This window comes from Chiloscyllium punctatum, chromosome 2 (assembly GCF_047496795.1).
Source record: "Chiloscyllium punctatum isolate Juve2018m chromosome 2, sChiPun1.3, whole genome shotgun sequence".
NCBI lineage: Eukaryota > Metazoa > Chordata > Chondrichthyes > Orectolobiformes > Hemiscylliidae > Chiloscyllium > Chiloscyllium punctatum.
In genome coordinates, this window is record NC_092740.1 from 153,037,709 (window position 1) to 154,191,141 (window position 1,153,433).

The following is a 1,153,433-nucleotide window of genomic DNA, read 5'->3' on the forward strand; positions in this document are numbered from 1 at the left end:
GTGATTCTTTACTTTGTCCACCCCAGTCCAACACTGGCACCTCCATATCAGACTTAAACAGGGATGAGGAGAGTCATGAATCCGTGGAATTTACTACCCCAGAGTGCAGATGTCACTTTGAGCAAATTTAACGATGAGGTGGACAGATTTTTAATTAGTGATATGTTAAAAGGTTATGGAGAGTAGAAGAAAGAGTAGAGTTGATGCTGAGATGAGATCAGCTATGATCACTATCAAATGGCAGAGCAGGTTTGAGGGGCTGAATTGCCAACTCCTGCTCCTAGTTCATCAACTCTTATCAATATGTATGATCAATTTTATATTATATACTCTATTCAATAAGTCAATATTAAGCCAAATGCAATTAGTTTTACAGAAGTTGAAAATACAACTCAAGTGGATGAAATTTATTAGCATTCCACTCTGAACTAGATAAAAACTGAAAGAACTGCAGATGCTGGAAATCAGAAACAAAAGCAGATGTTGTTGGAAAAGCTCAGTAGGTCTGGCGGCATCTGTGAAGTGAAATCAGAGTTAACATTTCAGGCCTAGTGATCCTTCCTTTGAACGTGTTATTCTGAGTTCTGAGGAAGGGTCACCAGACCCAAAATGTTAACCCTGATTTCTCATCACAGATGCTGCCAGACCTGCAGAGCTTTTCCAACAACATCTGTTTATGCTTCTGAACCAGATGTTGTTCAGTTGTTTCCAATATTTTCCGAACATCCCTTGAGTGATACCAGCAAGATATCTTGCTCCTGGTAGGACCACAGATGGTGGTTAGGCTTGGGAGGAGACAAAGTGCCATTTAAATAGTCTTCAATGGTAGAACAAGACAAGAACATTTGCAGATGATACAAAGATAGGTGGAGGGGCAGGTAGTATTGAGAAGGCAGGGAGGCGACAGAAAGATTTAGACAGGTTAAGAGAGTGGGCAAAGAAGTGGCAGATGAAATACAACATGAGAAAGTGTGAGATCATACACTTTGGTAGGATGAATAGGGTCATGGACTATTTTCTAAATGGGGAGAAAATTCAGAAATCTGAAGTGCAAAGGGACTTGTGAGTACCAGTCTAGGTTTCTCTCAAGGTAAACTTGCAGGTTGAGTCAATAGTCACGAAAGCAGATACAATGTTCTCATTCATCCAGAGATGCCTAGAATATAAAAGAAAGGATGCACTTCTGAGGCTTTATCAGGCTTTGATCAGACTACATTTAGAGTATTGTGAACAAATTTGGGCCCCATACCTCAGGAAGTATGTATTGGCCCTGGAATATGTCCAGACAAGGTTCACACGAATAATCTCAGGAATGAAAAGCTTAACATACGAGGAATGTTTGAGGATTCTGGGACTATACTTGATGGAGTTTAGAATGATGAAGGAGAATCTGAATGAAACTTTCAGAATACTGAATGGTCTGGACAGAGTAGATGTTGGGAAGATATTTTTATTGGCAGGAGAAGTGAGGACCCAAGCGCACAGCCTAGGAATAAAGTTAGAATGGAGATAAGGAGAAACTTCTTTCGAAGGAGAGTGGTGAATCTGTGGAATTCAATGTCAGAGAAGGCTATGGATGCTGGGTCATTGACTATATTTAAAACAGAGATCGAGAAGTTCTTGATTGCCAAGGCGTTCAAAGCTTACAGAGAGAAAGTGGGAAAATGGGGTCGAAAAACCTATCAGCCATGATTGAGTGGCAGAGTGGTCTCAACGTACTGAATGGCCTAATTACTGCTCCTATTTCATATGGTCTTATGGTCTTATAAAGTCTAAATCACTCTGGTGAGCCAGCTTCTTGAATTGCTGCAATCTACACACCATAGGTAGACCCACAATACCCTGAGGGAGAGAAATCCAGGATTATGATCCAGCAACACTGAAGAAAATAAATTTCCAAGTCAGGATGGTGAGTGGCTTCAAGAGGAATTTGCAGTGGTGGCATTCCTGTTTATCTGCTGTCCTTGTGAGTTGTGGGTTGTGGGTTTGAAAGGTGCTGTCTAAGGATCTTTGGTGACATTCTGCAGTGCATCTTGTAGATGGTACAAACTGCTGCTACTGAGCGTCAGTGATGGAGGGAGTGGATGCTCAGGGATATGGTGTCAATCATGTGACTGCTTTGATATGATGGTGTCAAACTTGTGGAGTGCCCTTGGACCTGCACTCATCCAGGCAAGTGGGGAGTATTCCATCACACTCCTGACTTGTACCTTGTGGGCAGGCTTTGGGGAGTGAGGCAAAAGTGAGGTCTGCAGATGCTGGAGATTAGAGTTGAGATTGTGGTGCTGGAAAATCACAGCAGGTCAGGCAGCATCTGAGGAGCAGGAGAATTGACGTTTCGGGCAAACGCCCTTCCTCAGGAATGAGGCTGGAGCCTCAGGATGGAGAGATAAATGGGAGGGGGTGGGGCTAGGGGGAAGGTAGCTGCAAGTGCAATAGGTGGATGGAGGTGGGGTAAGGTGATAGGTCGGAGGTGAGGGTGGAGCAGATAGATGGGAAGGAAGATGGACAGATGGGACAGATCATAAGGACGGTGCTGAACTGGAAGGTTGGAACTGGGGTAAGGTTGGGGGAGGGGAAATTAGCAAACTGGTGAAATCCACATTGATGCCATGGGGTTGGAAAGTCCCTAGGTGGAAGGTGAGCCATTCTTCCTCCAGGAGTCAAGTGGTAAGGGACTGGCAGTGGAGGAGGCCCAGGAACTGCATGTCCTCAGCAGCATGGGAGTAAGGAGGTGAGTTACTCACCACAGTATTCTGTTATTGTAGCCATTGTGTTTACGTGTGAGTCCAGTTGAGTTTCTGGTTATATGCCCTTGTCAGTTGTGCTGGAGGATCTCTGGTGATGCCTTGTGATCTGGGCTGCCCATTTTGGAATACCTGAGGTGACCAACTCTACCCGCAGTTGGTATCACATGGAAACACAAATCCAGAGCAGGAGTAGCCCATTCAGTCCCTTGAGCCTATGCTGCCATTCAATAATAACATGGCAGCCTCGGATCCAGATTCCCACCTACTCCCTGATAAGCTTTCCACCCCCTGATTAACAAAAGTCTCTCTACCTTAAAAATAGCCAAGGGCTCCACTTCCATCACCTTTCAGAAAGGGAGTTTCACAGACTTATCCCCAGCCCCTAACAGATGTTCTTTTGCCTAATCTCTGTTTTAAATAGATAATCCCTGATTTTTAAACACTGGTTCTAGATTCTCCAATAAGAAGAAATATTATCTTCACATCAACCCTGTGTCATGACCACCCAGGATCATATCTTTTTGCAATCAAGTCCCCTCTTACTCTTTTAAACTCCAATGGATACAAGCCTAACCTGTTCAAACTTTCCTGATGAGAATACTCATCCCATTCCAGTCTGGGAAACCTTCTAAGAAGTCCCTTCAATATTTAACATTGGTCATCAGCTGTGGTTCCTCATTTGTCATGACTGCTGATGAAAGTTTGTATGTTTCTTAACAAGATCCTGAATTGGAGATATAGGTTCCCTCTGATCTCTTATTACAGATTACCTTCACAATTAACATATCCCTTGGGGATGTAGTGATAATCTATCCTGTACACATGAGCAGGCCAGCAACATATTCTATCCTTGATTAATGCTAGTTGGCTTGTCTTGTTTGCCCTTGAAAGGACTGCTTCATTTGTGAGTAGCCATTCTGCATGATATCAGGATGTACAATATGGTAAACACCAGATATGCAAGTTATTGAGGAATCTTTCTTAGCAGCTGTAAGTTGTCTAAATGTTGCTGCATGTTATGATTACAGTTGATGGCAATGATAAACAATTCAGATCCCAATTCAGAGTGAAACCTAGCTTGATAGATCATGAGTTGTATTTTTCTTCTTGTTTATCATGATGGTCAGTCACTGAATATGCCCATGGAACATAAGATGTTGCAAATGTGCTTTTGATTAAAGAATGTATTCGTCAATTGCACTCAAAAGAAAAATGTAATTAGTCGTTTTTCCACAAATTGATGCATTCACTTTATTCTATTTTTTACAGTTTATGTCTGTCCTTAGGCCCTTGAACAAGTTGATAACATCAGTTCATTTCTCCTTAATATGTATTCTTCAAATGCATGTATTCAACAGCCTTGTGGAATGTGTTCCTCCCTGACACCTCAACAGCCTTCTGTCTCTGGAGTTTTCTTATGACTCAGGACTTTTCAATCCAGACTACTTAGAGATGGTTCATAACAGTATCTCTGCTGTTGGATCCTCTCATCTTTGATTTAACCTGCACATAACCTGACTTCTTCTGAAACATTCTAATAGTTTCTCTAGTTAGCTGCAGGTGGTGGATTCTCCCTTTAGAATTTTTCTTTATGTTAGAAATATACTAATTCTCAAATAACCCCTTATCTATCTGCCACAGTAGTACTGTTGATCTGTCCCCTAGTCTAGTCTGTTAGTTCACTTCAATTAACTTGATTTTCATGCCCACATCATTGTCTTCATTTGGTTTGAAAAACTAGTCTTGGACCTAATCTCCCAACTCCCTACATTTAAAATGTAATCACATTGTGTTCACTGTTACTTAGGGGTGCCTTTACTTTGAGGCCATTAATGAATTATTTTCTATTTCACAAAAGCAAGTTTAATATAACCTGCTTTCATCTGATGGAGGAGCAGCACTCCAAAAGATTGTGATTTCAAATAAATCTGTTGGCCTGTAACCTAACATCGTGGGACATCTGACTTTGTCCACCTCAGTCCAACACCAGCAGCTCCACATTATTGATACTAATGTGGACCATGACTTGTGGTTGTTCAATTAGCTATCCATTCTTCCACACAAGAATATCCCTCAGTTGTTCTGTGACGTCCCTTTATCTGTCACAGCAGAAACTGTGCAGGGCAGCACTGGACTGACAGTTATGATGATGCTGCCCCTTTAACAAGGTCATGTTGTCCTTGGTTTATTCAAGAAAGGTTGTAAAGGCAGAGGTGTCAATTTGTCTGGAATTGGTTGCTTTGAACATTGGCAGGGATGTGACCAGTTCTCCCAGTTCAGGGTTTTTCTAGTTTGGTTTTGTTTAGCAGGTAATCAGAAACTGCTGGGGACCGAGAGAAGCAGCTACAGTGAGAAGAGGTTCCCTGCTTCAACAGATGATTCTTGCCTGAACTTTCTCTCTGAAACCACTCCCGCCTGTAAGACCCTGTGTTTGAATTTACCTTTTTCCAAGGGGTGTGTTTATGGGATGTTGTGGGGGTTGGAACAGTTTTGTCAAGTTGTGATATCGTGTCGGTTGGATTTTCAAGCAAGTTGTTATTCTAAATTCTACTTTTTTTTGTTTGTGTTTCATCCATAGTACTTAAATAAATTCTGTTTTGTTTTAAACTGAGTGGTTTGACCAACTGCATCATGGAATATCCACTTTACGTCTGCCTTTAAAGAAATTAAAAGTTCTTCTTGAAATGTTTTGAGGGGGACTGGCCTGGTCCAAAACACTGTGCTTATGTAGGCAAAGCATTGTCTTGAAAAGATGATGCCTGAGCATGGGGTGTCAGTGAATTCTGGGTGATTGCAGCAATGGTGAGCTGTCCCAGAAATGGTGCACGGTGCGGGGGTCTGGAATTGGATGAGGCTGACATCACAGAGACACGGTATGTAGTTAATGAGGCAACATTGGATAGATGTGGGTGGCATAGTGGCACAATGTTTAGCACTGCTGCCTCATAGCGCCAGGGAGCTGGGTTCAATTCCAGCCTCGGGTGACTGTGTAGCATTTGCATGTTCTCCCTGTGTCTGTGTGGGTTGCCTCCAGTTTCCTTCCACAGTCCAAAGATGTGCACAGGTTAGGGTGGATTGGCCACCAGGTTAGTGTCCAGGGATGCGCAAGCTAGTTGAATTAGCCATGGGAAATGTGGGTTACAGGTTGGGGTGGATCTGGACGGGATGCTGTTCGGACGGTGGACGTGGACTCGATGGGCCGAATGGCCTGCGTCCACCCTGTAGGGATTCTGTATGGCGAGAGAACTCAGGAGACCTGGCTGTGTTAAACTCTCCAAAAAACCTGGCACTTATCCAAAAAAGAATTCAGCCCATTGATATTGCAATTACACTGCACCACCATCAGTATAGGAGGGAATTAATGGCGTCATTAACACATCATTTTCATGCAAATGTGTGAAGCACTTCCACAATATTGAATCATTCCATGGAATTTCAAGGCCATTTGTAGGGAGGCTGCGATGGATTGTGAGGAAAAGGAGCCATTTGGTATTCCTCGTCTAGCTGTTGGATTTTCTATGCAACAGGAAATCAAAAATGATGGCCTTTTAAGGTGTAACTTTCAGTCCATTTTAGATCCAAATCGATGGTTGTACAGTGCGGAGGACCTAGACATGTGAAGTTCCAGTGTGGGTGGCAAAGTGTGTTTTAACCATCTGTGATGTCTCCAAAACTTTGTCCCTTATTTTTAAACTGGCAGTTAAGTTGTGTGAGTATTCCTAGGTTACTTTCCAACGTCATCCAGATATAAACAAGAGCGTTACCATGACCTCGCTCAAAGCCGAGCTGCCTGTGTACTGTATATGCAAGGCGAACAAACACACTCCTATCAAACAAACCGGGCACAGGGTAAAACGGACACACTGAGGAGTGGTTGGAAAACAGTAGCCCTAATTAAAAACCACTCAACTCCTCCCCCATTCCCCCTTCGGTGCGAGATACTCCGAATCGCCTGTCCAGTTTAAACAATGGTTGGGTTACAAAAAAGACGTGTGCAGTCAATAAAAGCTCACTTATTGCATTGTAGTCTGCACTGGGACCTGACATTTTAAGTAGAAGTTAACGCGAAGATTTATCTTTTTCTCTCTCTCGAGCCCTTAGCTTTGTATTGTTTAGCTCACGTGTACCCCGCAGTTCCTGTTCGGACGGGAGCAGCGTGCTCAATGAGCTCTCCGCACCACAACAGAATCCTGTGCTGTGTGTTTACATGGAGGCTTGCTCACTTCCCCAACAGGGGACCTTTAAAGAACGGGGGAAAAAAAAGCAGAAGTTGCTGGAGGAACTCAGCAGGTCTGGCAGCATCTGTGGAGAGAGAAAGCAGGATGAGCGTTTGGAGTCCCAGTGACCTTCCTCCAGAAGTTTAGTTGACTCTGCTTTTTCTCCACATATGCTTCAGGGCATCTGCTGAGTTTCTCCAGAGCGTTCTGTGTTTGAGTTTGATGCTGCTGTCGGGTCAAGGGTGGGAGCCTGCCTCCTACCCTGTGTAATTCTACCTCCAGTCTGTCATTCTGGCGTCGGGTTGAAACGAATGAATTTCTTCGCTGAGATAAAGAAGTTTAGATTCATAGCGATGACCCTTCGGTCCATACCGACCAGATATTCCAACCCAATCTAGTCCCATCTGCCAGCACCCGGCCCATATCCTTCCAAACCCTTCCTATTCATATACCCATCCAGATGCCTTTTAAATGTTGTAATTGTACCAGTTTCCACCACATCCTCTGGCAGCTCCTTCCATACACGTACCACCTTCTTGAGTGAAAAAGTTGCCCCTTAGGTCTCTTTTATATCTTTCCCCTCTCACCTTGAACCTATGCCCTCTAGTTCCAGACTTCCCCCACCCCAGGGAAAATACCTTGTATATTTACCCTATCCATGCCCCTCATGATTTTATAAACCTCTATAAGGTCACCCCTCAGCCTATGACACTCCAGGGAAAACAGCCCCAGCCTGTTCAGCCTCTCCCTGTAGCTCATATCCTCCAACCCTGGCAACATCCTTGTAAATGTTGTCTGAACCCTTTCAAGTTTCACAACATCTTTGCGATAGGAAGGAGACCAGAATTACACGCAATATTCCAGAAGTGGCCTAACCAATGCCTTGTACAGCCACAACATGACTTCCCAATTTGTTGCACCAGGCAGAACCTTGACCACTCGGTTATAAATATTTCAGTGCCACTTGGTTTTAATTTGCTGCATTTTCACTGTAATAATAGTCCCAATCCAGAGGAGAAAATCTGTACTTAAGTGGGATCTTATTTCCTTATTAAATAAGGTCGCGCTAAACGTGACAAGCCTGCACCTTTAAAAGCGCCATTCTGAAATAATTAACTGGTAGCCAAGTGGTAGTGTCAGCACCTGTGAGCTAGGAGGCCTGGGTTAAAGTCCCACCTGCTCCAAAAGTGTGTCCCTGAACAAGGTGTTAGAAAATACCCACAACATATCAAGAGGTCTTCTGGCACAATGGAACACATCTCAGGTGACCCAGGAGTGTGTCCAAAAAGATGACTTAAAAAAACTCTTTAAAAATTATCTCGGGTCGCAGTGAAAATGACTTCTGGGCTAGAAAGTGCACCTTCCAATCCCACTTACTCCAAAGATATATCATAGGTCCCTGAATGGCTAAGTCGTTTTTTTTTAACAGCTTGCGAAAAGTCCTTCGTGCCCAACATGTCTGTGCAGTTAATTAAACATCCATGTATTCCAGTTCCGTTTTCGGGCATTTAGCCATAGCCTGGTATACTACGGCATTTCAACTGTCATTCAAATACTTCCCTAATATCTTGAGGGTTCCTGCCTCTAACGCGTTTTAAGACGGTGAGTTCCGGATAGCTACCACTGTCTGCGTAAAATACGGTAGCATTTTCTTCAAATCCTCTCTAATCTCTTTGCTCATAATCTTAAAACTCAGCTCCCTACCTTTGACCAAGGGGCAAGGTTTCTCTCTAGATACCCTGACAATTCCCCTCTGTCAGCTCACTCCCTCGGCCTTCTCTGCCTGAGGAAAATGGCCCAGTCTCTCTTTGTTGCTCAGTCCATCCGAGGCAACATCCGGGTGAACATTCTCTGCAATCACATCCTTCCTCTAGTGTGGCGACCAGAACTGCACACAGTGCTCCAGATGCGACCTAACTGACATTTATCTTATCTACAGTTTCATCATAACCAACTTGCTCTTGTGTTCAATGGCTTGACTAATAACGTTAAAAATCACACAATACCAGGTTATAGTCCAACAGGTTTAATTGGAAGCACACTAGCTTTGGGAGCGACGCTCCTTCATCAGTTGATGGTGGAGGGCTCGATCGTAACACAGAATTTATAGCAAAAATTGTGTGATGTAACTGAAATTATACATTGAAAAATCGATTATCTGTTCAGCCTTTCATCTGTTAGAATACAGTGATAGTTTCACTTCTTTCATGTGTAAATCACAAAACCTTTTTTTTAAAGTTGCATTCTCGGGTTAGCTGTTAACAATGGTGGTAGCTAGACAATATGTTGAATCTTGACTAATTCCCATATACCTTCTTAAATATCTTATCTACCTGTCCTGCTGCTTTCAAGTATGCACACCTAGATCCCTCTACTCCTTTGTACGTCTTAGGGGTAATACATTCCATGTTCCACCGTTTAGCCAGCGCCCTGTTGTTATTCCCCTCCATTATTTACCCCATCACCAATGTTCAGGTCATCTACGAATTTACAGAACAAACCTCATACATTCATTAAACAAAAATTTACAGCACCACATATCTTTGGCCTCAGATACATGCATTTTAGTAGATAACCATTTTATTCGATAATATTTGCTTAAAGAGCTCATTCGCATCATGGAAAACTCAATTCATTTTATAGCAGCGCTTGAAGTATCAGAATAAACCGGACTCCAGCCTGAATCTAAATGTCAGTCTCAAATAGGCAGTAACTCAGATCGGACTGTCTCTCGATACCCGAGCTTTGTCGGAGTGGAAGTTGTAATCTATTGACACAGGACTAGTGTAAACGACACTGATGCTAAATTTGGAAAAAGTAACCAATCAGAAGTAAACAAAGGTAGTAGAGAGAGAAAAAAAATAAAGTGGCAGCTATTCATATTTAGTATCCCACAGTAGGATTAACCCTAATCCTGTCACTTCTTCGTTTCATTGGTGTTTCAGTTGTACATTGCTAAAGAAAAACTCATTTTAAAAATTGCGAAGTACATAAGTTCTGTTGAGAAAGCAGATTTTTTTTTGTCACAAGATCATTTTAAACGTTTGCAAAGATTCGGACCCCTTAAAGATGCAGATCGTGGATGTAATATGGATATAATTACTTCAGAAGAAAACACTTATAATTACTTCAGTAGCACTTCCGATGATTGCCAAAGATATTGGGCGGCACGGTGGCTCAGTGGTTAGCATTGCTATCTCACAGCAGCAGGATCCAAGGTTCAATCCCAGCCTCGGGCGACTGTCTGTGTGGGTTTCCTCCTACTGTCCAAAAATGTGCAGGTCAGGTGAATTGGCCATGCTAAATTTCACCGTAGTTTTAGGTGCATTAATCAGCAGGGGGTGGGTTGTAGACTTGTTGGGCCGAAGGGCCTGTTTCCACACTGTAGGGAATCTAGTCTATCCCGACTCTAAACCTTTGGCCGTCTTGGATTGTTACAGGAGTATAGACCCAATCAGCAATACTTCTAGTACCTTCGTCCTGGCTTTAAGCAAGGCAAAAGCACATAGAGGCTGGAGCTGAAGTGAACACAATGCGTCAAGACAAACAAGGAAGTAGGAAAGAACGGGAAAAATCACGTTCGAACGATTTACAGGAACTAACTTCTTGCCATAACTCCTCACCAAACTGATAAGCTTTTGTTAAATGAATCATTCAAAAGTTAAAAATTACTAGAATTCCCAGACGCCTTCCATCTGATAATACTTTTCAGTTCTGCCAAATGTCTCCGGTACATTATTTCCCTAATACGTGATAACATGACAGAGATTTCAACATTCACAATGCTGTGGTTTTCAATCCAACCATTGGATTATTTTTTGAGTTGTGCCATAAACCAGTCTGTCTCTATCTACCCATCAAATGGAGCTATTCCGATTGCCTCATTGAGGTATGTTGTCTAATTGAGGTATTGATTTTAAGTCAAGTTAGTCAGTGTTTTGTTTCGTTCAGTGTGTTACAATAGACCATGAAGTTCGAAGGTCTCAGGATCCCGCATAATTTTTCCAAATAAAGATGGAGTGCGTTCAACAATGCCACAAACTGCGTTGCTTAGTGACTGGCTGTGTCCTTTTTAGTGATAGTCCGGGCTGAAGCGTGCCTCATAGTGGTCCCCAAGGTGAACTTCCTATCATACATTTTTGCCATCAACTAGACCTCCTACTTCCACCTTTTGCTCAAACCCTCAGCCGTGACTATGTTACCCGTGGGCTTGTCTATCGCAATGTACCCCTGACCAGCCGCGGCCACCTTGCCCTCTTCGAAACAAAGAACCGAAACATCTGCATTCGTTTAGAACATGGAAATGTGCAGCACAGAACAGGCCCTTCGGCCCACGATGTTGTGCCGAGGTTTGGCGCCTCAGTTAGGAATTGAGTGGGGTTTTGTTTTGGAAATCTAGGCACTGTGGCACTGTAGGAAAAGTAATAACCAAGTTGCAGAGTTTTGACAAATAGCAATGTGACAGAGACAAAAACAGAAGTTGCTGGAAAAGCTCAGTAGGTCAGGAGGCGTCTGTAAAGCGAAATCAGAGTTAACGTTTCAGGTCCGGTGACCCTTTCTGAGGTTAACCCTGATTTCTCTGCACAGACCCTGCCAGACCTGCTGAGCTTTCCCATCGATTTCTGTTTTCGTTTCCGGTTGTCAGCATCCGCAGTTACTTCGGTTTTCAAAGTGATGGTGGCCTGCTTTAGTTAAAAAGGAATCACCATTCACCAGGACACTCCTCTTTAAAATAGTGGCATTGTTTTTTTTTCAGATCCACCAAAGAGAGTAGATGGGATCTCATTTTAGCATCTCATCTGAACCGATTCACTTCAGGGAGTTCAATTTGTTTGTCGCTCGAGCGTTATGGGAGGTTGTTGTAGTGTTCAAGACTCCGAAATGGATCTTGAAATCACAGTCTCAAATGCACTGCAACATAAAGTTGAAATCAGCCGACTGCCCCTGTCTTTGGCAAGAGATTTGGTCATCAAGCCTTATTTGGCTTTTGTAAAATTATGTTTTTTTTCCCCACAGTGTTTCTGTGTAATTTCTCCCCCTGGGATTTCAAGACTAGGGCACACATTTCGAAGGTGAGCGGAGAAAGATTTTAAAAAGACATGGTGGGCAATTATTTTTACACAGAGGGTGGTTCACGTGTCGAATGAACTTCCTGAGGAAGTGGTGGATGTGGGTACAATTACAATGTTTAAAAGACTTTTGGATAAGTACATCAATAGGAAAGGTTTGGAGGGATATGGGCCAGGAGCTGGCAGGTGGGACTAGTTTAATTTGGGGTTAGACATTCGGTTGGACCGAAGCGTCTGGTTCTGTGCTGTATGACTCTATGACTAACTATGACCCTAAGAGCCCTTGAAAGTTTGAAGCCGTTAAGGGTGCTCTGTAAATACAAGTTGATCGTGCTTAATGTGTCACTGCCAGTTAGCTCAGTTGGCCAAATGGCTAACATGTGGCTCAGAATCGCACCACAGGTAAGGATTCAGTCTGCCCATTCTGGCTGAGATAGACTTGAAGCCGAGAGTAGACGGCGATGAAAACCAACATTGAGGAAAGCAAAGCCGAGCCCATGGGTCAGAGTGAAACATCATGAGCGAGCGAGCCCACTAACCTTCAGCTACAGTCCTGGTGTTTAAAAAAAACTCAATTGTCTTTGTGTTATCATATTGAAGTCCCAACTAAGGAATTAAAGCCAGTGGGATATGTGAGAAATGGATGTTAAGAGGAGGCAAGCCGAGTCATAAGGCGCGGAAACACACCCCTCGGTCCACACAGTCCATTCCGAGCATTACATAAATTAGCTGCAATTGGGTATGACCAGGTACTGAAATGCAATTGCAATACTAGCGATCAATTTACAGGTGCGACCTAATTTCAGGCCGTCCAAGTTCTAACCCTAAAATAAATAAACGCTGCTTCACCCTCTATTCTCAGAGGGTCTTGTTGTATGTGGTACATTTGTGTTCAAAATCTTTATTACACACAACAAATTGCAATCTTCCAGGGAAGGAGAAGGTGCAGAACCGTGAGTGAACTACGCTGACATTTTGCGTATGATGCAAAATGGTTGGAGATTACTTCCTTGTATTCTGTAACATGGGTTACATGATGTAAGAAAAAAAAAGCTTTATACTCGATGCAAATTGCATGACAAACATAAACGATCATTTTAATGAACGCCTCATCCACGTGACGCTGGTACCAGTATTTGGTGAAGTTTTGGAATGGGAGGAACAATTATTTTTATCAATCTGCTCAGATCGCGCTCACTACTGTCAGTATTGAAAAGGAATAAAGAGCTGCAGATGCTGAAGATCTGAAACAAAAGCAGAAATTGCTGGAGAAACTCAGCAGGTCTGGCAGCTCCTATGTAGAGAAAGCAGAGTTAACATTTCGATCTGAAAGAGGGGTCACTGGACCCGAGACATTAACTCTGTTTTCTCTCCGCAGATGCTGCCAGACCCGCTGAGTTTCTCTAGCAATTTGCTTTTAACATTGTTGCACAAAGGCACAAGGTAATTTATAAAAACAACTAAAAACGTGCAGTTGAGTTTAAAAAGGAACAATGCAAGACTCTAGAATGACTGAGCAAAGCAAACACTGCGTATGGATCGTACAGAGTTGTTAATTCATATTCCAGGTGCGGACTCAGCATTTCATATGAACCCTCTGCCAGAGTGGGCGGCACGGTGGCACAGTGGTTAGCATTACTGCCTCAGGCGACTGACTGTGTGGTGTTTGCACGTTCTCCCGTGTCTGAGTGGGTTTTCTCCGGGTGCTCCGGTTTCCTAACACAGTCCAAAGATGTGCAGGTCAGGTGAATGGGCCATGCTAAATTGTCCGTAGGGGTATGGGTGGGTTACGCTTCGGCGGGGTGGTGTGGACTTGCTGGGCCGAAGGGCCTGTTTCCACACTGTAATGTAATCTAATCTAATCTGAAAGCCCCAGCAATCCATTTGCAAACTTTTCATTCCAACAACTCTTTAATTATCTTTGTATTTGTGCCAAAATTCAGCTGAACTTGGGAGTAGCAAATAGATAATACTTGTCCATTACTTCCACTTGCCACAGTATTTCTTTCGTTGAGATTTAGCTGTTTTCATAAAGAAAATGTGCATTCCGTGCAAGTGTTCCACCCATTTTAGATCACAGTAGGTCAAAACTGTAACATTAACTTCCTACCTTACCTATCGTCATTGTTTCTGTGATATTCGTTAAGACACCACATTATTCCAACAAAGGAAACCTACTTATCTATTGCGGTTACTTAAAAGCGATTTAGAGATTGTACAAAGAACGGAATACATACTGTTTCGATTTAAAAACTACACTTTATTCCCGAAATTTCATCTATGTCCATCATTTTTTAAAAAGGTTGAGAATGAACTGGTTCCAGAGCAAGAAACTGGCAGTCGAACGGTCGTCTTCTCATTTACAAGAATTATCAAATGTTAAAAAATCGTCAGTAAAGAATCAGTTGAAGTCAGTCAGGCAAAGAGATACAAAAACAGATTCGGTTTAATGGTGCGCAGTGTTCCTTTTGGTTTACTTACAGTGCAGCTGAAGGTTATGAAAGTGATGATTAGACTATGCCTGTAGCTTGTGTGCTTAAATCGCTTATAATTGCAACTTCCTGACTTTCAAAGAGGGAACGTTTTGGAACCTAAAAAGTGACTATTTTCTGTGAAGAAATGAAAAATATTTGAGGAAAATAATCATATTGTGGCAGATTCATACTTTTTTTTACAATATAGTTAATTTTCTTTCCATCATATGATCGTGCACGTATGTTGTCGAAAATTGAAATAAAGTATAGAGATGAATTGCAAAACTATGAGAACCTTATTACTTCATTGAAGCATTGAACTCTGAGTAATTGAACATTTATGGCACAGGAGACCATCTTTATGTGTCTGTACATCACAGTCTAAAGTAATTTTAGATTTTTATTGAAGGCAGTTCCAATCAAGTTATTATTTTGTATAGAAAGTATTTCATCTACCACATAACAGAAATAATCATCTATCATGATGTTATTTGTGATAATGATATCATATATCATATGCAAAACACCACCATAAATACATATTGTCAGTTTGAAAAAGGAACTGAAGTGGGGAAAGTTTAATGGATAATTATCAAAAAAGACAATTTGCCAACATTTATTGTAACAGCATATCCAATGCCTTTAAACAGGTGTTTGATTAGTAAAGGTGATTAAGGGTTATGAGGAAAAGGGGGGAAAATGAGGTTGAGAAACATATCAGCCATGAACAAATAGCAGAGAAAACTCAATGGGCTGAATGTCCTGATTCTGCTCTTATATCCTATGGTCTTATGCCAAAGAGCTGGAGAGTCAGAAATCTAGACTGAATCTGAAAGCGCATGAAATGTTGTCTGTGTATTCCCATAATTTTTCCCATTCATACGTCTCAGTGAAATTTTTAATTGGATAGTCTTCTGAAAGGTCAATTGATGCAAAGACAGGGCCAGATAAGGAAAACTCAATCAAAAATAAAACTCAATCCATCATACATACGTTATCTAGAAACAACTAAGATTGCAACACTAAAGTCAAGATAGCACATCCAGAAGCTAACAGCTAAATTCAGTACAAAGAACTAGAGATTAATGTTGCTAAAGTTGGAATGAAACAATACCAACTTTAGTAGTCTGGGATTAAAATGGCATAGGAATGGACGTTATTAGCTTTTGATTGATGAATCAGAAACTAATAGATATTGGTGTTGTGTAATTTCTCTCAAACAAGTTAAGCAACTCCAACCAGAATGTTATGAATTAATTAGCCCAGCTGTCCAACATATCAAAACAGTCAAATTACTATGAACACAAGCTGGTACCAATGCAAAACACTCCCAACCTTATTAGGAAACAGGTTAAAACAGCTTTCACTACAAAAAAAATCTCTTAATTGTATTCAGCCCCTTGAGCCTATGATACTTTCCGAGTCTCTTGTAGATTTGTGCAGTTGCTGTCTGGCTGTCTGTCTGTCTGTCTGTCTCTCTCTCTCTCTATCTCTCTCTCTCTATCTCTCTCTCTCCCTCTCTCTCAGGATGGTCAGCCAGTCTCTGACATTTGCCATGCTGGTCTCCTCAGAAGGTCCAAGAGGGTCTAAAAGAGATTGAGGTAAAAACAATGACTGCAGATGCTGGAAACCAGATTCTGGATTAGTGGTGCTGGAAGATTAGTGGTGCTTTCGGGCAAAAGCCCTTCTTTTGCACGAAACATCGATTTTGAAGCTCTTTGGATGCTGCCTGAACTGCTGTGCTCCTCCAGCACCACTAATCCAGAATCTAAAAGAGATTAGTCTGCAGTTGAACCCCATTTAATACCATTTTGAATGGTTTTCTTGAACTTTCTATTGTTCTGGCCAGCCACAGAGACACACTTAATAGTTTGAAACTTTGTCAGTCATTTAGATGGCTTGCTAATGTTTGTTTCTTTGTGTAGCAGGACCTTTCTGTGTGGCTCCTCCTAAGTTAGCAGGTAACTTCTTGGGGGTATGTCTGTCCAACATAACTATTGCCTTTTACATTAGGCTAATATCATTAGCACCTGGCTGCTGTTTTTGCACTGCGCCTGATGTGTGAGTTTTGTGACTTCATAATTTTACTTGGTCAATATACCCAGCATCCCTTGCTAGTTGGCCAAGTTAGCAATCTAGCTGTGTTTTAGCTTCCAGGATGTTGCTGCATTGCTTCTATCTCCAAATGAACAATTGGGTTTACCAGGTACATTAGAACTTTATGCATGTTAACATAAGATTAAAGGATTGAACATATTGTGCTGGAAGCAAAGACAAAGAACGCAAAAACATCCAGGAAGTTATTTCAATCTGTAGGTGGTTGAAGAGGTTCATCATTCTCAATAAAAAGGAACCAAGGCTAAATAATAAAAAAATACTTCAAATAAACATTGTGTAGCAGATTTTATTCTAGCCTGGTGGTAAATGGTTGTGAATTGTCACCACCAACTTCTTAGGGGCAATTAGGGATTGGCAATAAATGCTGCCAGACAGCAATGCCCATGTCCCATGAGTGAATTAAAAAACCTATTGGAGATATACAACTTACTAACCATATAAATATACATTTATGCTTTATTTGTGCCTGACACGTAATTGAGACATAAGGTCATACAGCATGAAAACAGACTGTTCAATCCACCTGATCTGTGCAACCATGTTCCTAATCTGAACTGGTCCCACTGTCTTGCATTTAGCTATATCCCTTCAAACCTTTCGTATTCATGTACATATCGAGATGTCTTTTAAATGTTGCAACTATAGCTGCATCCACCACTTCCCCTGACAATTCATTCCAAACACAAATAACTCTCTGTGTAAAAAAGTTGCCCCTCGTGCCCTTTTTAACACTTTTTACTCTCACCTTTAAAATGTACTTCCTTTATTTTGAACTCCCCCATCCTAGGGTAAAGACCCTGGTTACTCACTTTATCTCTGCCCGATTATTTTATTAACCTCTATAAGATTACCCCCCAACTTCATATACTCCACTGAAAAACGTCCCAACCTATCTCGCCTATTTTTGTAACTGAAGTCCTCCATTCCCAGCAACATCCTCGTAATTCTTTTCTGAACCCTCTTCAATTTAATAATATCCCTCCTCTAGCAGTGTGACCAGAACTGCACACACTACTCCAGAAAAGACCTCACCAATGTCCTGTACAACCTCAACATGATGTTCCAGTTCCTATACTCAAAGGACTAAGCAATGAAAGCAAGTATGCTTAACCAATGATGCAAATTTCAAAGAATTATGTACCTAAACCCCTACGTCTCTCTGATCTACAACACAACCTATGACCCTACAGTTAATTGTATAAGTCCTGCCATTGTCTGTTTTACCAAAATGCAATACCTTGCATTTATCTAAATTAAACTCCATCAGCCACTCCTCGGCCGTCTGACCCAATTGATCAAGTGCTCATTTTAATCTTAGGTAACCTTCTTCACTGTCCACTATACTACCAACTTTGGTGCTATCCACAAATTTACTAACCATGCCTCCTCTTTTTACATCCAAATCATTTATATAAATAACAAGCAAAAGAGGACCCCGTACCAATCCCTGTGAAACACTACTGGTCACAGGCCTCCATCCTGAAAAACAATCCTCTCCCATCACTCTCTGTCTCCTACAGTCAAGCCAATTATGTATCCAGTTAGCAAGCTCACCCTGAATACCATGTGATCTAACTTTACTAATTAGTTTACCATATGGAACCTTATCAAAGGCTTTACAAAAATCCATGTAAAAACATCCACTGCTCTTTTGGTTACTTCCTCAAAAAAATCAATCAACTTTGTGAGACACAATTTCACTCGCACAAAACCATGCTGTCTCTAACCAGCCCCTGATTCTCCAAATGCATGTAAATCCCATCTGTCAGAATCACCTCTAATAACTTACCCACTACCAATGTCAGGCTCACAGGTCTATAGCTCCCAGGTTTCTCCTTACAGTCATCCTCCAGTCCTCTGACCTCACCCATGATTATAGATGATACAAATATTTTTATTTAGGGGCCCCACAATTTCCTCCCTAACCTCCCACAACATCCTGAGATACACTTGATCAGTCCTGGAGATTTATCCACCTTTAGGTTTTCAAAGATCGCCAGAACTTCCTCTTCTGTAATGTGAACTTTTTTCAAAACATCAATATTTATTTCCCTGAGTTCTTTAACTTCTCTTTCTTTGTCCACAATAAAAGCTGACAAAAACTATTCATTTAACATTTGCACCATTACCTGAAGTTCAACACATAGATGACCTTGTTGACCTTTAAGGGGAGAAAGTGAGGACTGCAGATGCTGGAGATCAGAGCTGAAGAAGGGCTGATGCCTGAAACATCGATTCTCCTGTTCCTTGGATGCTGCCTGACCTGCTGACCTTTAAGGGGCCCTAGTCTCTCTTTAGTTGCTCTTTTGCTTTTAATGTATTTGTAGAATCTCTTTAGGTTATCCTTAACGTATCTGCCAAGGCTGTCTCATAACCCTTCTTTGCCTTCCTGATTTCCCTCCTAAGAATACCTCCCACACTGTTTATACTCATCAAGAAAATCATTTGATCCCAGTTGTCTATATCTAATATATAATTCTTTCTTATTCTTGACTAGAACCTCAATATCTTTATTCATCCATTGTTTCCCTGCTCTTATCAGCCTCACCCTTTACTCTAACAGGAACATAATGCCTCATTATCACACTTTTAAAAGCCTCCCACTTGTCAGTTGCACCTTTACTTGTGAACAATTCTATGCAAATAATTAAAATACAGTCTTTTTAAATAACCCTGAATATATATTCATATATTGTAGTAATAGGCAGATGTCTGTACATACAGTGGTGACATTATATCTCAGTATCTGTATAATATTTTTAAAAATTGCTTCCAACAAATATCCCTTCATAAACCTGTCCTCCTCTCATTGTATTTGAATAATGCAAATTATGTCAAAATGGAGAAATAAATGTGGCTCAGCAATCATTTTCAATAGAATATTTCAGCGTAAACTATTATCTGGCAGTGTAGTTTCAGGATCGCTACTGTTACAGGTTCTGCTATTCTCATTGTTGATTCCCTTCTATCATGGGTTGCTATAGTCATTGCTGTAGTCCCTTGGTCTGTGACATCTCTTTTTTTTCTGTATCATGATTCATTCTGAATATCACCATCCGCAATATTGAGATCTTCTAGTTGGTCGAGCCACCGTCTCCCTAAACTCTTACTTCTTTTAATGACTCTGAAAGGATGCGCGCAAAATCCAAAACTTTACAGCAAAAAGGTAAACCTTCCCTCCATGGTGAGTTATTCCTGCTCTTCACACTCAACTTTCCTTGGCTCATCTTCCATTTTGTTTGGTAATTATATAAACATAAGGTTTGCATTCTTACAGATTATACTTCAGCGATGGCTCCTTTCTCATTATTGCCTTCCCTACTTCACTGTTTTCTCAGCATGGGATCAAATTTTACTCTGTGAGTGTCCTAAATCTTTTCAGGCTCTTTATTTAACCCCAGTCTCTGTATTTTCTTTTGCCTGTGGTTCACGGTAGAAGGATGAATTTGTTCATGATCACTGGGAATAAGGATCAAGAGGAAGAGAATGTGAGCCAAGGAACGGTAGAATAGAACTCAAAGTCAAGGGATGATTCACTGGTGATGGGGGGGAGCGGTTGGGAGGAGGCATGAAGAATAAATAAATGGCATGGGGGAATGGCCTGGATTCAAAAGTAAAATCACTATAGTCCTACCAGACCATAGGACTGCTCTCTCTCATTAGAACAAGATGCCTGGTGATGGTTTAAGCCGAGGGGTCACTGTGCCTCAGGACAGGGGAAAGGTTGAAAAGATGAGTCTTCATGGTAACCTCAGCTGGTGAGGAAATGGAACCTATGCTATTGGTCTCTCTCTGTACTTCAAATCAGTCTTCAATCACAAAGCAGACCACCAATAGTTTGTAAGTTTGCTCGCTAAGCTGGAAGATTTCTTTTGAGATGCTTCATCACTATGCTATGTAACATTATCAGTGAGCTGTCTGATGGCGTTTGTTTCCCATCTTCGGACACATTTTAGGGTATTGCGCCCAGAGGTGTTTGTGATTTTTGAGATGATCTGTAGCTCAGGTTGAGGTTCTGCTTGTAGGTTTGTTCGCTGAGCTGAAAGGTTTGAGCTGGAAACCAGCTATCCCACAACTCACTGACAATGTTATCTAGCATGATAGGGAAATGTCTGAAAACACACCTTGCAACTCATTGAGCAAACTTACATCCAGAACCTCAACCTGAGCTACAAATCTTGTAAAAAATTGCAGACCACCAATAGAATAGAAAATGGAGCAAGGGGGCGCTTATGGCACAATGGTAGTGTTCCTACCTCTGAGCCAGGAGATTCAAGTTCAAGTCCAACCTGCTTCAGAAGTGTGCAATAGCCTCTCTGGACAAATTGATTAGGAAATATGTAGAGTTGATAAAATGTGGAGCTGGGAAAAACACTGCAGGGCAAGCAGCATCACAGGAGTAGGAGGGTTGATGCTTCAGGTAGGATCCTTCATTAGGACTGCTAGGAAATGGACCAAGGGAAGTGCAGGAACAGGACAGCCACCTGTTAGAGAGTACAAAAAGCTAGGAACCAGTGTGCTGATGGCAATGAGTTAAGAGTGGATAGGGATAAGGATTATGGATAGGAGGGTAGCAAATATATATTTTATAAAATGAGATGGACTGATGCATGGGCGGAGGGCCCAGAACATGTTAGTCCCTTACCAACGTCTACCCCCCCACCCCCCACCTCCCACTAATGCCAAAGGGTCACGACCTGCTGTCCCATGCCATTTTATGGATAGGTTTTCGTCCTCCCTCCCAGGCTCCCTCCAACAATGATGTACTGGATGTTGCAACTTTTATGTTGACATCCTTTTTAATTCTGTAAAGAGTGTCTGCATTTTGGGATGTCCCAGCCTACAGCAATATCACTTCACCCCAGTGTATCTTCAAGGTGCCCAGAGTGTGTGTTCCCATTGAGCTCCTTCCCAGCAATGGCCAACTCCAATGAGATCCCTCAGGACGGTAGTTTTGGAGCTGCACCAGGAAATGGCCTCCGGCGTTAAGTTTCCCCTAATGGATGAAGCAAAATGGATCGTGAGGTTGGGAGGGTATGGAATCAAATGCAATAGAAGGATAGATCAAACGATAGGAAGATGTAGGAATAGGTCATGCTTCACACTCTGCTCCCTTCCTTACTGTATTGTGGCCACTTCCAAATTCCTACTTGAAGACAAATGTAGATAAGAAAGAGATAAGGATAACAGAGCAGAGACACCAGAAACACCAGAGGCATGTGACAGAAATCACATTCTCTGACCTATGTGTCCACTCATTCATAGAAATAAACTATATGATTTAGTACTTTAACCTACTTACTTGCCATGGTGGCTCAGTAGTTAACACTGCTGTCTCACAGCACCAGGAACCCGGATTCAATTCCACCCTCAGGCGACTGATTGTGTGGAGCTTGCACATTCTCCCCATGTCTGCGTGGGTTTCCTCCGGATCAATCCAAACATGTGCAGGTTAGGTGAATTGGCTATGCTAAATTGCCCATACTGTTCAGGGCTGTGTAGGTTAGGTGCATTAGTCAGGGCGAAATGTAGAGTTGTAGGGGAATGGGTCTGGGTGGGTTACTCTTCAGAGGGTCAGTGTGGACTTGTTGGGTCAAAGGGCCTGTTTCCACACTGTATGGATTTCATTATTCTTCTGCTTGTCAAAACAATGTATTTATTTCAAACGTCCTTTGCTGGTCCATTAATTCCCACAAATCATTATCACTGTTCCATCTTTTTAATATATATTTCCATTATCAAATAGCAAAACAAAAACAGAAGTTGCTGGAAAAGCTCAGCAGGTCTTCCAGCATCTGTGGAGAGAAATCAGAGTTAACCTTTTGGTCTGGTAACCCTTCCTCACAACCTGCCTGTAATCTTCAGCTGCCTGAAAGGTTAACTCTGATTTCTCTCCACAGATGCTGCCAGACCTGCTGAGCTTTTCCAACAATTTCTGCTTTTGTTCCTGATTGACAGATCCGCGGTTCTTTCGGTTTCTGTCCAATAGGAAAATACTCACCATAAGATTTCACAGCGTCTTAGCATTTTCTAATCAACCTGTTCAGAGATATTATTGCTGACCTATAAAGAACCCCTCCTGGCTTAGAGTTAGGGACATTACCAAGCGGTAACACTTCACCAGTTTTCGGATTGGGCGCATAAACACGATGGAAATGAAGAATTTCACCTCTCATTGGGCCGGGGTAATCGTTGCTCAATGGGATGTGGTAACCAAGGGTGTGTCATTCCTGGTTAGAGGAAGCAGTTACTGAGCTTCAAAAGAAAAGGTCATTAAACTGGAAGGATCTTGATTCAATATTTTTTGAGGTTTGGAGTAAGCAAAGCAGCATTTATAGAAGAATAGTTAAAATGACATTTCATTATATTGGGCTGGGCGAGCAAATGGCAATACACTTGTGTTATTACAGTTTAACCCTTTCATTGTTCCTTCCTTCAGTTGATCAAGGGTTGTTCAATAGCACGGGCCTGAGTCATTTATCCTGTGCAATATGTTGCCCACTTACAACAGGAAATTAAGTACTGCTATCACGCAATTCAATCAGCCTATATGCACTGTCTTTATTAATTAATCAAGTTTGAACGTTTCTAAGCGCAGTTAAAGGGCAGCAGGATAATTCACTTTTCATTCTAGCGTCGATACGGCTTGTGAGTGTGAGAGAGAATGCGGATATGTGAGCGTCAGTTCAAACGTACTCACAATTTAAAATTTAAAAAAAAGACATTAACTGAACAAATGCAACTTTCCAATGCAGAATGTGACTGTAACACATCATAGCTGTCTGAGGCTCAGCGTGAAGGGTCGGAGATTTGCCGGAGATTGTCTTTTTGTTCTGCCAATGGTTGGTGCAGCTTTCAAATCCTTGGTTGAATGAATTTCCACAAATCGGTCACCAATTACCCACCCCCGCAGTCCAGTTGGGCTGAGCACAGATACACACAACGCTCCAGTCGCAGGCATAGATACAGCCACACGTACAACACAACAATAAACAGCAGTACTCCAACCCGAGTGTACAGCAGTGAGCCCAAAGTCAGAGATACCCCTCCCCCACTCCGCGGAGGGAGAGAGAGAGAGAGAGACACACACAGAGAGAGAAAGAGACAGAGAGAGAGAGAGAGAAAGAACGAAAGAGGAAAAAAGTTGAGATCTGCTGGGAAAACTCGGAGGCTCTGCTCCATCTTTGAACACCGAATAACTTCACCGCGGAATATTCGCTTGGATCCAGGGATACTCTCTGTCATGAGGGTGCTCACGGTGTGTTGTGCAATAATTTATTTTAACCTCCCGGTAAGTGGCTCCTGGTGTGAGGCAGTTGTGAACGTGGGCTGAACCACAGAATCGCCGTGGTCAGTTTGTAGCAGTTAATGTTGGATCATGTAAGGGTGAAGGGTTTCTCTGAACTGTCAGAATAGCTGGGGAACCAGCTGTGTGTGTCTGGGGTCTGGGCTGGATCTGAAATCTGTTTTAAAAAACAGTAGGTTGAACACTTACAAAACAAACACGAGCGATTCTGGCCACTTTAAACTATTGCCTTTACTTATGAGACCCCTTTTGTAAAGTTATACCATCGGCTTGGGGCTAATTTGATCATCAATATTTCACCAATTCTCCGGGAGGAACACAGTCATTCTGGAAGTTTTAGTTACAAAACCTGTCCTGTCCTCAAGTAAGCATTGAGCTGTAGCTGTGTAATTGTGGCAGGTGGAGTTTTTAGCTCATAGCTGATTAAAACGTTACATGTCAAATTGTCTTTACAGAGAACGATGTAGAAATTGTTTTGTTTTGTTCACGAGGGGTTACTCTCCCGTGCGCTGTGAACTGATAAAGCTCGTTGGAGACAACCTGAACCTGACGCAGGAATAAAAATGAAAGTGGAAAAACGTGATGCTGGATCACGCTGTTACATAGTTCTACACCCTGCTCCTTCCCATCTGACAGAACTGTCTCAGTCTGACCTGCCTCCTCATCCAGAAAACAAAAACAGATCTTTAAATCCCAGATTCACAGATGCACCACTTGAATTGTAGAAGGGTGGATGCTGCCTGAACTGCTGTGCTCTTCCAGCACCACTAATCCAGAATCTGGTTTCCAGCATCTGCAGTCATTGTTTTTACCTTGTAGAAGGAGCTAACCCTGTGCGTCGGTATCTTGATAGGAGGAAGTATTTGTTATCCTTGGAATGAAACCTGCACCGAATTAATGTGAGCATTTATGTAAAACACCACTTTCAGATTCACCTCATCAATCTCTCACTCCTTTCCTTTTGGGATAATCGGTGTGTAATGGCGCATGCAGACAATGTAGTTTGTATGTAGATAAGGTTAAAATTTAATGCAATTTATCACATCATATCAAACTACTGACATTTTAAAACAATCTAACCTAAATAACATTTAAAACTGCAAATGGGTCAAAGGACTTTTAAGGTTTTAATTACAAAGACAAGTTTCCTCCTGACCTCTTGACGGTGATGAATGCCCTGTCTCTCCTCCAGTAGGCCAGTGAATGGCTTCTCGCTCTGTTTTGGGCTGTTCACTACCTCCTGAGGGGTTCCTCTCCATCTCACACTGTCAGGTACACCGACTCCCGCCGGTTTACATACCATCCCCACACAGACAGCAGACAGACTGGCTTACCACACCTTCCTCTGAAGCGCTTCAACATTTTCAATACCCAAGAGTTAGTGTCATATTATTTTATTTAAATCTACAATCATTTTATATTAAATAGATATTAGGGTGAGTGTTTCTTTTAGTTGACAGCTCCCCACTCTGTGCAATGATTAGTCAGCTGCTCGCTGTTTGATTAGATAACCTACAGTGGAAACAGGCCCTTCGGCCCAACAAGTCCACACCGGCCCTCTGAAGAGTAACCCACCAAGACCCATTTCCCTCTGACTAATGCACCTAACACTACGGACAATTTAGCATGACCACTTCACCTGACCTGCATATCTTTGGATTGTGGGAGGAAACTGGAGCACCCGGACGGAACCCATGTCGACAGGGGGAGAATGTGCAAACTCCACACAGTCACCCAAGGCTGGAATCGAACCCGGGTCCCTCGTGCTGTGAGGCTGCAGTGTTTGCTGAAGTTTTTTGTTTCAATGGAAACTTCTTCAAATCCGATTTCTCTCACAAATTCTGGTCTTGGACTGCGTCTCTTCCTTCCAACCGACTCACCCCCGCCCCTAAAAAAAATACAGGCTGTTATGAAAGATCGCCTGGCGATAGACACAGTTTGGTTTCTGTGGTTGATCCGCAGCTACCTTCTGATATGGCAGCATCAGCTCCACTTCCGAGTAAATAAAAACACGAGGATTAGAAAAAAAGGTCAACTTGACTGAATTCCTCCCACCCTCCCCCCCTCCCCCCCTTCTCTAATAGCTTCATCTTTTGTTGCAATTCATTCATTTGCCACTCATGTTCTGGGCCTGTCCTGATCAATGTGTTGTGCTCTGTTATTGAGAAGGATTTTCTTCTCTAGTCGAGGCTCCAGCGCAGTCCCTGGCACCACGGGGCGTAGCTTATTTAGCTTCCTTTAAACACATCTAATAAATGTCAGGCAAAAAAAAAACCCCAAAGAACTGCGGTTGCTGGAAATCTGAAACAAAAGCGGAAATTGCTGGAGAAACTCTGCAGGTCTGCCAGCATCTGTGGAGAGAACGCAAGGTTAACATTTCGGGTCCCAGCCTTTCCCCTTTCGAGTTGAGCCCAGTTGATTGGACCTTTGGTTTGTGATGCAGAGTAATACCAACGGCATGGGTTCAATTCTCGCAGTGGCTGAAGTTCCCAGGAAGAGCTCTCCTTCTCAATCTCTTCCCTCAGCTGAGGCATGATGTCCCTCAGGTTAAACTGCCACCAGTCCTCTCTCTAACGGTTTGGAGGAGCTGGTGTTGGACTGGGGTGGGCAAAGTTAAAAATCACACAACATCAGGTTATAGTCCAACAGGTTTATTTGGAAGCGCACTAGCTTTCGGAGCGCTGCTCCTTCATCAGGTGGTTGACGATGAAGGCATCTCCAAATCCTGATGTTGTGGGATTTTTATCTCTCTCTAACGAGTCAGAGATGGCCTATCGCAATTTTCCCTCTTCTCCAGAGCTAGAAGCAGCTAGGAAAAGTTTCGAAGGTGACAAATTAAAAAGTACTGCTGCTCACATGGAGACGTTGCAACATCGATTTATTATATTGTGTTGTAATTTTTAGCCATGGTACAATCCCACTGCAATGCTGAACACAGCATCTTTAATTGCTAAACAACCATGCGCTCAAATAATACAAATCCTCACACCCAATTTAACATAATATCCCTTGGGACCTTGCAGAGTGTTGTACTGTTGCGAAATAAAGACAGTTTCTGAAGGATAACAAAAAGTTTTTTTGGGTAGGGCGTGGGAATAAGAAGATAGGTGACAATTCTAGATATATGAATAGGAAGGGTTTGGAGGGATATGGACCGGGTGCTGGCAGGTGGGACTAGATTGGGTTGAGATATCTGGTCAGCATGGACGGGTTGGACCGAAGGGTCTGTTTCTGTGCTGTACATCTCTATGACTCTACAATTCACAAAAGCAAACTAGAGAGATGGCCCAAAGTCATCCCCACATAATAAACATAATGATCGCCATTATTTTCCCTTTTCTTCGGCCCGGTTATTGAGACTCACTATTTCTACCGTGATCATAACGGGCACTCCAGAAACATGAATGGTACAATTGAACCGCTCATAAACTCAATAGATTGAAAGTAGCAACAGGCACAAGATGAACTCACCGTGTTGTCTGGGGCTCATTGCCCTTAACGCTGCATGTCGAATATCAAACCTGTAGAGTCTCCCACCAAACAGATACTTGGCTCCAAACCCCACCACCACCCCCTCCCCAGCCCATGGGGAAACGATATCCATATTATCACAAGACCAGGGGCTCGATTAACTGAAAAATGTAACAATGAACTGCGGATGGTAGAAATCTGAAACAAAAAAGAATTGCTGGAGAAACTCAGCGGGTCCTGCAGCACCTGTGGAGAGCACTGTTCTGAAGAAGGCTCACTGGACTCGAAATGTAACCTGTTTGTCTTTCTGTACTTGCTGGCAGACCTGCTGAGCTGTCCATCCTCTAGGTCGGTTAGCTCAGTTGGTAGGGTGATTGGTTTGCAATACAGAGTTTATTCAAAAATATACTTTATCCGTTACAAAAAAAATGATGTGGAGGTGCCAGTGTTGGACTGGGATGGACAAGGTCAGAAGTCACAGGACACCAGAGTTTCAAATAAGCCTGATGGACAATAACCCGGTCTCCTGTGACTTCTGACCATAAAAGTAGATGCATGCGTAATCACTGAAGCAATCCGGTTTTGTACAGTAGCATATGAAGAAACAAACAAACATTGTAGCTTGACTCTATCCAATAAACAAACCGAAGGCATGTTTTACTTGTACAAGGTAATATTTGGGGAATGGGGAGGAACCGATAATTGAATGGACCCCCATTTAATTTCGGCAGAAAAAAACATAGGCGGTGGTCTTTGCACACCAGGTGATACCAGCAGGTTCTGTACTGGTCTGGATTACCATGATGAACTCTCCTTCTCAATCTCTCTCCTCACCTGGGGTGTCGCCACCCCCATGTTAACTCACCACCAGTCATCTCTCCATGGTTTGGTAAGACTATGGAAGTGTTTCTGCGTCTCTGCTTGCGGGTCTGCCAGCCGGAACAATGAGTATACGAAGTAAGATTTGACTTTTGCCTTCAATAGTTGCAGTTTAAACTCGGAAGAAAATAGCATAGAACATTGTAATCAACAAAATAACCATGTTTTGCTTTAGATTAATGTCCACAAGGTTAGCATTTCGTTAAAATTCTTGATGCAGTTCAGGTCCTGATACAGTTCCTCATTGAAACTGTTCATGTTAATTCCGAATGAAAAAAAAAACAAATATTGTCATTTAACACCAACCAATGTGATACTTTCAGAATCAAAAAAGTCAAGATGATAGTATCAAAAATATAGCAACAATGGTTGTTTCTCGGGGTACGGTAATATTATTAGATATATTCATCGCTGAGTTAATGCATGTACATTTTAAAATAGTATTTGACAAATATTGTATTTTACGTTCGTAGGAAACTCTCTGACATGATTTGGATCATGTAGTGAATTGTTATTAACTCTTGCTGGATTGACGGATCATTTAAGCAAGTTTGACTGCCGAAGAATCGTCCCAATCATGAATGGAAGACCCTGTAACATAAACCACAGGGCGTCAGGAACTCCCCAGGGCTCAGCCTTGATTAGCGGACAACAGATCCCCCCCATCATCATCCAGACAGAGACACCATGCCCGTCTTCAAACAGCGCAACGCCAAGTCCCGCGACTGGGATGCTGGCGAATAACATGCACCCGAAACTGTTCCTGAACGGCTGTCAGCACCCTACAGTCACACCCCAGAACAGCAGCATGCCCGAAAATGCCATCCATTTACCAGCTTTAAGTCCCAGAAGGCACGTGGTAACAAAACATACTTTTCAAGTACCCCAGCCTCTGGGGCATCCAACCAGCTTATCCTCAAAACCAAAACAGACGGAATTTGGAGGTATATTTTCAAACAGCAGTATAAAAGGTAGGGGTATCATTGATTGGATTGCACTTGACCGTCGTCACTTGAACATCCAAATATGTATTAATTTTTGACTATTCTGGTTTGTGTATCTCAGCCATTATCGATTTTTTTTAAAGGAGTGGATTTGTTTTAAATACAAATAGCTTCTTACTCTGTTGAGTTAACGCTATTTGACTAAATGGACGGTTGTTTGGTAATTAATGAACCTGCCCTTATCCATCGCCTTAAGCATGCCTTTGCATGTTGGTGGTGATGTCAGCATCCAGCCAGCAAGTTTAAGAATGTGCCTGGTTAACTAGTAAGTGACCCTTGCTAATCTATTACTGCTAGCGTTTTTTAACATATTGCTTGGTAATTGTTGCACAGGACTCCTACTGTATTTGTATTGAATTAATAACCAGCTCTTCTGAATGTGATGGTTTTTAATAATAGTGATTTATTATTTTGAGGTATTGAACTGCAAATTGCTACATAATGACTTGCTCTGATTCTATTTTGCTTACAAGTCATTCAATATACATCATAACATATTCACTGCTGGTCACTCTACTTATTGATGTCTGCCATGAGACAAGCCACCAATGAAAAAGTTGAATAAAACTTTCACTTGCATTACTTAAAAAAAGGGAATGGCTATTAAGTACAACTCCCAAATAAGCTTAACAGGGAATCATTGTTTGACACATATAGAATATGTGCTTTTTCGATGTGCTTTTAAATAATCAAAACATAAACAGGAAAAAAAAACATATTGCAAGCAGGGTACTTCAGAGTTCCCCTTACAAAAACAAATGAAGCACAGAGATTACACTGTTATACAAGCAATCCTTGCAGACGTTCAACAATACTTTTCTATTTTGTGTCTAAATGATTGTTTAATGATAACATTGGTTAGTTGCAATATGATTATCCTTCTTCATCCATCTTGCATCCAAGTGTGCCTATCATGAGTGTTTTCAATTTTTATATTCTAACATCCAAATTTCTAAAGAAATCTTTTTAACTTATAACTTTCTTTTTTGTTTGGGTTTACATCAATGAGAAAATGAACAAATGCTACATGAAATCACTTCTTTTGAGCCTTCACAGTTGTTACATTGTATCCATATTTAATTAGTTGAATCTGAATGGGAACTTGAAAAGATAAAAAGATTCACATGGCATAGGATTGAAACGTTGTAAATTTTGTAGATAACAACAGTGCAAATAAATGCAATTGGATCGCAGGAAATGTCTTTTGTATTGGAGCAGATTGTTTTAAATTCCTGCTGTTCTTCACGTTGCTAACATTTGGCATTCTCCAACTTATTTAGGCTATGGCAATGCCGTAGAAATGAATACGTTAATGTCATAATCAGGACAGGCTGTAGTGGGATACTGCTTGTTCTATTGAACAAAAATGATTTGATATTGCTGACGTGTTGGATACTTAATTTAATTTGACCGTTAATTGTATATATCAAGCTGTTATGTTTCCTCTGTAATATCTCGGGATTTTGCGTGCACATTAATGAGATTTCAGAACACCACAACAGTGCTCTAACTATTAATTTCTACTCCCTTCACTCATAAATCCACTCATCGATAACACATGGATTTGACATAAAATAGCATACATAAAATAGATTTAGACAAAGAGTATACAGGAGGAAAGAAAATATTTTTCCCTGGTTTAAAAACAGAAAATTATAAAGATTTGAACAGAGAGAATTACAGCCTTTTTCATTCGCAAGCATGCTTAGATTTTTATATCTCAGCTGTTCTTTATTTTGTGTTTCATTTTACACTCTCAAACAACTTACTTATGTCTGAAATTTTAAAGATAGTGTGATGTTAGTTCTGAACAGCTAATAGATTACAAAAAGGAACACTGAAGAAAATGCAGCTAAAATTGTATTATTCTCTCCAAATATTGGCACTAAAATTTAATTCAAAGAATTTTGAAATTAAAGTTAGTAAAACCTGTGAATTACTTTTGTTTTGAACAGGGAAAATAGTTAAAAATTTATACCCCACGCCAGTAGATGTTCCTGCTAGCATAGGGACATATTTGACAATAGTTTATTATAAAAAGTGAAACAAAAGATAGTTACCAAAGAGGGCACTCAAAGACTATTCCAATTTTGTCAAAATGCATGATAAGAAATAACTGCTGCCTGCTGGGGACTTAATCCTGCCTTTTGTTAAACCAAAAAAACTCTCTATTGGAAACCTGTAGCAAATACATCTCTCAAGGAAACATACCGCCTAATAGGTTATTACATTTGTATTCTTTAACTAGTCACTTAGACAATCTTGAACCCCTTTGATTGTTTAGCATGCATGGCCATAAAGCAGCATGGCATACATACAGGGTACAAGTTATACTTGGGACTATTGTACTGAAATCCTGTGTGCGTCACTCAGTAAAACTTGCCAAGACATTCCATCTGCATGAGGCATGTTCAGTTACTGATACACAAGAATGGTTGCAGGATGGCCAGATGGATGCTATAAATGATCCCCTGCATTTTATAAATGGTAATGCTACAAAATTACATTGCTGGTCAGGGACGGAGAATGGGGAGGGGAGGTGGTTTGGTGGGGGGGGGGGGGGGTGTTGGGGAGTGGTGAAACTCCAGCTAAGCCAAACAGTGAAGGAGATTTTAACTCCTGCTCCCTGGTGAAATAATGCAATGGGGAAGAAAAAATTTGAGCTGTTCAGTTTGCTGCATGTTCCTGTAATGCTGTTGGTTTACCTGAGGCTGGTTTACATGAAGGGCTTCAACCCGAAACGTCAATTTTCCTGCTCCTTGGATGCTGCCTGACCCGCTGTGCTTTTTCAGCAACACATTCTCAATTCTGATCTCCTGCATCTGCAGACCTCACTGTCTCCTAGGCATCCATTGGGCTTGAATAAGTGTTGGAGGGCTAACTCAGCAATTAGCACTCCCGCCCCAGGGATCTGAGTTCGATTCTACCCTCTGGTGACTGTATGGGCAGAGCTTGCAAATTCTCCCTGTATCTGTGTGGTTTTTCACTGTGTGCTCTGGTTTCTTCCCCCAATTTAAAGATGTGCAGGTCAGGTGGATTAACCATGCTAAATTACTTCACGATGTGCAGGTTAAGTGGGTTAGCAATGGGAAATGTAGAGTTACAGAGATGGGGTTGGTCAGGGTGGGATGATCTTCAGAGGACCAGCATGGAGTTGATCGGCCAAATAGCCTGCTTCTACAATGTAAAGATTCTAAGCCTGTTTTATTACGAATTTTTTGGGGCAATTTTAAAGATACTGAGCTGATATTATTAGATTAGATTACTTACAGTGTGGAAACAGGCCCTTTAGCCCAACAAGTCCACACCGACCTGCCGGTGCGCAACCCACCCAGACCCATTCCCCTACATTTAGCCCTTCACCTAACACTACGGGCAATTTAGCGTGGCCAATCCGCCTAACCTGCACATTTTTGGACTGTGGGAGGAAACCAGAGCACCCGGAGGAAACCCACGCAGACACGGGGAGAATGTGCAAACTCCACACAGAGAGTCGCCTGAGGCGGGAATTGAACCCCAATCTCTGGCGCTGTGAGGCAGCAGTACTAACCACTGTGCCACTATGCCGCCCATTTTTTCTAAAACAAAATTTTAGATTACTTACAGTGTCGAACAGGCCCTTCAGCCCAACACGTCCACACTGACACACAACCCACCCAGACCCATTCCCTACATTTACCCCTGCACCTAACACTACGGGCAATTTAGCATGGCCAATTCACCTAACCTGCACATTTTTGGACTGTGGGAGGAGACCGGAGCACCCAGAGGCAACCCACGCAGACACAGGAAGAACGTGCAAACGCCACACAGTCAGTCGCCTGAGGTGGGAATTGAACCCGGGTCTCTGGCGCTGTGAGGCAGCAGTGCTAACCACTGTGCCATTGTGATAGATAATGTGAAACAAAACCATTGATTTCAGAGTTACCACAAAGTAATGCACTTAAAAACCAGATTACAAACTTCAGTCCTGAATATTGAGCTAATTTAGTGTTGACGCATGTCAAAAACCATAGGCTGGATTTTATGGGGTTCTACAATCTGCTCCTCTTTGATAAAAAAAAAGAAAATTGACCAGGACGCTATCTACAATAATGCTGGCTACACCATTTTTATGCTTGACAGGTGGCTAATTGGCTCAGGGTGGGTCTACTACCGCTATCTGTGTGGAAGTCCCACCTCAGAGAACATACAACTTCAAACATAGAACATTACAAAGCAGTAAAGGCCCTTCGGCCCTCAATGTTGCGCTTACCTGTGGAACCAATCTGAAGCCTATCTATCCTACGCTATTCCATTTTCATCCATATGTTTATCCAATGACCATTTAAACCCCCTTAACATTAGCAAATTGCCAATCTGAAACACCAAAAGCTCTGTAGTCCCAGCAGCATCAGATTTGAATGCTATAATTAGAGCCAAAGGAAAAGAACTTCTAGAGCCTGGATTGAAGGCAGGTTCAAGGTAGTGGTGAGGCCTGACTGGCAGGTGTAGCAATGTGGTGAAGCAGATCTGGGACTAGATATGAGAGGCTAAAAGCAGGGTTAAAGCAGGATATGATCTGCTGAGAGGGAGGGGTTGAGGGAAATGCCTCCAATAGTCACAGATGATCCCAAGAGTGTTTGTTCCCAACTGGTCCAGAAAAAGCTGGTAGGCTACTGGATTGGCATAGGATCTCCCATGGTGTGAGGAAGTAGCAGTGAGAAAGTGAACATTGATTTGCTACTTAAGGATGTCGGTGTGCCCAATAGTGGATGAGCTACCCGGCTCCTACAGTAACCCCTGTGAAATGGGAAATGGGTTGGGTGTGGGGCAGGAAGACAGTAGACAGACAGACAGCACATGCATATTCTGAGCCTTAATGTCCCCCTGCTCGGCCCCACCTTCAACATACACTTGCAGAGGAGTGTAAAAATTCAGCCCCAAACTGTATTCATATTTATTGAAAATTAGATCTACTTTCAATTTAAAAAAAACTGTAGGTGCCATCACAAACACAGATTGTCAGATAATCCCTGAATTCTTCTCTTCCACAGTGTTAACTTTTTGTGTTTTGTATTTTGATTTCTAAGTAATTGAATTTTAGGGTTTAATTCTTGTGCATTTCTGATGTGTGATTAATTGCTTGTTATGCACTATGTCTCACCAACACCACCCACAAAACATTTTGTCCTTAAAAAGATTTGGTGTATTAATTCGGATTCTTAGCTATCACAACAGAAACAGTCTTTCACAGTCCTTTTCAATGTTAACACTCTCTTTTGACATATGCCGCTCAATGACAGATCTGCTAACATCAGAGTTATTGTACTTCCCAACCCAACTCAATTGAATTCATATCTTACTCTTTTGAAAGTTTTGAAAGTGATCACTGTAATTGATTCAGTCATATCCTTTTAGAAAAGGGAACAAGCTGCCGCTACCTCACTTAGCGAGTGTCCAAGTCCCATCCTCAGAGAAATTATCCTTGTGAAGTTTGCACATTCTCCCCATGTATCCAGCTGTTCCAGTTTCCTCTCACACTCCAAAGATGTGCAGGCTATGTGTTTTGGTCATGTAAAATTGCCTAGAGTGTGGTTAGGTGTACAGGGATGGGCAGGCTAGGTGGGTTAGCCATGGGAAATACAGTTTTACAGGGACAGGGTAGAGTGGTGGGTCTGGCTAGCATGTTCTTCAGAGGGTCAGTGTGGACTTGATGGGCAGAGTGCCCAGCTTTCTCACTGTAGGGATTCCATGATTCTATGAGCCCTATATCTTACAATATGATTGACTCATAATGCTCGAAAGTAAGGTTGTGCGCTGCTTAATTATGATACAATTGCTTCAAAGATTCACCACCAACTTCTCAGGTCAACTAAAGTGATGACTGTCATCAGACCCTGTGTGACCCTGAAAGCTATCCTGAGAACTAATTAAGAAACCTTTATTTTTACCCATTCTATACCACCTGAAATATAAAATTGACTGACAAATACAAACCCTGCCTTTCATTTACCTCTAACCATTGGATTTGTTGTTGGTGTGTTCACCAAGCTGGTAGGTTTGTTGGCAGACATTTTGTTCCCTTCCTAGGTGACATCATTGGTGCTGTGTTGCCTCCTATGAAGTGCTCGTGGAATGTTCCGCTTTGAATTGATGTGGTTCTGTTTGAGCTGTTTCGGGTTAGTGCCCATTCCAGTTTTTCCATTGCAGCAGTTTGTATATTGGGTCCAGGTGTTTATTGATGGAGCCTGAGGGTGAGTACCGTGTTTCCAGGAATTCCCTTGCTCCTCCTTGTTTGGCTGGTCCTAGTATCGTTGTGTTGTCCCAGTCAAACTCATGGTTCTTGTTGTCCGTGTGTATGGATACCAGGGAGAGTTGGTCATGTTGCTTGGTTGCTGATTGATGTTCATGGATACAGGTCACTAGCTGTCTGCCTGTTTGTCTTACATGGGGCTTAGAAATGGAGAACACGCACCAGAAGATCAATAGAATTTTCACAGGGATCAAATTTATGAGAGAGAAGGAGAACATCAACAACTGACTCCCATTTCTAGATGTAATGGTTTCAAGGTCACTGAGTGATGAATGCACAACAAAAGTGTACAGAAAGACCACAAATACTGATCAGATCCTAAACTACTACAACAATCACCTGAACACCCACAAGAGGAGCTGTATTAGGACCCTGTTCAAGAGAGCAGCAACATACTGCAGCACCCCGGAAGAGAGGAAGGACACTGATACAAAGTCTTCGCTAAAAACGGATACCCTGCACAGCTTTGTCTACAGATGCCTGAAGGGCAAGCAACACCAGGACATTCTCCAACACATGGCTACTCTCCCATACATTTAAAAGATTTTGGAACTAACAACTACTCGGGATCTTGACAGCACATAAATGGACAGCCACACTCAACAGTGGCTCACCAGAATAAAGACCCCAATACGCACTATGTGCAGGGTGAATGTAATTTAGAAAATCCCATGCAGTGACTGTAGGACAAACAGGCAGACAGCTAGCGACCTGTATCCATACACACCAACTAGCAACCAAGCAACATGACCAACTCTCCCTGGTATCCATACACACGGACAACAAGAACCATGAGTTTGACTGGGGCAACACAACGATACTAGGACCAGCCAAACAAGGAGGAGCAAGGGAATTCCTGGAAACACGGTACTCACCCTCAGGCTCCATCAATAAATACCTGGACCCAATATATAAACTGCTGCAATGAAAAACTGGAATGGGCACTAACACGAAACAGCTCAAACAGAACCACATCAATTCAAAGTGGAACATTCCAGGAGCACGTCACAGGAGGCAACACAGCATTGATGATGTCGCCTAGAAAGGGAACAAAATGTCTGCCAACAAACCTACCAGCTCAGTGAATACACCAACAACAAATTTCACCAGCTCCCAAGCTACAGATCTTCACAAGGACTTTAAACTCTCACCAGCTCTGCCATGCAGCATCCTTCTTGTATTCATTCGTGGGATATGGCATCATTAACAAGGCCAGTATTTATTGTTGTCCCTAGTTGCTCTTGGTTTTGAGCTGCATTCTTGAACTGCTGCAGTCCATTTGGTGTAGGTAGACCCACAATGCTGTTGCAAAGGAGTTTCAGGATCTTGACTCAACGGCAGTGATGGAACAGTGATATAGTTCCAAGTCAGGGTGATGAGTGGCTTCGAGGGGAACTTGCAAGTTGTGGTGTTCCAATGTATGCTGTCCTAGATAGTAGTCGTGGTAGATTTGGAAGATGCTATCTAAGGAGCCTTGGTGAATTATTTTATCATTCCATTATTTCACAGGGGGCCTCAAGAATATTCTTGGTTTAAATCATTGTATTTTCTTTTACATTACAAAACAGTCTTCTTTATTCTCTAAGACCCAGTGAGCAGAGTTAACCTTCACATTCGTGCTTTTGGCCTGCAGTTATACCTCCCAACCATTTTGACCCATAACTGCCTGCATAATAATAGATCTGACTGTAAATTCATCATGGTTGAGAACAAATTTCCTCCAGTTGAACTCAGGAACATCAAATCCTACAGTTTTAGTTCCATCCTCTTGTTTGAATAAACTTACTGCTCAGAAGCTCCACTTCCTGCATCATATCTCATGTTAAAGCCTGCTTGTGTCACCATCCCCCCCTTCTAATTTTATATATTTCCCCAAAATCAAGTTGTAACTTCTCATCCTCATCAAAAAGGTCTCTACTGCCTAATCTCCTTGTAATCCCATAATATTATCCGCACTTACATCCAGACCCCATTCTTCTGCTCCTCTAACTATAACCTTCTGTATATTGTTCCATGTCATATTCCATTTCATGACGAAACCTTTGTCAGTCATAGCAATTCTCTCTTCTTAAGTTCTTGCCTTTCATAACCTAGCTCTCCACATTGAAAGGTTTTTTTCCAAAACCATATTTTTGACCAATCCCTTTATTCCTCCGCAAAGGATCCAAATTTTACAGCAGAGCTATTATTGAGCAATAGGACCTTCCTTGAAGTTATAGTGGTGCTTCTGTAAAGTGCAACTTTGTGAAACAACTTTGAATGAATCAGATTTTCCCATTCAGGTCCTTGTAAAAGCTACAGTAATACTGTTTAGAAAATAAAGATACTGAAATATTCTACCCTTATCACAATAATGGTAAGTTATGGACAAACAATTTCATCATCTGATTTTAATATCTCAAACCTTTTTGGTTCTTAGTGGCTCTTAAACAATTTTGATGAAAGCAGAAATTAGTGGCTTAAGAAGGTCGTGACTGTCATCTGACCAGTTTGAGCTCTTGAAATGAAAATGGAATAAATAATGACAGTCTGGATCAAAATTAACATTGTGTGGCAAGGTGTCGAAACCCAGCCAGATATGAAGGAACCCTCACCTCCTAATGTTGGTTTAAATCTTTCTGAAAGTTTCACAAATTAAAATGAAAGTCACTTGCAGTTCATCCATCCTGGGGATAAAAAAAGTGACACCAGACGTAGGAAACACAAGTGAACTGCATTCCAGGAAAGCGGGTTTTGGGCAGAGAGAGAGAAGGAACATGGATTGGTAACAAGAGTGAATAGGAAGCTGTCTCATTCCCTGCTTTCTTCTCAAAAGTCAATGCTGGTGATAAATAAAGCATAGAAACATCCATTTACCAAGGACCTGTTTCACTACTGATGAGGATACAACTCCATTTAAATAACTGTTGTCTCAGATCCAACTACAGCAACTGAAGGACTCCAAGAACCTTTTAAACTGCATTTTGTCTCTTGGTATATTATACTAGACAACTTGGAATTACTATATCATCAGTTACTGGAACATGATGCATAGATATACACAGTGCATTTTGGCTTTGCCTCAACCTCCTAAAAATATTCCAAGTATATTGGTAATAGGTTTTTACACCACTTATTCTCTTTCTTCATTATGCCCTTCCCCTTCATAATTAAGGATATACTTTAACTCTTTCATTGATTTGTGTAATAGAATGGCTTCAATTCATCTCCCATTATCATATGGGAGTGAAAGGTAATTGCCAACATTGAGAGAATGTTTACTCTTGTTAACTTGTTTATCACAGTCTTATTTGCCTGTTGTACATTATATGTAAGTAGATTGGGCTACAGCTACTACAGGTAGTTCTCCTATAACACGATAGCTGCGTTCCCTATGTGACGCTGTGTTATGAAAATTGCGCAATATAAGTAATAGGGCCTATGGGAAAAACATGGTTATGGGCAAGCTACCATTAATATCAGTAAAACGTAAAAAAAAATAATTTGCCTAACACAAATTACAGCACAGTCTAAGTATATCTTTAAATCATACATTTCAATGAAATAGTACAGTAAATTTAACACTTCAATACTACAATCCCTGACTACAGCACTGTACCTTTCACCTCGCTCCTCACCAGAAAGCACGTGAACTGACTGACCTCATAATGCCGACATGGAATTCTAGTTCTCTCCACAATTCTCCCCCTGTTTGAAATACAGTTCCTTCTGAATGTAGACTACAATTCTCAGTTTCAAGCCAATTTTCAAGGCTTTCAGAGCAGATTACATTCCAATTTTCGTTGAACTCACTGGATTTGCATTTTGTAAACAGAGGGTCCTGAGGCTGGGTTTTGCTGTTCAACCTATCCTAGTGATGGAATCATGTAACAGTTAATGGGAGTTCACTTTATTGAAAAACATTCCACAATTCACTAATCACGTTAAACCAAATCATGTTTAATAAACACACATTATTGGAAAACTATCTGCACTTCACTGATCAGCATACATAAGCACAAATATTTAACATGCATTGAAGGATGTTATCATTTAGCTCATGAGCATCAATGAGACTTTTACTGTCCTTCAAAATGATATTTCCCTCCAATTAGGAGAATGATAATGTGCAGTCTTATAATATTTTCATGATTGGTTTATGGTATATGGAGCATTCTGACACAACTTGAGCCATTAATCCAGATGTTTTATTTAGAATAAACAAAATACTGAATTTAAAATTCAAAAGTTTGAAATGGTGTGCTACCAGACATCTTTAATTCTGATTCACTTATTTCAACACTCATGTAAAAATGGAGAAGGGAAACTGGTGTCACAATGTAAATATATCATTGTGTCTCATTGTTGGAGGTTGGAGAAGTATTAATTTATTTGACGGTATTTGTTCTGCTCGATTAACTGCCCCTGAGTTTTAATTTCACTAAAGGGTATGTTTCTGTCAGTTCCTGAACTAATTGAATAAAAATATGGAGTAAAAAACCAGTCTGATGGCATCACATAAGCATTGGGGTAAAAACAATGACTGCAGATGCTGGAAACCAGATTCTGGATTAGTGGTGCTGGAAGCGCACAGCAGTTCAGGCAGCATCCAAGGAGCTTTCGAAGCTCCTTGGATGCTGCCTGAACTGCTCTGCTCTTCCAGCACCACTAATCCAGAATCACATAAGCATTGTTAATTGTGGTCAAACCTGTCTGGTTCACGGATGTCCTTGAGGGAGGGAAGAAGAGTAGAAATCAAAATCTACAGTCCTTATCTGATTTGACCTGCATTTGACTTCAGACCCACAGCAATGTAGCTAATCTTTTACTGCCATTTGGGAAATTAAAAATGGGAACTAAATGTGGGCATAGACTGAGATGTATTAAAAGAATGAAAGTATTAAAAGAAACATTTTGTCTAATGTAGAAGCAAGATCTGTGAATAATAATAATAAAATATCTCAAATCTTAACCACTAATGAGGTAAGAACAGTGCTGTCATTCATCTGTCTATTAGTTAATAAACTTTACATCTACCATAAATACTCAAAAGACAAATCATGAACTGTTCACTTCTCTCCTGTTGATGTCACTGAGATATAGAGAAGTTAGTCATTTTCAAATATAATTTTAAGATCCCAACTCATCAGACTTCTTAACATTACAGAAAGGGAAACAAAGCTATGCTACTCATCTAACAATTAGCCTCCAGCCCAAATGTAATATCATTGATTTTTCTCTCTCTCAATTTCAAACCAGAGTTCACCCAGATCTGATCCAGCTAATGAATCTCTTCTTAAAGCAATCATGTGAACATCAAGTCAATAGCTCATCCCAGGGTCAAATGAAACACCAGGATTGTCAATAGAAAATCTTATTGTGAGCAAATGTGAGGTCTTGGACTTCGGAAAAAAGAATACAGGGACAGACTATTTTCCAAACGGTGAGAACATTTCTAAAGCCAAAGTACAAAGCGACCTGGGAGTGCTAGTCCAGAATTCTCTAAAGGTTGACTTACAGGTTGAGTCCATGGTTAGGAAAGCAAATGTAATGTTGTAATTTATCTCAAGAGGGTTGGAATATTAAAGCAGTGATGTGCTACTGAGACTTTATAAAGCTCTGGTTAGGCCCCATTTAGAATGCTGTGTCTAGTTTTGGGCCCCATACTTCAGGAAGGAGCAACTGGAGCGTGTTTAGCGGAGATTCACACGGATGATCCCTGGAATGGTAGGCCGAACATACGATGTATGTTCTTTAACTGTGTTCATATGTTTCACCATCAAGTAGCACCTTACCAGAAACCTACTGGTGGTCCAATGTTTTTGGGAGACCTGTAGATACAATGACCTCTCAAAGAGTGCCATTAATTAATTTGTGTCAGTTGTTTCCCTGGATTGTATTCATTAGAGTTTAGAAGGTTGAGGGGAGATCTAATAGAAACTTACAAGATAATGAATGGCTTAGAAAGGGTGGAAGCTGGGAATTTGTTTCCATCAGGCAGGGATACTAGGACCTGTGGACACAGCCTTAGAATTAGAGGGGTTCAATTTAAAACAGAAATGAGGAGACATTTCTTCAGCCAGAGAGTGGTGGGCCTGTGGAATTCATTGCCATGGAGAACATTGGAGGCTGGGATGTTAAATGTCTTCAAGGCAGAGATTGATAAATTCTTAATCTTGCAAGGAATTAAGGGATATGGGGAGAGTGCGGGTAAGTGGAGTTGAAAGCCTATCAGCCATGATTGAATAGTGGAGTGGACTCGATGGGCCAAATGGCCTTACTTCCATTCTTGTGTCTTATGGTCTTATTCTTAGATTGTTTCCAGAGAGAGAGATGGAGCAGGTAATTAGCAAATAGAGTTTGGAGTGTGGATTGAAACCAAAGGCTTCAGTCTTTCAAACGTTCTAATTGGAAGAAATTTCTGTTTGTCAAGTATTGGGATGTTGGATAAGCAGGCTAATAATTTGATAGCAGTTGAGGAATCGAGAGAATGGAGCAGGTAATAGTCGGGGAACTGAAAAAAAAACACTTCAGGTGTCCCTGGCTATGACTATATAGATAAAAATGGAATCATCATAACCATCATGTTCCTTTTCTCTCGTGTGCTTACTTAGTTATTTCTGAAATACATCAAAGCTGTTTGTTTCACTCCTCCTCTCTGCTATTGAATTCCCCATTTTCACCTTTCTTTGGGTAAACATGTTTGTTCTCAGATTTCTATCGGATTTTGTTTAGTGACTACCTTATAATGATGATCTCTCATTATGCTCTTTCCTTCAAAAATAAACGTTGTATCCTTCTGTATCCCTCTATCCAAAACTTACGTAATTTAAAAGATCTCAGTTAAGTCACTTATCTTTTATTCAAGATTCTTCCCCATTTTTTATAGATTTTTTAAATCAACCTGTTCACATGTGATGATAATGTCTGGAGAAGACAGAATTTGGATCCAGACCTCCCTGATGTTTATATCCAGATATTTCTGATAACAGAATCTTCTCTGTACCATCTCCAGTGCTTCTACATCCACCAAAGAATATCTTTAAGGCATTCTATAATAAAACTCTTCTTTAACTGTGTTCATATGTTTCACTATCAAGTAGCACCTTACCAGAAACCTACCGGTGGTCCAACGTTTTTGGGAGTCCTGTAGATACAATGACCTCTCAAAGAATGCCATCAATTAATTTGTGTCAGTTGTTTCCACTGGTCAGGTGTGCTACAGTCGGCACTATCTTTTGCATTGTTTACAGGAGCAATAGATATAATGTTGAGACACCCTAATTTACTCACTGTCATCAGTAGTTCATTAGGAAAGGAAAATGAATGGATTCATCTTTTATCTAATACTTTTTTCACAACTTCATGACTTCGTTTAAGAGTTTCACAATGAATGATATACCTTTGAAATTCAATCATTGTACTTGTGAACAAATGCAGCGGTTAGTTTGCATAGAGCTAGGTCTTTGGAACAGAAGGAAGGTATGACTTGGTATAAAACAGAAAGTGCTGAAGAAACTCGGTTGGTCTGGCAGCATCTGTGGAAAGAAAAGAAGTTAACAGGCACCTGTACCACATACTCTCCCACCAAGCTTTGTCTCATCTGCAAGTTGGGAGATATGACATTCAGTTTCCTCATCTGGTTGGTAGTTATTAATAAAATATTTAAAATACTGGTTAATTGCTTCACTACTCCATTCAGCACTCAGGAAATGAAGCTGCTTAAAAGAGTGAAACACCTCCCATCCATTGATTTTGACGGTACTCTGCATTGATTTTGAAATAAGCACTTGCTGTCTTTTTGTTCCACCTCGATAATGATGTTATTGATTAAATAGTTATGTCCATTATGAATTGTCTGTTATGGTTGAGTTTCAACTGTTTATGTTGTGAGGTTGAGTCGTAACCCTTTGTTTCCTCTTAGACCAAATGAGACACAGCTCGCTTTGTTTAAGCTTCCAATCAACTGCTCCTACAAGTAACAATTTCTAATCAAAATGTTACACTTACTCACTCATATCTCTACCAAATCATTTTCGCATAGTTTACATTCCAAGTTAGTACACATGACTATGTTATCCAATCATGTTTGATACAAGTTTAATTACAATACATGTATTTATGTTATCTAACCTCACGTACACATATCCTAGCAGCAGTACATACTTTGTGATTACTATTATCTACCTTCACAGTCTATGTTTCCCTTTCAGTCTCTTCTATTGCCTACACTGTACTTTTCCCTTTCAATTCATCCTATTCCCTGTACTGCTTATCTTTCTCTCTTTCAGTGAGAGTCAGAACAGGTATTCCATTAATTCAAAAATAAATTACCATTTTAAGAGGTTGGAAAATCAGATTACAATCTTGATGTGGTTTCTGGTATTTGATTGCAAGCTAATTGAATTAAAATATTTAAGGGTATTTTCACATGATAGACACATTTCTTTCCTTCAGCATCATTTGTCGTTTGTTTGATTGGGGCTTTTATCAGGTAGTGAGAAGTTTAATTGTTTTTCTGCAATGAGTGAAAATATTTTCCAAAGTCATTGCGTAAAATCTGAGGTCTTTACACAATGGATTCTGGATAAGTGGCTATGGAGGATATATGAGAATGCATTGGGGAGGCATGGGTGGTGGGTGTGGGAAATGGGTGAGTTATGGGTGAAGTTGAGCAGGCTTTTAAACAAGGTTAAGAGCTGTCACTAAGAACTTAGGTGGGTGTTCTAACTAGTCCACCTCTGCCTTCACACTCCTCCTGCACCGATTCACCGTTTGTAAATTGAGACCAAACCGCGTGGAAGAAGAGAAAAATCCAGAAGAAGAGTCGCATAGCAGTCAAGAGTGTCATTTGTGGGTCACATACTGTACTATCTGGCAAAATATATCCCCACGAGAGATACCCAGCCCATAATCACTGTAAACTGCTTAATTGGTAAACCCTAGAGACTGTGTGAAGCATTATCTAATTAAATGTGATAGATTTACTCAACCTTGGCCTCTCTGCACTGTAAATATGAACCTCTGGCATATTCCCAAGATGTAATTATGGCATGATCCAGAGCTTTAGGACAGTTTATTCACAAAAATACCAAGTATTGTTGGTGACAAATCTCTTTAATCTTTTGTAATCTTTTCTTCTTGCACCTGTGCTAAACAAATCACATGGCTAGACTCCCAGTCCAAGAGACATGCTGATCAATCAGCACTAATGTACGCACTATAGTCTTGGGAAGATAAACATAAAATCAAACACAATTTAGAGGAAGATAGTTTGCATTTTTATGTTTTACATTAGGGAAGTTTAGGAATAATGCATGTTTCTCGGCAACATGTTACATTATAGTCTTGAGAGATAAGGAAATACTATAGGTTATATATGGGCATGTAATATCATTTTTAAAAAATATGTTCAGTAGAACCTGATTGCAGAGACTTTATTTAAGTGATAATATGTCGTCGTAGCATGTCGTCATGCATAGACATTGTGTACATAATTTCATGTATGTTAGTTATTAGGAAGAAAAAGAAAATGGATCTGGTTCAGTTCAACTTGAGATGACCCAGTTTACAGGTCATCAAGGTCAAGACTAACCAAGACAGTTTTTTTTTTCAAAGGCATAAGAATAATCTGGGATCAGTTACTAGTTTTTCAACAGCTGCTGATTTCAGTCTTTGAAGAATAGGGAGATGTGTCAATTTACGATAGGATAGTTCAGCCTGCAATTGTCCTTTTTTTGTGTGATATGATTATATAGGTTCAGTTTATTTTTCTAGAATTAATTTCATCCATAGTGAATGAAGTATTTGTGCAATACAGCAACAGTGTATTTGAGTTATGGAAGTTTGTTTTACAATTAATATATTGCATATGGAATTATTATCCAATAAGTATATTTGCTGCATTGGTTATCTTGATAATTTTTTTTAGTTCTCTGGTAAATAATCAACCATATGGATCCTCAGTAAATCAACCAGTAGATTATCAGATGACTAATTGAGGAGCGTTCAATTACAGCTCCAATTGCTGTTTTACAAAACTAACAGACAGGTAAACGCAGGAAAAGTGTTCCTGATTACTAGGAATCTGGAACCAGGGAGATTAAAGATATGGTACAGGTGATTTAGAGCTGAATTGAGGAGAAATTTCTTCACCAGAGAGTGGTGAGCCTGTGGAATTCTCTTCCATGGGAAGTGGTTGAAGCCAAAACGTTGAATGTTTTCAGGAAGGAGTTACATGGGACCAAAGAGGTCAAAGGGTATGAGGCAAAAGTGGGAACAAGGTACTGAGTTGGATGATCAGCCATGGTCATATAGAATGGTGGAGCAGCATCAAAAGGCTGAAAGGTCAATTCCAGCTGCTATTTCCTATGCTCCTAAACAAATCAGCATCAGTCTATTCAGCATAAAAGGCACCATAGCTAAACAATATCATATCCTTGTTTGACATCCATGCACACACACGTCCAATTAGGAATCAATGAGCAGCAATCCAGACTGAAGTAATTCTATTTAAGTTTGAGGACAATAAAACAAACATAACTGCATGCACTACTGCCTGAAATAACTCCACAGAGGCTGGTATTCCGTCACCAAGTCACCCTTTATTTATACATGGAGAGTCCTTGACACTGATCCAGCTCCTTCAGAGCCAGCTCTGAGTGAGCAGGATGTCTGACACTCTTGTTTCTATCTATCAGCCAGGGCTCCCTGACTGGACAACATTGACAGCCCGGCTCCGGGAACTCATATTCTATGAGGTCCATCTGGCTGGCCTCGTTACAATCACTACACTGGCCAGTTCAAACTTATGAAACTCAAAGAATTGCTGGTTCAAATGAGGCAGTACCACCTTGTATGATATTCAGTAAGTGTTGTTATATATCTACGATTGAATTTATTGAACTTCAGTTGGATAACTGGCACCTTTTTCATCATTATTAATTTCTTGCTGCTATTAAAATAAATACAATCTAACACTTATTTAATAAGATGGGGAGGGGGAGTGTACCTTTCTTAATTGCTCAATTTTTAAAAGGTGTAAGGCTGTTTAAACATTGCCAGATCCAGACAAGGGCTATTAGCAACATATTAGACTGATACAGAGAAATTCAGGGAAGGGTCTCAATTGGTGCCAGTACTGAGTGGTTGCTTTACACTTATTTTGCTGTCTGTAAAATTGCTTGTGGGGCAGAGATGGGTAGGAAGGTGCTGACAAAGATACCCAAGACATTTTATATCTAATAGAGTCATTCAGCATGGAAACAGGCCTTTCTGTTCAACCAGTCCATGCAGAACATAATCCCAAACTAAACTAGTCTCACCTTCCTGTTGCTGGCCCATATCCCTCCAAACCTTTCCTATTCATGTACTTATCCCAAAGTCTTTTAAACATTGCAATTGTAGCCACATCCATCATTTCCTCAGGAGGTTCATTCCACATGTGAGCCAGAAGAGGAGCATAAAATTGTGCCTTTGTGTTTTGATCATACCCCTTTAAGTAGGATTCCTTTCTCCATTAAACCCAAAGGTTCTGCAGCAGTGCTAGCTTCCTAGGTAACAATGCTGAGTCAAGGGACTGAAGCATCTTCAATCAACATTGCATTTCGTGAATAATTGGATTTACTAGTACTTTAAACTCAATTTTTAACTTTACGCAGGGCGGGTGAACAGTTAAAAAATGATAAAAGTGGTCTTACTGCATTGTTCTCATTGGGAAATCTTTGATTGCCCTATTAACTGCAACATTAAACTGTATCAGAACAGTGTGCATCAGTAAACAGTGGGTGCTTTATCAATACTTGCAAATCAGCATCTCAAAGATGTGCTTGAGATTGCAATGTTATTTCAAATGGGAAAAGACTATACCAATCTTTTATTAATTGCTCCCGGTGCACTGGTACAGTACTGTAGTGCTTGGTACTTCACCAGGTGAAGATCCCTCTGACTAGCCACAATAACTAATCTCTGAGTTTGGATGTGATGGTGCATATGATGATCTCATCCCAAAAAGATTATTTTTCCTCAAAGGAGGGCCCTTTGCTGTTGAAAAGAATTTGGAGGAAGGGGAACGGAAACAAGAAATGGTTGGCATTGAGACTCTGCTCAGTTGCAGGTTATACATGCCTTGTGTTATAATTTAATGCCACTCAATCTGTGCCTGTTTTCAGTGCTTAACGAAGAATTGCAAATAGTTGTCAGAGCCTCTGCTTAGTGAAGCCTCCAGCCTTGAAATGACTGAGGAGCTAAAACATTGGACTGCAGCACTACCCCTCTCTGAGGATGAAAGATCAGTCCTCAGCAGAGGCTGCACCTTCATTCCCCTACGCTCTCGGATTAACGAGTTCAGCACGCGGCGAGACATCGAACAATTCTTCCGTCGCCTTCACCTCCACGCCTACTTCTTCAACCAGTATTCTCGCCCACCCTCTGATGACATCTTCTCCCACCTCCAACACACCCCATCCACCTGGACACCCTGTGCTGGCCTCTTACCTGCCCTCGATCTCTTCATAGCCAACTGCCGCTGCGACATTAACCACCTCAACCTCTCCACCCCTCTCACCCACTCCAACCTCTCACCCTCGGAATGTGCAGCCCTCCACTCCCTCCGTTCCAATCCCAACCTCACCATCAAACCGGCAGACAAAGGGAGGCACGGTAGTAGTTTGGCACACCGACCTTTACACCGCTGAGGCTAAACGCCAGCACGCGGACACCTCCTCCTACTGCCCCCTTGACCATGACCCCACCTCCCACCAACCAAACCATCATCTCCCAGACCATCCATAACCTCATCACCTCAGGGGATCTCCCAACCACCACCTCCAAACTCATAGTCCCACAACCCCGCACCACCCGATTCTACCTCCTGCCCAAAACCCACAAACCTGACTGCCCCGACCGACCCATTGTCTCAGCCTGCTCCACACCCACCGAACTCATCTCTGCATACCTTGACACGGTCCTGTCCCCCTTAGTCCAAGAACTCCCCACCTACGTTCAGGACACCACCCACGCCCTCCACCTCCTCCGTGATTTTCACTTCCCCGGTCGCCAATGCCTTATCTTCACCATGGACATCCAGTCCCTATACACCTCCATCCCCCATCATGAAGGACTCAAAGCCCTTTCTTCCTTTCCCGCCGAACCAACCAGTACCTGTGGGCGGCACGGTGGCACAGTGGTTAGCACTGCTGCCTCACAGCGCCAGAGATCCGGGTTCAATTCCCGCCTCAGGCGACTGACTGTGTGGAGTTTGCACGTTCTCCCCGTGTCTGCGTGGGTTTCCTCCAGGTGCTCCGGTTTCCTCCCACACTCCAAAGATGTGCAGGCCAGGTGAATTGGCCATGCTAAATTGCCCATAGTGTTAGGTGAGGGGTAGATGTAGATGTAGGGGTAGGGGTATGGGTGGGTTACGCTTCGGCGGGGCGGTGTGGACTTGTTGGGCCGAAAGGCCTGTTTCCACACTGTAAGTAATCTAATCTAATCTACCCTTCCACTGACACCCTCCTTCGACTGACTGAACTGGTCCTCACTCTGAACAACTTCTCTTTCCAATCCTCCCACTTCCTCCAAACCAAAGGAGTAGCCATGGGCACCTGCATGGGCCCCAGCTATGCCTGAATCTTCGTAGGATATGTGGAACAGTCCATCTTCCGTAGCTACACTGGCACCACCCCCACCTTTTCCTCCACTACATAGATGACTGTATTGGCGCTACCTCGTGCTCCCATGAGGAGGTTGAACAGTTCATCCACTTTACTAACACCTTCCACCCCAACCTCAAATTCACCTGGACCATCTCAGACTCCTCCCTCCCCTTCCTAGACCTCTCCATGTCTATCAGGGGCGACCGAATCAACACGGACATTCACTATAAACCGACTGACTCCCACAGCTACCTAGACTACACCTCCTCCCACCCTGCCCCCTGTAAAAACACCATCCCATATTCCCAATTCCTTCGTCTCCGCTGCATCTGCTCCCAGGAGGACAGTTCCAATACCGAACAACCCAGATGGCCTCCATCTTCAAAGACCGCAATTTCCCCCCAGACGTGATCGACAATGCCCTCCACCGCATCTCCTCCACTTCCCGTTCCTCCGTCGTTGAGTCCGGCCCCCCCAATCGCCACCAGGACAGAATCCCATTGGTCCTCACCTACCACCCACCAACCTCCATATACATAGTATCATCCGAAGTCATTTCCGCCACCTCCAAAACGGACCCCACCACCAGGGATGTATTTCCCTCCCCTCTCCTATCAGCGTTCCAAAAAGACCACTCCCTCCGTGACTCCCTTGTCAGGTCCACACCCCCCACCAACCCAACCTCCACTCCCGGCACCTTCCCTTGCAACCACAAGAAATGCAAAACTCGCGTCCACACCTCCCCCCTTACTTCCCTCCAAGGCCTCAAGGGATCCTTCCATATCCACCACAAATTCACCTGCACCTCCACACACATCATTTACTGCATTTGCTGCATCCGACGTGGCCTCCTCTATAATGGGGAGACAAGCCGCCTACTTGCGGAACGTTTCAGAGAACACCTCTGGGACACCCGGACCAACCAACCCAACCACCCGTGGTTCAACACTTCAACTCCCCTCCCACTCCACCAAGGACATGCAGGTCCTTGGCCTCCTCCATCACCAGACCATAGCAACACGACGGCTGGAGGAAGAGCGCCTCATCTTCCGCCTAGGAACCCTCCAACCACAAGGGATGAACTCAGATTTCTCCAGTTTCCTCATTTCCCCTTCCCCCACCTTGTCTCAGTCCCAACCCTCAAACTCAGCACTACCTTCCTAAACTGCAATCTTCTTCCTGACCTCTCCGACCCCACCCTCACTCCGGCCTATCACCCTCACCTTAACCTCCTTCCACCTATCGCATTTCCAACGCCCCTCCCCCAAGTCCCTCCTCCCTACCTTTTATCTTAGCCTGCTTGGCACAGTTTCCTCATTCCTGAAGAAGGGCTCATGCCCGAAACGTTGATTCTCCTGCTCCTTGGATGCTGCCCGACCTGCTGCGTTTTTCCAACACATTTTCAGCTCTGATCTCCAGTATCTTCAGTCCTCACTTTCTCCTGCAGCTGGAATCCACAAATTTTTGACTCAGAATGGGTGCTGCCAATTTGTTTAAACTTTTTCACTCTTGATATTAGCTAATTTTCATCTAAGGCACAGAGATACCAAGTCAGTTATTGAAGTAAGTGAAGTTACATAAGCCAAAGGTCAAGATTGGGATTTGGTAATATATTGTACTCATGGAAAGCTCTACTCTCCTTTTGAAAAAAGGTGAAAATTAACCCTCAGTAGTTTGAATGTGACAAGATTTATCTCATGTAAATTACTCATTTTGGAATATATACATATTACAGACCTCAATTCTATTGCCCATTCTTAACCAAACTACCTTCAAATGTGTCCCACCAATGTGGACGGCATTAGTGTCATTGCATTCTGCTTTATGATTCATTTGCACCTTAAGTGCAAATCAAAACCTATAATCAAATGATACAATGTATTGACTGACTGTGTGGGGTGAATTTTATGGCCCCCTTGAGTGTTTGATGGCAGTGGTCTCAGAAAACAGAACAGGTGTAGCCTTCCTGCTTCCATTATCCCACCCTCAACCCATCACCTTCATTACGGTGGGTGAGTAAAGTATGAAGCAGTCCACCTTTGGGTCTATTTAGATTACTTACAGATTTTCTGATATAACGTGCATTTCATCAATGCGAATTAGCTATGATGTGATTGATGAATTGCGGACACTGTTGGAGAACGCGAACCTTCTAGTGAACAGGTGTAGCAATCTTCTACAACGTGATTTTCTAAAGTGGTTTCCCATAGCACGATTTTCTATAGAACAGGGTGGCAGAGGTACACAACCGTAGGGTTAAAGCAGAACGACCTGTACTAACCTTATTCCATGGGAAGCCTGACAGCTGTCCTTCTTTGGGGTGTCTTCGCTGCCTACTTCAAGCCCCACCCTGCCACATACAACTCCCCTACCACGAATACTGATGCCAATTTCCCTTCAAAACTTCACCTCTTGCTGGTGAATGCCAAGTGGGTCTGTCCAAAATGACTGGACTTGCCTGAAGTCTACAATCCTTACCTCAATTGCAGAAATCGCTGGAGAAACTCAGTAGATCTGGCAGCATCTGGGGAGAGAAAGTTGAATTAATATTTCAAGTCCAGTGACTTCATCAGAATGGACTCACATCATAACTCTGCTTCCTCTCTCCACAGATGCTGCTCGACCTGCTGAATTTCTCCAGCAATTTCTGTTCTTGTTTCAGATTTCCAGCATCCGCAGTTGTTTGTTTTTGCTTCATCTCAAGAGCTCAGCAATGGTTACAATCTGACGCTGTAATTACCGGGAGGACAGAACTGTCACCAAATCAGATTGGCCAGCTTCTGCCTCGGGCAATACTTCCTCTGAAGAGGGAGAGATCCCACTCATTCAATTAACACTGCACCTCCCTCCCCCCCACCAAACAATATGATATCATTGCAGGCAAACAGCGTTGGGGGCTGAAATGACCACGAACCTTTTGACTGGGGTCTTGGAGAACATTCCCCTCCAACCCTGTGACTTTATTCAGGAGAGATAATTTAAAAATGGTTACTATAATAGGGTAAAATGTGTTATAGAAATTTGATGCTATCAAATTACTTTAGCAAGTTTTAAAGAAGTGTTTTCTCTAGTTAAGGATCTGGGGACACTGGTGTTTTTGTTTATCTGGTAATTGTGAAAGTTAGACAATAAATTAATGGATTAAATTAACCACATTGGTTTAAATCTATTGTATTCATTTCATGTGTTAAATGTGCACTGTTTTGAATGAAGCTTACTTGTGCACCACTTAAATTGTTTCATTGAGGCTGACTAAATTATTGTGATCATGCTGCTCGTTGCTTTTCAAGAAATTGACAACTGTAAAATATTGTAAACTGTTGGCTATAGCTGCAATGCACAAATGTGGGAAGGCACACAGATTAGTTCTTGGAATGTTAATCGTGTTGTACTAACTTTCAGGTCAACTTATCAGTATTAATTTATCAGTTTATTATGGTGAAGTTGGTAAAAGTAAAAGACAGCAAGCCTGAACCATGCAACAAAGGAGACTTATAATTGCAGTGTGCCAGTATTTTCTGTTCAGTGAGACACTTTTATAATGAACTTGCATCTTGACAGAGAATAGCAATGCACTTTAAACTAACAATGCAAATGCAACGAGTCAGCAGTTAGCAACTGCTGGACAACAGGCTGCTTAGAAATTCTGAGGATATCTGAATGCTTATGCTGTGTAAACAAAAGTCTCCAAACATGGTCATCAATATTCTGAGCTGATTATTTTTAAACAAGCTATGTGACACATGGAAATACATCGAGAATATCTGCAGAGAGCATTCAAGGAGTTTGAATTATGTTGTTAACTGAGTACAGCTGAAGCAGATTATTTGGTTAAAACCAAAATCAGATCATTCAGTGTTGTGGAACAAAGACACTATTTGACAGACATTTTCATCTTGCATTCATCAGGGCTATTCCTCACAAACAGTATAAATGCTTTTCTGCTTTTGTGGTATTTTTGCAATTGTCCTAATGATTGCAAGAAGAAAATCTTTGATTAAAAAGTTTCTGTCAGTAATACTCAAATTCTGTACTACCAAATGACAATTAGATGATTCATAGAATCAGACCATTCAGTCCATCAAGTACACACTGAACCACGAGAAAATATCCCACTGAGACCTAGTCCCATTCCCTATCCCTGTAAACCCAGCATTTCCCATGACTAATCCACCAAGCCAGCACACACCTGGACACTTGTCTTGTGGTTCATTATATTTATTACAGTGCTCTTGTTTTGTGTTCATTATATCTGCTTAGTATGTTGGTGGTAAAAATAGCACACTCTGTAATTTTTCCATTCAATAGGGTAATAGTCTCATAGAAATGTACAGCATAGAAAATGACCTATCGGTCCAACTCGTTCATGCCAATCAGATATCCCAACTTAATTTAGTCCCATTTGCCAGCACTTGGCCCAAATCCCTCTAAAAACTTCCTATTCATATACATGTTCAGATGCCTTTTTAAATGTTGTAGTTGTACCAACCTCCACCACTTCCTGAGGCAGCTCATTCCATACACACACCACCCTCTGGGTGAAACAGTTGCCCCTTAGATCCCTTTTAAATTTTTCCCCTCTCACTCTCAACCTATGCCCTCTAGCTCTGCACTCCCCACTACAGGAAAAAGACTTTGTCCATTTATCCTATCCATGCCCCTCCTGACTTTATAAACCTCTATAAGGTCACCCCTTAGCCTCTGACACACCAGGGAAAACAGCCCCAGCCTGTTCAGCCTCTCCCGATAGCTCAAACCCTCCAAACCTGGCAACATCCTTGTAAATCTATACTGAACCCTTTCAAGTTTCACAAAGCGCTCAACATTAGGGAGAAAAATCAATTCATATCATTAAGAGTGTGAAATGGAGGAGTTGGGGGAAGTTAAAAGCACCTTTTCGAGAAGAGTATTGGTAAGAGTTTTGAAAGCAGTCTGGGTTTTGATAAGGTAAAGGTTCGAGTGATAGAATTCTAGAACATGAGAGCAGAATGTCTGATACAGTAGTTACCTGTGATGTAATCAAAATAGGCAAAGAATGACTTGACATTAAGGTAGCAGAGTGTACAGGGGAACCTTGATTATCCGAATACCAATTATCGGAAAATCAGATTATTCAAAGGAGATCTGGAGGTTCCAGTAGAAACATTACATCAAAGATGTGCTTCCAACAGTGATCACCTCTTTTGTTTACAGTGATCTTAAGGAGGCACTGTCTCCAAATGACTGACCTCCTGCTCTCTCTCTCCCCACAATTTCCCTAGAGTTCTACAGTTCTAACACCTGCCCCCCACCACCCCCCCCCCACCCCGCCCAAACTGCTTCCCAGGAATAATCTCTCCAACATTGTCCTGTGCAGGACTAATGTGGAACCTGTCAAAAATTTGCAGTAAAATGTTGTGTGTGGCTGTGGCTGTGTCTGCGCACTATTTGGAGACTTACCCATAAAGGCATCTACAGCAGCAGCAGCAGCAGTCTTGTTGTTGGCATCCAGTCCGGATGCCCCGGAGAGGGGCCGGGGAGTGGGGGGAGCGGACTTGGGGGTGGGGGCTCGCGCGCTTTGTACTTGGGGATGGGAGGCAGTGTTGGTCCGGGTTGGGGGGCGGCAGTGGGTTTGGAGCGGGTTGGGGGTGGGGTTGGAATGGGTTTGGGGGTGCGGAGTTGGACCAGATTTGGGGGGGGTGGGGGGGGCAGGTTGGACTGGGTTTAGGAGCGGTGCTGGTTGGGGGGACACGAGAGGGGGTTGGGGCGGGGCCTCGCGCAGTGTGTGCTGCTGCAGTCTCCTGAACAGGGAGCAGTCTTTAAAACTCCGAGCCCCAGAGGAAAGGCATTTTAATTGATTATCTGAATGAAATAGTGCCCTCCTAACACGTTCGGATAATCAAGTTTCCACTGTATATGTAAAATTTAGGAGATTGATGGGAGCAATTGAAATTTGAAGGAGGTTGGAAGCTCCTGGAACACGTGAAGGTAGGTCAACACAAGTAAAAGACTTTTGTTCAAGTGATGACAATTCAGATGTGTCGTTACTCAACTGTGGTTAATGATCCTGTGATGATAATTTAGGATTGAATATCTTCACTCAAAGGATTATGTGGGAAGCTTTAGAGTTCTCTATCCCAGAAGATTTTAGATGCTCCTTGATCAGATATTTTTAAGACCTACACATCACTGAACACTATGGGCAAGTTAGGATGGCCAATTCACCGAACCTGCACATCTTTGGACTGTAGGAGGACACAAGAACACCCAGAGGAAACCCACACAGACACACGGGGAGAATGTGCAAACTCCACACAGAAAATCACCCAAGGCTGAGAATTGAACCCATGTCCCTGGCGCTGTGAGGCAGCAGTGCTAATCACTGAGCCACCATGCCGGTGCAACCCAATGCAACATTCCGGTGCTAAAGTATGGACATTGCCATATGCAATCGTGACAGTTAAGTACAATGGAATGAATGTAGAGAATGCTGGAGAAACTCAGCAGTTTTGGCAGCATCTGTAGAGAGAGGAACAGAGTTAATGTTTCCAGTCTGGTTATAACTCCTCTTCAAACTGAAAGGTGTTAGAAATTTTTTTTCATGTATTGACAGAGGCAGAGAAGAAGCAAGAGGATGGATGCCATAAAGACCCAGTGCAAAAGACAAAGTGCTTGTTAATAGTGAAAAAGAGGTGTAAAATGGGTGTGAATTAGAGTGTGAAAGGGAGAATATAGCTCCTCTTCACTTATTAAAATGTAAAATCGCTATAGTCTTACCAGCCCAAAAAAAGGAAACTTGCCTGCTTCAGAAATCAAGGAAACTGCAAGGATAGCAGTCCTAAGCCAAGAAAATTGATGAGGTTAAATGTCCTACAGATACTAGAATGGAGCAATTGCCTGCTTTGATAGGAATCCTTGATGATGGAAACCTAATGTTCCCCAGCTTAAGTAGATTTACAGATGTCACATTGTCAGGAACAGAATCAAAGTCAGTAGCCATCAACCTAGAGATCTATTCATTTGCCACGTCTGAGGAGAATGTGTTCTGGCAGAATAGTGAAACCTTCAAATTGATTTCACAAGTTCAGGCTGAGTTTTGAGGAGGGAGAGTCAGTGATAAATGTAATTATACCTAAATTCTCAATGCTAACAATGGGGGAAATCTTTGGGAGAATCCTCTGAAAAGGTTACTGTTGGGCAGTGGATTATGCACCACCCAACATAATTATGTCACATGGACTTGAGGTAACAGCTTTGGACCTCAATGGACTAAAGCATAACATGGAGGTCTCCCTAATAGTCTCAATGCTTATCCTTCCAATGTGACTTGTATCCTTGAAGAGATGAAATCATCTTGCAGTTGTACAGGATATTGATGAGGCCGCTTTTGGAATAATGCATATAGTTCTAGTTGTCCGACTATACGAAAGATATTATTAAATTGGAAAGGTTTCACAAAAGATTTACAAGGATCTTAAAATGACTGGAGGGTTTGAATTATAAAGAAAGGCTGGTTAGACTGGGACATCTTTTCCCTGGAGCATAGGAGGCTAAGGGTGGAGGCTTGTGGAGGCTTATAAAATCATGAGGGGCATAGACAAGATAAATAGCCAAGGTATTTTCCATACGGTAGGGAGTTCAAAACTAGAGGCTGTAGGTTTAAGGTGAGAGGGGAAAGATTTAAAAGGGATGTGAAGGATACGTTTTTCACACAGAGCGTGGTACGTATATGGAATGAGCTGCCAGAGGAAGTGGTGGATGCAGGTGAAGTTACAATATTTAAAAGAAAAAACCACGACAAGCAGACAAAACACAGCCAGAAACCCTAACCACCTTACCATATGTCAAAGAAGTTTCAGAAATGACAGCCAGACTACTGAGACCCCTCGGAATCCTAGTAGCACACAAACCCACAAACACTCTCAAACAAAAACTAACAAACTTAAACGACCCAGTACAACCCATGGACAAAACCAACGTCATCTACAAAATTCCATGCAAGGACTGCCACAAACGCAACATAGGACAAACAGGAAGAAAGATAGCCACCAGGATACATGAACACCAGCTAGCCACAAAAAGACACGACCCCCTCTCCCTCACGGATGAAAAAAAACTACCATTTTGACTGGGACAACACATCTATCCTGGGTCAGGCTAAGCAAAGACATGCCAGAGAATTCCTAGAGGCCTGGCACTCCAACCACAACGCCATAAACAGACACATAGATCTAGATGCCATCTATCAACCCCTCAGAAAACGAACAGGAAATGACATCACCACAAACCCCAGGAACCCCATCCAGGAGAAAGATATAAATAGAAAGCAGGAGACAACAGCTTCGCTTCACTTGGAGGTCCCCACTGATGATGTTACCTAGCCAGGTAATGAAACGTCTGGATATCAAACCTACAGCTCCACAAGCAAACCTACACCCTAAATTTAAAAGATATTTGAAAAGGTACATGGACATGAAAGGATTAGAGGGATATGGGCCAAACACTGGGACACTGAATGAGTTTATCTTGGGAAACCTGTTCAGCATGGGCAAGTTGGACCGAAGAGTCTGTTTCCATACTCTATGACTCTTTGACTCGAAATGAACTTCCTCTACCACACTGGCAAAACCTATGAGAAAAAAAGATGGTGCCAGTGATTTTATATGAGCTGTGGTGAGGATTCATGTCACAGCAATGGTCTCCCAAAGAGATGAAACTGGAATAAATTTTGATCTTGTTTGCATCTGCAACAAAGCTTATTTTGTGAGCTCTGCTTTATAAAATCTAATAGTTGCATAGTTACTGCCGCTGACTAACGAGGCTCAGTCAGCACAGACCCGGGCTGGAATTTCTGCTTTATGTTACTGAATTTTATAAATTTACCAACTGAGCAATTGGAGAAGTGTTTTTGCTTTGTTTTTATACCTCCACAGGAATTTCTCTTTTACATGCGGCTTGTGTACTAACTTGGCAAAAAATTGAATGTTGTTCCATTACCTTCAATGAGATTAAATGCTTTACTACAGCTCTCTGGAATTACTCCATGAGGGGCATTGTAGTTATGAATAAAATGATTGCGTTGAGATAATTCTGGTTCCCAAACTGCTCCATTTCTGGATGTTACCTTGGGAATATTTTACTTTCTGGTGTTTGCCTTTTGTTTTAACTGTTGTGAATATATTCCCTCTTCATCAAGTAATTTTATAAAGGCTGATTATTCCTCTTAAAGCTTCACGCTGTAACCATTTGTTTACTCAAGGTCTTTGAGTACACATGTAGCAAATATTCTCCAAACTAATGGCAGGTGATTGAGGTGTCAGTGAGGGAGCACTTTGGGGCCAGCGACCATGATCCTATTCGTTTTAAAATAGTGATGGAAAAGGACAGACCAGATCTAAAAGTTGAAGTTCTAAATTGGAGAAAGGCCAATTTTGACGGTATTAGGCAAGAACTTTCGAAAGCTGATAGGAGGCAGATGTTTGCAGGTAAATGGACAGCTGAAAAATGGGAAGCCTTCAGAAATGAGATAACAAGAATCTCGCGAAAGTATATTCCTGTCAGGGTGAAAGGGAAGGCTGGTAAGTATAGGGAATGCTGGATGACTAAAGAAATTGAGGGTTTGGTTAAGAAAAAGAAGGAAGCATATGTCAGGTATAGACAGGATAGATCGAGTGAATCCTTACAAGAGTATAAAGGAAGGAGGAGTATATTTAAGAGGGAAATCAGGAGGGCAAAAACGGGACATGAGATAGTTTTGGCAAATAGAATTAAGAAGAATCCAAAGAGCTTTTACAAATATATTAAGGACAAAAGGGTAATTAGGGAGAGAATAGGGCCCCTCAAAGAACAGCAAGGAAGCCTTTGTGTGGATCCACAGAAAATGGGGGAGATACTAAATGAATATTTTGCATCAGTATATACTGTGAAAAGGGATATGGAAGATATAGACTGTAGGGAAATAGATGGTGACATCTTGCAAAATGTCCAGATTACAGAGGAGTAAGTGCTGGATGTCTTGAAACGGTTAAAAATGGATAAATCCCCAGGACCTGATCAGGTGTACCCGAGAACTCTGTGGGAAGCTAGAGAAGTGATTGCTGGGCCTCTTGCTGAGATATTTGTATCATCGATAGTCACAGGTGAGGTGCTGGAAGGCTGGAGATTGGCAAACGTGGTACCACTGTTTAAGAAGGGTGGTAAAGACAAGCCAGGGAACTATAGACCGATCAGCCTGACCTCGGTAGTGGGCAAGTTGTTGGAGGGAATCCTGAGGGACAGATGGAAAGGCAAGGACTGATTCGGGATAGTCAACATGGCTTTGTGCATGAGAAATCATGTCTCACAAACTTGATTGAGTTTTTTGAATAAGTAACAAAGAAGATTGATGAGGGTAGAGCAGTAGATGTGATCTATATGGACTTCAATAAGGCGTTCGACAAGGTTCCCCATGGGAGACTGATTAGCAAGGTTAGATCTCATGGAATACAAGGAGAACTCGACATTTGGATACAGAACTGGCTCAAAGGTAGAAGACAGAGGGTGGTGGTGGAGGGTTGTTTTTCAGACTGGAGGCCTGCGACCAGTGGAGTGCCACAAGGATCGGTGCTGGGTCCTCTACTTCTTGTCATTTACATAAATGATTTGGATGCGAACATAAGAGGTACAGTTAGTAAGTTTGCAGATGACACCAAAATTGGAGGTGTCGTGGACAGCGAGGAGGGTTACCTCAGATTACAACAGGATCTGGACCAGATGGGCCAATGGGCTGAGAAGTGGCAGATGGAGTTTAATTCAGATAATTGCGAGGTGCCGCATTTTTGGAAAGCAAATCTTAGCAGGACTTATACACTTAATGGCAAGGTCCTAGGGAGTGTTGTTGAACAAAGAGACCTTGGAGTGCAGGTTCACAGCTCCTTGAAAGTGGAGTTGCAGGTAGATATGATAGTGAAGAATGTGTTTGGTATGCTTTCTTTTATTGGTCAGAGTATTGAGTACAGGAGTTGGGAGGTCATGTTGCAGCTGTACAGGACATTGGTTAGGCTACTGTTGGAATATTGCATGCAATTCTGGTCTCCTTCCTATCGGAAAGATGTTGTGAAATTTGAACGGGTTCAGAAACGATTTGCAAGGATGTTGCCAGGGTTGGAGGATCTGAGCTACAGGGAGAGATTGAACAGGCTGGGGCTGTTTTCCCTGAGCGTCAGAGGCTGAGGGGTGACCTTATAGCAGTTTACAAAGTTATGAGGGGCATGGATAGGATAAATAGACAAAGTCTTTTCCCTAGGGTCAGGAAGTCCCGAACTAGAGGGCAGGTTTAGGGTGAGAGGGGAAAGATATAAAAGAGACCTAGGCGGCAACTTTTTCAGGCAGAGGGTGTATGGAATGAGCTGCCAGATGATGTGGTGGAGGCTGATACAATTGCAACATTTAAGAGGCATTTGGATGGGTATATGAATAGGAAGGGTTTGGAGGGATATGGGTCGGGTGCTGGCAGGTGGGACTAGATTGGGTTGGGATATCTGGTCGGCATGGACAGGTTGGACCAAAGGGTCTGTTTCCATGCTGTACATCTCTATGACTCTATGACTCTATAATGCTGATGTTTCTCAGAATTACAACTAATGGCCTCCTGAATCATTTCCTTAAATATTTCAGTAGAAATTTCACTTATATTTTCTTTGATTAAAGATTGAGGTCATGATTTCCTTTGTCAAATCTGGAGAGATTTTATAGATCCCTGCCAGCAGGCTTGTCGATGCGGGAGCTGAGAAATTCTCTGTATGGCCTTCCCATCATCCCGGAATCCTTCCATCTCTCCCTGTCCATAACTTCACAGGGAACAAGTTCAGACTGTGGTGGTCTGCCTGTCCTCAGCCCAATTGAAGACTTTAAATAGTCAATTAATGGTCATTGAAGAGCTTTTCTCAGCCTGAGTTCAAGGCTAGGTACAAGGGTTCGACGTTGGGGGAGGAGGAGGTCCATCCAGTTAGCTTGCAGAGGGACTAGCTCCACCACTGGTCCCTTTAGAGTTTGAACATCTCCCTTACTCCCCTTCATCTCATAGCTCTCATCTCCTTGAGGCTCCAGCACCTGACTTGGGGGACTGTTTCAACTCCCGGCGGTTCTTAAAGCACCCCATGGTGCTGGTGGGCCAACTGGGTGGCTCTCAGTTGGGTGGAGATCCTGACTCCAGACAAATATCTCTTCTCAGAGCATCTGTGGGCATCGGTAGAAACCCCACTGCCAGAGAACACCGGTCCGTAGAATTTATGGTCACCTCTACAATTGTTAAGCAGAATTCTGAAAGATTCTTATAATTGTTAAGTCAGATCAGAGCTTGGGAGAATAAAATTAAGGATATGTGCATGGTACCAAGGATGGGGACTTCAAGTGAGTAGATAAATTAGGAAAACTGGTATTATTTCAAACAGAAAATAGCAGCAGGAATAGGCCATATGGCCCTTTGAGTCTGCTCTACCATTCAATATGATTGTGGCCAATCCTCTGTCCCAATGCCATATTCTTGCTTTCTCTTCAAACCCCTTGACGCCTTTGCTATCCAAAACATTATCTGTCTTTCTTGAATACACTCAGTGACCCACTCTCTTGCCTTCTGTGGCAGTGAATTCCATAGCTTGACCACCCTCTGAGTGAAGAAATGTTGCGCAGCAAACTGTTTATGATCCAGAATGTGCAGACTGGTAAGTTGTTGAAAGCAAATTCAGCAATAATGTTCAAAAGGAAATTGGATGTATGCTTGAAAAGGAGGGCTTTATGGGGCTGTGGGAAAAGAACATCTTTCCCGAACAGTGAGCACTAGTACGATGTCCCCTGTGGCTTCTTCCTGTGCTGAAAATGAGGATTTTTGCAATACTTCACCACAAAAATACATGGATATTAGTTTCTTCAGATCAGAAAAAAATTGTTAGAATATCAATTGCAAAGTCAAAATAACTAGCTGGGTTTAATGATGTCATGTGGAGAACAGAGAGGGGATGTTTGAAATCAGAGTGATAAGTACTTACAGCTTACTTATGGTTACTTTCATATGTATATGCACGTGCACAAACATGCACAAACTCACGCAGGCACGCACACTGCACACACACAAACACGCATATACACGCACACACGCAAGCACACACAAACAGGTGCATGTGCGCACACACACAAACATAAGCAAACAAACGCGCATGCACACAAACAAAGATAAACAAGCACACACACAAACAAACACTTATACACACGTAGGCAAACGCACACACGTGCAGGTACACACACAGACATGCACATGCACTTCTGAACAAACTGAAAAAACACAAGTTCACGGTATGATTCCTTTGCCTGAACAAAACTGAAAAACACCAAAGCCATCCAAAGCTTCTGATATACAACTCAAAAAGGGAGCTCCCACCAACACTTACATAACATTTCCGTTTGAGGTGAAGTGATGGCTGAGTGGTAGTATTTATAGATTGTCAATCCAGCAACCCAGGTAATGTTCTGGGGACCTGGGTTTGAATCCCTCCAGGGTAGATGATGGAATTTGAATTCAATAAAAATCTGGAGTTAAGAGTTTAATGATGACTGTTATTGATTGTTGGAAAAAGCCCATCTGGTTCATGAAGGAGGAAACAGACCCTCCCCTGGTCTGGCCCACATCTGACTCTTGACTCACAGCAATGTGGTTGACTCTTAATTAGGAGAAAGTGAGGACTGCAGATGCTGGAGATCAGGTCCAAGAGCGTGATACTGGAAAGGCACAGCAGGTCAGGCAGCATCTGAGGAGCAGGAGAATCGACATTACTGTCCTCTCGGGTGGGCAATAAATGTTGCTCAATCCAGTGAAGCCCTCATCCTGAGAGGGAATTTATAAATATTTGAAGTGTGCATCTATGATATGCACTCCAGTAATGAGACAAGGCTTCTTTGATAGTTTCACTTCCACCACCTAAAGGATAAGGGGAGCAGATAATGAAATACCATCACCTGGAGGTTCGCCCCAAGTAATGCTACATCCTAATTTGGAAATATATTGCTGTTACTTCTTGAATATCTGAAATTTCCTGTCAAAAGGCACTCTTTGCTATTTGGACTGTCATAGTTCAAGAAAGTGCTTCATTCCCTTCAGGTCACAAGGTTGACAATTAATGAAGACTTTGTCAGTGGTGACCACTTCCTTTGAACAAATAATGAAAACAAAAGGAATTATGTTTTGGAATGTTACATCATGGAAATAAATAGGCGGCCATAATTCTTTTCAATCCAAATGCCATTATGTTTGCTTTATTGAAGTAACGTCTCTGATGCTTTTTTGGAATGACATATGAACTACATTCAACTGATTTTAAAAACTAAAGTCATTAATAGAACATACAATATTGAATATAGAACAATACAGCGCAGAACAGGCCCTTTGGCCCTCGATGTTGTGCCGACCAATGAACTGTTCTTAACTCGTCCCCCTACGCTATCCCAAAATCATCCATGTGCTTATCTAAGGATTGTTTAAATCTCCCTAATGTGGCTGAGTTGACTACATTAGCAGGTACGTAAAAACAATAACTGCAGATGCTGGAAACCATATTGGGCGGCACGGTGGCACAGTGGGCGGCACGGTGGCACAGTGGTTAGCACTGCTGCCTCGCAGCGCCGGAGACCCGGGTTCAATTCCCGCCTCAGGCGACTGACTGTGTGGAGTTTGCACGTTCTCCCCGTGTCTGCGTGGGTTTCCTCCGGGTGCTCCGGTTTCCTCCCACAGTCCAAAGATGTGCAGGTCAGGTGAATTGGCCATGCTAAATTGCCCGTAGTGTTAGGTAAGGGGTAGATGTAGATGTAGGGGTATGGGTGGGTTACGCTTCGGCGGGGCGGTGTGGACTTGTTGGGCCGAAGGGCCTGTTTCCTGACCACCCTGACCAACCCATTGTCTCAGCATACTCCTGCCCCACTGAACTCATCTCTACCTACCTTGACACTGTCCTATCCCCCCAATCCAGGAACTCCCCACATACATTCGAGACACCACCCACGCCCTCCACCTCCTCCAAGACTTCCGTTTTCCCGTCCCCCAACGCCTCATCTTCACCATGGATATCCAATCCCTCTCCACCTCCATCCGCCATGACCAGGGCCTCCAAGCCCTCCGTTTCTTCCTCTCCCGACATCTCCAACAGTACCCTTCCACTGACACTCTCATTTCTTTGGCCGAACTGGTCCTCACCCTTAACAATTTCTCCTTCGAATCCTTCCACTTCCTCCAGACCAAAGGGTAGCCATGGGAACCCGTATGGGCCCCAGCTATGCCTGTCTCTTTGTTGGCTATGTAGAACAGTTGATCTTCCGTAATTACACCGGCAGCACTTCCCACCTCTTCCTCCATTACATTGATGACTGCATTGGTGCCACCTCGTGCTCTCGCGAGGAGGTTGAGCAATTCATCAACTTCACCAACACATTCCACCTTGACCTTAAATTTACCTGGACCATCTCTGACACCTCCTTCTCCTTCCTAGACCTCTCCATCTCCATTAATGACGACCGACTTGATACCGACATTTTTTACAAACCCACCAACTCCCATAGCTACCTGGATTACACCTCTTCCCACCCCACCTCCTGCAAAAATGCCATCCCGTATTCCCAATTCCTCCGCCTCCGCCATATCTGCTCCCAGGAGGACCAGTTCCACCACAGTACACACCAGATGGCCTTCTTCTTTGGAGACCGCAATTTTCCTTCCCATGTGGTTAAATATGCCCTCCAACGCATCTCGTCCACATCCCGCACCTCCGCCCTCAGACCCCACCCCTCCAACCGTAACAAGGACAGAACGCCCCTGGTGCTCACCTTCCACCCTACCAACCTTCTCATAAACCAAATCATCCGCCACCTCCAAACGGACCCCACCACCAGGGATATATTTCCCTCCCCACCCTTTTCCGCTTTCCGCCAAGACCGTTCTCTCCGTGACTATCTGGTCAGGTCCACACGCCCCTTCAACATACCCTCCCATCCTGGCATCTTCCCCTGCCACCGCAGGAATTGCAAAACCTGCGCCCACACCTCCTCCCTCACCTCCATCTAAGGTCCTAAAGGAGCCTTCCACATCCATCAAAGTTTCACATGCTCATCCACCCATATCATTTATTGTATCTGTTGCTCCCGATGCAGTCTCCTCTACATTGGGGAAACTAGACGCCTTCTAGCAGAGTGCTTTAGAGAACATCTCTGGGACACCCGCACCAATCAACCACACCGCCCTGTGGCCCAACATTTCAACTCCCCCTCCCACTCTGCTGAGGACATGGAGGTCCTGGGCCTCCTTCACCGCCGCTCCCTCACCACCAGACACCTGGAGGAAGAACGCCTCACCTTCCGCCTTGGAACACTTCAACCCCAGGGCATCAATGTGGACTTCAACAATTTCCTCATTTCCCCTTCCCGCACCTCACTGCAGTTCCAAACTTCCAGCTCAGCACTGTCCCCATGACCTGTCCTACCTGCCTATCTCCTTTTCCACCTATCCACTTCACCCTCTTCCCACCCCCGACCTATCACCTTCATCCTCTCCCCCACTCACCTATTGTACTCTATGCTACTTTCTCCCCACCCTCACCCTCCTCTAGCTTATCTCTCCACGCTTCAGGCTGTCTGCCTGTATTCCTGATGAAGGGCTTTTGCCTGAAACATCGATTTTACTGCTTCTCGGATGCTACATTAGCAGGTAGGGCATTCCATGCCCTTAGAATTCTCTGCGTAAAGAACTTGCCTCTGACATCTGTCACCCCTCAATTTGTAGTTGTGCCCTCCTGTGCAAGCTGACATCATCATCCTAGGAAAAAATCTTTCACTGTCTACCCTATCTAATCCTCTGATCATTTTGTATGTCTCTATCAAATCCCCCCTTAGCCGCCTTCTTTCCAATGAGAACAGACCCAAGTCTCTCAGCCTTTCCTCCTAAGACCTTCCCTCCAGACCAGGCAACATCCTGGTAAATCTTCTCTGCACCTTTTGCAATGCTTCCACATCCTTTTTGTAACGGGGCGACCAGAACTGTACACAATATTTCAAGTGTGGCTGCACCAGCGTTTGTATTGTTGCAGCGTGATATTGCGGTTCCGGGACTCAATCCCTCTACCAATGAAACCTAGCACACTGTATGCCTTCTTAACAGCACTATCCATTTGGGTGGCAACTTTCAGGGATCTGTGCATATGGACTCCAAGATCCCTCTGCACATCCACACTACCAAGAATCTTTCCACTGACCAAGTACTCTGCCATCCTGTTATCCTTCCCAAAGTGCATCATCTCAACAAATAGGCAACAAATATCTCACCATTGTTGTCTGTGCTTTGGCCACTTTGACCAGTTTATGTATTAAAAAGATTTCACCAAGTACTCTTGTTGGTGAGACGGACAAGGGTCGCAGAATTCAGTTTGCAGTTCAACTCAATTTTATTAACAAATCATTACTTATTAGAAACACCATGTGAACAATTTACAAATTCCACAGCATTTGCTCTCTATTTAGCTCTATCTGTCTGAGAAAGGATATTACCCACAATGCTCCATGTGTTTGATCTGAGTCATTGGAATCTCCTTCCTCTCTGATGTAGAGCTGGCTCTCTTCCATGAGTGTGGGTCTCGCAGGTCAGGGTGCATCTGCTCCTGGATCTTCTTAGGTTGCTGCGCAATCTGCTAGCTGCGAGTCTTCATTCACCGTGTAACTTCTGGGTGTGTGTTTTTATCAGATCTTCCAGAATGTTGTGTGGCCTTTGGCCAATGGAGTCATGAGCAGGGTTCAAATCATCCTATGGAGAACATACCAACACCCTTCATCGTTGCTGGGGAGGTGTAAAATGCACATCCTCAGGCACTGGCTGGGAGTCAAGGTGCCGGGAAGTCTGATCAATGATTCTTCAATACATAACCCTCAGGCTGGTTGTGACAGATTTATCCTGAGTCTTTGTACATGTATGTGCGTGTTTGCACATGTTTGTGTGCGTCCGTGTGTGTATAAAATCTTTGATTTTGGTTTCCACTATTTTCTGTAGCTGATAGCTGCTCGCTCTGTTTAATTTAGTTTGGCCACATTTCTGTGAGCCATCATCTCTCTGGCTGTGGGTCAATTTAGAATCCAATTTTGGGCCCCAGGTCACATAACTGCACAAGATATCTTGTTGAGTCATTTACTTTAAGTTATGTGATTTCTAGGAAAAGCTGTCTTTAACTCACTGTTCCAAGTGACTTTCTGACCCTTCTTTTAAAAAGTCAAGGTTTCCCTGCACTGAAAACCAAAATCCTATCATTTCTACTTTAGAATCCATGTTCCAAAGACAATAATATTTATAAACTTTCGTCAAACCTACCACTTCCATTCAGGATAAGTCCTGCATTTCAAAGGATAAGTCAGCAACTAGAAAAGCCGCAAATATTGAAAATTCCACGTTAAAGAACTAGTGTGGAAACTTTAACTGTATTTATCTTTTGCACCTTTAGTAAATAGAACAGCCTTTATTATTCCTTTTCCATCATCTCTTAAAACATTTGAATATAGTATGAATTCCTGCTGATCTGCCCACCTTGCGTTCTTGTAATATATTAACTCTGATTATTGTTGAATAGTAAACACCATAGTCTGCATCAAACCCAACTCTGAGGATCTTATAATCATTATATTCTCTGTGAATATTGAGGCAAACATATACTGTTTTTCTGCTAAAACTCATACTCTCCTATAAGCTGCTCTCTTTCACCTTTTAATGTCTCTAATCCCGGCACAAATATTTATATAGGAAGCCAGTATTGTTGTTTTAAACACCTAGCTAATTTTCTTCCAAACTTCCTTATAAGTTACTTAATTATTATTTTTAAATATTTGTCTGCACTCTCCAATTATTATTTGTGCTCTAAAAGTTAACCGTTTTTTATAAGTATCAAAGTTGTTCTATTTGCAATACTCTGCTGTGAAATTCCCTCCATATATGATTTGGAGACACCGGTGTTGGACTGGGGTGTACAAAGTTAAAAATCACACAACACCTGGTTATAGTTCAACGGTTTAACTGGAAGCAGTAGCTTTCAGAGTGCTGTTCCTTCATCAGGTAGCACAAGGGTGAAGGAGCAGCACTCCGAATGCTCGGGTTTCCAAATAAACCTGTTGGACTATAAACTGGTGTTGTGTGATTTTTAACTTTGTACTCCCTCTAGAGATTTCCTCAGTTTTCTTTCTGAAATACGTTTGATTCATATCCTTTCCAAATTCCATTTAAGTATTCCCAATTTCTGAATTATGATTTTTGTTTGTCAAACTATAAATGCATTTAATCTTGGCAAAGTTTGTTGTCTTCTCTCATTATTTTTATGTTTAGTAAATTTTCTAATCTTGGTCTTTTTCACCTACTAGTTATGTACTGATTTGCATTACATAGTGGTCAGAGTTTCTGAAGTATTTCCTTTCTTGTCCATTGTCCAGAAATTATTAAAGTAATGCTTCTTCTCCTTATTGTTATAATAGTATATTAATTGAATAATCTGAAAAAGACTCTGTACAATCCCTTCTTCAAACGAGTTTATTATTAGAGAATAAAAATCTTTCAGTACACAAAACTTCTTCGATTTGCCCAGGAATGTCATCATTCATTTCTTTTCCAATAATCGGTAGTCTATAATATGCAGGGAGAAAGTGAGGACTTCATCAAGAGCTTATGCTCAAAATATCGACTTTCCTGCCCCTCGGATGCTGCCTGACCGGCTGTGCTTTTCCAGCACTACACATTTTGAGTCTATAATATACACCCTCCTATTGTGATAAATTCTTGTCTTTTCCTGATTTATCCAAAAGCAATTGGATCATTAGAATGACCCCATTAATGTTAATAGAGTACTTTTTAATAAAAGTTTCTTAAAACGTTTTTATTCACAAAGTTTTATCCTTTGAGAGCAATATGAATAAATATGAGAGTGCAAGGAATGTTGGCATGGTAAAGCTGAGGTCATATGAGCCACGCATACTTCTGAGTACTTTCACTCGCTGACACAGTAAGTCACTTTGGACAATGGAAAAGCAGCAATTATATAACTGTTAACCTGTGTGAGAACTGACAAGTTGGGCAGAAAGACACATTTTTCACAAGTTGCCGAAGACTTGTTTGGTCAGGGACAAAGTTGCATAAGTTTGTAAGAGGCTTAGGAAGGCTGGAATCTCCATGTAAATGTAGATGGGTTAATCAGTAATCAGCTTCAGTCATACTTGCAAACTTCTACATTAGTATTTTAATTCTTCGGATCATTAATAAGTGCAAGTCAGCACACAAAATTGTACAGGAAAGTTATTAATAGCAATTTACAAAAATATTCAATACATTCCTTTGTAAAATGCAAACAATCTAAATTATGCATTCCATCAGGGGATGTGAGTGTTGTTGTTGAGGTGCTAATTATTCATTAGTAATTATCCTAAATGAGAGGGAGGTGGACCACCACATTGAACTGCTGCAGTCCATGTGATAAAGAGAAAGACTGAGAGTTCCAGGATTTTGACCTAACAGTGACCCCTGGTAGTGATGATGGAAGACTGATATATTTCCAAGTCAGGATGGTATGTGACTTGGAGAAAAACCTGGATGTAGTCTTTCTGCCCTTGTCCTTCCAGGGAATAGTTTTATGATCCACTTGATACTCTTTATTGTCAATATATTATTTTCAGTGTAATTAAACTTGCACAATAATTAACCACATACTGATTTTAAAATAACCAATTGTTGAATACAGAAAGTGTGGTGCTATTATTTCATTCACTGATCCAAAACATTGAATGCAAACATAAGAAAGAGTAGGTAAAATATGATTACATTGATGTGATTTGAATGTCCTTCTAAATGGCAGAAACAAAATTCGAAAACACAACTACCTGAAACTTAAAGACTTCGGGCATACTGTTTTGTGAAATATTTTAAATGGTTTCCTCTTCTCATTTGCTGACCCCTCACTTTTCAAATTTGTCATTATCACTTTCCTTCTTAAAATACATTGCTCTTTATTCATCCTATCCTCGACCTCCCTTTCCTCTCCTTGTAGCATCTTCCCACTCTAAATCTGTGTACATCTTTCTGCAGTTCCATGTTTGCTGAAGGTGACTGATATTATTAGCAAGTAGAATTAATCAAAAGTAAGCAATGACTCACGTGGCACTCCAAACAGGCTTCTGTCCCTAAAACTGCCCTGATGAAAGTCACAATTGGCTTCCTATCTGCCACAGTACCAGGAAAAGCCAGAGGAATTGAGTAAATATTTTACATGGTCAAACTCTGTAATGGCATTCCAATAATGCTATATAAGCTAGCTGCAGCAGTAGACGTGATCTATATGGACTTTAGTAAGGTGTTTGACAAGGTTCCTCATAGGAGACTGTTTAACAAGGTTAGATCTCATGGATTAAAGGGAGAAATAGCCATTTGGATACAGAACTGGCTCAAAAGTGGAAGACAGAGGGTTGCTTCTCAGACTGGAGACCTGTGACAAATGGCATGCTGCAAGGATCGATGCTGAGTCCACTGCTTTTCTTCATTTATATAAATGATTTGGATGTGAACACAGGAGGTATGGTTAGTAAGTTTGCAGATGACACCAAAATTAGAGGTGTAGAGGACAATAAAGAAGGTTACCTCAGAGTAAAACAGGATCTTGGGCCAATGGGCTGAGGAGTGGCAGATGGCGTTTAACTTAGATAAATGCGAGGTGCTGCATTTTGGGAAAGCAAATATTAGCAGGACTTACACACTTAATGGTAAGGTCCTAGGGAGTGTTGCTGAACAAAGAGACCTTGGAGTGCAGGTTCAGAGCTCCTTGGAAGTAGAGTTACAGGTAAATAGAATAGTGAAGAAGGTGTTTGGTATGCTTTCCTTTATTGGTCAGAGCATTGAGTTTAGGCATTGGGAGGTCATGTAGCTGTACAGGACTTTGATTAGGCCACTTTTGGATTATTGTATGCAATTCTGGTCTCCTTCTTATCAGAAGGATGTTGTGAGACTTGAACGGGTTCAGAAAAGACTTACAAGGATGTTGCCAGGGTTGGAGGGTTTGAGCTAAAGGAAGAGGCTGAAAATGCTGGAGCTGTTTTCCTGGAGCATCAGAGGCTGAGGGGTGAACTAATAGAGGTTTATAAAATCATGAGGGACATGGATAGGATAAAGGCAAGGTCTTTTCTCTGGATGGGGCAAGTCCAGAACTAGAAGGCGTAGGTTTAGGTTGAGAGGGGAAAGATATAAAAGGGACTCACGGGGCAACTTATTCATCCAGAGAGTGGTGCGTATATGGAATGAGCTGCCAGAGGAAATGTTGGAAGCTGGTATAATTACAACATTTAAAAGGCACCTGGATGGGTAAACGAATAGGAAGAGTTTAGACGGATATGGGCCATATGCAGGCAAATGGGACTAGATTAGGTTGGGATATCTGGTTGGCATGGATGAGTTGGACCAAAGGGTCTGTTTCCATGCTGTACATCTCTATGACTCTATGCAGCGACAGAAGGACGAAAGGTAAGAGGAAATAAACAAAATAACTAATGCTAAAGAAAAAGTACTGAGGAAACTACTGGGGCTTAAGGCTAAAATAACCATTGAATCTGGTTGTAAGCTAGGATATTAAAGGATGTAGCTACAGAGATAGTGGAAGTACTAGGGTAATAATTTTCCATTATTAGAATCTGATGACGTATTGCTGGATAGGAAATTGGCCACTATACATGTCTTTTCAGGCAGGAAGGGAGAGAATCACGGGGTATCTATAGGCCAGTTTGCTTAATGTCTGCCTTTCAGAAAAGTTACAGTCCATTTTAAAGGATGTAATAGATATATTTATGAATAAAAAATATAATAATGCAGAGTCAACATGGCTTGATGAAGGGGAATCATGTCAGACAAAGTTATTATAATTCTTTTAAGAGGTAGCAAGCAGAATAGATAAAGGAGAATCAGTAGATGTAAGATATTTGGATTCCCAATAAGTGTTTGATAAGGTACTGCTCATTGGGTTACTTCTGGGTATGGAGGGATATTGTTGTGAGGAGTGATTGAGCAGGTTGGGTTTGTACACATTAGAGTTCAGAAGAATGAGAGGCAACCTTGTTGAAACATATAAGATGCTTAAGAAGCTTGTCAGGATAAGAGCTGAGGGTCATTTTTTCCACTGTAGGAGAGGGCATAGTCTGAGTGAGGAATCACCCATTTAAGATGCAAATGTGAATATCTTTTCTCAGAGGGTCAGGAGTTAGTGGAATCCTAGACTGGGGAGAAGTATAGATATTATGTCTCTGACTGTATTCAAAGCTGAGGTAGACATTTTCTTTTTATCAGTAAGGGATTTGAGGGTTATGAGGAAAAGGCAGGAAAGTGGAGTTGAGGATTATCAAATCAGCTTTGTCATCAGTGTTGAATTACAATTGATGAGTCAAATAGTCTACTTCTGCTCCTACTTCTTATAGTCAGTGACAAGACTGCTTATATTGTACCTCTTCGTTACACATATTTTTAAATTTTGTCTGGATGAATAATGCATGTTTTGTTTCAAGCCTGATTACTGACCTGAGTGATACTATCCTCCATTACTGACCTGAGTGATACTATCCTCAGCCAGTTCCACTTTGGCCTATTCAGTTATAGCCAGAATATCTCCTGCTGCGGCTTCTCTTTCTTCCCATAAGTTGTCCATCTGTTCCCAATCAGCTGGTGGTCTGCAAATCTCACTGGATTACTAACTCAAACTGTCAAGTTAATGTTTCGGGGACACAGGTATGAATCCCACTGCAGCAGCACAGTCCTGCCATCGCTTGCCTACTCATCTAGAGACCTGGGTTCAAATCCCACCATGGTAAATGGTGAAATTTGAATTCAATAAAAATTAAATTCAATGTCAAATGATGTCCATGAAACTATTACTAATTACTGGGGGGAAAACCACCCATCTGATTCACTAATGCCCTTCAGGGAAGGAAATCTGCCATCTTTACCCAGACTGGCTGACACGTGACTCCAGACCCAAAACAGTTTGGTTGACCCTTAACTGCCCTCTGGGGCAATTTGGAAAGGGCAATAAATGCTGGCTCAGCCTGTAACACCCACATGCTGTGAATGAATTAAAAACAAAAGTTACTCAGGGTCTAATCTTGACACTTCCTGACTTCTGGTCTATGTTGTGCCCATGCACTTTATGCAACTGCACCGTATCATCACTACTATGGGTTTCAACAACCAACCCAGGATCAGCAAAATATATTTTCAATAATAGGAAGATCAAAACCATTGTCTCCGTGGTCACCAACATAAATTCAATTTCTCAGTACTGAATCCATCTCATTTATACAATTTTATGTTCTCTTTCACCCTGAGTAGAGTTTCTGATTTAAGTATCTCATCAAGATTACCTTCTTCCATCTTCTTGACAATTGTCCATCTCTGCCTCAGTTTATCTGCTGCCAAAAATGTCAACAATAATTATTGTCTCCGACCCTGGGAATTTCAAAGATTTCTTCTCTAACTTTCCATTTGTAATTAATCGTCAATTTATAGTAATCAAAAACTCATTGCCTTTAAATTCAAATGCACTGACTTCTCCAGTCATCAATCCTACCTATCCTGGTTTCTTATCCCAACTGGATTGTGTTCAAACTTCCTGTCTGTGATGATACTATGGCATTAAGAGGTCTATTTTGACTTGGTTTCTTTTAACAAAGAGAGGTTAAGACACAGATATCTTTCAATTTGCTTCAAGCCAATAAAGTAGACAGTTTGTGAGGCCTTAAGTTTTTCTTTCAAAGTTGGAATGATAGAAGCAGAATGGTTGGAGTCAGGCTCCCACAGAGCCAGGATGTGTAGGTTAACTTTCACTAGCAGTTGCTGGGGTCTCAAAGCTGGATGTGGAAGCTATTTTCCCTCTCCCTGTTACAGTTAAAAGCTGGGGTTCTCCTACTGCTGCTAGAATTGCATGTAAGATAATCTAATTCATTCTGGATGTAGGTTTGCTCGCTGAGCCGGGAAGTTCATTTCCAGACATTTTGTTACCCTACTAGTTAACATCTTCAGTGGGCCTCAGGTGAAGCAGTATACATGATCACTGCTTCCTATTTACATGTTTGGGTTTTTTTAGGTTGGTGACGTCATTTCCTGTGATGATGACATTTCCTGTGGTGATGACATTTCCTGTTTTTTTTCTCAGGGAGTGGTAAATGGGGTCTAACTCAATGTGTTTGTTGATAGATTTCCAGTTGGAATGCTATGCTTCTAGGAATTCTTGTGCATGTCTCTGTTTGGCTTGTCCTAAGATGGATGTGTTGTCCCAGTCGAAATGGTGTCCTTCCTCATCCGTATGTGAGGATACTAGTGAGAAAGGGTCATGTCTATTTGTGGCTAGTTGGTCTTCGTGTATCCTGGTAACTAGTTTTCTGCCTATTTGTCCAGTGTAGTGTCTGTTACAGTTCTTGCACTGTACATCCAGAACCTCAACCCGAGCTACAAATCTTCTAAAAACTCGCTAAAATCTATGTAACTGAATTTGCCTTTGCCAAGAGTGTGCTTATAGGATGTTACTGTATTGGAACAGTTAATGAGTAGTTTATTATTCTGTGAAGTATTTTGGTTGAGTTACAGTTAAGCTAATTATGTTCTTATATTTTTAAATTTTGTCTGGATGAATAAAGCATGTTTTGCTTCAAGCCTGATTGTTTGACCAATCAAATTGCATCCAGAATGCAATGCCTGACCCTTGCCTTTAAAATAAAAAAAGGTAGGATCTAGGCTATTTCCTTGACATGATTTGAGGGGATTTGGTCTGTTCATAACACATCTTTGTATCTGAATCTTTTCATGGCTATTCCTCTCCTACCTCCTCAAAATGTACAATACTTTGCTCTCCCCTATTTTCTGCACTCCACCATTGGTGGATGAATCTTCAGCTCTCTGAATTCTAAACCCTGGCAATCTTAGCCTTAAACTCTTCACCTCTCCACTCCTTTAAGATTGTTTAGAAAAGCCTCCTTCTTCATCTAAGCTTTAGCTTATCTGTACTAACATTCCTTCCTTTGGTTTGGAGTGAACCTTTGCAATGATTATATTAAAGTCCCTATGTACATTTTGGTATGCTTGAAGTGCTTTACAGGAAAGAATTAGTATAGAGTCATAGAGATGTGCAGCACCGAAACAGACCCTTCAGTCCAACTCATCCATGCCGACCAAATGTCCCAACTTAATCTCATCCCACCTGCCAGCACCCAACCCATATCCCTCCAAACCCTTCCTATTCATATACTCCTCCAGATGGCTTTTAAATGTTGCAATTGTACCAGCCTCCACCACTTCCTCTGGCAACTCATTCCATACACGTACCACCCTCTGAGTGAAAAAGTTGCCCCTTTGGTCTCTGTTATATCTTTCTTCTCTTAACCTAAACCTATGCCCTCCAGTTGTGGACTCCCCAACCCCAGGGAAAATACCTTGTCTATTTATCCTATCCATGCCTTTCATAATTTTATAAACCTCCATAAGGTCACCCCTCAGCCTCAGACGCTCCAGCAAAAACAGCCCCAGCCTGTTCAGCCTCTCCCTTTAGCTCAAATCCTCCAACCTGGCAACATCCTTGTAAATCTTTTCTGAAACCTTTCAAGTTTCGCAACATCCTTCCGACAGGGAGGAGACCAGAATTGCACGCAATATTCCAACAGTGGCCTAACCAATGTCCTGTAAAGCTGCAACATGACCTCCCAACTCCTGTTTTCAGTACTCTGACCAATAATGGAAAACATACCAAACATCTTCTTCACTATCCTATCCACCTACAACTCCACTTTCAAGGAGCTATGAACTTGCAGTGTAAGGTCTCTTTGTTCAGCAACACTCCCTAGGACCTTACCATTAAATTTATAGGTCCTGCGAAGATTTGCTTTCCCAAAATGCAGCACCTTGCATTAATATAAATTAAATTCCATCTGCCACTGCTCAGTCCATTGGCTCATTGTAATCCATTGTAATCCGATGTAACCTTCCTTGCTGTGCACTATGCCTTCAATTTTGGTGTCAGCTGCAAACTTACTAACTATACATCTTATGCTCACATCAAGGCATTTATATAAATGACGAAAAGTAGTGGACCCAGCACCGATCCTTGTGGCACTCCACTGGTCACGGGCCTCCAGTCTGAAAAAACACCCTTTGTCTTCTACCTTTGAGCCAGTTCTGTATCCAAAAGATTAGTTCTCCCTGTATTCCATGAGCTCTAACCTTGCTAACCAGTCTCCCATGGGGAACCTTGTCAAATGCCTTACTGAAGTCCATATAGATCACATCTACCGCTCTGCCCTCATCAATCCTCTTTGTTACTTCTTCAAAAAACTCAATGAAGTTTTTGAGACATGATTTCCCATGCACAAAGCCATGTTGACTATTCCTAATCAGTCCTTGACTTTCCAAATACAAATGTTGACTATCCCTACTCAGTCCCCCAGTATTCCCTCCAACAACTTGCCCACCACACGCTCATGGTCTATAGTTCCCTGTCTTGTCCTTACCACCTTTCTTAAATAGTGGCACCACGTTAGCCAACCTCCAGTCTTCAGCACCTCACCGGTGACTATCAATGATACAAGTATGTCAGCAAAAGGCATAGCAATCACTTGCCTAACTTCCCATAGAGTTCTAGATTACACATGATCAGGTCCTTAAGGGATTTATCCACTTTTATGCATTTCAAGACATCTAGCACATCCTCCTCTATAATATGGACATTTTTCAAGATGTCATAATCTATTTCCCTACATTCTATACCTTCCATAAATACTGATGCAAAGTACTCACTTAGTATCTTTCCCATCTCCTGTGGCTCCATACAAAGGCTGCCTTACTGATCTTTGAGGGGCCCTATTCTCTCCCTAGTTACCCTTTTGTCCTTAATGTATTGTAAAAGCCCTTTTGGATTCTCCTTAACTTTATTTGCCAAAACTATCTCATGTCCCCTTTTTGCCCTCCTGTTTTCCCTCTTAAGTATATTCCTACTGCCTTTATACTCCTCTAAGGATTCACTCAATCTATCCTGTCTATACCTGACATATGCTTCCTTCCTTTTCTTAACCAAACCCTCAATTTCCTTAGTCATCCAGCAATCTCTACACCTACCAGCCTTTCCTTTCACCCAACAGGAATATACTGTTCCTGGTTATTTTTCAGATTGACACTTGAGCCTAACAGTGATGTTATCACAACAATGTTATTACAATTGCTCTTTGAGGTGGCAGTAATACATAGTGTACTGCTATAGTATGGGGCTGCTTCAAAGGAACTGTCTATGAGGACCCAGCATAAAGTCACAGTCATACTTTAACAGGGTGAGAGTAACTCTCTTGGGTGCATAATTTGTCCATCTAATAGTAAATTTCCTTGACAAACATTTTGAGGCTGTTATTTACTTTCCTTCCTCATCTGCATTCATGCCTTTGGTTATTGATGCAAGGTTTATGCTGTCTAGCATCTGCTGCCAAGCACACCGTAAGCTTCTGAGAGGTGGGTACCTCGGAATCCTAAGTAGGCTAGTCAACACTTCCATCTTTAAACAGCAGTAGTAGTCATTAAGAACCTTAGCTGAGTGCTACTCCCTGCTCCATCTGGCAGTCTAAATGCAGCCCAAAATATCATTGAGTGCAGATAGTCCAACTGACCTTGGGAAATCCCACATGCTCAGTCCAGGTATGACATCAGTGCTATAAGTAATAGAAAATCAGGTCAATCAATCTTGTGCACCATTACCCTATTAACAACATGACTGACTTTTTAGTGTTGTTATTGAGTAGTTGCTGTTTCGTATCTAGTGAAGTTACATTTACAGTGTTTCCTTCATCTTAATCTTCTGTACCTAAGGCCAAAATACTTCCCAACAAGGTCACAGTTCATATCAAATGATGTCTACCTATAAAGTCAGTAAATTGTCCGTAAGCCTGCTCTCTATCCGTTGTACAACTCTCAATTCCTTAAATGTTAATACAAAAATGCCAAATGGTATAAACTGTTGGGATTTGGTCACATTAGGTAGAATTGCATGGTTCATCACTGATAGGTTTGAAACCAGGGATCACATAAAATGAAGCATACAGTTTGTCTGTAGCCAACCTGCCCCTTTCTTGTCTCCCACTTTACGGGACACAGGAAGCATAAAAATATTGGATTTAACCATTGAGCCCGTTGACCTTACTCTGCCATTTTGTCAGAGAGTCATACAGCATGGAAACAGACTCTTCAGTTTAACCAGTCCATACCAAACATAATCCCAAACTAAACTAGTCCCACATGCCTGCTCCTGGCCCATATCCCTCCAAACCTTCCTATTTGTGTCCTTACCCAAATGTCTTTTAAACATTTGTAATTGTGCCTGCATCCATCACTTCCTTTGCGAACCACTCTCTGTGTAAAAAATTTGCTCTTCAGGCCTTTTTAAAATCTCCTTCCTCTCATCTTAAAAATATGCTCCCTAGTCTTGAAATCCCCCATCCTTGAGAAACTCTATCGATACTACTCATAATTTTATAAACTTCTATAAGGTCATCTCTCAACCTCCTACGCTCCGGTGATAATAGTTCCAGCCTGTCTTTGTGAATCAAACCTTCCATACCTGGCTGATCATCTACTATTTAGCCACCCTCACCCCATTTCCCTTGATGTCATTAGTATCTATCATTAGAAATTTATCAATTTCTATCTAGATTGGAGTAAATGACTGAGGTTCCATAATCTTCTGTAGTGGGACATTCCAAACATTTATTCCCTTCTGAGCAAAAAAATTGCTCCTTATCTCATCCCTAAAGGCTTACTGTTCACTCTCGACACAGCCAGGAAAAACATCTTTTTTTCTATTAATCTTGTCTGGTCCTTCATCGGTTTTGTTGGTTTCAATGAGACCTCTCATTCATCTCTCATTCATTTAATCTCACAGGCTCATAGAACAGTCCCCCCATCACAGGAATCAATCCAGTGAACTTTTGCTGCAATCCCTCAATGGACAGTACATCCACCCTTAAATAAAGGTACCAAAATTACAAACAATACACAATATCACCAGTGTTTTGTACAATTGAAACAAGGTGCCTTTACTTCTGGGGTCAACTCCTCTTGACATAAAAACCCAAAATATCATTTGATTTTCTAATTTCTTGCTGCACTAACATGTTAGCTTTCAGTGACTTATGCACAAGGATATCAAAGCTTCTCAATTTCTCACCACTTCAGAAATAAAATGCACCTCTGTTCATCCTATCAGAATGGATAACCTCACACTTACCTACATTCCATTCCATCTGCCCTTGCTGTTCTTGGTCAGCCTGTACAAATCCCCTTCAAAAACTCTTTACAATATCCTCGCAATTACCCATAATTCATAAAAGCCAGTGTAGCCAGTTATATCCTCATCTCATGTACAAATAAAAAAAATCCCTCACAACATACGTGAACATGTGGCACTGTGTCATCCACAAAGTTGGAAATACAGTATTGCATTTGGTCTCCACATCCAAGTGATTAATATACACCATGAATAACTGATCCTTGAGATACTGCAGCAGTCACAGAGTGCTAACCTGTGAGTGATCTATTATTCTGCTACTCTTTTCATTAACTAATCTTAACTTCACGCTAGTATATTATCCCCTATCACACTTGGTCTAACTTTACATCTTAACATTTTGTGGGATCTTCCCAAAAACTTTCTGAAAATCCAAATAATCTACATTCACCAGTTCCCCTTATTTACTCTCTGAACAACATCTTCAAAAAATTCAAACAAATTTGTCAAACATAATTGGATATAATGGGATGCTAAATACCTAGCAAGGTGAAGTGAACTACCGAGTTAATTTGTATTCAAATGTGTATGAAGGAAAATGAATCAGGTGGTGGTGTGGTTTTACGATGTATAGTTGGTTGAACTTTAACTAGAAATTGTGTGCCAGGACTTCAAATAAATGCATTTAATATCTATAGTACAACAATGTTTTCCCCTTCATAAATCCATGTTGATGCTGCTAAATCAGATCGATACTTTCCAAGTGTCCACTTATCATCCCCTTGATAGTAGGTTCATTTAATTTCACTACTATTACTCTCAGGTTACTTTCTCTGCAGTTCCCTGTCTTCTTATTCTCTTCTTTCTTTCATAGTAAGGTTTTATTTGCAATATTTCAATCTGTATGCTTCATTTCAAAATCTATGGAATTGTGCATCCATTACCTCCATAGCCAATTCTTTTGAAGCTCTGGGACATACATCATTTGGTCCCAGGAAATTGTGGAGGACCTTCAAAGCAATTTTTCAAAGTGCTCAGCGAAAGTGTATCCCAGGGAAAAGGAAGGACTGTAAGAAAAAGGGGTGATCTGTCAAGGGTGTCTGAGGAAGTAAGGGAGGCTACCAAATTGAAAGAGAAGGCATACAAAGTGGCCTTGAACAGCAAGAAATGAGAAGATTGGGAACATTTTAAAGGTCAACAGAAAACCACAAAAAAGAGCTGTAAAAAAAAAGTAATGTAGAACATGAGAAAAAAAACTAGCATAGAATGTAAAGACAGCTAAAAAATGTTTCTATAAATATATAAAATGAAAAAAGTGACTAAAGTAAGCGTTGGTCCTTTAGAGGATAAGAAGGAGCATGTCGTTATTGGATATGATGAAATGGCAGAGATATTGAACAGGTATTTTGTATTGGTCTTCACAGTGGGGGTCACTAATAACGTACCAGAAGTTGACAAAGAGACGAAGGTAGGTGAGGACCTGGAAAGAATCATTATTACAGAAGAGGTAGTATTGGGCAAGCTAATGGAGCTAAAGATAGAGAAGTCTCCTGGCCCTAATGGAATGCATCCCAGTGTACTAAAAGAGATGGTGGGAGAAATAGCAAGTGCACTTTTGGTAATTTTCCAAAATTCGCTGGACTCTGGGACAGTTCCAACAGATTGGAAAACAGCAAATGTGACATCACTGCTTAAAAAGGGAGGTAGACAAACAATGGGGAATTATAGACGATTAGCTTAACCTCTGAAGTGGGGAAGCTGCTTGAGTCTATTATCAAGGAAGAAGTAAAAGGGCTTCTAGATAGAAATTGTCCTGTTGGGTAGATGCAGCATGGGTTCATTAAGATCAGGTCATGCTTAACAAATCTTTTGGAATTATAAGAAGACATTTCAAGCAAGGTGGACAATGGGGACCCAGTAGATGTGGTGTACCGAGATTTCCAAAAGGCCTTTGACAAGATGCCACACAAGAGGCTACTGCATATGATAAAGATGCATGGCATTATGGGTAAAGTATTAGCATGGATAGAGGATTGGTTCACTAACAAGCAGCAAAAAGTAGTGATAAATGAGTGCTGTTCTGGCTAGCAAACAGTGACTAGTGGTGTGCCTCAGGGCTCAGTATTGGGACCACAATTATTTAAAATTTATACAGATGATTTGGAGTTGGGGACCACATATACAGTGTCAACATTTTCAGATGACACTAAGATGGGTGGCAGAGCAAAGTGTGCAGAGGACTATGAAACTTTGCAGAGGAGAATAGATAGTTTAAGTGAGTGGGAAAAGGTCAGGCAGATGGAATACAACGTTAATAAATGTGAAATCCTCCATTTCAGTAGGGGTAACATTAAAAAGGATTATTATTTGAATGGTAAAAAGTTGCTATGCAGAGAGACCTGGGTGTCCATGTGGATGAATCACAGAAAGTTGGTCTGCAGCTACAACAAGTAATTAGGAAGACAAATGGAATTTTGTCCTTCATTGCTGAAGGGATTGAGTTTAAAAGCAGGGAAGTTGTGTTGCAGCTGTGTAGGGTGCTGGTGAGGCCACACCTGGAGTACTATGTACAGTTTTGGTCTCCTTACTTGCGAAAGGATGTACTGGCACTGGAGGGAGTACAGAGGAGGTTCACTAGGTTGAATCTGCAGTTGAGGGAGTTGGCTTATGAGGAGAGACTGAGTAGACTGGGATTATATTCATTGGAATTCAGAAGAATGAAGGGAGATTCTATTGAAACATATAAAATTATGAAGGGAATAGATAAAATAGAAGTAGAGAGGTTGTTCCCACTCCTCCACTTGCCATTACTAGGCCTCCAAGCCCTACATTTCTTCCCATTCTGATGTGCCCACCAGTACCCTTCCACTGACACTCTAATTCATTTGGCTGAACTGGTCCTCACCCTCAACAATTTCTCCTTCGAATCCTCCCACTTCCTCCAGATGAAAGGGGCAGCCCTGGGCATCTGCATAGGCCCCAGCTATGCCTGTCTCTTTGTTGTCCATGTGGATCAGTCTATCTTCCACAGTTACACCAGCACCACTCCCCACCTTTTCCTCCGCTACATTGATGACTGTATCAGTGCCACCTCGTGCTCCCATGAGGAGGTTGAACAGTTCATCAACTTCACTATCACATTCCACCCTGACCTTAAATTCACCTGGATTATCTCTGACACCTCTATCTCCTTCCTGGACCTCTCCATCTCCATCAACAGTGCTCACCTCAACACTGAGTTTTCTACAAACCCACCGACTCCCACAGGTATCTGGATTACACCTCCTCCCACTCTGCCTCCTAGAAAAATGCTATCCCTTTTTTCCAATTCCTCCGCCTCCTTCCCAGGAGGACCAGTTCCAACACGGAACACACCAGATGGCCTCCTTCTTTAAAGACCACAATTTTCTTTCTCACGTGGTTGATGATGCCCTCCAGCACATCCCATCCACATCCCGCCCCTCCGCCCTCAAACCCCACCCCTCCAACTGCAACAAGGACAGAACCCCCCCTTGTCCTCACCTACCATCCCACCAACCTTCGTATACATCGCATCATTCTCCACCATTTCCGCATCTTACAAACAGACCCCGTCATCTGAGATATATTTCCCTCCTCAGTCCACTCAAAGCATCCTTAAGCAGGCAGTCCCAGGCCATCACTTTGCAATTTGTTTCAGTAAGTGTAAAATGAAAATTACCTAGATTAAGTTAGCTAGGTTTACTACTAGATTTTAAAACCAACAAAAATTTATTCACAAAATTACGCCATGAAACACCAAGAACAGAATGAAGGATCCTTACAGAACTCAACCTATCCAACTAGACTTAATTATTCTGTTCCAAATATACACAACAGTCCCAATAAGCAAACTCCCTTTAAGAACCAGTATAAATGGAACACGTGCTTACAGGTTGAAGTTGAAAGGCAGAAAAGAGACAGGCAGTTTCCATGCAGCTCCCTGTTGAACGTCCAACCAGTTCAAGACTGAACTAAAATTGCTCAGCGTGAGAGCTGACCACTCTCCTTTCATTATACAGGTCACTTCTAAAACATGACCACTTTGGCCTGAAGTGTCATCTGTTTACATATAAACAAAAGGCCTCTCCAAATCCTTTTCATCTCTGTACCAAACCAGACTGATTGGAGCCCTCTGAAAAAATCAAGGACAGAGTCACCTTGAGCCAAAGAACAGCTTTTAGGAAAAAAAAGGACGAGCTTTGTGACACAATGCCATATTTCAATATTCGTCCCAATATAAGCCATCTTGCAACCAGGTCACAATTATGATCATGAGGCAGTACTTATTTATCTTACTTTTTATGACCAGTTCATCTGTTTTGTTTTGAGTACTGTGCATTCAAATACAATGCCTTAAGTTTTGTCCTTTTATTATTTTTGCAATCTTTATTATATCTGCTGATTTGCTCTTCGATCTGCATTCTCTGTCCTTTCTTGTCATTGTCTACCATTTCCCACTAATTTACATAAATTCATTCCTCTGTTGCTTTTTCCCCACTCTTTGATTCACAATTTCCCAAATTTGGCCCTTACCTCCAAATGTTGTTAGAAACCTGCTCTACTGCACTAGTTATTCAGTTTGGAAAAGCACCAATCCCACTCCACTTCAGTGTAGACTATCCCATTGTTACGGATTCCACTTTCTCTGGATTTGGTGCCAGCACAGGCAGGCTTTGGCTTTGGTTGAAGCATGAACAAGTGATAGTGACACAGCAAGACAGTCGAGGCTGCAAGGTGGTAGTGGATGCTGATTGGGTGACAGCCCTGAGGTGCAGCCAGGTTTAATCCCTGAGCCAGGTACCTGTCCCTGGGTGATCAGTATCCATGCTGCCATCATTCAATGCTAGCTGCCCTACACTGTGAATCTATACCTTCCAAGTGATGAGCAAGTGAGTCTTCTAGGTGCCATGAGGTGCTGGCACGTGCTGGATGCAAATTCCTGTAGTGAGTGATGCATGCAGCTGGTACAGATTATGCTCTGAGGTACAGTTTGATGCAATTGAATGCAGAGGCTGTTTGGAACAGGTTACACGGTCTCCATTGTAGAGCCATTCTGGTTTCTCTGTTGAATTTACTGGACTTTGAGCTTTTTTGGTGAGTAAGAGAGAAAGCTGAATACTAATGAGGTGAGTTGAGTGATCAAAAAGAAATAAACCCTTCTGAATTTGCAACTTGCCGCTGCCTAGCAAGAAACTTGCCCCACTACTTATGAAAAGCAGAGAAGATGGAACAAGATGCTCCTCATGTCAAAATAGGCCTCATTGACTTCCCATTCAATTAGATTAGATTCCCTACAGAACGGAAACAGGGCCTTCAGCCCAACAGGTTCATGGCAATTTAGCATGGCCAATTCACCTGACCTGCACATCTTTGGGCTGGGGAAGGAATCTGGAGCACCCAGAGGAAACCTGCACAGGCACAGGGAGAATGTGTAAACTCCACACACCGCACAGACACCTGAGATGGGAATCGAAGCCAGGTCCCTGGTGCTATGAGGCTGCAATGCTAACCACTGAGCCACTGTGCCATTCACTCCTGCCATAAATCTTATCATTGCCCATGCTGTTCAAGATTCTGTCCACTCATTCATGTACTGATGCCAATCCTTATAATCAGCAGTACCCTGCCTCTCACCCGTAGGTGTTCAAGGTTTGTGTAAAGATTTGTAGCTCAGGTACCTGTAGCAGTTGTATTGGGTATGTTCACCGAGTTGGGAATTTGATTTGCAGATGTTTTGTTCCCTGTCTGGGTGACATTCTCAGTGCTGTGGAGCCTCCTGTGAAGCGCTGCTGTACTGTGTTGGTTGGAATTTATTTGGTTTCATTCCCACTGCTTCCGGTTGCTGGTTCTGGTTGTTTGCTGTAGTAGCTCGTATATTGGGTCTAGGTCAACGTGTTTGTTAATCGAGTCTGTAGATGAGTGCCATGCTTCTAGGAATTCTCTGGCTGTCTTCTGTTTGGCTTGTCCTATTATTGTTGTGTTGTCCCAGCCTACCTTGCCTCCTTTTGTTTTTATGCCTAAATGTTGAATATCCTTCAATATGAGGCTCTAAGCTTTGATTACCTGTAACAGCGACTAGATCCTACCTACCTTCTACCTCTACCATCAATTCACCTGCTGTGTTGGGATTGCTGCATGCATTCATATGGAGTAACTTTATCTCTGTCTTTTGAACATCATTCTGCATTTGACTCTCCTCAATATTGGCATTTGTCTTTATTGGATTCTCACATTCGGCCCACATATCCTTGCATTCATTGAGACATTTAATTGCCAATGAAAGGCCTCTTAAGTTGTCCATCCCACCTCGGCTGATATTTTACCCATTGCAGAGACATGCCCCTGCCAGCTGAGTCACTTGGCAGCTTTCTCTGAGTGAGCTGCTGTCCACAGAAGGATGGGGGAGCTTTCTCTGTGGGTCCTCTTGTTCATTGGAGGTTCCACCCAACCAGGTCTTGCTCCCACCATTGAACCTCCCCTGTCCATAACCCTCTGCCCCAATCCTGGCCTCTCAGAGCTGACCCCTCCACCACCCACCACCCCTGCTGTGTGCCAGATGCAGGGTACACATAAAAGCTGGCCTCCATTAGCTCCTGCTGTGTGGGTACTCTCTGGCGTTCAACAGCGGCCACTCCCTGAACCTCGTGCGGCTGGGATTACAAAGCTGTCGGCCAATCAGATTGGCTTGCAGCTGTCACAGTGAGAATGCCCCCTTCAGGTGGGTGGGCCAGAAATCTTGCCTTTAACCATTGATGTCCAGGGAGTGTTAGTGGACTAATGGAAGGCGATGTTACATTTCTTAGAGGTTCTTTGTGAGAACCCTCTCCATTGAGTTTCAAGCAACTATTCAATCTAGGTTCTGTGTTTATTTTCAAAAAGAAAGCTTTCTCTTTTAGTGTAAGGTGTTATCAGAACTATTGAAATGAATAACTTTCTAACTCACTGTCAGAAATCAGTAATGCGTACACCTCTATTCAATGTTTCAGCAGTCTAAGTTACTGACTGAGAAACAAAGGCCATGTAACCTGATATGTTGATCATACATTTACAGGATTGTAGGATGGAGTTCATTTACTTCGGCTAACAAAATTGAGTTACCATGCAAGAGGAAATATCACATTAATAAAAACGTCTGAAAGCATGTTTGCTAACAAATGAGATTCCTATCATGGACTGAGCCTCATTTTTTTTAAATGACTTTATTTGAACTTTGCCTTTATTGTTTATTGACATAGGAGGCTTTAAACTATTGCCTAGGAATATCTTAGCTTTATCTGGACAAGTGGAGAAACGGAAGCAGAGGCCCCAATTTCTGCTTCTACTTCCCGATAGCAATGATGCACTTGTACCCTAAAAGTTGCAGGCTTCAGTTTACTGCACTGCTTCCACAGCTGGTCACCTGTCAATTTGGATGTGATAATGGTTTTAGAGTCCTACATTACCAGTTACAGATAGTACTTGTATAACAAGATAGTTGCGTTCCTGTGCAACCCCGCATTGGAGAAAAACCACGCTTTAGAAACAGCGCTTAAAGTGTTAGTGATGTAATTGTGTTACAGCCGACACATGTTATAAAAGTTCACTCCTTAGAAGCAGTGTCCCCAATTCGTCAATCGTTTTACAGTGAAATTGCGTTGATGAAACCTGCGTCTTGCAGAACGATCCATAGCTGATATGTTCTAACCTGAGAAGCATGATGAACACAAATCTTAAACAGGAGTTCTACAAGCTCCTGAAACAGGTCATCAGTGGTATCCAAAAGAGCCTGCATAAATGCTCCCCTGAGCCCATCTCTGCTGACCCATGCCTGTCACTCCAACCCCTCACCAGCTATGACTGTCTGTCTTTTAATGGCAACAATCTGACTTTGGAGCAGGAAGATTATCTCTCCCCTGGCTCGCCATGAGAAATAGCAGCTCGTGAGGCCATAATGGCAGAGGTCGGCCATCTGGCCCATCCCGTCTGATCTGCCATTCAATTAGAGCATAGATGATTTGATAATCTTCAACTCCACCCTCTTGCCTTTTCCCCACACCTCTTAATTGTGTGACTAGTTAAAAATCTGTCCATCTCAGGCTTGAATATTCTTGATGATCCAGCTCTATGGCCTTCTGTAAAGAATTGCACAGATTGGAATGTTTGAGTTAGAAGGAAAGGCTGGATAGGCTGGGACTTTCTTTCCCTGGAGAGTAAGAGACTGAGGGGTGACCCTATAAAGGTCTATAAAATCATGAAAGGCATGGACAAGGTAGATAGCCAACAGCTTTCCCCCAGGGTCGGGCAGTCTAAAACTAGAGGGCATGGATTAACCATGCTAGGGAACAGATACAAAAGGATCCAAGGGGTGATTTTTTTCACACTGAGGGTGGTGAGTGTCTGGAACAGGCAGCCAGAGGTAGTGGTGGTGGCCAGCACAATTTTGTCATTTAAGAAATGTTTGGACAGGTACTTGAAGGGGATAAATATGGAGTGATATGACCAAATGCAGAGAAATGGGACCATTTTAATTGTGAAAATGGGGTGACACGGGCAGCTTGGGCCAAAGGGCCTGTTTCCATGCTGTAATCCCCTATGACTTTATGACTCACTACCTTTTGAGTGAAGAAATACCTTTGCATCTCTATTTTAAACCTGAGATTATGCACTCTGGTTTTAGATTCTCCTACATAGGAAACACCCTCTTGAGCTTTACTCTTGCAAGCCCCTTAAGAATCTTCTATGTTTCAATAAAGTAACCTCCTTTTAAAATTCCAATCAATGCAGGTCCAACTGACCCAACCTCTCCACATAAGACAGTTTCTTTCTACGCAGGACGAACCTCGTGAACCTGCTCTGGACTGCCCCTACAAGCTGCATTTCTTTCCTTAGTTGAGGTAACCACAACTGTTCACTGTATTCCAGATATGGTGTTTAGTTTTAGAAAGCCTTCCCTCTTTCTATATTGTGTTCACTTTCAAATGAAGGCCAACATTCTATGTGCCTTGCCTATTGTCAGCTAAATTTGTGCGCTAGCTTTTTGTGACTGATGTTTAAGGACTCCAAATTTCGCTGTGCTGACACTTTCTGCAGATTTTCCCCATTGAAATAGTGTTCATAAATAGTTAAATAGACTTCTCTATTCTCCTTGCCAAAGTGCGTAACCTTACATTTCCCACATAATAGTCCATCTGCCAGATCTTGCTTCCTCACTTAAACAGTCTATAGTTTTGGACAGACTACTTAGATCATCTTCAATACTTTCCTTCCCATCTTATTGTGTGTCAGCTGCAAACTTGGCCACAATACATTCATTTCCCTTACCCAAGTCATTATTATAAATTGTAAATAATAGTGACCCCCACACTAATCTTTGTGGCACTTTAATCATTCGAGATTGCCATCCTGAAATTTCCTCACTTAGCCAACTCTTTGTCTTCTATAATTTAGCTAATCCTCTATCCACGCTAATCTTCTACCCCCAACTTAATGGGGGTCTTATTAAATCACATGACATGTGGTACCTTATCTAAAGGTACTTATGAAAATCTAAATATATTACATCCACTGCTTTCCCTTTATCTTGCAGAGACTTTACAGAAGCCCTGAAGCCATTCTTGAAGCTAATTTGAATAGAAGATGATCTCTTATTTAAGCAATTTCTTTTTATCTTCTTTGTAACTCAAAATGGCGCTGGGTTGTGGCTTTTCACTGTATCTTCAAAATGTGTGTGACAATAAATAATTAATCTATTCTTTCATCCATTCATTTATTTATCCTGTTTGTTACCTCTTCAAAGAATTAACGGTCATAGAGTCAGTCATAAAGATATAGAGCATGGAAACTGACTTCGGCCCAACTTGTCCATGTTGACTCCCATTTGCCAGCATTTGGCCCATATCCCTCTCAACATTTCCTATTCATTTAGCCATCCAGATGCCTTTTAAGTGCTGTAATTGTACCAGCCTCCACCACTTCCTCTGGCAGCTCATTCCATACACATGCCACCCTCTGTGTGAAAAAATTTCCCCTTAGATTAAATCAACTGTGCCTTATTGTATCATGTATTTATAAGTTCTCTACTATTACAGCCTTTATAATAAACTCCAATATTTTCCCAAAAAGAGTTGGTATGTATTTATTTTCAGTGTCTTTTTATAAACTGAAATGCTACAAGCCTTCAACATTTTTCCAGAATCAAAGGATTACCACAAGTACATCCACTATCTCTGTTGCTACTTCCTTTAATAGCCTAGGATTCATTACATCAGGTCCAGGGCCTTATCTGTCTTTAGCCTCTTTAGCTTCCCTAGTACTATCTCTCCAGTGGTAGTTGTCATGTTTATTTCCTCTCTTCCTTTTGCCCCTCAATGTTTACTATTTCTAGAGTACTACTCAACCCCTTGGCCATTTTCTGCTTCCCGTTATTATTTCCTCAGCCTTGTTGTCTGAGGGCCCTATGTTAACTTTGGCTTTTCTTTTGCTTTTAATATATTTAAGGAAGCTCCTACTGTCTGTTTTTATATTACTTGCTAGTTTATTCTCAAAGTTTGTTTTGTCTCTTTTTTTGTTGTTTGGGCACCTTTTGGATGTAAATGTTTCCTAATCCTCTGGATCATGTGTAATCTTTGCCACATTGTATGCGTTTTCTTTCGATTTGAGGATATCCTTACCTTCCTTGGTTAACACTTTCTGAGAATCTTTCCTCCTCACTGGAATACTTCTTTGTTATGAGTCATAAATTACACCATTGTTGCCTTTGCTGCTTTCCTTCCTCAGTCCACTCCAGCGAACTGTACCCTCAAACCTTTGTAAATAGCCTTGTTTAAATTTAGCACAGTTGTTCCCACTACAGTTCTTCCATCTCAAACTGAATGCTAAAATCTACAATGTCATCATCACTGTTTCCTGGGGAGCCTTTCACTTTGACACTATTTATTAAACCTATGTCACTGTGCATCCAAAATTGCTTCATCCCTGGCATTAATAGTGCCAGTGCCACATGAATTGAAACATCTACCCATGCCACTCTGTGAGTCCTCCTTTTAACCCCTGGACTTTATTTTCCCTATGCGAAAGTGAGGACTGCAGATGCAGGAGATTAGAGTCGAGAGGGTGGTGCTGGAAAAGCACAGCAGGTCAGGCAGCATCTGAGGAGTAGGCGAACTGATGTTTCAGGCAAATGCCCTTCATCATATATTCCCTATGTCAGTTCACCTGTGGCTCAAGTAATAATCCAGCGAGGGTCTGCTTTTTAGTTGAGCTCCTAAATGTTGAAATTCCATCAGCAAAACCAGCTTTCTAGTCCTGTCATTGGAACCAAGGTGGATGATGACTTTGGATCCCTACTCTCCTGTACCAAGTCATATGCCTTCTAGTTCTGGACTCCCCCACCCCAGGGAAAAGACTTTGCCTATTTACCCTATCCATGCCCCTCATAATTTTGTAAACCTCTATAAGGTCACCCCTCAGCCTCCAACGCTCCAGGGAAAACAGCCCCAGCCTGTTCAGCCTCTCCCTATAGCTCGAATCTTCCAACCCTGGCAACATCCTTGTAAATCTTTTCTGAACCCTTTCAAGTTTCATAACATCTTTCCGATAGGAAGGAGACCAGAACTGAATGCAATATTCCAACAGTGGCCTAACCAATGTCCTGTACAGCCACAATATGACCTCCAAACTCCAGTACTCAATACTCTGACCAATAAAGGAAAGCATACCAAAAGCCTTCTTCATTATCCTATCTACCTGCGACTCCACTTTCAAGGAGCTATGAACCTACACTCCAAGGTCCCTTTGTTTAGCAACACTCCCTAGGACCTTACCATTAAGTGTATAAGTCCTGCTAAGATTCACTTTCCCAAAATGCAGCACCTCGCATTTATCTGAATTAAACTCCATCTGCCACTTCTCTGCCCATTGGCCCATCTGGTCAAGATCTTGTTACAATCTGAGGTAACCCTCTTCACTGTCCACTACACCTCCAATTTTGGTGTCATCTGCAAACTTACTAACTGTACCTCTTGTGTTCACATCTAAATCATTTATGTAAATGACAGAAAGTAGAGGGCCCAGCACCGATCCTTGTGGTACTCCACTGGTCACAGGCCTCCAGTCTGAAAAACAACCCTCCACCACCACCCTGTCTCTTTTACCTTTGAGCCAGTTCTGTACACAAATGGCTAGTTCTCCCTGTATTCCGTGAGATCTAACCTTGCTAATCAGTCTCCCATGGGGAACCTTGTCGAACGCCTTAGTGAAGTCCATATGGGTCACATTTACTGCCCTGCCCTCTTCAATCCTCTTTGTTACTTCCTCAAAAAACTCAATCAAGTTTGTGAGACATGATTTCCCACGCACAAAGCCATGTTGACTATCCCTAATCAGTCCTTGCCTTTCCAAATACAGGTTTATCCTGTCCCTCAGGATTCCCTCCAACAACTTGCCCACACCGAGGTCAGGCTCACTGGTCTATAGTTCCCTGGCTTGTCTTTACTGTCCTTCTTAAACAGTGGCACCACATTAGCCAATCTCCAGTCTTCCAGTACCTCACCTGTGACTATCGATGATACAAATATCTCAGCAAGAGGCCTAGCAATCACTTCTCTAGCTTCCCACAGAGTTCTCGGGTACACATGATCAGGTCCTGGGGATTTACCCACCCTTACCCGTTTCAAGACATCCAGCACTTCCTCCTTTGTAATTTAGACATTTTGCAAGATGTCACCATCTATTTCCCTACAGTCTATATCTTCCATTTCCTTTTCCACAGTAAATACTGATTCAAAATACTCGTTTAGTATCTCCCTCATTTTTTGGATTAGATTAGATTACTTACAGTGTGGAAACAGGCCCTTCGGCCCAACAAGTCCACACCGCCCCGCCGAAGCGCAACCCACCCATACCCCTACATCTACCCCTTACCTAACACTACGGGCAATTTAGCATGGCCAATTCACCTGACCTGCACATCTTTGGAGTGTGGGAGGAAACCGGAGCACCCGGAGGAAACCCACGCAGACACGGGGAGAATGTGCAAACTCCACACAGAGAGTCGCCTGAGGCGGGAATTGAACCCGGGTCTCTGGCGCTGTGAGGCAGCAGTGCTAACCACTGTGCCACCGTGCCGCCCACACAAAGGCCGCCTTGCTGATCTTTAAGGCGCCCTATTTTCTCCCTAGTTATCCTTTTGTCCTTAATATATTTGTAAAAACCCTTTGGATTCTCCTTAATTCTATTTGCCAAAGCAATCTCATGTCCCCTTTTTGCCCTCCTGACTTCCCTCATAAGTATATTCCTACTGCCTTTAGACTCTTCTAAGGATTCACTCGATCTATCCTGTCTATACCTGACATATGCTTCCTTCTTTTTCTTAACCAAGCCCTCAAATTCTTTAGTCATCCAGCATTCCCTATACCTACCAGCCTTTCCTTTCACCCTGACAGGAATATACTTTCTCTGGATTCTCGCTATCACATTTCTGAAGACTTCCCATTTTCCAGCTATCCCTTTACCTCCGAAAATCTGCCCCAATCAGATTTTGCTGCTCGTTGGATGCTGCCTGAACTGCTGTGCTCTTCCAGCACCACTAATCCAGTATTTCGAAAGTTCTTGCTTAATACAGTCAAAATTAGCCTTTCTCCAATTTAGAACTTCAACTTTTAAATCTGGTCTATCCTTTTCCATCATTATTTTAAATCGAATAGAATTATGGTCGCTGGCCCCAAAGTTCTCCCCACTGACACCTCAGTCACCTGCCCTGCCTTATTTCCCAAGAATAGGTCAAGTCCTTCCCAGCACCAAGAGGATCTCCTTATCCCTGGCACTGGGCAGACTACATTGTCTTCCAGACTCATGGTTACAGAGAACAGTATGTGTCCCCCAATTATTCTGTCCCATATCGTGACGGCATCCCTAATTTATCCCCCATTTGAATGTCTCCCTGTACCACATTGCCATGGTTAGCTCACTCACCCTCACTGCACTCCCCACTACTGTCTGCACAGTTTTCCAAAACACAAAAGGACACCTGTCAAAACTGGAATATTATTTGTCAGATTTGTTACGAGTTCATGGTTTTGTGGAAGGGGAATGAAGAGACTTCGCTTGCAGATAGAAGACAAGTAATTGTAAATAGGTTGATCTGGAAAAGTTCACTAGAGCTGTCTCCAAATTATATTTTGTGTCATCAATTACATTTAGTGAACCTCCTGCCAAAAGGGAGCAAATCCGAATATAAAACTAAAGTGTAATGGAAAACGGAGACAAAGAAAGCAAAATTTTTAGTTTTTGCTTTTTCTGTGAAAGGGTTTCATTTTTTCTTTCTTTTAGAAAATTAACGTTTCATTGTTGGACACGTGAAAAGAGACAGTCTAGGTCCAAAGGTCATCATCTCTTAATAAAGGGGAACCAATTTAAAGCTGAGGTGATGAGGAATTTCCTCTGAGTTTTGTGGGTGTTTGGAACTCCTTACCCCAGAGAGCTGTGAGGGCAGAGTCCTTGTGTGTATTTGAGGGAGTGGCAGATAGATTGTGATCACTCGAGGAATCAAGGGTAATGGGGAAAGGGCAGGAAAGTGGACGTGAGGAATGTCAGAAACAATAACAGAAATTGCTGGAAAAGCTCAGCAAGTCTGGCAGCATCTATGAAGAGAAATAAGAGTTAGCGTTTCGGGTCTAGTGACCCTTCCTTCTGTTGACCCTGATTTCTCCTTACAGATGCTGCCAGACTTCTCTGAGCTTTTCCAGTAACTACTACTTTTGTTTCTGATTTACATCATCCACTGTTCTTTCAGTTTTTATTTTGTGAGGAATGTCAGATCAGCCATGATCCTATCGAACGGTAGGCCCGATGGGCTGAATGGCCTTCCTCTATTCCTATTTCCTATCATTTTAAAATTCCTTATTAATGAAAATTTTCACTTTTCGGTTTTGGATCATTAAATTCTAACTTCTGATATCTGGTTGCATTTCCAAAATTCATTTCCTAATGCTGTTTATAGAATACTTTTACTAACAGATCTCCAAATGTAAAACAAATATACTTGCTTTCAGAATCGAAGCAACAGTGACTAACATCATCCGAGATATTTTTCAAAGTAAAGTATCCTGACATGTTCATTTCTGTGAATGCAAATCTCTGAGCAATTTATTTTCCAGAGATTTCAGACCAGCCTGTTTCAAAATCTTTAATGCAAAACAGTTAGATACAGAAACTTAAGCTTGTTCAACAATTATCTTTTGAAGCATAGGAAGGTAAAATGTGCATATTTAAAACTGACACCCCTAAATATACTTGAACTGATCCAGTAAACAAGATACAATTTTCTATAATAATTTTATAAATTAAGTTGATATGGCACAATAATAATTTTCAGTATTTTAACTGATAATAAACATATGGTGTGATCTTGGACATAACACAAATATAGTTCTACAGCTAGCATAATTTAAAATATGTACAAGGCTAAGACCTAATTTGATTAACCATTTGCATTCTAAACAGTCTGCCACCATTTGGTTTTCTTTCTATCCATTCAAAGATCACTTTACGCTTTTTTTTAAATTCGACGTCTTTAACAACTTTTGTCCATCTTATACTTTTATTACAGGAAAGAAAGCAATCTGTAAAATCAATGTCTAGCTGAATACCTTTGACCTTTATTTTTCTTGATGTTGAAACCATATTGGCTTTCATTGTGGGTCTGCTGCTTTTCTCATTACAAAGTTTTCCATAAAAAGTCCAAATGATGCCAGGGTATCTCCTTGAGGAATTTCTGCTAGTGAGAACTGATTTTTATGGACTGTGTCTCTAGCAAGATGTGACTACCAACAAATGTTCACTTGCTCACCCATTGTCTGCTGTGCCCTTCCTGAGTTTACCATATGAAATAATTCAATTTTGGTCTTAGTTTTGGATTTTAATATTCCTCGTGAGGAGTTCCTAACTTCATTCGAGCCAGAACATCTCAACGAAAGCATGAGGACAGCTGTGGCTCAAGGTACTCGTCATTGGGTGCCTTGAGGGATATCAGAGCACACACTATGATTTTTCATCATTTGACTGTCTTGGGTGGTTGCTTGAGCATCTTTTTCATATATTCTAGCTTTTTTCCTTTGTACCATCATAAGATACAGGAGTAGAATTAGGCCATTCGGCCCATTGAGTCTGCTCCACCATTTGACCATGGCTGATATGTTTCTCAAACCCATTTTCCTGTCTTCTACCCATAACTCATGATGCCCTTACTAATCAAGAATCTCTGTCTTAAGTAAACTCAGTGACTTGGTCTCTGTGGCCCTCTGCAGCAATGAGTTCCACAGATTCACCACATTCTAGCTGAAGATATTTCTCCTCATCTCAGTTCTACAGAGTCGTCCCTACACTCTGAGGAAATATTGTACCCACTTCCACTCTATGCTGGCCTCTCAGTATTCTCTATGTTTCAATCAGATTTCTCTCTTCATCCTTCTAAATTTCATTGAGTACAGACCCAGCGTCCCCATATAACAAGCCCTTCATCCCCAAGATCAGTTTTGTGCACCTCCTCTGGACCCTGTCCAAGACGAGCACACCATTCCTGTGATTCGGGGCTCAAAACTGCTCACAATATTCCAAATTTGGTCTGACCAGAGCCTCATACAACCACAGCAATACAGCTCTGGCCTTGGATTCCAGTCGTCTTGATCTGTGCCTGGCTGCTTGTAATATACAAGTTAAATTGAGGCTATATCTTGTGGTGTTTTTCTCCTGACAGAGCTGCTACTGATCACATTTCTACAATTTATTTCTAGATGGTCTTCCAACAGGACCATTCTGTGAGAATGCTGGAGTAAAATAAGATATTACTTCTGTTCTGAAGAAGGGTCACTTGCTTTCTTTCATCACATCTGCATTGCTCCAGCAATTTCTGTTTTCAATTCAGAGGCAGCTGGAGGTCTGTAGGTGCGGCTGTTGAAAGAGATAGAAATATCTTCCAGGTGAACATCTATTGCTGTTCCAGTGTTTCTTGAACCTGGGTCCTAACTAATGAACAGGACAGCACGTCTAAATGATACACATCAGATTCTTACAACTCTGAAAAAAAGCACCATGTATTCTGGCAGATAGAGTCTGGATTTCTGAATCACCCACATTGGAGAAACTCAGCAGATCTGGCAGCTTCTGGGGAGGGAGAAACAGAGTTTAAGTTTTGAATAACTCTTCGGCATAGCTGAAAGACGTTGGAAAATTTTTAAAAATAATTTTGACAGTGGTAGTCGGCAAAGTGTCGTTAATGGTGGAGAAAGAGAAACGATGTAAAATGGATGTAAATTAAGGTGAGAAAGGGAGAGAATGGGTCCTCTCTGCTCAGGGGGGTGCGGGGGTGGGGGGGGGGGGGGGGGGAGGTGGTGTAGAGAATATAAGAAAAATGGAAAACAGACAAAAGAACCAAGGAACTGGAAATCAGAAACAAAATCAGAAATTCTGAAGAAGGGTCATTGGACTCGAAACATTAACTCTGCCTTCTCTCCAAAGATGTTGCCAGACCTGCTGAGTTTTTTCCTGTTTTTGTTATTAAATTCAATGTTGAGACCTCAAGCCTGTAAAGTACCTAAGTAGGAAATTACATGAGCTTATGTTGTGCTTTGTTGGAATATTGCAGCAAGTCCAGGACAGAAATAGTAGCAAGGTCATCTAGTAATTTCCAAGGTGTTGTCTACACTATTACCTTTTGCCATCAGCATTGTAATTTCTGTGGAACTACAGAAACAAATCAGTTCCTACTTAAGCAGTGCAAGCTGCTGTATGAAATTCAAGGCCAATGGCAAACTTACAGATTAAAAAGTACAGATATTACTGGAAAAGCTCAGCAGGTCTGGCAGCACGTGAAGAGAAAGCAGAGATAATGTTTCAAGTCCACTCATCCTTCTTCAGACTCAGAGTTTATATACAATTGATTAAAAAATTTTAAATGGATTTATAATTTTGTGTGGGTACTTCTTTAAGAAATTGTGCCTTTATATCCAATTTAAAAAAGCTCATGTGATGTAAAGAAAAGTTTAGATCTTAGTTGGACTGAAAAATCATCATTCAATGGCACTGATGCAGATTTAGATTCAATTTCACCCAGTGATGATGTTTTTAAATCCTGTTGAGCCAGAAATTCGAGTTGCAACAACAGTGTAACTGTCAGTGTTTGCTGTCATTACTCTATGCATGCACAGTTATACACACACACACATTCAGAGGTTACTCCCAGAGATACCCTGCTTCGCCAAAAGGCCTGATTTTGGAGTTATTGTGGATAGAAGTTTCTAGGAATCATTGAATTGATGAAAATTTCCACTCTTTTACATTATCATTCTAACAGTTTAAAAAGAAGCCCTTGAAAACTTTAGATTTCATTGAAGAGGATGTAATAGGGTTTATAATAGTTAACGAAGTTTATAATTATTCATAAACAATATCATTGGCACTAAGTAGCTGCTTTTATATTTGTCAAATGCCATTGTTCTAAATTTTAAGACAATTTCATAATTTTACATGATGTTCTTCAGATGAATTTATGGTGTGGGGGGCGAGCAGGATGTTTCGGGGGATATGCAGGGACAGAGAATGGGCCCTCTCAAGGTAAACAAGAGGCAAATAAGAAAAGAGTGTAGGGGGGTGGGGAGCAGTGTGGGGTGCAGAGAAAGTAAGAAACAAAGACGTAATGCAGTCAATTTCTAAAGTTATTGAATTAATATTGCGATCTTTTCACTGCGCCTCAGTACATGTGATAATAAATTCAATTCAATTCGACCTCTAGGCTGTACAGTATAGAATTGGAATATGAGGGTGGTGGGAATTTAGAGTCCTGAAAGGGTGGAGGAGGTAGAAATCCTCATAACATTTAAGAAGTATTTCGATGTACATTTGCGATGCCAAAACATACAATCCTGTCGGCTAAGTGCTGAAAGATAGGATAAGAATCTTGGTGCTTGTTTTTGACTGGTGCTGATTCGATGGGCCAAAGGGCATATTTTGTGTTGCCATTCTCTATAATCTATCTATGATTCTATGCTGGGGCTCATGTTGCTGTTACTGAAAGCTTTGGGCAAAAGACCCTGAATAAATCCACAGAGGCAGGTATCCCATCAACAAGTCAGCCTTTATTTATGCAAGGAGAGTCCCTGACACTGTTCCAGCTCCCTCAGAACCAGCTGTCAGAGTGAACAGGATGTCTAACACTCTTGTTCATTTTTTTTCTTTTTTTTCTCCTGACACACCTGTTCTTTTTTCTTTTTTTTCTATTTTAAAACTTATATTCTTTTTTTTTAACCCCCACACTACCGCCTAGCTGCGGTAGTGCTTATTTTTCCCCAACACCCGTGTTTTGTGTGTGCGCACAGGTGTGAGACACAGTGAGAGACACAAGGTGTATGAATCTTTATTCAGTTTCCACCACCAGGAAGACACTCTTGTTCTTACCTGTCAGCCAGGGCTCCCTGATTGGACCAGATTAACCTCCTCAGTCAGTGAACCTGTATGAGGTCCAGCTGGTTGACCAATCACTACGGACCCACCTCATGGAGCTGCAGCCAATCAGCAGCAATTGAACTAGTAACAATGGGGAGAAGAAGGTAGACCTCCTAAGTCTAAGTGCCCAGAACCAGAAACCAAGTAAATGGAGGTGTTATTTCATGGAGGAAGGTGAGACCTGAGTGAGGTGTTTGGGATCTTGCTTGACAGGCCAGAGGGGGTTTGGGTATTCGCAGAGGACAGACATTTGGAAGGTGAGCTGGGGCTGAGGGGTTGGATTGATCTGGAATGGGGCCACTTAAGGTGGGTTCCCCATCTACGTCTCATCCAAGACGCAGGCAGGTTATGTTATTCTCCAGCTTGAATTTCTCAGAATTGAGACGGGCCAAGGAGTGGCCTTAAAATGACCAAGAACTGGTCACTCAACAATCTCCTCTAGTTCAAACGTACCCCACCTCATCAGTCCACATTAACATTGTCAACATCTTGAGCTGGGCAGGAGGGTGGACGTAAAGTCACCCAGCAAATTTTATCGTCCTGTCAATGGCTAACGTATTGACTGGTGCACAATTATGCCTTTTATTTGTTTACAGTATTTCGGTTTCTAACGTAATCCCATGGATAGGTTCCAATTATTTTACTCACTTGCTATAAAATCACAAAAACCAAATGGTGAAACCTGTTTGCTACTTGCTGTCTGTGAGAATCCTCCAATGACTCCAGTTGCTTACCCTGTGTGACACTATCATTGTTGTTGAATGACAGAAATCCCCCATAGACAGCACCAGAGTTAAAGTAACATCAGGGTTAATGACATACCCTGAAAGATGCACAGGGACATTTTACAAATCCCAATATATTACCCAGGTGGTAATTGCCCAGGAAGTTTAAGTTTCTGCTCAACAATCGCCTGGCATACATAACCCTTTTAAAAAGGCCACAACTCTGAATTAGAGTAGGAGACTGAGAGTTTAAACTTATTTACCTTAATAAGTAGCCAGCACCAGTTAGAAACCTGCCCTAAACCCTGGAAGTCTATAAAACATGCCACCCCCGCCCCAATCACTCACAATGACACCTCGCATGGATACCTGGACCCCAGACACCAGACTCACACCCCAATCCTATCAGGGACAGACAACCACCACCCCCACTGACTCCACAACCTCACACCCACCTGACCCCTCCATTCCCAAGAGACACCTGACTGACCTCTTGCCACAGACACTTGAATGCTCCTCACTCCCAGACACCCAACCCTCCCTGATTTCTGGTCCAGCTTACCCTTAGATGAGCCTTTTGCCTGTCGTCTGTACCCCTTCAATCATTGTTACTGCACCAACCTGCCATCCTTCCCTCTTTTACACCTAACCCCTCACCCATTACTGCATATACTTCACTTCTCTCAGCAACACTGGAACCTCTAAATATTTTATTTACTGGATTATTATAGCCGTTATTGCCTTAGAAAAGTGAGGTGGTTTCTGAGACAGTTCACTTGAAAGTTGCCCGTGTGGATTGCTGGACTTCATCAATGCAGGATCCATTCCAATATGGATCTCTGGCCAGAAACATCCAGGGAAGCCAATTTTCTTTTGTCTGATCTGCATTGGGTATAATGTTTACAGCAGAGGTTGGAAGATTTGGGAATTCACATTGTGAATTGTGAGTATAAAGGTGAAATTCATGCATCAAAGATTGCTGGGTCTTTGTTAGTAGCTTTCTTCAAGGTCAAGTGAGCACTGTCACTTCATTGCCGGGCCATTATGTGCACAAATTATGTCCAACTCACATAAGTTATGCCACAGTGTTGTTCTCAGTGCTAAGTAAACCACTTGTGTGAGCAGTTATGAACTATTGCAGAGGTTTCCTCACAATTATAGTGGCCGCTAACCTAAATCTCTGTCCTGTTTCAAAATCTGCCCAATTTGAAGTATTAATATTTCTGAATGAAGAAGGTTCATATGTAATACTGGGTAATATTTCTCAAGCAACTGAATTATGAATGTATCATTCTTTGTTTTTCTATATTATGAGTTTTAAAACTTCCCTAAATGAGGAAAATGAACAATGGAAATCACTGAAAAACAAAGTTTCTTATTTAAGTAACCAGTACTTGCATCAAGGTGAGATACAGAGAATCAACCTATAATCTCTGCTAACAATGTGCTTGAGAAAAACACTCCTTTTATATCAGTTTGTTATTTTCCATATCACACATGTATACCCCACCATCTTTTCATCAATGATCATCCATTCTGTCAGAAATGGAAACATTCACCAGTGATTGCTGGGTATTCACACTGACAACTAACATTTGCATCACACAAGTTGCCAGGTAATGTACATCTCCAAAAAAAGATCTGGCCTTGACTATTTCAATCAGTGAACCTTCAACCATAAACATCCTTGGATTTGCCATTCACCAGAAATTTGACGAGACCAGCCATATAAATACTTCACAAGAATAGGTCAGAGGTTGGGAATTTTCTCATCATTGGGCTCCCTGAAGCCTGCCAGTCACCTACAAGGCACAAGTCAGGATGTTCCTGATGAGGGCTTATGCCCAAATCATCGATTCTCCTGCTGTTCGGATACTGCCTGACTGACTGGGCTTTTCCAGCACCGCACCTTTTGATAAGTCAGGACTTGATATGGAATACTTTCCACTAGCCTGGATGGCACAACTCCAACAAGTTCAACATCATCCAGGACAAAGCATCTTCCTTAAGAGGTACACCATCCCACACCTGAAAAGATCCATCAATAGAGTGATAGGAGTGAGTGCAATCTGCAAGGTGAGTTGCAGCAACATGCCAAGTAATCATTGACAATATCTCCCAATCCATAATCTCAATAACTTCAAAGGTCAAGGGCAATATATACATCGGGACGCCATTGCTTGCAAGTTCCCCTCAAACACACGTTCACCTCGTAGAAATTAACTATAAGCCAATGTGCAGTCAGAATCAAGCTGCGCTCTCCATAATGGGTGAGGAGCCAAGGTATTCAGGCACCTGTCTTGACTCTTCCTTCCCTATTGTGGCTCTGTTTTCCTCCAGGAATCTGAGAGAGAGAGGCACGTATTAAGGGAGATGAAAAGGGTGACACAGCTGTTACTTTTCGTGCAAGTGGGGAGGTGTCCCGAGTGAGTGAGTAGGTAGTGCAGTGGGCTGGTGATGTTGGGGATTGGGGTGGGTGAGAGCAACTGAGGGAAGATGTTGCTGACAATAGCGAGAGTGGTAGAGTGTGAGACTTGGTAGGAGATGGGTGCACTAACAAGGCAAAGTGAGTATGAGATATCAGAGAGAAGATGGTGGCATTTACACTGGTAGGATGGAGAAAGTCATTGACCTTCTTCCTACAGCGCTGTGCATTCTAGTCAGCTGAGAATGGTCTAGGCCAGGTGGCAACTCAGTGCCAGACTGGCTATGGTCTGGTGTTGTGACCTCTGCCGCTGGTCCCACATCTACATTACCCCATCCAATGGATCTCCAGGTCCCTATGTGCAAAGCAGGATGCCCAATTCCCCCTTATGTGCCATGTCCAGGAGCAAACCTTAGAAACATTCAGGGCAGCTCCAGACTGAAGATGCTTGTCTGGCTGCACAACGGGCTTTTAGAAAGTTCATGGGCACAAAGGATTGCTGGTCTTGTGGTGGACATCCACTGAGTGACAATCTGGGAACAGCGCATGGTTAAATGGGAATACAATCAGACATGAGGGGCACCAATGGGGTGGGGTCGATAGTTAATAATGCATGATTGGTAAAATACAACAAGGATCCCTCCAAAAAGCTCAATGTAGTTTGCACTTAGCTAAAAGAAACATTTTTCAGTCCTTGTTGTTTCCTGTGGTTTTATAGTATAAGCTTATGCTTTTGTTTACAGGAATTGTTTAATGATAGAATTTCATTTCTACCTTCTGCCAGGTAATTAACATTTCTAGAACAAAGGACATCTTTTACTACAAGCTTCATTAGTTATATAACTTATATATGAGATCTGCTGTTTTCCATTTAAACATTTACAGCTATTGGCAGGACTGAATAGCTCATTGGATAAGTGTTTGATATGCATGAAAGGAAAAACCTGGCTCCTTTGTTCATCAGCATGTGTAAGGTAAATACGCAGCATTACACTCTTATGGATGTAACACACATTTTTATCAAAACATTTAATGGTTTTTATGGTTACATGACACATTGTTGATAAATCTGAAAATCAGCATTTTTGCCATAATTTCATAAAGTTCGGGTGAGCTGGGTTCACAACAACAATTCTGTATTGGCATTTTTTGTGATATTGTCAAATCCTAGATTTCTCAAAGATCCATCTGGTTCTTGTTTTAAGATCATGCCAGACAGTGGAGTAGCATGGTGGCTCAGTGGTTAGCACTGCTGCATCCCAGTACGAGGGACATGGATTTGATTCCAGCCTTAGGCAACTGTCCGTGTGGAGTGTGGTCATGATGGGCCAAATGATTTGCTTCTGCACAGTAGGGATTCTGTGATTCTATGACTTCTGTGATAGTACTTAAAAGCGAGATGAATGCTTAAAATATAAATTAAAGCTGATTCTTTGAACTGTTCCTCTGTTGTTTCTTAAGTGTTCTTAACATCTTTATATGGGGTAGGATTTTTGATTTTGTCTTGGGACTTGATGCCAGGGTTAAGTGGGATCATGCCACTGTGCTGAATGGGAAACAATCACCCAGCAGAACGGTTCCCTCAATTAACCAAATAGGACTTGAAGGAAGGCTGAGCAATAAAGGTTTCTCTCTCGAAGTTGGAGAACCACTGGAAGGGCTATTGAGCTGTAGCCTATCGTTAGGTTAAACAAGAGACTGTGCTTTTTTTAAATTAAGAAAATAGCCTCAAAAGTCAGGTTACAGTACATAGAGTCATAGAGATGTACAACATGGAAACAGACCCTTCCGTCCAACCCATCCATGCCGATCAGATATCCCAACTCAATCTAATCCCACCTGCCAGCATCCGGCCCAAATCTAAACCCTGCCTATTCATATACCCATCCAAATGCCTTTTAAATGTTGCAATAATACCAGCCTCCACCACTTCCGCTGGCAGCTCATTCCATACATGTACCACCCTCTGTGTGAAAAGATTGCCCCCTTAGGTCTCTTTTATATCCTTCCCCTCTCACCCTAAACCTATGCCTTCTAGTTCTGACTGATGAGAGGCAGGGAGGTCCTGAAAGCTATGTGTAGAAGAGCTTCAGAATCTCACTCCTGAACAGTCTGACCCTTATTCTCAGTCTTTGGCCCCTAGTTCTGGAATCCCCAACCAGTGGAAATAGTTTATCTTCATCTACCGTCTCTTTTCATGTTAATGCCTTGAAAAATTTGATTAGGTCACTTCTTAACTTTCTAAGTTCTAGTTAAAACAGGTCTAATATGTATAAAAACCGAAACAACTGCAGATGCTGTAACTCAGAAACAAAAACAGAAATTACTCAGCATCTGTGGAGAGAAAGCAAGGTTAACAAGGGCGGTATGGTGGCTCAGTGATTAGCACTCTGCCTCACAATGCCAGGGACCCAAGTTCGATTCCAGCCTCAGATGACGTGTGGAGTTTGCACGTTTTCCCTGTGTCTGCATGGGTTTCCTCCAGGTGCTCCCGTTTCCTCCCACAGGCCAAAGATTTGCAGGTTAAGTGAATTGGCCATGCTAAATTGCCCGTAGTGCTAGGTGCATTAGTCAGAGGGAAATGGATCTGGGTGGGTTCCTCTTTGGGGGGGGTCAATGTGGACTGGTTGGGCTGATGGGCCTATTTCCACACTGTAGGGAATCTAACCTGAAATGTTTCTAGTCAAGTGACCCTTTCTCAGAACCCTAGTGTGGATAATCTATCTCCTGAAGTCCACATATCATTCTTTGACAATTATGTTGTACTCCCTCTAAGGCCAGTTTAGATCTTCTCACAGTACTCTTGGTGGGGTCAAAGCAGGGTTTTGTTGGGGTTGATAGCATGTGAAAACTCATTTAGCCTTGCAGAGAGAAGTCCTCCATGAACTTTAATAAGTATGGCACTGAGTTGATTTCTGGTAAGATTCACCCCACTACCTTTGAAGGTGTTGAGTCCACGTACTTGGAGGGTTTGTTTTGTGTTTGTGAATGATTAAAAAAACTATCATTGTTTCATTTGTACTCAGGTTCTGGGAGAGTAGTGCTCCAGCAGGGATTCTCAGCCTCTACATATGTTGATTTTCTTCCTTCATCTTTGCTGTCATCTCAAAATGACGTCCCGTGTCATCTCTACTTCAAACCTGCTTTTATTGAGCTCAGCATCTTCTCAGATGCAAAACATTCATTTCCCTTCATCATCGATAAATTGCAACCAAAATTTAAATGTCGTTCCCACATGCAGGAGGATGCTTTATAACCTGTGTATGAACGACTCTCCATTCAAGGTATAATAGAAAGAAGCTAAAAATCACACAACATCAGGTTATAGTCCAATAGATTTATTTGGAAGCAGTAGCTTTCAGAGCGCTGCTCCATCATCAGGTGGCTGTGGATTAGGATCATAAGACAAAGAATTTATAGCAATTGCAGTAAGTTTATTGCTAAAAATTCTGTGTCTTATGATCCTGCTCCACAGCTACCTAATGAAGGAACAGTGCTCCGAAAGCTAGTGCTTCCACATAAACTTGTTGGACTATAACCTGGTGTTGTGTTATTTTTAACTTTGTCCACCCCAGTCCAACACCGGCTCCTCCACATAATAGAAAGAAGTTAGTATTTTCCACTTTCGCACACTTTGGTTATCAAAATATCTGAAATGATTTTCTTCTGGAGCATGTTGTTGCCAGAAATAGGTTGGAGCAGAGTTTCCAATTGCTGTTCTGAACGTGTCGTATGTCTGACCCTGACCCTGACCCCAGTCTGAGGTTAATTGATGTTCATTAGGTGGTCTCATTATAGTGATTCCATCTGTAGAGGGAGCTCATGACAAATCCCAAGATTCACAAACAATCAAATCCTCGACTCTTTCGGAGTTCACTTGCTTGCTAACATAATCTTACTGTTGATGGCAAGAATTATATTTTCTTACCACAGATGGCAAATAAATAAATATACTCTCCGACCATCTGGAGTCAGAGAGATTTACAACAGAGAGAAAAATTTCTTCTCTCCATCGAGTCCTTGAAAGGTCGATAGTATAATGAAGAAGGCATTTGGTATGCTTTCCTTTATTGGTCAGAGTATTGAGTACAGGGGTTGGGAGGTCATGTTGTGACTGTACAGGACATTGGTTAGGCCACTGTTCGAATATTGCGTGCAATTCTTGTCTCCTTCCTATCAGAAAGATGTTGTGAAACTGGAAAGGGTTCAGAAAAGATTTACAAGGATGTTGCCAGGGTTGGAGGATTTGAGCTATAGGGAGAGGCTGAATAGGCTGGGGCTGTTTTCCCTGGAGCATCAGAGGCTGAGGGGTGACCTTATAGAGGTTTACAAAATTATGAGGGGCATGGATAGGATAAATAGACAAAATCTTTTCTCTGGGGTGGGGGAGTCCAGAATTAGAGGGCATAGGTTTAGGGTGAGAGGGGAAAGATATAAAAGCGACCTAAGGGGCAGAGGGTGGTACGTGCATGGAATGAGCTGCCAGGGGAAGTGGTGGAGGCTAGTACAATTGCAACATTTAAAAGGCATTTGGATGGGTATATGAATAGGAAGGGTTTGGAGGGATATGAGTTTGGTGCTGGCAGGTGGGACTAGATTGGGTTGGGATATCTGGTCGACATGGACGGGTTGGACCGAAGGGTCTGTTTCCATGCTGTACATCTCTATGACTCTATGAGTCCATGTCTGTCAGAAACAACCATTAGACCATTCTCATCCCATTTTCCAGCACTTGACCCATAGCCTTGTAAACCTTGGCATCACAAGTGCAAGGTTCACCAGGTGATCCCTGGTGGGGAGGGATTGTCTTATGAACAAAGCTTAAACAGGTTGGGACTCTACTCATTGGAGTTTTGAAAATGAGAGGTGATCTCATTGAACCATATCAGATTCTTAAGGGGCTCGACACAGTAAATGCTGAGAGGCTGTTTCCCTTCATGGGAGAGTCTGGGACCAGAAGGCACAGTCTCAGAGAAAAGGGCCACCAATTTAAAACTGAGATGAGGAGGGATTTCTTCTCTCAGGTGATTGTGCGACTTTAGAACTCACTGACACAGAGAACTGTGGCAGCAGAGTTCTTTTGTATGTTTAAGTCTGAGATTTTTGATCAGTTGGTGAATCAAGGGTTATGGGGAAAATGCAGGAAAGTAGACATGAGGAATGTAGAATCAGTCATGATCCTACCGGCTTGATGGGCCAAACCACCTACTCCTGTTTCTGTGTCCGATGGTCTCATGGGCAACGTTGATGGTTGGAAAACCGATCTGGTTCACTAATGCCTTTTTGGGGAAAAAAATCTGCTATCTAGTCTACAAATCTTAAATCAGACCCAAAGTAATGTGGTTGAGTCTTAACTGCCCTCTGGGTAATAAATGCCGGTCCATCCAGCAACACCTGCATTCCATGAATGAATAGAAAGAAAACCCATTCTTGGTAAGGACCAGTTTACTCCAAATCAGCTGGTCACCATTTAGAGACATAGAGCACAGAAACAGACCATTCGGTCCAACTCATCTGTGTTGATCAAGTTTCCCAAACTAAACAAGCCCCATTTGCCTGCTTTTGGCCCTTGTCCTTTTTGGGTAGGACATTAGATCGAGGGGCCGAATGGCCCACTACTGTTCCTATTTCTTAAAAAGTATGTAACCCTGCAGGAAAATCGTACATATACAGTGAAATGAAATGTCTATGTATCTGCATCTATTGACAGTTTAACACTTGCATAATTTCAATAAGGACTTGCCAACAAGTTCAATTAGTTATTTATAGCAGTTTCATCTCGTTTGACCTTAAGGTGAAAACTTGTATCGTCTCAATCTTCAAACCTAGAAGCTCAATGTCTTCTCACAGACAGAACATCTCTTTCTTTCCATCTAGTATTTGTTACTTTCAATAAACCTGATCCAAAATGTAAGTATTGCTCCTACATCCTGGAATATGCTTCTAATTCCTTATTCGAGTTTCAGGATAGACTATCAGGTAAAATATTGTAGCATTTGATCACCAATCCCTCTTTCTGTTCCATCTCATTCTTCTCAGGATTTTAAATCCTGTGGAATCTCAAAAGCAGAGTTGGGGAGATTGGCTTTCATTGGAAAATAGGCAAAGATCCACTTTCGTGTAGGGAAGGAACCCCAGAATAAAAAGTGATTGCTTAAAAGAAATGAGAGTTTCCAATGTTTGAGTATGCAGGAAATCCATTGTAATAATTTCACTTTGAAATAGAAATAGGGAGTTAGGCAAAAGCAAAGATCATGGGAAATATGCATTATTTAGAGGTAAAGACATTTCTGAAATTACTTATTCATCTTTCTCTCAGCTAGTATTTAGATTTACATGAGGTTTTGTGCCCTGATTTATTTTATTTTACACCAGCAGCATCCCAATGGAAATTTCCCTCACTGGTGTTTCAGAAAAAGAATGAAAACCAGCAAAGGTAAACCAAGCTGACCAGACTCCAGAAGCTGTGCTTGTACAGATACCACACATCTCCAGAGCATGGATAATGTAACTTGTTCTGGGAAACAATCCGAATTTAAATTGCTGGTGGTGTAAAATAATATTTTCTGTGCTCTCTCCTTGAACCCACAGTTTTAAGGCTTCTTAAATCAAAGAGTTTATCATTTGGGTGGCATGGTGGCTCAACGGTTAGCACTGCTGCCTCACAGCCCCGGGTAACTGTCTGCCTGGAGTTTGTTCTCCCTATTTCTGCCAGGTACTCTGGTTTCCTCCCAAGATGTACAGGTTAGTTTGATTGGCCCGGATAAATATGGGGTCTCGGGCAAAAGGAGACACTTCTGTGTGGAATGCTCTTCAGAGGGTTGGTGCAGATTTGATGGGCCACATGGCCTCCTCTGCACTGTAGGACTTCTATGGTCTTCATTGTTCATATCCTTCACTTTGATTCATTGATATACCAAAAGGTAAGAGCTGAAAAGTTTATAAAATCACGAGGGGCGTAGATATAGTGAATGGACAAGGTCTTTTCCCTGGGGTGGGGAATTCAAAACTAGTGGGCATAGGTTGAAGGTGAGAGGGGAAAGATTTAAAAGGGACCTAAGGGGCAACCTTTTCACGCAGAGGGTGGTGCGTGTGTGGAATGAGCTGCCAGAGGATGTGGTGGAGGCTGGTGCGATTTCAACATTTAAAAGGCATCTGGATGGGTATATGAATAGGAAGGGTTTGGAGGGATATGGGCCAAATGCTGGCAAATGGGACTAGATTTATCACGGATATCTCATTGGCATGGACAAGTTGGACCAAAGGGTTTGTCTCTATGTTGTATATCTCTACAAAAGGTGAGGACTTGCTCACTACTGTATTTGAATTCCTGCTGGTTTCACACTGGTGTAAATTTGTCTGCTAGTCAAGGTGACCTTTGTTCAGTCTGTCCAACTGTAATCAACAATAATAATTCTGACTCCCTCAGAGAAGACAGTTCAAACAGAGCAACACTTCAATTTCCAAAGAATGCTACACATACACTATGGCACATGGACTCTGCCATCTGTTTCTCATATGTATCAGCATGTGGTCCAAACACCAGAGAGCCCAATGTGTGCAGTAGATACAACCCAGCTGTACAAACTTACTTGTGTAAGTTGCAGCCAGAGGGGTTGGATTTGCACCAGTAAATAGATATAGGTTCAGTAAAGTGCTGATGTTGCGATGTAATCATGTACATTGAGTTATAAGGTGTCATATCATTTCCAGCTTTTGGACCTCAGGTCATTAAGTAATCTGAATTGAAACTAAATTATATGTTTATTTATATGTGAAATCTTTTCCATTGCTGCTGTAGGTCCAGCATAACAAGAATAAAAATTGGTTAACTACAAGGGAACCTGGCGATAAATCAGATTAATATCATTATACATCTGGCATGTTTATAACTTTTCCATCTAAATGGGTGAATTTCCACTTCTCCTTCCACCTGGTTGTTGAAGACATGCCTAAACTTAGTGTTTAGCTCTTTTGAAGGGTCTGGCTGCATCTCCAGTACCAGCCCATTCCCGGCAGGGTTTAACAAGTGTAGGCAACAGCAAGGATGCAGGCAGGAGAAAGACAGAGTGAGCAAAACCTCAACCGATAGAATACAATACAGGAAAATGGGAGGCTATGCACTTCAGTGGGAAGGATAGAGGAGTTGAATATTAATTAAATGGAGAAGAACTGCAGGAGGCTCCAGCATAGTAGGATTTGGGAGCCCTTTTGTATAAATAACGAAAAGAGTAGGCAACTGATCCCAGAGGACTTCTTTGTAAGAGGGTTATCATAAATGACAAGCTCGAAAGGCTGGATTGCCTTCTCCCGTTCCTTAATTCCTAAGTATTTCAAAAGAATTACATCTTCAGAATTCAAGGCTAATCTCTTGTCAGTGTTGGGTCTTTCTCAGCTGTTTTAATTTTCAGAATATGTGTGAGAGAAGATCGACCTCTCTGATCCAACACCAGACAACTTTGAGTGGTGGCAGAAATTCACCACTTAAGGAATTAACAACATTTGTGAATAATTGACAACAGTTTCATGGTCTTTAGTAGACTCTTACTCCCAGAGTATTAATGAATTCAAATTCCACCATCTGCTACGGTGTCTCCAGAACATTAACTTGGTCTCTGGACTAATATTCTAGCAATAATAGCACCAGACTATCACCTTCCTCTCAGCTGGGGCTATGATGTGGAGGTGCCAGTGTTGGACTGGGGGTGGACTAAGTCAGAAGTCACATGACACCAGGTTCTAGTCCAACAGGTTTATTTGAAATCACATACTTTCAGAGCGCTGCTCCTTCTTCAGATGAAGTCTGACACGATGTCCTCACCTGATGAAGGAACAGCTCTCTGAAAGCTTGTGATTTCAAATGAGCCTGTAGGATATAAATTGGTGTCATGTGATTTCTGACCTTGTCAACTGGGGCTTGACATAAACAGGTCTGAACCTAATTTATAGTTTTTGCGCTTCTCTCCCACTGAAGTTAAGCAGATTTATGCCAGAAGCATCATAAGATTTCATTCCCATTTAATTTAATAATATTATTATAACATATTAATACATTTTAAAAGCACAATCATAGTCCAAACTAGAGTTTACAAAATGTAGATATGGTGAATTAACAGATCAATGTGATCTAAGAATAATCTGAAATATTTACAGCTTACTTATTTTGAGGAATGCATAACATGTTAAATTGATGCTTAATTTTCACTCCCTGTAACTCAGTGCACATCTTTTTCTCTACATTTTTGCTTCTAAGCCAAACATTGACTCCATAGGTGATGTCCTTTGAGATTCTCTTCCTTGTTCCATAACCAAAAACATTGTGAATCACTTCTAAGTGGAAATGATTCATCATGTACTCCCCTCAGAGGTCTTTTACTTTATTCTTTGTAGCAGTACACTTGCTGGAAGAATTGAGCTGAATAGAACTTGTTGAGGTTTAACACTTGCCTAGAAAATCAGCTTTATGGGCTAATGTCTTTGATAGTTTATTTGTTGAGAAATTGTTTCAAATTCAGTTTGCTTGCCTTATAAAAACTACAATCTAGCTACCAGGCAGTTGCACTTTGTTGTGTTTTGTGATGGATAACAATTATTTTATAATGGCTGTAATTTTACTGATTCACAAAGACTGGGGCTTGACGGAGGGGCTTTGGGGCTTGGAATGTGTCAGGATACATTTGAGTGGAGATTTGGTGCATGCAGTGATTGGAATCAGATGGATCATATTGTCGATGAGATCCTTGATTGGGCTTGTTAACCTGGGCCAATCAGGGAGCCCTGGCTGACAACATTGCTCTCTGATGAGAAGGGCACTGCTTGTCACTGGCCACTCTGGTGTTTCCTTTCTTCCTGGAGATGGAATATAAATAAAGATTTATGCAGTTGTTGTTCTTCACTGCCTCCTACACCTGCACATACACAACATGGGTACTGAGGAAAAATAAGTACTACCAAAAGTAAACAGGCGATTTAGAGACTGCCCTTATTTCAGGTACTTACCTGACTGGCTACAGCTGTGTACGGTGCACGTGTCAATAAAGAGTGACTTGGTGACAGGATACTAGTCTCTGTGCAGTTGTTTGGGTGTCATAATGTCATTTTCAAATTTTACATACAATTGGGTTTAATGGAAGATGGATTCCTTATTACAATGTTACAGAATACCAGTTAAAATTGCTACAATAGATTTTTTGATGATTTTGTAATTTTATGAATGGTACAAAGGAACCAGGGGATTCCTGACTAGTTAAAGAAGAGGAAAGAAAATTAGAGGTTCATGTTGCTCTGCCAACCAGCCATCCAAAGAGATCCCAACACATGTGGAAGGATGAGTCGGGAATGCGGAACATTTCTGGATGATAATAGAATTGAGGCAAAGGTGGCAATGCCAATAAGGAGGGCACATGAAGGAGGCAGCACTATGAAGGGATAATGCTATAAAGGCTGCAAAGGGTTGGTGCCATTTGCCCCCAATGGACTAACTGAGGAAAGATGTTGGAGGAGTAGGCTACAAAATATGTGCGTAAGTAGCAATGAACCCATCTACCATGGGACTAATCCATGAAGATTGGGAGCAATACAGAGGGAGGGTTAATGTTGCAGATAGCATTAAGCTCAACCTAATATGTGAAGATAATAACATAAGAACTAGGTGCAGGAGTTGGCCATTCAGCCCCTCAAACCCGCTTCACCATTTAATACGATCATGGCTGGTCTCATCTCCACTTCAGCTCCATTTACCTGCCCACTCTCCATAACCCTTCAACCTATTACTAATTAAAAATGAGTAAACTTGAGGAGGAGATAGACAATATCCCAGCATCCTCCACACACTCTAGGGGATGAATTCCACAGATTCACAACTCTTTCAGCGAAGTAATTTCTCTTCATGTCTGGTTTTAATCTGCTACCCCTTATCCACAAATATTGACCTCTCATTCTAGATTGCACCAAATGAGGAAACATCCTTGCTACATCTACTTTGTTAATTCCCTTTAGCATCTTACACATCTCAATTAGATATTGTCCCATCTTCAAAACTCTAGAGGGTATAGGCCTAAACTGCTCAATCTGTGTTCAGAAGACAAGTCCCTCACCTCTGGAATCAACTTAGAGAACCTCCTCTGAACTGCCTTCAATGCGATTACATCCCTGTCCAAGTAAGCAGACCAGAATTTTACACAGGATTTCAGGTGCAATCTCATTAATGCCTTGTACAGTTGCATCAACACTTCGATACTCTTGTACTTAACTTCTTTGGTGATAATACCAAAATTCCTTTTGCCATCCCTATTTTCTGCTATACCTGCATATTAGTTTTCTAAAATTCTTGCCCAAAGAAAAGTTATAGAGTTGAGTGGGAAGGGCAGAATGTGTTAGCATCTTGTAGGGTAAAGACTTATATCCAAATTATTCCAATAGTCTGAATGACAGCCATTTGGCCCATGGAATCTGCACTGACCCTCCAAACAACATCCCCCAGATTCAGCCCCTCCCTACCCTATCCCCATAACCCTGCATTTCCACTTGCTGACCCACACAGCCTAGCATGGCCAATCCACCTAACCTGCACATGTTTGGACAAAGGAAGGAAACCAAAATACCTGGAGGAAACCTGCGCAGACAAGGGGAGAATGTCCACACAGACAGTCGCCCGAGGCTGGAATCGATCCCAGGTCCCTGGCGCTGTGAAGCAGCAGTGCTAACCACTGAGCCACCATGCCACCCCACATTCACAGCGTGCCTTCGACTTTTTCAAATTTCCTGTCTGCAAGCAAACAGTGAGACAGAAATTAACAGATCTAATGAAGGCATCAGCTGGGAAGATTTGCAGATTAAAAATCTATCTATCTCAGCTGTGAATATACGTAATGAGTCGGTCTCAACAACTGTCTGATATAAAGAGTTCCACAGATTCACCATCCTCTGACTGAAAACAAATCTCCACATCTCTGTCTTAAGTAGGTAACTCCTTGCACTGAGAATATACCCTAGAGTCTCCCATAAGGGGAAATAATCTCTCCACTTCTACCCTGTTGAGCCCCTAGGAATTTATGATGCTTCAATAAGGTGTCCCTTCATTATTCTAAACCCCAATGTGTACAAGCCCAACATAATCAAACTTTTCTCCTAAGAAAATCCTTCCATATCCAGGATTGACATATTGAATTTCCCTAGACTGCTTCCAATGCCAGTGTACCTTTTCTTGGATAAGGGGTCTAAAGCTGTTCACAATATTAGTACCACAGCAAATTTTAACAAGACTTCAATGTTTTTATATTCCACTCCCCTTGAAATAAAGGGTAACAAACCATTTGCCTTCCCTATTCCCTGCTGAACTTGGATGAGCTTTTTGTGATTCATGCACTGGGACTTCAAAATCCCATTGTGCTTTCTGCAGTCCGACCCAACTTAAATAATATTCAGCTCTTCTGTTCTTCCTGCCAAAGTGCACAATAACCATGTATCTTTCCACGTTATATTCCATCTTACAGGTTTATGCTCATTAGCTTAACCTGTCTATATCTCTCCATAGACTCCTTGTTTCATCTTCATTACTTGTGTTCCCACTGTACCCTGTGGCACTCCACCAAGCTGCCATCCTGAAAATGCCTCCCTTATCCCAACTCTGTTGAATCCAAGATGGCAGCAGAGTAGTAGGACATTTTGGCTGGAGATTGTCCATTCCAGCCTTTTTTCTCTCCTTTTCTCTCATCTCTGCTTTTTCTTCTCCCTTCATTCTTCTCAGCAATGTCCTGATCTCCTGGCCTCAGCACAGATTCAGACTCATGGCAATGTCCTGATCTCCTGGCCTCAGCACAGACTCAGACTCTCGGCCTCAGCATGGACCTGGTATGGAGTCCTCTCACGTTGGTATGGCCATCTCCCAGCCCAGCATGGTGGTCTTTTGGCTCTGAGTGACGTCAACATAGACTTCTGGCCTTGAGGGGATTCCAGAACAGTCTTCTGATCTCGAGAACCTCAAGGCAATGTTCGTCATGGACTGAAGGCTAAATACCAGCATGGACTGCCTCAGATGAACTGTTGTTCTTTTTAATTTCTCTATTTTCTAATTTATTCTTATGATCTGCATTGCTACACTTTTCTTTTTGTACCTAAGATGGTGCCATAAATGGTGACTTGTAAACTTTTCACTGTACTCATTTGAGAAATTGTGACAATGAAGTTAATTTAATTCAATTCAATTTTTTTCTTAGTTAGACAATCCTTCATCTACACTCAACATTACCTCTAACGTCAAAACCTCTCATCCTAGTCAGTAGCCTGTAGTTAACACATTTTTAAAAATCCAAATGTATTACATCTCCTGACTCTCCTTTATTTATTCTACTTGCTGTCACCTCAAAGAAATCTAATGTAAGTTGGGCATGATTTCCCCCTCATAAAACCATGCTGACTCTGATTATAATATGTATTTCTAAATGCACTGCTGTTATAGACTTTATGGTAGACTGAAACGTTTTCTCATTAACGGATGTTAAAGTAACTGGCCCACAGTTACATTTTTTTATGTCTCCATTCCTTTTTGAATAAAGATGTTAGATGGTAAGATTTTCCAATCTTCAGATACTTTTCCAGAATTGAAGGATACCTGGAAGATTATGACCAATGCACCAAGTATCTCTGTAGGTTCAAACTGTAGTGACTTTCTTTAGTTTCCTAGGTCATCCCATCAGCTCTAGGGAACATATCTGTCTTTAGCCTATTTAGTTTCCTTAATACTTTTTCTCCAGTGATAGTTATCATGTTTGATTTACTCAATCCTTTTGCCCCTTGATTATTTAGTGTTTCTGGAATACTATTAATGTCTTCCGCCATGAAGACTGATGCAAAGTTTGTATTCAACTCCTCAGTCATTTACTATTATTATTTCTGCACCATCAATTTCTAAGATGCCTACGTTCGTCTCTCTTTATAATTTAAAGAAGCTCTTGATATTCTTTGCTAGTTTGACTTGAAGTTTTCTTCTTCCTTTCTTTGTTAATCTTTTCTTGTTTTTGAAAATCATATCCATCCTCTGATTCCCATGAATCTTTGGCACATGGTGTGTTTCTTTCTTTAATTCGATTCTATCCGCAACTTCTCTGGTTAACCATGATTAGTTTATCCCTTTCCTAGAATCCTTCTTTCATACTGGGCTATATCTTCCATTCCCATGAGTCAAGGCAAGTCAAAGCAATAGTAAAACATACTGCTTTGCAAACAGTTCTACTCTATAAATTTAATTGTGAACACTTGAGAAGCATACTGTTCCTTGTAGAGCTTGCCATTGGTTCCTTTCCTTTCCTCGCGAAGCATAAGTCTTTTAAGTTTCCTTCACAGAGGAACATTTCTGTGTTAACTTGGATAATTCTGATATTTATGATATTTCAGTTAAAAAGGCTGCTCACCCATTTATAGCGCGAGCTGAAAATTGCATCTGACAGTCTTTGGCTGTTAATGGGTGAGAGAGGTTCCAATCTCCACAATATCATGCCAAATTTTCAGTGTCCAGTTGCCAATTTTACATGTGATAAACATGGCAACCAGAGTTGGAATATTGCCTCCCTCATCTCTGTTTTCAGGCAAATTGACATTATTAGTGAATTTATGTTATCCATGTCTGAGAAGTCCTCACCTATCATGATTAATTTCCTCATTTTGTTTTTAACACCAAAATGTCAGCAATGATTGCATGCTGTAATCCTGGCAGCCCATTGTTCCTCTTTAGCTTAGAAAACAAGACATTTATCGATTATGGAAGGGCAAATACCAGGTTTTCCTTAGGTCACCGGACCTGAAACGTTAACTCTGATTTCTTTTCACAGATGCTGCCAGGCTTGCTGAACTTTTCCAGCAACTTCCTTCATTGTTTCATGTACTGTGAAGTCCACCTGATTGCCCTCATTACAATCACAACTTCAAACATAATGGAATTTGACAGAGAAGCTTCACTTTCTCAGAATACGTTGCGTATATGTCATTCCACTCATTTGTGATGCTACCAAAAGGCTGCATGTTTCCTAGATAAAAGTTGAAGCTTGCAAAGTAAAGGTTCACCAAAACCAACATGTGGGGGTCCCATTAAAAGTTATGCTCGCCAATGACTTCTGTATAGGTGTTGCCAATCCCAATATCGTGTCAAACAAGTGAATCTCCAGTTCTGCAAAATTGGACTACTGCAGTTAACATTTCCCTTCACCCATTAAAGTGGTGCATAGCATTCTACTGAGCAACAGCCTGCCTCATTTTAATGAGAACCACCTAAAATCCTGGCCGTTAAAGTAAATGGAGTTGGAATGATAATCTATGATATAGGCTCTTTCGTTTTACTCGATACATCAAGCTGCTCATGTCACTTCATGTGAAAGAAAACACAACCTCCAGTCTCCAAAAGACCCTGCAGGGTTCAGGCACAGACATAATATTGCAACAACAAAGTCTCTGTGGATAATGAAAACAAATTTTACAACCTTTAGAATCCTGTTTTTCCATTTGAAATCTATCTTGTGCCTGACATTAAATGCTCGGTTATTTTATATTTCCGTGCAGTTTTCTGATTATAATTAATGTTTCTCTTTGATGTACTGGATTCGCAGCTGTCATTTTACACAAAAATACTGGCAGTCTAGTACTTTATATTTATTCTGTTTTAATCTCTTCTGTCTAAAGTAATTTTCAATACCCTAGTTAAGTTTCTAATAAAACACTTTGAGCGATTTAGTCAAAAATTGTTCTTGTGCTGGCTTGAAGTTTAGCTGTCAAGAGGCAGGGGCATTTTCTTTCTAAAAGAGACAAGTTAATAAGTAAGCCAAAAGAAGTCTTTAAAATTACAAAGATGTTCAATAGAGTTGACATGGAGAGGAAGTTTCCACTTGTGGACAGTCAAAAAATAAAGGACATAAAAATAAAATAAAGAATTCGGGAGAAATCTCTTCATTTGGCCAGTAGTGAGAACATGGAACTTGCTCTTACATGGGGTAGTGAATGTGAATAGCATAGATGGATTTAAGGACAGTATGACTGTCAGCATCATAAAATAAGTACAGAAATTGATCACAATGAAGACTCGGAAAATATAATTTGGAGGTGCCAGTGTTGGAGTGGGGTGTTCAAAGTTAAAACGGTTGGACTATAACCTGGTGTTGTGATTTTTAACTCTGGACAATATAGGATTTCAGTCTTAGTTGGGTTCTACGATTCTAGTTGGAATAAATGTCCTTGTACATTTATGCATTTTTAAACAAAAATAGCATGAGTCTGGGCACTAAACATCATAAAGAACAGGTTTATACTTTTCTTATGTTTCCTCTTTATTGGGGTGATGAAATGTAGAATGAGTGACCACTTTGTAAAACACCTATGTTCTGTCTGCAAGAATGACTCCAAACTTCTAGTTTCCTGCCATTTCAACACCCCACAATTTTCCCTAACCAACATCTCCGTCTCAGTCCTGCTGCAGTGCTGCAGCTAAGCTCAATACAAACTGGAAGAACAGCACCACATTTTCCACTGGGGTTCCTGCAACCTTCTGGACTCAAAGTTGAATTCAACAAATTTAGGGCTTGAGACACCTTCTTCCATGTCCTTACCGCAATCCCCCACCCCCCACCAGCCCCCCCACCACCACCCCACACACGGACTACTACCACAAACCACCCACTGTCAGCTACTATGAAAGTCCTCTTTAGTGGCTATTCATTCCCCCTGGCTGATCTTTACCCACACCTTTGCCCAACTGTTCTTCTCTCTCTCTGGGCTCCATCTCCATGTATCGCTTACTCCCACCCCATCTTAGCATATATACCAATCCTTTCCTAGCTACCATTAGTTCTGAAGAAGGGTCACTGGAACCAAAACATTAACTCTGCTTTCTCTCCCCAGAGGCTGCCAGGCTTGCTGAGTTTTTCCAACAATTTCTGATTTTGTTTATAACTTTATAGTTGCGTTGGGATTCCATTATGTATGGAAATTGATTCAACTAAAGGCAGCACTTGTGTCACACACAATTCCAGAACACTGAATTTTCACAGGGATAGAAAGGCTCTCTGGCTTGGCCAAAATAGTGCTGGAGATTTGATTTCAGGGGTTCCTTTCCCTGAACACAGTTTCAGGTCAGAGTTTGCACATGCATTGTTTGTGGAGGCAGCTGCTCATTGAAGAGTGTTTTTGGTTTCAAAATGTGATGATATTATGGCTTTAAGAGGTGTATTTTATTTTTTTTTCTGAAGAAATGTTGAGACAGAGGTACCAAGCAATCTGCTCAAAGCCAATAAGCTTGTGAGGCCTTGGGTTTTTGTTTAAGTTGGAATAATAGAAGCAGTCTGAATGGGTGCTCCCAAAGCTTCCAAAGATTCAGGATTTTTCATTTTAGCTTTCTGCACTTGCCAAGGTCTTGAAGCTGGATGGGGAAGGTTTTATTCCTTTGTCTGTTACAGCTAAAAGTTGGGGTTCTCTTCCTGCTGCTAGAATTGCAAATAAGATAATCTGAATTACTGAGTTTGTCTTTGCTAAGGGTGTGCTTATGGGATATTACTGTATTGGAACAGTTAATTAATTTTTATTATTCTGTTACACGTTTTGATAGAGCTGCAGTTAAGCAAATTCTTTTCTTTAATTTTTATTTTGTCTGTATTTTAACAGAAGTATAAAAATAGTGTATTTTGCTGGATAGACAGCTTGAATAGATCGTTCATCTAAAGGTGAGTGTGAATCTTTTTGTCTGATTAGCATTGGAAATGGGATTTCTAATGCTGGTTGGAAGATCTGGTCCTGAGTCTGCCAGGATCCAGAAAAAGGTTCAAAACATTTATGATTCATTACACTGGAAGGGAGGATATTTCTTGTGCTTGGATTGACAAAGTCAAGAACATTTAAAACGAGCTAGAAGAATCACAAGGTGAAAATCCTCACCCTGAAAGACAGGCTAAGGTTAAAAGTTAACAGGCTGAGAATTCAGAATCAGTTTGGACTGAGTCTGGGAAAATTGAATGACTACTTAAGGAATGGTGCAAAATATAGCTATGGAGTTGGTGTTTAGGGATAATTCTGATCTGAAAGTACAAGTTGCCTACAAAAATTATGTTTAGTCAATAGTGCCTTGGGTTTATTTGTTACAGCAGCTGTATAAAAATGGGAAGTTTTGTTGCATCATCCTTCCAGCAATCAACTGGTTTGAATGAAATGATATTCCCATTAGTTTTTCTTAAATTCATATCAAGTGATGTTTCCACGTTGCCATCTGTCAATTTTCTTATTCAATTTGTTTGTGACCCTTTGCAATTTTCTGCTTTATTCTCTGTAATTTATTTATTAATGATTTTGTGTCAGCTGAAAATTTTGATCTGTATCTCTCCGTAGCATCACTGGAGTAATTGTTTTATTTGGTGAAAAGCTAGGACTCCATTTTGGATCCCTTAGCCTGTCTTTCAGGGTGAGGATTTTCACCTTGTGATTCTTCCAGCTCGTTTTAAACGTTCTTGACTTTGGTCTTGTCAATCCAAGCACAAGAAATATTCTCCCTTCCAGTGTAATGAATCATAAATGTTTTGAACCTTTTTCTGGATTTGTTCCCCATCTCCTACCTACCCACCACTTACCAAGCCATACTATTGGGCTAACTCCAAATCTGTGTGCGTTTGTTTATAATATTTTTATTATAATATTTCTTGTGTAGAACCTTATCAAAATATATCATGGAAGATTTAATGGAGAACATCTGTACATGCACTTATACTGCCATGGTAGTGGTTCCCTCAGACTGTCTCATTACTCAGATATGGCTTACACTTCACCCTAATGCCAGTCCTCTGTGACCTGCTTATAATTACCTCTATTGTTAGTCAATTCAAAGGCACAATTCTCAAAGTGAGAGAATTTTGAAAAATCATGACCAACATGCATATAATTTTGATACTTGCCATTTATCTCTTGAGGTGGTGTTGTTGTTTATCACTTGGGGGCTGATGTAATGAAGACCTTATCTCCAGTATTTTCACCCTGTTCATTTTGGAATGTAAAATCTATCATTCTCCCGAGGCTGATATTTATGTTCTCATGGGCCAATGATATTTCCACTCCCCCCAGTGTGAAGCATTCATTTACCATCCCTGTCATTCTTTGTTGTCCATTATATAAAAAATTTAGAAAGCAAATCGGTGGAACTGAGAAATAAGAAAGGGATGATCACCTTATTGGGATTGTATTATAGACCCCCAAATAGTCAGAGGGAAATTAAGAAACAAACTTAGAAGGAGATCTCAGTTATCTGTAAGAATAATAGGGTAGTTATGGTAGGGGATTTTAACTTTCCAAACATAGACTGGAACTGTCATAGTGTTAAGGGTTTAGATGGAGAGGAATTTGTTAAGTGTGTACAAGACAATTTTCTGATTCAGTATGTGGATGTACCTACTAGAGAAGATGCCAAACTTGACCTACTCTTGAGAAATAAGGCAGGGCAGGTGACTGAGGTGTCAGTGGGGGAGTACTATGGGGCCAGTGACCATAATTCTATTAGATTTTTAAAAATGATGGAAAAGGATAGACCAGATCTAAAAGTTGAAGTTCTAAATTGGAGGAAGACTAATTTTGATGCTATTAAGCAAGAACTTTCGAAAGCTGATTGGAGCAGATATTCGCAGGTAAAGGGATGGCTGGAAAATGGGAAGCCTTCAGAAATGAGATAGCGAGAATCCAGAGAAACAATATTCCTATTAAGGTGAAAGGAAAGGCTGGTAGGTGTAGGGAATGCTGGATGACGAAAGAAATTGAAGGTTTGGTGAAGAAAAACAAGGAAGCATATGTCAGGTATAGACAGGATAGATCGAGTGAATCCTTAGAAGTGTCTAAAGGCAGTCGGAGTATACTTAAGAGGGAAATCAGGAGGGCAAAAAGGGGACATGAGATTGCTTTGGCAAATAGAATTAAGGAGAATCCAAAGGGTTTTTACAAATGCGTTAAGGACAAAAGGATAATTAGGGAGAAAATAGGGCCCTTCAAAGATCAGCAAGGCGGCCTTTGTGTGGATCTGCAGAAAATGAGGGAGATAATAAATGAGTATTTTGTATCAGTATTTACTGTGGAAAAGGATATGGAGGATATAGGCTGTAAGGAAATAGATGGTGACATCTTGCACAATGTCCAGATTAGAGAGGAGGAAGTGCTGGATGTCTTGAAATGGGTAAAGGTGGATAAATCCCCAGGACCTGATCAGGTGTACTCGAGAACTCTGTGGAAAGCTTGAGAAGTGATTGTTGGGCCTTTTGCTGAGATATTTGTATCATTGATAGTCACAGGTAAGGTGCCGGAAGACTGGAGGTTGGATAACGTTGGCCATCGAAGACTGGGCCCCAGTGTGTGAACTGAATGTCACACAAGCCAGGGAACTATAGACCAGTGAGCCTGATGTCAGTAGTGGGCAAGTTGTTGGAGGGAATCCTGAGGGACAGGATGTACATGTATTTGGAAAGGCAAGGACTGATTAGGGATAGTCAACATGGCTTTGTGCGTGGGAAATCATGTCTCACAAACTTGATTGAGTTTTTTGAGGAAGTAACAAAGAGGATTGATGAGGGCAGAGCAGTAGATGTGATCTATATGGACTTCAGTAAGGCGTTCGACAAGGTTCCCCATGGGAGACTGATTAGCAAGGTTAGATCTCATGGAATACAAGGAGAACTAGCCATTTGGATACAGAACTGGCTCAAAGGTAGAAGACAGAGGGTGGTGGTGGAGGGTTGTTTTTCAGACTGGAGGCCTGTGACCAGTGGAGTGCCACAAGGATTGGTGCTGGGTCCCTACTTTTTGTCATTTACATAAATGATTTGGATGCAAGCATAAGAGGTACAGTTAGTAAGTTTGCATATGACACCAAAATTGGAGGTGTAGTGGACAGTGAAGAGGGTTACCTCAGATTACAACAGGATCTTGACCAGATGGGCCAATGGGCTGAGAAGTGGCAGATGGAGTTTAATTCAGATAAATGTAAGATGCTGCATTTTGAGAAAGCAAATCTTAGCAGGACTTATACACTTAATGGTAAGGTCCTAGGGAGTGTTGCTGAACAAAGAGACCTTGGAGTGCAGGTTCATAGCTCCTTGAAAGTGGAGTCACAGGTAGATAGGATAGTGAAGAAGGTGTTTGGTATGCTTTCCATTACTGGTCAGAGTATTGAGTACAGGAGTTGTGAGGTCATGTTGCGGCTGTACGGGACATTGGTTAGGCCACTGTTGGAATATTGCGTTCAATTCTGGTCTCCTTCTGATGTTATGAAACTTGAACCGGTTCAGAAAAGATATATAAGGATGTTGCCAGGGTTGGAGGATTTTAGCTATAGTGAGAGGCTGAATAGGCTGGGGCTGTTTTCCCTGGAGCGCCGGAGGCTGAGGGGTGACCTTATAGAGGTTTACAAAATTATGAGGGGTATGGATAGAGTAAATAGGAAAAGTCTTTTCCCTGGGGCCGGGGAGTCCAAACTAGAGGGCATAGGTTCAGGATGAGAGGGGAAAGATATAAAAGAGACCTAAGGGGCAACCTTTTCACGCAGAGGGTGGTACGTGTATGGAATGAGTTGCCAGAGGAAATGGTGGAGGCTGTTACAATTGCGACATGTAAGAGGCATTTGGATGGGTATATGAATAGGAAGGGTTTGGAGGGATATGGGCCGGGTGCTGGCAGATGGGACTCGATTGGGTTGTGATATCTGGTCGACATGGATGGTTGGATGGAAGGGTCTGTTTCCATGCTGTACATCTCTATGACTCTAAGAACTGCGGTTGCTGAAGATCTGACACAGAAACCAAAATTACTGATTAAATCTGGCAGCATCCATCATTGAAAACAGAGTTAGCGTTTTGAGTCCAGTGACCCTTCTTCAGAATGTATTAAAACATGTGTTTGTTTTAAGTGAAAATGTGGGGCTCGCTAATTGGTTGTGCTTATATATTTCTTATAGCTTTCATTGATCCATGATCTAGTCTTTTATGTCATTATTATACCACAAGCTTATTGCCAATTTTCAGAGTTACAGTTACTGACATAAATTTTGTGGTAAGTAGACAGCATGGGAGCTGAATGTACTAATTCAGAAGTTCAGAATGGTCACAGATGATGTGAGTGTGCACTTATGCTACAAATGCTTACAGGAAAACAACTCAAAATGACTAATGTGGTTAAGTTGTAGCTCGCACCACAGTCTTGCTATTCTGCTGGCTTGCAGGCTCAAGCTGATAATTACGTTGGCAGGCCTTTTTATTTGATCAAAGCTGAACTGAAACTGGAGTTTCGAGTAATTATTATACGCTGCCTCAGTTGCATGATGTCGGCAGTTTAATGCTGTTATTATAAGTGCCACAGTAGTATTTTTTCACGTATTAACATTACCCAATAGGCAAGTATCGCAATCCAATAAGGGAGTGGGTAGAAGAAAAACCTCAGCTGATGAAACTTTATATGAGATCTTTCACATCAACACTTTATAAACAGATTGTTACAAAGGAACATGTGTGTATAAGAATGCAAAATACCTAATTTTGTTTTAAAGAAATTGAATCAATTATATTTTAGACGTAGATTCAACTTTTAGATTTTTTCTCATGGCACCTGATTGCATTGATTCTGGAAAAACTAAACAACAGATATGAATTATGTCTGAGATGAAGACCAATAATACCTTCAGTATCTATTTGGTTTTACATTCTATAAATGGTCAAATGAATGACTTTTTAAAATCAAGATTCCATAAACTTTGATAAGTGCAGGAATTATTTTTGAAACTTCCTTTTAAAAACTCTTAATTTATTGTTAGCAAGCTTTAAATTATGGCAGATTTGGTATCTCCTGCATTTTCTTTCAAAGAGGCATATTTAGAATTGCACTTGCAATTGTTCATAATAGAAACTGTAGCCCGTTAGTTGTTTTAAAATATTTTTGAAAATGCTACATTTTATTGAATTATACAGGATGCAAGCCATCAGTTTTTCAGAAGTTGATCATGTTTTGAAATGTATATGCTGTATGCCATTTATCCCTTAATAATTTTATCATCAGTAAACTACTTAAATACTCTTTTGTATGCTTATTCCGTGTAGCATCAGTTTAAAATTCAATTATCCTACATTGCATTTGATATTACTGAATATTGTGGACAAGATAGGATTAGTCTGTTTTACCTAACACCATTTACCCAGAAGGAACATCTATATTACTTGGACTAGGTTGAGCTAATAGATTAAGCCCATCTTTCTCTTTAAGTATTTCAGTTCCCATTAGAAAATTATTATTCAGTCAGATCTGACCATTCTATCAAGTGCAATCCAACTCACTACATCATTATTCACACCTGTGACTCTTTTGGCAATTATTGTAAATATGTAACTAGTTAATGACTGTTCTGGGACTGCAAAAAATATCACTATTTACATGATTAAAACTATTCATGATTTTGAACATCTCTGTCCAATCACCCACCACCAACCTGCTCTTCTTTCAGAACACAGCATAAGGTTTCTAATGTGGCCATATAAATTACATCTTTTATTCTTGGTACAATTCTAATAAATCCCCTCTACATCATTCTGAAGATGTGGAGTTTTAAATCAAATACACCAGTTAATACTCACCCAGTGTATGTTTAATATAGCTTCCTTGCTTTTCTATTCCATTCTACTCTCTGTAAAGGCAAAGATATGCTTGATCTTTTCTTTTTGGTATCTTCTCAAATTGTCCTTTTGCCTTCAAAGATTATATACGTATAGGCTTCAGTCTCTGTTCTAACATTATCTTTTTTTAAAAAAGTCACCATTTAATTTTATATTTTATCTTCATTTGTCTTCCAAAAATTAATCACTTTGTACATTTGTAAAACAGGTCTCATTTCCTAAGTATCTGCCCATTTGGCATTCTTTTGTTCTCCTGAAACCTATTGTTATCCTCCTCCATTGTTTACAAGATTTTCAAGTTTCATCTGAAAGCTTTAAAATTATGCTATGTTCATGTTTGAAATTAAACCATGTTGTTAATGTACATCAAAAGAAAACTGTTACAAACCCGATTTGTAACGGACACCATTATAAATTTATCTTCATTTGAAAACAGCTACTTACCATCATTCTCTGTCTCTCCTCAGTTACCATTATTGTACCACTGAAGCCACAAACCACTTCATCTCTTGCATTTCACTTTTGCCTTTTTTATAAATTGCCTTTGCAATTTTATACATTGAGGTGTAACTTTATCAAGATTATCAACTTTATCAACATCATTCTCATTACTGTTATAAACACTCGGTTACTTTCTCAAAAAAAATCAATCAAATTAGTCAAACATGAATTGTCTGTAACAAAATATGTTAGCTTTGATTTATTAATACAGGTTAAATTATGAAAATAAATTTTATCCAACATTATTGTCTCTTAATTTTTTCCTATTTATATCACTGAATACCCCAAAGATCAGTAACAGTTTTGGAAAATGTAGATTAATATTTATTATCAGGTTTTATGATATGTAGGAGGCTCTGTCAGAGAGTTGGCATTCAGTCTCCACAAGTTTCAGGACAACATATAACTCCTAACAGTGCTACAAAAACAGAAATTGCTGGAGAAACTCAGCAGGTCTAGCACATCTATGAGAATAAAACAGAGCAAATGGTTCAAGTCCAGTGACACTTCATCAGAACTAACATGTTACCTTAGTTAGTATGAGAATTTAAATTACTTGTTTTTACTTTCCTCAATTTTACAACAGGAGCACCAAGCACAGATTCAGGAATTACCTTTGCTTGTGGATGACCTGTAAACCAGCGTGGTCAGTTGCATGTTCTTGGAACTCTCTCCCCCATTCCCACTCTGACCTCAGCGTTCTGCCTATAATGTTGCATAATGAAGTACAATGGAAATTCGAGTAACAGTAGCTCAGGAACACTCTCAAAGTCTTTCAGACTTATAACCGAGTTCAACAATTTCAGATCACAATCACCTATCCTATTTTTAGCAGGCACAGGTAATGAAAATGCCTGTCATTTTCAGCTTCTCTAGACCTCTGTTTTGTTCCTTTCCTTGTTCTGTTACTGTCCCCTTTTACGTCATCATCATCCTTTTTGTTATTTGATATTTCTTGTCTTCCACTTGGTCACTTTTGTCCTTTTCTCACTCTATATCCCCTTCAACTTTCCCCTATCTCTGCACTTGCTAAAAACATGTTTCATCTCCAACTTCCTCCAATTCTGATGATAGGTCATTGATCTGAAAAGGTCAGAAACCTAATCATCTGTTTATGTTTCCATAGTTGATCCCTGACTGGCTAAGTAATACTAGAATTTGCTGTTTTGGTCTCTTATCTAATGCTTAATCCTGTGCTATCCCCACAAATTTGGGATAAGGTCCAGCTAAATTCTTGGCTAAAGTCTTCAAAACAGAATGAATACTTGATGGTGTAGGTGGAAGTAGTTTTTTTTTTAAATTAGCCTCAGGATGTGTGCCACATTAACACAGCCACAGTTACTGTACACGCCTAGTTGCTATGTGATGGCAAATCTTGCTTTTAAGCTACTTCAGTCTGTGTGATGGTGCTCACACAATGATTCATCCATTTATGTGTGTACCAAGTGAATGTTCTGATTACATATTGGAGATTATTGTATCATCATGAAGAGATTATTAAATGCTTGTGAAAGGAAGTACCAATCCAATCACTACAGTGGTCAAAAAGAAAGGTTTGTAGCTTGGCATGATGTTTATTCAGTGAGCTGCAACTCAGTTTTAGAACCCTTCCTCTTCCTTCAGGGTACAGAATTGACCAACATATTGGTGAGATAGGAGAAAGTGAGGACTGCAGATGCTGGAGATCAGAGCTGAAAATGTGTTGCTGGAAAGCGCAGCAGGTCAGGCAGCATCCAAGGAGCAGGAGAATCGACGTTTCAGGCATGAGCCCTTCTTCAGGAGTGAGGAGAGTGTGCCAAGCAGGCTAAGATAAAAGGTAGGGAGGAGGGACTTGGTGGGGGGGGGGTGCAGGGGGGCGTTGGAAATGCGATAGGTAGAAGGAGGTTAAGGTAAGGGTGATAGGCTGGAGTGGGGGTGGGGGTGGAGAGGTCAGGAAAAAGACTGCAGGTTAGGAAGGTGGTGCTGAGTTCGAGGGTTGGGACTGAGACAAGGTGGGGGAGGGGAAATGAGGAAACTGGAGAAATCTGAGTTCATCCCTTGTGGTTAGAGGGTTCCTAGGCGGAAGATGAGGCGCTCTTCCTCCAGCTGTCGTGTTGCTATGGTCTGGCGATGGAGGAGTCCAAGGACCTGCACGTCCTTGGTGGAGTGGGAGGGGGAGTTGAAGTGTTGAACCACGGAGTGGTTGGGTTGGTTGGTCTGGGTGTCCCAGAGGTGTTCTCTGAAACGTTCCGCAAGTTGGCAGGCCTGTCTCCCCAATATAGAGGAGGCCACATCGTGTGCAGCGAATGCAGTAAATGATGTGTGTGGAGGTGCAGGTGAATTTGTGGCAGATATGGAAGGATCCCTTGGGGCCTTGGAGGGAAGTAAAGGGGAGAGGGAAGTGGAGGAGATGTGGTGCCCGCATGGGCCCCAGCTATGCCTGCCTCTCCGTAGGATATGTGGAACAGCCCATCTTCCGCAGCGACACTGGCACCACCCCCCACCTTTTTCTCTGCTACATCGATGACTGTATCGGTGCTGCCTCATGCTCCCACGAGGAGGTTGAACAGTTCATCCACTTTACCAACACCTTCCACCCCGATCTCAAATTTACCTGGACCATCTCAGACTCCTCCCTCCCCTTCCTAGACCTCTCCATTTCTATCTCGGGTGACCGAATCAACACAGACATTCACTATAAACCGACCGACTCCCACAGCTACCTAGACTACACCTCCTCCCACCCTGCCTCCTGAAAAACTACATCCCATATTCCCAATTCCTTCGTCTCCGCCGTATCTGCTCCCAGGAGGACCAGTTCCAATACTGAACAACCTAGATGACCTCCTTCTTCAAGGACCGCAATTTCCCCCCAGATGTGATCGACGATGGTCTCCACCGCATCTCCTCCACTTCCCGCTCCTCCGCCCTTGAGCCCTGCCCCTCCAATCACCACCAGGACAGAACCCCACTGGTCCTCACCTACCACCCCACCAACCTCCATGTACAGCGTATCATCCACCATCATTTCCGCCACCTCCAAACGGACCCCACCACCAGGGATATATTTCCCTCCCCTCCCCTATCAGTGTTCCGAAAAGACCACTCCCTCCGTGACTCCCTCGTCAGGTCCACACCCCCCACCAACCCAACCTCCACTCCCGGCACCTTCCCCTGCAACTGCAAGAGATGCAAACCTTGCGCCCACACCTCCCCCCTCACTTCCCTCCAAGGCCCCAAGAGATCCTTCCATATCCACCACAATATTCACCTGCACCTCCACACACATCATTTACTGCATCCGCTGCACCCGATGTGGCCTCCTCTATATTGGGGAGACAGGCCGCCTACTTGCGGAACATTTCAGAGAACACCTCTGGGACACCTGGACCAACCAACCCAACCACCCCGTGGCTGAACACTTCAACTCCCCCTCCCACTCCGCCATGGATGTGCAGGTCCTTGGACTCCTCCATCGCCAGACCGTGGCAAGACGACGGCTGGAGGAAGAGCACCTCATCTTCTGCCTAGGAATCCTCCAACCACAAGGGATGAACTCAGATTTCTCCAGTTTCCTCATTTCCCCTCTCCCCACCTTGTCTCAGTCACCTCGAACTCAGCACCACCTTGCTAACCTGCAATCTTCTTCTCGACCTCTCCGCCCCCACCCCCACTCTGGCCTATCACCCTCACCTTAACCTCCTTCCCAATGCCCCTCCCCCAAGTCCCTCCTCCCTACCTTTTATCTTAGCCTGCTTGACACACCCTCCTCATTCCTGAAGAAGGGCTCATGCCCGAAACGTCGATTCTCCTGGTCCTTGGATGCTGCCTGACCTGCTGCGTTTTTCCAACAACACATTTTCAGCTCATATTGGCGAGATAGTATTCCTGAAAAAGACAAGGCTGCATAACAAAAGCTAACCTTTGAATATTTATTTTTGATAGCTTATGACAATTTTATTCATGTAGTTTTGCTTCTTGGTGTGTTTTTGGTTTTCTGAATGTTCGCCCTTGTAACACAGAATTGCGTTTGCAGTGAGTCGGATATCTGGCTGTTAAAGAAATAGTGCCTTTCAATCTGTGCAATAATAGAGCATTTTCAAAGGTAAGTGAGAGTGGGTTGGAGACTGTTAGAGTCATAGAGATGTACAGCATGGAAATAGGCCCTTTGATCCAACTTGTCCATGCTAACCAAGCATCCTAACCTCATATAGTCCCACTTGCCACCATTTGTCCCATATCCTTCTAAACACTTCTTATTCATCTCCCCATCCAGGTGCCTTTTAAATGTTGTAATTGTACGAAGCTCCACCACTTCCTCTGACAGCTCATTCCATACACGCACCATCTGCTGGGTGAAAGAGTTACCCCTCATGTTCCTTTTAAATCTTTCCCCTCTCACCTTAAACCTATGCCCTCTAGTTTTGGACTCTCAAACCCTGGAGAAAAAAGCCTTGTCTATTTACCCAATCCACGCCCCTCATGGTTTTGTAAACCTTTATAAGTCACCCCTCAGCTTCTGATGCTCCAGGTAAAAAGAAGCCCCAGCCTAATCAGCCTCTTTCCACAGCTCAAACCCTCCAACCCTGGCCACATCCTTGTTAATCTTTTCTGAACCCTTTCACATTTAACAAGATCTTTCCTATAGCAGGGAGACCAGAATTGCACGCAGTATTTCAAAAGTTGTGGGTGATTGATCGGGAGCAGTTGGGGCTGAGATGGGGGCAAGGGAATGGCCACCCTTGCTGATAAAAATGGCTGATAAAAAGGAACCTACTTGAGAGGCTGTGACACAGCTTGTTGTATGACCTTCCTGGGGTGGAGTGTGGGGAGGGGGAAGGTGGTAGTGTGAGTATAGGCTACCACTTAATCCCTGGGCCACCCCTGAATGTCAATGATCTCAAGGATAATGCATATTTTTGTCTCATTAATGAGCCTAATTAACAAACTGTTGTTGGTAGCTGGGAATTCCTCATCAACTACCTTCCTCCTCTGGTTTAACCATGGATGTTTGCAGTCACTAGGCATCTGGAAAAGCGCAGCAGGTCAGGCAGCATCCAAGGAGCAGGAGAATCGACGTTTTGGGCATGAGCTCTTCTTCAGGAATGAGGAAGGTGTGCCAAGCAGGCTAAGATAAACGGTAGGGAGGAGGGACTTGAGGGAGGGGCGTTGGAAATGCATTGAGAGAGAAATGAGAGAGAAAGTGAAGAGTAATTGAGCCAGTGTTGCCAGATTTCTCTCAACTCTTTTAGAGTGAAATAAGGTGAGCCTGAAAAAGCATTGTTTATTTTACCCTTTCTGTGAAATGGCATAATGAATGCCATCAATGAAATATAGAGGCGATAATTTCTAACATGAGGGAACGTTCATTACAAAATAGAAGCATTTAGATTAAATATATATTTTTCAACTTATTCATTTTGTGGGATGTGGGTGTCGCTGGCTAGACAACATTTATTAGCCTTCCCTTGTTGCCCCTTGAGAAGCTGGAGGTGAGCTCTTGAACCACTGCAGTCCAGCTGCTATGGATTGACCCACAATCGTTAGGGAGGGAATTCCAGAATTTACCCAGTGACAGTGAAGGAATGGTGATATGTTTTCAAGTCATTTAAACATCAGATAAATAAGGAAATATTTGTTTTCATTACATCAATTTGAAAGTCATTACAAATTAATCAACACACATTTTTCAATCAGTAGATACCAAATATTTTAATGAATTAATGATTAAACCTCATGTCTCTACTTCTGAGCCAGGAGTCTAAGTTCAAATCTCATTTGCATCCATTTTGTTGTGTTCTTTGTTGATTTCAAAATGTTGATTTTTTTTTTGTTGTTGATAAGGTTCCAGACATCAAGGCTCACCAGAAGGTAGGTTCTTGGTTGTACGAGGAATCGAAGCTTATAAGAGATAAATCTGAATATGAGATTCGAAAAACAGCCAGATTAGGGATGATCTGAATGGTGAATCAAGTTTGAGAAGCTGAATGACCTACTCCTGCTCCTAATTCATATATTTGCATGTTCGGAATTTGGGGCAGAAGGAAGTCACAGCGTCTTCAGTCTACCGCTTATTCAATAAGAATATGACTGGTCTGATTACTGCAAATTTACCCACCCCCTTATCATCCTTCACACCTTAGCTGATTAAGAATCAACCTGCATCTGCCTTAAAAAAAATTCAAAAATTATACTCCCAATGTTTTTTGAGTTCCAAAGATTCATCTCCATCTAGGAGAAAGATGTGTGCTTAAACAGTGACCTTCAGTGTCAGATTCTCCTCTAAGAGGAAACATTCCTTCAATGTTGATCCCATCAAGACCCCTCAGTTAAGTTATCCATCTAAGCCCCCAGCATCTTTCCTCATAATCCAACCCACCAATTTCAAGTATTGGTCTTGCCTCTGAAGTCTGTAGAGCAGGTTCCAAACTGCTTACAATACATTTACATCCTTCATTAGTGATGGTGACTAGATGTGGTGTCAGCAATGGGGTAAAAACAATGACTGCAGATGCTGGAAACCAGATTCTGGATTAGTGGTGCTGGAAGAGCACAACAGTTCAGGCAGCAATGCCCTGTATCACTGATACGTAGCTTCCCTACTTTTGTATTCCCTATCCCTCATAAGAGGCAATAGCATTCTATTAGTTTTCCTAATTCCTTGCCATATCCGCAAATTAATCTTTTTGTCATTCTTTGCAAGAAGACATCTCTGCCCCTCAGAGCTCTGTAACTCTCACCATTTCAATATTGTATTTTTTTTTATTTTTCCTGCCAAAATGAACAATTTTGCATTTTTCTACATTACGCTCCATTTGCTCGGTCTTTGCCTACTCACTTTATCTATCCTTTTGTAGCTTCCAATGGCCTCTTCACAACTTGCTTTCTTATCTATCCTTGTGCGATGCCTCCAGTTCCTTTGTTCATTTCATTAATATTAGTTGTATAAAGGGCAGGCCCCAGCACGGATCCCTCTGGCACGTTATGTGTTATGCCAAGCCAATCAGAAAATGGCGTACTTATGACTAGTTTCTGCTTCCTCTTAGCTAACCAATCTATCCATGTTACCTACCCATTTCCATACCATACAGCACGGTGGCTCAGTGGTTAGCACTGCTGCCTCACTACAGGGATCCAGGTTTGATTCCAGCCTCAGGTGACCGTCTGTGTGGAGTTTTCACATTCTCCTTGTGTCTGTGTGGGTTTCCTCCAGGTGCTCTGGTTTCCTCCCACAGTCCAATGATGTGCAGGTTAGGTGATTCGGCTATGCTAAATTGCATTATGTTCAGGATTATAGGTTAGGCACATTAGTCAGGACTAAATGTAGAGTAATGTGGTAAAGAAATGGGTCTGGATGGCTTACTCTTGGGCTGAATGGCCTGTCCCCACACTATAGGATTCTAAGTTAAAAATCACACAACACCAGGTTATAGTCCAACAGGTTTAATTGGAAGCGCTACAATTGTGTGGTTGTGGAGTACACAATTGTACGATGCAGAACTTATAGCAAAAGTTTACAGTGTGCTGTAACTGAAATTATACATTGAAAAATACCTTGATTGTTTGTTAAGTCTCTCGTCTGACTATGATAGTTTCACTTCTTTCATATGTAAATCACAAAGCATTTTTTTAAAAGTTACATTCTCAAGTTAACTTTAACAATTGATGGATTAGTGGTGCTGGAAGAGCACAGCAGTTCAGGCAGCATCCAACGAGCAGCGAAATCGACGTTTCGGGCAAAAGCCCTTCATCAGGATATTCCAGCCCTCAAGAAAATGCTTAGTCCACACTTTTAATTCAATAAGATACGAAGGCATGAACTGAGGAAATTGATGTTGATGCACTGTACTTGGATTCATTGAAGGCAATTAATAACATGCCATATTAAATGTTTCTCTGGGAAATGAAAACTTATAGAATCCCTATAATTTGGAGATGCCGGTTTGGACTGGAGTGTACAAAGTTAAAAATCACACAACACCAGGTTATCACCATGTACATGGCAAGTACTCATGTGACTCAGCCAATGTTGTCTATCTCAGATGCTGCAGGCAAGGATGCCTTGAGGCATAGTACATTGGTGAGACCGAGCAGAGGCTATAACAACGGATGAATGTGCACTGCACAACAATCAACAGACAGGAGGGTTCCCTCCCAGTTGGGGAACACTTCAGCGGTCCAGGACACTCGACCTCGGACCTTCGGGTGACCATCCTCCAAGGCGGACTTCGGGACAGACAGTAGTGAAAAGTGGCTGAGCAGAGGCTGATAGCTAAGGGAGGGCCTCAACCGGGACCTTGGGTTCATGCCACATTACAGGTGAGCACCATTGCACTATACACACACACAAACACACATATACACAAGCACTCCTATATACACACACACGCACACATGCACATATACACATATACGTTTGTGGGGTGAATTTATACTTGCGGAGGAACATTGTACTTTGCTCAAAAACTGCATGAATTCATGTAAAGCTCTGTTAATTTGTTTTTTTAGATTAGAATCAGTCTAAACATTATGGCACAGACAACAGCACACAGGGGACAATTTTAACAATTGATGTCAGTCCAGATAATGTGTTGCAAGTGTTTGTCCCCTGTGTGCTGTTGTCTGTGCCATAATGTTTAGACTGATTCTAATCTAAAAAACGAATTAACAGAGCTTTACATGGATTCATGCAGTTTTTGAGCAAAGTACAATGTTACTCTGCAAGTATAAATTCACCCCACAAACGTATATGTGTATATGTGCATGTGTGCGTGTGTGTATAGGAGTGCTTGTGTATATGTGTGTTTGTGTGTGTATATAGTGCAATGGTGGTCACCTGTAATGTGGCATGAACCCAAGGTCCCGGTTGAGGCCCTCCCTTAGCTATCAGCCTCTGCTCAGCCACTTTTCACTACTGTCTGTCCCGAAGTTCGCCTTGGAGGATGGTCACCCGAAGGTCCGAGGTCGAGTGTCCTGGACCGCTGAAATGTTCCCCAACTGGGAGGGAACCCTCCTGTCTGTTGATTGTTGTGCAGTGCCCATTCATCCATTGCTATAGCCTCTGCTCAGTCTCACCAATGTACTATGCCTCAAGGCATCCTTGCCTGCAGCATCTGAGATAGACAACGTTGGCTGAGTCACATGAGTACTTGCCATGTACATGGTGATAACCTGGTGTTGTGTGATTTTTAACTTTGTACACTCCAGTCCAAACCGGCATCTCCAAATTATAGGGATTCTATAAGTTTTCATTTCCCAGAGAAACATTTAATATGGCATGTTATTAATTGCCTTCAATGAATCCAAGTACAGTGCATCAACATCAATTTCCTCAGTTCATGCCTTCGTACCTTATTGAATTAAAAGTGTAGACTAAGCATTTTCTTGAGGGCTGGACTATCTCTGCGCCATAATTGGCTCATAGTTCTGACTGTCCATGTATGGTAATGCAAAGTCATTAAATTCTCAAATGTAAGAGCTATCAGTTTCTCTCAATCTTGCCTACCATGTCTAACATTTCTTCTGGCTTCCTTAACATTTCATATTACCATTGGCTCTAACAACACCCCCATCACCCCTTCTTCATCTGGTACATTTCTCCCTCTTATAGGTTTTCACCCATAGTTCAGCTAGTTTGTACAGTGTTCGCCGAACAATCACTAATCTGGAGATCCTGTCTGGGGCCTATAAGTAGTTCCTCCTGAGTGGCCCAGCAACAAATGTGCATCGTTAGAGACCCCAACTGAAGGCCTCACATGAAGCATAGACTGCATTTTCTCTTTGTCCACCCTTAATCTGAGAGTTGTGTTATGGACCAGGCCAGACACATTCCAAAAATTTTAACGAGGTAGCACAGACCTTAACTTTTCCATGCAGATGGAAGGTGGCTATCCCAGGGGTGATGCAGCTGATCAAACCACTCGGCTTCAAGTAAAACAGATTTTATTTATACACCACTGAATAAAATACAAACAAGAGAAAACAGAATTTAGAATAACAGTGATTGAAAACCCGACCAACATGATATCCCCCGCAACTTAACAAAGGAGCTGTTCCGGTTTCCTGCAGCATCCCTATAAACACACCCCTTGGCAAAAAAAGGTCATTTCAAACACAGGTTGTTACAGGAGGGATGTCAGAGAGAGAGGGTCAGCCAGGGATATTTGCTGAAGCATGGAACCTCTTTTTACTCCAGTGGCTATTTCTCTTGGTTCTCATTAGTCTCTAACCACTAAAACTAAACTGAACTAGAAAAATCCCTGAACTAGGAGAAATGGCAACACCCATTTCAGTGTACAACTGTTATTTTAAAAAAGCTTTCCCTACTAACAGAGCAGTATCTATTTGCCATTAGCAAAGTGGCCTCATCCCAGACAAATCAGAACCTCTGCCTTTTACAATCCCTTTGAAAGGACAATATAACCTTGTTAAAGGAGCAGCATCATCACATTTGTGTACTGAGACAATTAGAAATACCTATTGCCCCTTGTCACTCACAAGCCAGCCCTGGAGATAAGGGGGGAGCATTCAGAGAACTTAGGAATGAACCTACTTTGACAGCTACCTGGATATTCGGGAGACCTGCAGAAATTGATGCCTCAGTTCACAAATGACTGCTCATTGAGGAAGTGAAGTCCCTTCCCGATCAAGAATCTGGTTGGCTGATGCTGGGTGCTCTGAGTGCCACTATTCAGTCTATATCCCCTTGTACAGTAGCAACATTTCAGTACCTTGGCTCACTGGAGCCATACTGAACTGGACAAAATGCATTGCTCCTCGTTGTTGAGCTCACAAGTACACTTTGTGGGCTGCTGGTTGGGAGATGCCATACATGTCTCCAGTTGAGTTTTGAAAAGAGGTGGTGCCAAGGAAGTTGAATGAGGTTGTGAGCTTCAGTGTCACAGGCTTAATGCCTTCTTCCAAGCTTTGCAGGGGCAGATCAGCCCATCGAAGGTGGCAGTTGTAAGGAACAGCTCCCCTCCTCATGAGGGAATGTGTCTTGCCCTGTCTTTCAATCATCTGTAGTCACCGATAAACATTTAATGAAGTCTCTCTTGCTACACCAGTCCATGGTGCTGAAGATACTGGTTCCCCTCTTCATGGACTGCTTCCTCATTCACAATGGTAACTCTCTGAGCCTCATATCTCTGGCATTGGTCATTCCTTGTTTTCCTCAAAGCTAATACAGCCATTTGGATAAGTTGCTCACATGGAAGTACTGATGTGTGAAGAGATATTAGGAATGAAATGTTCACGTTCCACTTATGATCATGACATAACAACAAAGTCAATTTTTCCTTTGGCTCCTTATCAAGCTGAGTCAAAAAATGTGGTGCTGGAAAAGCACAGCAGGTCCCGCAGCATCTGAGGAGCAGGAGAGTCGATGTTTCGGGCATGAACCCTTCATTGCTCATGTGCTGGATGAATGTCTGGCCTGCAGCGATGGTGAGGGGCACCCTCCATGACTCAGGACTGATTTTATTTTTGCTTCGGATGGTACCATGCTCAAGGTACTCGTAGCCTTGAGCATAGCATTGCTGTGAAAACAAGCGAAAATTGGCACAAGCTGATTCTTGGTGGTTTACATTATCCTCCAAGATACAACCTTGAAACCTGCTGCCAAAGGGTACTCAAGCTGTAGTACTTTTCAGTTTTGGTTTTGATTCCTTCAGTAGGTTGCTTTCTATTTTTGTATACTGCATAGCAGTGGTGTTTAGTTTTTCCCCATAATTTTTCCCCAACCACACGGGGTTTGTACAGACTCAGTAAAAGAGAAAAACACCATTGTGCAAAAAAAATTACTCAGTGTTCCCACTACCAGGAGAAACACCCATGTGGCCAGTGAACCATCAATAAGCAAGGCATGATAATAGCAATGCCTATGTGACAGAAAGTGAAGGGTGAGGGTAAGGACGAAATCAAAATGGAGTTGGAGGAGGAAAGAATTAAATGTTGAACCCAAGGCTAATGAGTTAACCTTTCTGCCCATTCTCAATTGAGGCCCTTAAATGGTCAATTAAATGTAAAGTTCCCATAGTTTTCCCAAACCATTGGGCTGCTTTCTCATTATAGACAGAAAGAGACAGAGAGAGAGAGAGAGAGAGAGCGAGAGACAGAGAGAGAGACAACTGATGGTGGTGTAACCTGAGAGTCATCATGTCTCAGATTGAGGGGAAAGGTTCAGAAGGAGATCCCTTCATGTAACCTGGGCCAATGTGGAATTTAATCTCCGCTGTTAGCATCACTCAGCAAGACAAACCAGCCATCCAGCCAACTGAGCTAACCAGCCAATTGAGGAACACTTCAGGTCCTCAGCCTGTTGCTGGGACTTTACCCAGCTGTTAGCAGGTCTGTCAGCTTGTGGTGTTCCCAACAGGTGCTTCACTTAAGGCAGATAATCATCTCTAGACTAGGGTGAGGGCTTTTGCCTTGATTGAACTAATTAAAGGTAATCAGAGACTGAGGGACTAGACATCAGGCATGGATTGCCTGCTGGAGCCATATTCCTGTCTTTGTTTCTGACTCACTTTAATCACTTCCTTTCAATAGCCCCTTCACACCCAACACCATTTCCCCTTGTCCCCAGTGCAAGGAAGACATCCTACCCACTCTGATCACATACCTTTGTACTGGGTCCTTTGCCAACCTATAACCACCAGCAGCCCCTGATTCCTTTGTGCCACTGCTGAGCCCCAGAACATCCAGCTTCTGATTGGCTGGCAGCTCTTGCTGGGTCTCCAGGGTCTGGATTCTAGGGGAAGAAGTGTGGCTTTGTGACTTTGTGACTTTGTGATTGACATGTTGGTCAGGAGGCCTTCCCTGGAAGAGGTAACATGGAGTCACACTGGGTATCAGTCAGAGGTGCCTGAGGAAGGAACTGGCTCTGGATCTGTTGGACCATAACCCAGTGTCGTGTGATTTTTGACTTTTCAGAGCGCAAAACCTCCAATGTCTCAATCTCTATTTTTGTGATTTGAATTAAAATTCAATTGAAGCTTTGTTTTTTATGGCAAAACTAAATTTTGCGCGTAGCTATTCCATGGAGTTAGTTCAAGTTTAGCTAAGTATATTTTGCTTTCTATTTGTCTGTCATAGAAGCAGATTATTGCCATTGGATTCCATTCAACACAATAGCAACCAACTATCATGAATTTACTGTGACACATAACCAAGAACGAGCCCTTTCCTGCTGTTTTTTACCGAAACAGATTAAGATCTGTAACATATATAATGCTTATACAATGTGAAGTGTATTTCAAATGCAAAGAACAAAGAGGTAGGTTGAAAGCAGTGTTAGGTACAAATTACTTTTATCAGCAAATCTCAAAAACAAAATAACATTTTCCCCCATTTTAAACGGCTGCAGCCTGCTCTAGGGGTAATTTCTGACCTTGTACAATGTTAGCAAAATAGCATATTGTTCGAAAAAAAGAATAGTAGCAGTTAAGATGTCAGTGCAATTAAATCAAATGTGACAAGACCAAGAGCTAAGGGCAGGAACTGGAGTCGTCTTTACAGGGCCTGACGCATTCAAATTGGACTTAATCCTACCTCTTGTTCCCAGTGGCTTTGTGCTGCCCTTTGGAAGGTATATGGAACGCCTTTAAAAGTTAAAGGAATTGAGGTTTTTTCAATGCCACAAAAGCACTGGAAAATTTCAATTAATTAGCATGCCATAGGCTAATGAATGAATAAAACTGAAAAGAGAAATGCCTTTGAGTTTGAGAGGAATGAAAGCAGACAGGAGCAATCCAGGTTTCAAGTATTTGTGGCAGTTTGTATAATTTTCCCAAGGTTTCCCTCCTAAAAATACGGCAATGGACAAATAAATGATTTCATTTAGTTCTTGATGAAAGAATTTTCCAGTTTTTAAAAAAAAATACATTTCAGAATATCATTGTTATATAACAGAACAAAGCAATTATAAATACATAGACAGACTACAATATTTATTCTCTTGCTCCTGAACACGGTTGATAAAGATTATTTAGAAAATGCCAATGTTTGTAAATGTTTTCCAGAATATGTGTTGCACAATTGCACGACTTGATGTAAACACTGAAAGGCAAATGGGAGTTCCCTTCATTAATTCACTGGCAATGTTTTTGTTTCTCTCTCAGCAAATGGTTTGTTTCTGGTTGGCACCTTGTGAATTGCCACCTTGTTAACCAGAGGAACATTGTTTAAGGAGAGTGAAGTGAACTTCTGTCTGACAGATTCCATGGGCTCTCCATTAGTGTCACATTGTGTTCTTGTAGATTTCTAAAAGGCACTTCTTTCACTAAGTAGTAAACATCTGGTGGGAGTGAGCTGGGTGGGGATTTTCTATTTTGAGATATTTGACATTCCGACACTTAAGAGATTGGTTGGCATGTGATATTGAGGGAACTGTAGCCATCTAAATAGAGAGGCTGTTATGTCTCGGTGCATACACATAATATACTTTTCAGGGACATGCTTATGATGTCATCACCATTTAATGGCATATAACATCTATTATGGACCAGGCCAGACTCCCTCAAAACAATTTAAGAAGGTATCCCAGACTCTATCTTTTTTAGTTGTTTGAGATAGATGTAAGGTAGGTATCCCAGGTGTGATGCAGCTGGTCAAACCACTTGGCTTCAAGTTACACACTACCAAATGAAACACAAACAAAAGAAAAGAGAATTTAGAATAACAACAATTTGAAACCCCAAATGACTCAATCGCAACTCAATGATGCTGTTCCAATTTCTTGCAATATCCCCAGAAACACATCCCTTGGCAAAAAGGTAAATTCAAACTCAGGTTCTTACAGGAGAGATGTTAGAGAGAGAGGATCAACCAGGGATCATTTGCTGAAGCCTCTTCCACTGCAGCTGTTCGTCTAGGTCACCAGCTAAAATTAAACCAAGCTGGAAATATTCCTGAACTGGGAGAACTGGCCACTCCCCTTTCCTTATACAACTGTTTTAAAAAAAACCTAAAAGCCATTTCCCTGATTGTTGCCTTGAGCAGTAACTGTTGGACATTATCAAAGACGCTAATCCCCAGACAAATTGGATCCCCTGCCTTTTACAACCCCTCTTGAAAAATACCAGGGACAACATAACCTTTTAAAGGAGCAACATCATCACACGTTTTAATAAAACTCTCAGACCCCATCTTACCTCATACTGTTCTCCTATAGCATGGCATGCTAACAGAAATGTACGACAACACATCAGAATTGATAAGCCCGAGCCCAGGCACAAATGCTTGTGATTGGTGTGTACAAATGTAAGTATCAGGAGCAGAGTAAAACCTCTTTGAATTGTTCAGTACTGCATGACCCATATTTATGTTATAGGAGCTAACAATAGTCTCACAGGGTGATAATTGCAGGTCATCAATACATCTCGACACATCATGTCAGAAGCCGTGGTGATAATAGACACTGTTGACAGGAACAGACTCTTCCCTTTGATGGCAGGACCAATGACCGGGGGCACCGACTGAAGGTTAAAGAGAAGGAGGTTTAAAGGGGATGTGGGGAAAAGCATCTTCACCCAGAGGGTGGTAGGGAACTTACTGCCTGTAAGGGGGTAGATGCAGAAACCCTCAGCACATTTAAGAAGGATTTAGCTGGACATTTGTGATACAATGGCCAACAAGTCTATCGGCCAAATGCTGGGAAATGGGATTAGAATAGTTAGGGTGGTTCTGACATAGACATGACAGGCCAAAGAACCATTTTCTGCATGTCGATCTCTATGACACCATTAATCTATAACTCTGTAATTCAAATACAAATGATAGAACTGGAACATAAGGCTGAATCTTACAGAGGTCTGGATTACATAGACTATTGCAACAAATATGGTAGAATAATTGAGAAATCTGTTTGGGAACGACTCATGGAGACAGTAAAGCCTGCAGATGCTGGAAGCCAGATTCAAAAGATGTGAAGCTGGAAAAACACAGCAGGTCAGACAGGCCATTCGGCCCAAAACGTTGGCTTTCCTGCTCCTCGGATGCTGTCTGACCTGCTGTGCTTTTCTAGCTTCATATCTATTGTCTCTGGGAACAATATCACACCTTTCAATTAAGTTCTGGGCATTTAGTGAGCGTCTCACTACGTAGTAAGGAGCTGTCTTTTACTAGTGATTATTGCTTGCTTCTGTATATCTTGCCTCAGTCACATGCAGCTTCCGAACTACCTCCTGCTATGAGTAAACGGGGCACATGGACATCTTCACAGGAAAGTCACAGCATGTACCTGGCAACTTCAGCTTGCTGCGTGCTTCCTAGGGCACCATGTTGGGCACCACTGTCTATGGGAACCAGCTGCACACACCCTACAACTATGGGATATTGGCATCTAAAATCTGCCAGCCTTTAACAACCCTCATGGCCTATCTCAGGGTGCAATGATGGCCATCATTGTCATGCTGCAGCAAGGTGACCTTGCACTCGGAGGCACATACCCAGACCATGGACTGAACCAGGCCTCATCTCCAGGCTTGCCCTCTTAGCGCTCACTCACTTTGACCTTAACCGGATTCATGCAGCATCCCTGCTTTTCCTTGTCTTTTTATGTTTTTCCCCTTGGACAGGGACAAGGGCTCACAGTACCACAGTGCTGCTGGGCCGTTTAGTACAGACACAAAAAAGAAGGAAGCTTATCATGGCTGTCAGCTGTCCTCAATCAATCCAGTCAAGGGTGTTAGCCTTCAGTGAGGAGGTGCCAGACAATGAGTCAAGCGCAATCTCCTATCCCAGTCCATGGGATTGGACAGAGTCTGTCAGCTGCTCAGGGTGGGCAGGGTCAGGATATTTCTCCCCTCAGGACTGAGGAGCCAAATACTGAGCAGCCTACCACCTGGCTTGACTCTTTGTGCCCTACTGAGGGCTGTTTACCACCTGGAGTGAGAGAAAGGCAGCTATGAAGGGAGGTGAAAATGGGTGGCCATGCTGCTATGTTTGGGATCAGATGCGGAGGTGTCCCGCTTGACAGGACAGAGCAACTGCAGATGCAGGTCAGTGTGGGTGACAGCCAGTGAGGGAGGGCGGATGTTGCAGTCAATAGGGCGAGAGGCAGAGTGGCAGTTTTGGTGGAAGGTGGGTACAGTGGCAGGGACAGTGTGGTTACGAGGTATCAGAAAGAAGATGGCAGCACTTATCTGATGGATTGGAGAAGATCAGTGATTTTCTGACATTGCTGTGTGCTCCTCATGATGGTTGAGACTGTGCTAACCCAGGTTGCACAGTCTGTTTTTTTGGACCCCAAAGCCACCTCTGCATCACCACCAGGGCCTCCAGATCTTTACTCCCAAAGCCATGCACCAACTTTCCTTTCCCTTCCATGCCCAAGGTAAAGGTCAGGGCAGCTGTGGACTGATGGAGCTGGCCTCAATGTGCAATAGCCCTTCACCAATGACACAGCACCAGATTCCAGTCCATTTTGGGATAATCCAACAGTGGCAAGTTGTCCTGGGTATGATGAGTGGTAGACTGAGGCTAGAAATGGACAAAAAGGGCATCACAGAGACATTGTAGGTCATCAATGAGAGAAATTTGGAATAGAAGTATGAGAAAACTCAACGAAACAGATGTAACTAAAAGCACATAAGATTTAACCCTTAGTCTTTATACACTACAAATATTTGTTGACAGAAGAGCATGCCATATGTGCATCTCCAGTTGACTGCACAATGCTTCTGGCTGCTTTAATAAATTGCCATAACCAGTGAGGAAAGGTTTTTACTCACCCATGTGTGGACCTTCACTTGGTCAGTCACAATGAATGTTTCTTTAGCCTGTAGTTATCCCACTTCAATTAGACTGAGTTAACCAGACCATAATAAGAAGAGACAATTCCGAGGCTTTCTTGAGCGAAGGAGAATTTTTTAAAAATTTAATCCACCCCTATTGAAATGTAACAATGAACAGACACAGTAAGGGAAAGAAGGTGATGGGAGGAAGGTGTGTCTAATGTAGATGGGAAGGTAAAGCAGTTACTGATGTTTTTAGAATCCAGAGTCCCAACATCTGAGCTGTTGGCCTGCTTCTTCAGAAATGCTGAATCTTTAGATGTCCTGGAGTTCTCTTTGTGAATTGTTGTGATTGTTCCAAGTTGCTATTGGTCAGCTCCTTTCTGAACTAGAGAGAGAAAGGCAGAGAGAGATAGGAAAAGGGAAAGAAGAGCTTCCAGTATCCCTGCTCTTATCAGTCTATGTTTCTTTTTCAGTCTGTCTTGATGCTCACAGTAATATGGTTTGTTTGGATCTAGGCTTGGAATATACATTTCATTTTTCGAATGGAATACTCAGCTCGTAACCTTTCACCTCCAAAGGGTAAAGTTATCATGTAAGTGGGAGTAAACAGGAGATGTGAGTGTTTGAAATCTCCCTGAGTTTTGGTATTACTTAATTAAAAAGAGTAATTCTCAAGCAACACCTTTCATATATACATTGTGAGTTGCCAGGGCTTGTCAACTGATCATAGTCATTTTAATCAACAGGTCCTTTTTAGAAATATTTACAGTATTAAAGTCAAATGATGATAGTTTAATATTGATCAATCATTTTCACTGTACTTATAAAAATACACAAATAAGATGTCTGTTACCTGACTACAATTAAACACTGAATTAATATGCAATTAGCGCAAACCTGGATAGTGGCAGTGGTGGGCCGATAGTCAGGGCCGAAGCCTTATGAGCGACGGAGAAGCTAGGCGTGCCCAATGGAGGTCAACAGCAGCATTTGGCAGTTTTGGCGGGTGGTGAACACAGGCAGGCCTTAGCCCAGCACAGAGGAGGATGAGCCCTCTTGGGGGAAACCCAGCTTGGAGAGTCTGCAGGCCCATGGCTTCAGAAAGGACTGTAATATTTAACTTCTTATTTCTACCTTATGCTGAGAGACTGGAGTGCTGAACTTCTACCTTATTTCTTTATTTTTCTACTTCTGTAACTAAGATTTAGTATCCAGTTATTTTGTACCTTAGATGGTGCAGTGTATGGTGACATTGTAATGTTTTCACTGGACCCTTGTATTTGAGTATACATGACAATAAAACCTAAATCTAAATCTAAATCTAAATAAACAGAAAATAATGACCAGCAAGTAAAAATAGGGACATCGGATTTTTCAGAATTGAAAGTTATAGTGAATGTTAGTCTACTTGCTTCCATGTTGAACCTGCTGTCAGTTCTACATAAACAATTAAAATTTAAGAATACAATAACAATATTGACATTTTACAGGGGGTAAGTATGCTAATTTGTTTTACATCTCTGAGAGTACAGAGAAGCTAAAACATGAAATAATATTTTGAAAGTTAATCTTTGCCAATGAATTTGATTTTAAAAATGTGTTGCTGGAAAAGCGCAGCAGGTCAGGCAGCATCCAAGGAGAAGGAGAATCGACGTTTTGGGCATAAGCCCTTCTTCAGGAATGAGGAGGGTGTGCCAAGCAGGCTAAAATAAAAGGTAGGGAGGAGGGACTTGGGGATACGAGGGCGTTGGGAATGCGATAGGTGGAAGGAGGTTAAGGTGAGGGTGATAGGCCGGAGAGGGGGTGGGGGCGGAGAGGTCGGGAAGAAGATTTCAGGTCAAGAAGGCGGTGTTGAGTCTGAGGGTTGGGACTGAGAAAAGGTGGGGGGAGGGGGAATGAGAAAGCTGGAGAAATCTACATTCATCCCTTGTGGTTGGAGGGTTCCTAGGCGGAAGATGAATCGCTCTTCCTCCAGGCATCATGTTGCCATGGTCCGGCGATGGAGGAGGCCAAGGACCTACATGTCCTTGGCGGAGTGGGAGGGGGAGATAAAGTGTTCAGCCACGGAGCGGTTAGGTTGGTTGGTGCGGGTGTCCCAGAGGTGTTCTCTGAAACGTTCTGCAAGTAGGCGGCCTGTCTCCCCAATGTAGAGGAGGCCACATCGGGTGCAGCAGAAGCAGTAAATGATGTGTGTGAAGGTGCATGTGAATTTCTGATGGATATGGAAGGATCCCTTGGGGCCTTGGAGGGAAGTAAGGGGGGAGGTGTGGGCGCAAGTTTTGCATTTCTTGCGGTTGCAGGGGAAGGTGCCGGGAGTGGAGGTTGGGTTGGTGGGGGGTGTGGATCTGACGAGGGAGTCATGGAGGGAGTGGTCTTTTTGGAACGCTGATAGGGGTGGAGAGGGAAATATATCCTTGGTGGTGGGGTCTGTTTGGAGGTGGCGGAAATGACGAAGGATGATACGATGTATCTGGAGGTTGGTGGGGTGGTAGGTGAGGACCAGTGGGATTCTGTCCTGGTGGCGATTGGAGGGGTGGGGGTTCAAGGGCAGAGGAGCAGAAAATGGAAGAGATGTGGTGGATAGCATCATCAACCACGTCTTAGGGGAAATTGCGGTATTTAAAGAAGGAGGCCAACTGGGTTGTTTGGTATGGAGCTAGTCCTCCTGGGAGCAGATGAGATCCTTCGTCATTTCCGCCACCTCCAAACAGACCCCACCACCAAGTATATATTTCCCTCTCCACCCCTATCAGCGTTCCAAAAAGACCACTCCATCCGCGGCTCCCTCGTCAGATCCACACCCCCCACCAACCCAACCTCCACTCCCAGCACCTTCCCCTGCAACCGCAAGAAATGCAAAACTTGCGCCCACACCTCCCCCCTCACTTCCCTCCAAGGCCCCAAGGGATCCTTCCATATCCATCACAAATTCACCTGCACCTCCACACACATCATTTACTGCATCCGCTGCACCCGATGTGGCCTCCTCTACATTGGGGAGACAGGCTGCCTACTTGCAGAATGTTTCAGAGAACACCTTTGGGACACCCGCACCAACCAACCCAACCACCCCGTGGCTCAACACTTCAACTCCCCCCCCCCACTCCACCAAGGACATGCAGGTCCTTGGCCTCCTCCATCACTAGACCATAGCAACATGACGCCTGGAGGAAGAGCTCCTCATCTTCTGCCTAGGAACCCTTCAACCACAAGGGATGAATGCAGATTTCTCCAGCTTTCTCATTTCTCCTTCCCCCACCTTTTCTCAGTCCCAACCCTCAGACTCAGCACCACCTTCTTGACCTGCAATCTTCTTCCCGACCTCTCCGCCCCCACCCCCTCTCCGGCCTATCACCCTTACCTTAACCTCCTTCCACCTATCGTATTCCCGACACCCTTCCCCCAAGTCCCTCCTCCCTACCTTTTATCTTAGCCTGCTTGGCACACCTTCCTCATTCCTGAAGAAGGGCTTATGCCCGAAACGTCGATTCTCCTGCTCCTTTGATGCTGCCTGACCTGCTGCGCTTTTCCAGCAACACATTTTTAAGCTCTGATCTCCAGTATCTGCAGTCCTCACTTTCTCCAATGAATTTGATTGTCCATTGCGAAAATTCAACACCACTGGACATGGGTTCCACGCATCCTTGTGTGGCTAATGATGCCAATCTGAGAGCCACATCTCCAACCAGATGTGGCAGGTGTTCCCGTGGAATTGGTCCTTGTCTTTGGGATCATTGGCATTTCTTTCTCCAGTTTTTTCACCATCCTTCCTCCTGCCAATGGGTGTTCTCAAAGAATTGTGTCTCTTCATACAGGAGCTCTCGCTGAGCCAGTTTCCTCTGAACGAGGGTCTCCCACACATTGCATTTCTTGAAGGAAGTCTTCCATGAGTCTTTGGAATGCTTCCTTTTCTCTCCTCTCGTTTGAGGACCTTCCTTGAACTGGAAGAAGGAAATTTGCTTTGGCAGTCAGACCTCAGGCATCCTAACCATGTGGTCAGTCCAGTATAGTTGGTTTTGGATGATCATGGCCTTGATGCTGGTGGAACCGTCTCCCTTATGGACATTTAGGTTGGTTACACTTGTCCTCCCAGCTGATGTGGAGAATCCGTCTCCAGCAGCATTGATTGTACTTCTCAAGGGTTTTGAGATGGCATCTATATGTTGCCCAAATTTTACAGCTACAGAGAAGAGTTGGAAGGATGACTCTCTTATACACAAGGATCTTGGTATAGCACAGACGTCACAGTCATCAAAAACTCTCATCCTTAGGTGGCACTGGCAATTTGGATAACGTGTTGAATCTCTGCATTGCTGTCAGCCTTAGATTAGAAGTAGTTCCCCAGGTAGAGGAAATGTCCCACATTGGGGAGGACATCTCCATTGATCTTATTGGAGCAATGGACTAGAACTTGCTCTGGGATCAACTGATAAGGGGCTTGTCACTTCTAGTAAATTTTAAGTGAAGTTATTTTAAAGTAAATATAGAGAAAGGAAATGCATGTAAATATTGAAGTTTTAGATGGAATACAAGAATAAATGGAACTTGTGCTAATTTGGAGGTCATCAATATTTGCATCTTCTGTAAATAAAGCCTTTAAAAAAAGGCTTACTTTGTACTGAAAGCGTAAAGCAAGGAACTAATCTTAAACATTTGTATAAAATTTTAAGCCGCAATTGGAACATTTAGCAAACATTTGAGCATCTGATGATGTGAATGATCTAAGAACAATGGAAATGATGTTTCATAGGTTCAGTAGTTTGTAACTTGGATTATAAGTCACTGAAAAGGCTTAAGAATTTAGGATTTTCTGAGGATTTTCAATGAAGACATGACAGATGCAATCAAATTTAACGAATGGTTAGGTGGTACAAGTAGAGACCTGCTAGAAAAAGAATAACAAAGGCACAAGTTTAAAATAATCACAGAAGAATGAAAGCATGAGTCAGACACACAATGAGACTGGTTAGAATGTGGATTCCTGGGCACAAAGCATAGCCTTTGGCATTTTCTGAAACTTATAATGGGGTCTCATAACAGGTACTGCAAGATGTAAAGGGAGAGGATCCTCAGCAAAGCTCGGGAACTTCCATTCAGCAAGTTGATTTTTAACCCTCCCTGAATGCACATTTGAAGATCTGTTGTAAATTAGACAGAATTCTAATGGATACAATCTCTAACTGATGTTCTGTCCCCCATTTCCCCAGGCAGAAATCAGACCATGTCCCAAATCAGCAAAATTGCAGCCTGTGATTTTCCAAACAACTCAGGGCCACAGTGGCACTATCAAAGTCTGAATCTTCTCAATGAGATTTTCTTTTACTATTTTGAAATAATTTCTTGTTAGCTGAACTGCTGTTCAAACCTGAATAAAATTGCCTTTAATATTAGGTTTGAAGCTGCATGGGTCTGTGGATGATACAGCTGTGGGTGATGGGATGGAATGAAATCCAACATCTGTCTAGGTGGCTAAAATGAATCAATAAGGGCGATCATTTTGAGCTATATCTTTATTTGAGAGAATGCTTGCGAGCAGTAATGCGGATATGTTTTGTGAACTTTGAAGCACTATTTGTATAAGTGTTATCTGGCTCAATCATCAAGGATCACTGCTTGCATAAGGGGAAAAAAAATCATCCCAACTGGAAACATTCTCTGTTATACTTATTTTTATTTAATGAGCCATAAAACTTTTAAACGAACCATGAAAGTAATGGTTAAGCTCATTAACGGAGCGTGAAACTCACTGAAAGTGCATCAGCAATTTATATGGAGCTAGTGGTTGTCTCTATTCATGCTGCCAGAATTGGAAGAGCTCGTAACTTTATGCTTAACTTGTTGGAGAAGTACTATTCCACTAAACATCAGTTGTATGAAAAAGCTACTTGGTAATGTAATATTCTCCATCAAAGTCTATCTGTTCCTCTAAAATAATAAATGTCTTTACTGTAATTAAATGATACAGCTCCTTATCCACCTGGTGTGATTTTCAAAGCAGTAATAAAGCAACAATAGAACCATAGAATATATGCCGTACACAACTGTCAACAAAGTCCCACCCTAAAGCATTAGAGCAATTAATCACTTAAAAGAGAAGAGAACGAAAGAAATTGGGAAAATTGTACACTTAATTTTCTCAGCCCTTTTATCAACAGCAAGTCAGGCAGGAAAATATGCCAAGATCATACAGTCATCGAGTCATAGAGATGTACAGCATGGAAACAGACCCTTTGGTCCAATCCATCCATGCTGACCAGATACCTGATATAAATTAGTTCCATTTGCCACTATTTGGTCTATATCCTTCTAAAGCCTTCCTATTCATATACCCATCCTGATGCCTTTTAAATGCTGTAGTTGTACCCGACTCCACCACATCCTCTGGCAGCTTATTCCATACACATACCACCCGCTGTGTGAAAAAGTTGCCCTTTAGGTTGCTTTTATACCTTTCCCTCTCACCTAAACATATGTCCTCTAGTTCTGGACTGCCCCACCCCAGGAAAAAGACCATGCCTAATTACCCTATCCATGCCCCTCATAATTTTATAAACCTCTATAAGTCACCCCTCAGCTTCTGATGCTCCAGGGAAAACAGCCCCAGCCTATTCAGCCTCTCTCTTTAGCTCAAATCCTCCAACCCTCGCAACATCCTTATAAGTCTTTTCTGAACCCTTTCAAGTTTCACAACTTCCTTCCTATAGGAGGGAGACCAGAATTGCATACAATATTCCAACAGTGGCCTAACCGATGCCCTGTACAGCTGCAGAAAGGTTAGTTTCTCAATGTCAACAAAAGAAATCTAATTGCACACAAGAGGTTCAAATGAAGAGATGAGAATCTCACTGGTGGTGAGAGCCTGTATGGACACATTTCCATCTCACTTGTAACTAATCTCACCTCATTTTTATACAGTTTCCTATTCTCCCATGCGTCAAGAGAAATGGGACAGCAAAAGCTCGCAACATGAAAGTAAGAGCAGGGTATCTGATGCCCCCGGCTCACTGCTTGGTCCAGAACTCCAGCTTGAGCAGCATTCTCCAATATCTAAAGGTATTCCCTTGGACAAGAACCACCTGCACTCACCACTCCCACCTCGAATACAGAGGAGTGGACATGCACCAGCCTCACCACATCCTCAAAGCACATCTCTGACTCACTTATAATACAGCTCTCCACTTCACTCCATTCTGTCAGTGTACAAATATGTTACCTTGCAATGCTGCTGTTGGATCACTTTGCACAAAGAGACATGCACCCATCTCAGGGTTTGAACAATGGGCACCTCAGGGAACATTACTTGCTCCTTTAATATTCGCTTATTTTACCTATTTAGCTGCTGTCAGCATCCCTGCCTTGCCTTGCCTTCTCTTTTTGCTCTTTGCTGCACCATTCAGAATGCACAGTCACTGGATTGGGGTTGGGCATTGTCCTTAACGTATTGTGCTGACTGAACATATCTCTTGACTGAAGACTGCTCCCCTTAGACTTTGAAACGTAGGTATTTGGTAGAAACATTTTCTTGCTTGTCAGTGCAGCCACTGAAACCAGGCGACTTCTCAAGGTTGTAAGAAGTGATCACTTAAGGGGATGACATTTTTCTATATGGCACCATACTGTGTCAGCGTCACACCTATAGCATATGTCTGCAGCTTCTGTGGTAAACACACTGAAGTGTTTCAACCAAATAGCCATGTCTCAGAGTCTAATGGGAGTAGCCTTCAGTCAAGCCTATAGGGACAGTCTTCAGTCAGCACAGTATGTCAAAGGTATTGTCCAATCTCAATCCAGTGACTCGGAACCATCACTTGGTTACTTGGATGTCCATTGTTAGAGGATTCAAATTATTATAGTGCAGGGAGTTGTCCATTGTCAGAGTGGGGTCGAGAGAGAGGTCAGTTCGGGCTTTGTTCCCAAATCAGTCTGAGCTCTTTTCCAAGTCATTTGGCCAATATGGTGGATCTATCCACTGAAAGTCAAGGGGGCTTGTCAGGGCTCAGTGTTGTGGTAGGGTCACTACGGAATTAGTTACGGGGATTGGAGGCAGTACGCTGGAACACAGAGAGAACCTCTCCACCAGGGTCGCAAGGTTCGTGTCAACATACCCAGGTGTGAACGTGTTGGCTCTGTTGGCCGTCTGTAAGGCAAGGTTTCTGACACCGCAACGGTGAAGGGCAGCTCCTGGTCAATGGTATTGACCTTGTGCAGAGCTGGAGTTTAAATGAAATGCTGGTGGCAGGAATCCCAGAAGGTGCTGGCAGTGGTGAGTATTACTGCTTCTGGAAAGTACAGGCAGCAGCAAGAACAATGCCATGGAGGTATGGTGCATGCATAATGATGTGAGCAGTGTAAAATTGTTTGAGTGACCCACATGAGCTCTTAGAGAGAAATTCTCCATATAACTCCCCAACATTAACAGTTAATGTTTAGTCAAATTCAGCCCCAAGAGACATTTTATTCCTTTGTTTGGTAGTGGCTTACCGTTTACCGTGACTTCATGAAGGAAGTGAGTGATTTGATTGTGTGCTTTCATGTATTTGCTGATTTGGAAACTTTGCCGATTCATGCTGGTTCATGATTCGTGTCTTTTGCTGTTGGTCTATATAATTCCTGATTCTCAAAAGTTAATAAAACAGCAGTTAATGAGGAACCCAGTTGCATGTGTGATGGAGATTTTACATGTAGGGCCTTTTAGCATAAGCTTTGTTTTGTTTTCTTCTCTGAAGAAACACTATAGAGAAAGAGGCATATATAGGGGCAACATTAGTCCAGTATTAAAGGACTACTTCACTGCCAGAGCTAGTGCCTTTTGAATGTGATCTTAGACTGAGTTCCAGTCTGCCTACTCAGGGGATGGATAAAAATCAGTGGCATGATTTAAAGGAGCACAGATGGGTTATTATATTATTCTTGCCAACATTTGTCCTTCAACTAACATTAGGGTGAATTCGAAATCAGAAGGCTTGTTTGTGGGTAAATGCCAGTCGCCAGAAAGCATCCCGGAAATACTGCTCATTCACTTTAAATTCCGTAACGTTGTAGGGTCAATATTTGACAGTACCAGAGAAAGACTGCAGGGATCGAAATGCATGATTAATCTGTACTAGTTGCTGCTGATGCAGGCAACACGCCAACTTTATGTTGCCTGCTAATTGAAATGATAACAGCATGTAGTTCAGGACTAAATGCTTCTGTTGTGTGAGTGCACATCTCAGCAGGGGGTCCCCATTGAGATGAGGCTAACATGCACAACTTCAAGCCAGCTTGGTTCAGGAGATGCATCAAGTGTTGGAATGACCAGGGAAGGCTTTGTGGGCAGGAAGGACATTGAAGACAGACATCGTGTACCAAGGTTTGCTGTCATAGCAGTGAAAGTTTTCGGACAACAGGCAAACAAAGAGAGAGAGGTTTTCTATTGATAGGTAGCTGGGAGGCTTTTCAGACAATCAGAGATGGGAATGGCAGCATCAAAGGCATTTCAAGTAAAGACCCCAAAGACCTTGATGTATTGCTGTACAAGATTCAATGACTTTACACAAACAAGTGAGGTCAAAGAATCTTGAACTGTTGGAGATATTATTTTTACACAAACTGCTCCAGACATTGGTTCTACTCAGTTTGCTGCATCATCTTTGCCCATGTACCAATAATATCGATCCAATACAACTCATACATGACATTCAGACATTCTCCTTATCCAAATGCAGAGCTTTTACAAACCTCACAGCCACCTCTCAAAGCTTGTACACGCTGCCACCTATTCAACCATGATAGTCACGTCAGTCATTGCATAACACTCACTTATAAACATTTCTCTCTCTTTATAGAATTAGGTGCCATATAATTAAAGCTGATGGGTGGACCCTGGGCAAGTGTGCCCTGCAGCCATGACAGGAAAAAGGTATGGCAAAAATGCCAGCTTTCTTGGTTGGGGCAAGGTCATATGAGTTCTGCTGTAGAAGATTCAGTTGAGCTCTTTGAGAGGGCAGTGTATACATAAAACTTGTTGGGTACTTTCACAGAAATATTTGCTGTAGTGGCAGCCCTGCAAGAAAACTTGTGCCTACTTTTGGTTTTTTCATTGTCTTTTCTCTTTCTCTCCAATGCCACCCCTACTGCCATGGTCACCACCACTTCCGCCCCCACCAGCGCCACTCACCTGCATTCTGCTGACACGGCCCCCACAGACCCCACTGTCACTATACCCACACCCCAGAACCCCAAGGGCAACATTACCCCTGCTCATGCCTCCACCCCCATTCCCCCCACTATCACACCCACTCCAGGTACTGGCTCCGACCCCACTCCCAGTTCTACACCCACACCAGATCCCAGCTCCCGGCCCTGCCGAGTTTTCACCATCCCTCCAGACCTCCCACTCACTGAGGACGAACGATCAGTCCTCAGCAAAGGACTCACCTTCATCCCCCTCCGTCCACGCATCAATGAATTTAATACACGACGTGACATCGAACAATTCTTCCGTCGCCTCCGCCTCCGAGCTTACTTTCACAATCAGGACTCCCGCCCACCTTCCGAGGACCCCTTCGCCCACCTCCAACACACTGCATCCACCTGGACACCCCGCGCTGGCCTATTACCTGCCCTTAACCTCTTCATTTCCAACTGCCGCCGGGACATTAACCGCCTCAAGCTGTCTACCTCCTTCCCCCACTCCAACCTCTCACACTCACAACGCGCAGCCCTCCAATCCCACTGCTCCAATCCCAACCTCACCATCAAACCAGCGGATAAAGGGGGCGCAGTGGTAGTCTGGCGCACTGACCTCTACACCGCTGAAGCCAAACGCCAACTCGAGGACACCTCTTCCTACTGCTCCCTCGACCACGACCCCACCCCCCATCATCAAACCATCATCTCCCAGACCATACAGAACCTCATCACCTCAGGAGATCTCCCACCCACAGCTTCCAACCTCATAGTCCAGGAACCCCGCACTGCCCGGTTCTACCTCCTTCCCAAGATCCACAAGCCTGACCACCCTAGCCGACCCATTGTCTCAGCATGCTCCTGCCCCACTGAACTCATCTCTACCTACCTTGACACTGTCCTATCCCCCCTAGTCCAGGAACTCCCCACATACGTTCGAGACACCACCCACGCCCTCCACCTCCTCCAAGACTTCCGTTTCCCTGGCCCCCAACACCTTATCTTCACCATGGATATCCAATCCCTCTACACCTCCATTCGCCATGACCAGGGCCTCCAAACCCTCCGTTTTTTCCTCTCCAGACGTCCCCAACAGTACCCTTCCACTGACACTCTCATTTGTTTGGCCGAACTGGTCCTCACCCTTAACAATTTCTCCTTTGAATCCTCCCACTTCCTCCAGACCAAAGGCGTAGCCATGGGCACACGTATGGGCCCCAGCTATGCCTGACTCTTTGTTGGCTATGTAGAACAGTTGATCTTCCGTAATTACACCGGCACCACTCCCCACCCCTTCCTCCGCTACATTGATGACTGCATTGGCGCCACCTCGTGCTCCCGCAAGGAGGTTGAGCAATTCATCAACTTCACCAACACATTCCACCCTGACCTTAAATTTACCTGGACTATCTCTGACACCTCACTCCCCTTCCTGGACCTCTCCATCTCCATTAGTGATGACCGACTTGACACTGACATTTTTTACAAACCCACTGACTCCCATAGCTACCTGGATTACACCTCTTCCAACCCTATCTCTTGCAAAAATGCCATCCCGTATTCCCAATTTCTCCGCCTCCGCCGTATCTGTTCCCAGGAGGACCAGTTCCACCATAGGACACACCAGATGGCCTCCTTCTTTAGAGACCGCAATTTCCCTTCCCACGTGGTTAAAGATGCCCTCCAACGCATCTCGTCTACATCCCGCACCTCCGCCCTCAGACCCCACCCCTCCAACCGTAACAAGGACAGAACGCCCCTGGTGCTCACCTTCCACCCTACAAACCTTCGCATCAACCAAATCATCCACCGACATTTCCGCCACCTCCAAAAAGACCCCACCACCAGGGATACATTTCCCTCCCCACCCCTTTCCGCCTTCCGCAAAGACCGTTCCCTCCGTGACTACCGTCAGGTCCACACCCCCCTATGACCCACCCTCCCATTCTGGCACTTTCCCCTGCCACCGCAGGAACTGTAAAACCTGTGCCCACACCTCCTCCCTCACCTCTATCCAAGGCCCTAAAGGAGCCTTCCACATCCATCAAAGTTTCACCTGCACATCCACCAATATCATTTATTGTATCCGTTGCTCCCGATGTGGTCTCCTCAACATTGGGGAGACTGGGCGCCTCCTAGCATAGCGCTTTAGGGAACATCTCCGAGACACCCGCACCAATCAACCAAACCGCCCCGTGGCCCAACATTTCAACTCCCCCTCCCACTCTGCCGAGGACATGGAGGTCCTGGGCCTCCTTCACCGCCGCTCCCTCACCACCAGACGCCTGGAGGAAGAACGCCTCATCTTCCGCCTTGGAACACTTCAACCCCAGGGCATCAATGTGGACTTCAACAGCTTCCTCATTTCCCCTTCCCCCACCTCATCCTAGTTTCAAACTTCCAGCTCAGTTACTGTCTCCTTGACTTGTCTGACCTGCCTATCTTCTTTTCCACCTATCCACTCCACCCTCTCCTCCTTGACCTATCACCTTCATCTCCTCCCCCACTCACCCATTGTACTCTATGCTACTCTATCCCCACCCCCACCCTCCTCTAGCTTATCTCTCCATGCTTCAGGCTCACTGCCTTTATTCCTGATGAAGGGCTTTTGCCCGAAACGTTGATTTCGCTGCTCGTTGGATGCTGCCTGAACTGCTGTGCTCTTCCAGCACCACTAATCCAGTATTTGATTTTCAGCATCTGCAGTCATTGTTTTTACCTTTTACTTTATTGTGGTGTTGCAGTCATGTAAAATTAATACCTTCTGAGTTAGTGTTGCTGTATGGGGTATTTGGACTCATACTGAAGCAGGATATATTCTTAAAAATCATGACTGCTCCATTAATTAGCAAGATTTAATGGTAACAGGAAAATGTTAGCAGACAATTATTTTTTAAATACCCCCGACACACTTCTATACATAAAAGGACATTGCCCTAATCACACCTTTTGCAGACTGTTAAGATTGTAGCTAAAGTGTGGCATATTTGTCTCTCGCACAGTTACAATACTTCAAGTAATTTATAGTATGTGAGACGATTCAAGATATGACATCACAATATTTAAGAATAAAACTGTACAATATGGGGCAGCTCAGTGGTTAGCACTGCTGCCTCACAGCACCAGGGTCCCAGGTTCGGTTCCAGCCTCGGGTGATTGTGTGGAGTTTGCATGTTCTCCCCGTGTCTGCAGGGTTTCCTTCGGGTGCTCTGGTTTCCTCCCATGGTCCAAAGATGTGCAGGTTAGGTGAATTGGCCATGCTAAATTGCCCGTAGTGTTATGTGCATTAGTGAGAAGGAAATGGGTCTGAGTGGGTTACTCTTTGGAGGGTCGGGTTGGGCTGAAGGGCCTGTTTCCACACTGTAGAGAATCTAATCAAAAATTATTTTATCAAATTGTCACAATATTCATTACAATAATCTGTATTGCATTTTGAACCATCTGCAGATTTAATCTAAGGACACCGCATTTATTTACAAGGATTTTGATCACTGTACCTTCAGTGTTGCTGGGTCAAAATCCTAGAACTCCCTCCCAAATGAAACTGTGGATCCATCTGTACCAAAGAGACTGCAGCTGTTCACCATCTTCTCAAGGGCATTGAGAAATTGGCAATAAATATTGCAACAACTGAGAGAAAGTGAGGACTGCAGATGCTTGAGTGTCAAGGTCTAAAGGTGTGGTGCTGGAAAAGCACAGCAGGTCAGGCGGCATCCGAGGAGTAGGAGAGCCGATGTTTTGGGCATAAACCCTTCATCAGGAATGTAATAAATATCATAACAGCCAGCAATGTCTCACATTGCATGAATTAATTTAAAAAGTTACCTCAGGTGACCTCAGGGTTTCCTGGTACTACCCTTCTGTCTTCCAACTCCTCCCAATGCCAATCTCCATCAGCCTTGTTAAGTCTGCCCATAAAAAGTGACCCTAACCCTAACCCACTTCCTTTGGTGTGACAACCTTGTCTTATGATCAGCACTCACCTTCCCTATTCTGCTCCAATCACAGACTGCTCTGTCCTGTCAACAGCAAGCATGATTGGATGAAAGTTCCTTCCATATATTGTCCTTTCCACTAACAGGGCTGATGTTTTTCCAGTCACCCCTATGATGACATTTTCACAGCCATTTTGGGGATATTTGGGAGTAGATTTGTCCATTGCTGCTGTGTAAATTGAACATTGGAGTGCACAAACATTTTAGAAGGTGAAGAGATAAGTTGAAAAATTGGTTCAAAAAAGAAGCAGATGGAATCCCTGACTTTATTAATAAAGAAGCAGAGAAATTACACAACCTTTATTAAAAATTGACTAGGCCTCAGCTGAATTATTGTTAAATTCTGAACACGATACTTCAGAATGGTTGTCAAGAGGGAGGGTGCAGGTGAGGTTTACTTACCGTGTGGGCGGCACGGTGGCACAGTGGTTAGCACTGCTGCCTCACAGCGCCGGAGACCCGGGTTCAATTCCTGCCTCAGGCGACTGACTGTGTGGAGTTTGCACGTTCTCCCCGTGCCTGCGTGGGTTTCCTCCGGGTGCTCCGGTTTCCTCCCACAGTCACAAAGATGTGCAGGTCAGGTGAATTTGGCCATGCTAAATTGCCCGTAGTGTTAGGTAAGGGGTAGATGTAGATGTAGGGGTATGGGTGGGTTACGCTTCGGCGGGGCGGTGTGGACTTGTTGGGCCGAAGGGCCTGTTTCCACACTGTAAGTAATCTAATCTAAAGATACCAGTTACAGGAGTCTCCCAATTTATGCACATCTAACTTTTGAATGCTCATACTTACGAACATGGTCCCAAACAGGGGTGTAATTTTAAAGACGTGACATGTGATAATTTCCGACACTTAGAAACAGCTGCTTTACATTGTCCTGGATTGAGTTCCAACTTGCACACAAATCCGAATCTAGAACAGGATCTGATTGTAACCAGGTTACTGCTTGTCTATGGAAAGACCAGTAATGCTGGTGATGTTCTTCTTGGTAGAAGATTAAGATGTGCCTTGGAGAAATTCAAATGGTTTTGATAAATAAAAATAATTTCTAGGCGAGGAAGGATTGGTAACGAAAAGACCCAAATTTAAGTTAAAAGACAAGAGAACCAGAAGCTACCCAGTTTTTATTACACAACACGTTATGGTAACCTGCCTGAAGGATGACAAAAACAGCTTAAATAATAATTTTCAAATGGAAATAGGATTAATGCTGAAATGGGAAAAAGGCATTGAGTTTGGAGCAGGGCAGTGGGACTAATGTAACAGTCCTACCAAAGCTTTGAGACAGGCAAGGCAATATCTAAAATAACTGTACAGAAGCTAGTCTCCTGTCACCGAGTCACCCTTTATTTGTATGTGCACAGTACATGGGCTCTGACTGGCCAGCTCAGAGCTAAGCCCTAGATTTGTGGAGACATTCCTGTTTATAATTGTCAGCCAGGGCTCCCTGATCTACTGCAAACCCACTGGCTCCCACAGCCACCTGGACTACACCACCTCCCACCCTACCTCCTATGAAAACACTATCCTTTTTTCCAATCCCTCCATCTCCACCGCATCAGCTCCCAGGAGGACCAATTCCACCATAGAGTATCACAGATGGCCTCTTTCTTCAAGGACTGCAATTTCCCTTCCCACGTGGTCAATGATGCCCTCCAGCACATCTCATCCACTTCCCGCACCTCCGCCCTTGAACCCCACTCCTCCAAACGCAACAAGGACAGATCGCCCAGTCCTCATCTTCCACCCGACCAACCTCTGGATATATCACATAATCTTTCACCATTTCCACCAAACAGATCCCACCACCGGGGATATATTTCCCTCCTCACCCCTATCTGCATTCTGGAGACCATTCCCTCTGCCATTCCCTTGTTATGATCACGTCCCCTACCAACCCACCCTCCACTCCCGGCACCTTCCCTTACCACCACAAGAGGTGCAAAACCTGCACCCACACCTCCCCTCTCACCTCCATCCAAGGCGTCAAAGGAGCTTTCCACGTCCAACAGAAATTTACCTGTACTTCTACACACGTCATATTCTGTGTCTGAGTCCGATGTGATCTCCTCTACATTGGCAAGACAGGACACCTACTTGCAGAACGTTTCAGAGAACATCTCTGGGACACACACACTAAACAACCTCACGGCCCTGAGACTGAACACTTCAACTCCCCCTCACAGTCCACCAAGGACATACAAGTCCTGGGTCTTCTCCACTGTCTAACCCTAACCACCTGAAGTCTGGAGGGAAGTAAGCCTCATCATCTGCCTTCAAGCCCTCCAATCACATGGGATCAATGTGGCTTTCACCAGTTTCCTCATTTCCCCTCCCCCCACCTTATCCCAGATCCAACTTTCCAACTCGGCACCACCCTCTTGAACTGTCCCACCTGTCCATCTTCCTTCCCACCTACCTGCTCCACCCTCCTCTCCAACTTATCAGCATCGCCCCCACCTCCATTTACCTATTCATTCCCAGACACCTTCCCCCAGACTTACCCCCTTTCCATTTTTCACTCAGTCCCCTTGGGCCACAGGCCTCATTCCTGTTGAAGGGCTTATGTCGATTCTCCTACCCCTCAGATGCTGACTGACCGGCTGTGCTTCTCCAGCACCACACTCTTTGACTCTAATCTCCAGCATTCTCAGTCCTCACTTTCTGCCCCCTGACTGGGGTTGGTAATCTGGGCCAATCAGGGATCTCACAGTCAATGAGATCTGGTTTGAATCACTACAGTTTTCTTACACGCTGCACCCTTGCCTGAATATAGTAGGGTAGATACGGAGGGATTCCTTCCTCAAAGTTGGGTAATTTAAAACAATAAGGATAAACCTCTGTGTTAGAGTGAAGCACAGAAATGGCTTAACCTGTGAGAGCTGTGGTAATCCAAAACTTGCTCATCCAAAAGTCTGTGGAAACTGGATAAATGTACGTTTTTGAGGCCGAGATTGTAATTGTTTGGCTAAGGTATGATGTAATGAATGTAAAATATTGTCAATTATTTGAAGACGTGTACAAAATTGACTGATAACATCTTGAACTGACTTAATATGCATCAGAAAATTCAGGAAGTGACTGGAGGCTTATTTTTATTTCATTTCTTTTAACATTTGAATAATGTGGAAAGGTAAGTAAGAAAACCAATAGAATATTCCAGAATGCATCTAGAACACTCAACCTGAAAAGGTAGTGGAATAAGATTCAATAGTAACTTTCTAAAGAGATTGAGATATATTCGTGAAAAAGAGAAATTTGCATGGCTCTGAGCAAGGAGCAGAGATCGGGGTGGTGGGGGTAGGGATGGGGGTGGAAATAGTTGACAGTGACACACACAAAGGGTCAAACAGCCTCCTCTATTTTATGTGATTTTGCATTAGATCCAGAGAAGGAGAGTGTAAGAAGATAAATCAAGAATTTACAATTCAAGTGACAAGGTCACTCTGGTTGGTTGTAGTTACTGCGCTGTGTAAAAGTTGGAGCTCAACTTCATGAGGGGAGCTGTAGAGATTCATATTTTGCCATCCAGAATAAAGGGATTTAGGTAAGCACATCTGTTTTGGAAATCCAATAGCTTGCTGGAGCATAAATCTAGCAGATTTGCCTCTGGAGGAGGGAGAGCAATTGCGGGAGGAGAAAGTAACTACTGGTGTGGTGCACCATTTCGGTTTTGACTTCTGAAAACAAAAGAGACTTTGAGATGGGCTGAGGCACAGCCACTCGTCATAGAGTTAGGTGAGGAAAATACTATCATTGCATAATTCCATCATTGTTTACGTTAGGCTATGCCAATCTGGCTCATGCCACATTTAAGAGGAACCAAATGAAGCAGATCATCACTACTTACACAGGAAGGGTTACTCAATCCGAACATTAACTCTGATTTCTCTCCATAGATGCTACGATGCCTGCTGAGCATTTACAGCAATTTCTATTTTTGTCACTGATTACACACCAAACTTGTATTCCCTGCAGATTTTGAAATTGTGTCCAGCAACACATTTTCAGCTCTGATCTCCAGCATCTGCAGTCCTCACTTTCTCCTCTCTAAGACCAAGTCAATCATGTGTATCAACTACAGTACTGGTCCTAGGGCTGAACCTTTGGGATCTATTGGGCACTTCCTGATAGTCTGAAAAGAAATCCATTTGTCTGATGTTTCATTCATTCATCTATTTTATTTACATGCTGATACTGCACTTTTTCTTCACATTCTCTATTGTCTCAACAATAATATCTATCAAGTGAGTCAAACACAATTTGCCCTCAAAGGTCTATGCTAGCTAATTTTGTGTTAGACAAGGCTTATGCAACGTAGTTTTCTCCCACATTGTTGTTTCTAAAGATCTTCCCCACAAACTATATTGAACCAACAGGTCTGTAATGCTGGGCTTACCCCTCTCTTCTGTTATGACCAAATGTCAGAAAATTTCCTATCTTCCAGTCTCCTGGTTTGATCCTCTCCTGCCGTAAGGCTGCAATTTACAACAGAAGTTTTGGAGCAGCTTTGAACTAGCTTTGCAAGGATGTATGCAAACTTCTAGGAATAAAACAGTGTGAACTATCCCAGAAGGCCATTATAGTGTTGAATTTCTTGGTCACTGGCCCATTCAGTGAAACAATGGGCAACACCTGTAGCTTCTTTCTTGTATAAGGTGAGCACTTAGTGGTCTGCTTGGAAGTTTAACTCAGTTCATAATATTTATGCAATGGACCAGACTGGACTCCCCAAAGTATTTTAAGAAGGTAGCCTACAACATAACTTTTTCTCATTTTAAAGGCAGGTGTGAAATGTTGTGTTCCAGAAGTGATGTGACTGGTCTAACTACTTGACGTAAAACAGAACACACTTTATTTAAACACTGTAGTTAGAATATAAACATAAGAAAGAGGGATTTAGAATAACTTAACTACTGGAAAACTTAACTGAGTAATAGATGCAGTAATTAACTGTTCCAATACAGTAATATCCCATAAACACATCCCTCAGCAAAAAGGAAAATTCTGACACAGATTCTGATATACAGTTCTCCAATCTGAGAGGCAAAAGCACCAAGAGAAAATTCAGAGAGAGTAGCAGCCAAGAGACCTTCACTTAAGCTTCCAACTCTTTTGAGATCCTTTCTGATATTACTGAAAAAAAACAAAACGCAGAGATCTGTATCTGTGAGAGTCGGCCACCCCCATGCAGGTTGTGAGAAAAAAACAAACCTCACAAGTCTTTTACACAAGTCACTTTCAGTAACCAGTTTGCCCTACAGCCTCTCTTCAGAAAAAAAAGCAGGACAAAAATCCTTTTAAAGTGACAGCACCATCACAATTTTACATATAAACAAGAAAATTGAGTGTGCACCAGTAATTTTTTAATGGATGGCTAGATTTCCTTGATTTCTTGTATAATAGCTTTCACTCGGGGGATAAACAGGCTCCTGCTCTCAATCCACATCATTACATCAATCCAAGGATTTCACTCCCTTAATGTCCAATTGGTGTACGATAACAGTCCCTATACCTGTCAATGCACTGTATGCACATTTTGTTTGAAGAACAGCGAGGTTATTTATTACTTGAAAGGTGCGTATCTCAATGGGGAAGAAGACCAAAGGGAGCTCAAAATACAAGGACACAAAGCCACAGGTTAGCAAGACTACAAAGAAAATCCAAGTCTAGGATTTATTTTGAGAGAGAAGTAATTGAAAATAGAAATGTTCTGCTCAGTCTGAATTCAACCTTGATTAGATCCCACTTACAGTACAACATACTGCTTTATCTCTGGTTTTAGCCAAGACCACTGCCTGCACTATGAAATACCAGCGTGGAATAACTGTGGTTGTGGGTGTCTCCACATACATTATCCCTGTTTTAGTTTACGAGTTATCTCAAAGCAAGGCTGCTTAGCTCTTTGTGCCCTGCAACAATGCTTACGTTTACATCTTGACTAGTAGGATCTTAGAATCAATTCTCCCATGCAGTGAGTGAGTCCCCTCTTTTCACTTGCTCATTGTAGACAAGTATCTTGTTCCTGACTGGTGTCAAAGTTATTGATCAGTTACAACACTATGGTGTGCAGAATCTCATCATACTATATTTCTCCTGCCCCTTCCACACCAAAATTTCTCTCTACATTATTCCAGCAGTTTACATCTACTCATCTGCATAGTCTTTGCAATCATTAATGTCATTATTAACAGCATAGTTACCATTTTCACTGTAACCACCACTATCAGTATCTCTTCACCCCTTGCCCCATCTCCAAGTCCAAAGCATAGAAGTCAAGACAATCTGAAACTTTGACTGGATGTCCCAATCTGGTTCACTTGAGTTTTACATTTTGGTGATGGCTATATTTCACATTTGGAATAGTTGTATCACCTTGTACACCAGCTGATGTAGCATCAGTATGGCTCTCCCATATTCTGTTATAATCATACTTGGTCTCAATTTACTTGACTTGAGTAAGATTAAGGGTCTTCTTGAATTTCCCATCAGGTGTTTTGAAAATACAGATTTCCATTGATCTGTTTGTCTGATGACCATGCCTTCTCACATCCTGTCCCTGAAGCAGACTTTCTGCCCTAGTTTTATCGATGACTGAATGTTTGCCCTATGCTTACAGATGTATCACATCTGCTGATTTTTGTTCTGGCATTTCTCAAGTGGTCTTGCCTCCTCATGGCCTTCCTCCCAGGTGCTGATCTTGATTTTACATCTTCTGTTCCTTAGACAATGGATGTGTACACACTTAAGTAAGATGTTGTTCTTAAAGTTTATCCCACCACTAAAATAAACAAACTCTCATTTCGCTTTTTATACAGTGAGGATATTTTTGTTAATTTTTTCATATTGGATTCAAATTAGTGAAAGAAGTAACTTGTAATTCTCAAAAATGTATCGCAGTATAAGCGCTTTCAACAGATTTTTTTAACTTTATATATTTATATTTGATTTATACTTCTAAGTGAAATATATTAGCACATGATTGAATGTACTTGTACAATACAACTATATAAACAGAGATCTGCTAGAATAAAGACAGTCATGGAAAAACATTGATTAGGACAACATATAAATATATGGACATATAAACCTGAGAAGGAGAAAAAATCCAAATGGTCCGTGAGGATTTCCCAACATCATGATGATTAGAGAATTGAGATTACATTCATCTGTCCCACCACTGCACCTATGTAATCTCCAGTAAATGGAACCCATGATAACTTTAGCAACAAGTTTGGTATTAGTCCTACCTGTTTCCATACTATATCTCACTATCTACAGGATGAGTGCGAATTCTTTGTGGTGTTTGACAACTGTAATGAGCTGAAGTGATATGAATACAAAGCTATTTATTTCATGGAACAAAGTGATAAATTAATTTTATTTATACACAATTGTTGAGGGCTGGATCTTTGTTAAGTAGATTGCACCACTAATTTACACAATTTGTTTTATTATGTAATTGTTATGACATTGAAAACGTGTTCTGTACTTTTGAGACTGAAAGCTGTTTTGCATTCAGAGCTTGCAGGCGCCTGTCATGTGACTGACTAACAGTCTCAGTCTGCATTGGAAAATTGAAAATATGTAACATTTGGCTGTGAAACAAACACCTGCGTTTTGGTTGCTGTTTTGACAGCCATTTGAATTTCGCCAACCAGTTTAAATTATGCCCCAGGATACTAAAACCCAATCAAGTTTGAATTTATTGTTTTTTGGCAACCTCAAACCAATGAGATGATCCGATGTTACAGGAATAAAGAAGCAGACATTTTGAAAGCTAGAAGTGAGACCAACTGCCATCGACAGAGTAACTGCCAGCAAAACACTCTCTATCAAAGGTACCTTTCTCATAAGAAACATCTTTGCAGCCGAAAAAAACCTGTAGGAGACAGACACTGATGACAGCCACTGTGTAGTTTTGACATTAAGTTGATGTAAGTTTAATATGGGCTTCTATTGGAAAAGTATATCATTATAGAGTTGGAGGCAGATAACAAGTATTTACGTGAAAGGTGGCTTACAGTTGTAAATAGTTGTTGTTTAATGTTGACTTTTAGAGTTAAAGAATAAATTGATATTATTTTCTTTAAATCGTGGAACTTGGGAGTTCTCTGTCACTCATATTTTAACAGATTACGAGGTGAGGTGAGCTTTTCTAGGTGTTTGATTCAGTTAGCAGAAGAATTCACAGCTGTGTCGTAACAGTCTGGGGGTTCGAGTCCAGGATTTAGACAGATCCAGTCTGAGATTTGGGGTACGAAAGGTCCCAGCAGATTTAAACACTTGCTGATTAGTGTACTAAATCTTTAAATAAAATTTAGGTGAGACAATTTGTTTAATTTCGATTACTTGTGATTGGTTGAATTAAAAATGGGAGAAATGGCTCTTAAAATTGCTAAAGCAGTTCTGGGGTTTGAAGATGATTCCTAAATTTGCCAAGAAAGTTTAGAAAGACAGAAAAAGGTCATACTTTTAGAATTAGCAAAAAGCTTCGAATTGGATCTAACCAAGGATAGAAGTAAAGCTAAAATTGTAAGTGAGTTAGTCAAGCACTTTTCTAACTTAGAGTTAGAAAAACTTAAATTATAATTGAGGAAAATGGAGTTAGAAGATAAAGAAAGGGAAAGAAGAGCCAAGAGAGAAGAAAAGGTAAAGCCTTTGATAAGGTTCCCCATGGTAGGTTGATGGAGAAAATGCAGAAGCATGGAATTGAGGGTGATTTAGCAGTTTGGATTAGAAACTGGCTTTCTGAAAGAAGGCAGCAAGTGGTGGTTGATGGAAAATATTCAGTCTGGAGTCCAGCTACTAGTGGTGTGCCACAAGGATCTGTTTTGGGATCACTGCTGTTTGTCATTTTTATAAATGATTTAGATGCAGGCACAGATGGATTGATTAGTAAATTTGCAAATGACACTAAAGTCAGTGGATAGTTTGGAAGAATGTTACAGGTTGCAGGGGGACTTGGATAAACTGCAGAATTGGGCTGAGAGGTGGCAAATGGAGTTCAATGCAGCTAAATGTGAGGTGATGCACTTTGGGAAGAATAACAGGAAGGCAGAATACTGGGTCAATGGAAAGATTCTTGGTAGTGTGGATGTGCAGAGGGATCTTGGAGTCCATGTACATAGATCTCTGAAAGTTGCCACCCAGGTGGACAGTGCTGTTAAGAAGGCATATGGTGTATTAGTTTCATTGATAGAGGGATTGAGTCCCAGAACTGCAATATACAAAACACTGGTGTGGCCACATTTGGAATATTGTGTACAGTTCTGGTCGCCCCATTAAAGGAAAGATGTGGAAGAATTGGAAAAGGTGCAGAGGAGATTTACAGGGATGTTGCCTGGGCTGGAGGGAAGGTCTTATGAGGAAAGGCTGAGGGACGTGGGTCTGTTCTCATTGGAAAGAAGAAGGCTAAGGGGGGATTTGATAGAGACATACAAGATGATCAGAGGATTAGATAGGGTGGACAGTGAAATATTTTTTCCTAGGATGATGACGTCAGCTGAATGAGGGGACATAACTACATATTGAGGGGTGATAGATTTAAGACAGATATCAGAGGCAGGTTCTTTACGCAGAGAGTGGTAAGGGTGTGGAATGCCCTACCTGCTAATGTCAACTCAGCCACATTAGGGAGGTTTAAACAATCCTTAGATAAGCACATGGATGATTTTGGGATAGTGTAGGGGGACAAGCTGAGAATAATTCACAGGTCGGCGCAACATTGAGTGCTGAAGGGCCTGTTCTGCGCTGTATTGTTCTATGTTCTATGAGAGAGAAGAAAAGGAGAAGGAGAAGAAAGAGAGAGAAAGAAAGAGACAGAAGATTCTTAGCAGAGCAAAGAGGGAGAAAAAATAAAAAGAAAGAGCATCAAAAAGAGAGAGAAGAAAGGGATAGAGAAAGAGAGACAATAGAAAGAGAAAACAAGAGAAAATTTGAACTTCAGAAGTTGCGACTTCATCAGGAACATCAAGTTAACAGGATGGAGATGAAGAGAGAAGGTAGTGATACATACAAATATGTTAAAGCACTGCCACATTTTGATTAGAAAGGTGTCAAATCCTTCTTTATTTCATTTGAAAATTGGCTAGGCAGATGGAGTGGCCAGAGATCTTGTGGGTCATGCTAGTTCAGACTAAACTGGTAGAGCTAGCGAGGCATATGCACTTCTGTCAGATGAGGTGTCAAGAGATCAAGAAATTAAACAGGCTATTTTAAGTGCTTATGAATTGGTACCAGAAGCATATCGACAGCGGTTCAGAAACACAAAGAAGGAACCAGGTCAGACTTACGTTGAGTTCGAAAGAATTAAACAAAGTAATTTTGATAGATGGGGTGCGTGCCTTAAAAATAGATAAAACCTATGAGGCTCTAAGAGAGATTATTCTGCTGGAAGAGTTTTAAAAACTCATTTCCTGAGATGATAAGAATTCATGTGGATGAACAGAAAGTTCAAGAAGTGAGAAGGGCAGTAGAGATGGCAGGTGAATATGCATTCAAGCATAAAACAAAGTTTAGCTTCCGGCAAGAATTTCATCCTGTGAGGGATAGAAATTGGCTGAAAGGGGGATCCTACACTACAAGACAAAGAGTAGAGCACACTGATAATAGTTTACCACAGGTGAAAGAAGAGGCACAAGAGGGTGAAAAAGAGGTGAAAGACCTCAGGGGTTTACATTGTGGTAAAGTGCGACACATAAAGTCACAGTGCTGGTCATTGAAGAAAGGCACGGTGAGAAAAGATGTGGTAAAAGAGGCTAATCCAGAGTCATTAGTGAAATTAGTAAAGGAAACCCAAAGAAAGGTCTAAGAGTTGAAGGAGAGTACACAGCCTAGGCAGGGGCTAGGTTTGGAGTTAGTACCTGATCTCTAAAAACACTTCACCTCTGTGGATAAAATTTACTCAGAAAGAACAGAGGGAAAAGAGAAATAAGTTAATTTTGTGGGATACAGGATAAAATCAGACTCTAATAATATGAGATGAACGTATTTGCACTCTTTCTGACATGTTACCGGAGAGAGTGGTAATTTGTGGGATAGATGGACAGAAATTTAGTGTTACCTTATTTAAGTTCAGGTTGGAATGCCAACTCAAGACTAGGGAAGTAAAATTAGGAGTGATTGACAGAGTGTCAGTTCCAGGTTAGTGCAGAGGAGAATAGGCAGACGTGCACCAGACTGTGTTGCCGATAGCATACAGCCAGGAAGTGTTACGGGTAGTACATGGTGAGTGGCACGGTGGCACAGTGGTTAGCACTGCTGCCTCACAGCGCCAGAGGCCCGGGTTCAATTTCCGCCTCAGGCAACAGTCTGTGTGGAGTTTGCACATTCTCCCCGTGTCTGCGTGGGTTTCCTCCGGGTGCTCCGGTTTCCTCCCACAGTCCAAAAATGTACAGGTTAGGTGAATTGGCCATGCTAAATTGCCCATAATCTTAGGTGAAGGGGTAAATTTAAGGGAATGGATCTGGGTGGGTGGCTCTTTGGAGGGTCGGTGTGGACTTGTTGGGCCGAAGGGCCTGTTTTCACACTGTAAGTATCTAATCTAATCTAATCACATAAATTGCCAGTAGGAGGTCACCTAGGTGTGAGGAAGACTCAGGTTAAGGTACAAAAACACTTCTTTTGTACCTTAACCTGGACTGCACAAGGATGTGGTTAACTTTTGCCATACATGGCATGCATGACAAATGGTGGGTAAGCCACAGGCAGTAATAAAACCAGCACCTTGTTACCAATTCCTGCATTTGAAGAACCTAACACATGGGTTATGTTTGACTGTGTAAGTCCCGTCCCTAAAACTAATACTGGGAAACAGTACTTGTAACCGTAATGGATGTGTCTACCAGATTTCCGAAGACAATTCCACTGCGCAGTATGAAGGCAAGAAGGGTGGTTGTTATGAAGATGTGGGTGTACTGTACCTTTAAGAGAGTAAAAGCTAGCAGTGACAGCACTAAGTGTTCTCAATAAGATACAATGTAAAATGTGCTCCAGCTACTGGGCTAGCTAGTTGCCTGGGAACAACAAAACAGATTTGAATTCGGCCAATCAGTTTAAATTAGACCCTGAAAAATACCAAATCCCAGTCAAGAATATTGACAGTCTTAAAGGCAATCACACAATCTGATGCTTTGGGATATAAGACTGGGGAAAATTGAAGAGTTAGGAGAAGAACTGCCACCAGACCAACAGTTGTAGACTGCTAGTCAGAACTGTCTGAGAGCTACCTGTCTAGATGAGGAGTTTGCACAGAGAAAAACCTCAACACTGACCTGGAGAGCCAATCTATGAACGAAAATAAAGAGTTCGACCACTGGCTGGTTTTAAAATTTGAATTTTCCTGTAAATCGTAATCGGGAGTTTAATCGGACGAGTATTTTAGAAGGAAAGGTAACAGATAGGTTAGAGAAAGGAATTGTAAATAGTTGTGAGTTAGGTATTCTCTGTTATACTTTAAGAATTATAGTTGTAACTTTTTACTTTAAATAGTTCTTGGCCACGCGAATTTTTACAGATTACCGCAGGGGATCAATCTTTTCTGTGTTGCTGGTTTTAAATTAAGCAGGAGGATTTACCCTGTCATAAAAGTGGTAGAGGAGTTAATAGCTTTCTTCATGTGGCATGAGCTCCCCAGAGAGATTCAATCAGATTAAGGGACTAGTTTTATTGCTAGGTTGTTTACGGAGGTCATGGATAGCTTAGGCATACAGCACTTTAAATCAAATGCATATCATTCTGAATCCTAGGGGGCCTTAGAAAGGTGGCATCAGACCCTGAAGACTATATTAAGAGAGCACTGTCAGGTTTACCTGAATGACTGGGATAAAGGTACCCCATTCGTATTGTTTGCCATTAGAGATGCCCCAAATGAATCAACTCAGTTTTCTCCCTTTGAGTTAATATTCAGACATGAAGTGATTGGGCTTTTGAAAGTAATTAAAGAAAAATTGACAGGACCGAAGTCCGAGATCTCACACTTGGATTATGTATCTGAGGTGAGGGAGAGATTAAGTTGGATCTGTGAGTTAGCTAAACGACACCTGAAGAGGGCACAGCATAGCATGAAGCAGGTGGCAGATAAAAACTCTGAGATTCTGACATTTTCTCAGTAAAGATGCCAGATGGAAAAAAAGCGGTATCAGGTATTTTGTGTGAATATGTTGAAGCCTTATTATAATAGAGACAGGGAACTGAAGAAACAGGTGTGAGTTACTACCCTGCAGAGTGAGGAATTAAATCCAGATGTTGTGGAGTTTGATGGGCCTTAAATTATGTTAGACAATGAGCAAATTCATGAGGCGTGGGATAGGTTAGTGAACTATCTGGGTCAGGAGCAAAGAACACAGTTGAAAGGTTCGTTGCAGCAGTATGAGGACATATGCAGGTATATGACGGGGAGGACTAATACTATCGTGCATGAGGCGTAAGTTGGGAATGCTGTTCTGATAGAACAACATCCCTACAGGCTTAATCCTTTCAAAGACACACAGGTCCAGAAGGAAGTGGATGCAATGCTGAACAAAGATATCATCGAACCGAGTCAGAGTGAGTGGGGTTCGCCAATCGTGTTCGTCCCAAACCTGATGAGAATCAACAATTTTGTATGGACTGTTGGAAGGTCAATGCCGTAACAACATCAGCCTCATACCCAATATGAAGATTGGTGAACTGTATAGAGAGAGTTGGACAAGCCGCTTACATCACCAAGTTGGACTTACTGTGCGATTATTGGCAGTTATCTTTAACAGAGATAGTGAAAGAAGTTTCTGCATTTGTAACCCCAAATGGGCTATATCAATTTGTAGTGATGTCGCTTGGAATGAAGAATCACCAGCACATTCCAGAGACTCATGGACAGAGTTGTAGTTGGGTTATCAAACTGTGCAGTTTATCTGGATGATGTCGTGATCTTTAGTGAGTCATGAAAAGATCACATGGTACGGTTGTCAAAGCTCTTTGAATGATTACAAGAAGCAAAACTGGTAATAAGCCTAAAGAAAACTGAATCCATGAAAGCAGAGGTGACATTCTTGGGACATAACATCAGTTATGAAAGGTTTACCTCAAGGAACGCAAAGACGAAGGCCATCAAGGGATTTCCACAAGTACCCTCAAAGAAAGAGATGCTTCGATTTTTGGGACTAAGTTTGTTATCAGAAGTTTATTCCCCACTTCAGCAGCATGTTGACACTGCTCACAGATTTACTGAAGAACAACGCAAAATTTGGTGGACAAAACAATGCCATGAGGCATTTGACAATTTAAAAGCAGCATTAACCACGGCATCAGTTTTAGCTACACTAAAACCTTTGAAACCATTAACAGTTGCAATTGATGCTAGTGATATAAGAATTGGAGGTGTACTGCTACAGGAAGATGATGATGGAATTGAATGACTAGTTGGTTACTTTTCAGAAAAACTCAACACCCACCAGAGAAAATACTCTGTCATTGAAAAGGAATTATTGAGTTTGATACTGGCCTTCCAACATTTTATTGTTTACATGACAAACAACGTGTCAGAGACAGTTGTGTACATGGATCATAATTCTCTTACATTCTTGGAATGATTTAAAGACAAGACTCCAATGAAATAGTCTCATATTTTTATGTTAATTTACAAATTGTACATGTTGCAGGTTGTAAGAATGTGACAGCAGATGCATTATCACGGATTTAATGGATAAAGTACAGATAACATTTAAAAGGCATCTGGATGTGTGTTGAATAGGAAAGGTAGAGAGTGTGCAAGTCAGGCAGCATTCGAGGAGCAGGAGAGTCAACGTTTCAGGCAAAAGCCTTTCATCAGGACATTACATTCCTGATGAAGGGCTTTTGCTCAAAATGTTGACTCTCCTGCTCCTCAGATGCTGCCTGACCTGCTGTGCTTTTCTGGCACCATATTCTCTATTATAATCTCCAGCATCTGCAGTCCTCACTTTTGCCGATATGAATAGGAAGGGTTTTGAGGGATATGGGCCAAGTGCTAGCAAATGGGGCTAGATTAGGTTGGGATATCTGGTCAGCATGGGCGAGTTGGACCAAGGGTCTGTTTCTGTGTGTGTGCAGAAATTAATATGAATTTAGATTAATATCCTATACATTTCCTTGGAATAGGGGTTAAGAATTAGAAAAAAAAGATGTAATCTTTTTATTATGCTGGTTTACTTTTTCTTATCGGGGAGATGTTATGAAGTTGAAGGCATATAGTGTACCTTTAAGGGAGAGTAAAAGCTGTTTTGCACTCAGAGCTTGGAGGTACCTGTCATGTGACTGACTAACAGTCTCAAACTGTACTGGAAAATTGAAAATATGTAACATTTGGTTGTGAAACAAACACCTGAGTTTTGGTTGCTGTTTTGACAACCATTTGAATTTAGCCAACCAGTTTAAATTATGTTCCAGGATACTAAAACCCAATCGAGTTTGAATTTATTGGTTTTGCCAACTCGAACTAATGAGATGATCCAATGTTACGGGTATAAAGAAGCAGATGTTTTGAAAGTCAGACGTGAGGCCAACTGCCTTCGACAGAATAACTGTCACCTTTGAGAGTAACTGGAACACATTTGCAGCAAAAGACCAAAGACAACCCGTGGGAGACAGACACTGATGACAGCCACTGTGCAGTTTTGAAATTAAGTTGATGTACGTATAATATGGGCTTTTATTGGAAAAGTATATCATTATAGAGTTGGAGGCAGATAACAAGTATTTACGTGAAAGGAGGCTTAGAGTTGTAAATAGTTGTTGTTTAATGTTCACTTTTAGAGTTAAAGAACAAATTGATATTACTTTCTTTAAATAGTGGAATTTGGGAGTTCTCTGTCACTCATATTTTAACAGATTACGAGGCGAGGTGAGCTTTTCTAGGTGTTTGGTTTAATTAACAGAGGAGTTCTCCTTATCTACAGCTACACCTGCATGAAATCAAAATAGTCAAGGCGTGAAACATTGCTGTTTTAACTATTGTACAGTTTCCTTTCACTTACGATACAAAAAATTTGTAAAGATAGATCTAATCGTCTTTATCTATTTATATCAAGATCAAAGGGTCAGTCACAATTCCACCTCAAACAATACAGCCGCCAGATGGGACCTTCTCTCCTTATAGATTTGATAACTCGCCAATTAATCAACACTTCTTTCTCAGGTGGGATACATTGGCTGCTCCCTTTAAAATGTGGCATTTTTGCATCTGCCCTGATGAGTGCAACATGAACAAGTTTAAGTTTTTCACCATTCTTCAGTCATACTGTAATGTAATTGGGAAGGTGGTGGTCTAGTGGCGTTATCACTGGATTGTCAGTCCTGAGACTCTGGGGACCTGGGTTCAAATCCTGCCAAGGCAGATGGTGGAATCTGAATTCAATTTAAAACAAAATAACAGTCTAATGATGACCATGATTCTATGGTCAATACTTGGGTGAAAAACTCATCTGGTTTACTAATGTCCTTCAGAGAAGGAAACTGCCATCCTTACCTGGCCTGGCCTACATGTAACTCCAGAACCACAGCAATGTGGTTGACTCTTGCTTGCCCTCTGGGCAGTTAGGGATGGGCAATAAGTACTGGCCTAGCCAACGGTGCCCTCATTCCATGAATGAATGAGAAAAGCTGTACTGTATTTCCCTCCTGTTGGAAAGGATGGGCATCTGAGTGAATAAGTGCTGAAAACGTTATTACAATTAACAATATTAAACTTAGGTATGTTGACCTTTCTATAACATTTTTGCTGGGGAGAGACAGATAGAGAGACAACACACACACACACATACACACACACACACATAAAGGAGTGGGTTGAAAAGAAGAGATGCTGAGTAAATGAGCTGCAGGGAAGGGAGATGTGATGGGAATAGGGGCTGTTTAATGAGTACATGAATGTGGGAGAAGATGGAGGGCCAATTGAATGAGGCTAGTGGAAAGGGTCACTGTGTATTATGACTGGGAAGAAAGACCATACAGTGAGTAGTTAGAGGGGATTGTGAAGAGGGGCTGTTGGGCAGCCGTGAGGGAGGGAGAGGGTTTATTTTAATAGAATCACTCTAACCTCGGAATGGAACAATGGGAGAAAATTATACAATAGCCTCAGATTAATGTGCCCCTTTAGTTGACCAAGAAATGTATACGAAAAGCCATCTTCAGGAAAGAACTAAATGGGCATTATGAGCTGGCAGTGGGAGTAACCTGCAACAGTATTAACAATTGGAGTCAAAGACTCTTACAGCAATTAACATTGTACTGCGCTGTTTTACATCAGAGGCTATTCATATTCAGTCTATTTGAAATGGAAAGCATAGTTATCAAATAACATAGTTCAACTTAAAGCGAGTAAACAATTTACTTAAAAGATAACAAGATAGAAAATAAAAAATGCAATGTAGAACAAGAAAGAGATCTTATCTGAAATTTTATTTAAATTTACATCAAAAGTAATTTTTGGAATTCTTTTTCTTGAGGTTTTCATTCAGTCTTTAAGGATACACATGGGCAATCTTTTATCCCTCTTAGGTGCCACATGTTAACTCTATATTGTTAAAGATAGCTGCCACTGTAGAATTAGGAATGAATGCAGTGAGAAGAATTTGTATGTTATATATCATTCCTCTCTGTATCCAAGGTAGAATTCAACTCACAATCAACAGATTTTTTTCCCTTAGGCAGACAAATTGTTATTAATCACATTTGTTCCTTTTTAGACTTTCCAGTTTAAATTGTAGTCTTTTGATTTGATTACTTCTATATTCACTTTTGACATCCAACTTGAATATCTAAGAGTCTGACCTCCAGTAAAGCCTTAGTATTGATTATGCAGTTACAAGTTTCATACAGTCAGAGAGTTATAGAGGTGCACAGAAACAGACCCTTTGGTTCAACTTGTCCATGCTAACCAGATATCCTGAATAAATCTAGTCCCATTTGCCATCATTTGGCCCATACGATAAGACAAAGGAACAGAAGTTAGGCCATTCAGCCCATCGAGTCTGTACCACCATTCAATCTTGGCGAATATGTTTCTCATCCTCATTCTCCCACCTTCTCCCTATAACTCTTGATCCCCTTGATACTTGAGAACCTATCTGTCTTGGTCTTGAATATACTCAATGACCTGGCCTCCACAGCTTTCTGAGGCAGTGAATTCCATAGATTTCCCACTCTCTGGCTGGAGAAGTTTCTCCTTATGTCAGTTCTAAAAGGTCTTCCTTTTACTCTAAGACTCTGCCTACAGGTCCTAGTCTCTTCTACCAATGGAAACACCTTCCCAACATCCACTCTGTCCAGGCCACTCAGTATTCTGTAAAACCCTTCCCATTCATATACCCATCCAGATACCTTTTAAATGTTGTAATTGTACTAGCCTCCAACACTTCCTCTGGCAATTCATTCCATACATTCTGTGTGGAAAAGTTGTCCCTGAGATCCCTTTTAAATCTTTCCTATCTCACCTTAAACCTATGACTTCTAATTTTAGATTCCCCTACCCTGAGGAAAAAGATTATCTACTATATCCACGCCCCTCATGATTTTATAAACTTCTATAAGGTCATCCCTCAGCTTCTGACATTCCAGAGTAAAAAAAGCCCCAGCCTATTCAGCCTCTCCCAATAGCTCAAACCCTCCAACCCTCACAATGTAGCAACAATTTCATTGTCAGTAAGGAATCATGGATGTAGTTAGCATGTACTGACTTGAAATTATCCGAAAGTAAGGTATGGAAAACTGGATACAGAATCTGAACTGTACCCGAACCAGTGAGCTCTTAAGGTCTAGCTTTTTTGCATTTATGTTTGGTGACATTATAAGAGATCAGAGTTTGCCTCAAATTGGGATTCAGTGTGGCACTGTGCACAGCAGGATCACAGAAATTGTTGATCAACCTCATTTGTTTATTCCTGATGAGCTGAAGACACCATGTAAAGTCTCAGAGACAGCTCTCTGATTGTGGGGGCAGGGAGGAAAACAAGACTGACTCCAATCAGCTCACAGACTAAGGTAAGTTCAGGAGTAGGAAACTAATATAGTCATTTGAGTAAATATTTTTAAAATATGGCAGCCTTCAGCAATCCCTTCTAAGGACTGCTGGTAAGATCAATTGAAAATAGTAAGCATGTTGTTAATGATGATTTTAATAATTACAAAGATTATGTCAGTTATTACAATAAACAAATGGAACAGTGTGGACTAAGTATTGAGACCTTTGGGTGCTGATGTGTTAACAAATAAATTGTGATGAGATCATTGATCATATGACTGATATCAGTCAGGGACCTTGTCTTTTTCATGACTATTGCTTTATCTATAGTTAGGAGAAAGTGAGGACTGCAGATGCTGGAGATCAGAGCTGAAAATGTGTTTCTGGAAAAGCACAGCAGGTCAGGCAGCATCCAAGGAGCAGGAGAATTGATGTTTCAAGCATAAGAAGGGCTCATGCCCGAAACGTCAATTCTCCTGCTCCTTGGATGCTGCCTCACCTGCTGCGCTTTTCCAGCAACACATTTTCAGCTTTATCTATAGTTACACAATATAATAATTTCACCTCATTCCTTCTGCCTTCCTATTTGCCTTTTGTGTACTCTAAAGTGGCTATGGAGACAAAGTACTTCTTTAGTATCTTGATTCCTTTATCATCCATAAGTATATATTATTGATTTTCTGTAAGCTAACCTCTTCTTAATTTAATGTTTTATTTTTATTTATTTATCAGTTCCTTTTACGTTGCTTGTCAGTCCTTATGTATTCTCTCCCTTACCTTTACTACTGTTTAAAATCTTATTTCCTGTTCTCTAAATTCAGCTTGTTTTCTTTTATACACCTAAATTTTTCATATTCTTCTGTTTCATGCTTCATTTTAATATTAATTTCTGTACTTATGCAAGGAATTCCATACTTTAATCATGATCTAGTTGTGTTAGGATAATATTGAAAATACTGGATTAGTGGTGCTGGAAGAGCACAGCAGTTCAGGCAGCATCCAAGGAGCAGCGAAATCGACGTTTCGGGCAAAAGCCCTTGGATGCTGCCTGAACTGCTGTGCTCTTCCAGCACCACGAATCCAGAATCTGGTTTCCAGCATCTGCAGTCATTGTTTTTACTTCCTAATATCGAAGATATTCTCAGGAAAAGACAAGGAGGATAAAGCTTATTTGTTTCCACTGGCTGGGGTTCTAGAATTAAGGGGCATAGTCTGAGAATGAGGGCCAGACCATCGAGAGATGTTAAGAACCACTTCTACACACAAAGGATGGGAGATGTTCGGAACCCTCTTCCACAAATAGCAGTTGATGCTGAATCAGTTGTTAGTTTTTAATTCTGTAATGGATAATTGTTTGATAAGCAAGGGTATATGTAGTTAGGCCACAGATCAGCCATAATCTCATTTGAGAAGTGTAACAGGCTCAAGGGACTGAATGATCAACCCCTGTTCCTATGTTCCTACATTCTGTTGAGATGAAACTGTATATAAACTAATGTGTGTGCTTTATGTTTACACGTATATATATTAAAAAAGATATATAGGTATATTATTGTTTACAGCATGTTCAGATTCTTCACATTCTAATTTAAACATATGTGTTAACCCATGTGTAGGAAGTTAACAATTAGCTTGTAAAAGCTTCCAGACCCATAATTTCAAGTAAAAGGAAATTAAGCAGAGTTTCTATGGAATTTGCCAGAGGATTTACAGGGGAACTTTCCCAATTCTGTCTTTCATGTTTTATTCTGTGTTGGCAACTCATTCAAGAGAAAGTCTGTTCTTCTGATATTCTGGCACATGCAGTCAAGTCACTCATCATGCAAGTTGTCTCTGAAGTCTTGGCAGACACAACTTGCTCAGAAAGTAGCGAATTGAGAAGTTCTTCCAATCGCTCTTTCAGAAGAACAAATAGGATTGACCATGCACTGAACAGGAGGGTTTGTTTTTTTTCAGAAATAAGAGAGGTCAGCTAGGTAATTCTTCCTCACAGGCTTCTTGTTTCAACTTATTCCAGACCCCCAAGCACTGTCTATCCAATCGCTGTTCAAATGGTCACAGCAGAGGTCTCCAGACCATGCAGACGAGCAGTTATCACCAGCCACAGCAATTTTGGGAAACACAGTTGAAAACATTCTTTCTCTGTCCACAGTGACCTTTCAATGACTTCTTTTAAAGGAAGCTCTCTCAGTAGTTCCGAAAAAGTTGAATTCATTTTCCACAATTTTTCAAAATACAAGTTCTACCAAAAGCATTAAATATAAAACAACTTTGTTACAAAGTAGAGATGTTTATTCCTCCTTGGTTTCCCACCAACATTCACAATTGGATACAGCAGCACCGCTGTGATTTGCTCCACTGGTGGTGAGATTTCCTATGATGCCTCTGCTTGTTTAAGTTGATGTAAGAGATCCCATCGCTCTACTTAAAAGAAGGCCATGGAAGATGTTCTTGGTGTCCTGGCTAATACCTATCCCTTAATCAACTTAACAAAAGAAAACAGATTGTCTGGTCATTATCACATTATTAATCACATTCATAATGAAAAGAATTGGAGGAATAACACAACTGAAGCATAAACCACAGTACGATCTGATGGATGTCTTTGTAGTGATTGGAACCAGGTGGATCTCATTGATTGTGAGTTCCTTGATTGGAGTTGTTAACCTGGGCCAACCAGGAAACCTGACTGACACATATAAACAGGGGGTTATGCAGGGAGTGGAGTGCATTATTTCCCCCTCCAACTCTATTTTGATTTAGTCCCTACCCTCCCCTTCACTGTTTTGATCACACAGCATTGCCCTTTGATGTCAAGGGCAGTGCTTGTCACTGGCCACTGGGGTGTTTTTCATATCTTCCTGGTGGTGGAAATTGAATAAAGATTCGTGCACTTTGTGTCTCTCACTGTGTCTCACACCTGCACACACACACACCATGGGTGCTGGGGAAAAAATAAGCACTACCGCAGTTAGGTGGTAGTGTGGGGGTTAAATAAGAAGAAAAAAATAAAAATTAAAAAAAATAACCAGGCGATGGGGGCTGTTAGGGCTGACTGCCTGCCCCTCTTCCAGGGTTAAAAAAGAAAAAAAAAGAAAAAGAAAAAAGAAAACAAAAACAAAAAAAAACAGGGGGTTATGCAGGGAGTGGAGTGCATTATTTCCCCCTCCAACTCTATTTTGATTTAGTCCCTACCCCCCCCTTCACTGTTTTGATCACACAGCATTGCCCCTTGATGTTAAGGGCAGTGCTTGTCACTGGTCACTCGGGTGTTTTTCCTATCTTCCTGGTGGTGGAAATTGAATAAAGATTCGTGCACTTTGTGTCTTTCACTGTGTCTCACACCTGCACACACACACCATGGGTGCTGGGGAAAAAATAAGCACTACCGCAGTTAGGCAGTAGTGTGGGGGTTAAATTTTAAAATAAAAAGAAAAAAATATATTAAAAAAAAAGAAAAAAAAATTAACAGGAGATGTGAAAAAAAAGAAAAATAAAAAGCTTCATTTGATGTGAAAATAAAAAAAGAAGAAAAAAAAAAAAATAAATAAAAAAAAATAAACAGGGGGTTACGCAGGGAGTGGAGTGCATTATTTCTCCCTCCAACTCTATTTTGATTTAGTCCCTACCCTCCCCTTCACTGTTTTGATCACACAGCATTGCCCTTTGATGTGAAGGGCAGTGCTTGTCACTGGCCACTCGGATGTTTTTCATATCTTCCTGGTGGTGGAAATTGAATAAAGATTCATGCACTTTGTGTGTTTCACTGTGTCTCACACCTGCACACACACACCATGGGTGCTCTGGGAAAAAAATAAGCACTACCGCAGTTAGGTGGTAGTGTGGGGTGTTAAATCTAAAAAAAAGAGAGAAAAAAAAAACAAGGGGTTATGCAGGGAGTGGAGTGCATTATTTCCCCCTCCAACTCTATTTTGATTTAGTCCTTACCCTCCCCTTCACTGTTTGATCACAAGGCATTGCCCTTTGATGTGAAGGGCAGTGCTTGTCAGTGGCCACTCGGGTGTTTCCTGTCTTCCTGGTGGTGGAAATTGAATAAAAATTTGTGCACCTTGTGTCTCTCACTGTGTCTCACATCTGCACACACACAACTTGGGTGCTGGGGAAAAAATAAGCACTACCGCAGTTAGGCAGTAGTGTTGTGGGGGTTTAAACATAAAGAAAAAAAACAGGAGGGTTGGGGTTCTGTAAGAAAAGATAAAAAACACAGGGGGTTTAGAATCTCCTCCTTTTGGGGACTGACTCTGAGCTGGCTGGTCAAAGCTAGTGTACTGTGCACAAGTAAAGAAAAGGTGACTTGGTGATGGGATACTAGCCTCTGTGCAGTCATTTCAATGCTGTTCTGGTTATTCAATATGCATGTAATTTTTATACTGACTTCAGCACTGTAGACTTGTCTGATATATGAAGCACGTCCACAAGTAAAACATCCAACATAGGATGCTGCACTTGGTTGGGAAAGAGAGGGGGATTAAAATCAGCACTGACCTGTAATTGAATCACTGTCTGAATGTGACTTTCTGGTGCAAAATGAATGGAATAGCTTGGAATGATCACAAAACATTCAAATAATTTATGAAGCAGAAAGAAGCAGAAACATTTTTGCATCAACAAGGGATTTTAAATACAAACAAAATTATACTCAGGACTTAAATTCTAGGTATTTAATTAAAGTGTTTAAGAGTTATCCCAACATATTTGGGATAAATAGTTTTAATATATATTGAGACCAGTAACAGGAATAAAAGCAATTTGGAGCACTGTCTTCATGCAATTATTCAATCAGGCACTGAGAATTGCAATTAAATAAGTAGATTGAACAAATAAGTTAGTTTTAAAAAACATTGAGGTAGTACTATTCTGCTAATGAGATATTTACACACTATTTTACCAGGTTTGTAAACTCAAGACAATATGGTAGGATGAATGGTAGAACAATGATGTATAATTACTGAGCATTATAAGTATTATGATTCATTATATGTTACACAGCTAAAACAAATGTGAACTTGCTTACAAGTTATTTTATAGTTTAAGGGGGAAAGAAGTCATATTAATATAGTTTGCAGGGTTGACGATATATTGTGCTGGAGTTTTGCAATGGCAATGGTGACCGTGCTGAAACAGTTCTTTTGGAAACCACTGTCCCTCCAGACATTCTCTGAACCAATTCCATCAGAAATGTTATTACACGCCTCTGGAGTTCGTGGGACTTGAACCTGGGTCTCCTGGGATATTAAGGACACTGCCACTGCACCACAAGAGCTCCCCAACATTACCCCTCTATGACAATAATAGACATTACTGGAGAAAATCTGCAGGTCTGGCAGTATCTGTGGAGAGAAAGTAGAGTTAGTGTAATGGTCCTTAATCCTAAAGACCTGCTGACTTTCTCCAGCAATTTTTTTTTGCTTCTGATTTCCAGCATCCATGGTTCTTGGTTTTATTTTAGTCTTTTCCCCTTTATTGTTTTGAGTCTGATTTGAAAACATGCTGTTATTTAACATATATTACAAAACTCGATATTTCTGTTCATATGTTCATTGTGGTTGCCAACCTGTTTATAACATTTTGAAATATCCAGACTAACATTTACTTTTATACATACTTCAGGTAGCTCCGAGTTTGGACCACAATGCAAAGCCATTGGGAAGAGCACCAGCAACAATCTAGTGGTGACGAGCAGTCCCATGACAGTCCAGAGAACGGGACTTCTATCAAACCAGACAATTATCCAGAGCAACCACCTAAATCGCACTCTATATCGGCAGATGCACCCAAATCTAAACATTCCTGCATCAGATACAAGGTCTTGCAATGGTTTTGTTTTTTTAATTAATTTGTTGATTCATTGATCTTGTGGTTCCCTATTCTAATGCCATTTTAAAAACTCATCCATCTCTCATGTTACAAATAAGTGGCTTGAACTGAGAAAAGGAAAACCAACACAAAAAGATTTGAAATAGCTGAATTTTTGGCACTCGGATTTGAGGGATGCACTAAAACAGGCTAGAACACCTGAATATCTGGTTTGTTGGGTGTTTAATAAGGAGAAAGTGAGGACTGCAGATGCCGGAGAGTCAGAGTCGAAGAGTGTGGAGCTGGAAAAGCACAGCCAGTCAGGCAGCATCCGAGGAGCAGGAGAGTCAATGTTTCAAGCTTAAGTCCTTGTAGGAATGTGGGGGAGTGGCCCAAAGAGATTGAGATATAAATGGGAAGGGAGTGGGTCGGGGTGGGGGGGGGTGTCAGTAGCTGGGAATGTAATAGGTAGATGAAGGTGAGGGTGAAGGTGATAGGTCAGAGAGGAGGGTGGAGCAGATAGGTGGGAAGGGAGATGGACAGATGGGACAGTTCAAGAGGGCGGTGCTGGGTTGGAGGGTTGGATCTGGGATAAGGTGGGGGGAGGGGAGATGAGGAAACTGGTGAAATCGACATGAATGTCATGTGGTTGGAGGATCCCAAGGCGGAAGATGAGGCATTCTTCCCCCACTATCCTCACCTCCATCCGTGTCTGGAAGGATTAGACCTGGCCTCCAAGCAGCCATCCCTGCATGACCCAAGGTCCTTGGAAGGCAGCAAGTACCTGTGAGTTCACAAGTATCCTCACATCATGTCGGGTCTGATGATATAGAACATAGAATAGTACAGCACAATACAGGCCCTTCAGCCCACGTTGTTGTGTCGAGCATTTGTCTTAATCTATGATCAACCTAACCTACACACTCCTGAGTTTACTGCTGTCTGTGTGCCTGTCCAGCAGTTGCTTAAATGCCCCTAATGTCTCTGACTCTACTACCACCTCTGGCAGTGCATTCTACACACCCACCATTCTCTGCATAAGGAACCTAACTCTTACTCTGACATTTCCCGTAAGCCTTCCTCCAATCACCTTAAAATTATGCCCTCTTGTGACAGTCATTTCTGCCCTGGGGAAAAGTTTCTAGCTATCTACTCTATCTATGCCTCTCATTACCTCGTACACCTCTATAAAGTCACCTCTCTTCCTTCTTCTCTCCAGTGTAAAAAGCCTTAGCTCACTCAACCTCTCATCATAAGACAAGCCCTCCAATCCAGGCAGCATCCTGGTAAATCTTCTCTGCACCCCCTCTAAAGCATCTACATCTTTCCTATAATGAGGCGACCAGAACTGGACACAATAGTCTAAGTGTGGTCTAACCAGGGTTTTATAAAGCTGCAGCAAAACCTCATGGCTCTTAAACTCAATCCCCCTGTTAATGAAAGCCAACACATCATACGCCTTCTTAACAACCCTATCAACTTGGGTGGCAACTTTGAAGGATCTATATACGTGGACCCCACGATCCCGCTGTTCCTCCACACTGCCAAGAATCCTGTTTTTAACCCTGTATTCATCATTCAAATTAGACCTTCCGAAATGATTCACTTTGCATTTCTCCAGTTGAATCTCTATCTGCTACTTCTCAGCCCAGCTCTGCATCCTGTCACTGTCTTGTTGTAGCCTGCACACTTCGACACTATCTACAACACCACCGACCTTTGCGCCATCGGCAAACGTACTAATCCGCCCCTCCACTTCTTCATCTAAGTCATTCATAAAAATTACAAAGAGCAGATGCCCAAGAACAGATCCCTGTGGAACACCACTGGTCACCAACCTCCAGGCGGAATACTTTCCATCCACTACCACATGCTGTCTTCTTTCAGCCAGCCAATTCTGTATTCAGACAGCCAGATTTCCCTGTATCCCATACCTCCTAACTTACTGAATGAACTTACCATGGGGAACCTTATCAAAGGCCACAAACACCACATCCACTACTCGACCTTCATCAACCTGTCTCGTCACATCCTCAAAAAACTCAATGAGGTTGGTGAGGCATGACCTGCCCCTCACAAAGCCGTACTGACTATCTTTAATCAAGCTATGTTTTTCCAAGTAGTCATATCTCTAGCATGTGTCCAAAATCTGGAAGTGATGGTCACAGGTAAATTGAGCACTGATGGAGTGGAAGTGTTTCCTGTTAATGGGTGGCACAGTGGCACAGTGATTAACACTGCTGCCTCACAGCGCCAGAGACCCGGGTTCAATTCCCGCCTCAGGCGACTGACTGTGTGGAGTTTGCACATTCTCCCCGTGTCTGTGTGGGTTTCCTCCGGGTGCTCCGGTTTCCTCCCACAGTCCAAAGATGTGCAGGTCAGGTGAATTGGCCATGCTAAATTGCCCGTAGTGTTAGGGGTAGATGTAGATGTAGGGGTATGGGTGGGTTACGCTTCGGCGGGGCGGTGTGGACTTGTTGGGCCGAAGGGCCTGTTTCCACACTGTAAGTAATCTAAACTCTGCAGGTTGGTGACAGGCTGTTGTTAAAACAACCTGCGGGCATTTTAGTGCACTACATCGAGGGAAGACCAAAGATACTGGACAATGCCATTGCCTGTTTGCTTGGTTGTCCTCCTCATGGGGGAAGGATGTAAACAGGTGTAGTCTGGCAAAAAAAAATCATAGATATGTTTATGGGCCAGGAATTGAGACATGTCTCACAGGTACCCAATTGCTTTTTGTAATTACATTTAAAATAATCCAAACACCTGTAATCTTGATGGCTATTGGGATAGGATTCCCACTCAGCCCTTCAGAGAGTAAGCCCTCCTCCAGCAGATATCACACTTTGTCAACGGTGGTCAAGGGAGATACCGAATCTGCATGTGGTTTCTGAGAGTGATGGATAATGACAGAGAGAGATAGAGACAGGATGGTACATGAGGTTTGGTCATTTTCTGCTGCCTCCTTGTGGGACCTTGCCTCTTGATGATGAGCACAGCAGCCAGTAGAGATGGTTGTTCTCGCTAAAGACGTTGTAATTGCTGTGCCATAGATCTCTGTAACACTTTCCTGCCCATTTCCAATATTCCTTATTTAAATGTGTCTCAGTGCATATTACCAAATCTAGAATAGCCGATTCTCTGGCTCTAGAGCTTGCTACTAAACTGTGTGAAAACAATCCATGAGCACACATTCTCGGGTTCCTTTGCCAATCTGATTAATTCAATCAATGTGTACATTAAAATCAATTATGGTTATTGTTGTAGTGTTGTCAGAAGTACTTGTTTAAACTGTCTGACAGTGAAATAATTAGGAGAGAGCTTCTAATATACAGCCACAGCTTTTGATATACTGCCACAAGTCTTCATATTTTCATTATTTATTATTTCTACCAAAACTGATTCTACACCTTGATCTTTATATTTAAGAGCATATCTCTGTTATTGTACTAACATCAACATTAATTAATAGACCTTCCTGTCTTTCTGAAATGTCACATATCCTACAATGTTATCTTGGTTACCTTGCAACCATATCTCCGTGTTAGCGATCAAATCAGACCTATTTATATCTGCGTGAGCTGCCATTCATCCATTTTGTTACAGATGGTGTGCACACTTGGGTACAGAGCTTTAAGTTGTGTCTTTTTACTATTGCTGCAAACTCTGCCCTTACATGCTGATAAAATCCTAAATTTGTATGACCTGAGGGTTGCTGCTGCACTTAGAATATCAATTCTGTTATTGCTAGCTTGTTCCCTTGCCTTGTCCTCACGAATTTAGCCCATCGTCCCACTCTTGATCCTCTGCTCTATTATGTAGCTGAAATCCTTCTCTCCTGTACTAGTTGTACAACATTGCAGTACTGCTGTCCCAGCTCAAGTGAAGACCATTTAACAGCACAGTTCCCTCTTTCTTTCCTTAGTAATGATGCTATTGTCCTATAAATCAAATCCTACTTCTCCCACACCAATCTTTGAACTAAGCATTTAATTCCTTAATCTCATTTAGATGATGCTAATTTGCTCACGCCTCAGTCAGCAATTAAGAGATTACTACCTTTTGAAGTTTTTTTTTAAATTTTGCACCTTTCTTTTCACACAGTTTCTTCAGAATCTCTTTCCTACAAACCTGTATCATTGGTGCCAGAGTGGATCATACCAGCTTGATCCTCCTTTTCCATTGCAAATTCTTCTGCAGCTCCCTGTGGATGTTCTGAATGCTGGGAACAAACAGGCAATACAACCATCTTGCTCTTTGCTGAAGAAAACTGTGCTTATTCCCCCTTTGTGCTGTCCTTTACTATCACAACATTCCTATTTGCTTCTCTGGTTAAATGATTTCCTGTAGCATAGAGTCATAGAATCCCTGCAGTTTGGAAGCAGGCCATTCAGACCATCTGCTCCTTTGCACCCCCCACCCCGCCCCACCCCCACAACACCCAGAATATCGAGAGTCAGTGCTCAGTCATTTTAATTCAATGTTTTCATTCCACATCTGTGCCATTGTGAGCAAATCCTGGCTCCACTGTTAGAAAAGGTATAACATAAGCTGACCTTGTAAAGTTCCTCTAGTGGGCATCGTCACAAATTTCTTATTTATAGCAGTTGTCAAGGTTAACATAGTGGGGCTCTCTGAAGCATGAGCCTAGCCTGGACACAGCAAACTGTCTCAGTCCGAATGAGATTGAGCTCCTTGACCTAGATGTGGGCTATCTTTTCTAAAAATTGCATTTTGAAACCACAGCAATAAAATAATGCTCTTCAAATGTGCTCATTGTTCTTTCCAACTGAAACTCTATTGTAGTTTATAAAAGTTCACTGTTTGATCATAAAGTGACCCTCAGGAAAGAACTTCCAAGTCTAGCTGATTTTTTCTTAGGTTATTCATTGACAGAATGAAAGCGAGTAGTTATCTCGGGTAAACCGGGCAGGGGGTGGTGGGAGGGGGAGGGAGAATCAAACTTTATGTGCCTTGAAATCACATGATGGCAGAGAAACAATGCAAGGATATTGTTTTACGTTGTCTCTCTGACACTTTCACCACTAATTAGATTTTGTTTTACTGACCTAAGTAATCTATGAAGGAATTTCAAAAATTTCCAAGGTAAGGTGATTTGGTACTCTATAAACATTCCCAAGGCCAACCTCTGAACATAATATTCTGCGTCATTTGTAAACATTACTTTATTCTTTGGCTGCGTCAGGTATGCACTTGGAATGTCTGTGGTTTTAATATGCTATCTATGCTTTTACCCAACTAAACCACTGCAGAATCTTTGTTCATATGAGTGCAAGCGAATATACTTGTGATGTGAAATATTCAAAAGTGCCTTGTTCTCTATTACATCTTAATTTCACAATTAGAAGACTTAGTGCAAAACATTGATTTGGTTTTTGAAATTCTGTCACTATCTTATTTACTTTTGTCACACAGTGTTGTGCTGGGATTGTATAAACTACTACCAACATTTATTTCCTGTAATGGAACATGCTCTTGACACCTTTAAAATTCGCTTTTGATTTGATTATCAGCCTTTAAAAAAAATGTAAGGGTTGACTTGTCTTAGAAATTCAGGTAAGGAGGTCAGTGATCTTGACAGAGTTTTCCTTTCCTTGACATTGCATGATCTGCTGATGTCTGAATCCCTGTAATGATTGTGGGTTGGGAAATCATGGATGGAAGATAATAGCTTGTACACCCGGGGTTCGGCACTTCATACCATTTTTCAAAATGTACATGATGATGTGTTGTTGTCGCTGCCAATCCACTGAAAAAAACTTTTGAAGTTTGTCAGAAAGCAAAATGAGGTCGAATAATGTGAGGACCATGACTTTCTTTTCTTGTTATCTGCGTTTTCTCTGCCAAGGCTTCATTACATTATAATGTTACACAGGTAATGTTAAGCTAATATACTGGATCATCATCAAATTCAGAGATGAATGCATTTATCCAGAAACAGCTTTCACAGCTCTCAAGACAAATATAGATAGAACACATTTAAAATATGTTCAAACACAGTTGAAGAATTTAAAGATCTTTCGATGTTTTGATTCTGAAATGCAGCAAATACTGCTTCTAAAACCAAATTTTCTCCAGTAACAAGGCACAAGAGAAACTAACTTTTAGGAATATAAAAATTGAATTTATTTAGACTCACAGAGATGTACAGCACAGAAACAGATCCTTCAGTCCAACTGGTCCATGTCGACCAGATATCCTAAATTAATCTAGTCCCATTTGCCAGCACTTGGCCAATAGCCCTCTCAACCCTTTCTATTCAGATACTCATGTTGCAAATATGTCACCATTCCTTCAGTGTCATTGGGTTATATTCTGAAACTTCCTCCAATGCTCCCCAAATCATTGGTGAGTTGCCTGTAAGACCAGAAATATGTAGTAGCAGGAATAGGCTATTCAGCACATTACAACTACTCCACCATTTGATGAGATTATAATTGATTTGATAATCTGGAACTCCACTTTACTGCCTTCTCTGTATAACCCTTCATTTTGTTACTGATTAAGAATCTGTCTATCTCATCCGTGAATATACTTAACAACGCAGCTTAAATTCCACCAAGTGGACTGCAGTGGTTCAAGAAGTCACCACCTTCTCAAGGGCAACGAGGGACGAGTTATAAATGCTGGCCCAGACAGTGACGCCCATATCCCAGTAAGGAAAAAGAAGATAAAATGTCGCAATGCGAGAAGAAGTGTGGGAGCATTGCCACACACCATCATGGCTTGGAACTTTATCTCTGTCACTACATCAAAATCATGGAATTCACTCCTAACAGCACTGTTGGTGTATCTCCATCAGTTCAAGAAGGCAGCTCACTACTTGGCTTAACCAACAATGTCCACATCTCATGAATCAAGAAAAAGAAACCATTGGGTCATCCTGTGCCCTGAACATTACAATCTCCAGCGACTAACTCTGCACAGCTGCCAACTTCAGAACACACACAGACAAGAAAAAAGTGATTTCATTACAAATGCTGCCTTTTTGTTTCTGCTGGCTTTGACTTATTTTTCAAAAGACTTCATCTTCCTCCTATTGCTTTTCCCCGATCTAAATTTCCTCTCAGGTTCCTGTACCCCAGTTAGTTTAAATTCTGACCAGCAGCACTAGCAGATCTTTCTGTGAGGATATTGCTGCAGGCCCCATAAAAGTGTCACCCATAGTTCTTGTACAGTTTCCACATGACCTGGAACAAGTCTCATTTCCCCAGCAATCAAAAGCCTTCCCTCCAACACCATCTCTCTAGCCGCACGTTCATTTGCTCTCTCCTCCTATTTCCGCATTGTAGTGTCTGTAGCACTAGGAGTAGGATCAGTGCCAGTAAATAGAATCATAGAATCGTTACAGTGTGGAAGCAGGCCATTAAGTCCATACTGACCCTGCACCCCCAAAACAGCAACCCACCCAGGCTCACCTCATCCCTCTAAACCTGCATTTCCCATGACTAACCCACCCAGCCTGCACATTCCTGGACGCTACAAGCAATTTAGCATAAAGAGTCCACTTAACCTGTAAATCTTTGGATCACCTGGGGAAAACCCAGGAACCCTGAGATTGCAGCTTGCATTTTCATCTGATCTTTAGCTCAGACCTCATCTACTTTTCCACCCATCTTGTTGGAACTAACATGGATCATGATTTCTGGCCCTCCCTCATAAGAATGGTCAGTGAGATCCTTTGGCCCTAACACCAGGGAGAACATATATCACCCTACAGCTGCAGCTGCAATTAGCCTGTTCCCTTACCTATTGAATCCCCTACCATTACTGCTCCTTCACTTTCCTTCTTCCCATTCTGTGCAGACCAGCCAAACATGCTACCGCTGACTGTCTCGGGCTGCAGTCATGTGAGCAACCATCACCTTCTCCTGTATCTAAAATGGAAAGATCAATTTCTGGCTGACATTAATACAGGGGACTGCTGATCCCTTCCTGGTCCACAGAGACTGCCTGGTAGTCACCCATCCTCTTCCTAGCTGAGCCCTGTTAACCTGTTGTTTGGCCATTTCCCTGAATGTGCTATCCATGTAGCTGGCAGCCCCATAGATGCACCAATTACTCCAGCCACTGCTTGAGTTATGGATATTTTCCTAATCAACACACTCCGAGATATTATTGCACTGTATTTGAGCAGATGGGACTTGAACTTAGGTCTCCTGGCTCAGAGGTCAGAACATTAAGACATTGACACAAAAGCCCTACTGCTTGCCATCCAAAACCCCGAGCTGATGTTGTTGATTGTTTCTGAATGTCTGGTTGCCTGGGCCATCCCATACAGTTGAGCAGCCCTCCATAAATAGATTCAATTATAAACTGTAAAAGGAACATTTGATGTTTGCCAAAGTGACAATGATGCAAAGAATTTATCTTATTATTTTTCCTTTCTGTATCTCATTTTATTTTTCTTACTTTCAGTCCATTTTTCTCCCTCTTTCTTTTTATTTCTCGTCTTACACCTGAATTGACCCTAATTCACCATTTTTTTCCCCTCTGTTTTGTTCTCAATTCAAAAACCCATTGACTGTAGAGATGTGCATTTTGACCTGATGCTATTATGTCATTATGGGTTTTCATTTCCATCAATTCAAGGGGAGAAATAATTTTATAATGAAGGATGCAGCAAAACAACAACAGCAGCACTATGCAAGATATACCCCTCAAGTGAATGAGGTTGAACCACTGAAGATACACCAGAATGTTACTGAATATATCCCTGTGGACAGAAACATTGGCTGATTCCAGCCTTGGATGACCATCTATGTGGAGTTTGTATGTTCTCCCTGTAACTGCATGGGTTTCCTCCGGGTGATCCAGTTTCCTCTCTCAGTCACAAAGATGTGCAGGTCAGATGGATTGGCCATGCTAAATTGTCCCATGGTATATCCATGGATGTGCAGCTAGGTTAGCTGTGGTGAATGGAGGGGTTACGGGGTAAAAGTGGATGCTCTTCAGAGGGTTGGTGCAGACTTGATGGGTTGGATAACCTCATCCGCACTGTAGGGATTCTATGATTCTATTGAGATGCCAGCGCCAGGGAGAAGATCATACAACATCTCTTCAGAAACTAGTCAGGCCAGCATCTGGTCCACAGATCTCCTTATCGAACGAGATGTTCCATGGATTGAAGGCAGCTTGGCAGTAAACTCTCTGGTGTCAACTTTGGGAAATTGTGGCAATTTAAATAAATAACCTCACTGGAAAAACAAGGCTCTTAAAACCATTCATGCCAGGGGCAATCAGAGCTGAAAAATGTGTTGCTGGAAAAGTGCAGCAGGTCAGACAGCATCCAAGGAGCAGGAGATTCGATGTTTCGGCCATAAGCCCTTCTTCAGGAACTAAATGACAAATGTTCCTTTAAATGGTCAATGGCCTCTATGTTGGAAGCTTATGACTTTTTTAATGATATCCTACCTGTCAGACTGTCCGAAATCTTATTCCCTGCCAGCTTTCGCTACTGTGCGATACACCTGGGCTGCAGTGCTTGGCTCTGTCAGGACCATAATTTAGCACTACGTGTGCCACTTGCTTTCCAAAATTACTCACACAGCACATGCACTCCTATCAGATTTGGGCCAAGCCAGACTCTATTTGAATAGATCATTGCACTGGCACTAGGGAAGCTTGCAGAGTAGCCAGATAGTAGCCAAACAGACAACTGTCGTGTCAATACTATCAACCATTACATTCCAGTTAAGATTAGATGATTAGGTTCCCTACAGTGTCAAAACAAGCCCTTCGACTCAACCAGTCCACACTGACCCCCCAAAGAACAACCCACCCAGACCCATTTGCCTCTGACTAATGCACCTAACATTATGGGCAATTTAGCATGGCCAATTCACCTGACCTGAACATCGTTGGACTGTGGGAGGAAACCAGAGCACCTGGAGGAAACCAACACAGATACAGGGAGAACACACAAGCTCCACACAGACAGTCACCCAAGGCTGGAATCGAACCTGGGACCTTGGTTCTGTGAGTCAGCAGTGCTCACCACTGAGCCACCATGCCACCCCTCACTTCACCTCGCATTCAGCAGCAGAACAAACCCCTAACCAGTGCTATTTGACAGTGTTGATTAAGGGATTTAGGACCTGAAGAAAACATGCAATGGGGATGCTCATCACTGAACATAAATAGCACAATGTGGGTGGAGCTAATTAGAGAGGCATAGCAAGAGTGAAATATGTGCAGGGTAACATGTGGAGGGGACTGATTGGCATTAGGCAACAGAGTTTATGGAATAGTCTCAGTCATGTAACAATAAGCCTGATATATCTCTGATTACGATGCATTGTAGAATCGATCTCAACATATAAAATGAACTGTGTCAGAAAGAAACCCAAGCCAAAAGACACTTCTTGACATTGCCTTCTCCTTGACCAGTTTGTCTTAAATCCAATCTTTTGGATGTGTGCATAAAACTACATGATTAATGAAAGGGGACCCTAACCAGTCGTGATTTAATTTCTGACTAATTTCTACCAGCTGTTCTTGCGTTATGGACATGATAGTCTATAGTACTGCCATTGAAAGTTGTTGAAATCCATAGGGAGTGGTATTGTACCTGGTGATGGCCATGATCCCGACTCTTAAGCATGCTGCTCAGATCACTTGCTCCCAGTCATTATATCATTAGACTCCTGTCCTCTTAGCTCACAGCATGAGAGAGAGAGAGAGAGAGAGAGATAGAGAGAGAGAGAGAGAGAATGAGAGAATGAGTAGAAGTAATTTAGAGAAGGACAGGTTGTTGGAAGCGGGAGAAGAAAACCAGGAAGTCAATTTGACTCAGCATCTTAAGGGAGCAGTTCTCAAAGCCATGAAGGAATTGTACAATAGACAGTTCCCTTTTATGGTGATAGTACTCACTGAAAGCTGCCAGCTGTTAGACATGCAGTCACATGGAGCTCTCACTTCTCATATGCTCTTCCCAGAGTGGTGTAAGGGATTTGTCCAACATCAGACAGTTTGCCATCCTCTGAGATGTAATGGTGGTGGACAATCTCAATAATCGGAGTACAATGCCTTCTGTTTATCCAGAGAGTTAAAAATCACACAACACCAGGTTATAGACCAACAGATTTTTTGGAAGTAATAGCTTTCAGACTGCTGCCCCTTCATCAGGTAGTGAGTGATTTTGAACTTTCTCCACTCCTGTCCAACACCAGTACCCCACATCATATCCAGAGACTCACAGGGAAGTGTACTCATGTCTTCACCAGAATAGTTTAACCCGAACTGTAGGTTTCCCCATAATATGGGGTGCCGTTGACTGGACAGTTGTGCTTCTGGTGCTACACTGAGATGCAAAGATGAAGTGTAATAGTACAATGTCTACTCCCAAAATGTGCAGCGAGTGTTAGTGCAGGCATATCATATAGCTCAGTGCTCAGTATCCTAATAGTGAAATAACTGCACAGGGGATTTATCTATCCTTATGTTTTACAAAATTTTCAGCACATCCTCTTCCTAACATCAATCTGTTGCATACTGTCTTCAGAAATGTCAAGGTCTCTCTCAGTAGTGAATACTGAAGCAAAGTATTCATTAAGGACCTCCGCTATTTCCTCCAATCCCAGGCAGAAGTTCCCTCCACTATCCCTGATCGGCCCGACTCTCACTCTGGCCATCCTCTTGTTCCTCACAAAAGTATAGAACGCCTGAGGGTGTTCATTAATCCTACCCACTAAAGCTATTTCATGGCCCCTTCTAGCTCTCCTAAGTCCATTCTTCAGTTCCTTCCTGGCTACCTTGTAACCCTCGAAAGTCCCGTCTGATCCTTACCTCCTCAACCTTAAGTAAGCTTTATTCTTCATCTTGACTAGATGTTCCACATCCCTTGTCACCAGGGAACTCATATTCTATGAGGTCCACTTGGTTGACCTTGTTACAACCATGACACCTCTCCCTGCCTCCCGCCCCCAAGTGGACGACATAGGCCAGTGCTTCCCCTTGGAGAGCCTCCTGGGGTGTTTTAGCACTGAGGCAGGTTCCTCTAACTCAGCGTCTGAAATGGGGCAGCTTGTAACGCATCAGAGCTCACCTCTTGCGCCTGGCGAGCATTTCTTCTTCCAGTGGCAAAGGTGTTGAGGCAGCTGCTTCCATTATGCCCATCTCTAATTCGTAGAACTTGGCAATGCTTGATGGAGAGGATGAACCTATAGGTTCTGGTAGGAAGTCACCCTTTATTACTCAGGAACTGTCCTGGATTTTAATTCTGCCCCATTCAGAGTCAGCTACCAGAGTATCAGTATCTCTGAAACTCGCTTTTTTAATCTGTTAGCCAGGGCTCCCTGATTAACAGTCCCAATAAGGGAACTCGTATGCTTTGAGGTCCAGCTGGTTGACCCCATTACAATCACCACAGATAGCCACAATCCTTTACTTTCCCACCATTAGTGACCAGAGGGTAGACTTTGGTTAGCAAGGGCTGAGCACTAACCACCTGGATCATGGCTCCAGTGCAATGCCCACAGTTACCTGTACAGCCCATTAATAATGAGAGTCATGCTCAATGAGAGTCCCCCCATGGCCTGGTTTATGGGGGAGCTGGTGTTTTTCCTATCTCTCATATGCCAACCCATACCCAATCGTGACGAATTAGGTGAAGCCCTGGGCAGCCTGCCCACGCTTGTTCCAGTTGATGGCCTCCAGTGAATACTTAACGGGCATATTGTGAAATGATTTGAGGGGCAGGAGGAGATCAGTAATAGTTGGGAAATCTGGCAGGTAAACCAGCCTGGGCCTCAGCTGGGACATGTATGGGGTACCTCCTTCATGAGCCTCCTATTCCTGCCCCCAGTGCAAGCCCCAACCCCCCAAAGCCACTGGATACCACTCCACCCCTCAATTGTACCAGCCAGGGAATGTCTGCCAGAGAATGAACTAGCAGCAAAGCAGCCTGCAAGAATGGACACAAGCCTAACGGTAACTTCATCAGTCATAGAGTGGAAAATCTTTCCTTAAAGCTCTGCATGTGGCCTGTCACTGAGCAGAACATTGAGCTGCTGAAGCAATATTCCCATTCCGTGGACCTTTCTGGTGGAAACTAGGGATTCTCATCAAAGCATGTAACCAGCCAGTATTGCTCATGGTTACTGCAATATCAGTCTGCTCCATAGAGGCGAGGTAAAAACAATGACTGCAGATGCTGGAAACCAGATTCTGGATTAGTGGTGCTGGAAGAGCACAGCAGTTCAGGCAGCATCCAAGTAGCTTCAAAATCGACGTTTCGGGCAAAAGCCCTTCATCAGGAATAAAGGGCAAAAACAAACATCGATTTCAAAGCTACTTGGATGCTGCCTGAATTGCTGTGCTCTTCCAGCACCACTAATCCAGAATCCATAGAGGCGAGGTCAAGTATCCTTACCCTGCCCCACTGACTTATTGCTGCTGAACATCATTATGCATTGCATTGTCCTGCCCAAAGAAACTCCTCACTCCTACAGGCAGAGGACATTGCTCCCCTGTCCACATCTACACCAAGCCTTGCAGTGTTACTTTGATAAAGCTTCAAGCCTGCACTCTCACTTGAAGTCTCGTGGATCATGCTGACTGCTAGAATAATTTCAAGCACCTGTTCGAAATAAGATGTCCCTTTCCTTCCGCAGGTGCAGGCAGTTTTACAGTGGAGCAGACTCATTTAAATTCATGCTTTCTTCTCATGCCTGCTCTGATATACAAGCATCATGCAGTGCACTTAGCTGTACACTGCAATTATTGTCAGAAATGGACAACATGAGGTTTTCCTGATGCCTGCATCAGAAAGAAGGGGCATTGGTTAAAAGGGCATTGCAATCCTTCTGCTTGTTTTCAGCTGTTAGATATTGCACTCTGTCTTTTTGATAACTTCTATCACAATTCTTTTTAAATTCCATTGTACAGCTCCATTATAAGGTAATTATATGAACATTTACATTGCCAAAATCTCTCATCTGTCTGAATAAACATTGCAGTTTTATCAATTGTGCCTGCTCCCCATTCACATTCAAATGACGGCACATAGTACTCAAACAAATACAAATACTTGCTGGAAAAGCGCTCCAGGTCTGGCAACATCTGTGGAGAGAAATCAGTGTTAATGTTTCAGACCCAGTGGCCCTTGCTCAGAACTGATGGTAGCTTGGAAAAAGTAGCTTTTATGCAAAAGGTAGGGTGGGGGAGGGGGTAAGATTAAATGATTGGTGGAGATAGAGCCAAGGATACAGAAGGACAGTTGGACAGACAAAGAAGTGGATCACGATCCGCCCAGGAGAATGAATAACTACTAATGGGGGCTATTCATGGCTAACAATGGGTTGTGTGTAATAACAGACTATGTGGTAACAAGGCTGTGTGTGGGGGGGTTGAGTTAAGGACACAGAGACAGAGCCTCAAGATCTAAAATTGTTGAACTTGATATTGAGTCCAGAAGGATATAGAGTACCCAAGCGGAAAATGAGGCGCTGTTATTTCAGTTTGTGCTGAGCTTCACTGGAGCACTGCAGCAAGCCTGAGACAGAGATATTTCCCAGGGAACAGGGTGGAGTGTTGAAATGGTACATAATACAATCGTTAAGCTCTGTGCAGTTACTTCAAGTGAACTGTGCTGAGCTTTGTTTTTGAAACATAAACATCCATTCCCTAACAATTAAGATGCTTCCTACAGAACGAAAATTGTGAACTGAAATTAAGTTATCATTTTCTACAGAAACAGATATTTCGGATGTTAGCTGATGTTTTGTCACCGTGAGGTAAAAGAAACTTTGTGACATTTTTGAATTTCTTTTCATCAACTTTTTGTTTCATGCTTACTTTACAGATCCATTACCTCTGGAGGATCGTTAGGCTCAACTGCACTAAGTCTTATAGAAAGCCAATCAACATTGAATGTGAAGCAGGAGTGGCCTCATGGTTACTCAATCCTTCCATCACTCCCATCAAACCAAGGTTCTCAGAATGGTAGCGAACTTGGGGACATGCTGAGCATACCACCTGGAACTGCCATGTCAAATAACAGCACCTCCAACTCTTTGCCATCCTACCTGTTTGGGAATGAGAACAGTTCTCGCAATTCTGCCCGCTCTAACTCTGCTCGATCGAGAAAAAGAGGCCTTTCCACCTCCCCATTTTCAGACGGAGTTGGAATAGACCTAATTATCCGTACATCCCCCACGTCGTTGGTTGCCTACATCAATGGCTCCAGAGGATCACCGGCTGATGTTTCCCCTCAGTCTGAAGTGTGTGGGCACTTCCTTGGCGTGAGAGGTAGCTGCATCCCTCAAGCCTACAATACATCATGTAAAGAGCGTAATCTCTTTACACTCACCGACATTGAAGCTAGTAATGGTGTGTACCAGAGGATGCAACAATTGGAGCAGTCTTCCCTGCACCCCATGGTGATGAACAACATGGTTGTTCAACAGGGTATCTCGGTGATTGGTAATCAGCCGTATGACACATTTAAAAATGATCAAGTGGATGAATTCTCGTCAGGCATGGAAATTCCTTCACTGCCCCAGGGTCCTCCACCACCTTACCATGCCCACCAGCACCTCATGCCCCATTCCCAGCCACATGGGCAGTCCTCCCCACAAGGGACACAGCTGGATGAGGATGGTGAGCCTTCGAGAGTGAATGGAAAGCACTGCTGTCGCTGGATAGACTGCAACGCAATGTACGATGAACAGGAGGAGCTTGTGCGGCATATTGAAAAAGCGCATATAGACCAACGTAAAGGAGAGGACTTTACTTGCTTCTGGGCTGGTTGTCCACGCCGATACAAGCCATTTAATGCTCGCTACAAGCTCTTGATCCATATGAGAGTGCATTCAGGAGAAAAGCCAAACAAGTGTACGGTAGGTGACAAAGTAAAGTTCTGTGTACTGTTCTTTATTTGCTGACAAATCAACACATTTACTGACTCAAGGCAGTCTGAGCTGTCTGACCATGTTTATGTTTTCCAGTTTTGGTTGCTATCTTGATTACTATAAAGCAAACCATTCAAAAGTATGAGAACTTAGCCTTTGTTCATCAAATATGTTGGAGTGCAACAGTTTTGGTATTTTTTTCTTGGTATATCGAAAGGAACAACACTGATGCAGATAGAAGTATAACACAACTCCAATGCGAATAGCACAGCTCCCATGTTTTTATTCAGGAGGGATTAACATTCCAACTGATTTCTTTTGTGAAGCAGGGGTTACGAATGCAAAGCCAAGCCTGAACATTCAGTTTTATTATCACTTGTACTGTTTCGTAAAATCGTGCAGTAGCCTAGTTACTAACAACAATGAACATTATTTATACAATAGGGAAATAAAATGGCAAGATTGCACAAGATGATTGTTTTTGAAGTTAAAGGATAAGCAGGAGAGGAGGAAGTCCACGAATGGTGTAAACTGCCATGCAGTTAGGGAATATAGATTTTAAAACTGTCACATTATTGAGTCCCATTTTAACCTTTTCATGATAGGAGGACTGAATGTAAGGTAGACATTTCACCTCAGGAATGGTAAAACGTCAGAAGAGGGAGTTATCACGAGAATGTTGATAAGTGAATCAAAGCAACAAATACAGAAGTGGACAATAAAACAAACAAAGACAGTTAATGCTGAAGATCTAATAAAAATAGAAATTGCTGGAGAAACTTGGCAAGTCTGGCAACATCTGTGCAGGGAAAGCAGAGCTAATATTTTGAGTCCAGAATTTGAGTTCTGAAGAAGGGTCACTAGTCTTGAAATGTTAACTCTATTTCTCTCTCCACAGACGTTTCCAGACCTGATGAGTTTCTCCAGCAATTTCTGTTTTTGTTTCAGACACAAAAGACAATTTAATGCGATATGTTTTCTGCTGTTGTCTTCATGTTCCAAGTTGATTCAAGCCTTTTAATAATAAACACAATAACCAGTATATTGACTGGCCAGTTAATTTTACCATTTATGATCAAACAGTTGGTATTATGTCATTGATCAGTATATGTTGGCAAATGTGGTGCCACTGTTTAAGAAGGGCGGTAAAGACAATCCAGGGAACTATAGGCTGGTGAGCCTGACCTCGGTGGTGGGCAAGTTGTTGGAGGGAATCCTGAGGGACAGGATGTACATGTATTTGGAAACGCAAGGATTGATTAGGGATAGTCAACATGGCGTTGTGTGTAGGAAATCATGTCTCACAAACTTGACTGAGTTTTTTGAAGAAGTAACAAGGAAGATTGATGAGAGCAGAGCAGTAGATGTGATCTATATGGACTACAGTAATGTGTTCAACAAGGTTCCCCATGGGAGACTGATTAGCAAGGTTAGATCTCATGGAATACAGGGAGAACTAGCCATTTGGATACAGAACTGGCTCAAAGGTAGAAGACAGAGGGTGGTGGTGGAGGGTTGTTTTTCAGACTGGAGGCCTGTGACCAGTGGAGTGCCACAAGGATCGGTGCTGGGTCCTCTACTTTTTGTCATTTACATAAATGATTTGGATGCGAGCATAAGATATACAGTTAGTAATTTTGCAGATGACACCAAATTGGAGGTGTAGTGGACAGTGAAGAGGGTTACCTCAGATTACAACAGGATCTGGACCAGATGGGCCAATGGGCTGAGAAGTGGCAGGTGGATTTTAATTCAGATAAATGCGAGGTGCTGCATTTTGGGAAAGCAAATCTTAGCAAGACTTATACACTTAATGGTAAGGTCCTAGGGAGTGTTGCTGAACAAAGAGACCTTGGAGTGCAGGTTCATAGCTCCTTGAAAGTGGAGTCGCAGGTAGATATGATAGTGAAGAAGGCATTTGGTATGCTTTCCTTTATTGGTCAGAGTATTAAGTATAGGAGTTGGGAGGTCACGTTGCAGCTGTACAGGACATTGGTTGGGCCACTGTTGGAATATTGCATGCAATTCTGGTCTCCTTCCTATCGGAAAGATGTTGTGAAACTTGAAAGGGTTCAGAAAACATTTACAAGGATGTTGCCAGGGTTGGAGGATTTGAGCTATAGGGAGAGGCTGAACAGGCTGGGGCTGTTTCCCCTGGAGCATCAGAGGCTGAGGGGTGACCTTTTAGAGGTTTACAAAATTATGAGGGGCATGGGTAGGATAAATAGACAAAATCTTTTCCCTGGGGTGTGGGAGTCCAGAACTAGAGGACATAGGTTTAGGATGAGAGGGGAAAGATATAAAAGAGACCTAAGGGGCAACTTTTTCACACAGAGGGTGGTACGTGTATGGAATGAGCTGCCAGAGGTAGTGTTGGAGGCTGGTACAATTGCAACATTTAAGAGGCATTTGGATGGGTATATGAATAGGAAGGGTTTGGAGGGATATGGGCTGGGTGCTGACAGGTGGGACTGGGTTGGGTTGGGATATCTGGTCGGCATGGACGGGTTGGACCGAAGAGTCGGCTTCCATGCTGTACATCTCTATGGCTCTATGTGTGGCATTGATATGAATCTACTCAAATTTATTAGAAAGCATTTTTATAAATAATTTAGAAGCTATTCAAGGAAAAACATCAACAAAGAGGTTGGAGTATTAGAAAACAGCAAGAATACAGATAGTAAAGTAAACTCAGTGTGCTTTTGAAAACAGTGTTGGAATAGAGGGTTTTGGGGAGAAAATCCTGCAAAAAGCATTTTTTTAAAAAATCACCAGATGTTCAAAATGAATGGTTGAGAAATAAATATAGTTGAATTTATGACATTTTTCAGTTCTGAGCGACTATATGGGTGGGTTGTGATGAGTAATTATGAAGATCATGACCCACAGATGACCAGGGCTGTTGGTTTGCTGTCTGCTATTCAGCTTTGGTCATTAGTGTTATGAAGCTCTGTATTCTGAGTCCAATTTCCAATACAAGGCAAGTTAGTAAGTGATAAAGGCTAGATGCAAATGTTAATTTGAGACAAGAATTAAACAGTAATATGATTTTGAAATGGTTGCACTGAAATGAACATGCCATAGTACTGTTTACTGCCTGTATGTTCTTATATGTGTTGCTGCCTCTATCTAATGGCCCAGATGCTCCAAATTGGGCAGTGCTGTTTGACTTGCTGCTGGAATTGGAAATTTCTCCCAACTCAGTATCACTGCATATTTCTTCCAGGATTTTCTGATCTCAGCTGCCAGAAAACGGCACAGTACAATAGAGTAGAGTGAGACGACAGGCAGCACCCCCCCCCACCCCCCCTTTTTAATGGCAGTAGGAACCATATGCTGTTTAAAGGTCCAGTCGGTAAATGGATGATCAGGTGAATGGATGAGTTATTGAAGTGGATAATTGAGTGGGGTATGGTGCCTCAGATTGATAGGGTTCGTAGATTGGAGGGTGGGTACATGAAGGGGCATGGAGCAGAGGGGAATGGGCTAGAGGGTTGTGGGACCTGGTGTGGGTGGCCTGTGAACCCGATCAGACCGTGTGTGGAAGCCCCTGCACTGATCTCCTGCAATACTGTGTTTATCTATAATCTGTTTATCTGACTGCATTGTTTATCCTTTTAACTTTAGTTCTTACTTTCTAACTTTTACCATGAATCACTGTAAGGTAATGTAGCTTTTATTTGCCTTTATTTCTCTATTTTGTATCTAAGATTTGTACAAAGCTACTTTGTACCTAAGTTGGCATCGTGAGGAACACCACTGTAAATGTTTCATCGTACTCCTGTACTTCTGTACTTGAGTACACATGGCAATTAATCTAATTCTAATTCTAGGTTGGGTGAAGTGGGTTAGGGGAGTTTGGTGTAGAAATATATAGGTGAATAGATTTTTGGACCAATGAGAGGAGCTGTAGTCAGGTCAGTGACTGAGAGGAGGTGTTGGGAAGCCATTGGAAGAGTAGTCAGGTCAGGATGTTGTTAGGTGGTCAGGAAGAACAGTGAATCGGGTGGGGGGGGGGGGAAACGATGGTTAGTCACCACCTGGTGGTGGAGTGAGTCATGTAATAGGTGGGAAAGAAGAATCAGATTGGGGGTAGTAGGGTCAAGTTGGCAGTAAGGATGGACGTCTGGACAGGAGGAGGTTGCTGGTTAGGAGAGGTAGTGAGGTTAGTGGGATAGGAGGAGGTTGCTGGTTAGGAGAGGTAGTGAGGTTAGTGGGATAGTTGGGTGTAGTTGGAGGAGGACATGGCTGGGGTTTGAGGAGGTCTGGCCAGGTTGTGAAAGGAGTAGATGCCATAACGATGTTGGGGGGTAATGCTGTACCAACGCACATTTGTACCTAAGGTGGCGCTATAGGTGGCGACTTGTAAACTTTTCATTGTACTCATCTGAGTGCATGTGACAATAAAGCTAATTCATTCATTCATTTATTCACTCATTCACTCATTCATAGTTAGTGGTTGGGCAGTGGTGGAAAGTCAGGTTGAGTCAGAGGGATATTTGGGTTGAGCCACAGTGGTGTAGTTGGGTTGGGGTTAGTTGAGAGTGTGGTGATAATGGAGGCTAGGCAGGCCAGACTGGGAGAAGTCGCTCGGCCAGGTTCATGATCTAGATTCCTGATGAAGGGCTTTTGCCCGAAATGTCGATTTTCCTGCTTCTCGGATGCTGCCTGACCTGCTGTGCTTTTCTAGCACCACACTCTCGTCTCTAATCTCCAGCATCTGCGGTACTCACTTTCACCAGGTTCATGATGTAGTTGGGTCAGCTCAGGAAGTTGGTCAGCTTGGGCTGGTCATCAGGATTTCAGTGATTTCGTGCAGGGTGTAATTATGACGGTTGTGGAGGAAGGTGTCACTTGTATAGTTGTTAGGTTTTAATCTGTCTAACATTTCCTGGTTAACCTTTGTGGACATCTTGGGAAGTTGGATGTTTACTAGTTGAAAATCAATTCCTATATTCCTATGTACATTCACACATATAATCTAATGTAAGGTGTGTGTTAGCATTCTATGTTCAACTGTCAAAGATCTGGAGACTGGGAAGTTTACCGTAATGTGAATAATAGATTACGAAATTGACCCTGTCACAGTGTGACATATTGTCCAATACGAGGGTCCAATTTTCATTGTCTGAATTGGGTTGGAATAGCCGTAGGTGACAAAGAAAGGCACCAATATTCTGTGTGATGACATTCTACTTTGATTCCTGACCCGACAGTTCAAGGTGTGGCAGAGTTGCAGGGGGCGGAAAAGTAGAATTCCTCACATTGTTAACCAGATACAGAGATATTTATGCAACATGTTTCCAGGTTGCCTCCTAACATCTCAGATTTTATATGGTCAGTTTGTGAAGGAGAACAGTTTAGCCTATCAGGAACAGGCACAGTTCTGTGAAAAAACGATGTTGTTTAACTGAAAGAAATGGAAGTCTTGAAGAAAGTCCGCTCCACAGCAATGCAACTTTAATCGCATTTACAGTTCCCTATCTATTCTCATATTTCAACTCTCAGTTTTCCTTGGTCAACTTGAAAGATATTTTTATTTTGATTAGATTTCCTACAGTGTGGAAACAGGCCCTTCTGCTCAATCAGTCCACACCGACCCTCCGAAGAGTAACCCACCCAGACCCATTTCCCTCTGTCTAATGCACCTAATACTATGGGCAACTTAGCATGGCCAATTCACCTGACCTGCACACCTTTGGGCCATGGGAGGAAACTGGAGCACCCGGAGGAAACCCACGTAGACACAGGGAGAATGTGCAAACCTAGGACCCTACTGCTGTGAGGCAGCAGTGCTAACCACTGAGCCACCATGTCGTCCCAATTGCATTTAACGCATTTGGCAACTGCAGCAATGGCTGCTGAGTTGAACCAGAAGGTGGCCTCTACTAATGTCGGTAGCCTGTCCTGTTTACTGTCAGGGGGGAGGTTTGTGATTGGAAATGTACGTGCTTCCTACATCCCACCTCCTCAGCTAAAATCCAATTCTGGATCTCAGATTCATATATTAAGAATTTAGTATATTCCAATTTCACTGTACACGTAAATATCCAAACAGTAGAGTGTACAGTACTAGAGTGCTGCATATGTAGGAAGGATTGTTGACAAAACTTCAATCCAACCCACAGATTTCATTTCATTTCCTTTTGAGTGATGTACGATGGAAAATGCAAACGCTACAAATATTTCCTGAAACCGTCAACTGTCACATAATCTAAATCTTTATTTGTAGTTATTCCAGACTAACATTAAAGAATTTGCTTGAAGGTTTATGATACTGGAACTGAGATGTCATGTGTAGCAATTGTATTAATGAAAGAAGGGAAATTGTCCTGTACCCTGTGACATCAGGCGTTCAGACATAGTGTGATATCGTTTATTCAGTCATCTCCCTTTAAAATACCAAATATCATTCTCACAAACCATGGTATAAATAAATGCACAGCTATTGTTGTGATACCCCAAAAATGTTCTAAAACAATAGCCCCAGAAGAGTGTACTGCAACATAACAAACACCATCAACAATAGTAGCATTGCGAGACATTTACTATCAATTACAGATAGTTCTTCCATTACATTATAGTTGCATTCTCATGCAGCCCCACATTATCCAAAAATCGTGCACTAGGAACAGCGCTTAAAGTGTTGTCAATGTAATTGGGTTACAGACAACACACGTTGTAAACGTTTGCACTTTAGAAACAGTGTCCCCAATTTGACAATCATATTACAGCCAATTCACGTCAACAAATCATGCGTTATAGCACAACAACCTGTACACACAAATGTACAGATTGAATTCTACCAGGATCACTGCATTCCAGACTTCGTTACAGCTTTAGTCCACATGCAGACACACGCTGAATTACAAAGTGATGTGAGAGAAGCTACCCATGTCAATGAGGCAACATTGGACTCAGCACAACAAAGTGTCGATTGAGTGATAATGAAGTCATGGGAGATGTATAGCATAGGAAGAGGCTGCATAAGCTGGGGCTATTTTCTCTGGAGCATTGGAGGCTGAGGGGTAACCTTATGGAGGTTTATAACATCATGAAGAGCATGGATAGGGTGAATAGACAAGTTCTTCTCCCCAGGTTAGGGGCGTCCAGAACTGGAGGGCATAGGTTTAATGTGAGAGAGGAAATATTTAAAGGGGACCTAAGAGAGCACTTTCTCATGCAGAGGATGGTGCATATATGGAATGAACTGCCAGAGGAAGTGGTGGAGTCTGGTACAATTACAACATTTAAAAGGCATCTGGATGCGTCCATGAATGGGAAGGGTTTAGAGCGATATGAACCAAATACTGGCAAATGGGACTAGATTAATTTAGGATATCACTGTAGGGATTATGAGGGAAATCTTCCAGTGGCTACAGTCATATGTAACATGGGTGATTCCCATGTACATGCATCAGGACTCCCATTGAGTGCTATGTAACACTAACATGTGTAACATAAAAGATGACAGCTGTGGTTGTTGAAGGGTAATCCTATTAACTCAAGGATGCTTCTGCAGGAATACCTCAGAGCTGAGTCTGATGCCCAGCTGTCATCAGTTCTCCCCATCCCGAGATCAGGAATGGAACACTTTGTTTTTGATTACAAATATTCGGTCCCAATGTTTATTCCCAGGTAATAAGGCAGTGCATGCTCATTTGCAGCAAAATCTCAGCAACATCCATGCTTCAGCACATAACTGGCAAGTACTACACAAGTACCAGAAAATGACCAGTTTTGATGAGGTATAGATTAAGCACAGTCGGTGTTTAACATTACCACTGTGAAACCCCTTACCATCAACATCCTGAGCACTGCCATTGATCAGAAGCATTACGTATTAGTGGTACGGTTGGTACTTTAGTGATCAGGTACTCTGCAGTGAGTATTTTACCTGATGATGTTGAAAAGCATAACAATTGAAAAGGACATGAGTGGGGTGGACTTTTTTCTACTCACTAGCGTGGGTGCTGATGCATCTTAATATCAGCCAGAATGAAGCAGGCTGCTCTGTTGCATTTTACTACTCACCTCCAGCACTGGTTTGCCCTGGCTGCTGTGTGCACTACTCTCACAGGATGCATTGCAGCAGGGCATTCTTGATAGTACCTTTCAAATCAATGACCAGGTATGAGAACACCTCAAAGGCACATAACGTCTTGATTTGGTCAAGTATTGTCATTGCTATAAATTGCTGGAAAAACTCAGCAGGCCTGGCAGCATCTGAGGATAGAAATTAGAGTTAACGTTTTAGGTCCAGTGGCCTTTCCTTTGGAAATATTCTGAAGAATCACAGAATCCCTACCGCGTGGAAATAGGCCATTTGACCCACTGATCTTACAAAGAGCATCCCACCCAGAATCAGTTCCCCCAGCCCATGCTCATAACCCCACATTTATCATGACTAATCCACCTAGCCTGCACATCATGGGGCCAATCCACCTAACCTGCACATCTTTGGACTATGAGAGGAAACCAGACTACCCAGAGGAAATCCACACAGACGTGGGAAGAATGTGCAAAGTCCACACAGTCACCTAAGGCTGAAATCGAACCCATGTCCCTGGTACTGTGAGACAGCAGTGCCAACCCCTGAGCCACCGTGCTACCCTTAAGAAGGGTCACTGGACCGAAATATTAACTCTGCATCCTTCTCCACAGAGTTTCTCCAACAATTTCTGTTTTTGTTTCAGATTTATAGCATCTGCTGTTCTCTGTCTATTGCACTCTCTACATTACAAGGAACAAAGAAAATTTACAGCCCAGGACCAGGCCCTTCCGCCATCCAAGCCTGAGCCAGCCCAAATCCACTGTCTAAACTGTCACCCAATTCCGAAGCCTCTGTATCCCTCTGCTCCCCACCTGCTCACGCATCTGTCCAGATGCATCTGAAATGGATCTACCGTGCCTGCCTCTACTACCTCTGCTGGCAACGCGTTCCCAACACTCACCACCCTCTGTGTAAAGTACTTGCCCCATGTATCCCCCTTAAGTGTTTCACCTCTCACCTATTCCCAAAAGGGAAAGGACCATATTGGACCTGGTGTTAGGGAATGAGCCAGGTCAAGTGGTAGAAGTTGCGGTGGGGGATTTCTTTGGGAATTGTGACCACAATTCCGTAAGTTTTAGAATATTCATAGACAAAGATGAGAGTGGTCCTAAGGGAAGAGTACTAAATTAGGCCAAGGCCAATTATATCAAAATTAGGCAGGAGCTGGGAAATGTAGATTGGACGCATTATTGTTGGATGAAAATCATAGTTTGACCTACCAAACAGTTCCATGGGAGCATCTTTGCTACATGGACAGCAGTGATTCATGAATAAAGGCCCACCATCAACATTTCAGAATGATCGGTAATAAATGCCTGCATTGCAACTGAAGTCACATCTTGAGAATGAGTGTGAAAATACCTATTTTCACAGCCCCGAAGGAATGTTACTCTGTTATGATCAATGCTTGAAGCAGTTGAAGCAGATTAGTTTTGCGGGCAAAAATACAGCAATGTGCAGTTGACAAGCCTCAAATTTATTTCCTTTCTCTCCTGTTGTTTTATTGACCTTTAAGACCCAGATAGTAGGGAGCAAAGGACAAAATCAGACCCACAGTGCCACCCACTCATCATCTGTATGTTAAAACCGGCATAAAAATCAAACAACTAAAACATTTTTCTGAAATATCCTGTCATGTTTTAGTTCTTTGGTTATTTCTAATATCTCTGGCACTGGTAACATTGTAGAGCCAGAAGCAACATTTGTTCATGATTTGAATTAGAGTTGAGTTCCTCTAATGACATTTTATCAGTCATGAGAGCCATGTTTAGTCAATCTGAATGCAATCTATTCTTTGTCCATATGGATAGAATTATAAGCCTCTCTCAGTTTTTTTTTTCTCTATATTGTGTTACCTTCTTCATTGAAATATGATGCTTTTGTTAGTGACTATCGAATAAGGCAACCAATAAAATACGGTTCCAGGAAACAGAATTTCACAGTCTGAGTTTGATTTACATTGCCAATGAGATTTCATATAAGTTTGATCAGGGTAACTTCAGGTCCATGCCTGATTGAAGCATTTTTTGTCCAGATTTTAACCTGTAGCTCCAAAAGAAAGCAAAAGTCCTCTTGCTGATACAAGTGTTTCTGAATCACATAAAGAGACAAAATTAAGTTTCCTCGGATTAAGTTGATGGTATGGCTTACTATCATTTCAAATAAACATGATGAATGGTAACATCTCCACTACTGGTAGGTGAAAACAAAAACATGCTGTTTTCTAACATCTGGAGAAGTTTAGCCATGTCAGAGGAGAAACATCACTAAAACATTGGCATGTATCCCATGAGGCATCTGGTATATCAAACTCTTAACAGGTATGATAGAAGTATGATCTTCAGAAATTTTTGAATGACATTTGCTCGAAGGATGAGAAAGAAAAAAAAGTTAAACAGAGGGAAAAAATCCTCTCCAGATGTCCAACTGGCAGCAGTCAGTAAGAATACCTGCCAGAAACTGTTTTACTTCAGAAAGCATAATTTAAGATCTGTCATTCAGTAATTTTAATTTCATTTCCCAAGAGGTGGCATATGATCTAGCATACCTGAGCAACTGGCCTTGTTTTATACTATACTTTTTGAGGAAAATCAGAACCAGATTTTGTTTTTTTTTGTAAAAACTTAGCAGCTTCCCTGTGTTAGAGAAACATTGATGGCTTGTTTCAGGAAGAATAGGAGATTTTAAAGGGATATTGTCATTATGGAGGAGAACAAGGTGTGGAAATCTGTCTTGAGTGTCCATATAAAATGATTGTATCATGTTGCATACCTGTTATATACCTTGCTAGACTTTCAATTCTGTTTACTCCAAAGGAGCTGAATAAAGGGATAACAGGCAGCTGATGTGATGGCAATTGTGAGAGCACACACTACCACCCAAGCTGAATTCCTGTCCCCAGTTGTTTGACAAATCAGTAATAGAGACCAAGCACAAAAGCTGAAGTTTATTGTTCGTTAAACTGAAAATTGACATAGTGACACAATGATATGTCTAACATGACTTATAGCATTGTGTATTTGTAAATTTGATTTGTACACCTTAGATTCAAAGGAATTTTTTTTGACTTAGCACAACCAATTGTTCTTTTATTGTTCCATGGGATGTAACATGTACTGTAACATGGTGAAAATTTGATTTCCAACAGCAGTTTGAATGACGTGTTGAAAGAATGGAGCAAAATGACCCTAAGTAAATTGTTAATTATTTTCTGAGTAAATTAAACTGTAAGGTGGTAAATACAAAATAAATGATTTAGAGAGGCTTATTGCAACTGAGTGATGTAGCAAGTTATTTTCGTTATACTGTAACCTATTAACCAAATATGATTTGCACTTCTTTCACAAATGACTTTTATTTTGAATACGTCTCTTTGTAAATTCCCTTTTTACTGGGTACTCTACTCAGTTTTGTTGCACATTCTTCATAAGTGGATATTTTGTGCACATTCATTGAAGGAAGAGCAGGGTCACATCCTTCCAACACAAATAAAATCAAAGCTGAGGTAAGACAATTAAAAAAAACCTATGGTTCCTGACCTTACTGATTTTTCCAAGGAAGGGAAGGAGGGCAGATTGTGGATAGGACAACCAAGTCGTCCTCTTTACTAAATGGGTGAATCAGGGTCAAAGATCATTCTCTGACTGCTATGTTTTTCATAGAAATGAATGTCTGTTGGAAATTTCTAAAGTTGACAGCTTGAACCTGATGGGTGAAGGGACAATGCTGAAACAGTTCTGTTTAATATACACTGGGCAGGAATAAAACTTTTATAATCAGTCTTTCCTAACCTTATCTATGGTCTGACGTATTTGCCCTGGCCACTTTGAGCCTGATGCTTTTCTCATTTATTTTGAGAGTATACACACACACACTCACTCACTCACTCCCTCCCTCCCTCCCTCACTCACTCACTGGCACACACACACTCACTCTCACTCACTCACACATGCACACACACACTCACTCACTCACACTCACTCACACACGCACGCACACACTCACTCACACTCACACACACACTCACTCACTCTCGCTCGCTCACACACACACTCTCGATCACACACACACACACACACACACACACACAGACACACACAGACACATTCCTACATGGTTCCTGCACACAGCGTCTTCTTAGCAAAAACTTCCCTGAATGGGAGCCAGTCAGGACCCCACTGATTAATGTGCTGCCTATTGAGAGCAGCTGACCATTCAAAGGTTGGCACCTTTAAACTCAGCTGTTCCACACAGAGAGGGTGGAGGGTGGTGGAGAGGATCCACAGGAGGCCTTAGGATCACAGAGCAGACCAGAGCAGACCATGGGGAAGTAATGAGATGTATATAGGGTGGGGGTTGTGGGGTAGGATCTTGTACCTGAGTATGGGCAAAGCAGTGACGTTCAGCAGTATTCCCAATGCCAGGACTCTTGATCTGGGCACTGAGAACCTTTTGAAACAAAGAGCCCCTGCCCCAAGCCTGTACAGGCTACGTTGACACCTCAGGCATATGGCAACAGGTTTGCCAGGGTAAGAAAATCAACCGTGTTTCTGCCCGTGCCAGGCTTACTCAAAGTTAGAGAGTGGTGAAAAGGAGAGAGAGTGCTTGCGAGCCCATTGTGCATCCCATAAATAAATGCCCTCTCTGCCAACAAACAAATTGGTGAGATGGCGGAAGAGTTTGTCCATAGTCTCAGCAATGTGTGGTTAATATTTTGGCAACCTCTTTTTAATTAGAGTAATACATTCCATAAAGTGAGAGATAGGAGTCATCATTTAAAAAAATAGCAGTCACTTTGTTATAAACCTCATCATAATTTCTGAGGTTGTGTGAATTATTCACTGATTCTTGCCATGATATTTCATAATCAGCCGTGGTTAATTTTTCATAAGTTGGAGTGATAATGTTACTTATTGATTCTGTAAGGTTCACCATCCTCACCCAAAATGAATGGGATGTGGGTAAGCAGCATTGTTCTGCCTCCTTAATTGCAATTGAAAAGGTGGTACTGAGCTAACTTCTTGAACCACTATATTCCATCTGGATCGGGTACATCAACAGTAACTGCTCAGAAACCATTATAGATGGAAACTCCATAACATACTGTGAGGGATGTAATTCTCCTAAAACAATTTAATTTTATTTTCTCTTTGTGTTACTAAGAAGTCACATAGAAAAGCAAAGGGTTGCAACAGAAAGATGGACGGCTGAGATGGCCGATGATTGTAAGATGCTCCACAAACTCATTCATCTCTTCCATCAACCCCTTCAAAAGGGAACAAAGGGGCACCAAGTTAAGACGGAAATGAGGAAGATGATCCCTGATACGGAGAAATTGTTTTATGAGCAAAGATTAAACAGATTGGGATTCTACTCACTGGAGTTTAGATTAATGAGGGGTGATCTCATTGAATTAAATAGGATTCTAAAGGGGCTTGACTGAGCAAATTCTGAGAGGATGTTTTCCCTTGTGAAAATCTCTAGGAGCAGAGGGCAAAGTTTCAGAATTAAGAGGAGAAATTTTGTGTCTCAGAGTGTTGTGTCAATTTGGAACTCCTTGCCCCAGAGAGCTGTGGGGACAGACTCCTCACATATGTTTAGACTTGAGATAGGTAGATTTTTGATCAGTAGGGGAGATAAAGGGTATAGGAAAATGCATATGGGAAAGTGGACATGAGGGCTGTCTGGTCAGCCATAATCCTGTCGAATACTGGGTCAGGTTCAAGGGGCCAAATGCCCGACGCCTGTTCCTATTTTTTATGGATTTAACATGACAAGAATATGGGTTGTGAGTATGAAAGGAAGGCAAGTAGCTACAGAATAGAGTAAGGTAACATGAGAATGATCTAGGATCTCCTCTTCTGGAAAGAAAGGAAGGTGCTAAGCACAGAAATGATGTCCAAAGGCCCAAATGTTGCCATTTTCCATAACGTGAGTCACATTCTTGCAGATCGGGGGAAGTGACAGGATAAGCTTCTCAGGCTTCTCGGGGTAACATGGGGTCAATGCAAAGAAAGCATTCCCAACCAAGAGTATAACAACCAAGTTATAGATCTGACTGCCGTTCTGAGGCCAAGTCCAAGCACAAGGAAGTAGACAAGATACCTGAGACTTACGGAGAATTGTCGACAGGGAAGGTAACTGCCTCATACCTTAAATAAGGCAGCTAAACTTGTAGTTATATTAAAGGATACATGGGTCACTAAAACATTTTTACAGGGGAGAGGCATTTTTTTCCTTAAAGAGTGCACCAAATGCCACAGTTTTAGTAAATGGTATTGGCAGGGAGTATACATCTGTATCTGTACCTGGAATGTGGCCTAATGTCTGGGATGGTAACTGTAGGGCTCAGCCATAGATTGCCTGTAGACAGAGTTCCCCTACTCTTGGGGAAGATTACCTGGCTGGAGTGAAAGTAATAGCTTCTCTCGGAGACATAAAAAGGCCAAATGAGGTAAAGGAGGTAGAATAGTTACAAGATAAGATTCCAGGAACTTTTCTGTCATTTATAGCGACCCAAGTAATGGCTAAGCAAAGTTCATGGTTGAAGATCAAGTTGGCATCACAAACAGATCTTTGGATTACTTGAAAAAACTGTTCAGTTTTTCATCGATGATTGAGGTTCAGCAAGAGAATCCAGAGTACAATCTGCTCAAACTGAAGCTAAAGCAAAAGACATTCCAGAATGCTATTATTATTGAAAATGGGATTCTGATGAGGAGTTGGAGATCCCGTCACAGATCTGCAGACAACGAGTTGGATGGTGGTTCATCAGATAAATGTGATACCCAAATATCATCAGTAAATAGTAACGATAGCTTGAGAAATTACTTTGGCAAGACATATAACAATCCAAAAGAGAGAAACACAAGCAATTTGACATTACTTGCCAGGTCCTCACAGGAACTTGGTGTAGTTTTGTAAAACATATTGTTTGTATCAGATTATGAGAAAGTTGCAACATGTATTCAAATCAGCACTTCTAATTCACGTATGAGTTTTGAGGAACCTTTTAGTAAGGCGTTAGTAGACTGTGTGTGGAGTATTACCAAAGTAATGACATGGTAGTATAGCCTTATTAACATGGATACGGTTACTCAGTTCCCAGAGGTGAATCGCTTGAGAAATATTGTTATGAAGGTGGTGATAGAGAAATTAGTTCAGTCCTCACTTATTATGAATTACCTGTTGAAGTCCAGTTAGCTGAGGATGCCAATTTATGACTAATAATTTTCAGGAAGTTTTAAATAGTTTGGGTAAAACAGAGTTAAAGTCCGTAGCATACCATTTATATGCACACAGCGTTTTTGAATGGTACTGTTAAACCCTCAGTATTATCATCAGGATGTGCTATCCTGAATATCCCCTTGATTGAGACAATGTGCTGGAATTCCTATTGTCTGCCACCTGAGATTCACCTGGTTCCTAATCTTTTCTGGATTAGGTTATCAACACAAGATGAGAGGTCCTCTGAAACTAATCAAAGGAAAATTTTTAGGACAGAGGGATGAACTTTTCATGTTAGATTACATATTGGTGTTCCAACTCCAACTCCCAGCAGCCTGCAAGAATGGCTCAGGAACAACTTTAAAGCTTTGGAAACAACCATGAAGAAATGGTAGACCATGAGATTTAGGAGCAGAAATTAGCCATTTTGCCTATTAGGTCTGCTCCTCCATTCAATCATAGCTGTTAAGTTCCTCAAGCCCATTCTCCTGCTTTCCCCCTGTAATCTTTGATCCCATTGACAATCGAGAACCTATCTATCTCTGTCTTAAATCTACTTAATGACCTGACCTCCACAGCCCTTTGTAGCAAGAGTTCCACAGATTCATCACTCTCTGGCTGAAGAAGGTTCTCCTCATCTTCATTCTAAAGGGTCTTCTCTTTACTCTAAAGCTGTGCCTTCAGGACCTAGACTCTCCTGCTAGAGACAAGAATACCAAGAACCAAATATTTAAACCATTGGATAATGTGTTAACTTCATAAGGGTGACCGTTGAATGCAAGATTCAATTGTCCACATAGAGCAGTCAAAGGGACTGATATAGACCCCATACATTTGAAAGTATCGGCTACAGCATATCAAGGTGTGATAGCAGTATTATCATCGGGAGAAGTAGAAACCAATCCAGGTAGTCAGGTAAATGAAGAGTGTAGGACGAGTGATCGTGAGAAAGAAGCAGAAGGAGGCTGAAACAATTTCCAGATTGAACCTCCTGTTTTCCAGTCAACTACCACTGAACTATTAGGGCAGTTCAACACCATGCTTTCATATTAAAGACATAGGAACAAGGAGAACAAATGGTATGTTGGTCTTCATTGTGATTGGTTTTGAGTACAGAGGCAGGGATGTGTTGTTGCAGTTATACAGGGTCTTGGTGAGGCCACACCTAGAGTATTGTGTGCAGTTTTGGTCTCCTTTTCTGAGGAAGGATGCTCAGCGAAGGAGTATAGCGAAGGTTTCCCAGGCTCATTCCGGGGATTGACGTATGAGGAGAGATTGATTAGGTTAGGATTATTTTCACTGGAGTGCAGATGAATGACAAGGGATCTCATAGAGACTTAGAAAATTCTTACAGGACTAGACAGGATAGATGCAGGGAGGATGTTCCCGATGGTGGGTACATCCAGAACCAGGGGTCACAGTCTGAGAATTGTGGGTGAAACATTTAGGACGAAGATGAGGAAAACTTTTTTCACCCAGAGAATGATGAGCCTGCAGAATTCATAACTATAGGAAGTAGTTGATGCCAAAACATTGAATGTATTCAAGAGATGGCTAGATATAGCACTTGGGGTGAATGGGATTAAAGGTTATAGGGAGAAAGCAGGATTAGGCTATTGAGTTGGAAAATCAACCATGATCATGATGAATGGCCTCCTCATGCTTCTATCTTCAACGTTTCTATGAGATCTAATAAAGTTATATGGTTTAAACGAGTCTGTTGAGACAAACCAGAGTGTACAACCTTAGGCATACACAATGCGGATGTAGGGGAATCCTTTCCTGGAAAATAGCATCCTTAACACTTAGAACCAGAACCACAGACCCAGGTGAAAGCAGAAATCTGTTGAAAATCTGTGACATTTTGGAAAACCACCTAATTGAACCCAATGAAATCAGCTAGAATTCCTCAGATATGTTAGTGCCGAACAAAAAAAGAAGCAAAGAACTGCAGGTGCTGGAAAGCAGAAATTGCTTGAAATAACTCATCAAGTCTGACAGCATCTGTGGATGCAGAATGCAGAATGAACCTTTCAGGTTCAGTGACCCTTCATAACAATTAGTGCTTAACCAGATGGTTGAACTGGATTCCCCATAGATTACAGGGAAGGTGATTGTAATAACTAAGAGAAATTGCTACCTAAATTCTCATTTGAAGACAGTACTGATGGAATTGGCAGTGCCAAGTCGCTTACCAAAATAGATTTGTTAAGGAAATATTTTCACACTCAAGGTTAACGAGACATCAGCTTTTGTCAATTTAAAGAGTCTTTTTTAATGTTGGGTGATGCCCTTGGCTCAGTGGTTAGCACTGCTGCCTCGTAGCACCAGGGACCCAGGTTTGATTCTAGCCTTGAACGACTGTCTGCGTGGAGTTTGCATGTTCTCCCAGTGTCTGCATGGCTTTCCTCCAGGTGCTCTGGTCCTACAGTCCAAAAACGTGCAGGTAAGGTGGATTGACCATGTTAGATTGCCCCATAGTGTTCAGGGATGTGTAGATGAAGTGGCTGAACCAGGGAAAATGCAGGTTTACAAGGATAGGGTATGGGATCAGTCTGGGGTGGGATGCTCTTTGGAGAGTTCACGTGGACTCAATGGGCTGATGGGCCGGCTTCCAAACTGTCAAGTTCTATAAATCTGTGATTCCATTTACGTTAGAAATTGCTGCAGCAACTTTCCAGACACTAATTCATCCAGTGGCAAACACTGTTCCCAACTGTGAGATTTATTCAATGATATATTGGTATAAAATGGCACTTGGAATCATTACTTGAAACAATCAGAATCTCAAATACAAAAATTGCAAGCAGCTGCGAAGAGATAAGCTTTATGAAAAGTGAACTTGCAAAAGTGTGGGAAATCTACCTAGGACATATAGAAAGGTGTGGACAAGCAGAAGCAATTCCATAAACATCAAAAGTACAAGCTTTAGCAGAATCCCCGGCCCCAAAAGTTCAATAAGAAATTGAGATTTCTTTGGATATGTGGTTTTTGTCACAACTTTGTGTCAAACTTCAGTACTATAGCTGCTCCAAAGACAGTATTCTGCAGAAGAAAACCACATTAGTGTGGTTAGGGAATTGTTGAGAAACTGAAAGTTATTTGGATCAATGGACCAGTATTTATTGACCCAATTTCAATTGAAGAAAGAACAGGGACAGACCCTTTGGCCCTCCAAGCATGCACTGACATATTTTGCTCTTCCATACTAAAGCTGTCTTCATTTACAGGATACGTATCCCTCTATTCCCTTCCTGTTCATGGATTTGTCCAGGTGCTGCTATTGTGTCTGGGTTCCACCACCTCCTGTGGTATTCAACCCAAGGTTTCTTTCTGCTCCATGAGGTATCTCTTTTGGTGGCAGTGTAGCTTTTTGGAAAAGTATCCAATTTGTTCTCCATGTTAGAATTGTCTTCCTGTAACAGAACTGCATCTATTCCAAGTCACAGGTATGCCAGTGACCTGAAGTAGGTGCAGTCCTGTTACAGGAACATGGAGATTGAATTGGATTCCTTTCCAAAGACTACACTGCCACCAAAAGAGATACCTCATGGAGCAGAAAGAAACTTTGGGTTGAGTACCAGAGGAGGTGGTGGAACCCAGGCACAATAGCAGCATTCAAGCAGCATCCAGACAAATCCATGAACAGGAAGGGAATAGAGGGATACGCGTCCTGTAAATGAAGACAGTTTTTGTATGGAAGGGCAAAATATGTCAGTGCATGCCTAGGGGGCCAAAGGGTCTGTTCCCGTGCTGTATTGTTCTTTCTTCTTTGCTCTTTGAATACCTCTAGTTTTTAAGGAAACACTGGTGTGTACTGATTAAAACTTTGTGGAACAATACAGAAAAAAAAAGGACTATTTTGGTAGAGAGCCCTTGCACAAGAATTGTTCACATTGCTAGGAATAACACTGCATAGAAAAGTACAGCAGGGAAACAGACCCTACAGTCCAACTGGTCCATGCCAACCAGTTATCCTAAATAAATTTAGTCTCATTTTCTATCATTTGGCCCATATTGCTCTAAACCCTTTCTATTCAGATACCCATCCAGATGCCTTTTAAATGTTGTGATTGTACCAGCCTCCACCACTTCCTCTGACAGCTCATTCCACACACGCATCACTCTCTGCATGAAAAAGTTGCCCCTTTGGTCCCTTTGAAATCATTCCCTCTCACCTTAAACGTATGCCCTCTATTTAGGACTCCCCTACCCTTGACTAATTACCCTATCCATGCCCCTCATGACTTATAAACCCCTCAGCCTCCGACGCTCCAGGAGAAACAGCTCCAGCTTATTCAGCCTCTCCCTGTAACTCAGACCCTCCAAACCTGGCAATACCTTGTACATTTTTTGTGAACTTTTTCAAGTTGCAAAACATCCGTCCTAAATTGCTAAAACTTTATGAAGAATGTAATTTTATTTAAATTATCTAAGTACAAAGAAGAGATCCGAATAGATCACATACAAGGAGCCAATGAGAATGAGGAATGATTTGTATTTAATCTTTTTAGTTATATGTAAAATATGTTTGAAAGTTTGGGTTTATTATCTCCAAGAGTGGAGGTGTTACAGTGGTTTCGTGTTTTACATTTATTTGATGCCTTGAGTTCTAAAGGAATTTGGAAAAAAAATCAACCACTTTCAAATTCTATAAAGACAGCTGAGCTGGACTTTTCTTGAATAAGTTCAATGAAATGACAAATTAGATCATTGTCTTTCTAAGGATTTCTTGGAAATCATATGGTTTCAGCTTTTTTTTAATCATTAACCTATTTTTTCCTCATCAACCTGTTCAGAGACATTATTACACACCTCAGAAGCAGGTGGGACTTAAATGCGGGCCTCCTGATCCTGGGGTAGGGACACTATCACTGTACCACAAGAGGGCCAGTTTTAGCTAATTGTTAGATGGAGATCACCTGACTGGGCCTTTTCTTTAACTGCCATGTTTGAACAGTCTTCTGTGTGCAGTTTAGTGGAGGGAGGTGGTGGGGGGGGAGGTGGTGGCGCAAGCCTTCTGAAGAGTAGATTGCTCAGCTCATCTCTCCTATTGGGTGGCACAGTGGCACAGTGGTTAGCACTGTTGCCTCACAGCGCCAGAGACCCAGGTTCAATTCCCATCTCAGGTGCCTGTCTGTGTGGAGTTTGCACATTCTCCCCGTGTCTGCGTGACTTTCCTCCGGGTGCTCCGGTTTCCTCCCGCAATCCAAAAAAAAGTGCAGGTTAGGTGAATTGGCCATGCTAAATTGTCCGTAGTGTTAGGTAAAGGGGTAAATGTAGGGGAATGGGTCTGGGTGGGTTGCGCTTCGACGGGTCAGTGTGGACTTGTTGGGCCGAAGGGCCTGTTTCCACGCTGTAAGTAATCTAATCTAATCTATTTCTGAAGCACCCTTGTTGAGAATCTGCTGTGAGACCTGATTCTCCTATTGAAGGATTGGTGTGACTCCTGAACAAACTGTATCTGCCAATACTTCAGAGATAATTGCCAGGACCTCCATGTGCTTGAAAGCCAGAACAATAACCTTTTGAACAACCTTCACTTTCTTCTTCTGCTTCCTTCAAGAGCTATCTATTATTAGCTCAGAAGTATTATTTCCTAAAGTGATTCACTACAGAAGTATATTCTCTATTTTTCCCTTTGCACCTGTGCACATTTGTATGTTTTGTCTCATATAGTAGTTAAAAATCACACATCACCAGGTTATAGACTAACAGGTTTATTTGGAAGCACTAGCTTTCGGAGCATTGTTCTTTCATCAGACGGTTGGAGTTACTAGCTTCCAAATAAACCTGTTGGACTATAACCTGGTGTAGTATGATTTTTAACTTTGTACACCCCAGTCCAATGCCGGCATCTCCAAATCATATAATAGAGTATACATTTATGTCTTCATATTATAAATTGCTTCTGTTAGCCCATTCTGCACCTTCATGGGTTAAAGTTGTGTTTTTATAATAAACCAATAACTTCATGCTTATTAAAGAGACCTGTTGGTGGATCTTTTTCATTCTAAGCTTCAAAGAGAAAAAAATATAACTGGTTATTTCAGGGTAAAACAATAGAGGTTATGTTGTGATTCATGGAACAATTGAACAAGAAAAAGGCAGTTCACTGCTCCCATCTCAGTTGCAATAGATGTGCTGGATATTTTTCTTCTGCTATCTAAAGAATACACTGCACTCTTTCTTAGTTTCCGAAGGAAAACTAGTGTCATTTTAAATAGGAATCCTCTGCTGACAATATAGCTCGAAATGCTTTGCATTTGGTGCTGTTATGATAAACATGCAGAAGCTATTGTAGCCAAGAGCCTGTTTTGATTATGCAGCACATTTGTTTGAATTTGAAGGCAATTTTATTAACCACCCTGCTGGTCTACTTAAGACTAATTTAATTAGCAAAGACAAGTGATGAAACCTGCAAACTACTTAATCTGGCCTTATGAGCTACTCCATAGTTAGACATATTTGACACAATTTTAATGTAAGTTACCAGGTGAGAAGTTGACTTGCACTCATCCATTATTACTTTTGATCTCAAATGACAGGTGGACAAAAAACAGCATTGGTTCAAATTTTGTAAGTGACCTGTGAGAGGGGTTAGGTTAAAATTGTCCTTTTGAAACACCAAAAAATTTTCAGCTGACATTTAACAAATATTGATGTACAATTTTTAAGCTCCATTCAGAGAAGTATAATGTGATGCAGGGTCTTCTTTGTAAAAGTACTGTTAAAACTTTGATGCTAGATTGACAGTATTATCACCAGTGATACAACCACCTGATGAAGGAGCAGTGCTTCGAAAGCTAGTGCTTTCAATTAAACCTGTTGGACTATAACCTGATGTTGTGTAATTTTTAACTTTGATCACAGGCAAAGGTCGTCAGAATACTATGATAAAATAGGCCTCACTGTTAAAATACTTCTAAAATTCACAGGGAATTCTCTAAGGGAAGTACGAACGCTTCAGATAAATACAATCCAAATTCCAATGTTGAAGCCAAACTTCAACTCAGAATTTATTCCTATGTGTGGATGGCTAGGGGTATTGCCAAATTTAAGTGTTGGTTATGACGTTTATGTCACTTTCTAAGGGGAGTATATCAATGGATCTTCAGCCATGTGCATTAATAAGAACATTTCAATCAGTAACTCCAGTTCTCTTGAAAAGTCTCACAATCATTTAAGCATTTTGACACCTTCGAACATTAGTATGTTTTCTTCACCATGGAGATCGAAGACATTACTAAAACACAATCTGTTCATGTGCATCAGAGCAAAGAAAAACATGGAATCTGTTTAACAGATTGTTTGAAGATCAGAGACGGTTTGTGTTAAAGAATTCAGTCATGATACATTGTTGAAAAATCAGCATTCTTACAAATCATATGGGCTGAATCTCATCAGACTGGTGATGTGATTTAAAGATTGAATTCTTTTAGGCTATGGCATTTGGTCACAGCTGCATCAGTGAATTGGACATGTGCAAGGAGCAAAATATTGGCTATAATGGAAAGTCTGTGAATTGTAAATTAAAAGTGTCAAATTAGGGGAAAAAGCTCAAAAAGACAGATTGTGAAATAAACATTTGGAACATCACATACTATTAAGCTGGTAGCTGAAATATCATCAACTTTTCAAAACCATTAAGAATATATGGAAATACTTCTCATACTCTCCAGGAGCAAATGTCACAACCACCACTGCTCAGTGAACTGGGAATTAATATAGCTCATTTAGCCTCATTTTTAAATGTCTTTTACTCAAGTTAATGTAGACCAGCAATTATGCTTTTTCTTAAATAGGTTAAGGGTGAGTTTATTAGAAGCTACTGCTGAAGGTTCCTTAAGAATAAAGAGACAATGTTATAAGAATGAGGAGCAGGAGTAGCCATCTGATCCCTCAAGCCTGCTCCACCATTCAATAAGATCATGGCTGATCTTCTCATGGACTCAGCTCCACTCACCCACCCACTCACTGAAACCCTTAATTCCTTCACTGTTTAAAAATCTATCTATCTTTGCCTTAAAAACATTCAACAAGAAGCCTGAACTGCTTCACTGAGCAGGGATTTCCCCAGATTCACAACCCCTTTTGAACTAAAAATTTACAGATATCAAGATATGAATGTTTAAAGTCAATATAAAAGCATACTTATAAGAAAAAGTCACAATAGGTCTTTGCGTTGTAGCATTAAAATTGTTGCCACATTTCCTGCTTGCTGAAGTGAAAAAGTTAACATTTTAAGTCGGACCCAACAGCTTCGATAACTTCTATAGTTGAATAGTTGATATTTCCTTGTACAGGTTAAATCAGCAGATTTTTGGAAAGACCGGAGGTTCCTTGTTCTTCAAAGGTTTGGTAGATTTGGTGCTGAAACATTACCAAAGTTTTCTGAAAAGTAGAACTCTGTTTCTACACATCTCTCCTGCCTCAGTGATAAGCTCCTCCCTGAGTGGGTCTCAGTGCTGTCTTCTTTAAGCTGTTCGCTGTACAGTCAGCATTTATATAGTCCTAGCATGCACAAGTATCCCAGATTGTTGAGTCATCTTTCCAACTGTGAGAGCTAGATTCATCCATTGTCTTGTTGGCATTTCAAATGATTTTGACATTTGACTTGAGTATTATTTTGATTCACTCATGGGATGAGGACATTGCTAGCTAACCTGGCATTTATTGCACATCTCAGTGAGAGACAGCAAAGAGTCAACCACTTTGCTGTGGGTCTGGAGTCACATATAGTCCAAACCAGGTAACAATGGAAGTTTCCTTTCCTGAAGGGATATTAGTGAACCAGATAGGTTTTTCCAACAATCGACAATGGACATTGGATTCTTAATTCCAGACTTTTTTTCATTGAATTCAAATTCAACCATTTGCCGTGATAGGATTCGAACCCAAGTCTCCAGCCTGTTACCTAGTTGTCTGGATTAACCACTAGGCCATCACTTCCCCTAGTAGCTTCCATTTTGAAGTCTGTTGAGGCATGGAGAACTATTTCCACATTAGAAAGATCCATTGTGTGCTGGGGAATAGGTGAATTTAAGTGTAATGGCACAGCACTGGGATAAGGAATCTTGTACCCAGACCTCCCCACTCAGATGTGAAAGTGTTTTCCACTCCTGGGAGAGTTTAAAACCAGAGGGTGTTGTCTCAGAATAAAGGGGCAACAATTTAAGACTGAGACCTCCCAGAAGGTTGTGAGTCTTTGGAACTTCTCACCACAGAGAGCTGTAGGAGGCAGAGCCATTGTGTATATTTAAGGCTGAGATGGGGAAATTCTTGATCAGTCAGGGAATCAGTGGTTACAGGGAAAGGGAAGGAAAGTGACCATGAGGAATGTCGGATCCTATTGAATGGGGAAGCAGGGTCGAGGAGTTGGGGCTTATCCTCCGAAGGCTTTTCTTGCCTTTCCTCTTCTTTATCCTTTTATTCAGTCTTTTAGTTTGTTTTTCTTTCACCTTACATTGTGGTGACAGCAGCGAGGGCAGTGGCTGAGGGCCTGGAGCAGGTCTTTGGTGTGAGGCAGCTGGTATGATGCCCCCTTGGCTTCTTCAAGCTTTGGAGTTGGAAGTGGTTCAGGGGCTCGGTGATACCGGATCGGCGATCTGCGGCAAGGCAGCTAGTGAGCCAGGCTGGATTCTAGAAGTTGATGACAAGACAGCATCGTGGAGGAGTGTGTGTCCAGCGCAGCAGGGGACGGATCCACATGGGGGAGAGATCGAGCCTTCGTGGGCAGTGGAAACCCTCACAGGGAAGTCCAGTGTGGAGCGTCTGCAGGCCCATGGCTAAAGAAGGCCTGTAATTCTTTATTTTTTCTACTTTATACTGAGAACGATTGTCATATTTAACTATGAACTTATTTCTTTTTTCTTACTTTGTACCTAAGATTTTCTTCCAAAGTTGACATTGGGAATGGTGACATTGTAAACTTTTTACTGTATCCCTGTACTTAAAGTATATGTAACAATGAACTTAACTCTAATTCTAATCCTGGTCCTACTACATATGGTCTTATGGTAAATACCACTGTACTACAAGAAGCTTAGTTCAACAGGCTTTGAAGTTGTCCAATTTGATAGGTATGGCCAGCTGTGGCTGCAAACTTGAACAGATTTAATTTTTAATGCGCAGATGTTTAAAGCAGAAATGTTCTTTTAGCATGCCTTTCTTTTAAAAATACGATATTACCAGGATGGCACAGTTATAACACCAGTTTTGTCGGAATTGTGAATTTAGTATGCCATTAAAATCTCACGATTTGGAGGTGCCGGTGCTAGACTGGGGTGTACAAAGTTAAAAACCACACAAAACCAGGTTATCGTCCAACAGGTTTATTTGGAAGCAATAGCTTTCGGAGCACTAAATATACCTCATTCAACATGTGATTTTTTTTTAGGATTTTTCCAAAGAGAGAGAAAGTGTTAAGTGCACAAGTTTTCAGCAGTTTGATGCATTTGAGTAAGTTACATTCTAGAATTACAGCATCTCACTGTCTGGAGAAGCATAGACTCGCCATCAGCATTTTTCAGATTAATATATTTAGCTGCATGTGTGCAGACTCCAGAAGTTCAAAGGAATACTGACAGTAAATGCTGACTGTTTTGTTATTATTACTACTGAAGAATGTGTGCCCCTGTGTGATTATTAGTTATTTCTCATTAAAAAGCTAATTGTAGACTCCTGCGCTCAACAGCATCCAAATCAGTACTTTACTGAGATTGGGTATTTGTCAGTTTTTATATGATAACTTAGACACATATGATTCTACAAATCCAAACTACAGTCAAATTTGTTGAAAAAGCTTAAGCTAGGCAGACTCTGGAGAGAAAATAGAACAAGTGTAATGTTTCTAATTTAACATCTGTTCACACCTAAACCAGTAAAAAGTGTGTTTCCTGCACAGAACTATCTGATTTGTTAAGTGTTTCCAGTGTTTTTAGTTTATTACTGTAAATGATAGCTATCTGTTTTGATGCTCATAGATAACTGATGAACACCACAAAGGCTGGATCACATCCAGGAGATTCAGGTGATAGCACCTGTTGTGACCATTCTCTGAATTGGAATATGAGATTAATGCCACAAGACCGTATGATAGAAGAGCAGAATTAGGCTATTCGGCCCATTGAAATGCTCTACCATTCGGTCATGGCTATGTTTCTCAATTCCATTCTCACATCCCATTGAGGTTAATGCCCTTAAATAATTCAAAGTTTTGAATTGAAGGTGAAGATCTAGACCCCCTTGCAGGGCCTCTCGATCTCGGGATTGGTCAAAAGAATCATGAGGTGTATGGTCTGTGTGAAGCAAGGTCACCAGTTTAATAAATTAAGGCAACCTGGCACAGATTTGTCCAGCAACATGGAGGTTAAAAGCTTCTGTGTTCCGTGGAGAAATGGCGCCAGGCTGCCTTAGTTTATTAAACTGGTGACCTTGCTTCACACAGACCATACACCTCATGATTCTTTTGACCGATCCCAAGACCGAGAGGCCCTGCAAGGGGGTCTAGATCTTCAAAGGAAGATTGAATATGTTCAAGTTAAAGGACAGGATTGTGGATGCTGGAAATCAAAAAAAAACCAGGAAGTGCTGGAGAAACTTAGCTGGCCTGGCTGCTTCTAATTTTATTTCTGACTCTATTCATTCTCTTCTTAAAAATGTGTTGCTAGAAAAGCGCAACAGATCAGGCAGCATCAAAGGAACAGGAAAATTGACATTTCGGGCATAAGCCTTTCTTCAGGAAGGGCTTATGCCTGAAATGTCAATTCTCCTGTTCCTTGGATGCTGCCTGATCTGCTGCGCTTTTCCAGCAACATGTTTTAAAGCTCTGATCTCCAGCATCTGCAGTCCTCACTTTCTCCTCTATTAATTCTCTGCAAATTTTCTGATTTCTAATTAGTAGCTGACATCTGTGTACAGTTATGTCCGGGTTTATTTGTATTCATTTATGGGATGTGGGTATCACTGGTCACATTTAGCATTTATTGCCCATCCACTGTTGCCCTTTGAGAAGGTGATGCAGAGCTGCCTTTGTGAATTGCTGCAGTCCGTGTGCTGGAGGTAGACCCACAATGTCCTTAAGGATGAAATTCCAGGATTTTAACCCAGCAACACCACCTTTTGTGCCAGGTATGATGGGAACGTTGTCCCTGATTCTGATTGACTCCACATTTGCTTGGGCTCCTCAATGCAGCCTCTCTGAAATTCAGCTTTTTAATCTATGTTTGAGCCAAGGCTATAATTATGTCAGGAGCTGAGTGACCCTGGCAGTGACCAATTTAAAATTCTGTGTGAAATCACCCTGACCCCTTCCACCACTTTATTGATAATCAGGAGAAGGCACATTGCTTGGCAATTGGCAAACTGGATTTATCCTGCTTTGTGTGAACAGAACATACCGGGGCACCCTTACACATTATCAGGTAGATGTAGGTGTGCTGGTACAGCTTGGCCAAGAACACAACATGTTCTGACACACAGGTTTCAGTCCGATTACAATGACTCCCACTATTGCAGAAAGTCTGTACTTGCCTCATGCTCTTACTATGACATCTCCCCTGATTTGAAGTTTAATGAAAGACAATTGGGAAAATTGAATCTTCAAACAGGGGCACTGAATCTGAAAGGATGGCTACCCCTGTTCAGGTGTCCAGTTTACAAGGAGTTTTCTTCCCATTAACCATGATACCTGCACATCAGAAATCACCTCACATGGCTACCACTTTCCCCATAGACAGCATGCCGCATTGCCAGTAGCATCTATTACTTGGATAGCTGCAGATTAAAACAATCTATTTTTAAAAATTCCTCTCCAGACATAAATCTCCTATTGTTTCAACAATCGACTTTACAGCGGCCTTTTCTTTGGTCATGCACAACACTGACCATTGATGGCTGGGCAGGCCTAGTAGCAGTGTGACACTCCCTCCCACCACGAAGACAAGAAACCAAGGCAGGGATTGGGGCTTGTGCCTCTTGTCCGACTGACACTTTGAAAGCTCAGTGACCAACAAACTGGACAAAGTTAAATCCAATTGTTTGGCACCAGCAAAGCTCTCTATCCCCATAGTTAAAACTTTGCTTGCAAAGTTCAGGTTGTCTGGTGAACTGCATGGCTTTAGCTAATGCAATGTCCCCTTTAGCTGTAAACAATTTGAGTGAGCTTCATCCAGCACCCCCACCATGATGTGGTCCCTTATGAGCTTATCTTGTAATGCTCCATATTGGCACTTATTTGTGAGGCTTGGGGGTATAAATCAAATTAACAATATCAGTAGTCTCCCTGGCTCTTGGTTTCACTCATTCAACTCTGCCTGACCTATGATTTGGTTTCAAACTAAAATTGGTGTCAAAATCCTGAATAATAGTAAGGTATCTTATGGTTCATTCTTCTATATCCTATCTGATGAGAACAACTTTGGCTCTCCTGCTGAATATATACAATACACTGACCTGGTGTTTGTCTGTTTTTTGATTGTTTTCTGAGATAGTGTTGTATCTGTTCATGGTTGACGCCACTTTGTCCAATCTACAGTCAGGTCAGGGCCCACCCCCTGGCCTAGGGGCCCTGGTAAACCCAAGGCTTTTTTTCATTGGTGGGTTTGCCAGCTGAGTTATGGGGATGGAAATATTTCTCACTCCCTTGTCTTTTTTTCACCATTGTGTGCTGTTCCCTCTCTCTCATGCTTTTCCCTTTCTACATCTTAGTGTTTAGTTTGGCCTTTTCTTCACTATTTATCGGGACTGGGCTTTTCCCAAATTTCAACAGTTAGATCGAAGCGGTGGCTTCAGTATTGCCACGGAACTTCTCGTCAGACTCTCTTTGTCTCTTGCTACCAGTTCAGTCGATCTCGTCAATGTTTTCCACCACAGAGTAAGATCATCTCTAGATTATTGATTGAGCAATGCAAAGGGCAGGTTAACAGCAAACATCTCCAGGACACAACACACTCAAGTTCCAGTTCTATACGATCTGATGTGATCATGAACAGCTGCTAACACACATGCTCATTTGCTATGATTAATGCAAGCTAACCCAGAGGTGGCACGGTGGCTCAGTGGTTAGCACTGTTGCTTCACAGCGCCAGGGACCCACGTTCGATTCCCACCTCAGGTGACTGTCTGTGTGGAGTTTGCATGTTTTTCCCCGTGTCTGCGTGGGTTTCCTCCAGGTGCTCTGGTTTCCCCCACAATCCAAAGATATGCAGGTTAGGTGGATTGGTCATGCTAAATTATCCATAGTGTTGGGTACATTAGTCAGGGTAAATATAGGGTCTGGGTGGGTTACTTTTCGGAGGATCAGTGAGGATTTGCTGGGCCGAAAGGCCTGTTTCCACACTGTAGGGAATCTAATCTAGTCTAATTACCCACAATTCCCCAGAATTATTTGCATCTCTGTAGCATGATGCGTTTGAGGTTCTGTATCATAAAGCAGTGACACTGAGAATATGGAGTTGACACTATGTACTGCATTAATAAACCTCAAGCAATTTGTCAAAGTGAACGCAATTCTGGATCACACTACATAACTTTATTTTGGTCTATCTGGAGCAGGGCAGGACATCTGACCTCTGGTTTCTCTTCATGGTGATCTCAGAGTTTGCCGAGTTTCCAGTTTTGGGTAGCCTTCTGGTATCATTCCCATTTGCTGTGCCATGTTCTCCATGGGAAAGGTGATGATTGAATGCAGAACAGCTGAACAGGAAACAGATAAAAACAGGAAGGTCAGAGAATTTGATGGTATATGAACATTCTGGATTCTGAAGTGTTTGGTGGTATAACTAAATTATTTTTTAACATTTCTTTTCTAAAAGAGTGAGCACGGTGGCTCAATGGTTAGCACTGCTGCCTCACAGCACCAGGTACCAAGGTTCGATTTGGGCCACTGTCTGTGAGGAGTTTGTACATTCTGCCCGTGTCAGTGTGGGTTTCCTCTGGGTGTCCCGGTTTCCTCCCACGGTCCAAAGATGTGCAGGTTCGGGTGGATTGGCCATGGGAAATTGCCCAATAGAGCTCGGGGATGTGCAAGCAAAGTAGATTAACCTTGGGAAATGTGGAGTTACAGGGGTAGGGTAGAGTAGGGGATGGGTCTGGGTGGGATGCTTTTCAGAGGGTTCCTGTGGACTCAGTGAGCAGAATGGCCTGTTTCCACATTGTAGGGATTCTACGGCTTCACAATTGATTCTGTTCCCTTACTTTATTTGAAATTTTAATTTTAATTGAGTGCAATCAATTGCAATCCTCAGTGCCACAAATGAACCAGTATCTCTTATTTTATGTCAGAATCAGAAATATATCACATGATATTATCTCCTAATATGACCCAGACAGCTGTATTGAGTACTGATGGATATTACCAGTGGTAGTAAGTTCCAAAGTAATGAAAACAAAGCAGATCGATTGGCAGGGGACTTTCTACCCCACTGATCACAGTTTCACTAAATACTTAGAATCACTACATTGTTGAAACAGGCCCTTCGGCCCAACAAGTCCACACCAAACTTTCGAAGAGTATCCCACCCAAATGCATTACTCAATACTTACCCCTGAATGAATGCACCTAACCTACTCATCCCTGAACAGTATGGGCAATTTCGCATGGCCAATTCACCTAACCTGCACATCTTTAGATTGTGGGAGGAAACCAGAGCACCTGGAGGAAACCCATGCAAACACGGGGAGAATGTGCAAACTCCACACTTTCAGTCACCCGAGGCTGGAGTCGAACCCAGGTCCCTGGCACTGTGAGGCAGTAGTGCTAACCACTGAGCCACCGTGCCACCCCAAGTTAGGTACATTCAAAGATATGCCCTGTTATTTTCTTGAACTGTTCTCCAGACTGTTTGTCGTATAGGGGAAGGGAATGAGGGAAGTTTCAGGAAATTTTATTTTTGCTAATGTTAAGATCCCAGGTCAAGTTTCCCAATTTCTTACAGGTCTGAATGGGATACGTCAGACTGTTCGACAACTTTGTGAAGAGGGGTAAACTGGCTCCCCTTAGTTTTCAACCAAGTTGCAAAAAGGTTAAATTTAAAAGGACCCATTCGTTTGCGAATATATTTCTGCAAGACCCAAATGAACTTGTGCCTTAAAAGGAGTCAACTTAAAGAGGCTTTGTTGACTTAAGAATAAGTGTGAGTTTACTAACTGCTAAATGCAAGAGAAAAAATAATGGAATGCACATAGATAGCAATTAGAGATAAGAGTCCAAAATGATAAAAAATTTTAAGATGTTTTATGACCAGTTTTTAAATTGCCTGTGAAGAGCAGGTAGTTGAACATTGTCTCTGCTATCGTGGATCATACCAGTAGCATTGACATTGGTTAAACAGTTGGTTTTCAGATTGTTGTGTGACAATGCTGCTACTTTAATAAAGCTACGTTGTCCTTGTTTTTTTTTAATCAAGAAGTTTTGTAAAGGCAGTGGTGCTGAAATGACTAACAGAAACTGCCTAAGTCAACAATCAGAGGAAGCATTTTGGTTTTTTTTTAAACAGTTGTACAATGAAAGGGGAGTGACCAGTTCTTCCAGTTCAGGGTTTTTTTCTAGTTTGGTTTTGTTTAGCAGGCAATCAGAAACTGCTGGGGACTGAGAGAAGCAGCTACAGTGAGAAGAGGTTTCATGCTTCAACAGATGTTTCTTGCCTGAACTTTCTTTTTGAAACCACTCCCACCTGTAAGACCCTGTGTTTGAATTTACCTTTTTCCAAGGGGTGTGTGTATGGGATATTACAGGATTGGAACAGTTTTATTAAGTTGCGATTTCAAGTCAGTTGGGTTTTTGAACAGTTAAGTTATTCTAAATTCTATTTTCTTTTGATCATGTTTTAACCATAGTGATTAAATAAGTTTCGTTTTGCTTGAAGCCAAGTGGTTTGACCAGTTACAACACTCCTGGAATATCCCCTTTACATCCACCTTTAAAAAAAGTAAATGTTAGGGTCTGGGCTGCTTTCTTAGAATGTTTTGAGCCGAGAGGTGTGTGTGTGTGCTCTGACCTGGTCTATAACAATTGGATTTGTAGATTGAAACTCTTTAGTTCTGATTCATTTTGCAGTGGCTGACTGGCAGCATTTAGAGTGAGAGACTTTTCTCCCTTGTTTTACCTGAAGTGCAAGAATGTTTAAGTGGACGTTCTCAGAGCTGTGACCCTCACATATCTAATCTCTAACACACACAGACCAAGGCTGCAGCTTGCTTTTAACTCCTGTCCTTGTACGTTCATGAAAGCAGAGTAAACACAAATACATCTCTCAACCAAACTCCTGTCCTTTTTTGCCATCATGCTCACAGTCTAAGATATTCCCAGGAGATTCAAGCTTCAGTTTGTAATGCTTTTCCCCCTTTGAAGCTTTTTTCACACAAATTGAGACATTTTAGAGTCTGTCTCTCTAGGCAGCCATTGAATTCACTTCTGCAACCAGGCTTTGTCTATGTGAACATTTGCTGCAATAAACCAAATCATTATTAACATTTTATATATCCACAGCTAATCCAGAGTTATGATCCATGAGCGAGGCACTAATAACAGGGAGAAAGTGAGGACTGCAGATGCTGGAGATCAGAGCTGAAAAATGTGTTGCTAGAAAAGCGCAGCAGGTCAGGTAGCATCCAAGGAGCAGGAGAATCGACATTTCAGGCATAAGCCCTTCTTCAGGAATGAGGAAGGTGTGTCAAGCGAGCTAAGATAAAAGGTAGGGAGGAGGGACTTGGGGGAGGGGCGTTGGGAATGCGATAGATGGAAGGAGGTTAAGGTGAGGGTCATAGGCCAGAGAGGGGGTGGGGACGGAGAGGTCGGTAAGAAGATTGCAGGTCAAGAAGGCAGTGCTAAGTCCAAGGGTGGGGACTGAGATAAGGTGGGGGGAGGGGAAATGAGGAAGCTGGAGAAATCTGCATTCATCCCTTGTGGTTGGAGGGTTCCTAGGCGGAAGATGAGGTGCTCTTCCTCCAGCCATTGTGTTGCCATGGTCTGGTGATGGAGGAGGCCAAGGACCTGCATGTCCTTGGCGGAGTGGGAGGCGGAGTTAAAGTGTTCAGCCACAGGGTGATTGGATTGGTTGGTGCGTGTGTCCCAGAGGTGTTCTCTGAAACGTTCCGCAAGTAGGCGGCTTGTCTCCCCAATGTAGAGGAGGCCACATCGGGTGCAGTGGATGCAGTAAATGATGTGCGTGGAGGTGCAGGTGAATTTGTGACAGATATGGAAGGATCCCTTGGGGCCTTGAAGGGAAGTGAGGGGGAAGGTGTGGGCACAAGTTTTGCATTTCTTGCGGTTGCAGGGGAAGGTGCCGGGAGTGGAGGTTGGGTTGGTGGGGGGTGTGGACCTGACGAGGGAGTCGTGGAGGGAGTGGTCTTTCCGGAACACTGATAGGGGAGGGGAGGGAAATATATCCTTGGTGGTGGGGTCTGTTTGGAGGTGGCAGAAATGACGAAGGATGATATGATGTATCTGGAGTTTTATGGGGTGGTAGGTGAGGACCAGTGGGGTTCTGTCCTGGTGGTGATTGGAGGGGCAGGGTTAAAGGGCGGAGGAGGGGGAAGTGGAGAAGATGCGGTGGAGAGCATCGTCAACCACGTCTGAGGGGAAATTGCGGTCTTTGAAGAAGGAGGCCTTCTTCAAAGACATATCGAACAACCCAAATGGCCTCCTTCTTCAAAGACCGCAATTTCCCCTCAGACATGGTTGACGATGCTCTCCACCGCATCTTCTCCACTTCCCCCTCCTCCGCCCTTTAACCCTGCCCCTCCAATCACCACCAGGACAGAACCTACTGGTCCTCACCTACCACCCCACCAACCTCCAGATACATCATATCATCCTTCATCATTTCCGCCACCTCCAAACAGACCCCACCACCAAGGATATATTTCCCTCCCTTCCCCTATCAGTGTTCCGAAAAGACCACTCCCTCTGTGACTCCCTCGTCAGGTCCACACCCCCCACCAACCCAACCTCCACTCCCGGCACCTTCCCCTGCAACCACAAGAAATGCAAAACTTGCGCCCACACGTCCCCCTTCACTTCCCTCAAGGCCCCAAGGGATCCTTCCATATCTGTCACAAATTCACCCGCATCTCCACACACATCATTTACTGCATCCGTTGCACCCGATGTGGCCTCCTATATATTGGGGAGACAGGCCGCCTACTTACGGAACGTTTCAGAGAACACCTCTGGGACACCCGCACCAACCAACCCAACCGCCCCGTGGCTGAACACTTTAACTCCCCCTCCCACTCCGCCAAGGACATGCAGGTCCTTGGCCGCCTCCATCGCCAGACCATGGCAACACAATGGCTGGAGGAAGAGCGCCTCATCTTCCGCCTAGGAACCCTCCAGCCATAGGGGATGAATGCAGATTTCTCCAGCTTCCTCCTTTCCCCTCCCCCCACCTTATCTCAGCCCCAACCCTCAGACTCAGCACCACCTTCTTGACCTGAAATCTTCTTCCCGACCTCTCCGCCTCCACCCCCTCTCCGGCCTATCACCCTCACCTTAACCTCCTTCCATCTATCGCATACCCAATGCCCCTCCCCCAAGTCCCTCCTCTATACCTTTTATCTTAGCCTGCTTGGCACACCCTCCTCATTCCTGAAGAAGGGTTATGCCCGAAACATCGATTCTCCTGCTCCTCGGATGCTGCCTGACCTGCAGAGGCACTAATAATAGTCAAATTGAATAACATGAAGTTCAAGTAAAATCCTATTATACCCTGTAATTTATAACAGGAAATTAGCATACTATACAGTTTAGAAATATTGGTGTGCACATGATGCATGACCAAATATCTTTTATCATGATAATGCATCATTAAACCCATTGCTTATCATGTATTCAATTTTTAAGTACAGTGTGTATTTTAAAAAAAGGGACACACAAGCCAAAAGATGGTTAAGAATGTGAATTCAGTGGCTGTGCAGATTGCATTGAGTCCCAAACTATGGAATGTTATACCTGAAGAGTGTCAATGAAACTGCAGACAATAACACTTCAAAGGGAATGATTCCATTTTTAAAAAAAAACAGAACTGCAAGTTCCCCTGGCTGTCGAGATGATGAGGAGTTGATTCCTCTTCCTCCCTCACTCGGCAGAAAAACATCTCCTGTGGATTGACTAATTGTAACATTTTTATGAAATAATTGTGCAATTTTGCATTTCTAATGCAGTAGTCACAGGAGTTTTGGTTCTGTGAAAGAATCGAATCAGAGAGACATAATTTTAAATGCATTCTCAAGTTATATATTTTCTTGATCTGACGAGGGAAATCAAACGCATTCCCACATCTGCCATTTGGCATTATCACTGAGAACAAAATGCAGAGTAAAGTCACTGGACTCCTTGACTTCAGCTGCTAACTGTGGTTCAGTGATAATGTAAATTGGAACATTGTGGATTCAAATCCCACTGCAAGGACTTGATCAAACTGTTTAGGCTGGCACTCCAGCACATTAATCAAGGATTGTTAGGGATGAGACAATAAACCAAAACTCTATCTGCCTTCTCAGCTGGAATTAAAAAATTCCACGGCATGGATTCAAAGAGCAGGAAAGTTCTCCCTGGTGTCCTAGCCAATAGTTGCCCATCAACCTACACATAAAAACAGATGATCTGGTCAGTACTTGTGAGAGCTTGATCTGTGCAAATGGCTTTTATGCTTCCTATACTCTAAAAATACGTATACTTACATTACATATTTAGTTAGTGATCACTTTCAGTTGTTCAAAAGAGATGAACAATTCTTGCAAAATGCTGGTATTTCTTTGTTTTATTTTATTTCATTCCAACATTTTAAGAATGAATGTCTCTTACAGCAGGATGTAGTGCTTATGTTACATTATTAGTAATTCAAAGACTTGGAGCAATGATCCATGGACATGAGCTCAAACCATACCATGAGCTCAGCAAATTAAATTTAGTTAATTCATTAAATACATTTTAAACCAAAAGCAAGAATCAACAAGGAATAGTGATGTTACCAGATTGTTATATGGCAAAAATCCACAATCACAAAAGAGTTGGTTATGGCCACCAACCGGTTTCTTATATACGTATACATTTATGTTTTCGTTTAAATTAAGTGTAGCGCCATTGTTTGCGATGGCAGATGTATCCGTCAGACATAGTGACAGTATTTCCTGCTCAGAGGTATGCTGTTCCTATTGCCCCTCATCCTGTGACATTGCTCTGGCTGGTTGAGCAGCAGGTATTGAGTAATTGAGAACAGCTGAGATTTCTGATCAACCGTGATTAGACTGAATGGCTGAATGGATTACTGCTGTTCCTTTGAATGTACAAGGGGAGGATTGGGGTCAGGGGCAGAACAGGTCAGGGGAGGGTGAAAATCAATAGATCCAGGACTGCACCATCCGCAGCTGGTTAATCGGACCAGGATGATGGGAGGGGGCCCTCTTGTGGTACAGTTGGTCTCTCCCTACTCTTGGACCAGGAGGCCTGGGTTCAAGCCCTACCTGCTCCAGAGGAGTGATATCATCTCTGAACAAGTTGTTCAGAAAAATAGGTACATGATGATGGTAGGGCTCTTGTAGCACAGTGGTGATGTCCCTTCCTCTGAGCCAGGAGACCTGGGTTCAAGTCCTTCGTGGTCTAGAAGTGTTTAATAACATCTGAACTGGTTGATTAGAAAAGCTGGATGATTGTAGTTGGATTTCAGAAGATCCCATTGCAGGTATGCACCATCATTCTGGCTGGTTTCAGTCATGCAGTTCAGTGAGCACAGAGTCTTTGTGCATATTTGAGACTGGGATAGATAGATTCTTGATTGGTATGGGCATCAAATGTTATGGGGAAAGGATGGACACAGGAAGTATTGGATTAGCCATGACCCTAATGAATGGTGGAGCTGGCCCATGGGGCTGGGAGGCCTTCTCCTGTTCCTAGCTTTTGGACCACTGCTCCTTCACAGTGAGCACATGATAAAGGGCAGCGCTCCAAAAGCTTGTGATTCCAAATAAACCCATTGGACTATAACCTAGTGTTGTGTGAATTTTGACTGATTACAAGAGACTGCTGATGGGGAAGCGATGGAGTGTGCTGCATTGAACAGTGGATGAAGCTGGTGGAAAAGTTGTTTGTGGGATTTGATCATTTACATCGGTTAACAGTAGCAATTTTACTTTACATCATAGGAATCTTATCAAGTTATGAATGACCCTGTTTCAATAAAATCATCTTCAGAATACCCTGATGGTGTATTCTAGATAGGTTAAAATGTGGAGGGAGGAAGAGAGCTTCTTCAAGGAAGGCATCCTTGTAAGAGGATTCGCAGTAGGTTAAAATGTAGAGGGAGGAATTCCTGAAGAAGGACTCATGCCCGAAACGTCGATTCTCCTGCTCCTTGGATGCTGCCTGACCTGCTGCACTTTTCCAGCAACACATTTACAGCACATGTAAATAAAGGGCAACTTAGAGTCTGAATACCGACCTCTGCTGAGTTATTTCAAATGACAGTTTTATTTGAATATTCCAGCTGTTCAATTCAGGTGCCTGTTGATATTGGTGGCAGGGGGCAGGACTGGATGGTCAACATGTCTGAATTAGTGACTTCACAAGAGAAGATTGCTCCCATGATTTTCAAATTCTGAAAAATCCCAAAACCGTTCCAGTCTGTTTCACAAAAGAGATTCATAGGCAAGATTGTGAAGTCAGTTACTTTCATGATATTTTAAACTATAGGCACTGACATTAATGATAAATGAACATGGAATATATGTCAAAGTCAGTACTTTATGTCTCACTTACAAAATGACACCTCCAAGTTATTTCACCAATGACTGTGAGATGAAGGTTTATCGGAAAGAACTCCTTAGTGGCGAACATTCACCAGATAATAGGTTTCACAATATGATGACACATGATGCACATAAATGCACTGCTGGCTCAATAAATGATGCATGATGTTCATGCTTTCTTGAACAAACATAGTACCACTTATTAACAAGTATGTAATGTCTGTTTGCCAAATTGTCATTAAACAAATATCTGGAACATGTTTAGACAAGTGCTGTTGAGTCAGTTAGGTCATAACAGAGGAGACTTTCCATTCCCTGTAACTAAAATGACTGTAAGTCCAAGTAAATTAGCAATTAAGGAAACAACAGTACCATTGTCTTCAGTCCATCACGTAGAACAAGCCTGATTAGAATCAATGACGCTCTATTATAATGATAAAGGCATGTTGGTATAGCTGCACTCTTTTTTAATGCATTTCTGAAACACAAATTGAGCTATCAAGTATTTTATCTGACAAGCATAAATTATGACAACCTTGAACCATAGCTTTACAATCTTATTTTACAGGCATTTCCTGATGATTTTAATTAGTGTACCAAAGCATTTATATTTGCATTACAATATCGAAAAAATTCAGAAACTAATATGTAACTGGAGATGTTCGTACTTTCTAATCTGTTGTGCAAAATGAGTAACATTTGTCCACAAATACTGAACGTGTTGATATAAATATCCATCCTTCACTATTTTAACAGCGGTGTTGAAATGAAAAAGATAACCTGTTCATGTATATAATGAACAAAGGAATTCCATGCAAAACAGAAATTGTTGCTGAAACCCAACGGATCTCACATCTTTGGAGAGAAAACAGAGTTAGTGCTTCAAGTCCAGTGATCCTTCTTCTGAACTGATAATATCTCAGAAAAAGTGCTATTGCATTGATGACAGGGGTGAGGGGGAGAAAAGAGTGTTCTGCTCGATGGAGACAGAACACCGAGAGAGAGAGAGAGAGGAGAACAAAGAGATTGTTGGTAATAAACCAGGAAGGTCAAAAAGCTAGATAAGTGATAATGGGGACTGTAAGTGGGTGAAGATGGGTTGGCTGTTCTGAAAACATCCCCAAGGATGTGGAGGTGTGTAAAGGACATGGACGAAGGTGTTTTAGTCTCTAAAATGATTGAACTCGATATTGAGTCCTGAAGGCTGCAATGTACCCAAGGGGGAAGTGAGATGGTATTCTTTCAGCTTGCACTGAGACTCACTGGAGCACTGCAGCAAGCCTGAGACAGAGATGTTGGCCAGGGAACATGTTGCCGTGCTGAAATGGCAAGGACCTAGAAGCTCGGAACACCTCGTAGATATTCTGCAAAGTGGTTGCCCAGTCTGCGTTTCAACTCCCCGGTGTAGAAGAGACCACATTTTCATCTGCAAATACAGTCGACCACAGTGAAGTACAGGTAAATCATGGCTTTACCTGGAAGGTGTGTCTGGGGCCTTGGATAGTGAGGAGGGAGAAGAAAGACCAGCAGATGTTACACTTTCTGTGGGGATGGTGCCATGGGGCTGTGGGAAAATGTTTGGAGTGGAGGAAGAATTCCATAAGTGTGTTCAGCATTTTTACATCAACACCTACACAAGGCAATTAAATCTCAGGGCTGGTTTGTATTGCAAATTGAGGAGTACAGGAAGCATGGTTTCACTTCCTTGTGACAGTAGGTACCCTGTTAGGCAAATATAACACAAATGTCCAACATAATTATTGTTGCCCGCTATGTCTCCATTTTCTTTTTCATTTATGTAAGGGATGTATACATAGCTGGCTGGATCAGTATTTATGGCCCATTCCTGATTGCCCTTGAGAAGGTGCCGATGAGCTGCTGACTTGAACCTTGCACTATATTTTGTGTAGGGAAACCCACAGCACCATTAGGAAGGGAGTTCCAGCATTTTGACCCAGAGCAGAAATGGCAGGTCATGATGGTGGGATGACACTGAGGGAAACTTGCCCGCGTTGATGTTCCTATGAAGTTCTGAAGAGGGGTCACTGGACCTGAAATGTTAACTCCACTTTCTCTCCACAGATGCTGCCAGCCCTGCTGGCTTTTCCCAGCAATTTCTGTTTTTGTTGGCGTTCCCATATATCTGCCACACTTATCATTCCAGGCGGGAGTTATCTGTTTCAATTAGCACCGTGGTAATGCCACACAAGATAACTGAAACTCTACTCAGTGTGAAGATGGGACTTCAACTCCATAAGGAATGTATGGTCGTCGCTCCTGCCGATATTTTCACAGACCTATTGCAGGCAGATTGGTAAAGCTCAGGTCATAGGTATGATTCCCTCCTATTGGTTCCATATATACCTGCAGCTATGTCATAGATTCTGGATTAGTGGTGCTGGAAGAGCACAGCAGTTCAGGCAGCATCCTGGTAGCTTCGAAATTGACATTTTGGTCAAAAGCCCTTCATCAGGAATAATGAAGGGCTTTTGCCCGAAACGTCGATTTCGAAGCTACCTGGATGCTGCCTGAACTGCTGTGCTCTTCCAGCACCACTAATCCAGTATTTGGTTTCCAGCATCTGCAGTCATTGTTTTTACCTAGCTATGTCATAGAGATGTTCAACACAGAAACAGATACTTCAGTCCAACTCATCCATGCCAACCAGATATTCTAATTTAGTCTAGTCCTTTTTGCCAGCACTTGAGCCATATCCCTCTAAACCCCTCCCATTCATGTACCTATCCAAATGATTTTATAGAGTCAGAGAGATTATTTGCCACTGAACCAACTCAGTCAGTAATGATGCTGCCAAACTACTCTTGAGAGTTGACATTGAAGTCCTTCTAAGTACCTTCTGATAACCCCCCTTGGTGTTTCCTCCCAGTGATGTTAACATCAAGGAGCACTTGTTCATCTCACTTGCAGCCTCCCCTCCTCCCATTTCACTTGGATCATTCCAAGTTGCCATTTCCTCTTGCAGCCAGCTTTCCCACCCACCTCTCTTCCCTCTTCCCCATCTCTCCCCCATCCTCTTGCAGTCTCTTCCTTCCTCCAGCAGATGCCTTTCCCTAACAAGCATGTCCTGTTGAAAATGTTAGTCCCTGAATTCTGGGGAGATGTATGGCCCCAATCAATATGGTCCCCAGCAAAAGGTAACTCTCACCAACTATCCCAGCCCCCACTCCTGGAAAAGCTCCCAGTGTCACCAGTTATGTTTCTGTTCACTGTTCTGTGAGCCTATCAGCAACAAACACAGGGCAGCAACAGCCTGTGATTGGATGTGTAGATTGTCACTGATTCTGTCCATTATACATACAAGGGAAACCTTTCTCTGGTTGTTTCTATAACTGTACTTTTATCAGTTCTTGGTTGAACTTCCCTGCCTGCCATATATTCTGATACATAGCCCACAGCACTCATGCCTTCTGAGTTTTCAGTTGCAAGATCTTGTTGAAATCTGTTGTTCCATTCAGCATATAGATCGTGCAACACAACATGTCAGAGGGATCCTCAATGTGAACGTGAGACATCATCTCTACAAGGTTGATGTAATGGTCACTCCTACAGATTCACAAGCAACAGGCAGATTGACGAGGACAAACTCAAGTAGATTTTTGTCTCTTGCTGGCTTCCTCACTGCCTACTACAGACCCAATGTAGCAGCTTTGGCTGTTGGAACTCAGTCAGCTCGGTCAGTAGTGCTGTTACTAGTTTTGGTGATGGACATTGAAGATACCCACAGAGGGTATGCTCTGTGACCTTGATGTTATGTATTTGTGTAAGTACAGTGGACTGTCACTTTAAAGGGCCAGTCACGTGATGTAATGAAAATGTCATCAGCTCTTTTGGGCAGGAACCATCCTTGTCTAACATTGCTGCCTGTAGTGTAAACATCTCTGTAGTAAAGACTTTGTCCTCCTCAGAGTTTAACACTTGCTCCCACAATGACTGTAGACCAGTTAGTAGGGACCTCAGGTAGATCTATCCCGCAAGTGCAAAAGAATATAACTAGGGATGATGACAGTGGTATCTACGGCATTTTCTGTAAGGTATGATTGTGTGAGTATGGCTAGGTCAGGCTGTTGCTTAACTAATCTGTGATAGACAAACAGGAGGCTGGAAGAACACAGCAAGCCAGGCAGCATCAGGAAATGGAGAAGTCGAGTTTCAGGTGTAACCCTTCTTCACAACGTTAACTTCTCCACCTCCTGGTGCTGCCTGGCTTGCTGTGTTCTTCCAGCCTCCTGCTTGTCTACCTTGGATTTCAGCATTTGCAGGTTTTATTTTGTCTCTAGTCTGCAAAACAGCTCTCCTAGCTATGGCATAAGCCCCCAGGTGTTGTCAAAGAATATATTTCCAGTGCTTAAATTGAAGGAAGGTGGTCTCTCTTGGTGTAATTTCTTTTGTTTAAATAGTGAGGTATAACTGAGTGGTTATTTAGACCATTTAAGAGTCAACCGCTTGACTGTGAATTTGGAGTTAAATTTAGGCCAGGGGAAGGCAACAGAACTCCTTCCCATAAGGACATGTGTAAAGCAGATGTCATAATTACATTAGACTTTAATTGCTGATTTATTTGTTGAATTTGGCTTCACTAGTTGCCATAGTGGGATTTGAACTGATGTTCCCAGAGCATTAGTCTAGGTGTCTGGTTTCCTCAGCCATTACACCACCCATCTGCCCTTATGCATATTTAGGACTACATGTAGTCATAGAGCCATAGAGTTTGGAAACAGATCCTTCTGTCCAACTCATCCATGTCGACCAGACATCCCAATCTGATGTAGTCCCATTTGTCAGCATTTGACACATATCCCTCTAAACCCTTCCTATTTATATACCCATCCAGATGCCTATTAAATGTTGTAATTGTACCAGCTTCCACCACCACCTCTGGCAGCTCATTCCGTACATACACCACCCACTGTGTGAAGAAGTTATCCCTCCAGTAGACCAAGCATATTTCTCCCTCATTCTCATGCTCCTCCCTTCGCTGCCCTCATCAGGCAACACATTCATCCAAAGTGCCTCAACAGGATTGTAGACTGGACCTATATGTTTGTACTTAATCAGGCTATTTGACTTAATCAGGCTGACACTCAGATGGGGAACTTATGACAAATGACACACATTATAATGCCAAAGCATGGAGGGAAACTTGGACTTCAAGTCTCTTATTTGAAATTGGGCCCTGCATCACCTGCCTCAATTAACATCTAGTGCCATGTATAACACACAGATACTGTGAAGCTATGTTATAAATATGAGTTAATAAATGTTAGGGTATATTTCTAAAAGAACAATCATAGACTGGTTTGAAGATTAAGAATGGAAAAATTAATCTTTTTTACATGAGTGATCAAAAAGATGACAGCAGATTTGATACAATATTGAGGTAATGGTAAATGGAAAATTTTGAAGAAAAGTGTATTGACAGATATTCCACAGGGGGCCACTGTTGTTTACTATATGTAAAATAATTTGGATCAGGAATTAAGCAAAAAATATTAAAAATGTTGAATCATTTCAAATGGAGGGATATTGTTGAGAATTGTGAAAATGTGAGAGCAGGTAATGATAGACCAGTCAGAAGGCAAATTCGATGACCAATGTATATAAATAGCAGAAGACCAAGTTTGCTGTGGCATTATACTGTGTGGAAAGTAAGATTAGGGAAATAAATCTATTTTATAATCTAAATGTGATAACAGAGCAAATGGAGTTGGTGCCTCAACTATACTAGCCATGATTCATTGTCAGATTGTGGGGGTCATTGGCAAGGACAATATTTATTGCTCATTCCTCAGTGTTCCGATACAGTTGAGTGGCTTCCTAAACCACTTCAGAGGAAAGTTATGAGTCATTGATATTGGAATGAGACTGGATACACAGACAACCCAATCCTGGGAAGGACGACACCTTTTCTTTCCTTAAAAGACTTCAGTGAACGATCTGTGTTTTTTCCAAATATCTAATGGCTTCATCATCACATCCTTAACCAGTATTTTCATAATTCCAGTTATTTTAACTGTATTCAGTTTCTCAAATTGCCAAGGTGGCTTTTCCACTTGAACTTGCACTCTGGACCAAGCCTTATTAGTGCAGGCTACCGGATTACTCACATCATAATGTAACCTCATTAACATTTTAAAAAGTTGAAGTAGTTAAGGCCATAAAAAAATCTAATCTGACTCATTGAATATAGGAGTAAAAGAGACAAACTTCCAATGGCATTTCACCCACTTTTCTGGAACAGTTGGGTGTGCGGGGAGTAAACTGCAGAAAGCCCAGAAAGAAATAAAAAATATTGGAATGGTTCATGGAGACAAACACCAGCCGTGATATGTTAGGCCCAAAGTTCTGTTTCTGTGATAGATGATTATGTCAAATGTAGAACAATCCAGCATAGGAACAGGCTCTTCGGCCTATCAATCCAAAGGGTTTTTACAAATATATTAAGGACAAAAGGGTAACTAGGGAGAGAATAGGGCCCCTCAAAGATCAGCAAGGCAGCCTTTGTGTGGAGCCACAGAAAATGGGGGAGATACTAAATGAATATTTTGCATCAGTATTTACTGTGGAAAAGGATATGAAAGATACAAACTGTAGGGAAATAGATGGTGACATTTTGCAAAATGTCCAGATTACAGAAGAGGAAGTGCTGGATGTCTTGAAACGGTTAAAGGTGGATAAATCCCCAGGACCTGATCAGGTATACCTGAGAACTCTGTGGGAAGCTAGAGAAGTGATTGCTGGGCCTCTTGCTGAGATATTTGTATCATCGATAGCCACAGATGAGGTCCCGGAAGGCTGGAGGTTGGTAAACGTGGTGCCACAGTTTAAGAAGGGCGGTAAAGACAAGCCAGGGAACTATAGACCGGTGAGTGTGACCTCGGTGGTAGGCAAGTTGTTGGAGGGAATCCTGAGGGACAGGATGTACATGTATTTGGAAAGGCAAGGACTGATTCAGGATAGTCAACGTGGCTTTGTGTGTGGGAAATCATGTCTCACAAACTTGCTTGAGTTTTTTGAAGAAGCAACAATGAAGATTGATGAGGGCAGAGCAGTAGATGTGATCTATATGGACTTCAGTAAGGCGTTCGACAAGGTTCCCCATGGGAGACTGATTAGCAAGGTTAGATCTCACGGAATACAGGGAGAAACAGCCATTTGGATACAGAACTGGCTCAAAGATAGAAGACAGAGGGTGGTGGTGGAGGGTTGTTTTTCAGACTGGAGGCCTGTGACCAGTGGAGTGCCACAAGGATCGGTGCTGGGTCCTCTACTTTTTGTTATTTACATAAATGATTTGGATGCAAGCATAAGAGGTACAGTTAGTAAGTTTGCAGATGACACCAAAATTGGAGGTGTAGTGGACAACGAAGAGGGTTACCTCAGATTACAACAGGATCTGGACCAGATGGGCCAATGGGCTGAGAAGTGACAGATGGAGTTTAATTCAGATAAATGTGGGGTGCTGCTTTTTGGGGAAGCAAATCTTAGCAGGATTTACACACTTAGTGGTAAGGTCCTAGGGAGTGTTGCTGAACAAAGAGACCTTGGAGTGCAGGTTCATAGCTCCTTGTAGATAGGATAGTGAAGAAGGTGTTTGGTGTACTTTCCTTTATTGGTCAAAGTATTGAGTATAGGAGTTGGGAGGTCATGTTGCAGCTGGACAGGAAATTGGTTAGGCCACTTTTGGAATATTGTATGCAATTCTGGTCTCCTTGCTATCGGAAAGATGTTGTGAAACTTGAAAGGGTTCAGAAAAGATTTACAAGGATGTTGCCAGGGTTGGAGGATTTGAGCTACAGGGAGAGGCTGAACAGACTGGGGCTGTTTTCCCTGAGTGTCGGAGGCTGAGGGGTGACCTTATAGAGGTTTACAAAATTATGAGGGGCATGGATAGGGTAAATAGGCAAAGTCTTTTCCCTGGGGTGTGGGAGTCCAGAACTAGAGGGCATAGGTTTAGGGTAAGAGGGGAAAGATATAAAAGAGACCTAAGGGGCAACCTTTTCATGCAGAGAGTGGTAAGTGTATGGAATGAGCTGCCAGGATGGTATATGAATAGGAAGGGTTTGGAGGGATATGGGCTAGGTGCTGGCAGGTGGGACTAGATTGGGTTGGGCTATCTGGTCGGCGTGGACAGGTTAGACCGAAGGGTCTGTCTGTTTCCATGCTGTACATCTCTATGAATCTATGACTCTATGTCTGTGCCGAACGTGATGCTATTCTGAACTAATCCCACTCTGCCACACATAGTCCAGATCACTCTATTCCCTGCCTGTTCGTGTGTCTGTTTAAATGCCTCTTACACTTTGTTATCACATCTGCTTCGACCATCTCCCCTGACAGCATGGTCCAGGCACCTGCCACCCCCTGTATATAAAAAAAACATGCCTTACACATAAAGTCATAGAGTCATAGAGATGTACAGCACGGAAACAGACCCTTTGGTCCAACTCATCCATGCCAACCAGATGTCTTAAATTAATCTAGTCCTATTTGGCAGCATTTGGCCCATATCCCTCAAACCCTTTCCTATTCATATACACATCCAGATGCCTTTTAAATGTAACGATTTAGAATTGTTAAAGTTCACTTGAGCATGTAACTTTTAAAAAGGTTTTGCGATTTATGTATGAAAGAACTGAAACCAACATGGTCATTTTAAAAGATGAGAGACTTAACAAACAATCCAGGTCTTTTTCGATATATAATTTCAGTTATATCACACTGTAAATTTTTGCTATAAATTCTGTGTCTTATGATCTTACAATCCACAACCACGTGATGAAGGAGCAGCGCTCCAAAAGCTAATGCTTCCAAATAATCCTGTTGGACTATAACCTGGTGTTGTGTGATTTTTAACCTTTTAAATGTTGTAATTGTACCAGTCTCCATCATTTCCTCTGGTACCTCATTGCTTACATGCACCACCCTCTGTGTGAAAAAGTTGCCCCTTAGGCCCCATTTAAATCTTTCCCCTCTCACCCTAAACCTATGCTCTCTGGTTCTGGACTCCCCTCCTCTGGGGAAAAGACTTTGTCTATTTATCCTATCCATGCCCCTCAATATTTTATAAACCTCTACAAAGTCACTCCTCAACATCCGACGCTCCAGGGAAAACAGCCCCAGCCTATTCAGCCTGTCCCTAGATCTCAAACACTCCAACCCTGGCAACATCCTTGTAAATATTTTCTGAACCCTTTCACGTTTCACAACATCCCTCCTATAGCAGGGAGACCAGAGCTGCACGCAATATTCTAAAAGTACTTTAACCAATCTCCTTTAAATGTTTCCCCACTCATCTTAAACCTATGCCCCTAGTATTTAACATTCTCACCCTGAGAGAAAAACTCTGACTATCCACCTTCTCTCTGCCTCTCATTATTTAGTGTACTTCTATCAGGTCACCCCTCACCCACTGAAGCTCTAGAAAACACAATGTAAGTTTGCCCAACCTTTCCTGATAGTAAATACTCTCTAATCCAGGCAACATCCTCGTAAACCTCTTTTGCAGCCTCTGCAAAGCCTCTACATCCTTCCTATCATGTGGTGACCAGAATATTCTGTAAATATGAAAGGTTGCTGCCCGAGAGGTATTTATTAACAGATTGTATCCTTGTCTTCTCAGCTACAGCCAGTGGGCATCATGGTAAGGGCGTGAATAATAAACATCTTGTATCAAAACATTTGCTTCAGAATAGCAGCACATAGATGGTACACAGTAAAATATTAGTATGAAGTTCAATGTTTATTGGGTATCTCCAAATTTCAATCGCATTCAATCCCCCAGCAACAAGAGTTAATCCTGCGCCAGCTAAGTATCTTTGTGATTTCAATTCCTGCTTCTTTTTCTAAGTCTCTGCCCTTGCCTGAGACACGGTGACCCTCAGGTTAAACTACCACTAGTTGTTTCTCTGTACTGAGGGAGCAGTCCAGTGGTGTGGTAAGACTTTGGTGACTTTACTTTTACTTTTTAAATTTTTGATGTGTACCTTATGAGAAACAATATTTAGGATCACAAACTCATTTGAAGATGAAATATACATTTTATAAAACAAAAGGGCTAATGAACTTCAGAGTTTAATTGAAAGAGTGAAGGTTAGTGTTCAAGAAGTTGGAGCAACACGGTGCCTCAGTGGTCAGCACTGATGCCTCACAGCACCATGGACCCAGCTTCAATTCCAGCCTTAGATGACCATCTGTGTGCACATTCTCCCCGTGTCTGTGCAGGTTTGCTGTGGTTTACTCTCATAGTCCAAAGTTGTGTAGGATAGGTGGTTTAGTTACGGGAAATGCAGGGTTACAGGTACAGGATAGGATATGGGTCTGGATGGGAGGATTGGTGTGGACTTAATGGGCTGAATGGCCTGCTTCCGCACTATTAAGATTCTAAGCTAATATCCCAGATGTAAGTTATTCTAAAGGTTTATCAGATCTATATTTCAGAGCATAAGTTATCTTTGTAGAAAATTTCTTCCAGTAGTAAACTGGCTTGTGTCCACAATAAGCATTGACAGACATCTTTGTATCCTCTTTGGCCATAGGTGAGGTCCCAGAGGGCTGGAGAATTAACACTGCTGCCTCACAGCATCAAGGACCCAGGTTCGATTCCAGCCTCAGGCAACTGTCTGTATGGAGTTTGCACATCCTCCCTGCGTCTGCATGGGTTTCCTCTGGATGCTCCAGTTTCCTCCCACAATCCAAAGATGTGCAGGTCAGGTGAATTGGCTATACTAAATTGTCCATAGTGTTAGGTGCATTAGTCAGAGGAGGGGTGGTTTACTCTTCGGAGGGTCAATGTGGACTTGTTGGGCCGAAGGGCCTGTTTCCACACTGTCGGGAATCTAATCTAATCTAATCTAATAGCCACTGTTGTCCCATTGTTTAAGAAGGCTGGGAGGGATAATCCTAAAAATTACAGGCCCGTGAGTTTCATATTGGTGGGAGGGAAATTATTGGAAACGATTCTCAGGATGAAGATGTATTTGCATTTAGAAGCAAATGGACTTACTTGCAATAGACAGCCTGGTTTTGTGTGGGGAAAATCTTCCCTCACCAACTTGATCGGGTTTTTTGAGGAGGTGACAAAGTTGATTGCTGAGCGAACAGCAGTTAATGCTGTCTACATGGACTTCAGTAAAGCCTTTGACAAGGTCTCCCATGGCATATTGGCACAAAAGGTGAAGTCACATGGTATCAGGGGTGAGCTGGCAAGATAGATATAGAACTGGCTTAATCATAGGAGACAGAGGGTATCGGTGGGAGAATACTTTTTAGACTAGAAGATTGTGACTAGTGCTGTTCCACACGGATCAGTGCTGGGATCTCTGCTGTCCGTGGTCTACATAAATGATTTGGAGGAAGATGTAGCTAGTCTAATTAGTAAGTTTGTGGACGATACAAAGATTAGTGGAGTTGCAGATAGTGAGAAAGATTGGCAGAGGGTACAGCAGGATATGGATCAATTAGAAGTATGGGCAGAAAAATGGCAGATGGAGTTTAATTCAGACAAATGTAAGGCATTTTGGAAGGTCAAGTACAGGTAGAAATTATACAGTGAATGGCAGAACCTTTAGAAGTATTGATATTCAGAGGGATCTGGGTGTGCAGATTCACAGATCACTGAAAGGAGATAAGGGAGTAAAAAAAGCAAATGGTAAGCTTGCCTTTGTTGTTTGTTCTAATAAAGTAGGTTATTCACAGCCTCTACAAGGAAGAAGCTTGGTGGATCAATCACTTTTTCTCATAATCATGCCTTCTTATCTTGCTGTAGTGTCAAAGCAAAGGGCTATTCATAAATGAATTAAAATACTTTTGCATGAATATTGAGCAATGGAAAAGCTTGAGATTTGGTGATATTGCAATTATATCTGAGCAGGATCTTGCAATACAGTGTAGTGTCCCACCTTTGAGCCAGGATGCCTGGGTTCAGGGGCCCACTTGTTCCAGAGGTCATAGAGTCATACAGTATGGAAACAGCTCCTTCAGTCTAACCAGTCCATGCTGACCTTGATCCAAAACTAAACTAGTCGCATCTGCCTGCTCATGGTCCATATCCCTCCAAACCTTTCCTATTCCTATCCAAACTTCTTTTAAACATTGTGATTGTACCTGCATCCACCTCTTTCACAGGAAGTTCATTCCACATGTGAACCACCCTCTGAGCAAAAGAATTGCCCCTCATGTTTTTTTTAATCTTTCTCCTTTTACCTTGAAAATGTGCCCCCTTAGTTTTAAAATCCCCCCATCTCAGGTAAAAGACAACTATCATTAACTCTATTTAAACCCCTCATTATTTTATAAACTTCTATAAGTCACCTCTCAACCTCCTATGCTCATTGAAAAAACTCCCAGCCTATCCAGCCTTTCTTGATAACTCAAATCTACCATACCCAGCAACATCTTGGTAAATCTTGTCTGAACTCTCTCCAGTTAAATAAAAGTCTTCCTATAACTGGGCAACCAGAACTGACCACAGTCTTCTGGAAGAGACCTAACTGATGTCCTGTATAACCTCAGGATGACTTCGCAGTTCCTATACTCGAAAGGCTGAGTAACAAAGGCAAGCATGCTAAACATCTTTTTAATCATCCTGTCTATATGTGATGCAAACTTCAAAGACTTTCTACCTAACCCCTAGGTCCGTCTTTTCTATGACACTACCAAAGGCCCTAACATTAATTGTATAATGATGTAAGGTGTATAATAACACCTCTGAACAGTCTGATTAGAAAATATCTACAATTGTACGTGAGCTGACCTGAGAACTTTAGACTGGAAGAAAGTAGGTTAATGTTGCAAGTCAAACTGAGAAACATAAGACATTTGGGGAGTGCAGTTTCAACCAGGAAAAAAGCAGACAAAGCCAGGATTAAGCATTTATTTAGAAAAATGGAAATATAGCAAAGAAAATCTTGGTGGAATTGATTGGATCATAATTTTTTGGAGCAAGACTATCGTTAGATTGACATGCAATTGCATGTTTAGGTTTTTAAATTTTTTTTGTCTGTCAAGTTGTTAAAAACACAAGGTGGTAAAACATCACAGTGTGGTAAACCAGTCATGTGGGAGAAAGGTGAGCAAGGAAATTAACTTTGTGTATGTGTCACCAGATGAAATGGCTGGGAAATTAACAGCACAAGGACAGAGAAGTGTAAATCAGAAAGAGTGAATTCAGTATGACATCAGTTATCGGAAGGACAGTAGAGAACAAAAGAATGGACTTGGAGAGAAAGAAAAGAAACAGTGCAAAAGTAAAAGCTAATTTGCAATTTTAAAATCTTCAACAATTAAAAGCTCAAAATGAAACTCCAACCTTGATTTTTTTTTTGATGCCAGAAATATTAATTAACAATAAGACATCCCATTACATAGGACATTTCTGGAATGGTAGGCTGTAGCTAATAGGTCAGTACCTAGCTGCCGTATATCTCAATCTATATTAGTCATTTAGATAAGGGAATTGAGTGCAACACATCCAATTTCTCTTCATTGTCAGAAGAATTTGATAAGAATTCAAGAGTATGCAAAGAGGCTGTAACTGGATAATAGAGATGTTGTATGAGCGAGCAGGAACAAGACAGATTGAATATAATGTGGAAACGTGTAAAGTTATCATACTTTGATAGGAAATACCTTTTTTTTAAAAATGAATATGTTGTGTGGTGAGAGGCTGGGAAATGTTCATCTTCAGAATGTTGTGAGTGTCCTTGTGCACCAATCACAGAATGTTAACATGCAGCAAACAATTAGGAAGAGAAATGCAACATTAGCTTTTAGAGTATAAGATGAAATCAATGTTACTACAATTGTGCAGAACATTTGTGAGGCCAGACCTGGATTATTGTTTGCTGCTTTTCTTTATTTACTGAAGGAAGGATATACTTGCATTAGGACAATGAACATTCACTTAACTGATCCCTGGAATGAGAGGGTATACTCCTTGAAGTTTAGAAAATATCAGAAATGATCTAATTGAACACAATAAAGTTTTAAGAGATTTGGCATGATGGAGTCTGGGAAAATGTTTCCCTTGGCTGGATAATCTAGAACAGGTGATTACAGTTCCTGAATAAGTGAACAAGCCACTCAGCAGAGCACACCAGCCTGGTTTATACTCTGGAATTATAAAGCTAAAAGAAATAAATATTTTTATACTCTTATTGAGAGTTCCAGCTCACTGAGGAGGCTTCAGGCCAAACAATATTCAACAACCTGTTCAAAAAATTCTGATTATATTTATGCAGCTACAACATATTCTAGCACAACAGCTGAGGCAATCCAAAACATTCGACACAAAATAGCCTCCCAATATTAAGGAATCTTTCAAAAAATGTCAGGATCCTGACCCACATGTTTAACAAATGTCAATCAGTACTTTATTGGACCATATGCAAAATACCAAGTTTCACTGAAATCTATCAATTTATTTCGATGGAATGATTCAATTAGATTCCCTACAGTATGGAAACAGGCCCTCCAGCCCAACCAGTCCACACCGACCCTCCGAAGAGTAACCCACCCAAGACCTATTTCCCTTTCACTAATGCTCCTAACACTACGGGCAATTTAACAATTACAATTGACCTGGCGAGCACATCTTTGGACTGTGGGAGGAAACCGGAGCACCTGGAGGAAACCCACGCAGACACGAGGAGAATGTGCAAACTCCACACAGTCAGTCACCTGAGGCTGGAATTGAACCTGGGACACGAGTGCTGTGAGGCAGCAGTGCTAACCACTGAGCCACCGTATTGTTGACAAACAGATTAATAAACAGGAATCCAAACATTATCTCTTCCTAAATCCACTGAATGTATGTAGGTTCAAGGGAGAGATTCTTAGTTCTTGGGCTCTAAGGGAATGAAAGGTTCTGGGTGATAATGAGACAAGTGAGTTGGAAGTAGAAGATCACCATAACCTTGCAGAATGGTGCAGCCAACTCTGGGCCGTTTTCTGATGTTCTTATGTAAATCCTATCTCTTCACCAAGCCTTTGGTCATCTTGTTTTAATATCTCTATACCACATTGGTGTAAAATATTACTTTGTAATGTTTCTGTGAAACACTGTGAGACATTTTATTTCATGACTAACACTTTATCAATATAAGTCATTGATGTTTTTGAAGCAGTGTTTTTGCAGATTTGAATGGAGAATCAGAATTTAGAATGAGCCTTTATTGTCACATATATTCAATGAGTACAGTGGAAAGTTTATACCTCGCCACTTACAGCGCATTCTTAGGTTCAAGGATGCCTAGGTATAGCTTCTTCAGTTACAATATCTTAGACAACAGAGAAATAAAATGTCCAGCATTGCAAAAATAGAAGTTCAGAATAACAGCCCACGCTGGTACCTAGCTTCCAGTCAACACCGGATTTCACCTTGAGGGTTAGGAAGCTGAGGAATTGCTTCGCATTACCATGCTGGGCTGAGAGGACTCCAGCTGGGTGGCCACTGTGCCAACTCGGGAGATCACCACAGCAGGCTGGGAGGCAGCTGTGCCAGGCCATGAGATCACCACAATATGCCAGGAGGCTGCTGCACCAGGCCGGGCATAAAGGCAAAATACTGTGTTCTGAAGAAGCTATATTAGACTCTGTTTCTCTCTCCACAGATGCTGCCAGACCAGTTGAGTTTCTTCAGCATCCTCTATGCTTGTACAGTTTTGAATTATCTTCCTTTTGAATTACCTTCCTTTGTAACTCGGTTGATATTCAATGTACAACATTAGTAATTAATTTTACATCGTGTTTATTAATTATATAACTGAGGATTGCAAAGTTCCAGGATTAATTTATTGTTTAGATTGACATAGGTCTCCGTTAACTTCACTAGTTTTTTTGTAGGGAAAAATTGCACTCATTTTGATTTAAAAATTATGAATTTTCTACACCAAGTGGATTTTTCATTAAACGTTTATCCAACTTGCTTATCCAGCTTCTGCTGGCATGGGAGTTCAAGCTATTGAGTGAATAACTACATGTTGCTTGGATACAGCATTCTATAAATCTTCATAGGATTAATCATGCATTAATGAATGCTTTTAGCTTACCTTTAAGGCAAAGTATTTTTTTAACTCTGTTCTTTGCCATCTAACATTACAACTGTATATTTAAGAATGTGCACACATATTATTAACTTTTAAAAAATTCAAGGTTTCGCAGAGTTGTTTGAGGATGTGTGCTTTATATAGATATTACTTCTGAGTTCTGCCATTTACCTCCTTAGTATTTTCTATACAGCTGGCTAGAAACCAGCAAGGGAAAGAAAATATCAATATGATTGTGTCATCGCACATTGTCTATGAAAACTTCAGAACAAGTATGTCAAAAATATTGCTGGCATCATTAACTCCCACCTATGAACTGGCAAAATAGCTTGGAGGCATAGAAGCTTCAGATAAATATTCAGATACTGCAACTAACCATTTCAACACTATTTGATGAAACTATGGCTTCCTAGCCAGAAGGAATGTAGGAGAGCATTAAGATGTTTGAAATCTTTTTAAACGGTCAACCATAACATATTTGAGGAACTAGAAGACAACTTGATTTTTCTTTATTTGTTAAAAGAACAAAGAATGAATTATGGATCCAAACCCAGAATGATGAATAAAACATTCATCTTTACACACACAATTGATTACAATTCCAGAAGATTGAAGATTTTCTTTTGTTATACATTAGTGGGATGTGGACATCACTGGCAAGACCAACATTTCTGATGATCTTTAATTGTTTTTGAAAAAGTGAAGCTGAGCTGATTTCTTGAATTGCTGCTGTTCTCATTTGTTCTTAAGTTACTGCTAAGATGGAAATCCCAGAATATTGATCCATAGGCCATATAAGAATAGCAATATTTAGAACGGTACATGACTTGGAAGGGAAATTGATTAGGTGGTGTTCCCACACAGCTGTTCCACATGTCTTTCTGGTGGTAAAGGTCACAGTTTGGAAGATGCATTGGCAAATAGCTAAGATTCATCTTCTAAATGATACACGCTGCTACAATGGTATGGATGAAGTGGGTGGAGGGGATGAGTGTTGAAGGTAATGATGGGCACTAATCAAGTTGGCTGATTTGTCCCATCTCCTGTTAAAGCTGTACCAATCTCCTTAAGCGGTGACTATTTTGCTACATTCCTGGTTTGTGCCTTGTAAATGGAGGGGCATGCATTGAAGAGTCAGGCGATGAGTTACTCACCATTGAATTCCCAGCCTCAGATCTGCTCTTGAACCAATGTATGTAGTAATTATTCAACTCTTTTCTCTTGGAGCTGGCCATTCTCTGGGATTTGTTTGTTGAGAAAATTATTTACTAATGTCCAGGCTAGAAAGTTGTTCAGGCCTTGATTTATGTGAGCATGAACTAATCATTATCTGAGGAGTCCTTTGAAAAACCTATAATGGAGAGAAGGATATTGATGAAGGGGCTGGATGTCAGTCACAAGATTCCACTGTCTCAAAGTTATTTTCTCAAAACTAATCCTATTTTGTCAGTGGAAAATAGATATAAAAATAATTTCTCACACAGAACATGACAAAGGTTAAAAAAGAGTAAAAGACAATATGAGATAAATGGAGAAACACTGAACCAAAACTCCTGAGGAGTAGCAATCACATCAAATTGTCACTCTGTTCTTTTTACTGATTCTGCTCTGGAGAGCCATGTATCTGGCATGAACTTCTAATTTGAGGCTCTTGAGAAACAGAGTGAGTTCCTAGTCAGGTACAATCACTGAAATGCACAATCACTGTTAGTGGTCACGCTACACTCACTCTTTATAGCAGTAAGACATATTGTGAGATATAAATGTCCAAAGTGTGTTTGATGTGGAGGAAATGGAAGGTAAGTAGTTAAGGTGAAAGTATCAGGTGAGTGAAGGAATATGGCATCAGTTAAGGGGATGACATGATAGGACAGCAGGCATGGATGGTGGTTGGTGCCAGACAAGTAAGGACATGGATCTCAGCTCCAGGACATCTCTGCAGGAGGTCCTCAGGGGAGTATCCTACACCCAACCATTTTCAGCTGCTTCACCAATGACCTTCCCTCCATCATAAGGTTACAAGTGGGGCTGTTAACTGATGACTGTACAATGTTCAGCACTATTCATGACTCCACAGATACTGTAGCAGTCCGTATTCAAATGTAACAAGATCTGGACAATATCCAGGTTTTAGATTAGATTACTTACAGATTAGTTTAGATTACTTACAGTGTGGAAACAGGCCCTTTGGCCCAACAAGTCCACACCTAACCTCTGAAGAGCAACCCACCCAAGCCCATTCCCCTACATTTACCCCTTCACCTAACACTATGGGCAATTTAGCATGGCCAATTCACCTAACCTGCATATTTTTGGATTGTGGGAGGAAACCAGAGCACCCAGAGGAAACCCACACAGACACGGGGAGAATGTGCAAACTCCACACAGACAGTTGCCTGAGGCAGGAATTGAACCCCAATCTCTGGCGCTGTGAGGCAGCAGTGCTAACCAGGCTACCAGGTTTGAGCTGCACAAATGCCAGACAATGACCATCTCCAATAACTGAGCATCTCACCACCGACCCCTGACATTCAATGGTGTTACCATCACTGAATCATCCACTGCCAACACCCTGAAGGTTACCATTGACCAGAAACCCAGCTGGATTCACCAAAAAGCATTGCAGCTACAACAGCAGGTCAGATATTAGGAATACTGATGCAAGTAACTCACCTCCTAACTCCCAAAGCCTGCCCAGTATCGACAAGATGCAAGTCAGGATTGTGATGGAATACTCTGCACTTCCTTGGATGGGTGCAGCTCCAACATTACTCAGGAAGCTTGACACCATCCAGGAAAAAGCATCAAATCCACAAGCATCCATTCCCTCTACCACCAACACTCAGTAGCAGCAGTGTGTACCAAAAACAAGATGCAATGCAGAAATTCACCAAAGATCCTCAGACAGCATCTTCCAAACTCATGACCACTTCCGTCTCAAAAGACAAAAGCAGAAGACACATGGGAACATCACCACCTGCAAGTTTCCCTCCGAGCTGTTCACCATCTGACTTGAAAATATATTGCTGTACCTTTTAACTTTTCTAGGGTGTTGTTAATGTAAATAAGCTGGAACTCTTTGATACCTCCAACTTTCACACAGAGCTGAAGACATTTTCTGACATTTCCAGACACTGAAGTTCATCAGAAGTCTAAACCATCCTAAGTTCTGTCACAGAAATGAAAAGGCTACCTCTTAAATTTAAATCAACAGAAAGGTAAACATTTACTCCAGGCAGCATCATGGATGAATATTACACTACTCTTTACTCCAATGAATTTCACATGCTTTGCTATATTAAGCAGAATCAGGTAAAACAAAGCTGCACTCTATTTTTACAGTCTCCCAGTTGACACTCCTTTACATTTCGACACAACTCATAAGCTTGCTACGCAGTAGGAGAAATGTTAGCACGAGAAAAAAGGTCACTCCACCTAACATAGAGTCAGATAAAGTACAAGTTCCAGTTACATTCTTACATCACCACAGTCAGCTAGCTGCCCTCACCATGACTCCATTCCAAATGTCAAAGGTAAATATCCTCATTGTTCACCCAATAAACAAATTGGGAACTCATTTTGGTGTAGTACCCCTTCTTTTGGAGGAGAGTTAACTGATTAGACAACTCAAAGACTTGTAGGACCCATATCCCAGCTCTTGCAGTTGCTCTGGAAGGCTCTGGAAGGCTCTGCAAAGCATTGCTTTGGAACTTTTGGTGGGCATGAGTCAGGGACAGAAATCCTGCTGGTGGTGGTCATGGCCAAGACATTGGAATCCTCCCACCTACAAAATGAAGGTTGGAGCAACATCTGGATTTGCTCTAACTAGGTTAGCATGACAGGAAAGTCAAACTGGCTTCCAATCTCAAGTTTGCTGTTAAAATGGTTCATGCTCTGATGACCATTACCCGTACGTAAAGAAAACCTCACCAGGACAGAAATTGAGGTATGATATGCTTTTAAGAAAACCAAGACTAAAAATAACATGTTTAAGATCTCTCATCTAAGACATGTACACTCCTTGATTATGGACAATAGTTTGACACTGACGGGAGAGTAAGCAACATTTATTAAGAGCACAAATACATGAGGTTACACAGCCCAACCAAAGTGCTTTTGCTATAAAATGAACAGCATCAACTCAGTCATAATTGTTAGACAACAATGCATCTATCTATTCCATTTTCAGAGGTCAAACTGTTCAAAACTAATTTCAAGAAAAGCTGTTCGTGGCTTTGACCTCATTGAGTTGATTTAGTTTACAGTGGATGGTGATCCATCCATGCTCACCCACTAATTTCTGAATCCTAGCAGTGTTTGAAAGCTTTCCTGAAGGAAAACAGAAAATGAAGAAAGCTGCTTTTGCACATCTCCCAACGGACAGCTTAAGATTTGCATTAGATGAGTCTTTCGAGTGTAAACTAGAAGGTATAAACATAGAGGTGCATATATAAACAGTCATTTGGTGGCACAGAATGTGAATATTGCTGGAATAATACACATTGTTTAAGTTTTTCATTTTGCAGTCATCAGGACAATTCACAAGAATGCCATTGAAGAGGAAAATCAACATTTATAACTCTGAGAAGAAAGTTCTGATTGGGTTGCAAGTCCACCAATTGGAGCCATCACCTCTACACATTACAATTCAGTTGTCTTGATGAGTGCAAGCTGAAAACTTTTGACATATATGTCATTTTTCAGCGATACTCAATAATTATTTTTAAATATAATAAACCAGAAAATGTTTATAAGTAGTAATAGTAAATCTCCTATGACAAATTATTACTAATTTATGTCATGTTGTGTTACATGTAGAATTTAGTGCAAGCATATAAAAGCTTTTCTATCAGCCAAACGTGTGATGAGCTTTTTCCATTCATAAGTTGAACACTTGCAGATTTACATGACATCTCCATTGGAAAAGTTTATTATAATTATATTTGCCAACTGACTTTGTTTGCATCCTCCAAATGAAACACTTTGGCCTGGATTTTCAGTCTGGATTAGAAATCCAAAATTGGGACTAATTCTGGATCCTGATTTCTCACGGCGTGTTCCAAACAGGCCACCAACATTTTCAAATGTCTAGGCTCATTAATGGTGAGGAGCAGGTTCACCCTCTTTCCGTGGGATGTCTGGTGGGGGTGGGGGTGGAGGAACCTTTCCAGCATTGGCCTAACAGCAGCCTCACCAGTTAGTGCAGGAACTACCAATGCCTCACTGAGGGGGAAAAGGTGGCTCAACTTGGAGACACCCTTGGAATCAAACTGAATATCAAATTAAAAAATTATGATGAAAAACTCAACAGGCAAGGGTATTGTTTTCAGGTCTATGACCTTTTTATCTGATCTGTGAAAATTTGGAAATGCAAAGTTACATAATCTAACTGAACCACAGGACTGCTCTCCCTTCAGGGAAAGAGATGACTGGTGGTGATTTAATCTGAGGGTCACCATGCCTCAGGCAAGGGGAGAGGTTGAGAGGAAGAATCCTTCAGGGTAACCTCAGCCAATGCAGGAATTGAACCCACGCTGTTGGTATCCACACCACCACCCAGTTAACCAACCTCCCAACAATTTCAGAGAACATGGGCTTTGATCTCATTACCTCCCACATGCTCAGCAAGCTCACTACCATCTGATCTAATTCCCCACAATATGTAATAGATTGTGAACATGTGAAAGGGCAACGGGGGTTTACAAATAAAACAACATCAAAGCTCCTCATAGAGTGGAAGACAGAAGAGATTAAATAACAAATGCTTTCATGGAACAAAAGATAAAAGGAGAAACAACAAGTAAAGCAAGAGACAATATTTTCATCGAGAAGTGGAATGAGTTGCTTCAAGCCAGCATCTGGATTGAGGATGTTATGATCCCAGGCCAAAGCACTAGATTTAAATTACAATCTAGCCATCAACGAACAACTTTTATTATTAAAATAGACAAATGTGAGATAAAGCTACTTAACTAAGGAAGTACAACCACAGGATTCCATGGCTTTGAACAAACAGTAATAAACATTACTATACAAAATCAAATTGATAATGCAATTCACAAGATATGTACAACTTATATGTTTACAAGATTTGGAGGTGCCTGTGTTGGACTGGGATGGACAAAGTTAAAAACACCACACAACACCAGATTTTGTCCAGCAGGTTTAATTGGAAGTACGAATTTTTGGAGCGTTGCTCCTTCATCAGGTAGCTCATGGGGCAGGATCATAGGACATGGAATTTATCGTAAAAGGTCAAAGTGTCATACAACTGATGCAATGTATTGAACAAACCTAGATTCCTGTTAAGTCTTTAATCATCTAGAATGGGTTGCAGGTCAAATCATCAATACTTAAATCCCAGAACTTCTTTTAAGTCACATTCCTGAGATAGAACATAGAACAATACAGCACAGAAGAGGCCCTTCAGCCCTCAATGTTGCGCCGACCTGTGAACTAATCTAAGCCCATCACGCTACAATATCCTATCATCATCCATGTGCTTATCCAAGGACTATTTAAATGCCCCTAATGTGGTTAAGGGGCGGCTTGGTGGCTCAGGGGTTAACACTGCTGCCTCAGAGCGCCAGGGACCTGGGTTCAATTCCCGCCTCGGGCAACTGTCGGTGTGGAGTTTGCATACTCTCCCCGTGTCTGTATGGGTTTCCTCCAAAGATGTGTAGGTTAGGTGAATTGGCCATGCTAAATTGCCCGTAGTGTTAGGTGTATTAGTCAAGGGTGAATGTGGGGGAATGGGTCTGGGCGGGTTGCTCTTCGGAGGGTCGGTGTGGACTTGTTGGGCCAAAGGGCCTGTTTCCACACTGTAGGGAATCTAATCTAATCTTAACTACATTGGCAGGCAGGGCATTGCATGCCCTTACCACTCTCTGAGTAAAGAACCAGCCTCTGACATCTGTTTTAAATCTATTACCCCTCAATTTGTAGCTATGCCCCCTCATACAAGCTGATGTCATCATCCTAGGAAAAATACTCTCACTGCCCACCCTATTGAATCCTCTGATCACCTTGTATGTCTCTATTAAATCCCCTCTTCGCTTTCTTCTCTCCAATGAGAACAGATCCAAGTTCTCAGCCTTTCCTCATAAGATCTTCCCTCCAGACTGGGGCAACATCCTGGTAAATCTCCCCTGCACCTTTTCCAATGCTTCCACATCTTTCCTGTAATGGGGCGACCAGAACTGTACACAATATTCCAAGTGAGGCTGCAATAGCGTTTTGTATAGTTGCAGCATGACATCACAGCTCCCCCTCCCAATAAAACCTAACACACCGTATGCCTTCTTAACAGCACTATCAACCTGGGTGGCAACTTTCAGGGGTCTGTATACATGGACTTCAAGATCCTTCTGTACATCCACACTACCAAGAATCTTTCCATTGACTCATTATTCTGTCACCTGTTATTCTTCCCAAAGTGAATCACCTCACATTTATCTGCATTGCACTCCATTTGCCACCTCTCAGCCCAATTCTGCAATTTATCCAAGCCCGCCTGCAATCTGCAACATTCTTCCACACTGTCCATCACTCCACTGACTTCAGTATCATTTGCAAACTTACAAACCCATCCACCTATGCCTATGTCCAAGTCACTTATAAAAATGACATACAGCAGTGGTCCCAAAACAGACCTTTGTGGCACACCACTAGTAACTGGACTCCAGGCTGAACATTTTCCATTAACCACCACTTGCTGCCTTCTTACAGGAAGCCAGTTCCTAACCAAACTGCTAAATCACCCTCAATCCCATGCCTCTGCATTTTCTCCAATAGCCTACCATGTGGAATCTTATCAAAGGTTTTACTGAAGTTCACGTACACCATGTCAACTGCCCTACCCTCATCTACATGCTTGGTCACCTTTTCAAACTACTCAATGAGGTTTGGTGAGACATGACCTACCCTTGACGAAGCCATGTTGAATATCTCCAATCAAGTTGTTGCTTGTTAGATGATTATAAGTCCTATCTCTTATAATCCTTATCAAAACCTTTCCTACAACTGACATAAGGCTTACTGGTCTATAATTATCTGGGTCATCTCTACTGTCCTTCTTGAACAAGGGCACAATATTTGCAATCCTCCAGTTCTCTGCTCCTAAACTGTAGACAATAACGACTCAAAGATCAAGGCCAAAGGCTCTGCCATCTCCTCCCTAGCTTGCAAGAGAATCCTCAGATAAATCCCATCTGGCCCAGAGGACTTACCTATTTTCAAATCTTCTAGAATTGATAACACCTCCTCCTTACTGGCCTCAATCCTTTCAAGTCTAATAGCCTGTATCTCCTCTACAATATTCTTCTTTTCCTGAGTGAAAATAGATAAGAAATATTCATTTAGCATCTCTCTGATCTCCACAGGGTCCACACACCACTTCCCAGTTCTGTCTTTGACAGTCCCAATTCCTACACTAGTCATCCTTTTATTCCTCACATACCTATCGAAAGCTTTTAGGGTTCTCCTTTATTCTACCTGCTAAAGACTGCTCTTGTCCCCTTCTTGTTCTTTTTAACTCTTTCTTTAATTCCTTCCTAGCTTATCTATAACTCTCCCTCACCTCATCTGACCAATCTCATCTCAATATCGCATAAGCCACCCTCTTCTGCTTAACAAGAGATGCAATTTCTTTAGTAAACCATGGTTCCCTGACCTTATCACTTCATCCCTACCTGACAGGGACATACCTATCAAGGACACAAAATACCTGTTCCTTAAACCAGCTCCATGTTTCAATTGTCCCCATCCTATGCCTCCTAAGTCTTGCCTAACTTAAGGAGATAACTTAAGGTTTTATGAAAAAAGGTGACATCTCAGTTCAGACATTGCATTAAAGTTTTGAGGTTAGAATCTGTCTGTATCCCAACCTTGAGTCTGACTGGTTTTATTTTCAAAGAAGGAATTGATGAAATGTCACATGGACTGACTGCCTATATGTTGTGTGCTTTTTGAACAAAGTAGAATATATCTGCAAATGCAAATTAACTGCATAGACTTGTGTATGTATGTAAGGAAGAGAGAGAGAGAGAGAGTGTGTGTGAAAATGTGTGTGGGGGAGAGAAGGAAAGAGTGTGTGTTCTGTGTGTGTGCGAGAGAGAGTGTGTGTGTGAAAATGTGTGTGGGGGAGAGAAGGAAAGAGTATGTGTTCTATGTGTGTGTGTGAGAGAGAGAGAGAGTGTGAGAGCTTCATAGTGTGTGTGCGCAAGTGTGACGGAGTATATGCCTGTGATAGGGTGTGCACATGAGTGTGGGTGGGTGTGTGTGTGTCTCTGAGAGAGAGCATGTGCATGAGAGAGGATCTGCATGAGTGTGATCATGTGTAAGAGTGTGTGTGTGTGAGTGTAAGTGTAGTGGGGTCACCTGTAGTGTGACATGAGCCCAAGGTCCTGGTTAAGGCCATCCCCACGGGTATCAAGCTTCACTATCAGCTTCTGCTCAGCCACTCTGCATTGTTGTCTCTCCTGAGGTCCATTTTGGAGGACGGTCACCCAAAGATCCAAAGCCAAATGTCCCTGACCACTGAAGTGTTCCCCGACTGGGAGGGAATACTCCTGTCTGTTGATGGTTGTGCGGTGTCCATTCATCCGTTGTCATGGCATCTGCTTGATCTCACCAATGTACCATGCCTCAGGGCATCCTTACCTGCAGCGTATGAGATTTGTATTTGCAGATAGATTCTACTTTCTTTAAAAAGCACACAATCTGTAGGCAGTCAGTCCATGTGACATTTTGTAAATTCCTACTTTGGAAATAGAGGCAGTCTGACTCAAGGTGGGATCCAGTCAGACTCTAACCTCACACCTTTAATGCATTGTCTGAGCTGAGATATCACTTTATTTTATAAAACCTTAAGTTATCTCGAGGCAGTGACTTGAAAGAAGTCCTTGGATTAATCAATTGAACTTGCATCCCCATTGTAAATGATTAAAGACTTAACAGCAATCCAAGTTTATTCAATATATCACATCAGTTGGATGACACTTTGATCTTGTACTATAAATTCTGCGTCCAATGATCCTGCCCCACTAGCTACCTGATGAAGGAGCAGGATCAAATAAACCTGTTGGATTATAACCTGGTGTTGTGCTATTTTTAATTACGTTTAATAATCAGATCTAACACGATGAAAATATTTGGAACAACCAATAACCAACACCCTAATCAAGACAGATACCACACATTTCTTAACAACATTCGAGAAATGTTGGGGGAAGGGAGCTGAGAAAACGGTAGGTGGATGAAGGTGAGGGAGAAGGTGATAGGTCAGAGGGAGAAGTAATGAATAGGTCAGGAGGACCGTGCTGAGTTGGAGGCTTGGGACTGGGATAATGTGGGGGGAATGAGGAAACTATTGGTCCTGTGTGGTTGCAGGGTCCCAAGGCAGAATATGAGGCGTTCCTCCTCCAGGCGTCGGGTGATAATGATTTAGTGATGGAGGAGGCCCAGGACCTACATGTCCTTGACGGAGTGAAAGGTGGAGTTAAAATGTTCAACCATGGGGCGGTGGGGTTGGTGGGTCAGGGTGTCCCAAAGATGTTCTCTGAAATGATCCACAAGAAGGCGTCCTGTCTCCCCGATGTAGAGGAGATCAGACTGAGTGCAACGAAGGTAGTAGATGACATTGGTAGAGGTACAAGTAAATTTCTGATAGATGTGGAAGGATCCCTTGGGGCCTTGGACAGAGAGTGAGAAGAGATTTTGCACTTGCTGCGGTGGCAGGGCAAGGTGCCAGGAGTGGGTTGTGGGCTGGTGAGGGGTGTGGATCTGATGAGGGAGGGAATGATCTCTCCAGAACGCTGATAAGGGTGGGGAGGGAACTATATCTTTGGTAGTGGGTCCACCATGGGCATTCAGCCTCTGTACACATTGATCTGCCACAATGAAGGTCTCCAAGCCCTCCGTGTCTTCCTCTTTCACCATCTGAACCAGTAACCTTCCACCGATACCCTCATCTGCCTGGCTGAACTGGTCCTCACCCTCAACAACTTCTCCTTCCAATCCTCCCATTTCCTCCAAACCAAAGGGGTAGCCATGGGCACCCACATGGGACCTAGCTATGCCTAACTGTTTGTCAGATACATGGAAGAGTCCATCTTCTGCGAGTTAGACCGGCACCAACCCCCATCTGTTCCTCTGCTACATTGATGACTGTATCAGCACCACCTTGGGCTCCCATGAGGAGGTTGAACAGTTCATCAACTTTCCCAACGTCTTCTACCCCAACCTCAAATTCACCTGGACCAACTTGGACAACCCCCTCCCCTTCCTGGACCACTGCCTGCACCGCATCTGTTCCCAGGATGACCAATTCCACCTCAGAAAGTCCCAGATGGCCTCCTTCTTCCAAGATTGCAACTTCCCTTCCCATATGGTTGACGATGCCCTCCAGCACATCTCTTCCATTTCATGCACTACCACCCTTGAACCCCACACCTCCCAATGCAACAAGGTCAGAACCCCCCTGGTCCTCACCTTCCACCCCACCAACCTCCGCATGCAACACATTATCCTCCGCCTCTTCCGCCAAACTCCAAATGGACCTCGCCACCAAAGATATATTTCCCTCCCCATCCCTATCAGTGTTCCGGAGAGACCATTCCCTCCGCGACTCCCCCATCAGGTCCATGGCCCCCCACCAGCCTCACCCACTCCCGGCACCTTTCCCTGCCACCACAGGAAGTGCAAAGTCTGCACCCACACCACTGCCCTCACCTCCGTCCAAGGCCCCAAGGGATCCTTCCACATCCATCAGAAATTTACCTGTACCTCTACCAATGTCATCTACTGCATCTGTTGCACCCGATGTGGCCTCCTCTACATCGGGGAGACAGGACAGCTCCTTGCGGATCATTTCAGAGAAGATCTCTGGGACACCCGCACCCACCAACCCACTGCCCCGTGGCTGAATATTTCAACTCCCCCTCCGTCAAGGACATACAGGTCCTGGGTCGCCTCCACTGCCAAACCCTTACCACCCGATGCCTGGCAGAAGAATGCCTCATATTCCACCTTTGGACCTTACAACCATGAGATAAATGTGGATTTCAACAGCTTCCTCATTCCCCCCACATTATCCCAGTCCCAAGCCTCCAACTTGGCATCACTCTCAGGACGTGTCCATCTCTCCCCCCTCTGAGCTATCACCTTCTCCCTCACCTTCATTCACTTATCGTTTTCTCAGCTACCTTCCCCCCAACCCCATCTCCCTCTCATTCATCTCTCAGCCTCTCGGCCCGCAAGCCTCATTCCTGATAAAGGGCTTATACCCAAAACTTCCATTCTCCAGCTCCTCAGATGCTGCCTGACCTGCTTTGCTTTCCCAGCACCACAGTCTCGACTCTGATCTCCAGCATCTTCAGTCCTCATTTTCAGCTATTTCTAAACAACATCACCCTTCACCCCCCCACCTCCCCAAAAGATGCAAGCAACACAATGGGTTATCAAATCTCATTAATACTTTACAAGGGATTTCGATTTTGTGATGATCTGGACTTGAACTCTGCCATGGACTATCTCAAGAACTGTTCATGCACTGATCCAATGTGCATCTCTCCTGGCTTAGACCTCCCTGATTCTGGAAACTGAACTCCTGCACTTACCCATAAAAGCAATTTCGGATTTTCACTGGCAGTGAGCTTCACCAAGTTCATGACGCCCTTGTGTTTTCTTCCTGCCGATCTTTCATCTTGCTTAGTTGCAACAAATGTGGATTTGAATTCCCTCCTAAATTCCAACAGTGCAAAATCAGTGTAATTCCACTGTCTTCTCAACAGTGGGTACAGCTTAACATGGAGCTGCCTCTTTGTCACACACTGTGAATCTCCAACTTACTGTAACTTTTGAATGCTTTTCAATGGTGCTCAAACTGTATTAAGTGATCTGTCAGAAATATCACAATAAGACCATTCCTCATTCCTAGATGTGACAACTTGGCAAACGTTGTAATACCTGATTCCATGAATGTTACAATTCACAGATAACTGGCTCTTAACAAAACAAATGGATAACACAAAATAAGGAGTCATTCATAAAAGGAAAGGACCAAGAACAAAAACAGTGGGGAATAAAAAGAAATAGCAGATACAAACAGGCACAAAACAAAATGGAGGCTGACGTTCAAATCTAAAATTGTTGATCTTAATGTCGAAGGCTCAAAGGTGTTGAGTCAAAAATACCATGCTGTTCCCTGAGCTGATGTTGTAATGCAATTCATTGTAATGTTCTAGAATAGCCAGGGAGGCAATGGTCTGGTGGTATTGTCGCTGGACTGTTAATCCAGAGACCCAGGTAATGTTCTGGGGACCTGGATTTAAATCTTGCCATAGCAGATGGTGGAATTTGAATTCAATAAATATCTGCAGGTAAGAGTAAATGATGACCATGAATCCATTGTTTGGTTCAGTGATGTCCTTCAGGAAAAGAAAATGCCATCGCTAGCTGGTCTGGTTTACAGGTGACTCCAGATCAACAGCAATGTGGTTGACTCTTACCTGCCATCTGGGCAATAAATGCTGACCCAGCCAATGATGCCCTCATCCTGTGAATGAGTTTCAAAAAAAGACCAAGGACAGAAAGATCCAATGGAAGCAAGAAAAAGAATTGAAATAACTCTGGGTCATGCTTGTGTTTTTCCTGTTAACTGGCTGCTATGGTGGAGGAGCCACAACATGTGTAGTCAGGGAGTCAGGATTAGTAAGAGTTGGTGGGTTCCCTTGTAGAATAAAGTCCACTCCCTGCTCTTTCCTGAGGTGAACTGACCATCACCGGCTCGCTCTGACCCAGGCTAATGTCTCTTGTACTCATTGACAAATGGAAAATCAGTTTCCCTCAAAATGGAGCCTTAATTGACCCTGTAATTGGTGCTAATTTCTCTTATTTGGCTACAGTTGCCTGTGGATGGCTGATTCAAGCTCAGACTACCTCTGCAAAATGTTTCCCGAGGTTAGGATCAAGGCATCAGCAAGACAAAGAATCTGTCCAACTCCAATCCTAACCTCAACCAGCTTTTAAGATCTGACTGATTCTCTAGAATTTATTTACATTTTAGACAAATGTTAGCATGGGTAGCATTGTTATAGGTGGCTTTTGTTTTCTAAAAGCACTTTGTTAAATGAAGTATTCCATTGTTAAGTGGTTAGCTCCATAACAGAATATTCACACAGCATGCACGCCAAGATATTTCTGTCCAATTTTCTGTCCACTTAAAGGTTGCATAATGGATATCAAATAACAGATTCACTGAGGCAACTTTAGCTAATTAGAAATGATTATATCATAATCAAGTGACTTTTTATAGCTCTATTCACAATTAGCAAGCATCAACATTTGAAGGGGCATGTTAATGTTCTAAACTTCCATTTGCTCTGTGTTATTGCTCCAAAGACTGACTTTCTAAGTTTAAACTAATGCAATATAGCATCTTGGCTCTTATGACATTGTGCATGGAGCGAAGAGATTCAAAACAAAATAATGGACCAAGAGTCATTAACAGCCAGGCTCAGTCATTTGGGCACATTTAAATGAGAAAGACATAGAAATAAAAGCTCCTTCAGCATATTTCAGCTTTAATTAAAGTCCTATAAATCATGATATGGAAAATTACCACCAGTTAAACATGCAAGACAGTGTGGGAATTAAGGTGGTTAAAAACAATGACTGCAGATGCTGAAAAACCAGAGTTTAGATTAGAGTGGTGCTGGAAAAGCACAGCAGTTCAGGCAGCATCCGAGGAGCAGTAAAATCGACGTTTCGGGCAAAAGCCCTTCATCAGGAATACAGGAATCTTACTAATGAAGGACTTTTGCCTGAAACGTCGATTTTACTGCTCCTCGGATGCTGCCTGAACTGCTGTGCTTTTCCAGCACCACTCTAATCTAAAGTGTGGCAATTAATCCCAGTCACATAACAAACTGCAGAGTTCAAGTATAAAAACTAGAAAAAAATGACATTCATTTATGGGACAGAAAAATGCCCTGCCCTTGATATCTGAAAAAAACTGTTTAATATTCACATTTCAGTTCATTGCATGCACTACACAGGAGGTGTCAGAGGGATCTCATTAACTGAGATATCATTGTGCAGTTTTGTGTTGATGGGCAAAAGGGGTCAACTCTACTTAGAAAAAAAATTCTAAACATTTCAAAGAGCTCACTAAATAGTGATTTCACAGCTGCATTTTAACCGAACAAATCTGTATCATTTATCTGATGATTTCATACAGGGCCTTTCTGTAAATCAAAAGAATGACAGCAATCAAATTGGTGATAACAAAGGTTGTGACTGCTGCTTGATTGTTTACAATTCAAATTCTCATTCCCACAGTTCTTACATGGACGTTAAGAGCATGTGTTAGCGGTACATTTACCAGCATATTTACAGCATTCAACTTATAAAAATAAGAAATAATAAAGTTGGTAGCATGAGAATTATTCCATGGATTTCTACTTAACCGAGTAAGGAAGGAAGTTCTTTATATATTTTTTTTCCAAAAGCCACTTGAATTTAAACAGGTTGGAACAAGGTTCATCATCTTTAGCATCAAGATGAATGAATTCTAGATATAAAAATATGGCAAAAACATGGCTAGCTACTGAAGAGTATTTTCATGAGAAAATGGTTTCCTGTGTGTGGGAGAGTCTTCAATTAAATAGGCTTTTAAATTATCAACACATCAAATATTGTTTCTAATGAGTGCTGGGGCACAGCACAAGCAGAACCAGGTATAACTAAAAATGAGATGTCAGTCTAGTGAAACTACAGGACTAACTGCATGTCAAGCTGTGTTAGCAGAATGCAATAGATGGAACAAGACAATCTTCCAATCAGCTGATCAGGCCTAAGCTCCGCAGACCTGTTCATTCCATTTGTAAATAATGGTGGGAAATGGACCAACTCTCTATCCTCAATGGTGGGGAGCTGAGCATCAGTGACAATGACATCTGACTCCAGCCAGGGCTTTTCAACCTCCTGCTGAAGTTCTCAGAATCACAGATGCCAGTCTTCAACTGAATTACTCCACATGACATGAAGAAATGGCTGAAGGCTCTAGATATTGCAACAATACGGGACCTAGCAACATTCAGCTAATAATTATATTTCTGGACATTGGTAACCCCCAGGAGTTTGATAGTTTGAGGGAAAATAATAACACCATTGAAAATCCCAATGAGATGATTAGATTCTCTTTTGTTTGAGATGGGTATTATCTATTTACATGACAAGAACCTGATTAACCACTTTTTGTCCCAAGCCTGACTTGTTCAAAGTTAGCTGAACTTCAACATAGACAGCTTCACTATCAGACAAGTCTTGAATGATGCTGAACATTGTACAATCAGTGGTGAACGTTTCCACCTCTGACCTTATGATGCAGGCAGAGTCATTGGATGAAGCAGCTGAAGATGCTTGAGCCTTGGATAGTAACCTGATGAATTCCTGCAGAAATGTCCATGAGCTGAGATGGTTAACCTCCAACAACTACAACCATCTTCCTTTATGTGAGAAATAATGCCACAAACAGTTGCTCTCACCCTAAATGTGGAGTTCAGGTATTTTCAACATGTTTGGACAAAGATGAGGTCAGGAGCTGAGTGACCTGGTGGAACCCACATCGAGCATCAATGAGAAAATTATTGTTGAGTCAGTACCATTTAATGGTACAATTGATGACACCTTCCATCAGTTTGCTGGTGATGGACAGGATAGTAACTTACAGGGTTAGATTTGTCTTGACGTGTCTCAATAATTAAATGTCAGTGTTGTAACTGAACTGGGAATGTTTGGCAGGGATTTTCTTGATATCCTGTGGAGTGAATCAAATTAGCTGAAGGTTGACATCTGTGATTCTGGAGACTTCCAGAGGAGATCAAAATGGATCATGCACTTGCCACCTCTATATAAAGACATTTGCAAATGCTTCAGTCTTCGCACTGATGTCTGGGACTCATGCATGATGGGGTCTAGGAGTGTTTGTGGAGCCACCCCCTCTGCCAGTGAATTGTTGAATTGTTTACACCAGTTATATCTGGAAATGGCAGGACTGCAGAGCTTAGATCTAGTTCACTGGTTAGCTCTGTCTATTGCCCACTATTTATCCTGCTTAGCAGGCAAGCTATTTTGTATTGTAGTAGTTACACCTCATTTTTAATACTTCTGCCCATTGCTACTCCTGCCATGCCCTCCTGGACTCTTCATTGTACCAGGCCTAACCTCCTAGTTTGCTGGTAACAGCACAGTGGGGGCCCCGCCAACCAATGGCAGTTGAATAGTGTTCTGCTGATGCTGGTGGCCCAAGGCACCTGATGGATGCCTAAATTTGAATTATTGTATCTGTTTGGAGTCCACACCATTTAGCACGGTGGTAATGCCACCCAGTGTGAGGCAGGATATCATCAATGGTGGGACTTCAACCCCATAAAGATTGGTCACTCCTCCTAATATTGAACAGATGCTTCTGTGACAGGTAAATTGGTAAGGATGAGGTCAATTGATTCATAAGCTGAGGGGTGATGAAAATTGTGGTAAACTGTAATTAGCAGGAGGTTCCTTTTCCAAGGTTTGTCCTGATTTCATGGTGCTTCATTGCCAGGATAACCTAAAACAGAATGGCATCCTTGACATTGGCGCCATCTTCAAAAGGCCATTGTGCACTCGGACAGCACTGTCCGTCTACAGCTACCCTGCACGCTTCCTCACATTTGCCTCAGACATAACATAGAAAGAAAAATTGCTGCCTTGATTTGTGGATAAGGACCTGGGGAACATGGTCTTCACACCGTCCCACCCCATCACCACCAGCCAGGAGCAGTGGAGAAGGTCATGACACAAGACCATGTCAACCTGGTCAGAGGTTGCCACCCAGGTCAGTGCAGTCTCAGCCATCTGGGGGAATGCCCAGTAATGTACAAAGAAGGTCAATGTCCTTTCCCTTGCCAGATTTGGGTGCCATCACTACCTGCAACTTCTTCCCTCACTTGCTGTCACCCACCGTAACCCTCGAAATTATCCGTGTATACCCTTTGTATTACCACCTGCCTGTTCACTTGGGACCCTTCACTACCCACTCCAAAAGCAAATGTTGTGCCTTCATTATCTTCTCCCTTTAACATGCCACTGTCTGGAGGAAAACAACCAACAATATGGCAGAAAGAGTCAAGACAGGTGGTGCGCTATCCAGTGTTCAGTTGCTTACCCATTTTGAGGAGATGATCTTGACTCTGACCACCATGAATGGTTGACTGACCATATCCAATCCTGATCGAAGGCGATCTCCCATGACTTGACTAAAGATTGCTGATAGATTCCTCATTCCTGATGAAAGACTTTTGCCCGAAACATCGATTTTCCTGCTCCTCGGATGCTGCCTGACCTGCTGTGCTTGTCCAGCACCACTCTGATCTAAACTCTGGTTTCCAGCATCTACAGTCCTCACTTTTGCCTAAAGGTTGCTGATAACCATGACAAGTTTCCTAGTTTTGCATCTGCATTAAATGGTGCCAACAACACCAATACTGTGAGCCTTCTAGCTCTAGCTAAGGGACAGTTCACAACAGGACACAACAAGGCAAGGGATGCTGTAAGAAAGTGAGGACTGAAAAGTCAAAAAAGGTGGTGCTGGAAAAGCACTGCAGGTCAGGCAGCATCCAAGGAGCAGGAGAGTGGATGTTTCGAGCATAAGCTCTTCATCAGGAATGCTGTGTACATTAGGTTGGGCTCAAAATGAGTGAGTACTGAGAATTACCATAGAATCATAGAATCCCTGTAGTGCGGAAAGAAGCTATTCAGCTCATCAAATCTGCACTGACTCTCCAAAGGGCATCCCACCCAGCTCCCCATTCTATCCCTATAACCCTGCACTTACCATGGGTAATCCACCTCGCATGCACACCCCTGGACACCATGGGCAACTTCCCATGTCCAATCCACCTAACCTGCACATCTTTGGATTGTAAGAGAAAACCAGAGCACCCAGAGGAAACCATCCAAGAAAGCAAGCAGACAACCAGAAGATGCAGCCTGGCCCTGTCTGTGTATGTCCCTGAGGGCACAGTATACTTATTGCAGTATGACAGTGTTAGTCACCATTGTGTCCCAAGGTGCACCATTGAAAAGTTCTGTAAATGGATCAGTGGTGTGCCCCAGGGTCTCTTAGAGACTGGCCGAAGCTAGATGCCAGTATCTATAGATGTGGGGTGTCTGTGGTTACTGCCTACGGAGCATGCTCTGACATGTTGGTACCCAGTGTCCAATTTATAGGCCCTTTTGGACAAAGTGGCAAACAGGTTACCAGATACCCGCACCGACGTCAATGTCGAGAATTCTCAGCATCTACCTTATTCAGTTTGGTTGATCTGATAAGCTTTATATTGATGAGATAATGTGTGTAGTTAAGAACATGGTTAATGAGCAATAATCCTCCTTAATGAGCATCATGTTGTTGTCTCGCAAGAATCTCACTTCAGCACTTGGCACGCTCAAATAGATGCAGCGAGTTACTCCTAATGTTGAGATAGGCCTTGCTAAAGTTCTCACCCGTTTCTGCCATAGTTAAGACTGTAATACCATAAAAAATAGGAGTAGGAGTGGGCCATTCGGCCCTTCAAGCCTGGTCCACAATTCAATAAGAACATGGATGATCCTATACTCTTCATATCCACTCCCCTCAGCAAGCTTCCCTTCCTGATCAAGAAGCCATCTATCTCAGCCTTAAATATTCACAAGGACCCACAGCTCTCTATGGCAAGGAGTTCCAAAGACTCACAACCATCTGAGAAGAACGTCCTTCTCATCTCAGTCTTAAATTGGTGCCCCTTTATTCTGAGACTATGCCCTCTGGTCCTGGAATCTCCCATGAGGGGAAATATTCTCTCAGCATTGACCCTGTCAAGCCCTTAAGAATTCGATATGTTTCAGTGAGATCACCTCTCATTCTTCTAAATGCCAGTGAGTTCCAACCTGTTTAATCTTTTCACATAAGACAATCACCTCCATACCAGGACTCTCGGAGTGAACTTTCTCTGAACTGCCTCCAATGAAATAATATCTTTCCTTAAATAAGGGAACCAAAACTGCCCACAGCCTCTTCAGAACCTTATAAGAAATTGCCCACGTTTAAATGATTTATTACTGCCACAATAAACACTACATTTCTCAAATAAAATTATACATTGGCTTAAAAAGAATAAAAGAACACTTGGGTTTAGCCTGTGCGAAAAGAATGAACTTTTACATGACCCCAAGATATTAGAACACAATGTAAAATTCCACGCCAAATTTGGATGAGATTTATGGTGAAATTTCAGCATGAAGTTAGGTTGAAAGTCTGTTCTTTTGTATAGCTGCTGAAAATCCAGCTGTGGTAGTTGAGCTGATGGAATGCATGTTTTACTTTGATTTCTCTTATCCTCCAGAAAGGACTGAAAATAATTTCTTGGAATGCAATTGAATGAAAATGTATACTGTATATATAATAAATTTAAAATATAGTGAGTCATTGTATTCCTTATGAAATTTGTAGCAGAAACACAGGGCAGAAACTTATAGGGGCCTGAACGATATGGGCTTTTGCAAGATTTTGGCAGAATCAGATGTGAACTCGTGCAAGGCAGTGCCTGACATTGAGAATATCCTGCTGCATCTTTTATGCATTTGCCAAGCGGTGAAGCAAGTTTCTTGCTAAGCAGCAGGAAGTTGCCGATTAAGGGGGAATATGGTTTGTTAAAGGCTTTATTTCTTCCACAACTTGCATGATCAATAATCATATCTCACCAAACAAGATGGACCTTGAGTATTCTCATTGTGAAAGTCAGAGCAGGTACATCAGCTCACCACCTGCTCTGAGGAATCTCCATGATGGACACTGGGTACCAAAATCTAACGGCATGCTCCGTGGGCACTGGTCATGGGTACTCCATATCAACAGACATTGGCACCTGACATGTGCCAGCCTCTAAGAACCCTCATGACACATCTCTGATCCACTTACAGGAAGATGCCGTGCTTCAATGCTGTACCTGAGGCTGTCTTCTCATTGTAATTGTTGCCACAAAGATTCTGTAGGCTCAGAGATACATACCTCACCCCCCCCCCCCCCCACCCCACACACACTCATACACACACACACACACACACACACACACACAGCTCATGGGCTAGACCGTCTCTGGGTTATTTGTAGCTTGTCGTAGTGCTCACTCACTCTGAGCCTACCTGGATGCTCACAGAATCACTGCATTGCCTAGCCTTGCCTTTCTGAATTTTGCCCAATCTGCAAGGGCTCCAGGCTTACATGACTCTGTCTTGCCTTGTTGTCCAACGCAGACACAGCCAGAAAGCTTGCTACAGTTGTCAGCGCCTCCGTCAAGTCAATGCTTCTGGCTTTCACTCAGGGGTTTGTAGAACAGTTGAGTTAAGGGCAATGTTCAATAGCACATCAGGGGCTTGCATCAGGAATATCTGGAAGCTCATTGTCCTCCTGTTATGGACTGACATGAGAGAGGCAGATGTTAAGAGAGAGGAACATGAGTGGCACAGCTGTTACTTCAGGTAGAGATATCCCAAATATCAGAAACCATCCAGGGCATCTCCTGGCTAACAATGCTCGTCTAGGTAAACAATGGCCTTTTAACAATGGTGCCAGCACCAGAGACGCTGGTTAATTCCACTACATTCCAGCAGTGCCAAATTGTTCTGAGACTAGGAACGTAGGAATGGGAGTAGGCCATTCAGCCCCTTGAGCCTGTTCCGCCATTCAATGTGTTTGTGCTTGACCTGGAGTCTAACTGCATGTAGCTAACTTTGATCCAGATCCCACAATTTCTTTGCTTAAAAAAATATTATTTTTGAGAAGACTTGTAGTTAAAGTTGAGGCTCTGGATGTAGATTTGCTCACTGACATGGAAGATTTGTTTTCAGATGTTTCATCACCATACAAAGTAACATCATCAGTGAGTCTCTGGATGAAGTCCTGGTAGTTTGCCCACTTTTTATTTATGTGTTTAGGTTTCCTTGGGTTGGTATTTTAACAAATGAGGGGAAATTGCAAGACCACCAGTAATACCCTTCCTGGCATAAAATTCACTAAAGAGGAGGAAAACAACAACAAACTGCCATTCCTAGATGTCACAGTAGAGTGAACAGCCAACAGGAAACTTCAAACCAGCGTCTACAGAAAAACAACACATACTGACCAGATATTGAATTACAGAAGCAATCATCCTAACATCCGCAAATGGAGTTGCATTAGAACATTGTTTCAGTGAGCCACCACAGACTGCAGCACAGAGAAACTATGAAGAGCAGAGGAAAATTACCTAGACAATGTGTTTACAACGGGTACCCAATGAACACAGTCTGCCAATGTCTCAGCAACAAACCCAAACAAGCAGACAAAACACACCCAGAAACCCTAGCCACTCTCCCCTACATCAAAGACATCTCGGAAATGATTGCCAGACTGCTCAGACCTCTCGGCATCATGGTAGCCCACAAACCCATCAACACACTAAAACAGCAACTAATTAATTTGAAAGACCCTATACAGACAACAAGCAAAACTAATGTCATTTACAAAATACCTTGCAAGAACTGTAACAAACACTATATTGGACAAACAGGCAGAAAACTAGCCACCAGGATACATGAACATCAACTAGCCACAAAACGACATGACCCACTCTCACTAGTATTTTTACATACAAATGAGGAAGGACACCACTTTGACTGAGACAACACAGCCATCCTAGGACATGCCAACAGAGACACGTGTGAGAATTCCAGTCACAACAAACACATTGATTTGGATCCCATTTCCCACCCCCTGACAATAAGAACAGGAAATTACATCACTACAGGAAATGACATCACCAACCCAAAGAAACCTAAATACATAAATAAAAAGTGGGCCATACCACCAGTGTTTCATCTGGAGACTCACTAATGATGTTACCAAGTATGGTGACAAAATGTCTGAAAACAAACTTCCAGCTCAGTGAGCAAATCTACATCCAATTTTTTTTTATCTCAGACCTAATATTAACAGCTGATCCAACTTCCAAGGCCATGAATGGAAGAGAGTTTCAAACCTCTACAACCCTTTGTGCTTAAAACTACTTCCTACCATCTCTCCAGTATGGTCTGACCCTAATTCTCAAACTATGCCTCTTAGTTCTAGAATCCCCATCCATTGGAAACAGTTTATCTACCTTGTCCTTTCCCGTTAATATCTTGAAGAATTTGGATCAGATCACCCCTTAACCTTCCAAATTCTGGAGAAAACGAGCCTGTTCTTAACTTAACCCTTGAAGTCCAGGTATCATTATTGTAAACCTTCATTGTACTCCCTCCAAAGCCAACATATTCTTCCTAAGGTGCTCAGATCTGTTCACAGTACACCAAGAGGTGGCTAGAAGCAGATGAGGATGATGCCTTTGGGGTGAGGTAACTAGTGAATGAGGTGTTTTGGGTAAGATACAACAAGAAAATTTGCTAAAACTTTGCTAAAAATTTGTAAATTGAACCTAGTCAGTAAAATGTAAGATTTAGTCCACAGAAAAAATCCATTCTATTTGACAGACGCAGTAATTCTCAAGGAATTTACTCACACAAACAATCTTCAGTTTCACGTGGTAAATTGCATGCTACTTTTGTAGAGAACTCCAGCTCATAATACTGTTATTTCTTTCATCACCAAGGAGACAGTATTGTTTCTCTTGCCTGCAGTGCATTCTGAGTAGGGTGATGAGCTCTGTAATTGGCTTGGTCTCTGCAGACGAGTCTCAGTATTTTCCACAGAGACTTTTGTCACTGTATGAAAATGATGCTAAACATATCTGACTGCTGGTGGTTGCTTTGTAGGCACAAGAGATCTTCATATAACTAGTATTTTAGGAACTGCTTTAAAACCACTCTGGCTTTCAAGGTGCCTTCATTCTTTTAACCCAGTAGTGCAATGAAGTTAGATAATTAACAAATGTTTCTGTGTGGAAAAGACTGCATCTTAAAGATCCACATTTTCAAAGTTGCAATTTACATTAACTTTAAGAATGCTTCAGAATTACAGAGAAAAACAATCGCTTGCTATTACGATAATTATATTCTATTACATTGAAAAAAGGCCCTTGAGCCAATTTAAATATTAGCTCAAACCTCTGGGTAGAATTTCCTTGCTGACAAAATTTGGAAGGAGCCTACTAAATTCTGCAGGTGCCTTACCTCTAAGGGACCAGACCAGCCTGGCCTCGCCACAGTTTAACAAGTGAAGCCTCAGACTTCCCCTTCCCTCACATTGCACAATGAAATGCCAGAGCTTCTCCAAGACCTTCACCATTGGGTTGACATTCTTCAGGGTAATAATTTTCCTCTCCCTTCACTGATACATCTGGTTGGCTTTTCTAATCCGGCCCTCAACTATATTGGAGAGCATTCAGGAGATTTTGTTGGCCTCATTTTCATGGACACTGTCCTCGCAGTGATATTATGGAATCCCACCAGGTGACGTGTATGTTGAACAAAGTGGGAAGATTCTTACCTCACCTAGCCCAAGTCAATGAACTTCTAAGGTAATTTTGTATATCAGACCAGTCATAGGGCTGGACTGAGCATCAACAGTAATCATTTTTTATTCATTCACAGGATGAGGGCATCACTGGCTAGGTCAGCATTTATTGCCCATCCTTAATTGCCCAAAGGGTAGTTAAGACTTAGCCATGTTGTGTTGGTCTGGAGTTACATGTAGGCCAGACCAGGTAAGGATGGCAGTTTCCTTCCCGAAAGGACATTAGTGAATTGGATGAGTTTTCCTGACAATCGGCAATGATTCATCATTACACTCTTAACAGCAGATTATTTTTAATTATTGAATTCAAATTCCACCATCTGCCATGGCAGGATTCAAATCTGGGGCCACAGAACATTACCAGGACCTCTGGATTAACAGTCCAGCGTTAATACCGCTAGGTCATCACCTCCTCGATCATAATCATTTGACCAATTTTTTTAAAATGTTTATATTGTCAGGAGTTCTGACGCCTCATTGTCTCAAACTTTCAAGTATTGTAGCAGCAGATGTATACAACTCCACAAGTCTAATATCAGTCTTATTTCCAGATTCACTATGATGGGATCAGAAATCTGTCCTTTACATTTCAGCAGCTCTTACTTAAACCAAAATGTTATATACAACAATAGAGAAAGAAGCACTCGCAGTGACATGGGCGAAATTTCCTGACTACATCTTAGATTGGCCATTTAATACTGAAGATGACCACAATTCATCATAGCTTTTTTGAATATAAAGGAGGTCACAAAGATTGCGATATATACTGATGCAGTATGACACTGTTACAGAGTATGTGCAAGGAAAATACCAGATTACTGCAGAAACCCTAGCAAGAACAGCCGACTACTTCCCTGGGGAAAAGAAATGGAAATTTTGTCGAAGAAGTTAAACCCTTCATGACCTAAACATTTCCAATTTCAAAAATTTGATCTGCACAACAGAGAACATGCCCGAAGTCACGAACACTGCCTTGATGGCTGACCTCAGTATGTTCCCAGTAACCCAGTCCTGTCACTCTATGTAGGACAACCTTTGTCACATCAGCATCATCAATAAGGCTTTGGTTTCCATTAAATGCCGGTGATCCCATGAGCTGTGTCTGCCTATCCTCAAGCGGATTCACCAAGGATATCCATTTGCAAGTATCACACCTTCTTTCAAAGAATGGTCTTCAAATGTAAAACCTGTCCCATTCACAGAGGAGCAGCCTGACCTTCTTTCCAGCCAGGGCATGAGAAGCTCTTGGTATTGAACACTTTCCATTCAAACAGTGAGTTTTTCTCATCCTTGTGGATTATTATTCCTGTTGGATTGGAGGCCAGAAGCTAAATTGACTCACTGTTGAAGACATTAAACCTTCTTGGAGAAGATTTATTTTCATATGCAGAATCCTGTGCATTGTTGTCTCTGACAATGGATCACAATTCAACAATGACTTTTTCCAATTCTTTTTAGCATCATATGGATATACAAAAGTATATTCTAAATAATTCACTGCTTATTGATCAACTTGTAGCATTCATGAGAGAGATGGAACTTCACAATCATCTGCAATTGCTTCTGTTTCAAACCACCACAGACATCTGACAAAAAAAGCAGCAGCTTAAACTCCATAATCATTGTTCCAAATGCTGTCTTTGTTTACTGTCTTCATTAAAGGAGAATTCTATTTAATGGTTTAACTTTATACTTTCAATACTTTGGTTTGTCTTCATTGTGAAAGAATTCATTGTGCCTGATTGACCTGCAGTAAATTAAGGCTGCAATGAAAAGATTAAAAGCAATTTTTCAATCAGACCTAAACTGAATCAGAACGATGAATTATAGATTACACATAAATTACTGTAGATGTTTTTCCGTCTTGCCAGTCTATGTTTGAGATGGAAAATTCAATTTTAATGTGTCAAAGTGAATGTCAATGATTTTTGTGTTGTATAATAATGACAGTGACAAATTAATATCTAATGTTCAGTTCCACTTTTCCCATCTTATTATCACACTGCCTGCCACTACATTTGTTTGAATGAGCAGAATCAGAGAAATTGAGGAGAGATCCATTGTGTTTTTAAAAAGGAGTGAACGATTGTTTTGAAAAACTGTCATGTCGATTTTTTAATGTTTTGACTGAGCCCATGAGCACAAACGGAAAGCTGTGCCTCATAATTTTCGTGTCCAGGCACCAAAATGCTTAGAGCAGAACAATTCCAAAAGTTGGCATTTTCTTGGTCTAGCCAAAGAAGTATATGGCAGAATATTTCTGTATGAACGCAGTCAGAAAAGTATGGATGTCCAGATTGTTCCCCGAAGATGGCTTGTCATTGCTAAAATCTGAAGCCATTTGCCATTCCTGGCATTCCATTCTATGAACCATTTACCTAAGCCTAAAGACCAGAGGCTAACAAATCTGTCTGACTATTCAATCAGACATCATTAAAGAGTCTGGAATGTCTGTGCTCAATGGACTGAGTTGCACTAATATTTCAGGTAATTATTTTCTGTGATGAACTATGCCCGACACATTTCTTTTGGGGCGGGGGGTGGGGAGGAGGATGGTGTGATTTTGGTTACACAGCAAGAAATATTTTTGCCAATGAATGCATGATCCAGAGGCAGTGATAAGCCACACAGTCACTCAAGCCTGCTCTGTCACTCAAGAATATGCTGGTTGTCTGCTTCAACAGCATTTTCCTGCATCATCTCCAAATTCAGTAATGTTATGAGTAACTGGAAATCTATTGACCTTACTGAGCTTCCACCATTCTCTGGGGGCAGACAAATCCTCTTCATTACAGTCCCAGATAGCTTGCTCCTCATTCTGTGATTTATTGCATGCACCTTGTCTCGCCCTTTAAGAATTTGGCAAGTTTCAAATAAATCACCTCTCATCCTCCGAAACTGTTCCACTTCTCTTCTCATAGAAAATCCCAGGGATTATTGTTCACGTGGGCGGCACGGTGGCACAGCGGTTAGCACTGCTGCCTCACAGCGCCAGAGACCTTGGTTCAATTCCCACCTTGGGCGACTGTCTGTGTGGAGTTTGCACATTCTCCCCGTGTCTGTGTGGGTTTCCTCTGGGTACTCCGGTTTCTTCCCACAGTCCAAAAGATGTGCAGATTAGGTGAATTGGCCATGCTAAATTACCTGTAGTGTTAGGTTTAGGGGAATGGGTCTGGGTGGGTTGCTCTTCGGAGGGTCTGTGTGGACTTGTTGGGCCGAAGGGCCTGTTTCCACACTGTAGGCATCTAATCTAATCTAGAAGGGCTGATGCCCGAAACGTCGATTCTCCTGTTCCTTGGATGCTGCCTGACCTGCTGCGCTTTTCCAGCAACACATTTTCAGCTCTGATCTCCAGCATCTGCAGTCCTCACTTTCTCCATCTAATCTAATCTATTCTAGTAAACCTTCACTGCATTCCCCCTGTGGTAACTATACCTCTCTAAGGTAGTATTATTGCTAGTGCTCAGCTGAGGTTCCGGACAGGTTGTTAAGCACCAGGGTGAGTAGAGATGAACTGGTCCCTCTTCTTTGTTCACCCACCCACTTTGGTTGCAACAAGGTTAGTTTATAAAGGATCCCTTCCCTTTCTCCCAGCTCAAATGAATTTGTGATTTGAAAGGCATCAATTTAATCAGACTTTCGCGAGTACAACCAAGAGTGAACTTATTTGTTACTAAACACATGAACAATAAAAATGTAATAGATAAATAGATTGCAGCTACAGACTAAAAACGAGTGGTGAGTTGAGAAAAGATATACCAATCAGTCTCTGAGTTTGTGAAGAATGTGTAAGGGATGTGGGAGATGCCAGTAGTGCTGTTGTTGGTAGGTTGCTTTTGAGATGCTTGGCTTCACACACTACCTTCGGCCTGTTTCTTTTCAATTGCAGTTTCAATTGACTCTTGATTTCCAGTAGAGAGTGACAACCTTATTCATTACCACATGGACCAAGGATTGAAATTAGCTTTTATCCCATGTCATTGTGAAAAGGGAGCAAAACATGTCTTTTAGTGAGACTCCTGTCTTTCCTCCCTTCATGTTTGCTGACTGAGATATCACATAGGAGATTTCAGTTAAGTTGCAGGCCACATTGCCTTTTGAAGTCTTCCTCCTCGAAGCTTTCTCGACATCGTCTAGATGTGATGTTTCACAGTGTCTATCAATACTGAGGATCATCTGGACAGGCTTTCCAAACTGACATTGAATTATATTGATCAGATGTTACATTCTTGGTCACTTTTTAGGTTTCTGTTGGTCTAACCACAGGCAGTTGTTCAAGAATGCGATTGTTGCATTCCTGCATGACCCTACACTACTCAAAAATTGCACAATACAAACAGCACTTAAAGTGTTGGGCGGTCTAATCGCGTTATAGCCAACACACACTTCAAACGTTCACGCTTTAGAAGTAGCGTTCCCTATTCACCCAATTGTGTTACAGCCAATTTGTGTTAATGAATTGGAGATGCCGGTGTTGGACTGGGGTGTACAAAGTTAAAAGTCACACAACACCAGGTTAGAGTCCAACAGGTTTAATTGGAAGCACACTAGCTTTCGGAGCGACGCTCCTTCATCAGGTGATTGTGGAGGGCTCGATCGTAACAAAATAATTTATAGCAAAAATTTGCAGTGTGATGTAACTGAAACTATACACTGAAAAATTGATTGTCTGTTAAGCCTTTCATCTGTTAGAATACAGTGATAGTTTCACTTCTTTCATGTGTAAATCACAAAACCCTTTTTTTTTAGTTGCATTCTCAGGTTAGCTGTTAACAATAGTGATAGCTAGACAATATGTTGATGAAAGGCTTAACAGACAATCAATTTTTCAATGTATAATTTCAGTTACATCACACTGCAAATTTTTGCTATAAATTCTGTGTTACGATCGAACCCTCCATAATCACCTGATGAAGGAGCATCGCTCCAAAAGCTAGTGTGCTTCCAATTAAACCTGTTGGACTATAACCTGGTATTGTGTGATTTTTAACTGTGTTAATGAAAGATGCGTTATAGTAGAACTACCTGTACCACGCTTTAAGAAAGGTAGAGGCGGAGGTGGCTACTGTAGATGCTGGAAATCAGAGTCAAGATTAGAGTGGTGCTGGAAAAGCACAGCAGGTCAGACAGCATCCGAGGAGCAGGAAAATAGACATTTCGGGCAAAAAAGAATTGCCATAACTTTAACTCTATCAAAATACTTAACAAAATAATACATATTTTAACCACTACTCAACAATGATTTCAATATAGCAATATCCAAGAAGCACACCATTAGCAAAGGCAAATTCAGCAAGACAGATTTCCCTCACTCACTATCTCCTCCAGTCGAGGAGAAAGGAGAACATCGACAGATTGAATCTAGCAGCAGAAAGAGTGACACCTCAAGCTTTTGCAGCAGCAGACAGAGAACTGGATCTCGCAGCTTCACTCCAAAACGCCAGCTTCACCAACAGAAAGCGAAAACTAAAAGCCTGACCCCGCCCACTCATGCTTAAAGAAATCCCAAAGCTATTTACTCTGCTTTCCATGGATCAGTCACCTCAGCACCAGGTTTACAACACTTGTTTCCAAGAGAACGAGCACAGAACAAATCTCTCTCAAAGGCGTATTGCATCACATCAGTAGTCATGACATTAGTGGGAGCAAAACTATACACATAATTTCAGATATGATCTTAGCAAGGTTCTATACAATTGAAAGAAGACATTTTTACACCTGGGGCAGGGATTTACGCTCCCTAAATGTGACAGGGCAGGTAGGGGCAATTCAAATGTTCACGTGGCCAATTGATAACTTCTGAAGGGTCCCAACCCAGCACTGCCCCAAGTATCTGCCTTCCAAGCAAATGGGAAAACTAGCTACTCCCTAAGCACCCTGCCTGCCAGGCTGGAAGGAGTTTGCTATTCGTACCCCCATCTGGGGCCGACTCTGCTCCAGAAACTAGAATTGTGAAAGATAATCACTAGTCTATTACATCTACAGTTATCTCTTTCACTAAACTGGGATGTAAATCATCAGGTCCTGGCAGTTTGTGAATTTTTAGTCCCATTAATTTCTCCTATAACACTATTTTCATTTAAACTAATTTCTTTTTGTTGCTTATTTTTACTAGTCCCATGTATCTTTATTATTTTAGAAGACCTTTTGTATCTTCCACTATTAAGGCAAACTAAAAGTAATTATTTAGCTTCTTTGTGGTTTCCTTATTTACTGTTTGAAAAAAACCTGTTCACTGCAATACCATCAAAGCTGCAAAAGCGCTTTTGTTGAATTGCACGTATGTTAAAACCATATTAACCACAATATAAGCCTCATATACCTATATGTATATAGGTGAGGCAAATCCTACGGGCATTATCACGAGACAAACAATCCAGAGACTTAGGTAATGTTTTGGGGACTTGATTCTAAATCCTGCTATGACAGATGGTGGAATTTGAATTCAATAATAAAAAAAATCTGGAATTAGGAATCTAATGGTGGCCATGAAATTATTGCCAATTGTTGGGAAAATCACATTTGGTTCACTAATGTACTGCAGTCCTTACCTCGTCTGGCCTACATGTGACTCCAGACCCAAAGCACTGTGGGTGACTCTGGGCAATTAGGGATACACAATAAATGCTGGCCTAACTAACAATGCCTATGTTCTGAACAAAAAGAAAATTAGATATCTGCCTGCAACTACCTAATTGCTGTCTACTGTACTCTTTTCATGTCAGAGGTTTCTCACCTTCCATCAACATTCTCTATTTCTTTCTGGAGCTCTCAAGGTGATTGCTTTTAATTTGGATGCACAACAATTTTTGCTTAAGTGCTCATCCATAACACTTGTGAGAGCTGGTCACCCTTGATGATGAAAGGTCATCTACCTGAAACGTTAACCCCATTTCTCTTTTCACAGATGCTGCCTGATCTACTGAGTACTTCCAGCAATTTTACTTCCTTATCAGATGTTCAGCATCTACAGTATTTTCCTTCTGTACTGATTATTTAAATTTAATTTATAAAATCATAGCCAGTTCGATACTACATAAAGACAGTTGTTGTAGAACTCAGTGAGGTTCATTGTGCCAATTGACTGTTTATTGTTGTTCAGTTGTCTCAAGTTTAATCCCGTTAATGTACATGTTCTGCCCAATGAATAACTATATAAACAGAAGGCTCATTTTCCTTAACCTGCCTATTACTCGGTGAGGATTCTGAAGGTGACTCACGATGAAAAGAAATGACATTAATCATTTGGTAGTGAAATATAAACCACTCTCACTCAAATTTCTCCAGGACTGTGCTGCTGACCGAAGAGTGTCAGAAAAAAATCTCCCCCATGCGCAGATGCTTGGCCATTAACCCTATGCTAAATTACGGGGTTACAGTGTATAGCATATTCAGCAAGCTGGGGCATTTCATTAATATCCAGTCTGTTCTGCACTAATTACCTTAGCAGTCTTTGGCTTCCAAAAATTAGGTTGTTTTGCCTCAAGATAGAAGATATTCAATAATCTCTAATATCCTTAACCTACATTTATCCTGGGACCATTCGGGAGGCTCATGCTTGCTCGCGATTGTTGAGTTTCATTTAAAAAGCATACAGCACAGAATTCCCAGGGTAGCCCAGAAGTAGCCAGCCATGACATGCCCTTACATTGAAGATCCACTCATCCAACCTCCAACACACCCCCAGCACCACTGCCACCAGAAAGAAGCATGTTTCAATCTTCATTCCCGATCTCCTCAGAGACTCTGCCTTGGCCCAGACTGGAACTTGGGGGGCCTCTTGAGTTCAGGCAGGGTGCCCTAAATATGCCTGACTTGCAGCGTGTGGATTTCCCAATGGACAATTTTTTGGCCAAAATGAAATCACACAACTGACATGTGCAGGCCTCATTTACATCAAATAATTGTTAGAATTTAATCATTTGGTTCAGGTTACTATCTATGTCAAGGGACCACCTGTGGTTTCCTTTTCACCCATTCTGATTAAGCCTGCTGTACCAGAACTGTGCTGATGTAGCTTAAAAATAAGACTACCACACCTTCTCAGGGTAATAATTGTTGGTCTTTTCATTAATGCTCATATCTCTTCCTTTCAATTAAATTAAGCAGAAGGCTTGAAGAAATGAAAGCATTTTTCACTATTCTTTTGGAACCCTTAATTCATGTCCCTTTCTAACATATAGAATGAGCAAAGATGGGGCACTTCAGTAAACATGAGATTTTACAATGTTTTCAAAGCGGACTTAGAAGAACCTTGATTCCTGCTCCCTGGAATGTTCACATCCTCACTTTCAAATTTTTTCAATGAAGGAAATTAGGTGTATCTGTCAAAACAAAATGAAGCTGACAGATATATGCTTAACTAGCCAGAGAATATTGTGTTGGTCTAATAGGTTTTGGAGACAAATCTGTTTGTCAAGTAATTGCAAACTTCATCTCTTTGAATGGAACAACCAAAGAAAAAGTTCACACAGTGAAGCACAGTGTGCTTCCTGTGGACTGCTATGATTTTATATCTTTCTGTGAGTCAAATCTGAGGATTACCTCTGATGTTAAAAGGTTACAATAGTGTAGGTGTGTATAACTCTTGTGCAGCACTGGTGAAGTGACGAGATTAAGTACAAGTATGAAAGATCTTGTACATCACATTTGGGCATTGATGTCAAATCCAGCATTCTGTATAACCAATTAAAGCAGCTCCATCTGATCAATGCATTGTAAGATATGGAGTCAAGCTTGACTTAATACATGAACACTTGATGTGCAGGAGGTGTATTGTGCAAGGGGTCACAGTGAGTGCTCGTAATCTGCCACCCCGGACGTCTTGCATTAAAGGATTTAAAAGGATTAACCTCAGAAGTGATTTGCATAAATTCACAGGGGAAATCAGCTAAAGGAGCTTTTTTTATATATGTCATATGATAGAATTGATGGGTGAGGCAGAATTTCCTTTAACTTAGGCAATTGCATAAAAATGATGTGGACTGGGGTGAGCAAGGTCAAAAGTCACACGACACCAGGTTATACTCCAACAGGTTTATTTGAGATCACAAACTTTCGGAGTGCTGCTCCTTCATCAGGTGAATCATTCTTCCTCAGGCATACGCTTAATCAATTTTCATTTAATTTTAAGAAAACAGGGTGGTTCTGGGCAAATTAGTTCATTCTTAACAAAACTGTAAAATAATGACAAGCTTTTTAAGTACCATACCATTCAGATATTAAAAAAAATTGTTCAACACTCCATGCACCATTGTTTTAAAGCAAGTAAAATTGGGAAAATATTGTACATCTTCAGACTTATTATTTAATTCTGTCTAACTTTTCTTCTGATGTTTGCCATATTAAAAAGGAAATAGACTCTGGGGAAGAGTTATGGTTGAATAGCTGACAATGTGTTCAAGGTGTGAGATGTGGCTATGGAGGCTTCCATTAGATGCTAGATTGAAGATCAGCTAAGCTATCAGTATCAGGCATTAGTCGTGCTTGTTCAAAATTGTTGTTGCGTGAATGAGGAGAGAGTGTTGAATGGAACAGTTTGTAAAAGTGATGGTTCTTTTGGAAAGAAAGAAATACAGATAGGGATAGGGTATATAGGCAAGGTATTTTCCCTGGGGTGGGGGAATCCAGAATTAGAGGGCATAGGTTTAGGGTGAAAGGGGGAAGATATAAAATGGACCTAAGGGACAGCTTTTTCACACAGAAGGTGATGCATGTATGGAATGAGCTGCCAGAGGAAGTGATGGAGGCTGATACAATTATAACAAATAAAAGACATCTGAAAGGGTATATGAATAGGAAGGGATTAGAGGGGTATCAGCCAAGTGCTTCTAAATGGGACTAAATTAATTTAGGATATCTGGTCAGCATGGACAAGTTGGACTGAAAGGTTTGTTTCTGTGCTGCACATCTCCATGACTCCATGAAGATAAATGCACTGACTTTGACTTGTAGCAGTCTGTCCGGGTACTCAGGGTGACAGAAATAACAATGACCTCTGTGCCTTCGAGTGAGAGAGGGAAGGACCCTGCATGACTGAAACTGCAGGGGAGAGAATGAGGACCACAGTTTCCCACCATAGGAGTGCAAGAGAGTGCAGGGTCAGCAGCTTCACAAACAGCATGACAGAGCATGGGGATAATAGTCTTATGTTGGAAGGGCAGTAGATGGGACACAAATTTCGAGCTAGATCTGCTATAGGGATCTCACAAGGAGGTCACCCGGTGTCAGTGCCATCTTATATCTTGCTTTATTACCGTGCCATTAATAGACTGATGAATGGACTCTCTACCTCAAATTAATGTTGATCTTGTTAATATTAAGCTTGCTTTGTACACCTACTGTTCAGTGTAACCTATATATCTCACTCTGTCCAAGTTTCTTTTTCATCCTATGGTATGTTGTCCTGGCTTACTATGATCTGCCTGTACTGGATGCAAACAAAGCTTTTCACTGTACTTGTACTTAGATACACTTGACAATAAATCAAATCAAGCAATCAATCAAAAAAGTTAATATGCTCCCTGCATGATCTTGAACAGGCACAAAATGATTGAGCATCATTTTGTGCAACAATTACATTTTCAGCCTATTTTCCTTTTGGACAATCAAAAGAAATTGATGATAGGAAATATGGCTTGATATCAATCTCTTAAGGGTTATTTCCCATTTTCATTGCAACAATCACTTTTACAGATTGAAAGAGATTTTGGCTAATTTCTGACAGGAAACAGGAATGCCTATTTAATATTTGAAGATTCAATTCTTGCCAGACTTAGGTGAAACGAACTGTTTCAAATGATTTCAACATAAATGCAAAGATGTCCTTGCTTATATTTGTATTATTGTTGAGCTGCTTTCCCTTGAGTCGGAAATGATTGAAGATCAAAATGTTAAATGATTTTGCTGAGGGATATCCAACTGAAGTCTTTAGTAATCACTGCTGTGTATATCATTACATTTAAAAAGCTAAGCCACATGCATTATGCAATTTGGAATTTATAATGCATGTATATCTTGTCAAGTCACCACAGGGAGTCTCATATTGACTACAGTTTCAGAATAGGGAATGAACTACTTAATGTATGTCGTTTATTAGTTTCTCATTTTGGTTCTGTAGTCTGGAAGACTTTATCATTAAGGTTTTTAAATTTCCAAATGGATTACATAATTAAAAGCTTGAAGCAGTGTGCCATAACAGGGACAGAAAGCTGCATTTTCACAAAGGTGGGAAGAATCTGTGGATGTGGAAATATAGTAGTGTGGAAGTGCAATCTCCATTGATAACAGATCTAGTTTATATCAGTGGGAAAAGCATGAGGGTTTACTTTCCTATTTGTCTTTCTTCTCATTGTATGGACTTTTGAACTTCGTGCCCAGCAAATATTTCCAGAACTGGAAGCCAATGTATCCTTGTCACAGATCTCCTCGTGGTTGTGCCCATTACGGGCACATTGACAGGAAATATGAATAAAATGGCAGCATGGGGGAGTGGATGGGTGTTTTGAGGAAACACTGAATTGACATTGAGGCAGTGGGAGGAGAATGTTGGAGTGTACCCAACAGCATTAAAACAACGAACAGAATGAAGGCAGGCCATCTAGTGATCAGCTCAAAGCGATCACCTTCCTTTGTGGATGCTGAAAATCTGCTTATGGGTTTGGCAGCTACAGCTTCATCTTATCTCTGCTTCCTTAGATTGAAGCTACCTGCCTCAGTTCTGAAACTCTGTCCTCAAACATGCACTGGGCCTCTGTTTGTCATCTAAACTGTGTGAATTTGGTGATGGTTTTGATTAGATTAGATTAGATTCCCTACAGTGTGGAAACAGGCCCTTCGGCCCAACCTGTCCACACCAACCCTCCGAAGAGTAACCCACCAAGACCCATTTCCCTCTGACTAATGCACCTAACACTATTGACAATTTAGCACGACTGATTCATCTGACCTGCACATCCTTGGATTGTGGGAAGAAACCAGAGCACCCGGAGGAAGCCCACACAGACACGGGGAGAATGTGCAAACTCTAATTCTTATAGTCTGCCCTGTAACTAGTACTGGAAATCTGAGCATAGTTGAATATCTCCTTTTTTCTCTTTGTTTGGATACGTGTCGTATCTATTACCTTTCAGCCAAGATTTACCTATCAACTATTATCCATCTGCCAGCCAAAGAGCATCCCCCACCCAGACCCACTTCCCTATCCAACATTCCCTCCACCTACCAACCTGTCCTTTCACTCTAACAGGAATATATTGTCTCTGGACTCTCGTTATCTCATTTTTGAAGGCTTCCCATTTTCCAACCGTCCCTATACCTGTGAAAGTTCTTGCCTAATACCATCAAAATTAGCCTTCCTCCAATTTAGAACTTCAACTTTTAGATCTGGTTTATCCTTTTCCATCACTGTTTTAGAACTAATAGAATTATGGTCACTGGCCCCAAAGTGCTCCCCCACTGACACATCAGTCACCTACCCTGCCTTATTTCCCATGTTTTGCTCCTTCTCTAGTAGGTACATACTGAATCAGAAAAATTTCTTATACACACTTAACAAATTCTCTCCATCTAAACCCTTAACACTATGGCAGTGGAAAGTTAAAATCCCCTACCATAACCACCTGATTATTCTTACAGATAACTGAGATCTCCTTGCAAATTTGTTTCTCAATTTCCCTCTGAGTATTAATGAGTCTATAATACAATCCCAATAAGGGGTGATCATCCCATTGTTATTTCTTAGTTCCTCACAAATAACATCCCTGGATATATTCCCAGGAATATCCTCCCTAAGTACAGCTGTAATGTTATCCCTTATCAAAAATGCCATTCCCTCTCCTCTCTTGGCTACACCCCCCCCCCCCCTCCACTTTCTACCCTTCCTATAACATTTGTATCCTGGAACATTAAGTTGCCAATCTTGTCCATTCCTGAGCCACGTTTTTCTAACTGCTGTGATATCCCAGTCCCATGTTCCTAACCATGGCCTCAGTTCATCTGCCTTCCCCATTAGGCCTCTTGCATCGAAGTAAGTGCAGTTTAATTTATCAGTCCTACCTTGTCTCTGCTTTGTTCCTTCCTGCCCTGACTGTTTGATTCACTGCTTTTCCCAAATGTACCTGTCTCAGATTGATCTCTTTTCTCAGTTTTTCCCTGGGCTCACCACCCCCGCTCCCCCCACCCCCACCGCCCCACACCCTACTAGTTTAAATCCTTCCGAGCAGCTGTAGCAAATCTGTCTGCCAGTATACTAGTCCCATTCCAATTCAGGTCCAATCCAAACTTCTTGTACAAGTCACTTCTACCTCAGAAGAGATTCCAATGATCCAAGAATGTGAACCCTTTTCCGATGCACCAGCTCCTCAGCCATGCGTTCATCTGCTCTATTCTGCTATCCTTGCCCTCACTAGCTGAAGGAAGCAGTAAATACATATATTTCAGTGGACCCATGAACAGTTGAATACAGAATGATTGCAATTGAACATAGCTGACAATGATCAGCACCAGTGTTTCATTTCTTTTTGTCTTATGCATTTCATATCGAAGGATCAGTTAGCCTGGACGACAGGTTTGCGATGCAAAGTAACACCAGTAGCATGGGTTCAATTCCAACACTGGTTAAGGTTAGCATGAAAGTTTTGCCTTCTCAGGCTCTCGCCTCTTCTGAGGTGTGGTGCCCCTCTGGTTAAACCACCTCCAGTTGTCTCTCTCTTTCTAAGAGTGTGATCCTCTGGGTCTATGGTGATGTACCTTTACCCTCTTTCTGTCCATAATCTTGCAAATATTTTGTAACCAAGCTGTTCAGAGATGAACAAAGATTAACAAAGATGTTACTATGACTGGAGTGTTTGAGTCATAAGGAGAGGCTGGGACTTTTTTCCCTGGAGCATTGGAGGCTGAGGTAAAAACAATGACTGCAGATGCTGAAAAACAAATACTGGATTAGTGGTGCTGGAAGAGCACAGCAGTTCAGGCAGCATCCAACGAGCAGCGAAATCGACGTTTCGGGCAAAAGCCCTTCATCAGGAATAAAGGCAGTGAGCCTGAAGCGTGGAGAGATAAGCTAGAGGAGGGATGACCTTGTAGAGATTTATAAAATCATGAGAGGCATGGATAAGGTGAAAAACCAAGGTCTATTCTCCAGGGTGGGGGAGTCCAAAACTTGAGGGCATAGGTTTAAGTTGAGAGGAGAATAGATTTAATAGGAACCTAGGGGGCAGCTTTTTCACACAGAGGGTAGTGTGTATAGAACAGGCTGCCAGAGGAAGTGGTGGAGATAAGTACAATTACAACATTCAAAAGGCATTGGGACAGATACATGGATAGCAAAGGTTAGAGGGATATGGTCCAACAGGCAAATGAGATGCGTTCAGTTTAAGATAACGGATAAATATGGATGAGTTGAGACAAAGGGTCTGTTTCTGTGATGTATGATTCTATGTCGCTATGTTAGTACACATTTCTGAAACAGGTGGGACTTGAACCCAGACCCCTGTGCTCACATATAGGGACACTATCACTATGGTAGTGATGTTCTACACTGTAAAGGTGGAATTTTTATATTCCCTAGAGGTGAGTTCTGAGATGTGGAGGGCCTAGCTGTAATTATACTACGAACCAGTTGCCGGGTAGTGGGATTGCTCATTCAAAGGTATCCAGTACCTGATTGAGAGATCCAGTATCTGGATAGGGCTGGGAGTTGGTAGGCTGCTGCGATCCACACCACTGCCCTATTATCCAACCCTCCATCTCAACCCACCATCCCTACCTTTGCTAGTGACCCTCTCCTTACGGAGGATCTCCAAGCACAAAATGAGGTGCTGTCCTTCCAGCTTGTGCTGAGCTTCGCTGGAGCAGCCTGAGACAGAGATGTTGGCCAGGGAACGGGCTGGGGTGTTAAAGTGGCAGGCAGCTGGCTGCTCAGGGTCTTTTTGGGGGCAGAAAGTAGGTGTTCTGTGATGCAGTCACCCAGTCAATGCTTCGTTTCCCCAATGTAGAGGGGGCAACATTGTCTCCATTAGCAGCTATTCATTCTCCCAGGCTCACCTTGATCCACTTCTTTGCCTGTCCAACTATTTTACTCTCCATCTTTGGGCTCTATCTCCATCTGTCACTTACTGTCCTCCCCCCACCCCATCTTATTTATTAAAAACAACCTTTTCCTGGCTACCATCAGTTCTGAGGAAGGGTCACTCGACCCAAAACGTTAACTCCGACTTCTCTCCACAGATGCTGGCAGAACTGCTGAGATTTTCCAATAATCTTTGCTCTTGTCTACAATAATTATACTCACTCTCACTTCTTGGCTTGAGTAAGATCATTGTCTTCCTGTTTCTTCTGAATGTCCATTCTGGCACTTTGACAAGATCTCAGTTAATGTTTTGGTCTGATGATCAGGCAGAAAATCTGATTAAGATTGAGACAGCTTTCACCCTGTTTCTAGGGTTGGGCCATCACTACTGCTCTGTCCTGTGGTGTTTGTCCATTTGTTTCAACTTCCTCATCTTGAGAAGTTCAATTTAGCCTAAGGTTGCTTTTAAACTGTCACATCCATTTATAACATCCTTCCCATTAACCATTCAGCTGGATTTGCATTAACAATTTCAGGCTGTGCCGTTGCAAATAAATAGAGCTCATTTCTAGTCTTGATTTCTATGCATTAATGTCTTCACTGTCTTGACTGCTTTTTCTGCCTCTCCACTTATCTCCAGTAGGAGTGGAGAACTTCATACCTGCTTAATGTTTGCCTCCAAAGTGAACTTGACAAAATCACAAATTGAGATCCATTGCCTGACACTAATTCATCCAGGAACCTGTACACTGCAAAGATTCGTTTTGCTATTCTGATCACTGTGTCTGATGTGGTTGAAAGCGAGTTTGCCACTTTTTTTTAGATTAGATTACTTACAGTGTGGAAACAGGCCCTTTGGCCAAACAAGTCCACACCAACCCTCCGAAGAGCAACCCACCCAGACCATTCTCCTACGTTAACCCCTTCACTTAACACTACGGGCAAGTTAGCATGGCCAATTCACCTAACTCAATCCATCCTGAATAGTAATTGACTAGGATTTGGTACATCTACTCTTTGATTCTGAATAAATTCATTGCTAACTTTCCCTTTACAGAAATCTAGTTCAAAATGGGAGGTAATGGCTTAGTGGTTTTATCACTGGACCCTGTTAATCCAGAGCTCCAGGTAATGTCCTGGGGTCCAGGGTTCAAATCCAACCACAGCAAATGGTGGAATTTGAATCCATTAAAAATCTGGGATTAAGAGTGGAACTAATGATGTCCATGAACCATTGTCAAGGGCAAACCCACTTGGTTCACTCATATCCTTATAGAATCCCCACAGTGTGGAAATAGATCATTCAGCCCAACAAGTCCAAACCAACCCTCCAAGGAGGATCCCAACCGGGTCAATCCCCATCTCTGTAACCCTGCATTTCCCATGGCTAACACAACTAGCATGTACATTCCTGAACAATATGGGCAATTTAGCATGGCCAAACCACCTAACCTGCGCATTTTGGATTGTGGGAGGAAACTGGAGTGCCCAATGGAAACCCACACAAACGCACGGAGAACGTGCAAACTCCACATTGACAGCTACACGAGGTTGGGGTTGAACCTGAGTCCTTGGCGCCTTGCGGCAGCTGTGCTAATCACTGAGATACCATGTCAACCTTCTGGGAAGGAAACTGCTTCCTTCATCTGGTCCAGCTTAAGCGTGACACCAATGTGGTTGACTCTTAACTGTCATTCACCTTAACAATTAGCGATGTGCAATTAATGCTGACTCGGCAGTGATGCCTTCATCCCGCGAATAAATAAGACTGACTCTGATGCAGAGCACATATCTTGCAAAATGAAATGTAATCCTGCACATGTTTTGAAAAGACTGAATACCAAACTGACTGCTTTTCCTCTGTATTTTGTGATGCCAAGGTGTCTCCCTCGGAACTTCTATAGAATCTCCATGCGCATTAACTTTATAACAATTCTGCGGTCAAATATGAATAAACTTTCCAGCTTGTTGATCTTTCCCTTCATACCAACTCAGCACGTCGCCTGCTGGACGACACTTTTACCACCCTTACAAACAGAATTCTCCAACCTTAGTGCTCTCACTGTCAGATTTTTGAGCTGCACAAATTTCACTGAGGTTTCCCTTGGGTGCCTGTAAGGCCTTGGTCATTGCTGTAAAACAACATCCCACTTCTTCCACAAAAATAAGATCATCTTTCTCTGCAAAATCCAATGTTGCCCTTGAGAATGTATCCACTGTTATTTATACCTTGCCTGGAACACGGACAATTCCATGTTGTATTTCATCAGTCCCAGTCTGAATCTTTGTCTGCATAGAGGCATTTTTGAGATTTATTTTGATCCCAGTAAGATTACTTGTGGTCCATCATGACTTGGAATTTCAGTCCCAAGAGAAAGTCCACCAACCTTTCACATCCCCAAGTAAATGCAAATGTTTTAAGGCTATGTACATTGGCTGGTCTCCGTAAAAGCTCTCGATGTAAAATATTCAGGTTTTATTGTTGGATGTGATAATGGCAAATTTTCTTCAGGAGATACCATCCATATGGACTATTGCACTTAACTAACTCACATGAGAATTTGGACTTTTTCTTCTGATTGTTGAAGTATTTCTGTTCGAGAGAGTATTGACAGTTTGAGGCTTTACATAAACGTCCTTCAGGTTTCTTTTTTCTGCCCTTTGGTGTTTTATTGTTCTATTGCACTGTCTTCAAACTGTCTCTCTTCCTGTATTATGAAGCCTTCTCCTTTTCCAGCTTTTTCTCAGTGTCCTGACCTACCTTGGGAGACTTCCTGCATTTTCCACATGCACTTGTGTCTTTGAAGTCTAAACTGTCATCCTGCCTTTTGAGGTCTTCCATGTTCAGTCATGTACCATGGGCTCTGTTTTCTAATACCAGATTTCTTCTATTCATCCATGGGACGTAGTCATGGCTGGCTGGTCCAGCATTCATTGCTCATCCCTAGTTCCCTCAGGAAGGTGGTGCTAAGCCGCCTTCCTGAGCTGCTGCAGTCTATGTGCAGTGGGTAGACCTCCAAGGCATGTATGGAGGGAATTTCAGGATTTTGACCCAGCGATAGTGAAGGAATGGTGATATATTTCCAAGATCCTGGTTCTGTAGTTTCCTTTTCTTGACCTGCCACCATACTTTAATGCATGCTTAAAGCTCATACTACCCGTCCTGCACATCCACTTACTAATCTTTAGTATCCTCAGGTTAGAGGAGTCTACATGTTATGGGGCCTCCAACAGAGATGGTGAAGGTGAGGGTGGTCATCAAGCAGGGTATCTTGAGCAACTGAGTAGAACCTTTCTGAAAGAAAGGGTGCCTTTGTCAGATGGAGACCAATGAAGGATTTCCTCAACTAAATATGAACAAATTCTGTATAATTAGTGTTTTCTCTGGTTAACTTTAACGTTTTCCCACATGTTTGTAAAGATCTAATCTCAGTGAAAAAAATGAAGACTTGCTTAATATAAACTTCATGCCATATGTGTACATTTGTCTCATGTTACTAACACACACACTGTCCCTGACACTTTATTTCTAAGTAAGGCATTTTAACTTCAGGTACACTTTTATTGATATCTGCACATTACAGGTTCCTTAATATAGCTCTCCTGTGTTGTGTCTACAACCTCTCCCTTTTCACATTTCTTTCAGTTCAATATCTTCTCTCAATCCTTCTTACCATTGTCAGAGTCATAACAACAGTTTGATCATTATATTTGTTTATCTCCTTGTATCATATGGAGTATAACTGTCAGTGTTAAAAATAGAGATCTCTGCATGCATGCACACTTTTAAAGTGAGTCATGTTCTGTGACCTTTTGTGAAAGCATTAGTTCACATACAATGAATACTTACATGACAAACAGAGCACGGCATCAACCAACACATGATATTGATTTAATGCCAGCATTCGAGAGTGTGTTGCTGGAAAAGCACAGCAGGTCAGGCAGCATTCGAGGAGCAGGAGAATCGACGTTTCAGGCATAAGCTCTTCATCAGGAAACATGGATGTCCAAAACGCTGATTCTCCTGTTCCTCAGATGCTGCCTGACCTGCTGTGCTTTTCCAGCACCACACTCTCAACTCTGATCTCCAGCATCTGCAGTCCTCACTTTCTCCTCCTTAATGCCAGCATTGTCATTTTGGAGCTCAATGCTGTCGTTAATGACTTAACCTCAGATAGATGAGCATGCATTCAGCAGCAGAAAGAACATCACATCCCTATGCAACCCTCTGCACCATCACTGTGATCGACTAAATATAGTTTTGCTACTGGTTAACATCTTCTGGCACTTGTTTCAATTCTATTCATGTCTGATGCTTTCTGTAGTTGATTAAAATCGGCAGTCGACAGGGAGTAGCAGATGCTCAAGGGATTTTCGCTGTCTTCTGCACAGATTTGTTGCTTCCAGGTATATGTGAATGAGGTACAGCATAGTTCAGAGAATGAGAGGAATCCATGCAGCACAAGACAGCTTGCTGAAAGATGTGGGTAAAAAGAGGAAAAAAAAGGCTACTTGCAGGAGGCCAAATATGCTCAGAACATTCTGGGAGCAATACTGTCTCTGACCTGTAACCAGAATCAGCTTCAGACAAGGCATCCTCACTGAAATCTGCCACAGTCACATCTCCAAGCTGAGAGAAGAGACAGCACAGTGGCACAATGGGTAGCACTGCTGCTTCACAGTGCCAGGCTCCTGGGTCTGATTCCACCCTTGGGTGACTGCCTGTGTGGAGTTTGCATGTTCTCCCAATGTCTGTGTCAGTTCCCTCTGCTTTCTTCTCACAGTCCAAAGAAGTGCAGGTTTGGTGGATTGGCCACGCTAAATTGCCCAGTAGTGTCCAGGGATGTGCATACTAGGTGGAATGGCCATGGGAAATGCTGAGTGAATCGCGGTGGGGTATTGTTTAGAGGGTCAGTATGGATTGAATGGCCTGCTTTCACACTGTAGGGATTCTAAGACTGCAGTGTCAATGGTTTTGAAGGTGATCATAATAATCTTTTTTATGCATCTGCTTCTTCCAGGCTAAAGCTGGAGATACTTACAGTATCTTAAAGTTTTTACCTGTTAAAACAGAACACACCTGAAATAAAAAAAACATAAAGCACTGGAGAAACTGAGTGGGTTTAGCAGCATCCAAAGAGAGAGAAATCCAGTTAATGTTTTAAGCCCAGCATGACTCCACTATGTTGCTCTCCAACCATTCCAAGCTAACTATATTACATTATTTCATTCTGTCCTGAGAGGGAGAAGCTAGTCGCTGTAGATTCACCAGGATTGCAGGCTTCCCTTTGACTTGGAGCAGCACTGATTGCGCACACATCACTTTGTGAGTAAAACCTGCAATCTCTGCCCCAGACAAGAATTGAAACACATTCCACTTCCTCAGCCACCAGTTGGTGTGTGACCATATGCAGAGAGTGTATGGCATTCTGGCAACAACCAAGATGCCAACCGATCCCAATGCCACCCTGTCTGAGCCACCCCGGCAAACCAAAGGATTGTTACTAAGTGATGAGAGCTATGTGATGGCCACATATTTGATGGCTACAGTGCACAGTCCACACACTCTGGCAGAGCATGGACACAATGAAAGTCATGGGATAGCACAAAATGTGACGGTGCAGACCACTGTGATGCTGAAACAATGCTCCCACAGCCTGAATACCCTGGAGCAATTCAGCAAAACCTATTACCGTGTGTGTCAGAATTCATTGTCTGCTACATTGCACAGGCAAAGGCTCTGGAGCAGGAACATGAGGAGGAGACAACCTGCATTGTGTCTTTCTGCCCACGTTAAACTCATTTATGGATATTACTAGTGAACACAACCTCAATTCCCTTTAAAGTCAAGCACACACACACTCACTGGAAACATTCCCAGTACTCCTGTCTTGGAGAAAGTGAGGACTGCAGATGCTGGAGACCAGAGTTGAAAAATGTGGTGCTGGAAAAACACAGCAGGCAAGGCAGCATCCGAGGAGCAGGAGAATCGACGTTTCGGGCATAAGAGTCCTGAAGAAGGGCTTATGCCCGAAACGTCGATTCTCCTGCTCCTCGGATGTTGCCTGTCCTGCTGTGTTTTTCCAGCACCACATTTTTCGACAACAGTACTCCTGTCTTGCCTTGCAGACACAAAGCGAGGCAGCTTGTCATTCTTTTCAGGAGTCAGTTAAAAATCGCACACCACCAGCTCTATTTGGAAGCACTAGCTTTCAGAGTGCTACTCGTTCATCAGGTAGCTTGTGGTGCAACAGGAAGCACTATTTGGAAGCACTAGCTAGTGCTTCTAAATAAAAGCTAATGCTTCTAAATAAACCTGGTGGACTCTAACCTGGTGTTGTGCGATATTTGACTTTGTCCACCCCAGTCCAACACTTTTAGGAGTCATCGGTCAAGGGGTGGACATACCTCTATATGGGTCGAGAGTGTGGTGCTGGAAAAGCACAGTAAGTCAGGCAGCATCCGAGGAGCAGAGAATCGACATTTTGGGCATAAGCCCCTTCGTCAGCCCTTTCCTGATGAAGGGCTTTTGCCTGAAATGACAATTCACAATCTCACAAAGATCATTGGTTTTGGTGGGCGAGATAAGTCACATGGGATACAGCGTTTTGGTGACTTACTGACCCTTTTGATGGCTGTGATACTTGTTGCACAGTCAACTACCTGTAGATGCTGCTGACCTGCTACAATTGCTCTGTTCTTGCATCCTTCCTTGAGCAGCATATCAATGGCATAATCTTTGTGTTTACCAAGAAGAGTCTTTCTGAAGGAATTAATGGGTCTAGAGGCAATGACCAGTTCCATTAGCCTTGTAACTAAGTGAGCTTTGATTAAATCACGTTTTGTACATTTGTGTCAACATCTAAAGACAAATTGATCAATTGTTTCATCTGGCGGTTGTCAGTATGACATGAACTCAAACCTGTGAACCCTGAAGTGGATGTGACCTTAAGCTGATCTTCTGGAAATTAGAAACTTTTGTCAGGGTCCCTGCTGTCATCATTGACGTATTTGATGGTTTTATTCTTCTTAACCCTTTGATTTTGAAAACAGTAAGGTGTTTTATTGCTGTCTTGCTTTACTATAATCTATGGGGTGGCATGGTTGTTCAGTGGTTAGCACAGTTGCCTCACATCACTTAGGAATCTGGATTGATTCCAGCCTCGAGTGACAATCTGTGTGGAGTTTGCACGTTCTCCCCATGTCTGTGTGGGTTTCCTCCCACAATTCAAAGATGTGCAGGTTAGGTGGATTAGCCATGGGAAATGTTGGATTATGGGGATAGAGTGAGGGAATGGGGATGGGTCTGGCTGGGATGCTCTTCAGAGGGTTGGTGTGGACTTGACGTGTCAAATCACAGAATAGCGATTCTATTCTGTAAAGATGTATCCTTGCTTTAACTGAACAGAATATCAATGGATTGCCATTCAGCGTTTCTGCTAATTTTTCTTTCTTCTGCATGGATCTTCAGTTTCCATGCAGGGATCTACCAAGAGTGATGCAGCAGAATTTTACTGCACAGAATTCTATTGCAAATCCATGCTCAGATATTTGCTTTCCATTATGATTGTGCAGTTTTACTCTCTTCAAAAAATAAATAGCAGTATCCAAAGGATATGTATTGCAGTGTAAGGCTATTCTTACCTTTTGTTCATATTGGTTTCTCTCTGTTCCTCTTTCTTTCTTATTGTTGCTGCTTTCAAAGTTGTCACCCGAGAGATAGTAGCTGAACAGTGTCTGTATGTGGTGTTCATGCCCAAGGTGAAATCAGAGTAAAATCATGTTCAACTTTCTAGCTTCTTGCTGTAAACATAAAACAAAGCAGTGGAATGGACTGACACCTTGACAGAGACACCAAAGGACATTTTCCCAGTGATTTTAGCTGTTAAATACCACTGCTAGCATATGATGTGATCTGAGCGCCTTCCTCTCTGTAAGCTTGAAGACTATCAATAAACCAATTGTTGACACTGCTCTGAGATCTCAGACCTGCACATAGTCTGGGTTCCATGTTTATTGATCCATCCGAGGAGCAGAAGAATCAACATTTTGAGCATAAACCCTTCATCAGGCTTATGCCCGAAACATCGATTTTCCTGCTCCTTGGATGCTGCCTGATCTGCTGTGCTTTTCCAGCACCAAACTCCACTCTGATCTCCAGCATCTGCAGTCCTCACTTTCTCCCCATGGCTGTAACACTACATGGATTTGACTGTAATGACTACACACTGCACGAACACTATTGCACTGACTACTGAAGGTGAGGTGAGAACTTTCAGACCAGAACTTCACATGTCAGTACATCATCTAACAGTCTTGAAGGTACACTTTTTTCTAGGATCTATGCAGCTAATGGAATTTAAATTCAATTAATAAACTCTGGAATTGAAAGCTTCTTGTATTATTGGTCACCATGAAGCTTTTATTGATTGTCATAAAATCCCACCAGTTTCTTTAATGTCGTTTAGGGAGGAAATCTGTTGTCCGCAGATGGTCTGGCTTACATGTAACTCCAGGCCCACAGCAATATGGCTGACATTTTAAATGCCCTCTAAAATGGTGGAGGAAGCCACTCGGTTTCAGGGCCATTATAGGTGGGCAACAAAGCTGGCCTTGCCACTAACACTCTCATCTCAGCCTAGTGAACCCTCTCTGGATTGTTTCGGGTACCCGAATATCTTTCCTTGGATAAGGGGCCCAAAACAGCACGGGGCGGCATGGTGGTCCAGTGGTTAGCACTGCTGCCTCACAGCACCAGAGTTCTAGGTTCAATTCCAGCCTCAGGCAACTGCCTGTGTGGAATTTGCACATTCTCCCCATGTCTGGTCTGAAAGTTCTCACCTCACCTTCAGTTTCCTCCCACAATCCAAAGGTGTGCTGGCCAGGTGAATTGGCCAAACTAAACTGCTCAGAGTGTTAGGAAAATGGGTCTGAGTGGGTTACTCTTCAGAGGGTCGGTGTGGACTAGTTGGGCTGAAAGGCCTGTTTCCACGCTGTAGGGAATCTAACAGCACTCCAGCTGTGGTCTGACTGGTGCCTTGTATCATTTAAGCAAGCCCTTGGTATTTTTATATTCCAATCCTTTTGAGATAAAGGCTAACATTCCATTTGCATTCCCTATTAGCTGCTAAACTTGGATTCACACATAACGACTCTTAAATCATTCTATTTTGTAGCTTTCTTCAGTCTTTGTCCATTTCAATAATATTCAGCCTCTCTATTCTTCCTCCAAAGTGCAAAACCTCACATTTGTCCACGTTATAGTCCATTTGCCAAGATTTTCATTGAACCTGTCTATATCCCCTGTGAACTCTGTCACATCTTCATCACTTGCCTTCCCACCTATTTTTGTGTCTTCCACAAACTTGGCTGTAGTACATTCACTTTCCTCATCCAAGTCATTAATCCATATTGGAAATAATTGTGCTGAAGAGTCAGTCAAGATTGGAACAATGATTTTTCACATAGTTTTCTGACTTAACGCCAGGTTTCTACGGAGCCAAGACTCACTTATCTCTTTTTGATCAGCTTTTAATCAGCGATCATGCAAACTTTTGTATTTGCATGCTTGCTCCCAGCACAGCCTGAGTCTGCATAATACACATCTCACTCTATTGACAAACCAAGATTAACTTCTCTACCATTGTGTCATGACTTGGCGGTGACGGCGTTGGACTGGGGTGGACAACAACCTGATGAAGGAGCGGTGCTCTGAAAGCTAGTGCTTCCAAATAAACCCATTGGACTGTAGCCTGGTGTTGCGTGATTTTTAACCATTGTGTCATGTTTATATTGAGCACTTTGCATCAAGGTGACACAAGAAACACATCTTCATAACAGAAAACTATAGCATAAAAATGTAAAGTTGCCACAGTCTTACCAGCCTATAGGCTGCCTATTCATTTGAGAGAGACAACTGATGGTTTAATCTGAGGGTCACTACAACTCAGGCAAAGGACAAGGAGGAGAGGGGGAGTCCTCCATGGTAATATCCTCAAGTGTGGGAGTTCAATCCATGCTGTTAGCATCACTCAAAATTACAAAACAACCATCCAGCCAACTGAGCTAACTGATCCCCTAAAGCTTAAGCAGCTCAAATATGAGAGCCAATATGAGTAAAAACATTTTGATAATTCTGGCATATTCTGATGAACAACCAGAAACTTTAATTGTGTTTCCCTCCACAGCTACTGCCTAACCTGTTGAGTTTTTCTAGCACTTTTGTTTTGTTTTCTTATTTCAGATTTCAAGCATCCACAATATTCTGCTGTTACAAACAGGAATTTTTCAGGATGGTTCAAATACACCACAATTGGTTAAACTGTCTTCTTCAGCCAAACTTCATGCTTTGAAATGAAAGTTACCATAGCTTCACTCTCTCATTTGAGAGAGGTGACTGGTGGTTAGTTTAACCTGAGGGTCGGCATACCTCAGGCAAGGGGAGAGGTTGAGAAGGAGAGATCTTCATGGTAACTTCAGCTGATGTAGTAATTGAACCCATGTTGTTGGGATGACAAACGAGCCATCCAGCCAACTGAGCTATCCGAAAACATTGCATGTGTAAAGGTTATTAAATCCAGGGACATGAAATTTAAAGCTTACCCAGCATCTTGAGTGATTATAGTTTATGCTTGCTGTCTGAATTTCTGTCGAATTATGTTAACTCCTACGATTGGTTGGAGGACTGAAGAAACAGTGAGTTTGTATACACTTTTTCCACTGAATGGAAGGAACCTGAAGGGGAATATCTATCTTGGCTATTTGAATTTTTACCAAGATCTTCTCTATAACTTCAGAAGTCACACAACACCAGGATATAGTCCAACAAGTTTATTTGAAATCACAAGTTTTCGGAGTGCTGCTTTTTTGACCATCTGATGAAAGAACAGTGCTCCAAAAGCTTGTGATTTCAAATAAACCTGTTGGATTATAACCTGGTGTCATGTGACTTCTGACCTTGTCCATCCCAGTCCAACATCGGCCCATCCACATCATTCTCTGTAACGGGAACAGCTGAGGGAAATGTGGCTTTGTATCATACCCCAATTACCTTGCATGTGGCAAGTGATGCAATAATCCAAGGTGTTACTCGAAGGAATTACTTCCAGAAGCATTGTAAGTTAACATGATAGAAACATGGCTTCATGTCTTTCTATTAACTTTCCTTCTTCCAATCTTCTACAAGTATAGGCTGGATCTGCTCACTTCTTTCTCATCATTAAATGCTATCTGATGAATCAATTATCTCCAAATTGATAAAAGAGAAAACTGAACATAGAACATTACAGCGCAGTACAGGACCTTCGGCCCTCAATGTTGTGGCAACCTGTGAGATCAATCTGAAGCCCATCTAACCTACACTATTCCATTTTCATCCACATACCTATACAATGACCATTTAAACGCCCTCAAACTTAGTGAGTCTGCTACTGTTGCAGGCAGGCCGTTCCATGCCCCTGCACTCTCTGAGTAAAGAAACTAGCTCTGATGTCTGTCCTATATCTATCACCCCTCAATTTAAAGCTATGTCCCCTCATGCTAGCCATCACCATCTGAGAAAAAAGGTTCTCACTGTCCACCCCATGTAACCTTCTGATTATCTTATATGTCTCAATTAAGTCACCTCTCAAACCTCTTCTCTCTAATGAAAACATCTTCAAGTCTCTCAGCCTTTCCTCGCAAGACCTTCCCTCCAAATCAAGCAACATCCTAGTAAATCTCCTCTGAAACCTTTCCAAAGCTGCTACATCCTTCCTATAATGCAGTGACCGGAACTGGAAGCAATACTCCAAGTGCAGCCACAGCAGAGTTTTGTACAGCTGCAACATGACCTTGTGGCTCCGAAACTCATTCCCTCTACTAATAAAAGTTAACACACTGTATGCCTTCTTAACAACCCTATCAACTTAGGTGGCAACTTTCAGTGATCTATGGACCTGGACACTGAGGTCTCTCTGTTCATGTACACTGCCAAGAATCTTATCATTAGCCCAGTACTCTGCATTCCTGTTACTCCTTCCAAAGTGAATCACCTCACACTTTTCCACATTAAACTCCATTTGCCACCTTTTAACCCAGTTCTGCAGCTTATCTATGTCCCTCTGTAACCTACAACATCCTTCCACACTATCCACAACTCTACCAACCATAGTGTCATCTGCAAATTTACTAACCCATCCTTCTACGCCCTCATCCAGGTCACTTATAAAAATGACAAACAGCAGTGGCCCCAAAACAGATCCTTGCGGTACACCACTAGTAACTGAACTCCAGGATGAACATTTCCCATCAACCACCACCTTCTGTCTTCTTTCAGCCAGCCAATTTCTGATCCAAATCACCCTCAATTCCATGCTTCTGTATTTTGTGCACTAGCCTACCATGGGGAACCTTAGCAAATGCCTTACTGAAACTGTGCACCTATCTCTGAATAACTGTCTGTGGTACAAAACATAAACATTGCCAGGAGACACAAAGTCAAAGTTTTTTGTGTCATATTGATCAGAAATAGGATGCAAGAAATCCGGGTTGAAAAACAATTTTTTTTTGCAAAACAGAAAGAGGGTTGTCGATTGGTTGCAGCAAGAACAGTTAACTCTCAGTCCTAGTTCTTGAACCAAGAAGGCAGCTGCTGATTAGTCAAAGTGCTGCCATGGAAATACAATCTCCATGGCATTTTCTTAACCAATGACAAATTCCTTTTGTCTACATAAAACAGATATGTTTGCATATGTAGCTTCCAGCAAGTCCAATTGAGCCTGAACAATAATCTTAAATTAGTTTCTGATATACTTCTTGGCACAGTCTGGATGCTTTGATAAATGCTGTCCAGTTGGAGCTATGTATTAACACACAGAACAGCATATGCTGAGTTTATAGAATTAATGAAAATATGGCTTCTGGAAATTGAACCAGATCTCATTAAAGCAAGTTAAGTTTTTCTTCAGCTGGCCAGTTAACAATTTTTTACCACACCTAATAAAACTGAGATTTACCTCATTAGATAACTTTTATTTTTCATATTAAATTCCTGCAACAGAACCCACAGTGCACTGTTACTTATTCACAAGCAGTGCCAAATTAGGGCATCTTGAATAAATCTAGTACACCTGTGTAACAAAGATCCTGTCAGTTTTCTAATTGTTAGCAGGTAAATTTGTGGTTTCCAAGCAATATTTCACTTCTTTCTCCAGAAGCAAGGCCACTGGTGTATGGTAGAGTTAATATTAATCATGGAAGCATGACTTCTTTGTGATAGCATGCATCAGAAATTTCAAGCTAACTGCAACATATGTGTATACAACAACTTAAAGTTGAATTTTGATTCACAAAATATCCTCCATAGCAACCATTTTCAGTTTGGAGATGCAAATCTAAAGCTTTGCCTAACAAATTTTGAGAAGACTTATTGGAATATAAATTATATGTATCTTTAGTATCTGTAATAGCACAATTGATTCCAGTGTATTCCTTAATTACACAAGAAATAAGCAATGTCGTACATGTTTCTAAGGCAATAATTTTATTGAAATATTCAAATATTGTCAGAACCTTCAACTGAATCCTTGAAATGTGTTAGGCTTTATGTACCTCCTCTGCTTTCTCCACCTTTTTAAATACATGTTGTGAGTTGAGTAGGTGGTTTTATTGACTACAGCATAAATTTTTGCATCATTATGTCTTAAAGAAGACTTATATTATTCAGTGTTATTGATGTGCATTCTCTGCATTGACAGAATAATAATTATGATGAATGTTTTGTTAATCTATTAAATAGTAATTTGGAGAATAAAGCATGAATCTGTATTGTGCAGTGGAGATTCAAGACTTTTTTAATCAAATGAGCACTTTCCAATTTTCTGACGTGAATAAATATACGGTGTTCCCATGTTGCAAATGGATTCCATTCTGTTTACAAGTCGATTTGTACACAAGTCAGAACACAGTGCAGGACAATGTAAAGGAGCTGTTTATATGTATAGAAAACACGCATATGCTGTTTTTTTAACAATAAATTCCTGAAATCGCATTCATAAGTACGAGTCCCTGTATGCATTGAAAACAACTAGTGATTACAGCGGGTCAGACAGCATCCATGGAGAAACAGCCAGCTAATGTTTCGAGTCTGGATGTCTGTATACATTTAGTGAAACTTTTTTTTAATAGCGAGAGTAATTGTTGTTTAGAAGTTTAGTAAGACATACTTTTGGAAATAAAAGTATTGCTTGCCTGTTGATTCTCAGTGCAATTTCTACAAGCTTTCTTGTGCTAATAATCATGACTGATTGCTTGCATAGGTTAAAATTACCTTTAGCACATGATGTGTGGTTATCAATGGTCTGATGCAGTGCAGCACTCTGGACTGGAGTTCTGCAGGGTGTAGGAGTAAAGGACAATCAACAGCTTGTTTCTCTAATCAGTCAGATCGAAGAATCCTCACTAAGGCAAAGTCCAAAAGTAATATTTAATTTTCTACAAAGTAAACTACAGAAAGTAAAGAGAGGGGAAGAAACATGAAACATAGAAGATCAGAGCAGGAGAAGGCCATTCGGTCCTTCAAGCCTGCTCTGCCATTCATCACGATCATGGCTGACCGTCCAACCCAATAGCCTAATTCTTCATTCTCCTCATAACCTTTGATCCCATTCGCCCCAAGTGCTATATCTAGTTGCCGCTTGAATACAGTCAATGTTTTGGCATCAACTCCTTCCTGTGGTACTGAATTCCATCAGCTCATCACACTTTAGGTTAAGAGAGAGTTGGAGAAATTTTTTTTTAAAAAAGCAGCAACTAGCATTGACACATGTACAGTGAAATATGGCGACTGACAAGTTGTTGGAATTGATCCTTCCACTGGACGTTCTTTGAAGCTCTCAAAAATGGAAATCTTGGAACTTACTTGAATGGATATAAATTTAAACACAATGAGACTTCCTGCAAAAGAAACTTTGAAAATTTTCCTCAGTTTTCATGCCCACTAGCTTCAGAATTATTGCTGAACGACTTATCTGATGGCAGAAAACAATTTTAAATTTGGACAATGACAGCTTCATTGTGGTAAACAAAATTCACCTGCCCAGACACCCCTGCTTCAGTCCTGGAACAACCCCACACTGGCTCCCCCTCCTCTCCCTATTTCCCAGCATAGAGTAATGCAGCATGGAAACAGGCCTTTTGGCCCAAACTGGTCCATGCTGACCATGGTGCCCACTCAGCTAATTCCAATTGCCCACATTTAGTTCATATCCTTCTAAACCTTTCTCATTCATGTACCTATCTAAATGTTTTTTAAATGTTGCTATTGTACCTACCTCGACCACTTTCTCTGGAAGCCCATTCCATATGCACACCACTGTCTGCGTGAAGAAGGTGTCCCTCAGGTGCCTCTGATCTTAAATCTATGTCCTCTAGTTTTCAATTCCCCATCACTGGGAAAAAGACTATAAGCATTCATCCTGCCTATGCCCCTCATGATTTTATACAACTCAATAAGGTCATCCCTCATTCTCCTACATTCCAAGGAATAAAGTCCTATCCTGACCCTCCTCTTCCTATAACTCAGGCCTACTAGTCCCCCCACTATTGAAAACATTTGATCAAAAAGCAGATGGGAAAACAAACAGAAATGTGCGATGAAACATGACACGTGCTTTCCAGGGGACAGCAGAGCTTAGGTGGGGAGAGAGGGAGGGCTTGGCACCAGAATCCGGTGGTGGGGGGTGGAGTTAATGGTTGGGTTATTCATGAGAAGGAGGCTGAAGCCACTGACAGGAATGAAGCCAGGATTTCGAGTCTAGGGATGGCTGGAGAAACCCGTTTGTATCAGTAGAAAAATTAAAAACATTTTTATTCACAATTAGGAGCCATCTGGTTATGTTGTGAATGGAGACCAAAAGGACAGATTTCTTGATTTGGACCTGTAATTGCCAATTCTAAATTTTTGCACAGAAGAATCTAGAGAAAGTGGCAAATTAATGGACTCTGCCACTTTAAGAATAAGGATAGAAGAACCATTGGTGAGGGCTTTTCTGGAGCTCAACCAGATACACTTTAATGTCTGTGTAAGTGAGCAGCTGGATGCTGTAAGGTCACCATGCCTCTCTGTAGTGAGATATTTCTCAGCCTTCATCCTGGCCCTAATGTATCAGCACAGAAACTTTGTGTTCTTTATGGTTTTGTTTGCCCAATGCCCCACATAAGTTCATATTTCCTCTTGATAGTTGAATGCATCCTGTCAGTCCCCTCAGTTTCCACTGTGCCAGAGCGATTTGCTTAAAAGTCACAACTGATCTGGTCTATGACAATGAAAAAGAATGCCTGTCTCTGTTTTTCTTTCCAAATTTGTGAGCAGTCTTCTGACACAGTTAAGTCACATCATTCTCCTCGGAACCTTCTCCAGTGATGTCAAGCTGAGTGACACTGCCTTCACCTACTCCTAAGCTCAGCTATTTGACCATAGCCGCTGAACTGCCATCTTGACTTCTCATCCTATTCAACTACTGTTACTGGTCATGTCTCCCAAGGATCTTCTCATTTATTCCTTCTATGAATGCTTTTTCCCAGCTGAAATGTCTTCAAAATGAATTTAGAAAGACCAATCTTCATTCCCTGTTACACAAAGCATTCTGTGGCCCTGGAAAAGGTTTGAGGCTCAACAACAGCTTGGAATCTTATCATATTTGACTTCCATATGAGCTTATATGTACGCTGTCAGTAAGATCACCTATTTCCATTCCCCTAACATCACCCATCTGTGCTCTGCCTCTGTTCATATTGTACTGAAATATTTTTCTATATCCTAGTTACTTCCAGACATCATTGGTCTAATGCATTCCTGGATGCATTATCTATGATGGATCTCCTATTATCTACTCTCTGTAGTCTTAATGTTTCCCCTGTCATGACACATATGTGCTGCTGTATTCATGCATTTCTCCAGGCCCACTGATTTTATTCTTATATCCTAATCTCTCTCATGGCCTGTTTCCTCTTTATCTTTGTGATCTCCTCGAACACTACAACACTCTGAGATTCTGCACTCCTCTAGATTTAGCTTTAAAGAAAACCAAAATATTCTGGAGACACGGTGGCACAGTGGTTAGCACTGCTGCCTCACAGCGCCAGAGACCCGGGTTCAATTCCCGCCTCAGGCGACTGACTGTGTGGAGTTTGCACGTTCTCCCCGTGTCTGCGTGGGTTTCCTCCGGGTGCTCCAGTTTCCTCCCACACTCCAAAGATGTGCAGGTCAGGTGAATTGGCCATGCTAAATTGCCCGTAGTGTTAGGTAAGGGGTAGATGTAGATGTAGGGGTATGGGTGGGTTACACTTCGGCAGGCGGTGTGGACTTGTTGGGCCGAAGGGCCTGTTTTCACACTGTAAGTAATCTAATCTAGAAAATATAAACTGAAAGTAAAGTCAGTTCTGCTACAACATTGGCTTTAACACGATTGAAGAATTTAGACCATTATTTGTAGAATGTGAACTTTCCTTACCTGAATTAGCTATAGCGCGATTCTGGCCCCATTAGTTTAAATGGTGTGGCTATTGCGCAATTTACTTATAACACAGGGTTGCACAAGAATAGAACTATATTGTTATATCAGAAGTGACTGTACTGAACAAACTGAGCAGGCCTGGCTGCATCTGTGGAGAGTAACATAATGTTTTGAGTGTAGCAAGGCTTCCTTGGATCTAAAGAAGGCAGGGAAATGATGGTTTTTAAAGCTATTGACAAAGGAGGAGGAACAAGTGGAACAGATGGTGAGAGAGCCCAGAGCAGCAGATCAAAGGAGTGCTAATGATAGGAAAGGAAATTCGCAATGCAAAATAGGTGTTAATGATAGATGTGAAGAGTAGAAAATAGGCTGGGAGCAAAATCATGCCAACAAGGCAAAGGAATAGTGGGGATTTAGTTAAATAGTGGACAGTGTTCATTACTCTCAAACCTTTGAATTAAATGTTGAGTCCGAAAGCCTGTAAAGTTCAATGGTGGAAAATAAGGAGCTGTTTTCCCAGCATGCTTCTCTACTGGAAAAGAGTCATATCAAACTTGAAATATTACCTCTGCGTCTGCCTCTCTAGTTGCTGCTGGACCTGCTGAGTTTCTCCAGTATTTTCGGTGCTTATTTCCTCCAGCCCACACTGGGCTTCATTGGGACAATGGGGCAGAGCCAGGAGAGAAATGTGAGCAATATGGGGTAATGGAATCACTGAATGACTATGGTGCAGTGGAGGCCATTTAGCCCATCCACCTGCATGGGTCTTCAAATGAACCTCATGACCTAGTGCCCCCAATCTCCTGCTTTCTCCACACAAACTTGCACACCACTTCCCTCCAAATTCTCATCTTGAATTCTTCAATTGAACCTGCCTCCAGGCAGTACATTCCTTTTCCTAACTAATGGCTGTCTGAGAAAGGTTTTTCTCACATCACCCTTGCTTCTGTTGCACATCACTTCAAATGTGTGTCCTCTCATTCTGTTCCATTTACTGGAAGGAACAGCTTCTCCCTATCTACTCAGTCCAGCTTGATGCATGATTTTGAAAACTTCTATCAGAACTCCTCTTAACCTTCTTACCTCCAAGGAGAACAGTCCCAACCTCTTCAATCTATCCTTATCACAAAGCTTCGTAATACTGGGACCACTCTTGTAAATGGCTTCTGCATCCTTCCAATGCATTCGCTTCTTCCCTATAACGTGGCCAGCACAACTATACCGTGCACAATACTCCAGCTACGGTCCAGCAAGTGAGTTTTACAAACTCCACATCACCTCGTTACTCTTGTAGTCCATGCCCCTAGTAATAAAGCTGAGGACACTGTGTGAAATATTAGCTGCTCTCCACCTGTTCTCCCACCTTCACTGATCTGTGCACATATTCACATAGCACTCTCAGCTCCTGCACTCCTTTCAAAATTGTAACCCTTATTTCTCACATCTTTCAGTGTTCTTTTGACAAAGCTTTATCATGTATTTTCTGCATTGAACCTGATCTGTCACAAATCCACCCACTCTACTAACTTGTCAATGTCTTTCTGGACTTCCATACTGTCCTCTTCGTAGCCTTCAAGTTCTCCAAATTTAGTCATTTGTAAATTTTGAAATTGCCCCTGCGCTCAAGATCCAGATCATTAAATGTATATCAGGGAAAACGAGGGTTCCAATCCCAGATCCTGGGGGACCCCACTACAAACCTTCCTTTAGCCTGAAAAGCATCCATTGACCATTACTCTCTGTTTCCTATCACGCAGCCAATTTTGTATCCACATTACTACTGTCCCTTCTATACCATGACCTCAGAAGTTGTTAACTGGAATGGTATAAAACACTGTAAATCCATGCATTCCATGTTCAACAATTTTACCAAAATTGAACCTTTCTGTTACCTATTTTCTGCAGAAAGTGTGTTAATCACAATTTCCCCTTTAGAAATCCATACCAACTCTTCCTAATCAACCCACGTGTTTCCACATGACTACTACAGTCAGTTCTGCTCTAGTGCAATAGTTCTGTTCTCATTCAATCCCATGTTATAAGAAAATTGCATAAGTGAATCACCATTTAAACTAATGGGGTTGGAATCACATTATTACCAAATACACACTTTAAAACTTGGCGCTTTAGAAACAGTGTCTCCCATTTGTCAATCACGTTATTGCAAATTAGTGTTAACGGAATGCACATTATAGTAGAACGACTTGTAATTCTAATCCTGAACAAGCGTTTTTAGAAGCCTCCCCAGCACCAACGTTAAACTGACTGGTCTGTAATGACAGCCTGCTGGAAGGTCTGAGTCTCTTATGGCCCAGCTGAGGTGTTCTGCAAAGCTATCATCTAGGTCTGGGTTTGATCACACAGTGTAAAGGGGACCACATTGTGAGCAGTGAATACAATAGGCTAGATTGAAAAAAGGAGAAAGTGAGGACTGCGGATTGCTGGAGATCAGAGTCGAGAGTGTAGCGCTGGAAAAGCACAGCATGTCAGGCAGCATCCCAGGAGCAGGAGAATCGATGATTCAGGCACAAGCACTTCATCAGGAATGTTGGGGGGAGGGGTTGGGGCCAAGGGAGATGAGAGTTAAATGGGAGTGGGGTGGGGCTGGGGGGAAGGTAGTTAGGAATGTGGTAGGTAGATGGAGGTGGGGAGTGATGGTGATAGTTCAGAGTGGAGTGGAGTGGATTGGTGGGAAGGAAGATGGATAGGTAGGACAATTCAAGATGGCGGTGCTGAGTTGAAGGGCTGGATCTGGGATAAGGTGGGGGGGAGGGAAGATGAGGAAACTGGTGAAATCGACATTGATTCTGTGTGGTTTGGAGGGTCATAAGGCAGAAAATGAGGTGTTCTTCCTTCAGGCGTAGGATGGCTAGGATTTGGCGCTGGAGGAGGCCTTGGACTTGCATGTCCTTGGCGGAATTTGAGGGGGAGTTAAAGTGTTCGGCCACAGGCCGGTGAGGTTGTTTGTTGCGTGGGTCCTGGAGGTGTTCTCTGAAATGTTCTGCAAGTTGGAGTCCTGCCTCCCTGTTGTAGAGGAGACCACATCAAGAGGTGAAGTGGATGTACAGGAAAATCTCTGTCAGATGTGGAAGGATCCTTTGGGGCCTTGGATAGAGGTTAGGGGGGAGTGTGAGTGCAGGTTGAAAAACGTTCAATTAAACCACTGCTTCACCTGGAAGGTGTGTTTGGGCCCTTGCACACTGAAGAGGGAGGTCGTAAATGGGCAAGAGTAATGTCTTCTTTTGGTTGTATGGCAGGGATAAGGGGTGAGGAACTGTTAGGTGTGATAGAGGACTGGACCAGGGAAGCAGTGCCTGCTGGCAGTGGAGCAGAGGGAAAGATGGGTTTGATGTGGCATCCTGCCTGGGGCTGGCAGAAATGGCAGAGGATTATCCTTTGTTCCACAACAAGACTGGTAGACCTGGGACTCATAACCACACTTGTGACATTTCAAAAGAGAGATGAGCTAAAGGAACTAAAACAGAAACTTAGCTGGTCTGGCAGCCTCTGTGAAAGGAAAGTCGAGTTAATATTTCAGCTGCAGTGACACTTCTTCCAGAGCTGATTGTGGCTAGAAGGTCCATAAAACTGACCCTGAGCTTCCAAGAGCCTGCCACTTCAACACACCATCCTGTTCCCTGGCCAATATCTGTCTCAGACTTGCTGCAGTGCTCCAGTGAAGCTCAGCACAAACTGGAAGAACATTTTCTGCTTGGGGAGGTCAGCGGCCTTCTGGACTCAATATCGAGTTCAATATTAAGGCTTGAGGCACCTTACCCTTCCCCCGACTCCCTGTCATCACATGAGCTGCTACTGCAAAAAATCTAATGTCAGCCACTAACGGTCCCCATTCATTCTCCCAGCTGACAATTAGCCATTTCTTTGTCTGTCCGACTGTTATTTTCCCCCTCTGTGTGTAGGCTTCATTTCCACCAATTATTTATTCCTGTCCCCTCCCTCCGTCCCATCTTTAAAGTACATACCAATGTTTTGTTAGCCACAATCACTCCTGAAGAAGGGCACTGGACCCAAAATATTAGCTCTGTTTCTCTCTCCACAGATGCTGCCAGACCTCTGGTTGACATGGACAAGTTGGACCGCAAGGTCTGTTCTCATGCTGTACATCTCTATGACTCCTATTCTGCATCCCAGTAGAATATGTGGGCCAATGTAACATAAACACTAGCAACTTAAGAACCCTTGCTTCACATCTGAATTCATTCATTTCTCCAAAGAAAAGATTTACAAGGATGTTACCAAGACTGGAGGCTTGAATTATAAGAAAAGGCTGGATAGCTGGGACTTTTCTTCCCTGGAGCATCGGAGGCTGACGGGTGACCTAATAGACATTTATAAATCATGAGGGGCATGGATAGGATAAATAGACATGGTATTTTCCCTGGGGTGGGGGGAGTCCACAACTAGAGCACATAGGTTTAAGGTGAGAGGGGAAGATTTATGAAAAACCTGAGGTACAACCTTTTCACACAGAAGGTGGTGCATGAATGAACTGGTGGAGGCTCATACAATTACAACATTTAAAAGACATTTGGACAGATACATGGATAGGCAAATTTTCAAGGGATATGGTCCAGTTACAGGCAAATGAACTGACTCAGTTTCAGAAACCTGGTCAGCATGGCTGATTAGATTCCCTACAGTATGGAAGCAGGCCTTTCAGCCTAACAAGTCCACACCAACCCTCTGAGGAGTAACCCACCCAGAACCATTTCCCTTTATGTAATGCACCTAATACTATGGCCAATTCACCTATCAAACACATCTTTGGGTTGTGGGAGGAAACCCACATAAACACAGGGCAAATGTGCAAACATCACACAGACAGTCACCCATCCAAGGTGGCAATTGAACCCAGGTCCCTGGTGGTGTGAGGCAGCAGAGCTAACCACTGAGCCTTTGTATCATCCTGAACCAAAAGCCCTGCTTTCATGCTGTAGACCTCTATGACTGAAAATAAGATGGACCATCCCCAATTCTGTCAGATATCAACACTGTATGGGAGACAGTAAGAAGCAGAAAAATATTATTTTTGAAAATAAATGATTGATTGAATTGGTAAAATGGTTATTGCAGCCTGAAAGACTCTGCCATGTTAAACATGTAGCTGATCCCACATAAATATCCACGCACTGAATTATTGATCTTATTTGTATCATTATTGTGAACTGTTAACACGAGAAAGGACAAGCAGAGAAAGTTGGTCAATTACGTCTGTTAAGTCCTAGCAACATACAATGTACATAAAGGCATCACCCTTTTGCACTCCCCACCTGCAGTCACAAAAACTTAGGAGAAGCACAGAAACTAGTTAAACTCTTATATGAATTAAAAGCTTAAAAGTAGAGAATAACCAAGTAACCTCTTCTGCATGAAACCAATTTTTAAAAATATTCTAATTTTGATCAGTGGTGATCACATTTACACCCAATCTTCATCATTCCAAATTTGACCTTTAAGGAATCTGGCACTCAACTTAAATTTACAAAGATCCAATCAAAGTAACTATCTTAGGGGTCCGCGCTGTGAAATTAACCTAAAAGAAAAACCAACCATGACAGTGTGAAATGCAGTACCTGGGAAGGCATATGAAGTGAAAAACTTTTATTATATTTGATTTGATTTGAATGGATTTGATTTATTGCTATCACATATACCTCAGTACAGTGAAAAGTTTTGTTTTGTGCAGTACAGCAAATCATTACGTAGAAAGACGCAAAGATCATTGGGTGATTAAACAGAGCGAGGATTACAAAGTCTTGGTTGCAATAAGTTGGGCAAAAAGCAAGGTCAAGATTAGAATAGAAATGGGAGAAATCCATTCAGAAGTCTAATACCAACAGGGACGAAGCTGTTCTTGAACTTGTTAGTTACTTTTTGAATGGACTTGGATGAACGCTTGAAGTGTCATACATTCAAGGCGATGGGCCTTATGCAGGGAAGTGGGACTAGCATAAGTAACAGTATGTTCTGGAGAGTACAGACTCGATTGGCCAAATGGATGCTTTAGTTATTTATGATTCTTTGATTCTAGGACCAATGATAGGCTATTTAACTACTCAAGCCTGTCCTACCATATGGGATTATGGCCCATCTGTACACAACCACACTTAGCTCCATATTTCTTAATACCCTGTGTTTGCAAAAATATAATGATATTGCTTTTTAATAGGAAATAACTCAACACTTCGACCATGCCTTTTATGAAGGAATGCTCCCCAACTTCTCTCCTGAATGGCCTACATCCAATTTTAACATTATGCCTCCCAGCCATAGACTATCCCTTCAGTAGGTGACATTACTCTCTATTTACCTTATTAATGCTTTTCAAACGCCAATGGATCTGAATTAAATTACCTCTTATGTTCCACAACACCCAAATCCAAGCTATGTAAACTCTCTTCATAAACAAATCCTTGTAGCTCTTGTTTTAATCATCTGAATTTGTAATGCACATCTTTCCAAGGTTACTATACTCTTTTTAAGTTGTGGTGTCCAGAAACATACACAGCACTCTAGATACAATCTAACCCAGGGTATTGGACAGCTACCTACTCAGTATACTCCAGATGTTTAGTCATCAAGACAAACGTTCAATTAGTTTCTGTAAATTCTTTTTGTACCTGACTGCATTTTAATTATATATGTGTACACACAGTCTCCTTAGACCTTCAGTGTACACTCAGCCCTCGTTATTTACAGACTCGCTCCCTGTGAATCCCCATACTCGCCCTACACATGACGTTTTCTTCCTCAGTTGACTCATCAAATTTAATCGCGGATTCCTTAGAAGTGGATAGATTTTCATTGTAGCTGCTTACCTGTCTCCATCCCCCACTAATAAAAAGAAATTGTGATACCTGGTGTTCCATCATTGAAAAAGAAGCTTCGATAAATGCTTAGCACTGTTCTGTTTGGCCAAAATATATAACAGTATACTTTCCTGGTTTCAAATGCATCTGCAGCAATTTCGTTCACTCAGTTAAACTATTGACGTATTTATTAATGTTATGCTCCCTCCTATATGATACCACCTACCTTTTAGCCATTTTCGAAAACTTAGATATCTCCTTATTGTATGTTCCGGGCCTTAAGGAATTTGTGTTTTCCGATTGTTTTTAATTTTTTAAAAATAATGAATTAATGATGCTCAAAGCAAACTGTGATTGTTGGCTAAATAGCAATAATTACTCAACTAGAATTGCTGGATTTGGGTCATGTCCACAAAATTGAAAGTATTCATTACCTGGATTCAACAACAAAACTGATTTACAGCAATCAGGCTTTCTTTAAATGTTCCTAACTGGAAAGATATAATCTACTTTAAATGGTTAACAATTAATTTTCTATTAATGTTGTTTTCTTTACAAAGAGATACTGAAGTCTGATTTTACTTGAGAAACAAAGCTTTTATCATCCTCTGTGCTGCCACTGTGGTCCCAATTATGTTAAATTTACTGAGTCACCAATTAAATCTAATTTTGAAAATAAAAGTTAGTGTGGTGCTGAAGTGAGCCAGAGCCCAATTATTGAACAGGATAAATAAGGGGCCACTTTCAACTCCCTTTCTACAGACACAAAGTTCCTAATTTCAAACAGGCAGTTTGAATGCAGGGTGCTCAAATGGATTCCTGGAGATAACTCATTCAAATGGAAGTGATGCATTATGGAAGAGGGTTGATCAGTTGGTTTGCAGATGATACAAAAATTGATGGGGTGATAAATAGTGAAGAGGATAATCTTAGATCACAGGAGGTTATTTGTACAGGCTCCTCAGATGGGCTGACAGGTGGTACATGGAATTCTATCTGGATAAATGTGAGGTGATTCACCTGGACAGGATGATAAAGGCCAACGAATCCGAAGGCCTGGGAATTTGATGTTGTGGCAATTTTGGAGGTGTGGATAGAGCAGGGAAAAACAGTGAGAACAGAGAAGATGGTGGAAGAGGGGGATGTGTGGCATTGTTAGTCAAGGACAGTATTATGGTAGCAGAAAGGACATTTGAGAACCCGTCTACTGAGATAGTTTAGGCTGAGGTTAGAAACAGGAAGGAGAGGTCACCCTGTTGTGAGTTTTCTATAGGCCTCCGAATAGTTCCAGAGATATAGAGGAAAGGATCACAGAGAATTCTGGATAGGAGCAAGAGTGACAGGGTAGTTGTTATGGGGTATTTCACCTTCCAAATATTGATTGGAAATACTATAGTTTAAGTACTTTAGGTGGGTCAGTTTTTGACGAATGTTTGCAGAATGGTTTCCTGACACAGTATGTAGACAAGCCAACAAGGGTGAGGCCACAATGGATTTGGTACCGAGTAATGAACCCGGCCAGGTGTTAGATTTGGAGGTAGGTGAGCACTTTGGTGATAGTGACCACAATTCTGTTATGTTTACTTTAGTGATGGAAAGGGATAGTTATATAATGCAGGCAAGAGTTATAGCTGGGGGAAAGGCAATTGTGATGTGATTAGGCAAGATTTAGGATGTGTAGAATAGGGAAGGAAACTGCAAGACATGGGCACAATTGAAATGTGGAATTTATTCAAGGAATGTTACTGCGTGTCCTTGATAAGTATATACCTGTCAGGCAGGGAGGAAGTGGTCAAGTGAGGGAGCCATGGCTTATTAAAGAAGTTGAAGCTCTTGTCAGGAGGAAGAAGAAGGCTTATGTTAGGATGAAACGTGAAGGCTCAGTTAGGGCGCCTGAGAGTTATAGGTTAGCCAGGAAAGATCTAAAGAAAGGGCTAGGAAAAGCCAAGAGGGGACGGGAGAAGTCATTGGCAGCATCACAGAAATCCCTCAAGCTTTCCATAAGTATATCAGGAATAAAAGAATAAGAGAAAGGCTAGGGCCAATCAAGGATAGTAGTGGGCAATTGTGAGTGGAGTCTGAGAAGATGGGGAAGTGCTAAATGAATATTTTTCATCAGTATCACACGAAAAAAAAACAATATTGTTGAGGAGAATACTGAGATACAGGCTTCTAGACTAGACAGGATTGACATTCGCAAGGAGGAAGTGTTAGCAATTCTGGAACATGTGAAAATAGATAAATCCCCTGGGCCTGATGGGATTTATTCTAGGATTCTCTGGGAAGCCAGGGAGGAGATTTCAGAGCCTTTGGGTTTGATCTTTATGTTGTCATTGTCTACTGGAAAAGTGCCAGAAGACTGGAGGATAGCAAAAGTTGTCCCCTTGTTCAAAAAGGGGAGTAGAGACAACCCTGGTAATTATAGACCAGTGAACCTTACTTCGGTTGTGGGTAAATTGTTGGAAAAAGTTAGAAGAGATAGGATTTATAATCACCTAGGGAGGTATAAGTTGATTAGGGATAGTTAACCGTCTTTGTGAAGGGTAGGTCATGACTCATAAACCTTATTGAGTTCTTTGAGATGGTGACCAAACAGGTGGATGAGGGTAAAGCATTTTATAAGGTTCCTCACGGTAGGCTATTGCACAAAACAGGCAGGCATGGGATTAAGGGTGACAGCAGTTTGAATCAGAAGTTGGCTAACTGAAAGAAGACAGAGGGTGGTGGTTGATGGGAGTTCAGTTACTAATGGTGTCCCGCAAGGATCTATTTTGGGGCCATTGCTGTTTGTTATTTTTATAAATGACCTTGGTGAGGATGTAGAAGGATAGATTAGTAAATTTGTAGATGACACTAAGGTCGGTGGAGGTATAGATAGTCCGAAGGATGTTACAGAGGGACATAGATAAGCTGCAGAGCTAGCTGAGAGGTGGCAAATGGAGTTTAATGTTGAAAAGTGTGAGGTGATTCACTTTGGAAGGAGCAACGGGAATACAGAGTACTGGGCTAATGGTAAAATTCTTGGTAGTGTAGATGAGCAGAGAGACCTCAGTGTCCGGCTACATAGATCACTGAAAGTTGCCACCCAGGTTGATAGGATTTTTGAGATTAGAGTGGCATTCCTGATGAAGTGCTTTTGCCCAAAACGTTGATTTTACTGCTCCTCGGATGTTGCCTGAACTGCTGTGCTTTTCCAGCACCACTCTAATCTAGACTCTGGTTTCCAGCATCTGCAGTAATTGTTTTTACCACCTTGATAGAGTTGTTAAATTGGCATACAGCATGTTAGCTTTTATTGCTAGTGGGATTGAGTTTTGGAGCCACGAGGCTGTACAAAACTCTGGTGTGGCCGCACTTGGAGTATTGCGTATAGTTCTGGTCATGGCATTATTGAAGGATGTGGAAGCTTTGGAAAGTGTTCAGAGGAGATTTACTTGGATGTTGCCTGATGTGGAGGGAAGGTCTTATGAGGAAAGGCTGAGGGACCTGAGGCTGTTTTCATTAGAGAGAAGAAGGTTGAGAGGTGACTTAGTTGAGCCAAATAAGCTAATCAGAAGGTTAGATAGGGTGGACAGTGAAAGCTTTTTACCTCAGATGGTGATGGCTAGCACGAGGGGACATAGCTTTAAATTGAGGTATGATAGATTAAGGACAGATGCCAGAGGTAGATTTTTTACACAGAGAGTAGGAGGGGCGTGGAATGTACTGCCTGCAACAGTAGTAGACTCGTCAACTTTAAGGGCATTTAAATGGTCATTGGATAACCATATGGATGAAAATGGAATAATGTAGGATAGATAGGCTTCAGATTGGTTACATAGGTCGGTAAAACATCAAGGGCTGAAGGGCCTGTAATGTACTGTAATGTCCTATGTTCTATGAATAAATGATGAATGGTAGAATCCTGGGAAGCACCAAGGATCTGAGGCTCCTTGATGTATGTGTCACTTCAGGTATCAGGACAGGAGTTAATGTGGTTAAGAAAAACGTGGGAGATTTGCCTTTCTTTGAGGCATAGGGTTTAAAACCTAGGAGGTAATGCTGAAGCTATATAATAAGTTAGTTAGGCCACAGCAAAGGTATTGTGTGTATTTCTGGAATTCAAATTGCAGGAGGGATGTGATAGCATGCAGAAGGTGCAGGGGAGATTCACCAGGATCTGGATTAGTGGTGCTGGAAGAGCACAGCAGTTTAGGCAGCATCCAAGTAGCTTCGAAATCGACGTTTCAGGCAAAAGCCCTTCATCAGGAATAAAGGCAGTGAGCCTGAAGCATGGAGAGATAAGCTAGAGGAGGGTGGGGGTGGGGAGAGAGTAGCATAGAGTACAATGGGTGAGTGGGGGAGGGGATGAAGGTGATAGGTCAAGGAGGAGAGGATGGAGTGGATAGGTGGAAAAGAAGATAGGCAGGTAGGACAAGTCCGGACAAGTTATGGGGATAGTTACTGAGCTGGAAGTTTAGAACTAGGGTGAGGTGGGGGAAGGGGAAATGAGGAAACTGTTGAACTCCACATTGATGCCCTGGGGTTGAAGTGCTCCGAGGCGGAAGATGAGGCGTTCTTCCTCCAGGCGTCTGGTGGTGAGGGAGCAGCGGTGAAGGAGGCCCAGGACCTCCATGTCCTCGGCAGAGTGGGAGGGGGAGTTGAAATGTTGGGCCACAGGGCGGTGTGGTTGATTGGTGCAGGTGTCCCGGAGATGTTCCCTAAAGCGCTCTGCTAGGAGGCGTCTAGTCTCCCCAATGTAGAGGAGACCACATTGGGAGCAACGGATACAATAAATGATATTAGTGGATGTGCAAGTAAAACTTTGATGGATGTGGAAGGCTCCTTTAGGGCCTTGGATAGATGTCAGGGAGGATGTGTGGGCGCAGGTTTTACAGTTCCTGCGGTGGCAGGGGAAAGTGCCAGGATTGGAGGGTGGGTTATTTGGGGGCGTGGACCTGACCAGGTAGTCACGGAGGGAACGGTCTTTGCGGAAGGCGGAAAGGGGTGGGGAGGGAAATATATCCTTGTGGTGGGGTCTGTTTGGAGGTGGCAGAAATGTCGGCAGATGATTTGGTTTATGCGAAGGTTGGTAGGGTGGAAGGTGAGGACCAGGGGCGTTCTGTCCTTGTTACGGTTGGAAGGGTGGGGTCTGAGGGCGGAGGTGCGGGATGTAGACGAGATGCATTGGAGGGCATCTTTAACCACGTGGGAAGGGAAATTGCTGTCTCAAAAGAAGGAGGCCATCTGATGTGTTCTATGGTGGAACTGGTCCTCCTGGGAGCAGATACAGTGGAGGCGGAGGAATTGGGAATACGGGATGGCATCTTTGCAAGAGGTAGGGTGGGAAGAGGTGTAATCCAGGTAGCTGTGGGAGTTGGTGGGTTTGTAAAAAATGTCAGTGTCAAGTCGGTTCGTCATTAATGGAGATGGAGAGGTCCAGGAAGGGGAGGGAGGTGTCAGAGATGATCCAGGTAAATTTAAGGTCAGGGTGGAATGTGTTGGTGAAGTTGATGAATTGCTCAACCTCCTCGCGGGAGCACGAGGTGGCGCCAATGCAGTCATCAATGTAGCGGAGGAAGAGGTGGGGAGTGGTGCCGGTGTAATTACGGAAGATCAACTGCTCTACGTAGCCAACAAAGAGACAGGCATAGCTGGGGCCCATACGTGTGCCCATGGCTACCCCTTTGGTCTGGAGGAAGTGGGAGGATTCAAAGGAGAAATTGTTAAGGGTGAGGACCAGGTCGGCCAAACAAATGAGAGTGTCGGTGGAGGGGTACTGTTGGGGACGTCTGGAGAGGAAAAAAACGGAGGGCTTGGAGGCCCTGGTCATGGCGGATGGAGGTGTAGAGGAATTGGATATCCATGGTGAAGATGAGGCGTTGGGGGCCAGGGAAACGGAAGTCTTGGAGGAGGTGTAGGGCGTGGGTGGTGTCTCGAACATATGCGGGGATTTCCTGGACCAGGGGGGATAGCTCAGTGTCGAGGTAGGTAGAGATGTGTTCAGTGGGGCAGGAGCATGCTGAGACAATGGGTCGGCCAGGGTGGTCAGGCTTGTGGATCTTGGGAAGGAGGTAGAACCAGGCAGTGCGGGGTTCCCGGACTATGAGGTTGGAAGCTGTGGGTGGGAGATCTCCTAAGGTGATGAGGTTCCGTATGGTCTGGGAGATGATGGTTTGGTGATGGGGGGTGGGGTCATGGTCGAGGGGGAAGTAGGAAGAGGTGTCCTCGAGTTGACGTTTGGCTTCAGCGGTATAGAGGTCAGTGCGCCAGACTACCACTGCGCCCCCTTTATCTGCTGGCTTGATGGTGAGGTTGGGATTGGAGCAGAGGGATTGGAGGGCTGTGCGTTGTGAGGGTGAGAGGTTGGAGTGGGGGAAGGAGGTAGACAGCTTGAGGCGGTTAATGTCCCGGTGTCAGTTGGAAATGAAGAGGTCGAGGGCAGGTAATAGGCCAGCGCGGGGTGTCCAGGTGGATGCAGTGTGTTGGAGGTGGGCGAAGGGGTCCTCGGAAGGTGGGCGGGAGTCCTGATTGTGAAAGTAAGCTCGGAGGCGGAGGTGACAAAAGAATTGTTCGACATCACGGCGTGTATTAAATTCATTGATGCGTGGACGGAGGGGGATGAAGGTGAATCCTTTGCTGAGGACTGATCGTTCGTCCTCAGTGAGGGGGAGGTCCTGGGGGGATGGTGAAAACTCGGCAGGGCTGGGAGCTGGTATCTGGTGTGGGTGTGGAGCTGGGAGTGGGGTCTGAGCCAGTACCTGGAGTGGGTGTGATGGTGGGGGGAATGGGGGTGGAGTCATGAGCAGGGGTAGTGTTCCCTTTGGGGTTCTGGGGGGGGTGGGGAAAGTGACAGTGGGGTCTCTGGGGGGCATGTCAGCAGAATGCAGGTGAGTGGCGCTGGTGGGGGTGGAAGTGGTGGTGACCATGGCAGTAGGGGTGGCGGAAGTCACTGAGCATGTGGCATCAGCGATGATATGAAGGGCAGAAGTGATTGGGCTGCTGGAGAGTTTCAGTTATGAGGAGAGATCGGACAGCCTGAGGCTGTTTTCCTTAGAGCAGTGGAGATTGAGTATGCACACAATTGAGATGTCCAATGTTAAGAGGGGAATAGATAGGGGAGACAGGAGGAGACCCTTCCCCTTGAAGGAGGAATCATTGATCAGAGGCATGGATTTAAGGCAAGGGGCAGAAGATTTGGAAGAGCTGTCAGGAAACCCCTTTTCATCCAGAGGTAGGATGGGAATCTAGAGTCTCTGCCTGTCAGGGTTGAAGAGGCAGAAACCCAAAACACTTGGGAAAAATTTTGTCTGCACTTGTGATGCCAAGGCATACAAAGCAATAAGCCAAGTGGTGGGAAAATGGGATTGGAATAGTTAGGTGAGGAGGCAATAGTTTTTGACTGGCACAGATGTGATAGGCCAAAGGACCTTTTCCAGTGCTGGAGATCTCTGTGACTCTCCGGTTCTAAGAGAAGAACACACATAATCCCTCCAAAGTGGTGAATCTTGCTCTCAACAACGGGGGAGAAAAAAAAACAAATTGATGGGGGAGATTGTACGTCAAGGATAGTTATTCATAGAAATAAGTACATCAGAGTGAATTATCAACATGACAGTTGTCATGGCAGTGCAAGCTTTTGGGGCAGTGGATCCTACAACATCAGGAAAAAGTTAGAACAATAATCTTCATTGCAAGTGAGTATAACTTCAACCACAGTAGATTTATGAATCTGAACTCATGAAAACTTCTGAAGTCCCTTAAATATGACATTAAAAACCTGGGTTCACTATACGAATATGAGGATTGAGCTCTCTACTTACAATTCCTTCTAACGTTGAGAATCTGTTTCAGCAATAAACCCCCAAATTGCATATGGTATTCAGTTTTGGCCAATGTCACTACCGTGAAGAACAGTGAAAAAATATAATTAGTTCCTTATACCACTTCAATTAAGGCAACCGATTTATTAAAACCATACTTGAATTTTATATTTTCCATTACAGTTGTTTAACTAACTCTCACTTCCCACCTACTGTTTTCCAGTAAAATGTATGCATTTGAGGCAAAATAACATCTTGATCAAACATGTTTAGAACATTTGTAACAAATTCAAGGGAAAACAAGTCATTAAGACTGAGCAAATAAATAACTTAATATCAATTTCACTTATCTGTTCTCACAGCTTACCACATAAAAAATAACAACCAATTAAAGTCACTTTGGACTTCATGAATTTTCTGTCTATTAGAATCAAACTTAAGCAATTAAAAAGCATCAAACCATTTTGCCCTTCTCTGCTGATTACTATGTCATTACAAGGGACTTTGTAAGCATAGCGTAAGGTTATGTGTTTTTTCACTGTTCTTAAGATGGTGTGATTTGCAAAGATGTTAAGTAATACAGTTTTGGATTCAAGCCTTTTGGATTGCTTCAGGAAAGAATATTTTTGTTATAATGTAAAGCAATGGTGCTTTTGTTTTTACACTGCTAAGCAACAATTTGAAGTTATGAGTTTAAAGTGTTGAACAATAGATGTATTTTACAAGATTACTGTTGGTTTAAGTGCATTTTTTTCTTATACAATATATAGGAATCAAACTACTGCTTATAAATATGGTGATGAATTACAGAGATAGGATTTGCATTTCTATTTATCCTTCCCTACCCACATTTTGGTTTGCAACTAATATTGTTAAATTGACTGCTGTTTTAGATGGCACATAGACTTGTTTAATTTCATCAGTGAGTTGAGAACTAGAGAAACTGGCTTATTCACTGTACTGTCACCATTAGGGGGTCAGATAGCTTGGTTGCTGGACAGATGGTTTGCAATGTAGTGATGACAACAGCTTGGGTCCATTCCCACACTGGTGGTCGTGACCATGATGATTGCTCTCAATTGCTCCCCTCGCTTGTGGTGTGGGGACTCTCACATCAAGCTACCACCAGTGGTCTCTCTCTCTCTCTCTTTAATGAGAGAATACTCTATCATCTGCTCACTCATGGTAACTTTAGCTTTTAATGACAACCACTATCAGCTTGAAGTAGTTTGCTGCATCCACCTTTTCCATTGACTCTGTCTAAGGGCCTACTACATTTAGAGTGGTGGAGCAAATCAGTATGAGTCTTAATGAAAGGAGAGTCTTCTACTAACACAAGATGCAGTTTATTGCATTATAAGCATCAGGTGTGAGTTACATAAATAAATCTATATTGCTATCAAGATGATTGAAGGACCTGTACACTCTACAAGATCCTAAGGTGTTCTGGCTTTTGCTGCCCTCCGTGGGTTTTAAGCGTCCCTTCCGATCTAACAATGCATTTGGAAAGTAACTTGTCAGGAATTATTGATCACTAATTTTGTCATTTTTGATGAGATTAACATTTCCTGTCTTGTTTGCACCTTTTAATTAAGTACAGCTTGTCGATATAGTCCTTATGACATCACCAAATTGAGTGGGGCTTAATGCAGTCTCTAAAATGAACCCTTCCAGAACTATTAACTTATGTAACAGAAGGAATGTGATTTCATATATACTTTTTGCTTTTTGTAAGGATTCATGTCAATTGAGTGACCCAAGTCAAAATGTGTGATTCCTATTCCCTGGTTCCTATGTCCCAAATTATGGTCTATAGTGTCCAATAGATAATTCCAATAACAATTAATTTGTATGAATGTGGATTTCAATCTTTCTGCGTCATCTGATATCTATTATAAGCGCTATCTGTATAACTAGTGATATCAAATTGAGTGACAATCTGAGCAATAATTAATACTTTGTGCTAGGTCATTGATTCACTGAATCTTATGGAAGTAGATGGAATTTGCTCCATAGGAGATTATGGTGCATTGCTTCAGTTGTTTCATACAGCAAGCTCTCTGAGAAGTTTAACCTTCCCAATACATAATCCAGTTCAAAATACACCTGACAGCGGAACAAAAATAGAAAATCAAAGGAAGGATCAATCGTTCAATATTTTTACTTGGAGATTATTGATGGTAATCAGCTTAACGTTGCTCGTTCTGTGGAAGGGTCACTGGATCTGAAACTTTGCTTCCTCTCCACAAACTCTGCTGCGTTTTTCCAGCCATTTCTGTTTTTATTTAAATTGGACGACTTGCCTCCTCATCAAAAAGCTACCAGGTTGAAAACTTTCGGCACCTAATCATTCAAATATATTTCACATTATTTCATCAAAGCTTACCCATTTGCTTTCTGCCCAGTGGAGTTTGATTTTCTACACTTGTTCAACCCCTTCCTGAGGTACTAGTGCAGCTAGGATCCAACCAAAATTACAGTGAAGACTTTGATCTTGGAATATTTGTCATTGTCAGTAGTTAGGAAGTCAGGAAGTCCAATCCACAACACTATTCTTTTGTGCGCTTTCAATTCAAGTAAAAAACCTTACCCTTTTATTTTTCAATACACATTAATGACAAGTATGTCAAAGTTGAATATAAGCAAGTCAAATTTGCTGACAAGAGAAATAAAACGCAAAAAGAATTGCAGAAGATTTATGGAAACATTTTGAAAATATTGTTGAAGAGACTGTTATCAGCCATAATTATGGATTTTGAATTTTACTGATGGAATTCAAGTTTGGCTAATAGGATTATCTGGATTATATAAATCCCTTCCAATCCAACAATACATTTCAGAAGGAATTTGTCAGGAATTATTGATGGTTAAACTTGGCATGCTTTGATGAGATCAACATTTCATGCCCTGTTCTAACAAAGTAAAACTTGTTTATATAGCTAGAATCATAAACGAATGTTTTATACCTTCGTAAGAGTCACTTGATTTGATTTGATATGATTAATTACTGTCGCAAGTTCTGAGATACAGTGAAAAGTATTGTTTTGTGTGCTAACTAGACAATCATGCTCACATATGTATGTCAGGGTAATAGAAAAGAATGCAAAATATAGTATCACAGCTAGAGAAGGTACAGAGAAAGATCAACTCTAATATGTGGGAAGTCCATTCATAAGCCTGATAAAAGTGCAGAAGAAGCTGTTCTTAAATCTGTTTGAACATGTTTTCAAACTTTTAATGGAAGAGGGTGGAAGAGAGTATAACTGGGTGGGAGGGATCTTTGATGATGTAGACTGCTTTCCTGAGGCAGCAGATAGAGTCAGTGGATGGTAGGCTGATTTTCATGATAGACTGGGTTGCGTTCACAACTCTCTGTAATATCTTGCGGTCTTGGGCAGAGCAGTTGCCATACCAAGCTGTGGTGCATCTGGATAGGATGCTTTCCATGGTGTATCTATGAAAATTGGTAAGAATCATTGTGGACGCACTGAATTTCCTGAACCTTCTGAGGAAGTAGAGGCATTGGTGTGTTTTCTTGACTGTGGATGGACCAGGATAGATTGCTGGTGACACTTAGTCCTCCCACCTCCACCTCAGCCCCATTGATACAGACAGGGGCATGAACTCCACTCTACTTCCTAAAGTCTATGACCAGCTCCTTTGTTTTGCTGACATCGAGGGAGACATTGTTGTCTTTACACCATGCCACTAAGATGCCGATCTCTTTTCTGTACTCTGTCTCGTCGTTGTTTGAAATCCAGTCCACTACAGTGGTGTCATCAAATGTGTAAATGGAATTCGAGCTGAATTTGGCCATACAACTGTGACTGTGTAAAGAATATAGTAAGAGGCTGAGTATGCAGCCTTGCGGGGGGACTGGTGTTGAGGATTATTATGGAGGAGGTGTTTCTGCCTATCCTCACTGATTGCGGGGGGGGGGGGGGGGGGGGGGGTCTGTGGATCAGGAAGTTAAGGATCCAGTTGCTGAAAGGGGCACCAAGACCTAGGTCTCGGAGTTTGGAAATGAGTTTGGTTGGGATTATGCTGTTGAAGGCGGAGCTAAAGTCAACAAATAGGAGTCTGATGGAGATGTCCTTGTTATCTAGATGCGTGTGTGTGAAGTATCTACAAGATGCACTGCAGAAATTCACCAAAGATCCTCAGACAGCACCTTCCAAACCCACGAGCACTTCCATCTAGAAGGACAAGGGCAGCAGATACATGGGAACACCACCACCTGTAAGTTCCCCTCCAAGCCACCTAACATCCTGACTTGGAAATGTATCACCATTCCTTCACTGTCGCTGGGTCAGAATCCTGGCATCCCTCCTCTGATGGCAAAGTGGATCTACCCTACAGCACATGGACTGAAATAATTCAAGAAGGCAGCTCACCACCACTTTCTTAAGAGCAACTGGGGGATGGGATTAAATTATGGGCCCAGCCAGTGACACCCATGTCCCGTGAGAGAATAAAAGAAAAATAGTGGTAAAAGATACGCCACCATAGAGTATCAACTGCAGATGCCCTGAACTTAGATAACAACACATTTGGTCAGGTATAATTACTAGGCTTTTACGGAGCTAGTACAGATATTTGTCCCTTCCAAAAGCTAGAGTAGAACTTATAGAGTAATGGAGTCATGCAGCATGGAAACAGACCCATCTACACACAGATTGTGTGCAATATCAGTAGAATGACTGGAACCAATGTAGCTTAATATTGACCGGTTCAGAACTATTCGCATTGACAACAGTTGTGAGTTGAAACTATGAAGCTGGTAGCAAGTTTGTTCTTTTTTTTTGCAGCCTGTTAGTGAAAAGTCTCACTAAATTCTCTGTGGTCTCTACAACTATATTTTCTGAAGCAGTTGCTTTCTCACAATTCCTATCCAGTTGTCCTATATTAAAGAGTAACATGTAACGTGACTATTAAACTCCAGGAGATTAGAAAGCAGCACAGAATTAGAACTTGGACCATGGTGGGGTCATTGGGCCTGGACAATTTCCCATTGAGTTTACTGAGTGCCATATTGTGTGAGGTTCCATAGATTTGATGTTCATATTCACTGACATTGTTGTAAAATACATCCTCTGACCGACTTTAAAATTTAAATATGTTTTGACAAATTTGAAGTGAAAAATGACTAGAAAACTAAATCCACAAAACTGAAGGAGCATATGATTGACATAGGAAAACATGTAAAACACGAGGCTGAATATTTGAGGCCCTTGATGTTGGAAATAAGGTCAAGACCTCTCCTAATTATTAGTGCTGAGCAGTGTGTCAATCGCAAAGCACTAACCTTGGCATTGGCTGCAATCAGCAATACAAGGGGGTGGGCAAGACAGGAATCCCTCTACACATCTCCATTTTGGTCAACTACACTTGTTTGTTTAAGAACTGTTTTGTTGGAAGGGAATGGGGTTGGGCTGGTTGTTTATTAGTTTTACAATAGCGAAGGCAAGTTAGGTACATTTTAATGAGGCAGTCAGGACTGTATTAGTGCCCCATTTAAAGGTGGACTTGCTATTTGGTGCTTAGTGTTACCCAGCTGGTAGGGAGACTGGACAGTGAGTACCCATGCAGCACAACAAGAGGGGGCAAGACGACCAAGAACAATGAGTGGCCATTTGCCCAGAAGGAGGGTTTAGATAATAGTAGGGATACAGCTCTCAGATTTTGAGCCCTATGGTAGTGAGGGGTATACAATGATGGGCATCCAACCAAAATGGTTGGATTGATCTTAGAGGATAAGGGAGATCAGTTGAAGAGGTGGGCACTGATTCCCCAACCGAAGGCAAATTGAAGTCTAAAGGCTTGTCCCACCTGTTCAATGGGACAAGCATCAAACAAGCCGTCAGGATTCTGGGGACTTCATTCTGGGAACTGGAGCAGTTGTCTGGTTCCCTTTGATACTCACCTGCTAGGATCTCAGTCATTGAGGTACTCCCAGAGAAGTGTGGTCCTTGAGGACAATAAATGCTAGTAGGAGACTCCTCATCAAGGGAAGAGCAAGTGGGAAGTGATGAGGAGGAATTGGGAAAAGGAAATGCTGGATAGAGAGAGGCTCCTGCTACACAATGAGGTGGCTGATCTTCTCGAAAAAAACAAAGGGGCCATCTTCCTCTCCCTCACACCTATTGGATCTGGGTCAGGATTGTTTTTTTGAATTTGAATTAGAATCCCTACCGTATGGGAACAGGCCCTTCAGCCCAACAAGTCCACACCAACCATCCGAAGAGTATCCCACCCAGTTCCATTCCCCTATATTTATCTTGACTAATGCATCTAACCTATACATCCCTGAACACAATGGGCAATTTAGCACAGCCAATTCACCTAACCTATACATCTTTGGATTGTGGGAGGAGATTGGTGCACCCTGAGGAAACCACACAGACAGAGGGAGAATATGCAAACTCCATACAGTCACCCAAGGCTGGAATCAAACCCAGGTCCCTAGGCTATGAGGTAGCAGTCCTAACCAATAAGCCACCTTGCCTCATTGCATACGAGTAAGGATCACTAATATCCTTACATACAGATAAGGGAGGAAGCACACCACTTTGACTGGGACAACGCATCCATCCTAGGACAAGCCAGAGACACACATGAGAATTCCGAGAAGCATGACATTCCAACCAGAACTCTATCAACAAACACATTGATTTGGACCCCATCTACCACCGTCTGAGAAAAAGAGCCAGAAATGACATCACCAACCCAAGGAAACCTAAACACATCAAAGAAAGTGGGACGTAACACCAGTGCTTCACCGGAGGCCGACCAATGATGTAACCTAGTATGGTGACGAAACGTCTGAAAACGAACTTTCCAGCTCAGCGAGTAAACTTATATCCAAAACGATGAACATTATTAAATCAACTGATTCTTCAAAAGATTTGTTAGATACATTGAATATATTGTATGATTACTGCAGCAACATGGGTGTCAGCTAAAAAAATGAAATATGCTGAACATTACGCTGCTTCCACAAGCACATAAGTCAGAAGATAGTGCAGTTAACCACATACCTACACAACAACTACCAATTTATTCCAGTACGAGTTAAAATTATGAATTTTGCCCTTTTCTTAATCTAGAAGAAAATTCCAACAGAATCACTTCAAGTTAATTTCAACTGAGACACCTAAATTCAAAATTGTTGAAGTGAGAGTTTGCCTTGTTCTTGTTATCAAGCCTCTGGCCTCATTGTGACAGCTCTCTTCCCTCTGCTAAATGAGGCTTTAGTACAATCGGTATGTATCTCCCTTAGGACAAGCATTAGACTCAATGATGGCTGCCAGAGGGGACTCTGAATGTGTCCTAGACTTCACTTGACTAGCCTCTGTTCCCCTACGGACTATAAATGCATATGAAACACACGTCCATCTCAGTTAATGGCTGATGTGCCACCAGCACACCAACAAAAATCTGAACTTTAATCAGTTTTCCATTGAAGACAAAAGCAGACTTAGCTCCTAGTTTGCCTGACTGTGTCAAAAGTACAGCCCTTGGTGTGAGCTGAAGAGGGCATTTTAAGCAATGTTTTTTGAAGGATTATTGTTTGGATACATGAAGTGAGATTTTCCATTCCCTTTTTACCCAGTTTTGGGTTGATGTTAGGGTGGGGCAGGGCTGCATGTTGTTGGCATCCTGTATTACTCAGGCAACCACCAAGGGATTTTAAATTTAAAAGTTTGACAATTCTCCCATGCTCTGCGATTTTTCAAATTGTTAACAGTCATTTCACTCCCTGAGGCAAGATCCCCATTACAGGTGGGAATCCAGCCTGGAATCCACCAAAATTACGATAATGACGCTAAACCTGGAATAGTTGCCACAGTTAGGATGGGATAGTTGGACAGTCACAAAGTCCACCATACTACTTTTAATGCAAAACTTCTAGTAAAATATAACGTTGTCACCCTCTCGTTTATAATTTTCATCAATGACTGTTTATTCAAACCAAATATAAGGTTGTCAAATTTGCTGATGTGGAAGAATAATGTATATCTGGAAAGTACAGCAATCAGTCCACAGCAGGATTTAGAGTGATTACGTAACAAAGCAAATAATTGTAAAATCAAATTCATGACAGCTAAATACAAAGGTATTGCATGAAGGTAAAAGCAAAATCTGTCACAAGTAATGGATAAGCCATCCAATGTACAGCTAGCTCAGTATTGACCTCCTCTTGGGAATTCAACATTGAACTGTCAAGAGGTTCAGAACTTGAAAGGCCGCTTTATTGTAATAATATAGGAAGGCTTCATCAGTTGCTATTAGATTAGATTCCCTTCAGTGTGGAAACAGGCCTTTTGGCCCAACAAATCCACACTGATCCTCCGAAGAGGAACCCACCCCCCTCTGACTAATGCTCCTAACAACTATGGGCAATTTAACATGGCCAATTCACCTGGCCTACACACCTTTGGAATGTGGGAGGAAACCGGAGTACCCGGAGGAAACCCACGCAGACACGGGGAGAACGTGCAAACTCCACACAGACAGTTGCCCAAGGCTGGAATCTAACCTGTGTCCCTGGCGCTGTGAGGCAGCAGTGCTAACCACTGAGCCACCGTGCCAGGTAAAGTCACCATAGTCTTATCAGACCATGAGGCTACTCTGTTATTAGAGACAGAAGACTGACAATGGCTTAACCTGAGGGTCACCACATCTTGGGCAAGGAGAGATGTTGTGAAGGAGACTTCTTCATGATAACTTCAGGCGTTACAGGCACCCAGCTGGTGTGTGCTAGATTTTAGCAAGATTATTTTCTGTTAACAGCCCATATCATCTTTGCCTGAGTTGTTAGCTCTTTGGATCTGTCTTGCAATATTAAATTGTTCCATACACCCCTGTTCCTCTGGCCCACATGTCCCCCAGCATGATTAGAACATCTGGCATTTGATAAATGTGCAGTCATGATATTGTTTTGAAACATGGGGTTGAGGGTGTTGAACCTCTGTAAAAAATCTGGAAAGCTGAGTTGATGAGAAATAAGAAATGTGATCCTTCAAACTTGGTCCTGGTATTCATGCTCATTTAAAGTTCTGCAAAAATCATCAACTGCGAGTCTTGTTTAAGCTAAAGCTCTTGCTCAGGATAGTTTGCAGTCAAAGAGACTAAAACTTAAAGACCAAACATCGTTCTGTCAAAGATGGAGCAGGAATGTTTTTTATTCCCTTAAACAATAACTATTTCAACTGAAAGGACAGAGTGAATGTAATAAAATAACACAATGCTATCCCTGCCAAAGTACTTGAATCACACTACCCAAGCTCATATCAAATAGCAAGAAGTGGAAAATCTTATGTGATTGGGGAAGTCCTGGCCTTGATGGGAGCAGTTGAAGCAAGCAGGAAAGATGACAGTTTTCCGTTTGCCCCATCAGCTCATTTGCAATCGGAGAGTTTTTCATTTTACGGTTATATTTTCACCATGACTACTGGTGTGAAGATTTCAAATTTTTAGTTGCTTTAGAGACTGTAAAGCATAAATAAATTCAGTGATATTCAGCCAGTTGTTGAGATTTGAGCTAACTGAGGACATCAGACATGATTGAATGTAGTCATGGATTTGTAGTGTAGTAGTTCAGGTGGAACCTGTTGTATCGTGTGTTATAGGGGCCGCATGGTGGCTCAGTGGTTAGCACTGCTGCCTCACAGCACCAGGGATCTGGGTTCAATTCCAGCCTCAGGTGCCTGTCTGTGTGGAGATTACACATTCTCCCCATGTCTGCGTGGGTTTCCTCTGGGTGGTCCAATTTCCTCTAACAATCCAAAAGATGTGCAGGTTAGATGAATTGGCCATAGTGTTCAGGATGCGTAGTTTAGGTACGTTAGTCTGGGGAAATGTAGGGGAATGGGACTGGGTGGGATACTCTTTGAAGGTTTGGTGTGGACTTGTTGGACTGAAGGACCTGTTTCCACACTGTAGGGATTCTATGAATTGCTAACACTGTTGATATTTTTAATCAACCTGTTGCTCATGATCACTACCATCGAGAAGGATAAGGACATGGGAGCTCCACCAGTAGCTGCAGGTCTGTCCCCAAGCCTGTCATCAAATTCATGTGAAAATATATTACCATTCTTTCACTCTCACTGGATCAGAATGATGGATGTCCCATTCTAACAACACCATGAGAATACCTATACCCGAGGCACTGCAGCTGTTCAAGAAGGCAGCTCACCACAACATTTTCAAGGTCACTGTCAGTTAGGGGTGTTGTCCCTGACCAGTGAAGTCCCAAACTGCAAAAAGGAATATTAGCATAATTGTGAGCAAGGAGACAGGTTCTTTCTACTCAATAATGTTAGGATTAACTATGATGTTAATTATGATGTGGTCTTTATATTTCATTTTATTCCTAAACGCAATACGTGAGGTCCCCAATTTACAAATGACTGGTTTATGAATGCTCATTCTTACAAACACAATCTTATATATTAAATAGCATATGCAATACAAATTTGCAAATCAGAACACAAAGTAGGACAATATAAGGATCAGTCGTAAGTACAAGAAATGTTTGTATACTGGGTCGTTAGAATTACACCCCTTGTATATTCATACGACAGGCATGGTACCAGTACAGGTATGGAACAGCACGTACTAACGGGGTACAATAACAATAAATGCTGCATGGGGTATTCCTGGGCTGTAGATTGGGAGCAGATCTCAGTTGTCAATTTTAAATTTGAGAGCTTTTTTTTGTTAAGCAAAGGTATTAAGGGATATTTGCCAAAGGCAGGTTATGGAGTTAGATCACAGATTGGCCATGATCTCATTGAATGGTGGAACAGGCTTGAGGGGCTGCATGGCCTCCTCCTGTTTCTATTAGTAGACCACTCTTCCATTAATAAGATCATGTCTGATCTGGTCACTCCACATTTCCCACCTACTCCTTATAACCTTTCACCACCTTACTTATCAGAATCAGATCCAGTGATGGGTCTGTGCCTCCTTCTCAGTCTGCTGTCCCTCTGGGTCTTTAGCTTCAGGCGGTGCAGCTGTTCTTGTAGATTCAGGGTATCTGTAAACATGAAAGTACAAGGGCAGGGCTGGATGGGCAAGTCAGTTGGAAGGTGTTTTGCACTCCCTTTCAGTTCTAAAGAAGAGTCATATGAAGATTAAATCTTATATCTGAGCGACATGGATTATGATGGGATTTGGAGCACAATAAGATAGGGAATGAACCGAGGCCTTAATGAATATTGGGAGTATCTTCCTTTATACCTTTGCTGAGCAACAAGGGGATTTTCTCACCAGGCAGTGATGAGTTACCAATCAATGAGGATTATTGATTGTTCAGTGCCTTGTTAATGTTTGTCTCATTAATAGTCATCTTACCATATACGCTGGACATTGAGAATTCGCAATGTGGAAGACAGAGTGCTACCTAACAACTACCCTCTTGCTTGGGTACCAACATCTCAGGGCACCAGCCAAAAGCACCCCACACACCCCAACCTTGGCATCCAACCTGTACAAGCCTCTACAAACCTTCATGGCACATCGCTAATCACTCACAGGATACACTGGCAACTATCATTGTAATGCTACCACAAGGTCACCTTGTGCTGAGGATCATGCACCCAGCTGCTGGCCTGGACTCTTTGGTTGCTATCATAGTGCTCATTCACTCCACCGGGCATACCTGGATGCTCAGAGCACAGGTGCCAATCCAGGATTCTTGCCCATGATTGCTAAAAGCCCTCAGTCACATCAAGGAAGATAGCCTTCAGTCAGGGCATGCTAGGAAAAAGTGAGGACGGCAGATGCTGGAGATCAGAATCGAAAAGTGTGGCGCTGGAAAAACACAGCCGGTCAACTAGCATCGGAGGAGCAGGACAGTTGACGTTTTGGGCATAAGTTCTTCATCAGGAATGGGGTGGGACAACTGGGGGGGCTGAGAGATAAATAAGAGGGGGTGTGGGGCTGGGGGTATACGATAGGTAAATGAAGGTGGGGGGTGATGGTGATAGGTCGGAGAGCAGGGCTGAGTAGTTAGATGGAAAGGAAGGTGAGCAGGTGGGATAGTTCAAGAGGGCGTTGCTGAGTTGGGTTTGATCTGGGATGAGGTGGCGGGAGGGGACATGAGGAAACTGGTGAAGTCGTTGTTGATGCTGTGCGGTTGGAGGGTCCCAAGGCAGAAGATGAGGTGTTCTTCCTCCAGGTGTCAGGTGGCTCGGATTTGGCAGTGGAGGAGGCCCAGGAATGGGAGGGGGAGTTGAAGTGGTGGGCCACAGGGCGGTGGGGTTGTTTGTTGCGTGTCCCAGAGGTAGAGCATGCTAGCACAGTAAGCCAAGACAACCTGTGATACCAGTCCAGGGGCTTGGACATGGTCAGTCAGCCACTCAGGGTGGTCATAACCAACTGCTCTTCACATAATAGGAGCGCAATCAAATGTCAGGGACCCTCCTTGATTCATTCTGCTCCATTGGGGGATCTGTTTTCCTCCTGGAATACAAGAGACAGATACTGAAGGAGATGAAAATGGGTGACATAGCTGTTAATGTTGGTGCAAGTGGGAAGGTATCCCGGGCAAGTGAGTTGGCAGTGCAGAGGGCAGAGAGAGCTGGTGGAGTTAAGAGTTGGGTGGTTGAAAGGAATGACAAAGATGTTGCAGGCAGTAATGAGAGCTGTGTAGCATGTGGCATGGTTGGAGCTGGGTCCAATAATAGAGACAGAGTGAAGGAGAGGTCTCAGGGGGACACATTAACACTTACACTGGCAGAGGGCATGGTTTGTGTTAGAGCCTACCCTGATGGTCTTGGAGTCATACAACACAGAAACAGACCCTTTGGTCCAACTCATCCATACTGATCAAGTTTCCCAAATAAACTAGTCCCACTTGCTTGTGTTCCACCCATATCCCTCTCAAACCTTCCAAATCATGTACCCATCCAAACAGCTTTTAAATGTTTTACTTCTGGACGATGAGAGTCCATCACTGTACTCCCCATCCAGTATACCTTGCCCACAAACCCGGCTGTTAGTTTCCCCTTGTCTGCCTTGTCCAGAGCAAATATCAGGAATGAAGGTGGCAGCTCCAGACTGACAACTGGCAATGCTTGCCTGAGCGCAGAATGGCACAGTGTCTGCCTTTTCATTGGTTATCCGGGAAGTAGAGCATTATTCAGGGAACAGCTACAGATATGATTGGGCAAGATTCAATCTGAGGGATGCTATTGGGGCAGGGTAGGGGCCAGTTTTTGTAAGACGCAGTGAGAAATCTCTCTGGGCCATATGGCAAGAATCCCTTGGAAAAAACTCAACATAACATGCACTTAGCCAAACCACGATGTAAAGTATAGTCCCAACTTTGTTTCTCTCTCACAGGTGTTGCCACACCTGCTGAGCTTCTCCAACAATTTTTGATTTTTATTCCCAAAGTATTTCATTTTTCATTCTTCTTTCTGTCAATCTTGTCCATTCCTTATCTCCTTGAGTTATTAGCTCCATACTTGGGTACAGTACACTCTTTATGTCATCAACTGTTGACATGGTGTTTATCTGTAGAATCATAACTAATCCAAAATCTACCTCAACTGAGGCTCACAAACATGCATTTTTACAGAGCTCATTGGAGAGTACTTATTAACAGCATCTTTCTCCTTAGTCAAAAACATAGTGTGACATTGTCTGAGAGTTGACACTGAGTTCAAAAGCTAAGAGCAAATATTAAACCTTCCTAACTTGAATGTCACAGATTCACACCCCCTGAACCAAATAATCAATTTGGAAGCTCCTGATATTTTTAAACATGACTATTTCCTATGGAGTGTTACAGTTTAGCAACATTTGAGCATTGTAATTGCTAACATATGAATTGAAATTCCTCTATCTGCTCGTGTAGCAGTAATTTAACAAAATGTTAGAGAGAGCAATTTCATACAAATGCACTGGGCTTTAATTTTAAGTTTTCTGATTATTTTGGTGAAGGGAATCTTTCAGAAATGTCCACTTTGATTTGGGATTTGAAGTTACAGTGTCATTTTGTGTACTCAGAGTGGAACTTTGTCTCTCAAACAGATTTCTACAGTTTTTCTTCAGAACTAGAATTTATGGAGAATTTTGTGGTCATACATTAACTAAGCAAAGTCTAAAAATCATTGATTCCTACTGATTCTGACTCAAATAAAATCTTTTACCTCACAAAAATGTAATTCAAACTTGATACGTCTCAGTTTGCCGACGAGAAGTCTGACCCCTGAATAAAAACCTGATACTTTTTTTTAAATGGTGTTGGTGTGAACATACCATTCAGTCATGGTTTAACAGAATAATACAGCTGTTAATGCAGCTTTTTCAGAAGCAATAGCAAAGATAATTGAGCATAATAACTACCCTGCTGTTGTCAAGATACGTGACAAAGAGACACTGAATGAATTACTATTCTGTAGCGTCATACACTTCAATAGGCTTACACAATGAAGTGGCTGCCAAAGCATTTCAAGCATTCAATACATTTTTATGATTGTTCCTCCTGCGCATTAGAAGTTTGAGAAAGAATAAACACCAGTAACTACCTACAGGTGCTTTCCAATGGTGTGAACGTTTTGCATGAAACTTTCTGAATTGACCTGAAATGCATCCTCCTCTTAATCGTCAGCTCACTGCAATGTTATTTTTGAATAAAAAATGGATTTAATGAAATAATATAATTATTATTTAAACAGTTGTATGTGATCTCCAAATTCTGCTTTTGCTTGCAAATTAAAATAGTCTTGACAGATCTAATTATAGAAAGCAACAAATCTTGTCACTTTACTGGAAGAGTAGTCACACCTGTCAAATGTTTTTAATGCATTCATTCACGAGATAATTAATCCAAACAAGAGCCTTTGTTTAAAAAACAAATTTAATGATAGCTTGACTGAAAGCTGCCATAGTAATTTTATTTTAAGAGGTAAGATAATCATGTTTACAATAATTTACATTGACACAATGTCTCTTATGTGGAGGACATTGCAAAATTTTGCAAAATAGATAAACATTGAGTGGAAAAGTAAGTTGACGTATGCTGGTACTTTCTTGAAAGGTTAGATTGCAGAGACTGGAGGCAGAGAAATTAACAGGAAGTTAATCAATCATTTCTACTGTTTGTATAATGAGGGCATGGACTTAGATTCTGGCAGTTATAACATGAGATTGGAACATGACAGACAATATTTCAAAGGTAGATTAGAAGGGATGAGGAAGACAGGATGGTAAAGCACAAAGAACAGTACATCACAGGAACAGGTCCTTTGGCCCTCCAATCCTGTGACAACACATTTTGCCCTTCCATATTAAAACTGTCCCCACTTATAGGATCCGTACCCCTCTATTCCCTTCCTATTCATGGATTTGACCAGGTGTTTCTTGAATGTTGCTATTAGGTTAGATTAGATTAGATTGCCTTCAGTGTGGAAACAGGCAATTTGGCCTAACAAGATTAGAGTGGTGCTGGAAAAGGACAGCAGGCCAGGCAGCATCCGAGGAGCAGGAAAATCGACGTTTCCGGCAAAAGCCCTTCATCAGGAATGAGGCAGGGAGCTTCCAGGGTGGACGGATAAATGGGAGGGGGGTGTAGGTGGGGGTGGGTAGAAGTTGGCTAAGATCTCTTTTAATTACCTTCACCCCAGCCCACCCCCTCCCATTTATCCGTCCACCCTGGAAGCTCCCTGCCTCATTCCTGATGAAGGGCTTTTGCCGGAAACGTCGATTTTCCTGCTCCTCGGATGCTGCCTGGCCTGCTGTCCTTTTCCAGCACCACTCTAATCTTGACTCTGATCTCCAGCACCTGCAGTCCTCATGTTCACCCATTTGGCCCAACTAGTCCACACTGACCCTCTGAAGAGTAACCCACCCAGACCCATTTCCCTCTGCCGAATGCACCTAACGCGATGGGCAATTTAGCATGGCCAATTCACCTAACCTGCACACTTTTGTGACTGTAGGAGGAAACCAGAGCACCCGAAGGAAACCCACGCAAACTCTGCTCAGTCACCCAAGATAAGAATCAAACCGGCTCCTCGGCGCTGTGAGGCAGCAGTGCTAACCACTGAGCCACCATGCTGCCCCTATTGTGTCAGCTTTCACCACTTTCTCTGACAACGCATTCCAAGCACTCTCCACCCTTTGTGTGAAAAACCTGCCTCGCACATCTATATGATCATGAAAGTAGGCCATTTGGCCTAACAAGTCCACACTGACCGTCCGAATAGCATCCCACCCAGGCCCATCCCTCCACCCTATCCTTGTAACCCCTCACTTACCATAGCTAACCCACCTATGTCTGCACATTCCTGGACACGTTAGCATGGCCAATCCACCTAACCTGCACATCTTTGGACTGTGGGAGGAAACTGGAGCAGCTGGAGGTATCCCACACAGACACGGGGAGAATGTGCAAACTCCACACAGACAGACCTGAGGCTGGAATCAAACCCAGAACTCTGACGCTGTGAGGTAGCAGTGCTAACCACAGAGCCATTGTGCCATTTAAAATCTCACTTGAACATTCTCCCCCTCCCCGCACCTTGAACCTGTGTCCCTAATACTTGACCCCTAGTAAAACTCTGAACTTCTGGATAAACCTGAGCTACAATATGAAAGATTAATGGAATTTAGGATAATGGTACAGAACTCTTTCTATTCGCCATAGTAATGGCATCAAGTTGTGGAAAGTTATACAGTGAAACAGATCGGAAGAATAATCAAGTACGGAGGGATCGCAATGGGGAGTGCAAGGGTAAAGCAGTTGAGAGGTAAAATCTGTTGTCATTATTGTATAAGTTAACTAGTCTCCATTGTTGACATAAGTAATAAAGTTAAAAATTACACAACACCAGGCTTATTTGGAAGCACTAGCTTTCGGAGCACTGCTTCTTCATCAGATAGTGCTAGTACTCCCAACTAAACCTGTTAGATTATAACCTGGTGTTTTATGATCTTTAACTTTGTCCGCCCCTGTCCAACACCAGTTCCTCCACATCATAAATGATGAAAAGGAGGGACCAAACCTGAAACTTGAGAGTGGATCCAGTGAATGTCAGGGGAGGCTATTCTAGGAGGTAGGAGAGGAGGAGAGCACAGATGGTGATAAAATTATAAGCTAGTGCCATGGAGTTGAATTTGCAGAAAGGATGTGAACAAGCATCTATGCTGATGAATGAGTGGAAAGGATAGAGGACAATAAGCAAGTATCCACAACTGCAATAAAAAACACAGCTGCACAGCTGTGAGATGCCACTGAAACAACAGAACCAGGATCACTGTCAAAAGGAAGTTAAAAATCGCACACCAGGTTATAGTCCAACAGGTTTAATTGGAAGCACACTAGCTTTCGGAGCGAAGCTCCTTCATCAGGTGATTGTCATCAGGACTTCCAATTAAACCTGTTGGACTATAACCTGGTGTTGTGTGATTTTTAACTTTGTACACCCCAGTCCAACACTGGCATCTCTGAATCATGTCAAAAGGAAGCCTGGTTAAGGGAAAGTAACTACAGCTTTCCCCATTTCAGCTTCTGTTCCAATACTGGGAATATGAGGAAAGACTGGGAATTCCTTGAGGTTACTGCACTTTTAACACTGTTTGAAAGAGACTGTTTCAAAGTATATTCCACCTGAATCCCTTTAAAGAGCAGAAAAAAAGCGCAGCACAACGTTTGAAAGCTTTGAAGGCACATTTACAGCCCTAAGTGAACATTACATATGAGCAATACGTGTTCAATATTAGGGCTCAAGAGGGAAAATAGTCTATTGATCAATATGTTAAAGGGTAAAGTCACTATGGTCTTTCCAAACCATAGGGCTGCCCTGTCATTAGAGAAAGAGAGAGAGAGAGAGAGACCCAACTAATGGTAGGTTTAGTCTGAGGGTTACCATGCCTCAGGTGAGAGGAGAGGTTGAGAAGGAAACCCCTCATGGTAACCTCAGCTGATGGTTAACCCCTTATGGTAACCCCTCATGGTAACTCCTCATGGTAACCTCAGCTAACCTCACTCTGTATTGCAAAGTGGACATTGAGCCAAGGGAGTTAGAGGAGCCCCTAATCCTGCATCTGAAAGATGAGTGAATTGAAGATGGAATCATCGTAGGTTTAGGAGATCCCACCATCGTTGTGCAACTGCAAAGTGAAGAGAATCTGACTGTCAAAGAAGTTGTAAATGCGTGCAGAGGCTTGGAGTTTGTATATCCACAGTAACAGCACATGCCTGGAGGAACAGTCACATTTGTTCATAATATGAAGATAAGCAAAGGGTAGCCACAGAAGAACCAACAGAAAAATCAAGCTCAAAGGGCAAGTTCCAAATATTACAGAAGTCATCACATAAAACAAAAGAAAGCATGGAGAAAACTTTGTTTTAACTACAAGAAGGCATTCCTTCAGAAAGTGTTCAGCCAGGAAGCTGAAAAACAGTCCATAAAGATAATAAAGACATTACTACATAGATATCAGATGATGGTTTGTATGAATCAAGTGTGGCTGCTGGAGAGATGTCAGATCAAGATTCAGATGCTTCAATTTGCATCTTGGATCAGACTGGAGAATGTCAAATCTAAAGGAGGAAAATGATTTGTAACTGTTGTGCAGACGACAGCAGAATGAGAGCTTTAATGAATACAACTTGTCAGATATACGCTACTAGTGCTGCTGTGGGTGCTCACAACACGATGAGTTCTGTAGACCTGTGTAAAGTTACCCTAGATGATAATCCGCTAGTGAAACAGTTGAGTGTAAAGTTGAGGCTTTCTGGTGGAATGAATAGTGCTCGCCCTGTAAGGACAAATCAGTCTGAGAGCCCAATGTGATGGAAAATCTGAAGAGATGGAATTCCAGGTATTAGAGAGAAAGCTAAAGCCACTCATCTCACCAGAAGCAAGTTAAAAGGGATGATTAATAACCCTAAATGCTCCAGAAGAGATTTAGCATTTCACATGCCACATAGACTGACAAACAGACAAACAGACAACACAAGACAGAGAGGGTCCACTGCAGGAACACAAAAGAATCTTAATGCAGAAGTCACAAAATGAAAAGACTGCCTTGTCAGAATGCAACTTAATCCAACTAAAGGAAAACAGTGTCTGAGAAAACATCAAAATTAGCAGAGTCAGCTGAGAGGATTTTGAAACCAAACCAGGAATCACATCACTCCAGCTAGCAGATGTTAGAGAAATAACCGACAACTTGCAAATATATCATCATCAGATGTAAACACTTTAAGGATCATTGTGTGCCATGTGGTTAAATAAACAGATGAAAGTACAACTAGCCACAATAACAAAAAATTGCTAATGCATGAGGACAGTTGTAACTTGAGTAACTCAAAATGTACATGATAATGCATGCAATGTTTCTTTTTATTATAAGAAAAAGGGGCATTTGGATTGAAATGCAATCATGTACAAACGTCCTTCCTAATTTACTGTAGTCAAATGATGTCCACCATAAGGCACACATCTTGAGTTCACTTCAAAGAAGTTCTAGTATTAAGACATTTCAGTATTGCACACTCGAAGCAATAGAGATACAATTATCTTTCCAAGTGTTGAAGAAGCTGTCTAATCTATAATTCACGACTCTATTCCCTTGATGTTTATGAATTACGTTTACTATCCATCAGTCCTCTTGTACTACAAATGTTTAAATCACTTATTAAATATATGTAGCCATATCTCTCCAGTCTTATTTTAGTTTTTAAACTGTAAGGGTGCAATCCAGTTGGGACAAGGGATGTCAGTTTGTGTTTTTTTAGTTTATTAGCTACATCCCCTTGTATATTTTAAATGCACATATCTCATTACCGATCTCATTAGTCAATGCCATGTCTACCTATTCTATTTCCTTGGTAAATATTGAAAAGAAATAAATGCTTAATATTTTTTCCAACTTTCTAACATTATTTGTATTACCCTATATATCCTTTGCTGGTCCAATTCCTATCCCAATCTTTTTCTTTATAGATGTGCTTTGAAAACATTTTCTTCTTTGTTTTATGTTCCCTGATTACTGAATTTCATAGTTTATCTTTGCTTTTGTTTTATTTTAATCTTTCTCTCCTAAAATCTTTGTATTCTCTCTTATCATGCACTCCTGTACTGTGGATTCCCTTTAGTCCTGATATATTCCCCTGCTTTTTGTTCTCTTACCTTCCCTGGTACTTTACTGTCTGGTATATACAGTATAATCCAATGAATTTCTGCTTGTTGGACATCTTGCTTATCGGTTTTGCATGGTTTCCTGTCCGTGTTGGAACTCCATTCCGTTACCCATTTCAACTGCTTTTTCCAGATTAATATCTAGGTCATTGAAATCACCTACGATTATTATATGCTTTATTCAATTCCCTAATTTCTCTGCATTTTTCTTCCTCCATCTCCATTCTAGTATCACATTGTCTGTGGATTACATCTATTAGTAAGAGTAATTATTTGTCTTTTACCACTATTGTTCTGAGTACTATTTTTGACTTGCTAACAGCCTTTTTGATCTACCCCATTATGTTACTCTTAATAAGTTCAGTTATTCCACCTCTCCATTTTCCTCTTCATCTTTTCTAAATATGTTTTACACTGCCATCTTTCATCCCTTGTCCTGAGTTTCCTGGGACCAATTCTCAGTAATCCCGGTTATGTCAACTTCCTCCCAGTTCAAGATTGTCTCTGGCTCCTTTGTTTTGTTACAGATATTGTACTGATTACTGTTACAGATATTTTCTCACATTCTGAATCAGATTTCTCTCTCTTTATGACTAGGATAAATTGTACAATTATACTGAAAAAAATGAAGGTAGATGAACAATGATGAACATTTAAGAAAATATTTCATATGTATGAAGTAGGCCATTCAATTCTTTGACCTTACTCCACAATTCACTAAGACCATGATTTCTGATCTTTCTTCTACATGCTGCCTACTCAAGATTATGCTCAATTCCCTGTTGGTCAAAGGTCCCCCTCTCTCTGCCCGAAAAATATTCAATGACCCCATCCATTGGAAAAGTGCTTCAAGGTACACGATCTTCTGAGAGTACAAAACACCTTAAAGAGAGAGGAAGTATCCTTTCAGAGTCCACCCTGTCAGGTCCCCTCAGGATTTTATATTTCAATAAGATAATGTATCTTTATTCTGAACTCCAATGTTCATAGGCGCGCCTTGTTCCACCTCTCTTCATAACAAAACCCATTGTGCAATCATACCCCCTCTCCGACCCATACCATGCATTCAGATATACACCTGAACCTTCTTTGATCTGCTTCAAATGCAATTATAGCCTTTCTCAAACAAAGGAGACCAAAGCTGCACGCACAACTCCAAATGTGGTCTCACCAATGCTCTATACAGAGGAAAGTCAATTATCCAAATACCAATTATCTGTAAATCGGATTATCCGAAGGACAGCTTGAGGTCCCGGTGGAACATTACAGCAAAGACGTGTTTCCAACATTGATCGCATCTTTTGTTTACCGTGATTAAACAGGCACCTTCTCCAAATGACTGACTGTCCACTCTCTCTCTCTCCCCACACTTTCCCTGGAGTTCGACAAAGGGGTGTACCCTAAACCACTCCCCCCCCCCCCCCCCCCCCCGTTCCCGTTCCACAGATAATCTGACCAATATTGTCCTGTACAGGGTAGAGGTGGAACCTGTCAAAAAGTTGCAGTAAAAGGTTGTGTGTGTGTGTATGTGTGTGTGTGTATATGTGTGTGTGTGTGTGTTTGTGTGTGTGTGTTTGTGTGTGTGTGTGTGTATGTGTGTGTATGTGTGTGTTTGTGTGTGTGTGTTTGTGTGTGTGTGTTTGTGTATGTGTGTGTGTGTGTGTATGTGTGTGTATGTGTGTGTTTGTGTGTGTGTTTGTGTGTGTGTTTGTGTGTGTGTTTGTTTGTGTGTGTGTGTGTGTATATGTGTGTGTGTGTGTATGTGTGTGTGTATATGTGTGTGTGTTTGTGTGTGTGTGTGTGTGTGTGTGTGTGTGTGTGTATGTGTGTGTGTGTGTGTATGTGTGTGTGTCTGTAGCAGTCTTGTTGTTGGTGTCCAGTCCAGCTGCCCCAGAGAGGGGGCGAGCGTCTGCGGGGTGGTGTTGCACGGGGTTTGCAGAAGGGGGCGGAGTTTCACAGGCTGCGTGCTGCTGCTAGTCTCCTGAATGAGGAGCAGACTTTAAAAGCTCCAAGCCCCAGAGGAAAGACATTTGATCAATTAACCGAATAATCAATTATCCGAACAAAATAGTGCCCACCCACAAGTTCGGATAGTCGAGGTTCCCCTGTATAACTGCACCAAAACATCTATTATTTTATGTTCCATTCCCCCTGCAATAAACATATACAACCAATCAACATCCTAACATTTGCTGTACCTGCTTACAAACATGTTCTGATCGGTGTACCTGGACACCCAGATCTCTATGACCTCAGGGCTGTGTAGTCTCTCTCCATTGAAACAATGTGTTGCTTTTTTCTTTTTTCTTTTTTCTCCCCATTGAACAAATTTACGTTTTCCCACATTCTATTCCATCTGTCAATATTTTTGCCTATTCACTTAACCTATCAGTATACCTTCATAGAGTCATTATATCCTCATTACAAAATTGCTTTGTTACTTTTCTTTGCAACCATATTATTTGGTTCCTTCATCCAAGTCATTGATGCAGCTTGTAAATAGTTGAGAACCTTTGGCTTGATCTTTATGTCATCATTGTCGACAGGAATAGTGCCAGACAACTGGAGGATAGCAAATGGTGAACCCTTGTTTAAGAAGGGGAGTAGAGACAACCCTGGTAATTATTGACCAGTGACCCTGACTTCGATTGTGGGTAAAATGTTGGAAAGGGTTGTAAGAGATTGGATTTATAATCATCTAAAAAGGAATAATTTGATTAGGGATAGTCTATACTGTTTTATGAAGAGTAGGTCGTGCCTCACAAACCTTATTGAGTTCTTTGAGGTGACCAAACAGGTGGATGAGGATAAAGCAGTTGATGTGGTATATATGGATTTCAGTAAGGCGTTTGATAAGGCTCCCCACGGTAGGCTATTGCACAAAATACGGAGGCATGGGATTGAGGGTGATTTTGCAGTTTGGATCAGAAATTGGCTAGCTGAAAGAAGACAGGGTGTAGTGGTTGATGAAAAATGTCGATCCTGGAGTTCACTTACTTGTAGTGTACCACAAGGATCTGTTTTGGGGCCACTGTTGTTTGGCGTTTTTATAAGTGATCTAGATGAGGGCACATGAGGATGGGTTAGTAAATTTGTGGATGACCACTAAGATCGATGGAGTTGTGGACAGTGCAGAAGGATATTGTGGGTTAGAGGGACATAGATAAGCTGTAGAGCTGGGATGAGAGGTGGCAAATGGAGTTTAATGTGGAAAAGTGTGAGGTAATTCACTTTGGAAGGAGCAACAGGAATGCTTGGTACTTGGTACTTGACTTGAGCAGAGAGATCTCGGTGTCCAGGTACATAGATCCTTGAAAGTTGCCACCCAGGTTGATAGGGTTGTTAAGAAGGCATACAGTGTGTTAGCTTTTATTAATAGAGGGATTGTGTTTCGGAACCATGAGGTCATGCTGCAGCTGTACAAAACTCTTGTGTGGCCACATTTGGAGTATTACATACAGTTCTGGTCACCACATTATAAGAAGGATATGGAAGCTTTGGAAAACGTTCAGAGAAGATTTACCAGGATGTTAGGAAGGGGGGAAGGTCTTATGAGGAAAGGCTGAGGGACTTAAAGCTGCTTCATTAGAAAGTACAGGTTGAGAGGTGACTTAATTGAGACAAATAAGATAATCAGAGGGTTAGATAGGGTGGAGAGTGGAGCTTTTTTCTTCGGATGGTGATGGCTAGCATGAGGGAACATAGATTTAAATTGAGGGGTGATAGATATAGGACAGATGTCAGAGGTAGTTTCTTGACTCAGAGAGTAGGAGGGGTGTGGACACACTACCTGCAACAGTAGCAGACCCGCCAACTTTAAGGACATTTAAATGGTAATTGGATAGGTGTATGGACTAGAATGGAATAGCGTAGGTTAGATGGGCTTCAGATTGATCTCACAGGTCGACACAATATCGAGAGTGAGCCTATACTGTGCTATAATGTTCTATGTTCTATGAGATCCCAACACTGATCCCCAGGACACCCACTCATCACATTCCAGCATCCTGAAACAATACATTTATGCCACCCTCTGTTTGCTGCTAGCTAACCAATTCTATCTTCATGCTGATATGATACCCCTATACTTTGAGCTTGTATGTTGTGCAGTAACCTTTGATTGTCAAGTGCCTTCTGGAAATCTAATAATTAATTTGCCTTTATCTGAGTTGCATGTAACTACCTGAAAGAATAAAGTCAAATATGCTTTTCCTTTCAATAACCACGTCGACTCTCCCAATGACAGAGGCTAAATGGCCTGTTGCTCACGCTTTTCTGTCTCCTGCCTTTCGTGAACCATTTACCCGCCTACAATTTGAAGGGATCTTTCCATAATTTTATGTAGAGTAGAGTAGGTTTATTTGTCATTGCTACCATATACAGCTGATACAGTAAAAACAAGACAGCGTTCCTTCAGGACGGAGAGTACTACATGAACAGCGCAAACTACACAAAGGTACAGTGTAATAGAAGAATGATAAATAGCAGATACTTTTCTGGCTGCAATTCAAAGTCCTGCAAAGACTTTCAGATGGGAAAGAGTCCGATCATACTGTCTTAAGGAGCCTGATGGCTTGGGGGAAGAAACTGTTGCACAGTCTGGCTGTGAGAGACTGAACGCTCCGATATCTTCTGCCAGATGGCAGGAGGGAGAAGAGTTTGAGTGAGGGGTGTGTAGGGTTTTCCACAATGCTCTTCGCCTTTCGTATGCAGCAGGTGGTGTAAATATCTGTAACGAAGGGGAGAGAGACCATGATGATCCACTCAGCTCGCCTCACTATCCGTTACAGGGTATAATGATCTGACACGGTGCAACACCTGATGCAGAAGCTCAGGGTATTCTCCATGAACCCTCTGTAGACTGTGGTGAGGATTGGGGGGTGGGTGCGAGGTGGGCTTTCCTTAGCCTACACAGAAAGTAGAGACAATGCTGGGCTTTCTTGACTATAGAGCTGGTGTTGATTGTCCAGATATGTCTTCATTCTTTTCATAGTCTTCATAATTCCTTTCCATTAGTCCCTGGATAAAGGATATAACCATGCCGAAAGGTAATATCCAATTGAAATAAGTGGTTCATAATATTGCCAAAAAGATCAGCAAATTGGAGGATTGGTAAAATTTTAAACATGGCCAAAAATTTGAAAGATGGAAAAAATTAAATCTGCGAATAAACTCGCCAGAAATATTAAAACAGATAGTAATAACTTGTACAAGCAGGTGGAAAGGAAGTGAATTGTGAAAGTAAACATGACTTTCTTGAAAGCTGAGACTATCAAAATAATAGTGAGGAATAAAATCTCAGCAGAGACACTAAACAAATATTTTATATGTGTATTCATGGCAGAAGGCACAAAAACCATAGCAGAGATAATAGGGAACCAAGGGGATTAATGAGAATGAGGAATTTAACAAAGGTGATTTATATTAGTTAATTAAAAATGTATTGAAGATACTTGGGACTGAAAATTGGACAAACCTCCAGCATCTGTTGTCCTACATCCAAGAGTTCTAAAAGCACTGGTTGTGATCTTCCAAATTCCTTTAAATTCTGGAATGGTACCAGTGTGTTTAAATTAGCAAACATAACACCAATATAATTTAAAGTAAAAAGGCAAGAGAAAACCATGAACTCAAGCCAATTTTTTCCTTATGTCAGTTACTGGGTGATTTTTTGGAATGCTTTATTATGCAAGCAGTAATAAGGCAGCATTATGTTCTGTATTATTGGATCAGTTATGTCAGTGTAAGGATATTGGAACAGGAGTTGGCCATTAAGCCTCTCTTGCTGTTCAATATTATTGCTACAAATTGATTATTTCAATTCCTTTCCTCACTCCATCCCCAAAACCCAAAGAAGGTGCTGCCAGACTTGTCATAGAGTCATAGAGATGTACAGCATGGAAACAGACCCTTCGGTCCAACCCATCCATGCCAACCAAATATCACAACCCAATCTAGTCTCATCTGCCAGCACCCGGCCCATCTTCCTCCAAATCCTTCCTATTCATATACCCATCCAAATGCCACTTATATGTTGCAATTGTACCAGCCTCTACCACTTCCTCAGGCAGCTCATTCCATGCCCATACCACCCTCTGTGTGAAAACGTTGCCCCTTAGGTCTCTTTTATATCTTTCCCCTCTCACCCTAAACCTATGCCCTCTAGTTCTGGACTCCCACACCCCAGGGAAAAGACTTTGTCTATTTATCCTATCCATGCCCCTCATAATTTTATAAACCTCTATAAGGTTACCCTTCAGCCTCCGATGCTCCAGGGAAAACAGCCCCAGCCTGTTCAGCCTCTCCCTATAGCTCAAATCCTCCAACCCTGGCAACATCCTTGTAAATCTTTTCTGAACCCTTTCAAGTTTCACAACATCTTTCTGATAGGAAGGAGACCAGAATTGCACGCAATGTTCCAACAGTGGCCTAACCAATGTCCTGTACAGCCACAACATGACCTCCCAACTCCTGTACTCAATACTCTGACCAATAAAAGAAAGCATATCAAACACCTTCTTCACTATCCTAGCTACCTGCGACTCCACTTTCAAGGAGCTATGAACCTGCACTCCAAGGTCTCTTTGTTCAGCAACACTCCCTAGGACCTTACCATTAAGTGTATAAGTCCTGATAAGATTTGCTTTCCCAAAATGCAACACCTCGCATTCATCTGAGTTAAACTCCATCGGCCACTTCTCGGCTCATTGGTCCATCTGATCAAGATCCTGTTGTAAGCTAAGGTAACCCTCTTCGCTGTCCACTACACCTCCAATTTTGATGTCATCTGCAAACTTACTAACTATACCTCTTATGCTCGTATACAAATCATTTGTATAAATGACAAAAAAGTAGGGGACCCAGCACCAATCCTTGTGGCATTCCATTGGTCACAGGCCTCCACTCTGAAAAACAACCCTCCACCACCACCCTCTGTCTTCTACCTTTGAGCCAGCTCTGTATCCAAATGGTTAGTTCTCCCTGTATTCCGTGAGACCTAACCTTGCTAACCAGTCTCCCATGGGGAACCTTGTCGAACGCCTTACTGAAGTCCATATAGATCACATCTACCGCTCTGCCCTCATCAGTCCTCTTTTTTTACTTCTTCAAAAAACTCAATCAAGTTTGTGAAACATGATTTCCCAAGCACAAAGCCATGTTGACTATCCCGAATCAGTCCTTGCCTTTCCAAATACATGCACATCCTGTCCCTCAGGATTCCCTCCAAGTTCCATGGCTTGCCAAGTTTCTCCAGCATTTTCTCTTCTTCTGTTTTATTTCAGATTTCCAGCATCAGCAGCATTTTGCTTTTATTTCAGCCAGCTGCATAACTGAGACAGGAGGAACTCCAGATTCAAGAGCTGGAGGAGTGGAAGCAATTCCAAAAGATTCTCCTGTTCTGGATCAGCCTGTGATTTAAGCTCAATAAATGTAATGAGGCTCCTGGATCCGGAGAAGAGGGAATTTCAGGAGTGCTCCCTTTTCATCCATTCTCAATGGCCAGGAGTCCATCTGGAGCAGAACAGACCTGAAAGATCCACAGTCCCTAATGTCACCAACAATGCATATTATGGCGAGATAACAAAATGAAACAATATTGAACTGTAAATTTAGTACTGAATGCATTATGGAGTGCAGATTTGGTTGTAGGTTATATAGAAATACAATAGATACAATGAACACCTGTTTAACTTCAGCATTGAATAAGACCTGCTTGGAAACACCAGGTTTTTAGATTTTAGATTTTTTTTTAGATTACTTACAGTGTGGAAACAGGCCCTTCGGCCCAACAAGTCCACACCGCCCCGCCGAAGCGCAACCCACCCATACCCCTCCATCTACCCCTTACCTAACACTACGGGCAATTTGGCATGGCCAATTCACCTGACCTGCACATCTTTGGACTGTGGGAGGAAACCGGAGCACCCGGAGGAAACCCACGCAGACACAGGGAGAATGTGCAAACTCCACACAGTCAGTCGCCTGAGGCAGGAATTGAACCCAGGTCTCTGGCACTGCGAGGCAGCAGTGCTAACCACTGTGCCACCGTGCCGCCACCGTGGCAAAGTAGATTGTGAGAGTTTAATTCAGTGTATAGTGAGATAGCTGCAGCTTATGGTAGTTTATGATCTAAGCCTAGGCTTCCCACCCAGGACGCACACTCCTTGCCCTTTTCACACCTGCCCTTCTTTCCTGAAAGTGTGAGCTGTTTTGTTAGTGAAAGCAAATGATGGGTTTGGGATGTGTAAGAGAAAGGGAGAATGGGACATGTGTGTTCAGTGGTGTGATGTGATGTGTGAGAAGAAGATGCACTGAGCAGAAAGTTAAAAGGGAACATGAGAGAGTCGAGATAGAAGGGGACATGTGGGGAAAAATGTAAAGAGAGGTAGAGTAACCACAGGGAAGGATGGGGAAAGCAACAAATGTTGAGGGCTTGTCAGAAGCTGTGGTGATAATTGTGGAAATAAATCTACACACAACAAATATAAGAAGTAGGCCATTTGGTCCCTCGAGCCTGCCCTTGTCTGCCCCAAGCCTCAGCTCCTCTTTCAGACTAACTCCCCTGCGTCCTCAATTCCCAATGATATGAAAAATCTGTCAAACTCTTTAAATACATTCATTGATCTAGCCTCCTCAACTCTCTGGGTTAGTGATGTTGGAGGGTGTGGTGTTGATGTGGGTGACAGAAATTGAGGAGAGATGTGGAAGGCATTAGTGAGAATGGTACAATAGAACTCTTGGTGCGAGATGGCTGCAGTAGTAGCGAGAGAATGAGTGTGAGGTATCAGAGAAAATGGGGGCACTTACGCTGAAGGAGTGGAGAAGGTCAATGATCTTCTTCCCACAGTAATGGCCATTCCGCCAGATGGCTGAGTCTGTACTGACCCAGGTGGCAACCTTTGACCAGCTGGCATCGTCTGGCATCATGGCCTTCTCTACTGGTCCAAAGGTAAGAGGAAGTCCCACCTCTGCAGCTGGATCTCCTAGACTCTGCTCACACAGTGGGGTGTCAGGTTTCCTCTGTCTGCCATACCCACAAACTGTGTAGGGCAGCTCTGGACTGCCAGTGCTTGTCTGCATCTACAAGGGACTGTTAATAATGGCATGGATGCTGCTGAATCCTGAGATATTGCCGAGCAGCTAGTTGTTCTTGGAATGGCATAAAGTAAGATGGGACCAAAATTGAATATGAGCATTGCCATAAAACAAGGTTCCACTTTTGAGACCTGCAGGATGCTACTGAAAACAGACTTCCAGTTACAGGACTAGCTCTCTACCAACACGCATTACTACAGCGAGGTTGGTGATGGAGTGCATATGCGTCACTGACCAACCAACGATGAGGGGTCAGAAGACTTCGGATGACATTGCATCCAGATCTAATCTCTAGGATGTGACCCAGCAGGCCAGTTGCTGCTACCTGCTTCTGAGTTAAGGGGCTTTGGATGCACAGCATCATCTCCCATGCTCATCTCTGTGAATAATACATTCCTAATGAAAGGCTTATGCCCAAAACATCAACTCTCCTGCTCCTCAGCTGCTGCCTGACTGGCTGTGCTTTTCCAGCGCCACATTTTTCGACTCTGATCTCCAGCATCTGTAGTCCTCACTTTCTCCTTGTGCTAATTATACGCCCAGCTCCATAGGTCACTGTGGATCCTTCTGTCTGCCCTGGAGTTCAACTTTTAAGAATTTGCATTGCAATAATCTTTATTTCCAAATTGCTTTTAAGAGGCAAACTGCCTTCAGAAAGGAACAGGCTGCTGGTACCATGTCATTTGCAACAATACTTTCAGTGCCTCAAAGTTAAAAATCACACAACACCGGTTTATAGTCCAACAGGTTTAATTGGAAGCACTAGCTTTCAGAGCACTGCTCCTTTATCAGGTGGTTATGGAGCTGTGTGTCAAACTCCCCTGCAGCACTTGAGAGCTGAACAAGCTCCAAAACTACACAACCAGCACCACCACCACCATTCGGATACACAGACTGGGAACACAAACTTCCTGTCTTTCCGATCTTGCCTTGAAAGAATGCAGGCATGTTGGAAGTCATGAACCCTGTTCCCTAAAATCAATGCAGTCACACTTCTAGTCCAAATGGTCTGCAAAGGGAAATAGGTTAAGAAAAGAGGCAAAAGCATGGTAAACGGAATATGATATGAATTTATTTTTGATTCATTTGTGGGGTGTTCGTGTCACTGGTTGGGTCAACAGTCCCTAGTTGCCCTTGAGAAGGTGAGGGTGAGCTACCTTCTTGAATCACTGCAGTCCATTTGCCATGGGTTGGCCCACAATGCCCTTAGGGGAGGAGTTCCAGGATTTTCACTCAGCGACCGCGAAGGAACAGTGATATATTTCTGAGTCAGGATGGCGAGTGGCTTGGAGGGGAACTTGCAGGGGGTGGTGGTGTTTCCATATAGCACCTGGCCTTGTCCTTCTAGATGCATAGATTTATTCAGTTGATAGGAAGAAGAGAAAAACGAAAGAAATTTGGAATGGTAACAAACAAATACATGCTTGTGTAAATGGGGGTTATGGTGTCATTGTATCAAAAAAACACAGAAGTATAACATGCCAGTACAAAAGAGCAATTAGATGGGCAAGTGGCACATTGGTCTTTATTGCAAATAAACTGCTGTATAAGTAGAAGGAAGTCTTATTGAAATTGAATTGAGCCCTGATGAGAGCACACTTGGAATACTGCATGCAGTTTTGTTTCAAAACTTATTTTCCTTAGAGAGGGCACAGAAATGTTTCACTGGATTACTCTTGGGTTGAAAGGATTATTCCATGTGGAAAGATTGAATAGAAAATGTCTACATTTTGCAATGCAGAGTGACAGCAACAGCATGGGTTCAATTCCCACACTGGCTGAGGTCATCCATAAAGGATTCTCCTTATCAAACTCTCCCCTGACCTGAGGCAGGGTCGCCTTCAGTTAAACTCACTTCCAATTGTGTGAAAGTGAGGACTGCAGAAACTGGAAATTAGAGTCAAAAGTGTGGTGCTGGAAAAGCACAGCAGGTCAGGCAGCATCCGAGGAGCACCTACTTGGATGCTGCCTGAACTGCTGTGCTCTTCCAGCACCACTAATCCAGCATCCGAGGAGCAGGAGAGTCAACATTTCGGGCAAAAGCCTTTTGTCTCTCTCTCTCTCTCTCTCTCTCTGTCTCTCTCTCTCTCTCTAATGAAAGAGCAACGCCAGAGTCCACTGGGACAATGGTGAACTTTTAAATTTATATTCAAAAATGATATGAGAAGATTGTTGAACATTAAAGGAATCAGCAGGTAGTGTTGAGGTTGAGATTGATGATCTTATTGGAAGATAGATCTGGGCCAAATGGCCTTTTCTTGTTTCAACTTCTTATATTCTTACATTATTTTGGTCTATTAAAACCTTTTAGATGGATATAACAGATCATAAGGCATTGCTTCAAAAAGGAATAAGGCTGCTTTCTTTTCGAGTGCTTTAGTATGTTTTTCTCATCCTTGACCAACATTTAAAATAGGTGATCCGTTTGTTACATTCTTGCAGGTTATGGAAGTTTATTATTTACACATGGCTACTGTGTTTTCTGCATTATAAATGTGAATGTGTGATTTGGCACATATTAGGCTGTGAAAGTTGCTTTGTAAATGTAAGTTCTTTCTTTGCTTTATCAATTTTTTGCCATATGTCCCTTGTATGGCTAACGATTGCATCAGAAACGTGATCCCTTTACAAAGTTTATATTTTTATTCTGTGACTTCAGTGAAAACAGAACAGCTGGGATCATTATGAAAATTAGAGGAAATATCCAAATTGCTTTGGATGCCAATTGTAGATAGACAATGCTGATGGCCAACACATTTCATTCCCTACACACTGCTGGTGTGTATGCATTACTATCCAGTTTGAAGGACAATTTATGCTTAAATGAATCTTTTTACCCTCGTTTCTTGGTCTGACAAGGAAAATATTATGTTACACTTTTAATCTTTGAAACGTAAATTTCTTTACATTTAACTGAAAGGTATAAGGTGATGATTTTGGAACAGTCACTGTCAGAATCAATTTGAGATGATTATTATCTCCTCTTTGATGTGTATTTCGTTAACATTTTAATCAGATGTAGAAAGTACAATGACAGAGAAAATTACAGGTTCCCTATGTGTCAAAGAAAGGAATCTTAAATACACCAAGCAGATAAGGGATTCTTTTGACATAGGGGTGCAAAGAGTATGCGGTTTAATTTTGTTAGCTGAAACTAGCATTTTGATGAATCGTTACAGGTTTGCAGACTTTCCAAAGTTTAAGTGTTTTCTGCTAAGCAAAGCCGTCTATCAGGCCCGTCCAAATTCACTGACAAAGAATCTCATTCATGTACACTTTTCAGATTGACCCCTGCTAAAGGCAGAACAAGTTTCAGCCATCCTCCAGTTTTCTGCCAGTTTGAAAAAGGTAGCCTGTGATATCACGGGAATTCTAGTGCAAAACTGAAGGACTGAAGCAAAACCATTAAAAAAGCTGCAGCAGGTTTCTGAAATTAATTTAGTCAAGGTTAAGTGTTATTTTTGTGGAGTTGGGCGTGTTATTTATCTCGATTTTTAACCGTCACTTCCAGATTTTAGACACTCTCTGACCAACAAGCATGTCCAAACGTAGAACAGTTTGCTGATGGAGTATGGAAGTGGAACCATCCATGAAAATTAGTTTAAACTAATTCCATCTCACAAAGTAGTGTGTGTTCATTCTTCATAAGATGATAAGAAATAGATGAATAGGTCATTCAGCCTCTTGAGTCTGTTCCACCATTCAACAGGATCACCGCTGATCCAATGTTGCTTGCATCTATTTTCCTGCCTTTCCCCATGAGCTTTGATTTCCTGACTGATCAAGAATCTATCTCAGCCTTAACTGTACACAGGCACTCTGCCTCCACAGCTCTCTGTGACAAGGAGTTCCAAAGATTCACAGCCCTCAGAGAGAGGAAATTCCTCCTCATCTCTCTTAAATTGGTGCCCCTTTATTCTGAGAACTGTACCCTCTGGTCCTAGGCTCTCCCAGGAAGGAAAACAACAATCTCGCAGTATTTACCCCGTCAAGCCCCTTTAAAAATCCAATATGTTTCAATGAGATGACTCCATATTCTTCTAAACTCCAGTGAATAGAGACCCAAGCTGTTTAATCTTTGCTCATAAGACAATCCCTCCATGCTGGGGTCATCCTGGTAAGCCTTCTCTGAACTGCCTCCAATGAAATGTGTTTTCCTTAAATAAGGGGACCAAAGCTGCTCACAGTACTCCCCAGCACCTTATATGGTTGCAGTAAGACTTCCCTCCTCTTTATACTCCAATTCACTTGAAATAAGGGCCAACATTCCATTCGCCTTCCTGATTATCTGCTGCTCCTGGGTGCTGGCTATCTGTGTTTCATGCACAAGCACCTCCAAGTCCATTTGTGTTGCAGCTTTCTGCAGTCTCTCTCCATTTAAATAGAGCCTGCTATTCGTTTACTGTCAATACCTTAACACAAACATTTTTTTTTGGTTTAATTCCACAACCTAAATGTTGTTTAGAACGATGTAATCTACGACTGCAGTTTATTTCCCATCTGTGTTTATCTAAGCAATTCATTCTCTTGTCACAGTAACTGGTGCAATGCACTTTGCAAAAGATGCATCTGCATTCCACTTTTGGGAAAGCTCAGTAGTTTGACTGTGTGCCTGACATAGACAACCTGTTGAAATAAAGAACTTGTGAGGAATCATATGTTCCACAGCTCTGGGTACCATGAATCACCAGATTATCATGTATTGCCAAAAGCCCTGCCAGTACTTTCTCCTGCCATTTTGGATTTGCTCACTGAATGAAACTAGTTTAGATTTCTCTTTAAAAAAACTAAAATACACAGCTGCTGGAAATCCTGAAATAAAAATAAAATTCTGGAAATGGTCAGCTGGTTAGATAGGAGGGAGAGAAACAGAATTACCATTCTGTCCCAATGATTTTTCATCAGAACTGGAAAATGGTACAGATAAACAACTGCCAATATCCGAAATGTGCTAATGAAGGCTTTTCTTGCAACACACAGCCAGCAATTTTATTTTGTGATGTTTCTAATACGCAACATAAAATATTGCATGAAGAAGTCTTTCTGCCAATTTTTTTTAATATAACTTGTGTTGGCTCGAATGAGCTATAGCCAAGGATCCCCTGAGACTTCCGTGATAGAAGCTGGACAACATGAGTAACTATTTTGGAAGATATTGAATATTTACAGTTTCTTAGTATTCAAACTGATAGCCAAATCAGCTCTGAGCTTTGGGAAATAGATTTATTCACTGTTTTGTGTGTTTCAATTCTGCAATTTTTTTAACAATGTCTCATATGTATTGAAATTCAAATAAAGGATTGTTTTAAAATGTCTACGTACAAACTCTGGGGTACTGTACTGCATCTATTTTAATTCACCACCTTTTCACCTTGCCTTGGATGCTTGATTAATTCCACAAAATATGGTTATTAACCCTATATCTAAAAATACAAATAAACTCAGTATTAGTTAGAAAATGTAAAATTAAAAGTTGTACTTTGAAATGGTTCTAGCTAAGTACAGAGATATTGAGCAAAAATAAAAGGAATGATGCAAAGGCAGTAGAATTATAGAATCCCTGCAGTGTGGAAGCAAGTCCACACCGACCTTCCAAAGAGTATCCTGCCCAGACCCACTCCCTCACCCTATTACTCTACGTTTCCCTTAACTAATGCACCTAATCTACACATCCCTGAACTGTGGGCAATTTAGCATGGCCAACTCACCTAACCTGCACATTGTTGGACTGTGGGAGGAAACCGGCACACCCGGAGGAAACCCACGCAGACCCGGGGAGAATGTGCAAACTCCACACGGACAGGAGGCTGGAATCAAACCCTGTCCCTGGCGCTGTGAGGCAACTGCTAATCATTGAGCCACCATGCCACCCTATGACCACTGAGCTACCATGCTGCCAAATAGAAGTTGAGGGCTTGTACCAGAACAATAAAGTGTAATCTTAACATTTTAGTAACCTCTCTACTTTAATATCAGTAGTTCTTTAGAGGATTAAAAGCATGAGCTGAACTCCAGTGAGCCCCCAGAATGGACAAGATCCACATCAACAAACTTTCCCTCATGGCAGAGTTTAGGACCAAAGGGCATAATCTCGTAATAAAGGTGCACCAATTTTAGACTGAGGTGAGGAGGAATTTCTTCTCTTCGAAGGTTGAGAGTCTTTGGAACTCCTTGTCCCAGAGAGCTGTGGGGGCAGAATCTTTGTGTATGTTTAAGGCTGAGACAGAAAGATTCTTGATCAGTTGGAGAATCAAGGGTTATAGGTAGAAGTCAGATAAGTGTCTGTGAGGAATATTGGACCATGATTTGTTGAATGGTGGAGCAGGTTTGAAGGACCAAATGGCCTACTCCTGTCCCTATTCCTTATGTTTTGACTGCTTTGCAGCCTCATTCCTAACTCCATTCCTTAGCTACAGACCATCCCTCTCCCTGGCAAGTGTATGAGACTAACCAGATTGTTGTATAGGAACCAAGGTGACCTTCCAGTCAAATATCCACTTCTATAAATTCATCCAACCTCAACTCTCTCTCTCAACCTATCTGAGGCTAAGACCCTCGTTCAGGCCTTTAATACTGTTAGACTTAAATGATTTGTTACTAACTGCTCCCCCACTGAAAACTAAATCTAGCTCAACTAATTCTTGAGTGTCCCTGATGATTTTTTCACTCAACTGTTGGTGGCCATATTGGTGGTCTAGGACCAAGCTATGGAATTTTCAGTCTTCATCTCTCCCCCTTCCATCTTGCTTTATCTCCTCACTAAACTTTTGAGGTATCTGACCTAATACTTTGTGATGGGGCTTAGTACTGTGCTTATTTTAAAATGCATCCGTGAAATGCATGTTGAGGGCGCAATAAGTTATGGAATGATTTATATTGTAGTGATTGAGTACAGTTCTGCTCCGATGATCCAAAGTTCCACATGGGGACCCAGTTCTGAGCTGCTGGATTTGTACTGAATCTGCCTTATTTGACACAGTGATTGTGGCACACAGTGCATTCTCAATGTGAAGATGAAACTGTAGTGATCACTTACATCAGTACTGTCATGGACAAATGTCAAGGGCAGCATGGTAGCTCAGTGGTTAGCACTGCTGCCTCACAGCACCTGGGACCCAAGTTCGATTCCAGCCTCGGGTGACTGTGTGGAGTTTGCACATTCTTCCTGTGATTGTGTGGGTTTGCTCTGGTTTCCTCCCACAGTCCAATGATGTGCAGGTTAAGTGAATTGGCCACTCTAAGTTGCTCAGAGTATTCAGGGATGTGTAGCTTAAGTGCATTAGTCAGGAGAAATGTAGAGTAGTAGGGTTGGGGAATGGGCAGGATATACTTCGGAGGGTTGGTGTGGGACTTGTTGGTTCGAATGGCCTTTTTCTACACTGTTGGAATTCTGTGATCTATGACAGACAGATTGTTGAGAGCAAAGTAAAGTAGCTATTTCCTTCTTGCTTGCTGACTCACCACCTCCTAAAAAAAACAATTCTGAAGGACAGCAACAGAGCTTTGGTTGGCCAGCAGTTTATTACAAAGATCCTCTTAGATATTAAAGTCCATCAACCAAACTGCATTCTGTTCACCTGCTGCCCTCAGTGCTTCTTCCAGAGACGTAGCTGAGAACTGATTCTGCGGTTGAGGTAGGGCAATAGATGGCAACATGCAGTTTCCTCGTCCTTTTAGAGCTGAGATCTCAGAGTCTCCATGGATCCAAAGTCAAAGCTTGGTCACTGTCACATCACTCTGTCTTGATGGGGTGCCACTGTGTTGCACCTCTGGTGTGTCTCCCTGTTGATGGGCTAGGGTATACCTCAGGTGGGGTGGACCATTGGTTAAAAGTTATGATTCTGTATTATTCCTGAATAGGACCTTGTCAGGTGTTTGGTCATTCAGTGTGTGGGCCAACTCTCCCAATTCTGGCACTAATTCTCCAATGTCAATCAGGAGGGCTTTGAGGGAGCAACGAAGTAGAATTGTCATTTTCGGTGCTTTGGTGGTTTAGCTGGCTATGGTCCGATACAACTGAATGACTTTGGAAGGACAGGTAAGAGTCAATCATAGATGTAGAATCGCACACAGAGCAGGTTAAGAAAGGACAACAGGCTTCATTCCCTAAAGGACCTTAGCAAACCAGATGGTTTGGATGAAAATCCAATAGGACCGTAACTGACAGTGTGAAGGTATGGCCAAGGATGCAAGAATGCCTCTAAATGGCTGTTTTGTTCAAACGAGCAGCCTTTATTTGAGCATAGTCAAAGAGAGGCCCCACTCTCACTAGTGATCTTGGGCATTCTACCATTACAATGTTATATTGTTACAAATATTTCACGTAAACGACCTTTATTAGATCATTTCACCTGATGTCTCTCTCTTCCCCTGATGGGATATTCTCATATGATTCTCTGCCTCACAGATACTGTACAAGGTTAAAGTCTTCTCACGTCTCAGCAGCTTTTAGCTTCAGGCCAAATATTCCATGATTCTCATTTGTAGATACTCTTTTACAAATAATTGTTAATAATTAGTGCCACTTCGCATTCCAAATTTCATTAAATGAATTTAAATTTCACCAGCTACACTGCCACCATTTCACTGTTCCTATGACTTGGAAATTGGTAGTTATATGTAACAAATTTATTTTAGTGGATCTAACAGCAATTGTGGTTGAAAAAGGTGCAACAGATATTGAATGCTTACACGCTAGAATTCAGAATGTAGTGCATGTCAAGAATGCTTCTTCCCTTTCTCTTTCTTTCTCATCAGCAGCAAGGAATGTGACCCTTCCCAATGGCAAGATACTGCTGCTTGCCACCACAAAGTTGGCACATGTTCTGCTGAGTATTGCAGCCCCTACCTTGAGTGTCCAGGCTACAGAACCATTGATTCAGCCACCAGCAGTCTGCTATACCCACAATTCATCTGGCGCAATATCTTTCATTGCGTGCAAATAATACATGGATGCATAGGTACATAAGTCATGTGACATGACATAAGTAGATGCGTCTTGTGGCCCAGTGGCCTCCCTTTGATTTCTTGACTGAGTTCAAATGCAGTTGGCAAACCAGACTGTGATGGAGTTAAGGTATCATGTCTGCTGCCAGTGTACTGGAAATGAGTCTCCCTGATTTACTGCCTATGCTTGCATACAAGCTGGCCATAGAACCAGTGGAGTCCCTTTTGGTTTCAGTAACTGGAAAACTTAATGTACTATATATATTTATACATATACATATACACACCCATACGTGTGGGGAGACAATAGCCTAGTGGTACTATCACTAGACTATTAATCCAGAGATCTAGGCTAATGTTCCAAGAATTTGGATTTCAATCCTGCCATGGCAGATTATGGAATTAGAATTCAATAAAAATCTGTAGTTAAGAATTCCATGATGACCATGAAACCATTGCTGATTCACTTTAGGAAAGGTTACTGCTGACCTATGTGTGACTATAGGATCCATTGCAAAGTGATTGACTCTTAACTGCCCTCTGGGCAACTAGGGATGCGCAATGAATGCTGGCCTAGCTCGCAAAACCTGCATCCGATTAATTAAAAAATACACCATAAAACATGTGTTCGTGGGGAAGATCACAATCTTAGCAAGGCTGCATGCTCATTCTGCCTAATTCTTCCAAGCATGAGAGACTGAGATATAGTTGCCAGTCAGTGAATAGAAGGTGTCAGTGTCCTTTCCCACACCGTTTCAACAGAAAACTGAGAGATGATACAAGTATCTGCCTGAAGGGAACTGGATGTATAAAAGCTTAATTCTCACAGTCACATTTGCAGTCTTGATGTGCTGTGATGTTGTGGCTATTTTAGGTGGTAGATTTTAGAGAGCACATCTTACCAGAGTACAGACATCTCCTCACTTTCTATCTTTGTCGTGTGCAGGTCTGAAAATTGCTCCTTGAAAAACCTGGGTGAAATCATTCTCGTCCTGAGAGCCGTTAATTCTAACCCATACTCACTCCTTCCAGCATCTTGTTCATAAGACCATGAGACATATGATAAATCCACCTGTGCCTGCTCCACCATTCAATAGGATCATGGCTGATCCAACATTCCCCATGTTCACTTTCCCACCCTTACCCCGAAACCAACTGATCAAGAATCTATCTATCTCAGCCTTAAATTTACACAAGAACTCTATCCCCATATCTCATGGTGGCAAGGAGTTCCATAGATTGTGACAGTGGAAATTCCTCCTCATCTCAATATGAAATTGGTGCCCCTTTATTCTGAGACTGTACCCTCTGGTCCTAGACATTCCTACAAGTGGAAACATCCTCTCAGCATTGACCCTGTCAAGATTCTGATATGTTTCACTGAGATCACCACTCATTCCTCAAACGTTAGTGAGTAGAATTCCAATCTGTTTAGTCTTTGCAAATAGACAATCTCTCCATATCAGGCATCATCCAAGTAAACCTTCTCTGAATTGCCTCCAATGAAATGACACCTTTCCTTAAATAATGAACTAAAACTGCTTACAGTATTCCAGATGTGGTCTCACCGGCACCTTGTGCAGTTGCAGAAAGAATTCCCTACTCTTATACTCCGACCCCCTGAAATAAGGGCAACGTTCCATACTCCTCCCTGATTACCTGCTACACTCTGTGTGCAAGCTTTCTGTGTTTTGTACGCAAGTATCTCCAAGTCCCTTTGCATTTTAGATTTCTGTGATTGTTCTCCATTTAATTAATGCTCTGTTCTTTTGTTCTCCCTTCTGAATTTAACGATTTCACATTTACCTACATTATACTCCATTTGCCAACTTTTGTCGCCTTACTTACCTGTCAATATATCTCTGTCAACTGTTTGTGTCTCTCTCACAACTTACCTTTCCACATATCTTTGTGTTGTCTGCAAATTTACAAAGAGTGCATTCATTTCCATCCTCCAAGATACGAATAAATATTGCAAACAGTTGCAGTCCCGGCACTGATCCCGATAGGGCCCCTTTGGTCACAGGTCATCCAACATGAAAAAGAGCCCTTTACCCCTCGCACTGTTTCCTGCCCAATAGCTAATTCTCCATCCACTCCAGTATATAACCTTTAATACATTGGGCTGTATGACTTCACCTTTTATGAGGTACCTTGTTGAATACCTTATCGAAATCCAAATATAACACATCTACTGGTTCCCCTCTATCCACACTGGTTGAGACATCCACAAAAAAATCTCATAAATTAGCCAAGATTTCCCTTCCATGAAGCCATACTGACTCTGCTTGATTAGATTTCAATTTTGTAAATGTTTTTTAGATTAGATTACTTACAGTGTGAAAACAGGCCCTTCGGCCCAACAAGTCCACACCGCCCCGCCGAAGCGCAACCCACCCATACCCCTACATCTACCCCTTACCTAACACTACGGGCAATTTAGCATGACCAATTCACCTGACCTGCACATCTTTGGACTGTGGGAGGAAACCGGAGCACCCGGAGGAAACCCACGCAGACACGGGGAGAACGTGCAAACTCCACACAGTCAGTCGCCTGAGGCGGGAATTGAACCCGGGTCTCTGGCGCTGTGAGGCAGCAGTGCTAACCACTGCTGCTACATCCGTGATAATTGATTCCAATACTTTTCCAACAATAGGCATTACGCAGTTAGGTCCTGCTGCACTGTTCATTTTCTATTTCTGCTCAGAAATGCCTATAGTTGTACCAGGTCTACCAACAACTGGTTTGTGCATAAACAGTGAAGTCAGCAATATTGTCAGCACCAGCCACATCACTGTCTGTAACATCGTCAACTTAAAAGATCCAAACACTTGTAGAATGCAGCAACAGCCGTGTGAATTCAACCAGTAGGTAACCTATGATAGGTTGATCTATATGAAAGGTTCTGTTGGAATGTTTAAAGCATATTTATCCATTTGGGTGTTGCCTGAAGCACTGAACTGTAAAATGACATGGGCTGGAGTCAAATGAGAATTTCGCCCGAATATAGAACATCGAACATAGAACAGTACAGCACAGGAGCAGGCCCTTTCACCCACCAAGACTGTGCCAATAATGGTACTATTCGAAACTAATCCCGTCTGCCTGCACATGATCAGTGTCCCTCTATTCCCTGCCTGTTCATGCCTCTATCAAAAGGCCTCTTAAATATTGTAATTGTTTCCGCCTCTACCACTTCCCCTGGAAGCTTGTTCCAAATGCATACCTCCCTCTGTGTAAAAGAATTGCCTCGCACATCTCCCCTCTCACTTTAAACCTCTGCCCCTTGTATGTGATATTTCCACCTGGGAAACAGACTCAGACTATCTCTCAAAGTAAGCTTGCAGGTTGAATCAGTAGTTAGGAAAGCAAATACAATGATGCCATTTATTTTGAGAAGACTTGATTATAAAAACAGGGACGTACTTCTGAGACTCTATGAGGCTCTGGTTAGACTACATTTGGAGTATTGTGCACAGTTTTGGGCCCCATATCTCAGGAAGGATGTACTGGCCCCGGAGTGTGCTCAAAGGAGGTTCATAAGAATGGTCCCAGGAATGAAAAGCTCAACATATGAGGAATGTTTGAGGACTATGGGATTTTACTCAATGGAGTTTAAATGGATACTGAATGCCCTGGACATAGTAAATGTTGGGAAGGTGGTTTCATTGGTAGGAGAGACTTGGCCCCAAGACTTAGAGTAAAGGGAAGCCCTTTTATAACATAGATAAGGAGTAACATTTTCAGCCAGAGAGTGGCGAATCTATGGAATTCATTGCCACAGAAGGCTGTGGAGGGCAAGTCATTGAGTATATTTAAGACTGAGATAGACAGGTGCTTGAGTATCAAAGGGATCAAGGGTTACAGGTAGAAAGCGGGAGACTGCGGTTGAGAAACTTATCAGCCATGATTGAATGGCAGAGCAGACTCGATGGGCTGAGTGGCCTAATTTTTGCTCCTATGTCTTATGATCTATCCATGCCTCTCATAATTTTATACATTTCTATCAGGTTGCCCTTCAGCCTCCGACACTTGCAAAAACAATCCAAGTTTGTCCAATCTCTCTTTATAGCTAACAATTGGCATCATGATCTTCATTCATCTCGAGGACATTAGGTGCATGCATATTGAAGTCATCACCATTCTGTAGAAATAGCAGCCAAAGCACTGGATTTTTAAACAGCCTTCAACATTGAACAAAATGTAAATTATAAACAAAGATTACAGAGTTTGACTATGGTTAGATTTGTGAGTTGTTCTGCCACTAAAACTGCTTGATACAATTAAATTCAGAAAGTGAGCAAATTTTAAGGAAATTGACAGAAACCTTATTTGGAGTCAAGGTAAGTTAATCTCCAGAAAATCCAAGTTGAGTAACATTAAGTTCTATTATAGCCAGTGCACAATTGGGTTGTTACTTACATTTTATTCCAGATTTCGTGACCACATATGAACATAAAAGAACTGGCCCACATGTACATGAATCAATTATCACGGAAGTAGCAGCAGAACATTTACAAAATTGAAGTCTAATCAAGCAGAGTCAGTATGGCTTCATGGAAGATAAATCTTGGCTAATTTATGAGATTTTTTGTGGATATCTCAACCAGCGTGGATAGAGGGGAACCAGTAGATGTACATAGGTCGACAATTCTCCTTATGTACAACACATGCTGTGGATCAGATATCGGAACCAGAACCATATCTAATTAATACGAAGCTCAGATCATCTCCTTATTATTATAAAGTCAAAAAGTGACTAAATTAAGATAGAGAAGTGGAGAAGCAATTCTCTAGACAATTTGACAAATTGTCTAAATAAATATTTGAAGGTGGATGAAGAGAGGAAAGAGAATTTAAACGATACTTTTTAATTTGCTGACCTGAAATTTGCTGTGTAGAAGCCAAACCAAACATGTTGGCTCTGTTACAGTTGGCCCAAACTAGAAGAATCCTTTCTTTTCTTCGGCATCATTCTCACTCGTATCATATCGTCACTGCAGCCTGTACAACAATAATTCACAGGCCTTTTTTAATTCATTCATAGGGTCTGGGTGTCACTGGCTAGTCCAACATTTATTGCCCAGACGATAGTTAAGAATTAAGCCCATTGCTGAGGGTCTGGAGTCACTTGTAGGCCAGACCAGGACTTTCCTTCTCTAAAGGACATTAGTGAATCAGATGGATTTTTCCAACGATTGGCCAAGGATTCATGGTCATCCTTAGACTCCCAACTCCAGAATTTGTTTTATTGAATTCAAATTCTACCATCTGCCATGGCAGGATTCAAATCTGGGACCCCAGAATATTACCAGGGTCTCTGGATTAACAGTCTAGTGATAATACCACTAGGACACCACCTCCCCTTGGGTTATCACAGGTGGTTTGGTCTTCAAGGATGTGAGTGCAGAGTGCATTGAGGGTAGGTGGGGGAGATCTGGTACAACAAGGTCAATAAGAATGGAGTTCAAAACTTTCTCCTGCCATTCCTAAAAACATATCTGATTCTTAGCACATTGTCAAATCCATCTAGTGTTGCTGGAAATTGAATAATTTTAATGACCTAATTAGTGATCTAATTAGTCAATGTTTTTAAATACATTGCTGTTCTGTGGTGTTTGTTCCTTAAGATCATAAGAAAAGGAGCAGGTGTAGTTCACAGTGAGTCTGCTTCTCCCATCAGTAAAATCAGAACTCACATGATACCAGGTTATAGCCCAACAGGTTGATTTGAAATCACAAGCTTTCAGAACACTGCTCCTTCATCAGGTGAGGACATCAGGTCAGACTTCATCTGACGAAGGAGCAGTGCTCCGAAAGCTTGTGATTTCAGATAAACCTGTCGGACTATAACCTGGTGTCATGTGACTTATGACTTTGTCCACACCAGTAAAACATTGGCACCTCCACATCATACCTCCCACCAGTATGATGATGAACACTTTGGTGGTGACTTTGACTTCACTTTCCTGCTTATCTCCCAAAATCCTTGACTACTTTGTTGATCAAAATTTTGTCTAACACGGCTTTGAATGTATTCAATGAGCAAGTTAAGAGAATTCCAAAGGCTAAAAATCCTTCGCTCATTGGATCCAATTTCCTATTAAGGCCGTAAAATTAATTTGACGTAGTTAATAAAGTTTCAAAAAAGTATTACTAACTCCAAAACTGGTAGCTTATTAGTGCACAGTGACCCTGCAGGCAATAATATCTCTATACATTACAGCATTTAGCTGACTATTAAAGTTGCCATGACAAAGATTTCTGTAATTGGCTGGCATAAATGAACATTACTTCACACCCAGAATCTGGGCCAAGAACTATCCTAGGTGTTCTGTACTTTGCATTCAAAAATCTCAAATTAAAACCTTTCTTTTCAAAAAAGAACAGATGCTAATAAATCTGCTGCTTTTGATTATTTATGCAGCTGTGTCTAAATTGATGATATAAAGTTGCCACATGCTGTTTAATGCAGAGCAAGTCATTGGTGGAAGAACATGGCTAACTAATGTTCTCAGCCATTCACTGTGGCAACAGGTAATTACAATTATTTCAGTGCGAAAGCCAACACAAGAATTTGCAATATAAAAGAAATCTGCAATACAAAAAGTGTTCTGGCATTCAGCACCAGGATACTGATTTCATAGTGAACAATCTAAAAAGAAATTGGCAGCAGGAGCCTTTTTTGTTTTACAGATGGAAAAGGTTTAGGGTTTGCATATTTACTTCAAATTAATCTGTTGTTACTTAAACTATAATATGGGAACAGATAGAAACACTGAAGGACCTTTGATTTCTGCTATTTATAAAAAAAAGCTATGGCCAACTCTTGAGTATATTTATTGCAATGTAAACCAATTGTGTGTTTCACCCACTGGGAAAATAATTCAGCCTTTTTGAAAGCAAACGATGAATGGACAATGAATAAATTGAAATAATCTATAAAAGCCTGTATCCCATCACCAAGTCCCCCTTTATATACACATGGAGAGTCTTTGACACTGATCCAGTTCCCTCAGAACCAGCTCTCAGAGTGAATAGAACCCCTGACACTCCTGTTTATATCTGTCAGCCAGGGCTCCCTGATTGGACCAAGTTAATAGCCCCAATCAGGGAACTCATATTCTATCCTGACTGACGTCATTGCAATCACTACAAAGTGAAAACAGTCAAAAAATATATATAAATTAACCCTTTTTCATCCATCAATACTTTGAAGCACTTGTGATTTGTACGTGCCGGTGTTGGACTGGGATGTACAAAGTTAAAAATCACACAACACCAGGTTATAGTCCAACACATTTAATTGGAAGCACTAGCTTTCTGAGTGCTGCTACCTCATCAGGTGGTTGTGGAGTATAAGATCATAAGACACTGAATTTATAGCAAAAGTTTACAGTGTGATGCAACTGAAATATCTTGAAAGGGACACTCCCAGACTCATACACTCACGCAGACCCTCTCTCATACACAAGCTCTCTCTCAAATGATCACATATACACACCCCCCACACTCACACCCACACATGCACCCTCTCACAGACTTATACCCCTTTACACTCACACACATGCACACATACTCACAGACACTCACACCTCTTCCACACACGCACATGCACACACGCACACACACGCACACACACACACACATAAGTTTGTGGGGTGAATTTGTACTTACAGAATTACATTTTATTTTGCTCAAAAACTGCATGAATCCATGTCAGATTCTCTGAATCCCTTTTTTAGAAGTAGAATCAGTCTGAACATTGGGGCACAGACAGATAGATTTTAACTTTACACCTTCAATACATTATCTGAGCTGACATGGCACCTATCGTTAAAGTTCTCTTGAGAATGTAATTTTAAAGAAAGTTCTAGGATTTGCACATGAAAGAACTGAAACCAGTATGGTCATCCCAGAAGATGAGAGATTTAACAAACAATCCACGTCTTTTCAATATATCATTTCAGTTGCTGTAAAATCTGTGTCTTACAATCTTATACTCCACAACACCAATGAAGGAGCACCACTCTGAAAGCTAGTGCTTCCAAATAAGCCTGTTGTACCATAGCCTGGTGTTGTGTGATTTTTAACTTTGAAGCACTTAAATATTCAACCAAACCTCAAGGAAAGTGGAATTGCTCAGTGAAAAATGATCAAACTTGACTTCAGATGAGAATTCGCAGAACTTTTCAGTGCAAATGTCTTAACTATTTTTATTGCCTCCTTTTCATTGGAATCTGTTTCTTTTTGCTCATTGATTAAGTGAGATAGAGTCATAGAGATTGCTTGCACAGAAGGAGGCCCTTCAGCCCATTGCATTCACACCATTCAGAAACAATCACCGAACTATGCTAATCCCATTTTCTAGCACTTCGCCCATTGCCTTGTATGCCTAGCCATTGCAAGTGCTCAACTAAACACTTCTTCAATGATCTAAGGGTTTCTGCCTCTACTCCCTCACAGACAGTGAGTTCCAGGTTCCCACCAGCCTCTGGGTGAAATGGCTTTTCCTCACATCTCCTCTAAACCTCCTGCCCCTTCCCTTAAATGTATATCCCAGTCATTGATCCCTCCATCAAAGGGAAAGGCCTCTTTCTGTCTCCACTGTCTATGCCCCTTATAACTTTAGACATCTCAATCATGTCTCCTCTCAATTTCCTCAGCTCCAAGGAAAACAATTCCAGTCCCAAAGTCTCTTCATAGCTAAAACTACAAAGTCATTTATATCATAATCAAAGTGAGTAACTCACCTTCTCACTCCCTTAATCCTGTCCACCATCTACGAAGCCCAAATCAGGAGTGTGATGGAATACTCCCCATTTGCCTGGATGGGTGCAGTTCCGACAACACTCAAGAAGCTCAACACTATCCAGGACAAAGCAGCCCGCTTGATTGGCACCACATCTACACACATTCACTCCCTCCATAAATAATGTTCAATAGCAGCAGTGTGTACTATTTACAAGATACACTGAAGAAATTCACTGAAGATCCTCAGACAGCACCTTCAAACCCCACAAGCACTTCCACCTATAAGGACGAGGGCAACAGATACCTGGGTACACCAACACCTTCAAATTCCATTCCAAGCCACTCACCATCCTGACTTGGAAATATATTGCCATTCCTTCACTGTCAATGGGTCAAAATCCTGCAATTCCCTGCCATAGGGCATTGTGGGTCATCCCGCAGAAGGTGGACTGCAGCAATTCAAGAAGGCAGCTTATCCCCACCTTCTCAAGGGGGCACTAAGGACAGGCAATAAATGCTGGGCCCAGCCAGCGACAGCAACATCCCACAAAAAAAAAATCAATTTTTAAAAATCTGTAAAGTAATAAGTCAATTGTATTGCAAGTACCTCTGAGATCACAGTATTAATAAGATACAAATCCACAGTTACTTTGCATCTCACCGGTGATAGATTCCTGCAGCAAATATCGCAATGAGATGCCAACCACTGCTGATTTTAAGTTCCAAAAGAACCACAATAAACAGTAAAAACTGTTTAGTTAAAGACTACTGATGAGCAATGTCACAATGTTTTGGGATAAGATAGCAGTAAAGCAGATTGTCACTCCACCTGTTGTCTGACTCGATGTTAGTCTAGTTTGATCAACTTTGATTCTACACCTAACCCCCATTCCATTTTATTGCATCAGCTGGCTACTTAGATTGTAGCTTCAGTATTTGATCATGAAATTAATTTAAAATTCAATATCTTGTGTATCCCGATGACCATCAGTGGCGTATGTTTCTGTTAATCTCCTGTCTCTGTCCTTATCTCTTCCTGTCGCGGGTGAAGATCACATTGATCTTACATCATTTTCAAGCTCAGATTTTCGAAACTTTCTCACTGATCACCCAGATACAACATGACTGAGAACACAGCTTTTCTAATACTGCCTCTATTCTGGCAGGACTTTTAGCCAGTACATCACCATGTCCTGAAACTTCTCTCCTGAATTAACTTCCTCCATTGCACTTCTAAAGTTTCTTTAAATCCTGTCCACCATGTATGAGGCATAAATGTGAGGCATAAAACTATACCTCTACAGTGCTCTTAATGAGTACAGCTTCAACAGTACTCAACACCAGATATTCAACACTTCAAAAGTAAAGCAACATCGTTTGGCTGGTTAATATTCTCTTCCTTCACTATTGAACCATAGAGTACACAGAGGTCCTTCAGCCCATTGAAGTCTGTGCCAATCTAATTACACTAACCCACTTACCAGCACTGGGCTGTAGTCTTGAATGTTATGACATTTCAAGTGTTCATCAAAGTCCTAGGTTGTGAGGTCTCTCATCTCTCCTTCCATCTCCGGCAGTTCATTCCATATTCCCACCAGCTTCCAGGTGAAAACATGTTTCCTCAAATCCCTTCTAAACCTCCTGCTCTTCACCTTAAAATTATGTTGTCTTGTCACTGACCATTGTGCACAGTTCCAGCAGTGTGTACCATCTACAGGATGCACTGCAACAATATGTCAAGTAAAAGCACTTTGCAAACTCAACCTCTACCAGCTGGAGGGACAAGTGTAACAGACATATTGAAATACTAACACCTTGTAGGTTTCCCTCCAAGTCATCACTGTGACTTAGAATACTATCACCATTCCTTTACTGTCATTAGGTCAATATCATCTAGAACAAAGCTGCCCACTTGATTGGCACAGATCCACAAGTATCCACTCCCTTCACCACCAATGCCGAGTAGCAGCAGTGTGTGCTATCTACAACAATGCACTGCAGAAATTCACCAAAGATCCACAGACAGCACCATCTTAGAAGGACAAGGGCAGCAGATATGTGACATTACCACTACCTTCAAGTTGCCCTCCAAGCCACTCACTATCCTGACTTGGAAAAATATCACCATTCGTTCACTGTCACTGGGTCGGAAACCTGGAATTCCCTCCCTAACAGCATTGTGGGCCAACCCACAGTAGGTGGGCTGCAGCAGTTCAAGAAGGCAGCTCACTACCAGCTTCTCAAGGGGCAACTAGGGATGGGCAATAAATGCTGGTCCAGCCAGCAGTGCCCACATTCCAAACAATTAATAATATTTTTTTTAAAACCCTCATGCTCCCTCATTAAAATAGCTAAGGCTATACTGACACCACATGGACTTTCTACAAGTAGGTGGCTCATCACAACCATCTCAAGGGTAACTCAAGATGGACAATGAATACTTGTCCAAGAATAGCTGTGTTATAAAATCTGTTTAATCATATCTTTAGGCATTCCTTCCAGTTATTCCCCTAATTGCTACTTTCTGTTTCTATTCCCCACTTAATTACTGAGCAGTGAGATGATTGAGATACTTTTTAATGTAAAAGGTATAGTATTAATAAAGCAATTTAAATGTTGAGCTATTGTCACCAATATAACCTGTTGAATAAATGTATTTGTAAGTTTTCCAACAGGACATTCTCTTTTTTGAGTGCAGTAGGATGACTAGTTAACTGGGTAGCTGGTTTGCAGTAGAGAGTGTTGCCAAAAGTAAAGGTTCAATCCCTGCACCACATGAGGTTACTGTGAAAGACTCTACTTCTGAACTTCTCCCTGAGGCATGGTAGCCCTGAGGTTAGACCACCTGAACTGCCGTCTAATGAGGGAGCAGCCCTATGGTCTGTTCGGACAATGGTGACCTTACTGTTACCTTTTAGTTGTCAATAGCCTCAAGAACAGGAGTGTATCTTCATGAATAACCAAAGTTGCAATCCATACTAAAGACTGACAGCATCAGTTGTCCAAATTCATTCTGTGTTTTGCCATTTTGGAGAACTGAACAAATATTACTCTCACTTATAAATCCATGTTGTCAGTTGGAGATGGCTCTCATCCACTGCCTTGCCAGTGTTTTGCACTGCTTTGTGGATTTGCACCATGTCATTATTTTTAGATTAACCGTAAATAAATGTATTCTCAAGACTTAAATTTAAAAACACTTCTGCCCATCTGTTTCAGATGTACAATTTCATGGGAATCCTTGAGAACTCATTAAATGGCTCTGGGCACAAACCTTGAGATTTAAGTCAATTTTGCCACTTCATGAGAAAGTAATTAATGATTGGACAGTGTCAGGATAGCTGGTCTCACTTCCACAAGAGCATGTCAATCCAAGTAGAGTAATTCAATATTAGTCCAAGATTAGGAATCAGTTCTTCCAAAAGTATAGCCAATTTCAGTATTGCATAAATGTTCTTGCATGGCATTTAAGCATAGGATATATCATTTTAAATTAAATACTTTTCCTGGCTTTAAAAAAAGGGCAGGAATGGCAGCTCAACATTCCCTATTACAGAGTTTTCAGATAGATAGAAAGGTATATGATTAGAGGAGGTTGCGATGTTGGTCAAAGAAACAGCCACAGCTTAAGCAGAGCAATATTTCAGAAGGTACATCAAAGGACATTCAATTGTATTATTATCATTGAATTCCCCCAAATCAACATCCTGGGGTTTACCATTGACCCCAAAAACTGAACTGAACTGGATCAGCCATCTCAATGCTGTAGCTCTAAGACTGGGAATCCTGCAACAAATGACTCACCTCCTAACTCCCAATAGACTTTCCATCACCAGAAGGCACAAGCCAGGAGTATATTGGAAGGTTCCTCATTTGCATGGATAAGTCCAGCTCCAACTGCACTCAAGAAACTTGACAACCCTGAGGCAAAACAACCTGCTTTATTGGCACAATATCTACAAACATTCATATGATTGGCACCACATCCACCACCTTCTCCCCCTCCACCAGAGTAGTGTGTATTATCTGCAGCAACTCACCATCGTTCCTTCAACAGCACCTTCCAAATCTGTCACCTCCACCACCTAGAAGGACTGTGCAGCGGCTGCATGTGAAAGCCCCATCACATGCAAAGTCCCCTCCAAGCTCCACACCATCCTGACTTAGCAACTCTATTGCTGTTCCTTCAGTATGACTGGATCAAAATCCTGAACCCTCTTCCTGACAATAATATGAATGTTCTTTCACCATGTAGACGGCTATGATTCAAGAATGTAGCTTACCAATGTCTTCTCAAGAGAATTTACAGGTGAACAAGAAATATTAGCCTAGAACAGAGCAAAAAAAACCCATCAAATGAAACATCATTGTGCAAGGGATTGTTGGAAAGAAGCTTTTCAGTAAATCCCTGATCACGTTCCCAAGTTTCACAAGAAAATATTATGTAAAATAACTGGAAAGCCTGCATGAAGTCGCTTCCGATGTCTTCTCCTGGAATAGTAATGATACTTTTGACCCCTTGATGATAGCAAACACGGTTTTGTTGGTGACAGGAAGAGGGTGTGCAGAGAGGTTTTACTTCCTCTGACCGTAACCTCAAGCATAAGCTTGGTCCCACCACTTCCTGCAAGGAGGAAGGCAGCGTGTTCATGACAACATGCATATTGAAGGATGTGGTATTGCCTGAAATGGTTTTCTGCTTCTTGAGTAGGACACAGGATCTCCTCCTTCCTGGTAATCTAGCCTGGACTGGAGCCTTCAACATTACGGCTGAGATACCATCTCTACCTCCACTTCAGACCTTTGACTGCATTTCTCCATTGTCCATAGTTAGCGTACACCTCACCTTTTAGCGGCTTCAATTGCCCTCAGTTCAAGTCTGGAATTACAACCTAATAATGTTTCACTGATTATCTTTACTTAACTTTCAAGTGAGCAGTCTGAAGCCGAAAAGTCCACAGGTCGGCGCAACATTGAGGGCCGAAGGGCCTATTCTGCGCTGTATAGTTCTATGTTCTATGTTCTATGCCTCATTCTTTTGCCTTTCAGCTTAATTTGTTTTGAAAAAGCAAATTCAGTATTTTTTTTAAATTTGCTTTACTTCTCTTTGACTGAAATGAGGAAATGCTCGATGGGATTGATTCTCAATGAGTCACTGGGAGCTCTGTCAGCGGTCTTCCTCAATAATGTTCCTGTATAACAATGGAGCAACCCAAAAGTTTCATTAGGCCCTGTGCAATCTAACCTCTTTAAGTTACTGCACTTAAGTAGCCTCATGCAAAGAAAACTTTCAACAAATCTCCCGCAGACTGCAAAAGAAGGGTACAACATTGATCGCCAGTGGGGAGTCTTTCGAGCTTTATATGATTGTAATATACCTCAGCACTGGCCAAGTTCCACTGTACTGATTGCTCATTGACTGCAGCAATAGTTTAGTTAGCCCTGCACATCAGAAAATCTCAGTTCGGTTTGTGAGGTCTGTGCTAAGTTAGATTATCTCAGCTTCCATGATTCAATGTTACCTCATCTCAACTAAGAAAGGTGAAAGGTGCCTGTAAGTCCCAGTCTGAAGATTCCTATTCACTGAATTCCAGCAAATTCTACTGGAAAATGTGAACATGTGAATCTTGGGCTAAAAGCAATGCTTATAAGCTAGAATCCATCAACAGCAGGTAACAAGAAAGGTAAATTAAATTTTGGCATTTATTGCTAAAGCAATAGAGTTTGGTGGTAGGGGTGTGTTGCTACAACTGTACAAGGCAAAAGTGAGATCACACCTGAAGTATTGCGTACAATTTTGGTTCCTCTACTTAAAGAGGGATTTAATTGCATTGGAAACAGTTCAGGAGGTCTCTAGATTTATTTCAGAGATGAAGGGTTTATCTGATGAAGAGACATTAAGTAATTTAGGCCCATATTCTCTGGAGTTCAGATGAATGAGAGGCGATTTAACTGAGGTGTATGAGGTGAAAAAGCAAGCGTAGAGAGGGTATTTCATCATATGGGACAATCAAGAATAAGAGTTCATTTTTGGATGAAGAGCAGGAGCATTTTTAAAACAGAACTGAGGAGAAATTATTTCTCTCAAAAAGTCATGAATCTGTGGAGTTCAATACCCCAACGTGTGGTGGATGCTGGGACATTGAATAAATTTAAGGAAGTCAAGGACAGATTTTTAATTAGTAATGGGCTAAAGGATTATGGAGTAGTGGTGCTGGAAGAGCACAGCAGTTCAGGCAGCATCCAAGTAGCTTCGAAATCGACGTTTCAGGCAAAAGCCCTTCATCAGGAATAAAGGCAGTGAGCCTGAAGCGTGGAGAGATAAGCTAGAGGAGGGTGGGGGTGGGGAGAAAGTAGCATAGAGTACAATGGGTGAGTGGGGGAGGGGATGAAGGTGATAGGTCAAGGAGGAGAGGGTGGAGTGGATAGGTGGAAAAGAAGATAGGCAGGTAGGACAAGTCCGGACAAGTCAAGGGGACAGTTACTGAGCCGGAAGTTTAGAACTAGGGTGAGGTGGGGGAAGGGGAAATGAGGAAACTGTTGAAATTCACATTGATGCCCTGGGGTTGAAGTGTTCCGAGGCGGAAGATGAGGCGTTCTTCCTCAAGGCGTCTGGTGGTGAGGGAGCGGCAGTGAAGGAGGCCCAGGACCTCCATGTCCTCGGCAGAGTGGGAGGGGGAGTTGAAATGTTGGGCCACGGGGCGGTGTGGTTGATTGGTGTGGGTGTCCCGGAGATGTTCCCTAAAGCGCTCTGCTAGGAGGCGCCCAGTCTCCCCAATGTAGAGGATACCGCATCGGGAGCAACGGATACAATAAATGATATTAGTGGATGTGCAAGTAAAACTTTGATGGATGTGGAAGGCTCCTTTAGGGCCTTGGATAGAGGTGAGGGAGGAGGTGTGGGCGCAGGTTTTACAGTTCCTGCGGTGGCAGGGGAAAGTGCCAGATTGGAGGGTGGGTTGTTTGGGGGCATGGACCTGACCAGGTAATCGCGTAGGGAACGGTCTTTGCGGAAGGCGGAAAGGGGTGGGGATGGAAATACATCCCTGGTAGTGGGGTCTTTTTGGAGGTGGCGGAAATGTCGGTGGATGATTTGGTTTATGCGAAGGTTGGTAGGGTGGAAGGTGAGCACCAGGGGCGTTCTGTCCTTGTTACAGTTGGAGGGGTGGGGTCTGAGGGCGGAGGTGCGGGATGTAGACAAGATGCGTTGGAGGGCATCTTTAACCACATGGGAAGGGAAATTGCAGTCTCTAAAGAAGGAGGCTATCTGGTCTGTTCTGTGGTGGAACTGGTCCTCCTGGGAGCAGATGCGGCAGAGGCAGAGGAATTGGGAATACGGGATGGCATCTTTGCAAGAGGTAGGGTGGGAAGAGGTGTAATTCAGGTAGCTGTGGGAGTCGGTGGGTTTGTAAAAAATGTCAGTGTCAAGTCGGTCGTCATTGATGGAGATGGAGAGGTCCAGGAAGGGGAGGGAGGTGTCAGAGATGGTCCAGGTAAATTTAAGGTCAGGGTAGGATGTGTTGGTGAAGTTGATGAATTGCTCAACCTCCTCGTGGGAGCACGAGGTGGCGCCAATGCAGTCATCAATGTAGCGGAGGAAGAGGTGGGGAGTGGTGCCGGTGTAATTACGGAAGATCAACTGCTCTACGTAGCCAACAAAGAGACAGGCATAGCTGGGGCCCATACGTGTGCCCATGGCTACCCCTTTGGTCTGGAGGAAGTGGGAGGATTCAAAGGAGAAATTGTTCAGGGTGAGGACCAGTTCGGTCAAACGAATGAGAGTGTCGGTGGAAGGGTACTGTTGGGGACATCTGGAGAGGAAAAAACGGAGGGCTTGGAGGCCCTGGACATGGCAGATGGAGCTGTAGAGGGATTGGATATCCATGGTGAAGATGAGGCGTTGAGGCTGGGGAAACGGAAGTCTTGGAGGAGGTGAAGGGCGTGGGTGGTGTCTCGAACATTTGTGGGGAGTTCCTGGACTAGGGGGGATAGGACAGTGTTGAGGTAGGTAGAGATGAGTTCAGTGGGGCAGGAGCATGCCCCAATGGGTCGGCCAGGGTGGTCAGGCTTGTGCATCTTGGGAAGGAGGTAGAACCGGGCAGTGCGGGGTTCCCGGACTATGAGGTTGGAAGCTGTGGGTGGGAGATCTCCTGAGGTGATGAGGTTCTGTATGGTCTGGGAGATAATGGTTTGGTGATGGGGGGTGGGGTCATGGTCGAGGGGGCGGTAGGAAGAGGTGTCCTCGAGTTGACGTTTGGCTTCAGCGGAGTAGAGGTCAGTGCGCCAGACTACCACTGCGCCCCCTTTATCCGCTGGCTTGATGGTGAGATTGGGATTGGAGCAGAGGGATTGGAGGGCTGCGCGTTGTGAGGGTGAGAGGTTGGAGTGGGGGAGGGAGGTTGAGGCGGTTAATGTCCCGGCAGCAGTTGGAAATGAACAGGTTGAGGGCAGGTAATAGGCCAGCGCGGGGTGTCCAGGTGGATGCAGTGTGTTGGAGGTGGGCGAAGGGATCCTCGGAAGGTGGGCAGGAGTCCTGATTGTGAAAGTAAGCTCGGAGGCGGAGGCAACGGAAGAATTGTTCGACGTCACGGCGTGTATTAAATTCATTGATGCGTGGACGGAGGGGGATGAAGGTGAGTCCTTTGCTGAGGACTGATCGTTCGTCCTCAGTGAGGGGGAGGTCTCTGGGATGGTGAAAACTCAGCAGGGCTGGGAGCTGGGATCTGGTGTGGGTGTGGAGCTGGGAGTTGGGGCAGAACCTGTAACTGGAGTGGGTGTGATGTTGGGGGGAATGGGGGTGGAGTCATGAGCAGGGGTAGTGTTCCCTTTGGGGTTCTGGGGGGGTGGGGATAGTGACAGTGGGGTCTGTGGGGAGCATGTCAGCAGAATGCAGGTGAGTGGCGCTGGTGGGGGCAAAGTGGTGGTGACCACGGCAGTAGGGGTGGCAGAAGTCACTGAGCATGTGGCATCAGTGATGATGTGAAGGGCAGAAGTGATGTCAGGTGTGATGCATGAGGAGGTGTGAGGGGTGGAAGTGGTTTTGGGAGTGGCCATGATGGGGGCGGAAGTGACATCATCAATCAGCGTGGTGGTGGTAGCTGCATCAGCCGCATGGCTAATGATGGAATAGGTTCCGAGGCCAGGGGAATCTTCTGGAATGTTTGAGGAGCGCTGGTTATGGAGGTGGGTGGATAAAAGTTTGTTGTGCTTCCAGTTTTTGATGTTTGAGATGGAATTGAAATACTGTTTGTTGAGAGTATGAATTCTCCTGAGGATGTAGTACAGAGTGGGTCCTTTGCAATTCTGAGAGAGTGTGGCCCTTATGGAGAACAGGCCGAGATGAGATTAGCCATAATCTTATTAAATGTAGGAGCAGGCTGAGGAACTGACTGGCCAAATTCTGCTCCTGATTCTCATGTTCTTAAATCTCCTTTATCAATAGACCTGTCAGGAAGTTCTGTCTAAGGTCAATCATGAAGATTATTTGAATGTGATACAGAAGGACAATCTGTATGATCACATTCAATATAGAAGAAGAGTCGACAAATTAAAATAAAAGGCACTTTCACAAGATGTCTATGGAGTGAACACCCTTTTAGGCAATGGCATATTCATTCTTGTTATGAGTATTACTGCCTAGAATGCATAAAGTTCCAGTTAGGTCATAAGAAAGAAAATGTGCTTTGGCTTATTAATAGGGGCTTTTCTAAATGTTAAAGAGTGTTTTCAATTTTTATGCATGTCTTGCCCCAGGCATATGACATGATTACACTAACAAGACACCATCTCATCACCGAATCAGTGTTTAATGCATTATCAATGTGGAATCCAGAATCACATCTGGCGTTTACTCCTGCTGGATTCCTACACTGTCCAAACTAAGTCAAACTGGTTTCAATTGCTACAGTCATGGTCTATTCCACAGGAAACCTTTGTGGTTACTTTGCAATGTGGAGCCAGAATTTTGAATGAGTTCTGAACCATTCTGTTTGTAACAATGGAGCAAGGATAGGTGATAAAAGTAACAGTTTTATTCATTCTGCACAGCTGGATTATGCTGTACAATCAGCAGTATTGTGTGAACAGTAAAGTGGCTGATAAAATAAAATAACTCCAGAAATGTGTTCTTAAGTGCAGCAGTCCAATGATGTTTGGTGAGCAATCTGTATTGCTGGTTAACAAATGTGTTTATTAAATTGTGCACATCAATATCAAGAGTTTGGTCACAACCCACTTACCAACTTTCAACAACTATGTGGGATGCAATATTGTAAAGAACAACAATTTGTTTTTGACTTGTATTCATTTCAATTCTGTTCTCTCAGTTTGACTGAAAGTTTACATTTTATGTATCTCTAAATCATTGAGATTTCTTAACTCCTCAGCATTTTGTTTTCTTTTTCTCTAATGCTTAAGAACATCATTCTCTGATTTCCATAATTGAAAAAATTGATTGGAAGACAAATGCAATGTTTGCATTCATCTCAAAAAGGTTGGAATACAAGAGCAGGGATGTACTGCTGAGGCTGTATACGCTCTGGTCAGACCGCATTATGAATATTAATAGGGGCCCTATTAAAGGAAAGGAAAGATGTGTTGGTTTTGGAGGGGATCCAGAGGGGATTTACAAGATTAATCCCGGAATGAAGTACTTGTATGAGGAGTAGTGGAGGACTCTGGGTTTGTACTCGATAGAGTTTAGAAGGATGACGGGGAATCTGATTGAAACTTACAGAATACTGAGAGGCCTGGGTAGAGTGGACATGGAGAAGAGGTTTCCACTTGTAGGAGACACTAGGACCCGAGGGCACGGTCTCAGAATGAAGGAATAATCCTTTAGAACTGAGATGAGATTTCTTCAGCCAGTGGGTGGTGAATCTATGCAACTCATTGTCACAGAGAGCTGTGGAGACCAAGTCATTGAGTGTATTTAAGATGGAGGGAGATAGGTTCCTGATTAGTAAAGGATCAAGGGGTAAAGGGACAAAGCAGGAAAATGGGGTTGAGGAACAAATCAGCCATGATTGAATTGTAACATTAAACTTGATGGGCTGAACAGCCTAATTCTGCTGCTATATGTTATGGTCTTATGAATAAAGTAGGGTAGAACCCAGTTTCCTGTTTGACCTGTGATAGGATTTTGCATCCAGCAATTAATCCCTAAAGGCTGAATTTGTAATGATAATGTAATTGTAATTTAAATCATGCTGTGGAAGATTAGTATTGGCAAATGCAGGAATTGCTGGCGAAATTCTGCTGGTCTAGCAGCATCTGTGGAGAGAAAGCAGAGTCAACATTTTGAGTCCATGTAAGTTAACTTTTAAAGCAATGCAAAATTCCACCTAAAATGAGTGTTAACTTGAATGCCAAGCATTATAGTGAACTTTGAAATGTCATTAGCATTGGATACAAAAGTGAATGTTTCCTAAACTCCTGTGCATATTTGCAGCAAAGGCAATATAACCTGCTTGATTGTTTGTTTGTACCTGTTGGGTGCTGGTACGTAAATCATGTGTTTATGGGTAAAAAGATTGAGACTGACTACCGATGTGAGTACAACATAAGGTGGATAAAAAGGAGATTATATAGAGTGGAAGAATGCCAAAAAACATTTCTGTGATCAGAAATAGCATTTACACATTGCGAGTGTCAGGCAATGACCATTACTACCTATTGTTTACTCCTTACCCTTTCCTCCCACCCTACCTCCTGTATAAGAACCACTGTTTTCCTAGTGACCATCAGGTCTAAAGATGGGACACTAGGCCTGAAGTGTCAACTCTGATGTCTTTCCACAGATGCTGCCAGACCTGCTGAGCTTTACCAGCAATTTATGTTTTTGCATTATAAGGTAGGCTTTTCTAGCATTCATAATGCAAAGGCTCAAGTGAAAAGATTTGAAGAAAATTAATACAATATGCACTTTTCTTTCCTCTTTCTGTCATTGAGAACTTTGTCTTCACCTTGCAGTTATTGTTTGACAGGCCAGTGTATTGAAAGTTACTGGTACAAACCGATCCTTTGACGCTCAATGGTGAAACCTGTTAATATTTTCTGATTCTTCTCAAGCTCCCACAGTGAATTCCTTTTAACTTTACTGCAGCAATTGTAATTATCGATTACTAAACTTCCAAGTCCGCATATGCAATTGTCGAAACCACTCAGATGAAGTAGTTTTTGTTTGAACTCTGAACAGTTTTTTTTTGGAAATAGGTTGACTCTATAATAAAATCAATGTAAAAGGGAAACTATCCAATATTAAGACGTCATTTCAGGGACATGAAACTGTTTCAAGTTAGGGTCACCACGAACAGGTCATGTCTTGTTGGTTGATTGAATTGTTCTCGTTGACTTATTCTGAAGTAGTTCTGGAATGTGACTATGTTAATTGTTATGACACAGAGCTAACATTAGCAGAAATTTAACATTATTTCTTCTGCTGGTTTTTTTTTGGGACCTAATGAAGTGTCCACTAATTTTAAACGTAAGCTACTTTCTCCTAAATACTAGTGTTTCCCACCATCAATATTCTATGAAATGTACAAAGTCAGTGTTATATTTTCTGCTTTTGAAGAGACTGTGTATTTTAAAATAGTTACACTTGCCTCATTTCTTCCCATTTGTTATGACACTATGTCCTCTCTACTGCCATTTAACCTTTCAATGTGTTTTGAGCTGAACTTTTCCTCCTGGCTCTGTTCTCAGGTGGAATGCTTCATGCCTGAAAAACATTGCATCTATCAAGGAAAGGACTAATAGAACTCACTCTGTGAAGGATCAGATAGGTCCCACAACTGGGACTTAAACATAGGCTCTCTAGTTGGGGGTTCAGTGCTGCAGCTACTGGACTCAGTGGTGTTTTTCAATGATCTTAAAAGCGTTGAGGCAAAAATGATGGAGTTTTCTAAATAACAACATATGTTTAAATATTGTGACAGAAGGTCTTATGCAGCTGTTAAACCAAATATGTTGAGAAAAAAGGACAACAGATCCTTTGAGTATCTCTTCCCATGACTCATGTACTTCCTCTATGTGGGTGGTATTATTGTTAATTATCACAGCTTCACTTTATTGAAGGTGCTGCATTGTGCAAGCATTTAGGCTTCCGAGAAAAAATGTTCTCAATATCCATCTCATAACTGTTGCAACCACGCTTTGTCTCACCTCACTGCTTTTCCAAATGCAAGCTCTTTATCTTCAGTTGTGACCACAGACTGCCCTTTCACAGACATGGCAGATCTTTGAAAATGGTAGGTGGCACCTTGGTGCAGAAGTCCAGGTCAACATTTACAACAAATCCCAACTTCTCCCGAGGGAAACAGGATTCACACTGAAGGCAAGATCATTTGGACTTTGTGCTGATTTCAAACAGAACCCATTTTGTCTGTTGCCTCAGAATGTCAGAGCATACTAGGCCAAGAATATAAATCGGATAATCTTACATTTTTTTCCACATTACGTTTTAGCAGCCATGTTCTTGCCCACTCACTACATCTATCTAAATTTCCTTTAAGCCACTTTGTATGTTTTTTTAGAATTCATGGAATCCCTAGGCCATTCAGCCCAAAACATCCATATCAACCTTCCAAAGAGTGTCCCACTCAGACTCAGGCCCTACCCTTTTCCTGTTACCCTGCATTTCCCAGGGCTAATCCACTTAACCTATATATCTCTAGACACCATGGGCTATTTGGCATGGCCAGTCTACCTAACCTGCCCATCTTTGGACTGTGAGAGGAAACCTGAGCACTGGGGGCAACCCACACAGCCACAGGGTGAATGTGTAAACTCCATACAGACAGTCGCTCAAGGCTGGAATTGAACCAGGGTTCCTGGCGACATGAGACAGCAGTGCTAACTACTGAGTCACTATGCCACCCCACACAACACATTCCCACCTAACATTATATCATCCACAGACTTAGAAATATTGCTTTTGATTTCCACATCTAATTAATTGATTAATATTGAGAACAACTAGGGCCCAAGTTCTGATTCCTAATAGCCTGTCAATGTGAGAATGGCCTGTTTCTTCCTAGTTTCTGTTTTCTATCTGATGAGTAATCCGTAAACCATGCCATTCCTTTCCTGTGTGTTTTGATTCTGCTCACCAACCTCCTGTTTATCTGAAGCCTTCTGAACATTCAAGGACATTATATCTACCAGCTCACCTCTGTCATCTGTTAGCAACATCTTCAAAAAATCCAAAATGTTTGTCAGATATGATTTCCTATGTATAAAACTCCACTGACCTGACCACTCAGATTATTAGTATGTAAGTGTCAATTTGACACATTCTTTTCAATAGATGCTAATATTGGCTCTCACAGTGTTTGAGGGCTCAAAGGTCTGTCATTGCCCAATTGCCCAATTGCCCAGTTTCTTCACTTCCTAAATAGCGAAGTGTCACTTGCAAACTTGTAATCTACCAGAGCCTTTCCAGAAACTATAGACTTTTGAAAGATGGCCGCCAATGCCTCTAATATCCCCAAAGATACCTTTTATTTCAACATCCTGCGACATAGAATATTAGGTTGTGGATATTTATCAACCTTCCAATCTATTAATTTCTCCAACATATTTTTACTATTACCAATTTTCTGTAAGTGCTTGTTCTCCCTTGTCTTTTTAATCTCTAATTCTAGAAAATTTCTTGTAATAATTTAATTCCTATGACATTTTTCTATTGCTTATTATGCAATCTCTGGACTTTGCCTGTAATGAGTCCCCATTTATTTTGACCAAATGTTACATTTTTACAGACCTATGGAAGCTCTTACAGCTCATTATTATATTATTTTGCTGGTTTACTTTTACATTCCATTCTCCTTGTTTCCAGTCTCTTGAACCTCCTTTGCTATATTCTAGAATCCTCAGGTTCATTGCAATGTTTGGTAACTTTGTGTGTCTTTTCTTTTCATTTTATGCAATCTTAACTTCCTTTGTTAGACTCTCACATCTTCAAGTAAGGTATAGTTGCTACCAACAATGTACTAATTATTTAAAGTCAATCCATTGTCTCGGTACTGTCAATATCTTTTAAGGTATTGTACCAATCTAGCTAAATCAATTTCCTCCAATTTCACAATTTGCTTTGTTCAAATCTAGCACTTTAGATTGTATTACCTCACTTGCAAACATGATTTATAATTCTCTTATAGTGCAGTCCATCATCTGAAAACTTATTATACGACAAGATTATTAAAATTCCTTAAGAGTCCTTGAATGCAGTGCGGTAGTTACAGGTTAATGGAAGAGTTCAGAATGCACTTAGAGTGCATACAATCTTTTCTAATGTTGTGATCTGATTTTTTAAAATCCCCCTCCCACTTTTTGATCATGGATACAAATGAAGGAAGCTGAAGTGGCAGTTTAAAATTGATTGACAGTATCATATAATCGCTACAGTGCAGAAAGAGGCCATTCTGTCCACTAAGTCTGCACCAACCCTCCGAACAGCATCCCATCCTGACCTACTCCATCACCTTAGCCCCATACCCCTGCATTTCCCGTGGTTAATCCACCTCACCTGCACATCCTGGACACTATGAGGCAATTTAACTTGGCCAATCCACCTAACCTGAATATCTTTGGACTATGGGAGAAAACTAGAACACCTGGCAGTAACCCACACAGACACAGAGAGAACATGCAAACTCCACACAGTCACCTGAAGCTAGTATCAAATCCGGGTCCCTGCTTCTGTGAGGCAGCAGTGCTAACCACTGAGCCACCGTACCTCCTGGGTGAAAAGGTTTTACCTCACATCTCCTCCAAATCCTCTGTCCCTTCCCTTAACCTCATGCCCTGTGTTCATTGATCCCTCCATCAAGGGGAGTGTTTCTTCCTGTCTCCCCGTCTATGCCCCTCAGAACTTTATACATTTCAGTTATGTCCCCTCTCAGTCACTCTGTTCCAAGGTAAACAACTCCACTCAGTCCAACCTCTCTTTATAACTGGAACTCTTCAGCCCAGGAAACATCCTGGTAACTCTCCTCAGCACCTTCTGTAGTGCTACCACATTGCTCCGATAATATGGATTCCAGAACTGCATACGATACCCTCATTGTGGCCTAACCAACATTTTATACAGTTCCAGCATAATCTCCCTGCTCTTAAATTCTGTCTCAGCCAATTAAGGCAAGTATACCAGATGCCTTCTTAACCTGCTTGTCCACCTGTCCTGATACCTAAGGGATTGGTGGATGTACACACCAAGGCCCCTCTGATTGTTGGTGATTCCCAGGGTCCTACTGTTCCTCATGGATTCACTTGCCTTCTTTGTCCTGCCCAAATGCCACCAAGTCCTGCCCACCTAACTTGTTGGCACTAAATTCCATTTGCCACTAGTCAGCCCATCATCCAAGTTCAGCTGTATCCTTTGTTAGCTCTCAATAGAAGTTTGTTTTCTTTAAAAGATTAAACACTTGACATTTACGAGATTTCAATGGGTTTCATGAACAAGAGGTATTTTTTGTTTCATGATCAAGTCTATATGGGTGGGAGCGATATTAGATTGTTAGATGTTCATTTCCACATGGTTTCTGAGATCTTCCCATGGTAGGCAATAGACAATAGGTGCAGGAGTAGGCCATTCGGCCCTTCAAGCCAGAACCACCATTCATTATGATCATGGTTGATCATCAACAATCAGTATCCTGTTCCTGCCTTATCTCCATAACCCTTGATTCCACTATCTTTAAGAGCTCTATCCAACTCTTTCTTGAAAGTATCCAGAGACTGGGCCTCCACAGCCTTCTGGGGCAGAGCATTCCACACACCCACCACTCTCTGGGCGAAGGAGTTTCTCCTCAACTCTGTTCTAAATGGCCTACCCCTTATTTTTAAATTGTGTCCTCTGGTTCGGGACTCACTCATCAGCGGAAACATGCTTCCTGCCTCCAGACTGTCCAATCCTTTAATAATCTTATACATCTCAATCAGATCCCCTCTCATCCTTCAAGTGTATATAAGCCCAGTTGCTCCAATCTTTCAACATATGATAGTCCTGCCATTCCGGGAATTGACCTCGTGAACCTACGCTGCACTCCCTCAGTAGCCAGAATGTATTTCATCAAATTTGGAGACCAAAACTACCACAATACTCCAGGTGCGGTCTCACCAGGGCCCTGTACAGCTGCAGAAGGAGCTCTTTGCTCCTATACTCAATTCCTCTTGTTATGAAGGCCAGCATGCCATTAGCTTTCTTCACTACCTGCTGTACCTGCATGCTTGCTTTCATTGACTGATGTACAAGAACACCTCGATCTCGTTTTACTTCCCCTTTACCTAATGACTCCATTTAGATAGTAATCTGCCTTCCTGTTCTTGCCACCAAAGTGGATAACCACACATTTATCCACATTAAACTGCATCTGCCATGTATCAATCCACTCACCTAGCCTGTCCAGGTCACCCTATATTCTCATAACATCGTCCTCACATTTCACCTGCCCACCCAGCTTTGTGCCATCAGCAAATTTGCTAATATTACTTTTAATGCCTTCATCTATAAAATTGATGTATATTGTAAACAGCTACAATGCCAGCACCAAACCTTGTGGAACCCCACTGGTCACCGCCTGCCATTCCGAAAGGGACCCGTTTATCACCACTCTTTGTTTCCCGTCAGCCAACTAATTTTCAGTCCAAGTCAGTATTTTGCCCCCAATACCATGTGCCCTAATTTTGCTCACTAATCTCTTATGTGGGACTTTATCAAAGGCTTTCTGAAAGTCCAGGTACACTACATCCACTGGCTCTCCCTTGTCTATCTTCAGAGTTACATCCTCAAAAGATTCCAGAAGATTAGTCAAGCACGATTTCCCCTTCATAAATCCATGCTGACTCTAACCTATCCTGTTGCTGCTGTCCAAATGAGTCGTAATTTCATCTTTTATAATTGACTCCAGCATCTTTCACACCGCTGAGTCAGGCTAACCGGTCTATAATTCTATAATTCCCTGTTTTCTCTCTCCCTCCTTTCTTGAAAGATGGGACAACATTAGCCAATTTTAGTCTTAGCCGTTCTTTTTCTTTTCACATACCTAAAAAAGCTTTTACTAAACTCCTTTATATTTTTGGCCAGTTTGCCTTCGTACCTCATTTATTCTCTGCGTATTGCCCTTTTAGTTATCCTCTATTGTTCTTTAAAAGATTCCCAATCCTCTAGCTTCCCGCTCATCTTTGCTATGTTATACTTCTTCTCTTTTATCTTTATAAACCCCTTAACTTCCCTCGTTAGCCACGGCTGCCCCTGCCTCCCCTTGGGATCTTTTGTCTTTGGAATGAACTGATGCTGCACCTTCTGCCTTATATCCAGAAATACCTGCCATTATTGTTCCACTGCCATTCCTGCTGGGGTATTGAACCATTGAACTTTGGCCAGCTCCTCTCTCATAGCTCCATAGTTCCCTTTGTTCATTAACAATACTGATACTTCCAATTCTCCCTTCTACTTCTCAAACTGCAGATTAAAACTTATCATATTATGGCCACTACCTCTTAATGGCACCTTTACTTCAAGGTCCCCGATCAAATCCGGTTCGTTGCACAACACCAGAATTGGATCCAGAATTCCTTCTCTCTGGTAGACTCCCGTATAAGCTGTTCTAAGAATCCATCTCGAAGGCACTCCACAAACTCCCTTTCTTGGCGTAGGTGACTGGGTGAATGGCTTTGGAGGTGGCATGGAGGTGGATGGTGGTATGAGAAGGCATGGTGTGTTGAAGCACAAACCTCCTGTTCTCTATTAGGCTAGAATTCCACTGGTACCTTGTTGTTGTCTCTCAACTGCCATTCCGCCCTGATGTTGCCCCACCTCCAACTTCACCCCCCCCCCAAGCCAAGGTGGTGGGTCAAAAACCAGACCGTCAAGATCCAGAGCTTCTCAAGGTGATTTTGCAAATGGAGTCTTTCTCCACTAAAGCTCAGCAGCCTAGAAACAGCAAACTGTGTGGAAGCATTAAGTCATGCAGCAGCACAGCACAGTGATTAGATTGCCTTTGGAATATTTGCTGGTTTGTTGCTGGTTTGGACTATTTGTTTTGCGGAAGCTTTTATTTCAACACTCTGATGGCCGAGAAGAAGGAAGATAAACTATAGAACTTTTGATGAATGAGGAATTGGGATTGTGGTCACTGATGCTGTTAGTCAGCTGACCCAGTGTTACATGGCTTTGTGAGAAATTGATGTGTTGTTTGCCTCCTCCCTCTGTCTCCCTGCTCCTATTGCACCTCCTCTTCTTTCATCCTCCTTCCGTTTTCCACTCACTATACCCAAAATGACAAGGGCTGTACCTCCAAATGCAGAAGACCACAACAAATCATGATGTATGCACCACTGAGTACTCCATGGTTCCCCTAGAGTGATCCAGAAAGTGGAAGTATTACTGAAGTGCCAATTAGTTTGTCCAATGGCTTTTGTTTTGGTGGTATTTTGTTTGTGATATGCATGGTCCAATATCCGTGCAGGTTATTCACCTTAGTCAGGAGCCAAGTGATTGCAGGGCATTTTTTGCCCTGAAGCAACCCTATGGTTGTCATAGGAGCTCAAACATAGCTGGTACCATGGACTGCCACAGCATCAAGGCATATTGCCTGCTACTAGGATCTCCAAAATTGACATGTGCTGTTGTGTTGAATATAGCCACACACCAGCTGGACACTTGCAGTTCTGGAAACCTCAGAGTGTACGCGGTGGCACAGTGGTTAGCACTGCTGCCTCACAGCACCAGAGACCCGGGTTCAATACCCGCCTCGGGCGACTGACTGTGTGGAGTTTGCACGTTCTCCCCGTGTCTGCGTGGGTTTCCTCCGGGTGCTCCGGTTTCCTCCCACAGTCCAAAGATGTGCAGGTCAGGTGAATTGGCCATGCTAAATTGTCAGTAGTGTTAGGTAAGGGGTAAATGTAGGGGTATGGGTGGGTTACGCTTCGGCGGGGCAGTGTGGACTTGTTGGGCCGAAGGGCCTGTTTCCACACTGTAAGTAATCTAATCCCAGGAAGGTGATGTAGGCTGCATTCTAAGCAAAACTGGGTACTCAGCCAGTGTACTTCTCTCTGGCAAAGCAAGATGAAAAACACTCAGCTGACATTGCATAAGGAGCCTCAGTCATCTCACTTACATAACAGTGGCAAACAGTGGTGTCTAACATTGAGCCTGAAGGAGCATACACTCAGTCACTGGCAGCAGTGTCTTTGCACTATTCTTGTGCAAATGTAATGAATTCCAATTTGGATCCAAAATCTTACTCAAAGCAGTGAAAATGCATAAAGCATCAAAGCAAAGTTCGTTGCCAAGGATGCTTGAAATTTGAAACTAAAACATGTTATGATCCCAGCTGAGGTCGCCCTGGACACGTTAAATCCCACACTGAAATCTAGCTTGATAGATCTTTTTTTTTAAATTAACAAAGCGATCTTTCACTAAAAGAACAAGCACGTAATTTGGAATATCTGCTTTTAACTACAAAACAAAAGTTTACTGTACAAAAGAAAAGCAGATCCAATAAAATAACCCAACACATTTCTATATGCCATGATTTGAAAGATTTCAAAACACACAATAAAATGCATTCTGATCTATGCCAACACCATCACTTAACTCAAACATCAGAGCAAATTCCCTTTTTACATTGTGTATGTGGTTTCAACTTAATTGTTTCTTTCAATGCCTGATCTTAAGAGTTTGATAGGTTCTTCCTTGATTATTCACATAACTGAGCTTAGACTTTCTCAGCTTTGAATAACCATTTCAGGGTTCAAAACGAACACTTCATATTGAAATCTTTACATTAAGGTAACCTTTCTCATAATTGTTCTGAAGTATCTGCTTCAGACTAAAGTGATTTTTACATATAACTCTAACTAGGACTTCTCCAAACTCAAAACAAAAGTTTTCCAAGCTATGGGTTTTTCTCCTAAGCAAAAAGAATCAATTCCTAATTCTTGTAACCAAAAACAAACTCTTCAATGTTTCCTCTGCCTACTGGTAAAATTCACTTGGTACAAACAAGTTGCCATTTTCACCCCAGAGACAGGTTTGCTCTCATACACGTTTTCTTAAAAATAAACTCATGTTTCTAGAACTTCAGACAAGTTAGTCATTAAAGCCACTCTATCTGGCTCAAAAGAGCAAGATTTTATGCACAAGAAAACAGTGCTAAGTTTTGTATACGTTGTAGCCTGTAGAATAGGAGTTCTAGCAAGGAGGGCATTGGAATAATCAATTTCAGATAACAAAATGTGAAGGTTTCCACAGCATTTGGCTCAAGTATGAGCAGAGTTGTTTATTTGACTTTTGTATGTAGTTTGTTATTTTATCCATCTCGTCATTCAATCATTTATATTCCTGTAGGACTTTGCTGACCCAAATTGGCTGGAGTCCTGCCTACATAACAACAATTATTCTTCAGACAATAATCCATTGATAGTGGGGGGGGAGGGTTTGTGATATCCAAAGGTTGCAATAGATTCCTTTCTTTGTTGATGCACAGATTGCTTAAGAGAACTCTTCAATGAGCAACAATAATGTTGTGAACATCAGTTTGGAGGAGTTGCTGTTTTCATAGAACATCATCATTGCCATTTCATTATTGTCAAAAACAACCATTTCTCGTGTGCATAGATTCTGTTCTGCACTCTAATGTGATTTTGGAGCCCAATTCTAATTCTGCATGGCTTTCCATTGTACAGGGAAGGATGGATTGTCTGATTTTCATTGGACAGGTGAATCTTTCCAGCTTGCCTTTTGCCTGTATTCTCGCTGTTCAGTGAAAATAATGCTTCTACCTGCTTCCCAGGTGTCTCCTTCTTATGCATTTTACTGTGAGACTGTGTTTGATAAGTCACATTCCCTGAAGTTCACATTCAGGGAATGTTGAACTTTTATCTTGACTCACTTTGCAGTCAGTGGCCAAGTTTAAATTGTAAATATGTGATCATCTTAGGGATTTAATTGCCAATCATATATACTGCACATCTGCTTCCATTGAGCTGGTGTCTGATGAGTACTTTGTTGTGTATTGCAATGAGTAAGATAGACACATTCTTAACTGCAGGCAAACATTACTGCAGTAACTCTTACGTGCATCTCCTTACCAGAGAGAGCAGCAAGGAGGAAATATAATACCTGCTAAGATTTTGAAGTATACCACCGTCTCTACTTGTAAAAAAGGTATACATTAATTGGGGTATGTACATAAGTTCCCAGAATGCAATATGTCAAAACAAACATCACCAATACTTGGAAATTTGACAGGTTGTGTTTGATATTTGTTTTTACTGGAAATAGTAAAAGACCAATACTTCCAATGTAATAATAAATATTTTAAAAATGATTTTCCTCAACACTAATGTGTGTTTAACAAAAACAGGGTCAGTTGACATTTGTCATTGAAGGTCTTTTTTAGCACCTCAGGCTGGTCGTTTAAGAACTGGAGACTTGTAGCAGCAGCTTTCAGCCTGTAGGTGGCACTTGTTCCTAAAGAAGGAATAATGATGTCACGTGAGCCTTTATATCTACTTTCATGTTGATTCAGAAAGGACGGAACTGACCAATATCTGGACACAGCTAAGCCTTTTTAATGAACTACCTAGCTGTATTTTCTTGTAGGATCACTTCAGGCTGTGTTCCATGACCAATTAAGACTGCCATTTGTGTTTAAAAAAAACTAATCCACAACCACTCATTTTTCTAAAAGAAAGAGTACTCTGCTTCAGCACAGATTTGTAGCCTTTGATTTTGAGCAGTTTTTTTTAACTTCAGCCTTTTCAATTTTGAAATATGACTCTCATACAAATTGCCTGTTATTTCAGAAGAACAAAATCTTAGAATTGTGATGACATAGAAGGAAGCTATTTGGCCTTCATGCCCACACTGCTCTTTACCTGGTGCTGATCTCCTGCCATTTTCCCTCTTCCTGCACACCATTTCAATCCAATGCTCCTCTGGAATGCCTCAGTTGAACCTGCCTCCAAGCAGAACATTTCATATCCTAACTACCCGCGAGGCAAAAAGCTCAAAAAGAGGGTTCCAGCAGTGAGACTGGGTGAGAATGAGAAGCTGCCAAATGAAAGGAGAAGTATAATTTAAATGAAAGAAGGGCACGTGAATGATGCCTTACCCAGGCAGTCGGCATTTTGCGGGAGCTAACCCCTCCACATGGGGAAGTGGCTGGATTCCTGTAGGTAGCCTCCCTTCTTCCAATGAGAGGGATGTTGAAGCAAGTAGCCTCCAGCCTCCTTGGCCCCTCTCATCTCCATCCTCTTCCCTCTCTGAGGAAGCTTTTGTCTTGAGGTGTCTTCTTGATCTCCAACCAATGTCAGCATTGGCCTTTGATATTGCTCCTCTCCTAAATCATACAATCCCTACAGTGTGGATATAAGCCATTCAGCCCAACAAGTCCACACCGACCTTCCAAAGGATAACCCGCCCAGACCCATTCCCTTCCTCTATTACTCTACATTTCCCCCTGATTAATGCACCACACCTACACATCCCTGAACACTATGGGCAATTTAGCATGACTAATTCACCTAACCTGCACATCTTTGGACTGTGGGAGGAAACCAGAGCACTCAGAGGAAACCCACGCAAACACGGGGAGAATGTACAAACTCCACATAGACAGTCACTCGTGGCTGGAATTGAACCCAGGTGCCTGATGCTATGAGGTAGCAGTGATAACCACTCAGTCACCACTGATGGTTGTCATTGCTCAAACTTACAGGTAAGCTGACTGTGTCTGAGGTTAGATCTCACGGAATATAGTGAGAACTAGCCATTTGGATACAGAACTGGCTCAAAGGTAGAAGACCTCAAAGGTGGTGGCGGAGGGTTGTTTTTCAGACTGGAGGCCTGTGACCAGTGGAGTGCTACCAGGATCGGTGCTGGGTCCTCTACTTTTTGTCATTTATATAAATGGTACGGATGTGAGCACAAGAGGTACAGTTAGTAAGTTTGCAGATGACACCAAAATTGGAGGTGTAGTGGACAGCGAAGAGGGTTACCTCAGATTACAACAGGATCTGGACCAGATGGGCCAATGGGCTGAGAAGTGGCAGATGGACTTTAATTCAGATAAATGCGATGTGCTGCATTTTGGGAAAGCAAATCTTAGCAGGACTTATACACTTAATGGTAAGGTCCCAGGGAGTGTTGCTGAACAAAGAGGCCTTGGAGTGCAGGTTCATAGATCCTTGAAAGTAGAATCACAGGTAGATAGGATAGTGGAGAAGACGTTTGGTATGCTTTCCTTTATTGGTCAGTGTATTGAGTACAGGAGTTGGGAGGTCATGTTGCAGCCGTACAGGACATTGGTTAGGCCACTGTTGGACTATTGTGTGCAATTCCAGTCTCCTTCCTATTGGAAAGATGTTTTGAAACTTGAAAGGGTTAAGAAAAGATTTACAAGGATGTTGCCAGAGTTGGAGATTTTGAGCTATAGGGAGAGGCTGAACAGGCTGGAGCTGTTTTCCCTGGAGCATCTGAGGCTGAGGGGTGACCTTATAGAGGTTTACAAAATTATGAGGGGCATGGACAGGATAAATAGACAAAGTCTTTTCCCTGGGATCAGGGAGTCCAGAACTAGAGGTTTAGGATGAGAGGGGAAAGATATAAAATAGACCTAAGAGGCTACTTTTTCAAGCAGCGGGTGGTACGTGTATGGAATGAGCTGCCAGAGGAAGTGGTGGAGGCTGGTACAATTGCAACATTTAAGAGGCATTTGGATGGGTATATGAATAGGAAGGGTTTGGAGGGATATGGGCCGGATGCTGGCAGGTGGAACTAGATTGGGTTGGGATATCTGGTCAGCATGGACTGGTTGGACCGAAGGGTCTGTTTCCATGCTGTACATCTCTATGATTCTCTGGGTGAAAATGATCACATTTATTATTTGACTACAGGAGGTGTTAAAACCAAATGAAATCCTTTTTCTCACCAACTGTAAGGTAAACAGTAATGAGAAACATGCCTGGTTTCATACCTCACTCAGGTATGAGGTTAAACACAGTGGTCTCAATACTATACTGGCTTAGGTTGACTAACCAGAACCTTTGAACCCTGAGAATTGACAGTGTTCATCATTAAACTCTTAATTCTTGAGGTTTTTTGGAATTGAATTTAAATTCCATCACTTACCATGGTGGGATTCAAAGCTAGGTCCCAGACACTATGTGAATCGCTGGATGAATAAGCCAGTGACATTACCGTAAAGCCATCACGTCCCTAGACATGTGTTGTGCTCTGTTTTGTTCAGAGATCTGAAGGTCCTGCTGGATAGGGTGTTGCACAGGGAGGACCTCCCCCTTGCCCGGCACCTGTGAGTAGGCCATAACCCCAGACCCCAGACCATACTCAGCCTGCTCTGACTTTGCCACCTGGGTTAAAGCAATCCCAGGTGTCCATAGGAATTTAGACCACATTCCTGCAGGTCATTCCTGAAGAAGGGCTTATGCCCGAAATGTCGATTCTCCTGCTCCTCGGATGCTGCCTGGCCTGCTGTGTTTTTCCAGCACCACATTTTTCAACTCTGGTCTCCAGCATCTGCAGTCCTCACTTTCTCCTAGTTGAACTTAATGTACAGCACAGGGCAAAGGTCAAACACCTTAAATGGCAACTTACCGCTGCCTCACTGGAAACTCGCCATGCTGCTGTCAAAAGCAATATACATGGAACAAGACGCTCCTAGCATTGAGATCAGCCGCACCAAATGCAAATCTCACCTTCACCCATTTCAGTCAGTTCCTGAAATGTTTCTGCCCGTAGTCATTTTCTTGTTTCATTCTGCCAGATTTTCATCATCACAGTGTTGTCCATATTAACCAGTAATCCATCAAGTCTGATATATAAGATTCCTTAACCTGCATATTAACCAGCTTGAGCTTGACACTTTGATCGAAAAACCATTGAAACTAGGAAATGAGGCATACTGGTAAAACTTGTCTTATATACTTCAAAATGGAGGAACAGAATAAACAATACATTTATTTCCAAGTCTGACATTTGATACGAAGAGGAAGAAAATGAGGACTGCAGATGCTGGGGATCAGAATTGAGAGTGTGGAAGGGCTTATGCCCGAAACGTCGATTCTCCTCGGATGCTGCCTGACCTGCTGTGCTTTTTGATATCTAATTCTTGTATGTGATTTGGGCAATGCTGAAAAGTCCAATCCTACTTGTCAGAAATGATTTACTTGCTTGGCCCTTTCAGGGGTTAGTGAACAATCACAGGCATTGCTGAGAATCCTAGGTAAAAACAATGACTGCAGATGCTGGAAACCAGATTTTGGATTAGTGGTGCTGGAAGAGCACAGCAGTTCAAGCAGCATCTGAGGAGCAGTAAAATCAACGTTTCGGGCAAAAGCCCTTCATCAGGAATAAAGGAGGAATTTATTCCTGATGAAGGGCTTTTGCCCGAAACGTCGATTTTGCTGCTCCTCGGATGCTGCCTGAACTGCTGTGCTCTTCCAGCACCACTAATCCAAAAATTGCTGAGAATCCTGTCAGCCACAGCTGCATGGGGGGGGCGGGGGCAGATTCCCTTCTTAAAACAACATTAATGAATCACAAGGATTTTGTTAATGACAGTTTCATAGTCAATATTATGAAGAATGCTTTAAACTCCAAATCAGTGCTCATTGAAATTAAATTCCACCAAAGTCTAAGTTTGAACCCATCTATTCAGAGAATCATCCTGAACAATTAGATGGTGCATCTAATGCATTTCCACTACTCCACCGTCATTCCTAGTGCGAAAGCTCCAGGTGAAGTGCAGGCAGATGTAGAAGTATTCACAGGATTCCAGTATTCCATGGGCAAAGTTTCTGTCACTCGTAACTCCTAGCAGCATTGAAACGGGAGTAGATTGTTCACATTCTAGCCTGTCCCACTATTGAGTTAAATTAGTTATTCCACTCTCCCTGTCTTTTCTCTAATGCTTTAACATTTGTATCTAACAAAAATCTATCTCTTTCAATTTTTAATGTTTGGTCTCAATAGAATCTTGAGATTTCTGCTACTCTTTGCTGGAAAAAGTGCTTCCTGATTGACCGAGCACTAATTCTACATTTATATGATCCTGATGTGGAGAGTTCATGAGGAAAGCCCCTATCTGTATGGAATGCTTGAATCTTCTTCAACACTTCAACTGGAGCACCACCTCTCTCTACTAAAGTGATGCAAGCCTAGTCTATGCACAAATCCTCAGACTCAATCTTTCTGAAGACAATTCATTACCATTGTTCCATGCCTGTATGTCATGTTCTTCCACTCCACTGGAACAAGTACAGGCCACTGCTGGAGCTACAGTGTATCCTGAGAACAGTGTCATCTTTAAAGTCTACCTGTGCACCCAGACAAGTGCTGGCAGTCCACAATTGCCCCACATGGTTCCTGTCAATTGCCCAGACATGTTGATCAGAGGGAAATTGGCAGCTACTTGCCAACAATGACCTGTGGATGGGTGGGGTCTAACTGGATCTCTGCCCATGGAGCCGACTCCATGAAAGGGTGATGCCTGGTTTCCAGGATAGCAAGCTGGAGGAGCAAGCAATGAGCTGGAGATAGCAGATTATAGCTTAGACGTTCATGTTGGGAGGTGACACCATCTAGTTTCTCTCCAGCCAATAGAGAAAAGCCTCTTGTTGCTCACTAGCCAGAGTTGGCTCACCATTCAACACTTGGTTGGCAAATGGGACATTTTGCTCGTAAGGTAGGGAATCTCCTTCCAGCTAATGTCACGTGATTCTGCCAAATTGCTCATATTGCCCCACTCTGTTCAATGGCTGGGGCGATTCCATCTGGAATGTTTCAGAATGCTGTATTTTAAATAGAGCTTTGTTGTAGTTGTTTTCGTTTCAACCCCTTATGTTAACGGCTATCATTCTACTTTCATTTTAAATTACATTTTTTAGTTGTTCACTATATTTGTGATTTCTGACCATGGACCTTTGAATGTCTTGGCTTCTTTCTAGCTGCTTGTCATTTAGAAAATCTCACTTTCATCCATTGTAGAGGTCCTTATACATCCCCATATTGAAACACATCTGTCAAAGCTTGGTCCACTCCATCGGTGTCTTGTTGCAACTTTCAGCACTGATCTATGTTACTGACAGTGTCATTGTTACACCTTGACTTTATCTGAAAACAAAACACCAAGGTTTAGGTAAAAATCACAAACTATTCTCATTGTTAGTCTCATTGCAACAATCAGTTTTGTTCCAGAAAGATGCTTGTTTTAGACAAAAGTTAAACATATTTCCTTCAGTTATTTCTGCAAACAAATATCATCATCATCAGAAAATGTATATAAAATAATTATTATTGTCTTGCTAACCCGTCCACTGACTTTAAAATATCTTAAACATACTGTGCTTGTCATTGATTTGGACCAATTATTCTTGGTTGAAGTTTAAATATTTTGAATAATGTGGGATATATTGAAGTCATACTTTAGTGTATTATTAATGTAGATGAAATCCAGGCCACCATATAAGCATTCATATTCTATACATTTTATGTAGTACTAAACCAATCTGGCTTCTCATCCTGCTCCCATGCCATTACCTCTAATATCCCTGAAGGAGCTATCCTGTTTCTCATCCACATGCTACCTCTTGGCAACATCATCCAGAGGCACGGTGTTTGTTTTTGTGTGTACACTGACAACCCTTAGCTCTCCTTCAGTACCATCTCTCTCAACCCCCTCCACTGTTGCCAAGTTATCAGACTACTTATGCAATATGCAATACTGGATGACAATAGATGTCTGCTAATTAAATACTGGGAGGACCAAAGCCATTGTTTTCGATCCTCGCTCCAAATTCCATTCTCTAACTACCTACTCCATCTGTCTCCCTGGCAACAGTCTGAAATTAAGCTGGTCTGTTTGCCACTTCATGCAACCTGATCCTGATTGAGCTTCCTGTGTCATATGTGTGCAATTTCTAAGACCTTCATAACATCAGTCAGCTTCACTCCTACCTCAACCTACCTGCTACTGAATCCTCATCCATGCATTTGATATTTCTAATCCTGTTTATTCCAACACACCTTTGCTTGGTTTCTCATACTCTACCCTCTGTAAACTCAAGGTCATTTAGAACCCAGTTGTCTCTTTAAACTCGGTCAGAAGTCAGGTGACAACAGGTTATAGTCCAACAGGTTTGTTTGAAATCACAAGCTTTCGCTGTGCTGCCCTTTCGCCAGATGAAGTGGGAGAGAAGTGCATAGGCACAGAATTTATAGACAGAAAGATCAAAAGGTGGTACAAATGGTGTGAGTGGCATGTCGACAGGCTGAATAATAGGTCTCTGCAAGTGATCACGAGCATCAGACAGTGTGAATAAAGTGTCAACAATAATAAGCAAAGGGATGATCCAGAATCTGATTTCATGAGGCAGAGAGATAATTACAAAGGATTAAAAATAAGGTGGTGCTGGAGACAAAACAAAGGACTGAAATAACATGATAGGTATAAGAGTTATGTGCTGAGGGTCTAACCAAAGTCATAAGTAATCCAGAAACTACACACTAATTAAGGTAGAGAGAACATAACAAGTTATCAAGACAATGGTGTCAAAACAGGACAATAAGGAGGAGTTTACAGATCCAGAACAGTATGCTGGGGTTACATGGAGCGCGACATGAAGCCAAGATCACGGTTGAGGGCATCATCATGTGTACGGAACTTGGCTCTCAGTTCCTCTCGGTTATTCTGTCTTGTTGTGTATCTGGTCTGCCTTGGAGGATGCTTACTCGAAGCTCACCTGCAGAGACCTATTACTCGCCCTGCCAACACTCCACTCACACCATTTGTCTGATCTTTTGATCTCTCTGCTCATTGACTTCTCTGCCTATAGAGTCTGTGCCTGTGTGCTTCTCTCTCATGTCATCTGATGAAGGAGCAGTGCTATGAAAGCCTATATCTACAAATAAACCTGTTGGATTATAATCTGGTGCTGTCTGACTTCTGGCATTGTCCACCCCTTCGGCACCTCCACATCGTGGCCTCTTCAAATGCAAACGGCAAGCCCTAATCACTCCAGTACTCATTAATCTACACTGGCACCTAGTCAAGTGACATCTTGATTTTAAAATTCGCAGTCTTGATTTCCATCCTCCATGGACCACATCCCTCCCTATTTCTGTGACTTCCCCCAGCCTCACAACCTTCCACGATGTCTGTATCGTCTCATTCTGATCTTTTGTGCATTTAGAATCATAATTGCTCCTCTTCTGGTGGTTGTGCCTTGAGTCCTCTTGGCTCCAAGCTCTAGAATAATCTCTCATCATCTCCCTGCTGTCTAACCTTCATCTTCTTCTTTTGAGACCCTCCTTAAAACCCACATTTCTGACCAAGGTTTTGGTCATCTGATATTATATCTCTCCATGTGATTCAATATCATACTTTGTTTTACAACGTTTCTGTTCATAATATGATATATAAATGTCATTTATCCTTCTTGTTATTAGGGATTCAGTGATACTCTTTATTTAAAAAAAACTAAAACACAAGTTGTGGATCAGACCATTGAGAGGTAATTTATTTTGTAGCTAGTATGAGTTTAGATTCATATTTTTAATATTTACATCTTTCATCGTCAAAATGGCACAGTCGCTCAGTGGTTAGCACTGCTGCCTCACAGCGTTAGGGACCCAGATTTGATTCCAGCCTCGGGTGACTGTCTATGTGGAGTTTGCACATTCACCCCGTGTCTGCATGGATTTCCTTCATGTGCTCTGGTTTCTCCCCACAGTCCAAAGATGTGCAGGTTCGATGAATAGGTTAGGTGCATTAGTCATGGGTAAATGTAGAGTAATAGGGTAGGGGGGATGGGTCTGGGTGGGTTACTCTTCAAAAGGTGGGTGTGGACTTGTTGGGCCGAATGGTCTGTTTCTACACAGTAGGGATTCTATGAAATAAGCTATTGAACTAATTTGATCTGTGATTATACAGAAGAAAATTCAATAGTCTAGCAGTTGTAACTCATTTGTTTAGCATTTTTCCTTTTGGCAGTGATTTTGCTATTCAGCTACTGTGGATGAATCTGTACAAATATTATTAAGGAGGTTAAAACAATGACTGCAGATGCTGGAAACCAGATTCTGGATTCGTGGTGCTGGAAGAGCACAGCAATTCAGGCAGCATCCAAGGAGCTTCGAAATTGACGTTTCGGGCAAAAGCCCTGTGCTCTTCCAGCACCACTAATCCAAATATTATTAAGACAAAGCAGGCAACAGAACTTACATAGCATTTAATACTTCTGCCAGATAATCAGAGGATAAAGCATAATTTTTGATTAGATTTTTAAGACATTAATAAGGAAAGTTTATAACTCAGATGTTTCTATTTACCATGGTTGGTAAGTATGGAGTTTGCACATTCTCCCCGTGTCTGTGTGGGTTTCCTCCAGGTGCTCTGGTTTCCTCCCACATTCCAAAGATGTGAAGGTTTGGTGGATTGTCCATGGGAAATGCAGAGTTACAGGGACAAGGTAGGATCTGGGTGGGATGCTCTTTAGACAGTCAGAATGGAGTCAATAGGCCGAATGGCCTGCTTCCATACTGTAGAGATTCTATGATTCTATGAAGTATCAGAGAATATAAAGGAACTGGGAAAGTAGTGCTTAGATAATGCCAAGTATCAATTTAAAAGTCCCAAGATTCCAGAAGAATGGAAAATTTAGGGAGTGCTTTAATCCATAATTCCTTTACCAGCACTACAGATCATGTGTGTGAATTTTACAGCAGCAGAAACTATAAACAAAATAGTAATTAAATAACTTTGTCTTTGACTTTCTATATTCCACTGAGCTTCCTGTTTTTTATTACTTTGTGAAATATTTGTATGATCATGATACACATATACAGTATGTTAGTATTGCAAGTGAAACAAGACAAGTTTTCTAAAGTGTTTGCAGAACATGCAATTGCTTTATGTTGCATGCTGAAGCATTAGACCATTAGTTTTTTTTACCATTTGTGGATTACTTGAAAAATGTCATTTTAGTGCTGCATGCTGTGGTAACATCTTAACTTTGTAGAATTGTAGAAGAACAGAGAGCAGGGTGAATGAAATATGAGAATAACCTCAGCATAAATGATTGCAGGGCTTCGAGAGCATCAACGAAAGCAGAAACAAAGGAAAACAACTTAACATTCACATCTCAGCAGGCTTTGGCTGTGAGTGCAGTGAGAAACGACTAAATTCCACTGAGATCAGGTTTGCCAGGTTTTCAGCGGCAGTTAGCAAAGGAAGGAGGGGAAAAAGATGCTGATGTAACAGATAATGGAATCAATGACATCATTACAAAAGGGAGGAGGGGTAGAATTGGGAAAGTTTTGAATCAATTATTTGCTTCCAAAAAAATGTTTGCTGCGAAAGAAAATTCCATCAGCATTCATTACATAAATGAATAACTGGAAATCTATGGAAATTAGACAAATATTGAAGAATGAGTATTATTGAGTGAGTCAGGAACTGGTGATTGTTTCCAATCATCTGATCCAATTCTAAGGCTGTTCATTCCACAGACGTTAGGATCATTATTTTAGGTAAAATAAAACTTCATTGTGTGCCATTGTGGCAATACCACACACTGGAGATTACTTTTACTCCAATAGTTTTGAAGTTCACTAGATTGAGCTGTGAAAACGGTGGGCTGCTGTGAATCTGTCATCCCCTTGCCTTGCTGTGCCCAGTGTTTTTTTTTTACAGAGCAGGTAGACACCGGTGCTGCTGTCAAATGCAAGAGGGTCCACAGTTGGGCTGACAAATTAGTTTTGACAAGCTGAATAACCGCAGCAAAGAAATTCTGCCGTGTTGATAGAAAAAGCAGAATAGTTGATCAGCCAGCCAAGCAAGGAATGTGTTAAAATTCCAGTTCCTCACTGACCGATGGTATATCTAGCAGTAGATTGTTGCTAATTATGATTGGTTCTCCAGGTTCACAAAAGGTGTTAATACATTTATTTAATGTCATTGACATTGTGTTATTAGTATACATAGCTGTTGTATTTTTTCACCATGACCTTCTGGGGTTATATAAGGAACAGAAGCCCTGAGTAATTCATTCAAGTCAGAGGAATGAACAACATACACACTATTCGAAGCTGCTACAGCCAAGTCTGATACTTTCTGTCTTAGATACCCATAAGCATGTTTTCTGTCAAAGGTAATTGGATGGCAGTGAGGAATAGGAACTTTGAACATATTCTTTTCTTTGTTGTCTGAAATCAGAATCCACTTATAGAGCTCCATGACTATCCGAGCTAATGCCAGTTGACCCTTTTGTATTAGTTTGATTTAATTTGTTTTTTTCTAAAAGGATTAACAAGATGTGTAATAGCTACAATCGTATCATTCCAGTTCCCTGTCTTTAGTGTAATACCACAGAGTAATGGATGATTTTATTTTCTCTTTGTGTTGGTATAGTGTTAAAGTAACAAGGAAATACAGAAACCATAATTTGAATTATTTCATTAAGAAACTTATAGGGATGGATGTCAAAAAATGTAATATCATTCATTCTTAATAACGTGATCATATGTAAGAAGATTCAGTACTGAGTGAAATCAAGAAATCATGTATGTGAACAAGACATTGTTTCTGATCAATCCAGTGTTTTTTCACGCAAACCAGTTTCTTAAAGTTATAAGATTTAAATATATATTTCCTTATTCTGCAGGATTAGAACTTATCTGACCATTACTCCATAATTGTGGTGCTCTGGAAAAAGATCCTCCTGTGGATCTGGGATATTGGTGGAGTTGAGATTCAGAATTTTCCAAATGGCCATTTCTGCCAGAATATTGTACTGAGTAAGAATTGTTTGAGGCACTTTGCTGTCACCAATCCTTCTTTGACTTTGCCTGGTCTTGGGCTTGATTAGTGTTGGAAGATATACCACTGTACAGAATCTGCAGAACAGCCATTCTTCTTAGTTAACAAGAAGGTTTATTGCATGATAGAAATAAACAAAGCTGCATTTGGTCAGGCACGATTACTAGGACCTTGCAGAGCTGATACAGATACATCTGCTCACTCCAAAAGTTAAAATAAAACTCCTTGACTCAACCCATAGTTTGTGCATGACATCAACAGAAAGGGCTGAGCCAATGTACATTAACCGTTCACAATCATTACCTTATGTAACAAATGCTGGAAAAGGAATGAAGAGGGAATATCATAAAATGGAATAATTTTACAACATGCAAAGTGTGATTAAAGCCATGATAACGAAGCGCTCTTTTGAAAGAATTAAACACTGAGTCCCATTCTATTGCTCTTTTTCCAGACCATTTTAGTTTCTTTTCAAGTATTTCTAGACTCTTAAAACTATTTATGAGTCTGCTGTTTCCATTGTTCCTGACTGGGCATAAGATTCCTTAATTTCTCTCTATATTTTTGAGAAAGATCTTCTAACCTCTCCATTCTTCTGTCGATGACCTGAATAGGCTCGAGCTGCCAAGTTACATACTCCTATGGGCTGGTGTTCTGAAATTTTCAAATTTCAAACACACTAATGATGAAAATAATAAAAATGATATAAGATAATATTGAGCACATATCTCACACCATGTTTTAACATTTTTTGATTGAATGAAAAGTGTCCCAATTTCTCTAGTCTTTCATTTTTACTGATAATTAAAACCTCTCACCCTTAATGAATTGCTTCTGCACGCTTCCCAATCTTCCCAATATATTTGCTGCTACATACTGTGCTTTGGTTCCCAAAAATGGCATACACACATCCACCCACACACACAGGCACGCACATACACATGCACACACATACCCAGCACACACACAGACGCACATGTGTGCACTCACACGCAGCACATGCACACCCACACACAGACACACTCACATATACACACCCAGCACACGCACAGAATTGAATTGAATTGAATTGAATTTATTGTCACGTGTACCGAGGCACAGTGAATAGCTTTGTCTTATGAGCAATACAAGCAGATCACAGAGTTAAGTAGCACAGATAAGTAAATAATAGGTAAACAGCTGCAAAACCAAAAAAACACACGTACAGGGGAATGTTAAGAGTTTGTGAGTCCATTCAGTATTCTAACAACAGTAGGGTAGAAACTGTTTTGAAAACAGCTGGTGCATGTGTTAACTGTTGCAAAACCAGCTGGTGGGTGTGTTGCACATTCGCACTCACACACACACAAACACGTACAGTACTGCCTCAGACCCAGTTCCCATGGAGCATTAGAATGCACTAAAAAGTGAAGAGTAGGCAGATTATAATGTTAATCAGGGTGTGATACTACTTTGGAGACCCCTGCTTCAACTAATGCCCTCTCTTAAGCTTGCTGGTGAAATCTGCAATGAGCCCAGTTTAAAGTGACTGGGTCTACAGGGAATGATGGACCGAAGATTTTCAATACAGACCACTGGCTTCCAGACTCAGATGCTGTTGTGTCCATTAATCTTGACCCATGTCATGACAACAAGGATGGGCAGAGACAACACACAGAGGAGGACAGATTGATCAAAGTGAAAAGTGGAGAAGTACTGGAGAACATATTCACCCAGGGTGTTTGAAGAGCATTGGCCTACCTGAACCTCATTGAGGAACAGTGTGAGAGAAAACTGCTTCATTAACGAGATGCTACCTGCTGTAGATACAACTGGAGTCTTGAACAGGATAAGACGAGTATAATCATTGGCTGTGAAAGGGGCAGTGATTGTGAGCTTTTATGCAACAGACTCCTTCCAGGCTGAAGTTTGCAATGGCTTCGAGGGAGCCGGAGTGGCATAAGAAAACTGACCAGAGCTCCATATACAAAGAGAGTAGAATACAGGGAGGTCGGTGGTCTAGGGTATTATCACTGAACTGTTAATCAGGAGACCCAGAGAATGTTCTGGGGAGTCGAGTTCAAATCAGATGGTGAAATTTGAATTCAGTAATAATCTGGAAATAAGGTTCTACTGATGATCATGAAACCATTGATAATTGTCAGGAAAAATCCATTTGACTCATTAAGGGCCTTTAGGGAAGGAAACTGCTATTCTTATCTGGTCTGGCCTACATGTGGCTCCAGACCCTCAGCAATGTAGTTGACTCTTAACTGCCCTCTGGGCAATTAGGGATGGACAATACATCTAGCCAGCCAGCCCACATTCCATAAATAAATTAAAAAGAAGCATCAATGTCCATTATCAGGGAGAAGCAGAGAGAGTGAGCTTTATGAACACGCTCTACACCAATCAGGAGCTTCAGTGAGGACCATTTCACACATGAGGCTTTGTTGTCAATTTTCACTGCGTGCAATGATGGGAGCCATTGGACTCCAATTACAACTGGGGTTATAGTTACTGACAACATCCAACAGCTGAAGAATCCTTGAGGAAGTATGAAGATCCAGCAAGCACTCTTAGCATTTTTAGATGGAAGTATTGGAAGGTCAGCTGTGTCTCTGTGATGTAACTCAATCCCGACTGAGACACACAACCTGACGGTTCCTTATCCCTTCCACTTGGTGGATAGAACAGAAGCATATAAGAATATTTAAAAATCTGAACTGCAACCTTATTCAGCAAGAGTACGGGCAAATGTTTTTCTTTGTCAGTGTGTAGTACAGCAGGAGTGTGTGTGTTTGTAGATCCGAGACTCACTCAGTGCAACTGGTACCACGCCACATTAAACAAATCCATGGATAGGAACATTCCACCGTCTCAAGATAAAGTCTTGAATCCAGAACATCAGGAGCTCAAAAGACAGCTCCAACAGGATCATTCTAGTACAGCCCGAGAGCTCAGATGTCTAACTTTTGCATCACCACCAGAGTAAGAACTGGCAGGGTGGGGGTGGGGAGGTAAACAAATGCCCCAAAACCCTTCAGCTCACTCTTGCCCAGAACTGGTGAACACATCAACAGTGCACTGATGCTAGAGACTAGTGTACTGTGGAATCTTCCACCAGCATGGGCCATTCCCTGGTATGAGTCCCAGCAGTTTTTAAGGTGATGCTCCTTGACAATTTCAACACCCAAGCTGGAAAGGACATAGAGCTCTGGGGAAACGTAATCAGCAGAGAGGGCTTAGGAAAACCACCATCAACGTCACACTCTTGAAAAAATGTTGAGAACAAACCCTTATCATAATCATTACCTTGTTCCTTCAGAGAGATAAGTAAAAGTTGTCATGGCAACACCCATGCTCCTGGTGCTCACAGCTGTTCGACAATGGCCTGATCAGGGTGAGGGTCCATAAGGATGCACATCTAATTGGCTCCACTGATAAGGGCTGGATGGTTCCCACTCTAATTTGTTCTATCATCAACATCGATGTTGCCCCAAAACAGTGACAACAGAGGAAAATCATTTGGAGCTGTCAGAACCTGCAAGGGGTTCTTCATCCATCAGAAGCTGGTTTTCTTTCCCATGATTACTGATGATAGAGACCTACTGACCACATGTTCTCCTGACTCCAGTGCTACACTCCTATAAGGAATGCTGTCTTATCATGTAGCCACTGTGGTGCTCAAGTAATGCTTCCACTACCTGAATCGCCTACTGAATTCAGCAGAACACATGCCATGATTCACCTTTGTCTTGTACAACCTCAAGTTGCACCTCAGTAATCTTAGTAATTTGTCAGAGGGCAGTGAGCAAGACTGCTGTGTCATCCCACACCCGTTTCAGCATCTGGCATCTAACATGGCAAGCTGACCTTGTATGGCATCAGTCTGAGGTTCCTAACATTGGGTGGCCTCTGGTCCTGCAGAAATAGATGTCGAGACATCGATAACAGACTCTGTGTTCTGAACGGTCCCTAAGTGTTCTCATAGAGTTGGCCAATTTGAAAATAAAGGTCCTCAAGCTTTGTGCCAACTTTGGCACAGATTATGCCAGTCTCCATCACATTGAACACAGGCTTTCTCAGCTGCTTGCCACTGCACAAGGTATTTCTGAGTTCATACTCATCTGTCTTTTTATATAGGCCGATCCAATGGCATCCTCATCGAGCTCTTTTCTGCAGAACCCATGTATGATCCTTGAGCAAGCTGAAGACTATCGTACATTTGCATTCTGCCCTGGCTACACTAGCCTGGTATTTCACCCTCCAGAGCAGTTTCCTGATGTGTACGCATTGTTCATATCTGAATTGATGGGTGAGAGTTTGAGAGCTAATTTGAAAAGCTTCTTCTTCATTCCAGCTCTTTCTCTGCCAGTACAGCCAAGCTTGGTTGTCGTCCTGAGTACCTGAAAGGTGAAAGGCACGAGAGGAGCATGGTTACAAATCTGAAAAGTTGTGAGATGAGGAGACTATGAGAAGGAGTAAGAGGAATGAGTTAGTCTGTCATCTTGAATAAATTTACATCCATCACTTACCACAGCCTCAAACATTTATCTCCTCAGATCATTAAATATTTTATGTCAGTAGATCCTTACTTACCTATAACAATAAATCCTTCATCAAATTTCCTTCCAGTACTTCAGTTCTTCCCTCCTCTTTTTTTCCCTTTCTATTAATTATAGAACATATGAATAAGTGTAATTGTGTACAAAAGGAGGGACCAGGCTGAGATTTAGCTTAACTGACTGTAATTGAGTTTGTCAAGATTGTAGTTATAACACTAAAGTGAGAAAAGGTCGCATATTTGTGCCGAAGAAAAAACGATTGTATTAAGGTCCTAAAACTGAATTCCCAGCTTTTTAAAAAATTTAAATAAGATGGTTTTATCAAAGGGAAGGAAAGCCATTGGCTAGAGCTAAACACAAGTTAGTTTTTGGAAGAGAAAGTAGAAAATATAAACCATATTTACAGAGACTGGATTTGGTCATTTTCTGAACAATTCTTGATTGAACACTGATAGGAATATAAGCAAATATAAAGAAATGACCCATTCCCATTTTATCTTACACCTTATCCACAGCCATTTGTGTTTATGATACTGAATAACAGTGTTAATCAGAGTGAGAGGGGCAGAACACAATTAATTGTGTATTTACAATGTTGAGTTGAAATTATCTGAAAGGTGTAAATATTAAATGTTTCAACATGCCACTTGATTATGATTGTAAAATTGCTCTTTAACTGTAGTGTGCAAATATCCAATTTTCAGAGGGAGCTCCTCTATCTTCCAATAATGTTGATGTATTTTGTCATATTACTTAGCTGTTGCCAACCTCAGTTTGGTACTGACCAATTTAGTGCAACAAATTCATAAAGCTGAAAACCAAGGACTGTGTCAGAATGTGAATGGGTGCATGGGTACTATGCAAACTTTGGCAAACATCTTCAGTTCTAAAATCATGGAACAGAGGTCATTGATGTAGCAGCTCAGGATATTTGCCCTGAGAAAATTCTGCAGTGATGCTGTGAGACTAAGGTGCTAGTCTCCAACAACCACACTCATCGCCTTTGTACTAAAAATGACTCCAACCAGTGAACAACTTTACCCAACTGTCATTGACTGAGTTTTGCTACAGCTCTTTGATGTTGCATTGTTGTCAAGAGCAGTCGACTCACATCACATCCACAGAACTCAGCTCATTGTTGCACTTTCTGTGTTACATTCAACATGAAGGGATACTGACTCATTAACCGAGAAAAGACAGGAACATAACGCCAGCCCATGGATTTAAAATCATGACACTTACAGGGTCCCTTTATAGATGACTTAAAAATTAATATCCTGCTGTTTATGTTCTGAATAGCTAAGCCAGTTCTGAGGCAGCTAATTATTCTAGTTTAATGCATAATTGTTGGCTAAGTAATATCCCATATTGAATTGTGAGCTGGCTGTGAAAGGCAGGAAATTGTGATTATGGTACTATTTAAGGTTGAACACTTAAACGCCCCTATGTTTATAGACAATCTTTATAACTTCACCTGCACATCCAGCAATAAAACAGTAATGGTAGAAGGGCGACTTGAAGAGACTGCCCATGCAATTACATTCACAAGCTAAAATCTTAGTGACAAAAATAAGCCAACACACTGCTGACTTTGTTTTGAGTTATTTTCATAATAGTTGCCTGATGAGAGTAGGCATATTTTATCATCAAAAGAGGAAATATTCCTTAGAAAACCCAATAGGCTGAAGTTTAAATATGACAGATTGAAAGCTAGGTATTCAGACTTCTTCAAACAGCTTCCATAAATTAAAGAACACATCTGTGAACTTCAGATCCAAATGCTTCAGTGCACAATGGCACTTATCTGAAAATTGTCCTATCATTTCAGCACTGCAAAAATATTGTGTTACATATAACCAGTTTCATATGGTTTTTCTAAAGCCTTTGAAGTTGGATATGGCCATCTTTTATCTGATTATCTATTGAATCATTCTGGTCAATATGAAAAGCTGCACATATGTCAGAGAGTTGCAGTGACGATACCTGACAGCAGATGTTGGTTGGCAGAGACACAGATGTCTGACTTGACCCTTCCAGCCAGTTTATTTTTGCTGTTTTGCAGCTCTATTTCATGTTTTATTTATCTTTAGGGAACACAGAGTAGAATTTACAATATAGAAATCTGTGTGATATAGTTGTGATATTGTGGTTTAAAGACAATTCACTTATAGTCAGATTTTCACCATCTGAAACATTGCCTGTAGTTCTATTCTGAATATTTTGAATTAAATGTTGAAGCACGATTTGAAATTGGCGATATGGGGTTCCTAACTCTGGATTGAATTATGTAACATACTTCAAATGGCATAGTTGCTGAAATATCATGCATTAATGATTGCATCTAAGAAAGTTCAGTAACCTGCCCCTAAACAGAAATTACTGGAGAAACTCAGCAAGCCTGGCAGCATCTGAAGAGAGCAAATAGAGTTAGCATTTATGGCCCAGTGACCCTTCATCAGCACAGGTTGTAGTTGGGGAAAGGTTGGTAAGTATGTTGAGGTGGCGTGCCAGTGAGGGGGCCGGAGTAGACAGTAAGTGGAGATGGAAGTTGGAGAGAGAAAAACAGCTGGACAAACAAAGGAATGTATAAAGGTCAGTCTGGGGGAAACAATAGCTACTAATGGGGACCTATAGGGGTTGTGGTCAGGACATGGGAGAAGGTGCTCAGGCCCTACAATGATTGAACTCAATATTGAGTCCAGAAGCTGCAGAATTCTCAAGCAGAAAATGAAGTGCTGTTCTTCCAGCTTGTGCTGAGAGAGAGAGAGAGAGTAGATTTTACTTGTCATTTCTACCATACACAACTGATACAGTAAAAAAAAACGAGATAGCGTCCCTCCAGGACCAAGGTGCTACATGGACAATATAAACTACACGATCATACAAAGGGAGGCATAAAGTGCGTAAGAAGTGAAAACCGCACAAGTTACAGCGTAATAAAAGAATGATAAATAGTAGACATTTTTCTTGCAGCAATTCAAAGTGATGCAAAGAATTTCAGATGGGAAAGAGTCCGATCACACAGTGTTAAGGAGCCTGATGGCTTGGGGGAAGAAACTGTTGCACAGTCTGGCTATGAGAGACCGATCACTCTGGTATCTTCTGCCAGATGGCAAGAGGGAGAAGAGTTTGAGCTTCACTAGAGCATTGCAGCAAGCCTGGGACAGAGACATTGGTCAGGCAACAAGATGGAGTGTTGTAATTTGATATGGCAACTGGATGTTTGGGTTATTTTTGTGGACAGAACGGTGGTATTTGCAAAACAGTTACCCCGTCTGCTTTTTGTATCCCTAGCATACAGCAGACACATTGTCAACACTGAATACAGCAGACCACATTGAATGAAGTGCAGGTAAATCACTGCTTCACCTGGAAGGTGTGTCTTGGAACTTGGATAGTGAGGAGGGATTGCAGGCGAAGATACTTTGTGGTTGTGGAAGATTGTTGGGAGTGAAGGAGTGGACCAAGGTGTCTCGGAGAGATTGGACCCCATGACAAGGCAGGAGTGAGGAAAGTTCCCTTGTTTGCCAGCAAATTCTAGTTTTATTTCAAATTTCCAACATCCATTGTTCTGTAAACTTTGGTCACTTAGTCCCTACTGGAATGGTGGATTTGTTTTCAAGTTGGGAAACTAACATCCTAATAGCTGGGCTCTGGCATAACTTTCCTGAAACAATCATTTTGGCATCCCACCTCAGGATATGGGTTATAATGGGTCACTGGCATTTCAATAGTTGAGGCTGGAGCTACCACCGACCCACCAGACATATTGGCACAGTGGTATGTAGTCAGGAAGGAATTGCCCTGGGAGTTCTCAGCATTGATCCTGGACCTCATGAAATCACATAGTATTAACTCAGACATTGGTCAGGCCACCTACCATCAAACATCCATTCTTAGTTGATGAATCAGTACTCCTCCATGTTGAACACTGAAGATGGTAAGGGTACAAAATGTACTTGAGAAAGGAGACTTCAACTCACCAACTGTCCCTCACCAACTGTCGCTCATCAGCAGCACTACTTTTCAATCTGGCCAAGTCCTGACAGACATAGCTACTAAACTGGATCTGCAGCAAGCGGTGAGGGAACCAACAAGAGTGGAAAATCTACATGACAGAGTCCTCAGCAATCTACCCGTGCAGAAGCAAGGTTTCCCATGACAGAATCAGTAGGACTGACCATTACCCAGTCCTTATGGAGACAATGCCCTCTATTCTCTATTGTGTTATGTGACAATCTACCTGCCACATAACACTGCACACCCTCCACGCACACCATGCACCTGTACCACTTCATCACAGCCTCACATAACATTCACATCATCATATGGCCTATTATATCTTAAATGTTAGCCTATTCCTTGCTGACCAACCCCGGCATTTTTTATAGTGTCTGCGCCAACTTTGTAGCAACTCCATGCTAATCCATGCCCTCTATCCTCCTAACAACCGTGCTAACTCACTCAGTGGATATTCTGGACAGTGCTCAGGACCCGGGTGAAGATGAAATAAAATTTTAAATTTCTATTGAAGGCTTTACTATGTGGGAAACACATGCACATTAAAAACTATTTACTACCTTCGCAATTTGTCAATATATAATTCCTCTGGCAACTAACATTTCAGCCAATTGCATAATCCCTAATGCCAACAAGTGTTGGAAGCTGTTCACCCACTTAAAATAGTTTATAACCGCTTATAGCAGTCAGTCAAACTTACATGACAGACACCCCATTGGATAATTGATGGTTGTGAACTCAGTCATGCAGCACTAAGCCAGAAACAGAAACCCTTGAGTTCATGTCAACAAACACCATAAAATAACATGCAATATTCTATTTTAAAAGTTCCAAATATTATTTTCAACTATTTAAAATCCAAGACTTTTAAATGATTAAAAGTTTGATAACTCCCTTTTGCAAGTGATTCAGACAGTTCCCCTTTACATTTCTTCCCCATGTGTTTTGACAGTTCCTCTTGCTACACATTTTAGATTTTTCTCCTCACTTCCCCACCACCTACCTATTCCTGGGTTATGTACATTTCTCTGGTAAGCTGCTGTGGTTGATCACATATATCCCATAACTGAGGTAACATTATCAATCCTGAGGAATGGTAATTGATGGTCAACACTCCAAAGTTACTTTTAATGTTTACGTAGTGATTGTAATGAGGTCAGCCAGGTTGACCTCATAGAGTATGAGTTCCCTGATTGGGGCTGTTAACCTGGTCCAACCAGGGAGCCCTGGCTGACAGATATAAACAGGAGTGTCAGAGGTTCTGCTCACTTGAGAATTGGCTCTGAGGGAGCTGCATCAGTGTGAGGGACTCTCTCCATGTGTAAATAAAGGGCGACTTGGTGACAGGGTACCCAGTCTCTGTAGAATTATTTCACTTGATAGATGTGATGTAAAGTAATTCAAAAATGATATAAATCATATCTCAAAGCTGTCATTCATATATTTTGTTCCATAAAGTAACTTGTTTTAAGTTACTCAAATGTAATGGTATGTAGTCAAAATTTTGTAAGAACTCAGTGCAATTTAAATGTACTTGCAATTTACAAACTGATTCTGATAACTATTTGTATCTGAAGATATTTTCTTCCACGCACCCTACGCTCAATATGTTCAATTTCACAACATTGTGCATGAAGAAATCTTCACTTCATGTTGTTACATTCCACAACATAGGGTAGATCAAAATCTTCGAGTACTTAAAACAAGTTACTTTATGTAACAAAATATGAATGACAGCTTTGAGATATGATTTATATCATTTTTGAATTACTTAACAGATGTGATGTAAAGTGAAATAATTCTACAGAGACTGGGTACCCTGTCACCAAGTCGCCCTTTATTTACAAATGGAGAGAGTCTCTCACACTGATGCAGCTCCCTCAGAGCCAATTCTCAAAGTGAGCAGAACCTCTGACATTCCTGTTTATATCTGTCAGCCAGGGCTCCCTGGTTGGACCAGGTTAACAGCCCCAATCAGGGAACTCATACTCTATGAGGTCAACCTGGCTGACCTCATTACAATCACTACGTAAACATTAAAAGTAATTTTGGAGTGTTGACCATCAATTACCATTCCTCAGGATTTATAATGTTACCTCAGTTATGGGATGTAAAACAGGTGATGGAAAATCAACAATTCGTTCTATATCTTCCAACATTTTACCTCAATGGGGAAAGATGTAAAGTGAATGACAGACTCATGCTGCCTGACCTGCTGCGCTTTTCCAGCAACACATTTTTCAGCTCTGATCTCCAGTATCTGCAGTCCTCACTTTCTCCTAGACTCATTTATCTCCCTTTTACACTAAAATCAGCTTCATAATCTACCTCAAACAAAATCAGACATTGCTGGAAAACCTCAGCAGATCTAGCAGCATATGTGAAGAGAAAGCAGAGTTAATGTCAAAACCCATCTCTACCTGTCCTCAAATGTGACATCCTCTGCACTAAATACAAAAGAGATTTCACAGTAATGACATTTCTCTTAGTGGTATTGTGTCAGATTCCCTTAATGTGCAATCAGCACCAACAACTAGAACTCCACTGAAGAGTCATCTGGACTCAAAACATTAGCTTGTTCTCCCTCCATGGATGCTGCCTGACCCACTGTGATTGCCAGTATATTTTATTTTCCATACAGGTTCCAGCAGCTGCAATAATTTGTTCCTCCAATCAGTATTACTTCTCTGATCATAAAAATTTGTCCCAACGCCCTGCATAAGTATACATTCCAGATCGGGTGCCTTGCCTGAAGAGAATAGATATTGAAAATTCAGGCATGTGCTGCCTTCAATTTTCTGACTGTGGTAATGTATTCCTGAATTTTGAGAATGCACTCTCATTCAGCAAACTCCCTGTCTTACAGGCAATCCCATCAAATAAGGCCTTATAGATAAATTGCTCAGGATGGAATTTTGCTCAGAAAATTGCTGAATAACTTTAAAAGTTTAGGACCATTTGAAACCATTATTTTTAGAAGTCATTTGAAGCTATTTGAAATCATGACTTTTCATGTTATTTGTTATCTGTAATAATCATAATAATTCCGGTGAACATAAGCAGAAAAAAAATCTGTTCTACAATTCAAATTAATTTTCTATTATTAATTGAAAATTTCAACTGACCAAACTTTGCGTGAAATTTACTAAACATTACACACAGAAAAAGTAAAAGATGTTGGGGTATTTTTAGAAGATCGATGTGTGAAAAGCTCAAGCAAAACGTCTAACATCACTTTCAGAAGGTCATTGGAGGCAGTGATATATTTCTAAAACAGGTCTCATAAAATTTGGCAAAACTTTTCAGTGTTTTGATACCTGTGCAAGACAATTTGCACAATTTGTAAGTGCTAAAAACATCCCAGAAATAAATGAAGTTTTTGTCAAGATGGACATAAATGCAATGTTCTATTTTCAGCATTTTGTTTATTAATCATACATTTGGTCACAGCGTTGTCACATTGAGAAATTTTCAGTTAAATAATTGCCTTTCTAAGTAATCATTGCTATTTCTATTTTTAGCCTTGTTTTTGCTGATTATTATTTTTCGGTCCGTGCCTGAATTCTAAGATGAAAAGTACAATCTTCCAATTAAGGAGGCTTTTATCTTGCCTCCATTGGAAATGCATTCTAACCAGTGGCTGTCAATATATAAAATGAGTGAGTTGCCTTTCTCTACAATGTTCCACCCCTTTTGGGGCTCAAAATTGGGTATTAGGTCGGGATACTAATAAAAAGGGGGTCACGACCTGATTCTCTATGGAGAACAGTCACAGGGTAGTGACTTCCCCCAAATTGGTCAATTATTGACCAGAGGGCTGGTTGGGTGCCCAGTTAAAAATAGTGGGCAAGCCCTCATTGTTGGAGGGCCAATAAAATGCCTTCCAAAAGGATAAAGCCACAGCTTTCAGTTCAGATAAGAGAGACAGTGGGTCAATGTTGGAGGCATTCTCTTGCTAACTTTTACGAACGTTTGGAGGGAGCTGCCTCTTCTCAGGGAGACATATGGCCAAACCAGGCAGGCAGAGAATATTCTCAAAGTGTACCTTCAGCAATGGTTCCTTGGTCTACCATTGGGAGTAGCTGGCCTAGTCCCTGATGTCTCAGGGAACAAATAGGGTTTCCCAGACAGCCTCTGGACTCAAGTGGCATTTCAGTTTCTATTACGTAGAGGGGAAGTCCAGTAATATTTGGAAATGAACATCCTAGCTGTACAAGATCTCCATTTCGAAATATGCAAGGCAATCTGAACAAGCATATCTCACTCATCAGCTTTACTGTGTTTTAGTTTTTCAATTGGCCAATGGGCTACATGACACTTTGAGGGTGAATTGCCCTGTTGCCCCTACCTTACCCCCTGGAGAATGGCCTGAGAGTCTAATGCCAGAATATTGTCTTGCAGTTTGAGTTCTCATGCCAATTGGAGTCCCAGAATTGTCCTCCTGATCTCCGTCCACCAACTTCCACACAGTCCAGAGAAGAACATGGAATCAGCATCCAACCATTAAAAAAAAGTGTATGTAACTGACTTAACCATAGACTTAGGACAGCTGATGTTAACTTTGTATAAGTGATTGGGTAATGAGTGGCCTAAAGTGGGCCCCATGTGAGGGTTTATAGGAAGCCCTAAATCAAACAGAAAAGGTTCAAGAATATGACAAAATTACAAATCCTATAAAAGGAATCCAGCTCTATAAATAGACATTTTTTCATCACATTGCAAATAACTTGTTTCACTTTATCAAGTTTGTTATGAATTTGGATTTTAATTCAATTTACTCTGAATAATTTAATAAAATATTACATTAGATAGCACTGTTACTTAGATGGCATCTAATTGAATTGAACTGCATTCATTTCACATGAATTCAGTAACTACGTGTAAAACAAATGCAAGCGCCTGTGGACTCACCAAAATTAACAAGATGCAGGTGCAACCCTAGCTGTGTTTGGCAAAAGTTTCTACAATAAATGTGAATGGAACTCTCTGGTACAGGAGCAAGCTGAAATATTAGCTCATACAGTTCAGGAAGAACTTTAAGTTTACAAATATAGTTTGAGCCAACAAATGGTTTAAGTATCACATTAACAAAATGCTGTCATTCAGAAACCTAAGCATTTTAGTCAGCATAGAGTTTTGTGTCTGTTATTTCTCTTCAATTTCACCAAGTTACATTTGGCTGAAAGTTTCCCCCTCTTAACCATCTCAGCAGAAAGTGTTTGTCATCTGGCACTGAAAGTGATCACAACAAAAGAAAATGATTTAAAAATGGATGACACAATACAGATTGAGGATTTGAATAGTTGATTGAAAATGTCAGTATAGAGTTTATTAGGGTTCTGAGAAAGGGTCACTGGACCTGAAACATTAACCCTGATTTTTCACCACAGATGCTGCTAGACCTGCTGACCTTTCTCTTTCAGTTTTTGTTAGGTTTATTGGTAGTGTACAGGAAAACGCAAAATCTTTTTAACCAGTCTTTAAGATACCTTAAATATGTTTTTACTAGATAGTCTTTTGATTACTAAGTATTTACTGCATTTTAACTAGAAAATGTTCCTTTCAGTTTCTGCATTTCTCCTTCTCCGCATCTGCCTCCACCCTCTCACCCCACACTGAGGTAACCAATATTATACTTTTCATTCCAAGTTATAATGGAGACCTTTTCATAAAAAGGCTTCATAATATTAAAAAGCCTCAACGCTACAGCTCACCAATTGACTGAAGGTTCTATAATGTCAATTATACTCTTCAACCCATAGGTGACAATAACATTGCCAAGTGTAGCAAACAAAGTTTTCAATACAGATCCAGAATAGTGATGCTGTGAACAAATTCTCCATATCATGGTCTTTGGCCCAAATCTTCTTTTGAATGATCTTTTGTAGATGTTCGGCTTGATGGCAGCCAGAAATGGATGATAACAAATCATAGCTCAACTTACATACTGACCACATTTCTTTTCCAAATATTAATTTCTGCCCCTAAAATAGCCTGATAATTTTAATTGCAGTAACAGATGTTGTCAGAATGGTTAAATGTGTATTTACGGTAGGTCATGTGCAACAGAGACTTGTAATTTTTTGGCTTGCTCAACAAACCTGTTTGCTATTTTATGAATCTGCCACTGTGTGTGGAAGAAATGCTAAGTTTGCTTCTTATCGCCTGTTATTTCAATGGGAATTGGTTCAAGAGAAACTACAGCCATTTTCTTTCACCCATGGTATTAGCTGTGGCTTGCTTTGTTGTTCTCCAAGAGGATATTCTCAAAAGCAGATATGTAGAACGTAATAACAACAGCCTATGTATTATTTGTCTCTAATTGAACTATTCATCCTATATAAATTTGTTTTTAATGTGCATACACTTAGAATAATTCTTAGGCATAGCATAATTGTTCATTCTCCTTCTGGATTTGTGCCTTATTTTGGTTAACAGGTACAAGATGCATCCTTTCAGGCTGTGCATGATCAACAGTTATGTTCTGGATTTGTTACATGTGTTGAAAATGCCCTCAATTATTTGATTTTTGATATCCAAGCTATTATCATGAAAATTTGTCAGTTCATGGCTGGAAAACTAGATCAAAGAAACAATTAATATAGCCTGACCGTCTAAAATATATCTTTATTTAAACTAATAGATTAGATTTAATGAAATATCATCTCTTCCACTTAATTTACAAATAGTTTGTGTGTTCATTCAATAATTGGTAATGCATTGATACTAAATTGGGGGAACTTTCAACTGGACCTTATTATTTTTCAGTGAACCAATGTTTTGAGACTTTCATCCAAAGCACCAGTGTTAACCAGACTGTTTGGATTAAAATGCAATCATGTATAAATGTCTTCCTAGTTTCCCATAGCCATTTGACCTCCACCATGAAGCACACACATTGTTAGCAGAGGTCAATATGGACCTCGTGTTGAAAACAGTGTTGTGTTGTACACATGAAACATGGTACAAGATGTAACACTGATGTGAGTGTTGTAGGGCTATGAGGAAGCACAGCTCCAGATAGAGGGACACAGGTGCATGCAGAGCTAGGAGCAGCTATTGAAACTAAATAAATAAAGCACAACAAGGCAAGCCACAGCTAAGACCGTGGGCAAAAGAAAATGTCTGTGGCTTTTCAAATTCCCATTCAAATGGCAGGTGATATGAAGCAAAATTAGCATTTCTTGCGTACACAATGGCAGAATTATAAAATAGTAATGGATTTGTTGAATGTCACTAGTCACCACTTTTATCACTATGAGGAAGAGACTGTGTCAAAATATATCCCATCCTAAATCTCTATGAAGAACAGAAAAAATTCATATAAGAAATTTGAAAAGCTTTGAAGACCACTTTGAACCCTAAACAAGTATTAGATATGAATGGCATGCATACAATATTAGGGACCAAAGTGAAAAAGAGTCCATTGATCAACACATAATATTAATAACATTTTAAACTATTAATTTTTTCACAATCAAAGGATGATCTAATTAAAGACAGGTTTTATTAAGTATGAACGATCCTATTGTGAGAACATGTCAACTAAGAGAAGAAAAACCTGTGCTCAGTAGACCAACTGACTTGTTCAAAAATGCCAAGATTGTGAAACAAGAGCTAGAGCAGATTAATGGCAGAACAAACCAGGTCTTGAATTCTGCTCATGGATTCTCCAGGGTCAAAGGGCAGAACAGGCACAGACAAAGGACAAGAGGCATATACTGCAGAGGACTGCATGTGTAGGAGATGAAAATACAGCAAACTTTGTTTTAACCAGTTTCTTATGAACTGGCACTTTGATAAACTAACACAAATTATATACCCGAAGTACTGGAACACTTTACTGTATTATCGTGATCTATACAATGTCTGAGTTGTCAGTTGAAAGTTCAAGTGAGAAAGCTCTCTGCTGGTAAATTTTATTTAAGTGATGTATGCTGTAAACAAAGTATAACAGTGATGTGTATACCCCCCTGCATTAATTTTGATTATTTAATTTGTGATTTTACATTGATTATGTGGACCAACTGGAATATTAGATCAACTGCTGGTCCCAAAGGTGCCACAAATAAAAGACTTGTTAAATGTAAAAACAGAAAATAATCTAGAAATCCTGGTCTGTGAGAGCTAGCCACACCCATCGAGGCTGCTTGTATTGTTTGCCGTATGTCAAATGTTGGGAAAGCAGTGATTTCACTGCAAGAAACTGAACAACAGTTTGTATACTGATGTGTGCTGACAGGAAGCTCCACAAGCAGGTACAGATGACCACTGAAGCGGTATTGGCTAACGGTTCCAATGCAAGACACTACTCAATGCAGCAGTTCAGTTCAGACAAGTTAATGGGTGAGACATGGTTGGTAACTATTGCAATGTGCACTGCAGAAGGAAAACATCATCAACATAGTGTCTGACAGACACCAGTGCACAGTGAAGTGTCATGACTCTCAAAGAATTGTTTGAAATGAAGCTTTCAAAAGTAAAGTTAGTATTATATCATGGCACAATGTTCAGAGAACAGACTACTCTGTAAGTCAATTGCAAAACAAGGATCTGGTAGAGCTGACTTCATTGACTACCAGCGAGATTGTCAAAAGAGTAAAAGGACTCTTTAACCATTGCAACATTTCTGAAGTTGCCATGGGTGATAATGGCCTGCAGTTCATGAATGAAGGATTCATTGGGAATGATTGGGAAATTAACATCACATATCACCTCCACACTATCCCCAATCAAATGGAAAGGTGGAGGGAGCTGTGACAATCACCCAAAGCAATCATAAAGAAATCAAGAAAATCTTGTGCAAATCTATTTGAGATAATCCTTGAATGGAAAAACATCTATTAATCGCATAAAAAGTAATTCATTGCAAAGCTTCATGTCACACCACATCCAAACCACTCATGCAAGAGCAAAACACTACTGAGGACAAGTTAGCGAGGTGTGAGTGACAGCATGAAGAAGAAATGGCAAAAAAACCAAACTTCGTTTTGTCAGGACTGATAAACCATGATCGGAGTTTGGACAGACAGATAGAGGACAAACCTTCAACAATTCACAACAAAAACCAGCAGCAACTTGGGATCAGCACAGAGCTGTTATCAGCTCAATCATACGCAGTGGAAGTGAATGACCATATATACCATCACGCATAATCAACAGAAGAACATGATCCATAACTGCAAATGGCTGGTGAGGAGTAGGTAAACACACCAGCTACACTAATCATATATCGACCATCTTACCCGGGTGTCCACAGCAACCCAATAGCAGAAATGGTACCCCAAAGGTACCCCATGAAAACAATAAATGATGCCGGAACAATGGACACTGGGGAAACAGCATCACCTGGGTATTTAGCCAGTGATAACACCTTGTCCATTTAAAGACCTGCGCAATTTAAGGAGTATGTGTGCAATGCATATGCAGAGATTGACAGGAATAATGTGCAAGATTGTGTAAATTTGGTAATTTGAGTAACTCAAAATATGCACAGGAATTCATGCAAGTTTCTCTCCTTAGCTTGTATATATTTGGATTGAAATGCAGTCTGCACAAGTGTCCTTCTTAATCTCCCATTGTGATGTGATCTCTACTAGAGGACAAAGTTAAAAATCACACAATACCAGGTTGTAGTCCTATAGTCTACTAGAGGAGACAAACTGTAGTCAGACATCTTAAGTTTTATTTCAGGAAAGATCTCATATTGAACACAGAGCAGTAGCGTACACAGGAAGGCAAAAGTGAGGACTGCAGATGCTGGAGATCAGAGTTAAGATCAGAGTGGTGCTGGAAAAGCGCAGCAGGTCAGCCAGCATCTGAGGAGCAGGAATATCAATGTATCAGGCAAAGGCCATTCCTGATGAAGGGCTTTTGCCCAAAACATCAATATTCCTGCTCCTTGGATGCTGCCTGAACTGCTGTGCTCATCCAGCACCACTAATCCAGAACCTGCCATAACATCTTATCTGATGGACAATCCTCTTGAAACTGCACTCAGTTAATGGTGGAAACAAACATTTTACTGCAGTACTCAGAGCTCTCCACCAACGGCCCAGAGGTAATTAACCTGAATTAATTTAATTTCTATTTCAATGTATACCTTCAAAAGGCACACTGCATTTAAACCAGAGAGGAGCTTTGCAAAATTGATAGCTGGAATGAGCCAGCTGTCAAATGCAGAAAACTTGGACAGATTGGACTTGTTTTCATTAGCATTTAGACAATAGACAATAGACAATAGACAATAGATGCAGGAGTAGGCCATTCTGCCCTTCGAGCCTGCACCGCCATTCAATATGATCATGGCTGATCATTCCTAATTAGTATCCTGTTCCAGCCTTATCTCCATACCCCTTGACTCCACTATCTTTAAGAGCTCTATCCAATTCTTTCTTAAAAGAATCCAGAGACTGGGCCTCCACTGCCCTCTGGGGCAGAGCATTCCACACAGCCACCACTCTCTGGGTGAAGTAGTTTCTCCTCATCTCTGTCCTAAATGGTCTACCCCGTATTTTTAAGTTGTGTCCTCTGGTTCGGCACTCCCCCATCAACGGAAATATGTTCCCTCCTGCCAGAGTGTCCAGTCCTTTCATAAGCCTATACGTTTCAATCAGATCCCCTCTCAGTCTTCTAAACTCAAGGGTATACAAGCCCAGTCGCTTCAGTCTTTCCGTGTAAGGCAATCCTGCCATTCCAGGAATTGACCTCGTGAACCTACGCTGCACTCCCTCAATAGCCAGAATGTCTTTCCTCAAATTTGGAGACCAGAACTGTACACAGTACTCCAGGTGTGGTCTCACCAGGGCCCTGTACAGCTGCAGAAGCACCTCTTTGCTTCTATACTCAATCCCTCTTGTTATGAAGGCCAGCATGCTATTAGCCTTCTTCACGACCTGCTGTACCTGCATGCTTGCCTTCATTGACTGGTGGACAAGAACACCCAGATCTCTCTGAACAGCCCCTTTACCTAATTTGATACCATTGAGGTAGTAATCTGCCTTCCTGTTCTTGCCACCAAAGTGGATAACCAGACATTTATCCACATTAAACTGCATCTGCCATGCATCTGCCCACTCACCTAACTTGTCCAGGTCACCCTGTAATCCCCTAACATCCTCATCACATTTCACCCTACCACCTAGCTTTGTGTCATCAGCAAATTTGCTAATGTTATTGCTGATACCATCTTCTATATCATTTACATATATTGTAAAAATCTGCGGTCCCAGCACGGATCCCTGCGGTACCCCACTGGTCACTGCCTGCCATTTCGAAATGGAGCCGTTAATCACTACCCTTTGTTTCCTATTAGCCAACCAATTCTCTATCCAATCTAGTACTTTGCCCCCAATCCCGTGCGCCCTAATTTTACTCACTAACCTCTTGTGTGGGACTTTATCAAAAGCTTTCTGAAAGTCCAGGTACACTACATCCACTGGATCTCCCTCGTCCATCTTCCGAGTTACATCCTCAAAAAATTCAAGAAGATTAGTCAAGCATGATTTCCCCTTCATAAATCCATGCTGACTCTGTCCTATCCTGTTACTATTATCCAGATGTGCCGTAATTTCATCCTTTATAATAGACTCCAGCATCTTTCCCACCACTGAGGTCAGACTAACTGGTCTATAATTTCCTGCTTTCTCCCGCCCACCCTTCTTAAAAAGTGGCACAACATTAGCCGCCCTCCAATCCTCAGGAACCAACCCCGATTCTATTGAACTCTGGAAAATAATCACCAGCGCATCCACGATTTCCCGAGCCACCTCCTTCAGTACCCTGGGATGCAGGCCATCAGGTCCCGGAGACTTATCAACCTTCAGACCTAACAGTCTCTCCAACACCAAATCCTGGCAAATAGAAATTCCCTTAAGTTCAGGTCCTTCAGCCACTGTTACCTCAGGGAGATTGCTTGTGTCTTCCCCAGTGAACACAGATCTGAAGTACCCATTTAATTCCTCTGCCATTTCTTCGTTCCCAGTAATATATTCCCCTGCTTCTGTCTTCAAGGGCCCAATTTTTGTCCTAACCATTTTTTTGCCTTGGACATACCTAAAAAAGCTTTTACTATCCTCCTTTAGAAGAGTAAAGGGTGTCCTGTTTGAAACAGGTAAGATCCTGAACATTCTTAACAAGATGGATGTGAAAAGGAAGTTTCCACTTGTGGGTTAATCCAGAAACACTCTAAAATTTAGGAGCCTGCCTTTTAGGACAAAGGTGAGGATTTTTATTTCTGTCTCAGAAGGTAATGTGAATGTAACTTTCTGAAGATGATGGAGAAGCGGGTCTTTAAATATATTTAAAGCAAAATTAGATGGATTCTTGCTAGACAAAGGAAGTAATGTGTGCCAGGGGCCAATGGGAATAAGGAATTTGAAGCAAACAGATCAGCCATGATTTTATTGAATGGCTGTGTAGATTCAAGGAGCCAAATGGCCTACCACTACTGTTGGTTCATATGCTGATAAAGCAGGTCCAGAATGGCCCACTTGACCATCCAATTGAGCAAAGTCAGAGAAATATTTTATTTCACGTCGACTTGGACATGTCAAAGATGTCCCTGGTGGTTGTCTAAAATGAATATGCTAATAAAGGAACTCATGCCTGTTTTAAAATCCAAACCGGAAATTGGTTTGCTCTGATTGCAGAAGGAATCAGGCCTGTTTCACTCAGAATTATCTGGTTTACAAACTAATCTTGCCTGGCTTATTTTACCATGACTTTATTGATTAATTGCATTCCTTAATATGTCTGCATAGACCAAGAGAGAAAACCTTTTACTGCTTCCTCTGTTTATTGCAGCAATTTTTTTAAATCACTGTAATCAGGCACATTTACAAATAACGGGTAATAATTTTATTGCATTTGTGAACATACTGTGCTTGATTTTCCATTCCTGGTTGTCCAATTTACAAGTGAAACTTATGGAGTATGTCATTCTATGTAACATTAGAGACTGCTCTGTGACTGCTCGTTTTCACCAAATTCTATCTGTGCATAAAACGTTCCTTGTTTATTTGCAAACATCATCCTTCTACACTCTTTTTTTAAGTAATCTCTTTTTGGAGAAAGGCAGTACCATCCATCACCCCTTCTGTTGGCCTGTCTAACACAATCCCCGAATCTCTGCCTCCCCTTGCTTTGGTCTCACAGCCACACTTACCCAAAATCCCCAGAAATATTGATAGTTACTTTACCTGTGGGACTGAATGTCACCCCAGCAGTGGGATGATTCTCTTTTGTGCTAGTGGAGCTGTGGAACTGCTTGGGAAACAAATTGTCTGACAATTCTTCCTGAAGGTCAGAAGCCCAGTCTTGACAAATTTTAGAATATAAGCAAAGGACTGCAAATGCTGGAAATCTGAAACGAAAACAGAAAATATTTGAGAAACCCAACAGGTCTGGAAGCACCTGGTGAGAGAAAAACAGAGTTAATGTTTCAAATCTAGTGACCCTTCTTCAGAACTGAAAATAGCTGGGAAAGGGTCGCGTTTACACTGATGGTGGGATGGCAGGGGAATGTATAGAGTACATGGAAACGGTGCTCAGAGAGTGTGAAAAGGGATAGGCAAACAAAGGGATAGCTAATGGCAAGCTGAGAGAGAAAGAGATAAACGCTGGCTGGGATGCTAACGAGAAGTGAAAAGGGTTGAAAATGGGTTGGCTATGTTGGGAGTAACCTGTACAAAACAGGAGCTAGGGGGTGTGGGCATAGGTGTTTTTGAGTTTTCCGATACTCTCTGCTTGTGTTGATTTAATGTTAGCATCCTCCAACCATGACATCACTGCAGAACAGTCGGATTTTATATTGACAAGATGCTGATACTTAGGCAATTTATCTGAGGAAATCTACATGCCCTCCCTCCCTCTCTACCCTCTAAAATCCACTCCATTGAGGAGTAATTTTAACTTAGTAACAAGTAGACAGAGTCAAGTTGAATTCTGATTTGAAACCCAATCTATTTTAGTGTGTATTAAAATCAATGAGTAATAAAACCAAGCGGGCAGTCAAATGAGCATTGCACTTGATCCAATTGGATGAGCAAGATTGAAGTTATGTCCAATGTGTCTAATATAAAATCATTATTTAAAATTTAAAATATATTAAAGTCCAGATACATAACATTCTCTAAATGTCTGCAAACAAAGATAGATCACAGTGGGTTAGGCAGCATCCATGGTGAGAGAGCAAGTTAATGTTTCGAGTCTAGATGACTCTTCATCAGAGCTGAAGTGAAGGGAAGGGGACAGGATTGATGCAACAGTGTGGAGGGTTGGTGTTGGAATACTGGGGGAGAAAGGATGTTGGTAGTTCAGATTCCATTCTCTCTACCTCCGCAATCTAAATCTCCCTCCCATCACCACCTCCACCCCGTCCAATGCTGCCTACTCCATACTTCATATCAGTTCTGATGAAGAGTCATCTAGACTCAAAACGTTAGCTTGCTCTCTCTCCATGGATGCTGCCTGACCCGCTGTGATCTCCAGCTTTGGCAGATTCCAGCATCTGCTGTAATTTGCTCCTGTGCTCTAAGTGATATAAATCCGTGGAATTACGCCAAAGCCCAAATCTTTTCTTTCGATGATAAAAGTATAATTGGAAGGCATGCTGTATGTCTGCCTATCTTAGCTGATGCAGATTTGTCTTTCCAAACATGATATATGGGTTTATGTCTGACCTGTTTGACTGCAACATTTCATCCACAGATATGCAGAGAGTTAGGAGTTTGACCCATTGTCTATATTTTTTTCCTCTTCTACTGTGACATAACAAGAATGCACTATGTCAGCATTTCAAAGTTAATTTACAAATATTTGAAACGTTTGAATATTCATATTCACAGCACTCTGCCCAGTCTGTACACTTTTTACATTCGACATTGTTAGTGAAGAAAAGTGGCTTTAAGTGAAGGCTGACAACAGAAAAGTTAACACCTTAACAAAATGTACAGCAGAGATATGGAAAGATCAAACCAGCCTGCCTTTATCAAAACCAGACTCAATTTTAATGCCGTTGTAATCAGCAGTGAAGCAGGCTGAAATTATGAAGCAAAGAAAAATCAAGCGGGCATAGATTGAAACAATTTCTGATGCATTTTGCTGTACGTTGATTTGGCATCAAATGTTGAGCTTGTTAAAGGGCTCAGAATGTCTCCACTTTATATTCTGAGCACAATTCATGTAATGTAAATAGGTATAATCCTTTTATTTGAGACTCATTAAGAGAGAGCCGGGAAAACAGGAAATGAAAGCAGTCAGGAAATTACATTTTACGTGGTCCTGTATGGTTTGAATTTGTATGCAATTGCACAAATACAAGTAGCACAAACCAGCTTTAGGATAAAATGAAACCTTCAGCATGTAATTTAATTTTTTAACCACAACACAAATAAAATCTTAACAAAACATTACTGAACAAATAAAATTATTCTGTTGGGATCTGCATTGTTGATTAAGAAAACTCCTGGTTTTGGGGAATCAGTAAAAGATATTAAAACTGCTTGTTCTCTGTGACCAGGCTAACAATCTAACATACATATCCAAATCCATCTTTTCATGGAAACGGAAGATACATCTGAAATGTTTTTGTTCTGCCATCACTTTTTTTTTTGTTTTAGATTATTATGTCTGAACAAACTATTCAAGCAAAATCACCTTTATTTTAGGCAAAGGTATTGTTTAAAATCTGCAAATTATTTTTTATTGCAAATTCTGCAAGAGTGCCAAAGTAGATTTGTTATGATTCAATTCTATTTTGAGATGGCCTTATGTGTTGTCACCATAATCTCGCCAGACCACAGGGGCTGCTCTCTTACTAGAGAGAAGAAACTGGTGGTGATTTAATCTGAGGGCCACCAGACCTTAGGTAATGGCCTTGGTGTCATTACAGAGTGACTTATGTTGTCACACCCAGCACTGAAATGTCACCTTTGGACAACAATGTCAAAAATTTGTTCTAATTGTACGAAATTTCCTTTCTATTATTTCAGTCAAGGCGTTAACTCATTTACCTGTAACAGGGAGAGGAATCAAGATCTCAAAATTTCACAGGGTAATTGTATTAGTTCAAGGCTCTGTTCATGCAAAAGAATTGCAAAACCTACTTTGGAGAAAAAAAGTGACTGCTTTAATACAATTGCCTTCTCATTCCAGTTGGAAATCAATTGGTTATTTCTCACATCCACATCAGAAAGTATGTTAAATGAGGTAAGTTTTCTTTTACTTTCCCTCAGGGGATCTGGGCATCACTGGCTGGGCCAGCATTTATTGCCTGTCCCTAGTTGCTGTTGCGAAGGTGGGGGTGAGTCGCTTTCTTGAACAGCTGCAGTCCACATGCTGTAGGTTGACCTACAATGCCCTTCGGGAGAAATTCCAGGATTTTGACCCAGCAACACTGAAGAAACGGTGATATATTTCCATGTCAAGTTGGTGATTTGCTTCGAGGGGTACTTACAGGTGGTGATATTCCATTTATCTATTGCCTTTTTCCTTTCAGATGGTAGTGGTCATGGGGTTTGCTGTCTAAAGGAACCTTGGTGAATTTCTACAGCGCATCTTGTAGATGGTGCATATTCACACATCTGAGTGTCAATGGTGGATGGGGTGAATGCCTATCGATATTGTGCCAATCAAGCAAGCATGATATCAAGCCACTTGTGGTGATAGACTTTGAGCTCCCCTGGCCAAAATTCACTCTATGCCTTTGCTGAGTTGATCATTGTCATTTCTGGCGTCTGACTCGACGCCAGGTGTTCTGTCTGGTTTCATTCCTTTGTTATTGAGACATCATAGTCCTTGATATGAGACCAAAATAACTGCAGATGCTTGAATCCAAATAGACAAACAGGAGGCTGGAAGAACACAGCAAGCCAGGCAGCATTGGGAAGTGTAGAAGTCAATGTTTTGGGTCTAACCCTTCTTCAGAAGTTGATGCAACTGAATTGCTTCATAGGCAATTTCAAAGCACAATTATAAGTCAACCACATGGTTGTGGGTTTGGAGTCACATGCAGGCCAGTCTAGATAAGGAGGATAGTTTTCCTTCCTTAAAGAATATTAGTGAACCAGTTGGGAGTTTTATGAAAATAGACAATTTTACTCAGTCAGCATGAGACTTTAGTTCCCAATTTTATTGATTTCAAATCCTTCTATCTTCTTGTGATGGGATTCTCAAATAACTGGTTTGCTGTCGAAAGTATCTGCAGTTTGTTAAAATTTGGGGTGGCCCAGTGGCTCAGTGATTAGCACTGCTACCTCACAGCACCAGGGACCTGGGTTTGATTCCTGCCTCAGGCAACTGTATGTGTGGAGTTTGCACATTCGCCCCGTGTCTATGCGGGTTTCCTCTGGGTACTCTGGTTTCCTCCCACAATCCAAAGATGTGCAGGTCAGGTGAATTGGCCATGCTAAATTGCCCATAGTGATAGTTGTATTAGTCAGGGGTAAATATAGGGTAGGGGAATGGGTCTGGGTGGGTTACTCTTCAGAGGGTCGGTGTGGATATGTTGCGGCAAAGGACCTGGTTCCATACTATAGGGAATCTAATCTAAAATTTGCCAAAGTAGAGAATATGTTTTTTTTTGTTGTTCTAGTTTTAAAGTAGAGTATAGCAGGCAACTGGGTTTGTGTGAACTGTCCCACCATTCTCACTGCAGTACTTTGTAAAGATGATTGGAAATGTTGTTTTATCTCCTATAATCTGAGTTGTCATTAATCTCAAAATGAAAATCACTTTATTTTAACAGCCTATCATTTGAGAGTGAATTTTATCATTATTACCTCTGCAGTCTATAAAAAATTCAAGGAAGGAATGTTAATGATGTAACCACATGTCAAATTATTCAAATGATCTGCTTGTGCATGAAAACTTCAATCGGACTTTCTCTCTTGGCAGTTCTTCATGGATGTAGAGTTTAGGAAAGTTACACTCATTGCTTGTAAGCCCAATGATAAATTGGGCTCATGCTTTTATGTAACCAGTAAATCCTCCTACAGTTGGTACAGGTGAAGGCGCAGTCACTGTTGGGACAATAGTGGCTCAGTGGTCAGCACTGCTGTCTCACAGCACCAGGGACCTGTGTTTGAATCCACCCTTGGGCAACCGTCTGTGTGGAGTTTCCACTTTCTTCCCCATGTCTGCATGGGTTTCCTCTGGGTAGCCTGGCTTCCTCCCACAGTCCACAGATGTGCAGATTGAGTGGATTAGCCATGGGAAATTCAGGATTAAAGGGATAGGGTGAGTCTGGGTGGGATGCTGTTTGGAGGGTTGGCATATACTTGGTGGGCCGAATGGCCTGTTTCCTCCTGTAGGGATGCTATAATCCTTTTCTCTCACAATTTGGCTTTTTGCTCAGTCTCAAAGATCATAGAGTCCTAGAGATTCACAACACAGAAAAAGACCCTTCGGCCCATCATGTCCAAACCAATCAATGCAACCACTTCATTATTCTAATTCCATTTGAAGCAGTTGGCCCATAGCCTGGTATGTCTTGACAATGCAAGCACAATGGAGAGAAAGTGAAGACTGCAGATGCTGGAGGTCAGAGTCAAAAAGTATGGTGCTGGAAAAGCACAGCCAGTCAAGCAGCATCCGAGAAGCAGGAGAATCGATGTCTTGACCACATTCCTGATGAAGAGCTTATGCTCAAAACGTTGACTCTCCTGCTGATCACAGGTTCAAAGCAGAGGGTCTCTGTAGCAATCCTGATATTGCACCTCCAGTTATCACAATCTGTGGCGTATGTTTCCCAATGACAATGGGCAACGTTGCACTTTGTGGGAATCTTCTGAACATAAATTTGCTGCATTACAACAGTGACTACACTTTTAAGCACTTTGTTGACTGCAAAATGCTTTGAAGTACTCAGTGGCTGTGAAAAGCACCTTATAAATGGAATTATTTTTTCAAGGAATCATAGCCAAGTTAACTCTTATTTCATTTAATACTTATTAATTGAAATAATCCTAAAGGGCAAAGGCAAAAAAAAAAGAAGTTATTCAACCCTTTAAGTTCCAGGATCTACTTTCTTGAAATCCGTGGTAATGACTTATAATGCCAGAACATGCGACTTAACCTGTCCATGGAATAGAAGTCATATTGTATCAAGCCTGCCATTTCTGGTCTTATGTTCACCAGTATGGCTGATGGTCGAACCTAGACATATATATGACAGGTTTCTCCTTTGAACTCATGTCTACCACAGACAGCTTGGTCATACCATTACAAATGTGTTGTTGACTGAATGATTAAACTGTGGCAGGCCTTTAACTGCAGTGATGAAAAGAATAATAAATTATGAACTAACTTGCAGCCTTCAAAGTTTTTGGAGGGAAAATATGAAACTGAGGTTTGCTTTGAAGCTCAGACTTATTTCTATAGTTTTGCAAGTGCTAGTCTAATGTTGTATTGCAAAACTCTTCATTTTTCCAAGTTTGTTCATGTATGTAATTAAGTTGTCAGACAGTTTAATACGGTCTTGAGTATAAAGTTGCCTGTCAAGTTATATAGACAGCATCTCCCATTGACCTCTGTCTAATAATAGGGCTGTGTGGGACTTTGACTGATAGAATTGGCCAACTTTGTACTCTCTGCTTCTAATTGAAGTCAAATGGCATCTACTTGACACACAATCCTTCATGTTTTCAGTTTCACGGACATCAGAGACAGTACTGAAACCTGATCTGAAGAATATCAATACTGTTTGCCTTTAGACAGTGTATACACATAAAGCTAAGGCAGCAAAATATCACATTGAATTGGGATCACATGTGATTATTGATTGTACATGTGAAATAAATCTCACTCCACATTGGTAACCATTTTTGTTAACCTATGAAGATTGAAAATTGATTACCACAAAAAAGTTCATAACTTACAGGTCAGAAGTGCTTAATCAGGAAATAGTACTTGAAAGTCATTGATGTTGAAGTTTTTGCCATGGTTTCAGTTTATAGTTAGAGCAGTAGCACTCTCCTCTCTTCAGTCCAAGAGTTTCAAACCTTTTCAGAGTTTTTACCATACAGTTTAGGTTGCCATCCTGGTATAATACCAAAGGAGCATTGAACAATCGGATTTGCTGTCTTCCAGGTAAGAAGTTAAGCCAAAGCACATGTGGTCTCTCCAGTAGGCAAGCAACTTTCTGTTACATTGTATGGAAAAAGAGTAGTGTTATCCCAACATTCACCTCTCAACCAACATCACTGATATCCATTTGCTGCTCAGTGTTGCACTAACATTACAGGATCATGCTGTGACACCTGTTGATGTTCTCATAAAAGGAAAATTCTCCTGATGCTGCAAATCTGAAATTAAAACCAGTACGATGGAAAAAATTCAGCATGTTTGGCAGCATGTGTGAAGAGAGGAACAGTATTAGTATTTCAAGTCCAGAGTGACTCTTATTCAGTTCTGAAGAAGGCCGACTTGATACGTTTATTTAATTGCTGTGTTTCCCTTTGTTATATTAGTGACTGTCCTTCAGAGATGATCATTGGCCATTAAATATTTTTTGAGACATGTTGATAACATGAGTGAATTGGAAAAGTTTTTCAGCTTTGCTATTCCCTGCTCCTAAAGTAACATGATCATAAAATGTCCCTCTTTAAATATGTTTTTGAAAGATTTGCACTAGTTTACCCATTGTGCAATAATCGAATTACATGAAGATTTTTTCATGCGAATGCAGATTTGTTTTCTTCCTTCCTTTCCCTTCATTTCCAAGCACGATCTGCAGTTGAAAGATCAAATAGTCAAAACAGCCAGCCACGTTTGTAAATCATTGGACCAACCATGATTCTATTGAATGACAGAGCAGACTCGAGGGGCTGAATGGCCTACTCCTGTTCCTATTTCTTATGGTCTTAACCCAAGAAATTTCCCTTTATGAATGTTATGCTGTGAAGAAATAATTGCCTGACTGTTTGCTTCCTCCTATGACAACAACCATAGAGATCAAAAATTTAATACATGAAGGATTTAAATACAAACTCATGCTTGACCATTTTGTAAGATAATTTATTGGAATTGTTGTACCACCTCACCAGCTTTGAGATAGTATTGGGGAAGAAATTGGGTTGTGACATGGAGTGGATGTGAAATCAATTTGTTGTGATAAATGCCCAAAGGCAATATCCAAGGCTCACCACGATAAGGGCCTTATAGTCAGCTTTGCTCAATACGTTCAGGAATACACTATCCCAAAGGGCCTCTGAACCCAGTTGTCAGGTTCCAATGGGTGTCAGATGTCCAGAACTATCAAACAATGTGATTTACTCACAGCAACCAATTGATGGCAAGAGGTGGGTTCAACAATCTGAGATGGATAAATTGTTTGTTGAGCAAAGGTATTAAAGGATGTGGGCCAAAGCCAGGTATATGATGTTAGGCCACAGATCAGCCATGATCTCATTGAATGGTGGAACAGGCTCGAGGGGCTGAATGGACACCTCCTGTTCCTGTGTTGCCAATTAAGGTTGGGTTGGTCGGTTCTTGATGCTGGAGAGTTAATCAGAGATCTTCCAGCTCAAAAACAGCTAAGATTTAAGGGAGAGGGTGTTTGAAAACCTATTTCTAATTTAAAATGTAGAAATTGCAGCCAGATTCTCACTGTAAGGCAAAGGAGCTATTATCTGGAGCTGTATCTAATGTGAATTTTCATCATACTCTTGACTTTCTTGTAGATGAAGAAAAGGATTTGAGAACTCATGAAGCAAGTTTCTCACTGTGGAATAGCCAGCTTCAAGCTTGCTTTAGTAATGACAGTATTTATGTGACTTCTCCAGTGAGGTTTCTGGTCAGTTGTGACTCCCAGGAAGTTGTTGCTGAAGGATTTGGTAACACTAATGTCATTAAATGTCAAAAAGAGGTGGTTGGATTCTCCTTCATTGGAAATTGCCATTGTTTGTCACTTGTGTGATGGGAATGTTACAAGCTTCTAACCAAACCAAGCTTTTGTCCAGCTCTTGTACTAAAGTGAATGTATTGACTCATGAATGTGACTGAGTGTCGCAATCATGTGTAGCCCCCTCTGTCTCAGACCTTATAATGGAGGGACGGTTAATGATGCATCAGCCTAGAACATTACCCTGAGTAACTCCCACAGTGAAATCCTGGGGCTGAATCTATTGGCCTCCTACAAGCACAATCATCTTCCTTTGTACTGGGTTGAAGAGTGTGGTGCTGGAAAAGCACAGCCAATCAGGCAGCATCCAAGGAGCAGGAGAGTCGACATTTCGAGCATAAGCTCTTCAGGAATGCTTGAAATGTCAATTCTCCTGATCCTCAGATGTTGCCTGACCATCTGTGCTTTTCTGCGGCTCTGATCTCCAGCACTTGCAGTCCTCACTTTCTCCTTTGTGTTCGGTATGACTCCAACCAGTGGACATCTCGTATGTGCAGTGGTAGTATCCCTACCCCCTGGAATTGGGAGGCTCAGTTCAAATCCCACCTGCTCCAGAGGTCATTAATAACATCTCTGAGCAAGTTGATTAGAAAAATAGGTTAAATTTTTTAAAAAGTGACTCCAACCAGTGAAGAGTTTCCCAGCAATTCTCATTGACTCCAATTTTATTGAAACTCACTATGTCAAACTCTGCTGTCATGATGTCCAGTGCAGTCACTTTTACCTCACTTCTGGAAATCAGCTCTTTTACTCATGATTGGGCCAGCGCTGTATGCTATTGGGTACAATGGGCCAAATGGCCTTCTTCTGTCATGCACTAATTCTGAACTATTTGGGGCCAATGTTCCAGGTGTCACATTACTGACCATGCGTAAGTTTAAATGAATTATTGTAAATGTGCTTAAACATAAATGTAGTGCTGTCTACGTACTGCCTGCAATGAGGTATCTTCGCCTGAAGTGCCAATGCATATGTTCTGCAGCCGTGATGTGAGGACCACTCAGCAGCTAGTTGGTGTTCTTTTTTAGAAATTGGAACAGCAGGCTCTTGTTTTTAATTTCCTTTCGTTTAAGAAGGGAGAGCCAGGTAACATATTGGCAGAGATCTTGAGCCTTTTGTTTTCAGCCTATTATAACTTCAGACTTCTATTAGTTTTAATTGAAGCAATCAGAGAATCATTTTGTATATCTGGAAAAAGAGTTGGATTTTAATCAGAAAGAAATTGCTTCTGTCTTCTGGCTGGTCTTCAGATCTGTGTGGCTGTCTGCTATCACGGAAGCTGATGCTTCTGATTATCCAAATGTTTTGATGCCCCAAGTTGTTATATAGTTGATCTTCAATTAGTTTTCTAAATATCTGCAAATGAGATCATAGAACTTCCTCTTTATAGATGGTCACTGCTGCTAACCATGATATTGGCTCCAGGAAGATATCTTCACCTGATGCTGTAATAATGCTTATGTTGTTCCTCATAACATAAAAACTAGGTGTGGATAACATTGTATTGAATGGTCTACTGGCATTTACTACAGCTAGATATTACATTCAAATATTTCTTCACAGACCCACAAATATCTGGGTGAGTTATAGGCTTTCTTGGTTATAGCAGAAGCATATGATTCAAATAGCACATCGTGCTTCAAGTGAACCTACATAAGATGGAATCTTAGTCCTTTATATCTTCAAGTCATGTACTGGGACACAGTACTGAGCATGTCTCTTAAAGGTATGCTGACATACTGACCATGCAACATCAAACCACAAGTTAAATGTGCAGTGTAAGAAAATAAAATTCCCTGCTTAATAATGACAGCATGAAGCAGCTTGATATTTTATTATTTTCATTATGACATAGTTCATGAACATTACTCTGAGGAATATGTTGTGTAAGATTCTTGATTGAGGAAGTATGTTTAAGGAAGTTTTTGATAGAGGAGGGAAATGGAATTGATCATAGGTAGCACCACAAAGAATGAGGTACTAGGTGACTGAAGAGACTGCCAACAGTGGAGCAACAGGTAGTCATTTGAGTACATGTGATAATAAAGCTAATTCAATTAAATTTAAAGGAAAGGCAACATGCTGGCAAGGTTCAAGTGTGAGGGGCACAAAGTTTGTGGAGAATGGGGTGGAGGCAGTTGCAAGACAGGATGAGTTGCAGAGAGAGAGAAAATGAAACAATGAAAAGAAACAACAACAATGTGATAATTTAAAATTGAAGTTGATAGGAGGAAAGGATATCCCAAAATCAGACTGGAGGCATTCACAAGTTCTGAGGATGGCTGGTTAAAAGGTTTGCTTCAGTTCAGTTCTGTGGGACCTTGTCCCAGTTGCTTGCTTTCATTTTCGGCCCTGTACTCCTCACCCGCACGTGTTATCGTCCTCCCTACCCGTTGCCCTGCCACTTCACTGCTTCGTGCCAAACTCACGTCAACTCACACCCCATCAAGCATGGCTGATAGCCCAGCTCAAGAGGTGTTAAGTACTTAAAGCTTCTGTTGGTGCTGTTTAATTCATCTGTTTGATTGACATTTATAAGGTTGGATAAACACAAGTTTTATTTTCCAAATGCAAATAAATGGATGTTTTCTTCCAGGACATTTCACACATGCTGTTGCTATTGCAGGATTCATTAGTTCAGTACATAGAGTACACTGGATGAATAACAATGCGAATTGTCCTGGAGAGTAGAGAGACCATTGAAAATAGAAGGCAAGGGTAGGGAGCATGGGTTGGTATGTGTTGACACGGAGTGTTAATAGGGACCATGGAGGTGAAATAAACTTTCTGAATCCAGACCACTGGTTCTTCATGCCTGAGATCTAGTGAATTACAAGTCGTGGACAATCTGGCCTGACTCCATGGAAATTGAGGGAAGCTGTGTGTAACCTATCCCAGCCAGATTGGAAATGGTGCAGGCTAGTTTCCTTCGCCACCTTAAACCTTCACCACTCTATTGTGAAATTCACCTTTTCTAAATGGGTTCTCTTGACTCAAAGACCCACCCATTAAGTCTGTTATTTGAATGCCTCCCTTGATGCCCATAACTTAATACATTATTTGTCAATTTAGAGTCATAGAGTCAGAGGGTACTACAGCATGGAGACTAGCCCTTTGGCCCAAACAGGTCCATGCTGACTAAAATGTCCATCCACTCTAACCCCATTTCCCAGCACTTGGCCCATATCCTTCTAATCCTTTCCTATCCATGTATTTATCCAAATGCCTTTTAAATGTTGATAATATACCCGCCTCAACCACTTCCACTGGCAGCTCATCCTATATGTGTAACACCCTCTGTGTAAAAAAAACTTGCCCCTCAGGTTCCCTTTTATTCTTTCCCGACTAACCTTAAACTGATGCCCTCTAGTCCATGATTCCCCAACCCTGGGAAAAAGACTGAGTGCATTCACCCTATCCATGCCTCTCATGATCTTATACACCTCTATTAGGTCCCCCCCCTCAGTCTCCTCCAACCTCTCCCTATAACTCAGACCATTGAGTCCAGGCAACATCCTTGTAAATTTCTTCTGCACTCTTTTCAGTTTAATAACATCCTTCCTATAGCATACTAACCAAAACTGAACACAAACTCAAGTGCGGCCTCACCAACATCCTGTATAACTGCAACATAACTTCCCAACTTCTATACCTGACTGTTGAAGGCCAATATGCCAAAAGCCTTCTTCACTGCCCTGTCTACCTGGGACTCCAATTTCAGGGAACTGTGAATCTGAACTCCAAGATCCCTCTGCTCCACTACATTCCTTAAGGCCCTACCATTCACCATGGAACTTTTCATGACTTTCCAAAATGCAAGACCTCACACTTAGCTATATTAAGTGCCATTTCCCTTTTCTCAGCCCACTTCCCTAGCTGATCAAGGTTCTGCTGCAATTTCTGGTAATGTTCCTCACTGTCTATGATACCTCCTATTTTAGTATCATCAGCAAACTTGAAAATCATGCCTTGTGCATTCTTATCCAAATCATTGATATCAATAACAAACAGTAATGGGTCCAGCACTGACCCCTGAGGCATTTCACTTATCACAAGCCTCCAATTCGACAAGCATCCTTCCATAATTACCCTCTGCTTCCCACCATCAAGCCAATTTTGTATCCCATTTGCCAGATCCCCCTGAATCTCATGCTATCTAACCTTCCAGAGCAGCCGACCATGTGGAACCTTATCAAAGGCCTTACTAAAATCCATATGGACTATGTCTACTGCCCTGCACTTGTCAACATTTTTGGTCACTTCATCAAACAAATCTAAAAGAATTTGTGAGGCACGATCTTCCACTCACAAAGCCATGCTGACTACTCAGAATTAAATCCTGACTTTCCAAATGCACGTAGTTCTTATTTCTCAGAATCTTCTCAAGTAACCTACTTAACACAGATGTTAAACTCAATGGTTTGTATTTCTCAGGCTTTTCTTTGCAGGCCTTCTTGAATAATGGCACAAGATTCGCTACCCTCCAGTCTTCCAGAACCTCACCCCTGGCTAACGATGATACAAAAACATCAGCCAGGGCCCCCGCAATTTCTTCTCTAGCCTCTTGCAGTGTTTTTGGATATGTCTGATCAGGACCAGGAAATTTATCCATCTACATATATTCTAATACATCCAACACCTCTTGTGTGATATGGACTGACCCCGAGATATCACCACTAATTTCCCCAAGTTCACTAGTCTTCATGTCTTTCTCCATTGTAATCACAGAGGAGAAATATTTATTGAGGAACTCACCCATTTCTCATTAAAACAATGTTTGAATTTGCAACTTATTGCAATGGTCTTCAATTTTTAGGAGGAGTGCATGACACACCCGTCAGTGAGACATTTCATCTCAATATTCAGCTAGGGATGTTTTATTGTGATAAAAGGGTGATGAAATGTCATTGTTGTTAAATAAAATTGTGTGACAGTTTATCGAAAGTGATAATGGTGCTGCAAGGCACACTAATCCTTTTGTTTTGGTGTACAATGAGAACATCAATCTATATACTTAATCAATGTTCTGAAGAATTGAGAAACTAAACAGGAAAAAGAATAATGACAGAAGCAAGTTGGAATACAATTATATCAAATACCAAAAGACAAATAAAGAGAAGGAAGGAAAGATTGGATTAAAAGAGAAAAGACAGAAAAGGAAAAGTAAGGAATTAGATTTCAATTTTGACTTTGATAAATTCTCTCAGAAGGATTAGCTTCCTGAAAGTTCAATTATTTATTGACTAGCATTTCATTAACCTTGAGGTTGTTAAAAGGATACTGTTGCTATTAATCAATCTTGTTAACTTGTCACAATGAGGAACCAATGTTCAAATCTGACAAGTTCATAAAAATGTATCTCCTAACTCCTTAAACCTGGTGGTCAATTTTCACACTAGTCATCATTATCATAATGACATCATTATTTTCCCAACAAAATCTAGTTATTTGTTATTTATACCCTTTGAATACAATTAATTATCTGTGTGGTGGCCAGCATGAGAAATCACTTTTCAAAGCTTCTATCGATATTTCTTATCTACAAGGTGCGGTTATTGAAATTAGACAGAAGATTGAGCAGCACAGTGGCTCAGTGGTTCGCGCTGCTGCCCCAGAGCACCAGGGACCCGAGTTCAATCCCAGCCTTGGGTGACTGTCTGTGTGGAGTTTGCACAGTGTCCCCATTTCCTCAAGGTACTCTGGTTTTCTCCCACAGTCCAAAGATGTGCAGGTTAGGTGGATTGTCATTAGTGTCCAGAGATGTGGTAGATTAGGTAGATTAGCCATGGGAAATGCAGGGTTACAGGGATGGTCTTTGGAGAGCCATAGAGTCATAGAAATGTACAGCATGGAAACAGAGCGTTTAGTCCAACTTGTCCATGCTGACCAGTTATCCTAAATTAATCCAGTCCCATTTGCCAGCGCTTGGCTCTATCCCTCTAACCTTCCTATACATATGCCCATCTGGATGCCTTTCAAATGCCGTACTTGTACCCAGCCTCCACCACTTCTTCTGGCAGCTCATTCCATACACGCACCACCCTCTGTGTGAAAACATTGTCCTTTAGGTCCCTTTTAAATCTTTCCCCTCTCACCCTAAACCTATGGCCACTAGTTCTGGACTCCCCCACCCCAAGGAAAAGACCTTGCCTGTTTATCCTATCCATGTCCCTCGTGATTTTATAAACCTCGAAAGGGACACCCCTCAGCCTCCAACTCTCCAGGGAAAACAGCCCTATCCTATTCAGCCTCTCTCTATAGCTCAAACCCTCCAACCTTGGCAACATGTGTGTGGACTTGTTGGGCTGAGTGGCCTGCTCCACACTTTAGTGATTCTATGGAAGATTGAAAAAAAATCAGATTTTAAGTCAATGTTACCAATATATCCAGAAGTATTGTCAACGTTTTGATGGTTTTAACAAAACAACTGGACACTCGCCTTAAAAGTATAAATTGAAACAATGCAACTGTTGTGGAACTTGGAACCTCAAAAATTTTCAAAGAAATTCTACAAGTATTGGTTATTGCAAATAAAATACCACATGTTGGAAATGCACAATAAGTAGTTCATTTTCGGGAATGAAAAGATAAGGAGTTAAAGGATTGGATGTGACCCGTCATCTGAAGTGGAAGTCTGTAGTTTGCAGAACAGAGGTATTTCCTGATTGCTAACAATAGTTTCTCAAATCCTATCCTGTAGTTTGAAGGCTGCAATAAAGCTTTTTCAAGACTGGAAAATCTCAAGATTCACCTACGAAGTCACACAGGGGAGAAACCTTACCTTTGTCAGCATCCGGGATGCCAAAAAGCTTTTAGCAACTCAAGTGACCGTGCCAAGCATCAGAGAACACATCTCGACACAGTAAGAGTCTTTAATTCAGAAAGCAGCACTCTACTGTTAAAAAATAAGAATTTTCAAGTTTTATCATAAATAAATATGTTAATCTATTAACTTTTTCATCACATTTTCAGTCTTGCCTCAATTTAAATTGTAATCGCTTCCTAATTATAATTTGGTATTTAAAATACTGCAATTCTGACACATGAAATATTTTGCAAAGATGTTACATTTATTCTGGCTCTTCTCACTTATTAACTAAGAAATAACATTCTATATCAGGGAAATAAACTTTCTTGTTATTCAATATTTTATTAGATGTTGCTTGGGACATAATTGTAAGACTGTATAATTCATAACACATTGACTATTTAACTCCAATTACTACTATAAATGCCCAAAATAATTGGTAACAGTTAATTATTTTCATCTGTCATTATGTGAGTTCAAATGTTTTCAATTAAAATATCTAAACTTGTTTAAATATTGGCTTTTCATTGAGATGAATGCATTAATAGACTTTAGCCTTCACTCCATTCAACTCTTGCTTGAAAAGAGATATGATTCCAAGAACTTGCTTAAGGATATAACTGACATATAACATTGGTATAACCATGGTATTTTAAAATAAGTGTCTCCAGCAAGTTTTAGGAGATTGGTTAATGTGGTTCGTTAGATGATGAGAGTGTGTTTCAGAGTAGTGCCAATGGTTTCCTTTTCTGGCTGAGATAAATATAGAAATGGCATCTTCCTGCTCCTGAGGGTACAAGGTAATGGCAAACCACCAGTGGTTAAACCTGCCAGGAAAGTGGCTCGAGATGAAGTCTCAGCAAGCAATGAGCACTCACGTGAATGGAGTGGAAATGCTGCGTTAAAATAGTTTCATGAGGAATTGCAGACACATACTCACTTATGTGAGTAACAGTAATCTCTAAACAATCATCTCGAGTGTAACAGGGCAGAAGCCAGAGGATTTGAGCTGCCTTTGAGGTTGAACTGTTTCAAGATGGGCCAGAATTGTCAGAGTCCAATTTCCTACTTATTATGAAATTAATCCACTTCCCTTATTTCTTAACATAAACTAATGAGGTTTGGCTGCACAAGTTCTCACCTCTTTCATTAATGCTCAGTTATTTTGGTTCCACTAATCATTATGGGTTCAGGAACCTGAGAAGTAATCTTAGTCCAGCTGGCTGAATATTGAGAGTTGTGGCTGGTTTAAATACCTGAGCAGTTTCCACACCAAACTGACTGATGTAAAGTTCAGTACAGGTCAGTGTAAACTATAGAGATATTTTCCTTCGGCGTCACTGACAGATTAAATATATGAGCAAAGTATGGTAGTTCCAAAGAACAACAAAGAAATAAGGGAGTTATGTTGCTACTGGATTGCAGCAGAATTAACGATAGAAAAGCAGAGATTACAAAACTAACTTTAGCTATTCAGCTCAACCTGTTTACTTCAGAATTGCCCTCCATAAGATTAACTAGCTCTAATTACATTTAACTATCCTGTTCCCTCTTGCTTCACCTCCCCAATGCAATCTTGAAAATTAACATCATTTCTGTCTCAACCATTAAGCAAGGAAGTGAATTCCACAGTCTCACAACTCCCTTTGTCTCCTTTGCCCTCTATTCTAAATCTCTTACATTTAATCTTGCATCAATGACCCTTAAATATGGATCTCTTAACTACTGGAGATGATTGTGCTATTATTGATTCTGACCCATGCGTTCGTAGCTTTAAACAGCTCTGTTAAATTGTCCCTCAAGCTGCATTGTTCTAACAAGCAAAGCACAGTTTTTTTTATCTGTCTCAACAGAATAACATTCCTGTCATCATTTAGAACTGCTGGCATTTGGACACATTCTGAATCCCATACTTTAGGAAGTTTGCCAAAGCGTTAGAAAGAGCACAGAGAAGATTTAGCAGGATGAATCTCGTATGAGGAATTTCAGGTTTGCAGAGATTTGGGAATCTTCTTAGAATGGCAAAACCTGAGGGTAGATTGAAAAGAAGTGTTTAGAAATATGAAGGGTCGTCTTGATAGGGTTGATGAGAAGAGAGTGTTTCCGCAGACAGGGGATTTGGTAGCTAAAGGATTATTTTTCTTTATTCATTCACAGGATTGGGCACTCCAGGATAGGCAACATTTATTGCCCATCCCTAATTTCCCAGAGGGCAGTTAAGAGTCAACCACGTTGCTGTGGGTCTGCAGTCACATGTAGGTCAGATCAGGTAAAGATGGCAGTTTCCTTCCCTAAAGGACATTAATGTACCAGATGGTTTTTTTTCCTAAAAATCAGCAATGGATTCATCATCAGACTCCTAATTCCAGATATGTGTTGAATTCGTCTGCTATAACAGGATTTGAACCCAGGTCCCCAGGACATTATCTAGCTCCCTGAGTTAACAGTCCAGCAATAATACCACCAGGCTGCCATTTCCCTACTACAGCTTACAGGCAAAGGAATCGGGTGGGAGTAGAAGATGCAGAGAAAAGTGAGAGAAAAACCACAAATTTTCTTTGAAATACAAACACTGTTCTGCTATGGAAGGCCCTGTCTGAAGCAGAAAAATAGATTCAGTAGTGACCTTCAAAAGGGAATTGATGCTATACTTTAAAATGAAGAATTTGTGATGATAGTGAAGTGAGATGAGTTATATAGTGCTTGCAAGTAACTAGCACAAGCAGATAGGTAAAACCACCACCTCCGGTGTTGAGATTCTTAGACCAGCTACCTTCCCCCATAAATTAAATAACAGTGGTTGTACTATTTCATAAAGTTAGTATCTGCCTTTAAGTAATAACTGGTCAGTAGTGCTTCCCCAAGAGAATTGGCTCCATTTGACTTGTTGCTATGTCAGGTGACAGGTGTATTGGCTAATGAGCTAAAGTAAATCATTTGGAAAAAATGCGGAACCTTCTAAAACCTCAGTGTGTGTCAGAACTAATTTCTTATTTCTACCTTTGTTTTCTGTCTTTCCTAGCAGATTTTAGTTTCTCTCATAGTGATCAGATACTATTACATGGACCTTTCTGCTGTTTCTTGAGCTGAAACCCTAAATACTTTCTCTTGCTAATCGTTTCTGACTATGCTGCAGAGTCTCAGAGACTGAAATAATTGTAAGTATCTAATTACAACAATTACGAAGTCGGCTGCAAGTTTTCACTGAAAAATAAATTAAATTCACAAAGATGGCAACCGCTACGAGAGAATGGAATTTATTCAAATCTTAACAGTGCATTTTTCTGGTAGGGGATGCATGTGATTTTATTCAATAGTTAGCATGTATTCCTATGAGGTTATGTTATTTGCATTTGGAAAATGGGTGTTTCCTTGTGACCTTTGACTTATATTTGAGTTTGTGCATGACTGACTGCGGGTGAAGGTGATTAATGTGAGGTCAGATTAATGGACAATCCAGGAGAATGCTCCTAACCAGTTTTTGATTAGAAACTTCATATCGAGTGAGTTTGTGCTGTACTAAAGCTGGTGCTGTATCCTCTCTCTGTTTTAGAAACCTTATGCATGTCAGGTCCCAGGTTGCACTAAACGGTACACTGACCCAAGCTCTCTCCGAAAGCACGTGAAGGCACATTCCACAAAAGAACAGCAGGCAAGAAAAAAGGTGAGTAAGTTTGGGAGGATCGAAGCAAAGGTTTTGATGAAACAGGAATATTCATTCTCTTTATATTGTATAAGTCAAAGTTTAATTGTACTTTGAATGTAAGAAGGAATTCCTCAGCTTTGAATTCATAATCCACGTTATTTCAGGAACACAGTGAAGACACAAGTAGAGCGTGTGAGCTGGGAGCAGGAGTAGACCGTGTGAGCTGGGAGCAGGAGTAGACCGTGTGAGCTGGGAGCAGGAGTAGAGCGTGTGAGCTGGGAGCAGGAGTAGACCGTGTGAGCTGGGAGCAGGAGTAGACCGTGTGAGCTGGGAGCAGAGCAGACCGTGTGAGCTGGAAGCAGGAGTAGACCGTGTGAGCTGGGAGCAGGAGTAGACCGTGTGAGCTGGAAGCAGGAGTAGAGCGTGTGAGCTGGGAGCAGGAGTAGACTGTGTGAGCTGGGAGCAGGAGTAGAGCGTGTGAGCTGGGAGCAGGAGTAGACCGTGTGAGCTGGAAGCAGGAGTAGAGCGTGTGAGCTGGGAGCAGGAGTAGACTGTGTGAGCTGGGAGCAGGAGTAGAGCGTGTGAGCTGGGAGCAGGAGTAGACCGTGTGAGCTGGAAGCAGGAGTAGAGCGTGTGAGCTGGGAGCAGGAGTAGAGCATGTGAGCTGGGAGCAGGAGTAGACTGTGTGAGCTGGGAGCAGGAGTAGACTGTGTGAGCTGGGAGCAGGAGTAGACCGTGTGAGCTGGAAGCAGGAGTAGAGCGTGTGAGCTGGGAGCAGGAGTAGACTGTGTGAGCTGGAAGCAGGAGTAGACCGTGTGAGCTGGGAGCAGGAGTAGACCGTGTGAGCTGGGAGCAGGAGTAGACTGTGTGAGCTGGGAGCAGGAGTAGACCGTGTGAGCTGGGAGCAGGAGGAGAGCGTGTGAGCTGGGAGCAGGAGTAGACTGTGTGAGCTGGGAGCAGGAGTAGAGCGTGTGAGCTGGGAGCAGGAATAGACCGTGTGAGCTGGAAGCAGGAGTAGAGCGTGTGAGCTGGGAGCAGGAGTAGAGCATGTGAGCTGGGAGCAGGAGTAGACTGTGTGAGCTGGGAGCAGGAGTAGACTGTGTGAGCTGGGAGCAGGAGTAGACCGTGTGAGCTGGAAGCAGGAGTAGAGCGTGTGAGCTGGGAGCAGGAGTAGACTGTGTGAGCTGGAAGCAGGAGTAGACCGTGTGAGCTGGGAGCAGGAGTAGACCGTGTGAGCTGGGAGCAGGAGTAGACTGTGTGAGATGGAAGCAGGAGTAGACCGTGTGAGCTGGGAGCAGGAGTAGACTGTGTGAGATGGAAGCAGGAGTAGACCGTGTGAGCTGGGAGCAGGAGTAGACTGTGTGAGCTGGGAGCAGGAGTAGACTGTGTGAGATGGAAGCAGGAGTAGACCGTGTGAGCTGGGAGCAGGAGTAGACTGTGTGAGATGGGAGCAGGAGTAGAGCGTGTGAGCTGGGAGCAGGAGTAGACCGTGTGAGCTGGGAGCAGGAGTAGACTGTGTGAGGTGGGAGCAGGAGTAGAGCGTGTGAGCTGGGAGCAGGAGTAGACTGTGTGAGATGGAAGCAGGAGTAGACTGTGTGAGATGGAAGCAGGAGTAGACTGTGTGAGATGGAAGCAGGAGTAGACTGTGTGAGATGGAAGCAGGAGTAGACTGTGTGAGCTGGGAGCAGGGGTAGACTGTGTGAGCTGGGAGCAGGGGTAGACTGTGTGAGCTGGGAGCAGGAGTAGAGCGTGTGAGCTGGGAGCAGGAGTAGACTGTGTGAGCTGGAAGCAGGAGTAGACTGTGTGAGATGGGAGCAGGGGTAGACTGTGTGAGATGGAAGCAGGAGTAGACTGTGTGAGCTGGGAGCAGGGGTAGACTGTGTGAGATGGAAGCAGGAGTAGACCGTGTGAGCTGGGAGCAGGAGTAGAGCTTGTGAGCTGGGAGCAGGAGTAGACTGTGTGAGCTGGGAGCAGGAGTAGACTGTGTGAGCTGGGAGCAGGAGTAGACTGTGTGAGATGGAAGCAGGGGTAGACTGTGTGAGATGGAAGCAGGAGTAGACCGTGTGAGCTGGGAGCAGGAGTAGACTGTGTGAGCTGGGAGCAGGGGTAGACTGTGTAGGCTGGGAGCAGGAGTAGACTGTGTGAGCTGGGAGCAGGAGTAGACTGTGTGAGCTGGAAGCAGGAGTAGACTGTGTGAGCTGGGAGCAGGGGTAGACTGTGTAGGCTGGGAGCAGGAGTAGACTGTGTGAGCTGGGAGCAGGAGTAGACTGTGTGAGCTGGGAGCAGGAGTAGACTGTGTAGGCTGGGAGCAGGAGTAGACTGTGTGAGCTGGGAGCAGGAGTAGACTGTGTGAGATGGAAGCAGGAGTAGACTGTGTGAGATGGGAGCAGGGGTAGACTGTGTGAGATGGAAGCAGGAGTAGACTGTGTGAGCTGGGAGCAGGAGTAGACTGTGTGAGCTGGGAGCAGGGGTAGACTGTGTGAGATGGAAGCAGGAGTAGAGCGTGTGAGCTGGGAGCAGGAGTAGACTGTGTGAGCTGGGAGCAGGAGTAGACTGTGTGAGCTGGGAGCAGGGGTAGACTGTGTGAGATGGAAGCAGGAGTAGACTGTGTGAGCTGGGAGCAGGAGTAGAGCGTGTGAGCTGGGAGCAGGAGTAGACTGTGTGAGCTGGGAGCAGGAGTAGACTGTGTGAGCTGGGAGCAGGAGTAGACTGTGTGAGCTGGGAGCAGGAGTCGACTGTGTGAGATGGAAGCAGGGGTAGACTGTGTGAGATGGAAGCAGGAGTAGACTGTGTGAGCTGGGAGCAGGGGTAGACTGTGTGAGATGGAAGCAGGAGTAGACCGTGTGAGCTGGGAGCAGGAGTAGAGCTTGTGAGCTGGGAGCAGGAGTAGACTGTGTGAGCTCGGAGCAGGAGTAGACTGTGTGAGCTGGGAGCAGGAGTAGACTGTGTGAGCTGGGAGCAGGAGTAGACTGTGTGAGATGGAAGCAGGGGTAGACTGTGTGAGATGGAAGCAGGAGTAGACCGTGTGAGCTGGGAGCAGGAGTAGAGCGTGTGAGCTGGGAGCAGGGGTAGACTGTGTAGGCTGGGAGCAGGAGTAGACTGTGTGAGCTGGGAGCAGGAGTAGACTGTGTGAGCTGGAAGCAGGAGTAGACTGTGTGAGCTGGGAGCAGGGGTAGACTGTGTAGGCTGGGAGCAGGAGTAGACTGTGTGAGCTGGGAGCAGGAGTAGACTGTGTGAGCTGGGAGCAGGAGTAGACTGTGTAGGCTGGGAGCAGGAGTAGACTGTGTGAGCTGGGAGCAGGAGTAGACCGTGTGAGCTGGGAGCAGGAGTAGACTGTGTGAGCTGGAAGCAGGAGTAGACTGTGTGAGATGGGAGCAGGGGTAGACTGTGTGAGATGGAAGCAGGAGTAGACTGTGTGAGCTGGGAGCAGGGGTAGACTGTGTGAGATGGAAGCAGGAGTAGACCGTGTGAGCTGGGAGCAGGAGTAGAGCTTGTGAGCTGGGAGCAGGAGTAGACTGTGTGAGCTGGGAGCAGGAGTAGACTGTGTGAGCTGGGAGCAGGAGTAGACTGTGTGAGATGGAAGCAGGGGTAGACTGTGTGAGATGGAAGCAGGAGTAGACCGTGTGAGCTGGGAGCAGGAGTAGACTGTGTGAGCTGGGAGCAGGGGTAGACTGTGTAGGCTGGGAGCAGGAGTAGACTGTGTGAGCTGGGAGCAGGAGTAGACTGTGTGAGCTGGAAGCAGGAGTAGACTGTGTGAGCTGGGAGCAGGGGTAGACTGTGTAGGCTGGGAGCAGGAGTAGACTGTGTGAGCTGGGAGCAGGAGTAGACTGTGTGAGCTGGGAGCAGGAGTAGACTGTGTAGGCTGGGAGCAGGAGTAGACTGTGTGAGCTGGGAGCAGGAGTAGACTGTGTGAGATGGAAGCAGGAGTAGACTGTGTGAGATGGGAGCAGGGGTAGACTGTGTGAGATGGAAGCAGGAGTAGACTGTGTGAGCTGGGAGCAGGAGTAGACTGTGTGAGCTGGGAGCAGGGGTAGACTGTGTGAGATGGAAGCAGGAGTAGAGCGTGTGAGCTGGGAGCAGGAGTAGACTGTGTGAGCTGGGAGCAGGAGTAGACTGTGTGAGCTGGGAGCAGGGGTAGACTGTGTGAGATGGAAGCAGGAGTAGACTGTGTGAGCTGGGAGCAGGGGTAGACTGTGTAGGCTGGGAGCAGGAGTAGACTGTGTGAGCTGGGAGCAGGGGTAGACTGTGTGAGATGGAAGCAGGAGTAGACCGTGTGAGCTGGGAGCAGGAGTAGAGCGTGTGAGCTGGGAGCAGGAGTAGACTGTGTGAGCTGGGAGCAGGAGTAGACTGTGTGAGCTGGGAGCAGGAGTAGACTGTGTGAGCTGGGAGCAGGAGTCGACTGTGTGAGATGGAAGCAGGGGTAGACTGTGTGAGATGGAAGCAGGAGTAGACTGTGTGAGCTGGGAGCAGGGGTAGACTGTGTGAGATGGAAGCAGGAGTAGAGCTTGTGAGCTGGGAGCAGGAGTAGAGCTTGTGAGCTGGGAGCAGGAGTAGACTGTGTGAGCTGGGAGCAGGAGTAGACTGTGTGAGCTGGGAGCAGGAGTAGACTGTGTGAGCTGGGAGCAGGAGTAGACTGTGTGAGATGGAAGCAGGGGTAGACTGTGTGAGATGGAAGCAGGAGTAGACCGTGTGAGCTGGGAGCAGGAGAAGAGCATGTGAGCTGGGAGCAGGGGTAGACTGTGTAGGCTGGGAGCAGGAGTAGACTGTGTGAGCTGGGAGCAGGAGTAGACTGTGTGAGCTGGAAGCAGGAGTAGACTGTGTGAGCTGGGAGCAGGGGTAGACTGTGTAGGCTGGGAGCAGGAGTAGACTGTGTGAGCTGGGAGCAGGAGTAGACTGTGTGAGCTGGGAGCAGGAGTAGACTGTGTAGGCTGGGAGCAGGAGTAGACTGTGTGAGCTGGGAGCAGGAGTAGACCGTGTGAGCTGGGAGCAGGAGTAGACTGTGTGAGATGGAAGCAGGAGTAGACTGTGTGAGCTGGGAGCAGGGGTAGACTGTGTGAGATGGAAGCAGGAGTAGACTGTGTGAGCTGGGAGCAGGAGTAGACTGTGTGAGCTGGGAGCAGGAGTAGACTGTGTGAGCTGGGAGCAGGAGTAGACTGTTTGAGCTGGGAGCAGGGGTAGACTGTGTGAGCTGGGAGCAGGAGTAGAGCGTGTGAGCTGGGAGCAGGAGTAGAGCGTGTGAGCTGGGAGCAGGAGTAGACCGTGTGAGCTGGGAGCAGGAGGAGACTGTGTGAGGTGGGAGCAGGAGTAGAGCGTGTGAGCTGGGAGCAGGAGTAGACTGTGTGAGATGGAAGCAGGGGTAGACTGTGTGAGATGGAAGCAGGAGTAGACTGTGTGAGCTGGGAGCAGGGGTAGACTGTGTAGGCTGGGAGCAGGAGTAGACTGTGTGAGCTGGGAGCAGGGGTAGACTGTGTGAGATGGAAGCAGGAGTAGACCGTGTGAGCTGGGAGCAGGAGTAGAGCGTGTGAGCTGGGAGCAGGAGTAGACTGTGTGAGCTGGGAGCAGGAGTAGACTGTGTGTGCTGGGAGCAGGAGTAGACTGTGTGAGCTGGGAGCAGGAGTCGACTGTGTGAGATGGAAGCAGGGGTAGACTGTGTGAGATGGAAGCAGGAGTAGACTGTGTGAGCTGGGAGCAGGGGTAGACTGTGTGAGATGGAAGCAGGAGTAGACCGTGTGAGCTGGGAGCAGGAGTAGAGCTTGTGAGCTGGGAGCAGGAGTAGACTGTGTGAGCTGGGAGCAGGAGTAGACTGTGTGAGCTGGGAGCAGGAGTAGACTGTGTGAGCTGGGAGCAGGAGTAGACTGTGTGAGATGGAAGCAGGGGTAGACTGTGTGAGATGGAAGCAGGAGTAGACCGTGTGAGCTGGGAGCAGGAGTAGAGCGTGTGAGCTGGGAGCAGGGGTAGACTGTGTAGGCTGGGAGCAGGAGTAGACTGTGTGAGCTGGGAGCAGGAGTAGACTGTGTGAGCTGGAAGCAGGAGTAGACTGTGTGAGCTGGGAGCAGGGGTAGACTGTGTAGGCTGGGAGCAGGAGTAGACTGTGTGAGCTGGGAGCAGGAGTAGACTGTGTGAGCTGGGAGCAGGAGTAGACTGTGTAGGCTGGGAGCAGGAGTAGACTGTGTGAGCTGGGAGCAGGAGTAGACCGTGTGAGCTGGGAGCAGGAGTAGACTGTGTGAGATGGAAGCAGGAGTAGACTGTGTGAGCTGGGAGCAGGGGTAGACTGTGTGAGATGGAAGCAGGAGTAGACTGTGTGAGCTGGGAGCAGGAGTAGACTGTGTGAGCTGGGAGCAGGAGTAGACTGTTTGAGCTGGGAGCAGGGGTAGACTGTGTGAGCTGGGAGCAGGAGTAGAGCGTGTGAGCTGGGAGCAGGAGTAGACCGTGTGAGCTGGGAGCAGGAGGAGACTGTGTGAGGTGGGAGCAGGAGTAGAGCGTGTGAGCTGGGAGCAGGAGTAGACTGTGTGAGATGGAAGCAGGAGTAGACTGTGTGAGATGGAAGCAGGAGTAGACTGTGTGAGATGGAAGCAGGAGTAGACTGTGTGAGCTGGGAGCAGGGGTAGACTGTGTAGGCTGGGAGCAGGAGTAGACTGTGTGAGCTGGGAGCAGGAGTAGAGCGTGTGAGCTGGGAGCAGGGATAGACTGTGTGAGCTGGGAGCAGGAGTAGAGCGTGTGAGCTGGGAGCAGGAGTAGAGCGTGTGAGCTGGGAGCAGGAGTAGACCGTGTGAGCTGGGAGCAGGAGGAGACTGTGTGAGGTGGGAGCAGGAGTAGAGCGTGTGAGCTGGGAGCAGGAGTAGACTGTGTGAGATGGAAGCAGGAGTAGACTGTGTGAGATGGAAGCAGGAGTAGACTGTGTGAGATGGAAGCAGGAGTAGACTGTGTGAGCTGGGAGCAGGGGTAGACTGTGTAGGCTGGGAGCAGGAGTAGACTGTGTGAGCTGGGAGCAGGAGTAGAGCGTGTGAGCTGGGAGCAGGAGTAGACTGTGTGAGCTGGAAGCAGGAGTAGACTGTGTGAGATGGGAGCAGGGGTAGACTGTGTGAGATGGAAGCAGGAGTAGACTGTGTGAGCTGGGAGCAGGGGTAGACTGTGTGAGATGGAAGCAGGAGTAGACCGTGTGAGCTGGGAGCAGGAGTAGAGCTTGTGAGCTGGGAGCAGGAGTAGACTGTGTGAGCTGGGAGCAGGAGTAGACTGTGTGAGCTGGGAGCAGGAGTAGACTGTGTGAGATGGAAGCAGGGGTAGACTGTGTGAGATGGAAGCAGGAGTAGACCGTGTGAGCTGGGAGCAGGAGTAGAGCGTGTGAGCTGGGAGCAGAGGTAGACTGTGTAGGCTGGGAGCAGGAGTAGACTGTGTGAGCTGGGAGCAGGAGTAGACTGTGTGAGCTGGAAGCAGGAGTAGACTGTGTGAGCTGGGAGCAGGGGTAGACTGTGTAGGCTGGGAGCAGGAGTAGACTGTGTGAGCTGGGAGCAGGAGTAGACTGTGTGAGCTGGGAGCAGGAGTAGACTGTGTAGGCTGGGAGCAGGAGTAGACTGTGTGAGCTGGGAGCAGGAGTAGACTGTGTGAGATGGAAGCAGGAGTAGACTTTGTGAGATGGGAGCAGGGGTAGACTGTGTGAGATGGAAGCAGGAGTAGACTGTGTGAGCTGGGAGCAGGAGTAGACTGTGTGAGCTGGGAGCAGGGGTAGACTGTGTGAGATGGAAGCAGGAGTAGAGCGTGTGAGCTGGGAGCAGGAGTAGACTGTGTGAGCTGGGAGCAGGAGTAGCCTGTGTGAGCTGGGAGCAGGGGTAGACTGTGTGAGATGGAAGCAGGAGTAGACTGTGTGATCTGGGAGCAGGGGTAGACTGTGTAGGCTGGGAGCAGGAGTAGACTGTGTGAGCTGGGAGCAGGGGTAGACTGTGTGAGATGGAAGCAGGAGTAGACCGTGTGAGCTGGGAGCAGGAGTAGAGCGTGTGAGCTGGGAGCAGGAGTAGACTGTGTGAGCTGGGAGCAGGAGTAGACTGTGTGAGCTGGGAGCAGGAGTAGACTGTGTGAGCTGGGAGCAGGAGTAGACTGTGTGAGATGGAAGCAGGGGTAGACTGTGTGAGATGGAAGCAGGAGTAGACTGTGTGAGCTGGGAGCAGGGGTAGACTGTGTGAGATGGAAGCAGGAGTAGACCGTGTGAGCTGGGAGCAGGAGTAGAGCTTGTGAGCTGGGAGCAGGAGTAGACTGTGTGAGCTGGGAGCAGGAGTAGACTGTGTGAGCTGGGAGCAGGAGTAGACTGTGTGAGCTGGGAGCAGGAGTAGACTGTGTGAGATGGAAGCAGGGGTAGACTGTGTGAGATGGAAGCAGGAGTAGACCGTGTGAGCTGGGAGCAGGAGTAGAGCGTGTGAGCTGGGAGCAGGGGTAGACTGTGTAGGCTGGGAGCAGGAGTAGACTGTGTGAGCTGGGAGCAGGAGTAGACTGTGTGAGCTGGAAGCAGGAGTAGACTGTGTGAGCTGGGAGCAGGGGTAGACTGTGTAGGCTGGGAGCAGGAGTAGACTGTGTGAGCTGGGAGCAGGAGTAGACTGTGTGAGCTGGGAGCAGGAGTAGACTGTGTAGGCTGGGAGCAGGAGTAGACTGTATGAGCTGGGAGCAGGAGTAGACTGTGTGAGATGGAAGCAGGAGTAGACTGTGTGAGATGGGAGCAGGGGTAGACTGTGTGAGATGGAAGCAGGAGTAGACTGTGTGAGCTGGGAGCAGGAGTAGACTGTGTGAGCTGGGAGCAGGGTTAGACTGTGTGAGATGGAAGCAGGAGTAGAGCATGTGAGCTGGGAGCAGGAGTAGACTGTGTGAGCTGGGAGCAGGAGTAGACTGTGTGAGCTGGGAGCAGGGGTAGACTGTGTGAGATGGAAGCAGGAGTAGACTGTGTGAGCTGGGAGCAGGGGTAGACTGTGTAGGCTGGGAGCAGGAGTAGACTGTGTGAGCTGGGAGCAGGGGTAGACTGTGTGAGATGGAAGCAGGAGTAGACCGTGTGAGCTGGGAGCAGGAGTAGAGCGTGTGAGCTGGGAGCAGGAGTAGACTGTGTGAGCTGGGAGCAGGAGTAGACTGTGTGAGCTGGGAGCAGGAGTAGACTGTGTGAGCTGGGAGCAGGAGTAGACTGTGTGAGCTGGGAGCAGGAGTAGACTGTGTGAGATGGAAGCAGGGGTAGACTGTGTGAGATGGAAGCAGGAGTAGACCGTGTGAGCTGGGAGCAGGAGTAGACCGTGTGAGCTGGGAGCAGGAGTAGACTGTGTGAGCTGGGAGCAGGAGTAGACTGTGTGAGCTGGGAGCAGGAGTAGACTGTGTGAGATGGAAGCAGGGGTAGACTGTGTGAGATGGAAGCAGGAGTAGACCGTGTGAGCTGGGAGCAGGAGTAGAGCGTGTGAGCTGGGAGCAGGAGTAGACTGTGTGAGCTGGGAGCAGGAGTAGACTGTGTGAGATGGGAGCAGGAGTAGACTGTGTGAGCTGGGAGCAGGAGTAGACTGTGTAGGCTGGGAGCAGGAGTAGAGCGTGTGAGCTGGGAGCAGGAGTAGAGCGTGTGAGCTGGGAGCAGGAGTAGAGCGTGTGAGCTGGGAGCAGGAGTAGACTGTGTGAGCTGGGTGCAGGAGTAGACTGTGTGAGCTGGGAGCAGGAGTAGACTGTGTGAGCTGGGAGCAGGAGTAGACTGTGTGAGCTGGGAGCAGGAGTAGACCGTGTGAGCTGGGAGCAGGAGTAGACCGTGTGAGCTGGGAGCAGGAGTAGACTGTGTGAGCTGGGAGCAGGAGTAGACTGTGTAGGCTGGGAGCAGGAGTAGAGCGTGTGAGATGGAAGCAGGAGTAGAGCGTGTGAGCTGGGAGCAGGAGTAGACTGTGTGAGCTGGGAGCAGGAGTAGACTGTTTGAGCTGGGAGCAGGAGTAGACTGTGTGAGCTGGGAGCAGGAGTAGACTGTGTAGGCTGGGAGCAGGAGTAGACTGTGTGAGATGGAAGCAGGGGTAGACTGTGTAGGCTGGGAGCAGGAGTAGACTGTGTGAGCTGGGAGCAGGAGTAGACTGTGTGAGCTGGAAGCAGGAGTAGACTGTGTGAGCTGGGAACAGGAGTAGACTGTGTGAGCTGGGAGCAGGAGTAGACTGTGTGAGCTGGGAGCTGGAGTAGACTGTGTGAGCTGGGAGCAGGAGTAGACTGTGTGAGATGGAAGCAGGGGTAGACTGTGTGAGCTGGAAGCAGGAGTAGACTGTGTGAGCTGGGAGCAGGAGTAGAGCGTGTGAGCTGGGAGCAGGAGTAGACCGTGTGAGCTGCAATGGAAGAATAAATAAAAGTGACCACAGTCTTATCAGACCATGGGACCGCTTTCTCCTGAGGAATGGACAACTCATGGTGCTTTAACCTGAGGGTCACCATACCGCAGGCATGGAGGAGAGTCCTTCTCATTACTCTCAGACAGTACAGGAACTGAACCCTACATCACAAAACAACTGTCCAGCCAATTGAGCTAACTGACCCCCACCATAGAGGGTAGGCTGTAACTGGGTAGCAGCTAGTCAACACGGAATTGAGAGAGGAAGAAAATCTCATATTGGATAAAGCAGGATGTGCTTCAATAGGCTGCCTCGCCATCTTAACAACTATTTAAATCATAATTTTACACGATCAGATGGGGCTTCCGTACGTGGCTAATTCAAAATTCTGGAGATAAGGCTTCTTTTCCACAACAAATCACTTTGTTTTATCGGGCTTCTTTTCTTAGTACAGGCAGTAACCAGCTGGTGAGACAAGACATTACTTCCAACAAAATGCCTTCCTCAGACCTTCTGTGGTCTAGCAAATGTGTAAGTAGGATTGGCTTGTCTGAAGGGTACCTTTCTGAACCATTCCAATGCAATTCCTTGCCCTTTCCTTTATACTTTGTGCCAAAATCAGGTGAACTCTTAAACATGCCTCAAATCTGAGGTGCCAATTTGTGCTCTGTACTTGTTTATACTCTATGTCTGCAGGTAGGAACAGAAACATACCTTCAATCTGTCAAATCTGTCCCACCAGCTGGCACAGATCCCACCTGCCTCAGAACCAATCCCGATTCCTCAGAATTCCCTCCCTCTTACACTGGCTTTCCAGCCAAATATTCAAAAGACCTATCCTCCGGGTCTCATGTTCATGTGTGCATGGCACTGGGAGCAATCTTGAGATTACTGCTGTCGAGATCCTGCTTTTAAATTTCTAGCTCCCTCAACTCTGATTTCAGGACCTCATCCCTCTTCCTACTTATGTCAATGATAGCAATATGGACCATACCTTCTGGAATATTCCCTCCCTCAGAAGGACGTCCTGCAGCTCTTCAATGACATGGGAAGCAACAATACCTGTCTTATCCCCTCATGAAGGAATCCCCTGTCACTCTTGCTCTTGTGATCTTCTTCCTGCTCCCCTCTGCAGTCTCCCATGGTGCCGTGGGCTGTTGTTCTGGATGCTCTTCTCTGAGGAACCATCACCCTCGCTGTTTTCCAAAAAGGAATTTGCAACGTTATAGACTCCAGGGACTCCTGCAGTTGCCTAGTTAAAATGGTCCCACACATTTGAACCCTGGGCTTCATCAGAAGTACAGCTGTAAGACACTAAATGGCCATTCCAAGGCAGGTCACTGGCTTTCCTCCGCAGAATTGTCAAGGTATTGGGACACCAGAGGGGGGTGAGAATTTGCAACTCACTGCCTGGAAGGATGGGAGAGGCAGAAACCCTCATAACATTGAAGGAATATTTAGATGTGCACTTGTATAAAAGGCATTGGGCCAAGTGTTGGAAAATAGGACGAGAGTAGTTAGGTGGTTGTTAAAGACCTGTGCAGATTCAATAAGCTGAGCCTGTCCTGTAAACTCTATGGCCACAGTTGGTTCTAGATATATCCAAGAAAGGTAAAAACAATGACTGCAGATGCTGAAAACCAAATACTGGATTAGTGGTGCTGGAAGAGCACAGCAGTTCAGGCAGCATCCAACGAGCAGCGAAATCGACGTTTCGGGCAAAAGCCCTTCATCCTGATGAAGGGCTTTTGCCCAAAACGTCGATTTCGCTGCTCGTTGGATGCTGCCTGAACTGCTGTGCTCTTCCAGCACCACTAATCCAGTATATCCAAGAAAGGCTGAGTCACTGCGGCTGAGTGAGAGACTCCAGGTTAACGGAAGTTCACAGAACATTTCCAGGTGCTGAGGGATCACAGCAGATCCATGATCTCTGAGATTCATTTCAAACTTCCCTCCCTATACCAAATCCATTCAGCCATACTCTGATGCAATAGAGTCATAGAGCTGTATAGCATGGAAACAGACCCTTCAGTCCAACTCATCCATGCCGACCAGATATCCCAAATTAATCTAATCCCATTTGCCAGCACTTAGCCTATGTCCCTTTAAGCCCTTCCAATTCATTTACCCATCCACATGCCTTTGAAGTGTTGTAATTAAAACAGCCTCCACCACTTCCTCTATAGAGACAAAAAAAAACTGCAGATGCTGGAATCCAAAGTAGACAAACAGGAGGCTGGAAGAACACAGCAAGCCAGGCAGCATCGAGAAGTGGAGAAGTCCTGAAGAAAGGTGAATACCCAAAATGTGGACTTCACCATCTCCCGTTGCTGCCTGGCTTGCTTTGTTCTTCCAGCCTTCTGTTTGTCCACACACCACCCGCTGCATGAAAAAGTTACCCCTTAGGTCCCTTTTAAATCTTTTCCCTCTCACCTTAAATCTATATTCTCTAGTTTTGGATTCTGCTACCCGAGGGAAAAGACCGTGGCTATTCACCCTATCCATGCCCTTCATGATTTTATAACCCTCTATATCGGTCACCCTTCAGGCTCTGATGATCCGGGGAGAATAGCCCCACCCGAATCAGCCTCTCCCTGTAGCTCAAACCCTCCAACCCTGACAACATCCTTGTAAGTTTTTTCTAAACCCTTTCAAATTTTAGTAAATCCTTCCTGCAGCAGGGAGACCAGAATTGAACGCAGTATTCCAAAAGTGGCCTCACCAATGTCCTGTACAGCCACAACATGACCTCCTAATTCCTATATTCAATGCTCTGACCAATGGCCTTCATCACATTCTGGTGTTGTTTTCCTCAAACAAGTGTTTAGAGTCGTTTAAGGTAGGCACTTATCCAAACTTCACTGGCCACAACACTGGAGTTAATGGAGCAATTGGACTACCATATAAGGATATGCTACATTTAGGAGGATAGACAAGAATGATAAAGGAGATAGGGAAGGAAGCAACAGAAATGGCTTATAAGAATGTCAGATATTGTAGTAAGCCTGATGATCGGGATCACTTTAGGATCCACTAAAAGATAAGGAAACAGAAAGGAGAATATAAATGTAAGCTAGCTAGGAACATAAAGACTGACTTAAGAACTTTTGATATATGAAAGGAAAAAGATTAACAAAGAGAATGGTGAGCCCATTAAAGATGGGGACAATGATACCTGGATTTCAGGGGTTAAGTTATGACGAGAGATTATACATATTATGTTGTTTTCTCTGGAATTTAGAATGTTAAGAGGTGATTCAATCAAAGGTTTCGAGGTATTAACAGGAAATGGCAAGGTTGATACAGATAAACTAATTCCACTGGTTAGGGACTCGAGAACTAGTCAATTTATACATTCCCGATAGTTGAGTAAAAATAAACCTTAAAGTGAGTGTCAACTCACCACGTGCTGATGTCGTGGAAAGTCAGTTTGTCATCCAAATGAGCGGTACTGTTGACTCGTGATGAGATTTTCAGGATCTTTGAACACCAGGGAGTCAAGCTCACAACCTCAATTACTGCATTAGCACTACTGCAAACTCAAGTTTAAGATGTAAACTTTAGCAAGCAATGAGATGAAACACATTGGCAAATTTTAACAAAAAGAATAGGAATTAAAGCTAAAGCTCATATTCAATATTCATAAAATTTCTAAACATTAATTTGAATTCAAGTGAAATTATCACATTGTCGAGTTATAGAAAGCATTACTCCTTTGTTTTAAAATGATGTTTACTCCCCATTATAAAGAAATGCTGCAACACTGGCATTAATCCATCAAGAGGACAGCTTCTTAACTAACTAAATGAAACACACTAACCATTGGCTTTTACTGACAACTATTGCCAATTTAAAAAAAAACCCCATCTCTGATGAACTCCCTCACATAAGTCGCATAGTTGGATAAGTGCAGTTTCAAGGCTATAATTTCATTTGGAAGGTTAGATAATTATCTTAAATTGTTCTGTCCCTAATAGATTAATGACATTGTTTGAAACTTTTCGAGAGATTAAAATCTTAAAACCAATCCTATTATCGAGAAACAATATATTATTTTCTCGATTCAGCGAAACAAAAGTTTAAATTAATACTGACTGAGTCACATGGAGAGGAACACTATAGTGTAATGTATGTTACAATGTCACTACAGTGTAAGTCAAAGGATATAATCGCAGATACCTGCAATAGGATATAACCACACAATTGTGCATCTGATTTTCAGCAAGTGCGTATATTTCTGATGACCTTGCTAGCCCAGAACCTTCCAGAATTGCCATGTGGTTCTAGTTCTGGTCTTTTGCATGTGTCCTTTTTTATCACTTCTCCACTGTGGACTATGTCTATAGTAACCTAAGGCTCAACTGTTGAAATTCTCTCCAGTCTCAGCATATTTTTGTCAACTTTACAGGTAATTGTTCGGGTATTGCCTAATGTGGCTGGGTACCAAATTCTGTTTGATCATTCTGCACTCTGGGACATTTTACAATGTTAAAGATATGAGATTTATATGTACATTGATGTGTGTGTTAGAAAGTGCCTCTATTTTGCTGTATGGTGTAATTTTCTTTCAATGACTGATTTCAGTGGTTAAAATCATTTTTGAAATGCCACCAATACACATTGTAATGACCTGAATTACATGGAATGGTGATTAACACATCGCCAGTTAGATTTAGCATAGGGTCATCTTCTCTTATAGACAACTGTATTTCAGCCATGTTTAAATATGGAGAGCAAAGGGAAGGAAACAATTGACTATAATGGTCATAGAATGTACTACAGCATAACCAATCTTTCATCAAACATGTAAGGGGAGACCTAGAGCAGAATTGAATACATTTGAAGTGTTTTTAGAGATAGACTTGCTCTCAGTGCAAGGCATTGTGCTGACTAAAGATAAACAACATGTGGAAGGAATTTATAAAAGGTTTTTGTTAGTTGTTTTTCCTTTGGAGAGATAATTCAATTTCCTAAGACAAGAAAATGTATCAAATTGACGCCTGAAATGCAAAATTCACACCTGCTTTGGAAGTGACGGGATATGGATCTGAAATTTTCAAAGTTCAATGGTGAATCAACAAATCATAGAAATTTACAGTGCGAAAGAAGGTCAGTCATCTTTTCCTGTCTGACCTGGTCAGAAAAGAACTTCCAGGCTGATCCCACTTTCCAGTTCTTATCCATGGCCTTGTAGATGACTGCACCTACAGTGCATATTTAAGATTTTTTAAGTACAATGAGGATTTCTGACTCTGGCTTCATTTCAGGCAATGAGTTGCAGATTGTTACTACTCTCAACTCGCCTGTAATGCCTCGAACAATTGCCTCAAATCTACGCTCAGTGGTAATTTACATCTTTGCTATGGGAGATGGGGTTTTCTTATTAACCATATAAAAGCTATTCACAATAATATGCAGCTTAATTTAAAAGGTAACCCGAAGTCACCAGGACTTCGAAGTCACCCGAAGGACTGCAGATGCTGGAGAGTCAGAAAGGAAATTATAAAAAAAAAATTAATTGTGACAAAGTTAGGTCAAAGCTTACCTTTTGTTCTATCCATGGCCCCTGGGTTTCTGGAGTGGGCATGAGATGCTGCTGCTGAAGCCACTCCATGGGCACGTCAGCAAGGAGGGTCTTCATGGACCCAAGTCACTGATACTGAAGCAATCACTCACTCCAATTCAATCACTATCAGAAGCCACCATATTGCCGCCATAGCCACAAGGGATGACCCGGAATCACCATGCCACGACCACTGACAACGCCACCAGCCACCAGGAATGAGCCATGCCCATCAACGATGGAGCCTTCAATAAGGCTGTGGTCACTATGGCCACACGGTACAGATATCTGGATCAACCGGCCTGCTGTCACCACAGGCCCTCGTTAACCGCCTCCTCCACCGCAGCCGCAGAAAAGCACAAAAGATAAACTTTGATACAATAGAGAGATGAAGGAAATAAAGCAAAAAACAAAGAATAATTCAGCCGGGTGGGTGAGGGAGAGCGCCCAGGCACAGAGCCCAAACACTTCCTGCCTTGCCGCTACTACCACCATCTTTATTTTTTTTCTAAGTCGTTCACACATCCCACAAGAAGCAAGGGGAGCAGTTCGGAACCTTGTTGAATGCATTTGAAACAGCCTTTCAGTTACAAAGGCAGTTAGCTCTCATCACCCTTTGCTCTCTGACACTGAGCCAATTTTGGATACAACATGGCAGCTTACCCATTAACTCTGTACCTTCCATTATGCATCTCTAAATGATGGGAGGTTGAGGTGATGGCCTAGTGGTATTATTATTGGACTGTTTATTCAGAGATCCAAGTAATGTTGTGGGGACCCAGGATTGAATCCCACTGTTGCAGATGGTGGAATTTGAATTCAATAAAAATCTGGAATTAAGAGTCTAAGGATGACAGTGAATCCATTTCCAATTGTTGGGAAAACCCATCTGCTTCACTGATGTCCTTTGGGGAAGGAAACTGCTACCTGGTCTGGACCCACAGTAATGTGGCTGACTTTTCAACTGCCCTGTGGGTAATTAGGGATGGGCAATAAATGCTGGGCTTGCCAACGATACCCACATCCCATGAATGAATGAAACAAAACTATAGCAACATCTTCCACACAGTAGTAGTTAAAAATCACACACCAGGTTCTAATCCAATGGGTTTATTTGGAAGAACTAGCTTGGCAGCTTGGACTATAACCTGGTGTGGTGTGATTTTTAACTTTGTCCAGTCCAATCCAACACTGGCACGTCCACATCACAGAGCTGGTTAAATAACTTCAAGGAAACATGTAATCAATCCCCATCAGTCTGATGGAACAATATTACAAAAGACAGTCAGGTTCACCTCCATTCAGAACAGAAGGATTTCTAATATGAAGCAGTCATCAGTTGGTTGAAATTTGATACTGAGTAGCAACAGGAAAATGTATATAATTGTGGTTTAGCAATTCAGCCCTGAGATTATGATACTGTAAGTTTATCAGGATTTTCTAAAGTGAAGGAGCAGACACATAAGTCATTTTCTCTGGTTGCAGCCAGTCCCCTGTAAAAACATGTATCCTGCAGTTATTTTGTATTATAATAATTTACCAGGTGAAGTGCTTTTAAGATGTTAAGGTCCCAAGATTTTCAGTTGTCAGTCACAGTTGGGATGTGTTGCAATATGCATAAGCATCATCTACGATTAAGAAACAAGAAACCTAAGTTCTGAGAATGCACTTACAGTAACTATGTAGCAAATTAACAGGCAATATTTTATTGTTTACTTTCTCAGTTGATACACTTAGTGAGGTGAAACTGCTGGTTAGTATTATGTTACAGTTTTTAAAAGTCTGCTATCATTTCCAACACTTCCCGGACTCTGTCCTACACTGGCTGAATAGTTTGTTTTCTTTCGAGAGGGTGCTCTGTAGTGCCAATGAAGACCTCCTTCTTGGCCTGGTAAACTACCTCATGTAGGGGCACCTCCACTTCACTACACATGAACAGTGAGCTGGACATCCTGTGACACTCTAATTACTCTCTTGCTTTTTGGCGGCCAAATTCATTAACTCACCGAATGTTTTGCATCACACCTTTAAGTGGCTCCGCTCACAAATCAGTTTTACAAGACTGCAACAGCACATGGAATTTTCTCCTCTCAACTCACTCCGGGAGTTCCCAGAAGTAGGCACATTCCGCACTGGAATTCACACTGCATGTCGAATTGATCCAATCCTCCAGTTTGCAGTGAGGTGGACGTGTGGATTCTGAGAGAGGCTTTCAATTGTTGCTTACTAGTGCTACTGTCTAAACCTCAAGATCAGAAACTCTGCTCTCTTTTAGGAACTCAGGGCAGATTATAGTTTAAGAAAAGAGAAATTTCAAAGGGCTCTACAAAGTTCTCAAGATTTAGAAAGTGGGACAAGCTAATTTAAGTCCTCTGGTAACTTGTTTCCCCCCTTGTTTCCCCCTTTCATGTGATATGCTCCCTGGTTCTGTTCATTCTTAATCTATCGAGTTATTTTTCAACTCCATCAATATCTTGGAAATAGATTAGAACCAAAGAATAATTTCTGTAGTATGCAGTAGCAATTTATCTGCTATAAATGCAGACAAGTTCAAATATTTTAAGCCCTGGTGACTTCAGACTCTATCAGCATGCTAAGCTTCTGTGGTATCTTTGTTGTTTCAGTTGAGAACAGTTTGGCATGGACAAACATTCCCAGCTAATAACAATAAAAGCTGAAGAAACAATAAATTGTCTTAAAACTGAATTATTACTTTAATTAAAGTATGGCGTGATGGCATGAGTCCAAGCAATCTTGTACAAAAATGTGAAATTCATAAAATGAAAATTGCCATAAAAATTCCATGGTGATAAAGGCTCAGTGTAACAATTCTGCACCAGCAGGTTTCCACTGTTCTACAAATAGATAAAAGACCTCTCCTGTCACATCCTGTTAGTCATGGATTCATTTCTACAGTACATTCACAAATGCTCTTCATTTGACTTTTAGCATTATTTTCAAAAGAAAAATCATTAAAAATTATAAAAGGCGATATACATTTTGAGTTGCAGTTCAGACCTAGTACGAATAATTATTGCACAGGAATAATGTGTAACTAATCACAATGTTAAGCTAACTGGGATAGGTTACCACCTGTATATTGTTCCATTTGGTCAACATTTATATAGCAAAAACACTTCTCAAGTTACTTCCAAAAAATGCACGATTGAAGAACAAGTTCTACTCTTAGATCAAAGATTAATTTCGTTGTTGCATGGTTGCAAGTTCCATGGCCATAGGTAATATACTGTGAGAGTGCTGAGTCTGTGTCTGTCTGCATTCATCTCACGAACAATGCAATGCATGAACAAGTGAAGGTTTTCTTGAGTTTCTAAATTACAAAGTCAGTTGATAGCAAGATAATTAATGAAAAGTATAAAAGTAACTGTTACAGTTCTTCAGCAACAGAAACACAGTACAGGAGAAAAAGCATTTCATTGACATGATTCTGAATGTCTGAATGCAGTCAGCCTGATACACATTAGAAAACTGCAAACGAGCCATAAGGTCAGGTAATGAACATTATCCAATACTCTCCACATTGAAAACATTTCACTGTAGCTCTCTGTCAGAGAGATCTGCCATATTCACCAATGCACAGTCAGAGTACAGATTTCTGAAATGGTTAAATTCAGAAAACAATATCTTGTGCACTGAATGTATTCTGTGGAATGGGATGGTGAATGGATGGTGAATCCCATAAATTCATCCAATTTATTTATTCGAAAATCCTAACATAACCAGTACTTGGAGTGTTGATGTCTAAATGCAGATAACTACATATGTCTGACAGAAAAAGAACTGCAAAAGATAATGACCATTCTTTAGAAAAATTGTCCATCATTTGACTTACATTTTTCAGCAAATATTCTTTCATGTTGTCCTACAGGAACTGAGGTAGATGCTTGGGTGGATCAGGAAATGCCACCAAAAACTCAACAGACTGAAGAAAGAATTGTATATCATTGGGTAGAATTATTTCTTCACAAAGCAGTGCACTGGACCAGAGAATCTTTTATTGTGTGTTTTTATCACAGTTTTGGTTTGAGACAGTCTAGTCAAGGAGAAGGCAAGTCAAGGGCTATCATCAGGCTCATCTTCATCCCACATTATTTATTATACCTTCATACTATTAGTTTCAATAATCATCTTATAACAAGCTCTGACTTATATTTAAATTAATGACAAATCTATCTTCTATCACAGAACCATAGCAAATCGAGTGGGCTTCACCATTCAGTCTCATTGAATATGAAAGAATCTCATTGGAGGATGTCATAGAAACATATAAAATGCTAACAGGAATGGACAAGATAAATGCAGGAAGGATGTTTCCTTTGACGGGGGAGTCCAGAACCAGAGGTCAAAGTCTAAGGATACAGGATAGGCTGAGATGACAGGAATGTCTTCACCCAGGCAAGCCTGTGGAATTCTCTGCCACAAAATACAGTTGAGGCCAAAGCATTAAATGTTTTCAACAAGAAGTTAGATACAGTTCATCTGGATAAAGTGCCTTGACTTCCACATCTTTCTCTGCTAGTTAATTCCATAGGTTCTAACTGAACAAACTTCTCCTCATCGCAATCTGAAACCTAAGACTGTGATTCCTGTTGCTACCACCTGGCCAGGAGAAACATCAATTTGTCCTGCTCTGTCAAAACCTTATATATTTCCATGAGATTCCCTCTTATTCATCTAAACACCAGAGGATACAGGCCTAGTTGAACCAATCTCTCCTCGTACAACAAATCTAACTTCCCAGGAAATAGTCTGGTGAACCATTGCTTCCTCAATGAAAAGTTTATTTTGTTTTAGTTAAGGAGTCCAAAACTGCACATAATATGCCAAATTGGTCTCACCAAGACTCTATACAGCTGCAATAAATGAAGGCCTTCCTACTGTGTTCATATCAATATGCTCTCTGTATGCCTTTCAGAGAGACACACTGTACTGTGGGCTTCTTCTATTGTTCTTTCCAGATTGTTCTAACTTCTGCATACAGTGTGTTATTTATTCCCAATGATGTGCAACTCTGTGACATCATTAGCAAGCTTGCTCCAGGGTCCTCCTACCCCTACACAATAGAGTACCATTTGAAAACATTATTATAGAACAAATATTATAGTTAGGACTCGTTAGTAGATTGGTAGCACTACACAGGATCAAATTGTCAGACTCAACAATTAATTGCTCGCAGTCGAACATGGAAATGTGCTGAGCTATATAAATAACACTCGGTACCACAAATTCCATTATGGAATTAAAAGTTAGTAACGTTCTGATTTGAACAATTGTGTCCCTCCTATAAAATTAAATTCCAGCTTTAGCCTAACCAGCTTTGGATCCCTGCTTTGGTATTCTCCACCTCACTCATTAGAGAAAGGCATTCCACATCTTTCTTTACAACTTTATCCATTTATTCTGCTGCCTTCAAAGTCATGTGGACATGCATTTCCAAGGTTTCTCATTACTCCTACTTCTCTCAATATCTTCCCATTTGTTGTGGAATCCCTTACTTTGTTTGCCTTTCCCAAATGCATTCACTCACATGTCTCTCGATTAAATTCTGATTGCTATTTCTCTGCCCATCAACTCTTTCACTGACATCATTCTGGAGTTAACACCCATCCTATTCACCATCGTAACCAATTTTTATATCACCTGTGAATTTCATAATCAAGTCCCCCCATTAAAGTCCAAAACACACAACAAACAGCAAGTGATCCAACACAATCATAAATTACTGGAAAAACTCAGCAAGTCAGCCAGTATCTATGGGTAGAAAGCAGAGTTTCGGGTCTTGTGACTCTTCCTCAGAACTATTAGCAGCTAGGCAAAGGTTGGTATATTTGTTATAGAAGGGGTGGGGGGGGGAGGGGGAAGGACTAAGCGACAGGTTGAGAGAGAGAAATGCAGTTGGACAAACAAAAGAGTAGGTAAAGATCAGCCTTATCAAAGTTGGCCTCATCGAAACAGATGTGGCAGAGATGGAGGAACTGGAGAATGGAATGGAGTCTTTACACGAATGGTGTGAGGATGTATAGTCAAAGTAACTTTGGTAGTCTGTTGGTTTGTACTGGATATTGGTGGCCATCTCAGCAGAGTGAAGACAACAACATGAATTGAATTCCACACTGGCTGAGGTTATATGAAGGACTCTCCATTTCAACCTCACCCCTCACCTGAGGCATGATGGCCCCTCAGGTTAAACCACCACTGATTATCTCTCTCCAATGGGAGGGCAGCCCTGTGGTCCAGTAGGACTGTGGTGACTTTACCTTATTTGACCTATCCCTTGCACTCTTTAAAAGCAATTTGCAGATCAGCAAACCTCTGGTACCATTCCTGTATCTAGTGAGGATTAAAATAAATCTCAGAGTATCTGTTATTTCCACCCTGGCTTCTTTTAAAGATTTAATTCAATCCATCTGGCTCTGGTGATTTATCCACCTTCACGAGTATCAGTCTCTTCAGTACTTTCTCCTGCTTAATGATTATTGTATCTACCATTTCACATTCCTTCTCTGTAGCTAGATTGTCCACATCATCCCTTTCCTTTGGGAAGACAGAGACAAAGTACTCTCCAGGAACCGTAGGAATGTAGAACATCCAGACCATTGTGTGTGTGTGTGTGTGTGTGTGTGTGTGTGTGTGTGTGTGTGTGTGTGATCCACCATTTTAGCATGATCAAACAATTAAATGCCTACTATTCTAAGTAATTCTATAACATTTTAATGCTATTAGTCATCAAAAATCTATTAGTCTCAACACTGCCAACATCTTCTGCATCTATACATGGTTATCTACAATAGTCGATGGCACAGATAGAAGCTTCAGTGGCCATGATGGTATGTTGCCTCCCTACTGTAAGGGTCATGGATGTCTCTGAGCAGGTACAGGGCTTCCTGAAATGGGAGAGGATACAGCCAGAGGTCATTGTCCATATTAGCACAAATGATGCAGATAGGAGGAGTGACAAGGTCCTGCTACAGCAATTCAGGGAGTTAGATAGTAAACTAAAGAGCAGGACCTCTCGAATGGTACTCTCAGGATTATTCCCCATGCCACGTGCTACTGAGTTTAGGAACAGAGACAGAGTGCAATTGAACATGTGGCTAAGGAGCTAGTGTACAGGAGAGGGCTTCAGGTATGTGAACCATTGGGATGTCTTCCAGGGAATGTGGGACCTGTACAAGAAAGGCAGGTTGCACCAAAACTGGAGAAGCACCGCTATTCTGGCAGGGAGGTTTGATAGTGTCTCTCAAGAGGGTTTAAACTAGTGTGGGGGTTGGGGCGGGGGTGGGGGGCATTTGGTGGGAACTGGGGCAGCCAGTCAGTAAAATATAGAGAACAGAGAAGAGCCTGAGACTAAGGCAAATATAGCTAAGAGGAAGAGCAGTCGGGGAGAGGTTGCAGAACTCAGCAGAACTGGAGGCTTAGACTGTATTTGTTTCAGAGTAAGAACTATAATAGGTAAGAGGTATAAACTTAGAGCCTGGATTAATGCATGCAGTCAGGATGTTGTTGCTATCACATAGACATGGTTGAAAGAGGGACAGAATTGGCAACTTAATGTTTTAAACAAGACAAAGGAAAAAGCAAACGAGATGGGGGAGTTGTGTCACTGGTTAGGCAGCATACCCTGCAGTGAGGCATTATGGTTAGAGCTCAGGAATACAAAGGGTACAATCACAATGCTGGGATTGTACTACAGACCTCCCAGCTACCAATGGGAGATAGACAAACAGATATGTAGCCAGATTTTGGAAAGATGTGAAAATAACAGGATTGTTGTGATGGGTGATTTTAACCTCCCCCGTATTGATTGGGACTCAATTAGTGCTGGGGAGTTGGATGGCAAGCAATTGAATAGGTGAGTCCAGGAGGGTATTTTCAAACAGTACGTGGATAGTCCAATGAGAGAAGGGGGCCATACTGGATTTGGTGTCGGGAAATGAGCCTGGCCAGGTGATCTAAGCTTCAGTGGGGGAGCATTTCGTGAATAGTGATCATAATTCCTTAAGTTGTCGAGTACTTATGGATAAGGGCAAGAGTGAAGCTTGAATGAAAGTGTTAAATTGGGGGAAGGCCAACTATAACTGAATTAAACAAGAGAGAATGTGGATAGGGAGAGGCTGTTTGAGGGTAAATCCACATCTGACTAGGTTTAAGGCGGGAGGGGTAAGATTTAAAAGCGACCTAAAGGGGCAACATTTTCATGCAGAGGGTGGTGTGTGTATGGAATGAGCTGCCAGAGAAGTTAGTGGAGGCTGGAACAATTTCAACATTTAAGAGATATCTGGGTGGGTACATGAATAGGAAGGGTTTAGAGGGATATGGGCCAAGTGCTGGCAAATGGGACTAGATTAGGTTAGGATATCTGGTCAGCATGGACGGGTTGGACCAAAGGGTCTGTTTCTGTGCAGTACATCTCTATGATTCCATGAGTCTCTTAAGGACCAGTTGATTAGAGTGCAGGAAAGGCATGTTCCTGTGAAGATGAAGGACAGGAGTGGCAGGATTTAGGAGCCTTTGGATGACAGGTGAAATTATCAACTTAGTCAAAAAAAAGAAGCATACCTAAGGTCAAGGCAACTAAAAATAAATGAAGTCCTTGAAGAATATAGAGAAAGTAGGAAGGAACTCAAAGGGGAGTTTTAGAAGGGCTAAAAGGGGACCATGAAATGTCCTTGGCCAGCTGGTTAAGGAGAATCCCAAGGAATTTCTACATATGTTCAGAGCAAGAGGGTAGCTAGGGAAAGTGTAGCCCACTCAAGGGTAAAGCAGGGAGGTTATGTGTGGAGCCGGAGGAAACGAGTGTGATCCTTAATAAGTACTTTACATCAGTATTCACCAATAAAGAGGGGCATAAGTGATATTGAGATTACTCTTGGGCAGGTCAACATACAGTGGCTCAGTGGTTAGCACTGCTGCCTCACAGCACCAGGGTCCCAGGTTCAATGCACATTCTCCCTCTATCTGCGTGGGTTTCCTCCGGGTGCTCCAGTTTCCTCCCACAGTCCAAACATGTGCAGGTCATGTGAATTGGCCATTGAATTGAGGAGAAAGTGAGGACTGCAGATGCTGGAGATCAGAGCTGAAAATGTGTTGCTGGAAAAGCGCAGCAGGTCAGGCAGCATCCAAGGAACAGGAGAATCGACGTTTCGGGCATAAGCCCTTCTTCAGGAATGATCTTCCTTCTTCCTGAAGAAGGGCTTATGCCCGAAACGTCGATTCTCCTGTTCCTTGGATGCTGCCAGACCTGCTGTGCTTTTCCAGCAACACATTTTCAGCTCTTTCCTGATCTTTCCCCATGATTTAGACGATGAGATCTTCAAAGAAAGATAATTGAGTTTTGTCACTATGAAGCCTCCTGAAACCTCTCTGGACAATCCCACCTTTCACTGCTTCTGCTGGGAAGACCCTCAGGATCCTGTCATTCAGAAAGAGGGACACAAGAAGACGATGCAATCAAGCAACTTCACCAGCTTCAAAGTCATAGAATCCAGATCTTCTCCTTCAATTTGCTTGTGCTCATAAAAACCATTACTTTAACAATCAGGCCACTGCTGCCTCCAAGAACCCTGGTCAGTACCTCAAATGATCCAATGTAATCTTCTTCAAGATTTGCCATTTACAAATTGCGTGGCCATAATCTCATTGAAAGATGGACCATACTCAATAGGCCAAGTGACCCATTTCTGCTCCTGCATCTTATGGTCTTCCAAGTATATTTTATTCCTATCAGATTGTAAACATCTGTTTTAGAGTATGTCTTATCCTTTTCTTCTTTAGTTTTCAACCAAATGAAGTAAAACTTGAATTCCAGCCTTTTTTGCATAGTTAAAGGCCCCACTTAGCTTAGTATTAACACAGTACTAATCTGCAGACCTAGGCACGAGATTGTAAAGAATAATTATCATTGTGGTCAGAATTCACTCAAGTCTAAACAATGGTGCTGATATTGAAAATTCCAAGTGACCACTTCTGTGTTTAAATTCCTCTGTGCAATTTTTAACACACCAGTGAGAATGTTAGAGTCTGTGCTGTTTTAATGGAGTAGTTAACAGCTAATTTAAATGTATCACAATGTTAAAAATAGAGAACAGTTAGTGGAAAATACCACATCAAAGAAATGGAGGCCACGAGGTATCGCTCCAGAAAAAGGGTGTAATCATGGAGCTGAGGATCAAACGTATTATTTCCAAATTTGCAGATGCCCCAAAACTGGATGGGGATGTGACAAAGTAACGTCAGGAGGATTTGGACAGGCTGAGTGAATGGATAAGAACATGGCAGATAGAGTATAATGTGGTAAACTGTGAGGTGATCCATGTTAGTAGGAAGAACAGGGTGATGAATATTTCTTAAATGGTAAGAGGTTGAAAAACGTAGATGAGAAAGGGCCCCGGCTAGGCTTGTCAATCAGTCACTAAAGGCTAAAATGTAGGTGCAGCAAGCTATGAGGAAGTCAAATGGAATGTTAGTCTTTATTCCTGGAGGATTTGGATAGAGAAGCAGTGAAGTCTTGTTTCAATTACACAAGAGCTCGGGTAGGTCCAATGGGGAGTAATGTGTGCAGTTTTGGTTTCTTTATCTCAGGAAAAGTATAAGAACAGAACAACTAGGAGCAGGAGTAGGCCATCTAGCCCCCTCAAGCCTGCTCCCCCATTCAATAAGGTCGTGGCTGATCTTTTTTGTGGACTGAGTTTCACTTACCCACTCACTCACAATAACCCTTACTCCCTTTACTCTTCAAAAATCCATCTTTCTTTGCTTTAAAAACATTTAGCGAGGTAGCCTCAACTGCTTCACTGGGCAGGGAATTCCACAGATTCATAACCCTTTGGGTGAAGATTAGATTAGATTAGATTACTTACAGTGTGGAAACAGGCCCTTCGGCCCAACAAGTCCACACCGCCCCGCCGAAGCGCAACCTACCCATATCCCTACATCTACTCCTTACCTAACACGACGGGCAATTTAGCATGGCCAATTCACCTGACCTGCACATCTTTGGACTGTGGGAGGAAACCGGAGCACCCGGAGGAAACCCACGCATACACGGGGAGAATGTGCAAACTCCACACAGTCAGTCGCCTGAGGTGGGAATTGAACCCGGGTCTCTGGCGCTGTGAGGCAGCAGTGCTAACCACTGTGCCACCGTGCTGCCCATAAAGATGTTCCTCCTCAACTCAATCCTAAGTCTGGTCCCCCTTATGAAGAAGGGTTACACCCAAAATGTTGGCTTCTCCACCTCCTCATGTCGCCTGGCCTGCTATGTTCTTCCAGCCTCCTACCTGTCCCCTTATTTTGAGGCTATACCACTTAGTTCCAGTTTCACCTGCCAGTGGAAACAACATCCCTGCTTCTATCTTATCTATTCCCTTCATAATTTTATGTTTCTATAAGATCCTTCCTTGTTCTAAATTCCAATGAGTATCATCCCAATCTACTCAATCTCTCCTCATAAGCCAACCCTCTCAACTCTGGAATCAACCTAAGTTTATTGCCATTGAGGGATTTGTTCATCAGACTTGTTTCTGGGAAGGCACGACCGTCCTTAGAAGAGAGATTGGGCAAAATGGGCCTCTAAACCTTCGAGTCTCAAGGAATGAGAAAGGATTTCATTGAAACTTACAAAATACTGAAAGGGATAGATGCGGATAATGATTTTCCATTGTTCAGGAGTCTAGATCCAGGGAGTGCAATTTGAAAATAAGAGGATGCCACTTGGATTTAAGATGAAGGAAGCATTTTAGTCAGAGAGTTGTGAAGCTTTGGAATTCTCTGTCACAGACTGCTGTAGAAGTTCTGACTTTGAGTACATTTAAGGTTGAAGTTGACAGATTTCTGATTCCCCATGGTGGACCAAGTTATGGGGATGAGGTGGATAAAAGCCATTGAAGTGTTCAACCAGCCCTGGTGGTATTGAATAGCAGGGGAGACTCGGTAAGGTTAGTGGCCAGCCCCAGTCCCTATATTTCTAACACCCTGAGTTACTTACCTATTTCAAGCTATAATTGTAGATTTTGTATTTACTGAGCAGTGCTTCCTGGAGTAGAAACTTTGGATTGTTTTGTTCCTGTGGGCTTCAAGAGTCTGATGTCATAACTGACTGGAAACCTCAAGCCTGTCCTTGTCAGTAGTGAGTCTATGTTAGAAATCTCCTGGAGCGCCATCACCTGATTGGTCCCCTCTGTCCTTTCCAACAAAGACAGTCTCCAGGTTCTCAGTGCTGCAGATATATTTAGTGGGTCCGAAGCCTCAATAACTTCACTGTGAGAGGTTAGTGCAAATAAGCAGGTTGGGAACACAGGGGCACTTCAACATAAAAGACCTCTCAATGGCCTCACCATGGTGAAGAAATAAACAAAATCAAAGCTGGCAAGGCAGAAGGAAAGACCCGTCAAATTGAAATGTACTTCAAAATGGAGTTCCAGTATGACAAACCCATTAATTTCCAAGTGCTACTTTTTATTTTAACTGTTCTTTCCCTCTGGGAAATCCATCAGGATCAAGATCAGATCCTTCTGCTGGATGGGGATCAGCCACAATTGAAGCCTTTGGTGATCAAGGGCCTGTCAATGAGTCATGCAGACTCTGACTTATAGAGTCATAGAGATGTACAGCATGGAAACAGACCCTTCGATCCAACCTGTCCACGCCGACCAGATATCACAACCCAATCTAGTCCCATCTGCCAGCACCCAGCCCATATCCCTCCAAACCCTTCCTATTCATATACCCATCCAAATGCCTCTTAAATGTTGCAATTGTACCAGCCTCCACCACATCCTCTGGCAGCTCATTCCATACACGTACCACCCTCTGTGTGAAAAAGTTGCCCCTTAGGTCTCTTTTATATCTTTCCCCTCTCACCCTAAACCTATGCCCTCTAGTTCTGGACTCCCCAACCCCAGGGAAAAGACTTTGTCTATTTACCCTATCCATGCCCCTCATAATTTTGTAAACCTCTATAAGGTCACCCCTCAGCCTCCGACGCTCAGGGAAAATAGCCCCAGCCTGTTCAGCCTCTCCCTGTATGTCAAATCCTCCAACCCTGGCAACATCCTTGTAAATCTTTTCTGAACCCTTTCAAGTTTCACAACATCATTCCGATAGGAAGGAGACCAGAATTGCACACAATATTCCAACAGTGGCCTAACCAATGTCCTGTACAGCTGCAACAGGACCTCCCAACTCCTGTACTCAATACTCTGATCAATAAAGGAAAGCATACCAAATGCCTTCTTCACTATCCTAGCTACCTGTGACTCTGCTTTCAAGGAGCTATGAACCTGCACTCCAAGGTCTCTTTGTTTAGCAACACTCCCTAGGACCTTACCATTAAGTGTATGAGTCCTGCTAAGATTTGCTTTCCCAAAATGCAGCACCTCGCACTTATCTGAATTAAACTCCTTCTGCCACTTCTCAGCCCATTGGCCCATCTGGTCTAGATCCTGTTGTAATCTGAGGTAACTCTCTTCGCTGTCGACTACACCTCCAATTTTGGTGTCACCTGCAAACTTCAGTGATCACCATGATTAATTTATTCACGGAATGTGAGCATTGTTGGCCAGGCCCAGCATTTATTGCCCATCCCTAGTTTACCCATTGAGAAGGTGGGGGTGAGCTGCTTTCTTGAACCGCTGCAGTCCATGTGCTGTAGGTTGACCCACAATGCTGTTGGGCAGGTCATTCCAGGAACGGTGATATATTTCCAAGTCAGGATGATGGGTGGCTTGGAGGGGAACTTGCAGTTGGTGGTGTTCCAATGTATCTACTGCCCTTGTCCGTCCAGATGGAAGTGATCATGGGTTTTGGAAGGTGCTGTCTGAAGATCTTTGTTGAATTTCTGCATTGCATCTAGTAGACAGTACACACTGCTGCGATTGAGCATCGGTGGTGGAGGGAGCGGATGTTTGCGAATGTTCTCACTGAGCTGTAGCTCTCCACATATGCAGCAACAAAATGGTGGTGAGGCCATGAAATCAGCCTTAACATCCACCTTCAGGAGGGAAACTTCGGGAGCAGCTCCCCATTAGTTTATCAGCTCCTATGCCTTTGATCCTAGGGTGAGGTGATGGCCTAGTCATACTATCACAAGACTATTAATCCTCACCACCTCGGATTCAAATCCTGCCATGGCAGATGGTGGAATTCAGTAAAAATATGGAATTAAGAATCTAAAGATGATAATGAATTGATTGCCAGCAAAACCCATCTTGTTCACCAATGAATTTTAGTGATTAGTTCACTAACGAACTTTCGGAAAGGAAATGTGCCACCCTTCTCCAGTCTGGCCTATATGTGACTCCAGACTCGCAGCAATGTGGTTGACTCTCAATTGTCCTCTGGGCAATTAGGGATGGGCAATAAATGCTGGCCCAGTCAGTGAGACCCACATCCTGAATAAATAAAGGAGTGAAAAACAGTCCCAATATCAGGCTGAAATGTTCAATCGTTTAGAACATAGAACAATACAGCGCAGAACAGGCCCTTCAGCCCTCGATGTTGCACCCACCTGTGAACTATCTCAGCTCGTCCCCCTACACTATCCCAAAATCATTTATGTGCTTATCTAAGTTTAGTTAGAATTATTTGCTCTGCAGTCAGGCTATTGGTTCCAGAATTAGTAATTATAAAAATAGTTTTCCAGTCAATTCATGTAAAAATGAAACTGCTAATATTTAATTGAAATTGATCTAATTAGTGGACCACCGCATAATTTGATATAAACCTAGAAATGGCAAACAAAATGTGCCGATTTATATTTTCAAAGATTTCCAATGACTTGGTTTTGCTATACAGAGTCAGGAGCCTAATTGGGGTTTCTGCAGCTGTTCCCAAGGTACTTGGTTCCCATACAGATCCTGTCATCAGGTCAATGGTGAATTTGGTGCCCTATTTTATGTGCCAAGTGCTCCCAGGAGGAGGGAGACATCTGCTTAGAGCAAATCTGAAAGGCAGGTGGCACGCAACGTGGAGATTGCAGAAGTGAGACAGTAGAGAACCAGAGGATCAGCCGCAACGTGATGCAGAGATGGAGTTAACGGAAAACCTACATCAACCACTCTGAAACAATAACCCTTAATGTCAATGAGTGAGCTTCAGAGAAAACACCATGATGTTGATGGTCCCTGAATTACCGGCAGCCGCTGTGTAGTTAGGTGCTATAGGCCGTTTGGGTTTGCTGACCTGCAATTTGAAAATCAATTTCTGACCTTCTCTAGCCCATTAGCAATCTTTGAAAGTAGCAATACATTCCAGAGGCATCAAGGAACAGAGCCACCGTACAGAAGCATTATTTACAACGCCTACATATTGCTGTACTAACCCCCATGGGCAATTGAGAATCAAGCTCACGTTTTCTTATTGTACACTACATTTGTTATACCAAGATTGAGATTCATATCTTCCTCATATTGAATGTTTAAACCTTTGCATAAAGAACCTTAAAATGGAAGGTCTTTACTGAAAAATGATTCTATTTTAATGCCTTCCATACCTTTCTGTTTCTCACATCAAACAATGATTCATAATTGTTGACCTTAAACTGAAAAAAAATGTGCATACCACGAGGAAGCAAGACTAATTTGTTCTGCAGCTCTCACATCTGAAGAAGATATTTAAACATTCCTCAAGCTAATTTAAGATATTTTATATATGTATAAAGAGGTATGCAGAAAGGCTCAGGGTCAGTGAACAGTGTAAATGGTATCTAGGATACATTCTAGACAAAAATGCAATGAAGAGTAAGTGTTTTAATCCTGAAACTTTAATCCCCCCTACTTCCTGTTCAGGAATGAAATATAAATCAGGCACCATGGTGTGCAGCAATTTTTACTGAAAAGGATGTTGGCAAAAGAGGATTAGTAATGGTCAAAAGAGTTTAAGGAATTTAATCACACAATTTGTTGTAAAACTTTTCAGGCAGTGAGTGACCAATTCTTTTTTGTGCAGCCAAGGGTGAATAACAAAACATACTTTGAAAGTGATTACAAACTAGCCCTTACTGACACTCAACTAAATATATTTGCAGGCAGTTTCAATCCTCGACCAACGCATTACATCAAGGCATGCATATATTTTCATTATATATATTTTCATTTTTTTATTCTTAAGCTATCAAAATGGTGTCAGATTATAGTGATAAATGAAAGCTGTTCACTGTATTTTGTTGTATTTCACTGTAAAATCCACATGACAATAACAATCACTCATTCAAAATAGTTCATTCATGTAGGGCAGCAAAGATTTCGTTTGCATCAATTTGTAAATTTAACCCAGTGAATTATATTATGTTGCAGATTGTTTTAGAATTATGCAGCTTTACAGTTAATATTAAATACTAAGGTGAGCAATATCTAAACAGCAAACATTGGAAATTGGAACAACATTGTGTACTTGGAGCAGACTAATTAGTGCTAATTTGGAGCATCTCAAACCATCCATAATCATTCTTAATTTACTTTTCTAATCACAAATCAGCATAATTAACTGAGAAAATTTATTGCAGTGCATTAAAAGACAATATTTTTTTCACCACTCAATCGGAAATGTACCTAAAATATGACCAAATAACTATTCAACTCTTCATTTATCAAGCTCCTTAACGTGTAACATGTTGATTATGTTTATTATGTCGGTACCGTGTTTCAATGGACACGAATACTTTCTTCAGAGTGGTGCAAGGCAGCAATACCCAGTAATAATGCCAGGTCTCGACGATTTACCAGTCACACGAACAATACTTCTCGCAGAAGTACTGAAGTGGTACCATTGTCTTTCAGAGTGGCGACTTCTTAATTACCCACTAGCTTCACTGTCAAAATAATAACATTCAGATCACATCGAGGCAAACTGAGCTATTAAAATAAATCAGCCACTTATGTAACAAGGAAGTAATTTACTTTTAATGGTGATGACTGAAGTCCCAATCTATTATTTATTGCAATTTTAGCAAGATTTGAAGAATTTAAGAATAGCTAAAAGGGTTGGCAATCCTACAGGTTAAACATTCTTTTTAGCAAGGTCTCAGTTTTATTTTTACGGAAGGTTTCTCTCCTTGAGGCCTAAAGGGTTTTCTTGCTGTATCTTATCGAACATACCTCATTAACAATCTACCCCAGCCCCAAGATGCACTTCGTCCTATACTCGGCTATTCTACCAACTCACCACACCCAAAAACGCACTATTGCATGGTATCAAGGATTAGACCAGTGTTTCAAACACCGACACAAGCTTTAAAAGTCTGTTGGGCACTCAGACAGCACCTCCAATCTGGAGCACCCCTGACACTTGCCCTGAACATGGCAGAGAGGGGAAAATTGGCGCTTTGCTTTGTAGACATGGACTTAGACACCCTGCTGAATGAGGTGCTGCAGAGGCAGGATATCTTCCTCCCCCAGAGCCAGCAGAGCAGGCCTTGAAACTAGACCATGCCAGCACCAAGATTGCCACCTGGGTCAGTACAGACTCCACCATCTGGAGTAACAATGTACAGCAACGTAGGAATAATGTCAATGACATTTCCAAATCCACCAGTGCATGTGCCATCATCTTCTCCCTGCTTCCTCACACACTCTCCCTGCTAATGTAGCCAATGCCTATCAGGAATCAGAGAATCATGGAATCCCTCTAGTATGGAAGCAGGCCATTCAGCCCATTGAGTTCACACGGACCCTCCGAAGAGCATCCAATCCCCCATCTCTGCAGCCCTACATTCCCCATGGCTAATCCACTAAGCCTGCACATCCCTGGACACTATGGACAATCTAGCATGGCCAATCCACCTAACCTCCACATCTTTGGACAGTAGAAGGAAATCAGAGCACCCAGAGGGAACCCACGCAAACACGGAGCGAACGTGCAAACAGTCACCCAAGGCTAGGGTTGAACCTTGGTCCCATGTGCTGTGAGACATCTGTGCCAACCACTGAGCCACCGTGCCACTCATGTTCTGTCATCCTCAATACCACATACAATAAAACTAACATCTGTGCTGCCCTCTTTAATTTCCCTCCAAACCTTCCCCTCTCTCATTTGAGGTGAAAAACAGTCCACAACTGCCACAAAACAGGTGGTTCACTCTCAATATTCACTGTGACTATCTAGAGTAGCTGCCTGCCAGTGTCTAAATGGGTATCGGAGAATGCTGTTGGCTTATGTGCTGGGCCCCCCAAGTGAAGGCTAAGTCCCTTGACTTGTCTGAGGGTTGCTGACAAATTTCAAGCTTTGTGTCTGCTCTAATCAGCAAGGCAATACGACAGTAACGCAGGCCTGGTATCTCCGACTGGGTGCGAAGGTACAAAAGGCAAGGTAATACAGGGATGCTGTGAGGATCCAGGTCTGTTCAAAGTGAGTGAATGCTAAGACAGCAAGCAAACAGTCTGGACAGCAGCTTTGTTCAGTCCATATGCTGGGTGTATGTCCCTAAACACAAAAGGTGCTTGCCGCTGTATTACACTGAGAGTCACCATTCAGCCCCAGTGTGGCAGCATTGAAGGGCAGAAGTATCCTATTGGTGGATTAGAGACGTGCATAAGGATTTTTAAAGGCTGGCAATGCCAGATGCCAATGTCCATGGACGTGGGATGCCTGTGGCCAATGCCCATAGAGGGTGTACCAAGCTATTGGTGCCCAGTGTCCAACCTGGAGGTCCATTGGAGCAAGCAGCGAGCTGAATCCATCAGGTACCTACTCAGACCTTCACAGTGAGAATTCTCGACAGTGGCAGACAGTGTGACAGAAACGTGGACATTAATGAGGCGAGCTGTGCAGTTAGTAAGGTCATTAACCAACAATAATCCACTTTGTAGGCAACTCACTGCTGCTTAGCAAGAATTTCATCTCGACACCTGGAACTTAGAAAACACAGCGAGTTGTTCCGACTGTCGAGTCAGGCCTTGATGGATTTCTCTCATGATTCTGCCACATTTCTCATCATAGCCCATTGTCATTCAGCTCCCTGTAAGATTCTGGCTTTTTTTTTAAAAGATGCAGAACTTGAAGTTGCTGGACTAATTTCCCTTATAATTAAAACAATCCTCAGCCTAATATGTTGAACTGAAATATTTCTTTCTGATGATAGACTCAACAACTGCGATTTATGACACATCCTAAATTAATTCATTTGATCCATGTTTTTTAAAAAAAGATTTTATTTGTGGGGAAAAATGTTCTGATCTAATTTTCTGCTGGTAACAATGACAGGCAAACTGACTTTCAGTAATAAGGCATATTTAAAAGTAATTATATCTCAATGAAATTATGTGCACAATTTTCAAGCAAGACCTATGTTTCATTCTGGACTTTGGCCATTGTTTCAAAGACTCTAAGCTTGTTGAGATATTTCACCTGAAGCCCTTGAGTATTCCAGTCTGTACATATCTACCTTGCACTGTTTAAAGTCTGTAACTCTGAAATTCTCACCTGAAATTATGCCAAGTAATATTACCAAACAAGGAATATCACCTCCAATTTCTTTGGTTTTGTTTTTTGAGATGTTTTTATAAAGTATTTTGTGGACATTGTGTACGTGTGGTAACATGTAGGGGAAATCTTCCAACCAGATATTGCCATATCTTCCAAATTGTTGAACTGCTTTATTGATGCATATGAAGAAGGGTCACTGGACCCAAGCGTTAACTCTGTTTTCCTCCACACATTCTGCCAGACCTACTGAGTTTGTCCAGCAATTTATGTTTTTATATGTGTGCAGCTTGGAGGGCATATTGTCCATTAATTCTGCAACTGAGCATTGAGCTATTTAAAATAATCATAATTTCCATGCTAAAATAACATGGAAAAGGAAAAATAATGAATAATCCAGTACATCAACATCACAAAAATAAGATCATCAGTTCTTCTTAGCAATGGTGACAGCACAAGAAACAGATTTAACTGAATCATAAGTAAATTCAATTGTTACTTGATTATGCGGACACAATTGGCTGGTCCAGTGGCTCAGTGGTTAGCACTGCTGCCTCACAGCACCAGGGACCCGGGTTTGATTCCATCCTCTGGCTAGTGTTGTTATGTAATTTGCACATTCTCTTGGATCTGCATAGGTTTCCTCCCACAGAACAGAGATATGCACTTTAGCTGGATAGGCTACGGGAAATTGTCCAAAGAGTCCAGGAATGTGTAGTTTGGTGGGCTCGCTATGGGAAAAGCAGGGTTACTGGAATAGAAGAAGGGGGAGGGTATGGGTGGGATGCTCTTTGGGGGTCAGTGCAGACTTAATGGGTGGAGTGGCCTGCTTCCATGCTGTAAGGCTTCTATGACAAAATCTAATGATTTTATTTAAATTATAAACACAAATCAGAGTTCAAATGTTGCTTCAACTTTCATCATACGCTACTAGAATAATTCCTAGTAGACATTCCTGAAGAAGGGCTCATGCCCGAAACATCGATTCTCTTGCTCCTTGGATGCTGCCTGACCTGCTGTGCTTTTCCAGCAACACAGTTTCAGCATTACTAGAATAATGTCAAGATTATACTCAAGAAGCACCCTCACCGAACTGCGCTAGTTCCTTGATCATTCCTTGTGCATTGGAATATATATATATATATTCCAAAAATATATATATTCTTGCAACCAGTTTTTCTCTGACTGGTCAAATATTTCTCTTATATTGCAACAGTAGTAGACTTGCCAACTTTAAGGGCATTTAAATGGTCATTGGATAGGCATATGGATGAGAATGGAACAGTGTAGGATGGATAGGCTTCAGATTGGTTCAACAGGTCGATGCAACATCAAGGGCTGAAGCAATGTTCAATGTTCCATATTCTAAGTTCAATATCAGATAATTTTCAATGTAGAAACTTATCAAATCTCAGACAACTCATGCAAATACACTACAGAAACCAAACAACTGATGAGGAAAAAAAAATGTTTATGAAGCCCACTCTGAAGAAAAGAGTTAAAGCAATGACGAAAATGAAGACACTTGCCTCTTCCTAAAGGACCTCTTTTTGCACAATAATTCCTCCAACAATGTTTTGTCTCCTCTCGTTTGGAAAATGCAACACTATGTATACCTGCACTTAGATTGTGTCTCTAATCATTTCCCAGAAGAATCTTTCCTAACATTTTTATGATTGCTCAATAGTAACTAAGTTTAGTAATTTGCAATACATTATATCATGTCAGTATGTTAGCATAACGGTGATGCTTCAATGGGGCTTAATACTGCTATAATCAAACAAAAATGCCTTATACATTCTGCAGTTCATAATTTTCATCAATAGAAATGGCATATTGGAATTGTCTGTGATGAATTATGTATTCGTTTGGCTCATAAAGCATTTGGCATTTTTCCTGGAGCAGTTGCTAAAGTCTGATTTTCATAAAGAAAAGAATACTCCCAGTTCTAAAGAAAGCTCAATTATGACCCACAGTGAAGAAAATTACAAGTTAGTGTTACTCTTCAATGCAACTAGCTCGGAAGAGTTTGCAATAAAAAAAAATAGAAACCTGAAAGCAGCTGATTTGGACAATGATGTCGGCTAACTTCTGTAAATTCAGTTTTATTTATAAGACTAGTCCATCCTTGGTGTTGTTAGAAAACCCAATCATTATGCAGTCAGTATTATCCCAGGCATTTAAAAAAATCAACGTTATTTTATGTGCCCTGCAGTAAGATAAGGATGGATATTTAAAAGTTTAATTTACATAGTTAATGTGTCAACATTTTGATTGTAGTTGTGCAATACATTATCCATAAATATGAGTTACTTGAAGACAGCAATCAGAAGTGAAGTGAATTCTTGCTGTCACTGTAAAACAAAAATAACTAACATAAATCAAGAGTGCAATAGTCATCTTAATGTAACAACTGAAAAGTATGAAATGGAGGTAACCATTAATAAAAAAAACTAAAATGGAAATGAACTTGCTTGAATGAATGGAATAAATGGACCAGATCTTGCACAATTCATAGGCTGCTGAAATATATTATCTGTGTGATTGCGACCTGAGTGACTGCTGCATGGACAACTCTGATGTTCTTTGTCTTGTTTCCTCAAAACTACACACATAGACAGAAGCATGGACATCACCAGGCCCTTGGAGAAACCTGCAAAATGGCAGGGCAATTTAGATTTCAGTCTGTAATACAGTCTGTCATGCTTATTCAACTGCTGCATGAACTCCTCTAACTTCAACTAATGCTGATGTTGCTAATGTTGATCTTGCTTTGCTCGCCTCCTGTGTAGCCATAACCCTATGTGCCTCACTCTGTCTAAACACCCTATGATCTGTATGTCCTTGTATGTGTGGAAACATGGCCTGTGGACTCTGTATTGTGGACTCTGTATACCCATACCAGTTCTGGAGCAAGTGAGTCTTGCTGTTTTTCTTACTCACTCTAATGGGGGAATGTAATCTGGGAACATGTAAATTAAATAAGTGATGAAGGCCATGTTCCCCAGTCTCCAAATACAATTGGCATTTCTATTTTAGAAAAGAACGAAACAGTTATTCAATCATTTCTATTGTCACAAACTGAAGAGTATTTCTCATCAAATGAATGTGAAAGGTATATCTGCCTTTAATTTTATCATGTAAAAGAGTGATTTTGCATTATGTTTGGAACTAGATCGTTGCCTGACATGACACCAGCTTTATGCATCCTGACTAGAGACAAAAAAACTGCAGATGCTGAAATCCAAAGTAGACAGGCAGGAGGCTGGAAGAACACAGAAAGCTAGGACCTGACAAAGGATTAAATCCGAAATGTTGACTTCTCCACCTCCTGATACTGCCTGACCTGCTGTGTTCTCCCAGCCTCCTGTTTGTCTATTTATGCATCCTGATAGCTGGTGTATAACGTGAGAAAAATTACACTTCAGCAATTATTGTGTTTGCAGTCTGAAACTCTCCATGGGAAAATGATCTTGAAAGGCTGCAGTAAACTGCAATGTCTCAAGGCAGACTCCACTTTTCACACAGTAAACCGGACCAACAGATAGATCATCGAACGAGGGATGTGCAGTGACTGAGGTATTCAACCTCCCACAACCACAGCCCTCATCCATTGTGCTCGGTGTGCTCGGTGTCTCTCTCGGCAGCTGATCTCCAGTGGTTTCGATTTATTTAGGCTTCTAAATGCCACACTCAAATTCTGCCTTGTATAATTCCTTCACCTTCAACTCTATCTCTCTCAATTGAAATCTTTCTGCAGTGATTGTAATGTGGTCAGCCTGGTGAACTTCATAGAGTATGGGTTCCCAGATTGGGACTGTTAATCTGGTCCAATCAGGCAGCCCTGGCTGACAGATAGAAACAGGAGTGTCAGACATTCTGTTTACTGTCGAAGCCAGCTCTGTTCTAGCTGAGTCAGTGTCATGTACTATGTACGTGTGAATAAAGGGTGACTTGGTTACAGGTTACTGGCCCCTGTGCAGTTATTTCACCTTCTTTCTCTCATTATTTAATTACTTTTCCATCTGAGTTAATATTAATTTCACTGTACATAACCCTCTCTGATTTAGACTTGTGTCCATTTGACACGTTTTCAATTTCACTGGTTAAGGAGATACTTGTACACAAGTCCCAGATGGTCACATAGAGGTATTATTTGCCACATTATTTGATTGTCCTTGTGACAGCAACTAGCCATGCAATACCTTTAGAAATCAATGGAAAAATGCAAGTCTGAAGAATGCTTGGTGTCAATCACCTTTATCATGACTAGGCCTCTTCAATGATTCACAATTCCTCTAAGGAGCCATGAATCGCACCTGCTTCCAAAATAGACCCAACCCCATGGGAATAGTTGAGGGGCTAAAATATCCAACCCTGTATTGGGGAAGGCTGCGTGTGGATTGCTGGCCAGAGATATTTATTTTCCAATCGACCTCTTCAGAGAGGTTATGGAACACCCAAGGAGCAGTAGGACTTGAAGTGGGTCTCCTAGTTCAGAGGTAAGGACACTGTCTCTTCACCTCAGCAGTTAATAGTCTGAGATGCTACTCATACACTTGAACACTTCCATGTTTAAAAATTCAATACAATAAGAATGGAGATGGAAATCCAATCCCATTCATTGATTCAAACTCCTGCCGAGCTCCACTGAAAATCCAGTTCCCAAATATCCATGTGGTAATAATTCCTTGTTGATACAACAACTTCCAAATATTGATGCTAAGATGTTTTTTGCAAATTTGAAACTGTGCCCCCAATCCTGATATTAGATTAGATTAGATTACTTACAGTGTGGAAACAGGCCCTTCGGCCCAACAAGTCCACACCGCCCCGCCGAAGCGTAACCCACCCATACCCCTACATCTACATCTACCCCTTACCTAACACTATGGGCAATTTAGCATGGCCAATTCACCTGACCTGCACATCTTTGGACTGTGGGAGGAAACCGGAGCACCCGGAGGAAACCCACGCAGACACGGGGAGAACGTGCAAACTCCACACAGTCAGTCGCCATAATTGTGCACTATCTCTATTTTCCATGTTACATTCTGTCAAAGCTAAAAAGTTTAGATGTCTTAATTTTGTTTCTCTCGGGTATTAGGAAGGATCAGCTTAATGATTCACTCAAAGCCTGAGTGCTTTTCTTGTGTTTCAAGGGGTAGACATTAAATTGAAGATCTGGAGTGACTGACACACCAAATGATTTGGACCAGTTTTCCTTTGACTTGCATTGTGCATTTTAATGATAAAGTTGTTGTATTCATTTTGCGTTATGCATTAAGTCTCTAGTGATTAAATGTGTTGAGTGTTGAATTTACTTTATACTCTTAGATCTCTTTTAACTTCTTCCATAGCTCTTTCTCACTATTCACATCGCCAATACTTTTGTGCCAAATTCAATACTTCATATTTGTTCATATCAAATTTCATCTTCCATTGCTCAACCTAACAAGTACGAGGGGGTAACTCCAAACTGTGTGCTCTCTGCAGGAAGCCTTTCCCACCAGAAACATTAAGAAGGCATTTGGCTGTTCACAGCCATTCATTCTTTGTGTGCATTCAACTTCTGTTTGCGGTCTGAGCAGTGAGTCTCCTTCTGTGTAGTATTTCAATGAAATAGAAGAACTCTTGCCTGCTCATGAAAAGATTGTAAATTCACGTCTTACTGCAGAGACCTGGGAGCTAAATATAGCTGGTGCCCATGTGAATTGAGTGGCCTGTGAGACTAATGGAGCAGGTGGTAGGATCTCGCATTTGAATATTCTTCATTTGATCTTCAGTCCTCATGTGAGTCCATATAACACTCTGCTACAATGCATGCAGCCCTCGGGCTCACACTGATGTCATTCAATATGGCAGCTAACAATTCCAAATGCCTTTGCACTTTCTGTCTGGTGGATCTCCCACCTTTTCAAGGTGAAGCACTTCTCTTCTGCTGCGGTCTCACAGTAGCAACGCCTCCAGGAGCACTCTTGCCCAAACACGCCTCTATAATGACCCACCCACCCATTTGGTGCCCAATTTTAGCCCTATTCCTGGCCAATCAGGGACCGGTTCACCACTCACTGGATATTTTCCCAATAGCCAGTTTCCCTGGCATGTGTATCTTATCAAAACTCTTGTTGTGCACCCAGTTTGAGGGCTGACACTCCGAAAGTGCCCTGCTTTGTGAGCGACATTCATTCCGAACACATCAGAGAAGGGGAAAATTGTGCCACCATTCTCTGACAGGACCTGGAGGAGCAAACGAGGGCTGTCATTCAGCCAAAGGACCACCAGAGGAGATGTTCCATGCGCTTCACCACCCCAAACCCTGGCAGCCTGGTCTGAAGTCACCACAGGGGTCAATATGACCTCCGTGGTGCAGAGGCATGGCCAGCAGTGCTGGTTGAAACTCAGGGGCCCACTCAGCAGTGTCAGGGTAAGTGCCACACTCTTCTCTCTTCTACCTTGCGTGCAGTCTACCTCTGTGACTGCACCCACCTCCCAGTAAGGGTCTGACACTGCCACTCCCACTATTGCCTAGGACATCTTCCCTCACTCACTGTTCCCTCCTCAGCCTCACCCTCCCTCACCTCTAACCCCACTCTGTACGACTAACCCACTCCTTCAGAGCACCTGCCCGAACCCACTGCTCCAGCACTGGCAGCTATGCCATCATCTCACTCAATTCCTCCCTTTCCCTCATTCCAGGAGAAAACAGGCCAGAATAGAAAGGAAAGACTCTGGATAAGTGGGGAAGGTGAAAGGGACAGAATCCTGTCCCTCCCAGGAGAAGGCATGGACAGATCCTGCAGGATCCACTGTGATTCTGACATGTATCCTGCTGTCAGTGTTATTCATTATACAGTAGCTCGAACCATTGGCCGCATCGCCCCTTGTGTCTTGCAGGTGCCATTGGGATGGCACAGTCTCTATAGAGGAACTGGCTGCTGTCCCAGAAACCACTTCTCAGATCTCGGAGAAAGAGAGTTCAAGGGCTTGAGAGGAGGCATCAGAGAGGCTCTCTCTTTCAGGCCTCTCACCAGCTCAGATCCTGGGGCCTCTGTAGGAACATCACGCTCAGAGAGTATGGGAGCACAAGCGGTGAGCAGTTCCCTGTGAGACCTCCAAAGCTGGCCAAGGAGGGAACACCGGAGTGCATTGGCTCTCAGGCCAGAGACTGGGCACCTACTCAGCCAGAGGGAGGGGAATAGCATGTAGTGTCAGAAATTGGGGAGGAATGGGAAGGCCTGGCAGGGGATAGAAGAGGGAAAGGTCGTCATTGCCCAGGGACTGCTGGACTGTAGCTACACGATGGGGATGATGTTGGCCCTAGCATGTGATCATCTGGCTGTGTCCACAGACCCACATCTAGAGCACTCCGGGTCTGCTTGATTTGCCCTCACAGCTGCACTCCATCACCCCAGCCATTGGTTATCATGTGAGAAGACATGATAACAGGGGCATGAGGAACCTAGCATCCCTGGTCTGTAGTCCCCAACCCGCACAAATAGATTCCTGAGTCCCTTTCCAAAGCACCCCTGGCCCCAACCTTACCCCACACTCTGATTTCCCCGACCCCGCACTCTGACATCCCCGACCCCCACATTCCCCCTTCCCTGACACCCACATTCCCCCTTCCCTGACCCCCACATTCCCCCTTACCTGACCCCTACATTCCCACTCCCCCAATCCCCATGCTCCCACGATCCTGACCCCCACGCTCCCACTTCCCTGATCCCCATGCTCCCACAGTCCTGGACCCCACAGTCCCACTTCTCTGACCCCCACACTCCCACCTCTTTCACCCCCACGCTCCCACTTCCCTGACCCCCACACTCTCACTATCCTGACCCCTACACTCCCATTTCCCTGACCCCACACTCCCACAACCATGACTCCCACACTCCCAATTCCCTGATCTCTACAACCCTACTTCCCTGATTCCCACAATCCCACTCCCCAATGTTCGCTGGATGGACTGATCTGGAGGCCTGTGACCAGTGGAGTGTCACAAGGATTGGTGCTGGCTACACTGCTATTGGTCATTTATATAGACAATAGGTGCAGGAGTAAGCCATTCTGCCCTTTGAGCCTGCACCACTATTCATTATGATCATGGCTGATCATCCTTAATCAGTATCCTGTTCCTGCCTTATCTCCATAACCCTTGATTCCACAATCCTTGAGAGCTCTATCCAACTCTTTCTTAAACGAATCCAGAGACCAGGCCTCCACTGCCTCCTGGGGCAGAGCATTCCACACAGCCACCACTCTCTGGGTGAAGAAGTTTCTCCTCATCTCTGTCCTAAATGGCCTAACCCTTATTTTTAAGCTGTGTCCTCTGGTTCGGGACTCACCCATCAGCAGAAACATGTTTCCTGCCTCCAGAGTGTCCAATCCTTTAATGATCTTACATGTCTCAATCAGATCCCCTCTCAGTCTTCTAAATTCAAGGGTATACAAGCCCAGTCGCTCCAATCTTTCAACATAAGATAGTCCCACCATTCCAGGAATTGACCTCGCGAACCTACGCTACACTCCCTCAATAGCCAGAATGTAAATGATTTGGATGTGAGCATAGGAGGTACAGTTAGTAAGTTTTCAGATGACACCAAAACTGGAGATGTTCTTTGTCAGCGGAGAAGGTTACTTCAGAGTACAACAGGACCTTGATCAGATGGGCCATTGGGATGAGGAGTGGCAGATGGAGTTTAATTTTGATAAATGTGAGGTGCTGCATTTTGGAAAGGCAAATCAGGGCAGGACCTTTACACTTAATGGTAAGGTCCTGGGGAGTGTGGCTGAACAAAGAGACCTTACAGTGCAGGCTCACAGTTCTTTGAAAGTGGAGTCGCAGATGAATAGGATAGTGAAGAAGGTGTTTGGTATGCTTTCCTTTATTGGACAGAGCATTGAGTATAGGAGTTGGGATGTCATGTTGTGTCTGTACAGGATATCAGTTAGGCCACTTTTGGAATACAGTGTGTTCTGATATAACTCAATAGTTCTGTTTTTGTACAATCCCACGTTATAAGAAAATCTCGTAACAGCAGCACCCTTTAAACCAATGGGGCCGGAATGGTGTTATAGCCAATACAGGTAAGGAAAATTTGTGTTCTACAAATAATGGTCTAAATTCTTCAATCGCATTAAAGCCAATTCGCATTGAAGAAATATACGTTATAGGAGAACTGACTGTACTGCAATTCTGGTCTCCCTAATATAGGAAAGATGTTGTGAAATTTGAAAGGGTTCTGAAAAGATTTACAAGGATGTTGCCAGGTTTGGAGGGTTTGAGCTACAGGGAGAGGCTGAATAGGCCGGGGCTGTTTTCCCTGGAGCATCGGAGGCTGAGGGGTGACCTTATGGAGACATATAAAATCATGAGGGGCATGGATAGGGTAAATGGACAAGTACTTTTCCATGGGAAGGGGGAGTCCAGAACTAGAGGGCATAGGTCTCGGGTGAGAGGCAAAAGGTTTAAAAGGGATGTAGGGGCAACCAACTTTTTCACGAAGAGGATGATGTGTGTATAGAATGAGCTGCCGGAGGAAGTGATGGAGGCTGGTACAATTACAACATTTGAAAGGCATCTGGATAGGGATATGAATAGGAGGGGTTGGAGGAATGGTTGGTAAATGCTGGCAAATGGGACTAGATTAGATTAGGATTTCTGGTTGAGTTGGACTGTTGCCATACTGTACATCTCTATGATTGACCGTGGCCCACATTCTTGAGCAACCTGGATGGACATCTCTGGTTGGTAAGTGCCTGATACATCTCCCTGACTGGATCGGTGCCCACTCTCCCCCAGACTGGCCCAGCACTGACAATGAACCCCTCCCGGGACTCCAGAGCCTGGACCAATGAGCGATGACAACCCATTGGCAGGTACCTCCATGGAATTCAGTGAAGATGATTGTCCTTAAGGCATGGAGATCTGCTTGCTGCATGTGCAGTGGGCCTATCCTGTAAACTATCGGAACATGGTGCAGGAATTGGAATGACATAGCCCGCTACTCTACTGCAAGATGTAAAGTCGCATTAGTCCTGCCAAACCATAAGGCTATTCTGTCAAGAGAGAGAGAGAGAGAGAGAGAGAGACAACTGGTGGTGGTTTAACCTGAGGATTACCATGCCTCAGGCAAGGGAAGAGGTGGAGGAGAGTCCTTCATGGTAACCTGAGCTGGTGCAGGAATTGAACCCACGCTGTTGGCATCGTTCTCCTTTACAGACACCTTTAGGAACTTGCTGATGTTATCACCGTAGTGGGTTCAACCTCACACAGCGACGAGACAGAGCACAGGAAGGAGACAGATAGCCTAGTGGCATGGTGTAAAGACAACAATCTCTCCCTCAATGTCAGCAAAATGAAGGAGGTCTGTGCTTCCTAGGCATCCTGTATATGGAACAGAGAGGTGCCAAGAGGATTGTGAGATTGCCAGTGTCCATGGGCAAGGAGTGAATGTCACTGGCATCCATAGATTGTTCTCTGAAATGCTGTTAGCTGGTGAACAACATGGAGACTCCTCACAGCAAGAGGGTGACTAACATCGCCTGGTACCCACTCTGACTTCCATGTCGAGAATTCTTAGTGTTTCTTATTCATTCATGGGACATCAGAATCACTAACTGATCAACATTTATTTCCCATCCCTAGTTGTCCTTCAGAAGGTGGAGGTGAGCTGCCTTCCTGAACCACTGCTATAAGTTGACCCGCAATGCACTGAGGGAGGGAATCCAGGATTTTGGCCCAGTGACAGTAAAGAAATGGTGATATATTTCCAATTCAGAATGGTGAACAGCTTGGAAGGGAAATTGCAGGGATGGTGTTCCCATGTATCTGCTGCCCTTGTCCAACTAAATGGAAGTGGTTGTGGATTTGGATAGACCTGTCTAAGGATCTGGTGAATACCTGCAGTGCGTCTTGTAGATAGTACATACAATTGTTACTGAGCTTTAGTGGTGGAGAGGGTGAATGCTTATGGATGTAGTGCCAATCAAGTGGGCTGCTTTATCCTCGCTGGTATCAAGCTTCTTTAATGTTGATGGAGCTGCACCCATCCAGGCAAGTGGGGAGTATTCTATCACACTCCTGACTTGCGCCTAGTCGATGGTGGACAGACTCTGGGAAGTCAGGAAGCGAGTTATTCTCTGTCGTATTCCTAACTTCTAACCTGCTCTTGTAGCCACTGTATGTATATGGCAAGTCCGGTTGAATTTCTGGTCAATGGTAACCCCAAAGATGTTGATAGTAGGGGATTCAGTGATGGTAACACCATTGATTGTCAAGGGCTGGTGGTTAGATGGTTTCTTATTGGAGATGGGCATTACCTTGTGTGGGGTGAAGATTACTTGTCATTTGTCAGCCCAAACCTGAACATTGTCCAGATTTTGTTGGATTTGAACATGAACTGCTTCAATATCTGAGGGCTGTGACCGAGGTCTGTGTTTACTAAGCATCTTGTATGTGGAACCGAGAGGTGCCGAGAGGATTGTAAGGAATTGCCGGGGTTAACGGACAATGGGTGAATGTAGCTGGCATCCATGGATCATTCCCTGAAATGCTGTTAGGTGATAAGCAACATGGAGGCTGTTTGCAATAAAGTGGTGAACATTGTGCAATTATTGGTGAACATCCCCATTTCTGAAGGAGGGAAGGTCACTGATGAAGCAGCTGAAGATGGCTGGGTCTATGGCACTATCATGAGGAACTCCTACAGAGATGTTCTGGAGCTGAGATGACTGACCTTGAACAACCCCCACAACCATCATTCTATGTGTTAGTCAGACTCACTAGCTTAGTTGCCATGAGCGGTTAGATAGGACGTTTCATATTAATGAGGCAAGATGTGAGACTAAAAGTCATTAACAGGCGATATTCCCCCCTCCCCCAGTCAGCAACTTGCTCCAATCTTGCCTTGACACCCAGAAGTTGTTCCCAGTATCGAGATAAGCCTCGTTGGATTTCTTGCATGGTTCTGCCACATTTCACGCCATAGCCCACATTAGTCATGTCGCTTTGAGATTCAGTCTGAGAAGGCAACACATAGTTTTCTCACTGTCTGCATTGGGAAGAGCTCCCTGGGGAACGTTGCATCAGAAACCCTCTGAAACTCATTTTCACATCTTGTAAAATCTCAAATTCAAATACTCTAGGATGACAGAAGTACTCACTGTCTGTTTAGAGAAGGATATGGATTTAAGTTTATAGCTGATCACAAGACAATTCAGTTAGAGAACATGACCAGCTTAGTTTGAATGAGATTGTACTCACATGGAAATTCTAAGTTGACCTGATGATGGGCCCTGACCTGAAATGTCAACTCTCCTGCTCCTTGGATTCTGCCTGACCTATTGTGCTTTCTCCAGCTCCCCACTGTACCAACCCTGACTTGCTAGCATCTGCAGTCCTCACTATCTCCAATGCCAAGTGTCTGGCAAGAAAAGCAAATAAAGACCATTGAAGACTCAAACATACCACAACCTAATCTCAATTTATGTGAACTTTCTCAGTGCAAAACTGCCAATTGATACCAGATTGATCACACTGTGATGGTTTGATTCAATTAGATTGGCTAACATGTAGGTGTTGGCTTGTTCACCCATCTGTCCAGTCAGGCACATTACCCATATTTCCATTCTGCTTAAAGAAGCATCGCTGTTGTTAGGAGGACACAGCAAGGAAGAAGCTACATTGTGCTACTGTAGGTGGGAGAGAGAAATGGCCTCCATTATGAAGTTTCCTCTCAAAGTTTAGAACTTTACAACTGGTCACTCGTGCTGGGACATCAATGTGCAGGGGGAGACGGGGTTTCTGCAGTAACAGCTGTGGCCAGGTAGGTAAAGGTGGGATGGGATTGGAGATGCAGAGACTTCAGGGTTTTCCTGGAGCTCTGAACCCCAATCTGTTGCTGGGGGTCAACTAAGGCAGCTACCATGCTCCTGATTTCACAGGAGAGCTCACAGACCATCAGGGAATCTCCAGTCACCTTCTGATCAACAGTGTTAATTACAGGCAATATTAAGCTAGAGAAAGTTCAGAAGAGATTTTCCGGGGTGTTTCGTGTACGGAGGGTTTGCGTTATAAAGAAAGGCTCAATAGGCTGGGACTTTTTTCACTGGAGCGTATTACATTGAGAGGTGACCTTAAAGAACATAGAACATTACAGCATAGTCCAGGCCCTTCAGCCCTCATTGCGCCAAACTGTGAAACCAATCTGAAGCCGATCCATCCTACACTGTTCCATTCTCGTCCATATACCTATCCAATGACCATTTAAATGCCCTTAAAGTTGACGAGTCTACTACTGAAAGTTAAAGAAGTTTATAAAATAATGAGGGGTATAGATACGGTTAATGGTAATTGTCTTTTCCCTGGGATGGGGGATTTCAAGACAAGGGGGCACATTTTTAAGGTGAGAGGAGAGCGATTTTAAAAAAGACAAGGGGCAAATTCTTTACACAGAGGGTAGTTTGCGTCTGGAATGAACTTTCTGAGGAAGTGGTGGATGTGGGTACAATTACAATGTTTAAAAGACATTTGGATGGATACATGAATAGGAAAGGTTTGGAGGAATATGGGACTGGAACAGGCAGGTGGGACTAGTTTAGTTTGGGATTATGTTCGGCATGGACTGGTTGGACCAAAAGGTCTGCTTCTGTGCTGTATGTCTATGAATCTATAACATCATAATGACCTTAATAATTATTCCACTGCAACAAGTGACTGGCCTGTCAAAATTCCTCCTCTGTTCTCACTCTATCTGCTTCTGAAAATACCCTGGCAATTTTGTTACAAGTTTGTGACAAAAAAGTACAATATTGAAAACTTTAGTAAAAGTATGTGCAAATGATTGCTAAGCATTGTATACTATTGTTAAATGTTTGCATTATTGTTACATTTCACTGGTGATATATAATGGGAGATATCAATACCATGGCCTCTTACTTTGGTGGAGAAAACATAAATCTACACGTGTACAATGAAATATTTGCATGGGATGTTTTAGATTTGTCACTGTGGTATATTATCCCTTGCAGAGCTGCATATTTCAGCAGTTAATTACCGGAGCAGATTGGTTTTAGTGAGTTTCAAACAAACCTCAGTTTCTTCCAGCTAAAGAGTGAAGGTGTGATCCTTTCTCAAAATATTTTCACATTATAATCTGTTTTCCAATTTTACTGAATACCTAGAGGAGGAGCTACAGTACATGGCTAAAAATCTGAAATCATGTCATAACATTGCAAATTTACAATGTAACTGCCATACAAATTCATTTGTTGTATAAATAGTGCATATGATGTTAAGCAGTGGAATAACTAATTGACTGATCTCACACACTAAAAACCTTGCAACTTATTTGATATCCTCACTGGTGTCATAAACTGTGTGTTTAATTATTCCCTTTTGTATTCTCAACTTAGACAGTACTTCCTGTATAAACTATTAAATTCTAGAAATTGCAGCATAAAACATCAGTGAAAGCTAATTTTAAAGTGTTCTCGTGATTTCTTCCTGTTTTGCTGTCAAATTACTTATAGATCCCATTACTGCTTCCTTGCCTGCGCATGTTTCTTCCAATCAGACAAGTTAAATTGTATGGTCGCAAGACCAGGTTCAGAAACTGTCACAGAACAAAAACTGCTGGTGAAACTCAGCAGGTCTGGCAGTATCTGTTGGGAATTGAATTGAATTGAACTTATTGTCACGTGTACTGAGGCATAGTGAAAAGCTTTGTTTTGTGAGCAATACAGGCAGATTACATAGTTAAATAACTTAGATAAGTAAATAATAGGTAAACAGCAGCAAAAACCAAAACGCAGGTACAGGCGAATGCTAGAGTTTGTGAGTCTATTCAGTATAGAAACTGTTTTGAAACCAGTAGATGTGTGTGTGTGTGTTCAGGCTTCTGTACCTTCTCCCCGATGGTAGAGGTTGTAGAAAAGCAATGCCAGGGTGGGATGGATCTTTGAGAATGCTGGCGGCCTTTCCTTGACAGGGCACCTAGATGGATTCTATAGATGGGAGGTTGGCCTTTGTGATTGTCCGGGCCGAGTTCACCACTCTCTGTAACCGTCTCCGATCTTGAATGGTACAGGTGGTGCTGCATCCAGACAGAATGCTCTTGATGGCGCACTTATAAACGTTGGCAAAGGTATTCGCCGTCATGCCAAATTTTCTCAGCTGCCTGAGGAAGAAGAGACGTTGTTGGGCCTTTGTAACCAGTGCGTCCACATGAAGACTCCAAGAAAGCTTGTTGTGGATGACCACTCCCAGGAGCTTGACACTCTCCACTCGTTCTACCTCTGTGCTGTTAATGTGTAGGGGGGGCATGAGTAACATCCCGCTGAAAGTCAATAATGGGTTCCTTGGTTTTGCCAGCATTGAGAGCTAGGTTGTTCTCAGTGCACTATTTTTCCCGGTCTTCCACCTCTCATCTGTAGTCTGTTTCATCAACATCTGAGGTTCGACCGACTATGCTGGTGTCATCAGCAAACTTGTAGATGGCATTAGTCTGGTATTTGGGAGAGTGCAAAGTTAAGTTTCAAGTTCAGTGACTCTTCATCAGAACGTGTATTGTGCTGGAATGATATTTCTATTTCCTGTACAAATTACTATGACTGTTAATATTGAATTTGTGCCAGAGTTTGATTAAATTAGATTCCCTACAGTATGGAAACAGGCCCTTCAGCCCAACGAGTCCACCCCAATCGTCTGAAGAGTAACCTACCCAGACGCATTCCCCCAATCTATATTTACCCATGACTAATGCCTCTAACACTATGGGCAATTTAGCATGGCCAATTCACCTGGCCCACACATCCTTGGACTGTGGGAGGAAGCCCACGCAGACACAGGGAGAATGTGCAAACTCCACACAGACAGTGACCCAAGGCTGGAATTGACCCCTGGCACTGTGAGGCAGCAGTGCTCACCACTGAGCTATCCTTCCACCTGTGAATTTGTGTTTCTGGGTTCGGACAATCAAAACTAATTCAAGCCTTTATTTCACAAATCTGGAATACATTTCAAAATCGCTGTTTAACCACTGGTTAGGCCACTTTTGAATACTGCATGCAATTCTGGTCTCCCTCCTATAGGAAGGATGTTGTGAAACTTGAAAGGGTTCAGAAAAGATTTCCCAAAAAGTTGCCAGGGTTAGAGGATTTGAGCTATGGAGAGAGGCTGAATAGGCTGGGGCTGGTTTCCCTGGAGCATCAGAGGCCGAGGGGTGACCTTGTAGAGGTTTATAAAATCATGAGGGGCATGAATAAGGTAAATAGACAAGGTCTTTACCCCAGAGTATTGGAGTCCAAAACTATAGGGCATAGGTTTAAGATGAGAGGGGAAAGATTTTAAAAGAGACCTAAATGGCAACTTTTTCACACAGAGGGAGGTGCGTGTATGGAATGAGCTGCCAGAGGAAGTGGTGGAAACTGGTACAACTGCAATATTTATAAGGCATCTGGATGGATATATGAATAGGAAGGGTTTGGAGGGATATGGGCCAATTACTGGCAAACTGGACTAGATTAGGTTAGGATATCTCGTCGGCATGGATGAATTGGACCAAAGAGTCTGTTTCAGTGCTGTACAATTCTATGACTCTCTGACTCTATGTCAAAGAGCAGCTTATTTAACCATTAACAATTCTTGTCACATTTTATACATTTGAAACCATCTTTTTGGGAATGCCACACAAGTGTTAAATGATGCGAGAATAATGAACTAAAACCTGACAAAAGGTAACATGTATTCTGCACACAATCCACACAGTTCAGCCATACAGTGCCACAAAAGGCAGTTTTGGGGAAAAAAGGCCAAATAAAGCTTTTTTCCTGAGAGCAGGAGATGCATGTTGCATTAGGGAATGGCTCTGAAATAGTTAATGTCAAAAGTGCATTAGCTCCACCCATTCTGTTGATACCTCACAGTGTGTGAGTGCAGAAATTAAGTTCTACACTAGCCTTTGCAGGGACCAAATGTGTTCTATGCTGTTCCCAGAAGATCTAATAATGATTCTGGACTTGTAATAGACTTGTTGTTATTGTGCAATAAACCATTTCGTTAACTAACAACAGTGCCTTTTCTGTAAAGACTCTCCTGTGATTTATCTTCTACCACAGTACAAAGTACAGATAAACCAACCCTTACACTGAACCATGTATTGGCAGAGATGGGAGATGCCATGAGATGCCAGTCGTGGCAATCAGGCTAACACCACAATGCGCATGTTAGATTTGATCTGAAAGCCATGGTTTACATGTAGTGAGTTGAGCATTAGCATCTCACATATACTTTATGTAGAAATATCAGCACACATCAAAATTAAGGACAAAAGTGTGCAGGAAAATCATGCGATTTACAAATGTCTGACTTATGAACCCTGGTATTTAAGAACACATACAAGGGCTGTAATTTTAAAGATCTGACATACAGATTTACTGTACTGATGAACTCTTATTTTATACTGTGCTGCATTGTGTTCTGACTTGCATATAAATCGACTTGAGAGTGGACTCAAGAACGGAACATGTTCACAATGCAAGGACTACCTGTAGTTCAAATTAAACTGTTACTTTGTAACATTCTGAGACATGTATTCTTGATGTTGACACTTAAATTCCTACATCAAGCAGTGAGTAGTTGCATTGAGATATTTCAAATCATTTAAATATGCACAATTACACCACATTGTTATCGAGCACTGTCTCCATTTCTCCATTCGCCTAATCAGATAAGAGATGCCCTTTTCTGGAAATGGGTGAAGTAGTGTTTCTATCCTTCCCTTGATTACCGTGCAGGCTCCATCTTCACTTGTCTTTGCACAAGCTGTTAATGTGCCTATGAATAGCCTCATGTTTTATTTTAACATAATTTGATGCCTCTAGTGTAAAGTTAATGCTTTATTCTTCATTCAATCTTTTTTTTTGTTTTGTCTACAGTTAAGATCCAGCAATGAGCCAGATCAGGAAATGTTGAATGACTGTCTCACTATTCAACCACTGCAGCCTGCTACATCACCACAAGATGCTGTGGACAGTACAATTGGCCAATCACCTGGACATCCCCATGACATGTATTCAGGTAAGCTTCCCAAAACTTCCAGAATAGCTTGGACAAAGTACATTTTAGTATTGCTGTTTATTTTACCCTTTGTTTCAAGTAGAATATTTTAATGGTTACTAAAAATGAAAGCAAGTTATAGGAGAGTTCACATAACTGGCCAGCGAGATAATGCAATGGTACAAATGCACTTCTCCAATCATTCACGTTCACCTCAAACAAAAGCACCAAATGAAGTGTGAATTATCATTTACAGTTACAAGTTTCCCGTGTGTATGGTAAGAAAAATATTACAATTCAATGCTTTAATTCCAGTCAGCCCTATGTTAATCAGTCTCTGCATATACATTTCATTCATAATCTCCAAACAATTGAATAGAGTCATATGTTCAAGGGGCATGTATGAGTGGTTGTTCGTGGGTCATCTGTTCATTTCTGAGGTGGTGTTCTTCCGCTGAGGAATATCACTCCCAAAGTGAGTGCTTGCACAGGATATGGACCAGATCTTTCAGATTCAACACGAAGGGCAATCAATGCTACCTTTCTGCAAACATCAATCTAGCAGTCACAAACCATTTATTACTTTCTGACCTGATGATTCCAACCTGTTCATAGAGTGATAGAGATGTACAGCACGGAAACAGACCCTTCGTTCCAACTCGTCCATGTCATGCATGCATGTAGAGTGAATAATCAACTGATATCTCCCCAGCAGCCATCGTTGCAGCTTCTATATTGTGAGATAGGGAGGACTGCAGACGCTGGAGATCAGAGTTGAAAAGTGACACTGGAAAAGCACAGCAGGTCAGGCAGCATCTGAGGAGCAGGAGAATCAACATTTCAGGCATAAGCCTTTCATCAGCTTCTTTTTAGCTGAACATTTGCATGCAAAGTGATTCAACTTCTTGAAGTGCTTTCCCGATTGTGAACCTGCTTCCTTGTCTTTGTGAAATGATATATGTAATGTTTACATCCTGACTCTGATACTGATCTTCCTGTTAATCCTTCTGTTGATATTTATTCCTTTTCCCCAAGATATTGCTCTTGTACAGTTTGAAATATCTGTCAGTGTAAAGCAAAGACTTGTCTATTCTTCTATTTAATCAGAGAGTCATAGAGATGTACAGCCCTACAGTCCAACTCGTCCATGCCGACCAGATATCCCAACCTAAACTAGTTCCATTTGCCAGCACTTGGCCCATGTCCCTCCAAGCCCTTGCTATTCATATACCCATCCAGATGCCTTTTCAATGCTGTAATTGTACTAGCCTGCAGCACTTCCTCTGGCAGCTCATTCCATACATGTACCACCCTCTTTATGAAAAGGTTGCCCCTTAGGTCTCTTTTATATCTTTCCCCTCTCACCCTAAACCTATGCCCTTTAGTTCTGGACTCCCCCACCCCAGGGAAAATACTTTGTTTATTTACCCTATCCATGCCCCTCATGATTTTATAAACCTCTACAAGGTTACCCCTCAGCCTCCTGACACTCCAGGGAAAACAGCCACAGTCTATTCTGCCTCTCCCTTTGGCTCAAATTCTCCAACCCTGGCAACATCCTTGTAAATCTTTTCTGAACCCTTTCAGGTTTCACAACATCCTTCCAATAAGAAGGAGATCAGAGTTGCACGCAATATTCCAAAAGTGGCCTAACCAATGTCCTGTACAGGCACAACATGACCTCCCAACTCCTGTACTCAATATTCTGACCAATAAAGGAAAGCATACCAAACACCTTCTTCACTATCCTATCGACCTGTGACTCTACTTTCAAGGAGCTATAAACCTGCACTCCCAGGTCTTTTTGTTCAGCAACACTCCCTAGAACCTTACCATTAAGTGTGTAAGTCCTGTTAAGATCTGCTTTCTCAAAGTGCAGCATCTTGCATTTATCTAAGTTAAACCCCATCTGCCACTCCTCAGCCCATTGGCCCATATGGTCAAGATCCAGTTGTAATCTGAGGTAACCTGCTTCACTGTCCACTACACCTCCAATTTTGGTGTCATCTGCAAATGTACTGACTATACCTCCAATGTTCATATCCAAATCATTTATATAAATGACAAAAAGTAGTGAATCCAGCGCTGATCCTTGTGGCACTCCACTGGTCACAGGCCTCCAAGTCTGAAAAACAACCTTCCACCACCACTCTTTGAGTCAGTTCTGTATCCAAATGGCTAGTTCTCCCTGTATTCCGTGAGATCTAACCTTGCTAATCAGTCTCCCATGGGGAACCTTGTCAAACATCTTACTGAAGTCCATATAGATTACGTCCACTGCTCTGCCCTCATCAATCCTATTTGCTACTTTTTCAAAAAACTCAATCAGGATTGTGAGACATGATTTCCCACGCACAAAACCATGTTGACTATCCCTAATCAGTCCTTGCCTTTCCAAATACATGTACATCCTGTCCCTCAGGATTCCCTCCAACGACCTGCCCACCACTGACATCAGGCTCACTGGTCTATAGTTCCCTGGCTTTCCTTACCACCTTTCTTAAATAATGGTATCACATTAGCCATTCTTCTGGCACCTCACCTGTGACTATCAATGATACAAATATCTCATCAAGGAGCCCAGCAATCACTTCCCTAACTTCCCACAGAGTTCTAGGGTACACCTGATCAGGTCCTGGAGATTTATCCACCTTTACCCGTTTCAAGACATCCAGCACTTCCTCCTCTATAATATGGACATTTTTCAAGATATCACCATCTATTTCCCTACAGTCTATATCTTCCATATCCTTTTCCACAGTAAACACTGATGCAAAATACTCATTTAGTATCTCCCCCATTTCCTGCAGCTCCACACAAAGGCTGCCTTACTCATCTTTGAGGGGCCCTATTCTCTCCCTAGTTACCCTTTTGTCCTTAATGTATTTGTAAAAACCCTTTGGATTTTCCTTAACCATATTTGCCAAAGCTATCCCATGTCCCCTTTTTGCCCTCCTGATTTCCCTCTTAAGTATCCTCCTACTGCCTTTATACTTTTCTAAGGATTCACTCCATCTCTCCTGTCTATTCCTGACTTATGCTTCCTTCTTTTTCTTAAACAAACTCTCAATTTCTTTAGTCATCCAGCATTCCCTATACCTACCAGCCTTCCCTTTCACCCCAACAGGATTGTTATCTCATTTCTGAAAGCTTCCCATTTTCCAGTCATCACTTTACCTGCAAGCATTTGCCCCCAATCAACTTTTGAAAGTTCCTGCCTAATACCTTCAAAACTTCAACTTTTAGATCTGATCTATCCTTTTCCATCATTATTTTAAATCTAACATAATTATGGTCACTGGCCCCAAAGTGCTCCCCCACTGACACCTCAGTCACCTGCCCTGCCTTATTTCCCAACAGTAGGTCAAGTTTTGCACCTTTTCTAGTAGGTACATCCACATACTGAATCAGAAAATTGTCTTCTACACTCTTAATAAGTTCCTCTCCATCCAAACCCTTAACACTATGACAGTCCCAGTCTATGTTTGGAAAGTTAAAATCCCCTACCATAACCACCCTATTATTCCTACACATAACTGAAATCTCCTTACAAATTTGTTTTTCAATTTCCCACTGATTATTAGGGTGTCTATAATACAATCCCAATAAGGTGATCATACCTTTCTTAATCCTCTCTCTACCAGAACATTGGCAACTTAGATCTTCTACATATGTTAGTAGCTTCCTTGAAAGTCTGCATTTCCTCTCAGCACATGTGCTCTCATGGCAGGATCTCTTCTACCTAAAATAATCACATCTCTGATGAAATCTTCATTTAGTTGTCCATAATCAAAAACGTCAACTAGATGTCTTGGTCACAACACAGACAGATCAAGCCTCCCAAAGCTGTAATGTTGAACACATAATTTTAATAAGTAACATTAACAGAGAGTTCAAAATGTGCCTTCAAACCCTTTGTAATTTGTCTGCTCTGGCTTTTCTGGTCCTCAATGAGATCAAGAATGCAATATACCTTCTATCACTCTTCCCCCAGCACTGATACTCTTATTTAATCTGGCTTCTTCATCAAACTTATAGCTACTTTATTTTTACTACTGAGATAGGAAGAAATTTCAATTATGTCTTATATTGCCTTTCTTTTCCATAGCACTTGGAGCAGGAAAATACTGAGCCATATTGAGTCACCCTACAATCCAAAGTTGCAGACTGCTGTTCTAATTCTTACTGCTTCTCGCAGTAACTGGCTCCCTAACAGCTCTGAAAATTTACACAATTTCTGACATCATTTTTCCTATCTGGTGTTTGAGTGACTACTGCTTCGAAAGAGAAAGCAGTTTACAACACGTATGACATGGGATGCCTGATATAAAGATGCATTTCTTCAAGCACGTTAATACAAATTTGGAAAATTAATCGGATCAAAACAATGATTTCAGAGAAGGTTCAGTGAATGTCATTCACATGTAAGGAGGCTAGATAGCTTCCAGTGGCACTGCTGAGATGTGAGCTCTCAGCCATTTCATTGGCTGATTACTCTCAGTGGGGGTGGGGGAGGTGACATTTTTTCCCTGATGGAATGGAATCAGGCAATTATTGACTGCTGAGGTAGGAGCAAGCCAATTGCAGATTGGAATATCACCAACCTTTACAATGCACGTAATTTATCCATACAAGCTGCTTCGTTCAAATGCCTAACGTGCAATAGATTTTTACCAACACATCAGGTTCTCCGTTTTCTCTCGTCTTTGGCTCTAAGAACAGCTATACTTTATTTTTTATTCATTTTGCACACAGCAGAAAGTTCTCCACTCCTCATTTGGCCCAGTCTGTTGGTGAAGATCTCATTGCAGTGCCCGCATTTCCCTTCTGACTTCTCATGTGTCTGTGTTGCATTCTTACTGAATCTTCCAGGCAGTAACTAAATTACAAGGAAAGAAAAGAAAGATTAGTACTAATTTACTATGGATGGCATTTGTTCAGTCTGCATAGAACGATATACAAGGGCTCGGTTTTATGTTTCAACCACTGGATAGCACTCCATACATTGCAATCTTACTGTCAACAAATGACATACAGAAAAGCAAAAAGTAAACAAAGCAGCTCACCGTTTGGTGCTCCTCTGGCCCCAATTCTTCATCTTACTCCTGAAAACAAAAAAATGCTGGAGATCACAGCGGGTTAGGCAGCATCCGTGGAGAGAGATCAAGCTAATGTTTTGAGTCAAGATGACTCTTCATCAGGGCTGACGTGAAGTGTAGAGGGCAGTATTTGTGCAATCATGTGGGGGTGGATTGCTGGGGGAGAAAGGATGTTGATAGTTCAGATTAGGTGATCGGAATATGAGAATGGCAGAACTATGAAGTATCCAACTGCCAAATTGCCCCTTTCTTTTAGCTTCACTTGTTGCATTCTCTGTCAGCAGGTCCTGTCTCCCCTCCCCTTCCCCTACTCCAGTGGGACTGTCTGTTCTTATCAGTCTGGCAGTTGGACACGCACTTGTTCTCCCATTCTCACATTCCGATCACCTCATCTGGACTATCAACACTCTTTCTCCCCCCGTACTCCACCCCACACTGTTGCATAAATGCTGCCCTCCACGTCAGCCCTGATGCAGAGTCATTGAGACTCGAAACGTTAGTTTGCTCTCTCTCCATGGATGCTGCCTGATCTGCTGTGATCTCCAGCTTTGGCATTGGTTGTTTTCCGTATAGATTCCAGCGTCTGCAGTAATTTGCTCCTCATCTCTATAGTTACTCTGGCAATTCTTGACTGCTTCCCAACCAAGACCTCTGTCAGAATAGCATCTGAGGCTTGATGACATTATGATCAACAGTTTTATGGCTGGATGTTGGTGTATTTTCTTCTCTTTTCAAATAAAGGTCTAAAATCGTAGCTTGCAGTAGGTTGATGGTTGAGGAAGTGTCACAATGATTCTCACTGTCTGCTGAACTATTGCTCGCTGTTAATTATATGCTGAGGTTTGGCTGCTAGTGTCCAATGACAAGGCTCCTTAAATGATTTCCTGTTTATCTGCAAATTAATGGCAAGAAGCATTACAAGTGCTGTTGATGACCCGAGGATAGCCAATCCATCTCTTGTACTTTGCCTCACATCTTATTCCATCTTGTGTTATTGAAGGTAAGGAATATTGTGACTGGAGTGTGGTGAGGTATCATAACTTGACAAACTGCACTTTGTTCTGCTATTAATTTGGATTCAACTGTATATCCTTAGGTAGGATAATTTGTTTTAGTCTTTGATGCAATGTGGACATAGCTTATTTGTCTCTCACGTCTAATGCCCATGGATTAATGGCTCACAGGACCATCTCAAAAAGACAGTTTTGAGTCAACCAATTTGTAATCATATGTAGGCCATTCTTCCCTGACCATCTGACCTGGTGCCAGGCACCATTCTTTCTGCCACTTTGTTCTAGGCAATTAGACAACTGTCACATCCTGCCAGTATTGTGTTGGAAACCAGCTGGGGCATGGAAGGAGGGCAGACTTTCCTCTCTCCTCATTGAACCCGATAGATTTTTTTTATGGCAATTGTCATGATCACCATGTCTTAGACTAGATTTCAAACACCAGACTTTAAAAATTGCATTTAAATTCCAAGAACCAGTGATTGGTCCTCACCTCCCGCCAGGACTGGGTGTCTGGATTACTCATTCCGTGACATTACCACAACTCTCTTGTCTCCATAGATCTTGGCGTTGTGGAAGCACATTACAGTTCCCATTTACTTGAAGAATCTTTTAAAGATACATTGTTAGCTCCTAACAATACCGAAAACAACTATTGATTTAATTATGTTTCACCAAGCGTAGGAAGTACTAAAAATATGTGAAATATTCAAACAAAGAAATAAGATCACTGTGGAAATAGCAAAAAAATAGAGTTTGGCATTCATACACAACTTTAATAGATAGGACTTGCATCTAATATTATAAAACTAAGTGCCTCCTTATGGCAATCGTTAGTATCATTGATTGTCTAATGAACAAAGACTAAACAAGTTGAGATTACTCACTGGGGTTTAGAAGAATGAGAGGTGGTTTCATTGAAACATCCAGGATTCATAAGGGGCTCGACAGGGTCAATGCTGAGAGATTGTTTCCCCTCATGGGAGAGTCTAGGACCAGAGAGCACTAATTTAAGACTGAGATGAAGAGGGATTTTTGCTCTCAGAGCGTTGTAGTCTTTGGAACTCCTTGCCACAGAGATCTGTGGGAGCAGAGTCCTTGTATGTCCTTAGGCTGAGATAAATTCTTGATCAGTTGGAGAATCAAGTGTTACAAGGAAAAGGCAGGAAAGTGGATGTGAGGAATGTTGGATCAGCCGTGATCTGAATGAATAATGGAGCAGGCTCAAGGGGCTAAATGGACTCATCCTGTTCCTATTTCTGATGGTCTTGTGGTCTTATCATGCATAGTGATGTATGCATGATGAGGGGCTACTCAGAAGATGGAGCATTGGTTTTTGGGACCACTGTTTCAACAGAAATATCAATGTTCTATGTTTTCATTGAATATTAGGTTATGTTAGAAACCACAATATTGTAGATATAAATGGACATTTATGTAAAGCCTCCATCTAATCAAAAACGCCTACTCCATGTTGCATGTTCTATATTTTCAGGTAATCCATTCTGGAAAGGTAAATCAAAGCAATGCACTCTCCAGGTCTTCCCTCTATCCCACCCCAGCCTGAACCACCCCGGCAAAGGGTCTTGGTTGCCAGTGGTCAGTTCGGGTGCCTGCTGGGCCAGAAGTCTAAGAATAAAAATGAGCTCTAGCACCTGTTTGAACAACACCCTCCAGATTGTTGGTTTGCACGCTGCCTCATGTAAACATGTGCCCCATTCGCTCCCAGCTTGCCGATGGGGACATTGAGTTAAAACTGAGAACTCTCCATCCAGTCAAAGGTGACACAAAAAACTGCAGCGATTGTTCTTCTGATGTGGCCAGATCAAGGCTGCTCAACATTCACTACAAAATTGTAAATCAATGTACAAGAAGCATGTTCCCAATTTCATTTTCAATAGCCAACTGAGAAATGTCCTCATAATATGTTTTAAATACAACTTCAGAAAAAGATTAAGTGCAGCTACCAATGTGATATTTTCTAGTTCAAGCCCCAACAGCATGGAAGCAGGCCATTCAGCCCATCAAGTCCGTACTGACCCTCCCACTCACACCGACACCCCTACTCTATAACCGCACATTTACCAGAGGTATTCTGTCCATGTCTGCACATCCCTGATGTGGAGGTGGAGGTGCTGGTGCTGGGCTGGGATGGACAAGGTCAAAAATCAACCGAAACCAGCTCCTCCATGAGGTGTTAGTGAGAGAGGAAGACAATTCTGTGTCTATGGTCTTCCTCTCTCACTAACACCTAATGAATGAACAGAACTCAGAAAGCTACTGTTTTCAAATAAACCCATTGGACTGTAACCTGTAATTTGATTTTTGACCTTGCACATCCCTGGACACTATTAGCAATTTAGCATGGCCAACCCATCTAATCTGCCTATCATTGGACTGTGGAAGGAAAAATCAGAGCACCCAGAGGAAACCCACACAGGGAACGTACAAACTCCACACAAATCACCCAAGGCTGGAATTGAACCCAGGTCCCTGATACTGGGAGGTAGCAGTCCTAACCACTGAGCCATCCTTTTTGCATGTGATCTGTTTATAGTCTTTACAACATCTAAGTTGCTAATTTGATTCAAACATACTGCCAGAACTCTGCTGTAGAAACTAGTTTGAGATCATCCAAATCTATATTCACAGAGAACTTTTCATGATCGACCAACCAAGGGCACATTCTGTCCTTTAATCTGTACTGGAGTTAAACTTGTAACGGGTGGTCAAAGAGCCATTTACTTAACTCACAACATCAGCTAGTGATGATGCATTTATATTTCTTTTTCATGATTCACATTCATGATTTATCGAATTTTGAGAAATGAAAGAATTATGTATCTCTGTTAGTTTTCCAAGAAAAATTGGCAGAGACTGGAAAATAGATCAATGTCTCACTCTGTCATTTTGAGGAGTAGCAAATGGAAGGGACTTTAGGATCAAACAGAATTGATTTAAAAATACAAGCTTAAATTTGGCAGTGTACAAAATACAGTATACGAGGAAATGAACATGGTGATAATTGGAAAATAAATTTCATTATCACAAATTTATTGGAATTGAATCAACCACAACATTGATGAAAGAATTAGATTAGCACTGACATAGAAAAATATGAAGACTTGAAGGAAGGGCAAAGAATTTGGATGAGAGAAATTGCTCCAGTAGGGAGGTTCCACAGGGATATCAGACTGAATGGCCTCCTTGTTTAAGTAGAGACTTCCTGTCAAGAATTGAAAGTGAGTTAGCAGGAATATATTTTTAAAAAGAAAGAGCTGGTTAATAAAAAGCAGACAAAAGAATTTTGCCTCTGACAATAATAACATGCAAAGAGGTTTCAAGTTCATAATATCATGTGGTACAACTTGCTCCATGTGATGTAAGGATGTATGTTGTGCAGAAGTTGTCCAGGAAGAAATCCTAAAGAACTGAAAATTCTAATAATGTTAAATAAAGAAACAAATATTTTCAATGGAGCTGCTGTGAGGAGTTGATGCAATTGCAATGACAAATTCCTTACAAACTTCTCACAAGCTCAAGGACCAAATGGACTACCTGTGATTCAAATTCATGCGTTCTTAAAGTGGGAAAAACTGCCACTCCATATAAAATCCCAACCATTGAGTTTGCACAAATAATAGATACAAAAATACTATAACCAATTAATGGAGACATTGCACACAATGATAATTCATTTAATTTGTTTTTAATAAAAGTCAATGGAAGACATAGTAGACAATAGACAATAGGTGCAGGAGTAGGCCATTCTGCCCTTTGAGCCTGCACCACCATTCAATATGATCATGGCTGATCATCCTTAATCAGTATCCTGTTCCTGCCTTATCTCCATAACCCTTGATTTCACTATCCTTGAGAGCTCTATCCAACTCTTTCTTAAATGAATCCAGAGACTGAGCCTCCACTGCTCTCTGGGGCAGAGCATTCCACCACTCTCTGGGTGAAGAAGTTTCTCCTCATCTCTGTCCTAAATGGCCTACCCCTTATTTTTAAGCTGTGTCCTCTGGTTCGGGACTCACCCATCAGCTGAAACATGTTTCCTGCCTCCAGAGTGTCCAATCCTTTAATAAATCACTAAACCACTTTGATGTGCTAAAGTTTATACTAATATTATAAAAAAGTGCTTATGGAGTTGAAATATGGTATTTTATGTTTGATGTATGAGTCAGAGATATACAGCATGGAAACAGATCCTTTAGTTCAACTCGTTCATGCCAAACTAATCGAGTCCCATTTGCCAGCACTTGGCCTATATCCTTCTCAACCCTTCTTATTCATATACCCATTCAGATACCTGTTAACTGCTGTATTTGTACCAGCCTTCACCACTTCTCCAGCAACTCATTCCATACACGCACCACCATCTGCGTGAAAAGTTGCCCCTTGGGTCCCTTTTAAATCTTTCCCCTCTCACCCTAAACCTCTGCCCTCTAGTTCTGAACTTCCCCACCCCTGGGAAAAGATATTGGTTATTTCCTCTATCCATGCCCCTCATGATTTTATTAACCTCTATAAGGTCACCCCTAAGCCTCTGATGCTCCAGGGAAAAATCCCCATCCTACTCAGTCTCTCCCTGTAGCTCAAATCCTCCAACCCGGGCAACATCCTTGTAAATCTTTTCTGAACCCTTTCAAGTTTCACAACATCCTTCCAATAGGAAGGAGACCAGAATTGCACACAATATTCCAAAAGTAGCCTAACCAATGTTCTGTACAGCTGCAACATGACCTCCCAACTCCTCTACTCAATGCTCTGACCAATAAAGAAAAGCATACCAAACGCCTTCTTCACTATCTTATCTACCTGCGACTCCTCTTTCAAGGAGCTATGAACCTGCACTCCAAGGTCTCTTTGTGCAGCAGCAAAGGTCCCTAGGTCCTTACCATTAAGTGTATAAGTCCTGCTCTGATTTGCCTTTCCAAAGTGCAGCACCTTGTATTAAAATTAAACTAAACTCTATCTGCCATTGCTCAGCCCATTGACCCATCTGATCAAGATCCCATTGCAATCTGAGGTAATCATGATCATAGTCATAGAGATCTACAGCTCAGAAAAAAGGCACCTCAACCCATTGTGTCTGCGTTGGTGAAAAACAACAAAGTACCTCTTCCAGTCCCATTTTCTAGCACTTGGCCCATAGCCTTGGATGTCTTGTTATCACATGTGAACGTAAAAAAGACATCAATACATTTAGAGAAAGTTAACCTACTTTGATAAGCAAAACAGCATTGCTGTAGTTTTGCTTTAGGTACTCTTGAGACACTTTCCTCTCATAATTTTCACTGAACTGCTTTTTTTTCCCTTCAAGAATTGAAGTAGTTGAATGGATTTCAGCCCCAAGTACACACAGTTTTTTTTTATTTCACCTTCATTGAGACAAAAGCCATCATGCCATTAATTAGTAAAATTCATGACAAAAAAAATTTCCACTTATTAACTGAATTAAAATCAATTACATACTGAGTTATACATTGTCATAATACTGGTTCTGTATTTCTGCATTACTTTACAAGCTTCGTTGATTTAAAAAGTCAGGTTTTCATTGTATTCGGGCCAAACTGAGCAATGCATCACATTAACAGTCTTACCAAACTCTAAACAAGGTACTTGATGGCTTATCATAAATCTAGCGATACTCTCACAAAATCATGTTTTACCACTTGATTTAAGAAAAAAAAACACATTATTACAAAAGGTAGTAAAAAATGTAATATTTTTTTAAAAAGTTATTTTATATTGTTCAGTTTTGATTACATTGTTGAAAGTGGTAGTGAAACAAATCCATTTAGCAAGGCAGACGTACAGTCTATTCCGTGATTAAAATTTGCCCTAAATATGTTTTCATTTTCTGTCTGTATTTTTGTTCACAAGTTAATTAAATGCAAGCAACTTGTTTTCATTGAAGTAGCTCAGCTGAAATAACAACATATACAGATTGACAGAATATAGACTAGCTAATCCCTCTATTTCAGTTGCAAAGCATTATAAGGCCATTTGTTTTGCTTGTTTGTATACATCTGAAGGTATTATAGCATGAAGAATTTCCCATGGCTATAAAATATAGACCTGGTTCTTCAACTGTAGTTCTAGCCTGAGATCAAATATCAAATAAACTGGAAATTCACAATCATCCAAATTACTGTTGCATTGCAAAGTGAAGATCCTGTCATGACTGAAGAATCTGGAGAAATGCAACTAAACTCCATATTTTCTATTTTATTTTACCACATAAAGATCTATCCTTTAGACACTAACAATCACTTCATTCAAATTTACATCTCTTCTCAATCTGCATGTGAAATACATGATTGCATTTTATGTAATTTAACACTTGTTTTTTAAATTTACATTTCTGCTGCGAAACTTTGACCAGCTACAACTGATGCTGAGAAATAGTGCCTGCTATTTCCCTCTGCCATATGTCTGAGGACTGGCATTATAGGTTCACGCTATATGACTGATTTCACAGCCTGTTATTACAGTGGGATGTTGGTCAGTTCACAGTTTGATTAATAGCTCCAAGTTCTTAAAGTCTGATGTGGTGGATAATTCACAGAAGCCCTTCAGTGTGGAAGCAGGCCATTTGGCCCATCACTGAAAATGTGTTGCTGGAAAAGCACAGCAGGTCAGGCAGCATCCAAGGAACAGGAGAATCGACGTTTCAGGCATGAGCCCTTCTTCAGGAATGAGGAAAGTGTGTCCAGCAGGCTAAGATAAAAGGTAGGGAGGAGGGACTTGGGGGTGGGGGCGTTGGAAATGTGATAGGTGGAAGGAGGTCAAGGTGAGGGTGATAGGCCGGAGTGGGGTTGGGGGCAGAGAGGTCAGGAAGAAGATTGCAGGTTAGGAAGGCGGTGCTGAGTTCGAGGGATTTGACTGAGACAAGGTGGGAGGAGGGGAAATGAGGAAACTGGAGAAATCTGAGTTCATCCCTTGTGGTTGGACGGTTCCTAGGTGGGTTTGGCCATTTAGCCCATCACTGACCCTCCCAAGAGCATCCCACCCAGACCCACCTTCTACCCCTGCATTCCCCATGGCTATTCCACCTAGCCTCCACATTATGGTCAATTTAGCATGACCAATCAACCTAACCTGCACATCTTTGGATTGTGAGAGGAAACGCGGAGCACCCGGAGAGAATGTGCAAACTCCACACAGACAGTCGCCCGAGGCTGGAATCAAACCCAGGTCCCTGGTGCTGTGAGGCAGCACTGCTAACCACTGAGCCACCATGCTGGATGGGTGAAATAGTGAAGGACTGTGAACACGTTGCATTTTGTTTCCTCAGGTCGTATACTTTTTTTCGAAAGAATGAAGTAATAGACACTTTGGCCTGAATGTTTGCAGGTGCAAAGGGATTTAAGATATAAGCCTGTTTCTAAAAACCCCATTTCTGAGTGTTGCCCACACTGATTACCCTGGGAAGGAAATGAGGGCAGTTTGTGCTTTACATATCCATATTTCATGGAGGTAACTGCACATGGTAGCATCAGGCAGATCACAGCTTCACAAGTGGCGTGCTTGAAACATAACTTGTACACTTGCGAGCAAATCTAAAGTTGCACAGTTCATTGACACTGCAGGATATGCTTTTAAATATTTATCGTAGCCTTTTAAATAGGTCCAGGCAATCTTTGAGACATTCAATGTGTCGTTTGGGAGAAGTAGGTTGCCCTTTAGGTTTGTTAAAAGTAGACAGGAAAGTCCGCAGAAAGTGAAGCTCTGAGTTGGAAAGAAAGGCAGGATAGACTGGGACTTTTTTCAATAGGGCCTAGGGGGTTGAGAGGCAACCTGATAGAAGTTTATAAAATAATGAGAGGTACAGGTATGGTTAATGGTCATTGTCTTTTCCCTGGGTGGGCCATTTTCAAGACCAGGAGGTGCATTTTTACGGTAAGAGGAGAGAGATTAAAAAAGGATCTGGAAGCAATTTCTTTTACACAGGTGGTGGTTCATGTGTGGAATGAACCTTCTAAGGAAGTGGGATGTTTGGGTATAATTGCAATGGTTAAAAGGCATTTGGATAGATACATGATTAGGAAAGGTTTGGAGGGAGATGGACCAGAAGCAGGCAGATGGGGCTAGTTTATTTTGGGATTATGTTCGGTATGGACTGGTTGGACTGAAGTGTTATGGACTAGGCCAGTCCACTCAAAACATTCTTAAGCAGGCAGCCCAGACTGTGACTTTGCAAGTTGTTTCAGAAAGTGTACAGTGAGAATTACCCAGAGTAAGATAGCTAGGTTAACTACCAGGTTGTAAAACAGATAAAAATTTACTCATAAAATTACGGAATGAAACACAAAGAACAGAATAAAGAACCCCGACAAACTAGACTTAATTATGCTGTTCCGAATATACACAACAGTCCCAATAAACAAACCCCTTAAACATTGAGTAAAAATGAAAAAAGGTTTACAGGTCAAAGTTAGAAGGGCAGAAGGACAGAACATTTAGCAACCTGTTTCCACACAGCTCACTGCTGAACTTCTTAACTAAAGTTCTGAACTAAACTGCTCAGCTGGAGAGCTAGCCACACTCCCTACATACACAGGTTACTTTTAAAAACATAAAAGCTTTGGCCTAAATCTCATTTGTTTACATATAAACAAAAAGGCCTTTCATCTCTGTACTGAGTCCGGCCTGTTTATGACCCCTCTGAAGAAAACCAAGGACACAGTATCCTTGAGAAAAGGGACAGCTTTTAGAAGATAGGACCGGCTTTTTGACAGAAGGGTCTGTTTCTGTGCTGTATGACTCTCTGCCTCTATTCCACCAAATTCATTGACAGTATTAAACTGTGAAAGGAACTATCAAGATGTGAAACATTAAATGTCCCGGCCTTCAATGTTTGATAAAATCTGCAATGAGAGAAAAAAAACAGTGCTTGCTGTTTCACTGAATCTGTTGACATAAACCTGCAACATGCAACCTGTCTTCATCACAATGAGGAGTCTGTCAGTTCACAGTTTGGTTGATGGTTCCATGTGCTGATAAAAGCTTTGAAGTTAAACTAGGAATACAAATACTTGTTTTAATAAAGGATTAAGTGGTTGAAGGAAGTTAAATGTCATAAATGGGTTTTCATTAAATATATTGTTTTTAAACAGTGAATTTAGGAGGCAACTTCAAATGTATCTCAACATGGGTCTGAATATCGATCTATAATAGATACTGGGCCAGTGGAAGGTGTAGGAGCAATGGATGATGGGTGCAGGCAGGAGTAAGCATTGAGTTGGCAGCATGGCTATAAAAGGCCAAGGGGTAGGTGAAAGCATGAGTTGACATGGTTGGGGCAAAGCGAGTGTTTCTGGGTATGAGGGTGAGGTCTGAAGGGATTTTATTTTTGTTTTTCTGCAGCTGTGACAATGACCTGGATTACCCATAACCCACCTCTGTGCCTGAAAGCTCCCTGGGACGACCCCAAACTCTCTTCAGCTGACATTAGGTCCAGATCCCACCCACAACCTTCAGAAAGCCCATCCTCAGTCCTGTCCTCACTGTCTCAGGAGGCAGTGAACTTGATTCCAGTTAACATGCACCCCCCTGAAATAAAAATCTCACCATTTGGGACATTTTTTTCTAAGTTTGGAATTGTGAAATTTGCCAATTCTGCATTCTTAATTTGAGTAAATTCGGGGCCAACTCAAGAATAGATTAAATAATTGGTTAAGGAAGAAGTAGATAAGGTGACACTAAGATGTATTGCTGATATATTCATAGATATTTTCTAATCAACCTGTTGAGGAACGTTATTACACACCTCTGGAGTAGGTGGGACTTGAACGCAGATCTTCTGATCTAGAGTTAGGGACGATACTACAAGATCACTCGACACTTGGAAAATAGGGTCAGCATATCTTATTTACAGGAATTGCTGGGAGTTTAGGCTAGTTTTGATGCTGAGATTTCAAAGTATATCTTGTAGCAGGCATGGTACAGATTTTCAATCTATTGACTTAAATTATTTGAAGAAAGTGAGGTTTTTTTTCATTTTTAACTAAAGTATTATATGCCCAAAGTGGTTAATTTAAGTATCAGTGTTATGGACCAGGCCAAATCTCCTCAAAATATATTGAGAAGGTAACTGAGACTTAAGCTTTTTTTTATTTTAAAGATGAACATGAAGTATTGCTATCCAGCTGCAATTTGAGTGGTTAGACAACTCGACATTAAGTAAAAAACACTTTATTCAAGCACTGTAGGTAAAATGCAACAAAAGAAACAGTAACAAAAAATAACTGGTTTAGCTATAACTCTTTCGAAATTCTTAACAAAATAATAGATACAGTAACTATTACTAATTAACTGTTCCAATATAGTAACATCCCATTAACAGATCCCTGATAGAAGACAAGTTTACAAAATAGATTATCTCACATACAACTCCAGCAGCAGGAAGAAAACTCCCAGCTTTTAGATGTAATCAAAAAAAAGGAAAAATAGCTACCACTTCTTTCAGACCTTGTCATCAAATGCTACTGAAAAGCTTAGAAACTAAAAATTCAGATTCTGTGGGAGCTTGATCCCACCCATTCAGGCTGCTTCTATTGTTCCAGCTTTAAAAATTAGGTTTACACAACTGTTTGAGTTTTCGACACACAGATCGGCACCTCTGTCTTAAAATCTTTCTTTTCACAAAAGGCAAAATGGACCCTTTTAAAGCCATAGTATCATCACAGTCAATCCCTGTTTTATTTTCTGGTACACAAAGGAACCTCGATTATCCAAAGGACACAGGCGGCGAGTATTTTATTCTGTTAATCGAGTGCCAAATAATTGATGCCTGATAACAGAGTTAGCCATGCATTGGGACCTTGTGATCATCTTCAGATGATCTGAAGTTTGGCTAATCAAATACCGAATAATCGAGAGTCATCTGCACTTTTCAAAATTATTCTCAGTGCCTTGGAGCATTTTAGAGTTGTAAAGACCCTTATCTGCTACCTGTTTTAATTAATGGAGCAGCACCTTAAATGTGCATGTTTTACATTTACAATAGTAATCAGTCAGTCAACAAGTGTTTATTTTCTTAGTGATGGAGTGCAAGAGGATGTAGTATTGTTTGCAACTAAATTAGCTAAACGTTTGTATCAGAGACAAAACAATTCTTGTGCTGTCACCCTGAGAGGGACCTGATTCAGATAAAAGGATCTGTCTAGTCATCTGCCTGTGGATAATAAACAACGGCTACCAAAGGACTGAAAGGAATTCAGCCTTTTGTCTAAAATAACATTTTCCATACATTATTAATGCTTTGATGATGAGGGGATTAAAATGGTGAATCCACTTCCTTTAGCCAGCTGTTTTTTCATATGGCAGACATTGCAAAAATGAATGTCAATATCCTGCTGACTTCTTTTTTAAAAAGGAAAATTAATATATTTTAATAACAAGGGCCTGAATTCTCAAAACTGGCAATTTGTTTCCATACAACAATGTAATTGATTTTTTTTTAACTTCCAAAGGGCTTTAGTCTTGAAAACACAGACACAAATGGCTAAATCCCTTGTCTCTGTTTTCTTATTTTAATATTATTGGCTGATAGATCCTTGAAATTTGCCTGTGGGTTCTTGAATATCTCAGTGCATTACAGTATTTCACTGTGCAGAAATCTCTCCAATATATGATCTTTCCAGTTGATATCTGGCTCTTAAGATCAAATATGGTTTCTTTATTGTAAGTCGGTGTATGTTTCTAGATTGCTGACAGTAGGCTTCGAGACATGTTATTCAATCAAGTAATTTTTATTGAAATCAGCAACCACAAAAAGACAGAAATCTATCAGCTTTGTGGGAACATTGCCTTAGACTCACTCCCAGATCGATATTATTCTTTTTAATTCTCTGAATGCAGCACAGATTGGAATGACCACCAAATATGGACCTATTTAGGCTCACAAAATGCATTGCGACAACTTAAGGTTTGGAGTTTTCATATTTCCTAAATGTAAGTCTTTAAGTTATGCATCAAAAACATAGGTCGAGAATGCAGGCAGTAATCTCTGTGTCAGAATTAGTGGGCCTGAGGTGTACCTGATATAGTGCCTTAGACTTCATTTACCGAGACCACAGGGGACAGGTGTTTGTTGCTGTTGTGTCACTAGCAGTGGACTTGAAGCGAAGCCTGAGAGGAATGGAAGCCATTGAGAAAAGGATCATAAGGAGAGGGTGGGGGTGATCAGGAGAAAATCGTAATGGTCATGAGAAATTATAGTGGAACAAAGAGAACCATTTGTTCAAATGCCCAACTTCACAATCAGTTATTGAACATTTTTTTGAAGTTACCTTTTTTGTAGCAACCTGCACATTAAGACCGTCTAAAATATTTTGCCAAGTCCAGCTAATGCAAGACCAGCTGCACACAGAATATCTGACCCTTAACCAGGGTCCGCTTAAAAATGTGAGGTCCCCTATTTGCTAATGGCACGGTGGCACAGTGGTTAGCACTGCTGCCTCACAGCGCCTGAGACCTGGGTTCAATTCCTGCCTCAGGTGACTGTCTGTGTGGAGTTTGCACGTTCTTCCTTTGTCTGTGTGGGTTTCCTCTGGGTGCTCCAGTTTCCTCCCACAGTCCAAAGATGTTCAGGTCAAGGTGAATTGGCCACGCTAAATTGCCTGTAGTGTTAGGTTAGGGGTATGGGTGGGTTGTGCTTCGGTGGGTCAGTGTGGATTTGTTGGGCCGAAGGGCCTGTTTCCACACTGTCACGTAATCTAAACCATTCACCTATTTTATGTGCAGACCATGAATAGTGCTTTTTATGCTTTTACCAACATAGCCATCAATGAACTGCAGGAATGAAGTGAGTGCATGTTCCCTGTCTTCCATATTGCATTACTGGGCACCTGTTTTAAATCTGTAAGAGAGATGCGGTGATATTGAGTTTCTGAGCCCGTGATCTTTTTCTGAAACTTCCTCCCACGATCAAATTAAAGTTGTGCATTCATTGAAAGAAGAAACACAATCAATTAAAGGATTACATTTAAATTTTGTTCGACACAATGGGCTGGATCTTCCCTTATTTTGGCTGTGTGTCAGTATTGGGGAATTTCAAGGTTAATTTAGATATTTTTGAAAAAATGTAAGTTAAATATGACTAATATAAACTGATACAACAAAAGGAGATTGGAGGAACATAGGAGTGAGCAGAAGTAATTGTTGAAATGTTTATTGTTGGTTATACATTGTGCATGTTTGTGTTCGCTCCATTAGCTTAACATTACAATAATCAAGATATTCCTGCACTTCTTTAAAATTAGGTTGTACTTCTGCACCACAGTTTATGAGTTGAAAATGTCCAACATCACTTAGCTAAGTAATTTTCCTGAACACAGTAAGGTTTAAAATATTAGCAAGTATTGGAATTGTATCCAATGAACACAACACTTCACAAGCATTGACATTGCTTCAGTGCTGTTGAAGTCTATTACACAGATGCCTAATAAATGTCATTAGTTAGTAATATGGCAGCTGAAAGTATCCAGTATCACATAATTTATATTACAGTGGGTGTTAATATGGTATTGTCCATTTTTCTCCACTAGAAAATAAAATAGACACAGTGTGGTTAAAAATGCATTCCTCTCATCTAATTAATGAAAATGCTGAGGGCACGATCTAATAGGGGTCCCAGCAATGTCAGCTATGATGGGATTAGTGGCAGAATTGGATGAGAAGTCTGGAGAAGTGGACCTCAACACTGGGAGACCATAAAACCATAACATAAAGGAGCAGAATTAGGCTGTTCAGCCCATCAAATCTGTTCTGCCATTGGATCATGGCTGAGATGATTCCCAAACCCATTCCACTGCCTTTTCCTCAGAACTCTTGACTCTCTTTACTAATCCAGTGATATCAAGCACCTGCCTACACTTTTATACTTACCATAGGTGCTTGGTTTCCATTGGGCAGCAGCCAGTTGTCATTTAAAAGGGGTTGTTGCTTGTTAAATACTTCGTTAATGACCCAACTTACCTTGTTCATGTTCAACTTCTGACCTTACCAAAGATGCCAAATAAAAATGAGATATATTGGAAATCAGAACAGGTCCCTAATGATTCAGCTCATCGCTGGAACTACCGGACCCACATTGCACACAACACAAACAGTATCTCAGAGCCTGGTCTACAGTTACCAGCTGTACACATCCCCGACCCATGGACATTGGTATTTGACTGTCGCTAATCCTTCCTGACTATTGTGGCCCCTCTCCAATCTAGCCTTTAGTCAAGAGGGCACCTTACTGTACAACCATCTGCTATGTCTGTCTCACAGCTATGCCATGTACCTGTTTGTTGTATGTGTGACAAGCATGCAGCCATATCGCACCATCTAGTGGAAGTGCAGAGGGCAGGGGGCAATGTTTTCAGCAAAGTTCATCAAGGCACCAGTCAGTCAGGGAGTCCCAGCTCAGTAAGGCAAGGGCAGCCTCTGATAACCGTCCGTTGGGGGCTGCAGGCTTCAGGAGGTGTTGGGGGATGTTACCCATGAGGGAGAGGTCCACTAAGATATGAATAGATTCTCTGCAGTGTGAAGAGAGGCCCTTCAGGTCTGCACTGAACCTCCAAAGAGCATAGTACCCAAATCCAGCCCCCACCCCACATTTCCCCTTCCAATCCACTCTAACCTGTGCACCTTTGGATTGTGGGAGGAAACCAGAACACCCGAAGGATACCCACACAGACGCGGGGAGAATGTACAAACTCCACACTGACAGTCGCTCGAGGGTGGAATTGAACCCAGGTCCGTGATGCTGTGAGGCGACAGTACTAATCACAGAGCCACTTTGGAGTCAGTGTTCAGAAGGAGTCTGACCTCAAGGCAGGGTGGGGGGGTGTGATGGGCAGGGTGGTGGTGGGGGGGGGTAGATGGGGTGGGGACAGTGTGCAGCCACAGCTAGCATGGTCACATCCCATGTCAGGAGCTGGGTGGAGAGCTGGGCAGGTACAGGCTCATGTAACTGGGTGAATGGGCACCCCTGAGCTCACGCAAAGACAGTGAGGTCCATGTGAAGGAATACAAGGGAGGGCATCGGGATGTTCAGGGGCTCACTAACATGTTGAGGCAGTGACTGGAAGTCACTGTCCAACGAGCACTTCCATCGTGCTGGCAATCAAAAAAAAAGCCCAGCGGGGAATGAAAAGGCTGATACAAGACTGGGAGTGCGTGGGATAAGCGACTCAAGCTGTGAGAATGGGGCTGCAGGATCTGCCAATATTTGGGTTTTTTAAAAGGAAAGGGCGTTGTTTACAGACACAGGCACTGTCCAGGACACAGAGCTGCAGAGTCCCTAAAGCCTGGCCACCCAGTACCATCCACTCCCTGTTTGCTGCACACCTTCCTGCCCCAGATATTATTGAGGACCTCAGTCACACCAACACTGGCCATTCCTCTGCAACGCGGAGATTGTATCGACTCAGGTGATGACCTCTGCTTAGGCTGCTAGAGTCTAGTGGCATGGCCTCCTGTGCCAGTCCCCTCCTTTACACCATCTCCTTGACCAAGATCTCCAGGTCCCTGGTGGAGATTCATGGTGCCATCTTTCTCTTCTCTGCTATCTTCAGCAGGCATTCTGAACCATGTAGGGCAGCTTCAGAACACCAGTGCACAAATGGGTGGCACAGTGGGGAATTCAAAGATGACACAGGCACAAGGGATGCTGGTCTCTCAGCAGATATCTGCTGAATGGCAAGTTGTCCTGGGCATGGAATTTAGTAAGATGGGACCAGAATTGGAAGTGAGACAACATAGTGGCAGGGTGCGCACATGAATGAGGCAACATTGGTGAGATATTGTCAGGAAACTAGCCAGGCCCCACAGAGAAACTGCCACCCTATAAGTTCAACTAGGAGAAAATGAGGACTGCAGATACTGGAGATCAGAATCGAGAGTGTGGCACTGGAAAAACACAGCAGGTCAGGCACTATCTGCAGAGCAGGAGAATCAGCGTTCGATGTTTCAGGCATAAGCCCTTCATCAGGAAGCCATTTCTAATGAAGGATTTATGCCCGGAACATCGATTCTGCTGCTCCTCAGATGCTGCCTGACCTGCTGTGCTTTTCCAGCATCACACTCTTGACCCTATAAACTCAACCCAACTGTAAAACTCAGCCCTTGGTGACCAAGAATGTGAACTATTGACAATATGCAGATAATTTACTGTGAAAACTGTGCTAAAACGTGAAATTAACTATTGTCAAAGAAAAGGTTCATTTTGTACTTTGTTTCAGTTTCCAAAAGCACAATTCAGCAATGTATAAGTTGTGCGATATTTATTATTAACAGCTACTGAAGATGTGTGTAATAATGTATTTCATATTAATGTCAGAACACATGGGACTGGGGCTGGGTTTAGTTTGGGTGGCCGTTTGTGATTTTGACGGATGACAACAGCGTGGGTTCAATTCCCGCATTGGTTGAGGTTACAATGAAGCACTCTCCTTCTCAACCTCTCCCCTCACCTGAAGCACGGTGACCCTCAGGTTAAACCACCACCAGTGTCTCTCTCACTCACTCACTCTGTCTCTAATGAGAGAGCAGCCCAATGATATTAACTTTCACTGGGACCTGCATCTGTAAAGTTCAAGAAATGTCTTCTCTTACCATTCCTTAAGTATAGTTATGTTCAAAAAAGCCTGGAAAGTCGACTGAGCCGAAATTACAGCTGAAGCAGAATTTAACAGTGGAGTGCTCTGCTTGCACAGCACCAATCCAAAAAAGACAGAAGCAAAGTTGGCAACAAGCTAGTCAATGGAGGAGGAGCTTGCCCCAGTGCTTGATGACGCTGTGGGTGGGTAACATTAGGATGGAGTAACCATTCTACCATGTGGAATCTTATCAAAGGCCTTGCTAACGTCCATGCAGACAATGTCTACCATCCTGCTTTCATCTACCTTCTTAGTCACCTCTTCAAAAAACTCAAACAATTCTGTGAGACATTATTTCCCACACACAAAGCCATGCTGACTATCCCTAATCAGCTCTTGCCTTTCCAAATACATGGAGGTAATGTAAATTCCAGCCTCTGCAAATATCCTGGCCACAGATACCCATTTTGAAAACAAAACAAGTTCTAAATCAAAGTTCCTTGATAATTTTTAAGTTTGATTTATCAATAATTTATTCCTTTTAAATTCTTAATGTCCATTTTAAAATGTTTCAGAATCTGGTCTTAATGTTCACAAATTATCAAACTGCTCTACACTATCACGTAACATACTATCGAATGATGTGAATGACTGGGGTGGACAAGGTCAGAACTCACACAACACCAGGTTATAGTTCAACAGGTTTATTTGAAATCACAAGCTTTCAAAACACTGCTCTGAAAGGCTTCACCTGATGAAGGAGCAGCGTTCCAAAAGCTTGTGATTTCTATAACTTGGTGTTTTGTGACGTCTGACCTAATGCAACATTTTAATGAGAGGACTATTTCTTTGCTCCTCTCCCTCTCAAACAAAGTGACTATTAAGCAGGTGTTCTTCTATTACACTGATTGAAATTATGAGGGAATATTAAAAGTATCCATAATTCCATCTCTTGCCAGAAAGTGACATTTAAAAAGACAGTGTTCTTATGCAGCCTCAGTGTGGGCTTGCAGATTGTTTAGGCGGAGTGGTTTTCTGTTTTTACATCATTGAGCCCAATTTTTATTCTCTTCCAGCAGCACTTTTGTCAGAAAGCAGCCAAATAGTCATTGATTGTTAAATTTTCAGATAATCATTATGTCATCAGAGCATGGTGGCCTCATAAACATGGTTTACTACAATTTTGGAAGAAAAATTAAAGCAGTGGAAGAAATTATTCAAACATAAATGTTATTAAATCCACTGAGCGCAGAACATTCCTGGAAATTTCCGCCTACTTAAAGTAGAATTTATGAATATTCTGCTGTGCTTTTCACCAGGGCAGTAATTATTAAAACATGCAAATGTTGAAAGTGTACATTTACTGGAGACAATCTGAACAAATGTACATTACTCGATAAATACCGCTTTTCTTAGAGAGATGGGAGGATCATGTGAATACTTTTTATTTGTTGTAAGTACACAGTTGAGGGAGGACTCCAAGTTGAGCTTCCAACCATGATCAGTAAGGACACCAATGCTATTCAACTCTGCATCCATGACAGCTCATCTGATACTGAAGCCCTCATCCATGCATTTGTTAATTTTAGATTTGACTCTTCCTAACTGTTCCCAATCCAGCTCCCAAAGTTATAACTTAAAACAGCCTTTATAAACTTAAGTCTCCTAAACCTTTATTGTCCGCATTCTAATTGTATGAAATCCCTTTCACGCATCACCACTGGGCATGCCGACCGAGTTTGGTTTTTAATTAAGCAACACTTTGATTTTAAAATTCTCATCCTCATTCTCAGTTAGACCATTCGGCCCATTGAGTCTGCTCCACCATTCAGTCATGGCTGATATGTTTCTCGACCCCATTCTCCTGCCTTCTCCGGTAACATTTGGTCCCCATAATAACCAAGAGCTTATGTATCTCTGTCTTAAATACACTCAATGACTTGGCCTCCACAGCCCTCTGCAGCAATGAATCCTACAGAGTCACCACCCTCTGGCTGAAATTATTCCTCCTCATCTCAGTTCTGAAGGGTTGTCTCTTCACACTGAGGCTGTGGCCCCAGGTCCTAGTTTCTCCTACTGGTGGAAACATCTTCTCCATGTCATGCTGTTCAGGTCAGGATTCCCTCCATGGTTTGCCCTTCCCAGTTTTATAAGTTGCTTCATGAGCTCCAGTCCTTCAATCCAGCCAAATATCTGTGCTTTTTGAATTCTAACCTCATCAGCATCCCACATTTTGCTCCACCGTTGTACGTTTTCAAAAGTATACATCATTCATAAATTTGTTGACAGTACCTGACACAAGGTTCACTTGCACATTATATAAAATGCCACACAGATCAGTTACTTCACTCAGAAGATGCCGTGCCTTGCCATCACAGTTTATATTTACAATGTGCATTTGTATTTCACATCAAACAACCTCTGGTGCATAAGGGATGAAGGATTTTATACTGTTTTCAACCTGGTATACTATAGTGGTAGGGTTTTAGACACATTGAATCTTACATGCTGCTGCCCAAATCTTTAATGCATCCTTCAGTCCTTAGCCCTGGCCCCCTGCAATATGCAGCTAACATTAAGCTCCATGTGCATCACCAACAATAGCCCACACAATATGGAGTACGGTGGTCCACAGCTGCTTTGGATGAACCTCAACAAAAGCCATTAAGTGTTTTTTTTCCAGAACCTCTTGGATTGTATCCACCAGATCATCAAAGAATAAGCGGAGTTCTCATAGAAACCTGTAAAATTCTAACAGGGGGATGGACAGGTTAGCTGCAGGAAGGACGTTCCTGATGGTGGGGGAGTCCAGAGCCAAAGGTCATAGTTTAAAAATGAAGCTTATACCTTTTCAGGCTGAGATGAGGAGAAATGTCTTCACCCAGTGAGTAGTGAGCCTGTGGAATTCACTGCAACAGAAAATGGTTGAGGCCAATACATTGCGTTTCCAAGAAGGAGGTAGATATAGCTCTTGTAGGTAAAGGGATCAAGGAATATGAGGGCGAGGGCAGGATTAAGGTATTGAGCTCGATGATCAGCCATGATCATAGTGAATAGTAGAGCAGGCTCAAGGGGTTGAGTGCTGCTCCGAGCTTCTATGTTTCTATGCTTAAATGCTTTCAGCTGTGTGAGGTTGTCCATTTTGGAAGAACAAATAAGAATGCGGAATACAGGGTTAATGGTAGGGTTCTTGGTCAGGTGGAGGAACAGAGGGATCTTGGGGTCTATGTACATAGATCTTTGAAGGTTGCCACTCAGGTGGATAGAGTTTGTAAGAAGGCCTATGGAGTATTATCGTTCATTAGCAGAGGGATTGAATTCAAGAGTCGTGAGGTGATGTTGCAGCTGTACAGGACTTTGGTTAGGCCACATTTGGAGTACTGTGTGCAGTTCTGGTCGCCTCACTTTAGGAAAGATGTGGAAGCTTTGGAGAGGGTGCAGAGAAGATTTACCAGGATGTTGCCTGGAATGGAGAGTAGGTCGTACGAGGATAGGTTGAGAGTTCTCGGCCTTTTCTCGTTGGAACGGCGAAGGATGAGGGGTGACTTGATAGAGGTTTATAAGATGATCAGAGGAATAGATAGAGTAGACAGTCAGAAAATTTTTCCCCGGGTACAACAGAGTGTTACAAGGGGACATAAATTTAAGGTGAAGGGTGGAAGGTATAGGGGAGATGTCAGGGGTGGGTTCTTTACCCAGAGAGTGGTGGGGGCATGGAATGCGCTGCCCGAGGGAGTGGTAGAGTCAGATTCATTGGCGACCTTTAAGCGGCATTTGGATAGGTACATGGATGGGTGCTTAATCTAGGATAGAAGTTCGGCACAACATCGTGGGCCGAAGGGCCTGTTCTGTGCTGTATTGTTCTATGTTCTATGTTCTATGAAACTCCAGACAAAAAGAAAAGATCTGACAGGAACTGTCCTGCTTATCACCAACCAAACTGTGTCTTGATGCTTGTTTGGCTGTTTTGGCAATGAAGCATTCTGCCAAATGTGTTTGTCCATGACCTGAGAGAATTATCCAGCAGGATCCACTGTCTCCTTTTCACATAGTGTCTCAGGGATGTTACCAGTAGACGTCTGTCTGATGGATGTGTGGTCACAGAGAGTTTTCCAAACAAACTTTTCCACAAGGTGAAAGTGATATTAAAACAGAAATTATTGGAGAAACTCAGCAGGTATCTGTGCAGAGAGAGAGAAACAGAGTTAATGTTTTGAGTTCAGTGACTGTTCTTCAGAACTGTCTAATGAAAATCACTGGACTCGAAACATTAATCCTGCTTTCACTCTCCACAGATGCTGTCAGACCCGCTGAGTTTCTCCAATAACTTCTGTTTATGTTTGTTTCAGATCTCTAGCATCTTTTGTTACTCTCACGATACTGCTGTTTAAAAATTCAAATAATCTCAGTGGCCAGGAAATATGCTTGGCACCAATTAGAAGGGGGGAGTTGCCAGTCTGGGGCCAAAGACCAGACAGGTATTATCCATGTTTGGGACAACTATTGCCTTACCAAAGTCAATGGGCGGCCCTTCAGAGGGCTATGAAGCACACGCAATGACCCAGTATTCACGTTGATGTAAGTAGTTCCAGGAAAACATTGGTTATAGAGTCATCGAGTCATACAGCATGGAAACAGACCCTTTGGTCCAACTCGTCCACACCAATCAAGTTTGCCAAACTAAACTAGTCCCATTTGCCTGTGTTTAGCTCATATGTCTCTCAACCTTTCCTATTCATGTACCTGTTCTAAATGTTGTAACTGTATCTGAATCTAAAACAGAAAAGCTTTATTTGGTCCTCGTAAAAATATGATAGTTATACACTCATGTGTACACTAATGTGCACCAGATTGTTCAGATTCCACAAAGTAAGCTTTAAAAATTCAGTTCTATACCAGGCAGAGTCCTTAACAACCTCCTAGAGGAGCTTTGAGGATTGTAAACTGGTGGTGAACAAGCTTCCTGTTTACTCAACCCTCACCAGTCCTTTGAAAATTACAAAACTATAAAAATGACAAACTATACCAGTGTCATCAGGATCAAGATGACTGCCAACACTGCAATTGTCAAATCCCACCCACATTGGTATTGACCCCTTGTACTTGGAAAATCCAACACTGCGTGCTTTTGTGTGAGCCACCCATAAACATGGCCATTACGTCAGGGTAACTTTGGATATTTCCTCCCCTTCTATCCACTGCATCAGTTTAACCAGATGAGAAGAGGAACAAGCACTTAAACATCTCACTGTTCATGACTGATCTGCCAGGTAAACTGGAAAGACACAGGGACAATTCTTGTTAAAAATCCATCAAAGTGTTGGTCTACCTCTCGACCAAGAAGCCAGTTCATCAATCATCTGGTGCACCAGACTGACCAAAATCAGATTTGAGTCATTGAACTGCAGTTGAGGATTGAATTGGTTCCAATCTTCCATCCAAGGCATGGAATGCTTTACCTCTCTCCAACATTCTCTGAGGAGGACCATTGCCATGTCGTTGGCCATTACACAGCAGACAATCCAGATATGAGCTCTTTAGATGTCAGGTAATACCTCACTGGTGGGTTCAAGTGGGATAAAGCCGATGGATATGTTGTGCTGAATGGTACCTCAGACCTATTCAGATACAATTGCCACTTTGTAGTTGTGCTTATCTGAGCAAAAATAATCAGCGATCAACATGAACTGACTGATGGGTAAGCATGACACCACAAAGTGGAAAACCATATGGCTGCTGAATATTATTGGTCCTGTCCTCACCTTCCACAAAGTTGGGGCCTCTGTTTGGTCAAATTACATTTTTACAGCATTAGGCTTCGATTGACTAAAGGTGAGATTGCCCCACCATTTTGTAACAAAGCACCGCTTCTGAGAGCTGCCACTAGGGAGCAGTGATGAGGCTGTGAAGTCAGGCAGTCTGTAAAAAAGCTCAGATGAAGGTGGGGTGTCATTGTGAGGCTGCTGGCATTGACCAGGCAGCGTGGTGGGAATAATGTGTGAGGGAGTTGGCCTTTCCTGGGTGCAGCCTGTCCAAACAGGAGGTGCCCCTGTAGCCTGCACAAAGACAACAAGGTGGAACCCTGAGGGACAGACACATGGGATGGTCTCCCCCACTGCAGGTACAATTCCAGCTGAAACTGAATGAAGCCCTTGTGTGGTAATCAATTGATCATTTATGAGTCTCAATTAGCTCACAGGCGAACACTCTACCCCAGATATAATAGTTACAGGGCACAGTAGGTAACAGTCACAGTGCTGTTGTGATCATAATAGATTTTATGTCTCTTCTTGTGCATCTATGTCCTCGGCCATAATAGTTGTAATTATCCACACTTCACAAAGTGACAGTTCCTAGCTTCAGATCTCTGAGATACAATAATTTGAAGGAAGAGTGTCCTTAGATTATTGTCACACAGTGACAATAGATTATTTCACCAGTTTGCTGTAAATTACAATTGTTGCATAGTGACCGCAGAGGAATAACAGGGAACAACAGGAGGAAGAAAAGTTCCACTTCTCAATATGGTATTAAAAGGCCACTGGAACTATCTACAAATATCCTCCTCTATTGAATCTTGTGTGCAAAATAAAAATAGTTGACTTATAAAAGATCTGACCAAAGAAATGAAGTTTAAAGACAAATAGTGTTGACATGGTCAACAATGGACTCTACACATATAGATGTTCAATGATTTCTGAAAGAAATTAATTTAAATAACTAAATGCTTTACAAGGGGTGTAATTCTTTGTAAGTACTTAATCCTTTGAAATTTGTTTCCCAAGGTTAAGAAGGCATTTAGCATGCCTGCCTTCATTGCTCAGACCTTTGAGTACAGGTGTTGGGACATCATGTTGAGGTTGTACAGGATGTTGGTGAGGCCTCTTCAGGAGTACTGTGTCCAGTTCCAGTCATCCTGTCAAACGAAAGATATTATTAAATTGAAGAGGGTTCAGAAAAGATTTACCAGGATGTTGCTGGGAATGGAGGGTTTGAGATATAAAGAAAGGTTGTGTAGGCTTGTACTTTTTTAACTGGAGTGTAGCAGGTTGAGGGTTGTTTATAAAATCATGAGGGCCACAGTTAGCAAGGGTATTTTCCCTAGAGTGGGTGACTTCAAGACTAGGGGCCATATTTTTAAGCTGAGAGGAAGAAGATTTGTAAAGGACATGGGGCAACTTTTTTACACAGAGAGTAGTTCATGTATGAACTGCCAGAGGAAGTAGTGGATGCAGGTACAGTGACAATATTTTCAAGGCATTTGGATAAGTACATGAATAGAAAGGTTTGGAGGGATGTGTGCCAAATGCAGATAAATGGGACTAGTTTAGTTTGGGAACGTGGTTGGTGTGGACTAGTTGGACTGAAGTTTCTGCTTCCATGCTGCATGACTCTGACTCTATAAGTACTGTTTAGAGGTAATCTTATTCCAAAGCATTAACATCAGCCTGTTACTGTATTAACGTCTGTTTCTGTAGAAATGAAACCAAATATTACAAATGTGTAAAGAGAAAAGAGCTCACAACCAGATTCAAACTCTGAAATTCTTTATAATATCGCAAGTACCAGGTCCAAATTAATCTCAGAATCTCCCAGTTGCACAAGCTCCGAAATTACTGATATGTTCTCCTGCCGTGCCCAATCAATTGTTCCACTTGTCAATCATTTTAAGTATCTCAGAACTAACTTTAAAGCAACTCAGCAGCAAAAAAAGCGGTGATTTTTACTAATCTGAAAGATCCAGACAATGAACAGAACTCCCCTAGGCTGCACTTAGTGTAAATGTATTGCAGCAGGCTTGCCATTATTGTTCTGCATACCACAGGATGTTACAAGTGTATTTTGTTACCGATAAATCATTTCACCCCTCATTGTGAGTGAAAAACCCAGAAACACTTCAAAATTGTTTCTTGTGTAAGTGACTTATTAAATGTAAATGTTATTGTACAGCCATCTGCATTTATGGATTCCATGTTTTACACAAGACTGCAAGACACCCTAATTAAAATTCTTATAAACTGTTTTTAATAACCACTCACACTTTTTTGACAATATTTATTTCTCTTGAAAATGATGTATGAAAGTTTAGTGACTACATGTCAGAACCATGAGAATTAGTGTTTCATTTTACAGTTAGGACATCATAATAAATAGTCATGAATAATCTTGAATCCTTTTGTACTATGTTGAAGCATGAGGATAGATTTCTCTTGATACATGTTCAGTGGTTACTTCAGAATACACAAGCTTGTGGAATGAGAATGGCCCTTACATTCATGAACACCTAAATCAATCGTAATTCTGCTTTCATGCAGATATGGCTACTTGGAGCAGTCAAGCCCAAGAATTTTTAAAAATTGCAACAATCTAAAACAGCTCTCATTACTACACACCTGACAGTGGGAAAAAATAATTCCCATTCATACAGCCAATTCAGCTTTATTTAAATCTCCAACAACTTGCGAACATAATATTGTGGATTATAACCTTGCAACAGCCAAAATGGGGTGAACTCTCAACAAGTTTTACGAGATGACATGATCCATGCTGGTGTGTACCATGCCAAAGCCCCCTTCCCCTTTGGGTGAAAATGGGTATGACCAGGGATGGGGACAGGACCTCCAACTCTGTCAATGGCCCACCACTCTTAAAGGTTTAAGACTGCACACAATCTGGCACAAGATGTAATAAAGTAGATTTAATCTCTTTATTTTCATTATTCTGTCATGCGCTTACATTCTGGGCGACATGTATTTATAGTCCTCACATCAATTTTTCATAATTGTACTTTCAGATTCATAACTTACAAATATTTATGAGATTATTTTTTCGATTTTTGAAAGCTGAACCAGATCATTTTTCGCATCAAGACAACATTTGTTAGAGAGAGAGATCATTTGATTTCGCAACGACTGCAAGTGATTGAGAATATTTCTGCCGATATTTCATGATGTTACATTTCTGTGCCTCTCTTCAGGAATATTTTCCAGCACCCATTCAAGCCGATGTGGAACAGCAACAGGTATTATTCCTTCCAGCCATCCCCCAAGCCAACCTTCCCCTGTGCATAATGTGCAAGGGAGTGCCCACAACACACAGACGCAGCTCCCCCCACTCCCGGTGGTGGAAGAGGGCAGTGAGAGGTAGGTGAATGTTAGATTTCATGGATTGAATGTCAGTTTCATCAATACTGGCTTTATATCTGATACTAGAAGCCAATTGTCATTGACATTTTTTGATAAAATTCTTGAACTCCATGAAGTGAAAATAACTTGACAGAAAACTTAGCCAATGAGCACTGATTCTGGGTTCAATAGCCAACAGCCTTTAGCCCTTCTAAGATGAGTTCTCTTTACTCTTTCACATGCTGTGGATGTTGCTGGCAATTAGCATCCCTAACTGCTCTTGAGAAGATGGTAGTGATCCACCTTCTAGAATCCCTGCAGTCTGTGTAGTGTTGGTACGCTCACTGTGCTGTTAAGAATTGTTTGGGTTTTGACCCAGTGACAGTGAAAGAATGTAGCTACAACTCCAAGTCAGAATATTGTGTTGCTTGTAGGGCAACTTGCAAGTAATAGCATTCCAATAGATTTATAGCCTTTATCCTTTAAGGCAGGTACAGGCTGTGAGATTGAAAAATACAGTCGAAGGAGTATTGATGAGTTACTCCACTGCATCTTGTTCAAACCAGACACTGTTACCATTGCGATTGGTAGTTGCTAGAGTGAAGATTGAGGGTGGTGGGATGGGTTGCTTTGTCCTGGATGTTATCAAACTACATGAGTGTTGTTCGAACTGTATTCTTCCAAGGCACAAAGGCAGCATTTCGTCAAACTTCTGACTTGGGACTAAACAGAACATAGAACATTACAGCGCAGTACAGGCCCTTCGGCCCTCGATGTTGCACCAACCTGTCATACCAATCTGAAGCCTATGTAACCTACTCTATTCCATGTACATCCATATGCTTGTCCAATGACGACTTAAATGTACTTAAAGTTGGCAAATCTACTACCGTTGCAGGCAAAGCATTCCATACCCTGACTACTCTCTGAGTAAAGAAACTACCTCTGACTTCTCTCCTATATCTATCACCCCTCAATTTAAAGTTATGCCCCCTTGTGCTCGCCATCACCATACTTGGAAAAAGGCTCTCCCTGTCCACCCTATCTAACCCTCTGATGCACATGATATTAATACAGTGTAATTAAAGCAGTAATACATGCCACATCATTTAAAATACTCTCTTCTGATCATTCAGGATAGTAAGTAATGAAATAGGCAACTACAACAATGATGTGAGATGTGAAGGTCTAGCAGAGTGTGGCCGAAGAGGAGAGAGATAGAGTCAGTGAAATGGGAGTGAGGTGAAGAGGGAGATAATGAAAGGGGAGTGAGCAGGAGAGAGGGACTGTGCGATGGAGTAAGCTAGGACACGTACACACAAGTTAAATGAAAGTTAAATTCAATTCCTTAATTTCGCCCCTGTAGCCTCCTCTGCTTTAGTGAGTAGGATTTAGGACCACATCTCTCTCTGACTCTGTTTCTTAAGCAAAAAGGCAAAAAAGGGTTTATTAATGTTTATTGGCACTTTTTAAAGATCATTTGTTAATGTTATCAATTTATTCCTTTGACATTGCTTATTGGTGATGAGCAGGTTGTTGACAATTTCTCCACACTTAGTTTTTTATTGAGGTGTATACATTCGTGTTTCATGTTTTGCCAACCAAAACCTCAGGTTTTAGTTTTCACGCTGATAGGGAAGGACAGTTTTAAAAGTGCGGTTGTGCAAATAGTTTTACTTTTCGCAGAATAAGTGGGAAGTGTTGGAAATGCTCAGTATGTCCAGCAGTAACTGCAGAGAGAAACAAAGGTCAGAGACTGTCTCTCAGAACGTTTGCAAATCGTGGACCAGAGGTTTGACTGTGATTTCTCTCTTTCTCTCTCTATCTCTCTGTCCCTCCAAGTTGCTGCCTGGTTTGCTGAGAATTTCCAGAATTTTCTCTTAACATTTCAGATTTTCACCATGTGCAGTAGATTGGTGTGATTGGAATAATTTGATTAGGGATAGTCAACACAGTCTTGTGAATGGTAGGTCATGCCTCACTAGTTTTTTGAGAAGGTGACAAATAGGCAGAAGAAGGTAAAGCAGTTGATGTGGTGTATATGGACTTCAGTAAGGCATTTAATAAGGTTCCACACAGTAGACTATTGCACAAAATACGGAGTTTTGGTATTGAAGGTGATTTAGCAGTTTGGATCAGAAATTGGCTTGCTAAAAGAAGACGGAGAGTGATCGTTGATAGTAAATGTTTATCCTGGAGCTTAGTTACCAGTGGTGTACCGCAAGGATCCGTTTGTCATTTTTATAAATGATCTGGATGTGGGCATGGATGGATGGGTTAATAAATGAATGACACTAAGTTAGACAGAGTTGTGGATAGTGGCAAAGGATGTTGTGGGTTACAGAGGGACATAGATAAGATGCAGAGCTGGGCTGAGAAGTGGAATGCAGAAATATGTGAGGTAGTTCACTTTGGAAGAAGTAACAGGAATGCAGAGTATTGGGCTAATGGTAAAATTCTTGGCAGTGTAGATGAACAGAGAGATCTTGGTGTCCAGGTTCATAAATCCCTGAAAGTTGCCACCCCGGTTGATAGTATTGATAAGAAGGCAAATGGTGTGTTGGTGTTTATTGACAGGGGGATTGAGTTTCGGACCCCTGAGGTCCTGCTTCAGCTGTACAAGACACTGGTAAGACCGCACCTGGAGTATTATGTGCAGTTCTAGTCACCACATTATAGGAAGGATCTGGAAGCTTTGGAAAGGATTCAGAGGAGATTTACGAGGATGTTGCCTGGTATGGAAGGAAGGTCTTAAGAGGAAAGGCTGAAGGAACTGAGGCTGTTTTCATTGGAAAGAAGAAGGTTGAGAGGTGACTTAATCGAGATGTGTAAGATAATCAGAGCATTAGATAGGGTGGACAGTGAGATCCTTTTTCCTCAGATGGTGAAGGCTAACACGAGGGGACATAGCTTTAAGTTGAGGAATTACAGATATCAGACAGATATTAGAGGTAGTTTCTTCACTCAGAGTGTAGTAGGGACGTAAAATGGCCTGCCTGCGACAGTAGCAGACCCACTGACGTTTTGGGCATTTTAATGGGCACTGGTCATATGTATGGATAGTAATGGAATGGTATAGGTTAGATGGGCATCAGATTAGTTTCACAGGTCAGCGCAACATTGAAGGCCAAAGGGCCTGTACTGCGCTGTAATATTTTATGTTCTATGTTCTATTGGTGTCCTCTTGCATGGTCCATGCTGGAAAGTTGTAGGATTAATTAGTTTCAATTTAACATGAGAAAATATTTATCAGTCAATACCAAATGTAATTTTTTTTGTTGATAAGTTGCTGACCAGATATTGCATAGGGCCAGACTCAAAGAAGCAAAGATAGTTGCATGACATAAATGGTCAAATTGTGAGTTATTGTCTGATGGTGCAATGGTTGTGAAGTGTATCATAGTAAGCGCTCAATGGGCTTTATAAATAGCGGCATAGAGCACAACAGTCAAGAAACTTTGCAAATCCTCTATAACAGACCTTTACCCCAGTGTGACTATGGTTCCCAAAAATGGATAAAGCCAACGATTTGTCACCTTCGCCCTGAGCCTGTCCATTAGTATGGAGCATTTGAAAGTCTTAAATTATATCCCAGAGCTCTGCACACCATTCACGGCCCAAACCACTGTAACCTATTCCCAGGCTTCCAGTGTCCAAAATGAAATGAAATTGCAGATACCTGTTTTGCCATAAGAAGATCCAGCTTCAAGATTTCCACTTCAATACTTCTTTTCTCTTGCAATCTTTAGTTAATCCATGTCAGTGTTACGCCCAGACTTGACCAATGTTTCCCGTCCCTTTCATTTCCCATCCTCCATAAGCTTGAACTCATTAATGTCTTTGGTGCTGCAGCACAGAACCTCTCTGTACCTGTTCAGATCCTGATGCAGCGGGAATACAGCTCTCTTTTAAGAATTGCAGGCTAACTTCAGGTGGTGTTAGTTTTGGATTATTGGTGAAGAGCACTGCCTTCCAACAGCCTGTTTGATTTTGGATTGCCATGGTGAATGATGTTTGTCGACTACCTACACTGCAACAAATAGGCCTCACAATCTGCACGCCTGTTTGGGGGCTGGGTCCAATTTTTCTCTCAATGTTTATTTGGATGTATATCTTATCTAATCATTTCTTTAATGTTTGTGGCATCCACAACAAGGATTCCCATCTCTCCCCACTATGGCCATTTTGAAAACCTGGGGTACTATTGGGTCTTAGCCCAATCCAGGGCAGAGAGGGCTTTCTTGGGAAAGTCCAGTTTGGAGCATCTGCAGGCCCATGACTCAAGAAAGAACATAGAACAATACAGTGCAGGAAAGGCCCTTCGGCCCTCGATGTTGTGCTGACCTGTGAACTAATCTAAGCCCATCCCCCTACAACTATCCCATCAAAGGACTGCAATATTTGATGTTTCAATTTTATTTCTCTAATTTTTCTGCTTTTATGTTAAGAAGACTGTAGCGCTGAATTTTTTTAACTTATTTCTTCATGTTTGTATTTCTGTAACTAAGATTTTGTACCTAGGTATTTTGTACCTAAGATGGTGCTGTGTTGGTGACATGGTATGCACTTCACCGTACCACCTACTTGAGTACACGTGACCATAAATCCTAGATCTAAAATCTAAACCTACAGCCAATCCATTTGTTTAGGTTGAATCCTAATTCGATCTGCTATACTCATGTCCCTGTCAATCTGTCTCCAACAAATAGATGTATATTATTTTGTCCCTGGGAGTTTAACAGATTGTTGTCCATATGTTGGATTGGGCAAACTTTCAAACATTTACAAGGTTTTTGATTTCTTGTATTTCAGTATTTTAGCACAAATGCCAGTTTCCATCTTTCTCTCTAGACCAGTTCCCTGTCCAGAAGCCAACATCACCACTGGGGAAGAGCCCAACTTTTATCTTTTATCTTTGTAAAATTAACCCGGCACAAATAAATAAACCACCCAATCAACAGATTAGAAACATTGTTAGCCTAGCCCCTGTGAGAATCCAACTCATTATTTTAACCAACCTGCTCAAACCTGCATTTACATATCTCCAGGACCGATGACATTTGAACTTGAATTTTCTGGACTGGAGGTAGGGACATTACCACTCTGCCACAAGATCTTTTTCAAAGGTCCAAGGAAGATCACCTGCTCTCGATGAAATCTGGACCTCTTAGTTTACCCTGTAAGGACATATATTTTTAATTCTGACAGACACTCTTCCTTTAAGAAAAGTGATTGTATTTAGACAAGGATGCAGAGATATAAATAAACAGCAACAATATCAGATTTCCCAGTATCATGGAGCAAGATGTCCTTCTTCCAGAATGTTTAGCACTGATTTTTTTTTCTTAGTGGAACAGGTTGATTGTTGATAACGAGTACCTGCCACTTAAACTTGGAGATTTCTTACCTCTCCAGCATCTGCTTAAAAGTGCTCATATCTATTCGAAGGCTTTTTTCACTTGTACTGTTCCTAAAATGTTCACTACCCCACAAAGGCTGATTATCTATGCATCATTTTACTGGAATTATTCTTTTAGTCCCTTTTACATAAAGCATTTCCCTCAAGTTCTTGGGCTAATAGAACACCATCAGTGGGAGCCAGCGTTTCAGACACTAACATGCTCTTCTCCATTCAGCTTATTTTCTTTGCCTCCCATGCCAAGGAGAAACGATTCCCATTTTCTCCCACAAGGAATATCATAAATCATCCTGCATGAGAAAATCCATTGCCAAGTCTTGTACGCAAGACATCGCTTAAAGTCATTAATGTCATATTATTGTGGTCACCCAAAGCTGAGAACTTCAGCATAAATTTATCTATTTTCAAATTATTTTAAAGTTGTATTTGCTCATAAGACATCGTCCACCTTTGGATTTGTCATGGCCAGACTAAGTTCCAACACTTCACAACTTATATCTGGTCTGGTGTGTGTGCCTAGCCAGTTGAGCTGTACATCAAGACTTGTCCACTGTTCCTGCTCAACCTTGATAGCAGCCTCATCTTGTTGTCCAGATCTGGTATGAATATCTGGGAAAGGATTGGCATTTTCCCCCAAAAAGACTCTGGATGTAGAATTACATTGGATCATGCTGCTTAACTCCCAAATCTGTATGTTTGTAAATTCCAGGAGATTGACTGCGAATTTTGAACTCCTTCCTTATTTGATTAATAATCTTACCTTTTCTCCAAAGTCATTGGTGAAGCCCCACCCACAATCACCCATTGACATGCTTCTTAAAGACACCCAAATGTTTTCTATTATAGTGCCAATAGAACATTGCTAGATAGGCATTCAGTTGTGAACAGCCTAACATTATACAGTAAATAGCAGGACCCTTAGGAGCATAGATATACAGAGGGATCTTGGGGTACAAGTCTACAGTTCCCTGAGTATGGCAACATATGTGGATAAAGTAGTAAAGAAGGCATGTGGCATTTTGCCTTCACTCGTCTAGGCATTGAGTACCAAGCCGTGTTGCAACTGTACAAAACTTTATCCAGGCTATATTTGGAGTATTGGTGCAATTCTGGTCATCAAACTATAGGAAGAATGTGGAGGCTTTGGAAAGAGTGCAAAAACAGGGTTTACCGGAGGATGTTCTGAAGAAATATCACTTGACTCGAAACATTAAATCTGCTTTCTCTCCACAGATGCTACCAGACCTGCTGGGTTTCTCCAGCAATTTGGCAATTTCTATTTTGTTTACCGGGATGTTTCCTGGATTGGGATGTATTAGCTACAGGAGAGGTTGGATTAATTAGTATTGTTTTCAGTAGTGCAGTGGAGGCTTAGAGTGACCGGATAGAAGTTTACAAAGTTGTGAGAGGCGTGGGTAGTCGGAGGCTATTTCCCAGGTTGGAAATGTCAAATACTAAGGGGTATAGGTTTAAAATGAGAGGGAAAAGTTTAAAGGAGATGTGCATAGCAAATTTGTCTACACAGCTGGTGGTAGTGCCTGGAACACATTGCCAAAGGAGGTGATAGAAGCAGATTCATTGACAAAGTTGAAGAGGCATTTAGTCAGATGCATGAACAGACAGGGAATAGAGGGGTACAGACCATATGCAGGCAGATGGGGTTAGTATGGAATGCCGTCGTAGTTAGCACAGACAGGGTGGGCTGAAGGGCCTGCACCTGTGCTGTACTATTCTAGGATCTTCCTCCATGTTAACAGGGTTATCCCAACTTAAAAATACCACACCCACAAACTGTCATTTCACCCGAAAATGTCTTTATGTAATTCTCTGAGCTTCTCCTCTATTCCTGGTGTTTCCTTTGGGGGTCATAGGAATTCTTGCTTTGAGCAGGTTCCTATAAGAAATGCCATTTTATTATCTGTAGAGGGATCCTTCTGAGAAAAGGTTGTTTAAATGGCTGAAAACCATTTTCAAAATAAACTTCCCAGCCTTCGGAAAGCCTGTTTGAGATTCCCTTTCACCCAAACATTCCTCAAAGCCTCTAGCTCCCAACGTAGCATTGGCTTTATAATAGGTTCCAGCTGGTGGAACTCTATCCATATAGATCCATCTATATGACGATCTATCATCAATTTCCAAATGAACTCTGAATTCTTTCTCATTCTGTAACTCTTTGCTTCGCCTCTTCTAAGCTGTCTTCTGTTCTACTGATAGCAACAAATAGGTAAAAACAAGGACTGCAGATACTGGAAACCAGAGTCTAGATTAGAGTGGTGCTGGAAAAGCACAGCAGTTCAGGCAGCATCCGAGGAGCAGGAAAATTGATGTTTTGAGCAAAAGCCCTTCATCAAGAATAGAACAAATGCCTCCCAATCATGGGGACTCCTACTTTTATCTGTGTCAAGAGGGTTCTGCATTACCATTGCTATCATGTTGCCTTGTCCAACTGTTTTCTCACACTAAGACCTCTCTGCCTTATTCCTACAAAGACATCTCCTAGAAATCCTTTCTAGTATACATGATCTTGTCCATCTAAATATATTCCCTGAATGACCTTGGAACTGTGTCTACTAGTCCTCCACTCTTGTACCCCCGTTGCCAATCCATTGCCTTCACTTCTTGACCTAATCTTGGACCATGTCATCAGCTTTTATATTTATCCATAAATGTGTCTGCACATGCCCAGTAGCCACCCTCATGTCATCTGACTCTGCTGGGCAGAAAACTACCTGAGAAACTACTTCAGCAAATGATTTCCACAAGATGTTTTTTCTCTTATTCTTTGCAGTCAGTGCACGTATCTATGTATATTGATAGTCATAGAGTCACACAACATGGAAACAGGCCCTTCAGCCCAATTTGTTTTCGAAAACCTGGTTTCCTAAACTTAATCAGTCCCATTTGCCTGCATTTGGACCATAACACTCGAACCCTTTCCTATGCATATAGCTGTGCAAATGTCTTTTAAAAGTTGTAATTGTACCTGTATCTACCACTTCATCTGGCAGTTCATTCCATACACTCACCATCCTCTGTGTGGAAAGATTGCCCCTCATGTCCCTTTTAAACCTTTCCCGTCTCACCCTAAACCTAAGCCCTCTGGTTTTGGACTCCCCCACTCAAGGAAAAAAATTGGCTATTCGCCTTTTCAATGCCCCTCATGAATTTGTAAATCTCTATAAGGCCACCTCTCAGCCTCCAATACCCCAGGGAAAAAGGATCCAGCCTATCCAGCCTGTCCTTATAACTCAAAGTCTCTACTCCCAACAACATCCTTGTAAATATTCCACACCCTTTCTAGTTTAACAACATCTTTCCGAAAGCAGGATGACCAGAATTGTAAGCAGTAAGGTCTGCCTCTCTGATTCCAGATTGTAGAACTTCAGGGAATGTAAAGTGCAGAACAACCTCAGTTATCTGAACATCAGTTATCTGAATTTTGGATTATCCAAACAAGATCGCAAGGTCCCGTAAATGCTTCCTTTGTTTACGATCATATCAGTTATCTGAACAATCAGTTATCCGAACAAAACACTCCCTGCCCATCTCATTCAGATAATCGAGGTTCTTCTGTACATTATATGTCATCATCAACACTTTCTCCCATCTGCCCATAGTTTGAAGGATAATAATGCAACTCCAACACTCATTAGGAATATGCCTGTGTATGCTGATTCCCATTATTTTATATTTATTATCCTTCTGTGCTGGAGTGGTCTATTTACCTGCAAGTTTATTATCCAAACATTTTTCCTGAAGTTTCCATTCTCCTTCTCATATTAAACAATGTCATTAGTTTTGAAATCTTACCTGGATAGTCTGCTGCGATGAAGTAAAAGATCACCTTTGTTTTCTGATGCTTTAGTTTTAATGAACACTTTTCTGTTGATCTCCAGCATCTGCAGACCTCACTGTCTCCCACTTTTCTGTTGATGTATATCATGGGATATATATCTCTGGTTAGATCGGTGGAGTTAGAAAAAAGAAACACACTGATATTTGTTCATTCTAGTGCTGAACGATCAAAATGTAGTTTTGAAAGCAATTATGAATATAATTGTACAGCTCAGGAACAGGCCCTTTGGCTCACTATGTCCATGCTGACAATAATGCTATTCTAAACTAATCCCATCTGCCTGCACATGGTCTCTCTGTTCCCTGTCTCGATTAGGGTGGTGCTGGAAAAGCACAGCAGGTCAGGCACCATCTGAGGGGCAGGAAAATCGACATTTCAGGCAAAGGCCCTTCATCAGAAAATGTCGATTTTGCCCAAAACATCGATTTTCCTGCTCCTCGGATGCTGCCTGGCCTGCTGTGGTTTTCCAGCACCACACTACTCTTGACTCTGATCTCCAGCATCTGCAGACCTCATTTTCTCCCTGTTCCCTACCTGTTCGTGTGTCTGTCTAAATGCCTCTTAAATGTTGCTATCATATCTGCTTCTACCACCTTTCCTGACGGCACGTTCTAGTCACTTACCGCTGTCAGCTTCAAAACACTTACCTCGCACATCTCCTTTAACCTTTCCCCCTCTCACCTTCAACCTAGTATTTCACATTTAGCAGTCTAATCATGCACTAATTGGTACGGGTTATTAGCCCAACCATCTATAAAGATTTCTTTTTACATGCACTGTCCATGCTAGTGCCATTGCAAATGACAGATTGGCTGATCTGCCAGTGTTTTGTGCAACATCACAATTTAAGTTCTTGCACGCATTTTGACATTTCACAAAATTAACTTCGGTTATCCACAAAGAATTTTGTTAGTGACCCAAAGCCTGTGCCAATCCTCTTTCCCATGACTTTGTTCAGTATAGTCCAGCTCTCCAAATTGTCTAACATGATGGATCTGCCAAACATGGTCACTGTATCTACAATATGTAATGGATAGACATTCTGGTCTTCTCTCCATATCTTCAGATCTGTGGCTAATAATTCCCGAGGAAAAGGAACACTTCTTGCCAGACAGAGTGGTGTCTTTTAATGTTCGATACATTCATCACATTGTGATGTGATCTATTCTACTTGAGATTCATGGTCTTTATGCACAACACCAGCATCATTTAACAGTTGCTTTACTGTTGGTGAGGAGGGAGGAGCAAACCGATTATGCATATTTCATACAAACCTCTTCTTAAGAGGAATACTCCTATCTCTGAGGACAGCAATGGACCTTTTGAAGATCTTGACAAGGAAGCCCCAGTTTCCTCAGCGGAGTACAATAATGTCCAGATTCCATGAATTTGACACTTTACCAAATGTAAAAGTTATTTTATTCTTCATATCCAAACACAGTTTTTGCTTTTTTTCATCAAAGACTTGCTCAACAATAATGATGTATCACACGAGATTGCATCCGCACTTATGCATTGATGTGCTTCTGTAATTTCACAAGAGAGAGCGATTCTGTTTAAAGATAGTAGCCAATTATCATTCCTGAATTAAAAGCAGGTAGCATCTTCCTATTGTTGACACTATTTTGTCTGTTTTATCCAAGATTTTCAAATAACAGTTGAACCAAACAATGCCATATATTGTTGAGATCCAGCCACTGCCTTATACGCTACAATTGAATGATTAGCAACTAACAATATTTTTACACAATTTATGTTTTCACCACTAGCACAATATTTTATTGCTGTTCATCCTCATCATATCCGCCCTCAGCATCTCCTGTTTCATGAGGTGCTTCAGATATTTGACTCTTTATTTTTGGACAATTCCTGACAGTGATATTTCAAGACACACTTGAAACATCTGATTCTCATTCTATGTGGATTTTTTGGATTCATTCACTGTTGGCACCCACCAATCCTGTATTTTCCCTTGATTCCAAAATCTATTAAAGGTGCCTGTTCTGAAAATATTTTAGTTCTAATTTGACGCATTCCTTGTGAGGGAAAAGCCAAAGCCAAACTTTGCTGCTTCTTGATTGAGGAAGAGACCTATTACACCTCCAGCTCATTTTTCCACTGATAAAATGGCTCCAGTTCCAAAAATACCTTTGGATAATCATAATTCATGATCATGCAGTGTGACTCAGCAATTTCATTTAAATAAGCCACTAGAAGCTTCACATCTGTCAGAAAGAGGGATAACCTTTCACTTTCTTTATCTTCCCACCTGGAGAAGTTAATCCTCACTATCATGTATAACAGATGGTGTCCATATATTGACTTGGGCAGCAAAATATGATTTGCAAGAGTTTTATTTATTGTAAATCGATAGATTAGTATATGCACTAGTCTTCACCTTTCACTGCCCAGAAGCCATCTCCCTACTAGGGGAGAATCCAGCAGTATGCACAATCAGTTGTGGGACTGATCTGATTAACCGTGAAAGGTTGACCATGTTGCATTTCTAAAACAAAAGCAGCAAGTGCTGGAAAGACTCAGCAGGAGGGGCAGCACCTGCGAAGAGTAAGCAGAATTAATGTTTCGAGACCCTTCTTCAGATTAAAAAATGCAACAGAACTGCAGGAAATCAAAAACAAAGTGCTGGAAAAGCTGAGCAGGTCTGGCAGCATCAGTGAGGGAAATTAGAGTTAACATTTTGGATCCAGTTAGGAAGGATTCTGAGGAAAGGTCACTGGATCCAAAGCATTAATGTTACTTTCTCCCCATAGATGCTGCCAGACCAGCTGAACCTTTCCAGCACTTTCTGCTTTTGTTGTTGACCCTTCTTCAGAACTTTCATTTCTAACTCTGACACAGGGGACAAGGCAAGCGTTTTGTTTTCTGAATGCAGATGACAGCTTTCTTAATGCATGCATTTACATTTCATATGAAAAATAAAATTTACAGTTTCTGCTGAAATTTGTGGGGTTTTTTTCTATCATTACTGCTCCTGAACTAGCAACGAGGAATTCTACAAAAGCTGTTCCCTGTGGTTCAGTGTCTAATTCTCATCATTTCTGCATGGAATCTCAGCCTCTGATTCATGCATTCCATAAAAGTACAACAAGCATTGGCCACTAACCAATGAGAGAACTTCATGCATTAATGCATTAAATTATTTCTCTTCTGCATTTGTGAACCATCTGATTGTTTTAAAATTTTGACAAATTTCATGCTTCCCTGTGGTTTATTCCTAATATTATGTTTTCGTATTATTTGGAAATAGTTTAGATACCTGTACAGACATGTGAGCTTTTTTCTGAGATTTGGACGGCTATAGTGAGTATCCAAAGAAACACAATGACTAGAACTGGCTACATGTTCTTTCAATCATTCCTGTTCCAATAAACAATTACAGTACTTTTGTTTTCTTCAGAAACACGAGTAAAGAAGCATTAAAAACAATACAGAACTGTATTATTACCTTCATATGACTGAAATTGTCAGATCAGACACCTTTACAGCGACTGTAATGACTTGGAGCCCTGGTATCAGAACAAAGAACAAAGAAAATTACAGGAGAGGAACAGGCCCTTCGGCCCTCCAAGCCTGCACCAATCCAGATCCTCTACCTGTCGCCAATTTTCTAAAGATCTGTATCCCTCTACTCCCTGCCCTTTTGTATATCTGTCTAGATACATCTTAAGTGATGCTATCGTGCCTGCCTCTACCACCTCTGCTGGCAATCCGTTCCAGGCCCCCACCACCCTCTGTGTAAAGAACGCTCCATGCATATCTTCCTTAAACTTTTCCCTTCTTACCTTGAATTTGTGACCCCTAGTAATTGACCCCCACTCTGGGGAAAAAAAGTTTTGCTATCTACCCTGTCTGTACCTCTCATAATTTTGAAGACCTCAATCAGGTCCCACCTCAACCTCCGTCTGTCGAATGAAAATAATCCTACCCAAACTCTCTTCGTAGCAGGCAACATCCTGGTGAACCTCCTCTTACCGTCTCCAATGCATCCACATCCTTCTGCTAATGTGCCAACCAGATGCAACAATATTGTATGACAGTTCCAGTTTCAAGCATAACATCTTCAGTATATTCACGGTGTGCCCTTAGTGTATTTCCATTAAGCTTTCACTTATTTGTTGAAAATGACCTATTCCTCCATGAAGCTCATTAAGATTTGTTATTCTATTTACTGAACATTCTTTTAGCTACAACAAAACCTTGTGTACTTCCAATTTTGTTGAATAGAATTGGTAAATATGATACCCTGCGCTTACATATTGCCAAGGTGAGGAAGCTAATTCAGAGTCCTTTGTCCAAAATTTAATAATTTTACAGACTTCTGTTCTCCACCTTCTCAGTTTTCTCTTCTTCAATATATGAAAGGGCTCAATGTAGAGGAGGGAACAATCCATCCTCATGCGTCATTCACTTCAATTCGAGATCAAAGATCTCACACTTATACTTAACAATTTCCCAATTCTTGAAATAGAGAAACTAAACCTGGTGAGCACTGCCAATATGTAATTTGAAGTGATCTATCTGGATTTAAGTTACTCCCTTTGCTATGCATTCCAACACACCTTTAACAACATGGGAACTTTGTACTAATGGTTTTAGTGACCTATCCAAGAACCCATTTAGAATTTACTCCTGTTCTGATAGCTTGAATAATTCTCTTTAAACTTGCAATCCAAATTAGCCTGACCTCATAACAATGTATTTCCCATGCACTAATGTGCACCAGCAATGTCTTCACCAACTGAGCAATCTTGTCACAATGCTTTTAAATGTGTGCAGATTGATTTTCATTAACTGTTGCTGCTCTAACTGAAGTCTCATCTGTAAATGTGGAGAATTGGAATATAATTTCTTCCCCTAGATCATGTCATAAGATATCAATAATGATGGCCCCAATACAGAAACATAAATGATACTTCACTGGTATCTGGCTGTTAAACACATGTTTGTGCATGATTTCTGCTTATTTTCAATCAATAGTGCATTTCTCAGACCGTTACAATTTACTTTCATTAGTGTTTTGCTCTTGGATTTTATGAAGTACTTTATCATATTTGGCAATGTCAAATCCCTCCATCTACTAGATCTGCCATTTTCTCAAATAAATAATTAAACATTACTAGTTCCTTATAAATCAATGGTAACTATCTTGGATTGGCTCATTCTGTTCTAAGATATTTTGTTTCCGTGTTGTATGACTATGACACTATCTTGAAATACATTCCTAACAATAGAAGTAAAGTTTACAGCTTAATAGTTGAACACATTCTCCTTCAAATATTTTTTGAAGATTGAACTCATATGAATAATTTCCCAATCCTCGAGGATTTTCCAAGACCTGTGAACTCTGAAAGTATTCCAGAAAGGACAAAATTAAATCAAATTTTAATCAAGTATCAAAAATTCTTCAATTGACTGTTGAGGTAAAGTTGCTTCTAAATGTTCATATAAAAGTCCCTCTGTCCATAATGCCCAGTTGATTCTCTAAGTGAGTTACTTGAACTAATCCTAATACCATACCATATCATAATTTCAATCCACAGAGAATTGTTGCTTTAAGCACTTAACAATCGAGAACTTGTGCATCATGACAAAGAGAGCAGCTAACTCCCAAATCTGGAAATTCTGTCCCCAAGCATGTTGTCACAGGGGAGGGGCAGATTTTAAGTTACATTTCCATGGTTTACAGAGGGGGGACAGTTACATTTGTTTGACCTTATTTTCACTGGTAGAAAACATGAGGTGTGCTCTTTAGACCTCGTAGAAAAAAAGTCTAAAGCTGCCAGAGCCCTCCAGAAGGATAAGTTACCCTTTTGGACATTGTCCCTTAGAGGCAGTGATGTTCTATTTGGAAGAGGTAAGGTACCCTTTGGAAGAAAAAGTTAATGTGCCCTTTGGGATTGTTAAAGTTAGATGTGATTCTATGTGAAAAGTACTTAAACTCATTGGAATTGTCAAAAGGAACGTTTTCTCTTTAAATACTTTACACAAAGGCTGCCTGGTAGATAAAGCAATATTCACTATTTGTGGGTATAAACCTGAGCACTAGCATCTTTACTAGGTTAATGCCAAGTGATTGATTTCATAACCTTCCATTATCACAGTGTGGTACTTCCCAACTCACAGTCTGATTCATAGATCCAAGTGTTTATTGACTTTTGCAAATGGAACAATGAATTTCAATACTTGTTTTTATAAGGGATAAAAGAAATTCCAATGCAGTGAATGAGTTTTTATAGAAGTGAATTCGTCAATGGACTCTTAAGAACTTTATTTCAGCATGTGTCTTAAGGTCTGCCCACTGTGGATAGTGGGTCAGTTTTCATGGTAGGTATTCGGGCACAGGCATGGATTGGTATGATTTGGTACAAAGGGTCCATTGTAGGTGGGTAAAGAGTATATGGTTTGTCATGGAGGTTATAGGGGTTTATGGTAGGGGAACAGAAGGGTTTATGGTAGGGGAACAGAAGGGCCCAAGCTGCCATACAACCATATGAAATGGGCAGAGGGTGATGAGTTGGCATGGAGGATATGAGGAGTTGTGAGGGTGGGTGCAGGGCATTGATTAGCATGGGAGGAGATGAAGGTATGAGGGGTAGGGACTGGGGAACTGGAGGGCTTTTGTATTCTTGATTTCTTGTTATATCCTCAACAATGTGCTGTTATACCAAAGTCTTCACCCCAGTCTGCCTCGACAATGAACAGCTTCCACATCCACTTCCAGATCACCCACCATGATTCCCATTTTGTCTTTTCTTTCAGACCCAAGTGCTCTGCTGAACATAAGTTCAGGATTGAGACAGCATTTTCTAAAGTTTACTTGTTGAGGCTGCCTCCAGTAGAACTCAAAACATTCTAGCATTGATTCAGAGATGGGAATGCCACTACAGATGCAAAGGATCATTCCACTCACAACACAGGACACCTTCCTTTGGTATCCTTTCATTTAACTGTACAGTAAATCAGCAATCTCCATTATTAGCCAGGGAGTTGTCAAAGGAACCTGACACTTTATTATGTAACAACAAAAACAGAAATTGCTGGATAAACTCAGCAGCATCTGCGGAGAGAAATCAGAGCGAACATTTCGAGTCCAATAACCCTTCTTTAGAACCTATACTGCACTCCTACAACCCAAACTTTCTTCCAGTTTAGATATTGAAGGGCATAGTCTGCTTCATATATAACCTGGATTCAAAAAGTGCTAATTTTTTTTGCGATATGTATAGAGTCTTTCGAAAATGTTGTGGAGAGACATTCAAAATTTCTACATTGATATGCATTTACATTTTAGCACCTCAGCAAAGCTTTGTAAATCAGCGAAATATATCAAGATCCTGTCTTCCCAGAAGAATCTTTTGAGAGTGGGTGATGGATGTTCACTTGTAATTGAATTTAGATTGATGGCCAAAAGTCTTCTGGGAAAAATTCCAAAGACACTGTATTCTAATTAGTTTTCATCAAAATACCTAGACAGTACTTCACATGGTCACTACTCTCTGAAAGCAGATGTGGACATTTCTCGAAGTATTTTTCCCTGACATCATGCTGCAACCAAGTAGAAAATGAGGGAAAAAAATTCAAAATTTCAAAACTATGTTGAAGAACTGTACCTCTTGTACAGATCTGTTTTTTGGAAGTCTTGATGTGGCAATCATCTTGCATTCATGAAGATGTTTGGACTATATTTTTAATATCATCCTGGGAACCTTGTTCATCTATTGAAGCATTGATATGTAGCTTAGAAAGAAATATTTGAATAACAGACAGATGTTATTGATATCAGGAAATCTCAGCGAAATTCCTCATTTTAAAAAAGTTGTAATCGTGAAAGGATTATACATGTAGCACAGATCAGGAAGAATGACTTTGTTATTTCTGGCATGACCAATATATTGAATGATAATATGAAATTTATGAAGCTAAGAATACCTTCTCCTTTTTGTCTTCCCCTCTGAGGTTTACTGCTGTATCATTCAGCAGTGTATGGACACAGAGACATTGCTTGTATGCAGCATATCAATTGCTGTCACAGGGAGTATATTCAGGCTTTTTTGTCGTATTCTGTAAGCTTTGATCTCAGATGATGGCTTTACATCCTTGAAGCAACTCTTCAAGGCGTTTTTCTCAAGCAACCATCCTCAATGTTCAAGTTTTAAAACAATTTACTGAACTCAGTCTGGCTTTTAGGAAGAAAACAGTCAAACATGTCACATAATGCAACACACTTTATTATTTACTTCCCTTCGAGAAGCTTATAATTTAGGAGTTAGTCAATCCTTTGGAAGATGGATCTTCCACACCTCCACTGCCCCATAGAAAATAAGATAGAACATAGAACATTACAGCACAGTACAGGCCCTTCGGCCCTCGATGATCGCCAACCTGTGGAACTAGTCTGAAGCCCATCTAACCTACACTATTCCATTCTCATCCATATGCCTATCCAATGACCATTTAAATACCCTTAAAGTTGGTGGGTTTACTACTGTTGCAGGCAGTGCATTCCATGCCCCTCCTTCTCTCTGAGTAAAGAAACTACCCCCGATATCTGTCCAATATCTATCACCCCTCAATTTAAAGCTATGTCCCCTCATGCTAGCCATTGCCATCTGAGGAAAAAAGACTCTCCCTGTCCACCCTATCTAACCCTCTGATTATCTGATATGTCTCAATTAAGTCACCTCTCAACCTTCTTCTCTCTAATGAAAACAGCCTCAGGTCCCTCAGCCTGTCCTTGTAAGGCCTTCCCTCTATACCAGGCAACATCCTAGTAAATCTCCTCTGAACTCTTTCCAAAGCTTCCACATCCTTCCTATAATGTGGTGATCAGGACTGCACGCAATACTCCAAGTGCATCCGCACCAGAGTTTTGTACAGCTGCAGCATGATCTCATGGTTCTGAAGCTCATTCCCTCTACCAATAAAAGCTAACACACCGTATGCCTTCTTAACAACCCTCTCAACCTTGGTGGCAACTTTCAGGGAGCTTTGTGCATGGACACCGAGATCTCTCTGCTAAGATCTCCACAGATCTGAGCGATTTCAGTATCCAATATTCATTGGGTGGTTCAGAAATGCCAGCTGCATCAATTGTCACATTAGTCAGACATGTTCCTCAGACATGTCTGCCTGTTAGTGCAACTCCGAATTGTTAGAACAGGTCTAAAGTAATACTTGCACCAAATAGCTGAGGGCATTTCTGGGTTGGATCTGCTGCTGGACAGTCTACACTCACCTAACTTCTAGATTTCTGAAAATAGATTGAAGGATCTGGTTCAGATGGGTTCCAACTAAATTGCTCATGTTCTGATTTTCATATGGCACTGAAATAATTAAGAAAACCTGTCTTCTTCATCATCTGATTTTTCTCTCAATATTCGCCATGAGGAAGGTAAGTTTAGTGACTGTGCAAAGTGTCAGCATTTCTTCCTGTCATACTTGTTAGATAGAAACCGAGAGGACTGCAGATGCTGTAAATCAGAAACAAAAACAGAAGTTGCTGGAAAGGGTCAGCAGGTCTGGCAGCATCTGTGGAGAGAAATCAGAGTTAACATTTTGGGTTGAGCGTCTCCTGAGGAAGGGTCTCTCAACTTGAAGCATTAACTCTGATTTCTCTCCACAGATGCTGCCAGACCTGCTGAATTTTTCGAGCAATTTCTATAATTATTGGATACCATGGCTTATGTTGTCTTTCACATGTCATGTTTTGGAAAGGAATTCAGGATTGGTATTGTTGGGCTACGTGATTAGATTAGATTAGATTACTTACAGCATGGAAACAGGCCCTTCAGCCCAACAAGTCCACACCGACCCTCTGAAGAGCAACCCACCCAGACCCCTTCACCTAACACTACAGGCAATTTAGCCTGGCCAATTCACCTAACCTGCACATTTTTGGACTGTGGGAGGAAACTGGATCACCCGGAGGAAATACACGCAGACACGGGGAGAATGTGCAAACTCCACACAGACAGTTGCCTGAGGCAGGAATTGAACCCGGGTCTCTGGCGCTGTGAGGCAGCAGTGCTAACCACTGTGCCGCTATGTGTGTTATGTTATTCAAACTTTTATAATTGAGTGGATTAGAAAACAACTCCTATTTCCTAATATAATTTTCGTGGATATTTTTTATTTTGAAATCTGTATAGTACCCAGCTAAAATGTTCCAGGGTTCCAAATGCATGAACCATCGACTATTGTGTTCATTTAACAATGCACATGGAAGCTACCCATGTTTGGCACGGGAAAACATCATTAATGCCAGGTGAAATCATATTACTAATGATGTGAGTTCTGAAGCAAAGTAGAGACTTTCTAGCTCCACTGGAGCAGTTCCATTTAAAACAAAAATATTCACAGTATATCTTAACACGTTGCAACCCAAAAGGACTTCCTAAATGGGAAAGAGTATAAAGTGAAGTATGAAGTTCTTGGAAGAATCACAATAACAAAATGAAGCATCTTGGTCAAAGCGTCACCAAAACTTTTAGAACAATTGATCCAATTGTTCACACCTAGATTAGCTATGGGGGAATATGGGGTTACAGGGATAAGGGAGGGAGTGAGTCTGGGTGGTGATGCTCTTTGGACAGTCAGTGTGGACTTGACGGGCCGAATGACCTGCTTCCACACTGAAGGGATTCTATGAATATCATATTTTGTGGTCTCACTTCCACTGCTCCAAGGCAAAACCAGTTAGCTTCATTGTTTTCTCTCACCATTTCATTACAAACTGGCCAGCTGAATGAAACAATTGCTACGGTGTTAGCGTTGCACTATAAAATAACTTGCATAACTGCTGACTTTAGAGGATTACAGTTTCATGCCTTTAATATTTCTAAAATGTTTTCTAAAAATTGTATACTGCTAAAGTAAATGTTTAATAGAATAGTATTACTACAGTGCAGAAAGAGGCCATTCGGCCCATCAGGTCTGCACTGACCCTCCAAAGAGCATCCCACCCAGACACAGACCCCCAACCATATCAGCATTTCCCCACGGTAACCCACCTAGTTTGCACATTCCTGAACGCTATGGGCAATTTAGCATGGCCAATTCACATGACCTGTACATCGTTGGACTGTGGGAGGAAACCAGAGCACCTGGAGGAAACCCACGCAGACATGGGGAGAATGTGCAAATTCCACAGTCGCCCGAGGCTGGAACTGAACCCAGGTCCCTGGTACTGTAAGGTAGCAGTGCTAACCATTGAGCCACCCTCTATGATTATTTATTTTTTGTATTTTAATGTTACCTGCTTGTTTATATATTGAATTATTGAAAGTAAACAGCAGAATGAGCTAAAATGAAAGACATAGGCATAAGAAAAGTTCAATTCAGCCAAAATTTAAATGAATATTCAAAACTTAGTTATATCCCTTATTGTTTTAGTGGTAACTATCTTTTTTGCCTTCCTCTTGAATCCAAACTTTTTAAAGTAATTCTATTAAATCCACATTAACTCCCATTTTCTGGAATTTGATTATTTGTTTAAAACCCACAAGGTTATACTGAAGGGTGAAAGCCAGGTCAGAAGACTCTGGTTGCATATCTACAGTCTATCATCATCTCTTCTGACTCGATTCTTACTGATTAAGATCTGTTTCTTCAGCAAATCAACCTGGGAAATTTAATGGATTGAAAACGTTCGATAGACGCATTGTTGATTCGGAAACAGTGGCGTTATCATTGTCATCATCATCATTAAGTAGGTCAAATGTAACTTTCCAAGCAGTATTCTTGGGCCATGCATTTCGTCAATAACTTTATTTGAAAACCAGGACAGGCTACAGAGGTGCACCTTAGTCGTGGATAAGGATATTCTTATGAGACATCTGGGAAGTAGCAAAGGATAAATGGAATAAGACTCATGTACCTACCTTTTATGTAGAATGTATTTTGCATCTCAAATCAGTTATCAAATGCCTAAATAATTTTAAAGGAACTTAACTGTTTAATCTGTCATCAGCAAGGTTCCAAAATCACTATCATCTGTTACAAGCAGAACTATAATAGCGATGTACAATAGTCTGGCTATGGAGGAAGAAGCCAGCCTAGAAGGAAAAGCCAGATCAATGTGCAAACTCTGACCAGATGATCAAAACAGCAGTACAGTAAGGAAGAACTGACACACCCAGAATTCAACCAAGAGACATTCAACTCGATGTCTAGATTATATCTTTAAAAATAACCATACGCAACTACCAAGAAAGAAATTGAAAACAGCTTCTCCCTCATTCTCTTCGCTTCCCCAGCCAACATCAAAGTACATTTTTTGCTTCCTGCATTTTTTTTTTCTACCTGTTCAGAAATAAACGTCTGGACAAATTTGAAATACAATGAGTGCTATTTTCTGCTCCCTGGTGTGGCAGGAGCAATGACAAATCGGTGAAAAGAGATGGAGAGAATGAAAAGAATCAAAATCTTGATGTCAAGCAAAATCCTTGTGATTTTCTCATCAAATGGCATCTTCAGAGTTTCACTATTGGCTGTGACTGTCCTATTTCCATGTCAGTCCATGCTCATCAAGTCCCAACTTGTGTTATTTTTCTGCCATTTCCAATTTTCATCTCCTTTCGTAAGAAATGAAACGGTGCAAATTCTTGAAATGTGAACCAGAGGAGGTACCCAGCAGCTGCAACATATAGTATGTTTGTCCTGGCCATCAGAGCAATGCCACTGCATCCTATATGAGCACCATCGTCCTCACTGGCAAAACCCCAACAAGCCTTCACAAATCATCAAAGCTGCTCTCAGGCTGACTTACACATCATTTCAGAGTTAGAATCATAGAATAGGGTCCTAGATTCCATACAGTGTGACAGCAGGATATTCAGCCCATCGAGTGCACTGCAACCCTCGGAAGAAGATCACACCAAGACCTGCCCCCTTCACCCTATCCCCATAACCCTGCATTTCCTATGGCCAATCCACCAAATGTGCACATCTTTGGACTGTGGGAGGAAACTGGAGCACCCAGGAGAAACCCGTGCAGATACAGGAAAAACATGCAAACTCCACACAGACAGTCACCCGAGGGCGAAATCGAGCCCAGGTCCCTGGTGATGTAAGACAGCAGTGTTAACCACTGAGATACCGTGCCACTCCAGAGTTCAGGAACACCTATGACTTGCATGCTTCTGCGAGGTCCCTTTGCAGACAGGAACACATGCATACATCACATGCACTAACACAGATGTATCTTACTTCATAACACTCACTCACTTTCCTGTCTATTTGGAGGCTACTAGCCTTTGTCTCCTTTACATTGCTTTCTTAATGCACACTCACTGACATCAGCTCTGATTTACAGGCTGTCTTCCTCTGTACTGAAAATGTATTGCTGGAAAAGCGCAGCAGGTCAGGCAGCATCCAAGGAACAGGAGAATCGACGTTTCGGGCATCAGCCCTTCTTCAGGAATTTTCTTCCTCTGTAGCTTGCATTTCTTTCCAGTGCAATGGATGAGAGAAGCAGTTTGTCATACTGGGGAGCAGTGTACAGTCAAAGGTGTGGACGTGTTGCTGCGTGGCACCATACTACATCAATATTTCAGCTGCAACATTTGACCAAGGTCAGTCCTGCTCCAAATCAGGTGTGAACTGCTCAGGGATGCCAGGTAGATCCGTTAGGGTAGTGTAGAGACACTGCCTGGGCCGTGGGCCAGGTTTGCCTGCAATGAGACAAAAGGAAGGATTGAGTATCTGGGTCTATACTCGACGGAGCTTTGAAGGATGAGGGGAGGGATCTAATTGAAACTTATGGAATACTGAATGCCCTGGACAGAGTAGCTGTTGGGAAGATGTTTCCATTGGTAGGAGAGACTAGGACCAGAGGGCACAGCCTTAGAGTAAAGAGAAGACCTTTTAGAATGAAGATAAAGAGAAACTTCCGCACCCAGAGAGTGGTGAATCTCTGCAATTCACTGCCACAGAAGGCTGTGGGAGTCAGGTCATTGAGTATATTTTAGACTGAGTTAGATAGGTTATCAAGGGGATCAAAGGTTACAGGGAGAAAGCGGGAGAATGGGGTTGAGAAACTTATCAGCCATGATTGAATGGAGAAGCTGACTCGATGGGCTGAACGGCTTAATTCCTGCTCCTATGCCTTACGGTCTTAGGAAAGCAGTCAGTGGTGATACGCCAGCAGGAAATGTGGTGAAGTGTAACCAGTGAGTGAGGATGACAGACGAAGGCAGGCAGGGATAGTAATTTGGGCGGGTAGGTAAAGGTAGGTGATAACCATTGATTGGAAATAACGCATGCAATGTTCGAGTTGTGGGGGTCCATGAGGTTAGGTGAGGGGTGAGTGCAGTGGCCAAGTTAGAACGAGTGCCAGCCCTGTGAGTGTGAGATAGCAGAGAAAAGATGGCGCCACTTACCCTTGTAGAGCACTGTAGATCATTGACTTTCTTCCTGCACTGCCACACAGTCTTGAGTTAGGCTTCAGTCTGTGCCCAGGATGGGTTGGTCTGATGGTATGGCATCCTGTGGCAGGCAGCAGGAACAAGGACTGCCCTTTGATTTACCATGCCACCCACCCACACCTCCCAGATCCCTATCCATGAAGCAGACATCAAGCTACACTTTGGCCTTGACCATATCGGTTTACACACAGTCCCAGCACCACAGGTTGTGCAGCATTTCCTAGTCGGCAAGATCTGAAGTGATGTGCAACTTGGCTTTATTTATGCTGCTGTCAATACGATAGGCAGTGGCCAGCACTTCTGCCTCTCCAGCCTCATAATTCCTCAAGGAAACCACCCATCAGCCCAGTTGCATATTTAAAGAGGTGAAGACTTGAAGGTTGCGTGAGAAATGTTACACCAGGACACACAGAACTAGGCTATGTGAATCTCATATGACAAAACACTTCAACTGTGAACAGGAAAAATCCACGCAGTGTAACAAATGTACGTACCCGCAGAATAATGCTTCAAATGTTCTCATGATTGTCAGCACTTGTGTTGAATGGGACCTCTAATTCATAGCCAATGAATAATTATGAATGTATTCACTTTGGGTTTCAGTGGAATTTACATGAGATTCTGATAGCCCTCTACTTCCTCATGCTCATTTTGAGTTTGCTCTGTAACTATAGCAGACACTTTTTGGCACAATGTTTTCCTTCTCAGGAGGCTGGGTATATCTTGACAGGAAGTAGCTGTGTCACAGGTTACTGGATTCACGGGAGCAGATCTGAGAAACAGCAACAAGTAATCTGAATCTCAGCCTCTCTCAATTCAATCTGCAATCTGCTGAAAAAGATGAGGTTACTTAGCCAATCAGAGTTCTTGAATCTTTTACTGGTATGTTCAGCTTAATGAAGGTTAATCCAATGTGTTTTAACATATATCATAGGGTCATAGAGTTATACAGCACAGAAATAGACCCTTCAGTCCAACTAGTCTACACTAACCATGTTCCCAAACTAAACTAGTCCCATCTGCCTGCACCTGGCCCATATCCCTCCAAACCTTTCATGAACTTATCCAAATGTTGGAACTGGACCTGCACCCACCATTCTCTCTGGCAGTCCATTCTACACATGAACCACTCTCTGTGTAAAAAAGTTGACCCCATGTCCTTTTTAAATCTTTCTTGTCTTAGCTTAAAAATATGCCCCCAAGTTTTAAACTCCCGCACCTTAGGGAATGGACACTTGTCATTTACCTTATCTATCCCCTCATGATTTTACAAACCTTAATAAGGTCACCCCTCCACCTCCTATGCTCCAATGAAAAGGTCCCAGCCTTTCCAGTCTATTTTTACATCTCAAACCTCTATTCCTGGCAACATTCTGGTAAATCTTTTCTGAACCCTCTCCAGTTTAATAATATCCTTTCTGTAACAGGCTGACCAGAACTGCACACAGTATTCCAGAGGAAGCCTCACCAATGTCCTGTACAACCTCAACATGACGTCCCAACTCCTATACTCAAAGATCTGAGCAATAAAGGCAAGCATGCTAAATGCTTTCTTAACCACCCGTCTATCTTTCAAAGAATGATGTACCTGAACCCCTAGGTCTCTCTATTCTGCAACACTATCTAGGGCCCTACCATTAATTGTATAACTCCTGTCCTTCTTTGTATTACCAATATGCAATACCTCAGACTTGTCCAAATTAAACTCCATCTGCCACTTCTCAGCTCACTGACCCAAATTGTAATCTTAAGTAACCTTTTTCACTATCCACTATACCACTCATTTGATGTCATCTGCAAACTTAACAACCATGCCTCCTATATTCTCATTCAAATTATTTATATAAATAGCAAGCAATAGTGGAGACTGTGGTGCAGATGCCTCTCAAAATGTTAGATGCAATACAAGAAAGTTTCCAACAAATCTACTTTTCAGTGGATAACAGTAAAAGTGCAACAGATTATGGAACAAATATTTTGTAGCTTACATACTTGGAACTGGTATTTGGGAGTTAGGTTACCTTGGGAAATCTCCAGAGGTTGAAAATCTTCCTGGTTTAGAATTAGGTTCTGTTGATGTTAGCTGACAGCAGTTACCCTGTCAATTATTCTCTCCTGGAAATTTTCCAACATTCTTCCAGCAAGGGTGCCTAAATACTCAATAAAACAATCTTTCTTCACCACAATTTATTCAATATGACTCCAAGAGCACGATCCCTGAATCTGGATGTACAGTAGCATAATAATGAACCATTTTCCACTGATACTGTAGCACCAATCCCATTCATTTTCTGTAGAGAAGAGAATCCTTTAAATAGCAGATGTAGAATTATAGGGAGACTGATTGAGCAAAATAAAATTAGCAGAATTTCCCAAGTTGCACCCCAGTCAAACTTTTGTACCACGAGCTTGGATAGTTTAGGAACCAGGTGATGATTGCAACAAATTTCTTCCAGCCAGAATATTAAAGGCTGCAGATGTACAAGTCTGGGTGAGTCTGAGTTCCACTCGATAGTTAATTAGTTTGATCTTCCACAGCATGATTTACTCTACATCTAAAATTTTTCATTTGGTGAGTTTCTAATCTCATCTCATTGTCAGAGATAGTTCCGGATAGTATTCCCCCACATTGAGAACATTTCCAAAACTCCCTTCCAATTCAGTAATAGAGTCTGGGAGGAGAAAAATGAGCAAAATTTACAAAATTACAATATTTACAATATACAAATGAACAAAAATTATCATGAAAGGTATGAAACTTAAAAAGAAAATGTTACTGTACAGATTGAGGTTTGAATATTTACACAGAAGCATTACTGCACAACCTCAAATCAAATATGCTTTTTCCGTTGTCCTAAGTAAGCTCTGATTATAGCATCTGTATCACAGGCAGCATGCGCTCGAAGCAATATAAGCTCCACCCCAGCCACAATAATGCACTGTAATCACATCAGTTTCATCCCACAAAAACCATCCTTCCTGATCCACAGTCACATAGTTCCATTAGATTTTAACCACAGTTGACATTCCTAAATACTACAATGCCAGACTAAAGTAGGACAAATCCCTCTGTCTGTGGGGATGCCTGATCTCCAAACAATGCAACTACCCAACACTTCAAATATCCCATGCTCCCTGTGTGGCAGAGTCTGCGAGTCATGTATGTTATAGCCATCTCAGAGTTCATTAAATTGGAATGGACTGCGTAAGGAGAAGGTGACCAAAATGAAGACTGAAATAAATGAACAAAAAGGAAGAACTAAATTATGAATGCTTAAAGAGTCAACAAGTACTAAGCTTAAAGAGTTGAAGCAGTTCTCAGTATATTTTCAGGTCCTATCCATATCGATTGCAAATTTTGTTCAGACTTTGTCATGGGGTTACATTTTAGCATGCTACAATAAAGGGAGACTAAACTGGTGGAAAATAGGGGGAGAGAGGACACATCTGATATAAATATCTTTGTAACTGCTTCCAATGTGGCTGCAATTCATTTGATGTAGCTTCCAATTCAACTGGCAGGACTATAAACTCAACTAGAAAGATGGTTAAAGGGCAATTCAAACAATTCCGTATCCCACCAGATTTTTCTGTTACATGAACCTGAAGTTTTTGCAAAAATAAGAAACACAATATTTCCTAACAGTTGAGGGGCAGGGTGGGGGAGCAATCTGTGAGTATTTTGAAACAGCATCCATGTGGTGTCAAACACCATTTGACTGTTCCTTTAGCAGCAGTAGGCTTGCAGCTTTCCAATGGAAAATTCTGATTAATGGAGAAATTTGAATGTAGATTGAAAGCTGTCCAACATACCCACTTTACAGGGTAAGTGGGACTATTAATAAAGGCTGTAGTCACTAATGTCAGCAGGCCAGGAACTCATTGTGTAATTCCTGAACTATTTTAAATGCCATAAAGCACAACTAAATGAAACCATTCTTTTGTAGTATAAAGTGACTCGCAATTGTTTCCCAGATGCTAAATCCAAGGTGAAGTGTTAGCGGCTGTGGGCTCCTTTCCTTCACACTTTGCACTTTTACCACAAGTGAATGCAGTAAAGACATCGTGATTCTGTTTAAAGTTCATCTTAAATGGTCAGTAGGTCTCTTGTATATAAGGGACAACTTTGTAAAGTGACCGTTTCAATTTGCCATTTTGACTTTTCCAGCAGATTTGCGTCCTCCGCTCCTTCTCCTCATCACATCAGTCCCAGAAGAATTGCAGCTGCTCCACCCCTGATGCACAGAAGGACATCACAGCCACCCCAAGTACAACAGTTTTCAGGGTCCCACCTCAAACCATACCCACCCATCACAGCTTCTTCCGCACAACCAAGCAGTATCCATGTCCAAGGTAAGAAACAATGACCACAACATGAGAAATTCTGGTAAATTCACAACAGGAACCTCGTTGAAAAATGCAATGCTCTGTAATGTCTTTCTGAAAACTGATTTCAACTTCCATAGGTGAGATACTCACTGCAATATTCAGAACCTTGGAAGTGCATTTGTAGCCACATATTTATATGGCAATTCTAGTTGAGTTTCTGGTCAATGGTAACCCCAAGGATGTTGGTAGTAGAGGATTCAGTGATAGTAACAGCATTGAATGTCAAGGGCTGGTGGATAGATTGTTTCTTATTGGAGATGGTCATTGCCTGGCATATGTGTGGTGCAAATGTTACTTGCCTCTTGTCAGCCCAAGCCTGGACATTGTCCAGATCTTGTTGGTTTTGGACATGGACTGCTTCAGTATTTGAGGAGTCACAAATGGTGCTGAACATTGTGCTATCATTAGGGAGAATCCCCACTTCTGACCTTATGATAGAGGGAAGGTCATTGATGAAGCAACTGAAGATGGCTGGACCTAGGACACTCCACTGAGGAACTCCTGCAGAGATGTTCTGGAACTGAGATGACTGACCTCCAACAACTACAACCATCTTCAATGTGTCAATTACAATGCCAACCAATGGAGAGTTTGGTCCCTGAAACCCATTGATTCCAGTTTTGCCAGGGCTCCCTGATGCCACACATGGTTGAATGCAGCCTTGATGTCAAAGGCTGTCCCTCTCCCCTCCCCTCTGGAATTCAGCTCCTTTGTCCATGTTTGAGCCAAGGCTATAATAAGATCAGGATCTGAGTGGCCCTGGTTGGACCCAAACTGGCCGTCACTGAGCAGGTTATTGCTGAGCAGGTGCTGCTTGATAGCTCTGTTGATGACACCTTCCATCACTTTATTGGTAATCAAAAGTAGACTGATGGGATGGTAATTGGTCGGGTTGGATTTGTCCTGCTTCTTACGTATAAAACATACCAGCCATTTTCAGCATTGTGTTGTAATTGTACTGGATCAACTTGGCTGAGGGAATGGCAAGTTCTGGGGCACAGTACTATTTCTGCAATGCTGTCAGAGCCCACAGCCTTTGCAGTATCCAGTGTCTCCAACTGGGTGTCATGGTATCTTTCTTGATATCATTTGGAACAAATCAAATTGACTGTGATACTGGGCACCACTAAAGGAGGCTGTGAATATTGTTCAAATGCTTCAGTCTTATAGGTTACACTGATGTCTTCGCCTGTTCCATCATTGAGGATGGAAATGTTTGTGCAGCTGCATCCTCCAGTGAGTTGTTTCGTCCACAAACATTCACAATTAGATTTGACAGGACTGCAGAGGCTTAGGTCTGATCTGTTGGTTGTGGGATCATTTAACGCTGTCTGTCACCTGCTGCTTTTGCTGTCTGGCACGCAAGTAGTCCTGTTTCGTAACTTCACCAGGTTGACACCTCATTTACACGTATTGCTGATTCTGCCACTGGCGTGCCCTCCCACACACCCCATTGAACCAGGGTTGGTCCCCTGGCTTGATGCTATTGGTCGTGTGGGCAATATTCCGAGTCATGAGGTTTCTGATTCAGTTTGAATACAGTTGAGCCGTTGCTGATTGTCCACTGTGCCTCATGGATGCCCAGTCTTGAGTTTGGCATCTGTTCCATTTAGCACTGTTTGGTATCTCTGCCCTCTCAATTTGACAGAGCTGATTGTTCCTGATGAAGGGCTTTTGCCTGAAACGTCGATTTTCCTGCTCTTCGGATACTGCCTGACCTGCATCACTCTTATCCTGACTCTGATCTCCAGCATCTGCAGTACTCACTTTTGCAGAGCTGATTCGTCTGTCTATATGAAGCTCTAAATGGGGACCTCACTTTTATCCAGCTGCCTCTAGATGTCAATCCCCTCTGCTGTAGGGAGGCTGAGGTGAAAAAAGCTGGGGTCACTGCTCGTGTTTTCCAGCTGCGACAATTATCTTTCACCCTCTTCCTTCATCAGTCAGATAGAGCTGTCCAAGCTGCAGGCGGTCGGTTGTGAGTTCTGGGTACACAGAGGTCAGCCTGAAGCTAGGTGACGTGCCAAACTGGTGAAGTGTCTCCCAGGAGGTTGGCAGCCACCTATCCAGCTGTGAAACCAGTCTCTCTGAGGGAGTGCTTTGAACACCAGGCTCTCAGCTGGTCATGACTGGAGCTTCTCAATGGACCTGATCCAGACTTCTCAGCTCATCAGTTTCACGAGACAACTCTTCCGACTGTCGGCTTACCTCGGTAACTCTGGAACCACATCACAAAGTTCGGCGCATGGGCTATTAAATCCAGAATTGAGGATTAAAATTGCACTTTGTAAGTCAGAAGCCACACGACACCAGATTATCATCCAATAGGTTTATTTAAAGTCGAAGCTTTTGGAGCACTGCTCTTTTGTAACTATCTAGGTTTCCCAGCAGGTCTAAGAGAGCTGCCCACTCACCTCAAAACCTTTCTTGATAAGAGAAAAGGACATGATGTCAGAAACCTAAATGAATATCAGCTTTAGAGAATTTACCTTCCCACACACTTGTCTGACTAAATACTGCTCCATAGGCAACATTTAAAGGGGTCTTCAGGCAGTGGAGTTTTAAAATGGGGAAGTAAAGACCTTTCTAATTCTATTAACAGCAGGTATCGTGTTGGAGAACCTTCCCAGCCACAGGCCAGTTGAGGGGATTTTACCGATAACCAGTGGGCCCTCCTGCACACAGTAACTCTGGTGAGCTTTCTGCTAACCTAGGGGTCAGATCTTCCCCATGGACTCATAGTCCCAATACTGAGATAGATAGGCTCTTGAGTATCAAGGGGAATCAACTGTTAGGGGGAGAAAGCGGGAGAATGGGGCCATGATTGAATGGCAGATCAGACTCAATGGGCTGAATGGTCTAATTTCAGTTCCTATGTTTTATGGTCTAATAGATCTTACAGCCCAGAAAAAAGGCCCTTGGAAACATCACATCTGTGCCAGTCAGACACATCTACCTAACTATTTTAATCCCATTTTCCCCACCCATGTAGTATGGCCAAGGTACCTTGTAATGTGAAGACTCCTGAACTTTGATGAAATGGTCAATCCTCTACTTTTTTTAAAATCAACAATTGAATTTTAGTCATTTACTCACTGCATGAAAACTGTAGTTATTAATAAATACAAAATGATCAGTCCAACTGTTGCTGATCCAACTGTTGTAATTAGAGAAAGACGTATGTCTTTTTAAGAGTTTATGGCTTTTGAGTTGAGCTTCACTGCCCAGGCATGGACAGAAATTTTAATCATCCTTAGTTGAATCATCTCAATGCATTTGAGAGTGCACAATGGTTCTGTTTCATCGGTTTTGGTACATTTCCTAATATCAGGTGGCTGTGGGAAGCCAGTTCGAACAGTCACCATCTCCTGCAGTTCACTACCTTGCTGTTCCAACTTGTTTGGAATGATTTAAAGAGCTGTAGCCATGGTCACTGAAATTTCAGTTCAGTCTGATACCAAACAATAGTGACATTTATCTATCTCAATGTGCAGTCTTAAACTTGTCAGTTTAGTTTAAATTGGCTGTACGAGGCGAGAGCAGTTCCATAGCCAACACTCCTTTACAACAAAGAGCAGTAAACAGTTTTCCTGCTGAAGACGGGATGTCTTGGAAGCCTGTGTGAATCTCCAAGTGTTAGTGCTTAAATAACAAGCACTCATGAAATCAGTCCAAGATTGACTGTCCTCTGTACTCCATCAACTGCTTGTGTTTTGCAACTGTGTTTCTTCATAAGAAGAATAAAAGGCTTTTAAATGATCATAACATCTTTCTGAAGGAATTAGGCTTCATCTCACAATTGCATGCAGTAACTCTGAAGGTTGCAGCACCATTTCTGTATTTAAAAAAACATTGCTAGCTAAGGTCTGAAAATTAAAGATTTTTTTCTTCAATCCTCCCCATTGTCTGATGTTGTGCTGTTACAATTAGCACACAAAATACAGTGTAAACAATTTTTGCTGTTGCCACCAACATGGATGCTTTTTGTTCTGAATGTTCCAAACTAAACATTCGATGATTTGCAGTTTCAGTGATTGGATCAGGTTAACAGCCCCAACCAGGGAACTCACGTTCTATGAGGTCCACCTGGCTGCCCTCATTACCATCACTGTAGTTGGGTGGCTTTTAAGAAAAATAGAGTCATAGAGATGGGCAGCATGGAAACAGACCCTTCAGTCCAGAATTATTTTAAAGTTTCAACGAATTGATTTGATGATGAATAAAATCACTTTGAAAATGTTTCTTTTGCAATTTACATCAGTGCTGTTGTACCAAGATATTTAGTCACGGAGCTTACTCTTGCATTTACCACCACTACACATCAACTTAAACTGTGTATGTACAAGCTGCTCAGGAGAAGTTAATAAGTCTTTCATTGCTTTTGTCCTCCCTACCTGTTGGCTGAAGACATCTAATTCCATTTTGGTGTAGCTTTTACAAGTAGACAGGGTGATGAAGAAGATATATGGGATGCCTGCCCCCATTGACCAGGGTCTGGAATATCAGACCAAGGAAGTCTTGTTACAGCTTCATAAAACATCGGTTAGGCCACAGATGGAATACTGTATGTAGTACAGATTGCCACACGATCAGAAAGACGTGATTACACAGGAGACGGTACAGAGGAGGTTGACCAGGATGTTGCCTGGGATGAAAAGTCTCCATTATGAAGAAGGGCTGGATAGGCTGGGTTTGTTTTCCTTGGAGCAGAGGAGGCTGAGGGATATTGGTTTTCAGTAATCGTCACTCAGTCAGGAAGGAACAATCCCATCCTAGTGAGTATATTGTACGGTGCATTTGGAGGAAGAGTGGGAATTTGGTTCAGAAAGGAAGAAGTGCTTTTTGCTTGCTATTTTTGCCTCATAACTTGTAAGGTTTCTATTTGAAAAACAGGATAAATTGAAGCGCAGGATCAGGGGAAAATGAGAACTGCAGATGCTGGAGATCAGAGTCAAAAAGTGTGGTGCTGGAAAAGCACAGCACACTCTCCTACTCCCTGGATGCAGCCTGACCTGTTGTGCTTTTCCAGCACCACCCTAATCTTGACTCTGATCTCCAGCATCTGCAGTCCTCACTTTCTCCTCCCTCTGATTCAGTCATTGGTCAGGAAAAGGAGGGTGTGACTATGAGCGAGGCAAGTAGAGGGATCCAGGAGGTAGTGCTGAAGGAGCCTCAGCCCTTGAGCTCGTCTAACAGGTTTGCTCCCTGTGTGGTTGAGAGTGCGGGTTGGAGAGGGGTTGACCAAACTGACCATAGTGGTATAGGGAGCTTTTCAAGGAGTGGGGAGAAAAGAAAAATGTAGTTGTAATCAGGGATAGTGTAATCAGGGGAATAGACCCTGCTCCCCATGGTAAAAACAATGACTGCAGATGCTGGAAACCAGATTCTGGATTAGTGGTGCTGGAAGAGCACAGCAGTTCAGGCAGCATCCGAGGAGCTTCAAGATCGACGTTTCGGGCAAAAGCCCATGGTCAGGATCAAGGGTCCCAAAGGCTGGGTTGCCTGCCTAGCGCCTGGATTCAGGATCTCTCACCTGGACTGCAGAGAAACTTGGAGTGGGATGGGAAAGATCCAGTCATAGGTACCAATAATACAGGTAGAAAGAGGAAAGACCTTCTGCTGAGGGAATATGAGCAGCTAGGACCTAAATTAAAAAGCTAAACCATAAAGGTAATAATCTCTAGGTTACTGCCTGAGCCATGAGCAGGTTGGTACAGATCAACAAGATAAACACATGACTCAAAGATTTGTGTCAGATATACCAATTCATGGGACATTGACACCAGTACTGAGGAAGGAGGGAGCAGTTCCGGTGGGATAGGATCCACCTGAATCATGCTGGGACCAGGATCCTGGCAAATTGCATAATTAGGGCTGTGGATAGGGTTGTAAACCAAATACAGAGGAACCTCAATTATCCGGCATTCGATTATCTGAATATCAGATTATCCAGCAAGATCGCAAGGTCTCGATGCTCGGCTGAACTATGTTATCCGGCATTCGATTATCCAAATTTGTTTAACCGAGTGATATATTCCCCACCTGTGTCCTTCGGATAATCAAGGTTCCTCTGCAGTGGAGTGTGGGTTCAAATGCAGGAAAATTCTGGAAAAAGTTAAAAGAGGTGGGGGGCACTTAGCAGAGGTTATTAAAGTTTCCAGAACCAAGTAATAAGACAGAGAGTATGGAAAGGGATATCTTTGAGAAGGGGAGCAATCAAGGCAGGACTGTGGGTGCTGAACTTCAAAACAGATTGTATATGAAACAAGCTAATTGAGTTTGTAATGCAGATTGAAATTGGTGGGTACAATGTGGGTATCACATAGAAATAGTTGCAAGACAATCAGGGCTGGGAACTAATTAATTAAGGATATTCATCCTGTTAGAAGGATAAGCAGATGGGCAGAGAGGGTGGGGTTGTCTTGTAAATAAGAAATGAAATTAAATTGATAGTAAGAAATGATATAGAGTCAGAAGGCGTAGAATCTGTGTGGGGAGATTTGAGGAGGCACAGAGGAAAAAATACCCTGACAGCTGTACCCAGGATGTGGGGAAGAAAATAAATCAGGAGATAGAAAAGGCGTGTAAGAAATCCAATAATCTTGGGGGACTTCAATATACAAATGGACAGGGAAACTCAGGTTGATGGCAGATCTCAAGAAAAGGAATTTGCAGAATGTCTACACAATGTTTTCTTTGGAGCAACTTGTGGTCGAGCCCCACTAGGAAACAGGCAATTCTGGATTTGGTGATGTATAATGAGGCAGACGTGATTAGGGAGCTGAAGGTAAAAGGATCCCGCCGGAGCAGTGACCATAATATGACAGAGCTCACCCTATAATTTGAGGGGGAGAAGCTGGAATCAGATGTAAGGGAGTTGCAACTGAGTAAAGATAACTGCAACAATACGAGAGAGGAGCTGGCCAGAGTTTATTTGAAGCAGAGAAAACAGTGGCGCAGCAATGGCAGGAGTTTCTGGGTCTAATTCGGGAGGCACAGCAGAAATTCATCCCAAGGAAGAAGAAACACATTGAGGGGAGGATGAGGCAAACATGGCTGACAAGGGAAGGCAGGGACAGCATTAAAGCAAAAGTCTACAATGTGGTGAAGAATAGTGGGAAGCCAGAGGACTGGGGAACCTTTAAAACCTAGCACAAGATAACTCGGAAAGCATAAGGGGAAGGCAAGATGAACTATGAGAGTAAGCTAGCTCATAACATAAAAGGAGATTGCAAAAAATTTTTTAGATATCTAAAAAGTAAGAGAGAGGCAATAGTGGACATTGGACCACTGGAAAATGAAGTTGGAGAAGTAGTGACGGGGAGCAAAGAGATGGTGCAGGAACGGAATAGGTATTTCACATCAGTTCTTACAGAGGAAGACACCAGCCACACTCCCAAACTTCAAGATAGTCAGGGGACAGAGGTGAGTGTTGTGACCATCACTAAGGAGAAGGTGCTGGGGAGGCTGAAAGGTCTGAAGGTAGAAAAATCACCCAGAGCAGATGGACTACGTCCCAGAACTCTGAAGGAGATAGCTGAGGAGATTGTAGAGGCATTGGTGGTGATCTTTCAAGAATCACTGGAGTCAGGGAAGTTCCCAGAGGACAGAAAAATGGCTATAGTAACACCCTGTTTATAAAGGGAGGGAGACAGATGACACGAAATTATTGGCCGGTTAGCCTGACTTCGATTGTTGGCAACATTTTAGATTCCATTATTAAGAGTGAGGTTGCGAAGTACTTGAAAGTACATGACAAAATAGGGCATCTAACATGGCTTTGTTGAGGGGAAGTCACACCTGATAAATCTGTTAGAATTGTTTGAGGAAATAATGAGCAAGTTAGACAAGGGAGAGCCAGTGGAAGTGATCTACTTGGATTTCCAGAAGGCCTTTAACAAGGTGCAGCACAGGAGACTGCTAAGTAAGGAATGAGCCCATGGTGTTAGGGGCAAGGTACTGACATGAATAGAGGATTGGCTGACAGGCAGAAGGCAGGAGTAGGGATAAAGGGGTCTTTTACAGAATGGCAGTTAGTGACTAGTGGAGCTCTACAGGGGTCAGTGTTGGGACAACATCTATTCCCGTTATACATTAATGATCTGGACAAAGAATCTGAGGGCATTGCTTAAAGATGGCACAAAGATACATGGAGGGACAGGTAATGTTGAGGAAGTAGGGAGGTTGCAGAAGGACTTGGACAGGCTAGGAGAGTGGGCAAAGAAGTGCTAAATGGAGTACAATGTGGGAAAGTGTGAGTTTATGTACTTTGATAGGAAGAATAGAGGCATAGGCTGTTTTCTAAATGGGGAAAGGCATCAGAAGTCTGAAGCACATAGGGACTTGGGAATCCTAGTTCAAGATTAACTGAAGGTTAGTATGCCGGTTCAGTTTGCAGTTAGGAAGGCAAATGCAACGTTAGCATTCATTTTAAGAGGACGAGAAAGTGAGGACTGTAAATGTTGGAGATCAGAGTCAAAAAGTGTGGCACTGGAAAAGCACAGCAGGTCAGTCACCATCTGAGGCACAGGAGAATTGATGTTTCAGGCGTAAGCCCTTCATCAGGAACTTCTTGACTCTGACATTAATTTTAAGAGGGCTAGGAAACAAGAGCAGGGATGTACTGCTGAGGCTGTATACGTCTCTGGTCAGATGGCATTGGGCCCAGTATCTAAGGAAGGATGTGTTGGCCTTGGAGGGGGTCCAGAGCAGGTTTACAAGAATGATCCTGGGGATGAAGGGCTTGTTGTATGGGTGCAGCTGTGGACTCTGAGTCTGTGCTTGATGGAGTTTAGAAGGATGAGGGTGGGATCTGATTGAAACTTACAGAATACTGAGAAACCTGAATAGAGTGGATGTTGAAGAGATGTTTCCACTAGTGAGTGAGACTAGGACATAAGGGCACAGTCTCAGGGTGAAGGGACAACCATTTAGAACTGAGATGAGGGGGAGTTTCTTCAGCAAGAGGGTGGTAAATCTGTGGAACTCATTGCTGCAGAGAGCTGTGGAGGCCAAGTCATCGAATGTCTGTAAGACAGAGATGCATGGGTTCTTCATTAGTAAGGGTTATGAGGGGAACGTCGAGGGATGGAGTTGAGAAACATGTCAGTCATGATTGAATAGCAGAGCAGACTCAATAGCCCAAACAGCCAAATTCTGCTTATGTATCTTATGGTCTTATGATTCAGATATGCCAAATTATAGGAGACATATACATAGATCATGAGAACCTAACCCATGGCTGATGCATCTAATATCAGAAGGCATTAGTTTACGGGGAAGAGTAAGTGATTTAAAGGAAATCTGAGAAAAAATGTTTTTACCAGAGGGGGTAGAAATTGGATATTTTTTCTGATAGTGTGGTGGAGATGGATACTCTCACAAATTGAAGAGGCATCTGGATGAGCACTTAAAATGCCAGGGCACAGTCGGCTATGGTCCAAGTGCAGGGAAATGGGATTTTTTTAGTTTGATGTTTGTTGGTCAGTATCGGCATAGTGGGCCGAAGGGCCTGTTTCTATGCTGAATGACTCGATACCTCAGTTTGAGCTGCATGACAACAATTATCTCTGTAGAGTTTAAGACCCCAAAATGTTGGCTTCTGACTCCATGAGGGGGTCGTGACCCAAAGTTTGGAAAGCCCTGTTCTGCACCTCTGAATATTTTCACAATGCATGTCTGTTCTAGATCCATTCACATCCCTTGGGATGTGCAATTTGGAATTCAGATACTCCAGAGGGAAGTGTCAGAGAGCCATGCATTGCATGTCCAGACCAAACTTTGGAAACATGAGGTTTCTATCAGCGGTATGAAGTAATTATGCTAATTTTTCATATTTATACAATTAATGGAGCATTGTAAAGGTGTTGGTCCTCTATACTAATATGTTGTGTGTTAAAATTTAATATTGTCATTTTGCAAGCTATTATCTTTACAGTCTGCCAGCTTTCCATATCTGTATCATATATAGGCCAGGATATTAGTGCAATAACATTAGGACCAGACAGGAATGTTGCTGAAACTGTTATCACTTCACTAAGTTGGACATAGAATTCCAGATTCAGAGGGATGGCTGACCCAAGGCTAAACCTTGAGAAACGGAGGGGAATGGAAGGAGGACAGTGTCAGAGGCCCTGGGGGAGAAACCTGCAGGGGGAGAGCAAGGTGAGATCCAAAGGGAGCAATCATAAATGTTGGGTGGAGGTTGGAGACCTTGTCAGGGACATGGGATGAGTCAAGTTCATCAAAAGGGGCAGTCAGGGAGGATAGGAAGGAGGATTATAATTACAGAGATTGAAGCAGGTAAATTGCATCCGTCATGCAAGAGGAAAAGCATTTCTATCTTGGATTTAACAGGCCTTTGACTAACTAGTTTGCTGAGACTTGGGAAACTCACCCGGACAAATTTACAATTAAGATGGTATTTAATTTGAAGGCACACTGTGTATTGTGATATTTAAAAGACTATTTATCTCCTGTAAGAGTGTTTGTTGCCCACAGCTCTCAGTTACAATACCCATTCCCCCTTGTTTAAACTGAAAGGGGGTGTGTAGATTCCAATTTTCAGAATTTTACATTTTATATTCCACCTAACTGCAGGTGGCACAGTGGCACAGTGGTTAGCACTGCTGCCTTGCAGCACCAGAGACCTGGGTTCAATTCCTGCCTCAGGTGACTAACTGTGTGCAGTTTATACATTGTCTGCGTGGGTTTGCTCCAGTTTTCTCCCACAGTCCAAAAATGTGCAGGTCAGGTGAATTGGCCATGCTAAATTGCCCGTAGTGTTAGGTGTAGGGGAATAGGTCTGGATGGGTTGTGGGTCTGTGTGGACTTGTTGGGCCGAAGTGCTGGTTTCCACACTGTAAGTAATCTAATCTAACCTAGGGATTATTATTCCTCACACAGTTTGTAAATTGCAACATATTACCAAATAATCTTTCTATGCTGCTTCCTTTGTATTTTTTACAAATATTCTGTCAGAGCATGATAGACTGGTTAGCGAGGTTAGATCACATGAGATCAAGGGGGAGCTAGCCAATTGGAGACAAAATTGGCTTGAAGGTAGGAGACAGAGGGTGATGGTAGAGGTTTGTTTTTCAGCCTGGAGCCCTGTGACCAGTAGTGTGCTGCAAGGATCAGTGCTGGGTATACTGCTTTTCATCATTTATACAAGTGATTTTGAATGTGACCATAGAAGGTGTGGTTAGTAAGTTTGCAGATGACACCAATATCGGTGGTGTGGTGGACAGTAACGAAGATTCTCTCAGAGTATAATAGGACCTTGATCAGATGGGCCAATGAGCTGATGGGTAGCAGGTGGATTTTAGTTTAGTTAAATGCAAGGTGTTGCATTTTGGTCAGGCAAATCAGGGCAGTACTTTTTCAGTTAATGTTCAGGCCCTGGGGAGGGTTGCCAAACAAAGAGACCCAGAGGTGCAGAGGCTTGACTCCTTGGAAGTGGAGTCACAGGTAGACAGGGTGGTGAACAAGGCATTTGGCACACTTGCCTTCACTGGATAGAACACTGAGTACAGCCGTTGGGGTGTCAGGTTGTGGCTGTACAAGACATTGGTTCGGTCATGTTTGGAAAACTGTGCAGAGATTTGGTCACCCTGCTACAGAAAGAATGTTGTGAAACTTGAAAGGGCTCAGAAAAGATTTACAAGGATGTTGCCAGGGTTGGAGGGTTTGAGCTATTGGGAGAGGCTGAACAGGCTGGGGCTGTTTTCCCTGGAGCGTCAGAGGCTGAGGGGAGACCTCATCGAGATTTATAAAATCATGTGGGACATGGATAGGATAAATAGACAAGGTCTTTTCCCTTGTGGGGGAGGAGGGGTGCGAACTAGAAGGTATGGGTTCTGGGTGAGAAAGGAAAGATTTAAAAGGGACCTAAGGGGCAACCTTTTTATGCAGAGGGAATGAGCTGCCAGAGGAAGTGGTGGAGGCTGGTACAATTGCAACATTTAAAAAGCATCTGGATGGGTATATGAATAGGAAGGGTTTGAAGGGATAGGGGCCGGGTGCTGGCAGGTGGGACGAGTTTTTTTAGGGATCATGGTTGGCATAGATGAGTTGGACCGAAGGGTCTGTTTTCATGCTGTGCAATTCTATGACTGTAGATGATATCCTTTTATGTCACTGATTCTGCTGATATTAAAACATAGCAGATTATTTGGCTTATGCCAGTTTAAATGAGAATTGGTTATTTCGAAACAAATGAATTGCCATTGTGAGCATTTCCTCAATATAGTTCCCAGACACTGGAATAATTTAATTGACATTTCAGAAAATTTTAATGAAATAAATGGCTACTGAATGATTCAGCTGGTACGTGCAATCCCATTGGAAAATCGGAATTAGACAGGAATCATCTTCACCAACAGACATGACAAAAAGATATTGTTATCCGCAAACTTATCCACATATTAAAGTATGATTGCAAATATAAACTTGAAAGAGAAAGTCACTGTGTCTGTTTTTTTGGTTTTGTTCCACATTGTAAATGTTTGCCCTGCTTTGGTTTCTCAACCAGGATCACCCCCTCCAGCCCCGCATCCAGTTTCCAGTCTTTCTGCAGGTTTCAGAGATTTTCTCCAGATTTTAATTATATGATTATAAGTCAATAAAAGCACTAATGTTATATAAGCAAAACCAGCTTGAAATCTAAACTGCCTCACCATCCTGTTCAAATCGGTGTTGCTTGTTTTCTCCAAGTTGGGGGTTGGAAAAATTGGAGCCTTTCCCTGACAAGTCATGTTCAATTTTATCTCCATCTCCATCTTTACTAATTTCCCGAGGGAAGAACATTTTTGTGTGTTTCCCTGTTTGTTTTATTGAGTTATTGATAATTAAGGATGTATGTTTAAGACAGCTTACCCCACCATCCCCATGCCCTCCTGCATGTGAACCCATGACTGACGGAAAGCTTAAGCTGTCAACATTTCAGAATGTTGGAGTGATCTTCTGTGGATGTATTCAACAACTGTTTCATTTTAATAACTTAAGATTGAAAAGATTTAAATGTTCTTTTCTAGAAATATTTTTGTAAAAGTACAATCAATCTTGATAAATAATTCAATTTAAATGCTAATAACTATCACTGGAGGACTTCAGTGCTCTGTAAGGATGTTGTTCTTTAACTATAAGAACATGGGATAGATGAGAAGGCTATTCAATTCCTTGAGTCTGTTCCTCTAATCAGTAAGTTTAATGCTGATCTCATGTGGCTTTCAATCTGCTGCATTTCTGCCTGCTCCCCCATAACCTGTGACACTCCAGTCAATCAAAGATCTGTCTACCTCAGCCTTGAATAGAATAAATGACCCAAGCTCTATAGTTCACAATGACCCAAACGCCAATACTTTTCTGAGGCAAGAAATTCATCCTCATCTTTACTATGGAATTAAGATATGCTAGCTCAGTGGTTAGCACTGCTGCCTCACAGCACCAGGGACCCGGGTTCAATCCCACCCTCGGGCGACTGCCAGTGCGGAGTTTACACATTTTCCCTGTGTCTGTGTGGGTTTCCTCCCACTGTCCAAAGATGCTTAGGTTAGGGTGGATTGGCCATGCTAAATTCCCCATAGTGTCCAGCGATGTGTAGGTTAAGTGGATTAGCCGTGGGGATGCAGGGTTACAGGAGTAGGAATGGTGGGGTGGGACTGGATAGGATTCTTTCCGGATGGTCGGTGTAGACACTGTAGGGATTCTATACTTACAGATTCCTCTATGAGGTGAAATATTCTCTCAGTGACTTTTTGAGTTTGGATGGCGAGAGTGGAGAGCTGAAAAGTCGGAGCCAGCTGGGAAGGTAAATGATTGTTTTTTAAGTGGGTGCGATCTAAACCTGAGACCCTACACTCCATCCCACCCCCTCCCCTAACCTTAGTGAGAGTCTGTAGACTCGGAAAGTTTTTCAGGTTTTCTCTTTTCTTTTTCTTTGTTTCGTCCAGTGCGGGCTTTCAGAGTAGTGGGATATAGGTGTTAGGGCAGTTACCTGTTCCTCCTGCAGAGTGTGGCAGGTGAGAGACACGACATGTCTCTGCCAACTACGTCTGCGGGAAGTGCACCCAACTCCAGCTCCTCGAAAATCAAGTTAGGGAACTTGAGCTTGAGTTGGATGATCTGCGGATCATCTGGGAAGATGAGGGAGAAATTGAGAGGATGTACAGGGATGTGGTCACTCCCCAGACACAGGATAAGGTCAGCTGGGTTACAGTCAGGGGAAGGAAAGGGAAACAACTGATACGGCAGGGATACCCTGTGGCTATTCCCCTCAGCAATAAGTATACCGTTTTGGATACTGCTGGTGGGAACAGCCTACCAGGGGAAAGCCATAGGTGTCAGGTCACTGGCACTGAGGCTCAGAAGGGAAGGGGGGAGAATAGATAAGCGGTAATGATAGGGGACCTAATTGTTAGACGGATTGGCAGGAGATTTTGTGGTCAGGAATGGGACTCCCAGAAGGTATATTGCCTCCCCCAGTGCCAGGGTCCAGGAAGTTGCCGATCAGGTTTACAGGATTCTGAAGGGGGAGGGTTAGCAGCCAGAAATCATGGTATATATTGGCACCAATGATATAGCCAGGAAAGGGATTGAGGATCTGCAAAGTGACTACAGAGAGTTAGATTGGAAGCTGAAGAGCAGGACGAGTAGAGTAGTGATCTCAGGTTTGCTACCGGTGCCATGAGATAGTGAGATGAGGAACAGTCAACGAGTGCAGCTTAACATGTGGTTGCGCAGCTGGTGCAGAAGGGAGAGTTCAGATACTTAGAGCATTGGGATGCCTTCCAGGGAAGGTGGGACCTGTACAAGAAGGATGGGTTGCACCTGAACTGGAGGGGCACAACTATCCTGGGTGGGAGATTTATTCATGTGGTTCAGGAGGGTTTAAACTAGTTGCTAAGCCGCTGGCAAAGATCTTTGCTTCCTTACTGTCCATGGGAGTTGTAGCTATGGATTGGAGGGAACCAAATGTTGTTCCTCTTTTCAAGAAGGGTAATAGGGAAATCCCTGGCAATTACAGACCAATCAGTCTTACGTCTGTGGTCAGCTAGGTTTTGGAAAGATTTCTAAGGGATAGGATTTATGACTATTTGGAAAAGCATAGTGTGATTAAAGGCAGTCAGCATGGCTTTGTGAGGAGCAGGTCATGCCTCACAAATCTTATTGAGTTCTTTGAGGAGGTGACAAGACAGGCTGACAAAGGTCAAGCAGTGGATGTAGTATATGTGGACTTCAACAAGGCATTTGATAAGGTTCCCCATGGTAGGCTCATTCATAAAGTCGGAAGATATGGAATATAGGGAGATTTGGCGATCTGGATTCAGAATTGGCTGGCTGACAGAAGGCAGAGAGTGGTTGTAGATGGAAAGTATTCTGCCTGGAGGTCAGTGTTGAGTGGGGTCCTGCAGGGCTCTGTTCTTAGGCCTCTGCTCTTTGTAGTTTTTATAAATGACTTTGATGAGGAGGTTGAGGGGTGGGTTAGTAAATTCGCCGATGACACAAAGGTTGGAGGTGCCTTTGATAGTATCGAGGGCTACCGCAGGCTGCAGCGCGACATAGACAGGATGCAGAGCTGGGCTGAGAAATGGCAGATGGAGTTCAACCTGGATAAATGCGAAGTGATGCATTTTGGAAGGTCGAACTTGAATGCTGAATATAGGATTAAAGACAGGATTCTTGACATTGTGGAGGAACAGTGGGATCTTGGTGTTCAAGTGCATAGATCCCTCAAAGTTGCCATCAAAGTGGATAGGGTTGTTAAGAAAGCATATGGTGTTTTGGCTTTCATTAACAGGGGGATCAAGTTTAAGAGCTGTGAGGTTTTGCTGCAGCTTTACAAAACCCTAGTGAGACCACACTTGGAAAATTGTGTCCCGTTCTGGTCACCGTATTGTAGTGAAAGATGTGGAGGCTTTGGAGAGGGTGCAAAGAATGTTTATCAGGATGCTGCCTGGACTGGAGGGTTTGTCTTATGAAGAGAGGTTGACTGAGCTCCGACTTTTCTCTCTGGAGAGAATGAGGAAGAGAGGTGACCTGATCGAGGTATACAAGATAATGAGAGGCATGGATAGAGTCGATAGCCAGAGACTTTTCCCCAGGGCAGGACTGACTGGCATGAGGGGTCATAGTTTTAAGGTGTGAGGAGGAAGTTATAGAGGGGACGTCAGAGGAAGATTCTTTATGCAGAGAGTTGTGAATGCATGGAATGTGTTGCCAGCGGTGGTGGTGGAAGCAGAGTCGCTGGGGACATTTAAGCAACTGCTGGACATGCACATGGAGAGCAGTGAATTGAGGGGAGCGTAGGCCAGGTTATTTTATTTTTGATTCGGATTAATCCTCAGCACAAAATGGTGGGCCTGTACTTTTCTATGTTCGATGTTCTAACTGTCCTGTTAGGTCCCTTCTTTCTCTCATTCCTCTGAACTCCGAAGAGTACAGACCCAATCTCCTCAACCTTTCCTCATAAGACAACCCTTCCATCCCAGTGAATCAGCCCAGTCAGCCTTCTTTGAACGGCCTCCAATGCAAGCATGTCCCACAGTAATTAAGGTGACCAAAGCTATCCTTACTACTCATGCTGTTGCCTCTCCAATACTCGGCACAATGGCAGCAAAACTCATATTTGTATAGCACATCTCCTTTGCAAAACAGGCCAAGATTCAATTTGTGTTTTTAGTGAATTATTATACCTGCATGGTGACATTGTGTGATTCATATACTGGAGCACCCAGGTGCCTCTGTACTGCAGCATTCTGCAGTCTCTCACAGTTTAAATTATACCATACTTTTCTACTGTTCCTGCTGAAGTGAACAATCTCAATTTTTGTCCATCTACCGATATTTCTCACCCTCACTTCATCCGTATTTCAGAGAAAACTTTGTATCTTGCTCACAACTTGTTTTCCATCTTCACACCATGTCACAATAGAGTCAGTCCCTTCACCAAAATTGTTGATATTGTTCAGGCCAGGGTATCCATCCCTGCAGTATTCCACTGTCTAGTAGCCTGAACATTAATCATTTATCATGACATTTTTAGAAACATGGACATTTTAATTTTTTTGAGACAACTTTTTATAATTTCAGAATCTATGTTTCATTCTTTGAAATGAATCTAAAGAATGAGCAGAATCTTAGTGGCCTGAGTGACATAGGCTATGGTGGGAAATCTAGCCGAATCACAGAGGAAGAAGAACTGGGGATGGGGGGGGGTGCGGGGGGGCGGGGGCTGCTATCTCGACATTGGGAACAATTCGCTGCATCATTTAACTAAGTTTCAGGCATTGAAGTTGCTTATTTAGGAGGGTGATTATTAGTTCATGACCTTATTAACTGCAGATTTCACCTCATTACCATGAAGTTTCCTATTGTATTAACCCCCCACAAACAAAGTATGCAGTGAAAATTCTCCACATAGAAACTGGAAGGATACTGGCCATGCAAGCTCAGAGTTTGCTCCCAAGGATCTCAATGTTAAACACCAGGCTATACATACCCTGCACCCATTGGCATTGGCATCCAACTTGTGTGAGCGGCTAAGAGCCCTCAGGAAACTGCTCCAATCCACTTAAAGTATGCTTCTGTACTCCAATGATGCACTGGTAGTTATGACTGTAATGCTATAAAGACACTGCAGTCAATGGGACACAGCCACCTCATGGACTGGACCAGGCCGCATCTCAAGCCTGTTTATTTGCTCTCTTAGCACTCACTCATTTCCAGTCCAACTGGATGCTCACAGTTTTTTGAGCCAACCCTTCGTCTGGAGATACCGGGTTCTCAGTACTGCTGTATTTTTATGCTGTTTAGCACAAGTGGAAAGCCAGGAAGCTTGCCATAGTTGACTCCAGTTTTCAGTCAACTCCAGAGATATAGCCTTCAATTCAGATGTCCCAGTACAGTCAGTTAATGGCAGCCTCCTATAGCAGACTTGGAAATGGTCAGGCAGCTGCTCAGGATGGTCCAAGTCACAATGCCCTCCACCTTCTGCACCATTGAGAGCTACTATCCTCCTGGAATGGGAAAGAATGGTGGGTGTTATTGGAGAGGAAAGTGGGTGGCACAACTGTTACTGTAGGGAGGTGTCCTGAGTGAGTGAGTGGGCAGTGCAGAGGGCAGGAGGGCTAGTGATGTCCAGGGTTGGGGTGAGTGGCAGCAAGGGAGAAAAGATGTCACAGGCAATAGTGAGAGTGTGAGAGCATGAACATTGGGTATAGTAGCAAAACACAGAGTGACACACAAGGTATTGGGAGAAGATGGGAGCACTTATTGCTGGTGGAATGGAAAAGACTGCGGCTGGGCATTTCTCCAGACAGATGAGACAACACTGATCTGGGTGGCAACCCTGGACCAAACTGGCACGGTCAGGTATTGTGGTCTCCACTGCTCATCCTTGGGGGGTGGTGCTTGTGCAATGGCCTTTTCAATATGGTACTGACACGAAGGATGCCAATCATAGAGTCATACAGCATGGAAATAGACCCTTCGGTCCAACTCATCCATGCTGACCAAATTTCCCATATTAAATAAGTCCCATTTGCCTGCATTTCCCTCATATCCCTCTAAGGAGAAAGTGAGGACCGCAAATGCTGGAGAGACGGAGTCAGAACGTGTGGGGCTGGAAAAGCACAGCAGGTCAGGCAGCATCTGAGGAGCAGGAGAGTCGACGTTTCAGGCATAAGCCTAGCATCACATTCCTGATGAAGGGCTTAAGCCCAAAACATCGACTCTCGTGCTCCTCAGATGCTGCTTGACCTGCTGTGCTTTTCCAGCCCCACACTTTCCGACTCATATCCCTCTAAAACTTTCCACCTGCCAAATATCTTTTAAAAGCTGCAACTCTACCTGCATCTGCCACTTCCTCTGGTAGTTCACTCCACATACAAACCACTGTCTGTGTGAAAAAAACGGCCCTCAGGTCCCTGAGCATGGTGGCTCAGTGGTTAGCACTGGGTTTGATTCCTGCCCATTTGTGTGGAGTTTGCACATTCTCCCAGTGTCTGTGTGGGTTTCCTCCGGGTGCTCCGGTTTCCTCCCACAATCCAAAGATGTGCAGGTTAGGTGAATTGGCCATGCTAAATTGCCCATAGAGTTAGGTACGTTAGTCAGGGGTAAAGAGAGGGTAGGGGAATGGGTTTGGGTGGGTTTCTCTTCAGAGGGGCAGTGTGGACTTGTTTGGCCGTAGGGCCTGTTTCCACATTGTAGAGAATCTAATCTAAATCTTTCTTCTCTCACCTTAGAATTATGCCCTCTGATTTTGAACTCCCTGGGAATCTGGGACATCCCAACAGTGGTGAGATGTTCCGGATACGGTGAGTGGGAGAATGAGGCTTTATGCAGATAAGGGAGGCAGCATGGGACACATCGTTAATGTGCAAGTTTAGTCCGAAGAAGTGAGAACATTCTTTAGACTCCACAGAGAAAAAGCCTTTGCAAAACTCAGCAAAACTGACACTAACTGAAAAAAAAGTTCAGTCCTGTGTGACAGATATTTGAACAGTTTGGTGCAAAAGGCACAGTGTAGACATTTCTTTGGCAGTAATCACACACACTTACAACTGAGTCATTAATGCTGAAGTTTCTGGCTCACTGATTGACTTGCTGTCAGATGTTAGCTGACGTTATTCAAATTTATTGCTGAAATGGTGGAAATTAGCTTCTTGGCACGTAAAAAGTAAATGTGATGTGCTACAATGGTGGCAGTAAGGAGGTGAAAATTGGCAATGAAGGAGAACTTGCACACAGGACAGCATGTTTCAGTAAAGCTGAACTATTTGTACTGTGAAACAGTACGTCAGGTCCATTCATGCTTGACTTGGCAACAGTTTTGATCAGAGAAGACTATTGAAAACCTAGGACATCTTCTTATCCAAAATTTGGAAGTCTGTAAGCCAATGAGAATTGTGTAATTACCTTGAGATATGTGGAACAATGGAAGGATACATTTTTAGGGTTTGTACTTGTGGGACAGAGAATTCAATGACAGCTGCTCTCTCCAGAAGTGAACTTTGAGTGCTGCACTCTCTCTGGACCAGGCTTTCTGATGAGGGATTTTCCAGATCTAACATGAGGTTCCCTTGACCGTGTCTCTTTTTGGCCAAGATTTCTTATTACATGGTGTTTTTCCCAGCCTGGGTCTCTCTGCCAGACCTGTCAAGAGTTCTGCGCACGAAACAATTATTCCCACTGGCAATGTGACATACAACTACCATGAACCAGTGTGTTGCAAAAAGTGGGTAATGACAGGTAATAAAGTTTTTAGATACCTCTTCAAGTACAGTGCATATGGTTAATTACATGGAGTCACTCCTTATACACAGAAATAAAGAGTACTAGACACATGAAAACGCTCTTGTGTTCACTCTGGTACTCATGGTTTCCTAAACATTTGCCTCTTCTGCTCACAGTTGTGTGCCAGCATTTACTACTCGTCCCTCATTGACCTTGAGAAAGTGGTGCTGAGTTGCCTTCTTGAGTCATTGCATTCCATGTGTTGTGTGTTGACCCATAATGCCCTCAGGGAGGGAATTCCAGGATTTTGATCGAGCAAAAGTGAAGGAACAGTAATGAGTTTCCATAGACACCACCCCCCACTCCCCCCATGAGTGGCTTGGAGGGGAACTTGCAGGGGGTGGTGTTCCCCATGTTCCTGCTGCCCTTGTCCTTCTAGATGGAAGTGGTTGTGGGTTTGGAAGGTGGTGTCTGGGGATCTCTGGTGAACTTCTGAAGTATATCTAGCATGGGTGGTGGAGAGAGTGGGCGTTTGTGGATGTGGTGCCAATCATGCGGGCTGCTTTGTCCTGGATGGTGTTGAGCTTCTTGAGTATTGTTGGAGCTGCACTCATCCAGGCAAGTGGGGAGTTATTCCATCACACTCCTGATTTGTGCTTGTAGACAGTGGCAGTCTTTGGTGAGTCAAGCTGTGGATTACTCTCTTCAGTATTCCTACCTCTGACCTGCTTTTGTGGCCATTTTATTTATATGGCAAGTCCCATTTGGTTTCTAGTTAATGGTAACTGCCGAGATGTTAATAGTGGGGAATTCAGTGATGGTAACGCTATTGAATGTCAAGCAGTGATCTTTAAGCTATCTCTAATTGGAAATGGTCATTGCTTGGCATTTGTGTGGCATGCCCCTTGTCAGCCCAAGCCTGGATATTGTCCAGATCTTCTTACATTTGAAAGTGAACTGCTTCAGTATCTGAGGAGTCATGAATGGTGCTAAACATTGTGCAATCTTCGGTGAACATCCCCACTTCTGACCTTATGAAGAAAGGAAGGTCATTGATGAAGCAGCTGAAGATGGTAGGACACTACCCTGAGGAACTCCTACAGAGATGTCCTGGGGCTGAGATGACCGACCTCCCACATCTTCCTATGTGTCAGTTATGATACCAACCAATGCAGAGTTTGCCTCCTGATGCCCATTGATTCCAGTTTTGCTACGGCTCCTTGATGCCATACTCTGCTAAGTGTGACCTTGATGTCAAGGGCTGTCCCTCTCCCCTCCCCTCTGGAGTTCAGCTCCTTTGTCCATGTTTGAGCCAAGGCTATAATGAGGTCAGGAGCTGAGTGACCCTGGCAGAACCCAAACTGGGCATCACTGAACAGGTTATTGCTGAGCTGGTGTTGCTTGATAGCTCTGTTGATGACACCTTCCATCACTTTACTGATGATCGAAAGTAGACTGATGGGGTAGTAACTGGCCTGGTCAGTTTTGACCTGCTTTTGTGTACTGGATATATCTGGGCAACTTTCCACATTGTGGGATAGATTCCAGTGTTTTAATTCCACTGGAGCAACATGGCTGGAGGGTGGGGGTGGGGGGGGGCGCGGTGGGCAGCAAGGTCCAGAGCACAAGGCTTCAGCAGTATGGCCTGAATATTGTCAGGGCTGATAGAACTTTGCAGTATCAGTGTGTCCAACTGCTTCTTGATATCCTCGGAAGTACAGAGGGTGGTTCACATCTGGAATGAACTTCCCAAGAAAGTTGTGGATGTGGGCACAGTTGTAGAGTTTAAAAAACATTTGGATAGATACATAAATAGGAAAGGTTTGGAGGGATCTGTACCAGGAGCAGACAGGTGGGATCAGCTTAGATTGGGATTATGTTCAGCATGGACTGGTTGGGCCGAATGGTCTGTTTCCATGCTGTATGACTCTATGACTCTATAATGTCCGTAATGCTGGGATCCACTAGAAGATGCCGAGATGGACCATCCACGCAGCATGTCTGGATGAAGTTTGCTGTGAATGCCTCAGCCTTACACTTTGCACTGATGTTGCACTGAATTAGTCAAACACAGAGGATTTTATGGAAATATATAACACATGCCTAAAAAGCAAGTGTTAACCTTCATTATCATATAATATCATGGTTATTCACAGACATTATTCACAATAATTTCTGGATATTTGGAATTTTGACTTACAAAAAAATTTCTATGTCCTCGCATGCTAGAATCAATTTTACATTTGGAAAATAATGGAGATGTTACAAACTCAGATAAACCAAAGAACAGCTCATGCTGGAAATCTGAATTAAAAACAAATTGCTGGAGAAACTCAGCAGGTCTAGCAGCATCTGTAGAGAGAAATTTAATTTTTTTCCCCCTCTCCACACCCCAAGCAGTGTCATGGCATGGATTGCTTTCAGCACAGCCAACCCATTTTAACCCATTTATTGTCCCCATTATCAGCTTCTCATTCTCCCTGGTTTACTAACCTCCATCCCTTTGTCTGTCTGACTCCCATTCTCTCTCTCTGGGCTTCAGCCTATCACCTCACTTCTCTTTCTCCCCACCATTCCCCACCCTTACCTTGAACACACATATCACCTTTTCCCAGCTCCGATTGGACCAAAATGTTAACCCTGCTTTCTCTCCACAGATGCTGCCAGACCTGCTGAGACTCTCCAGCAATTTCTGCTTATTGTCATGAAGATATTTGTCAGTTTAACAAATTATAAGTGACTATTGTAGTGCATCTGCCTGGTCCACTTTAACAATTGTAGTGACCTGGAAGAAGCTTAACACACAGATGGTTCTTCTATAACGCAATGGCTGCGTTCCTGTGCAGCCCCGTGTTATAGAAAAATCACGCTTCAGAAACAGTGCTTAAAGTGTTGGCGATGTAATTGTGTTACAGCCAACACTTGTTTTAAACGTTCATGCTTTAGAAACAGTGTTCCCGATTCATCAATCACGTTACAATGAATTCACATTAACGAAATGCGTCTTAAAGCAGAACGACCTGTAGCAAAAAGTTCAAGTCAGCAGCAAGGCTTATCTGATTGTGCTGTTCATGTGTGGAACCTATTTGAAGATTACTCTGCTTCAGATATCACAACTAAAGGTTTTCAATAATCTATCTTTGGGAAAAGAGAACCTCCCTCATCACTTCTTTCATCCTGTTCTTCCACGTCCAAAGCTCAGAGGATCACCCAGTGCAAACAAAGTGCTGAAATGATATGCTCCAGAGGTGTATGTTGCTGTGTGCAACCTCTTTCTGGAAGGCTGCTATTTATGGGCAAGCTGTGTTTGCTCTCTTGAGCCATTGGAGAGAACAGGACTGTACTACACCTTTGTGTTCAATCTAATCTTTATAAGACTGGACAATAAAAAGAAATTGTCATGCATTATAGCAATCATTTTATGGCATTATGTTTCCAACATGAATTTCACCCACTAAGAATGTGATTTGGAAAGTTATGTTTTAAAAGTTATGCATCTCGTATTTCCAGTTGTAAATTCTACACCTGTATCATTAGGAGCCAGGAAGTTTACAAAACAGACAAGATAAACAATCACACCCTGATCACAAATTCGAGGGTTTCTAATAAAAGGTAGTTGCAGCCATCAAACTATCCACGACAGACTGCGGTCTGCTAACACTCTAATGTACATTGACCTGACAATGTTTCAATTTGGCCAAACACAAACTGATGAAGCTGGTTGGCTTTGCACATAACTAAGAAAGCAGTTGGCTCCCTGTTCGAATAGCCTGAGGGGGTACCCATTCAAAGCTCTCTTGAGTTTTCTGAAGGTCATTCCATTGAGCTTATGAGGCCAGTATCCAGTTCCTTCAAGGATTCAGTTTTAAAACATTAAATAATGTTACAGCTTAATGTATTCTTTAAACAGCATTCTCTAATTTATTAAATATTTATTTCTTTACAGTATGTGGAGAAATAAACAGAACACATGCAAATTACCACTTGCCCTGGCTACTTTGTCAAGTTGAAGCAGATGGTGTAAAGCTTGTGTCTTCTTTAAGACTGAACTGAGTTTCAATTTTCATATTGTATCCATGACCAGAATTGGTTGTATGTACCTCCACAACAAAGCCCACTCCTCCACTTGCCCTGCCATTGCTATTCAATCACTCATCCATACTTCTGCAGTCTTGAAATGTGACTTCGTCTGCCATACCTGAGGGGCACTCGCAACAAACTTCAACCTCAGCAAAAGCTATCCTGCTCAAATCTTTTTTTTGAAACATGTGCTGCACACAGAGCTTGACTACATGGAAACAGACCCTTCGGCCGCACTCGTCCATGTTGACCAGGCATTCAAAATTAATCTAGTCCCCTTTGCCAGCATTTAGCCCATATCCTTCTGAACCCTTCCTATGTATATACCCATCCAGATGCCTTTTAAATGTTGGAATTGTAGCAGGCTCCACCACTTCCTCTGGAAGCTTGTTCCATAAATGCACCACCCTGTGCGTGAGAAAGATACCCCTCAGATCCCTTTTAAATCTTTCCTTCTCAACTTAAACCTATGCCCTCTAGTTTTGGACTCCTCCACTTCTAGGAAATGACCTTGTCTACTTACCCTATCCATGCCCCTCATGATTTTATAAACCTCTATAAGGTCACCCCTCAGTCTCCAATATTCAGCCTCTCCCTATAGCTCAAATCCTCCAACCCTGGCAACATCCTAGTAAATCATTTCTGAACCTTTTCAAGTTTCACATCTTTCCTATAGCAATGTTGTGCCTGATGTTATACTAAGCCCCTTTTAACCAATGTGGCTGAATCGATAAGTTGTTCTGCTTGCCCGCAAATTGCTGATCACTTTAGACAGCACTCGATCGTCACTTCCTCCAGTCCTACTTGACAATCTGCACTGATCAGCTCAAAGGGATAGCAGTCAGAAGCAGTGTGGATCTCTTGAAAACAGATACTGAGGTGTCAACAATGAAAATAAGAAATTGGTGGACATGTTGAATAAATATTTTCTACCATTTTTTACTGCAGGAGAAGAGACCAGAATACTTATCTTTCCCAAGAAAATCATTAACAGTTGGGGGAAATGGGCTGAATAATACAAATATAAACAAGTTAACCGGAAGATAAAAAAAAGAAAAATTCCAGGGATCAGATGACTTCTATGGTTTTAAAGTGTGTAGTTGAGACTGCAGATGTCCTAACTATTATATAAATACTCACAATTCTAGAAGTGTTTTTTAATTTTGGAGAATTATGTACTAAGAAATATAATGGAGGGAGACCAGAAAGTTATAAACCACAAACTGAAATATCTATTATTGGGAGATTGTTTGAGTCTACCATTAAGGACAGGATGACTGAACACCTTGAAAATGTTTCACTAATCTGAGAAGCTAACTGTGATTGTTAAAGGGTAGGCCATGTCTGACAAACTGTTTGAGGTTTTTGAAGAGGTGACCAAAGTAATGGGAAAGGGAATGTTAATGGAATGCTGTATATATGGGCTTCCAGGAGAATTTGTTAAAGTTTATAACAAGATACTGTGTGCCCAAGTTAAAGCTAACATCTTGAAGGCTAATTATTGACCTGGTAAGGATGTTGGCTAAGCAGAAGAGAGAGACTATGGTAATAGGCATGTACTGTAATTAACAGGGTGGGCCAATGTGGTCTCCTGCAAGCATTGGTGTTGGAGCTTCTATACACTATGTTCATTAATGATGGAATATAAAAGTTCATAGCCAAATTTCCCAATGATGCAAATATAGACAATATTATAGAGTGTAGATAGAATCACAAAATTACAATAAAGTCGATTAAACAAATGAGCAAAACTGTGTAAATTAATTTCAGTGTAGGCTGAAATGGGGTCATCCACGTTGGTCCCAAACAGACAGAATGGGGTATGTTCTGAAGAGTGAAGGTAGAAAAGGTAATGATTTAATGAAACTCCAAAGTCCGGATGTAGAAATAATTTAAAAATTCATAAAACATAGCACTTTCTCAAAACCTTTTTGACCAAGTTGAGCTCCGATGTTTTCTTTCTACCTCTGCAGCATCTCGTCATTACTTTAAGCATGGTTTTGAAAGCTGCAAAATAGTCCTCATCGCTGTAACCACCACTAAAATTGTAATTATCAGATTATTTTCCCTCTCTTTATCTGAAAATTGAAGTTTGTATGCACAGCTAAAATTGCAAAATAATTAAATAAGGTACTCCATATTCTGTTCAAAGCATTACATTGCATGACACATCCTACTGTAAAACATTATAAATCCTTTGTACAGGTTTTTCTAATGAAATAAATGGACAGTTGATCACATGCAATCAGCATTTTAATTTGGACACTCTTTTCTCATTTACATTCATGTCAACCATCAAGGTCTATCTGTAATCTTTGCTGACTCACACTTTTCATACAGTGTACATTATCCCACAGTGAACAATTATCTAAATAATATTGAATGGGTATACTATCTTTCACATGTCTACTACACAGAATCCACTAAGACATTTTTGACAGATTGAATCCCATATCTAATACCACTTTGTCAGCTGATGTTTCAGAAACCAAAACACTTCTTAATGTTCCTTACTTTATTAATTTCCCAAGCTTAAGGATTATATTTCTCATTTTTATCCATAAAAACATGATGAAACCAACTGCATTAGAAAATCCTTAAGGAAGATTAGCATTTTAGCTGTTTTTAAGTAGCTCAGTCCTTTGAGTATAGGAGTTAGGATGTAATATTGAGTTTGTGCAGGACATTGGTGAGGCCTCTTCTGGATTAATTTATCCAATTCTGGTCGCTCTGTTCTAGGAAGGATATTTTTAAAGCTGGAGAGGATTCAGAAGAGATTTATGAGAATGTTGCTGGGTATGGAAGGTTTGAGTTATAAAGAAAGGATAGACAGATTAGGACTTTTTTCACTAAAGTGGAGGAGGTTGAGGAGATGACCTTATAGAAGTTTATAAAATCATGAAGGGACATAGATAGGGTCTTTTCTCTAGGATGGGGGATTTCAAGACTGGAGGGCATATTCATAGGGTGAGAGACGAGAAAGTCAAAAAAGACATGGGGCAAATTCTTTACGAGAAGGGTGGTTCATGTGTGGAATGAACTTTCTGAGGAAGTGGTGGATGTGGGCACAATCATAACCTTTAAAAGACATTTAGATAAGTTCATAAATAGGAAAGGTTTGGAGGGATATGGGCCCGGAGCAGGCAGGTGGGACTAGATTAATTTGGGATGATGTTTGGCATGAACTGGTTGGACTGAAGGGTCTGTTTCTGTGCTGTGTGACTCTATGACTCTATAACACAATTTAAGGTTGTTTTTATTTTAATATTTGACTCCAACATACTTTCTAATAAGCCCAGATAGTCACTTTGTCCCTTAATATGTTTCAAAGGAGGAACTGCATTTCTGATAGCAGATTCTAATGAAGGGACCTTCAAAAATGCCAAGCTCTGCTTTCCCTCTCATAGTGAAGATCTGTCAGGGCAAGAGAAGCCATGGATGTTTTTCCATAACTGTCTGGTACTCTGAGATTTAAAGATCTTGACAGCCACATTGACAGCAGCTAATAAATGCTCAGTACCCAAGGTAAGTGTGAGGGTTTAGGGTGCCAGGAAGTTTGGGTGGTAATTGGCAGGGGTGGATGTGGGAGAACAGAGTAGGGAGTATGGTGTCATGTGGTTATGATGGCATGTGAGTAAGCTTCCACGTGGGTAGAGTAGGGTGCCAAGTGGGTTTTGTACATTCTCTGGGATTGTCATGTATGTACGATGTCATGTATTGGATACCAAGTGGGTCACGGGTGTAAGGTGTCAAGGGGACCAGGTAGGTGACGCGCTGTGTAGGGTAAGTCAAGGTGGGTGAGATATATCGGATCAGGTGAAGGGATGGGAGAGGGAGGGGGTCAGATCGTGGGGGTGATAGAAATCAGGTCTGGCTACACAGGGATGGGGGAGTGGGGTCAGAGACAGATCAGTCCCAGAGTACAGAAGACGGACACTGGGTCCAGATAAGGGGAACAGGAAACATTGGAAGGAGGCGGCAGATTCAGAACCAGAAGAAACTGGAGGCAACAAGACTGTCTTTTATTGACCTTAAAACATTTTCAAGGATTTTACTTGAATCCGAATGCACAGGCTGAGAATGTAGTGACAAATCTCATTGTAGCTCTCGAAATGGAATTGGGTAATTATCTGAAGAGGAGAAGACTTTCAGAGGCACAGGGAAATAGGCTGTGGAGGATATCTTCCTGAGTTGAGTTATAAAGAACAGGCACAGTCAGGGCAGACTGAATTGCCTCTTTCTGTACAATAAACATTCCATGATTCTATGGGAAATTTCATTTTTATTGTTTTGATTCTGTATCCCCTGCCTTTTTGGGCAGTTTTAGAAACATTTCTCTTTTTAAAATGTCATTTTGCAGAAATGTGGCTCTTATGTTGATTGATCTGCACCCTCATAAACAGATCGCCAAAAGACCTAAAGAGATTTTCAAGATTAGTCTTTCTCATATATCAAAAATGTCAAGGATCAGAAGAGGCTTTGCAGTGCTGATCACAGAACTCACAGAGCAGATTTGTTTGTAGACTATATTGTTGTACGCTATAATTCTGAGCTGTGTCTGTCATGTTGATGGATTCATTAAACTGCAATGAGAAGCATTCACAGTTCTTCAGGTCCAGCTGTAGTCGCTGAAAGATGTCTTTGGAGAAAGATTCCCCTTGTCTTGCCACTGCACAAACACCAAGTGCCATGCTCTGGATTGCCCTTATTATTTCTTCTTTATTCTTAAAGTGTTTGATTAAAGAGTCAGTGACCTCAGTCATTGCTTCTTTTATTATTTTGCCATCTGCAAATTATTTCTTCCATTTTGTTAGAAGATGGTAAACACCAAAGGATGTTTTATTATCTTTTACTACCTTAACTTTTGTTGCTGGTTTAGAAAAACTTCCAAAAGTTTACACAAGTTACTTTCAACTTTGGAGCTCTCAAAATGGCCTTTGGCTCATCTGTTTTCTTTGTGTGAGGTAAAGGCAAAGCTAGCCTTGAATTTACTCTGCATCATTTTGTTAGGTCATTCCAAATTCCCCATTTTACTTACCAATATACATTGCAATGTACAGGTACACAATCCTTTATCCAAAAAGCTCCAAAATCCAAATTGCTTTTCGTGGTATGTGGACAGTCATTTTGGCACGCAAACAGGTGACTCTACACCATACCCACTCGAACCACATCACTCAGATGTGACATAGCGGCATGGCCAGTGCTAGCATTGCATCAATTATGTCTCAGCGTTCGTGCTAGTCACACGTGCGTCTGCTGTTCAGTAATTTATTTTTATTTCACTGTGAAGAGTAATTTATTCTGAAATCTGAAAAATTCCAAATTTCAGAAAAAAACAACTGGCCCCAAGGATTTCGGATAAAGGATTGTGTACTCACATAATTCATTTTCCTGTTTTACATTGAAGTTGTACATTTCTGATTTCCTTTTAGATGGTCCAAGTTCAACATTCTTGGTACATCTTGTAGCTCATGATGTCATGCTGTAAGTAGGCTTTAGGATCTGTACCTCTTGAACAGCCAGAATGCTGTTTGCTCTTTTCAAGTGCAGAGGCATCAGAGGTCATTTCTGTGGTTGCCCAGTCGATAATAATCAATGTATTGGAGACCATCAGCATCATCACCACCACCAAAATCCCATACATGTATTATACTATTCAGTTAATGCAATCACTTCTGCTTTACACATGACCAATTAAACTGCACTTTAATTAACATTTCCTAATCATGGGCATTGTAACCCAATCTTCATTGTACATCATCAGCTAACCAAAAACATACAAAATGGTAAATACGCACTTGTGCAGAAAGCTCAAATTACGATGGACTGTATTACAATCTCTGTACAGGTTGGTAACTTTAAAAGAAAATTTTGAATTTGCTAGCCATATGAATGAAACAAGATTTCACATTTTGCAATGTTTACTGCAACAAATTATAAAATGCCCTAATTCATATTAATATAATATTTCCAAATTTGTGGCTAATACAAAGCTAAGTGGCAATGTTTGTTGTGAGCAAGATGTCAAGCGAATTCAGGAGGATTTGGACAGGGTTAGTGATTGGACTACAACATGCCAGGTGGTATGGAATGTGGAAATGTATGACGTTATCCATTTTGGTAGTGGAAACACGTGCAGAATATTTCTGAAATGGTAGGAGCCTGGAAATTGTAGATGTCCTTGTTGATATGTCACTAAAGGCTAACATGAAGGTGCAGCAAACTGTTTGGAAGGTGAATGGAGTGTTAGCTTTTGTTGCAAGAGTATTTGGGTACAGGAGCTGTGATGTTTTCCTTCAATTGTACACAGGCTTAATTAGATCACACCTGGAGTACTGTGCTCAGTTTCGGTCTCCTTATCTTAGGCAAGCTGGTATTACTATAGATGGATCACCAGAATTATTACTGGGATAATGAAACTTACCTATGAAGAGAGATTGGGAAAATTAAGCTGCATTAGTAAACTGCCTATATTCTCTAGGCTTTCAAAGAATGAGGGATGATCGCATTGAATTTGCAAAATACTTAAAGGGATAGACAGGATAGGTGCAGGTAAGATATTTCCTTTGGCTGGTGAGTCTAAAACCAGGGTCACAGTTTAAAAATAAGAGGGATACCAATCAGATCCAAGGTTATAAGAATTTTATTGTGTCAGAGGGTTTGAACCTTTGGAATTCTCTAGGATAGATGGCTGAGACAGACTGTCTTTGAGTATGTTTAAGGTAGAAATTGATAGATTTCTGTCAAAACGTATGGTGCTGGAAAAGCACTTTCTCCAGGTTTTTTTTTCAATATATCATTTCAGTGGTATCACACTGTAATGTTTTGCTATAAATTCTGTGTTGTACGATCGTATACTCCACAACCACCTGATGAAGGAGCAGCGCTCTGAAAGCTAGTGCTTCCAAATAGACCTGATGGACTATAACCTGGTGTTGTGTGATTTATAACTTTGTCCATCCCAGACCAACACTGGCTCCTCCATATCATGTCTCCCATTGACAGATTCCTGAAGACTAATGGTGAACAAGGTCATGGAGTTGGGGCAGGTAAATGCACTGAAGTATTTGATCGTTTATGATCATACAGAATAGTAGGGCAGGCTTGCTTGCAGTAGAAAGGTTAGGACAATGCGCATTTGTTTTTTTTTTCATTTCCTTGTTTAACATAGCTCTTGTTGAAATACCCAAATGCATGTTTTTGTTACTCCCTTCATCAATTAGTGGACATGATTTGTGACAAGGTGCCATTTTTCTACATTACCAGGTTTCTTGTTACTAAGTATGATTACTTGGGGCGGACAATAAGAAGGCATTTAGCATGCTTCCCTTAATTGTTCAGACCATTTAGCATGTAGGAGTTAGGACGTCGTGTTCACATAATACAGGATGTTGGTGAGGCCACTTTTGGATTACTATGTACAGTTCTGGTCGCCTTGCTATAGGAAGAATATTATTAAATTACAGAGGGTTCAGAAAATATTTACCTGGATGTTGCTGGGACTGGAGGATTTGAGTTATAAGGAGACTTTTTTTCACTGGGGCATAAGAGACTGAGGGATGACCTTATAGAGGTTTATAAAATCATGAGGGGCATAGATTAAATGAATGATAAGGTCTTTTCCTTAAGGTGGAAGGTTTTAAAACTTGGAGGCATACTTTTAAGGTGAGAGGAGAAAGATTTAAGAGGGACCTGAGGGGCAACTTTTTCACACTAGAATGAACTGTCAGAGGAAGTGCTAAATTTAGGTAGACTTACAACATTAAAAAGACTTTTGGATAGGTAGATGAATGGAAAAGGTTTAGAGGGGTGTAGGCCAAACATTTGCCAAGCGGGCAATTGGGAAGAGTTTAGTTCAGAAAACATGGTCAGCATGGACGAGTAGTATTCTATGACTCTAATATTATGTGATTCTCTGAATTGTAAATAGGGTGTTGTAGAAGGATCTAAACATGTAGAACGAGAGCAAAACAGGGTGAAGATGTGTTCCGATTGGCTGTGCCAGCTGGCTTGTCTTCGATAGAGGCAGTTTTCTCCCGTAATAGGACTCAGCTGTAACCTTTTGCAAAGCAATTCACTTCCAGCAAGTGTAGCATTTAATTCATTGCAATTTTCTGTTGAACATTGAGAACAGCTGCCTTTAGTCATGTGCAAAGATGTGTTGTCCCTAAAGCTGATCAGCACTTTTTTCCATTCAGATATTTACATAGAGAGTCAATATTTTCTAAAAGTCATTTTGTAATTGTGTATAATAATGTAATAAAATAAATTGACTTCAATTACACTGCAGTAATTTTTCCTATTTTAGTTGAGCACTGAACGGGGCTACAAAACTGCTTTGTTCCAAATTATTTGTGAACACTTAAGAATACACTCCAGTCAATTTAGATCATTTTAAGTTTTAATTCATTTTCCCATCACTCATACAAAGTGTGGCAACATGCCAGTTTTGATATGTCTAATATTACTTGCCAAGCTCTGCTATCTTGGCTAACCTGCTGACGTTACAGTTTACACTTCGTGTCAGAGAGTTGTACTGTTTTACGGATACAGATCCTTCGGTCCAACTCCTTTTTTGTTGTACTTGGCAAAAACAACAAAAATAACATTCAACAATCAGGTCGGTTTATCTAATTACTTTGTTTTCTCTTCATAGGTTACTACGGCCAACTGCAGACTTTCTACCCTCCTCAGTATAGTGAAACCTCTAGGAACATAGGCCAAGCTAGTCCTCGCAATATGGTGCCTTCGTTTGAAGATTGTCTACTTCCCACAACTGTGGGACAAGCTGGATTTGATGCCTTCCACAGAGCATTATCTGCTCATCCCAGTTTTCCAGGTGAATGTCAGTTTATTTTCACGTATGTCAAAAACACAACTGCTTCCTCCATTCATTAATGATGTGGAAGTGCTGGTGTTGGACTGGTGTGGACAAAATCAGAAGTCACACAACACTAGGTTATAGTCCAACAGGTTTAGATTACTTACAGTGTGGAAACAGGCCCTTTGGCCCAACAAGTCCACACCGACCCATATACCACCCAGACCCATACTCCTACATTTACCCCTTCACCTAATACTACGGACAATTTAGCATGGTCAATTCACCTAACCTGCACATTTTTGGATTGTGAGAGGAAACCAGAGCACCCGGAGGAAACCCACGCAGACAATGTGCAAACTCCACACAGAGAGTCGCCTGAGGCAGGAATTGAACCCGGGTCTCTGGCGCTGTGAGGCAGCAGTGCTAACCACTGTGCTACCATGCTGCCCCCTAATTTGAAATCACAAGCTTTTGGAGCATTGCCCCTTCGTCAGGTCCACTTGGAGCAGTGCCCTGAAACCTTGTGATTTCAAATAAACCTGTTGGACTATAACCTGGTGTTGTGTGACTTCTGACTTTATTTACTAATGAGCCATGAAAATACAGTCATGTAAAGACATTTTCCAGCAGGAATTCTTGAACTATCGTTATTGCTAGGACCTCATGACTGCAGTTGCACATAAAAAAGGGCCATAGTCATTCTTTTAAAAAAAGTTTCAGTAATGATGTCTGTTGGTTTAAGCTATTGCCTCAATGGAAAAGAGGGAACATCAAGAATAATAAAGCTTACCTGTAAGAGTGGTCACAGAGAGGCATTGTTAGAGAATTTTGAGTAAGTTACTTGACTCCAAGGGTGGGATAGGGTGTTCTGATATTGCAAAACTGGGTTGAAATATTTAAGTGGGAGCTTACAAAAGGAATGGGGGAAGTAAAAATTAAAACACTTAAGCAGTGACAAAGAATGAATAAATCGTCATTGATAACAAGAATACGGTATATTCTTTGTAGCAGTTTTGATTTGAAAATGCAATTTTTGTTTAGTCCCTGTTGGTTTTCAGTGTTATATTTTTAATGATGCAAGCAAAGTTCACATTATTAACAGCTACACGAGCATTCACTTAATCATTGTAAATGGAGAAACTTTTATTTCAAAGTGTTCAAGCTGAATAACCACTTTAGCACCTGCTCTGGTATCATTCAAATCAGTCTACTGAAAATGTTGCTGTTATTTCATCCTCACACTCTGTTTACATTTTACAGTTCTCACAGAAAACAGAATGTGCCAAAGGTCATTATGTAAAGAACTGAAGATGACTGGAAGTACATTAGTAACTTTGTAATATAAACAAGTGGTTCCAACTGCATTGTGAAATGGCAAAGAAACTCAAGCTGGTTGTACTTGCCTTTGGCATTTTGGGATGTTGTCTGACACTTTTTCCACAAAAAGGATTTGGAAAAGCAATTACTGTCAAATGCTAGTTTTTTTTATATAAAATAGCCCTCAGTGCAGCTCCACCTCTGGATTAATAAATGTGTTAGAATTACACAGTAAACCTGATAAAATTTCCAGCACATTTACAGTGAAATTACAATATTGATTGATTGATTGATTGACTGATTGATTTGATTGATTGTCACATGTACCGAACTACAGTGAAAAGTTTAGTTTGCGAGCAGTACAGACAGGTCACAGTCAGCAAGGACACACAGAAAAAAAACTAAGACAGAGGCATGTGGGTTACATCATACAGGACACGCGTGAGGCAAGATCAACATAATTTGAGGGTAGAGAGGTCCATTCATCAGTCTAACAATAGCTGGGAAGAAGCTGTTCCTGAGCCTGTTGGTGCATGTGTTTAAGCTTCTGTATCTCCTGCCTGATGGAAGAGGTTGTAGGAGATCACCACCGGGTGTGATGGGACTTTGACGATGTTAGCAGCCTTTCCATGGCAGCGAGCTGTGTAAATGGAGTCCATGGGTGGGAGGCTGGCTTCTGTGATGGCCTGGGTTGTGCACACAATCATCTTACTGTCCTGGGCAGAGCAGTTACCATAGCAGGCTATTATGCACCTAGAAAGTATGCTTTCAATGATGCATCTGTCAAAGTTGGTGCCAAAGGTCCTGAGCTGCCTGGTAAAGACAAGGCATTGTTGTGTCTTCTTGACCATCGCAACCATGTGGAAAGTTCAGAACAGGTTGTCAGTTATCATCACTCCAAGGAACTTGATGCTCTCCACCCGCTCAACCTCAACTCCATTGATGTAGATGAGAGTGTGTTCTCCTCCTTTCTTTCTGAAATCAATGATCAGTTCTTTAGTTTTGCCAACATTGAGAGAGAGGTTGTTCTCACTGCACCATGACACTAAGCCCCCTATATTCTGACTCATCGTTGTTAGGTATCCATCCTATAACAATGGTGTCATCAGCAAACTTGGAGATGGCATTCATTCAGAATTTGACGATACAGTCATGGAATGGGAATGGGTAGAAGTGTTTTCCTATAAGTTTAAGGAAGAAAACAAACACTGGTATATCTATTAATGACTCGGTACTGAGATAGTTTTCTCCAGAAATAGGAACAGGAAAGGTATTTCAAACCGGCAATTCATTTGTATTCTGGCTGGGGGGTCAGTTAGCTTAGTTGGCTGGAAGGCCAGTTTGTAGACACAGAGTGACACTGACAAAGCGAGGGTTCAATTCCTGCAGCAGCTGAGGTTACCATGAAGGACTCTCTTCCTCAATCTCTCCTCTCACCTGAGGCACAGTGATCCTCAGATTGAACCACCATCCATTGTCTCTCTATAGAGGGAGCAGTCCTATGGTCCAGCAGGATTAGCACGATTTTATCTTTCCTGTGGTACGGCTGATCTGTGACCAACCTCCATTTGCTATTTGACCAGATCCCTTCACATCTCTGGTTAACCAAAATCTGTCAATTGCAAATTTAAATTTTGTCATTGATCTTGCATCAATTCAGTCTGTTCCAAATCTTTACCATACTTTCAGTGAAGTGTCTCCCCCTGAAGGAGACAGTGAGGTCCGTGGATGCTGGAGATCAGAGTTGAGAGAGTGGTGCTGGAAAAGCACAGCAGGTTAGGCAGTATCCGAGGTGCAGGTGAATCGACGTTTCAGGCCGGAGCCTGAAGGTCACTTCTGAAAACTGTGTTAAATATTTTGACTATACCCCTTAGTCTGAGACTCCCCAACCAGTGAATGTGGCTTCTCTCTGCCTCACCAGTCTGTTCCCCTCCCAGGGGACAGTCTGTTCCAGTCTGTACGAGCTTGAAAACTTATTTCAAATGAATCAACACCTTTTAACCTTCAGGGAATATGACTTTAGTTTGTTGTAATTTCACCCATGGAGTCCCAAGCTGCCAGCTAATGCCTTTCCCCATGGTCAGGGAGGGTATTTAATCACTGTGCCACTCCAACCCAAGCAAAGCCTTTCAATGGGTAACGTTAGCATAAAGCAGAAAGTGAGAGATGCCAATACAGTGCCTGACTGAGAGACCTAGCACTGGGGGAGGATATACTAAAAACCACCCTCCTCCCCCTGCTGCCCAGGCCCCAGCCCCACAATGTTCCAAACCTTCACCCTTTCCTGGGTATCCTCCTCACCCCGCTCACCCCCTTTACACTCAGATCCCTCCTTGACCACAGCTCTCTGCTGTGTGTAGCACTAACACTGTCATCCCAGTGGGAGAAAGCGAGGACAGCAGAGCTGCCAGATCTGATTGTGGTGCCTGCACCACCACTGGAGAGAGAATTCTCCTTATCCCTCAACCCCACCAGCTCCTCCTTCCCCTACCTGCTCGGCAGGAAGGCCCCTTTTCATAAGAACTAGGAGCAGGAGTGGGCCATCTGGCCCATCGAGCCTGTTGCATTGTTTAATTAGAACATGGCTGCTCTCTCTGAAGAGAGAGCTAAGAGCAGTAAGGAGGGGACATGAAAGGTCCTTAGTTGGTAGGATTAGGGAAAACCCTAAGGCTTTCTATAGGTATGTTAGGAATAAAAGAATGACTAGGGTAGGAATAGGTCCAATCAAGGATAGTAATGGGAAGTTGCGTGTGGAGGCTGAAGAGATTGGGGAGGCACTGAATGAATACTTTTCGTCAGTATTCACTCAGGAACAGGACATTGTTGTCGATATGAATACTGAGGCACGAATAAGTAGAATGGATGGCTTTGAGATATGTAGAGAAGAGGTGTTGGAAATTCTAGCAAGGGTGAAAATAGATAAGTCCCCTGGGCCTGATGGCATTTATCCTAGGATTCTCTGGGAAGCAAGGGAGGAGATTGCAGAGCCATTGGCCTTGATTTTTGTGTCCTCTTTGTCTACAGGAGTAGTGCCAGAGGACTGGAGGCTAGCAAACGTGGTTCCCTTGTTCAAGAAGGGGAGTAGGGATAATCCTAGTAACTATAGGCCAGTGAGTCTCACTTCTGTTGTGGGCAAAGTCTTAGAGAGAATTGTAAGGGATAGGATTTATGCACATCTGGATAGGAATAATGTGATCAAGGATAGTCAACATGGTTTTGTGAAGGGCAGGTCGTGCCTCACAAACCTTATTGAATTCTTTGAGAAGGTGACTAAGGAGGTAGATGAGGGGAAAGCGGTAGATGTGGTATATATGGATTTTAGTAAGGCGTTTGATAAGGTCCCCCATGGTAGGCTACTGCAGAAAATACAGAGATATGGCATTGAGGGTGAGTTGGAGGTTTGGATTAGGAATTGGCTGGCTGGAAGAAGACAGAGGGTAGTAGTTGATGGCAAAGGTTCATCTTGGAGTGCCGTCACTAGCGGTGTTCCGCAAGGATCTGTTTTGGGACCATTGCTGTTTGTCATTTATATAAATGACCTGGAGGAAGGGTTAGAAAGTTGGGTGAGCAAGTTTGCGGATGATACGAAAGTCGGAGGAGTTGTAGACAGTGAGGAAGGATGTGGCAGGTTACAGCGGGATATAGAGAAGCTGCAGAGCTGGGCAGAAAGGTGGCAAATGGAGTTCAATGTAGCTAAGTGTGAGGTGATTCACTTTGGTAAGAGTAACAAAAAGATGGGGTACTGGGCTAATGGTCGGATACTTGGTAGTGTGGAAGAGCAGAGGGATCTTGGTGTCCATGTACACAGATCTCTGAAAGTTGCCACCCAGGTAAATAGTGCAGTGAAGAAGGCATATGGCGTACTGGCTTTTATTGGTAGAGGAATTGAGTTCCGGAGTCCTGAGGTCATGCTGCAGTTGTATAAGACTCTGGTGCGGCCGCATCTGGAATATTGTGTGCAGTTTTGGTCGCCATACTATAGGAAGGATGTGGAGGCACTGGAACGGGTGCAGAGGAAGTTTACCAGGATGTTGCCTGGTATGGTAGGAAGATCCTATGAGGAAAGGCTGAGGCACTTGGGGTTGTTTTCATTGGAGAAAAGAAGGTTTAGGGGTGACTTGATAGAGGTGTACAAGATGATTAGGGGGTTAGATAGGGTTGACAGTGAGAACCTTTTTCCACGTATGGAGTCAGCTATTACAAGGGGGCATAGCTTTAAATTAAGGGGGGGTAGATATAGGACTGATGTTAGGGGTAGGTTCTTCACTCAGCGAGTTGTAAGTTCATGGAATGCCCTACCAGTAGCAGTGGTGGACTCTCCCTCTTTATGGATATTTAAGCAGGCATTGGATAGGTATATGAAGGATAGTGGGTTAGTGTAGGTTAGGTGGGCTTTGATCGGCGCAACATCGAGGGCCAAAGGGCCTGTACTGCGCTGTATTCTTCTATGTTCTATGTTCTATTTACGTGGACTCATCTCCACTGACCCACCTGCTCAACATAACTCTTAATCATTTATTGTTTTTGAGAGTTACCTGCCAGTCTGGATGGTGATGTACTCTGATGCTGAAACAGTCAGTCTATGTTGGACACCCCAGGATTGTAACAGCAAGGCTGGATACAAACAGAGAACTTGGTGTGTCTGGGAGAGCTTGATGGAGGGGGGAATGGATGAGGGGAGTGCAGGGAGGATTTGGGGTGAGTTGGGGGAGGGGAGTGTGGGGGAGAGGAGCATTGGGGAGGAGAATGTGGGTGAGGGGAGCGGAGGGGAGGACAGTGTGGGGGAGCTTGGTGAGAGTTTGGGGCAGGGATGTCCAATCTGAAAAGAGGCCTGTACTTGACCAGTACCTGAGCTGGATGGTCTGCGGAGTTACTTCCCCAGCCCTGACCTCCTCCCATTGACCATAAAGAATTGGCCAGTCCAGGTCCAAGGTTGCTGTAACCCCAGTCTGCCCTCAGCCCCGTTCCCCGTTCTGTAAAATTACTAATTGGTTGGAAGTTGGTGCAAAGTAGTCGGATATCCACCTGCAGAATTCCTTACCCATCCCCAACCACACACCTCCATACACCCCTCAGTGAGGCACTCTGATATTCTTTTGCAGGTGTGCTCTTACTAGAGTTTTGTATACCTGAAATTGACTCCAACCTCCTTGTCCTCTAGTCCTCTAGATACAGAGATCAAAATTTGATCAGTATTTTTGAATGTTTTAGAATGTGGCTTGCCTGGGTTCCACTTCAGTCCAAAGGAAGTCACATCACACATTGCAACCTATTTGACACAGTTCTGACTCTGTATTCCTCACCATCTCACATCCATTGTGTTATGAAGTCTCTGGACCTGAGAGATATAAAGAAATGGCACAGGGACTCAGGCATGTCTTAAAACAGGAAGTGGCAAGGACAAATATTTAGTAAACTCAGAAGCAGAAAGAAACAGAGTAATTTGAATTAAGGTAAAGGGCTCCCAGATTAGGGGTAATTATAATTTAAAATCAAGAAAAGTGGCCTGCAGGTATTTAAAATCTGAGGATTAGCTTTAGTTTGTAATACAGAAAATGTGTAGATTTCAGCAATGCTTTTGATGTCATCTACCTGGACTTCAGCAAGGCTTTTCAAATGGCCATACATGGGAGACTGAGAGCAAAAGTAAGACCCCATGGGATCCAAGGAAATTTAGTAAATTGCAAGCAGAGGGTGATGGATGAGGGGCAGTTTTTCTGACTGGAAGTCAGTGTACAGTGAGGTCCCACACAGATCAATGTTGGGGCCCTTGATGTTTCCAGTTTATATAAATGATTTAGACTTGGATGTAGAAGGGTTGCTCAGTAAGTTTTGGATGATACAAAAATGGATGAGATGGTAAGTGGTGAGGAGGACAGCCTTAGATTACAGGAGGATATTGGCAGGCTGGTCAGATGGGCTGATCAGTGGCCAATGGGATTTTATCCAGATAAGTGTGAGGTGATGCCCTTGAGCAGGACAAACAGGATCAAGGAAAGGTCGGACCCTGGGAAGCATGAAAAATCAGAAGGACATTGGTTTGTTTGTCCACCACTCCCTGAAGATACCAGGGCAGGGGATAAAGTGATTAAGAAGGTATATGATATACTTGCCTTTATTGACCGAAGCAGAGAATTCAAGAGCAGGGAGATTATGCTGGAACGGTATAAAATCTAGGTCAGGCCACAGCAGGAGTGTTGCATGCAGTTCTGGAATCCACATTATAGGAGGGATGTGATAACACTGGAGAATGTGCAGAGGGAGATTTAGCAGAATGTTGTCTGGGCTGGAGAGTTTCACTTATGAGGAGAGATCAGACAGACTGGGGCTGTTTACCTCGGAGCAGAGGAGATTGAGAGGGAACATGATTAACCTGTAGAGACTAATGAGGCACATAGATAGGGGAGACAGGAAGAAACATTCCTCCCTGATGGAGGCATCAATAACCAGGGGCATAGAGTTAAGATAAGGGGGCGAGAGGCTTAGAGGCGATGTGAGGAAATTACTTCTCACCCAGAAGGTAGTGAGAATCTGAAACGAACTGTCTGTAAGGGGGTAGAGGCAGAAACACTCATCACATTTAAGAAGGATTTAGGTGTACACTTGCGATGCTAAGACATGCAAAGCTAAGAGCAAAGTGCTGGAAAATAGCATTAGAACAGTGAGGTGGTTGTTTTTGACCAGAGTGGAGATGATGGGTTGTAGACCTCAATGATCTCTGGAACACGTTGGACTTTACCCAAGTCTCCTGGCTCAGAAGGAAGATGATCATAGGATCCTACCGGCATTCAGTTAAGACTTGCTCCTAAACTCAGAATAACCATATTGCATCTCATTTGCTGAATCACATCCAATTTAATCCCACTGTATAGAATTCCAGTCCATTTAATAAATTACACCATATACATTTTTGGACAAAATTATTCAATATGCTCCATTATTCACCTTTACTTTTATGTTCATCACCCCAAAAGCTAAACTGTGATGTTCTACCATAAGATGCCAGTATATTTCAGAAATCTAATCCCTGTGTTGAATATAATTTATTAATCATATTCTGTTTTGTTTAGGCTCAAGTGCTGTAAGATTAAATGGATTGTGGTGCAAAGGTTTGCCAAGTAGTTATTTTTTTATCTGAACTAGATAAAAATTCCAATGAAGCATATTCCTGACTGAAGCAGAACATTTCTTGGCAAACTAGTTACACATTTATCAGTATTCAATTGTACCAGAACAAGATTTAAATTTGGAGATAGGCCAGTCATTTTTTTTCAGTTGTAACTTCTAGTCACATTGAAATACCAGTACTATATACATAATCTTTTTCTAAATCAGTTGTTAAGTAATTAATAACCCTATGCACATCAACAATGTACTCTTTGATAAGCCTTTGCTCTGCATGGTTGCATTCTTGCACTATTTGGTCATTTAGGATTGCATATGCCACTATAATAACCTACAGTTAGAGGCACTTCTGCATGTATTCAGGCTGTCTGTCCTGTATTTGATGCGTTTCCAATTCCTGTACTACCATGCACCTGCACACCTCAGAGGGTAGACTACAAGCGAGAATGCAAAGTGTAAGTAATTAGTTACTCTCACTTGCTGAATTTAAACAGCAGCAACAATTATTTATTGCATTTTTAATACAGTTAGTTCTTCTTTAATGTTATGGTTACGTTCCTATGCAGCCCTGCATTATAGAAAATTTGTGCTTTAGAAACAGCACTTACAGTGTTGGTGATGTAACTACATTACAGCCAACACACAGTTTAAACGTTCGTGCTTCAGAAACAGTGTCCCCAGTTCAGCAGTTGCATTACAGTGAATTCACATTAATAAAATGGGTGTTATCACAGCACGACCTGTACAATAGATTGCCCCAAAGTTCCCACAGAAGCATTATAGAATTAAACTTGACACATAGATGGATAAGGAGATATTAGAGTCGATGACCAAAAGCTTGGACAAGGAAGTAATGTTGAAGGAAGAAAGCAAGAGAGGGACTTTCTGGAGAAGAATTTCAGAACTTCAGGACCAAACACCCAAAGACATGACCATAAGGAAACAATGATAAAAAAAGGTCAAAATTGGAGGAATATGGATAGTTGAGCAGTGGTAGTCTTGAAAATGTGTTGCTGGAAAAGCACAGCAGGTCAGGCAGCATCCGAGGAGCAGGCAAATCGACGTTTCGGGCATAAGCCCTTCTTCAGGAATGCTCAAGCTTATGCACGAAACGTCGATTCTCCTGCTCCTCGGATGCTGCCTGGCCTGCTGCGTTTTTCTAGCACCACATGTTTCAACTCTGGTCTCCAGCATCTGCAGTCCTCACTTTCTCCCAGTCATAGTCTTGCAGAAAATAGGAAAGACAAGGCAATGGAGCGTCTTGAACACAGGAAAGAGAATTTTCAAATTGTTTAATCAAAGCATGTGGGGGTAGTGCAGATTTAAAACGGAGATGAGGAGGAATTACTTCTCACAAAAGGTCATGACTCTGTGACGTTCACTCCCCCAGGGTGCGTGGATGCTGGGACATTGAGTAAATGTATGGAAGGGATAGACTGATTTTGAACGAGCAATAGCTTGAAGGGTTACAGGGAAAGTGGAGTTGAGGCCGAGATGAGATTGGCCATGATTATATTAAATTGCAAATGGATTCAAGGGCCGAATGGCCTACTGCTGTACTAGTTCTTATGATCCCACATCCTACCCTAGCATTCCTTTTTGTGATACATTAACATTTATCTCAAGTCAACTGTCCTTGAAGATGTCATAGAAGGCTTGAATATTAACATCTTTATTAAACTTCCACAGAATAACGGAGATTCAGTGCTGATTTATCATTTGGCTTATTGGACTCAAATATATCCCAGTGCATGCTATAAAAGTAATAGGAACTTATATAGTTTATATAATTTTTGAGCATGTGTTCCAAAAAACCTGTAAATATTTTATTGGTCCTTTGGGACAATATAATAATGTCCTATGGAATTCTTACATTTTTATATTAATGCAAGTAAATATAAAGCTCAATGGTTTACTACTGGCTGAGATTCATTGCGGTGAATCTCCAGCAACCCTATATCATTCAAAAATCTATTTCAGGAAAAAAAGCTACAAAATTGAAAAATAAACTGATTTCAGCTGTCAATGGTTCAGGACAGCGTTCATTTCCCAACTACAGCTAGCCATAGTTACAACTGAAAACAAGAATCACTATCCATGGGGTTTCACAAAAGTCATGTACCTGAGCCTTGGGTGCTGTGGAGTTGTACTTGCTATGATTAACTTCTAAGCATTGGAGAATGCACCTTAATTCTATGATTCTAAGCTTAGAAAAATGCACCTTAATTCTATGAGTTAAAGTGTTCATCCGCTGGTTGAACGACAGTGCTCAGAGTCAGAAGTCACATGACACCAGGTTATAGTCCTACAGGTTTATTTGAGATCACAAGCTTTCAGAGCGCTGCTCCTCTGTCAGGTGAAGTCACTCCAAAGATTTCAAATAAACCAATTGGACTACAACCTGGTGTCATGTGACTTCTGACCTTGTCCAGCCAGCACCTCCAAATCAATGTTCAGAATATAACACCATGATTCAAATCACATGGCAAGGAACAGATAGGGTGAGACAGTGTTAACTCCTGTGAACGAGTTCTCTGGTACATGTGTCTGGGTGTGAAAATGTAGACATGAACAGAGGCAGTTATTTGACCCATTGCATGTACTTTAAGGTAGGTTGTGCAGGGATCAGTGGGATTAGTGTTCATAAAGTCCTCTGATGCTCACTTCAACATTGGAGAGAGGATCAGTCAGTGGTAACTAAATGGAGATTATTTTTCCAGGTACTAACTGTTAGAGATTCAGTAGAAGGGTAATACTTTAATGTAATACTTTACTAATGGGAGAAAGTGAGGACTGCAGATGCTGGAGATTAGAGTAGAGAGTGTGGTGCTGGAAAAGCACAGCAGGTCAGGCAGCATCCAAGGAGCAGGAGAGTCGGCCTTTCTGGCAAAAGCCCTTCATCGGGAATCAATACTTACCAATGACACGTTGACATGCCAATAAATCAACATTTTAACTGATAGTCAATATAACAAAACAAAACTGCAAATGCCAAAGATCTAAAGCAAAAACAGAAATTGATGAAGAAACTCAGCAGGTCTAAAGAAACATCAGTGGATTTAAAATATTAACTCCGCTTTCTCTCCACGGATGCTGCCAGATTGTGTTATCAGTGTTTTGCTTTCTTTCACTGAAATTGGTGGCTGTCAATATGAACCATTCAGATTCAATGTCAGGGAACCAAAAGAGGCAACTAGAAAGACTACGCACTTTTCTTTAGATTAGATTAGATTCCTTACAATGTGGAAACAGGCCCTTCAGCCCAACCAGTCCACACCGACCCTCCAAAGAGTAACCCATCCAGAACCATTTCCCTCCTAACAATAACACTACTGGACAATTTAGCATGGCCAATTCACCTGACCTGCACATCTTTGGATTGTGGGAGGAAACCCACGCAGAATGTGCAAACTCCACACAGACAGTCACCCAAGGCTGGAAGCGAACCTAGGACCCTGTTGCTGTGAGGTAGTAGTGCTAACCACTGAGCCACCGTGCCATCCTAATCCCATTGTAACTCAGATAGACATGTGTAAAATAGACACCAACCAAAGAAGGAAGTATCACAATGGGTGACCAAAAGGTTGACCTAACCAGTTCCAAAAGGTTAACCTCAAAAGGGTCAAAGGAGAGTAGAGGATTGAGTTGTAGAAACTGAGCAGTAGGTTTCTGCGTAATATGACTAAACTGGCTGAAGACTACGTGTCTGTCATGGACACAAGTCCTTGTGACATGTATGTGATATGTTACTTCAGTATATTTTCCATATTATCGCAATCAGTGAATTCTGTTTCATATAGGCTCCAGTGGGAATATGGAATGACATACTTCATCTCATGGAAACTGCTCTGCAAGTTCTGGACTGGTCAAACCATACCATAGGAAAACCAGTATGTGAGAAAAAGACATTTGAAAATGTATACACTGGACAGTTACATAGAAAATGAACTTTAACACAGATAAATGTGAGTTGATGCACTTTGATTGGAAAAAAACAGAAGCTGTTCTGTGAGTGCTTTGGGACCCTAGAGCAAAGGGTCACAGACCCCACTGGGCATAAATAGTACATTGTAAGTGGAGTTAGAGTGGAAGAAGGAACTGAGATGGAGAATAAATAAAATTAAGGGAATAGTCTGCAAAAAAATGTTATAGTAACATAAGGTAAAAACAATGACTGCAGATGCTGGAAACCACATTTTGGATTAGTGGTGCTGTTCAGGCAGCATCCGAGGGGCAGCAAAATCGATGTTTCGGGCAAACGCCCTTCATCAGGAATAAAGGCAGTGAGCCTGAAGCATGGAGAGATAAACTAGAGGAGGGTGGGGGTGGGGAGAAAGTAGCATAGAGTACAATGGGTGAGTGGGGGAAGGAATGAAGGTGATAGATCAGGGAGGAGGGTGGAGTGGATAGGTGGAAAAGAAGATAGGCAGGTAGGACAAGTCATGGGGACAGTGCTGAGCTGGAAGTTTGGAACTAGGGGAAGGGGAAATGAGGAAACTGTTGAAATCCACATTGATGCCCTGGGGTTGAAGTGTTCCGAGGCGGAAGATGAGGCGTTCTTCCTCCAGGCGTCTGGTGGTGAGGGAGCAGCGGTGAAGGAGGCCCAGGACCTCCATGTCCTCGGCAGAGTGGGAGGGGGAGTTGAAATGTTGGGCCACAGGGCAATGTGGTTGATTGGGGCAGGTGTCCCGGAGATGTTCCCTAAAGCGCTCTGCTAGGAGGCGTCCAGTCTCCCCATTGTAGAGGAGATTGCATCAGAAGCAATGGATGCAATAAATAATATTAGTGGATGTGCAGGTAAAACTTTGATGGATGTGGAAGGCTCCTTTAGGGCCTTGGATGGAGGTGAAGGAGGAGGTCTGGGCGCAGGTTTTGCAGTCCCTGCGGTGGCAGGGGAAGGTGCCAGGATGGGAGGGTGGGTTGTAGGGGGGCATGGACCTGACCAGGTAGTCACGGAGGGAACGGTCTTTGCGGAAGATGGAAAGAGGTGGGGAGGGAAATATATCCCTGGTGGCGGGGTCTCTTTGGAGGTTGCGGAAATGTTGGCAGATGATTTGGTTTATGCGAAGGTTGGCAGGGTGGAAGGTGAGCACCAGGGGCGTTCTGTCCTTGTTACGGTTGGAGGGGTGGGGTTTGAGGGCAGAGGTGCGGGATGTGGACAAGATGTGTTGGAGGGCATCTTTAACCACATGGGAAGGGAAATTGCGGTCTCTAAAAAAGGAGGCCATCTGGTGTGTTCTGTAGTGGAACTGATCCTCCTGTGAGCAGATACCGCAGAGGTGGAGGAATTGGGAATACGGGATGGCATTTTTGCAAGAGGTAGGGTAGGAAGAGGTGTAATTCAGGTAGCTATGGGAGTTGGTGGGTTTGTAAAAAAATGTCGGTATCAAGTCGGTCATCATTAATGGAGATGGAGAGGTCCAGGAAGGGGAGGGAGGTGTCAGAGATGGTCCAGGTAAATTTAAGGTCAGGGTGGAAGGTGTTGGTGAAGTTGATGATTTGCTCAACCTCCTCGCGGGAGCACGAGGTGGCACCAATGCAGTCATCAATGTAGCGGAGGAAGAGGTGGGGAGTGGTGCCAGTGTAATTACGGAAGATCGACTGCTCTACGTAGTCAACAAAGAGACAAGCATAGCTGGGGTCCATACGGGTGCCCATGGCTACCCCTTTGGTCTGGAGGAAGTGGGAGGATTCGAAGGAGAAATTGTTAAGGGTGAGGACCAGTTTGGCCAAACGAATGAGAGTGTCGGTGGAAGGGTACTGTTGGGGACGTTGGGAGAGGAAAAAACGGAGGGCTTGGAGGCCCTGGTCATGGCGGATGGAGGTGTAGAGGAATTGGATATCCATGTGAAGATGAGGTGTTGGGGGCCGAGGAAATGGAAGTCTTGGAGGAGGTGGAGGGTGTGGGTGGTGTCTCAAACATATGTGGGGAGTTCCTGGACTAGGGGGGATAGGACAGTGTCAAGGTAGATAGAGATGAGTTCAGTGGGGCAGGAGCATGCTGAGACAATCGGTCGGCCAGGGTGGTCAGGCTTGTGGATCTTGGGAAGGAGGTAGAACCGGGCAGTGAGGGGTTCCCGGACTATGAGGTTGGAAGCTGTGGGTGGGAGATCTCCTGAGGTGATGAGGTTCTGTATGGTCTGGGAGATGATGGTTTGGTGATGGGGGGGTTGGGGTCATGGTTGAGGGGGCGGTAGGAAGAGGTGTCCTCGAGTTGGCGTTTGGCTTCAGCGGTGTAGAGGTCAGTGCGCCAGACTACCACTGCGCCCCCTTTATCCGCTGGCTTGATGGTGAGATTGGGATTGGAGTAGAGGGATTGGAGGGCTGCGCGTTGTGAGGGTGAGAGGTTGGAGTGGGGGAGGGAGGTAGACAGGTTGAGGCGGTTAATGTCCCGGCGGCAGTTGGAAATGAAGAGGTCGAGGGCAGGTAATAGGCAGCTCGGGGTGTCCAGGTGGATGCAGTGTGTTGGAGATGGGCGAAGGGGTCCTCGGAAGGTAGGCGGGAGTCCTGATTACATTAGACCCTGGTGTATCTCAGATTATCATGTATATTGGTAGCTACTATTAACATACAATAAATAGAGTTCTCAAGAAATCTCAGCCTGAAGACAGTTTTTGATTTGGCCTGTTCCTCCCCCAATCTGTCCTGAACCCAAATTCTTCGATGTTGGCACAAAACCATACGACAAAAGAGAACCACCAACAATATGTTCCTTAAAAGCAGAGTTGCAGGTCAATAGGATAATGAAGAAGGCATTTTGTATGCTTTTCTTTATTGGTCAGTGCACTGAGTACAAGAGTAGGGAGGTCATGTTGCAGTTGTACATGACATTGTTAGGCCACTATTGCGATACAAATATTGCAATTCTGGTCTCCCTACCATTGGAAGGATATTATAAAACTTGAAAGGGTTCAGAAAGGATTTACAGGATGTTGCCAGGGTTGGAGGGTTTGAGCTGTAGGGAGAGGCTGAACAGGCTGGGGCTGTTTTCCCTGGAGCATCAGCGACTGAGAGGTGACCTTATAGAGGTTTATAAAATCATGAGGGGTATGGATGGGGTAAATAGACAAGGTCTTTTCCCTGAGGTGGTGGAGTCCAGAACTAGAGGGCATAGGTTTAAGGTGTGACAGGAAAGATTTAAAAGGAATGTAAGGGGCAACTTTGTCACATAGAGGGTGGTGTATATATGGAACGAGCTGTCAGAGGAAGTGGTGGAGGCTGGTACAATTACAGCATTTAAAAGGATAGGAACATGAATGGAAAGTATCTAGAGGGATATGAGCCAAAGGCTGGCAAATGGGACTAGATTACTTTAGGATATCTGATCAGCATGGACGAGTTGGACCAAATGGTCTATTTCCATGTTGTAGATCTCTACGACTCGGTGACTATAAAGTAACAGAAACAGAGAAGAAGAATAAAGGAGTCTGGGCTATCATGTGTATAAATCATTAAAAGCAACATCAGAAATTAGCAAAGCAATTGAAAATGCTTGAAAACATGATATTTGCTTTTAAGAGGTATTCAATTCAGAGGGAGTAAAGTATGATATATTTGCATAGGCCTATGGTCAGCCACATTTAGAAAATTGTGCACAGCTCTAGTATCCATACTATAAAAAGGGCATGGAAGCATTGGTGAACACACATCACAGTATTTGATATAACTAAAGCCAAGAGATTACATTTTGAAACTTCCCTGGATGAAATGGGTATTGGTGTGAAATTTGGATGAATCGCTTGAGATCAGCAACGAGGAGCTTCCTACTGTCAAGTACGAAAGGACTCAGTTTCCAACCAGCTGTTGAACATTAAGATGGGATTCTCACCAGTGTTTTTTCAACAAAATGAGATGGTCTGATAGAGCTCTTCTTTCTTTGACAGATAGCAATATTCTTAGTTTCCAAACTGTCATTTGTTATCTAAGCTATTGTCCAGTTCTAACTGAGAACAGTCACCCTCGGCATTAAATTGTCTTTTTTGTTTTTCCAGTGCTGACTGGCCTGTTTTATACTTTAACCACTTCCTGTTTTATTTCAGATTGTCACCATTTTCAGTTTTTTTTAAAAGTTCTTATTACCAAAATTATGAATGGATTGGACAGCATGGATGAGGAGAGAATGTTTTGTTTGTGGGTGGTTCAAAACTAAGGGTGCTAAATTCAAAATAGGATATAGGAAATAATAAATAACTCTAAATGTGAATTAAGGAGAAATTGCTTTACTTTGAGAATGACCAAGTTGGAATGTGAAACTTGCAAACACAGAAAGTGATTGAAGCAAAGATCTTATCATAGATACCCTACAGTGTGGAAAGAGGCCATTCTGCCCATCGCATCCACATCAACCCTCCGAACAGAATCTCACCCAGACACACCCCCAATACCCTATCCCTGAATTTCCATGGCCAATCCACCTGACCTGCACATCTTTGGACTGTGGGTGGAAACCGGAGCACCCAGAGGAAACCCACGCAGACACGGGGAGACTGTGTAAACTCCACACAGTCAGTCACCTGAGGCTGGAATAACACCTGGGTCCCTAGTGCTGTGATGCAGCAGGGCTAACCACTGAGCCACTGTGCTACCTTCTTAGAACAGAAAAATACATTATTTCATTCATAAAACTATTTTCCTGACCAGTGGTTACCTCACAGCATTTTGGAGACAATTAAATACTTTCTGAAGTGTAGTTACTGAGGTAATTTAGGAAATGTAGCTGCAAATTTGATCTCAGCTGGCTCCCAGAAGTAGCAATGTGCTAATCTGTGTTGTATGATGTTGATTGAGAGGTGAATATTGACCTGCTCAGTGGAATAAATCTCCTGCTCTTCTTCAAAATAGTGCCATGGGATATTTCACATCCATCCAACCAGACAGATGGTACCTGAGCTCAACATTTCATTTGAAAGACTCTGGGTGAATTCAAAAGGAAATTAGATATGTGCGTGTGAGAAAGGAATATCAATAGATATGCTGAAAAGCTCAGGTGAGGGCAATGAAATAGGAGGAGACTTGTATGAAGTATTACAGCAGAATAGGCTTTTTGGATAAATGACCTGTTTCTGTGCTGTGTATTGTATGTAACAATAACCAAAAACACTATGACGGGCAGCAATATTCTTAGTTTCCGAGCTGCTGTTTGTTATCCAAGCTATTCTCCCGTTCTAACTGAGGACATTCACCTGAGGCACTAAATTATCTTTTTCTCAGGTCAGTGCTGACTGACCTGTTACATACGTTAAGCACTTCCTGCTTTATTTAAGATTGTCACCATTTTCAGTGTTTTTTGTTTAATTTTCTTATTACCACCATGCTAGTTAGAAATTAAGAATTGTTTCACAGTTCTGTGCCTTTCAGATTTATACTAGGTTACTAGAAACTAGCAGAGCATTTATGTGCACCAAATGAAATTGCAGATTCTTGTATTTAATTGGAAAGATTGATGTGCTCAATGTGGTGCCAGTATCACTGAACACACAGAAACAGGCAGTTTTGATGACCATAAGTGCCAGAATAGCCATGGTCAAGGCAGGATTATTCCTGATGAAGGGCTTATGCTCGAAATGTTGACTCTCCTGCTCCTCAGGTGCTGCCTGACCTGCTGTGCTTTTCCAGCACCACACTTTTTGACTCTGATCGCCAGCATTTTTAGTCCTCACTTTCTCTGAGGGCAGGATCATCTGTACATAGCAGGAGGAATGTTGCCTGCTCACCCGAGGTGGAGGATGTGGAATGGATGAAGGTGGGGGATGCAAGAAAAATAGTACTGCCTGTAAACAAGACCAGCAAGGAATATCTTTTGTATGCAACTCAAAACATACCTTTATATATTTCTTGCAGCTTGAAGCAGTAAAACTTGATACTGGGTTTCGGTTTAACCACAGCTGTAATCAATGTGCTGAGATTGTTACGGAACAGTGGTGAACAGGATGCGAGAGCCATAGTTCCAATATTGCATTTCCACCTCCTTCACCTCACAATGGGAGCCTTGGAGATTAGAAGGAATCAGAGTGCAGAGCAGGGGCTGGATTTTCATCTTCAAAGCAGGGGTTCTGAATTGGACCAATCACTGATGGTATCGGGCCTCAAGAAAGAGACTTTGTGGAGTGCCTCAGAGATGGATTTTTAGTGCAGCTGGTGCTGGAGCCGACCAGGGATAAGGCGATTCTGGATCTGGTATTGTGTAACGAACCAGAATTGGTCAGTGACCTCGAAGTGAAGGAGCCATTGGGAAGTAGTGACCATAATACAATAAGCTTCAATCTGCAATTTGAGAGGGAGTGGGTACAATCTGAAGTGACAATATTTCAGTTGAATAAAGGGAAATATGGAGCTATGAGGGAGCAACTGGCCAAAGTTCAATGGTTTAATACCTTAACAGGGAAGACCGTGGAGGAACAATGGCAGATATTTCTGTGTATAATGCAGAAGATGCAGGATCAGTTCATTCCTAAAAGGAAGAAAGATCCCAGGAGGAGACATGGGCGGCCGTGGCTGACAAGGGAAGTAAAGAAACATATAAGGTTAAAAGAGAAAAAGTATAACTTAGCGAAGATAAGCGGGAAAACGGAGGACTGGGAAGCTTTTAAAGAACAACAGAGGATTAGTAAGAAGGAAATACGCAGAGAAAAAATGAGGTACGAAGGTAAACTGGCCAAGAATATAAAGGAGGATAGTAAAAGCTTTTTTAGGTATGTCCAAGGCAAAAAAATGGTTAGGACAAAAATTGGGCCCTTGAAGACAGAAGCAGGGGAATATATTACTGGGAACGAAGAAATGGCAGAGGAATTAAATGGGTACTTCAGATCTGTGTTCACTGGGGAAGACACAAGCAATCTCCCTGAGGTAACAGTGGCTGAAGGACCTGAACTTAAGGGAATTTCTATTTGCCAGGATTTGGTGTTGGAGAGACTGTTAGGTCTGAAGGTTGATAAGTCTCCGGGACCTGATGGCCTGCATCCCAGGGTACTGAAGGAGGTGGCTCAGGAAATCGTGGATGCGCTGGTGATTATTTTCCAGAGTTCAATAGAATCGGGGTTGGTTCCTGAGGATTGGAGGGCGGCTAATGTTGTGCCACTTTTTAAGAAGGGTGGGCGGGAGAAAGCAGGAAATTATAGACCAGTTAGTCTGACCTCAGTGGTGGGAAAGATGCTGGAGTCTATTATAAAGGATGAAATTACGGCACATCTGGATAATAGTAACAGGATAGGACAGAGTCAGCATGGATTTATGAAGGGGAAATCATGCTTGACTAATCTTCTTGAATTTTTTGAGGATGTAACTCGGAAGATGGACGAGGGAGATCCAGTGGATGTAGTGTACCTGGACTTTCAGAAAGCTTTTGATAAAGTCCCACACAAGAGGTTAGTGAGTAAAATTAGGGCGCACGGGATTGGGGGCAAAGTACTAGATTGGATAGAGAATTGGTTGGCTAACAGGAAACAAAGGGTAGTGATTAACGGCTCCATTTCGAAATGGCAGGCAGTGACCAGTGGGGTACCGCAGGGATCCGTGCTGGGACCGCAGCTTTTTACAATATATGTAAATGATATAGAAGATGGTATCAGCAATAACATTAGCAAATTTGCTGATGACACAAAGCTAGGTGGTAGGGTGAAATGTGATGAGGATGTTAGGGGATTACAGGGTGACCTGGACAAGTTAGGTGAGTGGGCAGATGCATGGCAGATGCAGTTTAATGTGGATAAATGTCTGGTTATCCACTTTGGTGGCAAGAACAGGAAGGCAGATTACTACCTCAATGGTATCAAATTAGGTAAAGGGGCTGTTCAGAGAGATCTGGGTGTTCTTGTCCACCAGTCAATGAAGGCAAGCATGCAGGTACAGCAGGTCGTGAAGAAGGCTAATAGCATGCTGGCCTTCATAACAAGAGGGATTGAGTATAGAAGCAAAGAGGTGCTTCTGCAGCTGTACAGGGCCCTGGTGAGACCACACCTGGAGTACTGTGTACAGTTCTGGTCTCCAAATTTGAGGAAAGACATTCTGGCTATTGAGGGAGTGCAGCGTAGGTTCACGAGGTCAATTCCTGGAATGGCAGGATTGCCTTACACGGAAAGACTGAAGCGACTGGGCTTGTATACCCTTGAGTTTAGAAGACTGAGAGGGGATCTGATTGAAACGTATAGGCTTATGAAAGGACTGGACACTCTGGCAGGAGGGAACATATTTCCGTTGATGGGGGAGTGCCGAACCAGAGGACACAACTTAAAAATACGGGGTAGACCATTTAGGACAGAGATGAGGAGAAACTACTTCACACAGAGAGTGGTGGCTGTGTGGAATGCTCTGCCCCAGAGGGCAGTGGAGGCCCAGTCTCTGGATTCTTTTAAGAAAGAATTGGATAGAGCTCTTAAAGATAGTGGAGTCAAGGGGTATGGAGATAAGGCTGGAACAGGATACTAATTAGGAATGATCAGCCATGATCATATTGAATGGCGGTGCAGGCTCGAAGGGCAGAATGGCCTACTCCTGCATCTATTGTCTATTGTCTATTGTCTATTGTCTAAATACCTCCCAGTCTGCACTGTCGACGATTTACATGGTGTGCTGGCATGTGCCATCTGAGGTCAATGCCGTCTCCTCCAGAAAAAGACCTGAGATGGAAGTAAAAGTGGTTAACTTGAAGGTGTACCATCTTTTATTGGGACCTAGCTCAGTTTTGTAAATGAGTGTAAAACTCTGACTATTATTTTCTTACCTCTATCACAGCCCAGCACATGCCCTATTCTCCACATCTCATCACCCATCCGATATCCCATCAGTCTCTCTTGTCCATTCATCTTGAGGTGCTAGCTTCTGAATTCTTTTGCCCTAGAACAGTAGGGAAGTCTTTGAAACCCCCATAAAGCTTCAAAGTAAATGATCAGTCATTCAAAAACAACTTTTCAAAAGCATTATGCTATTAAGTAGTCATAAACATGTCAAAATAAATTCTGAATTCCCTCCCAACTGTATTATCAATCCCCACTGAGCTGAATCTATTTTCAGGTTGGAAACTCAGCTAAGTATTCAGAATGAGATTTTATTGCGCAACAGTCTCAACAAAATGTCAAGAGCTGAATATGTTAAAGCCTTTGAAATAATTCAGATATCCCAGGTATCTGTTCAGGCTTTGGAACAGGCAAACAGATATCTGAGCTGTTAATCAATGAAAAGATTATATTGCAGAGGACAATTGAGAATAATCAAATCTGAATCTAATCTGACATTAGATGAATGTATGAAAATCCAACCCCTTGTGTTTTGGGGCCCATCGACATTTTGAATCTTACCAGTCCTCCTGACTAATACCTATACTGGGATTAACTTGCAGCCGAAAATTCTTCGTCTGCTTTGGAGTTAGCATGCTCTTATTCAATGCAAACTGTTGACAATTTTCTTCTTAAATTTACAGCTTACGACTTTCAAGCAACTTCCCCTGGGATTTTTGGTGACTCTGTACGCAATTGTCCTGAGGACAGTAGTTTTCTCCAGATTAATGCAATCGACCGTTGTCCCAGCCAGCTGTCTTCCATTTACACGGAGGGTTGAACACAGAGAAAGGAACAATGTGGGGGATGGCTACACATGCGCTTCTTCGATTTGATTTGAACCAATTCTTATAACTTTAATACGGAATGAGGCTTTTCTGGTGAATTCAGACTCTGCATCCTTACCTCTCCCAGTTGAGAGAAGCACAATGTTCACCGTTAGTTTCTGTTTGCACATAAAGCCAGCGTCTGAGGGAGGCAAAAACATGAATCCCAAAAGCTGTGTGTATTATGTCATTGAAGTGAAATATCCAAGGAATCAAGGTACCATCAATCCAGCCTTAGCCACACTACTCCTGGAAAAGAAAAGGGAATCAGGTTTTACCTGGGATGTTCATATGTTGCTTTAAAGAACCCTTGTTTCTCTTTAACTGATCTGGTAATGTTCTTTCCTCAAATTTGAAAATAAAAAAAATGAGATTTCGCATTTTATAAAATTGTGCTTCCAAAGCTAAGGCCAGGTGCAATAGGAGCTTTGTCCAATTAGCATCCTGGCCACCCAGTTGTCTTCACAGTGGACACTGGAGAAATAGATGGGACCAATCCCTAGCATTGAAATAACCTGAAGATTAAAAACTGCATACTACTGAAATAGGTAATATTGCATGTGAAGAGAAGCTTCCAGAACAGGTCTGTTATTTGTGCTTTTTTTTAATTTCACTATCTTTTATTTACACATATATTACATATCTCACACTTATGTATATTTTCTAAAAGATTGTTTTATTTTTGACTTTTCAAATCATTTATGCGTAAATTTAATTTTTTCAGGAGGGTGTTTGTTTTCCTAAGCACACTAACAAAGCTTAAATGGAGAAAAAAAATGGCTTTTTCACTGATGTTTGGCACTAAACAGCCCGAGGTTTCAGTAAACCTCTCTGCAGTCAAAGAAAGGTCACAAAATACTTTTAAAAGTTTGTTTTATTGAAAACAGAAAATGCAAGGAAACAACCTAGCATCCTTAGACTTGAAGTATGTAAGATATGTGACATGACTTTTACTGAAACAGTGTGGAAATTATAATCTAACTAAGGTTGAATGCTCTGTCCACCTTAGACTAATAAAGATATTGGGCCGGAGCTCGCTGGAAAAATAATACATTGGTAACAGCACATGGTATTAGTAATGTTCATATTGGCCACTAGGTTCTGAAAAATAGGAGATTATATTGGGCGTTGTGATTGTCGAGACTTGTAGCTTAATTTACACTGCTCACTTGACCTCTTGCTGGATATGCACAATTAAATTTGCCTTGAAAACTTAGGATTGGAACAGAATAGCATAAGCACCTTTTCAACCATGTGACAATTGTAAGTGCAATGCCAAATCAATCTGAAAGAGGTTAATTTAAACCATTCTACTTGTACCAAATTATTTACAAAAGATCATAAAAATGTTTTAAAAACCTACTTTTCCTTCATGTCAGATCTCTCTATATCTTAATTCAACTTGGGTGGCACGGTGACTCAGTGGTTAGCACTGCTGCCTCACAGCACCAGGGACCCAGGTCAATTCCAGCTTCAAGCAACTCTCTGTGTGGAGTTTGCACATTGTCCCTGTGTCTGTGTGGGTTTCCTCCAGGTGCTCCAATTTCCTCCCACAGTCCAAAGATGTGCAGTTTAGGTGAATTGGCCATGCTAAATTGTCCATAGTGTTCAGGGATGTCTAAGTCAGGGGTAAATGTCGAGTAATAGGGTAGGGGAATGGGTCTGGGTGGGTAACTCTTCGGAGAGTCGGTGTGGACTTGTTGGGCCGAATGGCCTGTTTCCACACTGTAGGGATTCTATTTTTTAAAAATGTATTTTCATTTTTTCAAAGTTTCTTCTATTGTATCTTATTTGATTCTAATACATTCTCCTCCATTATTCATTTGTTCCTTTCTTATTCTTACGTCTAATTGCTTTTCGAGATAGACTGTTGGTCCTATATTTCACTAACTCAACTGAGGACCCATTTGTCCACTTGTTTTGTCACACTGTTACCCTTGTACTTCCAGCAAGTTATAGTGTAAACTTCTTTAACATGCATAGAGCAGAAAACAAACTAACAGTGTGTGCTACAAGATGACCCAGTCCAGCAAGCGCCAGTCCATTTTGTTGCACATGGTGCAAAAATGGGTATTATCTATTTATATTTAATTATATTGTTCTATTTCTGAGGTGAAATAAGGAACGAGATGTAATACAACATCCCTCATAATGCACTATTGTAATTAGGTATCTTGCGTGTTATAGTAGAGTGTTATTCAAGAGATTACAAAATGCATGAAGGATTGTTCAGTGGAATAAGGTAACTCCAGTTTACTCATATGCCATAAAACACATTTTGTGTTGTTCTGTCCTCTTAAAACGATTCTCTACTCAGAATAGTACCATAATAATTTAGTTTTGTACACCTTGAATGTGTGTAGTGTACAAATTATTCCATTCTGTTCCTCATGTGTGATACATGTTCCTCTACCAAAAATGAATATGCATTAAGAGAGGACAATATTCGGAGTCTTCCTTCTTATATCCCTTGAGGACTTGTTTACTTGAATGTTCACAAACGATTCATACACTTCACTACCTGTGATTAAAAGGGAGCAGTATTCTGATCAAAGAGTCATATGTACAATGAACAAATCCTCTTTACTTTAATCACATTATTTCATGATCTGGCCATGATCATGAGCAGCTATTTTGAGCACTAAATTCTGCTCCACTGACATTAAAGAAATTTATTCTCACAGTCTATTGTCCCAATTTGTAATGGAGCAGAGTTCTAAGGAAAGGTCACATGACCTGAAACATTAACTCTGAGTTCTCTTCACAGATGCTGCCAGACCTGCTGAGCTTTTCCAGCAATTTCTGCTTTGGTTTCTAATTTACACCATCTGTAGTCCTTTCAGTTTTTATAAACCATAGGGATTTCAATGGTGATTCACTTTAGTGAGAACTTTGCCATTGAAAACCTGAATTCATTTAGAAGCCCTTAAACTTGAAATCAAAGAGTAGCATTGGCTGAAGCCAATACCCACAGTTAAAGTAAGTTAATGAAAGCTTTTCTTTAGCAGGCAACAAAGACATCACTTCATCGTTGTGAAAATATTATTCTTGATTACAGAGCATCATGCACACAAACATTCAATCCAGATAAGTTTTGTGCTGGTGAATGAAAGTCAGGGCATTTTAGTCAAACTGAAGATAGCTGGAATGTGAGTGAGCCATCAAACTGAAGTTGAAGGGTCTGCACCTTCCTGAATTCCTGTGAATTTGGTCATGGGGAGGAAAGGTCAGAGTGGCCTTGCAAAATGGAAGTCAATTGAGGACCTAAATGGCTCATGGAAGACTACTCCCCTCGGGACACATCTACTGCTGCTGGTTTCCTGATTGATCGTTCGGTGACTAATTGAGCGGGCCCTTGGTAAGTAAGGGCTGCCTTCCGAGAGAGACTCACCATGCCCTCAGCAACGATGCCCTCCAACAGGATGGGGTTTGCTTCTGGGCCAGCTAAGCTCACACGACTTAGGTTCTCAGGTCTTTTCCATGGTTCTTGCCCTGATCATTGCCACAGAAGGCTCTGGAGGCTAGGTCATTGAGTTTATGGAAGACTGAGATAAATAGGTTCTTGAGTATCAAGGGGATCGTGGGTTACAGGGAGAAAGCAGAACAATGGGGTTGAGAAACCTATCAGCCATGAATGAATGGCAGAGCTGACTCAATGGGCTGAATGGCAGAACTTTTGCTCCTGTGCCTTATGGTCTTATGAACGGATCTATTGGAGTGGTCACCACCTCATTTCATCTGTTGGGATTCAGGTATTGGGTTCCCCTCTGATTGGCTCGCACCACTTGGATCTCGATGGGAACCCAAGTGCGGCAGATCATTAGCTGAAAACAATTGTCTGGAGGCTTCGAGAAATTGACACATGGAGTTGCCCATTGTTTTCTGACAAGCTACTGGGGCCTGCACTGCAGTTAAATTTAAATTAATATTTTGTTCATCGTCCTATAATGAACAATTTCTGTAGCTTTTATCTTTTTCTGTGCACAGTAATTTGACATTTATACATTTTTCTTTCACAAGTATTTTTGTGCTAAATTATTTTTCATCTTTACTTATCTTTGTTGATGAGACAGCAGGCACCCATCCTGTCACTTTCCCAAATTATCTTCCTGTTGTGGATGAATTGAGGATTTCAAGTCTGACTACACCCTCTCTTCATTCATACTGGGAACTCCATTAGTGTTTGACCAGATTAGGGGAACTGAATGAAGCAAGAATTGAATGTAGGTTAAACCATAAACCCTATTCTCCTGGTATTCAGCACAACAATGTTACCTCAGCTACTTGATTTTTGAAATCAAGAATTATCACATTCTTTCCTTCAAAACCACATGCTTCAGAAATCTTCCCTTCGTTCTCCCTTGCTTCTGTAGTTAACAAGCAAACCTAATATCACTTACAATTATTAATGTATCTAATTTTCCATTGCACTGTTTCCATTTTTTTGTCATGTCTTACATTAAAAGCATTAACCATTTACCAAAGTTTCCTGAGATGAAATGGTGTCTTACAGACACTAGCATTCAGAGCCATTTGACCCCGTGATCCTGCTCCACCATTTGATAAGAGTGTGTCTGATCTACTCAAATACCACTTCCTTGCCAAGCCCCGATAACCCATTGAGTTTCACATTCATTTAAATCTGTCAAACACTGCCTTAAAAATATTCAAGGTCAGAACTCACACAACACCAGGTTACAGTCCAACAGATTTATTTGAAATCACAAGCTTTTGAAGCAGCGCCCCTCCGTCAGGTGAAGTCAGACTTGTGATTTCAAAATAATCTGTTGGACTGTAAGGTGGTGTTGTGTGACTTCTGACTTTGTCCACCCCAGTCCAACACTCACACCTCCCACACCTCCACATCATTAAAAAGTTTCAATGACTCTTTCTCCGCCTCTTACACCAATCGTGACAACAGGCAACAGGACTCTATATAATTACAATATTTACAAGACATCTGGCTGGGTACATGGATAGGAAGGGTGTAGAGGGATATGGGCCAAATGCTGGCAAATGGGACTTGATTAATTTAGGACATCTGGTTGGCATGGATGAGTTGGACCGAAGAGTCTGTTTCTGTGTTGTACAGGTTATAACTCTGCAAGTCGCAATAAAAATGAAGAATAATCAGGCATATTACAAGAGTCCAATCATTATCAGATATACCCTGACTTCTGAAATATGATAAAAGATTTCTTTCCCAATAACTCCTATGTTCAGTTTGGCGCAGATGCTGCTTTGTTTATCTTTCTAGCTTTGATCATTATTTTATATATTTCATAATATATGGCTCTTGCACTGTTCCTCTGAGATGGCTTGCATTATTCTCACTGACAATGCTATAGTGTCTTCCCACTGAGGATTTTAATGTTATAACAAGATATAGGAATGATGCATGATAGAAACATTTTGAAGTAGAACAGTTTTGTACATATCTTACAACTTTCTGCATAACTTGGTTCTGGAAGCACTTTCAACAGGAAATGATGTGAAAATCTATCATGTTTTTGCATGGTTTTGTAGAGCTTGTACATATTTCATTGATCTTCACATGTAGATTTTTAATGGCAAATTTGGTTGTATATTTGGGTAATTTTCTTGCCCCATTATGACATCCTGTAAATTGTGTGGCTACAGCTTGAATTCACAACAGGATAGATTAATGGCTACATCTTCATTTACATATATAATGTAGACTTGTGGTCAGTTACAGCTTTGATAAATTATTTTCCCTTATGTTTATATTATTCTTTTGCTATAATAATTCACGACTTTGAGCACAAAATAAATTGCAGAATTGTTCTCCTGAAAATGGTGCAAGATTGAAACTGGAAATCTCTCAGCACTTAAACACCTGAAATACTCCAGTAAAGGATGTACTGAAAAATAAAGCCTTTTTTTCCCACTTGTTTTGCTATTATTGTTGAGTATTTGTGATATTTGTTTATGTAATCAGAAACAGAAAAACGCTTTGAGGACTTTGCTAATGAGATAAATAAAAAAAATTGGGCCAAAGTTTGAGGACTGGAATTGATTAGGAATGTAGATTATATTGCTGTGAAATAACTGTCATAAAACACACAGCACCTGGAGTGAACATTTTTTGTACTTTATTTCCTTTGGGAGTTACCCCAAATAAAAGCTTGAAATGGATAAAAATGATTAAAGTTTGTTTTTTTAATCCAGCTCCCTTCATCCAAATCATGGTTATATCGTGTTAATGACCAGTTCTCAGGTGATCATCTCCCATTCACTTACTCACTTAAATGTCTATATTATTTGGGATTTCTGGCCTGGAGATATACCTGAGCAATATTTTAGTAAGTAGAGCTTACTAGTAAGAAAGGTTAGTTACCTGAGTAAGTGAAGCAGTATCTGAGGAGCAGGAGAATCAATGTTTCGGGCATAAGCCCTTCTTCAAGAATGAGGTACACTTATTTCAAGTATTGTGCATATTCAAATGTTTTTACAGAATAAATGCAGAATACAATGGAGTAGATAACCAAGTTTGAACCTTCAGCATACAGGGGCTTCAAATAACATTTAAATTGGTGCTCACATTAATTTATACACATCTAACATCACAGATATAAACTAATATAGTGGCAGAGAGATTTGCTAGAGCTGCTCAGGAGGATTTAAACAAGTAAGGTGGGGTTTATGAGACCCAGGGAGATAGCGAGGAAATAGATCAATCTGAGACTGGTACAGTTGGGAAAGGGAGCAAGTCAAACAGTCAGGGCAGGAAGAAACAAAGTAGAGAACAATGAAGGACTGATAAATTGAACAGCATTTACTTCAATGCAAGAGGCCTAACACGGAAGGTAGCTGAACTCAGTGAATGGTTAGGAACATGAGACTGGGATATCATAGCAATTACAGAAATGTGGTTCAATAAACAGGGCTGGCAGCTTAACGTTCCAGGATACAAATGCTGTAGGAAGGATAGAAAGTGGGGCAAGAGAGGAGGGGGAGTGGCATTTTGATAAGGGATAGCATTACAGCTGTACTTAGGGAGGATATTCCCAGAAATACATCTAGGGAGATTATTTGGGTGAAACTGAGAAATAAGAAAGGGATGATCACATTATTGGATTGTATTATAGACCCCCTAATAGTCAGTGGGAAATTCAGAAACAAATTTGTAAGGAGACCTCGGTTATCTGCAAGAATAATAGGGTGGTTATGGTAGGGGATTTTAACTTCCCAAACATAGACTGGGACTGCCATAGAGTTAAGGGGTTAGATGGAGAGGAATTTGCGAAGTGTACAAGAAAATGTTCTGATTCAGTATGTAGATATTCCTACTAGAGCAGTTGCAAAACTTGACCTACTCTTGGGAAATAAGGCAGGGCAGGTGACTGAGGTGTCAGTGGGGGAGCACTTTGGGGCCAGTGACCATAATTCTATTAGTTTTAAAATAGTGATGGAAAAGGATAGACCAGATCTAAAAGTTGAAGTTCTAAATTGGAGGAAGGCCAATTTTGATGGTATTAGGCAAGAACTTTCAAAAGCTGACTGGGGGCAGTTGTTCGTAGGTAAAGAGACGGCTGGAAAATGGGAAACCTTCAAAAATGAGATAACAAGAATCCAGAGAAAGTATATTCCTGTCAGGGTGAAAGGCAAGGCTGGTAGGTATAGGGAATGTTGGATGACTAAAGAAATTGAGGGTTTGGTTAAGAAAAAGAAGGTAGCATATGTAAGGTATAGACAGGATAGATCGAGTGAATCCTTAGAAGAGTATAAAAGCAGTAGGAATATTCTTAAGAGGGAAATCAGGAGGGCAAAAAGGGGACATGAGATAATTTTGGCAAATAGGGTTAAGGGGAATCCAAAGGGATTTTATAAATACATTAAGGACAAGAGGATAATTAGGGAGAGAATACGGCCCCTCAAAGATCAGCAAGGCAGCCTATGTGTGGAGCTGCAGGGGATGGGGGAGATACTAAACAAGTACTTTTCATCAGTATTTACTGTGGAGGACATGGATGATATAGAATGTGCGAAAATAGATGGTGACATCTTGAAAAATTTCCATATTACAGAGTAGGAGGTGCTGAATCTCTTGAAGCACATAAAAGTGGATAACTCCCCAGGACCTGATCAGGTGTACCCTCGAACTCTGTGGGAAGCGATTGCTGAGCCTCTTGCTGAGATATTTGTATCATCCATAGTCACAAGTGAGGTACCAGAAGACTGGAGGTTGGCAAACGTGGTGCCGCTGTTTAAGAAACTTGGTAAGGACAAACCAGGAAACTATAGGCCAATGAGCCTGATATAATTTGTGGGCAAGTTGTTGGAGGGAATCCTGAGGGACAGGACGTACATGTATTTGGAAAGGAAAAGACTGATTAGGGATAGTCAACATGGCTTTGTGTGTGGGAAATCATGTCTCACAAACTTGATTGAGTTTTTTGAAGAATTATCAAAGAAGATTGATGAGGGCAGAGCAGTAGATGTGATCTATATGGACTTCACTAAGGCGTTCGACAAGGTTCCCCATGGGAGACTGATTAGCAAGGTTAGATCTCATGGAATACAGGGAGAACTGGCCATTTGGATACAGAACTGGCTCAAAGGTAGAAGACAGAGGGTGGTGGTGGAGGGTTGTTTTTCAGACTGGAGGCCTGTGACCAGTGGAGTGCCACAAGGATCGGTGGTGGGTCCTCTACTTTTTGCCATTCATATAAATGATTGGGTATGAACGTAGGAGGCATAGTCAATAAGTTTGCAGATGAAACCAAAATTGGAGGTATAGTGGACAGCGAATAAGGTTACCTCAGATTACAACAGGATCTTGACCAGATAGACCAATGGGCTAAGAAGTGGCAGATGGAGTTTAATTCAGATAAATGTGAGGTGCTGCATTTTGGAAAAGCAAATTGGAGCATGACTTATACACTTAATGGTAAGGCCTGAGGGAGTGTTGCTGAACAAAGAGACCTTACAGTGTAGGTTCATAGCTCCTTGAAAGTAGAGTCGCAGGTAGATAGGATAGTGAAGAAGTTGTTTGGTATGCTTTCCTTTATTGGTCATTGAGTATAGGAGGTGGGAGGTCATGTTGCAGCTGTACAGGATGTTGGTGAGGCCACTTTTGGAATATTGCATGCAATTCAGGTCTCCTTCCTATCAGAAGGATGTCGTGAAACTTGCAAGGGTTCAGAAAAGATTTACAAGGATGTTGCCAGGGTTGGAGGATTTGAGCTATAGGGAGAGGCTGAACAGGTTGGGGCTGTTTTCCCTGAAGCATCAGAGGCTGAGGGGTGACCTTATAGGGGTTCATAAAATCATGAGGAGCATGGATAGGGTAAATACACAAAATCTTTTCCCTGGGGTGGGGGAGTCCAAAACTAGAGGGCATAGGGTGAGAGGGGAAAGATATAAAAGAGACCTAAGGGGCAACTTTTTCATGCAGAGGGTGGTACGTGTATGGAATGAGCTGTCAGAGAAAGTGGTGGAAGCTGGTACTTTTGCAACATTTAAAAGGCATTTGGATGGGTATATGAATAGGAAGGGTTTAGAGGGATATTGGCCAAGTGCTGGTAAATGGGACTAGATTAGGTTTAAGATATCTGGTTGGCATGGACGTTGGACCGAAGGGTCTGTTTCCATGCTGTACTTCCCTATGACTCTATGACATCCTGATATTCTGATTTTGGATTTATCCACCAGTCAGGCAACCCCAGGAAAATCTTTCTTTTTCAAGTCACCAAGTTCCCAAAATCCAAAACAAGGCCAAGTGAGAATAAATAGTGAATGCTTGTGCAAGGGATCTGTTCCTGAGCTCATACACAAGTCGATCTGTACACAAGTCGGAACACAATGCAGGAGAATATAGGATAGCTGTCCGCAAGTAATGGAAATATTCATCTGTCAGATCTTTAAAATTAATACAAATACATCCCTGTGTGGAATCACATTCATAAGTATGGGCAGTTGTAATTCGGATGTTCACAAATTGGGAACCAACTGTTAGACCAGGTTGCTTGAACTTTAAAGCACAGGTTGTCAGTTTTGGAAGTTGTATGCTGCTGTTTGTCTACACATTTGGGTACTCTGGAAATAGATGGCTTGAAAAAACAGAAAACAGCATAAGACTAATTAAAGCTGCAATATTAATCTATTCTGAAGAAATAACCTCATCAATTAAAATCAATATTCCAGCCTCTTGCTACTATTATTTTGAACTGCTTAACAACTATAGTGTCTACTGCTCTGGAAATGTACAATGCATTTATTCATAGAATCCCTACAGTGTGGAAACAGGTCCTTTGGCCCAACAAGTTCACAATGACCCTCCGAACAGTAACCCACCCAGACCCATTCCCCTATCCTATTACTCTACATTTACCCCTGACTAATGCACCTAACTACACATCCCTGATTACTATGGGCAATTTAGCATGGCCAATTCCGCTAACGTGCACTACTTATTATTTGTCTCTTCAAATGAATCGATTAAAGTTACTTTAGAAACGTGCTGTGTATCATATGAGAAATTTATTTGTTTTAACATCAAACTATTTTCTTTATCAAAAAGCATGATAGAAGGTGAGAAAGCTTGCTTTAATGATACTGAAAAAATAAATGATTCCCACTGCCTGTTTGATTTATTAAACAAACCAATATTTTGCTTCATTTCATGCATTGACTTTTAGACTTCCCTTCACTAAAATCAGAGACCTTATTTTGAAAATATTTTGAAATAGTATAATAGACTCTGTTTGGCTTGTGAACTTAGCATTTTTCTTCCATGTTCAAGGACATCGCTACCAAAATATATGAATAAATTAAAATGCAGAGAATGGTAGAGCACTCTCGAAATTGTTGAGAAAAGTATCATGCTCAATAAAATTAAAGAAAGAGCAGATTATACCTTTCAAAGTAACATATCAATGTTTATACTGATGTCAGAAATAAACATGAAAGGTTGTTTTCTAAGATCAAGTGAAGAACTATAGATGCTGGAAATCTGAAACAAAGATAGAAATTTCTGGAGAAACTCTATCTGTGGAGAGATAACCAAGTTAACGTCTCAAGTCCAGTGACATTTCTTCAGAACTGCCAAATTGTTTTTATTTCATTTCATGCATAAACTAAGTGCAAATTAATGCACCATATCCATTGGAGGATATAATTATTACAGTGTTGATTATGTGACATGCATTTAAGAGAACTGGATGCTGTGGTATATCAGTGGTCAATAAGTGTGCAGATCTCAGAGAACTGTGAAAGTAACATCAGAGCGTTAGTGATCAGGGTTGAAAATAATTCGCCTGAATATTTTTTAGAGAGCCAAAGAATAATTGTCAGAGCTTCACTTCAAAGAATTAAATTCAAAATAGAAAATCTGTAATAGGTCACATTGTTGAACCTATGGAAGGATTGTGTTTCATTGGTAGAATTTAGCAACAGAATATTTCCAGTCATCAAACAACATTAGCAGTGATGAGGCAATTGGGAAAATAACCAGGAATCGAAAAATGAGATTCTCAGTGTCAGAAAAAATCCAATTTTCTTCATCAGGTTTCAATGGCTCAATGAGAATCTTGTTAGTGAACAGTGAGGATCCTACTTGCATTCATTAATGTCTCCTTATTATCTAATCTCACCTCACTTGTATGCAACTTGCTATTTTCCTGATCAGCTATGATCCTATTGACTGGTATAGAAGGCTTGAAGGGCTGAGTGGCCTAATCCTCTTCCTGTTTCTGATGATCGTACGGTCTTCCAACTCAGTAGGCAGAAGCTCAATGGTGCCAATTGGCAACATAAAAATCCTGAAGAAGGGTTACATCTGAAAAGTCGACTGCTTCATCTCCTGATGCTGCCTGGTTTGCTATGTTCTTCCAGTCTCCTGCCTGTCTACTAATGTAAAAATCCGAACAGATAACTGGCAACTTGTTTGGCATCTTCTTTGGGCATCACCAGTCTAGCAGTTTCCAACATGTCAGTTTCCAACATGCTCCATGGGTAGTGCCTGCCTGCACACTCTGTCCTTGGAAGTTGGCATCAGTATAGCAGCAGCCTCACCATATCAACATCACAAATCTCTGCGCCCCCTTTGAGTGCTGGTCATTTGGTTGAAATAGATGCAGTGTGTTGGCCGAATAGGCTGCTGTACACGCTGTGTTTGAGACGACGATACTGTAGCACAGTGTCATCCATCGAAGTGTCCACCCCTCTGACTAATGACTGCTCCCACACTGCATGGCTTTGTATCTGTGCTGAATGGCAAGGCACAACCCAAGTATTGTGAGTCTTTAAGTTGTGACTGAGGGGCAAGGAGCCTAAAGGAAAGGGAAGGTCTGTGATTATCAAAGTAGACACAAAGAACCTGAGCTCTATAACCAGCAAGTAGATCTGAGATGTATGGGGGTTTATAATGTCATTGCTTTATTAAACAACTCTTCATGAAACAGGCATTGTTTAAATGACTGTGCAAAGTCATTGTTTTTATGAAGGCAGAGAAAGGGCTAAAGCAAAATTCTCGAAAATTTAGAACTTTTTGTTGACAGCACTGCAATAAGATTTCATCAATTGGGTGGAATATTTGGATTAAGAAGTGGCTTTTGCAGAGAGGTACTGGCCCCGGATTTTCACTGTCCTTCCTGCAGTATTTTGTTTAACCGTGATCAATCATCTGTAACAACCTGAATATGCTGAGTCCCAAGCTTTCAGAAAACTTCCGGCAATTGTACTTCTATCTGCTGATTGCAAGTCCACCCTTAACTCTCAGGTGAGACGGGCATTGGCACCCTGTGTTGGGAATTTCTTTCCCTTCCCTTGGACATAATACATGGTGAGTAACAGTGTGTCTGGTCACAACAGGTGAACGTGGCATTGTGGATCCATTTGACCAGGATTGAGGCTTTGGTGCCGGAACAGAAGCCAAATAACTTAGCTTTAAAAAAAAACACATGCAAAAAACACCCAAATCTACTTCATCTCAGAGATGATCCTGATGAATTCCCTTCCCCAGGCAGGACAGATACACAAATGGTTTCACACGTTGGTGGGACATCAAGGGTCAAAGGGCCTGTACTGCACTGTAAAGTTCTATGTTCTATGTCTATGTCTAAATCCTTTTGCACAATGTAATCACAGATGCAATAATGAAGTTCTGCAATTGTTGCCAGAAATCGGATATTGAAACAGAAAATTCTGGAAATATTTAGGGGATCAGGCAGCACCTTTGGAGAAACAAAGTTAGCTTCTGTTAGCTCACATTGATAACTTTTGTGCAGAAGTGGAAAAGGTTAGGGAGAGGTCAGAGGTCAGGAAAGGGAAAGACAGAAAATGGTAAAAGAGATGAGAGTGCAAGGCATCTCCCTGATGGAGACATCTCAGCATTGATACCCAGCAGTCCCACTGTGGGATTGATACCGAGCAGTCCCACAGTGGGATTGATACCCAGCAGTCCCACGGTGGGATTGATACCCAGCAGTCCCACGGTGGGATTGATACCCAGCAGTCCCGCGGTGGGATTGATACCCAGCAGTCCCGCGGTGGGATTGATACCCAGCAGTCCCGCGGTGGGATTGATACCCAGCAGTCCCGCGGTGGGATTGATACCCAGCAGTCCCGCGGTGGGATTGATACCCAGCAGTCCCGCGGTGGGATTGATACCCAGCAGTCCCGCAGTGGGATTGATACCCAGCAGTCCCACATTTGTAGTGGGATTGATACTCAGCAGTCCCACATTTGTAGTGGGATTGATACTCAGCAGTCCCACATTTGTAATGGGATTGATACCCAGCAGTCCCACATTTGTAGTGGGATTGATACCCAGCAGTCCCACATTTGTAGTGGGATTGATACTCAGCAGTCCCACATTTGTAGTGGGATTGATACTCAGCAGTCCCACATTTGTAGTGGGATTGATACCCAGCAGTCCCACATTTGTAGTGGGATTGATACTCAGCAATCCCACATTTGTAGTGTCTTAGGTTTTTGGTATAATAGTATGTGAAAATAATGAATACTTTTTCATGTTACCTGAGATTTTCACATTCATCTTCCCCCAACTGATGAATTTTGTTCCAAGTGTTAGGTATGTTTGCTGTTCAGGTGATCAGAGGCCATGAAGATTTCAGGTTGACTGAAATCACAGTGAAAACACTTTTATTCTTCAATGATCCGTGTATTGCACTTTACAATTGTCATCTATCAAAGCATAAGTAACGATTAAATTAACATTATCCTATCCTTGATATCTTAACATATTGCTGAACAACCCGTGACCAAGAAATGTCATAATATAAATAGTGTTAAAGCCTTTTCAGATGTTGATAAAAACCCATCATACATATGAGATAATTTCTGCTTTTAACCAGCTAGTAAGGTTGCCAAAAGTAACAAAAGCTCAGTCAAAACTTAGTGTATTAGAACTACATGGAACTGTGCTAAGTCATTGCCATGTTTAAAGCATCATATATAAGCTAAATAAGCATTTTCGTCGCTGTCCTCCTGATGATCATTGCAAATATCTCTTTAATTCAAGTTAGCTCAAAGCAACTCATGAATATCAGTTCACCATATACTTTCAAATCATTTTGAAAATTTACAGTGGTACTGTGTAAATTGTACTGCCAAGGGAATTAATGGTTCGCAAAGTGGATGACAGCGTGTTAAAGTATGACAAAGTTCTTTCTTTTGAAATGACCAGAAAATAACAATAACATGCATGTGTGCATTTATTAAAACTGCCATGCCCAGTGATAGACTAGTGTAGTTCTTATAACATTAAATAGCCAGGAAAACAAAAACAAGAATTAGTTTTATTAACAAAATGTGTTGTTCTAAATCAAGCAGGAAGTGTGTTAACTTATTACAAAACAAAGAGAAGTACACTTTCACTGCTAAAACTCCTGGCTAAGCCTTCTCTTTTGCTGCTAGTGGGTGTATTTTGAAATTCTGGCAACTGTCCTAGAGTTACTTCAGCCAACAAGTATTTAACAAAGGCAGTATTATTGAGTAATGACCAATTATCAGAAAGGAAAGAGGAGGTAGGACAAAGGACACCTGACAGATGAAATGTTAATAATTTACCCAGATGTCTTTGATAAGTAAAGGCAGCTGCTGTACACAGCAAGATTCTAGAAGAACCTTAACCAACCTTAATTTTCATTGCAGCTTTTATCGTTAGTTATATTATACACACATGGAACTGCACTGAAAGTTAATAGGTGTCCAGCTTTCTCCTTTTTGACACAGAATGTGCAAGATCATTTACCAATAATGCGCAGTATGTATCCTGAAGTCATACTGGGTTCGCTGCTTCATCGAGTCATGCAAGTTGAAATAATTAATCACGGAAAGGGCAAAAAAATGTGTCCAAGAATGTCAAGCAGTAAAGTTAGGATCACAGCAGTTCAGTAAAATATTATATTGGGGGAAAACAAAACTACAATGTTTCATTTAGCATACATATATAAGATATCAATTAACCAACTAAGATCAACTCATTTCTCTTAATGCCTGATTTTGTACAAAAGCACAAATGTTAAGTATAGTAATGTTAAACAGAAACATACACAGTGATGTGACTCATTCAGTGACTGCCCGATACCAAATACATTCAGAATGAATTGGAGATCTTAAATGCAGTAAATGAACTGACCAAAATTACATAGAGGCAACTGGATACCTGTCTGTGGATTATAAATCAATAATCCATCTCACATATTAACATGCATCTTTTAAGTTTGAACCACTTATGTTTGTCAGAAATATAATGAAAGATTGCTCTCTTCTGTCCATTTAGTAATTAACCACTCAAAATGTATAACATTTGAGAACTTTTGAATATCATTTTTCTTCTTACTCTGAGTGCTGTGTTTCTGTTATTGTAAATTGACATAAAGCCTAATTATATTTTAACTGCAAATTCAATTGCCAGCTTTGCATCCAAAACAGTGGTTTCAGGCATTTATTGAAATGAGGAAAAAGGGCACTCAGTAGAATGCATACCTTTGTCATGGTGTGTTAACTCAACAACATTATAAATTATGCAGTTCTTCATGGGATTTTCCTGCCTGCTTGATATGCAGCTACTATGTTGAAAAGAGTAAGTGATCCCAAATCACTTGGGAAACTTCAACCCAATCTCATCCAACAACCTGCTCTGAAAACTGTGCTCACACCTTGACAGCTGTGAGAAATTCGATCACTGTCACTAAAAGAATCCCTCTATTTAAGAAAGAAGCCAGGGAATAGAAAACAGAGAACAACAGACCTGTCATGCTCACATCAGTAAAAGGGAAAATGCTACATTTTATATGACAGGGATGTGAAAAACAGACTGTAGGATAAAAGTGATCTGATTATGTCTAGTCAGCATGATCCATGAACGGAAAATCAAGTTTAGCAAACTCAGAGTTTTTTGAGGATGTTATTAATGAAATTGATAAAGATGAGTTGATGAATATGAATTGATAGATACCGTATAATTGGGTTTTCAGAAGATTTTTAAAGCCTAATTAGAAAACTTAAAGCATTTTGGTAATATAACAACATTGACTGAGGATCAGCTAAAAGGCAGAAAACAAAAAATTGGAATAATTGAGGCATTCTCATGTTGACAAATGTAACTACTGGGGTACTGCAAGGATAAGTACTTGGACCCCATCTGTTCACAATGTGTATCAATGGTTTGGGCATGGGAACAAAATGTAATATTATCAAACTTCTAGATAATACAAAATTAAACCGGAATGCGTATTGTGAGGAGGTTGTAAAACATTTTCAGAAGGATTGGGAAGATTTAGTGATTGGACATGACCATCAGATGGAAAACTGTGTGGTTATCCACTTTGGGAGGATGAACAAGTCAGGTGTGATATGCAGTGTATTTTATTCATTCATGGAACACCAGTGGGCTGGTTCAGCATTTAATGCCCATCCCTAGTTGCCCTTAAGAAGGTGGTGGTGAGCTGCTTTCTTGAACTATAGGTAGACCCACAATGCTGTTCAGGAGGACTTCCCAGGATATTAACCAAATGCAAGTGGCCATCGGTTTGGAAGGTGCTGTCTAAGGAGCCTTGGTGAATTCCAACAGTGCGTCTTATAAACAGTGCACACTGCTGCTACTGAGCATTGGTAGTAGAGGGAATGAATGTGGACTGAGCATTGGTAGTAGAGGGAATGAATGTGGACTGAGCATTGGTAGTAGAGGGAGTGAATGTGGATGTGGTACAAATCAAGTGGGCTGCTTTGTCCTGGATGGTGTCAAGGTTCTTGAGTCTTTCATGAGCTACACTCCCCAGGCAATGGGGAGTATTCCATCACACTCCTGGCCTGTGCCTTGTTGATGGTGGTCAGATTCTGGAGAGTCAGGAAATGAGTTACTCTTAAATGGTAAAAGGTTGAAGATGTACATGTACAAAGGGACCCAGGTGTCCTCATTAATAAGCCACTGAAGTCTAGCACGCAGGTGCAGAAGCCGAATGGAATGTTAGCCTTTATCGCTAGAGGATTTAAGAAAAGGAATAATAAAGTTTTGCTTCAAGTTTTTATGAGTTTAGTTACACCACACCTGGTGCATTATGTGCTGTTTTGGTCTCTAAACTTCAGGAAAGATATTATTGTCTGAGAACGAAGGTTCAGTAGTCTTGTTCCTAGGATGGTGGGATGAAAAGAAATGGAGAAGTTAGACCTACCTTCTCCAGAGAGTGAAAGAGTGAGAGGTGATCTCATTGAAACTTACAAAATTCTTAAAGGAATAGACAGAGTAGATGGAGGTAGGGCATTACCATTTATTGGGCACTGAGAATGGGGGTGTGCAGAATGTAAAAATAAGGAAGATGCCATTGACGACTGGGTTGAGGGAATTTCTTTTACTCAGAGGGTTGTGAATCTTTGGAATTCCCTACACCATAGGGCTCTGGAAGTTCAGTCTTTGTGAAAAGTAGAGATTGATAGATTTCTGATTACCCATAGTGCAAAGGGCTATGAGGATCATGTGCGTAAGTGGCATTAACTTGTTCAAATAGCTATGACCATATTAAATGGCAGAGCAGACTTAACCCATTGAATGATCTATTCATGTTCCTATGTTCCCATAACATTATAAAACAATCAGTAATACACCACACATTCTAAAAGAGATTGCAATTTGCCCTTTGCCCTAATGCAAATGTATTTTTTATTAGATTATTTACAGTGTGGAAACAGGCCCTTTGGCCCAACAAGTCCACATCGACCCGCCGAAAAGCAACCCACCCAGACCCATTCTCCTACATGTACCCCTTCACCTAACACTACGGGCAATTTAGCATGGCCAGTTCACCTGACCTGCACATCTTTGGACTGTGGGGGGAAACCCATGCAGACACGGGGAGAATGTGCAAACTCCACACAGTCACCTGAGGTGGGAATTGAACTCGGGTCTCTGGCACTGTGAGGCAGCAGTGCTAACCACTGTGCCACCATGCCACCCCCTTACTACTGAAATTATTCTGAACTGCTTTTGCATTGAATTATAGAGTTATAGAGCTGTACAGCATAGAAACAGACCCTTTGGTCCAACTCGTCCATGCTGACCAGATATCCAAAATTAATCTAGCCCCATTTGCCAGCATTTGGCCCAAATCCCTCTAAACCCTTCCTATTCATATGCCCATCCAGATGTCTTTCAAATGTTGTAATTGTACCAGCCTTCACCACGTTCCATGGCAATTCATTTCATACATGCACCACCCTCTGGGTGAAAAGATTGCCCTTTAGGTCCCTTTTAAATCTTTCCCATCTCACTCTAAATCTATGCCCTCCACTTTTGGACTCCCTGATCCCAGGGAAAAGATCTTGGCTATTGGATTTTCCAGGAGTTTTTACATATCATCTCAAAAGTAGACCTATCCACACAAAGGCTGCACTAAGTATAGGGGCTGCCATAACTGCATCTGAGAGTCTACAAAATGACAAAGTTTTGCACAAAGACTGAGAGGATGGAACCTTCTGGCAAATGTAGTCAACTTCCTCAATACTGCCTCACAAGAGGTTTTATGGTATAGCAGTCAATGCACCGAAGATATTGGTGTGCGTGCTTTTCAGTGGTTTCCTGTATATAGCCCAGTTGAAGCCCTTTTGTAGCATTACTAATATATAAACTTGACTTGCAGTGAGCTAGCAAATGAACTATCTTGTATCCCATCTGGTTGCAGGCAACTTGTGCCCTGGTGACTAATTATGTTCTGATCCCAACTCAGTGCTAGCCTCCAAGGTACAGGCACTGCCTGAAGTAGAGGCTGTGAATGTCAAATCAAAGGATAGAAGTATCTTCATCAGTTTGCATTGTTGCTCACTTGAGGATCTTTGAATATCTGTGTCCAGACAAGAAGCAACTCCTGGCAATGTATGGCAATGTTAGTTTGAGGCATTTGGGGTGGAGAGGGAGCACTCACTTTACTAGGTTCTAACCTGAGTGAGAATGAGCTGTGAATGTTTCACCTTCCTCAATGTTGCCAGGAACATTCAATGTCACAACCCCTTCACAACTGGCTCCTTCATGGAGACCATTATCTTCTCTGTAGGGTTCAAGAGATATCCTTGACCCTCATCAGTTCTGCTTTGTTGCATTCTATTACTTACTTCCTTGTTCTTCAAAAGAGAGGTCAAAATGTCAATGGTTTTGTTCCACTGTGATTGAGTGACATAGCTCATTAGTGGAAAATATATGTAGGTGATGAGAGGTGCACTTGAGGTGCGGGATTCAGGGCATGTATCTGGGTACTTGGATGCAAGAGAGTGAGGCTGGGCTTGTGAATCCACATGGTGCAGTGAGTGGCGTAAGTGTCCAATCATGAAATTAGGATCTTCACTGTCCAGCCAATCATATTACAGACTATCCAGTAATCCACTTCATCATTGCATGAGATAGGAGACATTTTCTCAGGGACTGTCTTCATATTTGTTGTCCTAGCGCTCTGCTGCTTCCCAAGTAATTTCATTATACCAACAGATTTCTGCAAAGTCAAATTCAAAACTTGTTTCATTTTCAATCACTTTAATGTCAACATCAAATAAATCACCATCTACTTCCGAATGCCAACGTGTAAGTATCACAAAGCTGGTCCCTTTTTTTCTAAAAGCTCTTCCTTTTCTCGAGGACACTGTGTCCTTGGGTTTTTTTTTCAGAGGGGTCATAAACAGCTCTCATTTCCGATTAGATTGATTTGGTACAGAGATTAAAGGGTATTGAGAGGCCTTTTTGTTTAAATGTAAACAAATGAGACTTCAGGCCAAAGTGGTCATGTTTTAGAAGTGACCTGTATAATGAAAGGGGAGTAGTTCAGTCCAGAACTAGTTAGGAGTTCGATGGTGAGCTGTGCGGAAACAGGCTCTCTCTCCTTCTGAACTTCTAACTTCAAATCGTAAGCATTAGTTCCATTTTTACTGATTTTTTTTTGTTAAGGGGATTTGCTTATTGGGGCTGTTGTGTATATTCGGAACAGTATACTTAAGTCTAGTTTGGATAGACTGAGTTCTGTCGGGGTTCTTTATTCTGTTTTTTGTGTTTCATTGTGTAACTTTGTGAATAAATTTCTGTCTGTTTTAAAACCTTGTAGTCAACCTAGCAAACCTACTCTGGGTAATTCTCACTGTACACTTACTGAAACAAATTGCAAAGTTATGGTCTGGGCTGCCTGCTTAAGAATGTTTCGCATGATCTGACCTAGTTCATAACATAAGTAATGATCTTTTGGAATCCACCGAAAGATGTTCACTGGTCATATTGGCTAGCAGTCACGTGAAATAGGAAGTGTAATAAAAGTATGCGAGCCACATCACTCATTCTATGTGCTTGTTGTAACAGAAAAGTAGTTTTAGTCACTTCAATAGCTTTGCCAGTGACATGCTTTAAAAAGGATAAAGTTTACAACTTTGTTTCAAACCATATGGCATTTTTGCACAATGTTTAAACGATGAACATCTTTTCAGACACCTTCACTTGTAACATGACAGAAGGCATCAGACCTTAATAAATTTGGGACCGAGAGCTATAGAGATGAAATTTGACAGCTTAATCATAGACTTGCCATGTGGTACATTAGAAGATAATCCTCTCAATCACTAAAGGCTAAAGCAACTTAGGGCAGACTTTTCTGACCCCTTGAGCAGCTTTGGCAATGACAAGGAACTTGGGAAAAATCAATGAAAATGGAAAAAATTCATTCTCAACATGAAGAAAAACATGCTCAATGTTCCATTTGGGATTTAAATGGCAAGTTCAGGAGCTTTTTAATTAGCAGGAACTACCTGGTTTCCATGAATTTACATCTCATTAATAGTCCAACTCACCTTGTTTCTATGCCGCTCCAAATCCTCTTCCCCTTCCCCGAGAAACCAAATGGTATTAATTCCCAGTATGAAATTCGGAACACTAACCTGCTTCTCCCAGCCTTCACCAGCCTCTATGCTGAATGTTACCAAAAATTGGCTAAGTGTCAATTCCAGGAGAGTTTCATAGAGGGTTTCCCTCTGTGAGTCCCAGTGAGTTACCTCCTCCAATTGTCCACCGCTTACCTCATTAGGTGTACACCATGTCTCTACAACCCTGCTCTTGTGCTCCACAACAGCAGATGTACTTGCATCTCCTTCCTGGATTTGGACCACTGGTGACATCTTCAAACCACAGTAGGTCAGTTGCTGTCCTCCACAATTGCCCTAGACGTGGCCAACTGAGCCAAGTTACTAACAGGGATATGAAGGTTCTGCTGAATGGTGTAGTGGAGAGGAGTGTTGTCCTCTTTTGGTAGGATTACCAGAGAAGACTACAGTTACAGACCCTGCCACCTCATTTAAAATTATTGCATGGATTACTGTGATATCCGCAGTCTGGTGAATGCCTAGTGGTGGAGGAAGAGGGTTAATCAGGGTAATCTTCTCCCTGATACCTCAGTCACTCCAACTCTGTACCCACATCCTAATGAGTCCTCCAGTCTAACACTCTGACTATTTCATGCAGCATCCTCCCTCAAATGCTCTCACCCACTCCAGACCCCAGAGTACTAACTCTGTATTCCCACGATGCTGCCGCGACACCTTACCAGCTTTACCCCTAGCGGCACCAATAGCTGTGCCAGCCCCTTACATCTCATTCAATCCTCCCTTTATCTCATTCCAGGAGCCAACGTTTCATGAAAAGTGAGAGCGAGAGAGTCAAGCAGGTGCTGGGGTGCCTGATGTTTGTCCAATCACCCTCTACAAGGAGAGAATCTATGCCTTCCTCCATGGGTGAGGAAGGACTGTGATGCTTATGTGATGATACCAAGACCTCCATGTGCAACATGTAAGATACATTGTCAAGTGCTGTGTAGCACTCCCATTACCATAACTGACCATGAGGATGTACGAAATAGGAACAGGAGTAGGCTGCCTGGTCCCTCGAGCCTGCTCCACCATTCAGTAGGATCATTGCTGATCTGACATTCCTCACATCCACTTTTCTGCCCATTCCCTGTAACCCTTGATTCCTCTCCTGATCAAAAATCTATCTCAGCTTTAAATATACACAAGGACTCTGACCCCCAATCCACCCTCACCTTCCCCACTCGCCCCACAGCTCTCCATGGCAAAGAGTTCCAAAGCCTCACAACTCTCTGAGAGAAGAAATTCCTCCTCATATCAGTCTTAAATTGGCATCTCTTTATTCTGAGATGATGCTCTCTGGTCCTTTGGTCCTAGATTCTCCCATGAGGGGTGACATCCTCTCAGCATTGACCCTGTCAAGCCCCTTTAGAATCCGATATGTTTCAATGGAATTACCTTTCATTCTTCAAACTCCAGTGAAGAGAGTCTCAACCTGTTTAACCTTTGCCCAAAAGACAATCCCTCCATACCAGGATCATCCCAGTGAACTTTCTCTGCACTGCCTTTAGTGAACTGTCTTTCCTTAATTAAGGGGACTAAAGCTGCTCCCAATTCTGCCCGTGGTCTCCCCAGCACTTTGTACTGTTGCAGTAAGGCTTCCCTATCCTTAATCTTCAACCCCCTTGAAATAAAGGCCATTGTTCCATTACTTCTTGACTACATGCTGACCCCATGTGCTAGTTTTCTGCGGTTCATACACAAGCATCTCCCTGCCCCATTGTGTTGCAGCTTTCTGCAGTTTTCCCCCACTTAGATCATACTGTTTTTTTATTTCTCCTTCCTGAAATGAATAACTTTACATTTTACCATCTTATACTTAATTTGCCATCTTTTTGGCCCACTTACGTAACCTTATCAATTTCTCTGTAAACTGTTTGTATCTTCTTGCAACCTGCCTTTCCACCTATTTTTGAATTGTCTGCCAATTTGGTTGCAGTACATTCACTTCCTTCTTTCAAGTCTTTAATATACATCGTAAACAGTTACACTTCAAGCACTTATTCCTGTGGGACCCCACTAGTTTCAGGTCACCAACATGAGAAAGAACTCCTTATCCCCACTTGCTGTTTCCTGCCCAATACTCTATCCATGCCAATATACTACCTCGAAAATCATTGGCTCTTATCTTATGATTTTGTGAGGAACCTTGTCAAACACATTCTGGAAGCCCAAATACAACACATCTACTGGTTCTCCTCCATCCACTCTGGTTTAGTCATAGAGTTTAAAGTTGCAAAGCACAGAAACAGACTCTTTGGTCCAATTCGTCCATGCTGACCAGATATTTTAAATTAATCTAATCCCAATTGCTAGTATTTGGCCCATATCGCTCTAATACTTTCTCATTCATATACCCATCCAGATGTTGTAACTTCTATAAAAAAGCAGTCCCACTCATGAAACCATGCTGACTTTACTGGATTAGAATATGATTTTCCAAATATGCTGTTATTACTTCCTTAAAAATTGATTGATTCCAATATTTTTGAAGAATCAATGGTAGGCTAATTGACTGATAATTGCCCACCTTTTGCCTCCCCCCTCTCTTTTTGATTTGCAATGTCTGTGACTTGATTGAAACATAAAATTCTGAGGAATCTTGACATTGTAGGAGTGATGATGATGCTTTTCAAAGAAAATACAACTAGGGGTCACTGTTAAAAAAAAAATCAGTGGTCACCCGCTTAAAACAGAGGTGAGATTAATGTTTTTCTCTCAGAGGGTTGTGAGTCATTGGAACTCTCTGAAAAGACAGTGGAAACAGAGATGGATCAATCCTTGTTAACATAGATACTTTAAGTGAGTGGGCAAATGTCTGGCAGGTGGAGTAAAATGTTAATAAATGTGAAGTCATCCATTTCAGTAGGAATAACTGTAAAATGGATTATTATGTGAATGGTGAAAAGTTGCAGCATGCTGCTATGCAGATGGACCTGGATGTCCTTGTGCGTGAATCACAGAGGGTTGGTCTGCAGGTACAACAAATACTGGATTAGTGGTGCTGGAAGAGCACAGCAGTTCAGGCAGCATCCAACGAGCAGCGAAATTGACGTTTCGGGCAAAAGCTATTCCTGATGAAGGGCTTTTGCCCGAAACGTCGATTTCGCTGCTCGTTGGATGCTGCCTGAACTGCTGTGCTCTTCCAGTACCACTAATCCAGTATTTGGTTTTCAGCATCTGCAGTCATTGTTTTTACCAGGTACAACAAGTAATTAGGAAGGCAAATGAAATTTTGTCCTTCGTTGCTAAAGTGATTGAGTTTAAAAGCAGGGAGATAATGTCGCAGCTGAGAAGGGTGCTGGTGAGGCCACACCTGGAGTACTATGTACAGTTTTGGTCTCCTTACTTGAGAAAGGATGTATGGCACTGGAGGGAGTACAGAGGAGGTTCACTAGGTTGAATCTGGAGTTGAGGGAGTTGTTGGCTTTTGAGGAGAGACTGAGTAGACTGGGACTATGCTCATTGAAATTTAGAAGAATGAGGGGCGACCTGATAGAAACATATAAATTTATGAAGGAAATAGATAAGATAGATGTAGAGAGGATGTTTCCACTGGCAGATGAAACGAGGACAAGAGGGCAGCACCTCAAAATTAGAGGGAGCAGAATTAGGACTGAATTGAGGAGGAACTTCTTCACCCAGAGGGTTGTGAATTTATGGAATTCCCTGTCCAGTGAAGTGGTTGAGGCTTCCTCAGTAAATGTTTTAAACCTAAGAGAGATTTTTTTTAACAGCAAAGGGATTAAGGGTTATGGTGAGTGGACGGGTAAATGGAGCTGAGTCCATGAAAAGATCAGCCATGTTCTTATTGAATGGCAAAGCAAGCTCGAGGGGCCAGATGGCCACTCCTGCTCCTAGTTCTTATGTTCTAATTATGTTAAGAGGTTAAGATTTTCAGTGGTAGGCAGGAATCTGGATTTGAGGCTATGCTTAGGTCAAATATGAACTTATTGAACAATGGAGCAAGATGAAAAGGCTAAAAGTCTACTCTTGCTCATCCTGATTTATACATTTGTTTGCTTTTATACGACCAAAAGGTATAGGAGCAGAATTAGGTAACAAGGATTGTAGATGCTGGAAACCAGAGTCTAGATTAGAGTGGTTCTGGAAAAGCACAGCAAGTCAGGCAGCATCCGAGGAGCAGGAAAATCGACATTTCAGGCAAAAGTCCTTCTTCCTGATGAAAGGCTTTTGCCCGAAATGTCGATTTTCCTGCTCCTCGGATGCTGCCTGACCTGCTGTGCTTTTCCAGCACCACTCTAATCTAGGACAGAATTAAGCCAGTCAGCCCATCAAGTCTGCTCTACCATTCAATCGTGGCTGATATGTTTGTCAACACCATTCTCCTACCTTTTCCCTGTAACCCTTGATCCCCTTACCAATTTCTGTCTAAATGTACTCAATGACTTGGCGGCTATAGTCCTCTGCGGTAATGAGTTCCACAAATTCACCACCCTGAAGAAATCCTTCCTCATCTCAGTTCTAAAGGGTTATCCCTTCATTTTGAGGCTGTGCCCTCGAGTTCTAGTCTCTCCAACTGGTGGAAGCTTTTTCTCCACATCCACTCCATCCAGGCCTCTCAGTATTCTGTAAGTTTCAATCAAATCCACCCTCATTCTTCTAAATTCCACTGAGTATAGACCCAGAGTGCTCAACCATTTCTCATACAACAAGCCCTTCATCCCCGGGATCATTCTTGTAAACGTTCTCTGGACCCCTTTCAATGCCAGCACATCCTTCCTTAGATATGGGGCCCAAAATTACTCACAAATAGTCCAAATAGAGTCTGACAACAGTCTTATAGAGCATCAGCAGTACATCCCTGCTCATATTTTCTAGTCCTTTTGAAATTAATAGTAACATTGCATTTTTTCTTCCTAACTGCCAACTGAACCTGTATGTCAATCTTAAGCGAACTCCAAAAAAGGATTCCCAAGTCCCTATGTGCTTCAGATTTCTGATGCCTTTCCCCATTTAGAAAATTATCCACGCTTCTATTCTTCCTATCAAAGTGCACAACCTCACACTTTCCCACATTGTACTCCATCTGCCACTTCTTTGCCCACTCTCCTAGCCTCTCCAAGTCCTTCTGCAACCTCCAGGTTTCTCAATACTACCGGTCCTTCTAACTATCTTTATGTCATCTGCAAACGTAGCAACAATGCCCTCAGTTCCTTCATTCAGATCCTTAATGTTTAACATGAATAGTTGTGGTCTCAATATGGACCTCTACAGAACTCCACACGTTACAGCTGCCATCCTGAAAAATACCCCTTTAGCCCCATTCTCTTTCTTCTGCCAGCCAGCCAATCCTCTATCCATGCCAGTATTTTGCCCCGAATACCATGGACTCTTATCTTATTTAACAGCCTCCTGTAAGATGCCTTGTCAAAGGCCTTCTGGAAATCCAAATAGATCATGACCACTGGTTCTCCAGTGTCTAATTTGCTCATTAACCCCTCAATAAATTTTAACAGATTTATCGGATGTGATGAAGCCATGCTAACTCAGCCCTATTTTATCATCAATCTTCAATCTCATTCATCCTGAATAACAAACTCTAAAACCAGGGAATCTAATACAAATCTAATAGCTGCAAATTCAGAAATATTTTTTCCTGGGATGATGACATCAGCGTGTACAAGGGGGCATAACTACAGATTGAGAGGTGATAGATTTAAGACAGATGTCAGAGGCAGGTTCTTTACGCAGAGAGTGGTAAGGGTGTGGAACGCCCTACCTGCAAATGTAGTCAACTCAGCCACATTAGGGAGATTTAAACAATCCTTAGATAAGCACATGGATGATTTTGGGATAGTGTAGGGGGACGAGCTGAGAATAGTTCACAGGTCGGCGCAACATCGAGGGCCGAAGGGCCTGTTCTGTGCTGTATTGTTCTATGTTCTGTGAGCCTGCACTCCAAGGTCTCTTTGTTCAGCAATACTCCCTAGAACCTTACCACTAAGTGTATAAGTCCTGCTAAGATTTGCTTTCCCAAAATGCAGCACCTCACATTTATCGAAATTAAATTCCATCTGCCAATTCTCAGCCCATTGGCCCATCTGATCAAGATCCTGTTGTATGCTGAGGTAACCGTCTTCGCTGTCCACTACATCTCCAATTTTGGTGTCATCTGCAAACTGACAGACCTCATATGCTCACATCCAAATTATTTTATAGACTCTCTTAGGATTCTCCATAACCTTATTTGCCAAAACCTTCTTATGTTCCCTTATGGCGATCCTGATTTCACTCCTAAATGTACCCCTACTTCGCCTGTGCTCCTCCAGGGATTCACCATGAACAATTCTAATCACCCTGCTGTGGGAAAGATATTATTAAACTGGAGAGGTACCTAGGGGCAACGTTTTCACACAGAGGGTGGTACGTGTATGAGCTGCCAGAGGAAATGGTGGAGGCTGGTACAATTGCAACATGTAAAAGGTGTCTGGATGGGTATATGAGTAGGAAGGGTTTGGAGGGAAATGGATGTGTGCTGGCAGGTGGGACTAGATTGGGTTGGGATATCTGGTCTGCATGGACGAGTTGGACCGAAGGGTCTGTTTCCATGCTGTACATCTCTATGACTCTATGACTCTATTACATTTGAGCCCCACATTCAAGTCATTGATATGTATTGTGAACAGCTGCATCAAATGTATTGAGTCTTGCAGTACCCACTATTCTCAGTCTGTCAAACTGAGAATGATTTATTTATTCCTACTCTATTGTTTTCTGTCTACTAGCTAATCCTTAATCCATGCCATCATATTACCTTGCATCCCATGAGCTTTAATTTTGCTAACGAACCTCTATGGGGACCTTAGCAAAAGCAGGTGAAAATATAAGTATGCCACATTCATTGGTTTTCCATGATCAATTTTGTTAGTAATGTCTTCAGAAATATCCAACAAGTTAATTAAACACAATTTTCCATTTGTCAAAAATGATTTCCCATTCACAAATCTATGCCCAATCAGGCCATTACCACCGAGGTCTCTATTTCTCCAATCCTTTTTCATACATTGTAACATTTTCTCTTCTATTAATATAAGGTCTATCAGGTCTGTCGTTCCCTGTTTATTTTCTCACTCTCTAACCTGTCAGAACTGCTCTAGATTTTTGAAAGATGACCCACCAAAACACCCAATATTTTCAGGTCCATTTCCTTTCGTAACCTTGGATGTGAACTATCCGGCTGTGTTGATTTGTCAGCCTTTAACCCCATTAATTCACTTAGCACTATTTTGAAATGATTCAGGAGTTGACTTTTATCCGATGGTGTGAGAAAGTGCGCTAAGCCTTGTGGAGGGAAACCGGCTATGTTAATAAAATAACGCAAGATTCATTCTATTGGTTGCTGACATTTTAAGAAGCAAGTTTCACCCAACCTTAATTTCGTTTGTTGAAAGTGTTCATTCCACAGGAATTAATTTAGAAGCATCACCTGAAATTCTTGGTGCAATGTCTTAAAATGAGATCAGGAGCATTACCACCTGATCAGTACTGGCATTGGAGCTCCATTTTTAAGCAGGGAGAAAGTGAGAACTGCAGATGCTGGAGATCAGAGTCAAAAAGTGTGGTATTGGAAAAGCACAGCCAGTCAGGCAGCATCCGAGGAGCAGGAGAATCCACATTTTGAGCATAAGCTCTTCATCAGAGATGTCATTTTGATGCACACTTATTGACTCACACAAAATGGCCTTTACATTGATAAATCTGACTCTTACACTGGATGTGAATCTTGTATACTAGTGGGAGCGTGCTAGTATGAATGGCAGAAGGATGTACAACTCGAAGCTTTATGCATATAACCTGGAACACAGCTGACTTAGAATCCCACAGTTTGCAATTGTGACTTTTCCCCTGTTCCTTCCTCCCCTTTTTACTTACATTGCTGCTAAGTACTCTACCATGATTTTTTGCACATTTTGCATCCTGTCTCAGTCACAAAATCATGGGGAAGGATGCACTCCACCATCACAGTCCAACCATTGTGCTCTGCCAATCGCATCTTAACTAAGTAGCATTCTTTAAATGTGGATCATTGCAATAAATGTCAGCAGTTAATTAATAGCTAAATATAATCTTGTCCTCAGCTACGATTCTCATGCATGCCTATCTAGTGAGGATCATTGTGCACAGTGATCAGGATCGAGAATTTTTCTTTTGTCTTTTTTCCAGGGTGGGGGATTTCAAGACTAGGGTCATAGTTTTAAGGAGAGAGGAGAAAGATTTGAAAAAGACATCGGGGCAATTTTTTTACACAGTGAGTTGTCCATGTATTGAATGAACTTCTGGAGGAAGTGATGGACGCATGCACAATTATATTGTTTAAAAGACATTTGAGTAAGTACATGAATGGGAAATGTTTGGAGGGATATGGGCCAAGTGCAGGCAGGCAGGACTAGTTTAGTTTGGGATTATGGTTGGCATGGACTGGTTGGACAAAAGGGTCTGTTTCTGACTCTATGACTCTACAACATGATCACCTGATCCCTAAGTGAAGCCTGATTCTAATAGTAATCTCATTAATGTTGCTTCACTAGGACCAGTGCTTCAGACATGGGATGTAATGGCGCAAATGCCCAGCTTAATTCCACACAATGAGAGTACACTGTTGTAGATAAGAAGTGGGCACTGGATCAGCACAGCTAATTTAATGGTGATAAAGTTGATAGTCAGTACCAGAACTGGAACTCGGTTTTCCTATTCGAGAGTCCAGTGCTGCAATAAAATCATGGAATTGTAGTTACTTGGGCTGATTGTTATAATTCCTTAATTTCAGTTGATTTATTATATCTCAGAGGAATTTTAAAACTGAAATAAAATGGACATAAATTTACTGTTAAAATTCAAAACATGCAGATAATTTGGTTATATTTGGACATAATGTATGCCATTTTCCATACACTTATCTGAACTGACAGCTTATTGAAACTGGCTGCATTCCGATTATTCCCAGCGTAATTGATTATTTCATTATGCTTTAGTTCTCTGGACCGAATATGCTTTCATATAACTGTACGTTGGAAATAATGTGGAATTCATTAGGCAAATTATTCCCTGATCTGATTAAATGGTGTACCACTGTTTTTACTTTGACTTTTAATAATTGAATCTGTATAAAATCCATCTTTGGAGGAGAAATAAATGCAACCAGGGAACTAGTATCCCTGAGGCTTCTGTTTAATGCAAATAAGTCAGAATGCCTGAACATGTTTCAAAGTTTCCAATGTACATTCTCAACAGTAATGCCTCAACCAATCACAGTCGACTTGCCATCCAATCAACATTCCCTTTTCATGCTGTGTGAATTGTTGTTCCTTTTGAAATTTGGCATTCTTGTATCTATGCTGATGAATGAAAGGTGAAAAACTTTGACACCGTGCCTCCTTTCTTTAAACAATAATAACATTATTGCTCTTTTCACCCCAAAATTAGATTTCCATCCAACCCAAGCCAATGAGGTGAAAAACCTCTGTACAGCTTGTTAGGAGCTTGGATTAAATACGTTTGCGCTGTCAAGTTTGAGCAGGTAAAAAATAAACAATACACAATTCTTGATCATTTTCAATCAATTGGTGACCTGAGAGATAGCATCATGTGATGACACTGAAATATGATGAAAACGACAACATGTATTGGATGATCATTTCTGTGGCATCATGAGTGTCTCACCAGTACACGGAAGGAAGAGGCAGAGAGGAAGGGTCATAAACTTAGGGGATTCCATATTCAGGGATAAGACAGGCATTTCTGTGACTTCAGAAAGGAATGCTGCTTCCCTGGTGCCACAGTCAGGGATATCACACACCAGCTTACAGGGCCATGCTATCGGGAGGGGATCAGTTAGAACTCATGATCCACATTGATACCAATGGAATAGGCAGGAAGACGGATAAAGTCCAGAAAGCAGATTTCAGAGCATCAGGAAGGATATTAAAAAGCAGGAATTCAAGAGCATTAATCTCCAGATTTCATAGGAATGTAGAAACCAGGACCAGGAGTAGGCATTCCGCCCTTCGATCCTGCTCCATCATTCAATATAATCATGGCTGATGCTTTAACTCAATACCATACCCCTACTTTCTCCCCATGTCCCTGATGCCTTTAAAATCCAAAATATTATTCAGCTCTTTCTTGACTGCATTCAGTGACTTGGCCTCCACAGCCTTCTGTGGCAGAGAATTTTACAGGCTCCGCTAGCCTTTGTGTGAACAATGCTTTCTTCATCTTAGCCTCACGTGTACCCAGTATTCAGAGACTGTGCTCCCTGGTTACAGAGTCCCCTTCCCTGGAACACAACCCCTCTGCATCTAGTTTGTCCAGACTGTTAGAATGGTGGCAGAGGTGACTTACTGACAGAAATAGAAGATCGCATTGCAACAATATTGGAACTTTAAACCAACACCTCTCTGATTTACAATCATTGCAGCTGCAGCTATAAGAATGAAGTTACAGAGGCTCCCCATCCATAGAGTTACTACTCTTTCCCTAATGCCCATCATAACATCTCATCTGAAAACAACAAATGCTGGAGATCACAATGGGTCAGAGAGCATCCATGGAGAGAGAGCAAGCTCACGTTTCTCATCTTGTAGATACAAACCTTAGTTTCCTCTCTCTCTTTCCGTGGGTGTTGTCTGAGCCACTGTGATCCCAGCATTTGTTGTTTTCTGTATAGATTCCAGCATCTGCAGTAATTTGCTCCTAATGTCTTACCTTTTTGAATGTGGGAGCATCAGACACTATAAAGTCTTCAAAACACTGTTAAAGTTAACTTTCTTTAAACAACAGGAAAAACAAAGAACAAACAGAACATTGCATTTATTTCTGGGAATAAAAAATGGCTATTTACCTTTCGAACAACAACTGAGCTATCAACTCGGAAAAGTGAGGACCGCAAATGCTGGAGAGCAGTTTCGAGAGTGTGGTGCTGGAAAAGCACAACAGTCAGGCAGCATCCAAGGAGCAGGAGAATCAATGTTTCAGGCATAAGCCCTTCATCAGGAAAAGCTTAATAACAAAGGGCTTATGCCTGAAACATCAATTCTTCTGCTCCTCGGATGCTGCCTGACTGTTGTGCTTTTCCAGCACCACATTCTCAAAAATGAACTATTATCGCCAAAAGATGGGTTCGCCCAACTCATATCTCTTGGAAGTGGGTGGCAATTGGAACTGTGGCTGGCTTGTTGCACCTGAAACTGCATCTCCCTATCATAGTGAAGGTGATGTTCCTCCTGCTCAATGCTTTCAATTTCATCTTCAGAACACTGCTGTTACTCTCTCAGCTCTTTGGTGTCTATCACATCCCTCTTTGCCTGCTCCATGCTGGGATTATGCTGCACACTCTGTCCAGACTGTACTGTAAAGTCCCTCAAGACCAATTCAACCTCATCTTCAGGTGCATTGTCTGCTCTACAATGGCCCTGGTGGGAGAATGGGCTTTACTGTATCGACGCTCGGCCTCAGTTGGAGTGTTGTAGACCCAAGTCATCACGATTGCAGAGGGTAGCTCTCGTTGCCCAGTAACCATCCTTGGAAGGCATCTGGCCTTGGAAATCAAGCAAGAACCTGAGACTTCTCAAGTTATAGGCTTCATGGCAGCTACAGGGCACCGGTACAGACCTCTGAGATGTGGTACCAATGACCACAAATAACGTGAACATGGAGTGAATGGAACTCTTCTCTATTGATAAAGTCAGCCACATTATGATATGGCACTGTTAATGCAGCATGTGCACTGTCTATAGCACCGTGCACCAAGGGGAAGCCATGTTAGCAAAGTCTCCTTCCTACACCGTAGCACTGACTGCAGGAAATGAGATGAAGCAATATGATCTGACACAAAATGCTTCAGTAACAGCCTCAATACATTTGTGGGTTGATGATTGTGAGATCACACACACGTCTCCCGTGGATTGCATAGAAGATTAGTGCAGCTGTTACCTTGGTGGTTCCTGGGGAGGGTGGCCCTGCTCCAGCAGATAACACAGTTCTCAGGGAGAAAGTGAGGACTGCAGATGCTGAAGATTGGAGTCAAAGAATATGGTGCCGGAAAAGGACAGCCAGTCAGGCAACACCCGAGGAGCAGGAGGATCAACGTTTCCAGTATAAGCACCTGATGAAGAGCTCATGCTCGAAACGTCGACTCTCCTGCTCCTCAGATACTGCCTGACCTGTTGTGCTTTTCCTGCACCACACTTTTTAACACAGTTCTCTAATATTGTGGTTCTAGGGCTGGAATATTTTAGGGGTCTAAGTGACATGGGCTATAGGGAGATTTGTGGCAGAAATGCACAGGAACTCCAGCTGATTTCAATGTTGACAGGATCTAATGCCATCCTTTACGCATTTGATAAGCAGCATGATGAGTCACCTAACAAAGCAAGATGCCAATTATGAATTATTATTTGTAAACTCCTTGATAATAGCTCAATTTGCCTCAATATTATTCAGCTTCCTACCTTACCAGGCAAGATGGACATCAAGAAGTCTCAACAAAGAAATCAGAGTGGGTACCTAGCAACTTCAGCTCACTGCTTCTTCTGAAGGATCTCCATGTTGGACACTGGGCACCTACATCTCATGGCACGCTCCATGGGCTCCATGCCAAATGCACCCTACATCGATGGACATTTGTAACAACATGTGTCAGTGTCTAACAACCCTCATGGCACAGCTCCAATCCACTTACAGGACACTCTTGTGCTTCAGTGCTGCACCTCAGGCTGCATCAACAACTCTCATTGCAACGCTGCAGCGAAGACACTGTGTCCTCAGAGACTTATATCCAGCTCATACTTTGCACCAGGGCTGTTCACTTACTCACTCTGAGCCTACCTTGATGCTCACAGCATCCATGTCTTGTTTCACATTATCTTGCTTTTCCTTCAGCTAGCAGGCTCACATTAAATCCCATTGAGGCAAGGTAGGTAGTTAATGAGGCATGTTTGATAAGATACAGCGAGAAAGCTCTCTAGGTCTCATGTTGAAAAACCATCCAAAACCATGATGCAACTCATACTTAGCCAAACATTCCACCCAAGACCACAGATATCTTTAATGTGCGCTGTCTGACCAATGCAGTTTCAACACTAACCTTGGCCTCAGATAGCTCACCAATACAGTCCCCTCAATCTAACACACTTTCTCTCCCACTTCAGATGTGGTGACAGCCATTATTTTATTTCTATCATTCATTTGCGAGTTAGATGAGAATCAAAGTTAACACAGATAACTCTTCACAAAATGACATAAGGGCTCATCCTGTAAATCTAATTGAACCCCCAAACCTTTGTGTTCTTTTTCATCTTGGACTCCTTGTTTATCTCATCTGGTGTGAGCTTCCATGAGCTTTCCACATGCTCCCCCATTTCTTTCATTTAAGTTTTTAACTCCTCACTTTGCCCACTGTGGTCCCAGGCCTATAGTTTAATTATGCCAAGTAGCATGGTACATGCCCCCCTATCAAAGTCAAGGCACTGGTGAGCATCAATGATGGATGCTCCCACAGGAAACTGCACCCTCCAATGCTCTATCACTTCTCAGCCTTCTATGTTGAGTTTTCCCTTCACAATTATGGACCCATCCTAGTGCTGCCTTCAATCCCCACACCTGACTTCCCTAACTCTCATATCACTTCAACCTTTAATCGGTTTAGTTTGTAAACATGTGAATGTATTAACACCTATGATATACTGTTGTTGCCAGGTCATTTGCATGCATGGCCACAGATGCGTCTAACTCACATGTGCCTTATGGCTCTTAGTTTAATTTCTTCTGGCTCACTCACTCACTTTGTGCTGACTTGGATGTTTCCAGTCTCTACGGCTTGAACTGTTTTTCAGTGCAGAGGGTCTTCAATGCTCAGAGACAGGCTACCACCTTCTGGAGTTTGCATTGTCTTTTACCACAGGGGAAGGGGCAGGTAGCTTGTTACAGTTGCGAGCAGCCAAAGAGGTGGATATGTTGTTTTACAGCTCCACACTATGTCAATGTCACACCTACAACGTGCCATTAGCTTAAAAGGCAAACACACTGCACGTGTTTTAAGCAAATGGCAATACCTGAAAGTCAAGCTGGGCCAAATGAGAGTTGCTGCTGTAGTCAATTGTGGGTATCATTGTTGTGTAGATGACTTTGATTTGAAGATGGCAAGCTTCCAACTTTGTATCCATGCGGGTGATTTTCAGTTGCCTGAATTGTGGGGTGATTCTCTCTCCTCCCATGTCCAAGGACATTATATGGTTTTGGCTGCACTCGGTCAAAGTGTTGGTCCTACTGGAGTCGGGGGATCCATGTTTTTGCAATCTGAGGGTTAGGCCACCGTCAGTCCTGCAGGTCAAGTGCAAACAGTCCAGAGATTCCAGGCAGACCAGTAAAGGTGTAATGGAGACATCGGGAGCTGGACTGCACTCAGGCAGCGCTTTCCTCACAAGTCACTCTTGAGATTGAGCCACAGTCAATCCTGGAGGTTTACTCGATAATAGTCAGGGTGCTTACCTGGGGAATATCTCTGAAGTCTTATGGAGAGTCAGCACTCAGCTCTGGGATGGAGATCTTTGGAATCGGGCACTGAATAAATAATATGCGTGAGAGGGGGCGAATTGAGATGGAGTGGTGAGACCTCAAAAAGCATAGGAAGAGACCGGGAACTCCTGCCCCTCAGTCTGGCCCCTGCAAGGTCCAATGGAGCATAGTGATTTGCAAAGTGATGAGCTGTCAGTCTAAATGTTGGCATTACAGTTAAATAATGGAGCTGAATGGAATCAGGGGTTAGTGAAGGTGACAGATCATCGGGGCACAAGGATAGCAAACCAGAAAGGGACATGGGAGGAGAGAGAATCACCCCACAATTCAGACAACTGAAAGTCACCTGCAAGAACACAAAGTTGGAAGCTTGCCATCTTCAAATCAAAATCATCTACACAATAATGATACAAAATACTGACACTGCACAAAGAGTGGGCAGAGGATGTCCCTGAGGAGTGAAGTGAAATTATTTGAATTTCAAGCCCTGTTAGAGGAAAATGCATTAATCATATGTCCTCTGATTCAGTAATGCCACACATCTGGCACCAAATTACATTACATTGGCAGGTCATTCATTGTCCAACAATGCACGTTGTAAACTATGGCCTCAAGCAAATCATATATTGTTTACACAAATTGCCTCCTTGTCATGTCAGCTAAGAAATATAATTAGACAAGCAAGTGTATCACCTGGAATTGGTATTTCTGTAACACCTTCCATACGTCTATCTGGAAGATAACACATTGGAGCTGCCACATTCACATACTGAACAAGCAAAAGAACATAGTCTGTGATGATGTGTGGGAGATGGTGTTGGACTGGGATGGACAAAGTTAAAAATCACACAACACCGGGTTATAGTCCAACAGATTTATTTGGAAGCACTCGCTTTTGAAGCATAAAAAGCTAGTGCTTCCAAATAAACCTGTTGGACTATAACCCGGTGTTGTGTGATTTTCTAACATGGTCTGTGATGTGCAAGGATGTCTTTACATTTTTGGAAAGCCTCTTACAGTGGTGTACCACTCCACAGGTCCTGCCAGACCTGCTGAGTTTCACTGGCAATTTCTGTTTTTGTTTTAGATTTCCAGCATCTGAGGTTCTTGGTTGCATTCTAAGCGGCACTTCCTGGTTCCAGTGCTGAAGGATCATTAGTAATTTGTGCCCTCTGTTTGGTTTAAGGAAACTGACGATAACTATTCTTGTTCATACAGACTCCAGGTGTTCTGCAGACGTGGGCATCATATGGATGTCCCACCATGCAAAATCCCTCAGGATGTCTTTGAACAAGTGGAACAAATTGTTTGCTGCTTAGCAAATGCTGGCCCTTAAATATTTTTAATGGTATGCAGTTGATTACAATGGAAGTGGAACAAAAAGTCAAAGAGAAGATATGAATATGTTTAGCGTTTTAAAATTCAATTCATATAAAGTCATGTTTAGTTTGGAAGAGCAGAAAACAGAAATTGGTATGAAATGAAAAAATCGCCCTAAAAGACTGGCAAATAAAGCAGAAAATATGAGTTCCACTCCCAAATGCATTGTGTTTTTTAAAAATAAGGGTTTGTCAGATTCTCCAGTAATGGTGATATGTTTCCTTGCTGGTCATCCTGCAAATTGGCGTCTGCTGTTGTTGAAGGCTGTGAAGATTTGACATGAGGTATGAATTAAAGTGATCCTGCTGGGCCTTTGTAAGATGGTCAATCCATGATCATTTCCAACCATTTCATAAACATGTTGGCTGCTAGATTCTGAAGAGAATTGTTCAGAGACAGAAACGTGTCAAACTACATTTGGAGTTTTGCTACTGCAGTATCCATCTTTGAAGGATAAACTATATTTTTTAAAATAAAACTTTCAAAGGGACACGCGGCTTGTTGACTTTTTTGTTTGTATAAACATTTTAAAATGTCTGAAGCGTTATTGCATACACAGAGATAACTCAATTTACAAAATCAATCCAGACCTCAGTAAGTAAGTATGTTCTGAGCTGGCTTTCCCTATTTATTCTGTTTACATGAATTCAATTCCAGTGGAATCATTGGAGTCTATGGGGATGCACCCTTGGAACAATTTCCCCAATATAATCCCAAACTGTCAAGCGAATACTTTGTCACTTTAGATTTCATTTATGTGTGCTTTTTAAGAGAATTTAACTCAGCTGTAGCAATGTTTAAAAAAACAACAAATGGAAGCCAAATTGGCAAATCATAATAACCACACAGTTCAAAATATTCATTAGGTGCAGCAGTTTCAAGATAATGATGTTTCATTGTGATGTGGAACTTCAGTGATTAAGATTAATTTAACAAGATCAAAACTTGTGGTGAAAATTAAAGTTTCACCGTGCAATGCACCTGAATAGATTTCTATGAATTATTGGCAAATGATATGGGCCATCAAGGTGTTTTAAACACTACCCAAATTCAGGAAGGCTCACTGGACCTGAAACGTTAACTCTGATTTCTCTCCATAGATTCTGCTCAGTCCATCCAGCCATTTCTGATGTTTGCTTTATGATTTCCAGCATCTGCAGTTCTTTCGGCTTTTGTTTGCCCAATTTCAGGAGTAGCCAACTACGAGATGTGTCTCTATTTCTTTTTTATCACCTTCCCTCACTTTGATGGAACTGAATACAACACCCACATCCAATTAAAGATCGAAAAAATTATGAAACACTATAATGGCAGTAATTCGTGAGAGAGTGGTACGTGTATGGAATGAGCTGCCAGAAGAAGTGGTGGAAGTTGGTACAATTACAACATCCAAAAGGCATCTGGATGGGTATATGAATAGGAAGGGTTTAGAGGGATATGGGCCAAGCGCTGGCAAATGGGACTGGATTAGGTTGGGATATCTGGTCGGCATGTACAAGTTGGGTCTGTTTCTGTGCTGTATGTCTCTATGGCTTTATGACTCTAAAAGACCATCAAAGTAAAGTTTTAAAGATTTACAGGTACCTCTGTAAAATGTCAGTCCATTTAAGCAAGATAAAAAGTGAGACTTTCCAAGACTGCAAAAAGATTGCTGGAAAAATAGTCTGTTAACTTTCATTAATTTCTTACAACTGACAACAAAATATTGAAATGAATGGTTACTTGGAAGACATTTTGCAATAGTCACCTCAACTGATTGATCAAAATTATGATGTGTTTACTTTTATGTTTTCAATGCATTCTGCATAATTTTGGATTAATAATAATCAAAGGGCATTTTTGCATATTTAAGATTAATCTTTCCTGCTTGATATCACTTTGATGAAATCAGATCTTTCTCCAAATTCAACATTTTTAAAATCTCTTGAGTCACCTTGGTTCAATGTACTAAACCAATTAAATAATTATCCAGACCAGACATTTAAGCATGTCATTGTTAAATACTGCTTGCAGAATGTTCCCACTTAACACCTGAATGCACTTGACCCATTGTATTAATTAGGTCCAATGCAGTAAAACCTGTAACCAATTGCACATTTGCAGTGAAGAATACATGGGTAATTTAGGTGTGGTTTGCAAACAAAATACTAACCTTAATACATTTTCAAAGTTTACACACGATTAAACTGATAGAATGTAAGAAATAATAAAAGTAAGTTTCCCTGCAAAGTAAGACATGGAAATGTATCCCACTGAGAAAAGTTGTACATTTCAGAATAAATTAACAAGTCAATTATGTGAAACTTAAAATTTAATCACTGTCAGGTACACAGCAGATTGCAATCAGCTAATAGGGTAGTTTAGTATACAATAGGCATGTAAACATTTCTGCTGTAACTGAAACTAGGAGACACATGCCCTGGTTAATCTCTACTGTAAAACTAACTGTCACATCAAACATTTCAGAGAAATGTTAATCTTCTGAAACGAATAGTGTTTCTTGTCTAACCTTTAACATTGGTTAAATGATGTCAGGAAGAAATGGAACTTCAGTGACACCTGTTGAAGGAAATGAAGTACTGCTGAGAAGGTTTGACCATGCTGGCTGGCTTGCACAAGAGTATGTAAGTAATGGATTGCACTTGTGTGAAGCTTGTGATGACTTTGGGTCTTAATGCCTTCATTGATTGAATAGCTATGTTAAGGGAGAGTGAGGCTACTAGGTAGGCTGACATGAATTGAGCCTCATTGGCATCTTGGATGCACTTATGAGCAGAGGACTGCAAAATTCTACTGAGGTCCCCAGTTGATCCCAGAAACAACACATTTCCAGAAACATTAAACAGCTTGCCACAAGTGCAGTTTACAATCAATAGCACCCACATAAAGTGCCCTATCATGAAACAGCAGTCTTCATGAACAGAACTCGATCCCACTTACTTAATGCTCAAATAGTTTGTGACCATAGCAGCCTCCTATGTATGGATGGAGTTGCAATTACCTGGAGATCCTGGATCACCCATAAGTGCTCTTAGCCCACACAAGGATGATTGCTGATCGACAAGAGATTCCACCCCCTCCCCCAAACCCTCAACCTACATCTGACTGATGACAGCTAGTAAGAATTCTTCAAATTGACATAATCTTTAGGACTACCAAGGTGAAACTGCCATCCAGTGCTTGTTTGCCAGCAGCTGGCATGGTGTGACATTATGGGGCATCCTTCGTCGTCTTCTCCCCTGGCTCTCAGTTATTTGCGGATAGCCGCTCTGTAGGTTCAGTTCTGTGCCAGAACTCTTCTCCTCCAGGGTCAATCTTTTCCCTCTAGGTGCAGTGCGGCAACCAATAGCAGCTGCTGCTCTTGTCGGACCCGTAGAAGCTGTTGTCTTCTGCAGCGGTTCCTTCCCAGTTGTAGGACCTGCAAGAACAACTGCTGGATTGTCTTTTCCCATTGTGTAGTTGACAGTGAAGACTGCAGATGCTGAAGATTAGAGTCGAGAGAGTCCACCCTTCTCCCATTGTGTGTCCAGTCTCAGCAGATCTGTGAGAACAAAAAGAAAGCCAATGAGGCTCTTAACAAAGGGACACTTCAGCCTTGGCATTCTTCTGCACAACAATCTGGGTGATTCCCTCACACACTACTGTTATGACCGTGCAAAGAACCACGTTGAATGGACCACTGCTCATTTAACATTGCTGTTATATATAGAAATTCTTGTCGCCAATCTCACAGAAGCTGGGAGACATTTAAACTGCAGAATTTCCTTAATTTCTGATGATAACCTTCCCATGATCATTAGTCATCCTGGCCTCATATTAGATTAGATTAGCTTACTTACAGTGTGGAAACAGGCCCTTCGGCCCAACAAGTCCACACCGCCCCGCCGAAGCGCAACCCACCCATACCCCTACATCTACCCCTTACCTAACACTACGGGCAATTTAGCATGGCCAATTCACCTGACCTGCACATCTTTAGGACTGTGGGAGGAAACCGGAGCACCCGGAGGAAACCCACGCAGACACGGAGAGAACGTGCAAACTCCACACAGTTAGTCGCCTGAGGCGGGAATTGAACCCGGATCTCTGGCACTGTGAGGCAGCAGTGCTAACCACTGTGCCACCGTGCCGCCCAATAAAGTTGGTCCAATAAAGTCTTCATGTTTCATGGTGTGAGTCAACTGTCGGGAGGCTGTCTTTCCAATCAGTCTTGCCCATTTCAGTAGATCAGTGCCAGCAGACTGACTTGTATGTAAAGACATTACAGTTCTAAGGTGTTGGTGTTTACTCTTTGGCCAAATGGGAAAAGGAAGTATTGACTAAGTGAACCTGCTTTCATTGAGTCAAGTTGGCCTCACATGACAAAATGGCAGTCAGAGCACAATGTACTCCTGAACATTCTCTCATGATGTAAGAGCCCAAAGACTGAACTGAACCAGAAATCAGCATTGTGTCATTTTTGATGACTTTCACAGAGGCTGTCTTTTCACAAGGTCTAGCAGGTTTCCTTGCACTATGGTCCTAACTTCACCTCATCAATCACACACAATGCCCTATGGTGCCCATCTCTTCCTATTCTCCAACTCACCTTAGGAGGAAGTGATCACTATGCCAGGACATCTGGCATATCACGAGACCATAAGAAATAGAAACAGGAGTACACAATTTGACCCCTTGAGCCAGCTCTGCCATTCCATAGGATCGTGGCCAATCCAAAATTCCCCACACCCACTTTGCTGTCCTTTTCCTGTAACTCTTGATTCCCTGACTGATCAAGAATGTATCTGTCTCAGCCTTCAATATACACTAGGACTCTGCCCCTACAGATCTCTGTGGCAAGCAGTTCCAAAGACTCTCAACCCTCTCAAAGAAATTCCTTTTTATTCAATTCTTTATAAAGGTACCTCTTTCTTCTGAGACTATGCCTTCTGGGCTCAGACTCTCCCATGACGGGAAACATTCTCTCAGCATTTACCCTGTCAAGCCCCTTAAGAATCCTATATGCTTCAATGAGATCATCTCCCATTCTTCTGAACCCCAGTGAGTCCCAACCTGTTTAACCTTTGCTCATTAGATATCTCTCCATACAAAGCATCATCCCAATGAACCATCTTTGAACTGCCTCCAAAAGAATGATGTCCCTCTTAATATAAGAGGACCAAAACTGCTCTCAGTACTCCAGATGTTGTCTCACCAGCTCTTTGTACAGTTTCAGTAAGGCTTCCCTACTCTTATATTCCACCTCCTCCCCCCTACCTGCCCGAAATAAGGGCCAGCATTCCATTAGCATTCTAAAGTATCTGCTGTCTCTGTGTACTAGCTTCCTGTGTTTTGTGCACAAGTGCCCCCAGTCTCTCTGTGTACCCACTTTCTGATTCCTGGCACTTGTTCATCTTTGAACACCAGCCATGCAACCAGTGAAGGATTTCTGTGAGGCAGATTGTGGAGCACGGGTTCCCTTGGGAGGTGTATAGTCCAGGACCATTGTGAAATTCCATCCAAATAGGGGTCAGCTCAGACTGGAATCCACCACATGCATGAGCCTTCTCAATATCAATGGTACTGATGGGACCGAGCACCATGGTTTGAGGCACTGAATGCCATCAGCCGGCAGCTAGACCAGGACAGATGTCCATTGTGTTAACTACTGCAGCATCATCAAGCCTGCTCCTAGCCATTCAGCATGTCCCCAAGTCTGGTCACCCCCTAATAGCCCAAGCCCTCTTCTCTGCCAATTTCCTAAAACCGTACTGGTGTGGCTTCCTGAACAGCAACTCCCTGATACGGGAGAGCTCCAGTATCCACTGACCATATCCCAAACCCAGACCAGATCCTGGTAAAAGCCAAACAACTCCTTTTAAAGCATTTCAGAGATTGAACGGTAAGGGGAATGTTGCGATTCTACTGAACTATGAATTGAAGGAGGATGTGTGGTATTAGCCAGTAATTGGACTCCAGTTACCTCCTATAGCTCCCTGGGATGGATCACACTCCACCCCTCTGAAAGGAACAGTTATTTACTGCTCTCACATTGGATGCTGTTTTATTGAAACCGTGTTGTATTGTTGTTGTGGTTCTGTTCGCCGAACTGGGAATTTGTGTTGTAGACGTTTCGTCCCCTGTCTAGGTGACATCCTCAGTGCTTGGGAGCCTCCTGTGAAGCGCTTCTGTGATGTTTCCTCCGGCATTTATAGTGGTTTGTCTCTGTCGCTTCTTGTTGTCAGTTCCAGCTGTCCGCTGCAGTGGCCGGTATATTGGGTCCAGGTCGATGTGCTTATTGATTGAATCTGTGGATGAGTGCCATGCCTCAGGAATTCCCTGGCTGTTCTCTATTTGGCTTGTCCTATAATGGTAGTGTTGTCCCAGTCGAATTCATGTTGCTTGTCATCTGAGTGTGTGGCTACTAATGATAGCTGGTCGTGTCGTTTCGTGGCTAGTTGGTGTTCATGGATGCGGATCGTTAGCTGCCTTCCTGTTTGTCCGATGTAGTGTTTTGTGCAGTCCTGGCATGGGATTTTGTACACTACATTGGCTTGTCCTTTAATAGTCGTGTTGAGCAAAACCAATGTAGTGTACAAAATCCCATGCCAGGACTGCACAAAACACTACATAGGACAAACAGGAAGACAGCTAACGATCCGCATCCATGAACACCAACTATCCACGAAACGACACGACCAGCTATCCCTAGTAGCCACAAATGCAGATGACAAGCAACATGAGTTCGACTGGGACAACACTACTCTTATAGGACAAGCCAAACAGAGAACAGCCAGGAAATTCCTAGAGGCATGGCACTCATCCACAGATTCAATCAATAAGCACATCAACCTGGACCCAATATACCGACCACTGCAACGGACAGCTGGAACTGACAACCAGAAGCGGCAGAGACAAACCACTATAAATGCTGGAGGAAACATCACCGAAGCACTTCACAGGAGGCTCCCAAGCACTGAGGATGTCACCTAGACAGGGGACGAAACGTCTGCAACACAAATTTCCAGTTCAGCAAACAGAACCACAACAATGAGCACCCGAGCTACAAATCTTTGCACAAACTTTGAACTTGTTGTATTGTTTATTTTCAGTTAAATATGGTGAGCGTCTGACTTTGCATTTGTACAGTGACTTGTGGCTTGCCCATGACCCAAAAAAATTCTACTTCTTCATGTCCCCAATTGTGTTTCAACCCCTCCCCCCCCCACTTCCAGTTTTAGTCAAACTCCTTTATGTGACCAGTAATGTGCCCACTTTACCACTTGAGCCCATAACTCTTCAGTAACCAATGCCCCCTCTAGCTCTACAGCATCACCATATCAAAGCCAGAATGACTAGGACTTTCCTTCATCCCCTTGTCGAGACCATCAAGTCTCCTCCAATAAATCAATGGGTCCCACAATACCATGTGTAATTGATGCACATAAAGTGACTTGAGCAATCTGTCAGAGTATATGTGACCCACCACTAACCATCAGACCCTATGCCTTAAGGCCAGTACCTTGGCTGCTTATGGCCCATTGTCCAGACTGAACTTGCATCATAACCCTGGCCCTGACTGAATAGTCAGCAATGGTTTTTGTTTTTGAATTCCAGGAAGGGGCCATCAATGGCACAGATACCCTGACGTATGATGGAGCAACAGTCTGCCTGATCATGGCTGAACTTCCTGGACAAGAATACGCCCAGTGCCTGGACTGACTGTTGTTCATGTTCATACTATTGAAGGAACCTCCTTTGCCTTTCACACATTGCCTTGTATTTCAAGCACGTGCTATGTGACTGCCACGTAAGATGCTGGCACATGCACTTTTTGACAAAACATTGTGCCAAGCGTTACTATGGAATCCCCCACTTTCACATTTAATCTTTGTTGTTTGCTAAAGACATGATGGCACAGTGGTTTGCATTGCTGCCTCACAGAAGCAGGGACCTGGGTTTGATTCCAGCCTTGGGTGACTGTGTGGAGATTACACATTGTCCCCTTGTCTATGTGAGTTTCCTCCAGGTGCTCCAATTTCATCCCACAGTCTAAAGGTGTGCAGATTATGTGGATTGGCCATGGGAAATGTGGGGTCTGTGTGGGATGCTCTTCAGAGGGTTGGTGAAGACTCAATGAGCCAATTGGCCACTTCTGCAATGTAGGGATTGTATGATTCTACAACACCAGCTGCCTCTTTTCCCCTGTCATTAGACCTCTCCATTTCAGCCAGAGGCTGCCTGCCTTTTCCTCTGCACTAACGTTTTCTCTCAACTACAAGTTGCTGGCTATCCCTCCCCACTGATCTACCATCTCTGAGAGCAAAATGGCTGCTGAAGCCCACCCACATGTGAGTGCTGCTGCGTTGGTGGTCACGTGTTGGCATTGCCCAGTTGGTTGGTCAGTGACCATGGAGGCACCTGCTGCAGCTACAGCAGTTTTATCTAAAGTAAAGCAAAGGAGAGTGGCCAGACTGGGAGCTGAGGGCCCAACTCAACAAGGACCCACTCGTCCATCGCCAAACCCCTGACCACCTAACACCTGGAGGAAGAACGCCTCATCTTCCACCTTGGGACCCTGCAACCACACGGGATCAATGTGAATTTCAACAGTTTCCTCATTTCCCCTCTCGCCACAACATCCCAGTCCTAAGCCTCCAAATCGGCACTGTCCTCCTGACTTGTCCATCACCTTTTCCCATCTATCCACTTCACCCTCCTCTCTGACCTATCGCCTTCTCCCTCACCTGCATTCTCAGCAACCTTCCCCCCCCAGCCTCACCCCCCCCCCCCCTCCCATTTATCTCTCAGCCCCTGGCCCACAAGCCTCATTCCTGATGAAGGGCTTACGCCTGAAATATCAATTCTCCTGCTCTTTGGATGCCTGACCTGCTGTGCTTTTCCAGCACCACACTCTAGCAGACAGAAATTATACTCCCCCAGTCTTGAACAGAACTCCATCCCCTAAGATTCACTGAAGCAATTGATAGTGATTGGTCCAAGGAAACCAGCATGAACAGAGAACATGAAATGTTACAGCGCAGTACAGGCCCTTCAGCCCCTGATGTTGTGCCGACCTGCGAAATTAATCTGATGCCCATCCTAAATTTATCACCTCTCAACTTAAAGCTATGTCCCCTTGTGTTAGCCTTCATCCTCTGAGGAAAAAGGCTCTCCGTGTCCACCCTATCTAATCCTCTGATTATCTTGTACGTCTCGATTAAGTCACCTCTCAACTTTCTTCTCTCCAAGGAAAACAGCCTCAGTTCCATCAGCCTTTCCTCATAAGACCTTCCCTCCATACCAGGCAAAATCCTAGTAAATCTCCTCTGAACTCTTTCCAAAGCTTCCAAGCCCTTCCTAAAATGTGGTGACCAGAATTGTACACAATATTCCAGGTGTGGCCTTAGCAGTGTCTTGTACAGCTGAAGTATGACCTCATGGCTCTGAAACTCAATCCCCCGTCAATAAACGCCAAAATAACATATGCCTTATTAACAATCCTTTCAACCTGGGTGGCAACTTCCAGAGATTTATGCACCTGGACACCGAGATCTCTCTGTTCATCTACACTGCCAAGAATTTTACCATTAGCCCAGTACTCTGCATTCCTGTTATTTCTTCCGACGTGAACTACCTCACACTTTTCCACATTAAATTCCATTTTCCACTTCTCAGCCCAGCTCTGCATCTTGCCCAAGTCCCTCCGTAACCCACAACATCCTTCGGCACTATCCACAACTCTGCCGACCTTAGTGTCATCCGCAAATTTACTAACCCAACCTTTTTGCACACATCCAGATTATTTATAAAAATGACAAACAGCAGTGACCCCCATCCTTGCGGCACACCACTGGTAACCGAGCTCCAGGATAAACATTTCCATCAACCACCATCCTCTGTCTTCTTCAGCTCGCCAATTTCTGATCCAAACCACTAAATCACCTTCAATCACAAAACTCCCATCAGGTTAATTTTGCAAGTCGACACAACATCGAGGGCCGAAGGCCGGTACTCACTGTAACGTTCTATGTTCTACATTCATACTAGTGTCCTTGACCCAAACCACCATCAGCTGCTTCAGTGAATCTCGGGAAGGAGTTCTGTTCAAGAGTGGGGGAGTATAATGTGTGTCTCCTACAGTGTGATGCTGGAAAAGCGCAGCAGGTCAGGCAGCATCTGAAGAGCAGAAGAATCCACGTTTCAGGCATAAGCCATTCATTTTGTGCAACAGCCTACAATGTGGAATCTTATCAAATGCCTTACCCTCATCCACCTGTTTTGTCACCTTCTTGAAGAACTCAATAAGGCTTGTGAGGCATGACTTACCCTTCACAGAACTGTGTTGACTATCCCCAATCAAATTATTCCTTTCCAGATGATTATAAATCCTATCTCTTGTAACTTTTTCTGAAATCTTACCCACAACCAAAGTAAGGCTCACTGGCCTGTAATTACCAGGGTCATCCTGACTGCCCTTCTTAAACAAGGGAACATTATTTGCTATCCTCCAGTCTTCTAGCACTACTCCTGTCGCCAATGATGACATAAAGATCGAAGCCAAAGGCTCTGTAATCTCCTCCCTGGTTTCCCAGTGAATCTGAGGATGAATCCCATTCAGCCCAGAGGACTTGTCTATTTTCAGATCTTCTAAAATTGCTAAAACCTCTTCATTGTCAACTGCAATCCCATCTAATCTTGTAGCCTGTATCTCTGTATTCTCACTAACATTGCCCTTTTCCAATGTGAATACTGATAAAAAGTATTCATTAAGCACTTTCCCTGTAACATCAGATTCCACACAAGATGTACAAGATGATTAGGGGGTTAGATAGGGTTGACAGTGAGAACCTTTTTCCACGTATGGAGTCAGCTATTACAAGGGGGCATAGCTTTAAATTAAGGGGGGGTAGATATAGGACTGACGTTAGGGGTAGGTTCTTCACTCAGCGAGTCGTAAGTTCATGGAATGCCCTGCCAGTAGCAGTGGTGGACTCTCCCTCTTTATGGGTATTTAAGCGGGCATTGGATAGGTATATGGAGGATAGTGGGTTAGTGTAGGTTAGTGTAGGATCGGCGCAACATTGAGGGCCGAAGGGCCTGTACTGCACTGTATTCTTCTATGTTCTATGTTCTATAACTTTCTACTACTATCTTTGATTGGCCCTAATCTTACACTCGTCATTCTTCTATTCCTGATATACCTGTAGAAGGCCTTAGGGTTTTCCTTGATCCTATCGGCCAACAACTTCTCATTTCCCCTTCCTGGCTCTTCTTAGCCCTCTCTTTATGCTGTCTCCCATCGCCACAATTGCTTTTCCCAGCATCTCCACAATAGCAGTGGCCCCTCATAACACCCAGATTTTCAATGAACAGAATCCCTGGTCTGATCATGGCCGACTCCTCGACATCAAAGATATTATTTTTCCAACCTTGTCACATTTTTGAAACTGACACACCGCTGCATGCAGCATTCCGGGGCTGGGGAAATTCAGACAATTGTTACCAAATGGCATGGCTAGGTTATGGCCAGACTGCTGAAAGGCACTGTCTTTTGTTTAGATATGATGTCTGTAGGTAAGCTCTTGAATCTGCAAAACTCTTGCATCCCCGACTGAGTTATCATTTACTGGGTGGCTCTTGCAATCTACTTAACAGAAGAGCTAAGTCCACTGTTGGATGGCAACTCATTCCATACACACACCACCCTCTGTGTGAAAAAGTTGCCCTTAGGGTTCCTTTTAAATCTTTCCCCTCTCACCCTAAACTTATGCCCGTCTAATTCTGGACTCCCCTACCCCAGGGAAAAGACCTTGTCTATTTATCCTATACATGCCCCTCACGACATCTACAAGGTCACCCCTCAGCCTCTGACGCTCCAGGGAAAACAGCCCCAGCCTATTCAGCCTGTCCCTATAATGAGTGATGAGCAGAGCATGAAGTACCAGCCTGTGGAAATAAGGTACATCACAAGGGCCCAGCATTGGTGGCGGGAGTGGGGGGGGGGGGGGGGGCGTGGGGCGCAGTCACCTTCAGAGGCCAGTCATCCATCAGTCAGCTGACCCCATCAGATGGAAAATTGATTAGAAGGAGAACAAAGGAAAACCAGGGAGTGTTCTGTAAAACTGCACTCACGCAGCAGAGCAGAGATGGTTTCTGTCATTAAACGAGCATGTAACATTGAATTTTTATGCCGTAATGTTGTGGATTTTAATTTAAAGCAATTATCTGAGCTGTGAAAAACCTGTTCCCAAAATATGGAGGTAAAAAAATTTGACTGACATCCAGCATGAGCTCAGAATTTGAAAATTATTTTAAGAAGTAAAACAAGAAAATAAATTTTGGAGAAGTAAATCAGAGCAGGACTTATATACTTTCTGGTGAGGTTCTAGGGAGTATTGCTGAACAAAGAGACCTTGGAGTGCAGGTTCACCGCTCCTTGAAGGTAGAGTCTCAGGTAGATAAGATAGTGAAGAAGGTATGCTTTCCTTTATTGGTCAGAGTATTGAGTATAGGAGTTGGGAGGTCATGTTGCAGCAGTACAGGATGTTGGTTAGGCCACTTTTGGAATATCGTGTGCAATTCTGGTCTTCTTCCTAATGGAAGGATGTTGTGAAACCTGAGAAGGTTCAGAAAGATTTACAAGGATATTGCCAGTATTACAGGATTTGAGCTATAGGGAGAGGTGAATTGGATGGGTTTTTTCCCTGGAGCGTCGGAGGCTGAGGGATGACCTTACAGAGGTTTATGAAATCATGAGGGACATGGGTAGGATAAATAGACGATGTCTCTTCCCTTGGGTGGAGGAGTCCAGAATTAAGTTTAGGGCAAGAGGAGAAAGACATAAAAGGGATTTAAGGGGCAACTTTTTCATGCACAGAGTGATGTGTGTATGGACTGGCCTGCGGAGGAAGTGGTGGAGGCTGGTACAATTACAGTATTTAAAAGGCATCTGGATGGGTACATGAATAGGAGGGTTTTAGAAGGATATGCAGCAAGTGCTGGTAAATGGGACTAGATTAATTTGGGATATCTGGGTATCTGGTCGGCATGGATGAGTTGGACCTAAGAGTTTGTTTCCGTGCTTACGTCTCTATGACTCCATGACTTGAATCCTTCTATACAATGCTCACAAGAAAACCATTTACAATGTCAAAATAAGGGTTGCCCTTTTGCCCTTCCTGAGTTCAAGGTCAGCATACATTTTGAAAGAAAATGCCTTTTTTTTTTCTGAACAACTTAGAGAACCAGGTATCGGTAGCCTGGTAATCTCGATAAATGTTATCTTTAACAAGCTGCTTGTCCTGGTGTGTTAAGAGTTTGTTTCTATTTTGACATATAGAGGTTCAAATTTGTCTCAGTTAAATTTAATAAAAGTTTTAAACTTAATAAAAGTGAAAGTGCCTCCCTTTCTACCAAGATTCTTTTATTGTTTTAAAGAAAACTTGTTGCTTTAGTTTGCAGAGGACTGAGGTGATGCAGCAATCCAATGTTGTATCTCTTTGTCAATATTGACCTTAGGGCAGAGGTTAGAGACAAAAAGAACTGCAGATGCTGGATTCCAAGGTAGATAAACAGGAAGAACCCAGCAAGCCAGGCAGCATCAGAGATGGAGAAGTCAACATTTTGGGTATAACCCTTCTTCAGGATTCAGTGTCCTAAAGAGGGGTTACACCTGAAACATTGACTTCTCTAGCCCCTGATGCTACCTGGCTTGCTGTGTTCTTCCAGCCTCCTGTTTATCTACCTTTGCACAGAGGTGGCTATCCAGGTTTGGGAAGTCTGAACATATTCCAGAACCTTCCTTCGGCATTTACGAGGTGTGGAATATTTACTGACCAGGTCTGGCTTGGTCTCTGGGCTTTGTTTTGACATCTTTCAAGGATAGATAGTAATTTGTGTACAGAAATGAATAGATCAAGAGTTGTTTGCAAATCTGGTATAAATGCACAAGTCATCCATAGATGATAAAGGTCATGTGTGTCCATGGTGTTTAGTTTCGGCATGCAGGTGACTGAGGTTAAACAGTTTTCCATAGGGACAGTTTTTAATGTTCACACTAGAGGGCAGTTGATCTTTTGAAGTGACTAAGCAATGTCAGGTAGATTGTACCATGTGTGGGGATTATCATAAAGCCTTGCTTGATACCAGTCTGCATTTTGAAGGTGCAATGCTAAGGCCTTGTTGGTCTGCCTTTGGAATAAATTAAATCCATTTGACAAATGCTCATCAGTAATGTAAATATCCATTCAATCTTTTGGTATACTTACTTAAACATATGTTTGCAAACGTTGAACCTCTCTACAATTTATCATCCTGAATGTTTTGTGAAAGTTGCACAATTTCTGTTGGAATAAAAGCAGACTGTGCTCTTATGCCATTTAAAACTGCATATAAATCAAGGGTTACCAAATGAAAATGTGCAAGGTTTCCTTTAGCATGCACATACAATGGGCAGAATTTGTCAACACAGTTGCATCTAGCATAATGGTGTGGAGTGAGTAACATCACTACCATGTGCAGGTTATGGGACCTTGGAAGGTGATCGCTTCTTTGGATTGATCCATAATGTTGAATGTTGTGGTCGGGATTGCTTGGGGCCTGGGTTTAAGTTGGCACAGGATGTCAATGTGTAAGGTTCACATAAAGCACTTTGATCTCAGATGTCTTTCACCTGTACTATACGTGTCTGTTTAATGCTATTGCCATTTCAAGGGTCTTGCATCATCCAAAATGAGAACCCCTCCCCCAGGAATGAAACTCTTACTCCATCCGCACTGGGGGTAATGGTAGCAATTTTCTTGCACTTTTAGGAGGCTTTCAAGGCTCAGCTTCTGAGTCTAGGTGGCCCACCCCCCAAAACCTTCTAGTCCCTTCTTTTTTGTCCTTCCAGCCTTGACTGCCTCACATTCCCACCTCATCCATTTATTTAAACAACCATGAAATTTCAGGAGAAACTCAGCTGGTCTGGCAACATCTGAACTGTTCCAATGAAGAGTCACCAGACTTGAAACATTAATTCTGCTTTCTCTCCACAGATTCTGCTAGACCTACTGAGTTTCTCCAGCAATTTCTGTTTTCGTTTCAGATTTCCACCATCCGCAGTTCTTTGTTTTATTTCACCATTTATTTAACTGTTCATCTCTGAGCCGAAGACATATCTTCGCATTGTTAAAGTCACCTTAATCCCAGAGGACCATCGGTCTGTTCTCTCATTGGACAGAGAAAAAGAGAGACTGGTGGTGATTTTAACCTGAGGGTCACCATGACTCAGCCAAAGGGCAGGTTGAGAAGCTGGGGTCTTTATAGTGACATCAGCCGGTATGAGAATCAAACCGATGCTGTTGGTGTCACAATGTATCGCAGAGCTACCATCTAGCCAACTGAGCTAACTGACCTCTCCCCTTACTCACACCAACAATTATCTGGCTTCACCTGAAAGAGGACTAATATTAGACATTGAGACATGGCTAATTGGTTGAAGCTCATGTAGGATGGTTGGCACGGTCAATGTGTTGTACACCATTATCTCCACCCCCTCTAAAAACAATAAATGTTGGAGATCACAGTAGGTTAAGCAGTTTCCATGGAGAGACAGCAAGCTAATGTTTCAAGTTTTGATGTCCACCCCTTTGATTGATAACTGCTGACAATTGTTATGAGGTGCCTGGCGTTGCCAAAAAGCAATGCAGGACCGAATGGCTGAAGTGTGAGCCTGTGAGATATGAATGAGGCAAGACAGTACGGAGAGCCTTTTTAGGTCTGAATAAGGAAGTAAAGTGCAAAAAGACAAGGGAAGGTATCCTGGTCAGTGCAAAAGGAGCGGGAGCTCTGAGAAGCAGCCTGGTTGAATCTATGGTGGGTGACTGTCTCTTCTTGTCCTGGCAACAACATCACAATGAAAGGCAGGAGAGCTCCAAAGTGCGGCTTTTGAGTGAAGCACGTGTTCTAAATGGTTCAGAGATGTGACATGATGATACAGTAAAGCTGGTGTGCTTCCAATGCCAACTTCTGTAGAAGATGGCTGGAAGCGTTACCGAAATGTTGGGGACTGCTGGAGGCCTGGAAGGCAAGCTGCGAGCTGGAGTTGTCACATATCTGCTCTGACTTACACATGACGAACTGTTGCCTCTAGTTTCTGCACAGGAGAATAAGAAAATGAATACCAACGATTTGGTAATGTTGTTGGGGAGGGTTTAAACTAATGTGGCAGGGGGATGGGAACCAAATGAAGAGATTAGTGGACAGGAAGGAGGTAGTAACTAAAGCCTGTGACGAACTAGATAATGAGGTCAGTGTGGCTAAGGGAAAGAGCAGGGGCAGGAAGCAGAGGATGAACACAGAGGGACTGGTGGTCTGAGATGCATTTGTTTTATAGTATAGTAGGTAAGGCAGATGAACTTAGGGCTTGGATTGGTAGCTGGGAGTATGATTTATTGTTACTACTGAGACTTGGTTGAGGGAAGGGCATGATTGGCAACTAGATATCCCAGGATATGGATGCTTCAGGCGGGATAGACAGGGAGGTAAAAAGGGTGGAGGAGTTCATTACTGGTCAGAGAGGATATCGCAAAACACAGGTAAAGGCGAATGTTAAGCGTTTGTGAGTCCATTCAGTATTCTAACAATAGCAGGGTAGAAACTGTTGCGAAACTGGCTAATGCATGTGTTCAGGCTTCTGTACCTTCTCCCCGATGGTAGAGGTTGTAGAAAAACATTGCCAGGGTGGGATGGATCTTTGAGAATGCTGGCGGCCTTTCCTTGACAGTGGACCTGGTAGATGGATTCTATAGATGGGAGGTTGGCCTTTGTGATTGTCCGGGCCGAGTTCACCACTCTCTGTAACCGTCTCCGATCTTGAATGGTACAGTTGCCATACCAGGTAGTGATACATCCAGACAGAATGCTCTCGATGGTGCACCTATAAAAGTTGGCACGGGTATTCGCCGTCATGCCAAATTTCCTCAGCTGCCTGAGGAAGAAGAGACGTTGTTGGGCCTTTGTAACCAGTGCATCCACATGAAGAGTCCAGGAAAGTCTGTTGTGGATGGCCACTCTCAGGAGCATGACACTCTCCATTCGTTCCACCTTTGTGCTGTTAATGTGTCAGGGGGCATGAGTAACATCCCGCCGAAAGTCAATAATAAATTCCTTGGTTTTGCTGACATTGAGAGCTAGGTTGTTCTCAGTGCACCATTTTCCCAGGTCTTTTACCTCCCATCTGTAGTCTGTTTTGTTGCCATCTGAGGTTCGACCAATTATGGTGGTGTCATCAGCGAACTTGTAAATGGCATTAATCTGGTATATGGCGACGCAGTCATCTGTATACAGTGAGTACAGTGGGGGCTGACTACGCACCTCTGGGGAGCTCAAGGATTGAGTATTAGTGACGATGAAATATTGTCCCCAAGCTTCACTGATTATGGCCTGGTGGGTCAAGAAACTGAGGATCCAGTTGCAGAGAGTGAGGCTTAGTCCAAGATCACTAAGTTTTTAGTAACCCGTCTTAAGTGGGATAATAGTGTTGAAGGCTGAACTGAGGGATAGAAATGTCAAGATTAGGGAACCTTTGATGACAGGTAAAATTGTGGGACTAGCTAAGAGGAAAAAGGATGCATACATAAGCTCTAGGTGACTGACAACAGACAAAGCTTTGGAAGAATATCACAAATGTAGGACCAATCTGAAACGAGGAATTAAGAGGGATAAAAGAGATCATGAGATATCCTTAGCGAGCAGGTTTAAGGAAAACCCCAAAGTCTTTTATTCATATATAAGAAGCAAGAGGGTAACTAGTGAAAGGGTTGGCTCATTCAAGGACAAAGGAGGAAAGATATGCATGGAGCCAGAGAAAATTGGTGAGATTTTTAATGAGTACTTTGCATCAGTATTCACCGGGGAGAGGGACATGGCTGATGTTGAAGTTAGGGATAGATCCTTGATTACTCTAGGTCAAGTTGGCATAAGGAGATTTTGGGGAAGGTGGGGGAGAGGAGAGAGAAAGTGTTGGGTATTCTAAAAGACATTTAAGGTGGACAAATCCCCAGGTCCTGGATGGGATCTATCCCAAGTTACTGAGGGAAGCGAGAAAGGAAATAGCTGGGGCTTTAACAGATATCTTTGCTGCATCCTTGAACACGGGGGAGGTCCCAGAGGACTGGAGAATTGCTAATGTTGCCCCCTTGGTTAAGAAGGGTAGCAGGGATAATCCAGGTAATTACAGACCTGTGAGCCTGACATCAGTGGTAGGGAAACTACTGGAAAAGATACTGAGGGATAGGATATATATCCATTTGGAAGAAAGTGGGTTTATCAGTGATAGGCAGCATGGCTTTGTGCAGGGAAGTTCGTGTCTTACAAACCTAATAGAATTCTTTGAAGAGGTGACAAAGTTGATTGATGAGGGAAGGGCTGTAAATATCATGTACATGGACTTTAGTAAGCCATTTGATAATGTTCCCCATGGTAGGCTGATGAAGAAGAAGTCACATGGGGTCCAGGGTATTCTAGCTAGGTGGATAGAGAACAGGAGAGGGTGCAGAGGAGGTTCACTAGGATGTTGTCTGGTATGGAGGGTGCTAGTTATGAACAGAGGTTGAGTATAGCCAGATTATTTTCATTGGAAAGACGGAGGTTGAGGAGGGACCTGATTAAGGTCTACAAAATCATGCGAGGTATAGACAGGGTGGATAGCGAGAAGCTTTTTCCCAGAGTGGGGGACTCAATTACTAGGGTTCACGAGTTCAAAGTGAGAGGAGAAAAATTTAGGGGAGATATGCGTGGAAAGTTCTTCACACAGAGGGTGATAGGTGCCTGGAATGCGTTGCCAGCACAGGTGGTAGGGACGGGAACGATAGCAGCATTTAAGGTGTATCTAGACAGATACATGAATGCTCAGGGGGCAGAGGGATACAGATCCTTAGAAAATAGGTGGCAGATTTAGATAGAGGATCTGGATTGGCACAGGCTTGGAGGGCCAAAGGGCCTGTTCCTGTGCCGCAATGTTCTTTGTTGTTTGAGTTGAGATTAGTTATTATTTGCATACAAACTGACCTCTTGCTGCTTACTTACAAAATTCTCATCTCCCTGATCAAAGTTTAGTTGCAGAATCAGACTTTATGTCTTGATGTCAAGAAGCTCGTTTCTGCTGGTCTTCCCATATTTCTGCTGGTCTTCTCATATTTTTCCAACTGACTCATCATTGCCCATAATATCTAGGGTGTAGTAATGGAAGTAAGCCATTTGGCTGACCAAGTGTGCTCAACCAAGTGAGATCATGACTAATCTGATAATGCTCAACTACACTTTCAGGGAAACTCTGAAGAGTGTCAACTGCCAACATGTTGCTTGTTTTTTTCTCTGCAAAGATGGTACAGAACTGTTTTAGTACCTTTGTGTGTGCTTATAAAAAATCTGTATCAATAAAGTATATTTTTGAAAAAACCTCCACTCTCCTGCCTTTTCCCAACAACCCTTGATTCCCTTACTGATTAAAAATCTGTCTAATTCAGTCTTGAACACATTTAGCAACCCAGCCTTGACAGCCCTCTGTGATAAAGATTCCATTAGATTCACTATCTACTGAGAGAAAAAATTCCTCTTCATCATAGTACTGTATTACAGTCTGCCACAAGGGGAAACAGTTTCTCAGTATCTACCCTGTCGAGTCCCCTCAGAATCTTAAATATTACATCATTGCTCACTTTCTTCAGGGACTGAGAGGATTGTGCCCAATGTAAAGCTTCACAGATGAGGAGAATAAACAAAGTATTTCTATAGAAGCAGAACACTGCAGATGCTGGAAGTCTGAAAGATAAAACAAGAAAATAGTTAGGAAAAAAACAATAGTTGCAGCAGATTGTGTTCAAATTCGACTTTCCAGATCACACAATCAGTTTCTTTCCATAGATTCTGACTGACCCGTTGAGTTTTACCAACCCTTTTTTTTGCATTTTATTTGAAGCCTTAATGTTGCTTGAAGTAGAATGTAAAAGCTTTGACCCAGCAGTATCCTTTATTGTTCAACTGTAGATTTGAAAAATAATTAAGATGACAAATCTGGAATAGCAGTGCCACACACCTACACAAACCAAACAGACAAGGTTACAAGTAAATGTTATTTAATTTGTCACAGAATAGACTGATGTATATCTTAACTACTTCACAGTGAATCAGAAAATGAATGTACAGCCAATCATTGAACTTGAAACATTGAACATCAACGTTCATGCACACAATCAGTTCTGCAATGACCCAGAGATTTGAGTGCATTCTTCATCCATGGAAACAATAGCAATCATAAAACAAGTATCTGAGTCACATGTGCACTGACATGCATTCCATCTCTCTAACCATGGGCTCAAAGCTAATTGACAGGATAATAAGGCCGCTGAGAGCACCCTCATCAGCTCCTTCCCCACTGGTGAACAGAGTAGCTATTTCACACTCTGAAGTAGCTGACTTCTGTTCCATCAAGGTCTTGAGCACAGGATACTCCAGGACTAGTTGGCATCTCCTCTCCCCCTCCAACATTAACCTCAATAGCTCTTGCAGGCAGATATGAGGGGTTACCACTGTGCCAGCACAGAATGCCCTTAGGAGGCTGGAGTCTTCAAGACTCCATGCCTTCAAAGGATGTTAGTTACATTTATCCAAGGCAATGAGGAATAGCATGGAGCAGACTGCCTATATCTCAACTGGTGATGTTAGAGTAGCACCGAGATGTTGTGGTAGCAAAGGAAAACTGAAAGAAAGTGTGCTACTAAGGTGACATTAGTTATCTTGCCGTGATTGCCTCACTTTGTTAAAATATGCACAATCATTCGTAATTATGAAAAATTGTTGGGACCTATCATAGTATTGACTCTTATAAAGACAGTGCAATGGAATTCTCTGTGTTAGATATTGCAGGTTCTATACAATGGTCATACTGAAGATAATACAAAGTGCACTGTCAGAGTAAGAAACGTGAAAGATTGAGCTTGATGATTTGAAACATATGCTGGAGTGAAAGGAAATCTTGAAAACTAAGTTAATGTGTGAAATTCATCAGGTGTCTGATTACATGTCCATTTTTATTAAAGTAAATGAAGGATTACAGGTTGTAAAGAAGGGGCATCCAAGAGTGTAAAATTTGCAACGTAATACAATATGAAGGTTTTTGACTTAATTTGTTTAGAAACTTTGCCTATTTGTAGAAAAGGCAATCTGTTATCTTCCTGAACACACAAAAGACTGCGAAGGATGGAAATCAGAAACAATTTCAGAATTCACTGGAAAAACTCAGCAGGATTGGCAGCATCTGTGAACATAGTTAACATTTTGGGATCAGTGACCCTTCTTCAAAACTGATTGTAGCTGGGGGAAGGTTTGTATATACTGTATACCTCATGATGGGGGGGTTGGGGGTGGAGGAAACAATAGGTGGAGATAGAGCCCAGAGAGAGAGAAAACCATTTAGGCAAACAAAGGAAGGGGTAAAGGTCAGACTGAGAGAACCAATAGCAGCTATTTGTGACTATTAGTAACTGACAATGGGTTGTTTGTGGTAGCAGCCCACATGATGGCAAGGACTAGTTAATGGGGGTTGGGGTAAGGACACAGGAGAAGGTGTTCAGTTCATACAATTATTGAACACAATATTGAGTCCTGAAGGCTGCAGGGTTACCATGTGGAAAATGAGGTGCTGTTCTTCCAGCTTGTGCTGAGCTTCATTGGAGCACTGCAGCAAGCCTGAAACAGAGATGCTGGCCAGGGAACAGGCTGGGGTGTTGAAATAGCTAGTAACAAGAGGCTCAGTGTCATGTTTGCAAGCAGAATATAGGTTCTCAAAATGAACACCCAAACTGCGTTTTGTCTCTCCAGTGCAGAGCAGACCATACTGGATTGAGTGAAGTGCAGGTAAATCACTGTTTCACCAGGAAGATGGGTCTGGCGTCTTGGATACTGAGGAGGGAAGAAGTAAACAGGTAGGTGTTTCACCTTCTCTGGTCACAGAGGAAGGCACTGTGGAGCAATGTGCAGGTGTTGGGAGTGAAAGGAGGAGTAGGCCAAGGTATCCCGGAATGAACACTCCTTGCAGAAGCTTATAAAGGGAGTGGAGGGCAACATATGTCTGGCGGTGTTGGCATCCCACCCGAGGTGGTGGAAATAGTAGTTAATGATCCTTTGAAAATGGATGCTGGTGGAATGGTAGGTGAAGATAAGGGGGCCCCTATTGCTGTTGTGGGAGGGAAGAGAGTGGTGAGGGCCGAAATACGGGAGACGGGTGGGACATAGCTGAGGCCCCTGTCAACCATGCTGGTGGTGGAGAATTCTCAGTTGAGGAAGGAAGTGGACATTTTGGAGGCCCCCTTGAACAAGATGGTATTATTAGAACAGATATGACAGAGACAGAATCAGGGAGAATGAAATAGAGTCTTTACAGGAATCAGGGTATGAGGATGTATAGTCAAGGTAACTCAGGGAATCTTTTGCATTTGTTGTGGATATTGATGGCCAACCTATCCCCAGAAGTGGAAGCAGAAATGTCAAGGAGGGGAAGGAAAGAGTTGGAGATGCATTAGGTGAGGGTAAGAGTGGGGTGAAAATTGGAAGCGAAATTAATAAACGTTTACAATTTCAAACCAGAGAGGGAAGCAGCGCTGATGATGTTATCAATATACAGATGAAAGAGTTATGGGAAGAGACCAGAGTAAGATTGGAACAAGGAATGTTTCATCTACCCCATAAACAAACAGACATATCGGGACCCATGTCCACATCTTTGATCTGAGATGAGTTAAAGGCAAGGTTGTTCAAAGGGAGGATGAGCTCAACCAGATGGAGGAGGGTTGTGGATGGGTACAGTTCAGACCTTTAATTAGGAAGAATCAGAGAGCACAGAGACCATCCTGATGGAGGTTGGACATGTAAAGGATTGCATGTCCATGCCTGAAACCTGCGAACTGGAAATTTTGAAATCAGGGATGTCAGAAAGGGAATTGACTGGACAAGGGGAGAATAAGATTCAAGTTAAGGTAATCTGTTAATTATGCTTTGTGTTGAATTGTATGCAGGCTTTACTTTATGATGCACTGAACTCACGGTAAATAGACACAGACTGAATATGTGGTGCTTGGTTTAGGAGGTAGATGCTTGTTTTGTGTAACTCAAAATGAATAGGAATATGCAAATGTAAATTGATGGGCTCCAGTTCTATTCTCCACTAATTAGATTTTAGATCATAACAATTTGGGCATTTGTTTCTCTACATTGGACTGCATCCATTTACAAAGCAGGGATTTGGCTACTTGGAAAAAAGGTTAACCCAGCAATTAATACCTTAATGTTTGTATTTTACAGTTAATTAATACTGCTTCTCTGCTGTAGCCAATGCTCTTCAGATAACAGTCGACGGTCAGATAAAATACTTGGATTAGAGGTCCCACAGGTCTGTGCCCTGTACAGTGCACTGTTGCTTCTTTTAAGCCTTAACATCAATAGATCCTGCAGACCTAGCTGTCACAGATTTACCGATCCACACCAAGTGCAATCGCAACAGTTTCTTTTCCCATTTTGGAATTCAGTTTTCCGGTGCACTGGAAGGCAGCAGTGAGTACTTCTCAAACAGTGGCTTTCAGACTCTGTATGTGTCAAAACCAGAACATCTAGATCTGGAAACGTATGAGAGAACAAAAAATCATACAGACTGATGAAGCTAATCTAGATCATGTGATAAAGGAGTACAATATTGTAGTATCATATTAGATTTGAAAATAGAGGTAAAATAGATGTGTGGTTTCAGTTCTGACATAAACATTTTTTTAAAATCGGTCAGAATATCATTTGGAAGACTAAACTAAAGAAGATTAAGTGCCTAGCAAGATGTCCTTATGGTAATTGATGAAGTGTTTGCAAAGGTGAATATTTAGGACATGCAGAGATACCAGACCAAGGCTCCACTGGCAATTTGAATTCAATTCAGGATCAGGTGTCAGTCAGGAGAACAGTTTTACCTGAGCAGAAGGATTTTAGTTTGTCAGGTTGCCAAGCTCTGAGAGTTTGTATTGAAGTTTTCAAACAATCAGAACTGAAAGGAGGTTCAAGTCATCAGAATTGGGAAGAAGTCTCTAGGCCATCAAAACTGATAAGAGTCAATTAAGTAAGATATTAAAAAGCTACAGTAGAATGAGACTTCACTGGTGTGAGATATTGCACTCTGAGATATTGTGTTATCGGTTATTTTTATTAATTCACTCACCAGCTCGCTATACTCATTAGAACCCAGTTCCTGTTCATTCATTCATAACCTTTTACTAACCCGTTATTTACTATAACACAGTTTCATTCATTCATTCATAAAATTGCAGTTCTGTTGAATATTTTACTGTCCAAATTTAAAACAACCCTTTCAAATCAAAACAACCCTTTCAAACCCACTACTGCATTTGCACACTTTATCAGCCCTTGCTACAGGCAGTGTTTACCTCTGAATAAGTGTAGCAGACAGAACAATACCATCCCCATCAGGTCTCCACGAAGCATTATAATATTAATCAGCCCTTACCAACCATCTCCTGGACCTGAATAGATTCCCCAATTAGTGTGAACTTGCTAAATACCTTTTAACTGGGGCGTTATCCCTTTATGAAACTAACTGACAAAACAGTGCTTCCATGAATGAATGAATGAATGAAACTCACAACTGCAAAAAGTAAACAAACCTCACAATTCAGCTGAATTAATCAGTTTAACATCCTTTATTCTTTTATTAAGTATAGGTACAATTTCTAACTTATTTAGAGCATATAGGCCGAGTATTTTTACTAACATTTACTAACTTAAAACACAAAAGGACTAACACCTCTTCATTATGCAAGCAGAGCAGATAGACACTCTTAATCCCATCAGAGCAGCAACCAGCATTTAGCACATTTTAACCCATGTCCTGTCTCCCAGAACTGAAGCCCTTCAGATCTTCATGAACTATATATAAAACAATGTAACACCATAGTAATGGAATTTTAATATATGTAAGAGCTGTGTATAAAGGGGCTGTTGTAAGAACTATATTTCAGGATTCTATTGCCACCTCGAACTTGTGCTGTGATTGCCAAATAAAAAAGGCTATTTTCGCCATTCACTGCTTCCAGTCATTATTTGAACACGATCCCACGCTGGGTTTGAGTATCTTTATGGAACATTGCTGGGAAACAGGAGAAAATCTTGTTATGCTCTTTATGTTAAGATCTTTCTAAACTGTCTCATTTATTTATAGCTTTGCTTCTTGGATGTGTTATAAACTTGTGTTCTCATTAATTAATGACAGTCCTGTAAGAATATCTTCGTTGATGAACCACCACAGTACTAAGTGCAAAAATTAAACTTATGATCTATCAGGTCTGGTTTCACACTGGGATCTGTCTTGTTCAGTATTACCAAAAGCTGGATCATAAGAAACATCAGATGATATCTATTGGAAAACTTTTAAACCATCACATTGATTATATTGGATAAATAAATACTTAAAATCAAGAACTTAAGACCATACAAATTTGACTCCAAGTGGATTAAAAAACATATTCTAGAGAATCCAAAATGGAAAAATAAGATCCACAAACCCTTCAGTGACAAAGAGAAGGGATTTACTAAGATTAACAGAATAAAATTCAAGAACCTTAGAGGTTTATAAAATCATAAGGGGCATGGATTGGGTAAATAGACAAGGTGTTTTCCCTGGGATGGGGGAGTCCAGATCTACAGGGCATAGGTTTAGGGTGAGAGAGGAATGATATAAAAGAGACCTAAGGGGCAACATTTTCATGCAGAGGGTGGTGCATGTGTGGAATGGGCTGCCAGAGGAAGTGGTGGAGGCTGGTACAATTGCAAAATTTAAAAGGCATCTGGATGGGTATATGAATAGGAAGGGTTTGGAGGGATATGGGCTAGGTACTGGTAGGTGGGACTAGTGGGTTGGGATATTTGGTCGGCATGGACGAGTTGGACCAAAGTGTCTGTTTCCTTGCTGTACATCTCCAAGACTCTATAACTGCTTCCTTGAAGAATTTGCAACATGAGGTATGAGCAACATTCTATTCTCAACCAAGGTAACTTAGAAAAATTAATGAGGCAAAATAAATTAAATGAAATTCTAGAGAGGCCAACTTGGCTTGAAGTGATAGATTGAGTTGGGATATCTGGTTGGCATGGATGGGTTGGACCAAAGGGTCTGTTTCCATGCTGTACATCTCTATGACTCTATGCTGTATAACCTGTCGACTCTGGAAAGCCCCATAAAGTTTTATACCTAAATTCATAAAAGGCATTTTTGTGATTCATGCTAAACCTTCAGAATGGATAAGAAATTTTGTAAAGAGCACTAAACAAGAATCCATGAAGGAGTTAGATGGGTATCTCCGGCGCTTAACATTTATCAATTTACATAAACAACCTGAAGTCAAAACTCATTATACTGCAGTAAAATTCGTGGATGATGGTAAGCCAGTAAGGGTATTGGAATTGAAATACACAACTTCAGTATTGCTGCATGAGCTGGATAAATGGCGTACATTTGTAGAACAATAGTAGGTGAAGTTTAATGGCAGCGATAGAACTCCAGATAGGGCATTCCATGGATGGTGCTGAATAGCTGAGAAGAGATCTCGGATTCTTATTGGGCTGAATGATATACATGTCCAACTGTAAGGAATAATAATCTATATAACCAATTGAATATAATTTACAGGAAATTATAATACAGTGAATACTATAGCGCACTGCTCCATTGGCACCTTGAATGCTGCAACCAGACTGACTCTGAAAACATAGGGGAAGTATAAAAGCACTAAAGGCAATGCCGCACAGGATATGCAGAGGTATACAGCACGGCTAATAAAAGGCAACATGAATCCTTTCACTTCAATTTAAACTGAATTGTGACAGTAGAACAAGGGGACATGAGTTTATAAAAGCAAATGGAAACTGTAGGAGTGATGTCAAGGAAATTCTTTATTTACACAAGAAGTGATTAGTGTTTTCAATAAAATTACATTGCCATGCAGGAAAGAAAATGCTGAAATTGCTTAAGAAATAATGAGATGTGACTATTAGGGATTTTAATTTCTTTCTGATGGAAGAATTAAGATGTATCAAATGTCTTTCTTCATCCAATATTATCTTATGATTGCTATTAGCCCTGCAGAAAGTTATCAAATATGAATACCTGAAATATATGGAGAGACTAGAACAAACAAATTGTGAACTGGTGGGGGGGGGGGGGGGGGTTGTTGATGTGATGGTGGTGTGTTAGTGGTGGTTTGGGATGGAGATGAGCTGTGCAGAAAAGTTCAAAGTGATAAAATACAGGGCAAACCCCATATTCATGGAATTGTTTTTCACGATTTCAGTTACCTCTGGTTTACCATGGCCTGAACATAATATAGGGAACCTTCCGGAACCAGGGAACAGGGGGATGCCGTGAAGATAAATTTCCCATTTAAATGAATGGGTTTGCTCCTATCTCGGTAGATCTTGGAATGTATCCTCCATGTGTATGGGGGAGGGACTATTGTAGCCAAGATAAAGGTGGAAAGTTCTTTTCCATTTGTAGGTTAATCATTCTCTCAAGACAAGCACTCCATAAAGGTACAGCTGGATAAAACAGAGCTCAGGAAGAAATGCTTTCACACAAAAAATGATCAAAAGGTAAGATTTTCCCAAATTGGTAATCAATGCTGCATCGGTTACAGTACATAAGAACAAAAGAATATAAGACCTAGGAGCAGGAGTAGGCCGTCTGGCCCCTCGAGCCTGCTCCACCATTCAATAAGATCATGGCAGATCTTTTCATGGACTCAGCTCCACTTACCGCTGTTCACCATATCCCTTAATCCTCTGAAGTAAATTTCAACCCAGGCGCAACTGGAAATAGGATAATCAACATAACCAATGGGCACTTCACTCTAGTGAAGCTGGTTTAACTGTTGCTTTCCTTCAACTTCGGTGATAGTGACCCACAATTCATTTATGTTTACTTTAATGATGGAAAGGGATAGGTGTATAATGCAGGGCAAGATTTGTTGCTGGGGGAAAGGCAATTATGATGCAATTAGGCAAGTTTTAGGATGCATAGGATTAGATTAGATTCCCTACAGTGTGGAAACAGGCCCAACCAGTCCACACCGATCCTCCGAAGAGTAACCCACCCAGCCACATTTCCCTCTGACTAATGCACCAATACAATGGACAATTCAGCATGGCCAATTCACCTGACCTGCTCATCTTTGGACTGTGGGAGGAAACCGGAGCACCCAGAGGAAACCCACACAGACACTCGCCCGAGGCTGGAATCGAACCTGGGACCCTGGCACTGAGGTAACGGTGCTAACCACTGAGCCACTGTGCTGCCAGGGAAGGACACTGCAGGGGATGTGCACAATTGAAATGTGGAGCTTATTCAAGGAACAGCTACTGCGTGTCCTTGATAAGTATGTACCTGTCAGGCAGGGAGGAAGTGATCAAGCAAGGGAGCCGTGGTTTACTAAAGAAATTGAATCTCTTGTCAAGAGGAAGAAGAAAGCTCATGTTAGGATGAGATGTGAAGGCTCAGTTAGGGCGCTTGAGAGTTTCAAGTTAGCCAGGAAAGAGGTAAAGAGAGCGGCACGGTGGCACAGTGGTTAGCACTGCTGCCTCGCAGCGCCGGAGACCCGGGTTCAATTCCCGCCTCAGGCGACCGACTGTGTGGAGTTTGCACGTTCTCCCCGTGTCTGCGTGGGTTTCCTCCGGGTGCTCCGGTTTCCTCCCACAGTCCAAAGATGTGCAGGTCAGGTGAATTGGCCACGCTAAAATTGCCCGTAGTGTTAGGTAAGGGGTAGATGTAGATGTAGATGTAGGGGTATGGGTGGGTTACGCTTCGGCGGGGCGGTGTGGACTTGTTGGGCCGGAGGGCCTGTTTCCACACTGTAAGTAATCTAATCAGAGAGCTAAGAAGAGCCAGGACGGGACATAAGAAGTCATTGGCAGGTAGGATCAAGGAAAACCCTCAAGTTTTTTAAATCGGGAATAAAAGAATGACTAGAGAAAAGTTAGGGCCAATCAAGGATAAGAGTGGAAAGTTGTGCATTGTGTTCGAGGAGGTAGGGGATGAGTTAATTAATTTTTTTTGCTGATATTCACACTGGAAAAAGACAATGTCGTCAAGGAGAATACTGAGATACAGGCTACTAGACTAGATGGGATTGACATTTGCAAGGAGGATGAGTTAGCAATTGTTGCAAGTGTGAAAATAGATAAGTTCCGTAGGCCAGATGGGATTTATCCTAAGATTCTCTGGGAAGCCAGGGAGGAGGTTGATCTTTTATGTCATCTTTGTCTGCAGGAACAGTGCCAGAAGACTGAGGATAGCAAATGTTGTCCCCTTGCTCAAGAAAGGGAGTAGAAACAACCCTGGTAATTATAGACCAGTAAGCCTTAGTTCAGTTGTGGGTAAAGTATTGGAAAAGGTTATAAGAGATAGGATTTATAATCATCTAGAGAGGAATAATTTGCTTAGGGATAGTCAATATGGTTCTGTGAAGCGTAGGTCATGCCTCACAAACTTTTATTGAGTTAGTTGAGATGGTGACAAAACAGGTGGATGTGGTGTATATGGATTTCAGTAAGGCGTTTGATAAGGCTCCCCACGGTAGGCTATTGCACAAAATATGGAGACATATTTAGTGCAGGGTGATTTAGCGGTTTGGATCAGAAGTTAGCTAGCTGAAAGAAGACTGAAGGTGGTGGTTGATGGGAAATGTTCATCCTGGAGTTCAGTTACTAGTGTGTACCACAAAGATCTATTTTGGGGCCACTGCTGTTTGTCATTTTTATAAATGACCTCGATGAAGACACAGAAGGATGGGTTAGTAAATTTGCGGATGTCACTAAGGTCGATGAAGTTTTGAATAGTGCTGAAGAATGTTGCCGGTTACAGAGGGACATCGATAAGCTGCAGACCTGGGCTGAGAGGTGGCAAATGGAGTTTAATGTGGAAAAGTATGAGGTAATTCACTTTGGAAGGAGCAACAGAACACTGAATAAAGAGTACTGGGCTAATGGTAAGATTCTTGGTAATATAGATGAGCAGAGAGATCTGTGTTCAAGTACATTGATCCCAAAAGCTGATACCCAGGTTAATAGGGCTGTTAAGAAAGCATACGGTGTATTACCTCTTATTGGTATAGGGATTGAGTTTTGGAGCCACAAGGTCATGCTGCAGTTCACAAAACTCTAGTGTGGCTGCACTTGGAGTATCGCGTACCGTTCTGGTCACCACATTATAGGAAGGATATGGAAGCTTTGGAAAGGGTTCACAGGAGATTTACTCTGATGTTGCCTTGGATAGAGGGAAGGTCCTATGAGGAAAGGCTGAGGGACTTGAGACTGTTTCTGTTAGACAAAAGAAGGTTGAGAGGTGACTTAATTGAGACATATAGGATAATCAGAGGGTTAGATAGGGTGGACAGTGAGCCTTTTTCCTAGGATGGTGATGGCTAGCTGGATGGAGGAGACAAAGCTTCAAATTGAGGGATGATAATATAGGACAAATATCAGAGATAGTTTCTTTACTTAGAGAGTAGTACGGGTGTGGAATGCAACAGTAGTAGACTCGCCAACTTTAAGGGCATTTAAATGGTTACTGGATAAAGATATGGATGAAAATGGAATAGTGTAGGATAGATGGGCTTCAGATTGGTTCCATAGATTGGTACAACATCGAGTGCCAAAGGCCCTGTACTGCACTGAATTGTTCTATGGTCAAATTGTTCCACATATCCTTGCTGCTCCTCTTCCATCAGATTTCTGCTTTGCTGGACAGTCCTGAGATTATTCAGTATCTATCCCTTGGATAAATTTAATTTTTTGTGAGATTAGAAGTACTGTGCCAATGACTACACAGTGTACCATACCATTTGTGGCCAGCTCAGTTCCTCATACAGAATGTACGCTTGAACATGATGATGGTGAACCCATTCTATAATTTATCCAAATCTGAGGTGATCTGTACCCATGTACAGCCGGCCCTCAACTATATTCAGACTTGGCTTTTAAGTGACATGTATCTTCAGTTCCTGGATGCAGTCGGAGAGGTCACAGGATGGCCAGGGAGCAGCGGAGCTTGTCGGGATACATGAGTATACAGTTTAAATTTCTTTTAGTTCCATTTTTCTTCAGTTCCTCAACGCAGTCAGAGAGGTCACATATTTGCTTTACCCAAAGCACTACTCAGGTATTGTCTCCCACCCATCCTCCTCCTCTAACCAAACAAAAATCTATGCGTTGGTTGGTAAGGTAACAAGTGTTTTCTTTCATGTTTCATTTGTTTCTTTTTTCAGCAGTCTATTTGGGAATTTAGAATAGCGGGAATGGAGGTTAGGGCAGTTGATGTTCCTCCTGCAGTATGTGGAAGGTAAGGGTCACCTCTAGTGTTCCTGCTGACTTCATTTATTAGGAAGTGTACCCACCTCCAGCTCTTCGAGAAACATGCTAGGAAATTGGAGCTGGACCTGGATGAACTTTGGATCATTCAGGAGGTGGTGAGTGTTATTGAGAAGAGTTACAGAGAGGTAGTTGCTCCAAAGCCACCTGACCTGCTCATCTTTGGACTGTGGGAGGAAACCGGAGCACCCAGAGGAAACCCACACAGACACTCGCCCGAGGCTGGAATCGAACCTGGGACCCTGGCACTGAGGTAACGGTGCTAACCACTGAGCCACTGTGCTGCCAGGGAAGGACACTGCAGGGGATGTGCACAATTGAAATGTGGAGCTTATTCAAGGAACAGCTACTGCGTGTCCTTGATAAGTATGTACCTGTCAGGCAGGGAGGAAGTGATCAAGCAAGGGAGCCGTGGTTTACTAAAGAAATTGAATCTCTTGTCAAGAGGAAGAAGAAAGCTCATGTTAGGATGAGATGTGAAGGCTCAGTTAGGGCGCTTGAGAGTTATGTTATCCAGAAAAGATCTAAAGAGAGGGCTAAGAAGAGCCCGGAGGGGACATGAGAAGTTGTTGGAGGATAGGATCAAGGAAAATCCTAAGGCCTTCTATGGGAATATCAGGAATAAAAGAATGAATAGAGTAGATTAGGACCAATCAAAGATAGTTGTGGAAAGTTGTGTGTGGAATCTGAGGACATGGGGAAGTGCTTAATGAATACTGAAGAAAGAATATTCACATTGGAAAAGGGCAATGTTAGTGAGAATATGGAGATACAAGCTACAATATTAGATCGGATTGAGATTGACAAAGGGGAGGTTTTAGCAATTTTGAAAGATCTGAAAATAGGTAAGAACCCTGGGCCAGATGGAATTCATCCTCCGATTCTCTGGGAAGCCAGGGAGGAGATTGCAGAGCCTTTGGCTTTGATCTTTATGTCATCATTGTCAACAGGAATAGTGTCAGAAGACTGGAGGATAGCAAATGTTGTTCCCTTGTTTAAGAAGGGGAGTCAGGATAACCCTGTTAATTATAAGCCAGTGAGCCTTACTTCAGTTTTGGGTAAGGTGTTGGAAAAGGTTATAAGTGATAGGATAAATAATCATCTGGAAAGGAATATTTGATTAGGGATAATCAACACAGTTTTGTGAAGGGTAAATCGTGGCTCACAAACCTTATTGAGTTCTTCGAGAAGGTGACAAAACAGGTGGATGAAAGGTAAGGAAGTTGATGTGGTGAATATGGACTTCTGGCTTTTGTCCGAAACGTCGATTTTCCTGCTCCTCGGATGCTGCCTGAACTGCTGTGCTTTTCCAGAACCACTCTAATCTAGAATCTGGTTTCCAGCATCTGCAACCCTTGTTTTTACCTACATGGACTTCTGTAAGACGTTTGATCAGGTTCCAAATGGTAGGCTATTGCACAAAATAAGGAGTTTCGGGATTGAAGGTGGTTTGGATCAGAAATTGGCAAGCTGAAAGAAAACAGTGTGGTGGTTGATGGGAAATGTTCATCCTGGAGCTCGGTTACCAGTGGTGTGCCGCAAGGATCTATTTTGGGGCCACTGCTGTTTGTCATTTTTATAAATGATCTGGAAGTGGGCATAGAAGGATGGGTTAGTATTGGATGACACTAAGGTAGACAGAGTTGTGGCTAGTGCCGAAGGATGTTGAGGGTTACAGAGGAACATAGGTAAGGTGCAGAGCTGGGCTGAGAAGTGGCAAATGGAGTTTAATGCTGAAAAGTTTGAGGTAGTTCACTTCAGAACAAGTAACAGGAACGCAGAGTACTGGGCTAATGGTAAAATTCTTGGCAGTGTGGATGAAGAGTGAGATCTTGGATCCAGGTACATAAATCCCTGAAAGTTGCCACCCAGGTTGATACGGTGGTTAATAAGGCATATAGTGTGTTAACGTTTATTTGTAGGGGGATTGAGTTTCAGAGCCATGAGGTCATGCATCAGCTGTACAAGACACTGGTAAGGCTGCACCTAGAGTATTGCATGCAGTTATGGTCAATGCCTTATAGGAAGAATGTGGAAGCTTTGGAAAGCATTCAGAGGGATTTGCTAAGATGTTGCCTAGTATGGAAAGAAGGAATTACAAAGAAAGGTTGAGGGAACTGAGGCTGTTTTCATTGGAGAGAAATTTGAGAGGTGACTTAATCGAGACATATAAGATAATCAAAGGCTTAGATAGGGTGGACAGTGAGAGCCTTTTTCCTCAGATGGTGAAGGCTAACACAAGGGGACAAAAATCCCCTTGCTTTAAATTGAGGGGTGACAAATTTAGGACAAAAATCAGAGGTAGTTTCTTTCCTCAGAGTAGTAGTGACATGGAATGGCCTTGCAACAGTAGTAGACTTGCCAATGCTAAGGACATTTAAATGGGCATTGAACATACACCATTCCATTGTTATCCACATGTAAGTTAGATGAGCATCAGATTAATTTCACAGGTCGGTGCAACATTGAGGGCTTAAGGGCCTGTACTGTGCTGTAATGTTCTATGTTCGAGATCATTTGCATCACACAATTGCCAGACAATCTCTGTTTCTAACAAGAGATGATCAAACTAAGTCTCTTTGAGGTTCAATATCATTGCCATTTCTGAATCCTTCACTATCAATATTCTGGAGGCTTGCTCTTGATCCTCCAAGTCACACACGACACTGACTTAAAAATGAATTCCTTCATTGCTGCTGAGTTAAAATCCTGGAATACCCTTTCCATCATCATTGTGTGTGTACCTACACAAAATGTGAGGCAAGAGTGAGGCCATGTCCTTTTGGAACTGGGCTGACCGATCCTTTATCCCCTTCACTGTCAAGTCAGACTATCTGAAGGTGCTGGGTATATGTTCCAAAGAGCCAGAGCATGTGCCAAAACCTGGGAGGAGCATATTGCCAAGATAAGCCAGAAACCGGGCATAGGGGAGCACCACTCCCTTTCCATTGCAGGTAAAAACCTGGCCATCAGGTGTCAGGTACTCTCGGTGTTGCTCCACATGGTGCAGGTCTAGCCTATTCCCAAAGCCGTGCCACTGCAGTCAACCAAGCCATTTTCCACCTCATCAAAAGTCAAAGATGGGCCAAATTCGCAGGAACAGAATGCACAAAGTTATGGATGGATTGGGGTGGGATGGGGAGGTGGGGAGAAGAGCATGTACCCTCTGCTGCCCTCATCCTGATATTTACCTTTGTTTATAACTGCATTAAGCTGTGCACAGACCCTCAGTACACAAAAACAAAGTGTCACTCTGTACAGAGGTTCCAACTGTCCCCAGTGTTACAAAGGATGGGCCTGGTCTTGGTGCCGCAGAACACTCCAAGCAGTTGGACCGCTTTGTATCAGCTGTCCTTCGTGGAAATACTTGGAAAGGAAAACACCACTAACCACAAGACCATCAGCAGTGGTCAGATCCTACAGGAAAAAGAGAGGATGGATCCTGTCAGTTCACTAAGCAGACTGTCAAAATAATTTGGCAGAATGCATCATTGCCAGAACTTTCCAACAAGTACCAAGACATAGCTTGGCTGCTGGTGAGAAACACACTGTACGTCACATCGCTCATGTATGTGTGGACTCTCTGCGCCTTTGCACACTGTCCCTGAAGCAGCTGTGGGGGGGAAAAAGACTGTTACACATCTCGTTTAAAATGTGCCTTTGCAAAGAAGATCTGGAGAGATACAGTGGTTTTTGTTGAGGTTCATCCCGACCAGCTCCATGATGCAAGACCATCAACTCGGTGAAAGATGCTGTTTGGCCAGCTTGAAACTTGTCTTCCAGTGTAAAGAGTTGACCTCGACCTAGTGTTGAAGATTGGCACATTCCAAGGTCCAGGACTACATGCTAAGGGACATGCTAAAGTATGGGGCAAATGCTGCAAAGGCACAATGGGGAAGGATCACTGTCTAAGGTCTTCCTGCCAAAGTATAATGATGGTCCCTTTCATTATCAGATGCTCACTTTACCTCAAAATGTATGCAAATAGTGTCCTGCACAAGTAGGAAATGCCTTTGGTTTGCATCTGCAGGGAATGTTAAATTCTAATGTTTGTTTTTCTTTATATCGCAAAGACCTATACAGAACTGATCTAGTACATGTGTCTGTACATAAAGGCATGTTTTATGAATAAAGTATATTTTTGAATTAAAAAATTGAATTGCAGCAGTTCAAGAAGGCAATTCACCAGCACCTTCTGAAGGGCAATTAAGGTTGTGCAATAAATAATCACTTTGTTGGAGATGCTCACATCCCATGAATAAATGAAAAAGGTGACTAACCTACTCCAATTTAGGTTATTCTATATCTCATTTGTCATTCGTTTTGATGTTACTTAGTTCTTTCCCTCATTAGTATGTAACTGCATTTACTTCTACACAAAAGTAGGTATTCAAAAGTGTTTCTGATTATTGGACAAATTATTTTCAACAGCTGTAAGGTCATGAAGCAGAACAAAATTGACAAAAGAACCAAAGGCAAGATGAGAATTTTTTATGCAGTGATCCTAAATGCATTGCTTGAAACCGTGCTAGAAGCAGTTCCAATAATAACTTTCAAAAGGAAAATATTGCAGGGTTATAGGAGTGGGATTAATTGAATAACTTTTCAAAATAGCCAGTATTCGCATAATAGACTGATTGGTCTCCCTCTGTGTTGTTTTAATTATCATGCATGGTTGCTTGTCAGCCTGTGGTATCAACTTCAATGCTTTGTTACCTTTTTTTTCCTCTTTTTGACAATGATTTATCTTTATTATGACAGGCATTAAGGTTTGTACATTGCGAACATACGTTGGAAAATTGGGTGTGTACCCCAATATACTGTCCATGATTTTTAATGAATGTAGAATAATGCATGGTATATGTCCAAATTTCTATATTTGTTCTTTGTACACAAGCTCCTATGCTAGGAGAGCTGAGCATGAAAAGTTAACCCTATTTAAATTATTAATAGCTGACTATTGTTACCATCTTAAGTAACTTCTCACATCTAAGGCCTTTAAAACTTTATCAATTTCACTGAAGGTTAGATTCTGTTCAAAGTGCCTGATAGCAACAGCTTTCTTGTTGGGAGTGAGGAAATAAACATATGTTTACACTTTTGCCAAGTAATGCTAACATTAAATACTGACAAACAACAAACAGCAAGCAGGAAGAGGTCATGTATATAATTGTTAGATGGAGAGAAATACTTAATTTATTATTTCTAACTACATATCAGAGGAATAACCCATTTTGCTACAAAGAAAATCTTGCTTTTCTGAGTTCTGTAAATGTCAGAGTCTCACTGACCGCTCCTAATTGTCTCTCTAACTGCTTTCCTTCGTTTGGAGCTCTTCTAACTACTCCTTTTCTAATGTTACGTTTCACTTGGTTCTGAAGAAGGATTATTCGACCTGAAACATTAAATCTGATTTCTTTACACAGACGCTTCCAAACCTGCTGAGGTTTTCCAGCAATTTCTATTTTTGTTAATCTTCACTTCCCCATCAATCAGCTTGTTTCTCTCCTTTGCACTCAGGCCTATATATCTGGCTTTCCCTCCCTTGAGAGCACTTCTGTGTACACACACTCCTTCCACTCACAATGATTACTCCTACCACCCTTAAGTTGTGCTTCTCTTCCCTAAAACTGCTCCCTGTTCTGTATAGGTTGCCTGTGTCTTTTAGATGTTTTCTTTAATTTACTCATGGGACATGGATATTGCTAGCTGGCCAGCATTTATCGTCGTAGAGATGTACAGCATGGAAACAGAAACTTTGGTCCAAACCGTCCATTCCGACCAGTTATCCTAACCCAATCTACTCCCACCTGCCCCATATCCCTCGAAACCCTTCCTATTCATATACCCATTCAGGTGCCTTTTGAATGTTGCAATTGTACTAGCCTCCACCATGTCCTCTGGCAGCTCATTCCATACACATTCCACCCTGTGAGTGAAGAAGTTGCCCCTTAGGTCTCTTTTATATCTTTCCCCTCTCACCCTGAACCTATGCCCATCCCTAGTTATACTTGAGAAGGTAGTGGTAAGCTTCTTTCTCAAACTACTGCAGGCCATCTGCTGTAGGTAGACCCACAATGCCCTTGGGGAGTATATTCCACAATTTTGACCCAGTGACATTGAAGGAATGGTGATAGATTTCTAAGGTAGTGGCTTGGAGCGAATGCCTTCACCTGCACGTTATCTGCTGCCCTTATCCTTCAGGACCGAAGTGGTTGTGAATTTGGAAGATGCTGCCTAAGGCTATTTGATGAACTTCTGCCTTGCACCTTGTAGATAGCGCACACTACTACTGAACGTCAATGATGAAGAAAGTGGATGCTTGGGGATGTGGTGCCAATCAAGTGGGCTGCTTTGTTCTGGATGGTGTCAAGTATCTTGAGTATTGTTCGAGCTGCACACATCCAGGCTAGTGGGGAGTATTTAATTACACTTTTGACTCTTGCCTTGTAGATGGTAGACAGACTATGGGAAGTCAGGAATCAAAAGAGAAAATGCTGGAAAATCTCAGCAGGTCTGGCAGGATCTGTAAGGAAAGAAAAGAGCTGACGTTTCGAGTCTAACTGACCCTTTGTCAAAGCTGGCAAGTCAGGAGTTGAGTTACCCATAAGAAACAGAAACAGGAGTAGGCTTCAGACTCCTCGAAGCCTGGTCTGCTCTTCAATAGGACCATGGCTGATCTGACATTTTTCATATAAACTGTCCTGCCCTTTCCCCAGAATGCATATTCATTGCAGTATTTCTGGCCTCTGACCTGCTGTTGTAGCCATTTTCTTTTCATACAGTAAGTCTAGTTGAATTTCTAATCAATGATAACCCCTCATGAGGTTGATAGTGGGAGATTCAGTTAAGGGAACACCATCGAATGTCAACAGGCGGTGGTTATTGCTTGCCGCTAATGTTACTTGCCACTTGTTTGTCCTTGGTTTGCCCTCCCCAGCCTGTCTCTGATTATTCCTTTCCTTGTTTTACCTTGGTTTGGTTTGGTATGATTTGACTTATTGTTGTCACATGTACCTAAGCACAATGAAAAGTTTTGTTTTGCGAGTAGTACAGGCAGATTGTAGGTTGCTTAGACAGAGCTCAAGATTATGGCTGCATAGGAGGTGCACAAAAGCAGGATCAACATTAGATTTGAAATTAAAGAGTTTCCTTCTGCCCCTTATTTGCCCTCAAGCCTGTTTAACTCCATCCCTTGGTTTACTCTCATTTGGTTTAACCCTGATTTGCCTTTGTCCTGGTTTATCCCTCCTTCTAAACATCACTCCTCTTGGTTTTCCCCAATTACCTCTCCCCTTGGTTTATCCTCCCTCTGGTTTACCCGATTACCACTCATCTTATATGCTCCAATTACCCCTCCCCTGGATTAGTGCTAATTTACCCTCCTGCTGGTATACCATTACTCCCAGCCCATTTACCTTCTACCTAGTTTACTATATCCCTGGTTCCACCTGCTTTAACATTCCAGTAGTTTACCCCTGATTATGTCATTTACCCTCCCTCTATTGTCCTCCACTGGTTTATCCCTGATTTGCACTTTCCCTGGTTTACCTCTTTATTTACACCTGATTTAACCCCCTCACTTAGCCCTGCTTTAACCACTCACTTACCTCTGGCATTCCACTCCTTGGTTTACACTCTCTCATACCCCTGGTTTAGCTTCCTCACTTACCCCAATTTGCCCAACTTATCCTGTCACTTACCGCTGCTTTTCCCCCGGTTTAACTTCATACTTACCCCTGGGTTTCCTCCTCCTCATTATCCTTTGTTTCCATTTCCCTAATTTATCCCCTCATTTACCCTCCCCTCCACTTAGCTCTAGTTCATCCCCCTCCACTTACCCTGATTTATTCCCACACTTATTTATAGTTTACTCCCTCATGTACCCCTGATTTACCCCCACACCTCTGGTTTACCTCCTCACCTGCTCCTGGTTTTCCCCCTCACTTGGCAATTTACCTCCTCACATACCCTTAGTTTACCCCTCACTTCAATTCACCCCTCACTTGCCCCTGGTTTACCCTCTCATTTACCCCCAGACTTACCCCCTCACACATCCCTTAGTTTAATCCTCACTTAGCTCTCACGTACCCCCTGATTTAGCCAAACACCATACTAAACTTCTCACATACCCCTGGTATATCGCCCCAAACACCCTCTGTTTTACCCCCCATCCCCCCTTCCCTCTGGTTTACCCCCCAGCCCCCCTTCCCTCTGGTTTACCGTTCACACATGGTGTCGCTTACCACTCACACTCCCCACTTTACCCCCTCAAATGCCCCTGATTTACCCCTCACACACCCTTAAGTTTACCCCTCCTCACCACAGCTTTAACCACTCATTCCCCCAGTTTACCCCTCACACACCCCCTTACATACCTCTGATTTATCCACTCAAACACGCTTTAGTTGACCTCTCACTTACCCCTCAAACCTCAGGTATATCCCCTCAAACACCGTTTTACCCCCAATTTACCCTCTCACACACCCCTTAATTTAGCCCTCATTTACCCCCTAGTTTATCCCTCTCACACCTTAGTTTGCCCCTCACCTTACCCCAGATTTACCCCCTCAGTTTACCCCTCACTTACCCCCTGGTTTACCCCTCTCTCAAACCCCTTTGTTTACCCTCACTGCCTGGTTTACTCCTCACTTACCCCTAGTTTACCTCTCACAACCCTTTTGTTTACCCCACTCACAGCCCTGCAACCCCCACCTCCACCTCCTCCTCCCCCTCCACCTCCACCTCCTCCTCCCTTCGCCCAGAAAGTGGCGCGCAGCCGCAGTGCTGTGTGTGATGACGCTGACGGCCCGCTTCCTGCCTGGCGGCGGTTGGAGGGCGGCTCGCGGACGGTGTGCGGGGGAGAGAGAGGGAGGGCGGGTGTGTGTGCGCGCGCCAGCGAGTGAGCGAGCGGCAGGCAGCGGCGGCTTCAGTTATAGCAACTGTTGCCTTGTGAATAAAGCGCCGTAGTCCTGGCGACTGTTACCCACCAACAACTGCTCACAACAACAGCAACCCAGGTGAATATTATTAGTATTATTATATATCTGTCGCTCCTCTCAGCCCCAAACTGCTCTTGCCGCCTGCAGCAGCGACAGCTCTCTCTCTCTTCCCCCCCCCCTCCGGCCGCTCGCTTTCTTTTAACCGTCTGTTTTTTTTCCCTCACACACAATCCCAGAAATGGTGGATCTGAATAATAAGCTGTTAATATTTAAACTGTGTGCACCGTGGACCTCTCTCTCTCTCTCTTCTCAACCTTTCTCTGTCCTCTATCTCTACCTTTTTTGCAGCACAATTTTTCCAGGTTTCTGCTGCTAATTTATTCCTGGTTTTTAATTTATGTTGACTGCGGTGGGCCAAAGGGAGAAAGTGGATTTAAAATCATGATGAATTACTCGATTTAGTAAATATTTATGTTACACAAAATGTGATTTTATCTTTTGATCCTCGCACGGTTTAAGGAGACCTTGTGTGTGAATCCTGCCTGGTGGCTGCTTTTATTTGTTTCCTGACATTAATTATCCTGATCTGTATTGTTTTCTAGGTTTATTGGTAATGGTGTTTCCCACTCTTTGCAATGCCTTTATTATATAATATACAGCGTGCGCACACACCCCTTTTACATATACGTTGTGTGTGTCCATGTATGCAATACATATATTGATACAAGGTGGAAACCGACCCTTTTTTTTGTAAAAAGGTGCCAGTTTCTGTTGAAAACTGACTATTATTTATCTTCTCTGATGTTAAGGGTGAGGATGGTCGTTGTTGTCTCTTCTCCCTCCCCACCTCCACTGTTGAGCATTTATTTCTTAATTCTTTAGTTGCATGTTTATCTGGATTTATTTGTCTTGCATGAAATGATCCTCTAATAAAGAGTTAACACACAGTGTGTACATAGCTGTTATGTGTTGGCGAGTGTGGTTGATCAGGTGTTTGCCCTCTGGCCTTGAGTAATATTTGATGCTGTTGGATCTCCTTAATTACACCCCCCTTCCTCTTTTCTGGATTGTTTTTGGTGGGCATAGATTTTTTGGGGGACATTTCTTTTAAGTTTATTTTAATTAAAATGGGCAAAATGGCGGTGAGTTGATAGAAATGTTCCTGGTGTGCACAAATGTTGCACTGGTTTTAAAGCACATTTTTAAAGAATGTATGTTGTGCCCTGTGATTTTTAAGGACAAAATATCACTGCACGTTTTGCAAAATAGTTAAGTGTTTCAATATAAATCACGTCGATATCTGATTTGCTGTTGGAAAATCATAATATGAGATTTGGTTGAACTCCAGCACTGGCTGAAGATCAGTTGCATGTCGGTTTCTTCAGGAAAGGAAATGGGATTGATTTTATTTGTTTTATGTGGCTTTTTGACAAATTGGTATCGATTGGTCTGTTACCTAGACGTCTGGAACAGCGAGCATTTGGTTTTAGTTTGTTTTATTCACGAGGATGATGGTGTTTAACTTTTGACTTTTAGTAGGTGATTTGTATCTCCACACTTAATGAGTGAAGGAAAAGCTTTACGATATCTTTAATATTCCAAAGGACGGTGGGATATTTAATCTTAAATGTAAGGGGTTTACTTTCACACAAATGTTAGTGTTCTGTATTCACGTGTAGAACGTAATCAATGCAAGATTGATTATCTCTAGACATACTTTTAAAAATATTCAGTGAGTTGTGTTGAAATATTAACAACATTTGATTTTTGTCCAGTCTTATTTTCTGTAATACAATTGTTTAAATGTTGTGGCTAGTGTTTTGAAATCTATATTTTCTGTTAACGTATTTGAAGATACTTGACAAAAGGAAACATTTTTGGTAGTAGTTTTGTATTTTGATTTGTTTACCACTTTTTGTTGTGTTCATAGGTGTATTGACTATTGCACTAATTGTGTTTGGTTGAGGTGGTTAGCACAATTTTTTTTTAGATTCATAAAACAATTGCATGGGTTCCTCTTAGTAATCTGTAAAAACTCAATTGTGTGTGTGGGCAGAACTATACTTGATGTTTACCAATACTGTTATTCTCTGTACACCACTTTGGTTGATGTTTCAAAGTAGGGTGACCTGTTTTTAGCCTGAATTACATTGTGCCATAAAGCTGAAGAAGAAACAACAATTGCATGTAAATGTGTGAAGTCAAGCAGTGGTATTTGTGGAAATCTCCAAATATTTATTGGTAACAATAAGTATAGTTATGAAATTAAATAAATGAACTTGCATAGATAATTCAGTATTTTAGATTGGAAGATTAATTAAATGGTAATGTTTTAGCAATGCAGGAATTTTCAGTTTTTTTTTGCTAGAGATTGGCCTAACTTTTGCAAGTTCAGCTTCTATTTCTGTTGGCTGTAATGGAGGAAACATTTTGCTTTTAAAAAGCAAGGAATAGACATGATTAGTTTGGGAGAATAATAGTATTTAAAATTATGGAGCTGGTTTTTCAAGTGTGTCAGCATTTAATAAACTTTTTTTTTCTAATTCATTCATGAGATGTGGGTGTTGTCCATCTCTAGTTGCCTTTGCAAATCTGCATTCATTTGGAGATAATACACATTGCTGCCACTGAGCATCAGGGTGCTTGTGGATGTGGTGCCATACAATACAGTTTACAATTTGTAAATTGTAACTGAACATAAAGGTATGAAACATTTTAATGTTCAATTTTGCAAGTAAGATAACTCAAATGTTATTTTTTTTAAAAGAGGAAGATATGACTGTATTGTTTTGCATATCCCTTACTACAGTAAATTGCTAACTGCTGTTGGGGAAAGAATTCACACTAGTTCCATTAGGCTAATTAGAATATTCTTAATTTATTTTCAAAAATTACTCTTCTTTTCATGACTGGCTTCTAATAGACTTCACTGCAATGTGTAGCTCAAATTGATCTCTACAAAGCAGGTCTGTTTGGCAGACTAAATGCTTCATTTGCATTGCTGGGTATTTTTCAAGTGCTCAGCAAAACAGTCACCATTATTATTTTTTAAAAACTTGATTTATTAATTTTTGATTTGATTGTAGATATTTTTTTCAAGATTATAAAACTCTCAATGACAGAAATACTTACATCCAGACCTTCCACTCACTGAGGACGAACGATCAGTCCTCAGTAAAGGACTCCCCTTCATCCCCCTCCATCCACACATCAATGAATTTAATACACGCCGTGACGTCGAACACTTCTTCCGCTGCCTTCGCCTCCGAGCTTACTTTCACAATCAGGACTCGTGCCCACCTTCCGAGGATCCCTTCGCCCGCCTCCCAACACACTGCATCCACCTGGAAACCCTGCCCTGGCCTATTACCCGCCTTCGACCTCTTCATTTCCACCAGGACATTAACCGCCTCAACCTGTCTACCCCCCTCTCCCACTCCAACCTCTCACCCTCCCAACGCGCAGCCCTCCAATCCCTCTGCTCCAATCCCGACCTCACCATCAAGCCAGCAGATAAAGGGGACGCAGTGGTAGTCTGGCGCACTGACCTCTACACCGCTGAAGCCAAACGCCAACTCAAGAACATCTCTTCCTACCGCCCCCTCGACCATGACCCCATCCCGCATCACCAAACCATCATCTCCCAGACCATACAGAACCTCATCACCTCAGGAGATCTCCCACTCACAGCTTCCGAACCTCATAGTCCGGGAACTCCACACTGCCTGGTTCTACCTCCTTCCCAAGATCCACAAGCCTGACCACCCTGGCCGACCCATTGTCTCTGCATGCTCCTGCCCCACTGAACCCATCTCTATCTACCTGGACACTGTCCTATCCCCCCGGTCCAGGAACACTCTACATACGTTTGAGACACCACCCACGCCTTCCACCTCCTCCAAGACTTCCGTTTCCCCGGCCCCAAATACCTCATCTTCACCATGGATATCCAATTCCTCTACACCTCCATCCGCCATGACCAGGGCCTCCAAGCCCTCTGTTTCTTCCTCTCCCGACGTCCCCAACAGTACCCTTCCACCGACACTCTCATTCGTTTGGCCGAACTGGTCCTCACCCGTAACAATTTCTCCTCCGAATCCTCCCACTTCCTCCATGAGCACACGTATGGGCCCCAGCTATGCCTGTCTCTTTGTTGGCTACGTAGAACAGTCAATCTTTTGTAATTACATCGGCACCACTCCCCACCTCTTCCTCCGCTACGTTGATGACTGCATTGGCGCCACCTCGTGCTCTCACAAGGAGGTTGAGCAATTCATCAACTTCACCAACACATTCCACCCTGATCTTAAATTTACCTGGACCATCTCTGACACCTCCCTCCCCTTCCTAGACCTCTCTACCTCCATTAATGATGACCGACTTGATACCGACATATTTTACAAACCCACCAACTCCCACAGCTACCTGGATTACACCTCTTCCCACCCCACCTCCTGCAAAAATGCCATCCCTTATTCCCAATTCCTCTGCCTCTGCCGCATCTGCTCCCAGGAGGACCAGTTCCACCACAGAACACACCAGATGGCCTCCTCCTTTTGAGACTGCAATTTCTCTTCCCACGTGGTTAAGGATGCCCTCCAACACATCTCGTCCACATCCCACACCTCCGCCCTCAGACCCCACCCCTCCAACCGTAACAAGGACAGAACGCCCCTGGTACTCGCCTTCCACCCTACCAACCTTTGCATAAACCAAATCATCCACCGACATTTCTGCCACCTCCAAACAGACCCCACCACCAGGGATATATTTCCCTCCCCACCCTTTTCCGCCTTCCGCAAAGTCAGTTCTCTCCGTGACTACCTGGTCAGGCTCATGCCCCCCTTCAACCCACCTTCCCATCCTCACACCTTCCCCTGCCACCGCAGGAATTGCACCGCAGGTGCACCCACACCACCTCCCTCACCTCCATCCAAGGCCCTAAAGGAGCCTTCCACATCCATCAAAGTTTTACCTGCACATCCACCAATATCATTTATTGTATCCGTTGCTCCCAATGCGGTCTCCTCTACATTGGGGAGACTGGACGCCTCCTAGCAGAGCACTTTAGGGAACATCTCCGGGACACCTGCACCAATCAACCACACCGCCCTGTGGCCCAACATTTCAACTCTCCCTCCCACTCTGCCGAGGACATGGAGGTTCTGGGCCTCCTTCACTGCTCCCTCACCACCAGACACCTGGAGGAAGAACGCCTCATCTTCCACCTCGGAACACTTCAACCCCAGGGCATCAATGTGGACTTCAACAGTTTCCTCACTTCCCCCTTCCCCCCACCTCACCACAGTTCCAAATTTCCAGCACAGCACTGTCCCCATGACTTGTCCTCCCTGCCTATCTTCTTTTCCACCTATCCACTCCACCCTCCCCCTGCCCCTGACCTATCACCTTCATCCCCTCCCTCACTCACCTATTGTACTCTATGCTACTTTCTCCCCACCCCCACCCTCCTCTCCCCTATCTCCACCCTTCAGGCTCTCTGCCTGTATTCCTGATGAAGGGCTTTTGCCCGAAACGTCGATTTTACTGCTCCTCGGATGCTGCCTGAACTGCTGTGCTCTTTCAGCACCACTAATCCAAAATCTGGTTTCCAGCATCTGCAGTCATTGTTTTTACCTAGAAATACTTACATGCTTACTGAGTGTAATGCATTCTGATGTGCTATTTATATGCAGACATTAAAAAAAAATCAAGCTGCTCAACATTTACTGAAGTATAGTGTGTTCAGGAGTGATAGTGACCATGAAGCATTTGTGTGCAGATTTTGTTGGGAGCCATTTCAGTTTAAATGAATCTAAACTTTCTATTTTTATTAAAATAGAAACTGATTAATTGGGCAGGTAAAGAGATAGTGACGTGAGGAGGAAAACTTTATACTAGAGTATTGAGTGTAGGTTAAAAAGTTGAAGATGCAGGCGCACTGGGAAATTTGTTCAAACTATTGATTCTGTTTAAGGTGAGTGCACTAGCTGTTTGCATATAATCCCCTTGGGAGAGGTGTGTTGCTTATTAGCTTATGGTAGTCACGCAATTTGAGTGACATTTGAATACACTTTTAAACCTCATGCCGCATCTACAGGTGTCCCAGGCATTCTGAAACTTGACATTTTAAAAGCAAGGCAACAACACAATGTCCGTTGATGAAACAGGCTTAAAACACGTGACAATGCATCAATAAATATTTACTCTTCACAGTTGCTTTCTTGCAAATGGATGAGTAACTTTTGAGAGTTTGGTAGGTTTTCTGAGTAACATCTGTGTGGGTGCACCTTGGTTAATCCAGTCTTGACCTCGGATGAGCAGCATTATGACTAGCAGACCCTGCAGTTTGGACGACTGTCTGTAAGAGGCACTAACCAAATCTCAGGCAAGCAAAAGGTGAATTTTCTTGGTGTGTCAGAGCACCAATGTTTCAGGTGGCTCATATTGTCATGTCAGTTTCTGCACTTCCGAAAAGATCTATGACCTGTTTGACTTAGCCACATTTTAAAAGTAACAATAGCCACCCTTTGTTTTCTTTGCTTCTGGATCCTTCGAGGATTCTGACAGATAGACATTCAGAATCTCCCAAATGGCAGTCCACAATTGCATAGATTAAATGACTGATGGTTGTTTGCCGGAATTGGTGGGTATGTGAACCTTGTCCATGATGATGCCAGAACTCAGGTTTCTCGACTGGTTTTGAAGGTACAGGGTACAATTCTTACATGTGCATGGTAACCTGTGTACCCAACGTTCACGAATACACCAGATTAATCATAAAGGCCTCCACTCCATCCATGTGAAGTTTGTGTAAAGCCACAAAAAATATTTTTGTGTAGGTGTGCACACAAGCTCTGGCTTTATAGTGAAGTTGCAATAAAACTTAATGCCCTTTATTATATTAAATAGTTTGGCATGCATTCAAATTTCATTGGCGCAATTGAGCATGTTGAAGTGGTTAATTGTGACATTTGGTGAATAGCTAAACTTTGTCAAGAGTTAAAAATCAAAGCACATTCCTGGATTACTAACACTTGGAGACCATCAGTGAGTTCTTATGATTAGCTTTTAGATTTTGTCATGTTTGTTTAGACTAAGGACGCTAGTAATTTTGTCTAAATGCTGTGATCTTGCATACTGAAGTGGCTGCTTTTGTTTTATTGACTCGTGGGATGTGGGAACTTTGTAGGTGGTTTTCCTTTATATTGGTTGGCCTTGTCCTTCTATTTGGAAGTGGTTATGGGTTTGGAAGGTGCTGTCTAAGGATCTTTGGTGAACTTTTGCAGTCCATCTTGGAGATGGTACACATTGCTGCTACTGAGCATCAGTATGCTTGTGGATGTGGTACCAAACAAATGGGCTGCTTTATTCTGGATGGCGGCAAACTTCTTTAATGTTGGAGCTGCACCTATCAGACAATTGGAGAGTATTCCGTCACACTCCTGACATATACCTTGTTGATGGTGGACAGGCTTTGGGGAGTCAGGTGGTGAGCTACTTACCACCGTTTTCCTTGTTTCTGACCTGCTTTTGTAGCTACTGTATGTATATAGTGAGTCCAGTTGTGTTTCTGGTCAATGGTTACCCCAAGGATGGTGATAGTGGGGGAACCCAGTGGTGGTAACACCATTGAATGTCAAGGAGTGGTGGTTAGATTGTCTGTCTCCGAAAAGAGACATTGTTTGGTATTTATGTTTGTGAAAATTACTTGCCACTTGTCAGTCCAAGCTTAGATATTGTCCAGATCTTGTTGCATTTGAATGTGGATTGTTTGAGTACCTGAAGGTGCTGTACAATCATCAGCACGTCTGACCCCCCACGTCTGACCTTTATAGTGGGAAGGTCATTGATGAAGCAGCTGAAGATGGTTAAGCCTAGAGCGCTACCTGAAAGATCTCCTGCAGAGATGTCCTGAAGCTGAGATAACTAATCTCCAACAACAAAGGCCATCCTCGTATGTGCCAAGTGTAGTGCCTTTACAGAAGTGGTATTTTAATGTAATTCTGTATGGTTTTGGGCCCTCTTGTGGTGCAGTGGTAGCATCCTTACCTCTGGAACTGGATGCCTGAGATCTGTCCTGCCTGCCTCAGAGGTGTCTAAAAACATCTCTGAATAGGTTGATTATAAATAAATTAAAACTGTATGACTTAAGACAGTAGAGAGTTTGCCCCCGATACTCGTTGATTCCAGTTTTGCTTGGGCTCATTGCTTGGTCAAATGTGGCCTTGATATCAAGGACTGTCCCTTTCACCTAACCTCTGGAATTTAACTTTTTTTTTGTCCATGTTTAAACTGAGCTCTAATAAGATCAGGAGCTGAGTGGCCCTCATGGGACCTAAACTAGGCATCACTGAGCAGGTTATTGCTGCTTGATAGCACAGTTGATGATATCTTTCATCACTTTGCTGATCATTTGAGATGAGAATTGACTGGCTTGGATTTATCCTGCTTTTTGTGTACAGAACATACCTGGGTAATTTTCCACATTGTCTATTAATTGCCAGTGTTGTAACTGTACTGGAAGAGCTAGGGGAACGGCAAGTTCTGGAGCACAAGTCTTCAGTACTATATCCGAAATGTTGTCCGGGCCTGTAGCCTTTGCAGAGTTCAGTGTCTCCAGTCATTGCTTGATATCACGACGAACGAATCAAATTGGTGAAGACTGTCATCTCTTCTCGTGGAGACTACTGGAGGAGGCTGAGATGGATCATTGACTTGGCACTTCTGGCTGAAGTTTGTTGCAAATGCTTCAGCCCTTTCCTTTTGCACTGATGTGTTGACCTATTCCATCATTAAGGATGAGGATAGTTGTGGAGCCTTCTACAGTGAATTTGATTAGATTAGATTCCCTACAGTGTGGAAACAGGCCATATGGCCCAACCAGTCCACACTGACCCTCTGAAGAGTAACCCCTCCAGACCCATTTCCCTCTGACTAATGCACCTAGCACTATGGGCAATTTAGCATGGTCAATTTCACCTGACTTGCACATCTTTGGACTGTGGGAGTAAACCGGAGCACCCAGAGGAAACCCACGCAGACACTGGGAGAATGTGCAAACTCCTCACACAGTCGCCCAAGGCTGGAATCTAACCTGGGACCCTGGTGCTGTGAGGCAGCGGTGCTAACCACTGAGTCACCGTGCCACCGCCATTCATGTGGCAGGAACTGCAGAACATAGAATGATTTGGTTGTGGGATCGCTAGCTATGTCTATTGCTTGCTACTTATGTTTGGCATGGAATTGTCCTGTTTGGTAGCTTCACCACACTTGAAACCTCAATTTTAGAAGCTGGTGCTGCTCCTGGCTTACCCTCCTGCTCTCTCCATTGAACCAGAGTTGATCCCCTGGCTTGATGTAATGGTTGAATAGGGAGATGGCAGGCCATTAGGTACTGGAGTACAATTCTCCTTCTAATGGTCCACAATGCCTCATGAATATCTATTCTAAACTTGTTAGATGTAGCATGATAGTGCCCACAACACGATGAAAGGTATTCTCAATGTGAAGATGGGACTTTGTCTCCATAAGGACTGTGCAGTGGTTACTCTTACGGATTCTGTCAAAGATGCATCTGCAGCTGGCAGATTGGTAGGGATGAGGTCAAGTATATTTAGCCCTCTTGGTGTTCTCTCCATCTGCTGCAGACTCAATCTATTAGCTGGATTCTTCCCTGACCCAACCAGCTTGATTATTAATTCTGTTGCTGAGCCACAATGGTGGACATTGAAATCCCCCATCCAGAGTACATTTTGCAGCATTGCCACCCTAACTGTTGTGCAGCATGACAGTACTGATTGATTAGCTGACAGAGCATGGTAGGTGGTAATCAGGTAGGAGATTTTACTGACTATGTTTAACCTGAGGCCACGAGACTTCCTTGTTTCAAAGTCAATGTTGAGGACATCAAGTGCAACTCCCTCCTGACTGTATACAACTGTGCTGCCACCTATGCTGGGTCTGTCATGTCGCTGGCGCAGAACCTGTCTCGTGGTGATGGTGGTGTCTGGACGTCGATCCAGTATGATTCCATAAGTATGGCTATGTCAGGGTGCTGCTTGACTAGTCTGTGAGACAGCTCTCTTGATTTTGGCACTAGCCCCCAGATGTTAGTGAGGAGGACTTTGCAGGGCCAACAGAGCTGATTCTGCTGTTTGTCTTTTCTGGTGCCTAAGTTGATGCAGGTGTTCTGTCCAATTTCAATTCATTATTGAGACTTTATAGCGATTGATACAACTGAGTGGCTTGCTAGGCCATTTCAGAAGATGGAAATCAACCACATTGCTGTGGGTCTGGAGTTATGTGGTCCAGACCAAGTGAGGGTTTTTCCAACAATTGACAATGGTAGTGAGTTTTGAGAAGATTTGTAGCTCATGTTGAGGTTCTGGATGTAGTTGGAAGGTTCGTTTTCAGACGTTTCATCACCATACTGAGTAAGATCTTCAGTGAGCCTCCGAATGAAGCGCTGGTGGTGTAGCCAGCTTTCTATTTATATGTTTGAGTTTTCTTGGGTTGGTGAAGTCATTTCCTGTGGTGACATCACTTCCTATGGTGATATCATTTCCTGTTCTCTTTCTCGGGGCGTGGTAGGTGGGATCCAAGTCAATGGCATTCCAACCGGAACTCTATCAACAAACACATTGACTTGAATCCCATGTGCTTGTTGATAGAGTTCTGGTTGGAATGCCTTGGATCCCATTTACCATGCCCTGAGAAAGAACTGGAAATGATGTCACCACAGGAAATGACTTCAACCTAAGCAAACTCAAACATGGAAAGCTGGCTACACCACCAGTGCTTCATTCAGAGGCTCACTGAAAAAGTTACCTAGTTTGGTGACGAAATGTCTGAAAACCTTCCAGCTCAGTGACCAAACCTACATCCATTGACAATGGTCATCAGTAGATTCTTAATTCCAGATTTTTTTAAAAATTGAAATTTCACCTTGGTGGGATTCAAACGCACGTCCCAGAGTCTTAGCTGAGTTTCTAGCAATAATACCACAGGGCCATCACTTAACGTCTCACAATGAAGTTCCTCTTCTCTGCAAAGCTGTGATGGTGCTTTCTTTTGTGTTGGTTTAGGAATGGAGATCTCAGTGATTTGATAGCTTGTTTTGGCTTAATGTTTTGGTGTTTAGCCCTTGCATGATCAGTTGTCCTAATTCTTTGCATCTGCATCTTGCCATATTTATTTGCTCCCTTTTCATCATTTACCTATCTAGCCTGTTCGTCAGTCTGCTGCTGAGCCTATCGCTGGCCATTAGTTAAATCGATACTTCAGCTCCTGTTCCTGGCCAGACTTTCACTTGGGCTAAAGTATGCTACCTGGCTCCTCCAGGTATACTGAAGGTCTCCGACTTCGCTGTCACCTGCCTTCCTTGCCACTGATTCTGTTAAAATAACTTCAACTCCCACATCCTCTGATACTTTACCCTTACAGAGCTTCACATTATTTTTGAGCAGATTAATATAAAGGCAAAAGACTCCAGATGCTGGTGATCTGAAATAAGAACAGGAAGTGCTGGAGAAACACTGCAGTTCTGACAGCATCTGTAAAGAGTGAAAAATAGTTAATGTTTTAAGTCCATTAATTTTCTTCAGAACTGTTTCTCTCTCTGCAGATGCTGCCAGACTGTTTTTTTTCTGTTCTTATTTTAACTGAGTCAACAGTTGATGATGCTCTGTGCTGTCTCCATCCTCCATTCATCAACTTTAATCCACCATAAGACCTCTAATTTTAACTCGGGAGAGTGTCTGATCAATTTCCGATTGGAGTCAAGTTTTAATAAATCCTAGAGATTTTACCAGACACCACCTAGAGCAGGTTGACCTCTGGGTCTTCTGGAGACGCTACCGCAGTGTCACAAGAACCCCTAGAATTTACCTCCAATCCTCTCTTACTTTTCATCTCAATGGCACCCCTTGAGATCCAAAAACATTCTACTAGTTTTTACACATCCCCTGGTGACATCTACCTCTGCACCATTTCTCTTAACTCCTTCATTGTTGCTGAATTATCAGACTGTTTGTCCACTATCTAGTGCTGTTTGAACAGAAAATTGCCTCAATTAAATTTTGGGAAGACTGAAGGTATAATCTTTGGAGCTACTACAAACTCTGTTCGTTAACTGCCAGTCCACCCATTTCCCTTGCAGCTGTCTGAACTTAAACCAGGCTGATTACAACCTTGGTATCAGACATACTGAGGTGAGCTTAAACCCCACACTGCTGTCAGTAAACTGCTTACTTCCACAACTGGAACATCCTTGACCTAATCAGCTGCTGAAAACTTCCTTCATGCCTTTGTTACCTTTGCTTTTGGTCCTCAGGTTCATTTATTACTCTCACTGTTACAGTAATCCTGAAAATATGTATGCCACTCCCTCTGGTCCAGTATCCAAATCATCGATATACACACAGTAACCATCAACATTTTGGGTGTTTCTGGTTACCAGAATATGAACTGGACCAGCCAATTAAGTACTGTGTCTACAGGAGTGAAACAACTGGTTGGGAATTCTGTGGCAAGTAGCTTACCATCTGATTCTCCAAAGCCTATTCTCTATCAGATGAGGCACAAATCGAGTGTGTTACTTTTTATTCATTCATGGATGTGGGCATTATTGGCTAAGCTTTATGGCCTATCCATAACTGTCCTTGAACTGAGTGACTTGCTTACCATTTCAAAGGGTGGTTACAAAGCAACTGCATTGCTGTAGGCCTGGAGTTAAGTGTAGGCCAGACCAAGTAAAGATGGCAGATTTCATTTCCTAAATGGTATTATTGAACCAGATGAGGTTTTAATAACAATGAACGGCAGTTGCACGGTTGATGGGATATTAGCTTTTTATTGAATTCCGTTTTCACCATTTATCATGGTGGCATTCAAACCCATGACCCCAGAACAATAGCCTTGGATTCCACGTTACTGCTATGCTGTTGCTGTCTCCTGAATGTGATGAATGCTTTCTATGCCTCAAATAAGAGCTGTAAGAATATTCAAAGCTTGACACTATTCAGAACAAAGGAGACTGTGTAATTGGCAGTCCAAACATTATCATAAATGTTAACTTCATGCACTAAATAGTATTAACAACAGGTGTACCATTTACAAAGTGTGCTGCAGCAACTTGCTAAGCCTCCATTGTGAGCACTTTCCAACCTGTGATCTCTACCACCCAAAAAGTGATGGATGCATGGGGCCCCACCATTTGGAAGTTCCCCTAAAGAACCATACATTGTCTTCACTTGGAAATGTATTGCCATTTGATCACTGACGCTGGGCCAAAATTTTGGATCACTCTTCTTGATAACAATGTGGGGTACCCGCTGCACCAGCTCAAAAAGCCTTTAGCATTCCTGCTTCTAACCACCTCCTTCATTACCTTACTTTTCCTCCTTTTTAAGGTGCTAATTAAAATCTAGCTCCGACTAAGCATTTGGTCACTTGACCTAATGTTTTCATACATGCATGGTGTTAAATTTTGTTTTATAATAGTGTAATACTTTGTGATCTTCTATTATGCTAAAGGAGTTGTATAAATACAGGTTTTGTCATTTTTCCTTCAGTAAGAAATTAAATACAACATTCATTCATTTATTTGAATGAAAGACATGTATGATATGTGGTATTCTTGAACTTGGGTCTTTCTGATTCTAGTTATGAAAAAAAATCATATTTCATTGTTTTTGTCAAGTAGTTTTGTTAGCATTATCCAAATTACAACTAGGAATCAATTTTACATATGTTGTTTTATCATTCAATGTGAATGCATCTTTGGTTGTTAATTAGTACAATTATATTTTAAATTAGGTTAAAAGTTTCAATAAAATAGCACAATTTATCATCAGAAACATTAACTTTGCATTTAAATTGTAATATACTTGGGCAAACAGTGTTGATTCATTGCATCTGGTGTGCAGGGTTGAAGGGTAAATAATTTCAGCTGACTTGAACAATATAGGAAGTTTTCAAATAATTACTGGCATTGTTTTCTTAAGCAAAATAAACTGTTTTTGTTCATTTTGCCTTGATGTCAAATCACTTTTACATGCTTACTCTTGTAAGTTTTCTCTTTTAGTAAATTATCTTTTTCTGTAGATTCCTGCTAAATAGTTTGGATTATGATGTATAAAACACACCGTGTTCTTGGATGTCAGAAAACATGACTAAGCTTATAATTGATCTACAAGTCAGCGCACTCATTGTTAATTATTAAGTGCACGTTTAGGGCTATACTCTTGTTTTGATGCTGAATTACTGAAAACTAAGGTTTCATAAATTTGGATGTTTTTCTTTAATTACAGAATTTGAGCTGAGCATTCATTTCAGTTTCCACCCATGATGTGATTTGTGATCATTTAAATGAAAGTGGACCCAGCACCGATCCTTGTGGCACACCACTGGTTACAGGCCTCCAGTCTGAAAAACCTCCTTCTATCATCACTCTATCTTCTACCTTTTGAGCCAGTTCTAAATTCAAGTGGTGAGCCTCCCTGTATTCCGTGAGCTCTAACCTTGCTAACCAGTCTCCCATGGGAACCTTGTCATCCACCTTACTGAAGTCCACATAGATCACATCTACCGCTCCGCCCTCAATCACGTTTGTGAAACATGATTTCCCACACACAAAGCCATGCTGACTATCCCTAATCAGTCCTTGCCTTTTCAAATACATCTACCTCCTGTCCCTCAGGATTCCCTCTGACAACCATTCCATGCCAAGCAAACAACAGACATCGCTAGTGATCCCACAACCAATCATTCTATGTTCTACAGTCCTGCCACATCTGATCATGAATGGCGGCAGCACGGTGACTCAGTGGTTAGCACTGTTCCCTCACAGCACCAGGGATCTGGGTTCAATTCCCCCCTTGGGTGACTGTGTCTGTATGGAGTTTGCACATTCTCCCCGTGTCTGCGTGGGTTTCCTCTGATTACTCCGGTTTCCTTCCATAATCCAAAAATGTGCAGGTCAGGTGAATTGGCCATGCTAAATTGCCCATAGTGTTAGGTGTGTTAGTCAGGGATAAATATGGGGAATGGGTATGGGTGGGTTGCTCTTCGGAAGGTCGGTATGGACTTGTTGGGCCAAAGGGCCTGTTTCCATACTGTAGGGAATCTAATTAACCTCCTTGAAAATGTGAATACTTTTGCCAAGAAAATAGATGATGGAATTTCATGCAAATATCGTTTCAGGTCATAATTTCAAGGTCAGTGTTTTGGCCTGCCTATGTGACTTAAGCATTAAACAGGAGGGTTGAAATTTAATGGTCTTAACTTTTCAACTTTCAAAATTAAATATTAACCATATACATTAGATTATACTTCAGATCATTTCCTCTTTTATCAAAAGTAAGAAAATGTCCTGTTTAGAATTTTTATATTTGCAAATATCAAGTTTGTTTGTAATATGAGGTTATGGAATTCATATTGAATTTGAGTGATGTATAATGTATGATTTCTTCCCTGGACAACTGTGAAAAATGGAGAGCTAACTTGCATTACTGCATTATAACCTGGACCCCTAATTATGCATTATTTCATGTAAATCATTACTTTATAATTTGTATGGAACTTGCTGCTGTGTTGTATTATTTGGCAATCTTGGGCAGCTTTGTGTTTTGCACCACCATGGAAGCAATCAGGCTGGTGGAATGTGGGGAAAGGTATAAAATTGATTGGCATATGAGAACATGATCTATCCACCTTTTATCACTGGGGAGAGCAGGAGGTTTTGGGCATCCTACCTGTGCTTGAGTCAATTTAATCCCTTGTAACCCACTCATGACCTCTTAAGGGTTTCTGTGCTTTTCCAGCACCCCACACTCAACTCTTAGGGGCATCTTCCCACTGTTGCTGATTAGCTCTTGCCCAACAGTTCTAAAGGGCAGTAGGTGATTTGCTCTTGTGTGCTGGTAGTCCTGATGAGCCAAATGGCCTTCTGTGATGTAACCACACTTATTGATAGCCAATGAAACCTGTCATAGCGTGTCATCTTGCACTCATCGGGGCTAATGCAGGATGAGCTCCATGACAATCAACCAGCTAAAATCCTGTCTTTCATGCAGAAAAAAAATTGTTCTCTTTGCAATTTGGTATTCTTGTGTCTGGCAAGATGGACAAGAAGATGAATAGCTTCAAAAACGCATCCTTTTTCAGCAGTGTTCAGTTCTCTATTATCAGGAGACTTCTATCAACAAAGCATTTGAATTCAAGGTGGTGATAGACTGATTACCCTTGATATCATGGCAACATTTCTTTTGAATGAAGTATCGAGAAATCCGATCAAAAGGGAATCAGAAGAAAAGTCTTCTCTGACTGGAGTCATGCCAAGAATAAAGGAAGGTGGTTATTATTGTTGGAGGCCAATCTTCTTAGCTTCAAGATATGACTGCATGAGTTACTCGGAGCAGTGTTCTAGTACCAAATTTCTTATTTGGTGATATTATCTTCATCGTAATGGACGAAGTGATGTTAACTTCAAAGTGTACATTTACAGTTAGTCACATAGTGAAATGGTCTACCTATCTGCTGCAAGCCTTTGATAATGTTGAGATTTGGGCTGATAAATGCCAAGAAATTTTTGTATCCCACCAAGTGCCAGGCAAAGTCCATCTCTAACAAAAGAAAGTAAAACCACATCTTCATGGCTTTGAATCTGATTACCATGACTGAATTCCTACCATTGATCAGAAACTTAATTAGCCATGTTCAACATTGTGGCTTCAAAAACAAGGAGAAACTGGATATTCCTTAGTAAATAATTCACCGAGATTGCCCAAAACCGGTCTACCTTGCAAGGTACAAATATGGAGTGTGATAGAATTTTTTCTATTAGACTGGGTGGGTGTAGCTCCAACAACACTCTAAGTTCATCACCATCCAGGACAAAGCAGTATGCTTGATTGGCACCGCTTCCACTCCCTCAGGCATTTACTTCCTTCATTGTGACAAATGTGTACCAGCTAGAAGATGCACTACTAAAAGACAATAACATTTATTTGACTCTACTTTTCAGCATACTTCCTTGATACTCTGGAAGTATGACAACAAAAACATGGAAACAGCAACCACCTGTAAGCACCTCCTCCAAGTTGCATGCCATCTTGACTTAAAAACTTTTAATCACTTTGTCATTACTTCGCCAAGAACCTGGGACGTTTTACTCATAGCATAACAAATGCATCAACTCTAAACTATTCACTAAGATTGGGCATCGTTATCTCCTCAGGACAATTAGGAATGGATCATAAATGTTAGTCTTGCTTGCCATGCACCTATACCACAAGAAAACTTTCTTTATTTAATTCCCAGATCATTAATGAATCCAAAAATAAGATTCAATAAATATGCAACTTATTTCATTAATTGTAAATCAGTGACCCTAATCTTACCTATTACAAGGCAGAACTACTAAGGCTATCCAGAGGCCTGTTTGAAACTCAAAGGGATTCCTGAGGTTGGCAGTAGTGGATGAATCATCATTAGTAGGGATGGTTATATATTAATTGGCTTTTCAGTGCTTTATACCTGTCACTGATTTTGCACCAATTTTTAAAAAATAATATTTAATCTGACAAAACTGCACAGAACAAATGCCTGTGCTTAATTGTTAATAACCTTTTTGTTGAAAGGGCCTAACAATAAGTTTGTCAGTCTAAAATAAATAGTGAAACAAATTTTGTTGCTGTGGGTGTAAACAAATAATGTGCATTGGTTGTGCAGCTTCCGGTTGAAATTTACAATGTAATTGGCATTGCTGCATAAATTCACTCTCTCGTTTGTAGGTTACAGATATGTAAGCCCAAAATCTATTTCTCTGCAGCTGAGAGATAAAACATCAGATGGACTTCAGTTTCATTATTCAAAAAAAATTAGACTCCATTGTCATGAATATTTTGAATTCTTTTCCCAGAGGGCAGTGGATTCTAAGCCATTATTATATTCCAGAAAGAGATCAATAGATTTTTGAACACTAAGGGAATTGAGTGATTTGGTGATAACATTGGAGGTGATGCAGAAGTTCAAAAAAACAAAGAGGATAACAAAGAGAGAAATAGGAAGGAGCGGATCACATATGAAGGTAGGCAAGCCAGTAATATTAAAAAGATCGTAGAAGTTTTTTTAATACATAAGAAACAAACTAGAAGCAAAAGTAGACATTGGACCGCTCCAAATTGATGCTGGAAGGCTAGTGATGGGAGATAAGGAAATAGCTGAAGAATTTTGTGTCAGTCTTCACAGTGGAAGACATGAGTGATATCCCAAAAATTAAGGAGAGTCAGAGGGCAGATTTGAGTATGGTTGCCATTACAAAAGTGAAAGTGCTAGAAAAGCAAGAAGGTCTAAAAATTGATAAATCTCCTGGCCCTGATGGGCTACATCCTAGAGTTCTGAGGGGTGTGGCTGAGGAAATAGCGGAGATGTTGGTTGTGATTTTTCAAAAGTCACTGGAGACTGGGAAAGTCCCAGATGATTGGAAAATCGCTGTTGTAACCCTCTGATTCAAAGAAGGATCAAGACAAAAGATGGAAAATTTGTAGGCCGATTAGCCTAACCTCCGTTGTTGCTAAAATTCTAGAATCCATCGTTAAGGGTGAGATTTCTAAATTCTTGGAAGTGCAAGGTTGGATTAGAACAAGTCAGCATGGATTTAGTAAGGGGAGGTCATGCCTGAGAAACTTGTTAAAATTCTTTGAATTAGGTTAGACCAGGGAAACTCAGTGGATGTTATCTATCTAGACTTTCAAAAGGCCTTTGATAAGGTGCCTCACGGGAGGCTGCCGAGTGAGGTGAGAGCCCATGGTGTTCAAGGTGAGCTACTGACATGGATTGAGGATTGGCTGTCTGACAGAAGGCAGAGAGTTGGGATGAAAAGTTTTTTCGGGAATGGCAGCTAGTAACGTGTGCAGTGTTGGGGCCGCAGCTGTCCACTTCACATGCTAATGATCTGGATGAGGAGACGGGGGGCATTCTGGTGAAGGTTGCTGATGATGCAAAGCGAGGTGGACAGGCAGGTACTACTGAGGAGGTAGGATGGCTGCAGAAAGATTTAGACAGCTTAGGAGAGTGGTCCAGGAGATGGCTGAAATTCAACGTGAGCAAATGCGAGATCTTGCACTTTGGGGGAAAAAAAATACAGATTTGGACTATTTTCGAAACGGTGAGAAAATTCATGAAGCCGAATTACAAAGGGATCTGCGAGTGCTAGTCCAGGATTCTCTGAAGGTTAACTTGCAGGTTGAGTCTGTGATTAAGAAAGCAAATGTAATGTTGTCAGTTTTCTTAAGAGGGTTAAAATATAATAGTAGCGATGTGCTTCTGAGACTTTATAAAGCTCTGGTTAGGCCCCATTTAGAATACTGTGCCGAATTATGGGCCCCACACCTCAGGAAGGACATACTGGCCCTGGAGTGTGTCCAGCAGAGATCCACGCGGATAATCCCTGGAATGGTAGGCCTAACATACGATGACCGGCTGAAGATCCTGTGATTGTATTCATTTGAGTTTAGAAGGTTGAGGGGAGATTTAATAGAAACTTAAAAGATAATGCATGGCTTAGAAAGGGTGAACACTGGGAAATTGTTTCTGTCAGGCGGGGAGACTAGAACCAGTGGGCACAGCCTTCGAATTAGAGGCAGTCAATTTAGAATGGAAATGAGGAGACATTTCTTCAGCCAGAGAGTGGTGGGCCTGTGGAATTCATTCCAAGGAGCACAGTGGAGGCCAGGTTGTTAAACGTCTTCAAGGCAGAGATTGATAATTCCTTGCGAGATTAAGAATTTAAGGGATAAGGGGAGAGTGTGGGTAAGTGGCATTGAAATGCCCATTAGCTATGATTGAATGGCAGAGTGGACTTGATGGGCCAAATGGCCTTCCTTCCACCCCTATGTCTTATGCCTTATGGTCTTATATTAATCTTTATACTATACCATCAGTATGTGTTGACATTAGCAAAAAATGGCTGCAATGAAATAATAAAAACCAATGAAATTTTCTTTCAATATTGTATGGCATTTTATTCATTCAGAATATATTCTACGGACTGTAGGTATATGAATTTAAAATGTGTCTTTAGATACATTTGTGTCAAGTGTTATCTCTGTGTTGTTTCTGGACATGACTATTTCAGTACTTTTCACATGTTTCAGCTAATCCAAAAATGCTCCTTGTATACTATTCTGTACCAAATCCAGCTCACCTGTATCACCTGTGACATGACCTACAATTGACTCCCAGTTTCCCCAGTACTTTGAATTTGGTATTCTGATTTGTACTAAAATCCTTCGTGGTCTCAGCCCTTACCATTTGTGTAACCACCTCCAGCCATATCACACTGAGAACTCTGCATTCCACAAACCACGACCTTTTGTACATCATTCACTCCTTCCTACCATTATTGGCAGAGATGCTGTTGGTTGCCTGGGATTTTTGCATTGGAATTCATTCCATAAAGCTTTGCGCTTTTCTGTCTATGCAAGAGATACTATAACATTGGCTAGAAAGATTTTTTGATTGCCTTTAATGTGTTTTCATGTACACTTTTATAAAGCATTTTGTGTGTTATTAAGTGTGCTACATAAATGGAAGTTTTGTTTATTAAGAGCGCTCTGTATATGGGGATGGCATTGTGAAGCATGTTTAAAATTGTCAAGTACTAAAATCTGTACAATTATAACTTGTAGAATCACAAAATTTGATTTTACTTGTGTAAAAATGACACTGGAATAGCAGTAGATTATTGTAATATTGCAGCAATAACTTGAAGATGCTTTGTGATTTAAATTAGATCCATTCTACAAAATCATTTTCCTCAATATATGTTTCAGTGAAATCCTTGAAGACACTGGCAAATTCTATGATATGGTGGAGCTATTGGCACTCAGTGTTACAATGGAGTAAATAGCGCGGTCTGACATCTGAGCATGTGCTATTAGTTGCAGCAATCTCCACATTCCTGTATAATTTACCATGCTGTCTCCAACTTCACGACAGTGATATTGCACAATTTTGGCTTTGAAATAATAGGCATGAAGTTGAGGTATTTGTCCACTTGTCTTGTTAGACATGCAGAAAGTGTTAAGGATACTGCATTCGTACAGATGTTGGTTTTTAATAGTGTGGTAAGTCATACTTATGGTCAGAATTAAAGTACGTGGCCTAATTTTTTGAGTTCGGTAATCTTCTTCATTTTAGCTTAAAAATATGTTGCTGGAAAAACGCAGCAGGTCGGGCAGCATCAAAGGAGAAGGAGAATCGACGTTTCGGGCATAAGCTCTTCTTCAGGAATGAGGAGGGTGTGCCAAGCAGGCTAAGATAAAAGGTAGGGCGGAGGGACTTTGGGGAGGGGCGTTGGGAATGCGATAGGTGGAAGGAGGTTAAGGTGAGGGTGATAGGCCAGATAGGGGGTGGAGGCAGAGAGGTCGGGAAGAAGATTGCAGGTCAAGAAGGCGGTGCTGAGTCTGAGGGCTGGGACTGAGAAAAGGTGGGGGGAGGGGAAATGAGGAAGCTGGAGAAATCCGCATTCATCCCTTATGGTTGGAGGGTTCCTAGGCGGAAGATGAATCGCTCTTCCTCTAGGTGTCATGTTGCCATGGTCTGGCGATGGAGGAGGCAAGGACCTGCATGTCCTTGGTGGAGTGGGAGGGGGAGTTAGTGTTCAGCCACTGGGCGGTTGGGTTGGTTGGTGCGGGTGTCCCAGAGGTGTTCTCTGAAACGTTCCACAAGTAGGCGGCCTGTCTCCCCAATGTATAGGAGGCCACATCAGGTACAGTGGATGCAGGAAATGATGTGTGTGGAGGTGCAGGTGAATTTCTGATGGATATTGAAGGATCTCTTGGGGCCTTGGAGGGACGTGAGGGGGGTGGTGTGGGCGCAAGTTTTGCATTTCTTGCAGTTGCAGGGGAAGGTGCCGGGAGTGGAGGTTGGGTTGTTGGGGGGGGGGGGAGAATGTGGACCTGACGAGGGAGTCGCGGAGGGAGTGGTCTTTCCGGAATGCTGATAGGGGTGGGGAGGGACATATATCCTTGGTGGTGGGGTCCATTTGGAGATGGCGGAAATGACTAAGGATGATCCGATGTATCTGGAGGTTAGTGGGGTGGTAGGTGAGGACTAGTGGGGTTCTGTCCTGGTGGCGATTGGAGGGGCGAGGTTCAAGGGCATAGGAGCGGGAAGTGGAGGAGATGCGGTGGAGAGCATAGTCAACCACGTCTGAGGGGAAATTGCGGTCTTTGAAGAAGGAGGCCATCTGGGTTGTTCGGTACTGGAATTGGTCCTCCTGGGAGCAGATGCGGCGAAGGCGAAGGAATTGGAAATATGGGATGGCATTTTTACAGGGGGCAGGGTGGGAAGAGGTGTAATCTAGGGAGCTGTGGGAGTCAGTTGGTTTATAGTATAAGTCCGTGTTGAGTCGGTTGTCAGAGATAGAGATGGAGAGGTCTAGAAAGGGGAGGGAGGAGTCTGAGACGGTCCAGGTAAATTTGAGGTCAGGGTGGAAGGTGTTAGTAAAGTGGATGAACTATTCAACCTCCTCGTGGGAGCACGAGGTAGCGCCGATACAGTCATCAATGTAGCGGAGGAAAAGGTGGGGGGTGGTGCCAGTGTAGCTGCGGAAGATGGACTGTTCCACATATCCAACGAAGAGCCAGGCATAGCTAGGGCCCATGTGGGTGCCCATGGCTACTCCTTTGGTTTGGAGGAAGTGGGAGGATTGGAAGGAGAAGTTAAGAGTGAGGACCAGTTCAGTCAGTCGGAGTGTGTCAGTGGAACGATACTGGTTGGTTCGGCGGGAAAGGAAGGAGTGGAGGGCTTTGAGGCCTTAGTGATGGGGGATGGAGGTGTGTAGGGACTGGATGTCCATGGTGAAGATAAGGCGATTGGGGGACGGGGAAGATTTGAAGAGGTGGTGCAGGCGTGATCGGCCAAAAGGCTTCCTTCTGCTCCAAGACAATTCTGAGAAATATTATCACAAGATTTTCTGTTTAAATCCTAATCTTCCGTTTTCCTTTACTTTCTGTACATGATTTTACATTGATTTAAATACTCTTCATAATTTCTAGTTTGGACTCAGCATTTTTCAATGTAATTGCTTGAACAGGTACACTGTTGACTGCCCTGTGTATACATACCACTGATTCTCTGTAGAGTATGCCATGTTGACACAATCTCCATATACCATAAAGTGCTACTCAATAGTCTACAGGGAGCTGTGTTTGTTTTAAGCAACAAACCCTTTCTTTGTTTTTGACCTCAAAATCTGGACAGTGTTGCATGCACAAATGTAAAGTGGAAATATTTACAGCTGGAATTCACTGCATTTGAAACTGTTGTCAGAGAAAACATGCTGAGTACAAAGCATCTGGAACTGTATTGGTCTTGAATGCTTGTTTTACCATTTTTACATTGTGAAATAGCAAAAATATACCCCAGTCAGGAGGAAAAGTTCTAAGAGAGGAATAAATCAACCGTGGCTAACCAAGGTAGTTAAGTAGAGTATTAAGTTGAAAGATAAAGCACAAGGCAGGAAAAGTCAATGATAGCTCCCAAGACTGGATAAATTTGTAATCCAGCAAAGGAAGATTAAAAAGATAATAAAGGCAGAGAAAATAAACAATGAGAGCAAACTAGTAAGGAATATAAAAACTGACACTGAGTTTCTTTAAATATATAAAAAGAAAGAGAGAAACCAAAGTGAACATAGGGCTCCTTTGAATGTGGGGAGGCTGTTATGGGGAAAAAGGAAATGGCAGAGGGGTAATTAGACATTTTGCATCAGCCTTTATTGTGGAAAATTCTTCAAACCTCCCATTAATACTAAGGAGGTAATGGCGTAGTGGTATTATCGTTGGACTATTAGTCCAGTGACCCAGGCAATGTTCAATAATTTTTTTAAAAACTGGAGTTAAAAGTCTCTCATGATGATCATGAAACTGTTGTCGATTGTTGGAAAAACTTTTCTGGATTATTAATGTCCTTTAGGGAAGGAAATTTGTCATCCTTACCTGGTCTGGTTTATATGTGACTCCAGACTCTCTGATGTGATTGATTTTTACCTGCTTTCTGGGCAATTACAGATGTGAAAAAATGCTGGTCTAGCCAGTGGCAAATAAAGAAAAAAGGAATTAAGTATCATAACCATCACAAGAGAAGTAGTACTAGACAAGCTAATAGAGCTAAATGTAGTTAAGAACCGAGGAGCCTAAAAGGAATAGCTGCAGAAACAGTGGATGCATTGGATGTAATTTTGTAAAAATCCTTGGACTTTGGTAGTTTTCCAATGTGATATGCCTATTTAAGAAGGCTGATTTATGCCTCCCTCCCTAATTATTAAGGAAGTAATAGCACATTTGGAAATTAATTATGCCATTAATCAGAGTCAGTATAGCTTCACGAAAGGGAAATTGACTAATTTATTAGAATTTTTTGAGGAGATTTCAACCAGAGCGGATAGAGGGGCACCAGTAAATGTGTTACCTTTTGAATTTCCAGAAAGATTTGACAAGGTGCTTCATGAAAAGTTAAGTCATCAGTTAAGTGCCCATGGTATTGGCGGTAGTAAATAGTTTGGCTAATGGGCAAGAAGTAGCAACAGGAGCTAAGGGGTTCTTTTTCATGTTGGCAATCTGTGACTAGTGGGGTTCCACAGGGATTAGTACTGCGACTGCAACTGTTTACAGTATATATTAATGACTTGAAGGAAGAAGTGAATATACTGTAGCCAATTTTGCAGATGACAATAGGTGCAAAGGCAAATTGCGTGAAGGATACAAACCAAGGTACTGTTAGTTTGAGTGAGTGGGCGATAAGTTAGCAAATGGTGTGTAACATGGAAGAACGTGAAGTTGTTAACTTTGGAAAGAAGAATGACAGAACAAAGTATTATTGAAACGGAGAAAAACTAAAAGCAGCAGCACAAAGGGACTTTTGGGTACTTGTGCACCAACCTCAGAAAGCTAGCACAAAAGTGCAACAGGTGATTAGGCAGGCTAGTGGAGTGGTGACCCTTTATTTCATTAGGAATATAAGAGTAGGGGACTCTTACTGCAGCTGTAAGAGATGCTGGTGAAATCACATCTGGAGTATGAAGAGCAATTTTGATCCCATTATTTTGGAGAAGATATTGTTTCGTTGGAGGAAATTCAAAGAAGATTCACGAGGATAATCTCTAATATGGAGAGAGAGTTTCTGAGCAAAGATTAAACAGATTGGGACTCTACTCAGTAAAGTTTAGAAGAATGAGAGGTGATCTTATTGAAACATATAGGATTCTTAAGAGGCTTGACAGGGTAAATGTAGAGAGAATGTTTCTCCCCCTGTGGGAGAGTCTTAAGGCCAGAGGTCATAGTCTCAGGGAAAAAAAAAGTGGTGCCAATTTAATTCTGAGATGAGTACTTTCTTCACTGAAGGTTGAGTCTCTTTGGAACTCGTTCTCAAAAAAAGCTGTGGGGGCAGAGTCCTTGTTTATATTTAAGATAGAAATATATTCTTAATGTGTAGAGGAATTGAAATTATGGAAAATGCAGCAAAGTGGGCATGAGGAATGTTTGTGGATTAGTGGTGCTGGAAGAGCACAGCAGTTCAGGCAGCAAACCACTAATCCAGAATCTGGTTTCCAGCATCTGCAGTCATTGTTTTTACTTCCATGAGGAATGTTTGATCAGCCATGATCCTATTAAATGCTAGAGCAGACCAAATGGCCTACTCCTATTTTTTATTTCTTATGATCTACCACTGAGCCTTGCTTGCTTTTACTTTCTTCACTACTTTGTTAAAGTCCATGTTTAAACCTTTTTTAATCTTCCCCCATCAGGCTGAGTCGAACTGACTAACTGCAGTTCTGAATGACACTTACTGGATTCAAATGTTAACTCTGTTTCTCTCTCCACAGGTTCTGACAGACTTAAGTTTTTCCAGCAATTTGTTTCTGACTAAGTTCAGTAGCCTGCACAACTGTGTTGAGTTTTAATATTCATTTTCTGTCTGTCACCGATATCTGCTTATTTTCATTTCTGAAGATTTTCTTGAAAGAATCAACACGCCTTCATTTGGAGTCTGGGACCATGTGTAGTCTGTCAGAGTTTGCAGATGACGCTAAGATGAGTGGCAGAGCAAAGTGTGCAGAGGACGTAGATACTTTGAGTTGGCAAGAGTTAGACAGATAGAATACAATGTTAATAATTATGATGTCATCCATTTCGATAGGAGTAACTTTAAAAAGGATTATTGTTTGAATGGTAAAAAGTTGCAGCATGCTGCTATGCAGATGGACCTGGATGTCCTTGTGCATGAATTACAGAAAGTTGGTCTGCAGGTACAACAAGTACTTAGGCAGGCAAATGGAATTTTGTCCTTCATTGCTAAAGTGATTGAGTTTAAAGGCAGGGAAGTTGTGTTGCAGCTGTGTAGGGTGCTGGTGAGGCCACACCTGGAGTACTATGTACAGTTTTGGTCTCCTTACTTGAGAAAGGATGTACTGGCACTGGAGGGAGTACAGAGGAGGTTCACTAGGTTGAATCTGCAGTTGAGGGAGTTGGCTTATGAGGAGAGACTGAGTAGACTGGGATTATATTCATTGGAATTCAGAAGAATGAAGGGAGATTCTATTGAAACATATAAAATTATGAAGGGAATAGATAAGATAGAAGTAGAGAGGATGTTTCCACTGGCAGGTGAAAATAGGACAAGAGGGCATGGTCTCAAAATTAGGGAGAGCAGTTTTTGGACTGAATTGAGAGAGAACTTCTTCACCTCGCAGGTTGTAAATCTATGAATTCCTTGCCAATGAAGTAGTTGACGCTACTTCAGTAAATGTTTTTAAACTAATTTTTTTTAAAAAATCAATAAAAGAATTAAGGGATATGGTGAGATATTGCGGGTAAGTGAAGCTGAATCCACAAAAAGATCAGCCACCATCTTATTGAATGGTGGATCAGGCTCAAAGGGCCAGATGGCCGCCTACTGCTCAGAGTTATGTTCTTGCGTATCAGAAAGTATTTTGCTAGTTTGCTTTTTATTGTCTGCTGTACTGCAGGAAACAACTGTTGAAATCCTAAATGCCACTGTCTCTTTGTAATCTTAGATAAAAATGGTCCACTATGCCACCATTTTTGGTATCATCTATAAAGTTACTAATCATGCTTCCTACATTCTCATCGAAATTGTTTATATAAATGACAAACAAAAGAGGACCCAGTACTGATTCCTGTGGAACACTGCTGGTTATATACCTCCAGCCAGAAAAAAAATAACCCTCCCTGCCACCCTCTGTCTTCCACCGGCAAGCCAATTTTGTATCCAGATTAGATTCCTTACAGTGTGGAAACAAGCCATTCGGCCCAACAAGTCCACACTGACCCTCCGAAGAGCAACCCACCCATTCCCCGACATTTACCCATGACTAATCCACCTAACATTATGGACAATTAGCATGGCCAATTCACCTGACCTGCACATCTTTGGACTGTGGGAGGAAACCGGAGCACCCAAAGGAAACCCATGCAGATACGGAGAGAATGTGCAAACTCCACACAGACAGTTGTCCAAGCCAGGAATCAAACCCGGGTCCCTGGCACTGAGGTGGCAGTGCCAACCACTGAGCCACCGTGCTGTCCCAGTTGGCAAGCTTGCCCTGAATCCCATGTGATCTGACTTTACTTACCAGTCTGCCATGCAGGACCTTGTCAAAATCTATGTAGACATGTCTGCTACTCTGCCCTCATCTGTCTTTTTAGCCACGTCCTCAAAAAACTCAGTCAAGTTTGTGAGACACAATCTAACATATTTTCTCTGTACCCTGTTCTCAGTAAACTGCTGACCACTTAACTTCCTGTCTTGGCTCCCACTTTGCATGACATTGTTAATACTTCTCTCCTGTTACAACGTGACAATGAACCCCTCTATTAGTTAAACCAATCGCCCTGAAAAGCTCACCTCATCTCATAATCAGTTAAAATATGAGTGACAGAGAACTCACAAATTCCACTATTTAAAGAAAATACAGGTTTATTCTTTAACTCTAAAAGTGACCATTAAACAACAACCATTCACAACTCTAAGCCCCCCTTTCTCTTAACTGCTTATTACCTGCCTCCAACTCTTTACGAATATACTGTTCCAGTAAAACATTTTTAAAATTAGAATGGTGCTGGAAAAGCACAGCAGTTCAGGCAGCATCTGAGGAGCAGTAAAATCGATGTTTCAGGCAAAAGACCTTCATCAGGAATACAGGCAGAGTGCCTGAAGGGTGGAGAGATAAATGAGAGGAGGGTGGAGGTGAGGAGAAAGTAGCATAGAGTACAATAGGTGAGTGGGGGAGGGGATGAAGGTGATAGATCAGGGCGGAGTATGGAGTGGATAGGTGGAAAGGAAGATAGGCAGGTAAGACAAGTCATGGGGACAGTGCTGAGCTGGAAGTTTGGAACTGGGGTGAGGTGGGGGAAGGGGAAATGAGGAAACTGTTGAAGTCCACATTGATGCCCTGGGGTTGAAGTGTTCCAAGGCGGAAGATGAAGCATTCTTCCTCCAGGGTGGTGAGGGAGCAGCGGTGAAGGGGGCCCAAGACCTCCATGAGTGGGAGGGAGAGTTGAAATGTTGGGCCACAGGACGGTGTGATTGATTGGTGCGGGTATCCCAGAGATGTTCCCTAAAGTGCTCCCCAATGTAGAGGAGACCGCATCGGGAGCAACGGATACAATAAATGAGATTGGTGGATGTGCAGGTAAAACCTTGGATATGTAAGGCTCCTTTAGGGCCTTGGGTGGAGGTGAGGGAGGAGGTGTGGGCGCAGGTTTTGCAATTCCTGTGGTGGCAGAGGAAGGTGCCAGGATGGGAGGGTGGGTTGTTGGGGGGTGGGGGGTGGGGCACGTGCGTGTGGACCTGACCAGGTAGTCACGAAGGGAACGGTCTTTGCGGAACGCGGAAAGGGGTGGGGAGGGAAATATATCCCTGGTGGTGGGGTCCATTTGGAGGTGGTGGACATGTCAGTGGATGATTTGGTTTATGTGAAGGTTGGTAGGGTGGAAGGTGAGGACCAGGGGGGTTCTGTCCTTGTTACAGTTGGAGGGGTAGGGTCTGAGGGCGGAGGTGCAGGATGTGGTCAAGATGCGTTGGAGGGCATCTTTAACCACGTGGGAAGGGAAATTGTAGTCTCTAAAGAAGGGAGGCCATCTGGTGTGTTCTCTTGTGGAACTGGTCCTTCTGGGAGCAGATACAGCAGAGGTGGAGGAATTGGGAATAGGGGATGGCATTTTTGCAGGAGGTCGGGCGGGAAGAGGTGTAATCCAGGTAGCTGTGGGAATCGGTGGGTTTGTAAAAAAATGTCATTAATGGAGATGGAGAGGTCCAGGAAGGGGAGGTGTCAGAGATGGTCCAGGTAAATTTAAGGTCAGGGTGGGATGTGTTGGTGAAGTTGATGAATCGTTCAACCTCCTTGTGAGAGCACGTGGTGGCGCCAATGCAGTCATCAGTGTAGCGGAGGAAGAGGTGCGAAGTGGTGCTTCAGGCACTCTGCCTGTATTCCTGATGAAGGGCTTTTGCCCGAAACGTCAAATTTTTTTTCTCTCTGCTCCTTGGATGCTGCCTGAACTGCTGTGCTTTTCCAGCACCACTCTAATCTAAACTCTGGTTTCCAGCATCTGCAGTCATTGTTTTTACCCAAGAAAACATTTGTAGAGGAAGCTCGATGTTATTTGAATATCTGATTATCCAAGGGGATCTCAAAGCCCTGATAGAAACAGGTCGGACAGTGGGTAGAGATGGACGGGAGTGCAGGGGTGGGGGCAGGTGGTGGGGTGGGCGGAGTCTCGTACACTGAGTGCTGCTCTCTAATCTACTGAATGGGGAGCAGACTTCACAGAAAACTCAGCCCCAGAGGAAATCAATTATCCAAACGAAATAGTGCTTGCCCACCTTGTTTGGGTAATCAAGGTTTGTCTATTAAAATTACATCAACTTAATTATAAAACCATGCAGCGGCTGTCATCTTTGGTGTCTTTCTGCTTCGAGCTGAAGGTCTCCCTGGATCATTGTCATTTTTTTCTTTACAGCAGATATGTTCCATGTGAAAAGGTACCTTTTGATAGAGAGTGTATCAGTGTCTTGGGTCTGTCTCAATGGCAGTTACCCTGTCTGATTTTCAAAATGACTGCTTTTTTTATATCCCCATCATTGGATCGTCTCATTGGTACAATGTTGGCAAAACAAGAAAGTCAAACTTGCCTGACTTTTAGTATTATGGAACTCCCCCCCCAGCCTTCTCTCTCGCCTTCTCCCCCCCCCCCCCCCCCCCACCCCCCAAACCATCTCTCTTACCCCATCCCATCCCCCCCACCACATCTCTTGCCCCATTTCCCCCCCCAACGATCTCTCTTGCCCCATTCCTCCTCCACCATCTCTCTTGCCCCATTTCCCCCCCCCGCCATCTCTTCTTTGTCCCTCTCCCCCTTTTCTCTGTCTCTCTTTCTTTCTAATATTCTCTCTCTCTTCCACCCTCCACCCCCCAAGTGTGTCCTTCCTCTGTCTTTTTGAATTTCCTTGGCAAATTTGGGAAGCTTTGTCAAACCACATACTTCTTTCACAGTCTTGAGAGCATTGTACCTTCCTTCAGTAAGGGCGGCTTAGTGGTTAGCACTACTGTCTCGCAGCTTGAGGGTCCCAGGTTTGATTCCAGCCTCTGGCAACTGTCTATGTGGAGTTTGCACATTCTCCCCGTGTCTGTGTGGGTTTCCTCCGGGTTCATGTTTTATGGAACTCCCATATTTGAATATTTATAATTACATTTCTGACACTGTCTCATGCTAATTTTCTTTCTTACGTAATGGCAGCCCTCATGACTTAAACAAAGACACTCAAAAGCAAAACACTGGATGCTGGAAATCCTAAATAATGGTCGAAAGTGAAGTCCTGTTAAGTCCAGCAGAAGACGTTCTAAATAAAGTCATTGACCTGCATGCTAGCTAGTTATCACTTCACAGATGCCACCGGCCTTACTGAGTATTTCCTGTATTTTCACTTTGAATTATTATCATGATGTGGAGGTGCTGGTGTTGGACTGTGGTGGACAAGTTTTAAAAATCACCCAACACCAGGTTATAGTCCATCAATTTCCTTGGAAGTACTAGCTTTCAGAGCGCTGCTTCTTATTTTTATAGCTGTGGAGCAGGATCATAAGACATAAGATCATAAGATCTTAAAACAAAAGATTATAGTGTCATACAGCTGAAATTATATATTGGAACAAACCCTAGATTGCTATTAGAATGGGTTGTAGGTTTTGGTTCATTAATATATAAATCCAAAAACTTTCTTTAAGTCCCATTCTTGGGATAACTTAAGGTTTTATTAAAAAAAGAACTTACATCTCAGCTCAGACATTGTATTAAAGATGTGAGGTTAGAGTCTATCTGTATCTTGAGTCAGGCAGGTTCTATTTCCAAAGTAGGAATTTATAAAATGTTATATGAATTGACTGCCTGAAGATTTATCTCCAAATATAATTCTGCAAATCAGTCTGTGACTTAGAAGTCATCCTTGGATTTATGTATTAATGGACCAAAATCTGCAACGCATTCTAAAAGATGAAACACTTAATAGCAATCTAGGTTTGTTCAGTATATCATTTCAGCTGCATGTAATCTTTTGCTCTCAATTTTGTGTCTTACGATTCTGCCCCACAGCTACCTGATGAAGGAGCAGCACTCCAAAAGCTAATACCTCCAAATAAACCTGTTGGACCATAACCTGGTGTTGTGTGATTTTGAACTTTAATTATAAGACAAAGTATTCTTCCTCTTATATAGACTTTTTAAGGTACAGGAACAGAATTAGGCCATTTGGCCCATTGAGTCTGCTTCCCTGTTTGATCATGGCTGATATGTTTCTCAAGCTGAAAATGTGTTGCTGGAAAAGCGCAGCAGGTCAGGGAGCATCCAAGGAACAGGAGAATCGACGTTTTGGGCATAAGCTCTTCTTAAGGAACCCTTCCTTCAGAAGGGCTTATGCCCGAAACGTTGATTCTCCTGTTCCTTGGATGCTGCCTCACCTGCTGCACTTTTCCAGCAACACATTTTCAGCTCTGATCTCCAGCATCTGCAGTTCTCACTTTCTCCTGATATGTTTTTCAACCCCATTCTCCTGCTTTCTCCCTGTAACCCTTGATCCCAATACTAAACAAGAGCCTCTGTCTTAAATGTACATGATGACTTGGCCTCCACAGCCCTCTGTGGCGATGAGTTCCAATTACTCACTACCGTCTGGCTGAGGAAATTCCTTGATTGTAATCCTTGATACAGTTAATCAAGTGCAACATCCTTGCATGCCTTTTCACTGCTATCCAGTGAATAAGACTGCACTTGCTTGATTCCATTCTCCTCCACTAAATTGTAGCCAGAGAACTAGCATCTTGGCTTCTCTTTGCACATCCGTATTATGATCTCGTGTTCCCCAAGGGTCTAGCCTTAGAGCCCTTCGACTTTCTTAACTATGTTTTGCTCCTTGATTTCATAATGTGAAATGCATATCAATTTTCAAGTATATGCTGACATTGCCCAGCTTTGCCTTCTCACTCTGTCAATCTCTCCACTGTCATTAGCCGTCAGACTGCTTGTCTTGGATGCGTTACTAGATGGGCAGAAATGTCCTCCAATTATGTTTTGAGAAGACTGAAGCCATTGTCTTTGACCTCTTGTCACTATTCCCTCCGTTTAGCACTTGTCTAAGGTTGAACTAAACCTTTTGCAGTCTCTGTGTCAAGTATAATCTTTAAATCTCTTGGATGCATTATCACTAAAACTTTAGAATGTTGACTCAATTTGGTCTTGCTAAGAGCTGGAACAGTCACAAATGGCCTCCTTTTAAGCTGTAACCATTTTTTGATTCTAAGTATATGTTCCAACTGGTTTGCAGAAATAAGCCACCAAGTGGCACTGATCATTAACTGATGATCATAGTAAACATGGAGTTATGAAAACCTCAGCAGAGTTGATCTTTCGTGATTCACTGTCATTAATATATTCCATTTGTATGGCATGGAGTGAGGTTTCCATTTTAAATGTAATCAATTTTTATATTCGAATTTTGGCTATTTATGGCCATCTGCATTGGAAATTGTGGCATGCAATTTGCTTCAGTAATATGTTGAGTAGTCTGTCATTTTTGAGGTGGTGTTAATTTGTTTTAGGCAAGAGCATCATACGGTCAGTAATTATTTTATAATTTTTCCTTCATTGTAAGTTTTTTCAGTTTTCTCCCCTTATTTTGAAATTGAAGATACATCTTAGGTATCTTGATCTAGTGATCATTGTTCATGTACAGATTTAGAAACTAAGGATTTGAATTTCCTCTATATTTAAGCCCAGAGTAATGTATAATTTGGGTACACATTAATTATTTGCCTTAAATAATCATGCAATTTGGTGAATGCATTTATATACATATATCTCTCATGATTCTTTTTGTTGTATAGCTGTCTATCGAGCCCCATGTCTAAGGAAAAATATACTAGCATTGGGTGGGGGGTCCAGAGGAGGTATACAAAAATGATCATTAAGATAAAAGACTTGTCAAATGAGCAGTTGAGGACACCAGGTCTGATCACAGTGAAGGTTAGGAAGAATGGGGGAGGGTGGGGGTCTGCTTGAAACTTGCAGAATACTGACAGACCTGGGTAGAGTGGACATGGGGAAGATGTTTCCACCAGTAGGCAAGACTAGGAGAATACAGCATTGGAGTGAAGGGACAACCTTTTTGAACTGAAAGAGGAATTTCTTCAGCCAGAGGCTAAGTTATTCTGCAGAATAACTCATTGCCACAGAGGGCTGTGGAGACCAAGACAAATGAGTGTATTTAAGACCGAAAGGTTCTTGATTGGGAAGAGGATCAAGGGTCAGAAAAGGGGTTGAAAAACATCAGCCAAGATTGTATGGTGCAGCAGACGTGGCTGTCCGAATTAATTCCGCTGCTACAGCTAATGATCTTAACAGAGGATAGAACAGCACAGGAACAGGCCCTTCGGATCACCTTATCTGTGCTGACCATGATGCCATACAAAACTAATCTAATCCTGCCTGCATACAGTCCTCTTGTAATTTCTGAGAGTTTTGTTTTTTTTCATCTGCTGGTTTCTGCTTTTTAATGAATTGTTATGGTATAACCAACAATGAAACATTAAACTGCTACTGACATAGAGAACAGTGAGACCAGCAAAAACAGAAAATGCCCTGAAGAAACTCAACAGGTCTGGCAGCATCTGTGGAGTGAAAAATAGAGTAATGTTTTGGATTCAATGACCTTTTGTCAGAACTGAAAGCAGCTGGCAAATAGTGCTTTTTAGGCTGATGATGGGATAGTTGGCTTCGGGACATGGTTGTGTATTGAAGTGGCAGGCAACTGAAAGTTCAAGGTTTTTTTTTGTAGATAGGACAGAGGTGTTCAGCAAAGTAGTAATCCAGTTAGCACTTTGTTTTCTTCAATGTACGAGAGACCAGTTTGTGGGCAGTGAATACTAGGTTAAAAACAATGACTGCAGATGCTGGAAACCAGATTCTGGATTAGTGGTGCTGGAAAAGCACAGCAGTTCAGGCAGCATCCGAGGGGCAGTAAAATCAGTGAATACAGTAGACTAAATTGAGTGAAGTGCAGGTAATTCGCTGTTTCACCTGGAAGATTTCTGGGGCCCTCGATAGTGAGGACGGTAAACCATCAGATATTGCAGGAGGCGTTGGAAGTGGACTAGGGGTGTTCCAAAGAGAACTGTCCCTGTAAAGGCTGACAAGAGGGGAGGGAGATATGTCTTTTGGAGGCGTCCCAATGAAGATGGCAAAAATGGCAGCTTGTGATCCTTTGGAAACGGTGGCTGGTGGGGTGGAAAGTGAAGACAAGGGATCCCTATTATTGTTGTAGGAGAGAAGGGAGGGGTGAGGGCACACATGTGAGAAATGAGTCAGATGTGGCTAAAGGCCCTGTCAGCCATGATGGTGGGGAATCCTTGGTTGAGGAAAAAGGTGGACATTTCTCAGGCCTCCTGTGGAAGGTGGTACAATCGGAACAGATGTGATTGTGACAGAAAAACCAGAAGAATGGAATGGAGTTCTTGCAGGAAGCAGGGTGTGAGGATGTATAGTCAAAGTAACTATGGGATTTGGTGAGTTTGTAATGGATATTGGTGGCCATCCATCCCCAGAAATGGAAACATTTTGAGGAAGAAAGGGAGGAATCAGATGAGCCAAGGATAGAAATTAGAAGCCAAATTAGTCACCTTTTCCAATTCTAAACGAGAGGGAGAAGCCATACCAATGATATCATCAATATATTGGAGAAGAAGTTGTGGGAGGTAGTGAAGGGGCACCTGAGTGGGATTGGAACAAGGAATATTCCACTTACCCCTCAAAGAGACAGGCATAACCCATAGCCATACCTTTGATCTGAAGAAAGTAAGAGGAGTTAAAAGGGAAGTTGTTCGAAGTGAAGATTAGCTCATTTAGGTGGCGGAGGATGATAGTGGATGGGGATGTTTCAGGCTTTTTTCCAGGATGGACATGTAAAGGGATTGCATGTCCATGGTAAAGAGGTGGTGGCTGGAACCTGTGAACAGGACATTTTGGAACTGAAGAAGCATTAGAAGATTCACATATGTTAATAGGAACGGACTGGCCAAAGGGTTGGGGGAAGGAATCGAGTCATTGTAGGAAGAAATGAGTTCTGTGGTTTAGGAACAGGCTGAAACAGTGAATCTGAATGGGCAGTTCTGTTTTTGGCCTTTGGGAAGAAGGTAGAAGCAGGCTGTATAGAGTTGAGGAATTTTGAACTGGGGCAGATCCCCAGATAAGATGAGGCTAGTGATAGTTTGGACACAGTTGCTTGATGCTCAGTGGTGAGGTCCTGGTATGGGGCAGGTCGGGGGAGGTGTCAGAGAATTGGTGCTCAATCTCCATAATGTAGACATCTGTATGTCAGACAAAAACAGTACCACCCCTGTTGATAGGTTTGATTACAAAGTCAGGATTGAACCTGAGAGCACGGAGTGCCATCAGTTCAGAGGGAGGTGGGTTAAAATGGGTGACGGGAGCAGAGAAATTAAGGTCACCGGTGTCACATCAGTTTGCAGCATTGTTTTTCACTGATGACAAAATTTGGACCATAGAACTTAGTATTTGTTTGTCATGTTATTAGATATGCCTTTCAAAAATGTTTTCCAGCTTAGTTTGTACAAACCTTCCACAACCCTGATATTTCAACTTGGAGTCCAGCAAACACTTCTGTCCACTTGTTCAAATGACTTTAAATTTAAGAACTCTCTTTGCTAAGCTTCAAGTTTCATACAACTGTGAGAAACAAAGCTCACTTCAATAATTTCAGTCCGAGACAAGATCTGAATCAGTCGTGTCGTTTATTACGCTCTTGCAAGAGAGGTGTTGTGTCCGCTGTCCACAAGGCAGGGACACACACACTGTATTCAACAAGTACACAATATTTATGTAATTTGTTTCCCTTCCCTCCTCCCATTGCTCCTTCCCTGTTTACATCTCCCATTTCTCTACGACTGGCGCCCATTACTCTTCATCTCTTGCCTTATCCGGCCTTGTCTGTGACAAAATGCTTATTTCTGGCCTCACAAGGCCATTTGACCACCTCCCTCTGTGGTCCATTGTTAGGTATATCCTCCTTTGCTACCATCTGTTTCCCTTGCTTGTTATGGCCTTATGACCTCATGACCTCTTGATTGTGGTTTATTCTTGTTTTTGCAGAAGCGGGAAACAGATGCTTATAACTACTGTTTGTACAGGCATATCTAGCTTAACCCCCTCCCCTCACAGCACCGTATCTATTTGTCTGTAACATCTAGCATTGTTTGCAGGTACATTTCATTCTTGTATGCACATTTTAGCTAATTCAACAACAATTATATATTTCCTTCACATAGTTTTCATTCTTGTTAACTCAGCTCTTGGCTGAAACAATTATACACTGGTGAGTTCATTTACTTTGCATAAACAATTATGATTGCAGAAGTAACACTGCTTTACCTATATCCCATACAACTAAAATCCATGGAAAGGTCACATGGGAATGTGTTTATATCCTCTTTCCCCTCATCTGTTTTGTGATTTATTTCCTTAGTTCTTCATCCGGCCTTGACATCCTATATTGCACCTTCATCCTTCTGTGTAGTGTATTACCTATTCCATTTTCTTGCCTGTTCTTATACTCCAATGTTCTTTTTTAAGATTTGCAATCATTTCTGCCCCTTAAAATTAGCCATGTTTAATCTGCAAAGTTCTGTCCAGTTCTCAGTTACAACTTTTGCCAATTCTGTCTGTCCCTTTGCTTCCCGTCTAACCATGGCTAACATGCATGCATTCTTTTAGTCACTCTTGTGTAATAATGAAAGTATCCCTAACCATGTTTCATGTGATGTGTTTTTAGCAGTTCCCACAGACTTCTCACAGTGCTTCTTACAGCAAATGTTGAGATCATGTGACTATGGCAAGCCATTAAGATGCTATTGCATTTCTCCAAATAACCCCTTTTAAGAAGAAAAAACAAATTGCACATGCTATCGTGTACTGAGAAGTACCAACAATTGTCCAACATTCATGGTCACAAAGAAAAATGATAAATTCATTTATAACCCTTTGACTCTTACCAAAACCATGTTAACTGCATTCATCTTTGCACTGGACTAATTTCCACGTGTTCAGGAGGTACTTTCTTCCGCTCAAAGATTACCTTGTGCGAATCAAAGCTGGATTTGCTTTATTTGTTTGTGATCTCATTGGTGATTTTCACTGTTGCCTCAGCCTTTCCACTATCTTGAGGTGATGTATGGTATTCAGTTTCCCCATTATGTGTGAAATGACTGAATTATTCGCTCATAAGCTCAGAGCTATTGTCACTCACCGCATTGTCAGGAGTGCAATAGCGACTGAACTCTGCTCTCAGATATTCTGCAATCTCATTAGTAGCTGTTGACATCAGTTGGCCTAACTCATCGTAATTAGATGAGTTGATGTTGACAAGATAATCAGTTCCTGCAAAGGTGAAGAGGCCTACTCCAAGCTTTTATCTGTGGTCTTTCTGGGATGTCATTTGTCTTGCTTAGCTTGGTATTACAAGTGCTTCACTGGCTGATGTAATCTTTAATATCATTGCTCATGTTTAGCTGGTAGAGCATTTCTCTATCTTTCTTATTTCCTTGATGGTTTGTGTGGATGTACTTCAGCATCTGTTCTCATCTTGGGGATAATGGCTCTGTTTCTTTAGTACAAGATATCATCTTTTCAGTTCTGTCTTATACCAAACGTGTCATTGATGCTTTTAAGCCAGTCTTCCATCATTACTTCCTGCTGCACAACTTGGTGCATAGTTTGCTTGATTTGAGCAGGAAGTTTGTCCTTTCAGATTCAAAGTCTCTGCTGGATTCACATCTTCCAGAGTATGTTGAATTGTTGCTTCAAATTGAATGTGAAGGTGTTCATACCCAGTCTTAACTTTTATTCAAAGTGCTGCTCTCAACAGCATTTTGGCAATGCACATCTGTTTCCTTTGCATGCATGCCATGGCCAAGTAACAAACTAACATTTGTTTTGCAGAGTCTTTTAAAGCAGATAAGAGTGATTTCTGAAAGATGCTTTTGGTTGGCCTGCACTGTGAATTTGTCCCTCCTAGATAGATAATGATTTGAATATTCAGAAATGAAGACAACAGCTGGATATTCTTTCTGTATCTGAATGTAGCATCACCAATGTGTGTTAATGCCCTTGATGTGAATGCAACTTGCTGCATAAGGTTTGTTCCAAATCCTGACTGACTGGCATCTAACTGCAAGGTAACTTCAACATACACATCATAATACCTCAGTGTTGGCATTATCAATAGCTGTTTGATTCTAGTAAAGCTGTTTCCGTTTTGTATCCCAGTATTCCTTGCTTAAAGGTTCAGATTCTGATGACAGCTTAGATGAGAACTTCGGTAAATAGAACATTACAGTGCAGTACAGGCCCTTCGGCCCTCGATGTTGCGCCGACCTCTGTAACCAATCTGAAGCCCATCTATCCTACACTATTCCATTTTCATCCATATGTTTATCCAGTGACCATTTCAATGCCCTTAAAGTTGGCAAGTCTACTACTGTTGCAGGCAGTGCGTTCCATGCCCCTACTACTGAGTAAAGAACCTACTTCTGACATCTGTCCTATATCTATCACCCCTCAATTTAAAGCTATGTCCCCTCATGCTAGCCATCACCAACTGAGGAAAAAGGCTCACTGTCCACCCTATCTAACTCTCTCTGATTATCTTGTATGTCTGAACCTTCTTCTGTCAAACGAAAACCGCCTCCGTTCCCTCGGCCTTTCCTCATTAGACCATCCCTCCATCCAAGGCAGCATCTTTGTAAATCTCCTGTTATTTCGTGGGGTAAGCCCTCCTGCTTAATTTAAACCAGCAACACAAAAGATTTATCTTGTGCAGTAATCTGTGAAAATTTGAGAAGCCAATAACTATTTAAAGTAAAAATTAACAACTTTATTTCTTGAAGTATAATAGAATAATTAACTAACAACTATTTACAACTCATTCCTCTAACCTATCTTTTACTTCCCCTTCTATAATACTAGTCTGATAAAACCCCTGATTAAGATTTCCTGAAATATTCAAATTTCAAAACCAGCCAGCAGTCAAATCTTTTCTTTATATCTTCCTCTATAGATTTGCTCTCTAGATCAGTGTTGATATATGGTTCACAAATCCAGCAAATTGTTGCACTACATTCATATTTGTTAGTTACTACATCTTTGCTGGAGCATTCACCTTGTCAGGATCCAACAAAGTCTATCTGCTGGCAATGCATGGCCTATATGGATGATTCCAAGCATCTTTAATTGCATCTTTCCTTGTTCAGCACAGGTTGGCTTCTGCTATTGTATCTTATTATTATAGACGAGCAAATCATCACTATAGTTTCCTCCTCTGAAAAATCACGCTTGCGTTGTCTGTACTGATACTCATCTGGAACAGTGGAAATGCCAAACAGCTTGCACTGCCATCTGTATCTTTTTAAATGACATCTGGAATGAAGTTCGAAAAATGGTACTTGCATCCAGCCTCACTTACCAGTAACCATCTTTCACAGCAAGGATGGTAAAGACCTTTGCCTTGGCAGATTCTAGCAAACTTTCTTCAGTAATTGGCATGTTTTAGTAAGATTTCTTTAGAGATTGAGATCCTTTGGATTTATGCATATTTGTCAGTTTTCCAGTCTTTTTTTCATTGCCATCATGCTTCTAATCCAACCTAATCGGGATTGCCCCATTCTTGATTACTCCCTTCTTTTCCAGTTATTCTGTTTTGTCTTTCAGGCTGTACTTGAGGGCACCTGGACTCTTAAACAGATGCTCTGTTGGTCTTGAGCTCTCACCTGCTTGAAGGTGATACTTGCCATGAAGGCATTCAAGACCTGTCAAAATTATCTTGTAATTTAAGACCTGTTTGGCAATAAATGGCTTAGTTCCCTACAAAATGCTGATTTCAGTATCTGGCATGCTTAGGCTTACTAGCTCACACTTGAGACTTGCTTCAGCTGAGATGAATGATTTCTTAGTCTACCTTCTAAAACTCCATATGCTCATTCTTCCCATTGCATTGAGTTCTGTACTTAATTTAATCCTTTTGCCAATGTCTACCAATACCTCAAATAATTTCAGCCTTATTTCAAGGGTCTTACTTTTAGGGTGCCATCTTGAGCCACCTTATGGAGTTTGCAAAACACTCTACGCTAGATAAAGCATCATTGTCTCTCTGATACTTTATGTTCACTTGATGCTAACCTTCTGTAGTCATTATTCTAACATTTACAAACTATTTGTCACATTTTAGATCTAAAGATTTGACAACGTTAGATGGGGTAAAGTGAATTCTTGGAATCAAAAGCTGACGTCTCTCCAGTAGCCATCTTTATGGTCTTTATTTTGCTTCTTTCTAACTAAATACAGATGCAGAACTGTTTCTTCTTGCAGTTAGAGCACTGCTGTTGTTTCTTTGTGATGACTTCTGCAATATTTACATCCTGTTCACTGGCCTTGATATTTCTGATGGTTTCTCTGTAAATATTTATTCCGTTGTTCAAAGCATATTGTCCATGTTTGGCCTGGAATGTGTTTCAGCATAACTCAAAGGCACTGTTTGTTCTCTATTTGATATGCTGTAGCTAATGGTTGATTGACAGCCTCAGTACTTCTGCACGTATTACAAGCTTTCTTGAGAGTAGATGTTTTCTCATGGCAGGATCAATTTGTGGTCATCAGTTGTCCTGACCTATAGATTCTACTCCATGTATCAGTGCAGTGACATCTTCAGAGACCTCCTCTCTCGCCATGGAGTTCAAAATTTGTCTTCAAAGACTGCAAGATTTCTCTTGTCTGACTTTTCTGCTCCTCAATGAGATCTAGCAGTACAATTTGGAGCAGTTTTTTTTTGTAAGCAGCTATCGTAGCAACTTTTATGTGGTCAGATTTTTAAAATACGCTCTGTTACAATTTCATTGTTTTATCACTAATTTGGAACCAAAATGCAACTCTGTTGCTTTTTCATTTCCACACCTAGAGTATGGAAAACAGAAAGCTATTGACTTGCCCTGTAGTTCACAGGTACAAACTTTTAAAATAATGACTAGCTGTTTCTATCCATAATTGTCTCTCAGCTCTGAAAATTCACATTTCCAGCTGGACATTCTTGTCTTTCCTATAGTACTGGGTTTTCTACAGCTCTGAAGTTTGCACATTTTCAGCTGCACCATTCTGACACCATGTTTCAAGTGATTTGTCTCTAATGTCTCCTGCAGATTGCACATATTTGCAATGCAGAAAGAGATCATTGAGGGCACAACTGCTTTTCTCCAAACAAACTTAGAACAATGATACCTATAAACTGGGATGAGGAACTTTTTATTTGAAGTAGAGAGAAGGCAGGTCAATGGAAGAAATCAAAAACAAATGGAAAAGCAACAGTAAGGAACAAAAAGCTGGTGATAGAAAATGGCATAATTAAAATAGAATGTATATCACCAACAATAAAGCAACAGAACAGTGATTAAGCTTCCATGAACCAATGCCACAGGAACTTTACTATATTTTAATTCCAAATCATCTTGTTTAAATGGAATTCAATTTCAGCTTTGGTGACAAAACTACAATATTTTGCAAGGAAATTTAAGATGGAACTTAATTCTTAAGTATTTCCTGTTGTAAAGACCACTCCGTTTGTTTTGATCTGAGGGCTAAATAGTCTTTTTCTTTTCCCTTTTGCCACCCTTAAAATCCCTGTCTCCTTATAATTGTGTGTGTGTATATATGGGAGTTTTTAAAAGGAGGCAGGATTTATGTTATAGAATTCAAATTACTAACCTTTTGCCATTAGTTAAAAAGAGTTTAATTTCAGGGAGTTACACGGTTGGGTAAAATTGGGCTATTTTACGTTTTAAACCAATTTTAACATTTGTGACAACTCATATCGAATAATTGGGTTTGATTTCCAACAGACTACTGCATTGAGTCATGACCCTATCGATAAAGCCTCTCACTGTGTTTTATTATTCTGTTCTGTTCAATGCTTAAAAATGTGCTGGTTGTTGTGTGCTAACAAACATAATTTCTGACGTTTTAATGTGCTTTGGCAATATTTTAATCCCTAGCTTCATTTCATATCATTGATTGTTGAGCACGAACATGAGGAAAATTCAGCCACTGAGATGCTGCACTCTTAGTGCTGCATTTATGGATAACAGAACATGTTTCACTGTGTAATTTTCAGTGATTTCTACAGTTTTTGGTATTCCTGACATCATTTTAATAAAATTGCTGTACTTTTCCACTTGCTCAGTACAATGAGTTACATGATACTGTTTGAACCACATACGGCAAGTATTCATTAAGGGTCTGTGTTGAACTCTCAAACTTGCACCAAGTTAAAGGTTAACTGCATTTTTTTTTTGTTTTAATATATATACAGATTTAAGAGACAGCAGTTAGATTAGGCCAGTTGGTTCTTGGGTAAAAACAATGACTGCAGATGCTGAAAACCAAATACTGGATTAGTGGTGCTGGAAGAGCACAGCAGTTCAGGCAGCATCCAACGAGCAGCGAAATCGACGTTTCGGGCAAAAGCCCTTCATCAGGAATAAAGGCAGTGAGCCTGAAGTGTGGAGAGATAAGCTAGAGGAGGGTGGGGGTGGGGAGAGAGTAGCATAGAGTACAATGGGTGAGTGGGGGAGGAGATGAAGGTGATAGGTCAAGGAGGAGAGGGTGGAGTGGATAGGTGGAAAAGAAGATAGGCAGGTCAGACAAGTCAAGGAGACAGTGCTGAGCTGGAAGTTTGAAACTAGGATGAGGTGGGGGAAGGGGAAATGAGGAAGCTGTTGAAGTCCACATTGATGCCCTGGGGTTGAAGTGTTCCGAGGCGGAAGATGAGGCGTTCTTCCTCCAGGCGTCTGGTGGTGAGGGAGCGGCAGTGAAGGAGGCCCAGGACCTCCATGTCCTCGGCAGAGTGGGAGGGGGAGTTGAAATGTTGGGCCACGGGGCGGTTTGGTTGATTGGTGCGGGTGTCTCAGAGATGTTCCCTAAAGCGCTCTGCTAGGAGGCGCCCAGTCTCCCCAATGTAGAGGAGACCACATCAGGAGCAACGGATACGATAAATGATATTAGTGGATGTGCAGGTGAAACTTTGATGGATGTGGAAGGCTCCTTTAGGGCCTTGGATAGAGGTGAGGGAGGTGGTGTGGGCACAGGTTTTACAGTTCCTGCGGTGGCAGGGGAAAGTGCCAGAATGGGAGGGTGGGTCGCAGAACTGTAAAACCTGTGCCCACACCACCTCCCTCACCTCTATCCAAGGCCCTAAAGGAGCCTTCCACATCCATCAAAGTTTCACCTGCACATCCACTAATATCATTTATTGTATCCGTTGCTCCCGATGTGGTCTCCTCTACATTGGGGAGACTGGGCGCCTCCTAGCAGAGCGCTTTAGGGAACATCTCAGAGACACCCGCACCAATCAACCAAACCGCCCCGTGGCCCAACCTTTAAAACCCCCCTTCCCACTCTGCCGAGGACATGGAGGTCCTGGGCCTCCTTCACTGCCGCTCCCTCACCACCAGACGCCTGGAGGAAGAACGCCTCATCTTCTGCCTCGGAACACTTCAACCCCAGGGCATCAATGTGGACTTCAACAGCTTCCTCATTTCCCCTTCCCCCACCTCATCCTAGTTTCAAACTTCCAGCTCAGCACTGTCTCCTTGACTTGTCTGACCTGCCTATCTTCTTTTCCACCTATCCACTCCACCCTCTCCTCCTTGACCTATCACCTTCATCTCCTCCCCACTCACCCATTGTACTCTATGCTACTCTCTCCCCACCCCCACCCTCCTCTAGCTTATCTCTCCACGCTTCAGGCTCACTGCCTTTATTCCTGATGAAGGGCTTTTGCCTGAAATGTCGATTTCGCTGCTCGTTGTATGCTGCCTGAACTGCTGTGCTCTTCTGGCACCACTAATCCAGTTGGTTCTTGGGGTCTGGCACTCTCTGGGATGGTGGGTAGGCAACAGACGTGACTGATTTATGGATGAGGCCTGATGCCTCAAAACATTTTTAAGCAGGTAGCCAGTTAGTAACTTTGCGATTCGTTTCAGATAAGTGTAGAGCGGATATTTCCGGAGTGAATGAGCTGGTCAGACTGCCAAGGTTTAAACAAACAATTTATTTACAAAATTACGGAATGAAACATCACAAACCAAAAATAGAATACCTGAATAACTTATCCTATCTGAATCCAACAGGTTATCCTGACTTAATAATGCTGTTCCAAAATACTTGCATCAGTTCCAATAAACAAGCCCTTAGCACAAAGAGTAAAAATGGCACAAAAAGCTTACAGGTAATGAAGCCAGAAGGAGGAGAGTACCAGGCTGGACTTGCTCCAGCAGCCTTTCTTCACACACACTGCTGTTGAACTGAATCAAAAAGATCAGTTGCTGGGACTGCCCACTCCTTTTTCATTATGCAAGTTATTTTAAAACATGAAAGTCTTCTGCCTGAGGCAGTATCTGTTAGCTATAAACAAATGGGCTGTAAAATTTATCCAAAATCTCAGACTTTTCAAAGTCTGGGCCGTTTACAACTTCTCTGAAAAAAACCAAGGACAATCTAACCTTGTCAAAGGAACAGGTTCATCACACTGACCTTCATGCTTGCATCTTAGTTCATTTGACAAATCACAAACGTAAATTTAAATAAAAGTCTTTTTGTTTCTCAAAACCTTTTTCCTGAACCTGGCTTTCATGTCTATGAAGTACTGCTGAAACAATAATAACCAAAGAAGAAATAATAACATTAATGTCTTTTCAAGGGTTTTTTTTATATATTTGACCAATAAATTATTTTGAGTCCAGTTTAAATTGGAAAGGTCTGGAGTAGAGGAGAAAAGGTTGTCTGTATGTGTGATGGGAGTGGTGTGGTGATTTGCTGTTAGTAGAAGAGAGGATTTTCTTCAAATATTTTTGGTTTCAAGTGTTCATGTAAAAGTTTCTTCGGCTATCGTTTTGTATGCGTGTTTTGTCAAAAACAAAGTTTTGATGTGTAAAAATTGTTCAGGCCAAATGGTCCAGGAGACTCTACTGTTACAAAACTTTGAGTTTGCTTCAGTAATGATCACTGGAAGAGGTGAAGGGAGAGGGGAGAATTATTTCTGTGGATTTAAAAAAGCCCTAAAAACTAGAACATAGCCCTTGTGATAGTTCAAAGAATTGTTGTCCCTGTCCTCAGAATAAATATTTAACCAATAGGTATAATTCACCCTCTGCAGTTTTACAAGAAAACAACTTGATTTCTGCAACTTTTTAGTCTAATGGTAAAATTCTTGTTAAGAGTAGTAACTACTTATAGTACGGAAGGAGGCCATTTGGTCCATCAGGTACACGCCTACTGTCTGAAGAGCAATCCAGTTAGACGTATTTACCCCAGTCAATCGCTTGAACTTGTAAGTTTATTTTCTTAAAATTCCGATCTGTAGTTTTTTGAAATCCATTTTTTCTACTTCTATTATCCTCGTGGGTAGAGAATTTAAAGTTATTGTACCTTACTGCATAAACTTCTGTCTCTTATTTGCCCTGCATCTCTTAACAATTCTCAAATTAGTGTCCCTGCTCCTTATTCTAACAGCTAATCGAACAGTTTTTCCTTGTCTATCTTACTCAAAACTGTCAAAATCATGTTTTCTGTCAAATCTCCTTTTAATTTCCAAGGAAAGGAACCACAACTTTTCCAAACTAATCTTGCAACTAAAAATTCCTCATCCTTGGAACTCCATATATTATTTTTGATATTACACTTATTTTGACATTTAACCATTGCTTATCTTCCAGTTGAACAATCCACAGGCCATTTGATTTTCTTCCGATATACACCTCCTTCCCATTCCTTTAAAGTGCAGTTAATCTATGGTATCTTGTAAAGCATTTGTATACTTAACCAAATTAATGTTTTATGTTCTCGTCAGATACAGCTTAACCTGCTGAGTGTTTCCTACATTTTGCGTTTTTGTTCCAGATTCCCAATATAAGAAGACAAGAGCACGGTTTCCAACACCTTGTATTTTCAAATTACATATTAAACTAAGGCAATACACAAAATTTAAAATCAAAACTTGGAACAGAAAAAGAATCCTCTTCAAGAAGGCACCTACATTGTCAGACCATGTAATGCTAGAATATGCAACACTTTGAAATCAATTAGAAGGCTTGCTGTATTACACCTGAGCTTCCTGTATTTGCAAGGAAGAGCTTCTCTGCATTAGATTTAATCTGCTGTATGATACAGTTTACTTCAGTGAATTCATATTTCAATTAAAAACGAAATGCTGAAATTTGTTTTGCTTCAAGCTGCAACATTACATTCTTACTTGTCAATCCTGTTATCAAATGTGCCATTAGCTTAATGCTTAATTAGTTATGTAGACATTTCTGCATTCTATTTTATTTCAGATTTTCAGACTGAATGTTTATCTAGAAATGAACTTTGGTGGGGAACTAGAGTTGGAGAAAAGAAAAGGAAGGCTCAAGATTTATTTCATGTTGCATTTTCCTTTACCTTAGTAAAGGAAAGGTTGCCAATTGTGATTTAAAATGTATTCTTGGAAATTTCATAATGAAACTTGCTCCATGCTCCAGCCTCCATTAGGAGGTTAGTACATCCATCCTTCCAACACAGTCTTCCTGCATTACTTGGAAAGAAAAGGCTAATTACATCATCAGATCATACTTGACTGTCAGCCAAACAACTTTGTTACTTTCCATTTTGAATTCTCCTTATTAGAAATACAAGGCAATGTTCAAAGAAAATCAAAGCGAAGAAGGAGTTTTTAAAATTGTGTCCCTGTAATATTGCTCCAGAATTATACACAACAGTCTCCTGAAGACACCTTCGGTTGCTGAAGGATTGGTAACAGTAGCCTTGGTGCTTAGTGTGATATACAATCTAGACATAAACGTGATTCATGCTGTACTGCTTATTTAGAACTCTCTTATAAATTAAGTTAACCCACTCATGAAATGTAATTCGCACCTTAAATGTTGACATTTGTATTTTCTTCAGTTACATCCTATCGGCTTCCTTGTAATTTTAAATTGGATATTAAATTGATCTTCAAAAGTTAAGGGAATTGCATGTGATTGAAAATAAAGCTAGTGTGAAGTTACTTTTTGCATCTCAAGAAAGATCACTTCCTTTGCCAAGTTTTTTTTAGTAAAACCAATTATAAAACAGGGATGTTTAATCTGTATGTTGGCTGCTGCTTTAGCAATTCCAAATTTGATCCATTTTCTGCTTGTTGCTTCTGCCATGTATATTACACTGCTTCAAATATTCATCCACTTCGAGAAGTACAAGGGATCATGTTTCTCCCTGTGCAAGGAAGTTTTTTTCTGCTCTCCCTCTGATTAAGCAAATGTATTAAACTGCTGATTTCTCACCACTGACATCCCAACCATTGGAAAATAGCTTCTTTTCATTCTAAGAGCCTTTATCCACTTTAATCTTAATATTCTCCACTCTAGTCAAAATAATCAATTACATTTCAAGCCTCTGTTCCAGTTATTTTCATTGAAATCATTAGAAATGGTGAACAGGTCATGAAATGAGCTAGCTTTGAAAATGCTTGGATAGTGCCTTGTCTTGGGAAGCCATGATATAAGTTGTCTCCCATTCCTTCTCTTAGAACATTCTGATGCTCACCGGAGAGTTTTTCGATATAAACGCCACTAAAGTAGCATAACAGTGATACCAGAAAGTCTGTCTTTTGTCAACGCAACAATAGAAGGTGAGAGTGTGATTACCAGTGTAGAGGTATAAATTATCGCAAGCTGAATGAAAGACTCATAGAGATGTACAGCATGGAAACGGACACTTCGTCCAACCCGTACATACCGACCAGCTATCCCAACCCAATCTAGTCCCACCTGTTAGCACCTCGCCCATATCCTTCCAAACCCTTCCTATTCTTATATCCATCCAATTTTTTTTTAAATGTTGCAGTTGAACTAGCCTCCACCACTTCCTCTGGCAGCTCATTCCATACACGTACTACCCTCTGCATGAAAACGTTGCCCCTTAGGTCTCTTTTATATCTTTCCCCTCTCACCCTGAACCTATGCCCTCTAGTTCTGGACTCCCTCACCCCAGGAAAAATACTTTGTCTATTTACCCTATCCATGTCCCTCATGATCTTGTAAACCTCTAAGGTCACCCCTCAGTCTCTGACACTCCAGGGGAAACAGCTGCAGCCGGTTCAGCCTCTTCCTGTAGGTCAAATCCTCCAACCCTGGCAACATCCTTGTAAATCTTTTCTGAACCTTTTCAAGTTTCGCAACATCTTTCTGATAGGAAGAAGACCAGAATTGCATGTAATAGTCCAACAGTGGCCTAACCAATGTCCTGTACTGCCACGACATGACCTCCCAACTCCTGTAATCAATACTCTGACCAATAAAGGAAAGCATACCAAATTTCGTCTTGACTATCGTATCTACCTGCGACTCCACTTTCAAGGAGCTATGAACCTGCACTCCAAGGTCTCTTTGTTCAGCGACACTCCCTAGGACCTTACCATTAAGTGTATAAGTCCTGCTAATATTTGCTTTCCCAAAATGCAGCACATCACATTTATCTGAATTAAACTCCATCTGTCACTTCTCAGCCTATTGGCCCATCTGATCAAGATCCCATTCTACTCTGAGGTAACCTTCTTCGCTGTCCACTACACCTCCAATTTTGGTGTCATCTGCAAACTTACTAACTTATACCTCTTCTGCTCGCATCCAAAACATTTATATAAATCACGAAAAGTAGAGGACCCAGCACCGATCCTTGTGGCACTCTGGTGGTCACAGGCCTCCAGTCTGGAAAACTACCCTCCACCACCACCCTCTGTCTTCTACCTTTGAGCCAGTTCTGTATCCAAATGGCAAATTCTCTCTGTATTGCATGAGATCTAACCTTGCTAACCTGTCTCCCATGGGAAACCTTATCGAATGCCTTATGAAGTCCATAAATATCACATCTACCGCTCTGCCCTCCTCATCATAAAAGGCTTAATTTTATGTTCTAATGTAAGCAGTTCTATGCTCATTACACTTATTCTTGGAAAAATAAAATTCCAAATCATCATCATCCAATTTTATCTTTATACCTGCAAGTGATTGAATGATATAGGAAGTAGCGAAGAGGGTGAAATTAAGTGGTCCACATGGATTAAAACACTGGCACAGATTTGGTGAGCTGAATGCCTATGCTGCAATGATCAAGAACTGAGAAACCAATTCATTGTGGGACAGTTGTATGTTGGGACAGTTCCACCTCTAAAGATCATTTGTATTGCACTTAATGATTGGACCACTAAACAACATAAATTGCTACAATTTCATTTATTTTGTTTGTATTACATATAAAGTATAAACAAAAATCAATGTCCAAATTGTACCATCAATTCTGTGCTCACCATTTCTACATATGATTCAAAAAGCACAAAGATTTAAATCGAACTGTAGTTCAGGAGTAGTAGTTGGGTAAATTACATTGCAGTGAATGAACACTTTCTGTTATTGTTTATTGTAAAACCACTTCAAATATTGGTAAAAGATGTGCAATTCTGAAATCCTTAAATGTAGAGCTAGCATAACAGGCCCTTTGGCCCTCGATGTTGCGCTGACCTGTGAACTAATCTAAGCTCATCCCGCTACACCTATCCCATCATCATCCATGTGCTTATCTTTTGGTATGTCTTATCAGTGTGCTCCTATTAGCATTACATTTGCATTTGATCCCAAATTTTTGTCAACTGCGATCTCCTAACGCATTTCTGAGAAATCAGTTTAGTAGGCCAGAGTCTTCGGCATCCATTGCTAATGAATACCACTCATTCTCAAAAATAGCTGAACTGCAGTATGCTTTACTATCTATCCCGTTTAATAGTCAAGTCATCAATTGACACCTACACGCAATCCCTCGCCTTCAATACCTACATCTGCCATTCTCATCTCTGACTCCAAACATGAGAACATTGAATTTTCTCCCCAAAATTAAAGGAAATCCATTTGTACTGCAGTCATTTACCTTGACCTGTCCAGTCTTGCATTGGACCCCACCATCCTGATGTCATAGTTTGTCTGCAAAGTACCAATGTATATCATGAAAAAGAAATTGTATGCTGTGCCTATGATTTTAACATTGATCCTGTGCATCGCATTTCTTAAATATCATTTTTTTCTTTATAGCTACCTTTATATGCTGATAGCAGTCAATTCCTTTATTGCAGAATGTTCTTTTTATGTGCTGTTCATGCCACTTTGTGAATCATTTTATTTTATCCAAATAATGTCCCATTTCTAAACACTCTAGATTGCCACAGTTTCGCACATACACTTCTCATCATCCTTGATTGATCGTTATCTCAAAATCATCATTTATTGAAGTTCAGCAATAAAATGTGCATTCTATCAAGTCTTTGACATACAGTATGATAGACTGTAGCCATGGTTTGGTGTTCCTTGCTAGTTGCTCTTCTCTGGAGCTTCTCACTCACTGTGATGGTTTAGGAAAGGAAAGTAACGAGGGAGAGAGTTGGGAACTAGGAGGTTTGGCAGTTATCATTACTTTTTTTAATTTTCATTTGTTTTAAAATTTATCAAAATATTGAAAATTCAGTGCCACAGGAAATGTTTGAAAGCAAGTCTTTATTTTTCAATTAGTTTACTTACAGAGGCCAGATATTATGGAGCATAAAACATTGCAAAAGATTTGGAAGCTGGCTCCAATAATGTTCAGAGTTATGGAGATCTGCAGCTCAGAAAAAGGCCCTTTGGCCCATTGAGTCTGCACCAATCAAAAACACACACCTAACTATTCTACTTCCATTTTTCAGCACGCATAGGCCTTTGCGTCACAAGTACCACTAAAATGTTGTTAGGGTTTCTGTGTCTGCCACCCTTGCAGGCATTGAGTTCCAGATTCTCACCAGTTATCTTTATCTGCTTGATATTGTCTTTGGGTGAGTTCACGATGCAGTCGACATGTTTTATGTGTTTGCATGCTTCAGTCTGTAGTCTTGGAATATCACCGAGGCTTTATGGCTTCAACTGGGGAGCTGGACAGTTGAGCAGTTGGGCATTCATCAGGGTGATGATATTCCTTTTCCTTCATTGATACGTTTTATCCAGAGGTCATTCTCGTATAATGGGGGTTTCATTAACGCAAATTCACTGTAACATGATTGATGAATTGGGGACACTATTTCTAAAACACAAACTTTTAAAACATGTGTTGGTGGTAACACGATTACATCACCAATACTTTAAGCGCTGTTTCTAAAGTGTGATTTTCCTATAACGTGGGGTTGCACAATAATGGAACCATCAATTATAGAAGAACTACCTGTAGTGCATCCACGTCACAAACCTGCTGGAAGTCATCCAGGTGAATTTGTTACCCTCACTGCATGTTGACCTTCCCAAAGCAAGTTGCCACTGAACTTTCCTGTTTAAAGAAATTGCAACTTTTTGGTGCCATCTGTGTTTGTTCAGATCATGTATAGCTCTGGCATTTTATTTGCTTTCCACCAAAGCATTAAGTCTGACTGAGATTGTTATGAGAAACAGTAGTTCATTGGAAATTATCCAATGTCAAATTATCTTATTGTCTCTTGCAGCTTCTTGACAAGATGAAGCCACAGGAAAATGTTTATTAAATAAAGTTCATGTTTTCCTTATCTCTCACACTCTAAATAAATTTTAACAGCACATCAAGGCCAAGTATCTTAGAGCCTCAACAAAATGAATCCAAATGTAATTGTATTGTTGTGTACATTCAGTTATTGCAAACATAATAGCAAAACTATATCCATTCAACACCTTGTACAGGTTTAGACTTGCCCTAACAAATAGCTGATAATAAGATTGTGCAATATTATTCAGTGGGAATTGCTGTTGCATGCAAGGATTAAGTGAAGGTTACGTGTGAACTGAAACTGTTGATCTTTGAGATATAGTGAACTTGACCAAACAAATGAAATTATTTGCCTGCATTTTTATGTTTAATTTCTCCTTGAGTGTTTACAAAGGAAGCCATATGCTTAATTTTCTACATTTTTGGTTTGATTTATTTATTGTCACTTGTACCAAAGTACAGTGAAAGGCTTTGTTTACGAGCAGTATAGGCAGATCATAATAATTCCAAGGATGTACAGAACAAAGATTTAGATGGAGGCATGCAGGTAGCATTGCACAGGGCTTAGAAGAGAGGTCAGTGTTATTTGCTCTTAAACAAGGAATACAATATATTTTGATCAATCCATCATTAAATGTAGAACTACTTATAGTGGAGTGCATCATGATCCAGTTACTACAGATTAAATCTTTGTTTTTCATTATACCATGTGCAGTTTTGAGTAGTGATGAACTTCAGAGTGGACCAGTTTTGACGATTCAGTCATTAGAAATCTGTTCCTCGTGGCTCATCAAATTTGACACATGCTGCCAATGCTTTTCATCCTTTTCAGCAAAGTCATAATTTTAGGCTACCTGACTCTTTATAACACTCCTTGGGCATGTTCTGGGGGAGGTGATTGGAGTAGGCTTTGGGGATTAACAATTGTGACTGTTCCCCTGGGTTCACGGAATTATTTTTTAGCCTGCCTTGTTTTGAGGTTTGCTGAAGAATCTTGAGTGATTTTCTTGCTCAGTATAAATGTATTTATGGACTTTAAATTATAATCTGTGTGTTTTAAGTTATCCAATGACTTTATCTGCCAGAATTGTCCCTAAACCTAGTTCCTTTACCTTGCGCACCCTGCCAGCTAGCAAAATATCCTCATTCAAATCAGTCATGGAAGAAGTTTTATAAATTCTCCTGGTTGTGGCTTGAAATACCCCAAAAGGCATTTTTAAAAAAAAAGTGTCCTTCTGAAGATTCCCCATTCTAAGATATCAGCACTTACTAGCGATTTTGCAGATATTGAAACTATTGTGGCTTCTGATCATCTTATTTTTCTCTGTCTTCTGATATTACAGCATTGATACTGCCATCTGTATTTGCTGAATGTACTGGCCCTGAGATTGCTTTGTCATGAGGGGAACATTGAAAGTGGCACCAACCTCTGCCACCCTTACATATGCAGTTAAATGCAGAAATCTGAAAGTTGTAAGCAGCGACCCCATGGTGCTGTGCAGGATATACAGTTGATGTTTTAGCATGAATTTTCATTTTGTACAATTATTTTCACTGCCGAAGTCATGAAAATGTTACCTCTTAAGTAAAATATAGCTGTATCGTAATTGCTGTTGAAATCATTGGCTCCGAAAATGTAATTTTATATGTGAAATGTCAAATTACTCCATTCCATGATTAAACATTTCATACATTGAAACACATTTTGAGATTTTATATTTAATTTTCCGCCTCAATCTTGTGTCTATGCCAAATTATATTTTGTTTTCTGTGAAATGTGAATGGCGGAACCTGCTTATTACTTCCTGATTTGGTGCCTGACAATTGTTTCGCGTGATTAATTGCTAAGCCTGCTTGATGAAATCGCTATTCTTTGCCAGAAATCCCTGAAGCTGGCATCAGAATGAAATTACCTTTGGAAAATATGAAAGTTCATGCCAGAGAGTTTCTTTAGTCCTTGTTAGCAACTTTCTTCAGTGGTGAGTGTAGTCACTTCAATTTTGAACACACAACCTGGACCATTGCTAATGAACTCTGGTCATAAACAGATTATAATTTAGGATCACTGATATTTGACTTTTCTAGTTAGGTACAAACTATAACATATCTTCATTTTAAATGTTGAAGTATTTAGGGTATTTATTGATTTGAACTCTGTGGCTTGATAGAATCTAATTCACCCATCTGTGAAGAGATTATACTTCAAATGGCATTTCAAGATACATAAACATGATGATTATTTAATGAAGTAAGAATTCACTGTAACAATCCTTGCTATTGTTAATCCGTTGATCCACCTCAAAAAGTGGTGGTAGTAGATGCAAATAATTTAGTGAGAGCTGAACTAAAGAGTCTATCATATCTTAAAAAAACCCAAAAGATTAAATGAGCATCTAAACTGCTGTTACTTATTAAATGATGAGTCCTTTTTCTCTGCCTTTAATGAAGACCTGTTTGACTTTTTATTGTAATTACTTGATTATTTTTAGGATGAATTTCAAAAGAGATTTATTTGGATAACATGGCAGTTGGTTAGCTCAGTTAGTTGTCTGTCTGGTTTGCAAATTAAATGCAAATAAAAAGCAGAAATACAAACCATGCTGTCAATTCATTGTATATGGGAGGAAATATATTCAAATTGACAATGCATACTATGTGTATCTCATTCAAAGTTTGTGAGAAGATTTGTAGCTCGGGTGCTCGTTGTTGTGGTTCTGTTTGCCGAGCTGGAAATTTGTGTTGCAGACGTTTCGTCCCCTGTCTAGGTGACATCCTCAGTGCTTGGGAGCCTCCTGTGAAGCGCTTCTGTGATCTTTCCTCCGGCATTTGTAGTGGTTTGAATCTGCCGCTTCTGGTTGTCAGTTCCAGCTGTCCGCTGCAGTGGTCGGTATATTGGGTCCAGGTCGATGTGCTTATTGATCGAATCTGTGGATGAGTGCCATGCCTCTAGGAATTCCCTGGCTGTTCTCGGTTTGGCTTGTCCTATAATAGTAGTGTTGTCCCAGTCAAATTCATGTTGCTTGTCATCTGCGTGTGTGGCTACTAAGGATAGCAGGTCGTGTCGTGGCTAGTTGGTGTTCATGGATGCGGATCGTTAGCTGTCTTCCTGTTTGTCCTTTGTAGTGTTTTGTGCAGTCCTTGCATGGGATTTTGTACACTACATTGGTTTTGCTCATGTTGGGCATTGGGTCCTTCATTCTGGTGAGTTGTTGTCTGAGAGTCTACACCAGAACTGCAAACAGATGAAGAAGAACACCTCTACAATGTTTTCGCCAAAAACGGATACCCGTGCAATTTCATCAACAGATGCCTAAGGGAAAGACAACGGAACGAGGACATGCCGCAACCCAAAGGACTAGCCACACTACCTTACAGCAAGAGCATTTCCGAACTGACAGCCAGACTACTGCGACCACTAGGACTCATAATGCAACACAAACCAACAGCCACTCTCAGACAGCAACTCACCAGAACGAAGGACCCGATACCCAGCATGAGCAAAACCAATGCAGTGTACAAAATCCCATGCAAGGACTGCACAAAACACTACATAGGACAAACAGGAAGACAGCAAAATGTTATTTTCTGGGTGAAGTTGCCATAGCCTTACCAGACCATAGATCTGCGCTCTCATGATTGACAACTGGTGGACGTTTAACTTCACCAAGCTTCAGACGAGGTAGAGAAGGAGACTCCTTCATTCTCTCAGGTGGTGCGGGAATTGAACCCATGCTGTTGGCATCACACTGCTTCGCAAGCCAACCCCAATTTCTTTTTAAATTTGTACCATCTCGCTCTTGATTTTTTTACTATCAGGGACTGTTTCTCCCTATTTACACTCTCCAGTCCCTTTATGACTCTGGAGATTTCCGTTAGGGCTTCTCTTAGCCTTCTGTCCAAGGTGAACAGTCCCAACCTCCCCGATCTGTTCTCATGCTTGGCACCATTTTTATAAATCACTTCTGAATTCTCTCAAGTGCATTCACATTCTTTCTATAGTGTAGCGCATAGAATTGTACACCAATACTCTGGTTGAAGACTAGCAAATTCAGTACCACCGATTTGATGTTGCGCTCTGGGGCCCCTATTAACAAAGCTGAGAACATTATACACGAGTAGCTGTTCTCTCGGCCTAAATTGCCACTTTAAATGATCAGTGCACAGATACATCCACTTCTGTTTGCTCTATATTCCCTTTCAAATTTTACCCCTCATTGTTTTGATTTCCTTACCAAAATGGATCACCTCTGACTTTTCTGCAATGAACTTTACATGCCCATTTCACTGAATTGTCAATGTCCATTTAAAGTTCTAAACTGTCTTCCTGTCGATTTACAATGCTCCCAAATTTTGTATCATCCTTAAACTTTAATATAGTCCCTTGCACACCAAGCTCTAGATCATTAACATATACTAGGAAGAGTAAGAGTCTCAATACTAACTCCGAGGGAATTTCATTGCAAACCTTCTTCTAACCTAAAAGATATCCATTGATCATTACTCTTTGTTTCCTATCACTGAACCAGCTTTGTATGCATATTGCTGCTGTTACTTCTATTGCATGACCCATAACCTTTCTTAAAAGTCTGTTATGTGGCACTGTATTAAATACCTTCTAGAAGACCTTGAACAATTGCATTACCCACCTCATCCCTTTCCGTTACTCCAAAACACTCCAACAGTTTAGTTCAACATAATTTCCCTTCAGTTATCCATGCAGGCTCAAATCAACTACTAGCTGTATCCTAAATAATTGCTTCCAGAAACTTTTACACCTCTGAAGTTAAACTTACTTGTCTGCATTGCTGGATTTATCCATACAAACCTTTTCGGATATGATGTTTGCACTTCTTCAATCTTCTGGCATCTCCGCGAAGTCTACCAAAGACTGAGAGATTTTGACCAGTGCCACTACAATTCGCTTTCCCACTTCCTTCATTATCTTTGGATGCCTCTCATCCAGTTCCAATGCCTCAGGAGATCTCCCACCCACAGCTTCCAACCTCATAGCCCAGGAACCCCTCACTGCCCGGTTCTACCTCCTTCCCAAGATCCACAAGCCTGACCGCCCTGGCCCACCCTTTGTCTCAGCATGCTCCTGCCCCACTGAACTCATCTCTACCTACCTCCACACTGTCCTATCCCCCCTAGTCCAGGAACTCCCCACATACGTTCGAGAAACCACCCACGCCCTCCACCTCGTCCCAAGATTTCCGTTTCCCCGGCCCCCAACGCCTCATCTTCACCATGGATATCCCATCCCTCTACACCTCCATCCACCATCACCAGGGCCTCCAAGCCCTCCATTTTTTCCTCTCCAGGCATCCCCAACAGTACCCTTCCACCAACACTCTCATTCGTTTGGCCGAACTGGTCCTCACCCTAAACAATTTCTCCTTTGAATCCTCCCACTTCCTCCAGACCAAAGGGGTAGCCATGGGCAAACGTATGGGCCCCAGCTATGTCTGTCTCTTTGTTGGCTCTGTAGAGCAGTTGATCTTCCGTAATTACACCGGCACCACTCCCTACCTCTTCCTCCGCTACATTGATGACTGCATTGGTGCCACCTCGTGCTCCCGTGAGGAGGTTGAGCAATTCATCAACTTCACCAACACATTCCACCCTGACCTTAAGTTTACCTGGACCATCTCTGACACCTCCCTCCCCTTCCTGGACCTCTCCATCTCCATTAATGACGACCGACTTGACACTGACATTTTTTACAAACCCACTGACTCCCACAGCTACCTGAATTACACCTTTTCCCACCCTACCACTTGCAAAAATGCCATCCTGTATTCTCAATTCCTCCGCCTCCGCCGTATTTGCTCCCAGGAGGACCAGTTCCACCACAGAACACACCAGATGGCCTCCTTCTTTAGAGACCGCAATTTCCCTTCCCATATGGTTAAGGATGCCCTCCAACGCATCTCGTCCACATTCCGCCCTCAGACCCCACCCCTCCAACCGTAACAAGGACAGAACGCCCCTGGTGCTCACCTTCCACCCTACCAACCTTCACATAAACCACATCATCCGCCGACATTTCCGCCACCTCCAAACAGACCCCACCACAGGAATATATTTCACTCCCCACCCCATTCCGCCTTCCGCAAAGACCGTTCCCTCAGTGACTACCTGGTCAGGTCCACGCCCCCCTACAACCCACCCTCCCATCCTGGCACTTGCCCCTGCCACCGCAGGAACTGTAAAACCTGCGCCCACACCTCCTCCCTCACCTCTATCCAAGGCCCTAAAGGAGCCTTCCACATCCATCAAAACTTTACTTGCACATCCACTAATATCATTTATTGTATCCGTTGCTCCCGATGCGGTCTCCTCTACATTGGGGAGACTGGGCGCCGCCTAGCAGAGCGCTTTAGGAAACATCTCCAGGACACCCGCACCGATCAACCAAACCGCCCCGTGGCCCAACATTTCAATTCCCCCTCCCACTCTGCCGAGGACATGGAGGTCCTGCGCCTCCTTCACCGCCGCTCCCTCACCACCAGACGCCTGGAGGAAGAACGCCTCATCTTCCGCCTCGGAACACTTCAACCCCAGGGCATCAATGTGGACTTCAACAGTTTCCTCATTTCCCCTTCCCCCACCTCACCCTAGTTCCAAACTTCCAGCTCAGCACTGTCCCCATGACTTGTCTGGACTTGTCCTACCTGCCTATCTCCTTTTCTGCCTATCTCCTTTTCCACCTATCCACTCCACCCTCTCCTCCTTGACCTATCACCTTCATCCCCTCCCCCGCTCTCACCCATTGTACTCTATGCTACTTTCTTCTCACCCCCACCCTCCTCTAGCTTATCTCTCCATGCTTCAGACTCACTGCCTTTATTCCTGATGAAGGGCTTTTGCCGAAACGTAGATTTCGAAGCTCCTTGGCTGCTGCCTGAACTCCTGTGCTCTTCCAGCACCACTAATCCAGAACTTAAAAACCAACAGCCTACCCAACACTACTACTATATCAATTCTGGACCTTTTCATGACAGAGGAGGAAACTCTATCACCATTGACAATCATGACTTGGAGGTGCTGGTGTTGGACTGGGGTGGACAAAATTAAAAGTCGCACAATACTAGGTTATAGTCCAACATGTTTATTTGGAAGTCCTAGCTTTCAAAGCGCTGCTTCTTCCTCAGGTGGTTGTGGAGTATAAGATCATAAGACACAGAATTTATAGTCGAATGAGTACAATGTTATGGAGATGGAATGATATGTTAAATTGTTCCAAAATTGTTTAATGTTTCATCACATCTCCATGATAATGTACTCATTTGGCTATAAATTCTGTGCCTTAACCACCTGAGGAAGCAGCAGCCAGGAAGACACCAGCGTTTTATTTCTACTGAAACAGTTTGGCTATGTGTGTGTTTAGTTCTTGAGTTCATATTTTCAGTACTATTCCCAGAATGTAGCCAGGGTCCAAAACATTTGCGAAACCGGCTCAAGTTGTGAATTGGTTCTGTTCTGGAGTCCTTTCACAATCTGATTTGCTCTCATGCCAGAGGATGGAAATCAGCCAGTCATAAGCACAGGAACCATTTGTATATCAGGTCTTTAAAACTTAAAACCATGTGTAGGACCATGTTTGTAAGTAGAAGTGTTCATAAGTCAGACGCTTGTAAATCGGACCATCCTATCTCCCATGTTTCAGCCATTTTTTTTTGCTCTCACGTAGAGTGAATTGAATTGGCTTAAGGCTAGCATTTATGTTGAGGAACTCAGGAGGAGGCCAAGATGGATCATGCACTTACTACTACTGGCTGAAGATGCTTACAAATGGCCTAGCCTTGTCTTTTGCACTAATGTATTGCGTTCCTTCATTTTTTGAGTGTACAAATAGTTGTTGAGCCGTCATCTCCAATTAATTGTTTAATTGTCCACTACAACACACAATGAAGTATGGCAGGACTCTAAACTTAGAGCTGATAAGTCAGTTGTGGGATTGCTTAGCTCTGTCTATCAGTTTCTCAATCTGCAAGTAGTTCTATGTTGTATCTTCAGCAGGCTGGCTCATCATTTTTTGGTATGTCAGGTGCTGCTCTTGGCATATTCTCCTGTATATTTCACTGAATCCATTGAGATTTTTTCCTCACTTAGTGGTAATAGAATGGAACAAATGCTAGACCCTGAGATTACAGATTGCGGTTTAATCCAATTCTGCTGTCGCTGATACCCAGTTTTCAGTTGCTAGAGCAGCGCTAGTTTTACTTGCATTTGTCCTTCACATGAGTCTCCTTTCATTTTATTTATCTCAGCCTTTGTTCCTTTTTGTTTTAAATTTCTTGCACACACTCTTCTTGTTTTCTTTTGCAAGCATTTGATATTTGCATCAGTGACTTCTGTAATATTAGTGAGGTAGAAAATACAGTATAAATAATAGTTGAAGACAACCGAAAGGAAAGAGAGCAGTGCAGGCAAAGGGAGAGCAAAGAAGTGAAACCATTCACCCAGGTGATGCATGTTACAAATGAGTAAGTAAGACGTTGGAGAAGAAGAACAAGTTGCAGTAGTGATCCAAATAAGCATTGTGTGTGTAGATGCACTCATTATAAGGATCACATTAATTTACAGGCATAAATTCAACTTGGAGACTTACTACCAAGAATACAGTTAGGGTTGGGAATTTAAAATATCAGGCTGTATAGTTTTTGCGAGGTTGAGCAAATCGACTAGCATTTGTGATTAAGCATGAAATCACGTAATTGATCAGATGGACTAGATGATGAGCTTATTAATTGTTTTGTGAAAATTTCCTGGAACTTACTGCAAAAAGAACTATTTCAGATCTTGTATTGTGAAAGGATAATTAACAATTTCATAGCTAAAGGTCAGCTGGAAAAATGTGATCATAATACAATCCGTATTAAATTTGAGTGCAACACAGTTCAGTCCCAAATAAGAATACTAAAGCTAATTATATTTGTAGATGGGAGACCAAAGTTGATTGCATAAATAGATTAAATGATATGGTGATAAACATTTAAAAAATGTAAAGATGTCTAAAAATTCCTTCTGTTCAAAAATATTCATGCAATAAGCTAAATGGTCTAATAGCATTAATCCTGCTCCTGTATTTTTTAGTTCACCATATGCTAGGAAATTGGGGAGGTGAATTAAATGTAACTCTGGTCCTGTGTTGCCGTAAGACTTTTTATTTATAGTTCTGTGATGCAACATTTAAAGGTATATGGTGTCGTTTTCAATTAGCTGTCACTGTTTTGCTGTCACTTTTAAGATAGCAATTAAATTGTGTTAACATTATAATATGAATTTCCTTCAAATTGGTAACTTTGAAATCAACCACTTAGAGTGCTAGGTAAGTGTTTACATATTCAAGAATATTAAAATTGAGTCATTTATCATTTAAGTCAAAGGCAATTATTGTGCCAGCATATATGTAATTATATGTTGAAAATTTTTTTTACAATAAGATCACGGAAAGATTATATTTTGAGAATTATTGGTACATGATAAATCAGACTTTCATCGCTGCACATCTTGTACTCTTCACTTCCATCCCACAGAGTAGAGCAAAACTTTGTTTCATTTATTTGAGAAATTGCATGAATATGAAATGTTACCATGATAATGAAACTTAGAATACTGTGATACATCTACATTAATACCATTTAATGCACCATAGTACTGTTTTTTTTTATCAATTAAAGGGTATATTCATACTGTCCCTTGTCCTGGATTTACCATCACTGAATTTGGAACAGGCCTTCCATTCCGCAAGAATAAGTTTGTATTCTGCTCTTAAAACAAGCCAGTCTACAAGGTTTTCTTTGAGCTTCTTGGGAACTTTAGCACAAACCGATTGCAGTTGATATACCTCTGGAGAAATATTGAAGTTAGGACAGCTCTTATTAGGGAAGACACAAAAGAAATCAAACACGGTAAGGTTGACTCTGTTTGCTTAGCTATAAGTTCAACTACATCAAAAATAGTGAAGCTATACAATTTGGCACAGCAACCAAATTTTTGATTGTGGAAGGCGATGGCCTAGTAATATTACTACTGAACTGTTAGTCCAGAGACCCAAGTAATGTCCTGGGGACCTGGATTCAAATCCTGCCATGGCAAATGATGGAATTTGAATTCAGTTTTTAAAAAAATCAAGAGTCCAATGATGAACACAAAACTATTGCCAATTGTCAGAATTGTTCACTAATGTCCTTTAGGGATGGACACTGCCATCCTTACTTGGTCCTGGCCTACATGTAACTCCAGACCCACAGCAATGTGGTTGACTCTCAACTGCCCAGTGGGCAATAAATGCTAACATAGCCAGCGACCTCCTCATCCTGTGAATGATTTTTTTAAAAAAGTGGTTAATAAATGTCCTTTTTGTGAGCAAATAAGATGCAATCAATCTACGAAGAACAATTAGCATTAAGTATGCAGGTACAGCGGGTTGTGAAGAAGGCTAATAGCATGCTGGCCTTCATAACAAGAGGGATTGAGTATAGAAGCAAAGAGGTGCTTCTGCAGCTGTACAGGGCCCTGGTGAGACCACACCTGGAGTACTGTGTACAGTTCTGGTCTCCAAATTTGAGGAAAGACATTCTGGCTATTGAGGGAGTGCAGCGTAGGTTCACGAGGTCAATTCCTGGAATGGCAGGATTGCCTTAGACAGAAAGACTGAAGCGACTGGGCTTGTATACCCTTGAGTTTAGAAGACTTGAGAGGGGATCTGATTGAAACGTATAGGATTATGAAAGGACTGGACACTCTGGCAGGAGGGAACATATTTCCGTTGATGGGGGAGTGCCGAACCAGAGGACACAAATTAAAAATACGGGGTAGACCATTTAGGACAGAGATGAGAAGAAGCTACTTCACCCAGAGAGTGGTGGCTGTGTGGAATGCTCTGCCCCAGAGGGCAGTGGAGGCCCAGTCTCTGGATTCATTTAAGAAAGAATTGGATAGAGCTCTTAAAGATAGTGGAGTCAAGGGGTATGGAGATAAGGCTGGAACAGGATACTGATTAGGAATGATCAGCCATGATCATATTGAATGGCGGTGCAGGCTCGAAGGGCAGAATGGCCTACTCCTGCATCTATTGTCTATTGTCTATTGTCTATAAAAGTAAAACCTGCCATGAGAGGGTATAAGCTTATAATAGTTAACCTGCCCTCAAACTTTAACTTTAATTGGCCTTGTTTTGACTTGGATTCTGGATGCTACTTGGCCATTGACTCATTCTTAACATTGACAATACTTATTTAGGCTCTCTTATCTCACTGTTGATAAACTGAGTCAGCACGTTTACCATTGGGAATATGAATTGAACCTCGTAGCAGCACATAGAATTAGGTCGCCATGCCCATTCCCTTTAAGGCAATTTAAAACAGAACCGACATAAAAGATACCTCCTTGAATTGTGTCACTATGTCTTTATGAAGATCTACCAAATACTTCAACACTGAACATAAAGTTGGTGCCATCAACACTCAATTGTTTCTTAAAACATTGATCATCAACCTTAAAATTCCAGTTCTACTTTGACTTCACGAAATGCAGGTGTATTAAGTACATGTTTCAGACCTGGATTCTAAGCATGACAAGTCTAAAGAATTTAACTCGGCCAGTTAGGTAATGTTCAATACTCTCTACCAACAATTGCTGCTGAGGGTTTAGCGGCGAAGTGACCAGCAGGCCTGTTGGTGATGGAGATTGTAACTGTTTCATTGTAGATTGCACTGTGATACTAAAAATGTCACTTCGTGCTAAGCAATTGCTGTTGGATATTAAGAATTATTTCACCAATTAGATTTAAAAAGAGTTCATTAATGCTATTTTATACTCATGCTTTAGTGAAAGGCTGAAAGGAAATCACCTCCAACACCTAAAATACCTCAAAAAAGGAGCAGCTGTTACAGCCAGAAAGTTTCCTTGAATTCCAGAAGCAGCAATTACTATTTCATATGCTGTTGCATTGATTTGGAACTTTGGGGGAAAAAAAAAGTCAAAAACAACAGCAGTTTTAAAAAGGGAGAGGTACAAACAAAGGAAGCACATGGTGAGGTCAATGCAGGAGAGAAAGAGAGAAAGAAGCTGACACCATAGTGAACCTGCACTGCCTTTGCTGTTTGAATTCGCTGGGCATTGGAGAACGTCTGGGAAAATCATCAGTGAAATTCACAACTGATCTTGGAGGAACTGTTTGGGTGAAGTCACAGCACAGAAACAGATAAGTGAATAGTTTCAACCTGGAGCAGTGTTTTGTAGAGTAGAGTGTTATTTTCTGGGTCTGTAGATTGTGAAGGAGCAAAAATGGCCTTTAGTAGAGTGCTATGTGCTTCTTGTCAGATATGGCAGTTTGAAGAGAGTTTATGTATTACTGTTGATTATATCTGCAATAAATACTGTTGGTTGTGAATCCTATCAGATCGAATTGATCGATTGGAAAGACCGTCAGAGGCAATGAGGAATTTGCAACAGCAATGGTACGTGATGGATAGCAGTTATAGGAAGGGGAGAAAGTCTCAGATACAGTAACATAGGTGGGTTAACTCCAGGAAAGCTAAGGGAGGTAGGCAGTTTTTGCAGGAGTCTTCAGTGACTATCCCCATTTCCAACAAATATGCTGTTTTGGGAAATATAGGGGGTGATGGATTCTCAGGGGAATCTAGCACGAACAGCCAAGTTTCTGATATTGAGACTGGCTGTAATACAATGAGGGGTACATTGGCCTCCAAGAGATCAACTGTGTTAGGGGGCTTTCTAGTCCGAGGTACAAACAGACGTTTCTGTGGCCAGCAGAAGGATTCAGGTTTTTGAAATCTCTTTTGGGGTAGAAGTGACGTGTACAAGAAGGACGGATTGCACCTAAATTAGACCAATATACAGGCAGGGAGATTTGCTAGTGCTGCTCGGGAGGATTTAGGGTGGGGGGGGGAGGAGGTGGTTGAACCCAGGGAGATAGTGAGCAAAGAGATCAATCTGAGGCTAGTACAGTTGAGAACAGAAGCAAGACAAACACTCAGGGCCGGCAGAGGCAAGGTAGGACTAATAAATTAAACTGCATTTATTTCAATACAAGAGGCCTAACAGGGAAGGCAGATGAACTCAGGGCATGGTTAGGAACATGGAACTGGGATAAGTGCAATTACGGAAACATGGCTCAGGGATGGACAGGAGTGGCAGCTTAATGTTCCAGGATACAAATGCTACAGGAAGGATAGAAAGGAAGGCAAGAGAGGAGAGGGATAAGGGATAGCATTACAGCTGTACTTAGGGAGGATATTCCCTGAAATACATCCAGGGGAATTATTTGGGTGGAAATAAGAAAGGGATGATCACCTTGCTGGGATTGTATTATAGACCCCCTAATAGTCAGAGGGAAATTGAGAAACAAATTTGTAAGGAGATCTCAACAATCTGTAAGAATAATAGGATGGTTATGGCAAGGGATTTTAACTTTCCAAACAGACTGAGATTACCATAATGTTAAAAGTTTTGATGGAAAGGAATTTGTTAAGGGTGTACAAGACAATTTTCTGATTCAGTATGTAGATGTACCTACGAGAGAAGATGCAAAACTTGACCTACTCTTGGAAAATAAGGCAGGGCAGGTGACTGAGGTGTCAGTGGAGGAACACTTTGGGGCCAGCGACCATAATTCTATTAGATTTAAAATAATGATGGAAAAGGATAGACCAGATCTAAAAGTTGAAGTTCTAAATTGGACAAAGGCCAATTTTGATGGTATTAGGCAAGAACTTTCGAAAGCTGATTGGGGGCAAATGTTCGCAGGTAAATGGACAGCTGGAAAATGGGAAGCCTTCAGAAATGAGAGAACTAGAATCCAGAGAAAATATATTCATGTCAGGGTGAAAGGAAAGGCTGGTAGGTATAGGGAATGTTGGATGACTAAAGAAATTGAGGGTTTAGTTAAGAAAAAGGAGGAAGCATATGTCAGGTATAGACAGGATAGATCGAGTGAATCCTTAGAGTATAAAGGCAGTAGGAGTATTGGCAATTACTCTGGAACCATTCAAAAAGTATGCTGAGTTAAGAATCAGACACTTAGAGGGTTACACACAGAAACAAAGCAAAGAACTTCGGATGCTGGTGATCTGAAACAAAAACAGAAATTACTGGTGAAACTCAGCAGGTCTGGTAGCATCTGTGGCGAGGAAGCAGAGTTGAAAAGTCACCTGACTCAAAACAGTGACTCTGGCAGTATCTGTAGGAAGAAAGCAGACCTGCTGAATTTTGCCAGCAATTTCTGTTTTTACCTCAATGGGTCCTGACTGGTTTAAGATCACAGTTACTGGTTACAATCTGTTTCAACTCTTTGGTGATTATTAAATTGAACCCTGACTTATCACTGACATGTTCTCCTTTCCCCCCACAACCAAACCTGCCTAGATGTGCCCAATCCACCCGAAATTCCTTGACTCTACACATAGGCTCTGAACGCCACCCTAACCCACTCACCCACCTAGCCTCTTATCCCCCGACCTACCTGACACGTTTTTTCTTTCAATGTCGCTACGGACTTTTAAATCACAAAATGTGGTACTGACTACTAAAACATTGGGTTTAATTTTCACACTGATGCTCTCCACTGTTTACTTTGTGGATTTTTGGATTTGCCTGTGATGCTTTGGGCAAGAAGGCTCTGAGCCTGAAAATTTACAGGAAGAACTCCTGCAGGAAGAACTTTTTTGCCTGATCAGTCCTGCTGAGTTTCTTTAGTACTTTCTGTTTTTATTTCTACCCTCTCATTTTCCCCTCAATATAAACCTGTGTTCATCTAAAAGTCCCAAAGCTCATAGTTTAATTCAGTCCAAGTCTCATTTATCCATAACCAGATCTAATATTGGCTCCTAATCAGATCAGCACCTCAATTTTCAATTTTTTTTCAGGATGCTTGATGATCTCTCCTCTTCCAACTGAGTGGTCTCTTTCAAACCTCCAAGCCTTCAGAATCTCTGCCCTGCTCCGCATTATTCTCTCGGAAGCCAGGGAGATTGCTGAGCCTTTGACATTGATCTTTAAATCGTCATTGTCCACAGGAATAGTGCCAGAAGACTGGAGGATAGCAAATATGGTTCCCCTGTTGAAGAAGGGGAGAAGAAACAACCCTGGTAATTATAGACCAGTGAGCCTTCCTTCCGTTGTTGAAGTGTTGGAAAAGGTTATAAGAGAAATGATTTATAATCATCTAGAAAATAATAATTTGATTAGGGATAGTCAGCATGGTTTTGTGAAGGGTAGGTCGTGCCTCACAAACCTTATGGAGTTCTTTGAGAAGGTGACCAAACAGATAGATGAGAGTAAACCGGTTGATGTGGTGTATATGGATTTCAGCAAGGCATTTGATAAGGTTCCCCACAGTAGGCTATTGTGCAAAATGCGGAAGAATGGGATTGTGGGAGATATAGCAGTTTGGATCAGTAATTGGCTTGCTGAAAGAAGACATAGGGTGGTGGTTGATGGGAAATGTTCATCCTGGTGTACCACAAGGGTCGGTGTTGGGTCCACTGCTGTTCATCATTTTTATAAACAACCTGGATGAGGGCATAGCAGGGTGGGTTAGTAAATTTGCAGACGACACTAGGGTCAGTGGAGTTGTGGGTGATGACGAAGGATGTTGTAGGTTACAGAGAGACATAGATAAGCTGTAGAGCTGGGCTGAGAGTGGGCAAATGGAGTTTAATGTGGACAAGTGTGAAGTGATTCACTTTGGTCGGAGTAACCGGAATGCAAAGTACTGGGCTAATGGTAAGATTCTTGGTAGTGTAGATGAGCAGAGAGATCTCTGTGTCCATGTACACAGATCCTTGAAAGTTGCCACCCAGGTTGACAGGGTTGTTAAGATGGCAGCTTAAAAATGTGTTGCTGGAAAGGTGCAGCAGGTCAGGCAGCATCAAAGGAGAAGGAGAATCGATGTTTTGGGCAGAAGCCCTTCTGAAAGGCTTATGCCCGAAACGTCGATTCTCTTTCTCCTTTGCTGCCTGACCTGCTGTGCTTTTCCAGCAACACATTTTTAAGCTCTGATCCCCAGCATCTGCAGTCCTCACTTTCTCCTTGTTAAGAAGGCATACAGTGTTTTAGCTTTTATTAATAGAGGGATCGAGTTCCGGAACCTTAAGATTATGCTGCAGCTGTACAAAACTCTGGTGCGGCCGCACTTGGAGTATTGTGTACAGTTCTGGTCACCACATTATAAGAAGGATGTGGAAGCTTTGGAAAGGGTGCAGAAGAGATTTACTAGGATGTTGCCTGGTATGGAGGGAAGATCTTACAAGGAAAGGCTGAGGGACTTGAGGCTGTTTTCATTGGAGAGAAGAAGGTTGAGAGGTGACTTAATAGAGACATATCAGATAATCAGAGGGTTAGATAGGGTGGACAGGGAGAGCCTTTTTCCAAGTATGGTGATGGCGAGCACAAGGGGGCACAGCTTTAAATTTAGGGGTGATAGATATAAGACAGTTGTCAGAGGTAATTTCTTTACTCAGAGTAGTAAGAGTGTGGAATGCTTTGCCTGCAACGGTAGTAGATTTGCCAACCTTAAGTACATTTAAGTTGTCATTGGACAAGCAGATGGACGTACATGGAATAGTGTAGGTTCGATGGGCTTCAGATTGGTATGGCAGGTTGCAACATTGAGGGCCGAAGGAACTGTACTGCGCTGTAATGTTCTATGTTCATCATTGATTTTAAATGTCCTATCATTGATGGAGTACCTTCTACTGTCCTGGCCTATGTAATTCCCTCCTTTCTGCCTCTGTGCTTCACTTCTCTTTGACCAAGCTTTTGGCCATCTCATGAAATTTACCTCCGTTACTCATTGTCAAAATTGTTTTTGATAAATGCCTCTGGATCTTCTACAGTGTTAAAGGCACTGTAAAAATGAAGTTGTTTCAAAGAACCTTGCTGAAATTGGAATGACTGGAAATTCATCAATAAGTTGTTTATATTAACCTTAGAAAACGTGATCATATTGTGGCTTTCAAGAAGTTATTTTGTCCTGGCTTTTTGAAGAGATTATAAGGCAGAGGTGATGAGCTATCTGCAAGAAAGTAAACAGTAAAAAGTAAAAATCTTGCGGTTTTTATTTAAAGTTGGAACAATGGAAGCAACCTGGGTGTGGCCAGCTCTCTCAGACCAGGCTTTCTAGGTATTCTTTTCAGCTTTAGCTTTAAGCAGAAGCAATTGGGATTTCAAAACAGTTGGAAGCTTCAGTGAATGTCTTTTGGCTGTTATTCTCTCTGAATTTTCTCTTGAAGCTTTATCCTCCTGGATTGGAGAACAGCAGGTGAGAATCTGTGTCAGAAATTACCTTTTTGCTAAGGGATATGTTTGTGGGATGTTAGTATACTGGAATAGTTAATTAGTAATAGTCATTTTGTCAGTTATTCTGTTTAGAGTTTCTCATTTGTTGTTATTCTGAATTCTTCTTTCTTCGGTTGTATTTCAATGGCAGTGTTTAAATAAACCATTTTACTTAACACCAAGTAGTTTGACCAGTCACATTTGGGACACTTTACATTTGCCTTTAAAATAAGAAAAAAATTAATGTCTAGGCTACCTTAAAATATTTTGAGGGAGTCTGGTCTGGTCCACAACAAGGGTTTTTGCTTTGGTAATTCAGTGCAAATTGTGCCCATTTTGAGAAATTTTATTTTCTCTTGTTTCACCTAAAATTCATATATTGCAAAATGCAAAATCTGCTGAAAAACAGCCAATTAAGGGCATTTTAGAATGCATCACCAAAAATATTGCTTGATATATTAGGAATGGTAACTATAGGGTTCAGTTATTCAATTTTTCTGTTTGATTATGAGTCTGTTTACTGTTGATGTGCTTGATTCGATAAGTTTTTTATGAACAAGTACAAGTAAATGAATGTAGAAGTTGCTGAAAGCATGAGGGAGTTGTAAGTGTGGAAGAATTTTTTTTAAAAAATCCTGTCAATAAAATCTCTACACACAAGCTGGTGTGTCATCTTTGCACATCTCAGCAATATAATATATACAACAGTAATTTGCCTGTTGAGCCTCTAAGTTAAAACAGGGTTTATTATAACAGGCTTTTGGTAATTGTATGCCGATGTGTAATCCAATTTTAAAATACTGGAAATGACTCTTAAGATATATGCAGAACCACTCATCACATACATTGTAATACAATGACCTTGGTATTTTAAGAGAGATTCAAATCTTATAATGTGCCTACACGTGTCCTTGTGCCCCTGCCCCCCCCCCCCCCCCCCACTCCAAAAGCCTAATTTTTGAGCCTCCACTAATGTCTGCAAACAAATAGAATCAGTGGAATTCTCAATATTGGTGGCATTGTGGGAGTGTGGTTGTAGGCAGTCTCTACTCTTGACTTTGAAAACCATCCTGAATGATTGATGAATGTGATTTGTGCTGAATTTAATTTGCGCTTCAAATTCACAGAATCACAGAATTGTTAGTGTAGAAGGGGTCATTCGGTCCTTCACATTTGCCCCAGAATTGCAAGTCTCCTGACATTATCACTGCAGGCAGTGCCTGAGTTCCAAGTGGTTCCGCTCTCTAGTCTATTTGCAAACCGACTTATACCCCAGTAGAACAATACAAAATAGCCATTTGTAAGTACAGGAAACATTTGTCTGATCTTTAAAATTACACCCCTGTGTGGGATTATGTTAGTAAGTTTGAGCATTTGTAAATTAGAGACAATGCACTAATGTCTCCCAGTGATCTTTTGCATGATCTAAGCCACTTTTGCACAAAGTAGTACAAGAGACAGCACTAATATTTACCTCTGTAGCACGTTCTTTGCGTTGCATAGCAACTGACTTCTGCAGTATAGACGTTGGATCTCCCATAGCAACTATGTTGAGTATATCAGGAGAAGCATATACTACTATCTAGCTTAGCAATGTAATAATAAAATAGTGAACAATTCTATACAATATAATATACAACATAATTCTCGTTGCTTTCATTCTACTTGAAACCAATATTAAGCTTGCTATTCTTAAGGCAAGGCAAATATTGTTTCGGCACTCCATAGTCAAGACAAAATTTATTTTACTGTTAGGAATATTCTATGTATTTTGAAAATACATTTGCCATGGCCAATCCACCTAAACTGCACACCTTTGGACTGTGGTAGGAAACCGGAGGAAACTCACGCAGACACAGGGAGAATGTGCAAACTCCACACAGTTGCTTGAGATTGGAATGAAACCTGGGTTCCTCGTGTTGTGAGGCAATAGTGCTAGCCACTATGCTGCTCCTGACTGAATAACTGAACTGTCAGCTCTGCCATGTCCTGCTTTCTCAATTTTCAAAAGGTCAGCACTTCGGGGAGGTTAATGAGAAAGCTTCAGTGAAGCTGTCTTTGAAGTGCAGTGCAAATGTCTGGGACTTGCTACCAGTTGTTCAGAATGGCAACAACTCATCCAAGAAGCTACATCATGTATTTAGCCCAATGCCTGAATGATGAAGCAGAGCAGCAAAAGAGAAGGAAGGAAAAGAAAGCAAGTCCTACTATTTGAGGTGTTGTTCTGCCCTTTATGCCCAAATATGTGTGGGGTGAGAATTGGCTTCCTCAGTCTTATGATCTTGGCAGAACCTGATGACCTTGAGTTGGCATCGCCTTTGAATCAAGAGATAACTTTGGTGTGACATTGTGAATGAATAGTAAACCAAATTTTTAAAAGATCTTTTTGGCATTATTTCTTGTTGAGCATCTCCTGTCTTAGAGCTATGCATTGAAACCAGTACCCAACAAGTCAGATTTGCTCAGCAGAACTGCTTTCTTCTACGCTTAGACACCTGCCTCTATTTATACTATAGTTTATCTGGCAAGTATGTTTTCATTCACACATCTAATAATTCCAGAATTTATTACTATAGTACTGTCCTCCTTTCCTCTGACTTAAAAAACAAATTTATTTAAATCTTTATTGTACATTTCTACTGTACTAGGTCCTGCTTGTTCATGTAAATCAGCATAGACTGGGGATATTTGTGACTTGATAATCCTTAATACATGGTTAAGGTTAAGGCAACAGGTTTAAAATCTTTGATTCTAATTTGCCCACAGCCTGATCCTATGCTAATTTTGAAACTATTCTATTCATGTCTGCTTCCCTAAATTCCAATGCAAGTAACTTGTGACAAATTTTATAAATATTCAGGTGGAGAGAAGAGGAGAGTTTGAACTGCATTTTGCCAGTTTGTTTAAGGTTTCCGTGCCAGAGTAATTTCTAAGTTTTATGTCCTGATGCAGTAGAGCTGAGGCTGTTGTAGGAATCTGGCTGAATGTGGTCTACTGATTTTAACTCCTTCACACTCCCTGGAAAGAGATGCAGGCAGGAATAGGTGGCAAACTGAAAATGTACTTTGTACCTTTAACCCACATATGGAATAACATGACCACTCTCATAAGGCCCCTGAAAGTGGCCTCTAAGATCTGCTGCACGGTTATGTTGCCTGACTGCTGTACTTTTCCAGCACCACTCTAATCTAGACTCTGATTTATAGCATCTGCAGTCCTCAATTTTGCCTAGTTCCTTTAATGGTGGTAACCTACAATCTGTTGATTAAAGCACCTTGCAGCTCTGAGAATACCTCGATGGCCACATATGGGCTTTCTTTGACATAGCTGCCGAACTAATTGTTTTCTGTCAGACTTGGATGACAGTTTGGAACTTGAAAGAGCCCTGTCCTTGTGAACAGGGCAGCCATCATCTAAGTAATGCAAAGATGACTTGCAAATTACAAGATCTTATAGCAATTCCCAACTAATCCCTGGAATGATCCTGGACAGGTTGGACCGAAGGATCTGTTTCCATGCTTTACATCTCTATGACTCTATAGTGAAAAAGTTGAATGACACAGTCACTACCTTTATCACAGACAAATGGATGCACACAATATCCCAATGACCTCAACCTCTCCACCATGCCATGTGTCAGTAATCACCTTGATTAATAGTTTCCAATATATTGATAATGCTGATCATTTTATGCTGGGTAGTACATTTAACCAATAGACTGCTTTACTGCCACTGTGTGCCCTCAATATACCTGTGCTAGCACAGTAGCGTGTCGCTGCCACATCTCTGGCAGTTGCATCTCATTCCTACTTGGCTGCTAACATTCCTCTTTCTAACTCTTCAACCTTCAATGGATTTCAAATCCCTGCCCCCTGGTTTCCCAGGAGTTGCTTTAAGGGTCCTGGGAGCAAAGCTTCTGATTATTGGCATTTACAGCAGCCATTCCTCACAGCAATCACTTTGCAACGAACTCTCTTCCATTGATAGCCCAGAGCTTTCCTGTTTGGGAATTGTATGCAAAATAATGCCTATCATTTACAGGCCACAATCACCCTGCCATGTTGTAATATCTATTAAAACGCTTTGCTACAGAAGCTCCATGGGAATTATGCCCTTTCAAAAAAAAGTCATATTGCTGTGCAAAATAACCACTAGTGAATCCTGAACAGCCTCATTGGATACTTGCCATTGATTCGTTCTTCCTGTTCCTGCAGTTTCTTCCAATTTTCCTGATCCCTTAACCTCCAAGCTAATCTTCGTGTGACCAGGAGAATTCAGCCAAATGGTTTGACTCAATTATCTTTTTGTCAGAATTCTGACATTTGATTTTTGCATTAACTTGCAATCTTGTTCTTTTTATTGTTGTATACTAAATGATCATCTCATGCAATAATGAAAGTTCATCTTTTTCATTTCAGTCGTTAGATTAAAGGACTCCTGGATAGATTTCAGTGTTTGCAGGAAGTACCATTCATGTACATATTTGAAAACCACGCATTGACTGTGTGTATCTGTTTATAAATGGGCCACTTAACTTAGCCAGTTAGGATACCTGCTGTAGAAAGTAAGGTTGTGATATTGTCCAATTAATGATATGTTCTGTGGTTTTTTTTAAGCTGGCCTACCAGTGCAAAGAGGACACTTTGATCAGCAACTAGTAGTTGATGCCTAACGGAGTCTTTTGCTGGCATGTAGTGCTGTAAAGGGAAAAGTGTTCCATTTTATTGTCATAAGATTTCTAACATCCAGTAATCTAACACTTCTAGAAAATGCTGAATCACAGTAACTTCAGGTATGCTCAAGTTATTTCATCTCAATAGGTTCTTTGTGTATTTTTCCAAGCATTAAATTGTTTGAGATACAGCTTTCTAATGTAAGTGGCTATTTTTTATTAGTGCCTGTTTATTGGTTATATTGAAGTGGAACCCAGTTTGGTATCATTTAACATTCATTCTTTCGAGCATGGTTCATGGGATTAGGAGCCTTATGTAATTTCCTCTATCTTCATGCAACATCCAGAAATATCAAACAAAATAATAGCATCTTTGAAATCCGTAATTAATTGAGATTGTGAATTAACCTGGGGCATACTGTTCTGTTTGGCTGAGTGCCCTGCCACATGGTGCAATTTCAATGCTCAAGTGCACTAATACAAAATTAATAGAGCAAAGCAAAGCGGGAGAAAAAGCTATAAACACTGATATGCATTGCGCTGAACATATCATTCATGGTCCATGTATTCTGGCTAGAATGAATTTTGAAATGGCAAAATGGTTTCAAATTCCAGGATAGCAAATAGTGAAAATTTAATTCAGTAAAATCTGGAATTAAAAATAGGGCCAAGAGTAAATCATTTGGCCCTTCTAGCCTGCTTTGCCATTCATTATGATCTTCCCCAAGTGGGCTTCGCACAGCTAGATTGCTAATAATTCTTTTCTCATTACACAATAACCTGTGTAGGATTGTAAGTTCTTTGCTTGGTTCCTCTACGTATTGATTCAGTGCACCATCCCATAGACATGCCAGAAAGTCCGGCTTGACTATATTGAGAGTGATTTGCTTTCTTTAATCTATATGCAGATAATGCGACTTGGTAACCACTGTCAAATGTTGTAAAAGGCCTACATGTGACTCCAGACCCATAGCAATGTTATTGACTCTTAACCACCCTTTGGTCAATTAGAGATGTGCAATAAATTCTGGCCTAGCCAGCAATTCCCAAATCCCACGAACAAATAAAGAAATTCCTGCAAATCTGAATTTAAAAAAATAGAAAATTATGAAAGTACTGAGCAGATATAGAGACAAAAAAGTGATTTTTTTAAGAGCTGAGAGAAGTTAGAGAAATAATAGCCTTTTAAGCAAGTACAAACCCAACAAATTAAGGGAGTTGTGGGAGGGAAGCATAGTTAAGAAATTTAAAAAAGGATCTGTGGGAGGGTGGTAAGCAGATGAAGTTGAATGGCAAACGTTGATAGTGCAAGGCAAAAGGGAGTGGCAATGGGGCAAGTTTAGAGAGAAAAGGTGAATCTGGAGGAAGCCTGACAAGCAGTATTGTAAAGAGCTCTTGTCTAAAAACAGCAACAGTCTCAAATTCGGGAGAAAAAGAAGGTGGGTGCCAAGATTATGCTGTGAAATTGTTGAAATTAATGCTTGATTCTCAAGTCTGAGACCACCTTAATTTAAAGATAAGGTGGTGTTCCTCAGGTTTACACACAGCTTCATTGGAACACTAGGAAACAGATCAGAGTAGGAATTAAAATTTCACATAATTTCTAACCCAATTTTCTTTTCCTTATACTTCTTTTTGTCTTCCATCCAATTACTCCTCCCTCCCCAAACTTTATCTTTGCCCTCTTTATCCCTTTCCCTATCTATGTATATGTTTAAAACCTATTGTATCTTGGAATGTTCCCAATTCTGATAAAAGATTATCAGCCTTATATTTTAACCATCTCTTTTCTCTCTCGCTCTCTCCACAGATGCTGTCTGACCTGCTGAGTATTTTGTGTAGTATCTGTTTGATACCATCAGCACTTTTGCATACTTATACCCTCCATACCTCGCCTTTTCTGGGAAAATCTGGATGTGTCATCACCAAACTTTGAACTTAACTATTCCTGATTTAAGATTCTTCAATTTGTTTTTGCCCATGTCAGAAATGACAAAAGGCATGTAGCCCAGGTCTAGCAGTAATCATTTGTGTGTACATCATATGCCAGTGATAAGTTATGTACTGCTTGAGTATATGGCCCTCAGATTCTTTGGTTGTGACAGATGTCATCACTTGGAGTGTGATAGAAAGGCTTTCTGGGATCTGGTGGGAGTATGTGAGTTGAAGGTAAAATTCAGAAGCAACTTGTCAGAGGTGACATGTCTTGGCATATGAAAGAACTATAAGATAGAACACTGGTAAAGAAACTTGGTAGTTCTTATTGAAAATAATTTGAATTATTAAGAATACATTCAGATGGTCAAGCTTTTAAAGTTTAATTTTTATTGTTATCCAAAATGTTTTTTTCTCCATTCACAGGATGAGAGTGCCACCAACTAGGCCAGCATTTATTGGCCATCCTTGAGGGCTGTTAAGAGTCAACCACATTGCGATGGGTCTTTAATATACTTAATTTTGCATTTTTTAAAAAATAGTAGTCTGAGGAAGTGAAAAGGGGCAATTCAGTCCAGAAGTTTATAAATAAGTAGCAACTCGCATTTCTACTTTCCAGAAGGCCTGCATTTGATGGGACACAGTGCAATATAGTAGTGATCCATGCTGAATAAATTAAACCATGTTCTCGATTGTTTCTTTTTATTTTTCTGCTCAGTCAGCTGATGTGAATTGGACTAATCGAAGAGGCACTTCTCTTTTCTATGTATCATCTGTTGTATTCCCTTTTTCTGTTCCAGGTTTCTGTCAATTTCATTGCCAGAGCCTAGAGGTGAACAGCAGAAGTCACAATGTGAGTACACAATGTTGCTTTGCTGATGTTGTGGTTTATTTTTGGTGTGTGTAAAGCATCTTTCTTTATTAAAATGTTGTGTGCCTTCTCTCCTTGGATCCTTTGCTAAGTAGCCCTGTTGCCAGTGTGATGCGAGCCGTTTCCATGTTTTGGTCAATGCCTCTGGCTACCTGCAAGGAGGTGAACAAAATTCCCTAATTTGCCTCCAGACTAAATTAGATAGTTAAAAGGTGTGGTCTCCCTACCTCTGGACTTGATGATCCAGGTTCAAGTCCTACCTTCTGCAAAGGTGTGTCACAATATTTCTAAACAGCTTGTTTAAAAATTAAAAGCATAGCAGCCCCAAAGTTTAACTGTCATTGCACCTCCCCCTAAAAGATGCATAATAGTAATATTTTTCAACATTGTCACTGTATAACATTATTGACATTTTAACCACTAATTTAATGTATGCAGTACAGCTTATATACCTTATCCTTTTGTCATATTTCACCATTAAACATCTTATCATGACAAAACCTAATGCTTAACTAGTAGTACTCAACTGTATGTGATAATTAGGGTTTAATATTCATTTTTCATGATGCTTACTTTCTGATATCCTACTGTGGAAATTACAGTTTTGACTGAAGATCTGTCCAAACAGTTAATTGCTCAGACAGCCAATGTTAAAACAACATCAGAATGTCAGACTCATGACAAAAGTTTAACAGCAGGATTAATGAAGTTTTTAGAGCAAAGTCAGACCATTGAAACTCTGAGTGACTTCACTTTCTATCCCACATTGCTGAAGATTCCTATCTTAATATACTTTAACAATTTAGTTAAAAGTTATGACACACTAATATGACAGAAGGCAGTTGAACCTAGATCATCTGGTCCAGAGGCAAGGAAACTACCATTGTGTAATTGTCTTGAGGTCCATCAGAATGACTAGAAATGCAGAGATGGTGTAAACTTGTGTTGGATTCTACCCAGTATAAACTCTTTTGACTTGATTGCTACGGGGACATAGGGCCCAGGTTAAAACTTAATGCATTCATTTTGCAGCTTTCACAGGTCCTTAGAAAATTGTGTACTTAGTTTGGTCTGATTAACTTTTTTAAGAACAGGTGTGAATTGTAATCTAAGAAGAAATCCTCTATCATAATGGTTCTTACTCTTACCTTCATTAACCTCCTTCATAATGTCTAGTTTTAAAGAAGAACATTAGCATGGTTTTGACTTTTTAACACCGTCTTCTAACCCCCCTGTTGAGGCTTTAAACTGCTGATTTCCATTCACATGTATTACAAAGATGCTTCATATTTAATATTTCTCAGAGGGCTTAGGTTTTGAAGGAGTTTTGAAGTATGGTTTTATTTCAAGTTTTACGGAAGTACTGAGCAGTTTCTTTAAGGTAGGCCAATGCAAAGTCGCAGTGGACATCGGCAATTTTGTTTTGAACCAAGCTTCTTCAAAATTGTAAGTCACGTGATACCCATCCTTGTTCTGCTATAGTTGTTTAGTGACTGGCAGAAAAGTATTTTGGTAGCTGAATTAGTTGGGGGGGGCGGCAAGAAGCCTGTGAGGAAGAGCTACCATGCTAACCTCCTATCCTGAAAACAAAGACCTCTTGTTAAATTCAGGGTGAAACCTATTTCTGTGTGAGTGATTGGAGGAAGTTCTCAATATTAAAAAGGTTACTGAATCCAAAGGTAAGAAGTGTTGTGACAGAAGGCAACTTCTTACTTTGCAATTCTCAGCTGTCCTTAACAAAGTTAATCAGACGAAATCAAGTGTACAAGTTAAAAACCAGAACAAGTAAAAGCTGGAAAGTAGACACAATAAAGTTTGACCTGGGTATGTGTCTCAGTGGCAGCCTAATCAAGTGTAAATGTCCCTCAGCAAGCTATCGTCGATAAAGTGTGGTGCTGGAAAAAGCATAGCAGGTCAGGCAGCATCTGAGGAGCAGGAGAGTTGATGTTTTGGGCAGGACCCTTCTGCAGCGCCACACTTTATTGACTCTGACTCTCCAGCAGCTGCAGTCCTCACTTTCTTCTTAGCAAGCTATGTCTTCTAAGGCTTAAGAGATAACCATGCACCCCCTTGTCTGCAAGTTTTTCATGTCCAAGACTGTAAAGTCTCTCTTAAACTCTCATACCTCCACGTTGTGTCCATTTTGTGTAAATGCAAGATTACTATTATCCTTGAGGTTGTTTTCATGATTGAGTCTATTAGGATTCTTTGCAAGAGATGCAGTTCTGACACAGCCTCCTTCTGCAGAAGCAATTGATTTTTTTTCTGTTACATAACATACTCATCAGGTACTTTACGAGCATTATTAATATTATGCCAGTGATTCAACAGAAGTAGTGATTATCCGTCTAGTCAGTTCAAAAATTCTCTTGCACTGTTTTTACTTTTTGCCTTCGTATTCAACACTACTCATGTCAGGTTCTTTTCGAACAAACGATAGCTTCTTCATTCAGAATTTTTAATTTGCATTCAAAGTCATGTAGCCTTCTTTGCATCTCTATGGTATTATTGCTGCTTGCAGTGGAGTCATCTGCTTTGAAAGTAGTGCTTTCCTTTTTTTTATTGCTAACTTGAGTGCTGTTGCTGACTGCTAAGTCATCTTTTGCATAGGTTCTACCTGTTTGTTTAATTCACGCAATTTGAATTCATCGCCAGCTGCCATTAACCCCATGTCAGTCAAATGGATTGCAGTGGTTCAAGAAGATGGCTCAGCTGCATCTTCTCAAGTGCAAGTAGGGGTGAGCAGTAAACATTTGCCCAGCCTGCGATGTCCACATCCTATGAAAGATTTTTTCTTTAATAAAGTTTTTTATACATTAGCCAAAAACTGTAAGACTGTTAAAAATATGAACAGGAGTAGCCAGCTCTGCCATTCAATAAGATCATGACTCTATTTCTTGTCTTTTCTACTGGAGAAGTAAAAGAAAAATCCTAGCAGCCAGCTGCTCTCCTCACTTTTCTCAGTAAGCAGTTCTCTCTGTATATCCCCTGTTGAAAATAAGAGGAAAAACCCTCTTCGGAAGCACTAAAAGGGTGAATCCTGAACCAGTGATTCACTGTATCCACAATCTCTTGACATCAGCAAAATATTGGAGGGAATTGAAGAAACCCCCGAAAAAACTTATCAACATCAGTGATTGGGAATGGTACCTAAACAGCACTACTTTAATGTTTTTCCTTCCCCACCCACAATATTTGTTGCCTCCCTTGTCTCTTTTGACTGTCCATGTGTGGGAATTGTAAACAAGATAGAGTTTAAAATATAGAGTTATAGATCAGAAATTCATCTTGTATAGTTTGATTGCAATCAATAGCTCTTTTTTTGCAGTGGGAAACAACCTGGTGTGCATATTCTTATAATCTCAATTAGGCAGTTAGGTTGAATTGGGAAATCTTAGTGAATTAATCAAATTTTCACATTTGTGATGACTAGGAATGGAGAGGCTTAGTTGCCAGAGCACTGTCCTAGTGAGGCGAGACAAAGCTGCTGTGGCCTTTTGTGAAATCCCGAGAGACTAGAGACCTTTTTGAGAGGCTGAGTTCTTTCCTAATAGAGAATTGGCATTTTTAGAAGGTAACTAGGACACAGTCACTACAATTACAATAGAGGAAATTAAATCACACTGTGAATTAATTTCATACAAAAGAACAGATAAACTTCTGTTAATGCCCTGTATCAATGCATATTTATGTTGTGAAATTTCTTGAGGGAAATTCCTGTCACCTTCCAACACAGCAATTGGTCCGTTATATCTCTTAGGATATTAATTTGTTTGCTTGCTTTATAGCACAAAAATTGTGTCATGAAATTCTAAACACACAACTTCAATAGTTTTCTGTGCTCTACTCTGATCTAATCCAAGAACAAATATGTTCAAAACTACTGGTTCATTATAAACTCCTACAGCATTTTCTGAGATGCACTATACAATGTCTCAACTATGATAGTCTTGCCTTTTAATTTCCAACATTCAGCTTTTCCATATGCTTTCATATGACAAAAATTGCAAGTTGGTCCCCTTAACTCATACTTATTCTCCATACTTGTTTTAAACAAGGATGGAGTAGGTTTAAAATTGGAAATGGGTTATGTGCGCATTTTAAATGTACTTTTATTCAATCCCAAGCTGACCCATTTGGATTTAAAATTACTGTCTTCATGTAAGAATTGATGTAGGTGAGTCCTAATATAGGGATTCCCACTCTGGGGTTAGGCGTGCCAATAAGGAAGCAGGACAAACAGATGAGGTCATGAGCTCTTCCTCATCTGAAGCAGCAATGGTCAGTGTTGAAACAAATTAGGCCCGAATAAATTCTTACACTGGTCCACTTTGTTGAAACTATAACTTCCAATGTACTCTGTGACAAGACTCTGGCTGGATATTGAGAAATTTGCCAGAACAAATTTCCATCTTGCTACAATTTTAAACAAAGAACTGTGAATGCTGGAAATCTGAAACAAAAACAAAAATTACAAGAAAACCTCAGCAGATCTTCAGAAAGGTCACTGGATTTGAAAACTAAATTCTGTTTTCTGTCCACAGATGCTGACAGAGTCAGAGTTTCTCCAGATTTTCTATTTTTGTTCCATTTTGTGTTTGATCTAGAGATATTCACTCCATGGCCTTGAACTGCTTGTCATACCTGTGGCCTATACCACCTCGAAAGTCACCAATCTCCCTCTCACCACTTCTTTCCCCAAATGTCTGACTTGCTGCTCTCTCCTCAACCCTTCTGTTCACTGTTTTCCACCCAGTGGCTTGCTTGCTTGCGTTCTCTCATCTCACCACTGCTCTCCTGAGCCTCCCCTCACAGCAATGGTTCTGCAGAGGGAAGTAATGACTAAGATGGTCAGGAGCACAATAATGAGTGGGAAAGTCAGAGTGTAAGTGAAAAATTGAGTAGGAGAGTCAGGCAATGAAATGGCAAATGGGAGAATCTGGGAACAGGACAGGAGTGGCAGCAAACAGCAAGCACAAAATAAGTTATTGGAGTTTTGGAAGTTATTAGAGGAAGTTTGAACCAGGCAGTTCAAAGCAGCTAATAGGTTTTAATGTAAAACCTATTTATTATGTGCCATCTTGCAGCAAAGTAATTTCTACGTATCACACAATTTTTACGCGTTCTTGATATGGGATGGTTATGTAACCCCCTCCCATTTATCTCTCAACCCTGAGCCACAAGCCTCATTCCTGATGAAGGGCTAATGCCTGAAATGTCGATTCTCCTGCTCCTTGGATGCTGCCTGACCTGCTGTGCTTTTCCAGTACCACACACTCCACTCCTCAGCTCCAGCTTCTGCAATCCTCACTTTGTCCTCCATAGTTATATAAAGCTAAGAAAAGTAGAGAAGTTCTACTCAATGGATGACGAAGTTTAATGCTTGGTGTACTATATACAGATAATGTGTTTATCTTATATAATTTCTATAAATCAAGTTAACATTTTATTTGCAGAAATAAATTCGACTTGTGATCTGATTGAAATTTTCACATATCCCTTTTGGCTATTGCTTATTTCTAAAGAATACCCTTGGTTTGATTGATCTTGTGCTTGGAAGTTTGTATTAATATTCCTGTAGTTATAAAAGTAAGGGGCCAATGGAGATAATGCAATGCTCTTGAATAAATTTGTGATAGAGGATACAGAAGAATCCTTTCTCAGTTGCTGGAAACCTTGTTCCCACTTTTCGTGACTTCGTTTTATAACACCTTCTGTGCTCAACTCCTCTCCCCCACACTCACTCCGTTGTCAGAACTCCCTCTTCTCAGCTCTCAGCCTGGTGCCTTGACAATTTAAGATGATTAAAATGGGGTCACGATGGCCAAGGTTTTAGCACTGTTCAAAGAGGTTAAGTAAATTTGTCAACATGAACATTTTGCTCTGTCACGCGCTCTTAAAAATGTTTGCATTACTTATTGAAGTAGCTTCAACGTTTACTACATTGCATTGCTGGTGATTAGGATTTCTTGAAAAGACTTGTTAGTTATTGAAACTTACCCACTCTCTCTCCATTTCTTTTCTCTGGGTAGGGAGTGAGAAATGCTCTCCCATATAGTTAATTTGATCTTGGAACAATATGTATATTAATCAACTAGATTGAAATTTCGTAACCTGCTCTGCACTTGTCAACTGTTTTGTGACAGAATGCAGGCAATATTATTTTGTTGTGTTTATCACGCTTTACAGCAAAAGAAAATTACATTATTGAAAAAAAATGAAATTGCCCCCTGTTTTAGTCAGGTGGAGCCTAATGTTAGTTTAAATGGCTCTCGGTTTTTATGGTCGACAGCTGCAGATAATTGGCTTTTTTTCCCTCAACAAAAAAGACTAATGGAGTCTCACAGCATTCATTGCCTTTTATCCCATTATAATAGTAATGTATTTAACTTCAGTTTTTAAAATTGATTTAGTGCGAAGCTGCTTACGGAACATGTAGCAGAAATGACAGGCAAATGGTGCAAAGTGTCTTTCTGCTTGAAGGGTCATGCACGAATGATTGCCAGTTTCTTTTTTTTATTAAAAAGATTTTCTGCGACTGAAATAATATTTTGTACTGAAGTTCGTTGTAAAGTTATGTCTGGTTTTCAACCCTGCAGTCAGGCTTAAAAAAATTAAATATATCAATGATGCTTCCTTTGTTAAGAATATTGCAGGTGTATAGTGAAAGAGCTACCAATTAAAAAAAATTATTGTAGGTAAAATTCTTCAATAGCCTTTTGTTAAAGTATGTGGCCCGAGAAGTAGTTCTACCTCTATTTCAGTAAAAGCTGTATCCCAATGACTTCTCAACAGATTGCTATTTATGCTCTGTTTCCAAGTTGAAGGTACTAAACTAAAACACCTTTTGAAAACCAGGCAACACACTTAATAATTTCTTATGTGTATGAATTACATGCATGACAACTTACAGAAGTTGACTAGTTAGGTTACCAGGTACATGCATGTCAGCAGGGACCATTGGAAACATTAACTCTCCAGCTTCATGTTCCACTACTGCCAAACATATTTTGTGGAGAATTTTTTTTAATGGAAGTGTATACATGGTGACATCATGGGGTAATATTTATTATTTGGCTCATTGTTTTATTCTATGTGATTCACCCAAAATCAGCATAACCCTCAAAAATCCTGCAGTTTTAAACACTTTCTAAGTGACACAGGTCTAAAATTAAGTGCTGCTTTGTACTTGTTAAAAATGTTTTGTTTGAAACCACTCCTCGCCATATTGTGGTTGTCTACTGACTTTAGAAACACTGGGAACAGGTAATGAACTTCTACCCTCAACAGGATGAAACAATAGAATGTGCCATGAGCATGCTGGGCTTTACAAACTGAGTCAACATGATTAAATGAATTGGATCCGGAATGTTACTGCTATTTTCATCTGTGTCCTTTGCCTTTTTTTTACAAAAGTAAAAGATCAAATTAAATATACAAGTTGACTGTAGTAATTAAGCCCTCTGACTTAATGTCTGTGTAGAGCTGCAGAAAATGGGGGAGGTACTAAACAAGTATTTTGCAACAGTATTTACTGTGGAAAAGGATATGGAAGATATAGACTTTGGGGAAATAGATGGTGAGGCCTTGCAAAATGTCCATATTACAGAGGAGGAAGTGCTGGATGTCTTGAAGCACATAAAGGTGGATAAATCCCCAGGACCTGATCAGGTGTACCCGAGAATTCTGTGGGAAGCTAGAGAAGTGATTGCTGGGCCTCTTGCTGAGATATTTGTATCATTGATAGGCACAGGTGAGGTGCCAGAAGACTGGAGGTTGGCTAACGTGGTGCACTGTTTAAGAAAGGTGGTAAGGACAAGCCAGGGAACTATAGACCAGTGACCTGACGTTGGTGGTGGGCAAGTTGTTGGAGGGAATCCTGAGGGACAGGATGTACATGTATTTGGAAAGGCAAGGGCTGATTAGGGATAGTCAACATGGCATTGTGCGTGGGAAATCATGCCTCACAAACTTGATTGAGTTTTTTTGAAGAAGTAACAAAGAAGATTGATGAGGGCAGAGCAGTAGATGTGATCTATATGGACTTCAGTAAAGTATTCGACAAGCACCCTAATGGGACACTGATTAGCAAGGTTAGATCTCATGGAATACAGGGAGAACTAGCGATTTGGATACAGAACTGGCTCAAAGGTAGAAGACAGGGTGGTGGTGGAGGGTTGTTTTTCAGACTGGAGGCCTGTGACCAGTGGAGTGCCACAAGGATTGGTGTTGGGTCCTTTACTTTTTGTCATTTACATAAATGATTTGGATGTGAGCGTAAGAGGTACAGTTATTAAGTTTGCAGATGACACCAAAATTGGAGGTGTGTAGTGGACAGTGAAGAGGGTTACCTCAGATTACAACACGATCTTGATTAGATGGGCCAATAGGCTGAGAAGTGGCAGATGAGTTTAATTCAGATAAATGTGAGGTGCTGCATTTTGGGAAAGCAACTGTTAGCAGGACTTATACACTTAACGGTAAGGTCCTAGGGAGTGTTGCTGAACAAAGAGACCTTGGAGTGCAGGTTCATAGCTCCTTGAAAGTGGAGTTGCAGGTTGATAGGATAGTGAAGAAGGCGTTTGGTATGCTTTCTTTTATTGGTCAGAGTATTGAGTGCAGGATCTGGGAGGTCATGTTGCGGCTGTACAGGACATTGGTTAGGCCACTGTTGGAATATTGTGTGCAGTTCTGGTCTCCTTCCTATCGGAAAGATGTTGTGAAACTTGAAAGGGTTCAGTGGGGGTGGCACAGTGGCTCAGTGGTTAGCACTGCTGCCTAACAGCACCAGATTCCCAGGTTTGATTCCAGCCTTGGGCAACTGTCTGTGTGGAGCTTGCACATTCTCCCCGTGTCTGCGTGGGTTTCCTCCGGGTGCTCCAGTTTCCTCCCACAGTCCAAAGATGTGCAGGTCAGGTGAATTGGCCATGCTAAGTTGCCCATAGTGTTACGTGCATTAGTCAGAGGGAAGTGGTCTGGTTGGATTACTCTTTGGCGGGTCGGTGGGCCCGAAGGGCCTAATTCCACACAAGGGAATCTAATCTAATCTAAAAAGATTTAAAGGATGTTGCCAGGGTTGGTGGATTTGAGCTATAGGGAGAGGTAGAACAGGCTGGGGCTGTTTTCCCTGGAGCATCGGAGGCTGAGGGGTGACCTTATAGAGGTTTACAAAATTATGAGGGGCATGGATAGGGTAAATAGACAAAGTTTTTTTCTCTGGGGTCTGGGAGTCCAGAACTAGAGGGCATAGGTTTAGGGTGTGAGGGGAAAGATATAAAAGAGACCTAAGGGGCATCTTTTTCGTGCGCACGGTGGGACGTGTGTGAAGTGAGCTGCCCGAGGAAGTGGTGGAGGCTGGTACAATTGCAACATTTTAAAAGCATTTGGATGGATTTATGAATAGTAAGTGTTTGGAGGGATATGGACTGGTTGCTGGCAAGTGGGGCTAGATTGGGTTGGGATATCTGGTCGGCATGGACGGGTTGGACAGAAGGATCTGTTTCCATGCTGTACATCTCTATGACTCTATATGGGTACTCATGAAATTTATCCAAAAATATTATTCTTGATAAAATAAATAGTTAAGTTAATTTGCGAGGTCATCACACTCTGCAATCGTGATTTAATGGCCCATGGTTCACAAGTCAGAACTTCCACAAATGTTGTGGAGTTTTATCTGTGTAGCATGTTTCAAGTTTCTTACCCAGATGTCAATCTGATTGAGAGTCTTGGCTTGTGGACTGGATGGTGTAATTGCAAGTTGATATGGGGTCTGAGCAGGTCAGTGAAGTCTGATTCTAGCGAAGGATGTAAACTAGCTTAGGGGCTGTTCCTTGCCATAAGCACCAAACCACCTGCTTTAGGGTAAAATAGACCTCTGTTGGTTTGATAAGTTCAAATATGGTAGATGAAATAAAGTACCTTAAAATGTAAACACTTTGAATTGCCACAAAGCAAATCTTAACCTGTGAAGCTTAGAATGTTTCTACAATAATAGTAAATGAATTTTGTATCGTGGTTATTTGAGAATTTAATTGATTTTGGGTGGCATTTCATAAAGAGACCTAATTTAAAAAAGAGGAATATGGCTTAAGAAAATATTAACATGAATGTGCACAAAGCAAGTTGACATGGAGCAGTATGATTGACAGTCTGATTCATTATTCAGTAAAGCATGGGTGATGTAATTTATCTTGTAAGGTCACGTTAGCATGTTCACTCTCAGCATGCATTCTAAATATAGCCTTGATAGTGATACACCAAACAGAAACCACAGTGAAAGCCTAAATAGACATTTGATGCTATCTGGAAAATTTAATTACATCCATTTATGGATTTTATGGTGATGAAAAGTTTGAAGGCATCATCATCATTAATTTTATCATCCATCTAGTGATGACTCTTGCACTCAACCACAACACTGGCAACTTCAATATTCTGCTCACAGTCTATGTTACACCACAGGGTTCAAAACATATTCTTTTCAAGGGTTCTTCTTGAGATTTTCTTCATTTTTCTTTTGTTTTCGGGTTCCATTTTCATTCTAATAAATGCCTTCATCAAGTAGGTAAAAATCACACAACACTAGGTTATAGTCCAACAGGTTTATTTGGAATCACTAGCTTTCAGAGTGCTACTCTGAAGTTTAAGTGCATTTAAGTCGTCATTGGACAGGCATATGGACGTGTAGGTGGGATGGGCTTCAGATTAGTATGACAGGGTGGCACAACATCGAGGGCCGAAGGGCCTGCACTGCGCTGTTATGTTCTATGTACTCCTTCATCAGGTAGCTATGGAGCAGGATCATAAGGCACAGAATTTACAGCAAACGGGTTGTGGGTTTCGTTTCATTAATATGTAAATTCCAGGACTTTTTAAAGTCACATTCTCGCAATAACTTTAGGTTTTATAAAGTGAAAGGTGACATCTCAGCTCAGACATTATCGATAAGATGAGCACCTCGCCAAGACCTTCCCTATGCCTCCACTTCTCGCCTTTAAACAACTGCCAAACCTTAAACAGACTATTCACAGCAAACTGCCCAGGCTTCAGGGCAACATCAACCACACCACCATACAACCCTGTCATGGCAACCAATGCAAGATGTGTCAGAGTGTCAACACGGATACCACCATTACACGTGGGGACACTACCCACCATTTACACAGCAGGTACTCCTGTGACTTCCCCTCCCTCTTAAGGATCCTGAAAACACAGTCCAAGACATCATGAGCCCTGGCACCTGGGAGGTAACACACCAACCGTGAGTCTCTCTCGTTCTCACAGAATCTCCTATCCTTTCCCCTAACTATGGAATCCCCAATTCTACTGCTTTGCTCTTCTCCCCCCTTCCCTTCTGAGCTACAGGGACAGACTCTGCCAGTTCCCTTTCTGTCCCCTGACTATAACCCATCTACCTTTTTCCTGTACCTTTGGTGTGATACCTCCCTGTAACTTCTTTCAACTACTCCCGCTCTCTCATGAATGAGCCGAAGTTCATCCAGCTCCAGTTCCCTCACACGGTTCTCGAGCTGGATTTGGATGCACTTCCCACAGATGAAGTCAGCGGGGACACTAGTGGTAACCCTTACCTCCCACCTACAGGAGGAGCATTCAACTGCCCTAACCTCTATTCCCACTGTTCTAATTCCCAAAGAGACTATTAGAGAGAGAGAGAGAGAGAGAGAGAGAGAAAAAAAAAGTAACATCAATCCAGTGTTTGGTTAGAGGAGGAGGATAGGGTGGGAGACACTATCTGAATAGTGTTTTGGTTAAAGCAACTGTCCAAATGTATTACCTTACTTACCCAGCTCTCCAGTGTCTGCGCCTGCTCAGCTTACGCTCCACGTGATAAGCTTTTAAACAATTAATTTACCTTCCCGGTCCTTGTTCCTGCTGTAAAATGGGAGCTGTAAACCTGTGAGATTTTTAACTTTGTCCACTCTTGTCGAACACCGGCGGCACCTCTTCATTAAGTAATGCAGTTACATAATATTGCCATTTGTGTTTTTTTTTTAGGATTTTCTTCTTTAGGTAGAAATGATAGTACATCATTAATTCTTTTAGCTGGAAACCTTCATGCGATTCTCAACTATTCCGAGCTAGTCTCTTTCATTCTTTTTTTTTCATTCTTTATAATCAAGTTTTATAATGCTCCTGTGAGATACCTTGGAAAATTTCATTATGTTAAAGGTAGTATTTAATTGATGTATTTGGTTTCATTTACTGTGATCTAAATATTGCTTGGTTGTCCATCTAAGGCTTTAATGCCTTCAGTCTTTTCTGCTTTCGCAATTTTCAAACCAGCTTGCTAGTGCTAAAATGTGTTAAGACTGTCCAAGTTATTTGTGTAGATACGGAGGCTCTGGCATAGACTGGAAGGGAGCTTCACTCAATAGTTTCATCATCAGCCACAGATTATGAAATAGCTGCCTTTTCTTCTGCCATATTACTTTTCTGGTTAGACTAGCAAAATCTACCATTACAAAACTTGATCTAAAGTATCAGGACAATGACCTGTTACATAAGTCGAATGCAATAAGAAGAAAATAATCAGCTTCATGAGTGATCCAACGTTTTGTTCCTTCTGTTTATTTTCTCTCTTTGTTTCAAATGCACCAGTAGAAGAATGGGTTGTTTCTAAATGTTGTTCACTTTGGTTCCATCTATCCGTAAGCCTCATGTTAGCTACTGTTTTGATTCCAGATGATGATTATACTGGACAAGCCAGATGCCCAAGTGAAACCTGGCTTAGTAAATTGAGTTTCACTTTTTTCAATTTAGTTACCATGCTATCAGTAATTGACCATATTTACACAGGAGCTGTCAGTGTTGTTTTAACGAAGTACTCAGGTTTATTATAAAGAAAGTTACATAAATCTTCAAATTCTGAAAGATTTTGACATGGAGAGCAAGAATAATTCATCCCTTTCCCATACTTTACAGAAACCCAGTGAAGTAGCACTCCTATCTTAACTCTTTAAATTCTTATTGACTGACAAGATTGCAAGCCTTTCCTTGTGGCGACTGTCTATATGTTCACCAGATGTGATTCTGTTATTGTCTCTCCCTGAAATGCATAGATACTGTCCTTTTCACTTTTTTCCAACTGAACTTTGAGAAGTCCAATCTACTTAAACTTCTAAACAATTTTAAGACATCTTTCCAGCTTTGAAAAGATTGGTTAATGAGTTATGTTTGGGCTAGGGGATCATTTGTATTGGAGTTGCACTGGAATCTGCATTGGTCCCCTTGCTTTTCCTCATGTACATTTTATGAGCTAGATCTTAATGTGCAAGGGACAATTTCGAAGTTTGTGGACGACACAAGCCAAATTGTCCTTTTCAGAACAAAAGTCATCTTCTCACAATATTGAAAGAGGAGGGCATTTTTGTGACTTGTACATGGAGGCAAGAGGCATGAGGGAGGCGTTAAATAAATACTTTGCATTTGTTTTTACCTATGAAGCAGATGCTGCCCAGGCCATGTTGACAGAGGAGGAAACTCCTTCACTAAAGTTGTTTGGGAGGAAGTATCGATAAGCTATCAACACTTAAAGTTGATGAGGCACCAGGACTGGCTGAGCTGTATCCAAGGACATTGAAGGAAGCAAAAGTGGAAATTGCAGTGTCACTGGGGATAATCTTTCACTCTTCTCTAGATCCTAGGTATTACTGAAGGACTGAAGAATTTCAAATGTTGTACCTTTGTTCACATAAAGTTTGAGAAGATTATCCCAACAATTTCTGATCAGTCAATGTAACTTCAATCGTGGGGAAATTTCAAGAAATAATTATTTGGAATAAAAATGATCATTGCATGGAAAAGTGAAAGTTAATTCTCAAGAGTCAGTCTGAATTTGTTTGGGAAAATTTGTGTCTAACTTGCTGGAGTGTATTGAAGACATAACAGAAGGTTGATAAGGGCAAGGTTGTTGATGTGGTATACACTGATTTCAAATGGCAATAAATCCAGAATTGGCTAAGTGATAGGAAACAAAAGGTAATGGTTAATGGATTCTGTAGAAAAGATAATGGACTAAAAATGTTAATTCTGTTTCTTTCTCCCTAGATGCTGCCAAACCTACTGAATTTCTCCAGCATTTCCTATTTGTCTTTATGGTTAATGAGAAATCAAGCCCAAATCAAATGCCAAAGTCAAAGCATTTATCAAAGTATGCAAAATTCCCCAATTTAACTTGGTTAGACCCAGGTTAACAAAAAACCATGGACAATGTTTTCTTACCTAACAAGAATTAATGTTTATTACAAATAAATAGATTCTAGTTATAGGTAAACAATAACTCTACTACTTAAAACTCTAACTCCTTTAAAATCACCTCTACACATACTTAGACAAAGAATAAGGTGTTACAGGCACAGGGCAAGATTGGCAAGATACTTCAATGGTTCCTATCTACAGCTTCATTGATTCTTTAGGATGTTAGGAGTTATTTATATTTCTTCTCAAGATGGCACTGGAGTAGCAGGGCTGCTTGCAGGGTGGGGGTGGGGGGTGGGGGTGGGTCACCAGTCAATAGGCAACCAACAAACAGGAAAGAGTGTGAAGTTGCAAGAGGGAGCAGGATTGAGAGTATGAGGGTGTGGGGAGTGATAATGTATGCAGAACAGAGGGTGTGGCTGCAAGAGGAGATAGATGAAAGGTGGCATCATGGGGTAGATGGTAATGACAGGCTACAATGAGAGAAAATAGTGAAAACCCTGTCCACAAAGGAACACTCAGATAATTGGAAGCTAAATAGAAACTTTAAGTAGAGTTAATGAATTACTTACAATTGAATGTGGCATTTCTGTCTTAAGGCTATATATGTTTAGGAACACTATATAGGGGAAATTGCAATGGATTCTACTGTAATTAACACTATATTAATCGTTAGCTTTATATCTAAGATCTGAAATGCAGTGAAAAGGATAGGACCTGTCCAGTTCAAATGTTCCATCTTTTTGACTATGCAACAGATAAATTTACCGTCATCTCACCAATCGAGAAAATGTAATTAGGATGATGAAGATTTTTATTTGGAACTCTGTCAGTTATTTGCAAAACAGTTTTTGTTGCTTTCATATGTTTATGGTCTTGTGCCAATTTAAATACTGCAGTGTCTAGGAAATTAATACTCTCTTTGTATAATATACAGAGAACAGGACAGCACAGGAACAAACCCTTCAGCCCACTCTATCTATGCTGACCATGATACCATTTTAAACAAATCCCATTTGCCAGCACATGGTCTGTATCCCTCAATTCAGTGCCTGATCATGTACCTGTCAAAAATGCCTCTTAAATGATGCTGCTATATCTGCTTCTACAACCTCACCATTCCAGGCATCTACCATACTCTTTTTTTAAAAAAATGCACATCTCCTTTAAACATTTCCCCTCTCACCTTAAACCTGTGCCCCTAGTACTTGACATTTCCACCCTAGTAAAAAGACTCCGACAATGCACCCTTTCAATGCCTCTCACAATTTTATATATTTTTATCAGATCAGATGTTAATCCTGGAGTTCAATTACTAGTGGTGTATCGCAAGGATCTGTTTTGGGGCCACTGCTGTGTGTCACTTTTATATATGACCTGGATGAGGGCGTAGAAGGATGGGTTAGTAAATTTGCAGATGATACTAAGGTTTGTGAAGTTGTGGATACTGCCGAAAGCTGTTGCAGGTTACAGTGGGACGTAGATAACCTGTAGAGTTGGTCTGAGAGGTGGCAAATGGAGTTTAATATGGAAAAGTGTGAGGTGATTCACTTTGGAAGGAGTAACAGGAATACAGATACTGGACAAATGGTAAGATTCTTGGTAGTGTAGATGAGCAGAGAGATTTCTGTGCCCACGTACATAGATCCCTGAAAGTTGACACCCAGGTTGATAGAGTTGTTAAGAAGGCATACGGTGTGTTAGCTTTTATTCATAAAGGGATTACATTTCAGAGCCATGAGGTCATGTTGCAGCTGTACAAAACTCTGCTGCGGCCGCATTTGGAGCATTGCGTACAGTTCTGGTCACTGCATTATAGGAAGGATGTAGAAGCTTTGGAAAATGTTCAGAGGAGATTTACAAGAATGTTACCTGGTTTAGAGGGAAGGTCTTCTTGTCTCTTATCTCAGGAGGATTGGAATATAAAAGCAGAGATGTACTACTAAGACTTTATAAAGCTCTGGTTAGGCCCCATTTGGAGTACTGTGTCCAGTTTTGGTCCCCACACCTCAGGAAGGACATACTGGCACTGGATCCCTGGAATGACAGGTCTAGCATATGAGGAACGGCTGAGGATACTGGGATTGTATTCGTTGGAGTTTAGAAGATTAAGGGGAGACTTAATAGAGACGTAAAAAATAATACATGGCTTGGAAAAGGTGGATGCTAGGAAATTGTTTCCATTAGACGAGGAGACTAGGACCCGTGGACACAGCCTTAGAATTAGAGGGGGTCATTTCAGAACAGAAATGCGGAGACATTTCTTCAGCCAGAGAGTGGTGGGCCTGTGGAATTCATTGCCACGGAGTGCAGTGGAAGCCGGGACGCTAAATGTCTTCAAGGCCGAGATTGATAGATTCTTGTTGTCTAGAGGAATTAAGGGCTACGGGGAGAACGCTGGTAAGTGGAGCTGAAATGCGCATCAGCCATGATTGAATGGCTGAGTGGACTCGATGGGCCAAATGGCCTTACTTCCACTCCTATGTCTTATGGTCTTATGGTCTTCTAAGGAAAGGCTGAGGGACTTGAGGCTGTTTTCATTAGTGAGAAGAAGGTTGAGAGGTGACTTATTTGAGCCATCCAAGATAATCAGAGAGTTAGGTAGTGAGAGCCTTTTTCCTCAGATGGTGATAGCTAGCACGAGGGGTCAAAGCATTAATTTGAGAGGTGATAGATATAGGAAAGATGTCAGAGGTAGTTTCTTTACTCAGAGTAGTAAAAGCGTGGAATGCCCTGCCTGCAACAGTAGTAGACTCGCCAACATTAAGGGCACTTAAATGGTCATTGGATAGACATATGGATGAAAATGGAGTAGTGTAGATTAGATGGGCTTCAAATTGGTTTCACAGGTCGGCACAACATCGAGGGCTGAAGGGCCTGTACTGCGCTGTAATGTTTTATATTCTATCACAGCTCAGCCTCTGACACAATCCAAGATTGTCCAAACTTTCCTTGTAGCTCAGAGAGTTGTTAATTATTGAGGATGTTGATGAATTCAATAAATTCTATTTGTCTACTCTATGCTGAAGATTTTGTTACTATGTGACTGCATAACCTTAGAAGCGAGTTAATGAGAAGGAACAAAGGAACCCCTAAAAAAAAAATCAAAAAGCAGCTCTTGTAAATGAAAATGCAGCTTCTACATCTCAAGAATTTGATATATTTACCTAGTACATCATTGGGATAACCTTAATTGCTAGTAATTGTTGTTAGTTTTTAAAGCTTACTACACTTTGAATTTTGAAGTTGTGTTCAATCATCTTGTGTTTTATTTAATCTAACACAATAAACATTTTCTTCCTCCTTTTCATGGTACACTCTCTCATAAGATGTCGCATATTACTGTTTTTTTTTGTTGGAAGCCAAGTATGAAAGTACAGTATGTGCTGTTATGGCAGCATTCCATCGATATTTCTCACTGCCTCAGCAAGGTAGCCAACAGAATCAAAGATCCTTCCAGCCTCTTGTGTCGGGCAGAAGATACAAAAGTTTAAACACAAGTACCAACAGATTTAACAACAACTTCTGCCCTGCTGTTATCGGACTTCTGAATGGGCCTCTCAAATTTTAAGTTTAATGTTAACCTCACTCTTTGTGCACCTCTCTGCAGCCTTAACATTGTATTCCTCGCTCTATTCTATTGCTGTTATACACTTTGTATGGTGTGAGCTGCCTGTATTGCAACCAAAACAAAACTTTTCACTGTACCTTGGTACATGTGACAATAGTGAGTTTTGAGAAGATTTGTAGCTCAGGTTGAGGTTCTGGATATATGTTTGCTCAATAAGCTAGAAGGTTCGTTTTCAGACGTTTCGTCACAATACTAGGTAACATCATCAGTGAGCCTCCAGTGAAGCCCTGGTGACCTGCTTTCTATTTGTGTTTGGGTTTCCTTGGGTTGGTGATGTCATTTCCTGTTCTTTTTCTCAGAGGGTGGTAAATGGGGTCCAGGTCGATGTGTTTGTTGATAGAGTTCCCATTGGAATGTCATGCTTCTCTGAATTCCCCTGCATATCTCTGTTTGGCTTGTCCTAGGATGGATGTGTTGTTCCACTCGAAGTGGTGTCCTTCCTCATCTGTATGTGAGGATACTAGTGGGAGTGGGCCATGTCTTTTTATGGCTAGTTGATGTTCATGTATCCAGGTGGCTAGTCTTCTGCCTGTTTGTCCAGTATAGTGTTTGTTACAGTTCTTACAAGGTATTTTGTTAGTTTTGCATGTCTGTATAACGTCTTTCAAGTTCATTAGCTGATGTTTTAGTGTGTTGGTGGGTTTGCGGGCTACCACGATGCCAAGAGGTCTGAGTAGCCTGGCAGTCATTTCCAAGGCATCTTTTATGTAGGGGAGAATGGCTAGGATTTCTGGACGCATTTTGCCTGCTTGTTTGGGTCCACAGGGAAACAACACACACCGACCAAATTACAGAAGCAATCATCCCAACACCCACAGACGAAGCTGCATTAGAACATTGTTTCAATGAGCCACCATACACTGCAGCACAGAGCAACTACGAAGAGCAGAGGAAAATCGCCTATACAAGTGTATTAAAAAAAACGGGTACACAATGAACACAGTCCGCCGATTTCTCAGCAACAAACACAAACAAGCAGATAAAGCACATCCAGAAACCCTAGCCACTTTCCCCTACATAAAAGACATCTTGGAAATGACTGCCAGACTACTCAGACCTCTTGGCATCATGGTAGCCCACAAACCCACCAACACACTAAAACAGCAGCAAATGAACTTGAAAGACCCTATACAGACAACAAGCAAAACAAATATCATTTACAAAGTACCTTACAAGAACTGTAACAAACACCACATTGGACAAACAGGCAGAAAGCTATTCACCAGGATACATGAACATCAACTAGCCGCAAAAAGACATGACCCACTATCACCAGTATCCTTACAGATGAGGATGGACACCACTGTGACTGAGAAAACACATCCATCCTAGGACAAGCCAAACAGGGACACACACAAGAATTCCTAAAGCGTGGCATTCCAACCGAAACTCTTATAAACAAACGCCTCGACTTGGACCCCATTTACCACCCTCTGAGATCAAGAAAAGGAAATGACATCACTGCAGCAAATGACGTCACCAACTCAAGGAAACCTAAACACATAAATAAACAGCAGGTCCCTAACACCAGTGCTTCACTGGAGGCTCACTGATGATGTTAACTAGTGTGGTGGCAAAATGTCTGAAAACAAGCCTTCCAGCTCAGCGAGCAAACTTGCATCCAGAACATATGACAATAATAAATCGGGTATTGTTGTACATTATTCAGAATGTGCCACATTGAAGGAAAATTCCTTTGTGCATTGCCATTTTTCACATTAGACCACTCTTGAGTTAGCTAATTAAGCAGCGAATTTGAAAATGAAATCCCTTTGCTACTGAATTTTTCCTCCTGTAAATTCCATTTATTTCTTTTCACTCCAGCCCTCCCGTTCCCCCATTTAGAGTAGATATTGTAGTTGAGGCTATCAATTTAAGCAGGCAACCTTATGGTAGGAGGATTGTCTCAGATGTATAACAGGTGACTGTTTTTAAATATAACTTTACAACATGAAAGGTCCTCCTTAACACCTAGTTTCAAGAAAGAGCAATTGACTTGCCTCCAAGCCTTTGCAGCATCGTAACTGAATCCTGAGTGGTGAAGAAGACCTGTTAGTATTCCCTTTTTTCTGGGAGACAAGAATCTTGGGAGTCCTCAGTGATCCATCCTGTCAGCCTGTAAAAATGTGGTATTTGTAGATTGAAACCTGCTTCCCCATAATTATGTGACATGGTATGTTGATGTTTAAAATGCACTATTTTAATCTGGAGAAAAAAAGTTACACATTCAAAGTCTTGTTAGTAACATGTTTCATGCTTTCTGTATTTTTTTTCCATTCTGGTTTATTTATAAATGTTTTTTTTAAACAGCATATCCTCTCACTTGCCATATTGGATGCCATTTGAGATCATATAAGCGATATTATTCTCATGACCCAGTGACTTATTTATGCTTTAGCATACATCATCCTGGCAGCTTGTCATATGTCAAGAAGTGCAGTGCCAGTTGTGGTTTAGTTGGCAGGACTCTAACCTCTGAGGTAGAAGGTTGGGGTTCATGTTCCATTTCGGAGAGTGAAACATGAAAGTCATGACTGACATTTAATTATATACTAAGGGAGGCTTACAGTACTAGAGGTGCTGTAAGAAATTAAACATGAAAAGCAAACCAAGGCTGTTCTCAAGTGGACTAGAAAATCTCTGAGTTACTATTTAAAAAAGTAGGGGTGTTGTTCTCTGGTGTTTGGCTAATATTTTTCCTCAATTCACATGACAGAAACAAATAAATTCATTCCTCTTTTATGGAAATGGGTTCTAATTGTGACTGCAGTGTTCATTTACACTTATGAGTGTAGCCATTGTAATATATTATTGGCTGTAAATTGCTGAGGGATAGCCTGAGATTGTGGAGTCACTACATGCATTCCTTACTTTCTGTTGCCTATCCGCCTGTCTTATTTCTACAGCCAAATGTTCTTCAGGTACCCATTGTTCTGGATTATCTTTCTAATAAGTAGGTGGTGCCACATGTTGCTGGAATCCTATCCCAGAATGAGTCACTGTTTATACAATAAAAAGAGCTAATTGGTTATACAATTCCTGTAATATAGAGACCCTTGAAATCCCCTTATTGTGGAAATTGGTTTGCTCTGATTCCTAATAGAGTCATAGAGATGTACAGGAATGAAACAGACCCTTAGGTCCAACTAGCCTATGGCAATTTTTATATTAACTGCATTTGTCGCAAATGCGCAAGTACCACAATGAATTAGGAGAAACCTGGGACAAATAGGCATATATTCCAAACTAGGTTTAAATCTTGTGTAATATTGAGGATTTCAATAAGTCCTTGAACATGTTGGTTCCAAAATCCATGCCCATCTTTGCAGAAGTTCATGGACATGATTATGGAAATCAGATTTCTATTCTCCATAAAACTGTGTTCTTTCAAATTTGCTGCAGCCTTGGACAAAGTCTGCTACAACCATTCTCCTCCAGTGTCGCATATTTATTATTCTTCATATTATAAGATAGTTAGTAAGATTGCAGTTAATGGTTTCTCTGCCCACCCATACAGTTATTTCCACAACTCCACAAGAATCTATCATTGGCCCTCTTCATTTTTATTCTTGCCTGTGGCAATGTAATCTGTACAAGTGACATTAACATTATGTGCTGTACTTCCCCACCACCACTTTTCACTGTTTCATTTCCTGTGTTGTCAGTCTGCTTGACTGATAACTCTTCCACAGCCCTTCTGTTAAAAGGTGGTAAAGATTAGAAATTATCCTGAGGAGGTTGCAAATTCCTTAAGTTGAACACTGAAAAAAAAACAAAGCTATTGATTTCAGCTGTGGCTACAAACTGTGTACATAACAAACAGTTCTGTCCTGTGTTATTGTCTTGAACTGAATCAGACAGCTGGCAGCAATCTTGTTTAACTGCAAACAGAGTCTCTGGCTTTGTATCTGATCTAGTACAAAATTTGCCATTTGTTCTCTTACCTGACCTCATCTGATGCTGAAACCCTTATCTCCAGACTGGTCAATTCCAGTGTTTTCCTGGCTGGCGCCTCATTCTCCAGCCCCCATAAATGTAGTCATGATTTGGAGATGCTAGTGTTGGACTGGGGTGTACAAAGTTAAAAATCACCCACCACCAGGTTATAGTCCAACAGGTTTAATTGGAAGTACACTAGCTTTTGGAGTGCTGCTCCTTCATCAGGTGATTGCCTTAATTTATGACTATGTATAAAAGCTCTTTTTTTGTCCAAGTGCTGGGGCTGTGGGCTTACGAGTCTTCAGATCCAGAACGATTTCATTCTAGGGTCTTAAAAGAGGTTGCTAATAAGGCAATAGATACATTGGTATTAAACTTGCAAAATTTCCTAAGTTCAGAAAAGGTTCCATCAGACTGGAAAGTATCAAATATAAATACCCCCTTCAAGAAGGAGGGAGGCAGTAAACTGGAAACTATAATCTTGTTAAGTTGGCATCTATCGTGGAAGGTATTAGAATTGATCATTGGAGTGATTATAATTGTGCATTTAAAAAAAATTAATTTAACAAGATAGTTGAGAAGAATTAGCTTGGCTTCCCCAAGAGGAATTGTACTTAACAAATTCAGTCAAGTTCTTTGAGGAATAATATGAACTGTGGATAAAGGGAAGCCCGTAGATGCCATACAATTGGATTTTCAAAAGGCATTTGATACGTTGTTATGTCAAACATTATTGTGGAAAATAAAAGCTCACAGTGTAAAGGGTAACATTAGCTTGAAAAGAAGGTTGGCTGGTTGGCAGAAAAGAGTGTAAATGGACCTTTGTCTGGTTGGCAGAGTGTGATGAGTGGAATTTCTCAGATCTTTGCCAGGGCCTCAACTTTTTACAATTTACATCAATGACGTGGATGAGGGAAGTGATGGCATAGTTGCTAAATTCACAGACAGTATCAAGCCAGTATGAAAGTATGTTGTGAAGAAACCTTAGAGGTTTATAAAACCATGAGGAACATGGATAGGGTGAATAGTTGAGATCTTTTCCCCGGTGTAGGGGAGTCCCAAAACTAGAGGGCATAGGTTTAAGGTGAGAAGAGCAAGATTTAAAAGGGACCCAAGGGGCAGCTTTTCTATGCAGAGGATGGTGCATATTTTGAATGAGCTGCCAGAGGAAGAGGTGGAGGCTGGTGCAACTACACCATTTAAAAGGCACTGAATGGATACATGACTAGGAAGGCTTGTGGGGAATATGGGCTAAATACAGGCACAGGGGCCTAAATCAGTTTAGGATATCTAGTCTGCATGGATGAGTTGGACCGAAGGGTCTGTTTATGTGCTGTACATCTCTATGACTCTGAGACATAAGGCAGTTGCAGATGGAAATAAATAGGTTGTGTGTATGGGTAAAATTTTAGGAGATGGAGTGTAATATATGAAAATGTGAAATTCACTTTGGCAGGAAGAATAAAATAAGCAGATTATTATTTAAATGGTGAATGACTGCACAGTTCCTAGGTGCGGAGGGATCTAGGTGTTTATTGTATGAATTGCAAATTATTATTGTGCAGGCACAACATGCAAGTCAAGAAAGCAATGAATTGCTACTCTTTGATGCAAGAGGAGTTGAGCATAAAAGTGGGAATGTGGTCCTTTAGTTTTGCAGGACCTTGAGGAGACTGCATGTCAAATGTTGATGCAGTTTTGGTGTCCTTATTTAATGAAAGATATAAAAAAATTGGAGGAGGAAATTTACGTGATTGATCCCTGGAATAAGCATAGTGTCTTCTGAGGATTAGTTGGATGGTTTGGACATCTTTTCACTAAAGTTTTGAAGAGTGAGGGATGATGTGAAGTATAAAGTCAGAATGGTCTTGACAAGATGAATGTAGGAAGGATGTTTCCTTTTGTAGGTCAGTAATCCAGGCACTGTCAGGGCAGATGAGAATTTTTAGAAACGTTGGAATTCTCTGCCTCAGAAAGGGGTGGAAGTAGGCTTGTTGAATATCTTTAAGACAAAGATGGGTAGGTTCATATCAGGCAGGTCAAACATGGGTTATTAAGAGTAGATGCAAATGTGGACTTTGAAATACAAACAGATCAGTCACTATCGTTTTGAATAGTGAAGCAGGCTCAAGGGGCCAAATGGCCTGCTCCTGCTCTTGCTCAGTATATTCAGATAGAACAACCAGCCTTGTGTGAGGAATGTTATCTTTGAAAGAATGATAACCTTTAGAAGAAAGGTCATCTTGCTAAATTAAATTTGTACATGGTTTCTACAGTTGATCCAATGCACTGTAGACAAAGTGAGGCTTTAACAGGGTGAACTACTCAACTCTTTTTTTTTGTCAAATTAGTATTTGTTGCTCCCATAGCTAGTTTAGCAAAGGATGTTTGAACTAAAATTGAATATGTTTCTTCAGATACGTCGACTTATTTGAATATGGCCTGTGTTGCCATACAACTGAAATCTTGGCAGATGTAGTGAGTACTTCACTGAAACATATGGTGAATTGAAAACAGAAGCTACAATACTAGCAGCATTGGGTCTCTCAGGAAGCATTTTGAATATTCTGTGTATAAATGGCTGTTTTCCCAGTATACCACTTTTAATGCATTTTTAAAAAACTGGAAAAGCAATTCTTCGATTTGATAGTGTCTTGTGCAATATTCAAGCAGGGTTAGGCATAAGTAGAATGCATGTCATTCCTTTGCTATTTTATTTGTGTAATATTATACAGGAATTAAAAATATGTCTTTATCAAAACATCCAAGGATTTCTCTCATAAATTATGAAACAAGTTGGTACTTGTAAATATTATCTCATTCGCACCCTTAAGACTCATTTTTTATATCTTGAACACAAATTTAGCCATACGCCATCCATTGGTATTGTACCACATGAAACTCCAGTGCCACAGTCTTCCAGAATCAGCCCATTTCAGCTTTCTCAGCTCTCATCTTGAGCCTCCAATTCTTTAGTTTCTCTTCCATCTCCTAATAGACAAGAAATCTCATCCATTTCCCACTTAACTGCTGACCATCCAACTCCCCATTCCCCATTCGCTCCCCCCAAACCAGCTGGCACTTATGTGGTTCCCGTCCCTCAGGTAGTAACTTCCCTCTTGAGATTACTATTATTATACCCTCCTCAATACAGCCTGCCCTTGTTCCATCTACCACTGAAATCTCTCATTTTCTCTCTCCCATGTTAATGCTGTCACTTCCAATGTCCTTGTTAATCTTTTCTGTCAAAAAACATTTGAATACCTTATTTCACTGCAGCAGCACTAATATACATGCAGGATGAAATATGTGGCATCATACGCTGAGGTGGAAAAATTGTCATATTATCTGAATAGCAATAGATTGGGAAAGAGGGTGCAATAAAAACTGGGTGTAACTGCAAGTAAACATGCAAATGCAGAAGGTGATGAATCTGGCAAATGGTATATTGGTATTCATGGCAAGAGGATTCATGTACATGTGCAGGGATGTCTTGCCTTAATTGTATCAGGCCTTGTTACACCAAACCTGGGGAATGATATGCAGTTTGGTCTCCTTGACCAAGGAAAGGTGTTTGGTTATGGAAGAAGTACAATGAAGGTTTACCACACTGATTACTGTGGTAGCAGGACTTATGAATGAGGAGAGAATAGGACCATATTCAATGGAATTTAGAAGAATGATGCAGTGATTTCTAACAAGACTAGACAGAATAAACATAGGATGAATGTTTCCGATGACTAGGCAATCCAGAACTAGGGTCACAGTGTAAGGATGTGAGTAGGGCGTTTAGGACTGAGTTGAGAGATTTCTTCACTCAAAGAGTGGCTAACTTGTGGAATTTTCAAGAAAATGGTCGACTCTAAAATGTTGAATATTTTCAAGAATGAGATAGATACAGTTCTTAGGTCTAAAGGGATAAAAGGGTACGTTGAGAAAAAAGGAACAGACTATAAAGTTGGATGATCTGCAACTAACCTAAGAATTGGTGGCACATGTTTGAAGGGTTGAATGGCTAGCTGTTACTCCTTTTTTTTATATTTCACCAAATGACAGATGACGCTGTGATTGTGTGACATTATCCCTTGACATTTATGCATTGTTTGATATGGTTGATCTCAAAATCTCCAGAGTTCTCTTCTCTCGTGGAACTGGCATTGTCTGTTCCAATGTTTTTAAAGTATTAGCGAGACTGTCTACAGCAATTTATTATCTTCCTGATCCCACATTCTTAATTCTGAAATTCCTCCACGGAGCTACTATTGATCCTTTCCTTTATCTTATTTTTATGCTCCATCTTGTCTTGTTTTTCTATCAATACGTTAGCATACCTTCATGAGACATCTTCCTATCATTGCAACATACTTGTGACCTGAGAGTATGAAGCTTTCAGATGCAAACTTAGCTCACATCACTTGAAGCGTGACACATGGACACTACAAGCAGACAGATCAAGGAATCAGTTATAGGTAAGGAAGGATGGTATCTTGGAAGGATCATTAAATGAGGTTGTGTGTGGATAGAAGTTAAAACACACAAAGGGGTAAGCATAAGGTTAGCTATGTACTATATATCCTGAAATAGCCGAGGAGGGAATGATGATCAAATATGTAATCAGATTTCAGAGAAGCATATATTTATGGACCAGACCAAACCCCCTCACATTAAGATGATACTCTGAACCTAATTCTTTATTTTAAAGCCAAGTGCCAGGTGTTGCATTTTGGATGCAATTTGGTTGAACTATCAATCTTGAAGCAAGACCATCTTTATTCATACACTATAATTAAAATACAACAAAAAGAAGAAATTGAAAAACTTAACTCTATTTAAAAACTTAACAGAATAAAAGATTACTTAACTGTTCTAATAACAGGCAATTCTCCAATCCAGGAAGAAAAGCATCAAGAGAAACCTTTAGTGTGTGCAACGCCCTCTTGTTTACTCATGAGTGAGGGGTGGTGATGGTGGACATTGAAGCCAATGAAAAGAAAAGCTGGAATTAGGAATTCACTGATGACAGTGAAACTACTGCCAAATGTTGAAAAAACTCATCTGGCTCACTAATAACTCTTCAGGGAATTAAATCTACCACCCTCACTTGGTCTGGCCTACATAGGATTTCAGACCAACAGCAATGTGGTTGACTCTTATCTGTGCTCTGAAATGGCCTAGCAACCTATTCAGTTGTACCAATCGCTACAAAGTTTCCACAAAGAAATGAAACCTGGCATTGACCTTGGCAGTGCAAAAGACCAATGGTGGAAACAGCCCTGTAGACCCTGCAAAGTCCTCGTTAATGGGGGCTAGTGACAAAATTGGGAGAGCTGTTTCACAGATTAGTTGAGCAACAGCCTGACATTATCTGTCAGGTATGATTCTGGGAGTATGATAATGTCCCCAATATCACCATCCTTGAATATGTCCTGTCCCACCGGCAGGACAGACCTGTCAGGGGTGGCAGCACAGTGGGATACAGTCAGGAAGGAGAGACACAAGGAATCCTCAGCATTGACCCTGGGCCCCATTAAGTCTCATGCCTTCAGCTTGAACATGGGCAGGGAAACCCTCTGCTGACTACCACTTACTGTTCTTTCTTGGCTGATGAATCAATACCTGAGCATGCTCCACCACGCTTGAGAGAAAGCACTGTGTGTGGCAAGGGCATACAGTGTATTCAGAGTGTAGGATTTCATTGTCCATCACCAAGAGTGGCTCAGCAGCATTACAGTTGAACTGATTGGGTTCTAATAGCCATAAGTACTTGACTGGGTCTGCAGAAGTGGAGGGAACCAAGAAGGACTAGTATGCCATATGGAAAGAGCAGCACATGATAGACAGAGCTAAGTGATTCAACAACCAACAAGTCAGGAGTGTAATGATTGAGTGCAGCTCCAACAACCTTCAAGAAGCTTGAAACCATCCAGAACAAATCAACCTGCTTGATTGATACCACATAAACAAGCATCTACTCCCCCCTCACTGATACTCAGTAGCACCAGTGTGTATTATCCACAAGATACACTGTGTAAATTCACCTAGATTTAAGACTTCAGGTCCATTTTGCCTTGAAGGTGGCATCACAGGTAGACAGGGTGGTGAAGGTGGTATTTGGCTTGCTTGCCTTTATCGATCAGAGCATTGAGTATAGGACTTGTGGCATCATCTTGCAGCTAGATAGTGTTAGTGAGGCCAGTTTTGGAGTATTGTGTACAGTTCTAGTTGCCCAGCCTTAAGACTGGTATTACTAAATTGGGGAGGTTGCAGAAAGAATTTACAACAATGTACTGGGACTGGAGGGTTTGTGTTATAAGGATAGGATGAGACTTTTGTCTCTGGCGCATTGGAGGTTACCTTAAAGAGAGTTATAAAATCATGAGGGACAAATAGCAAAAGTCTTTTTCCCCAGGGTAGGGGAGTTCAAAAGTGGAGGGCATTATTGTAAGGTAAAAGGAGAAAGATTTAAAAGGAGCTTCAGGGGCAACCTTTTCATACAGAGGGTAGTTCATATGTGGAATGAACTGCCAGAAGAAGTCGTAGATATAGGTGCAGTTACCGTGTTTAAAAGACATTTGGACGGGTACATGAATAGGAAAGGTTTAGGGGGATATGGGCCGAACACAGGCAAATGAGACTCTTTAGTTTGGGAAATGTCAGCATGGACAAGTTGGATCAAAGGGTCTGTTTTCTTGCTGTATGACCCTATGACAAGGGCAACAGATACATGGGAACACCACCTGCAAGTTGCTCTACAATCCAAGTCACACTCATCCTGACTTGGAAATATATCGCTGTTCCTTTGCTGTTACTGGTCAAAATTCTGCATGCCCTCCTCTGATACTATAGACTTCAGAACTTTTATAATTTCTTGGATTAAAAGAATCAATAAAAATGAACTGTTACACATGAAAGAAGCAGCAATAACTGTCTGGAATAAACTGTTAAAGACTAGGACAAACTTATATAGCAATTGAAATCAATTAGAAGGAGGAGTCAAAACTACATAAATAGAACTATTTTATCAGTTGCTTGATTAGCTGCCTAATGCCAAAGGAGAAATGATTGCCCTGCAGAGGTTTTTAAGGAATTAACTGCAGGAGGGCTGTGTCTTCAGACAGTCAGTGCCAAACGTAAAAGGAAGCTACTTCAGATAAGAAGGCAAGCTGCAAACTTGATGGTTTCAGAGGAGTAGTCTATAATTTGGATGAAAGATTCAAAACAAATAATCATCAAACATCCCATCATATACCTGAAGGATGAAAATCTGTACAAGAATTCCCCACCAGACAATTCAGCAGCAGATCTTCAAAGAACAGCACTGCACAAGGATCAAACCCTGGACACCAGAGACAGACACTGTTGGTTGGAATCGTAGTTAAATTCTGCCATTAATCAGGTAATAGCCAAGTTGCGTTGTGAGGATTAACTAGCTTATTTGAGGAGTTTTATTTTGGTTGCTACGTGTAATAAAGTTTTAAGTCTGTTTCAGTTTTGATTGTCATGAGATTTCTTAATAAGAAGCCGAATTAAGGGTAACTTGTGTAGTATTTATCCACAACACTCCCTAATGGCATTGAGAGTCATTGTACAGCATGCAGAATACAAAGGTACAAGAATGCATCTCACCACCACCTTCTCAAAGGCACTGAGGGATGGGCAAAAACATTGGCAAGCCAGCGACACTACATCCTATGAGTGAATAAAAAAGGCAATAATAGTTTAACTACACAAGTAGTAACAGATATTTTCTGTGTTTAAAGTAGAGAGGGAGCAAAACTCTTAGATTCAACAGGTGGGGGCGGGGGGCAGTTTTAGACCGAATATTTGGAAATATCTTAGGTAGAGTAGCATTCTGGAGAAAGTGACCACAACTCAGTTAAATTTAGATAATTCAGAGAGTGCCGTAAATGTCAATGTGGCTGGGAGCACTATCTTAGCCCATGACTTGGTGGTACCAGTGTTGGACTGGGGTGGACAAAGTTAAGAATCACATATCTTTTAAAAGTTAAAAATATAGATCTTTTAACAGAAGTTCTGGGATTTACATATCAAAGAACAAACCAGCATATCCCATTATAAAAGATGAAAGTTTTAATCTTTTTTACTGTATCACATCTCCATGACATTGGATTCCTTTGGCTATAAATTCTGTGAGCATGATCGTAACCTCCACAACCACCTGATGAAGAAACGGTGCTCCGAAAGCTAGTGCTTCCAAATAAACCTGATGGACTATAACCTGGCTTTGTGATTTTTACCTTAGTTTAAAAATTGATGTGCCTGTAAATGTAATATATGTGCATGTTCAGTAGCAGTAATAAACATCTGTTGGATCATTCAATTACACAACTTCAAAGCCAGATTCTTGTTACTCCCAAAAGTGAGGACTGCAGATGCTGGAGATCAGGGTGTGTGGTGCTGGAAAAGCACAGCAGGTCAGGCAGCCTCCAAGGAGCAGGAGAATCATGGTTTCAAGCATAAACCCTTCATCAGCAATGAGGCTTGTGGGCCAGAGGGCTGAGATAGGAGCGGGTGGGATTTGGGGGTAAGGTAACTGAGAGTCCAATAGGTAGATGAAGGTGAGGGAGAAAATGATAGGTCGGAGAGGAGGGTGGAGTGGATAGATGGGAAAGATGATGGACAGGTCAAGAGGGCAGTGCCGAGTTGGAGGCTTGGGACTGGGATAAGGTGTAGGGAGGGAAAATGAGGAAACTGGTGAAATCCATATTAATTCCGTATGGTTGCAGGATCCCATGGCAGAAGATGAGGCATTCTTCCTCCAGGCATCGAGTGGTTAGGGTTTGGGATCATAACAGTCCCAATAAACAAGCTCCTTAAACACAGTGAAAATGAAACAGAGGCTTACAGATGGAGGTTAGAAGGGTAGAAGAGAGAGAGTCTAGCAGCCTGTTTGCACACAGCCCACTGCTGAACTGACTCAACAACAAGAATTCAGCTTTCAGGACTGACTCCCCTTTCATTATACATGTTACTTCTAAAATATGAAAGCTGTGGCCTAAAGTCTCACCTGTTTACATATAAACAAAAAGTCCTCCCAATACCCTTTTCATCTCTGTACCAACCCAGCTGATTGTTTTACAACCCCTCTGAAAACAATCAAGAACACAGTATACTTGAGAAAAGGAACAGCTTTGTGACAAATATTGTAAATGGTGGCTATGCTCCTGCTTGACTCAGCACTCAGCAGAAGCCTGAATAGCTCATGCTATTGCATATGGTGCAGCCTGCTTGGTCGTTACAGAGCCTTAAAAGGGAGCGACTTCATGGAAGACAGCAATGACCCGCTGCCTGTATGATGTGGACTGGATGTAGAATGTTTGGAAAGACAGTGAGAGCTCTTTGGTTCACGATTACAGCTCTGGAAACCTTAGTGGTGAAGAAAAGAAACCACATTTTGAATGGTTCAGGAGGCCTGCAGAAACTATGTAGGAGCACATGGGCAGAGAGATCAGCACAAGGAGCTGACAACTTTGCCACAAGTGGTTTATTGAGCTTCTATTGCATATTTAGCTCCGTCAAAGCAGAAACACATGACATCCCTTCCCCACTGCACCACCATCAGTCAGAAATCAGCAGTCCCGGACACTCGAGTCCCATTTCTAAAGTCCAGATACTTTGCCTCATATTCCAATGGTGACGGCTTGGCATTCTCTGGTCTCACACACTTCAACCTATTCAGCTGTAGCAGGCATATCACCAAAACAGTGCAACAAAGCATGACATTCTCTTGCAGGGTAAGGGTGTAAGTAAGATAAGTAGAGCTGGTTGTGAACAAGGATGCCTGCATCTCCTGAATCCTATGGATGAGATAGTTCTGTACATCTTGGGACTGGCTACAACAGAGCCATTCAACGTTGAAGCTGATGGTTTGTTCTATCTTATACCTCTTCTTGATTTCCACATCTGTTTCATTCTGCTGTCTGGAAGGTATGCAAGCTGCTGTATGGTGGGTGACAAGTGAATACGTAGGTTAAATGAGCCACATATTCTCAATTTGTTAATCCTACGTCAGATAGGCTGGGACAGAAGTTTGACAGCTGGGAAGCTTTCACATACACATACACAGCACACCCGTGTGAATAGCCTCCTCAGCAGGGGATAGCACACAGTCGGTTCCAGAAACGCTGTCACTTCTATTGGATAGTCTCCAATGTCCATAATGCCTCCTGCAACAGTGGTACAGATCTATGTTTGTCACCAATGGAATTTCTGAATGGTCATCTTTTTGTTACCCAGTCTTGCTAGCAAACTATGACAGTAATTTACTGCAATGCTTTTTTGTCCTCTGAATTTTCAGTTGATGAAAACTAGAATTCTGCTTGAGTAAAAAGAACAGGTTTATGTATGGTTATTCATTAACAGTGAGAATATTTTTGGTCTAATAATGTTTCTTGAATTCAATGGAAGATTAAGTAGAAATGTACAAAGACTGTTTATTGGTAATTTCCATTTTACAATATTGCCCAAAGCTAACGTTACTGCAAAGTTTGAATAATAGGGGTCTATGAAGTACAGTGCTTGCTATACAAAATCAATTACAGAGTAATATCTGAGAATTATTTAGTGGGAGCATGTGATTTTCTTAGCCTTTGTATTTTGGAAAATAAAATACATAATCTTTATCATCATCTCAGTTAATTTAGTTTTTGTCTGTCCGCACTATTCTGATTAGGTTGATTTGATTGGCCTAGACGGGCACACTCAGTGGTGTTGAGTTTGTTGAAGAAAAAGAACAATGGAAAGTTAATGGAGCCCAAGGGCACCCCTGACTGGAGGGATGCAGGAGAACTGCGTAAGATGGGCAGTGTGGTTGGTGGCCAACAATAACGGTGAGGAAATTTGTGGATTGGTGACGAGGTGAGAAAAATAGGATAGCATGGAAAGTAGTAGATAGTTATGTAATAATGGTATGGAAATGATGACACAGGAAGGAAGAACATGGAGTTGGTTAAGTGTACTGATTTGACCGCAAGCCAGCAGTCTATCACGAGATTTAGCTTTTTTTGAATATTGATTAATTGCGCATCACCCATAGGGAACATGGCACTGTATATATTGTGCTGTTGAAGGCGCAAGTTGAATACTATACAGTCAGGCTGAGTAATGTTCTTCTAAATTAGGCCATAGTTTTTAAAATTTGAGAAATATAAGTTAGATCTAATTTCAATTTAAAAATGCAAAAACAGAGGCTATATTTTTATAACAGCTTACAAAATAAGTATGCTTTAATTTTAAAATAACTTATGCATTTTTTAAAAATTGAAGGCAAAAATATGTAAATATTTTAATGATTAGTTTTACCTTTTGATCACAGCATGTATTTTTATGCTGTTTCTGAAACTGCAACAAAAATATCCTGCCTTCATGTTCTATCTGAGTTCTTTATGCTTTGTGCTTAACTGGCAGCAATAGACGATTATCTGTCTGCCAAATTCTCAGAGAAGCTGCTATGTATTTTGCGATTATTGCAAATTACTGGCATACTGTACCTAGTATAGGAGCCAGGACTCAGAAGTGTTCATTGTTGAGAGTGTGGTGCTGGAAAAGCATAGCAGGTCAGGCAGCATCCGAGTGTCAGGAGAATCGACGTTTCGGGCATAAGCCCATCATCAGCAAGGGCTTCATCCTGATGAAGGGTTTACGCCCGAAACGTCGATTCCCCTGCTCCTCAGACACTGCCTGACCTGCTGTGCTTTTCCAGCACTACACTCTCGACTCTGAGCTTTAGCATCTGCAGTCCTCACTTTCTCCTCAGATGTGTTCATTCCCTAATATTAAACCCAGAAAATATTTAGGCATAGAGTCATAGAGATGAGCAGCATGGAAACAGACCCTTCAGTCCAACACGTCCATGCTGACCAGATATCCCAACCCAATCTGGCCAGCACCCAGCCCATATCCCTCCCAACCCTTCCTATTCATAAATCCATCCAAATGCCTCTTAAATGTTGCAATTGTACCAGTTTCCACCACTTCCTCCGACAGCTCATTCCATACGCGTACCACCCTCTGTGTGAAAAAGTTGCCCCTTAGGTTTCTTTTATATCTTTCCCCTCTCACCCTAAACCTATGCCACCAGACGCCTGGAGGAAGAACGCCTCATCTTCCGCCTCAGAACACTTCAACCCCAGGGCATCAATGTGGACTTCAACAGTTTCCTCATTTCCCCTTCCCCCCACCTCACCCCAGTTCCAAACTTCCAGCTCAGCACTGTCCCCATGACTTGTCCTACCTGCCTATCTTCTTTTCCACCTATCTACTCCACCCACCCTCGACCTATCGCCTTCATCCCCTCCCCCACTCACCTATTGTACTCTGTGCTAATTTCTCCCCACCCCCACCCTCCTCTCACTTATCTCTCCACCCTTCAAGCTCTTTTCCTGTATTCCTGATGAAGGGCTTTTGTCCGAAACGTCGATTTTACTGCTCCTCAGATGCTGCCTGAAGTGCTGTGCTTTTCCAGCACTACTCTAATCTAAACCTATGCCCTCTAGTTCTGGACTCCCCTACCTCAGGGAAAAGATATTACCTATTTACCCTATCCATGCCCCTCATAATTTTGTAAACCTCTGTAAGGTCACCCCTCAGCCTCCAAAACTCCAGGGAAAACAGCCCCAACCTGTTCAGCCTCTCCCTATAGCTCAAGTCCTCCAACCCCGGCAACATCCTTGTAAATCTTTCCTGAATCCTTTCAAATTTCACAACATCTTTCCGATAGGAAGGAGACCAGAATTGCATGCAATATTCCAACAGTGGCCTAACCAATGTCCTGTACAGCCGCAACATGACCTCCCAACTCCTGTAGTCAATACTCTGAGCAATAAAGGAAAGCATACCAAACACCTTCTTGACTATCCCTTCTACCTGCGACTCCACTTTCAAGGAGCTATGAACCTGCACTTCAAGGTCTCTTTGTTCAGCAACACTCCCTAGGACCTAATCCCTAGTGCATAAGTCCTGCTAAGATTTGCTTTCCCAAAATGCAGCACCTCGCATTTATCTAAATTGGACTCCATCTGCCACTTCTCAGCCCATTGGCCCATCTGGTCAAGATCCTGTTGTAATCGGAGGTAACCCTCTTTGCTGTCCACTATACCTCCAATTTTGGTGTCATCTGTAAACTTACTAACTGTACCACTTATGCTCACATCTAAATCATTTATGTAAATGACAAGGACTAGAGGACCCAGCACCGATCCTTGTGGCACTCCACTGGTCACAGGCCTCCAGTCTGAAAAACTACCCTCCACCACCATCCTCTGTCTTCTACCTTTGAGCCAGTTCTGTATTCAAGTGGCTAGTTCTCCCTGTATTCCGTGCGATCTAACCTTGCTAATCAGTCTCCCATGGGGAACCTTGTCGAACGCCTTACTGGAACCACTTGTGTTTTTATGATGTCCTCCATACTGTATGATTGAATAATAGATCATGGTTCCCAACTAATTTATTTTACAATATTTTAGTAAAGCTAGCCATTCCTCCTGTTGTTGCTTCCTGTGGATTGAAGGAATCCTTGTTGTTTTGGGAGTACCTAAGGGAAAAAGGCATAATACATTATTTGAGAGCACCAAGATCTCAAATAATATATGCTTGTAAAAGGAGAAGGGAAGGTGATATTTGAGAATTAGAACTGCAGTAGCTTGACAGTGTGTATGGTTAAGACCATAATGCTGCAGTAGCACTGATACTTGGAAAGGACAGTAAGATCTTTGGCTTCATTGGAGAGCCAGAAAGTGAACACGAGCGAATCATGGGAAAAACACTACTTGCAGCATCTGGAAAGAACAAACATAAATTTATTTTGTACTTTTGCACCAGCATGAAATGCATTACAACTACTGAACCACTTTTGGAACACAGTTATTGTTGTCATATAGGCTAAAAAGATTGCTAATTTGTACATAGTAAAACTCCATAAATAAGGATGAGATGAATGACTAGAATTTGTAATGGTTGAGAGTTGAACTTCAACCAGAACAACATGAGAAAAACTCAACCTCACTCTGGATAGTAATATGGGTACTTCTACATTCACCTGAAAAATGAAGATGAAACATAATATTGTTAAGTCATCTGATTGCACTTCCAACAACCTGGTGCATCCTCCTTATTCCATTGAATGTCATTTTACATCATTTGCTCAAGTCCTGAAATGAGATTGATAAGTGCTTCATGAAAGGAAAAAAGGGTTAGGTCTCAGGCCCAGAAAGAGGGATCTTAGGCTAAAATTGATGAGGTGCAATTCATCAAATTTGTCAATAAATAGCTTTATTGACGAATTTGATGAATTCCTTTCATTGTGCAAACACTACAGCTGGAAGTATGTCAAAATGCTGGATCTGCTCTTCAAAACAAGTTGTTTTTCTATATATGTCTGGTTTAACACTACGTTATTGGATGTAGGTTTACTCACTGAGCTGGAGGGTTCATTTCCAGACGTTTCGTCACCCTACTAGGTAACATCTTCAGTGGGCCTCCGGGCGAAGCAGTGTTGATAATTCCTGCTTTCTATTTATATGTTTGGGTTGATGATGTCATTTCCTGCGATTATGTCATTTCCTGTTCTTTTTCTCAGGGGGTGGCAGATGGGGTCTAACTCGATGTGTTTCTTGATAGAGTTCCAGTTGGAATGCCATTCTTCTTGGAATTCTCATACGTGTATCTGTTTGGCTTGTCCTTGGATGGATATCTTGTCCCAGTCGAAGTGGTGTCCTTCCTCATCTATATGTAAGGATACTAGTGGGAGAGGGTCATGTTGCTTTGTGGCTAGTTGATGTTCATGTATCCTGTTGGCTTGGACAAACAGGCAGAAAACTAGCCACCAGGATACATGAACATCAAATAGCCGCAAAACAACATGACCCTCTCTCAAATATAATGTGAAAGTACACTAACAAATTTCCATCAGAGCTTATTTTGCCTGATGCCATTACTTCAATATTTGAATGAATCCAATCTGATCCATTTGTTTTTCTTGTTTCTCTAGAACCCAATATGCAGACCTCTGAGGCTGGTTCAGACACCACATCAACAGTGACTTTACAGACCTCAGTTGCAGGACAGCAGGCAGTGCAGGCCCAAGTGGTACAACAAGTACCCGTTCAGCAGCAGGTAAGTCTTACAGCTGAAATGGCAATGCATTTTATCTATTTTTTTTCCTCCACTGCCCTTGTAATGATACTTAGGTGAAGAAATAAGTGACCGTCTCTCAGATAGTCAACACAGCCATCATGTACAGCCTTCAACTGTGCTGAAGAGATTTCAAACACAATTATGTTTGGAACTTAGAATAATAGATACTTTGAATATATCATGATATGAAAGAATTCCACCTATCTGCCACTACCTAACATGGAAACCTTGCAACTTTGTCCTTATATTTTCTTTTATATACTGTCTTAAGAAATAAATTTTAATTTAGAAAAGGATTATTACTTTAACCTCGCACACAGAGGAATGTATACTCCAGTACAGTATCTAAATGCTATGTTTTTTTCAGACTTAAGCCATTATTGAATTTCTTTTAGTTGTGAAAGATAGGGCCTTCAATTTAGCCAGTGAGCGTGTTGTCGACTGATGATGCCATTGATTATTTTCGAACACACAATTTTTGTCAGTCTTACTGTAGCTTTTTTAAATACTGACTGAACTGGTGACTTTTGTCAGTCGTATTTTGGGAGTTTTTAACAGTTGATTTTATTCCAGTCAGACTGATAGTTTTTTTTAGCAGGTGGATTGATTCTAGATGCCATTTTACATTCTTTTGAGGGTTAGGGGAGGGAACTAAAGAAAGAAGGGGACTAAACTAACAGCTGGATTTCAATCAACTGAGTTTCAATCATTATTAATTTGTGATGGAGGCGATTTCAGCCTCACGTGGGATGTTGTGCTAGTAGTGGCCATTCTTCTTTATGAATTGTGTGAAGGCAAAGAAGACAATGTAGAAAAGATTAATGGAAATGTTTTCAAAGATTAGAAATTTTAGTTACTGCGACTGATTGGAGAGGGTAGAGCTTTTTCTCCCTTCTAAAAAGCAAAGGTTGAGAAGAAATTTGATGAAGGAATTCAAAAATCATGAAGGTTCTAAACAGAATTAATACACAGTTTGGATTTTTGAGAATCAGAGAATATTGATTAAGGTGAATGACAAGAATCAAACACAACATGGAGAAAAACTTTATATGCTGCAAGTTAAGATCTGACAAGTACTGGCTGAGAGAATGTATGATGGAAGCAGTTTCAGTTGTGGTTTTATCAATCTGTCTCCTCTCTCTCTGTTGCACACAGTCACACTAACACAAACGTACAGACATATGCATACTCACACTAACGCGTGTATACACACACACTCTCACTCTCTGTCTCTCTCTATCTCTCTTTCTCTTTCTCTGTGTGTGTCTCCTCTCATCCCACTCGCTCATGACACTTGCCTGCATGAGTGCATCTTTAGTTATGCTCAAAACAATTGGAACCATCCAGCTCAAAGCAGCCTTCTAGATTGGCATCCCAGCCTCGGCTTTCAAGCTTTGTTCCCTCATCACTTTTAAGTAAATTGCTAGAGTAAGTTAGCTTCCTGAGAAGAAATGTTGGGCATACGTAAACGTTTAAGATGTTGCAGTTACTTCTTTTTAAAAAGTTTGTTTATTTTTCAGGTACAACAGGTGCAGCACGTTTACCCAACCCAGGTGCAGTATGTGGAAGGGAGTGATGCTGTTTACACCAATGGAACTATGTGAGTCATTGTTTCATAGACAATGAGAATAACATCGGGCAAGCCTGCCAACTTGCAATTGCTTGTTTTGTGAAACTGCCCATGATAGTTTCATTGGAATCATTAGTGGGTAATAAGGACAGATGAATTGCAGAAATTGCCTAATTACGTTTTGGAATGTATCTTAAGATATTAAAAGAAGTGGATACATTGACAATGGATGCAATGGTAGTAATCTTACAAGAATCCTTAGAATCTGGAGAAGCCCCAGAGACTTGGAAAGCTGGTCTGTAACACCTTTATTTTAAAAGGAAAGAAGTCAATAAACAGCTGGTGAAAGGCCAGTTAGTTTAACGTCTGTCATTGGGAAAATTTTAGTGTATTATAAAGGATGTAATAGCAGCATGTTTATGATACGACTAAGCAGAGTCAGCACAACTTCATGAGGAGAAAATCATTCCTGACAAAATTACCGCAACACTTTGAGGAGGTAACAAATAGGTGAGATAAATGGGGAGCAGGGAATGTCATGTTGTGAAGGGAGTGAAGATAAATGTACGGAGATATTACCAAAACTATACAAGGCACTCATCAGCTGGAATGCTATGAACTGTTTTAGGCCCTTTGTCTCAGGAAAGATAAATTGGCATTGGAGGCAGACAAAGAAGGTTCATTTGGCTGGTACTGGGTATCGAGAGACTGTTTGATGAGGAGAGGTTGAATAGATTGGGCCTGTAGTCATTGAAATTTAGGAGAAAGATAAGTGACCTTATTGAGACATCCAAGATTCTTTCAGGACTTGAACAGGTTAGATGTGGAAGGTTGTTTTTCCTTGTGGGAGAGTCTAGGACCAAGAGGGCATAATGTCAGAATAAGGGGTTACACACTTAAGACCTAGATGAGGAGGAATTTCTTCGGAGTGTAGGTTGGGTTGTTATGTACATACAGGGCTAACATAGGCACATTTGTAACTAATAAGAGAATCAGGTTCTAGGAAAAGGCAGGAAATTTGAGTTGAGGGTTAATTGGATTAGCCATGAGCCTAGAGTTGAATGGCCTCCTGCTACATCTTATAGCCTTTCACCAACTTTATTTCTTCAAAGTAGCAGAATATTCAAAGCTTTTCATGCTATGAATGACAGAAGAAATGAAGTTAAAATGAAACATGAAAAGGAGGTTTATGACAAATGTTGAAAACAAAACTCAGTTAATAACAGGTGATTGTAGAAAGGTTTGCAGGACATTGAAAAATTAATATGCCGAACAAAAAAAGTTCTATGCAAAGAATGGCAGAAAATACTAAAGCAAACCCCAATGCGTTTCATAAGCTTTGACATAACTGTTGTATCTCTGAAAATAGTTGCTGGGATAGCAATGATGAACTCTTCCCATTGACTGAAATGCATGCAGCATGCCAACTTCAGATGCCTAATCGTTATAATGATTTTTGCATGTAACCAGCACTAACTGTTCTGTTATTTGACTACCAAGCATCAGTAAGAGTTCAAAAAGCATAACTTTGCAGCACTTAAAGCTAGTTTGCACTGCCAAAAGGGGATGTGCATGTTATTTGGAGCAGGTGCTGGGAGTAATGAAGGAAGCGACTCTTGCCTTGGGAAATATCTCCACAAATAATGGCACAAAATGGGATAGAATGGACACCAAGATTATAGATAGTACATTTCTGTACTGATGGAGGAGATGAAAAGGAAGAGAGTTGTCTTGAATCTGCATTGGAGTTATAATCCCTGCAGACTCTGATTCCATAGGTATTGGAAGTCAGTGCCAGGAATGACGCCCTGTGGACTGGGATGCAATGATTCAAGAGGTTCATGATTTCCCATAAATAGTTAAGGTCAGTGAATGCATGTCGAAATGTCTTAACTGACCACTAACCTAAGCCATTGCTCGATTTATCACACCCTCATCACTCACCATATCTTTTATTCAGTACTTACACTTAACATTCAGAAGCTGCTTTGCACACTCATGCATTGTAAAGCTGTAATACTCACATCCACATCCCTCAGCTTGGGAACACACTGCCAGTTATTAAACTATAGTAGCCATATAACCCAGCAGTTGCACCACACTCACTGACACAATTCCATTTTTCTTGCAGGACAAGGTGGCACACAGCTCAAAGCAGCAGGAGCTAAGTGGATGGGGAAACAATCATGGAGGATAAATAATTGCTTGGTAGTACCAAACTTAAAAATTGTTGACGGGAGACAAGAAGTCGAAGCTTTTTATCTTTTATTTATCAGGACACATCCTCATATGTTATCTTGGTTCACACATTCTGCTTCCCAGGCGTCACACAATCTCTTTGAATTTAGAATTCAGAGCTGATTGGCTCATGCATTTCTAAATTTCCCTTCCCGGCTGGCGTCTTGCACTTATGTACCCAGCAGTGCAGTCTGAAAGGCAGTGGCGGAACACCATGAAGAGAGTGATGATGGAAGCTTGTACATCTGTCGAGACAGAAGTAGATCTGATGAAAGGTTATCAATCTGAAATGTTAACTCAAGTTCTCTCTTCACCACACAAATCTCCATGTGGTGCAAATCTCCATGAGTATTTGCAGCATCTTTTTTTAATTACAGAATGACATTGATGGATATGCATAACAAAATACTTGATGCATTGGGAGGCCTGCCAGAAGGCCTATATTAAATGTCAAATAGCGTGGAGGAGTACAGTGCCAACTTGGCACAGGGTTTTGTGCAGAACTCAGTGTATCCTTCCAATCATGGAAGTGATGGCCAACTCCATTCATATACTTGTGGACTCAACCGTGATGCAGCACATAATGGCAAATGATGTAATTTCCATTGCAGCATAAGCAACAAATAATAACCATCTGAAGATTGAAGGGGTGAGTCAACTGCTGTCCTGTAATGCCGCCTTCCTGCCAAAGTTAAAAATCACGCACACTAGGTTGTAGTCCAACAGGTTTATTTGGAAGCACTAGCTTTCAGAGCGCTGCTCCTTCATCACGTAACTAGTGGGGTCGTATCATAAGACACGGAATGTATAGCAAAGCATGACAGTGTCATGCAATTAAAATGGTATGTTGAATAAACCTAGATTGCTGTTAAGTCTTTCATCCTTTTAAATGGGTTACGGATTTCAATTCATCAATATGTAAATCCCAGAAGTACTCTTAAGTCACATTCTCAAGATGACTGAAGGTTTTGTTAAAAGAAAGGTGACATCTCAGCTCAGACAATGTATTAAAGGTATGAGGTTAGAGTCTGTACCCCAATCTAGAGTCCATCTGGTTCTCTTTCCAAAGTAGAAATTTATAAAATTTTGTATGGATTGATGCCTGCAGGTTGTGTGCTTTTTGAGCAAAAATAGAATATATCTGCAAATACAATTCTGCAAATGCAAATTCACCCCGTAGACTTATACATATATATATGTGTGTGTGTGCGCGCACGTGCATGTCAGGGAGAGAGAGAGAGAGTGCATGTGAGTATGAGAGTGCGTGTGACAGGGTATAAGCTTGTGAGAGGATGTGGTGAGAGCGTGGGGGGGTATATGCATGTGTCTGTGAGAGAGTGTGTATGAGAGAGGGTCTGTGTGAATGTGTGTGTGAGACAGAGTGTATAGTGTATTGGAGTCACTATAGTTGACATGAACCCAAGGTCCCAGTTGAGGCTATCCTAATGGATACCAAACTTGGCTATCAGCTTCTGCTTAGCCACTCTGTGTTGTTGCATATCCCAAAGTCCGCATTGGGCAATGGTCACCCAAAGATTGGAGGCCAAATGACCCTGACCGCTGAAGTGTTCCCCGACTGGGAGGGAACATCCCTTTCTGGCGATTGTTGCGTGTTGTTCATTCATCTGTTGTCGTAGTGTCTGCTTGGTCTTGCCATGGCAAAGGGAGGATACGATGCCAGATTTTTCTATAGGCTCACAAAAAGCCGAGCTCCGCACTTTCTGTCTTCTAAAATGAATGCTTGTGGATACCCATTTGTGACTTGTCCAGGATTTGTGTTCGTGTCTTCTCACACAAGGCTCAGGTTCACTGTATAGTTTGAAGTTTTGATAGAGTGCATGTACTGTGTTAGGTCCAATTACAAAAATCCATCAAATTCAACACGGCAATCCAACTGCCAATGCTGTTTAAAGGCCCCATTAATCTCTCTGTACAACATATGTCCAGGCCTCCCTCAGATTTTCTATGCCACCTTTATGCACCCCTTGTGCTTATTCATGGCCAGTCACCCAGTAAGTCTTCAGGAATCATGAAGTAGCAGTTATTTACAAATAATTTTTGGGGAAATCCTAACCTCTAACGATCTGATAAAATCCTGAAATCCAACTTGCCATCATTGATAATAGAAATTAAAAAAATCCAATGTCTCAAAACAAAATTGTAATCCTTTAACTACTTCTTGAATTTGTAAACAAACAAGAAACTACATTAAGAAGCTGTAAGAACAGAATTTGCTTTGAATAAATGCCTTATTTAAAATAAATTGTCAATTATTCATGCATCAATTTGCCACCACTTTTAAAACCCAGCCAATTGTTATAGATATCCAGACCAATGTTTTGCATCCTTATTGCCTAATATTCACAGATCAGAAAGGTCTCACATTTCAGCTTCAAAGCAAAATGTCTACTAATCAAGGGAGAGAGAAGGGGGAGCATTTTTTCAACCTTTACTTGTTTTTTTAATTGCCAAATTGTCAGTTCGTCTACCTCACAGCACGGTGTAGTCTGACAGGAATTTTCTTTACGTTTTTAATACTAAGTGTACTTTCTTCAATGAAAAAAAGGCACTGTAATGCTCAAACCTTACAAATGAAAAGGCCAATCTACCTTAGAAAATTATTCATTGCATTAGGAGTCCATCAGTTTTGCAGTACAGTATCTAATCATATCATTTGAAGATATTTAAACATTTGATGCTTGCCTTTCAAATTGTTCCCAGCTCCTTAGCTGGTTCTCCCCAATGGTCACAAACTCTCCAAGGAAATGTTTGTTTACTTTTAGGGCTTCCAAAATACATACCACCATATGAGAATATGCACACAAGAAAACACAACTTTCCTTTGGACCTTACCATGACTCTCAAAGAGGTGTTTGTGCTGTTTGTACCAAAGCTTTCCCAACTTGTAAAAATACCACAAGAAATGGTTGGGTGCTTGGGAAAGCAGAGGAAAAATATTTCTCTAGCAACAAAAAAATAATTAAAGAACAGCATTTTTTGACCCAATTTTCACCTCCGTTGGGAAATGAAGATCTGCCTCTCCGTATAGGAGCACTGGTGAATGGAAAGATGGGTTACAGTTAGTGTTGTACTCAGATTTACTTCTCATGTGTCAACCATGGCACCCTTGATTCTAAGTCAGAAGATTGTGTGTTTGAGTCCCATTCCAGATGTTGAGTATCAAAAGGTGTATGTAACTACAGTACTAAGGTTTTGGAGCATTTTAGCAGAAAAGATGATGAAAGTTAATTTCACAAATAATTTAAAAAGTGAATTGGGTAGTTACTTGAGGTGAAGAACCACTGGACAAAAAGCAGGATGTATGACAAAAGGTATTTTAAGATGCCAACACAAGCATGGCAGGGAATGATCATCTTCTATGCTATAATTTGCTGTTTATATCAAACATTACAGCGCAGTACAGGCCCTTCAGCCCTCAATGTTGCACTGACCTGTGAAACCAATCTGAAGCCCATTTAACCTACACTATTCTATTTTCATCCGTATGTCAATTCACTGACCATTTAAATGCCCTTAAAAGTGGTGAGTCTACTACTGTCGTAGGCAGGGCAACACACATCCCTACTACTCTGAGTAAAGAACCTACCTCTGACATCTGTCCTTTATCTATCACCCCTCAATTTAACACTGTGTCCTCGTGCTAGCCATCACCATCCCAGGAAAAAGGCTCTCCCTGTCCACCCTATCTAACCCTCTGATTATCTCATATGTCTCAATTAAGTCACCTCTCAACTTTCTTCGCTCTAAAGAAAACAGCCTCAAGTCCCTCAATCTTTCTGTGAACTGCACTCTATGGTGTGGTACTGAGCCCACAACCGACAGAAATCCCGAGAGACGTTCAATTATCTATTAAAAACAAGTATTTATTGGTGTTAACTGCATATTATTTGGATGTCACTTCTATCGGATCATAATTGGAATCTCACCTGTGCTCATAAGTGTTGAAGACTAAAAGGGGGGTTGATGTCTGCAGCCAAACAATATGCAATTTGTGTGAATAATAGCTTAAAAGTGAATCAAGATTAGGTTCCAGTATTTGATCCATCTCAACCTGTCAATCCTAATATTGGAGCTGTGCAATATACTTCAATGCCCCTGGCTGGAGAGCAAGGTAATAAACCAAAGTTGCAATGTTAGGCAATTAGTCTAATTTTAAAAATTAAAAAAGGTCTAATGTGATGTCTTACAGAAGACAGCCCATGTTATCTAGGCTCATGTATAAAGAATGGCTTTTGGGTGAGATACCAGAGGACAACTGGTGTTGTGTAACTGTAGCCTAGCATGACTCATGTCTTTGAAAGAGTGTGAATAGAAATACAAATTGAAAAAGTACAATGCCTCTTTCTAAGGTACAGAAATCAATATAATTTAATCATAGTTGACCTTCTCAACACAAAAGGTCATGTACAGAATTTCTCATCAGGTCTGCAGAAGTCATAGAGTCATTCAGCACAGAAACAGACCCTTCGATCCAACCAGTCCACACCGAGCATGATCCCAAATTAAACTAGTCCTACCAGCCTGCTCCTAGTCCACAGCCCTCCAAACCTTTTCTATTCATGTACTTATCCAAATGTCTTTTAAACATCATTGTACCCACATCCACCACTTCCTCAGGAAGTTCATTCACACACAAACTACCCTCTGTGTAAAAAAATTGCCTCATGTCTTTTTTAAATCTCTCTCCTTTCACCGTAAAAATGTGCCCCCTAGTCTTGAAATCTCCCATCCTAGGGAAAAGACAACTACCATTAATTGTATATATGCTCCTCATTATTTTATAAACTTCGATATGGTCTCCGCCCAACCTCCTACTCTCCAATAAAAATAGTCCTGGCCTAGCCAGCCTTCTTTTTAACTAAAACCTTTCCATATCCAGCAACATCATGTTAAATCTATTCTGAACCCTCTCCAGCTTAATATCCTTCCTCTAAGTGAGCAACTAAAACTGGACACAGTATTCCTGAAGATGCCTCACCAATGTTCTGTACAACCTTGACATGACTTCTCAACTCCTATACTCAAAGGACTGAAGGCAAGCATGCCAAATGCCTTTTTAATCACCCTGTCTACATGGTAGTGTTTGACTCAGAAGCAACCCCACAAGAAACATTTAAAAAGGCTAGAGGACTCTTTAATTGTTTTGAAGACTCCTTGACAAGGACTTTTAAGAGTTTGCATCAATTCTAATGGGATCAGTTGTAATTTCCTGGATAACAAATACTGGTTCTTATAATCTGGCGCACTTGACCTGAAAGTGCCAGCTGGAAGGATGTTGAGAAGCTTTATGGCTGGTAAATACAAAGAGAGCTGCAGAAACAAAGGTTAATTCCAAGCAGAAGAGCTGGAAGGTGCAGCGATGCGAAGGTTGTTTGGTTGAAAAATAACTCTGGAAAGCTACACCATTATGATTGCCATGATCTGATGAAAAGACGCCATGTAGTGAAGCCACAATGATAGCCATTGGCAGTGCATGTCTACGTGGTCTGCTGTGATGGTCATCTTAATGTAAGAGGCTGTGATGTCAACAGTGACCTATCATGGAAGCCTGAGTCTCATTAGATACTTGTGCTCAGACAAGTTAAAAGAGTTGATCCTTTGCCTGTAGACTGTGATGGGGTATCACCTCCTTCCAGATGGATGTGTCCATCCTCCCCTTTCTCGAATGGCATGTGGTTAAAGAGAAGGCTGGTGCTGCTACTGCTGGAGCTGATACTAATGCTAGTGGTGCTGCTTCTGCTGTTCCTCATCAGCGATTCAAGATAAAGCTGCTCCAGTGTCTAACAGCTGACAGCAGACAGTGCAGATCAAAGTCCAAGAAAAGTGAATTGGCTTCTAAAAGGTTGAAACTTCTCTGTCAGGCAGTGAGCAACAATCTCTCGCTTAGGTATGGCTGCAGCTATTCAGTTTCACTGTCTGAGGACCAGATGTTTTGTTAGCTTTATTGACTGTGCTTTCAAATGATCAAGGCAAGTTCTATACTAGCTAAACCTGTTTCCTGGCTGTTACTCAAGATTCAGGGTTGTAGACTGAATTATTTGATTATTCAATTATTATAAACACCTAGATTCTTGAACATCTTTTGTTACCTTGAAAACTATTAATGAATGATGTTCACTCATTCATATTAAACAAGTTAAAAGTACTGAGCCAGCTTATGCAATGCAAAAACCAAAATCTGTCTTTTGCTTAAGAATAATGTTAAACTTTTAATGATTATTGGCTAACTTAACATTCACACAAATTTATTAAAAAGCTGAGACAAATAATGGTTCAAATCCTAATGGACTAACCATTGAAAATGGAAAACAATAAGACTGTTTCAATAATCATTTACATTTCACAACTGTTGTGCGATCCTAGACACACCAGAGATGTCTGATGCCCTTCTGTACGTGAACCCTAGAAGACAAAAATTCACTGACAGTTGTTTTTAAACACACAAAGCTGAAATAACACACTTTTGCTAGAATTAGGAGGGAAAGTGGGGAGTTATTGATTATAAAATTCAATTTTGAAGCCACCTTAATTTTAGTACTCCAGGTGCCTTTGGCCCAAATAGAACCAGTCCAGACTCTCTCATTGTGCTGGACCCTATTTTGGTGAGTTCTTTGACACAGTCAGTCATTGTCATAGTGATGGAAGTATACAAATTGTGATGTTAGTCAAATGTGTTGATCTGACACTCGTGTCATTTTTGACTCAATGGTCCAGCCAACATACTCTCCTAAACACTCAACATTGCACATGCATTCAGTATCAGAAAGGACATGCCCAATAGCAATATTTAAAGGAATTTATCATCACCGCATTCCTACAGTGCAGGAAAAGGCTATTCAGTCCATTAACTCTGCCCTGACTCCCCAGAGAGGATTCCACTCAGACCCTCACCCAATCCCTATAATTTTGCATTAACCATGGCTAATCCACCTCGTCTGTACATCTCTAGACACTATGGACTATTTTAGCATAACCAATCTACCTGGCCTGCACATCTTTGGACTGTGAGGAAACTGGAGCACCCAGAGGAAACCCATGCAGACACAGGGAGAACATGTAAACTCCACATAAATAATCACGCAAGGCTGGAATTGAACCCAAGTCCCTGGAGCTGTGAGGCAGCAGTGCTAAACTGAGCCACAGTGCCACCCACTAATGCTTAGGTTAGTTGCTGATTTAGTTTTGCTAACATACTGAGCTATTAGAAATGTTTTGGTAATTTGTGCTATTGTCATGCTGGTGAAGCCAGAGACAGTTGAATCCTGCACAACATTAACACAATGAGGCTACCTAGAGTACAGTAATCAACTGAGGAGGAAGAGGAGCAGCTAAAGAGGATGCAACCAACATGTGACCTTTCCAGCCAGATTATTCATGATCAGTTTATCTGACCATCAATGTAAACAACTCTAATGCCCTATTTGTCCCATACCTTGCCATCTCTCTTGCTCTGATCATCACTGTGTCTTCCAGGCCATTACTAAACAAACCAACGTTATCATATAATATACACAGTTGAATAGTCAACTAATTGCCATGTGCATTCCCTTAGTGTCTACTTTGTTACTTTGCCAGTGCTACTGCTTATTGAGTACTCGTGCAAGAGTTGTAGCATGATTGGTTGAAGGCAGTTGACTTTCAATGAGGGGACTTATGAAATAGTCTCGAGCGTTCATACACTTAGAAGGTCCAGCTTTGCACTGCATCACCTCTACATAAATGGCAATATTTGAAGGTTGGAGTTTAAAAGCCAGGAAGCCTTGTTACAACTGTACATGGAGTTGGTGAGACCGCACCTGGAGTGCCATGTACAGTTATGGTTCTCTATTTAAAAAGGATATGTTTGGAATGGAGGCTGTTCAAAAGAGATTTGCTATTAAAGATGATTTCTGGGATGAAATGGTTGACTATCAAGAGGAGCTAATATGTTAAACTTTTATTCATTAAAGTTCAGAAGAATGAGGGGTGATCTAATTGAATCATTTAGGATTCCCGGGGACTTGGGTTAGATGTTGAAGATGTTTTCACTGGTGGGGGGGAATAGGGGATGTAGTTTCATTTAAAACCGAGATTCAAGTAGATTTCTTCTTCCAAAGGGTAGCATATTTCTGAAATTCTCTATCCCAGAGGGTTGTGGAGACTAGATCAGTGAAAGTGTTTAAAAAGGAGGTGGATTTTTCAAGCATCAGGAAGTTGACGGCTGTGAAAGCAGACACAAACAAGGAATTAAGGCCTGGGGCGGGTCAGCCGTGAAGTTGTTGCATAGTGGGGACAGGCTTGATGGGCTGAATGGCCTAATATTGCCCCATTTCTCATGTCCTAAGGCTGGCTGACAGCTCAAGCATGGGCATTGGCTTTGGCGAATGGATAGATGTAAAAGTCAGCAGTTTCCTACCCCATAGTGTCACGGCCTCTCCCCCAGGATAATAATAATAATATTAGTAATAATAATAGAAATTTGGTCAAGCAGCGATTGCTGAACTGGTGTGAGAAGGAGCATGCCTTTTTGAACATTGGAATTCGAAGCTAGAATAGAAGCAGTCTGAGCTTAGATGGTGACAAGCCTGTTTACAATATGAGCTTCCACTCAGAAATTGAGTGGCTTCTTCCTGTGTTGCATTGGAAGCTGGAGCAATGGGCAGTGGTTGCTGCGTCACAATTGGATCAACAGTGAATTGTATACAGTGGAAAGGATGGGCTTCATGTTTGTCATGATACTGATTATGTTAGAGCCAGACTTCTTCTTGCTTCTAGCAAGTGACAAGTCTGTTTGGTAGGCCCATTGATGTACCAAATATCTGTGTTTTCCTCATCTTTAAACAATCAACAGAACTAAACTGGAAGCATTAATCACGTGAGAAGATGGGTGAGTATTGCATTAAATTTATAGCTTAGCTGGTTAAATTATGTTATGTAATTAATAATTATTGAGTAATACTTCTAAATTTAATTATTTAAGTAAAATATATATAGCTTGGCAGATGATGTGTAAGAGCTGTGGGATGTAGTGAGCACTAGTGTGATTTTCATCAACACATGTACAATAAATGTCTACAGCTCGAGCAATTTCAATTCAGATTTGACAAGCTGGAATCTGAAATCGAGACACTACTATGTATTTTGTAGGAGCACTTTACTGGAAGTCAGTCACATTCGTTGGATTTGACACTGTGATGTTTGCCTGCACTCAGGAATGAGGGTGGATAGCTACAAGCAAAGTCAGATATAGGATCTGGAAGGTAGCACTGAAAGAGACTTGGCCCTTGTTAGTTTTCAGTAAATTCTAGATTCTTGAAGGTAGAATAAATGAAAATAGGACCTGCAGGGTGGATCAGTTAACTGGTCATGGCACTAGAATGCAGGAATTCATTTAAGTGGGGAGAGTAAATACGAATGTAGTGTCTGGAACAGTGTGGTAGGGGATGAGGGGATTGCTGCAGTTCTCTGCAGCCCAGAATGAGAGTCTGCCAGGCTATGTATCTTCCTGGTGCCATGATATAGGCCTTCTGCTTATTTCTGGAGAGTAACATGCAGTGGGATGGGGAGGAAGCAGTTCTCACATGTAGTACCAATGATATTGGTAGGGCTAGGAAAGAGTTTCTACTTAGGCTGTACAAGCAACTCGGGGCTAAATTGGAAAGTAAAACCACGAAGTTAATAACTTTGGATTGCATGAGAATATATAGAATATATAGCAGAACTGACTGTAGTAATAGATGAATCATTTTGGGGATTGCAAGTAACTGTACTCTACGTGTAATTCCAGTGTTTGAGCTGGTGTTTGCAAATATCAGATGCTCCAAGTGCTTTGTATTTTTGAAATCAATGATAGATTAACACAAGATGTGATAATACACATAGAAGTAGGAGTTTAGTTCCTTGAGCTTGTTCCTACATTCACTTGAATCACAGCTGATCTGTACTTGAACTCGTAGTATATTTTTAATCCATCTTTTTCTCGTCTATCTTATAAAAATCTATTGATTTCAATTAACCAATTATGAGATGGTAACGTAGTGGCAATCTTACTGAACTAATGACTGAGTGGCTCAAGGGCTAGGGGTTCAAGATCCTATAATTGTTGGTGGAACTCACATTCACTTAATAAATCTAAAATATAAGGCTAGTTCCAGAAATGATGACCTTGATAGATATCATTGATTATTGTAAAATCCACGTGGTTCACTCATGTTCTTTAGGGCATTACCAGAACCACAGCAGTGTGGTTGACTCTTAAACTGTCTTCTGAAATTGCATAGTAAACCTCTCCGTTCAAAACCAGCTAAGAATGCAGAACAAATGCTGTCCTTGCTTACATTTCTACATCCCACGATGAACAAAGGACAGGAATGCGTTTTGTTGAAGTGAGTTCCAGAATTCTACTATCCTTTTATAGGAAGAAATGCTTCTCAAATTTTGTCTCATAATAGCGTCAGCTGAAATTTTAAAGTTATATCTCTATTCTTAATTCTGCCATCCCGCGACAGAAAATCAGGAAGGGTGAAGGAAATCCCCCTGTGTCTCCAACAATTTTGAAGGAGTGGATTCTCTGAGGAGGCAGAGCAATCGACTGAAGCCAAAATGAGATCATTCATGAATGTGGAAATAGACATTCTGTTGTAGGCTAAATTGTGGACCCCAAATTCTTTTGTGTCTATTGGTGTATAGTGATATATTGAGAAGATCTGTAGCTCAGGTTGAAGTTCTGGATGTCTGTTTGCTCACTGAGCTGGAAGGTTTGTTTTCAGATATTTTGTCACCATACAAGGTAACATCAGTGAGCCTCTGGTGAAACGCTTGGGTTATGTCCTGCTTTCTATTTATGTGTTTAGGTTTCCTTGAGTTGGTGATGTCATTTCCTGTGTTGGTGATCTAATTTCCTGTTCCTTTTCTCAGAAGGTGATAGATTGGGTCCAAGTCGATGTGTTTGTTGACAGAGTTCTGGTTAGAATGCCATGCTCCTAGGAGTTCTCGTGCATGTCTCTGTTCGGCTTGTCCTATGATGGATGTGTTGTCCCAGTCAAAGTGGTGTTGTTCCTCACCTGTATGTGAGGATACTAGTGAGAGTGGATCATGTCTTTTCGTGGCTAGTTGACGTTCTTGTATCCTGGTGACTAGTTTTCTCCCTGTTTGTTCAGTGTAAATTGGCTTTTTAAATAACCATATAGCAGTTAAGTACATCAATTACAAAGCTTTAACACAGTCTTACAAATGTACTGAAATGTTCAAGTATCAAGATTAACAAATAAGAGTACAATATTATTTCAATCTGTTGTTACCACCGAAAGAGATGATAGCGAACATTTGGACAAGAATGCTAAGCAAAATATTGTCCTTTGGATAGCTTAAGTGCTCATACACCATTAATTTATGAATTCCCATTGTTAATCTAATAAATAAATTCCTGTTTAGAAGCATTTTTGCAACATTAAAATATGGAATAATCATATTAGAGGTTGGAGAATTCTATGTGCTTTATCAAATAGCTTTAACTCAGTGCATTGTGAGATGTGAGCCAAGAGCAATAAGTTTAATTTGAAGAAGCAGACTGTGCTTCCGCCTGACATTTAAGCAGGTTATTATTAGTCAGCGGAGAAGTCACTACCTTCTGACCACTGACAGCATAGATAGAAAATTAATTGAAACAAAGGGAAAGGGGAAAAAACACCACTGTTTTGAAGATTTAACTCCATGAGACATAAAATCAGTGTTCTGCAGTGGTTTAGCAAATTTGACAGGTAGGACTGAAAGTTTAACTCCTGAATTTAGCTTGCCATAGCAATCCATGCCCAGTTGTTTAAAAGAAATGGAGTTAGCCTTGTGCTTGAGATGGCTTGTTTACTCCCAAATTATTGCTTTTGCTGTCATCATGAGCTATATTATTTAGTTGCTAGAAGCTTAAGTGACAAAAATCTCAACCCTATTCTGCTTTCTTCCTGTAACCCTTGATCCCCTTTATACTGAAGAACCTAGCTATCTCAGTCTTAAATATACTCAAATGACCTGACCTCCATAGCCTTCTGTGGCAGTGAATTCCATAGATTCACCACTCTCTGGCTGAAGAGGTTTCTCCTTATCTTTGTTCTAAAAGTTCTTCCCTTTACTCCCTCGGGTCCTAGTCCCTCCTATCAATGGAAACATATTCCCAACAATTACTCTATCCAGGCCATTCAGTATTCTGTATGTTTCAATTAGATCCTCCCACCCCCCCCATCCTTCTAACTCGATGTCAAGTGTAGACCCGGAGTCCTCAAACGTTTCTCATACATTAAGCTTTTCATTCCTGGGACCATTCTCATGAACCTCTGAACACACTCCAGGGCTAATACGTCCTTTGTAAGATATGGGTCCCAAAACTGTGGACAGTACTCCAAACGTGGTCTAATAGACCCTGTTAGAGCCTCAGAAGTACATCCTTGCTTTTATATTCAAGTCCTCTCAAAATAAATGCCACCATTGCTTCCTAACTGCTGACTCAACCTGCAAATTTACCATGAGAGAATCCTGGATGAGAACTCCCAAGTGTCTTTGCACTGCAGACTTCTGAATTTTCTCCCCATTTAGAAAATAGTCCATGCCTCTATTCTTCCTACCAAAGTGCATGATCTCTCACTTTCCCTCATTGTACTCCATCTGTCTGTTCTTTGCCCACTCTCATGACCTGTCCAAATCCTTCTGCAGCCTCTCGGCCTCCTCACTACTACCTGTCTCCCTACCTCTCTTTGTATTGTCTGCAAAGTTAGCCAGAATGCCCTCAGTTCCTTCATCTAGATTGTTAATGTATAAAGTGAAAAGTTGTGGTTCCAACACTGAGCCTTGGGGAACATCACTTACAGTTGCCATCCTGAGAAGGACCCTTTTGTGCCTATTCTTTGCTTTCTGTCAGACAGCCAAGTTTCTATCCATGCTAGTACCTTGCCTCGAACACCATGGCCCCTTACTCAGTAGTCCTCCTATACATGTCAAAGGCCTTCTTGGAATCCAGGTAGATAAAAGCCATTGGCTGTCCTTGGTGTAACCTGCTCGTTACCATCTCAAAGGATTTAGCAGATTTGTCAGGCATGACCTCCCTTTGAGGAAACCATGCTAATTTTGTCCTACTTTACCAGAATCTTCCAAGTATTGAGAAGTCTCATCCTTCGCAATGGATTCCAAGATCTTAACCACAACCGAGGTTAGGCTAATTTTCTGCCTTTTGCCTTACTGCCTTTTTAAACAGGGGTATCATGTTGGCAATTTTCCAGTTCTCTGGGACTCTCCCTGATTCTAATGATTCCTGAAAGAACACCATTCATTAATCAATACTGGTATTGACCGGTTATCTTTTTTAATTGTTAAACTTATTAATGACTAAATCATAATCTGATAATTGATCATTCAATTGTAATGCCTCACATTTGGATTATTTAATTCCTGATTGACAAGGAAGGAAGCAATAACTAGGAGCAGGTATGATAAAAATATTTCTGTGGTCAGGACCATATGTTCCAGTGTTCAGAATAACTTTGCCAAATGATCAAACTAGACATATTTTTAAAATATATGTGCCAAGTAATATTGTTTTGTATTTAAATGTCCAGTTAATATAACACTGAGTAAACCGTTCTTAATTTTCCTCACATGCTGAGAGTTTTGCCAGCATTGAATTTTAATATTAATCAACTGAGTAGATTACATTCCCATTTGACTGTTGTGTTTTTCAATAGTGCTTCTATATATTGCACTTGATCGAACATCTGGTTGACAAGTGGCATGTTCTGTTTATATATAATTGGAAGGGATAAAACATGAAGAAAGTTTCTCCTCATATCTGTATAAGTTAATGTTTTACAATCACATAGAAACACTGTATGGTAAGTATTAAAGTGATTTATGAATGAATGTCATATATTTTGCCTCAGGCAAAATTTGATTAATCATTTTATTGTCAAATATCTAAGGAAAAATATACTGTAGTTCGTCACCATAATTGCCAGGGTTTTCAAAATAAAAGTTCATTATTTATTAATTATTTAGTAGTTTGCTAAGTTCACGTTTTAGAAATTTTGCTTTCTTAAGAATTTGCTTTTATTTTCCAGTTTAACAGCGTAAAACATATGTCCAGATGTTATGATCAGTGGCAATAATCATCTTAAGTGAGGTGGTGAGTCAGAGAAAGTGGTAGGTATGTGATTGAGGTGTGTAGGTGAGAGTCACAGATGGGAAGTTATTTGGGTCAGATACAGTTGGATGGTCAGGAGGGGTTGTCAAGTTGGTTGGGAGGTGAACGTGGGCTTGGGGTGATGTGGATCATTGGATGGTTGTCAGGTTAAGATGTAGTTGGGGACGTAGCCAGGGAGATTGGTCGTGAGGATGTGGTTAAATATGGTCTTGAGATTGTTGCCGGGGTTGTGGGATGATTTATCGGTCCAGTAGGTAGTCTGGAATTGTTGGCATGTAAGGGCAGTTGTCAAGCATTTCAGAGGTATTATTCGGGATTGGTTATTATTGTTGAGCCAAATTTTAATCTTTCTACTTTGTCCTTGGTAACCACTGAAGGTGCATATCATCAGACTATCCAAAGGCTTACACTGTAATCCAGGATCGGAGAAATTCAGAAGGTCCTGGGGAATAGGGAAGTTGCCCGTTGGAAGCTGAAATTTCCTGGGCACTTCCCATGGAGCTCCAAGCATCAGAAAATCTGGCCCATTTAAAAACATTTTAATCTCACAATGTTATCTACAGTGTTATGTTATTAAATGGCATACATTTTGCACCATCTAAGCAATGGCAATGATGAGCAGATTGTCACTGCAGTCAAAAATTCTTTCATATTGACACTACTCACGTTCATCTAGGAACCTCTAAACCCAACTTTCATAGAAAGGCATGGCACAGTGTTCTTGAGCACATCTATTAGAGCAGAGTTGAGGGAAAGCAGGACATGCCTCTTATTTATCAGCCATCAGGTAAGTTTAAAGAACTTGTCTTTGAATGTCAGTGAAGGGGTGAGTGGATGAGTGAGTGAAATGAGTAGATTGAGTGTGTAGTTGGATGGTCATGGAGATTGGTCTACATGGGGGTATGTGGTGTAGTAAGGCTGGGAGGATAAGTGAGGCAACAGGTCATGTTAGGGAGTGGTAGAGTCATCAGTTTGATTGAGGTGGGGTGTTGGTGGAGGTTTTGAGGGTGTGTAGTTGAGTCAGATGTAAGGGTAGACTTTTTGTGGGTCAGAAATGGAGCATCAGTTGTGAAATTACCCAGATGTTAAACTAGATTTTAAAATGTCTAAATTTCCTGAATAACCATAGGGGCAGTTACTGTGGCCTTGTCCCGCAATCTTACTGAGAGTTAGGAGGATTGTCCATTGGACATGGAAAGTTCTTAGGCAATTCCTACATAGATCTGTACATCGGAACTCCCAAAATGTCTTAACATGCATTTTCGATCTCTTGTCTGGTCTCTGATGTTTGGCGACCAGAAGATTTTGCTCTTTATCCCAGCAATGCATTCAGTGACAAACTATGTTGAAACACCAACTTGTAGTTTTTATCATTTTTAATAATGTTAATATTGATATATCTAACTTTCTACTGTTGAAAATACAATAGAAGGATCTACAATGTAAGAATATTAAATTTTATGTATGATGCTTCTCCTCAGACGCTCAACCACCTACCCTTACTCAGAGGCTCAAATGTATAGCCAGAACGCGGGAGGAACATATTTCGACTCCCAAGGAAATTCTGCCCAGGTGACAACAGTGGTCTCGTCCCACAACATGGTGGGCACTGGCGGTATTCCAATGGGCGTTACAGGCGGTCAGATAATCAGCAGCTCAGGGGGTGCCTATCTCATCGGCAGCTCAATGGATGGATCTAATCACCCAGTTAGCCACACGACACGTGCTTCTCCAGCAACTGTAAGTACTTGTAGAAAATAATGCATTATGCTTTGGTTTGCTACAAATTTTAATTTATTTTCTGTTAATTGTGTTGTTTTCATATAAAAATTTTTGAACCAGGGATCGAGGCTGAGTTAACTGAAAACAGGTGCTGATACATTTGTAATTTGTAATTAAAATTTTCTGGCTGGAAATGACTAGAACCAATCTTTTGTTCAATTCTTCACTTATGATTTTTTTTCACTGTTTCTGTTTTACGAAAATAATTTTAGAAGTGCAGTTTCCATGATTGCTTAACACTGTACCTCACTGACGCATATTTTAGCATAATTAACTCATAATGGAGTCTAAGTCCATAGCATTGCTTGCTTGGAGGCAACAATCCTTACACCATTGGTCTAAGTATTTTATTTCATTAGTAAAGAGAAACAATCATGGGAGTTGCAGGGAGGCTAAGTAGTGACAATTCAGGACAATTGCTGCATCTGATTTCCCAAGATGTTTCCATGAGAAAGTGAAGTACATTATTTATGTCTCATTGGTGATCAGTGGTTCCAGTAAAGATTGCTAGCTGGGCACAGGCTTGTCACTTGCCCAGCTAATTACTAGCATATTTAGGCCATAGGCCTCCTATTCCTCTATTATAGGGACCTAACATATTCAGTCATCTGCTAGACACACTAGAACAAATTATGCAACAAGACCAATACCAATGCAGAAAATGAGCCCAAGGTGCATCAGTTTCTAACCCCTTACTACATTTTAATTACCTTTGTACATATTTTCAAATCTGTGGGGTGTTACATTCAGAAAAAAATTGTTACATATTTCCAGGGGTAATTCCCTGTTGGAATGACATTCAGACTTATCAGTGCTTAAATTAAATTCTATCTAATATGCATGTATTAACACTCAGCTTTTATCTCTCTAGACTGCTTTGGTTATCATTTAAAGAGTGGTTTATATTTAGGTTTATATGTAGGCAGTGCCAGACGCACATCAGGGTGTGTAAAAGACTGATGCGCATTTGGCCTTGCAGCTGCAACCATTGTTAGTAACTGTGGTTTTCCCCTTACTATCCACTGTCCTTGTTTTCTACCCACACTCAGCCAATGATGTGAGTGATCGGGACAAGAGCTGAATGTGAATTACATGGGAGGGATGTACAAATGTGACGAAATTTCAGAACAGATAAGGTGAGGAGGGGGGAAGATATAATGTGGGAGAGATTGGAATGTTTGATGTGATGATAGAAATGGTTAAGTGAGAGAAAATGGTGGGAACAATTATTTGATTATCCTGAAAATGAAAATTCACTAGATACGAAGGAAAAATGGTCAAAGAAAAGCTGTCAGATGATTGTTTTTAAAAATCAGCATTTATTCAATAGATGAAGATTATAACATCCCATACCTTCCAGATTTTCAATCAATGTAACTTCACAGGACAATATCACCATACAAATGTAAACTCTGAGAACAAGCAGTTATAGATATTTTCATTAAAATATTCAGATGTATTATCAAACACCTCTGGAAGCAGGTATGACTTGAACCCAAGCCTTCTGAGCTAGAGATAGTGACACTTCCACCGCTTCACAAGAATGCTTAAGGAGTAGTTATAATATTTCTAGGAATTCTGGAACCTAAACAAGATTTTTGCCATGGCATTATGTTGTGAATGCTTAGCTGATAATCAAAAGCTATAATGATCTCAGCAAGAGTTCTGAGTACATAATTAGATTAACTATTTGAAGACCCCATTAAAGCGTTAGGTGTCTTTATGGTGTCTGAACTACGTTTTGTTTGTTTTTATACGGGATTAACAATTGAAATTTAAAAGCTTTGAATGGGAATGGTTTTCACCAAGTTGGTAAGACGAAGTGTTACCTTAGATTTATTAGAAAATTATTTTCTTTCAGCTCCACATGTACCTGAGTGCTTCCATTCTGGATAATGTATGAATGGTTATTGAGCTAGGGTTTAAGAGGACTCAGATGGTGTGAATGCTAGTTCAGGTGCATGGATTGGCACTTAACGTGGAGAATATCAGTGCAGAAGTATCTATTTAGAAGTGTTATTTTATTGAGAAATAAATGTAACTAATTAGAAAGGACGCACATTGATGTTCGAAAAAATTAAAGGGTAGGGATTTATGTGGAATGTGGAATTAACCATTTAAAGTTTCCATGTCAGCTAGCATGAAAAACGAGAAAGGTTCATTTCAAAATTAGGGTATACAGAGGAATCTCAATTATCTGAATTTTGGATCATCCGGCAAGATCGCAAAGTCCCGATACTCAGCTAAACTATGTTACCCAGCATTCGATTATCCGGAATTCGATTTACTGAATGAAATACCCTCCAACCGTGTCCTTCGGATAATCGAGGTTCCTCTGTACCTGGAAGGGAACATAGAGATAAAATATGTATGCTATTAATTAATAGACTAGTACTCAGTATAGACAAAGCTAAAAGGTATAAACAATAATTTCCTCACACTCGAGGTGACCTGGAAAGAGATATGACTCCATCACATCTAGATGTGAAAATAAGATGCTAACTACAAGAGCAATAAAGAACTTAAAGCCTCAAGCATCCAGCTGATAAGAGATAGAATTAAAGATCCTTAACAAATTAATATCTTTGGACTCCAGGATCAAATACTCATGTCAAAAACAGTTAGAAATGTTAGTTCAAGATAGAGAAATGAAAAATGCTTTAACTGATAAACCTTTAACAAAATACAAGGGAAATACAAAAGAAATCCTCTTATCAGAGAGATAAGATATCTCAAGCAAATTGTTGAGATGAAAGTTCACAACTTTATGATGGAATCAGCACCAAATAATTGAGAAATAATGATTATACAGCATCACATAAAAGTGGGGTGAGCAAAGTGGAGGGAACAGACAATATAACAATAAGTTTTAGATATAATAGAAACCTGCAGATAATACTCCTCTAAAGATTTCTTTTCCGCTGGCAGAAGGGATCTTACTCACTTAGACCTTTAACGTAAAACTTTAAAGGTTTATGAATGTTTTATTTGTAAGTATTCCTGTATATTCTTGAATAGTTTTAAACAACATCAAACTGATTCTATTAGATTTGGTATTATATCTTTTGATTAGTTTTTTTGGCTCAGCAGTTAATGTGTAATTTTGCAGATCTCAAAAGAGACTTTGGGAGTTCAGTTATGTAGATCATTAAAATACCATGAAACAGGTGCAGATAATAATCAAGGCTCATAGAATACTGGCTTTTATATCTAGCAGATGGAAATATAAGAACACTGAAATTATGCTGCAGCTACACAAAATCCAGGTTAGACCGCACTTGGAGTATTGAGAGTTGATCTGGACACCACACCTTTGGAAGGATATATTGATCTCAGAGGGAATATAATGATGTCTGGTCTTTAGGAACTAGGTTATGAGGAGAGTATGAGCTGAAAATGTGTTGCTGGAAAAGCGCAGCAGGTCAGGCAGCATCCAAGGAACAGGAGAATCGACGTTTTGGGCATAAGCCTTTCTTCAGTATGCCCTCCTATGAGGAGAGTATGTAAAATTAGACTTTTTTCTCTTTGAAATTTAGAAGACATGATCTAATTGAAGACTTCAAGATATAAACAGGAAAATACAGAGTAAGTCAAGGTAAACTATTTTCACTGGTTGGGCAATTCTAGAACCAGGAGCCAGAGTCTGAGAATTAGGGCCACAGTGTTCAGGAGAGATGTTAAGAAGGAGCACTTCTACACTCAAAGTCATAGAGGCATGGAGCACTGAGATGTACAGCTCGGAAACAGACCCTTTGGTCCAACTAGTCCGTGCCGACCAGATATTCCAACCTAATCTAGTCACATTTGCCAGCATTTGGTCTGTGTCCTTCTAAACACTTCCTATTCATATACCCATCCAGATACCTCTTAAATGCTGTAATTGTACCAGCCTCCACCACTTCCTCTGGCAGCTCATTCCACACACGCACCACCCTCTGCATGAAAATGTTTCCCCTTAGGTCCCTTTTATATCTTTCTTCTCTCACCCTAAACCTATGCCTTCTAATTCTGAACTCCCCCCACCCTAGGAAAAGGACTTTGTCTATTTATCCTGTCCATGCTCCTCATAATTTTGTAAACCTCTATAAGGTCACCCCTCAGCCTCCAACACTCCAGGGAAAACAGCCCCAGCCTGTTCATCGTCTCCCTGTAGCTCAAATCCTCCAACCCTGGCAACATCCTTGTAAATCTTTTCTGAACCCTTTCAAGTTTCACAACATCTTTCCGATAGGAAGGAGACCAGAATTGCACATAATATTCCAACAATGGCCTAACCAATGTCCTGTACAGCCGCAACATGACCTCCCAAGTCCTGTACTCAATACTCTGACCAATAAAGGAAAGCATACTAAATGCCTCCTTCACTGTCCTATCTACCTGCGACTCCACTTTCAAGGAGCTATGAACCTGTACTCCAAGGTCTCTTTGTTCAGCAACGCTCCCTACGACCTTACTATTAAGTGTGTGAATCCTGCTAAGATTTGCTTTCCCACAATACAGCACCTCGCATTTATCTAAATTAAACTTCATCTCTCACTCCTCAACCTATTGGCCCATCTGATCAAGTTCCTGTTGCAATCTGAGGTAACCTTCTCCGCTGTCCACTACACTTCCAATTTTGGTGTGATCTGCAAACTTTCTAACTATACCTCCTATTTCATATCCAAATCATTTATATAAATGACGAAAAGTAGTGGACCCAGCACCGGTCCTTGTGGCACACCACTGGTCCAGTCTGAAAAACAACGGTCCACCACCACCCTCTGTCTTCTACCTTTGAGCCAGTTCTGTATCCAAATGGCTAGTTCTCCCTGTATTCCATGAGATCTAACCTTGCTAATCAGCCTCCCATGGGGAACCTTGTCAAATGCCTTACTGAAGTCCACATAGATCATGACCACTGCTCTCCCCTCATCAATCCTCTTTGTTACTTTTTCAAAACAACTCACTCAAGTTGTTTGAAAGCACTCAAGTTCGTGAGACATGATTTCCCACAGACAAAGCCATCCTGACTATCCCTAATCAGTCCTTGCCTTTCCAAATACATGTAAATTGTATTCCCTAGGATTCCCTCCAACAGCTTGCCCACCACTGACGTCAGGGTCACTGGTCTGTAGTTCCCTGGCTTGTCCTTACCACTTTTCGTAAATAATGGTACCATGTTAGTCAACCTCCAGTCTTCTGGCACCTCACCTGTTATTATTATGATGATACAAATGTCACAGCAAGGGGCCCAGCAATCACTTCCCTAGCTTCCACAGAGTTCTCAGGTATATCTGACCAGGTCCTGGGGATTTATCCACCTTTATGCGTTTCAGGGCATCCAACACCACCTCCTTTGTAATCGGGACATTTTTCAAGATGTCACCATCTATTTCCCAAATTCTATATCTTCCATGTCCTTCTCCACAGTAAACACTGATGCAAAAGAATTGTTTAGTATCTCCCCCACCTCCTGCAGGCTCCACGCAAAGGCTGCCTTGCTGATCTTTGAGGGGCTCTCTTCTCTCCCTAACTACCCTTCTGTCCTTAATGCATTTGCAAAGGGTGGGCGATGTTCAGTACCCATGCAGTCCACACAGCAATGGTTGCTGGATCCATTGTTAATTTTAAATCCAACAGAGAGTAAGTTTTGTTTATCAAAGCTATAAAGGGATCTAGACCAAAGGCGTGCACATGGAATTAGGCCACAGATCTGCATGATCTTATTGAATGGCAGAACAGGTTCAAGGGGCTGAATGGCCGACTTCATTCCTATGTTCCTTACCCTATCCACTTAAAGTTTATTGCTTGCTAACTTCCATTAATAAAGTTCGTAAAAGTCTTGTTTGAGTAATTTTGTTACAGCTGAAATTAATCCTACCACCCTGTATCTACTTTAAGTGGTGAAGTATATGGACTGAGGAGAGAAATCTTAGATCCTTAAAGTATTTTGGATGCTTACACCCTTATAAAATTAAGCAGACTGTTTGTTAGTTTCTTCTCCTGTAGGATAGTTATGGAATTAACTGGCTGGAATTTAGTAGACAGAAGTTATATGAGAAATACTCCTGATCTAAGTTAGCTCTAACTAAGAGTTAAAAGCTCAAATCAGTTCATGAGGAGGCATTGGGAGTGGGGGTCTGAGAGAACCAAGATAATGCTTTTAAATAGCCCTCCAAGCAACTGCTTGGTACATACTTGCCCCTATGGCTGCCTGTGCACTGCTGCTGGGTTCATAAGGCTAGTTTTAATCCGACTCACCTCTCTGGAGTGAAAATTACACTTTTCAAACATTTATTTGTGAAGGCAGGGTAGGAGAGTTCACTAATTAAGCTCACTGCATCTGTTGCCAAAATCCACACAGATTATTTATACCTTGAATACAATTGAGTCTATCAGATGTAAACCTGACTTTTCAACTCAGAAGAAAGTAGTTTTCCCATTAGGCTGTCAAAATGATGAAAGTGATCAAGTTACATTTGAGTTAATCATTTCAGAATGTATTTCCAAATTTGTTGAAGTATAAATGGCCAATGCATCATTTCGACCCAGTGTGAGATAATAATTACCATGCCTAATTGAGGTGTCAATTTTCCCCACTCAAATACTCCGCAACATTGTAATAATAGTGGGAAAAATGCTGCGGTCCATTATAGAAGATATAATAGCAGACCACTTGGAAAATAGTGACAAGATCGGACAAAGTCAGCGTTGATTTAAGAAGAGGATGCTTGATAAATCTGCTGGAATTTTTTGGGGTTGTAATGAGTAGAGTGGGTAAGGGGGAGCCAGTGGATGCCGTTTACTTGGATTTTCAGAAAGCTTTTAGTAAGGTTTCATGTAAGAGATTAACACGTAAAATTAAAGCACATACCGATTGGAGATTGTGTAGTAAAATGAATAAAGAACTGTCTGGCAAACAAGAAACAAAGAGAAGGAATAAAGGGTCTTTTTCTATGTGGCAGCCTGCGACTTGTGTGATAGCACATGGATCAGTGCTCCAGTTCCGTTATTCACAAAATATTAATGATTTCGATGAGGGAACTAACATCTCCAAATTTAAGATGATACAAAGCTGAGTGAGAGTGTGAGCCGTGAGGAGGATGCTTCACTGTGATTTGGACAAGTTAAGTAAATGGGTAGATGCAATACAATATAGATAATGTGATAGATTGGAAAGTGGGGAAGTGCAGTGAAACCTGAATGTGCTTAGACGCCATTTGCTGAAGGTAAGCAGACAGGTACATCAGGCAGTGAATAAGGCAGTTAATATGTCGGCTTTCATTGCAAGAAAATGAGAGTACAGAAGCAGGCATGTCTTGCTGTGATTCTATAGGGCCTTGGTAAGATCTCGTCTAGAGTCTTGTGTGGAGTTTTGTCTCCTTATGAGGAAGGATCTAGCTATTGATGGAAGGCAAAGAAGGATTACCAGACTGATTCCTGTGATGGTGGACTGACACACTGGAAGAGACTGGAACGATTAGGACTGTATTCACTGGAGTTTAGAAGAAAGAGGGAGATCTTATTGAAACCTAGAATGTTCTTAACTGGATTAGACAGGGTAGATGCAGGAATGAAGTTCTTCATGACCAGAGTCCGGAACCAGGGTTCAAAGTCGAAGGATAAGAGGCAGACTGTCTAAGACAGAGAGAGATAAGGAGAAATTGCTTCACCGAGAGAGTGGTGGTCCTATGGTATTCTCTACCACAGGAAACTGTTGAGACCAAAACATTGAAAACTTTCAGGAAAGATGTACTAAAGACATCATTCAATATGAGAAGAAAGCAGTAAGTGGATAGTAAATTGAATGAACAGCCATGATCGAGATGAATGGTAGAGCAGGCTGTAAGGGCCTACTCTTGCTCCAATATTGTAATTTCTATGTTTTCATGATACCTATATAATTACGAACACAAAATTATGTATGTTAAATCACAAAAAATAAAATGTTACACCACCACCATGAAGCTAAAATTATTGCCCAGATTAAGATGCATATTATCATTGCCAAAATCCTTGCCGTGATGTAGGGGATTGCTGAATGAACACTTTGTGATGGCTTTAAGACTACGAAAATTTGACGAGGAAAACCCACAGTGCTGACAATAAGTGACTCAGGCTGTATTTACACTGGTGACATCGCAGAAATCTGAGAGTGTATCCATGTCCGGTCCTATTTTTCAAGCTCGGGCTAAGGCTTCATACAACCAGATAAGTGGAAATACTTCAAAGTTACTGTGAGAAGAAAATTAGCATGTGCTGGTGGAGCAGCTGCAAAGTCGTTTCCTGCTGAATTAATGATTTCTGTACTTGGACCTGAATTAGACACTCACAACATGGATTCAAGGCTGAATATGGTTCCTGAGCTCAAATGTTAGTCAGTGTAACATACCAAAACTTCTACAACATCCACCAAAAAATAGTTGTTGTTGTTGATGATGATGATGACGACAATGACAGAACAAAGGTTAAGCCACTGCCATCATCCAAAACAGTCATCTACCACAGAGGAATTGCTGAGATGATTACAAATGAATGAAGAATCAACCGCTGCAAGTTTGACATAACCTTCAAACATCCTATACCTAACAATGACAGAAAAAAGGAGTGTTTGTGACCAACTAAAAATGATTGACCACTTCAATATGTGTTCATCTTATAATAATGACTATACATGTATTTTCCTATTTTTGGTACTGAAATAACTGAAATTTTAATTGTTGGAATTAATTGTCTTCATTTTATTTGTTCCATCAATCTTGATACTAACAAGCATGTTTTTCAAAGAACGTTATTCCAACTCGGATTTTATCTATAACACACGCTCGTGCTGTTGACCCGGTGGGTTGCATTATAATGGCAATCCACTGTATTTACTGCCTTGTGTGAGGCTGTGAATGTGCAAGGTGCTCATAATTCCCATCAGAGCAATCAAGCCTCAGCAAGTGTTGACTTAAGTTAATACGATAAAGGATAATAAGTAGCTGAACTGCATTATGGGATGTAATTTCACTTTGGGTGTGCTTCTACATGGAAGCTTTTCTTTTGGTGTTCCATGATGATAAACAATATTTAACTGTAGCACAAATTGCTCTTTGTTACATTTCAAAGGCAGTCTTTAGCATATCAAATTGTGAGACAGATACATTGTTTTTAAAAATGTAATTTGAATTTAATCAGCTGCATTTGTTTCAATAATAATGTAAATATTTATAATCATTGCAGTTATGAGTTTGATATGAACAAGAAACCAGTCGGCCCTTTGAGCTGCTCACCATTCAATAAGGTTATGGCTGATCTGATTTCAACCTTCATACTCCTCATCTTTCATCTCGTTGATAGCCAAGAATCTATCTATGTCTGTCTTAAAAATATTTAAGATTTTTGCATCCACTGCCTTTTGAAGAAGGGAATTCTGAAAAATCAGAACCTTTTGAGAGAGGAAAGGTTTCTTCTTCTTAATCTTAAATAGGTGATGCGTAGTTCTAAGTTCCCCCACAAGAGGTCACATCCTCTCCACACCCATCCAGAAAAGTCTCCAAAAGATAATATATTTCAATTAATTCACCTCTGACTCTTCCAAACTCCACAGGATACAGGCCTCGCCTGCCCAGTCTTTCTTCATAAGGTGATCTATTTGTTTGGAGCATTAATTTAGTAAAGCTTCTTTGAACTGTTTCCAATGTATTGACATTGTTCTATAAGGTTTGTGTAAAGATTTGTAGCTCGGGTGCTGGTTGCCATGATTGTGGGTATGTTCGCCGAGCTGGGCAGTTAATTTGCAGACGTTTCTTCCCCTGTCCAGGTGACATCTTCAGTGATTTGAAGCCTCATGTGAAGTGCTGCTGTACTGTGTCTTCTGGAATTTATGTAGCACCGTTTCTGCTGTTGCCGGTTCCAGTAGGTCATTGTAGTGGCTTATATATTGGGTATGGGTCTATGTGTTTGTTGATGGAGTGCATGGATGAGTGCCATGCTTCTAGAAATTCTCTGGCTGTCTGCTGTTTGGCTTGTCCAATGATAGTTGTGTTGTCCCATGTGAATTTGTGGTGCTTGTCATCTGTGTGTATGGCAAAAGTGAGGACTGCATATGCTGGAAATTGGAGTCTAGATTAGAGTGGTGCTGGAAAAGCACAGCAGGTCAGGCAGTATCCAAGGAGTAGGAAAATCGACGTTCCGGGCAAAAGCCCTTCAGGACTGGCTAGGGACAGCTGGTCATGCTGTTTTGTGGCTAGTTGGTGTTTGTGGATAAAGATTACCGGTTGTCTGCCTGTTTGTCCTGTATAGTATTTCATGCAGTCTTTGCATGGAATTGTGTAAATTACTTTAGTTTTGCACATGATGGGTATCGTGTCTTTTGTCCTGGTGAGTTGTTGTCTGAGTGTGGCTGTTGGTTTATGAGCTGTCATGAATCTGCGTGGTCGGAGAAGCCTGGTTGTTTGTTCAGAGACATTTTTTATATAAGGTAGCGTGGCTAGTGTGTTGGGTCATGGAATGTTCTGATCGCATTGTTTGTCTGCTAGACATCTGTGGAGGAAGTCGCAGGGGTATCCATTCTTGGTGAAGACTGTAGAGGTGTTCTTCTCTTTGCAGGTCAGGGGTGCTACAGTGTGTTGTAACTCTTTTGAACAGGGTCCTAATGCAGCTTCTCTTGTGTGTATTCGGGTGTTGTCCATGTATCTGATCCAGAGTTTGGGTTGGATTTGTAGGAGGTCTTTGCATCATTGCTTCTGCTATGACCCCAGAGATGGGTGAGGCCACAGGTGTCCCATTGATCTGTTCATATATTTGGTTGTTGAATGTGAAGTGTGTCGGAACTAGCAGCCAGACTCCTCTAACTACTCGGATTCATGACAGCCCATAAAGCATCACCTAGACAGGGGATGAAACATCTGCAAATCAACTTCGCCACTCAGCGAACATACCCACCACTGTGGCAATTATTCTATCAGTACGGTGACCAGTATTGTACATAATACTCTAGATGTGGTCTCACAATCTCACTGTATAACTGAAGCATAACCCCTCTACTCTTACATTCCATTCCCCCGAATAAAACACAACATTCTAGTGAGTTTTGCGAAGATTTGTAGCTCAGGTTGAGGTTCTGAATGTAAATTTGCTCACTGAGCTGGGAAGTTTGTCTTCCAACATTTCGTCACCATACGAGGTAACGTCATTAGTGAGCCTCCGGTGAAGTGTTGGTGTTATGTCCCACTTTCTATTTGTGTTTAGGTTTCCTTGGGTTGGTGATGTCATTTCCTGTTGTTTCTCTCAGCGAGTAGTAGATGGGGTCCAAATCTATGTGTTTGTTGATAGAATTCTGATTGGAATGCCATGCTTCTAGAAATCCTCGTGCGTGTCTCTGTTTGGCTTGTCCGAGGATGGATGTGTTGTCCCAGTTATTTTGTGGCCCACAAAACCACCAACACACTAAAACAGCAGCTAATAAACTTAAAAAGACCCTAGACAGACAACAAGTAAAACGAGTGTCACTTACAAAATACCTTGCAAGAACTGCAACAAACCCTACATTGGACAAACAGGCAGAAAGGTAGCCACCAGGATACATGAACATTAACTAGCCACAAAAAGACATTACACACTTTCACTAGTATCCTTACATACAGATGGGGAAGAACACTACTTTGACTGAGACAACAAATCCATCCTAGGTCAAGCCAAATTCTTAGAAGCATGGTATTCCAACCAGAACTCTATAAACAAACAAATCGCCTTGGACCCAATCTATCATCCTCTGAGAAAGAATGGGAAATGACATCACCAACACAGGAAATGACATCACCAACTCAAGGAAACCCAAACACAAACAGAAAGCAGACATAACACCTTTGCTTCACTGGAGGCTCTCTGATGATATTACCTGGTATGGTGATGAAATGTATGAAAATGAACCTTCCAACTCAGCGAGCAAACTTACATCTACACAACATTCTATCGGCTTTCCTGATTACTTGCTGTACATGCATACTAACCTTATGTGATTCATGCACTTGGACATCCAGATCTCTCTGCATTTTTTTAATTTCAAAAATATACTTTATTCATAAAATTACTTGGATCTCTATACAATTGGTCATGCCATTCTTGTGCACACATTACATTGCTTTACATACAGACATCGAAATTTATTTTTCCTATATACAAGTCGGTACAGTTACTATCCAGCTCTTCTGCTGAGGTGTCAGTGGAGCCCAAATGACTGTTCTTCTTAGGCAGGCAGATGTTACACGGTGGTCTTTCCCTGCCACGCCTTGGCGGCAGCTGCCCCAGCCTTCAGTGCGTCCCTCAACATGTAGTCCTGGACCTTGGAATGTGCCAGTCTGCAACACTCAGTCGGGTTAACTTCTTCAGCTGGAAGATCAACAGGTTTCGGAACAACCAGAGAGCGTCCTTCACCAAGTTGATGATCTTCTAGGCACAGTTGATGTTCGTCTTGGTGTGCGTCCTGGGGAACAGACCGTACAGCGAGTCCCGCGTCATGGCGCTGCTCAGGACGAACCTCGACAGACACCACTGCATTCGTCTCCAGACTTCCTTTGTGTAGGTACATTCCAGAAGGAGGTGTGTGACAGTCTCGTCCCCCCACAGCCGCTTCGAGGGCAGTTTGCGGTGTGGCAGAGAGTCCGGGCGTGCATAAAGGATCTCACACGCAGAGCCCTTCTCACCACCAGCCAAGCTATGTCTTGGTGCTTGTTGGAAAGTTCTGGCAATGAGGCATTCTGCCAAATGACTTTGACAGTCTGCTCAGGGAACCGCTCGATAGGATCTGCCCTCTCCTTTTCCTGAAGAGTCTCAAGGACACTACGTGCTGATCACTTCCTGATGGACTTGTGGTCAAAGGTGTTTTTCTTCATAAATTTCTCCACGAAGGACAGGTGGTACGGAATGGTCCAACTACTTAGAGCAATCCACGGCAGCGAGGCCAGGCCCATCTTTTGCAACACCGGGGACAGGTAGAACCTCAGTACGTAGTGACACTTGGTGTTTGCGTACCGGGGATCCAAGCACAGCTTGATGCAGCCACACACAAAGGTGGCCATCAGGGTGAGGGTGGCATTGGGTGTGTTTTTTCCCCCGTTGCCCAGATCTTTATATATCAAGTCCCTTCGGACCCGGTCCATCTTTGATCTCCATATAAATTGGAAGATGGCCCGACACTTGGACACCCAAATCTCTCTGCATCTCAGCTCTGCAACTTGTCACAGTTTAGATAATATGCTTTTATTATTCCTTTTCCCAAAAGGGATGGTTTCACACTCCCCCACATTATACTTCATTTGCCAGATTTTTGCCCACTCACTTAATCAATCTACATCCTTTTGTAGGCTGCTTATATCATCTCCACGTTTCACTTTGCCTACCTATCTTTGTGTCATCAGCAAATTTAGCCACTATACCTTCGCCACTTCATCCAAATCATTTGTATAAATTGTAAAGAGCTGAGATACCAGTGCTGACACCTGTTGCACACCACATATGATATCCTGTCAACCTGAAAAAAAGACACATTCCTATTCTACTTCCTGTTAGCCAGCCAAACTTCTATCCATGGTAGTATGTTACCACCAAAACCATGAGTTTTTAATTTCCACGATAACCTTGGATGTGCAGCAGAGAATGCATCAGGGGATTTCTTAGATTCGGCTCACCATTTTCCTGGCCTCCAAGATGTTTCCATGGTGCTTGGAAAGTACCACCCACAATATTAGTTTGTAATAATCTTGCATCAAAACTAGAACAAATGTAGAGATACAAACAAAGTAGTAAAGAACAAAGGGGAAATAGGAAGAAGATAGAAGAGATGAACTGATGGGAGATAATAGTGTCGGGTAAAATAGGATGGCAATGAGTCAAGCAAATTAAAATAGACAATAGGTGCAGGAGTAGGCCAGTCTGCCCTTCGAGCCTGCACCACCATTCAATATGATCATGGCTGATCATCCTTAATCAGTATCCTATTCCTGCCTTATCTCCATAACCCTTGATTCCACAGTCCTTGAGAGCTCTATCCAACTCTTTCTTAAATGAATCCAGAGACTGGGCTTCCAGTGCCCTCTGGGGCAGAGCATTACACACAGCCACCACTCTGGATGAAGAAGTTTCTCCTCATCTCTGTCCTAAATGGTCTACCCCGTATTTTTAAGCTGTGTCCTCTGGTTTGGCACTCACCCATCAGCAGAAACATGTTTCCTGTCCCCAGAGTGTCCAATCCTTTAATAATCCTATATGTCTCAATCAGATGCCCTCTCAGTCCTCTAAACTCAAGGGTGGTCTTTTTGGAACGCTGATGCCCGAAATGTCGATTCTCCTGTTCCTTGGATGCTGCCTGACCTGCTGCGCTTTTCCAGCAACACATTTTCAGCTCTGTTCTCCAGCATCTGCAGTCCTCACTTTCTCCTCAAGGGTATACAAGTCCAGTCGCTCCAGTCTTTCAGTGTAAGGTAATCCCACCATTCCAGGAATTGACCTTGTGAACCTCCGCTGCACTCCCTCAATAGCCAGAATGTCTTTCCTCAAAGTTGGAGACCAGAACTGCACACAGTACTCCAGGTGTGGTCTCACCAGGGCCCTGTACAGCTGCAGAAGAACCTCTTTGCTTCTATACTCAATCCCTCTTGTTCTGAAGGCCAGCATGCTATTAGCCTTCTTCACTACCTGCTGTACCTGCATGCTTACCTTCATTGACTGGTGTACAAGAACACCCAGATCTCTCTGTACTGCCCCGTTACCTAAATTGATTCCATTTTGTTTGTTGTGGAAGACAAGTAGGAAAAATGCAAAGCATTACCAACAGCTGGCACTTAAAAACAAAAAAAGAAATGGAGAGAAGAAAAAATTAGGCAGAGTTTATAATCTGTGATTGTTGAATTTGGTATAGAGTCCAGAAGACTTCCAGGAGCTGTTCTCCAACCTTCATTGGAATTTTGCAAGTTACAGAGGATAGAAATGTAGCAATGACGACAGGAACGGAATGGGGAATTAAGATAATTGGCAAATGAAACCTCAGAGTCACACATTTGGATTGATTACTTCAAAGCGTTCACCAATCTGTGCTTAATCATCTTAGTGTAGAATAAATAATGATCAGTGAATACAGTATTTTAAATTGAAAGAAACAGAGGTAAATCACTGCTTCACCTGAGAGTTATGTTTGGAGGCTTTGGCAATGAGAGAGGATGTAAAAGGACAGGTACTGTGTGGATAGGAATGAATGTTGAGAGTGATAAGAGGAAGTGCTGCAGAGACGACCGTCCGAACAGAGTGCTGAAAAGGAGGGAAAGATATGCTTGGTGGTGGCAGCAATGGCAGACCAATAGACAATAGATGCAGGAGTAGGCCATTCAGCCCTTCGAGCCTGCACCGCCATTCAATATGATCATGGCTGATCATTCCCAATCAGTATCCTGTTCCAGCCTTATTTCCATAACCCTTGACTCCACTATCTTTAAGAGGTCTATCCAATTCTTTCTTAAATGAATCCAGAGACTGGGCCTCCACTGCCCTCTGGGGCAGAGCATTCCACACAGCCACCACTCTCTGGGTGAAGTAGTTTCTCCTCATCTCTGTCCTAAATGGTCTACCCCGTATTTTTAAGTTGTGTCCTCTGGTTCGGCACTCCCCCATCAGCGGAAATATGTTTCCTCCTGCCAGAGTGTCCAATCCTTTCATAATCCTATACGTTTCAATCAGATCCCCTCTCAGTCTTCTAAACTCAAGGGTATACAAGCCCAGTCGCTTCAGTCTTTCTGTGTAAGGCAATCCTGCCATTCCAGGAATTGACCTCGTGAACCTACGCTGCACTCCCTCAATAGCCAGAATGTCTTTCCTCAAATTTGGAGACCAGAACTGTACACAGTACTCCAGGTGTGGTCTCACCAGGGCCCTGTACAGCTGCAGAAGCACCTCTTTGCTTCTATACTCAATTCCTTTTGTTATGAAGGCCAGCATGCTATTAGCCTTCTTCACGACCTGCTGTACCTGCATGCTTGCCTTCATTGACTGGTGGACAAGAACTCCCAGATCTCTCTGAACAGTCCCTTTACCTAATTTGATACCATTGAGGTAGTAATCATTAATGTATAAATCTGGTGAGGAAGCAGGAGAGGACATGGGAAATTATATCATGGCACTGTATCAGGGACTAAGGTGTTGTGAGCAGAAATATCATGAAATAGAATGGATGGTTTCAAATGTGATTGAAGCACAGGCTTATGAGCAACAAAGTAATATAGCATGTATAAGTGGTTTGAAGTATAATTTATGTAAAAGGTTAGAACTGGCAATGTTTTATATTAATAAAACAAATTGTGGATACTGAAGATCTGAAAGAAAAACATGAATTTCAGGAGAAACTCAGTACATATGGCAGCATCTTTGAAGAGAAAGCAGTGTTTTATTTGAGTTGCCCTGCAGGAAAAGAGAATGGGAAAATTTGAGAATATCCAATCAAGTTTATAATGGCAGACTTGCCCTACTTTGTTGATGTGTATGGGAAGCAGCCAAATAATAATACAGAGAACTAGCAATTGTTGCTGTAGCAGCGGTTAAAGTGTGCGATGCTATCTTTGAGGTCAGCCTCATGGAACAGGCTTGGCCATTAGCTCATATGGCAATTTGGAGTTCACATCAGTTGCTTCATAGATACTTTGCAGTTATGAAGTGCTAATTTGCATTTTGAGCTGAATATTTCAGGTTTGTCTTGCTGTTTAGTGTGCAGTGAGACAAAACAAACACGTTCTCAAGTGATTCCCCAAGGTACTGAAGCAAGTTACTAGGAATTAGAGTTTGAAAATAGAGGGAGGACCCACCTAGAACCAATTTAACTTAAGCCAGACAATGTTTCCAGTTTGGAGAAATTCAGGCACATGCTTTTAGGGAAAGAAAGCTGAAAATTAATTTCAAGTTCCACAGCATCTTTCCGATAGGAAGGAGACCAGAATTGCACGCAATATTGCACAATGGCCTAACCAATGTCCTGTACAGCCGCAACGTGACCTCCTAACTCTTGTACTCAATACTCTTAACCAATAAAAGAAAGCATACCAAACACCTCCTTCACTATCCTATCTTCCTGCGACTCCACTTTCAAGGAGCTATGAACCTGCACTCCAAGGTTTCTTTGTTCAGCAACACTCCCGAGGACCTTACCATTAAGTGTATAAGTCCTGCTAAGATTTGCTTTCCCACAATGCGGCACCTCACATTTATCTGAATTAAACTCCATCTGCCACTTCTCAGCCCCATTGGCCCATCTGGTCAAGATCCTGTTGTAATCTGAGGTAACCTTCTTCGCAGTCCACTACACCTCCAATTTTGGTGTCATCTGCAAACTTACTAACTGTACATATTATGCTCACATCCAAATAATTTATGTTAAAGACAAAAAGTAGCGGACCCAGCACCGATCCTTGTGGCACTCTACTGGTCACAGGCCTCCAGTCTGAAAAACAACCCACCACCACCACCCTGTGTCTTCTACTTTTGAGCTAGTTCTGTATCCAAATGGCTAGTTCTCCATTTATTCCGTGAGATCTAACCTTGCTAACCAGTCTGCCATGGGGAACCTTGTCGAATGCCTTACTGAAGTCCATATAGATCACGTCTACCACTCTGCCCTCATCAAAAAACTCACTCAAGTTTGTGAGACATGATTTCCCACGCACAAAGCCATGTTGACTTTCACTAATCAGTCCTTGCCTTTTCAAATACATGTACATCCTGTCTCTCAGGATTCCCTCCAACAACTTGCCCACCACCGATGTCAGGCTCACTGGTCTATAGTTCCCTGGCTTGTCCTTACCACCCTTCTTAAACAGTGGCACCACGTTAGCCAACCTCCAGTCCGGCACCTCACCTGTGACTATCGATGATACAAATATCTCAGCAAGAGGCCCAGCAATCACTTCTCTAGCTTCCCCCAGAGTTCTCGGGTACACTTGATCAGGTCCTAGGGATTTATCCACCTTTTTGCGTTTGGAGACATCCAGCACTTCCTCCCCTGTAATATGGACATTTTGCAAGATGTCACCATCTATTTCCCTACCTTCTATATCCTCCACATCCTTTTCCACAGTAAATACTGATGCAAAATACTTGTTCTACAAAATCTCCTTCAGTAAAGTCCAACCTTAAAACAACATTCAGTCTGTACTTGTGCATCACTTCTTGGAGGAATCTGAATTCTTGGATAAAGGCAGTTAAATGCTTCACAAAACTGACAAGATTTCTGTCCTTGCAGAGATGTTTCAGATGGAGGATACCAGTACATCTGAGCATGCAGTGAAGCAGCTGCAACTGCAGACTAGGTGAACACAGCGTTCTTTGCTGCTTCTGCTCCTGCTGTGCTGTTAAATGTAACAAAGCCAACTGGCTGTTGTAATGTTAGCTTCAGTGAACTTTCATATTCAAAGACAAGGTAAAGCTCAAGTGGTTTAATACCCACAAGAAGGCCACTGACAAAAAGCATACCAACCTCCTCTTCACTGTTGTTAATTTCTATACTTTTCATACTCATGATTGTAGAGCTGATTGAATCCGTTGGATCAGTTGTGGAAGGGCAAGTGGTGGTCCAAAGGCGTGCTTTACCTGTGAATGGAAAAACTCTAGAGACGGTTAGCTGCTGAAAGTATCTTGCATTTCCTGTCTCATTCCTTCCTTGCCAAGGTGGTTATCAGTATGAAGACAGTCACACATTTGACTACATTAAATTGTGTCTGGCTCTTTCAACATTCTTAGTCATCTTGAAGTCTGTTACTCTGTTACTCTGTTCACTATTTATGACATCAAGTTTTATACAATCCATAAACGTCTAAATTGTACTGCCTGAACAATTCAGTCAATTATAGAAAACAATCAATGGTCCTAAAATCAAACTCTCGGGTACCTCCATTCAGGTTACTCAAAAATTATTTTCTTTTAACAAATTGATACTTGGCTAATGTGAAAGCTGTCAGGATAAGTATTTCAAAAGTCTATAATAGCAAGAAAAACACAAAATGCTTCCTGTGCTTTAGCAATTGAAGAGGCAGATTCAATTCTGATTTAAATCTCAAATATTTGTGAGAAACAAATGATGAATATTTTAAAATATGTTCTCGAGATGAAACGTCCCAAACAAAAAGTTGGAATTACAGTGGCAACTTTGGTTGAGATCAATATTCTTTGAATTTGCAATATGAAGGGGCCAATGAAGTCTTAACAATAATTAATGGAATTTCAGCAGTTCAGCCTCAAGTTCTGATATTCTCTAGAAAATCTTAACAAAACTTCAAACTAGAAATGCACTCTTCTTTTTGTAAACAGCACAGCAGCAGCAGCAGCAAAGATATTTTAATATAATACTCTCATCTGGCTAAAGTATGATCATTGACCAAATTGTGTTTTATAAACAGGCATTGTATCAGGGGCTCAAGGCACTCAATCAGTTTGTTTTAAGGTTACAAGTTTGATCATTTTAAAAAGGACATAATACTGTACAATTTCAATTGTACCTGCCCTATTACATATCCCACAAATCACATTGAATTGAGATTCTGATTCAAACAAGGCAAAACAGTTACTTGAAAGGATTTTAAGTAACCAGTATTTTAACAAACCAAATTTTTAAACATTAAACACTCTCAGCCTGGCACAATTTACATTGAAACTTTCCTTTTTTCAACCCAAGTATTAGTACAACCTTAGTTTCAGTGTTTCTCGTTTTTTTGCATCCTCTCACTAAAATTACACTTATAAAAGAGAAAGCCCTTGCAGCGGACCACATGGTGCCACTCTCTTCCACCAGAACAAAGACTCACAGAGCCTTAAATTTCACCACCCGGGATTTTAACCTCTTTCTCATTTTATGCCCCATGGGGGCCCGAATCCCACTTAAACACTGAAAACCCCAATCCCACTCAAACGCAGAGAACCCGAATCTCACTCAAACACAGAGAACGGCAACCCCAGTTTAATCACAGAGAGCTCGAACCCCAGTTAACCACAGAAAACACAAACCCCAATTAAACACAGAAAGTTTGAACCTCGCTTAAAAGGAGAGTTCAAACCTCACTTAAACACAGAACAGGAACTCCAGCACAGCTTGGAGGACTCAAACTTCACTTAAACCCACCCAGTAATCTTGCACCCAATACTGCACAGAGGGCTCGAACCTCAAGCAAACCCACCCCAGGGGATTCTAACCCCAGTACCGCGCAAAGAACTCAAACCTCTATCTGCCAATGTGCTTGCGAAAATGTGTCTCTCGACTGAACTGATTACCATTCAAGGAATCCATAGAATGGCAAGCAATCGAATGAGGGGACCACCTCTGGCACACAGGAATGTCAAGGGGGACTAAAGTTTAAAATCTTACCTTGTGGGCCTGTCCGTCTCGAGACACCGATGTTCCAGGCAGCCGCTGACACCGTCCGATTGCAACAGTTGACACCAATATTATTGTTCCACTCCCCCCCCCCCCCCCCCCACTCAGTCGAAGCAAAACGCTCAGAGACACAGTGTAATTTTACCTCCATCTTTATTCCAAGCCCTGGAGGGAGAGAGAATGGTCACCTATATGCACAGGGACATGAGTTCACGGTCTTTTCTGGAAGAGCAGTTTCTCAATGAACTATCTAGTCATTTTACAGGGAGGAGCATCCAGATAAGGCAACATACGTATTAATTTGGTGACCGTTACAATTAACAAGTCTCAACAGTAAAGATTAAGCCATCTGCTGTCCCAGAATGAATGTTCTTAACCTTGTTAACTGGCTTCACTTAATGAATACTTTTCACCTTGTTAACTGACCTTGCAGATTGAATGTTTCCAATATTGTTAAATGGCTCTACGTAGTGACTGCTTTTCCATCTTGATAACCAATTACACTTGCCTCCAGCACCCCATTGTTAACTGTAAGTTCTTATCTGATCTGAGTCATGCTCAGCTGAGCCCCTTGTTTCACAAAACTCAGAACTTAACTTTTTCCCTGCCTGCTTATACCCTATACATATTCTCACACTGAGCAGATACCAATTAAACTTCCAAAAGGAGAACAAACTTTAGAATGTTACTTTTCACTGTTCTCCTCTGTAGTGATTAAATTGCAGTCGAGTCAGTTGAAGCCCTGGCTGACAGATATAAACAGGAGTGGCAGAGGTTCTTTTCACTTTGACACCTGGCTCTGAGGAAGCCAGATCAGTGTCAAGTACCATGCACGTGTAAATGAAGGGTGACTTGTTGACTAGATACTAGCTTCTATGGAGTTATTTCATCTCCAAACCTCCAAATGGTTATTTTTTGCATACTGTCAGTTGAACATTAGGAATTGGTCCTCAGCTATCTTTTTTTTTATCATGCAGAGAGTTCTTCTAAGTAATTTTCATTCTAGTGCTTTAGCATTGCTAGAAGTGCATCAGAAATCCTGTTTAATTGTCTAACTTGGGATTCTGCCACACTCTTAACAAAGTTATTGAAGTTGTGATGGAGCAACTACAAGAAATTCCTGGATTTGATCTTTAAAGAAATCCAAGAAAATAGGAAGAAGGGAAATAGCTCAAGGAGAGGAAATTTCAACTTCAAAATTATTAAGTCAAAGTATTTTTTCAATCATATATATCTTTTAATCCTAATTAGTGATTTTTGGCAGAGGGATTTTAATTTGCCAACTAGACATAAAATAATTGTTGAATATATTGCCTTTAATACCGAAACAGATGGTTTTACAAATTAAGAATTTCTATCTGTGCTAAAGGGATATATTCAACAACAGACTTTTATAATATTAAGTCAGAAATAAATTTGTATGTACCCTCACCCTCTTGGTTAGCTAATATTGAAAGTGAGCAATCTAACTGCATTCTTACTGATTCTGCTATTTCTACCTTCATTGTGCTTAGTATGTATAAATCTAACTATGCAACTAATTAAAGTAATAAAGTTCTTGTGCATTTATTAAACTATTTTAATAATTTAATTACTCTGCTCATCCAAGGTGAAGGAGGTGGAACATTTTGAATATCCTGTATTAGTATCAAGTACTCAGAGGCTGAATAAAACTCCTTCTGTTTTAACTGAAAATTAGATAAGACCATAATGAATCAGCATGTTTTCCCTCAGAACAGTCATTCCTTATGGTCCACCTGGGTCACCTTTCCAATTTTCTGCCTGTTTTCTGCACGCCATTGACCTGTAAGTGAATGCTTAAGACTACCTAAGCTCACTTGATGTTAGGACATTTACATCAGTTATCGGACAAGTTATTGGCAAACAACCCAATAGCCCTCCTCCAACCACCACTGAACATCAGGACATCTTGGGAATCAGTACGCAGAATTGTTCTGAACAAGGGCCTCTGGACCCAAAATGTTGGCTCTGCTTTCTCTCCATAGATGTTGCCAGAGTTTTTCCAGCAATTTCTGAATTTGCTTTTGATTTCCAGAATCTGTGATTCTTTTATCTTTGGTCATTCTGCTCAACTGTTCAACTTTCCTTTCAAGCCAGAGTTTAGAGCTGAAGTGTGGCCTAACACTGTAGACCAGCCAATAGTTAAAGAAACAATTAAGATTCCAGTATTTTTTTACATTTACCCTGATCCTAACAATGAATAAGTTGTTTTTCATCATTGTCCCTGTAATAGATTTATATCATTCATTTAGCTCATTAATTGCATTTCAATTTGTGAACTATGTCTTCAAGCATCCAAAAATGTGTCTGTTCATTTTGTTTTAACTTAGAATTGCTGATTGAGCTACTGCAGAATCTCTTGCTGCTGTCAGATTGCTGGTATCATCCTAGTTCAATCAATGTTACAGTAATGACTAAAGCAGTGTTAATCCGACAAATTGGGCATCACTGTTTATTTTTAAAAGATAGTGATTGGCAAAGTTTGCCCCTGAGTTTGGCACAGAAAAACTTATTTTAAAATGACCCAAGTCACTTATACCTTGCTCAAAGTCGTAATGATGTAGATGCATCCTTGCAATGATACAGGTTTTCAGCATATTTCAGGCCAGTATTTACTGTGGTCAAACTCTTAACTTGAATGTAATGATTATTTTGAGGACTGGGCATAATTTCAAAAAGAAATGTGGCAGAAGTTTAAAGCAAACCCCGTTTTGTATATTGTATACTTTATATGACCAACTAAATGTGATTAACCCAATGAAATCACCATTACCACTTGTGAAGGTCTCTTCCCCTTCGAATGAGAAGATTGAGCAGCATAAATTTTACTGTGTGATTTCTGTTGTGTAAAACAGGCAATCAGTAAACTGGGCATTGACATTTATCTCATCCTACATGTAAAAGATTCATAGATTTCTGTATCAAGACTTTTAATAGATATTGGCAGTTTGTAGTACAAGGTTGCAGTGATTCATCACCTTGATCATGCAGGTGATTAATTCGGACAGAGGGAAGAAATCTGTAATTCCATCTTTTGAATTCCAGTTCCTTAAATCATGGTACTTTCACTACTGTATCAACAATACATTGGACTTTAGTCTGCTTTCATTAGTGCCATCATTAGTGCAGACACTTCAAACTCTTCTGTGGGGGGTTTAAGGAAATTCTGTTGTGCTGTAACTAGCAAAATAAAACCATAATATTTTAAATAACTTTTTGGACATTTTAATCCATTAATATAATGCCTACATCCAATTAACTGAGCTTTAGCACAATTTAAAAGGGCTGATATGGCAATGTGGTAATATCCCTACCACTGAGCCAACAAACTTGAGTTCAAGTCCCACTTGCTCCAGAGGTGTATCCTAACATTTCAAAATAGGTTGATTGGAAAATATCTGCAGTTAAAAATTGAGTTAATTTACATCAAGTTTTGCATTTATTGAAATGTTACCACCAACCCTTGTTAGATGGATGTCAGATTCGATTGTTTGAACTGGAACTTTAAACATTGGAATGGTAAAGAATGAGATTGGTTTGATGAATCTAAATGCCTTTCAATTATAATTTTCAGAGTATGTTGAATGGTACTTGAGAATGCAAAGCTTCGTGGTTTATGGACAAAAGGCAGACAAGGGTGTCTAGCTACAGGCCAGCCCAGGTACGAAGGGACATGTGATCACCTCACTGCACCATCAATCTCTATGGTTCTGTCCTTAGTTATCAGATTTCTCCCAGCTGGATCCCTAGAAAACTGGCACATGCATTTCTTTTGTAAACATTGTTCCTTAAGTAACTTCTCAAGTGAATGTTTTAAAAGGGAAAGACTTGTAGTGATATTACACTGTTCATGTCTTCAATGTGCATCCAAAGCACTTTATACCTACTAATCAAAGTAGGGAATCTTAGGATTTTTAACGGTAGCACCTTCATTTAACAGCTTTTCTTCAGAAGGTTAAATCGATCTCTTTAGAACATCAAAAAGACACGAGCAAATGGGTATTCTATATATAGATCAACTATCAGCTTTCATGGTGACTGTCTACTTTTCAATTCATGTCAGCTTGATGGCATTTCCCAAAAGTTTTTTTGCAACTAACAGGCATAATAGTTATCAATGGGAATCAATGTAATTAATTGGACTATAACTGATTTTAAATCCCTGACTACAGGTAGTCAGCCAAGACCATCAGTTTCCCATGTTAGTCCCCAAAAACAGATTTTTGTGCACTTTGATAAAAATAATTATGATACAGAATATATTTTTTTATTTCCACCACAAGAAAGTAAATTACTGATTAATTCAAAATGACAGCATTGGTGAGAAGTTACTGTTGATGTAAATAGGAGGCAAATATACAGCAATTTCATTACACATTCCTTTGCTAATTATTTTAAGAGGTGTTGATTCATAGTTTTAAATATTCCCCTTTCAAGTTCCTTTTAAGTCATACAGTTAGTTTCATTATCATATTTTAATTATCTATAACCCTTCCAGCAGTAACTATTTTTGACACTGGATTATGGTCTGCTCTAAAATGCCAGAAAATGCATATAATAAAATGCTAACAATCATTCTGTGGTCTTGCCTCAGATCAACCAAGAAAATGAATCCGATCTTTTCAATGCACAGATCTTCAATAAAATCAAAATCACCATTGTTATTAACTGTACATTTGTGCATTTTAATATTTTTACAACTGTATCTCAAATTGTAATGAACCCAGATCTATGTACTTTCAACTTAATCTCTAACTTTTGCTCAGTCGTAGATTCTTAGAAGTTTATGGCGCAGGAAAAGGCCCTTTGTCCCATCAAGTCTCTGCTGGTCAAAAGCAACCACCTAACTATTCTAATCACATTTTCCAGCACTTGACATCGCAAGTGTTCATCTTAAGCGTTATGAGGTTTTCTACCTTGAGGACCACCCTCCAGACACTGACTTTTAGATTCTCACTACTCTCTGGGTGAAAACGTTTTTCCTCTCATCTCCTCTAAACAATCTACCCGTTAATTTAAGTCTATACTGCTGGTCCCTCCACCAAAGGGAAACTTTTGTCCTGTCTGTCTTACAGCGCCGGGACATGGGTTCAATTCCAGCCTCGGGCAACTGTCTTGTGGAATTTGCACATACTTCTTGTGTCTGCGTGGTTTTCCTCTGGCTGCTCCAGTTTCCTCCCACAGTCCAAAGATGTGTAGGTTTGGTGGATTGGCCATGCTAAATTGCCCCATAGTGTTCAGGGATGTGCAAGCAAGGTGGAAATGCAGGGCTGTGGACAAAGAGTGGGAGGGATGTGCTTCAGAAGGGTCAGTGTGGACTCGATGGACCAAACGGCCTGCTTACATACTGTAGGGATTTTGTGATTCTATGATTTGAATTGAATTGAATTTATTGTCATGTGTACCGAGGCACAGTGAAAAGCTTTGTCTTGCGAGCACAGATCTTGCAGTCAGATCACATAGTTAAGTAGCATAGCTAAGTAAATAATAGGTGAACAGCAGCAAAAACAAAAACACAGGTACAGGCGAATATTAAAAGTTTGTGAATCCATTCAATATTCTAACAACACTAGAGTAGAAACTGTTATGAAACTGACTGGTGCGTATGTTCAGGCTTCAGTACCTTCTCCCCGATGGCAGTGGTTGCAGTAAAATATTGCCAGGGTGGGATGGATCTTTGAGAATGCTGGAGGCCTTTCCTTGACAGTGGGCCTGGTGGATGGATTCTATAGATGGTAGGTTGGCATTTGTGTTTGTCTGGGCCGAGTTCACCGCTCTCTGTAACCGTCTCCGATCTTGAATGATACAGTTGCCATACCAGGTAGTGATACATCCAGACAGAACGCTCTCGATGGTGCACCAATGAAAGTTGGCAAGGGTATTCACCGTCATGCCAAACTTCCTCACTACTTGAGGAAGAAGAGACATTGTTGGGCTTTTGTAACCAGTGCGTCCACATGAAGAGTCCAAGAAAGCTTGTTGTGGATGACCACTCCCAGGAGCTTGACACTTTCAACTTGTTCCACCTCTGTGCTGTTACTGTGTAGGGGGGGCATGAGTAACATCCCGCTGAAAGTCAGCAATGAGCTCCTTGATTTTGCCGGCATTGAGAGCTAAGTTGTTCTCAGTGCACTATTTTACCAGGCCTTCCACCTCCCATCTGTAGTCTGTTTCGTTGCCATCTGTGATTCAACCGAGTATGGTGGTGTCATCAGCGAACTTGTAAATGGCATTAATCTGGTATTTGACGACGTAGTCATGAGTATACTGTGAGTACAATAGGGAGCTGAGGATACACCCCTGGGGGGTTCCAGTTTTGAGTGTTAGTGAGGATAAAATATTGTCCCCAATCTTCACTGATTGTGGCCTGTGGGTCAGGAAACTGAGGATCCAGTTGCAGAGAGTGGGGACTAGTCCGAGATCATTAAATTTAGTAATCAGTCTCGAGGGGATAATAATGTTGAAGGCTGAACTGTAGTCAATGAGTAGGATTCTTACGAAGCTGTCAAGATGTTCTAGGGAGGAGTGAAGGGCAAGTGATATGGCATCTGATGTGGATCTGTTGGTCTGACAGGCAAATTGGAGTGGGTCAAGAGTGATGATACCCTACTTACTCCCCCCATAATTTTATACGTCTCAATCATGACCCCTTCAGTCTTCTATGCTCTAACGAAAACAACCCTAGACTATATTGTATCTCTTCATAAATAAGCTCTCCAGGCATTTTACCAGGCACCATCCTGGTAAATCTCCTCTGCACCCTCTACAATGTTATCACATCCCTCCTACAATGTGGATTCCAGATCTGTACAAAATTCTAGCTGTGATCTAAGCAACTTTGTACACAAGTCCAGCATAATCTCCCTGCTCTCAAACTTGCTGCCTTATCTAATAAAGGCAAATATACTTTATGCCTTCTTAACCACTTTATCTACCTGTCCTGATACCTTAAGGGACTGGTAGACCTGCACACCAAGGCTCCTCTGATTCTCAGTGCTTCCAAGGGTCCTACCATTTATCACCTTACACTTATCTGGTTTGAATTGCATTTGCCACTGATCAGCCTATCTGTCCAGTATGTCGATATCCTCCTCCCTATTTACCACCTCACCAGTTTACATATTATTCGTGAAGTTATCGATCAAGCTTTCTGCAGTCCAGTCTAAATCATTTAAATACACCATGAACAGAGAGGCCCCAATTCTGAATCCGGTGGAACCCACTGGACACAGGCTGTCAGTCACAAAAATACACCTCGATCATCATCCTCTGCTTCCTTCCACTCAGTCAATTTTGGATCCAATTAGTCAAATTTTCCTTGGATTCCATGGGCTCTTTGCTATCAGTCTCCCATGTTGGACTTTGTCAGAAGCCTTGTTGAAGTGCAAGTAGACAACGCAAATGCATTATCCTCATCTACACAGCTGATTACCTCTTCAATGAATTTAATCAAGTTGGTCAACCATGACCTCCCCTTACCAAAGCATGCTGACTGTTCTTGATTAATCCCTGCATCTCCAAATGCATTTGTCATCATACCTCTATTCAGAGTTGTTTTTGAGCTGCTAACTCTTTTGGTGTCAGTTTTTAAGAAGCTTTTGGTCAAGTTTTATTAGTTTTTGAGGTTGGCATGTATGGCTGTATTGAGCCTCAGCAGGTGATATTGGATGGAATGCTAATTCTCATATTTCTTTTCAACAAATCTCAGTTGGGAGTTAAAATGTAGGCTCATCCTGTGGCGGATGTTTTGGCATTGCTAATGCAGGATTTCATTTGTCTCATTAGTTGGAGTTTACAGGAATAAGCATCATAGAAACATTTATAAGTAGAAAAAGAGAGTCATTCAATTTATGATTGCCTTGCTCACTGACTCTCAGTCCTTGCATACTGCACGACTGGAATGGCTAACAAAAACATTTCTGATCTATTTCTTTCAAACACTATTACTCCATCATTCATTCAGCATGTGGGGTCCAAAAGCTGTCAGTGAGAGAGCAGCACTGTCAATTTTAAACTCTCCTGTAAATGTCAAGGAATTTCCTTGGTACAGATTAAAGGACCACAATTTTGGAAACAGCCATGATTCTCATAATCAGGGACTGTTGATAACCACAGAAGTACCAATGGCCTGTGTTTGGTTGAAAAAGTTTGATTACACAGGGGCCAGAGAAGTTGCATACACTTGTAGATTTTTATTTTAGCTATTGTTCCAGAAAAGGATTTCTCAAAAATATCATATTTGCTGTTTGAATTATTGAAAAAAGGGAAAAAACTATTTCAAATGCTTTGGATTAGATGCTCAACAGTGTGGAAACAGGCCCTTCGGCCCCACAAGTCCACACTGACCCTCCGAAGAGTAACCCACCCAGACCCATTTCCATCTGACTAATGGGCAATTTAGCATGGCCAATTCACCTGACCTTTACATCTTTGGATTGTGGGAGGAAACCGGAGCACCCATAGGAAACCCACACAGACACTAGGAGAATGTGCAGACTCCACACAGACAGTTGCCCAAGGGTGGAATCGAACCCAGGTCCCTGGTGCTGTGAGGCAGCAGTGCTAACCACTGTGCCACCGTGCCACCGTGCCGCTCTACAGGAGTTGATTACCCAAAGATTGTAAGCAATTGTTATCTTCCATGTAGTCCATTAATACCTCAAACTCCTGTGTTTTGAGGTATTAATGGACTTCATGGAAGATAACAATTGTAATGTTTCAGTGCACTCAGTAGGAACTGCCTGCTACAAGACTTTCTCTCATTGTAAAAATAAGGTTTAATCAGAGATTAAAATATGTAAAAGCCAAATTATTAAACAGAAAACTATCTGAGCGAACTTTTGTTTGTTACTGATATTTACTATGCATGAGGATAGGTAGAAGTTATTTAAGTTATACAAGATCTATTCACTCTGACTACAAAATTGGATTCTAGATATGGTGTGATGTGTATCACTTTGGCTCCCAACAGTGCACTGTTTCAGTTCCAGTGCAGTATACGTCAAAACTATCTTAGCCAGGTTGCTGATTCTGCTGTTAGGAATATAGTTCGAAGCATGCAGAGTAGACACATTGTGACATCAATCATCACGCAGTACTAATTTTATATTGGTGCTGCTGTTTTCAACATTACTGCCCTCTCTTAAACACAGTTAAAAATGCATTACAGCTGACAGTTAAATGGGTTGCTAGCAAATAACTTGAGAATGGTCGACAGTCAGTGAAGATACTGGATTAGTGGTGCTGGAAGAGCATAGCAGTTCAGGCAGCATCCAATGAGCAGCGAAATCGACGTTTCGGGCAAAAACCCTTCATCGTCAGTGAAGATAGGCAACTGCACCTCCTCCATGATGACACTCAATGCTGGAGCCCTCAAGGATGCATTCCTAGCCCCGTACTGTTGTCCCTGTGCACCCACCGACTGTGTAGCCAAATTCTGAGTGAACAACATCTACAAGTTTGCTGATGATGTCATCATGGTAGACGGATTTCAAACAACGATAAGACAAAATACAGGAAGGAGGTCGAGAGCTTGGCGTCGTAGTGCAATGATAACATCCTCTCTCAATGTTGGTAAACCTAAAGAACTGATCATTGGCTTCAGAAATAAAGGAGAACACGCACCCACTACATCAATAGACCTGAGGTTGAGAGGGTGGAGAGCGTCAATTTCCTCAGTCATGATAACTAACAACCTGTTCTGGACTTCCCATGTGGCATACTGTTTGTAGTGGAAGGAAGGGAAGCTGAGTCCAATGCAGGACACATTATCCACTTCAGATCTTCAGGATGCATCTCTCTCCACCAGGATCAGTGGAAGTTTCTTGCAGAATGCTGCTACCCTGGTCTGCAGGCTTCAAGCAGGGCAAGAACAGTTTTGTGCCTGTGAACCTGTTTGTAGCTCTGATTTTCTTCTCATTGGGATCCTGCTAGACTGGGCTACTCAGATTCTTAATATCTCCTGGTTCACCATAAACTACTGCATCAGAGAAGTGACGTTCTTTCCATCAGGAGAAGGGAGTTCATAGTATATCCATGACCACAAAGATCCCACAACACTGTTCATATAAAAATTAAGGAGTTACTCGAGATTTCTTACCAATGTTTGTCCCTTAAGCAGCATCATTGAAACCAATTAGCTGGTTATTTTACTCATTGCTGTTTGTGTGACCACAATCTGTTCAATCTTGTTAAAGCATTTTCCTCCGTTGCAGCAGTACTTTAAGCAGTCTTAATTTGTTGTGAAGTATTTTGCAAGATTGTTAAGGGTGTTATATAATTTGAAGGTATTTTTTCTTTCTTTCGTGCAATCTCTTGGTGGTTACCTTTCATGGATTCCTGAGCTTGGATCTATCAGTTAATTGTGTGATCACTTAGTTCTGTTTCTCAACAGTGCTTCCAGTTTTCTATCTTGTGTTGTGGCTTCACTGGATTGATATCTCATTTTTAGACTCTGATGCTTTATAAATTTGGGCAATGAGTAAAAAACCAAGCAATTTATACCTGTAAAATCCCGACTTTGCCCTCAAGTAGAATATTATGTCCAATTCAGGGCATGAGACCTTAGGAAGAATGTGAAGGTATTAAACTTGATGCAGAAAAGATTCGCAAAGATGATTCCAGGGGTGAGAAACTTTAGTTATCTGGATAGATTGGAGAAGCTGCAGCTATTCTTTTGGAAAAGAGAAGATGAAGAGGAGATTTCATTAAGGTATGCAAAATAGCAAGGAGCCTAGACAGAGTATGTAGGGACAAAACTGTTCTTGTTAGCATAAGGGTAAAATGAGGGGATATCGATATGAGATTATTGCAAAAGTAGTAACAGTGATGTGCGGAAAAAAATTCTACAGAGTAGGTGTTTAGGATTTGGAATGTACTGCCTGTGAGTGTAATTCAGACAGATTTCTCAAGGCCTTTCAAACAGAATTGGATATTTATCTGAAATAATAAAGTCTCAGAACTACAGAGAAAAGGAAGGGAATGGGAATTAGTGAGTTGCTCTTCCAGAGAACTGGAAAAGGTATAATAGAACAAATAGTCTTCTTTTCTGCTGTAACCATTCTCTGATTCAATAATTCTGTTTACTTTTATCATTGAGCAATGATGTGGGAAATCAACTAATTGGAAAAATACAAACAAAATAGACTTCATTGGGAACAAGCAGTATATTGTGAAACATGCAATTCATATAGATAAAATCTAAAATGCTTTACATGTATTTGTTATTTGTATGAAAGTAAGGAGATTCATCTCTTGATTTCTAAATTTTATCTCGTGCTGCTGAAATTAAGTCTCTGAAATAATAGCATCATATGACCGGAATAAAACACAACTATTGGATATTATTAAAGGAAACGTCTGGCCATTTAATTACATTTTCCAGAATATTCTTGCATTTCAATTTTTAATTAAAATATTAAAAGGTTATGTAAATGCTTTCTCTATCTTGAACAGAGAAGTATTTTAAACTTTAGTCCTTGGTTTAGCGTATGTTGAATTTATTTTTAAGGCTTTCTTAACATTTCTACTTCATATGCCATTCCTAACCATGATGTGCAGACAGATGACCTTTTTCGAAGCTTCTTCCTAGTCTGCTATATAAAAATCATGAAGAAATGTTCAAGAGCAGAAAGGAGGCAGACTTAAATCTTTTATAAGGAAAATTTAGACATTTGCTTAGAACCTCCTCTCAGTGATGAGACTGCAGTCAGTAACATTTTATTTGAGCTATACCCTCACGTTTGGATTCCTCTCTCGTGCAATGCATTGAAGCATCAAAGCAAGTCGTCTTCATGTTATCCACAATCTTAGACTACTTGTACATTCATGTTCTTCTGATTTCTTTTTTTAGGAAGAAGGTATTTACCAATTTTCCTCCTTGATCTGAACTATTAAGTTCACTTTCATTTAACAGACATTAAGGAAAAAGAAAATAAGTATACAACTCAGCTGAATGTGAATGAAGGTCTCGTTAGCAAATGCACAATGGCCTGGATTTTGTGCTGGCCAGAAAATTGTTTCTGCAGCATCGATAAGTGTAGTGCATCAGGACCCTGCACTATCTCTCGTAGAGTCCAAGAGAATTGTTCGTGAAATTGAAGATTCTGATGGGTAATTTCCTTTTACCTGGAACCTTCAAAGATGTCTGTTTAAATGAGAGACTTTTGAAGGTTCTGCTGCAGTTATCAGTTATCCAGAAAAATGTTAGATAAAAAATTTCTCCAGATCCCTTATAGCCCCTGAACCCTGATATAGCATGTTCCCTGCTGCTGAATCTGACAATCCTACCAACACCTTCCCAAAACCCAACCCATTTGGCATCAAAGCCTGATGAACTATAATGTTCATCTCAGTGAACCCTGTGAACAGGGGACCATTGAACTGCCTTCCCAGTATTTCTCTCAGTCCATAATGTACGTTTTATTTTTGTGTCTGTCTATGAGAGAGTTAGTGGAGTTTTATATGAAGTTAAAATTTTACCTAGTAAAATTATATGTTGACAGTTCATAATTATTTACTTGCAGCCAAAATCTATTTATTTGGAATCAATAATTCTGGTTAAGTACAGAAATCTGGTACATCAATTCTGTCAACCTGGGTATAGAAGACTGGTAAGTTGGGAAATTTTGGGAGTTTTTATAAAATTTTTAACATTTTGGATGACTCCAGAATAATGGTGCAAGCCCAATGAGATAAAACTTCATAAAATCTGTCAATATCCTTCGCCCAATTCACATGGTTTTGCGTCGTCAACTGTCCACCCAAGTCAGGTTAGTTAATATGAATGAACAAAATTAGTGGTCCCGATACAGACTCTTGGAGAGGTCTACTGCATTGGCTTCCTCTAGTCTGATAAATAATTGTTCAACATGCCCTTCCATTTACTCACACTCAGTTGACTTAACGTTTACGCTGCCACCGTCCTATTTATTCCATGGGCTTTATCTTTGCTGACTTTCTTTTTTGTGGCAAGGGTTGTCCTCTCATGACTCCAGGCCAGACCTCTCAGCTATTAATACAGTGGGAGAAATAAGAAGCAGGTTTCTCCAAGGAATATATTTATAGCACATCATCAGACACCTAAAGCACTTCTATTACCCTGGACCTCTGATGGAACACTGGAGTACTCAACTGAGTGTTATCAAGATTTGAGGTAGATAAATATTGATAACACTCAAGATGTTGCACTGCCTAAGACCATGAAGGAACAACCAGTGGCATCATTTATAAGGATAGAGGATGAGAACGAGGAGAACGTGCAGAGACACGACCGGGAAAAGGAGCCAGACATAAGCAGCCCCTTTCCATGTAATCTAATAACTTGAGCAATGCAAAATGACTGAAATTAAAACTCCCCATTTAGCAACAGTCTCACACTCTTTACCTTTTCTCTACAATGTCAACTTGATCAAAATGTAAAATAAAAATTGCCACAAAGTAAACATTCCAAAGCGAATTTATGAATAACATCATGCCATTCTATATATAAAAGTCAATATTCACATTCTTGTGGTACCTATCTTTTGTGTGTATTGGCTTACCTTAATTTCTCCAACATAGTATTGCCTCCGATATTTGAAGCTTGGCTGTGAAAGGTTGCTGACTTCCAATTCAGGAGATTGTAGGTGTGACTTGGAGGGTGACTTTGAATAGCTTTCAATCTCGAAAATCTGGCTTCATTCTGCATCATCTTGAGCTGGTCTGAAGTAGTCTGGACTAACTGTGTGACAGAATAATACAAAGACATCAGCAGAGCTGGAGCAGGAATGATATTTCCTGAGAGAAATTGGCAGATTCCTGCTTCATGGGGCCACAGCCACACTAACTGCACGGTGCCTCTGTAATTCTATAGATCTGTCAGCTCTGAAAATCCCAGAGTCATGAAGATAACAGTCAGATAACGGCAGCTGGTTTTGTTGCAATGTGACATTGGCCATCAGACGCTATGTCTTGCTAGTTTCCAGAGGTATACTGATAAAAGTGACGACCCATCCAATTTGGTAAGCATAGCTCTAAGGCTTGCACAGAAATCTTGATTTTCTTGAAGCTTTCCTAGTGCACCAAGAATTTTGCTATGTCTACACATAAACTTCATATTGTAGCCTCATGCATTGAAGACCTCATTAGATTCCACTGTGGCTAAACTTGAGTGCAATCCATCAGCGGTTGAAGTCTGCAGGCTGGTTGTTCTCCTCCAGTCCTTAGTTTTTATTAAACCTCTTCTTATGCACCACCAGTTCCAACAAAAAAGATAAAAGTTGTCAATGAATATCCTGCAATGTGTTATGGGTTTGCCAAAGTTGAAAGCTACTATTGTATGCAAACTGAGAGTTGTGGGTGTAAGACTTGCAATATTACTGTGTTTGTAAGGTTGAGATAAAGTATAAGAACCTTCAGCATTGGTTATCGATAGACATTGTTGGTAGCCAATGATATATGGAGGATTGAGCAGATGATAAGGCTAGTGATGCTAGTAGTTACATATACCATTTGAAGGTGAGCTCACTTACATTTATATTCTGGAACAATTATTACACTTCTTGTGATTCATTTATTTTGGAGTAACATTCCTGATATTAACTTCCATCACTATTTCTTTATTTGTCTGCTGAGTAGATTTCTAGAATGCCTCCTGCCTTCTTTCAAATGTCTCTTTTTTCCCACTCTACCGCTAAGATTGCCAGTACATTGTGTGAAAGTCAGGGTGCTTACACTATCATATTTTCAGCCATAGTCTGAAGTATCACAGCCCATGTTGCCTTTTGAGTTCAAAGTCACTGATGCTCCTTGCATAATCTCCCTACTATTGCATTCATTTCCCTGGCAATAAACCATAACATTCTGTTAGTTTCCTGGTTACTTGTTGTACTTGCATACTAACCTGAAATTCGTGTACTATGACACCCAGATCTCTCTGCATCTCAGAGCTCTACAACTTTTCATTGTTTCCTATTGTCTAGGGAATCTAGAAATCGGAGTCAGTTTAAAAATAAGGGTGTCTCCATTTAAAACAGAGATGAGGAAACTTGTTTTTCTGTGAGGGTTTTGAGTCGTTGGAATTCCATTCCTCAAAAGCCAGTGGATGAGAGTGTTTAGATATTTTGAAAGTAGGAGTAGATAGATTCTTGATAACCACGGGGGTGAAAGATTATTGGGAAAATGCAGCAATGTAGAATTGAGATTAAAATCAGAGTAGCCAGAATCTTATAGAATTACAAAGCTGGTTTGAAGGGCTGGGTAGCAGGAACACTATGGTTTAGTGGTATTATCAGCTGACAGTTAATCAAGAACTCAGATAATGTTCTGGGGATTTGGGTTTGAATCCTGCTATGGCAGATGGTGGAATTTGAATTCAATGATAATATACAATTAAGAATCTACTGATGACCATAAAACCATTGTTGATTGTTGGAAAAACCCATCTGGTTCACTAATGTTCTTCAAAGAAGTAACTCTTGACATTCTCATCTGGTCTGGCCTGCATGTGACTCCAGATCCTCAGCAATGTGGTTGATTCTGAACTGCCATCTGAAATGGCCTAGCAAGCCACCTAGTTCAAAGGCAACTCGGGTGGGCAATAAATGCTGCCCAACCAGGGATTCCCACAAGTGAATAAAAAAAACCTTGTTCCTTGTTTGTATGTTGGAATACTCTCTGATAAATTACTTGTGTGATATTGTTTGTAATTCTTTGTAATTTTTACTTTAAATAGACTTTTAACTTTCCACTGCCCTTGGTCAAACACAGTGTAGTATAGAGGTGGTACATAAAGTGAATCTTGTATCTTGTATGAATAGCATAATATGCCATTGATCTTTGAAGTATAACATGTAGCTGGTGCATATCACATGGCATGTAGGTGAGCTAGTTCATGCAGTACAATGCATTGCCGTTATTCTAGTGTAGTATGCAGTCAAACACAACTTGTTACGTACTGTGAGACATGAGGCTGATCTGATGCATGTAATATAACGAAACTGGTAAACTGTGTAATTAACAGTTGGTCTGCAATCCACATACTTCCTAAGTAGCACAATGTACTGCAGTATGACTTAGTATTTTCCCTGAGTTCATTAAAATAAATTGCACTTTAGAAAATTATTTGCTTTTAAATTGTATAGACTACAGCATTCTGTATAATAAAGTTGTTGCTTGAAACTTGCTCATTAAAAATCCTGTTGTGCTTTTTTTTGTTAATTTTCATTTATTTCTATGTGCATTACAATCTGCTTTCACTGTCTTGAGCTCTTTTTAATGCTATCTGTCATCAGATTGAAATGGCGATTGAGACACTCCAAAAGTCTGATGGTTTGACAGCTCACAGAAGTACTCTTCTCAACAGCCATGTAAGTTGTCTCTTCCTTCAAAACCACTTGAATCTTTTACCTATTACAAATATCTTTTTTCTGATTAATTCTGTTGCTACTTCTACCTATTTTGTACTGACTTTTTGCATCATATATTAGCATTTTGTGTTGCTTTCCTTCCCCTTACTGGAATAAACAATTGATCATATTGAAATGTGATGTTAGAAGTGTCCTTTTCACTCTATTCTGAGCAACTCCACTGGTTTCCTACTACAACATTGTCATGACACTGGGATACACCTGTAGGGAGTAAAAGTAAGATCTAAGGCTGAATCTTCACAGTCTGGTTACCACTGCATTTTTTTTTGCTTACTGTGTTTTTGCCCAAACTTCTGATTTAGGTTTGGTCAGAAGAATGGGAGGCACCTGTTTAGAGATCTTCCATTATAGTGCAGGATCAGCACTAGTAGCCAAACCATGCCCTTTTCTGCAGTAGTAACAGTTATTCTCCTGGTTTTAAATGTCCCAAAGCTGCTTTAATGAGAAGAGAGAGGCAAGTAAGTAAGTAGGTGGCATGGCAGTTGAGTGCATGTGGAAGTTGATGAGGAGGGAAAGTCGCAAGTAGGCAAGGAGCAGATGACAGCTAAGTGCTGAGGTAGTAGGCAAATCAGAGGGAACGGCCAGGTGAATGGGTGACTGACAGGGAAGTGAGTGGAGGGGTCAGATGAGAGGGGTACTGTGAAAGGTCATTTGAGTAGATGGTTGGATATCATGGGCATCAAAACAAGGTAACACTGGGTGGTGGTCCAGAGATCAGATCCAGTGTTGGTCAGTTTTTGGGGGAAGCCATGTGTCAGTAGGGAAAGTAAAGTTGGATGTTCATTGGGAATATTTGGTGAATTGCTGCCAGCGATTGGCAGGCCAGTGTTAGCCCAGGGTTGCAGCAGATTTTAATCCCTCTCACCTTTCCTGACTAGCTATTAAGGTAAGTAAATTAGAACCCACCAAAAGTGGGTTAAAGTCAGAGACATTTTGAGAGGGTTCCAGACACCTATTTATTGCCTATCAGAAATTTGAACTTTTGATATCCTGTACTCTGCATCTAGAGTTCCGATGGCTGCCATAGCACATTTGTCAGTGTTAGACTGGACCTTAACTATCTAAAAATGGGAAGATCTTGACAGTATCTCTGTTATTTCTGGAAGTGTCCATTTTGCCTTATAAGGAAAGCTTTTACTTGCTTGTGACAAGTCAAACGACACCAACAAGGGTAGAGGCAGAGGTTTCAGAGGTGTTGCAATTCTCTAAGTTCAGTCAAATCTAGTGCATTTGTAGAGGACAGTAAGGTGACACTCACCAGCCACTGCCTGAATGCATGTGGACCCCATCAGTACGATGCAGACCACAGAGTAGCTTGAATACTCTGAAGTGGATAATTTCTCTATGACCCGTGAGTAAAGGGAATAATGCCTGTAATTTACCCAACTGCTGAACATAGATTTAAAAAAACACTGAGTCTCTGGACTTAATAAGAAAATAATTGTTTATTGTGAGCAAATTATCTTTAAAAATGGCAATTATAAAATGTGAGTTATTAACTTATAACTCTAAACTTAACTTGATCTCACCTTAAATTTCCTTCTTCACAAGCAGTCATTAGACACAGACAGGACCATGGAGTCAATGAGTTGTTTCTTTTGGTTGCTTCTAATTTCTTTGAGTTCTTTGCTATTGATGCAAGATTGCTTGCAAACCAATGCTCTTTCATTTCCTGATTGAGAATTTGTTGTTTCACTGTCCTTAAGGATGTTTTATTCCTCCAGCATGGAATTTAGTGAAAATGTTGTTGTAGACAGCTTGCTGTTCGTGGAGATATTCTGGTACTTCCACACGAGAGACAGATAGATACAAAGAAAAATTTGCCAATTGCTTTCTTACTTGCAGCTCCTCTGCTGTACTGGCCACACACAAGCTGTGGTCATCTAATCAGGACCCAATCAGAATGTTGTTGTCAATCACTTTTCCTTGTGTTCAGAGCCCTTCAGCTCTCTGGTTTCTGTGATTGTTTTCACTGTGCTGGGATAAAAACAGCATTGTATCCACATCATGTTGTGCTCCAGTAAATGTAATTTTAAAAGTGCACCCATCGCTTTGCACAGCCTCCTAAGTTTACAACAGTATTTTCCTCTTTTAGTCCACAGCTTAAAAATGGAAATGGAAAGATGTGGTCTTTACATCATTAAGGAGAAGGTGAACAAATAAAATGCATCGCTCAAGTGTCATAAAACAAATTTCTTAAGCTGATGTTTCTACGTAGAGCCTCATCTACTCTGCTTCCTATCTGTGTTGCCCCTTCCAGATATGACTACACTAACATCTGTTTGCTTTCTTCTCACTTTTCATGCTTCACATTTCCATCTCATATTTTCCCTTTCCAATTTTACCCTTTCTCTCCTGAGTGGTCTGATGCTGGATAAGTCTGTAGATATTGTATGCCCTCATCTTAAGCCAGGTGGTGTGAATCATTAGTTAGTATAAGTTGTATGAAAACACAAACATGTACAGGTATTGCTCAACCACTTCTCATGCTTCAGCTGACTAGAAAAATATAGTAGCCATGATGTGGAGGTGCCAGTGTTGGACTGTGGTGGACAAGGTGAGATGTGACACGATACCAGATCATAAGTACAACAGGTTTATTCCGAATCTCAAGTTTTTGGAGCCGTGCCCCTTCATCAGGTGAAGTCTCACCACTTTAAGTCAGTAGTTTGTGGTATCGATGGTAGCCACGATGTGGAGTGCTGGTGTTGGGCTGGGGTGGACAAGTTCAGAAGTCACCCAACACCAGGTTATGGTCCTGTCCAACACCTACAACGCACAAGTCAGGAGTGTGATGGAATGCTCCCCACCTGCCAGGATGATATCAGCTCCAACAACACTCTAAAAACTTGACATCATTTAGGGAAAACAGCCTGCATGAGTCGCACCACATCAACAAACATTCACACCTTCACTAGCAATATATAGAATCATAGGATCCCTGCAGTGAGGAAAAAGGCTATTTGGCCCATCAAGTCTGCATCAAGCCTCTGAAGAGGATCCCACCCAAACGCAGACCTCCACCCTGTCCCCGTAACCGTACATTTACCATGGCTAATCCACCTACCTTGCACATCACTGCCACTACAGGCCAATCCACCTAACCATCTACAAGGTGAATTGCAGAAATTCCACCAGAGATCCTTTTATGCACCTTCCAAAACACGATCGCTGTCATCTAGAAAAACAAGCAGAATAAACATGGGAATACTATAAGTGAGAATGGGGAGTTAATCAATAATAAGGAAATGTGGATGAAATGAACACAAATTATGCTTCTGCCTTCACTTTGGAGGATACTAAAAACATTCCAGTGATAGTTGTCAATCAAGAAATGGAAGGGAAACAGCAACTTTGCAAATTTATAATCACAAAGGAAGTGCTTCAGAGCGACTCTAGCATCAAGCCTATTGTTAGCACTTCAGTCACTTTTTGAATCACATTTCATGTGTGAATTGGCTTCCATTGTATTCATGTATTCACATGTCCATTAACTGTGCAACAAACTCAAGAACCATATAAATAAAAGCAAATTACTACGGATACTGGAATCTGAAACCAAAAAAGAGAAAATGACGAAGGGTCAGTTAGACTTGAAATGTCAGCTCTTTTCTCTCCTTACAGATGCTGCTAGACTTGCTGAGATTTTCCAGCATTTTCTCTTTATTGGGTTCAAGAACCATATAATTAGTAGAAAATATTTGTCATCCAATCACTTCTTGAGTTTGCTGTGGCCCCTTCATGATGGTTGCCAGGATACTGTGTATGGTCAAACTCCGCTGGTATTGCAGGGAATGGAATCCTTTTCAATACAATGCAGCTGAGTTACCATTGGCAAAGTAAAGTCTGTTCAGACAATGACATCCAGTAACTTGCAATTCTAGTCAACCTGTGTTCTCACTCTACCTACAACTTTCTATCAAGGCAGTATGAAATGTAGCCTCCAGTTTTCACTCCAAAATCGTGTCATTTCCGTGCTCCTCAATTCTAACCTGGGAGAATCTGGCCAGGAGGAGGTCATATTTTTATTGCAGGATAGACTGGCTTGCTTCCCAAGGACCCCTATCACCCTGGAATGAGAGTGAAGGCAGCAGATTGGACGTCGGTGATAGCACTGGTCATGACTCCTTCCATCACTTTTCCAATGATCAAAAGTAGACTGATGGGGTAGTAATTTGCCGGGTTGGAATTGTCCAGTTTTTTTTGTGGACAGGACATACCTGGGCAATTATCCACATCATCGGTTGGATGCAGAGTTGCTGCTGTTTTGAAATAGCTTGTCTAGAGCAGCAACAAGTTTTGGAGCATAATCTTCAGTACTATTGCCGGCAATGTTAAAGCCAGATTTAGTTTTAGTATCCAGTATTAGTTTTACTAATTTCAGAATTATTTTTATTTTTAAATTGGTATTGTTATTTTACATATTATTTCAAATGGAGAAACAAAAGGCAATCTTAATCTTAATGTTCATCAATGGCTACTTGCTTATTAAGTGCTATTGATTTTAGTGAAAATCAATGGCTACTTTAATAATTAATAAACAGAAGTAAGATTGTTAGATGACTTTTAATAAGAACGAAGGTTTGAATAGTCATTGAAGGTGCCAGTTTATTCCAAATAATATTTTCACAATCTTACTCATTTATTAATTATTAAAGTAGTCATTGATTTGCACTTCAGTCGACAGCATTTAAAATGCAAAGTTACTCACAAAATACAAAGATGTCTTAGCAAAACAATTCCTTCAGTCTTTCGTGAAATTAAGGCTCTATTTTACTTAGAAGATTTGAAACTGTCTGTCACAAGGTTCAGTGAGTTCTGTTCCCTTGCAGGTTACAATATAAGCTTATTTTCTCCTTACATTTTTCTGTAGCTTTTTCAGTTTTATGTTATAAAAATAATTTTACATCTTGCCTTGCTTAGCTAACTTTGTGGCTAATATCTGACCAATATGTCAGAATGTATTGACAACAGATTAATGTTTCATAATTGATAATAGCTATTCATTTTAAGTTAATGTGTAACAGTTCAAACAGTGTTGATTTGCATAAGATATAGCATGTATAAAGTGTCCGGAGGATGTGTACCTCACTACTTAAGGGATGTTAGCAGCCTTGCAATGGAGTGTTAATTGGCTGGAGATCAGCCTTGCCACTGCCCATTCAGGAGGACATCTTGCTGCAAAGAGTTATCATCATATCTGACGGAGTTCTGTATTCCCAGTAGTGCCATCAAAGTTCTTTTTTAATCCTTCATGGGATGTGGGCATCACTGGCCAGGCCAGCAATTAGTGAGCATCCCTAATTCCCCAAAGGGCAGTTAAGGATCAACAACATTGCTGTGGGTCTGGAGTCATGTGTAGGCCAGAGCAGGTAAGGAGGGCAGTTCCTTCTCAAAAGGATAAATGGATGGGTTTTTCCAACAATTGACAATGGTTTATTGATCATCATTAGCCTCCTAATTTTAGTTATTTATTCAACTCTGATTCCACTATCTCGTTTGGCATGGTTCGAATCCAGGTCCCCAGAACATTGTTAGAGTCTCTTAGAGTCATAGAGATGTACAGCATGGAAACAGACCCTTCGGTCCAACTCATCCAAACCTGAAACTTGAAACGGTTCAGAAAAGATTTACAAGAATGTTTCCAGGGTTGGAGGATTTGAGCTATAGGGAGAGGTTAAATAGGCTAGGGCTGTTTTCCCTGGAGCATCAGAGGCTTAGGTACATGGATAGGATAAATAGACAAAGTCTTTTCCCTGGGGTGGGGGAGTCCAGAACTAGAGAGCATAGGTTTAGGGTGAGAGGGAAAAGATATGAAAGAGACCTAAGGGGCAACCTTTTCACGCAGAGCATCATACTTGTATGGAATGAGCTGCCAGAGGAAGTGGTGGAAGCTAGTACAATTGCAACCTTTAAAAGGCCTTTGGATGGGTATATGAATAGGAAGGGTTTGGAGGGGTATGTGCCGGGTGCTGTCAGGAAGGAGACCAGAATTGCATGCAATATTCCAACAGTAGTCTAACCAATGTCCTGGGCAGCTGCAACATGACCTCCCAACTCCTGTACACTCAGCCTTTCCTCATATGACTTTCCTGCCAGACTAGGCAACATTCTAGTAAATCTCCTCTGCACCTTTTCCAATGCTTCCACATCTTTCCTGTAATGAGGCGACCAGAACTGTACACAATATTCCAGTGTGGCTGCACTCATGTTTTGTGTAGTTGCAGCATGACATTACGATTCTGGAACTCGATCCCTCTCCCCATATAACTTAACACACTGTATGCCTTCTTAACAGCACTAACAGCTGGATGGCAACTTTCAGGGATCTATGTACATGGACACCAAGATCCCTTTGCACATCCACACTACCAAGAATCTTTCCTTTTACCCAGTATTCTGCCTTCCTGTTATTCTTCCCAAAGTGAATCATCTCACATTTATCTGCATTGAATTCCATTTGCCACCTCTCAGCCCAATTCTGCAATTTATCCAAGACCCCCTGCAATCTGCAACATTCTTCCACATTGTCCACTACTCCACCGACTTTAGTGTCATCTGCAAATTTACTAATCTATGCACCTATGCCTGTGTCTAAGTCATTTATAAGAATGACAAACAGCACTGGTCCCAAAACAGATCCTTGTGGCACACCATTAGTAACTGGACTTCAGGCTGAATATTTTCTATTAACCACCACTGTCTGCCTTCCAACAGAAAGGTAGATCCTAATCCAAACTGCTAAATCACACTTAATCCCATGCCTCCGCATTTTCTCCAACAACCTACAACTGGAATCTTAACAAAGGCTTTACTGAAGTCCATGTACACCACGTCAACTGCCCTACCCTCATCCGCATGATTGGTCACCTTCTCAAAAACCTCAATGAGGTTTGTGAGAAATGACCTGTCTGTGACGAAACCATGTTGACTATCTGCAATCAAATTGTTGCTTGTTAGAAGATTATAAATCTTATCTCTTATAATCCTTTCCAAAACTTTTCCTACAATAGACCTAAGACTCACTGGTCAATAATTACCTGGGTCATCTCTACTGCCCGTCTTGAACAAGAGCACAATATTTGCAATCCTCCAGTCCTGTAGTACTAACGGCTCAAAGATCAAAGCCAAAGGCTCCAACACCTCCTCCATAGCTTCTCAGAGAATCCTCGAATAAATCCCATCCAGCCCAGGGGATTTGTCTACTTTCACTCCTTCTAGAATTCACAACATCTCTTCCTTACCAACCTCGATCCTTTCTAGTCTAATATCTTGAATCTCATTCTTCTCCATTTCTAGTGTGAAAACTGATGAGAAATATTCATTTAGCACCTCTCCAATCTCCACGGGTCCACTCACAACTTCCCACTTCTGTCTTTGACTGGTCCTATTCCCACCCTTGTCATCCTTTTATTCCTCACATACCGATGGAAAGCTTTAGGGTTCTCCTTTATTCTACCTGCTAAAGACTGCTCATGTCCTCTCTTTGCTCTCCTAACTCTTGTCTTTAAATCCTTTAGAGAACTGCTTGTGTCGATCTTATAAAATTAATATTTTGTTGGTGATTCAAATCTAATTAAAGAAGTTCAGTCCTTAAAAGGTGAAGGCCAGAAGAGGTTAGACATAGCTCAGATTGCCAGACCTCAAAGGAAACAACACATTTCTCATTTGAGACCCAAGCAATGAAAGTAGCCAAGCTTATCCACCCTTCCTGGCCTCTGAATTACTGCTGGGCAAGAAGCAACCATGAAGTAGCCTTTTAACAGGCCAGTAGCTTAAGGGCTGAGGTGGGCAGGCCTTGCTGTGAAATCACCGACAAGTTGGGATCAGGTTGGTAGGCAGACTAAGAAGGCCACCCAGGGAACTGCACTGCCTCTACAGTATACAAATCTGCCATTGAGGGCCATACAATCTTCCCGAGAAATTTAAACTTGTCAAGATTAGAAAATTTATAAATCAACCAAAACCTTGGAAACCTTTTCCAGTTGCTGTTGATAAACCTTATATTTTCATAGTTAATTAACATCTAGTTGCATGAGGGTGAGTTGACCGATAGTTTAGCTATTCTGTTTATTTATTCTATTTATCATTTATTTCTTCTGCCTCAAGAATATAGTTTATTTAACACCTGAGAAAGCAGATGGTACCAATTAAATTATGCTTATTCTGATAGTTTTGTATTGTAAGTAGTTACAATATGATAACATGCTCAGTATTTATTTACATTATCAAAAAATGTACTGCCATTTAAACATGCAATTAGATTGCATTATCCTTATTTAAGGAGAAAAATGAATTCAGAATTGTTTTGCAAAATTGTTTTGCCTATTCTGTTTCAGTGTGGTGCAGAGAACTGCTTGTGTAGATGTTGTAAAATTTTGTTGGTGATTCAAATATAATTAAAGAAGTTCAGTCCTTAAAAGGTGAAATAAATTCTAGCCATTTCCTGTGAAATGCGTGGAATTGAAAAGTAAATGAAGAATAATTTAGACGTAAATTGCAGAAGGCTCTAAATAATAGTTTAAATTGTTTTATTGTAGTTGTTACATATTAATTAACAACATAGATCATAGTAAGAAAAAGATTTGAGTGTTATTAAATAAGAGGTAACTTACAGAGAATGAGGAGCTCTTTGCCATTTTGATGTTTCAAAGCTAACTTTGGATCTCTTTTTCAGAATTGGGAGGTAGATATTTGTGGGTTTATCCAAGAGTTTAGCATGAAGCGAAGTGGTTTGGATAATTTTTGAAAATGGGTTCAGAGATTGTGATATGTGATTAAGTAGAAGATTCAGTTGATTGTAATACACGCAGCACAACACCTTTCTGCTCTCATTTCCATGATCTGAGTCCAATTAACCACATTGCTCATTGGCTGATTGCATCATCTAGAGAGCTAAAGTTGTGAGCGGCTAGCACTATTTAAAGTTTGCTTATTTCTCTTCAAGGGCAGTGTATTGTGGCTGAAACACAGAGGAGTTGTCAGTAGAGAGCACAGGCTTTCACATCTGTGAACACTACATTCAAGGTTGTGGTGAAAGACTTGGAAAGGAGAAGAGTTGCTCTGTGCCCACAGAGAGACAAGAAACCCACCATACACATGGTCAAAAGACATTAGGAGCAGATAGTTATCCAGGCCAATGGTCAGGAGTTTAGCCTTCGATATAATGTCGTAAAAAAAATTCAATGACAATACAAAAACAGTCAAAGTCAATTAATGGATCTTCAAATACTATATCCCATCAACTAGCTCTCACAGCCAGTGTGCATTTATAGCTTCACCTCATCATCAAGTATATAGCAATGCTGCAACACTCACACCTGCATTGTAAATTCACACACTGTCAAAAGGGAAGGTGATGGCCTAGTGGTATTAATGCAAGACTATTCCTTCCAGAAACCCAAGTAATGATCTGGGGATTTGGGTTCAAATCCCTCTATGGCACATGATGAAATTTGTATTCAGCAAGTATCTGGAATTAGGAACTTAATGACCACAAAAACCATTGTCGATTGTTAGAAAAAACCCACCTCACTCACTAATGTCTTTGCCTTGTCTGGCCTACATGTGACTATTCAATCATGACAGCTACCCTTAAATACAACGACCAAAAAGGTTGTCATAACACTGAGTGGATTTCACATCTTACAAGCAACAGCTCAAACACTAAGTAACTTGGAGGATACACTAGCAATGAAATCTGAATGTGGTGAGATACCAGACATGAACAGGCTGTAGCTGCAACAGTTTGCAAGGATTTTGTGGGTCCTTAAATGCCAGAAGTCAATATCACTCAAAGATTGAACTGCAGAGCACTTGGGTGAAGATTTCAATAAGGACAGCTGACAAAACAAAAGCTGAGATATATCAATAACGAAATGCTTGATGCATTGAGAAGCCTCCTAGAGAGCCTGTGGACCAAATCGGGAAGTCTGGGGGCATCGGTTTTGTGCACTTCTGGGCAGTTTGGGCTACTGGCATCAGAACGGTGGATGTCAATCTACAAATGGACTTGTAGGTGTCACAGCAATCCATAAGTGTCATTCATCAAATTACTGTTCGTTGAGGTGCAAATCAGTGACTCCGTGGAGTATAAATGTACAGTTCTCTCTCAGGAAAATGAAGTGGCCGTGTTCACTTCAGCTAACCAGCCCAAATTGCTGCTGCCTATCCCAAGATGCCACCATGTGCAGTTGGGTCTTCTATTACGTAAACTTTTAATTGTCATGCTTTAAGGATTCCTTCAAGCCTCCCTACTGAGCATCAGCAGCACTGCATGGGAGCACTGGGACAATCTAAAGTATATGAAAGATGACCATTAAGCAAATGCACAAAGTTGATTAGTTGAGTTTTGCATACAGTATTGCACGATGTGAGGTATATGGTTGGTTTGGACTATTTATTTTGTGTTGGGTTTTGTTTTTTTATGACAAGTGGACATTACAGTGGTCAATGACAGAAGGAGAGTTGTTGTTGAAACAATGGTATTGTACTCTGATGAATTCTTCAGGGGCAGAAAGGGGTGCCTGCATTATCTTCTGCCAAATTCTCTTCCACGTTCTGCTACTCTTTGTGCTCCTCAGCTACTTGCCATATAGCTGATGGCAAAAGGGCTGTGTGCTTAGGCAGCATGAAACAGATCAACATGCAACCTTGTCACTCAACATGCTGAGTACTGCAGGGTACCTCTAGAGCATTCCATACAGCAGATGGATTGTTTCTGCAAGCCAGAGATCTGTTCTATCACATTTCTTGTGGCAAAAAGGCTTTCATTATCAGCACACTGGTCATATGTGCATGGATTGTTCACTGGATTCAACAGTTATATTGTCAGTGAAGGGCCCTTGGTGACCAGTAACCACCCTTTGGTTTGTCATGGTAGCTTAAAAACAGCTGGCACCAAGAACTGCTAAAGAGGGAAGGCATTCATACTTGCTACCAGGATGCATTAGGCTTTGATTTACTGTTTATATTCTACATAAAAGCTGCACTTTGAGAGATTGGAATCCCTTTTCAACCCAAAATAGGGCATATTTGGCATGCATCACCTGCAAAGTGATGTGCAGGCAGTCAGTGAAACACTACATCATAGGTAAGCTTGCAGTTTTCACAAAACCACATGCTTACTCCTTCTGCTTGTATTTGGTCTCTGAATAGAGAACCAAAGTGACCTCCTCATTCAAGTGTGATCAATAAACTTTCAAGATGTTGCAAACATCTCCAGCTTCAGCCAGGAAAGAGCCAGATTTGTAGAAGTTTGTTGCTTCAGTCACCTTCACAGATTTGGTAATTAGGTCCTCACCTTGCTATAAGGTTGCATTTGTGGCTTCAGCAAGCTGCACATAAAGATGTTCTTAACTGAGGTCCAGATTTGTCATTATTTGTTCCTGCCTGATGTAGGAAAATTGCTCCCAAGCTTGGTACATATCACATAATAATGAGGACTGTCCTCCTGCTCATGGAGCCTCTTGTTCTGCTTTGGTAATACAGTAGCCCCTCGACTTACGAACTTAATCCGATTCGCGAACTGAATCAATTTTTCCCATTGTTCGGATAGCGTAAAAATGCTTGGACAGCTGTTCACAGCGCACGCGCCAAAGACGAACTGAATGAGATCACGCGGGGCCCGAGAGCTTTTTCGTTCAACAAGCGCGTAGCAAAGCAGAACAATGAAACCACATAGTCGCACATGGGCTTTTTGCGTTTTTACCTTTGTTCGTACCTTGAATTTCGTACGTATGTTGAAGCAAAATTTAAGGTACAATCCTGTTCGTAAACTGATTTGTTCGTGAACGGGGTCGTTCGTATGTCGAGGCGCTACTGTATCTGTTAATTTTCCACATCATGCTATATTCTGAGGTAAGTGGTTACTGGTGCAGTTGTAGCTGAAATTGATTTGTGTTTTTTTTAATTCATTCACAGGATGAGGGTGTCACTGGCTAGGCACATTTATTGCCCATCCTTAATTACCCAGAGGGCAGTTAAAATCAACCACATTGCTGTGAGTCTGAAGTCACACATAGGCCAGACCAGGGAAGGTTGGCAATTTTCTTCCCCAAAGGACATTGATTAACAAGATGTGTTTTTCCGACAATCAGTAGTGGATTCATAGTCATCATTAGATCCTTAATTCCAGATATTTTATTGAATTCAAATACCCTCACCTGCCTTGGCAGGATTCGAAGCTGGATCCCTGGAACATTATCTGGATCTCTGGATTAACAGTCCAGCAATAATACCACTAGACCACCACCTCCCCTTTCAATGTTCAGACACATTGAAATCAGCAAGAAGTTCTTCTCCACCCACCAGGTCATTCTTTACAGAGCTGTAAAAAATACCAAATACTTACAGAATAATAGCAATCGTCAGAATAAATGAATCAATGCCAGCATGGAAAAAGTTGATCCGATTTAAAATGCCTCTTGTGGCAGGTTGGTGCTGGGAAGGATAGTCGAATTCCTTGTGCTGAATGCGCATTGAAATGTACAAGAATAAAACATTGCAGCTTTGAACTTTAAGATAGCAGCGCATTTCCAAATGAGTGTGCTGATGAATGTCATGATTTTCTTGCTGTGCATGCTTCCAACAGATATTTACTGCATGCATATTAACTCCTGTTTCAACATACTAGCCAGGCAATCCAGCACATAAGGCACATGCCATTAGAATTGCAAAGAAAAATCAGGTGGCAACAGGAATAATTTCTCATTTTTAATAAAAGTAAAAGTGAAAATTAATATTAATTATTTGAATTGTAGTCACCAATTTTTACCAAGTCCTGTGAATTTAGCTTGCAGATTCTGAATTCACTGTTTCTACACAATGTTACTAACATCTGACTAAATGTACCCTTCTAATTTTATAGCTGCCTTCACATGAAGGAAGATGTTCCAGTGTGGTACATAATCAAAAGATTAATGTTTCAATGCCCAAGTAGTAGTGAGAAAAAGCAAAGTGGAGAATGTTCTTTTGCTAGATCAAACATACATTGAAGAGAAGAATTTTGAGGAGTTTGTTGAGCAGTGGGGAGGAAAATGAGGAAGGGAGTTTGAGTGCCAGTGTGCAATAGCTGAGCAAGCAGCTAACAATGCTCAAAGATAGGGTACAGAGGACACATGATCATTCAGTGTTAATGGGGGAAGAAAAGGTTGCTTAACAGATCTTAAAACAGGAAGAAAACACAAAGTTAGAGAAGAGTGAACTGATAGGCTTTGAAGCTGACAGGAATGCAGGTAAGGATGCAAGCTCCAGCATTTTGGATGAATTGAATAATGTGGGGGATTAAAATGGAAAGGTCAGCTACGAGAGCATTGGCAAGATTGAACTAAATGATGATGAAGGACTAAACTAAGAATTAGAAATGGAAGCAGGCAATGTTGTAGAGGTGGAATAAAGACATGCATTTATGTAACACTTTTGATGTCTTCAAAATATCCCAAATTGCTTATCAGAATTAATTACTTTTTGAAGAGTAGTTACTGTTGTTTGTAGAACAACAAGTGAATTTGACCACAGTAAATTCTCACAAACAGCAATGGAATGACTGTTGTATCAATTTGTTTGGTTGTGTTAACTCAGGAGGATTGTTGAGCAGGACACAGGTAAAATTTCCATCTGTCAAAGTGCCCAGGCAGTTTTGTATTTGCCTGGACAGGTAAGCATGGGCTCTATTTAACATCTCATCTCAAATATGTTACCTCTCACAATGCAGTCCTTCATCAGTACCACACCGATGTGTCAAATTGAAGTGTTCAGCTGCTGATATTGGACTGGTACCCACAATCAATTGACAACTGGCCAGATCATGGGGGATCCTGATCAATATTTAACCACCAACCAATATCGCTAATAGAGATTTTCACATTGCTGTTTGTCAGATCTTACTCTGTGCAAATTAGCACCTTTCCGACATTAATACAGTAACTACAGTTCAAAAGTGTTTTAATTTGCTGAAAAGTACTTTGGAATGTCCTGAGGTCATGATAAGTGCTGTATAAATGCAAATGTTTATTTTTTTTTCTTTTCTAACTCAGGCAGGGATGCTACCACTGAACCAAGCTGATACATTGAAGAAAGTGGAAGTGGACACTTGGAAGAAAGCTGTTTTGGTAATGGTGTAGTTATGGGGAAGGGGAAATGAGATTAGGGTCAAATAGTTTGTTGATTTCCCACATTTTCTGAAAGCTCAATCTTCCAGGGTGCTGATGTAGTCATGGACAGAGGCATGTGGGTGTTAGTAGGATCCACAAAAATAATTGCACAGGGGGTTTTCTGACATTAGGCTAGAAGAAACGTTGTCTTATTAAGTTCCTGATGTCAGGTAGCTATCACAACATTAAGATTTAGGGAAGAGGCAGCAAATTAGGGCAGGGTGTCATCAACATACATGAAGAAGTTAACCCATGCTTATGTAGGTGACAAATAATGGGAGACTGACTGCATCCCTGGAGATGAATTTGTAATTATAGAGGAAAAAAGGCATTTAAAGGCAGAGTCAACACAGGCATAACCAAGTGAACTTGGTGAATTTGGCTAAAGAAAGACAGGAGGATAGAATAGTCAGCGGTGGAAAGGATTTAAAGTAACAGGACAACGGGATTGTCTGTGTCACCAAATATTGCTTGTGACTTTAACCAGTTAAGTAGGTGTAACGAAAACCACATTCAAAGAATTTTAAGAACAAATGGGAGAAATTGCAGTGTTGCTGTGAGGCACTAAGTCAGCCTGTAATGTCTTTAAAGGAAAAAAAGATTACATTTCCAGTGACATCTGGAGAATTGTAAGCTTGAATAGTAGACTTTTTAGGAGGGTTAATAACAGCAGTCTTTATAGAATCCAATAATCCTGCCTTACCCCTACCAGTTGTGAGGTAGAATTACTCAGTTGGGCCCTCTCCATTGTCCTTTACCTTCAATAATGTGCTTTTTCTCTCAGAAAATTTATCCTATTCCCTGTTGAAACCACATTTGAATCTGCTGCTACCAAACTCCCTTGCAAAGCATTTTAGAATCTAACCACCTGTGTAAAAAGCTGTGCTGCTTTTGGCAGTCCATAAATCATGGTCCTGATTCTGGACGCTTCCACTAATGGGAAAACTTCTTCCCATATATTCTATCCAGGCACCTCATGATATGGAGCCATACATCATTTCTCCTCCCAACCTTTCGTCTTTAAAGAAAAACCACCTAGACTGTCTGTCGCTAAATATGAAGCCTCTCATCCTCTGGGCTTTCTCATGTTTTTTTCTTCACTCTTTCCACTGTCTAAAATGTGATGTCAGACTTGGAGGCTGTAATGCAGTTAAAGCTGGACAAGTCTTTATGTAAGCATTCATCATAACATTTTTGCTTTTGCACTCCATGTGATTATTTATAAAACCCAGCATCCCGTTAGTCATACTGATTGTTTATAGTGTGATTGGTGGTCTCGGCAAGCATGTTGATAAGGAAGTGAAGTTAACGTGCTAGAAGAGTGTTTATGGTTTAGCTGATAGTCTTTGTGGGTAATCAGAGACTAATGGTATAGAAAGGACAGAGTGGGTAAAATATACAACTGGAGGGATAATAAGGAATATTGAGGGCGAGAAAGAAGATGTAGTTTTGCCTTATAGACGGATATAATTTTGGTCATACAGCGTGGAAACAGGTGCTTCGGCCCAACTCATGCATACTAAACAAGTTTCCAAATCTGAGCTCGTCTCATGTGCCTGCATTTGGCCCAAATCCTTCTAAAACATTCCTAACCATGTACCTAACATTCCCAAGTGTCTTTTAAATGTTATAATTGTGCCCGCTACTACCATTTCCTCTGGCAGCTTGTTCCATATTAGCACTAACCTCTGTGTGCAAAACGTTGCCCCTCAGATCCCTTTAAAATCTTTCTCCTCTAACCTTAAATCTCAGCCCTCGAGGTGTGGACTTCCGTGCCGTGGGGAAAAGATTTTAGCAATTCATCTTATCTATGCCCCTCATGATTTTATTAACCTCTATAAAGCCAACCCCCAGCCTATGCAACCTATCCTTAAAACACAAACTGTACAGTCTCAGTAATGTCCTTGTGAATCTTTTTTCACCCTTTCCAGTTTAATAACACACTTCCTGTAGCAGGGCAACCAGAATTATACTCAGTACTCCAAATGTTGCATTCTTTGTGTTCAGAGTGTACAGTGAGATGATAGTTGGCAAGCTTGCACTTCTATAGTTCTTTCACAATCTCAGGAAAATTCAAAGTGTTTCACAGTCAGTTAACTTCTAAAGTATAGTTTTTGTTGTAAAGTTGGGAGGATTGGAAAGAGAGGGAGCAATTTGGAATTATTTCCATACACTATTATGATTTTTGAGTAATTTTATTGCAAGTAAAGGAAGCCATTGTTCATTCAGTTCAGACAAAATCCAAATGCCTATTGAGAGACTATAACTGCTAAACCAGAGGCAGAAAGTTGGACATTGCCTCCGATCAAAGGGTTCAAGGAAAGGCACCAAGAAAAATAAGAAAGTGGAAGTAGATCACATTGAAAGTAGTAAAAGGTATATTTTAAGAGTTCTGAAAGGAAATTCTTATTCATACCAAGAGTGCTCAAAAATGGAAAGGAATTACAAACCATGGAGACTGAAACATCAGAATCCTTTAACAACATTTGGCTGACTTTAGAGCCTCTCTTGTTGAATGCAAGGAGATAGACTGATTGACAGCTCATTTATATCGCCCTTTTAGTCTTTCACTTGAAATTATTTTCACTTCAAGGAGATTGGCCTCTGACTCCAGTTTCTTCCCTGAAGTGCTTGCAGGTTTCCCGATTATTTAGACAGATAATGTTTGTATCTTAGAATTTTGTACAGGAGTAATAAAAGATTAGTAATAAGAAAAAAGTAATAAAACAATGCATTTTTTTTTCCGTCTGGCCCTCGTGGTGGACATCATCTTGAGAAGCATGAAGAGACTCTGAGCAGCCTATCACATTCAGTAACTTCAGCAAACACAGACACACTTACGGATGTGATTGCAAGCCACCTGATCCCTGTTTTATTTTTGTAACCTATTTTGATCTAAAACTGTTAATATTTTAAAAGGACAATATAATTTACAAGCAGGCTGAATTAGGAAATGTATGGTTTCGGGGGAAAAGCTGAAAGCTGGACAGCTTTCTGTAACAGCATCAGAAAAGGTACTTGAGTGATAAAATAATTTTATGGTTATATAGTTTGATAAAATGTCATAGCAAGGAATCTTACAAGAATATAAGGAGTTACATAGTGTAGACTTAACTGTGGTGATTTAGGTAAAGAGGAAGAATGTAATTAATTTTGTGACATGTATAAATATTTGTCTTGCCTTCATTTTCATGATATCAAAAGATTGGACTCTGGTTCTTTCTATGATATCCAAATCAAATGACCGTCACATTAGATATTTTGCTTCACGTTGCACAACTTTAATGGCTATATTTCATAGGCCAATAAACCAATTATTTTACATTTTTATTGTGATTAATCAACTGTGCCAACTCCAATGTGCTAGTTAAATTCAAATTGTATCTTCAAGTAGTCTTACAACAATGTTTTAACATTTGTTTTCAGCTTCAGTGGTTATTGGACAACTATGAGACAGCAGAAGGTGTCAGCCTTCCTCGAAGTACTCTTTACAACCACTATCTGCGCCATTGTCAGGAACAGAAGCTTGATCCAGTCAATGCAGCTTCTTTTGGAAAACTCATTCGTTCCATTTTCATGGGTTTGCGCACTCGGCGTCTCGGCACAAGGTTAGCTATTTATCAGACTGCTTCCTGATTTCCAAACATTATTGTAGTGATTTAGCTCATCTTATTTGAAACAATATTTTTCTCTCTCAGGGGAAACTCTAAATATCACTATTATGGCATCCGGATTAAACCAGACTCCCCACTAAATCGCTTACAGGAGGACATGCAGTACATGGCTATGAGACAACAACCAATGCATCAAAAGCAGAGGTAATAGATCTTTGTGGCTCTAAATTTGCACACCTATAACTTTGTTTCATCCCCAGAGTGAGCATTCATGTTTAACGAGAAAATCAAACACCCAATGATCAACTGAAAAAAATCATATCACAAGATTTCCTTGGATGAAAACATATAAACTTTACTATATAGGAAACAAGTGAAGGAAACATTACTAAATAAGCATTTCTTTGGGTTAATGCTTATACTTTATACTGTAACACATAATAAAATGCAATCACGTGTACTACAAAACAAATGAATCTCACCTTATTTCTTTTAAATTTCACCACCAAGATCTTTGGTTACTTATCAGATTCTTGAAACTTTGCTTCCTGTACCAAACCAAAGTGCCACAGCTCTAAGGAGTTCACTTTCTTACCAGTGTTCGAGCTATTTTTCATGGTAGGAAGTTATATGAGCACACTTCCATTATTTTTGGCGATCCTTAGGCATATCTTGAGAACCTCATGACTGTGGACTTCTCAGCTCAAACTTGAGCTCAACTCTTGCATAATGCTCCGCCGTAGAAATACTCCTGATTATTTATTCCCATATACTTTTGGTCTACAGTTACTTTCAATTCTGCAGAGTTTTTTTCTGCCTGCAATTCAGGACTTATACCCACCAGCTCTTGAAGCGCAATGGTAGTGTCCTTATCTCTGAGGCAAAAGTCCAGTTTGAAATCTCACCTGGTCTGGTGGTCTTTATAATGTGTCTAAGTGCTCTTGAAGCACAGTGATAGTGTCCCTAGCTCTGGGTCTTGAAAGCTGTGCTCAAGCCCCACCTGTTCCACAGGTGTGTCATAATGTAGCTGACCAGGTTGATTAAAAATATCTGGATCCACTAACTTGGCTGTTTTCAGCTCAAACCCAAAAGTCTTTATGACCAAGTCTCAGACAACTTCCCAAAATTCCAACCAAGATTCAACCCTGAATTACCCATCTCTGACAACAGAGGTGAGATTTCTGAGCTATGCCAATTTCCCAATAGCTGCACTCAAAAAGATATTTCATCTGTAACCTCCATGTGGTTTTAGGGACTTATGTTTTGTCATTGATTGAACACTAAATTTGCTTTATAAAGCTAAGTTTTATCATTGTTGCCTTAAATTATGTATTGTTGTTTTAGTCTCACAAACAGTTCTCTATTTGATCTAGTGCCCTCATGAAAAGATTCATAGGGATGTTGCCAGGGTTTGCGGATTTGAGCGACAGGGAGAGGCTGAATAAGCTTGGGCTGTTTTCCCTGGAGTGTCGGAAGCTATGGGGTGACCTTATAGAGGCTTATGAAATCAAGATGGGCATGGATAGTGTAAAACATAGTCTTTTCCCTGGCGTGGAGGAGTCCAGAACTAGAGGGCATAGATTTAGGGTGAGAGGGGAAAAATTTAAAAGGCACCTAAAGGGCAACTTTTTCACGCAGAGGGTGATACATGTGTGGAATGAGTTGCCAGAGGAAGTGGTGGAGGCTGGTACAATTACAGTTTTTAAAAGGCATCTGGTTGGGTATGTGAATAGGAAGGGTTGAGAGGGATATGGTCCAAGTGCTGGCAAATGGGACTAGATTAGGTTAAAATTTCTGGTCGGCATGGACGAGTTGGACGGAAGGATCTGTTTTTGTGCTGTACATCTCTATGACTCTATGTTATGTTTAAATAAATTCACCTCTCATTCTTCTGATCTTCAATGACATATGTCTAATGATTCTTCATAAGGTAAACCCTTCATCCCTTTAATAAGTCGTGAACCTTCTCTAAGCTCTTCCTGGGTGGGGGAGTCCAGAACTAGAGGACATAGGTTTAAGGTGAGAGGGGAAAGATATAAAAGAGACCTAACGGGCAACTTTGTCATGCAGAGGGTGGTACGTGTATGGAATGAGCTGCCAGAGGATGTGGTGGAGGCTGGTACAATTGCAACATATAAGTGGCATTTGGATGGGTATATGAATAGGAAGGGTTTGGAGGGATATGGGCCTGGTGCTGGCAGGTGGGACTAGATTGGGTTGGGATATCTGGTCAGCATGGACGGGTTGGACTGAAGGGTCTGTTTCCATGCTGTACATCTCTATGACTCTAAAGCAATTAATTTTTTTTTCGAAAAGGACAACCAAACTGCACGAAGTATTAGAGATGTGGTCTCAGTAATGTTCTGTACAGCTGCCATAACATCTGTATTCCATTTGCCTTGGAATAGGCAGCAACATTCCATTGCATTCGTAGTCACTTTATGGCTTTATTTGGTACAATTAACCACTGTATGGTTTATACCATTTTATATGATTCATGTACCTGGACACCAACACACGTCCTGTAGTAGCTCTCCATTTAAAATGTATATTGCGTTTGTGTTCTTTCCAAAATGGTTGTCTTCACATTTACATACATTATATTCCATTTGCCAGTTTTTTGCCAGTTATGTGACCTGTCTCTATATCCTTTTGCGGACCCTCTTCCACCTCATAACAATTACTTTCCTAACTGTCATGGTGTCCACAGCAAAATTATCTATCATATGTTTGTTTCTTCATCCAACTTATTGATGCACATTGTAAGTGCTTGAGAAACAATATTGATCCCTGTGACACTTTCCTAGTTACAATTGCCAACCCAAAACAAGACCCGTTTATCCCTACTGAAACAGGGGAAGGGTCACTGAACTTGAAATGTTAACTTTGATTTCTCTTCACAGATGCTACCAGACCTGCTGAGCTTTTCCAGCAACTTCTGTTTTTGATTCTGATTTACAGCTTCTGCAGTTCTTTCCATTTCCATTTATCCCTCTCTGTTTCCTGTAAGCGAACCAATTCTTTAACATGCCAATATGTTACCTAGTACATTACATGTGGGCACCTTACTCAATATCTTGAAATCTAATTGTAGTACATGCTACCAAATCCCCTCCAGCTACAGTGAGTATTATTTCATCCAGAAACTCTTGCCCAAATTGACTGTGCCCAATCATATTGTGATTTTCTAACCCTCTTGCTGTAACTTCCCTAATAATGGCTTCTAGCACATTTCTTAGGAGATGTCAGGATATGTGGCCTATGACTTCCTACTTTCTGATTCCTTCCTTTCTTGAATAAATATATTACATTTGCAGTTTTCCAAACCACTCCCCTTCTTGAATCCATGCATTTTTATACCTCGTGCATCTACTGTTTGTGCTGCCACTTCTTTTCAGCCTTTAGGAAGCAAGCCATTCGGTAATAGGGACTTGGCTGCCTTTACGTCAATAGATTTCCCAGCAACCTTTCCCTACTATAGTGTTTTAAAGTGACCTTTTGATTTTCAAATATCATTTGAATGTTTCCAAGTCCTCTATCATGAAGATAGGCACAAAATATCTGTTCAAAGCCTCCACTATTTCTTTGTTTTCAATTTCCTGCAGAGAGAGAGAGAGAAAACAAACACTAGCTGCAGTTACTGTATTCTTCTATTCAAATACTTGTAGTAACTTTTATTTGTATTTTTACTTTACTAGCTTGATTTCTGTCCTACTCTGCTTTCTATCTCTTTATATTTCATTTTCTGCTGGTTCTTAAAGACTACCCACTACTCTTCCCACTAGTCTTTGCAGGTATGTAGAGTGTTTATTCTGATTTATATTATACTTAATGTTCTTATTTAGCCATGAATGATGCAACATTCTCAAAGAGATTGTTATATGATATTAGCACTCCTTTCTTAAAAAAAAAGCTATCTTTAGCTGGTACAGAAAATCATGGACATCCTAAATGTGACTGCAAAACAGCCGTGTAATCCAGCAAGTTCAGGTGGCATCAGAAACTGCACAGTGGGTTTTCAGTATTGGAATTTCAACGTTATAGTATGGCTTTTAAATCATTCTGAGCATAACTTAATTATATTAAAATGCAATTTTACATAGGCTTGTTTCTGTGCTGCACATCCTGTCACATTAGCTAGATCATGTTATGCTCAGTTTTCTCATCTAAATCTTTCTCTCCCATATTCTTGTCCAGTTTCCCCAGAAATGCATCAAGCTAGCGGCATAATAGTGTTATGATGTGGAGATCGAACCCCTCTGTCAATTAAAACTAACACCCCAGAAAAGCTCACCTCGTAATCTGCTAAAAGTGTTAGTGAGTGAAAGAAAACTCTAGATTTCCACTGTTTAAAGACAAAATTAACAATTTATTTTCCGAACTTAAAGAGAACCTCCTTTTCTTAACTAATCACCATCTGACCCCCAACTCTATAAAATGCTATTCGAATAAAACAATTATTAAACATTAAATCAATTTAATCTCTCAAAGTCCAGACATTCTCTAATGCTGTTTTCCTTCCAGTCTTCCGAATCTGTTGCTTGCTTCCACCCTTCCGATTTTGCTGTGTTCTCTCTGGGTTATCTTCTTACTTTTTACTACTTTTACTGGAAAAGGTACCCTTGATAGATAGTGCCTTCTGAGTGATTTCTTTTTGAGAGTCCTTTCAGATGATGTGTGCTGTCATGTTCGATGGCAGTTGCTCTGACCAATTTTCGAAATGCCCTCATTTTTATATTCCTGAATATACCTGAAATTGTTATGGTCTGATTGGTTTCTGGATGTCAGCATCATCAGATTTTAAATTTGATTGGCTTTGAAGGGCTAAGTGTTTAGTTTAAATCAATTGGTCAGATTTAAATTGTTGTCAAAACAGCAACCAAAACTCAGGAATCCATTTAACTATCAATTGCATCTGTTTTGGAGCAGTTGTTGTGAATACTCGCAATGTTTGCTGTACCAAAAACTTAGACAAGTACTTTGTCTTAAAGTGACTATACCCTCTTTTGACTTTGTAACAATTATAATATCACTGGATATTCAATCCAGAAATCCAGGCTAATGCTTTGTGGACATTTGTTCAAGTCCCACCATAGCATTTGTATTTAATTAATAAAAATGTGGAATCAAAAGCTAGTCTTGGTAATTATGGCCATGGTGCTGTCATTTTTTTGATGTTTAAAAACTGTCAGCTTCATTAATGTCTTTAAAGAAGTAAATCTGCCATCATTACCTGATCTGACCTGACCCTGCATGTGACTACAGACCCACAGCGATGTGGTTGACTTTTAATTGCCTTCTGAAATGGCTTAGCAAGCCAGTACAATCAAGGGCAATTAGGGATGGACAATATCACCTTGCCAGCGAAACCTACAAGTCATGAAATGAAAAATGCTATTTGCTTCATTCACTCACCCTTTATGAAAAGCTCCACATCTTTACCACTCTTTATTGATATGCCTTATTTTTCTGAATTCCTTGTTGGATATCTTGATGCTATCTTTTATTGATGGCCTCTTGTTATGCTCTTCTCCAGAGGAAATATTCTCTGTGTGCCCAGTTTATCAAAACCTTTCATAATTTTAAAGACCAGTATTAGTTCACTTCTCAGCTTCATTTATTCAGAAGAAAGGAACCCCATCTGTCAGTCATTTCCTGATTTGTATACACATACTTTTGGTATCATCCTTGTTAATCTGCTTTGTACCATCTCCTGTCTTCTGTATTGTTTTCATGAGGGTGCAGCCCAAACTGCACACAGTAGCTCAAGTGTAGTCTGATTTAGGTTTGATACAGGTTCAACATAACTTCTCGACTTTTTAATTTTATCTTTTGAGAAAAAAAGTGCCTTGGACTTTTCTGTTCTGTGGCCTTGTCTTGCTTAACTTTTAGTAACTCATATACATTCCTTATCTGAGATCCCTTTGTTCCTCCAATTGTAATTGTTGAAATTTGTTTTGCCAATTCATAACATTTTCTATTCTACCTTTAATAAATTATTAATTCTAAACATGCTTTTAATGAGTGATTTTTGAGAAGATTTGCAGCTTAGGTTGATGATAAGTCTGTAAGTTAGCTCACTGAGCTTGAAGGTTTGTTTTCAGTCGTTTCGTCACCATGACTAGGTAACATCATCGGTGAGAGTCTCCGGTGAAGTGCTGGTGGTATGTCCCGCCTCACTGTTTTTAGGTCTTGGTTTCTTAAGGTGGGTGATGTCATTTCCAGTTTTTATTTTTCTTTTCGAGGGAGGGTAGATAGGATCTAAATTAATGTGTTTATTGATGGAGTTCTGGTTAGAATGCCATGCCTCAAAGAATTCTCATGCGTGTCTTTGTTTCACATGTCCTAGGATGTGTGTGCTGCCCCAGTCAAAGTGGTGTCCTTCTTTGTCTGTATGTATCGTGATAGTAGGTCATGTTTTTTGGTGGCCACTTGGTGTTCATGTAAACTGGTGGCAAGTTTCCCTCTACATCACACTGCAGCACCCAAGAACTACAAAAAGCAGAAGAAAAATATCTATACAACATTTTCGGGATAAACGGCTACCCAATAAACACAATTCGCCGATTCCTCAGCAAAAAACCCAAACAAGCAGACACTATGCAACCAAAAACTATAGCCACATTACCTTACATTAAGGACATATCAGAAATGACTTCCAGACTCCTCAGACCCTTTAGCATCATGGCACCCACAAACCTACCAACACACTTAAACAGTGACTAATGAACCTAAAGGATCCATTAGATACTACCATCAAAACTAATGTCATTTACAAGATGCCATGCAAGAACAGTAAAAAAACACTACATCAAACAAACTAGCAGGAAACTAGCAAGAAAAGTAAATATTGATTTCCTTTTTAATTTTTATAGTTCTACTGGAAAAGAAAACATTATTTACAGTTTTGAATTTAATGTGTGTTTGGCACGCAATCATTCTGAACCTGTACTCTCGTTAAAACCTATTTAAAGTGTATATTTTTCTCTTTATTTCTTCCAATGATTCAGTCTTGTGCAGCCTATTCCATTAAGCTAGCTGTGTCACCATTTAGTAATTCAGTCTTTATCACAGTATTAAATTTGATGTTATCATTTTGCTAATTGTTCCTTAGATCTCTTTGTTTAGATTATCAGTCAATGTAATAAATGCAAGTCGCTATAATGCAAACCAATCTAAGTGCCAACAAGGACATGTTTTAAAAACTTAATGTGACTTTTTCATCATCTCCAGGATATCTCTTGCCACTTAACAAACTTGTTGATCTGTTTCAAATGATCTTTGTGCCAGAAATTTGCAAGCAGGGCAACATGCCCCAAATGCATATCACTCATGCATTTCCCTAAAATATAGATGGCACTTCTCAGCTTTCATTGTCAGAAAATGTAACAAGAAAGAAATATAGGGCACTTTTTTTTTAATATCCACTCACTTCTCCAAATGGCCACTGCTGCAAATGAGGGTGATCTACACTCATAATCTTGAAGGGTACTGCTTAATTGGAGACCTTATTAAGGTGCAAAAAGATAAGATGATGCAAAGGTAAATTATTGCAGAGGCTGTAAATCTGAAATAACAGAAACTGCTGAGAATATTCAAGTCAAGCAGCATCTGTGGAAAGAGAAACAGAATTAATTTTCATGTTGGTGACCTTTATTTGGCATTGAGAAAAATTATACAGTAATAGGTTTTGAGCAAATGAGAGGGGAAGGGCAAGCAAAAGAATAAAAGTGAAGATCTTTGATTATGTGAAAGACAGAAGAGATTAAACAATAAAGGATTTAGTGGTGCAGGAATAGTAATCAGTTTCCTCTTGCAGGGGAGACTAAAACTAGGCATCAAGGTTTAAGAAAAAGAGATTTCCCTTTAAAATGGAGACAAGGAATTTTTTTTTCTGAAGATCATTAGTATGTGTGGAATTTTTTTCCTCAGAAAGCAATGGAGACTGGATTGGGACAGATAGGAAATTGGAGTTGAGACCACAGCCAGATCAGACTTCTTTTGTTAAATCGCGGAGCAGCTCAAAGACCAAAGTCTTATGTTTCGAAGTAAAGAAATAAAATATGTATGTGGAGGAGGTGAGAATGGCATAATCACAGAATATTATGATGCAGAAGGAGGCCATGCAACCCATGATGCCTGCAGCAGCTCTATTATCTAGGCTGGCCGTATTATCTAATGACAATCTCCTGCCTTTTCCCCATATCCCAGCAAATCATCACTATCCAAAAGACCGTTCAATGCCCCTCTTGAATGCCTTAGTTGAACCTGCCTCCACCAAATTTCCAAGCAGTGTATTTTGTACCCAAACAACTCACTGTGTAAAACGTTTTTTTTTACATTACCCTCACTTCATTTGCGCATCACTTTAAATCGATGTTCTCTTGCCCTTGTTTCTTTTACAAAGTGAAACTTCACCCTAACCACTCTGTCCCACCCTGTAAAGATTTTGAAAGCTTCCATTGAGCTTCTCTCCAGTCCTAATTTCTTCAATCTGTCCTGAGTTGAAGATTGTCATACATGGAAACATTCTAGGAATTCACTTCTTCTCTGCAAAGCATAATGATGAACGAGTACTATTGAACAGCAAAACATGCTGCTAGATGGTTTCACAGATATGCTCTTAGTTTTATTATACCACAGAATTAATTATATCAACAGGAAAATGAGAGTGAAACTAAAATCTGTTGGGAAAGAGGAAACAAAATGTACCAGAGGTTAGGTGTGAAGTTTAGATTAGGTTGGATTCCCTACAGTATGGAAACAGGCCCTTTTGCCCAACAGGTCCACACCAACCTTCCAAAGAGCAACCCTCCCCCTACCCTATATTTAGTCCTGATTAATGCACCTAATACGATGGGGCAATTTAGCATGGCCAATTCACCTGGCCTGAACATCTTTAGATTGTGGGAGGAAATCAGAGCACCAGACAAAACCCATGCAGACACAGGGAGAATGTGCAAACTCCACACATGCAGTTGTCCAGGGAGGGAATCGAACCCGGTTCCCTGGCATTGTGAGGCAGCAATGCTAACCATTGAGTCACCATGCCGTCCAAGTTGTTGAATTATTTGTTGAGTTTGGAAGGCTGTAAAGTGACATATTGAAAGGTCTTGTTCTTTGAACTTTTAATGAGCTTCATCATTGCAGGGTGTAATGACTGAAATGTCAGCATGAGAATAATGCGGAGAATTAAAATGATATACAACCGAAGTTTGTGATCCTGTTTTCGTACTGAGTGTAGGTGTTCTACAAAGACGCCATCTAATCTGCATTTGATCTCCCCACATTTAATGATAAATGCAGCATGCTACATTGAAAGTATTACATTAAAATCATTGTTTCACTTGGAAGGACTGTTTGGGTTGTTACGTAGTGAGGCGAGAGAGTGTGAAAGGGCAGGTGTTGCATTTCTGCACCTGCATGCGAATAGGGTATTGTAAATGAGCCAAGCTGTTATGGGTGGAATTGACCTTTCCAATTGCTGAAGGGGGATTGGTGCAGGAATGGGGGGGAAGGAGTGTGTGGAAGAGGTGCTGGCTTGGGAGGACAAGAGGAAATGGTTCTGAGTAGGAAGGGCAAAGATGAAAGCAGAAGTGCATAAAACAGATGTTTATGATACCAAGTGAGTCTTTTATTGAGCAAATATAACCATTTATCAAAAATGCAGGTATGGAACGTTGCATCATTAGAACAGGTATAAATTATGTATAAGAAACAACTGGATAATTGTAACAGACAATATTATTTTCAATTAAACCTGGAAGGTTGGAATGGTAACTAATTTAAATCAGTCCAAAGTTAAAATTTGAGTCAGGAAGAAACCCTTCAGTCAAAAACAGCTGAATGTTTGGCATGACCTGTCAGGTAGGTGGTAAAAATAAAATTCCTAGCAATGGGTGAAATACAGTTAAATGCTATCATGGGAGAGTTGCGGTAGTATAAGAACAAAAGAATCTTAATTGGCTGATTTCTGTTTTTGCTCCTGTTATTTTCTTAATGTATTTCTTTGCTGTTATTGCACAGAGTAATAAAGTTTCTTATAGTTTGATACTTTAGTATGTTCACTGTCCTTCTTTCCAGGGTATTAGTCTTCAGAACTTCAGATTTTGCTAATACTTTTATTCTAGTGTTTTCAATTTGAAGTTGATAATGCTCTTTCTTAGATATAAACCTATGCAGAAGTTGGATGGAATGGGAGATGGCTTTGCAGGAAGTGGCCAACAGATTCCTAACTCTGCAGAGCAAACCATTGTAGCACAGAGTCAACACCATCAGCAGTTTCTTGGTAAGCTGCAGTTATATAAGTCAGCTTTTACTATTTCTTGTCATTTACAACTTTCAAGTTAATTTTATACTATGTACCATCTGCAAATAAAATAGTCTTTAAATTTCTAATTAATTAGGGAAAGATAAAGAACCAAGTACAAATGTTTGGGTTGATGTGCATAAAATAACAAACAAGGGAACAGCACCAGAAATATCACCATTAGCTGTTGCCTTTTTCTCAACCACATGCTGCTAAAAGGAGGTGATACCTCAGAACAAAGTCAACAAGCAGAATGAAGTTTTGTGACTTATTGGAGCTACAATACCTTAGGAGGCTCAGGCTTTCACAGCAGATCATTTCTGACATCTGCCGCCTCCTGGAACAAGACCTTATTTCAAGACGGAGGTGCAGACTCGTTGCCAGTCATAGTCCAAACACCACAGCTCAAATGTTTTCACCTGATTGTAACCTCAGATCAGCATTCCTCTCTACCACTGATATCTTTCACCTCCATGCTTATAAACAAATATACCTACCTATACATTAAAAATATGCAAGGATTATCCTTCTACCACCTTTTCAGGAAGATAACTCTAAAGACTGAAAACTTTTTGAAAGAAAACTGTTATGGACAGACCAAACCCCCTGCAAGTATATCAAGAAGATAGCCTAGACCCTAACGTTTTCTTTTTTAAAGGTAAGTGTAAGGTGCTGTGTTCCAGATTAATTTGATTGGTTACGCTACTCAGCTTTAAGCAAAACACACTTCAGTCTTACTCTACAGTTAAAATACAAACAAAGGAAAGAAGAATTGGTCTAATTTGAACTCTATTTGAAAAACTTAACAGAATGATAGACTATTTAACTACTAGCAGCAACTGTTCCAATATAGTAACATCCCATAAACACATCCTTGGCAAAGGCAAGTAAAATAGATTATCTCACATGCAATTCTGGCAGCTGAGAGAGCCCAAACTTTTAGCTGAAGTGAAGAGAGAGAGAGAGAGATGTAAGAGCTTTGATAACCAACTTCCAAGAATCCCAACAAATACTGGAAACTAAAGTAAAACCCTGGTTTTGTGGGAGCCTGGCCCCACTCATAGATGCTGCTTCTATTGTTGCAACTTAAAAAGAAAAGAAACCCAAGGCTTCACAGGCTGTTTACTTTATTGGCTTGGAGCAGATCACTCTTCAACCTCTGAATGAAACAAAAGGACAAAATACACTTTTTAAAGCAGAATATTGTCATATCTCCCCCCTTAACAGTAATGAGTCATCAATATATAAAAATGCCTTCATTCTTAAAAACCTTTTGGTCTTACGCTATTAATACACTACAATACATATGTATTACATTGACTCTAAACATGCAAACATTCAATACCACAGTCCTGCGAGATCCGCCTTCATGATTGGCACAGTGTAAAAGATAAACAAAAAAATAATAGAACCAAAACCACTCTTCCGGCCCATAGCGCTCATATGCTTATCTTCCCTACACTCTCCATGACTGAACCATGCTACGGATTGCCACCTAATGTGCCATACCTATCGCCATGATGCTTCATTCCCTCCACACTGCTCTCTTTTCCTATATCTATCCTTACATCTCCTTGCCACCCTATGCACCTGTACCCGATCTGGACTAAAGCAGTGTGGTTGACTTTGGGTAATTAAGGATGAACAGTGGATGCTAGCCCAACCAGCAGTGCTCACATCCCATGAAAAAGTTTTTATTTTAATTCTTTCTCCTTAAGCATCATTCATAATGCTTTCTCACTTCCAATATGAGATGCAAAATAGCCTGTTTATTATTTCATTGAATCTCTACTGTGTGGAAACAGGCCATTCAGCCCAACAAATCCACACCAACTCTCTGAAGACTAACCTACCCAGACTTAACCTCCTACCTTATCCCTGTAACCCTGCATTTCCCATGGCTAATCAACCTAATCTACACATTTCTGGATATGCTGGGCAATTTAGCATGTCCAATCCTCCTAACCTACACACCTCTGGACTGTGGGAGGAAAGAGAGTACCTGGAGGAAACCCACGCAGACACGAGAAGAATGTGCAAACTCCACCACAGACAGGCTGAAATTGAATCGGGGTCCCTGGCATTTTGAGGCAGCAGTGCTAACCACTGAGCCATCATGACGCCCCCTTGACAAGAGAAGAAATATCAGCTGGGCCTAAAGAAGGTATAGATGAGGGTTGCAGAATCATTATCAACAGTTATTGCCCGGAAGAAATGGAGGCCATGGTTATGATTTAAAATTGTCGAATTCAGTGTTGACTCCAGAAAGGTGAGATGTTGTTAAGTTTCACTGGAACTATGAAGGAAACTGATAATGTGTGTTGAGTGTCTTGTGAGGCAATTAATTCATGTGGTTCATAATCGATGGAAAGTGCAGTTTGAATAAATAAAGTAGTCCAACATACTAGCACACGTCTCCAAATCCATGATATTAACTAGAAGATTGCAAGTCATCACATATAATAGAAGAGCAGAGTAGAGGCTGGATTTTCTGTGATGCATAACTCTCCAAAATCTTTCCAGTATCTACAAGGCACAGGTCAGAAGTGTGATGGCCTATACCCTCCACCTACCGCTCCAAGCCATGATATCCATCATAAAGCAAGCCACTTGATCAACATCCTGTTCGTTACCTTGTGCATTCATTTACGTCACTATGACTCAGTGACCGCAATGTGTACCATTTACAAAGTGCACTTCAACTTTCCAAAGGCTTCTTTAACAGCACCATTCAAAGACACAACCTCTGCTATGTAGAAGCATAGGAACTCAGGCACTTGGCTACACCACCATCATTAAGTTTTCCTCACATTCACACTGGAGCTCAAGATCTAAAAGCACTTCAGGTGTATTTATACCACAGGAACTATGGCAGTTCAAGAAAGCAATGCAATATCACCTTCTTAAGGTCAATTAAATATGGAAATAAATGCTGACTGTGCTAGTGACATCTGCATCCTGTAAGTGAATTGTGTGAGTGTAAATGTAAGAATAATCGGCAGTATTTTCAATGACGGGAAATCAAAATCACATCACTGTTGGCCACTTAATAACCTTTACTCTCAAAACTCTAAAGGCCCTTTGATGTCAGTAAATGAAGTTAGGTTTGGTCTCTCAAATAACCTGTATCAGTAAATCTTGTTTTTGATTTATTTTAATAATAGATGCCTCTCGCGCTCTTCCTGAATTTGTAGAACTTGAGGTTGCAGATATTCCATTATTGGATGGCATCACCCTTGAGGATATCAGAACATTACAGATTCTTTATAGAGAGCACTGTGAGGTAAGAAATATAGTACCTCTAAAATTATTTTAAAATTCTGAATATGCACAATTTAAAAGTAAATTATTCATCCTTTTATGGCTGCAATTTCACATTAAACTTTGCCAAATCTTTACTAATGCAAAACAAACCATAAGACTGACCTCTTTCCTTTTTAAGAATAAAATTCTGCAGACAATGGAAATAATAAAAAAAAATGTGCTGGAAACATTCAGCAGGTCTGGCAGTGTCTGTGATGAAAGAACCAGTCAACATTTCAGTTAATCAGAACTGGGAAATGTTACAGACATAATCGCTTTTAATCACGTTATAAGGAGGTATTTGATAGTCCCTCAGAAAGTAAGATGACTCTCATTCATGGCAAGAACCTGCTGACCCAGAGATAGAAACACTACCACATCATCACAATATCTTTGTAAATGGAGGAATGTGGAGGCAAAATAAGGAAAGATTTGTGATTTGGTTAAAGGTAGGAGACATTAAATGATAAAGAGTAGGTAGCAATAGCTAGATAGTGGTATAGTGCTAATGTCATACTGGGCTAGTAATCCAGAGACCCAGATTGTAGGTTCAAATCCCACCACGACAGCTGGTGGAATTTACATTAAATAGAAGCATATGAAATAGGATTAAGAAGACACCATTCCATCCTTCGAGCCTGCTCCACCATTCAATATTATCCTCAGTGCCCTAATCCTGTTTTTGCCCCTTATTTTTGATCCCTTTAGCCTTCAGAACTATATCTGACTCTTTAAAATAATCAGTGTTTTGGCCTCAGCCACCTTCTGTGGCAAAGTGTTCCGTAGGCTCATCACTCTCTGGATGATGAAATTTCTCCTCATCTCAGCCTTAAGTGACCAACCCCATATCCTTATACTGTCACATTTGGTTCTGGAATTGCCTGGTCATTGGGAACATCCTTCCTGTCTTTACCCTCCCCAGTCCTGTTAGGCATTTATACATTTCTAAGAGAGATCTCGTCATCACCTAAACTTGAGTGAGTACAGTCTGAACCGAATCATACCTAAGTTTCTTCATACCCAAGTCCTATCAACCCAGGAATCAATCTGGTAAAACTTTTGTTGCAATCCCTCCATCGCCAAAACATTCTTCCTCAAAGGAGGAAACTGCACACAGTACTTCAGATGTGATCTCACCAAGACCCTGTACAATTGCAGCAAGGCATCCCTGCTCCTATACTCAAATCCTTTTGTATGAATGTCAACATATCACTGCATGCTGCACCTATATACTTACTTTCAGCGACTGATGTACATGAGCATCCAGGTCTTGTTGTACCTCCCCCTTTCCTAATCTATCACTATTTAGATAATAACCTGCCTTCCTGTTTTCTTTACTAAAGTGAATAAAGTCACATATAGCCATATTTTACCTCATCAGTTATGCATTTGCCCACTCTCACAGCTTGTCCAAATCACACTGAAGCATCTCTGCATCCTCCTCAGATCTCACCCTCCCACCCAGCTTTGTGTCATCTGCAAACTTAGTGATCTAAATCGTTTAATAGATACTATGAATAGCTGGGGCCCAAATACTGACCCCTGTGCTACTCCACTGGTCACTGGCTGCAACGCAAAATGATCTGTCTACTCCTATTATTTGTTTCCTGTTTGCCAACTAGTTTTCTATATATGTCAGCATGCAACCCCCAATCCTTTGCGCTTTAAACGTGGAATATAAAGCTAGACATCAGTAAGGGTAATCATGAAGCCATCATCAATTGATGGGAAAGGAAATCTGCCATTCTTACATGGTCTGGTTAATATATGACTCAATACGCACGGGATGATTCTTAATTGCCCCCCTGAAATTTGCCAGTTCAAAGACCATTAAGCATGGGCAACAAAAGCTGGCCACACTAGTGCCCATATTTCATGGAAAAATAAAGTTAAAATAGGGACAAGTATAGAAAATGCAGGTTGGTCCAGAGGAGATATAAATGTGAATGGATGCCATCGAAAGCAAAAGTGGGAAAAACAAATTATGACCGAAACCTGAAAAGAAAGTGAACCTGAAGGAAAGAGGGTGAGGCCAGTGTTGTCAGTTGCAGAAATTAAAGTCGGAAATTGTTGAACTCAGTAATTGGTTCAGGAACCAATAATGTTTCAAAAGACAAGGTGCTGCTCCTCAAGCTTTTGTTGAGCTTCACTGGAATGCTGAGGACAAGGATAAGCACAAGCTGGGGAATTAAAATAACGAGCTATCAGAAACTTAGGGCCATACACGTGCACCAAGTGGAGGTGTTCTGCAAAGCAGTCACCTAATCTAAATTGCTCTTCTTTATGTAGAGGAAACCATATTGTGAGTATCTAAAACAGTTTGCTACATTGAATGAAGCACATGTAATTCGCTGCACAATCTGGAAAGAAGTGAGTGGGACCTTGGATGCTGAGGAGAGAGGAAGTAAAATGGCATGTATTTACATGGTAAAATACCATGTACATTTACATGGTACATTTACATGGGAAGGAAATCAGGTGTTGCATTTGACTGTGCCACATTTCACCTCCTGATAACTGTTATGTTTTTTTAACATTTCCCAATTTTAATGAAAGGTTATCAACTGAAATCTCAACCAATATCTTTGGAGAGTAGCAATCTCTGTATTAATACACTTACACTAAATAACTACACATTAATTGGCACACTCCGTGACATTGACTATAAAACACGGAGGCAAGAAAACACAATTGACCAATCTCAACTTCTGTCAGTCATTCTACTACCTACTTACGTAGTTCACTTAAACTTTATTTCTAAAAACAGAATGATAGATCAACATTTTCCAGATGTGGATGAATGATCTTCATATATTCATTCAGTTCCTCATCCTTGCATTAGGCCTGCTTCACAAAGCATCTCGGTTCAGCAGAGAGTTGTTTTAACTTACTGTATGCAGGTCTCGCAATCAAAGTTCTGCCCAGCTAATGTGAATCCATCTTCTGACAGTAGCCAAATCTTAACATGTGTATTAAATAATTAAGCTAGCACCTGTATTTTAAGCTTGTTAAAGCCTCCCCTAAAATGGTGGATGGAAGAGTTTCAAATAAACTTCTTGATGTTCATGTTCTAATATCTATGATTGAATGTAAAGGTTCTAATTCGCCCCTCCCTCAGAAAAGCTTCAGTTTTTAAACTGCAAAGAACAGTGAATCTTTTAAACTATTTATTGGGCCATACCTTTTGCTTACAGAGTGCTTTTGTTACTTTATAGGCAATACTGGATGTTGTGGTGAATCTTCAGTTTAGCCTAATTGAAAAGCTATGGCAAACATTCTGGCACTATAGTTCATCGACTTCAACTGAAGGGACAACTATCAGTCAGACTAGGTAAGTGTCCACTCTGGTCCATTTGACTTTCAAGTGTGGTCAGTTATGTTAAGCTGGATGAAATTGGTTTTGGCCAATTTTAGAGGCCAAAAGTAGGTGATGCACCACAAGCATATTGCTGAAACCAGAGATCTGACTTTCTCCCAAAATACAGTTTGTGGCCTCCTTTTAATCAAGCTTCAGAAACAGCAAAACTAAAGTTGACAATGAATTATGAGCCTTGCCTGCAAGTCACTGCCAGTGAGGAGTAAGGTTGTAAGGAGAAAATGGAGAGAGGACATTTCAGGACCAACAAATGTATCACCACACAAGGTGATAATACAGACTGTCCTTTCATTGTAGAATTGAACAAATTGGAGAACATGATCAAGAACAAAACACAGCCAATTCAACAGTATAAGACAGAAGTAGGGATTGCCAGATGTACCAAGAGGCAGTATTTTGGAGAGTTAGCATTGGTTACTGACAAAAGCAGTCTAGATTAGAGTGGTGCTGGAAAAGCACAGCAGGTCAGGCAGCATCCGAGGAGCAGGAAAAGGACAGCTTCAGCATATGTTGGAGAAGTCAAGCCATGGTGATGGATATCCAAGAATTTGGAGGATTGTTAGGCCCTTGCATAAACATCATAAAGAGAAATATAGTGAATTATGAAGTACAACTCTTCTTATTTGGTACCAGTTTGGACTTGGAGAATCCTGGTATGTAGGCATATTGTCATCCAGTGCCTTCTCAGTTTGATGGAAACAAAGTCAAACTTATCCACACACAAATACAACTCCCCACAGGGAAGAAAAGAATGCTGGAAATGGACAAAGCAGCAGTTTGTGATACATTACTGGTCAACCAGGGATGGGAAAACAAATGGTATATGTTTATTTTTGTTATTTGCCTTCTTGGGGTTTAAAAGCATTTATTCTCTTGTTTATATTTTCCAATCCAGGCAAAATGTTCATTTACAAATTATCACACTGAACAACAAAGACAAATACTAAATGTAATTTTTGATGAGAAGAATTTAGTGTAAATTACAGGGGCTAGGAGTGACCCACAGGACTTCTGTATAGAACAGTTTTTCTGCTGCTGCCAGCCCAATGCAAAGAATTAGTTCAAGATAAATAGTAGGAGCTGTTTCTTAGATGAGGAAATCCCACCAAAACCTGAGTACTGGGGGCTTGATACTCTGCTCCACATAAACTGATCAATGTTGACAAAGGGCAGTAAACAGGCATTATCTCTCTCATTAACAGATACTTGGGGATGAATGCCTCTTTAAGGTGGATGCCTGACCTCATATTTCGGGTGTCTCTGGGGAGCAGTACATAACCTTGTGAAAATTTTACACAATCTGGAAAATTGCTGCAAAGGCCACCAGTTTCTAACCCGAGACATTATATATTTATGTTTTTCTTTATTTTCTATCTTTCCTATCTATCCTACATGCAATTAAAACAAATATCCTTCACCAATTTTCAAAGTAACTCATAAAATGCATGTGTGAGAAGCCTGAGGCGAGTCTGTTCCATTTTTCTCTTTCTCTAGTGTGCAAGTGCTTGGCCTAGTTCGATGCCATGGTGGATCTTACAATGCCTAAAGCAATTCATCTATCCTCACTATTAACTTTCAGAGATGCAGACAGTAGGTCAGTTAGCATTATAAATTGATTATACAGGAGGTTGGTTGTTGCCCTCTGTTTTATTCAGCTGCTACTGAAATATCTATAATTTAAATAAATAGTTTTAGGGCTTTTAAAGAATTCTTCACGAATTGAAAGTGAGAGTTCATAACTTGTTTTTCTCAAGTATTTCTGCAGCAACATCTGGGATAAATATGCTTTAATCCCATAAAGCTTGGTTCCATTGGTATAACTTGATTAACTCTGTATCGATCACTCTTTTTGTAATATCAGACAGTGGAAGGAAAAGTTGGACTTTTCATTCCTGGAAATGGTTTGACTGAAGCAAGCTGACTCTTAAAATGATTCTAATGTGTAGGATCTGTGACACTGCCAAGGAGATTTGTTGTTTTAGGATTAAGATGTGAAATATAATGATGTTCATGATTAAAACACAATGGACTTCGAAGTAGGAGCAGGATTAGGTCATTTGGCCTACAGAGCCTGCTCCACATTTAGTATGATCACGGCTGATTATCCAAATCAATACCCTGTTCCTGCTTGCTCCCCGTACTCTTTGATTTCTTTAACCCTAAGAAATATGTTGAACTCCTTGAGAACATTCAACATTTTGGCCTTAACCACTTTCTGTGGCATTGAGTTCCAAAGGCGTTCAACTCACTAGGTGAAGAAATTTCTCCTTATCTCAGTCCTAAACACATACTCTACCCCACAACCTTATATTGTGACATCTGGTTGCGGGTATCCCAGTCATTGGTATCATCCTTCCTGTGTTTGTCCTGTCTCGTCCTGTTCGAGGTTTTATGCAATGATCCCTCATTCATCTAACTCCATTGAACATAGAAGAATACAGCACATAACAGGCCCTTTGGCCTTCGATGTTGTACCGGCCTTTTATCCTACTGTAAGATCATACTAATCTCCATACCCTTCATTGTGCTATCATCCATGTGCCTATCCAAGAATCGCTTAAATGTCATTAATGTATCTGACTCTACTACCACTGCTCAAGGAGTTCAATATATTTCTTAGGGCTAAAGTAGTCAAAGTGTATGGGAAGCAAACTAGAACAGGGTACTGATTTGGATAATGTCACCAATGTATCTGACTCTACTACCACTGCTGGCAGCGCATTCCATGCACCCACCACTGACATCTCCCTTACCTCCTACCTCTGACATCTCCCTTAAACCTTCCTCCAATTACCTTAAAATTATGCTCCCTTGTGATAGACATTTCTGGCATGGGAAAAAGTCTTTGGCTATCCACTCTTATCTGTGACTCAACATCTTGTACACCACTATCAAAGTCACCTCTCATCCTTCTTCACTCCATTGAGAAAAGCCCGAGCTCCCTCGACATTTCTTCATAAGACATTCCCTCCAGTCCAGGCTGCATCCTGGTAAATCTCCTCTCCACTCTCTTAAAGCTTTCACATCTTTCCTATAATGAGGCAACCAGAACTGAGCACAATATTTCAAGTATGGTCTAACCAGGACTCTGTAATCTTGCGGCTCTTAAACTCAATCCCCCTGCTAATGAAAGTCAACACACCATATGCCTTCTTAACAACCCTATCAGTCTGGGTAGCAATTTTAAGGGATCTATGGACATGGACCCCAAGATCCCTCTGTTCCTCCAAACTACCAAAAGTCCTGCCTTTAACTCTGTATTCTGCATTCAAATTCAACTTTCCAAAATGAATCACTTCACACTTTTCCAGGTTGAACTCCATCTGCCACTGTGCAGCCCAGTTCTGCATCCTGTCAATGTCTTGTTGCAACCTGCAACAGCCCTCCACACAGTCCACAACTCCATCAACCTTCGCATCATCGGTAAACTTATTAACCCAGTCTCCACTTCCTCATCCAAGTCATTTATTAAAATCACAAGGAGCAGAGGTCTCAAAACCGATCCCTGCAGAACACCACTGATTACCGAGCTCCAGGCTGAATACATTCGATCTACTACAACCATCTATCTTCTATGGGCCAGCCAATTCTGTATCCAGACAGACAGGTTTCACTGTCTCCCATGCCTCCTTCCTTTCTGAATGAGCCTACAATGGGGAATCTAATCAAAGGCCTTGCTAAAATCCAGATACACCACATCCACCGCTCTACCTTCATCAACCTGTGTTGTCACATCCTCAAAGAATTCAGTACCTTTTATGAGACATAACCTTCCCCTCACAAAGCCGTGCTGACTACTTTTAATCAAACTATGGTTTTCCAAGAAATCATAAATCCTGTCTCAGAATCCTCTCCGATACTTTGCCCACCATCAACGTAAGACTGACTGGTCTGTAATTCCCAAGATTGTCCCTATTCCCTTTCTTGAACAAGGGAATAACATTTGCCACCCTCCAATCATCTGGCACTACTCCAGTGGACAGTGAGGACGCAAAGATCATCGCCAAAGGCACAACAATCTCTTCCCTCGCTTCGTGTGGTAACCTAGAGTATATCCCGACTGGCCTATTTACCTATCCTTATTTTTCTAAATTTTCTGCACATCCTCCTCCCGAACATTAACCTGTTCAGTCTGTTTCACGCTGTCCTCAGAAACGTCAAGGTCCCTCTCCGTAGTGAATGCTGAAGCTAAGTATTCATTAAGGACCTCCCCCACTTCTTCTGACTCCAGATGCAAGATCTCTCCACTTGCCTTAATCGGCCCTACCCTCACTTTGGCCATCACTTGTTCCTCACATAAGTGTAGAACGCATTAGGGTTTTCCTCAATCCTACCCACTAAAGCGTTTCATGCTCCCTCTAGCTCTCCTAAGTCCATTCTTCAGTTCCTTCCTGGCAACCTTATAACCCTCTAAATCCCTGTATGATCTTTACTCCTCAACCTTAAGTAAGCCTCCTTCTTCCCCTTGAGTAGATGTTCCACATCCCTTGTCACCCACTGTTCTTTCAACCTACCACCCCTTCCTTGCCTCAGTGGGAGAAACCAGTCCAGCACTATCAGCAGGTGCTTCCTAAACAACCTCCACATTTCTCTTGTGCATTTCTCAAATCTGTGGAATGGAATGTATTCCTAACTAATTGAGTCTCTCTTCATATGTCAATCTTGCTCTCCCAGGAATCAGTCTAGGAAATCTTAGTTGTACTCACTCAATAGCCAGAGCATCCTTCCTCAGGTAAGGAAACCAAAACTGCACATAGTGCTTCAAGTGTGGTCTCTGTACAATTGCAGCAAGACATCCCTACAACTATGCATGAATCCTCAACATCACTGCTCCTCTTCTTGAATCCTCTGTTGATTTAATTAATTTATTTATGACATTTTTGTTTCTTAAAATAGGTAGTTCTTGATTTCATTAAGTGGATTTGTATCTAGCCTGAACCAAACTATGGTTTAGGGCTGAGACATGAAGAAATGTCTTCAAAGCGTTGTGGATATTTGGAATCCTTTACCTTATTAGGGTGTGAATTCTTACTCATTGAGTGTACTCAAGGCATGGATTGATAGATTTTTAGATGCTTAAGAGAATTAAGGAGTATGAGGATATTGCAGCAAAATGGATTTAAATAGAAATTTAACCTGGTCATATTGTATGTGAAGCAAACTTATTGGCCTTGTCATTTTATATATGTTTATTCAAAAAATCATGGTTTATAGATATTGAAGAGTTTCCCCAGATTTGTCCAAGCATCTGAGATACTTGTTCAGCAATCCAATGCTTTGCTCAATGGCAACCCTATCAGACCATCAGATATAGGAGTACAATTAGGCCATTCGAACCATTGAGAATGCACTTTAACTTGATCTTGGGTGATATAAGATATCTTGGGCGATATGTTTCTCAACCCCATTCTCCTGCCTCCTCCCCATAACCCTTGATTCCTTTATTAATCAAGAACCTACCTATTGCTCCCTTAAATACATTCAATGACTTGGTCTCCATAGCCTTCTGCGGCAGTGAGTTCCACAGATTTGCCACACTCTGGCTGAAGAAATTTCTCCTTATCTCAGTTCTAAAGGGTCATCCCTTCATTCTAAGGCTGTCCTCTCAGGTCCTGGTGTCCCCTATGAATGGAAACATCTTCTCCACGCCCCCTATATCTAGGCCCCTCCTTATTCCAAAATGTGATTTCTGTAATATCTTTTCTGCACTTGGTGAAGAGGCTTCTTTCAGTGTTATCAGTTATAACCTTTGAAGGCAGGCTCATACCTCATTTCTGAGGAACCACAGGCTGATACTGCTTGGAGTGTATGTAGGAGAATTGACTGTCAAAGGATGAAGCAACCATTACAGGATCATGATCTTTCAGTTGTTGCAAACCAACTGAGAATTGATGGATTAGAATCCCTTTAAGTTTATGAAAACCTCTGAGTGATCTAAAGCTTCCTTAAATACCACATGTGCATACCTGGTGATTCTTTGAATCTGTGAAAAATCAAACCACAACAGTAAATCTCTCCGATTGACTAGCCTCATTAGTATTAAGGTGAATTCAGGTATTGGTTGAGACAAGTATATTATACACAGCCTTTGGGTGGAAAGGAGGGGCAGATGTTTACAGGGTTTTTAGAATAGCAGGCAATAGAACTTGATTTGGGTTTTCCGACAACAGATTGAATGTTACCTACTAAGTTCTCTGGAACCTGCAGGCTGGTCAGATTTCCCAACCTTTATTATCAGGAACTGGTGTGCAATCAATTGCATATCATGAATACTCATTAATATGCCAGCCTACTGAAATAATATTCATAGACATAATCCTATTAGTATTGATATTATTGCTAGACTATTAATCCAGAAATAGCTGAGGTTGTGGGGACCTGGGCTCAAATCCTGCCACAGTAGATGGTGGAATTTGACTTCAATAAGAAAATCTGGAATTAAAAATTTGCTGATGACCCTGATCCATTGCCGTAACGAAGACTTTGCAGGGTCGACAGGGCTGTTTCTGCCATTGTCTTTCTCAGTGCTTAAGTCAAAACCAGATGGTCCGGCTGGTTTCATTGCTTCGTTGAAACTTTGTAGAAATTCATAGCACTGCATGGCTTGCCAGGCCACTTTAAAGGACAGTTGAAAGTCAACCACGTTGCTGTGGATCCAGAGTTGCATGTAGACCAGACCAGGTAAGCATGGCAGTTTCCTTCTCTAAAGCATATTAATGAACCAGATGGGTTTTTCCCAACAATTGATAATGATTTGTGGTGGTCATTAGACTCTTAATTTGTTAAATCAATTTCTTGTAAAAATTGAATTCAAATTCCATCTACTACTGCAGCAGGATTCGAATCTGGATCCCTGGGATTTTTCCTGAGTTTCTGAATTAACAGTCCAGCAATAATACCACTAGGCCATTGCCTCCCAGTTAAATCCCAGAATTTGAATACTTGAATACCAGAAAGTGCCAGGAGTGGTCATCTGGGAAAATATCACAAGGACAGGGTTCCTTCCAATTTCCCAACCGATACACAGTTTTTTGCTCTTTTAACCTGCTGCCTGCATGCTATGGAATATTAAAATATCACCTTTTGTCTCAAATTTCACAATACTTGGGGAATCAGTCATTTTTCATGTTGGCACTTGCTAAATTGGACCTGGTGAGGGTATAAAAATTCACCATTTAATTTCAAACAAAAATCTATCACTCTTCACTGGTATTTGAATAATCATTGATTTGATTCTACATCTGTCCTTCTGCAGTGAGAATGAGATAGAAGGTAGACTCCCGAAGGCAAAGCTCACTGCTCTGTGCAAGAATGACTCCGTCCTCAAGTGGATGTGTACCTGCGATCATATAATGTACCAGGCTTTGGTGGAAATCCTTATTCCAGACGTCCTTAGACCTATTCCTAGTAAGTACTGCTGGAAGTTGGTTGCTTTTCTCAATTTGAAAATTTTAGTCCTAAAAAGCAAAAAAAAACCCAGATCGCAGCATATAAGTCAACTAGGTGTTAAAGACAAACCTATTCTTCACCCTCAATAGTCATGTTTTAAATGTGTTCAGCATCCGTTTGAGCACCCCTTTTCAGCTTCATGCCTCAATTTGTTATCCCACAATTGGGTGTTACTTAGTGCCAGCAGATAATTGTTTTCATGCAAAAAAGCAGGCAATATGGGCTATGTTGCAAAATGATATGACATTCTCAAGAAGAGCAGTCCTCACATGGAGGATGACAAAGCTGGTGACCACCCACAAATATGTAAGCCGTTTCACTTTTATACTTGATGTTTAAGTTGACCCCTGTTTTGAGAAAGATTTTTTGAAACTTCAAAAGATCAACTTATGTCATCTGTGCAAACTGACATTACATTTTGGAGTTACCCTAGGAGAATGCAAGCAGGCAAGGAGCATGTAAAATTGGGAAATTTGCCATGTTGCTCCCAGTGCTTTGTGCCAAGCCCACCCCAATTTTACCAGCAGTGGGCATGACATTAGGAATTCTGTCCAGCTGTAAGACAATTTAGGCCATTAAGGGCATCCTCCTATGCCACTGTATTTAAGCCACAATAAGAGGGGGGTCAGTCTGAATGTGCAGCCTGACAGCTCGTGTATAACTACTTTGGTGCTCGTGTGTTCAGTGACAGCCCGATCAAAATCCCCCTGCATCCTCAATAAACCTTCAACTCTCCCCTGGCCCCACCAAGCCAATCAGGACTTGCCAGCTTGGAGAGACCCTAGACTTAAAGTCTTCCAACATATCACCACACCTTCTTTGGGACTGGCTGCACTGTCAGCCACAGCTTTCCATGATGCTTCTGAGTTGAGATTCATTGGTGGAACTTTTGTATACAGGACTTTCTTTACAGCTGGGGTGAAATTTGAGCTTTGAGTTAATTAAGGACCAAAGGCTGAATAGAAATGGGTTTATGCCTGACTTTTTACACTGGCCACTCCCTCCCCATACTCAGCTCCGTGCTAATGATATTGTGTCGCTTTCATTTATAAGATGAGCTTATTTGTGCACAGAATTATCCGGAATGACTTCTTCTGAAATTTCTGTCTCTTAAATTATCTTGGCAATATAACCGTTGAGGGTAGCACACAACCTCCTGATTTCATTTTCAAATAGAAATAACTTAGAAATTGTTTTCCGCATCTTTATCTTAATCTGCTATTCTGCTTTCATTGAAAATGTGAGTCTACAAATCCTTAGATTTATTGGATTAACGCTGGACCAACATGCATTATTTTTATATTTCAATCGCATATTAATTTTTCTGTTCTGTCATATGATTCTGCCTTACAGTAGATATGCATTTGTTATCAGTCAGTTTAATATGACATGTATTCACAGTTATAATGCTCTTCAGTGAAATTCCAATTAGTTCAGAAAGGGCACCAAGTGAAAGGAATGCATTTCCCCAGGGTGTTCTTTGTTGCACTTAATGCTGTCCATTAAATAGTGACAATCACAGAGCCCTGTTAATACTTGCCTAGTCTCTTTCATTAGCATGAAACAGTATCAGGAACAGAAAGGTGGACCAAAAATTATTTTGAAATGTTGTGTTTTTGTAAAACATGGTTAAACAGACAAATGTGTGCAAATAATTAACAATAATAATTGAATCAATCTAAGGTGTTTTTTGTTTGCCACAGGAAATAAGATTTGCAGTTTTTCATTTCTGTTGTGAACTGCTTCTCTAATTTGACTTTTATACTGTTATAATTACTCTAAGGTGTTATTCAATTCTTTGTGAATGATGATTTAGATTTGTTGTCCCTGATTCTAAGGGATTGTCTCCAATGGGAGTGAGGCAGAACCTCCCCAAAATTCATGATTTAAACTTGGTGCCTTGTTGTTGCTCCCATTCCATTTGCCATCATTTTATTTGGTGTATTCAGAGGGACAGGCTAGGCATCTGGCTGAAGGGGGTCGAATCTTCATTATGGCGTTCAAATCTGGATCCCAATGTTGTTTTACTTACATAAATTACAGGCACTAATACAGGGTTTGACTTGTTCGATAGTATAGACCTAAATAATCATTGGAAGCACATCTTAAAATGCATTTAACTGCACAGATCATTGGGGTTTGTTTGGAGATGACCTGACTTGATTTGGGCTTGAAAATCTTTTAAAACCATTTATTTTTCCCACTTAACTTTGTATTATCAACTAACTTTATACCAATTACCTTAATCTATTGTTGCTTTCTGAATCAAATTAATATGGATTGTAAATGGCTGATACATATGTACTGATTCTTTCCGTTCCTTACTAAGTTACAGCCTGCCATCTCAAAATATACTGTTTATTGATTGCTACTGTTTTCAGTTGATTATTTAACCCTCAATCATTATTATCAATAGGCATATTAAAGTGAATATCAAGCAGTGAATTAACCTCTTCTCAAGACACTGTTTTGAATATCTTTCGAAAATCCACAAAAGCTGCAACCACAGATTGCCCCTTATTTATCCGACTGGTTGCATTCTCATAAAATTCCAACATTATTAAACACAATTCCCCTTTCATAAATCCATGGTAGCTGCAATTAATCATTCTGATTTTTCTAAGTCTCATGTTTCCACATGCCTAATTTAGGGTTCTAGTAGTATACTTATAAATGATATTAAGTTAACAACCACAATTTCCACATTGACGCTCGTTGGTCTAAAGTGTGGTATTCTGTTTACTATCCTCCAATTCTTTAGAACACATCTATAATTGAAATAATATTGAAAGATCTTCAGTAATGCATCCACTATCTCCAGGGGATTTGTCACTATTTAGTCCAATCAACTCCTCAGTTACATTTCTTTGCTTTATTTAATTTGTTCATGGGATCTGGATATCTCAGGCTGGGGCTGTAAGGAAAGGAATTCCAGATGTTGACCCAGTGACAGTAAAGGAGTTGTGATCCAGTTCCATGTCAGGATGCTGTGTGGTTTGGAAGAGAATGTGCAGGTGATGATGTTCCCATACATCTGCTGTCCTTGTCCCTCTAGTGGTCACAGTTCTGGAAGATGCAGTCAAAGGAGCCTTGATGCGTTTCAGTGCATCTTGTAGATGGTACACACTACTGTCACAGTGCTTTGGTGGTATGCTTAAGTTGGCAATGGAGATGCCAAATAAGGAAGCTGCTTTATCCTGGATGATGTCAAACTTCTTGAGTGTTGTTGGACCTGTGCTCATCCACACATATGGAGAGTATTCCATTGTACTCCTGACATGTGCCTTGTAGTCGGTGGACAGGCACTGAGCAGTCAGGAGGTGAGTTAGTCACCCCTGACGTACTTTTGTAGCCACATCTATATAGCTAGTCCAGTTCAATTGTTGGCCAATGGTAACCCCATCTTGATATTAGAAAAATTCAGTGATGGCGATGCCATTCAGTGTCAAGCAGAGGTAGTTAAATTCCCTTTGATTTAAAATGTTTGTTGCCTAGCATCCGTGTGGCATGACTGTTGTTTTCTCCTTAGCGGCACAAGTCTGAATGTTGCATAGGTCTTGTCTTTGGTGAATTTGCCAACATGGAAGGATTCAAGCAGGTGAGAGTATGATGTGTGGAAATTCAGTTGCCTTCCCACCTCTTCTCCATTTAACCCATGACAGAAAGGTCCCTGCTCTTCCCACGTGCTACCATTGAAGCCTTTATATATGCAATTAATACCCATTCCAGGGTCACATCCCACCACTTACCATAAGGAAGCTGAAAAGTAAATGCTGTCAAAGTTACTCACAGAAAATCCCACCTGCAAAGGCAGTCAGTGCCAGTACTGAGAGGTAGGGATTGGTCACGCTATGGAAGAATTTAAAAGGGAAGATAAGAATTTTAAAGTTGAACGGTTGCATAATCGGTTGCCAGTGCAGGTCTGAGAGCATGGGCACACAAGGTGAAGTGGATTTGGTGCAAATTAGGACATGGACAAAAGTATTTAAGCCTCAAGGTTACAGAAGATGGAGTTTGGGAGACCAGCTATGAGTGTTGTACAATAGTGACATCTGGAAATATCAAGTGTGGGAATGGGTTTTATGTGAAATAAACTACTTTGAAATTATGTCTTGTTTCAATACAGTGTTTTTCTATCTACCTTCCCTGAAGAAAAGATAATATATATGATGTTCAGTAACTGGTACAAAGCAGTGGTTCTTTATGTTTCAGGGCCAGTCTACCAATTAACAAAGTTTTGATTGTGGACAAATTGAGGTCTGCTTAATTGTAATGCTGGACTTAATGCAAAAATCTGAAATTTGTATGTTTACTTTTGCAAAGCCAAATTTAAGGCTATGGTTTTAATTGGAAATTCAGGTCTATGTGTCCATGATTTACTAATCATTAAACTGAAAGTCAGAAAATCATTCTGTCCCAATGTCCAAGATACATCTTTGTCCATCAGGGTATATGAAGGAAAACAATTTTGTAAAAGCATCAGTTATAGCTGGTCATAAAATAATTGAGCAGATTTTTAAGTAACGTGCATGTTCAGTAATAAAATTCTCAGTGTATAGGTGTTATTTTTTATGGCCACCTTCAGCTATATATATAGTATTGTTAACAAAAATTGCAAGTTAGTTGCTCATAAACTAGCTGTCTGTCTCATTAGATAATAAATTGTTTGCTAGGATGGAAGAAAATGTTAAACATTAGTGAATTTTGAGTTTTGCCTTCAGAAGAACAAATTTTAGTCCTGTATATGCTTTCAAAATATTTTGTTGGACTTTACTGTTGAGTCTTGGGGAAATGCAATAGGTAGATGAAGGTGGGGGACAGAGCAGGACAGACATCCCCCCCCCCCCCCCCCCCCCCCCCCCCCACCGGTCCTCACCTTCCACCCCACCAATCTCTGGATGCAACGCATCATCATCTTCTGCCACCTACAAACAGACCCCACCACCAGGGATATATTTCCCTCCCCATCCCTATCTCCATTTCATAGAGACCATTCCCTCAGTGACTCCCTTGTTAGGTCCATGCCCTGCACCAACCCACCCTCCATTCCCAGCACCTTCCCTTGCCACCGCAATAAGAGCAGAAATCTGCATCCACCCTTCACCTCGAGCCAAGTCCCCAAAGCATCCTTCCACATCTGACATACGTCATCTACTGTGTCCGTTGCTCTCGATGTGGTCTCCTCTACATTGGGGAGAAAGGACACCAACTTGCGGAACGTTTCAGAGAACATCTCTGGGACAAACATGCCAATCAAACCTACCGCCTGTAGTCAACACTTCAACTCCCCCTCCCACTCCACCAAGGACATGCAAATCCTCGGCCTCCGCCACCACCAAACCCTAGCCACCCGACGCCTGGAGGAAGAACGCCTTGTCTTCTGCCTTGGGATCCTCCAACCACACGGGCGCAATGTCGATTTCACCAGTTTCCTCATCTCCCCTCTCCCGACCTTATCCCAAATCCTCTTACTCAGCATTACCCTCTTGGACTGTCCTACCTGTCCATCTCCCTTCCCACCTATCTGCTCCACCCTCTGCTCCGACCTATCCCCTTCACCCCCCACCTTTATCTACCTATCGCATTCCCAGTTACCTTCCCCCAGCCCCGTCCCCCTCCCATTTATCTCTCAGCCCCTTTTCCCCCCCTCACCCCCATTCCTGATGAAGAGATTATGCTCAAAACGTTGACTCTGCTGCTCCTCGGATGCAGCCTGACCAGCTATGCTTTTCCAGTACTACATGTCTCGATTCTGATCTCCAACATCTGCAGTCCTCACTTTCTCCTATCATCCCATTCTATACCCTACAAATCTGGACCCTCCCATTCCAAGGAAAAGACCTTGTTTATTTATCCTATCCATGCCCCTCATCCTCTATAAGTTCACCTCTCAGCTTCTGACGCTCCAGGGAAAACAGCCCAGTCTATTCAGCCTCTTCCTGTAGCTCAAATCCTCCAACCCTGGCAACATCCTTGTAAGTCTTTTCTGAACCCTCTCAAGTTTTACAACATCCTTCCGATAGGAGTGAGTCCAGAATTGCACGCAATATCCCAACAGTGGCCTAACCAATGTCCTGTACAGCCACAACATTACCTCCCAACTCCAATACTCAATGCTGTGTCCAAAAAAGGAAAGCATACCAAATGCCTTCTTCAGTATCCTACCTACCTGCGATTCCACTTTCAAGGAACTATGAACCTGAACTCCAAGGCCTCTTCGTTCAGCAACACTCCACAGGATTTAAACTAGTAAAATTAGATTACCTACAGTGTGGAAACAGGCCATTTGGCCCAACAACTCCACACCAACCCTCCGAAGGGTAACCCACCCAGACCCATTCCCCACCCTATATTTACCCCTGACTAATGCACCTAGCACCTAGCCAATTCACCTAGTGTGCACATCTTTAGGTTGTGGGAGGAAACCAGAACACCCAGAGGAAACCCACGCAGACACGGGGAGAATGTGCAAACAGTCTGTCACCCAAGGCTGGAATCAAACCCGTGTCCCTGGCACTGTGAGGCAACAGTGCTAACCACTGAGCCACCGTGCCGCCCTAAGGTGGGGATTTGAGATCCAGAGAAATAGGGAGGAAAGAGATCAATCTGAGACTGGTACAATTGGGAAAAGAAGCAAGTCAAACAGGGCAGGCAGGAACAAAGCAGAGAACAAGGTAGAACTGATAAATTAAACTGCATTTATTTCAATGCAAGAGGCCTAACAGGGAAGGTAGATTAACTCAGGGCATGGTTAGGATCATGTGATTGGTATATCATAGCAATTACAACGAAACAACTCAGGGATGGACAGGACTGGCAGCTTAATGTTCCAGGATACAAATGCTATAGAAAAGATAGAAAGGGGAGGGCAAGAGGGAAGACCGAGTGGCACTTTTCATAACGGATTGTATTACTGCTGTATTTAGGTAGGATATTCCTGGGAATACATCCAGGGAATTTATTTGGGTGGAACTGAGAAATAGGAAAGGGATGATCACCTCATTGGGATTATATTACGGATACCCCCCCCAACTTTAGTAGTCAGCAGAAAATTAAGAAACTAATTTGTAAGGAGATCACAGCTACCTGTAAGAATAATAGAGTGGCTATGGCAGGGGATTTTAACTTTCCAACTATGGGAGTGCCATAGTGTTAAGTGTTTAGATGGAAAGTAGTTTGTTAAGCGTATGCAAGAATTTTTTTTTGCATTCACTGTGTGGGTGTACCTACTAGAGAGAATGCAAAGCTTGACCTACTCTTGTGAAATAAGGCAGGGCAGGTAACTGAGGTATCAGTGGGGGAGCACTTTGGGGCCAGTGACTATAATTCTATTAATTATAAAGTAATGATGGAAAAGGATCGACCGGATCTAAAAGTTGAAGTTCTAAATTGGAGGAAGGCCAATTCTGATGGTATTAGGCAAGAACTTTCAAAAGTTGACTGGGGGCAGTTGTTCACAGATAAAGGGACAGCTGGAAAATGGAAAGCCTTCAAAAATGAGATAACGAGAGTCCAGAGACAATATATTCCTGTTAGGGTGAAAGGCAAGGCTGGTAGGTGTAGGGAATGCTGGATGACTAAAGAAATTGAGGGTTTGGTTAAGAAAAAGAAGGAAGCATATGTCAGGTATAGACAGGGTAGATCGAGTGAATCCTTAGAAGAGTATAAAGGAGTAGGAGAATACTTAAGAGAGAAATCAGGAGGGCAAAAAGGGGACATGAGGTAGCTTTGGCAAATAGAGTTTAGAAGAATCCAAAGAGTTTTTACAAATACATGAAGGACAAAAGGGTAACGAGGGAGATAACATGGCCCCTCAAAGATCAGCAAGGTAGCCTATGTGTGGAGTCACAGGAGATGGAGAGAGACTAAATGAGTATTTTGCATCAGTATTTACTGTGGAGAAGGACTTGGAAGATACAGAATGTGGAAAAGTAGATGGTGACATCTTGAAAAATGTCATTATTACAGAGCAGGAGGTGGTGGATGTCTTAAAACGCATATAAGTGGATAAATCACCAGGACCTGATCAGGTGTACCCTAACCTGTGTGGGAAGCTAGGGAAGTGATTGCTGAGCCTCTTGCTGAGATATTTGTATCATCAATGTTCACAGGTGAGGTGCCAGAAGACTGAAGGTTGTCTAACATGGTGCCACTGTTTTAGAAAGTTGATAAGGAAAAGCCGAGAACTATAGACCGGTGAGCCTGACATCGGTGGTGGGCAAGTTGTTGGAGGGAATCCTGAGGGACAGGATTTACATGCATTTGGAAAGACAGGGACTGATTAGGGATAGTCAACGTGGCTTTGTGCATGGGAAATCATGTCTCACAAACTTGGTTGAGTTTTTTGAAGAAGCAACGAAGAGGATTGATGAGGGCAGAGCGGTAGATGTGATCTATGTGGACTTCAGTAAGGTGTTCGACAAGGTTCCTCATGATAGACTGATTAGCCAAGGTAGATCACATGAAATACAGGGAGAATACATAGATAAACTCCTGTTTGCCTCTGCATTGACCGCCAGTATATCTTTATCCTTTGTTTCTCAAAAACCCTTCTTAATGTAGCCCTGCTTTCAAAACCAAAATCTTTTGAGGTGATTGTCTTTGTTTCTGTGTTATTCTTCCACTCTGCTTTCAGTCCCCTGCCCCTGAATTCCATTTCATATTGTCTTTTTCTTCCCACTTGGTGCACATTTTTCCCTCAGATTTCAAAGGTGTTCTGTTTTGTTTTTCTGGTGTAAGTGCAATTTGTTTGGTGTTCTCCCTATTTGGAATACAACCAAAGGAAGTCATCGGAGAAAGTGAGGACTGCAGATGCTGGAGATCAGAGCTGAAAAATGTGTTGCCGGAAAAGCGCAGCAGGTCAGGCAGCATCCAAGGAGCAGGAGAATCGATGTTTCGGGCATAAGCCCTTCTTCAGGAATGAGCTCGTTCCTCACTTCCTGAAGAAGGGCTTATGCCCGAAACGTCGATTCTCGTGCTCCTTGGATGCTGCCTGACCTGCTGCGCATTTCCAGCAACACATTTTTCAGCAAAGGAAGCCATAGGTTAGGTGAATCCAGTTATTTGAGCACAGTGCAGTCAGAACAGGATGGACCGTTTATTTTATGCTACTTGTAGATGAGATGGATCTACAGGAGAAGTGGAGTTGCTTCTTACATAGAAGGTAGAAATATATTGGAAACATTAATATAGCTATCATCAATCTAATCATGAATGAAGTTGTTCTGTTACAAATTAGATTGTACCAACATACTCTTCTGGACAGTAAGCAGCAATTTGACAATTATTGCTTCTATTCCCTACTGATAAAAATTACTTGATTAATGATTTTATTGGATGTAAAAATATTTGTGTAAAGATCATTGTTCAGACAAATTACTGTTACCAGTGAGACCATTTTCATGAAACTTGAAATGTTTTGACAGGTTGTAGGTGGGCACTGAGCCTTGCAATATTTTCACACTCTTGTACAAATATGACCTAATCCAGTGTTGTTGTAGTGGTTCAAATCACCTGGAGTAATACGAAGGGATTCAAAATTAATATTGTTAAGAAATGCTGGATATAAGTATGCTGTTAGACAAAAACAAGCAAGTACTTTTGTTGTACAGGATGGTGTTGGAGGGGAATAGAAAACTTTCCATTTCAGCATCTAATGGCAATATTTAACATTCACAAGTCATATATAGCATAACCAGCAAAGTCTGTGCAACTCTGTTTGAATATTAAGCCTTGGCTAGAAAAGAGAGACATTTAATGCAGCAGTGTGCCTTTTTGTGATATATATTTCACTTGCCAATCACCCATATTAACTTTTTCAGTTAATGCCAAGTAAGGAAAACTATTTTTCCTGTAGATTCATGTCCAATAGGAAGTGGATTGAGCTGCCCAAACTCAATTTGTATACCAACAAATTGAGAAACTTAATTCCATCTGGGCTACATAAGTAGCTGATGTGAAAGGCTGATAGCTAGCCCTTGGCACTGGCCAGTTCTTAACATTTCACCAGCTGAATTACAAATTCTTCAGTTGTTAAACCTGAAAAATAGGCATTGAATTGTAGACTTCACATGAGGAAGTATAAATTTCTTATTGATTTGTATTCATCTGTTTTTATTCCTTTCTGCCATCGTTAGGTGCCTTGACCCAAGCCGTTCGCAATTTTGCAAAAAGCCTCGAAGGATGGCTGACAAATGCCATGAACAATATTCCACAGCAAATGGTTCGCACCAAGGTGAGTCAAATGGAATTGTTATAAACTAAATTGTATTGCAATCCTGATTGTTTGAAATAGAAGCATTAAGGCTCTTCAACAACGTATGAAGCACTATTCAGGTATATTGCTTAAGTATCCTATATTGATAAATACTGAATAGTTGATCTTAGCTCATCAAACAGGAGTTCTAAAATTCTTGTAGACTGCCAGATTGAGTTCATCTCCTTAAGGTGAATCTGAAATGGGAATGGGAGGATCCAATTTTAATATTCCACACAGGAAGCAACAACATGAGTAGAATTAGGAATACTATTTTACTGATAGAGTTTGAGGAATTAGATTCCACTCAGACTATTAAGTGTCATGGAGATGTACAGCACGGAAACAGACCCTTCGGTTCAACTCGTCCATACCGCAGGTATCCTAAATTAATCTAATCCCATTTGCCAGCATTTGGCCTATATCCCTCTTAAACCCTTCCTACTCATATACCCATCCAGATGCCTTTTAAATGTTGCAATTGTACCAGCCTCCACCACTTCCTCTGGCAGCTCATTGCATACACGCACCACACGCTGCATGAAAAAAATTGTTCCTTCGGTCTCTGTCAAATTTTTCCCCTCTCATCCATAACCTGTGCCATCTAACTCTGGCCTCAATTGAAGTAAAAAGCAATAGAGTATAAAAAGACGGAAGATTTGTGGCTGACCCAGACAAAAAGTTGGGGGAGGCCTGCCTCAACTTCAGGAACATCTTGTGCTGCCTTTTACGCTTTTGGCAAAAGGCATGAGGAGTTTCTCACCAGGTGGTGATGAGTTGCCAATCAAGGAGGATTATTACTTGCTAACGGCCCAATTCGCTTCATCATTATTAAGCTCCGATCTTGCCAAATGTCCTAAACAAGTTAGATGTTAAGAAAACTGAAATGGAATTTGTATGACTCATGCAGTTAAGTTTCAACCTAAGGAAATCTCCCAGGATGTTCATGGTGGAGTTTTAGCAATGGTAATCGGATTAAGTATTAAGGAGAGCTGATTTGATTCTATCTTCGTGGAGATGGTCATGCCAGATGCTTGTGAGTTAAAAATATTGTTTGCCACTTGTCAAGACAAGCCTGAATCTTTTCCAGATCTTGCTCCATTTGGACATGTATTGCTTCAGTATCTGAGCAGTTGCAAAAGGTACTGAACAGAAAATTGGTTGTGGGGATTGGAGAGAGCTTTTCCAGTCTTCCCATGATATTTTGAAGATTTGTCAGAGATTGGAAAGTGGCAAATGTGATGTCCTGTTTTGGTAAAGGGTATGAAGACATTCCCAGTCGTAGCTGTCGTTTAAATTCAGTGCAATAAGAGTTTGGGGCCAATAATCAGGGAACAAAATAAAAGATGCTTGGGGAGTTTTGAATGAATTAGTGAGAGGCAGCACAGCTTTGTAATAGGCAAATAGTGCTACAGTTCTCCAAACGTTTTGATGAAAAAGAGAAAATCGATGAATGGAAAACAATAAATATTCATTATATGAATTTTAAGAAGCCTTTTCCAAAACACCACAAAAAAAACTGATGGTAAACTAAATTGAGACTCAGAGTGGGAGGCTCATCTCTAAATTGTATGATTTTTAGGCTAAGGACAAGTTGCATCAAGTCTGGTGGAGTGATTCTCATGGCCAGGAGAGTGGGTTTTCTCATTGCATCTTGGCAAACTCACCCATTAATTGGTATTCAGCCCTTATGGCAAGTACACATCTTACTTCCACCCCATCTTACCATGTGCCAATCATGGAACATAGAACGTAGAAAAGTACAACACAGAACTGGCCCTTCGGCTCACGATGTTATGCCGAGGATTATTCCTAATCTAAAATAAAATAATCTAACCTATGCACCCCTCAATTCACTGCTGTCCATGTGCATGTCCAGCAGTCATAGAACATAAAATAATACAGCTCAGAACAGGCCCTTTGGCCCTTGATGTTGCGCCCACCTGTGAACTAATCGAAGCCTATTCCCCCTAAACTATCCCATCCTCATCCATGTGCTTATCCAAAGATTATTTAAATCTCCCTAATGTGGCCGAGTTAATTACATTGGCAGGTAGGGCTTTCCACAACTTACCACTCTGAGTAAAGAACCTGCCCCCGTTATCTGTCTTAAATCTATCACCCCTCAATTTGTAGCTCTGCTCCCTCGTACAAGCTGATATCATCATCCTAGGAAAAAAGAGTTTCACTGTCTACCCTATCTAATCCTCTGATCATCCCATATGTCTATCAAATCCCCTCTTAGCCGCCGCCTTTCCAATGAGAACAGACCCAAGTCTCTCAGCTTTTCCTCATAAGACCTTCCCTCCAGACCAGGCAACATCCTGGTACAGCTTCTCTGCACTTTTTCCAATCCTTCCACATTCTTCCTGTAGTGGGGTGACCAGAACTGTCAACTTTCAAAGATCTATGTACATGGACTCCAAGATCCCTCTGCACATCCACACTACCAAGTATCTTTCTGTTTACTCAGTATTCTGCCTTCCTGTTATTCTTCCCAAAGTGAATCACCTCACATTTATCTGCATTGAACTCTATTTGCCACCTCTCAGCCCAATTCTACAGTTTATCAATGTCCCCTGCAACCTGCAACATTCTTCCACACTGTCCACTACTCCACCAACTTTAGTGTCATCTGCAAACTTACTAATCCATGCACCTATGCCTGCGTCTAAGTCATTTATAAAAATTACAAACAGCAGTGGTCCCAAAACAGATCCTTATGGCATACCACTAGTAACCGGACTCCAGGCTGAATATTTTTCATCAATGACCACTCGTTGCCTTCTTATAGAAAGCCAGTTTCTAAACCAAATTGCTAAATCACCCTCAATCCCATGCCTCTGCATTTTCTCCAACAGCCTACCATGTGCAACATTTTCAAACGCTTTACTGAAGTCCATGTACACCACGTCAACTGCCCAACTCTCATCCACATGCTTGGTCACCTTCTCAAAAACTTCAGTGAGGTTTGTGAGAAATGATCTGCCTTTGACAAAACATGTTGACTGTCTGAAACCAAATTGTTGCTTGTTAGATGATTATAAATCTGATCTCATATAATCCTTTCCAAAACTTTTCCTACAACAAACATAAGGCTCACCTGGTCATAATTACCTGGGTCATCTCTACCGCCCTTCTTGAACAAGGGCACAACATTTACAACCCTGCAGTCCTGTGGTACTAAACCTGTAGATAATGACGACTCAAAGATCAAAGCCAAAGGCTATAACACCTCCTCCCTAGCTTCCCAGAGAATCCTTGGAAAAATCCCATCTGGCCCAGGGTAGTTGTCTACTTTCATTCCTTCTAGAACTGATAACACCTCTTCCTTACAAACCTCAATCCTTTCTAGTCTAATATCCTGTATCTCATTCTTCTCCTCTACAGTATTCTCGTATTCCTGAGTGAAAACCGATGTGAAATAGTCACTTAACTGTCCCTAATGATGCTGCTTCCACCACCACCGCTGGCAACGCATTCCATGCATGCACAACTCTGTGTCAATACCTACCTCTAACGTCTCCTCTATACCTTTCTCTCAACACCTTAAAGCTATGACTCCTCGTGCCAGTCAATCCTGCCCTGGGAAAAGTGTTTGGCTATCGACTCTATCCATGCCTTTCATTACCTTGTATATCTCGATCAGGACACCTCTCTTCCTTCTTCCCTCCAGAGAGAAAAGTTCGAGCTTAGTCAACCTCTCCTCGTAAGGCAAGTCTTCCAGTCCAGGCAGCATCCTGGTAAATCTTGTTTGTACCCTCTCCAAACTCTCCATATCTTTCCTACAGTAGGGCAACCAGAACCGGACACAATATTCCAAGTGTGATCACACCAGGATTTTGTAGAGCTGCAGCAAAACCTCATTGCTCTTAAACTCAATCCTCCTGTTAATGAAAGCCAAAGCACCATGTGCTTTCTTAACAACCCTATCCACTTGGGTGGCAACTTTGAGATCTATGTATTTGAATACCAAGATCCCTCTGTTCCTCCACACTGCCAAGAAACCTGTCTTTTCTCCTATATTCAGCATTCGAGTTTGACCTTCCAAAATGCATCACTTCACATTTATCCAGATTGAACCCCATCTGCCTTTTCGCAGCCCAGCTCTGCATCCTGTCTATGTTGAGCTGCAGCCTGCAATAGCCCTCGATACTATCAATGGTAACTCCGACCTTTGTGTCATTGGCAAATTTACTAACCCACCTCTCAACCTCCTCATCCAAGTCATTTATAAAAACGACAAAGGCCAGAGGCCCAAGAACTGAGCCCTAAGGGACACCACTCACCACTGACCTCCAAGCAGAATACATCGACAACCACTCTCTGCCTTCTGTGAAACAACCAATTCCGAATCCAGACAGCCAAATCTCCCTGTATCCCATACCTCCTAACTTTATGAATGAGCCTACTATGGGGAACCTTATCAAATGCCTAGCTGAAGTCCACATACACCACATCCACTGCTCGACTTTTTCGACACCTCCACAAAGAACTCAATAAGATTTGTGAGGCATGACCTGCCCCTTACCAAGCCATGCTGACTGCCTTTAATCACTCTATGCTTTTCCAAAAAGTCATAAATTCTATCCCTCACAATTCTTTCCAAAACCTTGCTGACCACAGACATAAGACTGACTGGTCTGTAATTGCCAGGGATTTCCTTAATTCCCTTCTTGAAAAGAGAAACAACATTTGCCCCTCTCCAGTCCTCTGGTATGACTCCCGTAGAGAGTGAGGAAGCAAAGATCTTCGCCAGCAGCTTAGCTACCTCCTTTCTCACTTCCCGGAGCAACGAAGGCTAAATCTGGTCTGGCCCTGGGGACTTATAAATGTTGATGTTTGCTAAAATTTCCAGCACATCAACTTCATCAATCTTGATCTGTTCAAGCCTGTATCCCAGCTCCTCAAAGTTCTCATTCTCAACAATCTTGGAGTAACTCATCACTCGTCAGAGATCCCAGAATGTACTGGCATCCCTGTCACAACACCATATTTAAAAGGATATGAGTCTAGACAAGCACTGTAAATCTACAGCTTCCCTGCACAGTTCTTGACATTTGCCCGGGGCATTGTAGGCAGGGAAAATCTGAGGTCGCCACCCTGGGTAGAGCAGTCCCAGCCATCTGGAATAATGACCAGCACTATAGAAAGAAAGTCCTTCTCTATTCTACCAGGGTAAGTTCACCAATTTCCCCCTCAGTCCTTGTGCTCCCTCTATCTGCCATTGTACCCACCTCCCACCAAAGCTCATGCTCTACCACTCTCAGTATTGCCTTCAACATCTTACGCACTCTCCCTTACCTACCCCTACCTATGTCACCAGTAACCCTGAATGCCCTCTACATGGCCTCCTCCTTCCCCTGCCACGCCAACAGTAATAGCTATGTCACCCATTTCCATCTTTCATAATACCTGTCAGCCTGCCATTCCAGGAGGAAAGAGCCTACAATTCAGCAGGAAGAATCGAAACAAGTGCTTGCTACACATTATCCAGCTCCTCACCCATTACGAGTAGTGGATTCTAACTCTGACCACCCAAGCAGGGGCCAGGCTGCCTTTATTGACTTATTGTGTCAGGATCCCATGAGCGAAGACAAACCTCCAAAGTCAGGACTGAGGTCTGCTGACCACGGTGACAAGCCTCTTGACTCTGCACTAAATAGGATGGCAAGTTAATCGTAAAATGAGCTTGATACCTATGACTGAGGGGGCAATAGACAAGGAAAGGCAATGCAAGACAGAGATACAGCAAATAGCCAGGTAGGCCCATACTAAGTGTGTGCTAAGAGAGTGAATGAAGGGTGCGAAGGTGCAGCCTGGTCAAGTCCACGGGCTGGGCATGTCTCACTGGGTGCACAGTGTCCTTGTTGCAGTATTACAATAATAGTTGCTGCTGCAGCATTGAGGTACAAAAAATCCTGTATGTAGATCAGATATGTGCCATCAGAGTTCATAGAGGCTGGCATGTGTGTGATCGTGCCAGAGATATTGGTACCATTAATGTGGAAGTCCTTTGGAACAAGTGGCGAGTTGAAACTGCCAAGAAACCGCTCTGGTTTCCACATTGAGTTTTCCTTACCCTGTTGGTTTGAATGGTAGACTTTCCTGACTGTATTGATTAAAATGGCAGGTATTCCTGACTGTATTGGTTTGTGTGATAAGTTCACCAGATCGTATTGGTTTGTATGGGAAGTTTGGTAAATTCACAACATGAGCTGGGGTTGTGCCATTAATAAGTAATGATGAATGTCAATTAGGAACTTGCCACTGCTTAGTGAGAATCTTGCCACACCTCTTGAAACAAGCATACAAGATAAGCCAATCCTGTCGAATGGTGGAGCAGGCTCAAGGAGCCGAATGGACTATTCCTGTTTCTATTTTGTATGGTCTTGTGACAGTGGTAATTTCTCCTGGTCTCACCTGCTCCAGCCCTGTGTAATGACCTCTTTGAAGAGGTTGATTAGAAAATTTGAACAAAATGCATTGAGGTAATCTCAGTGTCCAGATGGGCCTTCCTGAACATTTCTCCCCATTTATGCTACACATCTCGTCATAGCCCACATCATTCAGAGCCTGATCAGATTCTACACTCATTAAAAACTTGCATGAATAATTGGTTTAAGCACAGAAAACAGCAAGTCACAGTCAGCATTATTTGGAAGAGTGAGGATGGCAGTCAGAATATATCAAGGGTGGTTTCTAGAACAAGACATTTCAGAATCTACCAGGGAGCAGGCTGTTTATTGCTAAGTGTAAGTAGACAGGACAACTTAAAAACCTCATACTTAAGATCTTCTAGGCAAGGGTGAGGATAGAACATAGAACATAGAACAATACAGCACAGAACAGGCCCTTCGGCCCACGATGTTGTGCCGAACTTCTATCCTAGATTAAGCACCCATTTTTTTTTTCTTTATACCGAGGATAGGTACATGGATAGCATGATAGAATTTTACATTTAGTTCAAGAATTAGAAATGTAGGTCCATAACTAAAGTTTAGTGCCCTAAACGTAAATGAAACAAGGGAATGAAGACCATGTTGGCTAAAGTATTCTCAGAAGTAGGTTAAAAGGAAAAATGGTAGAGAAGTGGTGGCAGACATTTCATGTGATATTTCATAACGCTTACAAAGATGAGTTCCACTGAGGAACATAGTCTGTAGTAGAAGGATCTATTGCTAAAGGGGATGAAAATGGTCTCAAATTGACAGAAAAGAGATATATTGCTGCAGAGATTTGTGATAGACCACAAGTTGGGAATGTTTTATGAACTAACAAAGGGTGACTGAAAAATGTAATTAAGAGGGAGAAATGAGAAAACTCTTGTTAAAAAAAGAGTAAACAGTAAACACTTAGACAAATATATATCAAGGAGAAAAGCTTAAGTGAGCATCTGTCTATTAAGCAGTGACAAATCTGTGTGTCCTTGTATATTAATCAACAAGAAATTATGAAACCGAATGGAAATTTGGCCTGTATTGCAAGGCAGATGGAGTGTGGAATTGTGAGACTACACCTACAGTGCTGTTTACAGTTTTGGTGACCTTAAGGAGGGACATACTTTCAATGGAAGCAGTTCATAAGAAGGTTCATTTGGATGATTTCTAGGATGGAGGGCTGCTGTCTTGTGTGGAAAGCTTGGGTCTATACTCACTGTCATTCACAAGAATATTTTGTTGAACCATATAAGGTTCTGAAGGGGCTTGATGGTAAATGCTGAAAGGAGGTTTCTTTCTTCAGAGAGTCTAGAAATAAGGTAAGTAATTTCACAATAGGGGTTTTCCCATTTAAGATGGGAATGGAGAGAAATTGATTTGTTCACAGTTAGTCTTTGTAATTCTCTTCCCCAGTAAACAATGTATTTAAAGCAGAAGTAAACAGATTTTGATTGGTAAGCGAGTCAAAGGTAGGCTGGAGGTAGGCAGGAAAGTTAAGCTAAGATTAGCCATCATCTTACTGAATGCTAGGGTTGTCTCAAGGCCTACTCCTCCTATTTCTTATATAATTGCATTCTTTTTACGTCAGTCTGAAAATGCTAGCTGGGGCATTATTTAATATCTTTTGTTGCACCATGATTTTGGTTAGAAGACATCTGCACTTTTATTTCTTGATATTTTCTTTCCTGATTGAATGATCTGGAGTAGATCTTTTTTTTCAAATGCAGATTGTGTTCTAATATGATATTTATGTTTTGAGGTATTATTCATTCCCATTGTTCATTTTCTTAGAATGATAGGGTTTATAGTGATGATGTTGTTGCTCGTCAGATTTTATTTCACAGCTTCACTCCTCACTTTCATGTCTGAGTAATTGTGCTTCAGACCTATTGCACGTCATTTTCATTTTCCAAGCTGAGTGCATTAATATGGATGTAAAGTCATGTGTGAATTGCTCCATCTGTATGCTAAAAGTTTGCTTTCATGTAGGAGAGCAGAATTATAATGTTGAATCAATAAACAAATAAGGTTAACAGTAAGGAATTGCTGTCTTTAGACATTCATTCTCTTATTTGAATTTTCAGCTTTGACCTGTTCTAAGAAATATCCTGCCCCTGCTTTCACTGGGTGTCACAGCCTGTGATTTTGTTTCAAACACAAAGTGGCTGTGTAAAATGAGGGAGCTTCAGGATTATGATTGAGCTTTCCTAACATGTACATTGTAATGCACTAAAATTGACATTAAACATATGTATTAATCTGTATTTACAATAAAATTATGGCATTGTATTATGTCAGCTATGGTTCAGTTGGGAGCATTTTCACCTGATTCAGAAAGTTGTAGGTTTCAATTTATGTTCCAGAGACGAGAACAAAATAAATTCTAGACTGATACTTATGAGAGTACTGCACTGTTGGAGGTGACAACATTTGGAGAGACTGTAAACTAAGGTGTCACCTAGTCTCAGATGAATATAAAAATCCAATGATAACATCATATTACTGTGTGCCAATTGGCTGTTGTGTATCCCACATTAAAACAGTAACTAAATTCAAATATAAGTAATTGGTTATAAATTGCTGAGGGATATCCTGAGCTCAGCGTCTTGGACCCAGGGATACATAAGGCCCCAATAACTGATGCCTTGGGTGGTGGTGGTTGGGAGTGGGAGAGCCAGTGCTTTGGTCAGGGGTGATGAAACTGGAGAACCGCAGAGGCCCCTGATTTTCATTCCTATACCTGCCTGAGATCATGAAAAATTCTAAAATGCTACATTCTCTCATTCATGCCTCATCCTTCCTTAACCTTCTATACCTCCCTCCATAGATCGATCCAACTAATTCACCCTCTAAACTAACCTACCCTCCTCCCAACCCTCTCTCACTCCCAACATTGAGCCCTCCTTTCAACCAGCTCTATCTCCTACCATCAATCCAAAGATACAGAAAACCCTATAATACTTTCAAGAGCCAGTTGCTGTAACTTTCATCATATTTGCACCTTTTTCATGATAGGTTGGAGCTGTAAGTGCCTTTGCTCAGACACTGCGTAGATATACGTCCCTCAATCATTTAGCTCAAGCTGCTCGAGCTGTGCTGCAAAACACATCTCAAATTAACCAGATGCTCAGTGACCTCAATCGTGTAGACTTCGCCAATGTCCAGGTAAGCTTCAGGACTGTACAATATTACTTCAAATAAAGCTAATTGACTTTATTTTTTTTTAAATTAAGTCATTCAAACATGCTTTGCACAAATGAAACGGGTAAATGGTTTTCTTTTGTTTTTTTTAAAATCCTTTTTGAGTTACTTAAAATCAGATTACTGTCAGATGGTGGAATAAGGCACTCTGATGAAAATAGCGTGGCAGAAAAGCTTAGTTTCTTCACAATCTTGTTACTGGTTTGGATCCAAAGTGATGTTTGCACAAACCCACAGTGCCACTCAGGCCTGTTACGTTAACACATGTGGAATGTCTGTCTGTCAGAAGTTTGAAGGCTAGGTAGATCTAATTTAAAAATCATACAACACCAGGTTATAGTCCAACAGGTTTATTTGGAAACACTAGCTTTCAGAGCAGCTTCCAATTAAACCTGTTTGACTATACCCTGGTGTTGTGTGATTTTTAACTTTGTACATCCTAGTCCAACACCGGCATCTCCAAATCATGACTAGGCAGATCGAAACATCAGTCAGCATGCCACACTGATTTAATACCGGCAATGCCACTTGGAGCTCAGTCTTCAGCTAACACTATCTCCAAAACACACATACAGCATCAAGAAGTATATCCATAAACATTATTTATAGACACCATCACAGAGTTTTTACAGCATGGAAAGAGGCACTTCGGCTCATTGCATCCATGCAGTCATCAACCATCCATCTATCCTGATCCCATTTTCCAGCAGTTGCTGCAGCTTACACTGGCTTTTGCTATAATTATAGAAATGTATTGTGATTCCTAGTGTTCCTTAAAGTTGTTAAAATTTACAGGGACTGATGTCACATAACATTGTGCTGACCTTCAGGCCTGGTGACACAAATCACCTGCTCTCAGTATGAGTGTAGCCCTCTCCAATTCTTTGAACTACAACTGTTAGACAGAGACAGCTGACAAAAGTCAGGACAATTGCTGGAAAAAGGAGGGGAAAGAAAAATTCCGATAGATGTACTTCCCTGGCTGTTGGGTGCCACTGCCTCTATACGCATTGCTTTATGGCACTGCATGTCACCTCTGATTTGTACCATAACAAAACAGGATTCCACACCCTTAGCTGCCATTTGGTATGTGACAATAGATGGGGAGTCATGCACATCAATTCCAGTTCCCTGTACCATCTGCAAATGAACTAATTGCTTACGCTGTATCATGCACTCACTTACACGCGCAATCATGCACTTACTCTCTCACTCTTATTCTCACCTTCATGTTTGTGCACCTGCTAACTGTCAGTCTTGCTCACTCATTCATTCATGACACACTTGCTAACTTGTCACATACTCGCTCACACTCTCTCGTATATTCTCTCACTCTTGTATCAGCTCATTTTTTCTCTCTCTCACACTCTTGCATACTCTCACTCACCTAATCCTTTGAACTCTCTACCTCACTCTTGCACTAGCCTACATTCCCTTTTGCTGTTGCATATTGTGCTCACGCTCTCGTTCCTGCTCACTGGGTCCTGCACACTAACACGTTCCTGCACACTTGCTCATTTCCTCTTTCCTGCAGACTTGCTCACGCATTCCTGTGCACTCATTTACTCCCTCATTCTTGCACTAGTTTGTTCTCTCTCTCGCTCTTGCAAACTCTCTTTTTTTCACGCATTAGCTCATCCTCCTTTTCAAACTAGTTCATACAACTCCCATGCTTTTGTGCGGTGTCTCATATTCACTCCCCTCCTCTCTCCCAAGGGCCCAGGGATCACTGTCCCATTTAATGGCTGCCATTTCCTCCTGACTGTTTTACCAGCTTCATACATTGACCATTCAGATTAATAAGTTTCTGGGCAACTGAGCCTGGCTTCTCTAGAGGCATGCCCTCCAGTGATTGGCATTGATTGCATCCTTATGTCCTGAGCATTGAATGTAAGGAAAACTAGAAAATTGTTTGGCCATTGGCTGGCAGTTTTTACTCTCACATCTGTTAGTAATTCTTCGATGAATCTCACCTGGTGGTGCTGTCTTTATCAACTTTAAATACAATCTATCCAGAACACCCCTCTTCAGCAATGTTAAATCCTTCAAAAGAACTTTCACCATGACTCTTGACAGTTTGATCTTTATTTTGATGGAGCCAAATGCATGATATTCACTTAATACTTGAGTCTTGACTAAGCATAATATCTTTGATACTTAATTGGTCCTGCTCCACCTTTTACCACATTTTTATTTTTCAGTGTGTTCTTGGCTATTATCCATGTTATTTGTCACAAGTGTATTTTTTCTTCTTCTTCCGAATTTTGGTTTCTTTCACAATCCAGCAATTGTCTGCTCTAATCCTCCAGCTCATTGGAGCAAACCTTGACTGTATGCAAAATATCACTTCTTCAAATACAGCCCATTGCTCAGTTACTGTTTTGCCTGGCCTCTTCAGGTTCCAGAGTCTAGATTAGAGCGGTGCTGGAAAAGCACAGCAGGTCAGGCAGCATCCAAGGAGCAGGAAAATCGACATTTTGGGCAAAAGCCCTTCATCAGGACTGAAGGCAGGGAGCCTTCAGGGTGGAGAGATAAATAGGAGGGGGGTGGATGTGGGGAGAAGGTAGCAAAGAGTACAGTAGGTGGATGGGGGTGGAGATGAAGGTGATAGATCAGAGAGGGAGGGTGGAGCGGATAGGTGAGAAGGGAGATTGGCAGGTGGGACAGGTCATGAAGATGGTGCTGAGCTGGAAGGTTGGAACTGGGGTAAGGTGGGGGGAGGGGAAATGAGGAAACTGTTGAAGTCCACATTGATGCCCTGGGGTTGAAGTGTTCCGAGGCGAAATGAGGCGTTCTTCCTCCAGGCCTCGGGTGGTGAGGGAGCGGCGGTGGAGGAGGCCCAGGATCTGCATGTCCTTGGCAGAGTGGGAGGGGGAGTTGAAATATTGGGCCATGGGGCAGTGGGATTGATTGGTGCGGGTGTCCCGGAGATGTTTCCTAAAGTGCTCTGCGAGAAGACGTCCAGTCTCCCCAGTGTAGAGGAGACCAAATAGAGAGCAACGGATACAATAAATGATATTGGTGGATGTGCAGGTGAAACTTTGATGGATGTGGAAGGCTCCTTTGAGGGTGAGGGGGGAGGTGTGGGTGCAGGTTTTGCAATTCCGGCGCTGGCAGGGGCGGGTGCTAGGAGGGAAGGGTGGGCTGTTGGGGGTGTGGACCTCATCAGGTAGTCACGGAGGGAATGGTCTTAGTGGAAAGGGGTGGGGAGGAAAATATACCCCTGGTGGTGGGGTCCGTTTAGAGGTGGCGGAAATGTCGGCGGATGATGCGGTTTATGCGAAGATTGGGAGGGTGGAGGGCGGGGGGGTTCTGTCCTTGTTACGGTTGGAAGAGTGGGGTTTGAGGGCAATCGTGCGGGATGTGGATGAGATGCATTGGAGGGCATCTTCAACCTCTGGTCCAGTTCCAGTCTTACCTCAAGTTAACCTAGATAATGATTATATTCTAGACAATACATACTCCTTTTCCAGACTCAGCCGAACCTTATTATACAATGGTCACTATTCCCTAAGTGTTTCCAGCTGACATTTAATCCACACAACTCACCCCGTTCTCAAAAATCCAATCCAACAATACCTCATTTCTTGTTGGAGTTGAAAAGGAGCAGGAGTCGATGTTTGGGCACCTCGCCCCTGCCCCCCCATTTATCTCTCATTCCCCTTCTCCCTCCACATTTTTGATGAAGGGTTTATGTCTGAAACATCGACTCTCCTGCTCCATGAATGCTGCCTGACCTCCTGTGATGTTCCAGTGCCACCTTTTTCGACTCTGACTCTCCAGCACCTGCAATCTTCACTTTCTGATTTCTTGTTGGACTGGAAGTTGTACTCTAGTAGAAATTTTTCACTACCAGATTCTAGGAATTACTGCCCCTTTCTACCTTTTACATTTCTACCATCCAGGCGTATACTCAGAAGAGTTAAAAAATCTCTGCCTTGAATCCACCTAATCTGTAATTTTGCGTCTTTCTAGTTTTCTTTAAATTTTTATTCTCTACACCTTTTTCACTTGGTGGCCTATGGATGATACTGAACACTCTAGTTGCATCAGTTTTTGTTTTGTTGTTTAGCTCTAGTCAAATGGATTCTGTTCCTGGGACAGTCTGTCTCTTCAGTGTTGCAATGTTCTCCTTGTTCAATACAGCCACTCCTGTCCCTTCTTTTCCTATCTTTTCTGAACATCATAAAACGCTGCCACATTACACTGCTCCGTGGAAGAGTTTGCATTCACCAAAATGCAGAAATTGAACTTTGAAAATGAGTAGAAACTCTTGACAAATGTATTTAGTCTACTTAAAGATTACCTTCAATTCTGATGAAATATTACTAAGTAATCAGAATCTACACATGGGAAATCTTTTTCTTATTTTTCTCTGAAAAAAATTCTTCCTGAATACTTATTTTGTTCTATAGATTCATTGTTTTTAGTATTATAAACTGCAATTTTGAACCTTTATCATTGTAACAAAGCTCTTAATATCACTGATGTATATAGCCAATTTTACAAGGAAGAAAGGAAGTTTGTCCACTTTGGTTCATTGTTCATATCATGTTGATCATTTGCATAAAACATTATTTATCTTCTTTCTGCTTTGGCATAAAGTCTAACTTTCTCTCATGTAGAGTTTGTGAGGTTTTAGTCCTGAAATCTGAATGTCAGATCACTGTATCCAGATCGTGACACTTCTAGTTTCCTTGTCATTAAAACTAATTATCAGAAAACAGGAAGCACCACAAAGCAGGTACACTGGCGTGTGTGTCTGGTTCTCCAGTTAACAATTCTGTCAATCAGGGGTCCCCTCCAGGATTCTCACCTCACAAATGCATAGACTTATTGGAATAGGAAAGTCTGTTTTTCATTCCAAGTACTTCCCAGTTTAACATTGAAAAAAAAGGGCTTCGCATTTTTAGGAAAATATTAATCTTATTTCCTACACAGAGATTTCTGAGGCCACTTTGAATTACCTCCATTATAAACCCTTTCCTTTCTCAACTGGAAGCATGGTTTGCCAAGATGTCAACCTCTGCTACCCACAGTAATGGCTGTACTGTTGTCTGGTTAGCATTTACATCATCTGAAGGCACTGTTAATGGTTTCACCAGTATCAAATTTAGAACAATCAGGATCTCAACACAATAAATAGCTATTGGCTATAGCTACAGCAAATTTATAGTCAAATAAATTTTTCATGCTCTTATTTCATTTTTTTTTGTTAAATTGCCTTTTCAGTATTCAGTAATGAAGAATTCAGTAATAAAACTGTAAATTACTCTGTGTTTGGCAACTTTCTTTCCTGAAGCACCAAACAGAGAGAAACCATTTGAAATCTTCCATGATGAAAATATAATCCTGAAATTAAGTTTGTTATTAAACACAAAATACAAAAATTTACCAAAAGGTGCTTACTCTGGATTGACTTGCCTTTTAAAAATGTATTTACCAATATTTGTCTAACTTGTCAGCACAGCTCTTGTTTCTCATCTTCTGCAAAGAAACTCTAGAGAGCTGTGCCCTGATCCTGCTCTTGTTTGAGATTTACATGGATTCTGTTCTCTAATGCTGTAGGCTAAATGGAGCTCACACTGTGGGTGTTGCAGTACATGACAAAGGTATTACTGTAACTATTTCCAAAATCTGTAAGCGTTCTTGTAACGTTTAAGTAAAGTGAGTACTTGTTGATGTTTGACAGGGCCCAAGTTTAAAGCAGCAAAGTCGCCTCAACTATGGCAAAATATTCAGTGATTATAGCTTAACCAAATTCATAGTGGAGCTAAATTATTCATGAGTGAATGCCACAGCTAATTGTAAAGCTACATCTGAATTGTAAAATTCCATTAGTATGGACTATAAATTTGTTTTAATTTGCTGCTTTCTAACACTGGGTCAGATCTGATTTTGGACTCAAACTGAATTAGTCTTTTTAAAATAATCTGTGTTCATTTGTAAAATCAAATAATCAGACCATAGGATATAGGAAAAGAATTAGGCCATTTGACCCACTCAGCCTACTCTGTCATTCAATCATGACTGATATATTTCTCAACCTCATTCTCCTGCTTTCTCCTTTAACCTTTGATCCCCTCACCAATAAGAACCTATCTATCTTTGTCCTAAAGACTCTCAGCCACTTGGCCTCCACAGCCTTCTGTTGCAATGGGTTTCACAGGTTCAACACTCTCTGGCTGAGAAATTATTCCTCTTCTCAGTTCTAAAGGGTTATCCCTTCAGGTTTCAGTCTCTCCTATTAGTGGAAACATTTTCTTCACATGCAATCTATCCAAGCCTCTCAGTATTCTTTAAGTTTCAGTGAAACACCTCTCTCATCTTTCTAGATCCATTGAGTACAGACCCAAAGTCCTCAACCACTGTTAATGTAAGAGAGGTACGAAGGTCTCCCTCTTTTCCAGCACCTATGTGAGCTAAATCAATCAGTGAAAACCAGCTCTTAATGTCTGGAAGTGGTCTATAGCACAAAACAGCCCATCGTCCAACACACATTAGCATTAAATCGATGATCTTGCTTCAAGATATCACACTTGTGCAGTAGACAATATCGTCCTATGGCTGGCATTTAGAGGAAACTTTATTTCATATTGAAATACTTTATCCTTGTCCATTGCCGTCAATGGATAAATAGCCAAGCAAATAGAAAGTTACTCCACAGCTGTTATCCAATTATTTTCTGGCGATGAAAACAGACTTGAGTAGAGGAACGGGAACAGGATTCCCTCAAATCACCTTGTTCTCTCTTATAATTTTTTAAATAATTCTTTTTTTTTAAATTAAATGTAAAGAAAAATTCATCAGTGTTTCCATCATCACCATACCAGCCAGTTAGTTGGCCTGGGGATTCTTGCAGAACTTACAATAAAGCTATTTTACAACAAACAACTTTGATTTACTCAGCAGAATCTGATTAAATAGTACACCACAGCAAACAAGACACAGAGTATATTTTTAAAAAATACACTGTGAATCACAGCAAACTCAACTGGTGACAAAAGCTGCAGCAATCATCATCATGTGTGCTCTCCCCAAAAGCAGGTCCCTGCTTTAGTTAGTTTTACTGAATCTGTTCAGACCTGTTATAACACATATCCAGATGGGACATTCCCACACCACCACAAGACCTTCTTGTAGGTCCTTGCTTTATCATGGTCTTTTCATATCTTTCTATCCTGTGCCAGTTCTTTTTCATTTGCCCCAAACCTTTTCAATTTGCAAGCCATCCGGCATCTATCCAGCTGCAGCAATATCTCCCAATAAAAAGCTGTGTGCACTCCAGCAAAATACCATGAGTGCAAGATAGTTACCTGCAAGTTATGAGAGTACAACCAATCTCTGTCATATACAGGCATAATTCACTGAAAATGTACCTAATCATTTCCATTTTTAAAGGAAGTGGTTGCAGCGATAGTGGAGATATCAATCAAAATATTTCAGAACTCCACGGGTTCTGGGAGAGTCCCAGCAGGTTGGAAGACTGCAATGTGACACCATGTTGAAAAAGGGATGGTGACAGAAAGCAGAAAATAATGGGCTAGTCAGCCTAGCATCTGTCATTAAGTAAATGCTAGAGTCCATCATTGAGTAAGAAATAGCAGGGCATTTAGAAAAACTTAACACAATCAAATGGAGTCAACATAGTTTTGTGAAAAGGAAATCATGTTCAATAAATTTGATTTAACAAGCAGAGTTCATAAAGGGGAGCAGGTAGATGTAATAATTGAGATTTTTAGAAGGCATCCAGTAAGTCACTACAGAAAATGTTATTGCACAAATTAGGAAGTTGTGATATTGGGGGTAATGTACTAGCATAGAGAAGGCAGAGAATCACAATTAAAGGCTCTTTTTCAGGTTAGAAGGACATAACTAGTGGAATGCCACAAGGATCAGTCCTAGGGGCTCAATTATTTAATATCTATATTTAGTATTTGGAAGAGGAGACAGAGTAGGGTATCCAAATTTGTTAACGATATAAAAATAAGTGGGAGAGCATGTTGTAATGAGGACATAAGGAACCTACAAACAGATATAGGTAAGTGACTGGGCAAACCTTGGGCAGTAGGTGTCTAACATAGGAAAGAATAAGATTGTGCACCTTGGTAGGAAGAATCAAAAAGCATGATTGTTATTTAAATAGAAAGGGAATCCAAGGAAATGCAGCACAGAGTGACCCTTGTGTTCTTGTGCAGGAAACAAAAAATGTTAGGATGTGGATGCAATGAGTACTTCGAAGGCAGAAGGAATTTTGACTTTAATGCTCAGGGTTTGGAGTTTAAAAGCAGGTGCGTCCAGTTCTAGTCCCTGTATTTAAGAAAAAGATATACTGGCATTGGAGGCAGTTCAAAAGAAATTCACTTGGCTGCTTCCTTAGTTGAATTATCAAGAACGGCTAAACAGGTTAGGCCTGTGTTCATATGCGTTTAGAAGAATGAGGGGGTGATCTTATCAAAACATACGAGATTCTGAGGGGGTTTAATAGGGCAGATGTTGAGAACATGTTTCCACTGGTTAGGAATAGGAGGACACTCATTTTAAATCTAAGATGCAAAGAGGAGACAGCAGCCTAGTGGTATTATCACTAGACTGTTAAGCCAGACACCCAGCTAACGTTCTGTGGACCCAGGTTTAAATCCTACCAAGGCAGATGGTGGAATTTGAATTCAGTAAAAATTAGATTTAGATTTATTGTCACATGAATAGGAAAGTACAGTGTTATATGCAAAGCATTGCCACGCTCCGGTGCTATCTTGAAATAGTGAATATAATGCAAGATTTTACTCAATAGAGTTAATCTTTCTCTCTTCATGTTCCTCTTCCAAGGCTCCTGCAGTCACTGCTTGACATTGGCTGTGATCTCTGAAATGGACCCCAGGGTCTTGGTTCCGCGCTCCTGGGTCTCAGTTACAGGCTCCCAGGGTCACTGTTTCGTGCTCTGGGGTCTTGGTCATGAGTCTCCACCACTGCCACCAATGTGACCGCTGTGTCTGAGCTGGAGCCATGGGCCTGGGGATGCTTGGGTTCCATACTCCTGTTGCCCGTCTGATGCTTCTCTAGACACTGCTGCCAGTCATCAGGGTCTTCTGCTGTCCCTTCCACTTCTTCAGGTGCCTGAGTTTGGGCCAGCGTAGTCAGCCCGGGACTTGTTCCTTGCTCACCAGGAGACCCCCCTGGCTGGGGTGAAGCCGTGTCCAGCTTGTCCTGGCGTTGTTGCCACTGCAGCTGGAGGCCGCCACACTTCAGGCTTTAAAGGAAAAAGATAAAAAAGAAGAATCTGGAAGTAAGAGTCTAATGATGACTGAGAATCCATTTTCGATTGTCAGAAAAACCTATCTGGTTCTTTAAGGAAGGACCACTAATGTCCTTTAAGGAGGGAAACTGCCATCCTTTCCTGGTCTGACCTACATGTAACTCTTGTCTCACAGCAATGTGATTTACTCTTAACTGCCGTCTGGGCAATTAGGGATAGGAAATAAATGCTGGACTAGTCAGCGTCGTTCTCATCCTGTGAATGAAAAAAAATAGTTACAGCATGGCATCTGTCTGACGATATGAAAGATAGACCAGGTGTATCCTAATTCAACTTGACCAATCAACACCCAGCAGTCTACTCTCAATCATCAGCAAAATGGTGGAAGATGTCATTGACAGTGCTATCAAGCAGCATTTACACTGCTATACCTGCTCATTTGCAATCAATCTGGCTTTCACGAAAAGTTAATCTCATCATAGTCTTGGTCTGAGCATGGACTAAAGAGTTGATATCAGGGTGAAGTGACAATGATTGCTCTTAACGTTGAGGCAGCATTTAACCAGCTGTGGTGTCAAGGAGATCTATCAAATAGGAGTTGGAATCATACTATTCCTGAAAGAAGTGGTTCATGATGAATAATCATCTGCATTTTAGGACGTCGCTGACAAAGTTCCTGAGGATCTTATGCAAGGCCCAACAAATTTGGAAGTTAACTTAATTCTTGGACAGTACTTCTGGATGATGTAGAGTACAGTGAAATACAGATGACTGAGAGTAAGCCAAGGCAATTTTCCATCACTCTCATAATGTAGCAATGCAAGTTCCTTGAACATTCAGCCATTTTTTTTTCTGTAGAGTTAAACCTTGGTGCTTTTCTGCTCATTAGTGAAGTATGCTGGAGAGCACAACTAAGTTTCATTCCTCCATCAATCTTATCATCTTGTCTCAATGTTGAACTCTCCCAGGACAGATGCAGCCACAGCCAGGTGCAGAACTTTTCATTCCTTTCACCTTATTCCAAGTGAAGTCAGTCTAAGGGTTCATGACACAGACCAATGTGAAAATAACCAAAAGGTTGCATCCATGGGAGGAAGAAAGTAGGAACTGACTCAAATAAATCAACACAAGCAAATATATCTGACTCTGTTCCAATAGATTCTCCCAAGCCAACAGAAACTGAGAGTTTAACCAGTGGTGAGAGGTGTCCATCCTGTCAGCGTTGGAAAAATGGTGCATTTAGAAAGAAGCTTTCCTCTGGGTACTCTAGTTCTTGAAAGATGTGCATGCTCGGTGGATTGGCCAAAAATCAGTTGCTTCAACAAGTACCTTCTCACCATCATAAGTTTGGAGTGGAGATGTTTGCTGTAGATTGTGTAATGTTCAGTAGTGTTTGTGACTCCTTAGACACTAAAACAATCCTTACTCAAATGAACCAAGATCAAGATAACATTAACGATAGGGCTGCTTTGTGTGATACAAATATCAGGAAATAACCATCCACAAGAAGAGACAATCTAATCATCTAGAGAAGCTGTACAACATCCAAGAGAAGCACTTGATTGTCACCCCATCCACCACCTTAACCATTCACTTTCTCCACTACTCATGCACAGGGGCAGTAGTGTATACCATCTCAGATGCGCTGCAGCAGCTCAACAAGGTTTCTTCAACAGTACATTGCATACTATATATTCAAGCACCTAAAAAGACAAAAGCAATAGATGCATGGAAACACCACAATCTCCAATTTTCCCGTCAAACCACCCAGCATCATGAGCTGGAATTGTATCATTATTCCTTCTCTGTTTCTTTATTATTCTGAAATTCTTTTCTTAATAGCACTTTGGATTTAGCTACACCGCATGGACTGCAGTGGTTTAAGAAGCTGATTCACCAACACCTTAACAAAGTGCACTATGGAATAAGCAACAGTTGTTGCCTTGCCAGTAACGCTCACATTCTGCAAAATCTTTAAAAAAGAGGTCTCCTGATGAGCAGGGTGTACTGCTGCTGCAAGCCCCCTCAGACCAGCTGTTACACTTCAATTTCTTCCCTGATATTCAGGTAGAAGTCGCAGTCAGGGAGCAGGCATGTGTAGCCATGCTATGCAAATAAATTTGAGCGAGAAAATCACTGGCTGTTTTTTAAAGATAGCCAGAGCAACCCGCTGAGAACTTAATTGGCAGTCATACAGAAAAGTCTATCTTTTTAAATCTGAACTGAAAGCTCTAAAGCACTTTCATACCCATTCGCTGTGTTCAGAAAAGGTCGGTACTGTTATTAATGGCACTTCAGGTTGACGACTCAGTTACAAAATTCACACAAATCATGTATTTATGTGCAAATTTTTCTGAGTATCAAGGTGCAGAATAGCAAAGTTGAAAAAGTAGAAGAATTTTCCACTGTTGTTCCTTAGAATGTGCTTCAAGTACTCCCACAGCAATTATATAGCAGTATTATAATTTGGGCTTTTTCCACTCTAATATAAACCTATGGTTCTCTAATACAAAACTTAGAAATCATTGCATGTGTGAACAGAAAAAAACGTGCCATAGGTGAATCCTTTTTACTGAGGTAAGTTGCATCAAAAATTGTAAGGTCTTTCCATCATGTATTACTTGATGAGATGATAATCAAGTGACCCAGTTCTTCATTATCTGTGAAAGATTACAAATTAGCCTTGAGTGGGACAGAAAAGTGCCATGCTGTCAAACCACTTCATTCAGAATGAGGTCATACAGAAGCAAAAGAATGGTTCAAGATACCACTAGTCTAAATGCTTCTGAAACAACAAACTGAATCTGTTTTAAGAGCTTAAAATTTTCTCTTCAGACCATATTTCAACAAATGCCATACAGAAAATCCTACATGTTTCTATGTGGCTGTGGTGATATCCTTGCCTTTTTCCATGTACCTTAGTTTTTGAGCCCAACTGAAACTTAAGGAAGCAAGTACTAATTTGGTAACTGATACCACAATTTTAACACATCTCTCAGAACACACTGTCAGTGTGATAAAGTTCATGATCATTAATGCAAAACCCCTTGCTAAGACTTTTGGATAACCAAATTGAATCTACCTGCTGCTATTTGAGGTGATATTTTAATCCTCACCAGCAGCTCCTGTTATGAAAGATTGATCCCCACAATTATTCCTCCACAGCATCCTCACATAACTGGAAGTACACCCAACATTGTTGGAAACATGGGAGAAAATGACACAAGGGCATGATCAAAAAACTTTCAGACTATGTCCCAACTTGAATCTGGACAGATCGTCTGTGCAGCAATTATTGACATAATACCTGTCATTCATAATGGATCTTCATAAACTTCCATTCATGGAAAGATATTACAATGTTGGTGGCCAGCTCAGTTTGTACGATATTGTCACAAACAATGGTCAAAATCTATGACGAAACAGATAACACTTCCAAGTTGTACATGGCCCAGTCATCCATCATACAAGATGCCAAGATATAACTCTGATACTGCAAATATCATACCAGACATTTATGATACATAAGACACACCCACGCACAATGACAGAGAGTACACTGTAGAGTGCATCCTTATTTATATTAATCAGAATAGATTTCCTATTCTTCAAAGGGAAAAAAGGATATTGTGTTAACACACAGATCTCCGACTGTGTCTATAAAATAGCTAGGTAACATCACAACATGTATAAGAGGTCTACTCTCTATACAGACATTCAGCAGAAATAGCCAGCCAATTGAGCTGCCAGTCAACCAACCACACAGTCCAAGGAGTTCAAACCTCAGTCTTGAACTTCTCCCTTGCCCCATAACTTCACAGACTGCCCCAATATAACCCCCAACCATTAATGCCCAAATCCCTGGACTGACTTAAGAGGATTGCTGTGACCTCTAATGTTTTTTTCTGTGTATACATCCGAGATCTGTGCACGGTAGGGACTTTCAGAACTGGAAGTCAGTGCTATAATTTGCATTGGCGTGCAGTTCACCATGGGCTGAACATAGAGGTGGCCACATGCATGCTCAACTGTGCAGCTAAGAGTAACATTGGCTGTGACTGTGCCCAGCCCCAGATAGGTATCTTCACAGCACCCCAACTGACATACCTGTGATCTCTGGGTTGGTTGCACTTGAGCTGCAGGACAGACAATGGCCCAATCTCCATGGACCAAAACGCTAAGGCATTTTCCCTTTAACTGTTGCACGCATTATGTCTAGGTATTTGCAAATGCAATACTAAACACACAAATAAACTTGGATGTTTTTTATGCTTTGGCAGGAGCAGGCTTCCTGGGTGTGTCAGTGCGATGACAGCACAGTACAAAGACTGGAACATGACTTCAAGATGACCCTCCAGCAGCAAAGTACCCTGGAGCAGTGGGCTGCTTGGCTTGATAATGTGGTAACACAGGTGTTGAAGCCATATGAAGGAAGTCCTAATTTTCCCAAAGCTGCCCGTCAATTCCTGCTTAAGTGGTCCTTTTATAGGTAGGTTTGGAGAACTGAAAGAAGCAAGCAGTTATAGTATCATGAATGATCTGAAATAAAATAAACCAGAAAGGTGGTACAAGTCATCCACGTAAAGTAGAGGTCAAGCACTTTCTCAGGCCATGTGAGCTATGAGTAGGACTAAGGATTCTCCAGATGTTTACATTGAAAGGACATATTGCATTTATACAGTGCCTCAAAGAAACGTTCTCTCAAACTATTCATGCACCGCACTGCACTTAAATTGCTTTGAAATACAAGGATTGTTCTTTTATATCTGTTGGAGAATAATGAATTTGAAGCAGACCATAAAATCTTTCAGGAACAGATCAGCTCAACCTTTATTAATTATTTAACCCAACTGTAAGAATTTGCAGAAGGTCATGAATAAATCTGCAGAATAGGCCAATAATGATTAAACAAAGTTCAAAACTGATGAATTTGAGCTAATATATTCTTACAGGAAGATTAGGGAGACTATCGGATAGCCAGCTGAAATAAAGAAATAAAAGAACCTCAAAAGTGCAAACGTGTCAGTCACATGGAGTTTTGCAACGAGTTGACAAAGCCAATAAAAAAAACAAGCCCAGATCTAGGCATATTTTCTAGATGAGAGAAGAGCTGGAAAAGCACAGCAGGTCAGGCAGCATACAAGGAGCAGGAAAATCGACATTTCGGGCAAAAACTATATTTTCTAGATGGATTAAATTGGAAATTTATGCTAATTGTGAATCAAATCTTGTTAGACCACAGTAAATGAACTTCATAGCTCTGGTCATCATATTTTAGAAAAGACTAGAATCTGCTGCAGAAGAGTTTTACAAAGATGACAACAGAAATGTGTGGATGTATATCTTAAATATTGGTCATTTATAAATACTGTGTTTACAAGAGCAGACCAGAAGTTGGGAACTGTGCAAGACTAATTCATCTCCCGACTCCTTGAAGCATGTCCATCAACTACAAGGAGAAAGTGAGGACTGCAAATGCTGGAGATCAGAGATGAAAACGTGTTTCTGGAAAAGCACAGCAGGTCAGGCAGCATCCAAGGAGCAGGAGAATCAACGTTTCGGACACGAGCCCTTCTTCAGGAAGAAAGGCTCATGCCCGAAACGTCGATTCTCCTGTTCCTTGGATGCTGCCTGACCTGCTGCGCTTTTCCAGCAACACATTTTCAGCTCATCAACTACAAGGCACAAGTCATGAATGTAAATGCGTACTTTCCATCTGCCTGGATGAGCACAGTGCAAACAACATTTGAGAAACTTGACACCAGCCAGAGCAAAGTGGCCTGTTTAATTAGCAGCAGAGCTAATACCTTCAGCGCTGACTTCCTTCACCACCAACTCACAATGACAGCAGTGTGTGCTATCCAAGAAATGTACTGCAACAGCTCACCAGGGCTCCTTAGATAGCATCTTTTGAGTCTGTGGTCTCTCCCATGTAAAAGGGCATGGGCAGCAGATATGTGAAAACCACTACCTGCAAGTTTCTCTCCTTCTAAACCTGTGAACACTCCTCCCTATAACAACCAGCACAGTAGGTCCATGGGAACACTGCTGCCTGTAGGTTCCTCTGTAAGCCACGTCATCCTGACTGGGAATTAAATCAGCACTCCTTCACTGTAGCTGTGTCAGACTCATGGAACTCACTCTCTACAGGTACCAGGGGTATACCTTTGTCACGTGTACTGCAGCTTTGTAAGAAGGCAACTCACCACTACCTTTCCAAGGACTACAGGATAGGCAGGAAATCCTGGCATTTAATATGATGTCTACATCCTATGATTATGTAAAAATAATATGGTTTGTTTCTTTTTTTTTATGGGAATGTGAACACAAATGCTGTATGAAACTATCTGGACCTAATTGATTTATGGTCAGAAATTTCATTAGCATTTAAGAAAAGGCATAATTAGACAAATACAATTTCACTAGCAGCAGGAAATTCCAGAAAAAAGATTCTATAATGTGCAGACTGTATTGTTTATGATATCCAGAAAGTATGAAAAAGGGCATGTTCTGGATGTACGTTTGCTTGCTAAAAGGGCATGTACTTGGAGTTAAATTTGTCTTGACATCCCATTAGAAGCCAAGATCATTAGTTATTGATAAGCCTATTTTAAAGTAGATTGAATGCATTTATTTTTAAGATAATTTCCACAAAAAAGGTTTTGAATTAGTTATTGTTAATTCACTGTTCTATTGCCAATACTATAAAAGTAATTTGTTGATTGTCAATACTTCCTATTTCCTGAAGACATAACTGTTATGGAAAGTTTTAATATGGTCTGTCTTCCAGCCACTTATTGTTATTTATTAAAGAGTGGAGTAATTAAGAAACGAAGTATACAAAAAGTCCACTCATATTTAATTGGGGATGGAAAGTCATTCTTCATAATATTCTATTGTGGAGAAGGAATTATTATTTTAAACTTGCAATTCAGTGACACAGATCGGGGGGGGCAATGCCTAGTGGTATTATTGCTAGACTACTAATCTAGAAACTCAACTGATATTCAGGGGACCAGGGTTTGAATCCCACCATGGCAGACGGTGAAATTTGAATTCAATAAAAAAACAAAACATCTGAAATTAAGAATCTGCTGATGACCATGAAGCCATTGGTGATTGTCAGAAAAACCCATCTGGCTCACTGAATTCTTCAAGGAAGGAAGTCTATTATCCTCCTCTGGTTTGGCCTAAGTGTGACTCCAAATTCTCAGCAATGTGCTTGACTCTCAATTGCCTTTAAATTGGTCTAGCAAGCCACTCAGTTCAGTGGCAGGTAGGAATGGGCAATACCAGCCAGTGATGTCCATGTCCCACAAGTGAATTTTAAAAAAAGAAAATATTGAGGGTGACGCTGTTAATGTCACCCTCAAGCTTCCATCTACTTGATAGACCTGTTCAAATTTAGCCAATGTTCTCTTTCTATCCGTTTTCTGCTGCCCTCTCTGAAAGGGTGTAATATGCTGATGTGTGGTTTTATGCCAGTAACTATCTGATCCTTCATCCATAAGTACCTTGTTTCACTATTAATCTAAATAGTATCATCAGTTTTCCATTATGAAGGATCATCACAACCGAACCTCATTTTCTCAAACAATATGTTATTTGACCTTGATTATCAATAGGAAACATGGGTAATGTAATCCTTCCTGAACTCATGAACAGTGAATCCAATCATAGCAACTCATTACCATCCAAGATGAGACTAACTATTCTGACATAGAGGAAGGTTGTTGAAGCATGTGATCTGTGTGATACAGTTTCGCACTGTATCAAATGTAAATTACTGACCTTAAAGTTCAAGAGACTATTGGCTAATAGGCCACTTTATGAAAGTGAAGATCACTTAACCTCATAATTTATTTGTTGCAACAGTTCCATGGTTATCCGAGACCTGACCCTACGGAGTGCAGCAAGTTTTGGTTCTTTCCATCTGATTCGTCTGTTATATGATGAATATATGTTTTATCTGGTGGAACACAGAGTGGCTCAAGCTACTGGGGAAACACCTATAGCAGTGATGGGAGAGGTAAGAATTTTAGAGTCTTGAAACTTTGAACACAGTATATTTTTGCTATTAATTTTCTGCAACCGACTGTCACAAAATATCTAAACATATTTAATTTAAAAAGCTGCAATATCCTTCAGTATCCATTTGAACATTTCAAATTTGTATAGAGATGGCAATACATCGTGATCTCAAGTGTATAAAACTATCTGTGTGCTTACACACATTTTGCTCGTCCGCCTACAATTCTGTCAGTGTCTTTTGCCCTTCCTTTTTCTACTGGCTTGCTTTCTTCAACTTCCTACTATTAGAATATTTCTAATTTAAAAGATACATAGTTATATCAAAGGAAACTGTTTTGTGACAATCAACTCTTGACCCTCTCGGCGAAAAGATATTTCCTAATAGCTCCTACAAATGGGCAAACCTTGATTTTCAAAATGTGATGCGTATTGCTAGATTCTCCCAAAAAAGGAAGCATTCTGTCCACATCTACGCTGTCAAGACCTGTCAGGATTTTGTGTGTTTCAATCAAGGCAATTCTTATTCTTCTAAACTCCAGTGGATACAAGCCTAGACTATCCAATCTTGCCTCATAAGACAAACTGCCCATTCCAAGTAAACCTCTGCTGCCTCCAATGTATTTACATCCTTAAATAAGGTGACCAATACTGTGCACAGTACTCCAGATGTGGTCTCACCAGTGCCCAGAATAATTTAATCCTCCTCATTTTTGTGTTCCATTCCTAATGTGATAATTGATAGTATTTATTCACTTTCCTATTTACTTGCTGTACCTGCAGGCTGGGCATGCCAAGACAAGTAACCCAGCTCCTGACACCCAATCCTGTCTGACATCTCCACAAAACACAGATCAGGGTATATTTGAATGCCTGTATGATTCCAGCTTCAACGATACTCAAGAAATTTAACACCATTTAAGATAAAAGAGCCCATATGATTTGTGGCCCATTTAACACCCTAAAAATCATTCGTACACAGTTGAAACAATGAGCTTTAGGTTGCAAGATGCCATGATCCCTGTCCCACATCCACCCCTTCTCAAATAAATGGAAGCCTGGGGCAAACACATGAAAAAGCCCCACCTGTTCACAGCCCCTTTAGACTCGTTGGAGTGTTAATTGGCTCAGGACAAGACTTTCATCCCTGACTGGAATGTTTTAGAGAGTTGCTGGACAATCAGTTTATTCTACAGCTCCTCAGTTTGATTGTTTGTCCCTGCTGGGGATGATTTACAATTATGAAGGTCAGATTTGTGTAAATCCAGGTTTGGGGGGGGGTGTGGGGGGACCTAGCTGACCAGGCCCAAGTGAGGAAGGAGGAGAGAGAGTGAAGAATGACAATCTCTGATAGGAACTCACCAAAGAGGCTCCCTGATGCCTCTCGCCAATTTTCTTCACAAAATGTATCCACCTAGTACAGGACTCCCTCTACTGTGATCTAAAATGGAGCAGAGGCTGGTTGAAACAGTCAAGCAGACGTTAATTGGTTACTTAATGGCCTTCCTCAAACCACAGAATGGATGCTCCCTAACTCCTCCACAGTCTGATGTAAAATGACAGACAGATTCGGCAGGCAGGTCGCACACAACATTTTATTAGTCCAACTAGCCCTTCCCCTCTACCCATCTTCAAAAAGATACAGCCTAATGTGTGGTATCTATAATTGGCACTGTAACAATTTGCCAAAACCATTTCAATACCATCTTCCAAATATTGACCCCTACCACCTACAAGTAAAAGGCCAACAGGCACATTGATGCACTACTACCTGAAAATTCTCCTTCAAGGCATGCTGCATCCTGACTTGAAACTAAATCACCGTTCCTTCATTGACACTGGATCAAAATTCAGGAACTCCAGCTCTAACAACACTGTGGGTGCACCTACATCACATGAGGGGCAGCAATTCTGTCAGTGGCCCGTGCTGAGATATTTATGTCATTGATAGTCACAGGTGAGGTGCCAGAAGATTGGAGGATGGGTAACATAGTGCCACTATTTAAGAAACGAAGTAAAGACAAGCCAGGGAACTATTGACCGGTGAGCCTGATGTTAGTGGTGGGAAACTTGTTGGAGGGAATCCTGAAGGACAGGATGTCACATATCTGGAAAGGCAAGGACTGATTAAGGATAGTCAACATGACTTCGTGCGTGGGAAATCATGTCTCATAAATTTGATTAAGTTTTTTGAAGAAGTTTGCAGATGACACCAAAATTGGAGGTGTAGTGGACAGTGAAGAGGGTTACCTCAGATTACAACAGGATCTGGACCAGGTGGGCCAATGGGCTGAGAAGTGGCAGATGGAGTTTAATTCAGATAAATGCGCGGAACTGCATTTTGGGAAAGCAAATCTTAGTAGGACTTATACACTTAATGGTAAGGTCCTAGGGAGTGTTGCTGAACAAAGAGAGCTTGGAGTGCAGGTTCATAGCTCTTTGAAAGTGGAGTCGCAGGTAGATAGGATAGTGAAGAAGGCATTTGGTATATGGTCAGAGTATTGACATTGGTTAGGCCACTGTTGGAATATTGCGTGCAATTCTGGTCTCCTTCCTATCGGAAGGATGTAGTGAAACTTGAAAGGGTTCAGAAAAGATTTATAAGGATGTTGCCAGGGTTGGAGGATTTGAGCTATAGGGAGAGACTGAACAGGCTGGGGCTGTTTTCCCTGGAGCGTCAGAGGCTGAGGGGTGACCTTATAGAGGTTTTCAAAATTATGAAGGGGATGGATACGGTAAATAGGCAAAGTCTTTTCCCTTGGGTCGGAGAGTCCACAACTAGAGGGCATAGGTTTAGGGTGAGAGGGGAAAGATATAAAAGGGACCTAAGGGGCAACTTTTTCACGCAGAGGGTTGTATGTGTATGGATTGAGCTGCCAGAGGAAGTGGTGGAGGCTGGTACAATTGCAACATTTAAGAGGCATTTGGATGGGTATATGAATAGGAAGGGATATGGGACAGCTGTGGGCAGGTGGGACCAGATTAGGTTTGAATATCTGGTCAGCATGGATGAGTTGGACCAAAGGGTCTGTTTCCATGCTGTACATCGCTACGACTCTAAAACTCTAAATCAAGGAGGTGTCTGCCCACCAACCTCAAAAGTTAAAGTTTTAGCTTTGCTAGAAAATTCCATGTTCCATGAATGACAAGGCCTTTTTTTTTGTCTAAATCTAACTTGTTTGTCTTTCAGTTTACTGATCTCAGTGGTATGTCCCCAATAAACATGGATAAAGGTAAGATGATGTACAATATTACTAATGTTAATAATCTATTGTATGAGCAAAGTAAGCACTCTGTTTTCTTTTTTTGGAACTACCACTACTTCACACTTGGTAAAACTACATGCAGTTGGAATATTTTGCAAGCATTAAATTTTGCATCATTTTTATAATTAATGTATCTCTAAAAGCAACAGCAAAGGTGAATTAGAATATGGTAATGCCTTAACAGTTACGACCTACAGTTCTTTAACAAGCATGATATGCTCATTAGTAACAAGCAGCATTAGCACAAACAATTGTTCTTGTATATAAAGGAACCAAAATAGTGTGGTGTTTACGGTCTGTTTATTTCATCTTACAATATTATCAATGATTTTTAAGAGCTGATTTAGGGTTCCTGATACATACATGGGCTTAGAATGATCTGTCCATCATTTAATAGTTTCTCAGCTATTAGTTGTTCATTTAATCATGTTATCAACGCATTTTCAAAGATGTTCAGGAATATAGTGAATGTAAGTTTCCTTCAATGAATAATTGTCATGATGTATATACACTGGGTATTGTCTTAAAATCATTAGATGATGCAACATAAAAAGAAACCAGTTAGTCCATTGTGCTTTTGCTAATTCTTTGAAAGGGTATCCACTTGGCTTCACTTTGCAGCTCATTCTAAAACATTCAATGAAAGTTTTAATTTCAAATGTTTACCCAACAAGGAGATAAAAATCAAACAAGGCCCTTGGAGTAGAAAGGAAGCAGAAAAGAACTCTAAAAAGAAATTAGAAGGGCCAAATGTCCTTGGCAAGTAAGATTAAGGAGAATCCCAAAACATTTTTTTACATATATTAGCCAAGTTTAATAGGCATTTAGTCAGACACATGTACATCTATGGATTAGAAGGATATGGACCAAGTTCAGCCAGATGGATTAGTTTAAAATGACATCACATTCAGCATCCACATGGTAGGCCAAAGGGCCTGCTCCTGTGTTGTACTGTTCTAGCTCCTACTTGAAAGTTGTATTTTCACTGGAATCTGCCTCCACCACCTTTTCGGGCAGTGCACTTAACAAAACACTGTTCATTAAAAAAACAAGTCCTCATATCACCTCAAGTATTTTTTGCCATTTACCTTCAATCTGTACCAAAATCTTTGTTTTTGAATGCCTCTGTCAAGTTTCTCTGCTCAATAGGAAACAATACCAGTCATGGGACACTGACATCAGTTAATCAGTAAGGAAGGAACTTTGCCATTGGGGTGACCTTCACCTGAACCATAGAGAAACCAATGTTCTATAGAGAGAGCTTTAAACTAAATAATTTGGCAGAAAGTTGGGGGTTGGGTTAAGGTCATGTTAGTACATGGTGATAATGTAAATAATGACTACCAGAGTATAAAGGGATTGATCACAGTATATGAACATTTCAATGCACCAGAAAAAATGTCAAATTAAAGAGCGTGGAAATGTACCACCTAGGAGTAGGGGTGAGACATTTTAGCATCTTGAGCCTGCTCTGCCATCCTTAAGATTAAGGTTGATCTAATTGTAGCCTCACCTCCACACCTACTACTGATGGTAAAATACAAAATTAAAAGCTCTTTAACTGAATGTATGCAGTATTGTAACAAGCTGAATAGGTTAATAGGATACATAGAAATAAATAAGTATGATAGCCATTACAGTGACAAAGTTAAAAGTTGACCAGGATGAGACCTGAACATTCCAGCATATTTGACATTTTTATAGAATATAGAGAAAGTGAAAGGAAGCGTGTAGCTCTGTTAGTGAATTATTAGATCAGTACTATCTGAGGAATGTTCTTGGTTCAGATAATCAGGATGTAGAATCTTATTACTGAGGAGAATGGAATGCTGGCCTTTACTCCAAGGAAGTTTGAGTATGAAAATGGAGAAGCTTTGTCACAAATTCATCTTATGAGGACATGTTGAGTAGGTTGTGCTCGTATTCATTGGAGTTTAAAGAATAAGAAGTCATCTTATTGAACATATAACATTCTGATGAGACTTGACAGGATTGATGCTCAGAGGAGGTTATTGTTATGTGAAAATCTAGAATACTTTTAAAGAAAGTCTCTTAAGATGAAGATTTGGAAAAAATTCTTCTCTTAGAGTAACTCTTAATTTTTGGAATTCTCTTCCACCGAGAGCAATGGAAGCTTGGTTATTGAATGTATTCAAGGTTGAGTTATAAACATTGCTTTGCATTTTCCACAAAGAAATCAAGATTATGTTAGGCAGACAAGAAAGCAGTTTTAAGGCAACCATGATCTGATTGAATGACAGATCAGGCTCAAAGGACCAAATGGTCTCCTCCTGCTCCTATTTCTTGTGATATTATGATTTGTGACTGCTAATTATATTGTTAGAAAATACTCAGTTGTGCAGGACAGAAAACTTGCAGCAAATAATAATTCCTTTGCAATGAAATATCTAGAAATGGAAACTGATGAGACTGAAGCAGCTGAATTAAAACGGAAGTAACAGCAATCACAATTAGAATTCCAACTTTTGAGAAGCTGGAAGATTAATAGTTTATAATTATTGAAAATATGGAATACTTTCCTTAATACTGGTCTGAATAAATACTATTTGTTGATAATCAATACCGTTGGTAGTTGTGAATTATTCTTTTAGTATCATCCTTGATCAGCAGAAATGAGCAGGAGGTCATGGGTGGTGGTAGAGAGCTGATTGTGTGACTGGAGCCCAGTGTCCAGTGTGCATCATAAGGATCAGTGCTAGTCCCTTATTGTTTGCAATCATATATGAACAATGTACAGTAGATGAGATTGTGACGGGAATAAGATTGCAGATGACACAAAGATTGGCCGAGTGGTTGACAGTGAATAAGATCATAGGTTATCGGATTCGTCAGATGGGCAGATGTAATTTAACCCAGATTATGTGAGGTGATGCATTTTGAAACAAGTAACAAATGGAGAGAGTACTCAATGAATGGTAGGACCCTGGAAGGTTCACTGGAACAGCGGGATCTTGAGGTGTTTGTCCACACCCCTGAAGATGACAGGGTGAGTTAATACAGTTGTTCAGGCATAATAGACACTTGTTGTGGTCTAGATTACAAGAGCAGAGAGGTTATGCTGGAGCTGTACAGGATTTTGAATAGGCCACAGTTGGAGTACTGTGTGCAGTTCTGGCCACTGCACCATAGGAAGGATGTGATTTCACTGGAAGGGATGCAGAAGAGATTTATCAGGATGGAGCATTTCAACTATAAAGAGAGGCTGGATAAGAGCGGCACAGTGGCTCAGTGGTTAGCACTGCTGCCTTGCAGCACCAGGGTCCCAGGTTCAATTCCAGCCTCAGCGACTATCTGTGTAGAGTTTGCACATTCTCCCCGTGTCTGCGTGGGTTTCCTCCGGGTGCTCCGGTTTCCTCCCACAGCCAGGTAAATTGGCCATGCTAAATTGCCCATAGCGTTAGGTGCATTAGTCAGAGGGAAATGGGACTGGGTGGGTTACCGTTTGGAGGGTCAGTGTGGACTGGTTGGGCCGAAGGGCCTGTTTCCACGCTGTAGGGAATCTAATCTAATCTAATAAACTAGGTTGTTATCTTTGGAGCAGAGAAGCTGGAGTGAAGAACCTGATAGATGTGTATGAATATGAGAAGTGTGGACAAGGTGGATAGAAAGTAGCTATTCTCTTTAGTTGAAGATCTAATAACAAGAGGGCACACTTTTAAGGCACGAGGTTTAGAGTGGACTTGAGGAAAGGCAATTTCATCCTGAGGTTGGTGGGGGATTAGAATGCATTGCTTGGGATAATAGTTGAGGAGAGAAACATTTAAGAAATACTTAGATGTGCACTTGAAATGTCATAACATTCGGTGCTACAGGATTAGCATAGATTTAATGTATTGTTTTGGAGGTACAGACTGAATGGGACAAAGGGCTGATGCCCGAAACGTCGATTCTCCTGTTCCTTGGATGCTGCCTGACCTGCTGCGCTTTTCCAGCAACACATTTTCAGCTCTGATCTCCAGCATCTGCAGTCCTCACTTTTTCCCATTGGTAGGAAAGACTAGCACCCAAGGGCACAGCCTTGGAGTAAAGGGAAGACCTTTTAGAACGAAGATAAAGAGAAACTTCTTCAGCCAGAGAGTGGTGAATCTATGGTATTCACTGCCACAGAAGGCTGTGGAGGCCAGGTCTTGAGTATATTTAAGACTGAGGTAGATAGGTTCTTGAGTATCAAGGGTTACAGAGAAAGTGGGAGAATGGGGTTGAGAAACTTATCAGCCACTATTGAATGGCAGAGCAGAAGTCAGTGGGCTGAATGGTCTAATTTCAGTTATAGCCACTGGATTTTACTTAATTATTTCTATTTGCGCCAATAGTTCACCTGCTTTCTTTTTAATGCTATTTATATTCAAATATAGTGCCTTAAGTTTCTTACTTTTATTATTTTTATAACCTGTAGTTGTATCTGTTAATTTTGTCTTCAATCTGCATTCTGTTTCTTCCTATCATTTTCCACATTAATCCCTTTCTCTGTTGCATTTTCCCCACTCTGTGATTCACCACAGCTTCCCAAATTTGAGCCCTTGCCCCAACTATTTGGTTTAAAGCCTACTCTGCTTCCTTACTTCTGCAGTTTTCAAGAACACCAGCCCCAGTAAGGGTCACGTTTTGACCATATCATTGGTGCAGATCCCATATTTTCCTTGTAAGTGCCAGTGCCACACAAACTGGAATTCACTTCTCCGAAACTAGTCTTTCAGTCACACATTCATCTGTTTAACCTTGTTTTCCTTATGCCAATGTGACAATTTTCCACTTTTGATTTTCACCTTTCTGTAATTTCACATATTGGAATAACTGTCACCTGTAGATTATCCAGTCTGGGGAAAAAAACCACTCGAACCAGGTAAGGGAATACATAAGCGAACTGTATTACAGGAAAACAACTTTTGGAGCAAAACTAAGAAGGAAAGTGCTTTTGTAATACAAGACTGGAAGACTTCCTCTATTTCCCACTCTTGAAAATCTGTGCCCAGTGATAAAGCAAATTGGAGAAACCTCTATTCATCAAAAACTGAGAATATTTACAAATTATACCACCGACGTGGATACATGACTTCCATAAAACAACTCATTCTCATGTTAAAAATCTTAATACCTTAAAAACTCTTTTTTTGAAAACTGCATATTCTTTATCTTATTTTACTCGAGAATTTCTGCTTCTTAAAGTTCAAATCCATGATTTTTTTGCTTCGTGTTGTGTTTTATTTTTCTTATGGTAAGTAAATAATAAAAGTTCCCTTCCTTTCACTCAAAAATCACTTTTAATTGGCTTCTTGATTTTAGCCAGCATTATGTTTTAATTGAAATATGCGATACCTGCGTTATAAAAAAGGTTAAAACTATTTGTTGCAATAATCAATTTAAAAAGAGGGGAGAAAATTCGCCTTTCCTCACCTAGTTTTAACATTGATTGTAAAAGTAGTGGTTGCAAAACTTATATCAATTTTATTTTTGGCCTCAACAGAAATTGATTGTCAAACAAATGTCAAAATAATTTTGATGAAATGGACTAACAATGATGCATTTCAACCACACATACTGTACTGAAGAAATAGCTTGTATTTATATAGTGCCTCAGGGCTGAAAGGAATAGAAGAACATTTAGAAAAGCTTAATGCAATCAAACAGAATCAACATGGTTTTGTGAAAGATGTGAAATCATGCTTGACAAATTTGCACACATGCTTTGACAATATAACAAAGAGAGTTGATAAAAGGGAACCAGTAAATGTAGTGTATTAGTATTTCTAAAAGGCAAAACGTGAGGTGCACAGGGTAGGAGCTCACAGTATCGGAAATAATGTATTAGCATGGATTGTGGATTAGTAAGCACACAAGACAATGAGTCAGGATACAGTGCTGGGTCTTTAATTTTAGCCATTTATTTAAATAATTTGGATGTGAGCATAACAGTTAGTAATTTTGCAGATGACACCAAATTGGAGGTGTAGTGGACAGCGAAGAAGGTTACCTCAGCTTACAACAGGATCTTGATCAGATGGGGCAATGGGCTGAGGAGTGGCAGATGGAGTTCAATTTCGATAAATGAGAGGTGCTGCATTTTGGGAAAGCAAATCTTAGCAGGACTTGTACACTTAATGGTAAGGTCCTAGGGAGTGTTGCTGAACAAAGAGACCTTGGAGTGCAGGTTCATAGCTCCTTGAAAGTGGAGTCGCAGGTAGAAGGGATAGTGAAGGTGTTTGGTATGCTTTCCTTTATTGCTCAGAGTATTGACTACAGGAATTGGGAGGTCATGTTGCGGCTGTACAGGACATTGGTTAGGCTACTGTTGGAATATTGCGTGCAATTCTGGTCTCCTTCCTATCAGAAAGATGTTGTGAAACTTGAAAAGGGTTCAGAAAAGATTTTCAAGGATGTTGTCAGTGTTGGAGGATTTGGACTATCAGGAGAGGTTGAACAGGCGAGAGCTATTGTCAGAGGCTGAGGGGTGACCTTATAGAGGTTTACAAAATTATGAGGGGCATGGATAGGGTAAATAGACAAAGTCTTTTCCCTGGGGTGGGGTAGTCCAGAACTAGAGGGCATAGGTTTAGGGTGACAGGGGAAAGATATAAAAGAGACCTTTTCGCACAGATCATGGTACGTGTATGGAATGAGCTGCCAGAGGGAGTGGTGGAGGCTGGTACAATTGCAAAATTTCAAAGGCGTCTGGATGGATATACGAATAGGAGGGGTTTGGAGGGCTGTGGGCTGGATGCTGGCATGTGGGACTAGATTTGGGTTGGGATATCTGGTCAGCATGGACAAGTTGGACCGAAGGGTCTGTTTCCGTGCTCTGCATCTCTATGACTTGATGACTCTAGTTGAATACTACAAAGATCAGTCCTTGGAGTTAATTATTTGCTGCCTAGATTGATGACTTGGAGGAGGGGCAGAGTGTATATTATTCAGATTCGCTAATGAATACAAAAATAGGTCAGAATGGCTTCTTTTTGTGATGAGGATGTATGAAATCTGCAAGAAGACGTAGGTTGGCCAAGTGGGCAAATTCTTGGCAGTTGGAGTTAAAGTAGAAAAGTATTGGGTCATGCACTTTGATAGGAAAAATGAAAAGGCAAACTATTATTTAAATGGAGAAAGGCTCCATAAGGGATTTATGCAATCATGAGGGATTTAGATAAAGTGAATGACAAGGGTCTTTCCCCCAATGAGGGAATTCAAAATTAGGGGGCACATTTTTAAGGTGAGAGGAGAAAGATTTAAAAAGGACATGAAGGGCAGCTTTTTTTACAAAGAGAATAGTTTGTGTGTGGAATGGACAGAGGAAGTAGTGAATGCAGATACACTTACAATATTTAAAAGGCATTTGGATAAGTTCATAAATAGTAAAAGTTTAGAGGGATATGGGCCAAGCTCAGGCAGATGAGACTAGTTTAGTTTGGGAACATGGTCGCTTGGACTGATTAGACCGAAGGATCTGTTTTCATGCTGTATGACTCTATGTCTCTCAGTTTATAGCGTTGTGGCATCAAATTGATTAGAGCATTCTTGTGCAGTGGTAATGTCCCTACCTCAGGGACAGTAGACCCAGGTTCAAGTCCCATTTGTTCTGGAGGTATGTAGAAACATCTCTGAACAGGTTTATTAGAAAATATCCATTAAATAGGTTGGGGATATTGTGATACAGTGGCAGAACCCCTACCTCTGAGCCAGGAGGCTCAGGTAAAGGCCCAGCTGCTCCATAGCTGTGTTACAACATCTCTCTGAACAGGTTGATTAGAAATTAACTACAAAATAGGGTATGTATATTATCCATATTTGTTACATTCTAGAGTTCAAATTGCTATATCAGTAAGAATGTCTTAACTCAATTTTGTGCTATTCTTAACATATTTCTTTTCGCAGACTATGTTTTAAGACCATAAGACCATAAGACATAGGAGTGGAAGTAAGGCCATTCGGCCCATCGAGTCCACTCCGCCATTCAATCATGGCTGATGCGCATTTCAGCTCCACTTGCCAGCGTTCTCCCCGTAGCCCTTAATTCCTCTAGACAACAAGAACCTATCAATCTCGGCCTTGAAGACATTTAGCGTCCCGGCTTCCACTGCACTCCGTGGCAATGAATTCCACAGGCCCACCACTCTCTGGCTGAAGAAATGTCTCCACATTTCCGTTCTGAAATGACCCCCTCTAATTCTAAGGCTGTGTCCACGGGTCCTAGTCTCCTCGCCTAACAGAAACAATTTTCTAGCATCCACCTTTTCAAAGCCATGTATTATTTTGTACGTCTCTATTAGATCTCCCCTTAATCTTCTAAACTCCAACGAATACAATCCCAGTATCCTCAGCCGTTCCTCATATGCTAGACCTGTCATTCCAGGGATCATATCTACATATCTACAATGTCATATCTACAATGCATCTTGGATTCAAATAATCTTTTAACTGTTGCGACCCATTTATAATCTAGTCCCTGAGTTCTATGAAGCATACTCAAACGTCCAAAACTGTTATCCAACATAACATGTTTCAACAATGTTATAGTAGATACTAAATGCCTTGTATTTTTCCTTTCCCTCTGAAGATGAAGGAAGTGAGGTTGACAGCGAAATGGATGATGAATTGGAAGATTCTGGAGAACCACCATTCAAGAGGGAAAAAATAGACCTTAACCAGACACTACAGGGTGTCTGTGTAGCACCATCTCTCAACAGCAGCATGCAACATGACCCTCTGATCCCTCTACATGCTGAACAAATCATTACAAGTGTGGCTAGTGCCAGGCACTGCAGCACTGTTGGAAGCACATACACGGCAGTCTAAACAATAATTTGACCATTCGTTGATTATCCTTCTCTTATTTACTTCAAGCCTGAAGTCTGACTGTGTTGTGGCTTCAGCTATTGAGATGACACATACTGCTATGCTGAATGTTACTCTCATACACTAACTAGGTGTATATAGGTTTTGTTTTTGGATTATTTTTGGTCCCATATTGATCATGTTGACTAAAGGGACTCAGTAGACATTGCAATTGTAATTGATGAACTTCTAACAGTATAAGTTGTTTTGTTTAGTTCAGTTTTTGATTGAAAATATATTCTTATACATGCGACAGGATATGCTCACTTGACAGCAGAAGTACCTAAAGGTCAGGGCTAGAATCCAACAATATCCTGTTATCTCACTGCTGATTTTATCTTTCTTTTGGTTTGAATCTGTTTCAAAAGGATCCAGGATTATAGTTCTGCTGCGTTGTTTGAATGCACTTGAATAAGTTACAATTGGACAAAGCTGTACTTATCACTACTTATACATTAGGTGGTTCCATCATTCATGCATTATGTGTATTTTAGAAATAACTTAAGCCAAACATTGTAATGAATGAGTAATGGTTACTTTTTGGATTGGAGACGTGGCATGGTAATCATCAACAGTATTTTTGACCAAAGTGTTTGCTTAAGTAACAATTCTTGTGCCTCACCACCATTAATGCCTCAGATTTCTAGTAATTTTGCTGTTACCTCAAAGATTAGTGTTACTACATTCTATTAATTTATGACCAGAGCACCTAAAATCCTCAATGTTTCTGCCCATGTTATTCCAGGAAATATTTCTTTGTTGCAAGCAATTTTCCATAAAATTGTAAGTTTCCTTTCAGAAGTTGCATGCAGAAAATCACTTTTCTGCCTTTTATCACAATTGCTGATCTGAACAAGTAACTGGGTTGTTGTACTGGATTCTAACCATGAAGCAGTTTATTTCAGCATATTGATGTGCTCTAAGCTTTGACCACAAATATTTGACTGTTACACATACAGGAATATAATTTTTTTCTGTCAAATTAATGGACCAGACTTCTGCTGTTGAAGATTTTAGAATGTAGATTTATGGTTGAAGTTGAAAGCTTGAGAGAGGAGGCAGTGTTCATTGTTACTGGCCTCCTAAAACTGTACTGTATTTAAAATTTGTCAAAAATCAAAATCTATTCAATTCTTTAAAACAACTTCCTACCTTTGCAGAAAGTTCAATGGAGTTCCCTTTGAAACATCAAAGTTTTGAATGCTACTGATTTGCAAAGTAGTGCAGCCATATTTAAAAACTAGATTAGTTTAATAAACATTTTTTGGGAAAAAGTGTTAATGATAAAGGCTGCAGTATGTGATAAAATATGTTGCATTTGTTTCAGTTATGATTATACTTTCTGGGTGAGGTCTTGCTAGACCAACAAAAAGTATACCGTTTCATTTGAAGTCCACTGTACCTGTGAATAATGTGAGGATAGACTGAAATCAATCATTGCGAATTGATTTGTCTGTTCCATCTGTTTTGCTGTAGTGTCTTTAGCTGCTATGATAAGACTTTACAAGGGGTTGGCCAATACTGCCTGTTACCAGTACTTCAACACTTTTTCATTGGTTAACTGATGTAACCACGGCTGTTTGTTTTCCATTCAATAAGACAACAACATTAAGAAATTGGATTGAAATTTTAAACATAGGAAATTTTAAGATGGATAAGTGTCGAAATTTGATTTTGTGAAAATTTTGAATATGTATCATATATATATATAAATATACATATATTCAAATTTGGTTAAAACTAGCATGATTACTATTTAAGAACTGTGATATCTGAGCTGATTTCAGCAGCTGTATTAGCCAACTCCTCAGTGTAACTACAGAAGACAAGAATGTAGCACTCAGCATAGTCTTGGCAGCTTTACGTTGAGTTTTCTATGTGGTCTGTGTGGTTGTCAAAGATGACGAGACCAAAAGTACTGTAGCTGGCACACCTCACACATACTCATCAATTCTGTAGGAACAGACTTGGTAGGCAATTAAATGCCACTTCAGGAATGTATGTCAGGGATTACTGTACCTCGGCTATTACACAGTGCCTTAAACAGTTATGGAAAGAGTTAATTTTTGTAGTTCAGCAAGGTGTGCCTGCTGTTTTTCTACTACCCACAGGGGAAACTATGGAATGGAAGCTCAAGTGATGATTCTTATTTAGAAACCTATGTCTTTTTCTTACACTAAGAATGAGTATATTTGTCTTATGAAGCCATGAGGAATGAGTAAGTATATGCATTAATCAGAACTTGAGATACATTTCAGTTGCATTATCCAAAAAGCATACAGTGTCTGAAGATTGTAGAAATCTAGAAATGACTAATTAATGCAAAATACTTGACTCATTTTTAGCATATCTATAGAAAAACCAATTCTAAACATCTATTGACAAAGGCGTTGTGCCCATTTTTTCCCTCATATAATTACTTAGAATTTTACAAGACTCTCAGTATATTCTCTACTTATTGTGAATATGGATCCTGACTTAATGAAAGTGCAGTTTGCGAATATTCATTTCTCTGGATAAATATGTTTTAAACCGTCTATATGATAGTAGTGTTTTCAAAACTTTGCCTCAATTTTGGAAAATATGTAGTCCCTTTTGGGGGAGGATGGAGATCATTAGTGATTACATCTTTTATTGAGCTTTGGAGAAACCTGCTCGATGATTAGTTATTTTTAAAGTTTAAGCCAAGAGGAAAACCTGCTTCCTGGAATGCACAATGACTCTGTTCATTTTCATATAAGGTACTTTTCAGTACTGTGAGACAGTAAGACACATATGTGCCGTTAAATGAAATGGCAAGTAACAGTGTACACTTTGCAAAGGGTTTCTTTGAAGCCAATAATGTTTACAAACTTTCTTGAGGTACAATTAAAAATTCTGAAGAACACTCCAACTGCCTCCCCTCACCACCCTATCCAAGAAAGGAGTCACATTGGCTTTTTAACAGCAGACTTTTTAAAGAAAATAACTATATGTTAAGTTTCAGGCAAGACAAATCAATTAAACATGGCAAATGTTTAAAGTCTTTGCTTTTCTAAACTGCAAAAAGTCCAAAAGTCATTGATCACTTTGAAATGGTTTTATCAAACAAATTAACTTAGGTTAATGCAAACATACTCATTCTTTTCAATGTCATTGATTTTGATGCTGATCAGCACCAACCAAGTTAAGGCCATTAGGCAGCTTCACCTGTCTCTTGGGGAAGATTCTCCTTAATCCTGTTTTCTGTGCTTTAACACCAAACATCAAAGGTTTGTTTTTCAATATATTTAAAGTCTTAATGGTATTCAAAACAATTTGGGGCATTTGTTTCATAAACATTCTGCCCCTTCAATCTTCAAAAAAAACAAACCTTACTTATTTCTGTCTTATGTTAACATTTACATACTGTTCTGGACCAAAATGTGTTTATATGGTGTATCTGGTGTGTTTGTAATGGTTAAGGAAAGCCTTCTATATATTTCTTTTCTTTGTACTTTTTTTTAAAAGTGTTTAGTTTGTTGTGCTGCAGATATATTTGGATCGTAATGTGCAATTTAGAGAGTTGTTAAGGGGCTGATGGGGGAATGGGTTTGTCTGTAGACCCCGTGTTAACAACAAACTGTAGTTCTGTGGAACAGAACACACACTGCTCTGTTTAATCAATAGACTCCTTGAACTTGGTAGAAATGGGCATTTTACCTGGTATAAAAACTGGAATTGAAGCATGACCTTTATATTGAGTTTCAGTACTGATGGATAATGGTCCAATAAATTGTTCTCATACGTGAAGGTATGCAATGAAAGCTCTGTGTTTTGGCAGTAGAAGTGCTTCTCAGTCTGCATGCCTTTCTATATGCTGCTAGATTGTGGTTTTTGTTTTGGTGCCAGCTAGGTAACCACATTTTAATTTTTAGCACTTTTTTTCCTGCTTACACCATCATATTTCAAACAGCCACTTACAGTAAATTATTTCAGCCTTTATTAAAAATATATACATAACTGAAGTGCAAATCCATTTCCGCCCTATTGTAGCGTTTACTAGTGTGCTTAAACTACTTTTTTTTTGCCAAATCTTATGATGTGGAAGATAGAAGCACTGAATGGTGGTAATATTTTGACATACTTACATGGTATTGTTAGTTATCAATTTGTTTAAATTTCAAAAATTAAAGTAGCATCCAGTGATTATGATTGAGAATGTTAAAGTCCAGCTAATTTGGGAATAATTACTATTATTTTTTTTTTAAATCTATCATTAATAACTCCATTCTTTCACTTCCTGGGTAATTTTGCTGTATGTCAGATTGGGATGTCTGGTCAGTGCGGACAACTCGGACTGAAGGGTCTGTTTCCATGCTTTATGGCTCCTTTGTGTGTCAAATGCACGTACCTGCTGACCATGTCCTCCACTGATATCCTGAACTCAAGCCTTTTCTGAAGGTGTTCTTCTAGCCATTACGAGGTGTGCAAAAATGGAATCCTAGCCACTAGATTGATGGTAGAGACATTTCTTGTGCAGAGAATACGATTAATAGAAGAAGAGAATACATTTCTCATTGTTCCACGACCCAGTACAAAATTTGAAGTTCTGGAGAGCTGAGCAGGAAAGGGAAGTTTAGGTTACAGCCTGGTCAGTCATGATCTTGTTGAATGATGAGGCTGCTGTAAGGGACCTGTTCCTATTTCAAATGGTTGTGCAGTATGGCATTAGTAGCTGCTCTGTTCCTGTTTTTGAAATGGTTAGAATAAGATTCAGAATTACCCTGGCAAGTTTTAATCAAAGAATCAGAGGCACATGTTACATATTGAAATGTTTTTATAGTTAAGTCTTTAGAATTAAGAAAAATGTTACTTTGCTGTTTACAAAATTAAATGCCAAGTCTTTTTATTTTTTATTGAACAAATATAGTTTCTGAACTTTGCTAGAAAGCATGATTCTTGAAAACTAAATATTTAATGTGTGTAATTTAATTCATTCGTATCTTAGTTTGCTTATTAAAATATGTTACCATTGGTAATTGCATTCCTTTAAGGACCAATGGAATCAATCAACTTATTCCTTTGAATCCACAACTAGTAATTCCACTCAGATTTGGAAGCAGTTCAGACATTTAGGGCACCTTTTCATTATATTTGTTTCCAGTCATTGAGTATCTATAGGGAGCATTAAGGAAGATATATATTTATTTCAGTTTTGGATATTAAAATAGATACGGTGGTTCCACAGTGGTTGTGTTTTTGTAATTTAGGTTGTTTTTAACAACCCACACATGCAAGATTTTGAGAGTATTTTTACTCATGGTCAAAACAAGAAAATCATAAGAAACATTTCTATAATGGCAAAAATATTAAAGGACATTTTTCAGAAGGTAATTACAATAGTGATTTTTGCTTTGGTGCCAGCTGGGTAACTGATTAGTTTAACAAATAATTAAAACAAATAAGAAATTCTGTTCAATATATTTCAGAATTGAGCATGAGCATATTCCTTTTCCTTGTTTACATTCCTTTCTTGTGGTTTCTTTTCTTCTGACGGCTCCTTGAGCAAAGAGAGAGCACAGGAAATCTGTTTCTATGGCTCTCTGTCTATGCTGTCTTCTCACTGTCCATTAGAATGAGAGAGAGAGAGACTGGCTAACATTCATAGGCTTTCACAAAGAAAATTATCTCTGAGAGAAGCATTCGGCTGTCATAACTCATCTTTCCATGTCCCTGCTTACCTCTCAAATTATTCCAGACCATTTGCCTCCACTACCCTCCCTGAATAGACAATTCCAAATATCAGATTACTGTAGCCTGAAGGAGCGCACCTTAGCTTCAGTACTGAAAGTTTCTGCTACCAGATGACATATTTGATTCACAGTTCAATTAGAACTTGAAATAATATGTTGAATTTAAGTTTTTTTATCTTTGTTAGTACTTTTCTGGTAATAAGGTGCCCTCTCATACCCTCTGTTCAACATTTACAAGCCAAACACCATCAAAGCATTTAACGCTGTCAAGTGGAATAACAGACAATGTGAAATTGATTATCCATTTCCAACCTGATTTTCCTTGTCAATAACTGTAATATTGGAAAGAGAAATGGTCCTTCAGCGTATTTAGCATGCTATCGTCTAACTCAGGGCCCTGTCTAACTTATTCCTCCCAATTTAACTCTATTGCTTTGATTTTTTTTTGAAGCTTAGAGTTCAAGTTAGAGGGCAGTGTGATGGTGTTAAAATATAAGAGTCCAATAGAGGATGGGGCATTCTGGGAACTTAAGGATTCAAAGACTTTGCCGATGTTGACAAAGCCAGATTCCCAGCTGGATTCACTACCTACCCATTTGACAACTGTATGGAAGAGGCAATAGCTTAGGATCCATGGTAATAATCCCTGGAACAATCCAGACACTGTTCTGAAGGCAATTCCATCTTCACCAGGAGGAAGCCGGGACTTGGAAAGCCTAAGGAATCTTTGTGGGGCCTGAATGGAGCACTGATGTTCAAGCCCACAAGGAATGTAGAGTCATAGAATCCCTACAATGCAGAAAGAGGCCATTCAGCCCATCGAGTCTGCATAGACCCTCCAGAGAACATTCTATCCAGGCTCTCAACACCCACTGCCCCAAACCACCACCACCCTACCCATATACCCCTACATGTCCAATGGCCAGTCCACCTAACCTGCACATTTTTAGACTGTGGGAGGAAATTGGATCGCCTAGAGGAAACCCACATAGACACAGGGAGAATGTGCAAACTCCACACAGGTAGTTTTCCAAGGCTGGAATCAAAACCGTGTCCCTGATGCTGTGAGGCAGCATTGCTAACCACCATTTAAATGGAAGATGAAAATTTCTAATCCTATTTTGACTTCATGGAAATGGGTTCCTTCTGATATTGTATTGTCTTCAAGCTCACTGGCTTGAAGTTACTAATTTTCACAGTGCTGGTAGAATAACTGGACTGTAGCTTTGGGAAGTCTTTGAGCCTCATTAATGGCAGGATCTGCTGTCATATTAATTACAGCTCTGGTGAAAGCATTGGTTGAAGGTGGTCTTCAGCTCCTCCCATGCCCCATTCTTACTGTTGGAGGGGGTAATAATGCCTGCCTTGAAGAAGTTTTCCTCCTCTCTCTACAAGAATCTCAGTGAGTCTCTACTCCCCCCCCCCCCCCCCCCCCCCCCAATCATTTATCTCTCCACTCTGCCTCTATTCCTGATGAAGGGCTTTTGCCCAAAATGTTGATTTTCCTGCTCCTTGGATGCTGCCTGACCTGCTGTGCCTTTCCAGCACCACTCTAATCTAGACTCTGGTTTCCAGCATCTGCAGTCCTTGTTTTTACCTGGTTGATTTTAACCCTACTGCAAATCCTCTTGCAAGGATACCTCGCTTGAAGAAGTTTTCCTCCTCTCTCTACAAGAATCTCAGTGAGTCTCTACTTTCTCCGCGCCCCCCCCCCCCCCCCCCCCCCCCCCCCATTTATCTTTCCACCCCGGAGGCTCCCGGCCTCTATTCCTGATGAAGGGCTTTTGCCCAAAACGTTGGTTTTCCTGCTCCTCAGATGCTGCCTGACCTCTGTACTTTTTCAGCACCACTCTAATCTAGACTCTCATCCCATATCATATCCCAGTTAACACCATTTGTCAAGATTGGATGCCTTTCTACTTTTTCCCAGCTGCTTTCTCCATGAAGTATATTTAAAACTAGAATGTTATAGCAAACACATCATTTCCACCTCAGCACAAGTTAGAATTCCTCGCTTAGAAAAAAAATTGACTGTAAGACAAAACATGTAAAATAAAGCCCCAGTATACCAAATATGTAAAATAATATTTAAATCAATTGGCCTTGAGACAAGTGAGTGCCTTTTAAAAACATTTGTTAATCTTGTGCCTGAATTGTAGATATCCACCCAGGCTGCAGAACAACACTGATTCACTGCTTCCTTCAGCTCCACATCATTATATTTTGTTCTTAAAATTGAGTAATTTAAAAGTCATACATTTAACTCTATTGTCTCAAGTCTCTCAAAAATAAAGACACCTGTACTGTGCCTGAATTGCCCCTTGTTACAGTGTTTTAAGTTTTATAATACTAAGGACAAACATTCTGTACAGAACTTCACTTTACAAAACAATATTCTACTCCAAAAACAAGAATTGAATAAATGGACTGAAGTGAACACTCTCCCCTCATGGCTGTACCGTGATACCACATTGTGACAGGAAGTATTCTGTGCAAAATGCCTGCTGGCAAATTCCTTCATGTTGACAATTCATGAACACAACTGAATGCAGATGACAGACTCCTATAACTACAGCCTTTAACACTGAGTCACTAAGTCGGCAATTCAGTCGGCAATATTAGCCCCCTTTAAATAGAGCTTTTCAGTGCCATTTTCAAATTCACTAAGTGGCAAATTGGAGTATTCAGATGCACAAGCACAGAAAGGCCCAAAATATTGGGGATTTTTAAAAAAATTGGTCTAATGACATCTCAATTGTGTGAATTAATAATGTAAAAGTTAAGATTTTTCAGATTTTTGTAGAGAATGTATTGTGAAATTATGTACTTTTTCTGTTTTTTGAATGACAGCTGCATATAGTTTTAATTATTTAAACACCTATGATGTGATTTTGAATAATGTTCAATTATGTAAATATATATTTCATGCTGTGATTTTGTGAGAAATGTTTTATGAGATCTTTCAATATATCATGAACTTTATAAATTGGTTGAAGCAAACTGATAGTGTGCGTGTGAAAGGTTTGTACTGTGTACTGTACAACAACAGGAATTTTTTGTAAACAGGAATATGAAATCTTACAGTGTGTTCTTACATGTAGACAAGCAACTAGTATATACTGAAGACACTTGTGTAGAAAGTTCTTTCTTAATATTTCAGACTTGAACTCAGGCTAGCTTTTCTTGTCGTGTTTCTATAAGCTGTGGCTTGTCTGTACAAAAAAAACAATAAAAATTTGTTTTTTCTTGGTTAAAGAGAGTTTTATCTTAAATCTTGTTTGTTGTATTTGTTTACATTCTCACGAGTGCCTGTTTTTTTAAAAATGTATTCATTCACAGGATGAGGGAGCCTCTGGCATTGCCCACAGGGCAGTTAAGAGTCAACCACATTGCTATGGGTCTGGAGTCACACATAGGCCAAACCAGGGAAGGATGGTAGTTTCCTTCCCTAAAGGTCATTAATGAACCAGATGGGTTTTTCCAACAATCGGCAACGGATTCGTGGTCATTAGACTCTTAATTCAGATTTTTTTTTTCCTTTTTGAATTCAAGTTCCACTATCATGGGATTCAAGCCTAAGTCCCCAGAACATTACTTGGATCTCTGAATCAACTATCCAGCAATAATGCCACTAGGCCATCGCTCCCCTTAATAACTTTAGCAGAACAAAAAAGCTGCTAAAATCACAGCAGTTCCAGTCCCTATCAATATGTAGGTGAGACAATGTCTGATTTTCTCTTTGTGCTCTATACCTCTACCGTGTTTGCTTCTCCCTGCTGCTATAAATACTTTTCCATATGCTGCTTTGCAAATGTGTCTATCTTACGGCTCCATAAATCTGATTTTAGTTTTATATGTAGCAATATTTTACAATTTAATTTTGACTTTATGGAGGGGCTTATTTTTAGTGTTAACCATGATGAAAATGTTATCTTGGGCCCAATAATGAGCTGCTTTCAGTTTTGAATCAACTTTTCCCATTTTGTACCACCAAGTGTAATCAGCAGGTACCACTTAACTTGAAGAAGAATGAATGTTGAGTGGTTTTCAAAATAGTAAGAGTTTGTGTCATTTTAAAACTACAATCGTGTTTATTGTTGACTGTGACAATACTTTTTGAATACAGAGATCAAATTTGATTCTTCCACAGAAAAAAATTACCATCAACCACATGGCAATAATTATTCAGTAATAATGTAACAAAGGTGTGAGTTATACAGATTGCAGTATGTGGGAATTCTAAGAGATCGCTGGCATTCCAGGTCACCACATCTGCAGGAAGATGACCAGCTTGAGTGCTGTTTGGAGCTTGGGGGAATTAGTAAAGAATGGCACTGGGAGCAGGAGGACCTGCAGAAACAAGTAAGCGAACATAAGACAATAAGATATGATCAGCCATGATTGAATGATGGAGTAGACTCAATGATGCCAAATAGCCTAATTCTGCTCCTGTATCTTCTGGTAAGAGCAGATGTAGGCCATTCAGCCCATCAGATATTCACCATTCAATGAGATTATGGCTAATTTGATAATTCGCAATTTGACTTTCTGCCTTTTTCCCTTTAACCCTTTACTCCCTTACTAATTTAAAAATCTATCTCCGCTTTCAATATACTTAGCAAGCCAAGCCTCAACAGCCCTCTGGTTAAGAATTCCACAGATTCACTACCCTTTGAGAAGAAATTGCTCCTCATCTCTCTTTTAGATGTGAGACCCCTTATTCTAAGATTATGCCCTCTGGTCCTAGACTCCTCTAGAAGGGGAAACAACTGCTTATATCTACCCTGTTAAGTCTCCTAAGAACCTTGTACATTTCAATAAGGTTGTCTCTGATTCTTCTAAACTCTGAGGACAGGCCCAACCTACTCAATCTCTCCTTGTAAGACAGTCTGTCCATTTCCTGGTGATAGCCTGGTGAACCTTGCCTGGATTATCACCACCATCAGTATATCTCTCCTTAGAGCAGCAGTCCAAAACTGGTTACTATATTCCAGCTGTGGTCTGAGTATTGTCTTGTGTAGTTTTCGTAAAACCTCACTATTTTGATGCTCCATTCCCTCTGAAGTACCTTTGTATACCTCTACGAGTCTAATTTTCCTAAGTACATAATCTCACATTTCCCATATTCCATCGGCCAAGTTTTTGCCCACTTGCCTAATTTGTATATATCCCTCTGCTGATTCTTTGTCTCATCCCCACCACTTACCTTCCCTCTTATTTTTGCATTATCTCCAAACTTGACAATACTGTCAACTTCACTGTCCTCATCCAAGTTATTTATATATTGTAAATAATTGTGTATCCTACCACTGGTCCCTGTGGCACACTACTAGTTACAAGTTGTCATCTTGAAAATTGCCCCCTTATCCCAACACTATTAGCTAATCCTTTCTCCACACCAGTATACTACCTCCAACACCATAGACTCTTATTAAGTAACCTAATGTGTTGTATCTGTTCAAAAACCTGAAAAATCCAAATATATTACAGCTATTATTTCCCTTTTATCCTGTTTGATATATCCTCAAAAGAACTGTCGTAAATTTTTCAGGCATGATTTCCCCTTCTTAAGCCATGCTGACTCTGCTTGATCATGGTTTATATTAGTAAATGCTCTGCTATTACATCCTTTATAATAGACTATTAACATTTTCCGAATAACAGACATCAAGCTAACCAGCCCGCAGTTACCTTTTCTTATTGTCTCCATCACTTTTTTTAAAAAAATAAAGATATTTCATTGGCAGTTCTCCAATCCTCATGGACTTTTCCAGATCTGAGGATTCCTGGAAGATTACTATCAGTGCAAGCACTATTTCTGAAACTAATTACTTTAATATGCTAGGATTCCATCAGATAAAGGTGACTTATTCAAAGTTTGTGAGAAGATTTGTAGCTCGGGTGCTTGTTGTTGTGGTTCTGTTCGCCGAGTTGGGAATTTGTGTTGCAGACGTTTCATCCCCTGTCTAGGTGACATCCTCAGTGCGTGGGAGCCTCCTGTGAAGCGCTTCGGTGATGTTTCCTCCGGCATTTATAGTGGTTTGTCTCTGCCGCTTCTGGTTGTCAGTTCCAGCTGTCCGTTGCAGTGGTCGGTATATTGGGTCCAGGTCGATGTGCTTATTGATTGAATCTGTGGATGAGTGCCAAGCCTCTAGGAATTCCCTGGCTGTTCTCTGTTTGGCTTGTCCTATCATAGTAGTGTTGTCCCAGTCGAACTCACAGAAAACTTCACAGAAGCGCTTCACAGGAGGCTCCCAAGCTCTGAGGATGTCACCTAGACAGGGGACGAAACGTCTGCAACACAAATTCCCAGCTCGGCGAACAGAGCCACAACAAGGAGCACTCGAGCTACAAATCTTCTCACAAACTTTGAACACCTACGGGTGAGAGCTGCTAAGACAAGCCAGGAAACGGGAATCCTGTGCCAACCGCCTAAGCGCCACATACGAACAACTCTGGTTCCTGCATGAATGCCGAAAGAATCGAATCCTTCCACCATGTGTCAGATACAAACCACCAGTCAACAAACCAGGGACACAGCCAGACAGAACGGATTCAGGATGATCCAGGTAATGATTACAGACACTCACAACAGACTTCACAAATACAGACAAGAAATTACGCGCCAAAAATTGTTAATTTCAAAAACCACCAATCAGGAATGGACCTGGACCATAGAACAGGCCGTCACCATAGGACAGAACAGGACCACACACCGCAAAAAAACAGCACTAAAAGAAAAAATGGCCAAATTAACACACAACAGAGAGGACACCACAACACACACCTGGGTTAGAAACCTCTCCCACAGACAGCTCACAGACATGGAAAGAACAATACTGGCCAAGGGACTCAACTACAACCACAGGGACGCCAAGACAGCAGACTTCCTAGCAGCACTAGAATGCACACTCAGGAACAATGGATTGACAGAAGAGACACAACAAGGTAAAAACAATGACTGCAGATGCTGGAAACCAGATTCTGGATTAGTGGTTTTGGAAGAGCACAGCAGTTCAGGCAACATCCAAGTAGCTTCGAAATCGACGTTTCGGGCAAAAGCCCTTCAGTGAGACAAAGTATTGTACCTCTGATAACAAGGAAAAGACAAACACATAACCTCAACACCAAGGAGAGGGAAGCACGAAAATCACTAAGAAACGATAAGAACATAATCATACTACCAGCAGACAAAGGCAGAATGACGGTCATCCTAGACAGAGCAGAGTACATCCAAAAAGTGCAACAACTATTTGCAGATACCAACACCTACCAAAAGAGGGAGTTTGACCCCACCCCACAGCTCACCAATAGGATAAACAACACACTGAGGAACCAACAAAAAAACGGACAGATAACCAGGTTTGACCTACAGAGAATGAAACCTGAAAGCAACACCACCCCCATATTCTGTGGACTACCTAAAGTGCACAAACCAGACATCCCACTCAGACCCATAGTATCACTACCAGGGACACCATCACACAAACTGGCTAAAGAACTACAGCAGAAACTGAAACACCTGATCAGCGGATTCAGACACTCTATACAATCAACACAGGAATTCTTGGACATCATCAGAAATATACACATAGACAAGGAAGAAACTATGGTCTCATTCGATGTAACGGCACTGTTCACCTCTATCGACAAAACCCTAGCCAGAGAAACAATAGCCAACCTGCTGGACATACAGAACAGACAACAGGACATTGAACCTATCAACAAAGACGGCATACTCAAACTACTGGACCTGTGCCTCACAACACACCTTCACATTCAACAACCAAATATATGAACAAATCAACAGCACACCCATGGGCTCACCCATCTCTGGACTCATAGCAGAAGCGGTAAGGCAAAGATTAGAACAAACAGTCTTACCGCAAATTCAACCCAAACTCTGGGTCAGATATGTGGATGACACCTTTATAATCATTAAAAACACAGAAATAGAGAACACACACCAGATCATCAACGCCACACTCACAGGAATCCGATTCACTAGAGAGGAAGAAAAAGACAACCAACTCCCATTCCTAGACGTGATGGTACAGAAAACACCTAACAGAGAATTCACCACAAAAGTATACAGGAAAGCCACACACACAGACCAAGTCCTGAACTACGAAAGCAACCACCCCAACACACACAAAAGAAGTTGCATCAAGACACTGTTCAAAAGGGCCACAACATACTGCAGTACACCAGAACTACAAAAATAGGAAGAGGAACACCTCAACAATGTATTCGCCAAAAACGGATACCTGCGCAAGTTCATCAACAGATGCCTAAGGGAAAGACAACAGAACGAGGACATGCCGCAACCCAAAGGACTAGCCACACTACCATACATCAGGAGCATTTCTGAACTGACAGCCAGACTACTGCGACCACTAGGACTCATAACAGCACACAAACCAACAGCCACGCTCAGACAACAACTCACCAGAACAAAGGACCCGATACCCAGCATGAGCAAAACCATGTAGTGTACAAAATCCCATGCAAGGACTGCACAAAACACTACATAGGACAAACAGGAAGACAGCTAACGATCCGCATCCATGAACATCAACTAGCCACGAAACGACACGACCAGCTATCATTAGTAGCCACACACGCAGATGACAAGCAACATGAGTTCGACTGGGACAACACTACTATTATAGGACAAGCCAAACAGAGAACAGCCAAGGAATTCCCAGAGGCATGGCACTCATCCACAGATTCAATCAATAAGCACATCGACCTGGACCCAATATACCGACCACTGCAACGGACAGCTGGAACTGACAACCGGAAGCGGCAGATTCAAACCACTACAAATGCCAGAGGAAAGATCACAGAAGCGCTTCACAGGAGGCTCCCAAGCACTGAGGATGTCACCTAGACAGGGGACGAAACGTCTGCAACACAAATTCCCAGCTCGGCGAACAGAACCACAACAAAGGTGACTTATCTCTCCGAGCACTTTTTATGTAGTGATAGTTATTTCCTTTCCTCCTTTTGCCCATTGAATATTTAGTTACTTTGGAATGCTATTAGAATCTTCTACTATGAAGAATGTTACAACATACTTGTTCAATTCCTCTTCCATTTCCTGGAAAGGTTTCCCATCCTTATTTCCCCAGTCTCGAAGGGGCTAACTTTACTTTGGTTCTCTCTTCCTTTTAATACATTTAAATATACTTCTACTGTCCACCTTGATATCTCTTATAAACTTGCCCTCAAAGTTTATTTTCTCCCTGTTTATTTCTTTTGGGCCATATTCTGATGGTTTTCAAAACTTTTCCAATCATCTGGCTGCCTGATGAAGAGCTTTTGCCTGAAACGTCGATTTTCCTGCTCATCGGATGCTGCCTGAACTGCTGTGTTTTTCCAGCACCACTAATCCAGAATCTGGCTTCCAGCATCTGCAGTCATTGTTTTTATCTTGCTGCTAATCTTTTCAACCTTTTATGTTTTTGCTTTAAATCTAATGTTATCCTTAACTTCCCTGGTTAACCATGGTTAGCTTACCCTTTCTCTGAAATATGTCATTGCTGTGAATCATGAACTATTTTCATAAATGACTACCATTGTTTCTCAATCATCCTTCTGCTATACCCCTTTCCCCGTCCTCTCCAGACAGCTCTGCTCTCAATCCTTTGTAATTATCCTTGTTTAAACTTAGCACAGATTTTTACTACCACAAGTTTCTTCCTCTCAAACTGAATAATGTGATAGATTTTAGCAAAGTCACTATTTCTTTTACTCTGATATCAATTATTAAACCTGCCTCATTACATATCACCGGAAACAATGAATGTAATATATTTGGATTTTCAGGTGTTTGAACAATTTGATCCCTGATTGGATCCACAACATATTATTCTATAAAGTTATTGTTCGAAAGTCAAAAACACCTGAATATGTAGTTCTCCATAATGGCTATAAAATTACACCCGTTAGCTTTTATTTATGTGATTAATTCTTTATTTTTGTTTGAATAATATGTAGCATTCAGGAGAGAACCATGAATGTTTCCTTGTTTTCAACATACTGCTGTTATTTCTATGTTTATATACTATGTCACTCCCTATCACACTATGGGTTAGCTAAATAGCTCCCCTGTAACACTGCTATATCCTTTTGATTTGTAAATGTACATTTCCTCCCTCTCTTAATTAGTTTATAGCCCCCTCTACAGGTCGGGATGAGATTCAAGTGAAGCCCATCCCACAGGGACAGCTCTCCTCTATACTAGTGCTGAGGCCAGTGCCCACAAACTGAAACCCATTCCACATCATTTAACTCCTCAACTTTATTTACCCCATGCTAGTTTGCCTGTGTTTCACGTAGTAATCCAGAGATTGAGAGTCTACTTTCTCATTTAGCTCCTAACTGTTCAAAGCTTTTCAGCAAAACCTCCTTTCTAATCCTATCAATGTCATTGGTAACAACATGGACAATAACTACTCCCCTCCCTCTCCCAAGTTTTTCTTCTTCCTCAAGGACATGTCCTTAACCCTGACACCAGGCAGGCAACACTGCTTTCAGAACTGCACATGGCTACAGAGAACAGTAACTCCCTAATTATACCGTCCTATACCACAACCATGTTCCTATTTCTGCCCCCATTTGAAAGCAGGGTCTCTTTTTTTAGATTACTTGGTGTGGAAACAGGCCCTTCAGCCCAACAAGTCCACACCGACCCTCCGAAGAGACCCCACCCAGACCCATTTCCCTAATTTACCCCTTCACCTAACATTACGGGTAATTTAGCATGGCCAATTCACCTAACCTGCACATCTTTGTGACTGTGGGAGGAAACCCATGCAGACACAGGGAGAACTCCACACAGACAGTTGCCTGAGGCGGGAATTGAACCCGGGTCTCTGGCGCTGTGAGGCAGCAGTGCTAACCACTGTGCTACTTGGAATGGGACCATATCCTGGGTAAGTGGGCATTGAGTTGAAGTGATGGCTTGTGGGGGTGAGATGGAGTGAGCAAAAGGGACATTTAATGTTTTAATCTTTAAACTTTGACTATAGTGCTAGAACCCCACAGAAGGCTTCCCCCCCCACCCCCCCCAACACCCATTTCGGTAACTAGCAGCTTCCTCAGCTGTTGCCTGGCCTGCCACACCAATACTCACCTCCCCAACCAGACTGCTGGCAAATCAGACATTAAGGCAGCCAGTTAGAAAAGTCAGGCTTGTGGAAGTGGGGGTTTACTGGCTTGTCTGCATCCATCCTGTGAGTGAAAATCGAATCCTCGTGTACAAAGTATTCCACCTAACAACAGTTCCAATTTCAGTTCTTTAAGAAGGGGTCGAGTACAGCTGGATCCAGAACAAAAACAAAGTCAAAAGATCATAAATGGTGAAACCAGTGAGCTGCAAAGCAAGCATGTTCCCACCAGGAGGTCAACTCGAGGACCATGAACATCAAAGCGGATGGAGTTTAAAATAAAATAGAAAAAGATTCATGACAAACGCCAGGCACAGAATGAAGCCAAGCTGAGACAGAATATAGACAGAGAAGAGGGAAAAAAAGGTAATGAATATAATAAAAGTTGAAAGTAAATTGGCATCATTCAAAACTAAAATGTCACCTGGTCATGTTGGGATCTGGCTTATCTGTGTGGTTGAGGGAAGTTGCAGTGGAGGCAAGGGTGAAGTCTCCCTAGTCCCAGAGGACCACTCCCTCAGAGAGAGGGCGAGACAGCGGTGGTGGCTTAAACTGAGGGTGACAAACCTCCTTGCAAGGGGAGAGATTGACTAAGACAGTCCATCACGGTGACTTCAGTCAGTGCAGGAATTAAACGCATGGAGGACCCATCATCCCAGAGAGGGGTCTGCAGATGGGTCTGAAAGTTTATGGGTGTTTGGGGATTTGAAGGAAAGAGCCATAGTAGTATCCTGCTGGAGAGTGGCCCATTTTGGAGTAGGATGGTAATGTTTTTAGTTCACTGAACAGAATGGCATGTCAGCATGAAGAGGGGCAAACAGGTTAGGGAGAATGGTAAGCACTGTGCGATTATGGTTATAGGCTAAAGACAGCGGTGGATATTACAGTATGTTCTCACTATATGAAGTGCTATATCTTGTTTCCTATTATGGACCAAGCTAGACCCCCCTCAAACCATTTCAAGGAAGTGGCCCAGACCCTAGCTTTGCTGATTGTTTTAAGCAGGTGTAACACGGGATATTCCAGGAGGGATGCAGTTGGTCAACCCACCTAGTTTCAAACAAAACAGAATTTATTTACAAGATTACTGAATGAAACACAAACAAAATAGAACACAATATAAAATGACTTATCCTATCCGAAAACCCAACAGATTATGCAAATTTAATGTTGTTGTTCCAAATACTTGCAACAATCCCCATAAACACCCCTTTACACAAAAGGTAAAATCAACCACAGGGTCTTAAGGAGAAGAGAGAGAGATGGCAGAGGGAGTCAGGATCAAACACCTTCTTCCATATGTAGCTGTTTCTTGGAGCAGCAGCCTCAAACTAACTGACTGCTTTCAGTGAACAGGGTGAAGGTGAGGGCTGCAGATGCTGGAGATTAGAGTCAAGATTAGAGTGGTGCTGGAAACGTACAGCAGGTCAGGCAGCATCCGAGGAGTAGGAGAATCAAAGTTTTGGGCAGGAACCCTTCATCTGCAATGATGAAGCCCTTCCTGATGAAGGGCTCCTGCCCGAAACATTGATTTTCCTGCTCCTCAGATGCTGCCTGACCTGCTGTGCTTTTCTAGCACCACTCTAATCTTGACAGTTTTCAGTGAACAGTCAGACTACTAAAAACAAAACAAACCAGAGAAAAGCTGAGCTGGGAAAACTGGACATGCCCCTTTCATTATACAAGTGTTTTTTTTGCAAACTTGAAAGCCTTTTCTGAGGCAGTATCTGTTAGCTATAATCAAACTGGCTCTAAAAACCCTTCTAACCTAGACCTTGAAGAACCATTGCTTTTACGACCTCTCTGGAAAAAAAAAGCCAAGGACAGCATTGCTATATTTCCTTTTTTGTGTCACCAAGGGTCTAGTGTTGCTCAGTCATCACCTTAACACTCTGCTCCACCCAGCCCCTGGCCTGGCCCGGCCCGAGCCAGCTCATCCCATGGCCATCTGGAGGTGGAAGTGGCATCCGAGGAGTCACATCTGACTAGCTCATACTCCATCAAAACACACACCAACATATTGGAGGGATGCAGCGCATTGCAGTTATTGGCACGTGTTAGATATTATTGACATGGTCTTCCTTAGAGGAGGAGGAGGAGGAGGAAAGTCACAACAGTGTTTGAGTATTGTATGTACGCAGGACTTCAGATGTCATCTTAAGAGGCACAGTGTTGGAACATCAATGGCAAGTGGGTGGACATGGAGCAGAGGTCTTTGAGGCACTGTACACTCACTCACTGTTCCCAACAGAGTCAATGGCAGTGATGAGCTCAGCCTTGTGTCAGGTACTTGACCAAGTAAGTTCTATACATGAGAAAATGGCCAATATCATGGGGAGATATACACAGCATCACTCCCAGTAAAGGGTACTAGACTCAGTCAGTAGCTTAGAACAATCGGCTATGCATAGGAAAACCGACATCCATGGAATATAATAAATATTTCATTTCCTTAACAAGACGTTAGCACACAGACACAGGGGCTGCTGGGATGGATAACCACCATGAGCTGATCACACCTGAACTTAAGACCCTGGAGACTGGTGAGGAGGAGAGTGAAGGTCCTGGGAACACCTCCACATCCTTGTCTTCTAATCCCTCAGGCCCTGTTTCAGAACCCACGTCTGATCGACTTGTGACAGTAATAACAGCTGCTGCTGCAGCAGAAATGCAGAGGCTGCATTCTAAAGAATGGAGATCTAATGAAGAGCTATACAATGAAGCTGGTCATGAGACTCCTCACCGTCATGTTGTGAGACAGTTGACTGCAGTGTATTATGATGTCTTGATCACTAATGTGTTTAACTATGGTTCATTTCACATAGCCCATCTGATTTGCCAATGTCCTTTAGGAAAAACTCTGCCACCCTCACCCAGTGTAGCGGTCATGTAACTCCAGATTTACAGTGGTGTGGTTAGCTCTAAATTGCCCTCTGAAATACCATAAGAGGTCACTCAAATGCATCAAAAAGGAAAAAGTGCAACGTACCACCCTCACCACAAATAAAAGTTCCTTCTCATGTAGCAAATCCCACAGTCCAAAGATGTGCAGGTTAGGGTGGATTGGCCATGCTAAATTGCACATAGCGTCTGGGGATGTATAGGCTAAGTGGATTAGCTGAGGAAATTCAGGGTTACAGGAAAATGGTAGGGGTGGATCTGACTGGGATAATCTTTGGAGGGTCAATGTGGACTCGATGGGCTGAATGGAAGAGTGTTATTGAACAGAGACCTAGGGGTGCAGATACGTAGTTTCTTGAAAGTGGTGTCAAAGGTAGACAGTGTGGTGAAGAAGGTATTTGGTATGCTTGCCTTCATCAGTCAGAGCACTGGATACAGGAGTTCTAATGTCGTGTTACAGCTGTTCCAAAGAAAACAGCCCCAGCCTGTTCAGCTTCTACCTACAGCTCAAACCCTCCAACCCTGGCAACATCTTTGTAAATCTTACCTGAACCCTTTCAAGTTTAACAACATCCTTCCTAGAGCAGGGAGACCAGAAATGAACGCAATATTCCAAATGTGGCCTAACCAATCTCCTGTACAGCAGCAACATGACCTCCCAACTCCGGTACGCAATGCACTGTCAGTCACCTTGGAGACTCTGGTACAGTCGAATCCCCTTCCTCACCTCACTGCTCAGCATCAGTAGTAAGGTCAGAGGGGGACCAGAAACCTCTCCCTCTGTCCTCTCAAAGAGATAGGGCGGACACTTACAGGGAGGAGCAGCAATACACAGGCACACACCAGGCTCAGTTGGCTGGATAGCTGGTTTGCATGGTGCAGTGATGCTAACAGTGTGGGTTCAATTCCTGCACTGGCTGAAGGACTCACCTTCTCAACCTCTCCCTCATCCAAGGCGTACTGACCCTCAGGTTAAACCACTCCTAGTGGTCTCTCTCTCTCTCTCTCTCTCTCTCTCTAATGAGAGAGCAGCCCTCCAGTCTGGTAAGACTTTGTTACCTTTAAAATACAGAGGTGAAAAACATTGTGTGAAATTGTGAACATGCCCCTGTACGAGCAGGTTTTGAGATTCCCATCTACACCCCCAGAGAAAAGGAACAGGAAGTGACTTCACCACAGGAAATGACATCACTGACCCAAAGAAACCCAAACATATAAATAGAAAGCAGGATTTTTTAGCATTGCTTCAGACGAGGTCCACTGAAGATGTTACCTAGTAAGATAACGAAACGTCTGGAAATGAACCTTTCAGCTCAGTGTGCAAACCTACATCCATGCCCCAGTACTTTTCAATGCACTCTTAACTGCTGATGTTCAGAATCCCTACAGTGTGGAAGCAGGGTCATTTGGCCCATCGAATGATCACCAACCCTCCGAAGACCATCCCACCTAGTCACACTCCCCTGCTATATCCTCACATTTCCCATGGCTAACCCATCTAGCCTGCACATCCCTGAACACTACGGGACAATTTAGCACGGCCAGTCCACCTAACCTGCACACAACCACCCGAGGAAGGAGCAGCACTTCGAAAGCTAGTGTTTCTAAATAAACCTGTTGGACTATAACCTGATGTTGTGTGATTTTGAGCTTTGTACATCTTTGGATTGTGGGAGGAGCCCCCTGCAGACACTGGGAGAATGTGCAAACTCCAGACAGACAGTCGCCCAAGGGTGGAATCAAACCTGGGTCCTTGGTGCTGTGAGGCAGCAGTGCTAATCACCGAGCTACCCCTTCTTAGTTTTATTCTGCAAATGGCAAATCCATTTACCCGATCTATTACTTGTAAGGGTTAAAAATTATATATTTAATTTGATGTCATTCTCTTTTAAACTAAAACAAAACCTGTGTCTTTAGTAGGTCTGGCAGTGTAGATACAATGTTGATTGGGGAAAAGCCCCTAGCTGTGCCAGTGAGTCAGGGATGGTTCTTGCTGGTTCAGGATACACCAGCAGGGGACAGGAGATGTCCAGGTTTCTACAGCTTCGGGTCGGTACACAGCTCTGATTTCCATCGCCCCCTGCTCTCAATCGCTTTCGCTGGCAGTTTGTAGCGAAGGCTCGTTGTGTTTGTTCTCGGTCTGTCTGCCGATGGCTTGCTCGGTGCAGGAACACAGTGTGTCCCTAGTTTTTGTTAACGAGGATCAGAAAGGAGGCTTCCAGTTCACCCACTCCCCGGAGAGTCAGCAGCCCCTTAAACTCGAAGTGAAAGTGCAAGAGGAAGAAGCGTCTTTGCGTTTGATTGACCGTAAGTTTTGTCCTTTTTTTTCCTCCAGTTTTGTACTGGCCTTGGGCTCGGTTCAGTTTGAGTGGCAGGGCCGGAGGTGGGGGGTTTACTGCAAATACAAACCAGTCCAGGCTCACCCTCACCCACACACTGCCTTAAATATACAACAATCCCCACTCCACTGCTATTTATCAAAATCACTCCGACCAAGTCAGCAGGTCTGACAAAATCTATGGAGAGAGAGCGAGCTAATATTTCGAATCCCTTCCTCAGAAGTTGACAAAGTGTCCAGTGGATTGGATTCAGGCTGAAGTTAATCCCAATGGTACAAATTCGGCCTGCGTTATTCAAGAGAATTTAACTTCAGACAGGAATCTGAATGGACCCTGACCATCAAGGTATATAATCATGTGAATGGTAATATCAAGGGATTGGTTAGCTCAGCTGGTTTCCAATGCAGGAAGGGAGTTATAGAAGGAAGAGTAATAGTACAACTTCTAAAGCATAGATGGGGGTATTTTTTTTAAAAAGTACTTTTTAACATTGATCATTTGATTTTCTGTACTTCTATATTTTAAAATTGTAAAACAGGGGTTAATTTTCTGATAGCCGTGTATCGATATGACTAACTGAAGACCCCTGTTATTTCAATTTGCTTACAGTGGATTTTTGTGACCAAGATGGTTTATATTGATTTGGTAGGTGCACAGTTAGCTTGGATGACTGGTTTGCAAAGTGAAATGATGCCAACAGCGTGGGCTCAATCCCCACCACTGGCTGTGGTTATTCTCCTTCCCAACTTCTCGACTTAACCTGAGGTGTGGTGACCCCTCAGGTTAAAGCAACACCAGCTGTCTCTCTGTAATATGAGAGGAGCCCCATTCATCTAGTAGGTGACTTTGTGGTAAAACAGTGGTGTCATTGGATTAATAATCTGGAGATATCATGTCAAATCCCGTTTTGGCATTGAGGGATTTGTTCAGTTAATTGCATACATCAGGATGGCCGCAAAACTGCTGGATTGTTGTAAAATGAAGGAAACGATCCACTTTTGTCCCTTTTGGGGAAGAACTCCCACGCCCCAACCCCTTACCCCTTACCCACCCTGGTTCATATGTGACCCCTTACCCCTTACCCACCCTGGTTCATATGTGACTCCAGACACATGGCAGTTTGGTTTAGTGCAGGGAAAAGTCTGTCCAGATTGCAAAACAACAGACTGCCAGAGTTATTTTGTTTGTTGTTTTTGTTAAGGTACGATTTAGAATAACTTTAAAGATAAAAATTTATGTGGAAAGAGATCAATGAAAGTACCATGATGACGTGAAACTGAGATGGACTGAGAAGATTAATGGTAAATATGTGAAGTGTCGGTGTAATTGCTGCCTTCATAGCTTCTTGGGAGGATATTGCGAATTTTCCTGTGAAATCAGGAGATTTAAAAAATACTCTCAACATTTTTTGATAATTAAACATGAGGACAGCCACATATGTCTATATTTCCAAAACATATTGCAACCTCTTTCCCTAACTTTTACATTATTAGTTAAATAATTTCTGGGTTTTTGCCTCTGCCACTGTGTGGAACTGTATTCCAAGTTTTGATCACTCTTTGTGAAGAATAACTTCTTGTGGTTTTGGTCCTGAATTTACCTTTTCTTTGAATTCACTGGACAGTGAAGACAGTTACCTCACAGTATAACAGGATCTTGATTAGATGGGCCAATGGGCTGAGGCGTGGCAGATGGAATTTAATTTGGATAAATGGGAGGTTTTGCAAGTCAAGGCAGGACTTTTACACTTAATGGTAAGGTCCTAGGGAGTGTTGCTAAACAAAGAGACCTTGGAATGCAGGTTCATAGCTCCTTGAAAGTGGAGTCATAGATAGATAGGATAGTGAAGAAGGTGTTTGGTATGCTTTCCTTTATTGGTGTTGAGTTTAGGAATTGGGTGGTCATGTTGTAGAGGCTGTACAGGACATTGGTTAGGCCAGTGTTGGAATATTGTGTGCAATTCTGGTCTCCCTCCTATCGGAAGGATGTTGTGAAACTTGAAAGGGCTCAGAAATGATTTACAAAAGTGTTGCCAGAGTTGGAGGATTTGAGCTATAGTGAGAGGCTGAATAGGCTGGGGCTGTTTTCCCTGGAGCGTTGGAGACTGAGGGGTGACCTTACATGGGGTGGCATAGTGGCTCAGTGCTGCTTCACAGCACCAGAGACCCAGCTTCAATTCCAGCCTCAGCCTCTGTGTGGAGTTTTCACATTCTCCCCCTGTCTGTGTGGGTTTCCTCCGACGCTCCAGTTTTCTCCCACAATCCAAAGATGTGCAGGTTAGGTGAATGGGCTATGCTAAATGCCTGTAGAATTCAGGGATGTGTAGGTTAGATGCATTTGTCAGGGGTAAACATAGAGTTATAGGTGTAGGGGAATGGATCTGGGTGAGATATTCTTTGGAGGGTTGGTGTGGACTTGTTGGGTCAAATTTATTCCTGATGAAGGGCTTTTGCCTGAAACGTCGATTTCGCTGCTCGTTGGATGCTGCCTGAACTGCTGTGCTCTTCCAGCACCACTAATCCAGTTGTTGGGTCAAATGGCTTGTCTCCAAACTGTAGATTCTATGACTTAGAGGTTTATAAAATCATGAGGGACATGGATAGGGTAAATAGACATGGCTTTCTCCCCAGGGTAGGGCAGTCTAATACTAGAGGCCATAGGTTTAGGGTGAGAGGGCACCTACAGGGCAACTTTTTCATGCAGAGGGTGGTACATGTTCAGAATGAGCTGCCAGAGGAAGTGGTGGAGGCTGGTACAATTGCAGCATTTAAAAGGCATCTGGATGGATATATGAATAGGAAAGGTTTGGAGTGATGTGGACCAAGTGCAGGTGAGACTAGATTAGATTAGGATATCTGGTTGGCATAGATGAGTTTATCCAAAGGGTCTGTTTCTGTGCTGTACATCTCTATGACTCTGTGAGAGTTCGTGTTTCGGGCATAAGCCCTTCATCGGGGCTCATCCATGTTGACTCTCCTTCTCGGATGCTGCCTGACCTGCTGAGCTTCTCCAGCACCACACTTTTTGACTCTGATCTCCAGCATTTGCAGTCCTCTCTTTCTCCGTAACATGAGAGTGTTTGTTCATAATTATTTAACCAGCAGTTGATTTTATTTCCACCAAATTGGGAACATGTCAGCATAATTAAATTTGAGAGGGGTTTTGACAGTTTTCATATTGCTGATCTTTCGCCATCATTCATCTCACATAAATCGCTGTCCAAACAGTACTCGTACATTAGCATATTCTCCGTTTATAGGATTTGCTAACACCGTGTGGGTGAGAGTAAATACTTAGGCTTGTTTTGCAGCCATGCATGGGGAACTGGGCAACAAATGGTGGGGTCTTTTCCATGAAATGATGCCTAATAGTTTCTGTGTCATTTATTTAAACAATAATATCAAAGTATTATCAGCGCAGACTTGAAAATTCAGAATGGAGGAGTGACTGTGGGGGAAGATGGGGTGATAAATGGAGAAGCAGGGATGTGTGTGTGAGTGTAAAGTGGTCTAGGTCTGAGAGAGGGTGCATGTGAGTGTGGTAGTGTGTGTCTAGGGTGGGAGGTTTGTGAATGTCTGTGACAGAGAAAGTGTATACGTATGTGTACGAGTGTAAAGTGGTCTAAGTCTGTGAGAGGGTACATGTGTGAGTGTGGAAGTGTGTCTCACAGACCTAGACCCCTTTACAGTCACACACACATGATGTGGAGATGCCAGTGTTGGACTGGGGTGTACAAAGTTAAAAATCACAACGCCAGGTTATAGTCTAACAGGTTTAATTGGAAGCAGACTAGCTTTGGGAGCGTCGCTCCTTCATCAGGTGGTAGTAGAGGGCTCAATCCTAACACAGAATTTATAGCAAAAATTTACAGTGTGATGTAATTATGCATTGAAAAATTGATTGTTTGTTAAGTCTTCCATCTGTTTGAATACCATGACAGTTTAACTTCTTTCATGTATAAATCGCAAAACCTTTTTTAAAGAAGTTGCATTCTCAGGTTAGCTGTTAGCAATGGTGATAGTTAGACAATATGTTACGATTGTGTCCTTCACTACCACCTGTTGAAGGAGTGACGTTCCAAAAGCTAGTGTGCTTCCAATTAAACCTGTTAGACTATAACCTGGTGTTGTGTGATTTTTTTAAACTTTGTACACTCCAGTCCAACACCGGCATCTCCAAATCATTTCTGAGTTCAAGTTTCTTTTCAGAAATTTTGCACAAAATCTCAGCTGCCCCCTTTGAGCATCACTGAAGGAGTGTTCCACAGTCAGAGGTTCTGTCTTCCAGAATGAGATGTTAAATCAAGGTCAGGTGTTCCTTCTGAGGTGAACATAAAAGATCCTGTGACACTATTTTACATCTTGGCCAGTGTTACCAAGGATCCATGGATCAGGTCTGTAACCTGTTCAGCTACATGAAGTCCTGTCATAGAGACTCTCAATCCAGGAGTAGAGCTGCAGTCAAGAATTTTGAGAAGAACGATGGAGTTGTCCCTCGTTTCCTGATTGGAGGAAAAATACCAATCACCACAAGAACATTCATCTAATCATCATTATGTAAATCATCTGTGCCTCTTCCTGAACTACAATAGAATGTGCTGTGGTCAAGAAGAGCCTCCTCCACCACCAAACTCTAGCCACCAGACACCTGGAGGAAGAACCCTTCATCTTTCACCTTGGGACCCTCAAACCAAGTGGGATGAATGTGGATTTCACCAGTCTCCTCATGTTCCCTCCCCCCACCTTATTCCAAGTCCAACATTCCAACTTGGCACTGCCCTCTTGAATTGTCCTACTTGTCCATCTTCCTTCCCACCTATCTGCTCCACCCTCCTCTCCGACCTATCACCTCCATCTTCCTATTACATTTCCAGCTACCCTCCCCCCCCCACTCCCCTTTATCTCTCAGCCCCCTTGACATCTCCTCTTCTCTCCCCCCACCCCCCATGCTCAAAACATCGACTTCCCTGCTCCTCAGATGCTGCCTGACCAGCTGTGCTTTTCCAGCACCACTCTTCAACTCTGATCTCCAGCATCTGCAGTCCTCACTTTCTTCCAGAAGGACACGACAGAGCGATGTAGGCATTATCTAATATGGTGGTGATATTATGTCACTTCCCCATGGATTATGATGTTGATGTTACAGAGAAACATTGTGCATTTCATGAGCGACAATGTTGGAAGCACCTTGCTTCTGTTAGGACTACCCGTGGCAAAGGTTCAATGTAAAGTGTGTTTGAAAAAAAAAGGTAGGAAAGATTCTATTGATTTTGATAACACTGCCACTCCAAAACAAGAAAGAAAATTCTCCTTTGGAATGATTTATTGTAAGGGTTACCCATAACTGAAATCAGGAGTGGAACTGTAGGCTTTCTCCCCACCCCATGGTTTCCAATGCAGATGGTGCCTGTGTTCAGCACAAGCTCAAACACACTTTCAACATAAGGACAAATAAAGACACTACATGGAGCTATCCTGGACTGAGCATTGGCAGCTCCAGAATCATGTAATTATTGGAGTGAAAGATCTAAGTGACATCTGTATCACTTAATCCAGGCAAGAAAGCACCTGCTACATAGACCATCAACTTGTTCAACTGATGATGAACATTTCCTAACAGTAAGACTTCACAAGGTCAAATAGATAATGTGCTGGAAATGTGTGAATTTGTGAAGGCCAAATTCAGTCACTTGCTATAAGTTATGTTGGTTTGAAGAGATAGTGTATTGTGACATCGACAGGGGAGAATTGAAAACACTTCAAAGTAAAGCAAGGCTGTACTCTGGCTTTTTTCCCCCCCAATGAAGTGAGCTGAGACAAATCTGACTCCAACTGTTTTGGAACTACCTTTCACAAACTTGTTCAGGAATGCTGGGCTTGTTTTATTTGACCTGCAGAATTTTGCCCAAGGATAAATAATACCTGAATGGAATCAAGTGAGGTTTTATTGAACAGAAGGTGTGTAATCACTCCTGATAATCATATCTTCCATACTGGGGTGAGATTTTTGGCAGCAGTTTTATCTCTGGAAAGTGTACAATTTACCCAGAGCCCATCCAAATTCTGTTATAATTTGGTTTTGCACATTACAAAAATCCATCAATATACTAAACTTGATACAATAGAAGCTTGACTCTTAAGTTCCAATGGCCAAGGTGTGAACAAAATTGGAGTTAATGTGTGTATTAAAGATTTACATCGAAATACTCACATTAAAATTGAGTGGATTAATTTCAAGTGAGGTCACCCCTGTTACATAGGCAAATGTAGCAGAACATTTTATCACATGCAATGGACCAACAGCCAAGTGAGTTTTGGTGATGTTGATTGAAGGAAGATGGTTACTTTGGAGAACACATTGATCATCACCTAATGGCGAATGGGATTGGTTCCTCAATCAACCTGGACTATGTACCGCTTTTGGAAGAATGTTGTGAAACTTGAAAGGGTTCTAAAAAGATTTGCAAGGATGTTGCCAGGGTTAGAGGGTTTGCGTAATGGGGTGGAGTGAACAGGCTGGGGCTGTTTTCCCTGGAGCATCAGAGGCTGAGAGGTGACCTTGTAGAATCATGAGGGACATGGATAGGGTAGATAGCCAGGATCTTTCTGTCTTCCTTCCTCTCTCCCCCCTCTTTCCCTCCCTTCCCCCCCCCCCTTCCCTTCCCTTCCCTCCCTCCCCCTCCCCCTCCCCCTCCCCTCCCCTCCCCTCCCCCTCCCCCTCCCCTCCCCTCCCCTCCCCTCCCCCCCCCAGAGTGGGAGAATCCAAAACTAGAAGGCATAGGTTTAGGGTGAGAGGGGGAAGATTTAAAATGGACATAAGTGGCAACCTTTTCCACAGAGGGTAGTATGGGTAGGGGATGACCTGCCAGAGGAATTGGTGGAGACTGGTACAATGACAACATTTAAAAAGGTATCTGAGGGAACATGAATAGGAAGGGTTTAGTGGGATATGGGCCAACTGTTGGCAAATGTGATGAGATTAGGTTAGGATATCTGGTCAGCATGGACAAGTTGGACCAAAGGGTCTGTTTCTGCATTGTATCACTCATGTGTTCAAACCAGAAAGAGAACTTTAAGTCAGATGACCTGATCACTCAGGGTTGCACTGGGGTAGATTACACCAGCACCACATTGCTGTGATTGGTCAAATTGCCAACAGCAAGCAATTGGTCAAACAAATGCTGAACCACCTGACTGATAGACTGAGTGGGAATTAGACTAGTTGGGATTTCTGGAAGTGGAGAAGCAGAAGTGGGAATGGCTGAGGTTTTGTAGAGATGCTTGTCCAACTTCACTCAAATAACAATAAGTTTCAAGTCCCACCTACTCCTGAGGTGTTTAATAAACACCCCTGAAGAGTTTGACAAAATATCAAAGTCTCCATCATCCAGTCATGGCCTTTAGCCTAAACCTTGTTATTTACACAGCAATCAGCCACTCCTGACTGGGGAATTGAACCCTGCTTTTGCAAGATAACCATTCTCCAAAGAAGGAGATGCCATGTTGAAAGCATAGTTTATTTTCTGGAAACAACCAACACTGGAGATCACAGCAGGTCAGACAGGATTGGTGGAGAGAGAGAGAGCTAATGTTTTGAGTCTAGATGTCTCTTCATGAGAGCTGTCATGAAGTGCATTTAAGCTGCAGTGGTGTGGTGCTGGGGGAGAAAAGATGTTGATGGTTCAGATGAAGTGACTGGAATGAGAGAACAGCAGACAGTCACACTGGGATGGGGATGGGGGTGGGGGTGGGGGGGAGGAGAGAGAGGACAAAACAGAATGTAACAAGCTAAAAGGGAAAAGATGGAGTTAGTTCATAATTTGAAGCTGTTGAACTCATTACATCCAGAAGGCTGTAAAGTGCCCAGTCTGAAGAAGAGATGTTGTTCCTCCAGTTTATACTGGGAGTCACTGGAACACTGCAGCTTGCTGAGGACACATCTGAACAAGAGCAGGATGCTGTGTTAAAATGACTGGTTACAGGAAGGTCAGGGTCATACCTGTGCACAGACTGGAGGTGTTCTGCAAAGTGGTCACCCAGTCTGCATTTGGTGTTTCCAGTGTAGAGTAGGTGACATTGGGTGCAGTGAAATGCTGCTTCACTTGGGAAGACTGTTTTGGACCTTGGGTAGTGACTGGGAGGAGCTGGAAGAGCAGATGACACATCTTTGGTGGTTACATGGGAAGATGTAGAGAGGGGGGGTGGGAAAGAACCATCTGTCTTTACACATCTGGCAGGAGATGCACCATTGTTCTGCCATTCTCATGTTCACCCCCATCACCCTTCACTTGTAGAAATAGCACACAAACTTACCCTTCACCCATGAGACCCCCCATCCCCCCATCCCAGCAGTTTACAGAGAGATGAGGACAAACCTCAAATCCCAGTGAAAGGTTCAGAATTCAGTCTGCAGCTTCTGTTGAAATATGTACAGTTAAATGTTTAAGACTGTCAAGCTGACATTAGAGTCACTTAATTTGAGTGAGTTACCGACTCAATAACAGTTGACACTTCTGTTCCTGAGCTTGTATTCAAGTGACAGTGGTATACACTTAAGGTATACTTGTGAAAGTAACTCCCCAGAGGCCAGTATCCTGTCACCAAGTTGCCCTTTATCTACACATGGAGTGTCCTTGACACTGACCTGGCTCACTCAGGTATGACCCTCCTGTTCTTGAGGAAAAGTGGGAATTAAACCCAGGGCTTCTTGTTTACAAAAAGCTATGCTTTTGTACAAGGGCACCATGCCATTACAGGTATTCCTGTGTTTTTTTAAAAATCTAATCTCTGGAGGAGATTAAGTCTTTCTCTTTCCTTCCCCTCCCCCACCCACCATTGGGTGTTTTTTCTTTATTACAATACAGCAGGCATGCTTATTTCCCCCAGCACCCATCATCTGTGTGGGTGTGTAGATGTAGGAGTGCACAGGCAGCTGCAAAACGGTGAAAACACCAGGTATTTGAACTAAATTACACACCAGGAAAAACATCCACGTGGCCAAGAAACCATTGACAGGCAAGAGGCTGGAAGAACACAGCAAGCCAGGCAACACCCAAAGGTGGAAAAGTCAACATTTTGGGTATAATCCTTCCTCAGGCCTGAAGGGTTAATACCCAAAAAATTGACTTCTCCATCTCCACCACCCGATGCTGCCTGGATTGCTGTGTTCTTCCAGTCTGTTTGTCTACCTTGGATTCCAACATCTGCAGTTTGTTTGTCTAAGGCACCAGTGACAATAGAGCCCCATGGGGGCAATGCCTGGATCAAAGGGAAAGTGAAAGGAGGGTAAGGGATCAAATTGAAATAGAGTTGGAGGATAATGGTTTTCTTTTAAATTACAAAAAAGTTTAAAAACAGTTAACATTTCCAGCTGTATACAGCAGCAATTTTACAAGGGAGGAGCAGCAAAGCCAGGCCCCAAACCATTAACCAGTTTACAGAGAGATAAGGACAAACCTCAAATCCCAGTTTCAAATATGAAAAAGACAACAATGACATTTGTACATTTAACAGTGCTGTTACCTAGGAAAGTGCAGACAATACAGACCCAGGAAGCCCCTGGCATTCCCACCTTCTGGCCACTAAGGCAGCCCACCCCCACACCTTCCAGTTCAGTCCACCCAGACACCTTTTGACCACCTCTGGGGCAGCCCACCCTGGTACCTGCCTAGGGTGACAGTGCTGAGGACAACTACCCAGCTTCTGGCTCTGTCTGCCCCTACATACCATTGGTCTCACCCACCATCTGGCCAGTGGGCTATCCTGGCACACCTGACCACCTCTAGGACAACCCAACCCCTTCCCCTGGGGGGGGGGGGGGGGGTGAAGGGTGTGCAGGGTGGCCCACAAGCCTTCTGGATCTCAGCCTGACCCTACACCTTCTGGCTCTCAGCTGCTCTGAGACCTTCCAACCACCTCTAGGACAGCCAGTCCCAATTACCCCTTCTCAGGAGAGCAGTGCTCAAAACAGCCTAGCCACCACCTGGGTCTCAGGGTGACTGGCATCAGAGTGGCCTACCCAATGTCCAGCTTTCAGGACAGCCTACCAACCTTCAGGTTCACAGGATGGCATACCTGCCCTCCAGCTCTCAGTGACAGCTTTCAGGATGACCCATGAGCCTCCCAGCTCACAGTAAGGCCTGCCAGACCCAGGGACACAAGATAGTACAGGTAGTAGACCCAAACACCACAAAACAGTTAGTTACATAAAAAAGTCCTTTCTGGTCCACAGTCCAAATATATTCCATTCCCAGGAGGAGGCCACTCCAGTTTACAAGGTGCATTGTCCAAAATTAGAGTCCACTGCTAAAACAGGTCCTCAACCAAGGGCAGAGTCCACTCCCAAAGGCAGCAAATACACACCCCACAGTACAGGTGTTCAGTCTCCATAGAGTCCTGGCCCAGCCTTGAAAAACCAGGCCACTCACAGGATCAGTACATTGTACAGGTACAGTTAACTCACAGGGCAGTTGGGGGGGGGCAGGGTTTGGTCCACTCCTGAAAGAAAGGTCTTCTCCTAAACTCCAGGATACAGCAAGTGCTCACCTCCCAACACACACACACACACACACACACACACACACACACACACAGGGCTAGGCCTCCCCACAGGAACAGCTTCTCTGGTAAAGTGTATGTTTTCCACACAGGCTCAGTCCAAACAACAATAAAAAGTGAAGACACATACAAAAAACAAAGAAAACAGAGTCCAAGGGCTAAGCTCTACCACAAAATTATTATCCTTTTCTCAAAAAGGAAAAAAGTATAACACAAGCTACAACCAGCCAGTGAAACAACAATCCTCTAATGAGAACTGAGTTACACCTGAAATATTATGTGCATCAGGAGTTTAGTCCTCAATAAAAGGAATACCAGTTAACAAGCTGGCTAAATAATTCAGCCAGTTCAGATATCAGGTTACCCCACCAGAAAAGAAGGGAAGCAGTAACATACTGACTGTAGTACCAGCCAACACAGAGTCAATCCCCTAAATTGAGGGGACTCTGAATCTCCTGTTTATATCAGTCAGCCAGGGCTTTTCTGATTGGACCACATTAACAGCCCCAATCAGGGAACTCATCTTCTGTGAGGTCCACCTGGCTGACCGCATTACAGTCACTACATTGCCCGTCACAAGTCAGTGGTTGTTTTGAGTTGTTCTGCCAGACTGAAAGAGCAGGCACATTCCAGGCCCGACAGGAACTCTACAGTCTAGACTTTAAAACCATGCTTGATGTGAAGTCCTGGACTTAAAACAGATAAAGTCTTTTAAAATATCAGCTCTGAATGGGAAGATTCAAGCCATATGCTATAGTTCAACTTCCAATGTCAGTTATTCAGTTTTCGTTTGTGAATTGTTCATCCCCTTAGGGTGAGTGATACCAGAATCAGGAATTGAAACACTTTCTAATGTTAAGCTTTCAGTGCCTGAGTGTTGTAGAAATCAGCCAAGGCAAACGTATGCTCCAACACAGAAAGCTGCATATCAAGAATTTAAGTGAGCAGATCCCACAGGATTGTATGCCCATTAATTTTCAGTTCTCTGGATTTTTTGTTTAAAGAATGCATGGACTGGTTTTTATTTTGATAAGGTTGACTTTTTCATGAAAACTATTGATAGGAAGGAGTTTCTCCCTCAGTGTGGCAGGCCGCGACTCTGCACTACTTGGGATCAGTTGTTTTCCACAATGGAGTTTTCTAGATGGAACGTAACGCTGTGGATTGTAGCAGTGTGATGAATATTAGTCTGGCATATTCAGCTGACGACAGCAGTGATTCCATTGTGAGATTAATAGTTACAGAGTTAAATGGAGCTGAAATCTTCTGATCTTTGTGCAGTTTTTCTTCTTCCAACTCCGGACTTTACTTGTCCTTTAAATCCCACATCCCCCCTCTCCTTACTCATTGTCTCCTGTTATGGATAAATTGTGACAAACTACCTTGAGTTTGGCCACTTGCTATGAAATCTCACAGATATCCAAATACTCAAACAATTAGTTAAACATTACTGCATGTAGCCACCCCTCAAGTGAGCAAAATAAGCCTCACAACCCAACTTAGCTATTACCTAGTTAATGGTGGAATTTAGTTATGATTCCAACCAACAGCATCTGTCTCTAGAGGTGTCCAGGCTTCGATCCTGATGCAGTGTTGTACTTCGAAGTTCTGCTGCTGATGGTTTCTGGAGTTGAATGTGTGTACAGTTTTCTGACCTCCAGGTTTATAACATTACTGACAATCCTTTAATTTCTTTCATCCAAAATATGGGATGCTACTCTGGAGCTATTGAGTCTGTAGCATGCCGCCTTATCAGAAGTAGCTTCCCTGTTCCTTGTTACATTTGACGTTGACTTTCTGTTTAAAGACCAACTTACCTGCAGTTAACTCCTTAACCCTTTTCCAGGCAGTCAGTTCTTGCAGCATAACGCAGCTATTTATCAAGCGATTGTTAAGACAGTGTTGTTCATGTAGCTTTGACTCCTTCTTCCAAACATAGCTAATTGCTTTCAATTTCTTGATACATTTGTTCTTGACCCGTCACAGCTTATTCCAGACAGAGTTATTGCTGCTTCTTTCAATCCATGAGCAGTTGTTAAACTTCTGAAGTTTACACTATGACACTCCTGGTATCTTTAATTTGACCATAGACTTTATCAAGTTTATACTTGGAGCTGCTTCACACTGATTAAAATCTGTGAGTTTGTATCCTTTACCTGTTAATGTGTTCACAGTGAAATATTCTCCTATAACCAAGCAAGTCATGAAGCTGTTAGTGAGAGTGGAGGTGTTCCAGTTAGTACAGTACTGAGACCAGTGCAGGTATCTTGTGGTGCAGAGGTAGTGACCCTACCCCTGGACCAAAGGTGCCACCTTCTCCGTAGGTGTGTTATGACATCTTGGAACAGGTGAACTAGCAAACTCAGTCTGAGTGGGGTGCGAAACCAGGCACGTTTCTCATTACTGTTTACCTCACAGTTGGTGAGAAAAGGATTTTATTTGGTTTTTATGTCTCCTGTAGTCAAATAATAAGCTGCCAGTAAGCATTTTGACTCACGTCATACACAGTCTTTTGGAACTGGAAACAGTTCTTTAGGAGAGGAACAATATCAAAGGTCACTGCTGACGTTAGTTGGAGATTAAGAAGACACCTCAAGACATAAGCTCCCTCAGAGAGGGGCCAAGGAGACAGGGCCCAAAAGGCGGTCCATTGGGGACCATGGGATGGCCTTTCCATTGTGGCTCCTCCCTGTTTTGTGGTGGAGGCTAATTGCTCCAATGTCCTTCTCATTGGAATAAGGGAGGCTGCCTACAGGAATCCAGCCACTTCCCCATGTGGAGAGGTTAGCTCCTGCAAAATGCCGACTGCCTGGGGAAATCACCATTCCCAGGCCCTTCCTTCATTTTAATTGTCTGTCTCCTTTCATTTGGCAGGGTCTCATTCTCACCTGGTCTCACTGCTAGAACCCTCTTGGGTGGAAGGGCTACATCAGGCAGGAGTCCGAGGGCAGCTTCCTGCTATTTTCCTGGATCTCCCACATCCCAGCTGACCATACTGGGACTGGAGGATTCCTGCCCAAACATTCTCATCAATGATTTCATTTATCTGTTTCCATTCCAGTTCTTTCCTGCGATGATTCCTTGCACAATTATGGTTCAATGAGTAGTGAGTCCCACTTTATCCAGGGCTCATTCTTCCTGTGTGAGTGTAAAGAGTTACTCGGCTGGAAGGGAATCCTGTCCTGACCCAATGTTCACATAATGCTACTTCCAATAAGGTCAACAATAGACACAAACAGGACAGCTACTCTTCCCTCATTCAGGGACATGGAGCCAATGGCCCAGTGACATTATCACTTGATTATTCGTCCAAAAACCCCAAGTGATGTTCCGAACAAAACCAAAAAAAAAACCGGCAGATGTTGTAAATCAAAAACAAAAACGGACATTGCTGGAAACGCTCAGCAGGTCTGGCAGCATCTGTGGAGAGAAATCAGGATTAATGTTTCAGGTCAGGTGACCCTCAGAATTCAGGACCATAAATGTTAATTCTGATTTATAGAGTCATAGAGATGCACAGCATGGAAACAGACCCTTCGGTCCAACCCGTCCATGCCGACCAGATATCCCAACCCAATCTAGTCCCACCTGCCAGCACCCGGCCCATATCCCTCCAAACCCTTCCTATTCATATACCCATCCAAATGACTCTTAAATGTTGCAATTGTACCAGCCTCCACCACTTCCTCTGGCAGTTCATTCCATACACGTACCACCCTCTGTGTGAAAAAGTTGCCCCTTCGGTCTCTTTTATATCTTTCCCCTCTCACCCTAAACCTATGCCCTCTAGTTCTGGACTTCCACACCCCAGGAAAGAGACCTTGTCTATTTACCCTATTCATGCCCCTCATAACTTTATAAGGTCACCCCTCAGCCTCTGACACTCCAGGGAAAACAGCCCCAGCCTATTCAACTTCTCTCTACAGCTCAAATCCTCCAACCCTGGCAACATCCTTGTAAATCATTTCTGAACCCTTTCCAGTTTCACAACATCCTTCCGATAGGAAGGAGACCAGAATTGCACGCAATATTCCAACAGTGGCCTAACCAATGTCCTGTACATGACCTCCCAACTCCTGTACTCAATACTCTGACCAATAAAGGAAAGCATACCAAACGCCTTCTTCACTATCCTATCTACCTGCGCCTCCACTTTCAAGGAGCTATGAAACTGCACTCCAAGCTCTCTTTGTTCAGCAACACTCCCTAGGACCTTACCATTAAGTGTATAAGTCCTGATAAGATTTGCTTTCCCAAAATGCAGCACCTCACATTTATCTGAATTAAACTCCATCTGCCCCTTCTCAGCCCATTGGCCCATCTGGTCAAGATCCTGTTGTAATCTGAGGTAACCCTCTTCGCTGTCCACGAATTTTGGTTCTCTCCACAGATGCTGCCAGATCTGCTGAGCTTTTCCAGCAACTCCTGTTTTTGTTTCAGATGTTCCGGGGAGCCAGGTTCGAATTTCACCATGGCAGCTAGTGGAATTTGAATTCAATAAAAATCCAGAATTAAAAGTCTAATGCTGACCATGAAACCACTGCCCGTTGTTGGAGGGAGAAAACCTGTCTGGTTCACTAGTCCCCTTTAGGGAAGGAAGTCTCCCATCCTTACCTGGTCTGGCCTATATGTGACTCCAAACCTACATCAATGTGATTGACTCTTAACTGTTCTCGGAGGTAATTAAGGATGGGTAATAAATGCTGGCCTATTGAGCAATGCCCTCATCCAATGAATAAAAAGAATTAAAAACCTAACATTAATACATTTAATGTTTTCTTAACGGAGATCAGCTCAGTCAGCACTATCTTAAACCATTCTTAGTGAGTCAGCTGTTGATTTTGTTTCTTGGTCCACAGCATAGATGTTTGAATTTAGGATCTTTCTGCTCTGCATAACTGCACTGGGCAGAAACGCTTTGGCAAGTTCTGTTTTTGAACAATGTATTCTTCGATGGGAAGTGAGCATTGCTGACAAAGCCTTTGGTTGCTGGTTCCTATTTGCACTTGAAGTGAGGGGTCCCCTTGGCCATTTCAAAGGGTGGTAACATGTCTGGAGTCACATGTAGACCAGCCAGGCCTGGTCAGCAACTCTTGCTTCCCAAATGGACAGGTCGGTTTTTTACAACAAAGGCATGATTGTTTCAGACAGCCATTACTGAGACCAGCTTTCACTTTCAGAGTTAGGCGTTTTTCTAATCAACCAACCGTTACATGCCTCTGGAGCAGGAGGGACTTGAACCCAATTGTGGCATAAAAGCCCTCTCAATTCTGGACATAAATGATTGAAAATAAATCCCACCAGCTTCCATAGTGGGACTTGACCAATGTCTGCAAGGCATTAGCCTGGAGTTACGAGTTCTGTGACATTACCACAATGCCACCATCTTTATTGATATGTATTAACTGAAGATATTGATATGTATTAACAAGAGAGTAATTGAACTTCGTTCAATTACCAGTTAATGTGGTGAGTCTTGAAGGTCAAGCAGTTGGTGTTGAGTAGTCAGGGCGGCACGGTGGCTCAGTGGTTAGCACTGCTGCCTCACAGCACCAGGGTCCTGGGTTCAATTCCAGCCTCGGGCAACTGTCTGTGTGGAGTTTGCACGTTCTCCCCGTGTCTGCGCGGGTTCCCTCCGGGTGCTCCAGTTTCCTCCCACAGTCCAAGGATGTGCAGGTTAGGTGTATTGGCCGTGCAAAATTGCCTGTAGTGTTAGGTGCGCTAGTCAGAGGGAAATGGGTCTGGGTGCGTTACTCTTCGGTGGGTCAGTGTCGACTGGTTGGGCCGAAGGGCCTGTTTCCACACTGTAGGGAATCTAGTTAACAGTTGTACATGTCAAGCTATAGGTTCAACATAATTGACATTTTCAGTACCTCGTTTTTAAATATTCTCCCATGCAACTTATGTAATTAATGTATTGTTTTCTCAAACATTCTGCTCAACTGTTACTCTGATCATTGTGTTTGCCAGGCAGTGCCTCTTTACTGTCCTGTGGGAGGCTTTACTCCATCATATGGTGAGTCTCGAGGGACCAGCAGGTGGTGTTGAGTAGTCAGCCGCAATGTTATTTTACTGCGGAGGCATTTTAATGATGGATAGAGTCTGACAACAGGCTGCTGAACTCTTGAACCATGGTTTGTTAACCCAGTTCCCTCGGTGAGTTCTCACGTGTCAAGGAACCCAGAGGAGACTCCCTGCTGTCACACTGATCTGGGAGCTGTGTGCATTGCCTGTGAATGAGGTAACGTGAGCATCACCAGATTAGCTCAGCTCAGTCAGTCAAACAGGTTGACCCAGACCAGGGAACAGTTCAGTAAAGCAAACCCCTCCTTTTACCATGACGGAGAACGGTTCTCTCTCGATAACCCTCTTGGTAAAAGCAGATATCGGATTCATACACAATTGCTCTATTGGCCAAGTATCTAGCAAAGATATTGGTTTGAAAACTCCGAAATGAATTTTCTGGGCACAATATGCAATTAAAAGCTGAGTAACGGCATTACCAGAACCAAAGATAAACAAGGCATGTTGTGGATGCAGGATATTATTGCTGTGGCTTGCTGTTCTGCGATGAGCTTCATAAAATACAAGTCCAAACTGCACTTTCCATACATTCCTGACTGCGACTTTGAAGATAGGAATAACACTAAGCACAGGGAACAGGAATAATACTGAGCACAGGGAACAGGAATAATACTGAGCACAGATACAGGAACAATACTGAGCACAGGGAGCAGGAATAATACTGAGCACAGATAGAGGAATAATACTGAGCACAGGGAACAGGAATGATACTGAGCACAGATACAGGAATAATACTGAGCACAGATACAGGAATAATTCTGAGCACAGGGAACAGGAATAATACTGAGCAGAGATACAGGAATAATACTGAGCACAGACACAGGAATAATACTGAGCACAGGGAGCAGGAATAATACTGAGCACAGATACAGGAATAATACTGAGCGCAGGTACAGGAATAATACTGAGCACAGATACAGGAATAATACTGAGCGCAGGTACAGGAAGAGGACTGAGCATGGGGAGCAGGGATAATACTGAGGACAGGGGATAGGAATAACACTGACCACGGATACAGGAATAATACTGCACACAGGTACAGGAATAATACTGAGCACGGATACAGGAATAATACTGCACACAGGTACAGGAATAATACTGACCATGGATACAGGAATAATAGTGAGCACGGATACAGAAATAATACTGAGCACAGGGAGAAGGAATAATACTGAGCACAGGTACACGAATAATACTGAGCACAGGGAGCAGGATTAATACTGAGCATGGGGAGCAGGAATAATACTAAGCAGGGATACGGGAATAATACTGAGCACAGATACAAGAATAATACTGAGCACAGGGAGCAGGAATAATACTGAGGACAGGGAGCAGGAATAATACTGAACACAGATACAGGAATAATACTGAGCACAGGGAGCAGGAATAATACTAAGCATAGGGAATAGGGAATAATGCTGAGCACAGGGAATAGGAATAATATTGAGCTCAGATACAGGAATAATACTGAGTACAGGGAGCAGGAATAATACTGAGCACAGATACAGGAATAATACTGAGCACAGACACACGAATACTACTGAGCACGGGGAGCAGGAATAATACTGAGCACAGATACAGGAACAATACTGAGCACAGGGAGCAGGAATAATATTGAGCACAGGGAGCAGGAATAATACTGAGCACAGATAGAGGAATAATACTGAGCACAGGGAACAGGAATAATACTGAGCACAGATACAGGAATAATTCTGAGCACAGGGAACAAGAATAATACTGAGCAGAGATACAGGAATAATACTGAGCACAGACACAGGAATAATACTGAGCACAGATACAGGAATAATACTGAGTGCAGGTACAGGAATAATACTGAGCACAGATACAGGAATAATACTGAGCGCAGGTACAGGAATAATACTGAGCACAGATACAGGAATAATACTGAGCGCAGGTACAGTAAGAGGACTGAGCACAGGGAGCAGGAATAATACTGAGGACAGGGAATAGGAATAACACTGACCATGGATACAGGAATAAAACTGCACACAGGTACAGGAATAATACTGAGCACGGATACAGATATAATACTGAGCACAGGGAGAAGGAATAATACTGAGCACAGGTACACGAATAATACTGAGCACAGGGAGCAGGATTAATACTGAGCATGGGGAGCAGGAATAATACTAAGCATGGATACGGGAATAATACTGAGCACAGATACAAGAATAATACTGAGCACAGGGAGCAGGAATAATACTGAGGACAGGGAGCAGGAATAATTCTGAGCACAGATACAGGAATAATACTGAGCACAGGGAGCAGGAATAATACTAAGCATAGGGAATAATGCTGAGCACAGGGAATAGGAATAATATTGAGCTCAGATACAGGAATAATACTGAGCACAGGGAGCAGAAATAATACTGAGCACAGATACAGGAATAATACTGAGGACAGGTACAGGAAGAGGACTGAATCCGAACACCATCACCGTCTCCACAATCCGAACACCATCACTCATCTCCACAATCCGAACACCATCACCGTCTCCACAATCCGAACACCATCACCGTCTCCACAATCCGAACACCATCACCGTCTCCACAATCCCAACACCATCACCGTCCCCACAATCCAAACACCATCACCGTCTCCACAATCCGAACACCATCACCATCTCCACAATCCGAACACCATCACCGTCTCCACAATCCCAACACCATCACCGTCTCCACAATCCGAACACCATCACCGTCTCCACAATCCGAACACCATCACCGTCTCCACAATCCGAACACCATCACCGTCCCCACAATCCAAACACCATCACCGTCTCCACAATCCGAACACCATCACCGTCTCCACAATCCGAACACCATCACCGTCTCCACAATCCGAACACCATCATCGTCCCCACAATCCGAACACCATCACCGTCTCCACAATCCAAACACCATCACCGTCTCCACAATCCAAACACCATCACCGTCCCCACAATCCGAACACCATCACCGTCTCCACAATCCGAACACCATCACCGTCTCCACAATCCGAACACCATCACCGTCTCCACAATCCGAACACCATCACCGTCCCCACAATCCGAACACCATCACCGTCCCCACAATCCAAACACCATCACCGTCTCCACAATCCGAACACCATCACCGTCCCCACAATCCGAACACCATCACCGTCTCCACAATCCGAACACCATCACCGTCTCCACAATCCGAACACCATCACCGTCCCCACAATCCGAACACCATCACCGTCTCCACAATCCGAACACCATCACTCATCTCCACAATCCGAACACCATCACCGTCTCCACAATCCCAACACCATCACCGTCTCCACAATCCCAACACCATCACCGTCCCCACAATCCGAACACCATCACCGTCTCCACAATCCGAACACCATCACCGTCCCCACAATCCGAACACCATCACCGTCTCCACAATCCGAACACCATCACCGTCTCCACAATCCGAACACCATCACCGTCTCCACAATCCGAACACCATCACCGTCTCCACAATCCGAACACCATCACCGTCTCCACAATCCCAACACCATCACCGTCTCCACAATCCGAACACCATCACCGTCTCCACAATCCAAACACCATCACCGTCCCCACAATCCGAACACCATCACCGTCTCCACAATCCGAACACCATCACCGTCTCCACAATCCCAACACCATCACCGTCTCCACAATCCGAACACCATCACCGTCTCCACAATCCGAACACCATCACCGTCCCCACAATCCGAACACCATCACCGTCTCCACAATCCGAACACCATCACCGTCTCCACAATCCGAACACCATCACCGTCTCCACAATCCGAACACCATCACCGTCCACACAATCCGAACACCATCACCGTCTCCACAATCCGAACACCATCACCGTCCCCACAATCCGAACACCATCACCGTCTCCACAATCCGAACACCATCACCGTCCCCACAATCCCAACACCATCACCGTCCCCACAATCCGAACACCATCACCGTCCCCACAATCCCAACACCATCACCGTCTCCACAATCCGAACACCATCACCGTCTCCACAATCCGAACACCATCACCGTCTCCACAATCCGAACACCATCACCGTCTCCACAATCCGAACACCATCACCGTCTCCACAATCCGAACACCATCACCGTCCCCACAATCCCAACACCATCACCGTCTCCACAATCCGAACACCATCACCGTCTCCACAATCCCAACACCATCACCGTCTCCACAATCCGAACACCATCACCGTCTCCACAATCCGAACACCATCACCGTCTCCACAATCCCAACACCATCACCGTCTCCACAATCCGAACACCATCACCGTCCCCACAATCCGAACACCATCACCGTCTCCACAATCCGAACACCATCACCGTCCCCACAATCCCAACACCATCACCGTCTCCACAATCCGAACACCATCACCGTCTCCACAATCCGAACACCATCACCGTCTCCACAATCCGAACACCATCACCGTCTCCACAATCCGAACACCATCACCGTCTCCACAATCCGAACACCATCACCGTCTCCACAATCCGAACACCATCACCGTCTCCACAATCCGAACACCATCACCGTCTCCACAATCCGAACACCATCACCGTCTCCACAATCCGAACACCATCACCGTCTCCACAATCCCAACACCATCACCGTCTCCACAATCCAAACACCATCACTCATCTCCACAATCCGAACACCATCACCGTCTCCACAATCCAAACACCATCACCGTCTCCACAATCCGAACACCATCACCGTCCCCACAATCCGAACACCATCACCGTCTCCGCAATCCGAACACCATCACCGTCCCCACAATCTGAACACCATCACCGTCTCCACAATCCGAACACCATCACCGTCTCCACAATCCGAACACCATCACCGTCCCCACAATCCAAACACCATCACCGTCTCCACAATCCGAACACCATCACCGTCTCCACAATCTGAACACCATCACCGTCTCCGCAATCCGAACACCATCACCGTCCCCACAATCCGAACACCATCACCGTCTCCGCAATCCGAACACCATCACCGTCCCCACAATCTGAACACCATCACCGTCTCCACAATCCGAACACCATCACCGTCTCCACAATCCGAACACCATCACCGTCCCCACAATCCAAACACCATCACCGTCTCCACAATCCGAACACCATCACCGTCCCCACAATCCGAACACCATCACTCATCTCCACAATCCGAACACCATCACCGTCCCCACAATCCGAACACCATCACCGTCTCCACAATCCGAACACCATCACCGTCTCCACAATCCGAACACCATCACCGTCTCCACCATCCGAACACCATCACCGTCCCCACAATCCGAACACCATCACCGTCTCCACAATCCGAACACCATCACCGTCTCCACAATCCGAACACCATCACCGTCTCCGCAATCCGAACACCATCACCGTCTCCACAATCCGAACACCATCACCGTCTCCACAATCCGAACACCATCACCGTCTCCACAATCCGAACACCATCACCGTCCCCACAATCCCAACACCATCACCGTCCCCACAATCCGAACACCATCACCGTCTCCACAATCCGAACACCATCACCGTCTCCACAATCCGAACACCATCACCGTCTCCACAATCCAAACACCATCACCGTCTCCACAATCCGAACACCATCACCGTCTCCACAATCCGAACACCATCCATCATGTTTTGTGACACCATCACAATTCAGACAATTCATAACTCGGCATCCACATGAGTCTATGAGCATTAGCAAGGACAGAATTATGTTGATCCACCATTTCTAACTTCATTAGCTCAGTAGCTCCCTCACTTTTCCATTACCATCAAGACATAGGACCTACCTTAGTTTATTTGGCTGTATAGAAGGACATGGTGAAAGTGAGGACTGCAGATGCTGAAGAGTCAGGGTCGAGAGTGTGGTGCTGGAAAAGCACAACCGGTGAGGCAGCATCTGAAGAGTAGAAGAGTTGATGTTTCGGGAAGAAACCCTTCATTAGGAATGTGTATAGAAAGGCGTTCTTAGAACAGGGCTGGGTATAACTCAAGTTAAGATGGCAATCTGGTGTAGTTTTACAATAACACTACATCTTAATCATAGAAACTAAGACCACGAGGTAGCCATTCTGCTTCCAGAACTGACTTAAACAGCAGAAGTGTCATGTTCCAGAGAGAGGTTTGGTCGAGCTTTGATCTCCCTCCCAGAACATCTCTACGCGTGCCTTGTCCAGCCCTTACTTCATCTTAAAGGTGTCTACTGAGTCGTCCCTACAGATTCAACTTCTTCTCCTGTAACACTGGTATGACATGCCTCTTAATAAAAACTGATAAATGAGCCTTACTGATCAATTTCTTGGAAGAAATAATAATATGTTGGTTCTGAAGTAAATCAGTTACCAAGAAATGTGTATCATATTTCTGCGTGCACGAAATGATTGTTCCAACATATAAATAAGTCCAGAATTATACTTAAAAGCTTCACAGATGCTTTAATCACGTTTTCTCACGTCCTCGTACGTTTCAGACATCCCTAAGAAATTGAGGATGCAGATTGATTCAGGTCAGCCTATAACAACCAAGGATGTGAACTGAGATAAGATTTCTTTTCTTGCAGGAAATGGAGTTTGTGTGTTCAAATGCTCCATGAACCGTGAGACAGAAAGCTGTCGGGTGGGGAAACAGGCCTTTCTCATCACTGTGGGATACAGCAGTGTGCTGCTTCAGTTTCAATCAATAAATGGTAAGGTTGTGGTTCGGGGCTCAATCTGGCGATATTCTGCAATGGATGTTACACTTACAGAGCAACATGGTTTTTTTTCATTCATGGGATGAGGGTATCGCTAGCATTCATTGTCCATCCAAGAGAGCAACCACATTGCTGTGGCCAGACCAGGTAAGGATGGCAGTTTCCTTTCCTAAAGAACATAGTGAACCAGATGGGATTTTCCAACAAGAGATTCATGGTCATCATATGACTCTTAACTTTTATTAAATTTCACCATTATGCCATGGCGAGATTTGAACACAGGTCCCCAGAGGAGTCTCAGGATTAATAGTCTACTGATAACAACACTAGGCCATCACCTCCCTATGACTTTCATGGTTCCCATCTGATGGTAGACCAAACTCAGGGTCAGAAACCTGGCGCTGCCTGTGGTGTAGTCTGGGAGGAGATGTTTGAGTGACATCAATGAAGATGTCACTCCTAGAAAGAAGCTAGCTTCCTTGAAAACAGACCTGAGAAGTGGCATACGTATCCTCAACCACACTCCAGCCTTGGGATGGAAATGCAGCCCATCGTATCAAAATGGAATATGTTGAACCAACATGTCTTCTGGTGAGATTCCCTGCAATCCATTTGAATTATTTGTTGCATTTTTGAAATTTGTTTCAGCTTTTGCCTTTTGAGAAATCCTCACACATGTTGTTGGATTGAATCTCAGAGGGGTGGCACGGTGACTCAGTGGTTAGCACTGCTGCCTCACCGCACCAGGGACCCGGGTTTGATTCCAACCTCGGCCGACTGTCTGTGTGGAGTTTGCACGTTCTCCCCGTGTCTGCGTGGGTTTCCTCTGGGTGCTCCGGTTTCCTCCCACAGTCTAAAGATGTGCAGGTCAGGTGAATTGGCCATGGTAAATTGCCCATAGTGCTAGGTGCATTAGTCAGAGGGAAGTGGGTCTGGGTGGGTCGGTGTGGACTAGTTGGGCTGAAGGGCCTGTTTCCACACTGTAGGGAATCTAATCTAATCTAAAAGAAACTTTCTACCCGAGAGACTGAGTGTCACATTGGACGGTGCATTTACCATGTTAGGCATCATGGGAGGCTGAACATTTGACTATCTGCTGTGATGGGATTCGAACCTGTGTCTATGGATTAATAGTCGCGTGATTACATCACTAGGCCATTGCTCCCCCTACAGTTGTGGCAATAATTATCTCTGCCATTTACCTAACTTTTCACTTTGTTAGCTAAAGCTCTTGCAACTCTTGCATTTGGAAGAAATTAATAAGAACGAATGAATCTGGTATTCACCTGAATATGTCAGTTCCCGAATAGAGATTATGTTTTGCCAATTACTGACATTTTTGGTGATTGAATGTAATTTTATTTTATTATTTTTAATGATCATTGATTTTTGTGTGCACACCTACATCTAGGTTTGTTCATTGTATATACTCAAATAGCCATCGATCCATTCCTATACCATGTGTTTACAGCTGAATAATGAGCAAATTAATCAGTATTGACCATTGTGAATGGATAAGGAATAAACCCATGTACAGCTTAAATACACCAAAAGGAAAAACTCTTTCATTCTGTCAATTTGGAACTTGACTTGCAGAGAAAGTATATTTTTAAGTAAACTATGGGACAAACCATTTATTTTTAATCCTGTAATTAGCTGATTTGCAGAACTTCTAAAAATATATTTTTAATGTAGTAAATTTGCAGTTTACTACAACATTGAACTTTCTTAATGGGTGTTTGATTTCAGAATGATACATAAGAAAAAAATATGAATAAAGGAAGCAACAAATGAAGCTGATGTTTTCCGAGTTAAAGATACCATTATCCATTATCGGGATAGGGTATAGATAGAGATGATTAGTGTGCTGTAGGAGAATATTGCTCCACTGCTGGTGAGACCATGGGAAAGTCTTGTGTGGAATGCAATCAGCCATGGTTGAATAATGCAGATTGTCGGATATACTGATGTGTTAGATTATTGTGGAGGTCATGGGAGAGATTTCCGAAACCATCGCTTTTTGTGGAATTTTAACATTCCTTGGGTAAGTTAAAGTGAGAACATAAGAAATAGGATTAAGAGTGGGCTCTTGACCCCTCTAGCCTCCATAAGTGGATTGGATAACGATAGATAATGGGATAAAATATGCATAATCCACCCATAGCATGGGAGAATGGCAAATGGGGTTCCGCACTTGGCAGAAGATGCCTCTCCCTGGAGAGCAGGTCACCCATTAATAAGCCGGTCTGAAAGAGGAATAAAAATCCAAAGAATTGTGGATACTGGAAATCAAAAACAAAAATTGCTGAAAAGGCTCAGCTTGTCTGTTATTGCTATGATATCCCAGTCCCACATTCCTAACCATGTTTAGGGTGAGAGGGGAAAGATATAACAGAGACGTAAGGGGCAACTTTTTTCACGCAGAGGGTGGTGCATGTATGGAATGAGCTGCCAGAGGATGTGGTGGAGGCTGGTACAATTGCAACATTTAAGAGGCATTTGGATGTGTATATGAATAGGAAGGGTTTGGAGGGTATGGGTCGGGTGCTGGCAGGTGGGACTAGATTGGGTTGGGATATCTGGTCGACATGGACAGGTTGGACCGAAGGGTCTGTTTCCGTGCTGTACATCTCTATGACTCTCTGCGGTCTGGCAGCATCTGCGGAGAGAATTCAGAGTTAATGTTTCCGGCCGAGTGACCCTCCCTTAGAAGTGAAAGTGTATCTGATGAACCTCAGGAGTCAATTGGATGATAAGTGGGCCCGCGGTTTTCATCTGCCACCTAGTTTTTTGTTGAGGTGACAGATGAATGGTCTGCATTTGAACATCACTCCTATAATGTGTTAGCTGTACTGAGAATGGCAGCATAAACATCTTGCAGAAAAGTGTATCAATGAACTTGCCAAGTATTTGATTTATTGTTGGGAGCTTTATTTATTTAAATGCTTGTGAAAGTACAGAAGAAAATGAGTCATTCTAATGTGAGTGTGCTACTGTTTATTTGCATTGAATTGTAACAGCTATTGTTAATAATCAATAGTTTAATTGAGTTCTGAGGCAGGGTCACTGGACCTGAGACATTAACTCTCTGGTTCCCTTCCACAAATGCTGCCAGACCTGCTGAGCTTTTCTTGAAATTTTAGGTTTTATTTCTGATTTACGGCATCTGCAGTTCTTTCAGTTTTTATTGTTAATAGTTTTCTGTACATTGCTTGTCCAGTAGAATTGAAGTAAATTTTCACTGGAATCATGAGTTCTTTAAATGATTTAACATTAACTGGTCAGGCCGGTTGTTAGTTGAGAAACCTTAACTACTGTTTCATAACCATACTTTCACACTCACCAGAATAGAATGCAATATTTATGTTCCATCCAGACCTTACATGGAACAAAAGGATTTGAACTTTGTTTCATTAAACAAGTTTAATATAACAAGATTGATGGTTCTATATACAACGGGTGGTCAAGGTTTGGAACTCTCTTCCGCAAGCAGTTGATGCTGAACCAATTGTTAATTTTGAAATAAAAAGATACTTCTTTTGTGAAGCAAAGTTATTAAAGGATTTGTGTTAAGGGTTTAGATGGAGAGGAATTGGTTAAGTGTGTACAAGAACAGCTTCTGATTCAGTATGTGGATGTACCTGCTAGAGAAGGTGCAAAACTTGACCTACTCTTGGGAAATAAGGCAGGGCAGGTGACTGAGGTGTCAGTGGGGGAACACTTTGGGGCCAGTGACCATAATTCTATTCGTTTTAAAATAGTGATGGAAAAGGATAGACCAGATCTAAAAGTTGAAGTTCTAAATTGGAGAAAGGCCAATTTTGATGGTATTAGGCAAGAACTTTCGAAAGCTGATTGGAGGCAGATGTTCACAGATAAAGGGACGGCTGGAAAATGGGAAGCCTTCAGAAATGAGATAACCAGAATCCAGAGAAAATATATATCTGTTAGGGTGAAAGGGAAGTCTGATAGGTATAGGGAATGCTGGAGGACTAAAGAAATTGAGGGTTTGATTAAGAAAAAAAGGGAAGCGTATGTCAGGTATAGACAGGACATATCGAGTGAATCCTTAGAAGAATATAAAGGCAGTAGGAGTATACTTAAGAGGGAAATCAGGAGGGCAAAACGGGGCCATGAGATAGCGTTGGCAAATAGAATTAAGGAGACTCCAAAGAGTTTTTACAAATACATTAATCACAAAAGGATAACTAGGGAGAGAATAGGGCCCCTCAAAGATCAGCAAGGTGGCCTCAGGAGATGGGGGAGATAATAGATAATAGAAAATAGACAATAGACAATAGACAATAGGTGCAGGAGAAGGCCATTCTGCCCTTCGAGCATGCACCACCATTCATTATGATCATGGCTGATCATCCTTAATCAGTATCCTGTTCCTGCCTTATCTTCATAACCCTTGATTCCACAATCCTTGAGAGCTCTATCCAACTCTTTCTTAAATGAATCCAGAGACTGAGCCTCCACTGCCCTCTGGAGCAGAGCATTCCACACAGCCACCACTCTCTGGGTGAAGAAGTTTCTCCTCATCTCTGTCCTAAATGGTCTACCCCATATTTTTAAGCTGTGTCCTCTGGTTCGGGACTCACCCATCAGCGGAAACATGTTTCCTGCCTCCAGAGTGTCCAATCCTTTAATAATCTTATATGTCTCAATCAGATCCCCTCTCAGTCTTCTAAACTCAAGGGTATACAAGCCCAGTCGCTCCAGTCTTTCAGTGTAAGGTAATCCCGCCATTCCAGGAATTGACCTTGTGAACCTCCACTGTACTGCCTCAATAGCCAGAATGTCTTTCCTCAAATTTGGAGACCAGAACTGCACACAATACTCCAGGTGTAGTCTCACCAGGGCCTTGTACAGTTGCAGAAGAACCTCTTTGCTTCTATACTCAATCCCTCTTGTTCTGAAGGCTAGCATGCTATTATCCTTCTTCACTACCTACTGTACCTGCATGCTTGCCTTCATTGACTGGTGTACAAGAACACCCAGATCTCTCTGTACTGCCCCTTTACCTAAATTGATTCAATTTATGTAGTAATCTGCCTTCCTGTTCTTGCCACCAAAGCGGATAACCATACACTTATCCACATTAAACTGCATCTGCCATGCATCTGACCACTCACCTAACTTGTCCAGGTCACCCTGTAATCTCCTAACATCCTCATCACATGTCACTCTGCCACCCAGCTTAGTATCATCAGCAAATTTGCTAATGTTATTACTAATACCATCATTAACATATATTGTAAAAAGCTGCTGTCCCAGTACTGATCCCTGCGGTACCCCATTCTGAAATGGAGCCGTTTATCACTACCCTTTGTTTCCTGTCAGCCAACCAACTTTCAATCCAAGTTAGTACTTTGCCCCCAATACCATGCACCCTAATTTTGCTCACTAACCTCCTATGTGGGACTTTATCAAAAGCTTTCTGATAGTACAGGTACACTACATCTACTGGATCTCCCTCGTCCATCTTCAGAGTTACATCCTCAAAAAGTTCCAGAAGATTAGTCAAGCATGATTTCCCCTTCATAAATCCCTGCTGACTCTAACCTATCCTGTTACTACTATCCAGATGTGTCCTAATTTCGTCCTTTATAATAGACTCCAGCATCTTTCCCACCACTGAGGTCAGACTAACTGGTCTATAATTGCCTGCTTACTCTCTCGCTCCTTTCTTAAAAAGTGGTACAACATTAGCCACCCTCCAATCCGCAGGAACTGATCTCGAATCTATCGAACTCTGGAAAATAATCACCAACGCATCCATGATTTCTCGAGCCACCTCCTTCAGTACCCTGGGATGTAGACCATCAGGCCCCGGGGACTTATCAACCTTCAGACCTAACAGTCTCTCCAACACCAATTCCTGGCAAATATAAATTCCCTTAGGTTCAGGTCCTTCAGCCACTGTTACCTCTGGGAGATTGCTTATGTCTTCCCCAGTGAACACAGATCTGAAGTACCAATTCAATTCTTCTGCCATTTCTTTGTTCCCATAATATATTCCCCTGTTTCTGTCTTCAAGGGCCCAATTTTAGTCTTAACCATTTTTTTGCCTTTCACATACCTAAAAAAGCTTTTACTATCCTCCTTTATATTATTGGCGAGTTTACCTTCGTACCTCATTTTTACTCTGCGTATTTCCTTCTTAGTAATCCTCTGTTGTTCTTTAAAAGCTTCCCAGTCCTCCATTTTCCCACTTATCTTTGCTATGTTATACTTTTTCACTTTTAACTTTATATGTTTCTTAACTTCCCTCGTCAGCCACGGCCACCCATGCCTCCTCCTAGGATCTTCCTTCCTTTTTGGAATGAACTGATCCTGCAACTTCTGCATTATACACAGAAATATCCGCCATTGTTCCTCCACTGTCATCCCTGCTAAAGTATTGCACCATTGAACTTTGGCCAGCTCCTCCTTCATAGCTCCATAGTTCCCTTTATTCAACAGAAATATTGTCACTTCCGATTGTACCCTCTCCCTCTCAAATTGCAGATTGAAGCTTATTTTATTATGGTCACTACTTCCCAATGGCTCCTTCACTTCAAGGTCCCTGATCAATTCTGGTTCGTTGCAGTATTTTACATCAGTATTTACTGTGTAAACAAACATGAAAGATATAGACTATAGGGAAATAGATGGTGCCATCTTTAAAAATGTCCATATTACAGAGGAGGAAGTGCTGGATAACTTGAAATGCATAAACATGGATAAATCTCCAGAACTTGATCAAGTGTACCCTAGAACTCTGGGAAGTGATTGCTGGACCTCTTGCTGAGATATTTATATCATCGATAGTCACAGGTGAGGTGGTGGAAGACTGGAGGTTGGTTAATGTGGTGGCACTGTTTAAAAAGGGTGGTAAGGACAAACCAGGGAACTATAGACCAGTGAGTCTGACCTCGGTGGGCAAGTTGTTGGAGGGAATCCTGAGGGGCAGGATGTACATGTATTTGGAAAGGCAAGGACTGATTAGGGATAGTCAACATGGCTTTGTGCATGGGAAATCATGTCTCACAAATTTGACTGAGTTTTTTGAAGAAGTAACATAGAGAACTGATGAGGGCAGAGCAGTAGATGTGATCCATATGGATTTCGGTAAGGTTCCCCATGGGAGAATGCTTAGCAAGGTAGATCTCATGGAACACAGGGAGAACTAGCCATTTGGATACAAACTAGCTCAAAGGTAGAAGACAGAGGGTGGTGGTGGAGGGTTGTTTTTCAGAATGGAGGCCTGTGACCAGTGGAGTGCCACAAGGATCGGTGGTGGGTCCTCTACGTTTTGGCATTTATATTAATGATTTGGATGCGAACATAAGAGGTACAGTTAGTAAGTTTGCAGATGACTCCAAAATTGGAGGTGTAGTGGACAGCGAAGAGGGTTACCTTAGATTACAACGGGATCTTGATCAGATGGGCCAATGGGCTGAGAAGTGGCAGATGGAGTTTAATTCAGATAAATGTGAGGCGCTGCATTTTGGAAAAGCAAAACTTAGCAGGACTTATACACTTAATGGTAAGGTCCTAGGGATTGTTGCTGAACAAAGAGACCTTGGACTGCTGTTCATAGCTCCTTGAAAGTAGTGTCACAGGTAGATAGGATAGTGAAGAAGGTGTTTGGTATGCTTTCCTTTATTGGTCAGAGCATTGAGTACAGGAGTTGGGAGGTCATGTTGTGGCTGTACAGGACAGTGGTTAAGCCACTGTTGGAATATTGCATGTATTTCTGGTCTCCTTCCTATCGGAAAGATGTTGTGAAACTTGAAAGGGTTCAGATAAGATTTGCAAGGATGTTGCCAGGGTTGGAGGATTTGAACTGTAGGGAGAGGTTGAATAGGCTGGGGCTGTTTTACCTGGAGTGTCAGAGGCTGAGGGACGACCTTATAGAGGTTTACAAAATTATGAGGGGCATGGATAGGATAAATAGACAAAGTCTTTTCCCTGAGGTCGGGGAGTCCAGAACTAGAGGGCATAGGTTTAGGGTGAGAGGGAAAAGATATAGAAGAGACCTAAAGGGCAACATGTTCACGTGGAGGGTGGTATTTGTATGGAATGAGCTGCCAGAGGAAGTGGTGGAAGCTGGTATAATTACAGCATTTAAAAAGCATCTGGATGGGTATATGAATAGGAAGGGTTTAGAGGGATATGGGCCAGGTGCTGGCAGGTGGGACTAGATTGGGTTGGGGTATCTGGTCGGCATGGACCAGTTGATCCAAAGAGTCTGTTTCCATGCTGTACATCTCTATGGCTCTATGATATGAGCCAAAGGCAGGTGCATGGAGTTAGACCACAGATCAGCTATGATCTCATTGATTGGTGGAGCAGGCTCAAGGTCTGAATGGCTTCCTCCTGTTCCTATTTATGAAGATCTCTCTATAGTTACTGTTTGTGCTGTTTCTGAGTCATCTTGTCAAAGTAAGGATGAAAATGTATTCTACCTGAAGTGGCCTGGATGTTTCTGTTTGACTCAAACCCATTGCTTGGCCAAGGTCTTCACCATCAATGGGAATAGAAATCCTGCCTTAGATTCCTGCAAGGTTTTTGTTTTTATTTTCACTTCTGTTGGCAACAAAAGTCTTTCAACTGCAAAGTGTCTCTGAGTAGCCTGTGGAAGAAAGCTGGATTTTAACTTTTTAAGCTTCCAATCAGAGGAATGAAAGGTGTGAATGTAATGTTCCCCTGCCCAGTCCAACAAAGAAAAATGAGGTGGAAGGTCTCTTCAGTTCAGCTGGAGTTTCTTACCATCTGTTGTAGACAGAAGCAGCCTACTGTGTACCTCAAACACCAGTAATTCCCAGGCAATATGAAAGGAGAGAGAAAGCCAGTGTCATTGATCCCTACAGTGTGAAAACAGGCCATTTGGCCCAACAAGTCCATACTGACCCTCCGAAGAGCATCCCACCCAGACCTATCCCCGTAACCTTGCATTTCCCATGGCTAACACATCAAACCTGCACATCCCTAAACACTATGGGCAACTTATCATGGCCAACCCACCTAACCTCCACATCTTTGGACTGTGGGAGGAAACCGGAGCACCCGGAGTAAACCCACACAGACATGGGGAAATGTGCAAGCTCCACCCAAGGATGAAATCAAACCCTGGTCCCTCACTGCTGTGAGGCAACAATGCTAACCACTGAGCCACCATCCTTACTTGTATCACACTGCACTCCAGCACTGAGGTCTTAACAGGATCTTGGTTGGTTTTGTTATATTTAGTGCAGTCTGTAATTGGTCAGCAGAAGGACAGGACTCTGAGTCACTAGTACAGTGTCTGTGTTTGCTTTTATAATTCTACAAAGTTTGAGGAAACCACATTGTTCATTTTTTTGGATTTGTTAACTACCTACAGTGCTTGTTGCATGGAGACCAGGAAGTTATCGCCAGTTACCAGGCAGGATTGCAACCAAGACAAAGGAAATATAAGGACAAAAGAGATTGGCCAAGCGGTATTATTGCTGGGGTGTTAATCTAGAGACACAGGTAACATTCCAGTGACTGGCATTTGAATCCTGCCAGGGCAGATGGTGGAATTTGAATTCAATAAAAATCTGGGATTAAGAGTCTAATGATGACCATGTATCTATTGCTGATTGTTGGAAAAACCTGTCTGGTTCACTAATATCCTTTAGGAAAGGAAATCTGCCATCCTTACCTGATCTGGCCTCCATATGACTCCATACCCACAGCAATGTTAGGGATGAGCAATAAATGCTAGCCCCTGAGACACCATAGCCAGTGAATGTATGAAGAAAAATATACTGAGGGTTCGAGTGACACCAGAGAAAGAGAGTTCATCGCCCTTCCTGTTGTTAAGCTACAGCTGCTTGGACACCATTAAGAGCCATTTGCTTCAAATTGTACCTGCACTCAGCATTTTGGGAATTGACTACAGGGGCAGTCCCATGAGGAGATTGGTACCAGGACTTCAGGACATCATTTCGACTGTAGGATTCCTGAACTAACAACCTGCCTGTCAATTTAATTTTTAAATCACTTAAAACACTCATGATTCTAGTGAAAATTTCTTCCAGTCCTACTGGACAAGCTATGTGCAGAAAACTGTTAGGGTTTTGGCAAGTGATGATTGTTACTTCATGATTGTCACAGAAATTATTGGCAATGGAACTGAATTTGCCCAAGGTGATGTGAATTGAGACAAAACTATTTTGTGGTCAGCGAGCTGGCTTCATGGTAGATAATGAATAATTTTCTCCAGGAGAGATTAAGGTTTTGTTGTATTAATTGGATGATTGTGAAATGACTGAAGTAACGTTAACGCTTCAGTACAGTAAAGTTCACAGGCAAATTGCAGCTGACCAAGCAACGTTGAGCATGAGTGAGTAGATTGAATAAACTGGGATTATATTCATTGGAATTTAGAAGGATGAGGGGGAGGATTTTATAGAAACATAAAATTATAAAGGAAGTAGATAAGATAGAAGTAGAGAGGATGTCTCCACTGGCAGGTGGAACTAGGACAAGAAGGCACAGCCTCAAGATTAGCGGGAGCAAATTTAGGACTGAACTGAGAGGGAACTTCTTCACCCAGAGGTTTGTGAATCTGGAATTCCAATGCCCAGTGAAATAGTTGAGGCTTCCTCATTGAATGTTTTTACAGCTAAGATTGATTTTTTTTGACAGCAAAGGGATTAAGGGATATGGTGAGAGGGTGGGTAAGTGGAGCTGAGTCCATGAAAAGATCTGCCATGATCTTATTGAATGGCGGAGCAGGCTGGAGGGGCCGAACAGCCTACTCCTGCTCCTAGTTCTTATGAATGCAAGTTTTCTTGATCTCGTTGAGACAGAATTGTGTATATTTGTACATTTCTAGATTTTTTTTTCTGTATTTACCATTTTATCCAACCCAACAATCCACTGTTAGTTTTGATGTATTTTTCAGTGCATACACTCCTGAAATAAGTTGATTTGTCCACCAATGCTGCAGAGTCTGAACAATCCACTTGTGCGTTCCAAGTAGCTTATCATCTACTAAAATCTGAAGAGGGGTAGTACATTTTTTAAGAATAGGTATTAACTTAGATCAGTCTTTAATAGGAATTGCTGGAAAAGCCCAGCAGGTCTGGCAGCGTCTATGGAGAGAAATCAGTGTTAATGTTTCGAGTCGAGTTCTGAGAAAGAGTCACTTGAGACCGAACATTAACTCTGATTTCTCTCCACAGATGCTGCCAGACCTGCTGAGCTTTTCTGGCAATTTTGGATTTACAGCATCCACAGTTCCTTTGTTTTTTATTCAGTTTTTAGTTAATTCTGAAGGGGCTTCACTGTGTCAGCATTTCCTGTTGTACCACTGTATAAATGGCAAAGTTGGTCAGTCTTGTATAAAAATGCTGATTCCATTGCAGCAGTCACTTCGCAGTTGGTGGTGTAAAGCAAAGAACGGCAGATGCTGGGAATCTGAAACAGAAACAGAAGTCTCTGGAGAAATTTAGTGGCGGTTCTTTGGAGAGAAAGCAGAGTTAATGTTTCAAGTTCGGTGACTTGTCTTCAGAACTACCAGTTTTCAGTTCATCCCAGGTCTGAGGCTAGGTCACTCGACCCGAAATGTTAACACTGCTTTTTCTCCACAGACCTGTTGAGTTTCTCCAGTAATTTCTGCTTTTTGTTTGCACTCAGTGGTGTTGGGAGAACATTTCTAAGACTGGTGAGAGTTGATTTTCTAAGCAATTTTATCAGATCTGGCTCTGGGTATGTCAAATATGCTGTGAGTTGATAGCTGTGGTCATAATGACCACTGAGTGTTGTGAAAGGTTTGTAATTTGAGTTTTCACAAAATCGCTATCTCTTTCTTTTCAGAGTTCTTTACCTTTTATAATTCCTTAAAAATGTTTAAAGACTCCAAGAAAGTGTGTTCAGCATTTAGCCAACGAACAGAAGATGCATCTGCAGTACAGTATTTCCAGGTAAGGAACCAGTGAGAAGAAGCCAAGGCACATTATCACCCAAATCTTACAATGGTTTAAATAATTTTACCCACAATTTGGATAATGCCACAAATTTCAAGTAAATACAGAAAATATGTCAAACTTTAATTGTGTGTTCAGCATCTTAAATAAGAACAATTGAATGATTCGAATGGTATCTATAAACAGAACTCCTTTCAATAAAAATTAAAGGAAATTTATACATATTGGCCTAACACTGGCAAATTGGACTAGATTAATTTAGGATATCTGGTCAGCATGGATGAGCTGGACTGAAGAATCTGTTTCTGTGCTGTACAACTCTATGACTCTATGACTTGGAAATAGCTGCATTAACCACTGTTTCCAAAAGTCTCTGGAAACCAAGTTGTGCTAGAGGTATGGGGATGTCTAAATGTTAAAACCCTGCTCAAAAGAAAGGATTCAAATGTAATTGAAAATGCATCAACATACTCTTTCCTCATTCCTTGCTAAGCACTGGAGTCCACAGTATTTGTTGATAGATATGATAGATTTGAAGAAGGGTTATTGGACTTGAATTGTGAACTCTCCCTCCACAGATACTACCAGGCTTGCTGAGTTTCTCCGGCAATTTCAGTTTTTGTTGGAGGTATGGTAAATCCTGACTAACAAATTGAATTTTCATATCAAAGTGTGTCAATACATGGAATGAACTGAATGTAAAATTTTACAAAGCATTGAAAAGGTACCTCTGAAATCAAGGGTAAAGGTCAGGTGCATCGAGCGAACTATGATTCATCATTCCTCAGCTTGTCAAACACCAATGTTAATTCCCATAGTTTAAAAAAAGCTGTCCTCACTGATATGAACATTATGTTGTCAATCACATGTTGATGAGCAAGATGAGAGAGCCACAGATGGATCTTGGTGTGAGACTGGAAGGAGAAGCTGGATAGATACTCTGTCTACAGTTGGATAGATAAGAGTGAAGTCAAATGAGTAGGAAATGTAGGCGTTGTGTTTGAGGAGGAACAATTCAGCATGGCCACTCTCATTTGTGTCTTCAGCCATTCACATCAAAGGACAAGGTTAATTCACTCAAGTTTATAGGGAGTTAAACGTGGACTCTGAAAAGATAGACACAAATTTATGAAGTAACAACAGGTTCAAGAATTGTGCAGAGAAACGTGGAAAGTGCAATTATAAAACTTCATGTGGCAAAGCCCAAACGACTGAATTTAAGCAGTTTATAACTTTGCAGAAAATGTAAACTTTGAAGGGTTGTGATTATGTAGTGGTTGGAACCAGGTAGATCACTTTCACTGTGACATCCCTGATTGGGGTTGTTAACCTGGGCCCTGGCTGACTGTAAACAGGGGATTTAGAATCTCCTCAGTTCAGGGGGAATGACTCTGAGCTGGCTGACCACAACCAGCGTACTGTGCACATGTAAATAAATGGAGACTTGGTGACAGGATATCGGCCTCTCTGCAGTTAATTCAGATTTAATTCTGGACATTGATGCTTACCAGAAAGTGATCCTCGTCATGTTAATTAGCTCTTTGTGGGATCCCTGGCAATTCTGAACTAATACATCTCCACTTCTCTCATTCACATTCGTGAACAACTTTGTTTTACATGGAACATAATACATTACAGCACAATACAGGTCCTTCGGCCCTCAATGTTGTGCCGACCTGTGAAACCAATCTGAAGCCCATCTAACCAACCTTCTTTCATTATCATCCATATATTTGTCCAATGGTTTGTCACTTTGTTGAAAATGTTAATATTGTTCTCGGGATGAACTATCAACTTGATACCAATTCCTGACGTCTGAATGCATGAGGTAATGTTTAGTGGATGGAAACTTTGTTGAATTAAAGGGAGAATGGAGTTTTGTCAATACCAGCAAGCAGAAGAAGGTCTGAAACATTGGAACATTGGAAATCAGATTGATCAAAGCCATGCATTTTTTTTTCTTTCAGTTTTATGGTTGTTTATCACAACAACAGAGCATGATGCAAGACTATATAAAGACAGCCACTTACCAAAGGGCAATGCTGCAGAATCATGATGATTTTAATGGTAAGGTGAGTGCACATGAGTTAGAGTGGGATAGGGGAGGGCAAGGCTTTATTTTCTAATTACTCAGTGGCAGTTAATCCCACAGTTGGCTAGTCCCACATTTTGCTTTAAATTTGAATGAAGCTATCAGCTCTGATGAAGAGTCATCTAGACTCGAAATGTTAGCTCATTCTCTCTCCATGGATGCTCATTGGAATTCAGAAGAATGAGGGGGATCTTATAGAAACATGTAAAATTATGAAGGGAATCGATAAGATAGACAAAGAGAGGATGTTTCCACTGGCTGGTGAAACTAGGACAAGAGGGCACAGCCTCAAGATAAGGGGGAGCAGATTTAGGACTGAACGGAGAAGGAACGTTTTCACCCAGGAGGTTGTTAATCGATGGAACTCCCTGCCCAGTAGAATAGTTGCACTATTTCAGTAAACGTCTTGAAAGCTTTTGAACAATGAAGGAATTAAGGGATATGGTGAGATGGTGGGTAAGTGGAGCTGAGTCCATGAAGTGATCAGCCATGACCTTATTGAATGGTGGAGCAGGCTTGAGGGGCCAGGCGGCCTACTCCTGCTCCTAGTTCTTATGCTGCCTGACCCAATGTGATCTCCAACATTTGTTGTTTTCAGTGCAGCAAGTAATTGTTCAGCTCTGGCAATACATGAATTGATTCACCTGATTAATGTGATATTTATGTTAAAGTCTTCATTGTAAGATTGGATTTGGCAGTTTAGTCATGGCTGTGAGTTTGCAGTAGTAGCCACAGTGAAACTGTCAGCATCATTCCCTCCTCTGAACCTGATAGTAACCTCTCATTCCTAATGAAGGGCTTATGCCCGAAATGTCGACTCTCCTGCTCCTCAGATGCTGCCTGACCTGCTGTGCTTTTCCAGCACCACACTCTTGACAGTAACCTCTGGTATCCCACGTGCATAATTAAACTCTTTTCTGTTGCATGGGTCCATGAAATCAATTAGATATAATTGAACAAAAAAGAGATTAATATGTTTGTGAATCAGGTATTCCCTATCAGAAAACTTAGACAACCATCACGCTGATTTACTCTCACCGGTGTCAATTGTTGATCAAAGCACGGTCTTTAATTTTTTTTAATTGAAAACATTCCAAATTATCCATCTGGATGACACCATCTGCCACTACCAGCCTCTTGTTAACAGCAAGCCTACAGAGAAACTATTAATGCAGCCTCTAAAACTGCACTGCAAGAGGACATTGAGCTGAACAAGTACATGTGTGTGCAGGCACATGTCAATCTATTTAAGGGATTTCATTTCTCAGATCCAAACTGCGCAAACATTATACATACACAGCAACCAATTACACCAAAAATTTGTGTTCTCATAACTTTTAAAAACATTTGAAGTGTTACACCAACTAAGAGCGTTGTTAAAGTTTTCGAATGCATCAGATTTAATATTGAATTGAAAATGTTGATCTGTCACGTTTCTCTGTTGGGAAGTAGGATGAGATAGGCACAACAAGATTTATAGTGTGTAATGTAGTGTTGACTGTCAGACGCCCATGGTGATGGTATTTTTCCAATGTTATGGTGGATATTAACTTGCCTTAGACTGTACAGAAATATCCAATTTTCAGTCATACTTGCCATTCTTGTTAGAACAGCTCAGGGTTGCAAAGATTTATATGTACAAATATATGTCCCACTCACCCGGTCCAGCTGTCAATACTGCAATAATTCTGCCAGCTTACCACTGTCTGGAAAAGGCATAATCTTAAATTGTATTAACTTGTGTCAAGCCTACTCAGTCAAACTAATCCAGGCACAGGCTGTTGATGTGATTAAGGTTTGACACGATAATGGTACTGTGATTCTGACCACTGTGTTTTATTTTGTTTAAAGGTTGTCCTTGATGTGGGTTGTGGGTCAGGAATCCTTTCGTTCTTCGCAGTTCAAGCAGGAGCTAGGAAAGTCTACGCAGTGGAGGCCAGCTCAATGTCAAAATATGCAGAGGTAGTGCACAAATACACTGCCAAGATTAACATCCATGCATACCCTGCTGATTGAGCTACTGTTTTCTAATGGTCTTAGTTGGATGTAAGTTAGCTCACTGAGCTGGAAGGTTTGTTTTCAGACATTTCATCACCAGACTAGGTAACATTATCAATGAGCCTCTGGTGAAGCACTGGTGGTATGGCCCACTTTTTATTTATGTCTTTAGGTTGCCTTGGGTTGGTGATGTATTTTCCTGTGGTGATGTCATTTCCTGCAGTTGTGTCATTTCCTGTTCTTTTTCTCAGGGGTGGGTAAATGGGATCCAAGTCAATGTGTTTGTTGATAGAGTTCGGTTGGAATGCCATGCTTCTAGGAATTCTTGTGTGTGTCTCTGTTTGGCTTGTCCTAGGATGGATGTGTTGTCCCAGTTGAAATGGTGTCCTTCCTCATCAGTATGTAAAGGTACTGGTGAGAGTGGGTCATGTCTTTTTGTGGCCAGTTGATATTCATGTATCCTGGTGGCTAGTTGTCTGCTTGTTTATGCAATGTAGTGTTTGTTACAGTTCTTGCACGGTATTTTGTAAATGACACCAGTTTTGCTTGTTGTCTGTATAGGGTCTTTCAAGTTCATTAGCTGCTGTTTTAGAACTTCAACCTGAGCTACAGGTCTTACTTAGATTACTTACAGTGTGGAAACAGGCCCTTCGGCCCAACAAATCCACACTGACCCGCCGAAGCGCGCCCACCCTGACCCATTCCCCTACATTTACCCCTTCACCTAACACTACAGGCAATTTAGCATGGTTAATTCACCTAACCTGCACATTTTTGGACTGTGGGAGGAAACCGGAGCACCCGGAGGAAACCCACGCAGACACGGGGAGAATGTGCAAACTCCACACACTTAGTCGCCTGAGGCAGGAATTGAACTCGGGTCTCTGGTGCTGTGAGGCAGCAGTGCTAACCACTGTGCCACCGTGCCACCCACCGTGTCTTAGTTGGACTGCTTGACAAAGATTTATTGGGTTTTTTGGCAGAAAACCTTTCTCTATGTAAGTTGTTGTAAGCAGCCTTTGGGAGCCCTTTTACTTCTGAGTCAAAAGGCTAAAGCCTTGTGACCCATGCCCGGGAAAGGAATGAGGGGCAATTCTTTTACACAGAGAGTGGATTGGGTGAGGAATGATCTTCCTGAGGAAGTGGTGGATGCGGGCACAGTTGCAATGTTAAAAGACATTTGGATAAGTACATGAATAGGAAATGTTTGGAGGGATATGCACCAGCAGCAGGCAGTGGGACTAGTGTAGTTTGGGATTATGTCGGCTTGGACTGTTTGGACCAATGGGTCTGTTTCCATGCTGTATGACTCTATGACAATACCTTGAAAACTGATCACCTGGAAATGATGTTGAACAAATCCCTTACCTGCCTATCAAGCAAATGTAAAGTAATTAACGAAAAAGATCAAGGAATCCTGCCAGTTATGTCCTCAAACACCACAGTGATCTTATGTGTCAACTCTGGGATCTTGCTATGTGCACTTTAATGTTACACTTAATTACACAACTCAAAAACATAATTTATTGGATGTGAATAGATATGAAACATTTGCAGGATGGCATGATACGCTATTTAAATCCATTTTCTTAAACGTTTAAACACTTTATAGTGTATTTTGTTGAAAGGTTTCTGTGTAGTTTTACTGTAGAGGATAACACTGTAGAATCAGCACCTTTCTGATGTCTGCTCCCAACTCAAGATGCACAATAACTGGAACTGAGCATTGTTAATTACTCTGAATAGAGAGAGAGAGAGAGAGAGAAACAGAGACTAAAAATGTATGCATTCAGAAGCAGAGTCTTTTTATTGTAACAAACTATGTTACTAATTTAAAAATCACACAACACCAGGTTATAGTCCAACAGGTTTAATTGGAAGCACACTAGCTTTCGGAGCGACGCTCCTTCATCACCTGAGCATCGTTCCAAAAGCTAGTGTGCTTCCAAATAAACCTGTTGGACTATAACCTGGTGTTGTGTGATTTTTAACTTTGTACACCCCAGCCCAACACCGGCATCTCCAAATTATGTTACGAATGGTTTTTCAAAATAAGCAAAGATAATAATAGCCATATTGCTGTAAAGGTATTAGGAAAGCCAAAATAAATCATTCATAGGTAAATTTATTCACATGGATTTAATGTGGAAAATGCTTTGATAATTGGGCCTCTATAAGGTCACTGACAAATTTTGTTGACCAAGTCGTCTCCGAGAGGCTTCACAGAATCAAACTGGCTCGAGCTAAGGAACATAAAGTGTGTAATGACATTGCTTGGTGCAATCTGTGGACCACCCACTTGTGAGAAGGATATTGAGAAACATACCCACGGGGAAGTTACATAGAGGTGCATACAGAATAGTTACAATGAAAGGGACTTGAATATAGACTGGAATCACAATACAGGTTACTCTGCTATAACATGCGTTTAAGTTAACATGAATTTGTTGTAATGCAGCTGACGAATTGGGACACTGTTTCTAAAGAGCTAAGTTTTCAAACTTGTGTTGGATGTAATGTGATTACAGCAGCAACACTTCTTTCTAAAGCACAATTTTTCTATAACACAGGGTTGCACAAGAATACAACCATCATGTTACAGAAGATCTACCTGTAGTGTCAGGGGTAGTGAATGGCAAGCATCTTTACATTGTCTTCAGGAGAATTTTCTACAGCAACCTGTGTTCAATCCAACATGTGTTAGGTCTTGCTTTTGGCCAAATGCAACAAGTGTCAATGTATTTAGGGCACAGTGACTTTTGTACAATAAGATTCCAGGATGATGGTTTAAAGTAACAATGAACAATCTAGTCTAAAAAGATCATCTGGGGCAGACAGCAATGGGGTGAGAACAGAGCTGGGCCAGACAGACTGGAATGGAAGGATTGGTGGGAAAAACAGGAGCTGAACAATGTGCTACACTCGAAGAGGAGATGGATTATGCACAATCAACATAGGAACATGGAAAATAGGAAGAGGGGTAAGTCTCTCAGCCTTTGTAGCCTGCTGAACCATTCAATATGAACACGGCAAATCATAAGACCATAAGACATAGGAGTGGAAGTAAGGCCATTCGGCCCATCAAGTCCACTCCGCCATTCAATCATGGCTGATGGGCATTTCAACTCCACTTAGCCACATTCTCCCTGTAGCCCTTAATTCCTTGTGAAATCAAGAATTTATCAATCTCTGCCTTGAAGACATTTAGCGTCCCGGCCTCCACTGCACTCTGCGGCAATGAATTCCACAGGCCCACCACTCTCTGGCTGAAGAAATGTCTCTGCATTTCTGTTCTGAATTTACCCCCTCTAATTCTAAGGCTGTGTCCACGGGTCCTAGTCTCCTCGCCTAACGGAAACAATTTCCTAGCGTCCACCCTTTCCAAGCCATGTATTATCTTGTAAGTTTCTATTAGATCTCCCCTTAATCTTCTAGACTCCAATGAATACAATCCCAGGATCCTCAGCTGTTCCTCATATGTCAGACCTACCATTCCAGGGATCATCCATATGAATTTCCGCTGGACACATTCCAGTGCCAGTATGTACTTCCTGAGGTGTGGGGACCAAAACTGGACACAGTACTCCAAATGGGGCCTAACCAGAGCTTTATAAAGTCTCAGTAGCACAACGGTGTTTTTATATTCGAACCCTCTTGAGATAAATGACAACATTGCGTTCGCTTTCTTAATCACGGACTCAACCTGCATGTTTACCTTTAGAGAATCCTCAACTAGCACTCCCAGATCCCTTTGTACTTTGGCTTTATGAATTTTCTCACCGTTTAGAAAGTAGTCCATGCTTGTATTCTTTTTCAAAAGTTCAAGACCTCGCATTGCTCAAATTGAATTCCATCAGCCATTTCCTGGACCACTCTCCCAAACTGTCTAGATCTTTCTGCAGCCTCCCCACTTCCTCAGTACTACCTGCCTGTCCACCTAACTTTGTATCATCGGCACCAGAATGCCCCCAGTCCCTTCATCCAGATCATTAATATATAATGTGAACAGCTGTGGCCCCAGCACTGAACCCTGCGGGACACCGCTTGTCACCGGCTGCCATTCCGGAAAAGAACCTTTTATCCCAACTCTCTGCCTTCTGTCAGAGAGCCAATCCTCAATCCATACCAGTAGGTCACCTCAAACACCGTGGGCCCTCACCTTGCTCAGCAGCCTCCCGTGTGGCACCTTATCAAAGGCCTTTGGAAGCCTAGATAGATCACATCTACTGGGTTTCCCTGGTCTAACCTACTTGTCACCTCTTCAAAGAATTCCAACAGGTTTGTCAGGCACGACCTCCCCTTACAAAATCCATGTTGACTTGTTCTAATCCGACCCTGCTCTTCCAAGAATTTAGAAACCTCATCCTTAATGATGGATTGTAGAATTTTACCAACAACCGAGGTTAGGCTAATTGGCCTATAATTTTCCATCTTTTGTTTTGATCCTTTCTTGAACAAGGGGGTTACAACAGCGATCTTCCAATCATCCGGGACTTTCCCTGACTCCAGTGACTTTTGAAAGATCTCAACCAACACCTCCGCTATGTCCTCAGCCACCTCCCTCCGAACTCTAGGATGTAGCCCATCAGGGCCAGGAGATTTATCAATTTTAAGACCTTTTAGCTTTTCTAGCACTTTCTCTTTTGTAATGGCAACCATACTCAACTCAGCCCCCTGACTCCTTTTAATTGTTGGGATATTATTCATGTCTTCCACTGTGAAGACTGATGCAAAGTACTTATTAAGTTCTTCAGCTATCTCCCATCACTAGCCTTCCAGCATCAGTTTGAAGTGGCCCAATGTCTACTTTTGCCTGTCGTTTGTTTCTTATGTATTGAAAGAAACTTTTACTATCATTTCTAATATTACTGGCTAGCCTACCTTCATATTTGATCCTCTCCTTCCTTATTTCTCTCTTTGTTATCCTCTGTTTGTTTTTGTAGCCTTCCCAATCTTCTGATTTCCCAGTGCTCTTGGCCACTTTATAGGATCTCTCTTTTTCTTTAATACATTTCCTGACTTCCTTTGTCAGCCATGGCTGTCTAATCCCTCCCCGGATAATCTTTCTTTTCTTGGGGATGAACCTCTGTACAGTGTCCTCAATTTTACCCACAAACTCCTGCCATTTTTGCTCTACTGTCTTCCCCGCTAGGCTCTGCTTCCAATCTATTTTTGACAGTTCCTCTCTCATGCCCTCATAATTCCCTTTATTTAACTGTAACACCATTATATCTGATTTTGCCTTCTCTCTTTCAAACTGCAGACTGAACTCTACCATATTATGATTGCTGCTTCCTAAGTGTTCCCTTACTTTAAGATACTAACTCAGTATTCTGTTCTTTCTCCCCATAACTATTGATCCTTTTAGCCCTGAGGATTATATCTAACTCCTTCCTAAAAGCATTCAGTATTTTTGCCTCAGATTCTCTCTGTGTCAAAGAGTTCCACAGGCTCGCTACTTACTGTGTGAAGACACTTCTCCTCCTCTCAGTCCTACATGGTCTAACCCTGTCTCTTTAGACTGTGACCCAGGTTAAGGACTCCTAGTCATTGGGAATATCCATCCTGTATTTGCCTTGTTCAGTCTTGTTAAAATTTTATAGGTTTTTATCAGATCCCTCCTTATTAGACAATAGATAATAGATGCAGGAGTAGGCCATTCAGCCCTTCGAGCCTGCACTGCCATTCAATATGATCATGGCTGATCATTCCTAATCAGTATCCTGTTCCAGCCTTATCTCCATAACCCTTGACTCCACTATCTTTAAGAGGTCTATCCAATTCTTTCTTAAATGAATCCAGAGACTGGGCCTCCACTGCCCTCTGGGGCAGAGCATTCCACACAGCCACCACTCTCTGGGTGAAGTAGTTTCTCCTCATCTCTGTCCTAAATGGTCTACCCCGTATTTTTAAGTTGTGTCCTCTGGTTCGGCACTCCCCCATCAGCGGAAATATGTTCCCTCCTGCCAGAGTGTCCAATCCTTTCATAATCCTATACGTTTCAATCAGATCCCCTCTCAGTCTTCTAAACTCAAGGCTATACAAGCCCAGTCGCTTCAGTCTTTCAGTGTAAGGCAATCCTGCCATTCCAGGAATTGACCTCGTGAACCTACGCTGCACTCCCTCAATAGCCAGAATGTCTTTCCTCAAATTTGGAGACCAGAACTGCACACAGTACTCCAGGTGTGGTCTCACCAGGGCCCTGTACAGCTGCAGAAGCACCTCTTTGCTTCTATACTCAATTCCTCTTGTTATGAAGGCCAGCCTGCTATTAGCCTTCTTCACGACCTGCTGCACCTGCATGCTTGCCTTCATTGACTGGTGGACAAGAACACCCAGATCTCTCTGAACAGCCCCTTTACCTAATTTGATACCATTGAGGTAGTAATCTGCCTTCCTGTTCTTGCCACCAAAGTGGATAACCAGACATTTATCCACATTAAACTGCATCTGCCATGCATCTGCCCACTCAGCTAACTTGTCCAGGTCACCCTGTAATCTCCTAACATCCTCATCACATTTCACCCTACCACCCAGCTTTGTATCATCAGCAAATTTGCTAATGTTATTGCTGATACCATCTTCTATATCATTTACATATTATTATATAGTTATAGAGCCATATAGCACGGAAACAGACCCTTCTGTCCAACTTATCCATTCCGACCAGACATCCCAGTCTGACTTAGTTCCACGTGCCAGCACTTGGCCCTAAACCCTTCTTATTCGTATACCTATCCAGATGCCTTTTAAATGCTGTAATTGTACCAGCCTCTACCACTTCCTCTGGCAGCTCATTCCTTACAAGAACCACCCTCTGTGTGAAGTAGTTGCTCGCTTGGGCCCCTTTTAAATCTGTCCCCTCTCACTCTAAATGTATCCCCTCTAGTTCTGGACTCCCCCACCCCAGCAAAAAGACCTTGTCTGTTTATCCTATCCATGTCCCAGCCTCCAACACTGTAGGGAATAAAGCCCCAGCCTATCCAGCCTCTCCCTCTAATTGAAACCCTTCAACCTTGCAACATCCTTGTAAATCTTTTCTGAGCCCTCTCCAATTTAATATAATCCTTCACACAGCAGGGCAGAACTGTACACAGTACTCCAAAAGTGGCCCCAACCAATGCCCTCTACAACCTCAAAATGACATTTCAACTCCTATACTCAATGGTATGAGCAAAGGAGGTTAGGGGGCTAAACACCTTCTTAATCACCCTGTCTACCTGTGACAACTTTTAAAGAACTACGTACCTGAATTCCTAGGTCTCTCTGTTCAACAGTACTACCCAAGGCCCTACTATTAACTGTAAACACCCTGCGCTTGTTCATTTTATCAAGATGCAATATCTCACATTTATCCAAATTAAACTCCAGAGACAGGTCTGAATGAGGAAATTACAGAGGGACATCCTGACTGCTCACCACGAGAAAGGGCATCATAAGAATCCTTCTCAGCCAGCTCCTCCCAGTGACCAAACAGCTCCTCCCTCAGTCTCAGTGCAGCTTCTGCCCATGCAGAGGATCAATTGCCATTACTCTCAGTGCGCAATAAATCCCAGGAAAATGCAAGAACAATACCGACCTCTGTTCACAGCCTTCTACAACCTCCCAAAGGCTTTGGACTCTGTTAACCATGTGGGACTGTGAGACATCCTCCTCAAATTTGGCTACCCGCAGAACTCCATTTCCATTCTCTACCTGCTGCTTTATAATGACATGCAAGCCTTGTGCCTCATCAGTGGATCCACCATAGATCCTGATGTGAGTGCAAACTGGGGACAGACAGGGCTATGTCATCATATCAACATTCTTCATTATCTTCCTCAACACCATAATCCACCCCCTGTCCATGAAGCTCCCTATCAGAGTGGATCTAACCTACAGGACGAGTGGGAGACTGTTCAACGGTTCCAGGCCAGAATTAAGGCCACTCCAATACCTGTCATTGAGCTGCAGTACACAGTCAGTGCCTGGTGTGCACACTTTCAGAGTCGAGATAGAAACCATCATCAGTGGATTCACCGAGGATTATGAGAGAATGAGCCTCAGCTCAGACATTCAGAAAGCAAAGGCCCTATACCAGCCACTCCTGGCACTCAACACTGTCCCCCCACCTGGCTATCAGAACCCAGGGTGAGCCCTGGACAAAGTGGGTCATTTCCCTGACCTTGGAAAGGTCCTCGTGGTACTAACAGGCATTGACGATGAAATCCACCATTGACTCCAATATGCCGGTGCAGTCCTCAGGTGTCTGCATGTTCAAAGTCCAAGATCTCAAACCCAGCACCCCAACAATCCCAACCCCCCTGTAAAGACCCCTGCCCCAACAATCCCAACTCCCCCATAAAGACCCCACCCCAACAGTCCCAACCCCCAATAAAGACCCCAACCCAACAATCCCATCCTCCCTAAAGACCCCACACCAACAATCCCAACTCCCCAAAAAGACCCTGCCCCAAAACTCGCCACTACCTCATAAAAGACCACCTCCACCTCAACCTCAACAAACATCCCCCCCAAATAAACACTCCCCCCACCCAATCCCATCCCAAATGTAGGGTTAGTCTCCAATCTGGTGCCAAGGGTGTGCTGTCACTAGTGCTGGCGCAGGTGAAGAAAGGGAAGGGTTTCCATCAAGTCAGTCCATGAGAAAGCACAGCTGAAACTGAACATAACTATTAATACCTTTGATTCACAGGAGGGAGGAAACTAGGAGCTAGTACAATGCACAAAAAGGCAGTGTACAAGACAACAGGAGAGACTACTGTTGGACAAAAAAAATGTAATCCAAACAGATGCACAAAGAAAACTGATATGAACAGCATAGACCTAATTATATATTCCAGTAGCTAGTGAATTTTACTTTCTATTTTTGAAAAGCTTGATTACTGTGTTGCTGAAATAGAAGACAAAGGAAACTGAATATTCACAGCCTGTTTTCCTGCAGTAATGTTTCTAATTATAACTCCTGTATGATTCCTCATGAAAGGGGGACTTAGCATTGAAGCAGTACAAATTACAGCAGGCTTATCATTTGCTCAGCTCTTTACCCAAGTGTATCCCCATCACTAACTGTCCAGAAATCTAAACTGGATCCTGCTCTTCCTTTTGTTTCCTGAAATGCATTATTGGCCACGTTGGATCATGCTGCTTTTACAATAGTTAACACAGGAAATGTGCAAATTGGAATTTATTTCTTGCCAGAATGCATTGATGTTTTGTTGGTCCTTGATCCAGAATAAATAAATAATGTTAATTGACCCATTTTTATTTCCATGGCACACATTGACTTATCAAATTTTTCCCAGAGAATAACAGTGCTGTTCTCCAGATGTTGGTGAGACACAGGCGTTGGTAAGACCCAGAACCAGTCCATTAGATACATGCAAACAGGTATGAGTCATACTATTTTATCCTGTTGCACTGCTGACTGGATTCTAGCTGGTTCCCAACAAGCTAAAGCAGGTAGGGCCACTCAGTGCACTATTGGAGGATAACATTCCTGCTGTTAGATCTTTAGCAAATTAAATTACAAAAACTGTAGTTTTCAGGAAGAGGGATTTGCTGCAAAGGTTTTCAGATTTCTGAAATTTTTATGGCAGCTCATTTTGAATTGTAAAGAAAATGATCAAATCACTGTTGTTAGACTTGGATATATCTCAACAACTAACATCAGGTACTTATCTTGTGAGATCAGTTCTTACTCATTAACTTGACACTGTTAGTGTGCATTTACTTTCTGATATGGATTTTTATTTGAGCCAGGAAAGTTCAACTTGACGGATTCCAATACTGAAGGAGTTAAATAACCCAGAATGGGGGAAAATTATGCAAAGCAGTTGAATAAACAGGAAATGGTTGCAGTCACATAGGAGAGTGGGTTTCAATACTCAGAGGAGACCTTTTAGCATTGGATCGCAGAAGGAAAATAACCAAAACCTTTTCTAAGCACGCTGGAATTGGATTGAATCTTTAGACACAGACAAAGCAATGTTATTAGTTCAGAAAACAAGATTTCTTCAATATAAGTTATTCTGTGTAGATTTACATTAACTTTTAAAAGGTATACAAAGGTCATGTGTATATTTGAGTAAAGAGCTTGGCATTAATCAAAGACTGACTGCCTATCACTTATCAGTTATAGTGTACCCTTATTAAACAGCATTGAATCCCATCGGTAGTAGTTGCTGAAAGTCAAACCGAATACTAACTTGAATGATTTTATTGTCACATGCATTTGGAAATGGTTTTATTCCCACAATCAAATGTCATTTTGGATTACAAAATGAATAAACAGAAATTACTAAAATAGAACTTCATCTTCAATTGACAGAAACATATAAAGGCAGAAATATAAGAAATAATGTTCATCTTTACATGTCCTTCTTGTCGAGCATGACTCTGGATGTTTTTAAGGTCTCTGGGGTTTCTGTGAGGTGTTCTGGGCCCTGTCCATAATGAATCCCATTCTAGGCCCAGCCAATGCCCCAGAAGTCGCCAACTGCACTGCCTCGCCGACATCATTGGGAGTCCCAATCCGGTTCCAACATCACTGGGAATCTTGATCCAGGCCAGACATCACCAGGAGTCCCGATCTGTGCCCAACATCACTGGGAATCCCGATCTGTGCCCAATGTCACGAGGCATCCCTACTCAGGCCCGACATCACTGGGAATCCCGATCCAGGCTCAACATCACTAGGAATCCTAATCTAGGCCCAACATCACTGGGAATCATGGTTCGAACCGGACATCACTGGGAATCCCAATCCGGGCCCAACATTGCTGGGAATCCCGATCTGAGCCCGACATCACTGAGAATCCTGGTCTGGACCAACCGTAACCATGAGCCACCGCTGCAGCCACCACCTTCACCATGGGCTTCGCTCTCGCCTCCTCCGCACTGACACCGCCTCAGCCAACAAGAAAATTTTTAAAAAAAGAAAATGGAAAGTAAAGAGAAAAAAGGATATGACTGACCTGGAGTAGATGGTCTCAGAAGCCAAAACGCTACCTACCTTGTTGGTGTCACCATCTTGGTTGGTATAGTGTGCTGGTGCTTGAGAGCAGAGGACAATCAACTGAAAAGCCATGAATCTGAGTTCTGCATTTCTGTGGCTAATTGCCAATTACCTCAATTTTTGGAGGGTGAATTGCCATGAAGGCTAGCAAGGGTATCACCTTATCTAACTAAACTAGTCGCATTAACTGGTGATCCCATCCATGTAGTGTCACTGTCATGCAATTCTATCTACATCTTACCCTGAGCTGTTCCCAGAACAATTCACAACTCACTAGATGTTCCCAAGAGACTGGTATCTCAGATGTCCGAGCCATATTTAAAACACAAGACCATAAGAAATAGGAATAATAGTAGGCCATTTGGCCCCTCAAGCCTGCTCTGTCACTCAATAGGATCGTGGCTGATCCGACATTCCTCATGCCCACTCTCCTGCATTTCCCCTGTAACCCTTGATTTCCCAATTCATCGAGAATCTATCTTTTTCAGCCTTACGTATACTCAAAAACTCTGTCCCCCAAAGCTCTCTGGGGCAAGGGGTTCCAAAGGCAATCAACCCTCATCATCTGAGACTTAAATTGGTGTCCCCATTTTATTCTGAGACTATGCCCTCTGGTCCTAGAAATGTAGAGGTTAGGAGCACGAGTAGGCCATTTGACCCTTCTCACCTAGACTCTCCCATGAGGGAGAATATTCTTAGTGTCAACATGGAGTGAACCCACTGAAAATTCAAACCCATTATCCAGAAACCAAATTGGACATTGTTCAAAGGGTCTATTTCTTTCAACATTGATGAAAAATATGATTGTGTGTGGCCAGTATACTGTCCAACAACTGTTTGTGTTTATTGTTCTGCCCACAAATACCTCTCAATGTCACGGATAGCATTGGCTAATGAAGGGCTTAATGAAGGGCAAAACCCTGTGGGAATTCAAAACTATGAGAGCACTTTGAGGATCATAGAAAAGCTCAGCTTAATGTTTGATGGGGCAATGGTGTGAACCTTGGATTCATAGCTGGAGGAACAAGAGCAAAAGTTATTGCAGTTCTGTACATGCCAGTAGAGTATGAGTGAACTTTTCGGAGAGCCAGTGAAGAGCTTGGCTAACAATGTTTGGGAACTTCCTTGTTGTGATAAAACTAATTGCTAAGATTCATTCTTTTCTTCCAACTACTCAAAACATGATAGAAGCAGTGAGTTTGAGAAATCTCCATACTTGTGGAAAACAATCTGTGATAAATAAATGTGCCAATGGCTGAAAAAGCAAGACAATCTATGTTGGATGACTTGAGAAAGGCAGGATACTTTAGCTTGTCGACTTTATACCAAATCATTCACATGTTTATCAACCACCTGTTATTGTAAGATATGTGTCACTTAACGCTGGTTTTCCAGTTGAATGTTTTCTAACTATCCTTCAAAGACTGTAGTGGTAAAAATGTGGCCAACATAATGGTGGATTACCCAGGCAATGATTGCAAAGTTGATTTCACAAAGTGCTGTCGATGGTAGTCATGATTTGGAGATGCCGGTGTTGGACTGGGGTGTACAAAGTTAAAAATCACACAGCACCAGGTTATAGTCCAACAGGTTTAATTGGAAGCACTAGCTTTCGGTGTGCTGCTCCTTCATCAGGTGGTTGTCTGATGAAGGAGCGGCGCTCTGAAATCTAGTGCTTCCAATTAAACCTGTTGGACTATAACCTGGTGCTGTGTGATTTTTAACTTCACTAAGTGCAGGGGGCTGACATATCATAATGCAGTGAAAATGGCAGGATAATTATAACAGTGTGCAGTAAGAACTATAGAGAAAAATATATGTTCCATGTTCTGTACATTCACTGAATTCTGGTGGCTGTTCTGCAGATGATTGCTGCCAACACACAGTATTCTTGCTCTTATTCAACAAAAATACACATTCTTCTCTGTCTCTGCAATATCTGAGGGAGTACTTAAAATCCTGATTCTACCTAAATGTTTCTCTGACCATACACACACCACCCTCTGCATGAAAAAGTTACCCCTCGAATCCCTTTTAAATCTTTCCCCTCTCACCTCTAGTTTTGAACTCCCCCATCCCAGGAAAAAGACCTGCACTGTCCACCCTGTCCATGCCCCTCATGATTTTATAAGCCTCTATAAAGTCACCCCTTGGCTTCCGACACTCTGGGAAAAAGTGTTCCAGCCTATTCAGCCTCTCCCTTAACACAAACCTTGACAATAACCTTGTAAATCTTTTCTGCACCCTTTCAGGTTTAACAACATCCTTCCTTTAGAAGAGCAATGAGAATTGTACACAGTATTGTATGCAGGAAAAGCTCATGTTTAGACAAATAGCAAAAGTTGGCTATTCATGAGGTTGGTTCCTGGGAATTGGTCCTGGCAAGTCTGGAAGAGACCCTACGTTCAAGCAGATGGCATTTGTAGAATGGTAATTGAGACCTATCAGGATGGAACCAGAATTAAAGTTATATTTTTGAACAATGTTTTCTGATAGATGGTTCTGGGCTGGTGCAGAGATAGCATGAAGATTCGAAAGCCCAGAGAATAAAATGCTGAGTTAGATATATTGCTGCTTTTGCCTAGGTGAACAGAGGAAGTGACACAGAGCATAGAACATTACAGCGCAGTACAGGCTGTTTGGCCCTCGATGTTGCACTGACCTATGGAATCAATCTGAAGCCTCTTTAACCTACACTATTCCATTGATCAATGTTTCAATGAAATGACACCGTGTGAAAGTTATTTAATTAAATTGGCCAGTTTTGTTACTTGCATTTTTTAAAATCTTAATTACATGTGTTTGAGTGAATGGGGGCTGAAAACAACTGGTTTGGATTTAAAGCATAAATATTAATCAGCCTACCATGTTGTTTAAGTTTCTCGCCGCTTGTGTTATTTTGGATCAAATACACAGTTAAGTCTTTTGTTTAAGATGCAAAGCCAGAGTCTGGAAATTAATTATTCACAAAGTCTAGTTTGGAATGAAGTATATGGGAGTCTTTGACAGTTGAACTTGACTGTGTTGTGAATACAGAGGTGGAAAGACTTATTTGGTTCAGCTACCTACCTCCATGTCGTAACAATGTAAATCAATCTCCCATTTATTGTCTTCACCTTGAATGAAGAGGCCACAGATGTGAAGGAAATATCTTTTAAATCCCTCAATAACCATATATTAATTTAAATATTAATATTTATTTGTTCAAAAGAAGTGTTTTGTTTGCTGAGAATGGAATTTTAGGAGTCTTGATCTGGGATGAGGGTGTAATAAGATCCAACCATCGAGGGAGAGACTGTCACAAAGCTGGTCCCTTTTTGCTAAAAGCTGTTCCTTTTCTCAAGGATACTGTGTCCTTGGTTTTTCTCAGAGAAATCATAAACCAGCTCCCGGTTCCGATTAGACTGGTTTGGTACAGAGATTAAAGGGTATTGAGAGGCCTTTTTTGTTTATATGTAAACAGATGAGACTTCAGGCCAAAGTGGTCATGTTTTAGAAGTGACCTGTATAATGAACGGGGAGTGGTCAGCTCTCTAGCTGAACAGTTCAGTCCAGAACTAGTTGGGAGTTCAGCTGTGGACTGTGTGCACAGGCTCTCTCTCTCTCTCTCTCTCTTCCTGCCCTTCTAACATCAACCTGTCAGCATCCGTTCCATTTTTTACTGTGTTTTAGGGGCTTTGCTTATTGGGGCTGTTGTGTATATTCGGAACAGCATAATTAAGTCTAGTTTGGATAGACTGAGTTCTGTCGGGGTTCTTTATTCTGTTCACTGTGTTTCATTGTGTAATTTTGTAAATAAATTTCTGTATGTTTTAAAACCTGGTAGTCAACCTAGCTAGCTTACTCCAGGTAATTCTCACTGTACACTTACCGAAACAAATTGCAAAGTTATGGTCTAGGCTGTCTGCTTAAGAATGTTTTGAGTGGTCTGGCCTAGTCCATAACAGCAGCAGGTAGGTCTTTATTTTGGGTGTTGGTTTGGTTGGGTAGACAAAGTTTGGTCTAGTAATGACTCTTTCAGTCTCCTAAAGGTTTCTGGATGTGGATGCGGTGACTTTGGAAGCTATGCAAAAGGTGAATAAGACCAAGCTGCAGGAATGAGCAGAGAAGCTAGAATTAGAAGTGCCTGTTTCTGTGAGGAAAGGAGAGATAATTACAGCAGTAGCTCAGTGTTTAAACCCGCTGGAGAAACCATCAGAATCTATAGCGATGGCAAGACTTCAATTGCAAATGATGCAGTTTGACTTAGAGGGGAGAGATAAGGAAAGGGCAGCAAAAATGAAACAGATTGAGTTATGATTAAAAGCAGAAGAGAGGGGAAAACAGAGAGCAGCGGAAGAGAAAGAAAAACAGAGTTTTGAAGTTCTGTTCGCCGAGCTGGGAATTTGTCTTGGGAATGTTGGGTACCCAATATACCGACCGCTACAGCGGACAGCTGGAACTGACAACCGGAAGCGGCAGAGACAAACCACTACAAATGCTGGAGGAAACATTACAGAAGCGCTTCACAGGAGGCTCCCAAGCACTGAGGATGTCACCGAGACAGGGGACGAAACGTTTGCAAGACAAATTCCCAGCTCGGCGAACAGAACCACAACAACGAGCACCCGAGCTACAAATCTTCTCCCAAACTTTGTACAGAGTTTTGAACTTCAAAAACTGACATTTAAAAAGGAGAGTCAACTTAAAAGGCTGGAGATAAAGGCTGTGAGGGTAGGCTTAATGAGGAAGAGAGTGAGGATGAGCAAGCCCCTGGTAGTCAAAAGCCAAGTGAGAAACTGTTTAAGTATGTTCAAGCATTGCCAACATTTGATGAGAAGGATGTGGAAGCCTTTTGCACCTCATTTGAAAAGGTAGCTAAACAAATGGAGTGACCAGTGGCAATGTGGGTTTTGTGATCTAAATGAAACGTGTAGTGAGGTATTTACATCCCTATCAGAGGAGGAATCTGGGGAAAAAAACCATTTTAAGTGCATGTGAGCTTGTACTAAAAGCCTACAAGTTGACAACTTCCTGATGAAGGAGTAGCACTCCAAAAGCTTGTGCTTCCAATTAAACCTGTTGGACTATAACCTGGTGTTGTATGATTTTTAACTTTGTACACCCTAGTGCAACACCGGCATCTCCACATCATGTAATGCTGAAGGATGAGGAGGTATGTACACCTGAGGGACTATTGCCAGAAAAGGTACTGGGAACAGGAATTCATGGTGAGACAATATGTGCTCATTTATCTAAAGTAAGGTTAGAGAGTCCAGAGAAGAGTGGAGAATTTGTGGTATGAGTACTGGACAAACTCTCAGCTCCAGGAATATAATTTGTCCTTGCAACTTATATAACTGATTCAATGGTAGGCGTGCTGTCTATTCTAGTTGAAAAGCCAGTGGAGACGCAGGCAACTGAAGAAATGAAGGATCTTTATTCAGGAAATTTCCCTGATTGTGTGGTCACAAGATCATAGAGGTACAAGCTGAAGCAGAAGAGTTGAAAAGGCACAGATAAGGAAGTTGATATTGCTTTATCTGAGACTTTTTTGATCAGATAAGTGAGACAGAGTAGGAGCAACTAGATAAACATGCAAATATCTTTAGCTCTGCTAAGCTTATTGAATTACATCAGAAAGACTAGATTATTTACAGTGTGGAAAAAGACCCTTCGGCCCAACAAGTCCACACTGACCCTCCGAAGACCACCCCACCCAGACCCATTTCCATACATTTGCCCCTTCGCCTAACATTACGGGAAATTTAGCATGGTCAATTCACCTAAACTGCACATTTTTGGACTGTGGGAGGAAACCGGAGCACCCGGAGGAAACCCACGCAGACACAGGGAGAATGGGCAAACTCCACACAGACACTTGCCTGAGGCAGGAATTGAGGCAGCAGTGAGGCAGCAGTGCTAACTACTGTGCCACCATGCCGCCCTCAAGATGAGAACTTAAAACAGTTGTATCAAAAGGCATTTACAGAGAAGGAGAGTGAATGCATCCCTGTGTGTTATTACCTAACAAATTATGTCTTAATGAGGAAATGGAGACCATCACAAATTCTAGCAGCTGGGAAATAGGCAGAGATTCATCAGATTGTTTTGCCAGTCGGGAACAGAAAGGAGGTGCTGCGAGTGGCGCATAAGCTACCACTTGGAGGTCATTTAGAGCTGAGGAAAACACAGGCTAACATACAAAGACATTTTTAATGGCCTAGACTATCTAAGGACATAGTTGAATTTTGCCAGACGTATGATACGTGTCAGCTAATCGGAAAACCACAGGCAGTAATAAAACCAGCACCTTTAATACCTATTCCAGCATTTGAGGAACCTTTCACAAAAGTCTTGATTAATTGTGTAGGTCTCCTACCTCAAACAAAAAAATGGGAATAAGTATTTATTAATAATCATGGATGTATTGACTAGATTTCCAGAGGGAATTCCATTACGCAACATCACAGCTAAAAGGATTGTCGAAGAATTACTTAAATATTTTACCAGACATGGACTACCAATAGAGATCCAGTGAGATCAAGGATCAGACTTCACATCCAAACTATTCAAGGAAGCTATGGATAACTTGGGAATAAAGCAATTCAAATCTACTGCATACCACTTGGAATCGCAGGGAGCATGAGAGAGATGGCATCAAATACTAAAGACCAATGTTGAGGGCTTATGGTCAGGATTATCCAGATGATTGGGATAAGGGAGTTTTGTTTGTACTTTTTGCAATCAGAGATGCACCAAATCAATCAACCAGATTCAGTCCATCTGAATCAATTTTTGGGCATGCAGTAAGAGGACCCTTAAATTTGATTAAGGAGAAATTAATAAGTCAGAAATCAGAGACCACCCATCTGGGCTATGTGTCAAATTTCAGACAATGATTAAATAGAGCTGGAGAGTTGGCTAGACAGCATTTAAAAGTATCACAGCATACAATGAAACAGGAAGCAGATAAGAAATCACAAATTTGCAATTTTGCAATTGGGGATAAGGAACAGGTGAGCCTTTAAAAGCAAGATTTAGTGGACCTTAGCAAACCAAGAGGAAATTGAGTGAGGTAAACTACTTGGTAAGGACTCCAGACTGGAAGAAATCTCACAGAGTGTGTCATGTGCATATGTTCAAAAGGTATTTTGATCGGGAAGGAAAGCAAGAGGAGAAAGTGTTAATGATTACAGCACAGAAGGAAAAACCAAGCTCAGAGAATTCTGAATTGACATTCCTCAAATCAAATTGGACAATGAGGAAGTTGTCAAAAATTGAGATAAATTATTGAGTTACCTTCCACAAGAAAATCGAAATGACCTGAAAGAGTTATGACAGTCATATGGGGAGATATGTGGAAGTAGGCTGGGAAGTACTAGCCTAATTGTGCATGATGCAGATTTAGGAAATGCTGTTCCGATTAAGCAACATCCTTATAGGCATAACCCTCTAAAAGTTGGCACAGGTTCAGAAAGAGATAGAACGCATGTTCCAAGATGGCATAATTGAAGTGAGTTACAGTGACTGAAGTTCACCCATAGTCATGGTGCCAAAGCCAGATGGTACCCAACGGCTATTGCAACGTCAATGCTGTTGCAAAGACTGATGCATATCCTATTCCACGGTTGGAGGACTATGTCGAAAAAGTGGGACAAGCAACTTACATTTCTAAGTTGGACCTGCTCAGAGGCCACTGGCAAGTACCTCTGTCAGAGAGAGCAAAGGCAACTTCAGCTTTTGTAACACCAAATGGACTATATCAGCTCAAGATCATGCCATTTGGTATGAAAAATGCTCCAGCCACAGAGACTGACTAATAAGATCATTGCTGGATTACCCAACTGTGTGGTGTATATTGATGACCTGGTGATTTTTGGTCACTTATGGAAGGAACATTTACAGTATCCAACGGACTTGTTCGATTGACTTCAGAAGGCAGGCTTAGTGGTAAACCTGGCTAAAGGTGAATTTGCCAAAGCCCAAGTCACCTTCCTGGGCCACGTTATTGGACATGGACAAATGGTCCCACGGGATGTGAAAACAAAAGTAATTGGGGAATTTCCCGCACCGTCTACAAGGAAAGCAGTACCTTGGTTGCTGGGCTTGAATGGATTTTACTGAACATTTGTGGTGAACTTGAGCAGTGTGGCTGCTCCACTCACCAAATTGTTAAAAAGGGGAAGAAGTTTCAGTGGACAGCGGACTGTGAAAAGGCATTTGACAGCCTGCGGGTTGTGCTAACCACTGCCCTAGTATTAGTCACACCTGATTACACAAAGCCTGTCAAAGTGGCTATCGATGCCAGTGATGTAGGTGTCAGTGCGGTGCTCCTGCAGGAGGATGACGAGGGAATAGAAAGACCCATGAGGTATTTTTCCAGGAAGTTAAACATTCATCAACAGAAACATTCAATGGTGGAAAAAGAGACTTGTAAGCTCGGTGTTGGCATTACAACATTTCAATGTTTATATTACCAGCAACGCATCTGAGACAATCGTATACACTGATCATAACCCATTGACATTTGTGGAAAACTTTAAGGACAAAAATTCCATACTGTTTAGATGGAGCTTGTTGTTGCAGCATTCAATGTGACAATTGTGCAGGTGGCAGGTCACGAAAACGTGATTACCGATGTGTTATCAAGGTTTGAATGACATACGGGGGCATTCAGTGGTGGATGTGCCACAGCCTGAATTTGCATATGGTTATGCATGTTTACATTTGTACATTTAGTATTGTGTATATGTGTGTGTTAGCCAGTTGGTTTTGAATGGTTAAAATTGAAGCCATCTTTTGGTATTGATGGTTCATTTTTTTAAAGGCGGGAGGTGTCACAAAGCTGGTCCTATTTTCTAAAAGCTGTCCCTTTTCTCAAGGATACTGTGTCCTTGGTTTTCTTCAGAGGGGTCATAAACCAGCTCCTGGTTCCAAATGGACTGGTTTGGTACAGAGATTAAAGGGTATTGAGAGGCCTTTTTGTTTATATGTAAACAGATGAGACTTCAGGCCAAAGTTGTCATGTATTAGAAGTGACCTGTATATTAGAAGGGGAGTGATCAGCTCTCTAGCTGAGCAGATCATCTCAGAACTAGTTGGGAGTTCAGCAGTGGACTCTGTAAACAGGCTCTCTCTCTTTCTGCCCTTCTAACTTCAACCTGTAAGCATCTGTTCCTTTTCTTACTAACGGTGTTTTAAGGGGGTTTGCTTATGTGTTGTGTATATTCGGAACAGCATAGTTAAGTCTAGTTTGGATAGACTGAGTTCTGTCGGGGTTCTTTGTTCTATTCTTTGTGTTTCATTGTGTAATTTTGTGAATAAATTTCTGTATGTTTTAAAACCTGGTAATCAACCTATCTAGCTTACTCCAGGTAATTCTCACTGTACACTTACTGAAACAAATTGCAAAGTTATGGTGTAGGCTGTCTGCTTAAGAATGTTTTGAGTGGTCTGGCCTAGTCCATAACAAGACAATGTGAGGTTTGTCAAAGAAAACATAAAGAACTTTTTTCTACTTTCCCATGTCTGTAAGACACTGATTTTGGTTGGCAGTTTTTAATAATTTTCTTTGAAGCATAATGTCGTTAAATTGAATGGGTGTTCCAGATATTCTGTGTAAGTGTGTAGAAATGGAGAGGTTTCCTTTTGTTTTGGGCTAAAAAAGTTAAAGTTCTTCTTGGAAACTAACCTTGTTGCATTTTGGAAGTTTGAAAGAAAGTTCACAAAGTGACGTGTGATCGGATAGTTAACAGGATTCATTTTTCAAGAGATCAGTCTTGGAATCTTAGTTCCTGGACAGAATTATGATTCCAGGATATTCTGAAAATTGTGGGGATTTTTAATTCCCATACAAAGTTCACACATATTTAGATTGATTTTCTAGTGTAAGATATGAAGTGTTTGGAGTGATTTTGATTAATCTTGAGTTATATTAATTTGAATGAGAAGCCTTGCAAAGTTTTAAGATTTTTAGATTTTGGTTGTCGTACAATTCCCAAAATGGAAAATGATTTTTAAATTTGAATACTGTTCGTTGGACCATATAAACAAATGTTGTGAGTCTAATATAGTGGACTCAATGTGTTAAAATGAAGAAATATGTTGAATTGGTTTTAGAAAGAAAATGGAACAAAATGTTTGGAGAAAATTAACATTAAACTAAAATGCTGCAGACTTCTATGCTGAAAGAGGGCAGAGTTTCAAATAAGGTCTTTCCACCGTTGTTTAAGAAATATTTTTTAAAATATGTGAAATGATACAAGTGCATAAACTGGAGATCACTTTGCTCTATCCTTTGGTGAAACAGATAAAGATTTGGAAAGGCAAGGACTGATTAGGGATAGTCAACATGGTTTTGCGTGTGGGAAATCATGTCTCACAAACTTGATTGAGTTTTTTGAAGAAGTAATGAAGAGGACTGATGAGGGCAGAGCGGTGGATGTGATCTGTATGGGCTACAGTAAGGCATTCGACAAGGATCCTTATGGTAGACTGGTTAGCAAGGTTAGATCTCATGGAATACAGGGAGAACTAGCAATTTGGATACAGAACTGGCTCAAAGGTAGAAGATAGAGGGTGGTGGTGGAGGGTTGTTTTTCAAACTGGAGGCCTGTGACCAGTGGAGTGCCACAAGGATCGGTGCTGGGCCCTCTACCTTTTGGCATTTATATTAATGATTTGGATGTGAGCATAAGAGGCATAGTTAGTACATTTGCAGATAACACCAGAATTGGAGGTGTAATGGACAGTAAAAAAGGTTATCTCAGAGTAGAACGGGATCTTGATCAGATGGGCCAATGGGCTGAGAAGTGGTAGATGGAGTTTAATTCAGATAAATGTGAGGTGCTGCATTTTGGGAAGCAAATCAGAGCAGGACTTATACACTTAATGGCAGGGTCCTGGGGAGTGTTGCTGAACAAAGAGACCTTGGAGTGCAGGATATTGGTTAAGCCACTTTTGGAATATTGCGTGTAATTCTGGTCTCCTTCCTATCGGAAAGATGTTGTGAAACTTGAAAAGGTTCAGGTAAGATGTACAAGGATGTTGCCGGGTTGGAGGATATAAGCTATAGGGAGAGGTTTAACAGGCTGAGGCTGTTTTCCCTGGAAGGTCAGAGGCTGAGGGGTGACCTTATTAGATTAGATTCTCTATAGTGTGGAAACAGGCCATTCAGCCCAACCAGTCCACACCGGTCCTCCGAAGAGTAACCCATCCAGCACCCGGAGGAAACCCACGCAGACACGGGGAGAATGTGCAAACTCCACACAGACAGTCGCCTGAGGCTGGAATCGAACCTGGGACCCTGGTGCTGTGAGGCAGCAGTGCTAACCACTGAGCCACCATGTCGCCTAGAGGTTTATAAAATCATGAGGGGCATGGATAGAGTAAATAGACAAGGTCTTTTCCCCGGAGTGGGGGAGTCCAGAACTAGAGGGCATAGGTTGAGGGTGAGAGGGGAAAGATATAAAAGAGACCTAATAGGCAACATTTTCACGTAGAAGATGGTGCATGTATTGAAATGAGCTACCAGATGAAGTGGTGGAGGCTGGTACAATTACATTTATAAAGCACCTGTATGGGTATATGAATAGGAAGGGTTTAGAGGGATATGGGTCAAGTGCTGGCAAATGGGACTAGATTGGGTTGGGATATCTGGTCAGCATGGATGAGATGGACTGAAGGGTCTGTTTCTGTGCTGTACAACTCTATAACTGTATGACTGTAAGTCACAAAGGTGGAATCTCATTCTTATGCCAACCTATCAGTCTTCAGTTACATTTAATTTGTTTTTTATTAGGATCTGAATATATTGCAATGTTTTGTTTCACATTTTTCTAAACTTGTTCTGCTGATACTGAACAGGCATCTTAATGTGGAATTTAGAGTTTCCAAGAGCTTATCCCTCATATGTAACCAAGCTGTTAGAGCACTGAACTTGGATGGAGGTTGTCCTCATGTCTTAACATTTTCAGTTGTGCGCCCAATTTTTCCCAAGCTCAGACCAAGATTCCATCAAAATTATAGCAAGAATTGAAGCCAGGTTCTTCAGAAGTTGAAGGCCTAGACATAGAACAGTTATATTTAGCTTGGAGTTGGGTGATATTAGCAAGCATTCTCACCAGTTTATGGGAAGCTGGTGGTGACTGAATTAGTAATCCGAAACCTCAGGCTAATATTTGATCCCATTATTGCAAATGGTGAAATTTGAACTCAATACAAGAATCTAGAATGGAAAAGCTAAGCTAATTGTATCCATGTACCTGCTGTCAATCTTCAGGAAATAAAAACCCATCTGATTTGTTAAAGTCTTTTAAGGCAGGAAACCTGTCTGGTCTGGTCTACATGTAATTCCAGACCCACCGCTGTATGGTTATCTTTAAACTGGCCTTTGGACAATTAGGACTGGGCAATAAACGCTGGCCTAGCCAGCAACACCCTCATCCTGTGAATGAATTAAAAAGAAATTGTACGGAATGAGCTGCCAGAGGAAGTGATGGAGGCTGGTACAATTGCAACATTGAAAAAGCATTTGGATGGGTATATGAATAGGAAGGGCTTGGAAGGATATGGGCCGGGTGCTGGCAGGTGGGACTAGATTGGGTTGGGATATCTGGTCGGCACGGACGGGTTGGACCGACAAGTCTTTTTCCATGCTGTACATCTCTATGACTCTACAACTCCAAGTCAAGTAGTCCTGTTGAACAGAGTGATGTATGATATGGAGGGGCCGGTGTTGGACTGGGGTGAACAAAGTCAGAAGTCACACAACACCAGGTTATAGTCCAACAGATTTATTTGAAATCACAAGCTTTCGGAACACTGCTCCTTTGTCAGGTTTACTCTGACCTGATTTCCTCACCTGACGAAGGAGCAGTGCTCCGAAAGCTTGTGATTTCAAATAAATCTGCTGGACTGCAACCTGATGTCATGTGACTTCTGATAGAATGATGTAGATGTGGTAAACTGTTTTATTCTTGTTCAATTTATAAGTACAGTGAAGGGGTAGGCCAATGAAAAGACATACCTGTTTGTGGTACCAATTTATGCTAAGATGTTGCTCTCCTTTTATATCTTCAGATTCTAGTGAGAAGTAACAATCTTTCAGAACAGGTAATGATCCTGGAAGGGAAAATTGAGGAAATTGCCATTCCTGAGAAAGTGGACATCATTATTTCAGAACCCATGGGATATTTGTTATTTAATGAAAGGATGCTCGAAAGTTACCTCCATGCAAAGAAGTGGCTGAAACCAAATGGTAGGTCGATACATGCAGGAACACGTAATTTGTCTGAATATTTAAAAGTTGGGTGTAAGGTCACTTGATGTGTTCATGGGAATTGAATACCTAAAGAATCCAGCAATATTTTGAAAGCGGGGCAAAGTTGTTTTGTAGCAAAGCATGTTGTTTTGGGAATGGAACATCTTTCTCAGTTTTTGTCACCCAATGTTAGCATCAACTTCTCTGAAATCAGGCTAGGAGCAATGTAGAACTTTCTCTGTTCTGTCCTAACAGTGTATTTTTACTCAATGTGATAGTTACTTTATCCCAACAGCAGTTTGAATATTCTCCTGGTCAAATATCTAATTCTTGAATCAGGTTTCTTTAGAGTAAACTCACTGGTTTTTAAGAACTGTTGAGATTATTCAATTTCAACGGTGTTTTTGGCTACTTAGCATTGGCTGAAAGCAGAGCTGCGCTAAAACTCCAATACCAGAGGCAAAAGGACAATATTCTAACTAACTGCACCATCAGACCTAAGTCCTCAGAAAGAAAAAGCATTGTAGCCTATAATTCCTTACAGAACACACAAGTCTTGACTTTCTTCATCCTGCAATGCAGGTAAAGTATCCTATTTTTATTTAGAGCATCAGTTCACCCTGCAGCATCATGCATTGGAGCTCAGTAGAGGGACGCAGGTTTGTGTCTGTAATTTCCTGATGATAATATTCTAAAGACAAGCTTTTGCATGAGGTGGTGTCAGAGGGTCAGCTTTGCAGACTGCTTTTTTCCTAATTTTTAGGCTTTAATAAAAATAAGGATGGCTTTTGCTGTCCCTTAAAATAAGGCAGTATTTATTTTTATAATCGTTATTATAGCCCTGTTGAAGCTTCCATGTTTATACCCCTGCTGTGTATGTTTTCTTAGGGATGATGTTTCCTACTTTTGGTGATGTTCATCTTGCTCCGTTTTCTGATGAGCAGCTTTACATGGAACACTACACAAGGGCAAATTTCTGGTATGTCCTCATGAGAGGCTCTGGCAATGTTTACCACAATCTGAAACTATTTGAGGACAACTTGTTTTCTGAAGAAACGGGCATATTGTTATGAAATGCTTAGATCACCGGAGGGAAATGGTCTTTTTATAAATCTGTCCCATTGGAATGTGTTATGAAATGGATCTTGTAAGTCGGGATGTTGCATGCAAATGCCAACATCCAATTTCTAAGAGCAGATGTGTAAAAACTTAAGTTTTCATGGATTATGTGTCATGTTTTTGTCTATTTAAATGGGGTCGTGTTACAATGCCAATTAATTCTGGTGACAGCTTTCCCAGAAGTACATCACAAAGCAAATTCATTGTATTTTTTTGGAACCTGTATTTAACAAGTGCAATATTCAATTATCTCACATTTAAACAGGAGTTTAGTACTGGAGTGTTGGCATTTGACTAGCTCTGTGCCATATTTGGCATTGCTTCCAATGTCATTGTTTTCCTGCAAAAACCAGGATCCCACAAGCGTTGCCTTGCCTTCATGGTACTTCCCTTTACTGCCAGACGAAAACAGAACCACTTCGCAATAGCAACAACAGCTTAAAATTACAATGTGCCATTTGTTTAATAAAATGTCCCAAGAAACTTCACAGGAACATTATAGGACAAAATATGGTATTGAGCCACACTAGGAGTTTTTAATTCATTCATGTGATATGGCTGTTCTATTGTCCACCTCTCTATTTTACTTTGAGAAAGGGCTGGTGAGCCGCCATCTTGAACCACTGCCGTCCACTCCTGTACGAAGTCAACCATTAAGGAGGCATTTCCAGAATTTTGGCCCAGCAACACAGCAGGAACGGAATATATTCCCAAGTCAGGATGATGTGCGACTTGGAGGGGAACTTGCAGTTGGGGGTGTTCCCATGTATCTGCTGTCCTTGTCCTTCTAGATGGAAGTGGTTGTTCATTTGAAAGGTGCTGTCTAAGAACTGCTGGTGGATTTCTGCAGTGGATTTCTATGTGGATGTTGGATAAGCAGTCTGCTAATTAAGCAACAGTAGTGGAGTCATAGAGCTGGGTACTGGGCATGTATGGACACTAATGCTGTAGTGTTTGATTAAGCCACCTAATGACAGCATGAAGATGAGAAATAAGAGAGGGACAAGAATAGATCCTTGCAGGCTCCAGATGTAATGGCATGGGAGCAGGACAAGAAACCACAAAGTGAGTAATAAATACAGCAGACATAAAGAGTCAAGACTAAGTTCATTATTTAGATGAAATCCTGGTAATGGAGAGGGTTTTGGTGAGACAAATGAGGGGATTGGCAGGAGAGAGATTATGAGAAGGGCTACAGAAAATGATGATGGAGTATTCATAGAATCCCTACAGGCAATTTGGCCCATTGAGTCCACACCAAACCTCCAAAGAGCATCCCACCCAGACCCACCCCCCTACGCTATTCCTGCACCCCTGCATTCCCCATGGCCAATGTACCTAGCCTGCACATCTCTGAACCCTATAGCCCATTTACCATGGTCAATCCACCTAACCTGCACATTATGGGCAATTTACCCCATGGTCAATCCACCTAACCTGCACATCCTTGGCTGCCAGAGGAAACCCATGTAGACATGGGGAGAACGTGCAAAGTCAACACAGACAGGTGCCCAAGGCTGGAATCGAACCCGGGTCCCGAGCGCTGTGAGGTAGCTTTGCTAACCACTGAGCCACCTTTCCTGACAATGGGCCAGTACTGACTGTATACAGAAATGGTGCAAAAGAGAAGAGGCGAAGTGGTGGAGTAAAGATAGCTCAGATAGTGCCTTGCTCTGATTGGAAATGCATGCTACATCTTTACAGTCTAATTCCATCGTGTTGGAGCTGGCGAGAGTGGAACTCTGCTTGTTAGACAGAATACTGCAGTGCTTTGACTTCATTTACAGATTGGTCAATGATGCAGAGGCTGAGAGGCCGGTTTGGTCACAAGCTGTCTCTCAGTGGATTGGGGAGAATTTGCTTTTTATAGGCTGAGAGTGTGGTTTATTGCCAGAATAGGCCAACGTTTGTTGAAAACAGGGTTCAGCTCCCAAGTGAGGGTTTAACCGTTGAAGTGAAAAGCTGAAACTGGTGGGAGGAAAGAAGTCTGAAGTTTTCTTTGGATGAAGGAAGGTCACTTACACCTCCTTTGGAAATGGGTTGGTAGTCCAGATGTGACCTCACTGAAGTGTCTGTGGTGATTTAACTTCCTTGGTAATTCAGGCTAGAATTTACTTTGCAGATTAGCAGCAAAGGCCTGCATCTAACCACACTGTTTAAAAGTTGTTTCTTCCACTCGTAATTAGATACATGGGATATGACGCCGAGCGTGCAAATGATCCATCACAGGAATGTGGTTTCCTTGTGAACAGAGCTTTATGAACTGTGTACAGCACAGGTTTCTACAGGAGCAGACATTTCAGCATTTGGAAACATTCCAAATCAGTTTTCTATCAGACTATCATTGACAGATGAATGCCCACATTTATGCTAAAGTCAATACTGACAGCATTTCACTGAAGCCTATGTTTCCTAGTTATTCCATTGGAATACAGCGCATTGTGTGGCTGGGTCGGTGTCATCACAATTCAAAAATCCCTGAAATCCTAATCTAATCTAATCTGTGATGTACAGGTAGTGGTGTTGGACAGGGGTGAACAAAGTCAGAAAAGTCACATGACTCCAGGTTATAGTCCAGCAGGTTTGTTTGGAAGCACTAGCTTTCAGAGCACTGTCCCTTCATCAGGTGAAGGGGCTTCACCTGACAAAAGAGCTACACTCTGATCTGTTCTAATCTAACATCTAGATGTTTTCAATGAGTAAAGATAGAAGATCCGCCCAATGTGCTGCCAAGAAATGTTTTCCCCTATGAAGTTTGATCTCTGTATTAGAGACTAGCTAATTTTCATTCTTTATAAGAAAAGGTTAAAGTTTTCTCTTTGGAAAGATCCAAGATATGGATTTATACTCGAAATGACAGTTGTTATGGGGTATAGGGCAGCATGGTGGCTCAGTGGTTAGCACTGCTGCCTCACAGCGCCAGGGACCTGGGTTCGACTCCCACCTCAGGCAACTGTCTGTGTGCCATTTGCACATTCTCCCCGTATCTGTGTGGGTTTCCTCCCACAATCCAAAGATATGCAGGTCAGGTGATTTGGCCATGCTAAGTTGCCTGTAGTGTTGGGTGCATTAGTCAGGGGTAAATATAGGATAGGGAAATGGAATTGGGTGGGTTACTCTTCGAAGGGTTGATGTGGACTGGTTGGGCCGAAGGGCCTGTTTCCATTCTGCAGGGAATCTAATCATATCTTGACTTTGTGCAATAGTGTAAAGTCTTGACTTTTCTTTCCATTGGCTTACATAGAATTAAATTTTGGGAGACGTAAAACCTAGACTTGGTCTGGTACAAAGTCATCAGGCACTCATATATGTCTTTGTCAGGTACTAAAGTTGTCTATCATTGCTTCATGTTTCATGAAAGAAAAATTAGGAAGTTGTACTGGGCTGGTTGTTCTCTGCTGCAAAGGAACAGGCCAAGCATACAGATATCAATCTCAGGATGTGTACAGGAGTTGGAGGGTCACGTTGCTGATGTACAGGACATTGGTTAGCCCACTATTGGAATAATGCACTCAATTCTGATCTCCCTGCTATAGGTAAGATGTTGTGAAACTTGTAAGGGTTCAGAAAAGATTTATAAGGATGTTGCCAGGGTTGGAGGATTTGACCTATAGGGAGAGGCTGAATAGGCTGGGGCTGTTTTCCCTGGAGCATCAGAAGCTGAGGGGTCACCTTATAAATGTTTATAAAATCATGAGGGGCATGCATAAGGTAAATAGACAAAGTCCTTTCCTTGGGGTGGGGAGTCTAGAACTAGAGGGCATAGGTTTAGGGTGAGAGGGGAAAGATATAAAAGAGACCTAAGGGGCAACTTTATCACGCACAGAGTGGTACGTGTATGGAATAAGCTGTGGTGGAGGGCTGGTACAATTACAACATTTAAAAGGCATCTGGATGGGCATATGAATAGGAAGGGTTTAGAGGGATACTGGTCAAATGCTGGCAAATGGGACGAGATTAATTTAGGATACCTGGTCAGCATGGATGGATTGGACCGAAGAGTCTGTTTCCGTGCTGTACATCTCTATGAGGACAAAATGCAAAAAGGAGCCCATGGGAAATTGTAGAGAATTAATGGCTTCAAAGACATATGTGCCAGGAATTTGCTCAGGAGTTCTCTCAATTGGCTAGAGTGACTTTCAAACCCATGTAAACCTGCCTATGAATAATCCTCCACTAAAATTGTGGCATCCAGTGTGGAGAAACTACTCAGCAACAGCTGAAGCTGGTTAAAATCAAATAAATACTCTCCTGGATCTCACTTGCCAGTTAATATTTAATATGCTCACCAAAAATAACCCTCATACATTACATAACTGACAAAGGTACAGTTTAGGTTACCCTCGGTGAATGGAGAATGATGTATTTGAAGTTTGTGTGAGTTGTGTGCATATGCTGAAAAAAACTCTCTCACTTGTCTTCAGTACTTCATGTGAAACACTGAAGTGGGAGCAGATGTTGATATGCTATGCAAGTTACCATTTCACTGAAATATTTTCTGTGAAGCCTGAAGAGATTTGGGAAGTTGCATCATTAAACTGGATGTGAGTTGAATTTTGCAGAGTACTTCCATAAATATGTTTGTCTTGTTTTTAGATTGCTACTACATCGTATATAAGGAGAAGAGAACTGCAGACTGGGGGAAGATTGGCTTCAAATAGGTCAAAACAGAGATTCATTATATTAAAAGAACTTGAAAGGACAGATATAAACATAATTCAAGGAAATGCTTGAAGTATTCTTATAGAAAGGAGGATTAAAAATCTCAGGAAAGAATGAGGATCAGTTCTAAACCATGGATATGGATTAGTAACTGGTTAAAGGGATTGAAGCAGCTGGTTATTATTAAAGGAACAAGGTCAAATGGGGGGGAACAGTTACGCAAGGAATCACGCAAATGGATTTTGGTGTTGGCTTCTCTTTTTTATGTTCCTGATGTGTATAAATAATCCGAAGTTGCAGTCAATTCAGGAAGTCAAATGCACAGATATCAGCAAACTATGGGAAACATGGACTGAGCTGGCAGCAATGATCTTACTGAGAGGGGACGGGGTGGCACACTGATGTTCATCAGTAGCAAGTGATGTTTAAATTGGATTCATACAAAGTGAAGTTTTTTTTATTATACATTCATGGAATGAGAGTGTTGTGGGCTGGTCAGTTATTAGTGATTATCCATCCTTATTGCCCTTGAAGACAGAGTCAGTGTGTCTTGAACAATAGCAATCCATGTAGCACAGGTACACCCAAAGTGCTGTGAGGGAGAAAGTTCCAGGATTTTGATTGAACAACAGTGAAGGAATGGCGTGTGGTTCTAAGCCATGACAGTGTGAAACTTGCCTGTGAGGGTGTTCCCATGCATCTGCTGCCGTCACTTATTAAGATAGAAGAGGATTGTTCTGGGCCAGACCAGACCAGACCAGACCCCCTCAAAATATTTTAAGAAGGCAGCCTAGACCTAACTTTTTCTTATTTATAAGGCAAATGTGTAGGCTGTGTTCCAAATGCGATGCAACTGGTCAAATTACTCAAGGTTAAGCAGAACACAATTTATTTAAACACTATAGTTAAAATACAGAGGAATTTAGAATAACAACTCTACTGGAAAGCTTAACAGAATAATAGATACAAGAACTATTACTAATTAACTGTTCCAATATAGTATCAAGCCCTTTAGCAAAAAGGTCAATTCAGAAAATCAGATTTAGTCTCACGGCCTAGGAAGGGAGGCCCAGCTTTTGGCTGTAACAGAGAGACAAAGATAGCATCCACTTTTTGAAACCCACAACAACAACTGCTTAAAGCTAAACTTAAAAGCTAAAAAACAACTAGAAACTGTGGTCTGTGAGATCTGGCAACACCCATCCAGGCCACTTCTATTGTTTCAACTCTAAAAAAGAACTCAAGCTGAACAGCTGTTCCCAAGCTGTTTGCTCGAGTGATTTTGGAGCTCATTACCTCCGCCTTATAACCTCGCTTCAAAAAAAGGACGAAATAACCTTTTAAAGTCATAGCATCATCACAGGTTGCAGGTTTGGAAGATACTGTTGGAGTAATTTTGATAAGTGACTGTAGTGCATCTTGCAGATGGCATTCAATACTACCATTTTATATTAGTGGTGAGGGGGGAAAACGTTGAAGGTGGTGTCTAGCATACCATTTAAAAAAGCTGCTTAGTCATGGATGGTTTGTAGCCTCCTGAATGTTGTTAGACCTGAATTCATTCAGAAGAGTAAAGAATATTCCATTACACTCCCAACGTGTGTCTTAGAGACAGTGGACAGTTTCTGTGGAGTCAGGAAATGAGTTACTCACCATCAAATGTCAACCCTCTGACACTATTTATATGACTGTTGTCGTTCAGTTTCTGGTCAATAATACAGCAACAATGACATCTTCCACCCATTTTTGTGTTGATTGGGAGTAAACTGATTGGGTGATAATTGGCCAGTTTTATCTGTCCTGCTTTTTATGGGTAGGGCGTGTCTGAGCAATCTTCCACAAGGCACCTGAATGTCAGTGTTGCAGCTGCACTGGAATAGGACACGTCTAGTTGTGGAGTACAAATCTTCAGTACCATAGCTGGAATTGTGTTAGAGCCAATAGTCTTTGTACTATCCAATGCTTTCAGTTATTTCTTGATATCACACAAAGTGAATCGAATTGGCTGAAGACTTACGTCTGTTATACTGAGGACCACAGGAGGATTGACTTAATGGATCACTCACTCAGCACCTTTTATTAAATTTTGTTCACTGCGATGTGGCATTGCTGGCTCGGCCAATATTTATTGCCCATCCCTAATTGCCAAAGGGTATAAACCAGACTGCTTGGAGTCACATGTAGGCCAGACCGGGTAAGGATGGCAGATTTCCTTCGCTAATGGACGTTAGTGAACCAGATGTTTCTTTTCCAACTATTGGCAGTAGTTGTTTTAAAATTGAATTCAAATTCCACCATCTGCCACAGACATTACCTGGACGTTAATTGTCTGGTGTTGATGCCATTAGGCCATTGCCTCGCTCTCACTGAAGATGCTTCAGACTTGCCTTATGATAAATAAAAATGCATATTGCACATAAAAAAAAACCATCTGTGTGTACTTGAAGAATGGACCACAGTTTGTCAAGGAAGAATATTGAAGACACCATCTCTAAAGGCAGTAATCAAGGTAACACATGGAATAGTGAATTACATCGCAAAGTCATTTGAGTAGAAATCCTCAGAATCATGCCAGAAGTATACCATGGATTAGTCATGTCATACCTGGAATACAAAGTGAATACTTTGAATTAATGTGACTCTGCTGATTCCTGAGGAATGAGTGATAAGGAGGTACGGTATTCAACCTTAACACAAGATGTTTCTGAGGGTAACAGATAGAGGTATTTCACAGACTCAATGCTACCAAAAAACGTAGCTTGTGACGCCACATTCAGAGACGTGTTATCCACAGGACCTGAGTGCAGCGATTTGAATGACCATGAAACAGTTCTTCAACAGATCAACTGCTGCAATTGCTCATCAAGACAGGTTATCCCGTTCAGGAGACTGGACTCATTTAAACAGTCGATAGGTGTCTTAATGGGAAGAAAGTAAAATTGGTATGTTAGATGAATGAGTTCAAGTGGCTAAAAAAGTCCCAATGTAAAGCTCTCCAGTGATAATACAACCAAATCGTGCAGTTTTTTTTTACAAGTATGTGACAATGCGTTGTGTTACCAAACTCTCAGATGTGACAACTTCAGCTACTGCCAATAACATTTAGAGGTAAATCCAGAAATTAGCCACTCACAGAAAACTGCCCCATAGTAACAGGTTGGGAGTTACATCTTCAGCCTGAATCCATGATAGAATCACACATGCATAGGTTAAGCTCCTAACACCAAGCTCCTAATTACTACTGGAATTACAATTGTTAATGGTTTCCCTTGTTGAATATGCTGATCATCTTCCCTACTCCAGGTACCAGCAGTGTTTCCATGGGATTAATCTGACTGGCCTTTGCAATGCAGCTATGGAAGAGTACTTCAGTCAGCCGATTGTAGTAAGTAGGACTGTCAGCCTCTATGTGCAGATGAGAATGAATGTCAGAGATAATCATGGGAAATTATTAAGCTTATACACTTTCTACTCAGTCCCTCACACCATCTCTGCTATTCAATATCATCATGGGTGGTCGTCCAACTCCATACCCCTTTCACACTTTCTCCCTGTAGTCCTAAGGCCCGTACCTATCTCCTTCTTGAAAATATTCAGTGTTTTGATCTCAACCGCTTTCCAGGGCAATGAATTCAACGGACTCTCTGGGTGAAGACGTTTTTCCTCAGCTCAGGTTTCCCTTCATCACCTCTTCCTCTTCTAAAACTCCAGCATATACCACGGAGATTAGAGCTGGGGACTGCATGCTGCTATTATATTTACCATTTTACTCAAGTATTCTTCAACAGGACAGTGTCTTTTTTTTTTCTGAAGAATATATTAATCATCCAACTGAAAGTCAAATTGCTGCAAATCACATATTACTTTATAGACTTGGAGAGAATATTGAGCTTTATCAGGTTCTAGTGGAAATTAGAACAAAATATTTTTAGGCCGTCAACACAACTTATTTGGCATTTCCTACCTAGGATACCTTTGATGTTGTCATTTTGATGGCACGGTCTGTCAAGTACACGGTAAATTTTCTACAGTCCGATGAGGATGATTTGCATCGGTAAGTGGATGCTGCGATTGAAGTTCCAACTTGTTCTGTGATAATTGCTGAATTGCTATAGATATGACTGATATGCAAACATATGCACTTGGAGCTGGGTCAGTTAGCTTGGATGGCTGTTTTACAATGCAGAGTAACACCAACAGCGTGGGTTCAATTCCCAGCACCAGCTGAGGTTTCTATGAAAGACTCTCCTTCTCAACCTCTCCCCTCACCTGAGGTGTAGTGACCCACTGGTTAAACCACCGCCAGTTGTTTCCCTCTCTCTAATAAGAGAGCATCCCTATGGTCTGGAACGTCTACAGGTAGAATCAAAGTTAGAAAGACTCACGGCTCTCTGTGAAAAAATATTCTACTTACTTCGGCCTTAAATGGGCAATCCCTTATTTTGAAACAGTGACCCCTAGCACCATATTCTTCCTTTCAAAGAACGAGGGGGGATCTTATAGAAGCATAAACAATTATGAAGGGAATAAATAAGAGAGAAACAGGCAGGTTGTTTCCACTGGATGGTGAAACCAGAACTAGGGGACAGAGCCTCAAAATAAGGGGGAGTAGATTTGGGATGGAGTTGAGGAGAAACCTCTTCACCCAAAGGGTTGTGAATCTGTGGAATTCCCTGCCCAGTGAAGCACTTGAGGCTACCTCGTTGACTGTTTTTAAGGCAAAGATAAATTTTTGATCAGTGAAGAAGTTAAGGTCGTGGTGGGTGGGCGGGTACGTGGAGCTGAATCCATGAAAGGATCTTAGTGAATGGCAGAGCAGGACTGATGGGCCAAATGGCCTACTCCAGCTCCTAATTCTTATGTTCCATGAGGTAACATCCTTTCCACATGGCACAGGATCTTACATGTTTCAATTAAGTCACCTTTTACTCTTTTGAACAATTACAAATACAAGCTTTACCTGTCCAATCTTTTCTTAAAAGGCATTGCCCATTCCAGATATTAGTCTAGTAAATCTTCCCCAAATTACTTCCACTGCATTTATATCCTTCTGTGAATAAGGGGACCGATATTGTACACAAAGCTTGAGAGGTGACCTATTGAAACCTACAAAATTCTGAGGAGATTTAAGAACATGATTATCTCCCCCTGTGGGTGAGTCTAGGACCAATAGACAATAGACAATAGACAATAGAAGCAGGAGTAGGCCATTCAGCCCTTCGAGCCTGCACCGCCATTCAATATGATCATGGCTGATCTTTCCCAATCAGTATCCTGTTCCAGCCTTATCTCCATAACCCTTGACTCCACTATCTTTAAGAGCTCTATCCAATTCTTTCTTAAATGAATCCAGAGACTGGGCCTCCACTGCCCTCTGGGGCAGAGCATTCCACACAGCCACCACTCTCTGGGTGAAGTAGTTTCTCCTCATCTCTGTCCTAAATGGTCTACCCCGTATTTTTAAGTTGTGTCCTCTGGTTCGGCACTCCCCCATCAGCGAAAATATGTTCCCTCCTGCCAGAGTGTCCAGTCCTTTCATAATCCTATACGTTTCAATCAGATCCCCTCTCAGTCTTCTAAACTCAAGGGTATACAAGCCCAGTCGCTTCAGTCTTTCAGTGTAAGGCAATCCTGCCATTCCAGGAATTGACCTCGTGAACCTACGCTGCACTCCCTCAATAGCCAGAATGTCTTTCCTCAAATTTGGAGACGAGAATTGTACCCAGTACTCCAGGTGTGGTCTCACCAGGGCCCTGTACAGCTGCAGAAGCACCTCTTTGCTTCTATACTCAATTCCTCTTGTTATGAAGGCCAGCATGCTATTAGCCTTCTTCACGACCTGCTGTACCTGCATGCTTGCCTTCATTGACTGGTGGACAAGAACACCCAGATCTCTCTGAACAGCCCCTTTACCTAATTTGATACCATTGAGGTAGTAATCTGCCTTTCTGTTGTTGCCACCAAAGTGGATAACCAGACATTTATCCACATTAAACTGCATCTGCCATGCATCTGCCCACTTACCTAACTTGTCCAGGTCACCCTGTAATCTTCTAACATCCTCATCACATTTCACCCTACCACCCAGCTTTGTATCATCAGCAAATTTGCTAATGTTATTGCTGATACCATCTTCTATATCATTTACATATATTGTAAAAAGCTGCGGTCCCAGCACGGATCCCTGCGGTACCCCACTGGTCACTGCCTGCCATTCCGAAATGGAGCCGTTAATCACTACCCTTTGTTTCCTATTAGCCAACCAATTCTCTATCCAATCTAGTACTTTGCCCCCAATACCGTGCGCCCTAATTTTACTCACTAACCTCTTGTGTGGGACTTTATCAAAAGCTTTCTGAAAGTCCAGGTACACTTCTTCCACTGGATCTCCCTCGTCCATCTTCCGAGTTACATCCTCAAAAAATTCAAGAAGATTAGTCAAGCATGATTTCCCCTTCATAAATCCATGCTGACTCTGTCCTATCCTGGGGACCAGAGGGCATGATCTCAGAATAAGGGTCACATATTAAAGACCAAGGTGAGGAGGAATTTCATCTCAAAGGGTAGTGAATTGTCATATTCTTTACTGCAGAGGGGTGTCAAGGCTGGGTCATTAAGTGTATTCAGGACTGAGACGGACAGATTTTTACTCAGTAAGACAATCAAGAATCCTGGGGATAAAGGCAGGAAATTGGAGTTGATTTGAGCAGATCAGCCTTGACATTACTGAATGGTGGTATAGGAGCTGAATGACTGACTGCTGTTCCATCATCTTAGGCCTTAAATTATTTGCATCAGATATAATGATAGACAAACTATGTACAAGTTTTCCAGCTATTGCCCGTGTGTACAATGTCCTACTTCCTGTCCCTCCTGCTCTGGTGCATTGAGCTCTCGTGCTGTGTGGATGGGGTGGAGCCTGTTTGTCCTGGTGCTTTGGGAGGACGAGGCCAAAGGGCACTGGGTGACTGAGATGTGTTGAGGGTTCCAGTGTCTTCAGGTATTTCTCCCTCACTCACGTTCAGAGAAGAGCCCAGTGAAGTGGTGTTACTGTTAGTGTTCCAGGATGCAGTGCTCCCCCCTTAATGGTCAAGGTGGGCTGGTCCATGGGAAGAAGGGTCTACCTGTGAGGCAGAAAGTCTTGCAGACATTGGTTAGTAATGGTGTTTAAGACCATCAGAAATAGGAACTAGAGTAGGCCATTCAGCCCCTCAAGCTTGCTCCACCATTCAGTAGAATCATGGTTTATCCAACATTCCTCATGTCCACTTTCCTGCCTTTTCTCCATAACCCTTGAGTTCCGACTGATCAAGAATCTATCTCAGCCTTAACTGTACACAGGCACTCTGCCTCCACAGCTCTCTGTGGCAAGGAGTTCCAAAAATTCACAACCATCAGACAGAGGAAATTCCTCTGCATCTCAGTCTTAAATTGGTGCCCCTTTACTCTGAGGCTATGCCCTCTGGTCCTAGATTCTCCCATGAAGGAAGCATCTCTCAGCATTTACCCTATGAAGCCCCTTAAGAATTACTCACAGTATTCCAGATGTGGTCTGACCAGCACCGTGTAGAGTTGCAGTTAAACCTTCCTACTCTTATACTGGTCCCTGGTTCACGTGATTGTTGCAATGAGGTGACAAGTGTTACTCATTCAGGTTCAGATCATGGATGTCTCCACATGCCCACATCCTACCTCGGGTAAAATCCTTTCCACAGAGCGATGAGGAGATGGACACCTGGCAATGCACCACCTGCCTGATGGCACAGGCTGTTATGGGATGTCTTCTCTTGTAATGATATAAAAGAGTTGAAAGAAAGTGTGTGGTATGGCTATCAAGGCAGGTGCATGGAGGGTGAATGTGTTGGAAGTGCTCCAAGAGAAAGTGGAGGGCATGGGTTAGTGGGGGGTAATGAGAGTGAGTGCAGCAGAGGGGGTATCAGAGCTTACACCTGCATGGGAAGTGGGTACACTGGTACAGAGATCAGAGTATTACACTCACCCTGGTGGGGGCAGAGAAAATCCTTGATCTCTTTCATACTGTGCTGCCATTTCCTCTCAACCTGGAGATGGTATCGATTTGGGAAGAAATCTCTGCCCACGCTGGCATGGTGCAGTGGCTCAGCCACCAGGAAGAAGATTCTTCTCCACTCCACTGCCCCGTCCACAACAACTTCTCATCCCCCTCCAAGGAGCGTGATGCCAGTCTCCCCTTCTCTATCATCTCTTACAGAGCTTAGAGGTGGCAGCTGCCTGCTTTGGAAGGTAGCGCATGCCCAAAGGTCTTATGAAGGACTCCCTTATGCGAGTTCCTCTGCAGGTTTGAATCTGGGACAGAAATAGGATGAGATTCTCAGCACAAGGGCTCACATGGCAATAAAAAAAGCAAGAAAACTTACCTCGCCTCACAGAGAGAACTGTTCCACTAAATTCACCGCAGATTACACTTCAGCGAAAGATTCAGTTCTACTTTGACTTTTTAGACAGCAGTACCTAGCATAATCACTGTCTGAGAGTAAAGTCATAGAGTTATACAGCACAGACCCTTCGGTCCAACTCGTCCATGCCGACCAGATATCCCAACCTAATCCAGTCCTATTTGCCAGCACTTGGCCCATTTCCCTCCAAACCCTTCCTATTCATATACCCATCCAGATGCCTTTTAAATGTTGTCATTGTACCAGCCTCCACCACTTCCTCTGGCTGCTCATTCCATACACGCACCACCCTCTGCATGAAAAAGTTGCCTCTTGAGTCTCTTTTATATCTTTCCCCTCTCACCCTAAACTTGTGCTCTTCAGTTCTGGGCTCCCCCAGAATGACTTTGTCTATTTATCCGATCCATGCCCCTCATGAACCTCTATAAGGTCACCCCCTCAGCCTCCGACACTCCAGGGAAAACAGCCCCAGCCTCACCCTATAGCTCAAATCCTCCAACTCTGGCAACATCCTTGTAAATCTTTTGTGCACCCTTTCAAGTTTCAAAAATCCTTCCTGTAGCAGGGAGACCACAATTGAGTGCAGTATTCCAATAGTGGCTAACCAATGTCCTGTCCAGCAGCAACATGGCCTCCTAACTCCTGTACACATCCTGACTTTGATATCCGTATGCTTGGCCTGTTTTCTTAGCAACAGAGAATAAGTCAACGGTACAACTTCCTCTGCCAGCTCATTCCATACACGCACCAATCTCTGCGTGAAAATGTTACCCCTTGGCTCCCTTTTTAAATCTTTCTCCTCTCACCTTAAACCTGTGCCCTCTAGTTTTGGACTCACCGACATTGGGAAAAAGACCTTGTCTTTTTGTCTTTTCCACGCCTCTCATCATTTTATAAACCTCTTCCGGTGATGTCAGTGACAAGAGAGAAATTTGTCATCATCTGGATGTAGAATGTCGATGATGAACACAAGGCGTTTCCTACATTTTGTATCCAGTGTCAGAATTTACCTTAAGGTTTTGCGTTTGCTCAGTTTTCCTTCATGTTGAAAAGTGCGTGTTATTGTTAAAAAAAAAACCAAAGAACTGCAATGTCGAAATCAGAAACAAAAAGAGACAATTGCTGGAAAAGCTTAGCAGGTCTGGCACCATCTGTGGAGAGAAAGCAGAGTTAATGTTTCAGGTCCAATGACCCTCCATCAGTTTGGGTCTGACAAAGGGTCACTGAATCTGAAACATTAACTCTTAGTTCTCTCCACAGATGCTGCCAGACCCGCTGAGCGTATTATTGCACATTTCTGTTTCCTTTGCTATACAGTGGTGAGATATCCAATTTAATACCTGTTTTAAGAATTCTCAGAATGAAACTTTGCTTATTAGGAATTGACTTCAAACTGTTGTCTTTTCAGAGAGAAAGGAGATCTTCGAAGTAATTTTGTGACTCCTGTGGGGGAAAATATTGTGAGGCGATGGCATAGTGGTATTATTATTTCATAATGAATGGGACACCCAAATAATATTCTGGGGACCTGGGTGTGAATCCCACTATTGCAGATGGTAGAATTTGAACCCAATAAAAGTCTGGGATTAACAGTCTAACCATGAATCTCATGTTGGGAAAACAAACCCATCTGGTTCACTAATGTCCTTTAGGGAAAGAAACTGCCATCCTTACCTGGTCTGGACTACATGTGACTCCAGACCCACTGCAATGTGGTTGACTCTGAACTGCCTTTGGGCAATTAGGGATGGGCAATAATTGCTGGCCTGCCCAGCAACGCCCACATCCTGTAAATGGATTTGTTTTTTTTTGAATGGTGAAGAGATGTAGAAGAGATCTTCTAACTAAATGGGCAGAAAATTAGATGCATTATGCACGTGAGTCTCTGATCTTTGCTTCAAGTAGACAAGATGACAGAGACAGTAGGGTTAGTAAATTACTTGTATATGATTTATTGTTCTGTGCAGGATTGAAAGCCAGCTGTATTATGAAAATGCTGCAGTATTCCTTGTATATTTCTTCAGTTCATCAGAATCCTAATAAATAGCTTTTTATTCCAAAGAATAGTAACAGTATTCATTTTTATTTTGCAGAATGGAGATCCCCTTTGTCTTCCAGATTCTTCAGTCTGGACCAGTCCATGGGTTAGCATTTTGGTTTGATGTGGCATTTGTGGGTACACAGTAAGTGTATTTAGCTTCTCATAATATCCCATTTTCTCTCAAGGAGGTTGTACTTTGTTATAATAATTAACATTTCTGTTTTAGAAATGTAACAAAAAAACAGTGACTGAACTCACATTCCCCAAGAAATGCATTTTGCTGTTATCCAGGAAATATGTCGGACTATCTGATCTCAGGTTGTTATTTGCAGGAGGATAATAAAGCCTCTTCTACCAAATAATAGCAACAATATGATACAGTGCCTTTACTTTTTTAAAAATCCCAAGATGTTGTACAAAGCTTTGTTTAGACCACAGCAGAAGTACTGCAGGAAGGATGTGATTGTACTGGAGGGGGTGCACAGGAGATTCACCAGGAATCTGCCTGGATGGAGCATTTCAGTGATGAAGAAAGGCTGGATAAGCTCAGATGGTTATTTTGGAGCAGAAAAGGTAGAGAGGTACATAAGATTATGAGGGGCATGGGCAGGGTGGATAGAAAGCAAGTTTTCCCCTTGAGGGGTGGATAAATAAGGGATATAATTTGAGGGTGAAAGGCGGGAGGTTTAGATAGGAATTGAGTCCCAGGACTATCAAGAACTTTTAACAGAGCACTCAGTTATATTACTGATGTGGTTAAAAACCCCCTTCCATCTGTGCTCATTAGTGCTTGTCTTGACCAGTAAAAGATTTTTTTAAATGTGACTATTGTTATGGACCAGGCCAGACCCCCTCAAAACATATCAAGAAAGTAGCCAAGATTCTCATTTTGCTAGTTGTTTTAAGCAGGTGGACAATGGATATTCCAGGAGGGATGCAGCTGGTCAAACTACTTTGTTGAAAAAAAAACAGAATTTATTTACAAAATTACTGAATGAAACATGGACAATAGAAAGCAGAATACTGAATAACTTATCCTATCCGAAAACCCAACAGACTATCCCAACTTAATGATGCTGTTCCAAATACTTGCAACAATCCCTAAACACTCCTTGGCACAAAAGGTAAAATCAATCACAGGGTCTTACAGGAGAGAAGTCAGACAGTACCGGCCTCGATCTGCTTCTGTGCATCCAACGACCTTTCTTCACATTACACTAAAAAAACCCAACCAGAGAAAAGCTGAGCTGGGAGAACTGGCCACTCCCCTTTCATTGTGCAAGTGTTTTTTTTAAACTTGAAAGCCTTCTGCCTGAGGCAATATCTGTTATCTATTATCAAATTGACCCTAAAACCCTTCACCTCCAGACTTTGCGGAGTGTGTGTTGTTTACGACCTCTCTAAAAAAACACCAAGGACTGCATAGCCTTGTTAAAGGAGCTGTTTTGTCACACTGTGCGCATCCTTTTTGTTAATTACTTTAGTTAAACAGCAACCACACTTCAGATATTTAATGGATAAAATCTTTCCTTTTCAGAAAAACAGTCTGGCTATCGACATCTCCTGCTGAACCGCTGACCCACTGGTATCAAGTGCGATGCCTCCTACAGACACCATTGATTGCCAAAGAAGGTGAAACATTTTCAGGGAAGGTCTTACTTGTGGCTAATAAACGGTGAGAATCAAAATAAATAACACATTAAAGTTATGTTTTTAGTTGGTACGGACATGCTATAAGAGGGACAGATAATAAGTTTGTGAAAACATATATATTAACCAGAAAAAGAGTGAACATGGTTTGAGTGCAGTCACTTTGAATGTTTGGAGTCTGAGGAATGGGGTGAAATGGATGGTTGTGAGCTAGCCGTTGGTTGTTCTGCAGGGGTGGCATTGTTGTCTTAACCATTTCATTGATATCCAAGGCCTGCCTCCTGCAATTTTCCTGGTAGACCAGGAAATGAGCAAGCATCTCACCGGCCTGTAACTGGCAGATATAACCCCCTGACACATGGCCCTCTCTTGTAGAATCCTCAGACACAAACATGTGACAGCTTTTGGCCTAGAAGCAGTAGAATCAGTGATGGACAGCATGGAAACAGACCCTTCAGTCCAACTTGTCCATGCTGACCAGATATCCCAACCTAATCTGGTCCCATTTGCCAGCACTTGGCCCATATCCCTCTAAACCCTTCCAATCCATATACCCCTCCAGCTGCCTTTTAAATATTGTAATTGTACCAGCCGCCACTACTTCCTCTGTCAACTCATTCCATACACGTACCACTCTCTGTGTGAAAACGTTGTCCCTTAGGTCCATAAGGAAAGTGTGTACTTATCATTAAATGTCTGTGGAATCTGTAATAGCTTGAAAGAACGTTTGAAAAGGACTGTACGTTTTCATCAATTATGAAGAAATCAATTTTAACTTCCTTGAAGATTAAGAAATGTGATCTGGAAACTGTCTAACCTGGAAACTGTCTGAGCATGATGGTAGTTCTGATGTGAAAGCTATGTGGTCGGCAGACACAAAAGAGAGCTTGAGGCATAAGGTGCTTAACACACTGACGCGGTAATTCTGATAGGCAATGTGCAAGCAGAGCTGTATGCTTTATCAGAAGTGGTCAAAGCCTGAACTGGAGTGTTACAAGTTGGTCAGTTGTAAGGGAATTCCAAAAAGCTACCCCATTAGAATTGTATTGACCCAAGAGAAAGAGGGTTCTTAGAAGTATGCCTTGATAGTAATAATTATACCTACTCGATTCAAAAGTCCGTGTTATTGTTGAGTAGAACTCATTACTTACCCTGCATGAATAATGAACAGTATATTCTAGAATGGCATAGTTATGATGTGCCATCTTTTTCCAGGGAGCAAATTAGATGTCTTTGGTTGCATAAGATGTATCTTGTCATTGACTATTTGAAGTAAAATTTACTTTTTTATATTTGAGATTTAATGCACTGTTACATCATGTTTGAATTATGTTGGTTGTGATTTGTGTTAAAGCTACAAAAGGAAAATCTATTAATTTCTTAATTTGGGGAGTCATTCAGTAAATTCACAGAAAAAAAAAACAGACAGCCACCTGCAGACTTTGAGTTTCACTCCTCAAACAACCAATCTCCTGCTCCCAGAATGGGTCAGCTTTGAGGGAACCAATCACTTGGTGACCACAACCCTTTGGTGGTGTTCCTTTTTTTAGCTTTCTCATGTGGTGTGGCTATGGCTGGCTGAGCCAGTATTTGTTGCCCATTACTTAATGGTAACTGAGAGGATGGTGATGAGCTTGTAGTCCAAGGAGTGTATGTACACTCTCTTGGTGCTTTTATGAAGGTAGGAATTTTGACCTGACCTTTGAAGGAACAGAGAGGTAATACCAAATCCGGCTTGGAGGGGAACTAGCAGGTGGTATTGTTCCCATGCAATGCAGTCGTTGTCCTTCAAGCTCATAGAGGTTGAGGTTTTGGACAAAGGAGCATTGGTTAGTTGCTGCAGTGCATCTTGATGGGCCTGTGTGAATGTTGGGAGATTGAAGAACAAGGCCTGAACTGTACAAAGATCCCAGTGTCACTCTAACAGGTATAGGTGGTCAGTGCAGCTGCTGTCCCTACCTCGTGTCTGTTCCAGGCTGCAGTAGGAAATCACAACCTGGATGATTTAAAAAGGTATAAAAAGAGGTCGATGCAATGGCATAATGTTTTAGAGCACTAGGTTCACAGTGGTAGGATGGGAGAATGTCTCACTACACAGGAAAGGACAACCAGCAAGGTACACATTATCATCTTCAAAAAAAAAGTACTGTCACTTCTTTGTTTACATTTGGGCTAATGAATTGAGAGTGGCAAATGGCGTTTAATTCAGATAAATGTGGGGTATTGCAGTTTGGTAAAACAAACAAGGGCAAGGTTTATATATTTAATGGTCGGACCCTGGATAGTGTTGTCAAACAGAGAGCCTAGAGGATTGGCTACATAATTCTTTGAAAGTTGCATCACAAGTGGACAGTGTGGTTCAGAAAGCATTTGGTACGCTTGCCTTAATTACTCAGACTGTTGAATATAGGAGTTGGGACATGATCTTTAGGTTGTACAAGATGTGGGTGTGGCCACTTTTGGAATACTGTGTTCAGTACTGGCTGCCCTGTATAGGAAGGATGTTTCTAAATTGGAGAGGGTTCAGAAAAGATTTACCAGGATGTTGCCAGAGCTGGAGAGTTTGAGTTATAAGCGGAGGCTGGAGTGTAAGAGGTTGAGGAGTGACCTTATGGAGGTTTATTAAATCATGAGGGGGAGAGGTAAGGTGAGTAGCAAAGGTCTTTTCCCTTTAGTGGGATCATTCGACAGTAGACGGCATATTTTGTGGGTGGCACAGTGGTTAGCACTGCTACCTCACGGCACCAGAGACCCGGGTTCAATTCCTGCCTCAGGCAATTGCCTGTGTGGAGTTTGCACATTCTCCCTGTGTCTGTGTGGATTTCCTCCGGGTGCTCCGGTTTCCTCCCATAGTCCAAAAATGTGCAGGTTAGGTGAATTGGCCATTCTAAATTGCCCGTAGTGTTAGGTGAAGGGGTAAATTTAGGGGAATGGGTATTAGGTGGGTTGCTCTTCTGAGGGTTGGTGTGGACTTGTTAGGCTGAAGGGCCTGTTTCCACACCGTCAGTAATCTAATCTTATCATTTTTAAGGTGAGAAGAGGAAGGCACCTGAAGGGCAACTTTGTCGGTGGTTCGGGTGTGGAATGAACTGCCAGAGGAAGTGGTAGATGCAGATACAATTAGACAATAGACAATAGGTGCAGGAGTAGGCCATTCTGCCCTTCAAGCCTGCACCACCATTCAATATGATCATGGCTGATCAGCCTTATCAGTATCCTGTTACTGCTATCCAGATGTGTCGTAATTTCATCCTTTATAATAGACTCCAGCATCTTTCCTACCACTGAGGTCAGACTAAATGGTCTATAATTTCCTGCTTTCTCTCTCCCACCTTTCTTAAAAAGTGGTACAACATTAGCCACCCTCCAATCCGCAGGAACTGATCCCGAATCTATCGAACTCTGGAAAATAATCACCAATGCATCCACGATTTTTCGAGCCACCTCCTTCAGTACCCTGGGATGTAGACCATCAGGCCCCGGGGACTTATCAATCTTCAGACCTAACAGTCTCTCCAACACCAATTCCTGGCAAATATAAATTCCCTTCGGTTCAGGTCCTTCAGCCACTGTTACCTCTGGGAGATTGCTTGTGTCTTCCCCAGTGAACACAGATCTGAAGTACCAATTCAATTCTTCTGCCATTTCTTTGTTCCCTGTAATATATTCCCCTGTTTCTGTCTTCAAGGGCCCAATTTTAGTCTTAACCATTTTTTTGCCTTTCACATACCTAAAAAAACTTTCACTATCCTCGTTTATATTTTTGGCCAGTTTATCTTCATACCTCATTTTTACTCTGCGTATTTCCTTCTTAGGAATCCTCTGTTGTTCTTTAAAAGTTCCCAGTCCTCCATTTTCCCATTTATCTTTGCTATGTTATACTTTTTCTCTTTTAACTTTATATGTTTCTTAACTTCCCTCATCAGCCACAGCCACTCATGCCTCCTCCTAGGGTCTTTTTGGAATGAACTGATCCCTTATCTTCTACATTATACACAGAAATATCCGCCATTGTTCCTCCACTGTCATCCCTGCTAAGGTATTGCACCATTGAACTTTGGCCAACTCCTCCCTCATAGCTCCATAGTTCCCTTTATTCAACAGAAATATTGTCACTTCCGATTGTACACTCTCCCTCTCAAATTGCAGATTGAAGTTTATTGTATTATGGTCACTACTTCCCAATGGCTCCTTCACTTCGAGGTCCCTGATCAATTCTAGTTCGTTGCACATACCAGATCCAGAATTGCCTTCTCCCTGGTCAGCTCCAGCACCAGCTGTTCTAAGAATCCATCTCGGAGGCACTCCACAAAGTCTCTTTCTTGAGGTCCAATACCATCCTGATTCTCCCAGTCTACCTACATGTTGAAATCCCCCATAACAACTGTAGTAACATCTTTGCGACAGGCCAATTTCAGCTCTTGATTTAACTTACATCCAACATCCAGACTACTGTTTGGGGGCCTGTAGATAACTCCCAAGAGGGTCTTTTTACCCTTAGTATTTCTCAGCTCTATCTTCGTTTCTGCCAATTTCCAAAAGAGCCTCAAGCTCATCCATCTTATTTCTAATGCTTCGTGCATTCATGTATAGTTACACCATTTAAAAGATATTTGGACAGGTACATGAATAGGAAAAGTTTAGAGGGATATGGGCCAAACACAGGCAAGTGGGTCTAGATTAGTTTGGGAAAGTTGGTTGGCATGGACTGATTGGACCAAAGGATCTATTTCCATGCTGTATGACTCTATGATTCTAACAATTGAATATATAACAAAAAAGATGCACTTGTTTGTATCCAGCCATTCAAACAGCATTCAGCATTCAAGCATTGCATCAATATTGACTCTTTTTAAAGCTAGCTGAATGAAAATTAGTCAGTCAAAGAATTTCCATGGTGGGAAAGAATGGAGGAAATAACATTGTTATCCAAGAGAGTGCCTGGTAGAATACTCCCCACTTGCCTGGATGGGGGCAGCTCCAACAACACTGAAACCTGACACCATCCAGGACAAAGCAGCTGCTTGACTGGCACCACATCCACAAACATCCACTCCCTCCACAACTGTTGCTCAGGATGTACCTACTACAAGATGCCCTGCAGAAATTCACCAAACCTCTGTTGACAGCACCTTCCAAACTCACAACTACTTCCATCTGGAAGATACATACAATCTGCAAGCTCTCCTCCACGCCACTCACCATCCTGACTTGGAAATATATCACTATTACTTTACTGTGACTGGGTCAAAATCCTGGAATTCCTTCCCTAATGGCTTTGTGGGTCTACCTACAGCACATGAACTATAGGCAGCTCACCACCACCTTCTTAAGGGCAAGTAGGGCTGGACAATTAATGCTTGTCCAATCACCAACATCCCATGAATGAATGAAACAAATGAATCCATATCAGTGGATTGTAATATTCTCAAAGTCTCTGTCAAAATAGGAATGAGAAGACAATTTATCTACAATTTTCTCAGCTTTAATAAAGTCATGTCCCTTTAAACTTTTATCAGAGATGATGACAGTAAGATTACTTGGATTTTCTTCTGTTTTCCCATCATAGACAAAGCTATGATATTCACATTATGGGTATGATGGACCAAACTGGCTTCAAATCTGGAAACCTCCTAGACTTAAAGAATCCTTTCTTCAGGTAAGCGTTTTGATACCGTAAAAGGCAATAGCTCACTATTACAGTGTTTCTTAAAATAATATCAACAATAGAGTAGAGTTACTGGCTAATGAAATGTTTTAAACAAAGGAGTAAACAGTAATGGGGGAGACAATGGCCCAGTCATATTGTCACTGGGCTGTTAATCCTGAGACCCAGTTCTTGGGACCCTGGTTCAAATCCTGCCACAGCAAATGGTGGAATTTGAATTCAGTAAAACAAACTGTGGAAATAAGAGCTTAACAATGACCATGAATCCATTGTCAGTTGTCAAAAAAACCCACCTGGTTCATTAATGCCCTTTAGGGAAGGAAACTGCCATCCTTACCTGGTCTGGCCTACATGTGACTCCAGACCCACAGCAATGTGGTTAACTCTGAACTGCCCTCTGGGCAATTAGGGATGGGCAATAAATACTGGCCCAGTCAGTGATGCCCTCATCTTATGAATGAATAAAGAAAAAATATCAGTGTGACCTAATTCTGCTGCACAACAGAAACATTAAAAGGTTCGTAATGTTTGAATTTCAGATTTAACAGTGTGAATCAAACATACAAAAAATATTAATCGCTACTTAGTTTCTTATTTCTGTTTACCTCCTTCTCATAACTTGTTTTTATACTGCTCAGCATCACTCTACACCCTTATTTGGGAAGTAGATACTGAATATGGCTCCCATATGGATTTATAATGAATTTATTCCCCCCTTATTTTTTCTATTCCTTCTCAATTCTGTCATTCCAGTGGGAATTTCTCGTTGCCACTGTCACTCTGCCCTGATGTATTTTGCTGAGATCAGACTATTTCTGTGTGGATTTTTTTTTTCCCCAGAAACTCCTTTTTAAGTACACTTGACCACCATTGAATCAAAAACATTGTCGAGAATTGAGGTCTGCATGTTATGATCCGAAAAGGTTGAATATTTTTGAGAATGTGGAAACCAGTGCCAGATGGTGGCTCAGTGGGTAGCACCGCAGCCTCACAGCACCAGGAACCCCGGTTCGATTCCAGCCTTGAGTGACTGCCTGTGGGGAGTTTTCACATTCTCCCCATGTCTGCGTGGGTTTCCTCCCGCAGTCCAAAGATGTGCAGGTTAGGGTGGATTAGCCATGGGGAATGCAGGGGTGGGTGCTCTTCAGAGGGTTGGTATGGACTCGATGGACTGAACGGCCTGCTTTCACACTGTAGGGATTGTATGATTCAAAACACAGGTACAAGGCTTCTATTACTTTACTAATGTAGACATATGGGTCAAAATATTTGCTTGAAGTTGCATTATATAAATTTAGTGAAATTATTGAGGAAACCTAAAAACAAGAAGAAATGTTGAGGGTGACGTGAGTTACACAGTTATAAATGCATATAACATAACATTAGTCAGAAAAGTTAAAGCCAGTGCAATACAGGGGAATATGGCAAGTTGGATCCTAAATTAACTCAGTGACAGGAAATAAATGGTATTGGTCAGTGGCTGTTCTTATGAATGAAGAACAGTTTGCAGAGGTGTTCCACAGAGCTGTGCTGGATCCTGTGCTCTTTATGGTATATCTCAATGACTTGGACTTAAATGTATAATTGGGAATGAAACAAGAGCTGCCAGTTGATTGTGAGGAGAGTGACTATTGACTGCAGAGTGATATCGAGGGTATGGACGAGTGGACGGAAAAGCAACAAATGAACTTCAAGCCCAGAGAAGTGTGAAATAACGCACTTGGGGAGAGCAAACAAAGTAAGAGATTACACAATAAACGGGAGGGTTTTGAGAGGGGTAGAGAAAGTGAGAGATGTTGGAGTATATGTGCTTGGGTGCCTGAAGGTGAAAGATTGGGAGATAAAGCAGTTTAAAAAAAAACAGGATACTATTCTTCATTGGGCAAGGAATTGAATACAAAAACAGGGTTGTATTACTGGAACCAGATAAGAGTCGATAAAATGTGGAGCTGGAAAACACACAGCAGGTTAAGCAGCATCAGAAGATCTAGGGTGTTGATATCTTGGGTAGGATCCTTCCCCAGTCCTGATGAAGGATCCTGCCTGAAACATTGACTCTCCTGCTCCTCTGATGCGGCTTGACCTGCTGTGCTTTTTCCAACTCCACATTTTATCGACACTGACTTTCCAACATCTGCAGTCTTCACTATCTCCATGGAACTGGTTGGGCCACGGCTGGAGTTTTGTGTACAGTATACATTTCAGGAAGGTCGCAGTTGCTCTCGAGAGTAGAGAAGATACCAGGTTATTGCTCGTGATTGAAAATTACACTTAGCTGCGATGAAAGATTGAATGGATGAGGGTTCTTTCCCTTAGAACAAAGGAGGCTGCAGGATGAGGTCTAACAAAATAATGAGAAGCTAAGATAGAGTGGACAGGGATGACCTGTTTGCCTTAGCAGTGATATAATATACTAGGGGCACCAATTTAAGGCAATGACTAGAGGGATTAGAGGGGAGGTGTGGAAAGATTTTCTCACACAGAGGGTGCATCACTATCCAGTTTGGTGGTTGATGTGGAAACACTCGATTCAGTTCAAAGGAATTTGGTTCTACACCTGAAGTGCTGTGTATCTGTTACACAATGGACCAGATGAAGAAAAGTGGAATTAGAAAGGGCAGGTAGCTAACATAACAGCTGGTGTAGATATAATAGACTGGACGGCCACTTGCTGTGCAATGAATTTTCTGTGGAAACACCTGAACTTACGGGGTCAGATGATATAGCCATTGCAGACGCTCCTACAACTTGATCTTGGGAGCTAAATATTCCAAACTATAAAGTCTTCAGAAAGAATAGGGACATTGGGGTAAGATTATCTGTATTGAGATCTGGGAGTGAGAGTTTCCCTGGGATTTGTACTGGGACTACAGCTTTTTACCAAATCTGTTAATGATTAGTCACAGAGTCATAAAGATGGACAGCACAGAAACTGACCCTCCAACACATTCATGTCGACCAGATGTTCCAACTCAATCTAGTCCCACCTGCCAGTACCAGGCCCATATCCCTCCAAACCCTCCCTATTCATATTCCCATCCAGATGCCCCTTAAATGTTGAAATTGTCCCAGCCTCCACCACCTCTTCTGGCAGCTCATTCCACACACACACCACCATCTACGTGAAAAAGTGGCCCTTTAGGTCTCTTTCCCCTCTCACCATAAACCTATGCCCTCTTGCTCTGACTCCCCCACCCCAGGGAAAAGACCTTCTCTATTTAACCTTGTCCTAATTAGGACTTACAGAGGCATAAAGGAATTTATCATAAAAACTAATGAGAGTACAGGTACAAAACGCAATAAGAAAGGGTAAAGGAATGCTGGCTTTATCTTACACTTGCTGTTCTGTAGGTAAGAAATGAATTTCAGTATTGAGTAATAGACTGTTATTGAATAATGGTATCAAACTCTATGGAAAAAGGTAGGCCAATAGATTTGAAATAAGTGTCGGTGATGACCTAATTGAATGGCAGAACAGAGGGGACATTGAGAGTCTTAGAGATGTACAGCATGGAAACAGACCCTTCGGTCCAACCCGTCCATGCCGACCTGATATCCCAAACCAATCTAGTCCCACCTGCCAGCACCTGGCCCATATCCCTCCAAACCCTTCCTATTCATCTACCCATCCAAATGCCTCTTAAATGTTGCAATTTAAGCCTCCACCACATCCTCTAGCAGCTCATTTCATACACTGACCACCCTCTGTGTGAAAACGTTGCCCCTTAGGTCTCATTTATATCTTTCCCCTCTCACCCTGAACCTATGCCCTCTAGTTCTGAACTCCCCCTACCCAAGGGAAAAGACTTTGTCAATTTATCCTGGCAATGCCCCTCATAATTTTGTAAACCTCTATAAGGTCACTCCTCAGCCTCCGACGCTCCAGGGAAAACAGCCCCAGCCTGTTCAGCCTCTCCCAGTAGCTCGGATTCTCCAACCCTGGCAACATCCTTGTAAATCTTTTCTGAACCCTTTCAAGTTTCACAACATCTTTCCGATAGGAAGGAGACCAGAATTGCACGCAATATTCCAACAGTGGCCTAACCAATGTCCTATACAGCCGCAACATGACCTTCCAACTCCTGTACTCAACACTCTGACCCATAAAGGAAAGCATACCAAACACCTTCTTCACTATCCTATCTACCTGCGATTCCACTTTCAAAGAGCTATGAACCTGCACTCCAAGGTCTCTATGTTCAGCAACACTCCCTAGGACCTTACCATTAAGTGTATAAGTCCTGCTAAGATTTGCTTTACCAAAATGCAGCACCTTGCATTTATCTAAATTAAACTCCATCTGCCACTTCTCAGCTCATTGGCCCATCTGGTCAAGATCCTGTTGTAATCTGAGGTGACCCTCTTCACTGTCCACTACACCTCCAATTTTGGTGTCGTATGCAAACTTACTAACTGTACCTCTTATGCACGCATCCAAATCATTTATGTAAATGACAAAAAGTAGAGGGCCCAGCACCGATCCTTGTGGCACTCCACTGGTCACAGGTCTCCAGTCTGAAAAACAACCCTCCACCACCACCCTCTGTCTTTTACCTTTGAGCCAGTTCTGTATCCAAATGGCTAGTTCTCCCTGCTAGATCTAACCTTGCTAATCAGTCTCCCATGGGAACCTTGTCAAACGCCTTACTGAAGTCCATACAAATCACATCTACCACTCTGCAATCATTAATCTTCTTTGTTACTTGCTCAAAAAACTCAATCAAGTTTGTGAGACATGATTTCCCATGCACAAAGCCATGTTGACTATCCCAAATCAGTCCTTGCCTTTCCAAATACATGTACATCCTGTCCCTCAGGATTCCCTCCAACAACTTGCGCACTACCGACGTCAGGCTCACTGGTCTATAGTTCCCTGGCTTGTCTTTACCGCCCTTCTTAAACAGTGGCACCACGTTTGTCAACCTCCAGTCTTCCGGCACCTCACCTGTGACTATCGATGATATAAATATCTCAGCAAGAAGCCCAGCAATCACTTCTCTAGCTTCCCACAGAGTTCTAGGATACACCTGATAAGGTCCTGGGGATTTACCCACCTTTACCCGTTTCAAGACATCCAGCACTTCCTCCTCTGTAATATGGACATTTTGCAAGGTGTCACCATCTATTTCCCTACAGTCTATATCTTCCATATCCTTTCCCACAGTAAATACTGATGCAAAATACTCATTTAGTATCTCTCCCATTTTCCACACAAAGGCCACCTTGCTGATCTTTGAGGGGTCCTATTCTCTCCCTAGTTACCCTTTTGTCCTTAATGTATTTATAAAAACTCTTTGGATTCTCCTTAATTCTATTTCCCAAAGCTATCTCATGTCCTGTTTTTGCCCTCCTGATTTCCCTCTTAAGTATACTCCTACTTCCTTTATACTCTAAGGATTCATTCGATCTATCCTGTCTATACCTGACATATGCTTCCTTCTTTTTCTTTACCAAACTCTCAATTTCTTTAGTCATCCAGCATTCCCTATACCTACCAGCCTTCCCTTTCACCCTGACAGGAATATACTTTCTCTGGATTCTGGTTATCTCATTTTTGAAGGCTTCCCATTTTCCAGCTGTCCCTTTACCTGTGAACATCTGCCTCCAATCAGCTTTCGAAAGTTCTTGCCTAATACCGTCAAAATTGGCCTTTCTCCAATTTAGAACTTCAACTTTTAGATCTGGTCTGTCCTTTTTCATTACTATTTTAAAATGAATAGAATTATGGTCACTGGCCCCAAAGTGCTTCCCCACTGACACCTCAGTCACCTGCCCTGCCTTATTTCCCAAGAGTAGATCAAGTTTTGCACCTTCTCTAGTAGGTACATCCACATACTGAATCAGAAAATTGTCTTGTACACACTGATGAAATTCCTCTCCATCTAAACCTTTAACACTATGGCAGTCCCAGTCGATGTTTGGACGTTAAAATCCCCCACGATAACTACCCTATTATTCTTACAGATAGCTGAGATCTCCTAACAAGTTTGTTTCTCAATTTCCCTCTGACTATTGGGGGGATCTATATTACAATCCCAATAAGGTGATCATCCCTTTCTTATTTCTCACTTCCACCCAAATAATTTCCCTGGATGTATTTCCGGGAATATCCTCCCTAAGTACAGCTGTAATGCTATCCCTTATCCCTCTCCTCTCCTGCCTTCCTTTCTATCCTTCCTGTAGCATTTGTATCCTGGAACATTAAGCTGCCAGTCCTGCCCACCCCTCAGCCATGTTTCCATAATTGCTATGATATCCCAGTCCCATGCTCCTAACCATGCCCTGAGTTCATCTGCCTTCCCTGTTATGCCCCTTGCGTTGAAATAAATGGAGTTTAATTTATTAGTCCTACCTTGTCCCTGCCTGCCCTGACTATTCGACTCACTTCTGTTCTCAGCTGTACCCATCTCAGATCGATCTCTTTCCTCACTATCTCCCTGGGTCCCACCACCCCCTCCCCCTCCCCCCCCCTTACTAGTTTAAATCCTCCCAAGCAGTTCTAGCAAATTTCCCTGCCAGTATATTAGTCCCCTTCCAATTTAGGTGCAAACCGTCCTTCTTGTACAGAGATTCCAATGTTCCAAAAGAGATTCCAATGATCCAAAAATGTGAATCCTTCTCCCGTACACCAGCTCCTCAGCCATGCATTCATCTGCTCTATCCTCCTATTCCTGCCCTCACTAGCTCGTAGCACTGGGAGTAATCCAGATATTACTACCCTTGAGGACCTCCTTTTTAAATTTCTGCCTAACTCCCTTCAGACTCTCAACTTTTCCCTTCCTATATCGTTGGTTCCAATGTGGACAATGACCTCCTGCTGGCCCGTCTCCCCCGTGAGAACATTCTGCATCCTCTCTGAGACATCCCTGATCCTGGCACCAAGAAAACAACACACCATTCTGCTTTTTCTCTGCTGGCCACAGAAACGTCTGTTTGTACCTTGGACTACAGAATCCCCTAACACAATTGATCTCTTGGAAGCCGACATACCCCTCATTGCATTAGAGTCAGTCTCAATACCAGAAACTTGTCTGTTCATGCTACGTTCCCCTGAGAATCCATCACCCCTACATTTTCCAAAACAGCATACCTGTTTGAAATGGGTATATCCACAAAAGACTCCTGCACCAGCTGCCTACCTCTCTTACCCTTCCTGGAGTTAACCCATCTATGTGACTGTATCTGAGACTTTCCCCCCTTCCTGAAACTGCCATCCATCACGTACTGTTGTTGTTGCAAATTCCTCATCGCTTCTATCTGTCTCTCCAACCGATCCACTCGATCTGATAAGATTCACATCCAACAGCATTTATGGCAGATATAATCCCCAGTAACCCTTAAACTCTCTTTAAACTCCCACATCTGACAAGAAGTACATATCACTCTATTAAAGGCCATTTTTGCTCCTTGTGTGGGTTTCCTTTGGATGGTCCGGTTTCTTCCCACAGTCCAAAGATGTGCAGGTCAGGTGAATTGGCCATGCTAAATTGCCCATAGTGTTAGGTAAAAGGGCTAGATGTAGGGGAATGGTGGGTTGCGCTTCGGAGGGTTGGTGTGGACTTGTTGGGCCGAAGGGCCTGTTTCCACACAGTAAGTAATCTAATCTAATCTCTCTTTAAACTCCCACATCTGACAAGAAGTACATATCACTCTATTAAAGGCCATTTTTGCTCCTTCACAATCTACAGACCCAGAAAATAACACCGTCTTATTCCTCTACAAACACTGCCCCAGGTTAAATTAATAGCTATGGGTTATATTTTAAGTTTAATCAAGAGACTTATCTCCAAAAAACATATAATCAAAAAAGAATCTACTCTACTCACTACTGCAGCCATTCTCTTGGACAGACTTAAACCAACAATTAATTTATCTGATTCTGTGCTGTGAACTTCGCCCAACAGTTCCTCCAAGATTAGTTGTGAATTTCACTGTTTGTTAATTTTCCCAGACGTACTCCGATGTCCAGCGACACATGAATTCAAACAGCAAATGTGGTAACTGTGCAGGTGTTCGTTCGTTCGTTCGTTCGTTCGCTCTCGCTCTCGCTCTCTCTCTCTCTCTCTCTCTCTCTTTCTCTCCTGCACTGACCTCACCATGTGCTTCCTTTGTCTGCTCTTCTCCCTTTTAAACTGCTATTGTTTTGACTTTGTTTTTCCAAAGTTCCAAAACAATGCAACAGCATATAAAACAGTAATTACTGCTCCTGGAATTCAAGGAAATCACCTCCAGCACCTAAAATACCTGAAAACAGGAGCAGCTCTTACAGCCAGAAATTTTTCCTGTCCTCCATCTTGGATTACCCAGAATCCTCATCTAGTCATCTGGTCCAGATCCTGTTGTAATCTGAGGTAACCCTCTTCGCTGTCCACTACACCTCCAATTTTGGTGTCATCTGCAAACTTACTAACTGTACCTCTTGTATCCAAATCATTTCTGTTAACGACAAAAATTAGAGGACCCAGCACCAATCCTTGAGGCACTCCACTGGTTACAGGCCTCCAGTCTGAAAAACAACCCTCCACCACCACCCTCTGTCTTCTACCTTTGAGCCAGTTCTGTATCCAAATGGCTAGTTCTCCCTGCTAGATCTAACCTTGCTAATCAGTCTCCCATGGGAAACCTTGTCAAATGCCTTACTGAAGTCCATACAGATCACATCTACCACCCTGCACTCATTAATCTTCTTTGTTACTTGCTCAAAAAACTCAATCAAGTTTGTGAGACATGATTTCCCACGCACAAAGCCATGTTGACTATCCCAAATCAGTCCTTGCCTTTCCAAATACATGTACATCCTGTCCCTCAGGATTCCCTCCAACAACTTGCGCACCACCAACGTCAGGCTCACAGGTCTATAGTTCCCTGGCTTGTCTTTACTGCCCTTCTTAAACAGTGGCACCACGTTTGTCAACCTCCAGTCTTCCGGCACCTCACCTGTGACTATCGATGATACAAATATCTCAGCAAGAAGCCCAGCAATCACTTCTCTAGCTTCCCACAGAGTTCTAGGGTACGCCTGATCAGGTCCTGGGGATTTAGCCACCTTAACCCGTTTCAAGACATCCAGCACTTCCTCCTCTGTAATATGGACATTTTGCAAGGTGTCACCATCTATTTCCCTACAGTCTATATCTTCCATATCCTTTCCCACAGTAAATACTGATGCAAAATACTCATTTAGTATCTCTCCCATTTTCTACACAAAGGCCACTTTGCTGATCTTTGAGGGGTCCTATTCTCTCCCGAGTTACCCTTTTGTCTTTAATGTATTTATAAAAACTCTTTGGATTCTCCTTAATTCTATTTGCCAAAACTATCTTATGTCCCATTTTTGCCCTCCTGATTTCCCTCCTAAGTATACTCTTCTAAGGATTCATTCGATCTATCCTGTCTATACCTGACATATGCTTCCTTCTTTTTCTTAACCAAACTCTCAATTTCTTTAGTCATCCAGCATTCCCTATACCTACCAGCCTTCCCTTTCACCCTGACAGGAATATACTTTCTCTGGATTCTGGTTATCTCATTTCTGAAGGCTTCCCATTTTCCAGCCGTCCTTTTACCTGCGAACATCTGCCTCCAATCAGCTTTCGAAAGTTCTTGCCTAATACCGTCAAAATTGGCCTTTCTCCAATTTAGAACTTCAACTTTTAGATCTGGTCTATCCTTTTCCATCATTATTTTAAATCTAATAGAATTATGGTCACTGGCCCCAAAGTGCTCCCCCACTGACACCTCAGTCACTTGCCCTGCCTTATTTTCCAAGAGTAGGTCAAGTTTTGCACCTTCTCTAGTAGGTACATCCACATACTGATTCAGAAAATTGTCTTGTCCACACTTAACAAATTCCTCTCCATCTAAACCTTTAACACGATGGCAGTCCCAGTTGATGTTTGGAAAGTTAAAATCCCCTACCATAACTACCCTATTATTCTTACAGATAGCTGAGATCTCCTCACACATTTGTTTCTCATTTTCCCTCTGACTGTTGGGGGGGTCTATAATACAATCCCAATAAAGTGATCATCCCTTTCTTATTTCTCACTTCCACCCAAATAACTTCCCTGGATGTATTTCTGGGAATATCCTCCCTCAGCACAACTGTAATGCTATCCCTTATTAAAAAGGCCACTCCCCCTCCTCTCTTGCCTCCCTTTCTATCCTTCCTGTAGCATTTGTATCCTGGAACATTAAGCTGCCAGTCCTGCCCATCCCTGAGCCATGTTTCTGTAATTGCTATGATATCCCAGTCCCATGTTCCTAACCATGCCCTGAGTTCATCTACCTTCCCTGTTAGGCCCCTTGCACTGAAGTAAATGCAGTTTAATTTCTTGTCCTACCTTGTCCCTGCCTGCCCTGACTGTTTGATTTGCTTCTGTTCTCAACTGTACCTGTCTCAGATTGACCTCTTTCCTCACTATCTCCCTGGGTCCCACCCCTACCACCCCCCCACCTTGCTTGTTTAAATCCTCCCGAGCAGCTCTAGCAAATTTCCCTGCCAGTATATTAATCCCTTTCCAATTTAGGTGCAATCTGTCCTTCTTGTACAGATCACTTCTTCCCCAAAAGAGACTCCAATGATCCAAAAATGTGAATCCTTCTCCCATACACCAGCTCCTCAGCCATGCATTCATCTGCTCTATCCTCTTATTCCTGCCCTCACTAGATCATAGCACTGGGAGTAATCCAGATATTACTACCCTTGAGGACCTCCTGTTTAAATATCTGCCCAACTCTGTAATTTCCCTCCATAATCTCAACCTTTTCCCTTCCTATATCGTTGGTTCCAATGTGGACAATGACCTCTTGTTGGCCCCTCTCCCCCATGAGAACATTCTGCACCCTCTCTGAGACATCCTTGATCCTGGCACCAGGGAAGCAACACACCATTCTGCTTTTTCTCTGCTAGCCACAGAAAAGTCTGTCTGTACCTCGGACTACAGAATCCCCTAACACAATTGATCTCTTGGAAGCCGACATACCCCTCATTGCATTAGAGCCAGTCTCAATACCAGAAACTTGGCTGATTGTGCTACGTTTCCCTGAGAATCCATCACCCCTTACATTTTCCAAAACAGCATACCTGTTTGAAATGGGTATATCCACAAAAGACTCCTACACTAGCTGCCTACCTCTCTTACCCTTCCTGGAGTTAACCCATCTATGTGACTGTATCTGAGACTTTTCCCCCCTTCCTATAATTGCCATCCATCACATACTGTTGCTGTTGCAAATTCCTCATTGCTCCTAACTGTCTCTCCAACTGATCCATTCGATCTGATAAGATTTGCAGCCAGCAGCATTTATGGCAGATATAATCTGCTGTAACCCTTAAACTCTCTTTAAACTCCCACATCTGACAAGAAGTACATATCACTCTATTAAAGGCCATTTTTGCTCCTTCACAATCTACAGACCCAGAAAATAACACCGTCTTATTCCTCTACAAACACTGCCCCAGGTTAAATTAATAGTTATGGGTTATATTTTAAGTTTAATCAAGAGACATATCTCCAAAAACATATAATCAAGGAAGAACCCACTCTACTCACTACTGCAGATTCTCTGTGGGCCAAACTTAAAACAACAATTAACTTATCTGATTCTGTGCTGTGAACTTTGCCCAACAGTTCCTCCAAAATCAGTTGTGAATTTCACTGTTTGTTAATTTTCCCAGATGCACTCCGATGTCCAGCGATACACGAATTCAAACAGCAAAGGCAGTAACTGTGCAGGTTCTCTCTCTCTCTCTCTCTCTTTCTCTCCTTCACTGACCTCATCATGTGCTTCCTTTGTCTGCTCATCTCCCTTTTAAAACTGCTGTTGTTTTGACTTTTTTTTCCCAAAGTTCCAAAACAATACAACAGCGTATAAAACAGTAATTGCTGCTCCTGGAATTCGAGGAAATCACCTCCAACACCTAAAATACCTCAAAAAAAAGGAGCAGCTCTTACAGCCAGAAATTTTTCCCGTCCTCCACCTTGGATTACCCAGATTCCTTGCAAGAGGATTCGCTTCCTGAAGAAGGGCTTATGCCCGAAACTTGAATTCTCCTACTCCTTGGATGCTGCCTGACCTGTTGCACTTTTCCAGCAACACATTTTTCAGCTTACCCAGAATCCTCCAACTATGCAGAAAGTTAGGACAGATTGAAGATTTGTATGATTTATTGATTGTTTAATTGACGTTTGATAATTCAGTACATTCTTCTATCAAGATCTTCAGAAAAGATTATCAGTGGTCCAAGTTATTTTCTCAAACAATAACAGAAAATTCTGGAAATGCTCAGTAGGTCAAACAACATGACAGGAGAGAACAGACTAGTTAATATTTCAGAAAGGTCAGCTTCATATCTCAATTGGACTACGTAGAGGAGCTAGCTAGATGATCACTACAGAGTAAGGGGATATCAGTAGCGATATTTGAGTGTACTGCTTACAAAGCATTGTTAGAATAATATTGGCAGACATTACCAACAAGTCACCTGGGCAGCTTTTTTGTGACAAACCCAACAAACTTCTGAGAACGTTGCATTTCTCCGATTCTGGCTTCTTATGTATCCCCAGTTCCCTTTGTGACACCATTGGTGATTATGCCTTCAACTTTCCAGGCTGTGCATCTGGAATCCCATTCTGCCTGTCTGGTTGATTGCTATTGTTGTTGAGAGTATTCCAAATATTACACAGGAACAAGCCAGCAAGTCACACGTGCAGTGTGTGTAAAGGATGCAGCCACAATTGTAGAATTATTTTTCACTCAGTTAATGAAACAAAATAAACATTTTGCAATTTGAAAGCGACCTTTGGCATTCAAGAAAAACTTTGAAAATTGTCTTTGCAGAATAAATCTTAAAGTTGTATCTTTTGAGTCAGTGGTTTCTCCAGCATAAACATTAGAATTCTTTAATCTCTTATTTTTGCTTTCTGTTTATTCATCAGTTTTTACGAATGAATTCTTGTGAAAAATTCCCCTCTAAACTGACACCAGCTTATCTACCAATACGATACTCAGGTGACCCATAGCAACGGGACTGCAATGCAACAACTAGATACAGATGTTTTTGTGATGCCTCCCAGTTGCATTAACCCCTTTTCTAGAACATTTTATCAATGTTATCACTTGTGCAAAATATCAAATAATGTCTGAAATCTTCAATCAAAAGTAGCCAACCAAACCATCAATCAACAACTGAAAAGTACAGAAATAATGTGATAATCATGTAGATATTTACAATGTTAGCCATGTTCATGTGTCTGTGCACACAGCCAGTGGTTTCTATCTGTAGAAGGTCACATCTGATCAAAAATATTATGTAAATAGGTCAGTCTTAACAAGCTGAACAGTAATGTAACATTTTTATTTCAACTTTCATAATAATAGATAAATTATAATGAGAAAATGCTTTAGAGCAAAATTCATTATAATAAAGTATTTAATAGGTATGGCTTATTTATATCTTGGCATTCTATGTAATATTTTGGACATATGTAGCTATATTACAGTGGAAAATATGTGCTGTATAGCTTATAGTGTAGAATTATTAACTTTTTATAATTAAACTTTACACTCATTATATTGGAGGATGTCACTGCAAGGGGACCTGACTTATTTTGTTATCCAGTGCAATGGACTCATTCCTGGGTTGGATAATGTAGAATAAATGTACTCCATTGTACGCTTCCCCAACAATGAAGAACAACCTGAAGCTAAGAGGTACCAGCTAGAAACCAAACCAGCCTTTCTTGAAGTATGGTTAACCAAGTCCTAACCTCTGGGTGATTTTATCATGGCACCATGGCAAAAGAAAGAGCAATCTGCTACCAAACTCTGTATCAAATTATTAATGCTGTTTATTATTATTATTTTCAAAAACTGTTCAAATGTTACCAGTTCACCCACTTCCAAATCACAGCAATTGGTTAACTTTATAGTTATTTTTCTAAGATTTGTATTTGTTAAAGGAAAATCATGACTTCAAGCCTATAATTTGAAGTCACTCTTGATGAAAGAGGTTTTGAGAATATTGGATGTGTTCTGTTTAATTTTGCAGAGATGCCCAGAAACCATACTTGGTAATTCTTTGTAATTCATACAACCAAAACAAGGTCATGAGACATCAGCAAGGTCCCTTTCCTAAAAGGCTGCAGGCTAACTGCTAGTTCTGATAGTGTACCAGGTTACAGTTCACAAATGTGCGTGCCTGTTTGTGTGTGTATGTGTGTGTGCGGGTCTGTGTGTGTGTGTTTGTGTATCTGTGGGTGTGTGGGGGGGGGGGAGGTGAGTGTGTGTGTGGGTCCGTGTGTGTGTGGGTCTCTGTGTGTGTGGGTCTCTGTGTGTGTGTGTGTGTGTGTGTGTATGTGTGGGTATGTGTGTATGTGGGGGGGTGAGTGTGTGTGTATATGTGTATGTGGGTCTGTATGTGCATGTGGGTCTGTGTGTGTGGGTCTGTGTGTGTGTGCATCTGTGTGTATGTATGTGTGTGTATGTATGTGTGTGTGGGGGTCTGTGTGGGTCTCTGTGTGTATGTATGTGTGTGTGGGGGTCTGTGTGGGTCTCTGTGTGTATGTATGTGTGTGTGGGTCTGTATGTGTATGTATGTGTGTGTCTGTGAGTCTGTGTGCAGGTCTCTGTGTGTATGTATGTGTGTGTGTGTGTGAGTATGTATGTGTGTGGGTCTGTGTATGTGTGTTTGGGAGGGTCTGTGTGTATGTATGTGTGTGTGGGGGGGGTCTGTGTGGGTCTCTGTGTGTATGTATGTATGTGTATGTATGCGTGTGTGTGGGTCTGTGTGTGTATGTATGTGTATGTGTGTGTCTGTGGGTCTGTGTGTCTGTGGGTCTGTGTGTGTGTGGGTCTGTGTGTGTGCAGGTCTCTGTGTGTGTATATATGTGTGTATGTATGTGTGTGTGTGTGTATATGTATGTGTGTGTGTGGGTGTATGTATTTGTGTGTGTATGATGTGTGTGTATATGTATGTGTGTGCATGTGTGTATGTGTGTGTGTGTAAGTGTGTGTGTGTGTGTATATGTATGTGTGGGTGGGTGTGTGTATGTGTGGGTGGGTGTGTGTAAGTGTGTGTGTGTGTGTATATGTATGTGTGGGTGGGTGTGTGTATGTGTGGGTGGGTGTGTGTATGTGTGGGTGTGGGTGTGTATGTATGTGTGTGTGTGTGTATGTGTGCGTGTGTGTATGTGTGTGTGCTTGTGTGTATGTGTATGTGTATATGTATGTATGTGTGCGTGTATGTATGTGTGTGGGTGTGTGTATGTGTGTGTGTGTATATGTGTGTGTATGTGTGTGTGTGGGTGTGTGTGTGTGTGTATGTGTGTGCGTGTGGGTGTGCGTATGTGTGTGGATGTGTGTGTGTGTGTGTGTGTGTGTGTGTGTAAGGGGGTGAAGACCTTGCTGTAATTTCCTCCCAAAGGGTTGTCTCCCTTGTTTTCTCCTGGAAACGCAGTTCTGCTTCACAACCTGCGTTTACTAGGACAGCAATATGTTTAAAGAAAGCTATTCAGACTCTGAAACTTGTGCATGGACTCAAGTACAGAATTTAAGGAAGATATTTCTTCGTATGTGTAGCACAAAAATTGTTTGAGTTGAAAAATTAAACTCTTGCATGTATGACACTACGTTTCTTGTATTATTTAAAGACTGGTGGATCACTATCATGACACTGAAAACAGTAGACAGGGATGAATGCAGCAAGAATTGATCAAGTCAATATAATCATTTTTGTAACAAACCTCTATTAGTGACAGGCCAGCACCCTACTGCTTACTGGATAACATTGGGTGGTATCGGTAATGTAACAGCTCATTTGAACCGAATGATATGTGAAAACGCTACCTCATACCAATGGCTTTTGGTTGTATCATCAAACAGAAAATAAATTCCAACATTACCTTATGACGTGTCACTCAGTCTTAATATTTCTACTGCATCTTAATATTTAGCAACTTCTGGGAAAAGGAATTCTAAACCCTCAAAAATGGAAACAACTTCCGGCTATCCACCTTCTCCAGTCCCATCAAGATTTTATATGTTTCAATAAGATTACATCTCCTTCGAAACTCCAATGGACATACATCCTAACCTGCTCGACTTATCTTCATATGATAGGTCTTTCATTGGAGGATTTTTTTCAAATAAGGTCAGTACTGTCGTCAATATCCAGATGTGGTCTCACCAACACTGTGTACAGCTTCAGTAAAACTCGTTCCATACATGCACCACCCTCTCCATGAAAAGGTCAGCCCTCGGGTCCTTTTAAATCTTTCCCCTCTCACCTTAAACCTATGCCCTGTAGTTCTGAACTCCTCGACCCTATGAGAAAAGACATTTGCTATTCACCCTACCCACATCCCTCATGATTTTATAAATCTCTATAAGGTCACCCCTCAGCCTCCATGCTACAGAAAAAACAGCCCCAGCCTATTCAAACTCTCCCTTTGGCTCAAACCCTCCAACTCTGGCAAAATCCTTGTAAATCTTTTTTGTACCCTCTCAAGTTTAATAACATCCTTCTTACAGAAGAGCGACCAGAATTGTACCCTGTACTCTAAAAGTGGTCTCACCAATGTCCTGTACAGCTGCAACATGACCTCCCAAATCTTATACTCAGTGCTCTGACCAATAAAGGCATGTCTGCCAAATGCCTTTTTCACCACTCTGTCTATGTGTGACTCCACCTTCAAGGAACTATGCACCTACACCCCTAGGTCTCTTTGTTTGGCAAAAATCCCCAACACCCGACCATTAAGTGTACAAGTCCTACCCTGATTTGCCTTTGCAAAATGCAATACCTCACATTTATCTAAATTAAACTTCATCTGCCACCCCTCAACCCACTGGCTCATCTAATCAAGGTCCCATTGTACTCCATGAGATAATCTTCTTTACTGTCCACTACACCACCTATTTTGGTGTCATCTACAAACTTAGTACTATATCTCCTATATTCACGTCCGAATCATTTATATAAATGAGGAAATGCAATCGACCCAGCACTGATCCTTGAGTTCACCGTCTTCCAATCTGAAAAACCACCCTTGACCACCACTCTCTATCCTGTTTTCTTGAATAAAGGTGCAACATTTGCTGTGTTCTTATATGCTGGAGCCCCGTTTAGAATTGAAGGAATTCTGGGAATTGATAACCAATGCCCCAATTTCTCTGCAGCCACTTTTTTTTTAAGATCTTATGGTACGCGCCAGCTGGTCCTGAGGGTGTAGACAGGCAGGAGGCTGGAAGAACACAGCAAGCCAGGCAGCACCAGGAAATGGAGAAGTCAACATTTCAGGTGTAACGGCCTGGGACGATGTCATGTTTCGGTCCAGTGGTTTTCCTAGTGCCTTTCTGCCATTGGTGTCGATTGTTTTAAATTCATCCTTCCTGACCACCTTTTGATTTTCAATTACTTTTGGAAAGTTTCCTAATCTTCTTTCAAGTAAATATTCACAAAACACCGTTCAAAGTCTGCACCATTTCTACACTTCCCATTATCCATTTGCAAGGCTCACTCTCTGTAGGCTGAGGGTGGCAGACTTTGTTCCTGAGATGTTATTACTGAACCTGACCTGAATTCACACCATTTGATGCTAATTTCATGGTTACCATTGGTGAGGGAGGGGGCTGCAGGTCTCCAATCTCAGCAATGCTACCGGCAGCACTGGGAATGCTTCCAGCTAGCTCCTGAAATCCAGCCGAGTGGGACTGAGCTTGACACGGGCCATTTAGACAAACCCTATGAGCTGAAGGGATGGAGCTGGGTGTTTTCGGGTGTGGGTGGGGGTTTACTGTGGGCTACAGGCTGCCCACTAAGGTGTCCAAAGTATCCTCAGCTAACACAGTAAGGGTCTCACAGTGCAGGTTAGTGGATGGGCCGTACTAAATTCGCCCTCAATGTCCAGGGATGTGCAGGCTAGGTGGGCTAGCCAAGGTAAATGTGGGGTTACAGGGATAGGGCACGCATTGGGTCTGGGCACGATGCTCTTCAGTGGCTTGCACTGTTGGGATTCTACGATTCATCCCCCTGCCTAACTGTGGAACAACCTACCACTGGTAGTACTCTGGTGCCGGGGAAGAGGTCCTTAAATTACCCTTAATTGGACACTTTGGGGCCACAAGTAGGACTTCCCCTTGATTAAATCTGAGGGTAAGGCACTTGTAGTGCAGTGGTATCCCTATCTCTGAGCTAGGAGGATTGATATTGTGGGTAAATTCAACAAGGTAAAAATCAACAAGGTAAAAACAATGACTGCAGATGCTGAAAATCAAATACTGGATTAGTGGTGCTGGAAGAGCACAGCAGTTCAGGCAGCATCCAACGAGCAGCGAAATCAACGTTTCGGGCAAAAGCCCGAACTGCTGTGCTCTTCCAGCACCACTAATCCAGTATTGTGGGTAAATTACCTACTGCACAGACATCCAAATACTCAAACAATTATTTAAACTTTATTGCATATAGCAACCAATATAAGACTCCTCAAGTGAGCAACTTAAGCTTCACAATCAACTCAGCTATAACCCAGTTAGAGTCATAGAAATGTACAGGAAGGAAACAGACCCTTTGGTCGATCTCGTCCATGCCGACGAGATATCCCAACCCAATCTAGTCCTCTGAACCCTTCCTTTTCATATACCTGTTAAATGTTGTAATTGTACCAGCCTCCACCACTTCCTCTGGCAGCTCATTCCATACACGTACCACACGCTGTGTGAAAACGTTGCCCCGTAGGTCTCTTTTATATCTTTCTGCTCTCACCCTAAACATATGCCCTCTATTCTAGACTCCCACAACCCAGGGAAAAAAAATCTTGTTTATTTACCCTATCCATGCCCCTCATGATTTTATAAACTTTTACAAGGTCATCCCTCAGCCTCCGATGCTCCAGGGAAAACAGCCCCAGCCTGTTCAGCCTCTCCCTGTAGCTCAAATCCTCCAACCCTGGCAACATCCTTGTAAATCTTTTCTGAACCCTTTCAAGTTTCACAACATCCTTCCGATAGGCAGGAGACCAGAACTGCATGCAATATTCCAAAAATGGCCTAACCAATGTCCTGTACAGCTGCAACATGACCTCCCAACTCCGCTACTCAATGCTCTGACCAATAAAGGAAAGCATACCAAATGCCTTCTTCACTATCCTAACTACCCATGTCTTACCTTTCAAGGAAATATGAACCTGCACTCCAAGGTCTCTTCGTTCAGCAACACTCCCTAGGACCTTACTATTAAATGTATAAGTCCTGCTGTAGATTTGCCTTTCCAAAATGCAGCACCTTATATTTAAACAAATTATGATTTGGAGGATCCGGTGTTGGACTGGGGTGGACCAAGTTAAAAATCACACAACACCAGGTTATGGTCCAGCAGGATTATTTGGAGGCACTAGCTTTTGAAGTGCTGCTTCTTCATCAGGTGGTTGTAAAGCAGGACCATAAGACACAGAATTTATAGCAAAAGATTACAGTGTTATACAGTTGAAATGATAAACCTGGATTAAGTCTTTCATCTTTTAGAATAGGTTTGCTTGTTTCGGTTCTTTAATATGTAAATCCCAGAACTTCTTTTAAATCACATTCTCAAGATAACTTCAGGTTTTCGAACAAAATGTGACATCCCAACTCAGACAATGCATTAAAGGTGTGAGGTTAAAGTCTATCTCTGTCCCAATCTTGAGTCAGACTGGTTCTATTTCTAAAGTGGGATTTATAGAATATTACATAGATTGTCTGTAGGTTATGCATTTATTGATGAAAATAGACCGTGTCTGTAAATGTAATCTAATGCTTCCAGAAGTGAAACACAGGAACAGGAGGAGGTCATTCAGCCCCTTGACCCTGTTCTGCCATTCAGTAAGATCATGACTGATCTATGGCCTAACTCCATATACTTGCCTTTGGCCCATATCACTTAATAGCTTTACTTAACAAAAAATGATCTACCTTAGATTTAAAATTAACAACAGATCCAGCATCAACTGCAGTGTGGGGGAGAGAATTCCAAACCTCTCCAACCTTTTTTGTGTAGAAGTGCTTCCTCACATCTTTCCTGAACAGTCTGACCTTAATTCTCAGACTATGCTCCCTAGTTCTAGAATGCCCAACCAGTGGAAATAGTTTATCTACTCTGTCTTTTTCTGGTAAAGTTAAAAAAATCACACAACACCAGGTTGTAGTCCAACAAGTTTAATTGGAAGCAGTAGCTTTTGGAACTCCGCTCCTTCGTCAACCACCTGATGAAGGAGCGCCGCTCCAATTAAACCTGTTGGACTGTAACCTGGTGTTGTGTGATTTTTAACTTTGTACACCCCAGTCCAACACCGGCATCTCCAAATAATTTTTCTGGTGATATCTTGAAGATTTCCATCAGATTCCCACCCCCCCCCCCCCACCTCCGACACCACAATCTTCAAAATTCTAGAGAAGAAGTAAATACAGACTGATTAACAGCCACATTATATTTCGCACGTATGTAGTGTGATCTCTGATTAATTGCGCAGTTCTGCACAGTAACTGTCTTCTCAGGAGGATGCTGGGACATCAATGTTTCTCAGGGAAAACAAAAATCAGAATTTGACGCCACCTGGTGACAGATGCTTTGTATGTAACTGTTACAGCTTCCCTGTTTTACTTCTAAGTAACCTACCTTTTCTTTACGGATTTTGTTAAAAACAGAAAGAGGAAGGTTGCTATTCCTACCCTCACCCAAAACAAAACTGAGAGATTCATCCCAGAGCAGTCACCTCCATTTGCAGTGTTCAAATTAACATTCAATCAACACTATTACCCTCTGTCCCATCCCTAACCTGTTATTAATTGAGCTCTTGTTGAATCAACACAAGAGGGTTTTGTGGTTATACTGAAAACTAAAAAAATTGCAGCGGGTCAGGCTGCATCCATGGAGAGACAGCAAGCTAACGGTTCACGTCTGGATGGATGCCTCTTCATTGGACCACAGTTAGGTTTTGTGGTGTACTTTCAGTGTCTGTAGCTCTGAGCCAGGAGGTCTGTGTTCAGGTCCCAACTGCACCAGAGGTGTATAATAGCAGGTTGATTTAAGAAGAGATGTTGAATCAACACAAGGTATTCAGCTTTTAATTGTATCAATAGTGCACAATATTATTGACCTACTTTCAACCAGAGGCTGATTTCATAAGTTTGGAGAGACAGCCAAGTTGCAAAGGAACAAGTGTGTAGTCACATTAGCCAGTACATTGGAAACTTTGGTTTATTAAACAATTTTGGGTGTTTGTAATGTCTCAGTAAAAGTAGTCTTCAGATACGTTTACAGAGAAGTGAGTATTCAAAATGTTTATCATATCAAAAATAAGGTTACAGTGTAATCTGTGCAATATTCTCTGTGTTGGTGTAGTGGATGGAAATATTGTACAAGTTAAAATCTTTTCCAAAATCTCTTTTGCTCAGAGTCTGGTTGTTTTAATAAACTTATTTTTATGTATTTCACTGAACATTTCAAAATCTAAATTCACTTGTGGTTTGAAAAATTGCATCCAGTGTATGACTTTCACCATGACACATTAAGGATTTTCCCATTTCTGACCATTAAATAAAGTACCAACTATGGTAATCAACTTATAAGGTGATAAAGAAAAAAACTATCAAGTGACCACAGAGGGTGGTACGTGTATGGAATGAGCTGCCAGAGGAAGTGGTGGAGGCTGGTACAATTGCAACATTTAAAAGGCATCTGGATAGGTATGTGTATAGGACGGGTTGAGAGGAACATGGACCAAGTGCTGGCAAATGGGATTAGATAATTTAGGATATGCTGTACAGAATCCTTACAGTGTGGAAACAGGCCATTCAGCCCAACAAGTCCACACCAACTCACCCAGACCCATTCCCCTACCACTTCGCATTTCCCTGACTATTGCACTTAACCGAAATACTACTGGCAATTTAGTGAGGCCAATTCACCCAAACTGCACATCTTTGGATTGTGGGAAGAAGCTGCACTGGGACACTATTCCGGGCTGTAAAAGCGCAGCAGGTCAGGCAGCATCCGAGGAGGAGGAGAATCGACGTTTCAGGATTCCTGAAGAAGGGTTTATGCCTGAAACGTCGATTCTCCTGCTCCTTGGATGCTGCCTGACCTGCTGCACTTTTCCAGCTCTGATCTCCAGCATCTGCAGTCCTCACTGTCTCCTACTATTCCGGGTTGCGCCATGAAGTCACCCGGACACTTCCGGGTTACACGAGGATCCACCCGGACACTATTCCGAGTTACACTAGGAGCCACCCGGACACTATTCCGGGTTACACTAGGATCCACCCGGACACTATTCCGGGTTACACTAGGATCCACCCGGACACTATTCCGGGTTACACTAGGAGCCACCCGGACACTATTCCGGGTTATACTAGGAGCCACCCGGACACTATTCCGAGTTGCGCCATGGAGTTACACGGACACTAATCTGCGTTGCATCAGGAATCACCCGGACACTATTCCGGGTTGCACTAGGAGCCACCCGGACGCTATTCCGGGTTGCACTAGGAGCCACCCGGACACTATTCCGGGTTGCTCCATGGAGTTACACGGACACTAATCCTTGTTACTCCAAGAGTCACCCGGACATTGTTGTAAGTTGCACCATTTACCCGGACATTATTCCCGGGGACCACACGAGGAGTCGGAGCCGGGACAAGCAGAAGGTGAGGGGGTGGTTGAAGGGGATGAGGGGGTGTGGTATTGAAGTGTCTGAGGGTGGAAGGGTCTGGGTCTGGGTCTGGGTCTGGGTGAGGGGGTGGTGGGGTGGTGTTGAAGGGTCTGGGGGGTGGGGGGGTGGTGTTGAAGGGTCTGGGTCTGGGGGGTGAGGGGGTGGTGTTGAAGGGTCTGGGGGGTGGGGGGGTGGTGTTGAAGGGTCTGGGGGGTGGGGGGGTGGTGTTGAAGGGTCTGGGTCTGGGGGGTGGGGGGGTGGTGTTGAAGGGTCTGGGTCTGGGGGGTGGGGGGGTGGTGTTGAAGGGTCTGGGTCTGGGGGGTGGGGGGGTGGTGTTGAAGGGTCTGGGTCTGGGGGGTGGGGGGGTGGTGTTGAAGGGTCTGGGTCTGGGGGGTGGGGGGGTGGTGTTGAAGGGTCTGGGTCTGGGGGGTGGGGGGGTGGTGTTGAAGGGTCTGGGTCTGGGGGGTGGGGGGGTGGTGTTGAAGGGTCTGGGTCTGGGGGGTGGGGGGGTGGTGTTGAAGGGTCTGGGTCTGGGGGGTGGGGGGGTGGTGTTGAAGGGTCTGGGTCTGGGGGGTGGGGGGGTGGTGTTGAAGGGTCTGGGTCTGGGGGGTGGGGGGGTGGTGTTGAAGGGTCTGGGTCTGGGGGGTGGGGGGGTGGTGTTGAAGGGTCTGGGTCTGGGGGGTGGGGGGGTGGTGTTGAAGGGTCTGGGTCTGGGGGGTGGGGGGGTGGTGTTGAAGGGTCTGGGTCTGGGGGGTGGGGGGGTGGTGTTGAAGGGTCTGGGTCTGGGGGGTGGGGGGGTGGTGTTGAAGGGTCTGGGTCTGGGGGGTGGGGGGGTGGTGTTGAAGGGTCTGGGTCTGGGGGGTGGGGGGGTGGTGTTGAAGGGTCTGGGTCTGGGGGGTGGGGGGGTGGTGTTGAAGGGTCTGGGTCTGGGGGGTGGGGGGGTGGTGTTGAAGGGTCTGGGTCTGGGGGGTGGGGGGGTGGTGTTGAAGGGTCTGGGTCTGGGGGGTGGGGGGGTGGTGTTGAAGGGTCTGGGTCTGGGGGGTGGGGGGGTGGTGTTGTGGGGTCTGGGTCTGGGGGGTGGGGGGGGTGGTGTTGAGGGGTCTGGGTCTGGGGGGTGGGGGGGTGGTGTTGAAGGGTCTGGGTCTGGGGGGTGGGGGGGTGGTGTTGAAGGGTCTGGGTCTGGGGGGTGGGGGGGTGGTGTTGAAGGGTCTGGGTCTGGGGGGTGGGGGGGTGGTGTTGTGGGGTCTGGGTCTGGGGGGTGGGGGGGGTGGTGTTGAGGGGTCTGGGTCTGGGGGGTGGGGGGGTGGTGTTGAAGGGTCTGGGTCTGGGGGGTGGGGGGGTGGTGTTGAAGGGTCTGGGTCTGGGGGGTGGGGGGGTGGTGTTGAAGGGTCTGGGTCTGGGGGGTGGGGGGGTGGTGTTGAAGGGTCGGGGGGTGGGTGGGGATTGTGTTTTGGGTGTTTTCTAGCCGCTGGGTGACATTAGGAGCCCTGCTCGAACCCAGCAGCTTTGCTCAATGTTCAGAATGAATGTTCTCTTTAGTTTTCCCATCCACGGAGTTTGTTTCTCTTTTTGTTCAGTTTTTATGAATTAGATTGAGCTCCTTACATGTGTTCAATCCCAAACTAGATTCTAAAGCGGGGAATCACAGTTTTCTGATCTGGAGCAATAGATTTTAAACAGAGATGAGGAGAAATGACTTAGGGTCATAGTGATGTACAACATGGAAACAGACCCTTCGGTCCAACCCGTCCATGCTGACCAGATATCCCAACTCAATCTAGTCCCACCTGCCAGCACCCGGCCCATATCCCTCCAAACCGTTCCTATTCATATACCCATCCAAATGCCTCTTAAATGTTGTAATTGTACCAACCTGCACCACATCCTCTGGCAGCTCATTCCATACATGTACCACCCTCTGTGTGAAAAAAGTTGCCCCTTCGGTCTCTTTTATATCTTTCCCCTCTCACCCTAAACGTATGCCCTCAAGTTCTGGACTCCCTGACCCCAAGGAAAAGACTTTGTCTATTTACCCTATTCATGCCCCTCATAATTTTGTAAACCTCTATAAGGTCACCCCTCAGCCTCCGATGCTCCAGGGAAAACAGCCCCAGCCTGTTCAGCCTCTCCCAGTAGCTCAATTCGTCCAACCCTGGCAACTTCCTTGTAAATCTTTTCTGAACCCTTTCAAGATTCATAACATTGTTCCGATAGGAAGGAGACCAGAAATGCACGCAATATTCCAACAGTGGCCTAACCAATGTCCTGTGCAGCCGCAACATGACCTCCCAACTCCTGTACTCAATACTCTGACCAATAAAGGAAAGCATAACAAACACCTTCTTCACTATCCTATCTACCTGCGACTCCACTTTCAAGGAGCTATGAACCTACACTCCAAGGTCTGTTTGTTCAACAACACTCCCTAGTACCTTACCATTAAGTGTATAAGTCCTGCTAATATTTGCTTTCCCAAAATGCAGCACCTCACACTTATCTGAATTAAATGCCATCTGCCACTTCTCAGCCCATTAGCCCATCTGACCCAGATCCTGTTGTAATCTGAGGTAACCCTCTTCGCTGTCCACTGCACCTCCAATTTTAGTGTCATCCGCAAACTTACTAACTGTACCTCTTATGCTCGCATCCAAATCATTTATGTAAATGACAAAAAGTAGAGGACCCAGCACCGATCCTTGTTCCTGCAGGCCTCCAATCTAAAAAACAATCCTCCACCACCACCCTCTGTCTTCTACCTTTGAGCCAGTTCTGTATCCAAATGGCTAGTTCTCCCTGTACTCCATGAGATCTAACCTTGCTAATCAGTCTCCCATAAAGAGCCTTGTCGAACGCCTTAATGAAATCCATATAGATCACATCTACTGCTCTGCCCTCATCAATCCTCTTTGTTACTTCCTCAAAGAAATTCAATCAAATTTGAGAGATATGATTTCCCACGCACAAAGAAGCCATGTTGACTATCCCTAATCATCCTTGCCTTTCCAAGTACTTGTACATCCTGTCCCTCAGGACTTCTTTCAAAGGGTGGTGAATCTTTGTAATTCACTAACAGAAACAAAAGTTGTCAAAAAACTCACTGACAGCACCTGTGGAGATTGTGTCTTCCAGTTCTGAAGAAGAGGCCGTAAATGTTAACTCTCACACTTCACGGTTGCTGCAAACTTGAAAACCTGCTGTGTTTTTCCAGCAATTTTTATTTATTCCCTAGTTGGATGTAGGTGTCGTTGCCTGGGCCAGTATTTATTGCCCATCCTGAGTTGTTCTTCTGAAATCGGTGGTGAGTTGCCTTCTTGAACCGCTACAATCCATTCACTGTGTGTAGGCCCACAATCTCCCTTGGGGAGGGAATTCTCAGTGTTGACCCAGTGACAGTGATACATTTCCAAATCAGGATGCTGAGTGGCTTGACAAGGAACTTGAAGGTGGTGGTGTTCCCATGTATCCGATGCCCTTGCCTTTCAGATGAAAGTAGGCGCGTGGACTTGGAGAGTGCTGCCTGGGGAGCCTTTGGTGAAATTCTCCAGTGCACCTTCTAGATAGAAAGCACTGCTGCTCCTGTACATTGATAGTGGAGGGAACAAATGTTTGTGGCACTGATCTCAATCAAGCAGGCACCTTTATCTATACTCCTGAGTGTTGGAGCTGTACCCATCCAGTGGGGAGTATTCATTCACACTCCTGACTTGTGCCTTGTAAATTGTAGACAGGCTTTGGTGTGTCAGGAGAAGAGAGACAAGCTCCAGGGTTGCTAATTTCTAACCTGCTGTTGTACTCATTGTATTTATTTGGCTAGTTTAATTCAGTTACTGGTCAGTAATAACCACCAAGATGTTGATAATAGGTGATTCAATGAATGATGATGCTATGGAATGTCTTGTTGGGGATCGCCATTGATTGGTACTTGTGTGGTATGTATGTCATTTGTCATCTCAAACCTGGCTATTGTCAAGGTCTTGTTGCATTTGGGCATGGACTGCCTCAGTTTCTGAGTTATTGCGCATGGTGCTTTCATCAGAGAACATTCCCACTTCTGACTTTATGTTGGAAGGAAAGTCATTGAGAAAGCTGATGACGGTTGGCCCTCAGGCAGTACACTGAGGGACTCCTGTAGTGATGTCCTAGAGCTGAGATGACTGGCCTCTTCCAGTCTCAACCATCTTGTTTTGATGCTGAGATGGATCGTCCACTTGACACTTCTGGCTGAAGACTGTTACAGATGGGTCAGCCTTGTCTACTACACTGATGTGCTGGGCCCCCCATGATTGAGGATGGGCTGTTTGTGGAGGGTCCTCCCTCAGTAAGCTGTCCACCACCATTCACAACAGTCTGTGACAGCACTGCAGAATTTAGATCTGATCTAAATTGGTTAACCTAGCTAAGCAATGAATTTGAAATGCTTTTGTTTCACTTATGTTTTTTTTTGATTAAGAACTCAACAGTTTACTTTCAGAGGCATTCAGATCAAAGAAGCACATGTTTGTAGCTGAAGGGATAGAATTGTGATCAGATTACCTGTTTGTCATTCTTTCTTTCAAGCTTCAAGAAACAGCAATCTAGAAATTTGGTTTAAGTGATTTAATTCCTTTTATTGGCAAAGTCTTACTTTTTATATGACATCAAAGTTAATTTGGAACAAGTAATCTCTCTGAGGTCAAATGCTAAGTTTTCAGTTGTCTCTGTTGAAGACATGAAATGTAATATCTTTATGTAGTTTATGCCTCTGCTCAAAATCCATGCTTTTATAAAAAGCCTTAGTGTCATTGCAAAGCACTGCCATTTCACATGATGGATCATAGATGCGACTGTTCTATTTCTTGTAGGTTTCTTCAGCTGGTGTGTGAACATGGTTGTTGAAGGTAAAAAATCATCTGGGAAAGAGAAAAATGCACCACACGGAAAGGGCAAATTTAAAAAGTTCAGTGAAAATAAAAAAAAATCATCAGGTAAGACCCCTTGATCTCTGGAATATAACAACCTTCCACTAGTTTTAAACCCGAAATGTAATTCAAGTTTCCTTCCTCCTGCCTTTTGACATACATAATAGGGTCAGTTTATTCGCTTGTCTCGAAAGTGAGTTTGCTGCACAGCAGTGTGAAGATTTTCTTATGAGTGTAGTCCAGGTGGTTGTATTCACTGCTACTAAAGTAAAGGTGATTGACTTGACAAAGTTTACAGGCAGAGACAATAGATGTGTTGATCCTGTTGGCATAGACAAGAGTCTAATAGCTATTTGGAGGAGAAAGTGAGGACTGCAGACGCTGGAGATCAGAGCTGAAACTGTGTTGCTGGAAAAGCGCAGCAGGTCAGGTAGCATCCGAGGAAGGGCTTATGCCCGAAACGTCGATTCTCCTGTTCCTTGGATGCTGCCTGACCTGCTGCGCTTTTCCAGCGACACATTTTCAGCTCTAATAGCTATTTCTAAAGCTCAGTATTGTTTTGTTCCCCTTTTAATTAACTATCTCAATTCCAATTCTAAAATCTTTAATTTTTTTTTAAACCAATGCTCATTATCTCCACAACTCGCTTTCACACACCAAAAATGTTGCTTCCACAAACTCCGTTGCCTTCATTAGCATAACCAATGCCATAAACAATCTCCATCCTTTGCAGTCTGTGTGGTCTATTTCTTTAAACAATGATGTGGGTGATGAACTGGTATATTCAAAGGCATCACGCCTGCATTTCCGCTCATTGCTTCATGCTGTCTCATTTTTAGGTTGCAATTTTTTTTTTAACTCTCCCAATTAGTCCAGTACAAGCCTAATCACTGAGCTACTAAAATCACACAAAGTAAATAATCCTTTTGGTCTGTTTTGTGTTCATTCCAATGAAATTTCAAATGTTTAAAATAAGGGTTAAAAACCTGTTTTTAGGTTGTGGTAGTGAAGACAATATAGTTTGGAATTAAGGAGAATCCAAAGGGTTTTTACAAATATATTAAGGACAAAAGGGTAACTAGGGAGAGAATAAGGCCCCTCAAACATCAGCAAGGCGGCCTTTGTGTGGAGCCACAGAAAATGGGGGAGATACTAAATGAATATTTTGCGTCAGTATTTACTGTGGGAAAGGATATGGAAGATATAGACTTTAGGGAAATAGATAGTGACATCTTGCAAAATGCCCAGGTTACAGAGGAGGAAGTGCTGGATGTCTTGAAACGGGTAAAAATGGATAAATCCCCAGGACCTGATCAGGTGTACCCGAGAACTCTGTGGGAAGCTAGAGAAGTGATTGCTGGGCCTCTTGCTGAGATATTTGTATCATCGATAGTCACAGAGGAAGTGCCGGAAGACTGGAGGTTGGCAAACGTGGTACCACTGTTTAAGAAGGGCAGTAAAGACAAGCCAGGGAACTATAGACCAGTGAGCCTGACCTCGGTGGTGGGCAAGTTGTTGGAGGGAATCCTGAGGGACAGGATGTACATGTATTAGGAAAGGCAAGGACTGATTAGGGATAGTCAACATGGCTTTGTGCGTGGGAAATCATGTCTCACAAACTTGATTGAGGTTTTTGAAGAAGTAACAAAGAGGATTGATGAGGGTAGAGCAGTAGATGTGATCTATATGAACTTCAGTAAGGCGTTCAACAAGGTTCCCCATGGGAGACTGATTAGCAAGGTTAGATCTCATGGAATACAGGGAGAACTAGCCATTTGGATACAGAACTGGCTCAAAGGTAGAAGACAGAGGGTGGTGGGGGGGGGGGGGGGGGGGGGTGGGGGGGGGGGCGGGGGGCGGGGGGGGGGGGGGGGGGGCGGGGGGTGGGGGGGGGGGCGGGGGGTGGGGGGGGGGCGGGGGGTGGGGGGGGGGGCGGGGGGGGGGCGGGCGGGGGGTGGGGGGGGCGGGCGGGGGGGGGGGGGGGGGGGGTGGGGGGGGGGGGGGGGGGCGGGGGGGTGGGGGGGGGGGGGGCGGGGGGGTGGGGGGGGGGCGGGGGGTGGGGGGGGGGCGGGGGGGGGTGGGGGGGGGCGGGGGGGGGTGGGGGGGGGCGGGGGGGTGGGGGGGGGGGCGGGGGGCGGGGGGGGGGGGGGGGGGCGGGGGGTGGGGGGGGGGCGGGGGGCGGGGGGGGGGGCGGGCGGGGGGTGGGGGGGGGGCGGGCGGGGGGTGGGGGGGGGTGGGGGGGGTGGGGGGGGCGGGGGGGGCGGGGCGGGGGGTGGGGGCGGGGCGGGGGGTGGGGGGGGGGGGGTTGTTTTTCAGACTGGAGGCCTGTGACCAGTGGAGTGCCACAAGGATCGGTGCTGGGTCCACTACTTTTTGTCATTTACATAAATGATTTGGATGCGAGCATAAGAGGTACAGTTAGTAAGTTTACAGATGACACTAAAATTGGAGGTGTAGTGGACAGCGAAGAGGGTTACCTCAGATTACAACAGGATCTGGACCAGATGGGCCAATGGGCTGAGAAGTTCAAAGTTTGGGAGAAGATTTGTAGCTTGGGTGCTCGTTGTTGTGGTTCTGTTCGCCGAGCTGGGAATTTGTGTTGCAGACGTTTCGTCCCCTGTCTAGGTGACATACTCAGTGCTTGGGAGCCTCCTGTGAAGCGCTTCTGTGATCTTTCCTCCGGCATTTATAGTGGTTTGAATCTGCCGCTTCCAGTTGTCAGTTCCAGCTGTCCGCTGCAGTGGTCGGTATATTGGGTCCAGGTCGATGTGTTTGTTGATAGAGTCTGTGGCTGAGTGCCATGCCTCTAGGAATTCCCTGGCTGTTCTCTGTTTGGCTTGCCGTATAATGGTAGTGTTGTCCCAGTCGAATTCATGTTGCTTGTCATCTGCGTGTGTGGCTACTAAGGATAGCTGGTCGTGTCGTTTCGTGGCTAGTTGGTGTTCATGGATGCGGATCGTTAGCTGTCTTCCTGTTTGTCCTATGTAGTGTTTTGTGCAGTCCTTGCATGGGATTTTGTACACTACATTGGTTTTGCTCATGCTGGGTATCGGGTCCTTCGATCTGGTGAGTTGTTGTCTGAGAGTGGCTGTTGGTTTGTGTGCTGTTATGAGTCCTAGTGGTCGCAGTAGTCTGGCTGTCAGTTCGGAAATGCTCTTGCTGTATGGTAGTGTGGCTAGTCCTTTGGGTTGTGGCATGTCCTCGTTCTGTTGTCTTTCCCTTAGGCATCTGTTGATGAAATTGCGCGAGTATCCGTTTTTGGTGAATACATTGTAGAGGTGTTCTTCTTCGTCTTTTTGCAGTTCTGGTGTGCTGCAGTGTGTTGTGTCCCTTTTTGAATAGTGTCTTGATGCAACTTCGTTTGTGATGCAAGGATGTTGCCGGGTTTGGAGGATCTGAGCTACAGGGAGAGGCTGAACAGGCTGGGGCTGTTTTCCCTGGAGCGTCGGAGGCTGCGGGGTGACCTTATAGAGGTTTACAAAATTATGAGGGGCATGGATAGGATAAATAGACAAAGTCTTTTCCCTGGGGTCGGGGAGTCCAGAACTAGAAGGCATAGGTTTAGGGTGAGAGGGGAAAGATATAAAAGAGACCTAAGGGGCAATTTTTTCACACAGAGGGTGGTACGTGTATGGAATGAGCTGCAAGAGGATGTGGTGGAGGATGGTACAATTGCAACATTTAAGAGGCATTTGGATGGGTATATGAATAGGAAGGGTTTGGAGGGATATGGGCCTGGTGCTGGCAGGTGGGACTAGATTGGGTTGGGATATCTGGTCGGCATGGATGGGTTGGACCGAAGGGTCTGTTTCCATGCTGTACATCTCTATGACTCTATCTGTAATTTTAAATTAAAAGTGAAGGGATTCATAGTTCTATTTTACTGTTTCTGCTTTGCTGTCATTGGAAATATTTCAATTTGATTGGCTGTTTACCCTGTTTGCTATCACTGCTAGAGGTCTCCTCGACTTTGCACCACATTTCAGTCACTCAGGGACAGCATGGTGGCTCAGTGATTAGCACTGCTGCCTCACAGTAACAGGGACCCAGGTTCAATTCCACTCTTGGGTAACTGTCGGTGTGGGTTTCTTCCAAGTTTTCTGGTTTCATCCCACTGTCCAAAGATGTGCAGGGGAAGTGGATTGGCCATGGAAGGTACAGGGCTACTGGGATGGGGTGAGTCTGGGTGGGATGCTCCTCAGAGGGTTGGCGTGGATTCAGTGTGCCGAATGGCCTGCTTCCACACTGCAGGGATTTAATGATTCCATGAGGGCTGTGCCGCAGAGATCATGACTCTGTGTGAATGGCTTGCTTTGAGGCCAGTGGCAAGTGTGGGTCAGCGTACTGCTAATTCAATAACATGACTAATCAGAACAATACAAGTTTAGTACTTTTATTTATACACACGTTAGTCTTAGAATTAGTTATGTTTCCAGTGCAAGTGAAGAATAGGCCTTTCTATGTGATTTGTGAAATAGTTACAAAATTAATCTTTCAGCCAATTTCACCAGTTTAGTTGTTACCAATCTGTGTCATCTATTTAGTCAAAGATGCAGAAATGGATTTTGTCACATTTTATTCTTGGTTGCAATCGAAGGTCAATTAGTTATTTCAGTAGATTTCAGCAGGCACAGTGGCTCGGTGGTTAGCACTGCTGCCTCACATAACCAGGGACCCAGGTTTGATTCCGCCCTTGGGCAAGTGTCTGTGTGGAGCTTGCACATTCTCCCCATGTCTGTGTGGGTTTCCTCCGGTTTCCTCCCACAGTCCAAAGATGTGGAGGTCAGATGGATTGGCCATGATAAATTACCCCATAGTGTTCAGGGATGTGTAGGTGAAATGTATTAGTCAGGGGTAAATGTAGAGTAATGGGGAATGGATCTGGGTGGGTCACTCATCAGAGAGTCGGTGTGGACTTGTTGGGTCAAATGGTCTGTTTCCCTACTGTGGGGATTCTGTGAAGTAGATTTTTGGCATTTAAAAATAACAAAATATTTAAACGTAATTCCACTTCTAATGTTAGATTTTATTAAGAAATGAAATCAAATTCTGACAAACTTTCAAGTAACTATTTTACAAATACAAAAGCTTTGTGCTTGCAACTGAACAGATCACGAAATACATTATTTTAAGAGAAATTAGGAATTATTTTTGAATTAAAATATTTGTACAGAATAGTTCATGTATATCAAAGCTCAGCTTCAAATTAACATTTGATTTTTCACAAGTTGCGTTTCATTTGAAATCTGGAATTGTGCACTTTTTCAAAAAGAAAATCTACACAGGACCCTAAAGGTAATCCGACCAAGTATTGATTTTTACGTTTCACATGTGGCTGCTCCATCCTCCTCCTTCTCATTCTTTAAGTCGAGCACCTTTTTAGTTTAGTTAATGGGATGTGAATGTCGCTGGTAACTGGAGCATTTGTTGTCCATCCCTAATTCCTTTTTGAACTGAGAGACTTACTATTTCAGAGGGTATTTGAAAGTCTGGAATCACATCTAAGCCAAACTGGGTCAGAACAACAAATCTACTTCCTTAAAGGTCATTCGTGAACCAGTTGAGATTTTGCAACAATTTTCCATTATCACCATTAGATTATGGATTTATATTAATTTAATTTAAATTCCTCTAGTTTCTATTGGAACCCATGTCCCAGACCATTAACATGGTTCTCCAGGTTTATAGTGCAGTGATATCACTACTACGCTGTCATTCCCCCCCCCTTTGTAATCTTGCAATCTCTTTAGTGCTTTCTCTTGTCACAATTGCTCCTCTTTCACTTGCTTGAAATTCTATACAAACAAGCCACACCTACTCATTGTGTAAACTGTAAGGCATTTAAAAGCCTTATATGGGACTTGTATGTTTTATTACTGTAGAATATGTCTAACTTACTTTGTTATGTAGGTTCTGAAACTCTGAAAAAATTGAATGGTGGAGATGGAAAAGGAAAATCAAAGTTCATCACTCAAAAGAAGGAGAAAGGAACAGAAACAAATAATCCCAAAAAGCTGAAACATGGTACTGGAAAAATATATGCTGCAAAGTTCAAAGGAAAGCAGCAGACTGGAAAAAAACGGAAACTGTTTGCTGGAAACAAAGAGGGTATGTAGCTGATTTATTTATTTTAGTGGAACTTTCCTTTGCAAATGAAAATGCAAGTAATTGCTGATCTTTTTAAGAAAATTTTATAAATCCATCTTTTAAAATTTATAGATAAAATATGGATGCATGAAAATCATTGACTGGATTTTGGGTCATTTCAAACTTTGTCTATTTTGTATATAATATGAATATACATATGAATATAAACTTATTGCTTTTAAGTTTTATATATATATTTTCTTCAAGTTGTTTTGGATTAATATTCCAAACCCTTATACATTCATCAATAAATACAGTTGAAGAATTATTTAAATGAGTGAACAGACATTTAAATGTTTAAAAACCTTGCCAATTATTGACAACAAATTTGTTTCCAAAGCGTCTGCTTATTTAACTAGTGCTGATGCAATTTGTCAAACTTTTTATGTTTTGTAATTATTGGAAGAAAATTATGTTGCCACATAAATAATGGAACAACAGCCATCAATCTTATGTGCTGTGCCATGCTGACTTATATGCTGCTGAGCAATCGGTATAGTTGTCTATACATGACTTCTTGGTCTTGGATGACATCGCGATTTTGTTTTTGAGTGTTTGTTTCCAATGCAGGTAGGAGAGCAGTGCCAGTGAAAATTTTAGCTTGACCCATCTATGTTCACCACAATTATTGTTACACTGTTATTTGGACTCACCTTCAAAGATTTGAAGATTTCATTTTATCAAGTACAGGAATGAACCTGTCAGTTCAATGCAATTTTTATTTTAAAAATCACGTTGCCTTCACCACTCTTTCATGTATAACTTCAATTAATACAAATCTACCAATCCTCCAGCTCTCACTGTGAGCTTATAGTTCTTGCTTACAAGGCCGTAAACACAGTTCCCTTCTCCTCGATGTGGAGAACATCGAAAATGGAGAACAAAGAAAATTATATTGCTGTTGTGCCCCTTAGGTATATGCTTACCAACAGTAAAATCTTTGTTTTAAGTAGATGTAACCAAATTATCTGCTTATTGTTAGGTTTTAGAAACCTAATCTAATATAATCACTTTATAATTATTTTAGGAATCTTACCTTCTTAATTTTTATTATACTTTTTTTAAACTAATTCCATGCTTCGGGATATATGCTCAGACATCATTGCTTTTCCTCCATTTCTGTATGATGCAAAAGGTCTCTTGAATATATCAAAGACATCGCTATGTAGTAGTCTATATTTGATTTTGAGTTCATGTAAAGTATGCCAGATGTTGTGTGTTGGGCATGAAGTGAAGCTAGTAATATTTTGTCTTTTAGGCACAACAGCGAAGAAACCTAAATGGGGTGATTACAAAAAGCAGAAGAAAGAACTAAAGCAAAACAGACAACTGGACAAGAAAACCAATTATGATTTAGTTGTCCGCTCAAAACATATATGGGAAACTGTAAGAAGGTACTTAAAAGTTTGTTATTACCTTGATATATACTCACCTTAAGTCAGATGATTAGATTTTCTAGTTTAATTCCTGTTAATAATCATCCATAAAGCCTCCCTCCAATTTAAGTAAATTGAGTGCTAGTCTTATCTGAAATACTTGGTATTTTATTTTCCTTGATCTTGTTTCTATTACTTTACTATCGAGGTTTCTTGCAATCCACCAAAAAAATTACTTTAAACTTGATCATTTTACCTGCAGCCAGTTCTCTGATCTGTACATTTCCTGTATCACACCATGACTTTGCCTAACACGACCTTATGGCTGTGATTTTATCTTCGAGTATCAATATTCTCCTGGCTGACACCAACCTTGAGTATTGTTTAAATGTGATGGGAATAGAAATGGAAATGTAGTTATTTTATTCTAGGATCTCCATCGATAGAATATGGTTGAACCAAATTTTATAGACTTGGTTATTAAATAATTGCTTCGAACTCAACTCAAATCTTGCAGTTACTTAAAAGCAGCTATTATGGATTTCAATTAAATCAAATTGCCTACTTTGGCATTTTAAATGTAATTTCTTATGTATGGCTATGAGAAGAGGAGGAACTGCATTATTATGACAGATAGATAAGATGTCCTGCAAGTCTAGCAGTCACGTCCAGAATCTATTTAGATCCTCTATATTTGATACCTGATCGCCCTCTTCCTGTTTTGAATCTAGTTTCATTTAGCACCATATTGTCATATCCCAACGAGGCTATTCTTGCCAGGAATTCACTTAACTCTTTTACCATACTTTGTCTTTGTGTGCACAACCCAATTTAATTGTTCTTGTATTCTCTTTCATTCCATCCTCACACCAGACCCTATTATTTGTTATCCTACTGCTACTTGTCTTCCCTTTTTTCCCAGCACTAGCAATCTTTCTGTAAGGATCTTGATCCTGACTCTATTTAACTGCAAACTCTTTGAACTGTGCTTGTCCCACTTTCCCAGAACCAATCTCAGTGCTTCAGGAATATAAAACCCTCTCACCTGCACTATTTCTCTAGCAACTGTACACCTGCTGTATTCTCTTATTTCTGTACGCTGAAGCGCACAGCATTGAAAGCAATTCCGAGATTATGACCTTATGAAGTCCAACTCATTAGTCTGTTTCCTGCTTGCTTGCTTGTGGTTGGTACCAATACAGATAACAAGCTTCAGAATGTCTGCAGTTGATCGGTGCCATACTGGACCCTGAGACCAAGGAAGCAACATAGCACCCTTGAATATCGTGTGCCACTACAGAAATACCTGCCTGCTCTCCTGACTGTTGAATAATTTATCACTATTGCTTTCCTAATCTTGCTTCTCCCAAAATAGGTGTATTTTAACAAAAGATATAGATATTGGAAAATGTTACTATGAAACCATGAGGTAACATGATTTTCAGTTGGAGATGATCCACTATCAATAAAATCAGTAAATGAAAACTGGTTCTTACCTACAGTATCTGTTAAAACAAAAGTCAATGTTTAGCATTTGTGGGCAGGTGCTTCCATTGTAAATTTCTTATTTATTTATATGTTTTGGGAAATTAATTTTAACTCGTTGCTTGACAGTACAATACTTGAGAAAAACTGAAAAAACATAATGTTGAAAAGTTTTGGCTTACAGTCTTCAGGACTGAATCACAATATCAAATTTCAAAGGGAATGCCATTATGCTTCAAAAGGGCAGAATGCTGATTGGTTAGCAGGTGGAATCTGATTGATGGAGGCATTGCCATAGAGAATATAGTGGGAACAATTAACTGCCAAGCTTTTGTTTAAATTCAGCCCGGCAGTTTGACTTTGATTCATCAAGCATTGCCGCAGGGAATGTACCAGGCAGTGTTGTCCATCAAGGTTTTCTCCAGGTGAATAAGTTCATTTGCATATTCTGTGTTTGCAAAGGACAGGGTCATGCAAGTGAATATGTGACTTACAACACACACAGTTTAGATCAGAGTGGTACTGGAAAAGCACAGCAGGTCAGGTAGCATCCAAGGAGCAGGAAAATCGGCGTTTCAGGCAAAACCCCTCCATCAGGAATAGAGGCAGGAAGCCTCTACAGTGGAGAGGTAAATGGAGGTGGGTAGCTTACAACACACATAGCGAAGTGACACAATGAACCCCTTGAATTACTTAGAGTGTGAAAACAGGCCCTTTGGCCCAACAAGTTCAAACCAACCTGCAGAAGCATGACCCACCCATACATTTACCCCTTCATCTAACACTACGGGCAATTTAGCATGGCCAATTCACCTGACCTGCACATCTTTGGACTGTGGGAGGAAACCAGAGCACTCGGAGGAAACCCACGTAGACATGGGGAGAATGTGCTAACTCCACACAGAGAGTCACCTGAGGCGGGAATTGAACCACTGTCCCACCGTGCCGCCCATGGTTGTTAATGTAATTGTTTACGCAATTGAGATTGTTTAGCAAGTGTTCTCCATATCAAAGGTTGGACATTATGTTCTGAATTTCGTAAGAATGGGCTGATTGTATGGTGAGTACTCTGCTCATTATAAGCAGCTGAAGGACAAGCTGTTTGATACAATCTGCCCTTCATTTAGGAAGTGTGTCCCACATACCTGACATCACCCCAGCACTGAATATGTACATGTTTCCTATTTTTGTAGCAGGCAGAATGACTGTTTGACTGTGGGGCAGCATCCTGTGTGACGAGTGCTGGTCTTGTTGCAACAGCACTGTAGTAGGGTCAAGTGACTGACTTCACCTGTTGCTGGATTTTTGAGACACCTTAAATTCCAGTGTAATCTGGTGTGTACTGGGCACTCTTCAGCACAGGAAGTGACAGTGTTGGGTATGTTCAAGAATTTGCTCAGTATGCAACAAGCTATGATCTGATTGGAGTAGCTATTATCCCACAGGTAAATGCAACCTGCACCCTCATCTCACACAGTATAAATTGTTGTTCCCTTTGAAGTTTGATATTCTTACAGTGCTGTGATGAGTGCCAAATGAAAAGGTTTGAACCTTTTTTTTCTGTAATACTCAAAACAATTATTGTTTTACTGCTTTCGAGGGTATATCAGAAGGCTGCTCCAAATTAATCATTTAAATTGGATTCTTCATTCAGTTCTTGGATTAGCCCAGCTGTGGATGCCAATTCTACATTCATCAGCTATTTTAGTGATTCGTTAAGCTAACAATAATTGCATTGAATGTACTGAGTTTTTGACTTTCTTGCTGTTAGCTATTTGCGCATGTCAAATGTCCAAATTCCTTGCTGATTCACCTTCATGGTCAAACTATTGTACTTTTTTTTAAAAAGTGGTATGTTTATAAAGTATAATGAGAAAATAGTGTTTTTTTTTAATAAATGTTTTAAGCATTTAAATCACCTTAAAGTTAATTTACTGTTTACAGAATAACCTCATTTCATACAATTTGTATCTTTTGAAATGCAGGAAAGAGTGCAGTAAAGAGAAGAGAGCAGAAATGATGAAAGAATTGCAGAAGTTGGTCCATGGAAACATTAAAAATGTATGGCTATTTCCAACTTCTGTTTTCAACCTTTTGGTTTTAAGTCTATTTCGTGTGTAAAAAGTGACTTCAATTCAAATTTCAATGTCGCCCCAATATTGAAAATGTTTTTTTTTTAATTGGTGTTTTGAGTGTTCCAGTCAATAACCTATGAATCACATTATTCATTTCTTTCAGTTAGGATGAAAAGTGAAGTTTACTTCCCCTTCATTAACAGAATAATACACTATTTTTCACATCATGTAACATTTTGTCCTTTTTAAGAGGAAAAGGTTTCTCTGTAAGTGGTGCCTGGGGCGTTGTGCAGGTTCTGAGCATATCTATCACATTTTAGCTTTAACACTAGCATATGCTGAAATTTAAAAATACAGATGGGCAGTTACTTCGTGCTGCTTCTCATTACCTTGCCTTGGAATTGGAAGTTTTCCATCTGGCAATCTTGTCATCAAATTGCATTTAAATTCTGATTTGTAGGCTGTCTTGCTGCCTTTTGGGCAAATTAAGCACAGCTCCAACCTGCTATTCTGCTGTTTATAAACAATGTGTCATTTGACTTGTTGTGAGTACGATCACAGGAAACCCAGTTGCATGATTAATAAGATGTCTTTAAGCATTGGATTATTAACTTGATACAAAAATGCTCTTGAAAGTGTTGCTGGGGATTGTGTCGCCTGAATTTATCTCACCAAATTTGTAATTCCTTGTGGTTAAAGAAGCAGCAGATTTTGGATTTCTGGTGAATTGTATTTTACCATTTTGCCAGATTGCTTTTGCACACGATTCTGCTCGAGTTATCCAGTGTTATGTTCAGTTTGGAGATGAAAAACAAAGACAAGAGGCCTTTGAGGAATTGAAAGGTACCTAAATTCTTTGTAAGCTGCTCATTACATTGAGAAAAGATATTGTTTAAATGATTCCTTTTGCGTGACATCGATTTGTGTTTTATTTACAGAGCATTTGGTTAATTTAAGCAAATCCAAATATGGCAGACATATTGTAAAGAAATTTCTGATGTATGGGTAAGTAGAACGTTTAGATTCCTGAAGGCAGGAATGCACAGTATTTATGTAACTTGTTGGATTTATAGCATACTAAATCATCTGCTAAATTGTTCTTCATGACAGCTATATCCTTGTGGCTTAAATTTTGTCAGGGCTAAAATCCTAAACTGCCTCTAATTTGAGAATAGGGTTAGGATTACAAGATTGCTGAGCTTGGCTTGTATGTGCTGCATTGTGGAATGAAAGAATGTAAGTGCTATACCTGTGATTTTCTTGTTGAGCATGGGGTTTCAAATATTGTATCATGTTAACATTGGACATTCCTGAGTGGAGGCCATGATGTAGCAAACATCTAAGGACAAGCCCTCTGCTCCTTTCTTCACACTTCATGTTCTTAACTGTTTCCCTTCAGTGACTCATAGAAGCCTCATGTTTTCAATTTCAAATTGTTTAACATTCAGTCTTTGTCCCTCTACCTCTTTCTAGTCTTCAATTAACTCCATCACGTTATTTGCTTTAGAATATTGCCACTCAGAATACTTGGAAGTTTTTGATATGCATTAACAATCTGTCCTCCTACACTAGAGATGTTTGGCATGTGTGGGTGTGCTCCTCTCTTTTCTCTCGTGGTCTCTCTCTCTCTCTCTCTCTCTCTCTCTCTCTCTCTCTCTCTCTCTCTCTCTCTCTCTCTCTAAAATGCAAAACGGGCCATTGGAATGTTTTAAAGGCAAGTCAGATAGAAGGTCAGGAATCTCTGCAAAACTAATGGAAGTCGATGACTAAAAACACGAATGAAGATAAACATAGGAACAGGAGGAGGAGGAGGCCATTCATCCCCTCCAGCCTGTTCCACCATTCAGTGAGATCGTGGCTGATCTGTGGCCTAACTCCGAATGCTTGCCTTTGACCAATATTTCCTTAATATCTTTGCTTAGCTGAAATCTATCTGTCTTAGATTTTAAACAACCAACTTATCAAACATCAACTGACATTTGTGGAATAGAGTTCCGAGCTCCCTCCACCTTTTTGTGTAAAAATGATTTCTGGCATCTCCCCTGAACAGTCGGGCCCTAATTTTTAGACTGTGCCCCCTAGCTCTAGAATCCCTGACCAGTGGAAATTGTTAATGTTTATTGAACCTGTCTCTTACTGATAATGTCATGAAGACTTCAACCAGATCACCCCTTAACCTTTCTAAGTTCTTTGCGCACAGTTCAGGTCACCACATTACCAGAAAGATGTGGATGCTTTGGAGAGAGTGAGAAAAGGTTAACCAAGATGTTGCCTGGTATGGGGGATTTCAGCTTATGAAGAAAGGTCGGATAGACTGGGTTTGTTTTCACCCGATAGAAGTTTATAAGATTGTGAATGGCGTGGATAGAGTGGAACATATCAGACTTTTTCCCAGGGTGGAGGGCTCAATTACTAGGGGACACAGGTTCAAGGTGCAAGAGGGGGGAGTTTAAAAGAGGTGTGCGAGGTATATTTTTCACACAAAGGGTGATGAGTTCCTGGATTGCACTACTAGAGGAGGTGTTAGAAGCAAAGCCAGTAGCAGCATTTAAAAAGCGACTGAATAAGTACACAAATAGGAAGGGAATAGAGGGATATGGATCCTGTAAGTGAAGACCGTTTTAGTATGGAAGGGCAAAATGTGTCAGCGCAGGCTTGAAGGGATAAAGAAAAAAGACAGACCGAGTAAGAGATTTTTTTAATGGGAAATCAGTATAGAGAATAGGTAGAACTTCAAAGAAAGAAGGAAAGGCAGGCACCTTTTATGAGAAAAGAAATTGATAAAAAGAAGGGGACGCAAACGAGCTGAAAGAGGAATCGGTAGCAGAGGTAATATGCCTCTTCTAGAAATTGAATAAAATAATAAGTGGAAAGAGTACATCAAGACCTGTATGACTCAGATGGCAAACCAACAGAACGAGAATAAGGCAAAATACGCATTTCCCAGGATGGTTTAGGACATAATCTTCTGGAGTGGGAAGTAAGTGAAAGCAAAAGAAGCAGGAGGATGTGATGGGATACCTGCAGAAATGATAGATGGGGTTTGGAGCCAGAAGACTATAGTTCTGGTCTTGTCATAGCTTTTCCGTTTGTTTTATTGATACTGGGGTAATCCTTTTGCTTCTTAAAATGATCTCTTCATTTTGTGGAAGCTAAAGAGAGGAAGTATTCAGCATTGCATGCCTGTTCTCTCTCTGCAACAAATATGTACAGAGATCAGTGAAACTGCAGGTAAAGTGGGTGGAGTTTATTATTGATTAACATCTAATAAATTCTTGAGTGCACTTAGATGAGCTGTTAATTTTCCTTTATCTGCCAAATATTAATTTTTATAACGCTAGCTTTGATTTTCAGCAGCAGTGAAATTATTCTAAGTGTGAACTTATTAAATAAAGTCTTTTGCTGCTATGCAATTTATTAGTCTAAATAGATTTCATGTGGGATTCATTTTTGCCAGAACCAAGCAGCAAGTAGCAGAAATAATCAAAAGTTTTAAAGGTGAAGTGAAAAAAATGTTACGACATTCTGAGGCATCAGCAATTGTGGAATATGCATACAATGACAAAGCGATATTAGAACAGAGGAAAATGTTAACAGAGGAACTTTATGGAAACATGTTCATGATTTGCAAGGTAATTTTTAACACTTGTATTTGAGTCCAGAAAAAAAAGGTTTTTTTGTGTCTTTGTCAATTTTAACCATTTTTATTTCTATACTGTAATTGAAACCAATATTAATAGACAATAGATAATAGATGCCGGAGTAGGCCATTCAGCCCTTCGAGCCTGCACCGCCATTCAATATGATCATGGCTGATCATTCCCAATCAGTATCCTGTTCCTGCCTTATCTCCATAACCCTTGACTCCCCTATCTTTAAGAGCTCTATCCAACTCTTTCTTAAATGAATCCAGAGACTGGGCCTCCACTGCCCTCTGGGGCAGAGCATTCCACACAGCCACCACTCTCTGGGTGAAGTAGTTTCTCCTCATCTCTGTCCTAAATGGTCTACCCCGTATTTTTAAGTTGTGTCCTCTGGTTCGGCACTCCCCCATCAGCGGAAATATGTTTCCTCCTGCCAGAGTGTCCAATCCTTTCATAATCCTATACGTTTCAATCAGATCTCCTCTCAGTCTTCTAAACTCAAGGCTATACAAGCCCAGTCGCTTCAGTCTTTCCGTGTAAGGCAATCCTGCCATTCCAGGAATTGACCTCGTGAACCTCCGCTGCACTCCCTCAATAGCCAGAATGTCTTTCCTCAAATTTGGAGACCAGAACTGTACACAGTACTCCAGGTGTGGTCTCACCAGGGCCCTGTACAGCTGCAGAAGCACCTCTTTGCTTCTATACTCAATTCCTCTTGTTATGAAGGCCAGCATGCTATTAGCCTTCTTCACGACCTGCTGTACCTGCATGCTTGCCTTCATTGACTGGTGGAAAAATGTGATAAATTGCCGATGAGAGGATCGACACTTGCATTAACTCAAATAGTCACACACGCTATTTTAACAACCTTTTAAAGTGTTTCCAATTACCTGCCGCATGGTGGCTCTGTGGTTAGCACTGCTGCCTCACAGCGTCAGGGACCCAGGTTCAATTCCACCCTCTGGCGAGTGTCTGTGTGGTGTTTGTACATTCTCCCCATATCTGTGTGGGTTACCTCTGGGCTGCTCCAGTTTCCGTCCATAGTACAAAGATTTCCAGGTTAGGTGGATTGATCGTGTCTAATTGACCCAGAGTGTGCAGGGATGTGCAGGCTAGGCAGAATAGCCATAAGAAAAGTGGGGTTACGGGGATGGGATCTGGGAGAGATACTGTTCGGAGTGTTGGTGTGGACTTGGTAGGTTGAATGGCCTGCTTCTACATTATAGGGATCCAATGAATCTCTTTTTTTCTCTGTTTATATGCAAAAATTATTACTCTAATTTTGAACTACATTTTTCCTTCCCTCCATTCTAGTCTAGTGCGAAATATTACAGTTGAATATTTCCTTCTGCCTGTGTCCTTTTGATTTTGTAGTTGAGGGTGATCAATCTGAACCGAATAAAATTCAGTTCCGCTTTCAGTTTTTAAGCACCATGCTTGGAAAGGGGTAGTTGCAAGACAATGCACACCATAGGAAGGAAGCTGTCATTTCTAACAATCTTCGTAACGTTGCTGTGTTCATGTATCAAATTAAATAGTTTATTAATTTCAAAATGAAAAAATGTTAATAGAATCGTAGAGATGTACAGTACGGATACAGACCATTCAGTCCAACTTGTCCATGCTAACCAGGTATCCTAACCTAATTTAGACCTATTTGCCAGCGCTTGGCCTATATCCCTTGCTATTCATATACCCATCCAGATGCCTTTTAAATGCTGTAATTGTACCAGTCTCCACCACTTCCTCTGGCACCTCATGCCATATATGCACCACCGTCTGCGTGCAAATGTTGCCCCCTAGGTCCCTTTTATGTCTTTCCCCTCTCACTCTAAACCTATGCCCTCTAGTTCTGGACTTCCCCCAACCCAAGGAAAAGACTTTGTCTGTTTATCCTCTTCATGCCCTTCCTGATTTTGTAAACCTCTATAAGGTCACCCCTCAGCCTCTAACGGTCCAGGGAAAACAACCCCAGCCTATTCAGCCAGTCCCTATACTCAAATCCTCCAAACCTGGCGACATTCTTGTAAATCTTTTCTGAATCCTTTCAAGATTCAAAACATCCTTCCAATAGGAAGAAGACCAGAATTGCATGCAATATTCCAACAGTGGCCTAACCAAAGTCCTGTATAGCCGCAACATGACCTCCCAACTCCTATAGGCAATGTTCTTGCTAATAAAGGGAAGCCTATCAAATGCCATCTTCACTATCCTATCTGGGTTAGGTTTGTTCACTGAGCTGGAAGGTTCATTTTCAGATGTTCCGTCACTTGCTAACTATCCTATCTACCTGTGACTCTACTTTCAAGGAGCTATGAACCTGCACTCCAAGGTCTCTTCATTCAGCAACACTCTCTAGGACCTTAACATTAAGCGTATAAGTTGTGCACTGATTTGCTTTTCCAAAATGCAGTACCTCACATTTACCTAACTTAAACTCCATCTGCCACTCCTTAGCCCATTGACCCATCTGGGAGAAAGTGAGTACTGCAGATGCTGGAGTACCAGCGTTGAAAAATGTGATGTTGGAAAAACACAGCAGGCCAGGCAGCATCCGAGGAACAGGAGAATCGACGTTTCGGGCATAAGCCCTTCTTCAGGAATTTCCCCAAAACGTCGATTCTCCTGCTCCTCGGATGCTGCCTGACCTGTGTTTTTCCAGCACCACATTTTTCAACATTGCCCATCTGATCAAGATCCCATTGCAATCTGAGGTAATCTCCTTCGCTGTCCACTACCCCTCCAATTTTGGTGTCATCTGCAAACTTACTAACTTCTTTGGTGATTTCGGATTATATATCATGTATGGGCAGACCCTAGCCATTCATTCCAACTGGTCTGTATCAGTGTTTGTGCATCACTTAAGCCTCCTCTCATGTTTCCTCCTTTAAACCTACCATTGTATCCTATTCTTTCCCCTCCTGTGTTTGCCTAATTTCCATTCATCTACACCTATAATGTTTACTTCAACTGCTCCCTGTGGTAGCAAGTTCCCACAATCTCGCCATCCTTTAGCTGGAAAAATTTCTTTTCAACTTCCTATTTGATTTTACTGTTGTAGTTTAGATGTTCATTATCCAAATATCAGAAAACTGAAAAGACCTAAAAACCAAAAGCTTTTTCAGAAGTAGACTTGTCGTGACACTGCATTCTGACCCTTTGGAACAGAAATGTAGCTAGCCCTGAATGGATCTCAAAGCGAAGTTTATTTTCTAAAGTGCTGCACTCTGTGTCTACAGGTTCCTTCAGGCACTTTGGAAAAAAAAGCTTCACATTTAGTTGCATTTCAGTTAAGCAAAGTTTTTTCCAAGGCGCCTGAACAGACTAGTAGACCCAAAAGCAGAAAAGACCCTTTATCTGAAATCCCGTTGTTCCCAAGGTTTTCAGGTGAGGGATTCCTGACCAGTGTAGTATATCCTTATGTTGATGATCTCTAGTTGCGTTTTGCACCACAGCAGCAAACGTTATGTGTCAATGCTATCAAAATTGTAAAAAGTTTTATTCAGCACCCTCAGTTGATTTTTGCTAACCATTTGTCTATATATCATTTCTGATCTTATCTGCACTCTGCCCAGCGTCTTGAGGGAAAACTTGGCAAATGTGCAAATTCATGCCGAGTCAGTGCTTTGGAACTTCTACCTGATCCATACATGTATCTTTCAGGATCTGGACTGGATAATCAGGGCCATTAATGTCAATGCTGTATGTTTGAACATGCTATTTAAACCCCAAACCCTACCCACATTTTTAGTGCTAATTAAAACATTTATACTGTTTTTGCCACATTACAGAATTCCAACAGTCCAAGGAAATTTGCTTTGCCTTGCAGTGACACCCACACCTTCTGAAAGAATAGAAAAAGCTTAATTATCAACATACAACCTGATAGACCTCCTGCCTCCCCCCTCCCCCCAATCAAGACTGCACTTTAACTTTAGAGTTTTCATTTTAGATTTAATAGACTATAATTGCTATTGTACAACAAAATGTAGCAAAGACAGTGTAGGTTTAGATGAAAAGTATCTACGTGCTCCAATAGAGATGATGTGGTGCATAACAACAATGTGATAGAGACTTCTGAGACTTGGCTTTGTCCTATCAGTTTCCAGCACATTGAGTTAATCTTATTATTGAGTGTCTTCCACATACAACCAGGCATCAGTGATGCTGTACAAAAAAGTTGCAATGTAGTTAATGCATAGCATGTCAGTATAATATGATTTTAGAACATGTTTTTAAAAGTTTTTCTTTTATCAGTATTTGGAATGAATTGTAACATTTGTGTTTCTTTTATTTACTAGTCTGTATTTTGTCCAACATTGGACAAAGTTCTGGAGTTCAATCCTGACAAACGAGAAAGTATAATGGGAGAAATGAAAGAAATCCTCACCCCTATGGCACAGAAGTAAGAAAACTATTGGTGACTTTATAACGTATTGAGTCTTTTAAATTAAAACAAAACGAGTTACCTCATTCCAAATTACTTCCAAACAAAATATATCTCTATTTCAAGTATGTGATTTGATCTTCTGATGCACACGATTACAATCCTGTACCTCAGTCCTTTAGTCAGCACAAGTCAGATATGAGGAGGGGTGGGGAAAGAGTCATTAACCCTGTAACGAATTCCGTGTCACGAAACCCCCTCCAGCCCCTTGTAAACCTGAGCTATTAATTATTTCTCTGATCAGTTTCTGTTCCGTTCTTTATGTTCTGATCATACCTTTTCATAAAATGCCTTCTTAAGTTATTAAGGAATTCTATTCCAGAACTATTTCATCTTTTAAGTAAAGTACATTTTTTTGGCCAGACAAGTCATAGAGATGTACAGCGCGGAGACAGACCCTTTGATCCCACTTGCCCATGCCCAGCAGGTATCCGAAATGAATGTACATCATCCCCATTTTTTTCAGCTTGCTGTAAATTTATTCTATCCCACAGCTCAAATATGCTGGTTTCTTTTTAATTTCCCTAACTCCAACCCATGTAGAACTTTACCATCTGCATTCTGTCCAACATGAGTTGCACATTTTGTTGTCTCTGAACTTGAAATGAGCTTATTCAGTTTGATTAAATGCCCATAATCGATGTAGCACCTAGTTTTATCATTCAAACAGGGTAAAATACCAAACACGCTTAATTCTTACAAACAAGATCTATTGAGAATGCAGTACATTGAATTTGAATTCCTGGGTTGAACTCAGGCCTGTTAAAGCAAGTTACTCTTTACACATTTCTGTCCTTCAATGCGACAGAGTATTCTTCTTTATAATTGCTTGGTGAAGTAGTGTAGAATGGTGGACCTTTATCAGTTGACCTGGATAAGATGGCATATGTGCTCTGCTTCCTATAGCTATATCATCTAGGTTTTGACATTTGAACACACATAAGCCATTTCACTTGACTATCTCTTAGTCAAACAGGGAGGCGTGCTCCAACAGGGAGGCGACATGTGCTCCCAAACAGGGAGGTGTGCTCCAACGGAGGGTGGGGCATGTTCCAGCCCAGGGGAGGGGGGGGGAAGCTGGCATGTTCCAACAGGGAGGCATATACCAATAGGGGGGGCATGCTGAAACAGTGGGCATGCTCCAACAGGGGGGCATACTCAAACTAGGGGGCATGCTCAACCAGGGAGGGGCATCTTGCAAAAGGTTCTGGCGAAGTGTAACATTAATTGCCTGAATCAGTTGGGAACTGCTTTAAATATGCGCATGTTTCTTCTGCTTAACTAACCCGTTGGTGCAGTTTTCATTCTAAGTTAATCATATAAATGTAGTTTAATTCACTTTATCTCCTTGGATTTCTCTAGAGAAGCAGTAATAAAGCACTCGTTGGTACATAAAGCATTCTTGGACTTCTTCACACACTGCCCTGAGAAAATGAGAACGGTAAACGATTTCTCTCTGTATTTTACGTAATTGTTTTAATCTGTTTTTAAGGATTTGTTAACTATTGAACTTTCTAGCTTGTCGATTTAAACCTTTGTGTCTATCATCAAATATGTGTATACTTGCGAATCCTTAATTTAGTCCTTTTTGAAACTAACAGAAGATTTCAGGTTGACTTGGTTCAGCTGTAATAAGTAGCTCATTTGACATGCAGCTGAGTTGATATTTTGTTCATGAAAACTATCTATTATTATTGTCTTTGATCAACTGCAATGGCCCTTTTCATCATGATTATATTTTTTGATAGCCAATTTGAAACTTTAGTAGAATGAGTATTCACTCTTGAGTTCCTCGTTAACATTGATAATCAAATGAAGCACCTTACTGTGTTAGGAATTCTAGGCAAGTATAAGATTTTGTGTGAACTCATAAAGTAATAGTGCCCTAACCAGCAATACCCACATCACATGCACAAATAAAAAATGTAGTGTACAATACTGAGAACCAAAATTAATAGTTGAACATGTCTGTTCCAGGTGGGAATGCTGACCATGCATAAACCATAACATCCAAAAAACTGCAGACACTGGAAACCAGAAGCAAATATAAAAATTGCTGGAAAAACTCAACATGCCTGGTAACATCTTTGGAGAGAAAGCAGAGTTAACTGCAGTTCTGCAGAAGAGTCGCTGGATCAGACACATTTACTCTGCTTTCTCTCCAAAGATGCTGCTAGATGTGCTGAATTTTTCCAGCAATTTCTGTTTCTGTTTATGCTTATGCATAAACCATATTTCAAAAAACAAAAGAGTGCTGCGTGTAGGATGTTGCAAACTGCATTCAGATCTGTGCAAAAGGTCTAGCACAGTGTGTTCATGGGTTGAAGCACATTGTTTATTTAATCACGGTGGAGGTGTGCCACTGCAACAATTCCAAAATATGGATGCCTTGGTGTAGTTTCATTTATTTATTCAAATAATATCAAACCTTTATTCTTTTGTGATACATGAGCATTGCTAACGCAGCCAACGATTGTCGTTAATATCCAACTGCACCTGAACTGAGAAGCTCACTATTTCAGAAGGGAAGTTAAAAGTCGGCCAGATTGCTGTGGTTCTGGAGTTAAATGGAGGCCAGACCAGAAAAGGATGGCAGCTTTCCTTCAGAGCATTAGAGAACCGAATAGATAGTTTCACAGTCGTCGGTACCAAGACCAACTCTATGCACTGGATTTATTAATCGAGTTTAGTTTCCACCAGAGAGTCTGGTGGGGTTTGAACTGATGATGCTCGGGTCTGTCTAGATGAAGAGCCTAGTGACATGTACCCCTGTTTGTATGATTCACAGTGGTCATCTAATGCTTGAAGTTACAATCATCATCCAGTTGTTCAAGGATGGCTTATTCTTGCATGTTAAATTGGTTATTATTTTATTCTGTTTTCTGGCTAGCCGTTGGTGCAGGCAGAGACTGATATTTTGAAGAAACATTTTAAGGTACATTCAAATTATTAAAACTAATACAAGCAAAACACTCCAGGAAATAGAACTCTAAAATCAAATAAAGGGAAGTGATGAAAGGCTTGGAAGCATCTGTATAGTGTGAAATGTTTTGTGTCAAAGGCCTTTTCCATCCCACATATGCTTCTAGACCTGCTAAAATTTTATCTCAAATATAAATGTTTTGATTCTGAGCATTGTGTTCGTTGCAATATACTTCAATAAAATGAGCGGGAGAGGAAAAATAATGAATTTTGGAGTTTGGTTGCTTGATGGATCAAATGAACCTTGAATAAATTTTAATGTAGGTTTGTCCCTTGATGAAACTTAAGCTTTCAGAATAGGTTTCACTTCTGATTTGTTGTTTGTTTGGTCATTATCTTGTTTGCTTCAATTAATGATCACCAGACTGGAGGATTAATGGTGGTTGTATATACACTGAAGTAATTATCTGAAATTTCTGAATTCAGGAAATGATAGAAGCTGTGCGAGAAGCAGCCATTTATATGGCTCACACACATGATGGAAGCAGAGTGGCAATGCACTGTTTATGGCATGGAACCGCTAAAGTAAGTCAAGAGGAACAGAGTATTTTGCTTTTTTTTTTGAATCGTTTGATGTTTATTGTGCAATGTATTTTTTTCAGGAAACGCCTGGATGAACCCATAGATAAATAATCGATCGCATGATTGACAAACCATGCTGAAGAAAATGTTCTAACACCTGAATCTGTACGATAGGAAAACACTTGGATAACTTTAGCTTAACTTCTTCAGTTTGTTTCTTTTTCATATTCAAGAGTGTTTGTTTCTAACCTGATTTTCAACGTTGTTGTAAATAGAAAGGTGTCGAATACTGTTTCATGATTTTTGCATGTAATTCAGTCTGAGAGCTCCCCTTCTGCTGAGCTGTTTGCTGTCTTATTCAGGCCAGTCAGATTTCCACTTTGGTTCACAGTTTCTGTGGAAATTGTTGACAGTAGGCAGGATGAAAGTGAGTATTGGTGATGCGATTACAGGGCATGACAAGTAACCTCAATATCCCTTGAATTAGGGAAGGTGTGGTTGTTCACAGTTCTAGCTCCTCGTCACTGTGCAGTAATGCCAATAGAGCTGCATACAGATGAATATCACATAAGAACTGTGATGGATGAATAGTCTGTCAATATACTGAAGGTTTCAGCATGAGATTGGACATTTGGATTCAGTAGAGCACAACTGGCAGCTAACGGTGTTTTCAAAAGAAGGATAAAAGTGAGGGATTGGGTGTAAACTAGGTCACAATTAAACAATTTTGTTTGATGCTGTGAAAGAAGCAAATTATAAACTGATCACTTAATTCAGTTTTTGTTTCAGTGTAGTTTTTAAACAGATTGCTGTTTTAATTAGTTACTTATACATAAGAATTCAGTTACAATTCTTTACTAAAAGTTGTTTTATTTCTTCCTAGGACAGAAAGATTATTGTGAAAACAATGAAGACCTACGTAGAGAAAATTGCCACTGTAAGATGGGATCTATACTAGTAGTCCTTCGGAAATGTCACCAGATTTTTGTTTTTACATTGAGGTAGTTAGTGAAGTAAATAACCAATGAAAAGGTGGAGGATCCTCAGCTCAGTTTGTTAATACCTTGCATCTCCTGTTGGTTGCTTGAAAGTACCTCACTTCCCATTTGCTGGACCCCTTTCTGATGCTTCCCCTCCAAAGAGTGCTGTAGGCTTTCAGCAGTAAACAGTTTGAATCTAAATGAAGCTTGTAGATCAAACACAGATAAGGTTAGCAGGTTTCTTTTTATATCAGGAATTAGTGCACAATTCATTTATTTATGAGACAGTTGTTAGTTTAATGAGGTAAAAACAATGACTGCAGATGCTGGAAACCAGATTCTGGATTAGTGGTGCTGGAAAAGCACAGCAGTTCAGGCAGCATCCAAGGAGCTTCGAAATCGACATTTCGGGCAAAAGCTCTTCATCAGGAATAAATTATTCCTGATGAAGGGCTTTTGCCCGAAATGTCGATTTCGAAGCTCCTTGGATGCTGCCTGAACTGCTGTGCTCTTCCAGCACCACTAATCCAGAAAGTTGTTAGTTTAATGGTCACCATTACTGAGACTTGTAATTCCAGATAGTATTACTGGAATTTAATTGATTTAAGCCTGGGTTGGGAGCATTGAAACAGTTTCTGGATCACTAGTTCAGTGATATTACCACTACGCCACCATCTTCTTGAAGTATTTTTCCCGAATTTTGCATCTTCTGCCTTCTAGTGCAGACTCTCAGTATTTTATCAAGAATGGTTGTGGGAGCAGCCTTTGATGACGCGCCCCAATTATGAGGAGGAACATTGATTGCCTCCTCATTGAAACTTGACATCTTTTAGTCGATTATATCTCTGTTCCTTCATCAGTTCTACACACTGTGCAACTTTTAGACTCTTCAGTTTTGGATTTATGGTTAATAGTGAAGGAGTAATTACATCGATTCTCTAATCAAAGTTAATTTTAAGAATTACATTTTCGTACTGCATGAGCTAAGTGTTTGAACGATATTCGCATTTTTAGTAAGTTCTTGCATTCTTCGCTTAAATCCGAAGGTCACAGGACAGCAGCATTTGTATACAACATCTGCAAAGTTGAATTCTGAGACAATAACCTGTGCATGTCCTATAAATTATTTTGCAGGGTGAATTTTCCCATTTAGTTCTCATGGCAGCTTTTGACTGTATAGATGACACAAAACTCATGAAACAGATCATTCTAACAGTGAGTATTTGAACTCTTCCAATCCTAGTTGGCAAAGAAGGAAAGATAACTTCAAGAGCTGATTCAGAGCATTGTTTTCAATGGGGGAAATCATTTATATTAACATAACAAGATGCTGTTTTGATATTTTGGTTAACTTGATGATATTCCCAACCAAAGTTATTTGTATTAGGTATGTGAATGCAGGAATTATGATGACCATCTCAGAATATTGGAATGGCTTGCTCAGGAATTTGCTTCACTTCTAATTTTTGCTGAAAACATTTCTGACATTTCCAATCCAAAGAGTGTCATAGGCGTTGAGCAGCAAACAGTTTTAATCTCAATAAAAACATAAAATATTGTTTTCTGGTTCTGTGCGAAAGGGTATATTTGAAGGTTTTGACTAAAGTGAGTTTTTAATCCTTTCCTACTCAGCAAGAATGGGTACAGTAGTTTCTTTTAATGTTATGCCTGTTATTTAAATAAAATTTATGCAGCCAAAGGTAACGTTGAATTGAAAATCAAATAATCAACTTCTTAAGGTTGTATTAAAAATATACTTGGATATTTCAGTAAACCTTTTCTTGATAGCTTAATTGTTTTATGAGCAAGGTAAAGCTTGAACATTCTCTGTGCATGGAATCTCTCTCCTCTCCTGGCCCCCCTCCACAGTTCATTCCCAATGGCAATAATTTGTAGTGGAGTATGTGCCAATAACAATCTGAGAGCACTTTGATCAAGTTGCCACCCTTTATTGAGTGGCAGAATTATCAGAGTTTAGCCCTGTCATTTTCAAGCGCACTCTAACAGGTTTATTTGGAAGAATAAGCTTTCAGAGCGCTGCTCCTCTGTCACTTAACTAGTGGGGCAGGATCATAGGACACCGAGTTTATAGTAAAGTGTACAGTAAATACTGTAAATTCTGTGTCCTATGATCCTGCCCTACTAGCTACCTGACAAAGGAGCAGTGCTCCGAAAGCTTGTATTTAAAATAAACCTGTTGGACTATAACCTGATGGTGTGTGATTTTTAATTTTGTCTACCCCAGTCCAACATTGGCACCTCCACAGCATGATCTTCAAGCATGTATTATTGGATCATGTTTATTCATTGAGGAGTATTTCTCTGAACAGTTTTCATCTTCCAATCTCAGCCTGTGGATTGCTAAAGCCTATTAAAATAGTATGTAACCACTGTTCTTTTTGGGACTTAATTGTCCAAACTGCCAGTGTTCCTGAGCCGTTGCCATACAATATTATTCCACTCATAAAGTACATCTGAATTCAGAGCTCTGTTTTTGCCTGCCGCCAGTAGAATTAAATCCCAGTAAAAGTTGCCACCATCAAGAAATATAGAGCAAAGCTGGGGCTATTTTCCCTCAAGTGTCAGAGCCTGAGCAGAGACCTTATAGAAGTTTGTAAAATCATAAGAGGCCTAGATAGGATGAATAGACAAGGTCTTTTTCCCCCAAGGTAGGGGAGTCCAAAACTAGAGGGCATAGGTTTAAAGTGAGAGGGGAAAGATTTAAAAGGCACCTATGGGGCAACTGTTTCACGCAGAAGCTGGTGGGTGTATGGAATGAGCTGGCGGAGGAAGTGGTGGTGGCAGGTACAATTACAACATTTAAAAGGCATCTGGATGGGTACATGGATAGGTAGGATTCAGAGGAATATGGGCCAAATGCTGGCAAATGGGACTAGATTAGGTTGGGATATCTGGTCGGCATGGACAAGTTGGACTGAAGGGTCTGTTTCCATGCTGTACATCTCAATGTGGCTCAGCAAGGAAAGGGTGAAATGAAATAAAATTTGGACTGAGATTGAGAAAATAAGTATTTCACTGCTTTCTGACTAATTTAACATTTGTCTGCGTAACTGGAAACAGAATTAACAGAAGAATTGTTCTATTTAATACCTGCAATTCTCTATTCGCAGGAGATCATTGAAGCTTTGCCAAACTTGATCGAGAATAAATATGGCAAGAAGGTTTTGGTATATTTACTAAATCCAAGGGATCCAGCACATACCGTGCCAGAGATTATTAAACTTCTACAACAAGGTGATGGAAACACTCACAGGTCAGATTTGTTTGCATTTTACATGACTGGAATTGTGTTCAGGGATTTGGCTCTTTGAACATAAATGTTAGGACGCTCCGTTGATGTTGGTGAAAGCAATTCGAACTTCATATAGATTGATTAACAAGCTGGCAGGATCTAAAATATTGTTTTATTCATTCACTGCATGAGTCTGCCTATTGCTCACCCCTAATTCTCCTGACAAGGTGGTGATGAGCTGCCTTCTTGAATTGCTGTAGTCCATAGGTTTTAGTACACTCAACATAGAACATAGAACAATACAGCACAGAACAGGCCCTTCAGCCCACGATGTTGTGCCCAACATTTATCCTAGCTTAAGCACCTATCCATGTACCTATCCAATTGCCGTTTAAAGGTCACCAATGATTCTGACTCTGCCACTCCCACAGGCAGCGCATTCCGTGCCCCCACCACTCTCTGGGTAAAGAACCTACCCCTGACATCCCCCCTATACCTTCCACCCTTCACCTTAAATTTATGTCCCCTTGTAACACTCTGTTGTACCCGGGGAAAAAGTTTCTGACTGTCTACTCTATCTATTCCTCTGATCATCTTATAAACCTCTATAAAGTCACCCCTCATCCTTCGCCGTTCCAATGAGAAAAGGCCTAGCACTCTCAACTGATCCTCGTACGACCTATTCTCCATTCCAGGTAACATCCTGGTAAATCTTCTCTGCACCCTCTCCAAAACTTCCACATCTTTCCTAAAGTGAGGCAACCAGAACTGCACACAGTACTCCAAATGTGGCCTTACCAAGGTCCTGTACAGCTGCAACATCACTTCACGACTCTTGAATTCAATCCCTCTGCTAATGAACGCTAATATACCATAGGCCTTCTTACAAGCTCTATCCACCTGAGTGGCAATTTTCAAAGATCTATGAACATAGACCCCAAGATCCCTCTGCTCCTCCACCTTACTAAGAACCCTACCGTTAACCCTGTATTCCGCATTCTTATTTGTCCTTCCAAAATGGACAACGTCACACTTGACAGGGTTGAACTCCATCTGCCACTCCTCAGCCCAGCTCTGCATCATATCTAAGTCCCTTTGCAGCCGACAACAGCCCTCCTCACTATCCACAACTCCACCTATCTTCGTATCATCTGCAAATTTACTGACCCACCCTTCGACTCCCTCTTCCAAGTCATTAATAAAAATTACAAACAGCAGAGGACCCAGAACTGATCCCTGCGGAACTCCACTTGTAACTGGACTCCAGGCTGAATATTGACCATCTGCCACCACTCTCTGATTTCGACCGGCTAGCCAGTTTTCTATCCAATTGGCCAAATTTCCCTCTATCCCATGCCTCCTGACTTTCCGCATGAGCCTACCGTGGGGAACCTTATCAAATGCCTGACTAAAATACATGTACACTACATCCACTGCTCTACCCTCATCCACATGCTTGGTCACCTCCTCAAAGAATTCAATAAGACTTGTAAGGCAAGATCAACCCCTCACAAATCCGTGCTGGCTGTCCCTAATCAAGCAGTGTCTTTCCAGATACTTATAAATCCTATCCCTCAGTACCCTTTCCATTACTTTGCCTACCACCGAAGTAAGACTAGCTGGCCTGTAATTCCCGGCGTTATCCCTATTCCCTTTTTTGAACAGGGGCACAACAATCACCACTCTCCAGTCCCCTGGTACCACCCCCGTTGACAGTGAAGACTAAAAGATCATTGCCAACGGCTCTGCAATTTCCTCTCTTGCTTCCCACATAATCCTAGAATATATCCCGTCCGGCCCGAGGACTTGTCTATCCTCAGGCTTTTCAAAATGCCCAACACATCTTCCTAACAAGTATCTCTTCTAGCTTACCAGTCTGTTTCACACTCTCCTCTTCAACAATACGGTCCCTCTCATTTGTAAATACTGAAGAAAAGTACTCATTCAAGACCTCTCCTATCTCTTCCGACTCAATACACAGTCTCCCACTACTGTCCTTGATCAGACCTACCCTCGTTCTTGTCATTCTCATGTTTCTCATATACGCATAAAATACCTTGGGGTTATCCTTGATCCTACCCGCCAAGGATTTTTCATGCCCTCTCTTAGCTCTCATCATCCCTTTCTTCAGCTCCCTCCTGGCTGTTAGTGGGTGAGCATTTTGGTGATGGTGACCACAATTCTGTGACTTTCACCTTGGTTATGGAGAGAGATAGGTGCGCACAACAAGGTAGGTTTTACAATTGGGGGAAAGGTAAATACGATGCCGCAAGACAGGATCTGAGGAGCATAAATTGGGAGCACAGGCTGTCAGGGAAGGATGTCATTGTAATGTGGAACTTTTTCAAGGAACAGATATGACGTGTCCTTGATATGTATGTACCTGTCAGGCAGGAAAGAGATGGTCATGTGAGGGAACCTTGGTTGACGAGGGAGATTGAATGTCTTGTAAGGAGGAAGAAGGAGGCTTACATAAGGTTGAGGAAACCAGGTTCAGACAGAGCGTTGGAGGGGTACAGGATAGCCAGAAGGGAGCTGAAGAAAGGGATTAGGAGAGCTAAGAGAGGGCATGAAAAATCTTTGGTGGGTAGGATCAAGTATAACCCCAAACCCTTTTATGCATATGTGCGAAACATGAGAATGATGAGAATGAGGGTAGGTCCGATCAAGGACAGTAGTGGGAGACTGTGTATTGAGTCGGAAGAGATAGGAGAGGTCTTGAATGAGTACTTTTCTTCAGTATTTACAAATGAAAGGGACCGTATTGTTGAAGAGGAGAGTGTAAGTTAGAGGAGATATTTGTTAGGAAGGAGGATGTGTTGGGCATTTTGAAAAACTTGAGGATAGACAAGTCCCCTGGGCCTGATGGGATATATCCTAGGATTGTGTGGAAAGCAAGAGAGGAAATTGCAGAACCATTGGCAATGATCTTTTCGTCTTCACTGTCAATGGGGATGGTGCCAGGGGACTGGAGAGTGGCGAATGTTGTGCCCCTGTTCAAAAAAGGGAATAGGGATAACCCCAGGAATTCTTTGAGGAGGTGACCAAGCATGTGGATGAGGGTAGAGCAGTGGATATAGTGTACATGGATTTTAGTAAGGCATTTGATAAGGTTCCCCATGGTAGGCTTCTGCAAAAAGTCAGGAGGCATGGGATAGTGGGAGGTTTGGCCAGTTGGGTAGAGAACTGGCTAACCAGTCGAAATCAGAGAGTGGTGGTAGATGGTCAATATTCAGCCTGGAGCCCAGTTACAAGTGGAGTTCTGCAGGGATCAGTTCTGGGTCCTCTGCTGTTTATAATTTTTATTAATGACTTGGAAGAGGGAGTCAAAGGGTGGGGTCAATAAATTTGCAGACGATACGAAGATTGGTGGAGTTGTGGATAGTGAGGAGGGCTATTGTCGGCTGCAAAGGGACTTAGATATGATGCAGAGCTGGGCTGAGGAGTGGCAGATGGAGTTCAACCCTGTCAAGTGTGACGTTGTCCATTTTGGAAGGACAAATAAGAATGTGGAATACAGGGTTAACGGTAGGGTTCTTAGTAAGGTGGAGGAGCAGAGGGATCTTGGGGTCTATGTTCATAGATCTTTGAAAGTTGCAACTCTGGTGGATCGAGCTTGTGAGAAGGCCTACGGTGTATTAGCGTTCATGAGCAGAGGGATTGAATTCAAGAGTCGTGAGGTGATGTTGCAGCAGTATAGGACCTTGGTAAGGCCACATTTTGAGTACTGTGTGCAGTCTGGTCACCTCATTTTAGGAAAGATGTGGAAGCTTTGGAGAGGGTGCAGAGGAGATTTACCAGGATGTTGCCTGGAATGGAGAATAGGTCATACGAGGATAGGTTGAGAGTGCAAGGCCTTTTCTCATTGGAATGGCGAAGGATGAGGGGTGACTTGATAGAGGTTTATACGGTGATCAGGGGAATAGATAGAGTAGGCAGTCAGAGACTTTTTCCCCGGGTACAACAGAGTGTTACAAGGGGACATAAATTTAAGGTGAAGGGTGGAAGGTATAGGGGGGATGTCAGGGGTAGGTTCTTTACCCAGAGAGTGGTGGGGGCATGGAATGCGCTGCCTGTGGGAGTGGCAGAGTCAAAATCATTGGTACCTTTAAGCGGCAATTGGATAGGTACATGGATAGGTGCTTAAGCTAGGACAAATGTTTGTCATAACATCGTGGGCCGAAGGGCCTGTTCTGTGCTGTATTGTTCTATGTTCTACGTTCAGTCACACCACTGACTGAAGCCTTGTAGATGCTGGGCAGGTTTTGAGGTATCAGGGTTTGGTTCACTTGAAGAATTCCCAGCCTCTGACATTCTATTGCAGCCACAGTATTTATACGGCTGGTCAATCGTAAGTGCCAGACTGTTGGTAGCAGGGCTTTCAGTGATGGGAATGCCATTGAATGTCAAGGAGCAGTGGTTGGGCTCTTTCTGGTTGATGGTTGTTCTGCAGTTGGACACTGACTGCCTCAGTCTCTCAGGAGCCATGAACTATACTGATACTGTGGAAGCATCAGGGAGCATTCCTACTTCTGACCTCCTGATGGAAGGAAGGTCACTGAAGCAGATCTCGACTCAGATACTGCTGTTAGGAGCTCCTGCAGTGGCATCCTGTACCTGAGATCGCGACTGTCTTTATTTTGGGCTGGGTGTGACTTACAGTGTGCCCCTGGGTTCCCATTGACTCAAGGACTTGAATAACAAATCTTTTTCTAATAATGGTTAATTAAAAGATTGCTTTAATCACTGGTGGAACAAGAAAAGTTGATGAATTTACAGAAAGAATTGGATTCTTTTCAATAAATTGGATATAGCTATGCAGTTATCTTCTTACTCCTCTCCCTTGCTCTCAGTAGGATTGTGTTTTCAATAATCATATTTTCTATCGACATATATTTTCACTATTGTATTGGGTAAACCTTAGGAGAGTAAATAAGGGATTTAATTACTTGTTAGCATGAGCAAGAAGGATACTCCCAGTCTGAGTAGTTGTCTATCCAGTTGGGGTAAAAGTATAGGTACTAAAGGTGGTAAGAGCACAAAGCATGCAATTATGAATGTGGTTCCTTTTCCTTAAAACTTGCATCTTTCAGCATAAAATGAGCATTGGTCAAGCACAGAGATGAGACATGGGTGTGGGATATAATTTATTGAGTCTGCTTCACTCGTAAATATGATCATATTTTATCTGGTGATCTTCAGTTGCACTTTCCTGCCTTTTCCCCACAAGGCTTGAGTCCCTTACTTATTAAAAACCTGTATCTCTGAGTCAGAAATATACTGAACAACACTGCCTCCACAACCCTCTGCAGTTAAGAATTCCAGAGATTCACAACCCTCTGAGAGAAGTATTCCTCCTCATCTCTGCCTTAAGTGGGTGACTACCTTGTTCTGAGATTATACGCTCGGCTCCTACTGAAAGCTGCCTCTCAGCACCGAATGTGACAAACCCCTAAGAATCTTTAATATTTCAGTCATGTTGACTTTCACTCTTCTAAAGTGCACTGAACAGAGCTAATCTATTTGACCTCTCCTCATATAAGAAAATGTTCATCCCGAACCTGGAGAAACTTTCTGGGCTGCGTCCAATGCCGGTATATCCTTCTGAGATAAGGGGACCAAAACTTTATCATTTTCTTGATGTGGGCAACGCATTTTTTTGACTCCCTTACATTTGAAATAAAGGCCAACATTCCATTTGCCTTCCCCATTGTGCTGAACTTGTATACATCTTTTTTTGTGATTCATGCATGATGGTCCCAAAATCCCTTGGCACTGCAGTTTTCTTAACTAATATTCATCGCCTCTATTCTTCTTATCCATCCACAGAGTTTTTGCACATTCATTAACCTCTGTGAACTGTGTCACCCTCACCATTTTCGCTCCCACCTATTTTTGCTATCCTCAAACTTGGCATTAGTACATATATTTCATCAACTCATTAATATATATTGTCCATAACTGTGGCCCTGTGGCTCTCCACTAGTTAGAGATCCATCCTGAAAATGCCCCATTAATCCTAACTCTCCATCTTGTATTGGTAAACCAATTCTCTAAAAATACTAATACAGTATCCTGACCCCCTGCCCAAACGGCATGAGCTCCTTTTGAGTAGCCTTCTAAAATGCCTTTTAATAATCTAAATACTAGTAGTTTCCCTTCATCTGTCCTACTTATTACCTGAAAGAAATCTGATGAATTTGTTAGGTATGATTTCCCCTTCTTGAAGCCATGCTAACTTTGGTTGACTAACTTATGGTAGGAATTGAACTGAGAGAAGGGTCTTCTCGTTCTTTGAGGTGGAAGAGACTCTTAAACTCCAGAGTACATGAAGTGTGGGTTTTTAAGGGAGGCTAACATGGTTGTGAAGGTTGTTTTGATCAAAATCTGCAAACACACAACCAAGGTTACAAATTTTGCAATCATTAAATGTAGTAAATATAGTCCCTAACATCTTTAGCACTTTTTCTTTGAATTGAATTATCATTGTTGTCATTTCACATGTTACTGACAAATAGTTTGTGATTTTAGAATTACACTAGACTTGTTATTTTTATGTGAATTGATCAAAAACCTACTCTTTATTTGCCCATCACTTTCTGATAAACATAGTATTCAATTGTATTATGTTTAATCTAAGAGGATGAGGTATAATAGAATCACATTCTCATTTGGTGCTTTTTATAAATTTGGGAATTGAAAATTATATACTAAAATTAAAAACAAAAGTAACTTCTGCAGAGCTTATTGAAGTGTTCTGAAAATGCATTGCTACCAGAAATGAAGTCAAAATATTTAAGTTTTTATTTATTATTCCAGTAAGAAGGATTCAGATATTCGTCAGCGTGAACTACTGGCAGCTGTCTCTCAGAGTTTGCTGAAATACTTACAAGACAATGCTCGAGAAATGGTGATGAATAAAGCAAAAAGTGTCATTGTGGCAGATATTCTGGGCCATGCCATTGGTGATTTGCAGCCTGCCATGAATGCTGTTGTTGAAGTGGCTGCAGAAGTCTTTGTCCCTGGAGGCAGTAATGATGAGGTAATGTGTTAACATTCATCTTTTATTTTAGAAATGTGCTGAGAAGGGATAATGGCTTTTATGTGGGGGAATTTTTTTTTGTGGAATTAACTTGATTAAAGAAAATGAATACAATGCATTTGATGCAATAAAAAACTCTAAAGACACTACCTGGGGATTATAAAATAAAATATGACACCAAGTCAAATGAGCTCTCAGTTAGCTGACAAAAGGGTTGGATTACAGTAGTCAATAAAGGAGAAAGGAGAGGTCAAAAAGGTGTAGGGAGGCAATTCCAGAACTTGGGAGCTGGAAACTGAAGACCCAGCCCTTAATGGTGTGGTGATTGACTTATTTTTTAAAAATCATTCCCAGTATGAGGGTGTTGTGGGCTGGGTCAGCATTTATTGCCCATCCCTAATTGCCCAGAGGGCAGTTCAGAGTCAACCAGATTACTGTGGGTCTGGAGTCGCACGTAGGCCCAGACCAGGTATGGGTGGCAGATTTCCTTCCCTAAGGGACATTAGTGAGCCAGATTGGTTTTTCTGACAATCAGCAATGGATTCATGGCCATCATTAGATTCTTAATTCCTGACATTTTATTGAACTCACATCCCACCATCTGTTGTGCCGGGATTTGAACCTGGGTCCCCAGAGCATTATCTGCGTCTCTCGTTTAACAGTCCAGTGATAATACCACAAGGCCCTCACCTCCCCTTGGAGAATGGGCAAAGGAACATAGAAATCTGAAAGGGTTGAGAGGCTGGGTGAGATCAGAGACCAGAAAGGCAAGGCCATGAAGGGACTTGAAAACATGGTTGAGAACCTTAATCTCAAGGTGTTGCTTGATTCAGATCCAGTGCAGATGACCAAGTACCAGGGTGATGAGAAACACACTTAACACATGGGCTGTGAAGTTCTGCTGTTTCATGGAAAGACAATCAAGGATGTATTGGAAAGTTCATCAAATGAGACTTTGTGGGTAGTGCTGAGGAGTAAGAAGGGGACAGTGTCACTGTTGGGAATGTATTGTGGACACTTGAACGGTCAGTGGGCAGGCGAAGGGGAAATTTGTAGACAATTAACCTGAGGTGTGTACAAGCAATAAAAATATAATTAGGGATCTCAACTTGCCCAACTTTAGTTGGGATTGTACTGGTATAAAAGGTTTAAAGGGGGCAGATTTCTTGAAATGCATTCAGGAGAGCTTTTTTTATATCAAGGTCCTACAAGAGCATTGCTGGAATTAATTCGGGGGGGGGGGGGAACAGAGCTGTACTGGTGGTTGCAATGGCAGTGGGTGAAGATTTTAATAATAGCAATCGATACACTGTGTACGTTTTAAATTTGTTCTAGAAAAGGAAAACAAATTGGTCTGCAGAAAAAGGTTTTGAATTGGGGAAGGCATATTTTATTGGACTAAGGAAGGATCTGGGGAAAGGAGCCTGGGGAAAGCTACTTCTGGGTAAATTGACAAAATGTGAAAGGGAAGGCATTCACATTCTGTGCAGGGTGAAATATAGCATACAGAACCGTAGAGGTCTGTGAATATTCAAGACTGGCTAAGAAAGAAAACAGGTACAAAGGAAGCAAAATAACAGAGGCTGTTGCTAGGTATAGACAGTGCAGAAGAGATCTTAAAGCAATTAAGAGGGCAAAGAGAGGCCATGAAAAAGCACTGGTGGACCTAAAGTATTCTACTCTTCAAGGGGAAGAGGATAACCAGGAAAAGGATAGGGTTTGTGTGTGGAGCCAGAGGACTTTGATAAGGCATTAGAAAGGTTCTTCACATCTGTCTTCACTTTGGAGACTGAGCATTTGGGAAGAGGGACTATGAGGTTCCTGAATAATCAGTGGCTGAAGGAACATATCCCTGAAAAATTAGATGTTTCACTTTGGAAGAAGTAACAATTCAAGGGAATACTAAATAAGTGACAGGACATTAGGAAGCTCAGTAATAGAGGCATTTTGAGATATTTGTCCACAGGTCCCTGAGGGAGCAGGGCAGTTTATTAAGGTGGTTAAGAAGGTTTTATGGCCACTTGTCTTTATCAGCTATGGCATAAATTATAAGAGCAGTGATGTCATGTTGGATTTGTACAGAACTTTGATTAGGCCACAGCTGTAGTGCTGTGAGCAATTCTTGTCACCTCCCTATCGGAAGGAAGTGATTGCATGTTGCCTGGGATGGAGCATTTGAACCATGAAGAGAGTTTGGATGGGTTTGTGTTGTTTTATTTAAAGCAGAGGAGGCTGAGTCAGGACCTGATTGATGTGTATAAGATTATCATGGACAGCATGGATAGAAAGCAGTTGTTACCCTTATTTAAAGGGCATAATGTTTAATTTTAAAGGCAGGAGATATAGAGGAGACATGAGGAAAATATTTTTCATCCAACAGGTGATGGGAATCTGGAATGCATTGGGAGGGGAGTTGATGCGGGAAACTTCACAATCTTTTAAAAAGTACTCAGATGAGCACGTGAAGTGTCGTAACATTCAAGGCTGTGGGTCAGGTGCGAGAAAGTGGGCCTCGTATAAATGTTGTCGGTGCAGACTGGATGGGCCAAAGGCCGTCTTCTGGACTCTATGGTTCCATGATTCTTTCTGTTCCCCATTTCAGCTCCATATGGTAGAGCATCCTGCAGGGCACCTGGTTCTTAAATGGTTAATAGAACAAGATGGAAAGATGGAGGAACTTGGAAAACCAGGTAAGTTTTATTTTGAGGGTGTGGACGTAAAGCTCAGGGTTATGTAATTAAGTTTAAACACGTTTTGTATGGTGAGACATCATGTAACATCAACATAGACTTATTGCACTTATGGAGTCGTACTACACGGAAACAGACCCTTTGTTCCAACTCTTCTGCTCTGACTAGACATCCCAATCTGACCTGCCATTTGGCCCACATTCTTATAACCATCCAGATGCCTTTTAAATGTCGTAATTGTACCAGCCTCCACCACGTACTTTAACAGCTCTTTCCATACACACACCACCCTCTCAATGAAAAGTTGCCCCTCAAATCCTTTTTAAATCTTTCACCTCTCACCTTAAACCTATGTCTGTTTTGGACTCTGCCCAAGGAGAAAGACCTTGTCTAGTCACCCTATCCATGCCCTGTATGATTTATAAACCTCTATAAGGTCACTCCTCAGCCTTTGAAGCTTCAGGGAAAGTGCCCCAGCCTATTCAGCCTCTCCCTGCAGCTCAAACCCTCTGGTCCCGGCAACATCCTTGTAAATATTTTGTGCACCCTCTCAGGTTTTAACATGATCCTTCCTATAGAAGGGTGACCAGAATTGTACGCAATATTCTAAAAGTGGTCTCACCAATGTCCCGTAGAGACACAACATGACTTCCCAACTCCTATACTCAGTGCACTGACTGATGAAGGCAAATGTGCCAAATGCCACCTTCACCTTCATGTCTACCTGTCACTCCACTTTCAAGGGACTATGTATCTAGGTCTCTTTGTTCAGCAACACTCACCAGGGCCCTACCATTAACTGTATAAATCCAGCCCTGGTTTACCTTACCAAAATGCAATATCTCTCATTTTCCTAAATTAAACTTCATCTGCCACTTCTCAGCATATTGTCCCATCTGATCAAAGTCCTATAGTACTTTGAGATAATCTTCTTCACTACATTACCAGTTTTGGTGCCATTTGCGAACTTACCAACCATACTTCCTCTATTCATATCCAAATCATTTATATAAATGATGAAAAACAGTACTGAACATTGTGGCATACCACTGGTCACAGGCCTCCACTTTGAAAAGGAACGCTCTACCACCACCCTCTGTCTCCTACCTTCAAGCCAGTTTTGTATCCAGTTGGCCAGCACACCCTAGATCCAATGAAGGGCTTTTGCCCGAAATGTCAATTTCGCTGGTCCTTGGATGCTGCCTGAACTGCTGTGCTCTTCCAGCACCAATAATCCAGAATGTGATCTAATCTCGCTAACCAGTCAATGATGCGGAACCTTGTTGAATGCTTTACTGAAGTCCATATAGACATCTTCTACCACTCTTCCTTCATCAATCTTCTTGGTCACGTCTTCAAAAAACTCCAGTCAAGTTAGTGAGCCACAATTTCCAATGCAAAAACCAATGTTAACTATCCTTAATCAGTCTTCCCTTTCTAAATACACACAGATCCTGTCCTCAAAGTAAGCCTAAACCAGCACTGGGCAAAACTAAGCATCTGTGTGTGCTGGAAAATCGAAACAGTACTTCCAAATTTTCATTTCAGAATGCCATATGTGTGGTACTATTTGAATGCGCTTTATATCAAGTCCAATCCTAAGCTAATTATTAGCTTTCAGTAAAAATATATGATGCAGTGAAACTTGTACAACCTGTAAGGTAAATCTGCAACAGTTGGAAATGAGGCATTTTGCTTTTCTTCAATATTTAGATCACATTCTCAAAGGACTTGCCTCAGCACGAAGCTGAAAATATTAACAAATGGAAAATTGAATATTAATAGCCTTCATTTTCTTTGATCTGAACTCGTTCCACTCTCTGATAAGAACTAATGTTGCCTTGAGCTCTGATGAGTTTTAAAAATGCTAAAGAACTTGTGCCAATAACGAGTAATTGTGTTTTTGCCTTACTGCATGGTTACCATATCCAGCAGCTGTGCCATTCTCCAGTGGGGCCATCAGATAGGGCTGTGCTTTATTACACGAACAAAGAGAACCATCTCTAGCCTTGAACCAAGAGCTAATTACTCAGAAGGCCATATTGCTTGAACCAGCCAGACAACTTCTACAGAGTTCCAGTGGGATTCTCCATCTGCCAAAACTAGGTCATCATTCAATCCCCACGATCCCATTGTTACTATTTATAGATCCTACTTCCACACAGCTGAGCAGTAAACCAACGTTTCCCAAATCCAGAGCATTGCTTCTGGTCCAAATCATTTATGCTATCAAGTTTTGAGAAGATTTGTAGCTCAGGTAGAGGTTCTGGCTGTAAGTTTGCTCACTGGAAGGTTTGTATTCAGACGTTTTGTCACCATACTAGATAACATCATCAGTGAGCCTCCGGTGAAGCCCTGATGTTATGTCCCGCTTTCTATTTATGTATTTAGGTTCCCTTGGGCTGGTGATGTCATTTCCTGTTCCCTTTCTCAGAGGGTGCTAGATGGGGTCCAAATCAATGTGTTTGTTGATATAATTCTGGTTGGAATTCCATGCTTCTAGGAATTCTTGTGTGTGTGTCTCTGGCTTGTCCTTCAGAAATCTGGAGAATTAAACAAGACAGACTTCCAAAAAATGAAACCAGATGGATGAAACACACCATGCTTCCCCAGATTACCCAAAATTCACAAACCAGGAGTCCCCTTCAGACCCATAGGCTCGCTACCTGGAATACCAACATACAGACTAGCCAAGGAACTAGAAGACCCACACCGCTCCATTCACTCCACCCAAGAATTCCTGAAGACCATCAAAGACACCAAGATAGAGGAGGATGAAATAATAGTCTCCTTTGATGTAACAGCCCTGTTCACATCCATCAACATCAACCTGGCCAAGGAAACACTGAGTACACTATTAGAAGAACCAAAGACACATACACCAAACACCACCAACTTCAGGGTGTAGGTTTGCTCGCTGAGCTATAGGTTTGATATCCAGACGTTTCATTACCTGCCTAGGTAACATCATCAATGGCGACCTCCAAGTGAAGCGAAGCTATTGTCTCCTGCTTTCTATTTATATCTTTCTCCTGGATGGGGCTCCTGGGGTTTGTGGTGATGTCATTTCCTGTTTGTTTTCTGATGGGTTGATAGATGGCATCTAGATCTACGTGTTTGTTTGTGGTCGGAGTGCCAGGCCTCTAGGAATTCTCTGGCATGTCTTTGCTTAGCCTGTCCCAGGATAGATGTGTTGTCATTAGCAAGGACAACATCATTAAGCTAGTGGACCTATGCCGTATCACCCACTTCACGTTTTAACAACAAAACCTATAGACAAATCAACGGAACACCCCTAGGATCTCCGATATCAGGGTTCTTAGCAGAGGCAGTAATACAGAGACTCGAACAAACAGCTCTGCCAACCATCCAACCCAAACTTTGGGTCTGCTACATGGATGATACCTTTGTCATTGCAAAACGAGACAAATTAGAGAAACCTTCAAGACTGTCAATAATATCCTTACTGGCATAAAATTCAGTAAAGAGGCAGAAATCTACAACAAACTGCCATTCCTAGATGTCACAGTAGAGCGAACGCCCAATGGGGAACTTCAAACCAGCGTCTACAAGAAAACAACACATTTGGACCAAATACTGAATTACAGAAGCAATCATCCCAACACCCACAAATGAAGCTGCATTAGAACATTATTTCAATGAGTCACCATACACTGCAACACAGAAGAACTACAAAGAGCAGAGGAACATCACCTACACAGCGTATTCAAAACGAGCGGGTACCCAATAAACTCAGTCAGCCGATTTCTCAGCAACAAACCCAAGTAAGCAAACAAAATGCGTCCAGAAACCCTAGCCACTCTCCCCTACATCAAAGACATATTGGAAATGACTACTCGGACCTCTTGGCATCATGGTAGCCCACAAACCACCAACACACTAAAACAGCAGCTAATGAACTTGAATGACCCTATACAGACAACAAGCAGAATGAACATAATTTCCAAAATACCTTGCAAACTCTGGAACAAACACTACATTGGACAAACAGGCAGAAAACTAGCCACCAGGATACATGAACACCAACTAGCCACAAAACGACATGACCCTCTCTCACTAGTATCCTCACATACAGAGAGGAAGGACACCACTTCGACTGGGGCAATGCATCCATCCTAGGACAAGCCAAACAGGGACATGCACGAGAATTCCTCGAAGCATGGCATTCCAACCGGAATTCTATCAACAAACACATAGAGTTAGACCCCATCTACCACCCCCTGAGAAAAAGAACAGGAAATGACATCACCAGCCCAAGTAAACCTTAACACATAAATAAAAAGTGGGACATAACACCAGTGCTTCACCAGAGGTTCAATGATGATATTACTTAGTATGGTGTGAAACATCTGAAAACGAGCCTTCCAACTCAATGAGCAAATTTACATCTATTTACGCTATATTGTTGGCTATTTCCTCCGCCTCCAATAACAAAGGCACACTTACTTTCTGCAAATTATTGTCCCATTTCTAGAACAAAAAAAGATGCAAACTTCACCATATATCTAATCAAATAACCACAACAAATATTTTAAATTTAAAAGAACTGTTGATAGATGATTCCAAAATATGATGTTAATCAATAATATACATTGGTAAGTTATACAGGGACTTGAGATTTTGAAGCGTTTTAACCATAAAATCCAAACCAGCAGAGCAACACTAAGGACAATGTAACTTCATAATTGTGACCATTGATTTAATGCCAATGCCATATTCATTCCAGTATTTTGTTGGTTGTGCTTAACCAGCATAATTATATGGGTACTACAAGATTGCTTGGCAAATTTAAATGTTACTGTATTTAATGCATCATAAATGAGTTCCATTACGCAGCTAGCCCCCAGGCAGCAACATGAGAGAAATGTTTTTTAGTAATTTAATTACTACGGCATTAGGCATTTTTGCTTTGCTCCTAGATGTTCTACGTTTGCTTTTAGGACTGGTTGTACTTGTTGTAATCAATGGTTATAGATTTTCTTCAATAGCTTTCCAGCGCTGGCTTAATTTCTCCAAGTGCTCAAAGATTTCAACTTTTGACAGTTCTCACATGCTTTGATGTTCCCTTGCTTGATTAAACACACCATTCCAACTTGAACTCAATTCTTTACTGACCGTTTCAAAGTGCTTCATAATTTTCTGAAGCCTTGCTTAAGAGCTGACTAGCTGACAAGTGTGACTTTAAATACTATGTTTCATCCTCAAGTAATCGTGCGTGAATCGTGATCAACCAAAATTTATTCAGTCATGTGAATATTTTTCTACGCTTCAATTAAATGGGAGCCTATGTCAAGTCCAGTTGCATTGCATTATGAATGTACAAAATAGTAGCAGTGAAAAGGTCACATGGTCCCTCGAAACTGCTTCCCCAGTTGATATATTGTGGCTACAAGTCTGCTTTCCTATCTGTATCCTATACCGTTTGACTCCCTTGTCAATCATGAATCTACCGAACTCAGCTTTATAAATATTCAATTACCTGACCTCTCTGGGAAGAAAATTCTCGACTGACAACTTTCAGAAGAATGCTTTCTCCTCAATTCAAGGCCGGTGATCAATTCCATTTGTTCAAAATGTTAACATATGAATACAATTATTAAACTTGGAAATGGACATAAACTTTCCTCTTGAACTTGCATTAGGTTATGCCATTTACTAACAATGTATAGGTATTTACGCATTATAATGACAACCATTTGAAATTAAAGTGAGCAGGGTATACATTCCCATTATTCAAAGTGATGTTGGTTTTATTTTAAAAGAAATACCTTTGCAAACCCGTTACCCTGAGACAACTGGAAGGGAAGATAGATTACACTGAGAGTCTTTGTAGTGTGGCTTCTTGGGGTGTCATTATGGCCAATTAAACGAATCATAGCAGTTAAACAATTCTGTTTATGTTTTTGACATACTTATCATAGTAAATTAATCTGTTTAAGGATCAGTTGTGTTATAAAAATGGGAAACCTTTGTTTGATAGAGGTGAAATGTAACTATTCCAGGGTATGACTTAAAAGGCCACAACACAAATACCTGAAGAAAACTACTTAATAAATTTAAATTTTTTTTTATAGAGTGCTTTGCAAGGACATTAGTAGAACGTGTTGGAATTGAGAGTCTAAAATCCTGGGCGCAGGTAAACCGTGGAGCTATTGTGCTTTGTTGGTAAGCATTAAATTAAACTCCAATTCATGGTCACATGATTTCTTTATATATTAAATAACTTAAATGTTTATAGATCAGATTGTGTATGTCAGATCTTTTAACAATAGAATTGGAAAATACATGGTCTTAGTGATGTGTGCTCTTGAAATGTGCGGAGATGTTCTAGAGAGCTTTTTACAATATGCTAAATGGTGAGTATTCCAGTTGGAGATAAAGTAGGATTACAACAGATTCAATTGAGAAGGTCCAAAGAGATTTTTGAAAGGTGAGGAAGATTGTGGAGATACCATTGGGAAGATCTGTAGGATGCGTGTGCTTTGGTGTTTAACTTAGAGTACATAATCTAAGTGGTTTGCTGACCATAATGGCCACTTCTGTCCACCAACCCCACCTTACTCCTCTCCATAATGTTGCTGCATTAATATCCTGATGGGCAAAGGTAAAGTGACCGTGGGGCTTTAGTACTGCTCTCTCATTACAGAGAGATGATTGTTGGTGAGTTTAATCTGAGGGTCAGTACGCCTAAGGTGAGGGACAAGGTTGAGAGGTTGAGGCATTTATGGTGACTTCAGCCAGTGAAGGGATTGAACCCACGCTGTTGGTGTCACTCTGCATTGCAAACCTGCCACCCAACCAGTTGAGCTAACGAACCTAGAAGTCAACCAGCCAATCATTGCCATTGGCGATTGGAGCAGTTCAGGTGCTGGCCATTCTGCGGTAAATAATTCGCCTGCCTTATCCTGAAGAATTTTCCATCATCTAAATGGCACAAGTCTGGAGTATGATGGAACACAGTTCACATTACCCAGGTTGTGTTGGGCTGCGACAGGACTCAAGCTTGATGCTCTCTTGAGACATTGTAGTTTGCTTTATCTGCACTAAATCAAATTCACTCTGTCCACCATCAGTTTACTGTGGCTGAATTGTATCCTGTCTATCAGATGTGGTGGAGCAACTCGGCATGGCTTTCCCCAGCAAATCTTCCAAGCTCCAGAGTATAAAGTAGACTGTAACATGATAACCCCTAAAGTTCTGCTCCTAAATTGTTTCCCTGCAGAAGCTTAATGCTCTCATTCACTTCTCATTACAGTATGGAATTTTATAATATCAAGTAGCAGCTACTTTCTCGGTGATGATCAATGTGTTTCATTGTTTTCAAGTAAAGTTTTCAATAAACTTTGCTGTGTATCTTGTTACAACACAACACACAGTTGAATTTAATCTGCTTTTCTCCTCTGTATTGGCAATACAGTAACTGGCGGAGCGAAATTAAACATCAAAGAAATGTAATTGATGTTTGTGGTTTTAAATCAAATAATCTTTGTTTTCAGTCCTAATCACGCGGAAGACAGAAAAACAAGTGTCAAGGGTTAAACACCAATAAAAACACAAAACTGGCCGAATTACTTCAGTGTTTTTCATGATGTGTTGTTCCACAGGCATCGATAATTGTTCCTCGTTTGATTTTCCACAGGCATCGATCAGGCCCACCATTTCAGTTCACCCAGGGGAATTTGGTCATTCTTATGGCTTAGCTTTTATTCTTGGAACATCCAGCAGCTGCTGATGGGAAGTTCCGCAGGGCCTTTCAAATCATCATGTTGTAATAATGACACCCAAACCCTTTCTCACAGAAAACACGGTCCAAAACCCAGTTTAAACTCTCGCTTCTCCCTGACAGACTGACCATCTCCTCCGCAAGGTTCCAGTCACCGTTCAACATCTGCCATCTGCTTGAGCATAAGGTCTCTTCCAGACTTGATGGAACCAATTCCCAGGGACTGACCTCATTAACAGCCAACTTTTGCTATCTGTTTAAACATAATGTGCTCCCCAGGGTCGAAGGTCTGTTAAATCTTTTGATCAAAACCCAACCTGCAGTTAACTCCTAGGCCTCGTCTCACAAATCAACAGCCGCTTTATTTGTTCTCTTGTCCTTTTTTCAAAATACAAGCTGCTGCCCATAGTTCACAGCTCCATGACAAAATTGAGAAAAGAATAAAAGAAAAATAATGAAAACTCAGCAAGGGTTCTAACAATTCAAGTAATTTCAGTTTGTTTGGTGTTTTGTTTTTTTTCCAATGAATTGCAGGAAGGTATTTGATTTCTGGAATCAGCTCTTGCAAAATTGTTTTAACCATGAGCTTTAATGTTTCTACATTGCTTTTTTCAGTCTTCTTCAGAGTAAGAATGAAGATGTATCCAAGAAAGTAAACAAAGCCCTCAAGAGGCTCATTCCCAAGTTAAAGATGATGGAAAATGTGAAGGGTGTAGAAATGTTGATAGAAAAATTGACTGCCAAGTGAAGGTGGAAAATATTGTGCCTCACTAAGACAGCTCAAAATGTTTCATACGTATAAAATGTAAAGGAATAATAATTTTAAAGGAATAGTAATTTGTTACAGTAACATTTTGCATCAGCTATTTTCAAGCTCCTAATGTTCCAAAATTCACGTTTTGCAATTGAAAACATAACCAACTGATTTCTGGCCTTTAACACCCAATATTTCTATGGGAGGACTTGAACAAAGCTATTGGTGACACAAAGTAGGCAATGTCATTCCAATTCATACTGTTAATATGAATCATGGTTGCAAAAGTTTCTGCTGTGGACTTTTTAAAAATTGGTTATCCCAAGTTGTTTATTTTATACAATAAAATATATGAAGTAATTGTAACATATAAAAAGAAGCCTTTCTGTATCCTTACTGCACCACCTTGTGATATTGTCATATGACCCACTCTTCCCATTTCTTCTCCTTATACTCTGAAATGAAATGTTTCATCACATACACTTTCAAAACAGATTCGAATTTCTTCTTGTCCCCTGAGAGAATTAGAAGCAACTTTCAGTGTATGAATCCACATTTATCCATATGGATGACATTGGTAACTTCGAACAGCGTGTGACATTCAAGACCAACATGTGAAAGGAAATTAATTATTTTCATTGGTGCTTATATCTAATATTTTAGATTTTAACTATTTGCCTTTTAACTGTGCAGTTGGATGCAGGGTAAAGTTCACCTTCAATAAGAAGCTATCAGAGCTATGTAAACTCATTGGATGTTGGTGTAAAATACGACATTATTCACAAGACTTTGGTCTGTTGTTCTTTGCATTATATTAGCACTGACAGGATGTATCCTGCAGCAGTTTTCATGTTGACAGTGCAATGGCTTTCATTAACTCTGACCCCTTTAGACCTGATCTAGCATTTCCTTGGGGGAGTTTGGGGGAGTTTTAAGTTACTCATGGATAAGGGTAGACCTCGGGTGGAATACTAAACTAGGGTAAGACTAACAATGATAATATCTGGTAGTAACTGAGGAAAGTAGAATGGTGGCAGATGTTTGAGGGTAAAGCCACATCTGGCATGTGGAAATATTTGGAGTAGAGTGGTGCTGGAAAAGCACAGCAGTTCAGGCAGCATCCGAGGAGCAGGAAAATTGACATTTCGGGCAAAAGTCCTTCATCAGGAATACAGGCAGAGTCCGTGAAGGGTGGAGAGATAAATGAGAGTAGGGTGGGGGGTGGGGAGAAAGTAGCATAGAGTACAATAGGTGAGTGGGGGTGGGGATGAAGGTGATAGGTCAGGGAGGAGGATGGGGGAAGGTAGCAAAGAGTACAGTGGGTGGATGGGGTTGGGATGAAGGTGATAGATCAGAGAGGAGGGTGGAGTGGATAGGTGGAAAAGAAAGACCGGTAGGACAGGTCATGGGGCGGGGCTGAGCTGGAAGTTTGGAACTGGGGTGAGGTGGGGGAGCGGAAATGAGGAAACTGGTGAAGTCCACATTGATGCCCTGGGGTTGAAGTCAGCTCCCCCTCCCACTCAGGCGAGGACATGGAGGTCCGGGCCTCCTTCACCGCCGCTCCCTCACCACCCGGCGCCTGGAGGAAGAACGCCTCATCTTCCACCTCAGAACACTTCAACCCCATGCGCCATGAAATGACCTTGACAAACAGGATTAAGGAAAATCCTGAACCTTTCATATGTATAGAATGAGCAAAAGTGTAGCTGGGGAAAGGGTAGGTCCGCTGAAGGACACAAGGAAACTTATGCATGGAGCTGGAGGGTGTGGGTGCGATTCTTAACAAATACTTAGTATTGGTATTCCCAAAGCAGGAGAACATGGTAAATGGTGACTCTAGAGATGGTTATGTGATATTCTAAGGTATGTCAGTATAAAAAGATGGTTGTGTTGGGTGCTTTGGAAAGCACTAAGGTAGATAGCATGCAAAATAACACTTTGATTTTTGTTGTCACATGTAACAAGATACAATCAGAAGTCTCCAGGACCTGATGGAGCCTTTCCCAGCATACTGAGGGAGGAAATTGCGGGGCATTGTATGAAATCTTTGTCTCTCTTGTCACAAGTGACGTTCTAGAGGGCTGGAGACTAGCTAGCATTGTTCTTTTGTTCAAGAAGGTCAGCAGTGATAATTTGGGAAATTACAGGCCAGTGAGCCTTGCTTCAGTAATAGGCAAATTATTGGAAAATTCTTAAAAATAAGTATTGCTGTCATTTGGAAAACTGTGGACTTACTATCGACCGACAACGTGGCCTTTTGCAGGGGGAGGTCATACATTACAAACTTGAGTTTTTTTGAGTGACAAAGATAATTGGTGATGTTGACATAGATTTTAGCAAGACCTTTGACATGGTCCCTCATGGCAGTCTGGTACAGAAGGTGAAGTCACATGGGGTCTGCAGTGAACTGGTAAGATGGATACAGAATTGGCCTGGTCATAGAAGACAAACAGTAGCAATGGAAAAGTGTTTTTTTCTGCCTAGAGATCTGTGACCACTGTGTTCTGTGGGGATCAGTGCTGGGGCTCTTATTGTTTGTAATATATATAAATGTGATTTGGAAGAGAATGAGGGTAGTCTGATTTGTAAGTTTGCTCATGACAAATGTTGGGGAACTGTGGATAGTGAGGATTGCCAGAGGATACAGCAGGGTATGGATAGGCTGGAGACTTGGGTAGAGAAATGGCAGGTGGAGTTTAATCCAGACAAATGCCAGGTGATGCATTTTGGGAGGTTTAATGCTGGAGGGAAGTATTCAATAAATGGCAGAACTCTTGCAAGCATTAACACAGAGGGATCTCCACATACAGTGCGCGGTTCTCTGAAAGTGGCAAGAAGGCTTATGATTACCTGTATTAGTCAGAGCATAAAAATTGGCCAGTCATGTTGTAGCTGTATCGAACTTTATTAAGGCCATGTTTGGAATATTGTGTAAATTTCTGGTCACACTACGAGAAGGATGTCGAGGATTTCGAGCTGGTATAGAAATGGTTTACCGGGATGTTGCCTGGTTTGAAAAGTGCTAGTTATGAGGAGAGATCAGACAAACTCCAGTTTATTTTCACTTGAATGTCAGAGAGTGAGGACTGACCTGATGGAGATTTACAAAGTTATGAGAGGCATGGCTGCAGTGGAGAATTGGAATCTGATTTCCAGGGTGAAGTATCAGTTATAAGGGCACAGGTTTACGGTAAAAATGAGAAATCTTAAAGGAGATGTGAAAGATGTGTTTTTCAGTACACAGAAGATGGTAAGTGTCTGGAATGCATCCCAGAGAAGGGGGTAGAAGCAGATACAATTGCAAAGTTTGAGACATCTTGACAGATACATGCATAGACACGCAAGATAGGGATGTGGACCGCACAGAGGCCAAAGATTTGTCATTTAGAAAGATATTGTGTCAGCACAGCCTTGGTGGGTTGAAGGGCCAGTTCCTGTGCTGTTCTTTGTTTTTTGATATGGTTATGGCTCAACTCCACCTTCCTGCCTGCCCTCCATAACCATGAACCAGTCCTCTCAGTTTTCTGAGAAAGAGAATTCCATTGCTTCCTCAATACTCTGCTGGCTTGCAGAATAATCTCAGCTACCTCAGGCTGGAGGCCCACATTAAAATAGTAATCTTAGATCCACTCCCTTTGAAACTGGATGTAAATTTCAATCATAATATGCTTCTGAATATGTCATTTTTAACCTAAAAATTTCCGGTGTAGCATGTCTGATGCTTTTTGGATTACCTGCACAAAGAAAATGTCATCATGTTAGATGGGGGCAAGTAAGTAAGATTCCATACACAACTTTAAACTTGCTGCTTGCATTAGAGTGCTAAGATTTCCAACATTAATTTCAAAAATATGTATTTGTTTGCATACTTGCTTTAAGGGGAAAACGGTGCACTGTACAATTTACAGGGAATAGAACATAGAATGATACAGAGTAGAGTGTGTGTTGCTGGAAAAGCACAGCAGGCCAGGCAGCATCCGAGGAGCAGGAGAATCAATGTTTCATCAGGAATGGCTTGATTTTAAGCTTACTGCGAAGCCTCATCCAAGGATGCCTACCTTGAAGAAGTTCACCTCCTCTCTCTACAAGGATCTCAGTAAGTCTTTCTCTCTCTCAATGCAAACCCCCACCCCAGTCATCTCTGCTGTGAAGCTCTTCAGTCACAAATGTCTGATTGGCTGTGCTTTTCCAGCACCACACTCTTGCCTCTGATCTCCAGCATCCGCAGTCCTCACTTTTTCCTCATAGAACGATACCGCACAGGGACAGGTCCCTTCGGCCCATGATGTTGTGCTAAACCTGACACCAAATTAAACTAATCCCTTCTGCCCACCCTTGGTCCCTATCCCTCCATTCCTTGCTTCTTGATGTGCTTATCTAGAACTCTCTTAAACACCGATATCGTATGTGCATCCACCACCACCCCGGCAGTACATTCCAGACTCTTATCGCTCTCTGTGTAAAACAACCTGTCCTTCATGTCCCCTCTCACCTTAAATGCATGACCCCTTGTTTTAGACATCGCAACTCTGGGTAGGAGATTCTGGCCATCAATCCTATCTATGTATATTTCCCTCAGCCTCCACCGCTCCAGAGAAAACCGCCTGAGTTTTTTTAGCCTCTCCTTATAGCTCATACCCTCTAATCCAGGTAGCATCCTGGTAAACCTCTTCTACACCTGCTCCGAAGCCTCCACATCTTCCCTGTAATGTGGCGATTAGAATTGAATATCAGATTAAGCTTGCTTTGTTTCACTCCACTGTATCTGAAGTTATTACAATCAGTCAGTGCCTCAGAGAGACACGTGGACTGGGATGCATATATGGAGGCTGCAAGTAAGTGTTTGAACTAATCTCTGGAGGAGGAGATTTAGAGGTTTAGCTGCTAGCTGTGAATCCATCAATTGTTCACTTCCAGCATATTGTAACCATCAATGCTTGTCTGTAATGGAACGTTGTTAGATTCTAATACGGTGTAGATCTATTTTTATGTGTTGCTCAGGATTAAGCAGATTCTTATTTACGCAGGCTTAATCTAAATTTAATTGACAATGACATTTCAAGAAGTGTACATTAATTTATTCAATGATGCAGCTCAAGCACCTTCACCTGTTCTGATAATGTGAATTGTTAATATAAAAAGATTAATGATGGGCCCAGAATTTAAAAGATACAGACTCATCTTATTAAAACAATTTTAATCATACTAATCTTGGGAACTGTATTAAACACAAAAAGACATTTGTATTTGGATACTTAAATCTTTAAAAACACAGAATATTATATCTATATTACCTCTTTAATACTGCCTGAACTGCCACAATCATTGTTGCAGTCATGATGCACTTAGAAATCTGATTTTAATGACTTTTGCAAACTATCGGCATCCTAGGAGTTATGATAGTCCAGTTAGGTTTGGTCAATCATCTAGATACTGTGGCTACAAGATCGGGTCAAAAGCTAGTAATTCTGGGATAACTCACTCCCTGACTTCCAAAGCCTGTCCACCATCTATGAGGCACAAGTCAGGGGTCTGAGTGAATACTCCCCACTAGCCTGGATAGATGTATTTCCAACAATACCTGAGAAGCTTGCCACCATCCGGGATAAATAGTCTACTTGATTAACACCACTTCCAGCATTTTCTTTCTTAAGTTATAATTAATAAATACATTATAAATCTTTTTTTTTAAGATCCTTTATATATATATATGAACCAGACAACCTGTGCCTGCTCCATACCAATGAAGGAAGTCTCAGGTGCAGCATTTTGATTGGCACAAGACTTGCTTCAGCAACCTTAAAAGCAGGAATTACTGAACTGCTTTCTTCGTCTTTCCGTCCACCTTTAAAAACCTTGTTTTTTTCCCCTCTATGTATATGTGTGTTATGTGTGTGCGTGTAGCTGTGTGTAAGACAGATTTTATAAAGGGGGCACATATTAATGGTTCCAAAACTTTTACCTATAGCTAGATTGTATTTCCCTGTAATAAATATTCATTTTTCTCAGGACAGAAACCAGGACCATGCTTTCTGTGAACCAGATTTAGAAAATCTGGAAAATTGAGGAATCTTGCATTTTTTTTTTGTGATGACACTGGGTATAGCAGGGCTTTATTTCCAGTGAACTAACCCAGTGAGTTGTAACAAAATAAGGTACATTAGGGACATTTAAGCGATCCTTGGATAGGTACAAGGATGATAGTAAAATGAAGGGTATGTAGGTTAGTTTGCTCTTGGAGTAGGATAAAAGGCCAGCACAACATCAAGGGCTGATGGGGTTGTACAGTTCTATGTCCTAAAACTTATAATTTATTGATATTAATTGGATAATTACCACTTATTGATAAATATTCTAAGTATTTATTTTCTCTTCCAATCTGTGAACTGATTATTCAAATGAAGAGTCTTGAATGTTGATGGTTCATTGACAAAATTACAGCAGTCTTAGATCAGAATCAAGTAATAACTCAATTAAAAAGGTTTCAGTTGATTAAAGGATGAATCACATTGAACAGCTCAGTATGATTTTAGGTGGGGTTCCAATGGTGCCAATTATTGTCTAACTGTTGAGTAGATCAAATATCATTTGGTTAAAGCAGTGAGTGCTTAGCTATGCAGACCCAGGCTCTGCTAGTTAAATTGATGGTATGAGGGTGGTTTTGCAGCATGAAAATTAGCTTCCATGCCTTAGTGAACCCCAACTGAGAATTTGCAAATCTCGAGGTCCAGGCTAGTTTTCAAAGATGAGTTCAAACCCCACTATGGTAATCTGTGGAATTTGAACTAAGATTTTAAAAATAATTAATCTTGTGACTGTCCCTTGCCATTTTAAAAATAACCATCTGGTTCACTAATGTACCACTAAAATAAATCTGCTGTCTTTACCTGCTCTGGCCTACATGCAACTTGGAACCCATGTTTGGCTCTTAACTGCCCTCTGGACAATTAGGCCTTGTCATGTCCCGTGAAAGAATAAAATGAAAAAATAATGACCTATTATCACTCCATCAGGGTAAAAGTGTAGACATTGAGCACCAGCCTATATCCAATGTTTTTCATTAAAATGTGCATCAATAATGCATTACAGGGGTTGCTGATTTATGACCATCTGACATACAATCCCTAACAGGGGTGTAATTTTAATGTCCTGACATATGATCATGTCCTGTAGTTACAAGCATCTGCTTTACATCATACTTCATTGTAATCTGACTTGTGTCCAAATCAACTTGTGAATGGGCTCCAGAACAAAACCCAATCAAAATGTTGGGAGGGACTGCCTGGAGTGCATTAAGGAGAGGAAGTCAAAGGAGAAACTTGGTAGATTACAAACGTATCAGAAAACTAACTTTTAAATTCTTTCAAGTTGTTTAAAATAGAGAGCTTTGAAAAGGGTGTCAGTGTTAACATGCCTGAAGTTCAGTTCGATTTGCATGTTTGTTTGTTATTCTCATCTCAGTCTGATTTGTAAGCAATTTCATCAAATGTCTTCACTGATGTTGGTTTATTTGGGAATGATTCAAAAACATTGAGGTGCTAAGCCAATGAATCAGATGGACAATTAACAATCTTATATTTGCCATGAATGCTGATCTGTTAGAATATGTAAAGCTAAATGATTTACAGATAAATACCTAAGTATAAATTTATCCTCCTTACAATAATTGAGATGTTCGATTTATTTGACATGTGTTTCAAGAATTAACTATTTAAAGTATTTTTTTCATATTGTGAATCTTACATTCTGTTCTTTTTTGAAGTGTTCTGAATATTAATGTTGTGCAGTTCTGCTTCAAAAGATTATGGTAAACAGTAATGAAAAAGGCTTGACATTTTTCAATGTACTCTCCCTTGTTCAGACAAATACATGAATGATTAACTCCAACTCCCCCATGCTGCGTCTCTCCCTCAACACCAAGTGATTAGAGTGGCAAATGCATTAGGTTTAAAACAGGTAACTTTCTAATGCCAGGTCTGAAGCAACAAGGTATAATACCAGGGATCACTTACTGGATAAGCGTTGATACGGTTTTCTCAGGTTGGACTGGATATATTTGGACAGTGAACTATTGACTCAAGTCTGCTTGGCTGTGGAGGCTTGGTGAGAAGGCATCTCTAATTAACAGTTGCCACTTAACTGTATTCACTTTAATTACTGATGAATACAACAATTGACTCACTTCAAATTATACTTTTTTTCCTTATAATGGAGCCATTTCATGGCAACAAGTGAAAGTATTTTACAGTATTTTATTGTATTCTTACTATAAAATACAGCGGACAATAAAATCAAAATCAAATCAAATCAAAAAAACATGCATGGAATAAGAAGCAGTTCTGTTCCACTTCTTGATGCTTCCCTAAACATCTCAAATTAAACGCAGCAAAACAGGGTTCCCCTCTTTGACATCCCAGTGCTCATATGTGACCTCATAGATCAAGAACTTATGTTTTCTGCAATAACATTTGATATGACACTTTTTCAAATGCCTTTTGGAAATCAAAATACAGTACATTCACTACCTTCCCTTTATCCACATCACATGTTATTCCTTCAAAGAACTCAAATTTGTGAAACAATTTCCCTTTCATATTCATAACACCAATCCTCCTGATTACCAAGCTACCCTTCCTCCAAGTGCCCAGTTATAATCTCTTTCATGATTCATTCTTCCATCTTCCCCTTGACAGATGTTAAACAAACTGGCTTCCCACTGTTTCTTTCCACCTTCCTGAAAAGAAGATTAGATGAGATGCCCTTTGGCCCAACAAATCCACGCTGACCCTCTTCAGAGTAACCCACCCAGTCCCATTTCCCTCTGAATAATGCATCTAACACTACAGACAGTTTAGCGTGGCTAATTCATCTGACCTGCACATCTTTGGACTGTGGGAGAAAACCCACGCAGACATGAAGAGAATGTGCAAAATCCACACAGTCACCCAAGGCTGGAATTGAACCTGGGACCCTGGCAGTGTGAGGCAGCAGTGCTAACTACTGAGCCACCATGTGTCCCTGATTATATTTGCTCCTTTCCAATCCTTTGGTACTTTGACGAAATCTAGGGAATTAACACCAATGCATCTCCTGCCTGATTAACAACTCCTTTTCGACTCTAGAATGAAGTCCATCAGAACCCAAAGACTTGTCCGCTCACAGATCCATTGGTTTGCTGAGTACTGCTTCCCCAGTGATGGTAATTTCATTAAGCTCCTCTCTCTCTTCCATCTGCTAATTTACAACTATTATTGGCCTCTGCAGTGTACACAGAAGCAAAACATTTGTTCACTTCCTTATTTCCTTAATATTTTTATGTAACAAAATAGACCCCTGAAAATATTTGAAGAAGGTATCCTGGACTCTTTAACTTTTTCTTATTTTAAAGGTAAATGTGAAGTGCCTATAGCAGATGCAATGCAATAGTCTAACTACTCAACATTAAGTAAAACTATTTATTTAAACATTGTAGTTAAAATGCAACCAAAGAAAGAAGATTTAGAATAACAACGCTATTGGAAACTTAATAGAATAATAGACGCAGTAACCATTACTAATTAACTGTTCCATAAACACACTCCCTTGGCAATAAGGAAAATTCTGACAAAGATCCTCAGATACAGGTCTCCAATCCAGGAGGAAAAAGTATCACGAGAAATTCGGAGAAAGTAGCAGCCAGGAGACAGTCATTGACGTGTCCAACTCTGTTGAGACCTCAAACAGCTTCTGATGTTACTGAGAAAAACACAAAACTCCGAAATCCTGATCTGGGAGAGCTGGACACCCCTATGCAGGCTGTTGAACAAAAACCCACAGCCTCCCAAACAGTTTACTCAAAAGGTCTTAACCAACCAGCTCATCACCTTTTGTTCAATGTCTCTTAAAAGAAACCAGAACAAAATAACTTCTTAAAGCTACAGCGTCATCACAATATCTACAATTAACTCCATTCTCACTCTCACAAGGCCCAGCACACACAAGCTGTTGTTATCCATGTTAATTCATCTGGCTAGAGTAATCAAATTTGTTGCTCCTAATTAACAATTTAGCCTTTTTTAATGTTCTGAAGAGTCACCTGTCTATTACCGATTTTTGTGCAGCTAGATGCCTTACCTTTCAGGTCAATGCTTTCCCTAGTTTCTTTAGTTAACCATAGATGGTAGATTCTCCCTTTAGGGATATAGTTATTGTTTATGTTCTGAAATTATGTGTTTAAATAAGTACCCCCTAGTCTAATAAACCAGTTCACTCAGCATTCATGCCTAATTGGTTGCTCTTATATAATTTTAAAATACCAGTCTTAGACCCACTCTCCTCTCTCTCAAACTGAATGTGAATTTGAACTCAGTACCTTCCACTTACAGGCTGGGTTAGATATTTGGAACAAAGTTTACAAGAATGTTAACATTCCAAGCTTCCATATCCCACTCACAGGTCCACACTTAATTGCCTCAGCTACACTCATTAGTAATGTGATAATTACCGGGAATCTGTGTTCCTTTTAAAAAAGTAGCATGAATTAAAGGTTAATATCAGCCAGGACACTGTAGACAGCTTCCCTGCACTTTGAATTAGAATCATGGAATCTTTAACATCAACCTGATAAAAGAGGCAGGTTTAATGTCTTATTAAAAGATGCTTCCAATAGCCCAGCACGTTCTTTGTTCCAAAGAGTATGTTGGCTGTGGAGGGAGTACAGGGATGATCCCTGGAGTTCAGGGGTTAGGTTGCGAGGAGAGATTATACAAATTAGGCCTGTTTTCTCCAGAATTTAGAAGGTTAAGGTGTGATCTGATCAAAGTCTTCAAGATATTAACAGGAAAAGCCATTGTAGACAAAGATAAACTATTTCAACTGGTTGGGGGTTCTCTAACTAGGGAGCAGAGTCTGTGAACGAGGGTCAGACCATTCAGGAGAGATGTTAGGAAGCAAATCTTCACTCAGAAGATGGGAGAGGTTTGGAACTCTCTTCCACAAACAGCAGCAGATGCTGGACCAGTTGTTAATGTTAAATCTGAGATAGATGTATTTTGGTTGAGCAAAGGTATTGAAGGATATTGGACAAAGGTAACTATATGAAGTTAGGCCATAGATCACTCACAATCTCACCAAATTGCAGAACAAGATCAAGGGGCTTAATGGCCTACTCCTTATCAAAAGTTTTGAATCAGCCTAGCTTCAGATTTGGTTGGCATTAGGTGATATGTTGCACCATGCATTACATCTCTAATGTGCTCAGCTATGTCATTGTTGGATCATCTGTAAGCAATATAAATTTAATATAAATGGAGAACTGTGACCAGTGGTGTTCCACAGGGATCTATGTTGTTTGTGATATACATAAATGATCTGGAGGAAGGTATAGGTGGTCTGATTAGCAAGTTTGCAGATGACATTAAAATTGGTGGAATAGCAGATCGTGATGGGGACAGTCAGATAATGCATCAGAATATAGATAGATTAGAGAGTTGGGCAGAGAAATGGCAGATGGAGTTCAATCCGGACAAATGCAAGGTGATGCATTTTGGAAGATTTAATTGAAGAGCAAATTATATGGTAAATGGAAAAGCCCTGGAGAATATTGATGTACAGAGAGATCTGGGTGTTCAGGTCCATTGTACCCTGAAGGTGGCAATGCAGGTCAGTAGAGTGGTCAAGAAGGCATATGGTATCTTTCCTTCATTGGACGGGATATTGAGTACAAGAGTTGGAAGATCATGTTACAATTGTATGGGACTTTGGTTTGACTACATTTGGAATACTGCATACCATTTTATATTCTAAAAACACCTATCAACCGGGTTTCTTTAATAAAGTAAAGGTATTGATTTAATATAAAACAAGTCCCATTCAATGAAGATACAGAATTGATTAACATGCCCAATTTTTACTTGAAAAGATAAATGTTTACCCCTCTAAATAACCCAAAACACATATATTCTTCAGGTAATGGGAGAAAAAATGGAATTCCCACTTTAGAGATTCATTTTGAAAAGAAAAACAATTATGACCATTCTGAAAGACAACAAAGGATAAGACGCAGAGTATTCTAAATTCTGCTGATCTAGTATTTTTGCACGTGGTCAAGTCCTTAATCACACATGGCTGTCTCTGTGGTGTTGGTAGACACAGCTTATTTTGGAAATGCAACTTTGGAAAGTTCTTCCAGTCACTCTTCCAGAAGACCAATTATTTCACTCTGATCTGTGAGCCTTTCTCAGAAATAGGAGGGATGACCCAAGCTGCTTGTTATGTAGCAGCCTTTCCCAATTAAAATCCAAGCACAAATTTCTGAGCCTGCAAATACTGTTCACATAAAACAGCCCTAAAAGCAAACCTTAATCCGATGGGTTGTTTTCCTTACATTGAGTTTGCATGACCAAGCCCAGAAATTACCTAGAACCATGAAGTTTCAAAGAAATGCCTCATTGTTTAAAGATATTTCAATGTGTTTTTCATTGAGCTCTTCAAAAACGAGTGTGACATGGTGGTTCGATTCCAGCCTTGGGGGGACTGTCTGCATGGGGTTTGCACATTCTCCTTATGTCCGTGTGGATTTCCTCCAGGTGCTCTGGTTTCCTCCCATAGTCCAATGATGTGCAGGTTATGTGAATTGGCCATTGCATTAGTTAGAGGGGAAATGGGTACACGTGGGTTACTCTTCGGGCGATCGGTGTGGACTTGTTGGGCCGAAGGACCTGTTTCCACACTGCGGTAATCTGATCTAAAAAAGGCACAATCCAGGCATCTTCACAATTCATCAACGTTAAGTCCACTAAAGCAATGAAATATCTTTGTAACAGTATAAATATCTATGGGGTGTAAATTAATTGAACACTAATGCATCATAATACATTACTTTGATGCTCTAGTTAGGTTACTTGTATGCAATGCACATACAGCAGGGTAATTTCTTTGTCAGATATTGCATTAGAATTAGCTAACTGACTTTTTGACTTAATAATTGAGAGAACTACCTAAAACCCAAATTCTGTCTGCTGAACATATGTTATGCAAAGTAAACACAGGAGTTGATATTAAGCTGAGGTGAGCTGTGTACCTGCTGCTTACAATACAAGGTGTGGGGTTACCTGCAGTGTACTCAACGGTCTCAGCATATGGAAAGCAGATGGAGAATGCAAAGTGACTGGAAGCATATACTAAAACGGTGATGCTCTCTCACAAGACTTTTAAGTCCTGTTTTGAAATGGATAGTGAGAGGGTCTGGCATTCCAATTTTTTTAACAGTCACCTTATAGAGGTTTACAAAATTGTGAGGGGCATGGATAGGATAAACAGATAAAGTTTTTTCCCTGGGGTCAGGGAGTCCAGAACTAGAGGGCACAGGTTTAGGGTGAGAGGGGAAAGATGTAAAAGAGACCTAAGGGGCAAACTTTTTCACGCAGAGGGTGGTACGTGTATGGAATGAGCTGCCAGAGGATGTAGTGGAGGCTGGTACAATTGCAACATTTAAGAGGCATTTGGATGGGTATATGAATAGGAAGGGTTTGGAGGGATATGGGCCGGGTGCTGGCAGGTGGGACTAGATTGGGTTGGGATATCTGGTCGGCATGGACGGGTTGGACCGAAGGGTCTGTTTCCAGGCTGTACATCACTCTATGTGTGTAGGCATCCTTGCCATTTGCCACATCACGCCTCCTCTTCTCACCTTGAGGAAGTGCCTTAAATAGAATAGACAATCAGCAATCTTTCACTGGTTGCTGCCTCCAGAGACTGTGGCCCTAGCACTTGTGTACATGATGGAAAACACACCAGATTCCACAATGTCAAGGCAATCTTATATGTTCCAATGCCTTTTTATGAACTGCACGTTCAAAGTAACATTGCACTTGTATTCCTGAGAACAATGATTAAATAAGTGTCAATCAATTATTCTGTCATCCCATTTTAATTAATTTATTTATTGAAATTTACAGAATCTTTCGTACAAATACATACAGCACAGGAATAATCCATTCCCATTGGTCAATGTGAACATATGTGTTCCAGGTCCACTCATAGTTTAATTATCTCCTACTAGCTTATCTCTATATTTCTATTGCATTTTCATTTGTCTATTCGGAAGGCCTTCCCTTAAGTGTTTCAGTGCTGTCGGTTCTAACCATCCATATGGTTTTGGGTCTCACATTTTAATCATGTTGTATGAAGAAGAATCTCTTCAATTGTTTATTTGATCTCTCAGTAGCTATCTCATGTTTAGGCACCTCTGCTTATTGACCCACAGTTTTTCCATATTCATCCTAATGAATCAATTCTTAATTTTAATGTCAGGTAACATAGTTTGTCTTGGTCTTCTCTTAAACCATAGAGCCGCAGTCTGCTCTGCTCAATCTTTCCTTGGAGTTGCATTCACTCGGTGCTGCTAACATCCCAGCAAATCACCTCCAGTTCTATTGTATCCATTTCCAGACTGGAGACCAGAATATGCATATTATCTCAAATATTGTTTCACTAACATTCAATATAAAGTTAACATTAGCTGACTGCTTTTGTATTCTTTTCCTCTATTTATGAAGCCCAATAATTTGTGATTAATAGAGTCTTTTCAATTTGTTATGTTACTTTTAGCGCATTATGTATTTGCATTCCTTGATTTCATTTTCCATGAAATAACTTGCTCTTTGTTCTTCTTGCCAAAAGGTGCCTTTCCCCACTCCACTCTGCATCAGAGTTAGTTGCTGCTCATCCACATTTTGGTAAACTCTTTTGCCTTCACATAAATTATTGTAGGCCTCCACAGTATTAACCTGCATCCTTAATTTGATATCACTTGCAAATTTTAACATTGCACCTCCGAGGTCTAAACCTAGACTATTTATGCCAATGATAAATAACAATGTCCTCGCAAGGAACTCTGTGGAATGCCACTTTCTTGCATTCTGAGAAGCATCACTTAACCCTTATGTTTCCTGAGAGCAACCTCCCAACCCATTGTGTGGTCTGGCCTCTGAGTGTTGTTACAAATCTTTTATGCAACATTGTGTTTGCTAAACATCTTTTTTTTTCAAAACCTGTGCTGTGTTACGTAACTGGTTTTTACTCAGGAAGTTTGCTTCTTGATTGAATTAAATAAACTGTGCGGAAAGTAATCCTGAATGAGAATACAACATTCAAAAACGTTTTTACTAGACTTTTCATGCTTTGAAGGTGATTAATCATGAAAACAACATTCAGAACACCGCCAGTTGCATTTATCATCAATTTTCCAGGGAACATGCCAATTTGTTCCCTGGATTTTAAACATGAAATGTTTCTTCAAACCACTCAAGAAAGAAAATGTGAGAGCATTTATCAAGCTCAGGTCATTGTCTGAGGACATCTTATTCTTCCCTTGGTAAGTGATGGTGTGGGACCCCTCCACAACATTCCAGCATCTTCCTCAACGCTCTTCCTGAGAAGTTGATCTTTCCTCGCTGCTTTGATGATGTTGTATATTCATAGCTTTTGAGCTGTGAATAATAGTCAGAGAATTTATTATAGAGAATGGAGATTGGCATGCCGTTCAAAATAATCCCAAAAGCAATGCAGCCAAAAGCAAAAATCCTTCCAAGTACTGTTTCTGGGTAGACATCTCCGTAGCCGACTGTGGAAATGCTAACCTGTAGGCAAATAAAGTCATTATTCAGTAGGTATCTTGACAAAACAATTTAAAAGCAATTTTTTAAGCAAAGTATTAAATGCAATTCAAATGGTTGTTCAGAAAAGGAGGGCATTGGAGTCTTAGAGTCATAGAGATGTACAGCAGGGAAACAGACCCTTCGGTCCAACCTGTCCAGGCCGACCAGATATCCCAACCCAATCTAGTCCTACCTGCCAGCACCCGGCCCATATCCCTCCAAACACTTCCTATTCATATACCCATCCAAATGCCTCTTAAATATTGCAATTGTACCAGCCTCCACCACATCCTCTGGCAGCTCATTCCATACATGTACCACCCTCTGTGTGAAAAAGTTGCCCCTTAAGTCTCTTTTATATCTTTACCCTCTCACTCTAAACCTATGCCTTCTAGTTCTGGACTCCCCGACCCCAGTGAAAAGACTTTGTCTATTTACCCTATCCATGCCCCTCATAATTTTGTAAACCTCTATAAGGTCACCCTTCAGCCTCCAATGCTCCAGGGAAAACAGCCCCAACCTGTTCAGCCTCTCCCTGTAGCTCAAATCCTCCAACCCTGGCAACATCCTTGTAAATCTTTTCTGAACCCTTTCAAGTTTCACAACATCCTTCCGATAGGAAGGAGACCAGAATTGCACGCAATATTCCAACAGTGGCCTAACCAATGTGCTGTACAGCCACAACATGACCTCCCAACTCCTGTACTCAATAGTCTGACCAATAAAGGAAAGTATACCAAACGCCACCTTCACTATCCTATCTACCGGCGACTACACTTTCAAGGAGCTATGAACCTGCACTCCAAGGTTTCTCTGTTGAGCAACACTCCCTAGGACCTTATCATTAAGTGTATAAGTCCTGCTAAGATTTGCCTTCCCAAAATGCAGTACCTCGCATTTATCAGAATTAAACTCCATCTGCCACTTCTCAGCCCATTGGCCCATCTGGTCCAGATCCTGTTGTAATCTT

The 1,153,433-nt window shown here is 41.7% G+C and overlaps 5 protein-coding genes and 1 long non-coding RNA gene across 13 annotated transcripts in view; 4 read left to right on the forward strand and 2 right to left on the reverse strand.

Annotated features, from left to right (window-relative positions):
• Window positions 1-23,562: 23,562 nt before the first annotated feature.
• On the forward strand, window positions 23,563-616,651 carry glis3 (GLIS family zinc finger 3). 2 transcript variants are annotated; one of them, XM_072590462.1, is made up of 11 exons: window positions 23,563-23,919; window positions 28,758-29,255; window positions 182,808-183,003; window positions 197,821-198,856; window positions 442,707-442,868; window positions 446,368-446,478; window positions 499,714-499,855; window positions 531,525-531,690; window positions 559,560-559,744; window positions 592,755-592,937; window positions 614,779-616,651. In XM_072590462.1, exons 2-11 carry the CDS (start codon window positions 28,862-28,864, stop codon window positions 614,913-614,915), a joined length of 2,712 nt encoding a protein of 903 aa, XP_072446563.1. In that variant the 5' UTR covers window positions 23,563-23,919; window positions 28,758-28,861; the 3' UTR covers window positions 614,916-616,651. The 2 variants fall into 2 exon arrangements, with proteins under 2 accessions (XP_072446563.1, XP_072446571.1); XM_072590470.1 differs by having other exon boundaries at window positions 559,563-559,744.
• A 75,916-nt stretch (window positions 616,652-692,567) lies between these two features.
• Window positions 692,568-963,650, forward strand: LOC140491963 (transcription factor RFX3-like). Of its 6 annotated transcripts, none has more exons than XM_072590501.1 (20): window positions 692,568-692,705; window positions 769,604-769,656; window positions 802,158-802,342; window positions 806,472-806,596; window positions 808,138-808,217; window positions 826,089-826,347; window positions 863,050-863,124; window positions 877,221-877,295; window positions 880,764-880,945; window positions 881,036-881,155; window positions 891,118-891,239; window positions 894,425-894,543; window positions 897,779-897,894; window positions 905,195-905,346; window positions 915,525-915,622; window positions 925,099-925,248; window positions 938,821-939,029; window positions 942,416-942,569; window positions 945,759-945,801; window positions 954,404-963,650. In XM_072590501.1, the coding sequence occupies exons 4-20, from the start codon at window positions 806,480-806,482 to the stop codon at window positions 954,640-954,642; spliced, it is 2,310 nt and encodes a 769-aa protein (XP_072446602.1). In that variant the 5' UTR covers window positions 692,568-692,705; window positions 769,604-769,656; window positions 802,158-802,342; window positions 806,472-806,479; the 3' UTR covers window positions 954,643-963,650. The 6 variants fall into 6 exon arrangements, with proteins under 6 accessions (XP_072446602.1, XP_072446583.1, XP_072446622.1 ...); XM_072590482.1 differs by having other exon boundaries at window positions 802,158-802,314; XM_072590521.1 differs by lacking the exon at window positions 877,221-877,295 and having other exon boundaries at window positions 802,158-802,314.
• Window positions 963,651-964,551: 901 nt separating this feature from the next.
• Window positions 964,552-976,458, reverse strand: LOC140491989 (uncharacterized). Its single transcript, XR_011963461.1, has 3 exons — window positions 976,376-976,458; window positions 971,536-971,721; window positions 964,552-964,745 (listed from the first exon to the last, which is right to left on the reverse strand). It is a non-coding gene; the product is annotated as an uncharacterized lncRNA (long non-coding RNA).
• A 47-nt stretch (window positions 976,459-976,505) lies between these two features.
• On the forward strand, window positions 976,506-1,079,727 carry LOC140491978 (histone-arginine methyltransferase CARM1-like). 2 transcript variants are annotated; one of them, XM_072590544.1, is made up of 13 exons: window positions 976,506-976,777; window positions 1,000,094-1,000,219; window positions 1,012,064-1,012,170; window positions 1,014,141-1,014,245; window positions 1,016,117-1,016,227; window positions 1,040,343-1,040,520; window positions 1,041,412-1,041,502; window positions 1,049,608-1,049,689; window positions 1,050,273-1,050,358; window positions 1,056,833-1,056,922; window positions 1,058,318-1,058,455; window positions 1,064,000-1,064,089; window positions 1,077,040-1,079,727. In XM_072590544.1, exons 1-13 carry the CDS (start codon window positions 976,621-976,623, stop codon window positions 1,077,050-1,077,052), a joined length of 1,374 nt encoding a protein of 457 aa, XP_072446645.1. In that variant the 5' UTR covers window positions 976,506-976,620; the 3' UTR covers window positions 1,077,053-1,079,727. The 2 variants fall into 2 exon arrangements, with proteins under 2 accessions (XP_072446645.1, XP_072446654.1); XM_072590553.1 differs by lacking the exon at window positions 1,000,094-1,000,219.
• A 6,849-nt stretch (window positions 1,079,728-1,086,576) lies between these two features.
• On the forward strand, window positions 1,086,577-1,137,209 carry pum3 (pumilio RNA-binding family member 3). Its single transcript, XM_072590574.1, has 18 exons — window positions 1,086,577-1,086,781; window positions 1,091,628-1,091,750; window positions 1,097,595-1,097,792; window positions 1,099,090-1,099,225; window positions 1,102,678-1,102,753; window positions 1,103,517-1,103,610; window positions 1,103,706-1,103,772; window positions 1,106,225-1,106,399; window positions 1,110,713-1,110,816; window positions 1,112,221-1,112,299; window positions 1,114,267-1,114,365; window positions 1,115,246-1,115,299; window positions 1,116,477-1,116,557; window positions 1,118,474-1,118,616; window positions 1,125,415-1,125,637; window positions 1,128,240-1,128,327; window positions 1,134,423-1,134,513; window positions 1,136,687-1,137,209. Exons 2-18 carry the CDS (start codon window positions 1,091,651-1,091,653, stop codon window positions 1,136,817-1,136,819), a joined length of 1,941 nt encoding a protein of 646 aa, XP_072446675.1. The 5' UTR covers window positions 1,086,577-1,086,781; window positions 1,091,628-1,091,650; the 3' UTR covers window positions 1,136,820-1,137,209.
• A 13,523-nt stretch (window positions 1,137,210-1,150,732) lies between these two features.
• Window positions 1,150,733-1,153,433, reverse strand: part of kcnv2a (potassium channel, subfamily V, member 2a) — an 8,645-nt gene continuing 5,944 nt past the window's right edge. The window contains exon 2 of the mRNA XM_072590586.1: window positions 1,150,733-1,152,445. Within this exon, the coding sequence (XP_072446687.1) occupies window positions 1,152,167-1,152,445 (279 nt within the window). The 3' untranslated portion in view covers window positions 1,150,733-1,152,166. The remainder of the gene's footprint in view (window positions 1,152,446-1,153,433) is intronic.

Excerpts from the sequence above, each read along its gene's own strand:
- glis3 (XM_072590462.1), top strand. The coding sequence starts at position 28,862 with ATGAATGGAAGACCCTGTAACATAAACCACAGGGCGTCAGGAACTCCC. Across the intron at positions 531,691-559,559 it reads GTGGAAGAGGGCAGTGAGAG|CAGATTTGCGTCCTCCGCTC; the intron begins GTAGGTGAATGT and ends TGACTTTTCCAG. Across the intron at positions 592,938-614,778 it reads TGCTCATCCCAGTTTTCCAG|CTTACGACTTTCAAGCAACT; the intron begins GTGAATGTCAGT and ends TTAAATTTACAG.
- LOC140491963 (XM_072590482.1), top strand. The coding sequence starts at position 802,263 with ATGCAGGAGAACTGCGTAAGATGGGCAGTGTGGTTGGTGGCCAACAAT. Across the intron at positions 802,315-806,471 it reads GTTGGTGGCCAACAATAACG|AACCCAATATGCAGACCTCT; the intron begins GTGAGGAAATTT and ends TTGTTTCTCTAG. Across the intron at positions 897,895-905,194 it reads ACAACTATCAGTCAGACTAG|TGAGAATGAGATAGAAGGTA; the intron begins GTAAGTGTCCAC and ends GTCCTTCTGCAG.
- LOC140491978 (XM_072590544.1), top strand. The coding sequence starts at position 976,621 with ATGGCTTGCTCGGTGCAGGAACACAGTGTGTCCCTAGTTTTTGTTAAC. Across the intron at positions 1,000,220-1,012,063 it reads TCAGTTTCAATCAATAAATG|AGTTCTTTACCTTTTATAAT; the intron begins GTAAGGTTGTGG and ends CTTTCTTTTCAG. Across the intron at positions 1,056,923-1,058,317 it reads GTGGCATTTGTGGGTACACA|AAAAACAGTCTGGCTATCGA; the intron begins GTAAGTGTATTT and ends TTTCCTTTTCAG.
- pum3 (XM_072590574.1), top strand. The coding sequence starts at position 1,091,651 with ATGGTTGTTGAAGGTAAAAAATCATCTGGGAAAGAGAAAAATGCACCA. Across the intron at positions 1,091,751-1,097,594 it reads AAATAAAAAAAAATCATCAG|GTTCTGAAACTCTGAAAAAA; the intron begins GTAAGACCCCTT and ends TTTGTTATGTAG. Across the intron at positions 1,134,514-1,136,686 it reads GGAGCTATTGTGCTTTGTTG|TCTTCTTCAGAGTAAGAATG; the intron begins GTAAGCATTAAA and ends TGCTTTTTTCAG.